Below are 1,110,495 nucleotides of genomic sequence, written 5' to 3' on the forward strand. Positions count from 1 at the left end.
CAACAGAAGAGTTTTGTATGAACATTGCTGGAGGTTCAGAGGTGTGAGCCCAAAGCTGAGCACACGGAGAAGGCAGGAAACGTGCTGCCTCCACCACTGACAGCGGGCAGGTCCGGCCGTGCTGGCAGGGCACAAGGGGTGTCTCCGGTGGGGACTGGGCCAGGTTAGCCCTGCCCAGAGGCTGCTATGGGAGCCACCACTCATCCTCACCTTCATCCACAGGCTACTTTCTTGGAGCATCAAAAGCGGTGTGTAAAGAAGTGCAGAAAAAACCACTAAGTGCTAGTTCATGATGCCACTGACGGCAGAATAACACCCCACCCCTCACCAGCTGCTCAGCTTCAGATCCCAGCGCACACTCGCGTCTTTGCTTTTCTGCTTCTGTTAAGGGTATTGCCAATTCAGCACACACCCATTTCAGATCCTTCCCAGTTTCCAATGCATTAAGCACTTTTTTTTTTTTTTAATATACTTTAAAAGACACTCACTGCATGGACATCGATGCCAAACTGCTATATGTGTGTTTAAAAGCTAGACCAACAGCTTGGAACAATTTTTTCCCTTGGTCAGTTGATAATCCATGAGTGTGCATCAAACATTACAACTGTTTAAAAAGAATAAAAGCCAAAACCAACCCTATGTACAAAAAAAAAAATCAACAAAAAACTTGGAAAAAAAAGTCTTTTCAACGATACTTATTAAAAATTAAATGGTGTTTCTAATTATATCTACCTTTATATTTTTTGAAGCTCAAAAACAACAAAAGCAGCTAAAGCCTAAACAAATAGGAGAATTTTTGTTTTCAGATGAGTGAAAAACTGTATGTTCTCTAAAATGATTTTTGATCACTCTTTTTGGCAGAAAAAAATGTATAATCTTTGCCTGTGTAGCATGTCCCCCCCTCCACAGTTTTAGTCTCCTTCCCATTTTTCAGGTGAACCTGCAAATCAAAATTAGAAAAAAAAAAATTAAATCAATTATCCAGTTTTTTGCGCTTCTCTAACAAGGACCAGTCTTACCTGATGAAATACCTACAAAGCGCGACTGTAAATTTTATCGTGTACCACACACACTTGGTCGATTGAGTAACAACTACGAGCTCTTAAAAATCAATCTATATTTATCACATAACCTAACCATTCTGAACAAAAAGCGGGACACATTTTTTAAATGTGTTACTATCTGGGATATGTGTGTGTGTGTGTGTATGCCGGAGAACATTTTGACCACAAGCGGAGCTGATTATCGATATAATTATGCTGCAATCACACTAGAGGAGAGTATCCAGTAAATCAAATCCAACTGTCCGCCCACTTGCAGTGAAGAGACTAAAACCTGTCAAATCAGGGAAGGAGGAACAGGTGGCCTCATTTGCAAAAAAAAAAGGCTGTTCCTCGCACCACCAAGTGCCGTACATCAATACTCACAGGCACACGCATTTATTAAATACAGAATATCACCGCTTTGTGTGCAGCACATTAAATATGCTTCTGGTGCATGCACTGATATAAAATCTGACACACAGGTCTCTTAATACACCGAGCAAATAACCTGGGACTTACTAAGCACTGCCATAAGTTTTCACCTTTAAATTTTTTTTAATCAGTGCTGACAGTAGTGGGCAGCCTTCTGTGGCAGCTCTGCCCAACCCGCGTCTCTTCCATCAGTGAAGGCTCCCGCTACGTTGACATGGGACATCCTCACTTCTCACCACAGGCAATATCTCCCGTTTTTGGACACTGCTGTCTAGCCAGGGCGCTCACACACTGGATCTTAAGAAATCCCTGGTGTCCCACTCGAGTGGTAATTGCTGCTTCTCTGGATTTCGGAAATTTTGGATACTGACAGCAGAAGTTTCCGTTGTCCTCTCTGATCTTCTGACACGGTGGGCATCAGCAGCCAGGGGGCTGAGCAGGAAGAAATACAAGACTTCTTTGAGCAGGGTGTTAAGGGGAAAAGTCAGAGGGTGTATTTTTGTACGGTGCTGTGGCTCGCTCTATGGACAGATCTGGAAGGGCACTGCGTGGTCTAACCATGGTTCATATTTACTCATGGCCATACCCTCGAGTCAGTCCTTACATTGTAAGGAAAAGGCATATAGGGCACATGTCAATCAGCCTATTTTGGCAGCCAGTGGCAACAGGTACAGGAAAATACCGTCATGAATTGGGATGCAAGGAGCTGTGTTCACCCGCGCACAAAGACTGATCTCTAAGCAGTGGATATTGTAACGACCAGACTGTGAATCTTCAAACTCAAGGTTAATGCCCGTTTTCAGTAATGGATGGGAAAAGCTGAAAATCCATCAAAACTACAAATAGAAGGAAAACGTTTCTGAAAGCAAATGTCTTGAGAAAGTGTTGTGTATTAAATGAAATGCAGGTATGACAAATGCTGTGTGCTCTCAAGATTCAAGTACGATCTCTTTCCAGAGTTACCCAAAGGAAAAGACGAAAATAGCTGAGATGTGTGAGTGCGGTGACGGCAGCTGCCCTCTAACAGGAACTTCTAAAAGGTTCCAGTCTCAGGGATGCCTCTATCACACAATATCTGAAGGGAGAAAACTTCTAGGATTTAACAGCACAGAACATACAAGTCTGTCTGGGATAGACAGGAATTGCAGTTGTGAATCCAAGTACTAAATAATAAGACAGAATGGTGATCTGTGGAGTCATTAAGTCCTCATTTTCCTAGTTGCAGATGATCTTGTCTTACAATTCCTTTCACAAGCATAAAACAGCTGTGTTCAAGTCTTGGTACTGAGGTTGTAACCCCAGAGATCTGTAGAAACACGACAAATCTGGTATGTATGTATATCCCTCATGCCCAGAATACTTTTCCTCTGAAGGTGGAAAACTCCAGGACAAAAAGCTCTATAAAAGAGGTTTAAAGACCATGTGAAGGGGAAAGAAGGCATTTGCCTTGATAATGATTCAGTTTTAATTGTTTTGTGTGATTTTAGTGGACACAAACTGATTTAGGAGAGATACAATTTGCAAAGTACTCTTGGTTAGCGCCAGTGTATGCTTTATAATTTAATCTGTAAACTGCTTCTCATAACATCCTATAATGGTTTTCTGCTCTCAGTAGCATAGCGGGCAGTTGCCCACTTAAATCCCACACGAGATAGGTGACCCCTTTACGACCCAGCACATACGGTAGATGAGAGAGATCCTGCTTCGCTCATAAAACCAATCATTCTCCCCTAATAGTCTACAATTTGTAGCTACCATAAAAACACCCCAACCATATTTAGCAGGCAGGGGCGCAATTCCGAGCTTGAAGGTTAAACACCTGCACACGTCCATCCCCATGGCTGGGCTGCTAACAGGAGTCAGTAATTCACAGTGAACTACCACCAAACGGCACCGAAAAACAAGAAGCCCTAATACAAGAGCAAAGGACCCTCCTGGAAGTTGCAGAATTATTTGCCACTGGCGTGTACAGCACTGGGGGATGTTAATACACTTTGCAGCCGATACACCCAGGAGCACCAGTGGGAACATTTTCTTTCCACAATAGCTGCTGAAGTCTTTAATGTGGAATATAATGTTTTCAGCCAACTCAGTGTCTCGCCACCTTCCTCTCCAAGGCAAGCCATACTGATGACATCTTCCTTATCATCAATAAAGATGATGTACAGCAGACTGCGGAGTTATTCAACAAACAATTTCCAAAGATCACCTTTACTACAACGTATAAAACAGATCTAGGACTCCCTTTCCAGGATGTCAGAATTTTATGAAGCATCAACTCTACACTTGCAGCTACCTGCTATGAAAAGAACGGGGCTTCAGTTAGATATACAGTGTTTTGCTTGCCTCAGCACATTCCCATGACCGCTCAAAAAGGTTGCCTGTGATGAAGCTCGTTATTAAAAGCACCACAGAGGTGATGCAAGAGATGGAAAACCATTTGCAAATTGCACGTAAAAAGAGCTGAGCAGGTAGAAAACAACATCCGCTCGTCTTGCCTGAGCCTAAAGACCACCTACTATACAAATGGCCCCACCAAGCATCACAAACACAGATAAGCTCTGCTATTGATGCGCTTTTTCCTAATTAATGTTGTTAAAACTGAGAAGATGGCCCTAGGAATTGATTATGCGAATTCTCCAGCCAGGTACAAGATTTTTTCCAACAAAACCGAGCATCACAGAATGATTATTTCTGCCATCAGTCAAAACACTTAAGAAGGTGGCTTGTCATGATCTCGGCAGCAGCGAGGGCAAGCTTGGAGCTAAGCACAGACTGTTAAAGGCATTTCTGAATCAAGGACTGAATCTCCTCTTGAGGATGCAGTGCTTATTTCTAATTGTAGAGATTAGTCATGAAGAGTCAAAAGACAGACCAGAAACACATTTGTTACTCTGCTGGTCTGAAGAAGAAATATTTCTCCCATCTTGGCATTTCACACCCATCTTCGCTTTTTCCTATCAGCACCTCCTCTCCCATAGCTATGTTTTCAAATCCGGGAGCATCACCATTATTCAGGAATAGGCCCTCTAGCAAAGACGAAATTAAAGTAGAATAACCAGCGCAGCACTGACCAAGCACATTTAATCCTACTCTACCTGGAACAAACAACCGCCTCTGGGTGATTTCTGTATCCTGAGATTTGCATCTTATTTGGAAACAGTAAATAGAAAAAAGTTAGCGCAAAAGAGTCAACACTGGATTAAAAAATAAGGTATCTTAACAGCTACCTTTTGCATTTCAGAGTGCAGGTGGTAGAATACACTGCATGGAAGAAGAGGTAAATGGATTTGCATTTAAGTTTCATCACTTTTAAGGTTCCCGATATCCAAGCCTCCCTTTAAAAGAGCCCTTGTGGACAATAAACTCTTTTAGAAAATATACAGCGAAGCAGCAGGGCCTGATAAACAGACGTAAAATTAGACGGCTGTAATGTTTCAGCTGTTCACTTCCTTTGATACAGGCAGCTGGCAGGGAGACATTTGGAAAGACAGAAGAACAACTAACGTCTAATGGATAAATATATATTTTTTTCCATACCATATGTATTTTAAACATACATTAACGCGTACACTCACACACGTGTACTAGTAGGATAAATTTACGGGGCAAACAGAAGTGAACAGTCGCCAATACAGATACTGAGCTACCATTAAGTATTTAAAATAATTACAGCTTTTAAGCCACGGAAACAAGAATTTTAAAAGCATATTTTTTTGGTATCTTTTTTCCTCTACAATGAAAATTTCTCAGCCGTTTCCGCCTGAGTGAAATCAGAATTTCACCCATGCCATTATTTTATAAAAGCAAAAGCTTTTTGACAAAGATTTGCGTAAAAAGTGTCCCCAAATTAACCCCCCAGATATGGCCCAAGAAAGTGATTTCTGCTAATATCTCAGTACACAATTAGACTTTTTATTTTTTATTAATAAATGGATGCATTTCCCCATACTGTTTTCATGTGAAGCCCTGGCAAGGCATTTCCTCTGCAGCCAAACAATATTGACTCGCAGAAGGGGGAGATGGCAGCTGCCCACTCTCTCCGCACATTCCGTTTCTTATGCAAAAATGTCCCTCCAGGTCCAAGTCCCCATAAAAATTCACTTACTTTAAAGGGAAACAATTGGGTGTACAGCTCTTCACAATGAATTTCTCAGTAAGGTACTCGCACAGGAATCAAAGGGTAGTTATTCTCCAGGAAAGCCAATTTCCCATTGTAAGCATTTCATTCAGCAGACTAAACTGACCTGTCTTTATGCAATAGCGCTCAACCAGTGAATCACTAAAGAATAAAAAAGACCTACCAAAAAACACATTGAAAAAGAAATCATTGACTGACTTGGGTAAAAAAACCCCCAGTATTCACCCTGAGAAGCCAAGAAGCCATTACGCTTTTTGCAATAGGTCTTGGGCCTTGCTTCCCTCCTCCCCGCAGCCCTGGTGCATCGCTCAATAGCCCTGGGAGGTCCATGCAGCCTGGGCCACCCCAGCTTCCATCACCAGCATGACCAGGAGCTGCAGGATAGAAGAGTTTTTGGTAGTCCCCAGGAGCCCATCTCCTCCGGGCCTTCCTGCAAAAGCCAGGGAAGGTTTTCTGTTCCCAGTTTGTTACTCAGCTCTGACGTGCTCGACTTTCCTTCTGGATTTTATGTATTTATTTCCATAAGTGTCTGCAGCACTTGCCTTGTGTGCCAGGCAGAAATATCAATACGGTCTCAGGTACCATGTGTGTCAGTCCTTAACCTGTGTCTGGGTGCAAGCCCATCCCAGGTCAACCAAAACAGATGATCTTTTCTTGAAGAGAAAAACCCATCATCTATATTTGGCTTGAAGGCACAGTCAAATGATTTTTGTGGTTTTTTTGGCACCTGGACATACACAATAGGAAAAAAAAAAAAATCCCACTTTCTCATGGATATGCTTCCTTCCCCACTCTGAATATATTTTTATCAGATTTATGCCATAAACGTACAAGTCTTTGAGATCTTTCCTCACTTACAGCATGTATTCAGCTCTGATTTTTGTATTTGAATGAATATTCAGATACAACGAACAAAATGAAAATAAAAATAAAATATATATTTGCACCTCTAACAAGAAGAGGTATATATTCAGGAGGATGGGAAGGCGCTCATCGGCGTGTGCTGCTGTCCCACGGCAGCTCAGCAGGGCAGGAGGAGTTTATTCTGCTGCTTTCATTAGCGAGCCCTGCCCTCACACCTCCCGTTCCACGGAGCTGCTGCGAGGCTGGAAAGGACCTCAGAGGCTTTGAGCAATGGCGATTATTTAATTAACTCATCCTGATTAACAGAGCTATGATACAATATTGAAATTCCATATTGAATTTCCTCATTCTAAGATATTATGTGCCTCAGCAGCCTTTAATGGTAGGGCAAGCCTGAGGCATGAACGGAATACACACAAACACACAAAATATCTGCAACTAATGTTATCAGCAAGAACCACAAGTATGAAAAAGCATATGATAAAAAAAAAATTATAAACCCAACCAAAATAAAAGAACAAACGCTCCGCTTAGCTTCTTAACCTTTTCCCATTGATTTCCATTTGAAAAAATGTTCTCCGTATAGTGTTTAATATCTTATGGCTTTGTATTAACATAAGCTATGGTTCAGAAGAACGAAACACTGAGGGGACCACGTCGCCTTGGGGGAGATCAACGCCTTCGTTGGTTTTGATGATGATGCAAGAGACCAGGCAGCTCCACGGGGGGTGGGAGAGGACTTCCCACGGGTCACCCACAGCACCGTGAAGAGGAGATTTCAGGACATTTCAGGTGGACATGGGAGTCAGCCAGGACACCAGATGCTCTTTCACGCGTTTTGAAAAGGCGCAGGGCAGCGTTGCTGCTTCTTACAAGGAATCTGCAATACTCTGCATGTTCCTCGGGTGCTGCTGTAATTATCACTGCTCTCTTAATCACGTTATGCAAATAGGCTGAGAGGGAAGGAGGGAGAAGAGGCAGAGAGGAAAACTGAGGAGTAAAAGGCAATACTTTTGGATGGTTACACATTCGCTCCCTGATTGAAGTTCCTGGAATTCTCAATTGTTTCTTATCAAACGGCTTAAAAAGGAAAATTTTTCTTCTAATAAAAATAAATGAAGAAAAATGGATCTCTCATTTCCAAGGGATACAACAGAGATCACCTTGTAGTCTGGCAGCAGAATTGATATGATTTGCATTACCAAGGATGACTAAATGGAGTGTTAAATTATCTCAAAAAAAAAAAAAAGATGTAAATTGATATTCATGACATCAACAAGGTTAGAAAGGAAAAAAAAAAAAAAAAGATAGTGAGTCTTACATGTATTCTTGTCCTATACAAGCATTAATCTTAACATTCTATGGGCACTACACTACTCCAAAAAGCATCTTTTGCTATTGCATGACACCTCTAGGAAATGATTTGCCATTATATACAGTGCTGGAATGTGACGCAGCAGCAATCAGCGTCAGCTACAAAAACATTAATTATTTCTGATAATTTCATTCTCCGAGTGCGTTCCGAACACACAAAAAAGTTTAGCAAGCTGTAAATTGGATTTTGGAATAAATGCATCGCATTTTAAAGGTTGCTGGTGGGAAAGGGGTAGGGGAGAAGATGGGGGTATTGCCTCATACATCAGCAATGGAATCACTCAAAAATAATTTTTGAGCACTAGGTAAACTATTGCTCGTTTTAAAATGTTTTGATGACTATGTCATATAGATTCCACCATCATCCATGTGTTTATCTGTACATATAGGTACGTACATTGAATATTGCAGGAATATACAGTGGAGTTTTGCTTTGATCACGTAGCACATAAGACAACTCCTATACAAGATCTATGCAATTCCATGAGTACAAATCCATATTTGGCCCCTCCCTGGGTATTATTAGCTTGGCCCTAGCCCAGCTCGTCTCCTAACTTGTCGTCAGCCTGGAGCATGGAGAATGGAGCCTGTGTGCACCGAAAGATCTCGCCACTGCTCGCAAATTTACTTGGGATCACACTTTAAAAAACTTGGGGCGAATTTAACTGAAAAGACTATTACCTCGAACTGGTGTTGCCCAACATGTTTGTTCAGCTTTTGGGACTTTATTTCGAGCCTTGTGGTCGTTGAAGCTTTTTTTAGGAAGCCTTTGCTTTTGGAGTCACGGGATTATAGCTTAGTCTTGGCAGTTTATGATTTTATGACTGCACAGAAATGCATGATTTTTGATACTTTAGAGAAAACTGTTTAGAATTATATTAATGTTAAAAGTCATAATTTTAAAATCTACTCTCTATTAGGTTTAACTAGTTTTCAAATGTTTAGGACTTATAATAAAGCGTAACTTTTGCACATGCAAGTCAGCGCTAAGCATTCCTCAAAGACTGCAAAGAACAGAAGTCTACTGTGGTGTTTAGACACCAATTCTTACCCAAAGAAGCCTGTATTGCCATAGCGCTGCGCTGAAAGACTCGTAAAAATCATTGCGCATTTGCCATTCACCTTCTAGACCAGCTCCCGCTGGTGACACAGCGCTGGCACCGTAGCTCTAGTCCTGTGGCCCAGGCGCAGTAGGGATTTCACCCGGAGCACATAAATCCCTCCCTTCCCAAACAGCACAAACCGGTCCCCGCGGCACGTATCTCCATGGCCTGTGGTCTGCCCCTGCTCTCTCTTTTGTTGGTTTGCGAATGGTTTTTCCCTAGTTGCAATTTTCACGTTTTCCTATCAGTCTTCCATTTTGTCAGCTTTCTGGCAATAGCATACACTGACGATGTCTGAGCTTTGCTCCTCTCCAGTGTCCAATATTGAAAAAAAATTAGGAATAACACTAGAATTAGGAAAGGATATCAGCATTTGTTTAATATCGCAGAATGATGACAGGTAATGTTGAATGCAACCCTGAAGCGTCAGATGCCACCCATTAGGTAAATAACATTTTCTACCTCTTTTTATTGTTTCTTGAGAGAGATAAGTGGCATTTTTTTTTTTTTTTTCATTTTTATTTGTTTTTGGAGTGGAACCAAAATCTTTGAGTACTTGAGCACAGCAATACTGAACCTTCCAGTCAGATTCCCTCTCCTCATCCCCAAACTTGCTGCATCTCCCTTGAAATACATCGAGCCTGTTAAATCCGTTGCTTACGTCACTGCCAAGAAATTTATTTATAAGAGCCGATTGAAAAATGTTTTTTTAATTCCAAATATAAGTGAAAAGATTTATTTCTCCTCTTTATCCTCCAATATTTCTGTATAGCTGTTTATTATTATATTCTATGTAGATGCTACCTTTAGATTTGCAGATACACGTTTATGAATAAAATATTTTGCAGACAAGATCATAGATTAAGGCTAACAAATGCAGTAGCGATTTTTTCATTTGTAGTAACACAGTGACCTTTTTTGCATTGCAAATTTCACTATATTTGGGTTGGGGTGAGGATATGAAATATGTAACATCAAATAAGGCTATATAATAAACCAGAAGTAGATATCTTAAGCAGCAAGACATCTGAATACTTGGATTTAACATTTTTCAATGTCTTAGTGTCATACCACCCTAGTTTGGTTCTTAATGAAACCCAGGCATTTACCCTCTGATGTCCTCAGGTGACCTCTACGTGACGGGTTTGATGGAAGCAACATCTGACACCGTTTTACACCATTCATCTCATGTCAGGAAGAGCATCATTTTCTGCAGAACCCTTTCATACTGGTGGGCATTAATGACAATCAGCCCTGAAAAGTTTTCAGCAGCGTGGCGCGGTGTGCAGTGAAAAGTAAAACGCCGTATTTAACAATGTGCCCATTAGCGGACCCCAAGTGAAAGCTAAATTAAACACTTGCATTCAGATTCTCCTAAACAGTGTTTCCAGCTGTACTGACAAATCATACCTACTTATTTTCCATGAGGGATATTATCTCTTTAGAGGAAATCTGTCAGAGAGAGATCAGTGAAATGTTCTCCCCCCATGAAGGGTAACACGGAGCTACCAACCGAGTGCTCTTTGCAGACTTGGGGGTGTCTTTGCATATTCCTGTCCCCAAATGTCACCACTTCATGGAAGAAACCAAGCTTCTAATGTGGGCCTACACCCCTATAATGGCAGAATAACAGCAGGGATTTAGAGAAGTGTAAACGTTCAGAAAAATGCAAGAAAAAGTGAAATTATTCCTTTGCATCAGGGATGAGAAATATTTGTTGTCAGTCAAGCAGAATACACACACTCCATCCAATAATTGAGACCAGAAAAGAAAGGTTCCACTTAGAGACTGCTATTTTATAATCTCCTGTGCTGTGCTCGCTGTATTTTAAAACCTAGCACTTCTTTTTGAAGAATAGTCCTCAGCTGACCTTCATATCCTGGGAAAGGACTTTGAATTTCAACCTTTATTTTGCTTAGTTGGTTTTCACTTCAGATGTTCACCCCCTTAGACCTTCCTGGTCCATGTTTAGCACTGCAGTTTTTGGTGCTACCCACTGATAACTGATGCTTAAGCAATTATCTAGCCAAACATCCGTGCAGCCAAACTGTAGTCAATTATTTTAATATTGTCTTTTAAATGAATCACTCTAATCATCCTGGCTGGCTACCTTTGAGGCCAAATTAACTTGTCAGCCTCTTTTGTGTTTTATGGGTCAATTTTAGAAAGGTCTCAGCAATGGCCCAAACCTGCTCCCATTGAAAACAATGGCAAAAATCCCAGGGATCCTCACTGAGCGCAGGTTTTGGCAAGTACACAGCATTTATGAAAATTCCAGCTTTCAGGACAAAATGTCCTCAATATTTTAATGGTGCCCTCCTCTGTGGCATTAAAGAGGTATCTGCCTGTGACACTTACACACCGAGCACTGAACCGGGGTGCCTTTTCTGTGCTCCTGCTCTGCATGGCAACATTATACTCATTTTGCTTTCCACAATTGCCTGAAGCCATTACTGCTTCCTAAATCCCTTTTCCTCCCCCAACTGATTATCTACATCTTAGATTTATTTTTTTTTTTGCAGTTGTTTTAACTGCACATTGTGACAATTCGAATCATACTATGTTGGCTACTTTTCTTTACAGAGCGATGCACCCCTTCACAATCTAGAAAAACCTCACGTTAATCTGCTCTTTACCCCATCCTTCAGTTCATTAAATAAAACGAGGCTTAGTACCAATCCCCAAAGTACCCCTAATGACTATTTCTTTCCAAATTGATACACCACTGTTTGTCCTTCAGCCAGTACGGGCTCCGTGCGATCACGCTCGCAGCCAGCTTCCTTTGCACTTCTTGTCCAAGTCGGATTTTGTGAGGCTCTGGAGTTGGCCTGTTATAAAGTGTAGATGGATTACAAGTGCTGCCTTCCCCCTAACGATCAGTTTTGTAATTTTAATAAAGAGGCAATCAAGCTAACAATGGTTTGGCAAACCTCCCCTCTGAGGGATCCAAATTTCAACCTTGGGTGCACAGGGCTGGAAGAACAGATCTACGTGCAGAAAGCAAAGTGTTCATTTCAGCCACCTATTACCTATATTTCATAGCCACAGTTAGGATCCCCAAACTGGAGCACTGTGCTATGTGCCAAGACCAAGAAGGGAGATCTTGCCCAATGGTAATTTTAATAAATTACTGAAAAGTCTATGTTAAATAGAGGGATACACAAACTAAAGGCAACATCGAGGTTTATCTATAAAGGAAAAAGAACTTGGAATACTTATCACACAATACTACTTAATATAGAAACTCTTCTTAAAAAGCAGCACTTGTTTACATGGGACAATAAATTCAGATTACGGATGGATGTGAAGTCAAAGCAGAAAAGCTGTTCCTGAGCAAATCCTCAGCTGCGTATGTTCCGAGTTTTGATTTATTTATTTTTTTTTTTTAATCCCCTGAATTACCTTCTGACTTTCTTCATTCGCTCTGGAAGCAGATCAATCTAAATGAAAAGGTGCTCAGCGCAAAACTGTCCACGCAGAAAGTTACTGCAAAACATTAGAAAGTCAGCTGGTACCTCTGGAGTCGGTATCGTGAGTTATTTTGCAGTTGCCCTAGCAGGTAGTCAAGCCAAAAGGCAGCAAAAATTAGAAATTCAGGCTCTGAATCTGAGACTTGTAAAAACTATCCTAAATATGAGAGCTTAGGTCTTCTACCCTTTATATGGGTTTCAAGGTACTTACAGATTTTATCATCTCAATATTTCTTACGTTACTTTGGCAGGGACTGAAGTTTTAGGATAACTAGTAACTGTTATCTACTTGTTCAAAACGTTATTACCTCATTTTTTCCTCATATTTCCCCATCCTTTATGAACTAAAATAATAGCCAGGGGTGGGCAAGTTGGCCTATAGGGAGCTGTTGGTGCAGCTGCCACCTCGAGCTGCACGTACTGCTTTGTATGGATGGGATCAGTGGTGTCCAGCAGCATCCTCACATCCCACTATTTCCAATGGGGCCACCTGAGATGGCAAACCCTGCCCGAGGCAGCCCCATGCCATGGTCATCTCTGTTGTAGAGGGCAAAGGCAGCAGCCGACTCGCACCCAGCTTTGGCTGAGGAGCTGCACCTTATGGTTCTCCACCAGCTCTGTGCTGTGGTTACAGCTCTGGAAGATCTAGATATCGATCTGGTCCTCACCCAGTTAACACCTTCAGGATGGCTTCTTGGTTTTCCCGCTAAGAAACTACCGCTCATAACCTGTGGGCAATTGCACTCATCTGCTAGAGGGTATCTGAGCTGGGAAGTCCCCCTCCTATCCTCAAGACTGCAGTGTCCCCTGGTTTCCAGTTTCTCCATAGTGGCTCCATGAATATCTCACCCTCGCTCTACTGTAAGTACTAGGAAACCCATGTTTCAGCTATGCAGCTGACAACATCTAAATCAATGTGTCGAGCACACCAGAAGCAGCTTGCCTTCACCAAAGAGCTGGAACAGCCAGGGAGCAAAGAGTAGAAATACCACATTGATTAAAAATAAATAGATAACATTTCCCATCATTTTTCGTTTTCATTATGTTTTACCCAGGTACGGTAATCATCCCTTTAATTTCTTTTTCTTTACAAAAAAGACCACCCACCACACACAGAGAGAAACGGCAGGCAATTTATTCTTTAACATATTTTTCCTGAACTGACCATGACCTCACTAGGTGTATATTTCTCTCCACTTGACATTATCACAGAGTGAAAGAGTAGTTTTACCTTGCACATAAGACTTAAAAAGAGTAAGTCATTGATCTTGGTTTTCATTTCTGCCACAAAGGAATGCACGGGCATTTTTTCCTTCCACAAATGCGGATTTGGGTAAAAGCCAGCTTTACTTCCCTGGTAATATACACCACCGGTTTGTGTGCGACTGGCAACTGATGCTCTTGCCTATGAAACAGGAGAGCAGTGGCATTTGTCATGGCATGCCTTTGACATTTTCCACAGCAAGGGGCAGATAATATCAAACTCTTGCTCATCCATTCAACTTCCTGGGGAGAAACAGGCTTCAAAAAATAAACCCAAGGAAAAATAGACTGTTAGACACTTGTCCTAAATGCTGCAAGAAAAGAAAAAAAAAAAAGTGTTTGTAAATGTATCAAACTGCAGGAAGAGAATTTATCTTTGATTTGCCCTTGTCGGTTCTTGTCCGTGCAATTACACACCACCCTCTGCTAGGGCAAGGCTTGGCCCCAGGGTCCCAGAGGAACAACAGGAGATCTGGGTTTAGCCCTCCAACAAACACCCCCAACAAAATCTCCCCACTGTGAAGGAGATACAGTTTTTGAAAGCTTTAATATGTCACCTATTGGCAATGAAAAGAACCATCAGCAAAAGCAAGGCTGAGCATCCCATGCGGTCCATCTATCACTAACTCCCCATGCACCGAGTCCCCTGGGCAACTGGAAGAGCCAGGGGCTTCACCGTAATGTTTTGAAGTGTCCCCAAATCCATGGGGCAGCCCAACGACTGCAAGCTGTGCTACAGACAGCCCCTGTGGGGGGAAATATCTTGAAACAGAACTGAAGTTCAATTCCGAAAAAATGCATCGATTCCCCACAAGACTGAACCTTTAGCCTGTTTAATACCCCATGCTCAGGACGTCCCGGTGGACAAGCAGCATTTTGCGATAAACATTTGCAATGCCGGCCTGTTTAACTAAGCAGGAGCTGGATTGCAAATTCATCCCAGAGCTGCAGATCCCGCCGCTGAGGGCGGCGAGCCAAAGGCTGGGGATGGCAGCGGCAGCGCTTGGCATGCCTTGGGCCGGGTCCACCGACACAGCAGGGTCTGTCTGGTTCCCTCTTGATCATTCAAAGCATCAGTATTTCTTTCCTTTCCAAAAGCACGACACTTTAAAGCAATTAAATAGTAGCAAGGAGCAATAGAGAAGTCTATTATAGCTAAGGCACCGTTATTTTTATTAAATCTCCTACAGTTCATTTTCTAATAAAGTGCATTTTAGTCTGGGTTGTTTCAGTGAATTTGTGTGCTTACTTGACAATTCACAACAGCTGCAACCTGAAGCCATAATTCAGCCATATAAACTCATACTAAAATGATAAATCCAGAGTCTCTTAATCTTTGCCCTAACCCTCTGTGAGTTCAGGATGTATTTTTTTTTTATTCTCTCATTACGATCACCACCTCCTTTCATTTAACGCATTTAGTTTCTAGGCTGCAGACCCATAAAGGTTTATACCCGCGCTGACCTTCATACGCGGGAAGCCGTTTCACCGAAGTCTACAGTGCCCAAGCTAAACGTGTGTAGCCTTAGTTTGTAAACTCTTTGCAGTGGAAATTAGTTTTCTGTGTATTTGGATACTGTATTGTATATGTGGTTGTTGAAGTGAGCATGTAAAATCATTAAACTGTAACAATAAAATTATCAAATAATAATAATCCCACATAATCTGCATGTGTGGCGCATGTTCAAATACAGAACAGGCATGTATAACTTAGTTGCAGTTTCTAAAGTAGAGAATCCAAGATTTAGACAGGAATCTAACACAAAATATAGCTGTCAAGAAAAGGGAGAAGCAGAACGTGACCCAGAGCTGACCCCAGTGACCTCCCATCTATCAATAGAAATCTTAGAAGCACAGCAAATTGGCACACGACAACAGGAAAATAATAAAATGCTAACCTATGGTAAATCCAATTAAGCCTTCACCACTTGAATGTTTTTGAATGAATGCATGTTTTGCGGGTAGTTACTTCACTTAGCATTACAAATTTAAGTTAGAGTATGTTTCATATAAGCACATCCATATTTCATGAACCTCTACGTAGCTTCAAAGTATTATCATATGAGTGGTATAGATTCCTTTCCTGGCTATAATGGCAGAGTGTTTTCATTTTAATGATCCTTAATACTATGCAGACTACAGGAATTCACAGGATCATCAGGACTTGTACCTTAGAAATTACCTCACGGCAATTTTTTCTTCACTGGATGTTCCGTGTGGTTTTGCCTTGATTTGTCACATGGGACCACCTTCCCCAGCTAAACTCTGTAACTCTGATAACGGGCCAACTCTGTAGCGCTTTTGCACCACGACCTGTAGGTAGGTGGGATGTAATAGGGCAGGGTGCTGGGTTTTGCCTCGTCTATAGCTGGTGGCCTTCAGAGAGTCAGTATTGTGTGATTTACCCCTCCCTGGTTTTCAGATGTCTGAGTTTCCTGAAGGAGAATAAAAAGAACCTTGATTGAATGTAAATGATGTTTTTATATGGTAATATATTACTTGGCTTGGACTGAGCGTACAGTGGCATGAGGTGCATTTGAGACATAAAAGAAAACAAAAATCCTTGCACTGAAGAATTTATAGCCTAAAAGAATGAGCCCTGGATTCTCTCCAAGGAAAAAAAAAAAAAAAAAAACACAAACCCAAACCACAAACCTCTTGGGAATATATCCCAAGATATATTTGCAAGAGAGATTTTCAGGATGTTATGTCTCATCACCCTAACATCTAGGAAACTCTCAAGGTCCCACCACATCCTCTGGGTGCAGGGCGATGCTGCTCACCTTGTGACAGCCCCGCAGCAGGGACTGCGCAGGTCAGATGGTGAAGCGGGGACCGTACAGAGCTTACTCTCCTAAACTTCCACAGTGTTTTAAACAGTTGTATGAGAAAGCCAGGGCCAAAGTTTTTGGGCTTTCTTCTCTATATCTTCCCAGTGGGAGATGGGTTACAGTGGGGGACCCTGAAACAGCCACACGTTGGGTCACACTCGTTACTCAGTACGGATGCTTAGGTTGCTCCTAAAAGGGAAAAAATACCTAAAACAAAAGACCTCACTCTCCTTTGTTTCTAGGTTCTCTAAATCAATGCAGCTTTTGGCCTTTGTACTGCAGTCCCTTGGGTGCAAACCTGTCTGCATCCACATTCATGAAGTTATTTGCTTCATGCCGGGCTTTTGTTTTGCTCAAATGTGAAAAGCAGTTTTGCCTGGAGCCTTTACCATGCTACTATTTTACGTGTGGCATTGTTTGGTCAAAGTGCCTACGGCAGGGTGGCTGCTGCAGGGTTCACACGTCTTCTGGGCATTGACATGTCTTCATGTCCCACTTCCACGTATGGGAAGGGCCCGTATGGTAGGGCCAGGGAGGAATTTGGCCACAATATCTATAGCACTGTATATAACCTGCGTGAAAAATGAATCCAGCTCAGTGGAGCATGCATTATTAGCTAATGGGATATTACATCCCATCTATTTGCTTTTACCATCTTTTAAAGCAATGTAATTGTGCCAAATGCATAGTTAGGGTGGGATTTACAGGAACGTTCAGCCTAATGTCTCCTGTGAGCAAAATCCCTACCTGCAAGATCTCAGTGGAAACAGCAATACAGAAAAATAAGGATTGCTGAAGCAGACAAGCTGGTGAAAGGATGCCCTCTTTATTACCAGTATGTCGAGCATGTGCTGTCAGTGTTTTATATGTGACTGTATTGGCTTAAACAAACCAGAGTCTGGTGTAGAGCAGAAAAGCTGACAGAAAGAATGATTTAAGATGAACCATCCTTCAGCGACCACTTAAGGGCTGTTTGGAGACAAGGCCTGGGTAATTGGATCGCAGACTCCACCTCGAGCCCCCGCAGAGCAGCAGAACAAGCTCTGGCCAAGCTCACAGCCAGGGAACTCAAAGACAAAAAAATATCAGCAAGGCTTAACAGGAGACGGGTGGCCCCAGTATTAGATGAGTTGGATCTGAACGCCAGTGACTTATCAGAGACAGAGAGAAGGTTTTAGGCGAGACGGATGCATGCGGACTGTGGGTTGTTTTAAAAGTACTTTCTAAGCTTTGTTCCTGCTGCAAAATATAGAGGGTGCCTCTGTGTTAGTGTCTTGTTGCAGACCAGCAGTGCAGTGTTGGACTACACCTCTCAGTCCTCCCCACTGATTTGGTTCACATCACAGAGTAGCCCCCAAGGATGTAAGTGTCAGGATGAAACGATCGTGGAAGATGTGCTCCAGAGGTACACAGTGTGCTGCCAGCACCAGGAGACACGCACTCAACAGGGCCAGATCAGAGCTATCCAGGAGCAAAATTCCTTGACGTTAGTACTGGGTGGATGGTGGGTCATCAGCAGCAACTGCTTTACTCCGTAAGGCTGCACTGTTTCCTGATGCAACCAAGCTGTACTGATGTCATAAGAGTCTATTTGGTGGTCACAAGTGTCCCCAAAATGGACTTCGGAAGGGATGCAGTTCACTTGCCTGGTCCCAGTTTGACTCAACATAAAACTGGTGCATTCAGAGTAATATGGCCCCCTCCCTAGTCTTAACCAGAAGTGAATGATCGGAGAGAGGACCTCCTGGTCGGAGGCATTTAAAAGACAGGTAGTCATGGTGCTTAGAGATATGGTTTAGTCAGAGTTAGGTTGGTAGTTTGACTAGATCTGAAAGGTCCCTTCCAACCTAGGTGATTCTATAGCTTTCTAGAGAAGGGCTACTGAGAGACCACAAAGCCCAGGATCTTTTCAGTCTAAAGTTATTGTCTCCACCACGACAGCTACTTGGATGTCACAGTAAGAGTGCCGTTCTGATATAAACAAGCCACCTTTCACAGCCTGGTACGGCCAACTGAGCCCAAAGCGGCAATGACCATGTGGGCCCAATCTGCTGTAAAACTTCCCAAAGCCACCGGACTTCATAAAGAGGAACAAATATCAAATGATGAAACCTCTCGTGACACACAGACACACTACCAAGTCTAACCACGGCACCAGGAAGGTAATATTTGACGTTTACTGAAAGTAAATTCAAGTAAGCTCTAAATCAATCAGAGGTGACTGGAAACTGCTTTGGTCCAAATACATGTTCAAAAAGGTCACAGCTGGTGTAATTATCCTCACTAGACTTAGCATGCCTTCAGCTGTATGCTTAAGACTGCCAAGAGCTGAAGTACACTCAGCATGCCTAAGTAACTGCCACCTTATTAAAAAAAAAAACCAACAAAAATACAAGGGGTCATTAAAAAAAAATAGTATTACAATTTAATGATACTTCAAGTTAACGTGCAGGAAATAATTTATCTGGGAAAGTAGTTGAAAGATTTTTCAAAACCAAACTCTTTCCCCCACAAGATTCCTGTCTGCAGAGACAACCCCAGTCAGAAATATAAAGAATTCACATTGAAAGGAATCACGTGTGAACGATGGCATGATGGAAAGAGAACAAGAAAACAAAGCCTCCAAAATGTTAATTATATCTCAAAGGGAGAGTAAAGTCAATAAATGTTATTTCTAAAAAAATGTAGTATCCAGCAGCAAAGATATCTGATATAAAATAAATGAGCGAAAATACTGTGTTATAAGAATGGTAATTTCTGAGTAGTTTTGCTACTGTTATGGGAATGGATTCCTTTTATTTATTGTCATCACCATGGCAGTCTTTATCTATGTCTTTGCCAATAATGTGCATTAGGACAGTCTCCCCCGGTTAGATCCTGTGCTAAGGACAGGCAGCCCCAGCAAACTGCAGCAACGTCACAGTGCACGACTCAAAAGGCAAAAATCATAAAGATTTTAATGGCGACCTCCAGTACTCTTAAAACCGGAGGTAATGAACTCAGAATCTATAGGGGTAGAGATTACTTTGGACAGAGTAAAAGGGAAGGGGAGAGGTTAGTCTGAAATGTCAGAAATATTAGCTGCAGAGAAATATAGTAAGTGAATCAATGAGAATAGAGCTACTGGGTAAAAGGATTAAATGGCTAATAAAAGGGATACACTACTGACCTCCAACATAGGAAGGAGTTGATAATGAGATAAGTAAAGCTTATGAAGATAATAAGGGTGTAATTATGGTCGAGTTCAAACTGGTAAGTGTATATTAGGAAACCCCCGAGATATATATAGATATAAAATTTTGGATAGCCAGTAGTAAATGATTACCTTTTAGTCCAAAGTGCAAAAGGCTCAAACGATACAAAAAAATATGACTGGATTTGAGTTTAACCTATAACCCAACAGTGGGACTACATAAAACATTTCACACTTCTTTTTTAAGAAGCACACAAGGCGGCACAGAGATTATGCAGCAATTTATCCACCACAATTTCTGTCACTACCTGGCCGCACTGAGATGGGAACCATAAACGTACAGAGGTGTAACGGGCGACTGCCTGTACCTGAGGAACACGACTCCAGAGAGCCGAGCATGGTAAGGAAAGGAAAGGGCGAGTTTCTTACCCAGTTCTTGTCTCAGGACCTGTGAGCTAACTCTCATAGCTGTAACAGGGCAACAGGATATACAGGGCTGAACGCTATAAAAATCACCCCCTACCTTCCTGCAAGCAACTTCTCTGCATCCCCACAACCTTATGTTTTGTTTCGCAATTTTCTAGTTTAATTTTTTAAAATCTGAAGCAAGGGATACCATCCACTGCTGAAGATGCCAAATCAGGCAGATTAGCCAACGGTGCGTGACAAATCCTGTATTTATTGGAAAAGCCCAGGTAAGCGTCAAGGGTCACATTTTTAGAGGGACTTCATCTCAGGCTCCCACATCAATCCTGCAATCAACCGATGCTGCAAATAGTAGGATTTGATTTCTTATCGTCTAATTTGTGGGTGCAAACAACAACGTTATACTGAGCAGCTCTCAGCGCTTACAGTTCCCATTGACTTCATTTATACTTGCTATTTGTGCTTACAAATCAGGGAGATGCTTGATCTTTAAGTTCTATAATTTCCTCCTGCAATTGGTTGTACTCACAAAATTGCACCTGCAGTTGATTGCTGGAGCAGATTTAAGGGCTGGTTCTGAAGATGCAGTCTATGTTTTCAGAAAAGCCAACTTTCAAGGGATGTTGGAAGAAGAAGGAAAAAAGAAACAGCCCACATAAAAATGGGAGTCATGTTTTAGCAAAAACGACAGGTACGTGATTGCATAAAATGGAAGTGACAGACAACACAAGGTCTTAATAGATACAGCATACACTTCCACCCCAAAAGTACAAACAGACATAGCCCAGAGAAACGCTTTTCTGAAGAGCTGTCAGTCAGAAAGCGTCAATAAAAAAAAAGTAAGAGAAATAAATGCAGATGTCAAATATTAACATCTAAACTCTATTTGTCATGGCCAGCTCATAAAAACCTGTGTATTGCATTGCACACGTGCCAGTACGCATGCAAGTGAGGAACTTGTACGGGTAAATGACTATTTAATTGCATAAACTGTAATTGTGTCATTTACATGCAGTCTCCAGCATTCCATGACCAAATTAGGCGCATGACTGAGCACACGATTCTGCCTTTATACTGCTAAAAGAACTTCCATCCTTCCATTGTTTGGTGCGGCTATAAAACACTGGGACAGGCAGAACGAAAAGGTTAAGCAAGATTTTTTTCCAAAGGACTTCTTAGGTCACAAAAAATACAGGAAAAAGTAGCAGAGAGTTGGTGGTGAAATGACTTAATAAATGTAATGTCATTTATTAATACAAGTGCGTGTTGTGAAAGGGACAGGTGGAAGCTTACTGGGAACACAGGGCAGTGAATTATTTAAAAGAAGTGTATTTTTGGACCATGAAAACCACAGCTGAAAAAGCTATTAGGCCACTTTGTCCATACTCTGCCTCTAACCCAACAAAAACTCTTAGTGCTGAGCCAATTCATTAATTTTTAATGCTTTCTTCACTGTTCTTAAATGCTCCAAATGATGGAGCTTTTCCCACTTTGAGAGATGATTCTGCTCTCCAGAAATAAAAAATAAACTTATAAATTGCCCACAGAAGGAACTTAAACGAACCAAACCTCTTCTCCTGCCAGCATCCCACGGCTGCTCTTCTATTCCTTTTGAAATGTCACACTGCAGAGATGCCTTCAAAGGGGCACAGCGGGGAACTACAACAAACTGTAAGAAAACCTTATACTCAAGAACAATCCTTCAGCTTATCTTCCACGTAACTTATTTTTCCAGCTAGTGGCAAGACAAGAAATGAAAGCTTAAAGGGAAAGAAACTTTGGGGAAGGCGAACTCCAACTTAGTATGAAGAGAGAAGCGACGCACAGACCAGCGTTAAACCTCTCAAACCTTGATATCAGATGCGCCCTGTTTTCAACTCCAAAACATCTTTGTGCGCCAGATCTGCAGACTCCAGCTTGGATCTGTAGCTCACATTGCTTTCTTCTCTCATTTGCTCTCTTTTTAACACTTACTCACAAACAGTAAAGGAATTTTAAGTCAAACTGGGGTCCTAAATCACCAATTCACCAATTTTAGCGGACTCCTACAAATGTAACTCATTCGAGCTCCTGCGTGCAAAAAAAAGAGAGTGAATGTGCACCTAAAGGTAAGGTCCAACACTTACCCTGTGCTCACGCCTGGTTTCCATCACTGATCGTGCAATAAGAAGGGAAAATATGTTTTGTTGCTGGCACGGATGGACAGAGCCCAGAGCGCAAGGAGAGGCTGACCTTTTGCCAAGAAGAGTTTGACTTTTCAGAGCAAGACTGTGCCTTAAATAAGAATATAAATGAGAAAAAAAATTTTCACCGTGCAATGGCCTTTTGGCTCAGTAATCAAGAATGGGCTGAACTTCTATAGCCTACGCCACATGGGAAACAGGAGAAGCTGACCCAGTGGTCCATTTGGTTTTAGAAATCTGATGAATTGCTTTCCCCAGATTTTGTACTCGAGCACAAGGCACTGTCTTGTTTCCCCACTGAGGTTCTCTCTCATGGGGAACTCGTTGCCTCCCCGTTCAGATGTGCGTGGGACAAATTTTGCAAGCTGGGCCCCAAATAGATTTGGTTAGGAAACCGAGTATTCTTTTGAAAACAAACAAACAAAATCATGAAAAGAGACTAAACAAACATCAAAATTATCCCAGAACATTTTTATGTTTGTGGTTTTGAGAAATGAATAATTAAAAGTAGCTGGAAGAACTCAAATGAAAACTGTGGTTTTATTTTATTTGTTAAATTGGCTCCAATGCTGAGGTAGCTCATCAAATAATGCCAGGGAGAGGAGCACAGCCAAGGCTTTTCTGGGCCTTCACGCCATTTACACAGCTTAGCCTGCTTATTTCAAGAGGGAAGCAAGTCAGCAAGCAAAGCTCTTGACCCTGTAAGTCCCCAGCCCCGAGGTTGAGAGTAAGACAGGTTCTTAATCACCTGGTTACAAGCAGCTGGGTTCAAAGCCTGAACTTAAACAGTCAGGCTGAGCAGCTCTTTATTTTACTGTATCAATTAAAAAAACCCCAAACAACAAAACAGGGATGTGGATTAAAAGACTTAAAAATGCTGTTCTTTGCATCTCTTTACAGGCACAAAAGGAGAAACAAGTTAGTCTTTACTTGTCTCCATATTTCGCCTTGCACTTTTGAACACCGCACCGTAAACCCCCAGGGCTGAATTTTCTTTGCTCTGCATGATGGATCATCAGACATACCATTCCCATTATTGTTAATGGCAGTTGTGTGTCAAATTACTACACGTGGCATTTAGATGCTAGTCCTCTGAGCTACCTACTTTCCTCTTGCAGTACAAGCACATAGAAAAATAGACCGGGATATTGCTCCTTTTGGAAGTTGTTAGCTGTGAAAGTTTGTGAAATAAAAAATTTGCTGAAAGCTGTCATTACCTTAATACCAAAAAACTACACGCGATTTTTACTTTTTACTGCAGAGCTATCAGTACTTTATACTGTGAGGGAGTCCAGAAAATGCCAGGAGACAAAATTTAAAGTTGATCCATAGGCCACCATCAATGATAATTCTGGGGAACTCTGCTAGAGGTTAACACCAGTATATGAGACTTAAAGTGCTATTGAGAAAGACTTTGGATTATTTTTTTATTTTATTCCAGTAATATCTTCCAAAGAAACAGCCTGGCCTTGAAACTGCTGATTAAATGAAACAGCAAGAGTCACAGAAAGGGCAATCACTGTTAGAGGCATACACGTTACCGTGTCCTTTGACAGGGGGGAATCAAAGCCACTTATTTGCGTAGCATGAACAGCACAGGAGGGGAGCTCCTCTCCTCCAGCATCCCACAGCAGCGGAGCATCCTGCGGCGGGACGTGGCAGGACCAGTCCCACTGCCGCCGTGAGCACGCCCCAGGTGCGAGGCATGGGCAGCAGGTGAGGTTTGTTTTCAGGTTTTCTATCAGGTTTTTTGATTACATGCTTTTCTCTCTTTTGAGAGGAGTAAAGAAAATTGCTGTTAAACCCTCGAGGTCTCTTTTCCTCCCTCCTTCCTCTACACTGTACAGTGTTTTCACGCTCCGCCCATGCAATTTCAGTCAACTTACTGACCTGCAAAGGGAAATTTAAACAAATGTACAGCTGCTTATAGCTACACTCTGTGTTTTGTTTAAAGCATAAGTAGGCATCTGTAAGGGGAATAGACAGATTACTGCTCTAAGCTATGAAATATTCATAAAAACACCAGTGTGATGCCTCACCTTTGCTCCTTCAAATAGACGATGCTTTGACTGCCTCCCCAGAGCCAAGTTCCAGTGTCAGAGAGGATAGTAAGTAGCTTATTGCGCCGTTAATACATGATTATGTCATCTGTCTTAGCTCTCTCCCATTAAAGAGACTGAAACCTACACATATGAAAATCCCTAACTTGAAACGAAGCTGGGGGATTTCTTTCCCCCTTTGTAAAGTAGCTCAGTTGTAAGATGAGCTGAAAGGAGATTCAAAGGGAAAAAGTTCTGCAGGTCTTTTGCAGGAATCCTACTTAAAAGGCTTCAGCACAGGAATTCTTCAGCACAGAATTTATCTTCACGCAGAAAGACCCACTGCCACAGTGCTCTCCTCGGGGTCTGCAGAAAGACAGTGGTTTAGGCAATATTTGTTTCTAAGCTCATTGCTTCCTTCACTGGTGCTTCACTGAAAATTGTACCTGAATAAGCCTGGAAACCTACCCTGCTGCAGCCCCAAAACCACAAACGTATGGCCTCTTCCCTCTTGAAATGGAAGAAATGGATAATTTTCTTCCACAACACACTAATGAAACCTTTGCAGAATCTGTCTGCTGTTCCCAAGTCAACTCCTGTTGCTACCAAGCCAAATTCCTGTTTGCGAGGATTACAGCAGATGCAAGTCCCCTCCCACCTGGTTGCACAGCTAGAAATTACAGGTAGTAAGAATCCAGGCCAAACTCCAGCCAGTGTTTGAGATCCATACCTTGTCAAACACAAAGGTCTTGAAAGATCTCCAAGCAGCAATAAATAGTGAGATACAGAGTCACCAGAGGCTGTAGATCACACCGGCTTCTCAAGAGGACGGTTGAACCCATTGTTCCCAGTCCAAAAGTCCTTGTGAGTTTACAGTCCTCCATTAGAGTCTAAATCTCTTCTTTTGAAGAAATACTTCATGATGGATAGCGTAAGTTAGTTTAAAGTAACTTTTTGTCAGCCAGAATTCATGTTATAGATAAATTTAAGCAATGTCTTTTTAAGTGCCTCTATGAATTAACATTTTCATAGTTCTCTCCTGGAACCTGGGCGAAATAATGGTCTACTAGTGATTATTTTCCTACTTTTCATTGTCCCGAGTGGACTTTTTTATTATTATTATTAAGATCCAGGGTAGAAGACATCTGATTTATCTAGCTGACATGTTAATGGCCACTAACCTGAGACCATTTTTCATTCTTATTTTACAAAATAGATGTTCTGAAACCTGTCAACTCTTGTTTTTACGAACAGACCAAAAAATCCTTCTAGAAGCTTTTTTCAGATTTAAGGAACTGTGGATCTGAGGAAGAAAAGACCAGAGAGAGTTCTGTTTCAAAATTTTGGCCTAAAAATGGCTCTCGCATGAAACCATCAAGTTTCTGGCTCTCGGGTGCTTCACACAGATTTTCTTGGGTCATATTTTTCATAAGAATAGCCAACATCAAACATTAGCAAAACAGTACTCAAATTATTGGCCACTGTTAATCTCCTCTATTTCAGATGCGTCACTTTTGACTTTTATTAGGAGGTGGGAAAAACCTCTTTCGTCTAATTCCCAGCATCTTCATTCATGCATGACAACTTGTCTCCATTCTCCGCCTCTGCAGTATGTGTGAAACAAGATGCCTCAAAGTCTAATTCTAGAATTTAAGTACCGAGCTGAAAAGATTGCTGAAGTTTCTCCTATGTTTTTGTAGCACAGGCTAGAATTATTAACAGTCATAAAACACAGGGCCCTTTGCCCACAGCTGCTCTGCAGGTGGAGATACAGTGAACTTTACAAGAAATTGGCTTCCAAATATTCTACTTGAAGTGCTAGAGAAGAATAAGGGGTCTAAATCCATCAAGGACATACATAACTTAAGCCTTGTGCTTGCCAGCAGGCTTCAATTGGACAAGTTAGGATGATAGATTTAATTGTATGCCTGGGATGTTACAGAATCAAGGCCTAGACTCCAGTGGTTGATAGATGATCTAAATTGCACAAGTTCATGGAACTGGCTAAATAGCGCTTCCCAAATGCAGCCTGACTTCTGCCTTGTAAGATGATAATGGCAGTGTCGGTTAGCATTCATGTGTCTGCAAAAGGGAATTGGAAAGGAAAAGGAACGCAGGGCTGAGCAGAGAAGAAAATTCACTGTATTGCGAAGAGCCTGAGGATATATTTCCCTACCAGGCCTGGCTGCCTCGACATTTCTGACTGCCCAGGTCAAGCCGAGACATCTGCCTGGGCCAGTCCTTGCAGTTTCCAGGAAGAAAGGGCAGCGCTTAAGGACAGACCAGAGGTGCTCTGGAAGTTTAAGGATGTAGATCAGTTCCATTAAGTGCTCACTAAAGCTGGCTAAGGATTTTTGATGGAGCATCTTTGTGTTCAGAAACATTAGTATGCCAGAAAAGAAAACACCTTTTACAGCAAATTCATCAAAATATTTGTTGGGGAAGGTTTCTAACCTCCAAGATGAAGCATCTTGAAAGAAAGAGGTAAACAGCTAATTGGACTGCTCACCTGCAAAGCAGGAAACGCACGCTCCTATGATCTTGGAAACAGAACGTTGTTCTCCCACATCCTAGAGGCATTTCCCTGCCACCGCCCTGGAGCAGAGCTTCTCCAGGCTCTCTGTTGGGACTGCTCCATGTGGGGAGGCAGCTGGGTGAGCACACGGTAGCTCAGCCCAAGCCTGGCTTCAATTCTGACCTCCCACATCCTGGATGAGTGCCTGTCATGGCAGAAATGCTCCTTCTACAGTCACATTCTTTCAGCTCTTCTTTTGGGGAAAAACTCAGGCATATGCTACAGTAGTTCGCTAATGAATTAATCCATAAACCAGAGTTTTTCTCACCATGTCCACTGTACGTATGGCTGTTACCTGAACACCTGCCCTTGAACTGACGTTCAACAGCTCCTTGAGAGGCCATTTTTCCTCTGCAGAGGACTGCCCTCTGTGTTCAAATCATGATCTTCTCAGAGGGGTTTCCTCTTCCTGCCTGTACTGGTGTCACCCGGCTCCAGATGCACTACAGCCTCACCAGTTACTGCTGGATCTACTGTAGTCCAACCTACAGACGCGCTCAAGCCATTTGTTTGGCAAGCGGTTATTTCAAAAGCTTCTCTTTTATTGCAGAGAAGGTAAACCAAAACATGGTAAAAAATATCCCATCCTCATTTTTGCTTTCAAATAGTTTTGTTTGGAGGAAGAGGGACAAGCTAAAACACTGGCTTCGTTGTGCAGCTGAAAAATAAGCAAGCCAAAATTCCTTTTTTGGTGTGTTTCATTGACTTCAGTGGAACCACATATTGGAAATGAATCTGGCTTCACTTTCTCTCTCTCTCACACGTGGTCCTACTTAGAAAATTCGCTCAAGTTCTGGAAAACCTCTGCAGTTTTGATAAACCCCCAATTGTTCTCCTGAGGGAAGTTTCTGCTAAACGACATATCTTTATTCACCTCAGTTAGAGTTTCTAAGAATAGGATTAATTAGTTTTAGACATCCCACTACCAAAAAGGTTAAGTTCTTCTTCATTAGAAACGACCTCATCTTGTCTCCAATCTCACACTGCTATCAACTGTAACGACACACCAGAGAGGCATCAGTCGTACTATGACTGAAAAGGCTGTTGGATGAGTTGTTTATAACCAAAGCTTTAATTCATTAAATAACGGAGAAAACAACTTTTTAATGCAAGTTGTGTTACTGCTTTGCAGACTGAGTGCTTGTCTCATTGCTGCTGTCACATTTGGGGCTAATTTAATGAATAATTAAATAATTTAGCTTTTAACTAAATTAATCATTTAGTTAATTCATTAATAATAATCCATTGCACTTCTATGGTGCCTTCCAGGCTAAGATATCAAAGTGTTTCGTGAGCATTGTGGGGAAGTTCACCCTTCTTCCTCCCGCATATAGCCTGAGTAAATGGGTTTTATATGATAAACTCCATTAGTCAGCTTCAAAGAGAGAAGGAATCCAGCTCCGATTACATGGGTGGGGGCAAGGAATGGCTCAAACAACCACTCTGCCATTTTCAGCAGATGCAGACTTTCCTCTCCCAAACCCTCTTCCCTTGCTAAAACAGCACACATGTTGGGAGGCAGGATGGTATAACAGTGCGATGCAGGTTTGGTTCCTTGCTCTGCTGAAGACTTTTTGGGCGATCCAGTCCCCACATGCCTCAGCCCTCCACCAACGCAACAAGGTGGGTGCAAACAGCTCCTCATTTCAAGAAAAACCCACACTTAAGGCTGTGAGACTTTTGCACACCATGGTAAGGCAACCAAGCTGCAAATTTGCAAGGGCCAGCTCAAAGCAATTAAGCATCATCCCCACGAACCCAGCGTTCTGCATGTCATCTCCCTGCACCAGGGAAAAATGAGGCAGAGGGCTGCTAAACTCAGACAGCAGGCTGGTGGCAGAAGTTGGCCCAAAGCCAGCACTTCTAGTCCTGTGTGTGCCCAGCCGATCCACGCTCAACTCACAGCTGAGCCAGGTATCGACACTTCCCTATTTCAAGCCAAGCTCTACCTGGGGACCGTTACATTTTCAAGCCATTAGTAATAATTTCTTCATCAATACTCCATTGTTCCTCTTATTTTTGTCTTCTTGCTACCTGAATAGCCTGTGAAGGTGGTTTCCATACATTTAATATCATCTTTCCATTTACGGTAATTTTACCGTCTCAATTCGGTTCAACGAGGTGCTATTTTTAAGACAGAATGGAAATTAATTTTTTCGTACATATTGAAAGAGGCTGATTACATAGAACGTTGTGGCCTGTTGTGCGGGAGCACAATCACGAATCACTTTACGCTCATTTTTATTTATTTTTTAGGCTTAAGCGATGCCAAAGTTGTTAATGACATTCCATAGTGACTATCTATCTAAAGGAAAAAGAAATTTCAGTATTCAGGGAGAGTAAACTGACAAGAAGCCAAATGGATTTAACCGTGCAATTCTGAAGGAGGGAGAAACAGAACCGCTTAAAAGAGCTATTATGTTCTTAAGTGAAGACGTGGTGATGCAGTGTTTAACGAGGGAAGAGTGGAGGCTGAGCTGATATGAAAAGGGGGAGGTAACGTGATGCCCCAGAAAGCCTTGTGAGAGTTACGCAGAATAAGAAGAAGCCTGTTCCCACTTTCCCGAGCAGTGTGATGGTCACGTACTCAATTCAAGGTCTCTACTAAGGGGACGGTGCCACAGAGCAAACGCGATGAAGCGCTTTTGACACGTCCTCGGGAAGAGGGCAAAGGGGGAGAGCCCCTCTGAGAAGTGGGCAGTGGCGGTGCTTTTCAACAGCTGTAGCACTTACGAGGATAGGAGTAGCGCAAACGCTTCTGACGCTGCAAAAATCTAACTTCGAGAGCATTCAAAACGCCCCGAGGATTTCAGTGATTGAAATTTTCTTATGCATACTAAAAATATTCATCTGGGGATGCTCGAGGGTGGATGGATGTGTTGTGCAAAGAACTGGAGAAACAAGAAAAATACCCCCGAGTGTCCCGAGCATCAGCCTGATTAAGGAGGAAACAGCTCAGAGGTAGATAATGCTGACCTGGTGTGAACCGTTACGTACTGCTCCAGGACTGGTAAAAGCTGTGCGCTAAACACACACTGGAAACAGGCGCCTTTTGCCTCACATCGCACGAGCCTCATGTTCAACTCCAGATCCACATGGGAAACCACTTCTAGCCAATTTTATCAAGGAAACCTCACAGGAAGGGCAGGAACTGTACAAATCTTCGAGGATCTTGCAAAAGATCCTCATTTAGCTGCTCGATTAATCAGGCACTGATCCTGATTGCAAGGGAAGCGCAGGAGGACTTGGGCGATCTACAACTCCTAGCTAAGGAAATATTGACAAGAATATTGGCTTTTTTCTTTAAAGGCAAGCATCTACTTAATGCAAGGCTACCGTTACCCTGAAATTTAAGCATTTGCTTAAGTGCTTTGCCGGACAGAAATGTCATTATCCTCAGGCTTAAAGCTGAGCATACGCTGAAGTGCTTTTGCTGAACAGAAGCAGGGCTTACAGAAAACTTAAACCGTAGCAAGCATCCAGGCTACTTATACAAGAGCCACAACATATCGGCCCAGGTGTTTCCTTAAGCTAAAACTGTCAGTCATAAGAGCTCTATATAAATTGCTAGATTTTAGAAAAGGATGATTATGCAGGAGCACTCACTGCAGACTGGGTCCCTGTAACCTGCGAGCAAATCCATTGCTGCTATAAGTTTCCACAGGCCAAGGTGGCCAGCGGTCCTGTGACAACGTGTAGCAGATGAAGATCTATTTCCTAGACATTCATTTAGGATGCTCACCATCCTGTTGTGTTTTTGCTGGCTGTTGCAAATACAGATATTTGCTAATTTGACAGCTAACGCCATTCACCTGGCCACAGTCAGTGGATTGCGCCTTCCCTGGTAACAATCACAGGAGAATCAGAAGCACAGTGAAAAGAAAAGGAAGTTAAAAAAACCCACTTTTTGAAGACATGCCACTGTACTGTCTTGCCCAAAAGATGAGTTTGTCCCTAATTAGGCCAAGGGAAAGAAAAGGCTTCTACAGCATATTAGCATGCTTTTATCACTGTGCTCAGAGTAACAAATAATTAACAAAGCAAATCTCATGGAAGCCTGGCTGGTCCTCTGAAACATCCCTTGTTAGTTGTCTCCAACAACTGCCACGAGGGCCTGTCAAATTTTTGCTAATGTGCGTATTAATGGATTTTTAGTAGCACCATTTGCTACTTCAAAGCTCATGTATGTTGTCCATTTAACCTTGAAAAGCCCACTGGCTAAAAGTATTTAGGAATATGAGGTGCTTTTCTGCCTAATTTGTTCTGTAAGTATCAAATGGAAGATGCGTCATTTGGAAATGCAATTTAGCACGACAGCTAGTGTGACGGTCCAGCACAGGACTTTTCTAACAATTGTTTACTTGTCAGCCGTCATATTTATTGACCATCCAATCCAGAAATTAAAGAGAAAGTAAATGCCATTCTTCATTTTGAAATATTTTAAGGTTTTCTATTACTGCAATAACTTTTGAAACTCCAAGTTTAAAAGCTAAGTGAATGCACAAGCTCGTTTAGCAGCTCAATAAATTTTACACCAACATTGTTTGAAAAAAAAAAAAAAGAAATCTTTAGTCATGGAAGCCAAATCAAAATATAAAGTGAGGCTTTTATTTGCACTATTTACACTTTAATGTACATCACTTATTAAATTATTAATCAACTAGTGTTTGTTAAGCTCTTTGAAGATTAAAACCACTCAGAGTGTTAAATACTATTCTTCTCACCATCGTGTATTCTAATTTTCAGTGTTTTAGCACACAAAATGTGTTTCGTTCAGATCTAGAGGATGCTTAAAATTAGCTTGTTTATACATTTTGAGGATGCAGTTAATTTACGTAGGTTAATGATTCCTGTGGCATATTGAGGATGCTACTCGGCGAATAAATAAGTTTGCAAGCTGACTCACATCAAGTAAATTGAGACTTCAGGATTCTGTCAATTCTCAGTGACAGTAAAAATCTCAGATGAAATCCTGCTCCTGGGGAGAAAATACAGCAAACATCCCTTGGTTGCACGAGCACCAGAATTCCAGCCCTTTTCAGGTTGGACATATGTGCGTTTCTCAGCGGAACCAGCATTGCCAAAGTGGTAAAAAGATACTTATAAGGACAACTAATTGCTTCAATTCCCTTTGATGGAGAAGAATCAATGCTTAAGTAGGTTTACTGGGATCAACACAGACATTTCCATTTGCTCACGCACAAAGGTGAAATAACACGCTCAAATTTAGAACATGTAAATAAACATCCTTAAATTAGAGTTCGGTAAAAATGTGACCTTTCTGGGTCAGGAAGGACAAGCAGGCACTCAGCTGCTGAAAGCAGGGTAGCAGCTGCCCTTTGCCCAGGGTAGGTCGTAGCCTGCTGCACTGGGAGCTTTCTTTGGAGATGCGGATTGGAACTTCTCCAAGGCTGAGGAAGACACAAAAGTGGGTTTTTCCTTTCCTTCCTAGTACTCGGATATTTAGATTACTACTAGCTGGGGTAAATCCATTACATTGGTTGCATTTGTAAGTTTGTAAATTTGCAACTACGCTTATACTAAATAAATAATACATTTTCTGCATCAAGAAAGCTTTGGTTTTACTACAGCAGCCCCTCTCTCCCCAGTTCAGATGCCAATGGATATTAGCGTGAGGAGAGGTTGGTGAGGAGAACTCTCTTTAATTAGACCATTATTTTGATAACTCAGATTTGCCGCAGAGTGCTTGATCTTTCATATATACCATGTTTCTCCTCGAGAACATCCCAGATAAATTACTGTCTTTTCTGGCCCTACATTTCCGTACTTCCATAATATTTCCTTAAGCTTCAGCCATGCATAACATGCTGACAAACTTAATTAAAAGCACAATTCATTTCCACTATGCACTCTATGCAGCTTAAAATTAAATTTCATTTCTCCTTCACTTTTTTTGTAGCAACTGAAAACTCTGATTTTCTCACTTTTTTTTTTCCTCTACCTTGGCTAACTCAAAGATAAACTTTTGTTAACATAAGTGCATGTGCATCTGTGTTTCCATATCTTTAAATGGCATGTTCCTGGCAGCAGGGAAAACATTACCAGGTTGTACGAAGGATGTATATAGCGTTTAGAAAAGTTTTAACCAGTTTAAACAACAAAAAAAAAAAAGAATGGAGAAATAATCCTTTTAAAGCCAGTTTGGAAAAGACTGTGAATACAATTAACCTCTGAAATTCTATGCTTGTTGGCTTGCCTAGTTCAGCACTTCCCAGGGACCATTTATCTCAACAGGAGAGCATAAATACTGTGTAGCACTGACTTTATCAGGGTAACTTTAACTGAACAGTGTCCCTAGAGTCACTTAAGGGTTAATCCTTTGCATCTCACGAAAGGTAATGGATTTTGATTAAAGAGAGTACATTGGCGGCTTGCAAGCCTACAGCAGACGCATACATCCCGGCTCTATATTTAATTTAAAACCAGCACCCTCAAAGAGGAACATAAGCCATTTATACCACCAGCAACTAATCCTAAAAATGTAACGCAACTGACCTCAGTGAAATGGAAATCACGCCCATGGCTTAGCTGTAATAATTATTTGCATGAGGTTTTAGTGGCAAGTACATTTAGAGAATAGTGCATGGATTCTTAATGAAAACGAGCCCAACTTTTGGGAGAAGAACACAGTGCGCTTTTTCCAGGTGTGTTTTGAGATAACCGCCCCTCCCCACCAGCCAGAAGTTTGCCTGGATGCCTGGCCCAAGCAGGCAGGCAGCCAACCCAGCGTTCCATGGGCAAAGCACGTAGTGGAGCTACAACCATTTTGCTATCAACTTTGTCTACCGCCTTGCCCTGGCCTCAGATCTAAGTCCAGTTCAAACTGTAACTAAATTAGTCTTTACTCACTTGCTGGTTGGTGGGAATGGGATTCTTCAGCTCCTCTGCCCAGTGACTGTTTACAGCACAGGAAAGAAATTCAGGTTATTCCCATGCGATACCCAGCTCCCAGCACAACACGCAGAGACCTCCTGCACAACTGGTGGTCACTCATAGCTACAGGAGATCAACCAAAGAAGGACGAGATAAATGTGTCAGGACAACCTTGCTGGAACATGCCTGGTTTTAGCAAGTTCGCACAGCGTTCCACACCAGGGTACTCCTGGGGGAATTCCTGCATATAAAAAGCTCAATTACGCGTGATATCAACTTGTATTGCACTGGCCTGAAAAACAAGAGTGGATTGTCCCCGTGTAGACAGAGAGGATTTTCATCCACAGCTCATCTAGCCCTTTCTCCGAGCTTCCAAAGTTCAAACAAGTTATTGAAGGTTGTCCATTGATAATGGCTTGAGGAGGGGAAAAAAAAAAAAACCCAAAAACCAGACTCAACCCCAGACTCCATCCAGAGCAAACGCCAACCACAAAAGAAGAAAATACAGCAGATGTGAAATATGTGGTCGGCAAGCAAAAGGCCACCCTTGTTTTAGATTTTTAATTATGAAAATTTTTCTCTTCTGACAAGTGAAATGAATTTAGTCACTCATGCATAGTGTGAAAGTTGAATTGTCTGAAAATTAAATCAAAATAAAAAATGAAAGCTACAAACGGGGCTTTCACTGCTACCAACAAGGGAGCCATCCTTTAGAGGTGACATTTCACAGCAGTCCCTGAGAAATGCGATTGTTCATAGCATTAAGTAAATTATGGTCCCTGAACAGTGTGGAAATAATTGAAAATGTTTGCTGTTTTTAAGTAAATGCTATAAATCCCTGAAGGCTGAGTCTTGAAGTAGAAGAGAATAAAATGTTTCAAGCAGAAAAGCATATGGGTAAAACGCCTGATGGTTTGGCTGACAATCGTAAAACTTCACCCTAAATATCAGCTGGTAGCAGTTCTCCCTTTTCTGCTAACAGGCTCACTTTTAGAAAGTTTGCCTTTTCTCCCTCCTCTCCAGCCAACACTCGCGCGTGTAATAGCAATACCTAATAGACGTGCCTTTCGCCAAAACAAAAATGTCAGTGCATAAGCCCAAATGTAACGCAAATAAAGGCCACGCACCGTGTAATGCCACTTGTGTCAAAGAGGCAGAAAATACGATCCCCCGATTGCTGCCCGGTGGCCTCCAGTGCTTCTCCCCGTCACTCCAGGAGCGAGGGCCGCGTTAGGCTTCCTGATGCTTTGTTTGTAAAGAGCTTACACCTTTGGCAACGGGATTCTGCTGCAATTCTGAGGCAGCTTTTTCTGTTTGTACACAACCTGCCACATTTCATTGCTAATCAGTATCTCTGATGTTCCTCTTGAAATGCTTTTTCACCCTCATTATACTATATCTGCCATTTCTTCTTCTAACTCCCTGATTATTGTGAATAAAAAAAAAAGCTTTTATATTTTTGTTGAAAATATGCAAGATTGTTGCTTAGAGTACACTTGTCATTTTGTCTTATCACAACAGTGTAAGACTCCAGCCCCAACACAGATATATTTAATACATCCAGACTGCAACACATTCTTTCAGTAAGAAGTCTCTAACACATCCACCCAGCACTTCTCCTGACACAGCCCTGCGTTAGCCAAGCTGGCTAGTACACATCTACCACGCTCCGCAAGCGCGTCTTTAATGAACCATTCTTAGAAACCCCGGCTACTATTCCCTGGTGCCAAACGCAGGTGTGCTCCAGCAAACATACTTCTTCCCCTCTGTACGTGCAACGCACTTTTGGACTTTTTCCAAGCAGCAGCAACAGAAGAAGGAGAATTGGCTCACTTGGCTCAACACCAGCCATGACCCCACCTGCACGGAGCAGCTGCAAGACACGGCATTAGCTCCTGACAAGTGGATTACTCACAGCAAGAAGACAATTCTATTACTCAGAGGAAGGAACAAAATATGTCACCAAAAGGTTTAGGGACCACGCAGCAAATGTATACACATTGTTTAGGCACCTATTTATGCATATACGAGCCCAGTGGGATTCACAGAAGCACCTGCAAAAGTTACTCACCTAATTTGTACCAGTCATAAAAGTATTCAGAGCCTAATTGCTTAAGTGTTTTTGAAACTCCCGGTAGACATCAGAAGACCTTTGTAAATCTGCTCCCCTGTGCAACCAGATTTTTATGGACACAGCCTATAAACACCAAAGTACAAATGCCTATTGACGCAGCCACACAATTTTGATGAGTTTTTTAAGGACTGTTTGCATTGTTAGATGCTTACGTGACCCTTGCCACATGTGGGTTCAAACGAGTGCAGTCACAAATTTATTACTAATCTGTATGTAAAACTTGGCTGTGTGTTGTACCACTGCGTGCACAGTTACGGTTTAAGCAGAACTTTGCCAGAATCCAACTATCACTCCATCTTTCAACTACAAACACAGAGACTTTCACTAAGACAGTGTGGCTGCTCCCAGCATACTTATATTAGAGTTTTGATTTAAAAAGCAGTCTTTCCTCTTCACTGGTTACAGCTTTTTATCCCTTACGTGAACTAAATTCCTTTACAAACAACATACATCTTGTACGCAACTCACGGAAAAAAAAAAAGATTCTCTCCTATTTCATTGCAAAGATTTGTGTGGATAGCCTGACTCCATTAATTTCAACTGGATTGACTCTGCACCATCTGTTTTCTGTGCAGCTGCTTTATTGTGAGGAGAGAGGAAGACAAAAAAGCACCCTTCTAAGCTCTACCGATGACATCCAGAAATAAGACTATAATTGGTGGAAAACCTTCTGAAGTCTGCTGTAATCATAACAGTCAAAGGGATTAGAGTGGGATCTAAAAGAAGAGATGCAGATTAGGTTTTTTTCAAAAGGGTTTGAAACCTGCCTACCAGACCCTTTCCAGACCCTCATCCCTTCGAAATAAAATAAAATAAGCCCACCAGCGTGAGAAGCAATTAAACTCATATTTGTACAGACTTGTGTTTCTGACTCTTTCGCAGCATACAGTAGGCAGGTAATAGTCCATCAGACAGCGATTACAGTGCACATAACAGGGAGGCGATATACTAACATCTGCCCACTGCATACAGTCATTAGAAGGGCAGTACATTAATTTTAGAAGAACACAATCCTGGTTTTGAGTAATCTTAATCTCTGCTCTTATACCAATGATCTTAATGATATGCCTGCACAGAAGCAAACCAGACTTAGTTCAGCGCAACCGTCTCCAGAAGCGAACACAAACTCCCAGTTTCAAGAGGGTGAATCATTTCCAAACAGAAACCGGGAAAACAATCCCCCAAAGCAGGCAAGCAGTTGCACAACTGCAGCGCAAAAGATGTGTTCAACTCATTACATGTAATGCATCACTACCCAGCAACATACGCTTCGTTGCGTTACGTTGCATACGCCATTGCGTTAAATCCGTTCCACACTACTTCTGTTAAGCATACTGAGCGCTAATAATAATGGTGCCTATTTCAGGACTATCCTCAGCATCGCTCATCTCGTGATCTAAACCTCGCTTCATCTTAATACTGCCAGTAGCTTCAGTCACATTTGTAAATATGTTCTTGGTCCCAGAAACAATTTATTTGTGCTTGAACTTTTTGTGATAAGAGCACTGCCTTTGCAGGATTAACCGACGTTACCCACATATTTATGACTTGGGTAACTTGTTTTTCCCAGCTTTAATAAATAATGAAGCCCGGATGGTTTTGCAATTGGGTTCTCGCCCTCCCAGAGCCGCGACGTGAGCCGGAACAGAGCACCGATGCCAGTCGGAGGCAGAAGCTCATTCCTCTGCCAAAGTAATTCTCAGCAGAATGCAACAACCACATAATACAGACGGCTGCTATAAATACAGCAGCAGCCTGGTAAGGAGCGCTATGGGAAATGCGGGCTGCGGTTCAGCATCTCCCACCCTACTGAGTGCCTCTTTGGAGGCTGCCGTTGAGCACCCTCTGTTCCTGCCTACGTCAAACTCTGCCTAAAAGGCAAGCTGGGGCCCTTAAGTGAAACGAAGCTTGATGTAGAGACAACACCTTAATAATCCAGAGAGCAACAATTAACTAAGGATGCACCCCTCCCATACAGGACTTTCAGATGTGCTGCATGTGGTGAAGTTGAGGATGGATTTTGCTGTTGTTAAGGAGTGATGATTACAATCTTTATCAAATACACGTTCTCAGGGAAGCAATCCTTTTCTTCTGAGCAGGACGGTCATTGTGACTTACATCAACAGATCAATAGAGAGGTGGGAAACATCCTCCAAGAACCATCGCGTTCACAAAGATGCTTTCCAAAGGTTTTTCAGTTTCACGCTTACATTTTCTGTGCTTATTGTCTACACAACTTTGTGGTCAATAAGCTTACACTGGTGATGGTCTAACAACCACCCTGCTCCCCCAAGACGGCCATCTGTATGGCACTGTTGGAGCTCTTTAAACAATCTTGTTTGAATTTCAGCTGCAGAGACTGTTGACAAAAAACTGAAACTCTTTTCTGAAACTTTGTCCCTGTGGCATACGAAGTCCTGTGTGACCCTGTCACACTCATTCAGCATAAAGCCTCCCTCCTCTCTGCAGACTTCAGCAGCAAACGATTAGCACAACAGAATACACCTCTGCTGACACAGCCCTGCTACCTCCTCTTTCAGACTTCCACAGTTTTCAGTGCATTTATCTCAACTTTCATGAGGAACGGTGAAGGAATGGTGAAGTCCTTCCGGCTGAACGGAGGCACGCAGAGAATTAAAGCAGATTGTAGCAGAGCAAAGAATTCAATCTGAGTCTCCTGAGCCTCTTCCCTCACACCGTACCCAGCAAATACCCACCCCAGCTAAGCAGCACAGCACCCGGACACAGCCCACCTGGGCATTAATGCAATCTGGACAGACTTAAGCTGATGCCTTGGGAGAAGGGAATTTTTACTTCCCCATGTTCATTTACACAGCCATTCTATTTTTAAGCCTAATCTACCTTTGTTGAAAGCAGCACGTGTTTGGGGGAATGGGACTTCAGCTCCGATTACTTAAAAATGATTATGCCATAGATATTTACATGTTGCACATGGCAGAGTAATACTGTATTTACCTCAAACATTAAAAACCCAAAGTGTTTCAGATACTTAAATATGTGCCTTAAAGCAAACACTGTAAACACCTTGTAAAAGCAAAATTCCCAGGCATTGGCAAATAAACAAGCTGCAGGGAGAAAACAAAGAAAACACAAAAAAGAATCATCGCAAGATAACAGCAAATGAATAAAACACAGCTGAAATTGCACAGTAGAAATTCTGGGGCCTCTTTTCATGGGTCATGTCTTCCTAGTCTGCTTACCACAGCGGACCATGTACCTGTTCTTAATTACACCACTGTAAATACAGAGAAACTCTATCCAAAGCCCGAGCTCACAAAACCACATCTGAGAGCCGGCATAACTGCTCTTCCCCTCTATCTCCTCCTTTTTCTAGTCACATATAGCATGGATATTGAGAGTTCAGGTTCAAGCTGTCAAAACCTTTGGGACTGCATTACTCCAGAGGAATATAAAATTAAAGCATCAGCAAGAGGAATACAAGAGCTATGTGTGTTTATTACAGAAAATGGACCAAAGCATAGTCACCACCATCAAGAAAGGAGAAAAGCCAGACCCTTGTGCCACTCCCCATCCCAGCACCCCTACGTAGCTATCATTACCTGAGACAGGGAACTGCAAGTCTTGCTCCGACGTGAAGATGTGACTATTTGGAGAGCTGAAGGGTGCATATCCTGCCTCGGGCAGAGTAAAGAAAACTATTTCCTACTGAGAGCAGCAATATGTGCTGGGGCGGGGGAAGCTGCAGGTGTGGGAGGTGGGAGGTGGGAGGTGGGAGGTGGGAGGTGGGAGGTGGGAGGTGGGAGGTGGTCAGAGCAAACGAGGAGCTGAGGCGCAGCTGGGGACACCACTGAGAGCAGCCACACAGGCTGCAGCAATCACACACCTGCAGAGCCTTTTCCTAAGTGTAAGGTCTGATCCAGCCCCAATGGCACCAAGATTGGCCGCAGTGAGAGTAACCCGGAGGAGAGGTCCCACTTTTGGAGGATGCAGTGGGCAGAGAGGAGATGGGTTTACAAACCTCTCTCGTTTCCTTGATGGATCCTTCTGAATTTTTTTCTCCAACGGTTGAGGATCTTTTGGTGCCTGCGGCACCTCATGAGCAGGCAGATCCCCTCGACCTTGTGATCAGCTTAGGGAGCCTCTCACAGCTTATAAATGTGAAGTTTTGGTATTGAATACTAACAGAAATATGGGTATGTGTGTATATATATGTATTTCTATATTTAAACATATACATACATGCATCATATGACTATGTAGGCTAATAATTTCTTATATTTGCCCTAAAGCCTCGATCCACCAGAGAGACAAGCAGAGGGAAAAAATCATGGAGCCCTGTGCTGTGTGTATAGGCAGCCTGACAGTTTGCAAGCCACCATTTTAAGTTAGAGAAAAATACTTGTTGCAACGTGGGTAGAAATGACACCACAGAAGAGGTGTCCCAGGGTTAAAAGGCTCCTCTGTGTTACACAATATGGCAGCTTTTAAGTCTAATTTCCTAACTCCTGGAGCTCCTGCAGGAGAGACGTTTCCATTTGGAATTGTCAGCATTTGTTTTACACCAAACTGACTTGATCCAAAACGTTTGCTAAATACGTACAGCTTTGGAGGTCCTACTGTGTATATAAAAACGCTAGCTTTATTACTACAGGGGCAATAAAAGCAATGAAGAGACTTTACAAGCAAGAAGGAATACATAAAGACTGGGTGCATCTGGACATTGAATAATGTATGAAATCCAAATTTTAAGGCTGGCTTGTAAGATAAATGCAGTCCCCAAAAGCAACTGGAATTGTCTGATCACTCTGGCTCATTGATCTTCAAGGGTTTTAATGCAAATACTCTGGTCTAAGATACTGCCTTTCTCCATCAAACCTCCTCTGAAAGAGTCAATATTTAGATGAATTTCAAGCTACAGCAAGAATACCACAGGCTGCTCAGGCAGCTCTCAATCCTTCTACACAGCTTTCAGGGAGTGAAACAAGAAAAAGTGAGAAGCAACTTTTTGGTTATGCAGCTAAGGACCAAACCCATGATTCTCTCCCCCTCCTCCAGGCTGCCAGACTCCGGTTCCTGCCTCCGAGGTAGCTCCTTATTTCAGCTGATTTCACTTGAAATGTAGAAATATTCTCAGACTGGGACATCTCACCCTCTTATCCACCTTGAATCCAGAATGCCGGTGGGGGAGGAAGAAGGATCCCTGGTTTCCAGCAGGGTGCTTCAGCTCAAGGCTATTGCACAGAAAGGGGCAATGCTGCCTTTCACCCCCTGGTTACTTTTCTGGGGGCAGCAGGAGTCCCTTTCTGGGCAGACCATTTGGCTGTGGGGAGCTCTGGCAATCCTGGAGCAGACCAAGGCAGAGCTGCAGCTCGGAGTCAGGGCTCCAGAAATAACTGTAGCTTTCCCTTCCTTACCAGCTACGCTGTTGTCACCACTACATTGGGGTTCAAAACCAAATCCTCTCACACAGTTGATAAATGGATGCACCTCTACATCAGTGGTGAAAGGCTAGAAGAAAATGTGGGTACAGAGGCAAAGAGCTAAAATTCAGTGCTTGGGGTCTTCCCTGCAGCTGCCCTTACACCTTACACGAAGGGTACGGTCTGTGCTGTGAGCTTACCCTTTCCACAGGGCATTGGCAAACCTTTCGAATCCTGAGCCTTTCCGTACTGCTGAAGCCTGTGTCAGCTTTTTGGATCTGTGACTCTACAATTTGCTCACCACCATGCCTGGAAGGTACAGCAGCAGCATTTTTCTGGCACAGGTACTAAGAGGCTGCCTAACTTGCATTTGCTGATACAACTCCTATGCTGCGAATTGCATGTTTACTAGGATTAGTCATCCATTCATATTCATTCCTTGGGCTTTCATAAGCGATATTCTAAATGTTTAGATCCACATCTAAAAATGAAAAATAGTAATTAATGGAAAAAATCTGTAGAACTCTTATTTGTGGTGGCAAAAGAATGAAGATTATAAATTTACTTTAGAATCAAGTATTTATCGTGGAGAAACTTCACAACCGGTAAATGCCAAAAGCAATCTCTTCATCCTCTAACCTGTGCTGCTCACTGAATACAAATAACTAAGTGATTGCCTCAGTAATGGACAGTCCAGCCATGGTCAGGCACTAAAAACAAAACAGCAATGGACTTTAAACAGTTGGTCATAAATATAAAAATCAGAGCCCCATGGATCACTGGGGATGTAAATGGAGTTGATGTACTGGGGGGGTTTAACTTCTAGAAGTTTTGGCTTCTAATAAGAGAGTAAAGGGAGCGTAGTAAAGCAGGGCGCGTGATGGACAATACTGCTTCCGTCACTTTTTCCAGATCACCGGGATGAAAACAGTCATCAGTTATCTTGCCCTCCCTGTTACCAGCCTGTTACCAGCTGGAAGTTGCATATCTCAGGTAGCACCTGATGCCTTTCTGGCAGATACACGGGTTAATCTGGGTGCTCCATGGACCTGATATCAAGCTTCTCCCAGACATCAGGAGAAGCGTCTGTGAAAAGGTTTGTTTGTCATTCTAGCTCCCAAGCAAAGGGCTGTCATCGTGCTCCAGCTGGTGATGGGAGATGACTGTTGACAGACAAAGGGTAGTGGGAGGGCAGCCCATGGTCAGCACGGTGCTATAGGGCTGGTGGGGTAAAGAAAGGAGAGACATTAGTAGGGTCTGCAGAGAATCCACTCAGCGGGGTGCCTTCTGAGGGCTTCCTGGATGCTCTATGTGCTTACGTGATACCCTCACAGTATTTCTAAGCATCCACATGGTGCTCCGAGTGGGCATGGGACAGCCTGAGAGGCACTGGGGACTACACCAAGGTGCTGCTCACTGTGATGCCAACATCTGGGCTCTTGGGAAGAAAGGGGCAGAGAGGTACAAAAGTGGTGAGATTGCTTTATAAATTATTGCCTGTGTTGAGCTGACACATTTCAAGCTTCGAAAGAGGCATAAACACTACTCATGGGTTTAAACTGTAAATCCTTAAAAAAAAAATCCTTGAAAAACAAAGACAGAAAACGCCAAAACCAAAACTCCCCTCAATTCATTCATATATATTTTACAATAGTTCAGCTTGTCAGTAGGATGTAATTTGTGATCCCTGCTCAGAAGATGCTCAGAACTGCCACAAAACTGCCAAAAGACACCAACTTTTGTTTTATTTTGTCCTTGCTGCTCTATACCTTTAGAATGGGCCAACAATAAACTATATTTAATGTAAAGTATTAAAAGCAAAGTTCTCCCCAGGCTGAAACCCACTGCATGGACTTTCAGGTCTCCATGATCATGTTATAAATCAACTGTGAATTAAAACTCTGTCAAAACATAGTATAAAATGGCTCTTCTGGTTGCTGCTATTGTTATAGATCGCCTAATATAGCGTGACTGGTTTCAGAATTGAATTTCCTGCATTGCTAACAAGTGTGTTTCCCATTTGAGAATGATGCCCATTAACAGAGATACTTTTATATAACAGCTCACGCAAACAGCTGCCCAGTGCTGAGTTTTCTATTGTTCACAGTTTAATAGATTTACAGATTTTAGGTTCATTAGATCATCGTAGCTGATTTCCTCTGTACCACACATCTTAGAGTCACTTTAGAGAATCGTGTCTTTGCAGTTGTGCAGTTGTGAATGCTCTCAAAATTTAATGTCTATTACATTTATCCAAAAAAAAAAGAAAAGAAGGAGAAAATATAATTGGCTAGAATTCAAAAGAAAGTATCAGGGGAACATCACAGTTTATCTGTTGCCAAGTATTAAAACCCCAAGACTGTGGGAACACTAGATGGGTGATAAGTTGCTATGTGTCTGCACATACGCATTTCAGAGATGTGTTTCCTTCTAGCCACTGGTTGCTTATCCTTTTGCCGAAAATAGCTGGGGCAAATTTTTCATTAAAAATTTTCAAAAATCGGAGAGAAAACTTTGAGGAAAACTGCATTTTGATATGGAAATAATGATTATTTTAATAACTATTGCTATCTCCTCTATACATCAAAGGTTACATTTTGCAAGATGGATGTTCAACTTCTACCTGAAAAATATGCATATGCAGATAAGTACAAATAGATTTAATTACCCAGCTGCAAATATTCTCTATTCACAAGCCAAAATGCTGAGCAAAATGCAGGTGGCCAGATTTGGCTCAGGAACCGCATACGAAACAGCAGTCCGGCGTATCGCTGTCTACCTGTGTTCTGTACTTCTCCCTTTGCTGATTCTCGACATACTGTGATGTGCTTCAGAAGGCAGGACATCCAGGACATCAAAATTAAACCCTAGAGAAGGAAAAAGAGCTTTGTGGTATATTTGCTGGCAACGGGGCTGAGCGCACAACCTCAACTCACATTGGTGAGTACTCAGCCAGTGAGTGCTTCCACCGATATCAATAGAGAAACCATCAAAGCTGCCCGTAGCATGGACATGACAAACTGAATTACAGTTGTAATCTGTTAGTGTTTTGGAGAATTTTACTCAAATATCTTGCATGTGAATAGTTACTACTTGCATATGGATATCAAAGACCATGCACAGGCATTTGTTTATGCAGATGGAGAGGCAAATTAAGCTCCCATCTCTGACAACTGCCCCTTTAGTATAATAAAATTCTTCCAGATCACAGGTGCACGCAGGTTACTAAAGTTAAGTAGAGAGGACTGAGATTTCTGAGTCCTGGGTTTGCAATAAACTAATTCTCTACTACTGGGTGGTTTGAGCTCAAAAATTCATGAAATTAAGCCCATTATCTTTTGGTTTGAGCTCAAAAATTCATTAAATTAAGCCCATTATCTTTTCATGGCATAAGAAAGCGCAGTTCAATAATCGTCATGGTCTGCAGACAGTGAGGAGCAGCATCCCGTATCACCGCCCCCTTTCTCACATTCCTCATTTCTGCTGCACCAGTCAGAAGAAAATATAATAGGACAAGATTTTGATTGGAAATTAATCAGAACTTCCCCCACTTCCCCCCGCCCCCCATCAGAAAACATCCATTTGCCAAAATAAATTAGGTTTCATATAAATGCATGGGGGTTCGGTTCCTTTCTGCCTGACTTTGGCTGAGTGCTGAGGTGCCAAAGGGCTGGGTCTGGCAACATGAGAGCAGCTCCCCGCCCGCAAAAAGTCCTGTGCAGGCATCCCAGCTCACCTGGGCAGCCTGGAGGTCTTGTTTCCAGAAGGAGCCGAACACAGGTCCTGCAGGAGCCTGAATCTTCGAGCCTCCAAATCCTGGGTGCCTTGACTCAGACCGGCGTTGTCAGACTTCGGGGTCCGACCCTCCCCTGCCGGCCCAGGTTGCTTCCTACAGCCGGGCAGCTGACTGCTCCCTGTTGCACTGCATCATCAAGCTAATATAGTTTGATTTATCCAGGATTTTCTAGGAATTCTCATATGCTCATTGGTTTTATTCTGATTTCGAACAGAACTTTTTTGAACTACCAGAATTGCTGGAGGAATGGCCTTTCCAAGCTTACACCGTCTCTGCCTTTGGTTTTTAAAAGAACTTGTTCATGTCTCTTCACATTTAGCCTGGTTAGTCTTTTGTTGTATTTTCATTGTCTGCTTTTCCCCATTGCACCCTGCTTCCAATTATCATTTAAATTAAGCTCAAAACTCTATCCTAAACACAAAGACTTTTCTTGCCCTCTACACTTCTCTCATTTCCCTCCAGCCCCTTTCCTTCCCTCCAGCCCCAGCTTTTCTTTTGTTTCTTTAGCTGAAAAATAGCCTCAGCAATCAGTCTGCTCCTGAAATTCAGTTCTTTTGGATGTGTCTCGTCTTCTGATCCGGGGACTCTTGGATCCCCTACTTCCCTCTTGCTCCTAGTGTCAAATCTCCAAACTTTCTCGTAAGCATTTATTTCTTACGGTGGGAAAGAAAAGAAAGTGGAGCAAAGGAACATGTTCTCGAATAGGTCATTCTGTTAGCAGAAACTGATGGCAAGAATAAAAATAAATCACATAGCTCTGACACTTACTCATTTTAAAAGGACTGGTGGGAGACAAGCATAAAAAACAAAAGCCCAAAAGCAGATTTGGACAAGAGGGCGAGCAGCATAGATCTAAAAACTTAATAAAGCCCTCAGCCAAAACAATTTTAGAGAGGAGAGAGTTCCAGCAGAAGGGAGCATATGCTTGACTCAGCCTGATTAGAAGAAATAAATAGAGGCACAGCCATACTCTGAAAGGAAAACTTCCTGAGTCAGCGTACGCAGGCCAACCCAGGGGCAAGACTGTGAAAAAGAAGTACAAGACTCTCAGTAACCTTGTATATGCCGCGTGCTTAATTTGGCCATTCTTGTTTCAAAAAAAGAAACTGCAAAAACAGGCAGAAACCAGGGAAGTGACAAAAAAAGGAAGATGATGAAAATAGGTGGAGCTTCAGTAAAAGGAGGCATCGAAGATTAATATATTTTTATAACAGGAAAAGAAAAACAAGAGGAGGTTATCTTAGAGAATAAGAGATGCTACAGTGTAGGACAGTCAGATGATCCTATTCAGCATTTCCCATAAGAAGATGATACTGAAAACAACGAAAAATAACAGGATCCTTTGTATAATGTGTAATTAATCTATGTAACATATTCTAACTGGATTTAAGGGTAAATGCGCATTGGTATGAACCAGCACCACTACCAGCAGTTACATGCACACATTGATTTCAGTCTTACAAAATGAACATTCTTGTATGTTTTCAGGCTCTTTTTCTTTCTTGCTTGCAAACAAGACCTGGATGACCCTTAAGATGTTAATGAATTGCAAAGTAAAACAATGAATTAGTCCAGAGGGCAGGTTACTAATATACAACCCCTTCCAGTGCATGCCCGATACACTAGCAAAACCCGAGTTTCAAAAAGGCACATCTCCAAGAACTGAAATGGCATTCATTGAGGCTGGAAGAAAGATTTCCATTGTCTTAATGGATATTGGATCAGGCCTTCAGGAGGAAACATAATGATCCCATTTAATGCCAGGCACCAACCATCAAGCAAGCCCCACGTGCGGGAGAGCCCCCACTCAGGTAAACCTGCCAAGTTCAGGGAGTCTCCCGCTTCCCTGGGATCCCCCAGTGTTACCAGTGCTGTACTGCTGCACTGCATTTAAGTCCATCAGAAGCCGTCGAGCCCTAGGACAAGCTGATATTATTTCACTGTAAAAAGAAATAAAAGATGAATGAGTGGTTTTGCAGGGGGCTTTTTTTGTGCACTTGAACAATGGCTTCAGGACATCCAGTAACAGCTCTATAAACTCTATGCCTTTCCAAAATACTTTTTTGCCTCTGTGAATATTTTGGGCTTCCCATCTGTATACTCAGAGGAACCCTAATTTCTGTTTTAAATCCATGCAAAACAGAATTGATCAATGTGAGCATCAATTTACACTGGTGTAAAATTGATATAAGCAGAAGGGCAGATTATTCCTAACAAATCGGATGGGAGCAGGAGAGAATGATGAGTTCAACACCAGTTCTGTCTCACGTCTTATAGAGTTGACCTGCACAGTTTAGATGCGTCTCCAGGTAGACAAACAATTATAAATCATACAAATCTCTCTGTCTTTCTAGAGTATCGTGTTGGGATTTTTTTCTCAATTTTTGCTGTGGTTTAGTTAAAAATCAATTTTAGGTAGCATATAGCTTTTTACATGTATGTGTATGTATATGTATATGTATACATGATATTTAAACAAAGAAAGAAAAGTCATTCAGAATAAAAATAATCCAAAAAGAAATCTCTAAAGAGCATATCGCAGGTATACAATTGGATAAACAAGGTAACTAAAACCTGTAGGAGACTCAGCTGCAGCTAAAGCACCACCTAAAGATGTAATTCTCTATTCTTTTTAAAGTCAGCTTCAGCTAGCCCTTAAAGTTTCTATAAAGCACAATTCACAGCCCAGGGTTTTGCTGAGATGTTAAATTATACTTTCAAAATATTTAAGATTCATTTCCTACTAAGTGCCAAACTACATTTCAGGAAAAAAGATGTAAATTCATAGTGAGAATTTAAGTAATGTATTCTGTGAGAGAACAGCAGAGTGCCACATTTCTTTTATAGTGACACATTAACCTCCTCATATCAGTATGTTGAAAGGAAAAAAATCCTTTCACTCAAGAAGACCAAAAGGCTTTATTTTTACCCATTACTGTTTGTTTGCATTTTTAAGATTCCTTTAAAGAAAAAAGCTTAACGCATCCACGGGAGGGGGACTAGAAAATTTCCATCGCAGACTTCTGAGGGAAATGACAAAACAAACTGCAGGTCCGGCAATAAACTGCTCAAACCGATACGAGACCCGTGTGACCAGAGAATAGCAAATAAAATATCACGGAGGCAACATTTGGCATTTTTATTTAACCCAGGGTGGCAAGCCATTGGTCGTTCAGTCAAGTTTGGCATGTGGAGTGATTTGGGATGCCACCAGGGAGAAAGCATTACTATGCTTAAAAAAATATATGTATTTGTCACAGCAGACCAAAAAGGTTCCCTGTTACTGGTACAGCCACCGCATGAGCTTCAGAGCTAATCATGGTGGAAAAAACCATTTTGGTGAGTAGAAAACAGAAAATGCAACTAAGATTTACTAAAAATAGCTCATGCCAAACTAGCCTGATGTGTTTTTTTTTAAACAAAGCCCCAAAAGCAATAGTTTAAGGAAGGAGAGGAAACGCAGATGATCTTTTTTATCTCAGTGTCTTTAAAGCAGCAGGTATAAGGTGTTCTGGATGCTGGAGAAAGAGGAGAGCTTTGAAGTGGCACTGATTTGCCTGACTAAAGGCAATCATGAGAGGAGGTGGGAGACTAAAAATCATGGGTCCTGCTGAATTTTCCCATTAATGATACAGACACAAGGAGAAGTATGTGGGTTATATTCCCTAAAGACACATGTTGGGAAGCGCTGCCGGCACAGAATATAGGGAGAGGGCTGGAGGACACTGGGGCTGAAGGAGACAGATAGAAAGAAATTCAACCTTCTGCAAGGGCACATACATGGAAATTAATAAAACCTTCAGCTAATAGCTAGAGGCTGCTGTTTTAAGTGTTTCATCCAAAGGCTTTCCTAGTGCAAGATGAGAGCTGGGTAACGAGAGCACATTCATGGTGCCTGCAGCTGCCCTGTCTGGCTCCTCTCCATCACCTTCTCCCTCTCGCCCCATAGCTTCTCTCATGTAGCCTGAAATAAATTTTCTTCATGATCAAAGCACAGTTTCCTCTTACCTTTAGACCTGCTGTATCCCTCCTTACATGACAGAGGTAAGTGAAGCATATAGCTAAGTGTCCTTACAAGCAGCTGAGGCTCCTCATTTTGCAGGTCACTAAAGAAGGGATCGTGATGTTCATATCTATTTGCCACCCCTTGCCTTGTTTCCCTTCTCCATCTCTGGCCCCACGAATCTCTGCTGCACTGTTACTCCAAAAGGAGGAAGGGAAAGTGGCTCCTGAGGTTAACGTGTACCCTCCTGGAAACGGAAAGACGTGGTTTTGCATCCTCAAACCCGAGGAGGAACTCAGACACAGGTTTCCAGCTCCCCAGGCATGTGTTTTAGCTACTAAGCTTCTATAAAATGTGGCTGCAGTTACTGCCTCTACTTCCCACTCCATCTGGCTTCTGACTCTGGCACCAACAGCAAGCAGAAGTCTTTTACACAAAGTGACAAATTAATTCTGGAAAGGGGTTATGGGCTCTGAATCCCATTTTCACAGCACCTCCTATCTCATGGATGTGGGTCAATGCTAAACCCAGGATATATGGAGGATTTCAAATACACCCCTCTCTTTAGTATTTCCTAAGGCAGGCTTAAGTGTTCCCTGCTTTACTCGCTGCCTGCTTTGAATCTCATTCTGAGGCACTTAATCCTCTCCATTCACCCCAGAGGGAATGGAGTCAGCTCAGAGGGAATCACTCATCTCTGCGAACTCTGCTCCTGGAACAAGGCCTGCCACCACCAGGCATCGCTCCACTCGGAAATGCTGGTTTCTATTTATGAGGCCGAGTTTCAGGTTCTAACAGCAGTAATCATCCGAGGGGGCATGTACCAACCACTTGCATGACAGAGCTCAACCGTTGCCTCAGAACCTCATATTCAGATCTTGATGCAAAACTGTGGGATAAGTACTTTTTTCTTTGTCAGAAGCTGCCCATGAAACCATTTAATCCAAGAGAAGTTCCTAAAAAGAGCAACATCCTTAGAGGCAGAAGAGGAACAGGAGAGTTTATCTGTGCTAGAAACAAGTCTGGGAGCCCTGAAATGATGTGCTTTTTTTTTTTCCCTTAGGAGAATTTCAAGTCTAAATACTGTATAAACATGGGATCACTTGTAAATAAAGTTAAGGAGTGGGTAGTGATTCTGCAGATGTCTGAGAGAGAATTGTCCCTAAACGGGAAAAGGAGGTTATTCCCCTTCAGATCATTTAGATCCTGGCGTGCTTTCTGAATTCAGGCAGTCAAACCACAGCGACATGAAATGCAGTCGGACAAGACAGCAGTCTTAGCAATACTTCAGCCAGTTCCTTCCCTACAGGAAGGCAAGCATGTACTTTTCAAAGAGTATAAAATTTCAAGTGGAGTCCCATCATCAGCCTTGGAGAGGAGTCTCAGACAAGCCCACGGCATCACTCTATTCAGTTGAAATGCTGTTTAACATAAATGGGACACTGAAGTCCATGTTTTCCATGTCTGAGACCTAGCAGAAAGGCTACCAAGTGCTCTTGCCTGCTCCCCCATCTTCCCCAAAATAGGTCTCAGGACAAAGCAGGGAACTCTGAATGGCTGTCAAGTTCAAACAGATATTGCAAAAATATAAATAGTCATATAATATAAATAATTATCAATAACACTACTGTTCTTTTAAAGTCTGCATAAAGTGCTCAGCCGCATTAAATAGCTATTGCCTTTGCCCTTGGTCTGCCTCAGTTATTCCCACACTTTCACTTGTTGCGTCTCACGGGCGTCTGCCATCCTCCCCTACCCAGGGAACGATGCCTAAACTGAGCAGCTTCAGACTCAGAAGTGTTTCACACTTTCAGGAGAAAGACAAATACTCATAAAGCTCTGAAATGTTTTAGCTGTTCATCATAACAAACACTACAAACAGACTAAATTAGACCTGCTTAGCATCATGGATGAAGCTGCCTTCTTCTTCACATCCATTTTACTGGGATTTTTCAAAGACTTTTTTTTTTCTATTTTATTACTATTTTCTCTGCTGGTATCTTCCACCTGTCATGAAGGTTTAACTGCTTAAACATTTCCAGAGCTGCTACTTAACAAACACCTGGATTCACATGTCACCGGTGCTCTGCCAAGCGAGAAGTGGGAGTATCACCCTTCCCTGGTGCTCCCTTACCATTGCACTGGCTTTGGGTCACAGCTGCACACCAGTGGTTTCCTGGCAGTGCACTTCATTGCATCTGTCATCTCATAAGCCCTAAGAATCATCCCATTTTCATGGCTTCTGAATGTTTTATAATTAGTTCTCCACCTTCCATAACGTCTCCTTGTCCCTCAGCTAAATGGGCTACGTGCAAGTGCCAAGAACCCAGCTGGGTGAATAGAGCAGGACCGAGAATGAATGGAGAAAATGCTGGGAGTTATCGATCCAGTTGATTTCCAAACATATTTCACCATGCAGCCCAGCCTTTTAACACCACCCAGAAACATGAGGCCTGGCTCTGATGGCCACTGAAATTCAGCGCAGAAGTTTTGAAAGGGTTTACTTAAATGAATTTTCCTCAGCATTTTCCTTACAAGTTATAAAAAGCCTCTTGCTTCAGTAGTTATAATGCATATATTCTTTTGGACTTACAAACTCATTCTGTCTTGTTTGGATGCCAAACAAATTTATCTCCAGCTTTCATCTACTTCAAAAAGATTTTTTTGTTTGCTACTGTTATGTCTGCCATACATACCAACACTGTAAAGGCTTATCAAGTGTTAACAGTGTTTATCTCTAAATTTTGCAATTGTTTTCAGATATATTGTAATGTGTTTTTCTCATGTTCAGCTATATTTCATTAAGAGAATGTTATGGCTTTTATAATCTTTGAGTGCTAGTTTTAAGATAGATGTATGCGAATATCTGTCACATTTAATTATCTCCTCCATCAAATTCAGTAAGTGGCCTATTAAGAGCGAAATGACTGGTTCATATACTCATTAGAAGAGGGAGATTTCATGGTACAACAAAGAGGAAACTAATTTTTTATTTCTGATTCTACAAGAAAGAAAGAAGAAATCACAATGCTTAAAGAGGAATATTTAATCTCTTGTATGAGATAAACCAATCCAGAATATTTGCTTTATGCTATTGGCATGAGTTATAGATCCTTTGATCACTGGTTCAAATCCAGATCTGTACATGGAGAGTGAAAACTATTGTAATTAAATAGCTAATTGGTGGCCTATATAAATCAGTTGTTTTCAGGTTAGTTTTCAATGGATAGGACCCAAAAATCCACTTGGGCTCACACTCCTCACTACCAAGCCAGGCGTGATTTTACACTACGATTACTTATTGGAAATGGCTGAACTCTGTGACAAGGCACCAAAGTAATTTTTCCTTTGCAGTATAGTCAAGGACGGCATTATAATCCTTTTCTGGATTTGACCTTGAGCAGCTGAGAAAGCTAGCTGGCTTTCTCTCCCCTAAGAGGTTATTCTACGGTGGATATCTTTGCATCAGAAACATAGCTCACTCTTGCCACAGAGGCCCAGCGTCACTGGCCATGTTGCCGTTGATCCTGACATGTCTTCAGTTCACAGATGCTGAACTTTCCCGGCTGTGCTGTCTCTCCCTGGAGCCCAGGTCAGCGGTTTCGTGGCCCCGCCACCTCCTCCCCTCCGCCTCTCCTTGCAGTGCCATTCCTCTGGTTGATGCATTACCTGCTTCGTCTGTAATTTAAGGTCTGTACCATATTACAGCTCAGTGGCTGGGCCTTTTTTCCTTCTTGCATTTGCTCTGCCTCACCTCAGAATCTGTCCATGCAATATGAAAAGAGAGGAGATAATGTGCTGGTTCATTTTATAGAAGCCATCCCTGAAGTCACTCGTATTTGTCACTCCAGGTAATCTTGTCTTCAGCACACAGCTTCTCATGACTGACCCCAAAGAAGAACAGTTGTTTTATCACTTCATTATTTTTATAATCTGACATTTTTCCAGGATGCTAAATTGTTCTATTGTTTCCTTAAACTACACTTCCTCTTCTGCTTTCCTTCCCTCTGGAATACTTCTGGGAATTCCCTGGGTTCCTCCAAACTCTTCTTTTGCCTCTGCTGAACAGGATTCAGTTGAAAGAAAGAGGAGGGACAAGTGGGACATAGAGATGATTTGAGAAGAGAGGCATGGTGAGATACGCAGTTCTGAGGTTTGTGGGGGGAGTTAGCCATCTTTAGCTGTATTTATTGCAATGGTGATCCTCACTTCTACCCTTTTCTTTACTTTTAAGGCCTCTCGAAATTTAGATGTAAAACTTGCATATGTACTGTCTGTCACCCAAGCCCCCCAAATATTCTTTTCTTGTTAGAAATGGTATTGTACACTACATGGTGATACCTTTCCATCTCATCCCCTTGCCATAAGCCATCACAAAAACACAGCTAAAGACGGCCATTTGCACCCATATCCTGCTTTTATACTCCAGTTTTCTTCTCTTCCTCCTGATCTCCATGGCCCAGTAATCCCCATCTGTCCTTCTGTTTAGTCCCTTGGCATCATGCTGCAGCTATTTCTGCAGGCAAATAAACTCACTTTACAATTTAGGCAAGTAGGTAAAGTGGATCAAGCAGCAGCTCTGCTGCTGAAACCAGTGAATACTATTTTTCATCATCATCAACAGTAAAGCGTATTTTCAAGTACTAGATTTGCTGCTGTGCTTCAGAGTATTGGATTTATAACCTTAGAAAATCAGGATCTGAGGATGTACATATATTATCTACAAAGAGCATAGCTATCTGTAGTAATAGGGAGATTTTTCTACAGATAGCTCGTAGTGTGAGACTAATAAAGGTTTCATATAACAAAGCTATGCAAGGCTTTAGAGCCAGATTTCAATACAAGTCCTAATTTATACTTCACATTTAAATAAATGGCCAGATTTTCAGAAGCGTTAGCGAAAAAGTTTGCCTCTTTTGGACTCACGAGCCAGGTTTGGAAGTAAGAATACGAAAGAGATGCACGTTGCCCAGGATGGAGAGCTTGCTAGTGGAAGCAGCCCCACAGGGGCTGCGGCAGGCAAGAGCACCCCAGCAACTTCCCATTTCCCTTTGCTGCTCCTGCGTATACAAAATTCCCAGTGCTTGGTTGGTGCACAGAAGAAAGTAGGTGGAAAGCTTTCAAGATATCTGTTCCATTGTCTACCCTACCATTTTTATGAAAAAAAAAAAAAAAAAAAAAAAAAAATTGCAAGCTGCCTGACGTCTTTATGTTTTTTCTAAATAAAATTCTAACTGTTTAAAAGAAATTAGATGTAATGTTTTACATAGAAAAATCTACCTGCTTCTTACCCTGAGACAACAATACCTACGTGCTTGCAGGTGTTCCACAATCTGCTTGGAAAATCTGTAAAACAAGGATCACGTGCTATATTTAGCTAATAAGAGAGGGAGAAACTGCTACATTCTTTCATTTCTTTATTGTTTGATCATTTGATTGTTTTGCAAGCCTTACACCATATGTTGCTAATTGACATACAAAGGATGTGTGCTCTGTTGTCCTCATTAATTTGTAGAAACTAAATATTTTGTCTTCCACTTAAACTCGCTAAGATCCAGTCTGAAAAAATCTATAATTAGGCTCATACTGTTTGTGAAGTGCGGCGAGGGTGTCCTGGCACTGTCAGCTGGGGAGGAGGAGGAGAAGGAAGAGAAAAATGAAACTGTGCGAATGAAATCTGCAGGCAAAAGAGATATTGGCATGAGCAATTACATTTTGCAGTGTCCCTCAGCTAACAGTGTGTGTTGGAAAAGGGAAAATCAAATAAACTGTTTACAAACTTCCTGTAATGGAGATGTTGCTGAAAACCAATCATCTCAGCTCACAGGACTGCAAAGGAGCTCTCAGGAGCGCTGGGACCTGCTGCCTATGACGACTCCTTGCTTTTGTACTAGAAGGACCTCACACAGCTTCACCCCAACCCACCCACCATTTGTTCCTTGTATGCGTTAATAATTTTCCCCCTGTACTCAGCACTAGTGAGGCCCCACTGTGTTCAGTTTTGGGCCTCTCACTACGAAAAAGGCATTTTGGCACTGGAGCGCATCCAGAGAAGGGCAACAAAGCTGGTGAGGGGTCTGGAGCACAAGTCTTGTGAGGAGCGGCTGAGGGAGCTGGGGGTGTTCAGCCTGGAGAAGAGGAGGCTGAGGGGAGACCTTATCGCTCTCCTCAGCTACCTGAAAGGAGGGTGTAGAGAGGTGGGGGTCACTCTCTTCTCCCAAGTAACAGGCGACAGGACAAGACTAAATGGCCTCAAGTTGCGCCAGGGGAGGTTTAGATTGGATATTAGGAAAAAATTTTACACTGAAAGGGTTATTAAGCATTGGAACAGGCTGCCCAGGGCAGTGGTTGAGGCACCATCCCTGGAGGTGTTTAAAAGACGGGTAGACATAGTGCTGAGAGATATGGTTTAGTGATGGTTTTTGTCAGTGTTATGTTAATGGTTGGACTAGATGATCTGAAAGGTCCCTTCCAACCTAGGCAATTTGACGATTCTATGATTCTATAATTCTGGTAACTGTCACGGATGGTGCTGACCACTCCTGATGTATCGCGGAGCGCAGACCATAAAAGAGGTACAGACCCAGCTTCTGAGCCCATTCAGAAGATTAATTAGAGTGAGGTTAAACAGATGTGGTCCCTTCCTCACTTTAGCTAATTTTGCATAATCCTCCCTGCAGAGGGGAGGCTGGCGTGCCCAGCAATGAGATAGAGCCTCAGGAAGCTGCTCTTTTTCTTCCTTTAAATCAAGATGATTTAATGGCTAGTTTAAAAGACCACAACTCTGGACTGCCAAACTGTTACCCAAGCTCCACTTTTGCCCTCAGCACTATGATTTTATGCCACACATCTCTGGAAAGCCTGAATTCATCCTCCATAAGAAATTCAATATCACTATTATGTTACAAGGCCTCATTAACATGAGTAAAATCCTATCGTGAAAGGCACCATAGAGCGACAGAATTTTATCTTTTCCCTTTCTTGCAGTGATTACTTTTCCATTCCTGTCATTCAGTGGAATGAACTTCATATTTATTTAGAACCTGAAAATTCAGATTTACTATGCAGAAACTCTGCAGAGTTGGCAGCCTGCTTTTCTTCTAGGTGAGCTCAAATGGATACATGGAGGCACTCCACCATCTTCTCCAGTACAAATTCTGGACAGTGTCCAATGTCCTTATACATTATCATCATCTTTTTATGCCTTAAGAGCAGGAAGTAATCAGTGGTCAAAAAAAAATAAAGGGAAAAATTGACTGCCTATTTCACTGACTATATATATCCAGAAAAAGAACTGAACGCAGCAAAGCAATAGCTGAAGTTGATCAATCTTATACGCTGTGGCACTCACAGATGTATCCTCCCAAAGACAAATTTTCTGTCACAAGTCCAAACCACTAAAGCATAAGGAATAGCAGTAGCAGATACCACTGATTACAAGAAGCAGAAGTCTCTGATTCTTGTAATCCCCTCAAAAAATACTATTTTTTGTTTCTAGGCTTGCATTCCAGGTAGAAATGGAATATTGCCTCTAAACTTTATTAAGGAACAGATGGGTCTCTACTCCAGATCAGCTTTCCTTCCAATAGCGGCAATGCTCTTCATCAGTGAAACACTGAACATTTGCCTGAAACTCCTGAATTACTAACCAGTGCTCTGCTCAGGAAAGGGCTTTGTCAGTACATCTCCAGGAAATAAACCAAAAACCCCTAAATAATGGCCCTGAAAAGCCACCCAGCCAAATTTTTTGATAGTAGCATGAAAATACAGTTTAGAGAGCTTATTTATGTCTCTAAAGGAGAGACAAAGCAGCACAAGTTTGTGACAGCTAAAGGACACTGACTTAGCAGCAATAACATACAAACAAGAGTAACAACTGTTGTATTTGGCACTTCTGCAGAAGTTTCAGCTGTGTCTCCGCAGCACGACTGGCACATCTCTCAGATGTGCTCGCCCTGGCGGAGAAGGCAAAGGCTGGTTTTGCTTTGCATTGCCCACAGCTTGTTACATGTGGCACACTGGAGGAGGAAAGCATGTAGCCAGGTATCCCAGACCACGGTTGTTGTGCTGATGCAGCATAACTTCAAGCAGTGCTGAGGCTACCATGAGCTATGTTGCACCATTGTTAACCAATACTAACATCAGAGAAAAGGTGCAGGTTCTCCAAGTTCTCCTAGATGTTGGCTATTCAAAAAAAAAAAAATCTTTTAGCTTAAAAAATGACTAAAGTCTTTGCAACGAAATGTGGCAAATTATATCCTTTGAGACAGATGGCTTTATACCTGCTTCAGAGAGGACTATGCAGAAGCACGCTTAGCTCCTGACCCGAAGCTTGTGGAGATTAATGGAGAAACTCCAAACTGGAATAAGTAGGTGTCACTTAACAAGGAACACCTTTTTCTCATTTTATGATCTTTCCATTAGCCCATTCTAAATTTGTAAATTGCTGAATCAGGTTTTTATGAATTCACGTAATGACTGTAGCTCCTCCGTCATCGGACATATCAGGTCAGTTCTCAAACACTTCTCTCAGATGATGAAAAAAACGATTTGGTCTCTTGCAACAGTGTGCTGCATCTTTGGATGTCATCCCCACCTGTATTTTAGCATTGGTGTTTTGTTTAATGACAGCTTCTCTGAGTTTCTTCCCCATTATCTGTATAAGCTCCAGCTTACTTTCTTTGGAGTAGTGTGTAGGAGAACATATAAAACTTACTGGTTTCTGTACAGGAAAGAAACTTGTTTGTCAGCACTAGGAGTGCACCCTAATTTTGTTCAGAAGGAAACCCTACTAGATGTGTCATTGGGTGGGTAGTTTTTGGTGTCTCAAGATGTCTATTAATTTAAAAGTTGTGCGTTTAAAAAAATTATTAATAGAATTTCCTTCCCCCCCTTTACAAATATCCCTGAAGTCAAAAGGTTACATTATCCCCCATGTTTTGAAACTTGATTTTGAAATGAATGGGACAATTGATTTAAAGTTCAAATTGAAAGCAAAGTCTTGAAACTACTCAAAAGCCTGGCAGTATTTCAGCCTGAGCCATGATGTTTTAAGGGCCTCATTCATCCCATGGACATTTTGTGCTGGATAATCCATTAAGATTTTTGCTGTTCTGTTCTTCTCATAAAAACATCAGGGCTCCCTCCTTCTGTCTAACTTAAAAAAAAAAAAATTAAAAAATCCAATTCCTCCAGTTAAGTCATTCTTTGGCACTGGGAACACAGGAAGTAATTTCTCACTGCCAGCTGGGAAACCATAAAGTTTGAGTAGGTCAAGCCCTTAATCCCTCTTCAGCATCGCTGATCACATTACCACCATTATAGCAGTACTATATATAGGAAGAGGACAGGAAAGATGGTGCTAACATAGTCTTTCTCTCCTGACAAGTGGCCTTAGACAACTTTGCCTTTAGGTCTTAGAGCTGAAGGCAAGAATACACCTTTTTGTCCCTTCACGGTTAAGAAATAACTGGTAAGAAGAGCTTGGGAGAAAAAATAGAATTTTGAAGTCCTAAGACAAAATGTTATTCACTGAAGTACAGTGTCCGGTAAATAAATGAGCTGTACAGTCTGCAGCATAGACAAATAATGGTGAAAAGTTGCAAAAAATAAGCAGTTTGACTTGTAGGGTCCATTGCAGATCCAGTAATTTCTGTAGTTCCTTCTCCAGTAACTCAGATACCACCAGCTGAGACTGACAGTCAGTGTTTTACACACCACAGATTTCAAATATCAAAATGACAGTTTCTCACATGTTGTTGTCCATCAGTAGGAGCCATGATTGCTGTTTGGAGAAGATGTGATTGCCAACCTGTGGCTGGCGTGATTGCTCTTTGCAATCTGCTGTTCCTGAATGCTTTTTTTGGGGAGTGTGGGGGAGGTAAGTGGCTGAGCTGGAGTGCACTTCCCATATTAATGTTTCTATCCTGGTTTCTCACTGTAATGCTTATACAATTGCATTTTGTGTAACTGTATAAGCATTGTGTGCATTTCGATCTATTGATCTCTTTTAAATATTTTTATATCCATTTTACACCCATTGGCTAATCCAATTGGTGTTAAGGTCCTGTAAGTTTTCTATGGGTAAAGAGGGAGACTAGAGAGACTCTATTAACATTCTCATTGAGATAAGTGTTACCCTGTGTGACCACTGCCCAAGAATATTTTTCCTGGGATGTTTAGCTTTTTGGAGAAACAGAAGGAAAAAAATCCTTTTGTACTTGATGAGAAAAGTGGTATTAGAAGAGAATTCACACAGCAGCTCTGATTTAAGACAGTTGCACGAAGCTTCATTGGTTCCACTGTGCCCAGAGCTATTTGTTTCCAGACATTGTCTTGTATATTGAGTATATATGCAAACCTTGTTCCACCCTCCAACATAACTATATATCTACAGTGAAAAGCATGGCTGTAATTGTTGGAAGAACACAGGAGTTATTGGCTCTTTAGTCTGCCTAGTCCAGAGGAAAATGATCCTAGGGAAAATACTTCTAAACCTTATTAGTAGCAGTTGACTTATGACCTATATCACAGTAATTTTTACTCGATATGAATAAAATCAATTGTTCCTCTGTAGTGTAACTATCCACTCACATTATTTGCATATCTAATCTGGTTTTGGATTAAATTTAGTTTTTGTCCTCAACGCTATTTCATTTTGGTTAGTGCCGCTATGGATCATGCTGTGCTTTCTTTTATTTTTTATCAGCCTTTAATTTGTTGCCTTTCAGATCAATTGATTGTGACTTCATTAAGTGAAAGGGTAAATATTAGTAACAGATGCATTTTTTCCTATCCCACTGAATTTACTTGTCTCCCTTCCGTGGAGTTTCTCTTGCCTCCAGATTAAACGGTCTATTCTTTTTCTGACTCCCTCTAAATGGAAGCCTCTCCAGACTGCTAATCACTTTTATTGCCTATATCTGCACATTGTGCCTTTGTTGAGATAGGGTGGTTGAGTTCATAAAATTTTGCAGAGGAGAGCAGGAAAGGATGCTGTCGAACTGACGTTAATGAAGAATCTCATAGGCCAGTGGTTCCAGTTCAAGCTACAATGTTTCGGCTGAAACAATGTCAGGACCCATTTCACAACCTATTACAAAAGAAAAACCACGCAACAACAGAAGCTCATAACCCTTTGGATGTTGCCCTGAGACCCATTCACACAGACAGGTTCTGCAGGATATTGGATGTTCTCATCTCACTGAACAGAAATCATTTGGTGTTTTGCAGGGAGGCTGGGCTTGTCGGAGGTTTGAGCCCCGTTCTGCTGCTGTAAAAACAATTTGAAGAGAAGGTCCAGAGTCTCGGGTAGATGCCAGGTAAATAGAACGGAAAAAGCAGAAGGAAATATAAAACTTCCGGAAGAAGTGGATTCGAACCCATGCCAAGAAAAGAATGTCATTACACATGTATGGAAAGGAATGATTCTATGTTTTATAGCAATTTAGAGTAATCATTTATCAGATGTTTTCTTTTACCACTGAAGAATAATAGATATGCGAATAGCAAAGACCTTCCTCTTTCAAGAGAGTAAAAAAGATTCTTAATTGTATTGAACTGCCACATTTGGTGGCAGGTCACTTGTCCAAGAAGCTAACAGGCAGGGCTGTAATGCCACCAGTTGCTTTTCTGTGCACATTCACATATTGATTAATGTCCATCTTGATTTATTTTCAGAAAGCATAAGCAATGTCCTGTAACACACACTTGCACTAAGTAACTGTTGATTCATTTTGGACATATGATCAAAACTGTTCAGAAGCTTCAAAGCACTTTCTCTTACATTTATATGCTTTTTTTTCCCCTCATTTCATCCTTGGGGAAAAAAAAAAGGCAGCAAAGGCATGCAAATGCAATCACGCTAGCCTCAGATGATGAATATTAAAACTTTGATAGGTTGCAGCTTTTTTCTGCTTTATGTTGATGTATGTTTGTTGCCATGGGTATATGTGGGCAATGTGTAGGTGGCTTTATTAATGCTTTGCAGCTCATCAAAAAGTTTATCTGTTTGAAGCCAACAATGATTATTGTGCTCGTCCATGTGATATTTACTCTTATGTCTTATGTGGTACACTAATTAAACTGATGTAAGAGTGAATAGGTCGACACTGTAAAAGTTAATGGCCCACTACTTCAGAACTCCAGACATTTTTAGGGTCATATTTATAGTATTAATTTTGAATGTCAGGCTGTTTGAACTCTGCTGAGTGCACTATTCAGGGATATGTCAAAGCAAAGTCTTAACTGTGAATTTAGTACTAGAATACTTCACCTCTTGTCTACAGGGAAAATCCAGCACATAAAGCAGGGTAAGTTAGGACAGAGTTAATTCTTGAGATGCTCCCTGTGACTCTGGCATTCTGAATTGAAATCAGTATCTGTACAATGTTAATGTTGTAATTAAATTTCATTAGATTTAAAGCTCAACCTTTTCACGGCAAGTTAAAGAACACTCCTATATTGTTTTACTGATCATCGCAGTAAATTGCTTGAGAAACTAAGGCTTGAAGGCCAAGAACCTCAAAAGGATATTGAGACCTAAAAGGGGGTCTGGTGGAATTAAGGTGTTAGGGTTGAAGACTGCAGGTGCCCATCCTCCTACCTCTCTCCTTGGGTGCACTAGTATAGATGCATAGGAGAAGGGGGTGAAGAGGGCTATATCTCCCCCTCAGCATTACCCCATGAGTGTGACCTGGAGTCACTCGGATGCTGCAATCCCCCTCCTCAAAAAGACTCTTGTGTGGTTGGGCTTATGGCATGGTCTCTCAAGGGCTTGGAGTGCAGTTCAGGAGCCTCCCACCAAATCTAGGATGATAGAAAATATTGCTGCATTAGTACAGAGCTGCACACAGGCTAACCTGCTCTTAGTACTGGCAGCGTCTGACCTAACACAAGGCTGTGTGGATTCCTGAGGGTCCCCAAAAGCCACGTATTGTGTTAGCGTTACAATGTCTATATCCTTTTGTCTCTCTTGTGCTTAGTTAACTGCTATTTAGACCCTTACTGAAGAAGCTTTCTGTTGACACTGATTGTCTCACCGGCTATTAGCCTGGCTCTAACCTTTGTGTTTATTGGAAAAATTATTGAGACAAAGGTAGCAAGGCAATTTGGGCATCATCTGACAGGTCCTGACTTCCATCAGCTCTTCCGGGCAGAGCCAGCGTAACCCAAGTGGCGAGCAGAGGTGAAGAGTCCATGCTCATTCAATTATTATGAACTGTACTGCTCTCAAAGGGTCGAGGTAACTTGCAGATCAGAAAGCAAGATGTGCTCGTAACCAGCCCAGTCCAAAGGCTTCTGAAGTCAAGAGAAATCTTTTCATGGAATTCAGTGGGTTGTGGATCAGGGCCATTAAGAGAGCTTTGACAAGTGGGCATGCAGAGACAGTAGAGATTTTTTTTTTCTCCCCATGTATTAAATTGAGATGGAAACGGGGAACTAAACACAGAATCATCTCACCAGCAGAGCACGTGCTGTATGGCTACCTAAAGAAAATTGGTATATATTCTGTATATATTCTGTTGGCCTCACAAACTAAATCCTGCAGCTTTCCCTTGTGCTGTCTAATGCCCTCCTGTAGTTTGTAGGTGAATTGTCAAAAAGAAAATATTGTAATTGCAATTAATCAATTGCGCTGTGTTGTAATTAAATGACTATATCAAAGAGGAAGAAATTAAAACTGGATCCCTTAAAACAACTATTCAGTGATATAATTACAGTATACCCTATGAGCAAATTAGCTTCTGCCTATGTGAGATCTGACAAACTAATAAACACCTTGCTGTGTAAATTGAGACCAGGTATATTTTCAGACACTTAATCACTGAAGCTTACAAAAGAGTGAAATGGCAAATCGTTATTTTTTTTCTCCTTTGTGAGTGAAACCCTCATTCAGTGTTAGTCTTACTTCATGTATCTTTGGCTAGCTTTTTCTATGTGTCTTCCTAATATTATCCATTTTTTCTTTTTGTCATCATGATATTTGCACCCAGAAGGAAATGTCTAGTTCACTTATTCACTGCTTCTTGGTGAGCAGAATTCATCAATTCATCAAAAAATAGCATTTGGCAATGGGAAGGGTTATGAACCTCTTGGCCTGTTTGATCCCCTTATCAGTGCTGTTTAGAAAAGAAACACATTCGACTTTCTGTGAATGCATCAGAAATCTTGTTAATGATTAACAATATGCACAAAGCAAAGAATGTTCAACAGCTAACCTTACATTTTTTTCTTAATATAATTTCCAAGATCTTAATATATGTGAATCATTCTACTACAGAAAAAAAAAGTCAATAAAATGTTGGAAAGTAATTATGTTAGGAAGTGAATGCAAAAAGAGAAAATCAGAGTTCAACGGATCATTTTAATTTACTGTCACAAAAGACATAAAGCTAACAAATGAGAAGATACCACATTCGTGTTGGAATGTGCAATAAATATGACAGTGCATCGTAAGAAATGTTCTGATATAATTCACTTAAAGCTTGTTCAAATTAATATACTACTTGTTGAAAATGTGTAGGAGCTGTTAAGTTTATTTTAAGGAAATATATTGGCTTTAAGGAAGGAACAGTCACTATGACAGACATTAAAACACTTGAGTGAATTAAGGAACATTATACTGAATGTATAGCAAATGAAGGCATGATATCTCTGGAAGGGTTTTGCACTTTGAGAAATCTTTAATGAGGCATTTGAACTGCATGGGAGAACAGCTCTCATAGCCTTTGGAACATGACTACAAAGAAGATATTGATCTGTAGGTGTTATCCGATCGTATTCCAGATTAAAAGATGACAAAATCTTCAGGAGGTAACTGAGAAGATTAACCTGTCAAGGAGATACACCATAATGAGATTATCCCAAAGTGGGACTTTTCACAAAGGGGAGGGATTATTAAGAGGGAGAACCAGTGTTTAAAGGGATTTTTGGTGTGAGCTGGTTTTTGTGTATATGTGTGAGCACATCAGTGCATGTGTACGTGCTTCAGTTTGACAGCTAGGCTTGAAATGCGTAGAGGGAAAACACTGATCTGTGTGTCAGGATGTACAAAGATGAAGCTCTGAGAACACTTCTCTTTTTAGGTTCATTACAAAGCCCACTATTCACTCTCGCCATGACCCCAAGCTCCACCATCGCTGTATTAAGCAAAACGTATTTTACAACCCCAGAGAGCATTTCTGAGAAATAATCAGCTCTGTGCTTTTGTGACTAGCTGCAGGGGCTATAGGTCAGTAGACTACAATTACCCCTCATACTTGACTACTCTTCTAGATTTATAGAAACTAAATGTACATTTAATGCATTCTTTATATATATCTATATAGCAATATAGCTACCTAGCTATATTTATACACAAATCAGTTTTATAGGGGTGATCAGTGAGCCTGTTCACTTGTCTACTAATCTATCAGAATATTTATGTCATTTGTAATTTGTGTTTTCTGCACATGCAGATTTTGCTCTGATCTTGCAAACTTCGGTGCAGGCGTTTACCTTGTGTTAGGTTTTAGAGATTTCCACACTGCTGTCAGATACAACAGAATAGCTCCTATCCTGCCTCCCCTGTTGTTCCAGGCAGGAACAACTACACCTAGCTAGTTGCATTTAAATGGTTTCCATTAAAAAGTTATCAATCACTAAATTCAGCCCAAATGTTGCCTACTGTGTTACGGTCTAGCACCATATCAGTTTATTAATAAAGGGCGATGAACTGATTAGGTAAGTGCGTTTTCCTAGTGTGTCAGGACATTTTGTTATCTTGACTCATCGCTTTCTAAGGATGAGCTTATAATATAGATCGCTCGGCTTTCCTGATGTCTGTGTGCTGCCGTAGCTGTTCAAGTGTTTATTGTTGAAACAGCTTGAAGGTGCTAGAGAAAGACAGTATGTTTTAACAACCAGGGCATGTCAAGGAAGTTACATCAAGGATTAATCACATCGCTTTGCTGATTTGCTGCACTGTAATGAAGCAATATAGTACTGAGTTAACTTTGAAGTTGGAATGATTACCCCTCTGTATCTGCCCTCTTGTTCCTGACCATCATTTATACTCTCAAGGCTGAAGTCTATAATTCACACACTGAACGATCTGGTGCTGTCTGGGGACTCCTGACTGCTCGTAGATGGCAGTGCTTCCAAAGACACTGCTACAAAGCTAGACTTGGAGCAAGTCCAGGAGAGTTTATTAATTGATTCTCTCTTCTCAAAAGATTACCACCTATCTTTGTTTCAGTTTCCCCCTGTGAAAACTCTGTATTTCTGCTGGAAGAAGCTCAGAAGGCCAGACCTGATAGCACCAAAGAATAAAGATGCACCAGCTTAATTATATGGATGCAAAAAAGGCCTGTCAATCTCAAGAGCTACCTGAGATATCTGATGAGCTCATGAGATATCAAGCCCTTCTGGTTCAGATCTCTTAGCAGCATGAGAAGGTCAACCTGCTGTGGCATCTTGACAAATGTGCAGCTAGTGTAACGATGAAATTCCTCTCAAAATATCTTTAAGATACTCCATTTGAAAGTCTGCTTAGCTTTGGAGTATGGTTTGTGCCATGTCTTGTTTTCTTTCATTTAATCCATCACAGCACCGTTAATTCTCCCTTTTCCCTTCCCTCTGAAAAAACCCTTCCCTAAATATTTAGTATCCCTATTCTGCATTTTTTTTGCTTTCTCTAGTAATGAGGTGCAGTGATGATATTCTTACCATTTGCTATTTCCAGGTAGAATTAAGGGCTGCCCCACAGGACAATCATGGGGACGTGCAGCTGAACTCAGTGTGCACGGCAATTCTCCCCACGCGCTCCCGTGAGGGATGTGTCTGACATTGCTGAGTATGTTAGCGAATTAGCAGACAAAGGTGAAGTAGATGATATAAATTATGCAAATTTAAAAGCCATACCACACAAAAGGTTAATCTACAAAGTCAGCGTACCTGGTAAGTGGGGAAAACTCTATTCATTTGGCTCCAAAAAAGGCCGCTGAGTGACAAGAAATAAGTCATAGGCAATGTTTCAAAAGGGTAAGTGAGGCAATAGGATTGGTCCCATCAAGAATGATTTAGGGACTACTTTTTATATTACATATGTAAACTTGGCAGCAGGCGTATTTTGAAAAGAGAATACATTTATTGGTATCGGGGAAGAAGGGCAACAAATGTGATGGAACAAAGCCAACAATTTAAAAATAATTTGATGAAATTAATTAGGCTTATGTGCAAGCAAATGTGTGATAGTTTCCAGTAGGGAATTAGAAGGTAATGCAGCAGGGGACAGAAAATAATTATAAGGCTATACTGTTAGGAGACACTGATCATGGTGGGGGCTTAATGATGATTGTAGATAATATAGTAAAATACTGTGTTATTTATAAGAGTAGGGAAAGTCCAGCAATAATTTCAAGAGCATATTGACTGAAACGTGTGAAATGTAAAAGGTGAAGAGGGAAGTAGGTTGATGCTCATTTATTAATATTGATTTGCATTATAGTAGCAACTTTATATACCAGCCAAGTTCAAGATCCCATTCTGCTAGGCACTGTATCAACACACAGTAAGAGGCATTTTGTAATCCAAAAAGACAGGAGAAACAAAAAGATAGAAAAGAATTATAATCCCAAATGACAGACAGAGAACTGAGGCAGAGATATGCTAAAGCTTGAGCTGTTTGGAAAATGTGACCTTTTAATTAAAAAGACATCTGAAAATGAAAAATATTTTAATTTTGTCACAATTCTCACGGGAAATTTTGAGTAGCAGCTAAAAACCTCAGTGTTTTGGGTAACAACAAAAAAACAATGAAAATATTCCTGCATGTCCTTTCCTTTACCGCCCTCCCAAGAAAAGCCTTTTCAAAGGAAGCAGAAGCATGAATTCATTAATATGCACATTAGTTCACTGCAAGCCAAGCTTCCAAAGATGCACTGATTTGAAAGAAAACTTTCAACCATCTTAAGTTATTTGGTGTCTGTCCAACAGGAGGTGCATGGAGTACTTGGACACAACTTTCTTCCACACTACTATAACCACAAGAAAATCCTTCTTAGAGACAGGGAAGAAGCTGCTTAAGAATACAGGACTTCTCTACTACAGGAGGTAGAGAGCTGTTATGGATTTTCTCTGCCCTAGTTACTACTTTCTAAAGCCTCATGCACATTTAAGTTCACGGTGGCTTACACCACATTTAATAGTGGAAGAAGTCATCTGCTACTCAGTTGCCCTTAAAATGTCTATGTGAGAAGTGAGGAGCTATAAATTCAAACCTTGCTTTACTGTGCACTAGTGTCTTGGGGTAGACAAGCCCACAGAACATTACAGTTATTTTAGCATTATGAGGAAATAAGATAGACGCCATTAACATTTTATGAGCAATTTTGGTTCTTGAAATATAAGAAACTCAGCAGAGATTGCATTGGTAAAGTTGTATCAACAACAAAAAAATAAGGGTTCAAAGGTTCGTGGAACACGAGTCAAAAGGAAAGATTAGCTAGTCATGGGGGATTATCGTGGAAAAGAGTTAGGTAAACTCTTGACAAAAGTGACAGCTTCTTGCCAATAAATTATCTGCACTACTAAATAACTCAAGAGAAAGAGGACAAGGACTGAAGGTAGGGGACATGCTCATGCAAAAGTAGTTTTAGAACAATCTCATACAAAACTTTAGCTGTCCCAAGCCATCGGTGGAACTGAGAGTTAGAAAATTATGCTAAACAAAGGAAAAAGAGCAAATTTTTTACTTAATAGCTTTTAATGACTAAGAAATAATTTAAAAATAGCTATGGATTTCCTCAAGAATTAACTCACAAATTTTCCTGTTTATATGAGGAAAGTAACCCATGTCACAGCACTGGGTATTTCAGGCAGAGCCCATCCATTATTTCTGCCCTATTGTGTCTTCGCTATTAATTATTTCATTGCATCCCAGTGCTGTGACTTTTTCCTTCTTGCAAGCTCTTCATCAATGAGAAAATACTGCAGGAAATATTTTGCTTCTCCTTTTCAGATACAGCACTCTATTCTGGAAAAAGTCCATCAAAGGGATATTATTTTTATGAGGGGATATATCAGAAAGCAAAATCAGTGGAACTGTTGGCTGAATTATTCCTTTGCCTTTCAAAGATGCTTTAGTAACATCTATCAGTGTCCGTCAAATGCTAATAATACTTTAGAGAAACAACTTTAAATTGCAGCTACCCTTCAATAAACTTTTGACTTTCAGTGAACGGCTTATAAGCCTGAGAAACTCAGTACGTGATATGTTTCTATCTCTGGCCACACTGAAACCCTCATTTTTAAGGGTTTAGGACATGACAAGAAAACTATAGCACGGATAAATTGATCTCTGCTCCTTCACATTTTTCCCCAACATTTAAAATTCTGTTCTTTAGAAAACACCTAGCAAAAATGATTTACAATTTGAAGATGGCAGAACTAAAATGAGCTGGGACGTATATTAATTGAGGACGCTATTTTTAACTGTAATAGGCTGAATTCCTAAACAGTCCTCTCCCCAGGCAAACGGCAATTTCCTTAACTCCCAACCAAGTCACTAGGTGCAGGAAGTGGAATATAAAGAAAGAACATCTGAAAAGCAGGTCTGAATTGATGAGAAGAATTATACTGAAACATTAAGAACTGTTCTGGAGTTAAGTGATTATAGAAATATAAGGGGTTACATTAGCACTCACTGCAAGGTGCAGTAGATGTTAACACCCTCCATGAATCATTTGAAGAAGGCATTGACATGCCCGTGCACATTCGAGGGCACTGCGCAGCCCATGCAGCAGAACAGATACATGTTGGTGCAGGAGCTTATTAGAGTTCTCCAAATGACCGTCTTGCCAGGCACAGCTTTTTGCCCTGATGTTCAAAGCAGTGGTACCTCTGGGGTTGCTTCTCCTTCCAATCATAAGCATGGTTAGGACTTCTAAGGACATCAATATGTTACTTAAAAATGACAGAAAATACAATGAAGTTCACAAGCGGAAGGAACTAAACTTTCTTGGGAACTGTATCCTATGTCTGTTTAAATATTTAAGTATCTAAAGATGCAAGCTGATTCAGGAAGGATTTTCAAAAGAGTTCTAACAAAAAAAAGATAAAAATGGCAGCAAAAAAAACCTACTGTAGCACTGCCAGGCCCATCTTGTACTCTGTATATGAGAAGCAGTAATTTGCTGGTTGTGCATCTCTTCCAACATCTGAATGCTCTGAGTGCTAACATGACACTGTGAGTGTTTCTTGGGGGAGGTAGGCAATATGAGGGGCTGGTATTTTGTATTCAAAAGTACTTGCTGTACTCTCTTAAAATCTTACCATTTATTAAAGAGAACTAAATAATGCTTATTCTCCCATTGCAGGCATTCCCTATAGTAAGATGTGGGAAATACTGCAAATCATCTATGTGTCAGACCTCACTCTCAGCTTAACAAATAAATAATACATATTTACACCTACATACTTATTCCGCTGTGTATTCAGCAAAGGAACATGAGGGATAGCAGCACACATGGGACGAGAAAAAAGAAGTAACCAGAATATATTCCTCTGCTTTTGCTGATTGTTTTGATGCAATAAATCATCCTGAAATGGCTCTCTGTATTCAAAATGATGTTTCATGGATCCCAGACAAGAAGTCAAGAGCTCACCAGAGGATGACATTACAGAACAAAAACAAAGTTCTGTCTCCTTGAAGAAATCTTCTCCATCTGCACAAGCATTTTCTGTCTGTCTTTCTCTGCAAAAGAGGGAACTTGCACAGCCCAGAAGATTTGGATGGCTCAAACCCTCAGAGGATGTAATGATGTGCAAAGCTTCTTTCACACATACACACACATACATCAGTTGTATAGAGCACTCTAAGCCACAGTCAGTCTCTGGAATTCATATTTCAGACCGCAAGCAACATGGAAGAAGCTCTGTTGCCCAAGGAATGGAAAAATCAGCAGGAGAGACCAATCACAAGTACAGCACTATAAGTTCCATGGTGAGCTACAGCCAATTTGTGAAACAGCTTGTTTATTTTCATCATCATATCATTAACTTGGCTACAGCTGACAAGCACAACAAGGATTATTAGTTCTTATTTATTTTGATTTGGAAAGGTGTTTGGCATTCAGTCAATAGTTTCCTATCCCATGCTCTGGACATTTCCAATTTTTATCCTCATTAAAAAAATATACATATACATATAGTAGGAGAATGGATTGTTCACTCATCATAAATAAATAAGTGGTGCATGTTATTTTGTAGAAAAATTCTCAGCTCTTGCAGGCTGCAGGTCATTGCAATACTAGGTACATATATAATAAATCAAAAGGACAATAATTTATTCTTAAGCACAGAAGACAGCTCAAAATGGTTTCTTTACAGTTTTGAGACATACCTAAATGGAAAATCTTCTGCAGCAAGATTGTCCCTTCATATGTATCCTTCAGCAAGACTGAATACAGAAAAGAGCACCTGAAGAGACCGTTTCTAGCCAAGGTAAAATCACTGCTGTCAGTGAAGAATTCAAGGCACAGCACCAGACTCACATCCAAGTTGACCTGAATGGAGAAATGGAAAACTTTTGGGATCCATGTGCAGCAGAAAAATGCATTAAAGGTATCATTTGGACCCATGAGACATACAATGACCCTGTAATTACTGGCTTCACTCTCCAGTGACTTCTCATCAGCTCCAGGACTGCTACTTAAATTCCCAAGCCTTCTCCTTTGGCTTTAGCTCTGCAGAAATTTTTATTGTGCTCAACTATTCCAGATTTTTGTTAGAAAAAGATAAACACAGCTGCAGTCACAGCAAGTTGAACCTTTTTCTTCAATATTTCTCTTGCATCTCTTTTTAAAATGATAACCAACCACATAACTATGCAAAGAACCTCCTTGACTTTTTCATGCTTCTCCTGTTCTCTACAGAAAACCTTTCACCCTTTCCTGTTTCAGAAGACAGACTGTTACTCAAGTATCAACTTATTGCCTAGATGTTGTCTCTAATCACATGCAGCCTCCATTCACAGCAGAAAACTGGAATTTGGGTGCAGTGTTTACAAAATTAAGTTCATAGATTGGGTTAGGCCAGCAAGGAAATAAATGAAACTAAAGAATTTGGAAGATCTACTAAACCCTTTAAGGATATCTTTCCTGGTGATGCTCAGAATGAAATAGTTGTGTAATTATTTCACCAGTATTTATGATTGCGTCATTGTCTCCCAGTGACCCCATGAAACGGTATTCCCAGATCTGCCCCTTCCACCCAGAGGCTGCAGATTCATCTACAGGAAACAATCTTCAGCCCGAATAAGTTACAGTGAAGGCACAAACATGATCCAATTAATTTGTATTGCATAGGTTATGCATAACCTATCTATACACATTGCATAGGTTATATATAACCAAGCATAGAATGCTTGGTTATTAAATCCTAACCAAGTATGTTTTTCTTGGGGCTTGGGTCAATTTTCGAATATTTTGTTAAATGTTGGAATCTGTGGAATACTGTCACACAGTATTTAACTAAAAAATAGACTCCCCAAATCCTTTACGAGCCATCTCCCTTGCTGACGCTACTTCATGCAATATGAAAATTGTACACATATGGAGATGGCTGTCTCTTTAACTTAAAATAATTTCTTACCAGATCCTGCTCATTTTTACAAATATGTATGTTCTTATTTTTCTTTCTTTTTGTAATGGATCCTGTCTTTGGGAATTGGGGCAACACTAAGATTATTGGGAGTCACCAGATGGTGCTATTGTACGTTGTCTGTCTGGTTCTGTTCATCTGGACACCAAGAGAATCTCCTCTCATGAAGTGCAAAGCATCAGCTGTGGTGCAGTTCCTACCAAAATCACTAGCAAAGCTTGTCTGTTGCCTGAACTTCCCTGATGAAGAATTATGTTCATAGATATGAAATCCATGAGCCCTTTTAGTTCCTGCGTAAAAGGAAACGAAATATCCTGTGAAACCAGGTCATCTCCATTACTCACACGAGTAACGGTCAATGCTATGAATTGACCATTTTATGCTGGTTATGAATTGCCTAAAGCAAATTCAGAAAGAAAGAATGTCTGTAGAGCACGTAACTGTAGACAAATAGCACCTGCTCAAGTTCTCTGGTGGAGAATAAAAATATTTTGCCTGCTAGTCCAGGATGGAGATAAAGATGCAATGTTTAGATGCTTTATAATACTTGGATAGTTCTGTCAACTGAAGCAGCTGTGTACATATTGTAAAAGGCCTGAAAAATGTATCAGCCTCAATGTGTTTTCATGCTGCTTGTTTTGTAGCAAAGAGTAAGGAACGAGGCAACCTGTCGTCTCTGACAGCATCTTACTTGTTGACTAAGGTTAATGTATTTCTTGGCGTGGAAAAAATGTTTTGGGATAAATTCCCTACAAAGTGGAAGAGCAAGGAGCTAAGCTTGACTGAACTCACTGCTGCTAAAACCCATGAAACCACACGAACTCAGGCAAAATCCATGTTCAGCAGTGGGTGTTTGAAGCAGCAATGTCTCACCAGGCTGTTGTGTAACCACAGAACCGTAAAATAAGAGGTATGCCAAGAAACAAAATCTGGCATAAATATGTGACAGCATTGATTTCTTTAATCAATGCCCTCAGGATGTATTAGCGCTCTGCCTCCTTACTCCTCTGTGGTTAATCAATAGGAACACAGTTTCCAGTTAGGGCAAGTGTCACCAGCAGGCACAGTTAGACCTCCAGGGCTTTCTCCTCAGTGTACAAGTCAGGTTTTCTATTCTTGCTATGAGGTTTACGGTCTGCAAGTGTTTTGCATAAAAGCAGCAGGCAGTCCGAAGCCAAGTTTGCTTTCTGCTGCATGTTTGGATTATGCTGGGGAGGGATGGTTGAAGGAGGCAGTGGTTCTGGACGCCGTCACATCAGCTCACACAGAGTTGGCAGTTTACTCCAATACTCCATTGGAAAATCGACTCCCCAAACCACAGTATTTTAAATTGGTCCAATACGCCAGCGATACTAGGTCAGAACTGAAGGCTTTGGTTGAAAGAGAGTAATGCTACACATTTTCCTGTTCCTGTTCTTGCATCATCGTGCAAGTAATGACACTGTGCAAAGAGCTCACAGGGAGACAGGGTTTGTAGGGAGAAATTATACTTTTTTTTTTTTTTTTTTAAGCAGTTAGTAAAACAGGCTCTAAGGAGCCTGGGTTCAGTTCTATTTTCACTACAGCCTTGATCTGTGCATAGCTTTTCTCTTCCACTTCATCTCAAAGCTACAGAAACACTGGATTAACTCCCATGTTAGCTGGCTGCAGACCTGCACAAAGACAACACCTATCTAAAGTTGCTTGAAAATTACTGATCAACAAATGCCCCTCTATTCACTCCTGTTTATTAAGCAGAAGATATTGCTAGTATTTTCTTTTTCTGTATTAGCGATCCAATATTCTGTCATGGTAGAATAGGGCTCCTAATCTATGTGCTGACAACTTTTGCATAAAGTATAAAGCTGAAACGTTGTCTGCTGCTATTCTTTGCAATGTTTTTTAAATGTTGAAACAGCATTCTGTCTACATTGGAATTCTGTTTCGTTATTTTCTCCCTTCTTAACTTGATCTGTGATTAAACCTATCTCTCCTCAGCTTTCCAGGCTTAAAAACTGTTTTTCAGGAAGATCAACAACAACTATTGTTTTCTACTTTATGGCTGATGGCATCCTGGCAACATTATAACTGTGTGCTTTGAAATGGTGTTATATAGATATATAATGACATTTCCCGAAGAGCACACGATCTGATTGCTTACTTCAGAGACCAGCTTTTATCACTTTTTAGTCAACTTACTTACTTAGTAAACTCCATTAGGTCTTGATATAAGTAGATATCCTGAAGCTTTTTTCTGCTGGGTTTACAAGCTCCTTTTGCATCTGTTTTGACTTGGATCTAATCACAAGTAAATTTTATTTCTTATTATTGGAGCTTGATTGTGTATGATTATCTGTTAAGACACTTGGCATGTTTAATAACATTTGATTGCTATTACTTTATATCTCTGGCTTTCAGGGTTCAATAGACCGAAAGAGTTAATTATCTTAATTGCTTCCATTCAACTGCCTTTCTTATCCCAGATGCACCTCCTACCCACTGGCTAGCAAACTCATCTGTGCCCCTTCATTTCAGTGTATCTCACTTAACTACTTAAATTCTGGTCTCAAAGCGAGGGAAATCAGGGAAGCGCTAATTCTACTAGCTGAGTCAGCATTCCCACAATCTCTCTTCCAAAAATAAAGCAGTATTTTAGTTTGTACATTCTGGTCTGGAGTTTTATTTTAATCCCTCTTTACTTAAAGGGAAGAAATACAAATAAGATATAAAAAGATGCAAAAAGCTTTAAAAAGCAATTTCTCCTTTGCCATGGCACAAAATCTTAGCATCTCTCTTGAGTAGGCTGGGTCTCAGGCATGGAGCCAATACTTTAAGTTGTATGTTTTATTATGGAATGTCCTTCTTGCAGCACCCTGCATGTGCTAGGCTCCCAGGAAGGGTGGGATAGACTTGACAGACGTCTCACTCCCTTTGCTCCCAGAGCAATTTAGACCTCAGGAAGAGACCGAGGGACTGTCACCGTGCTGTGCCACCCACCCCAGCCATTCCAGGGCATGTACTTGAGACGCTTTCACCTGAGCTTTCTAATACAAGCTCTTGTTGTCTTGATGCTATTGAATCTTTTTGAGACCTGCTGAAAAGTGGAAAACTGGCACCTCTCAGCATCTTAATACCTTTGCTGCATCCCCAAACTGTGACGCACAGAAGCTGCCTTCCCTAGGGCTGAAGCTGGAAAGGCTTGCTACACAGGATGTGGTACGTGATTTTTAGGAGCTCACGTTGGCCATTTTTTTTGGAACCAGACATTGATCACTGTGACAAATCTCTCAAAAAATGGTTTTGCTTTCACCAGATTTAATCTGCTGTCAGAAAAAATGTTTCTTTTATTCTCTAAATGAGGAAAAAAATCGCTTCTTAGAAAATACCTCTATTTTCATAGAATACTTCTAGCACTGCAGAATAATTTTTATTTCTTGATGGGTTTTTTTTCCCTACTAAGATCTGTTCAGCACTTAACACAAGAACAGCTGTACTGGCTCCATCCATCTCACCTGCATTACTTGGGCTAACAGCATCCTGACAGGAACATGGCTTTTCTTTGGCAAGGCACAGTCCCTGCCCTGCAGCTGCGCACAACCTTTCATTTCCACCCTGTGCAGCAAGCTGCCCGTGTTAACTGCACTGAGGGAGGGGATAAAAGGACCCTTTCCCCTGATTAAAAAAAAAAAAAAAGAAAAAGAGCAAATTGATGACCACCAGCCGAGTCAGAAGGGTCAGCCTACCCACCTCCTGCTCTTCCATGTGGAGGGACTGCTATTGGCAAGAGCTGATCCTGCCTTATCAGAAACAACGTCTGCCACCATCATCACTGCGATCCAGATACCACTACACAAATATCTCCACCACCTTACTTCCTTTTGCTCTGCCCCCTCACCTTCTTAGGCATTCTTTGAAAGTCTTTTAGGAATGCATTTAAGCTTATGTCTCAGGGGATACCAACAGCAACAGTGGCCATAAACAGATGCCTAAGCAAGAGCAGGAACAAGCCACTCTCATATGATCTTTCCCATGAGTGCTTTTCCAGCTTCCAACTATTCCCAGCTCAGGGGATTTCCTGATCTGATGTTGTTAACCGCAGTGTAAGGAAAAAAAGGTATTGTGGAGCTGACTGTAGCTTCTTTGATCTACTGGCTTGTCTGTGCTGGGTTCAGCTTAAAGTAGAACATGCCCAAAGCTGCTCTAATATAAGCCAGTTGATTGCAGCTCCCAGGAGACCGACAACCTGCTGATACTGGCTGTATAGCATGCACAAGAATATGCAGCACCAGTTTTTATCAAGCATGGCCAGTAGGATTTCTGAGATTTACTGAAGTCCTATTTTGATTTAAAACACAGGAAAAATAGGGAATTAAATACCCGGATGTGGGTCACTCTTGCAACATTCCATTCCTCCAAGTTAAGTGTTTTCTTCCTGCATCAATTAAAGCAAATTTCCAACCCACGTTCTGTCACACGAGCAGCTGACAAGGGACCTCAGTACAAGAGCTATGTGAGCCCCAGAATGACCCACTGCAATCTGTTTTTACCTCCTCTGGGAGGCCCGCTCAGCAAAAAGCAGGTAATTTTATGGTCACAACCTGACCAAGGCAAGATAAGATGTGAATATTTTGTTCTAGAGCTAGAGGATCCGATTCCATCAATTCAAAAGAAATGATTTGTTTCACTTTGAGGCCGAGCCTAGTAAAACACCCTAGACTGCATCTTTCTTGGAGTACTGCATGCATTAAAAACTAAGCCCAAGAGAACTATTACGACTGAGCATGAGGCAAGGTAACCTTCTAGAATCCCAAGGGAGAAAGCAAAAGGAACAGGTTTTTTCCTCATATTTACAAAGGCTTAATGAATTTTACATAAGAAAGATACAAAATTGAAGACAAACAACGAAATACAAAGAGATCTCAAGATACATGATGAACCAAGAATTCATGCATAATATACAATATTTCAAAGGCATGTAAAGAAGTGGTGTAAGAATCAGATGTTTTTGGTGTATACAGAGTAGCTTGTTTGAGAGGTATTCCTCCTTAAGGATCCAAAATTTGAAGATGCATCAGGCACAATGCTCCTTCTGGATGCCGGAGGGCAGAAAGCGTCTTGTGGTTTAGATGGAGTTCTATATGGATGTAGATTTTTGAGGATCATTTCAATAAGTTCACTAGTAATTGTCTCTAGAAATACTTGCATACATTGTTACAATGGAATACTCAGCTAATTTAAAGGTAATTAACGACCTATTAAAGCTGAACCTAGCTGGTTTTAGCTGCTCTTTGAAATGCACTAGCTTAGGTCTAAAGTAATTGCATAGTAGTATAGTGCTACTTTTTATCCAACCTGATCATCAGGCCTATTTAGGTTGATTAAAGTACCAGGTTATTTTCAGACTTTAAAAAAACAAACAAAACAGCTTTCTGGTTATTTAAAGAACATTCAATTTTCAAACATTATTTTTTTTTCCCCTGCATTACAAGGAGTTGTTTTCTTAAGTTACGTCTAGATCCGCAGAGACAAATTTCCTCTAAGGCTACAGAATACCAGACAGCTTTGTCACAAACGGTTTGATAGGTATAGAAAATTCCATGACAGAGGGAAATCCAGAAAATTTCCCAATGTAGTTCCTACTTTTCAAGACTGAGAAAACTTATCATTGAAGAGGATATCATTATTTTGAGTTGGCAAATCTGCCAATGATAAGGGGATGTATCCTAAAATCAATTTTTGAAGCCAAACATGTAAGACTAATCACTTTATTTCCATGCTTAACAGGTGCTGATACCAGAGGGAAAATACTAAATAGCGTATGACACCCTTGAGAAGCATGTAAGATATTTATCTGCCTAAAAGCCATGACAGTTGCATAGAGAAAAGGTTGTGAATATAAATGGGGAAGAAAGAGTTTGAGGATGGGGGGTGAAATATTGATGCAGCCGAAACCTATGACATTTTGAGTTCAGCAGGACAAGGATATCCCTTAGCTCACCCTAAGCTTGCCCCATTACAGAGCTCAGGCTGCCCAACCTGTTCTTCCAGGTCAGGTCATAAATGTGCCTTTTCATTTTGTAACGGAGGTTTTGCTCAGGTCTCTTTTCCTACAACCTCGTCTTCCTGCTGGAGCTGGTGTTAGGACGCAACCCCCTAGTATCTGACCCCATTTTTAACCCAAGACAGTTTGGTTGCTGCAGATACAATTGTGGTTCTGATAGAGGGGCTTTGCAACCATGTCTTTATGGTAATGATATGTGAAATACAGAGCTGCACTGGCCAGTGCAAACCCAGGAGCTGAAAACAACACGAAACAAAGCAGTGCACCACGCTCTTAACACGTAGAGCACAAGCAGCTATGCCCAAAGTCAGGAGGTTTAATAGCTCTGGGCCGATGTGTCAGCTGAAGTCCTGTGTGCTGAGATATTCAAAGACTGACACATTCTCCTTCTCTTTCTCTCAACCATTTTATTCCCCCTAAAATATACTTATGCATCTGCTGTTCCTCTGTGAAAAGATGAAAGATTAAACTGGCTTCTGGCTGGATAAGAATGGTGAAATGTGCTACCCATAAGTAAGCTGTATATTCATGGTAGAATATTTTAAATGACCCTTATATCATAAGAAGAGATTTTAAAAAAAAAATCTATAACTGTGGGAATTAAGAGCATATCTCTCACATTTGAATTTCCTAGCTGATATTTGGTTGGGCTTTAGAAACTGTCACACAATAAAGCCATTAAAATTCTGTGGTTAATTTATTCCTGCAGTATTAACTTTCCCATAACTCATGATGAATATCTTGAGTTTGGATACGTCTTAGAAGAACCTCTGACAGTGATAACTTGCTTTTTCTCCCATTTCCTGTGGAAATGTTATTTTTTTAATGTATAAAAGAGTAACTTTTCTAATAAACTGCTACAGTGAATTTTTAAATAATGACTGAATTTGTATAGTTGCTACCAAAATAGGGAATGATAAGTTCTTTTGTGCATTTATTTGATTAATTATTCTGATTTGTATTTCTGGGCAGAATTCAGTATAACAGAGCTTTGGAAAACACAGATCCCATTGCCAAAACAAATTTTCTCACTCATAGATCCATTCATTTCCTAGACAATAGGTGAGGTCAGAAGGGAAACAAGGAGTCATTCCCTTAATACGGGCAGACCACTAATGAGCTACCATGCGTCATATGCTCCTTCAACGGAGCTGTAATTGCTTCCAGAACACCTGTATTTAGGCCAGACACAATCATACATATGGGGGGAGGCCAAAGGACTAGTGGAATTAAAATGAGGCCGGAGAGGCACATGTGGGGAACGGAAACAGGTAGCCCAGCCAATGAAGACTTATTAAATTAAACTGCATTTCAGCTTTGGTTTTGCACAAAAACAGAGGAAGCTCCCAGGTCCCCCCGGAAGGCTGATGGGTTCTTTCAATAGACGGAAGGGCCAGTGCCCAAGGCATTTAGCAAGCAGTCCAATATTTAGCTCTGTGTTTGACCACCTTTATGATCTTAATCAGGTCCCTTTGCATCCTGTGCCTCCGTTTTCCTTCTTTGGTAACATTGCAGGAATATTTTGTTATATCCTTATGCTTTGGGGAGGACAAATATGCTAATACATGTGAGGTAACTTTGTATTACTGAAAAGTGGGTAAATAGAGGACCAGAATTCAACTACCTGCCTATGGGTATGGGCATAGGATTGCAAGTGCTTGAATTACTGTGCACTACCACCAAAGCAAAGTGCTTGGGAGCTTTGCAGCTGGGGCAAGCTCACAGTGCAAGCTCAATTGCTATAATTTAGCTGAAAGGCAGAAGTCCATAACAGATACGGGAAAATACCTGCCACCACGCCAGAAAACAGAGTTAGATGCTGGAGGTCAGCTGAGGAGCAGGAGCTCCTTCCACATAGGGGCCCACTGGGAGAAGGGGATAAAAACAAACTCGTTTCCCTGAAGCAGGTGCTGTGGAGCACCCCACCCACCACATACCGAAGGCTCTTCTCACTCCTTCCTCAGTTTAGTTCAGATGAAGAGTGAACTAAGGAACAGCTTGCTTCTAGTTCAAGCGAGGATTAGAAGATTAGATGTACAGCATTGCAAATTATCACTCTAGAATGTTTTACAATAGCTCAATCTTAGAAGTTGAACATGCATTTTGCTTATGCTTAAAGGGCTCAGGGGTCCAAATGAAAAAGTAATAGGTTTTTTTTTTGCTTTAAGAATTGAAGAAATGGCTGCTGTGGTCATGATTAACAGTTATTATTATTATTTGGAGAGAAAAGGGTGTGATGGTCTCTTAAGGGTTTTTCTAAAATGTAGGAATCCTGTTTGACTCACAAACCGGTTTTTGTCCTCTTCTGACAATGAAACGCACCCTATTTCTTTTCACTGAAGTATCAGTTTGCTCTAGTTCCCTGTGACTTGCCTGTTAGCAAGTAAGAAAACAAAACCCATTTACTGTCGTAGAGCTTGGGCTGGGATGTAGGGAAACAGCAGACAAAGTATTCAGCAGTCCCACATGTTTTAGAGAAAACTACACTAATGCCAAACTTTCTGTTGCCAATAAGTCCCTAGTGTAAGAAATACTGGTAGGAATTTGAGGTATTATGGAGGTACCGGGTTGGGTACATAATGAAAAGCTGTGGGCTCACTTTCAAACTACAAAACTCTTCTTTTGGTGTTTTTGTGAATCTTCCTTAAAGAAAATTCAGCTGCACAAAGACTGAGAATCCCTACCCAAACCCATTTTGGCAGAACTGCCAAGCAGAAAGCCACAGTGCCTGGAAACACATTCCTTAACTCTTTACTAAATCAACTTTATTGCATTCTTCTGAATTTCCATTCTCCAGAATAGAACATTATTGCAGCCAGTTGCTTCATTTCTTCCTGCTGGAGAACCTCAAGCAGGAAGATGGGATTTCACTCCTGCTATGGATTCTAGCTCTAGCCAAGTATATTTACTACAACTTCTTATCCTAAAGAGGTGGCGGTGGCTCTGTAGGCATAGCAGGAGGGTGACGTGCCAAATCTGACGGACACAGCAGGTCAGGCTCGCTTTCTTTTGTTCTCTGGCCATTCTTGGAACAAACCCAGAAGGATTTCAGAAAGCCCTAACCAGCATGGGTTTTTTTTTGTAATAACAAGGGCAATGTCAAATATGCTGCAGCTAAATTTACTCTTTGAATTAGTTTGCTGACTGAATTTCTGTTCCACTATGTGCTTGGCCCATCTGCCCTAAAAGAAATTCAACTATACCTGTCCTTTAGGGGCAGATGCTGATTGAGTCGTCTGGGACTGTATTATGCTCCCATGTTGGAGATGTGTTCTTCTTGTTCCTTCTGTCCTAGAGACATGCCACTCAAGCTCACACCCCCCTGCTTCCCAGTGATAAAACCTTTTCCCAAGCTTGAAGGACTCAGAAACTGCAGTGTGGTGTAGCAGCCAGGACTATATACATTGCCAGTACTGTGGCAGGGGAAATTAGTCCCTCTCTCTTGCATCCAGGTTTCTTATGTGACTCACTTTAATGTGAAATTAAACTTCCCTTGGTCTGATAGATTCATAGCAGCTGATCCTCAGCTTTTACAAACTACTCAGGGCAAATCTTCCAAAGGTCAGAAGGCATTTCTGGCAGCATACAGTCACTCCCTCGTCTGCTAATGGGTCTATCTCTCACACCACCTTACGTGTTGCAGGCAATTAATACTGTTCATATTAGCCTCAGCTCAGTGTTGGCCTCTAACGCCAGAGTACGTCATGGAGAGAGAGTGAGCTGAGGTGCCAAGTTGCCCAAGATTTTATAAGTAAAAATGATGGCATCTTGCACGTAAAGACTGCAGAGCAGCTAACATAGGCTTGGATCTAGAAAAGGTGTGAGCAGGAGCTTTCTTTGCTCACAAACCAAAACCCCTCTCAGTCATTGCCTGAGCTTACTATGCATTTTACATCAGCAGGCAGCGGGTAAGAGAAGCACATCGTGCCCTAGAAGGAAAGGCCTGAACCCTGGAGCCTCCCCTCTGACTATGCCCTAAACCTGAGGCTCTTATTTCTGCTGCTGTCACTCCATTGCCCCACAACTTGCATGTTTCATTTGTGCAGCACAATTGCTTCAAGGGGAGGATTAGAGAGCAACCATCCTCCATCACCTGGAGCCTTGCCTCCTGGCCTGCTCCTCAGAAATGTTTTATAGAGTTTGAACCTCCTCCTGTCACCTAAGGCTGAGAAGGACTGAGGAACCAACTCTTAATTTCTAATTAATAACCTACTAGCTTTTCATTAATAACCTAATTAACGGAGAAGACTCTGCTCCTGACCCCAGAAGATACAGCTCCGCTGGGGCCCACCTGCAAGGAGCCAAATCCTCCTCCTGGGCCTCAGGGGCTGATGTCGAACAGCTGCCCACCTCCCGCTGCTGGAGGCCCCAGTTAAGCCCAGTTAACCCCCCCCCTCCAGCATCCAGGGCTGCTGTGTGCTAGATTTTACCTCAGATGAGCAGTGCCAAAAAGGACCATGTCCCAAAGGTGGCCAGGGCCCTGTGTGGGTTGTGCGCTGGGGATGGACATGGCTGTCTCACACCGGTGTTCCAGCCTGGGCTTGGCAGCAGTCTGTGAAGGGTTAACCCCTGGGAGCTGTTAATTACCCGTCCAGGAGTGGTTAATCACCCTTCCAGGGCACAAATAGGTGCAGCTGTGAGCAGGGGGACAAAGCAAGAGGGATGGTTGCAACAGGAGAAACAGGTTGTGTAGGACTGGAAGTAAAAGGTTAGTGAATTAGGGTGGGTTTTTTTAAATAATACTGTTTTTTATTGTTAGTAGAGGGTAGTTGCTGTCTCTGGAGGCAAAGGGCTGTGGTACGTGGCTCCCTTTGGCTGTGAAGGGCTGGAGGCCTGAGTGGGGCCTATCAGGGAGGGAGGGAGGCCCCTGCAGTGATGGCTGCCCCCCCTGTGGTGAGGGGGGAGGCCATGGCAGCAGGTCTAGCCCTGCTCTTTGTGGCTGTGGGAGTGTAGGGAAAGTCTTAAGCTCCTTGTTCCCTTCTCTACCCCCTTGGCTATGCTGTGTCTCGTACAGAAACTAACTGCTCGTATTGGCTCAAATATCACGTTACTGCAAGCATGATCTTGGAGTGAATCATCTACCTTGTGACTTGATGATTTTTTTTTTTTTTAAATTTAAATGAGTCCCTTTCCTGTGAAACAGGATGCAGATATGCCTTTGTTTCTCTCAGACACCACCTACTTCTGGTTGGTCTGGTAACTCGCTCAGCTCTTTGGCCCCTGTTTGTGGGGCTTACAAGAATGTCTAAAGCCTAGTGCTCCCATACAAAGGCTGTGTGTACTGTGGTACTACAGGTGCTGTCAATTACAGGTTATGCTCCATGAAAACCCCACAGCCTTGTTTATAAACCTCTGAGGTGCCTCTCTTGAGGCTGGGATTTAGATGTGGTGGAAACCTGGGACCCTGAAGGACCAATGGGAGATGGTCACTCACTTATTTTTAATCATAAAGAGCTCTAAGTTACCCTGCTTAGCTGGTTTCTTGCTTTAAAAAAAAATAAATAAAGCAACCTACCTTTTTTATGTATAAGTGGTGAACCTTATGCTGTTACACAAAGCATTGTAATTATTGCTACTGGTAGTTTCTGCTTTGAATTCTGGGGTTTGCTTTGAATTCTGATCCATCTGCAGTATTAATTTATACTTATGTGTGATTAAGGTTCTGGAGGAAAGTTGTTACCGCATGTGAGGCCTTAGACTTGAAGGACAGTGTTTTCCTTCAGTTTTGGTCTGGTCTGTGAGTGAAGGAAGATGCGAGCAGTAGACTAGGAGTGGTTGAGGAAGCTATCACCCAACATTATGCACAGCAGGAAGCTCCTGCAAATGCTGAAGAGCTCAAAGTGGTTGGCAGCTCCTTTGAATGTATATCTCTATCTGCCTACCTGCCTTCCCCTTCTCATGTCTCTGCTCCTTCCTACTGCTGCAGCAGCCACCTGTGGTGGGGCAGAGCAGAAAGTGGTGGCAGCTGGCTCTTCTGGATGAGCAAGCAAGGGAAAAGGATCAGTCATCAGAGCTGAGGAGACATTTTGACCCTACTGAAAATGGGGGAAGGGTACTGCTAAATAACCCTGGTGATTGCGAGAAGACAAGTCAAAAAAGGACTGGACCGTTGTGATAATGGGGAGTGGCAAGAGAGGTGGAGCTGGAAACGCACACAGAGGAATTCATTCGTAATCTTTGGTCCATCTGCCTGGTATTAGTTGCTGGGTTGCAACATAACCAATCCAGAGAAAGCAGATTCTTGAAACATCAGGGGTCCCCTCTTCCACACAGGAAAAGTTTTTGTAATTGAAGGGCATGCACCTTTGAAACTTTGTCCTAGATTCAAGTTCATTGAATCAAAAGCCAGTTCTGCCATTACCTGAGCAGTTAATAAAATCTATTGCCTTATGATGGATTTTTTCTGCAGGCTAGAATTGATCTGTCTTCATTGTGATTTGTGAGATTGAGGGGAAAACACAAAACATAATCTGTATTTCTGCTGTGCTGAAAAATTTCACTGTGTTCTTCTTCTAAGGTTTGGAAGTAACTAAAGCTGCAGTGGTAATTTTTTTGATTTATTGAAAATAAAGCATACCTTATTAACATTTTAATAAAGGGAATCTCTTTGCAGCAGTGCTCAGAGTTGCTCTTATTTCTCTCTGTGCAATTCCATTCTCTAAAAGGGAAAATACTATTGAGATCTGTAAAGCATGATTTGTTAGACTGAAACTAAACACACAAATAACCAAAGCAAAATGCTTTCTAAAGGTGCTATGTTTGTGAGAGGTGCTTGCCCAATATGTGTGATGCAAAATGGGGATGCTTTGTGAAGAAATCATCCTTGTAAAGCCATTGGTTCTGGTCATCAGACTCTATCCAATGCTTTAGTGATGATGCTGCTGATCTATTTGGGAAGTTGGCTGGCTCTCAAGGCAGAGTCTCTTCTCAAAGGCTGTTTCACAGTGAAAATATGCTCAGTGCAGCCGAGTGCATGAATGAAAAAGCCTCCGGTACCTTCTAGTCTGGCAAAATGCAGCACAAAACTCAACTTGCTCTGTCCTTTCTGCTGTCCCAGGTAAGAAATGTGTGTGTTTTCCTTGCTTTCTTTCATCTTCCTTCTCTTGTGCATTTGGATTTGAAAGTATTTGTAATTCAGGTCTGATTTCTGAGTAATTATACATTGATTGAATTACTGTTGAAAGATGCAAGATCTCTGCTATAAGCCAGTTGCTAGGAATGTAGAATCTCGTAGTTCCTTGATTTACAATTACAACAAATTTGCTGTGTGATATATAGCATTTTTTTGTTTCCCTTCAGGGAGGGTGGTGGGGAGAATCTTTCAAGTGTCTCGGTAGCAGCTGCAGCAGCAATATTTTCTGTCATATCAAATGCTGCAACTTTGATTTGCCTCTTTCCTCTGTGGCTTTTGCCGGGTAGTAAGGTTATAGGCTGTTATAGGCAGCTCACATTATTTATTGCCTTTTTTTAAAAAAAAAAAAAAGAGGAGGGGGAATATGGAGGAAAAATAAAATCAGACCTTGCAGAAGGTTCCCTTCCCCGTACGCTCTTGATAGATGTGTAATACTCTGTTAGTGACTTGCTTTGTAGCCTTTCTCTTATTAAACGTAATAGATCCCCCTCTGCCAGAAAGCAGAGGAAAAAACACCCAGCCTTAAAAACACGGAGCTGCTAAAGCGCTGCTGCTGCTGCTGTCTGTCAAAGCAAAGGGACTTGCTGGGCTTCGACTTCTCGGTACCTTCTGGTTGCTCTCTTTTCCTCTCGCTGCTGTTACAGGGCTCACTTTTTGGAAGCTCTGGGGATGTTTGAAAATCCTTTGTTGTTGTCCAGCTTAAATGCATCCTTCCTTCTTTTGTCTTTGGAGCTCTGTAAACTCTTGCATTTAGTGACAGTGGCATCCTGTGCGCTGAGTAGAGAGAAAAGTTAATTCCTTTTTGACTGGCGATCGAGTGGTTTTGTTAACCCTTAGGGGGGTGGTAGGTTTTGGAGCATCAAACTAGTGCTTGGGACACTGAGTCTGTGCACTTGTGTTTGTGTAACAGCAATCTCCAGCAGGCATTTAGTCTGATTTTTCCAAAATAGCATGATGATGAGAAAAATGGTGAGGGATCGCTGTAGGGAGAGCTTTATTGCTGAGAGGAGGTACATCAAGAGTGTGTAAGTAGGAAGCAGTAGGGTGAACTGAATGCATATATGCTGTGGATCAAGGCTAGGATATTTTGGTCCTGGCTTACCCTCATAAGGAGTAAAAGCATTAGTGTGGGTGGCTGAAGTTATTGGACAGTAGGAGACTTGGTGACTGGGGACTCATGTGAGCAAGCACATAGGCATTTGGGTGGGTTCAGGATAACAATTACACAGGGAGTGTAACAAATGAAAGCAGCTGCTTTGGGCCATAGGTACAGTCTCTGAATGCACTAGTGAAGAATGAGTTTGAGGGGCCAGAGCAGCATGTGCTGGGGATATACCCAGAGTTTCTTGCAGGACCTCCCTAACAGCTGGGGCTGAGGCTCTGTGGACTCTGTGGGAGGGTTGGCCAGTGGGCAGCTGCTCCCCAGCTCTGCTGAGACTGGCTGCAGCGAGTGGGCAAGCTGCTGCTCCTGGGAAGGGCTGAATGGCTCTCTGGTGGGCTGCAGATGCCCACAGGGCTCCTGGGGAGGAGAAGTTGTCAAAGTGGGCTGAGATGCAGCGGGGCTGGCAAAGCTGACAGTGGGAGACAATGCTCAAGGAGCAGAGGGGCTGGGGAGAAAGGGCACAGACAGTGTAAAGGTAGATATACTGAGCTGGTGGTCCTTCGCCTTGGGCTTGAGAATTGCCGTCTAGACTGCAGTTTGCTTGGCTTTCTCTGTGTTTTCAGTCCTTTTTTTTTGTCCATCTTCATTAGCAGACTAATGAATTAATCAGCTTGAGTTTGGATTTTCTTTAGTGGTCCCTTGTAGGAAAAGCAGTATGTATATGACAGAGGAGGACAGACTTCTAAGGCCTGTTAAATCACATAGCTAGCATTTTTTTGTAATGTTGGAAACTACTTAAAATCTGACAAGGTGCAAAACACCTGATTCTGAAAACAACTGTGTGCTTTACTGATAACTTTCAGAGATACTTCAGAGTTTCTTCTCTTTCTGGGCTGAGCTGCTTGTGCTTTAGCATTGCTTTGTATTTAAGTGCTTAAACTGCACCCCACCTTCTTTATTAGCGTATGTAGCTTTATCTGGCAATGTGATTTACCTGGTGTTTTAACACATCTCCAAGTTTACTTTATAGATCATGTCTAAGAGTTAATGAATTAGGGAATCAATTAGACTATAATAAGGAACTGTACGTAAATCTGCCTTCAGGTATGACGTTGTTGAGTATTGGCAGGTTAAAGTATGAACTGAAGGTGGTAGCATGCTAGGGAAGAAGGGAATTACTGAAATGCTGTTTGGCTTTTCTCTTTGACATGCCACATGCACAACTTTCATGTGAGAGGAAAAGTAAACAGAAGAATGTGAGAAACAACATATTAAACAAATGCGGCCATCTGGCTGTGTAGTGGTTGTAACACATTTGGGGATTTTTTTCTCATAAGTTTTCTCTCCATTAGCAGTAGCAATAATGCCTCAGATAATAATATACTGCTAGTGGAACCTGCGAAGCTCAATTTTGATAAAATGATTTCTAAGCAATAGCAATCTAGTAATACAATACTTTCTGTGGAAGTAGAAGATAGGAATAACTTAATTTCAAAGTAATGATAGCAAAGTTTGCAGTGTAGAAAAAAGTTTGAGGAAACTCTTATGTTCATAAGAACATGAACTGAAAAAGGGTTTATTTTAAATTATAGATCATTTCTAAAGCTAGTAACTTTGGTTTTGTGTTTTCTTGGTCTGCATCTAATTCAACTGCATTTGTTAAATATAAAAAAAATAATATTACCTTTTGAGTCATTTAAAGGATGATGATGATTGGGAATTGCTTTTTCAGCCCATCAAGTATGTTTGTAAAAGTTGCGGTAAACAGATGGATGATAAATGATTTTTTTCTTTTGCAAGGATTTAGTCTACCCTGCTACCAATTGTTTGTCCTGTTTTCACCAAGAAGAAAACTGAACATTAGCTGGAATTGCTGAGGAAGATATGTTTCAAGTAATTCTTTAATTCAGGATCACCTTTAAAACTGCAAAGTATATCTATACTAGACAGCCTTATTGAGCTGAAGCTGACAATAAAAAATAAGTGTACTCTGATAACTTGTGCAGTTAACTATAGAGTGTACAGTTAGCAGTAATTACAGATTTTTAAATGTATCAAATCAGAGTGGTTTTTAATTTTTTTCCAAAGGATATTTTCCAAGTTCTAAATAAAAAAATATTTGTTTTAAACTGAAAGTTGTTCACAGGCTTGCTTTTGTATGTTATGCATTTCATGTGAACAGATGAATCAACACAAAAATTAAATAAAGCTTACAAGATGAGGGGAAAAAAATATTTTGATAGCTTTAACAATAACTGTCATGTTCCACTGGCTTGCAACTAAGTCAAGTGGAAAAAAGTATAGATTTCATAAGCTTGTCATTACAGTGTATAGAGAAAATTAGTCCTAAAACTCTTTATCCACGTGTATAGCCCACATTACTGCATTCTTAAGCTTTTATTTTTTCAAATTTCTCCAGAAGAGGGCTCCATGCACAGCTTGAAAGTCAGCACCCATGTATTAAAAGAAAAAAAAAATCAGCTTCAGGAAAAAAGAAAAATCTTCTCACACAAAGTCTGTTGATCTAACACTAACGATTATGTTAAAATTCTGTTTCCCTGTTGTATCTTGCTGCTGTAGGTTTTATTTTGTTTAAGACTGCTTATTGTTTGAGAATTCTAGAGAAAAAGTCCTATATCTCTTATACTATATCCAAGTTGTAAAAATACTTTTAAAATGTTAGAGAAACTCAGTTGCCAATTATTACGTATAATTACTTGTTCTGATGAGCATTTTGTGAGCAGGCTGACACTTGCTCCTGACAGTTTCAGGCTATCATTTTTGGTTATGTTGTCAAAAAGATCTTCTACTCGCGTATCTCATTCAAAAGATGGTGTCTCCCAAAACACAGAGCCATTCCAACAGTCGTGCTGTGCTATTTGTCAAACGTTGCCTTGGAGGGAAGGTTGGCCCCTGGTGAATTAGTATGACATTAGGCAACAGCTCTAACCTTTTAAAGATATTCTTACACAGGACCTGACCGGACTCCTTACTACTGAGCAAGGGAGATTTGTTACAATAGATGAGTGGAAACTGGGCATGAAAACGCTGCTAGAGTTATGGCATTACAATTAAACCTACTTTGTTGTGTACTGCTTGAGGCTCAATCTCTCAATTTAAGATGTAGTTCAGGCAATATGTTGGGACCTGGTTTCTGTTTCTGATGATCAAAACTGAAAAAGGTTATTCTAGCACATGTAATGTCTTTGCCGTGACCCGTTGGGAGTTACTGACTTCATTTTTAGTGACTTGTCAGCTAGGAAACAAGTATTTCTAAAAGGTGTCTCAAGAGCCCAGTGCAACAGGAACTATTAGAACTATGTAGATGGCAACAGTGGTGCCTGTTCAAGAAGTGAAGTTCTGCGTTTTGTTTTCTTCCTGTTTTGTTAGATAAGTAGGCTCTTCCCATTCTATTAATATGTAAGGGCAGGCTAGATAACAGACCTGTTACTGCTATACTCCTCCTGCACCATTGCTGGAGTTAAATGTTATCTTCAGCTGGTGGGTTGTACCCATGTGCTATATGTCAGGCCTTTGGCCTCAGGTTTCAGAGTTCCTCTGCCACCATAAGCTTTTTGGGAGGAGGGGGGCTTCATTTGGGACTTGAAGCAGAAATGTGAGGTTAATGGATTTTTAATTGTTTGGTGGAAATAATTTCTTCATTCTGTCTTTGACAGATATAAGCACCAAGCTCACTTTTTTGTGTATCACTAGTATTCTAACCAGCAAAGCTTCATCTGTGCAGGCAAAAAGACAAATCTACCATGTCCACTGGGGAGGAGAGACAGAATGAGAGGGATTTATCATCCTTAGGAGAGTAAGTGGGCTATAGCTCTTCCCAGTTAACTCTGGATGATATTAGTGGGTTCTTGATCATGGCCATATGGTTGCACTGTGCCCTGCCCTAATCACCAGATGGATGGGACCGTCCCAGATGGGAGACTGTTTTTCTGTCACTTTGTGTGTCCTGCAGCTAGTACAATGTTAGTGTATACAAATCAGTAGGATACTAAATGCCAAGGAGGAGTGAAAAATAAGACTTGCTTTATTAACGACTGTTTCATTATTCAAAGATCTTGGAAATTTGCCCACTGCTTTTTTTTTTTAGTGTTGTGATACGGACTGTATTCTCTGTCAAATGGAAGAATCTGATTCTTTGAAAGCCTTACTGTTTTGTATGAAGGGAACTCATTCCGCTACTAACTTATCCAATATTCTACTGTTTTGGACCATTAATTTTCTTGGCTAAAGAAAAAAGGAGGAATTTAAGATTTGGTTTGATGGAACTGGTTAAAACAATTCTAAGAACAGACTCAAATAAATATGAGCTATTAAGAGAGGGGTGGATGAATCTTTTCAGCACACAGCAGTTTATCAGTATCTCTAACCACTTGGAAAAAGCTGATTAAGGTGTTTAAATAACTTCTGATATCTATGAATATCCATGTATGGATGTCTAATTTGGCATCTTTATGGACCTTGCTTTTAGGGAGCTGAACATCCACGTTCAAGCTCTTGAAGTGTCTCAAAATTGGGCACCCATATGCAGCACTCCAGGATGAATGTTTTTATTGCCTGAGGTTCCTCAGACTCCATTTGATAAAGGTTCTACTCCCATTTCAAAAAAACCCAAACGCCTAATAATAGCTATCTCTTTCACTCTAAACTCTTTTGTTCTCTTGCTGTGAATGACTAATGTTTAATTCCTTATTGGTAATGGCAATGTATATATTTCTAAAAGCTAATATTTAATTCCCAAGGACTCTGCAGTCTGGTATGTAATGAAGAACAAATAATTCTTCTGTATATGAAGGCTGTGTTAATAGGAGTGCAGACAGAAAGTGGGTTTCTAAAAGTTTGAAGAAGTTTTTGGCAAATGAGTAATTGTGGCAGATGGACCTTGTGGCACTTCTGCATAACAAGGACTCAAAATGCTGAAACCTGCGTGTTCTAAGCCATTAAGCTGTCACAGCACTGTTAATATGGCTGTATGCAAAGAAATATGTATACATACAACTTGAATTCAGGACATAAGAGATACTCCCTTGCAAATATCTATACCTGTAAGCTTTTCTTAGCTGTTATTACTTGTGTGCTGGAGACTACTGTTGAAGGTTACCCCCTTTTCCTCCCCTGAGCTATGTTAAGTGTAAGTGCTCCTTGTCTGCTGCAGGGCAAAGTTGGCAAGCTTGGCTGGAAACATAGCTGGAGGAGTACTGATTCTATACATTAATGGCTGTCTGCCGCATGGACAGTAACACATCTGTGGCAGAGGTAGAAAGAGGATAAATAACTTCTCATATTGCTTCAAATCAATCCATAAAACTGTTAGCACATTGAGTTTTGTTTGAATTGCTATGGAGCAAAAAAGCATGTTACAACATACTTACCACGCTGATAATCGGCTCATCTACTTTATAGACACTTAATCTGTTTCTTTTCATTTTCTTGGCATAACTTGGAATTGCAAGAAGGGTTTCTGTGCAAACTGTCTTTAAAGAAGAGTCTCAGAGTCAAACATGGGGAATTTTGAACCCATAAGAGTAAAATAAAAGCTGGCAGCTGTCCATGGAGTCACTATAAAGGCAGAAATTCTAAGCTGCTGTAAATTCATCTGGATCCACTAGGGAGCTATCCCAGCATGTATCAATTAGGAGTATGATCCATAGCTTGTATAGACAGCGTACAAGGACCGGGTGTGTGCAGGGGGAATCATGTAAAGTTGCCCTTCCACAGCCTATTATAGTTTTCTTAATGTAAGATGGTCTGTGAAGTGTATCTGTTACGTTTTAACTTTGAGTCAACTGTTGGTAACTGCTTGGGAACAGAGAATACCCTGGGAACAGTGTTCCCAAGATCTTGTGTTTTCGCATAGACAAACTTACTGGCTTTGAGTTCCCATACTGCCAAATAAGGTGTATTTATACATTTCTCTAGAGACAACCCTTTGTTTTCCCTGAGGAACCACATTTTATCAGACAACAAACAGCTACATCAAAATGTGAGAGCTGAACACAGCATTGCTCTATAGTTGACAAAGCAGGAAATCCAGAGCATCTGGTACTTTGCTCCCTAAGTGAAAGGAGGTGGAATTAGCGGTTAGAATCGGATGGGCATTTCCCTCCCCACTAAACCCATTGTTTCAGAGGTCTGTCAGAGGAAGCTGAGCAACTCCAACTGTGCTACGAAGCAGGAATGGGTATCTCAGCTGCAGGTTTGAGCTGTTCGGTACAGTTAGATAACTGGCCAAATTAAAAGGTGTTCCGTTTGACCTTCTGCCAAGATAAGATAACTGGTCTTGCAACGGCCAGGAAGTCACGGATATTATCTAGCATTCTTATTCAGGTGAAACACAAAATGAAAAGCCTGTGGGTAAAGATAAATGAGAATTAAGTTAAAATAGAATGATACATAAAAATCAGTTTTGATTTCTGGGCATTTGTATTAGCTTGCTACCTGAAGGTTGTGTTGTGTGCCAGGTTAAGTGGTTTTATTCTCTTCCAAAATGTCTGTTGTCTTCATAATTCATTATCTGATTGAATTAACTGGACTCTGAACTCTATAAATATTGATTTATGAATATCAATAATCCTATCAAGTTACTGATATACAACTCTGACCTGAACACTAAAGTAGTTAGGGCCGTATTTGATTGCCTTGCCTTAATATGTGGCAATATCATTGCAGGAGACGTTATTCAGTGGGAGAAAGATGTAAGGATGGTCATTAAAGCCTAGCAGTAATGGAAGTACACCTTTTTGCACCCATTTATACTTCTGTTCAGAAGCAGATAAGGATCTGACATTTGCTTCTATTTTTTTTGAATCATTGTTTTCTTCTAATGCTTTTAATTAAAAGATCTCATTTAATAATGACAAAGAATAATACAATCTCTGGTTTTAAATGTCATCAATAGTTTTCCCTAATTGTTGGATCTAGTTTAGTTATCCAAGCAGAAGTGTGGCATTCTGTGCAGTGAGGATATTGATTATTGCAATCTGACAAAACATCAACTCTTTAAAAGATAATTTCAGATACAAAGTGTTACCAGGAAATAAGTTAAGGGTGCTGGGAATAAATTGTGAAACTTCTGTATCTTGTGGCAATGACTTCTGGTGTTTCACATCTCTCAACTTCAGTTTTTTTTGAGTTTGCAGTAGCAGAACACTGTTGATCACACTAATATGGGAGCAGGTCTCCAGTGGACATGGATTGATTGCATCGCCTCGCTTTGCGTTATCTAGGTGAAGGATGGTTAGTATCAATGCCATGTGCATTTCTACTGTGTACATATTGGGAGGCTTACATGTCTTCTATTACTACTATATCTGAGCACCCTGCAAATGGTAATGAATTTATCCTTGCTTCCCTAAAATAAACGCTGAGTTACGACAGGAACATTAGTCTGAAATGGGAGACAGCCTCCAACATCTGCCTGTTTCAATGACTTTAGTTCTATTATCTTAGTTGAGCAATGGTGTAGGCTGCTGTCACTCTTGCTGCTCGTGTTGATTCAGTAGTGACAGTTCATTGTACTATAGAAAGATTAATTCTGATTGGAGGGAGCCCAGAATAAATTCAGTCTTTAGACCAATCAGAAGCTGGTGTATGTAGTACTATTTTAATAATGCGGCTCAACTTTCAAGAATATAATTAGTTATGATATGCCAAAGAACTGCCTGTATCTATAGAGCTAGTGTTTTATGTGTAGAGGAAACTAAGAAGAGAAAATGTTTAGCTAATCATAACTGTGCAGAGTTCTTTTAGGCATAAGGAAAATGGAGTGTACTTGCTTATAACTGGCGTGTATGCGATGGCTGCTGCAAAATGATCAGTTGGAGCGGTGGAGGAGGATGGAGCTGGCGGTACTGTATATACGCACAGCACTTGAGACCAAAAGAGTTTGGGGTAGAAGACGGGCAGATAACAACCAACCAACTGTCCTTCCAGTGCTTGGGTAGGGGAGAGGTGCTGGATATTTCCACTGCAATGTGAGACATAGTCTCAATGGCAGAATATTTCCTCCACCATCTGTTCACTGATAAAGGTTCCCATCTTCCTTCTTTTCTTCAGATTGGAGGAGGCAGAGCTAACAAAAGCTTGGACTCCTCTGGTAGGAGTTTGACTGCCTGATCATGGCTGTTCCACTATGTCTAGCTTCTGGAAGTGTGATGATGATGTCCTAAAGTGTTGTTGTTAGTGAGACGCATGTAAATGTTTGAATTCCTGGGGGGATGATGACACAGGGATGGAACATTTGTTACAAGCCCCGAAATATGAGAATCTGTAGACTTGCATGGACTATTGAAAGCTAATCTCTGATTCTGTGGAACAGCTGCCTCTTCCTGTATGGCTATGTCCCTCTGAAATGAGGATTCAATCTTTTTGCACTTGCTTCCCAATTGAATACGATTTTCAAAGCTTTTGTTCCTTCATGAGTCAAAGGCACACAAACACAGGACCTGTTTATTGCTGTGCATGAGAACTAAACATTGATTATGGCTGGCTGAAGGAGTTTGACTAAAATAGAAACAGACTTGGTTGTTTGCCATAACTCATGTTGAACGTGAACAAAATCTTTTTTCCAACTTGTACTTGACTTCTGATTTCTGCATGCTCTGTGTTTGTGGGGTCTAGCTGGGACACGAAGGAGGAAAAAGCAATTGTGTACAGCACAAGTGATTCTCCCTTCCTTACCTCCAGGCTGACTGGAAGCATCAGCATTCCTGTAATTTCCTTGTTCAAATTACATTTTCTCTGTTCCACTTCATGTGCTCAAAAAAAATTCAAAGATTCTGAGTGCTTTTAGTTTTTCTACTGCAAACTTTCTTCCAGAACTTCCTAGATATAAGGAAGAAATCTTTTACAATGAGGTTGGTGAAACACTCGCACAGGTTGTCCAGGGAAGTGGGAGATGCCCCATGCCTGGAAACATTCAAGGTCAGGTTGGATGTGGCTCTGAGCAACCTGATCTACTTGAAGATGTCCCTGCTCATTGCAGGAGGGTGGACAAGATGGCCTTTAAAGGTCCTTTCTAACCCAAACTATTCTATGATTCTAAGTTCTAGTGTTGGGGGAAAGGGTGAATACGTTTTACTACTGTGTCTTGTCCTCTCTTAGAGGGGCTTCAGCAGGGTCTTTTGGAAAGTCCATCCCTGTTTTTGGTGCTTATAAATGTTTTTCCTTTGGTGATAGATGAGAAGATAGGGATTTTCCTGCAGCATGAGTAAAACCAAACACACCTAAGGAGTCACATTCCTTTAGCATTTGACATAGGTCCTGGTTGTTTTCACTGAGTAATCTGCGGATTGCCTAGTGTTAGTGCAATGTTAAGCTGTAACCTTTAGCTAATGTGGTAGGCAACTCAAGCTTTGTACTGTTAGTACTTGTGTATCCACCACAAATCTTGTGCATTTCTTGGTCTGTTCATATTACTCTACTCCTTTCTCCCTGAGTCCCATAAGGCAGTCTCGTTCTATCTGCACATGTGGAAAAGAGAATTTAATTTGGCTGCCCCATTAATGGTTTTAAGTTGTTGATGTCTCGGAGCCAGAAGTGCCAGTTATTTGGTAATAAACATGCTGACATAGCTGCTGAATTTCTTGTCCCTTTCCTTGGCTGACTGAGGAAGACAAGAAAGACAATCAAACATTAACAAACAAAAATGGAAGGGAAAACAAGACCAAGGGAAAAAGAAAAAAAAATAAAATATTCAACACCCTGTAAATTTCTGCAGCTTTTAGGATTTGGAAAGCTGCCTTTTACAGTTGTGATACAGTTAACAGGTGCATACAAGAATGGAGTGCATCATCTAGTCCGATTCTGTTTGATTTCTGCATATTCATTTGCATGCAACCTTACCTGAGAGTTTAGGCTGACGCCCATACCCAGAGCTCTTGCTCACATCTGGATCTGAAGTTGTTGGCATCAGGAAACAGCAGTATTTTACTCTGTTTTATGCACATTTGGGTGCGTATCAGTGTGCTGGTTTATGAGAGGCAGAAAACTCAATCCTTTGTAACACTCTTTATCTGTTTCCAGCATTCATTAGTTGCCCAGCCACAGAACTCTCCTCTCTTCTACACTTCATGTTCTGGTGGGACTTTTTTATTATCATTTGCTGTATATCTTAATGGATAATATTTATTTCTGTCTGCTGCTTTGACATTGTTGTGTTCATGGTCATTAAATCTGTTCTACTGATGCTTTGGGAAACTTGTTGCTGCACAGATGAAATAGAACTTAGGAGATACCTTCCCCTAATTGACTAGTTGGCCGGGGAGGCAATGGGAAAGGAGAGAACAGAGGACAAACTGGGCGTAAGGTGGGAGGCCAAATGAGCCTTCGCTGCAGGAGATCACACTGCAGTTTCTTTTGAAACTGTTTGTATGTCACTTCTTTAACTGTCTGAAATGATTTTGTGTATATTAGAAAGGCTGTTTCCTACACATCCTCTGTGTAACACCAGCATACTTTTTAACTGCATACTGGTGGAAGTGAGTATGTCCCAGAGAAAATGGAAAGGTAGGAAAGGGCCAGAGAACCTGGTAGGGGAGGGACAACTCTGTTGCGGCTTTCCAGCAATAAATATGAAGTAGGACAGATAGCAGGAAAAGCTAGGCAATGTCATGCTGAAATGAGTATTATGGGCCAGCTGTTAGAGAAAAATGCTCCAAAGCTTTGTCAGATATGTTATTTCCCTCCCCCTACCACTTTTGCTAATATATAATTTCAGATTTATTCCCTTTCTCTTATTTTCTGACATCTCTTAGAGGCCAGCTGAAAGAGCAAAGATTAAAGGGAAGAGAACCTGACTTCAGGCACACTTGCAAACTAGCTGTTGGTTTTCTGCAGGTTCTGCTGTGCTTAAAACAGAAACAACCCTCCCCTGACAACTGAGCGTACAATTCCTGTACAATGGATCTACTTCTGACCCTTATTTCTGGGGTGTTTGCACCACTCATGACTCATCTGGCAGTGCTTGCGTTTAAGCACTGATAAAGAGAACGCAGCAGAGTGCAAATATATTTGACCTTTCAAAACATTGGAAAGAAAACAAAAATAGAAAAACAGTTACTTTGTGGTTTTTCCTTGTACATGTGTAATGACTGCAAGCAAACTAGCCCTCTTATTTCTGCCTTGGGAGCCTGGGTAACACAGAGGCTTCTAGCCTGAGATCCACTGTTTTATACCTGCTGTTCCTGGGGCAGTGTGTGTGAGCTGGCCTGACACTGGAGTAGGGGTTGAAGTCAACTTTTGATTTCTCCAGTTCAGGGATTGGCCTGTAGTTCAGGTCTGCTGCATCCCAAAATCTTTACTGTTTGATAAGCTATGCTTGTATAATTGGCATGCTGGTCTTGGTTCACTTGCCTGATGGGCAGGAGTCTGTATTTCAAGTATAAAGTATCACTGCAACTGTCACTTTAAACACAGAAAAAAGGCTCGGGTTCCCATGGAAAGTTTCTGCTGACATCCTCAGCTAGTTACAGCCTTGGTTAGCTTGGATGCAGCCACCTCTTAATACTGAAGTGAGTGGCTTTTAAAAAGCGAGTAATTCCATGGGTGCTGTATGGTGTAAATCCCCCTGCTGAGTTAGCGCTGGCGTGAGCTCGCTGCAGGGCTCAGCCCTGCCCTGAGTGAACCTCTGCTAGAAGGGCTGGGGTTTTTAAATAGCAGCATGGCTGAGTCAGGGGCATGCCAGGCCTGTTACGCTGCCACTCCCCATGTCATGACTGCTCCTGGAGAATATGTGTAGTTCTGAATATGGTTCCAAATATGATGGGAACTGGAGATCCTCCCTCCATTTCCTTGTAAAACTGTTGTTGATTTGTGAGCACATTCCTTTGCTTTAAAAGCAGAGGAAGTACACGCAGTACATCTCCCCCAACCTGCAAGTTAGAGATGTACACGGTGTGCAGAATTTTGCGCCAAGTTCTGGGGGTAGGTTTTGAATTAAGTGATCAGGGTAAACTTTTTGCCTTAAGTCTCTCTGGTGAAGGGAGGGAAGGCTATCCAGCACCTAGGGTAGGGCTCTAATCTGGTATTGCTATAACTATTTTGGGTATCTTAAAAACTACCTTGCAGTTGGCATGCTGTAATTGGGATATTTTTTGGGTCTGAAGCTCCTAAACTAAACAATAGCCCCTCCTTGATTTATTTGTACTACCCTGCTGCCTGTCAAATGCTGGTCAAGTCCAGTGCATCAGGGAGAAACATTTTTCCTTTCTCATCCACTTTCTTATTTCCTGGTTCACTGTGTAGTCACCTTCTGTGGCGGTGGTGACATGAATTTCGTTAATAGCAAATCTTGAGCAATCCGCTTTAAATAATAATCAGCATGTCTTTTAATTTGCCCTTCTTCCAACCATTTGTTGTGAATCGGTGAACTGTCTGATCAGCTAGCTACTTTAGCACCTGTAAACAAATCTCTGTTTTTGTTTAGTGTTATTGGCAAGGCTTCTCACCAAAGCAGGCTGCTGGACTGGAAGGTGTGTAGTACTTGTGGAGACTAGAAAGCGTGACTGCAGTTTAATATTTAAAGACCATCCTTCAAGGAAGGGATTCCTTGCTATTCTGTCTCATTTAGTAAGTCTTTGCTGTAAAATATGTAATTAGTCCCTGGATAAGCAGTACCTAGTACATCAGACTTGCTGCGTTTCCTACAGAAGATTTTAACTGTTCCCTTCAAAGTTATGCTCCTTTTTGCTTAGTCTCCTTCTGGCCCAAGGCATCTTATTTGTATAACAGTCTAGCTTTGACTGGACAGAAGTAGGGCAGGGAGCTTTCTTAAGCAATAGCTGTGGCTTTGAGTGTCCTTAGGTTGACGAAGCTTTTGAGCTTTGGCCTTCACCTTGCCCAGCCAACTCTTTGTGGATTTTATTTTATTTTGTAGCGTTTCTCTTCAGACTGTGCTGATTCATTAAGAATCTGAACTGTAAAGTAGTGCCTCTTCTCACCAGCCACATACATAAGGCTGACCCTTGGCTTGAATACAAAGTTTGGTGTCAACCTTGTCCTATTAGCAAATATAGTGTAAATCTTACTGACAAGGTTTCCAGGCAGCTGTGGCTGGGAGGATATAGGCAGTGAACATGTCTGAATGCGAGAGAAGTAACTTCTGATCTCTGTACTTGGCACTGAAGCACATGCACCAACAGGCCCGGGAGAAGAGTGTTGTTTCTTCCTCTGTCCCTTGCCCGCTTTCCACGTGGACACCCTCCCTTGAGCTGTGGCTTGGCTGCCATGCCTGGGGGTCAGAGACCACGGCTGACACCAGGGAATGGCTACTGGCCCTGGTAAGGATAACTGCACTCACAGCACTTGGAGTTTTGCTTCTCTCTTAACAGCCTCATCCTTCTTGAGCATCTTGATTTCAAGTGTCTGTTGAAGCACTGTAAACAGATTTCCTTCGGTTCTGCGACACTACATGCTGTGTTGCAATACATTTTGTCTACTTTAAAGCTGTTAGTGATTCATTAGTTTACGGTTCCAAAAACCAATTCCAAAGGGATCACTCATCTCCCTAGAGCAGTGAAGATATTTTCAGGCTGGCTACACAGTGCTATATCAGTGTTTGAGACTTGCCTGGTTCAAATCGTGTGGCAGTGATACTGCCAAATTGCTGCCAATTCAATGGAGGATTGCACACAGATTCCATGGGTGGGAACTTGCAATATTATTAGACACAGCTAATAATAGTTCCTCTTGACTTCTGAAATGTCAGTATGGTCTTGTGAGTAACAGCACTTTGGAAAGTGTTAACTTTTTCTTTGCCACCAAGAGTAGTCCCTGAAACATTCAATGCTGCTTGTAATAAAATAAAGGAAGTATACTTGAAACCAGGAGTCTTAATATATATGTCTGTGAATTGACTAGTGTCAAGATCTCAGAGTTGCAGCATCAGTCTGGGGACCCGTGACTGTGTCTTGTGCATGTACAATGACTAGAAAGATGAACTTCTGCTATACAGAGATTCCTAAGAGCTAATGAGCATGCCTCTGCCTCATTTTCCACACCTGCAAAGGGCTTTGAAACCCTTTAGTGAGAAATCTCTAGTGTACTGTTTAAAAAAAAAAAAGTATGCTAACATGAAGAAGCAACAACTATTTTCTTTGAAAGGGGTCAGTTACTGTTTAACAGGCTGTCCCAGAGCCATGTCTCCAGGGTTTCAGGAGTTCTGTGAGTGTATCTCCCAGATCAATTGCTCTAGAGCTGGATCTCCTGGCAGGGAACAGTAACTCTCCTTTGCAGAGAACTTCAAAAGTTTTCTATTGCTTTATGAACCAAGTGAAACCAAAAGTAAAAAAAAAAAAAAAACCACCAAAACCAAAAAAACCCAACCCTCTAAATGCTCTGTGGAACTAAGTTAATACTCTTTCTTACAGTAGCTGTTTATTTCTTTTTGCTGCCTAGTGCAGCCAGCAAGGTACCAGCTGTATGTCTCCAGCTGCAGGATTTACCGAAAGATTTTTATGGACTGCTGGAGGCCAATCAGTAAGGGATTTTAATATGTTGGCTCCAGAGTGGCAGAAACTGATAAATGAAAATGCTACAAAAACAAGTTCTTACTCTTCTAAATGCTAGCATCTTTTGACTGAGAAATTAAGCCATGAGCTTTTGTGTCCTTTTGAGGATATAACTAAAAGCGTTGCTCCGAGGCAGATGAGCTGAGTTGCAAGAGATGCTGGACACTTGTCTCTTCTTGTAGTTTGACTAAAGTTGGGGCACTTGCCTCTTGCAAATACAGAGCTGCATGGAATTGCATGAAGCCAAGCCCTTAGTTGGAGAGCAATGCAAGTACAGGGGAAAGACAGAAGACCTGTATTCAGAGTACCTCTTCTCATTGCTTTTTACAGCTATTTATTATAGTTAAAAACACCTGGTGGATGTATCTTTCAAGGCAGAATTGCATCACTGGGGGCTACAAATAACCTCACATAACGAAGGGACCTCACTTTCTGTATGTGACTGTACCTCTAATTTTTATTTTCCTGACTTCTGTGAGAAGTTAGTTGATAATAAGAGCAGGGAAAACTAAAGTACAAGGCAAGAAAGTAGCTTGTGCAAAGTCTTAAAGGAAGTTTCTAACAAGTAGGATGCAGCCACAGTTTAGGAGCCCCAAATCACTCATCAGTACACATTGTCCCTGGTACTGAGAACCCTGAGCAACGTGCCTTTTTGGGGCGGAATCTTGGAAAGAGTCTTGCACTCCTTCTGTTTATTAGAACTAAAACCTTAATTACAGTGACTACTTTGTATCTTAATGAAAAATCCATCCCTCTATTTCTGCAGTGTATCTAACTGCCAGCATTTAATCCTTGTCTTAAAGATAAGTTACAGTCTTGTGACAATGAAGATGTATTTTTAGTGTGCTTGGGGAATTGTGGTTAAAAGAATGACTTCACCTGAAGGGAAAGCTTGACTGTTGTCATCTTCTTCTTGTTCAATAACCCTAAATACACTGTTGACATCAATGCTTTACTAAAAGTAAAATGAGATCAGGATCAATGGGTTTTTAAGAATATTTTCCTTTTCCCATCTGAGTTTTTTTGTTCTTCAGGAGTACTCTGTCATTTTCTTTGCTTGGCAATTTAAATTAAACTTTGCTTGTGAACATTTAAAGCAAGCTGTGTGCTTACAAATTTGAGAATAAAAGCAGAAAAGATTTCTCTTATAATAAGTTCTCTTATTCCTCCTATATTTACTATACCTCATCCCCTTTGCCCTCTAAATGATGGTAGTGAGACACAGAAAAACATATTTTATATGAAGATCCATGTGAATTCTGGCAGATGGAAAATGGAGTCCTCTCTCAGCTGCTCTTCACCATTACTGGATAAGCCCTGTCTTGCACAGACTTGCAGAAGTTGTCAGGCTGTCGTTCATTTCAAGTTCATCCTCCTTTGTCATCCTGAGAGGCTTTAATGTGCAAAGGCATTCGAGGAATTAAGAAATGAAATTGTAGGTATTCTTAAAGATGCAATGTCAAACAACTCAGTAGCACATGTGACACCTGCTGGATCCATGTTTCTGTCATGCCTTAAACTTGTTGAAAGAATTAGGCTTCTGCTCTCTCCGTGTGCTGTCTGCAGTTAGCTGTGATCAAAGAAAAGAGTGGAGGTGGTCTACTAGGAATGCTTCTCTCCTTCTGCATGAAAGAACAAATTACTACAGTTTTTTCCTTCATTGGAATAATGTGTTCATCTGCCTACTTCTGAGCTCAGTCAACAACTCTTCTTAGCGAAGTATTGGTGCAGACACTAAATTCTTCTCAGACAGCTCAAACTGCCGTGTAAGTCACTCTTTCCCATTGTTTGTAGTTACTCTGAGATGGTCTGAGGGATACAAAAGTGGGAAGTGTCATCTGCCCAAACTTTCCCACATGACTGAGTTTGTGGTCTCCTTTCTATGTCTAGTATTCTGTGCAGCCCAGAAATACCATGCAACTTCTTAACTTGTAGCTTACTACTGCAAATGGATTTTTTTTTTTTTGTTTATAGCAAGATTCAAACTAGAGGTTAAACGTAATAGCTAAGAATTAGTTATTTGAATAACATTTAATCAGACTTCTATATGTGAAATACTTGCTAAGAAACAAAGCAGTGTTGGCCAATGTAAGTGATACAATTTGAATATGAATTTGCATTTGTGGCAGCTATATGCATACATTAGTTCAACGCTAGCACTTTTTTCTTAGATGTTCTAGGTGGTATGCAGCATTTGACTTGCAAGACCTTGAAAATAAATGCTGGATTTTTTTAACTTTGTAATCATTTTAGCATTATACCTGAGAGCAATGATTGTGATGTTGTTTCTAAAAATACAAGATGTATATCTGTCAAGTATCAGTAACGGTTGGTATTAACTGAAGATAAAAACCAGATTTTCTTTCTCTGAGGAGTCCTTACAATTCAATTGACCTAGGATTTTGTAAACAAAACTGTGATTTGAAAAGAGGGTAAACCGTCCTGAGCTTTTAGGGAACATGCATATGTCTGAATGTCCTTGCTATTCTTATAACTCTAATCATTGTAAGCTGTAAACCCATTCAAAATATTATCTAAGCATTGAAATCATCCTCAGTGTTAGTATGATGCATTACAAAAAAAAAAAATCTTTTGTGCAATCTCTGCTCTCAAGAACAAACCAACTAAGTAGCTGACCTGCCTGAAACAGTGTTGTGTTTCTGTTTATTAAGGCCCAACAAATTGCAGAATTCAAACTTGGGTTTTGGAATCTGAAAGGTCTGGGAAGAGAAGCATTTCATGGTAGAGAGGGGAGATGAAATGTGAAGGCTTTAAGTACCCCAATCAAGAGGATGCAATGTGTATGCATATACGTGTGTGTGTATATATATATATGTGAAGGTATGTTTGTAGGATCATAGACACAACATAGGTCAGGCAAAAGCAAAGGTAAACGTTGCGGATTTTGTCATGCTACAAGGGCTTTTTGATTCACAAAGGTAATACTTGGTTTGTAGCTCATTATTCACTTAACTTACATTCACACCTTCAGATTGAAGCTTCTGAACTTAAAGAAAAAAAAAAGAAAAAGGGCTCAGTTGGGGCTTCACTTCAAGTTGCTCTAAATTGAGTCTGAGATATTAATATAAAATCCAGTCAGAACACAGTCATGACTTTTGCTCTTTATGTTTTGAACCTGTGTGTATTTTTGAGCACACTCAAACTCTTGTAACTGGTACAAAAGCAAGTGCTCAAATAGCTGTTTTGAAGAGCAAGGATTGAGTGTCTTTATATCTTCAAAGTAACCTTGTCCAGCTGCATACTAGACTTGTGGGTTTATGCTTGCTCAATTCTTACAATGAAAGCAGTGATAAAGAAACAGCAACTGTGAACCAGAAATGTGCATGGAGTAGCTTGAAGGACTGGCCTATTAGAAGTACAAATAAAGACTTGCCAGGTTTGATAGCCTTTAAAATGTTTGGTTGTTATCCTAAAGAGCATTGTTTGGGACCATGTGGATTCTTTCTTTCCGATAGAGTTTTAGCAGGCTGGATCTGATCATTTTTAACCACAAGCGCTCCCTGCCTAAACAAGCGGCCTCACTGAGGTGTTTGTTATTTGGGCAAGCATAACTCATGTGAATTATACCCAAAAGGATTTGGGCCTGTGTAAGCCATAGGAGTTGTCACTTCAAGATACTGGAAATGCTTGTTCCCAAGAGAATACTGATGTTTAAAAAAAGCACCTGAAAGCAAAGTGTTAAAATATGTGCAGACCTTAGAGATGCATCAAGTATAACTATATGCAGAGCAACTTGGAGCAGACTACAAAATGTTGTTTTTATTTTCCCCTGTGGTGTGATGTTATAGCAGAGAATTGTGTATAAAGGGGGAAATGGAATGTGTTTCCTTTTTTCGCCTTCTTTTAAATACAGTGACATGTCCTCATTTAGACCTAATTTTCATTCCTGTAACATTACTTGTAATAACGTCCTAAGTCCTCAGAATTAATTTGACTGGAAAAATTCCAGAAGGACTTTCAATTTTTCTCATTAAAAACATTATAGATGTCTTAATTAGGCACTGTTATTAATGGTAATATTACTCAATTTAGAACTACACACTTAAGATGTGGTTACCTCTAGCGTGATTAGTCAGAGAAGCTCTGCTACGCAAGGATGCACACTGGAATTTTGAACAGTTAAATATTTAGAGCCAGATGCTCAGCTGTGTAAATTGTGCGGCTACTGTGACCTCAGTGGAGCTAGACTAGTATACATTAACTGAGGGTTTGATATCTAAAGTTATAAATAATCTCTGAGGCTGGCTCCCTCACTACGTCTCCTTTTCCTTTCTGCTGTTTGCTCATTTTTCTCTTAATTATGTACTTACAGTAGAATAAGTTTATGAAATAATACATGTATATTCTTGTCTTCAGTATAAGCTGTTTAGCTACTGAAATTAAGCTGGAGCAACTCCATGCTTGTATTTCTCTTTCCTCGTGTTATCCCAGGGGAATTTCACTGACTTAAGTGAACTTGCTCCTGATTTAGAACACAGTTTGAGGACCTTTTCACAATTCCTTTGACTCTAATGGGCTCTGTCACAAGCTTCAAGTTGTGGTAACTTGCTTTACTTGATGAGGACCTGCTGCTGCTAGATGTGAGGGTGGAGAATTAGGTGGAGTTTTTTATTTGCTTGCCTAGACACAGATTTATACAAACTTTTAAAGTACCCTGTGGACCAGTTAATGTCTGTATTTTCCTGTTAGAAGATTGAAAGTAGCTATTTAGATTTACTATATTTGTGCTTGGCTTCATTAGCACATAAGCATCCATGACAGTTGTCAGTTCTATAATTACTGACTGTCATTCCTGTTTGATGTTACGTACGTTTATTGTGGTTGTGGATGGGAAAGGCTGTTAGCTACATCGGTTATTGTGTGCTGCTCTGTGACTTTAACTGGGGAGCTTGTACAAAATAAAGCCTGTACTTTGGTTATCATCAGGGTATAAGACTTCATTTAAAAAAATAAAAACGAGAAACCAAACACAGAACCCCTCCAAAAATACCACAACAAATATTCCAGCCTTTTAAATTATTTGGAAAGTGAGATGTCTAAATGACATTGAATGTAACATAGCAAACTTTTGTATGTTCTATTACTCGATAATCCCAGTGTTTAGATTCTAAGTGTCGGTGAAAACTCATTTGCGCGGTGGAAAAAGATGATCCTTATGTGAACTGTGTGAAACCCAGACTTCCGTCATCTTGCAGGTAGTTTAACCATGAAATGAACAGTCGTCACGCGTTCAGGTTGAGATGGACAGATGTGCATGAGGCTGTTAAAGCAAAAGGCATCTGGATACATAATTGGTATATGGGATAGTACTGAAATCTTAAAATGGTACAGACATTTGCATCTGTTCACTGATGTATATAATGACGAGTTATTTGGGGTAGTAGGGTGTGAAGCTTAAAAGGAACTTAATGGCTTTTCCTTTAATAAATCATTTGACTACGGCAGTGTCATCTTTTATTAGCTTGTAATTTTGTAAAAGTTAAAATTGAGCATAATGTTGCATATAATTCTAGAACATCTGGTAGCGATATCTAGAAGCAGCTGTTTAGTACCTGAAATATAAACAAAACATGATTTTATCCCTAGTTGTCACAGTTAATTTTCCTGGAAGTACTGGTTTTGGAGTAGGTGCACTAGGAAATAGGTCTAGTCAGAAGAAAGAACAGGTGGAAAACAAGATTTTCTTCAAAACTTGAGCAAAGAGAACAGAAGATTGCATAAAGTCTGGACTAGAAATTAGTGGTGTACTTACTTTTTTTTTTCCTGCTGAATTAAGAGATGACTCTAGAAGAAAACTTCAGAAGAAATCCTGAAATGAATTATAGTCCTCAAATTCACTGTGCTTTGGTACTAAAGTGCATCCTATTTAACACAATTTTAACAGATCACAAACTTTTCGTATCTCTTTCATTCCATAGTCCTATAGGGGAAATTATCCAGTGCTTTGGCTGTAATATATGTGTAACTGCATCACTGTCCTTTGAGTACTAGAAGGAAACACACACCCCCAGACAAAACTGAAAACAAAGTAAAAATGAGGTGACAACGGTGTCTTTCCCTTCTGCAGTTTACTTGCTGCTTTTACTGTCTTGTTCTAACTTGAGATTCAAAGGAAATGTGTAGGCTGCAATTGTCACGTGGACCGGAGAGCAGAGAGAGAAAACATGCCTTTGGGCTGCTGCAATTTGTATTGCGACCTGTAATACCACCCAGATGCCTGTTCTGAAGCTTCCTGTTTCAGGTTTCCCCTTTCTGTCCCAGGGCATCAGATATATTTGTTCATTGAGGGCGAGAAGATGATGTAGCATCGGTTGACCTGCTGAGGCTCCCCTTGGCATGGGGAATGTAACTTTTTTTTTACACTGGACAGGCAATAAACCTGTGGATTTCAGACACCCCTAGCAAGGCAGAGCCATTACCCAAATAATCTGATTTTAGTGTTGTAGCAGATTGTGGTCATTCTAGAGTCAGTAGTGGGATTTTTATAGGAGCAGACTAGGATCTCAAAGCATTGCAGAGCACAAAAAAAGTGCATATGATACTAGTATCTTTTCCTTATCTTTTGGTTCCCCTTTCCTGATTCCTTTGGAGTATGAATTCTGTTTAGGGCACCAATATTGTAGCAATCCATTTATCCAGTCATGTTTAAACTGCCTGTACAGAATAATATCACTTCAAGGGTAGAATAATGTTGATATCTGACATGTGAATAGATTTCCTTGCTCTGTATTTATGATAAGGATCCCTGATGAGGGCAAACGGTTAACTGTGATACTGGCTGTCTGTTTTTCCTTTTCGTTTCCTAGTAAGGACACAAGAGGACTCTTTAAGAACATGAACGCAATGAAGTTTATTCCTGTCTGGGGCATTGGTTTTCTTTTGATGTTTGTTTATTTCCAGCAGTGATTAAAAGTCACCCTTCCGGCATCTTGATCTGTGCCTACCATGAGTCTGAATTTATGCGTTGCAGAACAAGTAGATCTGTGACTGTGTAGGCACGATTTTTGATTCATTCTAGGCACATTTAACTAGAAAAAAATCCTTATTATTTTCTGCTACAGTGAAGTGACGCTTTTAATGGATGATTCGGATGCTTTGCCTAAAGTTGATTTTAAAAACATTATGCAGTATGGATATTCAAGTGCAAATAATTTATAATCATAGCCTCATGCTGGAAGATGCTAAATATCACTAATTTTGTATTATAATTCATTACGGATGACATTCTGGCTCCTGGTGGGCTGATTATAAAGCTCCCTTGGCCTTGGTAATGTCAGGATTTCATCATAAGTGTGTTACCTAAAAAATGATAATGACACTTTAATATTAATTAGATTAAGTAAGAATTGATCTAATTAATTGCATAATAATTTTATATGTCATCTTATTCTAAAGGCTTGGAAGTGTACCACAACCTGTGGCCAAAATCCTGCAGTTTTTACTCATCTGTGAAATATAAGTTCTTGTATGTGCATACATAGGGTACTCGTACCCATTTCTTAGTGCTTCCAGGATTTTGGCGTGATTGTGTGTACAGTGTATTCCCTTGCAACCAAACCTTAGCTGTTGCTGTCCAGAATATGATGCTCTTTCAAACAGCTAATGCAACAAATCATCACCAGGCTACAGCTACTGCAGCTTGAACAGCAGAGTTTCCCATCTATATTAACAAATTAGGTTCCTCTCCTGGGAAAGGGGAAAGCGTGGATTTGAGTCATGTTTGCATGGAGGATGAAACAGAGTGTGAGTGAATGCTGTTGGCATTAGATAAGAAAATAAAAAGGATACAAAACCATTACCTTGTCATCTTCCTCTGTCACTTGAAAAGGCTGATCCCATGAATGAGGAGGAGTAGTTTGCAATGAAAGGACAAAATCAAGTCTTCAGTATCTCAAATAGAAGGAGCTTCATCCTACAGCCCTTGAGGTGATGCTAGCTGTTCTCATACATTCTTAGGACTGATCTAGCACTAGCCAACTATCTTGTTGTCTGTGTCTATACTATTAAATTGTCTTCCTCTAACATGGAATGTCCATTAGAAATGGTGTCTGCCCTGTCTTAATTCCCAAATGTGCCAGGGTACTGCTAGTGGGAGCTTGCTGAGATAGCCCAAGGGCTTTTGCATAGCACCAGCTGCTTCTAAACATTTGCACGCTGTGCAGACTTTTCATTTCCCCTTCTTCGTGCTGAGGTCTTCTGGACTACAGTTGTGCTTGACCCTCCCCATGTAGGGAATGGAGACCATAGACATCTCTGAAGCTCCGGGGTTCTGGGGTTATGAATCTTAAAGTTAATGGGACTGTGACCTTTTCAGTTCCTTGTAGCCAATAAGCCCATAAAAGGCAACAGTTGCTTCACCTTAGGTTATTTAATCTCAAATCTGCAAGAGAAGCTGGTTAAGATGGCAAAGATTTATTTTGTGTAGCGCGTGCATGCCAAGTATCATCATGTCGAGAACTTCTTTGTGGCTGCTCTTCTAATCTCTTTTAGCCAAAGCAAGCAGAACTCTGCTTATAAGATTTTAATGCACTTCATTCTGGAGAGCTTTGGTGAAGGTATTACAGCACTTCTTTGTTAGAGAGAAAGAGGGAGATTTTTGGAGACTTCAAAACTCAACTGGAGGAGGCTCTGAGCAATGTGGCCTGACTTTGAAGCTTTGAGCAGGAGGTTGGTCTAGCTGACCTCCAGAGGTCTCTTCCAACTTCGAGTATTCTGTGACTCTGGTGATCCTTGTTATTTGTAATCTTTTTGCAAAACACTCTCCTTTTCCATATGGGCATATTTATTTTACAAACTGTAATTGTCTTGTGGTCTTATTGTACCTTTTAAAAATGGGAAGAATAAAACTTTATATATTGCAAGGGAAATGAATCCCTGGTACGACCACAAACTGAAAATAGGTTTTTGATATCTGATAAACAGGAGGGAAAAACTTCTAATACTGTCAGCATTTCTGCTTATGTCTGTCTTTCCCTATAATTCATTCTGGCTTTTTGATGACAAATTGTATCGACTGCATCTTCAACAATTTCCCAAGTGCTGTTGGTAGCTTGTGTCATGATGTCATAGCAACTTAGAGTTGATAGGCCTTGAATTCAACTCTCTGTTCCTAGCAAGCTAATGCAGGCTTTCTGGTTTGTTGCATCTGTGCTCCAGTGAGTGTGTTGGTATTGTGGAGGGTGTTCTGCTGTGCTGATACTTGTCATGATACTTATTTTCTGAAAGAAAAGAGTAAGTTCTTCCAGTGTTTAAGCGTAACAGGGAAGGGACCTGTTTGATCTCATAGTTTGTTTACTCTAGACTTCTGGAAACTGGCTGTAGCAAGTTAGTTGGGATTGGATTGTGCCTGTCTGTGCTCTAAAGAGGTTTAATGGCTTTGTTAAATAAAAGTTTAAATATCCCTAAGTCAAGTGTGGAGATATTTATAATTCCAGCATTTGGTTGTCTTTTTTCCTTACATTGCTGCAGAATCTAGAGATTCTGTATCAGAGACAAAGTATATTGCTTATCTTTTTAAAACAGTCCTTGTATTTCTCATTGAGAGAAAAAGGCAAGATATCAATGGGGAGAGCACAATGCAAGTACTGTTATGAGGGTGTCGCAGCCTTTTCAGCTTCTTGGCAGCTCTTGATAGTTGCCTGTTGCTGTAAGCATAAGTGAATTTTGAAGAGATTTTGACTGAATAACATAGCGACTTTGTACCCTTTTGTTTCAGACTATTTTTTTAGGAGGGGCAGCATTAATCCTCACTGAATATGGGCACTTCTGTGGCCCCTTACAATCTCTGCTCTAATTTATTAAAGGAAGGAGCTATCTGCAAACACTTGCAACACCACTTTATAGTCCTTATCAACTGTTCTTTAAAATTCTCCCCTGTTGTAATAAATCGGTAAGTGCTCTGTGGAGTCATTGGCAAGTAACACTTAATCGCTACTATCTTTTACTCCTCTCTGTATTATTTGTTGTACCCTAGGCTGGATGCCTGGGGCATGTGATTTCTTGCTTCTGAATTTGTGTGTGGACAGGTCCTGACCCAAGGAACCCTACAACTATATGCATAAATAACAAACAATAATGCAAATCCTAGAGAGCTTGTTGAGGCATTAGATCAATCTGAGCAAGCTTAGTATGAAACATTCATGATATTGACTCTGCACCTGAATCTCTTGAACATGCTCATGACGCTTCTTGTATTAATTCATAGGCAGATGTGCTAATGGCGTTTCCTGTTTTGCTTCCTTCTGGCACTTACCAATTAGTGAATAAAAGGCAGCTTTGAGAGCAAGATAGGGAAGGAGATGTATTCATACCATCCAGATCTAAGAGCCTAAGCTAGGTACCTAGGCTTTCTGATGGTGATTGAGCCTTTAGCAGGCAAATGAAAGCATCTAAATTAGGAACCTGCTTCTTTCTGCTGACAGTGTCATGAAACTGCCTAATTTTGACAAGTTCTGTAGTGTGACTTGTCTAAGCTACAGTTTCATTTATTTTTCAAGGCCCTATGAGCATGAAAAGAGGAGACTGACCTGTAGAAACAGACCTCTGAACTCCTTCACTGGAGGCTTTAGAGTGCCCCTGTCTGCATGCAAGCTGTGAAAGAGAAGGGATTGCTCTTTAGTGCAAGACCCAAGAGACTGGTTATGCTGGGTGAAAATGTTGCTAGAACTTCTCTACGCGCTCTGTTTCCCTTTTTGTGAGAAGGTGGCAAATATCTAAGTAGAACAATACAGTTAATGAATACAAAAGAAGTAAGAGTCTAGCTAATTGGTTTACAATGTTTTGTAGGCATTTGAGCTGTCTGATGAGAGGCCAAGAAAGTATAATTAAACTTTCTTTTCTTTGTTGTAATCATTACAAAAATATCCTATGCATTTTCATGATTTCACTACATATACTTTTCTAACATTCTCTTGTCGGACCTTGTGCCATCTCTGTGGCTCAGATAAGCAGGCTTTTGATATAACATTTTAAATCTGGTGTAAACATGTGGTGTGTGAGGGTTTTTTCCATTTGTGTGTTATACTGTGGCGTGTAAAGGCATGACCTTTTATTCTGTTGTATGACATGGAATGCATCTCTGTCCGATACACTTGAGGTCAGACTGCTTTAGTGCTGTCAGCCTCCATTAGCTTGTAACTTAAATGAATACAGGCCAAGTGGAGACATCATATAAATAACTCTGTCAAGTGGCAGAATGACATAGAATTCCACAGCTTGTCTGCTACAAGCTGCAGTTATTTATTAACAATTAGATCCAGATTTGTTATTCACAAGCAACAATATGCTTTGTGAACGAGGAAAGTGGAGACAACTGCTGTTTTATTCTTTGCTGGAGAGCTTTTATTACAAAACAAAAGTTTGTGCCTTTGTAAGGATAACTTCTATGGGAACTCCTATGAAACTTCAGAGTGTTCAGGTGGTTCTTGCTAGGAAAGAACTGCTGAAATAAGCAAATGAAACACAAGCTATGGGTGAGCTTGTAGAGGTCTGAAATTGTGGCAGAGCCTATTGCCATGTTTGGCTTGGGTCGTCATCTTACGGCTTTCTAACCAGCACCATGATTTGGCAGCTTCTGGTGCTTAGGTGAGTTGATATATTTATGCAGGGAGCTGTTAAGCAAAATGGGATCAGCACCATCCTTAGTGCAGTTATGCATCCAATATCCTTTCCTCAGTGAAAGAATGGAGCAACAATAGGTTTTAGAACCTAGTTTATGAAAGGGTCTTGTTTTCTCAAATAATCTTAATTTAGAATGACTAATTTTGATGTTCAAATTTCTGTTTCTCACCATACAAAGTGCAAGATTTTACTATTAGCCCAAAAACCCTGTTCCATCTTAAGTCTTTATTGGTCTGTTCCTCTAGTGAGATGTCTGTTATACCAGCAGGAAGAAAACTAATGCTAGCACCTGGAAAATAAGGGGCTGAGTCAAAGGCGCAGGACCCTTGGGATGGTGAGTGTTGGCAGATGCTGCAGGGAGCTTTGATACCAGATGTAAACCAGTATCAGAGGACGTGTGCAAAAGAAGGGAAAACAAAGCATTTAGGGAATAGTGTAGTGTATCATAATTCTCATTTGGATGTGACAGGTGCTGTATTGCTCTTGTGAGAGCGTTAAGAGGGTCCTAAGTTGATTCAATATACGTGAGTGAATGTGACCACTTAGCATGATTTGGCATGTGATCTACTCCTTGTTTTCCATCTGTTAACTGAGATTTTTTTCCAAAAGACAAAGGTTAACTAGAACTGCTTTGGTACAGTGTGAATGCAACAGCTTTTGCCTATTTAACACAGTAGTTGGGCAAGCATTGTAGGCTGCAATGCAGTTCGTTCTTATAGAGCATGATAACAGCAATGTATTCAGGCATGTCCACAATAATGGTGAGACATAGGCAGAAAGAGCATGTGTAGCTAAGCAAACACTAAAATTGCCAAATAAAAAGGTGGTTCCAGTCATCCCATATTTGTGAAAACAGCTAAATATGATGTGCATACATGATCTGCAGAAACAAATTGGACTGGACCTCAGACTTTAACAGTGGTGATGGTGGTGTCTCCTTTACTGTACAGCCAGATGCTAGATGGAAATAAAATCACTGATTATACAATCTGTAGACTGATTTATTTTATTGAGCCTTTAGAACATTCTGTAATGCTGGGAGACCTGTCTGTTGTGGCCCTGTTACCCATGGGCTTGAGCTCACCTGACTCTTCAAGTACTCCGGGTCTTGCATTCTTTGAACCATCTTCTCTTGATTACTTGGTTGGAAGAGGTTCTTGAGAAAAGGTGATTCTTAAAACTTCTCCCACTTATAAAGTGCATCCTCTTTCCCTTGCTATTCCTAGTGCCAAACTAGAGGTAAATTAGGATGAAAGTTGTCTGAATGCTCAGGAACTGATGTGAAAGAGATGAGAACATAGGAAAGAGGAGTAGGGAGAGGAGAGCATGTATGCAATGAAAAGCATTGATACTTGGTTTGCTAGCTGGCACACTGCAGATAAAGGAAAGAGCCCTCTCTGCTTTTGCATCACCCACTTACTCCAGCAGAAGTGGTGGCTGCTGTCCCCCAGGGACAAGCTTCTGGGCATCTGGGATGCAGGCAAATTCTTGTACTGAGTGCAGGGTGTCATCTTGTCACAGCGTAGCTGCAAGTGTGTGCCTTTGTGTGTGGTTTGCCTGGCTCTAGTGGTAACAGTATGGCATCTATTAACAAATGTTGACAAACCACATGCTTTGCAAATCCTTTTACAGGCTTGCTTCTGATGCTCACACTAGGAATACTCAGCTCTGCTGTGCTCTTACCAGCAAGAACTTTAATAGGTTTTTTCCCCTGTCTAACTGCTCATTTGACAATTTATCTCAATGGTTTCCTTGGCATCTTTGCTCAGTATTTGTTCATATGCCAAATCAACTAATACCTGCTCAAACTTGGCTTTTGACCTTGCTGCCACAAATTCAGCATCTATGAATGACTAATTGAATGCTGGGTACCAGGTGTGAATGTCAGTGTATGCTATAGTGAGTCTATGGCAGTCAAGCTGGTATAATTTTGCTTGTCATGGATGGAAAGTAAAGGGGGCATGGCAGCTAGGGAGGATAGGTTGCTATTTTCTGTTTTGCTTGCTTGGCTGAGATGGAGCAAGATGTTGCTGATATAAGCATCAGCTGGGTTAAAAACTGAAGTCTGAATCAACAAAAAAAAGAGGCAGTTTTCCCTGTTAGAGTTTTGAGATGTTTTCTTCAAAAGCTTTAAAAAGAAATAGCATTCTTGTACTTGCTTTTAATTAGTAGTTTCATTAACTTGCCTTTGGAAGTTGATATAACCTGGTATAGGGTTTGCCCTAGGAGTTAGGGGTGACTGCCTCTGGTGTTCACTTGCAAGCTCTGTTACCTCATATTCCACATCTCAAGATGTGGAAAATGATTCTGAGACCTCTTGTAAATCACTTTAAGCTCTAGCAATGTGCTATTGAAGCTCTATGTAAGAGCTAGCTATTACTGTTTTATAACCTTAACTGTAAAAACAAAACATCTGGGATGGTGCTGTTACTAGATTGGGTGACAGGGTAATAGTTGCTCTCAAATTAGTTAACTATTTACAGTGTCTTATAGTAAAAAGTTTTTACAAATGGAGCTACCTGGAAACATCCAGCTATGACAATTCTAAATAAGAAAACTACAAATCCATTAACTTCAGGGCTCGGATATGATAGAGAAGTGGAAATTATTCCAGCCTTCTACACGATTCCAAAATACTTCCAGTTTAGGCTGGGTACATCCACAGGAGATCTATTTCTGAAGGAATTTGAGTATCTGCTCGTTTTTCCTGGGTTTTACATGAGTGTTACACGTGAATGATTAATTTTGATATAGGTTCTCATAGATGTGATGAGCTGTAATCAACATTAGTGCAAGATTAGTCCTTACTTTTGTCATTTAATTTTGTAAAATCTGTCACTGTAACAAGTTTACTTTCTGTTTCTTCATTGTCTCTGTGCATGACACTGATCACTTGCTGCATGTTCTCTGCAGTTTTGCCCTCTGAAAAATGTTTCTTTATATCTAAGAATTCTTTTAATGAGAGAAATGGAGTCTGAAGGATAGAGGAAGATCAGTAGTCAGACTAACATGACTGCTGAAAGCGTTGACAGAAGCATTCTTTGATCTAGTTATCTGAGAAGTTTTCTCCTTCAGTGCTGAGCATGTTAGTCCGACTCGTCTGTTCCTGATTCAAGCGGTTTGTAGTCCATCCCATTATCTGGTAGTATTCTTTTAATAACTTCATACTTTATAGAAACCATAATTTGTTTCTTAAAACTTTATATACGAATTGCTAAACTTTTCTACAGCTTGGAAAGATGTCTGTCAGGTTTTGTTATCTTTTAGTCTTAAAGCTGTGCAATTCATTTGAAGACACTGATAGAGTTCTTCATGCTGTAATCATCTGTAGTTTTAAGTTGTGAACCTTTCTCCAGGAATCCATAAATACAAGTGTGCCATGTTAAATCTGGAAATGTAAAATTTGAAGCCTGTAGGGAGAAGGGAACAGAAAGAGATGTTGAGCTCTTCTACCTTCTACCTCTAGGAGCCAGCTTCTAGTAGTAACATAGGGAACAGGGCATGGAAGGACCTGAGACACTATCTTTTCATCTAGCTGCCTACTCTGGGAAGATCAGGACTTTCCTATTTGCTGACTTCCTGTATCCTCGTAACGAAATGCTGGGGAAATGGAGCCTTCCCTGTCATGGACATACTTGTGTTGGTAAGGGAAAGCTGGGAGTAAGAATGGCAGACTGTTGTCTTCCTTGCTGCCTGTAGTAGGTGTGATGCTAGTCCCGGTAGTTTATATAAACTGACCAGGAAAGCTTTGATTGTCAGTTTTCATAATATGGAGTCCAAATTTAGATGAGAAGATGAAGAAATTGATCTGGATCTGATGTTTCATGTAGGAAGTGTGCGTAAAGCCAGAGACTGAATGTACATGATTTTTCCCTAATCCTCTCACGTGGGCAGCTTCAGGTGATGATGTTCAAGAACCAGAGAAAACAGGGAAACACATAAGTGCAGTATCATTCCTCTGGTCTTCATGATGCTACAGCTACTGCTTAAAAAAACAAAAAACCACCAAAACACCCCAAACAACTGCAACAACAAAAAAACTGATGCAGAGTTATCCAGTAGGTGTTTGAAGTTTGCTTGCCTGACAGATGCCCTGCTTTAATCTTTCTTTTTTTTTTTTTTTGAAGCAGCTAGTAGGAAGCTCTCTGTGTATTCAGAAGAGGTTTATCCCAGAATCCAGTACGTGTTTCACAAATGTCTTACTAGCCGTAGGTTAATGTTTTGCCTGGCACATTGAAAGGAGGTGGTCAGAATGTGCTTGGATAAGCTAAGCTAGTAATGAAAATATATGGAACGTGCTAAGGGATCGTTTGACAAATAATTAAGAAACTAAATATGAAACAATAAAGAAACTCTCTAACAAAGAGAATTCCTTACCAAACAGTCCATAAGAGATCTTACAAACAGAAAAATCAAATTCCCTTGCTCTGTGCAAGCAGATGGCAGAGGCAGCTGGGGAGTTCTGAAATAGCAATTCAAGGAGAAGAATTCTAGGATTTTAGATCTGTCCTAATTAGATAAATGAAGTGTTTGGGGAATATTGGACCACGTTTTCTTTGCATAAGTCGCTATTTCCACTGATGCTGGTGGGACTTGCTGATTTTTAGGTGAGATGAGGTAAAATGGATAGTTTGTGGTATTTGGAAACCTTTTGATTAAGGCTGCCCAGTTTTAGCTGCTCTAAGAATTTCATAGGACTTGTGAAGAGTAAGCTCAAAGTGGTTGAGCCTGACCTTTTTTAAAAAAAAAGTGATGAAGAAATTGAGAAACTGATAATATGCTCTTGTTGAAAGACAAAAGTTGAAAGCTGTCTCTTTGCTTTCTCTTCTCTTTCTATTCTAATTGTCTGTTTTCAAAGAGGATAAGTCTGGTTTTGCCCCTTTTTCTTTCCTTGCTTGCTCTCTTGCCACCTTTATTTCCATCCTACTCTGCTATATGAAGGTCACCTGGTTGTATACTGAAAGAAGGCTTCCCTTCTTTGGCATGAAAATGAAATCTCAACTTCTGCTACTATAAAATGCGAGAATCATTCCTACATCTGAATTCAATACTGATGTAACAAGTGAAGAAGTGCTATTGGTATGAAACGATAGGAAGATCTTCAGTTGCAAATTACTCAGACTATTGAATGGAGTTAAAGTAATAGTTTCTTCCTTACTCCACAAAAGAAGTTTGTATTGGCTATGCAGTACTTCTGTATTTCTTATAGAATTGAGGCATGATGGAATAGTCATGTAGCAATTTAAAAATAAGATACGTTAACATCTTCAAAGAGTTCAGTGATGCTATGAAATGAAGTTTTTCAGAAGCAGCAGGGAAAGATTCCGCTTCTTCCACAGCAGGGACTGACAGACCATGTCAGACCTTGTTCTGTGACAGTTTCTGACTCGAAGCAATGGAGTCACTCGGGATACACACGGTGTGAGTCAATTTGGTATAGATCTTATAAAAAGACTAACTGAATCACTGATAGTCTTTCTGTTGTCTTCAGCGAGGTGTGCATAGTGGTTATATTTGTACTAGGTAGTTATGAAAGAGTTGAGGTTACACCAGACCAAACCAACTGTGACACTTTTATTTTAGCTGCAATCCCATAAATCATCAACCATGGTAAACTGACATCTATTTGTCGTTTAAGAAAAAAGTTTTGAACAGAAAACTTGTTGTATAACAACTTTGAAATAAGTGAAAGTACTAGAGATGATTTAGAAAAGCTTTTCTGTTCACTTAATTAAAGCCCACCTTCCTCATGGAAGAAGACTTTATTAAAGCAACCTTGACTTAGCCAAGTATAACTTCTGGGTAATACCACTTACAACTTTTAAAGTCGCGTGATTTGTATCTTTTAATAGGTTGGATAATACATTTGTATGTATATACACAAAAACTACCAGGATTAGTCTCTAATACTTGCTTACAACTGCAGTAGCTGACTGGTTCCTCGGCTGCTGTATCGAATGATTGCAACTGAAATGTTTTGTCTAACTGCTTGTAAAACGTGACAGATTTCACAACTCAAAGTCAAAAGCAGCAGTGTTTCAGCTATGGGTAAGTCTTGTGGATGCTATTCTGAAGCTCCAGGAAAATGAAACACAGTTGGAATAAATGAATGCTGAGCGGGCTACAAAATGAGTGAAAAGACAGGATTGTGGGGCACTAGAGTACAAATCATATAGCCATACGTCATGCTTTATTGAAGTCTATGCAAAGAAAAGTTTATTGAGAGATTTATTATGCAAATAAAATGTCATAAGTGTTGGCACTTCAAAGGCCTGTGCATGCATTTGCCATATAATTGCCTGAAGATATAGGCTGTTTTGGATGTTGAGCCTTTATTTGCATTTGGAGGATTAGCAGACTGTTTATTTTACTACCCTTAGCCTTTAAGTGCACTTAAGCTGTTTTTCCAACAGAGCTGAATTTATTCAGTGTTAACTTCTTGATTGACACAGCGAGAAGAGCATATCAACAAAATGTACAGGACCTTGCAGCAAACAGCCTGTTTCATTTGCGACCTTGTAATGTGTAATGGGAACCAGTGGATTTAAATTAAAAAAAAATAATGATAAAATTGTAACTAGCATTAGAGATTTCCCAAGGAAAAAATGTACATAGATGAGGATAAAGATTAGAGCTGACAGAATAACATTTTTTTCCCTGTTAATTTTATCATATCTTAAAAATACTCAGTTTGCACAATTTATTTTCATTTTCGTTATCCTTTCAACTAAGGCAGTAGGCCCAGCTTCCAGAGAAGTTGATGGAAATCTCTGCATTGACTTTAGAGGACTTTAGATCAGGCTCTAAATGGCAAAGAATGAGCCTCAAATATTTATGCATATTTATGAACGGAATGAAAATTTGTTAATGAAATGTTCATACACGATTCATTACAGGCTGGCTGTGCATTCATCTAAAAAAGCCCGTAAGTGCCTTTCTTCCAGTGTTCTGTTAAATGCTGACCGAAAAGTCAATGGGATTTTGCTGGAATGAGGCATTTGGGATTTGGTCATTATTCATGTACATTAATCTTTAATATTTATTGCTAAGGATTGATGCTTACATGGTGAACAGGCACTTTGTGTGGAAGAAAGATATTTAACTTACAGCTTGATGAAAGCAGTGCTTTGTTTCCAGTGTCATAAACCCTGAGCGGCTCTGACTTTGGCCCTTGACAGGAACTCAAGGATGTCCTTATTGCTTCCAACCTGCCGGTATTTCCTGTGAAACTTAAGTTAAAAGGAGGCACTTGACTCTGTCAGTTTAACAACAGATTGGCTTATTTACACCAATTTCAAGCTGGTAGGAATGCTAAATCCTTGACCTTTAGGAAACCAGATCTTCCAGGTGAGCTCCTGCTGTCAGGATGTATCAGTCATTGAGCCAAAATACCTTTACAGTGCCCTCTTGACTGGCTTTTTCAGAAGCAAAAATTGGATTAGATACAATAAATGGATCTTTTCTTTGGAAAGACTAGTGTGCTTTAGCCCATGCAAGTATAGTTTCTTTGTCTGTATAATACTTAGTCTGATGACAAGAGATTTTGGCTTTTTTTCCCCCTTTGTCTCATGTGGAAACAAATGAGCTCTTTCCCTTTCTTGTCCTTCCAGAGTTACTCACTGAACATTTAATTGAAGTATTTATATTTGCATCTTTCCACTTCTCTGATTTTGAGGCTCTCTTCTGAATTGTCCCTTGGCATGAGGACTTGATTGCACCCCCCCTCTGGTTTTACAGCAAACACTGCAAAAATGAATGTATCCTTATTTCAGCAGATGAGAAGGCATCTTCACACAATAGCTAATTGGGGTTGACTGGGATGGAGGAGGTCAGTTCTCAGCCTTGCTATTTCCTGAGGTAGATTATGTCCAAATTATCAATACCTAGCTGTGGTATTCACTATAGCATTAGCAAATTACTTTAAAAATAGAGATAAGCAATTGCTGTCAAACACCGTATCTTACTTCCCTCTGTGCACATATTTCATCATACCTGGACCACATACTGATGCTATGCTAATTTGGGCCCAGTTTAAAAGCCAGGAAACATGATCTGTGCAATTTTCCTGAGGAGAACACTGCTGTGGCAAGGTTAACAGTTAGAGCCATTTTGGCTTCATAGCAGGGTGCTCATCTGAGAGATGGTGACTATTAATTTTTCTACTTTCAGTATGAATTTTTATTGTATTAACTTAGTTAATTGGTTGTACATGATTCTTTATCCTAGAGACTTCTGTGTCACAATCTTCAATTTAATGCATTCTTGCTAAATTTATAATATTTCTTTCTATTGACCTGAGGGTAAAGCCCCTTGGATTCAGCCTGTGAGACAGAACAGTTCTGTTGGACTGCCATTACTGAAATATGGCCAAAATTGTTCCATTTATAACCTCTTCTGGTGTTTCTTGTGTGTGAACATTGGTGTACTATTAGCTTGTACTTGTAGTTTTGTGCTTTCAGCATAAGGATTGACAGTGCAGACGACTTCTCTGATAGCTATTGAACTAATTTAATGGGTTCCAGATAAATGAAGCAGCTGCTTGTTTATGCATCAAATCTGTATTTTTAACCAGTCATTAGGTGTGCAATTAAGAACATGCTTTTGGAAAGGCTGGTGATGTACAGTTGTTTGTGCTTTTAGTAGACCCTGAGCATCTTACGGCAGATGTCTATTGCCTAGCAGGAGTGGATGTTTTGTTTAAATATAAACTGAAGATCTTGCAAGTGAAACAGACTTGAGAAATGAAAAAAGTATCCCTAGCTCTCAAACAAGCCTTTTATTATCCTGTGGTCAAGGATGAAAGAGCTTGTGAGAAGGGTGACAGATTTTATAACCTGATATCTTCCCATGTGCTGTTGCACTGAGCAGATTCCCCCCCAAACAGAAAGCAAATTGTTTCTTCAGGTCTAGGCAGCTATGTGCCTGTAGGAATTGTGTTTTATGCATGCGGAATACTGGCCCTTTGCCTATTAGCAGGTACAGTCTTCTGAAAATCCCACTGAGATCATGCATAAAGATGTGGTGCAAAGCCAGAGGGAATATGCCAAAAGGGGTAAACCTAAAGCTATTTCTGTTATGGTTAGAGTATAACCAGTGCATATGAAGTTCCTCTTTCTAGTACTGGAAAATGAACCTTCAGTAGATTTCTCTTCAAAGCATGAGTATCACTTGAACTGAAATACCAGAGTCTAGTAGCAACTCCAACAGCCATATCGTCAAACTCTAAATGGGAATCACCTCTCTGGAATGTGATATAGAGCATTCTGATAGCCATTCTTGAGGGCTGAATGCAAAAATTACTTTCTTATTTTCAACAAGGTAGGAATTGCTTTTGATCTGGCCATTGTTACTATCTATGCTTTGCTTTGGGCACTTCATTAAAGTGTATATTCAGCAGTTATCATACCATGACCAACAGTATGTAGAGCGAAATGCTTGTCACTTTGACAATCTACCAAATCCCTTAGAGGCATAGTCATCCTCAGAAGGTTATCCCTACCACTACAACAGGTGAAGTGGGACGCTAGGGCATGTTCTGTGAAATGATTAATAGATATGTGAATAGCACCATATGATTTATTATGACATCTACGTTATCTTGCTTGAAATTCGTTTTTTGCTGATGTAGAAGGGCAATGTTTTCCCCATGTAGTTTATAGCTATTATAAACAACTTCTATTGCATCTTTGCTATCGTGTCCCATCTCTCACCTTCTCTTTGTCCCTGTTTGTAATAAGTAATGTGAAACTGTTTCTGCAAAGCTTCGGTATGGACTACCTTGCAAAATCCCAGGGCTCTGCTGTGAAAGCGTAGATCTTCTGCTGAGTCATCGGTAATGACAGATACTGAGGTTTTACAGACACTCAGAGTCACTTTTACTGACTTACTCTAATATGAATTTAGCTGAGTTTTATTTGTTCTAGTCACTGTTACTCAAGGTACTAATATTTCTTGGGTGCAAAGGGAAATAAGAGCAAGAGCAGCTCTCCAGGCTTGGCCTTATTAAAAATAACAAAGGTGAACTTCAGAGAGATGTGTAGCTTTGACTTGCCTATGCCTGTACGCAGTTTAAAGCAAGCAGGAATTTTACATGCTTATCACTGTGGTGCTTTTGCAAATCAAAACATATATCCACAGTCCTTTCTTTTTGGAGTATGAACAGATTGGAACCGTTTAGATGCCTCTCGAAAAAGATAACATAGTGATGTTTTTTGTCTTTAGCTACGCTTTCATTGATTCTCATGCTTGTAGTTACCCAGACTTTTTCCAAGCTTTTCAAACAGTTAAGTAGGAAAAAGTAGTTGAGATGTTACATGCTCACATGAAATTTGTTTGCACTGCCTTTTGTTCTCATTGTCTGCTTTTGTTCAGCAGATGCATTTGGAGTTGAGACAGGCTTTGAGTTTTCTCACTGTCATCTCTGCCTCAAGTTTTATTTCTGCTCTCCACTTCATAGGGTCTACTTGCCTGCCAGAGTCAGGGGATGACTTGTACTAATGCTAATGGGAGTTGGAATGTGTAAATTCAATTAGTGCTAATGGGAGTTAGTCCTATGAATTTTCTATGCATCAGTACGCTTCTTAGACCCCTATGCATTGTGGCTCCCCTTTAGCTAGATTGCCTAATTTCCCTTTTCATGGTGTGTTGCTAGCTTCTCTATTCTTTGTACTCCTTCAGCAGTTAAGCAAAAATCTCAAGTTTACTATGACTGGAAGAACACACTCTGAGAATGGAAGACTTGTTTTATTTAATTTGTTTGATCACTTGAAGCTAGCAATGTGTGCCTTGATCACACATGACCGATGATGTGGTATATGGCACAAAATGCCCTAAGCTTTTGGGCAAAGGATAGGAATGCAATAGATTAGTTTTATATTACAGTAAACTTACCTAGGATTGCAACTTACTAAAATCTATAACTACCTGAATGTGTTCTTTCCCTATAATTCTAGACTTCTTTTTAAGTTTCATTCTTTTCAGTCAGAAATGGTAAAACTGAATTTTATTTTAAAAGAATTTTTATGTAATAGTCTTTGTGTCATGTATTCTTAGCATAGATGCTGTTTTGGCAATGCTTTCTACAGTATGTCTGAATGCCAATTCAAGGCTTGTTAAATTTTGAGTTGCCTTTTACAATACAGGTAACCCTGTTCATTCTGAAGAGTGTTTTATACGCTATTGTACAAATCAATTTGTAGGGGACAGACAAATCTTGTTTTATAGAGCTGCAAAAATTGATGACCATTGCTGCTCTAAGTTAAAAGATGCATCACTGACTACAAAATAACTCTGAAGAGTGAGAAATATCCTTTAATGAAAAGGACGAACAAAGATATCTCTTCCAAACACTTTCTCTGGTTTGGATAGTTCCTTTGCAGTCCTTCCTCTACAAGGTGTGACACACGCACCCACACCCTTAGGATCAGAATTGGAGCTACCCTGAAAAATAAGTAGGCAATTACCTCTAATATTAGAGGACTGGTAGTGACAAAAAAGCTATGCAAAGGGATGACTCTTGATCTGCTCCTGCTTTGTCTGTGCTAGGGCAGATGAGAGAAGGGTTCCTGAGCTCTCTGAAGAGCCTGACTTGCTTTCTGCAGAGCTGCTGGTGGCTCTCACAGCTACTGCCCCTGAGGGGCAGGCAGGAACATGTGCAGTGCCACCTAACTTTGTAGGGACTGGTCTGTTCTTTCTCCTTATGCCTCTCTCTTCCCCTGCCTGGAGCAGAACTTGTAACTGCCACTCTACAGAGCTCTCCTCTAGGCTTTTTAGCCATGTAAGTTTTTACTCCATCTTTGGGATGCCAAGATTCAGATTAGCCTACACTGCTCAGAAGGTTTGAAGCAGCTCTGTGTGAAATAAAAGAAAAAATGAAGAACGCTTCATTTTATTCCAAATTTGCCCCTGGTCCTTTGGAAATAGTGTTTGCTTTGCTTTGCAGGCTAACTGAGTTGCCTTAGGTTTGGGTGGTGAGAATGGGAGGGCAAAAAAAGCTTGCTGAAATTGAGTGACTTGGACTCATGTTAAAAGCTGTCTGGTATTTTTAGTGATGAACAGTCAAAATGTAATTAAGTCTTTCTAGATAGGAAGCTGAGGCTTCCTTACTTCAATTTGAAGAATCTGAAATGCCCAGAAGGTATTGGAAATTTGGAGACTGTGGACAACAAACCTTTCTTTCTGTGAGAAGGCACAGTAGCACCATTGCATAAATGCATGGCATAGTCCTAACCTGGTATTCTACTGAGGTTTACACCACGTCTTTCTCCCTGGAAAATACTGTATCTTTGTAGAGTACTAAAATAAAAAGACAATGCAAACCACTCTCTCTCACCAAATGGAAGAGCAAAGGAGGCTTGCATCATTGAAGATGAACAAAGAACCATTAAACTTTTTTCCTGTTTCAGGTACTTACTGGGATAAGTAAATAAGCCTCTCTGACTCTTAACGGCAACGAAAACCAATCTAGCGACTTTCATTTTTCCTCTTAAAACTCTTCCATAACCTCCTGAATGCACATTCTTCTCTGCTCCAGTGTTATCTTCATCCATTTTTTTCCTGTTTTTCCAAAAGAGACTATGGATGTAAGACAACTGCAAAGTGACATTAAAGCTTGATGATAGTAGAACATAGGTGAATGACAACTCACTAGGGCATGTTTTCAACAGAAAATGTTCCTCAGATCATTCAGACTGGCCATCTGGCATTAAATGGTTCTCTTACAATATCTCTGCTGTAACAAAACAGAAGTAATAATTCTAATGGACAGTTAGGACAAAGCTTGTTCTTGACTGACCACCAGCATTTCAAACTAAGGGTTCCAGCTTTGGGAAGATAGTAGGTCCTTTAGTAACTGAAATATCTACGGGTTGGGGAATTGAGTCTTTCAAATATCATTCTGAATGCAACTTGACTTCTGTTGTATTGCCTAAATTTTTGTTTACCTTCTGTAGGTGTTCATCCTATAAATCTTAATTCATCGTCCATGCTTGATATAGCAATAAACAGAGCTGACAAGATATTTTGTAAAACCATAAATATTTTTATCTGCATGGGAATGGGAACATGGTTATAACTAAGACAGCAATGAATATTTTATCTACTAAACAGAAGTGATGGCAGGTTTAAATGGAGTCCTAATCTCCAATTTCTGTGTTCGTGATGCTTGTTTAACCTTAGGGGTTTAAATAAACCAAGCATATTTTAAGATCTTTTCATAGTGGCTAGCAGTGGGAAGTGTAACTTCTCACAAGATTCAGCAGAGAGCACTTGATCATAAATTGTAAAGCTCAGGTTCAAAATACTTTTAACATGGGTTTTCATGGGAAATAATTTTCTCATGAAAATGTTCAAGATTTTAATGGTTTTCCTTTGGCATACTGTTACAACCCCAAGTTCTTCTAAAGCTTTTTGGATTTGTTTCATAAACAATCAATATAGCCACTCTTTAATAGCCAGTAGGAAAAGAAAACTAAAGAGCTTTAACTGATTTGCTCTAACATTGATTTGTTGGCTGCCTGAGAGAGTGCCTATCTACTTGCCTAAGATGTACAGCCAAGGAATGTTTTTCTGACAAAACCTTCGTCAAATAAGCATATTCCCACAGAAAGGTTGAGTTTTAACAGCTGTAAATCATTCAAAAGGAAATGAAAACTTTCTAGCCATTCTAATTGCATGTTATGTGACAGACGTGAATGGTTACTCAGATGGGTATAACAGATGGAACATCCCCATGACCTTGCTTGTGGGTTCACTCAAAACGTATACTCCAAAACACTTCTTCCCTGAATTTAGATGCCATAGAAAAACACTAATATTGCTTGGTTCACTGAGGAATCAGAGCCAACTTAAGCCAAACTTAGTCCATCATTTTTCATGTGGTGAGCCAATCATTAAGCGTCAGTAGAAACACTAATGCACTTCTATTCCAGAAACCTAGCTAATTATCTCCCATAGAAAGATTTAAATGCAAGAAAGGGAAGTTTGATGTTGGCACCCCAGTTATGTATTTTAACCCTTAGACTGTCAGGTTCTCTATAGACTTCAGTGTGCTACTGTGTTATACTGAATGTGAATACATGCAAATGTTATGCCAGCAAATGACAGAAGGAAGCATTAAAATGTCTCATGGGAATGGATTAAAACCTAACATAAAATGTATTCCTATAATCAGCGTCCAGTTAATATCAGCATGATGACATTAGCACATAATATGTGCTATTAATTCAATTTCATCTTACTGCTCTTCCTTGAAAGAGGAATGTAGTGAATGCTTGTGTAGTAAAAAACCAAGTAGAGAATCTGTTTGAATAGTTCAACTTCTGTCTTTTGTTAACATCAGCTTCAAATGGAGACAGTAGCCCCAGGATTCACTTAACCATTACGAAATCTAGGTCCCCATTCAAAGGACATTAAAATTAGTATTATGTTAGAACTGGTTTTGCTGAAGCTTTCATGTTGGTCAATAGGAAACTGTTCAAGTGGAATTTGAGTCCAGGTGATGTATGACATCTCATTGTTGCAAAGCCTCAGGTCAAGGCTGAGACTGCATGACAGGAATTTTAAAATTTCTAGACAAGAACTACTTTTTTGTTCGTATGGCTGCTTAATCTGCTTCTCTGCTATGGTCATTGCGTGGGAGAAACTTGTGGCTCGTTCCCTTTTTCTCATGAAACCAGTTGCAGTAGAGTGTCCAGAAGAGCAAGGGGAAGTTAATTAAAATTTCAAGACTTTCTTTTCATGCATATTGTTTTGAAGATACAGGTTGTACTTTTGGCATAGATTGTATCTAACTTAAAGTAACATGAACAAAAATAAATAAATAATGTAGCGTCAGTGGTGAACAATCTTAAACAGGAAACTAAAGTATCTTTCTGTGTTTTCTGATTTATACTTTATAGAACTTTGATTAATATGTCTTTGTAACATCTAAGCAAATTCTCTGTATATTTACAGAAGGGCGAGAGTAGCTGTGGGAAGCGTAAGGCAATTGGTTTTCTTCTACAAGAGTTATTTTAGTTGCCCTTCAAACCTGGTACATCAAAAGGCCCAACATCCCTCATGAATCCTAGAAGAATCTCCTTCCTTTGCAGCGAGGAAATCCTGACAGTGAATTGTGTATGTGATTTGAATGAATTAGGATGATAGTGTCCTGTACATGTCTCATGAAAGAGTGACCTTCATCTGCTCCTTTCTATGGATCCATGGAGGGGATCATAATCTTAACGCTTCCTTTGATCTCCTAAATGTATGCTTGTGGGAATAGAACAGCTGATTGCTGCCCTGTGATATAATCTGTTCTATGTGCCAGCACTTTCAAAGGCTTTTTTGTCATATCTCTTGTAATAAAATGGTTATGAACGTTTCAGAACATGAGTGAGAGGTAGTAAAAGGGGAGAAAAAGGAATATTAGACTCTATACAACTTATAATTAAAATCCTAGAGAGCAGAGGCTGTGAAATGGGTAAAGAAACATACAATAAAAGCAAGCAAACAAAAAACCTCTACTTGATCCTAGAAAGCACAAAGGCAGGCTGCTTCATTTGCAAGGCTTTCTATTTCAAGTCACCTTATCATTGAGACAGCTTTCAATTTAAGATGACAAACAAAAAGCCCCAAGGAATTCTTTCCCCATTCTGGGGGAGAGACAAGCCTTCCGTGCAGATGCTTGGCACGTTTGAGCTGTGTCCCATACTGAGCAGTTCTGCAGTTTTATACCTCGCTGCTATTTTATGATACTTCCAAGGGATTAACTTGACAGAGTGAAAAACAGCAAGATGTATATTTGAATAGAGATTAAAAATACAACACAGAGCATTCTATTCTCCTGTCAAAAAATTTCAAGGTGAAAAGCCCAACAACATAACAATAAAGAACATTTTGCAGAGGTTAGCATAACGTAATAAAAAAAAAAGGAGAGAACGAGGAAAAGAGTGAAATATCTTTGGTATGCTTCAAGCATTAGAGCACTTAGCCATGGTCTGAAGATCAATAAGGCAGAACATTCCTCTCATTATATATTAATACTGTGTGAGCAGAAAACATAGTAACTACTAGGATCACGTGTCTGTCACGTCTATGTATTTTTCCCCTTTGTCAAGATGAGTACAGTTAATTTCACTTCATCAGTTTGCATATTGTTAAAATTTTCAGGTCAATGATGAGATTTAGAATCCTTTTTTCACAACAGCCTAGAAAAGAATAGAGAGGGACTTGTTGCATCTTACTATTGTGCAAGCAACCAGCTGAAATGCTTTCTAATGTACACTTGTGGGAGACTGATGGTGAGGTGTTAGAAATGTGCATGTAAGTCTCAGAACAATTGCATGGAGATAAACTTCTGAAGTTAAATGACCCTGAGAGTTCCATACTTTCATCTTGATGTCAAGGTGCTGTCTTGCCTAGGTTTTTTTTTTTTTATAAAGACATTGAGCCCTCATAGAAAGATCTCAAGGGATGAGGTAGCATCTGTCACATCTGCCCATACTCATCAGCTGACTGAGGATGCTTGAAAACTCATTGGGATCTCTTTTAGAATTATGTTGTGCTGCAAGCTTTAAAGTAGATCAGAGCACGCTATTAAATTTGTATGCTTCTCTCCTTTTCAGATGTGCCTTTTCCACTTATCATACAAAGTGAAGCTTTATGCCTCCTATTATTCATTATCAACAAAAAAACCCAATCAAGATTCATATTTTCAGTAGAAATGAGAAACTTGACCTTTTTTAAAAAAGGTATAAATTCATGCTTTAGTGCAGATATTCAAAAGTAGTTTAGTAATAAGAATTACACCAATAAGAAAACTATCTGTGGGGTTATTGAAAGCTAATATTGTGAAGACTTCTAATTCTTTTAACAGCAGTTAACATAGCTATGCTGGCCAAGTGGATCACATCTGTAACTTAAATTGTGTAGTTTCATATCTCCAATCATGCTTGTTTGAATCACACTTCAAGACCTTGTCTACAGCTGTCTGCAGCACCGTTTCTGTTACAAAAACTCTCAAAAGGAAAGCTAAATCATTACCAATTAAACATCTAACATACTCCTTTGTGAATACATACCAAGATGATTCTGTGTATGAAAAAAGTTCATGGGCTTGACAGGTATGTTAAAGCTAAAATTTGTTTGCTAAGGCTATGTGACAAAAAGTATTACTGCTACTCACATTAGAGTTATGAAACTAAGAATTCATCACATGGTTGGTTACTTGCCCTTCTGAAATTTAGTTTAAAGTTATACTGTTGTGTGGGTATTTTGAAACTATAATAAAACTAGCGACCAGAGAATGAGAATTTCCATACAGCATCTTACGATAAACTTAAGCAAAAGACCAAGGATGACATTGCAGAAAGTGTGCATTGCTGGTCTTCCTGTGCAGCTGTGTACGCCTATAATAGAGCTCTTAAATGTTTCTGTTGTAGCAGAATTAGGCTGATAATAAATACAAGACGTAGGCTAATGCAGAATGACCTCTTAAATGGTCATTTAATATGTTGTTCCTTAATTTCTTGTAGACTATCACAAAGCTCTTCCATTCAAACATGGGATAATATAGTGTTACATTAACTACTTATGACTGTTTGTGCTGTGGAAGTCAGAACTCTTTTATCTTGTTTCCCCTGTCTGTAAAACAGCCAAAGCCATCTTTTTGTGCTGTGAGTGATTTAAGAACTGATTAATTCATGTTTGCAATGCACTTGAAGATTATCAAAGGGAAAAGTGCCACAGAAGAAACAATTTTTTTTTTTTTTTTTATTTTACACTGTTGGCACAGCTTCTAAGATATCACTGTGATGGAGCTTTGGTGCTGTTTGTTTTAATGATAATATTTCAGATGTCATCCTGCATTCTGCACACTACTAGTACCTGCGCACCTGTTTCATGCGGTTCTTCCCCTTGCAAATGAGAGATTCATCTGTGCTCCCTTACAGGAACAGTGACAACACCTAACAACAATCCTGGTTTGATTTCTTTTTTTATTTTTTTTTTTCTGCTACAAACAGCTAAGAAGTTCAATCAACGCTTTTACTTTAGTCATGGCCTCAAGGGGTTTTCGGAGTAGAATGAACTGTTGCAGTTGGACCTCTGTGATGTGTCTATAGATCTGAATGGCAACTTCTGCCTCAAAAATCTTGTGACTGAAATACATCTTATCTTTAAATCAATATTCAGTGCCTTTCTAAAGACTGCACTGATGGCCTAGCCACTATATATCTTGGAAAGCTGGGGAGCAACTCACTTAAATTGTGATCCCATTTCCACTTAGGCATTTCTAGTTTGAAATTCTAGCCTGTAGATCTTGTTAAGATTACAGATTAAGGGCTTGCACCCAAGCATAGTGGAGTTCAGGGGAGTATTTCTATTGAGTCTGACAGGCATAAAATCAGACCTGTTCAGAACATGACAAATCACACTTGTAAATCTTTGTAGATCAGTATCAATCATTCCTTATCTCTTGTGAATGTCTCCTCATTATTTCCATTGTCAAAACATGAAGTTTTTCAATTTCAACCCTCTTCTCTTGGGTTGTGTCTTGATAAAACATATGTAAATTTATTAAATCCATGTCTTTCCTATTTCAGATAGTCGAAATAAAGACAGAGGGAAACGGAATGTTGTGCTACACAGTAGGTAGTGTCAGAATGAAAGATCCCTGTAAACTCTTGGGTTTTTTTTGAATGCTGTATTTTTGTTTGCAAGTATAGTAAATTCTCAGTAAGATAGATCTCAACTTTCTATATTTGTTGGGATGAGAGGCATGTATTTTGAAGAATGATTTATCTTAAAGACCAAAAGCTGTAGATGATCTGTAAGTGCCACTAATGCATTTGAAAAGCCTCTAATGTACTGATTACATCCAAAGAAAACTTCTGTTAGTCTCCAGTGACATCTGTTACCTGTTTGAAGCTGTCATGTGAAAGTATACAAGTGTACCAGGCAGACCTATGGCAGGTTCTGCTTTTTAGGTAGAAGTGAATGCAAGATAAACTTCTAAATATTAATGCGTCAGCTAAGAGGTAAACTGCTGGCATGATAGGCTAAGTGCATACGCATCTCAAACTTCTTGGAATGCACAGTCCTAAGCGTTGTTCCCATGTGTCTGCGATTACTTTTTCTTTTCTTAGTGTCTTAAACCAAAACTCTCATTTAGAATTAACAGGCACGCCTCAATTTTATGGACTAATATCCTCTTTTATCACCCCTCTTCACCTCTTTCAATTCAGACCTGCTGTTTCACTACTAAATCATTTTCTATTCCCTCCATCTCTTGAAAGATCAACAGATCCAGCTTGGCAGCAAAACATGAGCAGAAGCCTGCCCTCTGGGAGGGCTCCTCCTTCTCTCCCTCCTTGCCTTCTTTGGATTTCTGGATGTTTCCTATCCAGCTTGGTCTATTTTTGTAATCTCTGGAGTTCCCCATTTTAATAGATCATGAAGTAGAAACAGTGGATAAAGTTGATTAAATACATCCTAATGTATGTGGTAATGTGGCAAGTCATGTTGTTTTACTCCTTGATAATTGCATTCCACTCATGGTACTATCCAGGCAACCTGTTTGAGCGAGGGCATTGTTGAAGTCCTCTATTTGAGTAAAAAAATCACAAATGCACGTTTGTCATCTAGCAGCCTGGTAGAGCTCACCTGATGTACAGGTTTAACATTTTAATACTGTTGCTGACCTTAACATTTGGATTTAGTCCCATAGAAATAGGAAGTGTGTTATTCACTGTAAGTGCCTGAAAGTCCTGCAGAGACAACTCACGCTGAAGTAAAACGATTGCTTTGCTAGAGTGGCACTTAGACCTCTTAGAAGGACAATATTGGCAACTTTCACACTGGCTAAGAGTATTCAAACGAGAATACAGAGTTACACCTTTATTCCACAATGTTGTTCAGTTATGTAAATCTTCCTGAGAAGAGAAGAAAAACCATCGGTTGTCTCGCTTCTGAAATAATAAGGGTGGAGCTCGTTAAAATCTTGATTTCTTTGTTGTGTGAAGTATTTTAGGTGATTTTCAGCGTGGCTTGGGATGGAAATAAATCCATCTATTAATATGCGTCTTAAACTACTTGTAAGAAATGTTGGTGTTTCATGTTTCTATTGGCATACAGCTAACTCTTTCAGTTTTATTTCTTTTCTATTTATTTGATGAAAAGTAATGCATCGAAACACTGAAATGCTGGAGGTGCTCATGAATTCATGCAGAAATTTATACAAAAAGTAAGAAAGGAGTATTCCCTCCTAACTTCTGTTTCACAAAGTTGTTTAACAATTTTTTGTGTAAGTTTTCTTAGTGACGCTTTCTTAAGATATTGATGAAGTGTGTGGGTTTTCTTAAAATAAAGAAGCCCTCAACAATATTGATGAAACTCGTAACAGTTCAATCACTGTTTGGCTCATGATAGAAGATACCTTTGAACTTGAACTTAAGTATTTTAAACTTTCATAGCTACCCCATTTCTAAGTTTCTCGCTAAATGAAGGGAAAAAGTTAGTTTATTCTGAGAAAATGTCTTTCAAAAGATAAAACACTAACAGGCCCTCGCTATAGCGAAGTGGCTGCTCATAATTTGTGACGTGTTAGAGGGATAAGCAGCTGTTGTGTGGAATGTGAACAGTCTGGCAGACTCATGTGGCTTCCAGTCCCTAGGCATGTTCTGTACTGAGAAACATTGCCAGGGATTCGGCTGTGGCTCTCCTGATCCACCAGCGTGCCAGAGACGGATCTATCCGTGCTGCTTAGTCTCTGTAAGAGTGTCACTACACAGGGGTTGCTATGTGGCACTGCTGCTGTTGGGTGATATTATCGCTGCATCAAGCTCTGTTTTAGTTTCTGATGTTGCCATGGACTGAGCACTTGATGTCACAAGTGACAAATTAGGATGTGCAGAAACTCCCGAGACCTGTACCATTGTGGCTTATTTCATAGCTTAATACACTAATTAATTTCTGCAGATTTATTGTAGTGAGCAGAGCTAAATAGATCATTTTAGATTTTAACTCTGTCTTTAAGTCATATTTTTAACAAGGCAAGCATAGAATTAATTGTGCTTTCCTTAGCTGCTTGCTAATAACCCTAGATACCTCTGTGTCTTAGGCTTAATTCTCTCATTTCAAATATGCAACCCTACTTAACCTCAAGCTCTTTTCACAGTATATATGTCAGGTTCACAGCTGGTGTAAATTGATATAGCTGTCGCGCTGACACTGTAGATGTTTATTTACAACTGCTTTTCATTTTGTCTCACAACTTCTGATATTGCAGAATAGAGTTAAAACAGGAAAAAAAAAAGGCAATTTTAACAGGCATCCTCTTAGGTAACTGTATGTTTTAAAGTAAACTTTTAAGAACCTAAAACATTTGAGGGAACAGTGTGGAAGGCTCTTGGGTTTAAGAATATATACAAGAGGATGGAGAGGGGTTTTGGAGGTTTATTTTGCAGGGGAGGGAAGATAGCTACTTGAACTTTCATTGTTCAACACATAAAAATATGTCTAGCACATAGCCTCTACCTCTTCAGAAATTCAAAACTAATTACATCTTAATTTGCATATCAAAGCAAATTACAGCCTAATGAAACATTTGCCTGCCAAACATTTCTTTATCTTAATGAACAGAGTAAGAATACCTATTACATCCTGATTAAAACGTCTTTGTACTTGTCCAACAGGTTACACGCTGTATATATAAAAATGTAGTTTCCCTGTCTTACTGGCAATGGGAACAAAACACATTCTAATTTACAGCATAACTTTTTGTTTGTATTCACAGATATAATAACTGTTGGGGGGGAAATGCTTTTGGTTTTACATTGGAAGCAGAAGAGAGAAACAGTTTATTTCTGAACGGATACTAATTATGCTATTTGGAGTCCTATGTAATACCATGATAGTGGCTAGAATCTGAGAAACTTGGTGCTCTTAATTCATATATACTACACGTGTGTACCATGATGACTTTTTTCGCCAACAAAATTCAGCTTGTGAAACTTGAGAGAATTCATACATATAAAGAAAATTAATACTAAAAGCTAAGCCTGTAGGGAAAAATCTCTTCAACCTGTTACAAATAATTTATGCAATACACAAAGGTTACTATGACTTTGTCTATAAATACAGTGCTATAAACCTATTTTACTGTGAGTACACATATTGGGGGGAAATATGTTTTATTTACTTAATTTAAAAGTCTACATACTGTAGCTGTTTGAGCTTATTCTCACTATTCTTTAGTAATTAACCAAAAGCTAAAATAAATTTGCTGAATAGGAGTGTTCTTAATATAAATGTTAAATCATTTTCCTGCAATGTAATTGTACCTGAATGGATGCAACTGTAACATGAGCCATAAAAGGAGATAAAGCAGCAACATAATGTACAATTTCCTACTGCATAATGGTAACTCTGAATAACACATGCTCCAGGAAGAAAAGTAATTTAAACTATATTACAACAAATGTCATATTTTAAAATGGAAACTATCCATCATATGTTGAAAGAAAGTGTTGGTGAACTACAATAAGTCTAAGGAATGTACTTAAAATTTCTTTTAGGGGTCCATTAAAAATAAATTGATCCACTTTAATTTCAGGACATTGTAATAAATTGTAAGTGACAGTTACACACATGTACCTTCCCCACCGTGTGTAAAGCTAATAATTGCAAACTTAGTGGATGGCAATTGTACAGAATAATCAGAAGTGGCTTCTATTCTATACAGGATAAAGCCTTTCTTTTAGCAAATGATTAGTGTATTTCTAAATCATGTTGGTAAAAATGCCTAGTATTTAACTTAGATTTTCGTTCCTGTGGGTGTCAGATTTATAGCAGCATAGTAAGTTTTAACAGTGAAAGCCGAAGTGTGGAAAGTGGTAGTAGGAAACTTGCATGTACCTAGGCTTTGTAGTGGTTTTCTGAAAATAGAAATCAGAAAGTACACTTATTAAATCCTTTTTCACTTATACATAGTTCCAAAATATAAATGTATATTTTATGGATTTAAATGAAAAGCTCCTGAAGGGTAGAAAAGCTTTTTTTTTTTGGTAGTGGTTTTTCATATAAAACTGTGAGATCACAGAGGAAGAGTGGTTGGCATCCTGCTGACATTAACTTGGACTGAGGCACATCACCAGAGGAGGTGAGTGTTTTGGAGATCTGCAGCGTGCACTGCAGGGATATCTCATGGTGGAAGCACTGAAACTCAAGGAAATAAAGGGTCTGTCCCCATCTAAATGTTGTTTCTCAACTGAAGGGCCCTTTTATTTCCTAGTGCAATTCTTTGGAATAGGTAAAAATTTGCAGAGATCTCTGTACTGTGTGGGAGGGAGTACTGGGGAGATGAACGGTGGCATCCTGGAGCTTACAGGAGCTTTAATTCCACGACTGATATATTTGAGGTGACTTGGGTTTTGGTTAGATGATTATTTTTCTTACCCATTTGCCATTCACCGTGATTGAAGAATTCCATTTGGTTCTGTTGGATTCTTCTCCTTGTCTAGAAATGGTAGTTTGTTGTCCTCCCTTCATCTATAGATGTCCTTGAATATAGAACTGTGGGAAACTTTGTGTATTGGGTGCCTCACCCCCACAGCAGTAGGCTGTAACATGGCAAGTGGTGTTTTCAACAAGCGCACTCTAACTGTTTCATCAAGAATCCTTGCTCCCTTACTCCTTGTCGGCATGGATATCTAGAATGTAGCCTATAATTTTGAACTAAAATTTGTATATTTTAAAAAGAAATCAAAAACTTGGAAGAAAGGGGGCAAAAGATTAGAAAACTGTCCTAGTAATGAAGCACATGCTTCCCCCCCTTCTTTTTCCCCCCTTCTTCTAGAGCTTGCTAAGTGAGTAAACAATAAATGGTTTATGATTTGGGGTTTTTTTGGTGGGTAGGGGGTGGTGGTGATCAGCTCCTGCCTTTGCTAAGCTTGGATCATCTCTTTTTAGCATGAAATTGCCAAACAGGGCAGTGGCAAGGTTGGCGGAGGGCATAACACTAGGCGGCCTATGATTATGTCTACTTCTACATGATGTGATAAACAAGGGATCTCTGGAGTAACTGATATACGTGAAACTAAGAAAGGGGTTCATGTGGAATTTGGGGGGTGGAGGAAAATGTAAAAATAGCGTGGTGATTCCTGCTCTTGTACTCTCCTTAACAAAGAGCACTTACACAAACAGTGAAGTGCTGCAGAACCATGTGCTTTAGTCCAGAGAAGAATTTAAGGAGAAATTATTTCACCTTAAACTGTCAGCAGTATTTTGGCTGAAAGAATGCAGGCTGTAATACTTCAGTGGGGTGTAAAAAATTTCTTTAAGTTTCAATCCCTGAAAAGAGGGAAATTTTAAACCTACTGTGTCCTAAAGTTTGTGGCTTAAAAGCAAAACTCTGGCAGCATGCCTTATGTAAGTGCAGACTTTTTGTTCTTGAGAGTTGGAACGTGACGGAAGAGGGGTTTGCCTATGGGTTTTTACCTGTGCACAAGGAGTTTACTGAGCCTCCTGGAGCTGCAGTTGACAGGTATTTTTATTTAAAAAGCTGGAGAGTGTAATTACAACCTTCAGAGTTACGCACCCAACCCTATCATGGGCTGAAACTTGTTGTATCCCTGCTAGGCCTCAGCTTTACCAAACAGTAAAGCAGGTTATTTATTCAGATGGTTATTAGTAACACTAATGAAATGTATCAGTGTACCGTGACTCAATAGGAAAAAAAAACTTGCATTTTAAAAAAAAGCTAAACAAAACCTGACTAACGCATGAGACAAGAAGAAACAACAGTTTGGATGAGATGATTTCAAGTGTATGGCATCTTGGTTGATTTTTTTTTTTTTTTCCTGTGGGAAGCTTTGAGTAAGAAACATTTTTTTGTTTAGAACTGAATACTGTATCTTTGGCTGAGTAGCCCACATTTTTTTGGCAGATGACTGCCAGAGCCTGAAACTCTGTTCTTCAGCTACCTGTGTGTAATACATAAGGAATAAAGATAAAATTATGTTTCACATGAGATTAGGTATATGGCTCTATAAAATGATTATTTTAAAATTCATATACTGTGTAACATCTTTATACTTGCTTAAATCTGCCAGTGTCTAATAATTGCTTATAGAGTGTAGGAAAGAAGTGGGGAAAGTGTAGTTTATGTCCAATGGTATTGAGGAAATCAAAGTTTCATCCTTCTTTCCTTAATGTGTTGATAATTTGCATTACTAGTTGTGGACTAGCAATTACAGCCTTCACATATCTGACCTCACTAGCTTATCAATTAGCATCTATTATCTGCCTCTCATGTTCTCCTGGAAAGCGCATGCAGAAGGGAGTGTAGGTTTGCTATTATAATTACGGTGGTAAGCAGCATTAATGTGATGTGAATGATTTAGGAGAGATGTAACCAAGTAAGAGGTACAACTGGTTCTGTGAAGACAGCCTTTGTGTCATTTGCCATAGACTTGAAGAGCTTTTTTTAGGCAACAGTTATTGGGTTGACAACCTGAGTTTATTTGAACTGTTACTTGTGACAAAAAAAATGTATCGCATCTGATAGGAACTTCTCTATCTGAAGGGGCCCTGATCTGTGTTACTATTTTCCAGTTTTACTTCTCCTTTAAACAAAGCGTCAAATTTACTTCCCAGCTGCATTGAAGTATTATGACAATAAATTGATAAATTGAGAAGACTTCCAGATTCTGCAGTGATTTAGCCTATGTGGAAAAGAAAGATCTGAATGAACAAGTAGATGATGTTCGTAATTTTAGACATTGTTAAAACGTGTTATGGAAACAGATGCTCTGGTTGGAACTAACTTCAGAATGTGACTCTTGTCTTCAGCACTGTTTCTTGCCCTACCTGTACTGATATTTGAAATGCATTTTTCTAAATAAATTCAATCCCATTTATTGGAAAGTCATTTATTATTGCAGATGCGTGAAAAAAAAAATAATATAAAGAATTCAGATCCCAAATGTAGGGATGGAAGGTAAAAATGCATAGAAACAATTCACAGCTTGAATTTTGGGAGAGGAAGATACATTTTCATCTTGGCAAAGCGAAGTAATCGGGGATGAGAACATCTACATGGAGAACCACATAGTTCAGGACATTCAGCACTCACGCTTCCAGTATGGTGGAAGTCAGCATTTAATCCTGTATTAGGCGGTATTTTTTTTTTTAGTGATGTGACAGAAATAGTTCTTTGTACACAGGGCTCTGAATCTGATATAAAGCAGAGGTGCAGTGTGTGGAGATGGACAAGAGTATCCGCTCCCTACATCTGATATGAAGCTACCTTTGTGAAAAATAGCTCTGCTGCAGTAATCTTTCTGCTTTGACAAGGTGGGGAACTATCTTCTGCACTCCGTGCTCCCAAGGCTGAGCATCTTCTTATGCTGATAGCTTTTCTCTGTATTTGTCTTTCATACATTGTAAACAGGAAGACTTTTTTCTAAGCAGGGAAGATTACTGTTTCATGAAAAAGAAAATGTGACTTTACTGAAGACAGGATGATGTGATCTCCGGGGTGCTTCTGTCCAGTCATACTTTTGCATTTGAGGAAATAGACCTCATCACATCGTATAGATGGATGCAAGATGAATTGCAGAGAATGAGAATTTGGAGCAGGCTTACAAAGCTGTTGAAATGCTTGACAGATGATGCTTTTAAACGAGCTCCATCAAATACACCAATGTGTCCCTCTTACATAAAAGTCCTTCAAATATTCAGAATGTGACTGATTGAGTGTTTGTACGATTCATGTTGGGTATGTTAATGGAATACAGGAATATTTTATAGCACATAGGGAAGAAGGCTGAAGGTTACCATGACATGTGGTTACTACATCAAATCTGTGTTTAGGTAACTATAGGGCTTTTTTCCCCTTACAAATTTGACTAATTCTCATGTGTAACATGCCACAACCCATACATTGTATACTCTCTTCTCAGGTATATGTATGACTTGGCCATGGATGACTCAATAAAGAGAAGTTTTGTTATTTATTATTGCCTGCACTTCCTGCAGGGGAAGAATCTCCAGACCCAATTCTTTTAATCTTGTATGACTGCAAGGTGGTCCCTGACTGTTCCTTTAAGGCTGCTTTCCAGATATTGGCATGAGGAATAATCACTGGAGTATGTTTGTTAATCTAGTTTGGAATCCTGAGCAGTAGTTTTTAACTTACTCCTTTCTTTACTATTCCTTCACATTTGATAATTGAATAATTAGCAACCATAGTAATTTCTTCACTTTCGAGTTGTTTAGCCAATGAAATAGCTTATTTCCATTGTAAAGACTGGATCATCAGCCTGACTTTTTTTTTTTCATTATCCTATCTGGATATTTCTGTTCATCTGTGCAGGAAACCTTTTTGAATGTCAATATTTCCTATTCTAGTTGCAGTATATCTTAGAGCTAATTTTGCTAGATAAAGTGAATCCTGACATTATGCCTTTCAACAGGTACTCTTAAAGGTGCGTTAGCTCATGGAGTCTGCGTGTTACTGGCACAGCCTCAAAGTGCTAAGCTTAAGACTCTTCATATCTCTCTCTTCAGTTGCAAACTTCTTTGCTAAAGTGGGAGATCCAGCTCTGCTTGTTTAGTCTTCAGCATAATTGACATCCTCCAAACCAGATATTTTTAGCAAACTAGAGTAACTTCACTTCTGTGGTATTCCTGGGTGTTTCTTCATTGCTTTGGCCTCTAATAAGTGTTTTACTTGGAGACCAGTGGATGAAATTTCATAAAACTACAAAGGAATAAACATACTGTATTTTCATTATCAATGAATATTCAGCATCCAGGGTGGCTGCAAGTGATATGGTAGAGATCTGCCTCTGCCTTTGTGACAAGTGACTTGAAGCTCTAGCCGTGTTGCATTAGTCTGTTTTCCAATACTTAAACGTGGTTACATAAGCTTGGGAGAAGCTTCTTTGGTACCAAATTCGGATACCTCTGCTGTTTCAAGTGTCAGCAGAAATGGCCTCAAGTACTCTGACTGATTAGGAAGGACTGAAAACCATGCAAAGTGCTTTGTTTATCAAATGAGTCTTTTTCTGGTCATATTTGCATGCACATAACTATAAAATGTCATAATTCAAGTGGCAATTAAGGCAATGTGCAAATTGGGTGATGCTGCATGCAGCTGGCCAGTTGTGCATGCACAATTATGCAAATTACAAATGCAATTACGGTTATTCCATGCACAAATAAGGCATATAAATGTGCCCCAGCAGTGTAAAAATTGTCTGTTTTGCATCACAGGATGATTTCTGGATAAAGCTGTAATAAACCTGAGGTTGTGGATCTTTTGTCATGGTCAGGAAGTTACTTGGTAGAGAGGATGTCATTTAAAATTGTAAACTACTGATTTGCCTTGTGAGTTTTTGAACAGGCTGAGATACAGCTGTAGATCAGAACTTTTTTTTTTACAGGGCAGTGTACTTTGTCTGTTATCTTCGCATGCAGTAATCCATTTTATTTAAATATTGATGGTGAAGGTGGGATATGTATTAAACAATTGAGTTATTTACTGAATTAAGCTTTCACCCATTCCGTACTGATTTGGAATAGTTATGCATGTCATTTTCTTTACCTTCTGTTATTAATCTGGGAAAGGCTGTAAGTGTGAGCATCTCATGTGTCACGTTGAATTGCTGCCTCAAAGTATCTGAGTAGTTGCATTAAGCTTGAGATAAGGACTAAAGTTGAACAAGGCTCTGGAACAGGGCTTTTACAACTGGACAATATTGGAAAAAAAAATGTATATCATTAATGTTTTTTTTATATTTCAGAGACAGGACAGGTGTACTTTGATTACTACTTCATAAGTCAACATACATTTACTTTTTACTCTTAAGACTGATATAGAAAAATAGAAATGCTATACTCAAATATTCCAGGTCAGTAATAAAAATAAGAAGGCTGGAAAAAAGCCTTTGGGAGTCACAGAATTGTTTTGGTTGGAAAAGACCTTTAAGATTATCAAGTCCATCTGTTAACCTAGCACTGCCAAGTCAACCACTAAGCTGCATCCCTGAGCACCACATCTACACATCTTTTAAATACTTCCAGGGATGGTGACTCAACCCCTTCCCTGGGCAGCCTGTTCCAATGCTTAATAACCCTTTCAGTGTAAAAAATTTTTCCTAATATCCAATCTAAACCTCCCCTGGTGCAACCTGAGGCCATTTCCTCTTGTCCTATCACCTGTCACTTGGGAGGAGAGACTGACTCCCGCTTGCTACACCCTCCTTTCAGGTGGTTATAGAGAGGGATAAGGTCTCCCCTCAGCCTCCTTCTCTCCAGACTGAACACCCCCAGCTCCCTCAGCTGCCTCTTATAAGCCTTGTGTTCTAGATCTTTGTGGGAGCTGAGTTACTTTCTATAGCAGCATGCAAAGAAATCTTGGGAAAGCCAGAGATTCTCCAAGGCAAAAAGGTGGCCAGGGGGAGCCTTATTGAACTAGTATTTTTTATTAAGAAGTGTAATTTACAGCTAAACAATGAACAGCACTGTCAGAACACTGTCACAAAGTTCTTGCCATAGAAGCAGTTGCTTAGCTTGCTCTTCTAACAAAAAATAACTGGGTTGAGCTTTGTAGTATTGGAAGGTAGGTTTCCTTTCGGTAGTGAACTGTCTACAACTCAACAATTTTCATAGGTACGAAATTTATATTCAACTTCAACGTTACAAATTTCTTATTTCTACCTCTAGGTCCCTTACAGGAACAATGGAAAAATACATAGAACATTAAAACATAAAACTCTGCATGAATAAGAACCACCTCTTTTTTTTTTTTTCCATCAAAACTCAATTTGCTGATTGAAATGTTCCACATGGATAAACAAAACACAAAATAATGAATGAGGTTTTAAATTATCCTATCTAAGCAGGCTGATCTTGAGCTGAAAAAAAAACATTCTTGATGCAGAATGGCTGCTGGCATGCTATTGATAGGTTGGTAAGGAGATGGGAGTTAGCTGCATTGCAAGGGATTAACCATGAGAACTTAACTGTGGGTTGAGGGATGGGTGACATACCTTAATGCCCCAAGGCTCTTATCAGAGCTAGTGGAGGGGGGCAACAAACTAAGGGAGATCTACTCTTTGGAGCAGGCCTTCTCGGAATAGATGAATCTCTGCTGAGGAAGAACATCCCAACTCACAGATGTGCGACTTTAGAAATTGTCAGCTTGAGCATCTCAGCTAAAATTAATTAGCTGAAATGATCATTGCTATCTGCTCTAACATAGTCCCCTCTGACTAGATGGAGAGGATCACATTGCTGAGGAAAAGCGAATGCCTTGTGGTCTGTAGTCAGGAGTGCATGCCTTCCTGAGCTAGTCTGGAGTGCTAAATGTTAATCTCAAAGATCTGGGACAGAGGCAAAATGTCCCTCAAGGATACAGTACCCACTTCACTGGACACATTTATATACAGGTCATCCTAACATTCAGGAAAAGGAAATCAAGCCAACTAAAGACTGACTACTTCTCTCGGTTATTATAATTGATTCACACTCGGAGAAATTCTCCTTCAGCTCTGTCTCAGATGTCAGTCTTAATTCTCTTCTGTGCCTGGACACAGTTTAACGCAGTGTTGCTACTTCAAAGCATTTATAATCCAAATAGTCCTGACTGACTTGAATCCTGACTGATTTATGTTTAAAATAAATGAATAAAAAACATTTCTGTGTGGGAGGCTGAGGGATGGGAAGACGGGATATCTTGGACTCGGGCTATATAAGCAACTATAGAGATACTGGCCATCAACTGTCTCTCCTTTCAAATTTCTTTCTCTAGCACTTCAGCTGCACACATCATCCTTCTTTCACAAGAATGCAACTCAGTTACCCAAAGACCCCTTTAAATGTTATTCTGACATTTAAGTACTTTGGACAAAGCTAGGGTCGTTAGCGTAAACAAAGGCAGTACACCAAATAGCTTTCTGGGGGAAAAAGTCCTTATGAGAAAGGCAGGAAGATGAATTCTGATTACCTTTAAGTCCAAACAGTAGGGGGAAAAAGTGGAATGAACATCAATAAAAAGCATACGGTATCTGAAGAGATTAGTTCATTCATCAAAAGGCTGATTTTAACCCATCAGCCTGATGTGCAGAAGGACGCTTCTTATCCCAAACACAGTTACCGAAGCAAGATTTTTTGAGGGCTCAGAGTTAAATTGATTGCCTCTAAATGTTATCCACTGTTCATAGAAGGGAAATTGCTCTTTCTCCTTCTTTTTGGCACCAGATTTAACTTTGTTTCACCTAAAATGATTCCTTAATGCATGCCATTTTTAAGTAGTTGGGCTAACTACAAAGGCTAAAATTGTCTATTAGATGTAAATGTGATTCTAAAAGATTCTTTAATAGACTCCAAATGATACTTTGTAATGGCTCAAAACTGACTCCAGCTCAGGAGTTTGGGGCTGGGACTGTGTAGCTCTTACTCCTGACTCTCTGCAGCGATGCCGTGCTCTGATTTGTAAGCCCCTTTGGTAACCCTGCTGTCTCTGAAGGTTACAGAACCTGTCCACGCCTATTTCATTGACCAAATTATTCTCTTCCAGGCTTATTGAAATGATGGTAGAACAGGCAGTGGCCTGGATCCTAGTAAAAAAGTTCACTTGTCTCTACCCCTTCCACAATTGGAAATAGCTGATATGAGAGGGATGTAGCATTACTGACAAAGCAACCAGTCTGACTCACGCGGTATTGATATGCTCGCTATAGACCTTCTCAATTAATTTGTCAGGTTAAACAGCAAGCAGAGATGGTTCTCCCTTCTTAATGGTTTATCACTGTAACACAGGTGGTGTTTCACCTGACAGCAGGTTCCTCTAAGGCCAGCATACTGTTCTTTCTCCCTTAGTGTAGGTTATTCACTTTGCAGGAATGTAAACATGATCTAAGAAATTAAGTTATATTGCTTTTTAGACTAGAAATTTCTGGCAATGACACCAAGCTGAGCAATTCTCTTAGGAGAATATTAAATTTTAAAAAGCCACTTGTAGCGCAATGGCTTGCAAAATTTTCACATCTCTGGCAATGTATTTGCCATTGGCTAATACTAACTTTTTTAACCCTTCCACAGAGGCACAGAGGTGAGGCTGACAGGTTGGTAGTTCCTAGGGTCTGGCTTTCTACCCTTTTTTAAAATGGGTGCAATGTTTCTCTTTTTCCAGCTACCGGGGACTTCACCTGACAGCCATGCCTTTTCAAATATCATGGAGAATGGCTTGGCAACTATGTCAGCCAATTCCTTCAGGACTCGGGGATGCATCTCATCAGGTCCCATAGACTTATGTATGTTCAGTTTCCTCAGGTGGTCACAAACCTGATCTTCTCTTACAGTGGGGAGGGACTTTGCTCTCCAATATGTCTACATTGCTTTGATTTCTTTCATTGTTTTTGCAGTACAGCTACTAATATGTAACTTTTCATCAAAAGTTAATCTCTGAGACCTTACACACATTGTGTGTCCTGCCCTGTTGGTTAGGAGTTTACTTTTTCCTTATAGAAACTGATTAAGCTTCCTTACCAGTAAATGTGTGCCTTCAATCTTATCAAATCAATACTTACAGCTGTAGAGTGACCTATTTAGTGTTAATTCAGAGTCTAAGGAAAGGCTTTGATTTTTATTTTTCATAGCAGCAGGAGAATACTAGTTTCCAAAAGAAGTCTCTAAAATGAGAGACAGAAAAAAACCTTATCACTTGCATAGTGTTATTTTGCCAGCCGCCTGCTTCCCCCCCCGCCAATGGTTGAGTCAGGTAACTAAGGAAAAGGCCAGTTTTTTGTCCCACAAATCATATGCGTACTGTGTAAGAACAGTCTTGCTCAAAGTGTGACCACAAGACTGTATAGGCAGGTTGCAGTACTCCGGTTATGTGCCTTTGGAGCTTGGAAATGTGTGATATCACTTTATTTGGGGAAGACCAATCTAGATCTTGCAATTCAAACCAGAACAGTGTGGTGCATGCCTTGGTTTGGAAACTGTGTTGTCTTTCATTTGCAGACCACCCACCTTTCCCTCTTGCCTTTTCTCAACCATGTAGCATTCCAGCTTGTAAGTAGATAATTGAATGGGAAGGTAGAAGGTGGTCTTCTGAAGTAAGAGGAATGAAGGCTCTTGAGCTTTTAAAATAATTATACTGGGGTTGTGTCTTAATCTGTTCCTAAGATGCTAAATGTGATGCTGAGCAATGAGAACACCTCCTTAGAGGATTTTCCAAGTTAATTGCTCATAGCCAGCTGTATTGGAAGTTTTCTCATGGGGTCCTTGCAGAGACTGATGATAAGGATCTCCACTGATCTTGTTGGGGTAGGGATTTGGAGCTGGGGTCTACTGTTAATATGTTAGAAAGTGCTCTCAGAATTTCTCTGAAAGGAACCACCACATGTTCCTCAATATGCTTTGGTTTGGTGTTCGTTTTTTTTCCTAATAAAAACGAACATCCTCCCACCACCACCCCTAACTAAAGCTTTCTTCTGCTCCCCAAAAGAGAGCTATGCTACAAGCTCCCCACGGCAGAGACCCTCTCACATGTCTTTATTTTGTATTTGAGTTATAGTGGATGTAAAGGTATAAGTAACTAGATATTTTATGCAAAAGCATAAGTAACTCTGAATCCTTATGGAAGATGGAGCACTTAAACAAAGTAATGAAAATGTTGTGATGAAAATATTCCCTTCTCCTTTGAAACCAGCCTGCAGTAATGAGGAATGGATTCCACTATAAATGTTGAATGTTGGCTTCATTGTCTCCTATTGCAACTTCAGCATTATTTAAATTCAGTGGGGAAAGGTTTTCATTTACGGTTTCTGAGTGCCAAAACACAAATCAAGTGGTTAGACAGGTCTGGAGAAAAGCGCATCTAATTCTAGAGACAAATAGGGATGCTGCGGATGCTGAGCAGTGCTGTGTAGGCACTTTGTTATGATGTCTTCTGGTACCACTTCTGTGTTGCCACTTACATGCCAGGTTGTACGTTAGGGCAGATAAAACAATTTGTTCACATGAAAGTAGTTTGGCTCACTCTTTCAATGACACTAACAGCGAAATGTTCAGTTTTCAATTAGGTGGAATTATGCCCAGTTACAGAATTACTTGAAACTGGGGGGTTTTTTTGGTGAACTGTTTAGCAATCGTCAGTGCAAGAGAAATGTCCCCTGCTCCTTGTGCTCTGGAGAAGCAGAAAGCTCAGATGGGCAGAGCCTCTTCTTTCCAAACATGAATTAATTCTGTTTCTTCTAACATCTTTCCTTCAGCCATTATCTATTTACACATCTTTCAGGCAGGATGCTTGTAATAGGAAAAAGGTTGTAGCTAATGGGCAGCTGTATGTAATTATTGTCCTGTTACCCCTGGGACTGAACTTCTTGCAGCCCTTTGGACTTCTCTTTTGCCTTTTGCCTCTTCAACACCCTGTCGCGCTTTGGCCCCTTCTCAACCCGGTGGGAACAAACTGCGAGGGAGATTGGCCTCTGCTGCTGGCGGCTCCGCTGCCTGCTGGTTGACAGTCCTGAGCTAGGGGCACAAAGATGCTCACAGGGACTAAGGGCATGTCATTTGCCATTGCGTTAGTGCTGGCGCCCTGCTGTGTGTGCTGAGCTGTTGCCTGTGCCTGCTCCAACTCTACCTGGATCTGGAGTAGGCACCCTCACGGCAAAAAAAAAAATAAAAATCCTCTTCTCAATCTGCTCTGCTGCTTTCTTCTTTCTTCCTCCCAGTTCAGACGGTCACTTTGGATTTGTCAGGGTTATTTTTCCTCCCCTCCCACCCCCGCCATGTTAAATGGGACATTCCCATGTGGAAACCTCCCAGTTAGGTCTGAGCCTGGACAACAACAGCTAACATATATGTTGTAAAAGAATAAAGAAAAATCTCTTTTGAATCAACTTTTAACAGGTCTGATCAATTCTTATTTCAAATGACGTTCACCAAGTGCAATTCTAATTCTGTTTTGTATGCGTGACAGTTATTTCTAGAGTTCCTACTATTGTGTGTCATGAAGTTGTTTCTCTTACGTCAAAGTTCAACATATGGGAATTTGATCTGATAATCAGAGCAACAAAACTCTGTATACTTGCAGCACATGATTTGGGAGCAGTGATGTCTACAGTCACAAGTCACAGTGTAACTGGGTACAGATGCCTATCGTGAGGGTTTCCAGAGGAATGGTGGCTTTTAGCCTTTGAATATACTGAAAGTATGTGCTATTTATTTTAGGCAGGACTCTGTCCTTTCAAGATGAGTCAGTGGCATTTCTGCCCAGCCCCAGCATACTGGCAGAATTAGTTGCATTGTCTCGAATGGTAGGGGAAACACTTTCGGATTTTAAAGGATAAATGGTTATGTGCAGCAGTAATCAGTTGTTGCAAACATTATTCTAAATCAGACTGATTAATGATTATGTTATGATAGGTTCTATTTGGACACAAATCTGGATGTTGTGGTTTTGGCAGCGGAGCAAAGACCACGTGTTTTTACTGCTTGGTTTGGTTCAGAAATTAATGTTCTCTTTTGATGAGCTCCTGTAAAGATCTGACTTTGCTTTCTAATTGCCTGAACTAGTGCAAAAGATGCAAAGCAACCTTATTACTTGATATGATCCAGATATGAAAATTGACCAAATAATAAGAGCATCTATATACTTTTATATATAGGAGAGTAGGTCTGTTTAGACATAGTGACAGTTTTGCAGGGGTTTGTTATTTTTAGAGATGTGTCCTGGTTTGTTGTTTTAACAGAATATTCTCCTCTTGAATGGACTTATTTAGACACAAGTCAAAAGTGGTTGGAAGAATATGAAGCGTGGACGTCGCAGGGTGGGGAACTCATTTTCCACACTCATGCAACTCAGGTTGAGTCCTCTGAGGGCTGAGAAATTGATGAAGCAGAAATGAAATGTAAAAGCCTTCTGAATTTTACTACTAAGCAAGAAAACGTTTTATATTCTTTTGGGTTATAAGCCAGAATAGGGCATGTTTGTAAATCCAGCAGAATGAAGTGTAGGTGTTCTGGGTCTAATGCATTGATTTTTCTCTATTTCGGTTTTACCTTTTGGCGCTTCTCTGCTCCAAAGCTAATATCATAGGAAATGAAAGCTAGTTTTTATTTACTTTCATTTATTATTTTTATTAACCTTTATTTTTGTTCAACTTAATCTTTTCGATTGTGGCTTCTGTATTGCAGCTAAGTACCTCTAACTGCCAGATGTTTGCCAACATTTCCTGTTACCCTTTCTTATCTTCCTTCTTTTATTGACCAGATGAATGACAGCAGATGAGCATCCAAACATAAGAAACTAGAGCTTATTGTTGGCATAGAAGAGAAGAGATAAAGTCAGATTAAGTGATGGTTTGAAGCTATAAAATCAATGACTTCTGCAGAGCCTCTCCTGCTGGGAACCTACACTTCTGCGTGTTAGAAATACTAGCGCTTGTGTTACCCGAGCCTAGCACCCACCGGTATTGTCCTGAGGCACAGTGTGTTCTTGCTGTGAAGCATGGTAGTACCTCCTGGTTAAGCAAGTTCAAGTTTAGACAGCTGCTTAATTACGTACAAGAAAACCAATCTTTTAGCGTTCAAGTCTGGTGGGGTGTCTTTCCCCCCAGCGCCAATCTTGTTATGTGATCTCATGTGATCTCAGGAGATTCTGGACAAGTGGATGTATCTAATTCACCAAGATTCACTTGTGCAAATACATAACCACTTGCGTGTTCCACACTTGTGTGGAACAAGCCCTCTGTGTCATTGAGTGAAGCAAAGTGCTGCACGGAAAATAAGGGAAACCTTCCCTCTTTCTCTTTTCTTTGACGCTTGGGATTCCTTATGTTCTTTGAGAGCTTGTGGGGGCACAGGCAGGAGCCACTGGCACATCGCGAATGCAGCAGAATGCAAGTAGGTCTGTGGATCCCGCCAGCGTTGCACGTGTGTCAGCAGCGGTGTGCCCATTGACACAGAACTGCTTCCTGCATTTCTGGTGCAAGGCAGAACTTTCAGCTGCAGAAGATGCTCCACACATGAACCTTTTTCATGTCGTTTATTGTTGCTTAATCATCAGCAATTTAGTAAATTCTAAGATTTCCACAAACGGTGGACACGTTTTCAGTTTGATTAAAAACAGTACAGGAAAAAAGCCTCAAGGAGGCTCTTGCAGTAGAGGCTTTCTGCTTTAGTTACAAAATGAGCTACTTCTTTACGTATAGGAGTTAAAACCATAGCAATAGGGCAGTCAAGATTCTAGAAATTTTATTGTTTTATTTGGAATAGATAGGTAGCCAGTCCCTCTATTGGTCCCACTCGGGCTGAAGCTGTAGGCCGAAGTATTCAAGTGTATTACGTCAAACCTTAATCAGCAAAATGCTTCTATGTTTTGCCAAATCTGTATGTGTTACTGTTACAGGTTGGAAAAAAAGTCTGATGAAAATAACATGGAAAAAAGTGCAGAACTCCGTAGCTGGGTGATTGTGTTTAATCCTTTGGTTCCATACTTTTCTGTGGTGTATAGTAACAGCCTTGAGTTTGGGTATATCTGTAAATACTAATTGCTTTGGCTGAAAATCTTAGGAACTATGAAATCCTGGATAATCTTAGTAAATCTTGAAAACAGTGTTTTATGCACAGCTCTAGAATCAGATTATTATGTAAAGCAGAGTAATACACCTGGTGTCCACAGCAGGCATTCGCAACACCAGTGGAGACAGGGGTAGGATAAATAGCTCTAAGTGCCTAATTAATTTTACTTCAAATTCCAATAACAGAGATACTGTCTTTGTGGGAAATAACTTATCCTTAATTTCACATTCAGTTCTAGACTTCGGGTAATAAGCAAACCTCCTGTTGCCTGTGGATTGACTTAAAAAAAAAAAAAAGTTTTAATCTTATTAGAGCATACTTGCTTATGGACTGATTTGCTATGCATCTTTTACAGGATTTGGATCGATTCTGAGGAATGTGGGCAACTGTAAATTACCTCTTTCTCAACCAAAATATAGACTTGCATCTCCCATGCACTTATGCAGTGGTGATTAATGAACACTTTCATTCCATCAGCTTTCCAGCAGAGACTTTATCCTCAAGTATGTTGTTGTTAGAAATAAAGCATTCAAGAAACCAGTTGAGTTTCATTCTGACTGTTTTCAGTAAATAAGGAAGGATAAAAATATATACTGTTTAAAAGCAGTTTAAGATAGTTTTGTGGCAGTAATAGGAACTGAGGAATTGCGTTTTCCAGCAATAAAAGAAGGTAGCTTTTATCAACTACAGGGGCAGTTGGATCAGACTAAGCATATTTGTGCAGGTAGAAAGAAAGGTAACCAGATTCTCATAAATGACCCTTCTTTGGGTGCTCCATTACATACATCCCATCTTGTTTTAGGCTTTGACTGTATGTGTCTGTATCTGACCTAGTTCTCCTGGCTATTTTAATAGTGAAGAAGACTAGGTATTTTTTTTGGAGTGTAGTTAATCTTTACCTGCTGTACAATCCTAAAATAGATCTGAAGAGTCATATTAAAGAAACATCTCTCTTTGGATCAGAAGACTAATAACGGGTGAATCACACTCTTAGATGTGAACTTGTGGACAACTGATGGATAATGGAATATCAAACTGATGCTTGACATTAGTTCAGTGCTGAGATTCAGCACATACAAAGATTAAGTACTGGAAAAGAATGTTACTTTACAGGAAGTATCCACACCATTTCATACTGGATCTCTTCAGAGTTTTACCACAATGGTTTACCTGTACAGTTGTATCACTTTACCACTGTGTGAGACTGATCTCTATTTCAGGAACACAGCTTCTATCAAACATTGAACCCAGGTTGAATACCAAAATTAAATCAAACCAAAGACCTTTCTGAAGAAGTTCAGGCTGTAATTCCATTAAAATCTTTGTTTTTGAAGATAGCAGTTTATTATTTCTGTGGAGAATTAGCTCTTGGATGCTACCACTTAAGTCTTTACTCATTAGGAATAGAATGCTTTTAAATCAAAGAGATGAGGAATTTTTACTAATGTTTTTTGCTATGTTGATTCAAGAAACAAACTCTCCCTTCAGCCTGTCCTTGAAGGAAAAAATACCCCACAAAACTATAGGTAAAAGTCTGTTTCATTTGTTTCAACAGGTGACTGCTGACTCTGCTTATCTCATTACAGTTCTTTCTCAATGTATTTTGTTCTTCTTTAGACATATTGCAGTTAGGTTAAATTCTCTAATGAACTATTCAGCTGTGCATGAGAGCACAGCTGTTAATTACTGAAAATTTCTGGATTAATCAGGACTATTTCTGTTACGTAAACGTGACTGTAAGGTGTATCCAGCTCAATGAAGCAAAGTGACCTGTGCAAACATACTCTTCAGCATTTGGAAGTATAAGCAAATATATAAATATAACTTCCACTCACCTTGTACACATGGGTACTTTCACCTTCAAAAGCAATCTCTAAATGGGCTTTTTAATCATTTCCCTGAGAAAATTAGATGGTATGTGTTTGAAACAATCTAGCCCTTAAAGTATGTCATGCCTACCTGCATTAGCAAATGTATTTTTTTCCCCCCTTTCTCTATTTTTTTTTTTAAACATACCATTATCTACTTCACCAGGGAGTAAAAATCAGTTAAGTAAAAGGAAATAATGGTTAAAATCAGAACTTAACAATTAGCTTTCAGTTTGGGGGGGGGATTATTGAGCACAATGCAAAATACACTTTAGTGAACAAAATAATGAGAGACTGACTTATGAAAAATACAGTCATTTTAGAAAACCTTATATACAGTGAGTAATAATCAGTTCTCCATAATATTAACCAGAAGGAGCACTTAAATTTTTTTGACATCCCTAATCATGGAGCCTGGGGAGCACTACAGAACATTTGCATTAAATTACTCCTCATTTTCCCAGACCTGTCTGCCCCTTCCATAGGTTTTGCTGCCAGTATTTGTGAATTTGGCAGAAGCCTACAGATTTCATAGCTAATATTGTTGTTTCCTGCCAGGAATATCAGAGTAAGGTGCATTATATGCTGCATGACAATTAAGGGTTGAGGGAAATCATGCCGATTTTCAGATGTGGCACCCAGGTGTCATCGTTTGTATCAAATTAGTGAAATGGTGTCAAAGAAGATACTCACATGCCTCGCTTCTGATGTCCTATGTATTTTTATTAAGAGTTCAGGTGAACTCTTGGAGGAAGGAGGTGAGCCTACAATTTCCACAGCAGTGCAGTGGCAGGAGGGACAGAGTAGTTCTGCCGTTTTAAGATGTGTGTGATTGCACATGCATTGTACTGCTTTTTCATTTTATTATACGCTTCTCTGTGTATGGCAAAGAAGGCTGGGCGATGTGTGCTGCCCCTTTCTATTGTTGCCTTGTATTAACTTTCCGAGTGCTATTGTCTGGGCTCGCACCTTAAGAGTGATAAGTGGACTTTTTCAGTAGTGTTCCTTCTTGGCCTAATTCTGCCTTCCTTTAATGCTTTGCCGATACAACAAAAGTTTAGCTGTATCAGCAGAACATTTCTCTCCTGGGGCAGATACAGCCCTGTAGGATTAAACTATAGCTGTGCATGATAACGTTGCCTATTAAAAGCAGGCTGATCGGCACCTTGGTTTTTTTATCCATGTAACCACATACAGTAGAAATCAATGTAGTCAGTGTTGAAAACCCTAGTTTTGGGGAATAAGTTAGTTATATAAACATGTTTAAATGATAGGAGGATTTATCAGCATACCTCACTTACAAGCAGGTTTAAAAAAATCACACACAACCACAATCAACAAAAATCTTAATAAAATATACTTGCAATGCCCTTATCTGAGATGTAAAGTATCCTTACTAAGTTGATTATAGAAGCCCCAATGCCTTATGAGGGAATGGGGTGGCTGCTTTTGAAAATCAGAAGTAAATATGCTTGAGAACTATGTAGTGAACATGAAAAGCAATTCAGATACAGGTGTGTACATTTAGCAAGTATCTGTGAGGCTTATGGCCAGCAAAACAAACCTTGGTTATGATGCTACAAGCTGAGGAACCTTCCCCTGTTTATTGAATTAACAGAGGTAATGTGTGTTTCTTCTCAGGGTTGCAATTAGAGATGACACCCCTTGGAGAACATGAAGTTTAGAGCATCTGGGTTGTGATTTCTGAGATCAAGTGAAACAAAATTTAAATTAAGTGGATTGTATTAGCACTGGCTGGGAAGTGGAACTGATATTCTGAGGGAAAGGTAAACACTTCAAGAAAACTGTGTTCTTAATCTTTTTCCCGTAAAAATCACCATGGAACATAAGTGCCAAAACAAACTATCTTCTGGAATTGTCTAAATTCTGTATTTTCTCACTACTGAAATACTGTATTTTAAATATTAAATACTTTGGCATTATCTAACTCTATTATGCAGGTCAAAACATCATTAAGTCTTTTGGCATCACTGAAATCAGGTTTAAACAGAAATACACGCTCTTGAAGTGTTTTATTGCTGGTAAAACTGCCTTTTCTGATAAAAAGCTACTATGTTGAAAACTAACTGCTCAGCTCTGTATTTCAGCAAGTATTATCCCCTTTGTGTACCACTCTATCTTCCAAGAAGATTCTTCTACCAGACCCTCAATTTCTATTTTCTGATCTGCAGAGTGGCTAAAAGTTAGTTATGGCATGCATGTGTTCATGCATGCTGCGTAAGAAGAAATAATAATAAGTATTATTTATTGTGGGCTCTGTTTGTTACTTCCTCTGTTGGTATAGATAATCAACAACTTAATGCAGCATAGGTTTATTGTTAAAAGATGCTACATGACGAAACTATCATATGGACTACTGTTGGGTTATTGTGGGCCATTACCTGAAGGCCCACACTGGGAAAAGCCCCTCTGGGCTGAGGTAGGGAAGTCACATCTTCCAGGGAGTGGGAAGGAGGAAAGTGTTAATACTTTCACAGCTGCTGGGAGTCACTACCCTGACACTGGCTCTGCTCCATATTTAGGACTTCCATCATGTGAGGACTCTGATCTAATAGTTTTACGTGCCTTGCTGAAATTAAATCCGTAAGTAGGCTATTTCAGTGAGGAAAAAGTATCTTCTTGTTCTTGGCGCACAGCTAAAGTCATTGAACTAGAGGAGGAATTACTGAGGAAAAATATTTGGCATTTGTTACGTAGTAGGCTGTACCTGGCTGATCATTGTGTTTCTTTTTGACTTTTAAAATCTATGTCATCTTAAGAACTGTACAATTCTAAGAAGATTTATAATTTCTTCTTTGGAAATGTTCCCGGTGATAGTATCATAATAATATTAAGAGGGATCCAAAGTAGTCTCGGATGCCATCAGCCTTATATGTCACGTAGAAGAACTTCAGTCTACCAAAAAGCCCCCTGTGTAGCAATTTTGGGGGAGGGAAATTAAAAACGCAATCTGAAACTTGAGTCTGGAGCTGTAATACTCTAGTGATTTACCACAGAGTTCTCAAAAGCAACAGGACTTCTAGGTATACCTTCTCTTGCTATATCTTTCTCATTTATCACAGACCTTCAAGGAGTTCCTCTTCAGTGCTACCCAATTCCCACCTAGCTATTATCTCTCCTTATTGTGATCCTGAATCCAAAGCACAGAAGCGCTGTTGGATGGGATTCTCTTTTAAAAGGCTGGGGAAGCTGCCTTGGGAGCGAAGTTACCAGTCAGATAAATTTTTTCATCCCATTTCTTAGCTTCTTTTACTAAAGACACAGGTAGCACAATGGGATAACTGCAGTGCCCAATATGTGGGACTGAAATCTCTGCTGGCAAAGTCAGCTCTTCCCTTTGACAGATGGCTTTTGTTTGCCATGTAGGCAGACTTTATATTGAAATGGGCTTATGAAAAGTGAGCTAGGAAAAGGAAAATCCCTTGCTGTATAGCAAGTGGGCAACAGGAGAAGTTGCGGACTAGTGAACAAGCCTGGCTAAAATACCTTGGTAACAAGTCTAGTAGCATAAAAAGGGATGGATCTATTTGATGGTTGCTATTCAATGTGCGTGCTCACTCCCTTTCAGCTCAGCAGATTGTCATCTCTGGTAGCAGATACATGGGTAGGTACGCTCTAGGTGAAAAAGAAAGCTTTGGGTAACTGGATATCTTCCCAATGTGATTGCAGTGTCTATCCAGGGAACATTTTTAAGGCAATGAGGAAATGAAGGAAGCTATCATCAAATTACATTGATATAGAGTATTCTCATAAAAGGGTGTGTTGAAAGGAGTTAGCAGAAAGGTGAGGTGGGTGAGAAGAAAATGTTTAGAGTCTAAGTAAAGAAGGCATCCACTGCCTTTTTTTTTTTTTTTTTTAAAGCCCTGTAAATGAAAAAGTCCTCTAACTTTGCACTTTATAGAAGTGAAAAATATTGCCTGCGGAGCTGCTGGTGTTTCATTATTCAATTGAGTGCAGTACCTTGTTTCAAAGACCGTTCTTGCAAATGATTATTCTCTACTTCTGTCAGCCTGCCCTCACACTTGGGGGACCCTTACTGAGCCGTGTCATTTAAAAGTCAAAATCCCAGTAAGTGTGGTGTTTTTTTTAACGCTGAATATAGTAGCAAACGCATCTCTGGCATCATTGGGTTATTCCTTAAATGCTATGGTTTCTTTTTGTGTAGATTACGATCAAGCTGCTAGTGCATGGAAATAAGTAGAGACTTTCTCTCAAATCTTGTTTTTAAGGGTATGAAAAGAAATCGAGAGGACTGGGACAGAAGAGAGCTTAAGGGAGCTTTCCTCCGTAAAAGCTTTCCTTCTTAAGAAGGAAATTGTTGATTGTGAACATTCTGGCAACAGGAAGAACACCCAGGGTTCTTATTTGTGCACTGGAAACTAATGATCTGATCCAAGGAGAGGCTTCCACTAACGTTAGTAGATTTTTGGATCAAGTCAGAGATGGTTAATGTTGCTTTGGTATAAGCGCTCTGAAAAAGAAGATAATTTCAAGGACTAAATATGGCCTGGATCACCAGTGTGCCTAAGCATCAACAATGTGCAAATATATTCTTGATATAAAAAGATTAGTTAGGTCATCTAGTTCTCATACTCTGTGCTCTTCCTGTCTGTTCTAAAATTGTACCAACAATATTAAAACCTGTTCTATGATGAAGTAGGCATTTTGAAGCACCTACTGTTGATTTAGGGAGTAGGTAAGTAAACTAGAACAGCAAAGAGGAAAGGGAAGGACACAAACCAATGTCACTTATTCAATGTAGTTTTCAAAGTCTCAGAGAAAGAACATCATAATACTTTTTTTTTTTCTTTTTCTGTAGGCCCTGACTTGCTGGGATGAAACATAAGATAGCAAGAAATATTTTCTGTAGGAAATGAATGTTCATGAGTATAAAAAATATTAATGACTATATTAAACAGTCTTTTCAGCATATCATCTATGACTTATTTTAAGATATTCCCCCTTTGTTTATATTTTTTCTATTGTCAGATCCTATAATATTTTGCCCTTTTCTATCCATTTATTTTTTTTTTCTCTCCATAGAAGGTATCATGAAAACCCTCACTTTGTGCATTAGTGTAAAATTGAATAGCCTGTTTTGTACATACTGTTATCCATGGGCAAACACTATGACAGATGTTAGGATACTTATCACTCTCACTTCATGATCTTATAAATATGATCTTTTTATATTATGAGGAAATACTTCACTGTTTGTCTGGCCTAAACCCCGTCTGTTTCTGGACAGATTCCCATTGATTTCCATAAGTTTTAGAACAATTCTTTAGGATCTTTTAGTTCAAAAGCAGCTTATGTCAGTGTAGAAAAAGGAAGATCATAGGGACCTTGACAGCTTTCTCCCCATATTCCCTACGAGTGTCTCTCCCTTCCCAGAGTCAAGTCACAGCCTTCTTTGCTGCTTCTGCCATCCAGCAGTGCTTTCCTATAGCTCTCTGCCTCATTGATTCCCCATCTGTTTTAATCTGAACATCTTTCTGGTGACCTATGTTCACATCTGGTGTAAATATGCTACTATTCAAAGTGGTTTTACTCTGTCAATTACCATTTCAGGGAATGATTTATTATAACAGGAGTTGTGTGCTCTGTGCTGTAGAAAAGGGAGAAAAATGTAGACGTGGCCTCAAGGGTTTCTTATGTCTTGCTTGACTGAGATTGGGAAGCATGAAGCTATGTGCTGCCAACAGACATAACTGATAATCTGTCCCCCCAAATTACTGGTTAAATAAAGGAGACGGGGATCAGGCAGGCAGGGAAGGCAGCTGTTATCCGCATTTCCTTGAAGTTGTGAAGGACCCAAGCCAAACCTCATGGATGTCAGTCAGAAGTCTGCCAGCCACTCTGAGAGACATTTGATAACGAATGCTGGAGACTTGACCCACTTTTCTTAGTTAAAGTATAAGCCAGTCCCCCTATCCTTCTGCAGTTAGAAAAACAATATACTTCACGTAGACGGAGCACCACATTACCATCTAATAACAATTTATATTCTAAGGTTGTACAGACTTTTCTCGTATTTCAACACTAGATTAACAGGGGAAGGAATTGCGAGAGAATGGATGTTTGAAAAGGAAGTTGAATATAGACCAGGTGGTTAATTTGCTCACATTAGTTAGTATGTTTAACAAGGGAGGGTGCAGTCTGCAGTCGTATTTGGAAGAACCATCTCTATTGCTATTTAGCTTCACTGCACAGCTTTGCGTTTTTGCCCGCTTTCCTTTGTGCTATAGCCTTTTTTCCAAAACACTAGGCAAAGAAAATAGCATATGGATGAAAAGTGGCATATCTGAATGGCTATATGTGTCTGTTACATGAATTGGTACAGAAGAAAAGGATGCATCATCGTGCTTTGAAAACAAGCAAATCAGAAGCAATTACTTTTTTCTTTCTGAGCAAAGGGGATCACTTACAGTACTTCAAAATAAGAAGATATTTTTCCAATGGCCTAGAGAATAATAATCATTCTCTGTGTAAGTTGAGACACTGCCACTTCTTTCCATCTCACTGAGTGTGAGCCATTTGTGGTGTACGAATGCAGCTCTGCACTTAGGAAATAGATTGCTGCTGTTGAATTGGGTAAGCTGTGGTGGTGCTGCTTCTTAAATATCATCGCCTCCTGATCCAGTTGGATCAGACTTTGATCTTTATAACACATCCTCTATTCTGAAGGAGGAGATGAGTAGGACAGATTGTTTTCCACAAGGCTTTGGCAACCAGAAAACATATTTGTGAGGTTGCTATGTAGTTATTGCTCATGTCTGAGTAATTGTATGCAGAATGGAATTATGGACTGTCACACTCGGTAACTGCATTACCCGTATAGCAAGTGTCTCTACTCACAGATGCTCTGGGCGAAGCATGATGGGCTCGGCATGGGTGGTAGACTTGTTCTGGGGCAGTGTTTATTCTCCAACCTTTGTGTGAACCTACGTGAGTCTTAGCCATGGGAAATAACTGAGCGCCTACAGCCTCCATCGACTTGAGAGAGAAGTCCTGTGGAGCAGCTTATTAGTTACATTACATATGATAAGGAAAGCTCTTTGTTTCCTAGCAGAAGCTCATGTTCAAAAAAAAAAACCAACCACCTAACATCTAGATAAATATTGTTTATATACTGCGAATCACAGGTAGGGGGAAGAAAACATGTTGGTATTGGACAATAAACAGCATGTCAAATAATGTAAATTGATATTAAGAAGCAAAGACAAACGTAAATCTCAATCTGTTAAAAGCATTTCTACACATAGACTTAAACACTAATGTTCTTTCACTATTCTTCCTGCATGGCTTTATTAGCATTTATTTGCTACTTTCCAATGGAAATAAAAAAAAACCAAACACTTCAACAGTTCCATGACAAGGTTTATTTCTTTAATACTTGTAGAGGCCAGATGAAAAAAAAGCATGTTATGCTGATTATAAACAGTAATACATTATTAATGAAATAAACCCAGTATATTGGTTAGCCAATGTTAATACATGCAACAAGAAGAGCTAATGCTTGGTTACTTAGTGGGGTTTTTTGTGTGTATTTTCGTTCACTTAGCCTTACTGCAACAAGGCAGGCAACAGATATGTCTGTACCTCCTTAGGCTGCTGCCAGAAGTTAGTAGAGCCTCTTTCCAGGTCTCTTCCTCATTTGGCTTTAACATTTGTACTGGCTTGGCTACTCTAGCTCCTTGTCTCTCTCGGTGCCCTGGTGTTCCTGCAGGCTTGCTGTATCTCTAATCAGAATCTGTGACTGCAATTCGAGGTTTGCGTCCTGGAAGTATAAACAGTCTACAATTTTCTTCAAGCCTTGATTCATCGAATCAATCTTATTTCATCTTCTAAACAGTCTTTCAATAGCTCAGGAGTAACTTAAGTTTACCACCTTGTTTGGTACCTTTTGCCCTCTTTCAGTTGCTGTTATGACAGACCTATAGAAGGGTAGCATTACACTGGCTTCTACTGTGCCTATCGGAATTACAGGAATCAACAAGGAAGCTGTAAACCCTGTGCTAAGGGGAAGGTAACGATGGAAAAAATACTCATAATACCTGTCTTTTGGTGTCAGTCCTATAGCAGTTGTTGTCTGCAAGGAACAATGGAACATCTGGAAGCAAGAGCCCTTCTATTCAGGTAGCTGAAATTGCATTAGCTGCTCTCGCATAAAGAACAGGATTAGAATGACAGACCTCCCAGCTGAAATATCTGCTTTTGAATAAACTTGTCAAATGCAACAAGGAGTGTCATGGCAAAACTTTCCTGCTTCTGCTGTGAGGAGAGCTTCTGTTTGTATTATGACAAGAGGGCTGTGTTTAATTGAGTTGCATTTTGGTGCCGTCTGCTGTAGGTAGATACAATGAAAGGGGACAAAGGGCAAGTTCAATTCATTTCTATCTAGCTTCCTTTCTTCTTGTAGCAGGTAACAGCAAAATAATTACTGCATGTTTAAAACAGGTGTGTTGTAGAAAGAATTCATAGGGGAAGTGAGAAACTGTGGCAATAGCTTCACATTAATTTATGCTCGAGATAGATTCACTGTTCTTTATGGCACAGCAGGGGACCCTAAATATAATGGGGAATATCAACTAAGTAGGATAATAGAGAAGGAAGGCATCCTGCAATACTTTTAGAGTTCATGTGTTATTCCTGCTAGCCAGAATACACTTTGGTGAGAATTCACTTAAGTATAATGAAAGCTTAGCTTACAATATAGCTTTGTAGAAACTAGGTCAGGTAAATTGGAGATGCTATTGTAGCTTTACTGACTCGTCATCTGTAGATCTAAAGTTCAAATCAAAATGTTTTAAAAGGGCAGTTTTCATTAATAGCCATTGCAAAACTATCATGTGATTCAGTACATTGAAACTAGGCGAAGGTGTTAAGTCTGGTTTTCAATACTTTAGAAAATTATATGTAGGCAGCTTGGCTTCATAACATGGTTTTGATTTGAAAATGTCTGTCTTTACTCGTTAATGTTGCCATTTTTTTCTCCCAACATTTATTTCTTTGGTTTGTTTTAGATAATGCTCCAGGAAAAAAATATTACCAGCTTCACAACCTTGGCTGGGGGTTGGAAGAGTGTCTCCGCAGCTAGGCAGAGCTTGATTTTTGTCTGTGTTACTCAGAAAGGTGTAGTTTGGTCACTAGAAGAAAAAAAATATATCTGTTACATTCATGCAATTTTCCTTGAGAGCTAAAGTTTCATCCTCCTTCCTAACAGAGTTGTTCAGCCTGCGTTGGGATACCTCACTAAGGTGTTAATTGCCGCTATAAAGGCATACTGAAATGACTTTAAACATTTTTTTTAAACAAACCACAAAGTGGTTCAGCGAGCCAGAGAAGTTGAGCCATACAGGCAACTCAAAATATTTTAATTTGAAACTTCATTCTGATATCTGCTAAAGGATTTTATCTTTTTCCTCCTCCATTTGGAAATCAGAAATGGAATTATATTTTAGACTGTGTTTTCTCTAGTTGATACACTTCAGTTTTGAAAGATTAGTAAACAGCAGCTCCTTCTTTTGTGCCAGTTTAATAGTGATTTGTGTTTCCTTGGTGAGATATGTGGCCTCCCAAGGCTGCAGCTCGGGTGCCTTGTTTGCGGACCCAGTTGTTCTGGGTGGCTGAGTGGCAGAAACACGTCCAGAGTTGCCATTCAGATGGAGACCCTATCACGCAAGACGAGAGACAAAATTACTGGCTTCCAGACCACGCAGCAACAATTGAAATATAATGTTGAGCTAACGTGAATGAAATCATACAACTTGGCTCTTAAACCAAAAATGAAATGCTCTGATTTGTGAGTCTTAACTGCTCATTTTGTTCAAAAATGGTAAAACAAAATGATTCAATGCTTCCAGGATGTTTTTTTTTTCCCCATGCACTTCTAAATTTTAAAAAATGTTTTGTTGGTTTATTTGCTTTCCACTGTACCCCCCTAAAACAGTAATGTTGCCCAGGGGAGGGGAAAAAAAAAAAAAATCCCACTTCAATTATTTTTTATAGAATATTTTATCTAAGTTATGCATAACAGATGACAACAAATGCCATTAATAATAACAGAATTGGGTAGTTTTATTTAATTTCTGCTTTGTGAAGTCTTATTCATCTCCATGCTTGGCTTTAGCAGGGGAAAAAAACAGTTTAATATCACTTTTGGTCCAATTTAATCTTTGCTAGTCTCAGGTGGTCTGCTGCTCTCTCATCGCAGTGCTTTAATATTGACCTACCTTAAAGATACTGACTTTATTGTTTGTTCCCTAGGCTTTTCACAGGCAGAAAGATAGAAATCAATTATTCAGTAGCCATTTTCTCCCTGACAAAATTTTCCCTTGATACCTTAACAAAGGTAGACCTTGTAACGTTTCTTGAGCTGATTTCTTGCTGCATTTATACTTCAACTTAGAGATGGACGTCTACTAATGAGTTAACTAAGATAATAATTTCTAGCTCTTCGAGTCTTAATGTGTTACTGCGCTAAGCTTTAGAACGAGTTAATATTGTTGTCGAGGTGAAGGCTATAAGTCTTGTCGTAATCTGTGAGCTGTAGCGTAATTTCCAGTGGAAACTTAAGTTAAATATGGTTATGAATGTATTTGTATGAAATCCTCTCTGAAGCTACTTATTAGAAGCACACAGACCACCTGCATTTTTATAGTTGGCAACTGAACACTACTTAGAGTGAAATGGATGCTCTTGTCTTTGTCATAGCTGTGAAGGGAATTCATGCACATGTGCCCCCTTCAACTGTCCAATAATCCTGGCAGCCTCTGGGATGTAGGGTAAGGGAGCAGAAATAAAAGCCAAAACAAAAAAAGAGAGAAACCAATTCTAGGGCATACAAGCTAGCTAATTGCCAAGTGAAAAAGCATGGAGTTTAGATAAAAATAAGTGGGATGGGGTTCTGGCTCCATCACAGAGGAGACTTTCATGAAGGGTTAGGATTTTGCCCTTGTCGGTTGGCAGGAGAATTCTCCATCCTCTAAGTTGACTAGAGCAAGCTATGAAAAAAGAGCAATTATTCCTTCTTCCTTACCCTCTTTTAACAGTTTTTGGTGAGCATAGAAACAATATGAAGTACGTTAGTGACACGAATTACATGCCAAGAAACACTGATGTGTTTGTATTGGATACAAAATCATGTAGCCTGAGATGTTGTCTAGGAACTATTTGGAGGTGCTGAATGTAGAACCATCATGCACACAACACTGGCGTGCAATGTCATTTGAGAGCTTTCGGAGCAAGTATGAGATTTTTGTCCTCCCCCCAATCTCTCATTTCTCCTTCAAGCCCTCTCCATTGTGGTGTGCTTCCCCCTTGGGCTCATCAGTTTTCACTGAGTTCTTCCTCTAGTTCTTTACCAATTGATTAAAAAAAAAAAAAAAGGCAGCCCTGCAAGTGCTTTCTTGTCTCACTACATGAGAATAAATTATAGCACCAACCTCTTGATTTTTCAGGAACTCTTCTACCAGTAGATACCTAATGACAAATCTACTGTGCCTGTTTTCCTGGATTTCAGTTATTTTTTCAAATAAAAGCAATAAAATGAGCGGTTTCCCTGACATCTGATCCAACACTTTCTCATTCTCCATCTGCTCCATATAATAGTTGTTCCTGTTGCTACTTGGCCTTTATTTCTGTGGCCAATGGATATAATAAGGGATTGTAATTTTATTGTTGGCAGGAGTGAACATGACTGTCTCATTTGTATTATGGCTTTGTTTTTCAAAATTTCTTTTGTCTCTTACAACATAGATCACTACTTCAAATTAGAATTTTTAAATTGTCCTGTGTGGATTTGAAACCTAGTATCACATTGAGTATAAACGTCTTGCAAGAGTTTTATTCTTCAATTTTGTATGTTAATATTGATTTTATGTTAGTTGCTAATGAAGCCTTTGCTGTTGTCAAGGCACTAACAAGTGCAAAATGGAGAAGGTAACACTGTAGCACATATGAGTTTACTGGAATGACCATTCTAATTGACGAGTTGCATTTCATTATGTATAAAAGGTAATTCTTCTGGAAACTGTGGATGGTATTCTTGGTTTGCTTGTCGCTTCTTCAGGAACAAATAAAGAACCTTCTATCAGTGCTGGAAACTACAGAACTAAAAGTTGGGCTTGGTTATAATTTTCAACAGTGCTGAAAAGATCATAATGCCTGGATGTTTGCCTTGAATATCTCTGTATGTATACATGTGTCTAGCGTAATTTGAAAACAAAATACAATTTGGAGTTTCAAACTTTTAAATGTTGTGTTTTGTAGATATTTCACATATGTACAATAAATAAGGAAGCTACTGGTGTATTTTAGATATAGCAAACAGATTTTTTTAAAACTGAGAATTCATCCAAGCTACATTACAATCTGTGGTTTAATATAATTCTTTAAAAAGTAATTTTAAAAATAATTTTAAAATTCTTTTGGGCAGCAGCAGAAAACTCAACTACTAACACAGTTATTGCTTCATCAGAACCAAGTGAAATAACCAAGCGGAAAGAACAGATATTTGATACTTGTTTTCTTATAAGTCCCTCCATTTGAGATTCCTCCACCAAATAAATTTGCAGTCTTGTACTGTATTGTTGTGTAACTGTAATAGGGTAACTTAGAAATAATTTTTATTTAAAAGTAGGACTATGTTATAAGAAACCCCTGACCCTTCTTCCTGTTAGATTCTAGTCTGAGTCTCAGTATTTTCCCACTGCAGAGAAATATACTTAAAGAAGGAAAGCTCTAAAATTGATCTCTGAAAAGGAGACTTCTTATGAGACTGTTGTGATTAGTTTTTAACTGATATGCAAGGAAAGGGCGTAACAAGAAAAGACGCAGCTAAACCAGGCCTAGCATTTTAGAAACTCTGCCTTTGCCGTGAGCCTATTCCTTCTATGCTCAAAATGGTTATTGATGGTGCCTCGAACAGGCAATATTTGTCAGCATTTATACAGTACTTCTTACTCAAGACTTCAAATCTCTTCAAAACACAGAAGTAAGTCACAGAGCCTCCCTGCTATGTATGTTAATTGTATTGTCTTCGTTTACAGATGGGGGAGCATAAGGAGGTTAAGTGGTTTGCCTGTGGTGTGCGGGCTGGGTTTGTCTCTTGGCTTGGATTAGAACTAAGGAAGGGAAACCTTATCACAGTGACTGGGAACACTGGGACTAACCAACAGATCTAGGGTCACAGCCTGGCTAAAATGGCAATACAAAATAAGTAAAATACAGGTGAAAGCATTCATAAAGTAAAATGAGGCACCAAATAACCCAATTTGCTGTGCCTTCTGGTTTGCTTTTGGCTCGGTTCCTAATCTTGTTTCTCGCAAGAGAAACTCCTGCTGTGAATAGCTGCTTCTTAATAATAGAATATTACTTTACTGATTAATATTTGTTGGACACTTAGTCTAATTATGGTTTCTCATACCTTCTTTAATTACTATAATATGAGGTTTAACTTAAGCAAAATATTTCAGATGAGTTTAGTGATGCTTTGCAACTTAATTCTGCAGATGGAGCACAGCAGCTGACTGTTGGGAGAGAGGAAAACACAGTCCTTCCTGAACCCAGGACACGTGTTTTTGAATGATAAGATATGTTAGCGTGTTTGTTTCTGAATCAAAAGATGTAATAATGAGGATTTACAGAAGCTAGGAACTCCGAAACCTCAGCCTAGGGAATAGCTGCAGTCAACATGATTAACTGGATAAAGGGGAGCTCTATGTAGTGCAATTGAGGATGTCAGTGTTTACTTACTAATTGAAATTGGAGAGACAGAATTAAAAGCCTATGATTAGTAAGGCAAGCCAGTATCTTTGAGGACTAGCTGCTATCTCTTCAAATGAATGTGCACAGGAACACTGGGTTGTTTTTCTTGGTGAGAAATTATCCTATTTCTTCTGTATCATTTGTGTTAAAAAGCAAAAGGTGAAATATGAAGACAAGCCTGTTGAAGAAATTAGTCACTACTTTTTTCTTTCTAGGATTTTAAAACAGAAGTTAGATTGCATCTGTATTTGTTGAGTAGCTCAGTGGAAAGTACAAAAATACTTGCATTGGATTTTTGTATGGTAGTAAATGTAAGCGTATTGGCAGAGTATTAATGAAGTATATCAGGTAAGAATAAAGTGGAGGATTCACTAACAATGTCAGCCTGCCAGCTGTATTTCTCAGTTCTCCGTTTGTACATCTTCAGTGCTATTTTCAAATGTCACACCTTAATTTCCTCTCCTTTCATAGGGCAATGCTTAAGAGCAGATATCCCTGACGTCCAATGTGAATTTCCTACTTGATATACTTAAATATTTTCCATGAATTTGAACCAGAAGCTGTTGAGCATCCGGTATCCATGCTACAGAGGACCTGAATGCTTGCTTGACGAGTTTGATAAGTCCAATGCTGTGGGAATAAATCCTTCTAATTTTTCATGGACTCTGAAAAATGTCTTTTACACTTTGTTCTCCTTTGAAATAATTTATTTCAATTTACTGAAGTAGACGTATGTAGCTTCTGAAATGCTCATACTTCATAGTGTGTAAAAAGACATGAGAATTTGATTATGGAAAAAGGGTCTCTTACAATATTTAAAATAGAAAAATTAGGCTTCTGATTTTGCATAATGTTCCTTTATTTTGAAGTGTAATGCTTTATGCATTCACCCTTGCAAACTGATTCTTATTTAGGAGATGAAAGATTGTGTAAAAAATAAAATTCTTATATATTTTAAACTGCCTGAGAATGTACTACCGCCTCCCAGAATTCAGTCCCAAACATGAAGCATTGATTAAAAAAAGGAATTAATATAATTTTAAATTGTTCAATGCTGAGCATGATCAGAACCCCAATAATTTTCGAATAAAAGTACCTATAAAAAATTGAAGCAGTTGAATAATTTTAAATTGCTTTATACTGTGCAAGCACAGAACCCCAATCACTTCCAGGCTGAAGCACTTACTTAAAAAAAAAAAAAAAAAAAAATAAAAAATAAAAATTGAAGTGCTCCAGTAAGTTTAAATTGCTATGTACAAGGAAAAGGGCTTTAAATTGTTGGATACTTGAAGTTTTTTCTTTAAGATTTCTTATTTTTATGTACAACTCAAACAGCTTTACTTTGACAAAATGCACCCAAAAATCTGATTGTATAAAGTTGTGAAAATTTAATTAACCCCTCTTACAAATAGTAACGGTAGGACAAATATCCTGGTGTAGGAATTCTCAGTACCTTCATTACTATGTGTAGCTCAAGACAAAATAAAATATAACCCTATACAGAAAATAGCTTAAATACTAGAATTAGTCTACCAAATCTGAATTACATTAGACCTTTTTACCTAGCCATTCTAGACAGATGCAAAAGCCTTATGTACTTTCTGTCCAGGAATTTTAAAGATGCGATTCTGACCTCTCTCAACTACTTCAGTGATAATATTCCTATGTAGATATAGGTTATAAAAGTAAAGTCCAAGGCAGAGATTCACATTTCTCACAACCTTTCACGTGTTTTATCGCTTGTGTTTGCCTGATGAATCTCACGTGTAACAGATGACAGAGCTGGTAAATACAGACAATTCTAGAATTAATAAATGTACTGAAAATGCTGCCTACAATGTTGAGTAGGGACGCTACAATGACATATTGAATTTCCTAACCACCGCAGAAACCTAACTTGATTTCAACTATGGATTTCCAAAGCAAATGTTAGTTTATTGTAGAGGTTTCATGATGGAGTTTGGGGGGTACAATCCCCCAACAACGTGTGTCCTTATGCCTCAGGACTGACAGCTGTCCCTTCACCTAAGGAAAAAAAAAAATAAATAAAAATCATCATGTTCTCTCATGGGTACAGATAATTTGTCCAGTATTTTCTGTGATGATTGTTTCTACAATCAACCAACAAAAGCCCTGAAATATTTAACAGTTAACTTGCAATATTTCCCAGCAGCATCATTCCTTGATGGTGGAAAGAAAGGTCTACTGTAAAAAAAAAAAAAAAAAAAAAAAAAAAAAAAAGGGGGGGGGGGGGGCGTGTAATAGGGTGTTACTATGGCATTCTCTGGTGCTCATGAGATCTCATTCTCAATGTGTCAGGATTTTCTTTGGCTTCCTAATACATGTGTGGTCAATAGCTGTATCTCTTATATGAAAGATTTCTTTCAGCTTTTAAATGGCAAGCAGTTATAAGAGAGAGGGTTATAGACCAAGGTCTTGGTTTCATATTATTTATTTTCTAATTAATTTACCAGACTAATTCCACCCACCCCCCACCACCCCCCGCTTTGGCTACTAAGTGTTGATCCTTAATAGTTATCATGTTCCTAGCATTAATGGGTTTTATTTCTTTGGAAAGGTCATTCTTGATGTAATGTCACTGTTAACACAAGGGAGCCTGTAAGCTTTAGAAATTTTGCTTTATTGTGATGTGCTCGAAAATGTTCAACTACTCGCCATCTTTCCTGTGGGACATGCTTTCTCTAAACTTAGAAGAGTTAGTACAAGTTCTTTTAAATTTTTGACTGTATTCTTGCAATTAATTAAAAATACTCCTCAAGTAGCAGCTGGCACTGCCAAAAAGACCTGGGTCTCTTTTTTTTTTATCCTTTTCTGTTTATTTCTGTGACTGTAGGAGCCTGAAAATTACTGCCTGCTGTAAATAAATGCACAGGCCTTTGACAGGTAAAATGAGCAGCGATACGACAACTTGGGTCATATCTGTTAAATTAATTAAAATATGTAGGGTAACTAGCCTACTAACAATAAGGTACAGTTAATGCTCTTTAGTAAAAGAAAGTAAAATCACTTGAAAACCAGCATTGAACAAGAAAATATAAAAGTGTGTAAATAACTTTAATAATCAGGTTTGGAATTGAACTCTAAGCTGAAAGAATGTTAAATTATGCTATAAATCCTCTACATCTATCCAAGAGTCCCTGTTAAAACAATGTAAAGATATACATATATTTAAATATATATGTACTATATAGGAATACGTATATATTACATATATTTTTCTGTAATTCACTCAAGTATATTTCTTCCCCTATTGTAGTTATTTCAAAGTTAATCAGGTTGAGTTTTTTTCATGGCGAACTATCTATTCACTACACCATCTTTTAAGGCTTTCCTCAATCCTGTGGGCAAAAGTTAGCATACAGGCGAGCAGTTTCTGGTTTGTATTTTGTTTCATACTTTGCTGATCTCTAAAGTTCAGCTCCCTCTCCTATAGGCATTTGTTATGTGCATGTCGTAACTCATTTTGTATTCTTAGTTACCTAAAAAGAGATTTCTTAGACTTTACATCCCGAAATTATTTATGTCCCTAAACTTTATCAACTGGAATAGAAATGGGCATGCACCTCTTTATTTCCTAGAACTGGTAAACAGGACAAGGAGAAGTAGTACTGTATGCCACCGCGTATCGCTTACAAGGGTTTTTGGTCTGGTTTTCTGAGATTGTATAAGCCTTATTCTCTTATTGCATAACCATGTTTTTCATGACTCCCTCTTTGTAACGCTTGAAACCACTGGGCAGTTTCAGCTATAGTTGGTAGGCTGAGCTGTTAAGTGTCAAGTTGATAGGAGTTTCATGAAAATGGGAAGTTGGAGTGAAGATAGAGAATGGATTGACGTCCCCACTGAAAGAAAGATGGAGGCGATTAACATGCTTACTAAAAAAGAATCTACCCATGAGCTTCATTTTTTAAACAGAAACTAATAGGAAGCCAGTCTTCAGAAGTACTTATTTTAATACTATCATACTGCTATTGCTCAGTATGATTTGTGGTAAAGAAAAAATAACCATGTGATGTGCAGATAACTTTGTGGGGAAAAAAATAAAAAAAAAATTGGCTATAGCTTGTTCTACAGAATATATTGTCCTCTTCCCATTGAAGTCAAATAAAAGCATGTCAAAATCAATAGACAGGTTTGCATCAGGCTTCTTGCCTTGTAGCAGCTTCTCAATTTTTACTACGAGCCTTTGGATGTTAGGCTTGGGTTTTCTCCAATACCCTTGCTTGAATCAAGGGATTTGCTTGAAAGTATTAATTTTAAAAATCTTGCGTTTGTGACTGTGTAGGAGAAGGTCAGAAAATGTTCAACAAATGTTTTCTTGAAGTTGAAAAACAGACACTTTCACTTTTCCTGGTACTTTTATGAGTTCTGGGGCTTGGTTCCTGGTTTTGTAATGTTCCAAGATGATAGCACTGTGTATGTGTTTAATACTCAAAACCACGCTATTCTTTAAAAGAATGTTTTTCAGCAAGCTCATTTTTGGCTTTAGCTTACCAGTGCAAAAGACAGATGTTCAATGTTACACTAAGTTCAGTTTTGTGGTGCAGTAATAATTGCTTTCTTCTATTACTTGTGGATTAGAAAGAAAACGATGGATGGGAGGTTGCACCTTTTTTGATAATGATCACACTGTTGGGAAATTAAACATATATCATATTCCTTATAGTTTCCAGCCATTCTATCCAAAACCCACTATCTGCTGTAAGAAATATGATTTTAATTTTTTCTCTAATGGCTTTTGCCACATCAGGGTTTTCCTGTGTGGAATAATGACTTTGCCCCATGCAACTGCATGTGATGGGTTATAAATATGTTTAACCAATTCTTAATTTATTTTCTTTGTTTACAAAGAGAGACCCATATTTTCATTCATCTAAGTGTTTCATGAAGTCATTACTGCTGGAAAATAGGATCAACCTGTTTAGTTCATTAGGTGATAAATAAATAAAATGTTTGGTATAAGCAGATCTTTGAACAGGTTATTGTTGTAATGCAGTTTAGGTTTCGGTAATTCCATACCGTGCAGTATAACTAGATCAGAACTCTGACTTTCAATGTTTCTTCTTTATGCCTCTTTCACTGGTACAGGAGTGCTATTGAATGGCTCATTTGCATTATTCTGTGCCCTGTAAAATGAATTTATTGTGCAGCTTTTCTAAATAGGCTAACCCATGGTGTATGGGTTTCAGCAAAATATCATTACTTTTTTCATAACGCCTAAAAATAAACAAAGAAATAACCTTGGAGCCCAACCCATCCTTTTGTCTGAGGAGTCGTATTTGTTAAATGGTGTTATTAATCATGATGGGTAGGTATTTACTTGTTAAATAGTTGAGTAATTTAAAATATTACTTACTTTGAGCACAAGGAACAGGTTTTGGGCTCTGTTATTAATCATCACAATCCTTAATGAACTGGTATGATAGCTATTGCCTGGATTATGAAAATCTGAACAATGTTCAGATATGCCGACATAGATGAAACAGTAAGTTGATCGGCACTCTGAGCCATATGGGTACGGGCCATCTCGAGCGTGGAAGCCATCCCCTATCGGCAAATCCTGAGTCTCGGCTAATAAGCTCTACTGAGAGGGAAGGTTAAGCTTGGGCTCTGTGCTGTAAGATGCCTGCCACTTGTGAGCAGAGTCAGCTCCCATCTGGTCAGAAAGGGCACAGATTTAGCAATGCACGAGGGTTTGCATCTGTGTTTGTATTTCATAAAGATTAATCCTCATTCTCCTTGCAAAAGCCGCTTAATGCTGTTGTAGCTAAATGGAGGCAGTAGCTCTGTCGATGTCAAATTTTTCAGCTCTTTGTGCATTAGTTAATTTCAGAATAATTGTGATCCATCAGTATCACAAGACTTTAAAATGGAAAAGTGGAGTTTTAGGAAGGAATAAGCGACGTATTTCTGGCTTAAGGAAACACTACTATCGTTTAACAGACCCTGGAGAACACGTATCTGGAATTCTTTGTGTATTTTGCACACGTGCAAACTTAAGCAGGCACAATGAAAGGTTACTGCAATGATCAAAGGAATGTATTCTTATAGGAGGAGATTGAAAGAGCTTGGGTTGTCTAGCCTAACAAATTGAAGAGTTACAGAGGAGAAAGGTTAATTAAGTTATGAGACAAGGCTTGTACGAGAATAAATGGCTGTAAATTGACCATGAACAAATGTATTCCGGAAGCTACGAAATGACCATTGGAATAAGGGTCTAGAATTGTGGAATACAGGACGAATTATTTGTGATCGGGATCAAGTGATCTGGCCAGGAGACACTGTGTGTTGTCCCTGCTTGTGACAGCAGAGGTTGTTCCTTCCAGGAGTCTATGAGGCTCTTCTGGGTTCCCCAGTCAAGGAACTCTAAGCTAGCTCGAGTTCTGCTGCGTGGAAGATTTGTTAGTAAGAGTTTCTTAAAAACCCCTTAATTTTAGGGTGCAGTTTTATGGCAGCATAACCAGATTAAGGGCAGACTGTGGTGGTCTTGCACCCGACCATGTTTTTCCAGCTACGCTATTTTGTGGGCGCTGGCTTTTGCAGAGCTACCTGGTAACTTGCTTCAGGGAGCAGATGTGTCTGGAAGAAGAGCAGAAAAAGGTGACTGGCTTCCAGGCAGGTCAGCACTTGGGGAGAGAGGAATTGTCACAACTCTGGCTTCAAATAGGGTGCTGCAGAAGTGTTCCAGTACTTTCTAGCACACTTCTCATATTATCCTTCTTGACCCTAAACTGTTTGGACTCCGGAGTTGCTTTGGGCTCTGAAGAGACCCCGGGGTCATATCTTACCTAACTGATAGTGCCTCTTCCTAGAGGTTTTGAATTTCAGAAGGAAAGCAGCTGTCTGTTGGGACACCAGTGCTGGCAAATTGCTTCTTGAATAACTTAACAAGATTTCCAGTGTCGTGGAAGATGCACAATTTTTACTGAATATGTGATAAAAATCTTATAATAAACATACATTCACAAGGAAAGTGCTCATAAAAAGAAAGTTCTGTGCTAGATAGTCTCACAAAAGAGTTTGTCATATTTTTTTCTGGTTAATGGATGCCTACCGCAGTCAGACTGCTTAGTGACAGGAGAACTGAATTCATTTGAGCCAATAAAGTCATTCTAATTTGCATTTTCATAGCCCACCCTTCACTACTCCAAGTGTGACTTTCACTTTTAGGACAGAGCTATGCGGTAAATGGATATGTAGGCCCTTTAAAAGAATATTTATCATCCTTGAAGAATCTTAGTGCCAAATCTTAATAGCGTTTCTTACAAAAATGACTTGAATTCACTATCAGATTTAGAGGTAGAGCTGTAGAGATTGTGAATACTCTTTTTTTTTGAAGCTCTTTCCTGATAAAAAGAAGAAAGGTTAAAGTCTAAAACAGTGAAAGCTTTCCCTCCAAATTGGAAATATTGAATAAAAAAATTCCCCAAATTGTAGTGCTTGAGAAATCAAATTAATGCAAAAGAACTGTGTTTTGTTTAATTTAGTCACTTTCAGAGATAAATAATTCAGCACACCTTTATGCAGTGTTAAAATACCTTTGTTAATTATGCCAATCAGAGGGTAAGTTATTCAGGCTTTTGAGGTGGTTTTTTTTTTTCTGCTCCAATTGATGTTAAAAAATACAGAAGACAAGGAGAGCTTCATGTCCAGTCTGTATGAGATTTGATGAAACAATTGCCTTAGGACCCGCTGACACTCTAATTGGAGTCTGCATAATGCAGAATCTGAACTTTACTTAAAGCAGTGTTCTCTTTATTCCGTGTAAGTATCCCTCTGTTAATTTCATTTAAATAACTCCTTCATTTAAATCCCGAGTAAAAAACCATAAAATCAATGAATAGTTCTTACTGACCTAGTGAAGGCAGGATTTCATCATCTCTCTGCAAATCGTTGTGACTGTGTGCTGCTTATTACTTGTTATTCTTCTCTGATGGCTTCCTCCCTATCCATTTTTGTGGGTTTGGTGTTGCAGCACCTGAAGATAGGATTTTAAGATTCAAAGATCTTGATCTGCATGATAAAAATATTTTGTCATGTGCAATTTAATTCAGTGATGGCAGTTCTCATTATTCTGATTACTTTTATTTCCTCTCGGTTCTCAGCTTTTAGGATCTCACTGTATTTTATATGAAAATCTGAAGTTTTCATATGCAAAAAGCAAATTTCTAGTCCTCGTGCTTCCAGAAAAAAGCTCAGAAGCATAAATTTTCAATACTCACTTCCAAGTAAATGCATCGAATAAAAAAAGAAACCCCAAAACCATACTTGCAAAGAAACCCCACCAAAAACTCCAAACAAAAAAACCCACCCAACCAAGACCTAATTTCTTAGGCAGTGACTCATAACTTTTGAACTTTTGGGTTTATTACTATTACTAAAAAATGACTGTGATCTCTATTTTAGCTCTTTTTTGTGGGATTTTATGTTGGTTTGCATTTCAGATTACTCTCCTGATGTCAAAGGCACAATGTGGTCCTACAGGATACTGCCCTGTGAAATGAGATTTGTTTGCATTTATTGTGTGGAAAATTCATGCCTGGGCAGATGGTTTTCACAGGTGTCTGCGTTTACATCTCTATTTAATAAAGCCTCGCACAAGGATGAACTTCGCACCGTAAGAACGTGTGCGAAATGCAATTAATATTCTGAAGCTTGCATTTTTGTGATAGAAAGCTGATCTCTTACAGGTAGGGCTAATGAAGATACGAGAGTGTTTACGGTAAAAGGTGAGGAAAATTAATTTCCAGAGTGAGGATGTAGCCAATCAAACCTGAATGGAGTTGTTTCATTTGCTGAAACTGGGCAAGTCAAAAAAGGACATAAAGATTTTGAAATTCTGTGCAAGGTCATTTCAGAGACTAATTTTCAGTCTCCAGCAGAGGAGGGAGAACGCTGGCTTTTGAGATGTGGTAATACCCAAAGGTACTTGAACATCAGGGACTTTATTAATTTCCTCTGCAGTGTGGTATAAAATTGCCATCCTCTTTTGCTTTCCGATCCATGTTCTATGTGAGCAGCTTTCAGTGCAAATGTTGAGGCCAGTTAAGGTCACCAGTGTGCGTGTGTGCTGTTTTATTAACTACAAAAAAAAATGGTGTTTCATAGGCTTGATACCTCATCAGAAGTGTAGTTCTAGCCCAGCGACCAAACTTGCACAGGAGTTACCTGAACTAGTGACATGTCCTTACAGTGACTGGTAATAAATTCAGAAAGACAAATTGTCAGGATATTAAAAATGAATCTTCATTCTGTACATTTCTGAAAAGTGGTAGGTTATGAAAAACTTCTGATTCTGCTTGTCAGTGAATATAGGATCTTTAGGTGTGAGTAGTCACGACCCCCTGGTTTGCTTTTCAGTCTTCTACCCCTTCAGATTTCATGAGCAAAAGATGTTTACTGCATAATTGTCATATTCTCTCAAGAATACGGCTTTTTTAGTGGTGGGTGAAGGATCCTTTGTACTAATTGCCCAGTACTCACTACTTGTATGTTCTGAATTCTACATATATGACACTTAAACATTATTTTCTGTGTAGTTAGCTGCGCTCTTTCTTTAGACAGCTATCAGCCTACAAACCCTTTTATTATATTCAAAAATACGAAATCTACGTGGTGCTTAAATTCAGAATGTATTCTGCTTTGAAGAAGATTCTCTTTGCCTTCAACACAAATCTGCTGGGCTTATTTTTTCAAGGTATTTTTAAAGACCTTTTTTCCCCCAAAGTGAAGAACCCCAACAGAAATTATTTTAATGAGATAGACATTTAGTTCAACAGAAGAAGTTTCTCCGTGAGAAAAACAAATTAAAAGAATAATTGTGCTTTTAAAAGATAATTAATTAAAAACGGTCGGTGTGGTGACAAATTTAACATCTTGTCTGACATGTTGAGAAGAAGAAAGTGCCTGGAATTGCACAAGTAGAATAAAATGTTCCATTTCACAGCAAGGCCAAGCCTGAGCCTTGTAATTATTTCAAAGGGAGTAAAGGTCATTTTCTATTTGCTACATCTGTATTATGTGAGGCTTCTGCACCAGGCTTACAGAAGCTAACGCATGACCTATTTAGATTGCCCAGATTTCAAAGTCAACTTATACTGTCACAAATGTGATAAAGTAGACATATTCCCTTCTCTAAGTACTGACATAGATGATGTCCAAAGCAGGCTTTTTATTTATAGCTCTGTAAGACAAGAGTTTTCAACTTCTAAGATGCCAGTAGCTGGGAGATCAGAACATGATTTGCCTCTTACTTGCTGTGTTAATCCTTTAGGGGAAGAGTTGTTTGTAGTTAAATTTCAGCATATATTGCTTGGGTTCTCTTCCTGATGTGGATTCTTTATATAACTTGGCTTCAATTGTTGCTTGCTTCTTGAGATGGGAAGAATTTTCCTTCTGCTGTGATTGCATTTCTATGTATATTCATTCAGTAACACCATGAGTCAGAAAGGTACTTTAAAAATGCACCTGCGCACAGAGAAAATATTTGCAGAAAATGCATGTCTATCTTTCTGTGAATGTGACCATTTAAATGCATATCAGGCTTTTTATTTTAATAATCGGTTATTAAGTTTTATGCAGAATTTTGAGGGCAGGCTCTGAGCATGTCAGTTTGTGTTTGCAGTTGTCTAACACTGGAAGATCGAAGCGGGCACATCCAATTCTCCACCCCTCTAGAGTCCAGAATCTCCAATAAAATCAAGATATCAGTGTCAACAATTGAATGAGGGATTGGGCACTGTCTTTTTAGGCCTTGGTAAGAAAGGCAGCAGTTATGTGGTTATATAGAAGTGAATGATAGTCAAGTGTATTGCACCTTGCTTGGTGTATTACTTTAAGTCTTTCTCTTCTGTCTTGGTTAATCCTTCAAAGGGACAAACAGAGCAGGTCAGGATGGAAGGCAAAGGCGTCCATCTGCTGCATTTGACTACCACCAGCTTAATTGTCGTGAAATATTCTGGCTGTTTCTCACAGTCTGCTAGCACTTCTAGCCAAGCTTTTATAGCGAATGTCAGTGCCATGAAACAAATGATCCAGCAGTTGGTTTCAATAAGAAGATCAAATGCAGACCAGGTGGGGTATTGCTGCCTTTGGTTTTTATAAATGGGATCACATAAAATTTAGAGCGAGTGTGAAGTGCATGAAGGGAGAGAGCAGATAAAGTATTGCTCTGATTTAGCGAATGCACTATGAGTGGTGGTTAAGAGGGAAACATGCAGATGTTATAATTCTGCAGGATGTCTCTCTAGGATCAGGATCAGCATACTGGGATGATAATGTGGTGGAGGTAGAACTGAGAAATGTGTGAGATGCTGCTGTTGGGCTGGGGAAGTGAGAGTGCAGTTTGTCACCTGAGCTGGTGAAGGAGAAAGGAGCCTTCAGCACTCATCTGTGTGGCATAAGGGGAGACATTGTCCTCACTTTACAGCTCAACAGCTTTATTGGCAAAATTGTAAGCATGTGTTGAGGATGTCTTTAGTAAATAGACTCGTTTATGCAGGGACACTTGAGTTTTAGAGTGAATGTCATTCAGAACCACTGTGTATGTTTGACCATTTTCTTCCTGGTCACTACATGTGCCTTCTCTCCTCGATTTTTCTTCGACTGTCCAACAAGCATCAGGCTGGCCATAACAACTTTGAGATCAGAGCACTGTGTACACCAGCTGAAAGTCAGGTTTTGAAAAACACCTTTGGAGGTTCGGAAGCATAAAATATGTCTGAAAATGTGGCTACACATCTATCAGTTGAAAAATGCAGATTTTGCTTTTCCTGCTCTTCAACTTGCTTCTTTTTGCCTCTCTCTTTAGCCTTTTAAACTTTTTAGTAATATCTTTCTTGATGCCTCTTTCCTGGAAGTTCTTACCCTGTGGTCTCATTTAAAAGCTGCTGAGAAAAATAGCCTTTCAGGTTGCTGTCTCTATTCAGACAGAACACAAACTTTCAGAGTCTGAGATTAGCGTTGTACCTATTTCCAATCAATTGATTTTGCTTTTAAACTTCCTCCTTTGCTCAGGCATTCCTGTGGTGATGGGCACCTTTGGTGACCACATGCTAACGGTGTCACAAACTGTATTCAACTTTAACCTTCAGATCCACCTCCACTATGATGCTCACATGTAATTTTCAGTCTTTCCTTGGTGTAAACAAGCTTTTGATTACAGGGAAAGTGGACTAACCGTGGCTCAGAGGGGGGTGGGGGAGAAGGCAACAGTTTATATTTGTTAGCAAAGAAATTCTTTTATAAAAGGAAACTTCTCTGATGTGAAACTTCACCCTTGAATAAAGAATTCCTTCTGTAAACTGGTGATCAACTTTCTGAAACTAGGTTTGCAGACCCTAATTTATCAATTATTTAAATCAACTTAAAAATGCTTCATTTAAGCATATATCTAAGCCTAGCTGTATTCACCTGTGATTTTAGTAACAACATTATATCCTATGTTCTCACGAAGACCAGTAATATGCTTTATTGATGATCTGGATTGGACTTAACCTTGAAAGCTACTGTTTTGTAACTTCCATACCAGCCCACATATATAAAAGCTCACATAAAAATTGTTTAGCAAGACTGGAAGGGGAAGTGTGATATGATGGATATTTTATGTTATGAGCATGGAGCCCAATGTTTTGTTTTATGAGCACTGAGCCTAAAACCCAGTATCATTCTCAGAAGCTAACATGATGGATGAACGGTTGGATGTTAAAAGTCTGTTTCCTTTTTTTTTTTCCCTCAGGTTCTGCTGCTTACATGTGCAGAAGATTTAGAATGCGTCCCTGGATTTCGGCAAAAGGTTTTTTATATTGAACAGCCATTCAAATTCACAGAGGACCAGCCAGTTCTGAAACGTATGTTACTTTCATATATAACTATTGTGCAAAAATCAGAGTAGCTTATGTATCCATATTGTTCCTGCCACTTATTAGGAAGCTTTTTTTTGTACATAGGATTTTGACCACTGCCATGATTCTGTCTAGGCTCCCCTGCATTAATCCTATATCTCCACAGACTTCACTCTGTTCCATATGCCATAGATGGCAAAATACTATATATAATTATCCAGGACAATATTGTGAAAACTTAGATCCACTTCTTAAAGTAGATTTACTCTGAATTCTTATAGTCTTTCCTATAATCTTGGAAATCAGGGCTTGCTTATCAAGACTTCACTGTTTCTTTACATGAAATTCAGAGGAGGCTGGATGAAGCAAATTGTTACTACGTGTGTCGTACAACTGGGATATTCAGTAATATTTCCAATGACCAGGTGTCACATTATAAAATCCAATCTGGCATGGTATACTCAAAGCATTAAACTAAAGGAGGCTTAACTATCTTTCATTCCTGACGTCAGTTCATTCACATACTTCTGTGAGTAAGCGTTACAACTTGTTCACTCAGTTCTGGGGCTCTGGGATTTCAAGACCATCAAACTGAGCCAGTACCTTCTCCAATGGTCAATGGTTTTGAAGACTTAAAGATGCTAAGTGCTGCTATTTTCATAACATCTCAACACGCCGGTATTTTTACATGTGATGCATATTATTATTATTAGATTCTTTGTCATGCTTGGTTGCTTGCTGTTGAACTGGGAATTCTTCGAGGTACGCAGTGTGAGACAGCGGTGCTTGGCATCTACATACAGTATCTAGATCCTACAATGTGATATATAGCGATAGTTTAGTCAAACCAAGAAATGCAAAGCAATATTACTCATTAAATGCTCACATTTCCCGTCTCAATTCCCTCCAGATATTGCTACTACATATTGATGTATTTTCACTGTTATGCATGTTTGGACAAAGGTGTAATATCTGTGCACGCTTGCTTCTAAAATGGCACTAACTCTTCAAAATGAAATGTCAGAATTAGTTGCTGGAGTCTATTGAAATTACTCTTAAACTTAAGTCATGCAGCTTTTTGCTGGTTTAACCGGTTAAAAACCTTTAAGATAACACTTATAGTTTAAGCATTTTGGTAAGTTACTTTGTCTGAGTTGCATTTTCAGAGGAAATTTAGATCATAAGTAGTAATATTATTCACAGATTATTCAGTTTAGAAAAGAGATTTCAAACTTCTAACTTCTTCTGACAATTTTAAGTTGTTCTTTTAAAGAACTGATGAACATATCATTCCTACATGGTTAAAAGTAGAAATTAATAGAATATAGGAAGAGTACTAGATTTAATAAGCATGCAAAGTTGAAGATCTATGCAAGTAAAAACAATATTAACAAGTTAGTGTTAACCTGAATAAAAATAACCATTGTTGTATTCTTTGGCTGCTTCTGAACTTCGAGGCTGTAGCGTGTCTGGCCAGATCTCCTGCTGATTTGTGCTTGTCCTCCCAAATACCTGAAGGCCAAGTTGGATTAAGCCAAAGTTGACTGGGCTGCTCTCTGGTGACCCAGCAAACCTCACCGGTGTGAAACCAGCACAATAATTAAGACACCATCATTAATGCAAGGAGGAGATTTAGAAATGCCCGGAAACAATCCTCGGAATTAAATTATTTTAATAAGCAGTCACTAATTTGGCTTAATATGTAATGTTCGACAAAGGCAGACTGTCAATGCATGATTCTAGTTAATTCAATCACTCATAAACAGTATGTCCTTCATGCAGCAGCATTAAACCTCTGCACAGTTTCTTCATTTCAGCTGTCAACAGAATTGATATTTTTAATTGTCTGTTTGAATACACTTTGCATGCTCTTGCATCTTTTTATACCCATTACCCAAGAGCAGTGTAATTTAGCAGTTGCATTGCAATGTGAGGCTTACCAGGGCTATGTAAATTAATAGAGTGAATATGCAAAGCAGGCCTATAGCAGTGATTGCTTTTGTAGTCCTCGATAAGCCAAGGAGCTCCTTAATTCTTTTCTGAAGTGCAATAAAACAGGTTTTTTCATTTTTTTTTTATTTTTCAATTTAAACAAGGACCTACTGTACATTTCATTGCTAGTATCTCCCTTGTAATTAAATATAGGTTATGACTTGTTCTTATGTATTTATTACTTCTACATATGGCAGTGTTAATTATATTTTACATTTACTGCCGGGAAGAAGGAAGAGAAGCCCAAACTGAGGGTGCAGTATTTTATCTTCTTATTCTGGTTTGTACCAATTCTATGCAAAGCCTACTTATAAGTTAGTCATAACATTTAGATGAGTCCAGTTGTGTTTGCATACTCTTCTTCCTGTTAGCCTCACTTAATTCTGTTGCTATTTCTTAGCTTTTTTCTCATTGTGCTCAAGCTGAACTGCCTTTTATTTTTTTCTTTCTGATTTACCATTGCATCTCACTTAATAGCAACATCCAGAGTTGGACAATCTTATTTTGTGAATTTTGTCATTTATTTTTCCTAATTTTGACCTCTCCCCCACCCATCAGACCCTTTTATCTCCTTATAATTTGTGTTTTCCATGACCACAAACAAAATCAGGCGTTGCTCTCCTGCTTCTTGTCCCTTGATGTAGTGGGAAAGGATACATAGAGTCACTTTCTGGAAATTTTAGAGGGTCTGTCCACATAATTATTGTTCTAACAAGCAATTGTGTTACTAGAATTTTTCCTTATAGCTTTTTTTTTTTAGTTTAGACCTAGGACCATTTTCTGCAATCAAATAGAGATCATCATAAAGATTGCTGCATTCTTGATAAGGTGATAATTGACAGCATTTAATTTCAGGTTTTACACCTTTCTGAAACGTTTGTGGCCATGCAGTGCTTCCCCATCAGCAGGCTTGTCTTTGGGAAGGCTGACGGGTCACTCATAGTGACAACGCTTCCTCATGCCAGGCTGATAGAAAGTTCCTAATCAGACTCATCAAACGTGGAAATGTAATTGCGTTACATTAATCATGTTTATACTTAACATACATGAGTCTTGGCTTTTGGGGATATTTTTAATTGACAATGAATCAAATAGTGCACTTGAAAAATTGAGGCAATTAACATAAAGGCGTTAGGTGATGTGTTGTGCATACTAAACTGGGGAATACATTGCCAGTGATTTAAATGTCAAAACAAAGGAAGTTTTGACCCTTACTTGAAAAGCTTTAATTTGGATGTTAATTGATGGCTGACCTCTTCTGTGTCTTACGTGGTAGATTGCATGTTTCAGAGCTTGGGCTGCTTCAAGATCAGGCTTTGTCTGTCTGTGTTTGGGTACTCTTTTAGTCTGTGGATTTTAACAAAGACTTTTCTATTCAACCATATTGAGAATCTTTGTTTACCCATATGATGGGAAATATATTAGTCTGCTTATTAATGCTTAAAGGCAGTTTTTCTGTTGTCTAGCAAAGCTGTAACCTCCAACAAGATATCCTTTGTTCAAACTGAATAATGCTTGTAGAAAGATCAGAGAACACCACTTCTACGATTACAGTATCGCGTGTGTACATGGATCACAGCGCCAGCCGTGCTCGCACCAAAACACTTCCTATTGTTTCTCAGATGATGCCATGTGAGACTTGTGATCTATCCCATCCACTCTTCCCACTTCCGATGCCGTTTGACTGTACAGATGGCCTCTTTCTGTGACTGTTTCAGGCTATCGATATTACTGCTGTTACTCTTGTTTACTGATCCGTACGGCGTGTGTTATCACACACACACTTGATTCATCTCCTCCTGCTTCACTTTTTCTGCAGATTGTATAGAGCTCATGGGGCAGCCTACTTCAATATATAGTAATATGCCAAATCCTCTACAGCGTTTTCACGTGAGGTTTATAGCGGTTTATAGGTTTATAGCTCTTCGTGCTGAATATTGCAGGTTTTAGGTAATTGGAACTACAGGTAGTAGTTGTAGCTTGCAAAAGAACGTGTTCTACTGAGGTAAGATTTTTGGTTTAGCAATTTCTTGCAGGGAAAACTGTCTAGACTTTGGAGTAATAGCTAGATAACTATAGATTTTTCACCTATTCGGGTGTACGGATCTATACAGGTGTACATACCCTTGTTGAAACAGTTGTGGCTATTCAAAACGAAGAAGTCTTTAATACGTTTTGAATTCTACAGTCATCTTAAAACTATTCTCATTTCACATAGATCACTTGCTATGTTAAGAAATGTACTTTAGAAAATGTTGAAAAATGACTAGGTTTCTGCGCTGGGCATGTGGTAGCAGGTTCTATAGAAATGTGTCTGTCAACATTTTTATCCAGATAGCGGAATGCTTTTTATACTCTAAACTAATGGTAATGTGCACATACCCATGTATAGAATTTGAATACCAGAGCTTCAGTTTTGACACTTAAATACGTGATGAAGGCCAGGCGTCCAGGACTCTGTTAGGCCACGTGGACAGAAATATTAAGATTTGAAGCCAGACGGTAGGGATATCTCTTAATCGCACTGTTCCATGTAAATGGCTGTTGGAAGCCAAACTCACGTTACCAAAATTCCAGGAAATATTTGAGGGTATGCAAAATGGTTGCAAAATTATGGAAGTAATATTTGAAGTGGGAGATTGGGAACTTTACAGCATGTTCATGGAGGCAAAGTGAGGAGGATCTTCAAAGGGAAGATCCTTTAGCACTTAAATACCTGAGGCATGGCTTTCTAATTGAAGTTTGGTGCTTAATTCTCACGCAGAGGGAGAAAGCTGTCTGCGTGTGTATTGCAAATATGGACTGTGAGTAAATAATATAAAGCATCTCAGATGTGTCTCTGAATAAATGTATGCAGATTGATATTGCAACATAACAGAATATCATATCCCCTGTTAAACTGCTTTTGCACACGATTAAAGCAAAATAAAACAGGAAAAAATGGTGTTGAGTGCCAGGTGGTCAGATGGTTGCCTTCCAAACAGTGCATGTCAGCTTATTAGCAGGACCTGAGGGGAAATGAGTTTAAAATAGACTGTTTGATTATTTTTTTTTAATGCATATACATTTAATTAAACTAGTTCTTGAAAAGTCTTGATGTTTTGAAAAACATTAGACTGAACAATGCAAAAGAACTATTTAGCCTCTGAAAAACATCTTCAGGGCCTAAGTCAAAATCTCTCAGGAATGTGTTCAGTGCCTGTAAAGTAATGCGGGGAAAGCCATATGTGTCTGTGAAATGTCCTCTTGACATTTTAATTCCAAGGTGGAGGAAATTCAGAGCTAAACTCAGAAAGTGTTTTGTCTCTTCTGTTGAGAAAAACCATGCAACCCTGGTTTAAAAAAAAAAAAAAAAAGTGTGTGAGGATCTTTGCAGTGACAGTAAATGGTCTGTTAATGTGTTGGTCTTGATTTAGGGACGTAAAAGTAGCAGATTACTTGGTTTGAGATTTAATTTTCTTCTGGAGACTCTTAAAAAAAAAAAAAACCAAACCAAAACCAAACATGTAGGCTTTGGTTGGCTGAAGCATGCCAGCTGTTCTTCTAATAGTCTACATCAATGACCGACTGCTCAGTATTAGCAGGCTGGGTCTCTCGCTCAGTGCAGTGCAAACCTTGTATTAATCACGTCCCCAGGTGCTTCAATGGAAGACTTCTCTGTTCGTTTCCAGTTGGCAATTCCAAAACAAAAATCAGATTAACTAAGGGATTACTCCCAAACTGATTAACAATGCAAGCTAAGAGGCAGCCTTATTCTCTGCAGGTGTTTAAACATGTTGGAAGGCCAAAATCTGTCTTTTAGGAAAATACAGGTAGCTTAGCTTCGGATAAATTCAGCAAGCAAATAGTCTGACGCTAATTGCTTATGGTTGACAAAATTTATCAGGGTCATCTTCCTGAGGAAATGAAGGGTAGTGGCATGTGAGTTCTGGTTACAGTTTAGAGCTGGGGTCATGCTGAAGAGGCTACAGCACCAGCCCAGCTTTGTCAGGAGGAAGCTGTTCATATCTGACAAACAGACGCAACGCAAATTGCTACATGCTGAGACATTAATGCATTTCTGTAGCACATAGATTCGTATTTTCCCAGACCGCGTTTCTGACAGAACTTTTAATTTGAGGATCTTAGGAAAGCACCATCCAAAAGAATCATGGCTAGCTAACCTTTTCCATTACATTTCAAAGTGCAGTGTGGACATTTAGCAAGAATTAATGGGAGCATGTGAGGTTAAATCTTCCTTTAAACATAGAATCTCATTTAAGTTAATGATATCTTAAAGCGTGTGAGTATTCTTGAAAATAATTGTAGATGTAGTTCATAATTAATTCTTAGCTTTTAGGATTTCTCTCTACTAATCCAAATCAAATTATAACTTTTCTAATGTAATTATGCTCATGCTTCAACTTGCAGTTTTTCTTTCCCTTTGCGTGTTTAAAGCAGTCTTTCCTGGACAGAGCAATCTGTCTGTCCGCATCAGCTATTGTCTGCTTTAATGGCCACGTCTCCTTCTTAACATAGCTTTCTTGTGGCATCTGATCTCTCGGTCTGGCTTTGAGAATAAGTAACACTGGCAGTAAACTCATGAAGCCTTTCAGAAATTTATTAGATGGAGTGCTTTTTTTCTAGCCTGGAGGCTAGGGTTCTTGACTTTGTCTTATGTCTCTGTTCAGTTTATCCACCCAAACTCTTTCCTCTAGAGTAGGGAAAGGAAAAAGTAACTTTTTATGGATTGATCCTGAAAACCCTAGTCATTTTGAAATGAGTTTGTACATATTTGTATGCCTTGTACCTACTGCTTCTTCTTGGGCAGACAAGTGAAGCTGTAGATAGTAGAGTAAGTGCATGACATGTTCTGTGATGTGAATAACAACTAAAATGTTTGTGTTCTGGGTTTTGTTTTGTTTTGTGTGTTTTTTTTTTTTTTTTTTAATCCCTGAAAAAATCCCAACCCTGGTGAGTGGTAGGATTTGCTGAAATAAGAAATTGTCTAAAGAAAGCCTACCTGAAAGGGATTATCTTTAACAAAAATCTGAAATTCCTTTACCAAAGAACTCTTTTTAAACCAGGTGAAAAATAAAATTGGGAGCCCTGGGAAGGCCTAAAAGATGATTCCTATAGGGATCTGGGATGTTGCTTTTTTAGATAGGAGCTCCACTTTCAGTACTAGCTTTGATTTTTCTTTCTTTAAAAGAAAAAAAAAACCCAAACAACAAAATCATCAGTGCAACCTTCTCTCTGTCTTGGCTGTGGAGAGAACTGAAGCAGAACCGAGGGTGCTTTAAAGAATGCAGCAGCATGGAGTCAATTCTGGAGCCGCTTACATGCAGCTGACAGCAAAAGAGAAATTCAACACTGAAGTTGTAGCCAGCATTGGTATTTCTGATACTTTTGAAATGCTTGCTAGCAAGGACCAGAGCTTAAATGCTGGCTAGACTGAAGTAAATGGTAATCTGATTGATGCATGGGACCATTCTGCGGCCAGGGATTCCGGTTTATTTTACTGAAGGGCAAATTGCAAATCTCTTGCATCCCTTATCAACAGTGGTGTGAACGCTTTGGCTAGACCTAGGTTTATGTATTAACTGAGTTGTTCTGTCTCACAGTTTTTGCCAAAATACTGAAAAGCAGGTTGGAGAAAATGGCTGCTTTTTTAAATTTTATTTTTATTATATTCTATAACTAGAATATATTTTTATTCTCTACTAACCATACTAATAAGAAACACTGCTTGTATAAATGCATTCAGGCACATGGGTTTTGTTTACCTTCTTTTGTGTGGCAGTGAACTAGCAGCAACAGAAAATGTGCTCTGGTTTTCTAGAAAACCAAATTGCCTGGTTACAAGTAAGACTCCTGCAGACTTTTTTTTAGATGGAATTTTAATTACAGTGCCAGCTCTCAACACCTACAGTAAAACAGTAGGGAGAACACTATAATTTGACCTTTATGAAACATTAACACCAACCTATACGAAAATATAACTTCAACTTTTTAAAAAATAAATACGGTGGGAGGCTGAATTCAAGAAATTATGAAAATAAAGTGTGCATGTAGTATTTTTACTTTTCAAAAAAACCATAAAAATATGCTAGGGTGGACACCAAAGTGACATTGGAGTGTTTGGTTCCCTGTAGCCATCTTCTGGTCCTCATATAAAAATGCTGCACAGTTGGCAGAAGAATCTTTTGATGGTTTTACCATGCCTTGGGGAAAGCGGTCCTGCTGCGAGGCTTAGAATAAAGGATACTGCACAAACAATACGCGAAATGTTGATGTATGAAAAACAGAACCTGTTTCTTCCCCCAGAAGAGTCAATTCAGGAAACTTCAGGTGTGCACTCATTCCCTCTGGATCTCTTCTTGTCACTCTTCTGCCTCTTCTCCCTCGCTGTGTTCCATGGGGGGCATAATTATTCCCGACAGTCAACTGTTGTGAATTGCACCCCGGGCCAAGTGCTCCTTTCCCCTGCTGAGAGTCACAAAAGAATGAGGTGGGGCTGAGGAGGAGGAACAGAGCAGGACAGTTTATACCTGAGTTGAATGGGAATGTCAATGCAATGGCACTGTTGGAACATGGAATGGTAACAGTACGGGCTCCCAGCTGTATGCAGCACCATAAATGGTTACAAATACGAACATGTTTTGGGTTAATCCTGGTTAAAATAGTCCCCGAGTCATGGTGTGGGAGCTCAAAGTATTTTGTAGTTCTTCCGTCATGGAAAAAGAGGGTCAAGAGTGTGCTCCAGGTCTTCAATTTTCTTCAGTATCATTCAAAACATAGTTTAATCAATTTTACCCTTTCTTTTTTTGTGAAACTGAATTGAAGTTGTAAATATAAGGATACTTTAAACAAATTGTTTTTATGTCCCATAATAAAAGTAAAATTTGAAGATGTTTGAATGCCAAGGTTGTAAGTTGCTTTTATGTGACCTAAACTATTTTTGTTTTCATTGCTTATCTCACATTTATTTTGCTGTTTGTTTGACAGGTGAAGCATTAACTGCCCAGATCTATCATTCTTTCCTTGTACTTCTGATACTACATTTCAGAACACATTACATTATGGATAGCTGCTGTTAGTAAGATGCACCCATTTCTTTGATGCATAATGCTATATGCCAGATATACTGGGGAAGAGAAGGAGTAAGAGCGTATATCGCTTTCTGGGAAAGAAACATTTTAGTACTCAAACTTTCACCAACCTAATGGTTCACAGGCCCATTTAAGGTTAAAAGTTGTCTTGAAGAGCTGTCACACTTGGCGTGGTGTGTCCGTATTGCTGTGGGGAACAGCGTGATTCCAGGAGTTGCTCTATTTGCGTTCAAGGAGAGGCTTTCTCTGCCTGTCTCAGTGCTTGAGGAAGGAGGGGATGAAATATTTGCAGCAGAGCGGCTCCTCTTTTTCGGCGTGCAATGCTCAGCCCCAGCCCTGGTGACCAGAGGGTTTCCTTAGACCTGAAGGCCAGGCAGGCCTGAGAGAAGCATAAGGGAGTTTCTTTAATTCCTCTGTATGAGTTTGCGTTCAAACATGATGCTGGACTGAAATATATGAAGAAGGTCAGGAGGCAGCTAGTAAATATTGTGGCCAGGGAGCTTCTCAGGGATTCAGTGGGGCTGAAGAAAGGGCCATGAACTCAGTTGCCTAAGAGTAAGTGTTTGGCTCTCTAGTTACTATAGCTTTGGAGTGTTTTGTTTTTTTTCTTTTACATTTTTTTTTTGTTTAATGTTGACTCTTCTAGGCAAAAGTGGCGCTCAGCCTGGCTTGTATTTGTGGAAAAGCAACTCAAGTGTGACACAGAAGAAAATAGGAAATAGTGATTTTTACAATATTTTTCTAGAGAAATGAAAACACTACTGTGGAAGTTATACAGTATAATTTGCATCATTTACACTTTTAAAAGTTAGGTTTCTGACACAGGAAATAGTCTAAAATTAACTTAACGGAGCCGATCAGTTCACTGTTCTGATTAATAAGAAAATGCAGTGCTCCAAATGTTCTGTAAGATTTGGTGTTCCTTCTGAGAAATGTCAGATCTTATGCAGGTAGGCAGAAGCTTTTTGGCATAATAGAATAGCGGCTTCTGTCGACTGTAAATCAAAATAAGAAACTTTATTAAAAATGATATTATTACTTCTGGCACTTTACTTTTATTCTTTGTGACACTGTCTTTAATAGCTTCTCCAATAAAGTTAGAAGAAACTGAAATATAGAAGCTTTATCACTTACATAATAAATCTATTAATCTTAATGCTTTGGGAAATATTAGGCATTGACAACTTACTACTGTTTTTATAAGCCAGCATCACTTCCCAGAATTGTATGAGACTAACTACAGTTAGCACTGATAATTAATTGAAATGAAATGTACGACGAATGAGTGCTGGCTCTGTTTGACTTAACTCTTTCCGGCACCTTAGCTGTGCTTTAGATCCTGATTTAGCAAGGTATTTAAGCAGCAACTTAATTTAAGTTCCTTCCACACTCTCTATAGAGAAATTTGACTTTACTTCAGTGTACCATATGCTTAAATTCTTTTAGCTTCAGCACAAGTTTTTGCTTACGCAAAATGTTTGCCCTTTGGAAAAGGCTTGGCAATGGCAGAACTGTAAGGTGACCGTTAGCTATGCAGCCGTGCAAAAGAAAGGGCATATAAGTTTCCTAGCACGTGCGTGTTTTGTGCTGGAGCAGGTGATTTGGAGTGATTATGCTCAGAACCATAAATACAGCAAGAAGTTCAGCTTCCACAGATGAGTGCTCTTTCTGCTGAAGTTTGGTTTTCCTGCAAAATTCTGTGCCAAAACTCGCATTCTTCCTTGCCGCAAGTGGTACTGGATTTTAGGTAACTGGGCAAACAAATCTAGACTGGTATTTTCTTAATGTTCTTTTAATGACTTCTTAAATGTAATGGATGGGATGAGCACTGAAATTGGGTGACGGCTGGTGCCACAGCCCCGCTGCCTCCAGTATGTGGGCGAGAGCCTCAGGAAGTCGGGCTGCTGGCAGGGCTCCTGCCGAGGAATGAGCAGCAGCTGCCTTGGGCTAGGGGAGAACAGCCCTTGCTGGAACAGCTGGCGCTGCCCCCACGAGAACTGACAGATTTAAAAGTTTAATAAGGATATAAATATTCGTTAAGTAAGATCAAAGGCCGGGCTTAACGTGACCAGATTGGAAATGGTAGGTCATAGGTAAAGGTCATGTAGTTGTTCTCTGTCTATCTTTACACTGGTCTCTTATGCAGGTCTATAATACAGTCTTTGCCCCAGAGCTGGGGGTTTAGAAAACCCAGTAGCAGCCCCTGATTTCAGTTTGTCCTCTGTGGAAGTATCTGCATGAGTTTAATACAGTATTGCCAGCTTAGCAATGGTGGGAGAGAGCCAGTGAGAGAGCCGGTTTCACTCAGGATGAAATCTTGAGTGCTTACTTCCATCAAGACAAGGGAAATAGTTGCGCCCACAAAGATCGATTAAAGAGCCTATTTAGACCAAAAGAGCCCTAGGAGGTCCACAGGCATTGTGGACTTTGCACGGCCTGTGGGCAGGAGCCTGATGGAATGGGCAGGTGTGAGATGCAGACCGTGGGACGGCTGCAGGTGGGACTCCGCTGGGCAGTTTGGGTAGGGCTGTCCAGAAGCAAGAATGGCACCTCCTGCCTTTCTGGGTTGTTTAAAAAAAGAAACAACCACCCCCAATCAACCAAAACCCCGCCAAAACAAACAAAAAACCCCAATGGAAACTACTAGAGCCCTCAAAGCAAAATTCAGGCAAATACAGCATACTAGACAGCAAACCTCTGCTTCTCCCTGTCCTCTCATCTCTCTGTGACAGTCTTCAAGATCTTATGTGCCACACAATGTTTTCTCATCGAGGCTTTCCTGCAGAGCTTTTACTTGAATCTACATGTGCCATATACCCAGGAGAGTGAAATTTAGCGGCGCGTGTGTGCCCTCACTTCACCCTTCTGTTGCCTCTTCCTTCTGTTGAAACTGTTATACTTTAAAGGGATTAATTACATAAGGATCAAATGAGTGACTCCATAGCCTGGTAGTTTGCCCATTTCCACAGCAGCAAAGTTATTGTTTCAGTCTGTGCTCACCTGAGTGCTTATACTTTTTAATCCTTTTTTTTTTTTAAAAAAAAGAGAAGTATTAGTGATTTAAAACTAAGTATTTTTATAGGTATTTTAATAAGTATTCATGGAGCTGGAACTGGAACCTGCTGGTGATGTGTGCATGAGAATATTTGGATATAATGATTTCAAAGTATATAGAAACATTTAAACATCAGGTTCAGCAGGAAGCAGGGGAACAAGTGCCTCATTCTCTGGATTTTCAAGCCACATGTGAGAGTATCATCCCTCTGATTTGCCTTTTTTCCTGCAATGATTAATTGGATACAACTGAAATGGCCCCAAAAAAGTGAGCTGATGCCGCTTGCTGCTTAGGAGAGTTTTCTAAAATGTAGAGGAGATAGTACATGCTCCAGTAGCTTCGAGCAAGCAGAGCAGCTGAACTGGAGCCTTCCAGATCCTGGTGGAATGCTGGAGCTACTGGGTACGTGAAAAACATCATGGCTCTTCCTCCTCCACTTTTATTCATTTTGGCAAGAAAAGGATTTTTCTTTTGAGTTTGATCCTGGTGGAACCCGTTTTGTCAACACCTTCTGCTTGGCAGCTGAACCAAAAATAAATTATTTGCACAGCTCTAATGGTGTCAGTAAATTGATTTCCGTAGAACAAGACTGCATTTCCTCTCTGCAATGCTCTAAAGTGATCGTTATTAATGATAAATGACAATAGAAATTTTGCAGAGAAATTAATAACTTAGATGTTGCTATGAAATGAGAAAAACAACATGGATGCCCTTGAAGGATCCTGAACACCTCTTCCTTTGCGCATCATCTCCTCCTTGTTCATTAATAAATTATAGGAAAGGCATACTCTGATTTATTTGCCATCTGGCTCACTCTATTAAGAGCAGTGTTATCAAAAGCAAAGGAGATTATCTGGCTGTGTTACCTGGGCCTGCCATCTTGCATGCCAGCAGGACACGTGAGTCGTTGGTATTTCACTTGTTTTTTTCAGAACAAAACTTAAGACCTCAACTTGAAGTTATAACGGTTGATTTCCACGCTTGAATTAGTAAGCTTGTACTTCCTCAGCTGCATTTATTTCAGAGTTTTCAGATGGGCAAACGGTGGAGAAATCTTCCCTTCAAAGAAGGGAATGAAACTAGGATGAACAAATTATCTTTAAAGAAGACTTTTTGAATAGCAGTATCTCATTTGCTTCTAATAAATTGACCTGATCTTAAGGCTCCTTTTATGCCATGCTGAAACTAGCAACGGCGTTTGCCAGTTCTACTGTCAAAACTGAACTCTGCAAAGTCTGACGTTCAGTAACGTGTGCAAATCATGGTCTGTGTACTTTCCTCCCAATTTTGTGCTAAAAAAGTCTAATTGGTAGGATTACAGGAACTGAAACAAAATGGGGGAAAACATACTTCTTCCCACCCCCAAGAAAGACAGAAATATAATTGACTATTTTGATTTGAAGCTTCCAAGGTTTTGGTAGAAAACTCCTGTGGTATACTCATGAAATCTTACAGGAATTATAAAAGTGCTGAACACTCATCTGTGAATGCCATTTGTAGCTGACTCCATGCAGCTCTGTTTTACCTTTGGAAAGTAAAATCAATTTCAGATTAACTTTGACGGGGAGGTGTTGAGGTACGTGATTCAGCACTTACTCAAATATTTCTGCCAGCCTGTTGGGAAGACACAGAATTGTGATGGATATTATCAATAACACTGCTAGCCTGAAAGTAAAATTGGCAAACTAAGTTAAGGAACAATTTCTTGCCTTGTCCTGGCACACTACGTGAAAAACTAAATCTTAAGTTAATATTGGTGTACAAACCCAAAACTTACCTTGAGATTTAGGAGCTTTTTCCCCCTCTACCCTCCTTTTGCAAAATAATGCTGCTATTGCTTATACTGTGTTAGAGGTTCCATTTTGAAATCTGGAACAGGATTTTTGTAGTCTGAAATAGTGTGTTTGGTGTAAGTCAGTATAGCCTGATTGAAGCAATGAGGGATTTCATTCTTTTTATCCACAATCTTTGAGCTATATTTAATAACACTTTATAATAATCTTTCCACTATACTGAATTATGTATTGATTTTTTTTTTACAGTAGCTTCATTGTGGAATTCCAGAAGGAAAATAGGCTTTTAGATGTCAACCTGAAACTCTTTACAATTTTGAATATACCATTACGTATAATTCTGTGAGCACCTAATCAGATGTCATTTGATTTCAATGAAACAACTCTCATTGACTTTACTGAGAGGTGGCTGAGACTCGGATTGAACTATTGCCATGTTATTGAAAGTATAATAAGCATTTTGATTCAATTTTCAGTCTTTCATGGTCTTATATTTTTAGCTCTGCTATGCATCTGGTCATGCCGCATCTAGTAATGCGTAGGGTACCGCAATCCCTGACTGTAGCTTTCAGGGAGACGCTTGTTGACTTTAAAAGTAAAAATTAGTTACGTGTTTTGAATTGTAAATGTTATTGGTGGGAGCTATTGCCGATGCTGTGTGTTACAGAGAAGGAATGTGGGAGATGGGTTTGCGGCTTTGGTTGCATGGGCTCCTTTGGCTGAAGTTCCCAAGGTTAACAGCTCTGTTGCAAGCAGAGGTCTCTGATCATTGATTTTTAGTGGCTGCTGTTACAGAAAGTAAGAGTGGCATTTGAGAGAGACAAAGCACCTTATTAAAGTTAATGCCTTTGATTTGCTTCAAATCAGCTGTAATCCATGTGGACCTGTCATAACTTGTACCTTGCTTGGTCACAGCAATAAGTCTAAAACTGTCATGTAATCTGCATCAACGCTTGTGCACAAGAGAAATTACATGTACTGCTTACTAAAGTTGGTGTCGTGGTATTTATCTCTCATTGCTTGGAAGGTTACCCTCAGCTTAATTGGTGTGTCTCATTATTTATATTGCTAGGGAAAAAAAAAAAAAAAGATTAAATACCAGGAGAGAAAGATAACAGAGGTTTTGCTTCATAAGATAAATAAAAATCAATTTTAGTTTGTTTCTAAACATGATAAATGTAGCTAGGTTTTTCAGTCTTCCCTGCCGCCCCCAAAGTCTTGAGCCTCCTGAGGATAATCTTAATAGGATAAAGTGGCCTTTGAAAGGCAATTAGCAAGATTCCTATGAACTGGTCCATGTGTGTGCTGGGCTCAAAACCCTCCTGATTAATGCTCATCTTAATTCCATTTCTTAGAATTTATTTACTCATTTCATGTATAATGTATCTAGTTCCTTTAACCCTGCTCTGTGATTTGAAAACATATTGCTGTGTTTCAACATGTACAGCTGCGCTTCTACCTGTTGCTGTTGCGAGCAGACAACAGCCGGGATGCGCGTTGGTCACTCGGACACTTCTGCTGGCCTGGAGCAGGGGGGTTGAGTCCTAACGGTCCAGGACTATTTTTCGCTAACTGATGAGCTTGCTTCAGGTTTGGGGTAGGTTTCTTAAGTAGACACACGATTTTTTTTCAGCACAGGAGAGAGAGTTTTATATAGCGCTCTGAGTACTGTGTGTATCTGAAGAGACTTTTAACAGGGGTCCCTAGTAATTAAAATACCAAATTCACTAGTTGATATTAGATTTTCATAAGATTATGATGCAGCAGCCACACGTGGGCTATATAATAATGAAAAGTGAGCTTAGATCACAATCAATACAATGTCTGATCAATACAAATAATATTGTAAAGATGCCTATAAAAAATGGGATCAGCGAGGAAGATATGGCTTTTTAGGATGAAATTCAGCACCTTGTGTCAGCTCTCTTGATTTTATTCGAGAGGAATCATGTTTCCTGGGAGGCGTACAACTCCCACTGTAACAAAGCTCAGTGGAAAGTTCTTCTTTCTTAACATATGCCTTAGGTGTTGTATCCATGACAATGATTTATTTATTTATTTAATCTTTCCTATGAAAGAAATTCTGGTATTTGTTACTCCTTAGCCAGCCTCCATCCATGGCCACACTTTGAAGATTTCAGGAAAAGCCAGGTTCCTGTTAAGTGTCTTCCAGCAGATACTATTAAGATATATTTAATTAATATTGCTCCTTTAGTACTGTAGCTTCTCTCTTTCAGGAAGATTCTACCTCCAGGAGGCTTTTGAACTCATTTTGTGTGCTTGAACACCTTTTGTGAGCTGCACTTCTTTCTTTTATGTTTATTTCAGTCTTCGGAAATTAGTACAGCGGGGAGAGCGAGGTCCCTGCCACCCACCTGCTTCCTCGAGCTCAAACGCTCCAGGCACCAGCCCACCTACAGACCAGAAATAAGCAAACAAACAGATCTGACCAGAAGGTTTCAGCAAGCAGCGTGTCCCTCTCATTCTAAAATTAAATGAGATGCAGAACCTACCTCAAAACAGCCTGTTTGGGGGGAATAGAGAGGGGAGGTCCATTATTGAAACTGCATCCTATTTACACCACATACAGAAACATCCTGTAGCTGATAAATAATTCTAAGTGCTAGAAGTAATATGACCTCTGAGGCAGGGAATATCTTCCTACATCTGTTTTCAGTTAGTGAGAATCTGAGTAGATCACTGCTGGAAATAGAGTAGTACATTTTCCTGGCTTTAATGGTACTTTATAAAATGTTGAAAAAATTAAAATAATTCAATATGTTCTTGAAAGATCAACATGAATAGGGCACTTGAGGCTTGAGAGTTTTGAGTTGGGATGTTTCTCAGGGTTGTTTGGGGGCACTTTGTCCTCTGCACGGGCTGTTGCTGCAAAGCTGGGAACCCAGCGCCCAGATGATCACTCTTAGCCCATCATACTAAAACTGGCCGCAAGAGTTATGGGTCAGATCTGAAGTGGACGAAGTCACTGTCAGCACCTGCTGTCTTATTCCTTTATGGGCTCCCTCAAGATCTTTGCAGGTGTTTTCTACCTGGACTTGCTTTTATTTAGCTGGTTTCTCTGGGTATTGATTTTCAGCTGTCAGCTAATTTACGGGCAGCATTCATGCAACACAGTGTGTACGTTGTGAGGATAGGAGGCAGGAATTCACAGAGTCTTGTCCGTGTTGCTCATTAATGCACTACAGCTACATCTATAGTGGTAAACTGAACGTGCCTGGGTCTGCTCCATGGCACTAGGGACAGTTGGCACTGAACTGCCTGTATCCATACCATTAAATTCTCTTACTCTTAAAACCAGGGTGTCTGCATGCAAGCTGTCTATTGTGCATGATCCTTCACATATGCAACTAGGCTGCAACAGGGAAGCACAAAGAGAAAATAGAAGGACTTCTACTAAACGGCATTATGAGTTTGGGTGTAGCTCAACAGCATTTGCCAGATGTAGTGGTTTTCTGTTTGAGGATTCAATACGGAGGGAAAACATAAGAGCAGTTAGAGTTGGAAAAAGTGCATAGGACTGTTGGAAATGCATATGAGTATGAAGTTAAGACCCTAGAAAAATCACTGCTTTTCCTTGGCCCCTGCTTACTGCACAATGTACATAAGCACTTCAGTTAAGTCACCGAGACTGCTGGCAAACTTATGCAAGCACTTATGAGGAAAATATATGCTTATGCGAATGCTGACTGGAAGTTTAGCTAACGATCTATTCAGCTCTGGGTGCCATACACAGATCATGAAACACTTACTTCCAATAATTAACTGTTTTGTAGTTTGGGTTTTTATTTTTTTTGTTTCTTTTTGTCCTTTTTTTTAATCTTACTCAGGCATATTGGCATAACTCAAGGAATCTCTGCAGCTGCAACTTTCTCCAAGAGTAGAGCAGAAAGCCGTGTTTGTCAATCACTTGCAGATACTCTTCTGAAAGCAAAAATTAAATAGACTTTCTTGATGCCAATAAATTATAGAACAATGTTAGATACACTCTTATCTCTAAAAAATGTATGCTGTGGTCACAATGCATCAAATACTACTAATATAATGATGACCTTTTAAAAGAAAACACATTATGCTGTAGCTGTCTTCGTATTATAACTGTGGAATGCTGGCATATAAGAGTCAAGCTATTAAACAGTGGGAGAAATGGAGTGAAAATAATGTGTTTTGGTTTTGTCTGATATTGCTGTTCTGATAGGTACATTTGTCTCTTTTTTTTTTTTTTTCCCCCCCATATTGAGTCATGCTCTTCTTGAAATCATAAAACATAGAGATAGATCAAATACAGGGTAACATTTTGGAAAGTCAAATCCTACTGAATTTTGATGAGTTGGATCAAAAACCCAATGACCAAAAGCTATTGTTCAAGAGCAAAAATAGGCAGAACTGCAGAGGAAGATATGCAGGGTCCTTGTCCAAACTCCTCATGGTCAGAGCATTAGGAAATAAGGAACAAATACCAGTCTAGGGACCAGGCACTTGTTCAGAACTAAGGAGTCTTCTGTTTATTCCCCAGCAGTCATAGATTTCATGTGGGTAAGTCATTTGACCCAAGAGTCTCATAAGGTGTTAAAGTACTTTTGATGATCTGTGCTTAGGTATTCATCTCGCTGTCCGTCACGTAAATGTGGAATCAGAACTCTTTCTTTCTTTGCAAGTGTGTTACGTGATTGGTTAAACTCAGATTTGCGAGTTATTTGGGTGCTATGAAGGGAAGAATATTTAATATCTGCACGTGCTGAGTAGATTCCAGTCATGTTCCAGACATTTGCTGGAGGAGGACAACCTAGGGCCATCAATCTGATGCCTTTGCTACCAGTTTATTCGCTTGGATTGTTTAATTTTTTTATAAAATTTTTTCTTATCCCTGTAGAATAAAAGAAGAAACTTCCTTTTTTGGGGCTCCCTGTCCCCTATTAGGGTGGGTGCAGAGAAACAGACCTAGTCTAAAACATTTGTGAGCTTTAAGAAACTATATGTAAGAGAGGAGGGCTATGCCACTTGGCATGGTGATGACATAACAGTGAACTATTTGTAATGTATTTGGCGGGTGGTGAGGGAGACTTCAAGTGTTTGATATGACTGTGTCTCCAAACATCAACGTTGAGGTTTGATCCCAGTGAATCTTAGTGTCAGGTTAGACTCTGTGTGGTGTGATTATGAGGAGCAGATGCCTCCTCAGCAGATTTTGCACTTGTGGAGGCTGAGAGTCATTTCCTGTGCAAGAAGGTGGCCTTGCCAGCTGTGAGCAGCACGTCTTTCATCACCACACCGTTCGCAAGGTGGCTCTGAGGCAGCGTAGGTAATGCGAGATTGTGTTGTGTTTGCATAGGGAGTTAAGTAAACATCTCGTGCTGTTATAATTTTCCTGGTTTTCCCACTGTATAAACAGCTTGCTGGTAGCCTGTCAATCAGCTTCTCCTTTAGTGATACTAATTACATGGAGAATCATTAAAAACTGACTAAAAAAAGTTTCAAGGCTGATATCAGGTAAGTCTAAAGGTTCTAAAATGTTGTGTTTACCTCCTTGCAAGATAAAGGACTTTCAACCTGGAGGATCAAAGAGAGCATTTTATTTGTAACGTGTACCCATCACTGCATACTTTGTTTCACTTTAATTGCCATTCTTGTTGGCTGTCTATTAACCAAAGCCACTAGACTGCAGAGGATAACATCAATTTATGAAATACATTGCTGAACGTGTGAAATACATTGCTGAATATAACTCAGTATTTGAAGACTTAAACCAAAGTCATGCTTAGAATATTGTTTGTTCCTCCCTCCCAACACACACTGATTAGCACAGTGCTTTGCCGCTGTAGTCAGTAGGAGATGTTGGATGGGCTCCTTTGAGAAAGGGTCCCCTTTCTTGGGCCGCCCCCTTGCAAAGGCTCCCAGTCTCTCTCCTACCTCAGTCTGTGGAAGGAGACCTCATTTGAAATGACTCTTCAAATTAACAGCTCTCAAACCTCCCAAGACTCATGAATGAACTTAATTTTAAAATACAGTTTAAGCATCTCAGCGTCATTTAGATCTCATTGGCCTGGTAGTTCTACGGACTTCATGGCAGCTGGTAGTGAGACCAAATTTATCAGTTTTATTACCAGTATTTCACAGCAAAGCTATTGTTTGCGTGCCTGCCGGTTAACGTGAGCATCTTTGGCAACACTAGCACATCCCAGGCATGTCTGGTGGGCTTCAAATGTGAGGATCAACAATATTCATGCTCTCAGCAGCCAGAGCTATTGCAGGTGTGCAAGGCAGTCAGTCTTTGCCTGGCAAGACTATTTTGCATGGGAGTAGCCTTCTTGAAAAACTGGTTACCTTAACTTGCCTGGGCTACAGTGCATGCACAGCAGGTCCTTACCTGTGGAAGGAATAAGCTTATAATTTTCTTAAACTGATCTGTATTTTTAAGGCTAAGGCTACTCAATTTGAATTAGCTACAGTATAGAACCAACGTAATGAACGCAGTCAAACACTCTGTAGTTCTTGGTCTGTCAATAAGCTGAACATGCTGACAAAAACTACTTGTTTAGTAATTACAAATGGGCAAAGGTTAAGTGTTCTTTCCCCTTTCACAGGTCTGTTTTGCAGTTCTCAAAAGTCAGTCTTTTCCTGGCAAACTCTCCATCATTACATCGTATAAATTCAGCAGTATCAGTCTCTAAGCTAGTATTTAATTTGTAATCCTTGTAAATGAAAGTCATCTTTTGTGGATGACTGCAGTGGTTGCATCTGTGTGTTCTTTGTGAATTCAGGGTGTACAACTGTCTTCTGGTAACTTACTTTTAGGAATATTAACAGAAGATAAAGTACTATTGCAGTTTTAACAGTTTTTTATCAAAAAAATACTTGATGCATGTTTTCAAATTGAATAGTGAAATGTTCAGGTTTTTTTTTTGTATCTCCATTTGAAACTTATAAAAACTAAATCAAGTTTCAAAATGTCCATTTGTTTTACGACTTATGCTAGTCACTTGCCACCTGTGGTAACGCTGGGCGTCTGTGAGTGTGAAGATACAGACTCAGGGTCAGCAAAACTGAAGACAAAAGATTTTGTAAGACTTTTCTGTCTGAACTGGCACGTTAGTTCAAAATACATAACTGAGAACTGCTGACATTGTTGGAAATCATGGAACACTAAAAAACTTCAAAGTCTCCAAAAATGTTTTTATCCATTTTTCTCTAATTTTGAACAAAGAGTTGTTGTTATTGGTCAGGCTAAAGCTGAGTTCTGTTCTAAAGCCTAACGGTGAGTGTGTTGGCCATTTTCAGGGAGAAAAATTAGACTAAGCAGAAGGTCATAGATGTGGTTTTAGTCCAGAGAGTGTTTTCCATCAATACTGTCTCTCTTGTGCAGCTACTTAATCATTTAATCACTTATCAGCATTCAAAATACTCAATTGGTTATAGAAATTATGACTGTGCATTTGGCAATTTTATGTATACTGTAAACCTTTCCAGAATTCCTTTTTTCTGGAGAAGTGTAAATTACTTTCCTCTGTCTTCCTCGTGTACTGGCATGCTGATGACGCTTATGAGAATCCTGAATTGTACGTTTCTAAACTTCAGATGATAATACCTGTTGTCCTTCCCCCCACCCCTGGAGTTTGTGAATAGTCTTGGTTTAAAAAACACCCCCCCCCCCCCCCCCCCCCAAAAAAAAACCAACAAAAAAAAAAAACAAACCCCAAACCCAAACATCAACATCTAAAGTTTTCCTGGTAAACAATTCTGTAGAGTATTCCTAAACTATTTATGATTATAGCCTGCAATTATTAAAGTTAATGTACCTTATAAACTTAGAATAGGTAGAAAAATAAGTATAGGTATGATTAAGGTTACCTAAGCATTTGTGTTCAACTTGTTAGTTTCCTTAACTTCTCACATCTGAGACATTTATTTTTTTTCTCAGTTATTGTCTCTATTTTTGAGTTTGCATTTTATTTTATCTTAAAAAAAAAAAAAAACCAACAAAAAAACAAAAACCCAAAACCAAAAAAAAAAAAACCTAAAGTCAAAAAGAGCAAAACACTCTTCAACACAAAAAAGGAAAACAGGTATTTTTATATGCAGCAGAAAGAAAAATGCCTATTTTCTTTCTGTAAAAACAAATCTTCTGCAGCATACAGTTCAACTAGTGTAGGAGGACAGCTGAAATTCAGTAACGCGGTATTACTCATTGTTAAGAAACGTTTTTATTTGGGTGAAAGCTAATTTTGATTTGGCAGGGGTAGAGGACTTTGTTTAAATAAACCAAATAGTATATAGTGTTTGTTTGTGGCTTGCTTTGTTGGGCAGCGTGGATGCAGCCTTCTAGAGGCTTTTTACTTTGTAAGATCCAGGCTCAAATTAAACCCGCTTATTTTCTTTGTATGTGGCATCATGTCATGTCTGCTCCAAAAGTGTGGGTTGTTAAATTCTTCTCTTTCAATAAAGTATGATTCCAAAATGCTAGAAAATTCTGTATATTAAATGAAGAGTAAATTCTTCCAATAAAGGCGCAAAATGCCAAAGGTAAGTTTACATGAAAATTCAGCTTTTTTTTTTCCCCTGTAAAAATGTTCTGTAATTGCATAGTTGCATCCTATTTGTCAGTGGAACTTCCTTAGTTATGTTTTATTTTGAGAGCTCAGCGAAATTAGTGTCCATGAAATTAATTTATATCTTAGATGCCTTTTAGAAGGTTGTAGAAAAAAATGTTGCCTTCATATTGCTGTGAAATCATTCTAAATAATTGTGCTAAATTGTATTAAAAAGCTCCAGGATAGAGAAGACTGAGCATAAGGATAAAGGTCATATATAATTTCTCCTCTGCGATTCAAGTGAGGCAATTTGACATTGCACAGTCGACTGAAAGGCATCTTTTGCAATGGGATAGTTGGAGGGGGAATAGCATCGTTTTCACCGCTTAGTCCAAGGCATAATTCCAATGGTAGTTTCTCTAGAGTCAGGCTGTCCCTCCTTCTACTGATTTACCTGGGGAGTGGAGTGGAAGATAATAAAAGGAAAAAGTGCAATATGTACTAATTGAGAGACATTGTTTATCTATGAAACTGCTTTTGAAACAGATGCTGAATGATTTTATCCTCACTGGACCAGTAAGACATCTTACTGCTCTCATAGTTAGCTTTCTTGGCACGTCATTTGTCTGGTTTTCGTTTTTCCAGCATATGAAATTTGAGACTTGTTGTAATGAGTGCTTTAGACTTTCACCTGGATTACTGAGAAAGCTGTATACGTACCAGTGGAGCAACCTGCGTGGGACTAAGGGAGAACAGACAGTGCAAGACTATGGAAGCAGTGACAAATCAGGCTGAAATGCAGTGCCTCTGACTAACTTTCCTGATAAATCATTCAGTGTTAGACACACGGAGCCTTCTGCCCGTGCAGCATGTCAAGCATAGTGACAGAAATCAGTCCAGCACACTCCACTGCCAAGAAGGGATGGGTTGAATGTGCAAATAAAGCAACATCTGGAAGCAAAACAAGCTGTGTGCTGACTTACGGATCTTTGAGGTTATTGGATTGTGGGATAACTGACAAACTGCAAAAGCAGTGGAACTCCTGCTATAGATCATGCAGTCATCTAGACCTGGAAAGGAAAGAGGGTGGTGCAAATAACACTTTCTTTGCCTTTGTCTCTGAAGCAAAAGGAGGAGTCAAAGAAACAATATTGCCTGGAATATCGCAAAGCATTAGAATAGCTAACAGATTCCGGGGTATTGTCTTGGCAATTTGGGGAACAGATAAAAACAGTGATGGCAAATTATTGTAGAGGAACTCTATAGGACCAAGCTAAAGAAAAAGAAGCATGACAGAGAGTGGAATTCAGCATCACAGCACGGGGGGAGTTGAAATGCCCAGTTCTGGGTGACCTTGCCAGGGGTCAGCATCCCATTTTGCTATAGAAGGAAGAAAAGCAGCTGTAATGTGCAGTAATTGAAAGAGGTTTCTGGTGGAAGAGGAGGAGGAGGGTAAATGTTTTGTCATATCCCAAATATTCAAATGACCCTGTATCACAAAAGGATGCCAAAGTTCCAGCTGGCCTATCTGCAACCAGGCCCCTGGTTCAAATGCCGATCTGCTGCCAGCTGGCCTCTGGGCTGCGATTGCAGGGGGAGCCCAGCAGTGCTTCTATGCAGAAATATTAGGCTTGAGAAACATGATCTCTTGGGAATGCATGGCAAAATCATTCCAAGGCCAGCGCATAGATAAAGCATAGTTATTAAAAAAAGCCCAAGTGATTCTCCAGGGTAAGCAAAGTTGGAAAACTTCTGAAGCTCAAATGGGAAATGTCCTATATTTCAGAGTAACAGAGGGGAGTAGTCCGCTTTCTGGAGCAAAGAGTTCAGCCTGAAATGATGCTGTTTAATGAACCTTCAGACTCGTTATGTATGTGATGCATACAGACCTTCGCAAGACAGTTATTTGTAAAATATTTGGGGGCATGGGGGGAGGGCAGCAGAACTGATCTGGCGAAATTCTAAAACTGGGAACCAAGCTCATAACTTTCAGTTTGGTGTATCTTTGTTTTAACGGCAATTCCTACCTTGTTTTTATCCTTAATCATTGTTTCCAGTGTATACTTAAGGCAATTATATTCACAGGTTTACTTTTTTATTTGCAAAAAGGGTTTGAATATACACTGTGCATATTAAACAGTCACCACAGTGCATTTTTGTCAAAACAGATGATTATGAACGTAGTACAACATGTTTTTTCATCTCACTTGTGTTGGATTAGGAGCTTAATATCTTTTCTCTTTATGTTTATTTTAAGATTCATTCTTTAATCCTATTTTCATGGAATTAAAGATTTTCTTTTTTGCAGCTTTTTCTGGTTTCTCTGCCTGTCACCTTTACTGGATATGAGGCACCCATTTAATATTTCTGCTTAGACTGACTCTTATTAGTTCAAAGCAGGGCTACATATTTTAAATTGATCAAGGTTTCTGAAGCAATTATAACAACTGCTTTTGGAAGACACAGTTGCAGTTTTCATTTTGATACTATATGAAAGCGTAAGTTTCTTCAAAGCTGCAAATGTGAGCCAGTAAAAGGCAGCGGGTAATTATTCTCTAATAAATATAGTAGGAAGTACATAAAAAACCTTAGGGGACATATATATTGCCTGCAGAGCAATTAATAAAAATCTCAGGACACTTAAAAGAAAACTCAGGCTGCAAAGAAATGTGTATTTATCTATGTATTTGAATCCATTCCAAATTAATAGGTCTGTTGTGATCGAATTCGCTATTTGTTTACTAACTTTCCTTTGCTTGTTATCTTTCACCAGACTGTGGCGCTTCAGGGGAAAATTATTATTCTTTATCAACTCTTTTTGGCAATAACCAAACCGCTCACGAATGACTGGACAAAATTCTCTCCTCACGAGATATTTGTACAGCATTATGCCTCTTAGTTTTGCTGGTATATTTTTGTTTTCTGAATGCCTTTTGCTAAATCAAAGGTGCAAGCAGAAGAGACAAAAGCATGACAGCTGGAATCCTTGAGAAAAGAGCAGAGAAACTATTAATTGTAAAAGAGCCACGTTCATGGTTGCACTCAGGCAACCAGTGGTTTGCTTTTTGCATAGCTAAGGCCTGGTTCAAAAGAGAATATGACACTACAGCTGGGCTCTGAGGGGGCAGAAAGGCAGAGGGAGTTTGCAAGAGCTGAGTAGTTTTGGCCAGGGATGGTAAAAAAACCACCCGACAAGGATGTAAGGTTCCAGTGTCAAACCAGAGATGGAGGTGACTGGATTAGGAGAAACGCGTTCCAAATGCAGGAAAAGACTGAGTGAAAGGAGGTAAAATGTAAACTCCTGTAAATTTTAGCTTTCTCTTTGGATGGAAGAGTAACAAATTTGCTTTGAAAAATTCATTTCTGTGACATCCACGGACACATGCTGCCATGACTTTCTGAATGGAGAATTCTTATGGATCCTCAAATCAGTTGGTTTTGTTGTTACTGCCCAAGTACCAAACTCTGGAGTACTTGCTTAAAAGGAGCAGAAGACCTGAAAAATGCAGTTTTTGTTCAGCCTTTGATGAAACTTGAAAGTTGTGTTTTCATCATTAAAAAAGTGTCATTGTGGTTTTGTCATTTACATCCAAATCATGTTCCAGGCTGCTGTAGTTTCATATTAATGCTCTTCTACGATCAGCCCCATTGTTTGCGGTAGGGTACCTCGCCGGAGACTGTCTTTGTTGTCTCCTTTTGTAAGGCATCACATCCCAGTCACTAGAACAGTGACAAGGTTATATGATTTGAAAGGCTGCTAAATATCTCGTAGTTGAGACCTACGCTTCCCAGGAGCTGCTAGTCCTATCTCTGCTTAATTCCTGCACCTGAAAGCATGGCTAGACTTGAGCCATTGGTACTGGGAAATAATGAGCAAATAAAAATAAGCATAGAGATGCATAGATTTATCCCACCTGTCTCTAGCACTTATTTGAGATACCAAAGTGAGATGTATCAGAACTCTAGCAAGTGATTGTGCTCTCAATGGAGAGAAAACTGACACCATCAGAGAATGATTTTAACCTTCCCGAGATCCATGGGGTCATCACCTCTGGAGGTGACCCATCCGTCTGCTGACTGTGGAGGGACCTTAAGCTGACTCAGCTCCTGTTGGAGGTGCTTTATAAACCTGAATTAAGTGGAAGCCATCTATGTTTCTGTCCATTTACTTAGGTTGCTTGTTCGAGTCTCGTTAGGAGACTGGGTTCCTCCCGCGTTTCAAGTGGGATTGCATGAGTTTCTTATAGGTGTGAATACAGTAATCCCCTGCTGACTGCACCACTGGCCTATGGGTCCTTTCTTCTTGGCAAAAGGGACAGTTAAGGTTATTAAACACAGCTGGTAGAGCTAGATATATACTGGTGTCTGCTAGCGTACCATAAATCACGCTGCCTCCAAGACAGTAAAAATTGCATGCTATGGCTTACACCCAGCACGCCTCTGTTGTTTTCCCTTTTTAATGCAAACCATCCCATTATGAAATACATTGTAGTTTATCATGTACTGATGCTCTTGCACCATGCCAAGCATGCTGGCGTGAAAATCAAAGCAACAGGCACACCACAACCTTTAATACTCTGGTTTCTGCCGTTGCTTTGTGAGCTAGATAACCAGTTGAAAACTGCTGCACGCTCTGTCTAGGTTTTGTGATTTTATTTTATTTTAACAAATAACTAGCATTTTAAAATTAACTGATAAAAAGCCTGCTCCCTGCTGATACAGTAGTCACATTTGTTATTGCATTGTGTGTTAGGTGGGGGAGAGTGTTTTGTTACTAATGGTTTAAGTCATGACTAATGCTATGTGCCAACAACAGAGATACAGATTCAAATTTAAATAAACTACCCAGGCAGTGTTTTACAGGATGTGTTTCTTGTTGGCAATTTGTTGTTCCTGACAGCCCAGGATCCTCAGGCCGTTGATACGCCAGCCACTGGGATTAGAACACACACAGGCTGAGTTTATAAATGTTTCAAAACTGCTGCAATGGAACAGCAGAATTTTAAAATGTAGGATTTTTTTTTTTTAATGTAATAGAATATTCTTTTGGAAGTGGTTAATGGGAAAGAAGCCAGATTTGGTGGGGTTTGATTTTTATTTTTGATGCGGTATCAATGTTAATACTTCACTATCCGGAATTCTAATGATAGATGCTGGGACAGAGTGAGCTTTAGTGTAATGAGGCACAACATAATGCTGCCAAGCCAAGTTTCTGCGTTAAATTTTGAAACATTTTATTAATCCATGTAAGGAAAAACTGGTTTGTGCAACTATCTTTGTTAGTGGGGAGTATTCTCAAAGCGCTAAGCACTTTTGACAACTTTCTGGTCACAAAAGCTGTGACTCTGTTGTCAGTTCTAAAACCTATGTGATATTTAAGCCAGATCTCACAGAAATAGTTGCTTTTACGTAAAAATGTTCTAATTTAATCAAGTCCTGCTTCAGTTAAATCATATTGTCTACATATCTTTCAGAAATTTTATGACAAATATTATTTTATAGCCGTGGTGCTCTTGGAATATTAGTAGGATGATATTTTCCGGGGGAAGCATATTGTAATAATTGATTTAATTAGAAGAAATAGATAAGCTTCTGGCTTCACAAGCTCGTCTGCAGCTCTGAAGCAGAGGGAGCAAGACTCGTGGTCAAGTAGATGTAGGAACAGTTGTTTTCAGTTCACTTTAGCCTTGTTACCTTTGTAAAGAGCTCACTAATCACAAAAGTTTATCCATCTCTTATACCATCTGTATTTATTACACCCTGGTGACCTAGATTATGATTTGTGTGGTATATGGTAATACACAGAAATAGGCTAAAGCTTCTGTGTGCTGGATGCAATGTGAAAAGAAATATAAAGGCAGCTCCCGATTCAACTGTTTACGGCCACCAGGTAACGTGTCGTTTTTCTTATGCTGCTCCCTACAATCCATCGGCTTCTCTTGTCCACTAGAAATGAGAAAGCTAAGGCAAACCTGGAAAGCTACAGGAAGAAAAGCTTTTGATGCCAAAAGATTCTTTTATTTCAGGCCTGTAAAGCAGTAGCTTCTGTGGGATTGATCTCTCTGAGATAGACGTCCTTACAACACTTTTTCACAGCGTTGTTTAATTATTGAGGGCTTTCTTCTTGACTACGCTACGGAAGCATTCAGTATTTCTCGTTGGACTTTACCTAATGACAAGGAAGCATGTTTTGAACTTTAGAACGCTGAGTTTTGTCATTCTGGCTTTTTTATTTATTTATTTGTTTATGTAATTAGAGCAATTCTTTATAACAAGATTAGCATACGGAACGTGGCTGTTTGAGATGTGCTCCACTGGAGCCTTCACCTTTATCACACCAGTGCTTCAGCAGTTCCCCTGACAGCTTCTCACAAACTCTTTTGTAAAGCATACCCTATTTCCTTATCTCTCCCTGGTAACGCTTCGCAAGTGTCTGCCCACAGACATTCAATTCCAGATCTCCAAATTAAAAACCGTTCTAAACAAATACATGATAGACTGGTGCTTTTTTTGTCTCCTGTATCAGCTCATGAAGTGAGATTAGGTAAAAAGTGTTTTTAGACAAAAGGTAGTCTCCATTTTTTAATCTCTGCATTTATCTAAAATGTCATTTATCTAAAAGTTAAATTTACCAGACACAAATACTTTGTGGTAGTATAACAAACTATCTGGTTATGATTTCATTAAATCCTTTGATGCTCCTGCTTTTGCTGCTTACTTTAATACCAAATATCATTGATACAAAGTTTGTTCTTTTTTCATTCAGGAGTCAAATGTATGTTGGACTTGACGTTTCAGAATAATTACATGGCATATAGTTGTTTCATGATTATAGCTTTTGTTTACCCTTGTCTTTTAAACCATGTAATTCTAGAATTAATAGTCCAATGTGTCATGGAACTAATACATTGTTAATGTGACTGTTGCAAAATAACACAAATTTGTGATATCTACCACCCTGTTCCAGTCCTTTTTAATAGAGAAGCCGCATGCTCCAGTTGGTAGAAAAAAAACCAACCTGTGATCTTGTTCAGGTAGTCTAAGTTAAATGCATTGCTCTGGGATGCAAACTCTACCAGTATTCATTAAGTTACACTCTTATGTTAATTTGCTCTAGCAAACTATTCAGAATGATGATTTTTTTTATCATTATTGAAAATGTTTTCTGTCACTGCTGCAGAAATACTGTTTTGAGGCTATCTGTCCTAAAAGAACTGGGATTAGAATGTTTTCTGAAAATATTTTTTGTTTTTATTCAGTATTTTTATTTCTTCCCATACAAAAGTTCGTGTCAGAATTAGTCACTGCTTCAGTGTTTCCTTTTTATAGCGATGAACTCGTTTCAGCCCTCTCCCCTTCCCAAAACATGTGTTTTCTAAGGCATATCCCCAGCTGTTATAAAGTGGTGGAATTGCACCAACTTATAGCAACTGGGGTGTTTGTCCTCCTGTTTTAAAGGTCTTGGATAATTCTTACACAGGCTTTCATTAGCAATTGTGTTTCTAACGTTCTAATCCTGCTTGCCTGCAAAAAAAATGGCAAAAGTCCAGTTAAATTCTGTAAAGTCAGGACTAAGGTGACAGCTCAGAGTTTGGGTAACAGGAATCTGCTGGGTCTTTGGGTCACGATTCCCTTAATGTGACGTCTTGCACACAGCCATCTCTGAAAAGATGCACTAAAAAAAAGTGCAAGTTCTTGTTTTCCTAGTTATTACTTCAAATTTGATCTGTCCCAAAACTTGTTTGGAAGATCCGTGAAAGAAAAGGGATTTCCTGTGTCTGTCAGTGTGACACTTCGGTAAAAGTTTCTTACAGTAATTTGGCAGCAAGTCTGCCCTCGCTGCAGCCCACGTGGGCGAGTGTTCGTGTGGCCCCCGGGAAGCCAGGGGGAACAGCTGCCCTTTTGGAGGGAGCGTTTCGATACAGCCAGCAGTCAGAATTAACTTCCAATAAACCCGGCTTGTGAGGGATCTATTAGCTTTGCTTGAGTGTGAAAGGTTTAGCTCTTCCTAAGCCAGAAACCTCTATTATGGGATGGAGTAGGTGTTTTATCAGTGAAGGCACGACCAAAAAGGAAATTCTGCACCACTGAATCAAGTACCCCAGCTATGTGCAGTTCTGCAGCCTTCAGTCTTCCGAGCTCTGGAAACTTGGATGTAAATATCTACAGCTCTGGAATTGTTGTGATCAAGTATGATTTTATCCCTTAGACCTAGGAGGAAGCAATTCATTATCTAACCATGATTTAATTCATTACCATTATTAGAGCAAAGGACAATATGCTTATTAGATCTCACAGAAGCAATGACGGTCCTCACCTTTTTTCCCAGTACAGTAAGAGAGTGGCGAGTCTGTTAAGCATTACTTTTTACTTCAGCGTACAGCATCTAACTCCTGCTGCCGCACAAGATATCTCTCTGTGTACCTTTCGGTGATGAACGGAGGATTGCTGTACAACGTATAGGCCAGTGCTCTCTCACGCACTGTTTTGAAAGCCTCATGCTCTCATGAATTTTGTTTTCTCTAGAAACAAAATGTTGGTCGTTCAATTATACATATAACAATAATGATATAAGATAAAGCCAAAATTAGCTTAGCTGCCACACGGAGCTACCTGAAATGCTTATTTTCTTCACATCTCAATGCGTAGTTGTGTTTTTGTGCATGCTGAGCCCTAGCTGGAAGAGTCACGTAAATTAATTGCTCATAAAGGAGAAGTATATTAGTCAATAAACATCTTTTGTGGGTAATTAAATTGAAAAATTAAGTTGAGGGACTTAATAACCCCTAGATACAGGAATATTTGTGAATATATTGGAAATCCTTGTGTTTATCTCTTACTGGATGACAAAAGAAGGGGACAGTCTGTGTACCATGAGGTAAAAATAATGGGGAAAAAATTATTTTCTGTTGCTCTGGAGCACTTGCTTCTTGCTCAGTTGTTCCACTGGCTGGTGTCCAAAGGCCTTTATACTTTATACGGTCCTCTCCTCCCCGCCCAGAGAAACCTCTCTCACATCTAGAAAGGGAAATAGGAAAGTTTCTCTGAATTTCCTGAAGGTGTTTTCCTAGTGCTCTGGGGTTACTCCTGGCAGAGACAGCTTAACCCTCAAAACTGTACAACAGAAGTAACATTATCTATTTGCAGACTTCAGAGTTAACCAGAGATCAAATTATTCAAGGTATTTAAACAAATCCAACAGACAGGAGGCTGAGAGGAACGTCTTTTCACAGAAGCTGTTTTCCATGCATCTCAGGCTGCTTGTGTTAAAAGCTCTGCTATAATACCTACGTTTAATGCAATATTCAGGAAGAAGGCATAATCTGTAACAGATTACAAAAAAAACCCCAAACCAACATAACAGCTTTATGTTAATTTATTTTCCTGCAGGTAGTACCTTACTGTGTAGATGTGATTCTGAGAAAATCATGAATTTATGGAGGGGAAAAAAACCTGTTGTATTTCCCCCCATCATTAGGCTCTCCTCTAAGAATGCCTTATTATAACTTTGGCAGCACAGCAGGATTTATAATATTGAATACATTGTGTCAGCTCTCTTGTTTGCAGGAGGATGAAGTTCCATTATTCAGAGCTTTGCTTCAAATCCTTCCATTGTTGTACAATTAAACACAGTCCTTTTTTAGTACTGAGCCTCATACTTCAGGAAAATAAGCTTTCGAGATGAAGTACATAAGGTTTACGTATTGCAGGTAATATAACGAGCTTATAATATGAAACACACCAAGCCTATGGGAATAGCACGTGGCTGAGGAGTCAAGGTTGGACACAACTTCTGTTTGGGCCCTTTATTCTTTGCCTTGGCTGAAGACCACGTTCAGGTTGCAGAAAGCACGTCGACTGTCTGGATTGGAAGGATTTTTTTGCCTCTTTCTGCATTTAATAATCACGCTAAAAACAACATGAGCTGGATTTTAGAATGTAAATAAATTTCAGTGAGGTGAATGATTCTGGTGTACTCAAGGTATTTACTTGGCCCTTGCAGAAATATACAGCTAATTTTTGGGGGATACAGAGGATTTACAGGTCTCAGTGTTTTTTATTTTTCTCTTTTTCTTATTTAGGGCACAAATAAAAATGGCATATGCCTGTAGGGCTTTTGAGTACAGCCATGTGTCCCAGGAGGCCTGCAAGGATTTGGGTAGTGTATGAAGGAGATATGGGATTATTATTTGTATTGTTTTAAATCAGGATTAGTCACCTCAAAGGCAAAATCTGTATATTCACGGAAGTTTCTGCTTTGGTCTGGTTTTGGAGTGCAACGGGAAAACAGTAGTTTTCTATGTTTTGATTCTAGTGTTGTTTATTGTATTAGCATTGCTCACATTCAGTTCATAAAACCTTTTTCTTTTGTAGTAACTTAAAATATATACCTTAGATATTGTATCAAGTCATATGAATGAACACAAGAAAATTCATTCACACTTCATACTATTTAATATCGCCATGATTTCATAACTAAAATTCCACTCATAGTTTAGAAATACAAAGAAACATGTAGGTTTTCTTGAAGAAGGCTATTTGAACTCTTCTAGCTGTTGCTTTTCTTCTGCTAATGTTCTTGCTGCAAGGGAATTTGCACAATTGGAGGTTTGCAGATTGCTAGTACAGTAATAAAACAGATGTTCGTATAGATTTTTCAAAAGTCTCTAAATTAGACTTTCTCCATACTAAATCCCTAATGTTACAGCTCCGCCGTGTTGGAGTTTGCGCTGATATACAGCCGAAACTCCACTGCGGTTACACACTTTCAGCCTAAATCTTTCTAGCAAGTTAAGTCAGTTGTTAACTAGCTTAGTGCATTATTTATAACCAGAGCATCAGTTAAGATAAAGACTCCTTTACGCTGTGCCCTGCCTAGAAGAGTTTTACAAAGTCAAGTGGTTTTTGCAAGCAAGGAAAAAGCCCTAGGGCAGCTCTGTGCGCGGCCCAGTGGGTTCCGAGGCAGTTATTTGCTGGCTACCACCAGGTGTTCCCCTGCATTCTCTGTGCACAAACTTCTGCTAATCAAAGGAGTGGATTTGGTTTTGAAACGAATGAGATGAGGGTGCCACCCCCCCTTTTTTTCCCATTACTGCTGCTGATTCTTCTGTGAAAGGCCCTAAATCATTCCTTTCTCTTTCTGAAAGCTGGCCTTTTCGTGTGTTTGTACAGAGTTATCAGATCCCACCTTTTGTTTTTTCTTAGCCGAGCTTGGTATGTTTGGCTCACTCAATCGTTACCTTAGATCAATATTTCTAGTCCCTTGATTATTTGTATTTCTCTTCAGTGACTTGTCAATATTTTTGTGCCGGGGAGTGCAATATTCCAGATGCCTTGGCCGCAGAGCTATGAAAAGCACGATGGCTGTCTCTCTGCGTCAGGAGTGCAATACGGCTGTAACGTTGCCTAAACAACTATAATCTCTCCCTTTGCCGTGTCGGGATATGTGTTTTGTCCTCATGTTAGTTGAATTCAGGACACTATTCCCTGTACCCCAAAACACACTGAGCAGCTGTTTTATGAGAGTATTTTATTTGTATTTATTGTTCATCATTACAAGTGGTGCCTAAACAGGGTTCTTCAGAATACAAAGACCTAGCCTAAATTCTGTTTGAAATAGTGAAAGAAATTCTCTTTGACTGCAGAGGTTTTTCGTCAGGCCCTTACTGTAACATTTGAGATACTATTGTCAAGTAATTGTCTTGTAAATTGTTGTCTTTCTCTTGGTAGCAATTGCTCTTTCATCTTGGATTAAGATGCATATTTTGGATCTTGCATGTTAAACTTTCAAAAATGACGTACGGAAGTTGCATCTATTTTTGACTTTTATTTGTGTTATTGAATATAATATAGTCAGAAAAAATAAACTTACACCTTATCCTTGGGGAAGAAGTATTTCTAGACAAAACAAATCATTATTTCAGGGCTCTTCAAAGATCAAAGGCATGCAAAACTTTGAGGAAGAGTGAAGGCGATTTTTTTTTTTTATAAAAATGTAGATTTTATTTTGAAAGACAGGAGGGAGAGAAAAGGAGTTTCTAAAAGATGATCTTAAGGTACGTCAATAAGAGAAAGTTCATTAGTGACCTCTGGACACAGGGTTGGTATTATTTTGATTCGTCAAATGTTCACTTGATGTAGCATCCACCCTTTTTTGCCAAAGCTTTTCTTGAAGTAATTTGGTAGCCAACTGTAGTGATGCTAAAGAATGCAGAATTTTAATTAAAGCAGTGTATGATGATGACCTAGTTAATATTCTTTATTATTTTGCATAGATGATGAAATCCAATAGAAAATTGCAAACTAAGTAGGGTTTGTAATTGAAATAGTAAAACTGAGTAACATCTCCAACATGGAATCATCACGTGCCAGAAATACTACTTTTTAAATAAGAGAAAACATAATATTGTTTGGAAAGTCAACTAACGATGATAGTATGCACAACAAGCTAAGCATAAACTTACCTCCGTTTTCATAAATTAGCGTCTCTAAAAGATTAGGACAATAAAATTGGAAGGCTGGATACTTGGCTTGGAATGAGTGCTTAATCCATCATTTAATTTACCCAAATAACCGAACTAATGAGTAGTCCTTTTTAGATTCTATGAGGAACAATGCATTTAATGTTAAATGTGTGCTCGAGTGCCTCATTTGATGTTAAATATTCGATGCATGGATAGATCCTTTGACTTCAGAAGGATTATTAGTGTACTTGCATAACACGTGGATTTGAGCGTTCTATTAAATTGGGCAAATAATGCTTGATAGCCTCTTAGAGGATCAGGTCCAAACCTAGCACTTCACTTGCTGCATGTCACTTTTGCAAGTAGCGCATGATACTTCAGTGAGCCTAAGACATGTCCCTCGTTGCTTTCTGGACAGCTTTATATTCTGACAGGTTTTCAGTTGCACCAATGGAGCAGTTCACTTTCTGCTGGAGGACAATTTGGTTAAAATGCTTTGTTATGATTTTTCCTGGCTCTGTTAATGAGGAATTTTCTAATGAAAAAGAGTGCTTTTTGTTTTCTAATTTATTTAAATGCATATTTTACAATTACACTTGCTACATATACAGCAATAAAGTACAATAGTTTAGTTTTTACATGCGGGATTCTCAGACAGTGAGAAAGTACCGAATAAATCGGCTATTACAAGGTGACCATGTTCTGATAGACTAAATCACCTTTTTACTTTAGGGTGAGATGTTCCTTTTCCTGCTTTTTTATAGTTTGTTGGTTGTGGGTTTTTTTTTGGTTTTGGTTGTGATTTTTTTAAATGATGCAAATTTGATGGTAGGTTTAAAATTTTGTAGCTTCTTCCTAAGGGAAGGGTACTATCACTTGTGGCTTTTTTCCATGTCTCCTTGTCAATGACATCTCCAAACCAGGCGGCTTTTGGTCCTTTTGCTCGGCTCTGGAAATTGGGTTTTGTTATGTGTAGCACAGAAGGAATGAGAGAGGGTTTCTAGCTACCAGCATCGTTTGTACATCACCCTAGTGGAAAGACCACTTCTTGAATATCATTTGCTTTGGTGCTATAATTGTTGTTCTCAATAAATAAAGTAATTTTAGAGTGACTAAGGAGGCATGTTGTACATCAAATACACCGTGAACGTGCAGGGGATAATTATCTTAAATTGTGCTATCCTTTATTTAGCTAGATGAATGGCAAGGGACCGTGGTTTTAGTGGATGGGTTCAAGAACAACGGTATCATTTTCACTTAACTGTGTATGCATTTGTGTTTCTGGGGCCTCTGTTCAGATAAGAATACTTAGTACTTGCATGACAATCATGTAGTGATACCAAAGCAAAGACCACACTTTGTTTAAAGTTCCAAAAAAAAGTAGAAGCAGAGCTGATCCCTTCCCAGATAATTTAAAGCCTACCTCCCCGCTCACTAATTGCTGGGACTTTTGTCAATATGTTTTAAATTATGCATGTGGGTAAATATCCTGTTAAAGCAGTCTAGATGCTGGATACAGCAAAGTCGTAGTAATAGACTAACAAAATGAAATAAAATAGCAAAACCACGAACCTTGTTAATGGCTTTTTTTCCTTTTGATTTATATCTCTCTCTGATTCAGAAGCTCAGAAAATCCGTTATCTCAATAGAGATCTGAATCATTTGAATCAGAATATAAAAGAAGCAGGGATATGCTGCTGTTGAATAATTTTAGTATAACATTTTATTGACTAGTTATTTTTAATTAAAATCTATTTTTGTATCTGAGATATGAGATTATGTAGTGCTGATAACCTTGTTCAAGGGTGAAATTTAGCATTAAAATAAGAAACAGAGATGTGAAATCTCCCAATGGTGAATCAATAATCAATCAGTAACACTTCCTAATTAAGTGCCAATCAGTTCTAATCGTTGTATAATGTACTGTAAAACCGGTTAGCCTAGAAAAGGCTTTGCTATCTCTTTCAAAGTGTGACTTGTAATATTCACAGAATCCATTTTTAAAATGTCTTAAAAAGCTGCTGGTACATTTGTGAGGTTTTCCTGGAAAAGCAGAAAATTGATCCTACTATTTTCTTTTTTTATATATATATATATTTTTATAATTTTCTATTTCTGTTTTCTCTGCATCTTAGCTTTAATATACAGAATCTTCTGATTTAAAGTGCGTTATGGCACTGGTGATGCCACAGTTCGAGTACTGTGTTCAGTTTTGGGGCCGCTCACTAGAAGAAAGACATTGAGATTCTGGAGTGTATTCAGAAAAGGGGCAACGGAGCTGGTGAGGGGTCTGGAGCACAAGGCTTATGAGGAGCAGCTGAGGGAGCTGGGGGTGTTCAGCCTGGAGAAAAGGAGGCTGAGGGGAGACCTTATCCCTCTCTATAACTACCTGAAAGGAGGGTATGGAGAGGTGGGGGTCGGTCTCTTCTCCCAAGTGACAGGTGATAGCACAAGAGGAAATGGTCTCAAGTTGCACCAGGGGAGGTTTAGATTGGATATTAGGAAACATTTCTTCACTGAAAGGTTTGTCAATCATTGGAACAGGCTGCCCAGGGAAGGGGTTGAGTCACCATCCCTGGACGTATTTAAAAGATGTGTAGATGTGGTGCTCAGGGATGCAGCTTAGTGATTGGCTTGGCAGTGCTTAACAGATGGACTTGATGATCTTAAAGGTCTTTTCCAACCAAAACAGTTCTATGATACAAGCCTTAACTAAGAGTGCTGGTATGATTTTGAAAATACTATGATGGGTTTTTTTTACCCTGATGGACCTTAGATGTTTCTGCTGCTGCCTTAACACTGAAGCAAACGTGAGCCCTTGGCAAGAAGCTTATCCTGTACCCTCTCTTACAACTGACTTGAAAATTCCATTAAACTATGAAATTAGAACACTCATTAGGTAGTTTAGTAGCTGGTATTTAATTCAGTGAGATTCGCGTCTTCACTGTAGCAGTGAACTTACAACTGGTCTTGTGCTTCACCTTCTGTCTTTTGAGATGCCCTGAAGTTCTGTGAGTTGTGGAAGATGAGTCTATTGTACTCACCCCACAATGTAAAAAGACTGAAGGTCGCTGAAGGTCATAAAAACAGGCAAGCTTGACTACCAGAATCGTGCAAGGAATTAGATTCTTGATTAGGGATTAAAGGTTTTGTCTCGATCAATCTATTAGTCTCTTTCACTTCAAAGCAGAAAGCGCTCATTTTCCAAGACCATGGTATGCATCTGTTCAGTTTATCAAACCCTGTTAAGAAATAATGTTCGTTCTTGTTGTGATGAAGTGATAAGGATTAATGGAGAGTTTAAATGTTGAGCAGAGAACAAGTACCTGGCTATTATAATTGAGATTGTGGTGAAGACTCAGTGAAATATTGTTGGAGGGGTGGGGAGGAAGATTGCAATCAATTGTGGAATGTGATGCTAGGAAATTTTTGTGAAAATTCTTCTTAAAGTGCCTTCATATGAGATATTTCTTACCAAACTGTTAGCAAATGGACCAACATTAGTGTTACAGTTCTTGATGAACCATTTAATTCCTATTTTACCTTTTGCCTGGGGAAGGCACATTTTCTTGTTACATCAACATACTCTTTGGAAAACAGGATAAAGTTATGTTGAGGTGGAAAGATCAGGTTTGGGTTAATCTTAAACTTCATGTTTTCTTCTCGATTGTGTTTTAAAATAAGATGCATATTGATAATATCACTTTTGTCTTTGTTTTAAATAAGCATTAAGTTGGAGGAAAGAGATTTGTTTATGGAATTCTGCTTACCTCTTTCATGTTCTAATGAGATTTGTATTTCTAATTTATGATTAGAAATTATTGTCTTTTATTACGTTGTGAGGTCAACAAATATTTCTGGTTTTGCTAATTAACATCTTACACTGGAGGAAATTCAAACATCATATATTCTTAGAGGACGCCTATGATCACTTCACTTTACCTCCAGTATTCACGGATCAGGTGATTTCACTGAGCTGGTTCTTATTTGACCCTGAGCATTTCAGTTAGAAGAAAAAAAGAAAAAAAATAAATCAAATATTACCAGCATTGGAGAACTGAGAAGCAATTCAATTTCAACCTTTGCACATAGTATCTTACTCTATTTTGTCTTCTAAAGCAAAGTGGAGTGTCCATCGTACTCCCTGTATTGCTTGCTTACAGCTTGTGATAAGGTTAACCTGTAAACATTTCTTTTGCAAACTCTATAAGCGAAACTGATTGCTCTTCTTGAGTCTGTCACTGTAAGGCATGCCTTGCAATCCTCTTGCTCCTCACTGACTGCTTCATTTTATCAATACCTTTGTGGAAGTTTCAATGGTCATACAAGCATAAAACTGAAGCGGAGTCTGTGTGGCACAGAACCTCTCCAGAATGAGGTGAAGGTAATGGGAAAACAGCCATTGCAGGATTTAACTACGGTGTGTGGCACATGCAGTACAGTCACATCCTCCATTGTTTGTCACTTCCATTATTTTCCTTCAGTGCACATATTGTTTTGCATTGAGACCGAACAAAGCACTTAAGTAATACGCGTATATTCTGATAATAAATATTTTTCTTACTAAAGGAGATATAAATTAAGCGTAGTTTATTCTGCCTCAGTTAAATTCTGTGAAAAGGTACTTGAGTCCTAATTTTTTTCATCACTGTATTAGCAGAAGATAAAGCTCAAAAATAGGAAACTGAACCTATGCTCCTCTGCTGTTCTGATCACAGACAGACTTGTAAAATCATGTCAGATAAAATCAACATGTAAGCAAGCAACAACAGTGACAGCTTACTACAAAGTTTTTTGAAAAGGCAGCTTTCATTTGTTGTTAATTTAGCCTAGAAGCAAATTGTCTTCTGCAGCAATGGCTCACCTGCTGACACTTGAATAATGCAAACTCAGAATTTGTTTCTGTCCTACATCATACTTCTGTAGCACGTACAAATGATTTCCATCAGCTTTTAAAAGCCAAATTTTCATGTGAAGTAAATCAGGATATGTCTGTTATAATCAGTGTTGTTCTGATTTAGATCAGCTGACCCTAAATATAGCAGGCATGCTGTAGCCTTTTATTTTCAAGCAGAACTCCCTTGTTGAATTAAATGGAGGCTTCTGCTAAAAAAAATCAATGGCACAGCAGACCTCACTGACATTATTTTAAAACACAAATGATTTTTAGTTCTAATCCATATACCAAAATAGATTTTCTTTGCATTTTTTCCCACTTACTCATAGCATTAGTGATGCTTTATTTACATAAATGTGTCGGGGTGCATCTCCAGCTCCATTTGCAAGAGTTAAACTTGAAATTCTGTAGCGTGTTTCTGTTGCTTCTGGGTCGCTTAATGGAAGGACGTGGTAAAAGCACAGTTATGATAGAATCATTAAAGGTTTCTCGGATGTGCTGCAATATATCACATATATTCAAATACAAGTTTAGGCTACGTTCTCGTCAGTTATACTTAGCAACCAGTAGAACGGCAGAATATAATAGAATGTATCTACATACGCTGCACTTAGTTTGAAAATTCAAACTTCATGTAGGTGTGATGTAGTCTGTATAGGACAGAAGATGATTTATCCTTTGCAAAATTATTTTATTTAAAATAAAACTCTATACTCAGAAACAAATTGTTTTCTGTTAATTGGCCTTAAATGTGGCATTCAACAGAGGACTGATAAAATCCGAGCCTTTTTGAGGTGATCACTGTGTTCCTTTTAAGAAAAACATATTAGAAAATGTCCATTGAAATAGCTCTTTGCATGTGGAACTGCTTTGAGTCTGTTGACTTTATGGCTGAAAACCTGCTCCAGGTATTGAAATTATGACCAGGAGGAAATAAGGCAGCTAGTGATTTCTTTCACATGCATTAGTTTGATTAGGTTAATCTGAAACAAACAGGATCAACTAATATTACATGCCATTTATTAGGAAAAAACAGGTAGGATTCATCTTTTGAGAACAGTTCTGAAATCCTGTGTAAACTTCCTCATATGCCAATGAGGAGAATTAAGTTAAAATTACACTGATTTATTCAAGCTATATGTTCTAAAGGATCTTCAAGACTTCTCATTGGGAGTTTCTTGTACTTAATACCATGCAGAAACAGACAGGTTTCAATAACTTAATAGAAAGAAGACCTTGATCCTCAGCGTTGGACGTTTAGCTGAGGTCCAGTGAGCCTGAGTTTCTTCCTGGTCAAATGCAGTTTCCACTCGAATGTACTTGAGGCTTGCATCAAAATTCCGAGGACTTCTGAAGAAATATGCAGGTATATGGGAACAACATAAACATGAACAATTTAATTTCTTCTTGGAAATGTGTATTTCTCTAGAAAGATAGATCATCTATTTGTTTCATCTACTGCAAATCTTAGGTCATTTTGACTTTGATTCTTTGAGCTTCTCCTACCATGCACATTTTGACAAATAAAAACTCTGCAGAGCAGAGGTGCACACAAAACCTGCCAATCTCATTTTCAGTACGCTTACGTGAAAGTTAATATATTACATGTTGATGTCATCAATTCCGATAATTCCTTTCTTGTGAATTGAGAAGAAATTATATTTAAGAGCAGAAAAAGAGCCAGGGCTTTTTGTAAATTGTAGGCCAATTAGGAAACTTTTAAACAGATAATTTGGTCTATGAAACTGTCTTCTCTCCATTTAAAAATGAGCCCTAGGATAGTTTAAAGCACTAAACAAGCATTTTTAACAAAACATTTGTTGTTGCTAGGATTATACAATCAAAGGCAGTGCGAGAACACCACTTAAAATAGGCACAACTTGTACATGACATTAAGGCTAATTTAATTTCCACTCCTTGTGAAATGGTGTATTTCCAGTATCATAACAAAATCAGGAAGAGATGTCATGTTTTGCAAACTTATTCTACTTTCTAAAATACCTAAAATAGCATTTGTACAGTGAGAATATTTCGTTGGCTTATGTATCTTAAAAAAATCATGTTCATGCACTTACCTTTTCCTAGTATTGTATTAGTTGAAGACAATACTGCAATATACATTAACTATATCTCACATATATCAAGGCAAACACAAAATTCCAAACTACGTATTTGCCATTTGCTGTTCCCAGTTGCGCTTACCTAATGCATTGTCTGTATCCCAGAACACATTCTGGAATTAAGTGGCATGAGGGAAATGCAGCACAATAGAAATTACAGGTTAATGTAATTTAAAGATATTCAGTGGTGAATGAATTTTAGAAGTCTGTCATTTGGCTAGTAACAGCAGGAGAGAAAATTTTTAAAGGAGATGAGAAAAGGAAATTTTTAAAAAAGATTTGGGGTGGGGGGAAAATGCCTAATGCAAGAGAGAGGAAAAGTGGTAGAGGATGAGAGTAGCTCCAGCTGTGGGGAAATGAGGCTTTGGAACAAACATTTCTGGAAGAGGTCAGAGAGATATAACAGGAGACTTGTCAGGAGAAAGCTAGAAAAGAACAAAGGCTATGTCTGTGGGGTGAGATTTATATCCATTACAATATGTAGAGGCACAAGAATATTCTGCATGAATCCTGAATTTGATGAGGCAGGAATATCATCGCATTATATCCAAAGGTACTTATGGAGCTTAAAGATTACTGTGGGTTTTACCTCCTTCTGGCTATTCTGTTATCTGGCCAGTCTTTGTTAGAGCGCAAGAACCAATTAGGAAAATGGGATCAACCAGAAGAAATGTTAGACCCAGGGTGTGATTTTTTTATTTATTTTATTTTTATTTTTTCTCCCCACTGCAAAATAAACCAGAACAATACATTGTGCTAAATAATACCAAGGTAATAATGTCCCTCTGTACAGAACAGCAGTGACAGCTTACTACAAAGTTTTTTTTTAAAAGGCAGCTTTCATTTGCTGTTAATTTAGCCTAGATATTTACTTTGCCACTTATTAATTCTCAGAATCGCAAATTTAACAGTTCCTAGATAAGGGAGCTCTCTTGGGAAATTCAGGTAGGACAATTGGATGAAAAAGGGACCAGTTCTAGTTGAAGCTCCATTTAACTAGAGGTGAACACCAGAAGATATTGCTTTACTTTCAGAAAATAGTATTTACTACAGTCTCAGAACAAGGCTGCTCTTAGGTGTATTGGCAGGAAATCAGTTTGCATGTGGCCTCACTGGTAACACATACAAGTTTCCTTTAAGCCTCATACGAAATACTTTGGGGGCTTCAAAGCCTTCTGTTTGTATCAAACAACTGCCCAGTGTTAAAAAGCAGCTCAATAACTGGCTGTTATGGCTGCTACAAAATACAGTCTTAACAGTGCTGACACCTACATTGTATTCAGTATCCTCTTGTGTGTCTTTGACTGTATATGTATTTTCATTCTGCTTTAATCATGGAGCCTTAGAGAGGAATTGTTAGTCTAATCAGCTCTCTAGACTTGTATAGTCTGATTAATGCCTACCAGGGCAGGTTGTTTGTGTTCTGGTAAAGATCTTCATGCTCTGGTCTCGGATGTGATGGTTTTAGTGTTCTCTGGGCAGCAATAAAAGGGCCAACTGCTGAACAGCTGCATTAACCATTGTTGCTCATTAATGCTGCTTCAGCTTGCTGTGATGGAGTTGCAGCAAGCTGCTGTTGTGTCTGGGTCTTCTGAAGGAAGGTCTGGAAGTTGTGATAGGTTCCCAGGTGTGGAAAGGCTATGTTAGACATAGGTTATGGATGCTGAAGATACTGCATTACCATAGGCAACAATTTTCCTAACATGTTCTTGATTTGATTGCAGTAATGTGTTCCTCTTGTTTATCTTTTGATATAACCACTTCTGTGTGAAATTTGTAAAACCAGGTGTTTGTTTTCTTCTTCATTTATGCCGACTTGGGAAAGTCCTGTTTGGTTGCACAAAGCATTAAGGAAAGGGAAGTTCTTGATGAAATCTAATTCAACAAAGTGGTCAGTAGTGGTGATAGCCAGCACTCTGTTTCATGCTGGCTGTCAGAAGGAGTTTGTCTGGTGAAGGCAATAGTCATTCCACTTGTCCCACCAGTATGTGCCCTCTCCAAAGAACAATGTCCTCCAGCTCCAAAGAACACGGCCCCGCAGTACTCCCCTCCCAGCCTGTGGGTTGTCCTGTACCCCACTGCCTTTGCCAAGGAACATACTGACTTTGGATAACAGAAGTCCCCAAAGAACAATCAGTGACAGTAAAGTAAATGCTGCTCCTTGGTGAATGCTCCTCGATGAAAGGTTAGCAAGGATATTTCACAGGCACCTTGGAAGCTATATCTGATATATGGTTCTTTTTGCGGGAAGGTACAGGTAAACACCATGGTAACATCCAAGGGTGTTGAAAGTATGACCAGAAAACAAGCAAAGCCTTTGAAGCTTTTGTATTGCTTTTGCATTCTTTGTTTCAAACTTGTATGGTTAAATGGTACAGTGGCTATGTAAATTTTATAGGAAAAGTATGATGTCAGGCATTGTTGAATCCATGCTAATAGACTGCTTTTTATGGAAATCACTGTCAACTGCAACACTTGCATCACTGTGTAGATCAGGTGTTAGTCAGGCTTGAAGCAAGGGGTAAGAACGTTTCCTAATGTATAACATCTCTTTTGTCATTCCTAACCTAACTGTGGATGTAAAATCATTTCTTCACTTCAAAGAGCTATTAATCTAGGCTGCTTTATACTATGTCCATTAGTTAGGACCTTATTGGGTGAGCAGGGCAGAGAACGTGCTTAATGGACCTTTGTGAATCATTTTGTCATTATCTTGGAGGGTGGGTCTGTACAGAATTCCTTGTGCCTATATTTTGCCTTAGTTTTTAAAAGGTCCTCAAGTATCTGGCAAATGTATAAGCAATTATCAGGATTTCAAAGGTTGTTAACTGCCTCAATACACTGCCTTCCAGAAGAAAAACTTTGCCTCAGCAATTGTTGTAGTTCAGGCATATCCTGGTTTGAATTTAAATATCTCTTAAAACATTGAGCTAACCGTATTTTGTCTAATACAAATGTGGGAGGCTTTAAAGACTGGCCACTGGAGCAATCTCATTTTAACAAAATACCTTCAGTTCTTTTTCTGCTTAGCACTGTCTGTTTTAGGATTACAGCCCTGGGAGCTGTAGTAATGGCTGCAGTCAAGTACTACCATATCAATTCCAGCAATTCTTTTTGGGTTTGGGTTTTTGTTTTTATTTTTTTTTGAATTTTTTGGGGTTCTCAAGCATTTCAAGTCATTTATGCGCTAACTTTTGCAGATTTTCTCCTGATTTTTGGACTAGGTTGCAGAGCTGCTGCAGTACCTCGATGTAGCTGTGCTACATGTGTAACTGTGCTTATGGAATCTGGTCCTGTACTACAAAATCCTGGTTATTGGAGATCTTTCTTCAGAAGACTGCAGAAACTATAGTTATGCCGAACTCCAGCTGAAGCTGTTGGACTTCTTTATGAAAGCGGGAGAGTTAAATCAGTCTTTTCCTTTTAAACTACTTGCGTTGTTTGCTTTTAATTTGGTTCTACTCTAGAGATTTTATAGACCTGAATGGCATGGGCTTACACTTCCCGTGCCAGAATCTAAGGGGTTTCAATGAGTTTGGAATAATTGTTCTGGAATCCAAAATGAAAGATGGTTCAAGTCTGAGAAGTACCTCAAAACTTTGTCCTTGGCACTGCCTAGTTGTGTGTGACAGTGACTAACTTGGTCAAAGCTGACAACTAAATTTTCAGAGAGAAAACCACACTTTCAGCCTCATGTTACAGTACCTTCAAGATGCACAGTTAGAGGCTTTCTCACCTTTTCTGGTTCAGGTCTAGGGAAATATTGACTCTTTCCAAACTTTTAGGGGACTCCCTCAAGTACAAGGTACCTGTTGATACATTAGTGTAAGGCTAGTTAAAAAGCTACTGAGCAAAAATTCACTTGGTCGGGTGTAGGTAGCAGATGAAAGCGTGGGATGGTGAAAAGTCTTTGATCTACGTGTGCAGGTACCACTGGGTAGTTGTGTGCAGAAGTGAATATACAAGGAACTGGCAAATGAAATCAGTTAAATTGTGCAATGCTACAGTTGATTAAAATTTTGATCTCTTCCTGCATGCATATGCTGATTACTGTACTAAAGGGACATGCTTTTGTTAGTGAATCCAATGTGGAGCCTGATAACAAAGCCAATGGGAAGAGTCCAACTGATGAAACGGCACAGAAACAGGCCATTATATGTTTATGGTTCCCTTTCAAAGGTGAGTTAGTCACCAAGGTTACTGTTTTCTAAACTAATAAGCAGCTTTTCGCTACTAAAAATGCACAAAACAATACATTTATGATCTTCCTCACTACCCCCTCCCTTCATTTGGCAGCATTTTCTAGTCAGTACGCTTTAAATTTAAATATCCACAGGAAAAAAAAAGCTAATAAAGGGACCCGTTAGTAGTTACGTGCTTATTTATAGACATTTTGTACTACTTTTTGCAGAAGAACGTTGACATTTTATGCTCTTCTGTAGCAATATATTTTATGGAATAATTGCTTGGGGCAGAATGAAATTAACGGTTCAAATATTTGACTTTGTTTTCCTCCTCTACTTTATAATGCACGGCCTTGCATTCTTTCCCATCATGAATTCTTAAAAGACAGAATTGTTCTTCCTCCAAGATTATAAAAGTCGGATGGAGGGATTTATTTTCCTAATTCTATCATTTTGTAGGCTAGAGGAAGAGAAGAGCTGAGAATCCTAACCTTCATGCCCTTGATGTTAAGAAAAGGATTTGCCTTAAAAATGACAGGAGGATTTGACCCCAAGGTTATTTCTCAAGGGATAAAAGTTTATTTTATTTCCTATTCTTTCTCCTAATAGCTACAATTACTTCAAAACTATCCTGCTATTTTGTAGTCTATAAAAAAAAAAAAAAAAGGCCCAGAAGTCCCCTTTTCTGCAATTGTGTAAATTGAAGCTAGTGGGGAAGTGGAAGTTTTAAACCCCTCTATTCCCACAGCATGGTCGTGATTCACCCAAATACATGCAAAGAAGAGCCAGAGGCAACCCCTTGATGTGTGGGGAGAACCTTGAAACCATTGCCACACTTTGTAAAGCAAGGTTCTTAATTTATTTTTTTTCCGATACATTTGCAAAGTGGCTGAATTAATAAAATTAGGGGATGATATAGGATATTGTGACAACTAGAGGTCCCCTCCTGTTCTCGTCTCTGGCCAGCTCCTCCCTTTGTGGATGTGCGTGTGCATGCTGTGCATGTATTTCAGTGCTGTGCATGTATTTTCAGAGATTTCTGTCCCTTGCTGGAGCTGTCAGAGCCGGAGGGAGAAGCTAACACTCCCACTAGGTGAACTGTTTGCGCTTTAAGTTGGAAGTGGAGAAACAGGAGTGTGAAGCCTGAATATGCATTGAGACTTAAGGGATTTAAGCCTTGGGAGACTGTGCCAAAAACTGTTAAGGGCCCATAGCTGGCTCTTGGTACTGAGGAGGGTTTGTGAGTGCTCAAGCCTGATATTATGATTCATTATGAGCTTCTGGTTTTATTCCTTTGACTTAGTTTCTGTTTTTATAATCCTTAAATTTCTCTCTTCTCCCTTTCTCCCTCTGTTTTGCCCAAAGTGACTCCCACAGTGGTCTCCTGTGTCTTTAAACCATTATTCACAGTGTATAAGGAGCAGAAGGAAAGTTATCGTGTCTTTTTAGATGTTTTTGAAAACTCTGCATTGAATAATTTACCGTTCAGTTGTGATAATACTTCAAGGGAAAAGTGGCCTTGGTGTTACTCAGGAATTTCACATACGTGTGACCTTGATAGTAGCAGAATCAGTGAAATGATGCTATAACACATATAATGTGTTGTTAACATATAATGTCTTGTTTCTGACGTTGTACTTTTTTTTTTTTTTCTTAGTTTGCGAGGAACTCAGGATAGAGTATTCAGTGCTGTATAAAACTTTGCGTGCCCTGTGTCTCACTGGGAAAGAATTATACCTCAAAAGTCTCCTTTCTTTACCATTTATGGTATTTGCCAAAACATCCCTCCCCTTTACAGAAAATTTTCCATCAGAATAAAAACCAAACACAGCAGATAGCAGTTACTGAGGTAGCCTTCGGTAGCCCTCCTTTCATGTGGCAGAGTTCTGGGGGAGTGGAAGAGCCCGTGAACTCCCTTTCAACCATTCCTTGAGGGATGGTCAGTGGAAAAGCTTGCCGAGCAGGCGAATCCGTTCCCGTACGTATTGAAGTGCAGGTACCTCAGTCCCATTGGAGGTGTTTCGATGAGAGGTTTCTTTTTCTCTCCTTTGCAAGCGTTGCCCCTCTCTGGGAGAACGACGCTGTGGAGGGGTGACTTGCTGACTCTATAGAGCGTTAGGAGAGTCTTGTTGAATGTTCCATGACAAATAAATATCTCACACTTTTCAGCACAGTTATTGAGATACTTAGCTCTATTCCATGTGTGGCAAGCTGTTTTTGAATTCTGCTGTAATAATGCATATTTTGCTGCTGAGACCAAAATCATATTGCTTTTGGGGAGTATCTTCTACAGCCACCAACCATGATTCTTCAGTCAGCTTACTGGGTGTATCAGGTACACTTAACAAAGCAAATATTAGCTGATAAAGCCTAAACTCTCAGCGAAGAACAGCTAGCAAAGAAAGGTGTTAAACAAAGATGGATTACAACGTGCTGCTCACAACTGTAGAAAGGAGACTTTATTAATTGCAAGTTCAAGTTAACAACATTGTGTTGAAAGCAGCTGTCAAGTTTATAGAAAAAGAATAGTCATGAAGCTATCATTCACACTTTCTTAATGCGTAACTTGCAGAAAAGCTCACAACGGAACAGCACAATAACTAATTGACAGCCCAGAGGTTGGGATTTTTTGTTTTGCTTCAGTTTTGCAGAATGTGGGATAAAAGTCCATAAACGCTCGCTTTTTCTTTTGTGATGAGATGGAAATTAACACAAGATATTTGTTTCTTTAGTTATCATTAATTAGGTGGATTTGTATGAATTTTTTTTTCATGGTCCTTAATATGCAGATTGGGTCTGTTTCCTAGGTTTTAATTACACCTGATCCGTTGTTGAAAGTTAAATGTAGCTAGCTGGTGTGGTTTTAACTCCCCAGATTAACACTTACAGTAGCATTCTTGGAAGGTAAACATCTTTCAGCCTTATCTGAAGTTCTAGTTGCTCGCATGCAACGCTACTGTTAAACTAGGGACGAGAAAAGGTGGTGTCGTCTTGTTAAAAACAAAAAGGCCCAGGTTTTCAGAACTTCACACACTCCTGACTGGATGCAATTCTCAAAAGTACACAAGTAATTATAGTAAGTAAATACACAGATGATCTATTAGGGACACAAATCTACATCTGTACCTGTGACTGAAGGGAGTGCATGCATAACTGCTTCCCTATTACTTTAATATATTAGGACTTTACACAAGAATTTACCAGTCGGCTCAGGCTTTTCAAGTGAGTGCCAGAGGAACCATGGAATACACGTGTATCTTCTAAAAGTGTTCAGACTGGGGAAGGACAGTTATCAGTTTTTGTGCTGGGTAATCGGAGCGCATAACGTGACTCACATTAATGCATTCAGCCATTAATAACCAGTGGTCACTGGTTAGAGTCATGGAGAGACTAGAGAAGCAAGATGTGACTGCCAGTCTTTCTGACCACAGATTCATGGGAACACCACAAACTCTTCACGCAATATTCATTAAATATTTAATAAGTGTGGGGAAAAGTTTCAGGTGGAGCCTACATTGTTAATATTTATTATAAAGGAGGTATTTGCAGAAACACTCCACGTTTGGCATCATCTCCACTGAATAATTTTTTTCTGCAAAATTATATGGGATCACATAACTATGTAGTGGCAGAACACAGAATAACTAGTGTAAGCTAACTTTAAAAATTCTACATCTTAATGTTTATGCAGAAGAGATTTCAGAGTGATCCAAAGACAGGAAGATGAAAAAATGTTTCAGAAACTTCTTCTGATTACTGATATTCATAACTGGTTAAGTGGTTTACATATTATTTTAGGAGTTTGCTTAATGCTCCACCAATTGGAGTTCTACCTACAATTTCCAACAAACTTTTATAAAAGCGTAGTTCAAAAATCATACTGTCTTAATATTGACAAGGTCTTTTCGAAAAGACTTCTCAGATAAATAAAGGGAGCAGAATCTGACCTGAAAAGCACATATTAATAACATATTCCTTAAGTGTTCTTCGTAGATGCAGATCCTGATGTTCTGCAAAGCCTTGCTGCAATCAAATGTACAATGTAGGTGGCATGTATCCTCAAGTTGGGATGGCTGCTGACAACTGTGTTTATCAATTTTTCATCTTTAAATCACCAAGCATTTATAAGCAAACCCCAAAATGAAATCGAGTTCCTTCACTTGAAGGAAGTATTTGTGTGTAATTGTAAGCACCTGTTATTGGGAAGAATGTGCCAACTGGAGGTGGGACTGCAACTGCTCCAATAGCAGCCACGTGTTTTGAATGAGCTAACTGCAGTAATAAGGGAGTAATCCTAGTTTCAGCAATTCACTGGGTTAATCTGAGAGAATTTCCTCTCTGATGCCACAATCTGGATCCCCAGAGCTACTGAGTGGTATTGCAAACCTGGAATGAGATAGCGTAGTCTCTGCATGAAAGGTTAGGTGTTAAACCTGCATCTAACATCTTTGCAGATTTCTTGTGAACCTGGGTACAGTTCCTGGCGTCTTAATTGTTACCAATTCCAATACCGCTCCTGGTAACGTTGCAGAAAGTCTAATACATAATTTAGAAACAGTAGCCCATGTCCCATTAAACCAAATGGGTGGAACTGCAAAACCAAATATGAAAAACTCTGATTTTGTGTTTCCCCAGTTTTATTGCTAATGCTTTTAGTATCATGTCGAATACTTAAATGGACAGAGCTGCAGTGCCCATCAATTTTATAGGCAATCCAGTAGTTGTACTGTTTAGCGAATAAATTTGTTAATGGTCAAAAGAACGTATGTCTATACATGAGTGTTAGCAAAATAACCATCTATTTTCTTTACCAAAGATGTCAACCTAAGTTGTGTTATGAAGTTAGATTTTATAATATTGTCAGTGCTATTATGGATGTCAGATTTAAAGGTGAAGAAACTGCTTGTTGTGTAACATTAATTTTTGTCGCTTTTTCTGCACACATCAGTGCTTATTCTTCATATTTTACCCTGTTTATAGCCTTGCAGTGCTCTAAGAAGCCATAATACACATGGAATCTGGTCTTGAAAAAGATCTTTGTCGAATAGAAACTTGCATGTTTTGTAAAAATAAAAAAAACCCCAACCCCAAAGCAGCAACAAACTACTTTCTTTTATATCTGGACAAAAAACTCAAAGGTGCGAAATAATGATGGAAAACTGTTGAAGTAAAAACATTACTGTGATCATAGCAAAACATTTAATAGTTCTAATGACAAAACATTTTGTTTGCATATTTACCATATTATGAATAACATCAGTATTGGATATGTTTATGAACGCTATATCTAGGACCCCAAAGAGCTTGTTGAAATGAATTGGAGATTGAAATGAAGCTTGTGCAATCAAAAAAGAAGGAAACAAAGCACTCTTTTATTCCAAATTTTCAAAGTAAACATAACACGCCTCTGTGACATGTTTATGGTTTGATATTGAAAGAAAATAAAATCCCTGGATTTTATTTTAGTTTTTTTCAACTATATTGCAGAGCTGTAGGTAAGACAGGTAAGGAAGCATTGCCTTATTAGTTTTACAGAATCATGAATGTTTTCTTTACCCTTACATTTGAGTCCAAATGTAAGATCTAAACGTGTTGCTGCAGGAATATAAATTCATTTAGTGAAAAAAGTATTATTTTCTATTACCTTGCTAGATTCTTTATTTCTGATGGAAATAATTTGTTTTCCCCAATAAGTGTCAGGAGTCATCAGCATATTTGGAATGAAGTCTATTCTAGGACTGAAATGAACAGCGCTCCCAAATAAGAGATAGTTGAGAAGTGTGAGAAAAACAAATCATTTTAATGCCCTTCAGAACAGGGCCTGACTAATCAGCGTGTTGTTCATGGCTCCTTGCTGTCTGGAGGACAGGATAGTATAATTTAGTGAAATATTTGCACTACAATGCTTGCAAATTTGGGGAAATGGAATTTGGATTAAGTCAGGATTATTTTTGATCCTATCCCTCTCTGCTGGTTTGTTGGTTGATTTTTTTTTTTTTTTTTTTTTTTTTTTTTTGGTGAATGTGAGCAGTGCTGATGTACGTGCATAAAGAAAATGGCTTATTTTCTTTGAAGTGTCAATAACATTGTCAGGCATTTATCTAAGTAAACACACAGCAGAATGATTAAGTCGGGGTGAAGCTGAATGCATGAGATACAAATTAATTTTAGCATTGTTTATAATCTGTACGCTACACAAAATACGGGATGCTTAGCACAGGGGGAAAGTACTGAGCTATGTAAAAAACGTCAGAATGAGATAGGAGAAATCAGTCGTTATGTAATGAGTTTTGGAAAGAAGCCCTGGCTTGAATCGGTAAAATCACTAGCACAGACATTTCCTTACAGCGGGGTGATGTCGTCTAAGTTTGAAGAATGCCATTTCCAGTGCTTCATGAAACACTGAAGAATCTACATGACATTGTGGCCAAGGAGGAAATGTCACCTACTGTCTGTGTGTCTTGAACCTGGCACTGAAAAGCCATTTTCTCCAGCACTTCTGGGCACCACCAATATATAATTGGGAAAACCAAGAAAGGCGAGAAGGAAAACCATTGCTGTGAAGACTGGTACAGTTACATATGAATTCAGCAGAATATTTTCTCATTACAGCTAATCAGAACCTGCTAAGACCAATGCAAAAACCCCTCTGACATTAGGGATCTGAGCTCAAGTCTATCAGTCAATGGGTACAAAAGAACGTAGAGCAGGCAAGAATTGGTATCCTCTTCGTGCGAGGAAGTGAAAGCAGAAATATTCGGGTTAAGTGATAAAGCCAGACAAAGAGCAATGTGTCCAGAATCTCCCCGCTGAAGTAAACAAAAAAGCCAGGCAGCGTTTATGACAGCAAAGAGGTTTTTTAGAAAGGACAAGAAGCAGCTAAACTTTGGACTCTACTTAAAAAACCTCTTATAATGTCATTTGGTGAAACGACACAAAAATCTTCTGTTTTAATGAATAACTAGTTAATGTTCTATTAAACTTCAGCACATATTGTATGGCTAATATCCGAGTCATGTTTGTACACAGGATGGTTATACCTACTTTGACACTGCTCTTTATTAAACAGAAAATCTCTATATAAAATGTAATGTAGGGATCTATTTTTAGTTTTATGTTTATACAATTTGTTTAAAAACACACAGCAAAACCAATTTACAAAAACAGAAGAGAAAAGTTAAATTACTTCTTCAAGGAGGCATCATCCTATATTTATAGTTTGGTAAACATAACATTAATCAGCTGGAAAATGTTCAGCAAAATATAAAACCGTTATGGGCTCTAGTTCAGAGAAATATACGTAGCAAAATGTATCTAGCTTCCCTACTTCAAAAGGCAGCGCGAAGCTTCAGAACCTGTGGGAAAATCAATTTTCTGCAGCATCGGTGGCTTGTACAAAATTTTGCAGTGTGCCATCTAGATTTCTTTTTAATATTTTTTTTAATTTAACTGATTTACTTCTGCTCCTCCTGTCGAGTATCTGGGCTGCAAAAGCATTCAGGTTGAGCCTTCAAGTGTGGTCGAAACACTTGTTTGAAAATAAAACATAAAAGCTGTTTTATGCTTTTTGGTGCTGCTGAAAGAAGTTGCATGAAATGCACGTTTTTTCCTCCCTTTTGCCTTTATGTGTTACGGCTGAAGCCCGCTTTCCACTAAAAATCAGGACGCAGCGATTTGAGCATCTCCACCTACTCGGAATGGTCCCAGTAAGATGGCTCACCGGGTAATTCTCTGAGTGACAGACTGTGTTCCTGTGTGTGTTTTTGACGGGAGATGACTAATCCCCCAGCTCGGTAGCACGTACGCTGTTCTTTGTACCAAAAGGTAATTATCAGACAGCTGCGATTTGATCAAACCTTCAGTGAAGGCAATAGACAGAACCTGCCTACACAGATTTGTTCTGCTGAGAGGAGTGACAAAAATGTGTCCCCAATACACTTTTTATGGGTCCCTGTTCTGTGGCAGGATGATTTTCTAAGACTCATCCCTAGAGAATAAGCATGCTCTATTCTCTTCTTTGATGTGCTGCCCAGGGACTTCAAAGAAAAACTTATACAAAATACATCCTCTTATAAAATGCTTTGTTTATAAATCCCAGTTACAATTACTAATGTAATTTTAGGTTGACTTTTTAGATTACATTAGATTTAATTTTAGATTATATTACTATTTCTTTGACTGTTTTTTGTCTGTACTACTGTAACGGTGATTTTTTTTTTTATGTAAACTTCACTCCTGAAATAAGCAATCTGAACATAGCACATAATCTAGCCTTCTTTCACATGATGATACTTTCTTATTTGGATCTTTTCAATTGAGTGCCTTCTCCATCACTGCCGGAGCTTACTGTTTTGAGGAAAGAGGAATGTATTACAGTAAGCGGTGTGGCTTTACTGGCTTGCAAACATTGTTCAACCTTGTGAAGCAAGATCAGGCTCTCTAATGTAAAATGCATTACTGCTAACGCTGGGAGATTCAATTATAATCTTTCTCCTGAGAAAGTGATGGGAAAAAGTAAACTGTTGAAAGTTTGAAAGAATTTCCATTTTGCGACTTGCAATATTTTCTGTAGCCCCGTGGTTTTTTTCCTGCCTGTCCCTCCTCCTGACCTGTGTTTAACCGCGTGGTAGGCAGGTCACTGGACTGTCCACATGTGCATGAGACATACGTGGTTTAGCCTCAGACGGCAACAAAGAACCACGTGTCGCTCGCTCGTGCCTTCCAAACACAGGAAGAATCATAAGAAAAGGCAAGACTCTTGGGTTGAGACAAAGGCAGTTTAATAGAACAGCAAAGGGAACAGGCAAACACCACCACCACCACCACCACCACCACCACGGACAGGGGAATATACAAACGCGATTACGGAACCGCCGCTCCCCCCGCCGCTCGCCGGCCAGACCCGGGCCGCCCCAGCCCGCTTTTAAGCAGCAACTTCCTGCCCCCTCCCCCGGCAGCTCAGGGTGGGCGTGGCTCACATGGCATGGAATACCAGGAAAAGTTAACCCTATCCCCACCGGAACCAGGACATTATCCACCCCTTATTCCATACCATCTATGCCATGCCCAGCAGGTTCCAATGAATTGCCACCACTTTCCCCTGATATATATATATATATACACACATATAATACCCTTAGTTTATGGGTCATCCCTCCAAAGTGTCCGTTGAGTTCTTTTAATCCACGGCTTTGGGCTCCATCTGTTAGAACAGTCTCTCAGGGCAGGTGAGATGCTGGGTGGTGCTGGTCTGTTGCATGCTGTATTTTTCGGAGCTTGTGACTGGTGCACCTGGTGTGGCTCATGCACGCAGTCTGTAGGCTGAAGATGTAGATCTTGAGGAAACTGCTGGGCGCCGGCTGCTGAGATCAGTTCTTATCCCATCACCCCTGTGCCTTACTTGTAGTACAACTGATAGCAATGAGGACATACAGTGACAGTGTTACTTAGCAATTAACAGCACACAATCTGATTCATTGGCTATTCTCGCCCAAAATCAGATCTCCATGAGGTACACATCGGACTTCCCCATCCTTCCGCATCACCCACCAAGTGCACCCAGGTCCTTGGGCAAAAGCAATCCCACGGATGGGTTTGCCTTTGCCTGAGGCAGGACTAACCCAGACTGTCTTCCCTAGCATATTCTTCATGTGCACTACGGGGACTTTATCCCCTTCTACAGTACGTGGAAGTTTTGATTGGGCAGGGCCAGCCCGATTGTTAGATCCCCTGGTGTTAACTAGCCAGGTAGCTTTTGCTAAATGCGTATCCCAGTGTTTGAAAGTCCCACCACCCATTGCTCTCAGTGTAGTTTTTAACAGTCCATTGTATCGTTCTATCTTCCCAGAGGCTGGGGCGTGATAGGGGATGTGATACACCCACTCGATACCATGCTCTTTGGCCCAGGTGTCTATGAGGCTGTTTCGGAAATGAGTCCCATTGTCCGACTCAATTCTCTCTGGGGTACCATGTCGCCACAGGACTTGCTTTTCAAGGCCCAGGATAGTGTTCCGGGCAGTGGCATGGGGCACAGGGTATGTTTCCAGCCATCCAGTGGTTGCTTCCACCATTGTGAGCACATAGCGCTTGCCTTGACGGGTTTGTGGCAGCGTGATATAATCAATCTGCCAGGCCTCCCCATATTTGTATTTCAGCCATCGCCCTCCATACCAAAGAGGCTTCAAACGCTTGGCTTGTTTGATCGCAGCGCATGTCTCACATTCATGGATGACCTGTGCAATAGTGTCCATGGTCAAGTCCACCCCTCGGTCACGAGCCCATCTATATGTCGCATCTCTCCCTTGATGGCCTGAGGAGTCATGGGCCCACCGAGCTATGAATAGTTCACCCTTATGTTGCCAGTCCAGATCCACCTGAGCCACTTCAATCCTAGCGGCCCGATCCACCTGCTGGTTGTTCTGATGTTCCTCCGTGGCCCGATTCTTTGGTACGTGGGCATCTACATGGCGTACTTTCACAACCAGATTCTCTATCCGGGCAGCAATATCTTGCCATAGGTCAGCAGCCCAGATGGGTTTGCCTCTGCGCTGCCAGTTGCCCTGCTTCCACTGCTGTAACCATCCCCACAGAGCATTTGCCACCATCCATGAGTCAGTGTAGAGATAAAGTACTGGCCATTTTTCTCGCTCAGCAATGTCCAAAGCTAGCTGAATAGCCTTCACCTCTGCAAACTGGCTCGATTCACCCTGTCCCTCACTGGCTTCTGCAACCCGTCGTGTAGGACTCCACACAGCAGCCTTCCACTTTCGATGCTTTCCCACAATACGGCAGGACCCATCAGTGAACAGGGCATATTTCTTCTCATTTTCTGGCAGTTTATTATATGGTGGGGCCTCTTCTGCACGTGTCACCTCCTCCTCTGGTGACATTCCGAAATCCTTGCCTTCTGGCCAGTCCATGATCACTTCCAGAATTCCCGGGCGACTGGGGTTTCCCATTCGAGTTCGCTGCGTGATCAGTGCAATCCACTTACTCCATGTAGCATCAGTTGCATGATGTGTGGTGGGGACCCTTTCTTTGAACATCCAACCCAGCACCGGCAGTCGAGGTGCTAAGAGGAGCTGTGCTTCTGTACCAACCACTTCCGAAGCAGCTCGAACCCCTTCATATGCTGCCAATATCTCTTTTTCTGTTGGAGTGTAGCGGGCTTCGGATCCTCTGTATCCACGACTCCAAAACCCTAGGGGTCGACCTCGAGTCTCCCCTGGTGCTTTCTGCCAGAGGCTCCAGGTAGGGCCGTTCTCCCCGGCTGCGGTGTAGAGCACATTTTTAACATCTTGTCCTGCCCGGACTGGCCCCAGGGCCACTGCATGGACTATTTCCTGTTTGATTTGTTCAAAAGCTTGTCGTTGCTCAGGACCCCATTTAAAATCATTCTTCTTCCGGGTTACTTGATACAGAGGGCTTACAATTTGACTGTAATCTGGGATATGCATTCTCCAAAAACCCACAATACCTAAGAAAGCCTGTGTTTCCTTTTTACTAGTTGGTGGAGACATAGCTGCTATTTTGTTGATCACATCCATTGGAATCTGACGGCGTCCATCTTGCCATTTTATTCCTAAAAACTGGATCTCCTGCGCAGGTCCCTTGACCTTACTTCGCTTTATAGCAAAACCAGCGTTCAGAAGGATTTGGACTATTTTACTCCCTTTCTCAAAAACTTCTTCTGCTGTGTTTCCCCATACAATGATGTCATCAATGTACTGCAGATGTTCTGGAGCTTCACCCTGTTCCAGTGCAGTCTGGATCAGTCCATGGCAAATGGTGGGGCTGTGTTTCCACCCCTGGGGCAGTCGATTCCAGGTGTATTGGATGCCCCTCCAAGTGAAAGCAAACTGTGGCGTGCACTCTGCTGCCAAAGGGATTGAGAAAAATGCATTCGCTATATCAATCGTGGCATACCACTTGGCTGCCTTGGACTCCAGTTCGTACTGGAGTTCTAGCATGTCCGGCACAGCAGCACTCAGCGGTGGCGTGACTTCATTCAGACCACGATAGTCTACAGTTAGCCTCCACTCTCCATTAGATTTTCGCACCGGCCATATGGGACTGTTAAAGGGTGAGCGAGTCTTGCTGATCACTCCTTGAACCTCTAGTTGACGAATCAGCTCATGGATGGGAATCAGAGAGTCTCGGTTAGTGCGATACTGCCGCCGATGCACCGTTGTGGTAGCAATCGGCACCTGTTGTTCTTTGACCCTCAACAACCCCACAACCGAAGAATCCTCTGAGAGACCAGGCAAGGCAGACAACTGTTTAACTTCCTCTGTCTCCAAAGCAGCTATGCCAAAGGCCCAGCGGTACCCTTTTGGGTCCTTAAAATACCCTCTCCTGAGGTAATCTATACCAAGGATGCATGGAGCCTCTGGGCCAGTCACAATGGGATGCTTTTGCCACTCATTCCCAGTTAGGCTCACTTCTGCCTCCAGTACAGTCAACTCTTGGGATCCCCCTGTCACCCCAGAAATACAAATGGGTTCTGCCCCTCTATAGCTTGATGGTATTAAAGTACACTGCGCACCCGTGTCCACTAGAGCCTTATACTCCTGTGGGTCTGATGTGCCAGGCCATCGAATCCACACCGTCCAATAAACCCGGTTATCCCTTTCCTCCACCTGGCCGGAGGCAGGGCCCCCCTAATACTGGTCATAGTATCCATTACTCACTTCTTGCATAAATGACTTGGAAGTTCCTTCAAGAGGATCAGAAGCAAGATCAAGCCTTCTGCTTTGTCTGGGGAACGGCCCACTGGAAACTGGGGCGGCACTTTTCCTGGAGGGATCCCCTTTTGTGGTTGTCCTTCCTTGCAACTCCTGTACCCGTGTCCGCAGGATCGAAGTAGGTTGTCCGTCCCACTTCCTCATGTCCTCTCCGTGGTCCCGCAGGTAGAACCACAGGGTGCCTCGTGGTGTGTACCCTCTGTACTCTCTCTCTTGAGTGGGGAAATGCCTGCTTCTAATAGCTGAGATGCTGGCCCGTGCAGGTGGGGAGTAGGACATATTCTCTTCAAGTTGCTGGACCTTCCGCGACAGTTTCTCCACAGCTGAGACAAGGGGGGAAGAGAGACTTTCTTCATATCGCCGGAGCCGGCCAGCTACCTCATCCACCGTTGGTCCCTCTTCACCTTTCCATTCCATTACTGCCAGGGAGTTGGCATATGACGATGGTGCGCTCCGTACAAACTTCCGCCACATGGGCCTTGTGCATCGCACCTCATCAGGGTCTGTGGGTAAGTCTGCATTGTCCAAGTCATAATAAATCATCTCCCGCACGGCTAATTCTCTCAGGTACTGGATACCTCTTTCCATGGTAGTCCACTTGCTTGGCTGACATACAACATCCTCGCTGAAGGGGTACCTCTCCCTCACGCCTAACAGGAGTCGTTTCCAGAGGCTGAGGGCTTGGGTCTTTTTCCCGATCGCCTTGTCAATGCCGCCTTCCCTAGACAGGGATCCCAGCTGCCTGGCCTCCCTACCCTCTAATTCCAGGCTACTGGCCCCATTATCCCAGCACCGGAGCAGCCAGGTGACAATGTGCTCGCCTGAAAGTCGGCTAAAATCTTTTCGCATATCCCGCAGCTCACTCAAGGATAGGGATCGAGTAATTATCTCTGGTTCTGCCTCTTCCTCCTGCTCTCGTGATGGCCCTGGTTCATCATCATCTCTTACTAAGCGAACTGATTTCTTTGTGTACTTCTTCTTCTGTATGGGGGCAACTGATACTGGCATGGGTTGGTTCCCTGGTTCAGTGGCAGTGGCTACCACGGGGGTTGCAGTAGCCGCAGTGTCTGTCGCAAGGATTGCAGTAGCCGCAGTGTCCGTCGCAAGGATTGCAGCAGCCGCAGGGGCCGCCGCAGGGGCTGCAGCAGCCGCAGGGGCCGCCGCAGGGGCTGCAGCAGGGGCTGCAGCAGCCGCAGGGGCCGCCGCAGGGGCCGCCGCAGGTCTGGTTTCCATCTCTTCCCCTTGAGGGTGCTGCATAATTCTGAGCAGTGCCTGGTAGATACTGGCCAGGGCCCAGCACAGCGCGGTGAGTTGTGCCTCTCTAGAATAGCCACAGCATTTTCCCTTCAAATATTCTACCACTTTATCAGGGTCCTGTAATTGTTCAGGGGTGAAGTCCCAGACCATTGGAGGTGAGTAGTTCTCTAGGTACCTGCCCATGCTCTCCCACATGCCATGCCACCCCTGACTATCCAGCCTCGGAGCAGATCTCCGGGTGGTAGTCTTAAATAGTCGCTTAACCCTAAACAAGACCTGGAACGTATTCAGGAGACATAGCACTACGAACACGCTAGTTTGAGTATCCCAAGGATATTCAAAATTCTCAAAAGCTGTCATACCTGACCCGAAGGAGAAAAGGGAGGCAAAAGGGCTGGGGAAATTATTAACAAATTCTGAGAGACGGTGTCCAATGTACGGACAGGACAGCAAAACCGCATAAACACCCCAAAATAGCCGTCTGAACAGTGATGTTATCATATCATAAACAGATATCGCACAGGACAGCAGAATGATAATCCTCATCCCTGTTCCAGACACAGTAAACAGCATCGCAGGGAGTACATAAGCCATATAGGAATTTATGTAACACAGCCATGAGAACAAACCAAGCAACATGATGACCAGTGACTACTTACCTAATAAAATAAATGCATACAAAAAAAAAACCAAAACCGTTTTTTCCACGTTCTAGTTGGATTCTGTCGTTATCTCAACCCTTCGAGCCCCACGTTGGGCGCCAAAAAGGACTGCCGTGGTTTAGCCTCAGACGGCAACAAAGAACCACGTGTCGCTCGCTCGTGCCTTCCAAACACAGGAAGAATCATAAGAAAAGGCAAGACTCTTGGGTTGAGACAAAGGCAGTTTAATAGAACAGCAAAGGGAACAGGCAAACACCACCACCACCACCACCACCACCACCACGGACAGGGGAATATACAAACGCGATTACGGAACCGCCGCTCCCCCCGCCGCTCGCCGGCCAGACCCGGGCCGCCCCAGCCCGCTTTTAAGCAGCAACTTCCTGCCCCCTCCCCCGGCAGCTCAGGGTGGGCGTGGCTCACATGGCATGGAATACCAGGAAAAGTTAACCCTATCCCCACCGGAACCAGGACACGGGTATAAAACAATGTTTCAATAATAAAGGTGCAAATGTAGATTCACAGGCAGCTTTACAGATTTTTGAGATGAAAATGTGATGAGCTTTGGTAATGCTAATGCTGAGGTGAAAAACATTTTACGTTCATCCTTCTGCTTGAGTTCGAAGCAGATCAAGTGAAACACTGGGGAGAAAAGTCAGAAACAGAACACAGGAAGGGAACTGAAGAACAAGAACTCCTAGGTTGCACCTTACAACAGGGAAACTCTGATCTGGTGGTGAACTGTCTCTCTGTCCTTGAGTTTCGCCACGTCTTTTTGGGGCAGACGAGATCTGTTAGGGGCAGTAATGAGGGCTTCCCGCCGTCCGCGTGCATGAGCTCCAGGTGGTGGAGAAGAATAGGGATGTCTGGCCAGGGGTGGCCTGGTGGAATGCCAGGATGCGTTATCTAAAGTGATTAACGGAATCAACTGATGAGCCAAGGTCTGAACCTACTGTTTAGGGCTGTTACTTGCCATCCCCTTACCTCTCTTTTGGACTCTTGGGAAGTGACCTGCTGCCTTACCCCCGTAAGAGCTGGGTATACGGTGTAAGGACAGTTTGAGTAGTGGCCAGCTGGGATTGTTAGCAACAGCCCTACTGACTTGGGCACAGGCAGCACCTTTACAAATAGTAGAAAACGCAGAGGCAGTTAACGTCAAAGAACTCCTCTGTCTGTCTTATATATTTTGGTAATGGCTTTGGCACTGAAAATAACTGAAATAATGCCACTGGAACGTCCGTTGAAGCAAGATATAGCTGTGCCTACACTAGAGCTTTTGTCAGTATGGAAATGTCAGCAAACATTATATTCAGAGCACAAATTGCAAGTATAGACCTGACAAAGTAAATTTTGAACTGTGTACTCCAGTGTAATGCTTGAAACATATTCCAAATTGGCAAGTTGCAACCAATCATGGAACAGAACCAGTGCTCCAAAAAACTGACAGAGCCAATGTTGAAATCTGAATAATTGCAACTACATTTTCATAGTAATTTAAATGGAAGAAGCATTGGCAGAAATTCATGAATAATTTACATATAAGAATTTAGCACTCTGTGGTGAATAGAAAAATAAATGGCAAATCCAATAAATAAATGATTATTCTGAATTATTTGCTCTGCTCTGATGTTTGCTAAGAAGTGTCTTTTTTGGGGCTTTTTAAAATGCTGCATTTGAACTTCTGCTTCTCAGGTAAATGCAGTCTTAAAGGAATAGCAGAAATGTACATATCTGCCAGGGAAAAAACCCAAACAACAAACCACAAACAAAACAATAAGAAGCTGTAACATAGCCTGTTTTGTGAGGGTTGCATATATAAAGACCTTCTTTGCCACACAGCAGCTGCAATTGCAAAATCTGTAGCCTTAATGAGAAGTGTTAGCTGATATATATATAGAGAGATATATATATAATGATGAGTTATATACTGCATCAGTTTTTAATTAATTATGTACAAAGTTTTAAGATTTATGGAGGAGGTAATGTCTGAAAAGAGAAATCCCTAATTCCCTAGTGTGCCTTTGGGAATGTGATATGATTTTAATAAGCAAGAAATTAATTTACACAGCACCAGTATTTGTTTCCATGTAGAATGGATATTGGGTCTGTGTAAAAAAAAAAAAGTAATAGAAATTTTTTTTTAATCTGGTTTGCCTCACACAGTACTTCAAAGAAGATAAAGAACACTAAATAGTTCTACTGGTTGAAAGGTGGTGGTTTTTAATGGGGCACTGACATTTTTGTATTTTTTGTAAATCTATTTAATCTTATTGTTTATTTAAAAATACTGAAATTCTGGTTTTGATGTATCTCTTTAGTATTACACGTTAGTTTATTGGGGTAACGCCTCATAATGCACCTTATGGACCTCTGAGAACAATTGCTTTTTGGCCCAGAAATTCTTTTGAATTTGAAAATCTGAGGGGTTTCTTGGTGGGCTTTTGTTTTTCCTCCCCCTTGCTTAAATTAAAAATAAAAATCTTCTTAATATTAAGAGATTATTTTGCTTGATCTAGAGTGAAAAATCATGTTTGGAATAACTGGTGGAGGCATAATTAAAAAAAAGAAAACAACAACAACCAAACAAAAAACCCAACAAACCAAAACAACAACCAACCAAGCAACCAACCAAAAAAAGGGTTGCTTTTACCAAAAGTACAGTGCTAGTGTTCTCTTTCTCCAGGAGCTCAGCAATACGAGCACTCATTTTGGATGCAGTATTTCTGTCGCCTATAATTAAACGCTCTCACCATTAATGAAATCTCTGTGTATCCTATGGCCTAGGAATTAAAGAATTCCCTCAAACAGTAACGTTTTCCTTTTGAGCATGTTAATTCCTTTTCCATTTTTCTCTTAACCATAACGTTGTATAACGCTATGGAATCTAATCACCATAATGTTGTATAACACTATGGAATCTAATCACTGATTTTGATATTTATTTTTTTTTTTCCTACTGATGCTATTTCGTGTTGTCTCATTTGTACTAACTGGAGAAGAACAGGTGTCTGCCTGTTAAGGGGCTGGTCCATGGTGTATAAATAATGCCTAGCTGGGAATGGGAGTAGAGCTATGATATTTGAAGTTTCTTTGGCGTATTTTCTTCCTTTCCTAATAACAATTAAATGCACAAGGTCGGGTTTCCAAACATTAGTGTCTAGTTATTGTCCATATTCAACATTTGGATGCTCATGTTGGTACTACTGAAATTTAAATATCCTTATTTAATCCTAAATACCAATTTGAGCATCCCTGTCTAACATTTTCAACACTTTATGTATGTGCTTGCCCTTGAGATGAACTTTCTCAGGTATTTTGTGGCTCTGCCTGATTTCTGTAGGTCACAGTATGCATTTTGAACAAATGAATTTTCAATACTCGTAGCCAAAATCCATTTCAGTGCAAATAAAAAACTGATGGCTTCTGTACAAGGAGACAATGAAATAAATTTAACATGCCTCTGTCTACGAAAAGCTTTGCTGCTTCTGAGAGTGACAGTCTTTGTAACACTGTCTATTGTTGAATGGTGCTTTCAGGTGGTAGTTAACTTTCTGAGCCTATTTTCTAAGTGCCGATCAGCTCTCCTTGCAGTTCTGGATTTTTTTTCCCAAGGAAGCGTTGATGCTTGTGTCAAAATGCCTGCTGTTCTGGGGTGCGTGCAACTTGTAGTGTGCTGGTTCAGCCCCATTATGTATGAATGGTGCCCTACGGACCTGTGGCAGGTCCCTGCGGTTGAGAGAGCTGGCCTGAGATCTTGCGCTGGCTCTGGAACTGACTGCTTGTGTCACCTCAAATAAGCGATTTATAGTTACAGAACCTGGAACTCCCAATATGTTGTTGGGATAGAAGTTGGTCTATTTTCCACAATTATAACGGAAGATATTCTAGATGCTTCAAAAGAAAAAGAGAGAAATGCGGAGTCTCCTTCTGGACCAGCAAGTGAATGTAATAGTAAAATAACGTTTACTCGCCTGGTGTTTGTAAAAGCTGGAGAGGAACGTAGAATAGGGAGACAACTCTGGAAAGGTAATTAAATTGAGCAGTATAATTTATTGTCAGTTACTGTATAGGGGCCTTCTATGGAAAGATAGTGTCAGCAGAAGAGCTGACAGAAGGCAGGCATGTAAATTGTAAGTCACTGGAAGAGAAACACTTCCTTGAAGAACTGAGCATGTTCATCCCTGGTGCTTGTTCAGTCACGCGCTCTCAAGATGGGAGCTGTGCGGAGAAGGCTACAGACTGAGTATACAAAAAATATAAAAGGGCTGGTCTGCAAAGATGTGGGTGAATGTAAAGAGTCTACATTTTATTTCTTGCTTGTTTGTTGTGATTGGCTAGTTAACCAAATTTCACCAAGCCAGGGCTGCTGGGCTCTGATTCCTCCTGCAAGGAAATGTTCTCATATATTGGGATTGGGATACATCTAAGGTGACTGTTCTATGTGTAGGAAATGGATAGTAGGGCTGTGTTGTTTATGCCAGTTCAGAACTCGTCTCTCTGTCTGTAATTTAGTTTTCTGTGAAAGCTTCCATGGTGAAGTCTGTATTAATTCTAGACTGGTTTCTGGCAGAACTACAAAACATTAACGGACATCTCTCAGGTTTGTAATGAAATCTGGTTTTGTTTAGCCTTCAGCTTTGCAAGGAAATGTTAATAAAGAGGTTTTCAAAACAGGGGGCTTGGAGGCGATGATTAAGAATTTGCATTCCTATACCAGTATGAGACGAACAACTTCAAAGTATGATGGTAACACCGCACCTATATCACTCTACAGTGAAATACAATAGTAGGCATTGCCTAGACAATAATGTCTCATCAGTTTCAAGACAGCAAGAGTTTATAATAATAGAGTATTTATGCAAAACAGCAAGGGGAGAGAGAAGGAGAGGGAGGGAATGGAAGTTGTCTATCAGGCTGAATACACAAAGCCTTTGGTACTTTAAAACTAATTTTATTTTTAGTTAATATTCATTGATGCAAGTTCTAGTCTATTGTTAAGTGATTCTAGTGAATAATTACATCTATCACTTTGAAATGTTTGACACAAGTGTGGAGTTGTAAAACCAGTCTTTTGTACTGGAATCATCACCAAAGTTGCACTGTAGAAACCGTGTTGACACCACAGTTTGGTCGCATTCTCAGAGTCCGCAGGGCGCTCGGCGTGTTCTCGGCGTTGCTTCTGTGCCTTGTATTTACAGGCATTATGTAGCCATTCTCCTTTTCTCGGGAACGGTAACAAAGTGGTATGGCATTTCTGTATCCTCATTTCCCCGGAATCTGTCAGTTTTTGAATGTGACCCATCTGTTGATGAGTGAACGGCAACTGTTTATTCCAGAATAAAGCATGTGCTAAAATGCAAACATACAGCCTACAGAAGCACTGAGCTAAGTTTAATTAGCTGTGGAGTTCATTTAAACTTCAAACTACTGAGTTAACTCGCTAGTCAGTGCAGTTTAGAATATATTTCTTGCTAGATGTCTGCTAGACAGGAGAGCTGATGATATTATATTTGTTGCTAGGTGATGAATCCTGATAACCTTTCTGTTCCTAAATCTATAGATGTCTCATATGCACTCTCTGATACAGCACAATTCTTTATTTACACCTCAGTTCCTGGATAGAATTACTACAAAGTTGCTAAGCAGCCATGTGTATAAATACATAACTTTGCATCACTTGAAAACTTGAAAACTTCTGGCAAATCACATTTACCAAATGAATTCTCAATTTGTCATGATCGTAGCCATTAGCAAAGTGCCACACAAATGAGGTTTATCGGCATACAGAAGGATATGGTGCTTTATTTGTTGCAAGATAGGGCTTTGGAAGGGGAGGTGAGCTGGAAAAATGCACAGATTTAGCGGGTTGTTTGTGATTTTTTTTTTTTTTAATGTGTTTATAACCAGAAGCAAAGTAAAGATTGACTGATTATTACCTTATCTCTTTAAACTTCATAAGCATTGCAATCATTACGGTTATTCTAATGTGAAAGAAGAGAGACAGATATTCAAACAGATACATTGAAGTTTCTGCATTCTAATACTGCAAAGTCAGGTGACAGCGCAGGAAACCTCTATCGCCAATCCTCAGGGCAGTCACCAGAGCATTTGCAATTAATGGTTCCTAACCAAGTCTAAGGAAAGAGAGGGGAAAATGAGAAATCATGCTTTTTTTCATCTATTTGACTTGGGAAAATGAAAGCATATGTTAGATTTTAAAAAATAAATGAAATGAGTGGATGTAGATCTGCCACTGAATGACTGGCAAATTTTTTTTGTGTTGGCAACTATGATGGTACATGGAATTCACATAGATTAATAAATTACAGTTATTCCTAAATCTAAGAGAGTACTTGGTAATAACACTTTAGTTATATATTGATTAGCAAGTCAGTATTGTGATTACTGTGTAGTAGGGCAGCATCTTGTCTGGTCTGTCTCCAGTGTGATCATCATAGGAAAATAAATTACACTAATAAGAAATAATATAAAACATTTTTTTAAAAAAATCATTTTCTTTCTTTAAGATAAAAGTATGTGTGTATATACATAAATATTATTCACTAGGGGTATTCTGATGTCCTTAATCCTCCACACTCGAGATGTTCTGTTTTCATTTTTTGTGTAATGTTTTTTTCCACAAACAGCCACGTTGTGGGTGTTCATCTCTGGGATGCTGGCTCGGATAGCTTTTCATTGCGCCCTTTTGTTGACTACGGAGTTTAATATAAGGAAAAAATCTATTCGTTGGCCACAGCTTTCTGCAGAAACTGTCAGTTATTGGCCTGATCCATATTCCTGAAGCTGACAAAAAGGCCTGGAATCAAACACTGCATTGATCCATCACATGGCGCTACCAACCATAGCGTATATTTGAAACGTAGATTGTGTTAAGTGATTGACACAGCTTTTCATTATTGTTTCATATGCAATGCTGCTTGTTTAAATGTGAGCACGTGTAGCAATGCCAGCTGTTATAGTAGTAAACATGAATAGCAGTGTCACCTGGCTTGTCAAATAATAACTATTGGGCTGTACATGTTACCTCTTATGGCTTTTTGTTTGTTTGCGGTTTTTTGGGGTGTGTGTGTTGTTGTTTCTTATTTATTAAAGACAGGCAGAAACTTCAGTAGCCTGATGTTCTTTCCTTGCTTTATCTATGTAAACAAATTTCAGGTTGCTTATAAATGATCCTGACTGACAATATACTTTCCCTCAGGTCAATTCTTTTGTGAAAGATGCCAAAGCCTGTCTGTCTTTAAAGTATAAAAGCCTGTGTTTGATGTGAATAGAAACCGTTCCGGGAATGACTGTGCAGACCAAGATTACATGGTGCAATTTTAATTACATTGTTCTCAGCAGTGCTACTTGTCTGATCCTAGTGTGAGAGTCAAAATTCAAACCAAGGTTGTTTGGTTCTGTAACTGTTAGTCAAGTGCTGATATTGTTTGAAAGAGATGACAATAAGTTGAGCAAGTTTAAAATCCAGCAGAGTTTTGAGAGGTGGCTTTCCTCATTAATTTTAGAAGGTTTGTACTTTAGCAGGCTGCAATTAAGTGGTTGATTTTCTATGGTTTATAGAATGAATTGTGTGTTGGAATTGGCTTGATACTTGAGTAAAACAACAGCTTAACTACCAACTAATTTTGCAAATTTAAATGCCATTTAGATTTTTGAAGGCATTCTAGAAAGCTATTCATAAACTTTGTCCAAGGGCTATATTTTAATAACCCAGTTCTTATACTGAGGGCTGAAAAGGAGTGTAGGTCTGTAATTTGTGTGTGTATCGGATATGTCTGGAAAAAATCAACTTTCTACTGGTGACTCTTGGAAAAAAAATATAAAAGTTTAGGGGAACTTACTTGAGAGAACTTGGTAAAAAGCACTAAGAGAAATTGTTATTTCTCTGTCAGGTTCATTGATGGAGAAGATGAGAAGCCAAAAGATTTCCCGTGGAAACAGGGGGAACTTTGTTTCAGTTTTTCACTGGGAAAGTTGAACAATCTACGGAATAAATGGTTTGAGCAGATTTTCAGGCATGGCATTACTCATTCAGCAGCTGGGAAAATAGGCCAGCAACCTACAGTATCCATTTTGAAAGGAAAATATTACACAGTGGATTTATTACTCACTCTCATTTCCTTTTATGTATTGTAAATGATGCGTCATTCTCTATTTCTGAAACAAACTCCTACCACTGAGTGCTATTTGGAAATTAGTTGCACATGGCACAAGCTGAAAGCTTTATTCCTGGGAATGCCTTTTAAGAAAACATTATTATACATTCTTGAGAAAGACTTTTAGGATTATTATTATTCCAGAAGAAGGGCAGCTGTATGTAGATGTCTGTGTATTTGGGGTTTTTTTTAATCATTTCCTAGCACGTACTGACCAATAGTTTTGCTTTTTATCAGAATGTTGAGGTTAGGAAGCAGTCTATGTAACTCACTGTGAATTACAGATTAGCTGTAATTTCACACAGAGGGTAAAACCGAGGCCCAAGATTGAGAAGATGGAAGCAATATTGCCTCTGCACAGTATCCGTGAGTAATGTGTAAAAAGCACTTTGTATCGATAGCTCATTTAATGAAAAGCTCCTGCACTTTGACTTCTTGTCTCAATGTACTGCTAAAGCAAGAGAGATACATCAAGCAATATTTTTTTCTCCCACCTCTGAAAAAAAGCATGTGTACAAGGGTGCAAGTGGCTGCCATGGATTTGGTAAAGGACAAAAGATACTCTTTTAGAATAGTAATTTCTTTTTCCATCTTCAAATCACTGAGTTATTTGTGCTTCCCACTGAAGGAGCGAACAAAGCATCCATTTCTCCAGTGAGGGCTGATATTTCGTTTCTGTCATTTAGTAAGCTTTCTCACTAATGGCCCAAACTTCAGGCAAACGTAAATGTGTGCATAATTTAGTGAATCTTCTGTTCATCTAATAGTATATCGTAATTTCAATTAAATTAAGATTTGTGGAAAACTGGTCTTAGTTGAGCATCGACAGAAGCTTGTGCCGCTAAAAAAATGGAAAAAAAATATAAAAGGAAACAAGAAGTTATGACAGATCACATTAAGAAATGACAGATCACTGTAATTATAACAAACCGACCTTGAAGACAAACAGTTTTAATTGTGAACTTGAGGGAAAGAATCCCCATGACCTGCGGCTAATTGTCTAGTTAACTGAAAACCCTTACTAAATAAATTTGTGGCTTTGGAGACATTTTAAAAACATGCTGGCGTAAATAAGGTACTTTCTGTGCCCGTTGCACTGTAGTTATTTCCTGTGAGTGATTGCTTGTTGTTACTTTTTGACATCTGCTGGCAGCAATTTATTTACATAGTTAAATCTCCTGGGACACTGTTTCTTCTGCTGAACACAACCTCAACTGATTGGTTTTCAATAAATTACATATATCAAGAAATTTGGTTTGGGTAGCACTTAGGGTGACTGCTCAAAGATCAGATGTGTGCTTGTGCAGAAGCCAAGAAAATTCATGGTCAGTAATATACTGCCTCAGCCAGCATTCAAAGGAAATTATCCATTATATGCTGCTGGAATTCTTGTACAAACTCAGACTTCTGTCCCATCTTCCTCCACTATAGGATACAATTAATTTCATATCGACAGACTTCTCAGAGCAATTTGCAGAGCCACAACTTATTGAATACATTTGAGTGTCTTTGATTCTGTCTGCTTGTCTTGGGCTCAGCCAGTGAAGATTTTGTAAGAATTGAAAGTTGATTTCATCTTATGTTCTCCTGGGGCTCTTAGCAGAATATTATGTAAATCTGCTAAAATGGAATAATATTGATCATTTGCATTGCAATGGGAAACGCTTTCATTGAAACTAACTAAGTTAAAGAGTCTTTTCTACATATTGCTTCTGGGTTTGGGGTCATTTGAACTGTTCAGAATCAATGCAGTTTTAATAGTGAAATGTCATTTTCCTCCACAGATGTGACAGTGCCTTTGAGACTGTAGCTCCACAAATGCAGTGGCATTTACATTTTACAGTGCATGCAGTGCATTTACAAAGAGACAACAGCTCCATTTAAACTGAACTATGTGTTGTGCTCAGAAGATCAGTGACTGTGATGTAACACCTGAAGTTTTGAATTTTTTTTTCTTCAGACACACTCACTGACATCATATTTTAGTTGAAATAACTTTTCTCTAGGGCTTAGAGCAGAAGCTACAGTATTACCGTGCCTTATAATGCAGTCACTGACCCAGGAGATCAGTCAATAACATGTCTACATTGTAATGAATAAGTCAAGATAACTTCCAGCTGAGAACAACTCATTACAACTCCCTTCTACTTGATTAGATTTTTTTTGCCCTAAATGAGACAACAGGCAGCAAAAGGCTGCGTGAAGGTATCATGTAATGTGAGCTGGTGAAGCCTCCTGGGGGGAAGAGGGGATGCCTTCAGTTTTCATTGTGGTGTTTGTATTTTCCAGTAATTTCAAGCAACCAGAGGCCGCTGATGGAGCCCTGTTGGTAGAATAAATTTGCTGAAGAACACAAGATGCTAGTGAGGGAAATTTCTTTGTAGGAGTAAGGAAAGAGGGAGCATGGGTGGAAAAAGGCAAGAAGATGCAGCACATGTGCTGAAAAAATCAAGAATCCTTGAGTTTGGAGCTGACAGGAGCCATTTTGCTCACGTAGCACTCTGTGCTCTGTGAAAATCCTCCCTGGAATCCCAAACAACCACCCCAGTGCTGCAGGGCTAATACGTTTTGCTTCAGAGCTGGGCTGATAGAAGTTCTGATGCTTCTGGTGTTAGGGCAGGGTTGTTCAGCTCTAGCTCAGGGTACTTGATACCATACTCCTGTCTAGCCAAGTGGTGTTGCAGTGTGCTAGAAGAGAGGCAGAGAGCTTGGTGAGATGTGAAAAGATGCCAGAGTACAGTGTTAGGTATGGCAGAAGGTGAGGAGAGAGACAGAGCAGAGCATCGCTAATGTGGGTCTTCAGTCACTCATTCAGTTTTTGACTATCTGGATGCTAAATATGTCATCATTATAATTTACTTCAGGGGCACATAAAGAAATTATATAGATGCACGAGAATCATAAACACGCAGTGGGAGATGATAAGCTACTATTGCTTGTTGGATTTTTTTTTTTTTAAATCATTCTGTAGCAGTTCTGCTGCAGACCTAGAATTTAGCATTGAAGTGTGTAAAAAAAAATCTTCAAAAAAGTTTTTCATAAAAATAATTGTGTTCATTTTCTTAAATGTTCAATAAGATTTTTTATGTAAAGGAATATTTTAGTCACCCTTGAAGCTTTTCTAAGCCCCAAATCCTTATTTCTAGAGCACTTTTAGATACGAAATAATGATACCCTCATATGTTAAGGAGCAACCTGTATGACTTAACTGTTGACAGTGTCTTGTCTGGACTTCAGTCTGCCTCCAAAAGTGCCATGGGGCAGCATTGTTCTTTTTCTATTCTGCCTTCTGCTGTTCAGGTATTCTTGCAGAGAAAGGGCAGAAACAAACATGCTGTGGGCTCCCTGCCAGAACCCATGTTCCAGAGGTGATTTTGAAAGCATCTCAAAGGAAGGGAGAGAAGCTGTTTCTCCTAATTGACAATATTGTTGGCTTGGAAAGCAGGATGCCTTTTGTTTCCCAGCTACCTTTGTCATTAGCCATTGTAACAGTTTCCTCTTTTGTTCTTGGATGGATTTAGACTGTCCAGATGTGTTGGTTTCAGGTAGATTTCATCCTCTCCACAATGACAGGATAATTCATCTCTTGAAGACTCATAACACTTTGCATTTCTATTAGTTTGTGTTGGGCTGCTGTGTGACACCCCGTACGAGGGTTGGGCATTCAACAGTGCGACAAACGCTGCCACGTGGCGTGTTACCGTCTCCTTAGTTACTGGCCTGCTGTTTTCAGTCAGTGTCAGTGTTTATTGCTAACAAGAGCTTTGCTAGGTCATGGTACTTTATGAATTCTTGTATAAAGCAACAGCACTCGGAAGCATTTCTGTTTGCTTCAACCATCACTTTTCTCTCTTCTTAGCTAATGATGCTCAGCTTTGCCAGTTTCTGTCTAACTTCTGTATTTTGCTAATATTGTTGAGCAGGGAGGACTTCTTAGCAGAGCTGAGGGCTCCCTGCTAGGCTGGAAAGTTAAGTTGCCTTTGTGCAGCTGTAATGTACTTCTCTTTCATCTCTAGGCCTCTCACAGGTACAGCTTCCTATTTGTGATTTCAATGTCATCTAAAGTTATTTGTTAAAAAGGATAAGAAATAACACACAGGGCAATATTTGCTTGATGCTGTAATTCCCACTGATTTGAACAAGGCTAGGTTGTATTTACAAAAAGGATCCTAACCTTCATTGATAGAGTAATTAAGTCTGTGTGTGTGTATTTGTGCATTTTCAATGTGCAGTTTCCTCACTGAGGAGCCATTTTGTTGCGAGCTATCATTAGCTAACATGAAAATATCTGTACATAGAGACAAACAGAGTAAGGTTTTTGTGTGCTTATAGATAAATACGTATATTTAATTATTCAGAATACCTCTGTAGAGATTTTGTCAGAGAGAAAATTATGGATTCTGTATTTCTGTTCAAAACAAATTAAACTTCTGAGAATTAAACTCAGAAAAATTACTTTGGAAGAGGAATATATCAGTGTAATATATGCTTTTGAATATAAGAAATCTATTTCAGCTTGGTTTTATATAGTTTACAAGAAATCCAACTGCTAACCTTTCAATGTTTTAAAACGATATTCTTTAAAACAGCTGTGGTTCATTATCATAAGTATCACAGTTGTGTAGAAACCTCACATATGTGGCATATTATAACAGTGAGAATGGGATGCACTGAAATGATGAATCCCAGGAACCTGAGATTTCTTGCTGAGATCTGGGAACAGTAATATTTCCAATCGCAACTTCAGTTTCCCATCCTTACAGTAAGTCTTGGGATCTTGCACAACATTCCTTTTTCCAACAGGTTTGGTGATAATGAGCTCAAAGTCAGTGATTAAATCCTTGGGATGCTGCAGGTATTACTAATAATGAATATTGCTTGGTGGGCAAAAATATTCTGTACAATTTACATGTGAAGGAGCTTTCTTACAGAAAGGAGTAAAAGTCTTATATAGGAGGCTGAGAAATGAGCAGAGGGTGATGAGTGACATGTATGTTGTTTTTCATTGGGAGATGCTTGGCAGTATTTTCATTTTGCTTGCATGGAGTTTTGGAGCCTGCCTCATACCATATGGCATATTAAGCACAATAAAGATGTTCATTTGGCAGCTGGAGCATGACTAGGGACATCGAAAGAGTCATATATGCATCAATAAATGGAGAACTCTGCCTTCAAGTAAATAAACATTAGATCATTGGTTTAATTGCCTATTGAGCTCTTACAATGAGACACAATCACTAGTCATGTCTGGCGTAGCATTCCCAAAATTTTAGTTTAGGGCTATAGCTAAACAGTTACTAATTTTTCGCACTTCTGTAGCACCTTGAGCACCAAACATGAATCATTTTGTTGCAAGCGCTGTACAGACACAGGGAGAACAAGTGGTCTTTGCTCTGAAGAGCTTACAGTCTAGTTAAACTCCTTAAGCTCTAACACAAAGTGAGTGTGCGGGAGGACATGGGAGGTTTTAGTGCACGTGGCCACTCTCATCAGGCTGCAATTTGTCCAATCTGTTTTAACACAGCTGGGTAGTATGAATAATGTCAGTTAGCCATTTCGTGGCTTTCCTCGTACCCCTTCTCTGTGACAAATGCATGAACATCATAAACATCATCATACATCATAAGGATCATACGTCATCATGGTTGCCAGGCAGGAAAGTGCTATATATTGGGAGACCACCTTTTCCTTTTAGGCAGACTGGCAGATGAGTTGGTCTTCTCTCCATCAACCTTGGCAGACTCCTTAGAGCATGCACTATCCAGCCAGCTGACATAAATTTTGGTAACTATTTTTACTTTTTTGGTATCTGGGGATTGTTTAAATACTAACCTGAAAAGATCTTATTGGAAGAACTCTTTGTAATAGGATGTTTTATTTCTGAAAAGAGACATCCGTACCTTCTCCTTCAAACCTGGCGCTTTTGATCATTTCGATAGTTTTCAGTGGAACAGTCTAAGCTCTTTTCTGTTTTCTTGCATGTGTTTATCTTGTATTCAGAAGTTCTCAGTCCCATGCCTAAATTTCCTTCAGTCTTGGGAGAGAGTTGAGTGTCCAGGACTCAGCCGGGTGCATAAGCTGTGTAGTAAAACACAGTGGTTAGTTCACTGCATTTTTGTTGTTTTTCTTTTCTTGAATGAACCTCGCATATATGGGCCTAATGTAGACCTGAAATGACAGGGAAATTAATTTAATGTAGCACTTTTATGTGTTGAAAAGACTTAAAAGTGTCACTTAGTCTGTCCTCTTGGATTTGAAGCAGGATCAGGTACTGAGATTGGTCTTGGGTAGTTTTGTATTAAGCTGGTATTTTTTTAACCTTGTGTTAAAACCCTGCAATGGCAGGTACTCAGTATGTCCTCAGCACCCTCTTTTAACGGTTAGCTGGAAAGCTTTCTTTAATATCTGTCTGAACCTTCCCACAACTGATATCCACAAAACCCCGTCTAGCTTCTTGTTATACTGGTTATCACTCAGAGGACACAAGGAGTAATTACTTAATCACTCTTTATAGCTTTTACGTGGTCTTGAACACAGACTTTGCATACAAAGCAAGTTTTCTTCACCAGAGAATAAGAACTAAATATCTTGTTTGCCCTATATTTAATAGGCTATGCTTTTTTAGAGCATCAGCAATGTGTAGGTATGTTTGAGAGAGATGTTGTGCCACAGGTGAGAAATCTGCATAAACCGATGAAGCTGAAACTTCTCAGATCTCCCCTGAGTACCTGGTAGGGTAGGAAAGTGTGGTCAGTGCCAGGGCCAGCTCCCTAGGCTGTGTAGCTGCTAGTGGAGCCTGGTACAGACAGCTCAAGTACTGTAAATTTGAGGTATCTGCATTGGCTTTTCCCCAGAAGCCACATCAGTTTCAGGAAGCAAACATTCCCAGTGAGGGGTATCGTGAGAATGACTGGGAATGCAATGCAATCTCATGCGACGTTCCCCTGGTCATCCCAGTCCAAGAGGCATCACCATTCTGATAAAGTTCACATTTGCCCCTAACTTCAGATTAGGGATTCTATCTATGGCAACTATTCTCTTCAACTCCTTTTAACAATTGGATTCAGCTTCATCTCTGTTGGCCCTTGGTCCGAATAATCTTCAGTGTTCTCTATCCTTATGATCACTTCATCTACTTCCACCCACTTCTAATTTCGCTCCTACATATCAGTACTTCTCAGAGCTTTTTCATTTTCTTTCCCTCTCCTTGCTATTAACCTCATCAAATACTCTTGTTTCTGTGGTAGAATTGGGAATTGAAAGCGTCAGTGCTTTTGGATGAGATATGGTAAGAAAACAGTTTCCAACTTTTGAACAACTGCTTTTGCCCTTGTTGGAAAAAGTTGCAGGGTTCCATAAAGCAAGGTCAATGGATGAGCAAAATATAAAGGGTCTAAAAGTGTCAAATTCATAACTCCAAGGGAATATAGATCTAAGTACTACTTCTGATTCCATGTGCTGAATCTGCATGTGGTCTTTGAATTTCTGCGAAGCACGCAGATGGCAGCAATGCAGGAATCTCAAGGTCTGTGAATGCTGAGCAGCGAGGTGGGAGAAGCGTACTCCCAGCCAGCTTCACCCCTCTCTCTGAAGCACAGCACAGCCTGGCCTGGGCCTCTTTTCGAATGTGACCTGTCGTGTTTGGCTGGGTGATGCCATAGCTCTGCACTATGACATTTGTGTTTAAGTGATTACTTTATCATGGTTTTGTTAGCCTTTTCTTTTTTTTTTACTTTTTACTCCTGACATAATTAATTTCTTAGAGAGTGATGCCAAATTTTTCCAGTTGTAAGCTATTAATAGACAGTGGATCACCAGCAGTTTTTGACTATGAGAAGCACATACTTATTCAAAATAACAAAGTACCTTCCTAAGACCCTGTTAATTTGGGGTGGGGTTTTTTTGGTTGTGTTTTTTGTTGTGGGTTTTTTTTGTGTGTGTGGTTTTGGTTTTTGGGGTCGTTTTTGTTTTTGTTTTTTTTTTACAGGAGTAAGAATACATTAAAAGAGAATCTACTAATAATTCATCAAGGCTGTAATCTATACAGCAATTAGTATAGAGAATTTCAACTTCCCACGTTTGTGGTGACAGGGAAATTTTGTCTTTTTTTTTTTTTTTTGTGGGTTGATAGCTTTAGGAGATTGCAGTGAATCTGTTAAAAAGCCTGTCATATCACCAACATAAATTGCGCCGGGCGGCTTTACGCCAGGGAGGCCTTGCTAACAGAGAGCCTTCCATCAAAGTCCTACTGTGAGCGCAAGACCCTTTCTGCCAGCGGTTCCTGGCCCTGGAGAGCAGCCGGGGCTTGGGGCAGCGGGGGCACCAGCGTGGTTTGAGCAGGGTGAAATTGTTTTAAACGGCTGCTGCTTCCAAATTCTGTGTTCCCCGCCCGTCCCCCCCCGCCACTGCGGTGTCAGACTCTGCAAGCAGGGGGCTGCGACGTGACAGGCCGAGGTAGGTTTATCTGGAGGGGCTGGAGTATCTTGAGGGGAAAGAGCTTTTTGTTTCTTTCTTAGTTATAATCCCTCTTGCTTTCAGCAAAATTCAATGAAATGGCAAATGGGCTGATGCAGTTCTGGTTTCTTATCCCACTGTGAATCCAAGGATAGTTCTCCTGCCCTCAAGTAAAGCTGAGGAAATGGGAGCAGCTTTTAGTTAAAAAAATCTGTAAGCAAGCCTAAAACCTGTGCAGAAGCAGATCCTTCAGGTGCTGGCATGATTTTTATGCAAGAGACTGCGGTGACTACAGAGTTCAGGCTCCTCTCAGTAAGAGGACAGTCAGGCACAAATCCACAGGATCACAACTTCGTTCTTTTAAAAATCCCACCTGGGGCTCCTAATGCCTTTGTTGACGTACCAGGTGTGCGAGTGCTGGAGCGAGGCTGCAGGGCCCCCGTGAGGCGGGGCGGGGCTGCCTCGTGCTGGACAGAGCCGGTTCCAGCCGGTTCCGGGCAGTTCCAGGCGGTTCTGGGCGGTTCCGCAGCTGCCCCACCACAGGGCACAGCTGAGCCCCCTCAGCGACGCTGGGGGTGCCTCTGTGGAAGGGTGTTGAAGAAAGGGGCAAAACGCTGCCTGGGAGTGAGGGGGGAAAGTGTGAGAGAGCGGAGTGAACCCCAGGGGAGGAGGAGGAGGAGGAAGAAGGGGCTCCATGTGCTGGGCCAGGGATTCCCTGCAGCCCCTGAAGGACCCCAGCCAGGATCAGGCGGGGATGTCCTGAAGGAAGCTGCAGCCCTTGGAGGGGACTCAGGCAGGAGCAGGGGAAAAGCGTGAGGAGGAAGGAGCCGCAGTGAGGAGCCATTAGGTACTGAGTGTAGCCCCCAGTTCCCCATCGCTCTGTGCCGCTCGGGGAGAGGAGGCGGAGGAGCTGGGAATGAAGGAGTGAAGCTGAGCCTGGGAAAGAGCTGGGAGGAGGAAGGTGTGGTTTTAATTTTGGTTTTTTCTTACCATCCAAATTATTTTAATTGGCAATAAATAAATTTTCCCCAAGTCAGATCTGCGTTGCCCATGATGGTAGTAATTGGTAAGCGATCTCCCTGTCTTTATCTTGACCCGTGAGCTTTTTCATCTGATTTTCTCCACCCATCCTGTTGGAAGCGAGCGAGGGAGTGAGAGGGGCTGGGTGGGCGTCTGGATGCAGCCCAAGGTCAACCCACCACTGTTGATTTGGCAAATAGTGTCACACGTCTCATATTCTGTGCCTTATTCTGAATTTGGGACACTTGAGTTTTTCTGGCCTTGGTTTATTTTTAATTTAAACTTTCTCATCAATATTTATCTTAAAACTAAGTTGCGCTCAAATTCTGTAACCAGCAACGGTTCTTCCCTGTGGTGGTTCTACTCTGGGATTCAGTCCCAGTGAATGCCCAGAGAGGAAGGATCTCCATGAGGTCCTCTGGCAGCCCTGTCTTCAAGTTGGTATGTCTGGAAATAAATGCAAAACTTCCTGAAGGGGGCTTTTGTGTAACTTCCCTGGAGTTTTGTTAGGCCATCCAGTAGGAGATTCTGTGTTTTAAGACCACTTATAGATACTACATAGTCAGGAAAAGCTTAGGTATTGGCCAGGCTGTGAGAATCTGGGAATATTTTTTTTTTTCTTTAAAAACAATGACTGAATAGAACAAGTCTACACAGTGAATTTAAACAATTATGCAGAGTGCTTTATTTTCAGTAAAACTCTATTGTCTTTGATCTTTTGTAGTCTGTATCCCTGTCTGTATCCATTTCTAAAACTGTAATGCAGTATTAAAAGATCCAGTAGAAATGAAATGTAAAATCAAAATAGCGAGAGCATGCAGATAAGTGAAATTCTACAGCAGCAATAAGTCGCGGAGCAGGTAGGGAATACAGAACAGATTGCCTGCAAAATCCCTTCACATGCAAATATATTGTTCAGAGATATCAAAACCTGAAAAGTTTACTTAGCAATTAGAAGTTTGTGGTGAAGACATCCTCATGACATAGCTGGTAGTTACTCTACTAATATTTTTTTCCAGTATTTTGTGCAAAGTGAACCTAGCAGACTCAGAGAAGAAACTTGAGGCAAAGTCTCAAACCTCTGTTACTTTAGAGACATTTTTTGCTTTATGCCAGCCTTCCTAAATATTTTAAAACTTCCAGGTAAAGTGAAACAGGATTATTGACAGCTACTGTTTATTAAAAGTTCTCATATTTCTTAGTTATACTGATAATGCAGCTCATGCACTATATCCCAATCCTGGTAGTTTGTAAAAAATGTTACAGTTTGGTTTTTCTGTTGTGCAACACTTTTGCAGTTGACTGTGAAATTGGATATTTTGTAAACAACCAATTCCAGGCATAAAGATTTACTGGGTATCTGAAACCACTTTGCCAGCAGAAGAGGCTTTTGAGATCCTGGCTTACAATAAGGAGGATAACCAGGTCTCTGCTGCTACTGCCCAGTTTGTACAACTAGGTGTGCATTTTGTGCATTTGATTTGAGTGATCACAAAATGTTAATTTCCAAAGTGTTTTGTTTATCTCCTGCCTCGCCAGTTAGCATGGTCAATATCTCTTTATCCTACTGAAAGTGCATATTCATAAGATTTGTCTATGAATTATAGTCACACAAATATAAATCTTCTTTGAAAGCTTTTCCCCTTAGATTGGGAGACATTTCTTCTCGAGATCTGTAGACAAGCCAATAATGTAAAGATGTTTGAAGTCTATGTTCCAAAGTGGGTACTTATAATTGTGTGTTTTCTTTTTTTCCTCCCAGTGGAATTCAATGACTGCAAGGGGAATAGCAAATTGAACTTCGAAGTTTCTAACCCAGACTTTAAGGTGGAACGTGACGGGTCTTTAGTTGCACTAAAGAATGTATCAGAAGCTGGCAGAGCCTTGTTCGTCCATGCACGGTCTGAGCATGCTGAGGATATGGCAGAAATTTTGATTGTTGGAGCAAATGAAAAACATGGTGCATTAAAGGTAAGATAAGTACAAAGGACTAGAAGACAGTGCCAAGATGCTGCTGCTAGATATTTACGTGGACAGTTTTAATCTGTTAGAGAGATCAAAATCAGTCTTTAATCCAGATATTGCTGTAATGTTTTAGCATTTAGTTTCACTTCAAACACAATTTTTCCAGGTTTTGAAAGATGTATTACATCTTCAGGTGTAAATTCTAAACATTCATAAAGAATTGATTCAAATGAAAGAGCCCAAGTATCAAAATTGGTGGGTTATTCTAGCGTACATTATGATGGATAACCACAGTTTGGCCATAACAAAAAATGGAAAATCGTAGTCCAAATGTGTAATTCAGAATTTACAGAACCTTCACATTCACTCCAAGTCTAAGAAAGTAGGAATGAATTCTGTGCTGTGGAATTTAAATTTTCATATAAGTCTGCTTATCTGGTATTGTTATGTGTTAAACTGTATAAACATCAGCACACAAATAGCAACACATGTTTACACTCTGTCTCTATGTGCTAGTGATTTCTGTTCCACTCTGTGGAACTGAATGTCATGTCCTTTGTTTTCAACTTTTGAATTGCAGTGTAATACTAACCTCGTACTATGGCAAAAAAGTGCTTCACAAATTGATTGAATTGTTTACTTCACACCCTTGGAAGTAACAAAAGGAAGTGTGAGATAGCCTTCACTTCTGTGTCATGGCATTTAGGAGAGAGGCAGGCAAGACACTGGTTCAATACACAGTTAAGCCTCGTACGTTTGTAGACCTAGAATTTCAAGGAAGTATAAAGAAGCCATGATAAAAATGACTGACCTATTGTTTTATTTTGGTATTTAGATTTTTCACCTGCCAGCACTCTCATTATATTTGCAGCAATAGCTTAGTATAACTTAAGTCTTGCATTTAAAAAAAAAAAAAAAATTAGCTTTAGGGGAAATGTTGAAGAAACTTCTGAAAGTCTGTGGCTGAGGAAAGGGTTTGATCTGCACTTTCAGCAGCATGCGATGGGAATAGAGATTGCCAGCAGGAGAGAAAGTACCAGAATGTGTAACTGGAGAGAGCTGATCAGAACACTTAAATGGAATTTAATTTTATTTGAGTATGCTGTTTCTTCACAAAGTTAAATTTTAACAAGGTCATACTTGAGAGAGTCTCTTACATGGTGGAACTGTGGATTTAGGACCATGCACTGCCAAATTCAGAGTAGGAAAACTACACTTGCAGGAGCTGGGCTCTTGGCTCTCCTGTGTCTCAAACTAGCAAGCCATGCTCCTTCTGGTGCATTCACAAGAATGTTCAAATTATTTTGTTTTCAGTGTAGGTTTTAAAATTGTAGGAGCAGTTTCAAAATGGGGATTCTCATTCTCCAGTTAGAAGTTACTGAAACCACGGAGGAGTTTGAGATATCTCTGACAGGAAGCCTGGAGTTAAACTTCAGGGGATTGGTTTACGGGTGAAGATCTGACTCTCTGAGAATAATATTTTGCAGTTTTATTCTGGTTTTCTTAGAGAAGCAGCCCTTCGATGTCAATGTGGAAGTTACAGTGTAGGGGAAATCTTCTCTCATAAATAGGAATTAACGGATGTGTATTTGCACTAACTATGACACAGCTTTGCCAGTGACCTTTTCTCTTTGTGTCCTATTTGGGTTCTGGGTAGTCTCCCCTTGAAATGTCCCAGGAATATTAATTAATGCCTAGTGTTGAAATCTGTCATGAGACTGCATTCAAAAGCCAAGTCTAATTTGGCCTCACTTCTGGATTCTGTTTCAACCACTTTGCGTTGCTTCAGAGAGATAAAACCAGTATAAATCTGTCGTATTCTGCCAGTTGACAGTCTTCCCTCATAGGTGAGTCCTGAAAGCAATATCACAGCATCATCTCTATCTGCATTCATCACTTCTTTATGGATTTTGATACTCGGCTCAAAACTAGAAAATTACCTTTTTAGTATGGTGATCCTTGGTGTCTGCAGTGCTATCGGGAGTCACATGATCCATTAATGTGTCCTGGGAAATCCATCTAGTGAGGATCATCCCGTTCTTCAAGGGAATATAAAGATCTTTGGGGCTGGCTGTCCTACTCTGGCCACAGCCAGCGCTCTTTAGCTGTTAAATCAGTATTTTTTTACCAACCTTTTCAGCTATTGTTTGCCAATTTCAAACACAACACAGACAGTCTTGTCTTTGTCGTACTTGAGAAGGATATAAAGATTACAGCATACTATCTAAAGTGATTTTATGTTAAATTTGAACTTAATCCTGTACTTCTGCAGTCTGAATGTGTCAGCATGGAAGCAGCAGAACTGCTCCATCTGTTTATGGAAGGAGGCTTGGCTAAGAAATGCTAGGATGGAGCCTTAGTAATTCAGCATAATTCTGTAGGGTTAAGATGAGCACATGCTAGAGCACCGATTAACATTCAGTACTTAGAGTACAGTACCTTGTTTAATTAGGGGATAAGTAGTTCTTAAGTATTTCCCCACTGCCAGCAACTGTCGTTTCTTTTCTGAAAGCATGTAACCTACATCTGTGAAATCCCATTGTTAATGTTTCTAATTGCAGATTCCCAACATGTTTGGAAATGACTGACAACAATGATCTCTAATGTGCTGACTGGCAATCTGAGCCTAGGAAGAGATAGCATAATTCCTAAAACTTTGTGATTGCTACCATCCATACTTTAGACGAATAGTGAAAATATTTAGAGGTGCAATCTGGAGTGTGCAGAAAAGCTTTTGCTATTCTAGTGGTGGACGGTTCCTGCTGAAGATGTGGAAAGATGCCAGCTGGCGTCAATGATCGGTCATCCATCAATAACTTTAACTTCATGCCTGTAGTATAGTCAGTGGCTATTAGAATACCACCTACTATTTAACTCAGCTTTTTGAGTCTTACCAGAAGTGTATTAGATCTGCAGAGCCTGCAGCTTTCTATCAAGAGGTGGCCATGGCTACAATATGAGAAGATGGAGAGTTCCTCAACATCATCAGCCAATTTGGCTGTTGCTCTCTGATTGCAGAATCTTTTGGGTGGTCTAGTGACAGAAGAGCAGATACAGCACTGTTGCTTTTGCAAATGTCTGGATGTTTCTGCAAAATACCCTTAAACCTATGAACGTCTATACCTACAGATATGCATAGATGCTATTGAGAGAAAAAATCTGTACATCAGATTACAGTTAGATTGCTTTCTACAACCTGCTGTTAGTGCCCCTTTCCTCCTATGCTTTTGGCTAGATATACTGATTTCTGTCTGCTTGACAGAGGGAAGTATTCATAAAAAAACTACTGTCGTTTTTGAGAGGCCTGTGGAATAGGAGTGCACAGAAGAGTTGCCATGGGCCTGTAGAAGGTGTAACATTACAGTGTGTCATCTCTTTGTTAGTTATGCGTATGTACACACTCGTAGCCTCAGGCAATCAGTGTGATCAATGAAAGAAATTAAGTTCTCTTGCATTCACCATGGGGCAGTGCTGGTGAGGCACATACATCTGTGCTTGTGCTCTGCTTTACCCAATGTTTGCTTAATACCCTTTCACACAGTCAGGACTTGAGTGCTTGGTAATGTTAAAAGACATGGAAATGTTTTGATTCACCCAGGATTCCCAAAATGAACTTTGGATTAATTCTGAATAACTTACAGAATTGCTAAAATTCAGATCCATAATGGAAAAATAAATCACTTGCAAACCCTAGTTGGGAACAAACTGACCACGCCGATGAGTGGCAATAGTTGTTTTGGTTTTTTTTAATTTATGTCTTATCCAATGCCTGGTCTCTGCTTTGTTTTATGGAAAAAGTATGACAACCAAAAGTTGGAAATTTCATCACATCTGAGTATTTGACCCGACATCAGTGGATTTATTTAAAGAGTCTGGTTTTGTGGAAGAAAGGAAGTATAGCCAATTTTTTGTGAAGTCTCATAACAGATTGTGAGTTGCAAAATGCAGCGAGCTGGGAATTGAACTGTGTCCTCCAAGGCTGAATAAAATGGTTGTCTGCTAGTCCTTCTCCCCCTCTGTAATCTAATGCTGGTTTTAATGAATATACCCTTAGTACACTGGGAGGTAAAGGCAAACCTTGGGAAACCATCTTTTTCTGCCTTTTTGTGTGTGTTGGCAAAATGCAGCCTCCCCCCCCCGCCCCTTCCTGCAGCAAAGGGAGTTATTTAGGACATTTATTTGTTACAGCATCGCAGACATAGGGTGAGAGGTGGGGGGGGAGTGAGATATCAAGAGTCTGGTACCAAAGCAGATAAGAGGGCAGGCAGATATTCAGAAATTCCAGGCTGGTAGTAACTTCACTGTATGGTGCTCAGCAGTCTTCCATACAGAAGGATGAAATGATTAAATAGAAACTGTCAAACCCTCAGGACACTTTTCAGGCACTAGATGGAAAAGGAAAAGGGGAAAGAAAAGAAGAGATAAGAGGGAGGAACGCACCCTGAGACAGCATGTTGTAGACAAAGAAAGTTTAAAATCATCTCCAGCAGTAGCTCAGGTTGAAGGAAATGAAGTTGCTCTAGTCCTGCTACTCTGTCCAGTCCACTTTGTAGCAGCTAGGGGCTAGTCAGATATGCTGCTTCTACTTTTCCCTTTGTCAAACCATTGCTTTTCCCAACATCAGTACCCTGCTATATTTGTTATAGCAGGGACAGGAGAGGCAGCCTGGCTGAAAACCCCCTCAGCCACCTTGCAGACCTGAATTCTGTTTCCTACTAAGTCACTGCCTGGATGTATACGTTTGTGCAAGTTGCTTTACACCTGTGCCTCTGTTTCCTAAAGTAACAAACAGAAATAATGAAACTAAGCTCCTTGGATTTCAGCGTTAGCGTTTCTTGTTTGTGTCTTGCTCTCTGCTTTATCCCTGCAGTATAGAGATTGCAAATTTTATTGATATGAGATAAAAAGTGCCTAGAGTCTTAAATCCTACATGTATAGCTTTCTGCCTTAGAACAGATGATAAAGGATCAATAATCTTATTATGAATCAGGATTCTCTCACAGAAAAAATATTCACACAAGGAAGTGAATGGTTGAGTTTAGTCAGCTGGCAGTTCAATAATTTATTTGGAAAATAAGATCAAGAATCAGCCTCTGCTATAGCAAGCAATCGTTCCCATTAATGTATATTAGCATTTTTTCAGTTTAAAATTGCGTTCCAAATAGGCTGAAAATGACTGTGCAAAAGCATGAAGATGGACTCTCGTATGACATATTGACAAACAGCCTAGAAGAGTTTTGTATTATTAGATTTTGCATATAGCAGTTGCTGCAAAAAGTAATGCACTGCATACATAAAATACCATGTTTTGCATTTAATTTTAAGGCACAACATAGAGTAAGTCACAGGGGTACATCAATATCTACGATACACTTATGAGTTATACTGATCAAAACAGTATTTGGAATACCATTTCTTTCAGAAAAGCTGTGGAGATATTTTGCCTTTCAAGGTCTCCTTTAGGCATACAAAGATGGGATTTCTTTAAAGAGCAAACAAAAGAAAATTTGTCTTCTCAATTTTGCGTTCAGTTTGGCAGAAAGCTTAGCATAGTAATGTTCTCCAGTAACGTTCTCCTACTAGCTGTTAAATGATTAACTTGTTATTACTACTTCTACTTTTGTTTGTTATCACACTGCAAACACCTATTGACTTGGAATTCATGCATAAAAAGCTGAGGTATAAGTGATTTTAGAATTTAATACCTGTGTGTTGATGCTATTTTGCTAAATGACTTTTCCTTCCTTTAGTCACCAGTAAAAGGATGTAATTTTTTTTTTTTTAAAGTCTTCAATGCTACATTGCAGGTTTCACAGAATACATCTTAATTAATGTCAATGAAAGCAAGAGCTTGTTCTCATCAATGGGTCATTCTCTAGCATCATTTAGCTGCCTTTTTGGCTATATTTTTATAAAAATCCTCTGTGCAGACCACTTGCTGCTGGGGAAACAACAAAGAGCTCCTTTTATATAAGAAATCTTCTTAACCACTAAAATAAGCTATTTTCCATAGAAATTCCAGTCACCTACTTTCCGTTTTTATCCTTCAGCCTGATCCAGAACCTGCCGAAATAATCAGATTCCATCAGACTTTAGATCAAACCCTCGCAGCAGGAGTTTTGTCTGACAGTGCCGCAGGGACGTGACTCCCGTACCTCTTTGCTGGCCTGTTTCTGAGTGACCCTGCAAGTCCCATGGCAGTGCACAGCAGTTATGATTTTTCATATATAGCCACGCTCCCCCTTCTACTCAGCTCTGCAGCAGAGCCTCGCTTCTACTGATAGGCTTGTGCTTTCCCTCAGGCCTGGACTGAATTTATCTTTCCAACTTAACTCTGCAGATTCCCACCACCAAAGAAATTCAGGTTTCATATACACTGGCTTTGGAGCTTGCTCTGACAAAGATCCATTTATCTGAGAATTATTATGGTGCCAAGAGATGTGGCAGTTGCCATAGCAACAATTACATATTGTGTTGAATACCAGAGTAAATACTATAAAGAACACGAGCCACTAGTGGTTTTCATTAATTTAACGTTCCTTTTTTAGGCAAAGTGTGTCTTGTAAGTTTATTCACTGTATGTATGAAAGCTTAGATCAAACGCGTGGGCTAGCTTTCCTTCTCTTTCCCTCAGTGCGCAACTTCAGCATGTAAATGAGAAGTACTTGGTTATTTAAGGAGAGAAAAATGGTCTTATAGACTGGAAATATGAATAATTGACTGTGAAACAAGAAGGTGTTAGCTTCTGTGAATGTTCGGTGCTTTTCTCTGAGTAATCTACATTCAGGTTTTATGTGAACTAGGGGTGTGTTTATCTAGGAAAAGGGACCTTGTGCTCTTCAGTAGTAAGCGGAGCTAAGACAAGTGAAGAAATATGTTTAACTGATTCAAAGGTGAAATGAGATGATTTTTGAAACATACAAACCTTGGCAATCCAAATTATTAACAGACTAATGAAAAATGAGAGGCAAAAATATTGTAAATAAATGCATTTTGTTAAAAATAAATAAAATCATAATTCCTTTCAGCCCTGAACTGCATTTGGTCTTCTGAGTTAGTTCTCCCTGCAGTAACAGGTGTCATCCATGGGACATTTTCACTATTGCTTGGTGTGCTTCTGGTGTAAACGTAAGGTTTTTGTGGAAGCTCAGAACCAAATGCAGTTCTGGAATGCAACCAATTTTATTCTATTTTGTTTTAAAACACACTTAGGTCTTATCCTTCATCCATAAGACTTAATGGCCAAGCTTCCATAAATCTCAGTGAGAGATTATTCAAAGATTGATGAAGTCTTTTATCTGAACTAAAATTCATCCTGGCACAGAGTGCCAATACCTATTTACCTCTTGCCCCTAAAACATTTTTATGGAGTTTGAATGGCAGATGAGTTGTGTGAAGACATTTTGAATCAAATTAGCTTCTTTTTATGATCTAGGATGCTAACTGTCCTTTATCCATTTAAAAAAAAAATCCACTAAATTTTGTGGATAAGTGATAAGTTGTTATGCATTGACATATAATTTTTTTAAAGTTGTTATTGTTCTGAGTCCAGACTGAAAGAATCATGATGATATAGAGAAAACTATGCCAAACCTATGCATTAATCTCCAGAGACTGATAGAGTTGTGTGGAAATTTGTGCCGGAGGTGCAGGGAACATTTAAAGGAACCATTTAGAAAAGGTTTAAATTTAAAATTCATTGTAGCAAATGAGGATATAAGTGTGAAAGCAACAGGCTAAGCATGATTTAGTAGAACATTAAGCAAGATCATAAAGGATAAGTAGATGTCTCATAGGATATGTAATATCTTTCATTTATAAAGTGGCTTTCAGCCTGTAAGATCCTTAATGTGTAACTATTAAGTACACAGAGAAAGAGTATGTGTATGCCTGTCTATATACATACATCTGTAAAAAGAGGTATTTGCACATATATATATATCTCTTTATTGTTGATACTTCATAGAATCATAGAATGGTTTGGGTTGGAAGGGCCCTTAAAGATCATCTAGTTCCAACCCCCCTGCCATGGGCAGGGACATCTTCCACTAGACCAGGTTACTCAAAGCCCCATCCAACCTGGCCTCAAACACACAGAAGAACCTGAAAGACTCTGGTAGAAGTCTGGAAGAAGAAAAATTGTACACTTCGTCCACAGTTGTTCTCTCATCTGGCATGCAGGAATGACACAGTCAATGTATGACAACTACCCCAGTTTCACCAGTGGTACTTCAGATTTATTAAGGAACGGAGACAATTCCAAGAGGACATCAAACTAACTTGTGTTCAAAACTAAACTCAAGGTTCTTTTTTGTGTCAGAGACACAAAATATTGCTGGTGTTTTCCCACTGTAAGCTTTTCCATCAGCTTCCAGAAACAGGGTGGATTTGAGAGAGAGCCATAATAGGAGAAATTTTTCACATGAAAAGATGATTTCCTGAGTAAGAGTTTAGTCATTTCTCTCCATCAGAGACATCAATAATCATCCCTAATGATTGCCCCAATAGTTCCATGCTGGTTTTCACAAACCTGAAGGAACATTTATTATGGTTATTATAGTAACACCTATCTCAGCACACATCTTAAGCATTTAATGGAGCATCACAGGATAAAAATCTACATTTGTCCTCCCCCAAGAATTGATTCTGCCACAGCAAGGACAGATGGCTCCTCCTGGACTTAAAATTCCTTATTTGTTATCATCACAATTCTGTTGCTTTTAAGAGTATTCCTTTGCCTCTTGTTTTGCAGCTAGTTTTCTTAAGTACCTAGAATAGCTTGGCAAGTTGAAGATATAAAAAGCATAAGAATGACAGAGTTAGAGCTTAATATAATTTGGTATCTCCATAATAAACAACTTTGCTAATGTTTACAGTCATCTTGGAGTTATTAATCATCCTGTTCCTCAATTCTTATTTCACCACCAAATCAAACTGAATAACTGTTGCATCGAGCAGTTGATCTATCTTAGAAAAAGTTTTACTATGTGTTTATATATCTTGTCCCCACTCCCTCGTACTGAGAAGGCACCTAGGGATAGTGATTGCACAGGTGGAGGGGCAGCAGACCTGTTTGAACTGGCTAATAGTCCTGCTATGTGCAGTAGTTGGCTGCTACTAATACTTCTGGTAGCACTAAAATTCCTCAGTATCCATCATTACTATGGAAAAGAAAGATTCTTGTTTAAGGTAACTGGCAAAAAGATGTACAAATAGGAAAGGAGAGACTGAATTTTGCCTCTAGTTTCTTAACCACCTCACTATGACTGTAGTTTGGTGCATAGCAGTAAACAAGAAGTTTCCTGGGGAGCAGAAATAGATTTGTTGAAATATTTTTACTAATTGTCCCAGTAACTGGTTTGATTCAAGTTCTAGCTACACAAAATCATTTAGTCAGCAACTGTTCAAACTACCGTGAACAGATACACTTTAATTTACCTGCAAGTCAGCAACCCTTGCTGTTGATGATGCTCAATACTTATTGAACCATTTGGCATATGTTTGAACTCAGCAGGAAATTTTTATCTTGAAAAAATTTTGTCTTTCGTTTCTTTTTTATCTCTAGAATTATCTTGTGGTTTTGAGATAAATGAATCCTGGATCTAGTATGTGCAATGTTTTAAGATAAGGAATAGACTGTAACCCTTTTAAAATGAGGTCTGGATCTAGCTCCTGTTGTGGACATCTTGTGGACTAAATTGTATTATCTTAGTACAATACAGTAGCTTATGCTGCTTAAGAGGGTCCTTTTTTGCATCATCAATCAGAAATGGGTTAAATGCGTAACTGTAGTTAAAGTGCATTTGTCTCTATAGTGGTTCTAATCACACTGGAGAACTACAGAATATTTCATGTGGCCAAGTACCCTGTTCTACAGCTATTGTCAAGGCAGTATGCATGAACTGTTGGGTCGGTGTGTTGTTTTTTTTAAAAAGATCTCTGTCAAACATGATATGACATGACCTGTGTATTCACAAATGGAAATTTGGAGCGGTTTTTTTTGGTGTGTGTGAACTTTGTCTTCAAATTACTCATATCTCATATGAGTATAATTGTATAAATGACCAGATTTTCTGGACCTTTAAGGACTTTGCTAATACGAAACAACACAGCTAAGCATTTTCATATCCTCCTGATGCCCAATAGAACAAGCATGAAAAATATATCCATCAGATGGAGATTGATATACTTTGCAGACTTAATGATGATGATCTATGAGCTATTAAAAATTAAAAGAAAAATCCCATTTCTTTTCTTAATTTTTCTAGATTCCATTTGATGATGTACGTTAACATGTTGAATGTTTGTGGGATTTTTTTTTATTATTTTTTGCTCTTTGATGGCTTTTTTTACGGGATTGAACATTGATGTGCTGTATAAAGATTTATCTTCTAATCACCTGGAAGAAAGGTGAAAGTACAAGTTGTTTAAAATGTGGAAGACTGTACAAAACTTTCATTTTCAGATATTGACATAGAAATTTTTTGTATAGGAATTTCAAGGGTATGATCCTGTGAAGTACTAGACTGTCCTAGGAGATGCTGAGGACTTTATACGTGCACTGACATAAGTGCACATTAGGATGACCTGACTTTTTTGACCTCCCAAAAAAAGAAATGCTAGTAAGAAAGCTGTTCGTGTTTGCATTACTAATAGTTTAAAAGGCTGTATCAAAATGCAGAGGGTTTCTTTCAAGCACAGCTGTGGAGTGGTAAAACAGCACATCAGCCCCTGTGAAATAGGGCACTTGAGTGCTCTCATGAGGCACATCATTTTGATTTGAATATTGTTGAACTCACTAACAAAAATTCCAGTAAATTCAAAATTCATGATTGGCTGACAAATACTTTACTTTGAAGTTTCTTCTTTGTGCAGGAAGAATATTCTCATGCCCCTGTGACTTTTTTTTCTTTTCCCTGAAGATGAAATAAAATGTCAGCCACTTCTGTTTGAGAGGCAATTCATGACTGCTGAAAGACTGTGTTGGTAGACAAAACCCCTGGTGGGACCAGGTGTACTCAGTCATTGTGCTCCAGCGTGGCAGCATGTGGCAACAAGAATATTCAGACTAGATCTTTTGTTCTTTTTGCTGTTCTTACTACAAACTATAAACTTATGCTGCAGATTAAGATGATTATTACACTACTATCCTGTATTTGATTTGGCATACATTAATTCTACTAGCCCTTTGCAGCACAATTGCCTGTTAGAAAAGAAAACACTTATACTGAATTCCTCATTTAGGAGATGGGGATTTCATTATTTTTGTTACTGACTCAGTCAACAGACATCAGTTATAGACTCATTCATTTACTGTCACTAATTAGATCAAAAACTGAACCTACATACTGAGAGGTTTATTGGAACTGTTCACATGTATTTAATTTCTCCATCTATGTCCGTAGAAACATTACTAATATATTAGTGTGGGATACCTTGCAAGAGAGACATTAAAACATGTTCTTTTCAATGCATACACTGTAGTTTTGTGTTGAGAAACGTAATATAGGAATATGTATATGTTAGGGTTTTTCAATAAAAGAGAGAAACGGTATGAGACAATTTTTCAACAAAGTCATGTTCCTGTTAATTAAAATAATAATTTTAAATTGATACAACTGATTGTTCTATGGACTCGTTTCAATAATGCCTGCAATTTGATACTGAGCAATTTTTATTTGTTTGCCCCTCTCTTGGTTTTCAACAGAGGTGGTGAATTGTTTCAGTAGCAGGTGAAGGGAAAAACTGTCAACTCTTCTGTGTGATCCACTTAATACAATGCAAAGTTCTTCCTATTACCTGTCCTTTTTGGTTACTCTGTTGCTACTCTATTGCTATGTGAATTAGTAAAGGGGAAGATTTCTCCTGACTATGTCAAATGAACTATGGATAGTTCATACTCTGTGTCCTTAAAAACTTATGTAGCTGTGCAGGGTAAGTTAAGTAACTTTCTGACTTTATCTGCAGACAACCTTATTTTTTTCTCTCCCGCTGTATTGTGTTGTGCTGCTCTATTGTCTTGTCCTCATGTGGTTTGCTGTCTTCTCCCTTCTCCCAACAATCACCCTTTGGAAGTTCATATGGTCATTGAAGTCAGAAAAGTCGGTTGTGCTTCATATTGACCCTCAAATCAGGAATTCAGGTGGAGGTAAGGGGAGGGGATGCTAAAACTTCAGTTCAAAGATTAAAAGTCAAAGTTGGGGAAGATTTGACTCTGAATTTGGCTCACATCTACAACACTCAAACTCATTGCTGACAAAGTTACATTTATATGTGAGGTAAGGCTTGAAGCTTTAAGTTACAAGGTTGATTTTTCGGGATGATTATTCACAAAACCATGTAATTAATCTGTCATAGGAAAACATAGAAAGCAGTACACCAAATGCAATCTCCATTAAGTCAACATGAGTCGTTCCACTGACTTTAATGAGCTTTTGAATCTCCTTGTAAATCTGCTATGCGGAGTGTCCAAATAAAAATTTATTTGAGGGTGACCTTGATGTTAATTGTTAGTGGTTCCATGTTGTTTAATTGCCAGGAAAACTCAATGCATTAGTAGGACTATCATATGGTATAGTCCTTTCTATTGGATACTGTTAGCATCAAGTTGATATATATAATATTAATTGTGCATAATGTTAGTGGGCAGTCACAGTATGCCAGTTATATTTTGTGTCTATGAAACAGGGGGGGGAAAAAAAAGGAATTTCTTCAGTTATTTTAAATGTCATTTGTGCCTTCAGCTGAATCCCTGCAAAATTAATGCTTTTTGATCAAGTAGCTCTTCAGAGGATCTCTGAAGTTTCACTCTTATTCAGTGGCTTTTAATCCCAGATTTTGTGTATTGGCTGTAATTACTTCAAAATTATATCTCAAATTTGTAAATACCATAAGGCAGATTCTATTCAGTCCTATGATATTTAATAAATTTAACATCTGCCAGAAAAGTTCAGTCATCTGTATCCCAAATGGAAATGTTTCCTGCTTTAACATGTCATATTTAATTCAATTAGAGGAAAAATATGGGAAATATATTAGAAGTATAAAAGAAAAAGAGTTCCTTTAATATGTGTCTGCTAAACAGAAAAGTAGCTGGTTTGCTGGAGGGACATAATTACTGTATTTCCTAGTGGTACAAAAATGTGGGCTAGTTAGAGAGTTGGGGAGAGAAATTGTTTTGGTTTTGTTTAATGGCTTTCCCAATTCCTTGTTACTGCTGGTAATTATTGTGTCTTTTCTTTTAGTTGGCGCTTAGTGCATTAGGCTGTATTTAGGATCATTTTATTAATTGAAAATGTGTTTCAGAACAATTGTGAATTAGATAAGTGACTTGATTAAGACTCTGTCTTTAAAACTATAAAATGAGAAAATAAGGTGAGGGAAATTAATCTTGACTCTAGACAATAGGAAGATAAGACTCTGGTTTGCAGTGTTAAGGGTACGTGTTTAGGGAGAATCAAGGAAGAGAGCAAAAACATTCTGCATTTGCATTATTTCTCCTCCATTTTACAGTAGTAGTATAAAAGCATTGACAAAGATTGTGGCTTTTGAGACCTTGTTCATACATGTCATAAAAGATAAAATCTGCCCAAAGAGCTTCCAGACCGAACAGAGGTAGGACAAAAGGAAAAAGTGTTATAATACTGACAGCCTTCACTTTTTTACCTCTCTGCCTCCGGTTTCTGTGTATAAAACGGACATACTCAATAAGTATATTAAATAAAGGTAAGGTATTCAGATACAGAGTAATAGAGATCTTTTACCTTTCGCCGGTAGGGACCTAGCAAGTTTGAATCAAGGCCGTTACGCTTGGTTCTTTGATTTAACTCAAATTCTAAGCCATCTACTTAGTGGGGTACATCTGAGCTCAACTTCAGAGTCCACATGCAGTGGCATCTTGGAGGTCTTGATATGGCCTGCAGTTTACCAGGTAGAGCTTGCTGACTTTGTTTCTCTCTAGAAAGGTAATAAGCGAATCAGTATATATCAGGATATACAAACAGATCTTTGCCTTTACCTTATGCTCATCTCCAACAAATTTCCTCTGGCCTTTGACACACCCCATTTTTATCATTTCACATGTCCATGAAGACTAATTTGTAATCCCTTCTGATAATGGTGTGATTTACATGCGTGAAACATATTTTCCAGGAATATGTCTGTAGACTTCGTAGAATGGTTAGAGGTGGAAGGGGCCTTAAAGATCATCTAATTCCAACCCTCCTGCCATGGGAAAGGGACATCAACCACTAGACCAGGTTGCTCAAAGCCCCGTCCAGGCTGGTCTTGAACACCTCCAGGGATGGGGCATCACAGCTTCTCTGGGCAACTTGTTCCAGTGCCTCACCATCCTCATAGTGAAAAATTTCTTCTGATATCCAGTCTAAATCTACCCTATTCCATATTTGAAGCCATTACCCCTCATCCTATCACTACATGCCCTTGTAAACAGTCCCTCTCCAGCTTTCCTGTAGGCCCCCTTCAGTTACTGGAAGGCTGCTGTAAGGTCTCCCCAGAGCCTTCTCTTCTCCAGGCTGAACAACCCCAACCCTCTCGAGCCCGCCCTCATTGGAGAGGTGCTCCAGCCTCTGATCATCTTTGTGGTCCTCTACTGGACTTGTTCCAACAGGTCCATGTCCTCCTTATGTTGGGGGCCCCAGAGCTGGACACAGTACTCCAGGTGGGGTCTCATAAGAGCAGATAGAGGGGCAGAATCCCCTCCCTCACCCTGCTGGCCACGCTGCTTTTGATGCAGCCCAGGATGTGGTTGGCTTTTTGGGCTGCGAGTGCACATTGCTGGGTCATGTTGGGCTTCTCATCCACCAGTACCTCCAAGCCCTTCTCAGCAGGGCTGCTCTCAATCCATTCTCCACCCAGCCTGTATCTGTGACGTGTGGTGTAAAGCCGAGTTACACGGAAGTCCTTTAAGCGGGTGTGTCTCTCTAGATATATATGGATGTGCTACGTAGCTTTTGTGCAAACTAATGGGCATAAATTATATATTCTTAAATGCTTCTTACATTTATTAAGTTAATTTCATTTTTAAAAATACCTGAAAATAAAAATAGGGTTTAGAAAATTTTAACTCTTAACATGCTTTTATCATTTGACAGTTAGCTTAATTCACTGTAGTAATTCTCTTATTAAAAAAAAAGGCATACTAAGCATGTTCTTCCACCAGAAAATTTCTTTTTCTCAATATTTCATATCTGACACTGTGCTAAATGAGAACATGACTTAACTGTTGATATTGATTTGCATGTCATTTTTTCATTTCACTTTCCTATTCAAAAGGAATCAGTGCTGACAAGTTAATGAACTCCAGCTACAAATACATAGATAAGCCAAGGGATAGGTTTAGTACCTGCCTTGTTCTAATTATGAAAGGTTTTCCTTAGGTGACTGTTTCATGTTCACTACGGGGAAACTGGAATGCTCTGTTCTTATAGTAACCATCAACAAACCAGACTATCTGGAGAAGTGACGTAACTGGGGGCTATTTATAGAAACCTTTTAGCAAGTCTAAATTCACTTATCCCAGTATATTTAAGTCTTTAATATTTACGTGTGGAATACAATTACTTAAAGTACACCAAGCCCTAGGGCTCTACATTTAGTAAGGATTCATAAAACTATGCTGCATTATGTCTTTTATTTTTAAATTAACTTCTTGTATAAATTAATAGGTTTGGACATTAGTAGTGGAGATCAGGACTGTAGAGCTACCTCTCAGCAGCTTTTTCACTAAACTTGTTTGTAAAACTTTTGTCTCTGATATAATGAATACATCTGGTATCTAAGAAGTCTTTCCTTTGTGTTTTGGATGTTTTTTATATATATATTACTCCAATTACCATTTTGCTGTTAAGTTTAACACAGATAAATTGGTCAATCTGATGAAACTGATCTTTTGGACGGTATCTTCTGCTGCTAGGAGTTATGATCTGGTGAAATCCGGTTCAGTATTAGAAAAAGCTGAAAATCCTAGGGCCTTTTTCTTAGTCTTATAGGTGGGTTTTTTTGTCCATGCGACTTGAAGCTGCTTCCAGAAAGGAAGAACTATAGAACAGGGTAAAATTGACCCTACGTTAACTGATGCTAATCTATAGGGTGTGCAACTCTGAAGTCCTTGCTGTGCTTGTAGAGGATGAATGGACTGTGGTACTCCTCTGTAGTGTAGATTTACTAGAAGGTAATTCTCCACCGCCTGGGAAATTTTTGCTAGGCGCTTTCTGCATTATCAGCAGTGATACAGATAGTTAATCTGATCAGGGAATTTGGTCACTGAAGTGACTTGTGGACCTTTGGAATTAAAGACTTTGCTTCCAAATGTTTGCATGGGTTACAAGACCATGCAGAAATGGAGTGATGGAAGAAAGAGAAGCTGTATATGTTAGCTAGCTTAGCTATGTGAAGTAAATTTCTGTGGTGACCTTAAAAGGCAGGGAACAGTACGTTTCATACTTTCCATCATAATTTCTCTTTTCAGAAGAACAGGGTGGAGATGGTTGTGGCATGCTGCCCTGAATTCCGTATGCATGCCTTGCCAGGCGTTGCTCTGGCAATGGGAATAAACTGTTGTCTCGGAGGAATACACTAGTGGCATTTGGCCAACCAGACAAGTGGCATAAACAAAAGTTTAAAACTGTATTTTGGAAGCCATGCCTGCACAGTATTAGAAGTCTGTTCTGCTTCTGTGTTGTGCTGACGATGCTGACAGGCAAAGTCAAGGTGCACTGGTTTATTGACTTTAGAGGGAGCTCTGATTTTTCAGGAGGAGGGAGCTAGATGTGCAGCAGAAGAAAATACCTTTTTCTCCCTCTTACCCCAAAACAAAAAAAACTCAAAACACAACTAAGGAGCACCAGCAGCAATAATATTATTTATCGAGGATGCCAGGATGAGGGGTTGGAAAGGGTGTTCTTAAAAGTTTTTGCCAACTTATTACCCCAGTCTTGCAACTGGATATGCATGGGGATAAGCCTGATGCAGGATTCAGTTCTCTGTCATTTTATACCATTCATATTTTCTGAACGTGAGAAAAAGGTGAAAGAACATAAAAGATTGATTCAAGATTAAAGTTTCAAAAGCTTAAGATTTGAACTTTACTCAAATCTTTGTAAAAGGTTTGAAAAGCTATTTTGTAATCATATCTTTCATTTCAGCTGTAGTTGGAAACAATACTATCAACATAGCATAAAAATATTGTGTTTATCATGTTTCTATGTGTATTGCAAGAGTAAATATCTCCCAGGGCTTCTAAATTTGCAGGCTCAAGAAGTTTGTGATGATTCAAGATAAGCTTCAGACAAGACTATAAAAACCCTGCTATTTGTTTTGTGTAAATGCAGACCTCCTCATGTTTTTGAAGTGTAACCATAACTGACGTGAGCAGTGGGGTCACATAGTTGTTATTGTTTTTTGCTAGTTTCAGTGTATTTCTTGTATTTTCTTGGAAAGTTTAAACGTGTTTGTGGTAGAAGTACACAGATTTAGTAACATAGAACTAATCTCTATATCCCTTCATTATTTAATATGAAAATTGAAGTGCTTGTGATTCAGAGGAAAAGAAGGGGTGCGGGGAGGAAGACCTGTCTGAGAGTGATCTGGTTGTAATCGCTGTATCTGTGTAGAAAACAAAATAGTCTGAAACAGCAGACTTCAGCTGAAGTCTCATGTGGACCTAGTGCCTGAAGAGGGACCTGACTCCCTGAGGCATGGGTGAGACGTCACTGAGCTGCCTGCTGGTTCTGCTTCCTTACCCAGATGTTCAGATCAGCAGCTTTAATCTGAGCTCTTCCCTGTACTTAACTGCTGTAAAGATTCTTAAATAGCATTGATAAACTGTGTTTTTATTCTGTCCTCTGGACATCCTGCTTTAGAAGTCCATGCCAAAGCTTTGAGTTCTACCTTAGTGGCTCTTCACGCTGACTTTGCAGAGTCAGCTACAGCAGGGTGGCTTTGAATAATTTCCCTGCCAGGGAATGCCTATCACCTCAAGGAGGTGGAAATAAATGGAAACAATGTTGCCAGAACTAAAAAAAAAAAAAAAAAAAAGAATAATGGGAATGAATCCTGTTTCTACAAATTTTCTAGGAGGGAAACTGGGAAGACAGGTATGGGACAGAGGAGAGGTGGAGAATAATAATCATGTAAAAGTAGTGGCAGACAGAAGGGGTCATAAAGAGCACTGAAATAAAAATAAATAAATAAAAGGAGGGGGAAGTAGATAGATGGGATGTTGGAGCTCTGAAAATACAAAGGAAAAGAATGTAATGTTAAAAAAAAAAAGCAAGCTATATCTATTCTTACAGGTTTCCTCAAATTGTTCATGCCCCCTCACTCTGTTTTAGTTTCTCTTTGCAGCCTGTAGCATGAGTCTCATAAAACTTCACTAAGATTATAATGCAATACCTTGGCACCAATCTCTCTTGTTTATGTGTCCATTAGTTCAAAGCCACAGACAGGCAATTTATTGGGTATGAAAAATGTCACCTATGGCACCCTCATTTGCATCTGAAAATTGATTTTTGTCACACTGGGATTTTAGGACAACCTTTTTTGGCAGCCAACATTGCCACAAAGCATAATAAAAATAATTATGTGACCACAAAAGCAGGTAAGGTTCACTGTAAATTTTAAGTCTCTACAGAATTGTAGTTGGCAAGGCATTATTGATGAGATTGTGAGAGAGTTACCTGTGGTAATCCTTCTTGATGATTTAATATTGACACCTAAACTTAAAACATAACTTGTGATTGCTAGCTAAGTGTGTAACAACATAATGGTACTTGATTATCTTTAGTCGAACATTCCAGCACGATAGCAGAATATTAGAAATGTCAGTTGAACAACTGATGAACTATTAATTAAGATTTTTAAAGTGATAATTACTGAGCTATGGAATGCTTTTTAAGGAAGTACTATAAAACACCTTTTGATGATCAGTTAAAACATCACCTACTTAGCATTTTTGCAAGTGCTAAGTTAATTCATTTTTCACTCTCTGATGTATTTGGCTCTTGGAGTCTGCCAGTTTTTGTCTCTTTGCTGGTGAGATGGTTAATGTACATGGGAAGATGCCATTGCCCATTGTGATACTGAAAAATCCTATTAATTATCAGTGTTAAGTTGCTCAAACACTTTCATTAGTTATTTTGGCAAAACAATTCCCCAGGGCAAGATATATTTATATAACAAATTCCTCTAAAGCTGAATCAACCATAAATGGATTATGCAAACTTGTTTCTTTTCTTGTAGATAAATTGTTTTACAGCAGTGTTCATTATGAGAAAGTTCTTTGCCCACTGTAGTACTTTATCAGCACAGAATAATCTACAGCTTCAGTTTCAATGGTAAAAAGACACCATTCTTTAATATGAATGCAGCTTTTAATCTTAGCTCAGGATGTTGGTTCTTTTGGTTCTTTTTTTCTTTTCTGCCTTATTTAAAAGAAAGGCAAAGGATGGCAATTTATAAGCTCATATTCCTTAAACAAAGTTTCTGTATGCGGCTATGAAGGGAGCAATGTGCTGTTGAAAATGGATGATCGTGATCTAAGATGCATGTTAGAGAAAGAAGGGAGAAAAAAGAGTGATTCTTGGTATTTAAGAAATATGTAAGTTTGTATACAAACATTGAAAGTATGCAGTGGGAAAAGTTGGGTTTATTGAAGACTTTGTTTTTGCTAAAATAAAAATTTATACCTCTGTTTTCTAATCAAATTCATATTCAGTGTCTTAATACTTAATTAATAATACTTTGGCATTTGAATATTGAGAGAAGTGCTTGGAGTGTGACACTACTTCTGGCTGGTTTTGTGGAATGCCTTTACTAGAATTTATGAGATGGGCTGTTAAACAGTAAGCAAGGACTGTGCATACATATTTCACATTCACACGATGCTGTTTCTGCTAGCAGAAGGATTTGATCTTAATCATGTGTTAGTCATAGTCCACCCAAAGCTAAGCCTGTTTTAAATCATGAGTGGCACAAATATTTTGCACTTACATCAGGCTTCAGCTGCCAGGCACACTTGCTGTCATTTAGGACCCACTGACAGTTTCTAGCAGAGCTGCTGGCTTGAAAAGGACTACCAGGAAAGTTAGAGACTTTACCTAATTAGTAGTGGGATGAGATGTATCTCTGTTGGCTATCGCAAGCGTCACCCAAAATCAGACCCAATACCTTTATATTCCAATGTGGCATTACAACTCAGGAAAAACTCAGATGTATTTCTTCTTTGCAAATGGTTTTACAGTCCATCAGTTCTTGCAGTCTGGGTTTAAATATTTACTGGGGAAAAAAAAATATATTACTGTTGTTTTCTAAGTTTCTCTCCATTGTTTTAGCAGTATTTCCTCCTTCAGGGTTTGTTTGGTTTGGTCTTCAGGACTTTGGCTATATTTTGAATGTAGGCTTTATAGTTTGCAGAAATAGCGTGGATCACAGTCTGAGAGTGTGCTCAGTAACATAGTTTTACCATATTTGGTTCTTTTCAACCAAAAGCAGCAGCCTTCGCTAGTAAAATTCTGTATTTAGTTTTGAACCAGTGATTTTGCTGTTATAAATCATTGCGTCCAATACAGAAGAAAAATCATTACTATCCGTGGAGAAACAGGCAAATACAAGTGGTTCTTTTACAAAGTTAAAGGAAGCAAAAAGGTGTGAGTTTCAGTGTTTCTCATACTGATAGCATCAACAGAAAAAAAGATGCTACTGTATTCCTATATATGCTACATTGAAATACTAGTGGATATTTTTTCAACTTTCAAGCAATTTCAATTTCATATTTCAAGCAATATGAACAGGACTACTTGCTTCTTATTCTTTGCTTGCTCAAAGCTCTGAAAAAGGCAAATACTAGTTTACTTGGATCTCCACGATTTTTATCTGACCTAACTATCTATGCTTCAATCTAGGAAAGTTTTAATCCCTGGAAAGTACTAATCAATAGAAGAAAACCCCATAATTTCTATGTAGATAACTAGTAAAATGAATTATTGCACAAGTTCCATTTCATTCCAATGCAAGACTGTTCCAAACTTCCGTCCTATTCTTTGTCATCTTCATGTTTCTGTGAATGCTCTTTTCAGCCAAATAAGCTTCCTAGGCCACAGTCTCCACTGATTCCATGCAATTCCTTTGTTTTTTTTATTGTTTTTGTTTGTTTGTTTTTGCAATTCATGCTACTAGTGCTCCAAGTGGCACAGGCATTACTTTCTGTCAAGTCATTCAGATCAGAGATAACCTTTTTGTTTTCATCTTGTGCTGTAAATGTAATAAATCAAATCCTTCCCAAAAGCAAGTTTGAATTTTATATCATGAAATTTGCATTTCATGCTCTGTTGCTTATTCACAGAAGCCATCCAATCTAAAAAGAAAAATAATACCACATGACTTGTGTAACTAATACAGACAAATGTTTCTAAGCAACTGCCTGAGCAATCTGAAGATCAAAAATTACTCATCTGAGAAACTTGCGTATAATGGTAGATAATGTATTTGTTCACAGATTTCAGGGTCTGCTAATGGACAGTTTATAAACTGAAACAGGACCAAAAATGTATCAAATTATGAATGCTGCAATTTATTAACCTTGTCTCCATGAGATAAGTTCAGCAAAATAAAGCTATTTTAAGCTAGGAAACCGATATACCATGCTTCTGAAAGGGTCAGGCGATAGGAACCAGAACCCTAAAGCACTAAGCTGATGGTTTGATTTTGTTGCAGTGCTACATTCAGATAGCAAAGAGAATGGTGCAGACAAAGTTGAATAACACAATGTAGAATTCATTTTCTTACATTCCTTGAAAATTCTGCACTTCATAGAAACAACACGCTGTGCATAATCTGATATACACAATGGGTCTTTGGTCACATTTTGAAGCAGAACATTTGTACTTGGCATGTGCGATGAGAACTGAAGAATTCATCTTACAAATTCATAATGCCATTTAAATACAGTCCAATCAAAGCTCTTCTGGGGCTAGCTGCATGATGGATAATTATGAGGAGTATAGAGAGATTTTGCTGATTTAGCTCAAGCTGTGAGAACTCAGCTTTTTAAATTCTAAAATTCTCCTGCTAAATTCCAATGTGTCAGTAAAGGCAGCAGACATCACAGGTCTGACTTTAATGACTTCAGTGACTTTGGGAGCAAGACAATGCGTAGAAATAAAAATAAAACTTATCTGACAGAACCGAACAAATATGAAATAGGAACAAAAATGTGAGGTGGAAACTAAGGGGTGGGAAATAATATTCTGTTTTGGTGGGAGCTCAGGTTTTTGAATGCATTTGAATGTATCACTTCTTTCTCAGAAAGGCACTGGATTAGAAATCAAGAGATCCGAGTAGTTTTTAGATGTGTGAGGTGTAAGTGCTAAAATAATGTGAATCACTGGAAAGTCTCTGGGAGCAATTATTGGAATAATACTGAATCTTTGTCTTCTCTATCCCCTGTGAATGCTTTGACCGCTGGACTGTCTGCCCCTATTCAGTCACTCCGTTGTAGTCAATGAGGAGCGATGGAGTGCTCCAGCCCTGCTCTAACAGTTTTGAGAATACTATTTCTTTTTAATACTCTTGGATGCTGGTTCCCACTGACTGGAAACCCAGAGTAGGTAGCCTGTGGCCAATGCTACAAAAACAAGGCAGTAGGAGTAGCAGTAGAGTTGCTGAACAGATGGCGTGCAGGCTGGGAGTAAGGTTGGATCTGTCTTGTTATGGCCAGGAAACTTGAATAAAACCTGTTTACTTGCTGATTGTGTAGGTGGTGACTGTTCTTATACCATGGAGACACTCAGTTAGAAGTCAACAGGTATGAAGTAGGGAATATAAATATTTCTATGCTATCATGGCTGCACGTTGTTAGAGCAGAATGCTCAGATCCAAACATATGAATTTTAATGATATACAGTATTGAACTATCAATGTCACATTTCATTTATTGTAAAGCTGTACTCAACTTTAGTTTCAGCAGTTATAATCCAGAAAAAAACCTTCAAACCATTGTAAACTATAACTCCTGCCATTTTAGGCTCTTTTTCCTGAAGTATGTGGCAATTAATATTGTTAGCAGCTTGATGTTACAGCTCATGAATCATTGATCTGTTCCAGTATAGCAATTAATTCGCTCCTGATTCCTGACAGGTATACTTTTTGAATTTTCTGAATTAGACTTAATTGCCAGCATGTGATTAAAGGGAAATGTGAGAGAATCCACTGAGATCTCCAAGCCTATGCCTGGGTCCCCATCTTGCATGTTTCACTTTTCTTTTGGAAATATTCTGCAAAGTTGAGCTTTGATTTCCCACCCCAAAATAGATCTGGCAAAACCAAAACAATATTGCTATTTCTAACTAGCATATTTTACAAGTTTTATAGAAGTTGGATCTAGAAGAAAAATTTGAGTGAACGTCTGGTTTTGGGGTTTTTTTTTTTAAGTGTTTGGTAGTCATACTTTTTAAAAAGTTGTTTTATTGCATGTGAATTTTTAGATACCTCTCACCTAAGTTAGAACTTCACCTGCATACTCTCTTCTTCAGTAAGACTATGTGGGTCTTTGAGACTGTCTAGGCTAATGAAAGGCTTGGAACTAACAGGCATTGTCCTGGGAATTTAGTTGGGTCACTATGGTGGGAACAAGTAACACAGGGCATGTTCTTGTATTTTCATCTTTGACAAATGCAGTTAAAGTCCAGTACCAACTCCAGCACCGCTCAGGTAGTAATAAGAAGCTGTCCACAAGACACTACAACACTGCCTCTTCATTTGTATCACAGAATAGAATTAAGTTTCTGGTATCAGGCAGTTACTGTCGGTTAATTTGTTTGTATTGAAGAGTAAAAATACAGCCCAAGTTGTGAAGTGGATTAATACACTACGATTTCAGCTCTTGGGACTCAGTTAATGCCTGTTAATTAATTTGTTCTGAGTAGCTGCACCAAGCGGTGAAGTGGATTAATGCACTAACATTTCAGCTCTTTCGACCAAATTTCAGGTCGAGCTTGGTGAATGAGGAGTGTTGCTGTAGCCTAGGTCTAAGTGGGCATTTTGTCTTCATCAGACTACCGCTTCATTTGTCAGTCTGGCAACTCCTGTATGGGAAAGCACAAGAACGCCAGCTCTGTAGAGCACCATGCTTGTGTAGTCAAGTCTAATAGACTTTTTTTTTTTATGCAGATCTATGGTCTAAACATAATGCAGTCCTGCTTTGCAGTCCTATCTAACTTATTATTTTTGCTAGGAGTCAATACAGCTCTGATGTAATGGAAAGGAGGAAGGAAGGGGTGCAGGTGCTTGACTGCAATGTTACATTACATGCATGGGTGTACCAGTACTAATGCAAAGTACTGAAACTCCCTCCCAGTTAAGCCGTCCTTGATCACTGCAACAAGAAACAGGCTTCCCATACTCTTAATAGAAGGGTTCTTGTTTTTCAGCATGAGATAACTGGCAATTTTTTTTTACAATACCCATGACCAAGTCTCCTACATGTAAACTGTGCTGTGCAAAGAGTACGATTCATCTGGGTGTGCCCAGCTGACTGCACATGCAGTTCTGGTTGCCAAAAGTTACAGGGTAGGGTCGTAGGACATACAGTCAGTGTCTTCACTGTGAATTTTTTTCTAGGTTTTGTGAAAACTCAAGCCAAAGTCTGAATTCCTCATTCACCTCCCTGAGAATTTTATGGAGTGGGAAAATAAGACATTTTTTGATCAGTCAGGATTAGTGAGACAAGGAAGAGATAACGTTTAATGTGTGTATATGTCCAACATGACATGAATTAATTCTAATTTTAAATAAATACCTGCTTTTTTTTTAAAAGTGAGAAACAATGACCTGGAAGCTTTGGAACCCGTGGGTCTGCTGGTAGCTCAACAAGAGGTTTCTCTTTTTGCTGTCCTGCTTCTTGAATTGCTGTTTACACCATGCACACTGAGTTTAAAATCCCACTGTTGTGATTTGACATAATTTATAGATTTCTTGAATTGGCTTGGGTGGGTGTGCATTGGGAAAATGGCAGGGGAGAGGAGAACAGGGTCCTGGGATATGTTATGATGGTGTCTCTCCAGCTCTAGACTGATCTTTGGCATATCCAAATCTATTTGGTGCAGTACTTCATGCATGTCATGTCAGCTTCCAATGAGAAAGTCAGGAGTTAAAATATGGCATTATGAGGAATTGTTGTTACTTTTCTCGTCTTGAATGAGTTGAAGGACCTGTACCAGAATTGTTCCCAAATCTACCAGGATTTCACAAATTTTGACACTGGCTGTGCTTTTGGTCGGGGTACGAACTGATTATCTGATAAAGACAGGTGAAATAGGGAAGCTTTGGACTTGTGTAATGCCAAGACAGATGTTGTTCAAAAACAAAAGCCTAAGAATAGAGAAAAAAAAAAAAAAAATAGGTGTTTCTGGAAACAAAAAATGCAAATTTGACATTACTTCAGCTTGGGTAGTGTTGTATCATCAGTGTTCAAGAGAAACAAGTTCAAAATGAATGTTAAGGAATGAATGTTCTCCAAAAAAAAAATAAGACTTGCAGAATTACACTGAGACCTGAAGCAACAGAAAGTGAAGTGTTATTTGGGAATGCAGGAGGTGCACAGGAAGAGCAGAAGTGCAGAGTTTAGACAAGAACAGCAAGGTAAATAATAATGTTTGGAATTAGATGAGGGGTTGTTTTGTTGAGGGAATGGAGATGAAGAAATTGAGGGATAACAAGGAATATGTGGCAACAGAGCTTTACAAATTGTTGGGGAGCAGGACTAGGAATGTTTTAATTGTAGTCGCAGCTTGGAGCCTTGTTGGGGGTAGGAAGAAGTGTGTTTTTTGCATCCATTCAGACATGGGACTGAGGCTGCAGCCACTAGATCTGTTAAGCCATATACATGACTTCAACATACACTATTATTGCTTTAGGGTATCGTGAAATTGCTTTTGTGCAGCACTGTTATAATGCAATGAATTCCATAGCACTTGGCAATCCAGAACGTGGGTATAAAATGTGTTAGTTTTCTTCTGTATACTTAACGACTGGCTGCCCTGCGGCAAGACATAGAAAACTGTTTTTCCAAGGTAGGACAACATCTGCTATGAATAGAATTTATTTACGTAAGAAATGAATTTTCTTTATTAGCAATTGTCCCTATATCCCAGAAGTGAAACATGGAACAGCTTGTTCATGGCTGCTTGTCTTATGCCACATTTGGAGTTGTCAGTGGTCTGGTACAGATTTTGTGGCATTATGTGGGTTAGTGCCCTATCAAAAGGGTTCATCTTTGATTCATTTATCGTGCCCTAGAATTGAGATATGTGTTCTGTCTCCTCCTCGCTCTGGAAATCAGGGTGTTTTCAACATGTGTGAAGCTTGCTGGGGGTTAAAGGGAAGCTCTTACATTTTGAGTTCCTCCAATATAAGTGAAAAAAGGAGTTCACTCAGTAGGAATATTAAGAGTAAAAAGTTAAGGCTTTGTCTCCATGCTGTGCAATGAATTTTCCATGTGACTTTGGTTCAGCCTCAAAAGGATGAGATTTGTGAAAGGCTTTAATTGCTTCAGAACTCTATGTGTATAGTCCTATTTTCAATAGCAGTTTGGTATCTAACCCTACAGGAGATGCTTTCATTAAAAGACAATTGAAAAACAAAGACAAACCCCCCTGTTTTCAATAGCTTGAAACTATTGAAAGTTTTCAATAGTTTCACTTGAAAATATTGAATTCTTCAATTGAAACGATTCAGTTTGGAAAAATGTTATTACAGGACACTTTTCTTAAGGCTTGTATGCCTTGGCAGTTGCATCAACAAGTATTTTCCTTATTTACACTACATTTACTTAAGGTGCTGAAGGTTTTGGGACATCTTTAACAATTTTGAATTTTTTATCGCATGCTGTAAGAACAGTCTGGTTTTGTTTGCTTTGCAACCAGTGTAAGCACAGTAGAGAGGGGGAGCAGGATATTTTTAATGGTGATAAGTGATGTGTTGTTAATGTATCCTGGTGAAGACAGAGGCATAAGGTCAGCCATCATCTTTTTCCTTAAGCCCGTATTTGCAATGCTGTTTGACAAATGCCATCACTCGGCGCATATTTGGTTGTTTGTGTGTAAGGGATACCTCATTATATTTAATGAGCAGTGTGGAACTAATATGAGATTTCCTGAAAGAGGGGGTGACCCACATATGGTTTAAAATGAGAAAATAACACTCGCTAAATGATTACAAGAAAAGTCTGAAATGTTAATTTATAAAAAGAAAAGGCACTTGGTCGTCATTTCTTTGTTAGAACAGGTAACTCCCATGGTTAATGTGTACAAAAGAAAAGTTAATGGCATTTAGTCCATTATCGTCTTACAAAAACTTTACCCTGACATCGAATAAGGCAGGTGTGAAGATAAATGAAACTTACACTTGAATAGAAACAGGACTTTTCCATCACAAAAGATACTGCAGAGGTTCAGGGCAATAATGGAATGTATCATTTCACAAAGCAAAAGTTTAGATTTGTCTTCACGGTAGTTGACGTTTTCTCACATAGGCATTACAAAAATACTTTAGAATAAACTAGAATTAAAATAGTTATGGTTTATACATGACTGAATGATTTTTTCCTAATATGTTCTTCACTCTAAAGATAAAAAGAACCTCCATCCTATAAAAATACTTATCGCACAGCTAGCTGAATGGCACAGTAGCAAAGCTGTAGCCTGAGATTACCAAATATTCTGAAGTTAATGGGCATATTGTGTAAGCAATGTAAGGATCTGCCTCTCTATGTAGCAGTTATAACAGTAGAAACACACAGCGTAATTAAATCAAGTTCCACCAGTAATTTTCATTACCCAGATGTTATATCTGACCATGCTTCACATGCCTGGAAGCTTACATGCTCTGACATACCTGATTCCCCTTAGCATGCTAGATTTTAGCTGGATTTATTCTTCTAAAGTATACAATGTGATTTTTAGGGTGACATTTACAGGCATTGAGGACAGACTATTTTTGAGCAGATGTTTGTGTGTAGCCATTGACCTTTACAATTCTTAACTTTATTCATTGAGTTAGTTATTTAAACAGTTGTTCTTTAACTTACAAGTAAAGTTCCAGCACATTTCTTAGATTTTCATATTATTAACAACATGAGAAATTTTTTTTTGTTTTGGCACATGTTTTAGAATTATTAACTCTTAATACAGCTGGTAATAGCAATATTCTCACGATAGAAATGGCATACATAAAGCAACTAAGTATTAGAGCATAATTGTGACATTTGAGCTGAGAACTATATAAAATTTATTTCTTCTTCAGTTGCCACATGCAGTTTTAGTTTTTCAGTGTTATGTTGATGATGTTATTTTGTAGGAAGACTGATACCACTAAATTACACATCCCATTTGCTACTTCAGAGGAATTTTGCTTGCAACGAGCATCCAATTAATTTTGTTTATTTTTTGTATTTGGGACTAACCTCATTTTGTACCATCAAACTTAGTATATGAATACAACTAAATGGCAGAAAAACTCAACCACTTTTCTGGCACCATAGTGGATTACAGATTGCCACTCCAGTGATGTTTCCAGCCCTTATTGTGACAAATCGATATCAGTATTCAGCCACCTTATTCCCGTGACAAGTTCTAATGCAATTTTCTTTTCCAAGAGTAATGGTGCCTGCTACTGGATAGTGACTAGGCCATTCATTCAAATATTCAAGTACTGCAATGTTCCCAAGAACCCCTGGTAAAAAGAAAGAAAAACAAAACAAAGTGGAGAGTTCTCAAGGGATCCAGGGAAACTGCAACTTGCGTAGCATCATAGTTTGGGCAGACTGGCTTCTTTTAATAAAAGCATAACATAAATGCTGGAAAAATGAGAGGCTGTTTGTTGCTTGCTCAATGTGAATAGAGAATCAAACTTTGTTGCCAGCATACTGGGTGCTGAATTATTGCTGTACCAATTCCACATCTAGAAAGGGAATTTAATGAAGTCAAAAATGGGGTGTAAAAGCTGGTTATAAAATGGTGGACAGAGAAATGATAGTTGGATTCTGATCAGATAATCCACTGTCTGTGAAAAGAGCAGCTGAAAGATAGCGATCACAGATGTGATATTGCAGTTAAATAGTACAAATACAGAACCTGGTAGGAATTTCTCTCCTACCATTTCGGTTTAAAAAAAAAAATAAATCATAGAATCATAGGGTTGGAAGGGACCTCTGGAGATCATCTAGTCCAACCCCCTGGCAGAGCAGGGTCACCTAGAACAGGTGGCACAGGAACGCGTCTGGGTGGGTTTTGAATGTCTCTAGAGTTGGAGACTCCACCACCTCTCTGGGCAGCCTGTGCCATGGCTCTGCCACCCTCAAAGTAAAGAATTTCCTCCTCATGTTTAGGTGGAACTTCCTATGCTCAAGTTTGTGCCCGTTACCTCTTGTCCTGTCCCCGGGCACCACTGAAAAGAGCCTGGCCCCATCCTCCTGACACCCACCCTTTAAGTATTTATAAATGTCGATAAGGTCCCCCCTCAGCCGTCTTTTTTCCAGACTGAAGAGACCCAAATCCCTCAGTCTTTCTTCATAAGAGAGGTGTTCGAGTCCCCTAATCATCTTGGTAGCTCTCTGCTGCACCCTCTCCAGCAGTTCCCTGTCCTTCTTGAGCCGGGGAGCCCAGGACTGGACACAGTACTCCAGGTGCAGCTTCACCAAGGCAGAGTAGAGGGGGAGGATGACCTCCCTCGACCTGCTGGCCACACTCTTCTTGATGCAGCCCAGGATGCCATTGGCCTTTTTGGCCACAAGGGCACATCGCTGGCTCATGGTCATCCTGTTGTCCACCAGGACTCCCAGGTCTCTTTCAGCTGAGCTGCTCTCCAGCAGGTCAGCCCCCAACCTGTACCTGGTGCATGGGGTTATTCCTCCCCAGGTGCAGCACCCTACACTTGCCCTTATTGAATTTCATAAGGTTCCTCTTTGCCCAACTCTCCAGCCTGTCCAGGTCTCTCCGGATGGCAGCACAGCCTTCCAGCGTGTCAGCCACCCCCCCCAGCTTTGTGTCACCAGCGAACTTGCTGAGGGTGCACTCTATCCCCTCATCCAGGTCATTGATGAATATATTGAAGAGGACTGGGCCCAGTACTGACCCCTGGGGAACACCACTCATCACTGACCTCCAACTAGACTCTGTGCCCCTAATCACTACCCTCTGAGCTCTGTCTTTCAAACAGTTATCTATCCACCTTACTGCCCATTCATCAAGCCCACTCTTGCTAAGCTTCCCTATGAGGATGCTGTGGGAGACCGTGTCAAATGCCTTGCTTAAGTCAAGGTAGACCACATCTGCTGCCCTCCCCTCATCTATCCATCCAGTCATGCCATCATAGAAGGCTATCAGATTAGTCAGGCATGATTTCCCCTTGGTGAATCCATGTTGAGTACTTCTGATAGCTTTCTTTTCCTCCATAATCAATCAGAAAACCAAATTTTTTATTTTTGGTGCACTTTTCTTAGGAAGCCATAAATTTATTATTTTTTTAATTTAAATTTTTCTTGTGGATGAATGTTGCTGGACACGCATGTTAGGTTTGTTTGTTGTACAAAGCAGCAGGCATGGGAGAAGTAGATGGTAATCATGGCCATTGGCTCTCTGGGACATGGGCATGTCATTCTAGGCTCTCCTGGCACATAAATACTTGTCTGGAGTCGTGGCTGCTACAAAGACATGGTAGATGCTATAGTCCTTGATCAGCTGGTTCCAGCAAAGATGGTGGAAAACTTTACGGGTTTCACTTGTGTCAAGAGGCAAAAGAAGACTCTTGTTATAATACTAGCCTGATATTGTAAGAAAATTTGAAGCAAAATTACCAACTCTATCCAGAGTAATTTCATATTCCTTGTGAGTTGCTTCTTCAAGAAATTAAATAGTTGAATTCAGTAAAAATTATTATATATGCAATATATCCGTTCATGAATCTTTTCAGTGTTTTGACTGTTGAATCAGGTGCTAAATGCACATATAACTTCAAATTCTTTGGCTTCTGTCTTATGTACTGGTTGAAGATTGAACCATCAGTTGCAGCTGCTTGGCATTAATGTTCTTTCTTTTTCCGTATTCTTTACAAATGGGGAAGTCATGATAACCACAAACAGCACTGAACTATTAAATATGTTGGTGAAGTACTCTTGACCTTTTCTTCCTTTCTGTTTACCTGCATTCATAGTGATGATTTTGGCGACTCATTTAATCAGTCTTGTTACTGTTAGACACCAGGGGATGATGAGAGAGAGAGAGAAATCATATTGAAGAAATCAGTATTTAAAAAACAGCAATGAAATATGAAAAATAAACAGTGTGAAACATACTCAGAGAAGTGCTTACATTTCTGTGCCCAATCTGCTGAAGCTTTCTTGTCCATGCAACAAACTAATTGTGTTTAAAAACAAACAAATAAATAATACTGTTTTCCCTTTTTTTTAAGTATTACCAGCCTTCTCCTTTCCTGTAGAACTTCATTTCTTTCTATTAATGACCCCAGTGATGATTCATTAAATATAATTTGGCTTTTCCTTCCATTTGTGGACCTTCTGGGAAAGTGTAAGGATAACCTGTCGTGAGAAAGTGATGAATTAATTGCTTATGGGTCTTTATGACTACAAAAATTGGGAGATCTAGATACTGAACAGTCTGAAAATTCCTTTTACTCTTCAAATTAGCATAGAAAGAAACATGAAACATTCAAGGTCAGGTTGGATGGGGCTTTCAGCAACCTGATCTGGTTGAAGTTGTCCCTGCTCCTTGGCAGGGGGGTTGGACTAGATGACCTTTAAAGGTCCCTTCCAACCCAAACTATTCTATGATTCCATGCTACAAAGGGATGTGAATCTGAATGAATGTCTTGCTCATTTCCAAAGCACATGCAGCTGGGATTTCTTCCTTACATTTTCATGAGCTGAAGGACAACCATCAAGGTAGTAGTTAGCATGAGTGAAAATTGTGATCAGTTGAGCACTGCTGCTGTTGAGGTAAAGAACTGATATTTCCTTTTAGACATACTGGTAGTCACTTTTACTCTCCTTAGAAATGTCACAGACACATGCCAGCCAAACTGTCTGCTGTGTTTACAGAATAAGTGATTTTGAAAGCTTACTGCTCTGTGCATTTGCCTTTGGACAGAATTCAGCTCTTTCCTTTTGATTTGACACTTCAAATGTTTTTATCTTGAATTTTCTCATGAATTTTTATTAGGGAAAATTCTTTTGGGAGAGGAATTGGAAGACAAAAATAGGGACCCAAGTGGCCTGCAGACCGAAAGATTAGAGAGAAGTGGCAAAGCCTTTGGGAGAGATGGGAACTCTGTATCGGGGTGAGCCTCAAAAACTTATGAAAATTGGCAAAATTGTGAGAAGGGATTCTCTGCACGGTTCCCACTGCTCTTTGACTTTATCATGTCTAAAGCTGACTGTTGAAGACTTGAGTTCCCCTTGTTGCTGTTTGTTGTCAAATTTGAAAGTGATGCTAAAGCTAGTAGAGCAGTGTTTTGGTGATGATACACTCATTAGATGGGAGGCACCTATACGCTTGTCAGCAGGAGCAGTGTGTGGAGTTCTTGACTGATGGATGTCCAGATCGTGCCACCAAGAAACTCATTCAACTTTGCAGTTTTATTACAAATAAAGCCTAGGGATGGAGCTCTCCTTGTGTAATAAAGTAGCAGCTATCAAAACAAGAACGTGAGTTCCAGAACTGACTGAGAAACTCTGGTTTCTAGAGTTTCTTCATAAAGACAGCAGAGAAAAGTGTTATCTGTAGGATTTAACTACCTTATTGGAATTAGATGTTTAATTCAACCTACGATTTCTTTGTAAAACTGTCATGACAACCTGGATGAATACTACCAGTCTAAATCTTTTTCAGTTTCACAATTCCCAACATAGTATAAATTTGTGAGTTCGTGGTGCTTTGTTTTGTTTTTTAAAGGGGAAGAACTTTGCTAAATGGGGAGAGGCTGGTTTTGACCTTGGTAGTAATTGAACGTGCTTGGCGAAGAGAGTTGCAGAGACTGTAGGGGGAAGCAAAAGGAGAGGGTGATCTCTGGGAAACTGCCGCTCATGCAGAGAGAGCAGTTAAAGGATCAGTGAGCAGAAGGGGAGGGAAGGCAAAGGTGTGACGGACAGAGTTTTCTAGGGGCCAGAGGCCACTGTGAAAAGTTTGCTGTAGCTCATAAAGTGTTGAATTGCCTGAAGCTCAGAACTAAATACTCCAGAAAACGCAGTGGGAAAAGGAAGAATTGTGTATAAACCACTTCTGCTTTTGTTCTTTCTGATGTAGTAGCACGAAGTTTTCTCTAGGAAAAAAAAACAAAATCCAAAAGACCCAGCACAAACCCCCCCCTCCTACTAGCTGATATTCTAAGTTGCACCTGGGTTTTGGTGTCTATTGTTTATTTTTAACTTACAAGCTTTTTGTGTTTATTGAGAGTTCATTAGTCGTGGACAGTTCTGGCAAATTCACCTGTAAATTCTGTTTGATTAAAAGCCTGGACTGTGAAGCCACTGAGTGAAGATGCAACTTGAGATGTGATACTGGCAAAATTATGTCAGATGTTTATTTTACAGGTCTCTTGCAAGTATCGGCGGTAAGCCAGACCTTGTTTAAGATTTATGATTTAAGCAGTTGTCAGGGTAGGATGGTAGGCACACTTGCTTAGGTTTAAAACTAGTTTACAGGAACACACAATGAATGTGGCCTGTCCATTGTCACTGTAATAACTGGAGTAACCGGACACATTTAAATAATTAGCTTGATATATTATCTCTAATTGATGGAAAACAGATAATACAAAACCTAGAATCTGGTAGTTCACGTTAATTTTGCCTAAAGATGCAGGGAGTAGAAATAACAACTGAATATTTTTTTGAAAGTCTTTGTAATTGATTTTCTTCTTTTTTAGGAAATCTTTAAGATAGAAGGCAACCTTGGAATTCCGAGACAAAAAAGGGCTATTTTGGCAACTCCAATATTAATTCCTGAAAATCAAAGACCACCGTTCCCCCGATCTGTTGGCAAGGTAAGTCAACAAAGACTAGGATGAAATTTTGATATTAAGTAATTGATCTAGTTCTCTTAAAATTTTGTAATGCCTATCATGTTGGTAGCAATATCCCAGACAAAATTAAGAAGCATAAAACTGAAAGAGAAGATTGGTTTTTTCTGCCTATAATGTGTAGACAGATGAAAATGGCTTTGGATTCATGTCAGACTTCTATAGCATAGATTCTGTTAAAAAGTGTTAATCGGGGTCATATGTTTTCATGCAGCTACTGTCTTCAGTAGACGTGGCTGCCTACCTGTGTATCTATGTGTTAGACTGAAATCTAGGCCAGGAACGTTATGAAGAATATCCTATTGCATAGTGTGGATTATCTTTTTATTTTCTGTTCTGAAGACCTAGAAGGGATTTGTAAGGCATTACAGGTAAAAACATCTTTTGTTCATTTCTTAGTTAATTTATAGTGTCCAAAGACTTATTAAGTCTTTGCAGGTGTTCTGAGTTTTATTTTTTGTTGTTTGCAAAGGTCTGACAAAATGGAAAGTTTTTCTAGTGTCTGCAGGCAACCAAATAGAAGAGAGTTCTAACAGCCACTTTTCCAGAATTTCAGATACACAGCTTGTGTATACCAATGGATTAAAATTAAAATGCCAACAATTGTTCAAGTGTCCATTTAGGCATGAGAAGATGTAATTACGTGAACATATTTTGGATGTTGGTAGTTTTGAAACTGAGACCCCTATGCATCGCTCTGATTTTAGTAGATGTTTTAAAGACATGACGGGCTATACACCTGTCATTCGTCTCGGTGGCAGTGCGGCCCAGGCCAAGGCTATTCCTGATTCCCACCAATATGACCGCTAGAGCTAAATGCACAGCTCGAGGGCAGAATTTTGGTCTAGGATCGATGTGTAATTTAGCCAGCTGGCACCTAATCAGTTACTTTAATAATTAGGAAATGTTGCTTTCCTATCAGTAAAAAGAAAGAATAATCTATGGAGATTTAATTTTCTCCTATTTCCCTAACAACAATTTATACTGATCTCATAAATTTCCGTAAGTTTTTCTACTTGTCTGAAGTATCTTTTAATGTATCCTAAACTTTCTAAAGCCATTTCTGAACTTTTTTCGTCACATTTCAGTGTTTCAGATCAATAACTGAAGTAAATATTGTTGATTAATGTTAGTTATGAAGTTAATTTTTAAGAGTTCTGTTGTGCAATTTTTAAAGCAGTGAGATAATCAAAAAGGTTACTTATACACAGATGTATAGTCTTTCTTTTTTTGTTGTTATTGTTTTAATTCTCCCTGCCCTATTCCACCCCTACTGTTCATGAACACTGAATTTTTAGATCTGAGGTAGTCTGAGTTGCTTCCTAGAAGTACCTTCATGAAGTATTTTTTTGGAGAGTTTAGAAGGCTAGTCCCAGTAACTGAGGTTCCTTAAGCAGAATAAGATGAATCAGGTCCTATTTGTACTTCAATGTTTTCCTAGCATCTTGTCACCTTGATTTGTTGCCGTTCCTGAAATGCTAGTCAGGGATCACAAATTAAGTGCGTTGGATGATGTACAAACACGGACATGTAAAAGCATCTGGCAGTCTGTTTTTCAAAGGCTCTAAGATACCCATCCTCAACTAGTCTTTCAATTATAGGAACTGCAAATGATCAGCACCTTGAAATGCTTTGAGCTGTCATCAATTTTAAAAGTCTTTAAATATAATTTTTTTTTCATTATATTTCTAATTTTAGAATCTAGATATGAGCATTTTGGCTATAGTCTATTGCAAGTACACTTGCAATACACGTAGAGTGTATAGGTGTCAAGTGAGACACAAATTTTAGAGATATTTAAAATAATGCAATAAATAGGTCAACCTCAGCAATTTGCAACTGAGTACTTAACAAAGCATAAAGAGAACTGTTTGGAGCCTCAGACATAGTGATGGCAGGGAAGAATGTCTACTGTTCCCTAACTAAAAAATTCAGTAGGAGTCAATGCTGAAAATAAAAGCAATGATTTTTGGTCTTTTTGATATGTCATAGATCTTCATAAGGCATGCCGTGAGCTCTTCAGAAATAAAAATAGTCTGTACTACTCTAGAGAGCCTTAGACACCCGATTCATGTACTTTTTTCAGTTCCTGCACAAACTGCAGAAAAAGTTGATTATCTGTCTCATTTAACTTTAGATGTTTATTGTGAACTGTACATAGCTTCATGAATTTGCAAAAATTCATTTAGGTGCCTGCTTCTGTGAGGCATGAGAAACACATTTATTTCCTCTTCCACATTATTTTGGGACTTACCTTCAGAAGCCTCAACAGAGCACTACATGGACTGGTGAATTACAGCGTCTGATGTGTATGAATTTTTCTTGAACTTAAACTTTGCTGTTTCTGGTCTGTTGTAATTGCTGTGAAGGGGCATGGCAGATGTATTTTGTAGCTATGTTTTCTATAGTGTTTTGGGGAAGAGAGAAAACATAGAATGGATTGTTTGCATGTTATAATAGAATTTAAAAAAATGAGAAGGAAGAAGAAGGGAAAGCAGATTCTGGATCAAAGTTCTGTCATGTAACTGCCAGCAGTCAGGGCTCAGGACTCATGTAGGTTCGTTGGGATGGGAACAGCAGAGTTTGCCTCATAGTTCAGGGGCTCACAAGGGCTCACCCTGTTTGCCCAACTCCGTGAGCAGTGTCTTTCTGAGCTCCTCTGTACTGGGCCTTCCCAGTCAAATCTCTGTGAGATTGCACAGTGGGGCAGTTTATATTTTATAGCAATAGCAATAACAACATTTAGGAACAAGGGCGGGGGGGAAGGAGTGTAAGTGGGAATAAGCACAAATTTTCCTGTGTGAAAAATAATTCCAGTTTTTGTTTTGCTTTCATCTCTGTTACGGTAGTGCTACGTTTTCTACTCATCAGGAATGTGAAGCCTTCCTGACGGAATGAAATGTAGGATAGTGATAATTTCAGATATGTCTAGTTCTCTTTGATACTATGGTGTGGTCCAGTTTGGTTGTCTACATAAAAGTTTGGTTTCCAGTTGTACCCTGAGTGTGTTATCTTCCCTTTCTTTCATCTGCTTTAGCAAATTACCGGTGCAGTTTATTCATCTGTGCTGACTGCCTCTTGCTTTCCAACCCACGCTATGTTGCCCGGAAATGCACAAGGTTGGTTGGAAGTGATTGCAGCAGCCACCAACAGTTGAACTGGGCACTTAGTTGGGAGCAGGGCAGATGTGCAAAAATAGGAGAGCAAATAACCACATTTTATTTCACAATTAGGAAACAAAAGCATAAACAAAGAAAACATGGGGATTCTAGAGAACTTTATTCATTAAGGTTTGGTAATGTAAATAAGGAAGGAGGTATTGCACTGGACAAGTGGAAAAAATGGGTTTGTTTTAATTAATTACAAAAATTCAAATTAGTATTTAGCTTAATAAGGGAATACATGTGGAGAGGCTGTTCTCTTTGCTGTTACTGGCTTTCCAGCATACCATTTAGGAATAAGATTATTGCCTTGCCATTTGCACACCCTTCTTTAGGGTCTCTCTTAATTAAATAACTATCATAGACATGCTGTGCTTGTAGGTAGAGGAATCTCACCTTTTAGCAGAATTTAAGCTTTTGCATATTATTCTTCATTCTTGAGGGAAAATAGTGGTATTAAAATATTTTAATACAGTCTTGGTAATATGGGCCTTTGTGACCAGATGGCCTGGGCTACAACTGTTGACTGTTATTGATGTGTTTGGTTTAGCTCTTGCTGATATAGCACAGGGATATGATATTCAATTTTTAGTCTCTCTCCATATGTTACTTTTCCGGTTTATTTGTCCACATCAAGTCAAATGAAGTACAAAACAGTGGGATGCAGGATAATCTTGTAATTGTGAGGATAGGTTATTCGGCACTACGCTGCGGAAAAGTTTTCTAAGACTTAGGAGTGGTGCTTCTCTGCATCTATTTGATGGTAATCTCCAGACACACTTCAACGGTGGCGATGAACTGCATGATGGTACTTTTGGAAGTTTAATCCTTACACTAATGCAGAGTTCAAAGTGCAGGAAGGTAGTTGTGGAGATGGTCAACAAGTTCCAGCTCTTCTTTCAGACATTAGGAGAGATGAACATCTGCAAAGTGAGAGCATATTAATAGAGGCTGAAAGGATTTGCTATGGATTTTATTGATGGACATATGATGAATCCACAATTCTATTCTTTAATTTAGAGGAATTGTCCTTCATAAGAATGAGTTTTCAATTGTTGACACATAAGATCTAGGAGCCATGAGTGGCCTGGTAAAAATTGGCAGGACTTTTCATGCTCAATGAAGGCCAGAAGACAGAAGACAGAGGTACACAGTAAACTTTGTAGGAAACTTGTGCTGAATGAAAAAAAGAAATAAAATAATTAAACCCTTATTTTTTGCTAGGAAGAGAATTTTTTTCGTTGTTACTAGGCTGTTTTGTCCTTTTGGAAGGAGAGGGGGTGTTTGTTCAGATATTTTGCATCAGACAGTGTATATATACTCCCTGCCTCTGAGCTGGGCTGATGGAAAGTTAACTGCCAAATGACAATTAGATGGCAGGACTGACCTAAACAAAAAGTGGTGCAGGCTAGCAATCAGGATAGAAACCCTTAAGATCTACAAGGAGGTGGATTTTTATCCTCCTGTGAGCTGTGAATTTAAGGCAAAGAGAAAACACAGCTTGGCTGTTAATGCAGCAATAGAAAAAAACAAAACCTGAAGAGGGGAGGAAACTGAAGATAACTGGATGGAAAAGCTGCTGGAAGCTTATTATTTTTGAGTGGCTATCTGATTGAGGCTATTTATATGTGATAAATGATATGCTTCACAGAAGAACAGTGTTAAGTGCTAAAGATGCAGCTGGAAAAAATGCCAAACTTCAGGCAAAAGTTTGAAGGGGAGGTGACAGAAGCGTCAGGAGAGATGATCATGATCCACCAAATTTTGAAGCAACCTAGAGAGAAGGATTGTAGATTACAAGGAGACATGAGAAAGACAAGAGAAGAACAAGAACAACAGTAAAATAAAAGCTGAATTATGAAGTGCATTTGTTCTACTGGAGAATTAAGCAGAAAATGAAGGAGTCGGGGGAGATAATCTAAACAGAAGAGGAGGAAGGAAAGGACTTAGCTAGGATGGGTGTGCAAGTCTGGAAGATAATGGTGTGCACTGACAGGGAATGATGTGCGGAACAGAGGAGCTGTTCCTAAAAGCCTTTCCAACACCAAGAGAGAGATCTGTGTGACTCCTTACCGACTTCTCAGTTAGTAAAGGTTTGAATCTCAGTTCTTGGTCTGAATCTTCATGTCAGTTACTAAAAATGAGGTAGAAGCAAGAGACTATTTCTTACTATGGAACTAGAAGTGGGTCTGAGGTCTACAGGAAAAACCCAGTCAATTTTTTAAAATTATTTTTTAATATCCATTTGGTTGTTTTCAAATCTTCACCACATCAGATGTAATGATCAGGCTGTTCCAAAGAGTATGCTCAGAAAAGAGGAGGTGGTCATCAGCAAGGATTCTGACTTGTCCAGAAGGCAAGAAATTTCAGTGACAACTGAAAAAGTGGTGCCATTAAGGAGACGTTGGAATGATTGGCTCCTGAGAAACATTGCAGGGTGAGGACCTTTTTCAGAGAGTAGATGGAATTACTCAGTTACAAGGAATTCTGGTTTCTTGCATCAAAGTCTTATGGCATATAAGGAGAGCACTCAGCTAAAGTATGCAGAATTGTGTCTGTCTTTCTCTGTAGGAAAAGACACATCCACAGATGAGAATATATAAACAATCAACAAACTAAGAGTGGTAGAAAGATGTACAAAAAAGGCAGGGAGGGAGGAAGGGGAAAGGGTGTTGTTGATGGATAGCACTTAGGCAATAAATACAGTCTTAATAAATATAGTTCTTTCTAATCCAGCAAGAAAAAAAGGTTGGGATTAGAGAAGAATCAAGTTGCAGTACTAGTACAGTAAGATTGGGCAGAAATATATACCATCTCAATTTGTTCAGGCTAGCACAGCGTTTTCTGTAAATCCAGAGCGCGTGAAATGATGGAAGCGAAAGGAATAAGCTGGTGTACTAACCTAATGGATATAAATTTTGGTGGAAGATTAGAAGAAAAGTTTCTAGTCCCCAGAGAAGAGGAATTAATTTCCAACAGAAGTACTGAGGAGGGAATACCAAGTTTGATAAATATACAATCACAGTTGCATAATATAGCTGCTTCTGATCCTGAAAGAACAGACACCTAGAGGTTTCCTGCTATTCTAGTGTTCTTGAAAATGTGTAATGCCCTGCTGAGTTGGACCTGAACAGACGGTTGGAGATGTCAGAGTTTAACATCTGATCAAATTCGTGGCTTGCATGAAGGAATGGCACGCTTCTGACCTTCATGGAAAAATACCAACCTACCTCAGCAATGAATGTAATGAAATGAACAGCATTCCATTAAATTAAAGGGCTTTCGATGCAAGTACATGAATTATTAAACTACAGCATATTAATTTTCATTATAGGATATGTATTTGATGTCCTAACAAACCATTAAGTGAAAACAGCACTTCAAATTTATCTCTTTTTCTGAAAGGTCTCTCTTCAAATTTCTTTTTTTTTTTTTTAAAATATCGATAGTCACATAAACAATTCCGACAGAATACATTCATTCTCTTTAAGCTAACAGAATTTTAATGGAAAGCCTTGTTAAAATACTTCTGTTTACTTAAGATCTTTCAGAAGAATCACACTTGAGCAGCAGATGCCTTGAAAAACTGGAAAATAATAAGAATTTACCATTATTTTTCAGTGGTTGGTGTCATTAATAAGAATAAAAGAACTTAAAAACATTTGAGGAATACTTTCTAATCTAGTTACTATGGTTACAAGTTTGTTGGAGATAAAGCAGTTCTATGGCAACGATGGAATTAAATTTTCTGCCCAATATTGAAATATCCAGTACCTAATTTCCTGCTTCATAATAAATCATGCTAATGACCTTAATGAGAGCACCAAACAGAAGAGGTTTTATGCTCTGAAGCTGTTCAGCAAAGTATACTACAGTTTAACTGTCGCATTGTTTGTGTTAACTTTGATCTCAGAATTTGATACCTTAAACTGTGTTGTAGATGAAGGTAGAGGGGGGAAAAGTCTGTCCCTGCCAGTAAATTACCTACGTAAAGTAACTAAGATGAAATAAAACCCTGGCAACTAATTTTACATTGACATGCTAATTGAATTTTAGACTCAAGTTTATTTGTGATTTTTAGGTGCATCAGTTATTTCATTTAATGATGCCTGATGTTAGACACCTTTTTTTCTTAAAGGGTTAATTATAGTCATCTGTGGGGGGCAGGGGGGACAAAAAAAAAAAAAAAAAACAAGAAGAATCTCCCCACAACTCCAGGCCTGTTCCAGCTTTCTTGACCCAAATAAACCCCCAGGGTCATGTTTTAAGGATCCCATGTAGGTGATTCCCCCTGGTGAATCCATGCTGACTCCTTCTTTGTGGGTGCTTTCTCTCCCATTTTAATCTGTGGGGTGCTGCTGTGGAACACATTGATTTTATTGGAAAGCCTCCCAATTTCATCTGCTCTTTTATCAACAATTATCAGTGGTATTTTTCTTCCAAATCTTATTTTCCTGCCATGCTACTCTCTGTCTCATATTTCTGAAGAACAGGTGAATAACATGGAATAAATATTTATTCAAATTCTACCTAAGAATTGAAATGACTGTTAAAATATTTGCACGGTTTTGCCAGCACATTATTTTAGTGATTTTATTTAGCTTGAGTTGTGGCGTAAGCTGAGATGTAACAATCTTTATACGCTTGTCCTCGTCGCTCAGCACTTCCATGGAGTGGCAGTCTGTTTAAGCACATCCTAAAGCATTGTTCTGTGTCATTGTACAATATTGTCTGACGTTAAGCTAATTGAAGCTAACAGAAATTCTCCCATCAGAGTTGGGAAAGGATTTTTGATCAGGCCAACCATCTTGGGAGATTTTAGGGGGCGGGGAAAGACCCTTGAAGGAAGCGTGAACTAAGCTGATCATGTACATATCAGGTTATACTTTATTTCACTATGTTTATAGGGAAAATTATCAAAGTTGATTTGGAAAATGGAATTTTCATCAAGGTTCAAATATTTTTTTTTCCAACATCATAAGTATTTTTGCACTGCTTCAGAAGTTTTTATTTTCACTTCTACAACACATGCATGAAACTGTTAAGCTTACATATTCGATTTTACTTGTTGGAGATGAGAATGGATTTTGATAATAGAAATCTGTACAACAATGTAGTCCATAAATTGAAAGTAGTAGTGATCCCTATAATCCAATAACATGTGTCTTAATATATTTTTACTTATTAGAATTGCAAAAAAAAAAAAAAAAGGAGGAAGCGTAGATGTAGCTGAGTGTGGCTAGAACTTGAATTCAGGGACTGTATTAATTTAACAGAAATTCATGTTCAAACCTGATAGATTATAATATATTGAAGTGATGAAGGCTGGTTTCTTACAAATATTATTTTTCTGCAACAAACCCGGGTCCTCCTATTTGTGATAACGCCTCAGGCACAATGACCCTACATCATCCCACAGTGCTCTCAGCACCACTGGTGTTATTTTCCACTTTCTGGCATTTCAAACTGGGATAGGAGAGAGCACGTCCTGGAGCTACAGCTAACCGGACTGTGCAAAATGGAAACTCTTCCTGCCTTTCTGTCTCTACAAGTGTTAGTAGGTCTTTTTGCTTTATATGTTATAGTTTTCATGAGACTTTCGGGAACTTTTTATCTTGGATTTTTATTTTTTTTTTTGGTTGAATTTGATTGAAACTAGCCAATAGACTTAAAATAGATCAGACAACATAACTGCTTAATGCTGGGGTTTTTCAGGAGACCAGAGTAAAGAAGCACGTGTTTGGCATAACATCCTTTCCTCAACAGATTCTTTTTACTTAACAAGCAAGCCCTTAAATATTACTGAAGAAGCTATTGTTCCTTGTAGGGTTGGAATAACGTTTAAATCAGGCATATTCAAAGAGTAATATCTTCAGTGGAGAAGTCACTAATTATTTAAGGGAATCTATATGAATTTTATCACCAATAAAAATTAATGAACAATACAGTGCATGCTGAAATTGTGTAAACAGGAAAACATAATAAATCAAATTCATCCATTATTACTGTGCTGTTGGGCTTTCTAATCTGAATTTGCTAAAGGTCACTGGAACATGAAAATTAATTTGAATTAATAGAATCTGTTGTGTGTGGATTAATATTTTTTTACAGAAGTCATGTAGTGCCATTACTGAATTTTATTAATTTATTTTATTGTGAGAATTTTAGCATAATTATTATTTAATAAATTATCTCCTTTAAAGAAAAATAAAAAATGAACACAATCATGATACACTCAATAATGCTTTGGAAAAAAGTGTAATTATCTGTTAATGAGAAGTCTTAAAAATCAGACATATTGTTTCCTTTAGGGGATGACTGATGAAGGATGCTCCTTGTAAGTAGTAGAAAATTGATTGGGTTTTTTTTTCCCCAAGATTCCACAAAGATCGGGAATTCCAAACTCTTCAGAGAAAAAAAATACAGATGTAGTTCACAAGCACTTGCTGTGAGCTCTGAACACGGTAGCTGTTGAATGTATCCTCCAGTTCTTTTTCTCCTTTACAAGGAAAAAAGCTTTGCCCACATTTTGTTATGTTGAAAACTTTCCCATCTTGACCAGCCTTTTAATTCTGGGAACAAATTAAGCACATGTTCAGCGATCGTAGCTTATGTGTACACATATATGTATATAATTTATAGCAGATGAAGATAGGCACAATGCATTCCAGTGCAATATTTAGCAGAGTAAGGGCAAAATAATTTTTTTCTTCACATGCTTTTCAATAGAACAATTTTCTAAAATTCTTATTAGACTGTCAGAGTTAATTATATTTTTAGAATTAGACAGAAATTTTCCCATCAGCTTTTTAAATCAAGGACTAGAGGCAAAATACAGCTAAGTTGCCATTTTTTGTCCTTCGTTCTCTCAAGGAGGGACTCCCTGCTGCTTGTGTAATGAACCATGTGGACCCTTATGCAGTAGCTTTCAAAGTAAGAAATTATTGTGTTGAAGAGCTAGGGAAATTATCTCATTGCAAATAATTTAGTAGCAGGATATGCCATTGATTTCAGTCATGAATTTACTGTTAGGAGACTTTGGGTTTTGTAAATTTGTGTGACAAGCAAATAACTGACAAACAGTTAAACAGTTTTACTTCTATTAGAGGTTCAGAAAGACTGTTAGAGGGTTCTCCAGAATCCTCAACCTCCCTTAAAAAGTGAAAGTCCTGTAAATTATAAACTACCAGTAAAAGTTTTTCAAGTATTTCAGAAAGTAGTGTGTTCCCTGCAAGGGAGGCTGTGTCCCACTGCAGATGTTCTCAACGAAGGAAGGAGACGGGAGTCTGAAGGAACATCTCAAAATGAAGTGTCAAAAGATACGGGTGCACAGTAAACCAGAAAAATCAGTATTATAAAATAACAAAGACTAAACTTGAAGAGAGCTTAAACAGGGAATTGCTGAGCTCCTAACTGTGGCATGGGACTGCTCACAAGCATTGACTTCACTTGCAGTGGAATGTGGGTGTCATATACTGCCCATCCTTTTCAAAAAGGACCCTAGAAAGCCTTGAAATGCATTAGGAACTACAGCCCATTGAATCCCACTCCCACACTAGGTGAACCTCTTAAAACCAAGTTGTTCCAGTCACTGGAATAGATAAACTTTTGGATGATCATGAAGTGAATAGTCAACACAGCTCTTTTGAAGGCAAGTTGTATCTCATAAATGTATTAAGATCTGTGGAGTCAAAGCTGTAGATAAATAGGATCAATAAACCTTATTTGGATTTCTCTACTAAGAGGGAAGACCGCCTTTTGGCTAAAAAGATTGAAACATCACTGTGGAAATAGATTTTCATAGGGAAGGTTTTACCAATGGATATTTCCAAGGGTCTATACAGTGATTTGTGATGTTTAACGTAGTAAAAAAATTATCTGTAAAAGGAGACAGTGAAGTGACAGAGTTTCCAGATCATCCAAAACGATTCAAGAGGGTGACAAGTAATGAAAAGATTATAGTGTTGCAGGGGGATTTAACAGTAGTGGATGACTGAGTTTGTTGATAACTTCAGATTAATAATTTATAAAATTCAGGAGCAGTTCTGGAACCGTTGGGGATTGGTGTCTGAAAAAGTCAACTCAATCCTTTACAGTTACCAGATGTCAAATAGAAAGTTGAATTTTGTGTTCTTGTTGTGCCATCTTAAAAAGAATGCACTAAGAGAAGCTTCAGAGAAGGGCAACATAGATAATCCAAGATAAGAAATCAAGAATTTAAACAGAACAGGGCTTGTAGTGTTGGAAAAGAAACAACTAAGGATGGATATGATTCTGCTTTAGAAAATGGTTGATTGCATGCAGAGAACACAGGGAACGACTATCCATTTTTTTTTCCTACTGAAGAACTAAGAAACTTCCATTGACTGTCAGGTGGTGGATTGAAAGAAAAAAAAATAATTATCTAGCATTGTGATACTCTACACAATGTCTACTTGTCACAACATGTAGAGGCCAAAAGTAAAGGGTATACATGCTATTACGCCTGCTGGTTTGGGCTCTGATGCTGGTAGAGGATGGTATTGGTCATCATTACGGATAGACTATAAGGGCAGATGTATCCCGGGGCTGACCCGCGACCATCCTTCTGTAATTTGCTGTGCGTGGTTTATCCTTGAATTGCATGTTGTTTTTACTGCTCTTTGCAAAGATAACGAACTGTGGAAAGATCTCGGGGTGGCTGCACAAATAATTCCTTTGCAGTTCTGTATTCCCAGAAACCTTCTTACGTTTAAGCTTTTGTTCTTTTAAATACCATTTTACATCATGCAAAGGTATCTGAAAAGTAGAGAGAAAGGGTGAGGAAAGTCTGACTCATTACTTGTATTCAAATATTGCTTTATTATTTATAGAGTCATTCTGCATTTCAAAGCAGGTAGGCAATGTTAGAAATAAAAAGCTATTTCTGAAAGCAGGGAGGTATAAGTTACTAAGGCCCACATTTTCAGAGGAATTTAGGTGCCTCGTTTCCTTCGGCATGACAGTGTGTAATCTGCAGTTGGAAAGTGGAGCTAAACAGTTATTTCTTCTGACATTTATGAGCATTTGTGAACCTCCAGCTCTCCTGTAATGTAAAAGGAAGTATTATAATGTCTGATTATTGAAATAGGTAGAAAAATACAGTGGTCAATAGGAGCCACGCTGTCTTGCACTGAGTACAGCTTCCTGAGTAGGCCACCAAAAGCTCTGGAGAAGTTCTGGATGTTTCTGAATGTTGTGTAGTTCCTAGAATTGCTCAGAAAGAAGTCCCTTATCTTTAGTGTGACTTGTTTTGGAGAAAAGTGCTGTCTTGTTTTTTAAAGGGCTTCTGTAGTTTAATTTGGTTCCTTACTGCGATTCACACCTGTGATGCTGGGCTGACATATATGCTGTTTTCAGGTAAAATTGTTCTAATGTGTTCACCATGCAGAAGTTGTCCCTGGAGGTTAGGGTTGTTTGAAGTTGGGCTTTTTAATTTGGTGATTTAAGGCTGCAGTTCCACTTCCTCCTCTACAAAGCACTGGAGAAGGGCAAAATGTAAAAACTCAGTTTTCTAATATTAATTTTCTAGTTACGTGTATTTCCTATTATTGAAGGAAGTAAGAGGCAAGGAGATGCTGTGTGTTACAAGTGAGAAAACTGTAATATCTAGATTTCAGTAAAATATAGTGCTGTGATAGGTAACAGAATTGAAGTGTACAGAATACATCTGACATCCACTAAGTACCATTGTAGGCTAGCAATGGTTTTGTTAATGTGTGGTAGACAGACATGCTGTGCTATAAAATGCTTACGGTTCCTTTGTTTTGGAATGAAATATCAAAACTGTAAAAAGACAGTAACGTAATTGAATGACAGATCATTCCTCAGACCTGTGATTGTACTCTGAATATATACCTAATCTTAACTGTATAAATAGAGGGGTTTGTAGGTTTAAAACTTTTAACATAACATCATGTTTAAATTGTACTGCTCTGTAAATTTAGTTTAAGGCTGATATACTGTCTTGTCAACTGAAAATTTCTATGATATGCCAAAGTGATAGATCTAGAGAAGTAAACCTGATTGATGAGAGATCTGTTTTCTTGCGTATTGATTTCTTTGGCTGAATTGAAATGAATGATTTGTATTTGAAATGACTTGACTGTTCTTCTTAAATATCAATTTCAAAACCGTCTCTGCTCTGCTCGTAATCCTGGGACTGCTTTAAGACCTTTCTGTATTATAGGCACAATAAGCGTGGCCATAGAAACATACATATTAAAGTGGTTTTCCTTATTAATAAAATTAGACCTGGTTAAATTATTTTTCTAACTCCATGATGTGTTGTTGGCTAATTTCCAAAAAATAAATAGTTACTAATACCATTAAATCATTTTTTGTTTTTGTTTGAGAACTGTGATCGTATGCCTGCAGCGTTAATTTTCAGTAAAAATTAAACAGCGGTCTGATCCTGGGGAAAATAACTTGCTTCATTAATCTAAAGGGTTGGTTTACCTCATTACTTATCCCTACAGTTTCAGATCTGCATTTCCCTTAACTTAGCAGAGAAAACCACGTATATTTCAAGTCTATTGCTGAATTCTTTGAAGATGGGTGCACTCTTGTGCCTTCCTCATTATATGTATGAGCATATTATTCAGAGGATCTCCAAATATTTTAATTCTGTTTTCATGTAAGATTCACTAATATTCTAGATAAGTCCAGTCCTTTTTGCCTGAAAGCGCAGTATGAATGTTACTATATCAATATACACTAAGATTAAAACAGGTGCATGATTATAGGTAACATGCTTTTTATTTATTGTCATTAGGTGTGTTAGTCATTCTATAACTGCAGTTAAATAGAAGGAAATAACAATTAATTACATAAGAAATAGTGGTTAACCCTTTTATTATTTCTAAATTATGTAACTAGAGTAATAATCTGAACCTATGTAAGGTGATGAAGCATGGGTTGTGCTGTTTGTTAGCACTGAGTTGAATAAGTGTCTATGAAAACTAGTTATATTTTGGATTTAGACCTATGTAATTGAAGTCAAATATGGCCATAGGTTCTTATAGATTATCACTTAATAATGTCAGTATCAGTAAGAAATGGTTGGTATGAAGTGGAAACAGCTGTGAAATTAAATTATGTTTTCATTTTAGGTATGCATTCTCTTTTCTCTCTGTTAGCAGTGAGCCAGTGCCTTGTTATGGCTGTAAATCCACGGCTTCAGTATTGGCTGTGTTTTGGACAAGGTGTAAAACCAAGGCCCAGAATAGTCGTGGCTGCTTACAGTAATTGCACAATATAACTGAATCCTCTCTCTGCACGGTACAGGTGGAGCAGGTCCTGGTTAGATATTTATATTTTGCTAGTTTAAAATGGTACTGGAGACCTATGTTTCTATTTGATTTCTATCTTAATTCCATCATTATAGGATGGAGTATGTGTGTCTTAAGCATAATAGGATAAAACTCTGATATCATGTATTAAGGGAACCATCAAAAAACCCAGTTTACTCAGGGCAGACTGTCTTCCAGACTCTAACGTTCGTGTTCTGTTTCTGACCAAGGGAAGCAGAGCGCCCCGCGTGCAGGTTGGAGCCACTCAAAGGCTGCTCTGCCATTCATTTCACTGCTGGTGGGAATCTGTCTCCAAGTCCCTGTTGTGCCAGACGTTACCAGAGCCCAGCTCAATGTAGCTTTTCCTGTTGGATCCTGATGTGTCTCTTAGAGTAGCAGGGCCAGGCTATATCAGATTCATCCCTAATAAACAGGTTTGAACGGCTTTTTTAAGACAGGTTTAAGGTTGCGTTATCCTGTCCTGGTGGATGAAGCAGAACCTCCTTGACTCCTAAGCTCGTCTAGAAGCAAAACCTTGTTGCTACAAGGAAGTGAATTTCTTTCTAACACTTGGAATAGTTTATACAAATATCCCACTTTTTTTTTTTGGCTCTGGTTTATTCAGTGTGAGGCCTTGTGCTTCTTGAATGTCTTTATTCTTTTTTTCTTCCATCTCAAGTAAAGTGTTAAACTGATTTTTTTTTCCCCCACTAATAGCTACATTTACATTCTGCAAGATATAGAATGCATAGCCATTATCCACCAAACTTCTATATGTAGCAGTTTAATAATTTAACAGTTTAAACTGCCATAAAATCTTACCATTAGCTTTAAATTGTATTTTTTGACACTGAACAATGTTATGGTAAGCAATTGTATGTGACTGGAAATCATCTAACTTTTCAGAGTTAGAGAAGATAATGCGGCTACAGGTAGGGAAGAAATCTTCTATTTAGTCACAAGTGGATTAGAAAACAAAAAAGGAAAGAATACATCTCTTTCTATTGCCTACAATTTTTTTTTGGCTTCAGACAACCATTGGGCAAACCAAACCTTTTATTATAGGACCTTGTGTGTACTTGCCCTCCAGTTCTCTCCTCTAAAAAGTAAATTTTGTTCAACTTCAGGAACAGGATTTCTATTCTTTGTGTTATATGGGTTCTTGAATGTTAAGATTTTAATTGTTAATAGCTGGTGATGGAAGTCTGTTAAATTAATGATTATATCGAATACTTTTTTTTCCTGCAGGCTTAGATGTCATGAAATATTGGGTTTTTTTGAAGGTATATTTATTATGAAAAGACACGAGCTATGTATTGATGGACTAGGTTTCATAGAAAATTGAAAAGCTCAGTTGTATATGGGATAAAAACAGAGAGAAGTGTCCAAGAAAAAGTGTTTTTGAAGCTGGCTTTTTTTTTTTAATGGTGATGTACATGATAACAGTAACACCTGTTAAGTAGCTTAGAAAGGAACTTACTGAGTTCAGTCTTGAGCTTTCCATAAAGGTCATCTTAAACTTTGGGAACGTTTCCTATTTAGACAGAGCATTTACAGTTTAAGCCCATCTTTAGTAATTACTGGTTAAACCATCCAAAGGTTACCATGTGTAATCTTTAAGGGAAGGAAGCTGTTATTTGAGCTTTGACAAAATCATGAGTTTGTAGATTTAATTTTTTTGCTGTTGGAGTCTTTTGCAAAAGTAGGCAATGCTGATTGGGAGAATTACAGCTTCATGCTATTATATAGTAGTTTTATTTTTTACATAGTGGAAGTTGAGGGAAGGATCTTTATGTATCACGACACTTTGACAATTGGGAAAATATTTTGAAGAATCCATGTCATCTGACTTAAAGGCATTTTTTGCTTTTGACGGTCAAGAAGATACTGAGCTGTCTGAATTCTTGCATAAGGCTTCTTAATTAAAGAGATTACATTGAAGTTTAAATACAATGTAATTAATCACTCAACAAAGTTAACATTCTCTGTTGGCTTCAGTGGATTATTTGTTACTTATTCTCAGATATCAATAAATTTCTTTATGATTTTATAATAATTTGTTAGAGCTAAAAGCAAGCAGTTGTGGGATTCTTCCCAATAACCTTGAAATCACTGCAATGTTTTAGATGATTTCTGTAGGAAATTTTTGGGAAATGTATGGAGTTCTTTTTCTAAATGAGTTGTTAGGCTAAATCAAGTTAATGTTTGTTTGTCAGTAGAGAAAATCAGTGGCAATTGGAATACTTAAGATAATACTTGATAAGTACTGACGTTGTAATAGATCTCACTATGTTAAAAGTATAGTTAATTACACTTGTAGTTTCTATTACAAATCTGGTCTTTTTCCACATTGCAAAAGATCTGGTAACCTGAGGTGTGCATTGTTACTGCTTTGTGCTTTACTTCTTTAGTAAAGCATTTCATCCAGCAGTACTGCGAGTGGTGATACACGGTTTGGTTTAGTGCAATGAACTGAAGTAGGACTCGTGTCAGTAACTGCCAATGATGAGCATGTATTTGACTTCTTCCCAGCAAGCTTTTAGGTGTCCCTTATTTCTGTTGCTGACTAGTATAGACTGAAGGGAAACTTCTGAAAGCACATTAATGTTTGCATGCGCATACATGAAACTATATGACTATATAGATGCCAGTTTTTGTACACACATGCGGATGTTTCTGTGTACGTATTTATATAAGTATCTGTGTCAGTAAGAGAAAACGCTAAAACAAAGACACTGTCACTTGGATTGAAGGCCACCTTTGGCTTGCTGAGTCAGAAAGGGTAGATGTTATGCGTAGTTAAATTTTATGTCTCAGCTTCTAGTTTTTCGAGGAAGGAAATTATAAAATTTGAATGAATTATCACACTAACCTAGAGTGACTATTTTCTGTGTAAATTAAGTTTGGTTAATTGGTGGTGTTGTGAAATTGAATTAGAGAGTTTTGCAAGTTCAGAATTAAACTGAGGCATCCTGATGCAAATAAACATGGGTAATATTTTATTGTCTACGATTTTGTTGGAATGAGCTAAAAATAAAAAAAGCTACAAACAGCTGAAGACCTTTTTACAGTGTATACTTGGATATAAAGAAAATTCTTGGTGGGCACTGGTAAGAAGAACCATATTGATTTCATGATAGCTACCAGCAATTTGTGATACACTTCATCCATTTGTGGGCTTTTAGAAATTTAGCAGTAGGTTTGAAAAGCAAACTCCAAAGACCCTTCTGTATTTTTGTCAAGTACCTTGGAAAGAACAGACATTCCATTTTCTGGGCCTCTGCAACGCCTTAAATTACTGTATGTTTAACATGTTGTATCTTGAGATACAGCACACTTGTACTGAAAACTGTTAGGTAGTAATAAAGCTGCTACAGAATAAATGGCAAAACCTCCAGTGAAAACATTAGCATCAGAGATTCACCCTTCAATTTTTTTACCTACTCGACTAATGATTCTACTTTATGAACTGATTACTGATTTTACACAAACCAAGCAAAATTCAGTCTGGTAGATACTTCATTTGTGGTTTTTAAATATGTACACCTCTTCTCAATGTTAGTATGAGTCGTTTTTGTACTAGTATAGTAGCTTAATGTAATATTTTTAAAAGTACCTATTTTTAGGTTTTTAAAAAGTCATTAATTCTATCGTTTTTACATGATAGACTGCTTCTGTTTCAAATTAGAAGCAGTCAAATTTGACAAGTTGTAGTTATAACTTTGAGTATAACATTATCACTCGCTACTGCCACGTTGTCTTTGTGCTGGATCTCCAAACACAGCCTAAGCAATGAGGGCCTGAATAAACAGAAGTTACGGGAGATTCTCTATTGACTCCAATAGACTTGGAGTTGAGGATAGTCACAGTGTGTCCCGTAATGTCAAATTGAAACTGTTTGCTGAAACTATCTTTAAAATGTACTGCAGTAATGCAGAGTAGATTAAGGAAAAGAGAGAGTGGGAAAATAATCTTAAAGCGTTTTCACGGGTGTTTGTTTTTTGAATTTTAATTTTCCTTTTACAGGCTTAGGACTTGCTGTTTTCTTGTCTATTAATGCAGCAAAAATTGCTCCTATTATGTCTGATTGTTAAAACATATCTTTTCTAACCATTGTCAAAATTACTTAAGAGATGTTTGATAAAACTGAGTGTTGTGTACACATGGTTTTGTGTCCTATGACAGCTCAAAATTCTCAGCCAGGCATTAGAAAGTTCATCGCTGAAGAATTTGATTGGGATAGTGGACTCAGCTATACAAGAGTGCAGGCATATAAATAGTGCCTATTTTTCACTATTATTTCAGAGCTGTAATTTTTTCAATTTGGGAAAGCCATTTGTGCAGACCTGTGATGGTAGGACAGGTTACAGAGATACAGTAGGTTTTTCTAGGTACCCCATTCTCAGGCTAGGGTTGCCTTTCTGGCTGCTTTTTAATTAATTTATTTATTTAAATTTATTTTTATTTAAGGTAGTTAGTACAGACCCTTATGCATCCTCTTTTATTAAGTTTAAGAGTTTCTCTTAGTCCAAGTTTGTCAAATATAGGTCTTGTCTTGGAAAGCTGTTTCAGGTATTGCTATTAACTGACAATGTAAGCTTACAGCTTTGTAGCACAGTGAATGAATAGTAAACTTAGATAAATTTTAATTCTGACTTCTCAAAGACAGTAATAATATACCTGGAAGACAATAACTGACATGCTGGACAACAGTGTATTGTACGTATTATTGAAGCTTAATTGTTCCATTACTCCAGAGATCTTCGAGCTTTTAGAAGTTTAAATCCAAGTTTTAAGTTCTGCATTTTGACAATGACTGGTTTGGAAGTTGCGTGTTCTTTTCAGCTAATTTCATCTTGATTGATTCCATAATTCCCCAGCATGATTCTATGAAGCGATACACATATAAAACCATATCACAATTATATAGTCATCTCAAAGCTTCTTAAGAGACTAATGTAACTCTGTCACTAATTGCAACGCTACCAAGATGTTTGCACATTGGAACCTGTACTTCATTACATTACATCTTGGATTCTAGCAAGAGTCAAGCATTCAGTAAGTTTATAAACTGACCTCTTTAAAGTGGGACAGTGAATCCAAGTTAGTGGTAGCTTTTGTAACTGTAAGGTGATAATATTTGTGAAGTATACTATGGATTTTGAACCTTTATCTTTGGGGAAAATGGGTGAAAAGAAAGGAAGAAGAGAAAAAGAGCAAACCGTTTATTGAAAAGATCGTAATAGAAAACTGAAGGCATGTTTCACCATGCTTTGTTGGTGACAAAGTTATGTATTCACACATATCTGAGTTTCCAATTAATTATATTTGTCTATTTTTTTCAGCAATGAATTAGAATGAAATCTGAAGTAGAGTAACAATAGTTATACTTTTTTTTATTTTCCTAAGGCTATTGCAATTAAATGCATGTAGGTAAAATTGTTAATCTGTTTTGTCATGACATTGTTAACTTTGTTAACACAAATTATATTTTCCACTCATGACTTTAAGTTAAATTTCTGCCTATTATTTCTAATAAGTTGCAGCTATTTACAGCTGTTTTGAATTGACCTCTGATGGTTAATCATTTAAGATAACCGATTGTTAAAAACTGAAATGAGTTTAGAGAAAAAAAATTGAAATCCTTTGTTTACAGCATAAAACATCATATAGCATTGTTATTAATAGAAGTATTAAGTGCTTCATCAGATTAAAATGTTTAAAGTTTTAAATATCCAAGATAGCCGTCAAATATAGCTGCCAACTGTCCTTGACAGAAGTGCCAACATCTGCTGAGATGCAGACCTGTGACCTCTAGATAAGTTTCTATACACAGAAAAATATTTATCTTCCTACTATGACCTTCCATGCACAAGACATGAGCCATGGATTTGTTTCCTAGGGAACTAGTGACTGAGGAAAATCTATAATTAGATCTGTGGGTTGTTTGCTACAAATGGGAATTGGGTGCTAAGCAGGTTCTTAAAGTATCCAGAAGTATTACATTGACTTCATGTAGTGGAACCAAATTTTTAAAAATGCCCTTCATGATGGTATTTCTTTTTTAATATCTTCAATTAAAATTTTTAAATACTTACCTTCCTCTAGATTCATTTTAACCACAAAATATTTTTGAAAGTCAAGATTCAGTGGGTTGCTAGTTGAAGCAAAAATAAAATAGACACAATCTTCCAATAAATTTCTTCAAACTAAACTGAATCTTAATATTCAAGAGTGATTTTAGGTTGAATCATTCTCACCGACTCCATTTTTCTCACTTTACTACTTCTTACTCAGTTCCTCAGGTTGGCTCTGCAACTTCACTGTCTCATTCTGTGATTCCAATTACGCTACCGGCTTGGAGCTCCCGCTTAATCCAGATCTGGATTTCTTTCGTTGCTGCATGCATAGATCTAAAGATGACATTTGTGGCTAAGTCCCATGGGCAGTAATTGTAGCTGCAGGGAGAGGAAGCGACGAGGTTTTTTTATATTCCCCAGACAACCCAGGGCAGACTTCTCTAGACCTTATCAAGAGATTGCTTTAGCCTGGGCACAGTGCAGCTGAGATGCTCTGTGTTGCTTCCAGTCTGGTGCTAGATCAGAGTGCCTTATGCTTTCTTGGATGCTGCAAGTGTGGCCTTGAGTAATAAATTAAGACTAAGACTTTGATAATATTCAGAATAGATAGTACCATGAAATACCTGGAAAAAAGTAAGGTAAATTGTCTCTGTTCTCCTCTTTTCTCCCACTTCTTGTAAATTTAGCTACATGTGTGGTAATTGCACGTTAAATATTCTGTCCCTTGTGCTGAATTTCTGCAATTAGAAACTATTAATTTTTGTAATGTTTTCTCTGCATTTCTGCCCTTTTAGATCAGTGATAAGTTTTCAATAAAGCACCTCTATAAATCCAGATAATTCTCTATAAATCCAAATAATTATCTTTTTTTTTTCTTTTTTAAGACATCTTTTGAGTTCTTCGTTTAATATTGTCAATCACAGTCAGATTTTTCCTAACAACTAACCATAGCTTTTCATAGCTTTTGAGCTACTCCGTTTGGCTGTCACTCAAAAGACAGTGGTCTTCAAATTCCTTCTACTAACCCAGTTTGTTGCAAGTTAGTAGCTTAAGCAACAATTAAAATATGGTGATTAAATACCTATTGCAAGGCCAAATCAACCAGTGAAATATCCGTGCCTTCTGTGACAAGTAATACTTCTACGTCATTTTCCTTTGAGATTATGAAAAAAAGATGTATTTATAAATTCTGTGCTCTGACCAGGAGGAAATTGCTGTGTACTGAATCCAGAACTTGCTGATACATATCTGAAATCCACTATTACTTAGGAAAGGGAAATGAAAATTATTTATAATGAATCTTCTTGCTTTTGATAAATTGAGAGTAAAAGGAACCTGACGTATTGCCTGGTAAAAAAGATAATGCACATCTTGATGTGTTCATTGGGTTACTTTGCTCTATGAGGAAATGCTTACTGTTAGCTATTTATATTGGTTAAATCCTCAAGTTTAGTGCTATAGTAGATGGAGCCTCCAGGCCCCAGTGCTGCAAGTGATTCTTCCAGGGGAATTGTTGCACCTGTGTTTATCTACGATGATAAGCCTCAAACTAAAGGGATCCACCAGTGCACCAGGGCTTCCGCGTGCATAAATTCATTTTGTTTCATTTGGACACCTGTGCATCCTATTACAAAGCTGATCTGAATTTTGTAAAAGCTTATGCATAATTACAATAAAAAGCCATTATGTTGAGAAGATTTTATGTTGAATATCAAATATCCTATTTGTGTTGATTATTCTAAAAAGACCTCAAAAATGAGCACTGGTGGTGAAACAGCCTTACTGGTTTTTAATGTATTGTGTCATTTTCATACATTAAGATATTTTGTTGAAATGTTTGCTTATGAAATTGATTAACTTTGGCAAATTTCACATTTAGAGTTGTTCTTATTATAGTTACCAAAACATTGCATTTGCAGTGGTGTGAGGAAGTAATAGCAGGTATAGTAACTTCTACAGGAAGCAGTCCAACAATACACTTAAATATACCATCTGCATTCTGAGCAGTATGAGTTCTATTTCCTTCACGTGTGTAAAGTTCTGAATATGGTACCTGATAAGAGTATTCATGCAGCTTTGTTTGGATTGCTTCAGGCAAGGAACACTTGTACCATTTGTAGCTCCCAATTAGTCTTGCAAATGTGCATCAAAAATATGCTAAAAACTATATGCTTTTATTCTCACAGTGTTGTTCCTAAATTTGACACTTCCTGAAATGTTTCCCATGACAAAGCTCATAGTTAAGATGCTAAAAAAACCCAACAGCCTCTTGAGAATATCAGTTTATGTTTTTTCATTTTCGTAATTAATTTAATTTCAACTCCTGATTTATTTTTTTTCTTCCCATGTTACATCTCTGACATGGATATAAAAGTTTCCACATTCAAGGTATGAGTACAGCCGGTACTCAATACTTCAAAAAATTCATACAACTATTAAAAAGGCATCAGTTCATGGATGCACTCTTGTAATAATACTCGTGTTCCTGTTTGAGGAACTTCGTAATTCATAAGACTCTTAAGAGAACCAATGCAAACGAATGCAAACAAGAAGTAATGGCTAATCTTGTAATAGTAGTTTTGCCCGGTGGCCACTGAGTTTTTAATGTGTACGTTGGAGTGCAAAATTCAGACACTTTCCAGTCATGTGTTTGACCTAGTTAAAATTGAGTCTTGGGGATCTGAAAAGAGATTTTTAAAGTTTAAAATAACCAAATTACGGCTATCTTTGCTGAGTTAAATTAAGTCTGTTGTCTATATACATCCTTCTTTCTCTGGGAAACATATATGGGTGTATTCTTATTAGGACTGTCAGCAGCATCAAGCAAAATGTTTGTAGTTGATGACAGAGAAGCAATATCTGCTGTACTAAATGTAGTTTTCCCCAGCTTTGTTTCCCTCAGAAACCAAACTCTTCACCTTGACTTTGTGTTCCTTACCTTGGCTGTCGTAGGAAGCTGGGTCAGTGCTGTATATTCCTGTTGCTGGTCACATTTCCCTTTTCGTTCTGTGCTTGTGGTTTCTGGAGTCCTGTTCCAGTGCAAGTACAAATTTTAGAATTTGAGTGATTGATTGACTGCCTCTTTTAAGCTTTGGAGTGAAAGCACACGGTCTAGGAGATTCACAGAGCTTTGAAAATCTTGCCTCATACGTAGACTTGGAGATTGAAAACTGATCTGGAAATGTTTTGAAATTTAGGCCTGTGATGCTGCCTGTGTTATTGTATTGCATAAACCTCTCTAATTGCTGAAGTTTTGTTCTGTTCTTTATTTGAATTTTGCAAATATTGTCCACACTCGTCTGTATTAACTTAGCTTGTGTTTTGGATAATGTATTGAGTAGACATTTGTCCACATGTGTTTTGCTTGATAATACAGTGAAACTAAAGCAAGGCTTACTGTGTTTGCGAACAAGAAAAAAGCGTTACCTAAAATATGTGCTGTCATATATATTGTGTTGGGTTTATCCCTAATTATCATGAACAAAGGACATAGTCACTTAGAGAAGCTTTATAATTTCTGTTTCCATTACTTGTGTGAATAAATCACCTGGATGTTCTTGGCTATCACCCGTATACTGAATGAATTCTGAAGAAAGTCCTAGTCAGAGAGAAAGCAAAGGTCAGATTTGGCCAATGTGTTTCCCTTTGTCAAAGAGCAGAATTTGGTTCCCATGCTTAACTAGTTCATCTAGTATTTAATTAATGAAGATCGATGTATTGAGAACCAATAAGTTTAATAAATTATTAAACTCAAGAAATTACATAAAATGCTTTCTAACCACAGTTTTTGTATGTTTAGCTTACAGTAATGAAGCAGTTTGTTGGTTAGTGCTTTTGAATAATGATGGGAATATTTTGCATTTGTTTTGGTTTATTTGAGTCAGTACAGAGCAGATGGAGCCTCTGACTGCAAAGAGTGATTTTCAGTATGGCAGGACAGGAAGTGTCTGTTTAAATATTTATATGCTGTCTAAACAGTGGGCCTAAACCATTGTTTTGCTCTTGCATAGTGATTAAAGGAATAAACAGTTCACCTCTAAATATTCCATGGGTAAATTTGCTTTCTAGGAGGTTACAGGAGGGGGGGAAACACCAAAAACAAACACACACACACACACCCCCAAAAAAGAAAAAAAAAAACCTACACAGGAGAGTGTAATGTTCTGAAAGGAAAGGTACTGGGATATGAACCAAATCTTCCTGTCTGAGAGTGGGTTTTGTTTTCTAATTAAAAAGTGAAATTAATGCATTTCTAGTTCAGATGGTGTCAAGAACTAAGAAATTATGGAAGCGTTTGGGCAAACACTTCTTAAAGAATGGAACTGGTAAACTAGGATGGTGCTGTTAAAGGGCAGATTTGCTGGGGTTGCAGAACTGTGAAGTCTCTCTCTGGGGGTAGTGTGGTTTTTTTGTACTTCTATTTCTCTTCTCTTCAGAACACTCTGATTTACTTTTGTGATAAACCCGTAACAACAGGGGGATCACATTGCTGAAATGAGTTTAGCTGGAAGGGAGGCATAATGTCAGCTGAAAAATAGCACTTGGTAAATATGTTCTGGCCATGGTTCAGGAAAAAGCAGATCCTGTCAGCTAAGTAACATTCTATTTTCTTGAAAGTGTCTTTTAGTTGAGCAGAATCGTACAGTCTCTGCCTTTTGGGGGGAAAAAATAAAAATAAAAAATCCTGGTTTGTCTTGGGCGCTAGATATGTGGTCCTGACAAGGCTAGCATGGATCACTTCAGTTTTCAATATATTTATTCTCCAATCTGCCCTTGACATGGAAAAGTATTATCAGGTGTGGGGAAGTGAGTAATGTCTAAGTCTACATCTAATACTGTCCTTGGAGTCCTGGGTGAGGAAATAGCCTTCAAGAGTCTATATTATTGTGGGATGCTCAGCTGGCATCTATTCTGTCTGTGCCATCTGCCCATGTAATGTCAAGGGTCTTCTGAATTGTGGGATGAGAACAAGGAAAAATGAAATAAGGAGAAACTGGGAGGCCAGATGAAGTATGCCTGCCTTATCCGTATTCTTAGTAGGTGGGTGCTTGGGTCTGTGCTGCCTTAACTAGGCCATTTTCTAAGAAGGAAGAGTCTTTATACGCAACACGTAGCCACTGTTATATGCTGCAGAGACTTTCAATGCTAGAACCTGCACTGAAGTTCCTAAAGCTGTGAACAAATTATGGAAAGAAGCGTTTCTGTCTGGATTTCAGGTAGTAGTAACTGTGGGAAAGCCATTTATGTATTTTAGAAATGCAAAAATGACATCCCAAAGTAAACATTTCAGCAGAAATAATCTGGCCGTGTTTTTTCTCAGCCAGTAAATTGGGAAAGCATCACTGTGTAAATACATTGTAAGCTAGGAAATTTTCATATGAACAGTGCTGGGTTTATGACAGTATTCAGAATAGCACTCTTGCCAGAGGAGATGTCAGACAATCGTCTTGTTCTTTCTTTCTTGCTCTTGTTGAAGCACCAAACCATATGGTAAATTAAGCCTGATTTTTATTAAACTCTTCATTGTACTAAGCTTAGTGTGAACTGGGAAATGCACTTTCTTTGAACTATGCAGCCATGATATAAGCATCTTAATTAGGAGATGTTAATGTTCTTCCTACATTCCTGGGAGTATGTAGCTCCCTCTTGTGGCTAATTAAACACTTTAAAGAATCAAACTTCTGAAAATTGCTTCTTGCGCAAATACCATTGCTCTTGAACAAATGAGGCAGTGGTACGTGGAGCCTCTCTAACCTGGGCTTCTTACTACTATACGAGCATAAGTCACTATGCAATAACTAGATGCATAGATGGTTACAGTGTTGGTAGATAAGGGAAGAGCAACTGACATCATCTACCTGGACTTGGGCAAAGCATTTGACACTGTCCTGCATGACATCCTTGTCTCTAAATTGGAGAGACGTGGATTTGATGGATGGACCACTTGGTGGATAGGGAATTGGCTGGACAGCCACACTCAAAGAGTTGCAGTCAACAGCTCAATGTCCAGGTGGAGACCAGTGACGAGTTCCTGGTGTTCCTCAGGGGTCCGGGACTGGGACTGGTGCTGTTTAACATCTTTGTAGGCGACATGGACAGTGGGATTGAGCGCACCCTCAGCAAGTTTGCCAACGACACCATTTTTTCTGATAAATTCCCTTGCACAGCCCATGATTTGTTTTGCTTTTCTTCCGTGACTTGTTACAGCTAGGGCCTTGTGCCTGTACTACATCCTAAATTTGTCATAAGCAGTTAGGTAATGTTTGATGGCTATGGTGGAAATGGCTGTCGTGTAGACATCTCTGAATTAGAGGTTTGTCCTGGCCTGTGGCTGACTTCAGGCCTTTCAAACCACTGTTCTTATATTGGATGGGAAGGTGCACTTGTCTTGTAATAAGTCTCAAATCAGGGCAGAAGGCGATCGATTCATCTTTTCCCTACAAAAGTAAGCAATGGTCATGACATTGCGAACTTGTAAGCATAGCTTTAGTTAAGAAAAACACATATTTTTAGGCTTGACTAAAAAATACCTTGGACTGGTCAAAAAATGACTTGAACAGCAGGTAACTTTTCAGTAGGAACCATTAAATTTCAGTTTCATCACAAAACCTGAAGTTACAAAGTTACTTTGCCCTTTTGTCACCTGCAGTGTTGTCTGCCGCTGTTTTGGCATGACATACTCAAAAAATACACGAGAAGAAAACTTCATACGTTAGTGTTTCTGACTTGGAAGGAGGAAGAAAAAAAAGGTGAAACGGGTTTTTACTTTGAAATTTCTCCCTTCCCCAAAGGGTTTCAGAATTGAAATTTTATCTCCGAAAATACTGATTTCCTATTTCATAACTTGTGGCAATTTTTTCCCAATTAAAATAAAGGAATAATGATTATGGAGTTTAGTCAAAATCTCGCTGCCCAGTAATCTGCAAACCAGCGTTGCTGAACCCACAGTAACAGGGCAACAAACATGTATTTCCTCAGGGACACTATTAAATACCCTGCATATTTATTTTCTCAAAATGGGAGCAGGTCCAGATTTCTAAGGCTGCTTTTTCCCTTTCTCTTCCTGAGCTGTAATTCAGACCAGCATATAAATACTTGACTTAATGTTTCTGTGGAAATATTAACGATATAAAATTGCTAGAAACAAAAGAACATGAAAGAGCAGAGGGAAGGAATGGTTTGACAAGATTGTCAGCCTTACAGGGCAAGATTAATTTATAATCCTTCTAGATTCTGGTGTACAAATACAAATTTGCAAACCATGTAGCTTATAACAAACACTGTGTAGCTCTGCAAGTTTACATATGCTACTGTCACTAATGTGAGACAGCCTTGAAATTGGATTTTTAGGGATTTTTTTTCTTATGGGGGACTAAGGTAGCGATAGTAACAAGGAGTTTCTGTACACACACGTGTGTATATATAAAAATATGATTTTAGAAAGTGGAGGAATTCCAACTGTGTGACTAAGCAGAGTTCTGGGCAGGATACCCGAATATTTTCATGAGGAGTTTTTTCCCTTAGTTTAAAATCCTGGGAAAGGAGGAGTGTAGAAGGCAAAGGAGGGGAGTGAGGGAGTGGGAACCAAGCTGAAAGTAGTCTAATTTGTAATGACTTTGCAATGGCTAATAAAAAGGACTGACTAATCAGAAAATAATGTGTGATGGCTATCTGGTATTGTAGGGCTTGTTGTGAAATGAGTTATGCTTTGTGCCACTCGTTGGAATATGTCTTTTTTCTTTCTTTTTTTTTTTTGTAAGTTTGTAGCTGTTGTATCAATTGAACTGAAAAAAAGAAATAGAATTAAATAAAACGTCAAATTCTAGACTTATAGTGAATATAGTATCAATGGAATAATAGAAACTTTAAGTAGTGAAATAGAAGACAGTAAAGATAAGATAGGAACTGGCTGAGGACATGAGTAGCTTTTCTAGTGTTTAACACAAGAATTGCACAGTGTTTTCTGAATGATTGAAACCATATTTTATAGTTATATATTGTCTATTACCATGAACCCTATTTTGTAGTTACATGTTAATGGTAGGGAATATATCTAGACATTAGGTAAAATATCAAAACAGCTTATGTGGTTTTAGAATGATTTAAAAAGTTTTTATAAAATGGCCTGTAACTCCTTGCTTTCTGCCCTGCAGGTCATCAGCAGCGAAGGGACAGAGGGAGCAAAGTTTCGACTCTCTGGTAAGGGAGTAGATCAAGACCCGAAAGGAATTTTTAGAATCAATGAGATCAGCGGGGATGTCTCCGTGACCCGAGCCCTTGATAGAGAAGCAATTGCCAATTATGAGGTGAGTGCTCATGGTCGTAGGATCTCTGCCTCTGTGTTGATAATATATATTTTTGAATGTGTATTTGGTTTTGAAAGGGCTGCAGTTATTGAACACTAAATTGCAGCTGCTGTCCTATAAAATTTCCAGAAGAAGCATTTGTCCTTTGGAAATGGTAAATGTGTTTATTTTTACATGCAATCGAAACTCTGTTCTGCTTTCTGCATGTAATATCTGTCATTTATCTTTAGTAGAAATACTGTCTGAACATCATGTATGCCTTTGATTTGTGAATACAAAATTATGTTTGGACAAAAGGAGATCTTTTTGGGAAGTTGCCACTAAGGTACTATATGGTTATACATTTTATTGTCAAGCTGTCAATGGAATATACTATTTAACTCCATTTTTAGTAATGGACACCTTTTAATAGAGATAAAGAAGATTCTTTTATTATGAAAATATTAGCAGATACGTCTCTCAGATGTATGTCTTCTACAAAGATTTTTGTAAAGATTCCTTTCCTTATCCATAAATGCTATGTTTCTCCCCATTGAAATTCTAACAAATGATCTCTGAAATCTGCAAAATAACTGCACCACGATGTCCTGAAATGCATAGTATAAATAGAGGGATCTGTCAATTCATGCCTTTCTATCTAGCTCTGGAAATGTGCTGTCAGATAATTTGTGTCTGGCCGCTTTGAGAAAGATGAGCCGCAGAACTCAAAATGCTAAATGGATAGTACGTTTGCACGTTGCCACTTCTGCCACAGCATGGGGGATTGCCCTCCGTATCCCCACGCAGCAGGGAGCACGCGGTGCTCCAGCCTGTGTGGGGCACAGGCTCTGGTGGCAGTTCTGACTGCCATCCCTGACCTCTTTGTTTTTTCTTCTGCTGTGTAATAATCAATACTTGTACGTTCAACGCTGTTTCTCTCCTGTGGAAGAGTTTGCCAGTTAGATGACTAGTCATACTTGTTTGAACAGCACTGCTAAAATTTACCATATGTTGGTTTTCAACACTTAAACATCTATTTCCTATCCGGGTCTGCAGTGAAATGTATGTTAACCGCTCGCATAGGATTTACGGTGGTTACAGATGTCCTTCTTAAAAGAAAAACATTGTCGTTTCTCTTTTTAACACTGTTCCTTGTCTTCATTTACCAGCTGTTTCTTATTTTATCAGTGGCTTTCCACTTAATGTGTTCAGTGTAAACCTTGAATATTTTTTTACTGGAAATTCATAGTAGTCTTTTCAACCTAATGCATCAAACCACAAATGGCCCTCCTATCTGATCTGGCAAAGTATACACTGAAATTAAGACAAAAACATTTCCCTAGAGGAGCCTTTTTGAAGCGATGCAAGTTATATACAAATAGTGCAGTCTAGTAGATTATCCAGAGCGATGTGAATGTATATCCTAATAGGCTGTAGTGCTTTCTAACCTGTTAGATAGCACTCTGCTCAGCATGCTCACTGCCATCCTGTTGTGCAAAATGGAGCTGAGAAGTTCTGTAGGAGAACCCTCAACTTGATTAGTCTGTCTTTGAATCCAGCCCGTTGTTTTCCGATAAAGATGTATCATGGTGTCAGGAAGGCAGCAGGATTTTCTCCCTAATTTCCTTGGTACACCGAAAGATGAATTACCCGCAAGACATTTAAATTTCTGTCAAAAGTGTTTTTGTTTGAGCTCCCCCCTGCCCAGTATTGATGTCCTGAAAGAAAAAGTTCAAGGCAAAGGGCAAACAAGGAAAGAATACATCTCCATGAAAAAATACAAGTTCTTTGCAAACCATCATGCTATCAAGCATATAATCGGGGGGGGCAAGGATAAAAAGATGAAATCTGTTTGAATCCTTTCAGATATACAGAGGGCTGCTGTGCATGAGCACTGATTTATTCCCTACGCTTAGTTCATATATACTCAAGGAATGAGAATTAAAAAAATGTTAGTAGGGCACAAAATAGAGCTTTGGTGATCAGAGTATTTTGTAGAACTTTGTAGATTTTTACCAATTGCAGATTTGTACCTCAAAATGTTTTAAATTAGCTAAAAATATTTAATCTATTATAAAATTTCAGTGTTTTTGTCATTGAATGTTTGAAATTCTGCTTTTCGCTGCCCTCTTTCTCCTGGAGGAATACTGAAAAACCTGTAGGAATTTTTTCTGTATATTCGTTACAAGAGAAACATGATTAAATTATAGGAATACTGAATTCTACTCGGACAACTGTTGATTGCCTGAGTTAATCCCCTCTTTCTACTGTTTAAAAATACTTATTTTTTTTAGTAGAAGATATATTTTAAAATAGAGTGGAAAAAAATCTGTCTGAGGCCGGGACCTGCCAGTCTATGTGGTGCTGCCCGTTTGCATGGCAGTTGTGTTTTGAGATTAGTTTAGATTTTGTTTGTTAGCTAAAGAAACTCAAGGTGGGAAGCAAAACATAAGGCAGCTACGTTGATGACACCTCACTTCTCCGGCCCCCGGAACAGCCTTATTTGATTGATTTATGATTTTATTTTTTATTAAATCATTTATGAAATTTTAAATTGTTCAAAAATGAACAAGTATGTGAAAGCGTACCAAAATATTGATCTCAGGGTATTAACTGCTATAGTAATTCTGACCTAATCACCTGAGATTTGAAAACGTGATGGTTTCTCTTGAGAAAATGAATCTGTGCCAAAGGAGGCTGCGTGAGACAGCAGAAGTCCAAAAGCCACTACATTGGAATTAGCCATTAGTAATTTTTTTTTTCTCATGTGTGTGGAACTATGCTAATGAAATCATGTTTGCCAATGCTTCTGATGTGCTTGTCCCTGTAACTTTGCGAGGTGCCTCCATAAAGGTCAGAGAATGTCAGTCAGCTTCAGTTTTAAGGGAAAGCTGTTTATGAAGAAGAGCAGAGGAGGTAAGGATGTTGTTATACCCAGCAAAGACAGACTGTTTAAGAAAAGTGTGCAGTAATTGCTTTTTTTCTTCTAAAGAGGTTTGATGAAGAGCATCATGATAGGAATTCTCTGGGTCAGAGGAAACTAGTGGATTTACATTAAATGGTTTTATTTTGGGGCTTGCTACAGCCTGTTGATCAAACTACTACATGATGCTCTGAAGAAGGGGCTTAAGCAGAATATGGGCATATTATTGCATTGTTTCTGGGTTGGTGAGATAAGCAGGTAGCCTAGAGCCCCTATTTAGCGAGAGCAAAAGGTGTTCAGTTGTACAAATCTGCTCTCAAAAATAATGTCTTTGGTTTTCTCTCAAGATTTGAATAAATAAGACTAGTTGGAAATTTCATAAAATAGCAAATCATTTGTTTAGTATTGAAAAGTGCAGATGTGTAAAAACAGATGAAGGAATTGGTGGGGAGACCGAAGATGGATTTTCTAGGCCAAATCAGTAAAGTACACCCCATCCAAAAATTGCCAATAATCTGTGCAATTCTGAGTTCACTTTAGATCCATAGTCTTTTCTGATTCCAGCAGAGCAAAAATATTAGCGGCTTTTCAGTTGCATCTTTTAGCAAAGAAATCAAGTGCTTCTAAAAAAAGCTGCAATAACAGAACTAAAGAATTCCAATGAAGTTGGAAGTCTAGTTGTGCTAAGTGTTGATAAAAGACTGGTGAATTGGGAAACAAAGGTTCAAATAGAGGGCCAGTGAAGGCTGGTTGAAAACACTGGTTATGGGGTAATCTGTTAATTAAAAACGCTGAGATCATTTTCAAAACCTCACATTTATGTAGATAATGTATTTGCAGGCAGAATGCTTTTATGCAAGTAAAAGCAGGAAGAGTTGCATATATTCATTACCATGACCAAGATGACAAAAATTTCTAAGTTAAAGAGCTATGGTTTGTTCTGTATGCAAAGTTAGGTAGGCTCAGAAGAAATGGGAACAATACTCCATTAACTTTTTACAGTTAACGCATGAGATTTTGGTTAGGTGTTCCTTGGGTACAGGACAAAGCTTGAAGTTGTATAAACTTGTTTCCCATCACTTGTCGCTGCGTGCAGTCCCTGCAGCAGTAAAATCCAGTTCTGTAACATCTTAAGCATCAGTCAATGGGGAGGGGCTTTCAGTTGGGTCTCAAGAGTTTAAAGGATGTTGCCATCGTTGATGGGCTTTTTCATAACTGCTTGCCAAATGTAAATATGTGTGGAAGAGAATTAATCAGAAAGTGATCCTTTGCAAGCATGAAATGAAGAAGCTTGATAAAACTATTCAGCGACAGTGCACAAATTAGAGCTGTGACCAAATTTACCTAGGCAATTTCAACTGTTAATGAAGAGTTAGTTTTAATTATTTTTTAAGTGAAGAGCTTTATTTGCTTTAGAAAATACCTAACAAGCAGAGGTGTGAAATCAGCTTTCAGCTTTTTTTATAATGACAGATCACGCTTCTGTGAAAGGATGCCTTGCAACTGGTAGTGACAGACTGAGCTATTTAGAAAACTTATGTTAACAGACCAGAAAAGCAAATCAGGAGTATTTGCTCTATGTAGTGTTGCTTCTATATGTTGGATAGCAGGTAGACTGACAACAGGCTAAAAAATTGAGACCAATCAACAGCAACCAAATCTCTACCGTGAACTACTTCAATTCAGGTGACATGACACTGTTGTTTCTGTGACTGAGCCAAACATTTGGGGTGGTGCTGGAGTCCCAATGGACTCTATTTCTGTGCTTAATATGGAACAAAGAATGGAAATACTTCACAGTCATGAGGAAAACTAGCTTGGTCAGGTGCCAAGGAGTATTTTACGAGAAAGATTTTTAAGTACTTGAACGCATTTTTGCAGATACTGAAAGTATTACTGTAGCAAAAAGCTGGAAGTGAACAGCTGTAATTTATCCTGTACAGAAGAACGGATTTGTCCTCTGTGTAAGTCCATTTTAGTGCAGCCACATCCTTTTCAGAATGATTTATCATACCCTCATACTGAATCTCTGCAATATGCAGCGTGGAGATATATAGGCAGCGCACAGAAGCATGCTTCTCTTTGAGAAGGAAAGCCACAAACGTGCTTTTAACTTCAAGACTGGTCTAACCTGTATTCTAATCTTGATTATCTGCACTGGCAGAATTGTCTGAAGTGTAAGTGATCTGCTCTGCCTTGAGCTGAAACCGGTTGATGGGGAATGTCAGATCTCAGTCGTCTCCCGCTAATATCCTGAAAAAAAGAAGGCACTTGGCCTTCCATGGGAGGAGTTTGGTCTTGTAGAGATGTACGTTTCAGTAAAATGTGCCTGATTTAATTAAAGCATCACAGAGAAAACCTGTTAAAATACTGGTGTGCCCAAACTTGCATCAAAATAGCTTGAAATAATGGCAGAGTACAAACTTTCAGGCAGGAATCCTGATTATTCATCAAGGAGAAAAGAAAAAAAAAATTAACTTTAAAAAAAGAAAAGGAGAGTTCTTGTGTAGCTTTTGGATATGATTATTAATAAGCCAAAACTTATATAAATGAGCTGCAGTTAGATCAACTAACGTACAGCTGAAAATTCTGGCAGTGAAAAAGATGCCTGTAGCTTTCATGGCACATATATGTAGAGAGTGCATGAGATTTTATATGTTTTTTTCTTTATATTGATATGTTTATGTATATATTCACTGCTGTGTTCACATGTTGGGGCACCAGGTAAATTCAGAGAGGACTGTTTTGAATTAATTTCATATTTTGAGTACAGAGAGAGAAATGAACACTGAGTGAGAAAGTGCTGTTAGGTTGTTGCCTGGCAGCATTACTTGAAATTTAGCTATCCCTACATGGACTTTTCAGTAAGCAAGCTGATGACAATGCCTGCGCAAAAGAGGAAAACTCATCACTGTGAAAGCTAAAAATAATGAATTGCTGTAGGCAGGATCTCAAAAATGCATGGGCAGCCTCTGAAGAAACATTGAATTCCCTCTGTCCTGGCTGCACATGAAGGAGCTGCAGACTGCTCCGTATCCTGGGGTAAGCGTAATAATCTTAACCTAGCACAGAGACTTATGTCTCAGCGGTTGCACTCCTGTTCATAGAATAGTCACAGACTATAATTTCTATAAACCTGTGTTAGCGCAGCATCAGGCTTAGCATCAGAAGTTGGTCAATTCACAGTTGAAACTCGGTTATGTTGGTATTATTCCAAGATAGGCATTTTCATATAGGAAGAGGAAATCAACTCTACTTTTATATCAGAATCCCTTCTACTTCAAAAAGTCTTGAAGATGCAAAATGCAAGGTCAGATAGTCTGCTCCAGGGGAAACAGTACTCTGTCATTACACTCCTTTTTGAAACTTTCACTGCCGCCAAAAGTATTGGAGCAGCGAAGTTTCCCCACTGTTGGTGGTGTGTTGGGCTGATGTAGTGTGCCTGTGTGCACGCGAGTTCTCTCACTGACAGAGAGCTCCATCAGTTATAAAATCCCATCCCTCAGCAACACCTTTATTCCAGGGCAACTTCTCAGCGTAGCCTGGCTGAGATGCCTTGAATGAATTTAAGGTGCTCGATATGAGGCTCCGTTTGACTCTTTGTCTCTCATTAACAAGCAACTGTTGGTATCTGTAATCTCCGGTAAAGTATTCTGTCCATAAAATGGCATTATGCTACAGAGGACTCTGTGAATCTTATGGGAACTTGTTCTTTGTTCTGACAATATGGACTTGGTGCTGAACTTTGTTTCTGACGTGATTGTTCACGACTTGCTCCTGCTTTTACTTGTTGTGGGGAAAGGGTGAAGTAGATGAATCTGTCAGCCTAAAAAAAAAAACGCTTTTCATCTAAAAACTAAAAGTGATGGATTAGTCAAAAATTTGTTGTTTCCTGTTCTGTAACAAATGGTTTTAGACAAAGAAGGCTTTTTTTTTTTAAGATGCCATAAATTGGAGAAAACCAGGTCTTGTTTCTTAAAAGATAATGAATATTTCCGTAATCTTTTCTTTTCCTCTATTGATATTACGAAATGCCAAGATTAAGTGTTAACAGATACTTCTTCAAGCCTGAATGCAGAAATGCAACAAGAGGAACGAACCCCGCAGAAGCAAAGGTCTAGATTCTTCAATGAGATACGTATGGGCGTATCCTGAATTCATGGGGAACTTTCTTGGCATTGATTGTCTACCAAGGTCAAAAACAAGGGGTCACCATAACTGTATGCATAAATCAAATATTTGAGCATATGAATTTTACATAGTCATATTTCTTAAAAGTACAATTTAAATAATTGCTTGCACAGCTGGGATATAAATGGGATTTCCAGCTACTGGAAATATCTCTCTTTCTCCCAAGGTTGGTTTATGAGATAAAAAGAAAACCTGACAGGAAATTAAGTTAAAATTTGTGTCATTTTTATGTATATTCTCTGATTTTGTCTTGGGGGAACAAGAGATCTAGTTTATATAAACTCTCTAATTTACCGTGTCTTGTACATTTTTACTGTAAATAGTCTACTCAATATATACTGTAGATCTTAATGTTATGAGATATCAGCAGGGTACTGTGATTCATTTCAGAAGCCACTAGCATCCTCATATCACTTATGTGGAAAGCATACAAAAGTCAACAGTTAGTTTTGTTGGAGGGCATGTGCTTTATTCTTAGATCTAACTGCTTGCGTGGCTTTGACATTCCTGCTGTTCAACAGCACTGTCATGTCATTTGTAGGAGGAACAGAGTGAAGTTTCATTAAAGGGAAAAATCAGCAAAGGTTTGTTTGTAACCTATAACTGTCAAGACAAGGTAGTGGGCTTGGATTTCCTTGCTAAAAATAAGCCAAACTCCAAACACCAGGCAAAATTAGTATTTTCTCATTGACGAGTGGGAGGTGGAAATACACAGCAGTAAGAAACAAAGAAAAATTGGAGTTTACTGAGACAGTAACAAATGACACAAAATTTGGTTTCATGGTTGTTTTGTTTGGTATTTTTTTTATTATTCTTATTATGGTTTTCTAGTAGAACGCCTCTCCTGGAAAGAATAATGATGTGTTGAGTAAAACAAGAGGAGACTAATAACATTTTTGTCATATTATGGTAATAGTCTGTGAAACTACTTTTGCTATTACATATTAATTGCATTTTAAGGCATTTAAATGTCATCATGATACTTCTTCACTCTTTAGTGCGATCAGTTTTAGTTTGTTTCTTTTCCTTGTCTATTTGTATTGCAGCAACGCTCAACATACGTTGCTGAAGGCTCACTGTTCCAGGTGCAGCATAAATACTAGGAGGACACTTTGCCCTTTCCCCACATCTTACGTTTTCCTACAGGACCAGGAAGAGTCCTTCCTTGCAAACGTTCCTAGTTGTTCCCAGCCTCATGCGGTGACGGACGTGAGAACAGTGTCATAGAGCCTGCTGATGTGTTCTGCCTCTCTAGCAAGGAAGGGCATGTCGGGTTGGCATAGAGGGGAGGGAAAGACTAGGTGACCTCCTAGAGCTTAGGTCTGTACTACCTGTTACTTTATGTCTCCCAGTTCTGTACAGTTTGTCGCACTTTTTGTCTGCTGTATACTCTGACGTGCCTGATTACGCTCGGGTATGCAAAGGTGCAGCTTAGAAGTTTAGAGGAAAGGTGGGGAACATCGTTTTTGGTTGGTGCGAGTCAAACAACTTGGTTAGGAAATCTTCTGCTCAAAACCTTTTCTTGAACCCATTTCGATATATTGTCATTCTGACAGCTAACCATAGATTAAATAGAAACTATTAATCTTGTCTTTATGAATGCCAACAAGGGTCCTGTTTCGTCTCTTTGTTAGGTTTATATTTATTGTTTGGTTTGGGGATTATTTTTTTTTTTTTTTTTGGAAAAAGTGCACAAGTTCTGTGCATCTTTGCTAAAGAAAGGTTGCAGAGTGTGTTTTGAAATCGAGTACCTTTCCTGTGGCTCACGTCAAAGTCTTGAAGGTCCGGCCTTACTTATTTTGCAACACTTCTGTAAGCTTTTCCTAGTGCATTAGTAACATTCAGAATATAATAAAGAAATTATTGAAGTTTGGTTGCTCAAATCTCCATATCTTTTGTTCCTCCCAATAAAGAAAGAAGTCCGTCTTATTTAGATATTTGGTCAAAATTCAGAATCTTAATGTTCTAATTGCTGGAAAGACCTTGATTTCTATGGCTAATTCTTCATTTTGGAAATGTGGCTCCATAACAATCTGAAGCTTCTTTTTTTTCTTTTTTTTTTTTAAATGAAAACAGGTGTGGTCTGTAATGACTTTTTTTTGAGAACTAAGGCAATGAATTCATTATATTTTCTTGTCAATAATTTCCTGTCTGCAGTTAGAGTTCCTGCTGTCTCCTTTCTGACCTTTTGTTCTTTCTGTACCTGAAGAAAATCATATTACTTATCTTATCCTCTCCTGCAATCTTCTCTTCATTTTCTACGTTCTTGCACCTTTTTTTCCCTTGCGCTTTTAACTTCATTCCACAACCTTTCTATTCCCTCGTCTTTCTTGAGGGTTTACGTCATTCGCTTACACTTCTCCTACACTCTCTGCATTTCCGTATTCAGACATTCTGACCTGCTTTATGCTCTTTATATAATAAATAGTGTTGCTAGGAGTATGCATAACCGTCATCTAAGCATAAATTTGTTTTGTTATTGTATATAACCTTTCCACTGTCTTCACAAAAGCTGTACTGCTTTATCCATGCTAATCTGCTGTGTTCATAAGTAGTTCCCATTAGAAGCCTGTCTTCTGGAAACCCTTGACTTCAGGTTATTTACTACATGAGCCTACCTTTTCTTCAGTTTTGGTGGAACAGCAGCGTAGGTAGTCAGTATGTCGTGCTAAGAAATTTTGTGGAAAAATTTTTGGTGGAAAAATGAGTTTAATTTCCATTTTAATGCTTTTTAGACTGTATATCTCTTCTGTCAAATTACGCATATTAATTTAGGAAGTATGTCGTTGGCTGGAAATTCCTAGCATTTACTTTATTAAAAATAATTCTAATACTTTATTCTGTCAACACTGGAATTGTGGTCTGTTCAAAAGTAGTCAGCCTCAAAAAAGGGAGCTGTATAATAGAACACCTGATGTAAGAATTAGTTCTGTGACTTCTGTGGCTTTAATGCTTGATCTCTGTAAAATTATTGTAGAATAATGGGCCATAATTTTAAAGCTGTGTATTGTGTGTGTTTGTGCCAAAAACACTGAACAGGTTTGTAACTTTTATGCAGAGGTAAGTTTTAATTAAAGTGGAGTGGCATGATATTTTTGCAAAATGTGTGAAAAGAATTTGTATAAAATTAAGAAATAAGCATGCTTAATGATTCAGTTTGTGGATTCTGTGTTCTAACACCATTAGAGAGAATTAGGCTACAACAAAATGCATCATTTAAATACCATGGTCCAGTTGAACGTGCAGTTAAGTTATCTTCAAAACTCAATCTTTCTGCATCTGCTCTTTCTTGCACTGAGGTTTAGGAGCCCTAATATGATGCAATTGTTTCTTAGGGCCCCTACTATGGCATGTTCATGATTATATATTTTTCTCCATGTCTGTAAGAGACTTTGAGGAAAAATTGCAGAATGGGCCATGATGTCTCCATTATTGAAATGATACAAAAATTACTGTGTGCTGTAAAAAGAAATTAAAAAAAAAAAAAAAGTCAAAAAACCAGTTGGAGTCCAGGATTCACTTGCCCATGTCAGCTTCAAAGCTTTTTGACTGCAATCTTTCAAGTCCACTATAGGATTCATCTGTTTCTCAGGCCCAGAGATGAGGCAGGTGACTGGTTGTGGGTGAGTGATAGTAAAATTTTACATTTTGAACTGTGGAAGTGAAATTAGAACCATTTGGGGGTCATCTCCTCCCACCCTGAAATATATCATCTGTCCCTCTTACCACATTGATGGCAATGAACTGTTCTTGAACAGTGTGCTATGGATACAGCTAGCAGCACCATTTGGCCCTGCAGCTAGACCTACGTTAACGAATTGGCTGATGTTGCACAAGCATAAATCCAATCTGTTTTCCTCTTGCATCCCAGGTGAACTCTGTTGTGTTTTCAAGAAATAAAATGCAAGAAAATGTATGTTTTGTGAATATAGTTCTGACTGATAACATTTATCAGTCAAACAAGAGACTATTTCGTATACCAATCCACTTTAAAAAAAATACAGCTGCACTTCAGCCTGTTGAATGTATGTGTGCGTGCAGGTTGCCTTTCTGCTATAATTCAATTAAATACCTAAAAATATGTCCAAAAGTATGTGTCAGTGCATAAACACAAACGTATGGTATCACAAGCCTTAGCATATCCGAACAGATTTATATACAAGTACCTTCTCTATGCCGCTCAAATCTCGCTTCTATTGCAGTCAGATGGAAATCCAGTTTCCATGCCTGGCAGCATGAAATCGCTAGTGCACTATCATTATTTCTTAATTACAGTATTTCTCAGTTATTTGTGGAGACTTCAGTCACGCTGAACCTTAGGCATCCTACTCTCAACATCTGAAACGTTACCTGTCCCAAGAATTTAAAATATGTCTGAGCCCCAAAATTTGCATGAGAGTTTGAGTGATGCATTGAGTTCCTTTTAATCTGGCTTCTGGGCTTTTTTTGATTCACATCATCTGAACTTACGAGTTCTTTTTGGTAGTTATATATTTATCTCTTTAAAATGAAAAATACGACAGGAATCAATAGGTGGAATTTCAAGAAAACAGGTAACTAATGAAACTCATAAAAATGTAAGAGTTGGCAACACTACACGTTGCAAGCAGATCTGAGAATCTTTATTTTTCCCTTTATTAGTCTTTTGTGTAATGGAAACGTGATTCTTCTGTGTTCACGTTTTTCCTTCTTTAGATCTTTTTCAATGCATAATAGCAAAGGAGGGAGTGGTGCGGGGGACTACAGTTAGAAATGCATTCTGTGAAGAGGGTTCTGCTGTTGTGCACACTTGGTATTGTGTTGTTAACATGTAACTGATAGAAAATCTTGCTGTATTTGTCCAGGTTTACTCAGGTCATTACTAATTATTTCTTAATTAGACATATTCCTTAAAATGAAGCTGTATATATGTGAATGTCTTGATTTATTTTTTATTTTCTGGTAGCTCATTAACAAGAAACGTGACTTTAGTTTAAGATTTTTCAACAAGATAATTTGTATCAGTTCATGTAAAACACCATATGTTTAGACTCAAATGATGGATCTTTTGGTTTTGAGGCACTCTGCAATTTTTCTGTAGGGGATGAGCCGGTCTCAGTAGCTACTAGGAGAACTCATTGTGTGTGTGACTAAAAGTTTGCAAGGACAGATACATTAACGGCGAGCCTAATCCTTTCGAAGTTACCCCGTAAGGACGTTTTTTTCTCTGAGAGCATCTCTATCATGTTCAAAACATTTTGCCAAAACTTGTTAGGCCACTGGCAGCAGGAGCAGGGGCCTGCTAAGTGTTGTGCTTTGATCTCTCCTGATAAAACAGTCCAGTTGGGACTGCAGAAGGCTTCTCAGTGGGGAAAACATCTGGGTAAAACATTGGAGAAGGTGGTATGGAGCCAGAAAACCTCTATCTGAAATGGTTATGTGCGTGAGAGGCGTGGAGAAGTACTAATTAAAATTTCTCCTAATTTTTGTCATTAGCACACCTGTTATATAGTGTACCCTGCTATGCATTTGTATTTGCAGTTTAAATTTGCAAAACAGAGATAGTTCATCTTTGGAGGATTCTTCCCAACCTCTGCTCTGACGTTAATGTTAGTATTTCTTTTACATAATGGTAATTCAGATATCCGAATGCAATGCATTGAAAAATACCTATTATCTATTTAAGGCTCTATTATATATATTTCTTAAAGGTATTGTGTATATGTAATACACAGGTCATATGAATATAGATTACAGTTTTTATTTGTAGATGGGAACGAATAAAGCAATGTACTGCTGTTATGCTTCTGTTAGTTTTAGAAGATTTAATAGAATTAAATAACAGGATTATGATTTACTACTTAGAAATTACTAAGAGGAGGAAAATCATGACAGTTTTAAACTGCCAATTTTTCTTTTTTTGTAAAAAAACCTTCATTTTTTTCCTCGCTGCTAGGAAAACCTAGTGGAGAGGACAAAAAAGTAGTAAAGAAATTGTTCTAAAAATAACACATATTCCCTAAATGCTCTGCAACTTTACTGTATTTTACATTTTATTCTCTAAAGAGGAAAGAAAATGTTTGATATGGAAGAATACTCTACTGGCTAGCTACTTTATATGAGCGTCTTGTTTCCCCATGCTCAGTGTGCCAGCTGTCCCCCACTGTAGACAAAGACTGAGTTTCATTCAACAGACTTGGGATTCACAGGTCCGAAGGCCTTATTCCCAGCAACTGGAGCTTTTCCTCAGAGAGGGCTGCAATCTTTGTCTCAGTCAGAAATCTAGAGCTTCCAAAAGAACCTTGGAGAAAAAACAGCAATTTTGGTACTTGTCAGGCCTAAAGTGTTTCTAAGTTCAAATCTGGGGATATGAAAATTTGTGCTGTGTATTTGCTGTGCTCTGCAGGGTACGTCAGTGACACTGACCTGCTTGAATCGTGGATCTGCTCTACATGAAACCAGTGAATTAAAGCACAATCTGCTATGTTTATGGGCTTTAAAAGCCAGCAAACTGATTGTCCAAACATGTAATTTGCTTGTCATTCAGCTCTGCAGAACACAGATGTGGCAGTACAGAAGCAGGAGACTGTAACGGCGTTTGTAACCTTTAATATATCAACAATACATCAATTTGAAAAACACACTGCATTTTGTCAGGTTTTAAATTGCAAAATTAACATTCACCTATTAATTTTAAGGTACTGAGTCATGTAATGATACTGATATTCAGCTCCTGTTAAACCCGTTTTCAACTGATACTTGCAATGTGTTTATTAAAGAAATTGCTTTAAAGGAATTGAGGTGTTTGAGGATATGCATTTAATTTCACTCCATTTCTTTATTGGTAGCTTTGATCAATGCTGTGCTTTACTACCTCCACCACATGCTTTGAACTTGTAGATGCAAGTGTATAAATAATTTCCCATGTCAATTCTTGGCTGATCTACCCAAGCTGAAATATAAAAAGCAAGTTGTCGCCTAAATTCTAGTGAGTGGGATTAGTGAATTGATTAGGTGAATTCTGAATTAAAATTGCAATTAAAGGCAAAATTGTATCTCTTAGAAAGGCTTCAAGTCATTTCCCAAAAGCATAGCAGTCAGATTACAGGCTTTTGACAAAGGTTTGTATTGTGAATAAAAACTGTTTTCAATAACCTTTTTTTCTGTTTGTAAATTAAACTCTTACAATAGTAGCAATTAGTAAGCAAAAAAGATGTGATACATTTTTTGCAATTTTTCAGTTTACAGAGGAAATTCCGTTGTTTGTTTTGTTGGGTTTTTTTTTTAAATACTAAAGATGTGATTCAGTGAAAATAATTAAAAATAAATGCCATCAGTAGCATACAATGATTTTTTTTTTTAATAGATTCTGCTCAAATTATTTAAAATGTCAGTGTGGGCATTCTATGTTCAATTGCAATTAATATTTACAGTGTATTGATATATGCTTTGCTGTAGCAGTCTCAGGGCATACTTCAGGCATACATGTTTGCATTTGAGACTTAACCAGAACCTTCCCCGATGACAGATAAAATGCCAAGAATTTTATGAGCATGTTTATTCCTAATACTGGAAGTATTTTGCTACCTTGTTATGAGGTTTTCCCCTTTTTCCTTCCTTATGTGTTGTTCTGGGCTTTATTAGAATATTCATTAATATCTTTCTGAACACACTTCCATCACTTCTTCTATCTCCATCATCGTTATTTATCCTTTTCAGTCTCTGTATGTGATTGTCTGATGTTATTGGAAATGACCACAGAACGTGACCTTTTGATCTCAGCAATTCTTGCAAAATATGCACATTTTAATCACCTTCCCCTGCATACATCGAGAGCACATTCTAATCCCCAAAGAAGTAGTTTTAGTGGTTTAGTAGATGCTGCCCCTCATATAGCACCAGTAGTGACTCAAAGCTGCACCTACGTTGAAGGATCCTTTGCTCCTGCTGATATCCTCATTCGAATGATGTGAGAAGCTCATCTACTGATATTAGTTACTCAATTTTAATTTTTGCTATTCAGCACCATAAATTATGGTATTTTATGACAATTGTAAAACACCTGATTTTAACTAATTATGCATTCTGCTCCCAATCCCAAAACTTTGGAGAAGCGTGTAATTATGGTAAGTCATATCCACCAGGTCAATTTTCTTTTATCTTTTCACAAAGAACACTAGAACATGCGTATGAAGTTTATAAGCATCATTTTTAAGCTGGACTTATTAAAGCTGCTTATTAATGAGCGTGTTTTCCTTTTCCTAATGCAAAACTTGTCCTATGTGTGAGTAGCATGGAGAATTTACCAGCTTCTGCACCGGCTATTTGCTTTATCCTAAACAGGAACGAAAGGGAGGAATTAGGATGGTAGGAAAGGGAGCCAGAGGTTCTTTGCAAATTGGAGCTGAAATGTATCATTTTCAAAAGAGAAAAAGCTTGAAGCACTTAGTATCTAAGTAACTCTACTGCCCATTGATTTCACTTAGTGTTAGATTTTTAGATACTAAGAATCTTTTAAAACAAGATTTAGCTGTTTAAAAGATGTGGTAGATTATCTTCCAATTTTCTGTATTTTATATGATGTTGTGTACTTTTTTTTTTTCTGTGGCTCTTTTAGGGTTAAATATGCAGGCAAGTAAATGCTCACTTTTTCACTTGTGAAGCCAGTATTTCAGTTTCACTTGTCTGTCGTGTTAGATTTGGTTGTAACTTTTTTTCAACAGTTGTTAGGGAATTCAGAGGATTTAAATAACCATTTTTTTTTAAGATGTTAGGATCAGTTTTCTTCCTTTACTTAGCTAACTGTCACCTTAATCTCACAGATTTGCTGCTTGAAGTCAGGTACTAGTGCACTTACTATTAGTAAGTGCGGATTTGTTCTATGACTAGTGCAGAGTGCTTGAAGTCGGGCACACATTGCTCAACAGTGGTGAAGATGGCAATGAAGGGGTGGGTGTTGTCGGCTTAGTATCTACTTTTGGGGTAGCGTAATTGTATCAACAATCTGATACTGAACTAAGACTAATAATTGTCTAACTGCTTCCCATTGAGACTGTAATATATTAAGCCAAAACCCAATAATTTCAGTAGGACTGATTACGAGATAGGATTGAACTTCTAGTATGAAAAAGATCAGAGTAAGTAACTCATTCCAAATAAACTCTGCTAACAAGCAATGATTTATTGCATTAATGTGGTGCTTACTAATAGACATAAATTCTTTTTCTACATATGTTATGGTATTCTTTGCTATAATATTTTTCATTGTTGATGAACAAGTGAGTAGAAAAGTGAGTGTAAAATTTGGGATGGAAAAAATGGTCTGTTCAGATTTTTAAGAGCTTTTCTGTATGGGAATGATTACAGAATGTACAGTGCAGTAAAGAATTTGGCTACATGCATTTGAAATCTGTGTAGCTCTGAAAAGAACAGTTGTTCAGGAAACTAAGTTCTGGTGTTATGTCTCAGATACATACAACACATGAGGTGCCAGGTCCAATTAACAGTCTGATGGTGGTAAATCCATTATCCTTGGAAAGAGAGTCCACCATCAGGAGACATTAATTCAATGTGACACCAACTGGGGTGTTTATATACAGCTAATTGCAATGTCAGACATTCTGCTCTAATTGAGTTTAATTGTGGCAAAATCAGAGTTAATTAAAAGTTAATGGTATAGAGCACATCATGTTGTTATAAACCACGGGTACATGTTTCATATCCATATTATTGTTATTTAAATGGTGCTTTCAATTACTGTGCCTCGTATTGGCACTTTGGAAATGCACTGTAATTGCTTTCACATCACTGAAAGTTTTTGTTCTGAGTAGGCATGTAGAAGTGTGTTTATTTTTAAAAAGCTTGACAAAGTATAGGTTGGTTCATTATATCACAATGTAAATGTCACATGTGATGTTTCCAGCCTCCTTGGTAAGGAAAGAGTTGACTTTACAAAAGCGCTAGTAAAATAGAAGAAAATCCGAATTCACCTTAAGAGAAGGATACTGGTTTTGACATTGTCCATCATACTTTGATAAGGAAATCTCAGTTTCCTCATCTTTCTTGAATCCATCTTTTTCTAATTGTGTCTTATCACTGACTGTTCTGTTCAGCATCTCTTATGATAAATCTCCTTTCTGTGGGATTTTCCCTGGGCTATCTTCACCACCTTCTGTCTCTGCACCCTGTGTTTGCTTCTGTAGCTTCCAATTATATATACAGACAGCTCCATCTCTATCCTGATCTCTCTCTTGATGAAGTTTTATATCAAAACCTTTGTTTGACGTGTCCTCCTGGCTGTCTTGCTGCCAATTCAGAAGCAATCATTGCGTCTTCCACTTTTTCTGTCAATATAGGCAGCCCAATCAACTCTTATCTTTTCTGCTTGCTCCACATACACTTGCCTTATCCAAGCCTTTCAGATCTTCATCCATTATAACTACAAATGGATTTGCTCCTTGCATACTATGCAAGGTCCCTCATCTAAGTCCTTGTCTTCTCAGTCTTAACGTCTTTTCTAGCTTTTCTGTGGCACAAATACCAGGTACCTCCTGTTCATTGCAAATGAAGCCACTATTATCTCTACTACCAGGTACTTGTACCATGCCACCACAGTGTTCTACTTGCGGTACTTCTTCCCATTGGATTAAATTCAAGCTATTCCTATATTGAAACTTTGGACAAGTTGGTCTTTCCCAGCTATTGCTCTCTGCTTGGTCAACACTTATTTATCTTCAGCTCTTACAAGTTGCTTAGCCGTCACTCACCTTTGCTTCCCTCTTGAGCACTTCTTTTGGGAACACATCAGACCTGCTCCTTATGTCATGGCTTTACGTTAGCATTGTGCTCTGTGTGAGTGGTGCGAGGTGCAAAACACTGATGCTGCTTTTTTAATACATGCAGGAGATTAAAAAAATATATATTGGAGTCCACTGGACTAATTCCTATCTTTTAATACATTTTTCAGTATTTATTAAGATGAAGTCTCAAATGAAATGTATAGTTTTTAGTTCAGAGGAAAGGCATATAGAATGACCTGATACAGGTTTGTGTCATATTGCTTTTAAAATCTTTTTGCAAGATGCTAGAAATGACCAATGTGTTTCTTGACGAAGCTCAAGGAATTGTTTGTTTTCAGAGAAGCCAGATGTAAATTTTATTATTTGGAGGAAAGATAATATAAATTTTGAGCTTTCCAAGCTTATATATTGTATCAATATAAGCATTTTATCCTATTGAATAACAAAGATTATTTCAGGATATTTTTAAGGATAAGCACTGTGACTTTATAATTCTAGCACTGTCAATGGGACACTACAAGAAGCTTCAACCAAGTCAGAGGACAGCCACTTGCTCATGAGTTATCCTTACTGCAGGAAGGACAGGGTCAGCCTGGTACTGGATAGTCACCAAAAAAAAAAAAAAAACCAAACCCAAAAACCACCCCTAAAAACTCAGTTGTTTGGGCTCTCTACTGCTCCCACTGCTGAACTTCTCTTTTCAAGTTCTAGTTTTGTTCTTTGTTGCTTAGTGAATTTTTCATTGATACTGTGTTCTAATACAAGACCTTTAAAACTGATTGACTGCAGGGGATACCGTGGTGCGATACCTGAGCTAGGGTCCCTCCTAAATCTAGTTTTGTGGTTACTTACTAGCAGCCATCAAACTATTTTCTTCTTGATCATGCCCAAACTCTCTCTGACATTAACAGGAGTGATGTGTATCTAGGGAAAGATGAATGGTGCTGACCTCAGGCTGAGCAGCTGATGTTAGTTAACTCTGATCATGAACTAGTTTGAAATTTAGCTTTGACAAACATGGGAGCCATGAACATGTATCTGTGGCTAAAACATATTATCTTTGCATTCAATGGGAAAGCAATGAGTTACTTTGTGAAGCAGTAAAGTGGCAAGTTGTCTAGCTTACTTTCTAATTAAAAGAGTTAATAGCTTTAGATAGAAGAAAGGTCTGACCTAAGTTACTTAAATAATGAAAATATATTCTTTCACCTTTAAAAGCGTAAGGAACTTTGCATTAAAGATAATAAAAATTGTCCCGTTGTTCAATGTCCCAGAAGTTTTTCAGATGGTTCTTTCCTACAAAATAGTGAAGCGGTTGCATATATATGGGAGTATAAATGGGCAGGTTAGGATTTTTGTTTCCTCGTGTATTTTTTCCTTCACGTGGCTTGTTTAGAACTGTCCAAATACAATGAATGCAATGATATGAAATGCTTGTTTCCAAGAACTATGGTTCCATGTACAATCAGGCAGTTTGATATGACCAGGTTAATGCAAGACAGGTAAACATTATTCTAAATATATAGATGAACAAATAATGCTGTATTTGAAAAAGGCTCCTTATGCTGAGAAAGTGATAAAGTAAAATTACTGATTTTCATCCGTTTTAAGTAGGCTAACACTTTCTTCCATCATCTTTATCTATTGTGGGCCAGCAGTTTCTGCGATCCTTTATTCTGTAAAGCTAAATAGGATGAAAAGGGCAGAATGTTTCAGACTATGCTAACAGCACAGACACTTAAAACAATTCCAATGTGAGGAAATTTGGCATTGCAGCTGCCTAACAGAATTTTGTCATCTGCAATATTTTTCATTAATCTTTTTGCTAAAGTAAACTGTTTTCTCTGTGGAAATTAATTAGCATGGTATCAAGAATTTTAATTTTCAGAAAACACTAGTGAGATATGCTATTGTTTCTTTAGACACCATCACACAGCAGGGCAATAACCTAAAATAAGCAACAGAAAAAAACCCTGATAATATACTTGCAGGTTTCCCTAAAGCTGAGAAGTCTTTTCATTGTATGATTTTGCCTAACACTAAAAACTGACCTAAAGAAGTGAGTAAAGACCAAGGTGAAATGCTGTCATAGTCTAAAAAGTACAATGAGGTGGTTTTTCTCTTGAGTACTAAAACTGGGATACGGTAAGCGGGGGAGTTGATTTGTATTCAAATCTTTCATTTTAATTTACCACAACCAGCAGATTCTGGGTTTTGTTGGTTGGGTTGGGGTTTTTTGGTTGTTTTCTTTTTCCGTTTATTTAAAGAGAGATGTTTTACTGGGTCATAGGTGAATCTAATAAACGATAGCTTTTGTCCTTGTCAGGCTCCAAGTATTTTCTATGTGCCCAATTCAAAGAAAAAGCAGGGTGGTTTTACTTCAAATCTCTGGATGATGCTGGATCCAACATGTGGGGTAATGAAACAGCTGACCACCTCTGTAGGGTAACTTGATGTCTATGTGGTAATAGATACATTTTTTTAAAGCCTCATTTGAAGGCGAGACGTGCAATTTCATTCCATCTGCATTAGGCTGTGATTAAAGCCCATTCTAATTTATACTCTGTGACTCTCCATGTATTTGAAGTTGTGCTTTGGGTGTGTGCAGAATGGCTAACTTCCATAAGCCCCACCATGTAAACCAGCTCTTGAGAATAATACAGGCTTTCTCCTGGATTGTAAGCTCATCTTGAGGGGACTGCCTGGGAAAACTGTGTCTTTATTAATATGCTTCTTGTAAATAAATAAAGCATATATGGGTTGATTAGAACCAGTATATAAAAGCAGCCAAGTTGCAGTAGAAATGAATCAGCTGCTATGGAAGAAGAGAGATGGCGCTTTCCACTAAGTATTTGTAAGTATCTCTAATATTAGCAAAAAACCTCAATTACAAGAAGTCCACTTCTGATTTATTAGAATATATAGATGTGTGAGATAACTTTTAGTTAAAGCCTGATTAAAAAATTGAAGCTGAAATATTTTATGATCGTTGGGGGTTTGAGGGATTGTATTTTCGGTATTTAAATAAGGAGATCAGTAGTCAGCATCTATAGAAAAAAAGCACCTAAGAAAACAGAAATTCCTGTCAGTGGCAGTAAAATTAATGCTGCAAATATCTCGCATTAGGAGCAGCAGTGGTGGAACCCACTAGAGACCGCTGAAATGAAAACTTTGTGATCACATTATGAAGCTTGTGGGAGACCTAAGGAGAATGATAACTGATAACAGAAGAATTCTGGTGATGCTTGAATGTCCGCAGATTTGAAATTTTACTGAGATTGATTGTACTGTGCAACTTAACATCAGTCTTGCGGGGAGGAATTACTTATTAATGCTTTTGTTTATATACATGTGAGGGGAAATAATACCTAAGATATAAAGACAAAAAGGCTGATCCAACATTATGCCAAAGTAGGACGGTTACAGTGTAGTGTATGTTCAAGAATTCCTTTTTCTACTCTAAAATTTAGTTCAGCTTTGACTTAAATAATGAACCATTATAGAAAGTGCACATCTTTAACAAGCCTTATACAGGAAAATGTCAAGGAATCTGACTAGGAAGAAAGGCATCTCCAGAGGTTCCGAGTGCTGTTGAAAATAGAAGATCTCTTATTAGATAAAGGAAGGTGTTCGCTACTTTTTCATTCATTACAACATTGTAGAATACTACCATGACTTTGTGCAACATCATAAATGGAAGTAGCTGTCATAAGGTGGCATAATGGACCACCAAAAAAATATAACATGTCATGAAATATCCCGTTCTGCTTTAATTAATGAAAAAGGGAAAATACTTAAATAATTCTTGAAGTCAAATTCTGCTATTCTAAACTAGCTGTATTAACAGCTTTTTTTCCCACCCTCTTTCTTTCCTCACCCTCAGAACTACTTGATTTTTCATTTTTTTTTATGGTTATAAAACAATTCTGTAATATTTTTGTAGAAAAATTTTTAAAGTGTTGTCATTCTCTTGGGCTTTTGCAGTGAAATAGATAGGACCATGCTCCTCGTTTCTGTATTTTTCAGAATATTCATTTATTGCATTTCCCGGCTTCAACTTCTGCCCAAGTGTTATTGTTACCAGAATAGTTTCTTGTGAGGAGGAAACAAGAATGAAAGCAGATGGGATGTGAAATATATTTAGCTGCTATGGGCTCAGAAAAACTTTAAAAAGTTTCATAAATCGAATCCCCAGCTCTTTGATGTTAAGATTAAACCAGGTGGTTTACAACAAGCTTGAAGTAATATACAAGCTGCCAATAAATCCCGTATGGGAAGATCTTCAGTGAACTTCAGGAGAATGAGCCAATTTCTTGGCTCGCATCTGATGAGGCAGTGTGGTATAAGAAGCAGTTGCTAAGAAGTTCCCATGTTTGCCACCTGCTTCCGCTAAGCAGTAAAAGTTTCCCTTTCACGACACTTCGGGACTCCGTGAAGTCCTGATGCTTTTCAGCTCCCTCAGCTCTACCTTCCTTTATGAGACACTTTAACAGAAAAAGCCTGATATGTTTTGGTTTTGTTTCTCTGTTGTAGTAACTTGGTTTTTTAATTGGGTAGAAAGGCAATGAATTCTCTTATGGATCATTTATGTCTCAGATTGTGAGAGAGACTAATAGTCTCAGTAACGCGGAGTGGCTCCTGCTGTGACAGCCAGACATCAGGATCCTGTGGCTTGGGAAATAGTGTTTTTGCTGTTATTTGTCTGCTTTTTGCATTCTCATTTAGCTGTAGTCTCAGCCACAGCAAACCTCTCCTTGCAATCTTGTGTATTATTATTCACTCAGAAGAAGTGTACAGCAGCATGAAAACACAATTGTCTTTTTGAAATTGATTTGGATTGTTCTTTTTTTGTCCAACCCTTTCCAAGTCCCTTCTAAGATAGTATATTAATACTTGATCTGAACTTAGCTGCTTTGTTTGTCCATGGTTTCAAAGGAGAAGCAATAAAGGAGAGATGAAAGAATTTTTTTAGAGTATACTCTCTCTACAACTACCTGAAAGGAGGGTGTAGTGAAGGGGAGGTTGGTCTCTTCTCCCAAGTAACAGGCAATAGGAAAAGAGGAAATGGCCTCAAGTTGCACCAGGGGAGGTTTAGATTGGATATTAGGAAACATTTCTTCACTGAAAGGGTTATTAAGCATTGGAACAGGCTGCTCAGGGAAGTGGTTGAGTCACCATCCCTGGAGGTGTTTAAAAGACGGGTAGACATAGTGCTTAGCAATATGGTTTAGTGATGTTTTTTGTCAGAGTTAGGTTGATGGTTGGACTCGATGGTCTGAAAGGTCCCTTCCAACCTAGGCAATAGTATAATATAATTCTATAATTATTCTATAATTCTATGTTGGTTTTGTATGGTCATGTCAAACCTGGCAATAGTCACCATTGGTTTTCTTCTGAATTGGTGTAAGTTATGGTGTGGTGCACTTAAAAATGGAGCTTGCCCTTAGAAGTTCCTTTTAGCATAGAAAGACTTGTATAAAGAGTGTGCTTGCATTGTTTTGCATTTAGCTGGAGAACAGTCTTTACCCTTGTTTCTATAATTGCCAGAAGAAAACTATAATCCTCGATTCTTATACACTTCTACTACATATATTCTTCTGCCACCAGCAAAAAGTCTTTGCAGCAGTCTCTCACTATGCAAATCGATGGAGTAAACCCAGATGATGGCAACATTATTTCCCAATGCTGACAAGTTTAAAATAGTGCTATCTTCTGCTTCTACTCTATGTGTTGGAATTGATTCAAAAACTGAAATACTTTCTGGGATCAAAGAGCCTTAGTTTTGTTCCAAACAGGCTAAGCAAAAATGGTCCTCGGGGAGTCTTGAAGTAGGAATAGGAAGCAGCTGAATAGTCTTTCCTCTTGTTGGTTAAATATTTACAAAACCAAAACCCATCCCCCTACCCCCTACAGCTTTTCTTAGGGCCCAGTTTTTCACCCATAGGGAACTAAATTTTAATGTCATTGATAGATTGAAGTGCATTTACCTCTTGAAATGGGGGACATGGTTTCTGAAGGTGTTTTCTGAGTGTCCTGACCAACAGCTTTACCACTGAATTAATACCGTAGCATGAATTGAAGAACTGGGACATTTGTCCCACACACGCTGCAAAACTAATCTATTGCTGACAATTGATGTTACTTTAGCAGTATTGTTTGCAGAACATCAGATATTCTTTGAAGAGAAGATATTCTTTTGTCAGAGATGATGTATTGGTGCAAGTTTTAAATGAAAACCCAAACTTTTAAAATTTTGTATATATCACTGTGTGAAAAGTGATCTTGTGCTGAAAAATCACACAGGTTGTTGATTTCAGAGTTAAGTTTATCCTGATTAACGCATTGGAGCCAAGGGTCAAAAGGCTCCAAAGATCTAGTTCAGCTCCTCCTTTCAAACTTAAGAAAAATCATTTTTTTGTGTATCTTAAAGCAAACTAAGTAATTCCCTTAAAAATTTATTTTAATTATCTTTCATAGAATTGAAGTTCAGTTTTGGTTTTTATTTCCAGTCAAAAAACGAATTTCAAAATTCCCAAATCCTCTACAGAAGAGAGCTACTATTCCTATCTCTGCACTGTTTTGTCACCTATATCTCTTGCAACTGCATGTTTATGTTTTATCTTTATAGCAGAATATTAGGATGGCAAGTTTCATACTAAGGCATCACAGGTTTGTTTTGCCTGCAGCCTGTAAGGTGGTTGGGGACTGAAGTCCCAATGTTTCAACCACTGTTGAAATCCCAGGTTATAACTTTGTAGCTTGTAAGAACATAGACTTTGACAGTAATCAGCTTATTCTTTCAGCTTGGGGATTTTTTTTTTTTTTTGGTGTTCTTGTTTTGGAAGTCCTGGTGAGCTCTCTTTCTGTCTTAATGTATAAATTTTTTTTTTCATCTTGAAAATAAACCATACTGTGATACGAAATCACTTACCTAGTCCGTGTGCTGAGATACATCTCAGCTAGTCTTTCCCTTTGTAGCAAAGCTAACAATTTTAAGCTCATTAAGTGACCTCATTAACCTGCTGAGCCCTCGTTGAAGCTGCACACTGGATATCTGTTATTGGAAGGGAATTTCGTTCAAATGTAAATAAAGAGTTATTAAAGAAACTTTGACATTTTAGGAAGGGTAGTTGTACCTTAGGAAAAGGGAATCAAAGTTTAAAGTGTGGATTAAGTCACTGGCATGAGAAAACTGTGTATCCTTACAAAATGGATAGAGATAAGAAGTTGAGACAAGTAGTTTATAGTATTCCTCAGAAATTTTAAGCTTCTTAATGACCACAGTTTAAAATGTGTATTTCAGAATTCATATATTTTTATGTACGATGGGCGTGACAGCGATGAAAACTTATTTTTTGATTATGATAAACTCTAAGGCTATATGTTTTATGTTTTTAGTTCTGTTTCTACCTTCTTATTAAATTTTTGGCAAACAATCTCATATTTTTGTCTCTGGTATCACACCTCTATGTCGGGAATCATTTTGGGGGTAGAACAGTTTGAATGAGCTGTTAGCACTGTAGGAAGTCAATTCCAGTGGTGGTAGAAACCAGGTAGATAGGCAGATGGACAGCAGAGTCATGGAAAAACATGAAGAACAGAATGACTCCTGTTAAGTGCAAAATTGGCCCAAGAAGTACTACATATTTCCTTACTTTTTTTTTTAATACATTAAGTCATTGTGTCCAGACTTCTTTAGGAAGGCCATGAAGATACATTTGGTATCACTCTCTCTTCTCTATATTCATGCCCTACTTAAAATCCTTCCCGTTGCACTGCTGTTACTTGAGTGCCACGTCATCGCTTTCCTTGAGCTTTGCACCTGAGAGAAGGCTTCGTCACTGAAAGGGAGAATCAGGTCCCCAGGGAACGGCTTGGAGTAAGCAAAGAGGTGAACCTTAATTCTAATATGTCCAAAGGTTGATGTAATTTCAACTTTGTGATCTGTCCTATCTAATGAAAACAACATATGCCCCCATTTAAGACCATTTCACTTAAAGTCGTTTAATGCTCACTGAAAAGAATCTTCAGGTTTAAAACTGTAGAATTTTCATCCCTTCTCAGTCAATATCACCAAAAAAACCCACCCAGTAAGCCTATGCTTTGTGGGTTGTTTTTTGTTGGTGTTATTACCTGTAAGGGTTAGGTTTTATTTAGACGTTACCCAACGTCTTACAAGCCAGAGTGATTTAAATGACTTCGTGTATTTCTTTATATTATTTCTTACTATATTGAGGAGTAAATGGCTAGAATTATATACATGTTTTGTATGGTGACGAAACTGGTCATTCTAGTCATGTGATGCCTTGTTAATGGGTGAAGCAGGAGAATTTGATGAGGAAATAGTGTAGTGTGTGCATGTGGAGAGAGGGATACTTCAGGAAAGTTAGCCCAACAGACAGTAAAAGATTCTTCTCTTTCCAACTCAACACAACTATTTCTGCAGTAAATGTTTGATTATCTTATATATTTAAAATAAAGTTTTAACCTTGAATAAGATACTCCTTGTCAAACAATACCAATTTATTTGTAATCCTGTTTAGTGATTTTTATTGTTTGAATTATTTTTGTGGTCCTAGATGGAATCGTTTGAAGTTGATTCTTTCATGGCGTGAGTCACCCCACTCTGGTTGAGTTAGCAGCTGCTACCTGAGAGAGCAGTTATTTGATGTTCGAGATTGTTGACGTGATTAATAACATTCACTTGTCAACTGCTTCCCCAGAAATGCCTATTTATGTCTTATCTGGTGGTTGAGGGAAAGTTCAGAGGAGATCAAGGGTTAATATTTGGTTATTTTAAGAGACTAGAATCCAAAATACGCATTTTCTATGGAAAATGGTATTTTCACTTTTTTTCAGGAGTGTGACGTTGAAATTCAAATGATTTGTTTCAAATTAGACATTTGATGTGAAGCATTTCTTTGACATTTATTTTTAAAGCTTAAAATTACATTTTATTTTTAGAGGAAAAGTTTAGTTTCAAATTTTGTGTACCTGAAAAATACAAAACCTGTATTTACAGGATCTAGACTCTATTTGGCTATTAGGACTCTATTCATGTCCTAATATTTTTTTGGAGTTTTGAACAGGAAACAACCTGGGAATCTTCTGTGGGTTCTGATTTTTCATTTTGTGTAATCTTATTTGACTAAATAAAAATTTGTACAACAATGATCATATTTTGAAACAACAAATTGTTCAGATTTTAGTGGCATCAGCTTAATTCAGAAGTGTTTGAATTATTTGCCTTTTTGTTTGGGTGTTTTTTACTTCATTCTCTTTCGAACAGTTATTTTGTTGATGATCATCTTTACATACTTGCATGACAAAACCCCACATTAAATATATGTATTTGTTTGAACACATAAATATTTTCAAATAAAAGTATGTGAGGATTTTATTAAATAAGAATTTGCAGAATGTTGGGTTTTTTGTGGCCCTGTATCATACCAGCAAGGAATTGGATATACACCATAACTTAAAACGAAACCCCTTCTCACGACCAGGTAATGTTAAGTATTCCTAAATTAAGTCTAAATTATTTTCATGACCACTCTTACTTCACTTCTTATCTCAAATTGTAAAACTGCTCACTGCTGCAAGGCAGAATCAGAACAGAGTTTCATGAGAAAAGAGTAAGGAAGTTAGAATGACTTTTTGCATCAATCGAAAATTTGTTTATTTCTGTTAAAACTTGCTTACGTCAGAAAATCCTCACTCAATTTTCTGCTACCATTATTGTTGTTCAGAACTTTCATTTGTTCAAACTCCCATTATTTGAAGTAAGAGGATCACAGAGGATATTATACAGTGCCGACAAATGTTCCTGATTTAAACAAATGTGTGCAGTTCTTTGACAGACTTTATTGCACTGTTACTATGTAATATGAAGCAGCCTTCCTATGAACTGAAAATCGAACTGAGGTTGTTGGGTGTACAGCTACTGCGGTAACACTAAACATAATAGGATCTTGCCGTTATTGTGTCTTCTGAATTACCAAAGCCATCGCTAGCTCATGAGGGTGGCAATTCAGCCCTAATTAATTAGAGATAATTATGATTGTTGAACTCCTGACTTTTGTTATAGCTAAGGGACAAGAGATTTGATAGTCTTTAAGAAGACGAATACTTTTACCAAAAATAAATAAATAAATAAAAATTAGAGCGATTCAATGAAACTGAAAATTCTACGATTCTGTTAAAGATGTCCCTGCTGACTGCAGGGGGGTTGGACTAGATGACCTTTAAAAGGTCCCTTCCACCCCAACACATTCTGTGGTTCTAAAGGGTGGTAGTCTGATTTTTCAGTTGTATTTCAATGAATGTCTTTTTAAGATTAATTAACCTCTCCTAATGTTTGTGCTTTGTGACTACTATTAAAGCAGGAAATGCAAAATAATCTTAAAATCTTAGGGTCGAGGGACTCATTTAAGATACTATGAATTTATTGTATGTATTCATTTATTTGCTTATTTATACCTAGAAGAAAATAATGTCTTTCAACAAACCATGCTTTTACTTTTTCTCTAATAGTCACCTGGAGTTATGCATACTTTATTTACTGATAAAAGTTAAAAGGATCTGTGGAGTGTGAAGGTAGCATTTAAATTCTTCGTCTTTAGGACCAACAGCATGGTCCTGTTGAAATCATTTTCTTCATGGGGGCCAGCATCATGGGTGTAAGTCTGCTCCAGGACAGCAGTAGCACAGCTTATTTCTATCGCATGTAGGTAGATGTGTATATACACATACAAGTGTATATCACAGGCATGTATCAATTCCATGTTTTCTCACATAATGAGGATTCCAACTTTCCGTTTCTAGCTTAATGTGAATAAATACCTTTAATAATAAAGGCTGAATCTAATTGGCACAATACGCTTTTTCTGGCTGTCTTAGCATACTGACAACAGCTGAACAGGCATTTCACATTTTTAAATGCATTAATCAGGCAGCATGGTTGTCTATATTCTGAATCACTGAAAGAAACAATACATACTGCTCAGCCTGTTTCCATGGCTGTCAATCTGGTGACATACTCATTTCAAAAAGAAAAGCAGCACCTTTTCATAATATATATTTCAAATATAATTGCGTACTGTTTCTTAGCAACAGGAGCTCAGTAGCTGGTGATCCTGAGATGAGCCACTGAATAGGGGTGAAGCGTGCGCATGTGCTTGTGAACCATAGTGCTTCAATTAGCAGGTAGCTCACAGAGGAAACAAAGCTATTCCGATACCAAATTTCTCTCTGGAATTTTTTTTTTACTTTTATTAGGAGGGTAAAGGAGCACTCATCTGACCCTAGCAAAATACTAGGAAAAAACCACTCTTTTCCCTCTTAGTGAATAGAATAAATCAACTTGAATTGCAGACAAAAACATATGTGAAAAAAATGTGACCTGACTATAAAACAGATGTTTTCTTATGAATAGAATCTCAAGAAGTAATTACTCACAGCTTGTTTTAGAGAGACCTACTTTCTTTCACTCTGAAAAGAAAATGTGTGCGTGTGTCATATTGTAACAATGGCTTTGAGTGCTACTGATACTAAAGAACTTTAAAGATAGTTGAGCACTTTCTGACAAGTGGCATTTTCGTGGACTCCTATTTTATCCTGTGGCTAGTAAAGGAAAGGCAGTGTGGGGGCAAAAAACACTGAAAAAGATAAATTAGCCCAGTCTTGTTGCTCTCCTTGTGTAGAAATTTCCATCTTGGATCCAGATTTTACTACTTCTGCTCTTTCTGAAGTGTTCCTTACTGCTTGAATATACACTTTTGAAATCAGTGGCATTCATCACAGATCAGAATACAGCACGACGACATAAGGAGATTTAGGAAACTAAACATAAGTCATATAAATTGTCCTTCCGTATAGATTTTCCGTAGGACAGAAGGAAATATATGAAATGCTGTGAAATGGCTGTTTAGGTTAATTGACTTTTGCAGGTCCAAATGGCAATGGCAGAGATGATAAAAGTCTCCAGTTCTTACCTCAAGAACCCTGTCTGGTTCCTGTGGCTACTTATTCCTGTGGCAAGGCTCATAAAGCAAATTCAACCTATAACTAGGAGTGTTTCCAATGGAATTTAGATTAGCAAATAGTGTAGCTAAATAATACAAAAGGAATAAGGGAGACTTCCCTTGCCTTTTATGGTCTTTGGATTATATTCTAAACATGTGCTCCCTAGCTGAGAGAGATGAACCCATAGACAATTAATGTTAAGAGATATGAATGTGGTTGTTCATCTTGAGTTTCATTTTCTAAATTTATGTAAAAGTCTTAAAAATACAGAAAAACAACTTTTGATTGGAAAATTGTTTAATTTCTTTCAAGTCAGCTGAAAGGGAGAAGTTATCAGAATCATTAAATGATTTACTATTTTACTGTCCAATCATCTGGAACTGTTTGGATAGACCTTTAGCTTTGATTAAGCTTAGTTTGACGAACATACGTATATGCCTTAAATATTTATCTTGTTCATTGTAAACACTTTCTATTAATTTTTTGTAAATAATCACTCTTCACTAATCAGATAATAATACTTGATGTGTTGCTTAATAGTAGATAGCGGAATCCATTTGCAATTAAACAACCCTTGTGAAGTGAGAGCACTGGACAATCAAAGGGGTCAACTACCAAGTGTTAACAAGTAGTGCATTAGACATTACAGTTATTACAGTAGGAATACAGTAGGAATTCAGTGATACATTTATAATATTAAAAGCGTATTCACCAAAGGCATTCTTTATTGAAAAAGTCACAGAATTTATGCAGGCAGTAAATGGCTATTGTCTATTATTTAAAAAAAAAAAATCCTTATTTTCTCATTGTGTGTTCTATCTACTAAAGTTGTGTTAAATGTTAGCACTGATTTGTTTTATTGCAAGATGCAAAATGCTGTGTAATGTGTGTTTTGTGTACTTGTGCAAAGCCCGTAATTATGAGGGGCAGTGCCATGAAACATTAAGAGACTTGCCATCTGTTTGTGCAAAGATGTTAGGTGTGGCTGTAGTCAAGGCTGATCGCTCTGGACTGGGAGTGAAGTTTTTATATTTACATTCCATATGGCACAAGCGAAATATGGCAAACTGAGTGTTTTCAGATTGCGTACACAAGGTGAAATCCTGGCTTTACTGCAGTCCAAGCCAGATTCATTACTGCTTTCAGTGACTACAGTTGTCATTTTTTTTTTCTCAGCTATGCATTTTCCTTAATTTTGAAAAAACTTAGGATATTTGCGTTTTAGTTACCATTATCTCTGCATTTGCAAAATTCAGCAGTTCACAGCAATAGAGCAGAAATTCACAAAGACTGACAGTGGAAAAAAGAGCAGAGGTGCCTAGAGCAAAGGCTGCGGCAGAGTCTGTCATTGGCTACAGTGGCCAGAATGTGTTGAAAGACAGCGTGGGCGGTTTTTTGTTTTTCTTCAAATGTAACATGAATGAAAACATCACATTTTTATTAAGGGAAAGGAAGATGATCTCAGTTTGCGTTTCCCTGTGTTTTAACACCTCTCTCCAAAGGGAAGGGAAATTATAGAAAGTGAGAACACCGCCAGAATGATCATAAATCTTAGAACAGGAACTGAAAGTGGTCTCGTACACAATGATCTATGTCATTACAATTCATTGCATAAACTAACCCAGCTCCATCTTATCTGATTTTTGTACACTCAAATTCCTGTTGAAAAACTCATCCAGACTCTCATTAATCCAACTGGAAATTTCCCTGTACGTCCACCCTAAAGGTACTTGTGTTTAATTATTTATTCTTGGGCTGCCATCATCCTATGCCTTTAATGATTGTTTTGTTTTCCTGATGTCTGCCCACTGGTTGATTTACAGCTAATATCACAAAAATTTTTCTAGCTGAAGTAATCATTAGATTTTGAGCCTTGTGCTAGCTTTCACTTTCTGAAGCCACGGTAGAGTGGTGCTGCTTCCCAGTTCTCTTCAGCTCTTTCAATAACTGATTACCTATAGGACTGTCTCTCTTATTATGTGAATAGTTCACTTCTGACTAACTTGCCTTTAGTGCTTCCTGCATGGATGATGAAATACACAAGTAAGGATTTATCAAGATCTAGGAAAACCTATCCATGAGTTTTATGAAGGACTTAGTTGAGAGTTTTAAGACTTTAACGTTCATTCTTCCCAGCTTAGATCATGGCACAGTGTCCAGGCAGTACAGCATAGGTTGTTTCTGAGAGATTACTGCAAAATTAGGCACAGAGATTGTATTTTAATTTGAAATAATAGCACTGTGATGTTTTCTTTGCAGTCACAAGGGTATCTTTAAATTTAGGTTTCGAGTTTATTGGAGCAGGGCCTGTGTCTAGTCATGTAGTTTAGTTTATATGCTGCTCATCCCAATCAGGATCCTGATTTATTCCTGCTGTTGCCATAATAGAAATAATAAGCAGCAATAAGGTGAAATAATATGAAAATAGAGAGCATAGACTTTAGTCAGCAGTCTTTAGAAATGTTGTCTTTCACATTTTTAAATTCTGTGCTGACAGTTTACTGAAGGAATGAGGGCAATTTACATTTTAAAGCTTAGTTTACAAAATTGGCTTGGCTCATTAGAAAATCATGGTTGGGTTTTTACAAATCTGTCCCTTCTCCCTGCTGACCCGTCCTTTGCCTTATTCATATTTAGTCCTTTCATATATGCATAGCATTCCCATCTTCTGATAAAAGAGAAAACTGCTCTTACAATCTAAAAAAGTACATAGCTATCTTGAAACAGCCTTATCCTGCAAGCTGTGGAAGAGATTTCGCTGATTTTTAGACTTATTTGTCAATGTCCATTACCAAGGAACCTACAGGATTGCAACTGCGGATATATCAAATTTACACCCACTTCATTTTCAAACAGCATAATTGAGAATTCCATTTAATCTAGGTGTACTCCATGCTGACTTTTACATCTTCCTGAAGCTTCCATTCCCCTCAAAGATTTACATGGTTCTGTTACATGCTTTTCCTCTTTCTTTTTTTTTTTTGTCAGCTAATGGCTATTCAGAATGCACATTTTATATGAAAAATTGTACAGTTGTTATTTTTTTCTCCTGGACAATTTGAAAAACAGGAAAGCAAAATGAACATTAAAAGCTTGAATTCTGACTTGCACAGAGATAAAGCTCAATATTCTGATTCTTCTGTGGGCTGCTTTCATTCCGGCTCATATAGGGAGACATAAATTAAGCCCTCTCTACATAACAGCCTATTTTCGATTGGAGTTTCATCTCCATGAAGGACAAACAACTTTATGTATGAGGTTTCCTGCATACCTGCTGTTCAGACAGGATGCAGACATTTCATACCGCAAGCTTGTCTTTTAATATGAGTAAGCGAGGTCAGCAATATGCATCATCCAAAACTGAATCTGAGTATGACAGTACATCTGGTGACAAGTTGGATGAGACTTTGAAGCTCACAGGTTGCAGAGTGGCCAAGTAGGTGAGACTGAAGTTGATCTGAGGGTGCCTCTTCACTAGCTTTTAGTTTAGATTGGGAAGGAGAGTTTGAAATGAATCCTCCAGTTGTCTCCTCTTACTGTGTTTTGCTTCAGATTGTGCAGTTAGCTTGGAGGTCGTGATCTGGACTGCTTTTGAATGAAAGCAAACTGAAAGATATGCTCGGAGCACACCTTTCGTGCTCGAGTTTATCGTCAGAGGGGAGCTAGTGCAAGAGGTGCAGAGTGCGGGTGTCAGGTCCTCATCACTGACTTTTGGCTCCGTGGATCTCCTGTTGGCCCATCCTGGTCTCTGTGCTCCTGTTGCTTGGATACTAACATCATGTATTACGCTACTCTGAATATGTATTTGTTCTTGTATTAAAGAGACGTACTAGTTTGCAGATGTGGATTCCCTTCATATTATTGAAGGGTTGCATAAAATGCAATACAATCCCTTTAGGTCTGCAAACCCGTGTGTACAGTTTTTCTACAATTACGTGAGAACTGCTAAGATGATGACTGCCCATGCAGTAATTCAGCTTTTTTTAAGGTATTAAATAGGACATTTATTTCTTATGAGTTTCAGAAGCAGCTTGTTTTCACGAGAGAGATTTTGCTTCTGGTATTAAAAGGTTCATACTTTATCCAAACCAGAAATTAAACACTGAATGTATTGCTGTTTACTTTCTGTATGTGTGTGAATAACTTTATTGTTCTCCCTAATAAGTGCAGAAAGTTGTTTGGGCTTATGGGTTTCCTGTCAAATATACAAGAGAAGTGATCATCAGAAAATAGGCCACAACAGAGTATAAAAATGAACAAAGAGCAAAATAGGAGGTTTTGTTATTCATAGAAGCCTTGCAATATATGAAAGTGATTTCAGTGAAAGTCCAAGTGTCCTCTTTTCCTTCCACTTGTCAATTTTTCATTTCTTTGTTACAGACATGGGTCTGGAGTAACTTAGGTGAAGATACTGGATGGAAGTTAGGGACCAAGATGTTCATAAAGTAAAGCTTTAACAATGTATTTGGTTTGACAGCTTGGTTAGTTTCTCCACTTGCTGTTGAAAACAGTGAAGTCAGGATTTTCCAGCTATCAATAACTCTTTCAGCAACAGAAATGTTGCTGATTACAATGTAGTTTGCCAACCTTGTAATTAACAGTAGTAAAGTGTAATACGTGATCCAGGTCATCTCTGATCTTTGCTGCTGTGTTATAAGCAGGTAGGAGCATGCGCTGCATCAGAGTGGGAAGGTTGTTCTCTCTGTACAGAGTTCTTTGACACTAGCAAGTCTTCCGAGTCATTTTAGATTCAGATCCTCAAATGAAATGCAAATATCCAGCTGGCAAAAATCAGTGCATGATGTCATTGAATTCTAGGAATCACAAGCAGTAAGACAAGAGAATTTTGTTAACAATTTTACAGTCTGATGTGATTTCCCTGACTTCTGACATCTGTATACAGGGCCCATATCCTTTCTTGAAGGATCATTCCTTCTGTACAGTAACATCTGTGATCTTAGTCAAACATCATAGCTTTTCAAAAGTTGGAAGGCTAAAAATTAAGAAACTGATTTACTTTTATTAATTGTGAGTGAAAAGTAAGCATTGTTGTTTGTTTGTTTTTTTTATAATAAGCTCTTACTCTGTTGTTAAAAATAAAGATGGTATTGTAGTAGCTGAGTTAGTAATACTGGGTATGCTCATGGGCTGTATTAAGCTTGAAGTGGTTCTATATGATGATCAATTGTTTAAGTAGCGTGCATTTCAACAGCACTTTAAATTTGTACTCACATGATTGACACTAATGATTCTGAAGAAGACGCTATAGTCTGTCAAGTGGGTAATTTGTTTTTTTTAAAAATTGCTTGAATACCTGTTTACGCATTAGACTATAACAGCGGGGGAGACATTGTGACGATATAGCCAATAAATATGATGGTTACCATTTTTATTTTTTTTTTAAGTATCTGAAATACATGCCAACAACACCTGGCATGACGGCTGTGAGGAAATGGATATTCATATACCTGTAAAATTCTGTAAAGACAAAGCCATGTTTTTGGTCTAGCTGCCTCTAGTTTTTAATCATCAAAGTTATTAGTAACTTGAATATTCCAGTGTGATAAGCTTCAACAAACAGGGGATCATAGTATTATCGCTCGTGTCTCCTATAATGCATTTATATAACATATTTGTTTCATTTCATGAACAGTTGCTTCTTAACAAATTGTTGGCCTGATCCGAATGCATGTGGAACTTACGAGACTTTAAGCAAGGTAGCATTTGTCAATATGGTTGGTAACAGTTTGGTTTTATATCTGTTACTGAGCTGGATTAATCTAAATAACAGACAGTCATCATTAGTGGGGAATAAGGCACATGTGATATGAGGACTTAATATAGCATCCTCTAGGCTTATGTCCCATTCCTAATCGCCGGTAGCTTTCCATGGTAGAAAACACAAGCACTGAGAGATGGTTTCCCACAGCATTTGGTCCCCTACCCCAATCCAGAGGGCTGAACACAGTCACCCACCCTCAGCAGTCTCCAGACTTTCCTTTTTCCTGAAGGCCCTCTGGGAGCGTGGTGTGGCCCCGCTGGTTGTAATCATTGTATGGCAGTCTGTTCTGCAGGGTTCATTTTTCAAGGTGCCTACACAGTTAATTCTCTGATGCTAATCAGGGCCTTATACCCTGTAGAGCTGGTGGGATTTTGCATTGCTGCTGTATGTTAGCAGTAGAAGTCTGCTGCCAGCATGAAGTAAAAGATAGTTGAGTCCGTAAGAGGTTGTAGGATAACGCGAAATATTGGCCTGACCCACTTCCTTAGTATAGTCTCCCTGGGTTTACAGCATAAGGGTCTACTCTTTGTAATGTTACCTTACAGAAGGTCTCTTCATTGTTTGGACACAAAAGGAAAAGTAGAAGGGGGGTGGAGGAGGATCTCAGCTTTTACCGTGTACTTTCTTAACTTCTCTGCTTTTCAGTACAGACCGTAGGTTTTCTGTTGTGTCTTAAACTTGTGCTAACCTTTGTGAGAACTGTGAACGTTCATCAGAAAACGCTTGCGCCCTTTTGGAGTGTTTATGCGGGGAGCTGTGTTCACCCATGTGTTGTGAAGTGCAGATGATCATGCACTAAGAGCTCAACTGGTTCTTTACACAGTTCTTCTCTCCCTTCCCCTTGCTATTAACTCATCCCGTTATTTAGTTAATGAAATAAAAGAGGACAATTTTCACACAGCCCTTACTAGTATTTTGGATTAAGAATTTTATATACCTCTTTCTTAGACATGAGCTGCAGGCTCTGCTCACCCTATGATGCGTTGGAAACCAGATTTTAAAAGATCATAACTTCAAGCATCTGATACTGGTTGAAGTTTTTTCAATTTCTAAATAGCAATCTTTTGTTTAATATTCTTAGTGAATTAAATCTCCTTGAATTCCAGAAACCTTTAATCTGTATATGTAATAATAAGAAACACTGCTGTTGAAGTGCTGAACGTTTTGTTCACACATCTTTAAGTTTGAGATCTGTGTTGAGAATACCCCAATGTCCTTTGTAGAAGCTTATTTAGATCATAGGCTTTATTGACTGGTGAAATAGTGTTTATAATAAGAAAACACAGAAGCTTTAAAGCAGAATAAAGAAAACCACTGAAAAGAAGTCTCCTTCCACTCCAGTCTCATTTGTTGAAAGAAAATGCATATTAATTAAAAATTTAGACACTTCATTTCTGTTGCAAGGCTCCTTGCAAAAGACAAATTATTTTATACATCTAGTATGTGTTAGAACTGACAGATGAGATTAATATGCTTCTTAAATTACCATTACCAAGGGTCAATTAATAAGTGAACTAACCTTGTGAAAGTCATTCTGAAAGACTAGTTACGGATCTGTAATGGTCCCTGTCAAATACGTAAAATTGAGAAAATGAGAAAGCTGTCAAATAGATACGATACCTACTAATTACATTCTGCATAAGGTAAATGAGCTTTTGTGGTTATTGGTGGAGAAACAAGAAATAAATCTAAGAAATGCTACCGATAATTATACACAGATTTGGAGTAAAGTTTACTTCAGGGAACATGTATGTACAGAAACCTGTCTTAGTAAGAGAAAAGTGAAATTTCTTGGAAATCACAGAATACATGATGTGAAATTTGAATTAGAGAAGTATTTCTTAGGTTATTGTATCGGTTATTACCTTGGTAAATGGAGAATTCTTCACCTATTTTTTTTTTCGTTCTTTGATTATGATACACTTTTTTAGTTGGCCTTTTGATCTTTTGATGTTAACTCACACAAATAAAGGTTTCGTTAAGATAAGAAAGAAAAGAGCCATGTCTGCTGTGTGACTTGGCAAAAATGAACACTGATATTACGTTTCTCTCTGTGGCAAGGAGTTTAAAAAAAAAACCCTTATCTCCAGACCTGCAGGCTGACCAAGTATCTTGTTATTCACTAATCTTATTTCTTGTGATCAGGTTAAAAAACTACAGCTGATATAAAAGCAAGATGACAGAAAAATTGTTTGCGTTCTTCCAGAAAGTACTGAAGATTTAAGATACTTCCAGCAACAAAATCACCAATGAAACCATTTTTTGGTAAAAATTGGGCCTTCATGGTTGGCAATTGTAAATAGGTTTTTGCACTATAGGTTTCAATGTGATCCTATTTCTAGGTTACTGAGTTGTGTCTGTTAAATTATCTAGCTGCATCTATTACTAAATATTATTATACAAAAATTAAATATTACAAAAAAGCCTAAACTACCTGTGTGACGTGCATCTTGAAAAATAGCATGTGAAACACTTATTTGTGCAACAAACACCAGGTTTTCTGTGATGGCAATAGTGTCCGTTCGTGCATCTGTTTTCTCATAATATGAGTTCAAGAAGTTTGGTATTGATAAGATTATTTATAGTTTAAAACTGTAGGCATGCTACTGGATAGGATAATCATACTACCATATGCATCCATGAAGCTTTGAGCTGGAAATTACTTATTTCAACCCTGTAAATGTTTATAAGGGAGGTCGAGTCAGAGTGTACCAGCAATGCCGTGTGACTGAAATGATCAGTCAGCGCAGCTATTTAATGCTGTGTTCAAAATCTAAAGGCTGAAATGTATTCAATTACAGCGTTTGATGGATAATTTTAAATGATAAATGTGGTTCTGAAAATGAACTCTTTCAGAGGAAAGGCAAAAAGGTTAAAAAAAAAGTATTTCTACACATTTATTCAGTTCTGCTCTCTATGGTCTTCTGCTAGGTAAAGCAGAACACAAAGCAGAAAAATAAACTTAATCTCACTTTTCTTGTCTGTTATTGCATTAGTAATAGAACATTTTTCTAACATTGAAAATCCTATCAAGATATTTTTGGTGAGCAACTTTATTTTAGTTAGTTTTACATGATATAATTTACCTGCTGTCAAATCCAGTTGAAGTGACGTAGTTTGGTACTAGCATATTCCAGAACATGTCAGGATTTGATGAGCTATGAATATTGTGTTTAGTAGTATGCATTTTTGTAAGACTTTTCCCAACCTTCTACTAAACAGACAGTGTATTCTTCTCTGAATGTCCGTTTTTTTCTGCAGGACAATGTTGCTGTTGTGTAACTTTGGCTCCTTGCTGAAGAGGCAATCCACAGGCATGCCTATTTTTTTGATGTTTTAGTGAGGAAAAGGAAGGTCTGATTACTTGTTGGGCATGTTTTCTGTGGTTAAAACTTACACTGTCTTTGAGTTACTTAGTATGAAGCTTGTTTATCTTCTGATAAAGAGTAATTCTTTTTAAGTGGTGTCTGTAGTAACATTAGGGCAGGTGACTAAACTCAGTCCACTCCTATCTTGCTGTCAGCTGTCCCTATTTAAGGGTATGTATAAGCTATTTGTAGAAGAACATACAGTGCCATCTATTGAACAGTTACGTGATCCTGCAGCCCTGCTTTTGAACGAAAGTGACACACAACCATATTTGTAAAACATTTAACGTATAGAATAATTAACAGCCTACTAGAGGCTCCAGTATGTTTCTTTCATTTTCATTTTATTCTTTCACATAAAATGAAAAAAACACAGAGCCTCTAAAATAATTTTTCTTGGCCTACTTTACATTCAAGAAAGTATTTGGAAACCTTTCTCCTTTCTTAAGTAGACCTAATATTTTAAGTTGGTTTTTTGCAGCTGATTCTGCATTCCTTAGGAAGGGATTCCTCCTGACCGATAAACTTATCTCTATGATATCAGTTCATGAAATGTTGGGGGTTTTTTTCATTTATATCTTCAGCATCTGTGTTCACTGAACAATTTTTATATGACAAGTGACCTTATTACAGTGATCTATTGTTTGTTACTTCCATATTTCTCAAGATACTGTTTTACTCATAAACAAGGTTGTTTTACAGTTTTAGGTGTTTTTTTGTTATTCAGGTGCCATAGAATGTACTTGGTGTTATAGTAACAGACGTTTAGTTCTGCAAGACACCTCAGATAGAAACAAAATAGTTTAACTCTCTTTGATAGGCTCTATATGGTTGATGGATTGCTACTGATTTGAGCTTAAAAATCAGACTCTTGGTATTGATTGGCCTGAGTTTCTGTGTGTGTTTTGCATTGAGCTAGCAAGTTACTTAATAGTGATGGATTTATAAATAGGTTACTCCAAATAAAAGAAATTATCTTATATTTGAAGCAGCAATATATTGATGAAAAGTGACCTTGCCAAGTAGAAGGAGGATGCTTTTTGGTGATGTAGCAGATGGGAGCGAAGAAGAACTTTTATGCCATTTGCAACTAATTGCTATTTTATTGACCAGTAAAGTCTAATCATTGTGTGCTGCATGTATCAACATAAACTAGGAGACAGCAGCAATGGTATAGAGACAGGAGTAGACCTAGGCACAGATGACACCAGAATTTGGTGAAGAATATTATTAGGTGAAATCTTGTTTATCTCTTTTTAGACAGGAACTTGTGCAATAAGATTCTATTTGTACTTACTGGGGCTACTGGCAATTACGTTGGTAACAATGGTGACACTTCAAGCCGTAATTAAATACAATTCATGAAAATCATACTGTATTGTTAAAATACCTCCCTATTTTTTAAAAAAAAGTTAAGATTTTAATACACACAGGCCCATCATTTAGAAAAGATCTGTACTGTGATCTTAAGTCCCTTAATTGACATAGCTATGCTCAAGGGGAGTATGATGGAGTAAAATACCATAGGATGAATTTCTATTAGTTTGTGAGTGCAATGCCGCTTTGGGATTGAATACATGAAGGTTGAATAGTCTATGCAAGAAGTCGCTGTGATGTTTCGGAGCATAAACTTCAGAGGGTCTGTTCAAGGACTTCCATTTCCAGGTCATTTGAGGTTTGGAAAAAAAAAAAAGCTATGCCTCTGTAGGTTTTAACAGATCAAAATGATGAAAAATTTCTCCTGCATTGTGTATTTGTTTCTACTGTATGTTTAATTTTCCAGTCTTGTCATGGTAAACCTGTTTGTTTGAAATTACAGTTGTCTTTATTTAATTCCTATTAGTTTGTAATAGGGCATGCTTCTATTTCTGTTATGACTTTAATTCACTCCTGGTGTTCTCTTAGTGATTATCTCGGGGGTTACAAAAATACTTGTTTCAGTTACAGCTTTGCAATAGGAGAAGCAAATTTTACTGCAACAGCTTGCTGTGGTGAGTTCTGGAAGTTTATTCTAGTTAGGATATTTTATTTTGCAGGTACATGAAGGACAGTCTTGCTGATTGTTATAATTCAAAAAGACTATTTTCATTTGCAATTTCTGGTGCAAATGGTATTTAATGAATTTTGTGACTGACTATATCCAGACTTTATTTTTGCTGCAGTAACTTTGACTTTTGAATTCTCCCATTGTTGCCAAATATGTCATTTTCCTTTTCTATGTGTTTCTTCCCATTGCATCAAGCAGTGAAAAAGTAGAGATCTGCAACAATAATTTTCCTTGCAAAAAATGTTTTAGTTGTATTTTTGGACTCAAAATTATTTCTGTTAAGATTTGTAAGTTATCAAAGGGTTTCAAAAGGGTAAAAAAAGACAAAAGATGGCATTTACGGTGTAAGTCCTGGAATTCAGGAAATTGCTCACATGGGGATCATAATTTGCAGTTTAGGAGAAGCGTGAGAGAGAAAAAGAGAGGTCTACTCTATCTCCAGAAACAAAATAGGTGTAGAAATGCAGCACGGACAAAGTCCTGAAAGACAGTGAAAAATCACTAAGTCAGAAGTCGTCTGTCTGAGATCTACCTTTAAGAAAATGCACACAGGGATTGCTGCTGTCGTAAAACATTGAGTGAGAGTTCAGAATGAAGGGAAAGTGGTGATGAAGCCTATCGTTAATTGAGGAGATGCCTTTACTAACATGCTCAGTGCAGTAATTTAGAGTTGACTGAGACCTCAAAGAAGAAAAAAAAAAGAAATTCCAGTGAGACACACTAGAACTGCTAATTATACCTTAAGATTAATAGTTTTAACATGTAATGCTGTCATCAGAGCTGAAGACCAGTGAAGCGTTTCAGAAAGTTCCTGGGATAAATGTAAGCACTAAAAATAAAAGAACATGAAATAAGTTATGTCTTTTGATGTGTCACCATGTAGCAGACCCTTGTTGATCCTTTGGGAGCTACATTAGAAATGTTTGACTACTCAGAAGAGAATATTACTGTGTTAATTTTGCTAATTTGAGGCTCATTGACTAAATCTTTCTTTATTGACAATTAATGTAGAGAGATGGTCCAACATGTTAAGAGTTACAAAGATTAGTTTTAGAGATAGAAAACAGGTAATTAGAAACATTTTATTTCAGATCAGGCTGCCCTTGGCATATCTTTCCATGTCTGCAAACTATTTTCCACTAAAATGACATGTGGAAAACTGTTCACATACTTCCTTTTTTTATATATATATGAAATGTATACCTTGCCATTATTGGCAAAGTAGAAAAAACAAGTACTCTGTTAAACTGAAACAGAGAAGCTGCTAAATGCTTGTGGTCTGGGATGTGCTAATCCGTTTAGATGTTGTTACCAAGAAGATCAGCTGTCTGAATTACAAGGGTATCTGCCATAGACATCCTCTTGCAAAAAGCAGCTGGGCATCATGTGAAATTCAATAAAGCTGACTGTAGACAAAAATCAGCAAAAACTCATTTAGTTCAGAATAACGGGGAAAGATAAACAGTGCTTTGTTAGTTTCAGTGCTTGGATATCGTTGTAACTGCTCGGGCCAGGCAAAGAATAGAAGAGGAAAATGAAAGCAAAGTGCTAACTGTGAATACTTCTGTGATATATTTAGCCAATCAGATGTCAAAATTCAACCTTCATAATCTAACAGTTTCCAACCTCTTAGGATGATTTTGAGGAAGACTGATAAATTCATTTTTACTGACACACATAACCAAACATAGAATATGTAGCGAATCATGTAGGTGGCATTTCCAGCACCCAAACCTTTTATCACCAACATTGAATTGGGTTTTCTTTGGCTTAGCAAATAGAGTCAACAAAATGTAAAATGTTTACTAGAGAAGAATATGTTGAGGAAGGAGAGATGTACGCCATGGAAGGTAGTTCATCATGTGGTCAAACAGGTAGGTTCCGGTTGGTAATGCAGGTGCATTGAGTATATAAGAGGATGCCAGAGACTGAGAGACAAGTTGGAAGTAGATTTAGCAGCAGAATAAAAATAAATATATAAATAAATCTGAAAATTACTGTATAGGTACAGAAACAGGACACTTAACAGTTTATCATCATGGCATGCTATGTGCTGGAAAAAGGCAATGACAGACATTTTGTACCGTAACACAACGCTTCACAGCAAAGACTTTCGGCAATGGGGGTTTTGCAGCTCTGCAGTTTGAATGGGCTTCATAACACACAGCCCCTATGACTTGCAATACAGTCATCTAAATCCTATAAAGCAGATGTAAATAAATCTCATCTAGTTCTCTTTATCTGACTTCTACTGACTAACCTTTAAAAAAAGTGAAATTTTAAAGACAATAGAATTGCGTATTACGAGGGTATGGAAAATACAGTATATAAAATATGCTGATATTGTTTCAAATTTTGAAGAGAGCAATTTATTTACAGATTAAGCATATTTCTCAGAAAGTCCACTAGGAAAACCTTGCTTCCAAATTATCAGATTTTTTTCTCTTCATTGACGCTTAGATCCCAAGCACTCTTATTCCCTTCTTGGATGGGGCTTTGAAGGACTCCTGGCTGCAGCTCATCACTCAAAAACTGACAGCATAAAGAGGATGAGATGTCATCCCAGAAATGCCAGGAATCCCAGGGCCAGAAGCTTGGGCAGCGAGGCAGCAGTATGCTGCATGCCCTCCAGTCCAGCTTGGAAAGCCCTCCATACAAGTGCTCTTGTGATTCCTTGTTTTGTTGCTTTAAAATAGAGAAACCTGCTTGGTTACATCTGTACTAGACTGGTATAAGCTTGAGTATTCCTTGACTTCTAAGACCTTTTCCTACTTATTTGTAGGAACAGATATGTTAAGCAATAATAAAAAAGAAAAATATGTGTGTGTGTGTGATATATACCTGACATTTACACTGACCTTTATTTCTTACAACTAAATAAGTCCTTTTTCTTGTCACTGATGCATTTTAGATCTTGAATTTTTGTTGTTGGTCTGATTAGTTACGGGCTCTCTCTGACCCTGTTGCTTCTTGAATCCTTCTGTGAGATGAAATTTGTTAAACTCTTGCCACTTCCTACATGCCATTTGGAGTTATTTTCAAGTAGTAAGAACAGTGGGCAGTGTTTGAATACTGCTAGGAGCTATTTAAAAGTGCAAAGCCATTTTTCATCATTTCCTATGTAAACGTCTTTGTTGTTTTTGTGGTGCAGCATAGAGCCTAAAAACTCTGGCACAGCTTGTGTGTTAATCCTTTATTTCAGTCCTACTTCATCTCTCTTTCATTTTCTTTAATTTAATATTTTTGTGGTGATTAGGCTTGATTGCTTTGGTGAATCCCGATATGTTCTCTCTCTCCCCCACCCCCTGTCTTTTTGAGGGGGAGCTCAACATGTGTTCTCTTGTGATATGGGAAGATTTTAATTAGTATTTATATGATCAGCCGTAATACTTTTGGTCTGTGTGAAGTACACATGGCTTCATTTCAAGAGCTGTATTGCTCCACAGATTTGAGGGATGTCCTTTACTTCTCATTTGTTCACTGAGGTTATTTTTGGAGTGGGCATTCTAATTTCAAACCTTATAGATACTATTTAACAGGAAGTATCCTTCAGAAGTCATTTTAATTCCATTTTTGTAGCTATATGAAAACCCCTTAGAAATATGCAGCTTTCTGTTGTGAGGATGCAGAAAATTATTTTCAGTTGTGGTTTTATATCTATACAGCTGTAGAATAGTGCTTAATGGCGGGAAATGAGACACCGAGAGGACAATCAGGTTTTCAAAGCTCTTTCAAAGGTGTTTTGATTTTAATAGGATATATTACCCAGTCTTGTAAGGCACTTTGAAAAATCACACTGTGAGCATGTTGGTAGCTTAATAACCTTTGTAAATCTAATTTTACATCACTTGCTCAGCAAGAGATAGAATTTAGCTATCAGTCTTGTATTCGGAGATCAAAAAACCTAGATTCAAGCTTGATTTAAATTTTGTCTGGTGTACAGCTTTGGTGAAGTCATTTCATCTCTGTTTCTTCTCCCATCTTTTGCCTATCTTATTGATGTAATTGATTTTCTTTTGAAACACTCTGCTGTATTGCGTCAGTTGGTTCCCTCAGCTCTATCATAATTAATCAGGGTGGTTACGATCAGTTTGAGTACCTCATACCTCCTTTACCCCCACCTCTAAAATGGGGACAGTGATTTTTGAGCTTTTTTGAAAGTTCTTATGTTGCTTGGACTTCAACAGTCCTCAGGTGCAGCGGGGTTTGCACATGCACCCAAAGCCCATGGGGATGCTCTGCCAGGCTGGCAGGACCTCGGAGCAGCCACTGGCCACCCACCCTGACGTGCCCTGCCGCACAGTGTCCTTAGACGGTGACATTTAGCAGAGGAACTGGATCTAGGGCATAAGATGGACTGAAGCTTTGAAAACTTGCTAGTTACTAGCTTTGGATTTTATATATAAAACTAAATATTCTGTGAGTATCAAAAGGAATCTGGAATGTGCAAAGTATTGCTTCTTACAAATATTTAATTATTAAAAATAGGAAATCTTAGAATAATAGTCACAAGAACTTGCAAGAGTAAATCTTGTCTGCTCCAAACTGACACAAATAACTGAAAATATCATTTACTGCTTGATGACTAGCTTTGCTCTTGATGTTTAAAAATTATCTTCAGGAGTAAGTGGTAAAAAATATCAGATTGTTACCTGTTTTATGGGTTTATCTTTTGTGTTGACACACACGAAAGCTTCTAAAAAATCCCAAATTGTTTATTTTATTTTTTAATGAACTTAAAATCTCAAAATATTTTTTTTAAATTGGATTTAGTGTTGTCCTGCAGAAAAAGCAGAGTTCATTTTGGTATAAGCTTTCTATGAGTTTGTATTTAATGTATTCTTTTCTCTGAGGTTTATGCCATCATTCTCCATAAATTTTTTTCTGTTTTCCTGCTTTTTATACTCACAGCAGAGAAAAATTTTCAGGACTTAAGTTCTATGAGAAAACAGCGCCTTTTTAGCAATATTGTGATTCAGAGACACACAGCTGTGTAAGAAAATACATTTACTGTGACACTAATAGCATTACAGTATATGCATTCAATTAGATAGTGAATTCATAATTGCTTAGTTTAGTGCTATGAAGGAATTCAATATATTAAAATAAAAAATATTAAATGTAGAGCATTTTAGCTTCATTTTGCAGCAATGAGCGTATTTCACTGATGGCATCTTCTAGGCGTATTCTGTAAAGTGAACTGCAAATCAAGAGGCATGCTGGTGCGAGAAGACAGGCTGCACTACTGCCAGTACAGGATAAAGAACCTGGAAAACTCCAAGTACTCTTATCACTAGTTTAATCATTCAAGATTTGTTTTCTTACACTGAGGAAGATCCTTCGCCCAAGATGTAGTGGCTTTTCTGGATGGCCAGTGCCAGGTTTTTCAGAGAGATGGACAATTACAGATGTTATTTCAAGCCAACAGGAGGTGCAGGTGCAATAGGCTTTTGCAGGTTGGCCTTACTGAATGTAAACTGGCAAAGGCAATGTTCTTGCGCTTCCCACTTCAAGGGAAAGATGAATAGTAAGATATTCACAATAGAAAGATTTACTGCACAAAAATTAGTGTGGAAAATATACAGAAAGCTATTCTTTAATTAAGGCAACTTTCTTGACTTGAGCTGGTTTTGTTTAAAGAAAAATCATTTGAAATAACATGGGACTCTTGTTATGCCTTATAGCTTCATATAAATAAACCCCTCTATTAACAGGTTCAAAGGCAACTTTAGCTTTAAAAAGGTAACGGTTCTTAGTAGTAAAAAGTGTATAAACTATGAATGCAGTTTGTACTCCTATTTCTCCTCCTCTGTCCCTTCTTTCACTCAAAACGAAACAAGAGTTGTTAGGCTTGACAGGTCTATTTAGGAATGATCTCATGGCAGCTGCAGCTGGGAAGGACGCAGTTACATGGACCAGTCAAAATTGCATTAGGTGGGCACGAGACAGCTCCTGCCACCAGTGTACTACCAGATGGGCTCCTGCTAGACCATGGGACAACAGTCCGGTCGGTTCCTTAGAGGATTCCTGAATTTTACTCAGCCTAGACAAGGCCTTCTCGAAAGGTTAACGATATTCTGCATCATTTCCTCTTTCCGCACATTATCTTTTTCTATTACTTTACTTTTATGTCTCCACTCCATTCCCAAAAAAACCTCTAGTTTTGCTGTCTAATGACATTTAGCTTCAAACATAAATTGCAGCACAATTAATTTTGTTAAACACATTTTATCTTGCTCTTCTATTGATGTATGTGGTCTTGTTATCAAGCATCAGACCAGTCACTCCAGTTTGTTTTGCTCTTACTTCCCCAATGAAGAGTTGTGTTGCAGTGTGAGTGCATAAATTAAATCCTACTTTCTTCAAAGTCTAGTAGGGTAAGTAAATATGCATACTGTCACCTTTTTTTATTTTTAATTAGGTTCCTTAAGTTTGAGGAAATTTTAAAAAGTTAAATCACATGAAGAGTACCAGTTAAATATTTATTCCTTGGTACTTGCTGGGAAGAACTTGCTATGTTACACTTCACAAACCAGAATATTATGATGTTGAAATTGACCTTTCAGTCTGCTTATATGACTAATGATTGAGACCACTACCTCTAGAACTAGTGAGAAAAGAACATCTTTGACTGTTTATAATATTAAATTCCTCTTCCTTTTCACAAAACTTCTATTAATGTGTCTACAAAGCCTTGCATCTGATATGATCAAAGAAGATGAAGTGACTCTTACCTAATGAAGAATTCATCTGTTGTTATTCTTTTGGGAGATAGAAGTCCTGGGGTTTCTGAAATTTTTGATTAATTAATGCACGCAGTTAAGAGGTAGTTGTGCTAAGAAAATAGGAACTATGAAATAACAGCAGGGTAATTCAAGAATTGTAAGATAGGTCAGTGCAAACCGTTTTTTTAGTGAGGTCTTTGCTAAAGCTCTTCAGTCTTTCATCTGATTTGGAAGTGCAGAACAGTTATAGTTTGATGGGTCATTGCAATTTAGGTGCTAAAATGGTGCTATTTAGGAAAATACTGCTTAAAGGTAGCTTGGGGGACGTCCTACTTACATGAGCCTTGTTTTTTAATTTAGCTTTCCCTTCATAATTCGGATTTCAGGGAGTCAGACTTGCTGAGTAGAATCGGATAACAATGCCACTATAGAAATCATCTGATATTGTACAACTAATGCTTGATTCAGAGAATGCACTAAAGTGGTCGGTATTTAAGTCATATATTATGTATGCAGACAACCCCCTACACTTGCTCTGAAAGAAAAAGCTTTTTTGCATATTGGTTTTGCTCTTTATTCTTCTTTTGTTAACTGAGGTTAAAAAAAATGGTAAAAAGAACTAAATTATTTGAATGATTGGTTAGGAATCTTGTTTGGAATCTTTTCCCACTGTTAATTGGTGTAGTATTGCTTTCTTCAATTTGTGGACCATATACAGCTTACATCTATATATTGCCCAACTTGCTGTGGTTTACAGAGAAAAATTTAAGGATACACAAAAGGTTCAGTTCTGAAATGCTCTACATTTTCTTCCAGTAGTGGTTTTCCAACAAAACATGTTACAGATAAAACATGTCTAATAAAGACAGACACCTTTCTTAAAATAAAAGCCAAGACACTGCTGCTTCACCGCAAGTCTTCATGAGTATGAAGTGTACAGAAGAATACTGATACCTAGAATCATCAAGGGTAGTGCTTTAGGCTTTCAAAAGTCCCTCTACTGAGCATTAACTGAAAGGAGATGTTTAGTGTCTTCATACTGCAACAGTCCTTTCAGACTGGAACTGCCTGTATTTCACTTGTGAAGGTATTGCAAAACAGCATGTTAATAAAAGGTTACGTGACTATTGCTAGATAAGAAACCAATAAAATTAGAGTGATAAATTGTGTGTTTTTTTAGGGAATCGGAATGTAATTTTTTAAGTGGATGCATTAGCAAGATAAAGCCTCTGTAAGATGCTCATAGGAGTTCTTAGAATGGCTAATTAATCCCTTCCCACCTGGGTTCTAACTCTGAATGTGAAGCTAAATTCTCCCATTGCAGGTAATGGTGCCATTTTTTGCCATCTGTGCAACCTTACTGAGGTAATCGATACCCTGTCATCACGTAGGTTGAGATAAAATTATCTGTGCCTCTTAGAAGCAGTGTATTTTGGTTTTATATCCTCTCCTTCCATCTCTTCTTGTGCCATATAAAAATTAGCTAATATTTTATTCATATTCTTAGTAGCAGCAAAATTTAATTGTAATTAATTTCTGTGTGTCTGAATTATTGTCTTCTCTGAGTTGTTTTAGGTAATTGCATCACATTTTTACTAAAACCTTTGACTATAAAGATAATTTCTTTACTGCTTTTTATGACACAGAGAGGGCCAAATGTTGGGGTTTTTTTTGTTCTTACCAGGAAATTGCCTACATGAAAGATCCGTACGTGCATCGCCTTTCTTTACTGTCAATCCACACTTAATAATTGATCATAAATAAACCTAACAAGGATTCTCAATAATAATTCTAACCAAGCTAGGAATAAATAAAGCCAGCAGAAGTCTGTACCTAGACACACCTCAAAAGAACTGAGGTTGGGGCAGGTAGTGGTATGGCAGTTTTTTGTAAGGGGACAGGTTTTTGAGCGTACCCCGGTTCCGGGATGATGCACCTTTCCTCTGTTCGGTCAGATTTTACCCGTCGGCTTTCCCTGACGTGGTGGGTTCACCCTGCGGGGGCTGGAGCAATGGGGTGAGAAGCTCATGGGTGGAGATGAGGACAAAACACTGGGCAGCATTTTGCCCTTTCTTACACACGGTTTCCTTGAGGCACCACCAGCGTCGCTGAGGGGCCACAGCGGAGCTGGCTGGAACCGCCTAGAACCGGTTGGAACTGGCTGGAGCCGGCACGGGGCCGCCCTGAGCTCGCCTCAAGGAGGAGAGGCCCCGGTGGGCCGCCGTACAGACACCCAGTGCGCCTGTGGGCTCGTGGCCACGGGCACCTCGAGCTTCTGGAAAGCTGCTGGTTTCACACACAGAAATTGACTGGTTTTATTTAATTTTGCGGGGGGATGGGTGAAGCTGGGTACGAGGAATGTGTAGAAAAAGTCATCTGTTGAAAAAACTGGAAGAATTCCGTGAGAAACATTCTTATCAGCAGCAAATTGGAAATTAAAATTAGAAGGTAGTTAATGACTAAAGAACCCATATTAGACTTTGAAGATAATTAAGTACTAAAAGATATTCCAGGTTTACTTATGAAAAACTTTAAATTTATGGGGTAATTTTGTGTGGGCCATTGGCTGTCTGGCTGCAAAGTGCAAATAGACATTTATATGCAGAGAAGGAAGGTGGCTATCCAGAATCATTTCACCAAAAGCAATAAATAAATGGAAACAACTGTTCTGTGAAGAGAAACCTTTGAAATGACTTGAAGTAACAGTAAGAATGAGACTGGTTATCTTTTCCTGTAAATGTTGTTGCTGACTGCAGAGTGGAAAGGAATCAAGACTATATAAACTAAAGCAGAGTTCTTAAAACAGGTTTGTGCTGCTTTGACTCAGCTTACCAAACTTCCGGTAAAATCCTTATATTTGGGGTGAGGAGAAAGATCCTCGCTTCAGATATGGTGAGGGAAATTGGATGGGAAGTCAAGAAATCCCTTTTGAGAAGAGAAAGTTTGTCTAGACAAACAGGCTAAAATCTATTACTGCCTGCAGTTTTCTATTTTTACATTGCTTTTCCCTGTTCAATTGGTTTGCTTAATTTTATCAGTGTTTTTCAGCTATATTAGAAGCAATATCTAAAGTCTGCTTTGTGACCTGTCGTGGAGACTTGTGTTGTGAGGTGTAACAGTTCCCATAAGCCCTTGATTATCCTTTGTAGTTTACATGTATACTTTTGTCAAAAATGAAATTGGGATTTAGCTTCAAATGTTTCTGAAAATATGATTGGTTAGATTATGATTAACATAACTTCATCATTATGAACATAATTCCATAACTTTTAAGTTGGAACATTAAAAGCATAGTCAATATTATCGGGTTTTCACATACTAAATAGCTACAGAGCTCTGCAGATATTTATTTTTGTCAATTTGCCCAAATTTGTGCTTGCCACTTTTCCTTAGAGTTATGTTGCTAAAATCAGGTAGGAACTTCGATACTTTCTGAATGTTCAATTAGAATCTCTTGCTATCAAAAGAATGAATGCAGTATCTTCCATACATCAGTCATGTTTTACATTAAAACTAAATTGGCTTTCCTGCCTTTTTTCTTTATTGAAAGACTGAAATCTCACTCTTCTGATAGTTAGGCACAATCTAATTTTCCACCTGGTTTTATTTACAGCCTGTTCAAAGTAATTTGGGTTTTGTGCCAATTCTGTCTTTTACTTGAATGCTGCTTTCTCTTGCATGTGTTGTTTTTTTTTTTTTTTAAATAACGATATACTTCTGTTGCTGTTCTTTATTTTGTTAGTTTTTTGTTTTGTGAGTGGTGGGGCTTTTATGGAATTTTGGGGGGGGGGGTTTGGTTGGGCAAGATAAGATATAAGGCAGCTTCTTTCACAAACTGGTCATGTAAAGATAGATGGTCGTAATTTCAGTGCTGCAGGCTTTTATTTTGAAAACATTGTAGAAGAGTGGGTTTAAAAGGAGCTGATGAGTTAACCCATAATGCTTAGGACAAGCCTGGAAATTATTGTGCAAAGACTAATAAAATGAAGTCCTCTGTCATCTTAATAAAATGAAGCAGAGATCACGTAACTGTTCCTACGGAGCTGTCATGCCAGCTTTTTGGCCAGTTGGTCTCAGACACAGTGGACTTGGCAATACTAAAGCAAATCTATTTCACTCATTAATAACAATCTCCTATTCTCTTCCTTAATCTGTGCAAGTCTGGGGGAAAAAAACTCTTAGTGTTAGATCAGTCTTGGCTTTAGATGACTTATAATTTCGCTAAAGCAGCCGAAGTAGTTTTTGAAATTTAGCAAAGACTTTTTTCTTTCCAGTGAGCAGTATAGTCACGTAGTATTGAAAGATAGATTAAGACCAAATTATCTTGAATTTGAAAATGAATTTGCTGGAATTTCACAGAGAAATATTGCTATTCTTCCATTTCCCAAAGCAATTAACACAGTTTCGATGAGTCAACATTTACAAAGATAAATCTTTTTGTCAGCAGTTTCCAACTGTATCTAAAACTGTATCTAGCTTTAATGTAGTTCAGTTGTAAGACTGCATTTTCTTTCCTAGTCCCCAGTACATCCTATGCAATCCTAAGATTACTACATTGACTTTAGAATACAGAGTTAAACAAGCCCTGGAAATTGAAGGGGCGTGTGCCTCTCTAAAGCTTCAGCTGTGCCAATGCCACATGAATTTGGTTGTCTTCATGTCAGAGTTATTTGTTTGCTGTTAAGCTATATACTTAGTAAAAAATAAGACTTGGGAAAGGCTTGCAAGAACAATTGCTAGGGAAGTGAGTAGATGTTAAAATGGACTGTGGCACTATTTGCAAAGAGTGTATGTGAGTAGATAGGTTACTTATAACAAATACTTCTACTCACACCCAGCATGGTGAACTGTAAAAGTGGAATGTACTTATAAGCATAACAAAATACAGAGAAATGTGATAATAAGTCATCCATTTTAATAAGGAATTAGAATTCTGACCTAATTCTTTCCCGGTAGGATTTATCACTAGTTTATAAATAACTTACAGGTATAAGACATGGCAATGAAGAATAAATTAGCAGAATAAACAAAATGCTCAGAGACTTCCAGCCCCTGCTGCTACCACTTTCTCAGGGAAAGACTGGGAGAGGGTGATATTAATGTCTGTGCTCAGGTTCATTTTCTGGCTGGCTTAACTCCATTAAAGAGTTGAGTCTAGGGATGGGTATGGTACATGAAAATGATAGCCGTGTCTCTGATAAGTTTATTGCTGTGTTTTACTGACAACTTGGTGAGGGGAGAGAACCACAGTTATAGCATGCAGTTGCAATCTGACCTTTTTTATTATCTCTGAAGTTTTGGCATGATTTGCCCTAATGACTGATTAAGTTTTGGTAACTCATTGTGACTTTCCATTGCAAGTGGATAGGAGGGTTGACATAGAATCATAGAATGGTTCAGGTTAGAAGGGACCTTAAAGACCATCTAGTTCCAACATGCCTGCCCTGGGCAGGGACACCTCCCACTGGATCAGGTTGCTCAAAGTCCCATCCAGCCTGGCCTCGAACCCCTCCAGGAATGGGGCAGCCACAGCTTCTCTGGGCAACCTGGGCCAGCGTCTCCCCACCCTCAGAGTAAAGAATTTCTTCCTAATATCTAATGTAAATCTCCCCTCTTTCAGTTCAAAACCATTACCCCTTGTCCTGTCGCATACATTCTATGATCTTTCTTTCCAGTTTTTGGAAGTAAAGGAAGTCCAAACAAATTTTCAGATGCATATGTCAGCTTTACGTTCAGCAGGTGCTTTCCTGCATTGGGATGGGAGCGTGTGCGTGGAGGAATACCTGCTTATATAAGACTGTGTGTTGTTCTGTCCTTCCATACCTTATTAAAAAAGCTGGAGGACTGTCAAAATTACCTAACATAATACTCCTGCCATTATCATTGAGCAAATGTATTTAATATGTCTAACGCATTCTTGCCCTTTTTTTAGAAAAAAAAAAGGAATAAAAATCCCCCAAACCAAACTTTGAACTGGGCATTAGGAGATGTGTCAATTATACTGTGATAATTCTATTTGTGTCTGCTCTAAATGTGCTTGAAAAATGTAAAGAAACAAATTCTGGCCAAATCTTCACATGATTAGTATCAAATTTCCAGGGGGTCTTTTTTTCTTATATTCTAGTGATTTCATTCTTCAGGTGTTTCCAAACTGCCAAGGAGTATCTTCATTTGAATGTACATCTGTCTTTCTCTTTTGCTTAGCTTTAAAATCTGCTCTGACCCTAGTCCAAAAGAATGGGCTGCAAGTGGTATCCTTGGCAGGGTCTGCTTACAGCAGTGCTGAGCTATTTTTTTTTTTTTCTTACTCTTTGCTCATTGTGATAGCGAACTAATGAATTTACTCCTTTGTTTTTGTTCTTACAGCTTGAAGTTGAAGTCACAGATATAAGTGGGAAAACCATTGATGGTCCGGTCCGCCTAGATATTTCTGTTATTGATCAAAATGACAATAGACCAATGTTCAAAGAAGGACCTTATATTGGCCATGTCATGGAGGGATCCCCTACAGGTAAGTCCATGCCAATCATATCTCTATAAATAACACCTGAACAAATTCTGTGTTGATAAATGCATTATTGTGATACTGTATAACTTTTCTTGCTGATCTTGTGGCACACTAAATCCTTCCCCGGTGTATAGAGGTGGGAGCAGCCCTTTAGGACAGCAGGTAATAATTTTTGAAAAACATTCAAGTCTCTGCAGTAAAAAAGAAGAAAAAAAAAGGAAAATAACATCGTTTGTAATGAAAGCTTTAATTTAGGTTTACACATTTTTATCCATATCTGGAATCAACCCCTGGGATATGACTGGGATTCAGACGAGATATGTACGATTTCTGATGTACCACGTTTTTCTCTGTTAGGTTAGCTGCTGGAAGGGTCATTTTTATTTGTTTATGTAGCATGAGGCTGAGCACATCATGAATATGCTAATATTATAGGTGAGACTGAAGTGCTGAACAATGTTAGTTGTGTAAATGCAGATAAAACAGTTGCAACAAAATAAAACCACGTTTTGAGAATTAAAGTTCGTAATGAAAATGTTATGATTAAATTCACTGTTGATTTTATGTGATGATGAAATTCTGTAAGAATAAGATACTGTTCCAAATTTCAGTTTGGGTACAAACAAGCACCCTGGCTAAACTCTTCCTGCAGATGAAGGCTGAATTAGTACATGGTTTGTTTGTTGTTGGTTTTTTTTTTTTTTTTTAACTGTTGTCCTCAGCTGTTGTGCAATTTCGTTGTGAGTTATTGAGCAGCTGTTGCATTCCACTTGAGAGGTATCTCCACTGCATTTTTAAGTGGTAATTGTAAGATCAGATTATGTTATGGAGTTAACCTGGGTCTTGGTGAAAGAAATCTAAACCAGTAGAAGCTGCCATTAAAATTAGTGGAGCGACAGCGATTTAATTGGATCAGAATTAGGGGTTATGTATTTATACATCTTTCTATACATCATTGAACACAAGACCTTATACAGTTGAAGCTGTGAGTGCAGACATAAGGTTTTGGCTGTATAGGCATACTGAAATATTTTGAAATGAAAGCTGCAATCAAGTATATTATATTTTTATGAATATTTAGTATTCATTGAAGCTTAATGTGGTGACATGTGCTTTGTTTACTCTGAACAAGGATAGACATTACCTTTCACTTCCTTGTATTGCATATTGATAGGACTAGAAGTTATTCTGTGACCTTATTTTATTATTTATGAAGTTCCTAGAAATCGTGTAACCTGTTTAGTGAGTTTTGCATTTTCACATATAGTTGCCATTGTTTGAAAAGCTGTAGATATGGAATGCATTATGAGCTGCTCCTTCATCAGATTAAAAAGTGTGTTCAGGTAAACGTTCTTTTACCTTACTTGTGGCAAGCATGTAATGAACTAATTGACAATCTTTTCATTCAAACAAGAAACATGTTTCGTATTTGTGATTGTGGCTGCAAGTGAAACAGTAACTCTTTTTTGATGTAGGTCTGTAGCACATTCTTAATTTATTTCCGATATTGATGGCTTATTCAGAATTCAAAAGAAATTTCCTTAGACTGTCCCACTTGCCATTCCCCCTATGTTGTAACAAGACTTTCATAATTAACTGAGAATATATTGCTAACAAATGTCAGAGATTCCTTTGCACAATTGGTCAACAGTATGTGACTATCTAATCGGATCAAGGGACCAACTTTATTACGTTTTCATTCAAACTTCAGCAGCTTCTTGTCACGCTTATTTAGGCACATATTCCTAGACCACTGTGTAGGATGGTGTAGTTTTAGTAGATTCACAGTCCCTAAATCCAGTATTTCAGTAAAAGAAAGTGATGCCAAACAGCTCAAACCGTGTAGCGTTTAAACTTTAATCCTGCTTGGTAGCATATGAGCTCTGGATATGAGCTGTGAGTTCCTGCAAGTCTTTCAGTGGCCTCGTGTCTCTCTCAATCAAAGCACAATTTTACACCTCTGACTTATCCCATGCGCTTCCCAAATAATATTTAATGTTTAGCTTTGACTATTAATTCCAGTCTCTGGGACAATATTTAACTGTTATCTGCTATATGTTCTTTCTTTACTGAAACTGTGTATGAAGTTTTTCCTCTGCCAAGAAATTTTTTTTTTTAACTGGTAGTTCCCTATTTTTCCTCATCTATAAACTATCCTTGCTTTTCCTTTTTTCACTCCTTATATGGAAGCTTAGCTTCTGATTCAGTATATGTGTTTCTCAGTCCAACTTCTAGTGAATTCTGTAATTGTTTTGTCTTGCTGCACTTTGGTATTTATCCATGTAGCATTTGGCATTTTTATTGTCTTACCTGTTAATCAAATTTTGAATAATTTTTCTCAACTTCATCTTTTTCTTATTCTCTCCCTCTTTCCCTCAGATATTCATCCCATGAAACTTCATAACCTCATTTTCCGAGTGTCAAGAACACCAATACTTGCAAAATTATTTTGTGCAAAAGCAAGCCTGTAGAATCAGTGTTAGCTAGAACCTGTCGTAGTTCTTTATGCAGATGGCATCCAGTCAAACAAGACTTCATGTTGTTTACATCTGTTTTCCGTAGTTCTTCAAATTTTATAGCATATATCTTAAAATTATTCATCAGATTCTGCTGTCTTGCTGCTCCCAATCAATAGTTGCATTCACAGCTTGATAGAAATCTTTATATGCGTGTGTTTGCATGTATGATTCCTGATTCCTTCTTATTGTACTAAAATTGTATTGTTGTATTTCCTTTTTTTGAAGTTCCAAAAGAAAGGTTTTGCATTATATGCATAACCTTATTTCCTACCACAGCCACCTTCATCCTCATTTAAGCTCTGAATCCAACCCATTCACTGAAACAGTCTTCTGCTGAAAAATAAATAATGCTCATATGGTTATCTTGGATCTGTCTGGAGAGAGTTAGCATCAGAAATTTAAATATATAAATCTTAATATTCAAGGAAATGTTTATATTGGACTTCCTTGATGTTGTTGCCAGCTTTTTATTGTTTTCCAAAATTACTTCTTTCCTTAAGGATTTGAAAGTTTAGTTCCTTAATTAGGGAAAGACATAGACTTTACAAGATTACAGTGAAATGTTGTGCCAAGCCTCTTTTAAGGACCCTCCTGTCTCTGCCATTGGAGATAGCTACAAGTAGAAGAAAACAAAAGCAAACATGGAGATAGTGTGTAATTTTCATATTTATTTGATCTGCCTATGAATAATTAAAGACTCTTTTGTGCATAGTCCCAGTGAGGTTGTGTTTTGGTGGTGTTTTTAATACGTTTTCAGTGTTATTAAGGCCATTCACCTTTTTTTGTGTGTGTGAGTTTTGAACTCACAGTAAACACCACTGGTTATTAGTACATCTACAATTTGTGTGTAGATGGCAATGTAGAGAGGCAAATACCTGGGCATAATTACTGAGAATATAAACTTGTGCATGCATTACATGAATAAATATTCATCTGAATTTCAAGCTAGGGCTTTCCACAGCTTATAATTAACGATAAAAATATGTAAATGGTAGGTGATATAGTAACATATTTCTTTCTTGATAGATCTTTTCTGGAGAGATTTCATGATATAGTTAGTTACAGTTAATTAGCTGTTTTCATGGAAAAATGTTGTATTTCTGGAAGTAGCCTAGAGTCGAATTCTAACAAAAGTACGCTCAAATGTATGCTTAAAGTCACCACAGATGTTTTTAGATTTCTATTAGGAGGTCTTTCCCTGGACAAACCGCGAACTTGGAGGCTATTTATATATTTAAAAAAAAAAAAAAAGCAGGAGGAGGGGGAAGAGCAGTAGAAAAATAGTTTGTGGGGTTTTTTTATTTATAAAGTCTCTAATTTCTGTATAACTTCTAATTTCTCAATAATAGTAGAGCCTGATTCGGTGACAGCTATGGCAGTTTTTCGACCGACTGTAATGGGTTTTGTGTTAACTGTGCTGCTGATTTCTCACGGTTTTGTTTTCTAAGTTATGACCCAGTTTATTTCCTACAGATCTCTGGTCCATCCAGCTGGCAACTCTAGGGTTTAAGATCTGTGTCCTGCTGCAGACTTACCTCAGTACCTTAATGAGAGTGACGGTAGTATTATGGATTACATAGGCAGGCAGAAACATTTGAACGTCTCACTCTTTAAAGGTTGGGAAGTGAAGGCTGGTTAAATGAACTTGGCAGCCATCTCATTTCACTTGCCGGAGGCATTTATCAGAAATTATATTAAACACATTTGACACTATGTGACTCGTAACAATATGCTGCGAGCCCAGTGGGGTAAAATCTTAACTGCAGTGGTTGGGAGAATTGCTTGAGAATTGCATGTACATAAAGTAACTTGTTTTCCATGATGCCCAATAGCCTGAATACATTGCATTCCAGCCAAGGAGCCCCACGCCAGGACTGATATGTGTCTATAAATAATTGCTAAAAATAAAGGGACATTTGGAGACATTTAGAGAAGAAACAGAAAGAATTAATAAGAGCAGCCTAAAGGGTTGTTCAGTATCATAAAATAATAATTTGTAAAAATGGATTAAGCACGAGGAAGGGTCTGAAGCGCTAAGTATTATTGATAGCTATGGATTGTATAATAGTGCATGGCTATGATTCAGATAAATGAAAACTGGTTCTAAAGATGGTTGCTTCTTATCAAGAACAACCTGCCCAGGACAAGGGGGGTTGGTTTTTTTTATACTTACCTAACAACAACATGGAGGTTAGTACGCGAATGAATACAAATGAGATTGGATATGATAGATGAGAATGAAAAGATACCGGGAAAAGTAAACTATGGGCAGGCTGGCCTGGCAAAGCAGCAAGGGATGTATAAGGCATCTTTGTCTGATACGTACCTGTTGTCACCTTTGATACATTTCAAATATTATGGTAGTATTTTCTGGACTGAGGGGTTTTGATTCCTTGTAATCCCTGCTGGTTTATGGAATAAGAAATTTACCAAAGCTGTAAAATTAATAAAATTACATTGAATTTGGTGAACTCTCCAGTCCTTTTGACCTATAAATCCAATAACATGGAGGAAACTTCAAGGGTGCTTTTAAGTGTTTTCTTTTAGCCAAAAAATTAACATTAAAAATAAAATAAGAAAAAAAAAGAATTTTCACAGAGAGACATGAAAAGAGAATAGTAAAGGATGTAGTTTCTATTTATCTAGGTAAAAGTAGCATCTGAAATTTCCAGTGACTTCTGATTCTGCCTGCTAAGTGTTAAGATGATACTTCTCCTTCAGATGATACTTCTTCAATCTTTTTTGTTACAAAAGATAGTATGTTCTGCATAAACATACAGTTGGTTTTGTGGGGTTTTTTTGTGTGCATTGCACATATTTTAAAAATAAGAATACACTTCCTCGAAGATTGAACTGGAGGGGTAGTTCAGGATATCAAATCCTAAATAGCATGAAAACCAAAATGGTGTCCAACATCAACACCCCTTTAGAGCAAGCACTAAACATCAGTTGATGGTCTAGGTCTGAAGTAGAATGTGGGTTGGCATAGATTTATTGTGCTGGTGGTTCTTACTGTGCTGAATTTTAGTCAAAGTACGATGGGGAGATTTACAAAGTTTTTGAGAGTTCCACACAGAAAATCTGCATTCGGTTTAGTGGAGTGCAACCATTGTATAAAACTAATCCACCAACCAAAATGCTTCCTAAGCAAGTAGTCTGGGGCAAATACTTGAAAAACAGTTTGAGCGTAGATAGAGTTCATGACCATAATAAGAACAAAATATGGAATGTTTGAATAAGAATTGCAGAAAAATGTAATCGAAGCAAAGAGGTACATTTTGATGGGTCTCAGAGCGTACTTTTAAGTAAAGGCACGTGCTTGAGATACTGCTGACACTAATGATGGTCTTAAAACAATAAAAAAAATGAGTTCAAGACAGTAGCAGAAATGGTTTTCTGCTTAAAAATATATAAGGAGAACTAAATACTTCTGAATGCTTGTTGACATTTCTTGTAATAAGAGAATTAAGATGAACTCTTTGGGGCATTCAGCTTTAAATAAAGTTAATATTACCACTGGGTTTACCAAGAAAAATAAGAAACAAAGATTTAATTTTTGTATGATGGAAGTTCGCATATATGCATTATAGAAATGCTTTGTATGATATGGGAATTTTGATGCATTTTAATACTAGAAAGTAAATGTTGCACTTTGTCGTGAGTATTAATTATGCGAGTCTCACCACATCATAAATGAAATCCTCAGTAGCCTGCCTGCTAGGCCCTGTCTTGGTGCCAGTTGGGTGGGCATGATCTGCTAACCTGGAGGAATGTATTTCTTCCATCTTTAATTTATTATACTAGTATGATCCAAATTACTTGTTGTTCTCCCAAGCTAAGCAAAAGGAGTTTTCATCCTGATTTTTTTTATTTGTTGTTGTTGTTTAAAAACAAACAAACAACTTGTACAGCTGTGTGTAAACCAGAGCTCTGACTAAAAGAATTGTTGAAAATTTAAGTGCTCGTTACAACTTCTCTTATGGATAGTTCTTTAGCAGTTTTTGAAGACCTATAAATTCATTTTCAGTTTCTGCCTGTTGGCTGCTAAAGTTATGTAATGAGTGAGCTCATTATTTCATGTAAAAATATTCATAATTTTTTTAAAAATCAGCAGTAGAAAACTTAGAAGTATATATAGATCTGAGCTGCAAAGCTGAAATGTCTCAGTAAATCTACCTCAAAACTACCTCAGAATCAAATGTTTGAACCTGAGCTTTTTTGATTCAGAGCAACGTCTCTTGCAGCAATACTTTGATTTTAGAGGAGGTTCGAAATGTCAAGTGTCACACATTTAATTATGAAACTTAATGCTATGAGCTGTTGTGCAAAACAAAAGTATAAAATGGTTCAAGGAATTTGATAAATCCAGGGAGAGAAATTTATAAGTGACTTGGTAACTCAGCATAACAGTACCTAAAGAGACTGTGACCTAGGAAGTCTGAGTTAAAGGAAACAACAGGCCATCTCTGGGAATACAGGCCTTCTTCACATATCTTTTCCCTAGCCCTCCACTGCTGGAGATGGGATGTTAAGATCTGTGAATAACCCAGCATAGCAATTTTTATGTTCTTCTATGTACAAATGTGTGTAGTTTTATGCATACTTTAAAAATTGTTGATGGCAAACATTCAGCAATCTTTTCTTAGGATTAATCATCTGCATTTCAGCAAAAATGTGCTCACTGCCTTGAAGTTTTTTGTAATCAAGCCTCTAAATGTCACTGATGTCAACTAGGTAGAAACATCTGTAATGTCAATATTTTAATTTTCAAACAGAAGCCAAGCAGAAGCCAGTTGGTTAATTATGCATGGCTGCTTTGTATATCCCAGTAGGAATTTGTTCTCAAGTCTGTGAGGGATAAAATATAGCTGTATATGAATATGGGTATTGTGTATGTATATTTTTGTAGATATATATTACATATATATATGGTATGTACATATTAAAGAGAGATGAGCATATGCAGACACACATACTTACCTGATCCTTCAGTAGGGCCTAGGGAAGCTGATATGTTCAAGTTACTGTGTAAGTACATGATGAAAAGAAAAGATATGTATTTATTAATAGCGTATTGTAGTATGGCAGACAAAGATGTATATCCGGTCTAATCTTTTTTTTTTTTTTTTTTGGGGGGGGGAAGAAGTTGGTATGAATAACCCATTAAAGTATTATCCAGTAATTAACACGTGCCCAGCCATGCAAGTGTGGTTAAACCAGTGCATTTTGAGCAAATTAAAATAATCTCATGTGTAGCAATTAGCATTTCACTCAAGCTGAGTATGTGATATGAGCATCTGGAAGCAGGAGTCTGCAGTTCATTCCAGGGTTCAATTATTCTTGATTTTCAGCAGAAATAGATTAGAGGCTCCAGATCAGCTTAGGTGCACAGGTCAGAATTACTGGCCAGTTTGTGAGGACCAGAAACGATGAGCCACCATCTTCTTCAGCCCCAGACAGAAAATTCCCTTTGACTTTCTTCTTATTATTGCACAACTGATTTGTTTGCTCACCATCCCTCCTGCTAAAATGACCTTTCATATGTTTTTCTGTAGTTATTTACACACAATGATATACCAAAAATTTGTCTTATGGCCAGATCAGCATTAATGCCTAATGTTAAAGGTTGTAAAAACACTATGGTCTCTCTACCTTGGCCATTTAATCTAGTAAAGTACTCAAATTTCTATGTACAGAGCAGTGAAAGCAATGATGGTTAGCTGTTTTGGCTCTTCTTACATTATAGCCCAGGTTCATTAAATAAAAATAAGAATGTTTCTTAATTAAAGAACAAATGATTTTTATTTTTTTTTTTAAATGCTGGAGTCATTGCTGGGTACTGAAAAACAAGGTCTCAAGTGAGTTTGTGTAATTCGGTGTGTAATTCTTTGCAAAGGGAAATTTATGCATTAATAAATTTATCAATGGCTTTTGCACCTGGGCTTTTGCACCTGTTTTATGCATCTACTTCTGTCCTCTCCAAAAAAAGGATGAGCTTTAAAGGTTCAAACAGTTTAGACACATGAGACAACCTCATCCATGTAATCAATTAATTGAAAGATTCTGTAGTGTTGGGAAAACCTTATCTGTAAAAATGCATTGCTGTGTGGTATACTGCAGAGGAGGAGGATGCTGCAGCCCCTTTGATAGGCTTTATTAGTGGTATAAAACCTCAGTGTGTTGATATACTTCTAAATCACCATTTCTGGATATTGCCTTCCCATCACCTATTTGCAGGCCAGCAGCCCTGCAGGCTATATGGCGATGTGTGCTTTAAGTTAGTGGACTGTCATCATCCACACCACTATATTTCATTCAAGCCCTTTAAAGTGTGTGAAAAGGGTGATAAATCCTCACAACTCGCAATCATGTGCCATAAATTTATTATATGATTTGGAGACTGATGGCAGTAGATACAGTAGTTGAAGCCCTACACCCTCTTCCCTGTCCTCTCACAAAACGAGATGTAAATCCTGGAGTTCTGTTACCAGGTATTATAACACTGGGACATCGTTTCCTTTGACAGTAGTGCTATGGTGCAGCCACTACCCTGTGTGCCAAATGGAAAAAAGCCTATAAATTGTTAGTGCAGGTAGGATTTGTTTGCCTTAGTATGGAATGCCAGAATCAGTCAATAGACAGGTCCATCCTCCTTTATTGTGAAGGAGACCTGTAGTTGAATAAAAAAACCTCATTGTTGCAGAATGGTGGATTATTTATTCCCTTGCAGGTTAATTTGTTTGGCTTTTTTTTCCCCCCAATATTATTTGAAAGATATTGTCAGATAGTGTCCTAAAAAAAAAAAAAGAGAGAGAGAGAAAAGAGGTGTTATTTTCAAAGTGTAGGTTCACTTTTTACTTCACGTTTTTCTCCCACTTCTCCCTTTATTTCATGCCTTCGTAGTCTTTCTTTTCCCACCATTAAATATAGTGCTTGGGGTTTAAATTACAGTCTGCAGTCCCATGAAGTCAAAGGATAGTTGTACATTACATTTGGAAGACTGAAAGCTATTGTGATAAAAAGGAAACCTTAGTGAGAGTGAGCAGTGATAATCTATTTTGTATAGTATGATAAGTTTTCTTTTTTTTTATAGAAATATTCAAAATAGTTCACTTGGCCTACATATGTTGAGCAAAACTTCTAGAAAATGTAACTCCTTGATTTCTTCATTCAGATGACATCTTTTAAGTACAGAAAATGTCTACCTTTGCCTGCAGCTATTCATTTGCCCACACAGTTGCAGTAAATGCAAGCGTATTTCTGTGTCGCGGCTTTTCATGGTTGTCCACCAAAAAATAGATGGGAAATTACGTTAACTTTTAGAAATAAAGTTTAATTAAGGAGCACCACTACCATGCTTGAAAGTAAGAAGGAGAATTTTTTTAAAATTACACTTTTGTACCCTAAGAATATTCTGGTTAAGTTGAAAAGCCTATTATTTGGTGTCCGGGGAAGGGGGAACTTGCTGTCAGTTGGTATATAAGATACGCAAAGAACACATGACTGAGTTAAAATCGCTCATAAGAAATGTGATAGGTTGAAGGTGAAATCTCATAGTAGAGCAGATTTCTTACTTTCCATCCATCTTCTGCTGGTATATCTTGGAAACTCCCAGTAAAAGTGTCTTTTAAATATGGATCTGAGAAAATATTAACAGATACATATTCAAGACAGTGATTTTTGGAATACAAATGTAGCTCATCAGTATTATGATTTAAGTATGCAGCAGTAAAACATGCTTATCGTTAATGCAATTGTTATCAAAAGAATATCCTACAATTTTTATGTGGTTCTAAGTTAGACTATTTTATAAAACTCTAAACCTAGAAGGGGAAAACAAAGAAAAACAATAACAACAAAAAAACCTTTAAGGATTGCTTATCAGTCAGGAACTTGATTTTTAATTCCCTTTGCTGTTTTAAGAAGCACTGTAATTTCTCTGAGGTTTAATACATGATGACCACTCTATTGATCAAAACAGAGGATTACTCTGAAGGTGTCGCATGGCTAAAAACCATGCTTACATTTATTTGAGGTAGCTGAGAAATAGTTGGATAGGAGGCCTATATTCTAATTATGAATACATTCACCAGTGTTTTACAGGTGTTTTTCAGGACTATGTATTAGTGCAAAAGAGAGTGTGGTAGGATTTAGAAACCATTCACTTGTAGCAACTGCTGCTGCAAAGGGGATTCTATTAAACATCAAATGTATCTATTAAACAGATGCCAGAAATAAAACATATAAAACAGATGCCTGCAAAAAAAAAAAAAAACATTTGAAGCCAGTGCATATATATCTTTGTGTCTGTTTTCTAATTATGAATGGTTGGGATAACAGACAATGAAGGTCTATTTGAAAAATACTTTGCGTTTGAAATTTGTCTCTGCTTTTCAATTACAGTAAAAGCAAAGTTGTCCTTGAAAAAAATTGGATTGATGAATCTGGATTAATTCAACTTTAAAGTAATTTCAAAGCAATTGATAAGAAAAAGTCAAAGTAGAACAGTTTTCTGTGGTTGACTTTTAACGCTGTGAATTGGTTTTATGATTTTCTTTATATCAGTATTCTGGAGAAATTCACCTAATTTTTCAAAATGTTTCAGTAGTAACAGAAGTGCAAGAGAACTACATATTTTGGTACCATAATAGCTCTAGTAAGTTTTCATCACATTTTTCTGCTAAGACTATTTGTTTTGATTCTTACTATGTTAATGTCTCTGATACACTGTAAGTCATGTCACAGTGTAAGACAAGTAGGAGGTAGGGAATGGTTAATGTAGTTTGTAAATGTATTAACTCACCTGACAACACTGTGATATAACTTCCTTACGTATTCCAGCTCTTGTTTTCAGTGACCTGCTGCCACGATTGTCTGAATCTGATTCCAGAATTGTTGATTCCTTCCCTAATATTGAAGAAAAGTAGAAGTGCCTTTATTGCCTGGGATTGTGCATCCAATCATAGTAAATAAGTCAAAAGACAATGTGTGGTGTACACTGGTGTGTAATTGTTGCTACAATGTTATCTCATTTCTCAATTTTTCAACTAACTGGCTGTGTCAATACATCAAGGTTTAGCATCTACTTTCCAAATAGCTTTCAAGAAATAGGTATCAGCTCCCTTTTAGTCCATAACACTGTCAACTTCCAAATTCTTTTCAGCAGTGATTGTTTCTAGCTAATAAGAGTAAAAAAATTCATGTCTCACTTTTCTCATGTAACTAACTAAATATTTTAAAAATAGACGTTTCCCTATCGCTAACTTTCATGGCTTTTTATCAAATAAAGCCTTTATTTTTATTATTATTATATTATTATAGCTGTTGCTTATTATTTTTTATTAATTTATTGTTATTATTTTATCATCATTATCATCTTAATCTATTATCAGTACAAATTAAAGACCTGCCGCCTTCTGTTGATGAATAGTTGAGAACCAAAAATGGGGAGCCAGGCTCTTAAGTTTTCTGACGGGAACAAGAATATTCTTTTCATTTACTTGCAGTGGACACATTCTCCATGTAGAAAATTGAAGTGCCACCATTCACGTACAACATGATTTCTCACTGTTTGTGGCTTGGGAGATTCTAAGCCTCTCAGTTCTCATAGCATTAGTATATGCACCTGTGACTTTCATCAAACTGCAACATCGGGGTCTTGAGATTAGATTTTATGTAGTACAGGGTAACTTATTTTTAACATGGTTTTGAAATTGAGATACACTCCGTTAGAACAAAGCTACTTAAATTAATTAAATAATTTATGGTACACTGCAGGGTTTGTCCATGGGGTCATATGATTACTCTTTCAATCACTACACATTATATATTTTCTTCCAGACTACTCAAGGGTGTAATCTTATTAAATATACAGGCAAACATTTGGTCTCACTGCTTTAGGCTTTAAAAGGGCAAATTATACTTGATCTCTCAGAGGGAGGCAAGATATCTGTTTTTCCTAGATTGGGCAGGGGCAAAAAACCCAAAGAAAACAACAAAACAAAAAAATCCCAATCATAAAACCCCCACTCTGCAAATCCAGTTGGTCAAATCTTTTTTACTTTTCTCAAATGAAGCTATATTGAGTTCCAAGCTGTAGTCTCTCATGTGTAGTGCCCTACAGCTCCTTTGGACTTCGAAAACATTGCCAGTGTCTCAGTATGTTTTTACAATCTGAATTCCATGATACTTTATTAAAGAAATTCTGTTGAACAGTCATTCTCTTTTACCATTGGCAATTATAAAAATGGTATCTTTCTTTAAACCAGTTTCAAATTTTTAAAGAGGTAGTTACTTAAAAGTTTTTCATCTGTCATTTCTTGCCATCAACCCTATGTTTCTGTGGTGTGTCTGAGAACTTTGAGAGGCATCTGAAACACTTACCTTAAAGGGATTATTAACAGAAGATCTCTTTGTGTTTTCCTGATGAATGACAATTCTTTGTGTCAGCTGAGATTGGCATATTGTGAAATCAATGGCTGTAGGAGCGTCAGTGAAATTCATGCAGACTCATTATTCCTAAAAACTCATGTACTACAAATCTGAGTCTTTGGAGATGACATTTGCAACCAGTACCGTTTAGTATAACAAAATCATTCCTGCTACATCACCACACTTTTGATTCAGAATATGGAGGTGATGTAGGTCTGCATCTGTTGATGGAATATACACAATTTTCACAAAGGCATCAGGATCTCAGCTGGATTCTGTCCAGGACTTTTCTTTCAAACTTTAATTCAGTACCTTAATTTTCTTTTACACTATGTTGCATGAGCCATTAATTAATGTCATTGATCTTGTAGTTTGAATTCTTCAGCACCTGCAGCACCTTTGCTGGGAAGCTTCATAGCTAAGTACTGCTACCCAAAGCGTTCTCAGTAAATTCTCCGATTCAGCACCTAGGTAGCATTTTTTTACTCTTCAAAAAGTTCTCCTCTAGGGTAGAGCACCAATTATAAAAATGCAATCACAGCAGTTGCATGATATTAAAATAAAACTTATGCTGTAGCATGTAATAGCAAATCAAACTATTAAACAATATGGAGTTCTTTTCTATATGCAAGAATAGGTTCTTACTCCCACAGGCTATATAAGTGCTACAGTCAGAAGAATTGTAAATGTTTGCAGGAGTGGGCTGGTTTTGTGCAAGCCCTGGAATGAAGCCATGGTGAATGTAAGATGAGGAAGCATCCTGCTCATCTGTTTCAATTGAACCTGCTTTGGATTCTTCCACTAAGAGACATCAGTTCATTGTTTTAAGCCTGAAAAATGGTATCTAAGTACTTGATATCCAGGATCTACATTATACTCGGATATAATAATACTAGTACCAGCAGCAACTAAATAAAAGTGGTTTAAGGCTTTCATCTGACAAATTCTGCAATAGTTAGAATCATAGAATGCGTTGGGTTGGAAGGGACCCTTAAAGGCCATCTAGTCCAACCCCCCTCAGTACACAGGGACACCTCCCACTAGATCAGGTTGCTCAGAGCCTCGTCAAGCCTGGCCTTGAATGTCTCCAGGGATGGGGCCTCCACCACCTCTCTGGGCAACCTGTTCCAGTGTCTCACCACCCTCATTGTAAAGAACTTCTGCCTAATGTCTCATCTAAACCTGCCCTGCTCTAGTTTAAAAATATGAATTGTTGTATGAATAAGTTGGAAAAAAATATGAAAATTTGTATGAATAAGTTTGAGGACTACTCAGACAAATCCTTCTGGAGAGAAAGCTCATACCCTAAAACCACTATGAGAATTTCTGGTAATTGAAGACTGGACAGACATTGAATGAGTAGTCATATAAACCAAAAAATATATATAACGCTAAAAGAATGTAATTAAGTTAAAGGAGGTATACTGAGATACTGAAATGTCTATGGTGTAGCTATGAATAAATGGATTTTGTGCTGCCTATCGTCACTGCTGTGTAGGAGCACCCTATACAATGTTAGTAGAACAAATGTTAGTTTAGCAAGCAAAGTGTATGATAGACTTAACACAGATACAATGGGCAATACTGTTCTTGTTATGTCACCTTTTTGTGCAGATGGGATAAGTGGTCCCCAAATCCGGGTGGCCAGAACTTGGCGTAGGAGCTCAGTTCCCAACTGTGGCAGAGAAGGGCCAGAGCTACGGTAAAGAAAAGCAATAGAGCCACATCAGCGTTTTTAAACAGACAGTGTAATGGATCATGAAATTGCATACATTACTGTTTGGACACTTTTGCAGACTTCTTGGTTTTTAATTTAAACAGTTTTGCCTTCTTGATTTTAAGCTAAACTCTATCATAGTTTCTATTAACAGAACCCTACAGTACTCAAAATAATTATAAGACAAAAAGATAGACGTGCCTCTTGGGCTTGTTGTAATCTTGCTTATTTGGCAGTTTAATTTTGGGAGGTTACACTTTCAGCAGGCTTGGTATATGCTGCAGGCTTACTAAATAACAACTAAAGAATTGAAAATTTTATCGTATTTTCTTAGCCAGGAAAAAAAGCTAATAGTACAACTTTTCCTTTCCAATTTCATATTCTGAAGGTTTGCCTTTGCTAGTTAAGATAATATAGTTTATCCATCCTTTGGGCTCTTATTTTCTCATTGCTACAGCTGTATCCAAGAATGTTGAAATTATCAGCTTTGGGCTTCATTGCTGTTGAATAAAGTTTTAACTCATTTCTCTCTTTTATTTTTGGGGCTTTTTTTCTTCAAACTGAAGAATCCTTTTGGAAGCAAGCAAGCAAATATTTTAGTTTTCCCCCTCTTCCTGGTTTGTAGATACAATTTGTCTGCCAGTTCCATTACAAGTAGTTAATCACAACTGGGAAGTGTAGGGGAACAACATCAAAACACAGAATGTTTACCTCAATCACTATATAGATTAAAACATTAGTTAAGAGTATTATTAGCATACACTTCAAACCAGTGTGAACAGATAAGTCCATGCTATGTTCAGAGAAGCCCCTGCACAGGGGCATTTAGAGCTGCTGATTGTACCACCTCCTGCTGTGCACTACAATTTGGGAACCATTTGTCAAGGAATCTTTTTCTGTACGGTTTGCTGCTGAACAGGGAGTTTGTTCATTCCCACCATGGCTCTATATTAAATATACTCTTGCATAAAGAGTGTTGTGATATTTTCTCACAACTGGTACATCCTTGTATTCCTTTGGCCTGTCCTGAGGGTTTTAAACAACGTGTGCTAGAGTTGAGGAAAAATATGTTCCTCAACTTCTGTATTTTAGCATTTTCATAGGCATGGCTGTGAGGATGGGTAGTGGTGAGGCTGCTTAAATACTACTAAATTTGCATGGACTGCAGCAGCTAAAGAAGTGGAAAGCATAAACAAGCATTAATTAAGAGAAACCGAATGAGGTAAAGGTTTCTTTGTTATTGTAGCTCATTTAAATGCTTAAATTATGTTTTCTCTTGCAAATCTGGTATACCTTAGCTGTAGGCTAGTCCCTGATACGGTCCAGGAATTACAACCTGTTGAACGCTAAGTAGATGGTGTGGACCAATATTAATGAGGGTCTATAGAGCAGTCTCCTTATTACCGCTAGCCAAAGGGAAAAAAGAAGGGTATTTCATGGTTTGCTACTCTGCCTAGGGATACCAGATTTACATGTGGCCTAAAACTGCTGATCAGAGCTAATCTCCATGATCATTATAGCTTGAAGAAAGGTTTAATATTCAGGATTTTCTAAAGTTTTTTTCTAAACAAAAATAGGCTGCATGAAAGTGGGCCATTGGCAAGCCAGGAGTGTGTGCTGCTGCCAAGAATTTTAATGGCTTGAAGCTAAGCAGCAAGGACTTGTGCTGCAGTAAAACTTTTTGCAGGTTTTTTCACAGATACTTGCTCAGTTTATTTTGTTCTCTTAAGTCTGCACTGAAGCACACTTTTCCCCCAGACCTATCTGATGGGTTTTCAGAGGACGAGAGATAGTGGAACATGGCTGCTTGATAGAGTCTTAGCAGCAGACACAGTTGTTGTGATTGCCATTGGATGTCCTTAAAGTCTCCTCTCCTTGACAGTTTTCCTGGAGGAATATTTCAGTTTGCAGTTGAGAATGTTGTCTTTGTGTTTATTAGTGCATGGAAGGAAGGGCTACAAGGCTTTTCGGGGGTGGGGAATCCTCGTTTCTCCTCACTTCTGTTTTAAAGGTGTGCAAATTAATTACCAGCTTTTGTGTTTCATTCTTTATGATCCTGGGCCAAAGACAACTGTAAGCTGAAGGTAATGTGCCAGCTGAGAATTGTGCGTGCTTTCCAACTCCCAGAATTGGGATCCCCAAAATTCTTATGTCAAATTTCTGAGAAAACCGGAACCAGTCAGTTTACTTTTTTGGCAGGATTTAGTCTGTGGGGCCATTTAGGATTCATCTATAGATGCATTTAGAGATCCCCTGCAGACTTGGTACAACTTCTTCCGTTTCGTTGGCATTTGCTCTTATCCAGTAGCTAAAAAACATCTTTCTCCAGGATATGATTGCTTTATAGTGCAAAGGTGGAGATATATTTATGAAATGAGAGTCCTGGTCAAAAATTGTAACTGAAAAATTTTGCCAGTTCAAAGCAGCTGCTTAAGGAAAGAAGACTGGAAAAAAATGTCTTGTTATTTTTGCTGATTTTTTTTTCCTGGGGGCAATAAATAGTAAAAACTGAAAAAATAAACACCCCACTGTCCACTCACCACAGCTGTAGAGAGACTATTACTTAAATGCTTGTAATGACACATAGCTGTGAGTACAAGTGATGGGGCCTCTTACGGTTGCTATGTTTGTACCATTCTAAGCAGACTTTGTTTTGTGGCTTTTTTGTGATCTCTGGGTAGTATCTTTTCTTCCCTTGGCTGCAGCAAATCAGGGATACCTTATACCTTCCAGAGCAGCATGTTTCCTCGTCACTCTGACCCTGCATTACTTCTGTCATGGTCCTTGTTGAGGAATAGTCATGAAGTGCTTCTGAGCTATAAGGGCGTGGGCTTAAATGTGTATATGGCAGGAGTTGAAACAACTTTGTCTCACAGCGCTGTTGATCTCTTTTGCATTGAATATGCTGTGTATTTTCTCCTGTGTTAAACTGCAAAACCCAGAAGATGTATTTTTTTTAACTTTAGGGTTTTTTTAATCTATTTCTTAAAGGCTAGAAATTTGGGCTCTTTTAAAATATGTGTAGGGAATTTTGTCAAGTGAGCATCTTGGATATATTAAGCGGCTTTGAAAGTCTCAGCTTTGTGAATTGTAACCTTGTCAGTAATATCTGTGACATGGTAAGAATTTTATTGCCCATAAGCTGCCATGCAATGCAGATTTCTATGCGTTGGTAGCCAGCACTTTTTTGAAATGCATTCTTACTCATGTATACACACATGCAGTTTCTTTTGTTGCAGATCACCATCGGGAATGGGTCCCACGAAAGCCGGTCTGAGATGCCAGTTCTTAATTTTTCTGAAGTATGCTGAGCACCTTTAGCTTTATATTTTTACTTTTAAGCTTTTACTTTGAGCTTTTCAGACCAGTCTGGGAGACCACTGGCACAGGATACATAAGTTGTTACTCCTACTTTTGACTTTTTGAGTTAATTTTCAAGAACGTAAATTCTTGCTTGCTAATTAATTTTTTTGCATGGTTGGAAATGACTGCTGCAGTTGGCAACTGCAAGTTGCTATGGAGATATTTTCTGTAGGCCTAAAAAGGTGAATGATGGTGTTTAGATGTACTCGTCTTGCACCTGGTGGGTGTATATATATTTACATCTTAATTCATAAATTCCCACTATGTGGTTGAGATTTAATATTTATTATAGTTAAATAAAATGGCTTATGCTCCAAATTTTGAAGATTCCTTTCAGAGTTGGACAAATAACTCTGCATTATCTGTGTCAGTTTTTAAACTTATTATGGAGCGTGAAAGTTACATCTTTATAGGTCACAAAAATTCATTTATTATTTGGGGTTTTAACAGAGATGGTTGACAAGAAGTGCATCAGCTGTGTATAGGTTTAATAGAAAGCAGGTAGGGAAATTTGGTCCCACTAGAGTTTGGAGAGTATTTTCTGTTAATGAGAAAACATTGACTACCTTATATCTACATTATATAGTGAACTACTATATATTTGAGAACTAGCACTTGCTGGTGTAGATTGGAAAAGCACTTAGGGAGGAGTTTGTAAGTGAGGTCAAGCTGTGATGTGTCATTTAGAACGAATAACTTTAAAGGATGGTTTCCTCTATATGGAGTTACAGAATAATGAAGGACGAAGGACCTCTGGAGGCTGTCTGGTCCAGCCCCTCTCTCACAGCAGGGCCAACTTTATAGTTAGATCAATGTAAAGGCTGTCATGGAAAACTCCTTCAGAACACAGAAGTAATTCAAACCAGATTCACTGAATAATTTCTAAAAGGCAGACTTGTTTTTACACAGAACACAGCTTATTTAGGTGGAATAACTACTAGAAGAATCTTTAGTGTTACTATTCAAATTGTGAATGAATGTTTGATTTGACCGTATTCATGGACTCCTTTGCTCATAAAAGTTAATGTTAACAGTTTGCTCCAGTTAATAGAGTTGGGAGGCAGATGCTTTTCATTGATGAAATCTGTCCTTCTGCCACAGGTCAGCAAAGAGCCTATGCACTACTTAAACTCCTGGAGTGGTTTCCTTTTAAAAGAATAATTGAGCTCTGGAGTTTCTACTTCGCAGTGAGATGAAGCAACCATAACCTCCACCTTTATGTTTTAAGACAACTGTTATTCAGGTGTTATTCAGTACATCCTATTTAGTCTTTTTGGAAATTCAGTGCACTGTCAGGAAACACAAATATTGCCAAAATATTTTGCCGAAATTATATGGAGAGCTGCAAGTTAATCCATATTTTTCTTACAAGTTTAGTTCTATAAGCAAGTGAATACATCAGAATAGAAACTTTCACGCTTCTAAGTTGCAAGAAAAAGCTTAAAAATACAATCCTCACTTGCCTAAGAGACTAAAGAATTAAAATTATTTTAATACTTCTGTTTCTTAATTCATTTTAATCTTCTGGTTTTGAGGTCAAACTCTGGATAAACAAAGCTACGTGTGATAAGTAACACTGCCTGATGATTTCAGATACTAGGCCAATCATAAAGTTAACAGAGTGTAAGTCTCAGTCATGAAATTTCTTGAGTATATTCTTTATTGTTTATTCGTGAAATGCAAACAAACCAGTGTGAAACTTTTTTGATGCTGCAGTTTCTCTTGGTGCCTAAGAGTTCGCGCATCACGTGCAACTGTTTGGTAGGATGGTCAGCTGTGTTTGAAGCAAGGGTTCACATAACAATGGAAATGCTACCTTGGGGCCATGCTAGGAACGGAAAATGCCAGTAAGATGATGGGAGCTAATGAGATTAACACTAAACCCTCATTTTCTTTTGACCCCCATGCACAAATACTAATTTATTTTTTTTTTAAATGCTGTATTTCAAAGCTGAAAGAGGTCATCATGTTATATTCACTTCAAATACACTTTTCTGTTATGAATAACTTTATGGACTCAATAGTGAAAAAGAATATTTAACACTGCAGTCTTCGAGAGAACACTTCCATATTAAACTCATGCTTTACCGTTCCTCTTTGTATCTAAAAAAGCAGTGCCCAGTATATATGGGGAACAAAAAGAGTGTCATTGTTTCTTTATCAATCACGTTACCCTATGGACAGAAGTCACAAACCCTTGAGATTTATAAACCAGAACACATTTGGGAGCGCTCCAATGAAGAATAGTCCCAAATCTTTTATCAGTGAAAATAAAGGTCTATAGGAAAGGGATCATTGAGGGATACTTAAGTAGTTCTAGAAGAATGTTCTGAGTTTTAAAAAGTCCGTGTTGTATTTTATTTTATTATATTAATACATAATATCAATCCCTCCAAGAATCTCCCTAGTGTCATGAAACAAGTAACTAGCTGCAGTATTAGAAGTAATAAAAAGCATAGCATTCAGAATTCTTTAGTCCTAAAATGCTAAAGGGCACATGAATATTTACATTATGTAAATTGTTTGTTAAATGCTGAATAATGTTGAACCTGGTATTATCTTTATAACTTTTAATATATAGACACAGACTTTTGCAAAAAGATACAGAGAATTCATAATTCCTTTTAGTTTTTGGAGAAAAATGTGATACTTTATATGTGATGTTCTATGAGTTATTATGGCTTTTTGCTTTTTTAAAAGAGTCACCAAAAATGATCACGTTGATACACATTATTGTTATAATAGGAGCACTATTGAGATATAAAGGCTGCTCAGAGAAGTTTGGGCATTATTTTTCGTTAAAAATTTCTTTCACTCCAAAGTGAAATACTGCTTCTGGTGAATACATTGGGAGCTTTGCCATCAAACTCAATACTCTAAAGTTCAGTCTTAAAAATTGCGTTAAACTTCCAAATACAGTCAATATCCACACACAAAAAAGTGCAAGAATTTAAAACGTCGAAGATCCTGGGTCATGCATCAATATACCTTTGCAACTCTCTTCAAAATAAGGCGGAAAGATAGACATAGCTGTAAAGTGGGAGATGTGTAATGAATGGGATGTGTATTATAGCTTGGTCCTCTACTTCCCTCTAGAGTTCAGTGAGAAGAAATAGGTGTCTCTAAAGGGTGATTAATCCTCTAGTGAGCTAGTGTGATCCCTGAAAACTATGTTAAATGTCTAGTCATCAATAAACTAAATGTCACCCTAGAAACTAAATGTCTTTAAGCTGGATGTAATTGGGCTAAAGTCAAATCAACATTTGGCATGAAATTAGTTTTCACTGTATAGATGTCTGTCATATGTGTGTTCAGTAATGCTAAACATTCGGTTGGTTACGCAGACTCTTAAATGATGTGCTACTATGTCATAGATACATAATTCTAGCAATGAGTGTATTGTGCTGCAGAAAAGTGAAACAAGGAAATGGAAAGTAAAAATTCTCTCTACTTGCTCTTGATTCATCTTTGGTTTGCTCATTTGCTTGTTTCACTGTTATTCCTGGAAGCTGTGATCAATCATGATGCCCTATCTGCGAACACAGCAGACAGGATCTTAAATTTGCAGTTTTGGCACACTGAATCTTTGCACATTTTTTATCAAATTTGAGGACTAATTTCAACTTAAAACAGGAAAAAAACCTACAAATATTTTCCTTCCTATTTTGAACAGGTTTGGGTTTAGAAAATCAAATTTATAAAACAGTTTTTAAAATTTAAAATGGAAAAAAGTCAGTCTTGGCTCAACTACGAGAAATGTTTATATTCACCTATAAATTTCTTTTAATTCTTTCATTTCATTAAGGTAATTGATCTTATAATTCTGAATACTACTTCTTTGTTTCACCAATGAAAAAACATTCTATAGGCGCATGCACTTAGTCTAACTCTTAGTTTAAGCAGATTAGATTTGGTTTTGACTTGATCTTTTTTCACTTACTGTGAGCTTGTGTATGCTTTTAGTTTAAATTTGTTTTTACCAGATATTCTTCTTTTACTTTAAATACAAAACTATGGTAAAAGGCGTGAATGTTCATACCATAAAAAAAATCACTCAATTCTGCCATGAAAAGCTAAAAGTCAAAAGATATTTCTATAAAAATACCTTTATAAAAGTATCCCAATGTCTAATGCATTACAACTAAATTGGTGAGTTTACTCAATTTTTTCATACAGTTTTTGACGTTATACCCACTTGTTATGCAGAGTAAACGAAGGTGAAACAAAATTAAAAGAAATGGTAAATATTAAGAAAATAAGTAGAACATATAACATGGCATAGAGATCCAATTTCCACATGAGCATGTAGCTCCTATTTTTCTGATCTTGGTGTTGTAACCTTCAATATGTGTGTGTCTAGTAGAAATATTACTAACATTTTTGGAGAACAGGTCTTGATTTTCTTCCTGTGAGATAATCATCTGTATTACTTCTGTTTTATACACCATGAAATTATAAAGGTTATAGTCTGTTCAGTTTCTTTTACATATACTAATTAATCTCACAAAGTCTTTCTGAATTAGGTATTGAAGGTTTTCGTTATCACAGTTTAAAAGAAAAGCTGGGAAATGCCACAATGGAGATTGTTTGTTCAGCATTAGCTGTCTTCATTCCATGTACACATTACTTCATTTCCTTTTCTGTTTACATGGTTGCAAATCACGGAATCACGGAATTTCAGAGTTGGAAGGGACCTCTAGAGATCATCTAGTCCAACTCCCCTGCTAAAGCAGGATTGCCCAGAGCACATTACTCAGGGCTGCATCCAGGCGGGTCTTGAAAGTCTCCAGAGAAGGGGACTCCACAACCTCCCTGGGCAGCCTGTTCCAGTGCGCTGTCACCCTTGCCGTAAAGAAGTTTTTTCTCATATCTGATCGGAACTTCCTATGTTTCAGCTTGTGCCCGTTACCCCTCGTCCTGTTACTGGGAACCACTGAAAAGAGTCTGGCTCCATCCTCCTTAAACCCACCCTTTAGATACTTGTAAACATTAATAAGGTCTCCCCTCAGCCTTCTCTTCTCCAGTCTAAAGAGTCGCAGCTCTCTCAGCCTTTCCTCGTAAGGGAGATGCTCCAATCCCTCCATCATCTTTGTTGCCCTACGTTGGACTCTCTCCAGTAGTTCCCCTGTCTCTCTTGAACTGGGGAGCCCAGAACTGGACACAGTATTCCAGTTGTGGCCTCACCAGTGCAGAGTAGAGGGGGAGAATGACCTCCCTTGACCTGCTGGCCACACTCTTCCCTATGCAGCCCAGAATTCCATTGGCCTTCTTGGCGACAAGGGCACATTGCTTGCTCATGGGTAATTTACTGTCTACCAAGACCCCCAGATCCTTTTCTTCAGAACTGCTTTCCAGCAGGTCCACCTCTAACCTGTACTGGTGCCTGACATTCTTCCTCCCCAGGTGCAGGACCCTACACTTGTCCTTGTTGAACCTCATTAGGTTCTTCTCTGCCCAGCTCTCCAGCCTGTCTAGGTCATGCTGGATGGCAGCACAGCCCTCTGGGGTGACAGCCACCCCACCCAGTTTGGTATCAGTGAACTTGCTGAGTATACGCTCTGTCCCCTTGTCCAGGTCGTTGATGAATATGTTAAAGAATACTGGTCCAAGTATTGACCCCTGAGGGACACCACTGGTTACAGGCCTCCAACTCAACCCTGCTCCATTAATCACAACCCTCTGAGTCCTGTCACACAGCCACCTCTCAATCCACCTCACTGTCCCCTCGTCTAGTCCACACTTCCTCAGTTTCCTAAGGAGGATGTTATGAGAGACAGTGTCAAAAGCTTTGCTGAAGTCAAGGTAGGTGACATCTGCTGCTCTGCCCTCATGCAGCCAACCAGTTAAAACATTGTAGAAGGCTATGAGATTGGTCAAGCATGATTTACCCTTGGTAAATCCATGTTGACCACTTCCAATAATTTCCTGCTCCTGAACGTGCTTGGATCTGACATCCAGGACGAGTCACTCCATTACCTTCCCAGGGACGGAGGTGAGACTAATCGCTCTGTAGTTCCCTGGGTCCTCCTTCTTGCCCTTTTTGGAGACTGGAGTGATATTGGCCTTCCTCCAGTCCTCAGGCACCTCTCCTGTCCTCCGTGACCTTTCAAAGATGATGGAGAGTGGCAAAGCAATAACATCTGCCAGCTCTCTCAGCACTCACGGGTGCATCTCGTCAGGGCCCATGGACTTATGGATGTCCGGTTTGGCCAAGTGGTCTCTAACCTGATCTTCCTCTACTGGGGAAAGCTCTTCCTCTCTCCAGACCTTCCCCCTTGCCTCCAGGGCCTGGGATTCATGAGGGACAGCTTTAGCAGTGAAGACTGAAGCAAAGAAGGCATTCAGTAGCTCTGCCTTCTCTGTGTCTTCCACCACTAGGGCGCCCATCTCATTCGTTAGTGGGCCTACATTTTCCCTAGTCTTCCTTTTTCTATTGATATACTGCAAGAACCTCTTCTTGTTATCTGTAACTGTGGTGGCCAAGATGAGTTCTGCTTGAGCTTTGGCCCTTCTAATTTTCGCCCTGCATAGCTTCACTACATCTTGGTATTTTTCACAAGTAGCCAACCCCCTTTTCCAAAGATCATAAATTTTCCTTTTTTTCCTGAGGTCCAGCCAAAGCGCTCTATTTAGCCGGGCTGGTCTATTTCCCTGTCTGCTCATTTTTTGGGACTTGGGGATGGCTGCTCCTGTGCTTTTAAGAGTTCCTCCTTGAAGTAAGACCAGCCTTCCTGGGCACCTTTGCCCTTTGGCACTGTCGCCCAAGGACACTCTCAACCATGCACCTGAGCAGGCCAAAGTTCGCCTTTTGGAAATCTAAGGTGGCAGTTCTGCTGGCTCTCTGCCTTGCTTCACCAAGAATCGAAAATTCTATCATTTCATGATCACTCTACCCAAGATGACCTCCAATCTTTACATCCCCTACAAGACCTTCCCTGTTAACAAGCAGCAGGTCCAGTAGGGCACTTGTCCTAGTTGGCTCCCTCACCAACTGTGTTAGGAAGTTGTCTTCCACACAACTCCAAGAACCTCCGGGACTGTTCCCTCTCTGCTGTGTTTGTTATATTTCCAGCAGATATCTGGGAAGTTGAAGTCCCCCACAAGAACAAGGGTGGGCGATTGCGAGACCTCTGCCAGCTGCTTATAGAATATTTCATCGGCCTCTACATCCTGGTTGGGGGGTCTATAAGAAACTCCTACCATGATGTCTGGCATATTGGCCTTCCCCTTGATTCTTATCCATCGTGTCCTGTAGGATGCATCTCATTTATTGCAAAGGCAGGTGATATGAAGGCAAAGAGGATGTACAGGGACTGAGAGTAGATTTAAAAAAAAAAAAAAAAAAAAAAAAAAAGAGAACTTTTCTTTTACTGTTTAATATTAGTTAACTTTAGTGCTTAGCATTAACAACTATAGCCCTACTAATGCCACCGGCACACATTATTCATTTCCTTTAAGTTAAGCACATAGTTCTTGCTTTTTACATATGTTTTTCTATGTTATTTGCCACAGATGAGTTAATAGCAGACTGGAAATGTAAGTTAGGTACTAACTCAAGTTGTCTTCTCTATCTACAATACCTTTTTATAAATGTTTCTCTAGAGATGGCACAATAAAAACACTCAATAAGAACCAAGTTGATAATGTAATTAATTTATATTAACAGGCTTCTCCTTGTATACTTGATTATTTGGGAATTCTATGGACAACAGGGCAAGCTGTTCTATAAAATTATCTGTCCCCATTTCTCCCAACAAGAAAGCTCAAGTAACTGTTAACATGATACCTATTCATTCACTCATTTTCACCCAGAACGGTAACCCAGTAGAATATTGAAAGCAACGCAGTATAATGGCTTCTTAACTCGCAATGTAATTTGTAGGTCCAGGACTCTCTAGTTTCCATTTTGTGTAACTCTAAAGAGATAAGCAAAGATCTAAAGCTAGGGGCAGTGGAGGGGACTGAAGAAGGAGCCAGAGGACACATTTGATGGATACTGGATATTTGGGAAAGATTCAGACATGTGGTAGAAATTGGAAAGCGGGACAGAGTTAAAGTGGCATGGGTTTGCATGTGCTGCATGCTAGTGTACTCTCTTAGAATAAAGATAGTTTTATTTTGGATGTTGATGTTTAGCTAACTTAAATTCAGAAGTTTCTGTAACTTTGCACTATCATTGCCAGTGTGACAAAATTTTAATCGGTAATCTGAGGGCAGATTGGCACTGTTTCTGGATCTGCCTCCTCTTAAAAATTATGTTGCTAATGCTGTCCCTTACAATCATACAAAATTCAAACCAGGATTCTCAAAGTTCTCTAAATTAGCAGTTGTGACTTAATCAGTGCTTCATGTCCTCTTAAATTTGCTTTCCAAAGGCTCTTCTCCTTCAGATGCTACAAAAGCATCTCAGGAATAGAGGAGGTTAGCTGTGGTTGGATAGGCTATTAAATGAAAAAAAAACCAGAGAAGTTATAGGCAAGGAAAGAAATATCTGAACTTGTGGACAGGAGGTGTGAGATTGCCTGGCAAAGCCTTGATCTATCTCTGTGCAGCACAGCTACAGCAGAGTCCTGCGGTGGTGAAAGAGCGCAGTCTAGAAGGGCAGTCTCATCTGGATTCTGGATTCAGATCAGGTCCAAGAGACTTGAAAAGAACAGGTTTTCTTTCTTAAAACTTTCCAGCTCTACTAGTTTTGGATGTAGTCTGGATAGTCTTAAATGCTAATCCAGCACTGGATAATGGGAAATGTAATTAAAGGAAACTTAAAGGACGTTTCTTCCTTGAAGAGCCCTCGCTATGAGTTTTTCTGTGTGAGGTTACAATTTCTGTCCCAAAGTGCAATTTTAAACATAGCTTTTCAATGCTTGTAGGATTTGATACTCTAATACTGATTGTTATTCTAAGCGCATTTATTATTGTGCTAGCAAAAGTTGGTGGGTGAGAACTACATATTTTAACTAGCATAATTTTTTTCCCCTCACTGTTCAAGGGAAAGTGCCCTTGGAGTTGTCATTGTGTTCTGTGTTGCCCCCATTGTTGTCACAACTGTTGTTCTGTCCTGCCCAGGAAGCAGCTGTGCAGTCTTCCCAACTTCGTTGTATGCTGGGCTGTGACAGTTTGTACCAATTGGGAAGATGGAACTTAACACAGTCTACTTTGATGAGATTGCTCAACTTTGAGTTAGTGAATTTAACAGCAGACAATAACGAATCTTCCTACAAGTCCATAATATAATGATAATATTTTTTTGTCGGTACTGCTGTAATTTTTTTATCTATCAGTCACAATCAAGAGCCGTAGAGTATAAGTAAATTTAAACACACAAATTTCTTTCATTAACGTGTATGTGAGACTCATAAGCAATTATGATTGTTAAATATCCATCAGACATCAAACCTCATGTTCCTTCTCATGAGACCAAAAAACATTATGCTTTATTGGTTGGTTTTTTGTTTCGAAAGAGTGTGAGCAAGGACACAATCATTCATCAGTCGTGCTAATCTCAGTTCATTCAGATGACATAAGTGACAATTTTTAGAATAGACTAATTTGAGTGTCAAGTAAAAGGAAAAATGCAATTGTATATGTCCATGCAGTAGCATACCATATTAATCATATCTTACTAGTACTTAGCTTTTTCAGAAATAATTGCAAATACGTTTACATTTTGCATAAAGAGAAATGGCCAATCTAATCTTAAAATCCACAAGTCCCAAAATGAATCTGTTTCACAGCCTGTCTCCCTTGTTAATCTTCCCTGCAGACAGTTAGCTTGGCAAAACAAGTCAGCAAATATATCCATGTAGTTGATTCAACCTAAAGTTAAAATGCATAATAGAACAAATATTCAAACTTAATTATACTTTATACTGTGGAAATAACATTGCAGGTATCTATTAAAAAAGAAACCTGGCCCTTCATTTAACCCATAAACTCTATTATGAATACTGGAACATAAGCATAATCTAATCTGTTTCCTCAGCTGCCTCCCTAAACGTTAAAGTGACATAAAATGCCCAACGATCTGGAACTCCTTTTCCTAGAGATCTCTCTTAACAAGTCTTCTAGCTGTGGCCTTGGATAAGAGGAGTTATACATAGCTCTATGTTATGGAGTGGAATTATCAAACAGTTGATTATAACTCCTCCTGGGATTCTTTTTAAAATCAAAATACCAGGGGTCCAAGTTCTTTCACTGTGACATGGACAAAGTTCTTGTTGCAGATTGAATGCAAACCTGATGCCACTAAATATCAGCGGGGATTGATTTGGCACATTAATGTAAATAAGAAAGCCAGGTACTGAGAAAACCAAATTCAGGCTTCCTCTTAGGATTTCCTAAATGAGATATTTATTATTTTTTTTTCATCTTAACGGTTGAGTTGAATGGAAGCTGGATTAAGCTAACAAGCCAGTTTGATGTTGGTTTTGAATAAGTATGTACTTTGAAAAACTACATTGCAGCAGTCAATCTGTAAAATATTGAGAGTTTTGAAGAAATCTTTTATTTAATTGAATTTTTAGAAGCTAGGAAAAAAATTACTTTATCGGTCTCTCTGTGTCCTCTTTTTACAACACTTTTGCAGAAATAGTACCTTTTATAATCACACAGGCTCAATACATGAACTTGAGGACTTCTACAAAGGCAATTTTTTCTCATTGGTTTCTCATTGCTTTGATGTGCTAATTTCTGTTAAGAATAGTTTAGGAATAATTAAAGCATCTTGTGAAATAAACCTCTAGAGAGGCTGGGAGACACCTACTAATGATATTCAAGAACTACTGAAGGTGACATCATTCCAGTATTTCAAATATATTGAAAAGCCCTAGTGTTAAAACGTTGTATGTTTTTTAATGCCTCACTTAAACTCTAAGTGAAAAATGAAAGCAAAATCCATAGATCTATGGTTATGGGATTCCTCTATACAAGCATACCCTTTTCTTAATTCCTGTGTTTCATTAACCCACCCACCCACCCTCCCTTTTTTTTTACATATATATTTAAATCGAGTACATTCTCTGTTTTTATTTTCTGCAGAGGATCTTGGATGCCAAATGCATTTATTAATCTAATACAGACTTTTGAGTTGTTAAGATGTCTCGTAAAGTATAAGAAATGCTTCACCTTCTGGACTGCTGACATAGCACTATACATTGCCAGTGGAGTTTGGTAAATCACTGCTAGGATGCCACATGGTTGCCGTGCTCACCAGAATGAACCCACCCTTGCTAGTTTGGTTTTGTTTCCCTTTGGCGCCCACCTCCCCTTTGAAAGTATGCATTCAAGAGAAAATGCTTGTCTTTTTCCAGTATTCTTGCAACATTTTCATCTTAGTCAACAGACTTAATAGGTTTGTTATTTTTTTGTTTTTCCTTAATTTCTTAACTTTTTATGGTTACATTCCAACTATATAAATTACAAAGGAAATTTCTTGCTAAATGTATACAACAGATCCCCTGCTTCATTTGCAAATGACCATGCTTTTTAAGGAATAAAAAAAATAAGAAAAAAAGCAAAAAAAAAAAAAAGTTGCATAGCTTGTAGCTAATAGAAGCCTAAAAAGAGAATGAGTTCTCTGTTGCAGAACAGATATATACTGCTTCTTTTATCATAAGGAATAGATTTACGGGAGAAAAATTGCAGTAACCCTGGAAAATTCACAGCTTTTCTGTCATTTCTTGCTCTCTGTTATTACATGAAAAAGGGCACTGTGGTAACTGAGAGTCAAAAAGCAATTAAATAAAAGTTAAAAAGATGCATAGCAAGTTAAACATATAACAAAGACAACTGTATGTTGTTGAAGGGTGGGGGAGTGACGCGGCATAGGAAAAGGACTAAGAAGAGAAACTCCTAAGCGACAGAAAATACTGTCTGGTGGTTCCCTGCAAACACATTAATTGGGGAGTAATTCGAACAATTAGGCAATTGCCAAATGCTACAGTAGAGAACTTACAGAAAACCTATGGTCGCAAAAAGGTTTTTTTCCAAAGCAATAGCACTCTAAGGCTACGATGTCGCAAGTACCTGGAAACCGGAGGATCCCATTATGTTCATTAGAGCTAGTAGAGCGCTCCAGGTCCACGCTTTGGGTCCACATTGGCTCCAACAGCAAGCCCAGATCCATTATTTTGTCATTTTTGATAGAAACAAGAGATAGAACTATAGTCCATTCCCTGTTTGGACAAATCTTCTCTCAGTTCAGCTCAGAACAGCAGGTTTTACAATCCCACTTTCCCCCCAGACCACCAGCAGACCATCCATGGTGTGCCTTCCGCTTGTATTCCTCCAGGACAGGAACAGTCTGTATTTGTTCTGCGAACACCCGCTGTAATACCCTGATTGCCAAGTTACTGTATGGGTTACCATTTATGACAGGGAGAGTGCAGAGATGTTGTTTGAAGGAAACAGAGCTCCTAAAATATTTTCCCCTTATTTCCGATCCTATATAAATGTTCTTTGTTCAGTGTTAGTAGCGGGTAAAAACAGTGACTCATTGTACAGCTCTGTCACAGCATCATACTGCGCTTTCCTTCCAAGACTTTGTAAATCAAGATACAACCACAGCCATTAGGTCCGCTATACTGTGCCGTTTTGGTGCTAAATTAGCAGTTATCTGAAGGACAGAGAAATTCAGAAGCAATGGGGTGTAATAATTTCTTAATTAATTAGTATTTTGGCATGAAATTGTAGGTTGGACTTGGAACTACAGTAGGAAAATAAAGATAAATCACAAAATCATCTAAACTCCTGAGAAATGCCTTTAATAGCAAGTGATGTCAGCTTTTTACAGCTTTTCAGATTGAAGGATCTTGTTTCAGGATGTACGTTTATTTGGAAAGCTGCATGATATCTATAGTGCTGAAATAATTTTGGAGCATGTTTTATTTTTAATAATACAATTACAATTTTCCACGGTCTGCTTAGGATGCATGATTTGAGGTGCTGGAATTACTGCTAAACTATTTCAGTTTTACTGTAACAGCGTTCTTCCCAAGTCATGCATTTAACGTACCTTAAATTAGTGTGGTCAAAAAATAAAAATTGTTTTAATAGATCTTTCTCTGTTTGAATTCTGTGTTAGTTTAGCAAGAGAAATAAACACGTGCTATAACACTGAAATTTCAGCTCTCATTTCAAGTCAGCAAGTTGAATCATGTACCTGTGGATTTCAGTGGTCCTTTGTGTGGTCTAAGCTATGTCTTGCTCCAGATGTCATTAGCCTGTTGACCACAAGATACCTGTGATATCTTAGTAAACTTTTTGGACAATATTAATGTCTCTTGAAGCAGCAATGTTGTCTAAACAACTTATGTGTTCTTTGAGGAATTGGTTGCACAGTATAATCATTAGAAAGGCACCTCGAAGAGATGGTGAACTTGCACTACGCGTATTTTAATCAAGCTTACAAGAGCTTGCTGTGCGCAAACTAGTTAAAACTTTGCTGAAATGTTTGTAGCAGCTCTGCTGCTGGGACGGGGTAGGCTTCATTCTGCCTGCTGATGGGCTCTGGCTTTCTGAGCATGAATTGCTTTCAGATTTCTTCTTCAGGGAGAGCTGTCACTCTCTGAACGATTTTTAATTATAATATTCAGAACTTGATGCTAATAATGTCCTAACAAACAAGTAAAGCAATATGAATTGAGTATAGTAATAAAATATGGCCAATATACAAATGTCTGTACTCTTTTCTGGGATGCATCTTCTACTGACTTTAGGGAATCTTATGCCTTTATCTTGTTTGGGTAAGATTACTAGGCAGGGATATGAACTCCTCACATACCACAGGAGTTATTTGACTATGTGACCTTAGTGCAAAAACCGTTCATGCAGCGTGCTTCCAGTAGAGGTACAACTCACCTTCAGAAGTAGAACTTTCCAGAACAAATCCGCATTTAACTCAGGTTACAAGAAGTAGTTGCAGACATCAGTTAGTGACAGTGCCCTTCTCCAGTTATTAAAAAAAGGGAGTGAAAAACTTTCAGCAATTGCAGTGGGTGATTGTGGAAAGATCAAGTCTTTTTAGAGTTGAAGGTGCGCGTGCAGGTTTGTGTATGTATGCAAAGGACAATTTTAAGTGCAGAATGTCTGTTTATGTAACAGTCTTGTTGTCTCCCTTGTACTGACATTGTTAGCTTTTGATGCCTTTTTTTTTTTCTTACCTCAGAATACAATTTGCCAAACAATTGGGATCTCACCTTTGTTATTTTGAATAGAGATCAAATGTAGTTTCATTTCTTTACTTCAGTATTCCTGCAGAACCCAGTGCTAGCTGGCTTTTGTAAAGGTTTTGCCTTTCTATGCATACTGGAGGTTTGTGTGGCTTTTGGCATATCGCTCTCATGACTTACTGTACAGATGTTATTTTGGTTTTGGCACAGCCTCTGCTACCTTTCTAAGTAATTATGATATATTAAAACAATAAGACAGCTGAAGGACACTGCAGGGACGGGAAGACATCTTTTTAGTCTGTTTAGAAGGTCTAGCTGTGGGCCACACCTTCATTAAGACACGGGTTCCATAATAAATCACTCCTTTGGTGCTGTATATGCAGGTCTCGTTAAGGAGATATTTGATTTCTGGGTTTACATTTTGCTCGAAATTTCAGGGGTTTTCTCCTTAGGTTTGGGGGGGGGGGGGGGGGCTGTGTGTGAGTGTGTTGGGGGATCGTTGGGGTTTTTTTCTGTTTGTTTTAGTTTGGTTTTTTTCCTCAACTGAAACTAAACCTCAAACTGCCAGATTGCTAATGGAATTCAGTGTCTGTTTCTTTCAGGATTTGTAAACAGACAAAGTTCACCAATATCTAAATTATGAGCAAAGTCTAAAGCCTTGTCCTGCTGTTGAGTGACATCATTTCATTGCTTTTGCCACTGAGGAGGCTTTATAGTCTTAAATTGCAACAATTTATTTTCCTGCCATTTTCTTGTTTTCCACAGAAGGCTCAGATCCTTCCAAGATGCTGAAGCGCATCCATTTCACTCTGTGGAAGGAAGGGAGCTCAGCTTTTTGCTGAGGTTGCCTTGGACCTCACAAGAGTGACTTGATCGTTAAGTGAGAGGGAAACAGAGGTGATCTAGTGAGCAATTAGAGGGAATCAGGGTGGTTGGTCTGGGCATGGGGATCAAATTAAGTGAGGGCAGGTGGTGTAAAGGTCAGGCTTGCCTGGCATTGTTGATGGTGGAAGCCTGACTCAGAACAGAATTATTATAACACTAATCTTCCTGAATTCCAGGTGAAGAAAAAATTAGTTACTATCTGCTCTTGAGGACCACCCATCTCATCCTCAAAGAGGTTTTAGAGCAGCCGATGAACCACATTACAAAATGGACTCTGGTTCTCATTGACTTTGACGGGAGTATGGATTATTATGTTAGATTGTATGTTTAACTTTTCCATGTCTACAATTCAATTAGATTAGATTAGTTCGGTCATTACTAAGATGGGATGTAGCCACAGTGCAAAACTAGTCTCAAACAAAGGATTCATATCCAGATCTTCCTCTGGCATATCAAGATGCTGTTAGGATTATGTCGAGTTCCTTTGCCAAGAGACATTTGTTCTTGATGTTTTCCCGTGATCTTTAATCTTTTTTCCAGTATTTATCAAATGCGTTATGAGCTCTGCTTCTATAACGTTCCAGCAGCAGAAGTTTGTGGATGTGTGTTTGGGGACTGATACTGTATTCTTCAGGTGCCTCTCTGATTCGACAGCTGTTATCCAGTGCAATACAGAATCAGCACTGATATATGGAGTTCATTGGATAAAATCATTGTCTTGACAGCGATGTTTCACTTCATGCTTTCCTAGGGCTTTCTTAGTGTCACTTCAACAACAATTTTAAGACTGGATAAACTGTTTAAGGCTAAACGTGGTTGCTGCCTGTAGTCTTCAGGAAAAAAAGTAATTCTTTCTTATTGGATATATATATATATATTTAACAATATAATTTTAGATTGATATTTTGACAGCTGAGTTACAGAAAGAATGAATAAATTACAGCCATTCACACCTGCCATTTAGTAAATTTCTTTTTTAATGGCATATAACCAGTTGGTATGCCAATAACATAAACTATTACATGCATGCAATGCATTCAAGAATAAATTCTCCATCACATTTAGCCAGCTGACAATCACATGGATTATACAGACAGTAATAGGGAACCGTCATTTTGAGAATAAAGTGCTAATCTCTGACGGCAAGAGGCCACGGATGATGGCGGCAAATTGGAAATTTTGACTGTGTGTTGGCCAATTGATAACTGTTTTAAAGAGGACCCAGGAGAGCCTGTTACAGTAGAGTGAAAGGCTGCAAAAAGGCCATGGGAACTGTTACTGATTTAAGCTACACCTAACTATTTGCATCCTAATTGGCAGCCTCGAACTCTAGGATAGGTTTCACAACAATTACTTGCAGCCTTTGAGAGAAAAATAGAGCTAGTGTATACTGGAAAGAAAAAGGCTTCTTCTCCGTTTCTTAGTGTACGAGGAAAGATGAAATATTGCTTCCTGATACTGTGATCTTCTGCAACAGCCAATAAATCAAAAGAATGCAGAAAATTTCATTCCCAAATGTAGATTGTGTCTAGCAATGTAAGTTCTGCAATCCGTTCAAAGTTCAGCAATACCCCAAATTTTGCAGTCGTATGAAATACTGAAAAAGCTGCCACAAAATGTTTACTCCCATAAAAATAAAGGAAACGTGAAACTATATGTTCAAATGTCAGTCAGTATGTGAGATTATGCAAACCGGTAAGAACAAAGCATGAACACTTTCCCATTACTACCTTTTCTGTGCAAATTTCTAAGTGGAACCCCCTAGCAGCAACAAGATTTTCTACACTTACAAGGGTAGCTTTCAGTGCATTTGCATGAAGTTGTGGCAGTTAGGAAGTTTTAATAGGTGAAATTTTTGTTATGCAGTTATAACTTGTTTGTCAAGGATTTTATTATGAGAAAATTATTTTTCTCATTACTTTATATTTTCAAAAGCTTTTTCAGCATCTCTATAGTTCTTTGGTAAATATGTAAGGCAGGAAGATACTCACCTCAATTCTAAATAATTGGGATTTTATATTGTAATTCCATTTGTTTCTGCAAATATTTTAAAATTATGATTCACTGGGGATGAGTTTCTACTAACCTGTTTTTTATTATCTCATTTTATACTACACCTTTTTTAATATAACACCTGCTGTGCTATTAGTCATTCCAATAACTCTTTCTCATTTTTCCCCATTGGCTTCTCGAGCTGCTTAAATACAAAATTATTTTTCTTTCTGTGGATTACTTTTCTGATAGTTGGGGATAATCTCAGGGAGTTTGTGCCCAGGAGGAGAGCACCAGAAGCAAAGCATTCACCAGGGAAGTTTAAAGATAACAGATCAACATTGAGTGACAGTTTTCCAGTAGTGGACCCTAATTAAAGCTGAGAAAGGACTTTCTATCAGTGTTGTGTTCACTTAGCTGTTCTTTGATCAGGTGAGAGACACAAAGCACAAGAGTGTTTTGAAGAGAGATCTTGAGACTTTCATCGTGTGTTTTATTACACATGATTGTTCATGACTTTTCTGATCAGAGGTAGGTATTCTATAGGAAGCTGGCTAAAATCACTTGTGAAGGAGTGGCTGATAACCCCAAAACGTTTGAAATTTACCTTTGATTTTGGAAGCTTTGGTGAGCATGGCCTCTAACTTCCACCACGTTTTCTGACTGCTCTTTTAGTCAAACTAAACTTGCCAAAAGAGGCATTTTCCTACATTTGGAGACTTCTAATCTTGAAAAGGTGTTGCGCCATGAACACTTTAACGGTGACGCATGAATAAATGCTGCTTTTTACGTACTTATTGTTAGCACTATTTCAAACCAGCAGTTAGTGACATCTCAATATTTCATTAAGAATGCAGCATCTAGCAGGACTATAAAACTGGACATACCTTTTGTGTTTTCTTTGTTATAAAAAAGTATTCTTAAGAAAATTGAAGTGCAAATGAGAAAATGAAGCTCAAATCCAACTATGTCTGTAGCTGATCAGTAAATCTTTTTGAAACTTTCGTGCGTTTTTTCAGCTTGATGATGTCATGATACCCTTAATGTGTTCTTGTTCATTGCTGTTATTTCTCCTGCTTTAGCTGAAGAAGTGGAGATAAGAGATACTCTCAGACTGTGATCTTTAAAATACATGTGCATTCATTTTATTTTGGTCTTGGGTTCTTTTAGTAAAGTCTTAGAGTTATCTCATACTTATGTATAAGGTACTTATACTTTCAGCGTGTTTATTAAAAAGAACATTTACGTCTACTGTAGTTGTATTTCTGAATCAGGTCTTGATTTCTGACAGTTAATGCAGGGTCTCCCTCATGTCAGGTCATCTTCCTGTACCTCTGTATCTTCAGAGTATAGACAGGTTTTACTTTTTGTATACAATAAATGTAAATATATTGATAGAATTTCTAAATGGTATTTTTAAAGTTTTAAGGAAAAACTTGTAGAATTCACGTCGTGATTGAAATATACCACCTTACAAAAATCAGAAGCTCAAAATAAAATGTGGCGTTAAAGGAAAACATATTCCCAACTGTTTTCATCTTTAACAGGTTTTGTAACCAAAGCCTTGTTCATATTAACACACTATCCTGGGAACCTCATTTGATGTCAGTGAAAAGTCTTCCTGTAAAGAACTGGTACCACTGACCACCTTTAGAACTGGGCATTTTTTCAAAAGCAGCAAAGTTGGGAGATTCTGTACAAGGTACTTTAAAGAGTTTGCCTTTCTAAGGGAAGGTTTCAGTATGGTGTGAAAATCCAGCCCTTTGAAATAATTTCAGATTGGCCAATTTGCTAGTCAAGATATTGTTATTTTCTCCTTCAGATTTCTTACTATTTCATTAAAACAAGTCTCTGAAATAAACAATTCAACCAATTATACTGGATACTATGCAACTATCTTTTGGCATATTATTGAACGCGCAGATCTGCCCTTACATTTTGAGCTGACTATTGACAAGTACTTAATTGGGTCTACACATTGGTTTGCAGCACACCATCTGTATTGTCTTCCTATGAGTTGCCTGTATTTTACAAATGGGGAACCACAACAATAATTAAAAAGATTACATGGGGTTTTTTTTAAGGTCACACTGGATGTTTAACAGAGTTGCAAAGACACCCTTGTTCCCATTTCAATGCTATATTTAGCTCAAGACTGTGCTTTTTCCTTTCGTTTTGTCTTTATTTGTCAGATAGTAGCTGCTCTGATCATACTCACTATGAAGAGAACTTCATAGAAATGTACCTTTGCAAAGAAAAAACATTTGGCCAAATATATTTAAATCTTGTGTAATCTGTTTTTAAGATTGAAATCCTTATGTTCGTTAGCTTCTTCCCTTAGGCGGTCAACACATTGGTGCGATAAATACGATATAGCTTTTAATGCTGATTATTATTGGTTCATTTTAGATATGAGCAAGTTGTAAAAGGATATCCCTGATGCTAATAAACAAAAAGTATTAAAAAGCATCATAAACAAATCAATTCTTAAGCAGCTGTTTTTCAGTGCTCCACTAAAGCTATTATAAATTAAGAATGTGTTATATGTTTTGCCAAGTTTAGACTGAATTCAAAGCTAGCTGTTGTGAATCCTCATGAGAAATATAAAGAGAATCTTACATAGATGAACCCCATAGTCCATCCCTCATTCTGTATCTGTCTGATTTCTGTGACAGGTCAACACCAAAATTTTGGATAGTTCAATATATATTGATAACTTACTTGGCATTTCACTGTCTGTTTTAGCTAACACCTTTTAGAGTTACATGTCTTTCACTAGGGTTCTGCTCCCAGTGGGGTAAATGCTGAGCGCCCTGCTCTGACTTTAATATTGATGCTGTTGTGATAATATCACCTGAATACTTGACTCTTATTTTATACTGATAAAAAGTTATACAGAAAACACAGACTTCTCTAAGAGAGTATAAGCTTACCACAAGAAAAAAAAAAAATCACACTTTTCTTGTGTCTGTTTATTGCCTTTCTAATGGAATACTTTAAGGAAAACGAATAGGGGCCATCTGTGTCTAGATGTCAAATGGCTAACAAAGAGGAATGTTTCCCATGCAGAATTATAGATGTAGGGCTTCCAATTATCGCTAGCTAAATCTTTACACGTAGCGCTCTGGAGCTTGATTCTTATACTCTTTCTTCACTCTTGTTGTAATTCCTTTGAAAACAGTGGAGCTGGGCTAGTCCAAGGCTTTGAGAATACGTGACTACATTTCGCCTGCTGATGTGTGTATTCAGTGTTCTCTAGGGTCCCACTTTTCTGAATTTAGAGGAATTTAAAAGATACCATTGTAATATTTTTAATCACAGACCGTCCTCTTGATGGAACACTTTTTTGCTCTGCTTATTGCAGTCTGTTTTCAAAGAAATGCTGTTGATTGACAATCTGTAGTCTTTTTGACAGAATGATTTCACTTTCTTTCAAGTACAGTTTATTATATGGTATTGAAATTATAGCACTTACTTTTTAGAAATTAAGTTCTTGCTGTATGCTTTCAAGTTTGTATCAGTTCTTTATCCCATAAGATACTGAGGGCAAAATATTAGCTTTTCACATTAGAGGTAAACTGAAATGCCCTCTGGCTGTGCTAGCAAGTCCTAGAGAGAACCCCGGACAAAGTACATAGCAATTAAATTGAGACAAAACTTCTATTTACAATTTACTTCCCACTGAGTCACCTTTGAGTGATTGCTGGACTACTTGCATCAGGGACATGTATCATAGGTGCGTATACCTCCCTTGCCAGGAATTTGTGACTATTAATTACAAATGCATGCCACAGGGGATGCAATACTCTGGTATCACTGCTTCCTGTGGACCCAGCTACATCTCATGGATCTCAGTGGAAATATTTCCATGGGTTGTGGTTAGGGGTGGATCAAAGCATGAAGGAAATGGCCTCCCTGCTGGGGAGAGCTGAAGTCTTTGCAGTACAGTGACTGTACAGTCTTTGCGTAAATGTTGGTGTTTATATCAGTGTTGTATCACATAAAGGATTATTCTTGTAAGAGGTAGGCACGTTTCCTAATCTGTTTTAGTGTATTTCCTCATAATAAGCTGCTGAGAGCAGTTGAATGTGTACCAATGGAAATGTATTTGGCCGTAAGAGAGAAACCAGTGTCTGGCACTTCGATGCAAAGATAACAAGCTGCATATTAAAAATGCGCTTTTTACTGGTTTAGTTGGAAGCCAAGAGTGAGGTTGTCTACTCACGAGAATAGCTCTTGTTTTCAAGGGAATGTATGCAGTGGCTCTTAAAAGTAATAGCTTCCTATTTCTCTCTGTTTCTTCTCTCTCTCTCTTTGCTTTTTCTTCCTTGCTTTATTGATCTGATGTGCTTTTGCCCAAATTGATCCCTGAGGCTATAGATCAGCCCTTAAAAAATCTCCTTGATAAATGTGGAAACTGGGAATACCCTTTACAGCAAGTATTTGGTGAATTTGTCTACTTACGATGTCTGCAAAAGTTGTAGAGGTAGAATTTGAATATCTCGTTACACCATGGGAGTGAACTGGTTTAAAGAAGCCGGTACAATGCCTGCGCACCTGATGCTGGGCAACTCAGATAGCAAGGCAGAACAGTTGCCTTTATACCTGGAATTTCACGTTTCAAAGCTCCATGTAGAGAAACCTCTGTTGTTTTCTCGGTACTAAAAGACTCTTAAAATCCCTTTTTTTCCATTTAGACGTTTCAAAAAATTATTTAGCAAGAAAGATAATTAAAAATCTTTAGTACTGCTCACATGCTATTAGCACATTAATATATAATTTCTCTGCTGCTTTCCCTTAATTATGGCTATTTTATGCATGTTTTAGGTGAAGCCATTGCATCTGCCAGAGATCCATTCATATTACCAAGCTGACTGGACAGTTAGCTTTACACTGCCTGAAATATCTTTTTGTCTTCAGCCAGCCTTTTAATAAATTGATTGATTCATTCACAAGTAAGGATTTGTGTAATTCATCAGCTTATCTCGCTTATGAATATTTATTGCGTTTAACCTCTTGGTACCATAAGGGTCATGAGTGGTTTGTGCCCCAGACTTTCATATTGTTGCTCCATCCTTGCCAGAGAAGAGTATTTTGCCAGTGAGCTGTGCTTAGTTTTTTGCCACAGGCAATTTCTTCCTTCAAAATAGTACATAAATAAAATATTTGTTCACGCTTCTCTGTGAGTGAAGCGTACAGAGGAAAATGTTTACTCGCTTATGCAGAAAGTGATATCTGTTGCAAAGAGTAAATCCTCATTTTCATATTTAATGAAGCCATAATCAATGGTAATGGATGAAGATTGCATTAAAGAAATCTTAATGTTCCTCTCAAGGGAAAGTAATTTTACTGGAAACAAGCTAGTTAATCAGCCTCAGAAAACTATATATGTTTTATGATACAGGCAGGTTTTCCAAGGACAAAATAGGAAATGTAACAAAAACATTAGTCAATTTTCATCTTCAGAAATTTATCACATACGGCATTATGTAGATTTTCTCTCTGAAGCACACAGTACTAGTCATCTTGTTTAAGTTTACAAACAAAAAAGGCTGACATTAGTAAAATATTTATTTCTACCCTATACTCTGTGTGAGTTTCATGCAGCAGCAGTTAAATTTCCCCACTAAATGAGTCTTGGTAAAAGAGCGAAAGAGGAAGAGTACAAAAGAGCAGTAGTCAGTCAAATATTTCCCTCGACTTATGTTAAATATTTACATCAAAATTTAACTTAAGTGGTTTTATCTTCAGAAACTCCATAGAAGTCTATGCAGTGTGATGCTCATGCGCATACCCAAATCTTCACTGCACAGGGGAAATGAAGATCCACAATTTGGCATGATCTGCTGGCTGGCAGAGCGTTCGCCCTCCCTTCATGCCTCTGCCTGACTGGAGAACTCATGCTGAGAGAGAACTGCCTGGATCACGGGCTGGGTAGGAAGGATCTTGCAGTCAAACACTCTTTCTTCTGTCTGGATTTGGGCTGCCAGTCTCATCTTCCTTGCGGCACAAGTATGCAATTATTTAATGTGAACCAGAAACACTCAGAAATGATTTTAGCACTGAGATTCCGCCATAGGACTGAGTGACTACAGACGGTATATTGTGCCTGGCTTACAGCTGAAGGACAGGACGTGGTTTGGCTAAAGACTTAAGTATAAACCTCTTTTGTACAGTAGTAGGCTGTGGTTGTGATGGTCTAAGAGTATGAGTAGCATATATTTGTAAGGGAAAATGTTATTTTTATTATTTTTGCAACAGAATTGGAAACACAAGACTACCTTTGGGGCACCAAGCCCTTTTGAAAGGTACCCTTGAAGTAAGAGATATGTGCCCAAAAGCTTTTCTGTTTTCTTCGAGTTATATTATTTAGTCAGTCAAAACCAATACTGTTTTTCTCAAAGAAACGTGGTTTGTTTGCTTTGGAATTCAATGGGAATTTCAGTTCTGCACATGCTGCAGAACTCCTCTTAATGTAGAGGAGTTACCTGGTCTAGACCTGAGGGTTGTTCAGTGAATTTAACAGCCGAAGACTCTTCTCTGGAATAGCTGTCACCCTGACTATCACTACAAGGCACGTTTTAATGGTATAAGCAGGCAACACAGAGGTTGACCAATGCCACAAGAGCAACCGATGGGGGTACCTGGCTGCATGGAGGTTGCTTTTGATAAGCTTTGCTTGTTCCTTTGACTGGGGAAATGCAGAGAAACATTCGTCTTCATCTCCTCCCTCATTCCTGTAATATTAGTTTAATATAGCTGAGAATCAAGTCCATTTCTTCTGCGTTTGGAAGAGAAGCTGAATCAGCCTTTTCAGTTGATAGGTTCAGAATGAGCCTCATTTCTTACACATGTTTCTTGGAGCAGTTTGTATTATGTATACATACGGAGAATAGATTGTTTTACAGTTTTGTAATTAAAATGGAGCTGAAAATCATTGATCTGAAAAAGAACAGTACAGAGAAAAAGAACCATTGCTTATGGTTTCAAGCAGAAGCTGAGAATAAAGCACAATCTATTGTGTGCTGCGGGACTGCCGCACTTCTAGTGAGTCTCAGGCTATTCATAAATGCACTGCCTATTGGTCACTGCTGCATGCTGTAGAGGGGTAGAAGGAGGAAAGGAAAATCTGGACTTAATGTCAGTATATTGGAAATGCCATTAATGTTCCCGTATATGTAACCTGGAGAGAACAAGAAAGTAACAGCATAATGACATAGACTTGAACTTTATGATCTAATTGGTTTTCTGATGCTCTCATTTCTATGATTCATTTTAAAAAGTCTTTTCGAGCTTGTGTTGTTGTGAAATAAATAGAACAAATTGGAATTATGGAAACTAAATAAATAATGATCTGCTCATCATGATAATATTACTGCTGCATGCAGTAATAACATTTATTTAACAATTCTTCTGCATTAATATGAATGTATGTATAATAAAATATAGTCCATCTTTCAAAGAACTTGATCCTATGTCAGCACCTGTCCTAAGTCATCCTCCGTTCAGAGAAAGACTTATATGGAGCAGGAGAAGTGTCGCTATCCTGGAAATATTTATGTGGATGGTACTTCGGAACCAGCTTCCTTGGTAATGTGTATTTAAATTTAGGACCTTAAAATTCTGTGGTTACTTAATATTTGAAGAAGGTTGAAACCTGCCAAAGCAATACCCCTTCAGTATATCTAAGGGCAGGAAAGATGATGACAGTTTTATCAGTCTTGTGCAGATATATTTCAAGATGTCTGTATTTCCGTCTAAAACTTCTGGCCTGCCCTCTCTGCATAGGTTGTACATAACAAAATAAACATTTTTTGATTTTATGTAACTCTCCAGCAGTACAATAAGAGACCACTAACCAGCTGTGCGGTACGTTAAATCACAGTGATTCATAAAGCAGTACAACTCTGCACGCCCCTTGAATTGATCACCATCAACAGCTTTTCATTCACTCCTTTTCTATGTGATGAAACAGCCTCTGAAAATTATGCAAGGATAAATAATTTTGGCTTTTAGAATCAACAGTAATAGATTTCCTAGATTGTCTTTTGAAGTTTCCCTGCTCACATTTCCGTTTAGTTTCATCTGTCTTGAGCATATTTCTGTAGTACCCTCTGACTCTAACAGAGGAGAGCTTGGCCATAAGTATTGAGAGCTTTTTGTTCTGCTAGCTTAGCACTAACTGTACGTGCTTTACCCACAGTCTTTCTTTAAGGGCAATGTTTTAAGCTGTTAGAGTACTGAATCTGAATGACACCTCTGTGTCAGCATCTTTTCCTGTGATATTGCCATCACAAGGATTCTTGATGGACTCAGAGGGCACTCACTTCTACCATAACTCTAGGGCCCTTCAAATAGCCCTTTTCTGCATTATTCCCTCCGTTGTCAGTGGGTAAATAATATGTGATATGGATGAAGGAAGAATAATGGGCAAATCTTAAATTGCCTTCTAGCAGCAGATGTGATGTCATGCCCCCTTGTGAATTGCCCAAGCCTGAACATCACACTGCCACTAAAGCCAGACGGGTAGTAGTTTTTGTTAGCAGCACAAGTTAGTGAAGTAGTTGCTGGGGTCGTGTTTCACATACATTGCTGCTCAGGATGAAACTAATTGGCTGCCTTCGACTTTTCTTTCATTTCTGTTCAAAGTCCTTTTGTCTGCTCCATTAAAGACAGGAAGCACAGAGATTGCAAACGAGCCACTTTCACAGTTCTTCAGCCAGCCTAAACAACATTTTAAGGTGGTTAGTCGTAAGCACAAGTATCCCCCTCTCATGAAAACTCTCACTTGCTCTATTACAAAAGCATAAATCTATTACTGATTATATGGATTCTGTTTAAGGGAAGGAATTAAATAGTTTCATCTTATGGCAGGATGCCAGGGATATTTGTACTGCAAGTCCTCATTTTGTGATTTAAAAAAATGTTTCATTACTGAGTGTAGAACTTTTTATATTGCTGTAGGGAATTCACTGATCAGGAAAACATTCCAAAATATCATAAAGGGAAATTAGACTTGTAGGAGATTATGCAAATGAAGCTGTTTTCTTAAAGAGGGAGAGGGATCTTTAAATCTTCTTTTGTTTAGGTTTTGTATGTTTGCCTACATGAAACAAAGTGTGGAAATCAGAGTTTTTGTCTCTTTAAATTCTAGTGCTGGTTAGTATTCTGTAATTACTTCTCTGTTACTATGTTTAGGAATTGAAACATTAAATGGAAATTTGACTTATACTTTCTAAGGTGTCTCTGAACATAAAAGTCAGTATCTTACATTTTGTAGTTATTTATGACTGTTTGCCTTACACATTTGTATACTTTTCAAACATTCTAATTGCATAAACCCTGTAAAGAATCAATATAACCAGTTTTGTACAGTAGAGTTGAAAAAATATAGGCTTTTTGAGTAAGAGATATATTTATTGCAACATCATATTTCCATTTCCAGAGATTTTAATGAAAGTATTTTCAGAGCAGGAGCGGAAATGATGTTTTGTTCCTCCCGTGTAATAATTGTGGCGTGTTTCTCAACATATAGCATTTTTCATTAATTCTAATTGCTTTTGATGGATGCAGAAAAGAAATATGAACAATATGAATGCTTGTATCTCCACATTACTTTCAAAAAGCACATGTAAGCCCGCATCGGAACGAATTGAAAAAAATAGTAATTTGGAATTAGTCAGCAGTGTAGCTGAGGATTGTTTATGCTACAGGTGATATCGTTACTCCAACCTGTCCTGAGCACTATTGGTGTGCATCAAAAGAACATGAAAGAAGAGCTTGTACTGTTACCTTCAAATTCTGTAACTGCTTTTTCCGTCACTGGACAGTTATATTTTCTGTTATTGATGACAGAGTACTAAATAAATGAGTGCCTGAAATACAAAAAACAGAAAAGGAAGCATATTGCACTTTGTAGGAAGAATGAGCACTGGGATAGGTACATTCTTCTGTAGGACTGTAGTTTACGCGATCAATTAGCCGTTGAGCATCTTAGAGATGCAGAGGAAGCAGGGCATGTGGGAACGACATTGGTTACAGCAGCTAAGAGATGATGCTAAGCTTCTTATCTCATGAGGGGTTCTTTCAGTATTATTTGAATCAAGGCAAATCAATGTGGATAATTCAGCAGATGAAAGTGTCAATGAAAAGAACCCAAGTTTGCAACTCATTTGCACGATATAAACTAAAAGTAAGTTCACTAAAATCTATTTATTTATTACTTTTTCCCATATCTATTATATCTATACCAAGTGTATGTGTTTGTGTATAAAATATATAAAATTAGCTACGTTACGTATTTGAATAGTACTAGTCAAAATGAAATCATGCCAAAGAAAAACACACAGGCAGTTATAATTGTACATATATTAAAATATATCTCTTTGCTTCAGAGCAGTACATTTAAATAGATTCTGGTTTTAAGAATGTATGTACTGTCAGTTCTTAAAGCATTCATTTGCTTTTATGAGCCTGTAATGCTCCTGTACTATTATTCATCGTGTCGTTCCAATATCGAGAAGTCAAAAAACTTGCAAGAAATTACCACATATTCAGTATCGCAGTGTCTCCACATGCAGTAACTAGGACAGAAGATAAAATGAAAGCACTTTATAAAGCTTGCCTGGAAAATTGAAAGTCATCATTTAAACTCTGTTTCTTTGTAAATGCCTTATAAATGGTTAACCAGTTTTGAATAAATCTTTCACAATTGAGGGTCACTGGGTTGATTTTAATTATCTTTTATAAACATCCGTAGCATGCTTAATTTATAATCTAATTTGTGGATATGTACATAGATCTCACTGCTTTAGAAACACGCACACAACTAGAGAATGAAAAACTTTCGTAACTACTTTTTGCTAATTGCTGTCTAACTACTGTACACGGGTGTTGCTTTGTAGCATTTCCATTCCAATCCTGATGAAGCGGTGCCTTCACAATGTCCTACATGGAACAGTTCAGAGGCATTTTTATCCAGTGCCCAGACCTTGGCATATTGGTGAACAAACCATTAGTTTAAAAAGAAAATTTTTTGAAACTAACTGTAAGAGTACATTCAATTACATTGAACTATTCCAGATATAACTGTGTGTAACTGTACACAGGAATGTTATTGTTCTGAAGCAGCAGGAAGCGTCTGTATGTGGAGCTCAAGTAGTGTACACAGTAGATTCCATAACTGATACGCAAACAAACATTTATCAATTTATTTTCTACATGTAAATGTGATAAAATCCCTCTGAAATTAGTGTAGCAAAGTCATTTTGCAAGTGCAGTGCAGCTGAATGATATTATGAACTGCTGCTAGGAGTGCTAAATTGGAATAAAAACTTCAATGGTTGAATGGTGCTTTTCTGCATCTGCTACTTCCAGCTAATTTTGCAAAAGAAAGATCTGATTTATGGACAAAGTCTAAGCAGAGAATGGCAGCACTTTTCACTTTATTTAGTACAGAACCCAGGTGGGGATGTTGCTTCTAGCAAAACTGTCTTATTTTCTGCCTCAGCACCACCAGCAGGTTCCCATTGGTGGGGGGGAAGAGAATTTTGGCTCGGACTGTGTTTTCAGACACCAGGGTGAACCTGTTCCAGTCAGATATAAGCAGCTTAGTTATTCAGCTATCAACTGCTTTATGTTATCTTCGTATGCAAAATGTCAGCGTACATGACAGAAATGCGCTAGCATTATCGCTTGACATCAAAATAACCATTTTGTAATTGTCATTTTTCATGAACAAAAGCAACTTTCTTCCTGAAATGAAAGTCTGAAGGACACTTACCAATTCATGAGAAACTTGGAACTAAGCGGAAGGAAATCAGCCTACAGTGCACTTTGCATAGGAACTGTTTCTAGGAGCCTACACTTTCACTGAAGGAGGTTTATAAACTCCCATTTTAATTTTCGCTGTTGTGTTTGATTCCAGGAGATAAAATACTGGTTAGTAGACTACAATATTTCATGGTACATGAAACTGAGAAAATGACACGATATGAAGGCAGTAATGTAATGCACAAGTTGTTTAGTTGTTAAATGCAAAAACTGGATGGAACATTAGAGGAGATTTTTCATTCTGGGATTTTTTAAAAAGAGATCTGAATGCATCTAGAAGTTTCGAGTGAAACTTAGTGTCAAACAATGATCACTTCAAGGAAAACACCTCTGGTGTTCAATATAGAGAAATAAGTGTTTCTCTACAAAAGTTTTAATATGTATTATTAAATGTATTCTATTTGGGGTAAGCATTTATGTATAGGGAAAGTCTGAAGAATTCAGAAAAATATATGCATAAGAAACCACATGCCTGATTTCTTTAGAGCTTAATTTCTTCGAGAACGTTACACTCTTAGCACCGTGCAAAAACCTGGTGTATTAGCACCTGCATTTCTGTGCTTTTGACAACATAACCATATTGTCACCGGTTGTGTAGTTTTAAAAGTCAATGCTTGCATAAGTATACATGACTGTTTTCTTTATTTTTTAAACTTTATTGGGATTCTGTGTTATTACAGTGTAGCTGGGAAACTTGTAAAATATGCTGCCTTTTATTTGCTTTAGCAAATTATCCATTTGTTTTAATTCTTAGGTGCACTATGTCAACAGATATTCAGTGCAAAGAAGGTCATTATCAGATCTGGTTGTTACAGGCATAGAAAGTACAATATGCTTAACAGAATGCTGCTGGGATTAGTTTCAATGGGTTATTTCATAAGTGGCATGCAACGGAATGAAATTACAAACTGTTCTCTTTTTAAAGTGGTACATTTGAATAAAAAGCTAAGGGAATCCCCCAAACAAAAGAGTTTGCAGCTATTTAATGCATGTTTCTGGTAATGTAATAACAGAATAACTTTATTTGACATTGGTACATTACATTGGAATACCTGTCTCCTCGTAGACTTTCAAGATCTGTCAGGAATGTGTGATTTAAGCTCCAATTTTTCCGATTTGACACGTAATCCATAGATGCAAATCATTGTGGCTCACTTAAAACTGTCATAGGTATTTTGCTGTAAGTAAACAGACATAAAATAATTATAATTTAAAGATATCAAAGTAGCTAAGGTGGGGGTTTTTTGGGGGGGTGTTGTTTTTGTTTATTTATTTTTTTCTTTAGCAGGTGTTAAGGTTGGGGGTTACTGGTCCTGTCAAAAGGAAGGAATTTACAGTATAGCTGTGGTAGGGATTCTGTGGTCCTTCCCTTGAATTTAAATAAATATCACGTGTAATAATATACTGATGATCTCATGCAAGTGTTGAAGTGTATGGTAGTGTCATGGAAAGATATTAGCAGACATCTCAGAGACAAAAACTATGACTCAGTACTGACCTTGACTTCGTTGACTGGCAGGGAGATTTACAGCTCACATCCATAGAAAGTAGGATTTCATATAAGTTAGTGGAAAAACAAATGAATAAATCACAGAAGCACAAGGGGTATAAAGTAAAATATTTCTTACTTGATTTTTTCTAATTGAAGTTTACATGGAACAAATCCACTCAAACTCTTAGAGATTGTATCATGAAGGTTGATATCTTTTGAAATAGTCGTTCTTTCATACACCTTGCACCAGGACTCCACTGAAAATTATAAAAGAGCTGGGGTGGGGGGGAAGCTTTATGCATGTATTTGACAAATTATGTTTACAAACTGCCTTTAAGCTTGGTGGTATGTTACTATTGACATTTTCAACACTGGGAATTGCAAGGGCAAAAGTCAGCAGGGAATCCAAGACAGGACCACTTGTGTCTGCTCCCAAGGTCCATTTGCTTTCCCATTTACTTCTAATAGAGAAAGAAGATGGGTGGAATGGACCTGATATGGCTCCAGTCAGTGCATCCTTTACACAGGCCAGACCTACCTTTTCCCCAGGAGAGAGCTCTGCTGTCATGACAGGAGGGCTTATCAACGCTCTTCAGATACGGTTTATAGCTTCTGCACTTTATTTAGATCTCTGCCAGCCAGCTTGAAGAGTGGAGGAACAAACCCACTTTTGTCCTCAGCAAGCCAAGGCATGATGGAGAGACATTAAGATTAAGAAAAAAGGGCTCAGTGAATTAGGAGATTTTAGTAGTTGAATTCAGTTCTCTGCAAGCCATGCAAACCACTTGAACTTTAAGTGTGTTCAAGCTGGGGGCTGTGTACTTGGTGGAAAGTTAGAAGCGTGTTGCCATTTAAAATCTGTTTCTGGGTCTTCCTTCTTGATGCAGTATAGCACTGCCTGATCCTTGTTTCCTTTGGGCCTAAGAAAGAATATGTGCGTATGTATAAATATACTTGAACAAGCCTGTGACTTAATGGTACTATATTTGCACACAGCTCCGCAAATCTTTATGTTCTCTAAGTATCCAATTGCTGACAGTGATATATCATGAGCTGTTCTGTGCTTAATTATTAATTTTACATTAAGGAGTTCCACAGTCAATATTTAGATGTTTTATGACATACAGAGCCTTTTCCATACCCGTATTTTCTCTGCAGGGACATAACGTAGCCCTTTCAATACTAAATCAATTACACACAAAGTTAAAATAACTTGATTTGTTGCTTAAGGTCCTTTCCTAACATGAGGAACTCGGGGAGTAAGAACAGTGGTATCATGGCCTGCTGTTAATTCTTGCAGACCTCCACTTTTCAAGGGTCAAGTGTCCATGCAGACTGTAATGCTGTCCAGCGCAGAGCTGGGGCAGGCCTCTAATGCACCTCCTGCAGGCATATTTTCCCTTCAGCTGTAAGTAGTCATGAAGTCGGAAAGAGAAAGTCTTTTGGAGCATGTGATATTAGAACAAAAGCACAGGAGAATTATTTTATTCTAACCCTGCTTTTCACTGTTTCTCTGTTTTCTGTGATGGACAGAATTAATAGGAGTGATATCACCTATTTTAAGCACCTAAGAGTTTGATATATTTTCTGACTTAAATTTCCTCCAGAATTAATCACTTCTAAAGATGCTCCATCGCACCTTTCTTCAATATTTAGCTTTGAATGGGATGAACTGCATCCAAAATTGCCAGTTCCTTTCCAGTGACTATTAAGAAACTTAAAAGACTAGATAGCTGAGTCTGAAATGCTTGTAACTGAGTGAAATTATATCACACTGTCTAACCCCAAACTTGCTCAACTTAGTGGCTTAATTAATGACGTCATTCAGGAAAGAATATCAAGCCCCCTACTGAAAACATATACCACACAGCCCAAAGTATATTCTTGTTACATATATGGATAGAGGTTTTGAAACCTGTGATTTATAAAATATTGTTAAAGACCTCCTTTAAAATCATACAGCATAGTCTTTCAGCACCTGAATCATTTATTAATTTCAGCTATCAGTGGCTTTAAAATTTAATTTAACCAAAAAACAGGATTTTGTGTAGGGCTGCAAAGACTTCTATATGCAGATATTTCAGTCTCAAGATGGGGAAATGGCTGAAAAAACGTTCCATCTTCTATTATTCTAGAATGCTGTTAGGGAATGAGTTGTTGTTATGGACTTGGTTTAAAGGCCGACCAATACAAACTGTAGATTTCCAGAGTAACTGATGGTGTTTATCCTTTCTCATTGTGGACTCCTTTACTGTGGGAAACTATTGAACTGGGTTCAGAAGAATGTGTGGGGGAAGAATGAATCCTTTTTAAGGGAAAGGGTATCTTTCCAAGACATGCTTTATGATCCTCTGTAAGGACTTGTTCAATGCTAACTTTGAGACCTTACAATCAAATATTCTACTTCCATTTGTAGTTTGAAGAGGAATTACTGCATCTTTGATATGATTTATCTAGAAAACGGCGATGGACTTAATGCAATTCTCTGGATGAAGAACAGGGAGTAGTTGCCTGATTCATTTATCAGGTCGAGCAGTGAAGAAGTCCATTATGAAATATTGGTTGGGCAGGATGAATTTTAATAACTTCAACAGAGCAGACACTGGGAGATAATTTATCCAGTAGCTCATCTGTGGGAAGGGGGAAAGAAAACAAAAACTCACCTAAAAAGACCCTACATTAAGGCGGAAACACTTATCCCTCAGATAAAAACTTTTAGATGTTTAATAGATGAAATGACTAGGACTTGGCTATGAAATCAATACAAAGATGAAATGATACATTACAATAAGCGTGTGCTCTGGTTCCTACAGATGAAGCTAGAAACTGTGTAAGAAGATTTACCTCCTCATTATGAGGTCTGAGTCTTCTTTCCTTCGCACTACTTTTATAATATTGAATCACCCTTGGCTTATATGGATTAATTTTGGATTGATGTAGATGATGAGAATCACAGCAACAGAATCATGGATAACAAGGATGGGTGTTTCAATTATATCCTTCCTTTTTAACATGAGATTAATGCACAACCAGTTCATATTAGCTAAAGAGGCAAAGAATAAAGATGAGGACTTCTAAAGTTACTGATGAAGTGTATATTGGTGTATTGTCATTATCCTATATCCACGTGAAAAAATTGATACCGGTGGAAGTTGCTGGTAGCAAGAAGGAAAAGCGTCTAATATAGAAGAAGCACAAAAAGGGCACAGATCGTCCTTTTGCTTTTCTCTTCCATTTCACCTATACCGATGTGAGAAATAAGGAAGGTAAAAAGGAAATAAAGCAATGTAATGCTGTATATACCTAATATAGAACTTCAAGGTCATTCTTTGTATTCCATAGCCTCACCTAATATAAATCTTTGCTTTAGTAGCGCTGGGCTGATTTAGATCAACAGAAATTCTGGCCCACTGTGTCAAAAACCATTTCCAGTCAGGGAAGATTGACCTTGCACTAAGAGAACTTATTAAAATGTAATATTATTACCTTTTAATCAGGAGGAATGCCAGTGTACCTTATTTAGACTTAGAAGAATAATCTAAAGTGGTTTCTGTAAAGTAATGTCATGGTTTTGATTAAAGCCCACTGAGACAGGGGAGCATAATTGATGCCTTTCTTATAAGATATTTTTTAAGAAGCCAGTCAATTTCTTTACAAAAGTAGGTAATTTAAAGAATGAGATCTTCCATCTATGAAGCATGGCCCTGATCAAAAGACTATTGAAATCTGAGAAAATATTACTTTCTTAGAAAAATATCTCCATTTTGTTGTTGTTCTTGAACAATTCCTAATGCAGAGTACGCACACAGAATATGTAGCTTGGGTTTCTTATTACCCGTTTCGCACCGACTGTATTTTTATGATGTTTTAAAAAAATAGACACTTACTGTCAATACATTACATTGCTTTTTTTTCATTTTGAAATGATTTGTTGTTCGAATGAAAGGAAAAATATTCTTCTAATTTCCTTTTCACTTACAAAATGTTATTAGATTTTAATATGCTACTGTTCTAAAATCTACATTTGTCACTGATCTCTTTAATTTTATTTTTATTTTATCTTTTAATTTTATTTAATTAGTTTCACTCTGGCCTTACAGACGGTCCTAGCTTAAAAAGAATATATGACTGACAAACATCTCTATGTTGGAACCATTGTTAACGTAGGATTTCTCTATTTAAAAAAAAAAAAAAAAAAGAAGGCGGTCCAAAGTGTTACTGTGATTCTTTCTCAGCCTAAGGCGTGCCCTCACAGCCCAAGGTCTCCAGTAGTCCATATAGGTGGACCTATTAAAATACACTGGTGCTTCCTCTCTACCAGTGCATCCAAGTTTTCTCTCCGAAGGACACTGGTGCTGTGAAAGGGTTGTGGGCTTGGATATTCAGTTGGCTTGGAGAGCTGGTAAGTGCTGCTAGGTCTCCCAATTCAGAGGGTTTCATGGCTGAATGTGAACTAGGTTTCCCAGGGATTACCTATTTTTTATTTAATAAGGGATAAGAGAAGAGAATATACTTGTTCTTGTTGACGTTTCTGTAAATATTCAGGATACTAACTCTTCTTGGCAGGGCTGGAGGGAGACAAGGTGAAAGTGGCTTTGAAGTGAAAGATGGGCAGTTCTCTCCCAGAAGTTCAGAATGCAAATAATTAACAATCCTTTTTCACTAATCTAAATTAAGTCACCGAAACATCTATTTTCTTTTCTTCATTTATCTTGATTAAGAATGCCTCGCTGCTTAGAGGCTAGAAGAAACTGGATGTTAACTTCTTTTTTTGGAAGGAAGTTAAATGATTAATCTAATTTTGTGTGGTTTATTTTCTGTCTTGAGGTTTAGGGGAAGCTTTCTACTACATTCAAAAGGTAATTTCTCATGAGTATTTCTGGATATGAAATTTACGTCAGGCTTTATATGTGTATTACTCTTAAAATTGCTGTCTATTAGCAATTTGCATTGCTCTGGCCAGAAGTATACCACCTAGATAAACAAGGAAGAGTAGAAGAATGGGAAACTATTAAAGAAAAGGTAGAGAAAAGCTAAAAGAAAACATTTGGATTATAAAACAGAGATAAGTGCTGAATATATATTTTTAGTAAGCTCTCTGCTTAGCTGTTCTTGACTATAAAGTTTACATCTGCATTTAAACAGCTTGTATACGTCTGAAATCAAATTTGAATGATTGCAGGCAATTCCAATTTTACATGGGAACTGGGAAAACAGCATGGTGAATCATGTGAGCTGTAAGCATCTCTGACAAAATGTTTCAACTGTCAGACAGTTCAGATCAAAGGGCTGAGTGAATGAGCAAGTCACTCTAGGCAAGAGGTGCCGAGTCTCAGACTTCTTACCTCTGGTAGTTTTCTATAAAAGATGAGGAAAGAGCTTAGCAGCATCGTCCGTCTCTGGTGCAGTGGTGGTCTAGCGGTTAGCTAGCTATTTTAGGCAGTGACCTATCTCCTCTTAGGATTTGAGCTAGCTTTCTGGCACGTGTTTGCCATTTGTATTTGTCACGGTGGTAAGTTACATGGGTATTGTGGAAATTTCTCTGTTTGAGGCTTTCAGAACAGAATTCTGTATCTTTTCAATAATGGTCCTGGATTGTTTTTAGGGGAGTGAATTTAATGAAGTTTTAATGTCTCATCCGGTCTTTATTTCCTGTGCTTTTTATGATTGACTTTTAGTGCTAGCCGAACTCCAGAGGGAATGTGGGTCCTCTGTGTTTTCTGAGTGTGCCTAGGGCTGAACCTTACTCTGTGTGTTGAATAGCTATTTTTTCACACATAAATCACTGTTCTGTCGTAGTTGCCTGCTGTGAGATGTTCAGTGCATATCATCATTTACATTAAACCATTTACTTCAAGAGAATGTGTTATATTGCTTTATGAATTATGTTATCTGACATATAAGATTATGTTATGAATTGTCAGTTAGAATATTAGAACAGTGGGACTTTTTATAGCTTATGGTCATGATCCAAGAAGTAATTCGTGCCTTTTCTTAATAGACTTCACTGTTCAAAAGGGAAGCAGACATGAGAGTGCGACGCTTTTACTACTGATCCAGAACCAAGGCAGAATCCTAGTTAAGAAAAAATCTTGGGTTATTTGCTTAAATCTGTAGCCTGTTCATATCTGGAGGAAGGACATTATTTTTTTTTCATCTACAGCTCTGTTTTTTAAGTTCTCTTTCACTAAATTTGTGATTTCCAGTCCATCTGAAGAAGGCTGTAGGTGAACAAGTGTGAAGACTTCCCCATGCCTGAGCAAAGGTGGCTTGTTTCCTGAAGGGGTAATAATGATGTCAAGTAGAACTGTTTAGGAGAAGATGGAGTTACAGTAGGTATAATTTGGTGAGGAGCTTCTTACAGCAGCAGAGCAGTCACTATTCCTCTCCGAATTCCCTTGTTCCTGTTATTTGGAGATTTAGATTCACGTTTAAGAAAGGATAAACTTGCTTCTGGAACACATCACAGCACTTTCCTTTCTCAGGAACCCGGTGTGTTAAAACCTGGTGTGTAAAAAACAAACAAACAAAAAAACCACGACCCTTTTATTTTTTCAATTTGAAAAGTTAGGGGTTTTTTTTAAAGTTGAGGAGTTTGACGTGTACTCTGAAATAGAGAACGTTTCCATCAACCAGCCCCGTTCCTCTTACATAAAAGCCATTAATAGCTATGTCACCACATGTCAAGGTCTCTGTTGTTACTTCTCTACCTGTATGTGTTCAGATGAGGGGGAAGCTTAATAAGTAGTACACTTAGCATAGAGAAAAACCAGCCTCTTGCTTTCCCTTGATGGACTGACTGCTTGGGAATAGTTTTTATTTTTGAGTTTGAACACAGATATGCGATGAAAACAATCTAGCGCATAAAAATAAGAAGCCATCAGAATAAGTTAAATTTTAGCATGTATTTCTATCCATCTGTCTGGCAGTCCGTCCCTCAAAACTTTTGAATTCATCCCTCAATTTCTACTAATTTTCTCATAGGGATAAAGTTGTCTGAAGGAATACCTTAAATTCATGTAAGTCTCATGAAAATAAAAGATAAAAAGATCCTATTAATGGTCTTGCTAGGAATGACTGACTTTAGCTACTGTAAGACGTCATCTTATCCGTCCAGGAGATGAGCCTTTGGACAATACCAGATAGGAAATGGAACTTCATTGATTTTACTCCTCATGGAACTGTCTATTTCATGCTATCTGTAATCTATTTCGTGCTATCCATAGTTTGTAACACTACATGCAATATTTTTTTTTTGTGAGGGAAGACCGAACAGTGTGTAAAATGTTATGCCAGTTGGGGACCACAAGTTTCATATTTTGTACAACACAAGATCTGTGATGCGGATCTTAGTATTATTATGAAAGAATAACACTCTTTTTACTTGCTTCATAATTTCTCCTATCTGCACACCGTAGAGTTTAATTTTCAGTGTACTTATGCTACGACAAACATCTCATAATCTAGTATGTACTGATAATACATGCATGATTTGGGAATCTTTGGTGGGGCTAACAGTTTTTAGTGTTTTCACCCAACAATTTTACCCTAAAGAAACAAACATTCCTAGCACTAGAGACAAAGCACAATGTACCAAAGTGGCATCCATGTCATATAACTTCAACTAATGCAAATTCGTTTACTGACGTTTCATATATCAATGTCTTCCCTGGAGCAGCAGATACCTGAAAGCTCTTAACATCATTTTCCGTCATGTAATGTCAAGTTTATTATTCATTCCACGAGTGACAGTTCACCAGTGCACCTCTCTACTCCTGCTGACTGCAGTACGTTGGCATGCCCAGCGTATTGATCAGTGATGACCTCTAAACTCTAGTTTAAAAAGTATACACATACCCGGAATTTGCCAGACATCTAAATTGACAATGTGAAAAAGTCCTGCAGGGTTGAAAATTATTGCCCTACGTAAATACAAGATATGCTAAAAGACTGAACTCATTAATTCTTACTAAATGTCTTCTCTATTGAGCAAGGCCTTCAAGTTTTTAATAACCCGCATAAGTTAATAACTGTAGTTGTAATTCAAATGCACTTGATTGGAGCCATAATAGACCTTTCTTCTTGTATTTGTTTTGCTTCCCTGGGGCTTGTTGTCTTTAAAGTACAAAATGACATGAAACATGTAATTAGTTATGATGAGTATAGTAGTCAGAATGATACCCTCTTTTGCTCCATTTTCTGATAGTTGATGTCTTTTTTTTTCTGTCACAATAAATGTAATGTGCTCTAGAGATATAAGTAACCCTCTTGATTTCTTCCTTTTTCATCCCATTTTTCATTCTTTGTTCTCCTTCTCCGATTAAAATAGCTTTACTTTTTGAAAGTATGCCATTGTACAACTGATTATGATCAGTGTTCAGAGGTACATCTGAACTTGTGAAGAAGGTGGAAATAAATCTCAGCAATCCAGTCACGTTAATTAGGAAAGTAAACCTTTCACTTTCTATAGCACACGTAGAAAACTTTTAATGACCTGAGAGAGAGAGACTCACAGAAAGACTCACAATACAGCAGAGACACACAAAAAGAGTGAAAATAACACGAGAACACGCCAGTGGGAAGTTTTTTAGCACTGTAGCTCTCAAACTTATAAACAGTTGAGTCCTTACACTGCATATTATTTTAATGTTAGTATTCAAATTTAGAGTCGTCTTTTTAAGGCTGTAGGCTTGAGACTCTTGTTCGTATTTAATCAAGCTAGAAATGGGCCTCACTTCCACTACGTTCTAGTCCTTTTTGTAAACCCGGCAGCTGAATGTAATAAATAAATAAATAAATAAATAAAAGGCATAGGGAAGTAGCAGTAATCTCATCCATCAACTGAACTGTTGCTGATGTTCTCTTGGCATCTTGACAGAAAAAAAGGCATCAACAAAAAAAAAAAAAAAAAAAAGAAAGAATAGAAAGGTTATTAAGAGGTAAATAAAAGAAAGAAATGCCAAGGAGCTTTTCCCAAGAACCATCTGCTCCAATCACCACAAAATTGTGCAAGCATTGTGTTTTACTTCTTAATGCCTAAGGGGAGTTTTTTGCCAATATTTCCAAGCCAAGTTACAGGCCAAATGAGCAATCAACAGATTGATAGCTACAGCCTCTGGAGCAATGACTTGGCTAGTGGGATATATGTCTGATCAATGAGGAACTCTGGGAGGTGCAAGTCGAGGTTTTGAGTGATTATGGTAATAGTGAAACTGCCCAGAAGGTGTGACAAATAAACCATGAATATTGAAATATACCAAGGCGTAACTGTACCTTTACTGAGAGGGACTGCCTCAACGAGGATCTGCACATCATTGGCAGAACTATAAAGTTGCTGATTTTGCAGACGTTTCTTTCTCAGCTTGATAAGTTAATATATATTGTTTAACATGATAATGTAGCAAGCTGTTGTTTTGTGGTTTGAAAGCCAGCTGCATTTGATTGATGCCAGGAATGGAAGTATTTATAAAATGACACTGAATTAGAAGTAGTCAGTTTATGGGTCTGGGGAAATGAATCTTTTATGAAGAATAAAACTTTATGATGAAGGAGTAATACTGAGGAAGCGTGTATCTTGAATTAAACTCTTTTGGACCAAATGTATGCTGTAGAGCATTTTGAAATAAAAATTTGTGTCTCTGTTTTTAGGAAAGAGATTTCTATAAACATCGTCTCAATCCCAAATGTATGGTTATGTGTGTTCTCTGTGTGAACACCTCAACTGGGATAGGAAAGTTCTTCCCTGGAAATGTAGCTGTCAGACTTCTCCAAAAGGTCCCTGGAATATATTTTAGCTGCTGGTTTACAGCTGTTGAGATTTTTGAGGCATCAACCACAAATACTAGCCCATTCTAGGTTTTTGTATATGTGGGGGTTTCCATTTATTTTGTTTTGATGGAATAGAATATAGAGGAGGTACCACTGTGCTTTGAAATGAATGGACAGCATTGAACTCCAGCTAGTTTGCAAACCTGCTTGTGAGCACAAGCGTGCAAAGGATATGTTTCTGAGGACAAGCCATTGTCAGCATGGCTGCAGAAGCCTGGCACCAGCTCTCAGCTCACTACAAGGGCTTATTTTTTGTTTCCAGCCGCAGTATTCAGCAGCTCCTCTGTTGTTGCCGCGATGTAAGCATACAGGTGATGTTTAAAGAGGTGTAGTTTTCTGTATTGATGTTCCTGAACAGAAAACAGGTACAACCTTATATAGACTGTACTAATGCATAACAACATCTAAAGACAACCCCAAATTTAATACGCATTTTTGTATCTGTACATGAACTTGTGAGAATAGGATAACTTTTACTTAAATGTAAATGCCACTTTGATGGTAGCTAGAAACCAATATCTCAAAGCTTTTGACAGAAGCAACACAGAAACAAATGGATCTAATTCTCTACAGCTTTCCTTCTGGAGCTAGAATTTCTATGCAAAATGAATGTAAAATTCTGCTCTTCTGAGTTTCTGGAATTTCTTATCTGTATGCACCAGAGGAATGATTGCACAGAACCAGATCATGTCCCCTGAGTTGAAAGGTTAAAGAACTGCAGCTGGCAAATCAGAATCAGATTCAGCCATTGTCTTAAGCCGGTTTTATGCCAGAGTAACTAGAGATTTGGGGATTTCCATCAGATCTTAAAATCTACAGTGCCTTCCCCATTCATATAATCAGAAATATTTCAGTAGAACAGTCTAGGACAACTCTTTTAATAGGATTTCTACCTGAGTATATATTTTAATCAGTTTCTAAATCAGTGCTGAGCATCAGCTGCTCTAATAGATTACTAAGGGTATCAACTGTATATTCATTTAAATAGAGTCTAATGTACTTGAGTAAAGCATCTTATTAAATTGCGTTTTTCAGGAAAGAGTTGCGTACCAAAACTCATTGAATTTCACTTGTACTTGGGCGCTCTTTAAGATCCCTTGAATATTTGCCTTAATTTTTATTTATTTCACTGAATTCTTGTGACTTAGATCTTCATGAAACACATTATCTAATATGAATATAAATAATCTTCTCGAAATATGATAAATCTCTAAAAAAAAATAGCACAGCGTGTTGTACTTGTGAAAAGAGGGTGAATCTTCATTCTTCAAAACAGAAACCTGCTCTTTTTTCTTCTGAAAAAGTCTCAAACAAAGTAGGTGAAAATATCAGGGCTAGGATCATCTTGTAATATTGGAAAACATGGCATGGTATCTATTGGTAAGCTTCTTTTTGAGCTGTCTGACCTTTAATCACTGGTGAATAAAACCAACACGCTGTCAGATCTCTGTTATTTTTCTCCAGAGGGTAACTCTGCCTGAAGTAGCAATGAAGCAAAACCTTTGAGAGCTTATATTCAAGGTCACTACATCAAGAGTCAATACTTTGTACTCCGGGAAGTACAGCAAAAGGAAAAAAGAAGAAACATATCTAAACAAGCCAGTTGTGTTTGCTTAACAGTGAACCAGGCAGTTGCTATGTCAGGCTATAAGTGAAGCTGGGTTTGTTTGTACTTTTACCACAATCTTTCATTTCTATTTGAGTTTTAAGTGATCTGTGCTTCAAGACCTTCACAGAGAATATAAACTCACTGTTCATCGTTGTACATGAATGATACGTATTTCTGTTCTGCAGGCACTTCCAATGTAATGTCTTAGGCCTTGTTTGTACCAGGGTTTTTAATCACTTGGGGTTATTTTGCCACAAAAGGCTACATGGATACTGAGAACAGATCATATAGTCTTACGAACCTGTAAAGAAATGAAAATGTTGTATTTGAAATGTTTTTCCTCATCATATTGCTTGCCCACTGGAAGTCTGTGGGGGAAAAGAAAGGGTTAGCCACCACATCAGAATTAATCTCTAAACGGAATTGTAACTAAGTTCAACATTGTGATTCACACATTAGATAATAGCGTTTCAGTGCTAAGTTACTTAAATGTAAATCATATAGTTGATGGAATTTGATAAATTGATTTAGTTGAAATTTTTAGGCAAAAGAATGGACAGCTTCCTAGATTTCTTATTTGTTTGAAGTTTGCTAATACCTTTTGCATCAATTTTTTACTTAACTTTGATCCACCATTGAAACTAGTTTGTTGATTTGATCATGACTTTTTTGTTATTCGGTAGGATTTTATTCTTTCTTCAGGTTAATACTACCAGAAATACTTGAGTTTTGATGTAACGATGTGTTACTTTTAGTTAGATTTTTTTAAAAATGATGCTTACATTCATACCTATAAATGAACCGATTAAGAAATTGTAATGGTCTAAGGGTGAATATCTCACCGTTCAGCCCAAGTGACTAATTGCTTCCTTTCTTTGGTTCTCAATGTACTGTACGAAGCAAATAAAAGAATGCTATGAGAGAATTTTGTAGGCTGTGGCAGCCTCTGGTGTTCCTGTCTAAGGGAAAGAAAAAGACTTGAACCTGTGATGCAGGACTATGTGTTCCACTAGCTAAGTAGAGAATTGGCAGCATCCAGGTTCTCCTGTATTAACTGTGACGTGGAAGAGTGAGGTTTCTCCTCTGTACATCATTTAGGAATCCGTGCAGTCAAGGACATTTGCCGTATTTCACTCTGTAGCAGAACTGCAGACTGTAGGTTTTCATGTTAAAAAAACCTTCATCACTTGAAGGATAGCCTGGCAATAGAGGTGTGGTGGGTTTTGGGGTTTTGCATTTGGTTTCTTTTATTGAGGCTGATACAGCAAGCCCATAAATTTGTACAAATTGAAATTAGAATAATGTAGGCTTTAATCACTACAAAATTTCTTTTTGACAGAAATTATAATGTCCAGCTAATTCTGAAATTGTGCAAGACTTTAAAGTGAAAATAGAGATCTTTCTCTTATTTCAGCATTGTCATCCTCATTATAAATATCCTGTAGACTTTCTAGAATTTAAAGTGAAAAAGGTACATCTGTAGTTCATTTAGTGAAATGCAGTTAATGTGACTGGCAACAAAGCACTCAGATATGGGGAACTGATATTAGAGTCCTATGTCTGCTGCAAACCAGAAACACTAGTCGTTTGGTGTTGTCTCAGTAGCAAGTTAAAATAATACAAATGCGAGTACAGACTAAACATCAGGTGAAACTACTCAGTGGTCTTGATGAGATAATTATGTATTGTACCCACCTGGTTCTTATATGTGCAGGCAGCATAATTTCACCTGTTGTTGGTAACTGCATTCTGTTGTCTGTCCACCTTTCCCTTAGGAACGACGGTGATGCGTATGACAGCATTTGATGCTGATGACTCCAGCACAGACAATGCTCTTCTGCGGTATAACATCCTCAAACAGACACCTACCAAACCATCTCCAAATATGTTCTATATTGACCCAGAAAAGGGAGATATTGTTACAGTCGTGTCACCGGTACTGTTGGATCGTGAGGTAAGTGAACGTTTTGCTGTTGCCAGTCTGACATTTTAATGTTTGTGCCTGTGCCTGTAATCTTGTTCTGTGATGTGAAAAGAGGTTCAGAGTACTCCAGTGATGGGGATTCAGAAGTTCAACTGTGAGGAGTCTTTTAAGAGTTTTGTTTATTTCTTATTTGGATTTAAGAAGTTATATACTCTGATCAATATTTATAAATCTAGTAGTTCATAATTTCTGGGCAAGACATCTAGTGTTGGATGATGAGAGCAAAGGTCTCGGGAATAAGTAGAATTCAACTTAGAGTTACCAAAAGTCGAAAAAAACCCCAAACCTAATTGTGTATATAGTTTGCTATGAGATTGTTACAGTTTGGTGCTTTAAATCCTTTTCCAGCATTTTCTTTTTATTGAGTGGACTTAATGGACTGATTAACTTGGTATTCCATAGGCAAAAAATGAAAATACAAAAAAGGAATAGTAAGGGAACAGTAGTCTGCGTGTGGTTTTAAGGTGAATTACCGTAGTGCCAAAATCTATGTTTATTATAGATCATTAACATTATGAGAACATAAATTGATAGCAAAAAAAGCTTAGGTATGATCATTTCACGTTCAGAAGATAATAAAGTAGAGACAATATGTTAAGCCAAAGGTTTAGTTATCAGAATATATTGAGATCTGGGCATCAGTACAATGATGACCTAAACATTTACACTATAAATCCTTTGATTACGAAGCCCTGTGTGCATCTAGGTTCCTGGAGACGACCAAGTTCTTTTCTTGCAGGCTGTTTCAGATACATGGTGATTTACTGAACTTGTCTTCTAAGTTGGTTAGATTCAGGACTGTCCAATGTTCTCAATATTCAGCATGTTATTTCTCATTTTAACCTGATGAAAATGATGCCCACTCTGCTTCCCATTTTAGGTGAGTAGTTTTCCTGCAGGCTTTTCCAACAGCGAATATTTAATGGGTAAAACAGAGGCATGTTCCAGACACACAGTGCAGTAAAACTAAGGTCTGGGCCTATAGATCTGTCTTTTAAGTTTAGAGAGATTCCAGTTCTTTCACAGTTGTATGGCTGACCAAAGAATCACGCCCAAGTTAAGTTTTATATAATCACTACCTTTTTGCCTCGTTTCCCTTCTAAATTCGTAGTTTCAGTTCAAAAGCTTTGTACTGTTTTCTAAAGTCAGTTTATGTATTTTTATTCCTAATAGATAACCATTCCCCAGATTAAACCAATTTACTTGAAATTAGAAAATCAATGGAAGGGAATGAACATGCTTGCTTTTCCTAGTATCTTCCAAAGGTCACTGGTGATTCATGAAATAATGATGCTGTCTCCATACAAGAAGTCTGGCCTCAATCGAACGGGTATTACGGCTGGGTAGCATATACTGAAATCAAGATGTGAAATCCTCATGATTTTTAATAATAATCGATTCAATACCTTTACTTTGAAGGTGACATGGCTAGCTGCAGTCTTGTTGAAACTGCAAAGTAATTTTTGTTGTTGCTGCAAATGTTTTATGTTTGTTATGAGCCAAAATGTAGGGCTGTGTAAAAATTTAACACTAAAAACAAGCATTATCTGCAGTTGAAGTCTAGTCTAATAATGTCTTGTCAGGTGAAAGGCTTGGGAAAAAGTAGTGTTTTCCATTTCCTCACATGATGCCCTGTGTTGTGCTCTCTGTCATCTTTGTGGGTTCAGCCTCTTCTCCCCCTTCCTCTTTATGTATGTCTTGTGTAGAAACTGGTAGTTATGCTTCCCTTTTTAATCGGTGGAGTTAGCCATTCATGGTCAAAGATGTATCAACTTCTATTTTTAACCGTAATAGCAGCTTTTAGGGACAAGCGGCATAATGATCCTATTTGGAACAATTCTAGGTACCAACATAATCTTGATACTAATAACTCTTACGTATTTCTATGTAGCTCATGAAATCGAATTATTGTAAAAGAATTGTCTGCCTCAGGTGGAGAGAGGCAGGAGTAACGTACGGAGGAGGAAATGTCTGTCTAGCTACTGCTTAGGGAATAAGGTATCTGTGCATTCCCAGGCTTGGAGAAGTGGCTTTCAGGATGCTAGAAAGTCGGTGGGCAGGAGGGAGTGCTATATGGCAGTCCTCTGTAGGATGGCAGCTGATATTAGACCCTTATTGTTATTATATTTTCTCTCATGAGCCTTTGTAGATTTTAAATGTTTTGGCTGTTTATCACAATCATCTATGAAAGTGTGTTGTAGAAACATGGGACAAAGAAACAGTCTTTCCCCTGAAAGCCTTGCTAGCTAATAGGCGTGTAACATCAGAGGACAAAAAAATGCAGATCAACTGTCGCAATCGACAGTTGGACGAAGACCACATGAAGCACCATTTGTGAACAGGAGAGAGGAATGCTTTTACCTCCTCAGTTCTCTTAGCCTTCTTTTGCTGGCATCTCAGTGGAGAATATATTATAGTAGACATGCATAGGGAATAGCAAGCTTTTTTGTTAATGTTTTCCATTACTTGGAAAATGGATGTGGAACAACTCAGCTGATCCTTTTTGATGACTGGGATTTGAGTCAGCAGTATTTGCAGGTAACTGGCTGTAGCTCATGAAGGTACAGGTGGTATTTATATGGGGTGGGGGAAGGTGCATTTCTGCTGGGAAGTTCCACAGCTCCAGAAACTGCAAAAATTGGTCCTGGGAAATCTGATTATTCGTGACTGCCAATTCAAATTAGCAGCTTCTCTTAGGATTTTACTTAAACTTTAAATTGGGTCATTTGCCCGTGATTTTTCTGTCTTTTGCTAGCTCTATTTATTTTCTATTTGAATCTTAAAAGTGAGTACCAGTCAAAAGTGGATTATTCTTAGTTGGTCCTTGTAGATGTACTGTTTAAAACTGTATTAGCCCTGGACACCAATTAAGAAGCTGAATTGAAGTAAAAATTTTTCTAGGATGGACTTGGAGAAAAGGCAGAAAACTATTTCTCATTAATCCTATGTATATGCACCAGAGGTTGAGATGAACTGTTTCAAAGCATGTTAAAACACTGATTAAAATTACTCATGTTTTCATCTCTTTTAGTAAGTTTTACCGCTGCCTGGATCTTGATGCTTTTGGGAAACTTTACATTTTATTTAAGACAAATTAAAATATTATAAATTGTTTGGGGTTTTGTTTTGGTTTTTATTTTAAGTATAATTTATTTCATATTTGTGCATCAGAGGAAACAGGAGACTGGGGGTATTGCTTAGTGGGAGATACTGAGATGTGGAGATACAAGGCATCTGGAAGGCTTTACCCATACTACATAGTCCATATTATTTTTTCCATGCTTCATCATTTTCAGAAAAGTTGCTATGGCATAGCCTCAGAAATTCTTGTTTCAGTGCAAAGAATCAAAATACAGGTATTTACCCTAAAGTAAAATTAAGTTTGACTATCTAGAGAGCTCAGGTTTTATATCCAATTGAATACATGTGGGAGAATCTTAGCATCCATAAGTAAACATCCAGGTTAATAATTTTAAGGAGATGAAAATCAAATCAAACATTCTTTTCTGGTAATACTTTAGAATTAAAAGTAAATTCTAAGTGGACAATTTTAAAATAAAACAAAAATTGAAAGAAAGGAAAAGGCAAAGAATTGACTTGTTTCTGGTGACCCTCAAACGTGCATCTGCTTGTTCTTTTAGCTACAAGTATCAGCTCAACATGAAGACAATTTTTGTGAAATTCCTACAGGCCTTCAAAATTTCTTTTTCTGTGACTGGTGTTTATTAGGTCGCTTGCGAAACTGAGAGATGGGAGTGCTTCCTGGTGTGTTAAGTGACCTCTGCTTCAAAGGCTATTCCAAAGTTCTGCACATAAAGCAGCAGCAGGAGTATGTAATGTGAAAGGCCTCACTCTCTTTTTAGGGTTGTTTTCTTTCTTGCGCTATCTAGAAAGAGAAAAGTTGTCTTAGGCCTTTTCTTTGAGTTGCCTGTCTGCCTTCAGGTCCCCAACTTAGCTATTTTATTTTTTTAACTTCGGCAGTAATTAAATGGGTGTTTGATTTAGCATCTATGGGTGACAGTGTGCGCTTTGGAGATATTTCCATAATATATTATCACCTACAAAAGCACTAAGCAAAAAAGTCATTCTCTCCTGTATGCAGAAAAAGCGTATGTAGGAATGCCACAGATTGCATCCAGCGAGCTGCTTGAGTGCTTTTGATTTCTATTGACATCTGCCAAGGGAAGCAGAGCGCTTCATGCCTCCAAGGAAAGACTCAGCACCATGCAGGATTTGTATGGCCTGAATCTACCAGCATATTTTTATTTATAAATTTTTCAGATTCAAAATTGTTTCCAAAAGTGCATGATCCTCAGGGTTTGCAGTGAAACTCAGATAATTTCTCAAAGAACATCTATTTTCATTTTCAGAAGGCAGGTAAGGACGTATTTTTGAAGATTAATGTGAGTTTTTTTCTTGTGGGAGTTAGGCATCCTTGAATGTGTCAGCAATAAAGATTGAGGAGTGTTAGGAGGCAAATTATACCTCCAGGTATCCACTGGAGAATACATTTTGATTCATAAATTCAGAGAAGAAGGATGCCCTCCATCAAAGTGTATGGTCTAAATGACCCAAAATACAGCACAACAGAAAAAAAGAAAAGAGGGAGAAAAAAAAAAGAGGGGGAAGAAGAATTAAAAAAAAAAAAAAGGAGAAAAGAAACCTTGAGGAAATGTCCTGAATTTTGTATTTCAGGGATGGAGAGTCCATTTCAAAGCGACACTTCCAGAAAAATAACGTTCCTCACGTGCATAGGAGTAGAAAATGCTCGTACTCTTATAGAATCAACTCTTAAATTTCTTATATGGATCAGTAATCATTTTCTCTGCTTACTCACAATGCTATTTTGCCAGTTTTACAGACCCCTCTGCTCTGCAGGAAAGTAGCTGTATTATTAGTATAAATTTTATATGACTAAAGTACTATAAGAAAGCTGCCACAACAGTTGCTTAAGTGAAATATTTACTTCACTTCTCACAGTTTGAGGAGTAATATGCTTTTGCTTTTGATAGGAACTGCTGTGCTTAATTTGAATTAAAGTTAGCAAATACTTTGAGATATCTGCTACATGCTGGACTGTACGCTGTCACATATGCTTTTAAGCACCTCTTCTCAAGAAAACCAATTCAAGTATTCTGTGATTCTGAGAAACCCTGGGCTAGATTCAGTTAAATGAAACGTATGTTCTCCAGTGTGGCTGACACTTGGTGTGCCTGCACAAGCCACGCCACCGTTTCAGTAAGCAACTGCTATATTCTGTAACCATTTGAACCAATCTTGGTACATCAATCTGACATTATTTGAATGACATATACCTTTCCCTCTCTTTATTACGTGGAAACATGGAGCTGAAAGCTTTATGCCATCAATGGTGAGAAACCTGGATAACATTAGCCCATCCTGCTTATGTTTATGGGGACCGCTTGTAATAACGTAATAGCTGGCTGAGCCTCATGCTTAACTGGATGGCTCTAAGCTTTAAACAACAACTGCAACAAAAAGCAGAGTATAACAACTAGCAAATACCCATTCCTATCCATACATTGATGAATGACTGTACAGCATCTAGCAATTTTTCAAGTCAACAGCAGCCCGCTGATATATATTCACCAATACACTGCTCGCATGAAGGAATGAACGCTTGCATAAATGTTCTTTAGAGTATTCAACCAGTTCTGCTGTGATAAGTAAATCACGGCGCTCCTGTTGATAGGGCTTAAGTTCTCTGACAGGGTAGCAGTAGGAAATAGAAAAAGCTTGTCCACTTCTGCAGACGGACACTACCCTCTTTATCCATATTTTCCATTTTGGAGATATGTGTCTTAAGCAGTCAATATACTTATTACTTACTCGATCTAAATGCAAATGCTGAACCAACAGTGCACTCTCATTTTTAATGAAAAGATATTAATCATTTCATAAAATGCATTCCACATTTGATCTTCATATTAACCTCTAAAATATTCATATTTACAGTGATTGTGGGAAAGTGTATACCTTGCAGCATACCAGCTCTGAGTTGGAATAATTGTATCATTTTGTCTTGTCTTCTCTGACAGAATTCCCACTTGCACACCTTTAACTTGTTTTGCGATATGGTAAATTCCATGACTAGCTGCAAAACCCTGCGGGCTGCTGGAGCTCCCTTCAAATTCTTGCACTGGCTCCTCTGTGTGGATGGCTGAAGCCACAGCAGGTTTTCCTTGGCAGTCCTAAACTGGTTTGTTGACAACAACGTTGTGGGTAGAAACACCTAGCCATTACAGACTCCAGATTATCATGCTGCCAGATCTGATGGCCGACATTCACGTGTAGGTGTGCTCCTTTACAATGTCACCCCATATAAACTGGGATAATCGCTCTTAAGCTTTTTAAACTGTAGATTGCAGGTGGGATAAATAATAACCACTTAACAGGCAGAGCTTCTTCAAGGACGTGTTTCCCTCCTCTGTGTAGATGAAGCACATGAAATCCCAATCCATCTCTTAAAGGAATCTTTTTCTACCTGCTTTTTCCGTGTTTCCCTCTGATCCTGAGGGAAGAAGAGCGTTCCTAGTTCTTCATGAGGATCTTGGATTTATTTCTTAGGTAGGCTACTGGCTCCTCATTTCTCTAATATGTTATCCACCATAGTATGAAAAACAGGTGATTCTCAACTATTGGGGATTCCAAGCATCGTTTTAAGATATATACTCCCATAATAGCATACTTTCTGGAAAAGCTCCATATTTTTCCACAAAAAGATGTGAATATGAGTTTTCAAACTTGCAGTTCTCTGTAGCTGCACTGAGAAATATTTATGTTCTCCCTCTCATGTTTTGGGATAGGAATGTTGGTATCACTAGCTCCTGTGGTGAAGTTTGCTGATCCTCAATATATGTCACTCACCTAAACATCATGAGTTTCTGACACTGATGTATTGCAGAGAGATTTAAAAAATATCATCTTCAAGACACTTAATAAGAGTGACACAAAGCGTGATATCAGCTGCCCGTGTACTTTGAATAGAAGCCGATAACTGAAATGTTATCTTTTTTGGCTAGAGTTTCTTTATTTAAAAAATTGAGAGGAATATTAGCTCTATGGATGTTTAGATGTTAAAATCCCACTGTGACAAATGACTATCTAAGAGGGGAGAAGAAGTGTACTTACAACAAAACAGACTTCAAGTGGCAGATTTTGCAGAGAGAGCTGGTGAATGAGTGAATGCTGGCACATACTCTGCTAGTGCGAAGGGCCCAATGGTCACTACAGTTCGGCTACAATGGAAGACAGTAAAACTTAGAAATTCCAGATTGGCGACATACCGTGTGTTTTGTAAATGTCTGGGGTTTCAGTTCGGGAAAGAGAGGATTGGAAGGGCCAGAAGGTGAGAAAAATCTGAAAGATTGTCACTGCCCATGTTTTTCAATCCTTTCTTAGGGCCAAGGAATATGACGACAAAAGGTAGAGGTAAATCTATTGATAAATCCCAATACACTCTCTCTTTCTTGCAAATATCCCTAGTTTACAAGCAGGTTTTGCTGTATAGATAAGATGAACTCCTTCTTGTTATAGAAGAGTAGTAAGGATGTATCACAGTTAATGCTTGAAAAAAACTTTTTGAGGTTTTTATCTTACAGGTTTGATTTTGCATCAATTATCAATACTTTCAGAATGCTCAGTGCTTAAGATAGCAAAAAGGAAAACATCTGGAAGTTGTCAGTTTACAACCAGCATGACTCAAGTAGAGTTAGTACTGAAAAGTAAATGGAAATTACTTCAAAGTCACTATAGGAAAAATTGCTTAGCTATATCACAGTTGCAGCTCAGAGTCCTTGGGACTATACAAGAGTTACCCCAGAGATGCTTCAGGAGAGGAAGTTTTGTGTGCTTTAGTATGAAAATCAATCACTATTCTTTCTTTTCTCAAAATACAATAGAGCTTTGGAAACCAAGCGATTAACAACTCTACCTTTAGTCAAGAGCAGGCTCAAATATATACTTACATACTTGTGACTGTAATCAACACCTAACCCTAATATTGTTGGAAATTCACCAACCGTATATGCATCTGTACGCTCCGTTAACAGCTTGGCAAGGGACAGAATTACCCAGTGCCAGAAATTAGGATTGCAGGCTGGTCATCTTCCCAAGAGAAGACAAAGGAAAGAAATGCCTTAGATTAATGTTTAATACCAAAAAGGAAAAAAGAATCTAGCTATAAAACTGTGGTTTGGGTCCAGATTCCTTAGCCCTTTTTTTTTTTTTTTTTAATAAACATTAAAAAGGTTTTGTCAAATACCTCTATGGTTATTTTTAGTGTTCAGTTAGCATAATTCATATTTCCCAGTGCTGTTATTGTGGGATAATTCCTCTAGCATCAATGGGATGTTGCTTTGGATTTCCCAAATGCCAATCAGATAACAGATTCATCTTTCTCATTTCATTTTCACGTTCTTTTATCTTGTTTTCTCATGACTTTCTATTTTTAGCGTATATGTAGCAAAAATTATTTAAAATATGCTGTTTTGTAGGAGATTTTATCTTAATACCATCAACGAGAAAATTCTTTCTCTCCAAATTCCGCCTAATTGTACCCATCCTTTGTGCTGGAGTATTTAATTACAGTAACATGAATGAAAAGGAAGGGCAGAAGTGGAGTCAGCTTTTACTCTCAGTCTAACTGTATTCTTTTGGTTTCTGTGAAAACATTAGGTAGCATTTCTTTAGTTGTGTCAACATCCCCTAGTCTTCAGTCTGTACTATTGAGTTATATAAAACTCCATTCAAGGTTAAAAAAACCTCTTAGACTACATGAATGACATTAGTTTTTAGTTTTCTGTTTATATACTCAGTAAATCAATTAAAAGGTAATCTGAGAAGACAGAATGTGAATAATGCTGGTATATTTCATTGAATTATACCTTTTCGTTCTTGGAACAGATAAACACAGCTAAATACACAGAAATATCCTGAAGAAACATCCCTTTAAAGAGACCTGGGGATGGATAAATTGTTGAATTAAGCACATATATAAATCTAAAGAGTCCTGTTAATCAGATTCTCCCCTGCTTCTCTTTTGGACTGGTGAATCCACTAGTATTTCACTTGTGGTACTTTCATGTAACTTTTTGCCTATTTGGTTATTTTGCAAAGTGCAAAAATCGAAATTTTAATTAAAATATAGATGAAACATCCCAGAGAGACTAGTGACAGCCTTTGAATCTGTTTTTAGTTGTAAATGTTGGACATTACATCCATATTGCACATATATAAATATTTCAGAAGCTCAAAATCTAAAGCATAAATGAAGTCGTTCAATCATGTTGTGATTACTGTAAAATTAAAGAAGTTCAATTTACCACAGAAGGGCTAGCCTTTTCTTTATGTATGTTACATACTTTTTTGATATGGCTATGAAGGTTCTCTAAAAACTGATTTTTCCTTGCTGGAAGATCACTGAATTCTCTGTCAGTGGTCAAAATTCTGCCGTTTATGCATATAATTAAGTTCTGCTGATTACTTTTTACAGTTTGTTTTCCTTAATTTGATCTGTCTTGTGTCATAGATATTTTTATTATTTTGTAAGGCAAACTCAGTTTCCTTCAGAGAAAAATCTGTAAAGCATCATTCTCCCTGCAGAACAAGTAGAAGCTGACTCCTCCGAGCCCATGTATAAATCACTCTTAAGGGAAGATAATTCTCACTCAGAGAAGTGATTTGTAAACACTTTAAGCTTGTGCCGTATGATACTGCCATCTTCAAGTAGATACCTCTGTCTAAAATATGAATTCTGCTTTGCAGGTTGATAGTACCACGGAGCAATATTTATGAACGTTGACATTTCTTTTTTGCCATACAACATGTGATGACTTCAGACTATGTTGCCTGACACTGCTCATTTAATGATTTTTACAATACTGGACCACAACCTGCCCTAGATGAAGTGTTATTTTCAACATCAGAATTTACTATCCTCGCCACCTTAATTTTTCTTTCTAATATTTATGCTAGGATGTTGCCTTGCATAAAGTTTGAAAGTACACTTACACGGGCCAGAAAACATACACGCTACAGATGAAATGCATGGTAGTGCCGAAAGGGGAAGAGATTTACAGTCTTCGAAATGGGGATAATTCCACTGCCAATGTGAAAATATTTCAGCTTTAAAGGGACTGCAACAGAAAAGAGGCCCGAGAATCTGACCTTTGCTTCTGCAGTGGAGGGGAAGTAAATTTTATTCCAAATGTATGTCAATTTAATAAACATCTGTCATGTATATTTAAAACTGCTGTTTCAGGATTGTAATTATATAATCTGAAAATAAGTCCTCCTCAAAAGCGAATTGAAGTGACAGGCTGAAGGAAATGAAACATGACATTGCTCGTTCTCCTTCCGTCCTAGAGCTAAAATTTAAATTAATTTTCTTCTTGTTGTCAGAAAGTATTTTAATTGGAAATTATTTTTGATTGCAGTTTTCAGAGACAAATGGGATTCTTCCCATTTTGTGTGTACAGAAGTTGTTTGGTGTCTCCATAATATTTTACTAAGTTAATCATTGGCAGATATTTTAAATAGTTGATGGCTGTACTGGTAATTCTAAAGAAGGTTAAAAAAATGAAAAAACCTGAGATAAACATAAAGATTTTTTACCTTTTTTTTTTATTATTCCTCAGCATGTTTGCTTACAGCCATGTTGTGTTTGTTGCTATAGTTACCTGCTTGTTGGGGACAATGAATATTTGATGTTAGCAGTAACTAGGCTGTAAAAATTAGATATGCTGCTTCAGTTCAATTTAGGTTTATCGCAATTTTTTTTACAGCTGAATTTCCTTTTAAAATGTTGAAGGAAAGTTATGGAGCCATATTCTTATGGGAGCTACAAGTCTCTATAGCCCTGTAAGTTCATTCACACTCATTCCACAGTCCTCTGATGAACTGAAAGATCCTAATTAAATTTTCTTCCAATATACTTCATTTTCAGCTTTCAGGCCTCCTATAACAGGAGTTTCTCCTATTAATATCTTAATCTAAATATCACAGAGGACAATCGTAGTCATGCCATGGCCATCACAAATGGTGGCTTTCTGTGCTGAAACTGAGGGAGCAAATAGAGGTGTTTGGCCTAATATCTCACTTATGAATTATTTCTGGTTTGGTATAATGCTTTTTTGACACCTGATTCAGCCATCACCAGATGCTGAAGCACCAGAAGGTACAGGAATGCAGCTCTAAATAGCTATCCAGGTAACAATTCAGTGGAGCTTGCACATTGGAGAGAAAAAAGGTCTGCATAGTAAGAAAAGAATATGTGGGTTTATTAGAAAAATTACAAGATCGAAGCTGTTTCTCCTTTGACATTTACCTTAGCATTGGCACTTTACTCTGTGCAGGAAACTCTTTGGCAGAAAGAGTGACTTAAGGAAAAATGCTGCTGTGAGACATGTTTTCATGCAATACTATCTCACCCATGAGAAGTGACAGAAATCCTGTTGACTGCATTATCTTTCATTACCCTAATTTCTGTTGCCTTTGAAATTTCTGAATCATCTCTGTGTACTTTCATTAATGTATCCTTGATAAAATACAAAACTTATAGAACAGACAAACTGAAGGGAGATCACAGTTTCCCTAGAGAATTTCTGCCTTTTAAATGAACCATGAGTGACAGATGGTAAGTGCTGAAATGAGAGAGAGAGTTTTTCAGGGGAATTTGTCAAAAGTGTACCTCTAATATCTGGAAGTGCAGAGATTTCCGCTAATGCGATTCAACGTTTGAGAATACAAGAGAAAGACAGTAAAATCTGTGCTGATGGTAATAAGCGTCTGAATTAGGCTTTCTTGAGGTAACTGGAAAGTTGTCTCTGTTGGTACTTTGCAGCGGGTCCGAGGCAGCTGTGCAGCCGAACAGGGGAATTAGAGATAGCTGGGCTTTTTGCTGGATTCTTGACTTCTCACCGTAGCCTAATTATAACATTAAAGCATCATGTTCCTGCCTTAAAGGAAAAAATAATCACCGGGTTCTGTACGCTGGCATCACTCCACTTTTAAAGGTAGTACTTTCCGATAACAATAGATAAAAGCATTGCTTTTAGCAATGTGGCTAAAGAGATGGTTGTAAGAGGTTCAGAGAAGCAAGCAATGTGGTTCAGTTGGAAAATTCCAGCACTTCAAAATAGATTGTCTTCTCCAGTCGTTTTTTTCTATGAGAACTGAAAAGGTCTAAGTCGAATCAGAAAGTTTTAGAAACTGTTATGCATGCGTTTGGTTTTGGCTGTGCTTGCAGCAAGAGGTAGTGGTGAGGCAGCGTGCGCTAATCTGTCAGGTCTCTGTTACAGGGTAAATGTGGCTTCCCCCCAGCCACTTGTCTGATGCACCTCATGCTTCAAGCGGAACGCTTTCCCAGTCCCATCTTTTATGCTAGATCTCTCCATACACCTGTTTAGTTTACTGACCTCGCAAGAGGCTAACCCAGCAAGAGAAGCTTGCTGGGTTGCTGAGTTGAATCGACTCATAGAAATGCCTGGTGTCTCCCAAACTGTCGCTGGGGTGGAACCATGTGGCTGAGCAGAAGGACAGGAAACAAAGCCTTTCTTTTCCAGCAGCGCCGAGCCATTCCATTGCTCAGCTGCTTTGGGTAATCCCCTCCCCTAGGTCCGCAACTTATTGTCACTTATGTAGATAGTTTTATTGGTATATCTTGTTCCTTCTTTTAAGCATGTGTAACGCCTGGAATCTTATTTAGAAACCCAATATAGAGATTGCATCTAACAATTTAACAAATTTTTAACACCCCCAAAACAACCAACCAACCAAACTGTACAAAGTTCCAAGAGTTGCACTCCGTTTCCTCCAGCAGCAGAACAGGAGATACGGCTGACAAAACAATTTTACCTCACTGGGTAGCAGTTGTAATGCATCTCAGATTGTCCTGCCACTCTGAATTCACTGTACACGGCTCTGGCTCTGTAAAATGCTTTGATTTCCTCACGAGTAGACACAGTTGAAGGCACTTTCCACCTTACAAAAAAATGCCCTCAGCATTATGTCATCACCGACAATATGGCTCTTCTTCCTCAGGGAATAAACAATGGAATTCGTTTCTTCCATAGTAGAAAATTCCACTAGTAACAGCCTCAGGTCTGCAGGGGATTTTCCATCTTGCCTAATTTAAGGAGTGGGTGCATTTTTCCAAAGAACTGTCTTCAGGTAACAGGAATTCTTTAAAATTCAGTTCTTTGGGTACACTGGAAGTGGGGAGGACTTGAAATTTATTGGCTAACAGGGATGCTTGAACTTGTAATTGTGAACTGTTTAAGTACGTATAGATTTATATATATGTAAATCTATGTATCTATATATACACTTTTCTTTTTCTCGCATTGAGAGTTCTTTGAAAGACACTTTATAACTGGCTTGTCCTTAGAAAATGGGACATGGAATTTCATATGATTGCATTGTGGCTGTCATATCTTAGCGTTAAAGGCCAATCATATCACATGGAAAGTTGTAGATAGAATTAAATAAAGCTTCTACTAAAGCAGCTACAAAAATGGAGGCTCCTGACTTGATTTGAGGGAGGAAGTAATCTTTAAAAAACAAAATCAAGATTTAAGGCTGTGTAAATGAACAGAATTTCTTTTCAACTGTAAAGCAGGTCTTGTCTCCTTCCAGGTGGAAGGAGCAGAATAATGAATACTTGGGTTCAAAAAGTTTTAATAGAAACTTCTGTCTCGTTAGGCACTTTCCTCTAGAATCAATGAATCAGCTTGTTATTTTTTCCCTGTAGTTCATATATCATATTTAGTTTATCAGCCTCTGTATGAGGCAAAGAGGATTTGATTACAGGATCTGACATGTCAATGTCATTTTTAGAAGGCAAAGGGGTTTGATGATTTGATCTTAGTGACTTGGTAAGTTACTCCTACTTGAAAAGATGGGATTCAAATTAAACCGAGGATATTCATTTCCAATAGATAAAGCAAGATATGTTTTTCTTCTTTCATCCTTGAAAAGATAGAAAGAAATATGTAATTTTTGTTTCATGAAGATGGAAGACAGAAAACTGACACAGATTTTGGAATATAAATTAAGAATTTAGATGACATTTTGAGGAAATGGATAAGCAGAGGATGCCTTGTGCTTTAGTTGGAGCAAAGCCTGCCTTTTCCAATCCTACCCAGGGAAGATAAATTATATGAAATAATTCAGACTATTACTGATAAGTGTAATGGATCAAACAGAATATCCTAAGTTTCAATAAATAGTAGTGAGAAAGGTAACTTTGTAAACATTTTCCTATTTTCTGTATGGCCCATCTCGGAAAATAATAGACAGTATCTTTAAAACAAATCATACATTGCACTGCAGAAAACATACTAGAATATTTTATATCATTTTAAGCATATTTTTCACTCAGTTACAAATATTGGAGAGAACTGGAAAAGCGTGTTATAGCATTTTGCGTATAAATATATTTCCTATTCATATATGAGCATGACGGTAGCCACTCAAAGATATGATAGCTAATTTAAGACTTGAAGGCAACAAGGAATCCGTTGCAAATAGAAGGTAAAGGTTAAGAAATTAATAGTTGCTCTTGTAAGAATTCGAGGAGAAAGTAATGAGTGGAGAAGGAAATGAGTAACAAATACAAGTTGTTCAAGAATTTGCAAAGGGATTTACAGTACCTAATTTAGGCTTTTGAGCAAGGCGTGCTCCTGTATACTCAATGAAGAAAGGGCATGCACAGACCATTGCAACTGCCTGTTTGTCTCCACTGATAGTGAGACAGACTAGGCTTAAAACGCTAGATGGTATGAGCCCTCTCCTCGCAGACATGAGGGGTAAGTGACTACTCTCATCAACTACTGCAGAAGAGAAGCATGGGAAAAGTTGGCCTGAAAAAAAGACTCCAGGATAAATTCTGTTTTGCATGGTCATTTACTCTCTCTGGAATACTGCTGCACGGCTTTTTTTCTATCGTGCAAACATCCGGAGAGGTAGAATTATGCGTATTCAAAATCTCAGTCACATGAATTCAGTTGAAAATATTTCTAGGCTTTTCTTCTTCGTTTTGGCTTTCAGTTCGGCGTACATCTGAAGCTCTGAGGAGTGCAAAGATTTTATTTCTGTGGTACGTGGATTAGATTATCTAATAGCAATCTCTGTCATGGCAGAAAAGAATAACAACATCCTTAGGAGATAAAAGACAATGCTCCATCTCAGCCTCAAGAAGTCACATAATTCATGGCTTTGTTTTTGTCTACTTGTAAAAGATTCATAACACTTCTCCTGCTGCTGTCTGCATCCATCTGGTTCTTAAGTAATATGAATTAAGAAGAGCACATCTAGTTGCTATTCCTATTCATTTTTTTTGTTGTTGTTGAATACTCAAGTTGCTCGTCTGGGACCTAGCTAATGCAGAACCATCCATTTTTGCATTTCCTTTTCAAAATTCTACAATAAACTGCATGCTGATGTTGGCAGAGACTGACCAAGAAAAGCACAACTAAGATTTATCTCTTTGTTCAGCCCTTTCCCACAGTAGGGAAAGCCTCAACACATCTACCTTTTCCTGGGTAATTCATCTCTGGAAACAATCTTTCATATGTGTAATTGTCTCCTTGGGAGGACCAGAGATTCCTGTGCTGGTAGCACACTGATTTATTCCTCTGCTAATCCTTGTGTGTTTGGCAACAGAATATTGTGGTAGCTGGTACATTAGAAATTTATGTCTTGAAATAATAACTGGATGAATGATGACAGAATAAAAAAGATTGGCTTTGAACTATTTGTCTTAGAGCTATTTTCTCATCTGCTTCTATTTATTTCCCTTTTTCTTCTAAAGTTCTAGTCTGATAAATAGCATCTTTTCAGTGGCACTCACCTTCTGATGAATTTCTCTTTCAACGAACAACATATATTTAAGAAAATAATATATTTTTTAAAGTTTTCAACATCAGTGAGGTTAAAGAAAAAATACAAAGGAACTAAGAGGAGTTAGAAATGTATTACTGCGCTAGTAAAACATAGGTCAACTTAACACTCTAGAATATATCGGAGCAAAACTATGGGAAAAACAGAGAAGAGAAATGGGGATAGGGAAATTTGTAGTGAAGCACAAAAGATAATCTGTTGAGTTAGAATTTTGGCTAGTTCGCTTGTGTGTATAGTATTTATGAGTAATGGAATGAAACTGGATTAAGAAGAACATCCAGGAACATTTTCTATCAAAGACTGAACTATGAAATTACTTTCTAAATGAATGTTCACAGGTATACTTTGAAGTAGAACAGAAAAAGAACCAACAACTTCCTTCTCTGTGCTTTAACAAAAAAAAACCCAAAGCCATTCAAGAGCAATGTACCAGTCAAAAAATAATTTTCAGGGTTCAAAATCTTTCATTTCCTACATTTGGAAGTGTTTCTTAAAGGTGTATTTTGAAGCAAATGGACAATTTTTACGGTGTGGAATTAAAAATACTTAATTTTGAATCTTAATGCATAACTTTGTGTTTAAGGTTTCAAAAACATAGAACAAGTAATCAAAAAGGAATATGTATTTTAAAAGACCTATTAAAATAAGTCCTTTAAGGAATGTACAGTATAAATCAATCACTAGACAGCAGTGTTCATCATATGTGTGGGGAATATCAGTGAATGTAACGGAAAAGTAAACAGGTGAAAAGCGTCCATGCTCTATCTGAAGAACCCTGATGACTTTTGTGAAGAACAGTTAATTTCTGAATATCCAGATGTTCGAATAATAAGGTGCTATTTAAAGTTAGCACAAACTTCCCTCTATCTCTCTAGATAGCATCAGACTTTTGAAGTCTTTTAAAAGATATAAATTGAGTGCTTCAGAAAAAAAATGCAAATCAACACATATAAGCATGGCAGAAGAATAGAAACAAGAAAGGGTTTAGAATGTTATTTTATCCACATTGTTTTAGATTTTGTGAGTCATCCGAGTTTCTTCTCTACTGTAGAAAATTGCTTCAGAAATTGCTCCAGGCAGTTAGCTCAAAAATTATGTTTCCAGAGTTGTTCATAGACTTACTACACTTGTTCACATCTGCTTACTCTAAATGGACACTAACAAATACTTTGTGTTTAGTCCCAGACTTTGAACGCAATCAAGGTGCAAGGTTTTCTGAAATCTAAGCATAATTTTTTTAATATAAATATTTGTGAGCCTCATATTAAGGAATTTGTATTAAGGAATTCTTTCCTTATCTCCTTTTGTTACCAGCAAACCAGCTCCCACTATGGTAAAAAAGTGATGGTGATTTTACTGGAAGGTAAAAGTCCAGTGAGGTTAGTGCCTGGAATCAGTATTTGCCTGAGTTGCTTAAACAAAACCAGCAGATAAATAATATTTCAAGCTTCTATAAATGTACAGGACATAATAAGGGATTCAGTGGAAACAGAAACATTTTGGCAAGTGCTTTGCTGCGTGCTGACCCTGTTCATTGATGGAGAGAATATTGCCGAATGTTGAGGGTAATTTCTTTATCCTCAAAGAGGTTCTAGTTCCAAGGCACCCTGCAAAGATTTGCATTGACATTCACAGTTTAAGCTTCAAGCGAAGATAGCCCTGGTGGGAAGTCTCTGATGCTTTTATTGGGGAAAAAAAAAAGTTCTTCATTTTTTGTGTTAAATGTAGTTAATTTATTTAATAGCATTTGAATATTTCTCTGGTTATTGTTTTTGTAAGAGGTGGCTGGTAGTTTGATCACCACAGTAGGCATGTCCAAGCCTGACAGAGAGCCAAAGACACGTTCCTCCAGAAGCCACGCAAAACCTCCAGCAAATATAAAGCCCGTGCTCAATCATCATTTTTCCCACCCTAACAAAGATGAAGTTAACCCAACCAAAGTGAAACTTGATGAATACAGTGAATATATACCTCCCCTGGGTGAGACCATGGGGTCATAGGATGATTAAGATTAGAGACTGGAGGCAAAATTTACAATCCAGATGGGTAAAATTATGTTTTCCTCCATATTTAATCATTTAAATAAATGGGGTCAGAGATTCAAAAGTACTGACTTTGCCAAGAGGTGGGGACTGCTCAACACCTTTGAAATTAGACTGTTTTCCACATAGCTGATGAAGGAAAGATGCAAGAATCTCATTTTAGACAATGGGAATGTCAGATTCAATTGCATTGGCTTAATCTTAGCTCTGTCATGAAAAGGAAATGGCAAGAGAGTGATCATATCAATATTCTAGGTATCAGTAGAGGGGAAGTATTTTTAAAATATAATTTACATGAAAATGTTCCTCAAAGACGTGCATTACAAATAGAAAGGATATGAAAGATATCAAATGAGGTAATAGAAGAAGGAAGACAGCAATACATTTTATTACATCCCCTTTAATCACAGGAAAATCCATTTTCAGCTAATCGACTCTTGATATGCAGAATGATAGGTTCTCGCAAGTTCAAATAGGTGTTTCATCTGAAGATGTCCCACTCTGTAGCCTGTAGTTCACTTGACCTGTTCCTTTTTCACACGTTAGCAGATAAGGAAATAATAGAAAAGATTTGATAAATGTTTACCTAGAGAAAACATGCTGAACATGTATAACAGATCACAGGCTTAAAGACAACTTTCAAGAGTAAAGTCTGTTTATTTTACTGCCAGCTGAAGTCTTCTGAATCTTTCCTTCATCAGCAAAATGGAAATTTGTTAAACAGCACATGGTTTTAAATCAAATGGATCCAAGCCCCGGCAGATCAGAACCTTCTTTTTTGTTACTATTTCTTTGCATACAATTTATTTGTAAATGACATATATGGAGGCCATGACAATATGATGTTACGTGTTTAAACACACAGGTAAGAGTACTCTCGACCTGTGTCTCCTTATAGAGATCCTACCTCTGTAGGAGCAATCTGCAAGTCCCTTATTATACATTAATGAGCAATTTTGTATCCTCACTTATTGTGAAGAGCTAGTGGAGTAGATGAAGAGTTGTTCTTATATGGAAGATGGTAGTACTGTAATTTTCTATGGAACATATATAAAAACATACATAAAGGTTTCTGCACAGGGAAACTCTTATTTTGGACTGAAGTCTTGAACTGTGAAACTTAGATTGACATGTAATTTGACTGTCAAAGTGGGCTTATTTTCTTCCTGCACTTGGGGTTTATGTTCTTCCTAGAGTTGAGGCATTGTTGTTGTGTGATCTTAAATTAAAGCACAGTATGCACAATGATAGCGATCCCCATTATTTGACAATATGTACAGATTTTAGATCATATTTTATGTAATTATACATTTGTATTATGTTTATTTGTGCTGTATATATTCTGCTCATCATACTTGCTGCTCAAGTTCAAAAAGCTCCGTTCTTTACAAAAGGAATAGTTTGGGTTGTTGCAAATGAGATTTTGAATGTTGCAAATACTGGAAATCAGGTGTGCTCATGCAGTACCTGCTTCAAATTTGCTAGATCGGTAGGATTATGTTAATATGTAAAACACATCAGAGTGGTTTAAGGTAAAACAAGAAAATGTATTCGACACAACTAACCCTTAAGTCAATTATAGTGAAATCCCAAATCCAAGATGTATAGATCTGGCTGCACAGGGCTGTACAAGCCCTGACTCAAGACGACGGTAGTTATGCAAACAAATGCATAGTGTAAGGTTGGTGTTATTACAGTATAAAATACATATGTGTACCTCAAATTTTATGTCATATTCCGTATCTGTGAAACAAAGGAGTGAAATGTGTAAATATTGGACAATGTAGACTAAATAATTCTTACACTGAGCAAAGAACTCATTAAAGAAAGAATACGCGTAGTTTTCTAGGACAGTAGTGGAGGAAAAGCTGGTGTGTTGTTATCCACAGGTAGGTAATACAAGAGAAGAATTTAGTAAGAAGAAAAGAGCTTTAAGTTTTGCAGAAGTTCAAGTTTTGAGCATACCTAGTTAAAGAAGGTGGCAGAGCCTGTTCTTACACTCCTGACCTAGGTGAAAAACACAAAACGCTTATCATGAGTAAAATTTCGCCCCATTTATACAAAATAATTAAAACACATTAAAAAAAAATATCTCTAATGAAGACAAGGCTTAGGTTACAGCTTTTCAGAGGAATAAAGGTGTTGGCATTCAGCAGAGATGATTAACACCAAATTTATAGTAAACTTGTAATCAGTTGGTCCATTTGCTGACTCAGAGCCTGAGGTGCAGCGTGGTGTGGTGCTGCCCGAGTGCGGGTGAGAGGATTCCCGTGCACGTGGTCACTGAAGGCAGCGGGTCTTGGGCAGAGGAAAGCGGAAGCCGTCTTTAGGTCTTAGTCCAGGGCTCTTAGAATTCACAAGCGGGGCCTGTGGGGGGAGGTTCTTAGATATAATGGTTTTCTCATATCCGATGTTCTACTGATTCATATTTGCTACTGTACTTCTTTACAAGTTACTGGATATCTTTCATTTCAGAAATAAATATTCCGCCCCATCGAAACTGCTGCTTTTCTGATCTCATCTCATTCTGTTAATTAGGGTGTCAGAAATGCTCATTCCCTGAACTGAAATGTTGGAAAACAGTACCCATTTCATGAAAATAGGCAGCTACTATTTTTAATTCCTTCCTTTTACCATCTGAGACTGTATGCTGTATTTATAGTATTTAAAAAAAAAAAATAACAGAGGCAAATTGAGAAGAAATGCTTCACAAGCTTGTAAATTCTCATGAGGTTTTTCATATAAACCTTCTTAGAGAACGTTAGATGGGTATGCTTATGAAGGGATTTTATTTAACTGCGTGAAAAGAGAGAATTCTTGATCTGTCCCAGATACTTCTTACCTTCCAAAAACTTTTCTGCATGGCCTGATTTTAACTGGGCCATTTGATTTCTTGTTAACTTTGGTCTGAACAACAAACAAAACACAGAAGACAAAATCATGTTTAGAAGTCATTTTAAGCATGGGAAGTTTAGTTAAAGGGTGAAGCGTCATTAATTTTATCAGGCCATATAACAGAAGGAAAAAATAATTCTAAATAATAGAAAGGTCAAAATCATGGGTATCTATAGTTATTAGCAGAACTTTATGGGGCGTTAAAAATTGATATTCCCTGGTGACTCCTAAACCTATTTTTATAATTGACAAATAAATCTAATTGCTTGCCTTACAGCCGTGATTTTTTTTTTTTTTTGTTTCCCTAGAGCTAAGAGCTATAGATGCTGAAAGTGATATTCTGTCCTCAGAACTTTTAAATGTTATAACTGAAAGTGATACCTGAGCTTCTGTTTGAACTTTCGTTCATCTTGGACCTTTGATGTAGTAAAAGAGCATTTGGGAAAGCTGACATCACACTCTCTTGTAGCTATATTAAGCTCTACAGTGCTTAGAAGAGGTGGGGGGAAAAAACAAAAACAAAAAAAATCCAAAAAAACCCATATTGGTGTGGAGCTTATTTTAGGCAAAGATTGTAGACCTGTTGAGTAAGAAGAATCTTTACCCCATTTTCAGCACAGAAATGTACGGAGGATTTTTCTAGCTGACCAACACTGAATATGATCAGTCATGTGCTTGCTTAAGGACTGCAAAATGATTGTCCTTCATTAAAATTTGGTTATGAAGTAATCGTTTGTGAAGCTGTGTGGCAGCACAGTTGAATGTCCATGCCTGCATATGCATGGCCCTTGCTAACTTGCTCCATCTAGGGGATACTTTACATAATTCATGTTTTCACATACACTTGAGTTTTAAGTGTGTTAACACTATTTTAAATTGGATTTACACTAGTGTAATGAAATCAAAATCTAATGTGAACAGGCAAAATCTACTTTATTCATACAACAATATGATCATAGCACGTTTTACGTATTGGTACTTGTTTTGCCTAGTGGTATTTAGTAAATGTATAAAACCAGTTTGTTGTTTAAGGGTCTGACTTCAACGTAACCTTAATTTAAGCTCCTCAGTAAAATATTTACAAAATTTATGTTTGACCCATGTAGAGGCTTTTATGGACCACATCTTTAATGTGTAGTTAAGTTAATCCAGTTGTGTAGAATTTTTAATACAAGAAATTTTAAATGTTTCACAGTGTATGAAATTAAGTTAAAGATAGATTTTATGCTGAACATGGAGTTTTCCAAAGGGTGTTTTGACTCTCATACAGTAGTCTAGAAATAGTCCTAATGTCTTTGAAACAGTTCTCATGACCTAGAACCACAAATGCTATTAATAAGATGCTGCTCACCTTCTTGCGTGGCCATTCTCAGTGCTGACCCTACATTAGAGAGGTATTTCAAGTGGAAGACAGAGTGAGTCGTTAGCTGTAAGTGGCACATGTTTCATCACAGTAGACCCTGCTCATTTGTTTTAAAGTGATGCCTGGGTCTGAATCAGAACATTTGACTTTCATCTAGATACGTTACTTTTTATTCATTGATACTAATTTTTAATGTCTCAACAATGTAAAAATATTTTAATAGAGCTAAAGTTATGCATATTCTTTTCATCAGTAATACTTCTTTAGTATTATATAACTATTAATACTGTCATTAGCAGTATATTTTAAAGGTATTTAGTTGCAACAGGCATAATTTTATGCAAAATTAAAATAAATGTCACATCATCAGTTACAACCATGCCAAAACATTTGGTTTGTGAAGTAGCTCATTCCCAGATGTTAGCTCAATGAAAGGCAGAGCTTTATTCTACTGCGGTTTCTAAAACCCCCAGAACAGAGGTTAATGATCAGAAGAGTAGAGAAATAAGTTTGGGCTACTGTTCTTGAGCTGAAATACAAGAAATAGCACAATTGCAGGTATTTGGCCACTAATGGGGGCAGGAAGGGGGGAAGAGGAAAACCCCCTTTAAATAGGGACCCCACAGCAGCATAAACTCCGGGTGGTTGAGGATGATAATGCTAGAAGATACTCCATTCAGATACACTGTCTGGTATGAGGTCTCCGTTATGTTCTCAATCCAGTTGATTCTCTCCTCTGCCAGCCATGCGGTGCTTCCATTAGTGTCAGCTCGAACCATGCTGGCGTTCAAAGGAGTGCAAATCCCATGCTGTCCTGGTGGGGTTTGTGCTTTCTGAGTGTCACTGGGTCACCCAGGGACACCAGCCAGTCAGTTTGTCTTTCAGTGGTAACTGAACTCATGAGCATGTGGCAGCTGAAATGCAAACTAGATTTACACAGGTTAAAGATGCATGTTGAAACCAGATTCAGATCCTATTGAGAAAGGAAACCTGACTTTTTGATTACTGTGAGGGAGGCAGGACAGTGACACTTTTCGTCACTTTCCAATGCTCTGCAATAGCACTTAATTCAAAATAGTGCCTATTGTTTAGACCCCTTCTGGGGACTTACCCAACCTTGTTAGCCTCGTATGTACAGTCATTCTCCCCTCTGCTCCAGCCGTGACCTCCTTGGTGCCCTCACGCTGCAATCGTGTACCCTGGAGTCACGCTTTCCCCTGCCCTCACCCTCACGAGGTTTTGAACTTTGCTGCCTGTCTCTTTTTGAATGAGTGAGCTACTCGCAGACTTGGCATTTTCCTTTAACCTTCCCTTGGATTCGCTTGCGGCCAGATCTCTCTGTGTGTTCTCCCTGAAATGCTTTCTGTTAGACACTGAAAATATAACTTGTATTGTCTTGCAATGAAAACAGCAAATTACTCTTATTACTCATTTCAGTCCTTTGCTGCAGCAGTCCATTATGAAAGAAATAGCCACTAAAACTAACAGAAGAGGACAAAAAGAGCAGCTAAGCTGAAATCCCAACTACTTTTCAACATTGGTGACTGTCTGCTTACCAATTATTCTGCTCTTTGTGGCCCCTCTCATCCAAGATTTCCCTGCTATTTGCTTCATAGTAAGAGTACCTTTCAGTGCCTCTGAGAGCAAAAGTAATTATTAGTACACCATTTTCATAGATGGGGAAGATGAAGGATGTAGCATGGAAATATTGAAAGTCTAGGCCAAAATCAGCTAGGAAATTTGAACTAATAAAGTTTACTTAAATCGCTATTAAAATAAAAAAAAAAATACAAGTAAAACTGAACGTAACTATACTTACACAATTTTCTAAATTAGACCCTGTGAGTGTTCATTTTCCCTTTTTAAATGCCTTACAAATGTTTAATGTTTTGATTAATATGGAAAGAAATGAGTGACTTCTTGCATTATTTTATACTTTTACAGTTCAGTTTTGTACTTAGGCAATGCAGTAAGTCAGCGGCAATGACAAGCTCAATACTTTGGAGTATATTTTCCATTTGTTTGTCAGTAAAAATTGCATCTGCATAATTAGGCCACCATTTTGAAAATGAGTTTCCAGAACTAGAAAATTGGGCTTGAAACCTCACAAGAGAAAGCTCGTGCGCTTTTAGACAGCTCCTGCATTAGCTGAATTAGAAATCCCACACAAATAGTTCCTTGTGCATTAGGCATCAACCGTTGTGGTTGCTTTAGATGTGGGTTAGAAGGGGTAATAAATATTAAACCTAATCTTCTGTATCAGTGATACAGACATAGGTTAAGCTGTTGTCTTAAACAGATGATGGCATTGCTGTAAAAGGCAGGTAATAAGTTTCAGTGTGTGTGTGGTACAAGGCATTTGATTCTAGGCACAGCCTACATATTTTATAGACTTTATTTAGAAATCAAAAGTGAGAAGCCTGAGTACATGTCTGTATGTCTCAAATATTTATTTGTCATCCCAAGTACTGCTTAGTTGAAACATTTGGAGCTTCTCTATCTGATCCCACGAGATGTCCCATAAAAGAGTTTTGCCTCTGGGTATCAATATCTATATGCAACACAGCTGTTAGACTCAGCAGCGTGATAGATTCAGCTTTTATGAACATAATGAAATGGAATTTTTAAATGCGGTAAAAACAGACATAAGACGGCACATCAAACGGAATGGAGTCCGTCTGTGTTCTGCCTTGCGGAGCGCTGTACGCTTCTGTCACTTTCAAAAATAAGAACTGCTCAGGAGATTCCGCATCCTACTTTCAGCATGCTGAAACAAGGGCTGCTCTACTATGCACAAATCAAATCAGGCTGAATTGCATATTAATCAGAGCCCCTTTAGCAATGCTTGCCACTCAGCAGTGAGATTGTAACACTTTCATCCTTGCACAGAATGTGCTGTCATAATTGGTTTGTGTTAGGTGTTAGAAACATCTTGTGACTGAATGACCTGTAACTAATAAGAAGCAATGCTCAAATGAAATGAAGGTCCTTGTCTTCCAAGCACTGTACAAATGGGTTCCATCTGGCCGTATAGTGACTTAATGTGTGATTTATGTTGGACTCTTATGTGTTATAAGGTGTGAGATTTAAAGAACCTCATCAGAATGCAGGGGGTCCTAGTGCAGCTTTTAATATTTGAACCTTACTGGAAGCTTTATAGATGGAGCTTTAACTAGGAAAAGAAGAAGGAATTTTGGATTAGAAATTTTAAGAAAAGTGTAATTAGCCTAGGACAGGGAGCACTTTTTCTGTCCTCTTTAGTTTTCAACTATTATCTGAATCAGAATAAGGGTGGATTAGAGACTCTTAAAAATTGAAAGCCAACAGTGCCATGGTTAAAAAGCTCTTTCTCTGCCTTCTATACAGGGACTTGAACCTCATTCTTTTTTTAATGAGACCATATTGGTGTTGAAAATTTTTCTTCATACATATTTCATTGAAACTGGTGCTTTCCAATTAAAAATTATGGTCTTGAAAGACCGGTGTTTTCTGATTAAAAGTCTGTTTAATAATAAACTACAAACTGATTCTAATGAGAACAAAGATTGTGTCTTATACTTTGGAGGTCCTGGTAGTTTCCTACAGTAAAAATGGAGCAATGTTTCTTGAAATGAATGGAATACTTATTTCTTGCCATCACACGTTCAAAGTAAATGTGATCAGCACATTAAGTTGTACTTGAAAGGAATTCAGAAAGATCACTGGTGGCTTCACAACCGCTCATCAGCTTTAACACACTTTGCTTTTCACCCTGACAGTGACTTTTTTTCTCTTTTTTTCTCATTCTTCCTTCCTTTTTTCAGCATTCTTACGGTTCTTGGGACAGGAGGTATTTCTGCTGTATTTGCTTGTTCTTGGGTGGCAACAGTATGATTTGCTAATGCAGTGGGCTGGCAGCTGATGGCCTTTCCTGCATATTGTGATCCAGGGAATGTGGGGTGGAGAAATGCAGCCACGGGAGGAGAGCAGTGACAGGAGGTTTCTTCTTTCACTGGGAGAGCAACGAAGTGTGTTCATTTGGGAACAGAGGTACCAGGAGTGCAGGCATAAGAGAAAGACAGCAAGCTGGGAGCCTCTCGCGCAGGAAACAACAGGAGACGCCCAAAAAGAGCAGGGAGCAGATATCCAGCCAAGCCTCAGTGATTACAGAGAAAAAGAGAATTCCTAGGAGGTCTGTGTGAGTTTGTTACAGATTGGGAAGGCAGTGAAAGTTGCTACAGGGAGAGCAAAATTGGTCCCCACCAAGAGCTCACAGTGCTCAGGGGGAGAACTTTCTCTTTTTTCACGCTTTTTTAAAATCCATTTCACCCACCAAAGCTGAATTTTCTCTTTTAAAAATGAAAAGCCTCTAACTACCCACCCATCACATATCCCAAACCTTACTCTAGCTACTATGGTTGGTATTCTAATACGATACAGTTCAGAGATTGATGATTTTGTCTCTGCCTTGATGCCTGACTTGTGGACTTGGGTGAAGACAGTGTGCAAAGAGCACCTGCCCCTCTGCACCATGTCCATCCCTAATCCAAATTCATTTTGATGGATTCAGTTTGCTTTCCCGATTAGATTCCTGGATTTTGTTTGGTGATTTTTCCCTTCAGGGTTCAGAAGAAACTCTCTCTGAAATGGCATACTTTTCCTCTTTTGTCTTGGTTTTTTTTGGTTTTTTTTTTGCTTCCCACCCAGGAGATCTTGGTATTTTAATTCTGTCCTTAAAAGAGGGTGGAGGAGCTAGAATTCAGTTTTTCAAAGAAATATTGAAATAGCCTTATTTTCTTATCCTGTCTCCATCCCTGACCTATAAAAAGTAAAATGCCATACTTGTTCATCTTTTCTTGCTCACCATCTGCCTCCGTTTTCCCTTTAGTATAAAACTTGGAGATTAAAAGACTGGTTTTGTAACTGTCTGTTGAAGATATACTATTGACTTGTAATATTGCTCTTATGTTATCTACAACTGAGACTGTTCTTTATATGTCCTCCTATGTCTTTACCGAGAAATGGGTTGGTTACCCTTTTTGGTGCATGCAGGGGAATAGCTTTGCTTACATAAAAGATCCATGCAGTTTTTCTTGTATTGCACTACTCTAGCATTTCAGGCAAAAAAACATTCTAGCACTTTTGTAATGAGGTTTTATGTAAAAATTAATAAATTAAATAAGAACAATGTAAGATTTAATTCATCTCAGTTCTGTGCACTATTCACCATTATTAAACTAAGAAACAAACCTTTCCAGCATATCACTGCAGGGACCTTAGCTGCTCCGTCCTAGCCAGCTGTGCTGTATTCAAGTGCACGTTCTTAAAGGGCTCAAAGCCAGCAGCAGAGCTTCGTTAGTCAGGCTAATATATCCAGCTGAGCAACAGGAGACACCTTCAGAAGGCACTCACTTTTAACTGATGACTAGCAAAGGCAAACCATATTGTCCAGTCTGAATCTCCATTATGGCCGAGAGGCATATCTAAATAGCCCTTTTATTGCCGTTCTTATTGCCATGTCTTACCTGGACCTTGTCATAGGTCATTCTTCCACGTTTGGAACTGTTTTACTGCTACTAGTGTATAGGAATCTCAGTCTTGGACCAGGACCCCAACATATCACATAACTGTATGAATACAATATAAAAACTCCTTAACGCTTCTTTTAAGAAATTATGATAAGCATATAGGAAAAGCAAAGACAATGGGAAATACAGATGCAGGGGAAACCCTGGACTTTCTCAGCATGATGGACAACAGTTGTAGCATCCCACAAGACCAGATTTTAGGGGGGAGGTTGAAGAGGATGATGAAAGAGGATACTGAAACATCGTCCTAGATACACTAAGTATTGCCTCATGGGGCCAGGTGCTGCATAGGAGAAAGCATGAGAGTTAATAGAGTGTATTAAAATAGACAGTAATATACCCTGATACAGGAGAAGCTTCTGCTTGTTTCTTAACTAGAGTTATCTTGTATTTCCTAGTTGCCTAGCTTAGCTTTATCAAACATGTTCACTCTTGTGCCAAACAGTGAATTCTGGTCTGTCCTTCAGATATTGAGATCCTCATTTCAGGTGCTACGTGAGCTGTGATCCTCAACATTTTTTTCAGGATTGCTTCGTAGATATACAACAGTGCTGTCCCGGAGGCATTTTGTCATGTATGTCATCCTGTAGTAACTGGTGCTCTTCTACTTTTTTACTACTTCGAAACGCATACTTTCTTCTTTCTGTGCTCTAACAACCACCTCTTGCTGACAGGTGGTTAGTGATGTCGTAGATATGCCCCGAAGCTTTTAAGTTGTGGTAGAGAGGGGCTGTAACTAACAGCACTACTTTTTGAAAACCAAGAATAGCATAGTGTAATTCTCATTCCCTGGAGGCCTGTTTTTATAATAGATTTCCACTCACCCACCTGCCTTCTGTGCATAGCAGGGGATATACTTTGTATGATTTGAAGTGATAATTAGAAATGATGATTGGTGGCCACAGGAGGGACTGCAGATCCAAAGCAATAAATGCGTCCCAACAGAGTGACACATCACCTTCTCATAAGACGGTTTAATACTACAGTTCCTTGGAATTAAATCTGTGAGTTCCTAATCAAAGACCTTAGAAGTAGAATAGTATTTATAAATTACTGCTAGCAAATGGTAGCATCATAAGTGCATACAGAAATATTCCAAAAAAGTATTAACACTACTGTGAGAATATAAATTATTTTTTGAGGATCCTTTTTAATTTTTTTTTTTTAGTTTATGCCATAAAATGTATTGTAGGAAGAGGTCATTATTATTATGATATATAAGTAGAGGATCTAGTTTGGGGAATGTGTGGATTTTTATTTGGTGACACAGTTATTCCTTGAGATCCCATGGAGAAAACTCCTTTTACCATGTAATGGGCCAAACCTACTGAGGTGTAATGCAGGCAGTCTAAAGCATCCATCCAGGCTTTTGCAGCAGCAGTCTTGTGCAGAGCTTACTTAAATCTATTTGGACAAACCAGTGGTACCTTTCTGCCTCTACTATTGGAGAACGTTATTCCAAGGTGTAACAAATGTAATTCAGATGGCACCTGTTTGAATACTGCCTTGACTGGAATTTAATTTTGTATTCCAAATTAGCATGTTTCATTACTGTCCTTTTCCCAGTGATAAACAAGATAATTCATTTTGGGTATTTCTGCACCACAAAAACATAAAAATTTGTCAACTGTAAATTGCTGTAGGTGTCATTAAAATTCTCCCTAAACAACCTAATATATTCCACGTACTTTTTTCAGAGACACTTGCAGCTATTTTTAAACCACCTGCTGTGTCTATACATATTCAGACCATAATGGGGAGGCACTGCTGAGCAATTCAATAGAAAATCATTTAAATCGAGAGGGACATGAGAGTGATAGAAAGTTCAGTAAGTTAATGCACTAGTTTTAAGTCTTTGTCTCCTCTCTGATCTCCCCCACACACTCTTTTCTGCATGTCAGGCTTCAGATTTGGCTTCTGTTCCACTAAAATAATTTATGTGTAATTGCCTTCCAGACGTACAGAATTTTCTGTGTCGGGAAGCCAGTACCTTGTAGCACCAAGGGAAAGGTTATTGTTTGTCTTTAGAGAGATGTTAGCGATGATGTGCAGAAAGGCTGCTTGTAAGCACAGAATTATAGCAGCTAAACTGCATGGAAGATTGCGCAGTGTTTGTCTTGTGCTTTTGATGAGAACTCTTTTGTATATTTGCACAAGTGCTAAAACCCCTCTTTAATGTCTGCTTTATGATCTTTTTTTGTCATTTTTACCGATTTTTAAAAGACCCCTGTGCCTCTCTGCACTTAGTCCTAAATCTTGTTCTTATAAGAGAATTCTTAGAAAACAAATTATTAGCTTTTTTTTTGCCAACTTCTTCCAAATAATAGGTGGAGAAACCAGAAAGGGAGAAAAGGTATTTCTTGCTTTGACCACTCTTCTCTTCCTGGAGGTGTTATAGTTTCTCACGAGTTCTGGATGCCCTGTATATATATGGGCCTTCATATCACTCAGTCTTGTAATCCTTGCAGCAGCCAGTTTTTCCATCCATACTTTATAGTAAAGGGAATTTATTTTTTTTTCCCTGTTTAGGTAGCAAAGTGATAAATAATGGTTGAGAATGGAGGCTAATCTGACCATGGTAGATTGGTATCTGCTGGTAGGGTGGAAAAGTATCAACTTACTCCCTATTCCTCCTCCTCTTTTTCCTATTTCTTACTTCAAGCGTATTTTTATTTGTTTGAAGTATATTGCAGCAGATGACTTTTACCAACAAGAAATTCTGAATCCATGATGCAATAAAGTAGTGACTTGCAGTCCCTGATGTTAGATATTGCCCAGTCCAGCTGCAGCCAATTTGGAGAGCTGCTAAGACACCACTAATGGTAAGCTGCGCTTCCTAATTGAGTCACAGGTATACAGCAGGAGCAGGGGAAGGAGTGGGAATTGTGTTGGATGAATGAGCTAAAGTAGTAACCTGAAGTTGACTTCTGCTGGCAAGTTTAGTAAGTCAGGACAGCCTGAGATAAGATTGCATTATACAGTTGCCTCGGGAGATGAAGTCCGGGCCTGTGGTTGTATGTGGGTTTTGAGAAGCTGCTTTTATTTTTCTTGAGTACATTTCTGACCACTTTTAATCAACTTGTTCAGTCACCTTTTGTAAAGCCTCTCTAGGCTAAAATACGTAGAAGGGCAAGAGAGAGAAAAGAAAAAAAAAAAAAGTTGAATTTCTGTGAGTTGACAATTATATTCTAGTCGAATAGCCAACTTAGGAGGAACACAGACTAGGGGAGATTCAGCTGAAGCATCGTGCAGCTTGGAGCTAGCGACCAGCAAGTTAATGCTGAGACTGGAAGCAGTGTAGCTGCATCAACACATTGGTGAACCGCCACTAATTAACTCTGCTGACAGGCAGGGCTGATTAGGTCCGATGGAGAGCTGTATTAACAGCCCTAGTCCTTACAGGACGCTAACCAACATCTCTTCCTCTGCTGCCCTTTCCCACATAATAGCACACTCTGGGATCACTTTTTGTGCTGGGCTCCATTGTTGTCAGATGTGCCACAGGGTGTTTTGGTGAATCAGACTCATTGGTAGGTCTTTGAGCAGAAAAGCAGGTTTTTTTCCCAAAATAGCAACAGTGCCAGCAGAGACAGGATCAATAATCAGTGTCAGGTTCTGCCTTGAAGGCTGCATAAGCCAATGCAGTTTAGTGGTAGTTAGGTGTTCAGTTCTTTTGCAATGTGTTTACAACTCTGGTGGTATATATGTATATCAATCATAATTTTGTAGCGGCGTAAAAGGTGCTCCTGTGGAAGCCACTGGCTGTACTGTACTGTCAACCAAGATGTTTTGCCTCTATGCAGATGCCACTGAAACTGAACCTGTCCCCCTTCCCCTAAAGGTTAATGGTAAATACGGACTGATCTGATGAGTGCAGGCTTAAGACTTGTGTTAGCAGAGTGAGGGGTGCATGGGTATATGTAACATGAAAGAATTCCTGACAGCATAGATCAGGAAATGTTTAATTTATTTCTCACATAACAAACTAAATGATAGACCAAATGAGCTAAATGAGGCAGGCTTTATATTTATTTAATCTTAACTTTAATTCCTAGCAAGAGGTTTATCATGTTTAAACAGTCTTTCATCATTAGGTCAGTGATAGACTGCAGTTTGCGCTGCTGGTGACTGAATTTTCATTATCCTCAGTTTTGGACTTTAGATAGCCATTATTGTTTACTGTGCCCTTTTTAAAAGAGAATAAATTAAGAGAAAGTAAACCAGAGGAATTTATTATCAGAGGAGACAGTGACAGGTATTACTGAGTTCAGGTAGAAGGCGAGAAAAAAGGGGAAGGAGATTGATGGAATGAAGTGGCAGTGTTTTGAAATTCAGATGCACAAATATGAAAGGGAATACTATTTTAAAGCATAAGGGACTTAAGTTTGCTATTTTCAGTTATAGTTCGGTCTATTTTGTGGATCTCTTCAACTCTTAATGCTTAACTTTATACAAATGTGGGATTTTTTTCCTCCCAGAAGAAAAGAGAGTGCCTGTTACTCGATATGTAATGAACGTTGACAGAATCAAAGTCTAAGAACTTTAAAACCGAATATGATCCAAAGCACTCAGCTTTGCATGAGCTGGGGAACGTCATTTGGCCTGTCATGGAAGTCAGGGTAGACAGACTTTTCAATCAGTTCCAGTCTCAAAAATTGTTAGTATATCTGGAACTGCCTGTTCACTTATTGCCAGTGCCAACGTGTGAGGTCACTTGTCAAAAAGACTGTTATTAATCTAAGCCAAATAGCCCCTCGTTACACAAGTATTTCTGAAGGAGGAAAAAAAAAGAAATAAAAAAAAGTGTCTACTATACTTTGGTGGCAATGGACAGGTCTGCACAGATATGCAGGTTGGGTGCACAAGCAGTCTCTGAGAAAGGCAACCCTGTCTGATTTATTTACTTTCCTGTGTTAATGTTGCAAAGTTACAGACATATATCAAGAGATTTTCAACCTTGACATCTGTGCCTGATGCCAGTCTTCCCTGCTGCATCCTACCTGTGTTACCTGTGTTGTAATTCTGTGTTTCCAAGCACAGTGTTCAGCAGCAGTTGAAAAGGTGCTCAGTGCTGAAAGAGAAATTTCCATCTTCTTTTTGTTTGTAGTCTCAAGATAATATCTGAGCTGTGTGTTCACTAAAGTAAGTATATGACAATACCTCGAAGAGATCTTTTCCTCCTCATCCTCCTCTTCCCAAATATAAACCACGACTGCCAATATCCATGCTTCACTTTCATCTCCATGTAGGTTAAGGTAAAGGACTTAATGTCTTTGCTAAATTAAAAGGTGGTTTGTATTAGGAATCAGAAGCTATTCCAAGAACCACAGATTTGCAATTATAGCTTTGTCCTGGGAGTGAGGATATTAGAATCATCTGCTGACACAAATTTGCTCTGTGACCTGGGGAAACATTTGAATACTTTGTGCTTCATTTTGTTCCTGCTGCTACATAAATTTTTCAGTGTTGCATCTTGCATCATTTGATTTCTGTTTTCTGTTTATTCTAGCAATATAAAATTCTAGCCTTTTAGCTACGTAATGCGACTGACTGACTTTGCAATTGATACATGAGATACTGGCCTGGTATTTTTGGAATTTTTTAATTAATTTCTATCTTGTCATGACATGCCTGTTGCTTTAGAATAAATTGAAGCAGTTGGAAAATATTGTTCCACTACTAATTTATATTCTGAGTGTTACTTAATGTCAGAATTAGTGGCATACAGTTGTCTTGATGCAGGTGAATCAAAGTTTGAAGTGTCGAGTCCGATTCTGCTTCTATTTAAGATGATACTGAATCACCCACTGAGCTCTGCTGTGCACGTTGTGGCCTTTGCTTCGTGTTGTTACAACTTGTTTAAATTTCTAATGAAGACACAGAATAATGTATGCTCATATTGCCGTTTCATTATAAAATGTAAAATGTCTGTAGGAAAACACATCCCTAGTCAATCATCAGTTTGAGAATTTTTCTCTTTTACTGACTAATACTCCATCACTTTGATACCTCACCGTCAGGTTTTACATTCACCTCATGTCCTCGGTGTCTACAAAACAGCACAGAAAAATAAGCCGTGCCCAATACCATTATAGTGCACACTGTTAGAGCCCATATGGTGTTAGTTTCTCAAAAATAAATCACACTGAGAACTGTTGGATACATACAGGGGCCTTTTCCAGTCCCTCTTGGAGGAAATGTTACACAAAAATATTTTAGAAGAGCAGTAATGCATTGCTTTATAAGAATTATATAAAACAAATGAACCTGGAGTGGATTAATATTCACAGCATTAATAAAAATTAATTTTTAATTACTGTTTAGTAAACCACGTATTATAATTTAATAGCTAATTAAAAATCGAAATTACAGTACTTAGAGCAAGTTTCTAGACCAAGAAATGTTATGTTCTGCATAGTCAGCACATTTGTGCTAATGCTTCGATGCATGTATTAGATAAACCCAGCTGTCACCTCTATTGCACTTTTGTATGCACTATATAGACAAGTTTCTTATAAACAATCTTTTCATCTTTTGGGAAGCAGAATCCTTACCTACAGCTCTAGAAAAACAAGTGGAAGTTCAATACCTCAACAGGGTTGTGTTATCTTTCATCAATTCTTAAAGCTTCCCCTGGGCTCACAAGGGTCAACCAGGCAGTTGGAAGGCAAAAATGCTTTTAAAACTGCATGCTGTTTCTCAAAATGAAAACAAGATATCCTTTTCAGTGGCAAATAAAATAATATTCCCTTCAAAATATCAAAGCTCTTATCTAGGCAGTATTTTCAAGCTTCTCTGGGCTGATGCACGTAAGCACACTTATCTTTGAGGTGATGTGCACCTACAAGTCATGGCTACTCTGCCTTGACTCGTATGATGGGTTCATCTACTGGAATCTGTATTTACAGATTGTGCCAGATTCAGCTGATTTTATTTTTACCTAAATCTCAGTGTTTGGTGTTTCCTTTTGGCATAGCAAAACCTTCAGAAAGAACTACCAAATAGGGAAAAGTGAAAGGACTTGGGTGAAACAAGCAGCTTGTTTTCATGTCACCTTTGAACTTAAGTGCTAAGAATTTTCACTGTTATAAATTTCACCAGAATTTTGAAAAAGAATCCTGAGTTGTGAAATCTCTTGTTAGAAAGGATTAAAAAAGAGCCGCTGGAAAGGAAGAAAATAAGAACAAAAAGCAGCTCCCTCAAGATGAAAAGGTGATGTTCCTGTCCAGCTGGGATAACTTTGTTTTCTGATCTTGTGTTCTTACAGGGTCACTTGAAAAGTCAGTAGTTTGTTGTATGGCACTAGAACAAAAGATGACTAAACTAAAACAGAGGAAATATTCTATATGATACAAAATCTATCTGCATTTAAGGAGCTGTCAAAGTGAAAAATGAAACCACAAGTTTGGCCTTTAAAAATATTAATTTGTTTTAAAGATGAAAGGTAAAAGTGCTGGGAAAGAAGTAACCTTATCTTCTGGAAGAAGCAAGCAAGACCAAATCCCTATCATTCTTCCTAGATCTCTGATGACACTTTCTTGCCACCTTTAAATCTAAAAAAGGATGTTATCATCAGTTCTTGGCACCGTAAATCCCTGAAGCATTTTTGCTGTATTATTAATGAGGCCATCATCAAATGTGCTAACCAGGGTTTAAGGTATTATATTTTCAATGGACTTACCAGTTTTTCTGAATGATGCCGATTCATTCAGTGCTGACCTACGGCAGTATTTCTGAATTACAGCCCTGTCTTATTGACAGAAGAAAGCAATAGCCATTAGGATGTAAAAAAAGTAATTGGTGAATATTTGGCCAATAAACTGTCAATATCCACCTATATCTAATGTACAGTTTTCACATGCATTCATTAAATGCCTATATTTAACTACTTACTTAAGCATAATTTAAGGTTTTTAGGGATCATTCTGCCTGTTTGAGACTTCATTCCACAGAAACCAATCAACTGATGAATCTATGATCTTTATTTACAGTAAAATAATACCATAAATGAATATTTCGGTCCTGTTTTGTATAATATCTTGATATCATTTTTGTCAAAATATGTTGCAGATGTTTCCCCAAAATTATATAGCTTAATTTCCTATAGTTTAGGCTTGGCTTTGTTACCTAATCTACATAGTACAAGGGGAAAAAAGAAAACATTCACTAACATAGAAAGACCGAAGGAGGTAATAAAACAGATATGCGAGTTTGCTGCCACATGGACTAGTTTTTAAAGACTTCATTTACCATGGTTGTCATAAATAAACCCTGGTGCTTGAAATGGATATAAACAACTTGCTGCCAAGTGCCTGCTCTTGCCCTCACAGAGCATAGAGCATTATTGGATCTGTTGGTGTTATTGGAGCTGCTGTTCCTGCTTCCCGAAGGAGCAGCAGCTCCTGAAGGTGGGGACAGGAGGGCCTGACCCTCCTCAGATCTAGTGCAATTTCATTGCTTCCCATTAGGCTGTGCAAGATCCTACCAGCTGAGATTCTGAAACTAAATTCTTGCTGGTTAATGCCTGTCGGATAATCTCTCATTGCAGAGCAAGGATGTTCAAAAAGCAGTAATGAGCCAACTATGTCAGGATGTGAACTTCTCACGTGGCTTTTGCTCATCGTCAGTCCAGCATCGGGGCTGATTACTGCCCAGAATCTGCTCTAGTTTCATATCACTTAGTGGCAGTTGGTTGATTCTTCCTATCTGTATGACAGCCTGCCCCATTTTCAAGTCTACAAGTGGCTGATTAGTTCTGACTAAAGGTCTTGCAGGCCATGAGAAAGGCATGTGCGTTGCTCTCGAGAGATCCCTGTTTTCTCTTTTTGAGAGCTTCAAACACTGCTGGCTTTATTTAACACACTTCTTTTCGACTGTAGAGGAGTTTATTCTTTCACCTTCATTTTGAATGGGAAGCCATGGTATCTAGGACTGTGACTTTGTAATCCTTTTATAGGTGGATGAGATGCAGCTTTACACTGATTTTTATTGAAACAAGGTAAAGATAGTACCTAGACAAATTGCAGATATGAATAAAAATTACTGTGTATATCACTTTGAGGCCTGAGTAGGTGATAGAAGTATTTTTGATAACATAACAGTGCAGATAACAGGTTTTCCAAAGTGAAGTGTACTGTACTTTTGTCTTTAAAATTTGCTTCCTATTTCAAAGGATTAGAGCCTCAATTTTATTGGGTTCAGGGAAAAAGACAAAACCAGCGCTGTCCTGGCTTTTGCCTGTGTTTTTAAGAAAGCAAAATTAATCACACCTGTAAGATGGCTCTAACCGGTTAATGAAATTTCAGATTTCATTTATGTCATTTCAAATATGTGACTGTACTGAATGGAAGAATATATACAAATAAAGAAGTCTTTTGCACTGATTTTACAATGATATCATTTAGAAACTTACTGCAATTTGGTGCTATTTTTCACTTGGAGTTGCAAATGTGAGCATAGCAATAAGGATTCTCCTATGCCTTTTTTTTTTTCTTTCCACCAGATCTTTGTCTACACATCTAACAGACACAAGATAACATATTACCCCCTCGTTGGGGCAGATGTATGTGGCAGAGAGGTGACTGCCTTGCTTAGTAGCTTGTCATTGGTTGACAGCTGAGTGCAGAACCTAGCACAATTTGCTCCTGGGATAAACCAGTAGCAAAAAGTGGGAAATTGTTATACTTCCACCAGCTTTAGCTAAAAGGAAAGAGTAATTACGTCTCTCAGGCTGTGATTGGCATATATAGCCGTACGACACGGAAAAGGCTAGGTGCTCCCCTACCCCCAAACGATGTAGTCTGACTGCTTTCTGTAGATCCTGGGAATATCATAGGAAGAAATCCATCAGAGAAGTTGTTTCAAAGTGTCTCCAAATCAAGGCTTGCCATTTAATTTTGCCCCTGTGTTGTCATTCACAATCTATGCTAACTGCCAAAGAGATTAAAGCTAAATTTTCAACGTAATAGACCTAAAATACAGCTTGTGTTCCATTAACGTTTTGAATTTTCTAATTATTAGTGCCCTCAAATTTGCCAGCACAAACTGCTGGATGGAAGTTAACCTAATCATAAACCAGTAATTTTGGCAGTAAAACATATCTTGTAATTCTGCAATTACACATGAAAAAAATATAATATGCAACTTAGTACCATTCTTAAAATACTGATTACAACAATGAGTCTCTTGTTTATTTTTTCCAGTCATGTGGTTTCTTTCTTTTTTTTAATGTCACCTCCCACAGGCACCCAATTTCTGTTATTAGGCTGCTGCCTAGTAATGGAAGTGAACAAAAAGCTGTTGGGTAGGCAGAGGAGTCAGCTGATAGTGAAGAGCACTTCCAGTCTAACCACTGCAAACCAAGAGAAATAGTACCTTTAGTTTGTCTTTTGCATTCATAAATACACCTGCCATTTCTTTCTGAGGTTTAATTTTCCTTGCAGCATGTTTTAATACTTCAACGAAGTGGAAGTTCAATATAAGAGAGCATTATAGTGAATATTTCCCATTGTTTTATTTCCTAGCACCATAACCAATGAGGCAAATAATCCACGGCCATTAAGCTTTCTGTATAAAGAATTGGAAGGTATGCAGAGTTTACAATAGCATGAATAACAGAGATCTTTCCTTAGGCCTTCAAAGGTGACACACACGCAGTATTTTTCAAGTATGTGTGATGATATATTTAAGATTAGAATATTTTTATTACCTCTTCGGAAAAGAGTTACATGTCACTTAGCCACTGAGAAATTTAGAGCAAGTGGCTTAAGAATTTCAATGTTGTTTTTCTTTTCTTATTTTTTTCCTTACTACAGTGAAGCTCAGGCATTGTCCTCCAGGTAAAAACAGCAGATCAAAACCAATGTTCCAACCTTCTGAACACTCACACGTCAAACTTTATGTGATCATCAGGAAGCCCTGTCACATCAAATAAAAGATAGCAATTAAATGGTAGAGACAAACTACTTCCTAGAGGCTTAAAGGATTTAAAGTTAGTCTCAGGAAAATAAGCATATGAATGTTAATTCCTTAGAAGATCTAATAAGCAGGGATATACCTAAACTAAGCTAGCTATGCAAATATCTGCAAAGCTTATTGCCTTTAAAATTCTGAGGCAAATATTCCAATTAGAGCCACTCAGTAACAAGTAGTCAGCAACTGACCTGCTCTGAAACCCTGCCATTCCTGCTGCCTCCTAAACCAATTAAACTTTTGATTTTACTGAAACACTCGGTAAAGATTATTATATTCAAAAAAGAAATCCACTGAATCACACAAACCATGACCAACAGAGACTAGGAGGACACATGCTGTTTTGTTTTACCACAAACTTCCAGACTGCAGATTTTCAGCCACACAGGCAAGCTGGTCATCAAACCCTACTTCAAAGGCAAGGGAGCAGCACGAGGGATGTGTACATCAGCCGTCTGAAGCAAGGAAATTGTGTAAGACATTATAAAAACAGGAAAGGAGTCTTAATCTTTTTCATTTATAACTAAGAGAGAGGAATTGGTTAAAGTTACAGACTAGGAACTGGAACTCCCTCAATCTACTTCTAAGTCTACAAGTGATTCTCAGCATGACCTGGGTCATGTCATTTATCATTGTTTGAATTAACCTGTCTATGGGGTGTTGCTGTATCCAGGTAATGGATGTTTGTGGTGGACATCAGGATTGTCATGTAAAGATACATTTCATTACTTCTGGTTATTATGCTGCATGCTAAATAGATGGCTATGCTCAGTAAAAGTAGCATGTTGCTCTGTCATAGATTTAAATAGTACGTTGTTTAACAGCTGAACCCTTACTTCAGTGCAGGGCTTGAATAAAGAAGTCCTGTTAAAAAAGGCACTTGTAAGGATGAAACCCTTGCTCTTTTTAAAGTTGCTTAACCAATACTTGTTATTTCCTAAATACGTTCATTTGTGTGAACCCATACAACTGCCTACACGGGGGTTAATGAAGTACAGTTCACTGTAAGTATGGATTTCTTTATAGGCTTTTTCCTGTTCCTTTTTAGCCTGTAATCAAGAGATCTCATTCTGTAATCATGAGCAAATTGCATTTCCTGATAGCTTGTCTACCTGGGGAAATGAGTGAATGGAAGAGCAGCATGGGAACTTACAAGGGTGTGGACACCTTACACTAGCAGCCCATGTCCGGTTCCTACCAACAGCGCGTACGTGAGAAGGCAGACGTAGTCGCCTGCTGGGTTTAGATTCCCAAGTGGAACTGAAGTCATCCTGGCTGAGTCCTCACTGCACATTGCAATAGTTTTCCTTGAAGAGAACATTATATTCAGAGTTGCCTTTATTATTAGTTTCTTGGATTGTTGGCAAAAGTGCTACCAGTTACATTACAGTCAAAGATACGGTACCATTTATTTTGATCCCTTCAGGTGGAGAGACAATATTTCTTCACAGTAATTGTCCAGTGCTTCTTTGGATGCTGTCAGGAACAAATATTTTGTCCTCTGGTAAATGGCCCATCTGTAAATAAATTTTAAGGGCAGAACTTGATGCTCTTTTAATGTAGGGCTGGTTTTGGAGAGGTTATGTTTCATCTAAGAGATATGATCAACTGTCTAGTTTGACTATTGATGGAGGGATGTCTCAGCTGTATAAAATCCTGATTAAAATGCTTAGATTATGTGGAACTGTATCTCAAAAATATTAATTAATCATAGAAAACCAGGTTGTAGGAGACCTCAAGGATCACCTGGTCCAAACTTTCTTGGCAAAAGCACCGTCCAGGCAAGATGGCCCAGCACCCTTTCCAATTGCATTTTAAAAGTGTCCAGTCTTGAGGAATCCACCGCTTTCCTAGGGAGATTATTCCAATGGCTGATTAAACTCAAGATAACCCTTCATTCTTCCAGGACTGATCAAAAAAACCTTTGTAATTTGGTATTATTTGGAAAGCACCTTAAAAAAACCTATATTTTCCTTTCTCTGTGCTGTAGCATTTTCCTTTAAAGTGCTCCTCTCCGAAGTATTGTAAGGGACAATTTCCATTTTAAATTATGCACTATGGACCAAATAATAGGGTAGTGGTTATCTCTGTGTGGGTACGGTTCAGTCCTCTACTCAGGATGATGAGTGATCTGAATGCCTACTAAAATAGGTGCTATTTGGTGCTGTACCTCGTCACCTGCTATTGGAATACACCAAAAAAGAGAATGTGTCTGATAAATTCTATGGGTATTATTTCTAATTTTATCTACCCCGTCCTACAAACAGAGCAAAGCTTAGGTCCTGGAAAATCAGTGGAGTCCAAACTCATTATCCTCTGACACACTCCTGTAGGTCCTCCTTCACAAAAAAAAAAAAAAGTTTTTAAGTAAATAACATAACTTGTCCCAGGCGAAGCTCCGCTTGCAGTGTATGTTTTAGTGTACCTCCAGACTAGACTCCGCTGGAGCAATCTTCAGGCAGCAGTGGGAGTGAGTTCCTATGGCACTGTTGTCATGGTCCCCTTCCTGAGGCACTGGGACTGTGTGAACTGCTGACTTAACTGTTTATTAAGGAAAGATATTTTTTTTCTTGGTCTTAATAGCTGAGTTCATTGCATTTCTAACTCCCAAGAAAGTGTACCACATCCATCCAGGGACAAACTATGCTCCAGGGCACATTCAGACCTTACAGACACTTTTTAACAAGTTGCATATATCGTTATTAGTTGAGAATCCTGCATTTCATTCAGCATTTCCTCATCAAGCCTGGAGAACTGCAGTTTCATTCCCATGGAGAGATAACCTTGCTCAATTTTGTCTCCCATTGTGATATCCCTCCTGACAGGAAGCACAGCTGAATGTGCGAGTTTCTCACTCGATGCCTTTGAAAAATTTTTGAAACAGGGATAGATGCAGAGAAGGCTAAGCTTGGGGAGAGGGAGAATAGTGGAAAATAACTGAATTCTGCCTTGATAATCTGCTGCCAACCTTTGAATTCCCAGAGAGAGAAACATAGATGCTGGGGTTTTTATTCTGCGTTACTTTCATTTGCGTACTGTAGTTCTGCTTTAATAAGTTAACACATATCTAATATAAATTTCATTATATGTTTTCACCAGTAATTACATTTCTGCTTCAATAAACAGGATCTTACCAGGCTTAAGACGATGAACATTTGACAAAGGCAGTAATTTTAAAAGTGTGTTCTCCATTTGTTTATTAAGCTAATTGTTTTACTTGTAGCCTCCCTCCCGACCAGTTCTGTTTATTGTAATGTTAACTCAGCATTTGCTACCTTTAGATATCGGTTTAACTTAAAGTGACCTACATAGGCTTCTAAGGTAGCAGAAAATTCAATTCTATTTTGCAGTTTCCTCGTGAATTTCAAATTTCCCTGTTCCTTTTCTTCCTCTCTCAATAAAGTTTATGCAAATAATATTAAAATTTATAATGAGACTAATATTTGTTAATCACAGTTCAAATAGTGGATTTGTATTAAATCATCGTTTCAAACACTTGCTTTGAGAGAGAGAGAAAGGGTATTGCTTTTAATACTTTCATTACTGTGCTACTCTTGTTAAGCTTGAATTGTCATTATGATTAGACACCCTAAACTTTAGTATTCAATATTAATTATATTTAAATCCCATTAGATTTACAGTTGCCGTGCCCACTTTGATTTCCTTTTACAAAATTGTTTTGAAGTAGTTCCAGAACATGAACCTGATCCTGCAGCTCTAACTCATTTTTTGGTTTTCGTAGATTTGTGTATATAAATTATGCGAGTAAGAGTTTCTTAAATTCAGGGCATTCCAAAATGACACATCATCTCTGACCTGCAGAAATATCAGGAATTAGATCTTGATCTGACTGAGGTCAGTATCAAATGTCCTGTTGGTCCGACAGCTGCTAAAGGACACCCTTGAATATGAATTGTGGGTTTCATATGTTCCCCTGGTATACATTCTAGACACAGAAAACACTAATCTGTAGAGAATTGAAAAGGTGCCTCCATCATTTATGTGGCATAAGGGCAAATCTTTAGGAGATACCAGACAGTAATACGAAATTACCTTTATCTACCTGTGTCTAAGATGCGCTGCACAGAAAGGATTTTGACCCAGTTTGTTTCATGCTATTAAAAGCTCTTGCCTTGCTTGTGGGCAAACTGGCTTATCAAAACATTTGGACTACAGCCAGAATTTTATCTGTACTAGAGTTCTGTATCTGTCTTCTGCCATATGAGCTACACTAAAATGCCATGCTGGGGAATACAAGGATGTATGGATCCCTTCAGACATCCATGCTACTTGGATCAGGCCTCCAGGCATACAGGAGCAAACGGGCACTGCACACATACCTCTCCAGAACAGATGGATGGGGATTTGGCAGAGCTGAGACAACTAAAATGAACAGTTTTGAGTGTGTGCTGTAGACACATGGAGCACAATATGCTGCTGGACAAGTAGCAAGCTACTAATCCTTCACCTTCATAGCAAGAAACGAGAGGAGCAGGACAGGATTGTGATTTTGAAAACTGTCCCTGTGACACAGTGCTTCCCATGGCTAATTGAAGTATGGTAGTGCTGCTCAGATCCCCAGATACAGCTGCAACTTAGCACTTTCTAGCTTTGAAAAGTTCTTTTAATAATGTTATGGATGTCTCTTCCCAGTTCTTCAAGGGAGTCAAGTATTCTTTCCTCCCACTTCTTTGCCGGCTAGCAGTGCCTCCCACACCATTCTCTCCTTTGTTGATTTCATTGCTTTTAGTCTACAAGATCTGCCTGGAAATGGGACTTCAAGACTGCAAAAGTCTTTATGGACTTTCTCCATCATAGTTCTCTGACCTCTGCTCGCCCTGACTTCCAATGGTATCCTACCTCATATTCACCTCCTCTCTGTCTCTCCATGCTGGTAGATGTTACTCATTTAATTGCAGTTTGTCCTTCCTTACTACGAAATGGTGAATTTCTCTCAGTCTTTAACTCTTATCTTTATTTCTTTCTTAATTTTGCAAATTAGCAATGATTTTTTTTTTCTTTACAGTGTGTTTTGGGAATTCCCCTGAAGGAAAGTTGTATATAAAACCACTTTGTAGAGCAACAAGCCTCCAGAAATTTCTGACACTGAGTAGCATGAATGAAGGATATTTTGGTACAATACTAGTAAAAACTATGCTGTCACAACAGGGCATTATAAAAGGTTAACTAATGACTCATTATTAAAGCAGAGCTTAGGACCTTTGCTAGTGCAATGTCCTGATTGAAATGATCAAATGATTAAAATAAAGACCACCTCACCGAGTGTTCCTGCCTGAGGAGACAGGTGTACAGTTTGCTTCCCGTAAGAACGTGGCACCCAGCCCTGTTGAAGCTGAAGGGAACTTCCGCATTAACTTGGCTGATCTCTTGGTGAGGATGATCACAAGCCTCCCTCATCTGTCACCTCTCAGACCTCCTGGCAGACTAGTTCCTTGAAAAGGAAGACCGGGATAACCGGTCCTCGGGAACCTGACGGAAATATTTTATAGAGATACTTCGTGGGGGAAAGCAGACAAAATTAGCCAAATATTCACTTTTTGAGAATGCTATTACTTCAGGCAAATTTTTTAACAAATACCAGGGCATTGCAGTGAATAAAAATTCAATGTAATTCCTATAAAGCAAAATTTATTTCACTGAGACAAAGTCTTGAGCAAGATTTTGGGCCAGAAAACTACACTGCTAAACATTTAAAAGAACATACTGTCTGGATGCTGGATGTGCAGAAGGGAAGTCAAATTTATACCTCAGTATTATTTCTTATTACTTTATGTCAAGTGTCTGCCAGGGTTCTGATGATTATGCCTGTTTGTGAGATTTTCTATTTATCCAAAGATCTATGCGTTTATTGAATCTTCAAAAATCCTCGAAAGGAAAATTCTTCTGCATGCATGATATTCCCACACTTACTTTATAATGTTTATTTTCTATTGGTTTTCCTTTAGGTCACCATAGTAAATTCATACTGTAAGTAGTTTGTATCTTGGTATTGCTAATGAAATAAATGAATTAGAAATCTATTCTTTCCTTTATAGTGAATGTGAAAAGCTTTTGAAGATTGATTTGCAGAAAGCAACTGTGTATAGTTCTATTGCACAGACATAAACTTATAAAAGGAATAACCTGTAGCAGGTTAACATCTTTTATTGTTCACCAAAAGCAACTGTAATATAGAGCAAAATCTGCACAAGGCAGTGACAGACTAAGTCTGAAAGTGAGAATAACCTCGAAATCTTAGCTTGGTTGCAAGAAAACAAAGCCTGACTTAAGAGGCGGGGGGGAGCTGTTTTGTTGCCGGGTGCTCTTAGAAGATGTAAGTAGGATTATGAAAGTTTAGCAAAATTAAAACTTACTAACCAAAGCAGAAAGTATAGGAATTCCAAATAAGGCATTTAATTACTTTTTATCATGAAAGTAAGCTGATAAAATGATACATAGGATTAAGTAAGAAAAGAATGAAATTGTCTGGAGAAACTTTTAAATGGAAATTCCATTGTTATGTCTTTCATCAGAAAGTAAATCCTATGGAGGGGTTGATTTTTCACCCCATAGTGTGATAAGCTTTTTTGTAAAACAGCAACAGTGTAATTGAAATCCATTTTACATCATTTTCCCTTGGATGATTTAGAATTAGATCAATTTATATTCTGCGGGTATAACCCAATGAGAGTAGAAATGCAGCCACTAGAATTGTTTTTGTCCATGGGCAAAGCTGGTATCATTTACTGATTCATTACACTCTCAGCAGGGTCTTTTATTTCAAAAGCTACCTGGAATTATTGCTGGCAATAGAACACTAAACTCTAAAATAAGATTTGCATACAAAATCAAAATTAAAGGAAAAATGATAATAGTGATTAAAAGTAACATTTGATGACTATATTGATTGGAATACCACCTTCAAATGGTAACTGGTTCAAATGGACATGGAAGGTTTTTTCCCCTCCAACTTAGAATGCACCGATTTAACTAGAATATTATGTTCCTGATAATATGTCTGAAATAATAGACGGTGCTTCCATTAATATTTAACAATATAAACATCAGGCAAAGGCTGTACTTCTGGAATCATAGAATGTGTTCTTTGCATTAGGGTACTAATTTTAGAAATAACCTCTGTCTGCCTGGGCCTGCTGATGTACGGTTGTCATAGCAAGTCAGTAATTGAGTTTTCTGGGCATTTTGACCACTGGTACAAATTTGCAAAGCAGATTACACAGCAGAAACACAATTTCCATCCTGACCTTTATAACATTGCTTTCTGTTGTGGGAATTGGAATGTTTATGGAGGGAAATATAATCTAAGTGCTCCTAATTTGTGAGAATGTGATTTCTGACGTTAACCCAGTAAGCTTCATTTTGATTCATTTGATAACAGATTATGTAAAGACATGGCATTAGGGAGGTATCATAAAACTTATTATCTTTTACTACCTAGGCAGAGAATATTGGTTTAGATGATTATATATTGAAGCTTAAGGAAAACTTTTGTTTTTAGCTGCTGTGCAAAGATCCTCAAGAAACCCGTTTCCCAGGGATCAGTCACAGACCTTAGTGAGCAAATGGCCTTGTTCACATTCTTCAGTCTAAACTGGGCACAGGAATAATGCTAAGCTTTTGTAGATCTAGAGGTGCTGTTTGGGGGTAAGGAGGAAGCATGTACTCGAAAAGCCTCTGCATCAGGTACTGTCAGATCATTTATCAGGTGGTTCATCCTTGTCTTGTGCCACACTTGTATTGCAGCCTTTGGAACTTTGGGGGATTTATCAGTTCTTGTCACTGCTGTGTCTCCTTGCCTGGGCTGGCTTAACAGGTTGTTGTCACTGGTTAGATACTGTAAACTCCATAGCTGTCTAGTTTATTGTGGATTGTAAGGCTATTTCTGCTTTAGCAGGTAGAGGAGACCAGCAGAAGCGGATCAGTAGAGCGAAACAGTTCATGCTGAGGACCTGACATCCATACTGTCCACTGCAGCTTTTCACTTCAGACAGCTCTAGTCTGGCTCCCCAGACTGAATCCCACCGATGGCTGGAAAGAATTAGGTGATGCCCAGGGCATGTTGTCCAGTTGAATTTCGACTGAAAGAAATCCAGTTGCCACAGAGTGTGGTGCAAACTGCAGTATAGTAAGTTTAAACAATGGGAAAGTTCACTTCAAAAGGTCTTTCCTCATCAGTGCTGAAGCAACAGTGTACACAAACCCTGCGTGGGCACACGGTCAGGCAGCTTTCTCTGGGATTGCAGTTGTCAACTGGATGTGTTTAATGAACTTGACTTGCCTGAACATCCATCTGGAATTTGATGTTTGATGAAAAGGTGAATCAAGGCACTGTATGGGTCTGTGATGTCTTGGAATGATGAGGTAGATTAGTACAAGTGTCGCATTGGCATCCAGGCAGATCTCAGTGGTGTAAACTTGATTAATCTAAATTTAGCTCCAGTGAGATGATAGATTGCTTAATGGTGACAGATAATAAAATAATCAGCCTTAGGTTTCACTTAGTTTCCTGCAATGCATTCCTTCAAAAATGCGTGCGAATAAGTGCAGTCTGGGAGTAGAGAGTCCCATAGTCCAGGATTTCAGCTATGTTATTGTTTTGTTGCTTGATTTTGTGAGGAAGGAGAGGTGTTGGGAATAAGCTTAGGTTGAACTGCTTCAAGTTTTACCTCTGCCTTTTTCAGACCCACTTCTTGGCACCTTAAGAAGATGAAACTCCATCAATTTCTTTTTTCCCCTGCTTTGGAGATGCCTTTTCTGGGACACGCTTTTGTGAAAGGCAGTATTTACCTTTCGGAAGTGTTCAATATCCTCCTCCAAAGCCTGCAGGAAATACTTTAGGGCTTCTTGAACCTGATGCGGACTCAAGGAGGAGCAAATTCAAGCACTGATAAGCATGCTTAACACAGCCTTTTGTTTCTGTGCTCAGTGAAGGATTCCCGTGTTTCAGGGCTGCAGGTATGACGCGTGTTTATCAGTGAGATCACTGATAACTGACGCTGGCTGCTATCCACACAATTTGGGAAAGCAATTTGTTTCCAGTAAACATAGGGGAGTGCTGACCAGCTCCATGTGATTGCTGTTGTATGAAATATTTATACCATGGATTGATGCCCCTCCCCAATGGGTTAAATGCCTGGGACTTCTCATTAGTTTCCAGAGTCTGCGTTACACAAACACAGGCACAGACACCCTCTTGATTACTGATGAACAAAATTCCCTAATTCTAATGTGATTACACCTGCAACAAGGCAGGAAATACTACTTTCATCCTCCTGTTTTGAAGAATTCAGGGACTTTTTTTTTTTTCGAAGTGTGTGTTATCGGACCTTTGGCTCTCGTGGTCTTGATGCCATGATGATTTAGAAGGCAGCTTTTTGCACTTCAGTTCTGCTTTGTTTTAAATGCAAATCTATGTGAACCTGCCAGTTGTACAAGAGACAGAAACATCTTACAGTGTGGCATGAAAGCACATAAGCATGTTCATTCATAAACAGGGGAAGTTATAGTTTAATAAATGTAAATAAACTTGGGTAGCCCACTTAAAGTCAGTGGACCTGTGCTGATTTATGCTAGGCTGAGGATCTTTTCAGGCTGAGTAATTTGGGGGTTGCTCATGATTTTTCTCTCTTAAAGTTACAGCAGAACACCTTGACTCATCTCTGTGTTCTGATCCTTATTGTGTGACCTTTACACCCTTCGTATACTTAGGGAATACTCTTGGCAGAGGTATTTTAATATAGAGATACTTGAAAAGCTGTCTGCTGAGAACCATGGTATCTGTGTTGGAGAATCTGTAACTCCCGTTTTATGTTTTGGGATTTAAATAGACTCATTTCTACCTAAAGCAGGGACTAAGAATGATTCAATAATTTGCAACTAATAATTTATTAGAACATCTTTGCCCTTCTTTCTCTTCACAAATTGTCTGCAAACAGATTGTACAACTCTAATATGTTAATGGCTGAAAATTATTTGACCATTCTTCCAGCAAATATCTTTTGGTTTGTAGATTATTTGAATTGCAAATTGTGACTGTTAAAATGAAATATATAATTAACACTGCAAATAGAGCTGATTGGGTATTACAGGAGAACAGTTTTTATGGAAATATATTGATTTGTTGAAATGAACATTTGTTACAGAAACATAGTGATTTGGGAAAAAAAAAGCTTTGAAATAAATATCTGTAATCCCGAAGGGAGTTCTTATCTCGAGTGCTCCTGACAGCTAGCTTGAGGTTTAGTACTTTCTGAGGCAGTCAAGACAAGCAGGTTGAATGTCCTGTTCAGGCAGGAGAACTGAATCTTACCTTCCCTCATCCAGTGGGATGTGCTGATGCAGACATTTATTTATTCTGAGACAAAACTGTTTTGATATGCTCTGTTCAAACTGTTACCTTTGTAAAAATAATTAAGTATAAATTGGGGGAGTGTACAGTAGTTTCAGTATTCCCTTACAAGTGTATTAATCAGGACTGGGAGAATGGTGGCTCCTGCACCTGTCAGTCAGACTGTTAACATTTCTGATTATATGTTGATTTTAATGAAAAAGTCCTTGGAGGTTTTTGCTTATTAGAATTGTTACTGCGTTCAATAAGAGAATATGTTAAGGCTTAGAAGGTGTTGAGCATCAGGGAAACTATTTGCCACTGATTCCATCAATGGTTTTCATCTGGGTGCAATAAATTAATGGGAGTAACATGCAGTGTTTTCTATCCAGCATCAAAAATCAGAATATAAACACTGGTAGGTGTATAGTCAACAAGGAATAGATGTAACATCACGGCTTCAGCACTGTTTTGGTACTACGTTAAAGGACCAGGCTAGAGAGTACTAGGTGCTTCGTGTACAAGGAGGTCGGGGGCTCTTTTTGGTGCAAGCACTGTGAAAAGGGAAGTGCTGCCATTAGGAATCTGCAGTACACGGGCAGGTGTGTTAGGGCAGCATGTCGCTTTGTGAAAAGTCAGAGTTGCGGAGAATTATGGATAATGGAAATGATGCTCCGGCCTGGGGGGCTTCATGGCCAAGTGATAATTGCATGTAGCAACTCCGAAAGAAGCTACAGCTGCCTTGGCCTTCAAACTCCCCTCCCGCTGAATTCCATGCTCTATCTTCTACAGGTTATGCCTCTGACTGCAGGGGACTATCCAAACTCCTGCAGGGGCAGTATCCAAACACCAGTGAGCATTGAGGCAGCAAGTTGGGCTACCACGTAACACAGAGCTTGGAGGAACTCTGATCTAGCTAGCACGATTGTACACGTTCTTTAAACTCAGGACAATCTTTGGAAGGGTATAGCAGTAATGACAGTCTTAGTGACACGTCAACACAAAGGGAATGTTTGCATATACCCGCGCCTATAGTTGCACATAGACTATAACGTATTTATCTTTTTTTTTACTCAGAGCTGGTACCGGGGAGTAGATACTTACTGTAGCTATTGTCTGCTGTTGACAGAAGGTTTAGGTGAGATGAGTGTGGTAGTTTTATTCCTGACACCTCCAAGTATGTAATAATAATAGAGTGATTAAATGGTCTGAAATCAGCCAGAGAAATTACGTAATAATTGATGCTTTCACACTGAAATGAAAGGTTTCTGCAGTACTGTTTAATTATGAGGAACAATTGCTTTTTTTTCCTGAAAAAAAAAAAAATGAAATTACATACATTTGTTCAGAAGGAAAGTTGAAACATAGCTTGTGTTTAAAAGAAAAAGTATGATTTAATGGCGTTTGAGAGCAAGTGTTTTCCTTGGGACATTGGGATTCTTATTCTCCGTTCTTATTCAAAATTATTATAGCACTTTATAATTCTAGCAAAGCATATATGGAAAACGTTTCTTTTCCCAAACAATAAGCACCTAGTGAGCAGCTGTTGCAGATCCCATGCCATTCTGTTCCAAACAAATGATACTCAGGGAACTATCTTTGGCTGGTAAAAATCAGCGTAGGGGTACGAACTTCAGTGGTGTTATATCTTTTATGATGATTAAAGATTTTGTTTTAGAATACTGAATAGTTGCCTTCTTCCCAGGGCTTATTTTTGGTGGTAGCCTAACTAACAATAATAATTTAAATGGAAATGTCTCAGACTAAATGGAGCTTCGGTCACTGTTCTGTCCTAGAAATTGGTGATCTCTCCCTAAGGAGAAATTCCTTATTGATAACATTCTCAATGTAAGGATGGTCCCTTAAATGAAGTTAATGTCTGCACAAATACTGCGGTGCTTGTCTATAAGAGCTGAGATGTACGTGTTTGTACAGTAATAAACAAATAGTTTTTCTCTACAGTTTTCTAATACTTCTCAAAGGAAAGCTTGTCACCCTATCATGGTTGGCAGCCTTCACCAAAATGATACAAATTCAATGGCAACTCTAAATCCTAATTTGCATATCATTCAAGACTGATCAGTTTTACACAAAATATTGGACAGTTTTGTCCACTATTGTCCACTATTTCCATGTAAAATATGACAAATGTGTCCATGTATATCAGCCCTATAGTTATGTCAGCATTATGAAGAATTAAAGTCACAATCCTATACAGCTTATGTATTAAAAAGTTACAGATTTCCACTTTATGGGAAACAAATATCTCTGGTCAGGAAACCGATTTGTATCAAGCTCTTTGAAGCAATTTCTTTTCTTTTTTAACAGCAACTGCTGGAGGAGAAAATTTAGTCTTCCTTTTTGCTTCCAGATATACCTATGAACTATATGTCTCCTGTGGGTAGTAAATAGATATTGATTTTCTTCATAAGAGAAGTACATTATTACAGTGATTAAAAGGTAGACCTTCCTTTATGACAGAAAAAAATTGGAAATTGATGAGCTAAAGAGCATTTATGTTACAAAATTGTTTGGGGTTTTGTATTCATCAAACTAATTCAAGCTCTGAATGCAAAGCCTCTGTGTATATTGCCCTTTTTATGCAGCAGCAATTGGCATTTAAAATAAATGCTGATATTATAATTATAAAAGCATTATGTCTGTTAGAGCTTTTAATAGTCACATTGCTTCATTTTTTTAATCTGCATTTGTCAAAATCCTGACAGTATACTCTGGAACAATGTTAGATTCAATGTTGATATTGTTACTCAACAAGAACATTGATTATGTCTTAATAGTACATATTCATTACATACTATATGCAATTATCATCTTAAATGAACACAAGTATTTATTTAGCATGAACTGAAATTACTGAAATAGTAAGAATTATTCTTTTTGGTTAGCATTATATTATAAAGGCATTAATAACAACTATGATACAGTAGCACAGTACTGATATAGTATTATGGATGAATACATGGTTTATAAACAGAATTGTAAGTGGAAGTGTTGAGGTGTTGTTATAGAAAATGCTAATATCTACGAAATAGTAAAAAACCTCTCTATTGGTAAAAAGTATTAAGATAGCCTGAAAGGATACTTAAAACCCTTACAAGAGTTTTGAACATTCTGTAAGGTGTTTGCTTCCCAAACAGTGTTTGTTTTGATCTTAGCAACTGAGTACTGCATGTGAATTTGGGAATTTTTATTCTCCCCAGTTTTTTTTTAGATGAAGCACCAAATGAAGGCCTGAGTGTTGTGATACTAAGGGTGCCCTTTTCTGGACATGCAATTCATAATTCATAGGTGTCTTACAATGGCTGGAGAGCACTGGATGAAGACCTAGCTAAAGACACTTCAAAGGGGACACCCAGCCAGGAGGAAACACTGAAGAGATGGGTTCTGGAGTCCTGTTGTTTTCCAGACTTTGGTGCCTGTCTGCAGCTTTTAGCTGGGTGCTGATGTGAGGCAGGGATTCACAGCAGGATCCTGAAATTCACTAAAACAGAAACTACAAAATATACTGCGTTGGGTAGCAGGCTGATGACGTGAATAAATACAAAAGGGAAAAATTATCTTTGCCAAAATGATTCTTTTTCAACCCCTCTACATATAGTTTAAATACTGGTAATAAAAACAATGTTGTGAAGATTTACAAGAAAATACGTTGAACTCCTGTTTAAACATCTTTGAATTACGAATTAAAGAAAAGAATAAAGTAGCCTAAAATTCTGAACCCGTTCCATCTTCACATGTGACAAAGAAGATTAAGCCTTGATCCAAATTCTTCTTAGTTTAGCTTCAGCATCGCAAATGGATTTACAAATACCAAATAGTGTGTCCTTCCAGAAAATATATTATCTCCTGAAAAGAGCTAGATAGCTATATTGGAAAGCCAGAAAGCATTATTTTAGTAAATAGGCTTCCCAATGTACATTGTATCTAACTGACTCTAACAGTGACAAGGATTTCAGTTCTCAGCCAGAATGAAATGCGTTTCATACATGTGTGATCTACGTGCCAACTTTATAGATTAGATTTAGTCATAACTGTTTCAGGTGTCAATGGCAAAAAGAGATCTTTGTTATGAGTGTTCTCATGCTCTTCTTTCTGGTGAATGTGCATTACTACTTCTTCTTTTCTTTATATTCAAATAAAAATTCAGACTGAAATTTTTGAACTTCAGAAGTTAAGCAAAACTAGATTTTTTTCCTACCTCCTCCAGCAGCCAAAGAAAAAGCTACCAGGGCCATTGAATCTCGATAAACAATCAATTGTTCACTGCTAGGATATTCTTCTTAAATGCAGTGCCAGAATGTGATTTCTCTTCCTCAGTTGTGGGCTACTTTTTGTGATCTTTATAAAGTCAAGATCTTCAGAGAGCTTTAGTCATGCACAAAGGTATGTGCACTAGGGAGCACTGACCTCCTGAGGTCATCAGTGCAGACAAATACAGAGATGGCTCCTGTCCTTTGACTCTCTGGTAGTGATGCTCCAATAAAGTAGACACTTAATTTGAATGTCTAAAGATAGATGGAAAGAAGCCAGGCCTCAGTGAAAACACCAGCTTCCTGAGTCATTGCACTTCCTTACCAGATCAATAAACAAGGGGAGATACATTGGTCACACTTCTAAAAGCTTTGGATATCTGAAGTTGCAAACAGGGGTTTTGTTGTTGTTCTAGCAATACCAAGGCTCTGAGAGTCATTGTACATAACTGGAAATTCATGACTTCAACATGTTTGAAAATGCCAGTGGTCACCTAAGGATCCTAAACTTTTCTTGTAATCATGCAAGTAGTTCCACTTGTTTCTATCTGACATTTTGAGTCCTACTGTACTGAAGATGCTCTCAATTCCAGCTGAATTTCCATGGCGCATGGATGCCTTACAGCCTGCAATTGATAGGCTATCAGCCTGGACTGTTACTGCCGGTGGCATGAAATACTAGCCATGGCTTGCTTCTCTTAAGTCACTGACAGTTTTTTATTATATCTGTAGGAAATAGTAAAAGATTTAGACTCAGCAGAAAACCATCATTATCTGATTTCATTAGCACTACCTAAAAGTAATCACTTGGTTTGTTCCATATCTGCACTGAACTCTTTATTTCTCTTTTGTGATTAGAACCTGCTGGCTTTGTCAGGAATCTGAAATCTGAAAAAGTGCCTTTCTGGCCCCTCGTTGCTTACCGGTGCTGAACCGGTTATGTCAAGGCAGCAGGGGAGTGAAATCTGATAGGAATGCTAACACTGGTGAGAATGATGGTGGGGGGACCTTCAAAGAAAAACGCTCAAGACACAGCTCACCTCCTTGGCAAACCAAACAATTTGCCAGTGTCACCCCTGCCGTGGTTAAATGACTAGAGTGAAAATTTATGGGGAAAGGAATGGTTCTCCTGCTGTAATTATACAAACCCGCGCAACAGTGTTACACTCTACAAAGTCACAGTTGATAAGTAATAAGCCACACAAACAGCAACTTCATGTTCATTTATCTAAATAATCTATTATCCTTCTTAGCTGTAGATCCACTTTGTTGAGAGTTGTTACATATTTATAGTGCTAACATCGCACTCTCCAAATGGTATGACTTGGATTGTTTTTGCAAGAGTGTGCTTCAGGGGCTAGGTCGCTGCTTTGAGAAGCAGGGTTTAGGGACAGTCAATGTCATGGTGGGAACAGCAGTCTGAGCGACTGTGGGGTCTCAAAATGCTACCAACTGTGGGTGCTGCATTTATCCCTAACCTGCACGGTGTTGCAGGGATGGAGAAGGTGAAGGGAAGGCTGCTTTTCTCCTCCACTGCTCCCTCCAGGAGCACTCATTTCTCACAAGATGGGAGACAGTGCGGCGAGAGACCATGCTGGGGTAAAAGACCTGAGTGCTGTGAAGAGGGAAAAGATGAGGAGTTGCCGTGACATCTTGTGGTGCAGCCCCTACCATGGGGGATGCCCCCAGCACAGACCCTGGCCCTCTGCAGCATCATCAGCTGAGGAACGGGGTTAGTAAGAGCACGGGGACCCGTGATCTGTCCACAGATCCCCACTCCTGTGTCCCACGATTTACCAGCAGTGTGATAAATCATGCAGACCCATTATAATAATTGCTACTAGTGCCTGAATTAACTGGGCTAGAAGTATGAGAAATGCTGAAAAGTCCTTTACATGCAATATCCTAGTGTAAAGAGAGCATCTGATGGGAACACGCCTCTGCTCTCGGGTTTGGATCTGTTAGGAGTTGCTTTCTCTAACAAAGCAAATATTTGGTGACAGAACTAGATGTAGAAAGTGCTGCATAGCCGGAAAGTGTGAAGTATTCATAATGATATGAAATACTACTCAACATTCAATGTTTTTCACATGCTGTTGTGAGCTTAAATATTGGACTCCTGTCACAGAAATTTCTGCTGCAGTAGACACAATTTCTAGCATAAATGGGCTTGCTTTCAATAGAAAATGGGACAGTTTTCAAAGGAAAAAAGGCCAATTTGCGAGTAAAAATGGTCCTCTTTCTGAGCAAAGAGGCTTATAAACATGAAGTGATAAATGGCTTTGCAAGTTTTCCATACAATCATAACAACTTCCTAATCAAAATGATGAAAAAGTTGCATCCAGGAGCGGGGAGAGAAGCTCCATTCAGGTTTTAGTATATTGAAAACATTTTAGAAAATAAACATGTGAAAACCGTAAATTTTGTTCTGCTCTATAATCTGAATTTGTGTTGGAGACATGTCAGTAATATTTCTTTGCATAGATTTATATGATGTTATAAATCAAAATCCTGTTCTGGGTTTGCTGCCTTCTGAGATGAATTTCATGCAATAATGTTGTAAGACTTAAGGAAATACATTTCTTAGGATCCCCTAAGTGGCAGCGGCATCTGATTTTTTAGTAGTCCATATGTTTTTAGAGCTAAATATATCTTCCAGCTTGACTCATTGATTTTACATGCAAATATATTGCTTCATAATAGCTGATCTGATGAGCAACTGGTACGGTTGCTTCTCTCGTGGCCTAAAAATGCTTCAAGATCTAAGTACTAAGGAATTGGGATCTTCTCCTTACACATGCTCCAAGAAAGGTGTTGTGATGTACCCAGGAAAATGTATAATGCAAAATGCACTATTTTGTGAATACATTCAAATCACTTAGCTACAGAGAAGACTGCGTGGCCTGAGAGGTTGCTTTGCTAAGCTAGAGATTAGAAATCAGTCCTTAAAAATTTTACATGGCGAGATACAGGCTGGGGGATGAATGGATTGAGAGCAGCCCTGCTGAGAAGGGCTTGGGGGTACTGGTGGATGAAAAGCTGGGCATGACCCGGCAACGTGCGCTCACAGCCCAGAAAGCCAACAGTATCCTGGGCTGCATCAAAAGCAGCGTGGCCAGCAGGGTGAGGGAGGGGATTCTGCCCCTCTACTCCGCTCTGGTGAGACCCCACCTGGAGTACTGCGTCCAGCTCTGGGGCCCTCAGCACAGGAAAGACATGGACCTGTTGGAGCAGGTCCAGAGGAGGGCAATGGAGATGATCAGGGCCTGGAGCACCTCTGCTGTGAGGACAGGCTGAGAGAGTTGGGGTTGTTCAGCCTGGAGAAGAGAAGGCTCCAGGGAGACCTTATTGCAGCCTTCCAGTACTTAAAGAGGGCCTACAGGAAAGGTGGGGACAAACGTTTTAGCAGGGCCTGTTGCGATACGACAAGGAGTACTGGTTTTAAACTAAAAGACAGTAGATGTAGACTAGATACAAGGAAGAAATATTTTATAATGTAGCTGGTGAAACACTGGCACAGGTTGCCCAGAGAAGCGGTAGATGCACCATCCTTGGAAACATTCAAGGTCAGGTTGGACGGGGTGTGAGCAACCTGAATTGAAGATGTCCCTGCTTATTGCAGGGGATTGGACTAGATGACCTCTAAATGTCCCTTCCAACCCAAACTATTCTGTGTTCTCTGCTATGGGATAAGCTGTACCTCAGCTTTCTTGATTCTGCTTTATAAGGCAGTGTATGGATGGTAGACAGAGATCGTGGTGTTGCTAGACAGAGCTTCACACCAGTTGTCTCCCTGCATGTTAATTCTCTGGAAAAGTGTTAGATGAAGGACATAGAATGGGTAATGTCAAAGATGTGTAGCCTTGATTCTTGTAAACACAGTTGGCTGATAGAGCTGCTCTGAGGTTAAAAAACCCCTCTAGCAGTGGTTCCCTAGCCACCCTTTCAGGCATCATTATGTCACTTTACCCCTGAGATCCAGAGTTATTTTTCAAGGAAGGTTTGAGAAAACATTCCTGAGTACATGTGATATTCTTACCATATAGTTTTAAAGGTGACTGTAGCACTTTCCCATCTGTGTCCTCCATTGACGATGCAGCACATCTGGTCTTCAGGCAGATGGTTCCATATAAGGCAGCCATACAAATGGGGAAAATACTCATTTTAATTAGGTGCCCAGTCTTGTCTCCAGTGAAATACATGTCAAAATTCTCTATGAGTTCCACAGGAGCAGGTTCTGATGCTGATAATAGCTCCCTTTGATGGGATGTATTGCTACCCCATTGTCCAGCTTGCAAACAGATGTGAGAGGTAAATTAGAGATGCTGTCACATTCCCATTGCAGAAGGGGTCCACAAAATTATTTTTTCAAGTTATGGCTGTCTTTTGGGGGAGGATTTGCATGAAATTAAGGATGGCTTTTGCTATGGTCCTATGCTGTCTGGTTCTACAATGGGTAGGCAGTCAGATAAGTAACCATGATGTAGGAATCGTATATTATAGATGTAAATCGTTAATGTTACTATACACATGTGCTTTGTACAATGACTGGCAGTCGTTGCCCATTTCAGAAACTGCTTTCTTGTTTCTTACAGTGAAGCAAACTTAAATTACCATTCTAAATGCTAATACACAGAATGAATGTGATTTAATAAAATAAAGTGAATTTATATGTAGATTGTGACATTAGTATTTAATTATGTACCCATCATAATACTGATGAAGCAAGCTGCTAAATATTGGTGCACTGAAGTGAGAGCTTACTCTTAAAGAGCAGATATGTTTTAATTTCTTTCCTCTTTCCTAATCTCCTTAAATAACAGGATAGAATGTGTACTGTTTACCGATATTCACCTGTATTCCTTCATACTGTATTCAAATAAGGTTTCCACTGTAGTAGCTGAAGCTCATAGAAAGCTGTGCTGTTTTGGTAAAACACTGTGATAACAGATCCATTTCTGTGCTATGTTTTATTAGTTCAAAATAAGTTTTAGATTATTTTAATTTATTCTTTTAATTTGAATTAAAAGGAGTATGTAATATGTTGTGGGGTGATTTTGTTTTTTTTTAAGCTTTCCTTTTCTGTTGTTTTTTCAGACTATGGAAACCCCAAAATACGAGCTAGTTATAGAAGCTAAGGATATGGGCGGTCTTGATGTGGGACTAACTGGCACAGCAACTGCCACTATTCTTATTGATGACAAAAACGACCATCCACCAGAATTTACTAAGAAGGAGGTAAGAGTTTGCCATCCGTGTTCTACAAAATGGTGTATGTAATTGTAACTAGCTTGCTTCTAAATATAAAAATGTTCCTTAACTGAAAATATACTTAAAGACATCTTTTTAGCTCAATGCAACAGACTTTTCTGAAGCTGCTCTTTTCTTCTTTTACATTAAAAAATTTGTATGCATCATTTCCAACACAAAATGCAACGACAATGTAAAAATTTGTGTCAAGAGATGTCATACAGAGGTTGGTTAGCAGGATGGAACCTGTAAAATAAGTTTGCTAGTGGTAACTTTCTCCTTTTGCTCATACGGAGGAAAATAGAGAATTCCCTCCTGCCTACGTTCTGTCTTAGGGCTTTTGATGGTCAGGAACATAGAGGAAAGCAACACGTTTTGTCCTAGCTTCAGTTCACCACCCGTGAGACGGCTGGTGTTGAGAGTTCTGTAATGAAAGCTCTTCATCGGGGAGTTTAGCAACAGGACAAAGGATAACAGTTTTAAACTGAAAGAGAGTAGATTTAGATTAGATATTAGGAAGAAATTTTTTACTGTGAGGGTGGTGAGACGCTGGCCCAGGTTGCCCAGAGAAGCTGTGGATGCCCCATTCCTGGAGGTGTTCAAGGCCAGGCTGGATGGGGCTTTGAGCAGCCTGGTCTGGTGGGAGGTGTCCCTGCCCAGGGCAGGGGGTTGGAACTAGGGGATCTTTAAGGTCCCTTCCAACCCAAACCATTCAATGAATGCCAAGACAGAAAGTTAATGATTTTTTCATTGCTTTCTCCAAATTTGGAAATGTCTATATTTCTATATATTTCTATTTCCAAGAAGTCTTTTATGCGTTAACAGATATTTCTTTGAGTCCTTAGTGCAAGGTAATCTCAGCCATGCACGAGCGTGTCTCTGCCTCTCTTTTTTTTTTTTTTCCCCCAGAAACAAGTTTATGGATCTACTCCTAAGCAATGGTACACTTCTGTGTACTCTTATTTACTATATTTATTCCTTGGAGGTCAGGTCCTAACACACCTATTCAAAACGCTCATTAATGGGCTTTACTTGATGTTTTCAGAAAGGTCTAAACGCCCCTTTGTTGCTGTACACAGTTTTGCAGTAGCCTCTACTGGGTTTATGTAGATCCTGCTGGAAGAAGAAGTATTTATCTAGTGAATCTGTTCTTCCATCAGCTGTTTTATTCCCCTGCATACCATACCCATGCCATTCTGATGCAGTTGTGGCCTTCTTGCTTAGGGAAATATTCATTGATGGTGTGTCAGAGCATAATCGCAGAAGAAGCTGAGCAAGCCTGGCTGTGATCCAGCATAGCACTTCCATTAACTTCAGAGGAATAGTTTAAGCCCTTGAGGTTATAAGCAAGTGTCACGTACTTTGATGGGTTAAGGTATGAGACACTGCTTTGTGGGATTCAGCCCAGTTAATTATTTTGTTAGTGCCCCATCACTCTAAACACCTCCAAAATATCTGCCTTGTTTTATTTCACATATATACTTACCCTTACTGTTCATAACAGGCTCTGAGCAGTGCAAAAAATCCATTCAGACATGCAAACAGTACCCTGTTCCCTCCAGGGGTTTAAATAATTTCATCTTTAATGCCTCAAAGAGCAATGTTTTAAGAGCTCCTCCAAAAATCGCAGGTGAGGTAACAAGGTCTACCTTTTAAAAGGTCACAATGGCCGGGATATTGTGCCAGGTTTAAATTATAGAGAATGAAAATAGAGATAGTTGTAAAGTTAGCGGCCTCTTTTTCAGGAAGTTTTTAAAATTTACAACCTTATTTCTATTATATGAAAGAGTTTTTTTAATTAATTTTGTGAATTATTACTGAATACAGTGTGTATTTTGTATCACAAAGAGCAATTTGGCATTTCCTTTCAAGCAAGTTAAAGGCTTAGTTCAACTTTTGTTCAGCAGCAAGGGATTACTTATGTGAAAGTAAGAAATGAAGCAAAGCGAGGAGCAGGAATTGATCATTCTGGAAAATCTGATACTTGGTTTGTGTGCTGCAGGATATTCAAACTGTGTGGGAATGAGTTGGACCAAGTGAATGCTAATGGTGCTGAGTATTGTTTTTATATCTAGCACATTAAGAAAAATGATAATTATTTGCTTGTGTCACTTTAACAATTGGTGACAGACCAGTGCAGTGTTGTATGCCTGCAGAACAGTGATTTTAGTCTACAGTTAATGTCACCGTGGTTGAAGCTTTATGAAAAACTAGCAATGCAGCGTCTGCTGGGAGCCACAAACTGGCAAATACTTTCTTCTATCTGTTCCTGTAGGCATGGTTCTGCCCAGATCTTCCCTGAGACTTTCAAATTAAAATAAGTATTAATAGTAAAAATAGTCAAGTAAAATAGGAAGAATTCTGTCACAGCAGAAGACTTAAGATTTGGGAAAACATTTTTCCTAGCTTAAATTTATCCTAGCTTAGATTTTAGGAATGTATGATCTTAGAAATGAATTTACCAGTTAAATAAAGAAGCTTGCCTCCTGTGAACAGAATACAATTTGTGTAATTTGACAAAAGATCACCACAGTGAAATTGGAGATATACTAGTGGTGAGTCTTAAGTGAGAAATATGATTTGCTCACATTTTGAATATCTACTGATAAATGGTTTATAAAAGAGTAATAAATGACTAATGTGTGCTGTAATAAATGATTCATCAATTCCTATAGAGACCTGTAAGTGAATAGGTTGCTTGTCACCATGATTTATGATGACTTCCAGCACTGTCTTCTGATTTAGTTGTGCTACCCACTGGGGTAAGACAGCCCCTGGAGTACAATATGTATCTCCGTCTGTTCATGGTTCAAAGAGGATATGAGACTTTCAGAGCACCATCTGGAGGGATTTATTTTTCAGCTCAGGCTGTTGAGAAACACACTTGTAGCTTTGAGAGTCCCTGTCTTGATTCTTGGTGTTGGCTAAATCATATTGAGGACCAAATACTGAGCTAAAAGAACTTTTAAGGTTCCTCCTGGCTCTCTTTTTCATACTTCTTTTACAAAAAATCCTCTCTTAGACCTGCTATTGTTATTTTCCATGCTAGACATACCTTACCAACACAGACCAGATCTCTCCATTCAGTGTGCACATTTGAAAACAACAGATCTCACCTCCTCTTCTTCTGTGATGTGAAAGTCAACCCTGGTCCTTCTTATCTTGTCTTACAGGGAAAATGTTGATTAACCTTATTAACCTTTTAACTTTATTCCTTTCTCCATGGGTCTTGCCAGTGAACCGGACCCTATCTTTGGACACCAACAATCTGTTAATGGTAGATGGTATCTCCCTGCTCTAGACATCTGATTTGGAGAAATCACTACTGAGGACCATAGTTGTGCGCAAAACTGAGCAAAAGAGTACTGTTCTTTGACTAATGCACAATTTGGGAGGACGGCCAGGGTACCAGCCCTCTTTCACTGTCCTGGTGAGAGGGAAGTCGGTGCGTAAACAAGACTGAACAGAGGCAAAAGACCAGCAGGAGCTGCCAGTGTGGCTCAGCAAGGTGGTGAGGACAAGCTGAGTGGGTTTTTTCCCATTTCATGTACCATTCTCTCATGCTGGATGTTGGAAGGCCAGGCGGGCCTTGAGGGACTTGAGCGGCAATAAGCAGATCTGAACAGATGAGAAGCAGCCGTTGCCAGGCTAACAGTTAAGAAATAAAACTGTGCTACGTTATGGGAACCAGTCTTCAAATTCTAGCAGCCTATTCGATTGGAGCAACCTGTTTCCAGTACTGCTTTGTCACAAAAAGTAGTTTTGTGTAATGGATAAAACCATTTTAGCAAAATCACATGAGCAAAATACATATTGGAATTTCCATTTGGCTCCTATTTTTGGTCTATGAGACAATTTACATGCAGAGAAAGCAGAGTTCATACAGAAACTCAGCAGAGCAGGACAAAGCCTCTACAGCTGTTAGTAAACTTTGGCATAAAGAACAGCTTCATGATGGCTGGGGATCATCAGAGATGAGCTCTTTGGCCATCCTTGTTTTTTCTAGAGCTGTAAATACAGCTAGCAAGACTCCTGAATCGTATCTTACCCTTCAGAAACCCCCCTACACTAGACAGATATTTGCACCAACCTTTTCACTCAGCTTTACTTCCACTTTATACTCTTGTAGCAGTTCACTAACACACTTGACGTATCTGAAGCTCCAGGTGCCCAAAAGCCTCCTTGAAAACAACTGAAAGATATTACTTGGTATATTTTTCACATGTGAAAGGCAGAATTCAAAGATAATTTCTCTGGTCATGAAAAATAGAGGAAACGGGATCAGTTGCAGGATTGCTATGTCATCCTTGTAAGAGATCTATCTCACTTGTTCTTAAAACATCCAGAGATAGAAAATCAAAAGGCTCCACATTCTGTTCCTGAACAAATCTTAACAATGAAAATTTCTGCATAGCCTGATCTGACTTTCCTTTGCTAGAACATTAAATCGTTACGTCTTCTGTTACCCCCATGGAGAACAGATTATGCCCTTAATACCTTTTTTATTCTTGTATAATCAGGATCATGCATGAAGACGACAACTTTGCAACTCAGGATATATTCTCTATTTCTTAAAATAAATAACTCACTCTTGTGTTAAACCTGTGATACTCATGTTTTTTCCCCACAAATATTGACTTAGCAGTTTTGGTGAAAACAGAAGAGTTCAAGTTGTCCCATAACTGACTTGTGTTCTTCCATGCTTAAGCCGAGGCAAAGATGTAGATGTAGACGTGTTTCTGCTGGAGTCTATTTGCAAAGTAGCTGTTAATTTAGTTTAGAGAGTATCTATTGGTCAAATGAAAAGCTATGTATTAAATCCGTGTGAAAGGAAACAAGTATCTAAATAATGATAAATATTTTATTTTCTAAATCAAGACTGTGAGCATTTCATTCTCACTGCAAAAATAGCACGGGATTTGAAATTTTCAGTAAAGTTCCATTAACGGTACAATTTCTGCATGGTTAATAATTGGTCACTGCTCTCAGTTGTGTTAAAGTCCAAGGCATTCAAAGTTTTCTCAGTTGCAATGAGCTGCAGAAAAGATTTTCAAAATCACAGAAGCAGTTTAGTAATCTAAGTATCTAAATAACATAGGCGTTTATACCTCTTCTTTTTTTTCCCCCCAAAATGATGTTATATATCAAAGATAAAAAATAAGAGCTTATTGGACTTAGAAATAGGTGTGAAGACATCTAATTCCCACTAGAGTTTAATAAGCTGGTTTTAGGACCATAGATTGCTTTGACTCTCAGTGCAATTAGGATCCCAAATGTCTGTCTATCTTGGAAACCTAATCACTTTCAAATAACTTTGAAAAATGCCTGTGATCAAGAAGAACGTTAGTTAATATTTCGGAGTCGTGTTGTGGTGGTACCAAACTAAGGACATCTGGAAGACTTATTTAAACAACCTGGCTATCTGAATAATGAAATTACCTTTTTGTTATTTTTTTTCTTCTTCTTCAATATTATGTGTCAGTTCTTATCAGGATTAGCTGGTTTGAGGTTTCTCATGTGATGAGAAATGCTCAGCACCGCTCAGGATTGAATTACCAATGACCTTAAAAACAGATACTCTGCTGTAGCATTACAAGCAAGAATGCGATCATTTTAGAGAGAGAAAGAAGAACAAATACGCTCATTCTGTGCACTGGCTGAAATAGAGGACTGCTCAGCAAAAAACAGGGTTTGGACGACCAGTGTTTCCTGTAGTCATCCAGATTCATACTGTGTGCATAATAATTTGTATTCATGTGGCTTTCAGCAAGCTATCTGCATAACCGGTGTAAGCACTTTGTTCAAGAACTTTTGCAAAATATGTTTAACACTGAGTCCATCCACTTATCACATAATTAGAGCTGGATGCACTGCATAGCAGTAGGCAGCAGACTTCTGCATTTATCTTTGCTTGTGAGGGGCGAGTTCAATGCTTTGTTTCTTTCCACCAAGGTCATGAAATACATGAAGTTGTCTGTTTAATCTCCAGATAAACACATTTCAGTGGTACATAAAACAACAGAGTGCCTGCTTTATAATTTGAAAGCAGCTGAGAAACACTTGTATAAGTACAGAAAAGGTTCTATGAATAGAAATGATCCTTCAACAGTGTGAAATTGGGGAGGAACACAAAGGCACTTCACTGCTTCTCCAGAGCTGATTTTTTCCCAGCATTCTTGTTCTCGAAGTCAGCTCACATAGTAAACTTGTTTTTTTGCCAGTCCTTTCCTTTTCTCATTTTCTGTGTTCCTTTCCTGCCCTTTGTTTAGCTTCCCTGATTTGTTATGATGAGCTGATCTGAGCAGTCCTGATGCAAACTTCTGTGTGAGTCCTTGCCTTTTGTAACCCTTTGGTTATGCTTGGAAGGTCAGCAGCAACTCAGTGGTAATAACAGCAATTCTCATTACAGCTGGTAAATTCTCACCACAAAACCATTCCAATGCTGACTATCCTCTGAAGACTTCTTCCATCTGCTTCCACTAACAGCAACTATCCAAACGCTGCGAGCAACAAAAAAGACATAAACCCACAATTTATTGCTCTCTTCTACAAGAAGTGAAGGTTAATGTGCTTCCTCAATGTGGTCTATGAAGTGTGAACTTTACCATAGATATTAAGGTCTGAATTACAAACTAAACAGTAGCAGTAAGAGTTTTGACTACATCTAGCACAAATACGTTTGGGTAAGTAACCGGATAGGAGAAAGTAAAGAGGACGGAAGGCTCAAACAAAGGCTCTGGAGAGAAGCACAAGCTAAACAAAGATAATGTAATGTCTCCAGACCTAGTCTTGGACCACTTATTCAGGGAAGCTGTATAAACATAATTATTAGCAGTCATTGCTAGGAATGGCTATGTGATTTTCCAATTAAACTTTTCTCCAGCTGGAATTTTGCAGTTGCCTTCAAATCAAATTAGGGCTGCTTTCTAGAGATTTCAGTTTTAATGTCAATTTTAAAACTGGAGTCTTTTGCCTGATAAATTAATTTTTTTTTCCTCTGAATGTGCTGCTGAACCACTCCATGGAAATTTCCTTTAATTTCACTCTTCACCAAGAGTGGTTTATAGCATGTTGTCCCTCCTAACTGTCCAAGGAGTTCCACCTTCAACATTGAGTGGAGGTAGGTGACACCCAGACTTCAAAGAAACGTCACACAATTGTTTTCAGATCAAGATATGAAAGAATGTATCCATCTCTTTTCTCAAATTAACTTTTGGGTTCTGTACTGGGAGACCTCATTTGTCTACGTAACATCCCATTGACTGAAATCCTAAATTCTGTGTGGAAACACTGTGGTTTCCATACATGGTATTCACTGCAGAGTGGCTCCTAAATCATCATTATCTCATTCAGCCCAGGCAGTGTGTAAATTGGTGGACGGGTACTGGGGAACAGATGACCAGGTATTACCTTTGTGGTGCAGCCAGCAAAAAACTTCTGTGGCTTGGAGGGGTTACAGTTCCTCACATGTAGAACGTGGAATCTTAACAGAAATACCAAGAAGTCTAAATCTCCTTGTCTGACACAGCACAGCTGATTTGAGGAATAACAAATAGAGGAATTGTTAGATGTGTAGCAAAATATCACTCTAATCCCATGAGTTAAGAAACCCACACTGTTAGTATGCCTCTAGCATCTGTAGGAGTTCTATTTTAAAAGTAGGATTAAACAAGATAACACACCATAGATCTTAACATATTCAATTTGCCCCAGACAAAACCCTATTTAATAGCAGTTACACAATATGTGCGAGCTGGTATCATAGTTGCAGTTTATATGAGCAGAAGGGATTTGTAAAGCTGAAGTATATTCATACAAAAATAATAGTTATATGACTGCTTAGGTCATTCCACTGGAGTGGAATGAGTTTTGTGATCAGTTTATCAATTTCTTCAGTGACAAGTGAGATTTTAAGATTTTTGTCAGCAACACTAAAACTGATTTGGCTACTACAAAATTTGCTAACCATCTGTGCATACGAATCAAAATGTCAGGATTATTTAGACAAAATATCTTTTTTCCTTCTGCTCTGAAACATTAAAATAGTGAACCGATAAAAATCAACATGCTAAAAGGAGCTGTACATTTATTCAAGGAAAATTGTTAGTAAGTGCCTATGAAAGAGACTCATTTGGAAAGCAATAAAATTCTATAAGGCTGATCGTCTCTTGAACTTACTGGAATGAAAACAGTGTTGATACATTTAAGAAAAAAACAGATTAGGGGATTCATACAGAACTCTTTGCAGTTATAGTCTCTGTTGAGGAAAATGGCTCAGGAGTGTAATTTATTCATATCCTTGTACTTTCACTTTGGCTCATTTCCAGGACTTGTTTGCCTTAGAGTCCCAGATGCTTATTTGCTTAAAGGGTAGCCCTTTCTCTAGCCGGCTGTCTAACAGTCACTTAATATTTATTTGTTTTTACAAATGTTTTTCCCTGTGTTCCTAGTCCATATGTCACAAGAAAAAGTATAATCCTAACAGTACACAGAATATTGATGTTATCCTTACTTCCCCATCCTAGATTTTGACCCCATTATGAAAAATCCCTGACTCCCAGTTGGTTACCTGACCCTGTGTTTCCCTCCAACACTATTGCTCTATAGCCAGTCATTTTGAGTTTTTGTTCTAACTCCTATTCTCCTCTTCCACTTAGCTCGATGCAGCTTTTTTAGAATGTTTTCTTCACTTCTCTGCATATTGTGGAAGATTTCTTCCAGCTACTTACTTGTTTAGTCTTCTTGATATTTAATTTGCCCAGTGTTGAAATTTATCGTTGTCTTTTTGCATCATCCTTCAAAATCCCTTCTGCCTGCTACATCATTCTCTTTTTAAAAGCAAAACAAAAACCCCCAAACCAACCAACCGAAAAGAAAACTCTTATCTTTTGGTCTTTCTCCCTTTCAAGCCTACTATTTAGTCAGCAGCCCGTAAGGAGCCTTCTCTGAATTTTAACAATTAACTTTAATTCCTCCTTTCTCTCCAAACTCCTTGAGTCTGTCATTTGACTCTCAGAGCCTGAACAACAGGCATCCCTTAAATGCCTCTCTGCTCCTGTTTCCAGTTCCTGCCTCTGATCTACCAAAACTAATTTCAGTGAAGTACCCATTGACTTTTTGCCGAGTGTGAGGTCCCCTTTCTCCCTGTTCTTATTTTTGTCACTTTCCCCATTGCCTTTTTATATGGAAAATTCTTCTTCCAGTATCTCATAAAAAGCTATCTTTCTGACCTTTGTCATCTCATGATCCTCTTTCTGTTCCCATGATTTTGTTCCTATACTATTATTTCTGGAAGATCTTCCTTTTTCCATTCCTTGATGCTGTCCCCGCTTCTTCACCCACTCGCTGCCTGCTTCCCTCGAGAACCATCTTTCTGTTTTCATTACTTAAACCAACTCTGCTTATGAGTCGCGGAAGTCCGCGTACGCTCTTTGCCTGCCTTCTAGAAATCGAGTACCATCACTGTCTGCTTCCACACATCATCACATTTTTTTGCTTTATTTTTTTTTTTATGCTTTATTTCCTCCTCCTCAGCTCATTTGTTTTGACCACCTTCAGTCACTGAGGCCAGCAGTGCCCATACGTTATGTGGTACTGTCAGATGTTCTTAGATCAATGATTTTTCTTCATTTAGAAGACTGATGGTAAGGAGAGTGCTGCTGTCCTCAACAAGTTTAAAGGGTTGAAAGCAATCTTTTAGTTCAAAAAAAGTTTGAAAAATCTAAGGAGTTATGTGAGAAACTTTCAAAAGATACATAAGAAAAATCAAGCCTGCTAAATACGCTTAAATCTAAACCAACAGTTGTCTTTTGCTGAAATAATATCAAGGAAAAAGATTTTTCTGCAGTATTGATATTCTTAGCTGCCTGTATCCAAGCTATGGCTCCCATCCAAACAGTGCTCCATGGAGATGTGAATGCAGGATTAGACTATAATGTAAATCTGGATTTTATACATATGCATATCTATATACATAGAAACACAGGCCCACAGATGTTTGCTTACCTAAGCTGAGGACCAGATGTTTTATTCGCCTCAAATTGCATTTTCTAGTATGGACTAAAACAAAAATGAAATTTGGGTTGGTTTTACTTGTCTGCTTGAAAATAACACAACTAGCATTTGAAAACAGAGAGCACTGTACCTGATTAATTGGTTCAGTGTTGAACTAAGCTAAGAAAAAAGTGTATGTTTGGAGACAAATGAAGGGCATGCTTTCTAAGGTAGCAGCTCTGACCTTTTCAAGTTTTCCATCTTAAATAATAATTGAAGCCATGAGTAAATAAATTCAACTTTGCCTGCAGATGTTGAACTCTTTAATGTCCTTTTACTCTAACATAGCCACTGCCTGATATTAATGGCAGAAACAGTTTTATCATGCCCCATGCTGGGGCTGACTGGCAGTCTCTAGCAACTGTTTTCTTTCCTCCAGCCATATGATTAAAATGCAGTTCCAATCAATAAATCTGTACAGTTTCTGTCAGTGGTAAGTGTTCGCCTAGGGGTCTTCTGTGTCCCAGAGGTATTTCTTTTCTTCAGTTCCTCTGTATTCACGAGAGAACCAAATTACAATAAGTCTTGTTTACCTAGACCGCCTGTTGAGATTGTTTTTGGACTGCCTGCTGGAACTGCAGTGAGCAATACAGAGCACACGAACACACTCCCAGGCTGGTAGATATAGATATAGGTGTTAGCAGTAAGGTACCTCTTTTAGCGATATTGGGTTCCAGCGTAGCCTTTGTGAAGTCTTTGCTTTAGGACAATTAAATATTTAAGTGTGCACTCTTGACTTATTTGGCATAGTTGGACTCGATGATCTCAAAGGTCCTTTCCAACCATGAAGATTCTATGATTCTATCTTAGTTGGTAAGAGTGTAGGGTGGATTATAAAAAGAGGTCTCAGACTCTGACGTCTGATTTCTGCTGGACTTCGGCACTTTTTAAGGATGTCAGGGTTGCCTGTTTTCCCTTTTCTTGAATGAAGATTATCTCAATTGATCAATAAGGCAATATGTGAGCAACTAATCAGTTTTAGATTCTCTTTAGTAGGAATTGCTTTAATGAAATCAATTAAAAGGGAATTTTAATGATATTACTAATTGTGCTTTTAAAGGAAACATGACAGCTATTATTGAACTCTTAATTTAGTATTTTCCATCGTGATCAGTTTGGAAAATCGAAACATAAGCTTTTAAAATTTGACATCCCCTGCAGTCTCACTTGTTTGCTTCTTAAAATATGTATGCCATCTTTGTAAATAATGGTAAAATAGAAACAATGAAGCAACTGTATTCGGCTCATAACTTTTTCCATTTCTCATTTTTGTGTTATGGGAGATGCAAGAGAAAGGTAATATTCCTGCCTGAATTCAGCAGAAGGTGGTACGTGTTTCCATGCGTACGTACAGCTGAGAACTACATCTAGTATGTTTTTGTAAAAGAATCCTTTCAAAGGGAAGTACTAAACTGCAGGTGCCTATAAATGCAAACATTAGGTACCAGTCAGTAGAAATAAATTCATTCAGCTACCTGCTCAACATCTGAATTATTTATTCAGAAATAATAAGCATGGTTTGTCAACACTTCCACAGAGGGTTATCTGAGTTACATAGTAAAGCTATTGTAATATCTTTCCTGAATAATTTTTAAGTATTCAGGAACCGCCGTATTCACTTTTAAATGCCCAGAGTCCAGACTATAGGTTGAATCTCACTTATTCCATAAATTTATTTTTCTTAAATTCATAAAGTATGGGCAGCATTACAAATGTTAATGCTGCTATTATAGGATCATAATTTAAAAATACCAGCGTTCTCAAAGGTCTCCAGCAGTGTGTCATTTCCCTGCTTTATTAAAATGAATGAACAGATGTACAATTTATTTCTGCTGAACTATCATCTAAATTCATAAGCTATTTCTCATGTGTCTGAAATCCGTGTTGGTTTCCCATTTTCTTTGCCTTAGAAAAAAAAAATTACACTCTCACATTTATCACTCTGGGGATATAAACGAGAAGTATACTCTCCACTTCATTCGCTTTAGACTAATATCCTCAATACAATTTAAATCCCATCTCTTCAAGGCTATTCAGCAAAACCTAGGCACTGGAACACCCAGGGTCCGATTGGAAGACTCCCTTGCCATCTACACTGAAGATTGGCAGGTGGACTCTGAGGACACTATCTGTTCTGTGTGACAGAATGAGGTGGCACACAACGGCATTTAATCTTTTTGGTTGGCATTTACGATGCTAGTGGAGGCTGCGCAATTTCTTAGCCACAAGGTGGGAAAAACCGAGGAAGGGACAAATAATGACTTGGTAAGTGGGAGAGGTGAGAAGGTTGGGTGTAATTGTAGTGAAATTTGCAGCTAAGGAAGACAGGTCAGCTGGCCCCAGCCACTCAAGAAGATGCATTTTATTTGTCTTGAGGCAGCCTAGGAGCGTGGCAGGTGCTCCCTGGAAGTGATAAGCAAACAAAACAAGACAATGCAGAGATTAGATGGAATAAAATTATGGAGGCTTAGAAGCTCATGAAACAGACATGTTGCCATGGAAAAAAATCAGTATAAAAATCCCAGGCAGCGTGCTCTCAGCCTATCGCCATTCTTATTTGTTGGCAAGGTTTGTGGGCAATGTAAGGGTGATATTTTGCACTAATTCCGTGTGAGGAATGAGTGGATAATATGCCCTAGGGGTTCTGGCAGCATTTCTTCTGTAAACCCTATTTCTGAGGGTTTAGATTGTAAGTAAATGGTAAAAATATTCGGTGGCTTGAAGTTGACAACAGAATTCTCAGACTCAGATTGTGGTTTTTCAGTTGTTTTGTTGTTGTTGTTTTTTTCTCTGATAAAAATCACTTTGGCAAAGAGTGTAGTGGAACAGAATGTGAATCAATCTGCTTTCTTCATTTCATAGCTGCTCTGGAATTTAAATGCAGGCCTTTAAATACCTCTTTGCCAGACAATTCAGGAAAATGATGAAGTAATGTTTGAGATTTGTAAAAAAGCAGGATTTTCTTCAGAAACCTTCCCTGCAGTTTGTCCCTGTGGTGCTGCTAGGAAAGAGTTGTTAATTCACTGGTAAGAATGGAGGAGTTGTCACTGGAGCAGGTGTTTGGGGTTTTTTTATAGTGGACACATTGCAGACAGTCTCAAAACAATTAAATTTGGGTATCTAGTTCTGCCATTCCTGTTCCCTTTTAGTCCTTCCCCAAATTGAGATCATAATTGTTTTCCTCTCTCCTTTTCTTATGTTTCGTTGCCAAAAAGAGAATATGACCATTAGGAAAGCAAATGCCAGAGGCATAATTTTTATCTTTTATCTACAGTAGGGAGGGCAAATGTGATTTTGCAGTCAGCACCAAATCCACCGTAATGAAGTCTTGTATGATGGGGAGTTTGAGACTGGAATCTCAGGGAACTCCTTCCTATCACTTCTTTTTGGGCACAGAAAAAAATATTTTTGCGGTCCAGTGTGCTTCATGGAAGTTAATGAGTACCATGGACCTTAAAAATGTTAGAAAACTATGCAAAAGTGTTTAGCTCCCCTTTCTGTTCTGTATGGATTCTTGGACTCGGGCTTATCGTGAAATCTGGGGGAAGGGTTCTCAAGATGTCCTCAAGTCCCTCCCTCCTATTTGTATAATTTCCAGAATTTGCTTATTTTTCACTCAAGAGCTTTGAAGATCCAATCTCTGTTATCTCCCAGCAATCTACTACAGTACTTCAGCTACCATGCCAGTAGCAATTTTTGCCTCATCTCTGATGAGAATTTCCCTTGCCTCCACTAAAGCCCATCGCTTCTTGGCCTTGTGCGCTATGAAGGTGACACATAGACGGTCCTTTTATCTACACCAACCCTGTGTGCATTTGCTATGCAGATTTTTTCAACACCATGAGTTTTAGACATCTGCCTCTCCAATTGCTCTTTGCCTTCCACGCTGTGGGCAGGAATCGGGTGCTATAATACAGCTGGGACTCCCCAGTGCCAAGCAGATGGAAGAATTCCTGCTTCTGTCTTACACACTGTACTACTTCTAACACATCTCAACACAGTTTTGCTGTTTTCGCAACGTTAAATTGCCTTTATTGTCCACGATTCTTTTCCAGTAGCAGAGTAAGTGACAAAACTAACATCTGCTATATGTGGTTTCCTCCTCTTTCATCCTCACCACAGGAGGAGAAAAGTGTATGTATTTTGAGCGTTTTGATGTGATGAGGTTTTGCTGCTGTTTTTTTTCTTCTGTACATGTGGTTTTGTGTTTAATATGGAAAATTCAGTTATATCATTTGGGTGGGTTTATTTGTTTTGGGTTTTGTTATAGAACAAGCTGTGGATATTTCATACACAAATGAGAGTCTATAAGCACTGGATAGGGAGTTTTATGTCCCGTTTAAGCACACTGTGATCTTCTTCACATCTCTCTGCTAATACACCTAACTTCTGACCTGCAATTATCCTGCAGTTCCTATTTTGGGTTTCTCTTAAGGCAAGGGAGTCTGACAGCTGTGTCAGATTTTTGTGCTGTGGGCAAATGTACGCAGGGGCCTAGGAGGAGTTTCATCAATTCCAGAGTTAGTTCAGAGCGAGTTTCATTAAGAGAATGTTTTATAACCATATAGCATTTTTCATTCCAAAGAACCCCAAAGGAACATACAGAAAATGGATCCTCTCCATGGGCAAGCAGAAGATTAAATTGCAACTTTATGCTGCTTGCAGGGAAAACGGAGGTGTAGGATTCTTTTCCTTTATTAAAGAATTCTACTCAGGAAAGTTGCTTTAATTTCTAAAGAAGCATTCCAAATAACGGCTAACCCTGGTGTTGTATTCTTATACTCAAAATCTTGTTGATGGGCAAAGGGGAAGTCCGCCTTATATACAAAGCCAAGAATTTGTTGTTAGTAAAATTGAAAACTAATCCAAGTCCATCCTCATCCAAGAATCATTATTAATCCAGATTGAATTGCTGCAGGAAAAAAAAATATTCTATTCAGAAATTCTTTCAATAATGATATTACGACGGTTATAAAATTGTTGTACACATCCTTCTTAGCTTCTGCCTCTTTTCCTGCTGTTACTGTCACTGTTTCCCGGTCCCTCTGGGTCATGAAGTTGGTGGTTTCATTCCAGTGTTTGTGTAGGAGTGTTATGGCAAGTTGTCAGCACCTGGAGTCCTTTGCCAGAACAAGCGTGATGGTCACGTTGATCATTTCTTCTTCCTCCCTTTGGGATCATTTAGGGTCATTTTTATGTATTTGCTAACATGCTTTTTACTTGTTGCTCTTTCTTTGTTGGTCTGAAGTTCCGTGGTTACATCCAAATTTACTATATATGATGTCTCTTACATTTATTAGATACTTTTTCTTTATTGCCCTTAAAATCAGTTTTGTCCAGCTCGAGGTCTGCATTTCTTTAAATAAACATTGGTGAGCTTTATAGCCTGGGGTCTCCAGTGTCAAGCCTGTGCTTCACGTCATGTTATCCTGTGACTGTACTTATCTGTACGGCACCCTGTGACACCACTTCTCTTTTATCATATGAGGCCTGTATTTCTCTGTACCGCGTCATTGCTTGAGAGTTATGAAACTTTGGTGGCATTGTAGAAAGTTAAATGAGTAAAAATAAATTGTAAAAAAATACTGTTACAGTGAAACCAAGTAAAACAAAGCTGTAGGCAGGCCAAGGAGAGTTCAGGCCTAGCAAGCCTGACAAACCACCATCCTGAGGATTGAGGCCTTGCAAACTCAAAACATGGCCTGTTACTAGCAGTGACAATACCATATTGCAGAGCTACACAGTTCCTGTATCGTTCTGTGTTTTCTAGGCTGCAGTTAGCCCTTAATGACTGGGACAGCACTGGGGTCCCATACGTAGCAGAACTAAGTTTAAGTATCATGGCTGGTGCAGAGTTTGTGCAGCGGTGGCCCCATGTCTTGATTGATGTGGGAGTGACTGATGTGCACTGAATGCTTTTGAAGTGCAATGAAAGCTCTCCATCATCACTGGTCTACTGAAACTGTGGTAACCACGCCGTCTCTGGGTCAGAAGGCAGAGTCAATGGTGGTGGCAGTAGCCTCGGGACTCACGAGAAAGAATATCTTTATTGTGTATCAGCGGACTTGGGATTGTTATACAGGATGCAAAACTAACTAGCAGGAGTCAAACTGAGCTGCTGGGCATTTGTATTCATGTGAGAAGTGCCTTGAGGCTTTCAGGGAGTACTAAGAGGTCCTTTTTTGTATTTCAGCCCCGACATAGTACTTGCTGCTTCAGGTGAATGAAGTACAGTGCTGGTATCTTTAATGGGCTCCCACAAACTCCATCTGAGCAGACACACGGGTGCTGGCCTGTCTGAATACAGCACTGTGGCATATCACAAGTGATCAAAGTCTCTTTGCTTATAAGACAAATGAGGTGGTACTCAGCTAACCTACCAAAAGTAAAAGGAGAGCTAAAATCTGGCAGTGGCAAGAGGGACAAATGGGAGAGCCAAGAGGACTTTCCTGAGCCATGACTGGAGTGTGTAGCCAGGAAAACCGCAACTGAGCTACGATTGTGTGTCTGTGAGAAAGGTTATTACACAGGTCAATACAGGCAGCTCTCCTTCCTCTGGTTTTCCTTTCCCCCTCCAAGCTCAATGCCCCTGACTTGGAGTGAAGATATCACGAGTAATTGAAGTTTCAAACCCCAGCAGAATATTAAATTAGAAATTAAGCAAAAATGTTCATCAGATGGAGCAGAGAAATCCTGGGCAATTTTTCTAATGCAGTGTTACAGCAACCGGAATAATTTTTTTCCCCAACTGCTTCACTAACTGAATTGATTGAATTAGATGTGTTCTGTGGTGCTAGCTAACCTCTGACCCCAGTTACTCGGGATAATCAGGGGGGTAATCAGCCTGCCATGATCTGAGCTCCAAAGGAACAGGAATATTGAAAGGTTCAGGGAGCCTATGCTGGCATTAATCAGATGTCATTAGGGTTTTATTATAAATCCTTAAGACCATCAAATTGATACAACATGGTTTAATTCACTAAAAATTGGGTATCTACATATCAATCACCAAGCTGAATATCTGAAAGTGATTCCTTTTCTAGTAAGTGATGTCCAGTGTCAACAATTTGGAATGTCCCCCAAGTTAGTAATAAATATAATGATCAGCATCAGCACCAAAGTAGCAGTAGCCAGATTAAGAAAGATTTTTTTCTAACCTCAAATATATTTTTTTCCTCCTTTTTGAAGTTTACAGATCCATTGAAATCATTCCTCATGTTTCTGCTTTAATTATGAGCTTACTCAGAAGCAAGGAACAGTATACGTTTCCAGCTACCTGCAAGCACAGCATTTTTCTCCCTTCAGAGGGGAGAAAGGGTGGCTGCTTGCAGTGTATTGTACTGCTGCGTATAGAAATAAAATGAAATTTATTGTCCCTTAAAATGATTTCCCCTAGAACTGGCAAGCTCAGTTGAAAAATCTGTATCTAGAAATGTGTCTTAGGATCCAATTAATTGCTAGTGTACTTGCTTGCTCTCCTTAGGAAGAGTTCAGTGTGGCAATTTTGATGCGGATGTATTAGCATATTATGTAGAATTTGCTACAGAAGAAGGGGAAGCAGTCTTAAGAGAGAGGAATAGAGCAATTGCTAATAAACTAATTTTCTTCATACATGTCCTGACTTAATGAGCATTCAACCCAGTGGAAAAGCTTTTTTGATCTAAACCAAAGATAATACCAAATGCTTATTTATCTTATTGGTGTCAACTGTATTTCGTGGGAATTGCACTTATTTGCATTAAAAATTTGGTCTGCTTGGAATTGGAGAACTTAAGCTGCTGCTCAAGAATTTCCAAGTATACCACAGCCTTAGCTATGACCAGGATGAAGGAACTGCATGAATTCTGGAAATCCCAGCAAGAGTTAGCTCTAGTTATTTCTTGCTGCATAGCTGCATTGGACTTTCTGCTCCTTCCCGGACTGACCGTGGAGTACATTTGTGCTAGGCATGATGCTTCTCACCTTCCATCAACATATTACAGTGGTAGTCTTCACGGGCACAATAACCGTGATGTGCCACTGGGACATGCCACATTTGCTGTTCATGTTCAGGTAATCTCTGCAGCCCATACAAAGTAGGTGTGAGAGGCTTCATTCACTGTATACAGACATCATGGTGTGCGTGCACGTCTTTCTGTCCAAAGCACAAGTGTAGTGCCTTGGCCTGTCTTGATCTCCCTCCTAATTCTTGGTGCTCAGACACATAAACTGAGGAACGTGGCCATCAAACTTGTAGTCATTCGTGTTCTCCAAATAGCTTAGAGAGAATTCAGTGTCAGGATATAGAAAAAGCCTTAGTTTATTCTTTATCCATCTTATTAATAAAAAGGACCAAATGAATACTTACCTATTTAGAGCAAAACATATCCAGCTGAGGCTGCAGCACTGTTTGTGTTCAAGAAGGCTGTGTATGCTGTGAATGTATGGTTAAGAAAACATAAATTACAGGTGAGAAAATGAAAGGGTCCTGAATGTTCCCTCTGTGACATTCTAGACAGGAAAAAAGTACACAATGGGTACTTACAAAAGGGATGTTTTATTTTCCTTTATTACAAATATTTTTCTTTCAAGAAAAGATGAAATGAGCATTGGCAAAAGGAGCTGGACAGTGGGAGATGGAGACCACAGGTATCCTTAAAGCCGAAAGCAATAAATCCATTTAGCATACCTCTGCTTTTTTCCTGACCTTTTCCACATCTGTGCGATTCCCAACCATCTCTCTGTTGGTCTGTGCGTCAATCACTGTTCAGCACTGTATGTCTCAATATATGCTTAAATCTCATGTGTCCTCAAAGCAGGCCACTCCAGCTGCCAGTGAACTCCTCTCAAGCTACCTTTTGAAACCTCCCATCACAGTGCTATTTGGGGAGGCTCGAATCACTCCATAGTCATTAGTCAAATAGGTTGCATTTATTTCTGTTATTCTTTCTTCTAGACCTTGGGAAAAGAATGTTTCTGTGCTAATAGGATTGGAGACCCCAGGACCTTGTTGTTCCCTATCAGGGTGATGAGAGCACTGTGCTTACCTGGATGTTCAAGATATGACAAAGATTTTTCTGCTACAGGAGGAAAACAGAAAAGAGGCCGTTAATCATGAAAGTTGACCTATGTCAATGATCTCTAGATGATTCTTCTTGTATCATAGCTTTTTGATATAGCAGTAATATTCAATGTATGTTGTGCAGACAGGATGTAGGCTAGATAATTTGAGAAAAAAATAATGTATATCCAGTGGAAGAAACTATGTGGTATAGACTTGATTCATCACTTTGTCGGCAGACTTGGAAGACTTATTGTGTTTGGCTAGATTGAAATAGGGAGCGTTCATCCCAAATTCTCCTTTTCCCACCAAGTTTTCCACAGAAAACAAAATGCCAGCTAGAGATTTAATTTTTAAGATTCAGACAAATTCTGTATCACCGCAGATAATGCTGCCTGTAAACTTCCATCTGTACCTCCTGCCTCCACTGGAACAGTGTGAAACCTTGCAGAGTTCTTATCTGCTTCCAAAAAAGAGTTTTCAAACTGGGCTAACTTCAGACAGCTCTCAGCTGGAGGGGCTTGTAAATCTAGGACATCTCATCCCCATCAGTTGGCACAACCTAAAATGCCAGAAGTTTGGGGAATTGACGAAATTCATTGCTAAAATATTCTAGAGATACAAGTTGCTTTGAATGCTTCGAATGGTGCTGCTGGGCACTGCTCACCAAAGACCATGTGAAGAAGCTTAACCACTGTCAAAACATCTGTTATTGGCAGCATGGGTCGTGACCAGCTGTAAACTGGCACAATGAATAACTATCTTCTTTGGAAGCAACGTCCTCTCAGGGCAGCAAAAGTAAGATTTATCATTGGATGCATATGCTGCTTTTTATCAAAGAGCCCAAGGATTCCGCCATTGAAAAAGTCTCATTTGCATTGTAATTTCCACCCCTCTGCAAATACATGTTTGCTTCTTAACCTGATAATAATATGGTTCAGTCTTGCAATATTAAGGTGCCAAAATAGAGCGTTTTCACGGTGTTATGAAAGGTGCATAAAGGATTTGAAGAGCCCCATGTTAATCTGTGATTTCCTTGGACAATGCAATAAAATTTGCAAATGCTGCTAATTTGTGACTTAGTTCCATCTACTATTCAATAATCAAATTGTATTTAACCTACGTTTTAAACCTGATCTTGAACTAACTGGGTTCCAAAACATTGCGACGGTCACTATGAAGTTGGTGTCTATATATGAGCTTCATAGACTAAATTATTATTTCCTTATTTATACATAGTTGAGAGGTAATCATCATCATAATTTGAAACATCAAACAAGTAACCATTGGAGCTGATTGCCAAAGAACTTAATCATATGCTTGTCATTTAGGTTCCTTAAATCTCGAATAAGTGCTTTTAGAGAAAATTGTGCTCAGATTCAGGTTGTCAGTACTGGTGCTGACTCACTGGAGATGACTATTCAAAATTAGACTATGTGCATACAAAAAGCTTGGAATGCATTTTCTATTTGGTGTTCATATAGGGCAAGTGAAAGACACAGAAAAATCACTCCCAGAACAGGTTACACCATTTTAGGTAATGATTTCCTGAGTAATAAAGAGCATCATCTTAAAGAGCTTTTTCTTTTTTCTGTTTCTTTTTCCCTATCAAGACGTGTATAAACCCTTGCTTGCCAGAATGGATTTCTTGGTGTGGGGTTTTGGGTTTGTTTTTTTTTTCATCGGATCTGTGCACAGTCGTAGCTCATGGCAGTTCTAAGGGCATGTTTGTTAAAATATTCAATAAAATATCTTATTCATTGTTGAGTCCTCAAATAATAGTATAGAGGAGTAACAGGTTTGTCTTAAATAAAAACGTACTAAATAATGAAATTAGGTTTTCACAGAACATTCGTTTGTAACTGTAGTAGTAGTAGTTATACAGATGAACAAGATCCCTCTAGAATTTTATCTAGGAAATTTTTGTTCTTTGACCTATTTAGTGAAGCATTCTTTTTTTTTTTTTTTAACTTCTTCCATTAGTTTGCTTTTGTATAGCACTAAAATACAGTTTTCATACATGTATGAATAGAAATCCTGGAAGTTACCTTCCTAAAGAGAAGCCACAAAATCCCTTTTTCTACTTCTTAAACGTAAACATGACAATAATTTAAAAATCATCAGTAGCTTTCATCTACTGAAACTCTTGTCACTGCCCAGCTCCTTCCCCATCAGTACAGAGGCCACGTTGCATTTATTTATACCCGGGAGGACACTAAAACCACTAGAGTAGTTTCTCCTTCGTTCCTCTAAATCTCCCAGGCTATCTAGCAAATTGACTGGTCTCTGCATACGCATGTTAAAGTCAATCCTATCAAAATAATCTTTCTGTTGTGATAAATTTCCCCTTTTACCTACCACTTTGATGTTCAGCGAGGAGTGAATTCATCCGTCCTGCTATTAAGGAGCCTAAATGGTACAGATAGCAACTTCAACAATTAAAGAGGACATCTTTTCTGAACCCATTCCATGTCCATAAAAACCCCAAAAACTTGACTTATTCCTCCTACAGGTTCCCAGACTTTGTTGCTTACGGTTTTGACCCATGGAGCAAATATATCCCACCTGTAGCTGGGACTGGCATGTGAAGCAGTCTTAGTGGCATAAGAGACTTTGCATGAATTCCTTGTAATATGAGTAAGTGTCTTCCATACTTTTTTCTATTAGTAAGGCAGTATCAGTAAGCTCGACCGTAGATGTTCAGATGTTAATCTTCAGCATCTGAAAAATTGGTTTGGGTATGAAAAAGTCTGTGCAAAAAGTGGAAGGGGAGCCTTTAACAAGGCCTCCTTCCCTTCCCTCATGACCATCATTAGCATAAGTGAGAACTCTGTGGACGGATGGGGGAAAAGCCTGTAAAACCTTTCTGGTCCTAAAATGCAATGGATGAAAAAGAAAGAAAAATACAGCTCAGTCTACTCTATTTAAAGTTCATTCTATTTAAAGAAGACATCCAGCATCTTAGAAAATAGGCTTAACACTGCTCTTGATGGGAAGTGCACTGAGGGAGAAATAATACGTAGCTGGGTTGCCTGAATACAGCGCAAGTGCTCTCATCAATGTGAAAAGCAGATATCTCCCTGGTCCCTAGGCAACGCTGATGCTGTAACATGTGAATAGGTGTAGTTTGCTCTTTCAGGCTTGGTCAGATCATCATTTTCTGTGATGCTGTTGTTTTAAACATAAGGTTTGTTCTACCTGGGGGGAAAGAATTTTTGATGGATAAGAAAATAACAATATTATTTCTTTGAGTTTTTCTCAAAAATGCCTTAAGTGTAGTAAATATTATAGTGACCTTTCACTGTCCTCTGTCCATCCAGAGAACGAGTATTTGTTTTTCTATGATATGACGATCATTCTAGAAGTGTCCATTGCATTTGTGGGTACTTGATTTATTCTAGAAATAATTGAAAGCACCTTGCATTTATAGGTGGAAAAGTGAAAAAAAGAATGAATCCTTTCTAAATTATTTATATATTCTGCAAAAAAAAGGAAAAAAAAAAAAGAGAGATGTTTGTCTTCCTTCCGAATCTTCGGACAACTGTACTACATTTGATGGATACCCTGGAGGGTAACAGGCCTTGAAGCAGGCATTCAACGTATGATTAATACATGTTAGAATTATCTTTTTGCCTTCACTCAGTGAGGTCATGAGCTGGGCTGAGAAAGAGTCAAAGTCTAGCGTAAACAAAAGTCTTCAAAATGATTAAAAAAAAAAAAGTGGCTATGTTCAAGTATCCTTCATCATCACTTATTTACAGTCCCTGAATGGCTTTTTAGTCTTCCACAAGCACATGAGTGAGAGGGTGGGAATACAACATCAGTTCTGAATGGGTTTTCAGCACTGCAGTGGGAAAGAAGCAAAAAGAAAAGTTCTTTAAATTCATATGTGAATCTTACGAGCATCTTACACTGTAGAACTTCCAAAGTTTTCTAAGATTTATGATGTATGAAAGAGGGATAGGAGGATTCTTTGTATTGCCACTCTGGCAACTTTACAGGTAGCTCTTGAGACACCCAGCAGGTTATCCATCCATCCATCCATCCATCCATCCATCCATCCATCCATCCATCCATCCATCCATCCACCCACCCACCCACCCATCCATCCACCCATCCACCCATCCATCCATCTATCTTACCCTGTTATTTTTGCATTCTGTCCCTGCCCTACTCAATCGTGAATGCTAATACCTAAGGAGTTGTTGAAGTGGTCCCACTGAATCCCAGAGAGAGCTTGCCTTCATCACGATGGAAAGCTGCTCACAGAGGGACTTGTACCTGGAGCATGAGGAAACAGCCTGATTACTAATTCCTTGTTTCTTTGTTTGTGGCGTTCCTGGGTACTCCTTAGCAGTGCTTTGCCAAGCAGATTGACGAGCAGCAAAACGAGATAAAGTCATGTTGGAACTCCCCTTGCCTTTTTTCAATCATTCATGATAAATATCAGTGATATTAAGCATCTTTGTGTTTTTCAATAAAAAGGCACAAATTTATAGAGCCTGCAGAACTTCTAGCCATGTTACCAAGAGCAGAATTTAATCTTTGGCCTTCCATTTAGCTAATTAATTTTTTGGATGTGTTGCTGTTGTTGCAGGCTGCAGCATATAGTGGACAAAAATATTCATTATTTCATTATTGAGCTCTACTTTTATTTTGTAAAGTAACTGATGTGTGCCTTGAAAGATCGCAAGGCATCTACAATACATAGCCTGTGAAATTCATTCAAAAGTAAAAAGTGAAAATGCATCCAAAATGATTATGGTCAATTTCATATATTCGGAAAGATTTTTTTTAAGCTACAATTGAATTCTTTCTGTAATTTCACTAGGGAGATGGAAGAATATTACGTACTTAGAAAAAACATAGAATAAGCTGAAAGAAACACTTTAAGTTTAAGAACTAATACAGTACCTACGAGCCAGCATTATGGCAGTAAGACAATAACAGTTATTAAAGACTGTTTAGGTGACTCATAGCTTTAATTTGTGTTTTGCATCTAGTTTACACCGTCAAATCCTTGTCATACTGCGGTTTTGCTTTATATTTATGTAGTGTCTTTCTTCTAAATGGCTTCTGAAGTGCTTCATATTTTGCTTCATGTGCAGCTTACATCAACTTAATCTGTTGCGTTAATACAGCTATCTCTAGTGAAATACAGCAGCTATTTGTGTCCATATAGTAAGGGCTATGCACAATTTTAAGAGGGAAGACACCTTCAAAATCTGTAGAGGAGATCAGGGAGAATGTAATACCAAGTTACAGTTAGCCCTGAACACAAAATTGGCAATTAAATCGCTCATGTGGAGAGTTTGGTATAAACTGCAGTGGGTCAGGTCCTCTGTTTTTCAGCCTGCCAGGGGCCCCAGATGGCAGCCAGCACGTTTGGTCATTGTGCTGAGATGAAAGATGACTGAAGAGTTGTCAGTATCACTTTATTCCATGCACAAATGTTATGCTAGGTATTTCCACCCAGTATTTCATCTGCCTAGTTCGTGAAGTCTGATGAGCTCCGAGCACCAGGTTATTTGGCTTATTGTTAGCTGGCAAGCTGGGCCTTGTGTCCCAGTGAATTCCGCAAGAAATGTTCATTACTGACGTGTATGAGATTCTCGTTCCTGAGTGCTTGAGATGGCAAACCTTAGTGATCACCCTGAAAACCTCTTTGTCCTCGGAGATATTGCAGATACAGAGCTATGGAAGATACATCACTTCCTTAAAAAATAAATATTGGCCACTCGGGTGCGCACATCCTGAATGACAGCGTGCAAAGTAAAAGACAGACAAAGAACAAGCAGATTGCAAGAGATCGTATAAGCTTGTCTTTATATTTTCAAGAAAGTAGATAGACAAAATACGGTTGCAAAAGCAGTGGTCTTCAGTGGAGGAGGACAAATACAATAATACAATTTCCCTGGGAAATTTCTAATAGAGACATGTGAATTAATATATCCCATTATTTCTCATCTTTTATGATATATAGATGGGGAAACAAACACATGATAGTAGCACAGAATACCTTCAACTGGAATGTTGCCCTGATAAATGCAAACTGACATGCGGTTTTAATTTGTTTGTTCTTGACTGGGAATCACAGCATGCAGAATCTTAATGAGCCATAGGGTAACGATCACCAATCCCAGACACGTTTATCTTGCATTGTGTTTGTTGCTTGTGGCAGCTCTTTAATTTGGGTATATCAGTACCCCACTCTGAGACAGTTACTTCATGGCTTCATAAAGGTGTTAAGGTTATTATTGCTCGTGCTGTTGCTGGACAGTAGACATTCAGGTGATTCTGATCCAGTTATGTTAATTTGTTCCTCTGTGCTCTGAGAAGCCAGTAAATAAAACCTCACTTACTGCAGAAGCTTTAATAAGGCTGTCAGATAAGAATCCAGTTTTCACGGAGGTTAGGTACCATTTCCAGTTTCCTTTGAGGCTGAGATGGGGTTAATGTCTGGATTCTCAGGTGATAACATTTTACAAAGTGGTCTTTTCATGTATCTGCCCCGTGGCAGAAATTTGACAAGATTGTTTTTTCCTGAGACCCTACTGAGGCCTTTTGCTGTTCAGTGAGGGCTGTCACTGTAGGGTCCCACCAGTTTGCTGTAGAGCTCAGTGTGATTTGGCTCAGTGTTGTATTATATCCTGACTCCACCAGGAAACAGCTACTAAAATTAAGCCGTGGTTCAATTTGTTTCCCCACTTGACTTCTCCCTTTAGCAAGCCTTTGATGTAGGTCTAATTATTCTCAGTAGACACCTGCCATCTTGAATTTCCTATACTCAGTAAGATAAAATTCCTGTCAGCCTGGCACCATAATTTTTCATTTTACCTTCTCGAGCTTTGCACGTAGTTTGGAGAAGGTTTCCAAGATCGGGGGAAGGAGGAGTAGAGTTTGATAGCTGTACGGAGATACCTCTTCTGCTCAGAGCCATCCTGGGTGATGTTACATAGGCTGTTTTCTAACACATTGCTTTAAACGTTACTCGTCTCCTTGACACCCCTCTACTGACTCCTTTGTTGTAAGAAATATAAACTGCTTGTTTTCAATCTCAGGGACCTCTATGCCTATCTTTGTGATCTCTCTAAAGGATGTCTAGTGGTCAATATCTACTTCCCATCAGTCCATCATGACAGCAACCATTGCTTACTCGTTACCTTTTCAAGTCTATTTATGCTTCCTTACAAGCTACACTCACACTCTTGGAGGAACTCTTCATCTACATCCATCACCGTATTTCCTTGATGTCTTTCAGTTCCCTGTTAAAAGTCTTATTTGTCTACAAAAACCTGATGATTAAAGCTAGACTGCTGGCCACTGTTGACTCATTGTTTCCTTCTAAGTTGCTATCAGTCTGTTGTCTGTCTTTCTGTCTTTTTTCATAAGCTTTTGGCTACAGAAAAAGGGGAAACGGGTCCTTTTTTTTCCCCTATGTTTATAAAATTCTAAATGTGGCAGAATGACTAGAATTTCTAGGCTGTATGCATGATGAACACAATAAAGGACAATAGGGCATATCACTCCATAAAGCAAGTTACATATTCGAATGCTCAGTTGTAGTAAATGACCATAGCTCCTTCCAGCCAAATGCAACTCTGACCCAGGGTATTTGTCTTCTAAGTTATTATTTTTTTTATGTGGGTGCAGATGATAGCAGTTTAAATAAAGTACTGAACTCATCTATTTTATTCTTAATTTATAGTGGTGCTTAGGGGATGTGCAGATATTTAAAAGGAGTAAAATCAATTAACTTGTGATCCAATTATTTGTGTTAGTCACTATGGGGTTTTATTTTAGAGCACTGGATCAGACTCTCCCAGTTAAGCACTGGGCTTTGTGAATGTAAACCTTTCATTTTGAAATATTATGAACCTGTGTTTATATTTTCTCTATTTGCAAATCTAATTCCTATTTTAGTCCTTTCATAGTTTTTTTAAATTCCCTTCTTTTGTTTTTGAAAAGCACCTAGTATAAATACAGCATATTTTTCTAAATATTAGGGAGTCTATTCTTTATATAAAGGTGGCTGAACAGGCACAAGAGTTCACCTTCTAGGTTATATACACCATATTTTTCTAGGCCTCTCTATTTCACAGTAGATATTTGTCTTTTGCAATTACAAATCTGTGATTTATTACACTTTTTACAATATAAAGTTAGAGTAGACCCAAGTGACACCTTCTGTGATTTGATCATTCTGCTTTTTCATCCATCTTGAACAGATTTTAGTCTAATGTTCCAGGCAGCTTCAAATAAACGAACGCAGAGTTTATACGGTCATACCTAAAATGCAAAGAATGCTAGGGGTGAGTGTTCCACCACGCTTGGAATTATTTGGCTTGGCACAGCCTTTGCCTCTAGAAGTTGGGATTTCCTTGATCTGCAGGTGTCAGAAGCTCTGCAGTTTTATGTCCCCAGCAAGTCTCCGTGCCCTTTCTGCACTACTAACTCACTGCAATTGAAGCTACTGAGAACTCTTCCTAAGTAAGGAGGAAATAGGAATGTAGAAGGAAGCCAACCCTGGTTGAGATATCCTTGAATTAGATATCCTTAAACTGACCTTCAATAATTTTTGAACTAGTTGGCACATCACGGCAACCTTTTCCATCGTAGTCTGGCACTGGTGGGGTAAGCATCTTAAATTTATCTCACTGGCTTCACGATTATGTATCTGAATGAAACAGCCAGATCTTTAAATTTTTTACCGTAACAGGTCTTACTGTTCCCAAGGTGATCCAGGGAGTATTGAACACTTAATTGAATCAGACTAGTGGATTAAGGAATGGATTTTTCAGAAGGATCAATATGAACTAGGAGCAGATGCCCAGTCAAAACTAAGGGTTAGGTTCTTTAGGATTAGGTTTGTTGAATTCCAGTCACCTTTTTACATAGCTAAATAGGAATCGTTTGGTCCCGAACACTTGTTGGGAAAAATTCTGTCCCTTGTGGTTCTGACGTTTTGTTTTATACATGCTCAAGCTGAGACAATATGAAATAATACAAAAATATCAATCAGGCTAACCACTTATTTTCAATCAGAGGAAGAGGTGTCCAAATGTGCTTTCCAGTGACAGCATTTTGCTGAGCAGGACGGAATACAATCTTGGTAATCTTTCCTCTGTTATTTCCAAGATTCTTAATAGAGTTTTTCTTTTGATTTGTTTCAAAGCAAGTGAAAATATTGTTATATTATCTTTTAGAGTTAATTAAACTGCAAATGAGCTTAATGATCTGTCTGAAACAAAGCTCAATCACAGCCTGTTACATATTAACTACCAAAATCAAAAGAATCTTTAAATTCTTTGTTAAATATACCAAAGAAGATAGAAATAGCCAATCATTAATGTCGACCTTTTATAAAATCAGGTTTGAGGATGGAAAGCTTGAATTGAATGCATACACTCAAATTATACAGCTACATTGAAAAGGAGTTTGGAAATATAAGTCAAATCTATCGGAAGAAAGGAAAAAAAAGATAACTGAACACAGGAAGAGACATTGTTGTTTTCTCAGTATTTTACTATGAGGAAATCCATTTTACCTACTATTTGTCCCGATTGTGAAATCTATATATTAATAAAATGCATTTTCTGGATTCAGTATTCTCACAAAATCTTCTGTAGTGTTATGGCTTCGTGTGGTCTGTAAAACAGAGCAAAAGATATTTAGTCTATTCAGGTCTTGAAGCCACTTGGGTGATTTTTGCCCTTGAGTGATACGTTGTCAGCGAAGAGGTAGCTTTTAAGCAGTGCACGTATGGCAAAGCCTATTTGTGTCATTAAAGTTTGTAATTTTGGACTTTTGAAGGCTTAATCCCTAGAAATGCTAAGATTTCCTAATGATCTATAATGGTACTGCTGATGTTCAGCACTTCTCAGGATTAGCTATGTTATCATTCTGGTTTATCCACCTATAAAGCAGGTATTATCTTATCACTCTTATATACAGTGCTTTTAGCGTGTCAGCCTCAAGTGCTTGAAAGGTGAGGAGTATTATTAAGTCTGACCCTTACAAGCTCTTCCAATGGTTTGCTTAATGTTTTTCCTACATAAATGAGAATGATGTTATACACTGTTTGTCTGGATAGTAAATTAGAATTTTCTCGTAGGGCTTGGCTTGCTGAGTAGTACAACAACGCAACAAACTTCACAAGGTCATAAAAAATTCTTCCACTGGAAAAAGAAAGTAACACTGACTTTTAGTTATGCAGACAACGTGGTAGCATAAGGTGCAATTATTTTTGAGTGTCTTAGAGAAACCTCTCCAAAAACGGTGTGGGAACGCTTTTTGTGAAAAATGTTTCATGTATTAGTAAGTGTAGTGGAAAAGTGATATGGGTGGGGTAATTTATGAAAATAATAGTCTGAAATGCAAAACTGGATTATTTGTAAATAATAGTACGTTGGAGGGCAAGACTGGGCTATATTGGTCAGCTTCCTCTTCTGCTTAGCTATGCGTATAGTTGCCTTTCCGCGAGCACGTGCACCTATGCAACACTGCATATATCTTCAGGATTCACTTTTCCAGTAATGTGAGATGAACTGGTGTTTTGTGATCAGAATCTTTCAAAGCTTGATTCCCATCACATTGCTGCCTATCTGCCATCTATTAAATGGAGAGCAGCTGTAATGTGCTACCTTATATTTCATGAGCGAGAATGTATTATTTAGAGCCTATAACATTCAGTTTCAGTCAAGGATTACATCTTTCTCCTGTTGTGGTAAATAATTAATGCTGGCTTGGATATTTCGTGTGCCTGTGTGTGGTCATTAAGTGGAAATGGTAACAATTTCCGCTATGTTTTTTTTTCTAGTTTCAAGCCACAGTAAAGGAGGGAGTCACAGGTGTAATAGTAAACCTAACCGTTGGTGACCGAGATGACCCAGCAACTGGAGCATGGAGAGCCGTCTACACCATCATTAATGGAAATCCAGGGCAGAGTTTTGAAATCCACACCAATCCCCAGACTAATGAGGGAATGCTCTCTGTCGTCAAAGTAAGAACAATTTGCTGTCGTACTGTATTATTACTGTAAAATCCACTCACTGGATTTACTGCATGAGAGAAGGCACAGCAAGGATAAATTACTCAATAATATATAGTTGGCTTCCAGCCGTTGTCCAAACAATCTGTATAAGCCCTTCTTCTGGCACAGTAGCCTTGCTTCTTTAGTCATAAGGACCTGCCTGTTGATAATGATATTGCCATTGTTCTTAAATAATAACAACGCATTTTGCATTAAGCATCACAATTCATAGTGAGACTTTACAGCACATTTTCTTTGTGACTGAGGGTAAAATTAGAATTCAAGGGCCACATTTTGTTCTCAGTTAGAGAACACAGATGCAAATACCAAAGAAGTAAGGGACATGGCTTCAGACTGAACTGGAGAGCCGTCTTTGGTCCCACATTTCTAAAGTCTCATGGAAAAATTTGTTGCCTGTCTTTGTATGAAGATAATCCTATATCTCATGCTTTAAAAAAGAAAAAAAGAAAATAGCCCCGGTTGCTGCCTGTACCAGAATTTTCTTTGTTTGACTTCAATAGAGGCATTTTCAATTCTTAAGACAAATGGCATCAATTTCCATGGTGGTGCTTTTGATTTCGAGGTAGGAGTTGAGAAAATACCCGCATGTTACTTATCATAAGTAGCTACTAAGTGTGACTGGTTTGTTTGCTAAATGCGTATTACATCATAAATAAGCATGTATATATGAGAATTAAACTATATGTATGAGGTATGGCAAAGAAGTATATGCTCTTGGGTAGAGGGACATCTCCATCTGTCATGAAGTCCATAAAGTTCATTATCTTCAATGCACTTTATAGCTACCATTGTGTCTAATGCTAAACTCTCACCAAGTATCGGATGCGATGAATGCTGTTGTCCCTTGCTGGCTAATTCTATCTTCAGCAAGTTTGCAATGGATTACAATGAAAAAGTGGTAGGAAGTGTCTTTGCACCTTGCACTCTGATGCTATGATATGTTTTTCAGCCTTTGGACTATGAGATTTCAGCGTTTCACACACTGCTGATCAAAGTAGAAAACGAAGACCCGCTAATTCCAGACATAGCCTATGGCCCCAGTTCCACAGCAACAGTTCAGATCACTGTTGAGGATGTCAATGAAGGCCCAGTTTTCCACCCAAACCCAATGACAGTGACAAAACAAGAAAACATCCCTGTTGGCAGCGTTGTGTTAACAGTAAATGCCACTGATCCAGATACTTTGCAACATCAGACTATCAGGTGAGTGCAGTAGCCTCTAATTTTCATCCATCAAAAAGTGAGTATGTCTTTTGTGCCCGAGAATTTGCCTGCCAGTTACAGAATTAAATTAAAGTTGTTTGGGCTTTACAAAGTAAGAAGTGGCAATTTTTTTTTTTCCTGCTATGGAGGGATGCAGATGAAAACAACAAACTGCATTAGACAGTGGGCAGTAGTTTTGTAGGCTATGAGATTACTGCAATAGAACAATCAAGTGTCTGGAGCAATAGCCATAGCTTTGCATAGTGTTTCAAAATTACTTTTAACCTGCTTGTTCATTCCTCTTCTTTCATGAGAGCCAGAGAAAACATGTAACAATTGAAAATGTGTATAGAAATAATTAATCTGTTTTACATATGCTTTAAGTCAGTTTGTGATCATTTATAATGTCCCTCAGTGAAATAATGACCATCCATCCACATTCAAGGGCTGAGAAAATATTTCCCAGTGAAACACTGAAGCTACAGTAAGCCAAGACTTGGCCTTGCCAAGATAGATGAAAGGAAATTATTATTTCTATGCTATGATAATATAATCCACACGTGTGCCATGTTGCAAGGAGGAAACCTAGATATTAAGTGGTGCCATCATCTCCTATTTTGATCCACTTGGTCTGGTCTTTTGTTTTCAGATTTGTTGAGAATCTAAAGATCAACCACTTTCTTCTCTAATACTGAATTGACTTTCCAGACAGCTTTTCTCAGCATTTGAGAATTGCAGGTTAGGCACTAAAACTAAAATCTATATCTGGGTTTAATTTTTCATTCTTCTTGTGAGTCCCGTTTCCCCTGGATATCAACGTATATAAAAGGGCGTAAACATCCTTGTGAGAATGACTTCAAAGCTTTCCTTGAACAGTGTGCACTATTAATATATACCATAGACGTAGATTACTCTGCTGTCACAGGGTGATATTTAGCAGTGATTGTGCACTTCTTTAAGAAGGTTTGTCATATGTACCGTTCTCCAAAAAAAGAAAGCTACTGATCTTGAAGATGTTCTCTGTCAGTAACAAGCGTTGGTAAGCGTGCCATTGCAAAGGACCGCACTGACAGCCCTGGATTCAAATGATGAGAAGGTGAATTTAAGCAGGCGAGTGTGCTCTTCTCCAAGGAAGGAGGAAAAAGGCAAGGCATGTAATAAAAAGTGTCAATCCTCTGCATCACCTCAAAAATAATGGTTGATAGAGTACAAATGTTTCGGTTTTTATCAAAAATGCCTTTGAGTTCTGCCATTGAAATATCAGTTTGTGTGAAGGATGATTCTTAGCATGTCATTCCCCTTGTTTTCTAAATGTATTTATTTACAGAATGCATTTTTATTCTTAATTTTAGTTTTCGCTCCAAAGATTCCTTATTTCATTCCCTTTGGTCACACATATTTATGTCTATCAATGGAAAACCTATGGAATTTCTATTGCGTGTGCTGTGTGAACAATGTACATCACCCCAAACAAACAAAGTATATATCTTTTCAAAAGTGGAGAAGGATGCAAACAAAAGAACAACAGAGAATTAGTAACATTACTTTTTTTACTTTCAACCTGTAACAGCTGAGATATGTCTAACTGCAGGGATATCTTTAGTTAGTTTTCTATATAAAACTTGTAGGGTTTTTTTTTCCTATATAAAACTTGATGATTATTTGTAATCAGGAAATTTAGTTATGCTACCAGATATAACATCATAAATGCATTCCAAAAACCATGAATAGTATACAGAAACCATTTGTGCCATTGTCCACATCTAGATTGAATTCTTTCTTTGAACATTGCGTATCTGAATCAGATTCAAATTACTTATCTCTTTGAAAAACATGGCTTACTTTGTAAAAATTCCTAAAGACAGCTGTACTTTTGAAGCAATTTTCTTTCTTATTCTTCAGCTTGAAGTATTTTTGCAGACTGAGAATTTCATTTAAAAGCTCAAACAAGCTGTCAAAAATGTATTACCCTGAAAAAAATATGGCTCAAAGTATTTGTAAGACTCAAAAGCATGTACCCTGAGCTCTAGCTATTTGTCTGCACATGATGAGCAGTGAACTTCCATGGTGCCAGCTCTTCTGCCATCTACTGAGGTTAACATTTCAAAGATAATCAAGGTAGAGCTAGAAACACCATCCTGGAAACAAGAACCACGTGCTCATATTGACCAGCTAAATAATCCTGGCATCAAGATTAATCTTACACTAAATTATCCCTGTTTAAGACTAGGTTAACACTGACTTTCACAACTTTACCCAGATCTGTGATTTCCTCTGAAAAGGCTGCAAGGAGTATAGTGAGCTTTGGACTATGGATGTTGTAGAAAGGAAGAAGCAGACAGAACCTGTGATTTTTCCTGAACATATACCTTTGGGTGGAGAAAAATGTTTGCTCCGCTGCGATCACTCCCAGAAAGAAAAGGAACCTGTCCAAGTTGGATCACATTTCTTATATTCATTAACCTATTTATTTTTTTTCTAATTATTTAATTCCCTTTGCAGTTTCCAACATTTTTAGAATTAAAACATGAAAGAAATCCAGCAGGCCCCGTTTTAATTATAACCCAACAATTTATTAATAGAATAGTAATGAAGTTTCTGAAATTTGATTTCTTAATCAGGGATCATTGTTATTTTTGTGCCAGATTTAAGAGTTTAATTTTGGGTGCTTCTTCCCAACCTCTGAAATTTTAATCAGAAGTTTCAAGTGTACATGTCAATGAGAAGTTAAAGGCCAAATTTAATAACATTTTCCACCTTGGGAAATTAAAAGAAGCAGCTCACTCTCTGAAATCCATTATTAACAGTAGATCTTAATTAAACACAGTTACGGTCCTCAATATTTGTCTGTGTGAAGAGATTGGTTTCAGTATTTTTCCCTTTTTTGGATTCAACAAGTCCAGGATATTCAATAGTTAGACTTTTAACTATGTGTAAATAAGTTGTTTACTGCAGAGTATTTGTAATTTTTAATTAAAACAACGTTGTTCCCTGGCTTCATGGTTTATCATGGCAATGTATTTTTATTACCTACTGTGCTCTTGCATTTTAAATTATTTATATATTATTGAGGTATTTATTCTCAGTAAGCAATGTGACTCAATGCTTCAGAAATATCTTCACAAGAAAAGTTTATTATAGTTCTAAAGCATATCTAATTCATTAAGTAGAATTAAAATGCAGTATTTGAAGCTGGAGAACTTAGAAACGGAACCCAAACTGCAATGAGTTTGAGAATATGAAAGACTGCCAAAAATATCTGAAGCAATATATGTAAATGAGATATATATTTGTGTGTGTGTGTCTCTCTGTGTGTGTAGTTTTTTTATCTGCACCTGAGTCCAGCTGACTCCATGTGGTATAAGTGGCTTCTGGAAGCATAAGTGCATTGTCTTAGCAGTAAAGTCTCAACTGTAGAAATTCGAAAGCCAATTTTTTACTTGGTAATTGACATCCTTTTGTTTGATTCTGGTCTCCTTATATCACCATATCATTGATTTAGTGGAATTACACAAACATGACACCAGTAAATCTCCATTTGTTTGAGATGAATCATTTCAGATTAGAATGGCCCATGATGGATCCAGCGCCCCAGCTGCCTGTTAACCCGCAGCCTGCAGGTTCGACGGCTTTAGCGCTGCCGTTGGACTGGCTGGCTGTTTGATAGCCCAGCTGCTCTGGAAATGGGAGCAAGGTCATATTTACTGTGTCGTCATTTCCAAATAACAGCTACTGGTCTGTCAGAAAGGTGGATAGAATCTGTTTGTCATTAACATAAAGAGCATTTTTCTATACTGCAAACTAAATGTATATATTAATGAGGCTTTATCTTTGAACATCAGACCAGGGGGATGATAAGGCTGAATCTAACAGACACCATATTAAAAGTGATTGTCTGTCTTTATTTCTCATTTCACCAAGAGCCATTGGACAATGGACTGGCTGTTGACTTTGGGAACGGAGAGTTTTACTACTGGGCCACACTTTGCTTTAGATTATGTCATCATAACTTTGGGCTCAGTATCTATAGAGTTGGTGGAAGTCAGTGGAAGTGTTTCAAACTCTATTGGTAGCAACCATGATCTGCATACTCCTCGCCCAAAAAAAATGTTTGCCTAAAATTCTGTAAAATAGTGCTGTAACTATGCTGAAGTGGGATTTATAGTTCAGTTGAGTTTCTTCCAAATCTCAAAGACTCGAGAAAACTAAGGAGAATTCACTGGAAAAAGCAAGTTTACTTCTGTTACGTGTCTTTGCTGCCAATCACCACCCTTACATGTAGTGAATATATAAGCCATGGATTGCAAAGACAATCCAAATGTTTTTTTTATATCTCTTGCCAGGATTTTTTCAGAGATCCTGAACCCCCTTCTGAATAAGGATAAGGCTTCAAATCACAGTCCTCACAAACACTTAAGGGATCAATTTTGCTTACTTTGTTGCACATCAAGCCTTTTTAAAGCACTTTTGTTGCAGATGGAGGTCAGTAAACTTGTATTTTGGGATACACTACAATCACTTACAGAAGTACTATATAATGAGAGCAGGATAGAAAGTCTTAAAGAGTGAATGCTGATGAAGTAACACACTTAGTCATTGTTAAATATGTCTCCTAGAGTCTGAAGGACTTGTCTTTGATTCCTAACAACAGGAGATTTGTTATCCTTGTGCAGACAGAAGAATAGTTCTATTGTTATAAATGAATGGCTGAGCCATGCTCTCAGCATGCAGCACCGGAGTTTTTCACTGTAAGTTACACCCAAGAGCATCTCAAGTTGGCTCTGCAGTTTTATTTACGGCTTGCCTGAACCCAGCCATTGGTAATTTGTAGCACAACTCTAGATCTGAAGTTACTGTATATTGGACAGTGCACATTGTTTTTCTTTTCCTTTCTCATTTTTAAGTTAGAAGGAAAGCCAGGTAGAGAGGGAGTCTGCTCGAAGCAAAAAGTTTTTCTTCTTCTGTCTTTCCTGCAAAATTTTGAAAGATAGAAACACTAACTCCTGAGAGCTGCACGTACTGGGGTATCCAACTAGCAACATCAGAAAAGGAGAGGTTTAATCACTTCTGAAAGAACTTGGCCAATTCCCTCACGCTACACAACTACCACCTGTAATTGCAGGTACTCACTAGTCAGCTGTTAGCTCAACAGTGTTCTACAGAACGGTCTTTTAATGAAAGCGTTTCTTAAATGTGTTAATACCATCTGTGTAGGTAATCACTGCGAGATATATATGTTATTATCATAATATTAGTATCTGTAGGGAAAAATGAATGAAAAAAGACATTGTCTTTTGGTGGTGGTGGTGGTGTTTGACCAAACTGACTTCCACCTTTTGTTTACTGAACAATGTAAACAAACCCCTCTTTCCCCATACGGCAAACTCTTTAGGCCTACAGCAAGATGGGAAAGAAGCAAAATTGTTTCTGCAGTCATGCTGCGCCTTCTTTATTCTCCTCTCCTACCCGTGACCACACCAATGTCACTCTGGAAGGGTGATAAAGGCTTCAGACTAAAATCAGGCCCTGTTTTTCCTGTTCAGAAGATGGTTTGCAGCTGGCCAGGACTGAGTCTGAATAAATGTGGAGGAAGCAGCTGGTAAAAAAAAAAAAGTTTCCGGTGGGAACTACTGAGATGAGACTGAAGAGAATAAATGACTGGAGTAAAATCCCAGTGCCAAGATAATTAAAATATCTGCCCAAGCTGGAAACCATGTCCTAAAAAAAGCTATGGACATCATCTAATGCTGACCATTCGTGAAAGCCACTTTCAACTTTGTCAGCTTCAATATTGGAGCTATACTATACTAGACAGGACGTTGTTTTCGTCAGAGCAGTAAACATCTGGTGGTGGTCTGCTTCCCAAAGTCTGTTATTCAGTCCCTTTACTGCTCATAGGCATTCCCTGGTTTGCTTAATTTACAGCCAACCTGTCAACCCCTCCCTTTTAGTGCCTTGGGGAGTCCCTGGGAGTCCTTGATTTCTCAGTTGCTTCAGGTGTTTCTCCTACTGATGAACATCTCTAAGTCTCCCCCGTTGTTTCTTTTTGCCCTCTTCTTACTGATATTCTCTGCCTCTCTGTTGGGACAGATGTTAGGCCTCTTCTCTCCTTGTCTGCTTTTGTATATCTTAATTTTTGGTGCTTAAGGACAATCCCATCTAACCAGTTGGTGCTAAGCTTTGGTATGCCAGCTTCTGCCTTGCAGGGAGGTGCGAGGACTCCCACGCTTGCTTTGTCTTATCTAAGCTAACATCTTGTCTTACTGCTTGGTTCTTCCTAGCAGTTGCCAAGGTTTGGGGGAAGATTAATGTACACAAACAGTTTGCTATAGCACCTATTTTTTCCTTACCCTCTTCTAGTAGAAAAGGAGGGAGACCAGAAAGCAAATTTTCAGCCAGACTGAATGAGGCAGTTCTCCTGAAGAATAGTGTCCCTTTCCTGAGGAAAAAAAAAGATCAATCCCTCTCTTGTTGTTTAGTCCCTGAAATAGCAGAAGTGTCTGAATGAAATTAAAGGCTACCTAAAGCAGGGGTCCGAGGAATTCTCAATCCAGTGATTCATAGTTTTTCAGGGAATGCAGCTACTTGAAGCCAAACTATATCACTTCTGATAATACTTGTCAGAAGATCGTATTCCTAAAATTTTCCATCTGCTCTACTCTGTTGGCGTAAATCATACTTAATATGTTGATATTAAAGCTCTAGATGATAGAATTGAGAATCTGTGTTTCCCTGTAATCAAATAAGCCACAGAAACCAGTTTTAACTTCTCTTGATATTACCTTAAGAACCCCAAATTCTTGATTAATAAGAATGAATGTAACATTTAAGGGGAGTTTAATTAGATCCTCTGTCTTTATCCTGCATAACAACATTATGCCACGTTATGATTTCAACCATGTCAGCACTCAGAGTGAATAGCTGTGAACTGTGAAATTATAGGGCACATTTTTCATGTCACTGACTAAACAATATTGCAGATCTTCTTGAGAAATATAACAATAGGATATCAGTCACAAGTTATGCTCGCAGTGGAAGTCAGATCTTGACAATAACTCACTTTGTCATTACTGTTCTCTTCTAGTTTCAGAAAAGGCAGGATTTTGCCTCTGGAAGAAGTAAAGAGTATCTTGATTATAATAAGTTGGCTATCAAGTTTGAGGGTGCTGTCTAAAGAGGCAAGTTGACAGGGAAGGCGATAGTATGAATTTCTGTTAATATTTTAAAGCCATTGAATTCTTGAGTCTCAGCCAAGTTAGATCGCGCATACGTGTCTGTACGTAGTTACAACTTTCAGTGGTGCTTTGACAGAAATTTATTTGGTGTTCTGCAAGATTGTAGCTCCAATGACCACAGTTATTTTATACGAGGGCAAAAGCTGGAAAACCAAGCACTCAAAAGTTTTCCAGGAAGACTGGTAGCACATCTAGGCCAGAATCCTGTGATCAAGTGGAACTATGTAATTAAACTATTCTTGTTCTTGTGGAGTTCAGCACTTCTTTCTTTAAAGCAGGTATAGATCTAAGATGACACCAGAGCAGGTGTTTTCTGGCATTTATGTCCTGATTGCAAAAGGGAAACACTGTGATTGTCTCATAGCTTTTTGCCCTTCTGTGAAGATAAGAGGTGCGAGTGCTATGGCTATATTTTATTAATTTGCCATCTCCCAAATAAGGGCAGAACAAACCATGGACACACAGCTCCGTGCCAAAATTCCCACTGAATCTGGGTATAGGCTTTCATCTTGGAGCAGAAGCTTTCCCAAATACACAGAACTTCTGCTGTATGTTTACAGCCACTGCTCAACTCTAAAACATCCCTGCTCTGTGCATTTCAAGGCATAAAGAACCTCATCTTGTTTCAGAATCACAGACGGTTGGTTATTCGTGGAGTAGAATTCAAGTTCAGTGAGGAAATTGTCAGAAGGTTTAAGCACTCATTTTTACTAAATGGAGCTCTGCAATGTTACTGTAATGGGAAAAAAAGTCTTCTAGAGTTCAATTGGAATTTTTCTATTAACTTAGTAATAAGGATGCCAATTTCTGTAAAATAGTTTCTGAGTAAGAGTGAAATTATGCACTTTGTTAAGCAGCAGTAAGCCTGCTGATTCATTCTTGGTTCAAATGTGAATTGCTAAGGACTGACTTCTTCCTAATTTTATGACCATTATGCTCTAGGTAAATATGCCTACAGAGACATGCATGTCTGCTCTACAGAGATCTAGATAATTATTATCCTTGGGATCCCTTGGGGCAGCTCCATTGGGTAGTACTTAGCATAGCATTGCCTTGGAGGTACTAACCTGTCTCACCCAGATATCATTGAATATTCCAAACCCTGGAGAATTTTTACACATTTACCTATTTTAATGGGCCTGTCAGAGTAAGATTTCCTTGTTTTCTTTTCAAATGGGAAATTTCCAATAGAATTCTACCTGCTTAAGGCCCAGCCTCTCTGGAGATTGAGCCCTGGGTCATTGGTAGCATTTTATACATAAAAAACAAATGCAGCCACTGAGTTTATCTGATAGTGCTTCAGGGCTAAACTAAGAAATTTTTGAATTATTCGGGCACAAGGTTTGCAGTGTCAAAATGGAGCACTCAAAAGTTGCTTCTGGCCCTGGAAGCTTCTAAGTTAACTAGTGTTTAAAACACATTTTAATAGAGAAAGAAAACAACACTGTCTCAGCTTTCCATATCTCCACGTCAGTTGTGTTGCTAATTTAACTCAGGGAAACTGTTGCAGAGTTTGGTTTTTAAGTACAAGGAAAAAATAAAAAGCCCATGTTAGCTTTAATCGTTGTGTAACTGTCACCCTTTGAATGAGCTCTTCTTTGTGCAGCTGGGTGAGTTTTTTCATTTAACATCTGTCATTTCAGGACAGACGCCTTTAGTTTGAAAGGTCCTGAGGCCTCCGTGTTTTGTCTGTTGAATTAAAACATTGGGATTCGTCCCACAGTGATACTATGGGAATGCATTGAAGGCAGCTGGCGAAACATTCGGATCCCTAATGACAAGGGAAAAATGCATGGGAAGTTTAACTCTTGGGCATACAATCCATGGTTAAGTACCCTAGAGTAACTAAGACATAATAGTTAATAAGAAATTTAGGAGACGATTAAATACGTTCAATTTACAGAGCACTATATATTGTGTGCACTGAGTGCAGTAGGTATCAAGGAGAAAATAAAGCTGTATATATAAGATAAAATAGTGGAAGACTGTTGGTAAAGTATTTGTCTCAATGGTACTACACTGCAGTCAAGCAAGGCCTAAATATAAAGTTTATCAGCAGCTGTCAGTGTGGCAAATTAAAGTTAAACAAACTACTGTAATTCTTCCATTCCTTATCTTTGCAGTACTTAATCCCGTAACCTCTAATGAAAGCTCTTTCTGTGTCATAAATACTTACATGGAGCTTTTTCCTCCAACTTCTTCAGGTTTTCCATCGTTGGCCAGCAGATTTCTTAAATGACACACGTTTGTTATGTTGCTTAATGTAAGCCCCAGAAAGGGGCTTGGCTGTTATGATGATGAACATGACATAAAAATTGTGCTGTATAGAGCAGATTTGTTGTAGGCAGTGTATCAGAGCAAGCATTCAGATGCACACAGGATACTTACCCTAACAAAAAAGGTGTTTTCTGACCTCTAAAGGAATATTACTGAGAACCATTCAGCACAAACTCTTTATTTTAGCAAAAAAAGGATAATTTTCTTTGTAAAGGATGTCCTTTACTTATCTATTTCTTTGCAAAACACTGGGTTTTTCATAGGTCATATGTGTTGAAATATATATCTAAAAGGGCCATTTTCTCAATCGCGCTATACCTTGTGGCATCCTTTTCAGAAAATCTAGCAGAATTCAATTTCTGTCAGTATTGTCTATTAATATTTACATGTACAGGGCCGAATTTATGTTGCAGTAACATCCGTTAGACAAGGGATGTTGCAATTAATATCCACTGAGTGAACATAACTGAGTGTGGAATCTGACTTTTAATGTTTTTGTTCAACAAGTGAAAAGTAGTATTTAATTTTTCTAACATCCCTTAAAGGCAGAGGCGGGGGGGGGAATTCAGTGCAGCAACCTATAATGTAACCTAGACTTGATGGCATTATAAATAAAACTAAGATATGGTTATACAGAGTCTTGAAAAGTGATGGGGGCCAGACAGGTAGGAGGGAAGTCCATGGATTTTAAAGTGTGTTTGGACAGCTCGAATGCCTGAGAAACTGATTCATAGAGATTAGAAACGGTAAATCACGCTTCCCTTTTCATTTGCCATGGTCATTAAAGATAGTGAGTTAGGCAAACAAAAGAAACTGGGCTAAAATAAAGAAAAAGATGTGACATGATATCACACATTGCTCCAACATTTAGGACAGAAAGTGGTTGCATGTTTTTTGTATAGTTCAGTGTACTCAGTCAAATAAACCTCAGATAGGAGATTAACTGTTATTACAAAAAGAATGAAAGAGAATTAATTAAGTTTCTTCTGTAAGAACCGCACCCATGAAGTGCGTAGTGTATTCAAAATCAGCTGGAAAAAAAGAAAACTTAATTTGTGTTATTATGAGCCAGGGATAAATGTGCCTTTTTCTTCATATTATAGGATTGGGCAGCAGTATGAATTTTTCTTGACTATTATATGCCTACATTATCACACATGCTACTGAATTTCTCACCTCCCCTTTCCTTCTTTGTTATTGCATGCTACAAGGTTGGAAAGTATTTTAACTCAATGGGGATTAATTCCTCTGGGCTACATAACTATACAAAAATTTCTTCACTGAAAGCTTTGTCAAGCATTGGAACAGGCTGCCCGGGGAAGTGGTTGAGTCACCATCCCTGGAGGTGTTTAGAGGACGGGTAGACGTAGTGCTGAGGGGCATGGTTTAGTGGTGGGTTTGGCAGTCTTAGGTTAATGGTTGGACTCGATGATCTGGAAGGTCCCTTCCAACCTAAACTATTCTATGATTCTATAAAAAGCATCAAGATAGTCTGTTTTCCTACTACAAATACAGTTCTTTTCAAACAAAGCTCAACTAAAGAACTAAAAGGAAAAACATCTTAATTGCTGCAATTATAATGGCAGAGTGACATTTTATGGAATTAGTTGAGTTCTATTTCTATGGAAACAAAGTTATTAATTTGTTGGCTCTTCACTGATTTATAAAACCCTTTGAGAATTTCCAATTCTTCGGGATAGTCAGACCATTAACCAAACATTAGACAGCCTTCCATGTATTTTTCACATAGACATTGATATGAAGTTAACATTATTGTGTTTGTGTATTGTAATAGGCAACTGAAAACATGATCTGATGCTGAGCAATGGTAAGGATATGTTTATATCATCAATTTAGCACAAGTTTTTACATAAGCGCCTCTATAATTTTCCAGAAGTAATGTCTACACAGAGTAATTCTCGTATCTGTGTGAATAACTCATAACATTTCCTTGAGAAATTCTTCATGGACAAATTTATTTGCATGCGCTTGTGTGTGTATAAAATACTTTTCATGAAGAAATGCTAGGAATTTAGAGGAAATATAGGAAAATGTAGGCTACTAAAAAAAACCAAAACAAAACAAACTTTACTAAAGGTCTAACACTTTTCCTTAAAAGACCCACATCCTTTATTTCTTACTCTTGCACTGACCTTTGGTGAACTCAGCCTTCATACTAGATGCTTCATAGGTTAAATAGAGAACAAGGAGTTAACTCATTGGGTGGCACCCAACTGTGACCCAAATCATTCTGATCTGATTCTGTTTCATTCTAAAATATTTTGTCTGGGTTTGGAAATCCCTGTATCTCCTCCCTAGAGGTAGCATTTAGGAAGTCCACATGAAGGGCTTTGAGCCAGGATAAACCTTTTATTCCCCATCTCCTCCCAGTGCCAGGTACTAGCAGCAACTTGAATTTCCAGCGTGCTGCTGTTGCTTCTGTCGAGCTCCCTGCTTCAGGGATCTGGTGGCGGGCAGGGGAGAGATGTAGTGGCATTTTGTTGGTTTAGAGCTGGCATTGATGTTGTGGTGGGTACAGGAGATGGGTTAGTGAAACCATCCGGCCTTGCTGATAAAGCTCTGCCCACGGGCGCCCATCCCAGACGTTCAGAAACACCAGCTTAACGCGAAATGTGTAAATGTGTGTGCTGGGGGCTGTGTAATGGGGCAGGCGGGGGACGAGCAGGTCGATGGGAGCCGCAGGCTGCGGCAGCAGCAGCAGCAGCAGCACGTGGCTCTGTAGGGCAACAGGAGAGGCTGAGGGGTGATGCTGCGGGTTCCCACAGCTCTCCCTGGTGAACAAACCCTAAGAGATGTCAGTTATTAACTCAGTTGTTATTGTGAACTGACAACATGAAATATACTTGAGGGGATCAGCTCCACATTCAGCAAAGACTACAAATAATGGCTCAGACGGTGCTCTAATGCAAGAAAAAATGGAATTCTGGGTTGGATCAGGTTCAGCTCAACTCCAAGGATCAGTGTTTTCCTTTTACTCTGAAATCTGGATTCCAACGTGGATCTTTGCCACTCAAGATTATGCCTATCAAACACGTGAAAACACACTCTTACAATCGTAGGACTAGCAACCAGTGTCGCGCCAAAATCAGTTTCGGGAGAGGGAAACCTGCAGCAGCTGCATGTTTTATACTGGCTGTCACGTACATGTGGTTTAAACAGAGCTGGCGGGACAGTGCTGTGTGCTTCATGGGGAAAGGAGAGGGAGCTGGTTTTCCTGCCAGGCCCCGAACTGCAACCTGCCAAGAAACTCAGAGGCTTTTCTAAGTCAGCAGAACATTATTGCTCTCCTATCATCTCTGGCGTTAACGGCGCTCGCCTCAGAAATAGCTGAATCTTAGAAATAAGTCCGGTGCAAGTTTAGCCAACTCAGGAATGCCCCAGCTCTGTCAGCACAGCAAACTTCGATTACTTTTCTGGCAGTATCAGCTTCTTCACAGATTTTCTTACTGAATTGCTACTTATTGCACGGTCAATTTATTGTGTGTTAATTTTTTTCCTTTCTTGTGCTGGTCCCTTTTTTCTTTTTCTTTTGTTGCTTAGCTAAGAAAAGCTAGTGGATATATTTATGCTGGTTCATCACAGTAAATATACTTTTATGTAAATTTTTTGTCTGAAATACCTGATATAGCCAAGGGAACCCTATTTTTTTTTTTTCTTGAAGAAAAATCTCTCAGAAGGAGGATCCAGGTCTCAGGTAACTTTGTTTGAAGTATTTGGCCTTTATAATGAAATTTTTGTTTCACAGGGTTTCTTAGGAATAGGAAAATTGCCACAGGATTGATGTGATACCTTTTCTGTGAATCACTGGGTCTGTCCTTTACTGTAGTTACGTGTTCTTCATAGCAGATACTTCACGTTCCTGGGTAAGGGATGAGTGTTTCCCACTTTATCCAAGACAGAGACTCAGCCTCTTGTTCTTCATCGCTTGGAAGCTTTCACTTTATCTTTTCTGCCGTTGACTTCACAGACTGAGCAGACGTTTCCATTCCTCTCTTTTACGTCTTTAACTAATCTCTTTTACAACTTTAACTAATGTTGTCTGGTGATTTCAAGGTTGAGGATCATGAGTCTGGAACACATTTTCTTACAAAACATCTATGTTGTTAATAATTTTGCTTTTTGTGGCTATGATCCAGATTTCTATGCTAGAATAGGTTTCACCGAGCTACTACATTTTCAAGGTCTCATTAACTTTTAAGTGACTGTCCATTCAGTAATGTTTACAGTCTCTTTCAACTCTCTCAACAGTTCAGAAGATTCCTTTATTTGGAATTGCACTATTTTGGCTAACACCCTTTTTTTTTTCCCAGGTAGTAATTTTTTAAAAAAGGGGGAAAAAAAAAAGCTATAGTTCATAAATACTGGGCGCACTTTTCCCTAGGAAAAGTTGCAGACTTTAAAAAAAGAAAAACACTGAAAAAAGCATCATCTTCCACCTTGAGAATCATAATTTCATCTTCTGCTAGAGGTAATTATTTTCTTTACTAGCAAGCATGACAAAAATACCTCACATTTTTTCAGGGTGACAAGGAGTTATTCCCCATCTCTGCGATAACCTAGTCCCAGTGTCTTCAAGATTTACTCTGGACTGTAATTCTTTGGAAAGTTTTGATGAGAAAAAGGCGACATGAGGGAAACAAAGGAGGCAAGTGGGTGTGAAAGAAACCACTGAAGCAGTGCCCAGGGGATGCCTGTGGCACTAACCTCTGCTTTGGAAGGCAGCAATATTGCGAAGCCTTAGATTGGCACGGGACATAAATTGTGCTAAAATGATTATTCAGCATATTCACCAATTCGTTACGCTTTCCTTTTGGAAATTAATTTGCAGAAACATTAATTCCCTTCCTTCGTTATGAGATGAATCCCAATCCCAAAGTTAATAGATGTTAATAGGGGCCAGGCCTGGATCTCGTGAATATGTTTGTGTCTCACAGGCTCAGGTTCCAATCCTGTGCTGGAGCAGAGACTCCCGGCTCCCCTGCCCTGTCCTGGGGGGATGCTTCCAGGCGAAAGTGTTTTCTCTGTGACTTTAGTATTAGCCAGGGCAAAACTGAGGTTTTCATGGCAGCTGGAGTAATCCCTTGCTGGTACCAGCCAGGATCCACAGTCTGACAGGAGCTGTATTGATCCGGATGGACTAAAGCTTCGCAGTAGTGAGCCACTTCTCACCTCTTTTCTGCCCATCCCTTAGAAAAAAAATAACTCGCCCTGAATCTGCAGAAATGTGCTATTTCATGGTTGTGTTCAATAGTGACATTTGAGTAGTGAATCCGCTGGGCTCTTATAAAAAATTTCCTATCTCTTCAAGAGCTGCTGGGACGCCCGCTTGAAAGAGAAAGCAGCAAATGGATTTGCAGTGGGAGAAGCGGCTTTTGCTGGAAGCACAGTTGCAAAGAACTAGCATGTGCAGAAACTTGATAGAGTTACCCTGCCAAAACCTTCTCTAGGTAGTTTATAAAAGCACCTCCAGCTCATCTCACACTGATTAGCTTTTTAGCACAATTGCTACAATGAAAAAAACTTTTACTGATTTGCATGTGTCGACAATTATTCTAACAGTAACAACCTGATTATACTAGTGTGTTAGTCCCAGATATGGTGTATTATTCCCTAGCTTTAGGAATAATTCAGATAGTTATAGCCTCTGGGTTCATTTAGCATAGCCCTAATCACTTATGATTAAAAAATACGTAAATGAGTTTGTGGATTTTTTTTGTTACACTTCAGCTTCTAGGATTTTTTGCCCTGAAGGAAAAAAAAAATTAAAATTAGGTCTTAGTATAAAGAAGCGTTTGAAAGAATATACAATAATAACAGAAAATATTTTCATAACATCTTATTTAACTGACGCATTATTACAATTTTAGTATTTTCATTTGATTAATTGCTGTAGGTTTTGTGTTTGGGGTTTTTTTGTTATTCTAGTTGCAATGGCTCTGCTGTTCCTTTCGTCATGTTTACCAAGGGGTTTACTCCTATTGTTTCTCCACACAAATAACTAATTAGTCAACCATTTTCTCATCTGATATTTCTCAGTGGCAGGGGACTAGAAACTGATTTTCATCTAATTTTTCATTCTGTTTTGATCATATCATTGTAGATAGAGAATTGCGATGAAAGCCAACCTGTTAAATCATTGATGTCGCAAGCGAAATAAAGCTGAAACGATGAATCGTTTTGCTGAGATGGTGAGGTGGGGTGCGTCATTTTAGAAGTGTGGCCGCAGCCTTGCAAACTCTTCCCCCAGGGCACAGGAACCACTTCCAATGCTAAAATTTATGAGATTAGAGCCCCAGCCTGAAAAACGCCTGGTCACTAGTGCCTGAGCTAAAGGGGCTCGTTGCCTTCTACCCCTGAGGCAGAGTAGCACCAACATTTCTTTTTTTAGCACTGACTCTAATTTCCACTGTGCTCCCTCTGATTCAGTGAGTAGCGGGAGCCAATATTGGGTATCTATCGATCTGTCGTTAGCAGTACTCATTTGACCTTTTGTGCTGTCCCATATGCTCCGATTTGCCTGTATTGGCAATACTTCATTTTTACTTGAACGAGCCAAAAGCCGTTTCTGAGAGAGGTACGCTGCTTCATTCTGTCGCTGGGTCTGCACTTGGCTCTGAGTGAAGCCACGAGAAAATTCCACAAATAGAGGTAACTCAGCATTATAATCTCCTCCCACCCATATAAAACAATATTTATATTGCAGCCTAGTTACTGCAAAAAACAGGGAAGTAAGCAAGGTTTTTTTGTTTGTTTGTTTGTTTTGTTTTTAAGCAAAATCATTCCTGCCAAGATTTGTTGCTTGTAGAAAATATACTTTAGGGGAAGAGGGCTTTAATTTTTATTATTTCTAGCTGATATTTTTTTTCATTACAATTTTAAATTGGAATTTTACTTTTGTAAACTGGAAATAGAATGTTACAGTGTTTCTAAATATAATGGCGTATTGGTACAGACCAAGTAGCGTCTAGAGTTTCCGTTTGATTGGTTTGTCTGCCTTTTTAAATATATTGTATCCAAAAAATTACACTTTCAATTGTAAAAGTAAGAAGAAAAAAAACCTAATAGCTAAAATATTTTTGAAAAATCTGTATTCCACTGTCAGCAGATTTTCCTGTGACTTATTGACATGAGACAGATAGCAGTGGAAAGGCTGTAACAGAGACAAGTTGTCCTCCAAAGCATTGGGCAGACTCCTTTTCTTGCCATAAATATCTGTATATTACTCATAAACTGAAAGGGTGAGCGAAAGAAGGCTCAAATGGAAGCTTGTCGTAGAGAATATTCTGTGTTTATACAGCACAGAGGAGTTTTAGTAAAAATTGCTGAGCTTCTCCGGAGGTATGCTCAGCCCTCTCGTACCGCAGCATTCCTGCTCTGGTTATCTGTAACATACACATTTCTTTAGAACAAGCTGAAATGAGTTTTTCTTGAGACTGAATCAATGGAAAACTGATATTAACAACAAATGTCTGACCAAAACATGAATGTGTATAAACCTTAAGCCTTAAAAAGCAACATATATCAGTCTTGTGCAGCACTAGTGAATTTGGTGGTGTCTGTGTCCTGCCCATGTACATCCTAACAGATATGCGTGCACTTGGGAGGGGATTATTACATTAATTCATGTGCCAGATTGGCATTGCAGCCAGAGAAGTATGATGCCTATTCAGATAGGGTTAGAATAAAGGATGTGCATGCTTATGTTTGTACATAAACTCCTAGAAACTTGAGAGACATTTCAGGAACACCCGGGAAATAACTGCTGCAGTGAGTTACTACAAAGATTGTCATGCCCGACCTGCAGAGCTAAGCCATGCACCAGTGCGTAGCTAATGAATTCAGCCTGGAGTATGTCCAGTTTATCAAAGAGAAACATGAATTTTCAGTGACCAAAAATGTACAGAGTGGCGGAACATTGATGGGTTTTTTAATTTATTTTTTTAAATTGTACTCTAAGTTGACATTTCCAGCCTGCAAAAATACAGGCAGTCTTCAAGCCCATAAATCTGTTCCATGAAGCTGAAAAATGGCTATTGCATAAATCCACTATCTTCAGCAAGTTTAAAAACACATCTGACCTAATACCTTTCTCAACAGTGTTGCCAGAAAATGTGATTTATTTCAGGTTTTAGATTTGTTAATGATATGTTTATTCTGATTAATAATAGTATATTTCAGATTAATTTGCTTTGTATATTTATTTTTTTTTTTATTTTAAAGAATCTAGCCAAAGTAATTTGAGCATGTCCAAATCTCTGCAGGAGAGCACTGCAGGAGATATTTTACAGCCTAGTGCACATTTAGCATATAGCCACACTTTTAGTAACAGCATTTCCATCCAAATTCAAAACCATGCATTTTGCATGATGGTATATTTAATGGGAAAAGATGGCTAACTATGCTTAGTTTGCCAATCGTAGTGTGTAAGTTAAATACGTGGAATGGAAAGTACAAACAGATGACAGTTTAGATTTCCTTTCTGAGTTTTTAATAGCATCTTTTGAAGATTGTGAGGGGCTCTGTGTTAATAGAGTATGTTTACAAGGAATATGTGTTCGTCAGGGTTTTGGCCAGATGCAGTTAGGTTTAAGATTCAAACCAGGTCTTTAAAACTGTCCGTGATCGTTTTGTGGAATCACAAAGTTAGACATACAGAAGACAGTTTCTGAAGGCCTTGAGGATCAGTAATCAATGTGTACGTTTATACAAGTGATCGGAAAAGATCTGAAAAAGGCCTTTAATGGGCTATCAGTACTGTTGCCTTTATAATTTCTCTTCTAACCTGTATATCCTTACCTGTAGCTTTTTTGATGAATAAATGCTTACATTTTGTCTCAATAACATTCTGCGATGAAGTGCTTATGCTTCTGTTTTCCCTGTGATATGAAATCCTCCAGTTGCTTTTTAGTCCTTACCTGCACTGGAAATGCTTTTGTAGGTTGTGTCCGCAGCGCTGTGGATAGATATCTGGGCTGGCTTTATACCAGCTGCTACTACTAACAGGTTGTTATTGATAGCACGGAGCTTAATGCAGCAATTTTTTTCTATTGATTCGTATTACAGGGGTGAAAAGAAAAATGCTACAGCTAAAGAACCAATTCAGCTGGCTGACTTGGTAGGGCCGCATGGGGTGGTGTATCATCTTATGAGTGTCCTCCACCTTGGATGACAAACCTATTGCCATTATTCAACAGGGATCTTCATGAGCTCTGTTATGAATCCTTAATGTTCTCAGTTTCCCAAAACTGCCGAACTGTTATTCTGGATCCTCAAATGTCACACGTACACCTGAATTGCCTGGTAGCCAAGTCTCCTGCGTGCAAACCGTAGCCCTATTGCAGGCAGCACATTGAGCAGTCAATACATCTATAAATAGAGTGAAATTGCCTGATGCGTTCCCTCAGGAAGCGCAAGGCCCACGCGCTCAGGTACAGCGCAGTGTGTTGAAAGCAACATGGAATAGGGGATTTAGCAAGTGCCAGGGAAGCGTTGTGTATCCGCTCGCCAGCAGCGATGTAGTTTGTATAGGAATGAAACACAGCGCCCATCAGCTTTTGCCCCTCTCTGCTAACACACAGCCATTTACCAGTTGATGTGCTTTTGTTATTTCAGGCAGTGTTATTTGAATTGCTAATAAATTATGAAAAAAGACTTAGCTTTGAATTATTACTCAGCTATGCCTGCATAACAAAACACCCTAAGCAACAGCAGAGTTATATTGAAATTGTCATGATCTTGTGCCCATAATAGTAATTTTATAGTTCTGACAACACTGCCACGCTAACTGCGTACACACATTTAAAAGGAGTGGGAAAAGAAGGCACAACACTGTTAGGGCAGCCCAATGCCAACTGCACCGGACAGGAGCGGTTGGCGGCAGCACTTTGTCGGACTGCAGACGGTCGCTGGCTGTTGAAAGAGATGGGAAACGGTGTAATGCTCACAGGCGAGCTCCGATCCAGGCACTTCCACATTGAACGGCAAGCTGCCAGCCTCTGAGTTGACCTCATACAGAAGGATGTGAAGACATCCTGTCGTGTGGATCTTGTAGAGCTCTTCAAGGGTCATAAGGAAGGAAAATGTATTTGGGTATCCGAATGGGAAAGCACATGAGGCAGTAGTATTGAAAGGAGGTATGAAAAGCCCTTTTGAATAACTGATTTTCCATAGAACTCTTTACTGGTAGTATACGTTAAGCTAAATGATGAAGTAAATACAAGTCTTACTGCCAAGCACTCTATTTCATTGGCAGCGTTTTTTGTTAACATGGTGAATTCAGTTGCCTCTCTAATAATGACTCCTTTCTATTGTTGGGACATGCTTTGTCACACTAAACCATGGATCGTGTGTTACTGACCATCCAACGCAGTGTTTAGGGGCTATTTTAGGCAGTAGCTTTACATCTTGCTATAAAATAGAAAGCAAACCTCTGTGTTCACTTGCACCTTGAAATTTATACGTTTTATTCATCAAAATTGTTTTCCAATATCTGAAAAATTGAAAACCCACAACTGCTCCAAAGATACTCTTCTAATGGCTTTACTGACACAAACATTTTAAAATAGAAAAACAAGCCTGGATGTTGCATAAAAAAAAATCTTTACAAAATCAAATATTAATATAGTTACAGAGCTTTAGATATATGTTAGAGAATCACTATTATTGTTTTCATTCAGCATGAGTTAGCAATTAGAGACCCTGCTGTGCAAGGCTGTGAATATACATACATAAAGTGTAAGTTTCCCTCCCAAAGCTTACAACCTAAACCAGTATGGGAGCAGTAATGCCTTTGTTATCATATAGTCAAATAGCAGAAAAATTGCAGTGTGTCGTCATTAATGAGTCTGGCACGTATTTCAGCTGGAGAATTGCTGCGTTGCAATAAGGTTGCCTTTCCACTCTTTCGAGTGCCATATGCTGCCATAATTAGTGCAGGCAAAAGGTAATGAGAGCAGAGTGGAAAAAATGGAGCATGATGGGAAGCAGGTTGATCTCTAAAGCTCTACATTATGTCATCCGCGCATAAAGCATATGAAGCACAATGCAGTTTTAATACAGATTTTAAATGTTACACTTATATTTTGGGAAGGGTTTTTGTCTTTCTCTTAGAACCACCGTTGTTTGCAGAGGTGCATGTATTTATTCTGTAATTGCTACTCCGGTCTCTCCCAAATACCTGTGAATCCTTTTCCAGAGGTAGTCATTCTTGTTTTTTTCAGGTGGACTTGATATAATGAGGTGAAATTCATATTGGCTTGATTTAAAGATTACATAATGTCTGTATTGAGAGATTTTTTAATTCAGAGGCAAAAGGGAGTTCTCATGCTGAGCTCGTAGGCACAGACAATACAAAGTTACCTTCCCCACCAGTCATTTTACTTGATTAGTTCATGAAGAGCTCAGAAAAATTTCAGAGACTGCCATTATATGGTATAGTCCTGGGAGGAGCAAGACGCAGGTACGGTAACTTCAATATGTTACCTAATTGTAGGTGGAAGTGCTATGGATTCAGAAATATGGATTATGTGAATGCTTTTCATGGAAAATACAAACGTGTATCTATACTTCTTAAGTGAAATATTAGGTCTGTTCAACTGATAGTTTTTCATTTATGTCAGTAGGACCAGAATCCATAAAAGCAGCAAATATGATTTCAAAACCTAATGTATGAATAAGCTTGGTTGTGTTTCTGATACTGACTCCTACCAGTCAGACTGAAACCCCGTGAAAATGGTTACTATCAATATTTTGACACTTTCCGTTTCACCCAAGACCAGTGAGTATACACACAGACACACATACACATATACATGTGTGTATCTCAGAGAATGTGAATTTTTACTTATCTGGGTTTAACTCTATTTTAAACATAGTTTAAAAACCATACAGGAGGTGAGCAACTATACAATTTGAAAATGCCAGTAAATATCTTTCTGCATCTTTAGAAAGCTATTCCAATTATTCTTTTCTATTCTGTCTATCTTGGTACTTTTGATGTCCCTCATTGCTGTACGTTCTCAGTCCTTTTGCAATGATGTACAGATTTTATCCTTTTAACAGCTTTTCAAGGCAGAAACGCATCCTCACCATTTTAAAGCTGAGTTGGGGGCATAGCGTGAATTAAAGGGCTTCCTTAATTCCATTGTGACAGAGCTGGGACTCAAAGTCTGATTCTCCAAGTCCTAATTCATCCTGCCCAGCCTTGCTCACTCCTCCACCACAGTGTCAACTTGCTGCCTACAGTCTCTCGCCCTGTTACGCATTGCCATAGCAAAGCCTCCCTGCAGAATCAGACAGATATTTGATGGTGCCAATGCCACTGTACCTCTTCTGTTGCATCTTTCTCGTCATACAGTCTCTGTACAGCATGACTTGAGCGGTCTCCAGATGGGCAAGGCTGAAAACCGCCATCCTGACAAGCCAATCTGAATTGCTCACCTTAACTCCTGTCAACGCCGCACATCAAACCGGCGCAGATGTGTCATTCAGCACAGATTTGGCACTGCTTCATTTTGTCTTCCTTCTCTTTCTGTTAAAGCATAAGAGCCCAGACCCCTTGACTCCACATGGGAAAGTCTGGCAGCTACCAAACTCTGGAGGTCCTTGCCAAGAGCAGCATCTGACTCTGTGCCTAGATGCCTGGCTGCTCTCCGATGACACCCTGGGCTATTGCATTGGCGGCTGTGAAATTCTTTTTGTGGCTAGTGAAGGTTGTGGCTGTGATTAGATTTCTATGTCCGTATTATCACCACTGTTCTGTGTAACAATCTGTGCTAATCAATCTGCCAGCCACCGGCACCATGCACATCTGCTAGCAACCCCAGGAGGTGTTCTCTGAATTATTTTCCTGTGTTACAGGAAGGGGATGATGCCATTTATAAATTTTAAATTATTTCCATATATTTGCCGCTTTATTTTAGTTCTGCACGAAATATGCCAAGTGCATGTTTTGATTTGTGTCCTCTTGTTCTGCATCTGTAGCCTCTCTGCATCTATTTGTAGGTCTGTATTTCAGGTGTACAGGTAAACTGCGGCAGATGATTTCCAGTCTAAGGGAATTGTTTTTTCTTCTTCCTTTGCAACACCTGGCTTATAGACAGTGCAAGGGCATGAGCCTAGTGCAGGGAGGTCACAATCGGAATAGGTTACACCCACTTGCCTTTTTGTCATATAAGCCCCTGGGAACTGAAAGCTGCGTGCATGGTTTAAGATTTAAAAAAAAACCCTAATGAAATAAAGAAACTCCACAAAGCAGCATTAAATTTCACTAGTGCGATGTAGAATAAGTCCAGAATAAACAGTAATTGGTACACCAGAGAACATAGTTCTGTATACATCCATACGGATGTGTCAATGTAGTTAGGATTTTCCAAACTGAGGAGGTACATGCAGGCATGTAAGTTCATGTTTATCCACCTAAAAAAACGGTCCGATTTTCAGAACTGCTGTGCAACCAGCAGACCCCACTAAAGTCAAAAGTAGGAAGTGAAACTTTCTATTCTATACTTCTATTTTTGTATAGTCCTTTGCTTAATGAGTCTATTCTAAATCTTTTGCTAGCAGAGCCCTCAAAAAAAATGAACAAAGAACAATCATCTTAACTGTACGGCAATATACTCTTACAATAAGTAAAAAACATGGTGGGAAAGACAAAGTACTACTTTTACAATATCCTGTGCCAAATCACAGGTTATACAATTCAGTTTTTTATTTGCACAGCCAACAGTGCTTTGTAGAGCAATCAGGGAAGATAATACAATCCATTTTAAATTCTCATTACTTCAGAAGTGTTGAATCTTCTTAAATTGTTTCAGGGTTAATTGAGAATTTGCAGTTGTACAATAGACTAGGAATTGTTTAGGCCGCCCCTGTTTCATATTTTTGTGCATACCTTTGTTGCAAAGTTATAAAAACAACAATAAAAAAAGAAACAAAGAAGTGAAATGAAATAATGATTCTGCATTGTTACTATTCTAGTAACTCATTTTTACAGGAGATAAAGCTTGGGTATTGATTAATGTTTAAATGGTTATTAAGTGGAAGGACATGTTGGGTTGATGGAATGGCTCACTGTGTGCTAGCGTTTGCCTTTGATTCTTTTCCACATATTCCCTAGGGGATAATTTCTGCTCCTGGGGAAGCCAGCGGTGAAACTCTGAGTGACTTTTGTGGGAGCATGAATAAGCCAGTGTCTTCTGTATTTGTTTCTTTTTCTCATAAATTCCCAAAGGTTCCAGTTTCCGAATTTGTCCTTTAATTTATTTTCACATAACAATAGCTCATAAAAATGTAGAATTTTTCATGGTTGTATATACTGAAGTTTTGATCCTGAAACTGGCTGCCTGAACACCAGCGTGTTCCTATGTACCACGGAAAAGTCAATCTGGCTCCGCAGCCCTGCGGAGGGTGCACTTTTCAAGCCTAAAGCAAAGTCTTGGTAAAGAACAACAGTCATATGGACCGTGTTGTCCGTTAGCACCTCTGAAGTTAGCCATCTTCATCTTCTGCAGGAGACTATCGCGTCCCCTGAAGGTACAGTACACCAAAGAAATTTTGAGGCAACTGATGATTTTTTTGGTGAGAGGTGTTTCTCTGATGAATGAAGAAAAGGCTTGCTGCTAAAAGAAATTCTGTTTTTCAAAGACAAAACTCAGTATTTTTTCTTTGTAATATCATTCTTTTGAAATAAGAGTACTTTAACGATCTTTGAAGTATAACGTCAATCTATAGAATAGTTTATTTAAATGGGCCTGTGGGCCTCCTGGCAAATTCGTAGGGTTTCTGGAGCCCCCTGTGCTTTCTAAGGCATAAATTCAAGTCTTGCTCCGCCTCCAGCTAACCCAGTTACAAAGGATACCTGATTCGTGGGCTGGGAAATGATGTCTGTGTTTCTGTCCTGTATTTCTCAGGCCTGAGTACCTGTATGTGCACTGCCTCATTTATACATGAGGAAACCAATTTCTCCAGAACTTTTCCCTTTTTAACAATTAAGTTTTCTTCCTGCTGAATAGTATGATGTCCGTGCCCAACATTTATTATTCAAAGGCTATTATAAGTCAAATCCGCTCAAATCTTTCCTTACTTACATGGGGGGAAAAAAAAATAATAAATCTTTGCTTAATGACACCTTCCCATGGCATTAGTTCAGATGTTGAAGGGAAGTTCCTGTGATGAGGGATGGAAGAGATCCATTCTTCAGTTCATTCAATAGTCTTTGACAGTGCCATCTTAATGACAGAATTTAAGCTTGAGCCATGCACTAAGTCATTTGCTTTTGGTTTTCTTTTACCTTCAGCCAATGGCCAGACCTGCTGCTCAAACACAGTAAAATGTGCTGCATGAATAATGAACGATGCTAATGGCCATCTCGGACATCTGACAGCTCAGAGCTGGGGCTCTGCCTAGCTCTTCTGAGATCCCGGCAGAAATCCAAAGTTCTCAAACTCTGCCTGATCAAAATAACTGGACAGTGGAAAAGCACAAGTTACTCAGGACCCAGAGGTCTGAAATGAGGACTGTGGGGTCAGAGGCAGCTGGATAGAACAGCCGCGCGTTGCCCCTTGCTGTTGGCTGTGATAATGGACATCCCTTAACAGCGCTAGAGGGATCTAGCAACTAATCATAACTTATTTTTCCACTTTCCAGAGGGGACAAGAGACCAAAGCAAGCCTCTGAAATAAGCATTCAGTGAGACGATGTCTTTCTTTGTTGGCCTCTTTTCTCTTCTAGCAACTGCTATTTTATTTCATTTTACTTACATTTTTTTTACCCCCCTAACAATCTGTTATTTTTGATTATTCCCTCAGGAAATAGCTGCACTGATAAGTTAGTTTTGGCAGCATTATCACACAGGACACCTTTCAGATGAATGCCACTATGAGGCACTGGCTAGGCACATGCTCATTAAAAACAGCAGATTTCATGCCCATTGAAATGCCTATAGGAGATTGTGTGGCTGTTTATGATCTACAACAATTCACTACAAAAAAGATAAACAGGTTATTATACTAAGTATTGATTATATGATTGGAGTTTTGGTTTAAAATATTAACAGATTTCATTGGAGAGGGAATTGGTACCAGTTAATTCAGCTCTGTGGTGTTATATTATTTAGTACATCTAACTGAATATAGAATTAGGCTCTAATCATGAACATCCTTATGTTTATTACTTCAGTCAAGTAGGGCACTTCTTAGTGCATAAACACCACAACATTTCTAAATATTTCCAGTATCAGGGTCTAAATATTTGCGCTGATTAATGAAAAGCAAGCACAACAGTGAATTTTGTATTGAGGGATCTTGACGGACAGCAGTTTCAGATCCTTATTTACACAACACGTATGTGGTTGAATTGTTCCGAGACTCTGAGCACGTATGTGAAATCCTCAGAGGCAGGAAACTACAGACCACAGACTGCATGTAACCAGCTCCCGTTAGACCTAATGAATCCATAGGCTAACTCTCTTTTTGCTACCATACCCCACAATTTACTACATTTCCAGCCTCACTTAAAGTAACTAATTGTAAGTTATGTAAGTTATATGTAAGTTAAAAAAAAAGTTACGTTGAAAGTTATATGTAAGTTAAAAAAAAATGTAAACCACTCAAAAAATAAATTCAAAATACAACTCCTAGTCCAGCCAGAACGTTGAGTCTGGAAAAAGGAGGACTGTGAGAGGATCCATGAAGTCTGTAAATACCAGTATTGATGCAGAGGCCAGTGGAAGCGTTGAGGTACCCTGGCTGTATAACACAGGAGTAGGAAACAGGTCCTACATCATGCTTTAAATATTGATTTCTGTACTAAACATTGGGACATATGTATCCAAAGAAGTTGACTCAAACCTCTATATCTCCACCTGTCACATAAGCCTTACAATAACGAACCATGCCAAAGGGAAGGCACAAGGTTTAAATTGTATTTTTTAAGTATTAAGAGGTCCACCACATGAAAGCCAGTGAGTGCAAAGCTATATTCTTTTGTAGTGATGTAAATGTTTTATGTCTAGATATATAATTTGTTAACAACTTCTGTATTTTTATGCAGGTATTCGGTTTACAAGGATCCAGCAGGCTGGCTAGAAATTAACCCTACCAACGGTACCATCGGCACCACTGCTATCCTGGATCGGGAATCTCCTCATGTTCAGAATAACATATACACTGCTCTCTTTCTGGCAATAGACAGCGGTGAGTACCTGTTATGGATCGTATTCACTAAAGTATATGACTTTTTTCCCCTGCTTGAAATTTTCTGTTCAGAAAGGTGCATGTGTAACGTTAGGCGTACGCTTCAGCACTTTGCTCGGTGGGCACCGAGAGGTATTGGAGATCATTGTGACGAACGGGAAATAGAGGAATTAACTGAAAATTTCAGACTTGGAACAGCTTTGATTTAAAGTTACATCTCACACGTTTATTCCTGCACTGAGATCTTAATGCTAGATGCAAATAGTCTACGAACATTCTTGGAAAGTAATAAATCATCTTTATCAGAGTTAATTTCCTCATAATATTTGAGGATTTAGTATGCCTAAGGCACCTAAATACCAATAACAACTCATCCCTGATATGCTGAATTCTATTCTATTCAATACAGTGACGGTGACAATAAAACATAAGTAAAAACCCTCGTTAAAATGCAACATTTTTTATATATTGTGTGGATTAAAGTTCCTTCTGTCAAATATAATCAAAATTAAACTATCTAGTGAAAATTCAGTGAGTGACTTTGGGTCAGAGAAAGAAAGAGAAAATCCTGAACGTTCCAAATCTCCAGAGCTAAAGGCTCAAAATAAATAAAAGATTTGTCTGTAATATAACAGCTAATACACTAACGCTTTTCACAGCTGCAGCTGGTTTAGCCCTGGTGATGAATTGTAAAATGTTCTTTTTAGGAGAGTAATTCTACATTTGTGTAACCGTATGACTCAGGGAACATTTGCAGGGCCTGACAGGAAAAAGAAAATATCGCCTTAAGTATAAAAGAAAAAAAAATTCTGCTGAGATGGTGATTTACTTATATATTCATATACGTATTTTTCTTGGGAAATTTCCATGGAAAAATGTAGCACTAAACTTATTTCTGTCTTTTACTTGCTATTGGATAAAGATTTTTTAAACGCATCTTAAAATCTGGTACACTGGGAAATGTCGTCTTACACTGAAAGTAAAAATTCAGGATAATATTATTGGGGGATTACCAAAAGGACAAAGTTGCATATGTTTTAAAGGTGAAGTCAAATATCCTCAAAGAGAATAGATGGAACAAGAAGGTGAATATTTCCAGCTGTGGAAATCAGTCTGAATGAAAGTGGATTCTGGGGCATACCTTTATGTTGCGCTTAGGGCAGGAACACGCGTTGCTCACCTGTTTTAAGCCAAGAACCTCACTGCTAGGTGACCCCTCTGAATTCCCAGAACTTTTTCCGTTCTGGAAAAATGAGAGAAGGGAAAGGTGTCTGTGCGCTGAACAGCAGAGCTAGAGAAGATATTTAACGTGGGTTAGAGAAAAGGAACCCTGTTCGGTGGAGGTACTGAGTCAGCATCTATTTCAAGCTGCTGTTACTGTGTTGGTTTGTAATTCTGCAGTACCGTTAGCACAGGAGCTGATCTGCTCCAACATTATTGACTTCTTTGAATGAAGTAATTAGAAACCACATGTGTGCATTTAGTACTGTCATGCTAAGGTGTTAATAATGATCATTCAGGAGTATTGTACTACTTCACTCTACGCAGCTCAGCCACATGTGGAAGTGCCAATAAACAGCAGAACTGAAACAGCTGATATTAACCTCGTGGTCTGTATCACTCCTGGATTAATTACCAAACAGCTTGTGAAACACATTAAACTTAGAGGCAGGTTGGTAACCGGAAAAATTATCTGCTGGTCTGTATAAATATGTAAGAGTGGAATTTGTGGGCGTTGAGAAGAGCAGAAGCTTCTCTGGAGCTCCAATTTCAGCCTCAGTCATGCACAGATACTTACTTGCCTCTGGCCACCGCTGGCCGGGTGAGCGATGCCGGGGAGCACGGCTTCCCTCGGGGCAGGACTGCCGTGAGGCAGGCGAGCTTCAGTTCACACACTGCCCGCCCGCGGTTTGATCGCGTCCGTTCACAGGGGGAACTATGCTGGCTTTGCACAGAGGTGCTGCCAGTCCGGAGTCTCAGTCCAGACTCTGTGGCTAAAGCAGACAAGGAAGTTTTAGAATTGATTTCAAGGGGTAGGTCCGGGGGGGCTGCCTTGTCCCCTGCAGTTACGACTGGGACTGATAATACCCCTGCAAGGTGTTCCCCAACTGATTTCCAGGGCACTGGAAATGCTAACTAGCAAAACTGTGAAACCCACTTCATTTTTCCTAGCCATCATAGCTAATGTCCATCTTGAAAAGGGATATTATGTTAGATGACAAGCCAAATTGTGGTAGAATAATGTGAAATGAACACAAAATTCTTTCAGGACTTTAAAAGAAGGTTATGTTAACTTAAAATGGAAAAAAATCAAATTAAACATAGAATCATAGAATGTGTTGGGTTGGAAGGGACCTTGAAAACATAACTGTATGCATTCCCTTTAAAACAGCATTGTCTGCAAACTGCAAATCTCTTTCTTCAGGTTAGGAAGTGCAGCCTATCTAATACCAGTGAATATCGTTAGGACTTATATGTGAGAGGGCAGCCAAAGGCAGGATTAAGAATTGCCAAATGAGACAGGGTGGTACACTGAAAATTCAGAGGCATTTCCAATAGAGCAAGTCATATGCTTGGGCTAACAGACTTGGGGCGAAAAGGGAGGAAAGGAAAAAAAAACCCATACTTCATCAGAGATACTTTTTTCAAAAGCATTCAATGTTAAGTTCTTTGTTTACTTCGGCCTTTCATCTTATCTCTAAGTCAAATCTGAGATGTGCTGGCACACGCACCGAGGAAGTAAGAGCTGCCATAGACTTTCCTTTCGTTAACTGGGGAATACCGAAGAGCTCGGGTATCGTTCAGTGCAGAGCACAGTGTGAACTGGAACCCAGCACAGCGCCAGGCAGAGCACAGGGCAGCCCAGCCCAGCCCAGCGCCGCGGGGCGTGCGAGGCTTCCCAGGCAAACCAGCTCAGGCAGGTCTGCGTGTCCCTGCGGCCGCATCGACACCACCTGATCCACCTCCTCCAGGTTCAGTTTCTGGCAGCACCAGCAGGAGTTTCAGCAGTGTTAACGTTGGTAATTGTCAGTATGAGGGACTGCAAACACGACGCTCACTGTGGAAGGGTGTCCGCGAGTTGTGCGCTAATTTTTAACAGTATTTATAATAAGGCGGGTTTCTAAAATCAAACGAAACCTTCAACCTTACACCTTGCTAAAGGACTCTAGACATACACTAAAACAATAAACATATTATTTTCACGGAATCACGGAATCTTCAGAGTTGGAAGGGACCTCTGGAGATCATCTAGTCCAACTCCCCTGCTAGAGCAGGATTGCCTAAAGCACATCCCTCAGGGCTGCATCCAGGCGGGTCTTGAAAATCTCCAGAGAAGGGGACTCCACAACCTCCCTGGGCAGCCTGTTCCAGTGCTCTGTCACCCTCACTGTAAAGAAGTTTTTCCGTGTATTTGAACGGAACTTCCTATGTTCTAGCTTGTGCCCATTGCCCCTTGTCCTGTCGCTGGGAACCATTGAAAAGAGCCTGGCTCCGTCCTCCTTAAACCCACCCTTTAGATACTTGTAAACATTAATCAGGTCCCCCCTCAACCTTCTCTTCTCCAGGCTAAAGAGTCCCAGCTCTTTCAGCCTTTCCTCATAAGGGAGGTGCTCCAGTCCCATAATCATCTTGGTTGCCCTACGCTGGACTCGCTCCAGTAGTTCCCTGTCCCTCTTGAACTGGGGAGCCCAGAACTGGACACAGTACTCCAGTTGTGGCCTCACCAGTGCAGAGTAGAGGGGGAGAATGACCTCCCTTGACCTGCTGGCCACAGTCTTCCCTATGCAGCCCAGGATGCCATTGGCCTTCTTGGCGACAAGGGCACACTGCTGGCTCATGGATAATTTGCTGTCTACCAGGACCCCCAGGTCCTTCTCCTCAGAGCTGCTTCCCAGCATGTCCGCCCCTAACATATACTGGTGTTTGCCATTCTTCCTTCCCAGGTGCAGGACCCTACACTTGCTTTTGTTGAACCTCATTAGGTTCTTCTCTGCCCAGCTCTCCAGCCTGTCCAGGTCACGCTGGATGGCAGCACGGCCCTCTGGAGTGTCGGCCACCCCTCCCAGCTTGGTATCATCAGCAAACTTGCTGAGGATACACTCTGTCCCCTCATCTAGGTCATTAATGAATATATTGAACAAAATTGGTCCAAGTATTGACCCCTGAGGGACACCACTCGTTACAGGCCTCCAACTGGACTCTGTGCCGCTGATCACAACCCTCTGGGTTCTGTCACTCAGCCAGCTCTCGATCCACCTCACTGTCACCTCGTCTAGCCCATACTTCCTCAGCTTCCTAATGAGGATGTTATGGGAGACAGTGTCAAAAGCCTTGCTAAGGTCAAGGTAGATGACATCTACGGCTCTCCCCTCATCCAGCCAACCCGTTATAACATCATAGAAAGCTATCAGATTGGTCAGGCATGCTTTGCCCTTGGTAAATCCATGCTGACCACTTCCAATAACTTCCCGTTCCTCTATGTGTTTGGAGACAACATCCAGAATGAGTCGCTCCATTACCTTCCCAGGGACAGAGGTGAGACTAACCGGCCTGTAGTTCCCTGGGTCCTCCTTCTTGCCTTTTTTGAAGATTGGAGTGATGTCAGCCTTCCTCCAGTCCTCAGGCACCTCTCCTGTTCCCCATGACCTTTTCTATTAGTATTCATAGCATGGAGAGTTTCTATAATTACAGAAAAGATACCGCTGTCCCATCATATTCCATAGTCACCTCTTTTTAAAATGACCACACATTCCTGTGCTATCTTGGGTGACGAGTGGAGAGACAGAGCCGAAAACAAAACGTACAGAGGTACTTTTTTCATACCCTTTCGCTGATGTCAATAGAGAATCTGTCACTGGATTCAGCAGGCACTGGCTTCTTGTTATTACGCTTCAGTGCAGGAGACAAGTGCCAGGGCATTTTTCTTATTTGTAAAATGTTGAAGATTTCTGTCAGAAGTAAAACCAGGAGCTTCACGCTTGGTAGTTCTTTATATAAATCCATCACATCTTTATTTTTTCAGTAAATCACAAAACTATTCTTTCCCAGTAGGACAGTAACCACGAACGGACCACAGAAAATGGAGTCATTCCACTGCAGGAAATAATTTGGTTGTATATGATATTCTTTTTGAATTTTATGATATTATTTTTCAGCATTAACAAATAAACTGCAGAGAAAGGTACTTAAGTATAAATTATATATCATTTCTGATCTAAACAGTTCCTGTACCTTCCCAAACATAATGGAAACAAGGTGTAAGAGAAAATTTGATGGACACAGTATTAATTTTATAGATAATAAAGTCTGACCTTTTATTGGGGGAAATTTAACTTTAAAAAGGACTTTTTGGAATGACTATCCTAATTTTCTCTGTACTTTTGATTTCATTAAAGGTCAAGGTAGTGTCCTTAGAATTTGAAAACTCTTTTATTAAAGACTTGTGTGGACATGGAGTCTCTGGTCTATTAAAGAAGAAATTAAACACTGGTAGGAAATATCATGAAGCAGAGTTAACACATTGAAGTGTCATGAACCGTGTTTAATCTGAGAATGAGCTTATAACGGAACGAAGTCAGGCGTATGCAAACTTGGAAAACATCAGAGGTTTCATTCAGTTAACAAAAGTGCCAATAATGGTGATCACTTTATTTCCTGAATTTAGCATTCTAATCGCTAAAAACAATGCAGTATCACAAGCACACGGTGCAATTATTGGGAGTATATCTCTAAAATATACGGATCTTAAATACAGACAAGAAATCATCTGAGTTTGAGAAATCTGCTTGGAACAGACCTTCCAGGAGATTTGCTGCGTGACTATGCTGTCGGGTCATCCCACAGGTTCATTACACACTGGAGTATCTGGGATGACTGTCACTAAGCAGAAAACCTGTATGTTTTTCTCATAAGGTCAGTCGTGCTAAAAACTCTCCAGGAATGGTCTTTTTTTCCCCCGTATTCTGAAAGTTTGAGTCACAATTTAGAAAAAGTAAGGGAGGAGAAAAACATGAACATTTTGGAGGTGAAGCTAAAAATATCTGGAAAATGTGTGAAATCTAGAAAAGCTTAAAATTGGTTTCTCCTTTCCTTTAAGAGGCAGGAATACTAAAATATATCCATATTTACATTAGTTATGCCATAATCACTCATGTTATTGCAGAGAGGGGCGAGATACCCTAGTTAATGTCCCCATTGTGTAACATTTTCTATCTCTTCAGAAGAAAAACTTTGGTTATTTTTGTGTGCCTGATAGATGGAAAAGCCACCTATGCTGTTCAAGAATGTCAGCTGGTGATGACAAGTGGTGAGACGCTAATCCCCACTCTTGCTGATTTGGTTAAATGCCCGTAATCACCTTCACTTTTCTCAGGCCACCCTGCTGGAGCACCACCCACGCAGAGCCAGGTAGCAACCTTCTCCCACTGAGACAGGTACTCTCATCTGGCGTAAGCGTGGCACCTTCCTCCCCTGCTATTCTCATCACCAGGGAACTATGGAGATAAAAATTGGAAATATAAGTACTTTTACTACATCAAACATAAGGAGGATAAATGTCATTATTAAAAATGTGGCATCTCTTCCAGATGTTAAAGGTAATCAGAGACAGAGTTAAGGGTTCCAAATTTTAACTGATGTAGCTTTAAATGCACTAAATCAGCGTTAAGCCCTGTTTCTTACAGGAATATTACACGAGCGAAAGCAACTGTTTGCTTTTCTGAAAGTGGTCTGTCCCCTACACGACACCACCCTCCCCGGCGTTTGCCATGGGAAGCGTTTGCACGGCAGCCACCCACAGGCACAGGCAGCGTGTCCGGGAGCGGGGCTGAGCCGCAGCAGCAGTGACCTCTGTGGACGGGAGCAGACGTATTTGAGCAAGGTACAGGGGAAGAGATAGGGAGGACTATCAAAGGCGTGATTCTAGATTGGTGTGATTTCGGCGTTTGCCTTGAGTTAAGGCCAGTTTAAAAAAACCAGCTTGGACGTTGCTTCTCCGCCTGTGGCCAGTTGCGTGTCTCTAAATGAGCTTGCTGAGTGGCACTGCGGCAGTCTCCCTGTTGCAGGTACCAAGCAAAATGAGGAAGGAGTGAGTCAGGGTCGAGTTTTCATTTTTTCTTTGTTTCCAAGGACCAGCTGAACTACACCCAAGGAATTCCAAAGCTCATTTATTGTGCAAGTCTCGATACTCCTAATCATTAAAAAGAAAAATTATCATCCTGTACTATGTGTAATGAACAGTAACAGACAACATCTAGAAAAAACTGGAGTAACAGAGAGATGTGTAACAATTTGCAATTAGAACTTTTCCTTACATGTATCTAACCTGTCTTCTTGCTTCATGATGTTCATAATTAAATTACCACAGATTGATTCTACCTAAAACATGCTATTTTTGAAGAAATCGGGCAATTAGTTGCCATGGCAACCCAATTAAGCCAGTTTTATACCCCTTATCTTAATTGCTGTATTAATTGAGAAGAGAAAATAAATTGAATACTCATCCTTTTCTTGCCATTTCAAATTTCAGTAAAATATGAATTGCACACAAAATATTGTTTTAATTTCTCATCATGGACTCATGATTAGAAAAAGAAATTAGAATACTGAAAACAGTGTTTAAGACGGATGGCATATGTCAGTAGCAATTTGATATGCTGAAAGAGCTGTGCTCTTTTGAAATGTAATTACTCAAAAATAGGATCTGCATATATTATTTGAGTGAATGAATGAAGGATTGTAACTTTTAAAGACTAATTACTTTATAAATTTTGAAAAATATCTATATATCAACACATACAGAAAACGCATAGGAAATTTCAACTCAAGGGAAATTTGGAACCTGTTACATACGGAATGTCAGCACATGGCATTTATGAGACCAGTTTTCAAATATGTCGGATTCTGAGCAGCACACCCAAATCTTGGGATCTTCCCGCGCTACTGGTTCCATTTACTTTGGTTGAACCATTAATAGAGTTCAGCTTGAACACAAAGGGTAATGGAATACACCTGACTGAATGGGATTTATGCCTGCAGTGAGGGTACCTGCTGCCAAATCGCCTGGTACGCACACGCTTTCTGATCAGAAAAACAGCATATTGGGGGGGGGAACAACATGAGGAAGGAGACAGAAATTTGTGTTTAGTTTTTCATAGCAGTATCGTTAGAAAGCATGAGGCATTATTTCTCACAGTCCATATTTGTGAAGTATAGCAATTTAAAGAAAGAACACGTTACTTAGCCTAACCACACACGGCACAGTCTGCCTCCATAGCTCTCTCCCAACAATTTGGGAACTTCTACAATGCTCTTTTCATTCATTCTCCTCCTCTTTTGCTGTATTCTCCTTCTGGCAAATATGAAGCTGAAAATAGAGAAATTGGTGAAAAATCCATATCCAAGGAGAGATCCTAGGCAGTCCTACGTTTTACAGTCAGTTACATGGGAGTAAAATGAAGGAAACTTGGCATCACTGTAGTTCCAAACTGACCTCCATGTGACTATGATTCAAATGTAGTTTATAGAAGTTTTGAGAGATAAGGGTTTATTCATGATGGTTCAGAGGAAAGGTAATTTTGCCAGAAATTAGCAAACCCACACTCTCAAAGGCTTCTTTTTCCTGCTCGACTATGAAGAAAAATTGTTCTTACTATAATTGCTCACGCATTTTGTATCTGTGTAACTTTGTTAGCCAGCAAAAAAGCAGAAGCGGGAAAAAAAGTTGGAGTTGAGGTTTCTGGGTTACTGAAGTGATAGTGCAAGTGGATTAAAAACTGCTGCTAAATGGCAAACCGTAAATATTCTACTAAAATTTAAAATAAATGAATTTCCACTCTGTCAGCTTGAGAGGAAATCTATATGGCGATGGATACCCTATTGCTTGCTCTAGGAATTAAATGGCCTTGTAATTTCTGCATCGTGGCATAGAAGAGCATAGATAATATGTATTAATTTGATGGTGCTGGAAGCTTAATTTAATAAGAAGAAATGAGTACAGAAGTCTTTTTACCATTCATAATGAGCATGTGAAAAGGGACAGTTCGTGCTCCATTCTTCCCAAAAACTGTTCTGGCTTCCAGCAATGCTGGGGCTTAGATCTGTGCGGCAGCTGGTTTCTCTAGAATGGTTCATTTTTCTTCTTTGGAAATTTGATAAATATTGCCAGAATCCAAGGTCTCTGACGTTCTTTAAACAAACAAACAAACAAAAAAAACCCAAAAAAGTATAATAGTTCAAATTAAATTCCTTTTTTTCATATTTGTTTCTAATGGGATTTTGTTATCTAAAGGCATTTACATAGATATTCCTTTGCTGTAATGACCAAGATACAAACCATTAGAGTTCTAAAGACAGAAGATTTCCTGTGTTTAGCTTTTGATACCATTAGGTGAACTTTCTAAATATAAGTGAAAACATAGAGTCTCATTGTCTCCCAGTCTTAACATTTTTTGATTTGTGTCTGGCATTTTTCTTGTTAGTTGATTATCACTGCTTTGTTCCTTAGCTGTACCACTAAACAAATTACATTATTTACAAGTAAACTGACTTTCATCTGATTTATTCAAAGCCCATTTTCACGTGGCATGTGGAAATGTACTTTTTTGTGTTTGATAATCCTTGTTCTCCCTTGTGCAGCTTGTTCTATTTTAGATCAGGTCAACTAAAAAAAACGAATCAAACTAGAAGGGAAAATATTCCTTGTGGATTTTCCTGTTGCTTTTCACAAATTAAATTAAATTTTATTTACCTGAACAAATATTCTTATTATATCAAATTTTTTTTAGTTTCTAATATCCTTTAAATCTTGAAAGAAAAATATTTTAAATACTCAATTCTATAAGAATAATTCAGAAAGCTCAAGGGAGGATGGACAAAATCCATTTAATTCTTTGATTTTGGGTGGTCTGTTGACCAAAGAATATGATTTTATGTTTTAAGCAGCAATGTTCCAGTAATTTTTTTACTTGGATACGTTTTTAAGAACCTTTCCACTGCTTTTATGCATCTTCATTTTCAAGGACAATCTAAACTCACTGTAATCTCAAATGTCCAAATCTGTTCATTTTTTAAGTTCTGAATATATTTTTGAATCACTGGAAAATGTAATTAGGGTCATTTAGGCTAATCTTGAGATTTGCTGCAACTTGGAAAGCTGGAAGGAAAGGATTAAATCTTCATTACTTTTTTCCTCTTTGAGATGCATTTAAACAACTCTTCCATCTACCAGTTTAGAACAATATTTGTGGCCAGCTTCTGGAAGTCCACACTGGCAATTTAGTGTAGATGGAGGCTACTTTTAACTACCCTCGTGCCCAGCTGTACTCCTAGAAGAGAAGAGAGTGTCTAAACGTGGTAACTGTTGTGATTCCAACAGTGAAGTGTCTAAATTGTTTCTTCCACAGTTGCTGCTGTTGATGGAGCTCAGTTAGAGAAAAACACGACTGAATATGAAAATAGTCGGGTGACATGGCCCAGGTAGCCGTGTAGCCAGGGTTGCATTCCCCAAGGCTTCCTTAGCATGAAGTTAAAAAAAAAAAAGTATGAACTCAAAATGCTCCACGAAAGTCATGCTTTAAGTTAAAACATATAAAATCAACTTTCGTATTAATGATTTGCGGCTACATAGATATTAGCATCTGCATGGACTATTTTGAAGCTTCTGTAGATATGCTTGTGCAAGATGTGGTGAGACACTGAGAGAGGGCTGTAGACTTACTCATGCAGTGTGGATCCTTCTATCAGCCTTTTCTGACGCCAACAGTAGGAAGACAAAAAGAAGTGCAGGTGTGTTTACATCGTGCAAAGAAATAAATAGGATGCTGCGTAGGCAACCCTCAGTCACACCACGAGTTTTTCTTTGGATACTCCCAAAAATTAAGTCCTCAACTTTCACTGACTTTTTAGGGGTGTTTGGCTTCTTATTGTGGGAGACACATCAGAAAATCTCACCTCCTGTGTGGCAATTCCTAACTCTGTATTTTTGCTTCCATTTCAAATAAATGAAAGCTGTTGATATGTTGAATGTACACTGATTAAGAATGTCTTAATTCCATTTCAAAGCAGTCCAGATACTGTCTTTAATTTCATGGAACTCAGCCATATTAGAAATCTGTACACAACAGTGTCGCATTTCTGTAGAAAAACTAGAAAGTGAAACATGAAATAGCTCTTCATGTCCACAAAAATGTTATACTCAGATTAAATGCATCATCAGCCATTCAACCATATGATTCCTTGTTAGACATGCCATTTTATGCAAGTCTTGATACTTAAGAGAAATGTCATCTTAGTCCATGGCCATCATTGTGCGTAATTGGTATCTTTTAAGAAACTAACGACCTGATTGGCAGTCTCATTTGAGTAGTTGGATCTCTAAATGACATCATTGTTCCTACGGGAACTTTTGGACCAAGACTGAAAGCCAGTTTTCAAATTTCTTGGCCGTGTGTTTCTGCAGAGGGCTTATAATTTGATTTACAGTAATAATTCTAACACGATTCTGCATGGCTTTCAGTGTACAGAAGTACAGTGTACATAAAATTCCAGTGTACAGAAGTATATAAAGTATTTCTATAATATTTCTTTTGAAACTATTTTTTTTAAATAACGGTAGCAATATGGTCATTTATGCTGATAGCACTAAAATCCAATTGAACATCTACATCTTCTGGTAACAGTCCCTTGCATTACAGATTCTAGTTCTCAGACAATAGACCCCATTGTATTCTATGGCATTCTGTAACTCACGAAATAGAACTACTTTTGTTAGTCTGTTTTGCACTTGTTGAATCTTAAAACAGCAGCGCTATTGCCTGACCGAAGACTGCTATTAGAAGCTTTGTATGCAGTCTAAGGCCAGGATATGAAGACATGACCAGTCCTGGAATGATTCATACGTTTCCAATTGCAGAATGCTCCAAGAGGAATCTGTGCTTTTTAGCGTTGCTGATCAAAGTTCCAGTCCCACAGACCTCAACTAACTAGAAAGATCTTATTTACATTTCAGTCTCATTGAAGATCACTTGTTAAAGTTCTCAGTCTTGCCCTAGATTATCAAAATCAGGATTCAATGCCAAGCTTTCACTTTCTTTCCGTATGGAAGTAGCCATCCTTCAGTCTCTGTTTTAGTGGCTTTTCCATACGTGAGTAATGCTGTTTCATTCGTATGTTTGTCATAGTGTATTCACAGCCGCACCACTTGTGGGAGCCTTAGGAATTTGAAATTATCTCTATCCCAAATGGCTCTAAAGGCACCTAAAGGTTTAAAATGTTCAGCCTCAGGAGGAATGGCCAATTCAGTTCAGTGACAAAAACGGGAGCCGAGCACTTTCATAAAGCTGCTCCCAAGGGTTGTGGGACAGAGCCCTTTATGTCTTGGTTTATGCATTCATTCTGCTTTCGGCTGCAAGGTTTTACAACATAAATTAAGACAAGTTTTATTTCAGAATTAACATATGCTACAGAAATCTTCCATTTCAAAACCAAAGCTGTCTGGAGATCATGGGAATTTTGGATTATTTCAAAGGCATAATACTGTCAAATTTATAAAAGTCATATATTCCCAGTGGATATGTTGTGACCACTTTTCCGTTCGCTATTCTTTTTTGTGTTGTATTTTTTTATGGTATGCGTGTTAACAAGCTTCAGTCTATGACCTTGACATTCACTTATTTTTCTTTTGAGGTCTTCATAAATCACCAAAAGATTTTGTTTAAATCATTATAAATAAACCGAGCAGAGAATAAGTCATTGGAATGGACAGAAGCAATTTCCTTTCTCTCTATTTGTGCGTAATAGTTGACTGGCCCATAAGCCATACAAAGATAGCGAAACATTAGCATGGCAGAGAAAATGCAGCCATAGCTGCGTCTGACAAAATAACAGTACATTCATAATGCTGTTGGCTTCTTAATTTCAAAAGGCAGATTTTAATATTACTGACTTCAGAGAAAGATAAGAAGGGCAGTGCATAAGACATTATCAGTCCAGTGTGGAAATAATGCATTCAAAATTAAAGACAGCAGTTTAATTAAGTGCATGAAAGGCTGGCTTTTATGATCATATTTCAAATACTCGAATGTCTTTTCATCCATTCTGCCGTATGACTTTACTTAATAATATATCAAGAACAAAAAATGTATTGGAGTCTTTCTGCAAATTCAATTAGTACAATAAAAAGTGAAAAATAATTTCTTTTTCATTAAAAAGAACTCAACCCTAACCCTTCTGATGACAGAGTGCGAGATGAGGAGGGAGGAAAGCTAAAGAACTATGAAAATTCCGCCTTTGTTATGCATTTATGTGTGCATGAAACAGATGAAGTGCCACCATTAGTAACATTTGTTACTGAAAGGACTAATGGCATTCTGCTACAGTTAGTGGTTTATCAGATCCAGACCACGGGGTATTTACTTCTCCCTTAGAACGCACGCACAGTGCAGCAATAATTCCATAGTTTATTGGGCTGCTATAGGCAGGGTAATTATGCTAAAGCGTACCTCTTTCAGTGCTAAACTTAAAATTACCATGACACATTGCACTCGTGCTTTACAGGTTAAGCGCAACCTCTTGAATCCTTTCTACCTGCTAATGGTTTATAGCCAGGGGAGGTGCAGAGATCATAGATCTCGTGTACTAAACCAGAAAAACAAGGAACACAAACAACCCAGAAGTGCATCATTTCAAATGGGAAGTTATTAACTATGGGATACAATGAGGGAAGTAATATGCGGTTAGAAAACGAACGTTGAGATCGGGTAAAAGGGGATGGCAAAGGGATCTGTAATAAGGTATCGAGCTTTAGGCTGAAAGCAGTAGGTTCCTGGCTCAACCATGGCACACGTCTGTAGTGACTGGAAGTTATTACCACTTGTCAGCTCCTCTCTGACCCTGTGAAATGAGGTGCTGGTCTCAGTCCGGCTCCCAGTGGGCAGACATCTCCGTTACAAACACTTCCAGCGCCATGGCTGGTTTGTCAGTCACAGCCCTGACGCAAAGGTTTGTAGCGGTACCGTGGTGAATAAACATCCTCACCTCTGAAGCTGGTTCTTTCAGGTCAGGGCTGAGGCAGGCTGGCAAATAATTTGAGAAAGCTTGAAACTCCACTGCTAACAAAGGGTGGCTCTGGGTAAATCAAAGATCTCATTTTCCAGAGTTGGATGTTGACAGGTTTCACGTCTGCTGACGTAACTAAATGTGGCCTCAAGGGTTGTTGGGGAATGATCTGGTCCTGTTCTGTTTATGGGCACCCACCGTGCAAACCGATTCCTTTCTGCTGTCGTTTTACCTCTTGCTTGTCTTGTTCTTGATTCTTTTAATACCATCCTGTCTATCTAGGGGATGCTTCCTACTATGTTTCTCTCCGTATGAGCAGATTCTTTTCCAGATACCTATTCATGTCCTAATCTCATTTTAACTTCAAAATATTCCTCTCGCAGAGGTTTACTTAGAATAATTATCCATACTGTAGTGAATCAGAAAATACAGCAGTGAATTTACAATAGTGACTTATCAGTTTGTTTAAAGCAATAATTTTCATATAACAGAGGTAGGAACTATAAAAATATTTCTTTTTTCCAAGCATGCAGGTACAAATAAGAGCAAGTGTTTATGGAAGTATGATTTAATAAACATATGTTTGCTTTTTTTCATATAGGTAACCCTCCTGCTACAGGTACAGGAACTTTACACATCACTTTGGAGGATGTCAATGACAACGTCCCATCCCTTTATCCAACACTGGCAAAAGTTTGTGAAGATGCAAAAGATCTCAGGGTAGTGGTACTAGGAGCGTCAGACAAAGACCTTCATCCCAACACAGATCCATTCAAATTTGAACTGAGTAAGCAATCTGGCCCAGAAAAATTGTGGAGAATCACCAAGCTTAACAGTAAGTCTATTAATTTTTTTTTCTTACGCATTTAGTCCTCCCACCTCTCCACCCCAGTCTGCTCACCCTCAGGCTGCCCATTACGTGAATTCAGGAGCACTTGTGCATGGAAGTCTTGCGGGATGGACCCATCGCTGCTGCTGTCTGGGTTGGGACCAGCTGCCTGGTGGGACACACTGATTGTCTGCATTTTCTCTGAAATCTGAACTTTTTTCCTCCTCTTCTTACGTTGGCCAAACTTTTCTCTTTTAGCTTTGCGTTAAAGAAAGGCTTCTAATGACTTACAGTTTTGTAAAGTTTACCATATTTCATGGCATGGAATTTGTTTGCATGAGATGCACAAGGCTTTGGATAGGACAGCATGAAACTTCTGCATGGGCTTTAGCAACGTACTTAAAAACTTCCTGATTTTAAGTATTCGAACTCTTCACAAATAAAATACCCACATGCACTGGGACCGAACACTATTGGTAAGAGGATCAAAACATACGCTGTGCAATTGCAGAAGGTTCGTATTGTGGGCAAATTGTGGGCACAAAGTACTACATTTCTTTTTAATGGAGATTATTTCTATTTGTTTTCCAGCATGTATTATTTATCTCTGTCACAATCGAATCTTTCAGCAGTTCATTTCGTATTCTTAGAAAAAACTAACGATGGATGTGATAACTGTACCTGCCTGCAGGCTGTCACGGACAATGTGCAGGAGTAATTTTCTTTGCTGTACTCCAAACATCAAACCACCACTCTGTTAAACCCCCGAAAAGAGTCAGCACGCTCACCTGGGTATCAGTAGCTGTTGTGACCCACTGCTGCTCAGGAGGAGCAGATCTGTGGATTTGAAGGGGGACATTACCTCCCTTTGCTGCTTTCTCAGGCAAACAGCTTTGCCTGTACTTCCTTGCAAGAAGGGTTATTTTCTTTGGCAAATAGCTATATTCTTCCCTATTGTGTTTCCCTGGGGATGAGATGCCTTAGCATTTCATTAATACGTTAGCTTCCACAGGCAAATTGTGCCAATAATTTGCAGACCAAATAATGTATTTAAACAAAAGGGGGTCTTAAAAGTCTTTCTTTCGGTGGGGTTTGGCAAACGTTTGCAGTTAGCTCTCAGCCCGTGAAAGAATTTCTGTACTGCCTCTTCTTACCTCCAGTTCAATTCTTTAATCTTTTCCTTAGAGTATTCTCATTTTGTTCTTAATTTCCATGAGTAACTGCGGCATATCTGATATTGTTTGCAGATTCCTCTTCCCTTTCAAACCACCGCTATTTGGCTAATTCTCACCTTCTCCTATGCAGATACTCATGCCCAGGTCGTCCTGCTTCAAAACCTGAAAAAGGCCAATTACAACATCCCAATCTCAGTGACAGATTCTGGAAAACCGCCTCTGACTAACAACACAGAACTGAAATTACAAGTGTGTTCCTGCAAGAAATCCAAAATGGACTGCAGTGCAACCGATGCCCTTCATATCAGCATCACCCTCATCCTTCTTTCACTCTTCAGTTTATTTTGTAAGTCTTTTCTGAAACTGTAAGTAATGAATATTATTTAGCTGCTCATTTGTATGCTGCATAAGAAAATCTACCACGGGAGAAGTTAAATTCATACACTGAAACCATAATGCAGTAAGTTTCGTGGTTTTCTTTCTTCCCCGAGAAAGCGTAGCTATAAGAAAGAGGGAGGGGTTTTTCGTAGTCAAAAAATAGCAACGAATGCCTGGTTGTCAAATTAAGAAATAGAAGCAATAATTTTAAGAAGAATCAAAGAGAATTAGAGCTAGCATATGATAAACTAAAAAGTACCAGCTGTAGTAGCAGATTTGTGCGACGCTTTCTTTCATCTCTCCCCACTTGAATTCAATTCAAAAACAGAAACAGGAGATTAAAGGTGTTCTTGTAACAATAGCTCTTCTGGGTCACCATGAAAATAAGTACTGTCTGCTTCAATCTGTTCCTCTGTGTAAAGTGCGCAAGCAACTGGAACATGAGGAACTTACTCAACATTCTGGGCTTAGAGCCACCCAGAATTGATAATCAAGTTGCAAGTCTGGGTTGGAGGGCAGAGAGGACTGATACATAAAGAAGCTTCTGCTGCTTCTGGGAAAACTTTCTAACAGACACTTCGAAAATACCTAATTTGAATTGGAAGGAGTAAAAAAAATCCCAGAGTGACTGAAGAGTAGAAATTCAAAGCCATGGAATCCCACCATCTAACCTAGATGTGTCCCTGGCTTGTCCTGCGACAGATTCCAGCAACTTTGTGATGCAGTGTTATTTTGAGTTCCTTATCTGTTAAAAAGGAATAGCTGTATGCTGTGTGATAGTAAATCTGTTACTCAACAATTATAACCTTCATCTTATGTTAGTAAAATACATTGTATGGTGAATTAATACCTGAGTCATGTAGAAAGGCCTTATATTCTTGATGAGATAAAAATCTACCATGAGGCAGAGATAGAGGTCAAGGCAGAGATAGTTTACACATCTAAGGCTTGGTGTATGCTTGATTACACATCTTGTCAGTTTTTTTCTTATACTATATTACTTTTATCCCAAAAGGTTAGCATGAAGGTCACTGGGGGAGAATTAGAACTAGCTAATGTTTGTGATGCTCTTTGAAGATGAAAAGGACTATATAAATGCTAAGTGCAAATTCACGTTCTTTGTTCCAGTCAGTGACATCTGAAGGATCTTCATTGGCCTTGGTTCAGTTATTCTGGGTGTAGTCTGCTGGAACCAAATGCAGACTTCAGCTGTTAGAAGTAATATGTTAAAAATATTTGACAGTATGTGACACTATCGCATCAGTGATATAAATATGCAGCCCATTGATTCAAATGTATTCTTGTTACCACTTCATAAATGTTGCTGGTGCTATACTAGGCGTGACTTTCACCACTGAAATTACTTTCATATCTGACATGATTTGCACTTAAACTTTATTTACATTAACGCATCTGCTCAGAATACAATGAGGCAGAGAAAAGCTTTTTGCTTTTGAAAGTAACCGTGTTGCTTTTTCCTAGCCCCCAAAGAAGTCTGATAATTTTCCTTACATTGAATTCTAAAAGGCAGTTCTAGGTGTTGGATGGCTCTTCTTGAGTTGCTCTTCTTGGCTACAGACCTTCTCCAGCTCAACTGTGGGCAGAATACAGGCCCCTGGCATCTGAATGGTGCGTGGTGCCACCACAGAGGGATTCCCCCTCCTACTGTGCAAGAATAAACAGCACTGAATTGTCTTTACACCATGAAACAATACAGACATGCCTAGAGCCTTTCTGCAACCTGACATTCCTTCAGAGTACTATAATAAGCATGGAGAGAGTTGTAATTTTAAACAAAGAGTGGAGTAATATTACACACATAATCTGCCAGCAGTACGGTGTTCCGCTCTGTTTTCTGAGCAGTAAAACCACAACAAAAGGCAATAGTGAGTGAGGTGAAAGGAAGGGGAGGGAAAGATCTCTTGGGACAGAGGCTGTGTTATACACAGTTGTTGTGAGTGAGAGCATGAGTTCCACAAATGGACTTCAGCATAAAGAGACCTAATCCTCAACACAGCACCCTATTTTGGGGCTAAAATTTGCTACTCGTCATTTGTGTGGTTTGGGTTCACCCAGTCCCACAGAGCGAGGCTGGTATTCCACGGCTGGTCCAGCCAGCCAGCATAGCAACTTTCACAACCATTTTCCTCAGGTGTAAATGACTACACGGAGACATAAAAAGAATGAGTCCAGGAGCCAGTTAAAATAATGTGGTTCTGTATTTGAACTTCTCTAAAATGTGCTGGTATCATTGCATTCCCAATTCATTTTCACACATAAGTTTTTTTATAACTGCGATTAGTTCCATTGCAGTGTTTTGTATAGCCCAAATATTTATCAGAGTAATCAAAGCTTACGATGCCATAAAAACAAAGAGAACTTTAGTGCTTATTGAACAGATGAAATATCCCATTTCTAGTGGCAAGTTATGGGTTTAATTTTTGCAAAAGCCCTTACGTGGCTCACTTTGCTCCCAATGTTTATGTTTTATGAAGCTCTTGTTCCTAGGAGGTAAATCCTTCAGTCAAATGAACTTTGTTATTCATGCCAAAGTATTTGTTTTTGTATTTGACATCTGGTGTGAGGATAGATAGCCCTGTGAAAGAGCCGTTCATGGTAAAAATGCCCTGCATGAGTCTCCTGCCCATACAAAACATCTTGGTATTATCATTTAAACGGTGCAATTACTATCCGTACTTAGAATATGTGCCTCCTTTGTAAATCATGGAAGAAGTCATATGTGGTAGATTTCTGAAGTATCTGAGCATAGAACTGAAGAACCTGATTAAAACTGTAATGCATGCAAAAGGCAGCGGGTTTGCCTTTTCCGTAGCTGCCCTGCTGTGTTCAATATATTGAGGGATAATGGGATACAGACCAACGAGTTGCCCAGAAGCCCTTGGAAAGGTAGATATACTTGGAACAAGAGAAATGTAGGAGTTCTTGTCAGCCAGAAACAGAAAACACAGGATGCCGAAGTATGCGGTCAGGTTGCTGGTTCTCCACAACAAAACAGTAAGGTGTTTGGTGGAATTAAAAGACAGTAAATACTGAGTTGATTGAAGAAAGGAACATCTTTGCGTATTTTGTACTTAACCTAGCTTATTACCACTGGCAGTTGCTGAAGTCAGGCTGGAAAGATGAGTAGTGGGCAGGTACAGGACTTTCTGAAGTTATAATAGTTAATGGTAATAAATATTGAAAAGAATACTAAGTAAGTCTTATCTGTTATTAATGCAGACACCATGTTTAAGATGACATCTAGTGTAGTGGCATCGTGTCAGCTTTTCCTAGCCACTACTGGAGATAAGATAGGACCAAAACTCTCAGATATAATTTAGAATTTAGTAATTCAGATTGAGGAAAAAGAAAAAGTGGGAGAAAGAGAAAGTGTGTTATGCAGCATGTCTGGTGCTGGCTCGGAGATTGTCCATGGTGTCCCTTACTGCTGTATTGTCTCAGTCATCTCATGTTTTCAACCGACACAGCTAAAATAGCTCTGTTCAGAATGAATGTAACCAAAGTGATGCACTCAACAACATTAGGATTATAAACAAGTTCCCTCTGGAAGGCTCCTGAACATTTTTAGTATCTACAACATTCCATAAGGATGAGGGACAGAGAGAGAGGGATAAAACGTGCCCCTTATTGCAGCCTACAAATTGGTAGCTGATATTTCATTTAGGTATTGGTTGAACAATATCTAAAAGGGAGAATAGGTGTCCTTGAAAATTTTGCTTAAGTATCATCAATTGCACAACAAATCATTGTAAATACGTTTAACAAACATTTAACAGCAATCTCTTCTCAAGATGTATTGAGGTCGGTAAAGCCATTTTTTGCCCACCAGCAATGACACGGTGGAACTTGATGAGAACAAGCCAAATCAAAAGCATACATCAAACAACTTTCGGGACTTAAGTTACATACAGGTGACGAGAAAACAAAACTAGCTAAAACAGTAAAAGGTCAAGATAAATTTGTGTTTATTGTCATAATGAACTTAGCAACAAAAACTGCCGTAGGCCCCCTATGGCAAACTGAGAAAGAACTGCTCTAGCTGCCAGGACAAGGCTTTATATCAATCAATTACAAATTATTTATATCATTATTATTAGTTAAAGGAGCATTTGAATTCTGGACTTCGAATTTGACAATAATTATTTCACTTAATTGCATAATCATAGAACGCTAATTGCATTTCATATTTCCTTTTATATTCTGCCAACAGAAAAGACCAAGTTAGATTCAAATGTGTTGAATTAAGGGACTAAAATAAGAACCAAAGGCACAATAGTCATGTCCTGAACAAGCAGAATTCAGAGCAGTTCCATTAGTAGCTCAGTCACGCTAGCAATAATGCTTTACTTTAATTTCATTGTTAGCAAAAGACTGGACTTTACACACTTCATCTTGAAAAAAGAATTTGATATCTTAGTTGACTGTCAACCATTGATAAGAAACTTTTTTTTGTTAACCTAGCCAGCGGACTACGAAGTTGTAAGTTGACTTGAGCTTAAATAAGTATTCCATTATTATAAACAGAAAGTAAGGTGAGAGACTTGGGGGGAAATACCGCTATGAAGAAATTAAATAAGCTGGAGGTCTCTACATGGAAATTAATTTGTTAAACAGGGTGAAAAGCCTCAGGTGTGTTGAAAAACAGAGACTTGCACAGATGTCTGTACTGCGATTGCAAAGAAGCCTTAGAGATACCCTTGAATTAAGATTCCTATTAATTTCCACTAACTTTTCCTGTTTTGAAAATTATGTATGAGGTGTTAAACCATCACAAAAATTCAAATTATATTAAACTGGTGGAATTGAATTTACCTGAACATAGACAGCCAGCGTTAACTGGTGGTGTTATCTTTCACCAAGTTCATTTTTCAAAGCAACAGAAGCATCTGTATCTCTTGTATATCCCATGTTATTTGTGCAGGAACAGCAAATGTCTGAAGACTGAGGCAATGCATTCTTGAATGGCATAAGACTAAGACAAATCATAGCAGGTTTCAAATGGAAAAGACCTTTAAGGTCATTGCTCTTTCCATTACAAGTGCAGATTTGTTACCTGCAAATTCACAGTTTTCAGCCTTTACTGTGAGTTACTTGACTTAGTTTTAGACAATCATGTTCTATATATTTTTTAGGGCTCAACTACTATTTAGTTTTTACGGTAGGATTTTTTTTTCCCCCAAGAAAAAAACCAAAAAGTTCATCCCTGTTCTGTATAGTTTCAAAGAGAAAGCTTCAGAGGAACCATTCCCAATAGGTGAATTTGCTAAAAACAATACTTTTTGGTGGTTTTTTTTTTTTTTGTTAACCTTTTAGGTTGTTTTAGCATGTTTTAATCTTCTATAGTAACTTTATACTTTAAAAAAAATAAAAAATTTGGTTTAATTAACAAGACTAGGAAATTTTGCAAGATAAAGTTTCCCATTTCTGAGAAGTTAAATATTCCTATATTGGCTAGAATTTCAAAAACTACCAAGATGGGGAGAGTTTTGCTGTGAAAGGCAGTTTGTTGGGGTGTTTCTCTGTACTACTTTAAGTTACGTTCTTGCATTGGAGCACACACCATGTGCGTACTCAAATTAGCAGCTAAATTATGCTGCCCGAGTAATGGGAAATTACTGACGTTCAGTGACTTCCAATGATATGAATCTCACCTCTTAAAACCAATAACAGCAGGAGCAATATCCACTATTACTCTAATTATTTTTATTACAGATGGTTTTGTCCATATTAACACCATTATTATTACTGAGAAATTATCAGTGAATATAGATGCTTTCTCAAACGCGTTTACCAGAAAAATACCATTGTTATTTGTCTCCTTAAAGATTTTGGTTGATCAGACTGTAGTAAGGAAAGACTGGTTGGGGGGTTAAGGGACTGTATTCAATTTGAGAGAGTCTTTGGTCGAATCTCACTTTCAACCGCTGCGCCCAGGCTTCTGATTTCTCTGCAGGTGTGCTCAGTCCTGCAATGTGTTGTGCAGTTGGCTTTGGGAGCCCACCTAAAGTTAATGGAGCTTGAAATGGCACAGAAGTCCATATGTATGTACATAATTGGAGACGGGATGTTTATATACCTAGCCACATAGACATGACAAATAGGAATACCCTCAAATTGTACATCAGTATATTTAAAATGTACTTAATGACATTTTATTGACTCAATTAGGTGGGAAATGGCATTTTACGCACATTTTAAACCATCCAAACACGTTCCAGAAGTATAGACATGAAAAAATGTGACAGTTTAGAAGATACCTGTCTGGAATGCAGAAGAGAAATGTTACTAGCAAATACAGCTCCTTCCCTAAGAGCTGTAATATTGTTCCTGATGGTCATTCTGTAGACGTGAAATGAACATTTAAAGAGAGTGGCTGGATAGACTATTCAGTGTTGCGAATTCAAATGAACATTTGATGTTTTCATTTTCTCAACAGTTCTCAGCAGTAACTGTTGATAGATAATATTTTGTATTTCTTTTCTGAACAACCTCTTAAAGTCACATAAATATATAACTTCAGACAGTTATCATCTTAATTGTTCTGGAGTGGACTGTGACTGAAAACTAGAACTGAATAAATGACCAGTTGAAATATTTTTTTCTGTCAATAATGGCCACTATACACCCTGGGAATTTTCTTTCTTTTAACTATATCTGTCTTTGGATATTTCCCTACTCCAAATACCTCAAAATGTGCTCTCCATGCAGACAGCTCACTATTCAGTTTTAGATATGATGTGTGTTGGATGAACAGGGGAATTTGTTGTACCTGAGGGTTAGGTGATGTTGCTTTTGCTTCTAGGCTGCCGAGACTTACAAAGTCCTTTAAAACGCCATTGATGTTTGGAGTATTTCAGAGTACATCTTAAACCCCAACACCTAATTCGTTTATGTCACTGGTTAGTACTTATGTGAGCTGTCATGTTTACGAGTTTTCTTAAAAAATTTTGAAATAGTCAGGTTGATATCAACATAGCCAAACCTGGCAGTTTTCTAATTTGATTTCTCCTTTTCCATGGCTTCTAAGCATAATACTTTCCTCTCATTTTTATTCTTACTTAATAAGAGGTTTTTCAGATGATTCTTTCAGTATTTCAAGCTGGGATTAGTGTATACCTACAGATGTGAATGTGGTTGGACTCCTTATGTTCATGTTCTACTTATTAAAACTGATAGTAAACTAAGCTGTACTGCTGTGGAAGATGAGATCTGACTGCTTAAGCAGTTCTGCGCTGCTTTGGAAGGCTGGCTAGCTGTTACATTTGAGGCATTTCATTTTCAGCATAAATATGAAAAATTAGGAGAGTATTTCAAAACTGTACTTACTCATTTCACTTGCTGAACGTCTTCAACTGTTCATCTAAATTTATCAGATTAGAGCATGAGAAAATACACTCCCAGACTGCAGGCAGGCACTTCTGCAATTGTTTTGTTTTGAAAGAACTGGAAAAGAAAGGAAATATTTATTTCCTATTGGTCAAATGAAGGTGACATTGCTTTGGCAAAGTAGCCAGCTAAAATTCATGTCAATTTAAAAAAAAAAAAAAAATCTAGGACATCTCCACTGCTTCACCCTAGAAACTACCACACCCGCCTCCCAGTAAGATACATCATACCCCTAGTGAGCAGGAATTTTAATAGAAGATGCTTTATTTGATAAGCGTAGTGCTGCACTGCAGCGGGTAGTACATGTTGGTGAATTTCTAAGCAAAGATAATGAGTCTTTTAGTTGATCCGAGGAGCTTTTCTCTCAGATGGTGCTTCTTATAGGCACATACGCTTTGCACTTCCTCAGAACAGCCCATTACATCGGAGCGTATGTGGGTACATGACAAGGAAGAGGTGAAGCAGAAACAAGGATTCAACAGGGAGCAAGGCCCTTGCCAGAAGTCAGAGGAGTAAGAGCACTTTGGCATAGATCCGCACTGTTTCGGGTCTGCCAGTATAGTCTTACGATAAATAAGCATAAGACACGCTCTTGAAAATATCACCTGCTGGTGTCAAACAGCTCCCCTTTGAAAAGAATTTCAGCCTGAGCACCTTATCCCCCTGCGCAAGCTGATTAGTTTGGATTGGCATGTTTCTCCACTGTCTTGCCAATTTTGGCCAATTGTATAGCACGTGCTGGAATTTTAGCTCCTGAAGTTAAATATTGACATTGATATACGAGAGCCTACTGGAGCTTTGAGAAGAATTATGAGATGCTCATTTCACAAACACAGTACTAATGCAAACTGTGTTTTTCCTATCATTAAGAACTTGGAAATCATTTTCTCATATAAATGGGAAACAAATTATATACAATGTTATAAACTGCAAATTTTCAGGATAAACTCATTTACTTCTCTCTTCCTTATAAGCTTTTCCACAGTGTATTACTTGTTCAGAGAGATCGCTAATTTGCTCTACTCGCAAGCATACCTGCTGATACTAAACCCAAATTTCTTAATTGCAGGAATAAGGACACGCGGTATCTGTCAGAGGAGATAGCTGTTTCAGGCTTTCAAATTCAGAGAGACTGGGGGTGAAAAGCTTCCCTTCTTTTTTTGAGAACACAATACCAGGGTACTCGAAACCCAGTGATCACTGGATTTTGGCACTTGCAGCAAAGCCTAGACAGCGCTTTGGACCTCTGACGGCGTCACAGAAGAGCGTTAGCTATTAAATCATTATTTTACACAAGAGTGCAAAATGTTATCATTTATAGGGATATGGTGCAAACAGTTACATTTTTGGTGTTGAAAACTACCCATGACAAGTCAACTAGTGATGTACATGAAAACCATTTACTTTCTTCTAAGTTCTACGTGAGGGCTAAACTAAGAACTCTGTATCTAATTAATGTCCTTTTATAGATGGTAAATCCAGGAAAGACGTACCTGGATGTTGATTAGCTGCCTAATCAGAAACACGGTTCTGATCTCTTCTACCGTTTTCGCGTTACCTCTTGAACATTACTGAGGTTTCAATAAAGTCCATGATGTAATGTAGACTTTTAATTATGTGAAGATTAATGTAATATTTCTGATGAGAGGGTAATTGAATGAAATCTGAAAGAAATGGAGCATGCATGAGTTGAACTTCAAATTCCAGCTGTGTTAACTCTCTTCTCTATCTTAAATGGGAATTAGAGGATGAATGCACTTGGGTGAAGTTCATTCCTGTACAGAGGTTCAGCAGGAAACTTAAATGCCTTTAATTTTTACGAGGTTTTAACTGCAATGTAGGAAGGATAGTCTGTGTAATGGGGGCTGATTTTGGTCTCCTAAGGAATATATCTTTCAAAGGCTTCGAATTACTCAGTTTAGACCGGTTTCTTTAAAATAAGCAGGGAATTGAATCACTAATATGTAAATATGTTCAGAGAAAGCTAAGGCTGCAACGGGGAAAGCTAGAGTGCCTGGGAAATGCCAAAGCATTTTCTGAGAACAGAAGTCATTTTGCAAACGAGATTATTTATTGGCTGATTAGAAGGGTTCTGCTGGAATTATGTGCTCTTGGTAACCTGAAACATAGCGAATGAGGTTACATGCTACCAGTTGCCTTTTTCCTAGGGTGGGGCATTATGAAAACTTTGTCTTAAAAAGTTACGTGCATTTTTTCTCCATTTTCTTCTATCATGTGGATCACCATAAGGAATAAACCTTAAATTAGCCCCCTGTGAAATAGACAGGTAGCTATGGTCATTAAAGAAGCCGATATTATAAACACTTAGTCTGTATTAGGTGGCTTGCTCCTTTTCTGAGCCAATTCGACATCCGAAACCCCATGAGTAGATGACAACTCAGACCTGTCCTGCGGAGTTTGCCACCATCCTCAACTCTTTCCAAATGCAGTCAACATCAATAGACATTTAAGTTTCTACATCACGAATCTCCCTACCCTAAACTGCATACTTAGACCTATATTCCTATAGCATTATTACACTCCATGCTATTACTACGTTAGATCCAGATAAACGTGTACAATGTCAGTTTTCTTGACTAGCAAAAGCAAACACCATTTTGCAACACCAAAGTACCAATGCCAACAGGCACCATTTGTTTCTAACGAGCTGTGCTTTCTTACCTGAGACCCATTAACCACAACAGTAATAATTCAGACAGCAAGCACATAAAAATAACCCTGCTTATTTCACTGCTGTCTCACTATTTGACTGCTACCTTAAAAGGAATGTGGCTGGATGTGTCTCTCAAGTGTCGAAGAGGTAGAGCAGAGGAGAACTGTGAGATAAAAATGGTGAAGATCACATTAGAGACTTCAGTGAGAGTGATTTCTGAGAAAGAAATTATAGATAGCTATGCTAGCTTTATGCTGCTTGTGCATTCCCCGGGTACCTTAAGGGCTGACCACGTAAGAGAACGATGCACACACTGCCTTTGTGGCTTTCATGCCGGCAGCCACATGCAGCAAATTACTTCTTGTAGGTAGACAGAAATCACGTTTAAAGCAACACATGGTGTGTAATAATTCCTGAGTGCTGAGACCAGCTATGGAGACAGCGTTGTTCTTAACAGCCAATACAAAGAAAACAATTACTAGGCATAATGATCATTAGTGTACAGAACGAAACCTGCCAGGCACAGGCTCACCAGGGCATTAACTTCCTAAAAGAGATAGCACGGATCAACAAATGTGCTCCCTACACACATTATTTGCACATTTTATGTTTGCAGTATTCCTTAAATACTAATATCTTTTATGTGCTGTCGCCAGCTGCAAGCTTTACATCATGCATGGTATAAAATACATAAGAATGGGTCCAAAAAAAAAAAAAAAAAAAAAAAAAACACCAAAACCACATCAACACAACCCCATTGAAGTCAGTGGATAAACACCGCAAGTCAGTAGTCTTCAGATTAGATGTTTAAATAACAAGCAGTCCCTAATAATTTGGCAGTGTGTGTGTGTGTGTGTTTCTGGAACTTTCATTTGGTCCTTCTTTATGGGGAGAATAAAGAAAAAAAAAATAAGAAAAGGGAAAAACAGACAGACAAGAAAACTACAATTCCTATACAGAAAAAAATAATGAACATTGTAAATCCAGTTGGGAGAACAGAGAGATTTTAAATATGGACCAGATGCTTATCAGATCCCCAAAGAATTTATAACAAATTGTTATAACACACTTTATAACAAATCAGCAACACTGTTGATTTCAGTGGATCTGCTCACATTCATCATTGAGTTTTCTGCACAATACTTTGATTGTTCTTGATTTCTGTAGATTTTATATTAAGGGAGTTACTGGCCAGAATGCTCGTCCAATACCACCTTATATGACTATATCAGAATATTTTTAGAAAGTAAATTTGATAAACTATGTTATTAAACACAGAAACTAAAAGTTGGACTAACTTCTCTGTTGGACATAAGCAATTGTGTATCAACTTTGTGTGCAACAGAAAGAACGAAGACAGATTTGATCTCCAGTGTTCTTACTGGAACGACCAAAGCTTATCATCTACTGAAATTTTACAGACCATAATTTTGAATGTTAAATCTGATTTTAAAAGCCAAAAACTAGTCCTTTAGCAATCCACCTTTACAAAAGGGTCAAAAGTCATCATTAATGAGCAGAGGGGTATATACTATCCTTCCAATGTCTGGAATAAGATAATTCTTTTAACACAATTTCAGTTAAGGCTGGTGAAAGGGCTGAACTGAATTCATAGTAGTCTTGGCACCCTGTGCCAATGCCAAGATTTCTGTAGATGTGTCAGCAAAAGCAGATGTTAAGGAGACAGCATTTTATGGATGCTCGCAGGGAGCTCCTCCTATTACATGAGAAAGCCTGGGGAAAAGCCCAACCAGGTTTCTTTGAAAACATGTCAATGAAAGCTGCCATCATGGACTATGAATGAGAGGAAACACAGGTCAAGTAGGGCTAATCCAGGAAAACATGTGCAATAGGGAAGGGGCCGTGAAGGAGTCAGAGTAACAGAGGTTTTTGTCAAGGTGGCAGACTAGGGGAAATGCTGTGTACAGCTAAAGACTGGCAGGATACGAGCACGGTAGCTTGAATGTTGCAAAGCTGCTAACTGAGGAGAGCCTGGGTAGGAGATTTAGCTGTTTGAATGGCTAGAAAAATCCCTTTGGGATGATGTGTGGGAAAGAGTCATCTAGATTAAGACATAACCTAAATATACAGACCCAGAAAGGAGATTCCATGACAAAAACCTTCTCCAGTTTGTTTCTGTTTTTAGCCTTGAACAGGAGGCAGGATGGTAGTGTTGTCCTGAGCAATCAAAGGAAGAACTAGAAGGGAATGCTTTAGGGGAAACAAAGCTCAGTTTTAGCTGCGCAGAGCTGTCAGCTAAACATGGAAAAGGTATCGAAGCTAGATGTCGACATTTTAACTAAGTGGAAAAGCAGGTAAAGGGAGTAAGATCTCTGAATTGTCATCACTGAACTGACTGCTGAATTTGTATGAATGGTGTCACAGAGAAGGGGAAGAAATTAAAGTGGGGGGAAAAAAGGTTTCCTGTGTTGGAGGGAATGAGACAGAAGGACATGCTGGAAAAGTGGTTAGAGAAATCAAAGTAAAATGACAGGAGGAGATAGTCACAGGAGTCAAGGGAACATCAGATTTCCAGGCATGTGATTAAATGGCTCAAAGGAAGCTGATAGGCATCAGAAAGGCATCAGAAAGGATGAAGTTGAGAAGCAATTCCAGTAGAAAGAAAGTCCAGGCAGGGACTGTAGAGCTCTGAGATGAAAGGGAGAAGAGCTGGGGTGGGGCTGGAAGAGGCAGGTGGGCTAACAGGGAGAATCAAAAGCCTGCTTACATGGTGAGAGAGAGAGGCTAGCCTTCAACAGATAAAAGACTAGCAGAGGGAAAAACATAATCATAATTAAAGCTGAACTAACTAGTTTTAGCACACAGTTTACTCAGAAAAGGCAAGGTGTTATGATAAGGTAGTAACATTCATTATATCTGTCAATATGATGTAAAATATACAAGCTTTTCTTCAGGTCTGCACATAAATCAACATATTGCCCTTTATTTACAAGCTGTTGGTGAAGCAGTCACTAGCTGCTTGAATTTGTGTGATATTTATAAATTTTGTGCTGTCAGATTCCTCTGGTGAAGTTTCAGCCTATGGATTGTACAGAAATTCAGCGCCACAGCTGCTGTTCATTCGTCATATACAAGTGCCTGTCCTTAGCAGGAAGACCTCCAGGGATCTCCTAAAGATTCAGAGTAGCTTTGCCAATTCAAAAGCTAGTGTTATTTCCTTTGAGTCAGGATTGAACAAATGCCCTTTAATGATACTAAGCTTCATTGCGATCTGGAAATGCTATTCTTCAGATGGTCTGAGATCAGAGTCCTGAACTCTTGCTTTTCACTACCCCAGGAGATCAAGTTGTTTATGGAATTTAGTCCCAGCTGGACTCCCCAATCCAAATATATTCAAACTTTGGCAGTCATGATTGCAAATTTCCTATATGTAAGTCTGGATCCTAATTTTATGACCAGACCTTTTCTTTAAACAGCATATTAAAAATCCACGTGCCAAGCAATTCCAGTTTTTATCTTATTTGGAAATCTCAGTGATGCTTCTCACTTCAGCGAGTCCCATCCATCAACCCCTCTATGGATTCTTACACTTGCTTAATTTGCTTTGCTTACCTTTATTGAAGAGAACCGAAGTCATGCTGCAGTGAAAGGACAGGCTGTCGCCTGCTAGCCAGGTGCCTGCCTTGCTGCGTGGCCCATCTGGACAGGCCCCTACATGAAAGACTTTAATATTGAAGTCAATTCAAATAATACCAAGATAATAGCAAGGAAGAACCAGATAAAACAAAATAGCCTTATCAATAATTATATTAAACTTGATTTGCCCCGAAAGAAAAGCAGTTAATTAAAAGCCAGCATTCAATAATGACTGTTACGTTACTATTTATGCTTCGTGTGTCTGTGGTTGTGACAAAACTATTGATGTTGCACCATTTAAATGTACAACTGCAATTATATATTAGACAAATAATTCCTGAGTGTTTGTGAGTTCTGATGTTTGACTTGCGTTTTTGTGTTTTGATACCGCAGTTGTCTCCTCCCAGGATAGAGAGCATAAATCCATCAATGCACTGGTGTGGTTTAACCCCTGCAGGCAGCAGCTCACAGCAGGATGGGGAGGAGAATCAGAAGGGGAAAAGTGAGAAAACTTGTGGGTTGAGATAAAGACAGTTTAATAGGCAAAGCAAAAGCTGCATGCAAAGGAAAACAACACAAGGAATTAATTCACTACTTCCCATCAGCAGGTTGATGTTCAGCCATCTCCAGGAAAGCAGGGCTCCATCACGCATAATGGTTACTTGGGCAGACAAACACCATAACTCCAAATGTCCTCCCACTTCCTCCTTCTTTCCCCCAGCTTTTGTTACTGAGCAAGACGTCACATGGCATGGGACATTGCTTTGGGGTCAGCTGTCCTGGCTGTGTCCCCTCCCCAGCTTCTTGTGCCCCCTCAGCCTACTCGCTGGTGGGGCAGCAGGAGAAACAGAAAGCGCCCTGACGCCATGCTGCGTAAGCACAACTCAGCAATAACTAAAGCATCGGTGTGTTATCGACGCTGTTTTGGTCACAGATTCAAAACATAGCACCATACGAGCTGCTATGAAGAGAATTAACTCCATCCCACCTAAAACCAGTACAACCAGTAAGCCAACACTGTAAGGTCAGATTTTGTATTTGTTTGAGAGAAGCAAAATCAAATTTAGCTATGTGTTTTGCTAATATTATTATGTGTTTTTATTGCAAAGCCAAATATTTGCAATTTACTAGCATCCAAGTGAAACTGGTGGAAAGTGACTAATAGCTATAGCCAATGTTACATTTGCTCCTGATCCCTGTTTTTCTGAATTTCTTTACTACTTTTGTATTATCAGAGTGCCCATCTAAAATAGGTACAATAATTCAAGTTGTGCCACCCTCACTTTATTTAAAAAAAAAAATAAAACCAAAAGTTAGACAGTCCACATAAGATTTATATTTCTGTAGCAACATTAATATGATATGCCAGCTTTTTTATTCCCTGGGATATGCACAAACTATAAGGCACTATAAAGCTGCTATTTTTGAAAAGATATTGTTTGTTTGCTCTTTGCTTGTCAGTGTGTGCACACGCAAGGGAGTGACTCGCTGGCATTTCACTTGCGTTCCTGCGCTAACGCAGATGATCGAGGTGTCCGAGGGGGAGAATCGGGTCCTGGCCTGAGATTTACGCACAGACCTCCGCACTGCATCTTCCTGAATTGCCCTACGAAGGTCTCTGAATGCCCCAGGTGACCCTTTGGGGTTTCCTCTTGGAGATTTCTGTCTTCACAAATAATTGCTTCTGAACCTGGATAATTTATATTTAATTACTGAACGGTGTGCATGCACTCAGTCAGTAATTTTACAGGGGGGAAAAACCAAAAAGTTAGAAGATACTGTGATCTGTGTAGTAATAATCACACGCGTTTCCCATCGTTTAGGTCTGTAAGAACTCCTGACATTTGAAGCTGTCCTACCGAGTTGCCACGGCAACGCGAAAAAAGAAAACGTCAGATCTGAAGATTGCAGTTTACAGTTACTGTTCTTCTCTACCAGGCCTCAGTTGCTCCAGAGTCCGTTTAATTTGCAAACTCACTTAATCTGTCCGACTATACATTGGTGTTTGACAGCCTCTACCCTAACTTCCATTTATTAATGGATTCCTCTTGCAAGACGCAAGGTTTATGCGAATTTTTCTCTGAATGTTAAAAGACCATGACATCTAAACCGGACCTTGGGGGAGCAGAAAACAGATTGACTCCATTTTTTTCTATCTGTTGACTTGTTGCTATTCAACTGTTCAGAAAATATTTTGTCTGTGGGTTAGTATTTGTATATGTATGAGTGTATGTATATATATATATTTATATAGAGAGAAGAGTTATACGACAGGTTTAGCTTTTATAAAATATTCATCTGGAGCGAGCAAAGGACAAAGCAGAATAATACGGCCACAGATGAATCGTAACTATTCTACCATGGCTAAACCTACTGTATTTGCTGTTTATAGTGTGGCCAGAAGGAGAGAGCCTATTGCGATCGTACCGCTACAACAGCCACTTTGTTGACACCAAATAAAGCAGGCCCAGGGCTCTGCAGTGTCACTTCTTGTACCTCAGGTTCAGCAAACAAGAAATGCAAGCCCCCTCTGGCTTGTTTCTGATCTGAACTGCTTTCCTTATGCCCCAGATGGAATTTACGATCCAGCAGGAGCACAGCCCTTCGCTCCCCATTTCAGTGGGAGCAGCGCTGGGAGGTTCTGCGCAGCTCTGATTTGTGAGAAAGCGGGAAGCAGCCAGCCACAACCGGCACTCTGTGGGTCACGATTTACAGCCACGGGAGCGCTGGACCTGATTTTAAAGGGGCTAAAGTCAGCTTCTTTTATGTTCCTGCGGATAATTATTTGCTGGGGCAGTTTACAAAATTTAAACCTCTTGTCAGCTCTGCAGACACAGTTACGTAGGTGGATGTCTGCATGCGAGACGCTGATTAGAACAGCAAAAGCAAAGGGTTTCTCAGAAGCACTGGTCTCTCTCCCAGCCTCCGGGCCGCTGCCATTACAGGCCTAAGCGCAAGGAGGAAAACAGATGCCCTAATTCTATAAATATATTCACACACACATATATATAGTTTTGAATATATATATACATACATACACATGTACACACAGTTTCCAGTTAAGAGTAACAAGAGCATTTCTTTGTGTGTGTAAACTTACCACACTTGTTTGCAGACATGGAAAAAAAGGGTGTTCGTTACATATGAATATAAATCCTTTTTTATTCTGTGAGCATGTAAGGTTAAAAAAAAAAAACCAAACCCTTCTAACTGTATCAAGATGATCATCTTGTTAATAAATTGTAAATGATCCATCAAAGCTCACACCAAATTTTTATAAAATTAACACAAAAAGTATACTAGTGACAGACTGTGGCTTTTATTAGAGCTTGCCAGTAACTAGGGTAAGGTAAGTGTCTTAGAATATTTTAATAAACTTGCTTATTTAAAGTTTAAACAAGAAAGCTTCCTTATGCAATAGAACTTTGCAGCTGCATTCTTTAGTTAGCATTTTTACAGTACTTATGAGTCATACTGTATGTTGTCTTTACTACAGTGAGATTATGAGCATATCTTCCACACCACGTATATGTTTCAATAGTAAAGCTTTTTGGAAGCATTAAAAAGTCCAAACATATATTTAGTTTTCCATAACGCTACACTAGATATTAAATGTGTGTTGGTGGTTAAAAATTGCTGTACAATAGCTTTTCTCTGACTTCCTGTATTGTACCAAATATGAAACAGGTCTTTTTTCTTTTTTTAATCAAAAGGAGTAATAACAACAGCGACAAAGGAAAAATTAGTTTGTGTTGTGAACTTTCCTACCATTGTAGATTTCTTGGTAAGATACAAGCTGCCTCAGACAGGAACCTGTTTTTCTCTTCCAGCTTAACTCCTGCAGTCCTGACCAAGGAAAATCTCCCACTGCCCTTGTTTCTCTGGCAGCACGCTCCGGGTGTTTCAATTACCAAAGTGGTACTTTGAGGTTAGCGGGAGTTTCTTCGAGCACGGGCTTCAGGAGTGGGCTGTTGGGCAGCTGCAGGCATTTCAGCGGGAAGCGCCTGATCTCAAACATTAACATGGGCATGCTTCTAGTTGTCTTTCTCTGCCCATGCCTTGTAATAATCATATGCTGCTGCTTTATCATCAACAATCATGTCTTAAAAAAGATATAGTTTTCAGGCGAATTTTTCAAAAGGAAAAAAATCAACAAATGCCTAACACCACTGGATTTTCAACGTGTATATTTAACGAATGCATCCAAATGCACCCAAAGATAAACTGCACCCTATGCTTTGATCTACAAAACCTCTGTCTTGAATAAAAGAAATTATACTATCCTCCCCCACAAACACTCTTTTTCTACTTACTTTCTCTCTCTAACCAGCAAAACCCACCTCTGGAGAGATACCCATTGACATTAGTGTCATTTCTCTCAAGTACCAGATAAAGCTACCCGTTTCGCATTTAAACCGAGGCTCACATAGCATTTGGTGGATCACTCCAAGGGCATCCAAAATGAGGAACCAAAATCTCTTCTGCCTGGAACGACACTAACAATGGGAAGACTCTGCCACGTTGTGCCCGAAGACAAGAGCTCTTTCCCCTTGGATAATACCGCAACCTTTTGACATGTAGAGAGGTCAGTATCATGGCTGAAACTCTGAATCAAGATGCATCAAAGCCTTCATTTACCATTATCACTTAATTTCGGCACCTAGATTAAAGCCTCCCAGCCTTTACTGTGTGTCTCTAGGCTTCAGATGGAGCTAATCACTGGACCTAAGCATGCAAAGAGAAGATGAAGCTGCCATGTTAATGTTTCTCTCTCTCTGTACCTGAGAATAAACCCCATTTAACAAGAGATTGTGGCACTTTCTGTAGCATTATACAAGTAAGGAACCATATTAGAATCTGAGTTTTCCTACCTGAATAAGGTTGATGACTGTGACTCAAAAAATGACGCCCATTTCCTGAAACAAAGGAGCAACAGTAATGTATTAGTAGAGAAGTTAAAAAAAATTGGTTGCCATTTTTTTATAGTTAATTATGTTTAACATTTGTTCAGCCAAGCTTGCTGTTTTTATAACATAGCACTTACTTCTACGTAGCTATTTTGGTCACTACAACATTTATTTCAGTCTATGTTTGTAGACATACAGTGCCGTCTAGAGTGAGAAAGGCAGCAAACTTGTTAATTTTCATTTTGTAACATGCACAGAACTTCTTGTGCAAAAAACCATTTCACTTGAAAAGAGTGTCTGCTGTTTAAAAAACAAATTGGGTATAACAGTCAGTGAGCAGAGTTTGTTAGCAAGACAAAGGTCTCATTTGTGGTCTACTTCCTAGTTGAACCCTTGTCTGTACATCTCACGTGTGTGCTTTTGCAGTATGCCTGTGTGCATTTATTAACATACATTTTGTTCAGTAACTGTAGGTCTGAAGATTAAAACAAAGGGAAATGAGATGAATTTCCTACTGGGTTATCAAGGAAAATTAGGTAGGAGCGGAACACTGGCTAATACACTTTCTGAGCACTGTTCTCATCACGTTTACATTGGTATAAATCAAAGAGCAACGCCATTACTAGAACTGTTTGAGATTCAGTTAATCATATTTAGATGAAATTTTTCATCTAAACCTCCCCACGTATTGCTTTTACTGCTGTGAACAGTAAAGCAGCAATAGTTGTCACAGGATCGTTGAGTGCTTATATATTATCAAAAGTCTGTCTTTTGTGACATACAGAGAAACCTACAGCTCAGATGCCTCCCGCAGACGACTCACTCCCTTCACCGGCCCCTTTAACGTGTCTCTAAGGCACCGAGCATGATTTGGTTTCGTCTTTATTTGAAATGGCTCTGGCCTGTAGTCAAATCATTCATCCTGGTCTCTTGCGTAGTCATTTAGTTAGAGATCACTGTAATACAAACCCCGTTTATTAAATTATGGACTTACAATCAGTTTGTATGGCCCTAACTTAAATGCTTTATCACTACAAAAAGAAATACGTGTGTTATATTAACAACTTTTACATCATTGGTCTTTCCTTTGCAAACACCTCCTGTCTGAAATACTGAGAAAGCTGCCAGTTTTCTTCTCAATTGCTACTAATACACTCTGCCACTTGAAACATAGCAGAATTTTGTACACAAATAGTTTTACATCACTGTTCGTCTAAAGGCTAAGTTTCTTTCTGAATGGATTTAATAATGTCTTATTTAATTAAAAACAAACAACCCTCAAGATAAGTTATATTAAAGTCACATCAGCTTGAGAACACCAAGTCTAAGGCAAAACGCTGATCCTATCTTCCCTTTATTGCATCTCTAGAAACTCCTGTTTGAGACACACTGTCCAATGCTAACAAAAGATAAAGAACTAAAATAGCAATTATTTTCTTTCAATTAACTGTGTGATCTATCATCTTTAGTATTAACGTGCAAATTACGTTAGTAATTATCATTATAACTATTCTATTTAAAGCAGATCTAGCTGACTATTTTACTATGTAAAACACATAACCCATTGACTACACCGTTCTCTTGCCTCACATCAAGATATTGTTGATTTCTATTTGTCCAAAAGAAACGGATACACTCACGCTCTCAGCGGAAAGTTACTAGTTGCACAATTGCTATGTGTGTGTATATATGTAGATATATAGAGATATACACATACACATATAAATATATATATATAAAATATACGCAGATGGAGGGAGACTACTACAACATGGGGACTTGAAATAAGCTGTTTAATTCCACGAATTGTAGCTGAATACGTGAGTTAAGGGACAGCATGGTTACATACGCCAAACCGGTCTGATTTAAAGGAAAGAAAAATAGCAAAAAACCCCCACATGAAAAGCTGGCTTATCCCAGCTCTCATGTTGTATTTACGCTACCTTTAGCTGTCCCCTCGTAACACAATTACAGCATTTGGAGATATGCGTAATTGTTTACTGACTCATTTTTAGTTGTCCATGGATCAGCAGGTCACCAGTAGCGGAAAGGGAAGGGTTTATAGCCGGAATTCTGCATTACTGTGCTTTCAGTGGGACAGCTATTTGGGAGTGTCATCCCCCCTTTGAACATCACACTCCTCCTCTGCCTCAGCAAATGACTGTATTCGATGACTTGGGGTTAAAATGAATGTAGTGTAAAGACTGACTGTGTATGTACGTGCATACGCTCCCTGCCCGGGGCTGTAGCGTAAGAGCATGTCTGGTGGACTGGGGTGGTGAATTCAGAACAAACACGCTGTGTTATTACTGCCATTTCAGACAGAACCCTCCTGTAAAATCATATTTGCCCCATAACAAACTCTGTCTCTTTAAGTTACCACCAAGATATTTTTTTTATGATTTTCTTTCTTTTTTTTTTTTTAAGTTCAAGCAAGGAGGAAAATTGTTTGATTGATTTTAAAGATACTTAATTCAGATACTTTTTCAGTTACTCTTTCCTTTGGGCCCTAGTTGCTGAATTGCTTGCTGTTTCTGAGGTGTAAATAAACGTTTTGATTTATGACGTGGTTGCAAAGAAACTTGTAATTTATTTGTGAAATGCTCAAATAAAGGATGTATGGGCTTTTACCTGTTGTCTGGGCGTAGACCTTCCTGACGCAATACAACAGGAACGGAGGACTACAAAATGACCTTGAGACTGCCAAAGGGCTAGAAACTGGATAAAAGAGATAAATTGCAGCCTTCGTCATCACCATGCCATGGTTATAGAATAAGAATCTGGAGGTTAGAGCAGTAAATAAGGTTTGAACACCTGAGAAAGCAGTAGCAGGTTATTCAGCATCCATTCAGGTAACAGCAATGATTTGCCTCCTAAAGCCCCACTTTCATTACAGAGAGTTGCACTGAGCTAAATCTGGGTCAGCTGTCCCTAAGCTGGACTCTCTGCAGGAGCTTTGATGGATTTTTGTTGCACTTCCTTTCTGCTTCACCTGGCCACCATCCCCACCTACCTCCATCAGTTCACCTTAGACAGAACAGCCAGCCACAAAGAGCAAACGTTGTAAACAACGCAGAAACAGGCTGACAAACATCAGTCAGCGAGGACCACCGTGGGATGCTACGGGACTGCATTTCTGTCACTGCTGTCATGGCTGATCACAAGGTGGCTTTTAACAGCTAGTACTGCCATACGCATTGCGTAGTCATGCCTGATGTCCTCCCTCCCTGTGCTTAACTCCGCCTTAAGATGTGTGTGCAGATGTGCTCTGCTTGTTGCCCTGATTCAGAAACTCTTACTTCAAAATTTAGAGCCCTTATATTGCCTTCAAGCCTAAATTGCTCTGGGCCAGGTTGCCCCCAAAAAAAGCTTGCACTGCTTTAATGCCCTTCTACACCAGGAACCACAGACTTCATTGAGAAGGCTTATCATGTTAGCCAGCTGCGTTCCCAGTAGCAGGACTTAAGGTTTGTAAGATGCTATTTTCTTTTTTCACTGAGCTCTCATAATCTGAAGGGGAAGGAAGTGGGGTGTGCTTTCCTGTGCTGTCAGCTGCTCCCAGACATTGCAGAAGGGCCCAGTAGGTGAGATAAACAAATAATCAAATAATTCTGGCCCAGAATCCAGGGCAGAAAAAATAATAGCAGGCTAGGGAGAATGAAAACCCTGCAGGAAATTTGCATCATAGCACTATGGCATTATTACCTCTTTGCCAGGGAGTCTGTTGGCTTTCTGAAATTCCTGTGAGTTGTTTTTTTCAGATCTTCTAGGAAGTTATCTAAAGTGACAGAGACACATAAAGAGAGAATATCCCTGAAAATAGCCTTTTACTCCATCTGAGAATAGAGGAAGCTGGGGGAGGGAGGGCACATTTGAAGGAAACATTTGAGTACAAGCCCCAGCAGCTTGCTTTCACCGAGACCTACCTCCAGCTTCTGCCCATCGCTGATGCTTTATCAGACATTCGTTCTGAAGGGGCCTTTTTTTATGTGGTCCATAATAAGTAGAGGATGAAAGAGCGTACGTGAAACTTGTGGTGTAATTGAGCAAAAGGTCATTACCTGAAAGCCACAGCAAAAAAGCGTCACCTCCTTTGTTCTCACTTGAGATCATTGTCCTAAACTAATGCTGTGCCTTGTATCTAAAAAGAGGTGCTTGAAACAGTACAAAGTTAAATCACAAGCAAGGAAATGTTAACAGAGATAGAAAATGCTGAATGGTTTTTAGCCAGGTAGAAGTTTTCTGTTGCCCTTTCAACCTTCTTCTGTCTCATCTAACACCACACCTTCTGGATTGCAGTCTGCTGTTACTCAGTAACTTTGCACAGTTCAATCCAGTTACCTTTTTTTCTCCAGCAACAGTAAATCAGAACAGTCCCTTCTGGCTTCAATACCACCTTCTTACCTGCAGAAACAAAGCAAGGGTCATCGCTCCTGCTGTAAAACTATCGGGATGCTCTTCCTCTACCACCACGCCTCTGGCCGGACTCTACTCATTCACCTCCCGGTGCCTGATGACCTTCGCTGCTCCTGTGGTTACAGCAGTAAGCAAGTTACTCTAGTCCAGTACACTTCAACATCGTATGTCAGTGTATTTTATTACTTGTGACTCAACTTTGCAACTTATTGTTTCCCCACACAATTGCGGGCTACTCACCAACATGGCTGAGGCCGCATGTGCTTTTTATGACTAACTGTCCAAAACAAGAAAAGCAAAAGTGTTTACACTACTTGTTTACTGCAAGGCATGATGAAAAATCAGAATGTGAAATACAGCTGAACACTTGTAATTAATGAATTGCTTGCAAACAGTGTTCTGCAATGCCGTTACGATACTGGAGTGATTGATCTGGGAAGGGGCATGTTCATAAACAGCTTTTTTGTGGTACATTTAAAGAAAACCAAAACAAAACTCACGGTGCTGTCTTTTCAAACTGACCACGTATATTTTTAACAGAAGGATAATGAAACATAAGTTCACAGTGCTTATGGACTGGATTCAATCTTCATGTCACTAACAGGTTTTTAAAATTTCAGCTTTCATAAATGAGTCCATTACTGTTTACACATGTTATCTTCATGCCAGCAGCCGCGTGGGAGCACATTTTATACTGGGTTAATTTTGCCATTCCAGGTACCTTGCCAACTTCACCCTTGCTGTAACTGATCTGCTGGGGACAGTGGTAAGATAACAAGTCTGGCCTGGGCTTGGAAATCACAGCAAATCAAATAGTGTCCCCTTTGTACACAATTAAATAAAGAATCTCATCAGCCGTGTCTCATCCTTTGTGCTACTTGATCAGCTGCAGTAAAACAACAGGGCTGTAAGACACCTTCCAAGCAGCCATAAAACAGGGATTATAACCTGCCTTGGGGTTACAGCATGTATGACTGACTTGGCTAGTCAAGTACCAAGGGAATTAGCCTTTGGTGGGATCTGAACACCTAGCTCCCACTGGCATCACTAAAAAGCCAGAAGCCCAATAGCTGAAACTTCCCCCCGCCCCCAGCTGAAAAATAATTATATAACTATAAACTATTTCTTTTTTTTTTTAAGTCATCATGAGCTAATACACACTGAAACTTTTCCTCTATCTCCAAGGTAACTTCATTTTCATTATCTTTCACATTGAGCAAAACCAGCAAAACCCCTGGAGAACAGGTGCCCCAATTAACAGATACTCAGTCTTTCGTATACTGGATTGACGAAAAGAAAAAGAACAAGATCAGGGATACTGAATTCATACGGGCATCCCAGAGAATGTTGTGACAGAGTCCACAGATAAAGCAAAGTAGAAACAATTAGAATAACCCTCATTATGAGACAAAAAGTCTAAAGGAAAGATTTCGAATTTTTGGTGCAATAAAACTCACGTGTGCGAACTGTGACCATGTACGAACTAGACCAGTGCTGGAAAGCCCAGTCATGGTGCCTGGCAAGTTTTTCCATTGTTACTAATGGCAAAAACTGCATCAATCCATATGAAAATGGCTTGCTCTTGGATCCTGCATGGAGAAGTCAAAACAATAATGGCTTTAGAGAGAAATTCTTTGAGCTGGGCAAAACCCCCCATTATCCTCAGCCCTGCCAAAGGCTTAGTGCAGCTGCTCGCCATCACAATGGCAGAGCTGACTGCAGAATTCTCACCTATGTGTACCCACCAAGCTGTGTTCTCTTGTGCCTTTACTCCCATCAGACCACTTCTCACTCCGGTTCGGTGACAGGGACAGAACTGCAACATAAAGACAGAAATACAGAAACTGTCAGAGGGCACAGTTCAAAACCACCCTGGCAGTAGAGCCAGTTGGAGACTTACCCTCCCGGCAAGAGCAGCCACCTCAGCATGATGACCAAAGAGCCAGGATACAGAGGCACCTCATGGCAGTAGCTCAGGCAGGCGCTGGCCTGAGAGCTGAACCCTTCCCAGAGGACGGAGTACCACCTCGGCCACCCAGACACAGGGCCAGGGAGGTTTGGTAGCCCTGTGGCAGACTCTGTCCTGATGTGCACATCAGGCCCCGCTACTGCTGGGCTGCCAGTCAGCATTTGTACAAGATGAGTAGACTCCCGCCTCCTGCCGCCCCCAATAAATAAAATAACAGTGTTACATGGAAGGGTTGGGGTTTTTTTTGTTGGTTGGTTTCCCCACACACCTTTCTCACTCAATTAAGACAGTTCTCATCATCCGGTTTCTGTGCCATCGACATCCAGTCATCATTCTTGTACTGATGCTCTAGCTTGGCATCTTATTAAAGAGCCATCAGGGCTTACTCTTTTATCAGTTCCGTGATAAACTTACTTTTAATGGTCGTCCTCTGTCGTAATTTACACAACTTGTGGGCTGCAGTATTTCTCTCACTCTTAATTTCTGTTCCTTGGCACTATGCACTTTGTTCTTTAGCAAATGAGCACTGAGTACCTTGAAGCTAATGAAAATGTGTGCTGTACACAACTCTGCCTTCTGGGGCTGAGTGGATGCAATCCAAGACTTGCTTTCTTCAGTTCGTTCCTTCTTCAATTTTAAACAAAAATCCTCTTGCTACTGCAGCTCTTCTTCGTCTGCTGTCCTGCTTAGGCTAAATAAGAGAGGGAGGCAGTATGTGCATTTAAATGCTATTATTTAATGAAGGTAAAACCATCTTGTAACAAAGATAGCTAGATGGATTAACAGATCTATTGTTCAAATCAAACTATTAAAATATGCATGTGTGTGTATATACAAATATAAACAGCTGAGGTCATGAGTTTCATTATCACACACACAAAATAATAGTCTATTTTTTAATTGGTTATTAAATAGTGAATACTCATTAAAAGCTCAGTTCATTGGGAAAAAATAGTACAATGCAATTAAACTGTACTACAGACTAATTAATATGGGAATTGGTGCAATCCAAATACCTTTAAAGAGATGGCAGTGGGGGACAGTAAGCAGCACGGACTCGTACCAGTCATCTTCATTAGCACAGCGCATGGATTTTCTGCTACTTTAGGGTTTTGCTGAGGGTTCTGGGTTTCAGTTTTAGTTTCAAATGAAATCTGTGGGGAAAAAACTATTTTCTAATGTAGGTCTTCACAAATTCTGTAAAACTACTCTTTTAAAAAAATACATAATAGATTCATATATTACTTAACCCCTTGACACAGTCAACTCTCACTTTGTTTCTGTAGAGACTCACTCTTGCACTCTGCATCTTTCTTTAACACAAATAAACTTGAAACACCCTAAAACTTTATATTAAGTTTTCAGCTTTCTCAGCTCCTCAGTCATGTAGCATCTTTTCCCTATGTGAGATCCCTGTTAGTGTGTTCTTAACAACGGCCGCTGTGTCAAGAACCATTCTTAGGAGCTGTCTAATTTCTTAGGAGTCAGAAGACATCTACCAGTTATAAACCAGTCTTTTATGAAGAGTATTTTGCTGCCTTTTTCATAATTGACACGAAAGTGGGACGCCAAACGTGTAAGGAAACACCACTGAAGGAGCCTGCTAGCCTCTTTTTTGCTTCTTTTTTCCTTTTTTTTTTTTTTTTAAGCACTCAATCCAAAAGTTAACCTGTTTAGAAGTAGGATGGCCCATGAGTCAAGCTGTGAAAACTTGCCACTCACTTTTGATAGCACTAGCATCACACAAACAGTTAAGTAAAAGAGGGCCCTGTTGCAGAGATTTACTAAAAATAGTTGCTTCCACCCAAATCCAGGACAGGCTTCCTGTCTAAAAGCCAAACTAAAGTCTGATGATGCTGTTGATGCTCGAGAGCTGTTTCCCTGGAAGTCTGGGTATTGTTATATATCCTGGTGGGAACTTGACAAGCCTACTCTGATTTCTGCTCTTTGGAGTCAGCCGTTCGTTACCTAACACAACTCTACCGTTTGCCATTCCAACCACCAGTAAAGCGAGGGCTGAAGGTGTTCATCATCATCTGATGTTTAACTGACCTAAGATTTTGGAAGTCCAGTTGCCCGCCTTGCTACTGCTTTACACCTCGTATGTATTTATACAACTGATGAACTTACACCAAAGCACATGCCTATATATATCAGATGAGCTTTTATTCACTAGTATTTTCCTCCCAGTTTGCAGAATCATAAAATTACTCTGCAGGATGACAAACAGTGATCTGACTGTTAGATCATTGTGTTATATAGCTGTGTTATGAAGCAAAACCTATTCACGGATACTCATTCATTTGTGAGAGATGTCACTGGCCTAACACAATGGCTGCTTTCAAGCCCTCCCTTGTATTTCATTCTGTTATTTCTCTGTTAATAAATAAATAAAATCCCCATTGGGGAGATGAAAGAACTCTTTTTTTCATGTCAACATTGTGTAGTGCTGACGGAGTCTGGCAACAGTCGAATCCTGGCTCAGACTGCTGTTCTGTTTGCCTTATTAGCATTTTGCTTGGCCGTCCCTGCCAAAGTCTCCTGGACATTTCTGAACTCTGTGAATTGTTGCAAATATTGCAACGTCCAAGCGCAAAATGAACTGCATAGAAACTCCTGGGAACCCGTTAACAGTGTATTAACAATAACCTCGAGTTCACAGGAAACAACAGGCACCTGTTCAATGGTGAGCATGTTTTTAAATTGACACTCAATTATCACTGCATATTTTAGCATTGGTTTTGCACCTTACCTAAGACCTACCATGAACCTTCAAAGCCTGTTTACTAATTTAAAACCAGTTTTCACAAACCAAGACAAAAATGAGAATATGAAGAATTGGTGAATACAAACAAGTTAGCATTTTAAAAGGATTCCCGAAAAAGACGTTATTTGTTGCAATTCTGGTTTACTTGAATGTGAATTGAGATGACAATTTATATAAGCCAGGTGCTTAATCTTAATAATTACCTCTAACGTATTATAATAATATAGGAAAGATTTGCTTTTTAAAAAAAAAAAAAAAAAGAGAGAGAAATTAAGCTGAACAAAGAAAACACTAAATAGTACTCCAGAAAACCTTTCTTGTAAGAGTGGAATACCTTAAACATTTACTAATAATAGTCAACATTTTTAGACTGGGAAGCTAAAACTTAATGTCTAAAAGTATTTTAAAAGCATTACAAATTTTAAACCATTACCTGCACGATAGATAAATTTGTATTATCAATAACCTACTATAAAATGAAAAGACATCTGTATTCATTTAGTGGCGCAGGAACTCATGTATACAATACAGGAGCTCTGAAGGAAAGCATTTTCTGGGTTGCATTCTTGAAGAGCAACTCTCTTTCCTACTCCAGAGAAGTTTCACGCACTCATCAGGAGCTGACACGAGGTCTGTGATTTACCACTTCTCTGCATACCTTCACTTATCTGTGCAGCTCCTGCAATCTCCCTGGAAGGCAGCGTGTTCTCCCTGTAAGAAGCCGTTCAAGAAGGCGTTCTTCAACAGAAGAAAGAGTTAGGATGAAATACAGTGGCCTCTCCAGCCTGCTGCCATACGGACAGCCCAAAGTCCATCGATGAATGACTCCCAGACCAGTGGTATACTGCGACTGTGGACAAGTCTAGAGAGCGAACTGTTTATTAACATTCGAGTAAATCAATCAGCCAGAGAGATGTTCATTCATTATAGCCCATGGGTCTGTCACTTGTGCAAGCCTTTCCTAGCTACAGATTAGTTTTTTCTTCCAGTCCACTTGATAGCTTTGTCACCTAAACTCAGCTGGCTTTTTCAGAGCTCATTTGTACTTTTTATAACTCCTCCAGCCTGATCCAAACTGTCTCTGAATAATGGTTAATGATTAATGTCCTATTAACCATGGCCTTATTCCCAAATATTTAACTACTTTGACAGTAGGATGGTGTATTTCCATTTTTTGATAATACTAGACAAATTTAACTTCTGAATTGAATCTAGAAGCTTCAAGATTGACATGTCTTTCTAGTCACAAAGAGCTGTACTTAATCTTAAATCCTATCCTTCACATCCTTCAGGACCGGGAGACAAAATTATTTCAAGTAATGAGTATTCCTAAAGATGGGGAAGTGAGAGAGAGAATTTGCCACCACATGTCTCAGTGAATAATATTGAATACTTGGATAGCCGAATTATTGTCTCTTGTAAACTACACAGAATAATCTATGTCTGAAAATATTTTCCATTATAGAAATTGCTCAAATAACACTTGAGAGGTGTGTATACACCACACATGTATGGTTTCTTTCAAATTAAGCTTTTAAGAAACATGCAGAAAAGCCAGATAATGGAGCCAGGTAATTTGCCTCATAAATAGCCAGGTTAAATTACAAGTATACGTTATTCTTTATCATGACCCAAAGTATTACTGAAAATAATACCTGAGCTATTACTCAAGATGTTTTCTCCTATTCCAGGAAAAATCTATACCACTGTATTAACAATGCAAGAAATGCTGAAACTGCACAGAAGTCTTTCTTCCATCACAGGCAGGAACAGTTCTTAGCAGGGAGCTGTTATGGCTATCGAACGTTATGATAATCTAGAAAAGTTCTCCTCTGCTGCTCTTAGGCCTGAGCTACGGCAGTTGCACGTACAGGCACACAGGTTCAGATGAGACAGAAGAAATCTTTTTTCCTTTGCTTCTGAGAGGGAGACTTTTTAATAAAATACTGCTTCATCTCTGTTAGCTTACACCTACCCACACGTAACAGCAAACGTTTGCAGATACCACATTCTTCATAACATGATAAGAAATTCTAGCTGACACGTATAATAAACCAGGAATAGTTTTAAGGACATGATTTACATCTTGTAAGAGATGTAAGGGACTGTATTTGGGAGTGCAATTAGTCCCACAACAAAGACATCTTTCATTCAGTAATGACTATCAATGTGTAATTTGGAACCTGCAGGCTAAAAATATGTAGCTTGATCTCTAGAATTACGTTCATAAGGGAATTTTATAGTGCTGGGCACAGGAAAGATCTAGAAACACATATACCTGTAGATTGCACGTTTTTCCTGACACATTCATCTCTGATTTTTCTTCCTCTTACATTCTTGTACTCCCCTTTCCCCCCCAAGTCAGTCATGCTCTGATAATTCTTGCCTGCTTTCTTGTTAGCATCTCAGAGCCATGTCCCCTCCTGAATCTGCATCCAGACAAGTCACACTGACACTAACACCAGATTTATGAGGGGAAAATGTGTTTGCTTTACTGCTAATTACCATTAGTTGCCATTGCTCCCCGTGTTAAATAACTGGTATTATCATCCCTGCCTTGCTGCATGCTTGATCTCTTTCTTACCTCTATTACTCATCCTCTGTTAACTTCTATCGCCACCTCATTTCTGGGTTATGTCTTTGATGGACCAAGTGATTATTTTTCAGCCAATGATCCAATTTACGCATAAAATAAGATATCCCCAAAAGCATTCACGATTGCCTTCATTTCAAATAGCTTAATCTGTCACTTGTGGATGGTATTTTCTAATGGAGCATCTCATTTTCTCCTTTCTTCTCCCTTCTTTGCAGTCACACCAGTTGTAATCTAACAACGAATGAGATAGATTGATTAAATGGTTGAGTTATGCATGGAACAGCCCCAACTGGAAAAACATTTTATAGTGGTTCAATATTATACTGTTGTATGTACTACCTGAAAAATGAGCATGACTAACACAGCAGTGAGAGCCCTTTGAAAATGCCCTTCTGGGCAGAACTGTGCAGGTTTACTGACATACATTTTGTCATGCCAGCTTTAATTAAGCCTGTCTAATTACTCCTCTTCCAAGGGTTTCAGGTTGAGCATATAAAATTCTTGAGGACATTATCTGCTGTAGGCATATAAATCTCCTGTAGAATAGTAGGGAGGAAAGGTCTATAGGGAAAGTTAACACTTTTTATTACACCATATGACATGATTGGGAAAATGGGCGAGTTTTTGGACGCACAGGACCTCTGCTAAATATCAATGAAGAAGGATTTTACTGTACGTCCAAAAGAATGTCTATTTTTTTCTTACTCACCTGTCTCAGCTGGTCAGATAAAAGTATTATCAACCCTTCCTGTCTGGTATTCTTCTATCTTTGAAACTATTGCTACATCTAAAGCATATCCGATAAAGAAAAGTAGTTATCTGATGAACAGACTTCTCTTTGATTGGCTCAGTTTGCAGCAAACTAAAAAGGAACTAAAAAAATTAAACAGCTTCTACTCCTGTATCCTCTTGCCCTGGGAAATCTTTAATTTTTTTCTGCAGGATGGAAGAGGTCTGGCAAGCAATGTCTCCCCCAAAATTGCCATAAATTGGTGATGAGGGCACACTGCTGTGAAATGCTAGACATTAGGTGCTAGATGCTTATAAACTCCCAGGGAAAGAAAGAAATGCAGGGTTTATTTTCTCAGTTTGAAGGACCCTCTCCTTCATGCACTGGTTATCTTTTACACTGTTTGATCTATGGGTAGGCTCTGAGGACACCTGCAATTCAGCTCTTGCTCAGCCTTGCCAAGAATGAAGGCCTTCCAGGCATGTCTTTTAAAAACAAACAAACAACAAAAACCCCCAAACAAACAAAAAAACAACCTGTCAGTGCTTGAGGAATTTTAACCTAGAGAAAGATGGCAGCTATAGACTGCAGCAGTTGAGAAGTATCTGTCTTTACTGCAAGTTTGGACTCAAGTATATAATTGCCATGAAAATATGACATCACTTTCCATGGATTTGCACAAGGTTATGGAGAAATATCCTCTGTGGAACTCTACTTCTAAGTGCAAGTGGTATTGCGTTTGAGGTACGAATTATCAAGAATAAGCTTATTATCTTTTACTTGCTATTGTTCAGAGAAATGCTGCCACTGTGCTTCCCTGTGCATCCCACCAAGTCCAGAATTTTGATTTGCATTTATTTGATCAGTTGAAGTGGTCAAACCAGGGTTAACGGTACAGTACTTAATGTAAGAAATATGGGGAGGAGGAACCACAGTCCAAAATAAATTCCACTTTGCAAATTCACATGCTAATTTAAATTGGGGAAAAAGGCCATAACTCTATTCTCAGGGGTTCAATTGGGAACAAGATTAGGCTGCAGGTAGAATTTAATTACCACAGAGCTTTAAACAGTTATTGCTTAAGAGGCTGGTGGCACAATCACAGTTAGGTTCCTACTTTATACTTCAAAAAAAACCCCAAAAAGCTACACAGAAAAAAAAAAAAACCACACCCACCCAAAAACCAGAACACAAAAAAGCCCACCACTAAAACCCCCACAACAAAGGACTACAGTAATGTCTGTAAAGTGCATACATTTAGCAGCAAAAGGCTTTTGTTGTACATAGTTACTATAATTTAGTCTGTGCCATTACTTGAATGTAGCCATTGTAGCTGTTCTGCAGTGGCCTTGGTTTTTCTAATTTAAATACCTTTCTTGGAACTTTAATTTGTTTGGGAAAAATAGAATATTTGCAAAATACACAGTATTCTGATCAAACTGATAACAAAGCCAAAGCTTTCCAAGTTCTAATCATATTCAGCATTTGCGTTCTTTTGTTTTAAGTGCAGAAACACAAAGAAAGAATTCCGTAACATGAAGCTTGATGAAAGCAGCAATTAAAAAGGAATCAATCTGATACATCCTGTTCTTCACATTACCACGCTCTGTAAAATGTAAATCTCTATCTCCGTCACTAAAGCTTTCGTTTCCCATCTTGATTAGGCAAATATTGAAAACAATAATCATTTTTCACTGAAGTGAGCCTTTAATATGGAGTAGAAAGAGTGTACTATGGATATTACATTTTCCACAGAAGACTGGCTTTCACATTAGTGTTTGCTATTAGCGTATTTCATGTCACTCCATCATACTGTCTTTCACTCAAATCCTACATTTGTTGGAGCAGATGGAAAGTTAGTTTAAATTAATTGAAAGCATGCTGTGCACAGCTTGTGGTACCGAGAACACACAAAGAAGAAAGGAAGATACATCAATTTCCTTTCTAACATACCTATAACTGTGAGAAGAGATCTCTTAAGAAACCATCAAGATATTATGCTGCATTTTTCTTTTTTTTTTTTTTTTTGAGAAAGCTCTATTGCTTTGATTTTAACAAGAGGAGGAGGTAGTGAAATTGGCTGGATACGCACCATTTGAAAAATAAATTCTGCCTGGGATAGCTCATAATAAAATGACACAGAAAAAGCTAGTACTTATTGTTTTGTTTCTGTAGTCTTATCTACAGTTCTTAGAAATATTGACAAGTTTGAAGGCTAATTCCCTCTTCACCTATTTTAGTTAATACTACTTCCTCTATCTGGATCTTCAGCTTTTCTTCTGTCATCCCTGAAAACCCAGCTGTCTTCTCTGTTCTCTGAACCAACAGCCAAATATGTTATTAATGCCTGCATCGTTTGTTTACCTGAAACCGAGACGGGCAAACTCATCTTTACAGTTAAAACCAGCTTCAAAACTATCACAGTATAAATTGCTTAATGAACAGTGGCTTTTTGACCAAGCAATACTGTAAAGTTTTATTAATTCGGTCCTTTTTTTTCTTTTAACAAAGATTCCGAGTATTTGTTTTATAGTGGTGTAAAAAGTGAGGGTGGAAGGAAGCACATATTGGGAGGGGAAATGTTTCTAAGATGGATGGCATCTGTACGGTTTATGTGCTCTATTCCGTTAGAAAGGCTGCAGGGGGGCAGATGGGAGGAAGGCTTTGTATTTACATCTATCCGGCCCAGGCCAAGGTGAGACCTTCTGGCACAAACAGGAGTTGTTACCCTCTTGTAAAGCAACTGAAAGTGCAGAAATCAATGAGGAAAAGCAGATTCTGGAGTACAAGGTGAGAAAACCAGGCAGAAAACATGAAACCTGCAACACAAATCTGTTGGTCTTGGTAAGGAGCAGATGCAAAGTCAAGCTTTAGAAGTGATGGAAAGAAGAAAGCACCATGTCCAAGACAGACTTAAAGTGGAACTTGCTGCAACAAGAAATAAACTGAAATGCGTTGGACTGAGAAAGACCTCAAGGGTCCTGCACAAAAAGAGCAGAAAGGTGAGAGATCTGTCATTTTAATCTGTCTTGCTGAGTTTTCTCTGTTTCAAACGTTGCTCTGTTCTGGTTTGCATTCAGATAAAAGTTGGCTTTTGAGTTTGAGATCCCTTTTGCTAACCTTGCTGGCTCTTTCTCACACATCTCATCTCTTTAGTGTCTTAACACTGGCCACAATTTCCTTTTCTTCTCCAAAAAGGTCAAAAGGGAAGAAAGGGTGGGGTGGGGGGAAACATTTTTTACATTTGTTCTTTCAGTCTTGAAGAATTCTAAGCCTGAAGTAGAACAAAATTAAAACAATGCATTTTAGGTTTAGAAAAGTAAAAAATTTCTCTGGAAAAGTTCAAAGAAACCAAATAGATCCCACATTTTTGCCCAAATTATTAATGTTATTTTACATTTACCTTTGGGGGAGAGGTTATTTTATATTACGGCATTTCTCCCCTCCCTATTCTGACTGCAAATATTGAACCTGAGTTGTTGGGGGCCTTATTTCTGCTGGTCACTGAACATATCTGACCATCTCTACTACTTGCAGATCAAATACAACTCCAGCAATTGCAAATGAAAAAGATAAAATAATGCAAACCTTTCCCAATCCCACCTCTCTGGCTTCATCTTCCTTCTTTCCAGAGAACCTTGAGACACTGCGAAGCTGAGCTTATCTTCCTTTTTTTGTGATCTGATGACATCACTTATCCTCCACAAATGTTTACTTCCTGTTATTAGATATCCTTGACATTCAATCATTCTCTTGCAAGGCTTTAACAGTTTTTTGCCAACATTTTTTGCCTCATCTTCCACAACTACCTCTATACCTCCTTGCTCTTCCTGAAACTTTTATTTAAATTCTTTCCTTATTGTTTTTATCCGCTTTCTGTTTTGTCCTTTAAACGACAGTGCCCGCAGGATTTTCTTTTCACTTTTTTTCCCTACATTGTACAGATACTTTACGACCACCCAAGCCAGCATTTCTTCTTCTGTTCTTAAAAGGCCTTATGTCAACCTGTGTCACAAGTCTTTCCTTGTCCTATTTAATTCACAGCAAAATTATGCTTCTTCCTGCATGCCAGACTCCCTGATTCATAAGGAAGTTGCATGAACATAATGCGAGGGAAAATTTGGCTCTGAGATCATAACTTCTCCTGAGTACATGACAGGTGTCTTAGTTCATATTAACAAAGCTCAGAGGATTGTACAGGTAATCATTGTTTGATTAATAATTTACAATACCAAGAGGACAGAAATGAAAACTGGAGAATGACAATCTCAAAGCAGCTGTATGCCTGTCAAATATGTAAATTTTTTACCCTTCTTCCTCTGTTGGGGCACTGCTTAACCGCATGCTGAGTTGCCTTTCTGGAACATAACCCCTACAACATTCATGAATAATTAGATAGTCATAAAGAAACAAGGAATGAGTGAGAATTAACTTCCCACCTCCTAGTGTCACTTGAAGATTAATTTGCCTAAAAACTAATTAGCTGACATACCGCGTAAGCACAGAACCCCAAATGAAATGGAGAAGGAAAAAAGAAAAAAAAAAAAAAGAAAAAAAACCCCAAAACTTAAACCAGAATTTTCCATCTCTGAATCTATATACAAGCAAGCTTAGCGCTTCTGGGAAAAGCTACTAGATTAACTTTTTTCTAAAGAGTAAATGAAACCACGATGCAGCTGGGATGAAATCCTTCAGCCTTTTCACTGACATCTGCAAGAAAAGTAAATGTCATTATATGAAACTTGTTTCTGAAGATAAAATTATAATCTAGTTTTAAGATTACGGGGGTTTAGATAGCTGCAGGCACATGGAGCCATTTCACTGAGTTTGCCACTTAATATCAGCCGGAGATTAATAGCAGCCAAGTCATTAGTTAGTGCTAGTTATTAAGAAGAGTAAGTATAGTCAGCAGCTGTACACCACAAAGCCAATGACGTAATTAGCACCTAAGTTTGGAGGCAATTCTTTCCCAATAAGGGCGAGAAAATTGGGCAATGGGGAAGTTCCCTGCATAGAAGGACTTATTGCTAAGGCTATGAACCATTGCTGGGCACAAGTGCCAACTCTTCTGAAAACTGAAAGGGAAAGAGGATGAATAGAATCCAAAACACTAATTAGGAGAATAAGAGTTTTATGGCTGGCTGAATTTTTAATAGTTATTGGAGGGTAAACCAAGACTAACAATCTGAGATAGACTCTGGTTAAGTGGTGGTGGATGATTCTGACATTTCTCAAACCTCGCCCAGGATACTCGGAGGTTACATGAAGTGTAAGAAACCGATTCCCAATACAGGAGCCGTTTCAGGGAAGCAAAGAGGACATGGGCCCTTTTCAAGCTCAGGGATATGCAAAAAACTTCAACATTTCAATTTTATTCAGTGAACTCTTCCATTTCAGCCTCATAAATTTATGCAAAACACTCTAAAGTAGGCCAATCGACCATATAAAAATATTATGGTGATGTTGAGTATTAACTGGGAAAAATTATTTTTATTTTTTTTAAACAGAAGAAGAATGAAGTACACTTTCATACTAAGGTTTTGCATATAAATTCATCTTGTCAGATCTTTGTATAAGAAAACCCCTGTAATACCACTCCTGTATTGACTCAAATAACTAATGTCAACCATCCGCAAAAAAGGAAATTCACTCTTTTCTTGAATAGTTCAAAAAGGCAGGGAATCTAGATCTTCCTATGCTCAGTGTTTACCTTATGGTTAAAAATATTTCTTTTACTCCTAATTTCTCTGTGTTTAACTAGTAGTTAGTTCCTGTCATCTCTTTTCTTAGCACCTGCTGTGCTTTTACCCCACTAAATTATTTCTACATGGTAACTGAATTTTTTGTCAGTCATCTTTACATACTACTTATCACCTTTATTTCTCTCCAGTCTTCAAAAATCATTTTAGGCCCTCTTTTTTTCTGCTGTCCCTAAACTTGTTATAAACCTAAAGAAATAATAAAGACACCAGAACTAAACCGTGTTCTTTGGTATTTATCTCAGCAGTGCTGAATTCCAGAAAGAATCCGGCTCCATGCACCACAGAATTCCTCACTTTCAATCTTACAACAAAAATACGCAGCTATGCAAAGGTGACTTTATTGTGGCCAAGTGCAGCCAAGCCTCCAAATTCAACAAAATTGCGAGTATGTGGCCACAACAAAACAGAGGATGGGGAAGAGAGAAGCTAGGAGAGAACAAGCTTGGTATTAGCAGTTTGGATGTTTGTCGTTGATTTTATTTTTCTCTGGAGCTATTAGGAGAACATATAATATGTTTAGCTGCCTTTCAGTGAAATATTAACAGCCGGAAGCACGGGGAGTGAACCACCATCTTGCAGCCAGTTGGCACTTGACAGTTCACCAGTGGTCCATGGAGTGAAATTTTGGAACCTTTATTCTGCACAATTGCTGTTATATATTAGCTCTATAATCATATGAGGTCTTCTCAGCAGAGAAGAGGCCATCTGACGCAATTCAACATCACAACTATAGTAAGGTGAACGAGGAAAATTTAGAAATGCTGCTGCCTTATCCAAAGAGATCGGAGATTTCAAGTCCTTTCAAATTTTGCAGTTGCCAGGGTAACAGGTTTGCATTTCTAATTGCCCCTGAGAGCCTGGGATACCGTACAATATGCAATCGTCTTCCACTGTCTCCCTAAACCATCTAGTTCTGGATACACGCAACTGGTTTCATCTGTGAAATCAGTGGGATTTCCTGCCAAATATGATAAGAATTTTCATGTCAAATGTCCCTGGATAAAATTAAGAACAAATGTTCAATTAAATTGTACATTAAGGCCTTGATATCAGCCCTGCCTTTCTGTTTATTAAAAAAATGCCAGAAGTTTTAGCATGCACCCCCTGTGTGGGGGGGACTCAAACATTATGAGCTTTGTCTGCATATTATGGTAATTGAATCTCTCATCTTTATGAAATACACCACACACATCCAACGATAAGTGCAATTAGCAATTTTAAATTTGCTTTTTTAAAAAAGGAAAAAAAGAAAACAGCACAAAGGAAGAAAGACTGCTGTGAAACTGCCACTAATGAAACAAAGGTGAGACTACTAGAATGGGAAGATATCATGAAAATATATTTACCTACATCTTTGAAGGCAGTTACCTTCCTGTTTTTCCTCAAGAAAATTACAGCAACTTGCCATCAATGAGGTTGTTACATCTGAACAAGCTTGACAAAATCATGAGCAGAGATAAGCTTCTCCTTTTTCACACATAAAGGGCTTTTCTCTCTCTCTTTTTTTATTTCTTGTTATTTTTTCCTCGAAAAGAAATTCAGAGAATCTAAAACATTTCTAGAGAACTGAACTCTGGAAAGGGAACGTGATGCCTTGCAGGTTCGATGCCACCCAGATCAGCCAGTACCTAAGCATGAAAGAGCTCTGGCTGAACAGTCAGTCCACGGCTGTCACTCGCCAGGACACCAAAGCCTCAAGTGACCACATCATCATTGATGATAAAAGAGCATAATGACAAGACTTACCATGAAAACAGGAACGTTACAGACTACTCCTACATATCATTGAATTTCTGCAAATGTAGCGCATTCTTGAAGACTGTAACAAATACCCTCCCGTAGACATTTTCTCTCTTTGAGCCTCTTATCTTCCTGTAAACAGCTAGCTGAGTGTTACAAAGATCATCATAAAGAGTCCTATTCTGAAAAAAAATCACCTCTTCCCCATTTTGTGTTTTGTTTCTGTCAGCTTTAAAAAGTACAAATAATAAAAAGGGAATGGCTATCAGAGCAATGGGCACTTCAGCTTGTATAAACTAAATTTCATCTTCAAGCTGAAAAGCAGTGGGTACAAAACATGAGACGCTATGAATCACTTTTAGCAATTTTGTGAGGAAAAATGACAACAGGTGATTGAGCATCCAGTCAAAATAGCTTGAAACTGGAGTGCCAGATGCCTGTAACAGCTCACTCACAAATGAGCTGCAAATCCAAACTTACCAGCAAAGAATAGTAGCTAATAGTTGTAGTATTTAAAGTATCTCACCAGACTAAAGACTATCTCTGGATCTGCCACCTGTAACTAACTTATATATTTGACGTTATTCTGGTTTCATGATTAAATAGTTCCTTTTTTTCTTAAAAAAAATATTTCAAACAATTCATGTATACAGGGAGGGCGAGGGGAAGTAAAATGAATACATTATTCATTAGAAATTATTCTAACAGCTTCATATTCAGCCTAGTAGTATCTTTGCTTCAGGCAGAGATAACCTTCACCAAGTCTTTCCAAATGAGGTGTGATATAATACTTTCTCCGATATTGTCGATACAGTCCTGTAGAGTACATGCAAATGAACATGGTGCAGTGCTACACAAGGTACTATATAAAAATCCAACATACGGAAACAAGGCTACAGCACTTATCTTCCAGGAACCGAGACTAATCTTTGGGGGAATTAGCTCAGGCCATTGCTGTCTGGGTGCTCTGCTGATGAGTTACATCAGTAACAATAATTCATTTTTTAACGGCTGGAGACCTACACTGTAATTCCGCACTAAAGTCTATCCTAAAATTTATTAAGGAAGTTTCAGTGTGTTGGAGCTATATATCTAGATGAGATCTAAACTTCATTAACTCTCAAGAGGTATAGCTGCAGGAGCGCATCGATGCTAAACCCTCAAAGCACTGGGCAGACTCACTACTCGTGTTCACTCCCCTTGCCCGGGGTCCTGATCCTGCCACAGATGTTGGTGCCTGACTTCGGACAATTGAGGAGAGAGCTCAGATGCTCAGTGGAAACAGTCAGGCCTTTCAGGGACAAGCTCTATCCACTCCTATCAGAAGACAGTTCATGGTTACAAATGAACATTTAAATAACAACAAAATAAAACCTCTCTTTACTGAGGTGCTCAGAAAAGCCTCATAAACCCTAACTACTTCTAAGTAAGACTGTGAAAGCTTATTAAAAAGAGGTGGAACGTGTTTGGAGTAGCAGGAGACATTAAAGAATCACTGAACAGTAGGGATTAGAAAGGACCTCTAGAGATCATTTAGTCCAGCCCCCCTGCCAAAGCAGGTCAGACAGGATCACGTCCAGGCGGGTTTTGAGTATCTCCAAAGAAGGAGACTCCACCACCTCTCCGGGCAGCCTGTTCTAGTGCTCTGGCACCCTCAAAGTAAAGAAGTTTTTCCTCATGTTCACATGGAATTTCCTGTGTTCTAGTTTGTGCCCATTGGCCCTTGTCATGGCACCAGGCACTAATGAAAAGAGTCTGGCCCCATCCTCTTGACACCCACCCTTTAGATATTGATAAACATTGATAAGACCCCCTCTCAGTCTTTTCTTCTCCAGGCTAAGCAGACACAGGTCTCAGCCTTTCCTCATAAGAGAGGTGCCCAGTCCCCTGATCATCTTCATAGCCCTCTGCTGGAGTCTCTCCAATAGTTCTTTGTCTTTCTTGAACTGGGGAGCCCAGCGTAGAGGGGCAGGATGACCTCCCTTGACCTGCTGGCCACGCTCTCTTTAATGCGCCCCAGGATACCATTGGCCTTCTTGGCACCTTGCTGGCTCATGAAGGACTCAGGACTCAAAGAAGGACTCAGGAAAGCCCTTCTAGTTGTTACATTAAAAAACTTGCTATGCTCAAATCGGAAAACCATCTCATACGAGGATGCAAGAATTTATTACTACTCCAATTAAAATCAAAGACCTAGCCCAATTTAAATGTCACCTATACAACAATACAAGTTGTTTGATTAAAAGACATAGGAGAAAAAATTAATGATGCAATTAAAACTATAATATATAGAGTATGCTACCTAATATCTGTCCCTGTTATTTGAGGTTTCTCAGCGATTTCATGTTATACTAGAATTTTTTGCTCACTGGAGGTTCTTTGCTAGGCTTTTGCCATGTATGTATCGCTCAACATTACTGGATACGCTGTAGGTAAGCATTAGATCACAAAATTCAATGAAACGAGTCCAAATAACTGCAAGGATGAAGGTTAGTGAACAAGACCCATCATTAAGCAATAACCATGTAATCTTTTATTTTTACTACTAGACTTTAACTACCCAACTGCTCTGCAGCTAAGGCAAGCAACAGGAGTCAAGAAAATTCCCTCGGCTAAAATGAAGCAATGTGGCATATGGTCTGTCACTACCCGTGATAACACTGTATATAATAGGCTGCAAGGATGCACAGCATGGTGCTACCAGCCTCTTTGGTTCATTTTGTCTGTCTAGATCTCAGACTACAAAGCCTAGCGTCACCTCTCCTGACAGTCCTGTACATGGATTTGGCCTCAGCAACAGGTCTGCAAACGACTGGAAGTCAACCAACGTGCCGATTGCAAACAGCCTAACCCACCTAATTTTATGTACAGTCTCTTATTCTAGGCATGCTAATGACAAAAGAGTCTTTCCAATTTTAATAATGCCATTTTGACATTCTTACCTGACTCAGATAGGGGAAGCCTGAGGATAACTTTATCACAAAGTAGCAGATGGCAGTTAATGATGGGGATCAGACTCTGGGTTCAGGGAGAACAAAATGTGGTATTTCCTAGCAGTGATTAATGAGGTAAAATGCATCTAATTTGGAGAGGCTGCAAAGAGAGCGGCTAAAATTCTAGCCTGACAGAGGGTAAGCAGCTCAGCAAGCAGCCTGGTCTCTACCTGCAAAATTCTGTAAGGTCTTGAAAAAGGACCAACCATTGTATCTGGAGGGACTAAGAGGAATATCCACTTACATCCACATTTAGCCACATAACTTGCTATGCATGTGACCATCCCCTGCAGTTACACAGTTTACACATGTTGATGCATGCATTAGTCTGTTTTAATTTATTGAAAGATGTGTAATTGCAGGCAAAAATGGTATTTTCAGCATTTACCTGCCAGCACTTAAAACATTTAAGCCACAGACTCTTACAACTTGCTCAACATGTTAACACTTTTCCAGTGAATGTGGATAATCAACAGAGAGCCGTTGTTAGAAGCTTTTCTATGCCTCTATTCCCTTTCAGAAAAGCATCTGAGAAGCATTCAGTCCAGCTGAACTTCAGACAACTAAAAACCAAGAATTTAATCTGAAGTAATTATCTAGCCTTCCTTTGCCGTCAGTGTGAGTCACTGCATCTAATTTATTTTAGGACAAAGTGCCCTGTGGAGCGGCCAGTTTCTTACTGTTGACTATATTAGACTAGCTGCCCAGCCTATTGATGGCTATAGCAGAATTATTTCCAGAAGAAATACATGCTACCGCTGCAAAATGTTAGATCATCGCGCTCTGCATCCGTTCCCACGTGCTGCAACACGGGAAATCTCATTAGCGTTGTCTATATACTTTGTGGAGAGACTTCTATGTACCATCTAACCTCTTGTGTTAACGTTGGCAACCAAACACTAGACGCTTAATGATACTAATCAGAATATTATCTGCCTACCTGGGAATCAAGTGAACCAGACAACAATTCTGCTGCTGTAAATAACAGCTGCTCTGCCACTCAGCCAGTGGGAAGATAGAAGGGCAGGAAAACCTAAGCGTTATCACTGCCAAACTAAACACAGTTACGTACCAGGTACCAAAATAATCATAGCAAAGCTACAATTCAAGGGACGAAACAAACCAACATCAATGCTGTAAATCTAGATTGAAAAATGCGTGAAATATTTGTAAGCTCTTGAATTCCTTGAATATCTTGAGACCCCTCATGCCAGTTACCTCACCTAATCTCACTGTCCAAGAATATGCTTGTCATCATACCCTCTCACTGGTCTGTTTGTCTCCTTCATTAACCAAAAAAAAAAATCACTAAATTTTACCGCGATTTTGTCAAAGAGTAGCCCAATGTCTTGTGTTTGGGCAAGATTATCAGACAGATAATGCTTTTCAAAAGACTTTGATTTTTCAGAGTAGTGCTCTGGGGTAAAGGAAAGCTCTCCGGTGCCTCCCAAAAGTAGCAAAGAGTTCCCCTCGTGCTTCTGCAGGGCTGGCCCCAGAGTTTAATCACAGCCTGCTGAATAACCTTGCTGGGCCCTGCACTAACAGCAATTTAGATAATCCACACCAACATCTCACACCTGGAAAACTCTGGCCCCCTCCATGTTTCTTTTTATTGCATCACTGTGCACAATTTTGATGGGAAAACATCCTCGTTCCATTATTAAGCATTATTTACAGACATATGCTTTTAAAAAGGTAACGACTATGGTCTGTGTTTACTTTCTAGAAAACTTCAAGACAAAATTCTCTGTTCTTGTCTCTCTGGCTTTGAAACCGGAGATGCGCAGCAAAAAACCCCATCTGCTTCAAAGCCTTGTTTGGTGTCTCAGTACCGATGCCTGCAGCCAGTGATGGTACGTAGCTGACATGCTCCAGTTTCTACAGAACTTGCAATTATCTTGCTAGCAGAGGGTTCCAAAGCTGGAGAACTGATTTTATTTTTATTCATCTATTTTTGTGAGACGGATACTGCCTTTGCACCTCAGTGTAATACGATTCAACTGTTAAGTACGTTTTAAAACCTAGCAATGTTTCTTTGAATTCTCTTGCAGAAGCAGTATTTTCTGTATGTTTATTCCGATTTCTTTATAGGATACTTGTTATGCATGACTGATTAATAGGCCCCAAGCTATACTCAACCTGCTACCCACAGTAAATTGTTCTTTCTGTTGTCTGTGTCATTTTCTTTAAAATATCAAGCTGTTTTATAATTAAAGAGTCCCTTGAAGGTCTTGTTTCAATAAACAATCATTTCTTCCACTATGTGAAGTTCTTGTGCTAATAAACAATTTAACAGGCTATATTATTTTTCTCGTCTCCAGAACTAACCTTTTATGGAAGACGCGCTAAGGCAAAACTAGAAACGTGAGGCTGACTATACGTACAGATTCAAAACTTCAGCATGTGTCGTGTAGCTCAGTATTAGATCTGTTCTTAATCTGCATATTGTGTGAGTTATAGAAGATTAATTGCTCACAGTAGTGTTTAGACGCTTTCATATGTCACCCAGAAGATGGCTGAAGAGTTACTTATCTCCAGCAGCTTTATCCTTAATTACCTTTCTCTCTGATAATTCCAAATTTGGGATTCAATGCACAGTGAAAATCTCCTGTATTAATTAGAGATTGTAACTTTGTTATACAATGTGTTTTCTACGATAAACGGCTTTTCCTTGAACACTGAATGTTTTGTGAAAACGGCAACAATTTTGATAGTTTTGCAATGCTGCCAGAAACTTTTTCCAGATTTTTAACATTGCAGAATATAGTACAGTGACACTGGGGCTCACGCATGAGTGTATGTGTGTTTTTTTCGGTCTTTGATACCATTGATTATAATTTAATTTTTCTGGGGAAAAAATGGGTAATTAAGGTGGGGGTTTTAATTTTAATGCAATTTAATAATAGTGCTTGCTTAAAGTGATAAAAGATAACAAAAATTTATGCAAAATTAGGAAATCCAAAATCTGATCAATTTCAGATCCGACAACGGTGTCTATGAAACAGTTTTGTAATCACTGTTTTAATGAGCAGCTTTGGCAGCAAGTTTACATTTTTAAATATTTAATCATAACAATTCTTTGATTTGGGTGTATTTGAATATCAGGATGTCTTATTTTCCTTTCAGATACTACTTTCAGTACAATTTCAGACAGATTCTTTAGCTGATATAGCATGTCGCAGTTGTTCTGAAACACTGGGGGCATAGATATTTGTTATCTATATAGATATCTATATCAATATAGATATCTATCATTGTTAGATATGAATTTGCCCCAAAGACATCATTTTTTTCACATTTAAAATCTTTCTCTACGAAAAATATATCAGATATTACGATCCTCACATCAGTATTTTTCCAAGTTACTCTGGATACTTCCCTGTCTCACCTATAAATGCCACACACTTCCTATTTCCTACTAGTAACTATACTCTTTGTTGATGTAATAATCTGTTATAAAAGTCTGCACGAGCTACATTGTCACTTTCTTCAATTACATTAAGTAACCTCCAAACGTGTGGCCTACTTCGACATAAATATATACCTGACAAATTGTTGAGTTCCATGTGTGTGGTCCCCAGATGCATCAAAGAGGTAACAAAGAACTATGCTTATATTACTCAGCGTTAAAAAATATCCTTCAAAGACCACACATGAATGTTCCAGCACCTGCAAAATTATTTTGTTCCTTTCATCCTCCTATGCCTTCGGAACTCTGATTTTTACAGTGACACGTTGGCTTTTCATTTGTCCAGCACCCTTCAGTTTGGCATAGTCAAACAGAGGGGTGGGTTTTTTTAAACCGTTGATTGCACTTCAGAGTTGCCTTTTAGCAATCCCTGTGGAGCATCCTCATTCCTCATAGCCAGATTCACTACTTCAGAGAATCCTGCAACCCCTGGTTCAAGTTCCTAATAAAGTAAAAATGTTCTCACAAGTAGCCTGAAGGCTTTCTGCAATGTCTTTGAGATGAGAATTAAGGGGGTGATGAGAATTAACTTGCCCGAAGCCCCATGATAATGTTGCCTAGTGACACAGGTACTGTGCAGAGCGCAACCACGTGAAAGGGCAGACCATGTCTTGATGCTGGCAAATCAAATGCCTGCTACAGATTTTGGCTACTTTATTTTATTCTTCCCTCATTCCAAACTCATTACACAGATATGCTGATAAATTCGCATCTAATTTCCTTAAAAGCTTATCCACTCAGTTCTCTGGTCTTTTTTATTATAGCTTCTTTTTGGTGATAACAGAGCAGCCTTTTCATAAATTCTCTAGTCTATAAGCAGCATCTGAAAGCATATGCTATACAATAATATACTCATCTCTGATCATCTGGTGTATATTTTAGCAGCTGTTGAACACATCCAGCAGGATAATGGGGTTTTGGGTTTTCCCTCCCAGGAGTTATATAATGATATTCCTCCCCTCACTTCAATGACACCCAGTTTTCACTGTATTTCTATGTAACGTGCAACTTTCTTCTTTTCTTTTTTTTTTTTTTTGTGAACCAGATCACATTAGAATTTTTATCCATTTTCTCTCTCCACCCAGAAGACACTATAGCACTTCCCCCAAGGGTACAAGTTGCTCCAGCTACATGAAAATCTTTGGCACTACCCCGTTATTTAATAACCAGACCTCATTCCTTCAGGCATTTTTGTCTTTACGGCCGTAATCTCCTAATTCATATCTGTGCCCGTGCCCGTAGTGTGACATTCTGTCATCAATCCTTTATCTTCTCCTTTTTGATTTGCAGGTTGGTTTCCTGCCTTGTTTTGTACTGACACTGGTTAAATAAGGTAGGGTTCTTCAGTTTAGTAATAAAGGATGCGTGACAGGACTACGCAGAAATGCAGATGGTTCCGGAAAGCTGAGTGGAAAACAATTGCTCTTCTGGGACCCCAAGAAGCAGAGGGAACCCACACAAACGCGCTGCTCAGGCCACGAATGTCTCCCTGCCCTGGACTGTGGGCCCCCACCACTGGGGAAGGGCCACTCGCTGTAGGGCTGCGCAGGCAGAGCACAGCTTGGACGAGACATCATTCTCCTCTGGTTCAGCCCAGCAGCACCTCCAGCCTCTCCCTTTTGTCTGGCCAGGTGACACACGTCTACCTTCACATTTTTTACTTTACATCCCTGCTCTACCTAGAAAGGAACAGCCCTTCTTGCAAAGTCTAGCAGAAATCCCCAGTGGGGAGCTGCTGTTTGAGGCTTCATTTCTGTGACCTGCACTCAACTCTGCCTCGCGCCCTGCTGCACCCACCAGAGAACTTATTCCTGAACACATAGACTTTTGGCAGACATCAGATTAGCCACCTTTCCTAAAAACCCACCGTAACCACTCCTGATCTTTCAGTGGGGTTCATCCCTACCAAGCACAAAAGGGCATGTTACTAGCACAGTAAAAATGTCTCTGAAAATAAGCCAGAAGCATCATGCAAACGCAGGAGCAGAGTTCAGGCAAGACAGGTTTCCAAAGCTGTTTGAGTATCTCCTGTTAGAAGATGCATGATGCATATTTCAAAAGTAAACGTAGGAGGATGCTCTTAGATGGTCCTCTACACCGCTTACAGTAAAACCATAGGCGGTGTCATTAAGTAGAAGAAAAGAAACACTTGGCATAACTAAATTAACCCCTTCTGCATTCAAACAAAAATCAATAGGAGACCATAGGTGAGAGAGTAAGTGGATAATTTATACGCATTACTCTCCTCTTCTAACATCCTTTTGAAGGTTACCTCTTTTGTTTTTTTAATAGAGATTTTTGAAGATGTGCAGTACATTCCCTCCAAATCATAGTGAATACAGTGAAAAAACCCAGCTACGTTTTAGAAGAATGAGTCTGTCTACTGCACCCGCATGAAACAGGTTAGAAAACAGAAAACAGCTATTTACTTCACCTTGTCTAGAAAATGGGTCATTAATCAAAAAAGAAAAATCAAAACAAACCCCATCCAAATCGGCAGTTTAGTATTCTTAGTGTAAGAACAAAGCAAAATTTCAGCGGTGAATTCACTAGAATGTATTTGGGTTACAAATACAGCGGTTACAGAATAATCTTCTTCCTCGGAAGCACAGAGCGCCAAATCACTTATCACAGAGTGTTAGATTACATAAGAGATGAGGACTTAAACCCCAGCTTTTTCTGGTCTCTGGTCTGATGCCGAGCACTTTGGCAGCCATCTTCCAACCAGAATATTAGAGAAGATTTGTAACAACATACTGCCAAAGGAGGGTTGTACCAGCTGTCCAGTGCTAAGCTGTAATGAATTTTTCTTTCAGCAACTAAACTGCGATTCAGGAACACTGCAATGTCATGCGCGGTCACTGCCATGAGCTACAGTCAGTATCCCAAGTAAAATCTATTTCTCCATAGGTTGGAGGCTTAGCACTATCATAAGCAACTATCAGTTTTGGTGAGGACGTATATATATTTATTTACTTATTTTTAAAATATACATATATACAGGCATATGAAACATACCTTGATGTCTTGGCAGAAGGAAATCCCAATGTTAGTATTTTTTAGCAACTTCATGCAGTAAAACTTCCGTTTTCTGTTTAAGACAAAAAAGAGGGAGAGACAGCAAGACTTTAAGCTAAAAATTACCTAAAAACATATCAGTGATTTAAATCAAGAGATCCACTTCTTATTGCTCTTTGACACTTCAGGTCTTTTTTTTCTTTCTCACCCCTCCCTTTTATTTTTCATCTTTGTTCTCAGTTTCTTTGTTCTCTTTTAATTATAATCCTGGTAAGCCTGGACATCTCTGTCTGTTCTGCTCCAGTCATTCCTTGAATACTAACTAGGAAAAGAGAGCAAGCAGTTTCTTCTGTATGCTCTCAAATGCTAATATCAGAGAAGTGCTGAATCAAATGCCAGTCATGCCACAGCAATAACTCTAAGCCAAAATGGGATGATTAACACAGGCTTGCTTTCAAAGGAGAGAGGCAAGAATAAGAAGGGCAAATATCACACCTAACTTCACAAAGAGGTGAAAAGGAAGGTAAAGACAACTGGAGATGAGCTAGTTTAACTTCAGTGCCCAAAAAAATACTAGAACAAATTATTAGAGAATTAATTTCTCACTGCCTGGGGAATAAATAAGTGACAAGAAATGGCCGACATTTTTTAAGAATTTATCATGTCAAAATTCTCTGGTTTCCATCTCTGGCAGGGTAACTTGCCTAATGGATAGAGCAGTAGATGTCATACATCTTAAATTTAGTAAGGCTTCTGATCAATAATTCCTACGCAGCAGCATAGATTATTGAAGCTGTTGTTGAAGGGTTTACGCTGCAGATACTGCTGATGTGCACCCGGACACGCCTCCAGCCCAGGATCACAACTTTTCCTTACGGAACATTTACTGATGAAAATGTGATTGCTGGCTGCCAGGATGCGATCACAGATGAACAGTAATTTTGAGAATCTGGAGTTTTGGACTTTCTTTACTGCAGGAGCAATAACGGGGAATTTGGCACCATAGCCCTCAGTTGCTCCTGTTTAATGAAACACTTCTCCTGTAATCCCAGGAAAAAGGGTTTTCCCTTCTGCGATAATTGGAACATCTGTTAAAGAGGCTTTGGGGGAATTGATTCAAAATTAATAAATAGATTAATTAGTTTGCTTAGTTAGGTATACCATTCTGAACGGTATGCCATAAGTGCCACCTCAGTACTCTATCACAAGGTTTCCTACTGTTGTTTTACAGGAGATTATAAACCACTTGAGGCAGGGCCCAACTCATGATCTCATGGTGCTCTGTCTATCACTGCGAAACACTGTCCAGAACTAACACATTAAGTTGCTACTCCAATGCAAACAATAAAATAACCGTAATAATTTGTCTGCCAGAATGCTCTCAGCCATTAGAGAGAAGAGCTGATACAACACAATGCTGATGAAACTAAATGAGGCATTTTTGTAATCACCTTGCTTCTATAACTCTTACAGATTAAGCTCAACACTCCTGCATTTAATTCCCACCACAGAAAGGAAAAACTAGATTAATATTGCTTGTTATTGTAACAAAACAAATCACTCAATCTTATTAAAGTTCTTCAAACTATTCCCAAAGTTAAACTGAGGGGGGCTGCTGTGCCGAGAGAGGAATTTGACCCACAGCACACAGTATGATGCCAGCATATTTATACATCCATTTCCAGAGTATAGCAGGTTTTGTGATTTGTAAGCTTTTTATTCCCCATAAAGATGCAACTTAATGTGTCTCTGTAATGCTTTTCACTTAACTTACACTGAGATAGCTCGGAGTGTATCTAAAGTGTTACATAATCACTTCCAAGTCCGTATTCTGTTCCCTCCTCTTGGCATTTAGGAAAACGGTATTTTTGTTCATGTAAGCCACGTTCTTCCCAACTATGGAGTCTTTTCACAAAAATCAAATTAATCTTATACAAAAAATCAGATTCTTAGTATGAATATGTCCAATTTCATTGAATTTTTTTATCGCTTTATGCTCACAGGGCAAGCCAGTGAAATATAACTGAAACGTCAAATGAAATGTACGGCAAAGCGATTAGAAAAAAACTTTTAGCATTTGTTACAGATTAATATGTTAATTGCAGCACGTATTGTGGAAAAAAAGATTAAGTATCACCAAAGTAAATTTATTTTTAACCAGCTTTATTCCTCACACTTCATAAATTAACCAGCGGAATACGTAATGGAGAAGAATTCAGACACTGAGATTGCTAGAAATTATGCAAAACTCCAAAGCATACAAGGCTGCAATACAGATAATGTCTTTGCTTTAAAATAAGCACTTCATCAAAGAGAATTATGCTTCCTCTGAAATATCTATTTTCATAGACTACTTTCAGGTATCTCTAAAATACTTTGCTACAATGACAACGCCAAAAGTGATGGATATTTTAAGCTCTATTTTTGTCATGTAACATGTTAAGAAAGACTAAATGTTGATTCTAAGCACAACAATGCAAACCCCCAGCCGACACCAAAAGAATTGCTGAGAGAAATAGCTGCACTTGTAAAAATAACAAAGGGCTACAATGTAACGCAACTCTGAATCTTTAAAAGGAACAGCACATGCCCTGAGATGTCCACGGCTGCATGAACTTCTCATTCATTCTTGAATTTGTATCTGTATGCAAGCTGAAAAAGCCTTCAAAAACAGAGTCTAAACCAATAGCCATAATGAAGACGTTGGGAGTTTTGCTATGGCTTTCAAAAAAAGTAGGAGTTTGAGCTATTTTCAGAAAGTTATATGGATTCAGTGGCCACCAATGTCAGCAGAAGTTTTTCCTTTAATTTCAGTGGGTCTGGAAACAGACTCATACAGAACATGGGATGGGAAAACCATTTGCAGCCCGAAGTCTGATCCTCTTCAAAAGCAGAGGGTTTTGCATATCTCTGTATAGTTTGTCTTCTGCATCATCTGAACACAGTCTTCGTGCTGACTCGCTCCCTGGGATAATCCAGTAGAGACATGGGAAACACAACCACTGTGTAATTTATAGAACAACTAATGTAATTTACATTAAAACTAATGTTGTATGGTGTTTGGTTAGCTCATGTTCTGGGCAACTTTCCAAATATTTTGACGCATTCGGTATGACAGTTTGCTCCTGTTATTTTTATAACAAGAAAAAGAAATAGATATGCTAAATTACAGGTCCACCTGTCAAGAATAATCCTATATTGATTGACATGTATAAACACTCAGGTTAACAAAATAACAGCAAATTCCAAACTCATTAATGCCATGATTGGTAATTACTCTACTAAAGAACGATGACCGTTATCCTTTTGAGCGTTTAGAAGACTATTTGTAACTCTTTTTGTGGAAAGCCCCTCATTAGATTCCCTGTAAAAGATTAGTTCTACTTTATTTTGGGGACAAACCAGTAATTGAAACTTACAGGTTTGACATCTGAAGGCATACCAAGATGATGAGACCTGACAGGAACATCATTTTACTACTATTTGGGGATCTGTTCCCTACCAAAACACCAGAGCAATCAAACTCAGTAATTCCAGTTCTAAGGTACTACTAGGCCATCCCTCTCTCTTAGTAAGGCCTTCTGTATGCAAAGGGAGTATATTGTCGCAAATTTTGTTAGTTCTGTTTACTGTTCATTCGATCTCTGGGCTGAATCAGCAGCCCTTTGCTCTCTGTGCTGTTTTAGCATTTTTAACAACATGTCACAAATTTTAACCAAACAGAAGAATTTTTCCCCATTTTGCAAATTAAGGAGAACAGAAAGCCCAAGAGAAATTCTGCCTCACCTTGGCTGTTCCTGTGAAAGATGCTAGACAGCACCTTTCAAAGAGACAGACATTGGTGATAAGTTAATGTTATTGTAATCACAATTCAAGATGTGCAGTTACAATTCATTAAAGCATTGTTAGACCATCATGAAAGAGAGATGACATCTGGTTTAATAGTCATTAAGAGGAAAGAGTCTCAAAAACATCAAAAAACTTTGCTTCAGGCTCACAGGAGTCCTGCCGATGGCACTCCCTTTGGTACCTCCTCTCCCTATTGCTTTGCTTCTCTTCAAATAGCCCATTTGTAACACGCTACTCTGACAAATGATCTATATCCTCATTGGACCTCTGCAAGGCTGACAATCAAATCTGTTCTTGGCCGCTTCAGCTGCAACCTCTGGAGTTTCAAATTGCTGAATAACTCTCAACATATCTGGAAAACCATTAAGGATCAATCCCCGTAGCTTATTTCGAGCATATCAGGAGTTATTCCTTCTTAAAGTCTATAAACCTAATGGTTTTCTCAGACACACAGCTAGTCTCTACTGTGCCTGTAGGAATTGAGACGTATGTTGGTCATTCTCTACAGTTGGCCCTTTCATAAAGTGTTATGAGAAAATCCAAGTCGCTCTGTGTGGAACGCTAGTGAGGCCAGGCAGGTTGTTAAGAAGTAGGACTGCCAAATGCAGTTGGAAGAGAAACTGTTATATCTTCATTAAAACATATTTTCAGCTTTCATTTCCAATTCAGTCATGTGTTTAAGGAGCCTTTAACTGATTCTCCCTTCCATTGAAAGCAGGCAAAACTAACAAACAACTTTCATGAGTTGCTTATATCCTCATAGATTTTTAATTGAAATGCAACTCCCACAGCACCTCATTAGTTCATTGAATGTTGTATTAGTTTAATTTACCGAATGGGGTTTTTTGCACCTGCCTCACACATTTACCCCATTAAGCATGTGCAGATTATCAGATAGCCGCTCAATTAAACTAAACTATTGTTCAAATTGAATATTTCATTATATTAACAAGGTGAAAAGCTACTTGGCACGTATTAGCAAACACGGCCTGCTTCACTAAAACATATTTTCAGATTAAACTGTGACACTCAGACACTTCAGCCTGCTAAAGTCAATGGAAAAAACTCCAATCAACTCCAACCGCCTTTGGATAAACTTCTAAATTAGGTGACATTTCTTTGAGATTCCTTCTCTAAGGGAAACTTATTAAAGAACAGATTCGCGTTCATCTGGTAATCTTTGTCTTTGCCTGGTTTCCTACATCCAAAGCTCTACAGATGCACCCAAGTTTCAAAGGAGACCTTATCAAAACTGAAGAGTTTTGCCCTGTTTCATTACTTGGGTTTTGTTTGAAACTCAGCACCACTCTGTAGACTTTAATGAACCTTTTGGTTCAAAGGCAAACTCCGGCTGACTCATACATTACACGCTTCAGCTGGAATATCTCAGAGCGCGCTATTCTTGGCAACAAGGGAAGCTCATTTTCCTGCAGAAAACTAGTAAAGTGGTAGGGAGTACAATTTAAATTGTGGTAGATTTTTTTATTCTCTGATGGTTAAATTCTGTCATCCTCATTCACATTGAACGGGCTTAATTTGAACTTAGCCAAGTGATTCAACGGGAAAGCAGTTGCAAGTAAAATATTATTCTATACCATTACTGTATTGCAGCAAGGTCAGGAATCCTCATCACAAACAGCTCCCCAGTACACTAATTCCAGTCCTAGACAGTTTTAAAAAAGGCAACACGTGAACAAAGAGAAGTACGTGTATAGGCACTGCACCACACACAACCTCACTCTGCTCCTCTTCCACACCAAACTAAGCTCGCCCACCCCGACAACAATTCAGACAGGCATCATGTAGTTATCTCACAGCTGAGTCACAGCAAAAGCAGACAGTGCTGCTCAGCGTGACGTGCAGCCGTCTCGGCACACCAGGCACCGACTTTCTGAAGGGACCGGGAGGAAACGTGTCCTTGTGAGCATTATTTCCTCAGTGCTGCCCCACTCCTGTTTGGGCTACAAGGCTGGATTACATTTAATCGCCATCTAATCGTACATCCTAAACCTTGGACCCTCATTACGCACTCTCACTTAAACTGAGATGGTTTAATCAGCTGTCTTGTTTTAAAAGGTACTTCACTAAATCAGTACAAAAATCCTGTGTCGCCTATTCCAGTTTCATGAAGAGCCATACAGCAACTATGAAAGAGGAACATAATCTTCACTGATTATCCCATTTAACTTAGCACTTGCAGGGCATATAGATACAAGAAAACAGAGTAACCCACCTCACTGTAGCTTCATTTAATTTCTCAACAAAGCAAACCTGCACCCCAAGCTTTATCTTTTCAGATACTCTCATTCAACGCAGCACAGACCATAGTAGTGTAGAAGCAGAGATAACACTGGCTAATGAGTTCACTCATTAGAGTAAAAAAAAAAATAAAAAAAAAAAAAAATCTTTGTTTTGATAACACAAAAAAGATAAATCTTTGTTTTGACAAATCTTTTTTCTGATTTTGATAAAAAAATAATTTTTTTGATAAAATCTTTTTTAAAAAAAAAAATCTTTGTTTTGATAAAGAAAAAAATCAGTATCTCAATTAAATATTTTTTCCAAATCTGAAAAGACATAAAACATACATAAACCCTTCATCCAACATCACGCACCAAATCTGACTGGTTCTCAGGAAAAACAAAAAAAGAATTCACTAGTCTGTAGAAAGGACCCTTCTTCAGCTGCCACTGCCACTGGTGCAGCGCTTTCTCTCACACTACTTGTTCTTGTTGCCAGGTGACTAGCATTACCAGCTAGCTTGCAGCAACAGATTTACGATTCTCTTGATTCAACAGTTTTGCTGGATTGCTGAAAATTAATGACTAGAATTACCATCTAAAATAAATATATCAAAACACAAGTTTGTCAGTAAAATGAAAGAGAAACTGTAATGTACTATACTAGTGTAGCTAATGGAATAAGGTCTAAATAGCTGTTGCTATCTCTTTCTCTTGGTGAAACAAAAAAAAAATCCAGGTTATTATCAACAGAAATTGTCCCATTAAAGATAAGGAGACTATCAGTATGGACAAAATTAGCAGGATTTGTCTCCCAAATGACAGGCTGATTAAACAGCTTTGCCTCGAGGGACAGCAGTGGAGAAGTTTACCTGCCTATCAGCAGACCTATGGATGTGCATAACTAGTTAGTGGGTTGATATAATTGAATGTGGTGATGTGCTAGTTATGAAAAAGCGTCTCTTCTGCACTAACAGAACAAAACCTACAAAGCACTTCCTCATTCCAGCATCACAACTAGAGCCTCCCCTCGACTAAATCCTTATGCGGGCACATAGCTGTTCTTGTCCACAGATCCGCAATGATTCAAGTACCTTTGAGGTTACAGACGCACGTGGCAGCTTGGGGAGCTGCCCCCAAGGTAACTGCTTCAGTAAACCCCTCTGGCTGAATACATTTCTTTAATGTACTGCCAGTCCAGAATTATTACACAATCATTGCAGATTTTCCTTAGCCTCTGATGATCCATGAGCATACCTGAAGGCAGGTAATTAAGAATCTAAATTAGAATTTTTATTTCTGGCAGTTAATTTCAGTCCAAGTTGATAGAGGATGTGTTGCAGAGCTAAAGATAAAAAATAAAATAAACAGTCCCTGTGAGCGAGCTAACAGAAAATCCCTAACTGAATTTTTGAGGATGGCATTGTTGTACTTTTACAGGAATCCCTCTTACAACAGCTAAAAAACAAAGAAGAAAAAAAAAGTCAGATTTAGCATTAGCAATGCTAAAAATGCAATTATTACTCCCAAGCATGTGTCCGTTCACGTTACCATACTTCTTCATATTAGCCTTCCTCTTGATTAATCTACCTCTTCTTATCACTTTTACACTGCAAAGTCTCCAAGTCACTTACCATGTGTTTGTCCAGAATATAACAGAGTGTAGACCAGATCTGTTTGTCATCTTCCAGTAATGCAACGCAGATAATAAGGAATAAAATTCCATCAGGACTGAATACAGTACAGAATTAGAAATATAGTAACATATCCCTTTGCACAGAAGTTACTTAAAGTAACACAAATAACATGAAACCACTGGTGAATGTTATAGCTGGAGATAGTTTTTTTGTATATAAAGAGAACAACCCTGAGGTTTTCCCTTGCCATTCAAATAAAGATGATGCTTTAAACCTGATAATATCAAGAATTAATTCAGCCAAAGCTCTGAAGCAAGTATATAACTTTTATTTAAAAATAAAAGCTTATTTTTAAAAACGCAATATATTATTGCAGATCATCAAAGAGAATAATATATTGAAATTCATGTACGCCAAATAAATTCAAATAGTGATAGAAAAGCATCATCCTCCTACTTAAGTCATTCTTTTTTTACTTAGAAATGGCATTTTGTCTTTGAACCCTGGCTATTCCCACTGACTTAATCAGTGGGTCTTGTGGAAGACAAAGGATGAAGCTGTGGCCAACGGGTCTTCAGATTTAGAAAGAATAAAACCAGAAGAAATAGAATTATTATTTGAAAGCTAAAGATGCTTGACAGTCTTACAGTCTTTTTTCTGCAAAAAGAAAACAAAAATTTTAAACTGATGACAATCAAGGAGAGCTTGCAAACTTACACCCCCTTGCTGCAGTTCAGCTGGCATCAGAAGAACAACAGGATACGGGGAACCGGACCCCAGTTTCTACAGCTCAAAGAACCTTGACTTCGCTGCAGTCAAATGTAGATGCGAAAGTGCAAGCAGTTTCTTTCTGGAGTAAGGATCAATGCAATGGAAATATGAAAGTAACTATAATACATCACTTTTGATGAAAACAAGGAGTTTATCCATTGAGTGCTTCCCTCAGAATTCACTCACACAGCTCCTGTACTACTTTTGTGGTCTGACATCCATTACGTTTTAGAGATTTAGGTCTCAAAATGGGTTTTTCAGCCTACAGCGCAAAGGCTGCCTCTAGAATCAGGTCCGTGACAAGCAAGGCCAGAGAAATGCCCAAATACAAAGCCATCTCAGTTTCATACTTGCATATAATTAATTTTTTTTAAATCTAGGCTTGTTTGGAGTTTTGCCATGTGTAATATAATCTGTTAACTGCTGATTATTTAATTTTTTTTAAAAAGCAAAATGTTTGAGCTCTAGCACAAAGTCTTTAATGTTAATGGATCCTGGCAGACTTTTTCCAACCCATTTAAGAAAACTGTTCTAAAGGTTTTCAGGATGTCAGCATCCCAAACTCCCCATCTACATACATCTGTTTTAGAAGAACACTCTCACCACTATGGATCCACAACTCAGATCTTTCAGAAACGGGGAACAAAGATCTCTTACTATTCAGAGTAGGCCAAATCTGGTAAATCTTTCAGTTTCACACTGTAACACTGAAATTCCCAGGGGATCTTGGTTATCAACTTCAGAGAGAGCGGCATGAGGCACTTGGATAGGTCTCACCCCCACGTTGAACAGCAGAAGGCCAGGACTTACCGTGGTAGCCTTACAGCTATGAAATACATTACCACACATGTGATGTGCTACATACAGGATAAAGATAATCCAGTCACCAGAACTGTTTCATAAAGCACAGAGGTGCAGCGTGAAAGACAGCAGGGACAACTCACTGTTTTCCTTTTTTCTTACGTATTTAACTTCACTAAGCTAGGAAACCTAATAACAAACTTAACTAATCAAAGAACTATTTTGGAATTCAATGAACAGAAAAGCCTTGAAAGATAATTGCTACTTTCACGTGTTTACAATTTCTTTGGAGAATTCTTTCTCCCTCCCGCTGTCTCAAGAATATGTGTATATCCAACACCCACAGACAAATACTGCATGAAATTCAGAATCTTCAGGATGAGATAAGGATATTTTTGTGTACTTTCTTAAAAGGATGTTCCTTTCTAACAGTTAGACTTCTACTACCTTGTCAATTCCTCTATATGCTACCAGGGAAATGGATGGTGGCAAATAGCAAAAAGGCAGGATCAACACATGAAGTCAGCTGCACGGGACTAAGAATCTCATGGAGATGACCAGAGTCAAGGGAAGAAACGTAGAGCAATCAAATTAACACCATATATTTATATTACAGAATTTTGTAAGAATGCTAGCCAAGATCCATGTTTTGTTCTACCTAAAATTACAGAGATGGTAAGAGGAGATCACACACTGCTCTGGCTTTCATGAGATATACAACTGGCCCCAAAAGATGAAAAGTCGTGCAACCAGAAGGAAGAGTGAACATTTTATTGCTGTTTCTGAGATCTAAAAGGCCACGGCTGTTCCTCCTTTCTACATACTTTTCTATCATCTCTTCCCAGCTAGAATCAGTAAATGAAGGGCCACGTTCCTTGGAGACAGGATGTTTCTGTCCATTTTAGTTCTTTCTAGCGTGCCACTCATCTTTACTGCTGAGGCCTTTCCATAGGCACACCTGGCTCAAAGCAGGTAGTAGCAAAAATCTCGGAAGAAAGCTAGGAGCTTCTTACAAGTTTTTCAGCCCAGTCCGGCAGATGCAAGAGTTTCTGATAATCATCAAAACAGTTGGATGCTTTCTGAAGCTTATCTGAGCCAAACAGAACCTCAGGCCCTTCTGAGGTTTGTCCTGCATTGGTTTGAATAGGCTTCAGACAATCATTGTATTGTATTCTGAAAGTGATTTTCTTTGTTGTGCTCAGAGCAATAGCCAACGGAGTAAGGAGACTGCACTTCTTTGCCATATCACCCATGCCCATATGTTTGCTTTTTCAGCCTCTGCTGTTTGATCATCCACAATGGATTCTATACAGATACAAAAATTAGATGTGACACTGGGGAATATATTCAAATGAAACAGAGGCTACAGAAAAATTATTAAAAGAGTACCAGGGATGAGATTTCTCTGCTAAAGGCTAAATAACATTCATTTCCTAGAAACTGATCCAACCTTTATACTCAGTGGCTCAGCACTGCAGGCAGCACATCTGTTTGCTGCGTGAAGGTCCTGGGTTTGGGAAGGACTTGGCATTCTTCCTTGCATGGTCAGCAGGGTGTCTAGAAACTGATGCTTCACTTGATGTGGCAAACTACAGGGTTCCAAGAATAATGATGTCTGAAACATTACCCAGAGAATAAACAGATAAATTTATCCCTTCTTCCCTCTTGTGACAAACCCTAACTTGCAAAATTTAGGGTGGGTCTTTCATGATTTATAGATTTTAGCCTGGAATCTTATCAGAGAATAAGATATAGGAGTGTGTGTACGACTTTGTCTTTCTTCCATCAAACAGCTTTTAAGCCTGTCCATCAAGTTTCAATCAAATTTGATGGGGAAAGGTCTCAAAGATAGAAAATTCCTGCAAGCTTTATGAAAAGAGGAAGCACATAGAGAACAGAAAGGTTATATACGTTATCCACTGAGAAAAAGGCTGCATTTTATTGGTCATCCACTCTTAAGGCTTCCCTCACCTCCAATAAGAGGGAAACCTTGACAGTACCACTTAAAGTACCCCAAGAATTTGCTCCAAGTGAGTTCTGATGTCTTATATGGGGTGTGGCCACAATGCAACATTAAAAGATTAAAAAAAAAAGTCTTCTAGATCAATGAACCATAGGCCCAAAGACATAGAACAGCAGGCTTCATGAACTCCTAGAGCTACCTATTACAGTTATTTGGACCAAACTTTTGCAAACAGCAATTTGAGCAATAAAGTGTGGAATGCTGGCGCTCAGTCTCTGCCAGCACATCACTTCCTGGAGTTTCTCTTTCTTTCTTCCTATTTACTGAAAACAGCATTGAAGTGACTGCTCCAATGGATTAAGAAGTGAATGAATTCTCATTTCTTAAAAGGATGGTATCTTGGACAAAGTTTTGATTTTATGCAACTTCACTAGACACATGAAAGCCATCAATCCCTCATGAGCTCTCTTAGACACTTAGTTGCTGCCCGGTGAACTTCAGATTGATCTTTCATTATGTCAGTTCTGTCCTACAGCTATATTCTTGCTCCATCTGAAGGTATAAATATTGAAAGAGTTCAACAAAAAAAAAAAAAGATGAGCTGCACTGCAAAAGCTGGCAGTATGCAGCTGGCAGCAGCCAACACCCACCAGCAGCATGTAGCATAACTAGCTGTTGCTCATCGCCCTGGACCTTGGGCATTCCGGCTATATGTTGTAGCTAAATCTATAGGGATAGGTAAGGCTGACAGGATTCAGACTAACTGGTACTTCGCCCTCTTCTCTCTCTCCTGTATTCCTGCTGGAACCCTGTCCTCTTTATTCCCTGCCTTCTACAAAACAGCTTGCTCGCCATACTAAAGAAATATTTGATATATCTTGGAATAAGCTACTCTGTGCCACATAGTCAGAAAGCAGCAGAGCAGCATCAGACTTGCTGATCTTAGCTAGCAAGCTAAAAAATACCTTTTTGGTCATCATTTTTAAATCAGCCTTTCTGAAGGAGTAATTGTAATACAGCCTTGGAGTCTGAGAAGCAGAGCACGGACCCATGCAAAGGCTGGCAGGCTATTTTGAAATCCCTCTGAGCAGGGCAGAGCAGCTGCCTTTAGCACAGAAACCTCAATCAACTAGGTTTCCCTTGAAACTGAGCCAAATAATAACAGTGATACAGCAGCCTCTCCACAGTTTTCATCAATGCCAAAATAAATAAGAGGGAGAAAGAAATTACATAATGGTGAATAAAAATGGATTATTATTTTTTTTAATCCATGTTCTCCATTAATGTGGGAGGCTAGAGCCAAAGTTCAGAGGGCAAAGCTACAATTTCTTTAGCTAATGCAGTTGGAAGAATAAACACAGCAGAAAAACGTATTCCCAGTCTGCAGTGTGGGTAGATTCTGCTCTTTGCTCAGCAGGATGGCTGCTAACACTTGGCTAGAAGCCCGGATTCACTAAAGGAAGCCAAACTGTCACAATCACTGACCCTCACTCACTTAAGAAGATGGCATAAAATCCAGGCCTCACTCCATTCAAGGTCTCCTCCTCCAGTTGGAAGATGAGTTGCCAGTGTAAAAGGGAGGGTGTGTGCATCTTGAAAGAAAGCAAGTTTCTGTTATTGCAAGAGCACAGAAGGCTGAGAAGCAGAAGGCTACACGAAGCTCAGATGGCACCCAACCAGCATTCCTATTGCTATCCACCACCCCATTCCAGACTCACATTGGATCACATGAAAGAACTGAGATTGAAAGCTGGAGATGGGATGTGATGGGAGAGAGACTGAGTAGCAGCTTCCTTAAGAAGCCTGACTGTGTAAATACATACATCATACTCTATATGCTGGCATCCTCTATTGATAAGTGGTAACAAGGACACCAATGACCATTATCTGTAAAAGGCACAGGACTTCTCAACTGACAGTGTAGTAAGTGCTATTACTCCTCCTCGTATCAAGTAGCCAGCAGGCAACTATTTGATTGTGGTCTCTATTTACACGAGAAGTGTACGAAATGGAGGCCAGGATGTAACAGGGTTTTCAGTTCACAATCAATTCCAAAAGTGCAGCCAATGAAAAACAATTTTCTTTTTTCACTACCCTGACATCCAGTTCCCTAGCATGGCACGTGCATTACTCTGGCAAGGAGCTGATAGGAAATTTGTACACCGCTGCATGAAATGAAAATGAAACAAGACTGAAATTCATTCATCAAAACAGGAGTCAACTCAAAGGCTCGCTGGATACATGTGAAGAGGGATTTGGTGCCTTGACTCACAGAGAAACACGGATCACACGTAATTAAAATCTGCACGTGAGTTTATGCCTGTCAAACCCGAAGTATCACCATCACTAAATTCTCCACCTCTTTGAAAAGAACAAAAGGTTAACTTTGACTACGATGTACCTGAAGCAGTGTCTGTCGTGTTGAAAGCTCGCATAACACTAGCTGCTATGAAGCACATTGTTAGTTTTAAAGGTGTTAAGTTTGGGTATTTTTATACGGCAGTTAAAGCACAACCATACTCAGTGTCTCTTTGGTGATAATTGCTATTGTCACTGAGAAAACTAGGATTAGAGATCATGAGTAGATGAAACAAAATTGTAAAGTCTTGGCGGAAGCTTTTGAAAGCCTGCGAGGACTTGCTGGGTAACTGTTGCTGGCTGTACAAGGGACAAAAATTGCACTTCAGAACTGAAATGGGCCCTTCAGCAGAGGCACTGGAGGAGAGCCCAAGTAGTACTCCTAGCAGCAATTAACATCAGGTGCTATACGCAGAAGAGTTTGCTGGCATGAAAGAAAATTCATTTCAGACTGATAATCAATCATTTATTTGTTGTGCTTTTTAAATGCCATCACTTTGATTTTCATAATGTGTTAAATGTGCGTTGACTTTTCACTTCTACTTAATTTGTTCTGTTTGTGGGCATCTGAACAGTCAGAGTTACCAAAAATGGTTTTAGAAAGGGTCATGTTCAGAAATAAAATTAATAAAAGTTTTGGAGAATAATAGGCTCTACCACCTCTGTGCCATCAGCCCACAGCAATTTATCCATCTTCCTGTCTTATCCTAGCTCCTGAAATACATGAAGCACAGCCTAGAATTGCATTTTAGCAGCAGGTTGGAGTAATAGATGCTACAAGGAACAGTGACATTCCTGATGCGTGATGTGCTGTGAACCACAGGGAGTTGAAATCTCACTTTGTATGCCTTATGGCAAGCTATAAATTCCTGATTTTATGTGCTGATATAAAAACCTGTTTAACAAATCCATTGGAGCAGACTGCCTGGATCAATGTTATGACAGGCACATAGAATCCCAATGGCATTCCTATGAGAAAATACCTGAACATCTTGCTTCAGAGGTATACATTAATTTAATATGTTCATGAGAACACGTGTTAGAACGAAGGAATTTCTGCTTCCATCTGCAGTGACCGGGTATTGCTGGAGCCATACAGAAAGTGAACTTCAGCTTTAAAGGACATATACTGTTTCCATCACAGCTGCCCTGAATATAGTTTGTGGGCAGCTAGTGACATGTAATAGCACTCTCCTCAAACTCATAGTGTTCTAAGTAGTTAATGTTATTTTTTTTGCGTTTGTGTTGCCAGATGACAGCCTGTTTTTAAGAGTGGAATTCATCACTGTTCTTGCACGCTCAGACAGACAAGGAGGAAAATGTAGATGGTATATATTGATAGTTTTGAGAGACAACTAAGCAGGAATCATCCTGAATCATAACTAAGTAGTGCACTAGAATTTTACCATCAAATGTACAAAGAAATACTAGGACATTTCACTATGGTGGATTTAAGTGTATGCATTACTGCATGCATCAAAGAGGGTCTTTGATATAAAGTCCCTTAGAAAGATAAGGAAAACATGAGGAATGGACATGCAATGACAGCTACACACACTGAATATGTATATTATTGTACCACTTGGCAGAGGATATTATTAAAATGTAGTTAGCTACAGACCAAGTTTTCATGTCTCATCCCATAAATTTTACAATTGCTTTATGTGCATAAACTTTAACTGACAGTTGATAACCTAAAGCACTCAAGGATATTGCAAAAATCATCAGCTTTGAGATATTCAGAGGAAATGTACACATTATTAATTATTAATCACTCAACAACCAGCCCACAGAAACCTGTAGCTTACATACGAAGAAGAAAAATTACTCAAATTAGCTCACTATTACAGTGGTTGCAGAAAAGCGATGGGAGTTGCAGGACAGTCCCAAACATATGCAGAGCATCTGAATTAAATACGTGCGCCTTTTTGCAATTGCTGCAATGAAAAGAGTACGATCTTTACCCAAGTGCTCAACATTTCTCAGCTTAAAAAATTCTTGAAAGCCCTGGTTTTATGGTGGATTTAGCTCTCGGGAAAGAAGTTTGGTGAGAACTTTCATCTTTGTTACAAATCCTACAAAGACGTGACCTTGCCATTTATAAAGCCACAGAGCACATTAGAAGGAGAACTACCATTCCTGTAGAAGAGGCTATGAACGTGTAATGGAACAAGCTTCACAAAGGTTAGAGTGCATGAGGTAAGAGTATTTCCTCAGAATAAATCATCTTGACCAAAAGCAATGCAAAGTTAAAAGGCATGACTCCTCTCAACCATATGAAAGTCAGGTAGGTTTTTCTGCTTGAGAGAACATGCCCATTATTCAAACAGCTTTCAGATGTATTGCATTTATTACCAGGAGATTATCCGTCTAAGCAAGCAGTTCCTTGTTTCAGATGTCGTTTGGTTCAGCACATAAAACATTAAGCAAAGCCAAGACTCAACATAGAAATTAATGTACAATCCAGGGATAATTGTGTGCTGATGGCTTGCAATGAAATCTGTTGCTAAATATTCTCTAAATATTGGTATTGTCAATGAAATAAAATGCTCTCCCCAACACCATTTAACCATTCTCCCCAACGCCAGCCAAGCTTGTCCTTTGCCTGATAAGAACTGAAGTCTTAAATTAATTGTCACAACATTAATCCAACTCTTTTGCCCAATTACACTGTTGCTTGAGTCATTAAGGTTCTGATGAACTGGAAAACTGCATTGTGGAAGCCCCAAATTTCCCAACTGCAGGTTCTCAAACACTCCAACAGGAGAGGAAAAAAAAAAGACATAAAGCAATTATGCATTGCAGTAACACAGTGCATTGCAGCCAGGAAGCTTTTAGCCAGCAGATCCTTTTCAGAAACAAGGATAGATAGCTGCGATACACCAACTTCTCTCCTGCTTTGCTGTCTTCAGGCACAGGAGATGAATCCACAATGTTCAACTTGCTCAACCGTACCTGCCAATCTACCAAACAGAACAAGCAGCTTCCGCTGTTTTTATTTTGTGCTAGCATATTCCCATTTCCTTTGCAAAGCAATTTATTCAGCATGAACAAGTTGTAATAATATACACAGTACGTGTTCTGTGCTACATAAGCCTTTTTATATGTAATTAATATTTTATTAAATTTTTAACATTACTTTTCTTATGAAATAAAATATTATATTTTCCAGTTCATGGATGCAGATCTACATATAAATAATGTAAGCAATGTTAAAATATCAACAGATATCAGTTTACTCCAAAATAAATTACTTACTTCCCTGGAGAATGTTTAATCTCAATTATTGCTCATGGAAAGCACACACCACTAACAAGCAAGCCAAGAACAATCTCCTTTCCTAACAGCCAAACTACTGCAAATATATTTTGATAACTAAACTGCACTATATACTCAATAACTTCATCCCAATCCTGCTCCTAGAAATAGGGAATTCTCAAAGCTCTTCAGCTCCTTCATTTAAACTGTTTCTATGCTGCCCAAGAGGAAGACAGGTACCTTAGTAAGCACCTGAGTGAATGCAGCAAATCTTGTATTTATAGTCATTGTCAGAGCATACAAACATCACAATTTGTTTGGCACCTCACTTCTCAACTGCAAGATTTCGTAGGCTCCTGTAACATTATTGAAGCTTCTTCAAAACTCAAATATGGGCAGGTAAGGTCATGCTGAGCTGACAGCTATTGCGCTCACTTCTCTGCTTAGCGTGGTAGAAGCTGCAGATAATTTTGGGACAACTACCTTAGAGGTAAATCACTTGACAACTCTCAAAAAAAGGGAAACGGGGTTCTAGGCCTTCCGTACCCAAAATGGGATTGACTCCACCAGATCTAAAGCCCAGAAGAGTTCTGTAACCATTTCACTAATAGACTGTTTTAATCTTTTCTTTGATATGCTAGAAATGGAGGAAGTAATGCAAAATCTGATCAGTATAGTGGTGGAGCGTCTCATACACTCAAAGCTAAGAAAACGCTCTGACACTGTAGTGTTACGTCCAGCTGGCCAACAAAGTTTGAGGGCAACACCAGCCAAAGCACTGCCCAGGTCTCCTGGTAGAATAGGTGCTGTCATCAGCTATGCCAGTTCTCCGCACCTTATCACAGAAGTGATAGGATGACTTAACACTTCAGGGTTGAGGCAGAATGAATGTAGCCTGACAGTATCTGACAGCATTGGTTGCTTTGTTCTACGTGTTCAACAGGATAGAAAAAGAGAGCATTGCCTGTCACCAAAAGAGAAAATTAGTACTGACTCGGAACAAGCGCCAGGTCTATAATGACTGTACACAGATGTTACTAGAGTAAACTTGAGGAAAATATGATAAAGGCTGAACAATCAGCCATCCCCCATTGGGTGAAAATATTCAGAGTAACTGGTTGAGTGGGAACATGTGCAAAATGAATGAATCGTGCATGGACCCCAGATGCACGAGAACATCTGCGATGATGATGCTGGCATTGAGAACTACTTGCATATTCATAGTATCATTATCACTCCTGCTTCTGTACAGCTCCTTATTGCACAGAAGAGCTACAACTCTCATATCTACCTACAGTTAACGGCTCTGAGATCATTGGGATATCCAGTTAACAGCAGCATCCTCAGTTTTGGTCAAAGTGAAAGAAATTACAACACAAGTAGGCAACATACTTAGCAATTCCAGCGTTGCATCTACACAAACCTCTTGGTGGCCATCTTGGCCACCATTTGTAATCATCTTTTGCTCACACCACAATAGAAAACGTTGGCCTTTAGAAGCTTCACAAGCTGTCACTAGTTACATTTCTCCAAGGGTAAAAGAGTTTGCATATTGGTGTAGTGTTGTACAAGGTCATTTATACTTCAAAGCTCCTCTATGCTTCCAGAGTAGTGTTAAAGGTGTCTGCACATAAACAAATGAAACCCTTTATCTTTGCAGTTGTAGCAAGTGGACTGAGCACAAGTATCTATACGAGACTGAACATGTTCAGTGCCACGCAAGGTCAAGCCCCTTGACTATGAGCTCCAGGGGATAGGCATCTTGTCCTAATGGCCATTTAAGCCTGTACCACAAATAAGTGCAATCAATTAGAAAAAGAATAATAAACCACCACACGATATGGAGCAATAGCAGATCATGAAAACTGTTGTAGAGCTTGCCTCCAAATAAACTTGTCATCTCTCATATTCTTATTATAGATGTAACTATTGCTTCCCCAGTGTTTCTTACCTTCTACTGCTTATTAATACTTGTGCAAGCTGTTTAGACCTGTGTTATTTGTATGAGATAAATAATAAGAGTGAATTCCATTCCCACTGGTTGTGTCTCTGCTATCACTTGCACTTTCTAATGTAAGCTAACATACGGTAATGAAGGTGGGGTGGGTTTCCATCCCCACCAGATCGAAAAAATAGCACATCACCAGCTTTTGTATGATACATATGTGCCACAAGTATCCGCCAGCCACTGCCATCTCTGACCAGCATCATAGTTAAACACTTCATCTTTCACACACTCCTATGCTCTGAAAATTATATTAGGAACATTTGACTGGCAAGCTCAGTGCTGCAACTGTTACTGTACCTGCTAAATTAACCTTTATTTGCTCTGTCCATAACATACGTAACACAAAGAGGCAGCCAAAGGGACATGCAATAAACTGGAAAGAAAATTTAAAAGTAAATGTAACCTTTTAATAAGTAAATAATCTATAGAAAGGCAGAGGTATGATCCTCCCTGTCTGATATAGAAGACTGAGATGCTAAACAAAGTCCGTGATGGAGGACAGAACTCAGATTGACTAATTTTTATGAAATAACCTTCTTTCCCCTAAAACATGTATTACACAATTGTTTCCTTTTCCTAAAAACTAATCTATGAGAATATATAGTCAGTGCATATATGAAAATACGCATACAAATTTGGATTTCTTAAACTGGGGTTTGAACTGTTGCGTAAGCAGAACTGTATCAGGTAGTTAATACAGGCATTAATGCAACTTTAAACTGATTTACATGGTTCAGACTTTCCTGCATTTGACATCACTTCTGAAAGCCAGATCAACCCTGATGAAAACAAAAGCGTAGCACTACCACTCTTTTGCTGGAGTTTCCTTCCTGTAATGCCTCAGAGAGTTTGAGAGTAGCTGAGCAGCCACGGAGTTGCCTTTTCCCCACCACTTGTCTATACTGAGGGGCTGTTTCTTCTCCCGTATGCAGGCTGCAAGCCTCTGCGGCCAATGATCTTTGCACACACCTCCCACGCACCCAGCCACTGCACGCGTGAGGCTCCTGCCACACTCACCAAACAAGTGTATTAGAATCATGCTGTGCTGCTAGCAGCTTGAAGAGCGCTAATTTTAAAAGCTTCATTTAAACATGGGACTTCTTTACAGTAATTTCTGTAATATAATCTAGACCTTGTTAAATTACACCTTAAAATATTTCCCTGAATATTTTAGATCCGTTACTAATATTATGAATTGCTGAATACTGATGCTTTTACTGCCTACAAAAACAATACTGTAATATTTGTTTACTTCGGGGTTTCTACAGGAAGTTTTTCCTCTTCTTACATAGAGATTGTTCTTTTATTGTTAGCCACCAGGAACTTAGTTAATGAAAGTTTTATGTATCTAAACACAGAAGGCATCCAACCTCAAAATAGTAAGACTGCAATGCACAAGGAGCGGCACTGAAGGACCCCATCCTACACTGACTGTCAGCTTTGTCAGCACCCGTGTTCTATAGCTGAATTTTGCCAGGCACTATGTCATAACTCATGGGATCTACTGCTACCCAAGAAAAAAATTCACATTCTGTCAGCTGCAGGCAGACTTAATGAATTGGAGGCTCCAAAGCTTTTTTCCCCCACCTTTTCATTCCCTTGCTTCTGCAGCTTCGTGCAGAGAGCGCTCCAAGCTGCCCTCACTGGCATAAGCAAGCGATATTGTCCAGGGGCAATGCCACTGGCTGGCACGGTCTGCGCTGATCCTAGGGCCGGGCACCATTCTCTTTCGTGTCAGTGGGTTATATATGGGGAAACAGCATTGCTTAGTAAATATTTCAATGTGTTGGGATTCAAGATAAACAGACTGTACATAACACTGCCAGCTCTCTCCAGGAGGCTTTGGGCAAGTCGCTTGGCTTCTTAGCATTTCCTCTTGAGTAATAAGGGTGGAGACAGATCTACTGATGGAAAAATGCTAAGAATTAGTTGGTTTAGCACCAAATTCTGATGTTTGTATTCGGTTGGACTAATCTCACCTGTGCATGGACTGCACAGAAGGGAGAAAGAAAAAAGCAGCAAGGTGACAATGTTCAATGGCTGATCAAACTAAGCTGTTCCTAATTTGTTTCAATACATCTCTCAAGCTACAGCTTGTCAGAGTCACCTGAATAATCCTGGTATAATTCTGATCCATATTTCTACCTAAAAAATTGAAAATCTTTAGCATGCAATTAATGTAGCTGGCAATGACACAGCACATCCATCTGCCCTCTTGCACCAGAAGAGGTTTAATAACCAATATGCCCGATAGGCTCAAATAATTTAGAGCCCATATTTGTTCTCAGGAGTGGCTCTTGCTAGCTGAAGGTTTCACCACTTCCTCATAAATTTAAGGACAGAATATGTAGGGAGGGAGGGGGTGTACAGAGGAAGAGATTTGTGGGAGAAGTTCCGTGTACGTGGGTGACAGTTTATAAAGACGGCTTCTCATAAGGAGAAGTTGCTTTTGTGCAGTCATTTTGAAGTACTAAATTTTGATAACTCTTTAATCACTGCAGTTTAATGAGATAGAGGCAGCAGGTGAAGGGGGAATCCATCATGTCAGTTCAAGTACCTGGCTCTCTTCCTGCTGTGAACATTTAACATGACACAGTAGTCTGAAGCTCTCCTTTTGCAGCTGCAGTTCAGAGAAGGGATTTTGCAGTCTTCCAAGAACGTTTGATTTCCCTGAAGAAACCTCTTTATGCAATCAGAAGTCATCCTTCACTTCCCAAGGAAAAAAAAAAAAAAAAAAAAAAAAAAGGGCTGTTCAAAAAAGTGCAAACAAAGCGCCTGGATTTAAACATAAGCTTTTTAAATTTTAAAATTGGCTAAGACAGATTATTTTATCCTGTAGAAGTGTTTGTTGCAAGTGTCACTGCAGACCTTTGTTTGATGCAGTGCTTAGTTTTTAATTCACACTTAATAAACGTTAGCTAATAAAATCAAAGTTCCCAGTGATACTTGTTGCCTCTCAGGTATTATTATTTTTATTATAAAGTTCTCATATTTTATCCCACTGAATCTCCAAACATATAAATAATCAAATTGCTTCCTGCAGATGAAGGAGAGGTGGATGAGCAGCCAGCATTCGTAGATCCCATGATCCAGTGTTATGCCATAGGCACACTGTTACTCATGTAGGTAAAACACATTGCTCAAAAGTTCGAGGCACTGAGCCCCACAGGGAGGAAGGGAGTAACAAGGCACCTTATTTTACAATAGCTAGTAGAAATTACATGAGCTGTTTCAGCAGATATACTTGTATTAAGCCAAAAGAGCTAGCACATTCCTGGCGTAACCACAGTGAATGCTGCTGATTTCCTCTACAGAAGGGTATTGCTTGGTTGTTTCTGTTCACATGGAAGTTCAGCAGGCTTACTCCATGTGGAAAGCTTCCTGTCAAGACAATATTGGAACAGCTATAGCTTGTACCTTTCTCCAATACCAATTTGCCTCTTGGGGAGTGTGGATCTGGACGCAGTCTTTGGCACTGGGAAAGTGTGTTCTTTGAGATCACGTCCACACGGACGAAAATCTTCAGCCAGTTGTCGACACCCACCCCTTCTGTCAGTGCCTCAATTCTTCATTGATTAATTTGATATTAGATTGTCACAGGAATCATTTGCTATTATCCAAGATACAGAAAAGGTATCATATATTTTTTAAAATTGAATAATTGCCTTCCCCTTTGTCCTGTCAGATAGGATGTTAACAGTCTGTCAAACATAAATCACAACATGACCAGATCTTCCCACCACTTAAGGAAATATAATTAAATTCAAGGTTTCACAGTTTTCACCATCTAATAATTCTTAACCTCTTCTGTTACTAATAACCTTTGAAAAATCAGTATATATTTACAGGAACAGGGAGACAAATATTATGAGAGCTGAACTGTAATTTTGGGACCACTGCTATTGAAGTCGTCCTATTATGAAGACAGATTACTTTCTAAATGACTGTTCTGATGTGCCAATCAAAAAGTCATTCTGAAGCAACTAAATGATGATTGCCTTGTAACACTTCCTCTCAAACTGCTTACATTCTCTACCACAGCAGGGATGGTCACTACCAGTTCAAACGTGCATACTCCAGAGTGAGCTCAACCAATTCTTCTTTCTCCTTTATCCAGTTCCTGCAGGAGTTAGCGCAGAGTGCTTTACATCTCTCACTGTTTGACACCGACGGAGGAAAGCAGTCACAAGGAGACCCAGGCAGCAAACCAATGGGCTCAAGTACAGAAGAGCTGGGATGGGAGACCTTCCCCTGGAAATCCTCAGCTTTACAGCTGGTAGACAGACCCTACATTTTAACAAACATCGTTTTCAAGACCAAAAGTCTAAGCCAATTGTTACCATAAGTGACAATGTTAGTGTAAACATTCCTCCTTCTCTGCATAGTGGATGCATTTGTTGCCATCTACTACATCTTAGGTACTAGGCCAGTGTGGCTTCCTCCCTCCTTCTTAACACTTATTACACAATTTAAAAGTTTGCAAAAAAACCCAATCCCTTCCAGAATGAGGTTCTGCAAAACAAAAATTGGAGAAATAGTACATCAATTTCTTTTTACATCCTCAAGAATACAAGAATCTGATTGCACGTTTTTCCTTTCTTATTCCCCAGCTCTTTCTCCTTCCAACTGCCTATAAACCCCCAGTATCATGCGTGATTGCCACTAGTTGAGCAGAGACAATCCAGCTTAAGAAGTCAGTAAAAGTATAATTTTAACCATCTGACCATCAGCCTTCCCTCACTTTGAGCAAACATTTTGATTTCTCAGAGGCAAAACCTTTTTATTGCATTATCTCAGCCATTCAAAAGAAAGCATTCCTTCATTTAAAGTCAAATTTCCAAAGCCATTCTAAGTGCAGAAATGATCACCCTTTTCTTATCTTTTATCTATATCATTTCTCCTTTTTTTCCCCTTTTTTGACAGAAGCAGAAAAATTCAGCTTCCTTCCCTTTATATGCAAAACGTTGCAAACAATATCTCTAAAACCAATTAGAAGTCAGGCTTGTCATTTTCAATCCACTAACAGAAAAAGAAAGCAAGCAACACCACAGAGTAATGATGCCTATTTTAACACTGATGACTTCTTTTGGAGAGAGGCTGAAGTGCATTTAGAATACATATGCTCGCTTGCCTTTATTTTGCACAGAATTGGTTTTAAAATGGATAAAGCCTCTTGGGTTCTCAGAAAAGAATGGCTCTTTTTCTTCCCTCCTTCTCACAAATAATAGTCAGTTCAGTATTGTTTTTCTGTCAAGTAAGTTCTGCTTAACAACAACAATCCCTTCTATCTTGCCCATTCTTAAGGCCACCCTTCTCCTCCTTTTATGTCTTTCTCAAAATTATTGGCCCCTCACACAATCTTTCACCTTTATACCCATTCACAAATGGATTCCAGGCTTTCTAAAAACCTCTCCAGCTCCCACTTCAAAGATTCAGATCAACAGAAAGGTACCGAGACAGGATATACCTTTATTCAGCTTTCCACCATTGTGAATTATGGCAGAAATAGAAGCACCTCTAATTCCTTGCTCCTCTACATAAACTCCACTCTTCATCAGTGCCTGAATTCATACCTGTATTTTGGTCATTCTTCTCCCTCTTACCCCAAAGACTTTCAAGAGAACCTGTAAGGCAACGCTGTTTTCAAAACAAACTATAAGCAGCCCTATGAGCTGGCTGTCTCCCAGGGATGATTACAGTCAAAAACAAACCCCAGCAAGAAATAATAATGTCACCTTAGGTCAAATCCTTCATTCTCTAATGGTTTTATGGAAGATGACTCTATCCTAGATAACATTAAGTACTAAACTTCTCCAAAGGCCATGGTCTCCTAATGTCAGTGCTACACAGACACCCATACAGCACTTAGCAGGAGCAATATGAGTAGGCCACGAAGAGCAGAGGGTCTTACATTGTTTAAAACACCTGTATAAACCAGGTGATGACATTTCCTTCCAACTTCTACTTTCCCTCATTTTGTTTCCTTGGAGATATCAGGGATTTAAAGTTCTTGGCTTCTGGTTCTTATCAGAGGGATACATTTGCCTTTGATAGCTTTTAGCAAAAGTTATTATTAGGCAACTTTTACGCTTTTATCTCTTATCACTTTCCACTCCAGAAAACCTTATCACTCCTTTCACTAAGTGTATGATAATTGGAGCTTTGCAATTACAGGTACAACACACACAGATTTAATGGACCAATTTGACAAGCTAAAAGAATTCTAGTTCCCTTATCTATTTAGTGTTTTAATAGTACTTCTTCCTAATTAGTCTGTAGTTATAGTTACCAAAGTAATTGTCAATGACTATAATGATAAATAAAGCAGATCTGTCAGAGCTAGCCCGATCTTACCGTGGATCAGGACCTTTCCTGAGAAATGAGTAAATACACTACAACCTTTCAGTCAGAGCCAAACGTCTCCCAAGGTTTGAGAATAAGAGTTGGACTAATAAACAACCCTCAAAGACAGACCGGTGAGAAAAATCAGACACATATTTACAGTGCCTTTCAAGTAGTAATTAGAACTGTAAAGGCTGAGTCATAACAATGCACTAAACCAAGACCACTTCTGCGAGCGTCCCCTGCTAGGCTGCGCTTCCTAGGTTAGTTACCGTGTGGGCAGGCTCTATTACCCTGTCCTAGGACCCGTGTCGCTCTCCTTTGGGCATGAGGGAATACACCAACCTGAACACCACAGGGCTTCGCTTGCTTGTCTCCTCCCATTTCCTCCTCCAGCTGCTGCTCTTTTGCTACACAATCTGGACACATAGGATCTGTTGAGAATCTATAACAGACCCTGACTTATTCCAAATGAAAATGCATAAAATATTAAAATACAAGCTGGGTGTCTGTGCCTTGCTGTCCTAAGCAACACTAAAGATATTTCAAAGAAGTCCGTTTTCTCTATGTACCATTTTGCATGCACATTTTTGCCTAAAGCCCCGTGCCATGGTTTAAATCTCTACACGCAAGCTCTCAAGAGAGCCTAGGAAATGTCATTTTGTTTTGTGATAGAGGAAGCTGTTGACACCACAAAAGGCTTACCAAAGATTAGAAAGGTAATGTAAGAAACAATGGGAAAAGAAGCCACAAGGAAAGCGTTAAGTTTTTATCTTCCCATTTGAAATTTGACCTAATGGTAAAAAAAATAAATATTTCTTTCTTGGTATATAAGAAATATTTTTTCCTGCTGTCGTTAAAGATCTAAACCTACAATCAATTAAAAAGAAACACAGGATTTTTTTTTGTTTTCCCTTTTACAGGGTACTTTTGTTCTCAGAGGGGATGAATCAACAATATCAGGCTGTAAAATATTAGTTAAACCTGCAAACTCAGGACAGGTGAACAAACAAGCAGTTCTCTCTATATATAGTTGGTGTATTTGATTTTTTTTAATTTCTATGGTTTTTATGCCTGTGAAAACATCTATTTCAGCAAAGGAAAAACAATGCAATGAGCAGAAATTAACAACCAAGGGGGAAAAAAGGAATATAGGAGATAGCAAACGTTAACAGTATAGGTACATGTGTATGTCTCCTAATCAAACAGTCTCTGGAAGCTTGATTTAATAAACCAGGGACTGACAGGCAGCATTTCTGCTTCTGTGGGGCAGAATTGCAATTAGCTCTAATTGGTTCAAGTCCCAGTTTGCAGCCCTCAGGAAAAAAACCACCAGTTGTTGATTCAATACTGAGTGAACTAACATGTTTCCTCGGAGGGGACAATATCTCAGGTAAGGCAAGTGATGGGGCACCTCACAAACTTGTGGGAATTAAAGTGTTCTTCACAAGTTCTGGCACAAAAGCAGAAACATATTTTGTTAGCAATGCAGAATCCAGATGCCAGAGCCATAGATTTATTTGGCCAACACTTGTTACTCAAGGGCAGCCAGACATGTACTTAGCCTGACCAAATACTTTCTTCCCTTGCCCCATCCTTAGGTTCATTTCTCTGAAGTGAATGCTGTAAGAGGATCACGCATCTCACAGATAAACCTTTATCCTTCTTCCTGTTCTTCATCCTTTGCAAATTACCCCATTCTAATCACAACCTTACTGAATACATTCAATTATACACAATTATTTGCATATTACTTATGTGAATAATTTCCAAGTGATTTCAATTGCAAATGCCACAGGATGTGTAACTCATTCCATAGCACAGGCAGTGAACTTTAAGCACACCACCACAAACTTCGATATCACTTTACTGCTTCTGCTGTACTGTCAAATGCAATATCCAAGTCAGAAACTGAATCATCTCATTCAAACCCAGTACTTAATCTCAAGTCCTGAATGCCCACCCTGCCATCCTAAAGCCAATTCACTGAGTGAAGGTTTGAAAATTCAGTCTAAAAAATGTAATCTCCCTCATATAAGCAAAACTTTCCTATTTCTATACAGATTATCAAAAATATCCCCCCTCCATCACTATAGAAAGGAGAGATTGAATTTTTATCATTTTCTCCTCAGCATTTTCAGAAAATAAGGCCACCTCCGTATGTGGGAGAGGAGAGAGAATGAAGCTATGCTAAAATACAAAAAAATCAAGTTTTTTAGTATTCTAACTTTGAAAATACGTTTTCGAATACTTCTTCCCCGGCCTTACACAAGAATGCAAAGCAAAGCTCGTCAACTAGCATCACATGGATATTCATGGCAGGAAACACGTGCACTTGGCTTGCAGTCCCTATGAGGCCGAATATTTACCAAGATTTGCCACTACTTCATGCTTCTTGTATAAAGACCAGTAAGAACTTTCCAACAAGATACATCATATTGCTTCAGCTCTGCAATCTGATTTAGCTTCCTATTAAGATTTTGTTGCCTTTATACCTACACAGAATCTTGCGCACCATTTTTCTCCATCTACTTTACTGGCTCCTTCTATCAGAAGAATTTTCTGGCAAAACTACGAAGTCACATACTTTCAAGCACTTTTTTTCTGAAGACACAAGCGATAAGCAGCAATAATCAGGTATTAGTCTTTCTACCTCACTGCTCTGAAAAGCACAGTTTTGTCCTTATTTACCACATAAAAGTTGGGCAGATCTGGATGTTTGAAACACAGAGCTTAAAAAAAAGTTAAGTATTGGATATACACTTAAACCACCCAAAACTAAACAGGCAAATCAATGCATGCCAACAGACTAAGCTTCTGATTCTCAAGCAATAAAAATCTGCTTTCAACTTTAATGAAAATTTGCTTACATAAGGCTAGCGGGATCATGCATGGAAGAATATCATTAAGGCCTACTGAGAATCTATAGAGTGATTGAATTCCTAACTAAATATTCAATCGCCAATTTGTCCCTCTGCTACAGAAACTCTTCTCCTTAATGAAAACGTTTTCCATCTAGGATTGCAGGACTTGGAAAAGTCTTTAATTCCGCACATGGAACTCAAACTTTTTTTACTGATTAAAGCTTTAGACTTCAGTAAAGACACAGAAATTCCCTATGAAGCTGCATGTTATTTTAAGTATGCGTACGTCTTCAGAGCAGAACAGAGGAAGTGAAGTCTTATAGAAGCTCAGAAGACGAGGAAAGACCAGAACACTTATGTATACTAACTTCCAGTGAGGCTCAGAGGTCTCAGAAATAGATCCTATGCTTCCTCGAAGGACAAATGCGTCTGTGAAGGCTGAGGAAGGAAAAATAGAAGGGGAAACTGATAGTGCTCTTTAAATACATAAAAAATGTATTTTTTTTACATTTTTTGTAAAGGAAGGGGAAGTGTTCTAACCATGTCCATAACAAACAAAGTGATAGCTTTAAACTGAAAAAAAGGAAAAGTCACATTAGGTAATAAGAAATACTTTCTCAAACTAAGCAATGTACTGAAACAGTCTGCCTCTGGAAGCTGCAGAGTCTGATAGACCTTGAAAGTACACTTGACCCTGATGGGCAAAGAGTATGGACAGGATGACCTTTTGAGATCTAGTCTAGGTCTACTGTTACATAGGGGCAATCCTAATTTCCCTTTTCTTTGCAGCCATCTCAGGCTGAGATGTCTGAGAGGCATTGGGTTTGTATCCAATTTCTACAATTCTACAGAAACGTTCCCCTACGATCAGCAGGAAAGTTCTTCTTACATCTCCTAATGAAGACCAAACAACCTTTCTTATACTTCCACTAGCCTTCAAACTTACAGCATTCAGTTTGAAACATGAACTGATTTTGTTTTCCAGTTGTTAAACTTGCATTAAAACAATATATTGCAGGAGCTGTCATTCAAAAGAATAAAAATTTTAAAGACTGTCAAAATAAAACTCTTCTCAATTTTTCAGAAGTGTTCTCAACCTTTTTCTTATCAAGATTGAGACACTTCTACAGACTCAACATTAACTTATGATTTGTTTTGGATGACCTACATATGCAGCCTAAAGAAAGAAAGGAAGAAAGGAAGAAAGAAAGAAAACCACAACACAATTTCTCCCATAAAAAAGGCTGCAATAATCTCTGTCCAAAAATTTGTTCTTTCATCTTCACAGTCCTGCTGGTATGACCTTTCTGGTTTTGGTATCAAAACTCATACTGTACTGAACATGTTCCTAGGCCATGACCATACACATGGATGAACTCTGGAAATACGGCTCTTTCTCAAATAACCGTACTCTGTCAAAGAGACAGAAGTAACAATCAAATGCTAAGATGGGCATTTCCAGCTAGTTTTCACTGTGGGAAAACCGCAGTGATGGACATACCATCCAGTTCATAACCCCGCTATTTTTGTTCATTGTACCTCCACTGTTTCCATTTTCTCTAATTGTTAGCATCCTGGTTCGCAGCTGCAATGCACGATAGCTGTAAGCCAAGGGCTGGCGCTGAGAGATAGCTAGCGCCTGCCTCCTGGCTGGTGCTCTGCTTCCACCCCACTGCTGTGCCTGCACCAGAGTCACACGACCCCCTGGCAAGTCACAGCAGAAAGCTTACGTTGCCACTGCTCGCTTTAGTTGCTATTTTTTGTTGTTGGGTCAGTGTTCAGTCAGATCATTTCCATTATGTGTGTGCAACCACATGGCTGGTGATGGCACAAGGAAGGAGCTGGCTTTTGTCACCCCTGTACTTGTCTAACAGTTTCTGTCTGCCTCTATACACCCTGAAAATAAACAAAGCCAAACCAAGAAAAGCTTCTCAAATTTAACTTCCCAACACAGTGCGGATGAATTGTTTTATAATGGTGTTTTCAAATGGAGCTAAAAGCAATTAAGTACTGGAAACAGTGAAATTCAGCATCTCTCTAAGAAACATGAGAAATTTCATGCTGCAAAGACCATCCTTACCTTCTAATGTTACAGATATTTAAGGAACATGAGTTTGAGGATAGCATGAAGAAGATAAACTTTTCTGTTTGTGTTACATGCATACATTATTTACATTCCATACAGCTTAGGGACAGTTAGAGTCTATACAGACACAAAAGAAAAAGATGCCCCATGCCAAGCATCTAACGCATGAGGAAACAGATGAATTTAGCCAGATAAAGGAACAGAAATAAACAGCAAGCCAGTACTAAATCCACATCACATGCCAGTGGTCTGTCTCAGCAGCAGCAGCTAACCACTCTGGAGTTTTGAAGGCATTGTAACAAAATAGAGTTTTAGAAGAAAAATTTGTTTTAAAAGAGGAATCTGAAAGAGAACCAAGACGTGGCTTTGCTGTGAGCATAGGCATCCTTTGTGAGCATGGGCATATCCATGTGAGCATCCTTTCCCAAGGATGAGGGAGATGAGGGAGAAACACAAAGTTGTTTGCTCATAATATTTAACAGCTGGGATATAGGGGCTGGCATTGGAGAATGATCAGATATGGGAGCCGATTTTTGATACCAGCCTTGAGATAAGGGTTAAGGCAAAGAGAGGCTGCAAATAGCTTTAAAAGTGAACCTGAGAGATTTGATTTGATGTGATAGAGAAAGAGGCAAAAAAAGGAACGTAAAGAGAGCAGTGACATGGCCAAGAGACAGATAAGGAAAAAGATCTTTGCAAAAGAATGGATTCAAGCATGAGCACCAAGGGAAAAGAAAGGGACGGTGCTGCAGCTTATGTACAAACCTTCTTGAGAATGTTAGCTGTAAGGATGATTAGGAAAGGCTGTATATTCCAGAGACATTATAGAGAAAGAATCTGAGCATTCAAGCTAAGTATGAGAACTTAGGAAAGAGATGAAAAGCAGCTATAAAACATTCATTTTTGCAACCAGCACTATAAGTTTCTCTTACAACCTACAGCCTCTTTCTCTCCCTTTTCCAATAAGCCATAGTTAAATCTGAATCTGTAACTGTTGCCTTGGGATGGACTATTGTGTTCACATGAAGAAAATTTCTTAAATAAAGTTTTTTTTTTCATTTCAGTTTGAAGAATAATTATGCATACAGCACAAATGAGGCACAAAAAATTCCAGGGAAAGGACAACGTGAGCAAATAAAAATAGCTTTTGCTGTCTGATGAATATTTCTTTACTGCATCACCAAGGAAGAATGAATCTGGTAGCTATGTTTGCATTCATCTCCAAATGAAATTCCTATTTAAAAATTAGAAATTCCTTATTATATGTTAAAGAGGCAATAAGCAATGTTCCCACACACAAAATAGTAGCACATGTGCACCAGAGAGAAGGGAGAAAATTTTATTAACACAATTCAGACAATCCAGCCAAGTCACCTGCTGGGCACCTGGCCACTGACAGCACAGCAAGGACAACATTGTGTATTCCCTGGGCTGTAGCTTCCCAACCACCCCACGCTCCCTCTCACAGCTGCAAAAGAAACAGCAGCAGCAAGGCACGTCAAGGATTATTCTGACATTGAAGTGCTGCATCACCCTTTGGCAGAATAAAGCAAGGACAAGAAAGCAGCAACTTACAGATATTGCTGCGTGTAGTACTTTGAATGCTACCATGTCCCCCTGCAGTCACTAATTATTTCCCTGGTGAGAATGCAAAGAGGGTTTTTTGGGGAAGTGTTAAAGTCGGTAATGTGGTTTATCCACGAGAAGCCATGTATAGCAAATACACATGCTTACAATAAAGACAGACTTCCTCCAATGACCACCTCTCCAGGGACAGAGTTTCCATAGCCTTAGCCCAAAACATCTTTGTCATGCAAGAGGCAGTTTTTGTAAAAAAAACACCAACAAAACACAGACAAAGCACTCCAGGGCCTCTGCTGCAGTTGGCATCTCAATGAAGCCAAAACCAAAGCATAAACCAATGCATAAAGAATAAATAAATAAAAAGTTAGAATTCTGCTCAGAAAAAGGATAGAAACATTTTTATATTTCAAGTCCCCAGAAAAAAAAAACCAAACATGTTCTCCATATCCTATGCCAAAACACCTGTTACATAAATTAATACTTAAAGGAACACTAAGTAATTTTTCACAATTTTTTCCAGACATGGTAGAGTTTAAGAAGAGTTTTAAAAGCCTGTTAAGGACTCAAAAATTAATTTTTCCTCCACACTAGAATTTCCCTGTGAAAATGGATTTGCCCTTCTTCTCCTCATGATCTAAAAATCAAAAATTTTAAATTATATGTAAAAAAAATGGTTTAAACTTCAAAGATAGCTTCTTGAAAAGTAAAAATTAAATAGAAACCAATTAAATTGGAAATTAAAAAAATATTTTAAAAGCCAAAACATTGCATTATGAAAATCCTGCAAAAGAACACATAGCTTATTGAAATTTGTAATTTATATTTCTAAATGAGATGTTTAAAATGAGTGTATACTTACAGGAATCTCTAGTATAAAAAAACGGCTATTGACTTCAACAGACTAAAGTTAGTAGAGCTTAATTTTTATAATGTTCAAACATGGATTTTAACATTGTCTGCGCTGTTGCCAAGACAAGATTTTCTAAAAGCTAAGCCACAATTTATGCATCCAAAAAATGAACAAAATTTCAGAACCTCCACATGTTTTCACAGATACTCTAAGTCTGAAGTGTCCTTGCTGAAAATTGAGCAACTTTGGTTCTCAAATAGGAGATGAGATCTTTTGACAACACAGCCTGAAGGAGATTTCTGCTGCAATATCTCTGAGGTGGAAAGACACATGAGGGAGGAATCTGATGCTGCTATGTATAAGAAATATTGCCATCAGCTTTATTACAAACAAACAACACCATCACCAAAGTGATGCTTTTCATTGCATTTCCTTAAGGAAATAATTCAGTTTGAAAGCCACGGCCAATCAAAATACAAAAATTAACAGGAGTTCTTCAGGAAGACATGCATTAGCTTTATGTACCAACAATCTGTCAGAAGGACATCTAGCATAATAATAAACTGTGTTTAAAAATAAAGTGTAAAAGGTGTTGAATTGTAGGTCTTCGGGCCAAAGCCTCAGCCTTGCTTGCTCTATTTCTGGAGGAAAAGTAGAACTAAACCCATCTGAAAGGCTAATAATCATCACAGTAGCCATATACAGATATTGTAGCTGATACTTGGTAATGCCAGTGCTGAATGGTATTAACCTCCAGAAGAAACAGTATGACCAGAAGCAGACCTGAAAGAGAAGAGCAACTACTTATGAACACCAGCAAATCTGCTGCTGAAGACAAGATAATGGCAGATGTTTCTGAAGCAGAGAGATTCTGTGGAAGCTTATGTGCACCAGAAGAAAACAGGGGAAAGCAAGGTCAGAACAAAAGCTTGTTTCTGCTTTCGTCCTCTTCAATTCTACACAAATGAAACAAAAGAATGCAACTTGCGGGATTTTAATATCAGACCAAAGACTAGTATGGTCCTTGCTGGCATCTATCAAGCAGATCCATGTGAGAGCACCATTGACATCCCCCAAACTAACTGATGGTCTACTGAGGAGCAGACATTAAATACTGAATGTCTACTCAATGTCAAAACTACAACTTGCTTTATTTTTTCCCCACTGACCTTTTCAAATCATTAAAATCATAGGACATTAAAAAAAAAAAAAGCGGTTAGACGTACAAAAAACATCACTGCAAAAAGCAACTGTCTGTAACTAAAGAAATTTAATTGCATATTGCTTAAATGGGCAACAGGAGGAAAAACAATTTGGGGGGATGTCTCTTGCCTTTTACTGTACTATTTTTATTCCAGGGCTGCACAAATCCTGAATAGCTTCATCAGAATGTTTTTGCATAAACACGACATTATGACTAAATGCAGCAAAGCATAATCTAGATATTAGGCCAGAACACTACCTTCAGACAGTACTAAAAATCAGTGTACGCTCAGCATCTGGTGACCAGGCTGCAACGTTTTCTTGAGGCAGAGTGGGAGTTATTTCTCCACTCTTCTGGTCTGTTCCTGGTAACATCACCCATCCTTCCAGTGGCCCTTTTATGTTCCTTTGTGTTGACAAGGATGAAGGTAGTGTTAACCTTTTACAAGAAGCAAAGAAATTGTCTCGCTAAAAAATGGCTTAGCTGTTTTTGTCTCCTTCTGCCCTTTCTTCATGATTTATGATTTAAGACACAGTTCATGATGTGAGGGTTGAAGTGCCTGTGCACATACTATTCTTTTCAGCTGCACCATCCTGCTTGCTCAAATCTTCCCTTAAAATTAAGTGAAATTCGAAGATTACATTTAAGTAAACTTGTAGCATGCCTGACAAGGCCTAACGGAACTTTGAAAAGGTTTGCAAAACACTATAGTTATTTCTGGAAGGGACTCGTTTTTGATTTGTATTCATCCAATATTATTATTTTCAGAAAGCCAAGGGCTCACAGGAAGCCTAGACACATTTTTAGCACTACCAAAATTCAAAGAAGAGAAAAAAAAAATCCAAACACTTTTTACCTTGAAATAAAGCAGGAAATGTAATTAAAGACTTCAATTACAATTGGCATTTCTGATTCTGTTGCTGTAGGAGGCCATCTTGCCAAAATTGGCAAAGCAAGACTCCCTGGAGAGAGGCTCTGAACTACATTTCAGACCACTTTATTAATCATTTCATCATCATCATCAAAAGAGCTCTATTTAAACTCTGTATTTAGTGATTAAATGTTACACATTAAGGGCTGAATATTCAAAGAAATCTGGTTCAGACTATTTGTGCACATGCCACTTTCCACATGCACGTTTCACTTACAGTTTTGTTGCACTGAGTGCATGGAATGGCTTGTATGCATTCACATTTGAATATTAAGGCTGAGATGAATCACTGCAGAAGACAAGATTTCAGCCCTCTTTCTGCACATTGGAAAGCCCATCCGTGCTTTATTTGCAAAATTACAAATGAGTTCATGTAATGTAGAACCTGACATTTATGTGCACAAAAATCATCACACACATCTACAGAGAAGCCATTTTCGAACTTCATTTTAGGCTCTTACTAGACAACTTGTATGTTATTACTGAAAAGACTGAAACATGATTTACATTTTCTTCCTTTGGTGGTATGACACTGACAGAGAGTAAGTGACTTCTTTTTCAGAGAGTACTAGAGTCAGAATGGATAAAAGACTGAGGAAACTACTGTGTTATACAACCAGGCTTTGTAAAGAACGAAGCTTAGATGTTACTGATACCAAGAATAAGTATGTATGTCATGAGGTCTTGTGCCTATGTGTATCTATCTGTCACTCTCAGCTACTTACGCAGCTTCTATTGTGATAGTGTGTAAGTACTTCACAACCTTTACTGTAGTTAACTCCACATTTCTGTCAACTCTCTATTATCCAGGCCAGTGAGGGAGGGAAGGGTTAGGACAAACGGTTAGACAAAGGGAAAACACCGACAATGCAAAAATTTGAGAAAGACATGCAGGGAGGACATAGTGAGGAAAAGGAAAATAAAGATTGGCATCACTGCAGAGTCTGGCAAAGTGTGATTCCTACATCACCACTGACGAGCATCCGTTTGTATGGCAAATAACACACTGCACATAAGAGGCTGTGTTACTTCCCAAGGAAAACCAGCTGCTAAAGAGTCGCCATTGGCGCTTCCGTAACCAGCCTCTGCAGTTAATTCACAGCCTGACAACCAAGAGATGACGCTACACTCTGTTTGCGGAGAAAAGTATGAAGTGCAGCGCAGTGCAGAATCTGCCTAACATCATACAGAAGGTCCGCAGCAAAACAGGAACTGAATCCAGCAGCCCAGAGCCTTGGGCCTCCCCACTGCAGAGCTACTGCTCCTTAAAACACTCAATTGATTTACTCCAAGCTCTCTTCACTGATCTTAAGACCATAGGAGGAACTCTGTCAGCCCTCTACCTAGACACAGCTCAAGAACCTTCAAACAACTTCGGCATCATGCACTTCACTTTTGCTGGAGCTTTAACACACCCTTTAGAAAGTCATTCATTCTGAAATGCCCCATTTTATCTACTTCCAGCCCCAGTCACTGGATCTCATCATACCTTTTCCAGCAAAGATTAACAAACTGCCTATGTCAGATGGCTCTTCCCCAGATGTCTCTTCATAAAGGACAGAATGAACGTTAGGACTAGAGTCTGAGTCACTCACAGAGCTCTTTTCTGAACATTTAATTTTCCCCATGCAGTTAATTCTTGAAAAGCAGTACCTCTTGCTATAATCTACAGCTACTCTTCGACTATTTAACAATATCCTAGTTATTGATAGGAACAAGACAGGTTTTTTTGCAAAGCTTTGCATTGCAGCAAAATTGGGTGCAGACTTCTCACATGGCCAGAACTTGTTTACATGCTGATGCCAATTAGTACTTAATGAAGGCCACCTGCACAATGCAACATGATGTTTTCAGTGGTGACTTCTTCTACAAGGTGACAGGTTGTGATTAGTAGATCAGGACAGTTTTTACTAAAGATATATTGCTAATGTGTGCAAGAAACATTCCTACTGGAACCTAATCTAAATGGACAGTATCAGTTCACAAAGCAGACATTGTGTCATTACTCTAATATCAAAAAGCCACAAAAGAGTCATCTTTGCATAGCAAGTTCTTATTTGTGCTGCTTTTTGGCTTTCAGCAGTTCAACATTTATTATGAAAAACTGCCTATAATTTTTTTTCTTGTTGGAAACATAGTAACGTGAGTTGCCTTCATTTTGGCTTAGTATTGAGTTTTGAAAGTTTAAGACAAAATAACAACAAAAAAATCCAACCAAAACAACAACATTTAAAAAAACAAACACACACACAAGCTTATTTTCTTTTCTGCCTATCGTTCTCCTAAATACGCATCTACTACTGCTAACAAGTGAAGCGGATGAGAAGTGCAAAGCACTTTGAGTTCTCTTCCCTCCATAGAGCTTGTAACAAGTAAACAACACATCACAAAAGGCTGTTGACAGCAAATGAAACAGTACCATGATTTGCCACAGTAGAATTAATCACAAGTAAGGGTGTACAAAATTTTACAAAGAGGGAGGTAGGTCCTTTAAGGCTGAAAACCCCAATTCTTAAGTCAATAGGAGTTGTTAGCAGCCATTTTTAGGCAGGTACTCCATGCGATAACAAAAGAAAGTTTCTGATGATGTTAAAAGAGGCAGCTAGCGATCAGCAGAGAGCCACCAGTCCTCAATTCCTCACCCTTCTTTCCAACTGCTTCCCTCCCTTTCTGCATCTTCTGCCAGCTCTTCCTCCATAACCAGCACAAAGATTTCCATCCTTAAGAAATGCACTTTCTTGCACTTTAGCTCATCACATTGTTTTCCTGTGTAACGAATATTTCATTAACCCTGGAATATGGAATTTGAACACAAAGAGCCCAAACGTTATTATCTGAATGCAAATTTCGAGGAACTTTGAGCAAATAGTGAGTTAATGTCTGTTAAACTCCTAGACTATACGTGAAATTCATCACGGTCAGAGCCTATCTAACTTCCCCAGGTAAAACTCTGGTGGGTTCTGAGGTGCACATTAGAACAATAGTTTTGCATTCATTTTTTCCTCAAACTGGCACAAAAAAAAATAAAAAAAGCCAGCAAATCCTCAAAGCTTGTGTAAGACAATTTTACACAGATACAGTGGCAAAATCAGGTAAAAAAGAATAATTCTGAAGAGTCCACTAGCATTTGTTTGGAACTGATATAGACTCAATTATCCCAACAGTACCTTTGGGTTTAGCAGTTTAGGAAAACAGTAGGTCCTTCGGTCTTAACTGACATCTGGTGGCAAACTTGACATTTTCCGATAAATAAGGCTTTGCAAATTTGAGAAGGTTCAAAATGAAATGAAGAATTTCTTATGAACTTTTCATGGGTTTTTTTGGTATTAGAAGCGGAAAGTATACATATTTCATCCATTTTCTGGTAATTCCACATCTAGACCTGTTTATCAGGCACAATTCCAGTTAAGAAGGCTTATTAATAGGCTAAGTGCACATGAGCTATCATACATCAAAATAAATAGAGGAACAATTTAGTTTGTAATAGTAATGTTTTTCATGCAACTAACCAATTGAGCTTTCCCAATCCATTTACTCCCCAAAATTCAAAATTTGTGTGTTTTATGTGATACAAGATGATAAGCAAGATGATATCCATAGCTGATAGACTGGCCACTTTTTTTTTTCCCTTTATGACTGTAACAGCATTACAGGCATGCAAATAATTTGAAGTGACTTTTTCAAGGCTAGCACAGTGTTTAAATATGCTTCAGCGTGTCAACCACCTGCCAAAACTTTAGCTGAATCAAGCAGTTCCAGATCATTGGAACTCTAATTATTATAAGCACAAGTGGCTCTTGGAACAGCAGTGAGCTCTACATGACAGTGTTGGCAAGCACTCCACAGACAAATGAATTAAACTCCACTTGCTGATTCTGATTACTAGATCATTCACTGTTTTCTCATCATTTGGTTTCACAGGAAATTAGTGTCAGTACTGAATGTTTCCAACATGATAGTAGGTGTGGTTTCTTAAAAAAAGAAAATAAAATTAAAAAGCCAACATATTCAATGCGTATAAAGGCATAAGGCTTTTCTCCATTTATGTCCATGTGATAATAGGTAACGAAGTTGAAGCTTGAAGAAGCTATATTTTGTCATGATGCAATAAGCAATTTTTATTGCAAATTCCTTGCTTATTACAAATGCAAAGTAGGACACATTTGCTGAAAACACCTTTGGTAGTTATGGTCCCCTCTCTATTAACACCATTCACACCGTGTGACAGGAAAGCAACTGTAACCTGAACAGTTCATTTTTCACCTCCCACCTGTGATTAAATCTTTATTCTAATGTCAGGGGTTTTCAGGCCATGATGGTATGTCGGGTCATGACTTATCTCGCCCGCTAAACAAGAGGTAATTCCCGACACACATCAGCAAGATGGAAGACACCTTTCAAAGGATCCCAGGATGAAGAGAATTTAGAATTATTATTCCCAAGACATTTTTAACAATTATTTCCTATTTCACTTGAGATGCCATTAGAAATGTTATATATATCTTATCCAATATATCCAAAGATTTTTCAAGTTCAGATGTTATTACAGTAAGAGATTTGTGTTCAAATTTTTAGTTATTTTAGTTATTTAGTTATTTTTAGAGCCATAACTTCTTTCAACAAGGATCACTACAAAATGATACAAATGTCTGTGTATCACGAAGAATAAATAGCAGATCAAGTTCAAGATAAAAATCCACTAACTAGACTGTCTTCTTCCATTGCAATTACCCACACCACACTACAGAATCACAGAATACGTCAAGTTGGAAGGGACCGATAAGGTCCATCGTGTCCAACCCCCTGTTACTCACAGGACCAATTAATGACGAAATTTAATTCCTGTATTTCTTTTAGCAGGTAAAGAACGCTACTCTTACACAGTACTAGTAGTGCTCTGTATTGACAGTGGTCACACAGCTACAACAGAAATTGCAAATCTTACTGGATTTTTGTTTCACTGCTAAATTAAAATGCTGTACACCAAGTATTGTGTTGCTCTGGGTTTATTCTTCAGAAAACTAGTAAACAATTATTCCTCTCCCCTGGAATTCTGCTGCTATCACAGACCTCTCAGTAACTTTCAGTTCTCAGACTGATATATAGTGATGGTCATTAAGTAGATGAAATCAAGTCTATTCTTAAAATAGTTCTGTACGAAAATTAAGTGTCAAAAATAACACCTTTTGTTGCTCAAGCAGCATTCCAGCACAATATAAGAACTGCAAAGCAAGGTTTTAAGTAGTTTCTCATTTGGGGCACCCAATTTTAAAGCATGAAGGTGTAATAGGGCAGACAGTAAAGTTACACTTTTTCCTTTATATATCACTGTATGATGAGATAATCAGACTAAGGGCTCAGCAGTCCCTGGGAGACTTAAACCCTATGTTACTACACAGCACAAGTGATGCAATTCCACATTCAGGCTTACAGAAAAAGCAATGAAGTATTTTATAATCCATGTGCAGAACAGACTCAAATAAAAAGCAAATGAACAGCAGAATTAGGAAGCTATCAACTTGTTCTTCCTGCTGATGCAAGGAACTTGCATTCAGACCGACTAGCAGAGCGTATTTCTAGGTACATGCCAATTCCTGAATTTCTCTTTGCTAAATTTACATCTTCTTTTCCTTTTGTGTGTTTCATTTGTTTCTCAGTATATTGTCTAACACAATTCAAACTCCAGGCTGAGGATCCAACTATTTGCAAACTGCAATTACTGAAAACATACAAACATCCTCTAATTTACAACATCAGATGTCAAGGGACTTTCTTCTTATAGGAACGCTCCAGTTCCTTGCTATGTATTTGAAAATAGCTATTTTTATTTGCAAACCACAAGGATCAATACACATTAAAGGGTACCACTGAAAAGTAGGTCAGTGGTAAAACGCCGAGCTATATCTACACAGCAGAAGTAACAGAAACACCCAGGATACTACTTTGGGTACAGATGAAAAGTCATTTTTCCCAAGTGGCTCAGGTACACTGGTCTATAGCTCACTATATCAACAAATTCCCAGGAACGCCAGCAGGAACCGGCCAGAGAAGCCGCGAGTGTTTCCCAAGCTATCGTTAACTTTGCCCGCTCAGTGGAAAGCAACACAAGCACAGTGGCCCAGCCTTCTGATGGAGGTTGTTTTTTTGGGCTACCTATCCAAAAGCCATGCTGGTATGAAACACTGCTTTTGTTGCTCAGCAGACTAGATGACAGATAGTTGTGCCTGCTCTACAAGCACTCCTCTGACTGTAACATCAGACATCGCTTTAGTCATTCCCCAGTGTTCCTCAAACAATTTTAAAGTAGGATAGCAGTGAGAAAAATCTCTATCCGGTTTTGAAGCAGAGAGCACGGCACAAACGACATTTCACCTGCACAAACATGCTTTTTTCATGCATCTTTCATTCTGTGCTTTGTGTCTTATGTGAGAAAATAGTCTGACGTCCACCTGGCAAGAGATAGCTGGGTACAGTTTCACTACACTGTAATGAAGTTCCACCGCACTAATCCCCGAGGAATGCAGCAATTATCTCCTACCAGACAGGTGTTAAATGCTGCCTTCCAAGAGATTATCCCATCCTCTCTCATTTCCTTCTGCCCTAGCTGTACAAGGGACAACAGTAAATAGAATGTGCCACTATCTCAATAGGTAAAGAAGAGTCATTAGCTTCTGATCCCATGACAGGGATTTTGAGTAAAGCAAGGATGAGGCAACTTCATACCTGCTCAGTCCCTTCCTTACAGCAAGATGAAAAAGACATATTTTTTCCATGGAAAGCTTTTAAAGTGTTTCAATTTTCAAGATTTGTGCTATTTTCCTTGTCCTTTATTTCTCCTCCCATGTATCTCAATGGAAAAGGGGAAAAGAGAATGGAATGAACCTACGCACACAACCAAAATAAGGAAAAAAATGCAGAAAAATAATTTGTTTCTCACTTTATGAGATAGCATCTTCTCCTGTATAGCTGCTTAGAATATTCGCATAACCCAGGAACTTCTTTCCATTGCCAGCAAATGGTAGATGCTTTGGAAAAAGTGATAAGAAAATAAGTTGAATCATCCTTCCTCCTGTAGCATTCAAGCTTTTACCAAGCAGTGCTTTAAGTGTCAGTTAACTAGAGCCTGTATCTCTTGCAAAAGCCAGAACCACTTCAAGTTAATATTTCAAACATAATTTAACTGAAGCACTAGATTTTTTCTTTTTTCAAAAAAAAAAAAAATCTGAAGGACACAAGTTCTTCCTCTTTGTCTGTCCTCATCTTTTGTGCATTACCAGTACATTCGGTCTCATACAAGTACTCTTCAGTCATCCATCAAACTAGGAGGCTGAAAAGCCTTTCTACGTGTAATCTCCCATTCAGAAATCTAGCAATTATCAGATTCACAGTCAGTATTCTTATCAATGTTCCCTGCAATCAGAGAGAGATTTGAAATGTTGTTCCCTGTCCTCCTCTTCCTACAGTTGACTTTACAAACTCTGCAGTAGAGATGTATGCTTAGAGTCCTGAAAACACCTTCCCCCTCCCCACTCTTGCTGCTTCACTTTTACTGTCCAGAAAGGCTCTGACATCAAGGAAACAATTCAGAAAGTCCATTATCTACTCTATCCCCTTGACTGAAAACACAGAACAAAAGAGAACAGTTATTTATCCATGTCCTTCACAGCCACCAAGCCACCAGGGGATACTGCTGAGGGACTCAACCAGCTGTGATCTTGACAGAGCAGAAAACTCAACAAGGGGCAGACAATGCAGAGGTAGCACCAGAGCATCTTTCCTGCCAACCCCAGAGGGCTATTACAATGGATGTTAAAGCTCCTCTGGCACTGTCAAGATGAAGTTGTCTTACCCACCATCTGGGCCTGTCAAAAACAGCACAGGTTATGCAGTAGCAGTTGCTCCAAACATTAAAAATCGCCACCTGAGGGAAGTTAAAGAACAGAAGACAGACAGAAGTACTGGCAGATCTACTCTCTCTTTCACCCGTGCGTACTAAACTGAAGTCAGGGGGATTTATAGGGAAGCAAGAGTAAATTTTGGTTCAGGCCTCACCAAAACTTGAATAAAGAGAGCAAAGGAAAGATAGTTTGGGTTTATGACTGAGGGGAAAAAAAAGCCTTCTTGTGTTCAAAACACGTCTCTACACTTTCCCTCTAAGGAAGCAGCTGTTTATGGGCCAGGTGCATAATCACAAGCTACGTCTCCTGCAATTCTTACTCCCTTTGCACAGCCCTTACCTGCAGACTGTAACAGGCTTTTTGTGTAAGCAAGATGCGACAACGTAAGACTGTCAAACACCCAGCGGTTATCCCGCTGCATGCCATTTCCCCATGTGATGTCTATGAAATATGTAAAATAAGAGCATCAGCATCATATTTGTACCCAGTTATATTTAGTAATATCATCTTTTCCACTAGCTCAGCATCACAATTTTCTTACCTACCTTACATCCCTTTCTAGTATTTATCGCCAATTCATATGCTTTCCCAACCACATCTTCCCTGGGGATGCACATTCAATCGTAAGTATGTGTTTACTCCTTTTTGACCAGAACCTATTTTTGAATTTGTTGTGGCTATTTTTCCTGGCAGTACTTGCTACCGCTGGAAGCATTCCCTATGGAAACATCCTACTCATCTCTGCTTTGCCTCCTGGTGATAGGTAGAGTAATTTTACATCCCTTACCTACTCAAACTTTTTCCTCCTTTTTATGAAGCCAGTTCTTGTAAAATTAAAATGTCTTTCCTACAATGAAAAGAGAGGATTGAATTATCACCAATTTCACCCCTTTGCCCCCACTGCCTGGACCTTCTGTCACCATGAGCACAACATTAATACGGATACTGAAGTATTCCTTTTTTACCTGTAGCTTTCATCTTTTAGTAATCTGGAACAAGTAAATTAACAGTTGTAACGAGAAAAAGATAAGCACATAGAGCTTGAACTGGGGGAAAGGACTGAAGGCAAGCGAGTACAGCTGACTTAAGATGAGACCTGTGGCCGTGTAAGGCATCGACACAAAACCATAATCACACTAAATTCTCAGATGTTCAACAAAAGATGGTGCATGGTACAGAAGACCCCATGAACACCTAAAATTTTTTTGGCAGGTGAGTGAGACTGGACAATGCCATGAGACTTGGAATCTCTCTTTCTTTGGACAAACAGCAGACTAAGCAAAGGAAAAACATATACCCAAATGCAGTTGTATTCACAGTAAAATGGTGAAGTTCTGCAATTCCTTATGTTTTCTTAAAATTCAGAAATTTCAGGTAACTACAAAGATGACTCAGTATATGGTTTTCTGTAAAGATTAAAAAAGCTAAAGCCAGGGGAAATTTGACTACTACCTGATATTTTCACCAGAACACACGAAGCTGTTTGTGCTCATTAGACTTCCAGAAACACCTCAGCTTTGGCCAAATAATTTTCAAAAAAATTTTCCTTACAACCATAGCTGCAAGGGATTTACTGCTATTTTTAACAACAAACCAAATCTCTAAGAAAAACTCTCAAGAGACATCAATGCGTTTTTCAAGTGAAACTGGATCAGTGGCCAAATACTGGTTTAAGCCAAATTCCTGTTAATCAAAGATTCTTTCTCTGCTTCCCTCACTCACAATTCTCATACCTTGTTTTAGGATATACTGTAAAGCCACAGCTTCGGGTTTTCACCTTTACAAGCCCAGTGTGACACTAACTGAATCTGCCATTGCCACCACGATGACTAAAACTTTGATAAGAACCTTTAAACTTCTGACTTCTATCTTCAGCTGCTCTAGAACACATAATTAAACACATAGGTTGGGTCTTTTTACTTCATTACTAAATGCTGGAGAGCACTGATCCTATAAGGAAGTAAGACATTTCTGCAGGTAGCTAGAGGAGAATCAATACAAACTGCTAGAGGGTGGTCAGAGAAAAATACCGCTATGCAGAATTACAAAGCCAATGGACATCCTGCCACGTCCAGCTATAACCCTTTTCTTCAGATCCTGTGCTGTTTGTGAACGTGAGGCATGCTGCTTCGCCCCTGCTCCCCTCCTGCATAGCTTCGTCTGCATCAACTCTTCTGTCGCCTCCACAAATTACCTATTGCCTCTCAATTGCCCAGGAACAAGCGTCTTCTATTGTTTGTTTTTAATTCAATGGCAAACAAAAATAGTTCAGAGGCTTCATTTTTATGCAAGTAACACAATAATAGCATTTCAGAATGCTTATTACCGTATGGATTTTTCTCTCCAAGCCAGCAACTACCCCTACAGCAAGGCAATATACTCTTTTCCTTGCTAGAGGCACCTGTGACCTGAGCTAGCACTTTGCACATGTTTTATTAATGGTTACACTGAGATTCACTATCCAGCCCACTAGCATCCATATTTTGCTGTTCCTATTCCCATTGAACTAAGAAAACCAAGCGGTTAGGTACAAACAATTTTGCTTGGACTGCTCGTGAGGAAACATGCACTGGCTGTAACAGAGCAACAGAAATGGACAACAATGTGGATGGTGAAGCGACCACAAAAGATCCAGAAAAAGGTTCTGGCTATTTAGGAAGAGGAAATAGCATTTAAATAACGGGGCAGCTTATACTCTTCTCTCTCACCTTATGAATTAGTCACATTTGTCAGAGCGTTCAATCTCTCCCCTGCGCTAAAGGCCTGCCCCGCTAATGAAAGATAGCACAGCACAAGATGCCATTGCTGCTCAGCAAAATGAAATCAGGCACACGGCACCTTTGGTCCTGTCAGAGGCTCCTCACTTTTCCTTCACCCCAGAAAGCGGGAGCAGAGGAACATTAACCCATCAACAATATATGCATACAGTTACATGGCACCATGCACCTTAGTTGGCATCAGCACACATTTGTTTTTATTATATTTGGATTTAGTGCATCGTTTTTCTTGAGCTTGCCATCTACAGTTTAAATATGTATACTGCTCAAGGTTAACCACTGATCGCTTCCCAAGAGGTACATCTTTGGTGGATGTTTTGGAGCATAGGAAATACTATTCCCAGCTACTGTTTCAGCAACAGAATTTGATTTTTAAGTGGCACCATTAAAATAACATCACATAAACCAATAGCAACTTCTCCTTTTGACAGAAGCACATGTAACGTTATTATTAAAAGTAGCCTACAATCTGCTTAGGAGAAAAAAAAGCTCACAGGCCTTTGATCATAGCTTTGCTCAATTTGTCCATAATTTCAGCATGATTATATTAGAAATGGCTGATGTTTAAACTATTATGAGGAAAACCAGTTGGGGGGGGGGGGGGGGGGGCGGGCGTAGGGAGGTGGGGAAGAAGAGGGCGAAGGGCGAGAAGAACAACTAAACCTCCAGAATTCTGTCAGTGATAAACTGTCTTGTGGCATATCCCTGACTCTGTATGATGTCAGCCTCTGCTGTTTCTGTCTTAGGAGGACTGAAGCCTATATGAAAGTCAACTTCTTTGGTTCAACACAACCAGAAAATGCACTCACCAGAGACTAAAAGTATAACAGGCTGCATACAACTTAGTGTCAAATATCATATTAGAAGTTTAATAACAATGTCCTTAGATTAGTAGTGTCAGTCCACAAATATTGGATGACATACTGTGTTATAAAATACTTGGCTGGAATTGATTTTTAGAAACTATCATTCCCTCTGTCCTGCCCATGACAAAGGTATATCATACACGCTCCGAACGTTTTTCAAATAATTACTGTAAACCAAAGAAGAACTGGATACAGTTTGTGTTCTGACTTACATAGTATTTAATAACTCACTAATCAAGCATTAAACCTAATGAGGTAACCAGGTCAGAATAGAGCATGACTAAGTGCATGCTGCAGCATCAAAGCACTCAGGAAATGCAGGCAGAAGGACAAAGCAGACGCTTCAGACTAAGCAGGAAAATTCAACTACATTAACTTTCATACTGGACTCTTGCTTTTAGCTTCCTCATTTCTAGGGTTTGAAATAAGGTTGATCATGGAAGCCCAGCTGCATTTCCATCCCAGACCACGGAAGGGAACTGCAGTCATCTTATGCAAGAAACGGCTTGCTAGTCCAGGACTGCTGGTCGAGCAGGGGAAATTTGGAGAAGCATACTCCAGATAATTCAGTACTCCCAGACCACATTTCTCAGTGTCAGACACTAATCCTAAAACTAAGGTGAGGAGCTTTACAGATTTCTAAATGAAATAAATGCAGTTTCTTCCCCTCGAGGATTTGCCTTCTAAAACCTTGGTCCAAAGCAGAAGTAGCTAACCTAGATCCTTTCAGAAACTCCGGTGTGTACTCTGCAAGTACAGACTCCTACGCAGGATCAAGGAGAAACTGTAGAAATAAGGCATTAAAAGTTTAAGCAATGACTTATTCAAGGATGGGTAGAAGGAACATGATGCTCTGTGTGTGCCATATGCACAGCATATTAAGAGGGATTTTCAACATTGGTATTCCTATTAAAGACTTCAAACATCTATGATGAGAACTTTTCAAAAATCCCATACTGTGGATGAAATCCTGGCCTCAGCAAAAGAAAGCTTTGCATTTGTCCTCAGCTGATCAAGGATTGCATGCTGTCTGCTTATAATAAGAGAAATCCTTCTTTACAAGTCACTTTGAATTTCTTTGTCAGACCTTTAGAGCTTTTAGCAACCTGTATTAGAATACCTTTGAAGTGCAGTTGAAGAATTAATTTTACTGCAACTGACTTTACTGGATGAGTTGAATCAAGATAGTCCCTACAGTTTTGCCATCTTTGGAGCCACAATGAGTATCGACCATTTAATTCAATGAGATTTGGAAACAAACAGCTAGTCAGAATGACCGTAGGCCAACTATGGCCACTCGGTATTTGACAGATGCGAGTGAAAGTATGCAGCAAGGTTCAGTATTTGAACGAGAGAGAAATTACTATGTCATTCAATAGACAGTAATATACATTAACTACAGGTACTAAGATCTGCCAAGAACAAATACCTGTATGTATGTGTGTCTGTGTGCGTGTATAATAAACAGATATGTATGTAGGTGCTGTCTTCTCTCTAGCAATTCTTTAATACTGATACCTTTAGCAGGAAATACAGGTAGTAAAGAAGTCTGAAACAGGGTAAGAAAAAACCTTCATATATTCCCAGATGTCATTTTAACAACAGCTGATATATTACAATTGTATGCACTTTTTAACTGCAAGTAAAATAGCCATTACACTTGTAACATTTTATGTGCAATGTTATTGGAGAGAAAACGTCTTTGACAATATATATTTGAAAAATTGTTGCTCTTATTCACAATTCATGAATGCAGCCTTCCTGCAATATATCAAATTTAGAGCCAGGCTTCCATCACATTACCTTTTAGGCAACACCTAAACTGATAGTCTGGTTTATAGAACAGAAAACCAAAAAAATACCCTACAAGGTGGGGGATTATTTTGTCTGGTGGTAAAAAGAGGAATTTAATTAAAATTTTCTAGCTGTTTTTCTTGAAGCTCTGAGATCTAGGGATATTGTGACTAGGCTGAACACAGTCATTGTCACAAGTAAAGCGCAAAATCCAGAGAATGTTAATGCATTAACTGCAAAGGATGAAAAATATAACTGCCCAATTTCCATTTTGTTCAGTTGTTATTACTCTTTGCCCAATCAAAAAAAAAAAAATCACAGGTATTTAATAGAGAACAATAACCAGGGAATACAAACCCCCACGCAGATGGTAATGCACTATAGTAATGCAACTAACTTAAAATGCAAGAAACCCTTCTGCAAAAGGGTTAATTAGATAATTGTTAATTGCATAGATTTTTTTTTTTTTAAAGGCAAAATTATGGTTCAGAAGTAAAAAATGGAGGTACTGTTAAATAATTTTAGGTCCTCTAAATCATCATCACGTTAGAGTAAAGGGGAATAATAACAGACAGGTTCATTTCCGTCTTACTGCTTGAGCTCTAGCCCACATTGATTGGGTCTTGTGTCTGGTCAGCACTAAACATGAAATGAGTTTGGTAGCAGGGACTCCTGCTCCTGAGGAGGAGTCCTCAGGACTCCTCTGGTTTACCGGAAGACTACAATCGAGCCTTATCTGTCCTGAGAAGTCATTTCGGCAAATGTTTCCATATACAGAAAATACTTTAATTTTCATCTTACTTTGGCAAACCATCAGAAAAGGCAGCTGAGCAGACAGACAGAGTGATAGGGTTTACTGCTCCAAAGCATCCTCTACCCATGAAACAGGAAGAAAAGTTCCCATAAAGACAAAGTGATAAGTGATTCCATCTTGATCCCTACTCACGTACTTCATCAGTGACACTGTTGAGAAAGTACAGCTATGTAATATAAGTGAGACAAAGTTATAGTATTTTCCCTCTTTTATTCAAAGTGTCATTCTGCTATTTAACTGTACAGTCTACATCATTTGGCTTCTATATTAAAATTCCCTCGTTTTCCTATTGCCTATACATACTTAACCAAGGATTTTTATGCTAGACATTAAAAAAAACAAACCCAAAACAAACAGCATTATCTCATCCCCTTGGCCATTAGAGTAACTACATTATTGTTTTACTGTGATATTGCATCTGTAACTCAAAAAAAGAGCACTGTGAAGCTCCGTATCTCCAGTGTCTACCCAAAGCATATCTCTGTTTGCACGTACACACACACACAATGCACATGGAGGATTTGGAAGCAGTGCTTCCCATTTTAGTGATCATTTAATGTATGCTTCCTCAGTAAACATACCATCAAGCATAACCTGTAAGTGTCAGCACATCACAGAAAGAGCTGGAGCATTTGACCAGAGATGCTGACCTCAGCTGCAGAGGAAAGGGATATTCAGATCTGTGACCTTGGTTTAAATGTACCTCTGTAGCGTTGATTGCAGTTACCCGTAGGAAGCTCACTGGAATTTTCCAGATATATGCAAAGCATAATTCTCACACATACCAAAGATTTTATTCCATTCTGCTGGACATGATAATGGGTTCATGACAATAGCACTGCCAGGGCAGGTTGAAGGGGAAATTAAATTAAACGAAATGCAAATTGACAGATTTACATGTACTTTTATCTCTAACTATATACAAGGAAAGGTGCACATGTACCCAAACGCACATCCCATTCTCACTACCAGTTGTTGTCCCACCTTCAAAAGAAAGCAAAATAAATTCTGACTAGCCTAAATCAAAGTAGGTAGTGGCAGTAACTCTTTAAAAACAACAAGGAAAAAACTTTCAAAATACGTGCTCCATAAATAAAATATACAAGTGGAAGCTGCAAGTGCGGTATTGATCCCAGTTGTAAGTTGAGATGTAGAGAACTGCAGAGTTGGCACTCACAGTCTTCTGAATTGACAATAAATCCCTGGGTTGCCAGTATCCAAATTACTATTCTGCACCTTTCCAGTTGGAGGGAAGTCATTAATTAGGTTGGCTTCCTTACTCAGGACGTAAAGGTAGAATTACCCCACAATGCCCTATGGCCTGATCTTTATTTACAACTTGTGTGGGACCTTCTGCAAACTGACAGGTAAAAATCATCTCTCAGTAAATGCAATGCTGTAATGTAAAACAGAGACAAAAAAAAAAGAGAAAGGCAAAATGGTCCAAAAAATTTGTAGTGCAACTGATTACTCATAGTGAAAAACTGAATGCTGCAAAGCTACGTGGTGAGGACTTTTGAGATGTACAATACATCTTTTTTTTTTCCTGCTGTAGTCAAGAAGAGTTATTCAAATATTGCACCAAGGGAACAGAGTTACAGGTATTTTCCCGTGTATTTTCTAGTATGCTTTCACATAAAGGGATTGTGAGGAAGTCTGTCTGCCTTATGAATTCAGCTGGGAGAGGGGCAAAGCTATCATTAGATCCTTTAGATCTAATGAAAACAGTGGCTTGGCTGATGCATGTGTGGTGTAGTGACAGAATGGCAACCTTTTTTTTTTTTTCAGGAAGGCATTTTTCTTCATTTCTATGTTGAATACATATTTATTTCTACTCTGTTACTGCATCATGGTCAAAGAACACCTTAGGGTAGCTCTGTCGTGCATTTACAGTTTGCCATCTCTCCTCAAAACCATTCTTAGATACAGGAGGTGCTGATTTGCAGAACATATTTTGCAGTTCTATCATTTTGAAAGTAAGGAAATCAACATTCAGAAGACAACTTTATAATCCAACTCAGTATAAAACAAAGTTCTGCAACTTCTCATGGCAGAATTTGGTTTTTTTCCGTGCAACTTCATTTTTGACATGTTCCTGATGCCCCAGCAAAACACCTACAGATAAGTAGGCAGATGAAGGAACCAAAACTGGGAAAAAATGGAAAAAACTAGGCATGCAGAACAGTTCACTAGTTGGACCACTAGATTTGCATTGTAAATTCTGGCATAGCCGATACCTCCCACAGTAAAGTTTATTTCCATTCTGTCAAAATTTCCACTGAGTCCCACTGAAACAACACCTACCCCTTATGGGCGAGAGGTAGCTCTTAAAGGTAGTCACCACCAAACCAAATTAGTTATCCCTCTAATCAGGTATTAGACACAACTATAGCTCAAGTCAAGACCACATGAAAATGCAAGCCCTAGTATTTTCTGATATGATATAATGCTGCAGGGAAGGAAGTATTCACTTTCTTGGAGGTTAATTAGCTACAGATTGGATCCAAATGTTACCACAAATATCACAGAATGGTTTGGGTTGGAAGGGACCTTAAAGATCATCTAGTTACAACCCCCCTGCCCTGGGCAGGGACACCTCCCACCAGACCAGGTTGCTCAAAGCCCCATCCAGCCTGGCCTTGAACACCTCCAGGAATGGGGCATCCACAGCTTCTCTGGGCAACCTGGGCCAGCGTCTCACCACCCTCACAGTAAAGAATTTCTTCCTAATATCTAATCTAAATCTCCAGAAAATACATCAGCTTGCCTTGATCCAACTCTGATATTCTTATACAGAAAGCAAATTCAGACCTTCTTTAGCCCAAGCCCTAGTGAAAGAATGACTTATCTATCAGACTGATTTTTGATGTTCTGCGGGATTACAGAGGTAGTTTTATAGCACATAAATTTTGCAAGCACCACAGTCAGTATTAACAGCTCACTGATGGGTAGCTTTTGCACACAAAGTCTAAAGTCAAGATCAAAAGGTGTCTTGGTTTTTTCTTGGATTTTTCTTTTTTTTTTTTCCCCAGGGTGGGGAGGCAGGGGGAGGAAGGTGTGTGGGGGAGGTGTTGACTGCTGCGTTATTACAATCACTTGTTAACTGGCCTGAGCTAAAGGTCAAAGCATCTTAGATTACAATTTTTTTAAAAAAAAGTTTAATATTAAACATCTCTAATTTTATTCTCAGACGAGCTTCAGCTTTAAAGGTCTCATAGAAGGTCAGAGTCAGAATCACGGTGAGTCTTTTCTCAAAACACTGACACTGACTACTCCTTCAGAAGGGTCACCAAAGGTTAAGGACTTAAATACGAATGAGCATGTTCTTCTCCATGTCTGTCTCCAATATCTTTTCCATCCCTCTCTCTACCACTTCTCAACAACATCCACTGCTCTCCCCTCATCTACCCAGCCAGGCATGCCATCTTAGAAGGCTATCAGATTGGTCAGGCATGATTTCCCCTTGGTAAATCCACACTGACCACTCCTGATAACCTTCTTTTCCTCCCCATGCTTAGAGATGACATTCAAAATGAGCCGTTCCATCACCTTTCCAGGGACAGAAGTGAGACTGGCTGGCCTGTAGTTTCCTGCGTCCTCCTTCTTGCCCTTTTTGAAGATTAGATTGACATTGGCTCATGTTGTCAAGTGCCAAGGTGGGGAGCAGAAGGACTAGCAGTAGATAAAAGCCTATAGAACTCACTTTACATAAGCTGGAAAGCAAGCCAAGAAAATATTATACTACATTCATAAATTTAATAGGGGTTAGATGGGTTGGACTGCAAATATTCTACAAACTGTTTTACAAACCTGATGAGACAGAAGGCCTTAAAAAAAATATTTTTAACCAATTCTGTTCAGCACATTGTCAAAGAATATCATGGGGCTAATGCAAAGACAACTGAAACCACTGTAAATCTTCTGTCAAACCCAATGACTTCATGTCAGGCTTCATTTGACAAATGTACAGAATAAATAAGATGTATGCTTTCCCAAGGCATCACAGGAACCTCATAGCTAATACACAAAATAGAAATACCACAAATCGGTTTGGCCAAAGTAAATTACTATCTAGTTAGCTTAGTGTGTAACTCAGGGAGAGGAAAGAAGGTCAATCTGAGAAATATTTTAAATGAATTGAAAAAAAAAAGCTGAAAGATTTAAAAAAATAAAATAAAATTACTGTGTTCTACTGATTTCCTATAACAGTACATTGAATCCTTACCAGTCATGAACCTATTTTTATAAAAGCCTAAAAATCAGTCATACCACTGAAGAAGCCCTCACCTGAAAGCCTGTGTTCTTGCTCAAAGTCAATAATTTAATTCACCTGCAGGACATAGAGCTCATCTTGACCACATATGTTAATTTTCTTTCAAAGACCTAGTCCACAGGATCCAGTCCAAACAGGGATATCACCAGGGTCTGGCTTTTGCAAGTCAAGATGAAAGCCTACTTAACAGCTGGAGCTTCTTATGTAGAACACCACCTTTCCTCCATTTCAGGCAAAACCAGTAGTGAACCAACGTAAGTCTCTCTACCTATTGCAATGCTTGCAATACAACTCAAGAAGAGGGAAATTCCTAGTAGTGCAGTCCCAACCCATACAGGACTTTATATTTCAAAAGCAGCAATTTTGATTTAATCCAACAAACAATTTGTAATCAGTAAAAATGGAGAAGGTACTACTGGAACAAACAACTTTGAACCAGCCAACACATTCAACACTGGCTTCAGTTCCTGCCTCAAGCAGAGAATTTCCTCATGAACCAAAATGTAGCACCCTCCTCCAAACATAGAAACAGACAAAAAAAACCCCACCTTTTCTCTGGACTGAGTCTCCACTTGCTTAAGAGAAGTTTAAATCATTGCACAGGTTTTAATTTGTATTAAACAAGAAGATTCATTGCTATGCAGAGGAAAAACAACTAAGACAGCAAATAACCGTGATAAAGGCATGAAAGAAATAGGAACTACATGCAGGCAAAGCATTTATTCAATGCCATATTTCATTATTATTTTAAAGTCTTGGAAAAGTCACCAGCCCCTTATTTTCTAAAGTGACAAGTTACTTTGCTTTAGTGACAACAGGACAGATCAGGTCACTGCCTGGCTCAGATTTCCTTGTGTGACATTCTTTAAGCATCATTTAGTATTGCCAAGTTGAAATGGTCACACTTGATATATTCAACACCCCCACCTCCTTGTGCTAGATGTGTTAGCACAATTGTTTCTGAATAGATATTCTTTCACAACTTAGAAAATATTTTCAAGTGGATAACACCAACCTCAATCCACACATCTATTCCAGAAGCTTTTTGATCTTGTCAAATCTTGCATAGAATCGGGAAAGCACTTGGTTCAGGAGACCACAAGGAAAAACACTACACTGTGACTAAGCTAGGATTCCAGAGCCCTCTTCAGCAATAAATGCTAAAGAAAACTAAAAAACGCTCCATTTTTTACTACCTCTCCAAGTCAAACTTAGTTACTTTATTCCACCTTTTCCTAATATAAATATTCTACAAACAAAACTATAAAGATAACCTACTTCAGCAGATTCTAAGGACTTGCAGGTTATTTACAGCTTCACTGAAGCTGTGGAGCCAGATTCTTAACCAGTGTAAGAAAAGCTCTAGTGCTCAGTGGAGGTGTATCCCTTCGTATCACTTTAAAAGCTCTGTCTTGGAGATTGCTGTTAGATACCCAAGGCAGCTCTTATTCCCAACTTCCCAATTACTCAGTGATTGGAAAACTAAAAGAATAAAGCTTACAGAAATAGAAAGCAAATAAAAATGAGGACTGAACATTTAAATATGCATACTGAGGAAATATCTGTAAGAAGCTTCAGTTCTCCCATGTTTCCAAGGAAAGATGAAGCTTAACTTTCTGGTACTTGTTCAGGCATACCAAGATGCATAAGCACTAATGGAAAATAAATACAGATAATCCTGCTGCAGACCATTAATGGAATAATGAGATGTCATTAACATGTAAAAAAAAAATTAAGATGCTAACATAGTTTGAGAATGATTGACATGTGGAAGAAAAATACCTATATATTATTTGCTCATTTCATTAAATTGTTTAGAAAAATCTTAAACCTTTAATCCAAATATTCAGTCTCTAGTTCATGAATTATCCATAAGTAACTTTATCTTCTGTACTCCCAAGGAAAAAAAAAAAACAAACCTCCAGAAACAGCTGAGGGAAATAAGAAAAAAAAAATATGCAGACAGTTAAAGGGCTAATCAGTATTTTGCCACTCACACCCAACTTCAGCTTTCCAATTTTGGTGATCAACTACAGATCTGGCATTATGTAAAGGTTATGAATTAGTATCTCACTCACCTCTAATGGAGAGCTACGTAAGAAAAATCATACTCCAAACACCCATTTTTTCATCCGAGACCTCCAGTAGCAGGAAACAGAAGAGATAAGTCCAAGAATGGCACAGACACCTCTTAGAGAAAGTGTGTCTTTATGAGAAGAATTGCTAGCTAAGCATTTCACTCTAGCTCTGTAGAACTTCCATCCTGCTACGCCACCTATAACTTCGTATCATATATGTGGCTTCCTAACTACACCAGAAGGATTACCCTCCAGAAAATACTAATAGATTTCAGGTGGCTGATCCATGTGTTTTCTCTTTTCCATTAGGGGAAAACACTTCTTAAGAGGCCTTGATTAAGGTCTGGAAAGCACTTACACATATGGGCTTTGCAGAAACCCCCTATGAAAGTGCTGAAACCATGAGTCAGCTGAGCTGTTGCATGTGTGTAGTAATCCATGTGGAAAAATAATATTTTAGACAAAATAATGCTCTTATTTTCCTCAGAGGAGGCCTACATTTGTTTTCTATACACATATGAAATAGCTAAATGCAAAACACTTATTAATAAATGATTGCACTTACAACGAGAATGAGCTTAAGAAGGCAGTTAGAGTGTAACCAGTATCAATAGAAAAAAAAAAACACACAACATGGAGGAAACTAGTTATATGAGACACATGCACTCATTAAATTAGCATTCCCTTTTTCATAAATGCAGAACTTAGCAGTTTTGCACATTAAGTTATGCTTTCTTGAACATATCCATGAGTTCTGATGTGTTGACTCAACACACCAGAGACCTTGCCTGAAGATCTTGCTGTGCTTTAGGGACTGCAGCTGAGATGCAGTATAGAATAGCTCCCTGCACTTACAGTGAGAAATGATCCTAGCATGGGTTCCTAGGCTGTCTCCAGGGAAGAGATTTTTTCTATCCCAGATACTGCTTAAATTAAAGAAACCATTTCTATGCACCTCACTAGATTCTCAGCTGGTGCAAGTCAGCACAGCTGCTTTCATTTCAGTGTAATGACTACAGCCTACCTCCACCTGAGCTCTCACTTAGGGTCTGCAGTTGATGGACCCATTTAATCTGGTTGGGGGATGATGTTATTTCAGGGAATAAAGGGTCTGAAAAGAATTTTAAAAGTCTACGTATCTGCAAAAATTCTTTTAAGAGACCTGTTCTATTATTAAACCTATTGGGACCTGAAATGAATGAACTGGAGACCTGCATGAAGTTAACTACAGTAAATACTTATTCCTAGAAACTTCCTCTGGCTTTACTATGCATTTTATTCATTAATATAAAAATGCCAACAAAATGTGTTTATTGTTAGCTCAAAGCCCTTTGGGTTCTGTGCAGTGTAACTGAATGGCACAACTCAGAATTCATAGCCTAAGCAACAGGGAGAAAACCGCTTCTCTAAGGCAATTCCTAGTTTACAAAATTCTAGTTTACAAAGTAAACTAACCTCCATCTGTGCAACCCCCAACAGAAGCGTTCCTTGCTCTGCTGCTGGCTGTGTGTTCTTGTTTTCTGCCTTTTGCTGGCACTAGCACTTATGAAATCACCACCACCGCAACAGATCGGGGTTGATTTTCAACTAGATGACATCGCCACGCAAATACGTAAGATCTAACAGGCAGAAGAGGTGCAACAGGAACTCTTAATGGGACTGTGTCCTTCAGTGGCTGCTGAGTTTTAGACTGGCTGCAGGCTATAGCATTGACTATACCCTCTGCTCGCCTATCCCAAGGTCTGTGCTACTGCAGCCCAGCAGCAGCCGCCTCTTTGCTGTGGTTTCTCCATTAATGTAGCAACCAGATGGTTTTTCTCCCTCAGGAATCACCCTTGCGCTCCAGTGAAGCAGATTCTCAGGAGGAGCTCACTGTGTTTTCAAGACAAATTTCCTTTCCGTTTTCATTATTCTTCCATCTCTCTGGGAGGATGGTGTAGGAAGCATTTAAGTAAATAACTAAACCATGATAGGGGGTGGAACGACTGACATTTCTGGCTCCTCTTTGCAGTCATCTGTCAAGACTTAGGTTGCAGAGAATTGGAAAGCTTGAAGTAATAGTGGTTCAATGTCCCTGTAAGACAGAACTTCTCACTGTGACTGGCTCACTGTCAATTTATAACCTGGAGCATGAAGTCTTTTAAATCCTCTGTAATTTTTCAACTGCAAGGGATTTGGGGAATCTTATCAGAAGAAATAATATTGTTAAGGTTTCTTTCTTGCAAGTGTTTCAGGCTTCATATTAAATCTGTGAGCTCCTTGTGTTAGTTGGATTTGTCTAATATTTTAACATTTCAAAAGTTGCAGAATAGAAGTTGTGAAGTTTGCGAGCTGCCAGCACTAGGCATCTCCGAGTCACCTGGGTTACAGCTGGCTGTACAGACAGTTATGCATAAACATTCCTACTATGTGACATTAATCAGCATGCTTTATTAAAGGATAACTTAGCCAGGATAACTTAACACTGCTTAGCCAGAATATCTAATAAAGGGAAGTGTCTGTTGTGCACTAGTATATTCCAAGCAATGGCCTTGCTGCCCTGCCATTCTGATAAGAGCCGGTCACATCTAATATTCCAGCTTCATGACTCAGAGGTAGAAAGGCTCTCCACCTTGGCCCTGCATTGAGACAACACCTGCTCACCTCTGTAATCTGCTGTACTTGCGGGTTCCCTGCTTAAATTATGATCCACGAAATGTTACCATTTTTGCTATAAAGAAGTTCTCATATAACAACCTAATTTTTTGTTTAAATCCATCCAATCACAGGTGATTTCCTGTGCCAGCGATGTCCCTTAACTAGCTCCATGCTGTCTATGAAGTGTGTACAGACCACAAGCTTTCCTCTCTTGGTTGCCTTAAAGTCATAATACTACTGAGCATTTCAGCTAGAAAGAAAGCTAAGATGAGCTGAAGTGCTGATACAAGTCATACAAGTTAGATTAGTTGCTGGAAGTGCTACATATTATTTTTGCAGGGAGTCTTTAATGTCTCCAACCTAACTGCATTGACAGAAAGGATTACTGCACAGTAACTTAGTCATGTTTACCACATCCCCACCTGACCACATGAATAATAAATAACTTGTGTTTCTGCTATAACCTTTCTAGTGCAGCTGCAAATATATTTTCCTATAGCTCATCAACTAAAATAACGTCCGTATCTGTGCGGCTTGAGAAATGCAGCATTCAAAACCTAACCTCAGAAATCAAACCAGTAGCCCCCAGACAGATGAGAATAAAATGCTAAGCACATCATCTCAGCCAGGAAAAAAGGTTATTATTAAATGTTTTCATATATAGAAATATATATATATATTTAATCTAGGAATGGGTTCAAAGTATTAATCAAAGCTAGATTCTGGCTAGTCTCCCAGCATTGCTCGCTGCAGTGATTTTATTCTGTATACATGTGCAGAGAAAATACAAAAGGTCTTGGCATTTGAAAGACTGATAAAATTTAATTTGTAAGTTTGTCTGATAAACACTTCAAACATATCAAAATGTAGGAAAAAATATTGAGCTTGACAAACAATATGGTTAAGGCACAGTAAATGAAACTCTCACATGCAAATTTAGCCTGGCTGCTCACCAGAGATGGCATATTCCAGAAAATTCAGGTCTGACCCAGAGCACACAATGGCAACGGGAAGACTCCAATTCCTTTTAATAGGCTGGGGAGCTAATTTTCAAGCAGCAGACTAAGAAGCTGTTCAAATTATCCTCCTGTGCTAAAATCCTTGTTTCTTTTATGGCTACTGCTTTATTCAAAGGAGGAAGGGGCAGGGAGAGACTTATAACTTTTTCAAAAGCAGTTTCAAACAAGTGAGTAGCGAGTGTTACTGCTGTGTCAGTGTTAAATGCTGTAATAAATTGGGGGTGATTTGATTTGATTTGACTTTCATGATATCTAAGGGAAATGAAAATAAAGTCTGCAGGAAATGTGTCAATTTCTCATACAAATAAAAATCGAGTGATTGTTTCTGTAACAATAATATAGTTTGCCATAAACATTTCTGTTGGGAAAGCATTATTGTACTATGATCACTGCAGCAAATAGCATGAGAAGATATACATATACCAGTAGAAATTAATTTTATGAACTATGCAGTTAAGGATACAGAAATGGTACCCGGGAGGAGGAGTGGGATTTGTCTGTGTGTGAACACAGTACATGAAGCTGTGTACAGAAATATATTCCAGGTTAAAAAAAAAAAAAAAAAAAGAAAAAGCAAAAAAAACACCAACAAAACAAAACAACAACAACAAAAAAATCAATGAACAGATTTCACTGTGGAATCAGAAAGGAAACAGAGGAACACTGAGAAAAATAAGACATTAACAAAACGCTATCTTTAAGGCGTTACTCCTTTTTTTTTTTTTTTTTTTTTTTTTTTACAGAATAAAGAGTACTAACATTTCTCTTCACTGGTGATTTTGGCTTCCAGCCATTTTCCCTGGTTTGTTCTGCATGTCTTGTATATTGTGAAACCTAATGAAATATATTAAAAGGAGAGAAAAGAAACAAAACTGTTCAGGCCCTATAGTTCCGGTGTAATTCTGTCAGCCTTCAGATTTTCCAGGAGCAAAAGCTGGTAAATGCTTTTATGTTGCACATTACACAGTGATTAGCAAAGCCTTCTGGTCTGTAAAGTATTTTTTGCTTACTTTAGAAATATACTGGTATTTTATGCAGAAAACCAATTATTTCCCACTGAATTATGGGGAAAAAAGGGACCCTGCACAGACAAGACACCAGTTTTCTGAATGGAAAAATGCACCAGCTGTATGTGCTCACTATGCCCAGAAATCTGAAGTCATTTCTATAGTCTGGAATACCCATGAAGCAGAGGATGGGAAGGACAGGATACTGTATGAACGACTAAAGCCTGCCCTCAAAAAAGATCATTAGAGCTTTCTGCGTAACCCATCTCTAATACAAAAATGATCTTTGGAAAGAAGTATTTTCAAGAGAAGAACAAGGAAATTCTGACGCGCCCAGGCACAGAGGCGGTAGTTAGAAGGATGCGGTCTTCTGGAGATCCCCTGGTGTTCGGGAAAAAGCCATAACCAATGCAGGTGAGAAAGCAAAAATGCATCTTAAATTGAAAATAGACAGACTGTTATTTCCTTTTACATTTTGGCATCAATGCACCAGCCAACAAACTAGCTGTCATAAAACGTTCTAAGTTCTTTCCAAGGAAAACCAGAAAACCATCAGTACTCCAACAAAACATCCTTTTTAACTCCAATGTTTCAGCTGGACCTCCTAAACAAAACACTCCTGGATGTAATATTCAAGGACTGCAAGTTATTCCCATTTGTGGGACATATCCAGCCCATCACAACTTACAACAACCTATGAATCAATAGGTCTTAAGAAACCAGGAGTTCCACAGTAGCACAAAGCTCTGTGTACTGGGTAGCTCAGCCCTCTCTAAATCACTCCTCTGTTTTGTCAGGTTGGAAGATGTGTCAGTAGTGGTAATGCAGCTTCACATCATGCTATTAATGGTCAAAGTTTATACATGGCAAAGAGTTTTCATATGGATTTCAAAAAGGGCAGATAACTGGCTCCCAGGAAAAATCTTTCAAGAGTAAAAAAATTCAGGTAACACTTTTTGTAATTCCCTTTTGGGAAATTTCTGAACAACCGTGTCTCCAGTACATCTTATTCCATATTTTACCACCCTTTTTTGTTTTGTAAGTTATGTTTTTGCATGTGTCATGTGCTTTCTTCTTTCCCATCACACATAACTTTCATTCATTTAAGTCTGCAGATTTTTGTAATTAGCACCATAGTACATGCATTGCCTAATGTGGAGTATAACCAGCAGCTCGGGAGTACTGCAGTATTTGTATCTGACATGCTTGGGAGATGTCCACTGGAGTTTAAATTGAAGGTGAGGGTCTTGCTGCATCTCTAGACAAGATACTCAGTTCAGGATACCTTAGAGAAAATTTCCATCCCCTTTCAGTGAGCATAACTCCCAAAGGCTTCCCTTAAACTAGGATTTCATAATGGGAGAGTAAGGAAAACCAGGATGATTTTATTATATACTCTAATCACTTAAACCAATTAAAAATAATACATACCACTTTATCACACACACACACTCCCCCCACAAAAACCCCAAAACAAATAAACAGTGGGTTATGCATCAAGAAAAATATAAAAGTAACAAGCAGCAGTCTGCTGGATGTCCTTTTGTTCCTCTGATGTGACACGTGATTCTATGAAATGTCTTCATAAAATTCAGGAATAACTTTCCCAATCAAGTACAAATCTATCTGTCAATAGGTGATCCAGGCACACAGTGAAAAATGCTACTACTGTTCTAACTGAATGGACATAAAATATGCCTTTAATGTACTAGAAGTATTTTAGAATGACAGCTATTTATTATTCAGCCTGGACTGCAAGCATTACAAAGCACAAATTTAATGTGCTTTTTCCCTTTCTTTCTTTTTCCTTAACCAATATTTAGGTACGTTCAGCCTTTCATGTACCAATCAGGTAGATTTCACGTTGTGGACACATCTCGTTTATTGACTAATTGCTGTATTTTTCCTATGACTGAAATAGATGATGCTTATCACATTACATCCTTTACTTTCACAATGTGTCCATGACAGGATCTTTTGCTAAAGGAAACATCAAGTGATTTTTAAGTGGAACCTATTATTCATCTAATTATCATCACGTTGTTGGCCAGTCTAGTCATGGAGAATAGCATGATTCCAAATTGATATTTTTACTACTTCAAGAATTTTGTTCCTGCTCGAGTAAAAAAAAAAAAAAAAAAATCCATCAATCCCGTTTTACTGGGCATCTCAGCGGGATTCGACCATGCTGAGACACACCATTATCCTTACACTTCCCTTCATAAACCTCTCAGTATATGTTGCTGAGAACTTACCAGCTCATAACATGCTTGCTCTGCCTCTGCCATTCCTCTGCCTGCCCACAAACACGCAGCTGGTACAAACGGCCATAGCTTCACAGAAGCCACTGAATCTACGACAACTTCAGCCAGCTGAGAAGTTTAATTTCTGTGTTTTAGTGGTGCCTAGTTGGTAACTTTCACAGCTATAGGATTCACTAAAGCATTACAAAAGTTGCATTTCAAGAAGAGAAGACAAAAAGACATACTAAGGCTGTAATACCACAGAGCAACAGATGTGGCTGTAACTGCTAACAGTAACCCACCTCCCACGCTCCAACCCTACTGCTCAGAACCAGGGTTTAGAGATCTGCGTAACTTGTAATGAAAGCCCAAAATCAACCCAGCACTGTACACCTGAGGCTGCTCTACCAAAGTCTAAATGAGTAAACTTTGCATTTCACCTCTAAAGGGAGAGCATGGGAACCAGAGGTTTCTAAAGATGCTGAAACAGCCAGCTAAAACACATTCCTAAGGCTTCCCGTGTTGCCGAGCCTTGCCCTGCCAAATTTCTGGCCGTGCAACTATGTTTAAATACAGATATCTCTCCTGTTTCAAGATTTAATTTTTAATAATATCACGTAATAATTCTAGTTATCTCTCCCCCCAAAAATTTCCTTCCACAGACTTCCATTTCATTTTTCAAGCAATTTGCATTACAGCATTTCAGGCTGAAAAAGCCACTTTTTCTTTTCTGAGGACAAAAAGCCACCATTAGGCCGAGACACAAAATTCATCCAAAAGAAAAAACAAACAAAAATGTGCCTGTTGCCTCATTTTAACTGCAAAACAATCAATTCCATTGTGTCAGTATTTCTTTAAAAATACAAAGCTTTCCCAAATTATGACCTTCTGCTGCCTCACTGTTAGTTTTATTTCATGGCCAACATACAGCCTTGAGAAAAAAAATAGAAGCTCATTACAGAAAAATTGGTATAGCCTCAATTCCAGCAGCACAATCAGTTACTCCAGCTATTATTGTGACTAATAATCACGTTATTATGAATGAACAGGGACAAAAGACAGGTGGTGAGAAATGCAAAGAAAACTGTGTCCATAAATATCCATTACTATCAGTGGATGACAAAAATAGATTTAAAAAGGTATCTAATGGGAGACATATTTCTATTTTAAAGGCCACTATTAATTCCTTTTCAGGTCAGATGGACAAATATTGATTAATACTTATGGCTAACACAGTTACATAGGTAACTTCAACAGCAGTTGCTCTCATGAAACCCAGGGGAGAGGAAACCATTAGCGTCATCTTGGGTTGGTCATTTGAGAATTTCCTTTCCTTCTTTTCCTTTGAAATGTAACAGAAAATAGCATACAGCTGGGAAGGATTCTCAGTGACAAATGTTACATTTAGAGCTGTCATAAGCATATACTTTCCAATATCACTCTCCAGTGTGTGTGAAATCTCCTGAAGGCCTCCTTTGTATGCATTAGGTACTGGAGAAAGTTGACCTAGGATGAAAATATTCTGCCTTGAATCTTTTCCCAATTCCAGACATCAAGATATACAGCCAGATAGGGTCAAAGAGATGAAGCTATAAAGAAAAATCCTGATCTTTTCATCTTCTTATAGTGCCTAGAAAATGAATTTATCCACAAATAGTGGAATGTTTAAAAGCTGTCTAGTAACTTGCTATAAAATTTAAAATTCTGTCTACTAGATGCCACGCATATACATTCACTACTTTCAAACCATTCCTACAGTCACAATGCATAGATACGCAAAGAACTCATGTATTTTAACACATTTAGTTTCCATTTCTACGACATCAAGAGACAAGCAGTAAACTGTCAACTTCCAGAAAGCAAACCACATATTAACAAACAGAGATCAGGTACTCCTCCTCCTTATAGCGGTTTTTCCAGGATGCTGACTTTCGGAGTTACCTAATCATCAGTAGCTTCAGCCGAGTTCTGAAAACTCAGCTCTTCTGAAAACGGGACAAACTAAAGGAGAATCCCCTCGATTTCAAAAGGCTTGTTATACCATAAAAGATGTATGGTTCCTGCTTAAGGTCTTTGCAAGGATATCAAAAAATGGTGGTTGTGGTAAAGGCACTCTGCCTACTTGATACAGGCCTTAAAAGAAGTGAGGAGTTTAAGTTCAATATTTCACAAAATTGTTGGTGGAAGTGAAGTCAGATTGCCTGAATCATTCCACAGTGGCACTTCATTTTGGAGTCTCTGGGTTTCCCCCTGTTTCAAGTTTAGAAACAGATCACATTTCATATCCTTTTAGTATTAAGAGAAATTCTGTAGTTGGGTGCAAATTGGCAAAAAGACATCCGACAACCATTACTTTTTGCTTATTTTTCTTGAATAAATCTCAACCATTCCACTCTAAATGCTAAAAAATATATATGTTTAGTGGCTACATTGCCCAGAAAATATGCTTTATTGTTCAGTTAGAAATGTTAATTACTTAAGATTTTTATAATTACTTCAAGGTAGCCAAATTCAGAGCAGATAAACTACAATGACTTCGAATGACACTTTTTCAGTTTACCAAAGAAATGTCAAATTTCCTTTGACAACAGGGCCCTTTAGAAGACAGCCAAATTAGAAGAAATCTTTTTCTACTTTTACAATATCAAACCGTACATTTAGAAATTCATTATTTGCATATATTTGTATTTGATTGAATTTTGTCTTTCAAAAAAGAAAAAGCAGAAAGACTGGGAAGAAATATAGCTTTCTTCAGATGTAAAGAATTGTGGCACATAGGAACTATAATTGAAAATGAAAGGTATATGAGTTTCATACGTACCAGAGTTCAGTCCTGATCCAAAACCAGTTTAAGTAAATGGCTAATTTTAATGGATAAAAGGGGCTATGAAACTCATTCTTTATTACAACGTCGCTCTCCAATTGCCTTGTGTCTCACCCTGGTAAAAATAGAATTTCAGTGGCTTCTAATTTCCTTGCAAACGCTGACTCTTTCCACAACACCGGCTCAGGATTATCCGTGCATGAGGTGAGAAGCTCTGGTACTTCATAATTTGGTAAAAACAAGATCTCCATTGTATGGATACATTTATATCCTGTCCCTGTTCCCTTGCCCTTGCTCTCCTCTCCGTGGGATATTGCTGTGATTTCGTTCCATTTTTGAAAACTGAAAAACCCAGACTAAATAAAGGGAAAAACATGAACCCTGAAGAGAAAACACCTGTGGTCTTTATTTGTAAGCGGTAACCATCACCAGAGAGGTGGGGAAGCATTTCTCTGCAATACAGCCCCAGACAATGCAGCTTTCCTCAGTTTTCAGATAACATATGTTATCATAGGATAATCTCATCTGATGCTCTCCATTTCGTCCATGCTTTCTTTTCTCTTATAGGTCCCTGCTTCACTAGCATTTAATAGCATCAGGTTAGAAGCATTACTTATCCAGAGAGAAATCCTGGCTTATGCTTAGCCTTCTCCAAGTAAAAATAAAGTAGTGACCCTCTGTTTCCAACCTGCTGATAACAGCGTTGGAAGTAAAACATAGCTAGAGCTCCAGAGGACTGCTGGCCTTTAGCACACCGCACGCTCCAGTCAAGCCACAGCCAGGTCTGTACGTGTCTATGTTCTCACCATGGAGATTTTTCAGCAAACAATCCAGTTCAGTTAAAAGCAGACTAAATCCTGCCTCTTTTTTTTTCTACTGAAATACCATTCACGTCACTGCTCTTCCAAAATAATTGTCAGTGTCAGTCACTACGTAGAGTCAGGATGAAAAGCACACTGCACAATCAATAATAACAGGATCCATGTCGAGCCACAAATTAAAAGCCTCTTACCTCAGAAAAAATCAAGGACCTACTCTCACACACTCCTTCTTTCAACTCAGCCAAAGGGAATAATTCAAGGCCCAGGTGTGCAATGCTAGGGAAGGGAAAGGAAATGTGCTCGTTATATGAAGCAGGTGTTGAATATTGTCATAACTGAGGCCAAGTTAATAACATTCTAATGAGCAGTAATAAAGAGTCAAAAGCAATAAAAAAGGAGAAAATAATCTCTAGAGTAATCATGCTGTACTTAATATACCCGGAGAGCAAAGGGCATTATTGAATGAGGGAGGAGGAGGGGTGCAGCAGAGGGAAAGGTGCGAGCAAAGAGTATTGGATCTCAGTACAGTTTTTCACTGAAAAAGAGGGAAAACTGGCACTCTCAAGAAGACTAAACTCAAAATTGTGATAAAGTAGTGAATTTTCTAACACCAGCGCACAACATATTTGTCATCCCAAAAGCCTCTGGTGTTAGCAGGCATAAACAAAAATAACTCAATATCCATAGCGTGTCTCCTTTGATGTTTAGTTCACAACCAAACAACTTACAGAACCTGAGCCCAACCAAGTATAAGTGCACATTTCCACAACTGTTTGTCTGAAATATCTCCTGATAATAAGCAGTGAAGATGAACAGGGTATGAATACTGAGGCTTCGTATTGTCACTATATGTGTACAATCTGAAGTAGAGAGTATCTGGGTAAAATATCTATATTGATTAATTTTTATTCACAGTAAAAATAAGTCACTTCTGTCTGTATGCAGGTTTTAAGAGGGAAAATAAGTACAATAGGAGAGGAAGGCATTATTTGCCTAAGTTGTCCAAGTGCTATTCTGAAGTTCACACACACAATTACATGCATTCTCACAAAGGATTATGGTGTTTCAGGATTTAAAAATATACAAAATGTCACTGTATCTCAGGAGTAAACTTCTTTGTAAATCTGAAGAATTTCAAAGGCCTCTCCACTTGAGAAATGTTTGTTTTTCTTGGTGAAAATGTGCACAGAGGGTTCTGAATGGAATTTTTCAAGGCTAGCCTTTGCTGAGTGATGACACACAGACGGGGCCAGCTATACATCATTTGTGTTTCCGTGCCTCACGTACTTGCCCCGTCTCACTGTTCTGTCGCAGGAACATTATGGTCCACGTCTGTAATTTTGAATGGAAACCCAGACTGTGGTGCACAATATATTCATCTAGAAGACAAACACCAAACCACAAGTTTATCCAAAAAAACCCTCCAATTTATAAATGCAGTGTGCTTAGAAACTAGGTTGTAAAGAATGGTATCTGGACTTTGGTGACAGTTTTAACCTGACATTGCTATAGTCCACAAGGTCAATTCTGTGGCTCGTCTCCATTTTATGCACTTCATGAACAAAAGTTCAATTTGTCATTACAGCGAATGCAAATGTAACCTGTCCACACAGGTCCCCTGTGGGGTCACAGAATTATCTACTCTTGTGGAGTGGGCAGCCATTTTCAAAGAGAGCTTCATCCAAAGGCTATGGAAATCACTGATGGTATTTCATGGATTTGAGCTGGTTTGGGATCATGACCCATAAGAAAATATGTCTATTCTAAGTGGAAGGCAGGGAAGAGCAGAGAGGCTGTTGTTCTGCCTTTGTTCATTTTGTAACTCTCATATTTATACTGCCATGAACAAACACTCTGACGTCTCAAGCTGGCAGTGAAAAAGAACCATTCCTCCCTATAAATAAAAATCGGTCCTTCTTTCTTGCTGCAGGAAATTAATTTGATTTGTATGTTGTCTGCGCAATTTGAACAGTGTTAAAAAAACCACAGAAGACTGCTTCACTGAACCAGGCATCCAGATACCACCTGTTATAAAAGTTACAGACTTTTGCAGTAATTAATGTACTTAATATTTAGCACGTATATGTTCCAAACCTTCCTCTTGCCTCTGATTTCTTCAGAAATTCCTATTTTTATCCTCAGTGTATTGCTGGTAATAACAACAAAGAAACTACTGCACTGATTTAATGCTCTGACTCCTGGCTACCATATAATATAATAAGACAGCTTTCTTTCTATGCTATTTTAGAGTTTTTCATATCAACTGCCTGCAAAAATCTCTCAGCTTTTTCCCATCAGAGTTTTGAGGTCTTGAATGTATTTCTTTCTCAGAAACTTCAGGAGAAGTCGAGGTGCCCAGAACTTCTGGAGATCAAGATATTGTATTTATCTTTGACTTTTCAGTCTATTCATTAGGTAAATATGTTATACTACATAACTGAAACCAGCCTCTGCACCTAACCTGATCTCCATCCCTGCACAAAGCCACCAATGCCTTTACCTATCAGTGTGCCAACTCTAAAGCCTTGGTTACATGGATTTCTTTCCCCATGGAAATGCCCAATTCCCATACACTATATGAGTTAGAGGGACGGTTTCAAGTTCTTGTTCCAACTCCTGTTGCATTCCTACTTGATTTTAGCTGGAAAGATCTGAAAAGAAACTTAAATAAGGATTCTGAGTTCAGGCAACAACTGCCTGGACAGGGGAGGCATGCACAATTTCTTTACGCTTAGGTCTTTGCCTCTACTCTGATCAGCAAACTTCACTCTTACGATTCAAAGTTTCAATTATATTGCCATTATCACTAAAACAGAATACTTTTTCATAACTGAAGAATGATTTAGGAACTAAATAGCTTGACATGGTGTCATATTTTATCCTAACACCTTCTAAAGATGCAAATGTACTCCCTATACTCATTTTCCAAGAAAATAGACAAAAAGTGACGGCAAAAATATTTAAAGGGAAATGAACTCACTGGAAAAAGCATTAAAATACAGTGAAGGTAAATGTAATTGTTTTTAAGCCCAATGTTTTTGTAAGATAAATTCAACATTGGACAGGCTCTTTAAAAATCAATTTGCACTTGCTTCCTCTATAAAGATTTATCCCAGAGAAAAAAAAATCCATTAGTATTAAAGTGCTTAAAAACTTGGCAGACTATCTCCAAAGGCATCAATTTCTGGTGCTAATTACCACTAATTATTCACTCAGCAGTTGTAAGTTGCATTCAGTCCCTGAGGGTGGAAGAGAGATTTGTCTCTCTCCAGCGTAGCATGCTTCATATATTTGTTTCAAGAGAATTTTACATTCAGGCATCAACATAGTGTGGACTTTCAGATTTGCGGAACTTTCATGTCTGTTACCAGGAGCGGATCAAGATTTCCTTGTGTAGCATAAAGAGTCTATATAGTCCCTCAACATCCTGCACCTGGCAGGAGAGGTTTTATCTATCCTGTTTCTCTGCTGTGTGCTGGAGATTGGAAGCCACACAGTTTTTCAGTGTCTAAGTGGATTTAATTTAGCAGTTTTCTGATTGCTCAGGCTTGAAGGTCTAGTGTCCAGCCTGGCTGTTAAACAACTATGCATAACTGACTCAGAGCTTATTGTTCATGACCACAGTTACCAGAGAGGCCATCACATCCTAGATCTTCAATGCTTAGATTTGGACTTGTACCAGACCCCACATCCCTTGAAACTCACTCCTTCAAGCACTATGAGCAGCTAATAGACTTGGACACTGGGACTGCTCTGCCACACCTAGAGATGATTCATCTCTTTTCCCCAGAGTGAGTCAAGATGAAAACTGGAAAAGAAAAACTTTTCAGGGAATTAAATGTTTCTAGGAATGTTTATTTAGAAACAGCAAATTATTTCATTCTTGTAATTTCAGCTCAGACCAATTAAATTAGTGTTCCCTGATTTAAAGGTTTGTCTTTCTCATGCAAAATAAAACCAAAATGGACATTTTATTTCCCTCCCACCCAAAAGAAATAGTGATAGTAAATGAACGCCTGTGTTCTGGGAAAACATGGGGTTTTTTAATGTCAGAATTTCCCAGCTTGCCTTATTAAATACCTTTCATATCCCTGTATTTTGTTACATAGCCAAGTAAGCAATAGCATTTAAAAAAAAAAAAAAAAAAAAAAAGAGAGAGAGATTCAAGTTTCCTGATGCAAGAACGAAGGAAAATGGGGCTACTAGAAAAACTGCTGAGAAGAATATTAATGCAGCATGACACCCCCTTTGCCCAAGAAAAAAAGACAGATGTGTATGAGAGAGAGAAGCAATAAAAGGTCAGTAATAAAAGAAATATATCACTTGTAGAATTGACTAGGCTTTAGTTGAGATTTATAATCCATTCTAACTGTAGTAATTTGTGACTCCTGGAGACAGACTGCCTATTAGACATGATATTTTTGTAGGGTGCCACCCAGGAATAAAATACAGGAAATGTGTGGGCTAACTTGTTCTTCCTCGTGTTATTTTAAATAATACTCTTCATACCTGAATTTTTTATATAGTGCCATTAACTACCAGTCAATGGATGACAAAAGCAGACAGAAGGGGTTAAGTGACTTGCCCCAAAATTACACAGCAAGGGAATTTGCCTGATTCCTTAAGCCTCCGAATTTCTACACTCAGCCTCACATATCACAGCTTCTTAGTGTCTCTATAACTTTCTTGGATCGACAGATCTGTGCAGTCCTACCTTGTATATCACAGAACACACTACTCTTAATCTCTGAGGCACTCAGGAGAGTTAGGTGCTTTTCAAAATCTTGGTATTAAGTTTCAATAATTGATCCAGTACAGCCCATCATAGCTAGTATGGCAAGACCACAGCACAGGATGACACTGCACTATAAACTCTGAAGAGGCTAATGGTAGCGTGGGGTGAGTTTCAGTAGCCATGGGATGGACAGGACTATGCTTGGAGATCTGCAGGTTTCAAGCAGCAAAGGCTACTTTGCAAGAACTCTCTGCAAGACACGGCGCTCTGTTGTCAGGGTTGTGATTTCCTGATATACGAAATCAAACCCTCGGCTGATAAAAACTGCCAGAGTACCAGTGACTGCCCTGAAGCTGTGCTGATTTACAACTGCAGAAAGTAGATCCACTGACTGTAGTGAAAATATTTGCAGAGCATAGAACCCTTTCACATGACTAAAAGCACATTTAATACCTGAACACGTGGCACGTTTATTAGCTTGGACTCAGTGCTATGTTAATACAGTAACAATTTCTGGTAAGCTCAGACTGAGGTAGAGCAAGCTTAGGTCTTCCTAGAACTTCTAGAGGTCAAACTTTTGGCTCTACGACGTGGTAGGCAGATGTTCTCTAAGTCTGTCAGAACATCATTCTAAAGCTCAAATTCACTGCTTATTCACAGGTCTAAGTAGTCTTATAGTCCGATTTCAGTAAGAAAATGAACAAATAAAATGGAGGTGAAGGAGAAGGGAAATTTCACAATTTCCAGTAAATGCTAAAATTTAATTCCTCAATGTAATTCATATCGTCCTGCAGAAATATAAGTGGTTGCACACAACCATTGCCTTCACATGGGATTTGCAAAGGAATAGTTTAAAAGGATCTGATACCTGATGCAATTTGGGGGTTTTGGTTTGGTGGGGTTTTTTTCTTATCTCCCTCTCTTTACCTCTCAGTGTTTGACCAAATTTTTTAGAATACTGCTTGTTTTGCCCTTCCCCTTGGCTCACAGGGAAGTATGTCTTGCCTTGTTAAAGAGTAATTAGGATGTTCTATTAATCATTTCATTAATAGGAAAGGACCATAAGTGATTCTTGAGGGTTTTGAAAGAAGGAAAGGTGGAATAATAATCCCCCATGGATATAACTTTTTTTCTGCGTCCTGTGGGACTATTATTTAATTAAAGAACCCTGTAGTTTTGTTTCTGGTCAATGTGAATAAATTAAGGTAATTAAATTCATTAAATTCAACGTATTGCACTAGTTGAACTGACAGTTCCACTCTCGCGAACTGAAAGTAGAAATCTGCTAAAAATAGAAATCAGTCATAAGCTGTTCTTCTGTCATGTTAGCAGCTTCCCTTAGCAACATTTTATTTTCCTATAGGACCTTACTTTGTTTTCTCTGAAGGCTAGACTTCTGCACATTTTGCCTGCCTAGCAAATACAGCTTGCAGGGAGTTAATTATTTTAAAAGAACAGGTTTTTTAAAAATAGCCGTTTCTTACAAAATCTGGTGTCCCGCTCTATTCAGCATTCTAAAGGATTTCATAAAACTTAGAAAAGTAGTGAAATTGCATACAAGCCCTACGGACCCCAACGACAAAGATACAATTTAACGTGGTGTTTAAGGCTACGGGGAATTTCTCCAAAAAGAGCAGAACGGTAGAACATAATTTGAAAGCACCATAACAAATGCAATTTAGCTGATACTGACGTGATGTGCAATTATATAAAGCTTCTCAAGGACACAATTAAAATCTACCTTAATTTCTTACAGGAGTTGTGGGAGACCATATATTTGAGATCTACACATTCCTGGCCATTTCTATACTAGAGGATTAAGAACGGGCTCACAAAAAGACTTAAGCAGAGGAACCTGTGGTCTGTAGCGCTTCAGCTTTGTGGCAGCCTGTTAGTCTGGCTGCAGCTTGGTCATAAAGGCACGCGCTGTGCTAGTCCACGTGCTGCGCGCAAACAATAGGGATGTCAGGTGAGGCTGGACTTGAAAACAGGTTCAGAATTGGCCTATTTGAAACAAATAAAGTTGATGCACACATAGATGGATATCATGATGATCACTATGTTAACTTTTCCCAGAAAAACTACCATTGTAAATGCCTAAATTCCCCCAAAATAAGCATTTTGGTGATCCTCATGAAACTTCCTCTAGACAGTCAAATATCTAATGAATCATGAAAGGTTGCTTTAAAAAAACAAAACAAACAAACAAACAAAAAAAACCAAACCCACACAAGAAATTCAAGGCACTGAATTTATGCTTTTGCATGAAATCCAGAATAAATTTACAGAAAGAATTTTATTAATCTGGGTCTACGTAAAAAAGATTAATTCATTCAAATGGAAACAGGTCCCATTCTCAGAGCCTACTGAAATAGATTGAAAGACATATATTGACTTTAGCAGGCTTTGACATTTGTCCTTAAATCCACAAATAATCCACAGTTACAAAACAGTAAAACAGTTAGGTGGCAGAATCAAGAATGGAATCCCTAAAACCTGTTTCATGCTGCATTGTGCTAATCAGTAATAGCCTTGCTTCATATCAACAGCAGCTGATTTTTGGGAACATTTCTATTGAAATTTGCATAAAGAGATAGGTTTACACTTTCTGTGAACACAATTCAGACTCTATACCCAGGAACAGTCATCAGAGTCACCAGAAATATCTTCTCAGGGTATAACTAGAAGGAGCAATGTGCACCTTAAAATACAAGAGAGAGCTGCTTACGGCCCATGCAGTCTTTTTGTCTTGGAAACTCATAATGACCAGTGATGGTTGCTTAAAGATTTTTAATTTCCACTGCATTTATGGATGAAAATGAAACTGTGCAATTCCTTCAGAACACCTGTGTTTATACTGAATCTTCAGAGCTGTCAAAACTCCTATCATATCATTATATGGAATTAAACTCCTGGGAGACTCAAAATTTTAGCAGTGGCCTGAGTTTTGGGAGAAAAAAAAGAAGAAAACCTCGAAACCAGAAGAGGATTCATCAGGCCCAAGACAGCGGGGAAATACTAAACCATGAAAGAGGTATGCATTTCAAGAGACAGCCCAAACGCCAATATGAGCAGCATTTAATCTGGGATCTTTAAAAAGATCTTTAAAAAACTGATATTTAAAATATCTTTTAGTAAAGCTGGCTCCAAACCATTCTCCTCCTCTTTTCTCCTTCATTTTTATTACATTTCATGAACAAATAGCAACAAATGGCTTATTTTAGCTTTGTGGCAAGTGAAAAAATTAACCATTTTTTTCCTTGGCTGTAAAAAATTTCAGGGGTGTATAAATGGACAGGAAAACAGTATATCCCCAGGGGAAAAAGCATTTTCATAAAGATTACAGTAAAGAAGACATCAAACATGAATCCAAGGTAAACATGTCTTTATCGGTTATAGGGTCTTGCTCATGCCACCAGGCTGAAAGAGGACACCATTTGCCATTGCCAATCTCCTGCTCATTAGAGATCAAGCAGCTGCTGGTGCTGGCAGCAAACATGAGAATGAGAATTGGCTATTTGGCTTATCTGAGCTCATCCATATTAATACCTTGTTTCCACAGAGCAAAATTTAGGTGCTTCTTGAAAATGTCCTTGGTGTCATCACCTCCTAAACCTTGCTAGATAGTTTGCTCCAAACATTTATTACCTTCAGACAGAAAAGATGCTCCCCCGTGTCTTTATTTCAATTTGAATTCCATTTGTGCTCTTTTGTCAAGTTTTCTGCATTGAGTTATGAATAATGCTGACATTAGCTCTACCATTACAGAGTTTGAGCTCTTTAGATTCCCTTATTCAACTTTTTTTCTGAGGTTAAGGTTTTAAAGTAGTCCTCATAACTCATTCTTTTAAAGCTGAAAGCAACAATGCCAATGTTTTACTCTCGTGTTCCTCTTTTTTCAAGTGCCAGAATATTCTTTCCAATGCACTGACTGGAATGGACTGCTTTGATTGAGGCACTATTGCAGAGAAACTGAGGCTAGGTATTGAAGTACTAAGGGCTAAGAAAGATCCAAAAGGGCAACTCTCCATTTCTGAGTTCTCAGCGTTACCCACTTGAAAATAGGGCATCTGTAAAAATACAAGTCTCACTTGCTGTATGTGCTGTCTCACTAGAAAGTATGTATTCGTTGTTGCCATTGCTTCTGTATTTTCTCCTGGATGTGAATTTTTGAAGCTCATAGAACAAATCATTCCTGTCATAGGAGACTTTCTCAAGGACACCTTAAGATGTAGACGGGACAGTAAGACACATTCATGTCTCAGTGTGCTGGGAGTAATGCATGAAAATCTCTTTTTATGGGGAATATAACCGAGTCATTTAACTAGTCTGTCCATAAGCTCTGGTAGGCAAGACATTCCTCTACACTATTAACCCCCTAGTGGTTTATATCTTGGTAAGTGATGCTAAGACAAGATAATGTCCAGCCTGTAAAAGATTTTATGATAATGATTCCAAATGATGGGTATGAAGAACAAACTCCTTAGGCTATTTTCTAAGTTCTAAAAAGATTTAGGAGGGGGAGAGGGGGATGGATAAATTATACTATCCATTGTTTTTTATAATATCGAAACCACTGAAGAGATATGGATTCAGTATGTAGGAAAGATACTATACCAAAAATCAACTGCAGTATATTGTCTATGTCAAAGCAACTTCTGAAGCGGAAATTAATTTTCCATTTCTATTATGAGGATCCCTGACAGCTTGAGAGAAGGAAAAAAACACAGTGTAAAATGATATGCTAAATCCCCCCAAACAGGCATTAACAATAATGATAAGGGACAAGCCACAAATTCTGGCAGAACCAAGTGTGACATCTAAAAGTGTGGATCACCCCTTCAATGACTGCTGCCTCCAGGATGGATGTTCAAAGTGGTGACACAAACCAAAACCGGCAAGTGCAGTCCCTTTGGCAGCTTGAAAAGCCAGGTGGAAAAGCAGAGTCTATCTGTGTCCAGCAGCCTCAATATGCAAATCCATTTGTATTCATTATAACCTAATCCTGCTTCTTACCTGCCAGGACACATGGCAGGAAAGGAAATAAATCCATCAAGGAGGAACAAAAGCCAGGAGGCGATGTCTCTCTAAGGAAAGGGACGATGGGCTAAATTCCCTTTTTGAGACACTGAATAGAACCGTAGCAACATCCCCAGAATTGTACACACTTGCGAAACAGCTGAATTTGGCCCTTCATATATAAATACAGCCAAATAACCAGGTGTTACCTGTCTTCAACGCAAGCCACGGGAGACATTTATTTGGAGGAACATTCTGAGGAACAATTAGGAAAAGACTAAACGGAGACAACCTGAGCTGTAACAATGGTGCAACATAGGTAAATTACTGTGGAGGAGCCGGGTGCTTAGCTCCCCTCAGCGTCCAAGAAACTCTGTCCCTATGTGTTGATTAGTTTGGACAGAAGCACATGCATGTGCTCCTTGCAATGCATCCTGGAATACATGTAAGAGAAGAGGAAGACACTTTTAAAGTGAGAGTGTGTATTCCAGTTTCATATTCCCACCAAGCTGGTGAGGGATGTATCCTGTCATATTTAGCCAGGATTTACACACCTTTTTAAAAACAAAATATGAAGTAGGCCTGTCATTGAAATTATACCCATGTGATTGCATGACAGAGGAAAGGAAAGCAAGTGCAGCTCCCCATCAGTGAAGGGAAGGAGAGAGAAGGCCTCAGAATAGGTGGAAGGGTAGACAGAAGCTGTGTCATCTTTTCTGCAGATTTACTAGAAAAACAGCACTTTGCCTTGCCATGCCTTGCCTTTAGCCTCGCCTCTCATCTCACCGTCTCTTTCCCCTTCTCTTTCCCCTTCCTCCTCAAAATATTGGTGTCCACTCAGCCAAATTTCAATTGCTGTGCTGAAAGTCCTCTAAACCCCATCATGTCGTTTTGATTGTGTAACATGCACACTGTTGATTTGACATTGAACATTGCTTCCAGTACACTGTGTAATGATTTAATGCATCTGCTCACAGCAACTGCTTATACTGTGTGTAATTTTCTTTTAAATGGTTTGTGGTTGGACCACAGAAAAGAAGGCCTTTTGTTTTACTTTGTGATGGCTGCTGCACGCAGCATGGAGAGACCACTGCACCTTCTTTGAGAAGAAACCAATACAGGCAGCAGGGACCGTGCAGGGTAGGAAGAAGGAGATATCTGAGAAAAGGAGAGGAGACTCAGAGCAAGCTTTAGATGCTGTGGAAAGAAAAAACAATCTCAAGGTATGAAAGAAAAGTGTATTGAGATTGTGGCAGCCCAGGAAGTTACTTGAGATTGCCGGCCTGAGAGCAAACCTGAAAAGAAGAGCAGCTGCTGCAAAGCCACAAGGTTTAAGTATGTAGGGGGATGAGTTGTTTACGTTGCTACTCTGTCTCACTTAGAAGTTTGCTCTGCTTTTAAAAGCTCATGATTCTAGGCTCTCTTCTAATTAGACTTAGCCCTAGAATTTGTAAAGCCCTTTTGGCGTTCTTGGTATGCTTGCTTGAAGGACAAGAGGCAAAGAGATCCAAGGCAAAGCCCATCCCCTCATAACAAGTCATGAAATAAAAAGAAAAAAATTGTCTCAAGATGTACAACGGGTTTGCTACCAGAAAGAACTTCCTTTCTGTCACAAGCTTCTTGGTATCAGCTAATAAAAATACATGCAAATTTGTCAGAGCTGACTTGCCCCAGAAGGCACATAGCTCTGCCCTCAGCCCTGGGCATGTGCCATGCGAAACCCAGCCTGGGGCCATTCTGGAACCTTCTGTCTGTCTCAAATTAGCACAGCACAGGTAGCTCGTTCACAGCTTCTCTAATCAATCAGTTATGCACATACTCCCTGTATACCCAGGCACATCATATTTGAAAGTATAATTGCCACAGCAAGACAACACAAACTAGAAACATTAACAAATCTTATTTTTTCACATCCCCCTTCCAATCGAGAATTTGAATAATTTAGTATGGGTTGGCAGCTCTTGATTACATTTTTGCACCTTTTAAAATTGGCTAAATGAAATTTTCAGTGATTTAAGCAGCAAGTGAAAATGACACATCTTTGTGGTCTGCTTGCATAGGAGAGAATACTGAAAGTGTCAGGTTTAGTAGACAGAAGGCAGATTCTCCAGCAGTTTTCTGCTAGGACAGTGAAATACCTGACACTGCTCCTGGGTACAAGGAGGAAAAATACTGATGTGAGCGAGGATTGTAGGGCTCAGTCAACATGAGTTGGCTGTGTGTCAGTTTACTTGGTTGCTGGGTATAACAACAGCATGCAGCCTAATGAAGAATTACTTCAATGGAAAGGCAGGATTCAGTTTGCAGAAGCATTGATATATTACGGGTTATTCAGACCTTAATCTATCCAGGGGATCGTAATTCCTGTAACTGGCATAGCCTTAAAAAGGCGCATGCAAAATGTCATGCAATGGGAGAAACTGCTGCTACCTCTCATCAACAAGCTGCATCCAGCCTTGTTAGCTGCTCGTTTGGGCAGTAAGTTTATTAGCAAGGGGGCCTTGTGTTCTATCTCTGCAAAATGATATGGGAGTATATGATATTATATAAATGAAATCTTTATAATTACTGTTTATAAAAGTTTAGACTGTGTATAAAGTAGGCAGACATCTTGGGGATACTCAGCTTGTTTGGAAAGCTCATAAAAAGATTTTTATATTGTAGCTTTCTACCTTAATACCAAGAAGCAGATTTCCTTGTGGTATTTCTCATACACATTACTGAAAAGTTAAGCTGACACTCTTTTTTTATTATTTTTTTTTTTTTCCTATTTAGGAGACCCATTAAATACCATGAAAAAAGTACTCGCTTTCAGTGTACAGGTGAATTTCACCTTTCAGCTTCAAAACCCAGGGAATAGAGAGAAGAGCTAGGCAGCTCCCAAAAATAGGTCCATTGCCCTTCACAGAAGGAGCAAATAGAGGATTGTAATGGAGTGAATACTTGCAAGATCTCTGAGCAGTTTTAAACCTTTTCTTCCAGATTCATCTCACATTCCAGGAAGAGTCTGGTTTGTATTTTATCTTCTTCACCAGGTCGCATATCCATAATACACAGTCTTGTGGATTTCTGTAATCTAAATTGTCCTTCTACTTAAAAGGGAAATGTATAACGTGATCAATATTTTTTACCCTGTTAGAAATGGAACTGTCCAACTACAAATAAATCATTTGTATGTGACAGGCCCACAACAAATGAGAAAAATATTCTCTTATACCCGTTATGTGTAAAATTTAGAGTTTTAAAATGAATGAATGAAAACAGAGGGAAGAATCACTTAAGTCTACTGAAGGAACTTGAGGAATACCTAGCATGCTTTGTCCTTGCTATTACCTATTGACTAACAATGGGAGAATTTTGAGTACAGGCTGAAAAAAACCACCCTCTTATGTAAATTCCATAGAATCAATGTCTCCTGCAGCTGCAACGTGAAACTAAACTGTGGATAGAAGAAAGCCTGAATAATTTCTTGTCAAAAGAATGATACTGGCCATACACTCCAAGACATGCATAAGATGCTATTGAAAATTACATGCTAGAATCTGGACATAAGTAAAAAACTAATAAGTTTCTTTTGTTTTACTGAGGTCCCAACTCTTGACTCAGTGAATTAAGAATTGGTCTCAATATGGCATTGCAAATTGCAGCTTCTTTATAATTTGCCCTCTTAGAGCATGTTTCATTGAATGGTTTCAAGTACCATTATTGAAATGGGACTGTATAACCGTACCTATGCTGTAAGGCAGTTAATAATTTCTTTTTAAAAAATGACTTTTTCTCATTTCTTATTATTCTAACTCATTTTTGGGTTCCTTTTAAAATGAGGGAATATGTTTTATTAACAAGAAAGTGAAAGTATTCAGCAAAAATTAGTATATTTTGCTAACATATTTTTAAAAAAAGAAAAAAGAAAAAGTAATTGCAAAAGAAATCCCAATAACCACCAAAGGAAACAATCAAAAAAACTTAAAGGAGAGAACCTTTTCAAACAGCCCAGAGTTATTCCCATTTAGCACTACGTAAGGTCCTTCAAAATATAAATTACACACAAGATGTTAACCCTGGAAATCTAATTTAGTTATTACCTTTTTCTTATATAGAATAAATGAAAAGAAACAGGGAAGCAGAGAAGAAATGAATCCATCAGAAACTGAAGCATGTCAGCATGAAGCACTGACATTTCAACTCAATTTTGCAAATAAAAAGAATGTTTAGAGAAGGAAAGAATTTAGGAGTGAGCGATGAAGGAAAAGAGGCATTCATTACAAATGCCATCATGCAATGCCAGATCTGGTTAAGTACAGTATGTCACTCTTTCTATAGTTAGGTGTTATTCAGTTTAAATTGAGCTGAGTTATGACAGCCATGAGTGGAATTTTTCATACAGTGCCAAAGAAATATAATCAGCCTCCAGAAGACTCTCACTCATCTACCTACAAAGCAGCACAGCAGAGTAATATCTGCAGAGGCTGAGCAAGGCCATGATGATCTAAAGAACCACACTTCACAGCTCCTGGAGCATACCTAGCACATCTTGGAGAACCGTAACAGAATTTGGTGGACAAATTTGTTCACTGACTCTGAATTTCAAAATGAACACTTATTTTTTTCCAGAACATAATCATTCCAGCCTAATGAACTATCTTCACAGTTCCTGGACCAATGCATTTTTTAATTCCTCAACTCCAAACACACTAAAGTGGAAGATCTGATGCAAGTACCTTGGCACCATGAGGGACCCACACACTGAGATCTTGTCTTGCTCCCATTCCTGCTGTGCATGTCGTGGTTGTGTGTACCAGCGTCTGTGGCTTTTAAATCCAAACCTTGCAGCTTGACTCATAAAGCACTGAAATGTCAGAAAAATGGGACAGAGATCACATCAAGCTGATGAATTTATATTACAATGACTTTGTCCCTTTCCTCCCAAATCTGTAAATTGTAGAGAGTTGCTGCATGCAGAATACGATTACAAACTAGAGAGGAAAACTGATCCCGCATGGATGATGCTCACTCACTACAAGAAAAAAAAGCAATAACTGGTAAAAGTGATGGCCCTGTGTGTTTTGTTTGCTTGGCTTTGGCAGAGTGTTCCTGTACCCATTGCCTTTTGCCTGCAGTCCATTTTCTGAGACATATTGCAGAACGCCATCGTTATGAATATAGGTGTTATTGCTGCTGAATTTCAGGTGATTCATTCCCACAAAATAGTGAGCATCATTAAACTAACTTTTAAAGTATTCCACAACTCCTCAAAGAGACCTGCACATCATATAGACCTTCTTCAAAGGACTCTCCTAGGCACCACTCAGGAGTCTCCCCCGTGACAGATATTGCTGCAAACAGCAGCTGCTTTGCCTCTCCCTGTATTATCTTAGAGTGAGAAAAAGTGAAAGCTATGAATCAGTCTGCTATCATGAATCCAGGGATAATGAAACAAGGAATAATTAAGGTGCCAGCAGTACCATTTGGCACATATAAATTATAAGTAATTTTTGAACACTGGTTCCATAAAACTTCTATTCTTCCCCAGTGAAATTAGGCCAGTATCGCAGCACAGAAACTGTGGAACAAGTTCTCAAAACAATTACATTCTACCCATGTTTCTGTTTTGACTTGGGAACAGCAAGGTTTCTGATAGAAGAATGAAGTTGCTTATATGTGTTTACAGATGGCTGTCTATTTGAGTGACAGACATATGTGCTGGAGCAGTGTTAAGTGCTGTCACTTTGGTTTATGGAGCAGTTGCTTTGGAAAGATTTAATTTTAATGCTAAATAAATGAGATTAAACTAAAAATATGTAGGGCAATTACAAAGTAAATGTTTTCTTTTCAATTCTAGACCAATATTAAAGCTTGAAAAAATTGTCCAAGCATTGAAAAAATGTGGACCGAGGAGTAAAGAAGACTTTAATAACAAAATCACTTTCAAGTTTAGGAAGAAATACAGACTGTTATCAGGGGAACTGTGAGTATTTGCTTATCAGTTTGTTCAAATAAGATGACTACTGCACCTGGCAAGTCTGTCTTCTGCCACCTGAAGGGCGACCATTTAATATGGGGCATTTTTTGACCCAGTGGTGCAAATCCTACAGCTGATGGAGGTAACACAATGTATGAAATGAGTCTAAGTCCAGAAATATGAAAAAATACTGAGCCAGGAAATACATGAAATATATTAATATATTTTTGTTTGCGTAGGGGAGGCTGTGATCTTCTTTTTGCCAGTAAAAAGTGATTCACAACTGTCCTCAAATCCAGAAAATGATCTGCAACTTTTAAAGTTTTGCAGAGGGAATGTACAGGAACAAAAGCAATTAGGTGTCACTGCAAGAGTCTTTTTCCTCTTATTAAACGTATCCAGGGAAAACCATGAAAAGAACTCCATGCTTTTCAAAGGAGATTTTTTTTCTCCTTCACAAACTGTTTTGTTCCTGTGGCTTTTCTTTTAAATTCCCAGTGCCCAGCTGACTTCAGCTCAAACAGTACATATATGTACTGAAATTACTGAAATTAGCATACCCAAAAAAAGTCATTCTAAACCAAGTATTGTGGAATTTTACAAGCAGGAAGAAACCCTGAGAGACAGGAGGGTTCTTTCAGCAAAACAAATTCTTGTATTGGCATTTTAGTTGGTCAGGAAAAAAGAAAACAAAACCCGCAAGTGCAAGGAGGCTTCAACAGCAAGTGATTGTCTTTCTACCTAAATTCTATTTTTATAAGTTCGTTATACTGTAGTGAAAGGAAGATGGAAGTGCTTTCTAGTCATAAGGATTATTAAATACTATCCAAGATCATGTTCAATAGAGTCTATCAGAAAATCAAACATCAGAAAGAATGGATATCTTTCAAGAGTTCAATAGGAACAGGCTTAGGAGATACCTGAAGTATTTCCTGAAGTGTCTGAGGACTGGAAGAAAGCCAATGTCACTCCAGTCTTCAAAAAGGGCAAGAAGGAGGAGCCGGGGAACTACAGGCCGGTCAGCATCACCTCCATCCCTGGAAAGATGATGGAACAGCTTGTTCTGGGCATCATCTCAAGGCATGTGAAGGAAAAGAAAGCTATCAGAAGTACTCAACATGGATTCACCAAGGGGAAATCATGCCTGACTAATCTGATAGCCTTCTATGATGGCATGACTGGATGGATAGATGAGGGGAGGGCAGCAGATGTGGTCTACCTTGACTTAAGCAAGGCGTTTGACACGGTCTCCCACAGCATCCTCATAGGGAAGCTTAGGAAGAGTGGGCTTGATGAATGGACAGTAAGGTGGATAGATAACTGTTTGAAAGACAGAGCTCAGAGGGTAGTGATTAGGGGCACAGAGTCTAGTTGGAGGTCAGTGACAAGTGGTGTTCCCCAGGGGTCAGTACTGGGCCCAGTCCTCTTCAATATATTCATCAATGACCTGGATGAGGGGATAGAGTGCACCCTCAGCAAGTTTGCTGATGACACAAAGCTGGGGGGGGTGGCTGACACACCGGATGGCTGTGCCGCCATCCGGAGAGACCTGGACAGGCTGGAGAGTTGGGCAAAGAGGAACCTTATGAAATTCAATAAGGGCAAGTGTAGGGTGCTGCACCTGGGGAGGAATAACCCCATGCACCAGTAGAGGTTGAGGGCTGACCTGCTGGAGAGCAGCTCAGCTGAAAGAGACCTGGGAGTCCTGGTGGACAACAGGATGACCATGAGCCAGCGATGTGCCCTTGTGGCCAAAAAGGCCAATGGCATCCTGGGCTGCATCAAGAAGAGTGTGGCCAGCAGGTTGAGGGAGGTCATCCTCCCCCTCTACTCTGCCTTGGTGAGGCCGCACCTGGAGTACTGTGTCCAGTCCTGGGCTCCCCGGCTCAAGAAGGACAGGGAACTGCTGGAGAGGGTTCAGCAGAGAGCTACCAAGATGATTAGGGGACTCGAACACCTCTCTTATGAAGAAAGACTGAGGGATTTGGGTCTCTTCAGTCTGGAAAAAAGACAGCTGAGGGGGGACCTTATCGACATTTATAAATACTTAAAGGGTGGGTGTCAGGAGGATGGGGCCAGGCTCTTTTCAGTGGTGCCCAGGGACAGGACAAGAGGTAACGGGCACAAACTTGAGCATAGGAAGTTCCACTTAAACATGAGGAGGAACTTCTTTACTTTGAGGGTGGCAGAGCACTGGAACAGGCTGCCCAGAGAGGTGGTGGAGTCTCCAACTCTGGAGACATTCAAAACCTGCCTGGATGCATTCCTGTGCCACCTGCTCTAGGTGACCCTGCTCTGTCAGGGGGGTTGGACTAGATGATCTCCAGAGGTCCCGTCCAACCCTATGATTCTATGATTCTATGATACCTAGACTACTCAAGTAAAATCACTGAAAAATTTTGAAAATGTGTAGAAGTGCAAATGTCGAGCTAGTATTCAGGAAGACCAAGTGAAATCGCTGAGCAAAGTCTTGTTAGCTCATCATGAAAAATCTGAAAAGGAATTCAACTGAAAAAGAATTAAGGGGGACTGCAAGACACCATGGTTCTGTGGAAGAAAGTTTTTTGCCAGACTAACATGATTTCTTATCCTGGTAAAAATACAAGTGCAGTTTATGCAGTAAAACACTTAAATTCATATAAATGTAATGTTAGAGTATTGTAATGCACAATATTCTGTTTAAATGTAGTATTGTATCTTCTTAAGATAAACATTAAGTGGATTAATAACCAGCCATATGGCAGATTTTACAAACCTATTTTCAAGGAAAGTTGTAATGGAAAAATGGAATTTTAGTGCCTCATTGCCTACTAGAATTCAATCTTTTAATCAGTGATCCAGAATTAAATATAAAATCACTATTGAGAAAATTGGTGGTTGCTGTAGCTATTGCTTGAGAGAAAAATTGGTAAGAAACCTGAACAACTGCTTGGTAAATTGGGGGAATTCAAGCAAAGGGCACTAATACACAGCCAAATGCAACTGGACATATCTAAACACAAGGAATGCTGGCCATGCCTATCACACAAAGGATTTATAGCCTGGAAAGAAATAACTCCTAAAAGATTTGCTGCTCAGAGTGGATATGGAGCTGAATGGATGAGTTTCCAGGATGGTGCTGTACCAAAAAGAACTAATGAAATCTTTATATAAACAGAGGCAATGTGAGTAGAAACAGAAATGTGATTTTTATCTCCTCACCAAACACTCAAGAGTCTGATAGAGAAATTCTTGCATTCAAATAGATGCTTTACAATAAGATGCTTAAAAGCTCACTCCATTTAGCTTATCATAAGAAAGAAAAAAGGTGTCTTGAGGATGAAGAAGATAAAAATGCCATGTCCTGTAGTTTTTTAATCTGGTGGAGTAAAAGACAGGAAGATAAGAGAATGGAATAGAGGCCCAAAAAATCAAAATAATTTTTTTCAGATTCATCCTGGTTGTGTCTTTATAGATGTTTTAGTAAAACATTTCTCATCAAAAGCAGCATGGGAGAAATCCATGATCCTTGTGAAGATGGAAAATTTAGATCAGTATAGGCCAGGTGCAGTCACAGGTCAGATCTGACCTACAAGGTACTTCCATCCAGCCTACCATCTTTTTTCCAAAGGTTGTAAACATAGGTTCCTTTAGGTGGTGGACATGGCTTTAGCAGCCAAAACCTCTTTGGTTATACTTGAGTATTTTGGATGCCTCTTCTGCTTCCATAGATCAGTTAAGAAGAAGAAGAAGAAAGGCAGTCACCCTACTGGGACTGGCACCTGTGTTCTCAATATTACACTGCATCTTCTGCAGATGCTCTGCAAATGAGTGAAAAGCAGGCAACTTTTATTTTCCTCATGACTTCTTGTGGTATGCCAGCGTCACATTTCATAAATGGCTACAATTACTGGTATGAGGGTATCGCTCTGGGAGGAAATGCTGACCTGGAATCTATGGATATCTATCACTTTTTTTTTTTTTTACTTATGTTAACTTCATGTACTTTTGAAATAACTGCAATATCTGTACTTGAAAGTGAAGTATGTAACAAGTGAGATGGTTTAGTACCATCACGCCATATTGTTCCAAGAATAAACTTTTCAACCAAAGAAAACACCTATTTTGACATAAATGTCAAATGCTGTTATCTTTTTCACCTTTAGAACGTATACAAGGTCTTTTGCAACCTTCTCCTCTCAGAAAAGTCTTGTTTTTCTATTAAAGATTTTCTTGTCTGCTATAATAAGCTAGCTTCCACTCCTACTGTGTTAAATGTTAACTGCTCTCAGATGCTCTCTTTCTGGCTGAGTGGCAGGGCTGAAGTTTGGGGAGACAAGAATCCTTCTCTCTGCAAAGGCTATTCAAATCTTGCTCTTAGACACTTGAGTCCAAGAGGAACTATCATAGGTCCCAATCATTTATTTCTTTCAGCTTGCTTCCTTCAAAAGGGAGACAACACAATAGCTTTTCTCCACTCACAGTTGATTTGCTTTTCTATTTGTGCTAATGAATAGGGGAAGCAGAACATCCAAAAATGACATCAGGGCTGAATGACATCTATCTTTACCCTTTGGGGAAAAAGCGGAGTATTTAAAAATTGATTAATGCATGCTTTTTATAGAAATTTAAGAAAATTTGCCTGTACCTTGGTGAGACTAATCCAGTCATCTGTGATTGACCTTTCCCTGCAGCTTGGAATAAAGCCACTAGATTCCATGTTGCATTTGACACCAGTTTATTTTATTGTCCTTATTGACACAGTTATTCTTTTGAAAGACTTGAGTATTTAAGGGAAATACTATCTTCTGACAAGGGGATAGGCCTTTTTAAATTAGGGCCATTGGACGAACAGATGTGAATAGACTTTTCATAGCTACTGCTGCACAAAAAATAGAAAGAAAAGGCGTTCAACAATTGTACTGGAAAGGAATGCTCACTTTAAGAAGTACAGTCTATTTCTATAAGGCTAAAAATTTTATTCTAGAGTGCTGCCAGCCAGATAATGAGGTCAGGGAAAAGGATGTGGGTGCATGAGGACTGCAGTGGATAGGACCGCATTGTACTGCATCTAGTACAATGGAATATGTTGGAAGACTGTTTTCTTATTGAATGGCATTCCAGGAAGGAAATGCATTTTATATCTACAGGATTTTAACCCATCTTAGAAATGCATTTTTTCCTGTTTACGTAACTAATGTATGAGCTTATTCCCGATAATAATTGTGACAGTGCATTTGGATTAGATCCGCAGTGCTGTGCCAAAGAGCAAATGAACAGGAGATAAGTGCTGCTAGATCTTATGTAGGTGCTGCCAACCAAGAATGAATGCATGAGGAGGGCTTTTATTTCAAGGACTGCTTTGGGAACTGAGGACAATCAATTTAAATCAAAACATGTCTTATTGAAAGTAATTTATGAAGAAACTGTTTTCTCAGTTGTTGTTGAGAAAAACACTGTAGCACAGAAGATGATGAGTAAAGGTGGCTTTAAGTTGGGTTTGAAATTCCCTGACCTTTGTCTGGGTTTAAGTCTGCCAGCACCGCACTGACTGCATGCTACCTAGAGCCTACCTGGGCAACTGGCCTGAAGGAGAGGTTTGATCACCTCCATTCCTCTAAACCGCAGTCCTGTTTCTGTACGCCACAGTTGGTGCTGAAAGTGAAGTGGCAAATATTCACTGAAGTATCTCCCTGGAGGAAGCCCTTTCGGAGTTGGATTTCCCCTCCCACCATAATCTGATTCATCTCTAGAGGGAAGAGGGTGAAAATGAGCTATTTTACACTAGACACACAACCCAAATTGGTTGCAACACTAAGGAATCAGATCTAAGGAGTCAGCTTGGTTCCTTATTAGTAATGTCTCAGCATATTATCACACCCCGGCATTGAAAAAATCTCTCCAGAAAGGATTCATCCTTTTGCTGCTAACAGAGACAGAAACAAAGAAAGAGAAAGAGAGAGACCGAGAGATGGAAAACAAGACAGAGGGAAAGAGAAGGAGCAAGAGAGAATGTCTTGCTACAGAAAATTCAAGCTACAGTTGTAAGTTATTTCACCTCTTTCTTTCTGCTGAATTGCACGTGAACAGCTCATAAGTTACTGACATTATTTCAGTGCCAATAAATTTACTTGAATAGTTATTGGCTGGGTGCTCATTTACAAATATTCAGTATTAAGAATATAAATTGTTTCAGCTGCATACATAGAATTTGTTGTATATTTGTGTTTCCCAAAATTTAACATTTAGATCAAGGTTTCTAGAATGAACACTGACAGTTACAAATGTGCTTTCTGTTAAAATTACTCTTAGGTTGGCTATTTTGATTAAAATTGCTTGGTGGAAGATTCACAAGAAATGAAGTCTGAAAAAGCACGGAACTCAATTTTGATGAAAGTTCTTTTCAGAACTGAAATAAGTATTCAAGAGGGATGGTGGGAGTGGAAAATGAAAAGTATTCTGTCAGCCTTCAGTCCAGTACGCAGAATAGTCACGCATCAAAATCATGCCATTTTCCTCAGTTTTCTTGATCCAAACCCCATAACGCGCACTGAGAGGCTACATATTTTTCAGTGTAGCTGCACTTCACTAATGAATTCTAATTAACACCCTGAAATGCATTTAGTGGGAAGAGGCAGTCATTCTGTGCTTGTCACATTTCATAAATGGCTACAATTACTGGTATGAGGGTATCGCTCTGGGAGGAAATGCTGACCTGGAATCTATGGATATCTATCACTTTTTTTTTTTTTTACCTAAGCATTGGAAAAATAAGATTCTCACTTGTGCCTACAGGGTGAACTACTACAGGCTGCTCATCACAACTCCAAGCTATTTCTGTTCTTCATCTTTTTGCAGCAAGTCCTTCTAATGTTTCAAAGTCCTCTAGAAGGTTACGTTCAGAAAAGTGGTACTTAATTACCCAGTCAGTCAACAGATTATTCACCTGGGATTCACTTTAGCATCTTTAAGTCCTGATTGTCCTTACTCCAGTGGCTGCTATTAAAAAGTCAATGATACCATGGCTACTACAAAGGCTTAGCTACAACTAAGGCTGGTTCCTGACTTACAACCTATGAGGACTTTTATTAGAATAACACGGGCCACTTGCGTGCTGAAAATTGTGTGAATATTTCATTCCCTCCCTGAATCAGAGCTTCAGAATGCCACAGTTTTCCCCCCTGCATTAAATAGTAAATCATTGTATTTTATAATCCATCATAAATGTAAGCTACCAACGAAAATCATTCCTCATTCCAATCACTGTCTCTCTCCTACAAGCCAACACTAAATCTGCTTATCCATTGATGCAGTAATCAGTTCATTCTGTTTGATTTCTCTTCCCAAGTAGAAAAACTATGAAAACTCCAATTTTAATCTTCATTCTAGTCCAATAAATAGAAATAAGTAACGTATCAGAAAAGTGAGAATATCATAAGCAGTGCTGCAAGCCATTTAATACATATTTTTGGTATTTCACTTCATACTTCATATGTGATGAAGAAAAAGGAGAATTAATAGAACATGTATAATTTATTTGTATATGGGTAATATATTCATGATGTCATAGTAAGACTCTCATCTAAGAAGCCATAATGTAAAGACCATATAAAATATATGTAAAAGAGTGAACATATGTCTTTAGTGAAAGTTCAGTGAAATATTTTATGGATTATAAATGGACTAGAACTAGAAAATAAGCTCCTTCTGAGGTTGATGGCTCAAGTCATTCCAATTATTATTCTCTCCAAACAATCAAGGTAGAATATTTCTGGCTTCTAATAACCTGCTCATTATGGTCTCACAGGTGAACATTCTTTCACAAAGAACAAATGAAGCACCACTGAGAACCATAACAAAAGTAATGTGGAGGGTACTCCTGAAAAGTGGGTAATACATTTTTGTTTTACCTTTTGGGGCACAACCATGGGCCCTACTGGCAGCCAAATCTCCAGGTACTACCAATTAAAATGAAGGTGGATGTTCCCACAATGCATCTACCATTAATGGGGTTGCAAATTTAGATGAGCTGGAATTTGGGTGGCATTGGATTGCATCCATGACAAGGACTGACTAGCAGAAGGAGATCCAAGATTCAGGCTGATAACAAAATAAGTTTCAAATTTCATATTTTCATGATTCTTTTGCCCTTCAGTGAATAAAAATAATAGGAGAAGCCCCAGAGACACAACTGGGTTCCAAGTAACTGTGTTCCTTAGCAATTCACAGAGGTGAATTGCTGGCTTCTCTGAATGGTGGACAAATTATTATTTTATGGTTCTTGTTGAAGGCTACACAACACAAAAGGCACACAGACAATTTGTTTAAAGAGACATAATCATATTTCAGTAATACTCTTGAGGTGCCTGTAAAAGTCAAAAAAAAAAATGGAGGAAACAAAAGTGATTACTTAATAAAGCCAAACTCTTACAAAGCTAGTCTAAAAGCCCTTGAAGGGGACATCTAAGAGACCTGAATATCTCAGGCCTAGAGAAAAGGAAGGACACAATCATATGAACCATATAAAGAGGCATTATAAAAAGACCTTGAATACTGTGCATAGGGCTGGTTCGCTCATCTCAAAAGGAATATATTAGAAGTGGGAAAATTTCTGAAAGTGGAAACTAGGTTGTGCAATAACTCTGTATAAAAGCAATAATAGAGTAAATTCGGACTATTCAACCTAGGAAAAGAATAATCTGGTGGGATATGATAGAAGTGTACAAAATTCTGAAAGAACGGAGAGGGAGTAATTTTTTACTAACTGTTCACTAGCTCATTCATGCAAGAGTGGGGGTATCGAGTGAAGTAAGGGGGTAAGGGGGCGAAGGGGCATGTTCAAAACTACTGAAAGGAAGTAATTCCTATCACTACAGGTAGCAGATCTGTGAAAATCTTTGCAAAGCATGCTACAGATGCCAGAAATTTACATGGACTCAAGTTGAAACTCGACATATACTTGGAAGAGAAATTAATTGCATATGAAGGATCAACAACCAAATTCGGTTCTCACGATGCATGGCCACACTGTCAACACTGAGACCAAGCAGATAATGGATTTATTTCTATACTCTGCACAATGCAGCATAATTTACGGCTCCAGGCAGTGGAGACTGAGTAAATTCTGACGCTAGGGAACTGCTAGCAAGGTATTTCACTTAAGCAGGGTGAATAGGCAGGATTAGGTATTAACACAGGCATTGCACTACAAGGTTGTGTCAACAGTGCTTTTTCAAGACCTAATCTGCCATGTCCACTTGGTGCTATGCTCTACTGAGCAAACGTACCACTCAGACTCCTGCTCTTTGTGCTGTACTAGCAGTATAAAAATAAGTTAATTACGAATTCTAATTTTTTTCTTGAGCTAGTAACAGAGTGTCCATCATTGTGACTTGTGGGCAGATGTTTGACTTCATCTACATAAGCTTGCAAAATTATGTGCATGGGGTTAGTTTTGTCAGTTAATTTACGGCCAGATTGAGCCTAGTGGTGATCTTGATGTCTCATAAGCATCCCAAGGATTTTGGGCAGCTTAACCTGATAACGCTTCTTCAGGCTAAACTTGTAACAGCAGTGCAAGGTGTTATTAAATCTATTAGGCAAAAGCACATGAACTTAGTCAGCACTTCAAAACATTATTTGTGTCATGCAAATGGGGATGCCACTCAGGGCCACAAGCAATTCTGGGAGCTCCAAAGAGCCTATTGCTCGAAATGTTGATCTAATATAATCATTTTGTATATGAACTGAATTAGAAGTCTGCTAATTGGACCGCTTCTTTGTAAAGTAAACAGGCATGGATTATCATATGAGGTTTAGAGAAAAATTAAAATCAAGTTCATCTTTTAAATGGAATGCAATAAGAAAACAGCAATGGAGATGGCAACCTGACATGTACATGATGTGTCAATATTTGCTCCACACAATTGTTTCTCTGAAGATTAGGAGGGCTGGACATGGTAGATAATTTGAGCTGAATCACACTCCAGAACATATTTTTTGTTAGGAGGAGCTGCAGTAATAGATTTTGATAGCCATTCAATTAGTAGCCAGTACATGAACTCCAATTACTCATCAAGTATTCAGGGAGTGTATTTTCAATGGAAACTTTTAGACCAAGAGTGACTAAAGACTTCCAATAGTTTAAGCTTCCCTGAATCACTGCAATTAATTTTGGGGTCTGTAAAATTGGTGTGAATCTGCAAAGCAGATTTACACCCACACCCCTCAATTTAATTACTTTTCTTTCCCCAGAGGCAGCTCTATTTTCCCCCTCCTTCTGCACCCTTATCCACTTCTCACAGAAAGATCTTCTAGCAAAAGGAAGATTCTACTATTGAATTTCCCTTTAGCCTGGAAAAATATTAAGCTGTTACCAGAGGTGCTTCATGTGCAATGCAATAATATTTGCACATGTTCATAAACACTTATTTTCATACTGAACATTATATATAGTTTTCTCTCTATATAGTGTTCCCCTGCTATCCCCCAAGTCTCTCTTCAGTTGCTTATTTCATCCTAACTATTTTCGTTCCACGTGGTGCAAACAACATTAAAACTCCTTTTTAAGGGACGGGTTTAAAGCACCATTGGACTCTAATGAGGCAGAAGCACATGCTTAACTGCTTTACTGAACTGGGGCCAAGAAAATGAAGTAACTTGCTTGCATGTGTCCATAACCCAATTGAGTTTTAGTCTTTTATCATCGTAGGTTAATGCTGGGTTGAGAACAGCTCAAGGCACCCTCAGTGGGAAGGCTCTGCTTAGGGAACTGCTGTCTTGAAGGCGGTGAACAGTCACTCTGAAAATCCTTTTCTGAGTCATCTCGGGGACTGTTCAACTCCCTCTGCTCCCAAGGCCCGATATTTTGAAGATCTGCCGCTAAGCCTTAAGAACCACATTTTCGTGTTATTAATTGTTGGATATTACCTTAACTGGGCACTTTGTAAATGGGATGAACAAGGAAAAGGTATTTCCAGCAACAGTCATCTGCAGCTACCATAATTTATCTGCTAGATTTTGTGTCAATATACTGAAAAGTTGTACTAGCAAAATAATCTTGTGTGTGCCTGTGCTACAGCCTGCAGAACAGTGTACAGAGAGAGAAGCTAGCTGTAAACAAGCTACAAGATACTGGAAGGAGAACAGCAATGGCAATAGATTGCTCACAGCTCAAGTTCTGTGACACACACAGGTATCTCATTGAAAGAGAATTCAAGATAAAAACAAAAGTGGCGATATTTGTGTAGTAAATTAAAGTGGTAGTACTTATAACCACAATAAAAATACTATTAATTGTTAAGTCTGCTCAATTGGTATGCAAATCAATGCTGCAACACATGGAAATTTTATGTTATATAAAACCATTCCATTGGATTTAATGTAATTTTGAGTGGCAGGAATAGGAAGGGAGGAGAGAAACAAGCAAAATATGTATTTGGTGAACAATGTTGCAGTAACATACTGAGATCAATTCAAGGTAAATTCCAGGGAGTCATATACACTGAAAAAATATTCCTATATTCCTCTTTAAGTAATTACTATGCTTTACCACTTAGAAAACTCCAGTAAAACACAGACAAGAGTCTTTTTATGACCAAACTGCATCCGAATTGCTTAATGCAAATAAGCCCAGTAAAAGTAGATTCATTCAGTGCATGCAAATCCAAACTGCTAGATCCAGAACTAGGCTCATCTTGTGTAAAATTAGGTCATTCTCCAACAGATGAAGGAATCTACAATGGCCAACACTTTTCAGAACAAATGACATCCTTTTCGAAGTGGCTTCATTAGCCTTTCCTGCATACAAGTAAAATGCAATTTAATTTGTTAAAGGGACTTCTCTCAACTGTAAAATTCATAGGATTTGGCTTATGGAACAATATTTTCTTCTGAGTTCTGATTAAAAAGTATAAACTTAATAATCCGTAAGGCTATGAACAACCTTTGTATTCAGTACAGAAAGCTTTTCAGTTAGCTGGAGTGAGCATTTGGGTTTAGACACTTCCAGTCCATTGAAGTAATTGAATAAGCGAAAATTCATTCTTCCAGAATAACCAGTTGCTCCAGGAAGTGATGCTGACAATTAAGTAAGTGACGCTCTTTCTTCTGAAGCATAACCAGCAAGTGTCCCAGCAAGGAACTCTGTTGAACTACACATACCTTCTTAGAACAAATCATTAAATGGAGGCTCAGGCAACTTCAGAGAAGTACCGTGTTTGCCCCAGTTCTTTAATCACTTCCCAAATGCATGTGCCCTATGAACATCTCTCTGACCAAAGAAGAATGTAAGTCTGCATATTTCAACATTATTGGGCAAGGATCACAGATGGGCTGTCATCAGTCTCCCCACATAGCAATGGCTGATGCTGTTTATCCGCAAGTGTTTCTCATTTCAAGAAAGGCAGCTGAGGATTTTTAAACTAGGGATATGAGAAAGCTAAAGTGATTTAGCTGGATGAGCTTGAATTTAACAGGATTACTTCTTATTTTTATTAGAAAGCTATAATGTGATTCTGCTCTCTTTTTTCCACAGAAAGGTCATCACGGTAACAGCAGAATTATCTGCATTCTGTAGAATTCCTGCAGCAATATTATTGCACAGACTCACAGAGGTGTGGCATATTTAACTGGTTTCCCCATCCATCATATAAAACTGTCTACTACACACTCAAGCCTCTGGAAGATTTTAAAAAAAACTGAACTACATTTTTCAGTTCATTGCAAATTAAGAGCACACGGAGTTCAAGCAAATCCTGAAACCAGCTACCACACACAAAAGAAGTTTAGATGAAGAAGAAATATCCAAGACAAGAGTCATTAAAAATATAATAGAAATGAAACTGCTGCAATTTCCACTTTCCCCCCCACAGAAAAGGAGGCTGGGTTTCAAAGCACAGTATTACAATTATCATTACTAAAGCTGAATTGCTGTAGCATTGCTTCCTAATGAGAGATTACCAGTCAAGGATGCCTACCTATGCAAAAAATTGACTTGGTAACGCAAATCCTAGATGACAGACAAATGGGCAGTCACAAATCGTTATATGCTCAAGGACTCTCGGTTGACACTGGAAAAAGAAGACCATGCAGTATATGGGTAACTGGCAGAACCTAAGAGAGGGAGTCAGTGACTCATCAAAAATAGCCACTACTTTTCTGAGTAATCCAAGGAAAAAATGTTTTTGTTCTATGCAGGTGACAGAAAGATAATGAGATGCTTTGTATTGAACAGAAGCATAAGCTTCTGAATATCAGAGTACCTTTCTACACAGCATGTGAGATGGAGTGATTAGTTTGCTCTTATTCTATGGGTAACAGCTACAAGTTTCATTTTGCAGGCTGTTCATGGATCACTAATGGTGAAGGCTGTGCACCAACAGGAATTAGTAACACCATCTGGTTAATGCCATTTAAGCTCTTTAAATGCCTCCTTTGCATCCTGCCCTTTGAACCAGGTTTTCTGAGTATTGCTCCACTTTTTTAAGTATGACTTTTTGTAACTCTTGTTATCAATAAGATGAATGTGGTTATAGAACCAGACAGAAAAAAGATAAAAATCCTGGCCTTCTGGTTGTTCGGTGACTTAGTTTTTAGCGGAGCTATGCTGAGCTCAAACTTTGGAATACTTTAGGAACCTGTGGGATGGAGAATGCTGAATAGATATCACTGTTTGTTAGACTAGATTCCTTCAAATATCACAATAAATCCTATTCAAAGCTTTACTTTCTGGTTGTAGGCAACCAAACAAGATGTGTGGGCATGAGTTTTGAAAGGCATGAGTTTCCCAAAAGAAAGCTCAGACCCCTCTCAGCTCCTCCAAGCCACGCGAAAAGCAGCTATGCTAGCTCTTTTACAGCCTGATTGGTGCAGTAGTAACTTAATTTGCCTGATTCTATAATTAAGAAGATACTTAGACTTGTCAGCAACAACACAGCCAGTTTGTTCTAAGTTTAAGCTCCATGACAAGGAAGATAGTAATCTTCAGGCTCCTGAGCATAATACATTAATATAATTGTTAATGCCCTCGTGTAATTTTTTTCTCCATTTTCTTTCCTCTTTCCCTCCTCCTTTCTTCTCTTCCATTTTTTTTCACTATCAAGACAAAACTGCATTAGAAATAGCTCTTATCATTTTAATAGTCTTTAAATTAGGCTGGCACAGCCTTAAATAAAGAGATATTTTGTGGGAGAAAAAAAAAGAAAATAGAGAAACTGTTTGTAAAACATAACTCTTGTGCCCAAAGGGACATATCATTTTCATATTTTAAATCTGAATGCATTTTAGTTATTTTGTGTTTTTGCAGCAATCAGTTCACATTATGAGAATAGGGTAGTATAATTATGGAAATTAAGTACAGATTTCAGTTGAATGAACTCATCAGATGGAATTACAGCCTTTCTAGATTGGTCGTCTGGCTTTATGTCAAATGATTTGCATAAAACATTTAGCTTAATGAGAAGTAAACAACGAGACTGCGGAATGTATTAACCCAAGGGGGTCTGAGCTGACATGTAAGAAATATTAAGGTTGTAGCTTTTTTTTATTTTAAAGACAAAAAGGAAGCCTTGAGAGCAGATTAGGGACATAAAGGTAATTCTGGCTTGGATCATAATTCTTCATGAGTGGTATTTTTCACCACCTACAGTCATACGCTGTAAAGTAGTTTTTCAGGTTTATTTACTTTCAGTTGCCTGTAAGCAAAATCTGACATAATCTAGTTACCCTGTCAGATAGTATTCATGGCTGCAAACATGTCTTTGTGTTCAGTGGTTGAATTTTCTTCTGGTCAGTGGTCTGGAACTTGCTCAAATTACGTTCTGGGGTATCTAGTCATTTATCCATAATCCCTGGAGGGTCTAATTTTCATTGGGAAGTACAAAACCAAACCATACTTTTGCATCCTTAATCATCAAACTCAGAAATGCTACCATCCTAAAAGCATATTGATAGCAAGTCTACTTAATGCACAGAATATTAAAGGGCTCTTTCTTTCTGTTCCCATGGCAGCATCTACTTCTGGGAAGGGATTCTCCAGGAGGCCTAAGCAAAGTATATGAGAGGTGCATTGAAATCACTATACTTCCCGTTAAGATTTTCAGGCTCTGCCTGTGAGCTGCCTCCTAGCCTGGTTACAGCTTGGCATTTCCACAATACTATTAGTTCTATACTTCATCCCATTTTAGATCACCTCTTGACATGTCTCCCTCTTATGCTAGAATTTGAAGGTGGCCATTTACCATAACCCGGTGCTGTACTTGCACTAAGGGCACCTTGTTCTCTGTCTACAGCACTGTGGGCTGTGAAGTAGAAAGACTGTAGAAAGAAGCAGAATTCCTTCCCTAATATTTGAGAGACTTAGGACTTAATTAAGCCTTCAACACTGTACCTCCGACAAGAGTAAGAATGTGGACAGATGATCACAAGAGACCAAGCTACCACATCTTAAACATTAGCTGAAAATTACCACCCTCAGCAGATGGGCAGCATTGTTTGACAATGCGATTGCTTCTGAACATCTGGCCATACCTGTAGACCCTCTTCAAACTCCAGTCCCTCTGATTGCAAATAAGGCGCTTGATTACTTGAAAGAAATGTCCCTTGTAGGAATGTGTCTGAGAGAAAATGGTCATGTGAGCCAGCCTCCCTACTATGAGAGATTAGATTAAGAGCAAAACAGGTGGTAGAAGATGGAATTAGTACATGGGAAAAACGGGAACTGAGAAGGTAGAAAACATGTTGTGCTAATGACTAAGCAATTTACTATGTGAATTCTTGTAACCAATCTGATCTGTGAATGAACTGCATGGACAGCGCGTGAAGAGAGAGTGTAAGCCAATCATATAGCTGCCGCTAGCGCGTGCTCATATTGCCTGTCTATATATACTCTGTGAAAACTTGAATAAAGGGAGAACGATCATACTCATATTGAGACTCCATCGTTACTCCGGGTCCATCTCTCACTCAAACAGTCCCAAATTAAGAATGTACCACTCACCATCCTCACTCAGGGAAAAATAAAAGTCTGCAAAGGCACACTAAGCCCTGTTGCTCCATCTTTCATTTAACCTACACATGTGAACATTTCAGGGAGCAACCCAGATTAGGCACTAAAGTGGTAATTAGAAATTCTATGGCAAGTATTTTGATTAATGCAGTTCTTGCTTAGAGGCATGAAATCAACTACCGCGTTAGGACCCTGATGGTGCAAATTTTAACTTTTTTTGTATCCTCCAAAGAAAATCACCATATGAGACTGTCTGACGAGAAGGGTATGAATAAACTTTCATCTAGAAGGCAAGGCTTCGATTACCCTTGCCTAGGAAGGAACAGTACTGGGAGAGATTGCCTTTCCCCAGTTCATGATGGCTAGTGACAACATACAGAGAAGCAACTTACCAATTCATTGAGTTGAAGAACAGCATGCCACATGTTGTGCTTAGATTTCAAAATAAAAAATCGTATGGCAGTAGGAAATGGAAAAAGGCGCTCTGCTTTTGCTGCCACATGTGTTCTTTCTACTGCTGAGCTCTCCTTAATGAAAAATCGGTGCAGGCTTGAAGAAGCAGAGCAAGAGATGTGAAAGAAGTGGTGGCGTGGAAAACTACTGACCCTTGTGTCTAGTTGAATACAGAAGCAGCATAGGTAGGGGGTTCCTTAAAAGAGTATGTCTGAATCTATGAGCTTATGACTGGCTGCATTTAGGGAAACAAAGTGAAATGAGAAAACTTCAGTGTGCTGGATGAATGTGCAGATCTGAGGAGAAAAGATGAGCTATAGCAAATTAAAGGCTGACAGTTCAGTGGCCACACAGCCAGCGTGAGGAGAACAGGATTGCTGCTTATTTCAGAAACATGTTGTATAAAAAGCCTTTGGGACCCGTCCTGCAGCAGTTCAAATCAGTGGGAATTGTACTTGCTAGAATAGCTGATCTGGTGCTCCATTTTGAAGTCAGACCACGTACCGTTACCATAAACACCCTGGAGACTCTCTCATCCTTCTAGGTGGTCTGGTGAATATCACCCAGAAAGAAATCAGTACCAAACCTGCCATGGTCTCTTAAGAGAAGGCTAAAGAATTCCCTAACTGTTCATTTTTTAAAATGGGCCCTGTCTCACCCTTTGGTGACTCTGAGATTCAGGGCCATCCCTCCTGCCTCCGACACTCCAGAACGGTCCTGCTCGCAATGAGCAATTCCCACCTTCTGTCCTATGGGGAATTTCCTCTCAGGAAAACAATTCCCTACACAGTCTCAATACAGAAAGTGCTTTGGGATGGCTGGGGTGAAGAAGGCTACAGGAGACTCTGGAACTGGTGTATTTTAAAGAGGTTAAGAAAGCAAACGTCCTTCATCTCTTACCAGAAATAGTGAAAATGATGTGCATTTCAAACAGCTAGAGTAAATCAGCAGCAAAGCCATGCCTCTTTTTATTTGTAATTCAACTGAATGATTGTGTTTTTCTCTTTGCCTTGGTTTATGCTCTGCTATAAACCTGTATGAGGCCCTCAGCTCAATCATCAACTAAATAAAATGATACTTTGTGCTTAATAAACACATTCTACCCATTGATCGCAAAATGCTTTCCTAAGATAAATGAGCACTCAAGACATGGAGAAAAACTATATCCAATTATTTAAGATTATAAAATGAAGCTGAATCAGAATATAGGTACCTAGGTACAAAGTATATTCATGCTCCCTCTTCCTGTCCTTCAGGACCATCCTTCCAGAGGTAATACAGCTTTTACTCTAAATTTCCTTGAGTACCTAAAAATTATATTTCATAGCATATGATGCAGAATCATCTTTTTTTTTGAGGAATGGATTTCTTGCTCCTAATTCAGGCTGAACAACTTACATGATTACAAACACAGCATTCAGCAAAATTTTTAACTCGGTGAAACCTGGCAACAAAACAGCCTCTCCCTTGCAGAGAGGGTGATGATACTGCTCATCACTTGATTAGTAGCACCTTATCCCTTTGAGATACATTATGTCCCAGCTCCCTCTAATACCATCCTTACCTATAATTTGGGGAAAAAAAATAATACAGTCTTGTATGTTACTGTGAAAGATTGCCAGCCCCTGCCTTAGGAAAAGCTCCCACTTGCAACTGAGCATGACTGGATGCAGAAATTAGATGGCCACCAATGATCCCTTTGATTGTATTGGTGTGGTCTCCCCTAGCCATTTCTCTCAAAAATTTAGTCCAGTGAGTTTTCCCAGGACAACTATATCCTGGGGACTGGCAAAGGATCTGATAGAGGAGATTTCAGAGAAGGAAGGACTGTCAGTAAAGGAATACCCCTCAACTGTCCTCTTAAATTTGACCCCTGTGCAGAGAGGAATACGAGATTCATTAAGCCAGAAATGGGAGCACTAGAAAACATAGCCTGGTGATTACAGTATTCAGCTGGAATAGTTTGTAATTTAAAGATGGTGAGCAATGCTCAAGTTGTTTACTGCATGTGGCCCCAAGTCACTTGTACCATAAATCAGTGTTAGAGCTCCTGATGCCTCTACTAGTCCCTTATCCACCTATGTTCCACAGACCCCTCTTTTATTAGCTACAACTTTTTATCAATTCTGCAGCAAATGAAATTGTAGAGGGGATGAAAATTCCCTGCTCTTTTTGGAACCAAGAAAGCAATAAGGAAGTTACAAACTTTCAGAACTATGGGAAGGAAAACTGTAACAAAACCTGGATCCCTCCAGATCATTCCCTCCCAGTCTGCTCAGTGTCACCAGGACTTCTCACATCTTTCACCTTCTCCTTATAATGGGGGATCTGAGACTTCTCACTCTCCATGAGAGATCAGAACTTTCCTGATAGCCAATACTATAACATCCTATTCTTAAGGCAAGAAACCAGAATGACACTACAGGGTACCTGATTGCTTTATTTTTGGAATATTAAGTGATACCTATGTTGATATTGTGAGGGGCGTTTTCATACCATGTGCTCTGTTTGAAGTATATACCATCAATGAATGTAATGCTTTGAGCTTATTCACAGAAATATTTACTGTTCATTCCAGAACTTCCCCCCGTGTTCTAGATTATGCCTTTTGTGACATAAGCTCCTACACCACTCGAAAAAACAAACAACATGTCAAGTAATCAAAATTTCTTGTTTGATGCTGTCCTAGGGTGCAGAAGGAAAACTGCAGGTGGAACTGCCAGTGTTAGTTGTATTTCAACAGCTGTTAAAATGTATAAAAATAATATTTATGTTTGAATAAGCATTGCCACTCCTACACATCAAGGAAATGTGGCATTTCTCTCTCCCCAAGAGAAGAAGAAGGAAACCTCCTTTTGCATATATCTTCTTCCTCAACACTTTCTTCCCCTGGGTGTTTTGACTACAGAGCAGCTCAGCTGCAGGGACTGCTTCTGACTTGCCACTTTTGCATCATAGAGCAACTACGTCCTCCCGAAAGGCAACCTCTGTGCTGCGGTTCACACATCACAATGAGAAGTGACAGAGACTGAGAATCTAGGCCCAGTCTGTTTTAAAAGCTGACATTTGGGGCACTTTCCTATAATTTAAATCATGCTGAATTTTTAATTCTCTCTTCATATAAATCCTTCCTACCCACACATTTCTGTTTCTCTATTTATTTATTTGGGGGTGGGGTGTAAGGTGTGCTAAAAGCGCACACGTTTGAGCAGAGTGTGTGTGGTGTGGGCGTACTTTTGAATTAACTCCTGTTTGAGGTTTCTTAACAGTTCGATGAGGTTTGTAAAAATGTTGAAAAAGACCTGTTGATTGCATCTGTTCGTAATTACTAGTTGTGGAATGTGAATATGCGGTATGTATTTATTGAATTATGCTCTGAATATGAACAGTGTACTGCTGCTTCTTAATTGCCTACTCCGATAGGTGTCTGACAGTGTGGCTTTTCATCTCATCCCGCTTCTTCAGGAAAAAATAAATACTTTTTCTTTTTTTTCTGTTTAACAGTATGCTGACATTTTGTCAGCTAGAGCACATATTTTAGGAAATATTACTTCAATACCGGTGTTGCTTAGTAAAGTTTAAGGGAGGTGGAGAAAGAATCAGCAATAACAGAGATGAAATCACTCAAAAGCGATATTATGAATAATTTTAGTGCTTCATGAAGTGCCCATGGAGGTCACTGAGACTTTGTGAGACATTAAAGGAATTCTGCATTAGGTTCTTACATGTTTTGCTTTGCTTTGTTTTCTCCAAAACAAGGTCAATTTTTCTGCCAATGTTAAGTGATGAAGCTTCACTGAAATCTCTGGAAATGCACCAGCTTATGCCAGAAGAATATGTTGTCTATAATATTTCTACAGAAAGACCAAACTCGAACAAAATGTGTCTATAGGAAGGTTTCTTACCCATGTCACAAAAGAAATTTTATAGTGATCATACTCATTTATCCATCTGTGCGCACAAACACTGCTCACAAGTCTTAAAGCGGCAAAATTCTTCTTTGTCTTATGGCATACCCTTGATTACATTCCTTAATAAATATCTTAAATATGTGTAATAAATAAGATGTATTTATTACACCTGCAGTCATTCACGCTATTTTAAAAGGAGTTTCAGCAATGGGCACCTTAGGATACGGTTTAGAGATATTGACAAATCTCCTGATTTAATGCATTACCACATCCCACATGTGACTGTAGCAGTTTTATATCTTTGACAATAACGGAGACATGCAGCCTAATTGAATTCCATTTAGAAGGGCTGTAGAACAAGCCAGATACAGTGGAAATTCTGTATTTTATAGTAGTATTGTAGCAATTTTTTAACAGTAGCTGAAAGTCATTTCCACACTTCTGATTTAACAAAAGAAAACACAGCCAGGGCTCCCAAGTATAATTAAATTGGTATTCATCATTCAGCAATAAAGAGTGCCATAGCACTGTGAAACAAAATCTCTCACAGGGGGTCTTAGCCCCTCTGTTTCAATTTCCTGAAGGCCAAGACAGTAGAAAGAAGATAAGCAAACATCCCTCCAGAAATGGGAAATAAGAATGTGTTTCTGTGAAAGTCTGGACAAGCGGTAGCATAGCAATGAAAATATTGAAGTGTTTACAAATGCTTCAGAGGGATGCTATGAATTTTGGGAGATGGGGACTCTGCATACAGATGGATAAACTCCTTTTCTTTTGAGGAGCTAATCCAAATCCTGCTGAAATACATGCAAAGAGCTGTACTTCTGCGTACATCGATTTGATAATGTCTCATGTGATCTGTTCCCACCTGTGTCACCCAAAGTATAGGACCTCAAGGCCACAATAATCATTACAATATTTCCATATTATATATGGGAAAGTTTAAGTTTCAGACATCTCTGTGGGCCAGGAGCTGAACAGTCATTTCCTTTACACCTCTAAATCACTGAAATAACCACAGAATTATTTTTCTAAAAGAATTGTTGCAATCTTAGAGCCCAGAAACAGATACAGCTGACAAGGGGGTTGACTTGTTTTCACAATCACTGTCATCCCTAAAAGGTAAAAAAACCCACTGCATTTGAGTAGAACCCTCTCATTGCAGGCAAGAGTTCTTACTTAATGGCTCCGTATTGCTGCAGTTTCTTGAGCTATCTCTGAACTTTAGTAATGCTGAAGACAGTGCTAATAAATGCCGTGTGTGCAGCACTGTTATCTGCACTGCACCAAGTTTGCATGCATTAGCAAAGCAGAAGTTTTAATCATTTATGTAAATGTATGATGTAGCACTTTATGGCATATTAGTGAAGTATTGATTGCTGTTTGAGACTTGTGTTTATGCATTCTGTGCTAATGAAATTTGTACCAAAGACCAAATTGGACAGTGATGTCAATATACATACATATAAACAAGGCTTATTTTGCAATGGTTCAGTCTCCACAATTCTTTTAAGTAGTTTTATGGGAATAAAAGCAGTAAGCAGTAAGCTAGTTAAACTATCCTCTAACGACCAATGAAAACAATCCTGATTTTCTGTTTTAAATGCTCACTTCGCAACATAAGCATCAGCCAAGCAGCCTTTTCCAAATCTTTTGCATTGTCAAAGTGTTTTGGCTCAAAATGAATGCACAAAGAGTGGCTCCTGAGACAGAGGCAAAGGCATCTGTCATGCAGCATGTTGCATCCAAAAGTCACCTGTGTGTTCATAGATAATGCGAGGCATTCACAAGTCAGAATGGATCCTTTGTGGGATTTTCTGAAGTTATATCTAAATAAATTTCTTCGGCCAAGTACATTTGATGGGGTCTCCAACCAAATGATAACATGATTTTTCTGAGTCCCTATTAACTCGACTGCCTCAATGTGTGTTTTCCACCTGCCTATCTGCTTTGATTTCCATTGTTGTTATTTTTTCCCTTCTGCTTCAGCCAGGCTTTCTTATTTTGCTGACTCCCTTGCTACTGCACAGCCTTTATTTTCTAGTTGTCCCACACTCACTTCTGAATTGGGCCAGAATTCAGATGGAGAGGATTCTCGGCTGATGCTGCTTTCACAGTCTGTATCGGCTCTTAAGTGTTGCTCAGAAGCCAATAATAAGACTAAAATAGCCAATACTTTGACACGGCAGCTGAAATTATGGTCACCTTTCACCAGATTTAATAACAGTATTAGAAGAGTTATGAGAATAAGACTTATAAAAATCTGTCTTTCAGAGCTGAATTCAGTAACTACCCTTAGGTTTCCAAAAAAAAAAACATAACAGTAGTAAAAAAGTCCAAGATTTTTGGAGCGGGCCAGGGGGCAGGAGGTATAAAGTAGTGCTGAGGGGAAGAGAGTTTCATTGGCCTTTGAAAATGTTTAGATTCTTGGATACAACAAAAGGGAGGCAAGGCAGGGTTTTTTGGGATGTGAATATGCTTATGAATTAAGCACATATGAATAAAGCTTTATGTTCTGTCAACATGGTAACCTCCTGCCCTTACAATCAGAGGAATCCTGACTGATGGATGAAGCAGGCAAAGGAATGCCCTGATCGCTGCCTTGTTTCCTTTTGTGACTAGGCTAACACACTAATGAAATTCTACCTTAGATTTGAGACATCCTTCCCATCAAAACTAGCAAATATATTCCCATGAAAAGCTTTTTTTTCAACAGCACTATATTTTTGCCACAGCAAAATTCCAACAGGTTCTGCTGATCAGATATAAGGAAGAAACTTTTTACGATTAGGGTTGTGAATCACTGGGACAGGTTGCCCAGAGAGGTGGTAGATGCCCCATCCCTGGAAACACTCAAGGTCAGGTTGGATGGGGCTCTGAGCAACCTGATCTAGTTGAAAATGTCCCTGCTCATTGCAGAGGGGTTGGACTAGATGACGTTTAAAGGTCCCTTCCAACCCAAACTATTCTAAGACAATGTGGGTAACAATGCTATCGGAGATAAAAAAATGGGTGAGGATAGAGGAAGTCTAGTCTACCTTGCAGTTTAAGCTCTGTATCCTTTCTAAAAAGGACTCCAAGTCTTTGTTTAAAGGTCTTTGCATTCAATAAACAGACCACAGTGATTTAATGAACTTTGAATCATATTCTGGGTGCTGATGTTGGACTACAAACATTAAAGACTGAAGTCCTGTCACCTTGCTAACGAGGTACAGCCTTGTGACAAAGCTCACCCATACTGCCAACCAGCATGCCCCAGTTCGGTGTAAAGGGCAATTTCCAAACAGAGCGCCATTTGGTTTCTGTGCTGACACTATTAACAGTGATGCCAATGGTAATAACACTTTTCATACAGTGGACACCTGTATGCTTGGAATAGGATAGAGAACATCAGCTCATTTCATTTTGGCTTGCAAACGGCTGCAGGTGGCAAAGCTATTTGCTTGCTTACAGCACAGAATGGACTTCAAGTACAAAGGAAAAGGTTCTATTATTTCACAGCCCCCTCCTGTCCTTTCCATATATGCTCATTTAGGATTTAGTTCTTACTAGATGCAAACTAGATGCAAAACAAAATATGTTCCTTGGACAAAAAAAATCCAAAGTGACTTTATAGAATTTGGTAAATATTCTCAGGCCACAGAAATCAGAGCAGAAAACAGAAATTGTGTGGCGTGACGACAATTTGTCACAGCACAGCTATCAAAGGCATTCCACTAAATTTAATAAAGCCATCTTTACAGAAGCCCGAGTGCTCCATAGTGAAACCAAATGCTAAAAGCATGGACAGGATCTGAGTTCTGCTTCAGACTTGTATGTGAGTCCACAAAGATCAGTTAAAACCCTTTCTGTGATGGATTTGTTTGCGTATTAGGTCGTGTTATATTTCTTTTAAAACAACTCAGGTGAAGTATGGGGGGTGGGAGGGCATGGACATAGCTGGATTCTGATGGGCAGCTAAGAATGCTTTGGGGGTTTCAAGGATGGTAGGCAGGAGATTTGCACCACAGCCGAGAACCTGTGGCTCATGATAAGAATGTGAAGAGCAGATAATCAGGCCCCAGAGAAAAAGGAAAAACATTTCTGGAGCCGTAGGGAACTGTGTTTGCTGCATCTCAGAAACTCATTGAATGAACCAAAATCAAGCTTGGAGGCAAGAACCCATCTGCTAGGACACAGTGGGAAAAGGAGGAATTCTATTTTCCCTCCTTTTTTAAAAAGGAGACAAACTACTTTTAACTACATATGAGTTTGAGAAAACAGTAATTTTTGAAGCACTTTCAGATCTTCAGAAAAGAAAAGCTATGTCCTAGGGAGGAAGAAAAAACAGCAAATGAAACTGAGTGGTAGGAATAAAAAAATGACACAACATCACTGTAGTTATTTTCTATGAATGGTCTCAGACAATATTCAAAACATAGTCAGTGAAAATCAGAATGCTTTTCTCAGCCCAGGTCATTTCCCCATGCTTCATCTCGACAACATTTTTGCAGCCACAACCAAATAGGCCTTTTAGTTTATGACACACAGAACAGAACAAGACAAGCAGACTAAATGTAGCAGAAACTCATTTTTGTCAATAAAGTAAGCAGCTATGAATGGCAAGACTTCCACTAGGACAGACAGCTCTACCTATCAACAATTACCTAACCTTCCCTTTGAAGCCCCCGTGGTCAAAGAACGTTTACTCTTCAGTGTACTGTGCAGATGGCTGCAAGTGGAAGAAAAAGGTTTTGGAGAGGCCTCTGCAGTAAGACCCAATAAGAACGCAAAAAAAAGAGACAGGGAAAACTCAGTATGTTCCACCTTAGCTCTGGTGGGCATAGTGGCAGCTATAAAAAAAGACTCAAGGATGCAAAGTGACAGTGGCAGACACAGAAATCAAGCATATGCTGGGGGAATCATCACAATACTGGTACTCAGCAAAGACAAAGATGTCTGCCTCTACGAGAGCACTGAAGCAGGATGCAAAGCCCCTGCCTGCCCTAAACTAACAACTTTACACACTGCCCTCGCAAAGCCCAGGATAAAATCTCACCTCTGAAGTGGGATTCTGAAGTGCTGATGCCACTCTGCAGACAGGTAATGCACCTGCGCTGAACTGCAGCCAGTTTCTCAGAATAAGAGCTCTTCCTCCCTGATTTGCATATGCCAAATAATATGCCCTTTTTTTTTTGCTGTAAAGCTGGATGTCTTTAAAAAACCCTGATTTTTAAATAGGAGGCATGATTTTTCTTTTCATTTCTCTCATATATTGAAGCCAAATTTTCCTAAAACATGCCCTTAATCAATAGAAAAAGAAATCCTTTTCTACAGAAGCTGCTATGAAAAATGAAAAAATCATTACTTTTATTCCTACTATTATGTAATCTTAATTAATTATATTTTTAAAATTACTTTTTTCCTGCCTTATAAAATGCAGAACTCTACTGTTTATCTTGTTACATCTAAATTAGAGCATCCCCAAGCAGGTGTTACATTTGGAAGACAACATATTGTAAGCAATTAGAGAATTGTATGTAAATACATAATTTGTCTGAGGAAAAGAAAGCTCTTTGGTGTGATTAAGTGTCATTTAAAAATTTTGTGTTAAAAAAAGGTAAACAACTTACAAACTGGATGGATGATGCAGGATTGAAAAACATGCTTCCCTGAAGGATCAGCCCAAGGAGCACATTGTGTGTCTCTCTATGATCAGATGGTGAAAGTTCAGGTCTGAGTATGCTGTCTCATTTGGCAACCTCCGTTCCCAAGAGACTTTGCTCTTTGAGGAACTGATGAACTAGAATATGATTACTTCTCCACTAGCTGTTCCTTAATAAGAGTACGTATTTGTGACACACACACACACACGTGCTGTTGGGATACTCTCAGTGGTTCAGGATGAAGGCGGCTGTGATAGGAAGCATGAGTAGACAGGGAATGCACAAGCAAAGGTGGACAGACATGTTCTGATTTTTGGCTGAAAGTCTACAGATATTAAAACTGAGCCCATGTAGAGATATTTTTTTCTAGTAAATTTTACCTAGAGTTTAGTCCTCTTATAGGATTAAAAACACCGTCAACTTCATAATGCCCAGAAGGGGAAGAGAGCCATAGCCTTTTAGACAGTTGGAAATACATAATACCCACCACATCTGTATTTTGGCTTATCGACCCAGTGTAAAATTCTGCAGGAAATTTGTGAAGGACCTTGGAAAACTCCTGCACTCCACAGCACTCCTGTGACAGTGTAAGTGGAATTAACCTTATTTTACCACTGGATAAACCATTGTGAAAGAGAAAAAAGGAGCAAACATTCTCTCTGCCTAATTTTGGGTGCCCACTGCTTTCCAAATGGATCTCTCCTGTCAAATGAACACATTTTAACATGAAGCCCAATGAAAAACTCCTATTTCTGACACTAAGTATTGTAACTTCACAGGCTCTGTGGAGACTTGCCATGTAAATGTACATGCCATGTAAATCCCAAGTAATTGAAATCACTTATCAAGAATCCTACACCAAATAAGTAGTAAAAGCACAATATTTTACTTTTTCAACCCCAGTGTTTATTGGCATTGTCTATTAGGCACACTGGTGTACTTGTAGCAATCTTCTTAAAAGCAGAAGTAGTGACTTCCATCAGGGCTGAGGTTTCCCTCTCTCAAGTCAGAAATCTGTTATCCTAGTGAATGTTACAGCTAGCAACAGTGACTACACCATGACCATAAGCATAACCATAGCAGCAGAACGTAGCTTTGCATTAAAAGACTGCCTACCCAACCAATACAGCCTGCTCAACCTAGGAGAAAATTTTCCAAATCAATTTTATTCCTTTTCAGGGCATATGAAATACATAAATTTTCCCCTCTGACTACCTGTCTTAGATATAGATTGCCTCTCTCATAGGACAAGGAAGAGCTGAAGTGCAAGAAGTGAAGTTTTCCTAGTGGAAAAACATGAGCTATAATGTTAGATCCATTTTAAATATTCAGGATTCAAAGTGAAACATTTGGGATTTCCTTACAGTTTATGAGACAGAGTAAATTACTTGAGGTTGTCGTATACTACTGCAGCCGAAGTGCCTTTAGTATCTGACCTCATTCATTTGAACTTAGCTTGGGTGTCTTCACTACACTGCACTTTGCAATGCAAATATACCCTGATTTGATTACATAGAAGCTGTTCTGCAAAGATATTCACTGACCCCACTAACAACTGGTACTGCACTTCTCTGCTAAGGGCACAAATAAACCTGTGAGTATTTCTTTGGCCACCTCACAAGGAAATAAATGTAATGCTGCAGTAATTTAGGAGCAAATTGGCAAAGTTGTCAAAGTCTCAGACATTCACACCTTCTCCCTACCAACCATCATATCAAGCTGGTTCCTGCAACTAAGCTACAGCAGTGCTTTGAAGAGTATGTAGTGATGTCATGTCAGTTTTTGTACTTGCCACGAAAACAAGCACTGGAAACTATGTCATTTGCATGTCTGTCAAGAAGAGGAGGAGATGCAGGTTTGAAGAAGTGGCAATTCTGAACCTTGGCTAAAAAAGCTACTCTCTCCTTTTACTTTGGAGCCTTGATTTTGCCTTGCCTTCACAGATTACGGTGTTGCACATGATGAATAGCATATAGCAAATTAATATTTAAGAATTCAGCACCGAGAGGTAATTACTCAGCTAGCACAGGCTCACATTATTGATGTTTGGCTCCTTAAGAGGTTTTTTTTGGAGTGCCTATAAACTAAATTAAGACATTTAAAACATTATAGTATTGCACATCATTAGTTTTTCTGATCTGCATATTTTAGCAATTGTTTATGTTATGCAGCATGAAGAGCTGTTTCTTGCAAGTTATTTCTGAGAAAAGCTTGGACTCAATTATCTGTTTGTAATGTCTGATAAGAGAGAAAGTACCCCCTATGTTACTGCAATGGGTTGCAAGTAAATGTAAAAAGTACCGCCTTCATGTCCTCTAAAGGTGTATACTGAATCGTACATTTCCAAAACTCTGGTTTTCCTATGACCGCAGTGCCCAACTCTACATCTCTCCAACACTCTAGAAAACATCAGAGAAACTCTGTGGGATCTGTTAAACGTATCAAAGTACAGGACACATTCCTGAATCAGTGGACAGTTGCCTTAGATTTAGTCAAAGACTGATTTGTCAAGTTGCACCATCTGAAGATTCCAGAGTTAATCTTGCTAGGACAAGAATGGAAAGAACGCGCTACCTGCCAGGAAATTTCAGTTGATACAAAAAGTTATACCCCTCAGCTCAGAAGTATGGTCTAGCATTAAGACATCAGACTTGTTTTCCACTCGATTTTGAGAGACATAAAGGTTTGGGTAAAGGTTGGAGGATTCCAGGAAGCAAGAATGGAGTTTTGTTAGACTGGAAGTATCTACAACACATTCAATAGCCTGTGTCCAACATGAGGACATGAGAATGAGTGCCACAGTTAAACATCATTGCTTCTCTGGCATAAAGAAAATCTTTATAATGATAACACACCTCTTTGAAGAAAAAAAATGTCCTAAGAGCCAAACCTAGATTTTGTCTCCCTTCCTCCTCCCTCCCGAAGATCTAAATAGCATCACAAATTCCAAATCCTTCTAATCCAAGGAGTTTTGTCCTGGCTTTTTACACCCAAAACTTATAGAAAAATACATTAGGTACTCCTTCCTTATGAGGTAAAGTGAAAAAAACAACCCAGGAGAGATGTTGGTCATAGAATTGTGGAGAAATTCTATGGTAGGGACCTCAGGATGTCATCTAATCCAAGGCCCTGCTCCCACCAGGGCTGGGTCTGGAGTTTTATAAGGTGGACAAGGACTTTGTCTAGTCAATTTCTGAAAATTTACAAAATGGAAGTATTGACCCCTCTCTTTTTACTCTTTTGCTGCATCAAAAGAAGCAAGGCCAGCAGATCGAGGGAGGTGATTCTGCCCCTCTACTCTGCTCTCATGAGACCCCGCTTGGAGTACTGCATCCAGTTCTGCGGCCTCCACCAGAAGAAGGACATGGACCTGCTGGAGTGAGTCCAGAGGAGGGCCACGAAGGTGATCATAGGCTGGAGCACCTCTCCTAGGAGGAGACACTGAGAGAGTTGTGGTCCTTCAGCCTGCAGAAGGCTCTGGGGAGACCTTATAGCTGCCTTCCAGTACCTAAAGGAGGCCTACTGGAAAGCTGGGGAGGCACTCTTGATCAGGGAGCGTAGCAATAGGATGAGGGGTAACAGTTTTAAATTGAAAGCGGGTAGATTTAGATGAGCTATTAGGAAAAAATTCTTTACTGTGAGGGTGGTGAGACGCTGGCCCAGGTTGCCCAGAGAAGCTGTGGATGCCCCATCCCTGGAAGTGTTCAAGGCCAGGCTGGATGGGACTTTGAGTAACCTGGTCTAGTGGGAGGTGTCCCTGCCCAGGGCAGGCAGTTGGAACTAGATGATCTTTAAGGTCCCTTCCAACCCAAATCATTCTATGATTCTGTGATTCCATGTGCTACTCAAAATACATTTAGTGCCCCAGTTAATAAAGGCGTTTTGGGAACCTACTTTATTTGCATGCATGGCTGCTTGTGTGTAATGCAACAGTTTAAAATCAGAATGATATAATGGCTCCAAAAATACCAGGAGCCAATTAATACCATTAATACCAATCTTTTCAGAAGGCCACTGACAACTAGAAGAATGTTTGAATTTCCCTGCGCAGACCATGATGCATTGAATCAAAAACACACAGACACTGGTCATACTTAGTTGAATGAGAGAATTAGGATCCTGAGGCTTTATGTGGAGTGGTCTTGGGTTAGAGCCAGGTAGAGTTGGAATCACATTTGGATTGATGCCACAGGGCAAGAGGACTGCACAAAAATAATTACACCAACAATATTTTGCACTGTTAAGCAACAAAGACATGATTTTGAGTGTATAATGCCTATTCACTTGTAATTGATCCAAATGGGATCTCATTCTTCATGAAAAGGGCTTGGAGAAGGGCCTGACAAATTGTCAGCTTTGTGCTGTACCTACATATGTTCCACAGCATACAGGGGTATAATCTTAAATTAATGCATTTTATAACTCGAGCAAAACTCATCTAGTTCTGTGGTGTAGAACTGAATGGCTGCACTTGGCAGGCATTTGTAAGTGTTTAAGCCCTCTCTTTATAGTCAAAATAACAAGACTCATCAATCCCATATTGTGCTCTTTGCAAAAAACAAAACAACAAAAATTCTGAAATTGGAAATGCCATTTGTGAAGCAACCTTGCATTACACAAAGGCCTTAATTGGCCTTGTTAAATTTTATCTGAATAGATGTACAACCAACAATTCAGTAGAATTCTCTACACCAGCTATTAGTCCCCACTCAGCCTATCAGCATACCAAGTGCTGGTTTATTCTATGTCCTGATGTTTACCTGTGAAAGTTTCTGTTGTCATGGTAGTTTCATAATTACATGTTGTGACTGGGAAGAAAACTAATAATAAAAAAGATACCTACGCTTGACACTGGTGCCCAAATGAAAAGATCTGTGCATCTGTTTTGTGTTAAATGGTTTGCCTGAGACACAATGCAGGTTCACTGGGGAGAGGTGCAGGAGCTGCAGGACAGTCTGGTGTATAATAGAGCCATCTACCGGAAAGCCGCTGCTGCATGCTCCTCTTCACCTCACTCACCTGCTTTCTTTCAGCCTCCTCAAAATTAACCCCTCAACATTTACATCCATCTCTTATTTGCTGTCCTTCCTTGTGCTGCAAGGTACAGGGAAATACTAAATCTCTGTTGCTAGTTGCCACCTGTCTAGTACAGGAAAAAGTAAGAAATCTCTGTGTTCAAGCTGGGTTTGCAGAGTAATAAGGTAAGTAAAAGACCCCTGTCTTTTGTGAGCTGGTAGTTTACTTAGGTATATGTCCTGCTGCTGGCCACACTCCAGTTAAATTTAAGAAAAGGAAGTCAAAGCAGGAGAAATTTGTTGTGCTGCAAGACTGTCGCTTGTTTCTACATGAAAATGGAAAAGTTTATCTGGCTTTTACAATGCACTAAAACTTCTTTTATGATGGTTTGATTCAACAGTGCTAAGAATCATTTTTGCTGCTTGGTTATAAGAAATATTGAGTAATCTCAGCTCCTACTGAGGTGGGATTTTTTTCTTATTCTTCCTTTTTTCTGCTTTTTTTCCTGGGTTTCTCCTCTTTTTGAGAGCTGTTTGTCTGCTTTGTCTGGGTAGCACATGCTACTTTTCCCCCAGAAACTATTACATTTCCTGTAGTAATTTAAAATGAGGTCTTAGATTAAAAGAGTTATGATCAGACAACATTTTAAAGACAGACAGGGTTGCATTTGCATCTATCTTAATCAAGGTGCTCGGTAAGTGAAACAGCACTCCTAAAATTAGGCTGATTGCTTTTCATGTCCTGCAAAATGACTTAGGCAGACAATAACTGAAAAATTGTTCTCTAATCTGCTTTGATAATACTTTTATATTTGAGCTTACCATTGCGTTTGTGTTTCCATGCAATAAGCCTTCACCCTACAGAGAGGAATAGTTGAAGAGGTCAAATGATGCTGCAGTGAATCAGTGTAAACACGCAATTATTAATGTTGCAGAAGGTCTGTGTTCTTCAGATAACTGAGGAAAGAGCAAAACTGTAATTTAAACACAGTACCACATAGCTCATCAAATTCTAATTTTAAGTAGTATATGTAATATACATATGTGTTCATAATAATATGTGTATATTAAGTATTATATTTAGTATTACATGCTATTCTTTTTTAAGAATTTTATGGAACCCACTGGGACAAAGTCCTCCTCTGTGCTCAACCTAAACTCTTGCAGACTGTAAGGGCAGCTGTGCCAGGATAAGGGCAAAGAACTGCAGGGTTTGGATCAATACAAATTGAAAAAACATAGAAGTTTCTATAGATGCAAGATAAATAATTATGTTCACTACGAAGCTGCTTTTTGGACCCCACACCAATCATAAGGACCTTGCAGGAGTGCACATATCCAAAAGCCAAACTGGCACAAACCCAGAGATTGAACCGATAATCCTGCTTTACAGCTCAAACGGCAGGTACATCAAAATAAAGGAACACACACTATCAGTGAAAAGTTTTTTTTTTGACGGTGCATTTTCAGAAATGTGTCAATAGTCCATTAGAATGGTACATACAAATTGCCTGGCAGCTAGTGATTGCCTACTGCAGGCAGTCGTCAATTAGCTCTGTTTAATTTGCTTATTTACTCTTGAATTTGACCCTTTAGAGTCAGCAGAGAAGCAATATCTGTCTTACGAAACCTATATATGTGATCTTCTGCTTGAAGAGTGTAGGCAGTACAGCCCTGCTATCAAATGTGGTCATAAGTCTTTCCCTCTGAACATCCATGAGAGTGTAGCAGTCAAATGGGTTGAAACTGAGGACAACTAGGATGAAATCTAAATTGCAGGAGTGAAGCAAGGTTTTCTGTGATGGGAGCTTGTGATGCGAGAAGTGGTAGGTGTGCTCTCACAGCATTTGGAAAGGGGAGTTTACACTGCTGAGGAGAGCTGACTATCAAATTTAAAGAAATAGTAACTATAGGTTACTGTCTTTCCTCCCCTCCACTGAAGGAATGTGTCCCCCTGTCTTTTTTTCCTCCCTAAGCTTGTTCCTACCGCAGATGATGCAGTTAGAGGACAGCTGTCAAACTATCTTTCTAAATGAAAAATTGTTTCTTTCCAACAAATCATTTTATCTTCAAAAAAGCATCCTTACTTTCACTTCATGGAAGGTTTTTCTTAGAACCATTTTACAATCATTAAAAAAAAGTATTTTATATTTTTTTTCCTCACTTAAATCCTGCAATCACAATGAGCTTGTAATTAACCACAGTCGGTAGAGGATATGTGAAACTATTATGCTGTACTATAAGGACATACACTTTATCAAGGCTTGAGCATAGTCTAATTAATAGAGATCGCATGCAGCCCATTAATTAACTCAACATGGTAATCAAACATCCAGAAATACTGCTTAACTAACCCCTGGTGTACCCAAGGGCAATGCATTCACTGAAAATGTGGTATGTCATATTGCTGCATGGAATACAGCAGTGTTACCTTTCAGGGTGGGGTACTCACAGGTTAATTTGACGGAAACTATACAATAGCAAAGAATGTATTTTTTATGTGAATTTAAGTGCCCATGAAAAACACTGAATTAGCCTTAATGGAAAGTTAAGGATCACCACCTTCATTAAATCACAGCTATAGAACTCAGTTCCTGTCCTATGTTGCCCACACTGATCTAGACAGATTACATCAAAGGATGACAACTTTCCCAAGTGCAAATTGTCTTATTTATTTGACCTATTTACAGAGGCTTGTGATCAGGGTGAGCATCTAGGTATGGTTATCTCCCTGCTTTAGCTGATCAAGGATACAACTGCACAAAGATTTCCTGGGCAGCAACCCCCACCTACTCATCTTCTTGCAGCGGGGAGTAGGACAGTTCCCGGTGATTCAAGTCAGAGCTCCACAAACAGCGGGCGCAACTAAATGGGCAGCATGGAACAAGAAACCATAGGCAGAGAGACAGAGTTGTTCAAGCCAGCACTGAACATTTTATCTGTTGGAGTCTGAAAGTTAGGCACATGTTTAGAATACCTCTAGTGATATGTAGTAATACAGATATTTCTGGAAATTATGTTAGCCTGTCTATCTCAGGAACTGACAATGAGATGATCATCCTGGGAGAGGCTTAATTATTTCCATTGGACTGTAGCGAGAACCTGTATTTCTAAATTAGACCAGATTTACCTTATACATGGGAAAATCAAATGGTATAAATTCTCACTTGAGTACATAAATGTGACTCAACAGTGGCTACCTAGTAATCAACAGTAGCTATTATCGTTTTCATAGAAATTACAAAAAGAATCCACGCTATGTTAATATTTAGGTCATCAGTTTGTTGCCAAGTCCCTTGAATCTCCTTCGTCCCCTTGGCAGATTGCTGTTTCACTAGTGCTATATTTGGGTGAATCATAACTTAAAGGAAACCATCGTATTCCTGTTTTATAGGATCTCTCACACTCAGATGAAGGTCACTAAAAAGACAGAACAAAACAAAAATAACTGACCTAAAGAAAAAATTAATTCTAAAGCAGTTTCCCCTGGTCTGATTCAATGTACTTATATTACTAAGTAAATCAAACAGTAATAAAGCATTGTCCTCTGACATGAAATCACCATGCTATAATTCTGCTTCTAATCATTTATGGTGCTAGGAGACAGTGAATACTATCTTTGCAGGCTGTGATCTCATTCAGCCTCATCGAGTTTTCATACCAGAAGGGAATACTACGTTTATCTATGTGACTTCCAGTATAATCCAGGTCAAAATACATCACTTGGTAACTCCTGCTTCTTGATCATATTTTGTGGCAGGAATTAGAACAGATAGATATTAGAAAGATAATAAAATTAAATAATGAAAAGTCTTCTATAGCCCTCTGCAGTTCATCCCAAAGTTTGGCTATTTTTTGTGTGAAATTTTAGCATCCGAAGTCTGACCTGAATTTGTACTGGCTCCAGTTGTCTCTCACTGGGTCTCACCCTCCTTTCAGTTGCTAAGTATTTTGTTTCAGAGTCAACACAGGTCAGTTAATTTTCCACTTACGTATAAGCCAGATCTTCAATTTGAATTAGTCACTATAGTTTAAAATTAGCTGGATCTTATCCTGACTTTGCTTGTTAAGGAAACGTCTGCTGTACCTCATACATCCTGTCCCCTGATGTACTTTAATCAAAGTACATCAAAACCTTCATTTCAACCAGATTAATATGTTGATTACCCTGAGTTTTCCACATCAGATTCTTGTATGTGTATTCTGAACCTTTTCAGAAAGGAGGTAGCGGTGAGTTGACCTTGGGCTGCATCCAGACGCCCACCCAGCCCCTCTCACTCCCTCGCTCGCTTCCAACAGGATGGGTGGAGAAAATCAGATGAAAAAGCTCACGGGTAAAGATAAAGATAGGGAGATCGCTCACCAATTACCATCGTGGGCAAAGCAGATTTGACTTAGGGAAAATTAATTTATTGCCAATTAGAATAGATTTGGATGGTAAGAAAAAGACAAAATTAAAACCACACCTTCCTCCTCCCAGCTCTTTCCCAGGCTCAGCTTCACTCCTTCATTCCCAGCTCCTCCGCCTCCTCTCCCCGAGCGGCACAGAGCGATGGGGAACTGGGGGCTACACTCAGTACCTAATGGCTCCTCACTGCGGCTCCTTCCTCCTCACGCTTTTCCCCTGCTCCTGCCTGAGTCCCCTCCAAGGGCTGCAGCTTCCTTCAGGACATCCCCGCCTGATCCTGGCTGGGGTCCTTCAGGGGCTGCAGGGAATCCCTGGCCCAGCACATGGAGCCCCTTCTTCTTCCTCCTCCTCCTCCCCTGGGGTTCACTCCGCTCTCTCACACTTTCCCCCCTCACTCCCAGGCAGCGTTTTGCCCCTTTCTTCAACACCCTTCCACAGAGGCACCCCCAGCGTCGCTGAGGGGGCTCAGCTGTGCCCTGTGGTGGGGCAGCTGCGGAACCGCCCAGAACCGCCTGGAACTGCCCGGAACCGGCTGGAACCGGCTCTGTCCAGCACGGGGCAGCCCCGCCCCGCCTCACGGGGGCCCTGCAGCCTCGCTGCAGCACTCGCACACCAACGCCCTGCACAGAAGCTTTAAGAAAAGAGGCACAGTTTCCTCAAGCTGATGGGATGTTCCTCTGCCAGAAAATTAGTTCTGCCGTTGGTAAAGCAGTACAACCTGCCGCACCCTACTTCTCTATTCAGTCACGTGTCAGCCTCCTCAGTTACCTCGTTACTCTGAGCGGTCACAAGCAGTTGGGTATGTGCAATGTCCTCCACACTGTTTCAGGTTAATTCACTTCTATGATGCAGCACTTACTGGAAAAATGCGGCCTAAATTATAAGGCTAGGTCTTGTTATATTTAAAGCAGACGTTGGACAACTTCCACCCCACCACACAACCCTGGCTTGCTCCTGACATCAGCCCTTTGCCTCATTAAGGCCTTTGCTGGAGTTTCTGTGCCGAACCCTAGCGAGAACCCAGAGGAACTGGAAACGATTCCTGATTTAGAGCTCCCTTCTGCAAGCTATCATCAAGACAGTTTGGGAGCCGTTTAATATGTACAACACCGATTTTGTATAGCGATAATTGTTTTTAATCAGAATGTTGTGCAGTACTAAGTCAAACACATTACAGAAGTCTAAATATATTATGTCAACACAGCTACTTTAAATTAAGCAGAGCTAGGCCCAACTCAAGAGCTCCACAGAAAACCGCCATTCATTAGGAGGTAATGTTGATTTAGCTGTAACTATCTTGCCCCAGAAGAACCATTATCCTAATAATGTTTCTTGGGATGGATCTACTGGGATGGAAAGAGAGGAGGTTAAGGGACTGTGGCCCCTCTGTTCACTGCGTGGTGTGGGGTACTGCCTTTCTGATAGGGTACAGGATGCAGCAGCATTAGCTACATTCAGTCCTGACGATGCTATCACTGTTATTTTTTCAATAGCATAGATAACAGACGTCATCCCCGCATTGTCTGCAGTAATTAAACATCAACGAACCTTTTCTAAGTGCAACCATGTTATTGGGGGAGAGGGACAGTCTTAAAAGCTGTCCAGGGTTTAATTTTGTAGATATATTGCTTTTTAAAAAATGGTTCATAGAAAAATTTCGTATGGGCAATAATGGACTCATTTGTCAAAGGTGCTGATCAATGGAGGTAGCATCAGAGCAGCAGAGCCTATACAAGCTTAAAAGAAAGAGTCACCAAGCTACAGTCAGTCTCTGCTGTTCCCCTGCCCTGAAACAGAGGTCACTGCTTATTCATTCCTGTGCCACTTATTTGCAATCAATTTAAACTGGGTATTAAAAGTTGTAGATACTTTTTTCTGCTGTTCAACATGCAGAAAACGGACACAGAATAATGAAAGGGGACGTGGCAGGAGTAAACAGTCTCCTGTCTCCGGCCTTTCTTTCTTCACAATGCCTTTTGTGGTCTCATCAGGTAAAAAGGGAGGAAAAGAAAAGTAAACCATTTGCTTCAGTTAGCAGGGGGGAATCGGGAACAAATTGTCCTTAAGCACCACTCTAAGTGAATTAAAGTAACTAACTAACCTTAATGATCGCCTCGGAAGAGACAGAATCGTTCAGTATTTTACTGCTTCTTTAATTCTAAATGGAGGAACAAGCAAAACCTGCTTTTCCTCAGGTTCATCCTGTTCACTCTTTAGACCACAACTCTAACAATGCTGTATTTTATCCCCCACCTCCATGCCCGCCAGAGTCTGAAGCATGCGTAGTCCATCACAATCTCTTCATATTAAAGATGTAATCTTGATTCCGAAGCATTTTAAGAGCTTTATATTTTCCCCTTTACAAAACCAATGCAGATCCTCTCCCAGCAAAATATATAGTGTCTTTTTCAACAAAACCAGAGCAAATATGGACATTTTCAGACCATATAAATAATGGAAATGAACAAAGGAAACATAAAAAATGGCAGCGTAAAAGCCATTTCCAGATATTATTATGTTATGTATTCATAAAATAAAACTTCTCTTAGGCTGTGAAGCCTGAGCCTAATGATATAGGTGTCTGAAAGACCTACCGGAATGGAACATTGTGTGGCTTGGCTCTAGAACAGAATTTTCACCTGTCATTATTACTAATCTACCAGAGCCAGCAGCTCAAGGGGCAAGAACTCTCCCTAGCCTTCCTCCCTTCCTCATCCTTCCTACAGAGACCCTCATGATGCAAAAAGCATACTGCAGCAATAAATTCCATGGTGTCCTTCACATAATGCTCTCTTTTTCACATGCCACATGCCCATGTTGTCATTGTTGGGCAGTGAAGGATGAGAGTTCACTTTAGCAAAACTTGCACGCACCAAGAAACAATCAGTGACTGCTACATAAAGCTAACCACATTACAGAAATGAACTTCCTTTAAGCCCGAGAGCATGTCTCCTTGCATAGTAATTTGTAACAAAACCATTCAACAACATTATGGTTACGGCACATTTTCATTGAACTAACTATATTTTTTCAGGAAAAAAGCAGAGACTCCAAACAGTATGGAAGGAGCTGACTCTCAGTCACCTTCACCGTGTGCAGAGAGAATCTGCATGAATGGGAGACAAGAGAGAGTTTGTACCCAGCAGAGCTGTTCTCCCAGGAGCGGTTCAGTTTCAACACGGCAGCAGGTCCCTACCTGCTGTACCACAGCTCTGTACCTTTCTCGGAGAGGACTGTGCTTTATCAGGCAGGGAGTGCCGTGAGCCCAGCATCCTTCTGTGATCTCCTGCACAGAGCTGTGAAATCGTACACACAAACCACATTTTCCCCTGTGTCAGGCCTTCCAGATCAGTCAGCAAAAGAGGAGACTAGATTTGCCTGTTGTGTGACAACTGTTCAACAGGCAAAGTGGAGGATTTAGCTGGAACCGTTAAAGGCAACTCACCATCACGTTCTCCCCATCCTGTGTGATCTTTTACAGTCTCTTTCTCTCATAGGCTCGTGGCTTTGGACACAACCCAAGGTGCACCATGTGTGTTGAGGCTTGTGCTATTTTGAACAGTGAAGTGGAACCACCCACCACCCTGGATAAAATTCAGATTAATTAGGACCCCTCCAGTCTCTGCTTTCTGATGATTAAAGGCTAGAGATAGCCTGTAGAGATGACACCTGTCAGCATGAGTTATTGCAATACATTAACCACACATTTAGTGGGGGTTGGTTTGTTTTTTAACTAAAGGAATCATTCTGTTTAATTCAAGCAGTTTTAATTACCACCAGCATACTTCTTCAGCATAAGAAGTTATTACAAAGCTATAACCCATTTTGAAAAGGGAAGACAGCAAGGCCAAATTAAACTGGCAGGTTTGGAAATTTAAATTCAGTGGCAGTTCAGGTTATACGCTACACTTAGGTAAAAAAACCCTAATTCTATTTTAAAGGCTCATTTTCCACAAATGGCTGAGCTGTTTAAGTTAAAGTGAATAAATACCTAATGAGCCATTAAAGTCTATAAGACTGTATGGCCTCCAGGCACTGGTACCTGGATTCAGCCAATTATAGTTCCATAAGATAAAATGAAGACATCAGGTTGTTATTGGAATATATAAAGGTTGAAGACACTGTTAATAAGTCACTACAGGATGTGATAAAATTGTTTAAACTGTTTAAAAACTCTCAATGTGTTTTGCTGGACGCATTTTTACTGCTAGGTTTTTTCCCCCGTAAAGTCTAATCCTTTCTTTGCACAGCCTTGAGAACTACACTCCGCAATATTACATTAATACCAAAATGTGATTTGTTTCTACATTACCAAGTTTTTAGCCCGTACTCTGGAGGTTATGAAATATTAATGGTGGCAATTCCTCAGCCATGGCATAAAGAGAATAGGAAGGAAAAGAAAGAAATTAAGGAAATACCAAATTTTTTAAAAAACCAAAGCAACCGTCCAAGAGGAGAGTCATAAATAGTGAAAGCTGTATTTGCCTTTAAGGAATACTAATCTTACGGAGGTTTTCCACATACAGCTCCTATATATCTATTCTTACATTTTGCCAAGCTGAAGAACTCAGCTTATTCATAATTAGAGTTTTCTTGTGCTGAATCTGTTTATTAATCTTTAATTATTTCCCCCCACAAAGCTAAGCATATAAAATTTGACTATACAATCCAAATACATAATGAGAAACATGTGAAAAATCACCCTGAACACATAGGCACCAGTCCTGCAAAGATTTGTGGATATGCATAATTTTCATCCCACTGGTTTAAGCTTTCCAGGGGGAACTTTAATTTGTCCTCTCACTGATTCACCCCTAAGACATGTACTCTTCAAGTACCTCTGAAAGAATTTACGTGTCTTCTTTGAAGCTTTTCAGTAACATAAAGCCTGCCAAAAGTCAGACCTGGCTAGACTTTTGACTTTCAGACTGATCATTTTGGCATTTTCTATACTCTCTCTGAGCCTGTTTCTCTGTATCCATCTGTCTTCTCTCGGCATTACCTGGAAGATTTTTGGGGCAGAGACTGTCTTTTTTATTGTGTGTCTGTACAGCACTTAGAGCAATGGCATCCTAATCTCTCTCCAGGGTTCCTTGCTGTTACGAAGCTTAACTAACTGGTATTAAGGCAGGGCATCAGGGGGGCCGTTAATGGGACAATTCACAGAGCCCAAGGTTAAGCATATGAATAAATATGTACAGAATAAGAGCCTGCCTGATGGAGGCCGAAACATGCCATTCGTTAAAGACACAAAGCCTTCTAACATGAGAAAAATATCTCACTACAATTTTCTTTATGACTTGCTCTCCTATGACTTAAGTATCAGTTATTTAAAAAATTGTGATTCTGTCCTAGGAACTACCATATAAAAGCCATAGACCATCGTATATTTTTACAAGCATATTATAAACCTCCCAGACTGATCAAGGTTTCTGACAGGCACATTTACACATTTTCATCCCCCCTGCTTTCCCACATAAATGTACTGAAGGTTAAAAGCACACACCATCGCTATCATAGCTTTATTTCCCAGCAGCATAACTTGCATAAAGACTTATGTTCATGCCCTGAATTAGGGAGCATCTCGCCTTATCCCCTCTTGTGCCCTGAGCAGAGCTTCGGGCTGGTGCTCCTGAATTATCACCTATGACTAATTCGGTTTCCCACTCTCACAGTTCTATTCTGTTTTGGCTCAAAGTCACCAAAGGGGAATAATCTTTCCACTAACTTATAGGATCAGATCCTCAGCTTGAGTAAGCCATCGTAATTCAAGTGACATCAACAGAAAAAAGGAGTATTACATCACTTCAGGGGCCAGCCTGTGGATCCTCAGGACAAACTAGCACAGTTGTTGCACCGAATCATGTAACTCTGCCTCAGTGTTGCAGCGTGAAATCTTACTCCTTATTTCCCATGCACGCGTTCCTTGTCAGTTCTGCAAAAGGTGCCTAACTCCAAATTTACTCAAGCTTGTAAAATCTGAAATATCATAGTACAATAGAAATTCCGGGTCCCCATGAGAATGTTTTACTGTTCAGAGCTGCACCTTGCCAATGAATGTATGTATATTGATGCCACAGGCGGGAATTTAATGAAGCACTTCAGTAAACATGCAGCTCTTCATGGCTGTGCAAATGAAGGGCTTGATAACACATCCTTGGAAAATACAGTACCAATATTCATCCTATAAGATGGCTTCATTGATTTGAATCTCCTGATTTTATACCTACCCCTCTCATTAATAGCTTGTGACAGAATCCCTGACTTCACAGTGGTTTTCTTTATGACACTGCAGTCTTTCCCTTAATGGCAACTCACCAGCTCTGCATTTGTTATAGACCCAAAAAAAAGAAGCAGGGGGAAAGAAGACATAGTTAAAGTTAGACAACAAAGCAAATAAGGAATCTGACAGTGTGAAAAATGTATTCTAAAGTACTGAAATCATATCTCAGACAATAAAGAGACTGAAAGTTGGGGTATTTGACTACTTCCAAATTACTTTTGCATGAGCCCTGCCTTTTTGTGTGTTAAAGATTGCTCATAGCTGCAAATTAAATATTTCAGGTATTATAGATAATGGAGACCCAACATCCTAATGGCACTTGGAGCCATGACTATGTAATGCAATCTCCTTTTTATTAAGGGAGATTATTTTCTTCTTTCCTGATTATATTTCCTGATTATTTCTTTGTCTTTTATTTACTGTTACTATTCTATATTATAAGCATACTGTTAGCTACAGGCCAAGAACATAATTTAAAACCTGCTTTGAACAGCTGTATGCTTGTTGGCCTAAGATGTATTGTTTTATAAGTCCCAAAGTATATTAAATATGTATAGGTGACAGGAAAAAAGTGTAGCTTGGGTTTGGAAGTGAACACTGGTGGGATGTGTAAATTGTTTTAAAGATTATTACGAATATTTTTTGTAACTTAAAGGATAGATTACCCATAGGTTGGATGTAAGGGTAAGTAAGTTTTTTGTTTTTTTCTTTTTTAAAGGGTTCATTCTTTGCTTAGAACAAGTAGAAAAACATAAGTGGCATTTAATAACAATACAGTAAAATGCATGTTTAATTTTCCCCAAGAAAAGACAGTCTTTTTTAGTTTTGCAGCCAGGAGAAGAATTTTAGAAATTAAAAGATTGCAAATAAAATAGTAATCTCATAGAGTCTAAACTACAATTGCACTACAATTTACCACCATCAAAAGAATGTAATGCGATAATTACCTGGAAAACCAAACTGAGCTGGCTAGGCAAAACTTTCCCATCTGGAATGGAAATGAAATAAAAAGAAATAAATTACTATGTATACTAAAGACTATGCTGCAGATGAAGACCTCAAATTCTCCTGCTTAAACTGTTTCCCTGCTTTGTTGGTGATCTGCTTGAATGAGGCACTGGAATATTGTCAGTTTTGGACCTAACAAGCCATCTAGATCTAGAATACCAGAGTAAAACTCTCTTGTGTTTTTTTCAGTCTCCAGCTTTAGGAGCTGAATCCATACTTCATGATGCTGCTTCTTTTTTAACTTAACGACAATGTTTTGAAGTTATGTAGCAGCTTTCATTCCAGGATCTCAGTGTACCATCAAACAGCATTTAAGTGAATAAGAACAGAATGCTACCCATTTTGCAAAAGAGCCAAAAGAGATTAAATTATTTCTGAGAAATCACTCAGCAAATATTAGCCAGAAAGAATTGAGGAAACAAAACACCCCCATGCCAACCTGCGCCTGGAAGCCAAGGAACTCAGCAGTCATCATTCCCATGCTTATGCTCCTAAAACTAGATTTCAGTGCTTAGTATGTCCATGAAACAGGAGCTCGTATTTGCTGGATGAAATGCCTGAGCAGTGATTCTGTATTTAGAGTGATTCTGTATTTAGAGTGATTCTGTAAAACTGAACCTTTAAGAATACCATGGGCAGAAAGGTCTTCAATTATTTGCAGTGTAATCAAGAATGTCTGTCCTCAAATCCATTACCTCTCTTGAGCAAGCAGCTGTATATTTTCAAAATGCCAAAGGAACAGAAAAGAAAATGACAACAGACATATTCTCTTCAGATCTAAAGAGATACTGAAAAGACTTTTTAAACCAGCATTTTAATGTGTTATTTACCGTGGGGTTTTTTTCTTGAGAGAGCTCTCAGAGAGCTCTCAAAGGATAATGTATATTCCTGCAACCCCTGTTTTCTTTATGATACATAAAAAAATCTCCTCTGTGTTTTGATGTTTACCAGACTAGGCAGCAGGTAAGCCTAGATCTCGGCAGCATGGTGGAACGGTTTGGGTGTCTAGCAGGAGATGAAGGCCAGGGAGGTGTTTGCTGTGCTGTTGACACAGAGCACAAAGATCAGTCTCACACCCGAGTGCCACTTCAGCCTGGAATGAGAACGAATTGCATTCTGTGACTGCATTACTCAGCTGGTGCCACTACCAGAACACTTAGAAGGATGGATTAGTCCTCGTTATCACTCTGTCCCTCCAGCCTTCTGTTCAGGTGGACAGACACTATCTGCACAGACCAGGTCCCAGCAAGTCTGATCCAGATGGTGCAGATTTAAGATTCTCTAATCTCCATTTTCCCTCTCTTAATTAGTGAGACACCTTACTTGTCAAAATATTTGGACCTCCAGACTAAAACCTGAACATTAGATTATTATTGATACCATATACACTACAAATGTCTCTTCTAACTATGAACTAATGAAGAAAACAGGGTCACAAAGATATAAATGAGGAACTGAAGATTTCTTTTTTTTTGTCCTTGGATGTGCTAAATTTGCTCAGATATGACAAAAGAATCTGCCTGTCCAGACATTCTTTCCAAATCTGTTTTAAGCAGAACCATCTCACAATGACAGAAAATAATTAATATCATCATTTAACTTAGCACCCGTCAACTGCAATCCACTTAGAGCTGTGCAATGTTTCACAAGCTTTAAATAGACTGAACATTCCTTCTTCGTGCATTCTATATTGCAACCATTTTGCAAAAAGGTCAGTTGGGACACAGAGGGATTAAGACTAACAAAATACTGATTTCTGTGGCTCAACTGGCCTGCTTTTTGGGGACACCAAGAAAACACCTCTCTTCTTACCCCAGTTTAAGTTGTAGCCTCTGACTGTTGTGCTTTACAACCTGTTTATTAAGCTGGACATCTACAACTGGTTATTGGTGATTGCTCAAAAAAAAAAAAGGGAACAGCTGAAGTGAATCCGAAGGAAGTGGGAGACTTGAGACCTGAATCTTAGTTTCCACATCTAACTACAAAACTGCTCTGGCTCCTAAAATAATATTACAAAAAGGTTTGGAAGGCCCTCTGAACTTAAAATAAAATAGAAAAGCCAAGGAGAAAAATTAATACACTTAAATTAAATATGGCAACAACAAATAAAACAACAGAGAATTTGTTACACACTATGGATTCTGACGGAAAGCATTACACCCATTATTTCTTATTATTGCTCCAGGAAAGAAATTCACAGTGAAGGCAAAAAATGAAGTTAGCAATGATTTTTCACTTGTGGGATAAGTTAGAAAGAAAAAAAAATGTTGCCTGGAAGAAGAAAGAAAGGATTATCTATGTTTAGATATTTAGCAAGACACTTGTACCCGCACTTATGCTGCTATAGGAAATCCATGAAACAGCACTTTTACATTTTTTATAATTTTGTCTTAATATATGAAAGAACTGTTTAGTCAAGAAGTAGTAAATTAATGTAAGTATTATAGCTAAAACTGCATCAGGCAGCAAGAGAGTATCCAGGATGAGGTAAACTCTTTCCAGTCAGGCTAAACTTTTGTCAGGTGGGAGCCAGGTGTTTGTATCTGGGTTAATTACTGGAGTGATTGCGTGCGCTCTGTGTGTGACTCTCTCTTCCCAGGAGTTTATTGTTCCTATGCACATTTTAAGCAAAATATCCATATAACCTTATTCTCTGTTGCTTCTATCTTAATCGAGGAAAGCCGAACAGCAAGGCTCTCTAAATATCTGCTGGTTCACAGAGGCCCAATAACACTAACAGAGATTATCTGAATAAAAATGTGCATGGAATAGGCTGGGGTCTCAAAGAAAAGCGAGCAGATGGGAAGACAGACAGCAATGAAGAGGTGTGCCGTAATAAGAATATGAGAAGTTTTCAAACACAGAGTGGAAGGGGAGGGAGTGCAATCAGAAAAGGTTACGAAGTGTTAATTTTAGCAGGAGTTCAGAAATATCATAGAGTGAAAAGTCAAGAATGATGACAGCATTTGTAGCGATAGCATTCATTAGATCAAAGGTAATATTACATGAAGCAAAGCGTCAAATATCATACAAAACAGTAGGTACTGAAATGCAAATAATTAGTAAATAGAGGAAAGGCTAGTGGAAATAAAGAGAAGAAAGAACATGTGGAGTGAGCACACTAAGCAGAGAGCAGAATAGCTAAAAACCCAACAGAAGCCCGTGCAAAATGAGGTTGCCATTTAATAAGTTTGCACCAGCTGTTCTGTGGAGGATGGAGGGATTATGTTTGTTATTTTATAAGCTCAATTGCCAAATCAAACCTTAGAATCTTTGGGTATGTTTGTCTACTGCAAACAAGGATAATAGTAAATCTTTTGCAAAGGCATTGAGATAAAGCAAAAATGTGTTTTCTGCCTCTGAAGGTGGTTTAGAAAGGATCAGAAGCCTTAGTACCTACCAGTCTAGAACCCTCCCAGTTTGCCAGCAGCCTAACGCTATACTAGGGTGACCTGTGTCAGCATATGGCCAGGTTTTGCAAAGGATGTGATACAAACTCGAGCTCCTGGCCCAGCGGTGCTGGCCAAGAAGGAGACCCAGCAGAGCCCTGGGTAAGGCACTCATCCGAACACATTGACTCTGGCTTCATTGCTTGTCCCATCTGATCATCTTCCTTTTGCAGAGGGAAGAGAATGGCAAACATGGATTGCCCATGTTACAACTGATGGGATGTCAGCTTGCTCTGATCTGAAACTGTTTAAGCACATGGCTCCAGACTTGTACCCAAGTCAGCTCATCAACAAAGCTTATGAGCCTCAACCGATCATTTCACTAATAGGCCTGCTCAGTTTCCAAAATGGAGCTAGCTCACATCTGCCCAGCTTGGAGCACAGACAATGGAGGCTGGCTTTGTCTGATATAATTTGATACAATGTTGACACAACCTGTAGTCTTAATTCATCAGGGTACATCCGTAATTAACTCAAAGAAATGGGACCACTCATAGGCTTAAGACTCAACACCCGCATAGCTTGTTGCACTGGAGCTGATAAAATGAAGAGTCTGAACGATCCCTTGACAGTCCATTTAGTCTCACCTAGACCTCTTTCAGGGGGTTGTTTGGGAAATATCTCGTGTTAAATTATTGATCATATAAATAAACAGAGATGGAGAGAACTGATACACTTCCACAGTGAAAACAAAGAACGGAAAGGAAGAAAATGGTAAAGTATAGAAAAACGGAGGTTTGAAGTACAGACATTACCTATACTAAAGGATATTCATGTTATTCTCTGACAGAATAACAACATTATGCCTTCTGGCTCATGTTAATACTTTGGTTAAATCCCTTAAGTAGATTAGAAAGAATTACAGATGCTACTGGACAAAAAATCTACGAACAGGTAGTGTGCACGTTTTAGTACATATAGCTACCAACAAAGTACTGTCGTGGTACAGAAAGAAGTGAAGAAGCAGAATTACTTGGATTCATGAGGGGGAAGTTAGTAAGAAAAATGAAGGTTTGGAATTTTAAGCTTTACATGTTCCCTTCTGATGATCTCCATGCTCAGCTGCTCCCCATCCCTTTGGACAAATTTCACGATAAATTCCTTCTCTTAAAAAACAGTAACCCCAAGCCACTTAAGAAAGGATTGCAAAAACTATCTTCACGTTGCTTTTTCATATCTTCATGTGTCTTAATGTGTTTTTTCCACTTACTGAGTTATATCCTAGCCAGGGTAAACTGGGAAATCCCACTGAATCAAAAAGGTAGTGCTATTTCCTCTAAAGGTTCCTCTGATTTTCACTCTATAGCTGGCATTTTTACAAACTAAACATATTACATTCTTCCACACTTCTTTCTTTATTCATAAGAAAGACTTCAAAATATAACCCAGATCACTCCTATAATAATCTGCAATAAACATACAAAATCTGCGCATGTACTCATGTCCTCTCTAGAATCTGAGAGATGTGGATGGGTTTACCATGAAGATTAAATGGTTTTTGTTAACATTCAAAAGATACGTTTTGTTGGTGCCTCCAGACATTTTTCATTTTCCACTTCAAGCAGTATTTATCGGACCTCCTCATGCTTCTCTAATTAGATTGTTTGCCCATTCGAAACGCACAGCAACATTCTACTCAGAGAACAATACATCCAGACAAAACAGCACCTTGTTTAAAAATACATAAGTAGGCTTCTTGTTTGAGCACAGAAAAAAACATTTCCAATTCCTCAAGAAAAACTTCAAGGACATCAGAAGATCCAGGGCAGACTGATACTGACCCAGCAGACACGAGACCTGTGGTAGGTTTCACTTTAATCCAGTTTTCTCCTACAATCACCTTTTGCTTACTCTCCTGCCTCGATAACTTTATTCTTGGTTTGAAATGTTCCTAGGACCTCTTTGCTATACCCTGAAGCTTCTCTACTCTCTGAGGGGCAGAAAAACACCTGAAGCACCAAACACAACTGAAAACACACAAACCACAGCCTCATTATTCAGGGGGGAACATACATCCCATAAAAGTGATTAAATATACTCAATAATTTTCCAGATGACACTGCATTACTATTGCACAGGAAGGATTTGCTGTCTGAAGTGTTGTATAAAACAATTACTAAAGCAAGGTGTAAGAGTAGCAATGCGGTATTTTACAGTGCACAGCAAAAAACTGCACGTATGAGAGAATTTTAAAGGCTACCCCAGAGACTGCAAACGCTGTAACAATCCATAGACAGCTTTGGGGGAATTCCACGGAGACAGCCTCTTTGAGGTTTGGGGTAGAACCACAGAGAACTGCAAGGGAAAGGTGACTATTGGTGTGAAAGGAGAACAAATGGGAATATCTGGATGTGGAGGCACCCACAAGGAGCACACAGCAGGTCTCAGGGTGGCCTGTGTTCGTGGCATTCAGATTAGCAGCTCATCGGGGCTCCAAAAGGGTTAAAAAAAGGTATGTTCAAAACCTGCAGGTGGTTACCAGTTTAAGAAGACCCCAGGAGACATGGGAGGGACTTGACAGCTGGTACCTCCACATGCATTTAAAATAGTAATAATCTTTAAAAAATTAAAAATAACCAAATAAAATGTTGTAGTAGTTGTGATTATTTTAATTGTCCATTTTACTGCTGTATTCCGGCATGGGTGTTTGCTATCCTGTTGATAAAATGTTGCAACAGTATTTTGTACAGAAACTACAAAAGAAAATCTGGATCAGGACTTTAATCCTATTACTGATTATGACTATTTTCTGATTTACTTGGATTAGTTATTCTGCAGATTTTCCCCTCAAAATGTCTTGATGCCTCTCATTGCTGGGACATGTGTGACCACTCTAGGATAGTCTGTCACTCACGGAACAATCTTATGAAATTTGCTTGCTGTGTACAGACATACCCTAGTGAGAAAAGGTAAATATCATTTTTCCTTTCTTTTTTCTCCTTAAAAAGGGCAATTCCCTGGAAGTTTGCAGTAATATGCCATAGTTTCATGTGAAGAGCTCAGCTGAGACTGTAGTATAAGTGTCAGTCACTTGACTGACAGCATGCGAGGAAGCGGGATTTTTTTCTTCCTCATTCCAATGAAATCCTGATGACAAAATTGTGCTTATAATGCCAGACATCTGTAGTTAGTCCTCAAAACCAAAACATTTTGAGGACAAACGTTGTCTCCTCCTATAAAGAAAACTAACAGGTCAAAACTGGAGGTATATCCCTGTAAACCCCAATAACTTCACAGGCCATTTTTTTGAGTGCGATGATTAGCATGGAGCTGTCATTAAGTGCATTACTCACCAGTTAACAAAAGTAAAACATGGTTTATTTGAGAAAGAAGATACCTCTTTAAAAATAAACTGTTTTGTTTTTTAAGAGTATCTGTTAGAAATCTGGATTTTTGAGAACTGGAATTCACCAAAGACATTTTAGATGTCAACGTCTGCCCGAAAAGCACAGCTCTGGCACTGAAGCATAGTTGTGAAAAATGGCCCTTTGGTACTGGTTCCTGAGGACCTTTGGGCCGTACGTACTCAATGTACCGGCTGCCCAGCCTGTGAGATGACGCTGGGATCTAGAAATCAAGCCTGACTGGTTTTGCATCTGTTCAGATGCTTCTAAGAGTGAACAGACCTGTACGCATGTGAGTACCTAAGCCGTGTATTGGTAATTCCACACTGCCTGAGGAGCTGGATGAATATAGACTTCAGAAATCCAGGTGGTAAATCAGTTGGAGGGGAGCAGCAAGGACCTGGGGCCAAACAGCAATACAACTACACCAGGAGGGTCTGTCTGGCAAGGAAAACTTGAAGTTGACTCCACGTAGGTGATGCTCAGCTTAATTTCAAAAGGGTCCTTGTAGACACAGACCATCTCTGCTCTACGTTAAGTCAGCATTTGATCCACGGGGCCAGGATTTTCAAAGTATAATAATATGGGCTTGTTCAAACAACCTTTTCCTTTTCCAGCTCTGCTGGCTAAAGAATTTATTACCTGAAGCCCCTAGCTCTATGCTGGTATCCACTTGCCCCTTCTGACATGCCATCTGGGGAATGCTTTTCTCACAATGAACTGGTTTAGCTCAAATAGTTTAATTGCCAGGGAGGTCTTCAGAGCCCTGAAATATGTTTGTGAATAATCCCAGCAGCCATGGAGCTGGAAGGTTTTAGGGGGAAGTAACTGCCTGAAGGGATGAGGAGTGATGTGGGTGGATCGCACCTCGAGGGAAGAGAGTGGGCAGGCAAGTTGTTAGGGAACGTGGCATCCAGCTCCCACGAGACTTCACTAAGGTTTAAGGTAACATTTTTAGGCCCAGTTGAAAATGTCATTCTAACATGACATTCTAGTGTTTCCATTTTCAGTTTTACTGCTCATCTATATGATCCTGAGCGTGTGGGAGAAGCAACATACAAGTAGGAATAATAGGAATTAATCACGCTGTTAAAATAAGTGCATAAAATGCCGGCCCTATTGAAATGATATCAAAGCACTTTCACCAAGGGCAGGACTTCACTTACTGGATGTACTCTGGCATAAAGCCAGCAGCAGTAGATCAGTGTCAGGGTAGCTACAAATGACTGCTCTGGCAGTGATGGAGCACAAGCACTTTCTATTTTTTTAGTTTCCTTATTCCCATTAACTCATGCAAATGCTGTGGCTTTCTGTGTCTTTTTTGCTTTAGCAACCTCAGTTAATTCTCTGTTAACATAGATTTTTTTCAGTCATCCTCAGCAGACATTTATTTCATCATTTCTTTTTTCTTTTGAGGCAGAGGGAAGAGAGAGAAACAAGCAGTGATGGAAAGAGATTAAGAATGGCACAGTAACAAAGCACAGCGATGAATACTGAAGCTACCTTATTCTTATATTGGAACCTCATCAGAAGTAATAGTCTAAAATGTACAGTACGGAAACATTCCAATAGCAGAAGTGTTTGTAAACTCTTCAATACACTTGTCAGGTAATTCTCTGCTGTGCGGCATTTGCAGATGTATCCTTGTAACTGTGTCAGAACAATGGCCTTTGCATATGCCACGACTATGTTTTGAACATATTTTTCAGACATATGCCATTCAGTGGTTGTTGTTAAATGCTCCATCCATAAACCATTATGCTCCTCTATATCGAGGTTTCACTGCAACAGGCAGCTGTTTGACAGAGAATAAACTCCTGGGGCCAGCAGCAAATCAAATTAAATATATCTCCACAGAGCCATCATAGGGGGTTGCATGGCTTGATAGGCTGCATCAAGAGCAATAAGCACACAAAGGAAGAGCAAACCTGAGATAAATCAAGATAGACCAAATGAGCAAGCAGACAGACAAATCACTATTGGCTCCGTGAAAGTCATTAGGAGTTTTGATGTTGATTTCAATAGAACCAGTGTTTCAGCTGCCTATCTGTGGGCAGGAAGTTTTTAGTCCTATAAAAGTCAGAGAGATTATCTAATTATTATTCTTTTCTCTGCCGCTTTTATAACCTTGGTTATGGGAAATGATACTCACTGATATGCCAATAAATAAGCTGAGGGGAAAAAAAAAAAAAAGTGGAACGTGCTAATAATTAAGACTTGGTTCACTCTTTTCTAATATTCATTTTCCTGACATAAACTGGTAACCACCCTAGAGTTCAGCACGGGCTAAAGAAAGAAAATGGCTTGATTACTTCAAGGAACAGACTCAAAGATGCTTTCATCTCAAACATTGGGTTATTCTCATTAAGAACTTTTCTACAGACATGACAATATGAGTGTTTTCTTTCGTCCTGCTTTTTTCTATTATGTATGCATCAAAGCCTATGAAATACATGCTGGTAGTATATAAACACTCTACGTTAGGGAGAGAGGAGAAACAGCAAGAGAAGTGCCAACATAGTGAATAAATTCCTCTTAATAAATGACATTACATTAACAATGGCCTAAGCATAGAAGTGTGCACTTCTGGGAAGCGCAAAGTGCTCACATTGTATCTTACTTCGATATATTTTATATGAAAAACCTGCTCTTTCAATACTTGCTTTCTCAGCCAGTTGTTTCAGCCTGAATATACTCAAATCCTCAGAATCATTTCCTCCTGGAAAAGAAATGATAAATCTATGTAGAAGTGAGAACAACCTTGTTCTGTTTTAAAAGCATTCACTCCTACATCATTCATTCTGTTCATGCCCTTTCTCACCCAACATTTCACAGGCTCCTGATCAAACTGTGTAATGGGGGTCTACAATAGCCTTTTTTGTTTTTACCATTTTTCTGAGTGATACCATCTAATCAGATGCATAATGAAAAACAGAGAAAGGCACCTATGCTGCTCTGACTCACAGAAAAATTCCTTACAATCAAATATAACCTTTGTTTTTCCACCATGGATCTGTCAAGCATCCCTCTAAAGGCTGACTGGGAAAAGGTGGGATGGAAACAGTGGGCAGATGTCCCTAATTAGGCTAGCCCAGTATTATTTTCAAAATACAGTACATTTATTTGCCTGTGTCCATGCTGAATTAGTCCATTCAGCTTGAAAGTTCCTGTGCAACCCTTACACCATTAAACTGTTTGTTAGTATAATTTTTCAGCAAGGAGAAAAACCCTAGATGTTTCTTTCAGAAGAGAGTTACGAAAAACAGGTATCATTTTGCTCAAGTGTATATTACTGCTACTTCACCGAGATGCTTTAGCACCTTGCTGACCCTCCCCAGGGCTCTGGTGATGAAACTGGGAGATCACCTTGTTCCTGTGAAAGACAGACAAATCCGTTCTGATTTTAAGCCTCTGAAAATCTTTGCTTGCACAAGCTCAGGGGAAAAACCGATAGCGAAATTCTCTGAAGCATTTAGCTGTACCCAGCACGCTCCATTCCTTGGGCCTGCAGGGTCTGAGCAACAACTTCCCGCACAGCTGTGTCCCTGGCACCCAGAGCAGGGTGCAGTTCTGGGCACTTCCACTGGATGCAACCAAACTGTCTCCTGCAGCATCAGGTCTGCTGCTGGTCACCGAAAGAAAATATGGGGAGAGCCTAACCAAAGCACAGCCGGAGGGAGAGCGATGCTGAAAGGAGGTCAGTGGGCAGCTGAGAAGCAGAGATCTGATGTCCACCCATAGAGCTCCATTTTCCTGGGGCCTCTCCCCATACTTTCTCTAACATTCTGAAGAATCCAGGCTTTCACAGGCACGGTCGGGTTTTTCTCCCCATTGTTTTTGAGTCTCAAGCAGGAGACAGCCGAGCCCCAATTCGTAAAGCTGTCAAGCAGTGTGGACTACAGTCAAACAGAAACTCCACTCTGCACGAATAATGCGTTACAAAAGCACTAGCTAAAGTCAAGTTGCAGTCAACTCCTGTTGGGCTCTCAGAATTAGTGGGATACTTGTGTCAGGCAGGGCTCTGCGGCAGTTATCCGGCTTCTGCTGCAGCAGAGCTGACAACCCGGCCGAGCACCGTGGTGACAGGCATCTCATGACAAAATCTGCAACTGTCATGTTAAAGAACGGCTTGAGTAGCGTGCCATAAATAAAGCACAGAGCTTCAGATTCTGAGATCAAAGATCTGTGGTGTAATATGTATTTCAAACACTGAACTATCTGAAATTTGGTTAGAACTCAAAAGATAATTATTCAAAAATCCAATTAAAACTTTATCCTTTCCCTAAAGCCATCCTCTAAACTTTAACATAATGCGTTAAGAGAGCTTTACTAGCAGTGAGTGTATGAACTTTCAAAGCCGTCTTGTCAGGAGAATATTTTTTGAAAAATAACACCACAATCTTTATTTAAAAAATTTAAGCAAACATATCTTAAATACCTAAATTGCATTTTAAATACCGTTCTGGAACATAAAGTCTATCTAAGTGTATTCTTAGACACAGACTGTAGTAACTTAATGATTTTTTTCACTATTTAAAGTTCTTGCATCATTTTCTTTTTTTGTAATTAAGCAGAAACAACCAAGGTCATTTTAATTCTCATTCTTTCCCTTTCTCCACCGCTCCACCCAACACTCCCAAATTCCGAGTCTGGTTAAGATTCAGGAAATGATTCCACACTAATCCCCAGTAATTGGGTTCATGAGTTGTCTGGTTTAAAAATCACATTTGGGGGAGAACTTTGCGTATCTGTTTCAGCAAATTAGTTACCTTAATTTTCCTTTGTACTTCCCATTCTTTCAAAAAAAAAAAAAAGGGTCTATCAGTTTGAACAACTGTAGTAAAAATTGCTTTTTTGATTGCCATTTCTTAAAAATGGAAGAACATCTTTTATTTCCTCACAATCCTACTGACCCAATGCCTGTCTGGTTTATCTCTTTCAGCTACTAGTTGCAGGTGCTGCATTTCAGAGATTATAATTGTTAATTTTACTCACAATTAAGAGATGATAAAAAGATGGATATTGATAAATATTATACAAAAATGCAATACAACTTTTTTCTGTTTTTCCGTAGGTGAGCAATAGTGGTGAGCTAATGCATCCTGCAGGGAGTTACTCCATCTCCAGAAATAGCCACATAAAAATGAATGCAATTCCTTTAAAAAAAAAATAAATTTGTATTTGTACATGTCCGCTAAAGCCTTGGCAGCATATAGATCTTGAGTTTGCATTTGTCACGGTGACAAAACAATCAGTACACCGAAATCCCACACTTTTTAAGAAAACAACTCTCCCATTGATTTCAACAATGGTAGCGCTTAAACAAGATCAGCAGATTCCAGCATTTAGCAAAGCAAATTGAAAGGGAACTTCTGAGCCTCACCTTAAGCAGTCTGCACAGACAGAAAGCAGCTGGAGTTGCTACCAGATTTTAACGCTTGATAACAGGAGAAAAGTTGGCTAAAATGCCAGAAGCTGTTCTTCCAGCCCTGCACCACTGAGGGAATTAAGAGAACCTCAGGAAACTATCCCAAGGTCTTTCCAGGAGTAGTAGCTAATGAGTAGTCCGGTATTAAATCCAAAGAAGCCAATGAAGGGTGACAACTTTAGCAGGGTTTGACATGTGCGGCGTGAACTACCCTCAGCTGCAAGGCTTAGCAGGTGGGTAATGGCTTCCAGGCATTGCCATAACAAACCACTGTTGCAAATGGAAGACAGACTGGAAGACAGAATCCCACGTTAAGCTGTCCTCAGGCTTTCAGCTACAATCTGAGTATAAGGCTTAATAACTTATCCAGCACGTCAGATTACATATTGCTCTATCTCAGCATTCTCCAAGTACTTACCAGTCCTGGTACAGATTTATTTTAAGAGGAATGAGTATGCGTTCATTTACTAGATATAATGTGGCAACAAGTGATTTTTTCCCGAATGGTTTCGGGTATCCTCAATAAAAAACAAAACATAAGGCTGACTAAAATAAAAAACAAAACATAAGTACTGACTTCAAGTGCCTTGAATCTAACCCACTTACACTGTGCTTAGTTCCCTAACTATAAGCACCTACCTTGGATGTGACACATCAAGGCAATTCAGCTCCCCTTAGTATGCCGTGTACCAGGTAGCCAATGCTTCGATGGAAGATTTATGGCATCTATACGATATCCTAGTGATTAGCACACTTGCTTGAGAAACGTACGGGGCTTTCACCCCTCACTGATATTAGCAGAGTCTTTTTCTTCCACCTGATCGTTGTTGTGTTTGAAAATTAGTATCTTCGAGATATCTGCTGTTCTGTCAAATTTTTTGAAAAATTCAAATGCTTTTGGAAGCAGTAAAAAAAGACAATAAATGTGATTGCTTATTCTTTATTTTCTGAAGAAAACAATCATAAATATATGTAAAGTGCTCCTGGCATGCTGACCATAACACTGATTTTTCCCTTCCTAGGGGAGTTTCCTTATGAAAGGACTGAAGAATCAGACTACCATTAACTTACTCTATCCAGTTTAATAAACCTTTGTACCCATTTCCACAAGGAGAGCACAGGAGGCATGCTTTATACATTACCACAGTCAATAACTAAAATAAACTACAGTGATATACAGGAAAAGTTTAATTCAAGACGCACTTACTCCTTCCTTTTAACAGGACTTTGTGATGGCTCAGCATCTGCAAATAAACTAAACATCCTCCATTCAAGCAAGATTTTGGCCTCTCATTACCCATCCAGGGCACATGTTAGAACACAGGTCCTACTCAACTCCATACAACTTGTACAAAGAGAGGCCCTACGCCTGTGACAAGAAAAAATGGTGTAAGTTGATCATAAAACAAGCATAAGTGACAAAGTAATGTCATTTTTATTGATTTGCTTTCAAAAGCGGGATACAGTTGTGATGCTTTTATACGCTGCACCTAAGAGCACAGCAGCCACCACTGCCTACTGAGGAAGCGAGCCTCTGAAACCGGCCACCGCTTTTTCTTTCTAGACACATGGTAACAGAAGGTGTCCTGAAAAAGCCAGGGATGCAGGCTGAAGGGCCAGGGTTGTTGGCGAAGGCTACTGGCAAAACCTGTGCTTTTAACTAGGCAATGACAGTCCTTCATGGTGGAGGGGTTTCTAGCAGGAGTTGCTGTCAGGTGTGTTCCTATGAGAAATGAACGGCACTGTAACTTCGGAATATTGTTTGCTACCAACTGTGCTGAGAAGGGCAGCCGAGAAAATAAATGGCAGTAGAAAACAAAGCAGCCCCTGACCTGAACTTGGTACGCCTCCTCCCAGTGCTTTAAGGGCTGAAATAAACTCTGACTGAAAAGCCAAGTCCTACAGGCTATAGTCTACATAATGGTCCAGATACTTCATGTTTTGTACTGCTGTTCACTGCCTCAGTGTTACAGTGTTAGAACTGTGAAGGCTGCCGGAAGGTAAATGTAAGCCAGTAGTAGAAAGCTGTAATTTTACCAAATTGTTGTCAGTCTTTAGAACCTTATTTTAGAACCTAACACTGGAAGAAGTGATGGATATTAAGCTATTGCCCTTTTATTAATGCCAGTTTTCCACCCATAAGACGTACCTTTGGGTATTATTCTACAGCTATCAATAGCATTGCTTCTAACAGCTTAAGCCGAGATAACTACAGAGATAGTTTCACTGATGTAACAGTTGTGAAACAGTTGACTCCCTGGATGCACGGTTAAGAAGCCTCTAATGCTCAGGATGGTAAACGGGAAGGGCTGCAACGTGGCTCTGATGTGCACAAGCTGTGCCGGCTGCTGTTGGGATGTACCACGCAGGACAGCTCAGAGCTCGCAGTGCGGCACAGCCAGCTTCGTAACGTGACCCACACGTGGCTGCAAGACTTCTCAATGGCTAGAAACGAAAGAGTATTTCATACGAAATGAAATCACCTGAGAAGCCATTCAGAAAAATGGGAAGGTATTTATTGACTTTTTATCCAAAGAACATTCCACAGAAAGGAAAATGTACTCATAATTTCAGCGTTGACACTTCAAAGCGTAACACAGTGCAGTATTATATACCCTAAATTAATCTTAAAATATGTTGCTTGAAACACATTACTATAGTTAACAGGAAGCAATGACTTCGACAACTTTTAGTATTTCAGCTTCCTTAAAGGACAGGCAAGTTACCTCTTCTTTAACATTACGTGCATGCTCTTCAGAAATGGCATAACAGTTTTTACACACTGAGAGGGAGAAAAAGAAACTGGACTTCTTTCTTTCTTTCTTCTTTCTGACTTGTGAAGACTCACTTTGAGAGAATAAGATCCCTCTCTAGTGACATACTTATGTCCTAGTAAGTAGTACAGATGGTGAATATTTATTTTTTTTTCTCTTCAGCATCATTCATGCTAAAATCACTCTTTAGTAGCAAGTTGGAAAATCCAAGCACTGCTAGACAGTTAAGAATCAATGACCAAGGAAAGAAAACTAACAGCAATTAACAGCTGATGGCTTTGATGGCCTTTATGAGCAGACGGTCCCATGTTTGTCTTCACTTGATACTTTTGCACTTAAATTTGTACTGTGATTCTGGTACAGAACTCACTGTATGAATTTTTAGCCTCATATTGCTAACTTACCAATATAACAGACAAAGTGACCTCAGAAAACAAAACACAACCAATAACCAAAACTGTAAGAACGGCTGAAAAGGAAATAACTCTGCAGGTGCGAGTGTTCTGATGGAGAACAGATGTCACATAACAAATGTACCCTTCCATAATAGCTCCAGTGAGATGCTGCTACATCTTTGCCTGTAATCTGCCTCTCGGCCCCACATCTCAAACACCTTACAACAGCTCCTGGGAATGAGAGTAAATTAAACTGACTGCTAATGCAGGAGTGACTGGTAATTCAACGCCTAGAGAAACGTGGCATCTGTGTGAGGTGAGGTAGAAGGGGTAGACCTGTTCCCGACACACCAACCCATTGCTTAGCAGCTGAGCAACCAGTCCTGGCACCACAGTGTACATCCAGGTTTGAATTTGAGAGAAAGTCCTATGGCTGGTTTGCCCGAATGCCAGTATCCATCTTCCTGATTTTAAGATTGGTAAGAAGAAAGAAAAAGAAAAAAAAAAAAAAAAAAGAGATACGCCCGCTTCCCTTAAGCTGAGGGCAGATCTATGAGAAATAACTGAAGTGTTGACAAAGTGTTAGCAGCTTTGCTTTTTCTTCCTCATAAGCTACTACCACTTCATGTCACTGAGCCAATTTTCATACATTTGTCTGGGTCTCCAAGTGGAAAAAACGCCTTATCCTTCAAGTCCAGCTGTTCGGAATATAGGATTGTGTTGTATTTTCATCTGCAATAAAGCAGGAGTGTTAGCTCTTTTTGAACTATGGCCAGGTGGGTGCACATTTAATTGCCCTCATAACTCCTCCTGTTTCAAAAGAAAAACATCTTTCAAAATCATTGCATTTTCAGAACTCTTTCATTTGAAGTAAGCGACCTGGTTTCCTCAAACTTGACGAGCTTAACATAACAGAGGTTGTCTTTCTCTATTCCTCCTAACCAGGAATGGTTCATACATATTTATATCAGCAGCTAAATTTCACCTTGAAACTTGAATTCTAAAGAGTTCAGAAAGCTTAGAGAACCCAACAGGAGAATGAAGCTATCTTCTGTTAAAAACAGAAATAGTGTGTCCTGTAGTAATCTGTATGGTGAAAATTTCTGTACCAATAGAGTTATGTGCGTATGTTCACCTTAAGGCTCTGTACAAAAACCTGACTAGCAAAATGCACATGCTACACAGAAAAGAAAAAGCAATGCGTGAGTAGCCTGTTCAGATCTGGTATTTTAAACTGTAGATAACTACTTTTTAGTAAGTTTTTCACACAGGGTGCTAAATATATATATATATACACACACACACACACACACACACACTGTGTACTCCCTAACGTTCACATTTTGGGTCTAAAACTTGCACGACAAACTTCAGATGGAACTTCTAACAAAATTTTCGTAATGCCTTAAAAATGTGGAGTTTGAAATAGAAGTCGCAACAAGATTCTTCATCTTATAATGCCACGCCAGGAGAAGACACGTCTTAATTAATTGAAAAGATTATATACATTTGACTCCCATTGTCCAGCTGGCTTCAACCCCTGTCTCTTTACCTGCCTGAAGTCTCCTGTGGACATGCAATTGTTCAATACTAGTGATCAACTTTCAGCATTTCTTGAAGGTAGACCATAGACTTGACTTTAAAAACCTTCCATCTGAAGTACTATGAAGACTATACATACATGTGGTTGTGCAGAATACTTACCGTAACTACTGATCCAAAAGCAAAAATTGACGATCACTCTGAAGCTATTTCCTCAGGTTGGCCAGGATGGAGTTGCCTGTTCAAAGTCTCTCACTAAAAGTTTCCAACACTTCGAGAGTTTAATCCTGAGTTCTTAGCTCCCCAGTTGAGAATAAAGAAAGTATAATCAAATAATCTTCAGATTTCTTTGTACTTCTACAGTGTTCCCTAGTGCACATTCAGCAAGCTATCTAGAGAAGGTGAAAAAAAAAATAAACAAACATCCATCTTATTTTTTGGCTTATGCCATATTGCTCCTGGTATATGCAGCAGAACACCATCATCACAATTCAAGGGGAACTCAACTTTTCTTTAGTGGTTTTGGCAACTGAAAAATTGCTGGACGCATCTTGCTTGCAAGGGGAAGACAGGATTTTTTCCTTTAAATCATATCTCATCGAAATCAAGAAACTAACTTGAATCTGTTGATGTAGGAGAAAGCTGTTGACTTTTTTGGAACAATTCTTAAAAACATACTGAAGGCAACATGGCATAGGAGAGTTGCCACAGCTAACACGGCATCACTGCCACTGATGATCAGCTGCCGTATAAAAAAGTCTTTGCACTCAAGGGAACAGCAGCCAGTGAACATACTCTCTCCTTTGACTATCACTGTTGCAAATCTACCATGAATAGAAGTTAAGTCAAGTCAAGGTTTTCTCTGCTTCGAAGGTATGTATAATAGATTTCCATGGTAGGTTACCAGCTTGGAGGATGGGATTTTTTTCTAATAATGAATATGAAAAAAGTGTATCCAATTATATAATTTCATTCTAGGAGAAAGGCTAATTGGACACTTACAGCTTTCTTCACGTCTGTTTTCATACACCAGCAGGAACTCTATCACTTCCAATTCCTCTGTAGAATTCTTTTTTTGGAAAACAGGACTGGAACTTGACCAGACACGGAATAAATCAGAAATTACAAAACAACATGAAATTCTGTTAAGATGGTCCGTCTGCTGTGGTGATACTGTTATCAAGGGGGGCTGTTAAGTGAAGGAACGTACATGCTGAAATACACAAGACATGATTTATTGAGAAAGTTTATTTTATTGGTTTTACAGGTCACACCTACCTCTTTATTAAAAAAGCTCTTTATCAACTTAAAAAATTACCAAAGCAAAAATATAATATACGTATTTGGAAACTTCTCAACTGATCCCTAAGTATCAGTCTCTCTTATTCCCCTCTCCTATTTGAACACCTCCTTCTTGCTCATTATAGTTTAGCAGAGTAAAGTGCAAATATAATACTACATACCTGCTGCACAGAGAGATCCTGATTTTTCAACAATATTAATGCATGGCTTTTCCATGCTCCAGCAAAGCAAGGATTCAGTGAGATTTTTAGCGGGTTTGAAAAAGGAAAATACCACGAGGTTTTACATGAGAGTTTTTGAGGGAGAAAAAGACAAATATTATTAAAATAAAATTGCAGATTAGTGTTTTGCTAATATATTTGACCGAAAATTTACTTTCATTCAGTACTTCTTTCCAGGTACTTTGGTACTGAACTATCTATAGTAATAGTATGACAAATAAGTGCAGCTCCTTTCAAAGACAGGTTTATTATCAACAGAATAATGGTACGGCTCAAGTATTTTCCACTCAAGTTACCACTGAGTTGTAACCAATTGAGAGAATTGTACTCATCCCTTAATGCATACTTCCAACCCACGTGCACACAGCAGATGTCTAGAACTTACAGTGACTCAATCACAGCAAATCAGGTTTTGAATATATGGCAATGTAAGCAAGACAACTGATAATCTAGACAACGGCATCCTGCTGTGCTGAGTAAATTTGTTTTGTAACGGACATTCTCATTTAAATACAGACGCTGCAAAATATTACAGCTCTTTATGGGTGAGGAACACTTGTTCTTAGTTTTTGTAATATTTAATTAAAGCTTGCTATTTTGCTGGAACTGAGACACCAAGGAAAGAACCTGCTCTGAGGCTTTAATTTGTTTAGTCCCCAGGTATGCTGCACTATTACTGGCTGTATCCTCTAAGAAATATCGGTAGTTTACCATCATGCCACAAGAAGCAGCAATGCCCCGAGGGCTGGTGTCCGCCATCCAGTTTATCCGCCACATCACAGAGCCGTTCTGAAGATGAAAGTTTGCTACTGGATTAAGAGCGTAGCCACGATGTTTCTCTCCATACAAATACCAGGCACAGAGTCTCATAAATGGCGAATGGAGCACTTTAACTAATTTCTCTGATCTCACCCACTCGTTGTTATTTAAGAGTTTCTTAAGTGTTTCAGTAGTAGAGTCTCCTGTGATCTCAGAGATTTCTTGCCATTCTGATTCTGTAAAAAGTTCATTTCTTTCTGGTTCTTTAGTTTGTGAGGAGAGGAGACCAACAAGCCATTTTGTGAATCCCGGGATAGGTGAAAGAGTAGAAAAAGCTTTTATCTGAGGAAGTTCTTTCTGCAGACAAAAGGAGAGAAAAAAAAATAATATTCATGAGTTTTGTCATGATTGACAATGAGAAGTTTGAGTGAAAGAACAGCCGATACCCTTCCCCTGATGTCAAGCGAAGACTAGGGATTCTGAGAATTAACTGATACAAATAGACAAAAAAAAAAAAATAAAAATCACCCTGCCAGTAACAGGTTAGTGACTAGAAAGCACCTGGAGAATGAAGACAATTTTAACACTGACTGAATTACAGTTAACACACAGAATCTATATAAAAGTACTTATGCAGTACTTACCAGCACTACATTCTTGTGTATCATTTTATAGGCAGAAATAAACAACTACAATTGCATGCCACAAGGAAGTTAATCGGAGGTATAACATTTTTCTAAAAAAATAAATATAAGAGTTTTCAAAACCTTTAAAATATCATTTATTTTTCCATATGTAACTACCTTTTTTTTTTTTTTTTTTTTTTAAATCAAGGGCAGTTTATTATTTCAGTCTATTGCAAAATCAGAAGAGGTACGATTTCTAGATTTTAATGGAAAGAAGTATTTCCTGAAGTTTTGAAAGAGGTTCTTTATATAGGTCAGCTACTTTTCATGCTATTCCCAAACTATAAAATACATTGATAGAACAGCAAGATAAGAAACATATGCTTACTGTAAAAAAATTAATCACACAGTTTAATACCTGTTTCAACAAAATAAAACTTCTGCTAATTTATGAGCAAAAACTGTTAACTATGTAATCACGTAAAGCAAAACATACTTAAGGAAAACTGTGTTACGTTTGGGGCAACCAACGCAAAGAATAGAGAAGGTTGTTAAACTGTCACTTGGAATTCATAAAAATTACATCAGTCAGCCCTGCTGAAGGAATAGGGGGGACAAGAACAGAGGGAAGACGGAGCTCAACTGAACAACCACAGTATTGTTTTAATTACCGTTCGTATAGGAAGAAGTGGTAAGAACCAAGAGATTTATCAACATTACAGAAGCATCTTAATGTCAACAGAAAATTGTCTTTAAATGACTACGAAATGCATTTTTTTCTACTTTGAGTATTACCGAGATAACCATTAAAAAGTCATCATGGCTCAGATGCTACCTTACGCTAGCAAATGTTAATGGGAGGCGTGCTGCTAGGTTGTCCGTATTGCATCTGCGCCGTGGTACCCTCAGGTACTGCTGTGCTCCACACAACGCTGCCATCTGCATTCTGTCTCGGGAGGCTGCAGAAGCCAAGGAACGCGGGCCTGGCACGCCCCCGTTACAGACTGGAGCCAAGCACCACTTCTGATGACTTCAATAACTGGAATAATATTCAGCTGGTTATTCCCAACATCTTTTTCCTTCCCACACAGAGCTCCCCAAATAGCTTACTGCTCTTCTGCTGGCTCCCGGCACTATGATACACCAGCCAGCTCAGATCTCCCACCTCTTCCCTTGCGTGACTTGCAACGGCATAAACTGGATAACCTCACTCGCTCCCTGTATCTGAAGTTCTCTGACTATTACACAGATATCTAAGTCAAAGAATTCTTCTTTTGGGACCATACAGAAGCAAGAAAGGCAGACTAAGTTATAAAGAAACACCCCATTTCATGTCCTTAGAGAACTGGATAAAGCAAAAAGCAAATTATTTCGTAAAAACACTCATTTCTATCTCTTACTTAAAAACCCGACCATTTATGTAATCAGAGAGACCAGGAGATCCTGACCATGTCATATTCTCAACGGCTACAGTTACCATGGTCAGACAATGCAACAGTCGTAAAGCGTTGATCTCCTGTGACTTTTTCAAGTCCCTACTAAAGGACATTATGATATTTTATTTTTAAGAGTAATTCCAAAGCATAAGACTGTAATAAGATCTGTGAAATACAACTATGAGGTCTCATCACACATGCATTTCATAAAAGAAAAAATATTATTTGGAAATTGAAGTATAGACATGTCTGTGGAAGGCTATTTCTGCTGATGTCTTAGCATCTCTTTGTACAATTTTATACAACACAGCACTTACAAAAAAAAAATAGTTTATTAGGGTTGTGCTTTTACTGCGGACCATGGCTACAAGAGGCACGGATATAGAAAATAGGTTTTAATTAAAAGAATGTTTCTTGGAGTATACAGTTCAGCCTTTTTAGAAAAGTTCCCCCTCTGCTTTTGAAAAAGAGAACAATGACCACAGTAAATAAATAAATAATATATATAGATATAGATAGAGAGTGCACGAGACCCGGGAGCAGAAAAAGGGCAAAAATGAGAAAAGAACTAAGCAACTGCATACACTTAAAAAAAATCTTTCCCTTCCCAACCCCACGCTAAATACCTCCCCATGGATATAAAGACTATTTATCCACAAATCAATTCAAAATAACTTTATAAAATTTGAATACAGAATCAAATGCACACACTAAATCTTCCTTTGATCACCTTTCATCCACCTCCTTGTAGGGTTTCTGAATCAAGGAGTATACCTAATCATCACATTTGGAAACCACTTTTCTTTAAAGCAGCAGGATCTTAATGAGTACGGTAGAGCTATGCTCAGATGCCCCCTTGTCAGCTACACTTCCCTTGATTGAACACTAGCCCTCACCAAAGACAACACTACTAGCATAAAACCACACATCTCCCAGAGAAGGGAGAAAGATGGCACAGAAGTTAATTTTTAAAGGCTACTGGAAAAATAACGTCAAGATATTTGTTCCCAGAGAAAAAGCTGATAGCTTTCAGTTTTGTCAAAATGGTAACGAGCAGCATCACTTGCTACCTTCGTTCCTCCATCAGCGTACTGAAAGCTGACCAGTGGTGACTCCACCGTGACCAGCCATAGCTTAGCTGCTGAGACAGTCTGCTGTCAAGTAATTTGACCTTTTGCATGTCAGCACTTGCTTCAGCTAGATGAATTTCTGCACAGAAGGGAGGGCTACAATTCCCTTGTGAAGATTCAATGACCCAGTACCCTTCTGCCTGTCCACACGATAATGATGGATGACAATTCAGCAACTGTCTAGGATGTGACAGACCTGCAAACGAACCTTAAGGTACAGAAACACAAACCTGTAATCTCTAATGAGAGGTACCCTTTTCATGTCAGCATCTTTAAGCAGCAGCAAGATCTCCCCAAAACACAGCGGATTTCAAAATGGGCTTTCATTCTTCTACGTCTTCATTCCCTGTTGTGCTTTAAAGTTCATCTTTAGTCCGTAACACAGAGAACACAAGAGACAGGGATAAATTGTTAAAAGTTTTCAAATTAATGACCTATCAATGAGAAATCCTAGATGTACTGCTAGAGGGAGTACAGATGTTACTATTGTGCAGTGAGGGTGAAAAAGAAGGAAAAAAAAAAAGAGAACAAGGAAAAGGTTGTTAGAGGCTATTTTCCTCTAGCTAGGGATTCAAGGAATACAGGATGTGTTTCTTTTTGACCTGAAGATGGGATTATATTCCTTAAAGGTGTTCCTTTTTTTCTAACTATATTATTCATCCTATAAAAGATAGTGCCTTAGAGAATATATTGCTTAGCTCTTTTTCATGAATTCTTCACAGATGTTTGGAATTAAAACCTGACAGAGGAAGAAGGAAGGTAATGGTGAAATCTGAGAAGCAGAAACTCCTTCTTTACCTCTTCTTTCAGGTAAAAGGAAAAAACGACTGGACCAAGAGAAAAGGCTGCTTACGACAAAGTCCAGTCTGGAAGTCTTCTGCACCATCTCTGCTAAGAAAGCACAGTGTTTGAAAATGCTATTTTCCTGCTGAACTGAGCTAACGAACAGGAGTTTTCACACAGGAGCTGAGCCATGCCCATTGCTTCCATAGGGTAACAATTACAACCTCATCTCACAGCTTGCAGAGCCAAGAGTAACAACGCACCATCCACAATGATAAAAGTGAGAATGAACAATTTCTTCCCATATTAAAGTATTAATAATAACCACTGCAAAGTTCCTACTTAAGTAAACGGACATTTTGCTTCCCTGTGACGTTGACTGCTCTTTGTTTATTTCACTTTCAGTGACCTGTTCACCAAGCCCAACCCAAAATATTTATCAGGAAGTTCCTAGCTCCTACTCTATTAATAAATACAAAATGGAAATTGTGCATTTTTTTTTACTTCTTAGGACAGATAAGACATGGGAAAGTGACCCCATTCTGAAGCTACAGTACAGACTACTACATATCTGATAAATGCTTGAGTTTAGGAGCTTATCTGAGGCGGCCATTTCTTGTAGAAAAATAAATAGATGCAGCGAAGTGTGCACATTTATGTTGTTGCTAAATTGATGTGCTAGTTTCTAAGGCTATTGGTGGAGATCCATTAATGTTTATTTTCTTGTCACAAACCCATGGACCATTAAGAAACAGCTGCTCATTTTGTTTTGGGGTAGATTTCTGGTTTTGTTCGTCTTTTAGTTTGGTTTTTTTTTCATTGCAGAAGAGCACAGATTTCTCCTATTATCCATATCTCATCTGAAACCGTCTTGCACTCTGAAAGGTGCAGTCCAAGGTCGCATTTTTCATCAATGAAAGCAAAGCCTGTTTTGGAAATTATGATCTCCCCAGGTCACCTAGATCAAATTAAGGTAGCAATTATCAACAGTCCAACCAGAAAGTTAAAATCTGCCACCAATTGTTAAGCATTCTATTGAGTCACATAGTAGCTATCAGTTTTCTCCCCCAAATGCCACAGGCTATAAAATTCTAAGCAGTTTTCTCAAAGGCTTCACCACAGTTATCTGTGTCTGTCATCTGCAGACTGAATTGCTATGATGTACCTTCTGCGGTGCTACCGACCATTTAGAGTGGCTATAAACACATTCTGAATTAAATGTCTGTCTAATGAAAAATCTATCTGTCTACACATTCACCAGCCCCTATCGGCCTGCGAGAAATGCATCTGCCTGCCTGTTTTTCAGCACCCAATTTGGGGTTTGTTTGTTTTCTTACTAGTTGTCTGAAATTGTTTCAAAATCCAGTTCGTTTCTGGGCACAATACAAGCTTAAATTTAAGAAATACAAGAGATTATTTCTGTTGTCTGCTCCCTGCTTTATATACATTAATATAACCAAGAGACTATGCAGAATCCATAGGTAGCCTACTCTCAGATTTGGACAGGCAGAACTGGGACCAAAGTGGTATCCGTGGACTAATGAATTCATCCCACTGCTTACGCAAAATAGAATCATAGAATGGTTTGGGTTGGAAGGGACCTCAAAGACCATCTAGTTCCAACCCCCCTGCCATGGGCAGGGACACCTCCCACTAGATCAGGCTGCTCAGAGCCCCATCCAGCCTGGCCTTAAAAACTTCCAGGGATGGGGCTTCCACCACCTCTCTGGGCAACCTGTGCCAGTGTCTCACCACCCTCATGGTGAAGAACTTCTTCCTAACGTCCAGTCTGAATCGACCCATCTCTTGTTTTAATCCATTCCCTCTAGTCCTACCATTACCCGACATCCTAAAAAGTCCCTCCCCAGCTTTCTTGTAGGCCCCCTTAAGATACTGGTAGGCCACTATGAGGTCTCCTTGGAGCCTTCTCTTCTCCAGACTGAACAACCCCAGCTCTCTCAGTCTGTCCTCATAGGAGAGGTGCTCCAGCCCTTGGATCATCCTCGTGGCCCTTCTCTGGACACGTTCCAGCATGTCCATATCTCTCTTGTAGTAGGGGCTCCAGAACTGGACGCAGTACTCCAGGTGGGGTCTCACGAGAGTGGAGTAGAGGGGGAGAATCACCTCCCTTGACCTGCTGGCCACGCTTCTCCTGATGCAGCCCAGGATACGATTGCCTTTCTGGGCTGCTAGTGCACACTGACGGCTCATGTGGAGCCTCCCGTCCACCAGCACCCCCAAGTCCTTTTCTTCAGGGCTGCTCTCAAACCAGTCACTGCCCAGCCTATATCGGTGCTTGGGATTGCCCCGACCCAGATGGCGAACCTTGCACTTGGTCTTGTTGAGCTTCATGAGGTTGCCTCGGGCCCACCTGTCCGGCCTGCCAAGGTCCCTCTGGATGGCATCCCTTCCCTCCAGCGCATCAGCCACCCCACACAGCTTGGTGTCATTGGCAAACTTGCTGAGGGTGCACTCTATGCCACTGTCCATGTCACTGACGAAGATGTTAAACAAGACCAGTCCCATTATGGATCCTTGAGGGACTCCACTTGGACATGGACCCATTGACAGCCACTCTTTGGGTGTGGCCATCAAGCCAGTTCTTTATCCACTGAATTGTCAGTCCATCAAACCATATTTTATCAGCTTGGAGACCAGGATGTCACGTGGGACAGTGTCAAAGGCTTTGCTCAGGTCCAGGCAGATGATGTCAGTTGCTCTCCCCTTGTCTATTGATGTTGTGACCTTCTCATAGAAGGCCACCAGGTTTGTCAGGCACGATTTGCCCTTGGTGAAGCCATGTTGATTGTACCCAATCACCTCTTCGATATTCTTCTGCCTCAGCAGTGCCTCCAAGAGGATGATCTGCTCCATAATCTTACCAGGCATGGAGGCGAGACTGACTGGCCTATAGTTCCCTGGTTGCTCCTTCTTTCCCTTTTTGAAAATGGGGATTATGTTTCCCCTTTTCCAGTCAGTGGGGACCTCATCAGACTGCTGTGACTTTTGGAATATAATAGAAAGCAGTTTAGCAACCTCATCCGCCAGTGCCTTCAGTACCCGTGGGTGTATCCCATCGGGTCCCATGGACGTGTACACCCTCAGGTTCATCAGATGGTCATGAACCTGATCTTCACTTACAATGGGCAGTTCTTTCCAACCCCTGCCATTGTCTTCTGTGACTCTGGGAGTGTGGCTGGAGCCTTTGACAGTGAAGACTGAGGAAAAGAAGTCATTGAGAACCTCGGCCTTCTCCATATCACTTGTCAGCAGTTGTCCCGTGTCCTTTCTGAGGGGGCCCACACCTTCCCTAGTCATCTTCTTACCATTAATGTACCTATAGAAATTTTTGCTGTTTCCCTTGATCTCCATGGCTGGATTTAATTCTAACTGGGCTTTAGTTTTTCTCACCAGGTCTCCTGCTGTTCGGACAGCTTCCTTATATGGCCCCCATTCTAGCTGTCCTTTCTTGCACTCCTTATAAAGTTTCTTTTTGTGTGACAGTGTGTCCAGGAGCTCCCTGTTCATCCAGGCAGGTATCCTAGCATTCTTTCCTGCCTTCCTCTTTGTCAGTATACTTTGCTCCTGGACACAGAGAAGGTGATCCTTGAATACTGATCCAAAGAGGAGATGCTCAGATAACAATAGAAGCCCGTTTACAAAACCCTTCTATATTATTCATCTAGCAAACTTTTGTCAAGCAACACCAAAAAAATAAAACTCTCCTATTCAGAGCAGCATACTTTGTCTCAGGATGCCCTCTGTATGCGACACAAGCTACGTCCCTAAGGTCCTCTTCTGATCTCCATTATATCCCTCCCCTTTACCCAATTATGTTACAATACCTGTGGCAAATGCCAAATCATAACGCCTAGGTAGAGATTAAGGATTTAAACTGCTAACTGTGCACATATAAAGAGATGAAACGGAGGACCCATTTCTCTGACTCAACTTCATATGTCCTCCATCTGCTTAAATTAGTGACAGACTCAAAAGCAGGGGCCATTAACTTCCATGCAGTGCCTCTAACTAACAGTGCTTAACATCGAGGGTTGTGATCTTCACCAGAGCCTCTACTGCCGCAGTTTTCCTAACGGTCCTAATAAAAACCCATTTGCAAGAAATAATTTCATGAGGGAATCTGTACTTGACATTCTTTGAAGGTGAGAAGCACTACCCTACACATGTTCATGTTTAGCAGTGTATGTGACCAGTTCAGGCAAATTGGCAAGACGATTTCTAAAAATTTAAGCTCTATCTTAATTGTACATTACAGAGATTTTAAGGAATCTGGTACTAACTGAATTTATAGACATCACTTTCTAGTGCAGATACCTGCTAGGTCAATGTTTCAGTACAGTTTTCAAAAATCTTGGCAAATAAAGGCTTCAATGGTGGAAAAAAAGAGTGGCTATTAGCATATTTCTAACTTAGTACATGTCTCTCTCTTATCTAATGATACACATTCATGACAGGTCTAATTTGGAGTTTTCCTTATGAAGAATGACAGCTGAGAAGTCAGTTTTGAGGTTACAATGGCACCTACAAGTAGAAGTGTCAGAGCAGGTTAAGTTAAGGCAAAGCCAGATAAAGGATTTTTACTAGAGGATAAAAAAAGTTTTAAGAGTTTGCAGTACCTTGGGAAAATATGAAGCAAATAACATTCTGCAGATCAAACAGATGTCCATAAAAGTTAACTCAAACAAATGGCAAGTTATAAATGTGTATTAGTCATCAATGATTCAAATATAATTAAAAACAAAATCCTCAACCCCTTCAAATGGTGTCCTCTTCCCAAAGCATTTTATTATCAGTTAAATTAAAGAGAGTCTCAATTTATGTAACCTGGAACACTTGGTGATTTAGCAGCACGTTAAATAAAGATTTGTTTATTGCAAAGCCATGCAAAGGTTACACAAAAAACCCCCTCTTCCTATCCAAGACCTCAACTATCTATTTTTACAAAGGCTGCTGGAAGCTTGCTTAATGAGATGTAATTTTTGACCCAAGACTTTTTGCTGAGGCTATATTGTTTCAGCTGCTGTCACCAAGTCAACTCAGCACTACTGCTATACCATTTGTCCCTTTTAAAGTAAGTGACTGTAATGCTGCTCCAAAGAATTACGTCTGACCTGAACACAGACAACCTTGGAAAGTCCTTTGCTTACACCTGACCAGAGAGAAAGAGAACATGTGTGTGCAATTGATGCACTTAAGTAGGAGTTACAGAATTTTGGGAGACAGGTAAAACAGGCTGCCAAGGGTATTACTTATCATATGCCCTGCCATTGCCTTGAACAATCTAACTTTGTAGAAATTTCACAGTGTAAGTATTTTGAAGCTGAAATGCACAGGGCTCCTCTCCACTGAAAGGTGAAGTCCACTGAGATGAAAGTCACGACATTTACAACAAAAGTTGAATGAATAGGCATTTTAGAAGTGCATCAAATAATAACAACAGTATGATGATTTAGGGTCACTTCACGGACATAAAATCTGTAATGGGAGATGGTTCTTGCAGAATTCAAGACAACAAATTCAAGAACAATACTTTGGAATGAAGAGGAAGGAAGAATGAAGGAGTGGGAAGAAGAGAAAGAAAAAAATACTAACATCAAAGGGTGGAAGAAAAACTGTTAGAAAACCACATGCATCATGGATATACACTCCTGGCATACCCTTCATATCTTTTTTAGCCCTGCAGTGGTACCCAACAAGGTTTATCATCAAGTAAAGGAATGGCGTAGAGGCGATACATGGAGGTTGTTGTACCTTTAACATATAGACATAGTGTAAATATATATCGGCAGTTCAAGTTGTGCTACAACTCCATAGTCAACTAAGTACATGTCTAATTTGCAATATAAAACCTTACTAATAACAGCACATTTTTCATAACATTGTAAAGCAGTGTATGAAATTTAAAACCTCCATCTTCAGCATTGTATGGAAAACTCTTAGTTAGCTTCACTATTAAGCAAGTTATCTAAGCTTGAAGCAATAATTTTATGTATTTAAAGGCATCTCAGACAAAGTGTTTCCTATTCATGATGTGCTTGATGAACACTGAAGAAGAGCTGGATTTTACAACACTGAAATGTAGAAACTTTGTCCTAAGAATAAATAAGGAACATATTCTTCTGTTGGACACATTGAATTTTAGAACTTGCATGTAGGTTATCTAAGTATGGTATGTCTATTTTCCTTTATAACTCACTCATAACTTTTCTAGTGTTGTAAGCAATTAGTGATGGACAAATATGTTGTCAATAGGGTTATTTTATGACAGCAAATCAATTATCCAGAAATTATTTTTCAGATGTGAAAGCAGATAACTGCATGAATTTATTCCAATTTCCCCTCAGTCAAGATCAGACAGATGGCATGGCCTAATTATACCTGGACTACTGCACTTTAGACAATTAATCTAAAAGCCATTCCAAAAGCAAGAAGCAACAAAATTCAGCCAAACTATCCATTAAAAATAAAATAAAATAAAATAAAATAAAATAAAATAAAATAAAATAAAATAAAATAAAATAAAATACTTCAGGGCAGCCAGCTATGATTCAGTAGTTGACTAATCAATCATTTTGTAGTAGTAGAAATTCGGTGCATCCAATTTTAACTTATTTTTATAAGTAAAACTGACATCTAAATCACAGACAATTTTCAAGGCATCATCATTAATCCAGATGCTGGAACAATGAACATAAACACAAGTAGTGATCATTACTTTTAAGTGGTAGCTTTGTTAATAATTTAAGTAGTAAAGACTATTGAATAAAGTAACATACTCAACACAGAAACGTGACCATCTCTTTCACACCACTCTGTATAAATTAATGAATTTTCACTCCTTTCTCCAATTGCTTGGAAGAAGGTTCTACAAAAAGTCCTAAAACTAATAACAATAATCCCATAGCATCCAATGATATTATATTGCAAGAAATGCCTGGGCAAAGAAATCTCTCTCCTTTTTCTTTTTTTTTTAAAAATTCAAGGCAAGAACGCAAACTGCATACATAACCAGTGGCAACTCAATAAAACAAACAAGAAAACAAATTAATTAAGGTGCAGGAAGTATTTTTGTTACTGGAGCAGCTGTAAGATTTTGAAAAAGGAACGGTCAGCTACATTGAAGAGAGAAAATGGTGATCAGCGGCCTGGAAGGGAACCTGTTAGCAGGCTCCATCCACTCAACTGAGAGACAGTAGTGAATCACATAATACACTACATTGCAAAATACAGCTGTATTAAAGCTACCTTCGATAGAAATGTACTAATCTGACTTTCAGGCAACCTGTGCACGTGATTAGGCAAACACAAGTAATTCACACAGTACACATCAACTGCATAACAGTATCTACATCTGGCAGACATTAACCCATAGCAGAAAACGTCCTTCCAACTCTTTACACATCTTCAAAGGCTGATGTGGTAGGGGAAGGGGAAAGGGTGTAGGGGAAGACCTAGCAGCTCCTTGCCTTGAGCAATGACCCAAAATGGAAACTAGAACACCAATATAAGGGGTGCACGTTGGCCAAACAGCATCTTAAGTACACTCTGGCACACCTACCTGCAGCTCTTTTACAACCCGCTTGATGAGGTAAGTCCCAAGTTCCACACCTTGCAGTCCCTGCTGAGTCAAACTGATCGAGTAGAAAATTGCTGTTGTAATTTTGTCTCTATCTTCTGTTTCTAAAGGTGGCACTTCTTTCACTATGGCCTGGGGAAAAAGGAATTAAAAAAAAATAAGCTAGCAGTAGTTATTATAATCATTACAGGGAAGAGGGCCTTTCTTTTTAACTTTCAAATATGTTAACACTTTTCCCCACTGTTTTATTCATTACCCTCTGTGAGAAACAACAAAAATCTAATAAAAAAAAAAAGTAGGAAGAGCTGCTTATCCATTAGCAAGTGCAAGAAGTAATTGTAACATGGTTTAAAGTTTTCAGAAGTAATCACAACCGCTTTGAAGTTTTAATATCACTTGATATCTTTTCTTATGTATTTCTTATCTTTTCTTATTCTTCTTGCATTTAAGTAAAACCCCAAAGTTTCAACTTGCCTAATACAGGTGCCATACAGATTATCCCTGTAATTTTTAAGTGCCAATTCTCTAATCTCTTAAAAAAAGGAAGCAAAAACAAATATTCAAATTACACAGAATTATAGCTATTAAAAGAAGTACACTGCAATTTGAGCACTTTGCTGTGTACTAAATGCATCAGTGACTGTACCTGGATGCTGCTGGAGATATCACTGGTCAGTGCAACATGCAAGACGATCAATGGTTCTCCTGGGATTGCACAGTGAGAAAAAAAGTAGCATCTTCTATATGACCCAACTCGACGCTTCATATCAACCCAGTTTCTAACAGGATGCACAGCTTCAGAACTCAATAAGAAAATTAAAAAAAAAGTAAAATTATAATTTTTTTTCCATTTAAAAATAGAGGTCAGCTGCCAACCCTCCAAGCTCAGTACTTTTCCCACTGATGTCAGTGACAAAAGTCTCCAATCAAAAAAGGACAATCAAGCTGTAAGTGAAAAAAGTAAAATTCATCAGCAAATTGTGACCAAGTAGATTGTAAAGGCATATTGCGTACCCACCCTCTCTGGTTTTCTTTGGGATATGCTTATTATGTATCTGAGATTTCACTTGCACTTTCCATTCTGTATAGGATATCCAAGTGAGATGACAAAGTCATTGAATGAGTCTGAACACAGATCTACGGAATTAGTTTTACTAAGCTACAAAGTAGTCTGACGGCAATCCCACAGCTGTGTCTTCAACCAATCATTCAAAATATTCTTTTGTCTATTACATTTTGAAAGTCTAGTGTGTTTGCCAAAACACCTTAAAGATTAAGGAAAATATTACTAATTATTTTTATTTTTAAAATTTAGCTTGTGTGAGATCTTTTTTCTTTGCCCGATCAACATTTAAGTCAGGTACCTTCAGAACACTTCAGAGATTCATTTTTCCTCAAGTTTTTTATACGACAAAATGCCACACAACATAACTTTGATTTAGTCACCTTCATCACTACAACTTTGAATATTTGACAGAAATTCAGAAATAAACGTTGGAGATTTTAAGAAATGTTTATAAAAAAACAAAGTGTTCTCTTTACACACAGTGTACAAGTGATACAAGCTCAAAGTGACCCGGCAATGTGCGCTCACAGCCCAGAAAACCAACAGCATCCTGGGCTGCATCAAAAGCAGCGTGGCCAGCAGGGTGAGGGAGGGGATTCTGCCCCTCTACTCCGCTCTGGTGAGACCCCACCTGGAGTACTGCGTCCAGCTCTGGAGTCCTCAGCACGGGAAAGACACAGACCTGTTGGAGCAAGTCCAGCGGAGGGCCATGAAGATGATCACAGGCTGGAGCACCTCTGCTATGAGGACAGGCTGAGAGAGTTGGGGTTGTTCATCCTGGAGAAGAGGAGGCTCCAGGGAGACCTTACAGGCCCTTCCAGTACCTAAAAGGGGCCTACAGGAAAGCTTGTTAGGGACTCTTGATCAGGGAGTGGAGTGATGGGATGAGGGTAACCATTTTATACTGAAAGTGGGTAGATTTAGATTAGACATTAGGAAAAAATTCTTTACTGTGAGGGTGGTGAGCCCCTGGCCCATGTTGCCCAGAGAAGCTGTGGATGCCCCATCCCTGGAGGTGTTCAAGACCAGGCTGGACGGTGCTTTGAGCAGCCTGGTCTAGTGGGAAGTGTCCCTGCCCAGGGCAGGGGGGTTGGAACTAAATGATCTTTGAGGTCCCTTCCAACCCAAACCATTCTATGATTCTGTGCATCTCACCAGCTCCAGCCAGGAATGGGAGCCTCACCACATTAGAAGTAAAACATACTCTTGAGTGTTGGGCACCGCATGCTGCATCAGACTTAAATATTAATTCTCCACCAATACTGGTGGCGTAGCCTGAGGGGAGAAGGTGGCAGTGGTGACAGAGGCAGGAGCGGCAGCAGCACCTGTGGGAGGAAGGCAGGGCTGCAAGAACCTGGGTTTGTAGGAAAAGTAACAGCAGCACTTCTGGGAATGTACGAAGAGTAACTGAGAAGGCTGGGAGAAAAGACAGCAGTCTGCAAGTGCAGTATGTGAGCTAAAGGATCAAATCATGGGACAAACGGTCCCCTTTACCATTTACTTAATTCAGTTTTTAAAGCTTGCTCTTCAGCGTGTTAATTCCGTAATTATACTTTGCCTATGGTTCAGTATTGAAAACAATACCTTGAAAATTGTGGACTTGTGCAGTCACAAGCATTTAATCACCTTTTCATAAACGAGCACTAGCAAATTTTAGCACTTACTCACTAATTTTCTGGAGTACTTCACAAGGCGATTGCCAAGTGACCCGTTCCAAGTTTAGGAATCCTGTCGAGAACCACTCTGAAAGCATGTTCTTAAGAACTCCATTCATTTCCTGCAAACAGAAGAAAGATGGACTTATCTGCTAAACAAGCTAGAACATAGGAATGTGAGTAAAAATAACCTTGATTATTCCAAGCTACAACATGGGGAAGTTCAAGGAAACTAATTCATCTATTTGAGATTTAACCACGTAATAGTTCAGCTTTCCTCACACAGGACTAAAACAATGAAAACTTTTAAAGACACTGTCTATAGTAAACTGCAGACAGGGAAATGGAGCATAATGCAGAACAACGTAGATGAAAAGCAGCCAATAAGTAGAAGTATTGGTGCAGTATTGACAATAAGGCCGTAGTTGCGCAGGTGCTCAGATTTAAACACCATGAAAAAAAACTGATGGGAAATCTGATGAAAATAAGGACTTGAATTTCACTATAATTTTCTACATCTGAATCTCTTCAGAGTATTCAGCAGTTCATGCCTAATTACTACTAGCTTATTAGTTTAAGAGAGCAGCTCACCAAATTAAAATTTTCCAGTTCCCTAACATATTTTATTAGTCATCTTTACTTTACTAAACATTTTTTCCATTGCTCTTTATGAGAAAAATACAGAATAGCTATTTACTCCTGCACATTCTGCACCATGATTAACAAATGTGCTGCCTTACTACCTCAAAAGAGCAGACTATTTCTATAATATGACATTACTGTGAAAACTGCATAATTACTGTTGGCTCAGGGCCCTTCAACACTTGACGCGCTCTGACAATACATCACTCAACTGCGTTTAGAGGAGCTGTAATCGATACTGGCAAAACTATTTGTGCTGATGCTTCTGGGCTGGTGGATTGAAGAGAAAGCAGCAGGTAAACCAAGCTGTACCGAAAAGAGCCCAGAATTGTCTGCGTAACAGCAGCTACAAAAAAGGGCTCTTTCTGTCACAGCTAAATCAGGCAGGAATTGCAACTCCTGGGCAGTACAACTGAGCAGGTATTGGCCCGAAACTTCAACAAGGCTTCCATCAGCAACTGGTTTGTTGGGAAAAGCTGAATTTTAGTTTAAGTACTCTCTCATACACAGACTTCTTTCTTTTTTTAAAAAAATAAATACATTTTTCATCTCGAACCATAGAGATCTAAGTTTCCTAAACAAGTATATTCTGATTGTTTTGTTTATTTCGGCTTTAAGGTACTTCCCTTGCGACTCCTTCTTTCTGCAAGCCTCTGAAGCTTTTACAAAATAACCATAAATCATTTTGCTCAAAAATCCCTTGGTGTAGTGAAAGTCTCCAGGTATTTCAGGATTGTTTGCTTTCTTTTTTTAACAAAGAAAGACAGAAAAATAACCTAGAGGTGTCAGATCTGGGGTCAAACGAACAGATTCCTGCATCTCTCTTGTCATCCATCTGCTTTTCGGAGCACCATTTTGAGCTGCAGTCCAGCAGGTAGCAGAGAAAACTGCTGACGGCTGCACTCCTGCGAGTCATTATTTTGAACACACTGCTCTGTATCTATTGGCAGAAACATGGCTCAGATGGCAATGAGCCACTTGGGAGAGAGCCAGTTATACTACACCGATATTGGTAAAAGTGGAAAACATCGGAATGAGATGCATTTTGCTTCTTTGAAGCACTTACAGATTTAGCAAGGACACTCCCTACGATGGGACAGTGATGGCCAACTGAACTGAAGGCTACTTTTCAAGATGCAGAACGCATTAGAGAGCTACTTAAATCAAAGATACAGCTGTATAAAAGCAATGCAATTGTAACCAAAGAAGAAAGTGAATCAGATGTGCTTTTTGGTAATGATTTCGGAGGACAGGAATATTCTTTATGGGGAATTACAACTCAATTCAAATAATCTGTCAGTTCCAAATAATAATAATGCTTTATAAAATCAAAGGGCGGCACGCACTGTTGGAAGGGACCTGCAACCATCATCTAGTCCAACTGCAACTGCGTATGTTGACAAAACTTCTTAGTGCAGAAAGACATCAAACGCTTTATGCTATCCAAAACTGTGTTTAATTCAAGTCATCTGAGCAAAATTGTGAGTTGTGTTTATTATCACAGTATATGCTAAGTTTCTGAAAGGTTGATTCCAACAATGACAGTCTCAAGTAGGTTCTCTTATTCTGTAAATTTAGTGGTAAGTAAATTTTTATTTTCATTTCTGAGGCCTTCCTAGTCATAAAATTACATTTCCAACATTTCATTAAAAAGAAAAAAAAGCACACATTTATTATTCAGCATCCCAATTTTAAATCTGAGCAACAAGACATACTCAGATAAGTATTTATAATTACCAGCTATACTTCAGTTTCTATTAGCTGAGTATAATAAATTGTGATTATTTTTTTTCTTAATTCTGTGTTCTTGCTACGAGACAGCAAATTATAGGCTTTTTGATCCTCACATCAGATCCCTATTTATTGGGCAACAAATGGGAAAACTCTTGTGAAAAACTTAAAATTATTTTTTTATTAAGAAAAACTGCCTCTCTGATGAAAGAACTATTTCCATTTCCCTCTCAAACTACTGAAAAATAAAATACCCCTTACAATGAAAATTCATATGCAGATTTTTACAGATAAACATAACAGGAAAGAGCAGTAACTAACACTCCACGCGTATCAAACAGATGGCTTAGTTATTGTTAGCTGCCGGTTAGGTATCTGACAGGGCTACAAGAGAAGTATTCTGCCAGCCAGGCATGAGTCAAGTTTTTGCATGGCTTTGGAATGTTTGAAGGTTGACACGTGTTTCCAAGTGCCTTTGGGGTTTTTTTTGCAAATTAGCTTCAAAATATAGATAGAGAATACCCCGGCGAGATACTGAAAAATATACCCATCAGCAAAATGAGATTCAATAGTGTGACACTAGTAAAGGGGGACTGTTCTTCTGCTTTTTCGTTGCTAATAGTAATCACTGCAGTGGTAATGGTAGTGTTGAAAACTTCCCTGGCTCTTGTGTTTTATATTGTTTGATGTCTTATTCTTAAAAAAAAGAATAATTTTTATTTCACTCCTCCCCCCATTTTGGCTCATTTAGACAATGAATAAAATGTGCGCAAGCATTTTCGAGTGACCTGTATATGTTATTTTACTGTAATCTGTTGAACTAACATGAAATAGAAATGTTTTATCAACCAATATCTAACACTCTAAGCTGCTTCTGAGTTGATATGTTTTGAGGAAATAGAAAAATATTTTATATTTACAACACAGCAGTGGGTAATCCTTATTTTAATAGGTCTTTCAAAACGCAAAGTAAAAACTAAGGACTGTCTAAGAAATATTTGAGACAGTTTGGGCAAAATCAAAATCCCAGTAGGCCATATAATGCATTCTGTAATTCTCCTCCAGCATCAAGAAGATCCATTTAATTTTATTTCCACATTTTCTTGCCAGTGCAGATACAAATACACATAAGTTATAAAATTCTTGTTGCACATTTGCCTTTATGTATGTTAGAATTTAGTCAAATCTACAATAATGAAATGGCTCTACAGGGCTTTTGATAGGTAAATACCAAACACTTTTTTCGTAGAAAACCTTCTAACTTTCAGTTATTTCTCTAGTTAAGGGCTTCTTAGGTCTTTAAAGCAAACTGTTTCAATGTTTAGATTCTCCATGTAGCCACTGTTTCACCTGAGCGAACACATACTCTAACCCATTGTCGAATCCTCATCAATGACACTACAGTTCTTTCAAGGCAGTACAACTGGGTGAAATAAATGCATCCTTCTGTGGATGTATGTAGGTACGACATCTATCACCACAAATATTTCCCCTCCCCAAAAAGCCACGTACACCCTATGCACAAAATATTCTCCCTTAAAATCTGTTCCACCAATTCCCCCACTAAAATTTAAACCCATTTTCCCTGCTTATCTGAAGGTCAGTGTTCAAATCTATAAGAAAGCTTCAGGAAAAAAAATAATTCAAGGAAAAGTCCAACTTTAGGTCCCTGCTGTGTTTAGGAGCAGCTGCTATGAAGGGAAAAAATACCCAAAACAGTCATGGTATTTTTTTTTCTGGTAAACCAATACAAGAACAACAAGATTACAGATACACTCCAACGACTGCTTAATTATGGAGGCAGGTTTATTTATAAATCAATTTGACAAAACTGCTATCTTTTTCATTATCTTTTGCCAGCAATGTGAACCTTCCACTGACTTTTTCTAAATCATATGGAAAGATGAAGAATATTTTAAAAGGAATAGTTGAATGATTTGCTACCTGAAATAATAATGTTGTGAATTTTTCAACAGAGTCCATATTTCAAATGCTGAACTGAGTAAGCAAGCAAAACATAAAAAACCTCAAGAGGAAAATGCTGGCACAGAAAAAGAAGTACTGCAGATGAGAGAGTTATGGGCAGTAAAAGGAAGACCTACGCTCAGGAAACACATTTTCAGCAAATTTCACTCTGTCCATTGCAAAGGCTCAACAGAAAATCAACTCGCTTATGAAGACACTGGAAAACATGCATGCCCTTTGGTTTCATGGTACTGTCTGAATGTTTTCTCTATGTTCTTGTCATGTAAAAAAGAATTAGGCCCAGCTTTACTGTAATTTAACTTTTCAAACAACGTATTACATGCCAGTACTGTTTTTTTAAAATGGTCATCTTAACATTATCCATGAGGCTTACAGTAGTATAACTGATTCATATATTTAATAGAAAAGAAAACTGAGTCATGGAACAGATCAGAAGTTTCTCCTCAGCATATGTCCTGTACGTATTTTTGGTGGACTCTTTGGAAAAAAGGCTGTATAACTTCAAAAGTGTTGTTTACCACTATATTTTTACGCTCTGATTATCAGGAAACTTGTGTCAAGAGTAGTCATCACCTTTTACACATCCACAGAAAGACATTTACTATGTCATACCAACTTGTCCCTGAGGATACCTATAATTTTTCTATCTTGCTCCAGGTGACGATTCTGCCTTCTACTGACTTACTTAAATATAAACTAAACCTTATTTGCAGCGTGTTCCTTCTCCTTGCACAATCTGTCATTTTAAATATTTCCAATGCATTATTCAGGGTTTATGTTCAAAATCTATGGAATTCTTCCAGTAAGGTAGTCACCATTCTTCTCAATTTCTTCTAAGTCAGCTTTTTCAACCCAATTTGCCTTACATTGGATCCTGACAGCGAGGGCACTATGACTTCTCATTTAACGGACACTGCTAAGATAGTTCAGTGACTTCAGTGCTCAGAATCTTTCATATGACTAATAATGAGAAGCATTTTGGAGCGTAGTGCAGCTAGGCACATGTCACACAGTACATAAAATCAGAGTAAGTTAGGCATTCGCACTTCCTCATTTACTTTAAACATCAATCCAACTTAAGAGGTGATTTATGAAAGACTGAGGACATTATGAAGATGTGTATACTTGGGAGTAACTGAAGACAATACTGCACCAGTTTGCAGCGTATCATCTATTTTGTTTATGATTCAGGAACAGTGAAATCAATGGAAAAACAATCATCAGGTAATTTGCATGTTCTTGTTTTAAAAAAAATACCTTGAGAGATACCAGCAGACAAGAATTCATCATATGTAATACTGAATCCTGACATGTTAACATCCATCCCAAGTTCCAGAGCTTTTCTATACGTTTTTTCATCTCTTTCCCGCAGTTAGGGAAACCAGCAAAGAACCGTTCTGAAATGGACCATTACAAGATCCCAAAATATATGCTCTATCACAAGAACAGTTCTCTACTCAAGACAGAGATTCTTTATTAAAAAGAAAAAAAAATAATTTTAACAGACACCCCCCCTCCCCAAATCTATAGTCTGAAGATTCTGCCATATATTTTTCTCTGTTCTTTGGATTTAGCCTCATGACAGGCAATACAGTATCCCACACCTACAGCTTAAGGTATCATATTAAATACACATGCCCTCACACCACTTCCTCACAAACCACTTGCGCCAGCTAGTAATCAGCTCCATTGCAGAGACTGTCAAGACCTCTTGCGGGCTGGGTGCTCCCTTGGGTGCTCAGTTATTCTGACGCTCTACTTGCAACAGAAACAAATAGTTTTTAAAGGCCGAGCAAGATGCTTATTTCAGAAGCAAGACATAACACCTTTCCCAGACGCACTAGCAAGAACAGTGGAATAGCACATAGTTCTAGGTCTTGGTTGCTGTGGAAAACAGATGAGAATGACCTAAATGAAACTTCACACTGAAAAGAAATAGTACCCAGGGTAAATTCTTAAGTCAACACAGCCACAAACAAAACCCAATGCAAACCAGATATAGCTTAACCATTCCTAGCTTATGTTCTATTTATCACCAACTCTCAATTTTGGAATACATCATATCTGAAAAATAAAACTGACCAACAACCACAAAAAAGACAAGAACAGATATGCAGAACTAAGCCCTGTCATGAGAGGAACCCAAACATTTAAAAAAAATACACTGAGAAGACATAACAGAATGCTTACGACAGCCCTTTTATTGAAGCTTTAGTTTTGCAGTCAGTATTTTCCTACTTCTAGCTGGGTTTAGTATGTTTCTGAACATACTGAATTATTTGACACATGTACTTTCAGCTGTTTTACTCATTTCTATCCTGCTAATTTTGCAAATTCAGTCTGTTTTTATTTGAGACGATACAACTAGATGTGGAATCTTACCAATGCTGTTGCTACTTTAGTCATGCGATGACTGTGGGTAACTGACAGCACTGACATCAAAAACATCCTTTTCTTGTCAAATTTGGATCTGAATATCAACAAACAAGTTGTGGTCAGTGCATCTGACCAACTTGCTGTCTTTCTTCATTGCCTCCCGGGAAGTCCTGTCACCTCCCGCCACTGTCATCTGCTACATCATTCCTTCCTCCACACCCATGTCACCTCACTGTACCACGTAACCATGGAGGATGTTCCATTTCACCTGTTCTCTACACACCACTGAGCTTGGTCATGACAAATCCTTTCTCTTGTTGACACGCTTCGCCATTAGCACGACATGGCTGCCATGTCACTTGTGCTCCTATATCAGGAGCACACATAGGATATATATGTTATATCCTATATCACTCCACTAGACGTCATACCTGCTGGGAGTTCCTGGCACAGCTTAGCAGCCCCAACATCAGCTGCATTATGTCACATTGCGTCAGTGTGGCACTTCATCCACTGCCCTAAGGCAGCCTCCCACGGCCACGCCGCTTTGGAATGCCCATTGCTTCACACCACGGGCTGCTCCCTTCCAGCGCCGTCCCAGCAAAGCCATCTCACACTGCTGCCACGGCCTGTGGGAAGGGGCTTCGCTTATGTGACACCACAGAGACCCCAAGACTGAATTCAGCCCAAGGTGAAGGCTCCATGAGTACCACCGTGAGTACGAATCCCCAAACCCCGTGCCCTCTGGCCTCCCCCCAACTCCCTTTCAGAGCCACCCACCCCCAGCCCGGCCCTCACCTTGACATGAGGCCCATCCACCGCCTTGGTCGCCAGCCCCTCCACCAGGTCGCCCCTCAGCTCCACCAGGAAGCGCAGCCCACCCTCCAGGCGGCCCAGGTGCTGGAAGAGACCCCGGTACTGGGGGTTGAGGTAGTAGCGGAGCCGGTCCTCGGCCTGCAGCAGGGCCCCAAGCTCCCTCTGCTGCTCCCGGGCCTGCAGCACCTTGGCGCTGAACTCTGCTACCCGCCCGTGGTCCACGCCGAAGTCGCGGGCCAAGCGGGTGAGGAGCTCGGCCCTGGGCGGCCCGGCCTCCAGGGCGCGGTAGTACCGCACGAACTCCGCGCTGAGCCGCTCCGCCGGCGGCGGCGCCTTCTCCTTGGTCTCGTAGGGGGCCAGCGGCGGTACGGAGCGACTCAGCAGCTCCTCCATGCCGGCCACCGAGGCGGTGTCGGAGCCCGCCGGGCCCCGGCGCAGACCGGCCGCCACCGAGACGCGGCACAGCCCCCGCGGCGCCGCCCAGGGCCCGGGCAGGAGGGGCCGCGGGCGCAGACACGGTCCCAGGCGGCTCATTCCGCGCCTCGCCTCTTGCAGGGGACACCCTGCAGCCGGGCCAGGCCGCAGCACCGCCTTCGGAGCCATAGCCCGCGGGCTGATTGGCTGGCATCACAGACTGACAGCCCTCCCCGCCAATCGAAAGCCAGGAGAGTGTGGCGAGGTTGGGATGGGTTGGCGGGCGGATGGGTCAGCGCGCTGCCCGTAGGAGGCCGGGCCTCGTCCCCGGCTGCCCAAGGGCGTTACGGGCGTTTCTTCGTCGCTTAGAGCTTTTCTCTTCCTGAGTGTGCATTCACTGTCCAACCCATTGGCCCCTGTACCTTTCCCACTTGTCGCTCCCATTTTCCCCCTAGCCACTGCTGTTTCCCTCACAGCCCACCGGTGCCTGAGGGAGACGCCTGAGGTGAATGTGCGCTAGGCCAGGTGCCACGATGGCCCTGACGGAGGTCAGATGGCATCACGGATAGCACTGTTTTAACACTGCTGGCATCAAAAAAGGTTTGTCCCCATGCTTTTAGGAGGTGAGCAGGTTTGGGCTCAGGGAAGCCTGCCAGCTGTCAGTTGGAGCAGCGGAGCAGTGAGGGGACAGGGGCTACCTTACAGTCCCAGGAAGCCCAGGCCAGGCCTCCTAGTATCTGTTTGCTCTGAAATAAGTGCAGGAAACCGCACAAATTTGATTGTGTAATTTGAGGACACAGTCCTGAAATTAGTGTGCCCTTTGAGACCTGTAACAAAAATCTCCAGTCATGACCCCAAAGTCCTCTAAAGTGCATCAGGACTATTTATGAGCAAAACTAAACATAAACATAGCGCTCCCAGTTCAGTCTTACAAAGGTGTATTTCCCTCCTTTTGACACCCCGTGTGCTCTGTCATTACTATTGTTATTTGCCCATTACAGCAAGAAAAACACATAGGTCAGATTGATGTCAGTGAGATCAGAATTGAGGACAAATTGTCCTGACCTTCAGGACAGGGTATTCTTGATTCTCAACATTCGAAGTAAGAATTGAGGAGGGAATCAAGCCCTCTCTACCAGTAAAGAGACAAACATAAAAACAGAGCACTACCTAATTTATCTATGTTGGACCTTCCCAAGGAAAGCCGGGGGGTGGAACCTGTGAGCAGTATAGCACTGGAGAACTGAGGGTCATAAAATAAGCTAAGATACCCTTAAGATAGGGAAAGCACGACTCAGAAGCATTACAATAAATGAAACATACTGTTCTTAAAAAACATTTTAATCCCACAGGCAATGAATTATGTTTCAGAAATTCCCTTAACAACTTCATAACTTCATTTTCAGCAAAGGCGAAAGCCCTCAAAAAGTTGGCTGATTAGTCCTGCTTCACCTCTGCAGGAATCGGGCTGCCAAAGAAAGCTTCTGCCTATGTTAGATTCCCAAGATAATATTTTCAGAGACAGAGGAATGGATAAGTAAGAACTTTCGCCAAATTACATGATTATATTTGTATGTTCACTGTTCATAGACAGCAATGCTGCAGTTTTAAATGTGTATCCATTAGTCAAGTACAACCTTTTCCATTTAAGAACCAAAATAAAACATTTTTTAGCAATGCTTTATAACAAAAGTTGGACACACTTGGTGTTTTTCAAAAAAGGGTAGTTACAATTTGAACTTTTCCTTCGATATGTTTAGTAAAGATCTTTAACCTGCGGCATTTATTTGTCATATATATGATTATATAATAAACTTCTTTACAACTCATGACGCAGATTTGATTAACATAAGCCTAAAAATTGTGCTACAAGTCTCCATGAGCTTAGTTAGTCTTTGTGGCAGTTTTTGTTAGTGCACAGCAGCTTCTGAAACCGTTAGGACAAAGCAGCTGCTTTCAACTCATGGGACAAAAAAACCTAGCTACCCTTACGCACATACATATCCCCAGGAAGACACACGTACACTCCTGTAACTCTGTGTGAATTAATTCAATCAAAGCATTAAGGCATTTACAAAAATATTAGTAGAGAGCCTTCTGCGCCAGTTCAGTTTCTGTATGATTCAGAGATTCCTGGAAACTTCAAGAAGGCCAAGACTGAGATATTAGTACAGGGAGAGCGGTGATGGAAGCTGAAGGCTTACAACCTCCCAGGAAATGGCCAGCATTTTTCAGCATCAAGTTCAGTGTTTCTAGCTTTTAAAAATCCTGCATAGAAATCACTTCTATTCTTTTCATTTTGACAACCCTCTCATACTGGCCTTGGTTACAATTCTTACAATAACATAGTTCTCTTGTGTAACCCACAGGCCATAAAAACTAGCTACCGATATTGTTCATTGACAAAATAACATTGTGGTGTAAGTTATAAGGCTTTGTAAAGTAAGACATTTCTTTTGAAATCTTCTACTGCTTCTTTTTTTCCCCCGTAGGGAAAACTACTATCTGTTTCAGCTGCTGCTGCTTGAAAAATGAAAACACATCTCTTTCTCTCAGGACCTGAGGGCACTAATAGACTTTAATGGCCCTGACCAGCCTCACCTGGGGCCTTCTCTCACACCCTCCTGTGGGTCCAGGAGCCCTATTTCAACTTAGCCTGGGGGGTTTTAGTCCCTTCCTGAGCTGTGCTGTAGGAGTGTAGGTCTCTTGTTCAGCCATGGTTATGCCTGTGCCTTGTTGGGGGTGTCTCTGATCCCAAACTCGCTTTCTGGCTTGACTTTGGATCTGCCTTGCCATTATGGACATGCCCAGTAATCACTGGGCTGTGTCTGGCTCTGGTTTCTGTTATTGGGCCTGATCCTGGCTCACATTCCTGGCTTGACTTTACACTACAGAGTTGCCTGTTGATCTGGACTCCTGGTTGAGCCTGGCTGCTACCTGGGTCTCCCCTGCTTGCCTTGCTCAGGTATGGTGGGGCTAAATTATCGTCTTCAGCTCCCTGTCCTGTAGGAAACAGCCAGCCCTTGCTGCTCCCTGACCCTTCTATGCAAATGAGACCGCCGATTCAAAGGGAGATAAGTAAGTCATTCAGGTCTAAGAATTTATTTTCCTTGAAATAACAAAGACCTTGCTAAATTTTGGAAATGAACTTATTATATTCTTATGAAGTGACTTTTTTTTTTTACTGTGTTGAAAACTGAATGTTATTATCAGAGAACTGGAGATTGAAAGAGACTAATTACACTTCAGTAATTATAACTTTTGTCTCCAAGCAAAAAGAGAAACGTATAAAAGATGGAAAGTCAATCTGATCCCTTTTTTTTTTTTTCTTTTTTGTCTTCTTTAGTCTGTTCAAAAGTTAAGTAAAAATAAAATACATGTCCTGGATTCTCTGTTCGATAATTCCACTGTAATGAAGATAAACTGATTTATGTTTGATGTGATATAGTCCTGTGGCTTGAGGTTTTGGCTATTTTTTTAGCATTTGCAGTTATGTGTAGAGTGCCATATAAGTGTATGTGGGACAAGAGTTTTATATGAGGAATGGACTGTGCTACTATTATAAAGAAAAGCGGAACTTCAATTAACTTCAAAGGAAACAACATGGAGCCGTGCATTTCCAATAAAGTCTTTGTTTGTGCCTGCATAGTGTTCATCCTAGAGAGATTTATATGGAAACATTACTCCCCACCTATCATAAAGCTATCATGACTAACATTTTATTCTTGTTTGTAATAATGGGGTGTATATACAAATTTTCTTTTTCCAAGCATAATTCTCAAACTATTTTTTTAATATCTGCTGGAAAATATTAAAAAGACCTATCTGTTTAATTGAAAAACAGCCCTTTTCAGGTTGATATTGGGAAAAAGGCTGAGAGATGATAAAAGGCCTCTTCCCCTGTTTCTCTTTCAAGGTTGGTGAATTAGCAGTGCTTATAGTGTTGTAGCACAGTGGTAAGCTGCATTGCAAGCTCTAAATGCATTTTGTAATAGCTTGAAGAAGAGTTTGTAAAATGACTTTAAATGAGAGAGTATCCCATTTTGAAGGTTTCATAAATCTTACAAGGTATTGGAAAAAGAAAATCTGCTGTAGTTACTTAGTAAAAAGCAGGATCTTTTCAGCTTTCGTACGAGCTCTTCAATTATTTAGACCCTCCAGATAGGCAATTCTATATTGCAGTTCTGAGGCTTGTTTTGTTACAACTCCCAAAGCTGTCTGTTTAAAATTAGATAGCAACATTCGATTGTCAGAGCTGTAGCCAGTGTTTAGCTTTAATCTTAATTTTTGATAAATAAGATATTGCTTTATAGAATTATCTGTCTTTAAGCACATAGGCTTATACACAGAGGCTACAGAGTAAACCTGTGCTCTCACCAAAGTATTTTGTTAGAGTTCTGTTGTAAGGCTAGCTGGGTTCAATGTTTCATTCCTGATTCTTCAGATCTTCAAGCACTTGCTTAATTTGCCTGCAGTGAGTTGTCCGCTGGGTAATGAAATGAAGTACTGGACAGGATAGGTGTCTGTCTTTGAGATTAGATCATTGTAATATTTGTTTCAAGTGATTAATCTTTCTATATTGAGTAGTCCTCTGAAATAATGGTTATAAAGCTATGGATTTTTATTTAGGTGTCTGTGGAATCAGGACTTTTATCATAAAAACTCTGGTTTATTCGTCTTTTTCTGTCAACTTTAGGAATACTTATAACTGCCAGTGGACTGAGTGTATTTTGCAGACTCAAATGCTTTATCTTTTTTAAAAAAGGAAAATAAATGCTCTTGGAGATTTTAAGAAATGTCTTTGAGATTTCAGTATATAGTTAAAACGAATGTGATACTTTTTTATTTCTAGACGTGGGTCCTAAGTACAATGTTGGAAGGTGCTACTGTTCTTATGAACATTGACTTGATTTGCTTTATTGTCTGATGCTTTATTTTGCTCTTACAGGGTTTGATAGTAAATAAGAGTGTAATATATTTCATGGGCTTATATATAAATATACTTCACCTTTGTTACCACAGAATTGTTATAATTAGCATGGAGATTGGCAGCATACAGGCTTCAAGCTGCTCTTTTATCCCCTATTTATGTTGAGCTCATGAGAAACAGCAACAAAACTCTAGCTTCTGTTTTAGTATGAAAAATAAAAGGTTAATGTTAGCCAAAGTTGTTCCTCTGCACACCCCTTTATAAATAGCGCTTTCCTTTTTTCCTTATTTTGTCTTTTCCTCACTTTGAGAAGCCTTAGTTGATGATTCAGTCCCTATTTATTCAGTTCCTTGATATTAATTCTTGCTAAGGCTCAGATGGCATATTAGGGGAAAATGATGCCAAAGATTTAAGCGGATACTGTTAATTATTGCTGGCTTTAATGTAAGGTGGACAGAATCCTACAGGACAACATATGAAGCTAATCTTTTCTGCACTGAACTTTTATGCTTCTGGCACAAATCATACAGTATAGTAGTAAATTCCTCATTATAATAGTTATTTCTAACCTGATGTTTGTAATTTTTCTCCTTGATTGCTGAGCCAGATTTTTACACTTGTGTGATTTTGGATGTCAAAGCAGTAAGTTCTTAATTAAATTACCTTTTAGCCTGCAGAAATAAGGCTGAATATAAGAGTAAGAAGGTATCTCCCTGTTTTCCTCCTCCCAGTAAAAATTATTAGATTTTTAAACAAATGGAACAGAGTAAGGAGGAAGAGGAACAGAGGTGTTCAGGAAGGGGAAGTTGCATAATTCAAGTAGGGAGAGAATATGAAAAGTAACTTGTTTTTTTTTTTTTTGTGTTTAGTCACAGAAGTTGAATGAGAAATGTAATGAAATATTTGTGACTCTTCAGAGGAGGACATAGGACTTTTCATCTGTCATGAAAGGGTTACAGATGTTGGGCTGAACTCACCTGTGCTCTAACTTAGATTGTGAACAGCATAGAACACTGTGAACTTTCTGGTTTTCGTTGCTTTTTCTTTTTTCCTTCTCCTTCATAAAAGATTAGATGAATAGCTCAATACAGCCCAATGAGTCTGAGCTCTGCAGCGCTTAGGGGAATAAATGACCTGAAGCACCGACAATCCAAGTTTTTTATTGAAGTAGAGGCCTGATTTCTTGTAACTGGATTATGTGTAAAGTGTTATGTTGTCCATGAGCGACCTTGGCATTGCCCTGGATGGCCAGTCTCTCACTCTCTCTGTCATTAGAGTGATTTTTCCAACACCCTCCAATTCAGCTTCAGGCATTTGCTGAGTTTTAAAGGATTTACCAGATCATATGAGGAGCAGTTCAGGATGCAATAGAGTTATTTACTGTGTGAATTTTACTTCTTTTACACTTAGTATTTAAGTCAACAGGGATGAGTGTAACTGGCTGTTATAATCCTGTGCAAATTTATTTAGTCTCTTGTATGCTAAAAATATTCATTAGTTTTAATAAAATAGTGCAAAGATTGGGAAATTGAGAGATGTAATTGCTTTACACAGCAGGAACTTAATATTTGGGAAAAAGAATATTTTAAAATCTTTTGCTTTTATACTAGTGGCAAAGAAAATAATGCTTTTATATTGTTGTCTTCAACAGACCTGATTTTTTAATGTTGCTGGAGTTTCCTTGAGGAAATTACTTTTGAAAATTATTTGTCGTAATAGGTGTGGTGCTTGGACTCGGTTCTCTTGTTGCATGCTGACTTGCTCTGTGACATGGAGATACACACATGGTTTTATTTCATAAAGTTACCAGCAGTCTAATCACATGTCTAATGCCATAGCTGATGCACTGAAGTGTTTACAGTGTTTAGTTTGTGTGTATATAAAACCAAGAATACCAAAATTGCAAGGATGTCAAAACTTACAATACCAACCTATTAATCTGTCACCAACTCTAAAGGCCTCTGAAAGCTCAATTACCATTGAGGTGTCTCCACATTATTCCCACAGTTATGCACATATGAATCGCCAATGAGGAAAAGGTGATGCTTATTTTGGTCATTTCTGCTGTTTGTGTGCATTTACTACATACTAGTTGTTTAGTTTCTTGAAGTTGTGATGACTGCGAAATGGAAAAAAAATAAATTGGTCCTTTGTCAGCCAGTTAAGCTAGCTTTCTAAATAATGTTTGCAAAGGAGCTATTACTGGTGAGTGGGAAATACATATAGATTAGCTCCCGTTCTTCTGCTCATCTCACTAGGTTTATTCCTATAGCCAATGGGAGGAGAGAGCTTCTTCCAGAAGGTAACTAAATGTGTTCACCTTGCTCCATTGACTGGAGAGAGATCCTGGAGTCTGTAGTCAATGTTACCCGAGAAAACTAGCTAGCATTTATTCCCTGTATGCCTTCAGATCTCAGGGCAGGGACTTCATATAACAGTCATAATTATTATGAACAGGCCACAGCCAGGCCTCAGGGGCAGTAGGCAGAGCTTTCCCTAAGCTCTAGAGGAGGCTGTGTCAGGAAGCCAGTGAAAGTTGCTGAACTTGAGCAGCACCGGAGGTGTGTACCCATTGGCCAGGGCCCAGTGGGCACTAAAGTAATTGTTACTAAACCCTTAAATCTTTCTAGTTTAGTAGACTTGTTTCCCCTGCCAAAAATGGATCTTGTTGTAGTTTATGTACTAATAAAATGCATCTTGGAGATTAAAAGTGCTTTGGTGTGCTTACTTCCAAGAGTTGCAAATAATTTTATTATCAGACTTGAGCCAATTTTTCCCCATAACGGGAATCTCACTATAGTAGTTCAGAAGGGCAGATGTCAGTAGCTTATCCCTTTTTGCTGCATAGTTGCCAGAACAATTTTTACCTGAAGGTCTGCACTCTCTGCTTTATATTGAACAATATTTAGGGGTGGCCTTGCATTCAGTAACACTGTGACATAGTGCAAGGAGGTGGCTTTGAAACATATGAGGAGGCCTTCATATAAATGATGAACGTGTTCAATAATGAGGTAATAGCATATCCATAAGCCTGAGCATCTGATATCAGCAAACACTTAAATTTGAAATGAAACTGCTCATTGTGTTGTCATTAAAATAATGGTGAAAATCAGATACTTCTGGTGAAAATCAGATACTTCTGCGTCAAGGGCTAAGGCTCAAATGTAATACTTGCTCTCAATGCAGGGAGCTCCTTCAGAATTAAGTTTTGGCTATGATGTAGCCCTTATTCCTAGACCTGATTTTTTTTTAAGCCTCGCTGCATGCAGCTGATTCAATTAATATATACCCATGAGACTTGTAAGCAGAAACTGAAATGTTAATCTCTGTGTCCAGTTTTAGAAGGGAGGGGTGGGAATACTTTCTGAATTTTATACTAACATGTATGAAAGTGCTGTTACCTATCCCATTACTTAGAGATCTAAATGCAGCTGGAGTATAGTTCATAGTTTTTGTTTAAACTTTTATTGATTACTGACATTAGATATTACCCACAAACTGGAATATGAAAACCTTAACTGTGCAGAGGTGTATTTCATTTAACGTGATAGTAAATATAGTTATACAAGAGGGAGAGGAATCTTAGGGAGAACTTGTCTGATGCTGCGGATCGTTTTCTGCATACTAGTGGCTGGTGAAATCTCCAAAGGATAGGAGAAAAAGTAAGTCAGGGCCACAACCTCAATTTACAGCATAACAAAATTAGAAATTGAAAGGACTTTCAGGGAATGCATCTCTTAGGAAGAAACTATGATTCTGTGTCTCTCAGTGTGCTGCTGTATCTCTGCCCCTGTAACTGAGCGCGGTACTGAGGATGTACGGTGTTTCTGGTCTTCCTTTTTACACTGGTTAGAGACTGGGGCTAATGACTTTTCTGAGTTTTATGCTGTAGTTATGGTGCAGGATTTTCAATGTAGATGTGCACAATTGTGCTTAAAACTGATCATAAGGTAATGCTGAATGTGTACTTAATGAATTCATGGTAAATACGGTGTGTTCAAAGGACTTGGGTGTGTACTAGGTATTTGCATTGATAACTGAGTGATCTTCATTCCTGCATAGGTAGTATTTACATCTACCTGGAATCACCTAGCTTCGATATGCATGGATCAATGTGCTCATATGCTCTGGTTATGTGTGCTGAATAATATAGGAACTAAAGGCTGAACCAATGAAATAATGTTACATAGTAATTGCTATGCTATTTGATTCTTTCTTCGAAGCAGAAGTTTTTATCACCAGTTTAAGTTGAATTTGTATGGATTAACAAAGATTAGTATAGGAGTTTAAAAAAAAACACAACTGTAATACTTTGTGTAATATTCATTCAGGACAAGAAAGATTAAGTTGCAGAATAACAATTGTATGATATTTTTATAATTAATGGAATTTTTTTCTTCAAAATACTTATTAAGCAAATGTCTACGCTATGGATGGGTTGTAGGAAGAACAGCTGAATATGTTACCTAATGATGTTCTGGCTGGGATCAGCACATGGAAACTTGAGATCCTTGTTAGGAAGCAGTATATGTCTGGAACTGCTGAAAATCTTTGGAAGTGGCATTGAAGGTGTGTAATTATTTGTGTGAAACAAAAGAAGGCGGCTCAGTGTTGTGATTCTTTCATGGATGTTTTGTTACTGCTTATTGGAAGTGTGTGTTATATTCTTCTTCTGTTTTCCTTTCCTTGACTGTGAATTCATCACCTGCAACATGAAGTGCAATTTATTCCATGGTTACTGTATTTTCTCACAGAGAATAAGGAACAGATGTGTAGGAGCAGACAAATTCACTTCATGTTGGCTGGTTGGGTCATCTGTGTTACTGAACAAAGACAATATAGGTACTAATGTCTCTTTTTCTAACTCTAGGACTTGTTCTTTATACAAGCTTCCTACCTTGTCTACTCTTGTGCTTACCTTAATGAAGTATTTATTTGAAACCCCTTTCCCATTTGATTTTTTTACTCACATCCTAACAAGATGTGACAGGGGGTAGCAGACTGGTAAAGCACTAAGACCTGTAAATAAAGGAGCTGTTCCTTTTTATTAAATTTGTGCAAAAAAAAAAAAAATTGAGTGAAGTGTTTCATGTGCTATTAGATTGTTTCCTTGCAGTTGCAGATATTTGGATGATGGTGTTTTGGATTTAGTGCTTTTAATGTATCAAACATAATTCTTTTCCTAGAGCTTTGTCAGTTACTCTTTTTAAATCAACTAAAGGTTTCTCCTTTGCTTTTGAATTATTCCACAGATTAATATATTGTAAATGGGCTCATTTCTATGCCTCAAATTAAGTTAGTTCTGTTTCAGCTTTTTCTCAATTACTCCTGTAATTAAAACCCATAAACCCATATCAGAGAATAAAATACAAAAGTAAAAAAAAAAAAAAAAAAAAAATTAAAAAGGGGGGAAGCATCTATTTGGCTTCCTTAATAATAAATTGCTTAAAACTCTTTCTGAAACAGCCGCTACAAAGGAAGTGATTAAAAAACTTGACAACCTGTATGTAGTTTTGAAAAGAACATAAAGTTTTCAGACAGTAGTCTCATCAGGGATACCAGTTGTAAACAGTCTGGAGTGTACCCACTTAATTATATGAAAACCTGGCATGGTGCTCTGGGGAAGAATTAACAAATGCTAAACCTGCATCCCACACTGAAGTGGAATATTTAATCAAGTCAAAAGCTTCATTGCACCCTATAGCAAGCCAAGTTAAATCTAGACTGTTAAATATTTTATTAGTGTTGATGTTCATTCTAGCCATATATCAGATCATGGTAACAACAACAGAAGTATTTCTTTTCATTTAGAGAGTGTGGGACTATGATATGTAATTTTCCTTGACACTTACGATGGTTACTATGGTAAGTGGCCTCAAGGAGAGCTGTGCTTGAGATGTGAAGTGGCCCAGGCTGAAATGTGTTAATATGGTCTGGATGCCATACAAGAAAGAACAATTCATAAATGTGTACCGTTCTTTATTCTTCTTACACTGCTAGACACCATTAAATACATTAATATAAAAAAATGAGGATATTGTAGTAACTCACTGACACACAGGCTATTTTTACTCAAGCCCAAGGACACATCTAAAGAACAGAAAAAACATATTTTTCTTTTAGTTTATCTTCAAAGCAAGCTCATATAACAGAAAAATATAGCTTTCCTTCTATGATATTTGTGAAGCCAGTTGTATTAATTTATTTTTTTAACCACTTTCAGCACTCTTTCAGTGTTTTGGCAAGCCAGCTTGGAGGAAAAGTAAGTTTGTGCTGTAGTTTAGGTCAACATATAGCTTTATTAGCTATAAATGATTTGTTAGGTATTCAGTGGTTTATGATGCTTGCACTGGAGGGCCATCATAAAAGCAGTTATACACATAGTATCTCAGAAATACATTTTTCATACTTTTGAGATCTTCTAGGACATTGATTAGGGATTATTGCATGACTGTGTGCCATAAAATTAAATGATAGCTGTCTTCTTCCTAAATATTTATTTCAAAATGCACTAAATTCAGGTTGAAATATTTCTAGACACTAATGATCATTACAGACCCATCATTGTCTTCGGCAGCTTATTACAGATAAGGTTTAAGTGGGTAATGAACAACTCTTTTGTAAAAAGAAAGCTTGTTTTAAGCAGCTTGCAAAAGGCCACATGTACTGATAGTATTGACAGATTTCTAGTGACTTTCAGCGTTTTCATGCTATTTACTGCAAGTAAACAGAAATGCTTTAGAAATGCCAGTTAACTGAAAGTACAATGAAGCTATAGAGAGTTTACCATACACCAGACAAACCTAAATCCCAGTTTGGCATTTTACTATATTGTCTGATTTCTGTTCCCACATCTGGTTGGGGCCACAAATTAACACAGGACTTACTCTTGTGTCCACAGCCATTTAATCTACCAAAACAGAGTTCAGCTTGCCTTCTGAAGAAGCAAATCAGTAATGTTTTATTATCATCCTGTCATTTGATGACTTTTGAAACCACTTTCTTGTTCTAACGTTCTGCAATAATGAAGCCTCCAATGTCACTCCTTTCTACATGTTTGTAACCTTTTTGAACTTAAAATGACCTCTTGTTTATTATGCTCTACAAAATAAGATCAAATACAGAGGGGTGTGGAAAAGACTAATTACCTCATCTTGATAATTATGAAGTCCCTCTGACTTTTCACCTTTCAGGGGTGAATTGTTATTCCAGTTACTGCAGCCCCTTTGGCTTGTCCACATCAAAAGTGTAGCTGAGTTTCCTGACTCCGAAAGTTCTGGAATTTGCAGTCTAAGTGATATCTAAATATAGAGCTGGTATATCTCCTAGCCCTGAAACTTCAAAGTTTAGCCCCTTAATTGTGTAACTGCAGTCCCTTCTGTAATTTTATATTTGTTGCTTCTGTAATTTTAAAATTATGTTGTGGTTCTAACCTTCTTTATGTTGCCTTTGACGTTTAATTGATTTCCTTGGTTGTTTTTTTTCTTGTGTCCAGTTTAAATGACTGCATAAACCAACACTATTGTGGAGAAAACATGCAGTGACAGCTTCAACATTTGTATTAGCATAGGCTGACTCAACTCATACGGTATCTGGTGAAGTAACTGTGATTGTATTTAAATGATATACTGTTCATATTAATTTACACCTTCATGGTATGAAAAATTATTTCTCTTTGTAGACGGGTTATATTGTTAAAAAGGGTGTACAGTGTTTAAGCCAATTAAGTACTTGTGTATGCATCTGAATGCTATTGTGTAAAACATGTTTATGAATAAAAGTAATATATGTCTGGAAGCTGTAAGTTAGATGAACAGCTAAAACTTGCCTTTTGCTTACCATGCATTTCATCTCCTATTGTGTATCTTCACTGAAGAGCAAACACCTTTTTACCTAAATCCTTTATTTAAACACATTGTTAATTCTGTGCGTGACCTGCTGAAGAATATGTATACACTGAGAAGAAACAACCTTTTTTGTGATTATACAATCAAATATATAGGTCCTTGTAATAAGCAGGTCGTGATAAGCATAGTTAAGTTGATTTTTAACAGTAGTATGTTCTGATAAGACAGAAATAAACTTAGCAGTTCTGAAACAGGTCTGACTACAAGTATGTACTTAACTTCAGGTAGGTATCCTATGAGTCTGTGGTCTGATGTCCTTACATTTGTTCATTTTGACCTATTTTGGTTTTGATTGAATTTGCATTTTTTCCATGTTTTTTAGTTCATGTAGGCATTAGATAACTTGTCAGGTTGATAGAATGTACTCTGACATCTTTCAGTGCTGTTCCTCTTAGTCACTGACTGAAGAGCAGTGTTTGCCTTTACTAGGGAATAAACGCATATTTATTGCTGTAAGCCTTGGCTTTTTCTGCGACTCATAGGAAACCAGCACTGGGCTGCAGGCAAGCTGGTCTGCTGATGGATAACTGTGCTGTGAAGGTTTTAATTCACACATACATTCTTCTAGAATGGACATACAGATGGGGAAGGCCACTGAAATGGTGAGCACAAACTGATGGAAACATGTTATTTTCCTGTTTCTACAGTTTGAAGGTAGCAAAAGCTAGTACAACAAGTGTAGGATGAATAGCTTGAAGAATGTTATTCTCCTGCTTTATATGTGTATGTAGAGACAGTCCCTGTCTTGAATATCTTCCAATTGAAATATTAAGACCAAAGAATTTCCCCTTAGATTTGACAGAATAGAAAATGCCAGCAATACACAAAGCAGTCTGTAAAAGGCTCGCATGTGATGGTCAATAATGTGGAGATACTTTTGTCCAGCTCCCACAGACAAACCCATGGAGTTCTTATGCAAAAGCTTTGCTTTTCTCGTACCTATTTTGCATTCAATCTGCCATGCTTCACTTTGTGTGTTCGTTTCATTCCCACTGGATGTCCACCTCCTAAAAATTACTTGTTTAGCTGAAGATGTAGTGAATCTCTTGATCCTTTTTGTTATTGTTCTAGTTCCTTTTTTTTTGGGGCGTGTGAATATTTAATGAGGAGCCACAGAATGCTTTAGGATTTTGTGGCTTTCAAAAAATCTTTCTATTTCAGCTAACTGTTGTCCACTTTTAATAGCAAGTCCTTTAGGAAAAAAAAAAAAGAAAAAGCGGGATCACTTGTCATGACTAGGATAGAAAGCAATTACACAAGCACTTCTATCAGCAGATGTGAGAGGATAGTAACACTTGGCAGGAAGGGAGGGAGGGAGTGCTGCTAAGGTCAGTAAACTTGTAACTCAGCTCAGTTGCAGGCAGAAGAGCAATCCTGATGATGGCTTCACTCTGTTCCCTTGAGGCACTCTTCCTTGAGATTTTACAATACTTTCAAGAAGTATAGGAAGCTGCAAGAGACTTCAGTGTTGTGTTCAATTAGTCCCAAGGACTTGTACAGAAAAGATCACATTAAAGAACTTTTAAATAAACAATGTATTAGTTTAGGGACTGAGGAGATCTTGCTGATTTATCTGGGAACATCACTGTGTTAGTCTTAAGACCTTTTGATGCAATTGTCACGATGCCTGATTATTGAGTTTCTTCACCTTACAAATATTTTCTTTCATCTCCTTCAGTAAACTGTCACAGGTGTACCCCTGGACTGCCTTAAGAGTGTCCTGCTGTGGATGTGCTATCAGTGAGTTAAGAAATAGATATTAAAATGCAATAAAAGAATGAGAATGAAGTCGTGCTAGGAGAGGATTTTTAATGAAATGGCAGTTACTTCGTTATTGGAATCAGAATCTCCAGCACGTGAGCAGTTCTGCATGCTGAGATAAGAGAAGATAAACTCTTTGTTTCAAACCGTATAATCCATGCGCACAGGAAATTTGGGTTTGGTTTTCTGGTATACATTGCAACTGCTTTGTTAATTAGAAACAATCAAATAGCTAAGCCAGAAGATGATTACCTTAAAGTCGTGAAAAGCTGTATTCCTGCAAACATCTGTGTGAGCACGGACGTTATTACCCCAGATAAGTACTTGAAGGATAAGGCCCTGTAATCCTTTGGAACAGTTTTTCTCTGCTGGTGCAAACGATTGACACTTAATAATTTCCCTGCTGTAGGTCATTGTGATTCTTGTGTGTTCATTTATGGAGGGGAAATAAGTTCCTGATAAGCAGGTTTGTATCTCTTATGAGCAAACACGGTGTTGGCTGAATTGGGAGTTTCCTGTAAAAGTGTCATTTTGATCTATGAATCTTCACTGTAATGAGAGCAGAGAATAAAGCCACCACAAGAAAGAAACTAATGAAAACAAAATCCAGCTGTAATAAGAGACCAGTAAGAAGAACAGTCTTTAGATAACTCTGGCTTCAAAAAGCTGACAGTTTAATTAAAATACTTATTGGGAACACTAGGTAATATAGCTTTACATTTAATAGGAATATTTTGCAAAACAAATGTGTGACTATATTTCAAAATATAAATTAATTGGTTGCTGGCAAGAAGAATGACTGAGATTAGTAGGCATTTGTACCCTCATCCTGCACTGTCTGGTGTCTTGGCATGTTACAGGTGCAATGAGATGGCGATATGATTTTGCATGACCATACTTGCAAATTTGAGCTATTTCAATGTCTTGTTAAGATTTTTGGATGCTACTGAAAGAAGGCTGAAGCAATTCATACTTCTAGTTAAGTCTAAAGCCTTATGTCATGAAAGAAGAAAAAAAAATTAAGGGAAAAGAAGTAACTAGGTTTTCTTTTTTTTTTTTTTACTCTTATTGACACAAATCAAAGATGTGCATGTTGTCTTGAATATTTTTAATAAAAATGGGCTGAGTTTCAGGTAGGATTCATTTGGAATGTAAAATTAAAACCTTTTTGAATAAGAATATGGATAGTTTCCCTTCAAACCTCATAGACAGCTGTTTCTAAGCTTATCTTTGCAAAGTTCATGCAAAGCCTAGTGTATGTCTCGCTTATCTCTTGCATGTTGTAGTGCTTCAGAATACCGCATGACAACCATTTATTTTACACCACTATGAGTGGGTAAGAATTAATCCAGCTTAAACAGCTAGGCTGAAAGAACAGAGGCAAAGCGATTTGCTCAAGGTCATCCAGAAGATTATTGGCAGAGCCAGGATTAAAACTTACTTTTTAAATCCTAAAAGATGAGAATTTGTAACGGGGCCTGAAAGGCCGGCGGGGGAGTGAGTCTCTTATGAATTTTAGCAAATTGAAACAATTTCTTGTAAACTTGCTTCTGTCCACAGTAAACCACGTAGGCATACAAGAAGAGAATCATAATTTTTCTTTTCTTTTGACTTTTCTGTTTAATTTATGGTACTTAAGATTAACTGTTAGGGCCAAATTCTTCAAAGCCTCCTTTCTTATACCCCTGGTAGGTAGGTCATCTTGGAATTCATGTTTGCGTAAATGGGGAATGCAAAAACTTGAGTCTGACTCAGAAGATATTTATGTATGCTTTATTTTTAACCTTCATATAAATTGCTACTGTAAGAAGATTAGAGTCAACGTGGAAATTTGAGGTTTTTAAGAAACGTCTGTCTATACCTCTGTTTTGATAATTTTAGTTGGCCCTCTGTCACATAAAATTTGATTCTGCTAGTGAGCTGCTTCTAAACAATATCTGACTAGCCCTAACAAAGATCCTCAAACCCCAAAAGCGGTATGTATCACCAGTAAGATGACTGTTGTTGTGCTGCAGGGGTTAAATGCCATTGATTCTTTGGGCTGTTACTACAGTGTGTTGGTTTCTCTTCCTTCTGTAAAGCACGTTCAAAGATCAGGAAGCTAAATAAGGGGAGAGTCTTAATTACCCCTGTGTTACCCCTGTGTGTTTTTCTGTGCAGGCACAAAACAATCTATCGGCTGGTTCAGAGTTGAAGCAGAGCTCCTAATAAAAAAAAAAAAAAAAAAACCATAAAAGCGAAAAGTGTGTTGAGATGGTTGTTATGCAGTTGAGCATGGCAAATATCAAGCAGTCTGTAGAGTATTTGTGGAAGCACTGACAAAACAACAGTACTTGGGCTATTCGGTTTAAAATTTTATTGCACTTATTTCATGCTAAAAACACATTTAAGGTTCCAACTTTAAAACTTTTTGTAATGAATAGTTCTAGAGCAAATGTTTAGAACAGATTTCTTGATATGTCCATTTAAAAGCTTTTGAAAATAGACTCCTTTTCAACCTCCAGTGTTTATTCTAGATTCTAGTTAACTGCTTTATAATGCATTTTTCTGTCTCTCTCTTTTTTTTTTTTTTTTTTTTTTTTGCTTTTTGCAAAAAGAGCCCTGGAGCATAGCTTGATTCTGAAAGTAACGTTGGTATGTTTTGTTACTAAGGGAGTTCCTTGGTTGTTTTCCTGCTGTGCCATGCCACAGAATTCCTCCTCTTAGGTGAAACCGGACAGAACGTAACATAAATAGTTTTAAGTATCACCCAGAAATGAAATGACCAGTTGATAATTTCAGAAACACCAGCACAGTGAACTTTTTGACAATATGTGGCTGTTTCTAGTAGTAGTCCTCTTATGAAGTAGCTTGAGATTATTATTGCGTGTTGGAGCCAGAGTTCAACCCAGACATCAAAATATCTATTTATTCATGGAACTTGTAGGTCACAGTTGCCTTTAGGTTATGCAATAATACAGGAACCAATCCTGAAAGAATAACTATTTCTGCGCAGTAAAGAGCAAGCTGCACGGAATGTCTGTTTGTCAATTCCTTGAATTTACTGTGATCAAATACTTCAGACTCTTGATAAAGTGAACCCCAGGACAAACTTCATCTTCAGACTGATCTTGTCATTATAATTTTGTGTGTATAGAAGGTCTATTAGTTAACAAATATAATAGGATCAGCAAAGCTTGATGATGCTAATAACTTCCCGGGGATTCCACAACAACAATCTAATTAAAGCGGAGGTGATCTGAGGATTTGGCATGAAAACACTGGAATGCAGAGTGAGATGAATCTGTAAGTTTTTGAACAATGTGTTATTGCAAATTGCTGGACTTGAGTGAATTGCTCATTACAGCACATCTGGCACTGCATGTCCCTTCAAATGAGACGGTATCTTCTTCCTGATAACTTATTAAAACGGCAGTTTGAGGCATAGCCTTCTTGTCTAATTGGGTGGGCATGATGACAGAACAGTGACGGAACTGTAACTTTGGGTGGGACATTGTCGCTGTGTTCTTAAAGTACTCCATGAACCACAACAAATTGGGAAGCGTTATACAAATCACCAAGTCTCTCAAAAATATTTATTGCATTTGTGACATTTAACCGTGGGTGATAATGAGTACGTATTTGTTGACCTTTAAAAGTTCAAGCCCTATAAAAATCAATCTGGATCACACCTTATTGTGCTGGAGCTAATGCATCCTGCTAAGACTTGCTTGCTCTTAACATGGCAGAACTTTGCAACTATAGAGCTTGAACGAACCATGCTGTAACTCTTCAGCTTCCATGATCTGTCGAAATGGTTTCATAGTAGAGGGATTGTTTCCTGAGGTCAAAACCAAATTGAGGAGCCAACAATAAAGCTTAAATCTCAACAATTCTTTAAATGTATCAGTTGTCCGATTCCTACTTGGAGCAGAAACACTTGTTTGGCATAGAAAAATTTTGAACAAAAAGTAAGAAAATAAGTCTACTAAAACATGTAACTGTATTGAGAGCTGCACTTATTGGCCAGTATACTTATGTAATATTTCCTTAAAATTTGTACTCATTTGCAAGGCTTCTTTTCCCCACCTTTTTAAGGTAAACATAGCCTCTCTGTCCTCGTAAGTCTGTGACATATAGTTGCAACTTCTACTGGGTTCATCCAAAGCGTGATGGAGATCTTAACAAAAAAGGGAAGAAGAAAAGGTAGGGAAAATGACTAAAAAGAAAAAAGATTCTTAAATCAGGGACCTGTCAATAGCATCATGCAAACTAAATTTAACAGATAATTTACTGGTGACAGAAATATAATCCATATAATTTATGCATCTAATATAATCTGTCATTTGTGTTTAAGGAGGAGAGGAAGGCAGCATCTAATAAAATGTAGAAGAAAAATGAGTTTGTAGGGTGAGTGACAGAAATGTTCATTACCACAATTCTTTCCTGTGTTGTTCCTCCCTTTTTCAGGCAGGAATCTTAGGAGTTTGATTCTTATGAAGTACAGAATTATTACTTTAAAGGACTCTTTTTTTTTTTTTTTCCCCTTCTTTCTTATCAAAACTTAAAATTGTTCCAGTTCAAAACCAATCAAAGAAGAAACAGAAGATTCTGACTTCATCCCTGTCCACAGAGACCAAAGAGAAAAGAGGCCAAGGGCTGTTTCAGAGATGAAAGACGTGTAAGTTAATTTGAAATCACCGTCAATCTTTCCAGATCCTGTCTGGACTATGTATTAGATATACATAGGTGAGTAAAAGAGGTTACTAGGTTCTGCAGTCTGTGCCAAAAAAGAGGAAATCCAGATTCTATGAAAAACACCTATAAATATGTGGTAGAATAATATTATCCTAAAATTAATTTATTTGAGTTGCAGCTGGAAATACAAAACAGGAATGAAGAAACTGGGACATTGAAAAATACTTGACGCAAAACCTAAGGGAGGTTCTGGACTTAAGTTCCTAGTGTATTTTTTCTGTTGTTTTCTTAAATGGCATATGATGATTAGTGATGCCAAAGTACTAAAGAAGGCCTGGTACAGAGCAACATCCCATCTGTTGTAGTAGCACAAGCTGTCGTAGACTTATCACGCTAATCCCAGTGTAGGTCAGAGGTCTTGGTAATCAAGACATTGACTTCAGGGCATTGACTGTAGCGGAGAAGTAGGACGGCTGTAGAAGTATCTGCTGTATCTTCTTTTGACTAACATGTTGCCTGTTGCACTATGATTTGGGTGTTTTGCTCTCTGTAGGCTTTTGGAAGAGGGAGATAAGGCAGCATGAAACAGCCATACAAAGCTGGTTTCTGTAGTTAGAGAAGAATATTGAGACTGTTAATATCATGGCTGAGGGAAGACATGATTCCTCCAGTTAAGTGCATCTTAATAACAATATAAAATAAGAAGCTTCTCTACACAATTACATGAAAGGAGTTTTCTGAAAAATATAAATCTCGTGTAAAACCCTTCTTGCTGTGACAGGCATTAGTTCCTGTAAAAATGTTTTCTATTTATTACATGTTGGCATTTGGGAGTTCAGAGATACTATAGTGCATTGCAGACAATGTGATATTTATGTGATGTGATAAATGCATTTATCCACAGGCATTTTTCTATTAGATTAAGAGATATTGTTGATTTAAAAATGGAAAAATGTTGTGTTTGCAGAATAGACAATGGAGCAAACAACCTATTACCTCTGGCTTTTTGTTTATTTATATTGTAATCCTATGATATTCTCTTAAAGTGAAAGGCTAGCTCCCCTGCTAATTGTAACTGTGGTATTTATCAACAGCTTATAATGAAGACAGCAAATTGTCTATAAGCGGTTCTTACAGAGACATGGAAACTCAGAATTTGCTTAGCAGTTTTTAAAACTAATACTTCTAGTTAAGTCCTTCTTCAATGCTTCTAACAGTCAAATATTTAAGCTGGAATATGCAGTTCCAACTTTAATCACTTTTATTTTAAATACAAGGATGAAACTGGAGATACTGCATTTCAGCAAAACTATGGGTGTATATATTCCTTCATGCAGTTTTATTTCAGGCGTTACTTTGGGGGAAGAATTTATTGCTCTAGATTTGCACGATACCTGTTTTTGTGTAGGCTCTTACAATACACATTCCTGTAAGAGTGATGATTCTTGAATTGGTTTCATACTCATCTCATCGGCCATTAATCTTGCATTATTATTAAGTGGTCCTTTATTTATAAGGATGGCATTTAGGATCCGCAGTGAGGTTTGGGGCTATTCAGTTACAAAAGCAAGTAACTGCTGCTTCAGAGCTGGGAATCCAAATAGGCAGCTTGAGGAGCAAAGGGAAAAAGTGGTACATACAGCGCAATTGTCACTGCTTGAAACCTTTCCAACAGAATATTTTCTCACAAGAAAACAGTTTTGCCAATATGGAAACTTTCCACAAATCCATACCAACTTTCAGTAAAATGTAGTTGTGAAAGAGAAGTCAAAATAAGTCATTTCAATCGATGTCAAAACATTACTGAAAGAGAACTTCTAGGATTTTTCCAAGTGTTAATTTTTATACTATATATTTTAAAATATAATACTGAAATCAAATCTTTCTCTTGACTCAAAATGCTTCATATGTTAGCTTTATAGGAAACTGAGTGTCAAATTTAGAGAAGAACTGGGATGAAAATTGGTTTCACAATGGAAGTTTTTGGTGGCTTTGACCATGGCTAAAACCCAGAATATTTTATACTCTCATACAGGCTCCTCAGGTGTTTGTGCTATTTTGGGGTGAAATTTGCATCTGGGATGTATGCAAGGGCAAAGCTACTTAAAAAAAAATTAAAAAGGTCAAGCAGGAAGAGTGACATATTGCTAAACAATAAGGTTGAAAGGATAAAGCAAGGCGTGCAGGACAACTAGAATAGAATAAGACTAGAGTGACAAGATGCAAAGGGTGGCCGGAACAACCAGTGATGGGAGATGAAAAACACATAGCAAATCCGTCTGACATCAGTGTCAGAAATCCATTGCTTTTTCTGTCTTTAGTCTTTTATCTCCATTTTGGAGGCTTTCTCACTTCTAAACCTCAAGTCTGAACACTTTAGCATGGTGTTTAATACCATGTACTTAAGTACTTAATATTTTAAAACCGCTGAACTCAAAACTAATACTAAACCATGTATTTTGATTTTTAAAGTCCCTGCCAAATGTCTTGTACTTGACCTAATAAAAAGGATGAGCTCATATCTTGCTGTGTCATCAGGTTAAACCTTTAAACATAGATTGCCAGGTTTGTCACAATCACTGCCAGTGAACATTTAGGATGTCTGGAGTGGATTTAGTGCATGCAACAATAAGTAAGATATTAAGTGTTGTGAAGGAAAGCCAGGCTAGGTGAAGTCAGAACTCCCCTGTGCCCTTTTCTCATATGACTGCCAAAGCTTCTCTGTCTGTACTTGCTGTAATCCCTGCCATTAATGCAGTGCTAATCGTACCAGCAAGGGAATAGCTATGACAGGCATGTACGTTAGGCGCCAAAATGGCTCTAATGCTTCCAGTTTACTTTAAACCTGAGTTTGGTTATAGGTTGTAGAGAAGAATGTGCATTGATCCTGTTTCATCAAGATGACTTCTTCAGGTTAGGCTTTCTTAGATTTGATGAAGTTAAATATAGCATAGAAAATGCTAGTAAAAGTCCTTTTTATTTCACAGGTTATATAATCTTTTCTGTGAAGTTCTTTGTTTTGCCAATTATTTTGCATATAATAAAAAAAAAAAAACAAACAGGGAAGATCAGGTGAAAATGCCGCTGTGAAGTTAGTAGCTACTGCATGCATCAGTTGAATTTCCAAATCTTTTAAGTTTCTAATGTGTACTTTGGATTAAAAATATATATATATATCCATTTCCTTAGCATTCCGTTGAAATGAGATCACACTGAAGTGGAATTGCTTCTGACTGGAAAAGCACACTCTGATAATGGAAGTGATGGGGAAATATGAACTGGTGTAGACAATTTTATTATTGACTGTTGTTGGTTCAGCTTAAATATGGCTGCACAAAAAGAACAATCTCCAGTTCAAGTCTTTCAGGAGAAAAGCACAGCTGAGTGAACCTCTTGAAACAAAATCCATCACCAAGAAAAGAAACAAGGATTTATTCCATTCTTCTTGTTTTGAAATAGTCAATATCAAAGTTAACTGATGATTTGCTTTGAGTCAAAGGATGGTCATAAATTCAGAACTGTCATTTAAATCTGTTTAAACTATCATGAGCTGTTTATTCTTCAGTTCTTATGTTTAGTTCCTTATGCTTCTCTGAAAAAATTACATCATCAGGGAATGATGAAGTGGCAGTAAATGATGGTTGGTCTGCTATGATTCAGGTCAGGAACTGCTTCTGATTGGGGCAAGGGGGGAAGAATAATGTGGAAAGTCCATGTGAGTAAATGACAATATTTTTCGGGTGAAGGAGAAAAGGAAAGTGAAATTTTCTTAAAACAGATCTGATTCAGTCATAAAATCATGTTTCCACTGGCACATTAAGTCCTATTAGGCTTTAAAATTCAAAAGCAGCAGGTATTGGAAATGCAGATACAGTGAAGATTCCTTATGGAGGTTTGGAATTGGAGGGACTAAATTATCCCTTGATTTAGCATAACTTGTGATGTTCACGAGACCTTTCTCCAAAAGGGCTAGTTTCTAAGAGTTTTGGAGAGCCATTGCCTCAATGATCATAATGTTCAGGAGATTAAAAAACAAATAAAAATAATAGTATCCTTGAGAGAGCTAGGGAAGTGAAGCCAAATGAGTTGTAAAAGGCTTGCCTCATGATTGCTCTAATTTTGTAGAAAGTGCTATACCTAATACAAAAGCTGTCTTGTATTTAATTTACATAAAGTGTTTCAGTAGCAGACCAAGAGAGTTATAGTTTCTCCCCCCAGAGGGTAGTAATCTTGCAACAAAAGAAGATATAATGGGTAGAAATAGTGGTACTCAGCTAGCAAAAAAAAAAAAAAAAAAAAACCAAACCAAAACCTAAATAATCCACTCGTCACCTAAGCATAAAAAAGGGAGAAACAACTGTTAGAATTGTATTCATATGAAAAATGTAGCTACCAGTCTTACAGATTTCCCTGCTTTCTAATCAGTGGGAAGTCCAAGAGCCATATTGCATTGGATATAGATTTTTTTTTTTTTTCCTGTGAACAAATATTCAGAACTCTTCAAAAAGAGAGTTATTCCTTTTACTCAAAGGTTGAAAGAGATGCTCTTCTCTCAATACATAACAGCCCGCTCTTATTCTTTGCAGTCAGCCTCTGTGAATCTTATTAAAGAGATTGTGTCCTTTCTTTCTTACGATCATCTCTAAAAAGCAACAGTGTGCGCTTCTGGTTCTTGCAAACATATCTCAGCAGTCTGACTTACTAGGATGGGTCAGCCGAGCTAAGAAATGTTTGTTGTCCATAGAATCTAAACTGTACATCAGTGCCAACCTGGCAAATGCTTCTAACTGTGCCAGGTGAGACTTGGAGACTACGTCATTTCTTAATTTCTGATATTCTTAGAACTAATGCTATCTGCATTTAATCATCAGAAAGGCAGTTATTCATTAGCTTGTGAAACCCTGCCAGTTTATCACTATTGTTTAATTAGTTTTCTTTTGAGAAACTGTAGGACTACTAAGGAAAATGACACAATGATAGGTGAATTCTCAAGAAGTAATATGGTTTAGCATGTTAAAAATAACTTTTCTGAATTCTAAAATGAGAGAGAAACATTAAGGCCGAATTATAATGCAAGTTGCTGTTCCTAGTCTAACTTAATTGGGTAAACATGTGTAGATTGTTCTTTATTTTGTGCCATTGTACAATTTGACTGATGATTTGCGACTATGGTGTTACACTACCCATCAGTAGATTAAGACATTCTCTGCTCGTTATTTATTATGCTTCAGTTTACTGTGCTTTCATTTGATTTTAGTTCATAGTATATATTTGAGAAAGGTACTTAACTGACTTCAAGGTAACTTGCACTTTCTAAGAGACAATTCCTAACAATTGTAAGAGCAGGTAAGAATACTTTTACTCGGTAAGAAAACACATAAGCATTGAAGTCAGTGACTTATTTGGAATGGAAGCTTTGTGTCAGATCTGAGAGGGAAGCAGGCAAACCTTTCTTCCTAACAAAATAGCCAGAAAGAGGAAGAAAGTTTTGAACTTCTGCTCAACTTGATGGGGAATCCTTACTTTTTCCTTAATCCGTCTAAAAATCAGCCTATTCCTGACCTGCTTCTTAAGGAGATGTAGGAGCCATTCCTAAGGGCAGACATCCTGCACTTGCACTGGCTGAATAAATTGCTGCCTCCAAACCTCCCTTCTCCCCGAAGCAGCCACTCCTCTTCGATTCATGGCAAAAGGTGCTCCTCATCTGGCAACAGGCCGTTTTATGGCTCATGGGTATCTGTAAGAGCCCCGGGGGGTTGTAGCTGGGTGCAAGAGCCTCAGTGCAGTTGGAAATTCTACCTCTGCGACCTGAAATCCTAGTGTCTGAGTTGAGGAACTCAGATTTTTCAGTGCAGCATCGCGTGTGAGCATTCTAACTTCTGTGATAGCAAAACACACTCTTGTTTTGGAAATGTTTTTGTGTCTCGGTGCAGAGAGAAGGTGGTAATTCTTGGTTTTGATTTGTTCTTCCACTTTTCAGAAAGTTAAGGCCCTTTCCCTGTTTTACACACCAAACATTTCATGTTTGAGAATTCAGTAATAAAGCAGTATCTTTAAATTTGTCTTAATGTATCAAGGCCGCAAAGAGAATGAGGTAGCAAAAGACTCCACTTTTTTATAGCTCCTGGTTTTTCTTCATTGTTACTTTGTAAAGCAAAGCTGCATTTATTACCTTTTAGAGCAACACGTTTTATGGTTGTTATGTGATAGATAACTTCAGGCAGCACAATACATTTTCCTTTCCTGAGGTTTTCTTACGTGTGTATGTATGCCTGTACTTAAAGGGAGAATGGAATTATCTGAAAGAGTGAAAAAGGACGCTTAGGGATGAGTAGAGTATGGTTCTGTCTTGAAATTAAAGTGAGAGAAAGAGCAATGAAAGAAGTGGTAAGTACATATTAGAATTTACATTCTGGTTTAACAGTTAAGCACCCAAATGAGGAAAATCTAGTCTCAGACTCTTCAGCACTCTAGGTAAACATATGCAAACTGCCATTTAAGACTCGGTTGTCTTTTGTTGACAATATAATGTCTTCTTTAATTGACAATCACAGTTACACTTAAAAAACCCATTTGAGTACGCTTACCTCTCTTCAAATTTGTCACTTTGATAAAACCTATCAAAACAATACCAGAAATAGTTATATTTAGTACTTCATGTCTAATTATTCCTACAGATTTAAATTGCTTTGTCTAACTGGAAGTAGCAGTGCTTTCTGGCTTGTTTATTTGTTTGTTTTGTATTGTTGTTGTGGGTTTTTGTCCCCAAACAGTCCCCGATGTCCCCATAACAGTAGATTTCTAGCACTTGCTTTGTAAGCAGAATCAAAACAGTATCACAGAATCCTGAAAGTTTTGTAGCAAAGTGAGATGTTTTTTTTCTTTTGATGCTCTCTCTTTTCACATGCTTATCATTTCTTGTAAGGAGAATATACCAATGCACTTTTACTATGCTGTGTGGATTAATCTTTTCTATCTAGGAAAAGATAAACAGAAGTACCAAAACCCTAGACCGGAGTGATCTTAGGCCTGAAGAATACCAGAATTATTACAGATATAATTTATAATGCTGTATGGGTTTTTAGATGCCCCTTTTCAGCTCTGCTTGTAACTAGACAACTAGAGCTAAAGGCTTAAATATGTAATAGAGAACACTGAATGTTTATTTATTAAGAGAGGAAGGTTCAAAACTAATCTTGGCTCAAAATTAAAGTTGATGTTCTTTATATGTTAAAGGATAGGCAAATGGAACTGTTGCACTCAAATCAGTGTGAGTATTGATCCAAATGCATAGAAATCTAAATGATCTCTTCAAAAAAAAAAAAAGATGTATATGTGGCTTTATTTTTTATAAATCATACATTGTTACTTTGCTGTTTCTACATTCTTGAAAAAAAATGTCCTGGCAATGACAGATAGTGTTTGACAATACCAAAGAAAGTATTAACTGTTCACCTTAAAAAATATTTTACTACCTTTGTACTAACTGCAGTTCAGATTAGTGATTCCTTGTTTCCACTGTCCTGATTGCTTGTTTACAGATAAAAGGTTCGCTTCCTATATCTGCTCTCAATTGGTAAGTCAAGACTGAGAAGGTAATAACAATAAGAAAATTGCAAAGTAGCTGTAAGGGCTAATGTATAGAAACAAATTTTTTGCGACTCTCATAAAAATCAAAAGATTGAGCCAAATGAATTCTTTTACTTCTGAATTTGCAGTTGCACATTCGCTGCTTAGTGTGTAGAGGGAGATGATAGTCTTTTACATGTAATGGTGTTTCATTAGCTTCCCCATTTATTCAAATTATGCTTTTACTGCTATAGAACTGTTATGTTTATATTTACATTTTATAGTCTTATATTTACTTAAGAGAATAACTTGAAAACATTCCACAGATGTAGCAGCACTGAAAACCTGCCACAATCCAGTGAGAAAGTGCTTAGTTAGTAAATGTCATTTAATCAAAACTGTTCAGACTGTTAGAGGGGAAAAATACCCTCTTTTATGGTAATTGCATTGGAATAAAGGATATGTTGCTGCTTCTTGACTGGCATGAAATTGGAGAGTCAGTGTTCATGCTTTCAGTAGCCTTAATGGGTGGGTCAGTGTCTGCAAATGGCTAAGGCTTCTGAAAGAATATTACGTATGGTAGTTTTTACTGAATACTCAGTTTCTTATTCCTGTCTAGCATTCCAAGACTTACATGCACTGTTCTAGTAATTTTTTAAAGAAACTCTTGAGACACCACACAGACTCGTTTGTCTTTAGTGTGCAGAGTTGGAACTGACTCTTCAGGCTAATGAAGGTGTTACGGGATGCTGAGATTGCCAAGTTAAGATTACTCAAATTAAAATGTGCTAGTTTTAAACCAGACAGCATAGCCTTAATACATAGGCACAAGTTCAACCGTTATATTTTTTTACCAACTTGAGAAAGTCTGTGCACTGCTGAAATCCTGCTGGATTTCAGGCCAGTGATTTGGATAGAAAGCAGAAGCTTGAACACAGTACACTTAGACTATCCGTACTTGAGTCAAAGTGTGCAAACTCTTTCTATCCAGGAGACTCAAATCTCCCGTTTTCTTACTAGAAGGGTTTCTGAGGTCTGGTGGTCTGAATCTACGTGCAGGAAGGGTTTGATGGAGATTTTAATGCTGGTTGGCGTAGGAGGGAGGTGAGCTTTGGGAACCTTACTACCTGGCTTCAGAATTATGTTTCCAATTCCTGGGAGCAATGTGTCCATTGTCATTGTAGACAGCAAATTATCCATGAGCCAGCAGTGTGCCCTTGTCGCCAAGAAGGCCAATGGCATCCTGGGCTACATAGGGAAGACTGTGGCCAGCAGGTCAAGGGAGGTCATTCTCCCCCTCTACTCTGCACTGGTGAGGCCACAACTGGAGTACTGTGTCCAGTTCTGGGCTCCCCAGTTCAAGAGGGACAGGGAACTACTGGAGCGAGTCCAGCGAAGGGCAACCAAGATGATTGTGGGACTGGAGCACCTCCCTTATGAGGAAAGGCTGAAAGAGCTGGGACTCTTTAGCCTGGAGAAGAGAAGGCTGAGGGGGGACCTGATTAATGTTTACAAGTATCTAAAGGGTGGGTTTAAGGAGGATGGAGCCAGGCTCTTTTCAATGGTTCCCAGCGACAGGACAAGGGGCAATGGGCACAAGCTAGAAGATAGGAAGTTCCGTTCAAATACACGGAAAAACTTCTTTACAGTGAGGGTGACAGAGCACTGGAACAGGCTGCCCAGGGAGGTGGTGGAGTCCCCTTCTCTGGAGACTTTCAAGACCCGCCTGGATGCAGCCCTGAGGGATGTGCTTTAGGCAATCCTGCTCTAGCAGGGGAGTTGGACTAGATGATCTCTAGAGGTCCCTTCCAACTCTGAAGATTCCGTGATTCCGTGATTTCAGGTCAAGCTGCTGTAATTCCATAAATTGTCTCCTTGGCTCCGTTCCTGCTGCTCAAAGGTGTCTCTTTTCAATCAGTGAGAGGGTTAAAGCAATGTATCCTCTATAAGAACATTAAGGATTTTACCTGTGTTAGAGCAAGATGAGTAAAGATCATGTTGCATAACGAAACTATGAATTTAGTCATTTATCTTGCATATCTTCCATGTTCTCATTCATAAGGAAGAAGAAATCTGGAAGTATTAATTGATATTTCTAATTAATTGACAACATGTGCAGATAAATTCCAAACTATGAATTTTGGCCAAACTATCTGTTTGGGGTGTCAGACTCTCCTGTGTGATTTGTTACTGAGTTCAAAAGGTCTCTGCTTTACATTTTGGCTTGCTGAGCATTTTTAAAGAACAGTGAAAGATGAAAAGTGTATATCTAAAACATATTTTCAAATGAAACATCATTCTTGCAGCTTCAGAGTTCATAAATGTTTTCACACAAACCAATATCTATTAGAAAATATTTAAACAGACATTACAAATGTAAGTACAGAAGGAATTAATTTGCCATACTTTATCATAAAGGCATTTGCAAATTGCTTCCTGCATTACTCCACTACTTGCAGTTATTTGTTCTTTTTCCACTGGAGCAGACTAAAATTCTTCTTTCCAGCCACTTGCTGCTGTTATCTCTTGAAATGAATTGTGTTCCCCATACAGCACCCACGATCGATGCAAATATGCTTTGATTTTTTCACAAAGCAATTACCCATAAATACCAGAGTTCATTGCCAGGTTAGTACATATTGTACTACTGATTTTAAATTGGAGGACTCGCTTGTAAACACTTTCTTTTTGCATTATCGTTTAGTAGTTGAATGATGTGATGCTCTACTATCAGTTGATTTCCAAACACAGTTAAAATGCTTGACTCCATCACCTGAACGTTTCTATCCCCTTTCTCATTTTTTTGATGTGTACAGCACTTCTTTTGATGTGTTTTGGGTTGTGGGGTCTCTTAAAAAGAATGGAAAGGTTTCCCACATTTGGATGAACTTGACTTAAATTCGGAAGTGCCTGTAAGGGTGTTATACAAATAAAATAGTACTGGGGCATATTTTGGGCTGAACTCTAAAGTCATTGCAAAAGGTGAATTTGAGAAGAGCTAACTGTGATTCAACTGTAATATACCTAATCTATATTTGAGACATAATCTTTGTCCTTTTGGAGGTACAATTTTAAACAAAATCAGAATAAAGAAGTGTGCGTAGTAAAAACCAGCTCTTGCTTGTCAACGTACTGGTCTTCCACCAAGGATAAAAAAAGTGTATTTTAAAGTACGAGTGGCTTCTCTTTCCTATTTTTTTTCCAAAGAAACTTTTGAGGCCATTTTTAAAAGAAATTTGCACAGTGTCAGTGTTTGAGGAGATAAACTGCAGCTCACTGAACTCCAAGCGCGACACTTCAGAGACATCATTCAATGCATAGTGAGGGGAATATGAAAACCATTTTTCTTATCTCATTGGAGGATCTTGGGTTTTTTAAAGTGATAAGTAGCCCATTTCCCAAATGAGGACTTGTTTCTGTCAGCCTCCAGCTTCACTGAGACATGATAAGCTACTTTGAAGGCTGCTCTTCATCACTTACTTGCTACTCACATATTTGCATCTGTTTCATAATGTTTCTTCTCCTGATCTCTGCTATTTGCAATTAATATCTGGGCTGATCACCAGATTTATGAATTACTTTAAATTCTTATGCTATAGATAACATTCCACCTGTATTCATTTGTTTTGGATTTCTGTCCTAGAGCAGGTTCCGTAGGTATTCAGTCCCAAGTTATTTTCACAGACAAGAAGCTAAGTAGAGGTTTTCCTCTTTGATATCCTTTATTTATTGTTTCAGAGTTCTAAAGGGACTGGTTCTGCCACTTTTTGAATGAAATACAAGTTATTCTACTAAATCAATATCAAATCTGATAGACACGAGGCAAATGAGTTCCTGGAAACTCAATGTGGACAGTTTTGACTTAGCAATTTTTGGACTTTCCACCTCAGAATTATAATAAGGAAGACAAAAGGATGTGTTTATTCCTGGATTGACTTCATATTAATAACTTTTTAAAGCTGTTTACTTTTAGCAAACTCTGACTTGTATGACAACAGCTAAAAAGTACAGTTATTAATGCTTTATTCTGGATTCCAGCACAGCCAGCACATGGTGCTTAACCATTCTGTATTTATTTGGAGAGACTTTGAAATGTGACGTACTAGATCATTCCTATAGACTCAGGGAGGCTGGGAAGTGGCCCTTCACTCACTTTTATTTACCCCTAAACTTGTCTGTTTGGTGTTGCAGGCCTGGCAGTGAACATAGCTAAAAGCTCTATTGCCCAGGTAAGAAGCACGTTTGGTTTAATATTTACCCTTGACTTCTCTGCTGCAAGTAACTACTCCAATTTTAAGGAAAAGATTTCCTCTCCTTGATCTAACTCCAGGTGCACTTTGGAGACTTTTTTTGAGGGATGAATCTCCCAGGATGCAGATCTTACTTAGATTCTGGTGAAAGCTTTTCCTGTGATTCAGATTTATATGAAGTCTTGTAATTGAGGTTTGGTCCCAAGTGTTTTAGCGTTCCTAATGCTTGATGCTGAAAGTAGTTTGGCTTTCTCCTCCCTTTTAGAAATGCTATTTCCTTCCTATATAGACTTTCTTTCAGTCCTCCCTTCCAAATTTTGGGGCCTTGTTGAGAGGGGGTTTGATTATAAAGAACTGGGGAGACAAGTACTGTGTGACTTCCTTGAATGATGGAAGAAACATCAGGAGACAGAACTGACCCAACAAATCTAAGCCTCCTAGTTCTGTGGCTGGCAGTGTGCCTACACATCTGTAGAAGAAAGGCAGCTCTCTAGAAGATAGCTGGCCTAGGAGAGCTCTGAATGAGCAAATAAAAACTAATTTTCATATTTAAGTTGCATGGGTTTTTTTCTGTCTAGCTGTTAAACTTTTCCAGCTTCAAGATGAAAGCAGTTTTCTTTATTTTATCCCACCTCCCCTCAAACATGATGGAATGTTCCATCTGCCTTCACCTCAATGCGCCAATGCCTTATTTATGCCAACAATAATTTTTGAACTGTACAGAAGCACCACTTTACACTTATTGCCTCAAGGAATGGGAAAACCTTTCAAATTGCTTAGTCCCCGTGGATTATCAAGCCTTATTGTATCCGTATTCCTACTGTCTGATACTAAGGAGCATCGTATTGCACTGTACAGATGTTTAGAGCTGCACATTGTGGTAATGATGAGATTTTTCGTTTGGCTGCATAGTACTACTCTGCCAGTTTAAATCCACTTTTTTGTGCGCATTTTGCATCTGTGTATTGCACTCTCTTCTGCATATGGGGGTAAATGAGGAAATTAAACCCCACTTTGTATCTGTAAACTTCTTCCATGATTCTGCCTTCACTTCTCATTCAAAGGTGTCAAATCATGTTTTAGTTTAACTGTTGCATGCATGGGAATGTGTGTAAATTATAGTTGCTTTGTTGGCGTTTATCAAACTGAGCTTTCTGAAGTTAGCCTATGGATGACAGTCATAGAAATGATTTGTATCTTCCAAACTCAATTCCGTATTTTTTGAAATTAGGTAATTATTACTTGAAATGTTAGATTATTGTTAGAATTAGATTTGGTTGGTACATATGGCTGAATCTCATAGCTGTTTATAAATCAATATCAACACTCCACATCCACAATAGCTCAGGCAGAATGGCCAGTCGAGCCTAAGGGCTTTTCCTCTCCTTACCACAGCAGATCATCCCTGCAGGATGATCGGGATATTTTATCCTGAGTGAGTTCAGGATAAAAACACTGCCTCCTCTGTACTACCACCGCTTCCTACTACTTTGGGAAATCAAAGCAATGGATTATTTAAAGGCAGACCAGTTTCCCAAAGTGGCCCCAAGTCAGTGGCACAGACTGAAGGAACTATAGTTGTAATATAGTGCTGAAACCGGATGAATCTTTTCTGAAAAAAATATTCAATGCTAATAGGACAACCTGTGTCTACAGTATTTTTCTTCCTTGTTTGTGTGATTTTGAAAAGTTCAAAGGTAATTTCACAAACTTGTATCCAAATGACTCAACAATGTTAAATGTTCAACCACCCACTGTGATTTAGCATAATAATCACTTTAAGAATATTCTACACTGAAAAATGATTAAACATTTCTTGTATTCAGCTCCCCAGGGTTTTCCAGGGCTTTTACACTTATGCAAGAATAAAACTTTAATAAAAACCCTGTGTTTTATTTAAAAAAAAAAAAAGCCAAAAACCCCCCACAACCTACAAATTCATGCTATTGTCGTAATAATTGCTTTAAGTAGGCATTTTTCTTTAGCTTACCTTCTGCTATGCACATTAAAATAAAATTCAGAGCAAAACTTCTTTAGTGATTTCACAGAATTTCACAGAATTTTTCAGAGTTGGAAGGGACCTCTAGAGATCATCTAGTCCAACGCCCCTGCTAAAGCAGGATTGCCCAGAGCACATTCCTCAGGACTGCATCCAGGCGGGTCTTGAAAATCTCCAGAGAAGGGGACTCCACAACCTCCCTGGGCAGCCTGTTCCAGTGCTCAGTGGAGCATCCATTGATGATGCCATCCAGTGGTGGCATCATAGTGCTCTGAGCATTCATTTGCTGCTGCATTACCTGCAGGAGCAAGAGGACACGAAGGACATGTTTCTCATGGAACACTTTTCTAGGTAATGTTGCATCATTTGCCTGGTAAAAGCAACAGCTGCAAAAGTCAGATCGGTGCCAAATCACAGACAAGTTGTTATTAATGACACGCTACTGAATTAGATTACATTAATTCCACATTTTTTCACTTTTCATGTAAAGATATTGTTTGGTGGTCTGAGCAAAATCCTGGAAGTCATTATTTCCTGCTATACTCAAAACATTACTGTCAACAGCATTTTGGAGAATGGATTCTCTGTATTATTGTAGTGACTAATAAACATTCTCTCTTCTGTAAAACTTTCTCAATATGCACTTTACTGAGAACTAGTGTTTGGGCTTTTACAGGTGAAAAGCTTATCAAGCTTTTGACCTCGTGTTGCGTACAAAACTTTGAAAGCTGAATTTGAAAGAGTGGTAGTGAAGTGTGGTGCGTGCCAGAAGGGATTGTTTTTATTTTGAGGTAGAGGTTAGACAGTTCTGAAATCAAGCAGCAGAGACAAAACCTGCGATGACCTTATGCTTCATTTCAATAATAATAAAGTCTAGGAGAAAGAATTATTTCATATGTAATAATTTCCCTTGATATTAACTTATTACTCTGGCTAACTTTAATGTGACACATGTGTCTCTAGCTTTTTCCTTATCTGTAGTGTAAATAAAAGAATACTCGGAAACAGCCAAAATGGCATTTGGCTTTTCCTGTTCTGAGGATTTGTCTTTCTGGGAGTTAGGATTATGTCATATCCTTGCCAGAGGTAATAAGGTGGAAAAAAATCCCCTTTGATTTAGCCTCCAGTGGTATACTTGTCTTGTTAACGGCTCCCAGTAGGTGTCAGTGGAAAATTTACCTTCTCTATTATGAATTGTAGGTGGGAAGAGAAGAAATATGAAGATGGTATCAAATAGAAGTTTCTGGAAAACCAGGTTCTGTTGTTCGCCCCAGATTCTGGCTGGCTGCCTGGAGATATGAAGCTTTTTTTATGATAGTAATCACCTACTTCATGAGATTATTGATAAATGGGCCTCGATGTCTTGTGTAATGAGCTTGCGAGCACTAATTGTTTCAGTATGGGGTTTTATTTGATATCAGGATAGCCACTGAAACCAGCTTAGTAGTTTATATAATTGATCTCTTCCAAGAGATCCTACTGCTGAATCAACTAAGGATAGTGTATTTAAAAAAAATAATTTAATACGTTGACTTCCAAGCAAGTTGTTTTCTGCTATAGAGTAATCATTAATAAAAGAACTGTGAGTGAAATCAGTAGCAGGAAAATGCCTTATTTTAAAGGTTCTTGAAACCGTCTTTTGACTGCCTTCCCTTCATACCCCATGCCTTCTTCTAAAAACAGAACAGTGCTCTTTCATAAATCCTGTAATAAAAGTGCTTTCTGGCATGAATGTGCATACACAGTTCTGATCTAAAGCCTATCAAAATAACTGAAATGTATCTTAGTTGGCTTTAGATAGGACTTGCATAAAAGCGGTGGTTGTTTGCATGGAAGGAAGTGAGTAGGGGTGGGAAGGTGGAATCCCTGAGCTTTTCACTAGAGTAACCCCTGCTTATAATGATGTGGCAGATACATCCTCATATAGACAGACAAATAAATAAATGCATGAGGTTTGATCTAAATGTCAGAGCTTTTTCAAAATAAGCTCTGAATATGTACTAGAGCGTTTTTAGTTGGCTTTTGATATGTACAATATAAATATATTGTTTATGGGGCTGTTGTTATACAGAATGGTTTCCGATTTGCTGATTTTCCCACATATAATAAGCTTTGAGCATTGTTCAGATCAGGTAATGTAATTGCAGATCCATTGTGTTTTGATGAACTTAGCAATTGATTCAAAGTTAAACAAAAGGTGATGCTCGTGGAGAGAAGAAATTAAAATTTTATTAGGTTCAGCAGCATCAATCCTGATGTTTTCCACTGTATCTTTCTTTCAACCTGAATTAAAAAATGCTGCTGCTGACTAACTTTATTATTTTATAACTTCAAAATTTTATGTAAACCTCCGATGCTCAGCATTTTTTTGCAAAAGTTGACCCGTTACTGGTCAATTTGAATTGCAACGAGGTCAGATCTACCACCCATAATTCATATAATGAAATGCCTCATAAAATCTGAAAAATAATATACTAGAAAGTGCAGAGGGAACGGGACCTTTTTCAGCTGTTGAAAAAGCAATAAAACGTTACAGCGTTTCTCTGCATAGGAGCAATAACAAAACCATTTCCAGCCAATAATCTAACTTGATTTTAAAGAACATTCAGCTTGCTTTATAGTGAAGACATCTTCTGAATGTATTATGTATATATAATGCAGAACTGGGTGCCAACCTGGATAAATGATGTGGTGCCTCTTCTGATTTTCCTGTAAAATAATCTCTGCTAGGCCTGTATTTCCATATCTGAGTGCCAATGATAGTAAATAGTGATTGGGACTAAAAGTAAGAATATGTTGGGGATAAAAAAAGGATCCCAGAACTACTTTGTGGTTTTTCCATAGTAACAGCAGCATTTGTTTTATTAATACCATCACACTTGAGTGGCTTTTTAGAACATGTTGGAATCATCTTAAACTGTTGATTTTCTAGCTCCAACTAAAACTGTGTTTTAAGAACAAATATGTTTTAAAACAGCTTTTTTTTTTGTCAAAAACTTCTGGAAATTTATTAAATTATGAGCTTAAGAGAAAGTTGTGAGTTTTATTAATGCATTACCTGTATCAAAATGACTAAATGCCATCTCCACTTACAGCCTGGATTCATTGGGGTTCTTCTGAATTGACGCTAGTTTAATTGAGATCAGCTGGGGCTTCTGTTGCTCCCCAAGGGTAATTGCAGCTCGCTGTAAGCACATTTGTTGCTGTGTGACGAAATAAATGACTTTGCCCTGCAGTTGCTACAGCGTAACACAAAACCACACCAGTCCACGAAATACGGGCTCGTGAAAATGATTTCATATAAATATATATGTTCTAGAGTTGTCTGCGTGCTAGTTATCTATATGCTTGTGCATGGGTTGGAGTTACAGATTAATGTGAAGCATAGTGAGGTACCAATAACTTTTCTTTTGCATTTCAATAGATCTTGATCCGACAAAGCACATAAGTCCCATATTGATCAGCAGGATTTAAATATGTGTTATCCATTCTGCTGAGCTGCAGCCAGAATTTTGAGAGTTCAGTGGCAATGGGACAAAACTCTCTCTTGTAAGCTATTAAATAGGAAACTTGTGTGAAGAAATTTCTTTCATATTTCTCCAACACTTAGAATTATTTACATTTCAAAGTAAAATGGGTTGCTCCTGTGTAAGTGAAATGGGATTATTTTGCTTTGCTCTAAGATTGAAGAGACAATCATGTAGCTTTGGAGTCTTGGACAAAGGCTAAAACTCAAGTGGGAAGAGTATAAATGACACATTAAAGTGGTGTGTCATAAGACGTATGATAGGTTTAAAAATGGGTCCACATTAAGAAAAAAAAAAGATGAAAGGACAATTCACAAAATGGCATTACTGTAATGGCAGTCACAGTATAGTCGAATAAGGAAAGCCAGTGGAATGATTCCATAGTTGCAGCAGAAAATACTTCCTAACTTAACACACTGATTAAAATATATGTACTTTTTACAGCTTCAAAGTTTTAGGATTAAGAAAAATCCAATGCTGCTAATATCGTCTAGAACACAACTTGCAAGGAGAAGATCTGGTATCACCATGAAAGGAAAGTCCTTCTGTGAATACCAAAGTTGCAGTAATTCCGTTTCTATACGCGAAGTGTGACACACTGAAATATGATGAGCCTCACATCTTGCTCTTGCACCTTCCCTCACCAACTTTTCTACATGACAGGTACCAGTGAAATATAGTTGTGCTTTGCTTATGTAAACCCTGTCCAGGTGTGGAAGAATTGCAGATATAATTGAAATCCTTGATCTTTGGAATCTCACTAATTTATAGTTGCAGATGAATGCATTGCAACTGCTGTGAAGTTGCCATTAACCTCTGATTAGACCATATGAAATTAGTTTGTTGGTCTTCATTCAGTTGCCTGAGGCTTGTGTCTACCCGTCACTGCATTTGGTACTAGCTGGTGTGGTCTGCACCCAGCATAGTTACGCACAGGCAAGTCAGCTCTAAATATCTGCAGGAATGCCAGCTTCTGGCAGCTGCTTGTCTTCCTGGGCAGGAAGTGGCTTTCTTCTCTTGCAAACCCCCCCCCCTTTTTTTTTTTTTTTTTTTTTTTTTTTAAAAATAACTGTTCTGCTCTGACCAAAATGAGGTGTCTTTTCTTGTTTTGAGAAAGACAGAAATCTGAATACTCTGTATCTCCATAGTCTGGACCCTCCATTAATATATGGAAGATAGATGTTCTGAGTTCAGTCTGGTCCAACAGAGAATTGAATTTGTCTCCTTAACTGTGGCACTGTTGGATGTTTTGGCCAGATACTCCATTGTGGTGTTGAAGTACTCAAGAAACCGATACAAAATTTTGAGAAGTTGATGATCTTTATGAATTTAAGTTCTAATGGGAGAAAAGGAAAGAATGGAAAGCTCTGACAGCTTTGGTGTTAAGCCTGTGTTTCATGTGGAGTGAGAAGGGACAGACAATCCGTGAGGAATGTGAGTTGCTCTCAGTATTGTATTTGTTAGCACGAACAGAGAAATGGTTTCTGCAGTTCCCAGAGCAGCACCTTTCCATGCCCTGAATTTAAAAAATGGTAATTTCATTTATAGTGATGTGTACACAATATCACATTAAAACCTGGAGCTGGAAAACACAAATTACAAACAATAAATCTGCCATACTCTGTGTGTTTAATGGTTACAGTAGTAAATGAATTGGCTTTGAGGCGTTGAAACCATTTTGAACTCACCTTTGCTTTCCAATAAATAGTCTCTCCAGACTCAGGATGTTGTTGTTTATTGTTGGAAACTTTATTTAAATATCACATTGGTTCCTGCAGTTAGAAGAGCAAAACAGAGAAAACTTGAATCCTGACCAGATATTTCTCACCTAGTAACTTCTGTATCTGTGTTCATCAAACCCTTCACTGGATAATTCGAAAACACAAAGTAAACCACTCACCCAGCTATTCTTATATAGATATTAACTTCCTAAGGTTTCGTTCTGAATTTTTCTTTTAAAGCAGTACGGGTTTTAGTGCTGTTTGCCAGTTAGTAAACTCTGGCTATGTGTGAAATAATCGCAGGGGATCGTGCATGTTTCATGTGTAACTGGATGAGCGTGTGAAGAAAAGAGCATGGCAATGTGTTAGTATCTCAAAAATCTGAGGAGGATGTCAGCAACTTAAAGCCTTTGACATAAATAGTTTGTGCTAATTCTGTCACTTTGACTTCTAGATCAATTGGAAAGATATAGTCCAGTGTAAATATGGTAGATACATAATGTTAGTTTGATTATTATAGGAGTACATAAGTAATAAGAGAAATAGCAAAGCAAATGTTGGCCTGCTACTGAACAACAACAACAAAAAAAGCTAGGCTTATAAACGGATACAAATAAATTTTCTTGTTTATGCATTTTTGTATTGCATCGTCTTTCACAAAGGAGATGACTTACAATGAGATTGTTAATCCAGTTAGTGTCAGAATTCCTCTGCCTAAAGCAGGCAACGAACAGGCTATGGAATATTTATATAAATTAGAAATCCTGAAGACAGGCATGACAAAACTCTTATTTGAGATGGCTTTAATCAGTGCTAGTGATTGTCTGAGAAAGGATGGTTTGGAATGGATGAGGTGTGAGAAACACTAGAAAAGGGGACGTTACTCAGAGGGCTCGGGAAATAAAGGGGAACTCAGCCTGGCTTCAGTTCCCAGAAAAGTACTGAAAACATTACCAAACAATTGCAAAAGTAGGAAAGAAACAAGAGATGAGTAAGAACCAACATTGTTTTGAAATTCGTTCTTTACAAATCTATCTAGTTTAGCTCTTTGATAGAGAAAACACTTGTGGCTACAGGAAAACCAGTAGATATCCTGTCTTGGCTTCAGCAAGATTTTTGAAGCTCTCCTAAGTGATGTTTTCAAACAGAAAGTGGAAGAAGTACGTCTTCTTTTGATTGAAGGATTTTGATCCTCTCCTGCAGCCTTTTTTTCCCTTCCCCAGTAGTCTTGCTGGGGGGAATCAATGTTCTAATCCACATCAGCACTGAAACATTTCCTTTTTAGTGATGCATAATGTACGCTATTTTTCTACAGGTGTCACAAGACCTCTGTCATCATTGCAGCAGAATCATGGGAATATTCAGACAGAAATCTAGCCACAACAAGGATATCCATCTTGGAGAAATACAAATGTGAGCAATAAACCGGTTAGTGGAAGAAGTAGAAACATGTCTGACAGGCTGTGACTGGGCTGAAAATTCAAGAATCTAATCCAGGCTCTCACTACAAGAGCACTTTAAAGGTACCTTTCACTGTTCTAGTAGTTTTAAAAGGGTTTGAGTTGTTAAGTTTTATAAGTTGCTGCAAGAATAAAATGAGAGGTAAATTATTTTCTTGGTTAAACCTGTGGACTTGCTCAATGATTTATTTATTTTTTTTAGCCCGTGTAACTCGCAGCACCTGGGTCCCATTGAAGAAGACAGTGTGTTTTGTAATGGATTTCTGAAAGCTAGATGTTGGACTGTGACTTTAAATCTGGATGGTACTAGTGCAGTTAATAGCTCTATATGTACGAATACTGTGTATTTGAGGAATCTTGCCCTTCTAAAGACTTGTCATCTTGTTTTAATGTTGGTGTTATCCCATGGGAAGGGGGGGACTGCAGGACAAAACAGCCGTAAATGAACTGGTTCACGTACTGGAATAGGGCCTGGAGAGCAGTGGGGTTTCTGCAGCGCAGGAGGACACCAAAGCTGGCCATCTCGGTGCTTAACCAAAATGGCTGGCAGGTTTTGAAGTCTGTGTTCACTCCAAATTTTGTCACGGCTATGCTGTTGTCAATCCATGCAACCTGTTTGCAGTTTAATACATTTAAGGGTTATAACCTAAATAATACAGTGATCAGTCAACTCATTTCCTGTCAAATTTCTTTCCTTTGTGTCAGATGTCTCCATCCCCTGCTGTCTTTCATCTAAGCCTCTCCTCTCAGGCACAGGGAGCAGCAGTGGGTGCTGATAGCAGGACTGGACTAAAGCTGAGGGCTTCTTCAAAGCTATATTTAGCTTGGCAGCTTTATTATTCCAGGCAATCTGCCTTTTCCACTCAGGCTGAAATGCCACCCCGCTTCTCAGCTTTTCTTCCAGCCATCATCAGGTATGCCAACAACCAAACACTCGGTGCAATTCATAGGAGAGGCATGCATTCACTGGTGGGAGAAGCTAAGATTTTGTTACTGCTAGAGCCTTAAAACTTTAAAGCGGGTGTCAAGAACCTTAAGATAAATTCAGTTCCCCTTATTGTCTGTACTTAAAAATAGATCTAACCAGCTGATTGTGAGAAACAGGGATGGCTTCCTGGGCTTTTTATGTAGACTTGACTGCAAAGTAATTGTTTTTTGATGGACATAATTTTCATCAATAAATCATTGAGTTTCTTTGACCCAGTTCTGATGTGTTTTATAGGCATTATAATTTCTCAGCAAACATTTACCTCAAGCTTATGAAATCTACAACTTTGATATATTGCAATGAAGTCTTTATACTGAGGTTAAATGCTTATTGGGTTTTTTCCCGGTATATCAGTTTTCAACTAGATCTACATATGAAAAATGATTTTATAGAAACACATAAACATTGGTGGTTCTTCCCAAACTTACTTCTTTGCTATTAATACTCACTGGTTGTATGTTTCAAACATTTAATTGAATCTATTGCCTTTTAGTCTTCCGTTACATGCCAGGAAATAGGTCTTCGATATTTCATCAAGGCACTGTCTGAATAGTTTGATCTTTGGCTTATTACTTTAGTACTTTGTGCCTTGATGCATCTCTCTGAGAAATGAGCATTAAAAGAGATACTGTCTGCAGAGTAAGAGAGGAACTGCCTTATGTTGAACAATTATAGAGCTTGTTGAGGGTGCTTAGATGAAAGCAATCAAATGCTCTAATGCCTCCTGGTTGAAATGTAGGGTTTTTTTGTTGTCTGTTTTCATTTCAAGGTAAAAACGTCTTAGTAAAAGCAGAAAAGTAGTGTGCTGTAACTCTTAAAAATTCAGATAGTCTGTATACATCTTCCTGTTACCATCCAAAGGATATTATTCACAATGGGATTTCAAGTCATGATGATATTTTGGGGCTTTTAAGTGAGGCTTATTAGCTGCTGATATCATCTGTCCTGATGCCTCTATGGAGAACATAGGATGCCTCATGGAAAAGGCCTTCTAAAATAGTATTGCATCTGGCATGCACTTGAAATTAATCTTTAAAGGCACCTGAGGGGAACTGGTGAGCAGCAGCATGAAGAGGGAAGCTGGAGGACTGTCACGTTACCACATAATGGCCGGCTCTGAGCTGCACAACAGCTAGACTTACAGCCACTGTGTGTTACTCATCCTCACTCCCTTCCATGCTCTCTGTGTGTGCTTCCACTGTTCACAAAGAATTTCTTGGCGATGCAATTTCTCAGCATGCTAGGAAGAAGCTCAGCTGCTTGGTTGCCTTTCACACTAGATTGTCGTGGCCCTTTGCTGCAGGGACAGCCTCAGGTTTGATGCAGCAAATTCTGCTGTATTAGAGCTGAGGTGATGCTGCTCTCTGCGCACTATTGGGTCGTGTCAGCCTGCAAAACCTACAGTTAGCTATCCTCCTCTGACTTGCCGTATCTGCTGGTTAGAGGCCAGTCCTTATGCTAGTCTTTTTTTGAGTAACTGTCTGTAGGAGCTGTCGTCCCTCCGAGCAAGCTGCTACTACAAGACTTGGGCATCGCCATACAAAGTGACTGCTAGCTTCCGAGCTGCTTTCTCATCAGCCCGTTCATTCTGCAGGTGGCAATAGCTCAAAGTCTGCCAGGCATTCACAGCTTTCAGGCTGATCCTTATGACAGCACAGTTCTCAACCAAGAATGCTTTTGCAGATCTTGAGGTTGCTGCCTTCCAGCCCTGTGAAGTGCTTTTACAGCAATGTGGTGGCTTACTGCAGCGCGCACGGCCGTTTGAATACGCAGCCCAGCCTCAGCTCTCTTCTACCCCCAGCCATAGGTGACAATGTAATGTTACATTTTTGTGACATTTTATAAAAAGATAAAGATATAGCATTACCTATTGATAGCAGTGGTCTCTGTGCTGCTCACGTCAGTGTCCCCTGTGAGAACGTGGAAAGCTGTGCGTGACAGGGATTCGGTTACCTAGAAACAGAATTGTAAGGGAAAACTGGCCTTTCAAGAGCTTGAGCTGAAATGTAACATCTGACATATCTTGTTTCAGATTCTTGTTTGGTGTGTGCTGATGTTACTAGCCTGAGTGAGATGCACAGATTCCTTCTGCCACTTCCCAAATATTCCTGTCTGCTCAGCTACTTACATATTTTTTTTTATTATTCTTCAAGGTGCAGTGGTTTCCAACACAGATTTTTCCATTAAATACCACTGAAATAATACAACGAAGGTGAGGGGAAAGCCTGTATTTTTGTAATTGAGAGAGGACTGAGTAGTTCTGTTAGTTTGTTAGGACCTCAGTTCAAGGATTTTTGCTATGTTTCTTAAATGCCAATTCTAGTTAAGAAATGTTTCAGCTCTTCATTTACTGTGATAAGACGCCCCATGGAAAAACGTGTTTCAAGCACAAGTTATATCAGTACAAATTAAAGAACTGGAATTATGGTACACACAAGTTTTTATACTGAAATCTGTGTTCCTTCTGGCTAAGTTCATGCACTTTCCTTCTAGTTTTCTTCTACCTGAGAGTTGTGTTTTCTTTTCAGGCCATTAAAGGGTACAAGAGAGCACAAGAGTACTTATTCTGCCAAAGGTGTCAGACAGACTGGCACCTACTGCTTAGTCGAATAGCACTTACTTTTTGAAAAGAAAAGGAAAAAAAAAAAAAGACATCAGCTGCTGTGTGAAATCAATCTTCCAATCTGTTGTAGAACAGAGTTTGCTTTGTAAAGAGGAAGGAAAAAAAAAAGCTCTCATAAAAGATTCATGCTTCATTTGTGTGTTTGCTTATTGGCTTCAGTGTCCTTCTTTGCACTTTTCTTTCAACACTGCATCAGATACTTAATAGACTACAAAATATTAGATGTAATTAGGACCTGCAGCTACCAGGGTACTAATGATGGAGTTATTGCTAAGTTAGTCATTCCCATTTTGAGGAGTGATTCCAGCTTGATACTTCTGTAATTATCTGCAGGGACTATTTCCTGACAATTGCAGGCTCATACTCATTTTGAGAGAATGATACTTGAGAGGTGGAAGGTGTGTTTCTAACTAGCTGGAACACAAGAAATCCTCTACAGGATGTCCATTTCCATTCATTACCCTGATTAAGCTCTGTTGAAGAGTATAGTTTCTTCTTCATCAATAACATAAGGAATCTGAAGTAACAAAGCTAATCTGTGTTCAGCATTTCTGAGCTAGGTTCTTAATGTGAGTAAATTGAAGTCCTCCCCGGTTAGCTTGAGCTTCAGAAGTCTGCCTGTATCCTGGAGCGTAGTCCCATTAACACAGCTGCTTAAAATAATTAGGCATCTCTTTTTCTGTCAGTTATGCAAGGGAACTTTTCACTAGATGAGACCCTCTTTCTTATCTGTAATCCGTGAGGCTTAAGTAATATGAGACCTTAGCAGGGAAAAGTTGGGAGAATGGGGAAAGGCAGAGAGATTAGTACTGCCTAATTTTAGTAATACATATTAGAAGCTTAGAGAAACTAATCTCCTAATATGACAAATAGAGAGCAGGACTCTGAAGTTAAGCTCATGCTCTGAAATGCCTAATATAGGAACCTACCTCTCTTCCAGGGAACTGGAATCCAGACTTGGGTTCTTGGGGTACGTGGTTTGGGTCTCTCTCTTTCGGCTCCTTTAAAAGAGCGACTGGCTGAGTTGCTCAGGACTTTGAAGAAAAGAGCAATAGCGTTGAACTGGCTGTTGAACAAGGGAAAACTTACTATGTAGGTTTGACTGTCGTGGGATGGATGCTCACCTGTTTCTCCCCTGTAGCACTACCTGAGTGCTGCATCTGCCTACTGCTGCGGCTGATCCTAACCTCCCAGGGAGTGTTCCTGCAGGGCTTAGTGTTGCTTGGCCTCTTTCAGGAAGAGGTGAGATCAGCTGTCCACAAGCAAGCAAAAAATCGGTCCAAACTGCATGATGCCACACACAGTTTTGATGGTCAGAAGACGCATGAGTGAATTCTTATCTGGTATAAGTTTCCCCTGGTGCTTTTGGTGTCCCTGGAGCAAATTATCTTTAGTTTGGATCTCAGCTTTGTTAGAATGCTGGTCACGCAGGTAGGTGGGAAAACTGATGTTAGTAGTATTATTGTCCTTGTAGCCATTATGTAGGTAGCAAAATATAGCAGATCAAACCCTGTAGCATCTGGGAGAATTGCTTTTTGAATCTTGACATTTATAATAATAAGGTAGTCAGATCACTTGAGATCCCATGGGTGGCATTTGTTTACAATTTTATTTAGTTTCCTTCCTGCCATTTTTCTATTTACCTGTTCTTTTGCTTAAATAGATACACTTGATTTTGGCTATTCGTTTCTGAAAAGAAGAAATTCTATAGGGCTTGAAATTATGTGTCTGTGCTGGACAGTTCTTTTAAAGGAGATCAGAACAAAAGAGTGAACACCTCATCCCTCTCCCACTTCTGCCCAGCTAGCTTTAAATTTTTGCTTTAAACGTAGCATCCATCTTGCAACCCTCAGTTCACATTTTTCAAGCTGTTGTAGAATTCCCAGCCTTTCAATAATCTTCGTATTAATTTCCTAATACTGAAAATAAGTAATTACTCACATTTTTCAAGATGTGCTCCAAATTAAGAGGCTAGACTGCATCTTCTTTTACTAATTATTTCAGGAGAGCTAATCTACAATGTGTGTGACCTTTTCTGAATTTGGACCCATCTGGCATTTTCAAATGGAATTGAGTATTGATCTCCACACTGTTAATTTATTGTTTAATTAAAAAATCATAGTGCTGTGATGTGGTTTGATTGCACATCCTTTTCTACATCAACCGATTAATGCGGAGAGCCATCACAAAACTATCACTTTTTATTATTATTTTTTATAATGGAGCTTCCCAGAAATGTAGGTCTCCTCTCATATACTATACTAATGGTTTGGAACTCATTTTAGCATAGATGAGCTGCAGGAACTGCTGTAGAAAGTAAATTCTCGGTTTATATCATTTTGGTATGACCAAGGTGCTATGCTTCCTGGATTTGATTGAATGCTTCTGGAACTCGACTGTGCATCTTAGGTCACCGATACCTAGTATAAAATGTAGAGAAGTGGTTATTAAACACCAGTCATCTTAGTCAATGGTGGTTTGGCTGTACTGACCTTGCTTATTAGGGAGAATAAACTGTATTTCTTGATGAGGCAATACCATCAAACTTTGTAATGTCAAGTTCCCTCCCTATGGGTGAAAAAAGTTTAAGGCAAGCTTGCACTGTTGCCAGACTACTCACACTTTGTGTATTTAAAATGTGCCTAGGCAAGACTGAGTGTAGTGTGTATTCTACAGAACATTTGTTTCCAAACTGTCTTAAAAGACACTTCTTAGAAGTCCTTATTGTTCCTGCCTTGTATATTTATGACCGAATAGTTGTTTAAAGTGAGGCCTTACTGAAGCGTAATGTCTCCTGCCTCCTCAGCCCTCACTTAATGCTTCATCTAGAGTCTCCCGTGAATGTACATTTAAATCTAGAAATCCTGGTAGGGATACTTTAGACAAGAAATTCTCTTACAGTTAGATCTTTGGAATATATTAAAGTTGTTCTAAAAAATCCCAGTTTGACCTTCAGCACACCTATGTGTGAAATATCAAAACCAGATACCTGTTGGGTGTGTTCAAGTAGCAAATCTCATAATGGGAACTTAAATTATACGCTAACAACTATAAAGCAAGTGTTTACTTCTAAAAGGCTGTAGAAGCAATGCAGGGCTGGAGTAGCGTGTCGTGCAGCACAGCTTCACTTTGGCTGGGTCACTTTTAGCTTGTCTGTTGTGAGGATTCCAGAAAAGATCAAAGGGAATTGTGAGGCTCGCGAGACTGAAAATCCTGCTTTGCACACCGGTTAGCCAGGCAGCATTTCTGTAGAGACCTTAAGGTGATGATTACATCATGGTTTGCAAAGTATTGCCAAAAATCTCAACTTTTTGAGCCGTTTAATAAGGTAGATAAAACGTGTATATCCAGCCAGGCTTGGGGAAAGGGGAAGGGCGATTTTTTTTTTTTCTTCTCTTCCTCTTCTTTAAAGTTTTGCGTAGAAGAATCAATATTTTTCCTATGTAACTTTTTAATTTTCATGATTATGAAAGCAGTAACCCTTCTGTGGTCTCCATTTCTTTTTCAATAGTCAGTTTTGAGGCAAAAATTAAGAGTATTTAAATTATATGTATCGAGTGAAAAGTTGGCAATGATAGTTTGCTTTATTAAAAATAGATACTTTTTTCATCACCAAATATTTTTTTTTATAGAAATAACATGATCAAATCTAGCACAAAGACATCCAGAAATAAATCACTGTGGTGTTAAAATTAATTTGGCCTAAGCCTTCAAACAAAAATCATTATCAGATAATAACTTTGGCTTAGTTATTCAAGTCATCTTTGCTTTTCCAGGTCCGCTCCAAAATAAATAGCACGTCAGAACAACATATTGCTAACAGATCATCCTTCAAGAAATTACAGGACCAGGAGCTCCCAAATTATGTCAGGTTTGAAACGAAGAACAAACTACGTTATTTCAAGGAACGTTATTAGAAAACCATGTATCACTCTGGTGTAGAAATGAAACCTCAGTGTTCTTTGCAGATAAAGGTATGGGTAAACGTTAGCACAGGTGTTGTATTCAACCAATCAGAAAGCAATTTAACTTTGATCTTCTGAGAAGGGGCTGCAGTTCAGTGTTATTTAATATCTTAAATGTAATTGTATTACTCTTGAAGATTCAACTCTTAAAAAAAGAAAAAGTCAAGAATTTTGTACTTTCGATTTTGGTAATGTTCTTTTTTCACAGGGCAGTCCCTCAGTTATGCAGAACTGTGACAAAAGTACACATGGAAAGGATTAAAAACCAATTGGTAAACCAAAGTTGTGATCTGAAGCCCACTGAAGTGGACAAATGGAAATCTTTCTATTGACGCCTCTGGCCCTTAGATCAGGCTCTGGGTTTATTATCAGCAAAAAGTTCTTAAAACTCACTTTCAGATGCAGTGCCAAAAGGAGGTTTTCTTTTAATACACCATAAAGGAGAGAGGGTTAGAAAGCTGCAGAATGACCAGCCAGGTAAAGTAGAAAACCAAATGCTTTCTTAGCAGGTCAAAAGAAGGTCACTTGTTTTACAGTTAGAAATAAGCCCTCAATTGAGAGTGACAGTAAGACTTTTACTATTCCAGTTCAAGGAAAGTAACGGGTATCAGTGTAAACTGCATTCTGAGTTGCTTTCTCTACTCTTATGGCTATGACATAAATTAAAGGGAGGGCAGAAAATGGGCAGGTAAGAAACAGTGAGAAGAGCTGGTTTTAAGCAAGATGGAAGGCCAGAAGCAGCAGTTGTGGAGGTGCCTGGAAATGTCCAGGCTGTGTGCACGGTTGGTTAGCCAGGTCTTTCAGCAGATGCTGGGAGGAGATTGCAAATTCCCTGCTTCCTCATGCACATGGAGAAAATAATAGAAAAGAAGCCTGCGGGGGAGAGTTTCTGGTTTCCTTTAGCAAATAACCTCCACAGAAGTTGCCTGCTTCCCTAGACACAGTTAGATCTGTTTTGAGCAGGGCCAATTGAAATAACTGGTGTTAGGAGTTGCCAAATGCAGCAGCCTGATAGGGGCTCTGTGTCCCCAGGTCCAGCCAGGAGTGACACTGAACCTATTTTGCCACTAGACGTACATGTGAACAATGCACACATATGTGTCTTGCTGCCCCTGATCAACACAAGCAGCACCAGTGATGAGGATGAAAGCCTGTTACTGGAAAATATATACGTATATAGATCCCTTCAGTAACTGGTCTTAGACAGTCTATCCCTTAGCTCGCCACTGGATCCCCTGATGTCCCCGTTGTCCCATGCAGAGACAGAAACACACACAGATGTGCAAATGCGTGTCACGGCTTAATCTTAAATCACCTGTTTTCTCCGGTATCCACCCCAGACTTATGGCCACTCTGATACTTGGTTCTCAAGCCTCTATCCCACTTGCTGGCTTATGTATCTTGATGCTTGCTAGCAAATACACGCACAACATGCAAATACACACACAACATGCACACTCACACAATGTGTATGTACTCCAGTCGTTCCAGTTGCTGAAACACATAGACCTGTATGAGCCATGGCCCCATCTTCAGTGGCTGACACTTGAACTTCCATACACACACAGATTTGAGAGCTCTTCCCCCGGGAAAATAAATAGAAATGGAACAAAAAACCCAAGAGTTTGCTGTGATGAGGTGCAGGGCATGGCCACACAAGTGTACTGACCAGACATCTGCTTACATGTGACCAGTGAGAGCCTCTTCTGCTGATTCACGCGGTGAGCAACACACGTGGCTCACGGCCTGACCAACCTCCTCTGACAGCCCAAAGGAGCAGGGTCGGGGTGTTCCCTTTGCTCTGATGAGATACTGGGGTCGTTGGCTTGTCCTTGTCCCTCTGCTCATTTGTGTATATGGGCAAACTCAGCAACCCAATGCAAATGTCATTCAGTTATTCTACCCGTTGATCCTTCAGACTTTCCATTCTGTTTTCTAGGATCCTGCTCTGGCAGGACATGAGCCTGGGGCCCCAGCCCTGCTTGTTTTACATGCAACTTCCTCTTGCAGTAAATGACATCATTAAGGTGGGCATCTAGATAAAGCTGTTCCCCAAAGCAGGTTAGTATATAGTTTAACATAAAGAGTTTCACAGCAGCTTCATGGTTGTTATACCAAGTACTTCGATATTATTGTAAATATTGCTTGATTTACTGCACGTGGACTTGAATGATATAGATGTATCACAGCGTGCATTTAGAAAGCATTCGGATCATAAAAACTCACTTTTCGCAACCATCTGACTATGATTAATTGTAACAATACAACTTATTAATTAAACTTGGAAAGCAGCATAATTGGAACTAGCATTCTCAATTCACTTGAATGAAATTCAGCATTTATTCTGTAGCTATTTTAATGAAATGCTGAAATCATCTGCGTATCAATCTATTTATTGCCAAATGAGATGAATGCAACAATCCTAGGTATTCATGGAAATATCTTCATTAGAAAAATCATGTAATTAACCTGGAGTGTTCTCTAAATGAAGCACCTAAAATGTTATATCCTTTCTTTCATAATTGTAATTTGAGAATATTAGTTTCTCATTCTCCCTGATTATATTTAAAGTAAAAATAGCATTCAGCATGATTTAAGCACAAAAAAATAAACTTGAGGAAAATGCTAGCAAAGGGGGCATTAACCTTTCTTGCTGCGTTTGTTTTATTTGCTGTTAATAGCTATTATCAGAGACTGCACTCTAGCAAGGATTGTTCTGGTTGTGAGTCTCATCTTTGTCCTGAAGTCTGTCTGCAGCTCTGCTCATGCTACTGTTACTTGAAAGATTTATCAGCGTTAAGGACACTTCATTGCCTTCCCTCATCCCCAGATACTTCAGCTAAAAGGTAAAAATTATCTCTATTCTGAAATTTGCCAAGAAATGTCACACACTGAACCAAAGCGTATGTCAGCTATCTGTTTTTAAGAACCTTATTTTTAAGGAAACATCTTTGCTTCTATTTGAAAAATATGAACAGTTCACACTAAAACAGAATTGCTACTTTGAGGTAAAGTAATGGGTTTTGCATAGCACATACTTGCCTCTGTTTTCTTTTTCAGTCAGTAGTGATATGACAGAAAGTCCCTGCAGAGGTAATGGTGTGAAGCATTTCTGCTGCTTTAAGACTGAAGCAATTCTTACAAGGTGGAATATAGATGCAAACTGTTCATGGATTGTCTAGCAAAAAAAGAATTTCCCAGAAATACTTGTAGGGACCTTAAAGCTCTTGCATCGTGTTGTTTTCTCCTCCTGCAAGCATGTTATATCCTTCTGTAGTGTGTCTACTTCCCCCCTCCTCTTCATGTTTTTCCTCTGATATGGCAGGCTCCTGGGGGCTAAGGATTCTCTCATGAGATTTTGTTAACATGATGTGACTTGATTCTGACTGCGCCTCCTATACATTAGAACACATAGGACAGCCAGCTATGGACTGGCTTCAGCTGCATTAAAGATGCCCTTTTTTTCTTTAAGGAAATGAAGGAAGCAAATGAAACGGCTGTGCAGGAATTTTTCCTGGATCATTATCAAGAAAAGGTTGGTAACTTCAACATAGAATGTTCCCAGCTCATTTTGGGGGCAAGGGGATAACCTTGAATAAACGATGCTAAAAAACCCAACCAAACAAAAAACCACAACAACAAAACATAAACCAGAAAAGATATTTTCACTAGCTGCTGCAAGTGTGTGCTAACATTCCAATGACACCTGGTCTAACAGAGAAGAGAAGGTTATGTGAGTCATATATGAATTCTGTTTATTTCTACCTTGAGATGTGAGGATAAAAGGGAATGGTATAGTTTAAGGTACAGAAACATGACAAGCATGCTGTACAAAATCTGACAACTTTTAGGTAGTCTGACAGTTAAGCAACACTGTTGATGTTTCATTCATCAAAGGGTGGGTGTGCATTTGGCCAGCAAAATTTGTAGTAATGCAGTACCACTTTAGATATAATTTTAAGATCTCAGAATACTTTGCAAATGATAACCCTCTGGCTTCCCCCCCCCACACCTTCCTTAATATAGTATTATTTAATTGACTCTTCAATTAAGTATTAGGGTATGACTGAATAGCAAGCTTGTCTCTAGAAGTCTTCAGAATTTTTATTATAAACATGCAGTTTAAAACATCAGTCTCTGCTTATTTATAAGGGTGCAGTACACAAGGAGTTAATAGAAGGAAAATTCTCATATCCTAGAGGGAGCTCTGCAACACTACTTCAAACAAATATGTGGCCATCTGTAATGAGCACCTAAATATTTCTACTGTACCTGCTAGATGATTGTGATCTCTGTTTAAACAAAAGATTTCTTCTTTTTGATCCTTGTATTTATCTTCATTTCAATGAAAGATTCTTAGCTCATTAAATTAGAAGCTGCTCTCTAAGAGATTATTGGGACACCACAGCTTAACATTATAAATTTAAGCAATGAGAATCCACCCTCTCAAGGAAACTGACTGAAAGGCACTTCTTAAAATATGTGTTATCATCAACAGGTGAAATATTCAGGTTTTAGTGCAGGATTTTTTTTATGTAATACTTATCTCTTTTATTTTGGTTTCTTAAAGAAGCAAGAGTGATGAATTCAGTCTCCTCTTTGTTCTTCTAATAACTTTTGATACAATTAGCTATTTTCAATGAAACTTGATAGAGATATGGTGGCACCAACGATATTTTCTGTTAACACTTCTGCGAAAATAGGCAGTTGGGCAGGGAGAAGAAAGCCAAGAGGATTGGCCTTGCAGTGCAAAAGCTTGCAACGTAAATTCAGCCGCGTTATCAGACATCAGTGTATCTACACAAGGTAGTATAGGTAACTGAGATTTACGAAGTCTCATGAAGAAACAATCGCTGTTGATAACAAGAGAAAGAGTATTTTTATGCAGATACAACAGACATATCTACTACTACTATTACCTCTATAGACTTTCTGCACTATCTTACCAAAATAGGTGTCTGCTATTGCACTACATTTTGAACTTCTCTCTGAAGTATTTTGGTTTCCTCGGGTTGGTCAGTTTTGTCTTTCTCTGGATTTGAAGGTGTCCTTAGTATAACTCCTACATGAAGTCAGGGAAATTTTGCTTCTGATTTCGGTGGGAAAAGATGACAGTGAGAATTTATAGAAGTCCAGCTTCGTCATGTGTCAGGCCTGTGTGGAGCCCTAGCCCACCGAGGGGAATGTAGAAAGACAAAGCAAGAGGCAGCTGAAGAGCAGGTCTTGTTCAGGTGTTGCAGCTCCATAGGAAAACAGAGAAGATCCGGAAGCAAGATTTAAGTTTGAATTTTCTACCAGGCAATTAAATCCAAGTCTTGTGAAATTCAAGTTACTGATCATCTTGATGTAAAGATTTTGTGGAAACTGCAAAAGGTGACGTCTTCTTGGGAAAATTCCTGTTTAAAGATCTGAAATCCTTGGGGATCCTTGCATCTCAAACCTGAGAGTTCTTGAGCTTTACGGGGTGTAAGCTTTTCAAGCTGAGAAATCCAGAAGCAGTTCAGAAGCTTATTTTAACCTGAGGAGGTGAGGAAAAATTAGGTTTTAAAGCTGCAATTCACTTTTTGGGGGGGAATCAGTTGTTTCCCAGAATCAGAGTCTCAGTCAGAGCAACCCAGTTGTTTTTTTCCTCCCCGTGTCCAGAGGCTGAAAGTCTTTTACTGTGTCTATACACAGGAGAGACCACACTGCCCACCTCCTCTTGATAGAGAATACAGTGTTTTGTCAGCTTGCTGACTGTGAAGGGATTTCTCTGCTGGCCACAGAGGAATGACTTTCCAAATAGTGGTTTTATCTCCACCCCACTGCCTCTCATTTTCTTTGGCTTCAGGATTTCTCCTGCATTGATTCTGCAAGGTTTTTCTGTCCCTCTCATACCATGCTCTGTTGGTTTGGACAGTTTCCCTGCTACAAATACTGAGCCTGCGAAAAAGCTGCAAGCTACTGATTTGACATTGTGAAATTTGTTGTGTTTAATGGGTTTTCTGCGAGGGGGATTGTTGAAGGCTTTTTGTCTCTTGTTTTTCCTACAACGTTGTTGAGTTAAAATGCTGCCGGAGCGACATTTTCAAGCAGCAAGAAGCTTTTTATTTTCAGGGCTATAGATGGAGCATTCTGACTAGCCTTAATCACATCCATAAAGGTTTCAGTGTTTCCTTTGTGTGGCGTTTTATGTTGTCGACTGCTGTAGTCAGAACCATTTCTGAGGTTCAAGATCTATCACATCGTTGGGTTGAGATGAGTAACTTAGAAAAGCAAGTCTTTATGGAAGATGTAAAGAGACCTGGAAGATAAGAAAATGGGGCATTTTATTAAACGATGCATTAACGAGGCTTTACATTTTCAGCATAGCACCTGTTTATGCTGACAGTTAGCATTAAGAGTTCATGGATGTAACTTTCCATATTGAATATACGGCTTGTTCTTTCTCTTGCTACAGCCTGATTATTCTGGTGTAAATGCATCACTGCAGGTAGATTCTTTTTTATTGTAGAACAGCCATCTGTGTTTTTAAAAACTTGATGAGGCTTTGAAAAGCCAAGCGGCATCAACTACTTACAATAGCCAATTTTGATAACTTTAGAATCAGAGCATTCAAAAATAATCTTCAGCAATAAGTGAAACTAGATTGTATGGTGCAATGGGAGGCTTACGTGCTGGTTGTCTATGTGTGTTCTCCTTAAGCACCTTTTCCCTCCACTTGCCAAATTTAGCTGTTAGAGAAAAGATTTTAAAATGGTGCCCTAGGCTCCAGTTTGGTGGTCTTAATTATTTACTGCCGCCTTGTGTGCAGTCTTGCCTACTTAAGTAATTGCACTAACAAATTACGGTATTAAAATGTCTGTCTAAACAATTTGTAGGCACAGACTGATATTTAGATGCTTAAAGTGCTTCTCTGAAATCCACAGTTTATTGTGCATGCGAAATTACACCTGAAAAAGAGTGTTTCTGAAAAATCAGGGTCATTTATGTGAATATATCCAGTGGTTGTAACCAGAGCAATTTACATAATTACAGAAAAGTACTGTGCTGGAATCCACGGTAACTTCATCTGAATCTGTGATACCTGTCAAATGGAATAAGATGCATTATAGCCTTTGCCTCTTTAAAAATACCCATATAAGTGATGCCTTGTCTTGATCTTGCCTCTTTCACGGGAAGATTTAATGTTTTCTGTAGACCTTAATTTTACACTGGGCACTGCTATTGTAAGGCGCTCTTATTACTTTCACTTACATGAAACACTTAAGAAACTAACTTAGCTAAGAGAAATAAAGTGACTTGCCCAGGGTGACATAGACCATCAGTGGCACAAACCAGGCAAAACAACACTGATTTTTGTTTTGCCTCAATTAATGCCTTGGAAAAACAGATCTTCGTACTGTGTCAGTATACAGTATCTTCTGTATTCAGTACTGCAGAAAGATGTGAACTATATATAGGATGCTCTATAACAGTGAAGGGTGAGTCATTCAGCTAGCTTTAGTTGTCCTCATATAGGTGTCTTCTTTAAGCTCGCTCTCTATAAGCAAGAGGGAAGATGGGCATGCCCAGAAGGTGATTATTCCGTGCTAAGAGAAAGTATGACTTGCTCCCTGGAGGGGGCCCTCTGTATCTTTTGCTGTGAGGGAGCACAGATGACTAGCTTAGGCTCCACACCCAGCTCAGGTGAGTGGAATAGGTGAGTTGAATCTCACCTAAGGAGACATTGAAGGTCTTCATTCTCTTTGCAAAGTCAGTGGTGAAAAAGCAAGATAATCAAGCCAGCATTTAAGGTAAAATTCAGTTCTGTTAAGCTTTCAAATATTTCTGTCTCGTGCCCAGTTCTGCCATCCCTTCTGAGAATGCTTAGAAGCCTCCTTAGAGGTATACACTGGAGAAAAAGGAGATATCTTGGTACGTCCCTTTTTTGTAAGCAAGAATATATGAATGCAAGCTCACAAGCATGTAGTGACTAAAAGATAGTGCTGGAAGTTGATGCCGTAGATCACAGCAGGAGGATGTACATGAGCTTTTCTTGTGAGCATAAACAGAGGAGAACGTTTTGTCAAATCTGGGCCCCATGTGACTGAAAAACAGCAGTTTGGAACTCCACCTCTCTGCTGAGTCTGATCCTCAACATCACTCTGTAAGGAGCATCCATCACCGCCTGTGGGGGCAGGGGTCAGAAGGCTTGCTTACTGAAGGCCACGGGTTCGGGTTCAAACATGCAATATGGTACACTTGAAATTAATTATCTGTAGATAGATGGTATGAGTAACTCATCAAGGTTGATAATACTCAGCAGAAAAAAAAATAATTCTGCATTCCTGTTGAAAAGATATGGTCCTTCTGTGAAAGAGGCCTTTGAGTCTACCTTTGTAGTGACTGCAGATGCCATGTAAGGCTGAAACGTAGACGTCTTTTTGTCCATACTAAAACCAAGCCTCTTTGAAAGACCTCAATGGCAGATATTTCCAGCACGCTGAAAATGAATAGCAATACAGCTTGAAGTAACGAGAACTTGCATTTTTTTTTTGGGAAGGGGGGAATAATTATAGCAGAAATTGTGGAGGTTAATCTTTAAATAGAACTGTCTTGCTACAGATCTGTGAGCAAGTGAGGGGCAATAGTGTAGAAAAGGAGTGGTAAAAATCTGGGAAGATCTGTTTTTTCATCCAATTTGGTATTCTTAACAGTGACAGCTGATGTTTGAACGCATTTATATTGAGTATATCACTAATGTTCAGGATGTTACATGGGATAATAGATGGAGAAGGACCTGAGCAAAGTTGCACCCATGTGTACTCCCATTCTGAATGTGGAAAAATATTCCAGAAAAAATAGTGAAAGTTCAGGCAGATGTATACAAGAAAATTCACAGTAGATATGTGATGGCTCATAAGAGATGGAGCAGAAGTGCGATGAAAGAGGTGAAAATGAGAAGTATGGTTTTCAGCTTTCTAGTCAGGTTGTATGGCAGACGCTTTCTCTCTTTCCCCTTAATTAAGTACAAACAGGGTAGTATTTGTCCATCTCTTGCAGGTGAGAGATGCCTGTAAACAAACCAGAAGGGGGAAAGACAGTGAGATGTTCCTGCATTTAGAGTAGAATATCAGCAATAAGGACTGTGTATTTTTACAGTCCTTTAGGTAAGGAAAGATGATGGACAGCTGATAGTGATCTGTGATTCTTTTTTTCCAGCAAGCTGCTTTTGTACTTCTGTATAACTTCTCCGCGGATTTCTATCTACCGAAATGGAGAAAAGACAAATTTAGTTCCAAATTCATATACTACTATATGGATTTTTAAAATATATATCAGATATCATTAATATATATGTTGGGGGTTTTTTTAATACTGGATATTTCCTATATGATCTATCTCTTTCAGCAGAAATACCAAGTTACTTAATAAATCTTATAGCTGTAGCAACTTGGTGTTTTGGCATCATGAGTTTGACAACAACAGATTTAATCTGTTGCACAACACTGTGAAGAAAAGAGAAAATCCAAAGAATAATGGGTTGATCTCGCTTTAAATGGTGATTTAAAATTCCTGAAATCGTTTAGGAACAAAGGAACTAAAAGTTATTACTGAGGCAAGTGTTCTCGTTTAAAAAGCAAAAACTTGCTTTGTCCGTGAAAGTGACTCATGCTTGTCATTGCTGTAGGAGCTGCAGGGCTGAGTGGAAGAAGATGACACCACCCAAGGCACTTAAATGTTGTCTTTCCAGGCTATTGAAGCGAACGTCTGAGAAAGATAAGAGTGATCCCAAGAATAAAGTACTGAACGGAGAGCCAAGGGGCATCACTTCATTTCCCAGCCCCGATACAGTTTTCCTCAAGTGTCTCACGCAAATCACTTAATGTCTGTATCTATCTCCCTCTCTGTAGATTTGCAATAGTACTTTTCCACCTTATTTTGGTGGTGGTTTAATTTCTGAAGATGTTAACTGTACCAGGATAAAGCATACAATAGAGGAAAAATATTTTAATAAATGACAATTCACCACTAAGGGTCATGATGAAACATTATGGCCTTAAGGGATTTTCTGGGGGAAGAAGTACACTTTATTCTTCAAATCTTTAAGAATATGTTGACAAGTTTGAAACTGAAAGGTATAACTCAACTGAAATCAGGGGAGCTATACTAAGAATTGATTTATTCAAATTGTTTGAAAAATGAAATACTTCTGGAGTAGTGGCTGAAAGATTAGGAAATACTGCAAAATTCAGATCCAAGGCACACAGCACAGGAACTGTGAAATAATATTTGAGCTTACTGAAAGTGGGTGGTGAGATCCTCACCTAATAACCTGATAGGTGAAAGACTAAATTAGTTGGTTGATAATGACGTGAATTTGTGTTGAAAGGATATATGCCTTGTGGGCTGTGTAGGATTGTCCTGTGGTGAAAAATAGCCTGTTTCAGCTTTAATATGCTTTTGGATGTCTGGAAATCTGTGGTGTTAATGGGAACTGCTGAAGCAGAAAGCGTTATGTATTTGCTTTATTTTTCTACCTTTTGCTTATGTTTGAAGATTCACAAATTCATGGCCTTTAAGAATGCCTCTTTGGGGGGCAGGGGAAACAACTTATGTTTCCAAATATGCCATTTCTGTTTCTACCTTATCTCTTGAAATGTTGTCAGCATGCTTTCTTTCTCTTCTGTGGCCTCTCTGCTATTGTCATGTGGGGAGCAGAGACTGAATCGTGTGCCCGTGTTAAGCTGCAGGCAGAATACCTTTTGACAAAACCGCGTCCAGCAAACTTCACAGGCAGTTTTAACAAGGCTTCTGGAACTGATAGGACTGTGAAGTTAGCCACTGTGACAGCAATTTATAAGCTGTGAATAGAACACTGTGCTGATTATATTGATTTTGAAACCTACCACCAAGGCTGCTATTCATTGACGTTCTTGTTGGCAGCGTGTCATGGAAGCTCCATCTATGTTAAAAGTGAGATGTATTAATACTAGACTTGTCAGATTTGTCTGGACTCAAATCCAGACAGTGCAGGCTTCAAAGGTACCATCCAGAAGATGCCCTATGTCCTGGGCAGTTTGGACTTTTCTGAGTTGTTTTTACTGTAATCCGCATGCCTCCTCTAAAATATTTTCTCTCTGGGTCTTATCTGGAGTTTGCTAAATGCAGCTAGTAGAGGAGTCGTAGAGTCTGATTAGTCATTTTCTTGCCTGTGAATATCCATTTTCTCAAGTTGACAGTTGTGTGTAGACTCTAGGATTGTTCTTTGCCCATGGAGGGTGTTCTTAAAATGTAATGGGGACAAAACGTTTGGGTTGAAGTCGGCTGTAAGCATCTGGCCTGTGTTTAGCACAAGTGATGGCAGCTACACTTGGGTTTGCAAAGTAGGGCACTCTGCAAGGCTCTGGGCCCTATGGCTTAAGTACTTCCCACAGCCCACCAGAAACTGCCAGCAACGACATAAAGATGAAATGAATTGAAAAGTCTTGACAAAAACCTTGGGGGGCTGGCACACTCCCTCGCCTCCCTGTAATAAGGAAAGTCTTTAAGTTTTTTAATTGCTTCTGTTTTTTTTTTCTCCTTGGTGGAGACATTTTTTTCCCCAAGTGACTACAATGGTAGTTCATTTGTCATTTTTCCTTTCCCAAACCCATGTGACTTTGTTGTCCTTAATTTTATTTAATTGATTATAACTAATTGACTCTCAGTTCAGGGAATAGAAGTTTCTGAGCCTGTTGGTCTGGTCTTAATTTATTTTTGGTGCAGTTTTTTTCTTCCAGCCCAGGACTGAGGTACAAGGTTATTTCTTAACAAGAAAAAAAAAAAAAAAAAAAAGGCAAAATTTTAGTAAGAAAGGCAGCCTGGGCTTCACTATATATCGACGATAAGGTTGGCTGAAGTGGTTGACAAAGGGCTTAAAGAAGGTGGCAATGAGGGTTCAGGTGAATGCAAGAGATGCCTCACTCTTGGCGCTGCCACAGATTCAGTCTCTGGCCTTGGAAGTCACTTGAAGCTTACCTTAATAGCCCTTAACTTTTCTGTCTGCTTTTGATTTCACTACGCCTCAAATGCAAGCACAACTAGATCTCCTGCGAATCAAGCTTTTGGATATCTATCTCCATAAACATATATGTTCCCTTCTTTCTGCAGTGTGCGTATATTGTATTGAAATCTAGGAACAAGGCACAGTTGCGTATTCCAGTGCACAGTCTCCACAGTACGATGGTTGTTTTGCTCTTTTAAAAGGGAAGGAAAACAGATTTCCTTGGCAGTGAAAATAATTCCATTTCAATCTCTGTTATGTAGATAATGGTATTTATTTTCTTATATAAAATACTTGGAGATCCTTGAGACAAAATGTTGCTTATTTGATAGATGCATTTAAAAATGAAACACTATCTGAATAATACTGATTCATGAGGCTTCATAATGCAGCTGCTTCCTTTCCTGGTTCCTTGGGAGTAATCCCTCCTTCTCCCTGGAGAATAGGCAGAGGTGGTGCTCTTTGCACACCAGAGTCCCTCATGAGTATCCCAGGAAAGATTATGTGATGACCGAGGGAATTGCTAAACATGGTCTTCATGTTTTTCTTTCCCTTCCCCACACAATTTCTGCCATATTTTCTGCTCTGGGTTTTAGAGAAGGACTCCAAGTAGTCCCTTGATCCTGAATAGATCTTGATCAAACTGCTGGCAAAATTGTTTATTTTTGCTATTTTATGGTTTGTGTGTATATACTCGCAAGGGGTGAGGGGCATTTCTCAATGGCACAGTGCTATTTCCATTAATCTGTCTGCCTCCTTACGCCTTCCTTGCTGCTGCTTCGTGATTATTACACGGGCTTCCTCTGTGAATTAAGAACAAAATGTGCAGGAATCCTTGCTCTACCATGAAAGCCAAAGGAATCTTAAAGAAACTTTTTTTTGGTCCAGAAGTTGTGCTTTACCCAAGAGCACCATCTTCTGGATGTCGTGTCTCTCCATTTCTGGGAGTACTGCGGTTGAGTTAAATTCTGCTTGAAGGGGAAGATCGCTATGGAGAAGAGAAAGCTTGTAAACCTCTGCCTAGTGGGAGACTCGCTGTCATTTTCTATTTAGCAAATGCAAATCTCTCTCTGGACTATTTTCACTTGCTTTCTTGCTTTTGCAGGCATGGCCTTCTGACCTGTTCCATTAGTGGCAGAGCTGGGGAGGGTCTTCAGAATTCCTTGCATTTCTTCTCCGGCTTTGGGTACTTCTCTGCATGGTCCTGCTACTCATTATGTTCTTGCAGTGAGTTCCCTCTTCTCGGCTCTTATTTAGTTGTTCTGGCCTTAATTTCATTCTGGGATGCTTTCTGACCGTTAAAATCTCTGTATCTTGACCAAATGGCACGTCCCTCTGAAACACTCTGAACATCCGAAGAAGAAATTGTCTTAAGGACCTCGTTTTGATCCAATATGAAATTATATCATTGACCTGAGATTTGGGAGAGATTTGTGGATGGAACCGATGCTGGTTTGGGTCAAAGAAAACCTTATGTAAAAGCCTGTCTTTAAAAACTAAGTGTATATAAGCATGATTGACAAAAGAATCGCTTTCGATTCAATGCTCTCTTCTCCCTGTGCCTTAGCAAAAACAAGCGGAAACATAGTGAAGTCTTTAAATGTGAAAAGGGCCCAACTGACAATCAGATTAAGACCAAATTTAAATTCATTTCCGTTCATAGATGCACTCATTTTACAGGCACTACTTTAAACTTTTTTTCTACTGTTCCATTACAATTCGAAAGATAAAGTCATAACCGGGAAGAAGTTCATCACGACAATCCTATCACTTGGCTGGCATCTTGGACAGACAAGATACAGGGATCTATCACATAAGTCGTGGCCATGTGCTCTGGCTAAAACAAAAATGAAAAAATCATTGCAATGAAATGTGCAAGATGGAGACAAGAAGATATCTCTGACCTCATTTTGCACTGTTTTGCTGTTTCATGAGTCACTTAAACCAGGGGAGATTTTACTTACTACGAGAAACTTTGGAATTGCAAGGGTGGTTAAGCATGGAAGAGATTTCCTTGGGGGTGGTGAAGTCCTTATCCTTAGAGGCTTTCAAGAACAGATTAGAGAAACGTCTGTCAAGAATAGTTTGTGTAGCTGAGCCTGCCTTAGGCAGGAAGATAGACTGAATGACCTTTGAGGTTCTCTTCCAGCCCTATTTTGATGATTAATCCTCAGAGGGAGTGCATATACTCAGTGCTACGTTTGATCTGAGCTAGGATGTAAGCACACTGGTTGGTAGTGCGAAGCAAACACTCTGGCTGAACATCACTCATAAATTTTGCTTCAAGTGGCTGTATTGCAGAATGGGGAGCTGGTTTTATTTGTCTGAATGGAAGAGCCTTATGGGTGAGGTGGCTGAACTCCCTGGGACGCTCTCTGTCATAATTGGATGGTGTTAACCTCTACCGGAGGCAGGAGTATGCCCCTTCTTCGTACCCTGATTGATCATGGGAGATTCTGCTAAACTCTCTCAGCTACTTGCTGTTTTAATCAAAAAGATGGTCAATTCATATTCATGCCAGTAAAATCTTTATTCACCCCGTGTTACTGATCCTGATACAGATACTGCATGTTGCACTAGCAAGGCTAAATAAGACTGAGCTCTTCAGGGCGTGTGTCTTACTAGGTAAATCTAGAAAATTTGGCATGGCAAGCCCTCCGGGCAGCTTTTTTGAAGTCTTTGGACACTATTACAAGCACATAATATCACACAGGAAGTGATAAAATGGAGAATTCCTTTTGGAAACACTTGGAGACCTCCATTGCTGCAGTTATCACTCCCTGTCACTGCTGACTGACGCAGCTGCAGAGACGGAGTTACAAGTAATCTCATCACATGAGAAACCCACTGAAGTATTTTCAAAGTGCCTTTTCAAAGCATACTGCTTTCCATCTTGCTCTTACTAAAAATGCTTCCACCAAAGTATCTGAATAAAGTCAATAAGAACGTAATGCATCCATCCCTTTTGTATTTTTCCCTTGACAAACCAAGATTTCACTAGAATGAGTCTGGAAGAATAGTGCTCAAGTTTAACATGGAAAACATTGTTCAGTAGGACTCACTTTGGGTCTTACACATTGTAAATGAGGTCATGCATTCAAAAGGAAACAAAATGCTAAAGTTTACCAGGTAGGATTTGTATTACGCTCTTGACAGGCGCTATTTATGCCTCAGTAAAAAAGTTTCTTGCAGATTAAAGTTACAGTAACTGCTACAACCAGTCTCTGGATGTGTTTTTAAGCTGCATAAAGTACTGCTCAATATCCTTTAATTATAGCAGAGATTCAGATTTTATTTAAAGAACATGTCTGTATGTGAATGCGATGCAAGAGTTGCAAATCCATTATTTACACCAGGGACAGGGGTTTTCTGTCATTGCATTTTAAGCCAATGTGGTCTGGTCCCTGAGTTGCAGCTCAGTAAGTGCAGCTGACACCATCTGGTAGCTCTGTGCCGATCCCAGACCTGTGTGAAAGCCACGAGCAGAGGTTTAAAATTGTGATGGTTTCATTTATTTTAGCAAATGCCCTTTTGAGACATTGAAGCTGCAGAGTGCAGTTTTCTGAGAAACCTCCTAATACGCTTCTGTTCAGTGCTTAGCAGCAGCTCTGTAGATCTATGCCCTACTCAACACTATATGCAAGTGTGAAAAAAAATGAAGATAATTCAAATTTGCAATATGTGGGTCTGAAGGTTGAGCACCCACCAGTAGGAGTGTCTGGGCTTAGGTCATTAGAATAGCAGCATCTCAGTTTCATAATAATTGAAATGTATTCCAGTTTGAAAAGGCAGGAGTGACTGTTACTTAAATTCATGTTTGGATCCTGAACCTCTCGGAAGCCCTGGAGATATTTGGAGGTAGATTTAGCCTACACCAGACCTCTGAAGTGTTTGAAAATGGAAGTTTCAAGTCATCTTGAAATCTCTTTTCCCTAACCCTATTAATTTTCCTTTAGGGAGCAAAGAATTTGGAAAAATACGGAGTTAGCAGAAGTCAGAGAGGATTGGTCAACTCTCAACCTGGCAAGGATTTTGTCTAAACATTGTGAAGCCTGGAGGTCTAAGGAAATGAAGTTATGACAGCAAGAAGTTTTCTGCCTTTCATTGACAAGCTATCCCTTGAGGGAAAAGGGTTAAGGACCATCAGGTGAACTTGTATCCTTAACAGATCTGCTGTCTGTGATGGTGTAAAGAAAGGGTAGAAACCTTCTTTGGGGCAAGAGGAGTGAACTACAGGAACACCAAGTGTAAATGAGGGGCTACTTGCACTGATTTTGTTCTGTTGTGAGCAGAACTGAAGAGACACTGACCTGCCTTACTGCCATGTCTCCTTGGTGAGTCGGCAGAGGAGCTTCATTCTGTAGGCTGTCCAGACAGGACCTTTCATGAGTGTTAAATTTGCATTTCGTTACAAAATGTTCTCTCCATATTATTTTTGAGTATGCAATTACATGGCAAGCATACTTGTGTTTCTCTTGATGAGAGTGTTTACAAGACCAGCATTTGTGATGCTTTTAAATCTGAGACTATTTAGTCTTCTAATTTTAGAGCTGGTTCTCTCTTCTACGCAAACCTGGTGCTACCAATTGTAAATTGGCCTCAGCTTCAACTTACAGAATTTAAAACAAATTATGAGATCAATTTTAAAAAATAAGGAAATATTCTCTTCCCCTAAGTTATCTTTCTTGCACACCTGTTCTTCCCTGTAGACTCCCATTAGCAGTAAGCACATTGTAGATTAAAGCTCCTCACAAGGTCCCAGTTTCCCCTGAAGGATGTTATATGGGAATGTACAAACAGTGTTCCCTCCAGTAAGGATTTCAATCAGCAGACCATAAAATTTTGCCCGTAAAAATGGGCACGTTTTTGTGTGACTGATACCCTGTGAGAGTCTTGTACTGAATAACAAGGTTCAGTGGTCTGCAGACCTCAAACTTTGCTGCTGGCCCTCAACAGAAATGGTTGGCAGCACTGAAGAACGGGGAGCTCTCTGGTCATCAATAAGAAATAACAAGCCTTTGCACTTCTGGGCTGTGGCTGTGTCCACAGTGTGGTGTGGTGAGGTGAACTTGTGTGTGGAAGCTGCTGTCAAGATTCACCTGATCTATTTCTGAACCACTCGATGTGCAGAAGCTGGGGACACAGAGAGGGAGGTTAAAGGCTCGATGCAGAATGTCAGACCTTTTCTTTGTGTTTGTTCTTTTGCCAAAACAAATTTAGTGCTGGAGAAATCTGTCAGCTTCCAGTGCTGGAGAAATACGTCTTCTCTAGCTACAGCTCTTCTTGCTCTCGTTTTCTTACCAGGTAGGTGTCTCTCTCAGGTCTTGGTTTTAATGAGGTTTCTTGCTCCAGAGAGATACCACGAAAGGCTATTGGGCTGAACCTCTTCACACCAGATTACACATGAGTAATTCAAGCCCTGTAGCATTCATCCACATCCCCACCAAGGTTGTTGCCCAACTGAACTTTTTCCAAGCTAACTTTTTTCCCTCTCTTCTTGTTCTGTCTTCTCCTCTGTCTCACTCCCTTCTTGAAAAGTCACCTGTCTGTATGAACTGCCTCTTCCATTAAGTTCCATGGGGAACACTGACTGCTGCTGTGGACATCTTGTGTGATCCACTAATGAGAAGCAGGTTACTGCTGAACATGCAAGCTTTGAATTCTGTTTTAGGGTCAGAAGCGATTTTGGCGAGGGAGATTTCTTAGCAGTATTGCTAATGCCTCTTAATCATAAACCTCACAGCAACAGGTCAGCGGGGACCAACTCTGGGACCTTCCATGCAGAAAGTGCTGGCTTCTATCAACTAAAATAGAAATATTTCTGGTAAAGGCCTACTGCTTCTGTTAGTTCTCCTCTGTTCTGGAACAAGAACATATAATATTGTAATCTTGAGCACAGCAGCTCTGAATGTGAGAGAGGCTGGTAATGGGAGACACGTCTTTGTTCATGTCAAATTTCTGAAGAGATAATTGGCAGATTATTGCTTTGCTCTGTCATCGTTCATTTCTTAGCAGTCTGCAGTGTTAAAAATATACTAAAGCCATTCCCGAGTTTCCTGTGAGGACGTTTCCATTTGTGACCTGTCACACCTCAGTGGAGGAGAATCTTTGGCTCTGTGTCTTTACTATCCACAATGCACCTCACTCTGCAGAAAATCTGTCTGCCCACGTGTTGCTTTTTCTCATTTTTAGATTAGTGTCTCAATATGGTGCATCTTCTTGAAACAAACCTTGCATGATTGTAAAGGTGAAGCATGTATAGGAACATAAAATTTTTTTAGAGTGGGTCAGTTTATGACGAGAAAATAGAGGCTTCCTATCCCTCCAGCACAGGACTAGCAGCAAAGCTAGCTCTTTTGACTTTGTCAGTGACCTGCTGAGTGACTTTATCCAGCAAGGACACCAATTAGCAGCAGTTTAGTCCAATGGGATTAGCTAGAGACTGCTAAATTCCTGTCATGTATGCCTCTGAAAGGCCAGCACCAGCCTGTCCCTGCTGGATTGGGTATGAACGGGTATATGAAAGGTGAACTATTCTATATTCTATTACTTATCCCCTTGGGCCACGCAGTCTTCCTCTGTAAAGCTGAACTTTAAATATGATAGTTATTAAGGCTTGTCCAGGCTTGAGATTTAGCTCATATAAATTCTGACAGGAACAAATGACTCTAAATTGTGACCAAACCTTTCCTTCTTCCCGTTCCCTTGCCCTTCCGTGTCTGCTGTTTGAAGAGGAAATGGTCTCAGAATAGCTCAGGAAGACAAACACCTGCTTTAAAACAGAGTTTTCGAGTTCCCTTGTTAATTTAAAAATTTACTGCAAGGTGCTGTGCTACAGTTGAAAGCAACGTGGTTGTGACAGATACTTTTCTATTTTAAAATTGTCTTTTAGAGCAGGTAACAAGTGAAGGGGAGTGGAGCATGTCAAGCTGCATGCGGGGCTCAGTGGAGGAGACGACATGGTGGAATTCAGTTTCCTGGGTAAAAGCTCTATCAGATAACACAAGAAATTGTTGATGCAAAGCAGGTAGACTAAGACAAATCACTAATACATATTAGGAACCAGCTAGATCTGGGAGTTAGGACACTAGGCACGAGGGACTTTGGGAATTATTTCTGACCATGCTAACAAAGGGCATATCACCTCCCCGCTTTGTCCCTGTTCTGCTCCGCCTTTTTTATTCCTGTTCATGTGGCAAGCATCAAAGAGCAGTGACTGTGAGTACTGCAAAATTGGATTAATGTAAGGTCTGACTTCAGATCAACCGATTGACTCAAACTCACGTCAGAGAGCTGTGATCTGTTCTTTCATTTTGAGTGAAACAATATATTCAGAATGGCAAAAGCAAGGGCAGGGGTGGGAGCCTGCTGACACTGGTTTTTGGAGTAGAAGGGGTCACTGACTAACACCCCAGCCCATCCCAACTCTTCTTTTGTAGGGAAGCAGCAATCACCAGTCAGACTTTTCATGGATCCGGCACAGGCGAAGTTGGCAGGAAGCCCATGGCCATTTTGTTCCTCACAGCAGTCTGCTGCTCAAGGCAACTGCCTGCTTTGCCTCTACCTAGAGCTGGCTGTGAAAATACACCGCTGTTAAAGACAGCCCGCATAGCACATTTGTCAGTTCAATTAAATTAGCTTTAAAAGATCTCTTATGTTAAATAGATGCAGCTTTCTTACATATTCAAGGACTGTGTTTCAAGGACTGTGTGTACAGCATGTAGCCTGCCAGGGCTCTGATCTCATTGGGGTTCTTGAAGCAGTATCGGGAGCTGACTACATACAGTCTTACTTAGGTTGAAACAATATGTCCTTTGACTTAAGATAATGGTACTCTGCAAAGCTGCATGAGCCTGCTATTAGTCGATGGTCCCTGTAAAAATACTCAGTGATGGTGCAGAGGGAAAGAGGATAAAACCAAACTGTCTTGTGCCAAGTGATAAAACCTTTTGCATATGGTTATACTACTATCCTTTGCCCTTATAATGCCTTTCACAGAAGGATCTTGAGACATTTTCCAGACGTTAGTTAATTAATCTCCATAACATCCCTGTGAATTAGGTGACTTATCTACTATTTTACAGACGGGTGAACTGAGGCGCATAGAGGTTAAGTGTCTTTCCTGAAGTTAAACAGTGAATTAGAGGGAAATGCTAGGATAAAAGGAGGGGCCACAATTCTGTTTAACAGCGCTGTTCTCTCACCAACACTGTGGTTACCCAAGAAAGCTACGTCTCTGTCTACACCGTGTCCTGCTTAAAAGGAAAGTTCAAATATTTCTGTGGGTGTTTGCAAAACATTAGCTCATTAGTAAGTATTTTACTTGTAATTTAAATACATGACATGGATTCTGGGGTACTAAGTGAAAGATCGTACTATGTAAAATAGTGGTTTCTTATTTGAAGCCAATTAAATGCTTCTCACAGGGGAATAAAATTGAGTTTAAAGACACCAACGGCATGTGTATGTTTTGCCAAAAAAGCACTAACACCTCAAAGTGAAATGTATATTTTTGAATGACTTCCAAGTTTGGCAATATAGGCTCTGTTGTACCTTAAAGAAATTGATTTTCTGCAAATGTTCAGCAGATTTTTTTTTTTATCTTATTTTCTTTTTCTTCATCAGAAAAGGGAACTACTGAATTGCTTCATATTCAAGCAGACATTCTGGAAGTTTGAGAATACATCTTCTATGTTTGCAACTTTTGACAACTTGGGAAAAGGAGGTAGGTATTCAATACCTGTCCCACATGGTATAGCCTGTCCAAATCAATATATACAACAGTAAGGCCAGCAGTCTTGTAGAGCACTGCAGTTACAGTTGCCACCTGTTTTTTGGCAAGTACCATATTTGCTGGCATAAAGCCCATTCATCTTTGAAATGCTCCAGCTGCTGCTGATCTGTTCTATTTTAATAAGGTGTTTAAAAATCTCCAGCTGTTTATGAAGAACTAGCGCAAAGGAGATGATCTATTTGACAGGCAGAACGTGAGTATGGGCCTCACAAATACTCCGTTGTGACTTTGGTGATTAATATTGACATGTTGAATTTGGCAGCTCTTACCGAAGCAATCTACTGCCAGATGGTGAAAGAATGGAGGGAGGCTGGAAGGAGGCAGAGGGACTTTCCACCTGCTGCTGCGCAGTCAGTAGTCACAGTGGCTGGCACAACTAAGGATGAAGAGGAGGCTGGAAGGCAGTACTGCTACATGATGAGATGGGTGGGATTCATGTTCTGGTCCTGCATCCCATCTTTTGTCCATGACGAACCTAGGATAGGTCATCAGTTCTTCTCCCACAAGGGAAACGAGCATCCATGGCCTCATTCCAACCGCAACAAATTACCTTTGTTCTTCCAATTAATTTAGCCTTCTGCTTAGTGCGCAGCAAATGTATAATTAGCTCTAGAAAGACAGAAATGTTATTTCAAAAAACTGCTTGAAATATCCCAAAGAGGCATTCCAGCAGGCTTTACCCAGTGTTTCTTTATCTCCATTCCCACTTTAATTACCAATGAGACTCCTTGTTTAATACTCTTTTATGGAGCTCTTCTTTCCTTCTCTGCTGCTATTAGAAAGTTGCTGATGTGGAAAAAACATGGAAAGTGTCATGAGAAGAATCATGGCAGAATGAGTTCATTTTGAAAAATCACTATTCAAATCTAAAATTAGAACTTGGGGTTTTTTTGGTCTGAAACACTAAAACACTGAAAGACGGGAATGAATTCTCAGCAGAAGGATGCCTAGTCTGCTGTTCTTTCCTCTTTTTGCTTGGGGAGATGGGAGAAGCATCATGGGTGGAACATAATTTCTCTTGACCGTATATTCTCTTGTACAAGTGGAACATTGCAGGCATAAAAGTACAGCATAAATTTGACTTTCACTGTAATCAGAAATTGGGCTTATCCTGTGTTTGTCAAACAAGTGAATTCACTTGAAAATCAAGTGAATATATGAGGAGGGAAGGCTGTTATTTTTATCCAAAAGTGAGATAACAGTGTGATCTGTGGCTTTCATCTGTGGATTCCCTGTCGCACCATCCCTAAAGTCACGGGTCTTTAATATTCTGAACTGTCACCTGAGCTGGAGGGAGGAGGAGGAGGACATCAGTAATGCACCCATCCATCCCACCTCACTCAAGGTGCCAGCCCTCAGGAACAAAAAGATTTGTTTCGTCAAACCATTCTGATTCTGCCTCATTGAAGTGAGTTGTTTCTGACTTGTGCTGTGATAATGAAAGAGAATAAGGTTTTTGCAGGGAAAAACAGAGATGCTACAGGTTCTTGTTTTGCTTGGAAGAAGTTTGAAATCTTCTGTATCTATTTTTGTAGGAGAAAGTGGGACAGAAATGCTGCTTCCTATTTGGTAACCAACGGAATCTCATTGCTAAGTTTCTGACCCATTTCACTTTTCAGTCACCAAATTTACGGTAAGTAAAATACCTTCTGGTTATTGTACTGCTTGCGTTCAATTTTGCAGCACCATCCCACCCCCACTATATCCCTAAAATGCTGTACATATGTGTCCACATGGTTTTATCCGTAGTTGATATGCAGCCTTTGTACTGGGTTGGAATACTGTTATCAGCAGTGATTTAAGATGTGAAGTAAAGTATACTGTTCTGTCCAGTTTTAACACCATGAGGAATTTGGTTGCAGTCTGACCCCGTACCAGAGGTCACGTTCACAGAGGTGCTACTATTGAAATGTGTCTGTCTATCTCTCTTAGACTGAGGTCAGCAAATTACTTCCCTTAGCAAAAAAAGAAAGAGCTGCAAAAAAAAGGAAGCACACCATGAAGGAGACTGGCTGTGAAAAACTGCAGGGACTATGTTTTCATCTGCTTAATTATGTAACTTGTAAAGTGCCTCCCCTAAGCCTAAGCAAAATATCTTTGACATCTTTCAAGGTGTCTCTTCATCCCCAGTGGATTACCAAGTGTCATACTTACACATCCAGAAATCATCCAGCACAGCCTGGAATACAATTCACTGCTGGGCTGGGAAGCGGCACTGAAATGACCAAGGAGTTTAGGACAGGAAATGAATGATGCCATTATGCCCAATTTCAACTTCACGGGAATTTTGGGAGGCAGATTGTCAATACCCAATCTACAACTGGGTCATTGGGCTATCAAGCCTGGAGTTGAAAAGCACCCTGGATCCTGCCATCTGTTAAGGCCTATCAGTGGCACTTACTGCCACGGTATCTGAGCATCTAATGGCTACAAGGAGTAAGGATCTCAGCTGTGCTTCTCCTCCAGAACCTGATTCTTTCCTTAACGCTGCGCTGAAGCGTGGCTTCATTACAGGGGGTAGAGTGCCATCTACTGAGTCAGGCTGACAATATGTTTTTGTACCTTCCTCAAAAAAGTGAAACGATCTTGTACATTTATCGATTTATCCTGGTGCTCTCTGCTGACTATTCATTTAAGATAGCACACTCTGCTCCTTCAGTTCGGTCTGAGTCCTCCTTATATGTTCTGTCTAGAGCTGAATACACTAACGATAAATAACAGACAATAACTTAGCATCAGTAGTACAGAATAGTCACACAAGCAATTTTGAAATCACATTATTCCAACCGCTTTCCTGTGTGGTTTTGTGTCATTTCGAAGGCTATTTGACAGGTTTCATAGAAATTGTCTAATCTTTATCCAAATCACATATAATTCCATCAGCTTTAAGCTCTTTTGTGGCTGTATAGCTCTTGAACTCTCAGCTGTTTTGGAACAATTATTGAACATGCCACTTACTCGAGAGCTTCCCAGTTATGCTGACAAACATACACAGAATGCGGCTCTTCTGAGAGAGGAAGGGAATATGGGATCTATTTGATGGGCCAGAATCCTACACTAAATAGAGATTGATTCTTAACTCAAACAAACGTTGAGGTTTTCTATAGCTAATGAGTTAAATTGTACTGTCCTGGGTGTTTTTAAAGGGTATACACATCTGTCATCTAAAGGGGAAAATGGATAAGATTTGCTCTTCTCATGTAACCTGGGAGGTTTGCTATCCCATGAGCTCTAGGTTCGACAGTTGTAAATGCTTTAGTGATGCTTCACTCCGTCCCTTCAGGCAATAAATCTGTTCCTGCTCTTTGGAACAGGAAAACAGGGGATTGTTCTTGCTGTCATCATGAGGCTCTGACCCCAGTGTAACAACGCAGATTTGTAGGTTGTTGAACTATCTTGCTAAAGGCTGTGGAGACAAGGAAGTTTGGCTCTGAAGCTTACCAGAATTCAAGGGCTAGGTTCGGTCTGGCCTTTGTGTTTGCTTACTGATGTGATCTCTTCAGAAGCTAATCAGTTCCAACAACTCTACCTGAAAAGTGGAAGAATCAAAGCGGTGGCTGAAGTAGAAGATTTATGTATTTTCCATGCCAGCCAGCTACGTGGACTCTCAAAAACCTGGACTACTTCCACACTGAAGCAACACTTCAGCTGTAATAAGCTCCTGTAATGGAAATATAGCAACAGTCCGAAGACGTCCGCTCAGAAAAAAAACACGTTTCTGCTACTGAACCTATAAAGTATTTCCTCTCTTAGCAAAATTTTTGCCACTGAGTTGACAATTCAGCTCTACGCACTAGAGAACAGTGGGAATCTAATCAGTTAACATTACCGTAAGACTAGGATTTAACAAATGGTCACTGTAGCAAGTAAGATGGGCTGAAGTTTAAATAGCAATAGATATTTGGTGAAGATTAGGTGATTTTTAGTCATGGATCCAAATTCCTTAGTTAAATAAAAATTCTAGTGACATTTGTGCAATAATTCTGAGGAATTATACTGTGTGTATTTAGTTTGTGATAAAGCTGAACCTGTAGGATCTCCTCCTACATAAGCAAAAAAGCCTTGTTTATCATAAAAAAGTTGACTTGCTTGACCTGTTCTCACTGTTTCTGGTCTTCCACCTTGGCGTGCATCATCCAAAGCCCAAAAAATTACAAGTTGAGCATCATCCTTGAGGCTGGTCTAAAAGTATGGTCAAGTGGGATTGCTCCAGATTCACAAAAACCTCACCGAAATTTCTACCACTGAGCATCTGTAAGAACAGTTAAACTAAATCTGTGGAGCAGACAGAGAGATAGCTGACTTCTCAAGGTACTTTCTACCATTTTCTCTGCTTCTAAAGACAGAGTCATAGAAAACAGAGCTAGAAAAACCTTGATATGGTACAACTGTAGTTAGCAGTTCCAATTTCCCATTTAACAGAAACAGTCTTTTAAGTCGACTTGTGTTGCGTGGCACATAGCCTTTCCCATCTTTAAAGTAAATTTCCAATAATTGTATATTTATGCTACGTTGTGAGTGTGTGTTCACCCATCACCTTGGAGTTGGAGATACTGTTCGCAGTACCCTGAGGTGAAGCATATATCATTGGTGTCCTTGCGGTGAGGGCATGCGCCCTCGACCCTTTCTCCCTCTGAGAGCTGAAACTCCCTGTTTATCTCCAAATAACAATTTTTCTACTCCAACTCAGTTAATACATGCTAACCTTAGTGTAAACATTTTTTCATAGATAAATTCCCTGGGGAAAACTTTCTGCATGACTTTTGTGGAGTTACTTAGCTGTAATCATGCAGAATTCTCTGGGTTTCAAGCCGTGTGCCTCCTGCAGAGGTGTTCTGCCTGCTAATGATAGGCACTCAAGCTGTTCATTTTGTTTAGGCAAGGGCACTTGAAGGACAACTCTACTTTTACCATCCCTTCCTATCTTGTACAAGAGAAACTGCAGAACTTTTGCAAAGTGTCACAGTCCTTTGCTTAATGAACCTTCCTCGGAAAATATATGGGTATGGCTATCAAGAACGAGGCACTTGTTTCTGTGGTTTTTAAGAGGTTGCTATAGGGAGACATTTCCATCCTTTGCTGAGACAAGCTGTAAAACAGTGAGAAAAAGACCAACTGATACCAAAATGAAAGCTTTGTGTCCTCAGAATAAAGATTCATTACACAAACACCAGGCAGATCTTTAAGAACAAATTTGGAATGTGCAGTGAAAGTAACTGTTCACTTAGTTCCAGGCAAAGCTGTCTCTTTCATATTATTGGCTCCTTTTTATAGGAATCAGGCTTATTTAGCAGGGTTTTTGAGACAGCCCTGTTGCAGACATAGAAAAGGTTGCTACGGTTTTTGCTGTGCCACTATTGAAGCATTGCACTACACTTCTGCCTTCTCCAAGGCAGGCACCAGCCCTGTAAATCCCAGTTCCAGTGCAATTCCCTCTGCTGCCTGAAATGACAACTGCCCTGTGGGTAACCGGCACTGGATCGTATCTAGACGTTCATTTGAAGGGGCAGAGACCTGCATTTATGTCAGCTGGTTTTTGGGACATGGATACATGTGCTCTGAACTGCCCCCATCTCTCCGTGCCTTCTGCGAAGGGTGCAAGTACGTGTTATACCCTTCTGCTAGACAAACGCTTAGCCTGAGATGCTTGGGAATGCATATTCCAGTAGTGGACTATATTTATACACAATATGTCTTGAGCAAGAAAAGGTAATGAATCACTTTACCAGCTGCATGCATGCAATTAATAAAGCATTAATAATACAGGGGATGGTAGCCCCTGTGTTAACGTTGCCTGCTGGCTAAATTGCTATAAATAAGTTCCTCCTCAAATTTCACGCATGTCTTTGCCAATGCTCGGAATACAAAACCATTTATCCTGCAACAGTAACTCTGTCTCCTTGTTTGCCTGGCGTGTTGTTTCCTTTAGTAGGGAATGAATGGAACTCGCGGCCGTGTTAGAGGTTTCAAAACACACCGTGTGCTTCAGTGATCCAGAGCCCCTAATATCTTCATTGCAGGGTTGTACACAGTGAAACAAAGTCAGCGCAAAGAATAGAGGAAAGTTTGCAGAAGCTGGAGGTGCAGGTAATGCAAAGAGGAAAAGGAGCAAATAGCTGCTGTCACCTTCAGACTCAGCTATCTGGATTCCGAGATTTCTGCAGCACGGTGTGAGGTAACTGCTTGCTCACCCTGCCCGGAGACGCAGGCTGTTTGTCTGTGTAACAGTTCAGTTTGAAAAGATTTAGTTGATGCCTGATAATTTTAGCATTCATGGCAGGAATGACTGCACCTCCGTACTCCCTGTAGAGCTCTACATTCACCTGTTATTGATGTCAAATAATAATTCTGTCCAGGTATAAAACATGGGGTTCCAGTGGGGAAAACCTGCAGGAAAAGGCAGCGAGGTGAGTACATTTGGGTGTTAAACATGGCTGAGAGAGATTTCAAATTCTAATCATGACTTTTCCTGAAGTATTTGTTCTGCCCTATCAGCTAATACAGCAATGGTGCATGTATCAACATCCTGAAATTGAAACAGAGATCAAGGGTATAGGGTATAAATTGGTTTTACAGCATAACGTTAAATAATCAAACCATGCTGGAGCAGCCTCTGTGACAAAATGACTTACATTTTTGGTGCTGCTTTTTAAATGTGATTATGCATTTTAATTGTTTAACTTCAGTCTGTGGAGTAGTTTCAAAGATGTTTCAAAATAACCTATGGCATGAAAAGCCTCCTGATTTTTAAATACGCCTCAGGTTCAATAAATTTGTTTTTAATTTTGTGTGATGTGTGAAACAGCGACTTTGTTCAGTGCTTTCAGGGGGTGGAGCAGGATTTCCTAAAACACACTGGATCAACAAGGCTACAAATTTGTAAGGATGATAGAAATTTCCATTCTGTTTGTTGTCTTGTATCAGTGGAAGAACACAGAGCTCCTATAAATTTCACGGTGTTTGGAAGAAGAGGACACTTCTCCTAGTCCAAGCCTTAGAAAGAACAACACTGGGACATAAAGGGTCTCCAAATAAAGATTCAAAGGTGACTGGTTTGTCTTCCTCCTCTCCTTCTCAGCCATTCGTCTCGTTATCTGCATGAAGCAGAACCCATCCCCAGTTCCAGGTGGCGCAACCGAATGCAGAACCAGTTACAAACCTCAGTGAATGCACTTCAGCAGTGGCCGTGTCCCCTCCCATGGACAGGAGGCAGGAGCGGGTTAATCTGGAATCACATCTCACAGGCTCAATGGTGTGTGAAAACTGAGATTTAAATCTGCACTTTATTTGTTTTTGCTCCCAACTACTCAGAGAGCAGAAAATCATAATTTATAGTGCCAATTGTCAGTATTTATAACCAAATCCTTGCTTCAAACACTGGAAAGATGATTAAAAAAAAAAAAAAAGCAGATGGTGTTATTCTGCTAAACATTGTTTACTGTTGCCTGTTGTTTTGGAAGTGCTCAAAATGGAATTTAAACAAAAGCTTTATTGTGCAAGTGACAGACCTTTCCTTCAAGGGCTTCAATTTAGTACATTTCTTGCTAATGAGTGACGCTAATAATCTAGCTCGTCAATCACCTTGGATCCCAAACAGTGTCTTTAGTGGAGATGCGGGGTGAAAAGCCTTGAGCATGTCTGGGATCTCTGTGAAGCAATTAAAACTTCATGGTCATATTCGTTTCCACAGTTCAGTAGTAAAGTCTTAAACTGCTCTCTTGATTTGTATTTAGTGGTCCTGAACTGAAAGAAAAACAATGTTAATGTGAAGACCTTGTATGAAAATAAAATTAAGAACGTTTAAAACCAGATTATCAATGGTACCCCAATCGTGTCCTCCGCTGCCACCTGCAACACTCAAAGAATTGAAGAGCTCTTGCTTATGGATTCTGTACTGGTTCTGAATACATTTTTTATTAAAATGTTCAGTTAAAAAGGTGAGAATTGGGGCTACTCATGAAGAGCAGCACAATTCTGTACCTTCTCATACAACAGAGTAGCACTAATAATTTGGAAAAAGGACTTGCAAAAAAATTTCTAGAGCAGTGAATCCTGTTCAGGGATCTGTGGTTAATTGTCTTTTAAGATGCACCCAATTCTCAGTTGCATGGTACACTTGTCGAATTTATTAAAATGACACATCTATTTGTAACCCTCTGATAAGAACCTGATTAAATTTTTTGCCTGACTTGTCGGAGATCCCAATGATGTCCCTTCTAATAAATGTCGATTGCATTTGTCATTAATTTTAACATTTGCAGTCCCATTAATTTTCTAAGAAGATTTGGTCTGATTTATAATATGTTTTGTGTGTCAATAGCAGGAGGGCTGGCGCCAGTGAAAAAAGTGTAAGGTTTTTGTTTGTTTTTTCCCCCCTTGTGTCACATGAACATTTATTAACAATCACTCTTTCGGCTGTTGGAACTAGGTATTTTTTTTTAAGATAATAACATGGCTGAGGTCCTGTAGTTGTGTTTCTCAGCATGAACTTAGGTGAGCAAGCACTCAGGTTGTTTTATCTTTGCTGACCAGTCATTAAAAATTTACTGCTCTATAGGGCCAGGAAAAAATTCAAATACTTTTTACTAAAAGATCTGGTGATGAGCCTTGAAGGGTCGTCTTTCTGGGACTTCACGAGCGAACAAAATCCTTACAGAATCAATCATTTTGCAAAGATCAATGATATTTGCCCTTCTGGGCCCCAGATACTTAACTATTGCAGAGCTCTTTGATTATTAGGTTTTTTTATTGCCTTCTAGCTCTAAAGAATAATTTTCAGAGTGAACATGTTTTGAAGAGAGGATTTGGCTGAGGTTCTGCCTTTTACAGCCTGAGTTGGGCACCTGTTGTATGATACAAAACTTCTGTTTGATAGTAGTTGGCAGACTAAGTGGATTGTTGTTCTGCTGTTGAGCAGCCTCTTGGGAAGCTGACGAATGCTCCTTCGTTATTGCCGCTGGGATGTGTTGTGTGTCAAGTCTTAAAGTTGGTCTCTTTTTCCTCTGTGTTACCAGTTGCTTTAATTTTCCCAAACTACACAATGTCTGTCCTGGATGTACTTGGCCTACAGACTTCTCAAAGTGCATGTGAAAATAAACAAACAAACAAAAACTTCCTGTAAACCTTCCTGCGTTGCTCCTGAGGAGCTGATGTTTCTGTGCCAGTGGATAGAGAACTGCTGAATTCAGGGATTTCCTCCAGTGTGCTGGTGCAGGCTGAAATGCAAAAAGCTTCCCTAGTACGCTTCAGAGACAGGGACCTGGTCTTCACAACCAAACAGGTCTGCAACACAAATAAGCAAAGTATTTATTAGAACTGTGTGGGAATCAGAAACCTTTATCCTTTGGGAAATTCATATTCTTAGAGAGGGAGGAATTGGAGTGAGGTGGAATGTTACAAGTGAAAACTGAAGTGCCCTGCAGGTGAATTACTTTAAGTAGGGCGACTGAAAATGTCAGTTGGCAGAATACCGGGCACGTCTTTTCAAGTAACCCACCTACTCTTGCGTGCCCATGAGATGGCATTTGGACAAACATTTCTCCCCTTGACCCCTACATGTAACAGAATGCTATGCTGCATCAAAACTTGGGACGCCTTTCTCTGAAGACAAGCACACTATGCAGCGTGAGTTTTAAATGTGATCGAAACTCTAAAGGGAATTCAGGTGTGAAGAAGCAGATCCTTATTTTGCAAGTGCTGCAGAGTCTGTCTCGAGTGTTTTTGCAGGTTGCTTAAGAAAGATTTAAATCTAAGGCCTGGCTTAGTCACTGATCTGCTGTGAAGCATGAAGTAATTTTTCTCACCTCTTTTGCCTCCACTTCTCAGGTAGCCCTTTGCCTGTTTTCTCCATTGTGGCCATAAAAGGATGGAATATTTTGCTGTATTTTCCATATCAGTACGGGGGCTTGCACAAAAGGGTCATGGGTCGTCCATCCAAACTTGTCATATGAACACCTATGAATCTAAAACTTGAGAAACACTTAACTCCATCACTTCTCCAGTTGCTATTTCGAACAGCATTTAATCTCTTGAGCAAGGATTGTATATGCGACAGCTTTGTAAACTGAAGAAATTTTTACACATGTATCTAACTCCAAGAGCTTCATAAATAAAATTGTCAGGTCTGTAGCAAAACGACATAAAAGAACACTTTCTATTAATAGATGTGCTTTTTCCAGAGAGACAATTCCGGTTTAACCTTCTCTCAGCGTGCTTCTGAGATGTAAAGTTTCTATTCCCATGCCTGGTTTTCCTAATGACCTAATTTCATTAACTCTCCATTGGAGTCAGAAAAAAAAAATCTGTGCGAGCGTCAGGTCTTTTCAAAACAGTGTGAGGCTTAAAGCTCAGGAAGGGATTTGCGCATCCTATTAACTTTCTTAATTGTAAACAAAGCTTCAGTGTCTTGTGTAATAACCACGTTTCAAAACAGCATGTGGCTCATTAAAGTCCTAACATCTGAACACGTATATTAAAGGTAACCAAATAATTAATCTGAGTAGTCTTCCTTCTATTAGTGAGAGTGTGCCCACTAGAAGGCAGTATCAGCTAGAGAGTTATAATCTTGAGAAAAAGTAAAAAGCTTCATTAAATAATTCCATGTGAATGCCTCCAGGGAATCTGCAGACCCCGTTGTCATTTTAATGAAAGGATGGACGGTGTCTCTGGCCTCGGTTACAGGTATTTCACTGCAAAACCGTATGGAATCAAAATTATTTTCTTTTTGAAGGCACAGTGTCGGACTTTCTTGAGGTTTCAAGTTTGGAGGAAGAACGGCTGAGTGACTTCAGCACTCCCCCGGGGCTGGGTCTCTTACTGGTTTCCCCAGTAATCTCAGGCACACCAATTCCCAGTGCCTCATTCCATCTGAGGAAAGGAGCCAACGGTGCTTTATTGGGAGTGTTGAGATAATAAGTCTAGAGGAGGCCAGATAACATGAATTTGCACGAGTGTTCCCTGTCTCCACTGACAACAACAGAACGTGACAATTGCAAGACAGAGTCCAAGTAATCCCTCTGGAGCTGGGTCCCAAAGCAGGCAGCGACGCAAGCCGTGGTCTGAGCCAGGCGTCTGGGAGACCGGGGTTCACTGCAGGGAAGGGAGGGCTTCGAAACTACCTCTTGCAGAGAGCGAGTGTCGGAGTTTAGTGTGTCTCTGGCCTATAACCAGCTTCATTTAGAGCACGGACCAGGTGGTATTAGTTGAAGAGCTATCTGTGCGCAGTCTTATTTACCATACGTTGTCTTTAGGGCAGAGATTAAATGAAAAATCCTCTTAAGGATACCGTAATTCTGGATCACTTATCAGTGGGCCTAAGTGTTTCAAAACATGGATTTATTGTAACACTATTCCTCTGTACTGAGAGAGCATCAGTCCTGCTATAAAGATAGGAATTAAGACACCAGATGAGATGAGACAGGAGTTTCAAATTTATTTCTGTTGCCCAGTGTGGAACGTGTAGGGCACACAGCTCCTGTCATCCTCAGCTTGTTTCTGGGTTCTCAGGTCTTAAGTCTGGCCTTCAGCAAACAATACTGCTATTAATGATTGGCTATGAAAACTGTGGCTGAAGACTTCATGGTGTCACTCAAAATTCCTGTCATAGACAAAAAAAATGTTTCTGTTTGCTGTTCCTAATGTAGATCTTTTGTGAAAGAGCATCTAAACATAGCAGTTACATGGACAGTTTGGAAACAATGGCTTCTTCCTCAGGGAAGTTCCCTCAGGGGTTGAAAAGGATGGTGGTGATGGAAATTTGGAGTAGAAGTGGTGAGAGCAGAAACAATGGAGAGCTTTGAAGAACTTAGGAGCAGGGCGGGTGTTCTTTCTCCTCCATCCGCAGCTGTTCTTCCTTTTCCCACTAAATGCAGGACCCGCAGACTCTTCTTGTTCTGCGCAATTCCATACCTCGTGCTCACTTACAGAAAGTGGCTTTGCTGGCCCCTTACTCGCTGCTTGGGCTAGGACAGGAAAGAATGAAGGAAGCGGCAAGCTCAAGAGAGTGCGTTTTCCATCTATCTCACCTCTTATTCTACCAGAAACCCTTTCCCCTCTTGCAGGTAGGCAGGAGGCAGAGAGCAGCCAACCACCTGCGCTAGCTCACGGGCAGAGCAGACCGTTTTGCTGTGCTGATGAATTACGGCAGGTCTGCTCCCAGTTACACCAGCTTTGAACTGCAAACTGGAAAGTGCAGCGTCCACCACGCCTGCTCGTACAAGGAAATCAGAGTAGGGTGCATTTAATCCGTTTGTGAAAATAAACCGGAGGAGGTAAATACGTCAACGATGAAATCCGGGCGTATGTTACCACGATGACAGGTAGCATAAAATTTCTTAAAGCAGAAAGTGCTTCTGTAGACTTTGGCACAAATAACTGAAAAATGCAAGCTGCAGCCCTTAACAAAACACAGCACTACAGTTTGATTTAAATGAATAAATGGCAGTTTTCTTTATATTCCAATATGGAAGACAGTCCCTATTCATGAACTTGATCCTCACTTTTTTTTTTTCTTTGCAAGTGAGACAGCCCAGTGGAAAGGACAAATATTTGTCACATGTGAACCAGCAGATTCGGAAAAAAAACCACCCCTAATCTTTTGTAAAGTGTTATCAAATCCATATAAAGTAACACTTACGAAGAATCATCTTCTGCTTTGCCTTATGTATTAAACTAAGTGCACTTTAGGAAATTGTGGCCAGAAGGGATTCTACTTTGGCTTGCATGTGCTGTTTCTATGTAGAATCTCTATCACTGGTTCAGAGTAGGAACAAAAAATGTTTCTCAAAAATATGGAGTATTTAAAGAGCTACAAGTAATTCCTCTCTCTCTGAAAGGCTTGTTTTGAATTGAATTGTTACTTTTCAAAATCAGTTAAGTGTTAAATTAACGAGGGAAAAACGATCCCTACTGAAAAGTGCTTAGAATCTTAAAGCCAAAATAATTTTCCATTAAGCTATCCTGACAAAATAAGCTTCAGGAAAGCAGGCTACTACTGCTGTATATAGGACAGTGCAAGCAAATTCAAGAACGACCATTTCTCCTACAGGAGGAAGACGACCATTTATAGTTGTATAAACATCACACAAAATGATCCTCCACTTCCATACGCTTTCTGATGGAATTTGGTCTATGTTGTAATTACCTAGTGAAATACAGATTTGACAGGGCATGAATTGTGTTCACCCTCTTATTATACAAAACACACCTGTAATCTAGACTATATTCTATAAGCAGCAGCTGTGCTGAAGTCTTTCTATAACTTATAACTAAATACAATCTCACATACAATGATATACTTACGCTAGACTTTGCTTTAATATATATGACCTGACTATTTGTTACCACATAATAGTTTATTAGATTTTTTCAAAATGACATTACAAAGAGCCTAAGGCTGGTGTTACAAGGTATATTGATACATCTCCTGTGTTCACAAAATTCCCCTATTATTATGAGCTTTTATTACAATTTCCCCATGGTGTTGAAAAATGACCTGTCATATTGCCTTCATAATACACAGGTGCTAATTTGGTGGCATTCAAAGAGCAGTCTTAAGTGTGGTCCACACAGAACTGCTGACTGCCACTACTCCTTTCTTAAATTTGTACTTCAAGGTGGAGGAGCACTGCAGTGATTGTCAGTAATATCCAACATTCGTCATTTTTCTTCACAAGGGATGTAGTACAGACTGTTCTAAATATACTTTTCATTGCCAAAATACTCTAATGTAACCCGTTAAACTCCAGGGCCATAAATGTGCATGTGATTATAAAAGCAAACATCTTTCTAAACCAAATACTTTGATGAGTTAGGGCTAGCTGTTATTCAAAGAGAAGCAAGGCTTTACAATTCTACCCGGGATCTCTCCGTTTGTGTTACTCGGTATATCACTGCTTTGTTAGCAAACTGTTCAGCACAATGAGCCAGGGATTTAAACAGAAAGACCACACTGACACAACCGCAATCCCATCCCTATTCTGTCCAGTATCACTATTTTAACCATAATTATTGTTCAAAGGTGATGCTAAATGACACATTGTCAGTTTCAAAGTAAAGTTTTACAGTATTAAAAAACTTAAATCCCATAGTGAGATTTTTCATAGTTAATAGTTCCTCGTCTGTCTAAATATAACAGATTTGAATGGCAGTGGTCGCTGACCTGTAGCACAGGTGTCTCTAATGTTAAATCTCTATTTCTGGTTTATGTTCTAGGAACACACAGGTAAGGTAATACCAAGAGTAGGAGATACGATTTTGACGTTCAGCGTCTTATGTTTCCAAAATCACCTTCTTACATTCATAAGAAAACAACACATAGTCCTCAAATGGTCGAGTGACTGATGCTTAGAGCTAGGATTAATGCCAAGTTTCAATCTTGTGCTTCACTCCACAAAGTTACGTAGGACAAGTTAAGATTTCCATTGAATGGGAGTCACTAGATGTGTAGCTATCAAAAATGAAACGTCTGGAAAAAGTACAAGGAAGGGAAAAAAGTGACTTCACAAAAAAAATACACCCAGTTGTTGATATCTCTAAGATCTGTGTTTTAATAACACAACTAATTGATCCTCGTAACAAGAATTCAAAAAGTGAAATTACAGTACACAAATCAAAATATAAACTAACCTATTCCTAACTATACAATATACATTAGGAATGCAAGCTCTGTAACAATATAAAAATGCTTTTACACACAGTAGTTGCAAAAAGCTGTTATGTAATTCCAAGGATTTGTAGAAAAAAAAAAAATCTTCCAGGATTCATCTTAAGTTATTGGCAACCTGTTGTGGAAAAATAATTAGAAAAAAAATGTTACTGAGAAGAATTAAGAGTATCATGCTCATCAGAAATTTTCATTTGTGGGGTTCACACCAAGGGAACTGACACAGGGGACAATGAAGCCCATAGTAATTTGTATTTCTGTCAAAGTATTGCAAAATATAGGTACCTTAACAAGCAAGATGTATACCCCTTTCAAACGCACATGCCTACTATATGGGCTGCATAGTATTCTAAACGTGAATTCTAGAGTTTCAAGCTTAAGAGAGGCTGAGACATATCTTACTTAAAAAAACCTAAACAAATCCAAAATATTTTAAAAAAATATTTACTCTAACATGTTACATCTGGTAGTTTCTTTACCAGTTGCCTTCCATGGATTACAAAAATCAAATTCTACACAAACTGAAGCTATGGAAACCAGAGCAGACGTTGGTAACGTGCGTGAGGTTACGGTCCTTTTCAGAAGGTTCAAACACGGTAAGAGAAGGGAAGAGAAGAGCTCGCTTTGCTACTGCTATTTTTTCCTATCTCTTCTCCTTCCCATGCTGCAAAGACAGTCATTATTTCCGATCTTACTAAGAGTACCAGAGTGAGTAACAGAGGATGAATATAGCTATTGCACTTCCTCAAAGCTAACTAGACGTGAAGTAAATACCTCTCCTCCCAATATTGCTGAAGAAAACATCCTTGCTGAAGAGGCTAGTAGGAACCTGCTGAGGGGAGCTTTTAAAGCTTCTCGTATTATAATGTACACAGCTGCTCTGAATTAATTTCAGACTACCTCACAAATCAAAGGAAAAAGTCCATCTACTTAAAGTCAGTAATTCCAAGTGACCTCAGGATTTGTTTCAAGGCTAGCAAGCAATTGTCTCACTTTAACTCTTGTTAGTAGCAGGGGTCTTGTTCTCGCCTTCCAATTCTTCCACTCCCGCCTGCGTCATCAGGTCTGCTATGTTCTTCTCCAGGTCATCTATGCGACAGCTCATGTCATCAAGTTCACTGGAGTTAAGGAACACGACTGCAATCCAGTAGTGGCTGGGGTTTTTTCATTTGTTTTTCATTACATCTTTGCTCAAACTCTTATGGTCACTTTAAATTCAACTTACAAATCCCACTGGTAAACATACTTTAAAATCCTTATGATTCTGTAGCGTATAGCACCTATCTGACTTTAAAAAAGGATATTTCTTCCAATTATTTGGTCAGACATGGTTTGAAATTTGTCCTGCATTTGCTGAAGCAATGTCTGCACCTATTAGAAAGGAAAAAGAAAGAAGTCTGTTTTGTTTTCATTGAAGAGGTTGTTACAGTATTTAATCTCATGTAATGAGGTAAGTACAATGTTTTCTTTCATTGCTGAGCTCAACTGTGCACAAACTCTGCAGTGTAATTCCATATTTAAGTAACATATTTTCACATGTACATATATATGTACACACAAGAGAACTGAGGCTCACAGTAAACAATTTTAAGATCTAGAAAATGCCTGTGTTCCACAACCAGGACCAAACCCCCAACAGCTGCTTCCAGCATCCTACGCTAATCATGTGATAACACTTTTTTTCGATATCAGAACAACAGCTTTCCTCTCCATGCTCCCAAACTCTTGCTCTTAACCACATCCCTCCCAGAAGGACAACTCCTCCTTAGGCAGGGATACCCAGCTGCCCTGGCTACCAGCACGGCCAGCCGGGGAGCCGGCCCTCGCTGAGCACTTCAGGTGAGTGAGCGGCCTTAGCGCTGCGATGGAACGCGGGGCTGGAACCGCGCTCCGACCCGAGCCGCCCCCGAGGGACCCGTCAAAAGCAGCTCCGCAGCGGGGGCTATTTATCGTGACACCGGGTGAAAAAGGCCGAGGCGACACCACAAGCCCAGCAGCCCCTGCAGCAGCGGGCAGGAGCGGGTCACCCCGGCTCGGCCGCGCCGAGCCCCAGGAGGTAACGCCAGGGCCCGGGAACGGGGCGAGGCCGGAGGCTTTACCCGCTTCTGCCGGGCCTCTCCTTAGGGAGGCCGCGGCCCGCCCGCCCCGCGCTCTGCAGCCGCCCCGCTGGGCGCTCCCCGCTCCCCCTGAGGCGGTGGGCGCGGTGCCGGCGCCTCACCACGGCGGTGAGGTCCTGCACGGTCTTCGGGTCGGTCTCGGCCATGGCGGGCTCGGCTCTCAGCTCCCGGCTCCCCGGCAGCCCCGCTTCCGGGCCGCGCCCCGTCACTTCCACCGCCGCGCCTCTCGCGAGAGGAGACGGCCCCGGGGCATTCTGGGAAGCGTAGTCCGCGGTGCCTGAGGGGCCATGGCGGGCGGCGGGGAGCGATGGCGGGGAAATCGTCGCAGGCCCCGAGCGCGGGCTGCCCGCGCCCCTTCGCACCGCCGCGGGAGCCCACCCACACCTCGCCGCAGGCAGCTCACCCGGCTGCCGGCCTCTTCCCCCTCCGCTGCCCTCACGGGTGTTGTTGGCTCCCGCTGGCTGCGGGATGTGAAAAGTGAGGAGCTTGTGGGCCTCCCCTGTGCTTGCTAACCCAGTGTATGAGGTGAAGTCGCATATAAACTGAGCACTGGCACAGCTGTATGAGAGGGGAAGGCGTTAAAACATATTTTTTGCCCCTGAGCATTAAGCTTGCATGTAATCTCACGCTTGGAATCGTAGAATGGTTTAGGTTGGAAGGGACCTTAAAGATCATCTAGTTCCAACGCCCCTGCCCTGGGCAGGGACACCTCCCACCAGACCAGGCTGCTCCAAGCCCCGTCCAGCCTGGCCTCGAACACCTCCAGGGATGGGGCAGCCACAGCTTCTCTGGGCAACATGGGCCAGCGTCTCACCACCCTCACAATGAAAAATTTCTTCCTAATATCTAATCTAAATCTTCCTCCTTCCTGTTTGAAGCCATTACCCTGTATTCTATCACTACGTGCCCTTGTAAAAAGTCCCTCCCCAGCTTTCATGTAGGCCCCCTTCAGATACTGGAAGGTTGCTATAAGGTCTCTCTGGAGCCTTGCCTTCTCCAGGCTGCACAACCCCAACTCTCTCAGCCTGTCCTCACAGGAGAGGTGCTCCAGCCTCTGATCACCTCCGCGGCCTCTGGACTCACTCCAACAGGTCCATGTCCTTCTGATGTTGGGGGCCCCAGAGCTGGACACAGTACTCCAGGTGGGGTCTCATAAGAGCAGATAGAGGGGCAGAATCCCCTCCCTCACCCTGCTGGCCACGCTGCTTTTGATGCAGCCCAGGATGTGGTTGGCTTTTTGGGCTGCGAGTGCACATTGCTGGGTCATGTTGAGCTTCTCATCCACCAACACCTCCAAGTCCTTCTCCTCAGGGCTGCTCTCAATCCACTCTCTGCCCAGCTTGTACGTGTGGTTGGCATTGCCCTGACCTACGTGCAGGAACAAAAGCTTTCCTCACGTAGAGATTTAATAGTTTTGCTGGTGCTCTTAAAAAATAATTTTGCAAATTGGGGAGATTACAAATGTATTTTTCTAGCCTGAGAAGTGGTGCTGTCTGAAGAGGCCCTTTTTATGGTTTAATTTAGAAGGGAATGAGCAACTAAGCCCCACCAACAAACATTTGCAGGTCATCTGGCTTCAGCGAGGGGCTCGCTGTAGGAAGGGCAGCATTACGGATTAGCGCTGGGAGTTGGGAATGTTATATAAGTGGATTGATGATTAAAGGGAATACATTATTGTGGCATATTGTATTCATGAAAGAAAGTACCAATAACAAAGTTGCATGCATTAGATTAAATTCATGTCAGGCACAGATTAGTGACATGGTCTTTAAGATACTGTGAAGCTTCATAGACTGGATTTCTGTGCTGAGAATGGACGCAGCATAAGCATTTCCTAAGTGTAAGTTTAAGCTTTTTAGACCAAAACTACTCATTTGTAGTTTTTGTTCGTGAAGTGAGTTGATGTTTACACAGCTTGGTTATTGTATACTGAGATAAGATCTAAACTGAAGTTAGCAAAAACATTCATATATGAATTTGTAAACGTAGAACGTTTCCCAATAGCAGCAGATGAGTCTCAAACATCTCATTTTGCCTGAAAGCTGATACAATGCGCTGCCACGCTCTGCCTTATCCCATAACTAGTAACAAATGTGAGATGCAGGGTGGTTGCATTATTAATGTGCCTTTTGGAGCAATGCAGTAGTAATAAAAAAACTACTTAGTGCCAGTTTGTTGTCTGTTTGAAAGTAAATATGGCTTCTAGTTCTGAAAAATGCTAAGAAATTAACTCCCATTTATTTGTTTGATGTGTTAACGAAAGGTGGTTGTTTTTATGACTGCTATTTGAATCACGTAAACTGTTGTTTTGAAAATGTCATCGTATCTGGTCTCGTGGTGGATGTCAAAATGCAGATCTCTCAGCTCCCCTGAATGCTGGTGTGAGTCTCATGGCAGGTGATGGTGCTCACAGGGTCGGGCTGTGGCTGCTGCCTGCCCGCTCCAGACACCAAAGGATGTGGCATAGCAGTGTCCGCCGACTGTGCCATCCCTGGCATGCATTTGAACGTATGGCTGTACAGGGCGAGGACGCGGTGCTTGCTGACATGGACTCTCTCCCGTGTGCACCGTGCGTTGCTCGCTCAGGCAATTGCGGCTTTCTGCCTTCTCGCTCCGAGCTGAGGGTGATCTTTATTCTATTATGTCTATTTCTTCTGGTAAAACTAAATTGCTGTGTCCTGTTATCTTAGTATTTGCTGTTCTTAGGGAGTGCAGAAAAGAGGGGGACCTCTCAGGAAGCTGCTTGACACGTGAAGCTATTGGAAGCCATTTCTGTCTCTTCTAGCCTGACCAGGGTGTCAAGGCTACAGCCCATAGGCTAGATGCCTGCCAGGAGAAGACATATGGTCCAAAGCCCTCTCTCTGCAGCAGCCCTCCAGGTTTCAGCAGGTGACAAGGCACATGCTTTTATTGGTTCTCCATCATTTAGTGAGAAAAAATGAGATTTGCCTGATTCCCCAGCTTTTTTCTTGTAGATGGTTTTGTTGCACCTTGACCTTGCGAATGAGACGTTACTGATTTGACTTCACCACTTTGTGACCGTACTGTTACCAACTGTGGCAAGTTTAGATAAGGCATTTTGTAGGTTCAGCTGGTGCCTCCCCTGACTCAGACATCCCAATACCGTGTTCCATCTTAGGGCATGGACAAGCCCTAGATGGTTTTGACATATCACTTAAAATGCGTGTCCACTAAAGAGGTGTAACAGTCCTTGTTATGCAGGGAGACAGATCAGACTAACAAAATGAATCCTTGGGCCATTAAGATTTTTAGCAGGTGTCAAATAGCTGCACACTTGTTCTCATAACTTCAGGAATTTTCTTTGATGGCAGGATAAAACATTTTCGTTATTCATTTGTTTCCTAGCATGGCATAGTTAAACAATGACTGACTTAAAATTTGCAGGGTTTTATCTCCTTTTTGAGACTGGACTGAAAGAAAATGCTATGCAAGGAGGACTGGTAGGATTAATGATCCTTTCACACTAATGTTCAGAGATTACTGAAATGGATGGAGCTGTAGAAAGCTGAATTCTCTTGCTAGCTTTTTACTGACAAAGTCTTAATTTAAAGTATACAGAGGAGGAGGACCTTAAAATTTGAAAAAGGGCCTTTTTCAAGGGAATTTCAAGGGAAATTTACAAAGGTTTATTTAAAAGCAGTTAGTGAAACTTCTTTATAATGCAGTGATGTGTAATTCCAAAGCAGAATAACTGGACCTCATATAGCAGTAAGTCATGGTCAGGCTTTGTACAAAGCAGGCACATTTTCAGTTTTCCAGAGAACTCAAAATGAACTTTGCCTTTCTGAAAACATGATAGAGATTTCTGGTACCGGTGTCTCTTGATCTGATTCACTTCCTGTTTCCTTTAATGACGTAGGATTAGGGCTCAATTCTCATCAAGTAAACCACTTGAAAAAGAAGCTGTTAATTTAACAGCTTATTTTTTTGTGCCGGTTAATGCCAAAATCACCGTAAGTAGTTAATGCTGCAGAATTAATTCTATATTTGTTGTTAGGCCTCCTTTCCAGTAATGATAATACAGGGATTGGGAGGCATCTAATGAAATGTAAGTTTAAAAAGGCAGAATAAAATTTCACGAAGGCAATTTTTGCAAGGACAATTGTTTTTACAAAAGACCCTGTTCTTACCAACAACACTGTTGTGGATTCTGTACTGACCTCAAAGAGTTGTGGTCCTATGTTTACATTTTTTATAAATAGCAGCTCTTCCAGAGCACCGTGTTCCTGGTAGAATTCCAGTGCATTAGCTCAGTGGTAACAGTTTAGAAAAGATTATAATATTATGTCTGTGTGTTCTGTGAGGCAATAAATAGCAACTGTACTTTAATTGCTTATTTGGGCTCCCTGATGACTTTCAGATAATTGCGGTAGTTCTGAATATTATTCGTACAATGACTGTGCACTCAAACTGTTGCAACTGTTCTTGCCTGCTCCCTCATTTGAGTGTGCTGAATTTATGGATTTTGGGATATTCAGCACGTAAAATCACAGATACATTTTTTGTATCTGAGCCAAAGACTTACGATGAAATCTTGAGAATGACATTTTAATATCTCGGTTGCAGCCTGACTTGCTTGTGGCAGAAATTCTTGAGAAAATATAAAAATATAACAAATAGCACTCATTTATTACTTCCAGAGGAATAACACTCCTCAGAGGCTGTCAAATATGCATGAGGTCAGGACATAATAAACAAGGAACTGTACTTAGAAAACAACTGTCAAGGGAAAAGTAAATGTTCAATATAATGACTCGTGAATATTTAACTGCGTAAAGCACAAATTATGGAAACAGCAAAACCAGGTCTAGAATAAATGTGAAAGTGATTTGTATCAAAACAGAAACAATTCACTGTGCTTTTTTTCAGATTATTCCTCAGCAACTAAAACAAATAGCGTTTGTATGAGTAGTTCTCACATGAAGTTAACTCCTGTTTCAAAATGAAATTATTTTTGTGGTAGTTATTCCCCTCTGGTAATTCATCCTATATTTTGCATTTTCAGTCCTTGATTAGCTTGCTGTGACCCGCCATCGGAACTGATCAAGGAGTACTTCCCTGGGTGCTTCAGATATTTTGGGCCACATGAGGGAAGAGAAAGACAAGCAGGGATTCAGTAAGAGTAGACAGATTTCATTTTCATTTTAGAAGGTTGGACCAGAGGAAGGTGAGAAAGATAAGAGGTGGAGATACGAGGGATATTATCATCTTTCGTACATTATCCTTTCACTGTCTCCTTCTCACGCTCCTACTTCATTCTTGTACATAGACACTTCAGAATGTTGCTTCCTTAGCATTGATACTAAACCCTCTGTGACTGAGAGAAGAAAAGCTTTTGTAGTCTATACTTCCTGAAGGGAAAAGCTTGCTGATGGTCAATGACCATAAAGCCAGTAGCTGTTTCCAGCGGCCTGGTGCTAGCTGCTTTGTAATTGACAGTGATGTATGGTATTGTTTACTGGCAGCTCTGGGGCCAGGACAACAGGAACTGTGCTCAGGGACCAACCTATAAGAGGACAATGAAGGGACTGTAAGATTATACTTCATTATGTTTAGTGGAACCAGCGGTTCTGTAAGGAAAAGGACAAGTCATATGTACAAAGCCAGACATTTTACTAGTAGAAAAGTCAACTAAAGAAAAATACTCTCATTGTTGACAGGTGAGCCTTAAAAGAAACTACTAAGATATGTTTTGCTTCACACAGCTAACTGTGCTCTGGTAGATTCAGCCTTTGGAGATGTTGGTCAGAGGCCACGATCAGCACGTGTACAAAAACATGTACATGGTCCATATGATCAGCATGTATACAGTTCATTTAGTAGCAGTCCATTAAATGCAATAATTAAATTCACTAAGAGAAATGTATGATTGTCCAAGAGCAAAGAAGTGTAGTAACTTTATAAAGCTATTTGAATTTTGGTATTTTATATGTGGGGACAATTTAAATTGTTGCCCACTTAGCGTGAAATACCAGCTAATTTTTCTGTGTAGAATCACAGAGTCTAACTTAAGTGGAAGGGAATGAGCTCTCTGGATGCCCAGGACCTTACAGGTAAAATGTTAATGTATAGATAAGAATCTTTCATCATAGCTATGTGCAGTGTGGACCGTGCACCAAAATGAAATATTTTCTTCTCACAAACGTTGACATTTATGATCTATAAATGCAGGCCTTCCTTTTTAGAAACTTAAGTCCATTTTCACCTTCAATTATAAGCATTCCAGAGGGCATCTCATTAAGGCTCCTGAAAACAGCAAGCATCCCACAGATATGAGGAATAATGTCATTGTGCTAATTAAATGTAAGTGATTGGATATTTCAATCAATTAATTGGTAGGAGTGTTGGCTGAAATTTTCTGTGCCAAAAGGAGATTTGCACTGCAGAAAGAGAGAAGTTCTTAATGGCCATTCAGTTTCTTCTCCAGGTAGTGATGCCAGTGAAGCGTTTTGTACCTTGCTGGGTCTAGCCGTGGTGCAGGTATTTGTTCGTGATGTTTTTTAGTACAGATCACTACCTCTCTTAAAGTCACTGGTGTGCTGCTTTCAGAGGTGCTTGAGTGGCTGTTGTCACTGTAAGCTAGAAGTTGCAAGGCCCCAGCGAGGTATGAAACTTGCGTCCAGGATCGTTGGAAGGAGTCTTCCTTCGTCCTGAATTCTGGCATTTCCTGGTGATGCACCTTCAGCGCATAGACAGATGAAGCCGTTTTGTAGATTGTACTGCAGGGAGAAGAATTATCTTTTAACCACAAAGAGATAGATTTATGCATCAAGAGACATTTCGGTGCTTTATCCGCAAACATTGGATTTATATTACAGTGTTGCTGCTGAGTGCTCAAGGGTAGAGGTCAAACTATCATCTGACCCGCTTCAGTGAAAATTTGTTGGTTTTGAAGATGTAGCCAAATTGTTTTGAACTTGACTTTGAGCATGCAGTCTTACTGTTCATACTCCCAAATTAAGCAAAGGATAGTCAGTAAGTGCTAAATAATGTATTTAGTTTTGCAGTAGTTTTTCTGAGCTAGAGGAACTGGAATTACACTTGGGCAGCAGGCTAGTTTACTTCCAGCTTTAAATTGAAATCATATCAAGTAGAGCAACTGAATGCTGTTTTTGCAGTCTTTGCATTTTAAGTCTAATCAGTCAAGCCAGGGAATTACTCGAAGGTTCACAAGGGTATTGCACAATGAGGTTATTTTATGGTTTAACTCATAGACAGATAAGCCTGTGTCTTTACAGTTTTATTCTGTTAATTAGCCCTGTGTACTTTGCAAAAAAAAAGAATGTCTACTAAGAGTCTGATTCTGCAAGTTACTGATTATCCCCAGCTGTCACATGGAATTGTGGGTGCTGAGCACTCCAGGACGTTGCAGGATTGAACCACGTTTCTTCTCCAGGGCTAGGTCATTGTCACACAGAAGGTGACAAAAACACAGCCTGCAAAACTGCAGTCATTTCCCTGGGGAAGACACTGTAGGTTATAGAGTTTGACAGACACTACTTACATGTTGGCCAGTTTCTGGTTTAAATACTAAAAGTGCTCTAAGAGACGTTTGGGCTACAAATGAGGTGATAATATTTAATCTCAGCTGGAAAGTTTCAAGAGAAAAAAATAAATTTAATACAATTTTATAACAGCGACCTCATTAAAGGACACAAAATATGTTGATTTACTCTTGTGTAAAAATCCTGTGTGGGGCATGGGAAGATAATTGCTTTGGGGCTTACAGACTGCAGTGGTGTGAGGGGGGAATTTCCACCCAACGATTATTGAGGCTTGAGTGCTGTAAACTGTATCTGAACAATGACTATAATACATGGTAAGATTATTTCACTTTTTTTTCCTTGAAAATTGTTATCATTGTTAATTGTTAGAGTTTTCTGAGAGACATCAATAGTGTTATTCTCGTGTCTTCTAACTCCATTCATTACATTTGTCATTCTATTAAAAGAACTTCTCTGCTCTAATGATTATACATTTTTCTTTGAATTACAGCTGTTGTCTCTGATATATCTCCACGTACAACTGGTTTGCTGAAGTCGTCATTTCTTTCCACAAAGATAATATAATGATTTATTTCCCAGTTTTAGTTTTTTGTGCACAACAATGAAATGTTCCTTTATTTTATTCCTTGCCTTCTTCTGGATGAGCAGTTAAGTTAGGGTATGTCTTACCTTTGAATGTTAACAATGTGCCCAGAATTAGTTGAAAATTTAAAGAGTGACATTTCCTTTAATATTTTTTAAAGAATTCATTGGCATTTCTGTTGCTTTGAATAGACAAAGCTGGATATATTTAATTAAAAATATTTAATGTGTGGAGGAGAATAGATAATTATTCTCAATGTCTGCTCCATTAAGATGTTTTTTTCTCTCTGTTATTGATCCAAAAGAAGTTTGGCAAATCAATCACAAATTTACAACTACATATCCTACACTAAAATTAAGGCCAGTTGAAATTTTTCCTCATTGAAATTTGAAATCTTTCCTTCCAACTCCAACTCTATAAAGCCAGGAGAAAGGCATCATTTGTAAATGGACAGCAGTGCCACCTGGAAAATAAATGGACAACCGTGGAAGCCAGCAGGGAAGCCAGACCAGAAAAGGGGGCAATTACATGGTTGTGCAGCCACTCTGAATAACGGCGTAATTATAAAGGCTTTGCAGAATATGTAAATCTATAACACTGCACATCTTGGGGCAGTGATAGCCAATTCCTGCTCTGGCTGAATCTGGTGTTAAATTCCCATAGATTCCAGCATGATCACAATTAGGTCAATGCTGAGCTCTTTTGCAAAATCTACCCACCAAGGAATGAATAAAACCAGCATTTGTTTGTTCAGTATCATGATAGGAAAGGAACGGTTTTCAAACTGCAACATCCAGGCAAATATGGGTCTACATTTAGCTTCCCAAATTACCCATTAGAATGACTTCTTCATTTCCTGCCCAAACTGTGCACCAGTAATTCCCATCACACAAAAATCTGCATTTGTCTTATCTGTTATGGGTAGGCTGTGATATTCCCCTGTTTGCCACATGAATATAACTGCTTTAGTATACACTGTTCTTTAAATGTTAGCAACCTTAAGAGTAATGCCTGCAGTTCTCTGTAATTGTCCATGTGCTAAAAGAGTTTTTGAGGATGGACAATAAAAAAGAATCCCTCCATGTTTATCATCCTTTTCCTAATTTTGGGCCATGTTGTTAGCAATTCAGCGTGATGCATAAGCAATAAATACTATTCTGTGCCTCAGATCTAGACAGCTGGTTCCCCAGATTTTGGGCAGAACTGTTTTACAACCTGTTTGCTTGGCATACAGCAGTTCCCTGCTAAATTATTCACTTAGTTCTGTGGCCAACAAGACTGGATGCTTGTGACATGGCAAGTGAAATTCAATCACTACATCTGATGTAAACAAACTCTCAAGACTTGTCTCTTTCAGGAATAGCGCTTTTGATAATGTGATCATCTTCTCCCAGTCTGTCCTTAGCACTCCCAAGGGTGACATTAATAAAGTGAAGGCAAGATCCTCATCACTTAATGGTAGTGTGCTTCCTGCCCTTAGGCCAGTTTACATCAGATTGGGGTGAGAAGGAGTAGGAATGAGAAAAAGATAAGGCAGTTTGCTCACAGGAATCCACACCAGAAATCACTGAAGTAAAAGAGGTCTCTCCAGTAACCCTGGTGGGATCTGGGGCTCACAGGGATCCATTTCAACAGATAGTGGGGCAGAAGGACACAACACATTCATGCACATGAACATAATATTTTTTTGGTAAAATATGTCTTGTTTGGGGGAAATCACATAGGTTCTGGAGTCTGATTTTGGATTTTTGAGTCCTCAGGTTGATGGCACTGGACACTAACCCTATCAGTTGCCCCAGTGTGGGAGATTGATTTATTTTTTCAGCTGTACAGAGGGAGGTTGAGGAATGGTGGAGTGTAAAAGACAGGCGTACTTCTGTTGCCCCTGACACAGGAAGGGAAGATTGTGTGTTTAAAAAATGGCAAAATGGTACTGTAAAATGTAAGCCTTGAGATTTAGATTTCCTGAAGTTCTAAATGTGGTGTGGAAGCCACAAATGTGCCACATTTGTTTACCACACAGCAAAAACTGATAGCACAAAGGAGACTGGATTTTTCTTTTCCCTTCTAATACTGGGGAAAAAAGCATCATTTGTTTTAGTCCCTTCGCTTCTTCGGGAAAAGATTTAAGTGTCTTCAGTAGAAAAAATACAGAAAATTGTCACAGACAAACTCAAAACACCACTAGTGAAAAATAAGTACTTCTTCAAGCACATCATAACTGGCAATAGGAAGTGCTTAAAAGAAAAAAAGAATTCTGCTTTAATTATAGGCGATATCTCATATCAGCATAACATTCCTAGATTGTCTCTTTTTTGGGCCCCTTGCCTTTATTTGCAGGAGAAATGAAAACTTGTCGCCATTTTCCTGAGCCTGCCTGTGACAATCCATATACTAGATCAGATGATGGAGGAGGGTTTGTAGGAAAGACTGCAGCTGGCAGATCTGTTCCCTTTAAAGGCGCTCCTTTGAGAACACGAGCTGGGCCGAAAGCGTGCACCCCTTGTTGCCATGCAACAGTCAGACAGAACCCCGGGTACCAGACACAGCTCATCCATCATTTCATGATTTTTCAATATCCTTTTCAAACGTGGCTACCAGAACTGCACGCAGTCTTGCAGTCTCTGCCTCAGCTGTGCTGTAAAGTAACTTTCTTCCTCCTACTTATTAGTCCCACACGCATACATTTAAAGATCCTGTTAGCCTTTTATGCTACCACACCTCATCAGTTTATCTCTTAGTTTCAGATTATGTCAATGTTGTCTGCCTCTGTTCATCATAATGCAACAAGGTCTCCTCATGTGAACATAACAGCAGATCAATCCTAACATTGGACTTATGTCTCTGCTAAGATAGATAAAGCTCTCGATGCAGGGAAAGCAGTTAACACGTGTCTGTGAATAAATGTCCACTGATCCAAATTCCATCTGTTTCTAAGTGAGCATTTCCTATGGGAAGCTGTGTTCTTCATGCTGGATTCGGTGTGGTGTTGTATCTGGGACACAGTGCTAGGAATATGTTCTAGGGATATTTTGTTGCCAGATACAGTGGAGACCAGATTTTAGCATCTTGATCTGTTTTCCTCTTATATCGGTAATTTGAGTGACTAATATTGAAAAGAACAAGTTCTTTCTTTATGTTGTTATAAACTGTGTAAAGATGTTCAGAGCATGTGATAAATGAGAGTTACACTTGACTGCATGTGAGAGAACATATCTGCTCTTGGGTCTCAAAATGCTGCCCATTTTTAGACTGCAATGTTAGTACGTGATGATTTTCAGTTCTTGGATGCAATACATTTCCATATATTTCCTTTCATATTCAATAGTGGGTGCTTATTTATGCAGTAAAATGCATAACAATATACAATATCAAGCTATAAAAGTGTATGCAGGACTACTGCTATAATTTCCTGTTGCGCGAATATATTTTTGTCTAGCTCTGTGCAAAAATGCAAAGCCTATGCCAAGCAGAAGGCTGTTGAAAGGATCAGAGAGTCATAACCCATTTGGAAGATACAACCAGCAAGTTTAAGAACAAATGAAATTAAACTTTAACAGCACCCTAATTGCATGGCAGTAAAATTCAACTCTTATAATTCTGGTTGCATCATCTTAGAAATGCTTTAACTCTATGTTAAGCTGTAGAAGAAATCCATTAGAAGCATAACCTGAAAGGGACATGAGGAGGTCATCTTTCAATTCCCTGCCCTAAGGCTACGCAGGCTGAAAAACTTCAAGCGATGTATTGTTTCAAAAATTGTATGTACATGCATGACTGCCAAGGGAAGAGTTAAGGTTATATACTATAAGTTTCCTACTTTCAGATGTCAAAATACATCTGGGTCAGTCACACATAGTCATGTAAGTAAGAAAAGATGGAAACTGAGAGGAGTTATATTTTGAAAATAAATTGGAACTGGAAAACAATCCTAGAAAAAATGTGATAAATACTTATGAATCGATACTTGTCAACATGTTATTTGTGAACATTGTGATTTCATTATTCAGCCAGCCATGAATAAAACTCCATCTAAAGCTAGTGATTATTTTCCTGCACTTTCCATAATCAAAGACTGTTGAAATTAAACTAGTGCAGAGTTAATAATTTACTCTGGCTGTTTTAGTTATCACTTCTGTTCAGATCTGCACCTGTAGTGTCTAGGGAACACAAAGGGTAGTAGACTTGGAGCACCTGTAATTATGACTGCAAATTACTAAATTGACCTTGCCAGAAAAGAATGGAGCAAAAGTTCCCTTGTTAATTAATTTTCTCAAATTTTCTCAATACACTTTTGTAACTTGTGCGTATAGTTTGGAGGTAGACCAGATAAAGAAATGCAGGCACTTAAGATGTGCACTTAGGGTGGTAAATGATGGATAAAGTACTCTTAGCAATTTGGACATTGCATTTTTACATATACTAATCTGAGGAATACCACAATTATTAGGTGCTAATGTTTTAAGAAAATTGGCTAAAGTGTTCTCAAAATGTTAAAAAATGATGGCAATTAGAAAGGACTTACTTGCTCATTACAGTCTGCAAGTGAGGGTTCTGCTCCGGTGGCAAGGAACTTGTGGAATATTCTTGTTTGAGTTGGTTGATCTTGGAATAGAGCAATTGCCCTTACTTGCCACGGTCTTGCAGATTACAACGCAGGTTTGAAAGCAGCATCTGTGGATAATACCTGTACTTCTGTGGGAAGCTGCTACCCACAATCTTACAACATACCTGCAGCATGCATGCCTGCCAAAGGCAAGGGTAATCCATCAGTGCGTTGCCACCACTATTGATGTAGTCTGAGCTGCAGTTTGACTTGAAAGATGAAGAGGAAATTAAGCATAACAGAGTGATAATAGAATGATCAATGCTGCTTGCTGCAGACTTTGCATGTGCATTGAAAAGGAAGATATTTTGTCAATGCTAGCCACAGATGTGTAAATGAGGTGATAAGTCTTATCTGAAATACAAAGCTAAATAGAAGTGACTTGTATGGTAGAGTTAACATTGGCGCTTTACTAAGAAGGCAAGAAAAACAAGAAGGATGAAATGGTGTCCTAAACTCTAAAGAAAGCATAGATAGTTCTGGTGGTTGTCATGAAATTCCTTTTTTTTTCAGTATTTAAATCATGCTTCTGTTTTCTCTCATAAACATTGAGTGTAAAGGAATTAGTGGAGAAGTCATTTTCCTCCAGCACTTGGGTAGCCTGGGTTGTGAAGCAGAAACCTGTTGTCATAAAAACTCTTTGTTGTTATTAAAAGACTGCTTTCAATGGCAATAAAGTCACCAGTCAGGGACAAAATTTTTCTCTTCAATGAAATATTCTGTAGAAGGAGTCTTCATTCAACAGCAAAATTTGTGCTGAGTATCATGGGCCTCGGATTCATCGAATATGAAGCCTTGTGGTCACCAGAGTGTTCCTGAATATTTATCTGTAGAGGAATAAATTTGTGAGTGTCTCGCCTTAGGAATAGTCCACAGTCAATAGGATTGGTCCCTGTAGCAGGCGTATTTGAAAAATTCTGTTTGTGTAATGCCATTTTGAATTTTTTATCATGTTAATAGTTCCCATAAGGGAAAATGAGACTTCTGAATGTCTGGTTGCTTTTAGGATGTAGCATTTATTATTTATTCTACATGCCGTTATTGACGGTTGTTGCTAAAGAGATATCCTCATCCTCATGGGTTTCAGTGCTTTTATAGAATGTCAAGTTCTCAGGAAATCATTAAGGAAATCATTAGGGATCTTCTATTTCCTGTCCTTCCATGCATGTAAGAGTTTCAGGGTCACCCCAACTATGTTTTTTTCAGCATTCTGACTTGGGGCAAGGACTAAGGGCTGGATTTCCACACCCTGGCCTTTTTTCACAGCCATTGAGGTCCTTATTCACAGCATCCTAATCCACTCTGAAATGTTCTTAGCTACTTTCCTCAATAATATTAGATGATGAACCAGGTAATGGGATTGCCATATCCCAATCATATGCTTTATTGCAGGGTCAAAATTTCATTATTTTAATCTTCCATTGACCACTATATGAACTCTTTCAATTCACTGTGGCTTTTCTACAAGATTATATTACCTAGCAGTGGCTTGTATGAAATCTTTTTTTAATATCCTCAAACAGTCAATAGCTTTTTAGTACAAGATTTTGTTCTAAAATTCCTTTTCCATGTAGTAAACTTGTATTTCTTGGCATTACTGTCCATTCAAATGCCATGTCATTTGCCTTTGTTTTTCATGTAATGTTAAGCTCAGGTTAAACCCGTTCACTTGTCAGTTGCCACTTAGCTTTAAATCTGTGTAGATACATTCTCACCTCTGCCTTGGTGAGGCCGCACCTGGAGTACTGTGTCCAGTTCTGGGCTCCCCAGTTCAAGAAGGACAGGGAACTGCTGGAGAGGGTGCAGCAGAGAGCTACCAAGATGATTAGGGGACTCGAACACCTCTCTTATGAAGAAAGACTGAGGGATTTGGGTCTCTTCAGTCTGGAAAAAAGACAGCTGAGGGGGGACCTTATCGACATTTATAAATACTTAAACGGTGGGTGTCAGGAGGATGGGGCCAGGCTCTTTTCAGTGGTGCCCGGGGACAGGACAAGAGGTAACGGGCACAAACTTGAGCATAGGAGATTCCACCTAAACATGAGGAGGAACTTCTTTGCTGTGAGGGTGGCAGAGCCCTGGCAGAGGCTGCCCAGAGAGGTGGTGGAGTCTCCGTCTCTGGAGACATTCCAAACCCGCCTGGACGCATTCCTGTGCCACCTGCTCTAGGTGACCCTGTTCTGTCAGGGGGGTTGGACTAGATGATCTCCAGAGGTCCCTTCCAACCCTATCATTCTATGATTCTATGATTCTATAGAACTTTTAATTAGTTGAATAGATATTCATAGCGAATCATAGCAGTCTTCTAATCCAGAATGACTGTAGCAGTCTGACCACCACCCGGGCAATTCTAGTTATGGTTTAGATGATGATAGTCATGGCATCATTGTTGGTGCTCTGAAATTGGTGGTCTTTATCAAAACAGGAAGTTTTGAAGGAAGCAGAGAATCGAATTGATATTTGGTTAATCATTCGAATATGGAGGCCAATCGCCAGTTTCAGAGATCATTTGAGTTTTAAAAGCCTTGGATGAGTAGGAACTTTTCAGAGAGATTGTGCTTTTCCTAAACTTTTGGTCTTCCTTACAGGACATTTCAGTTGAGCCAATGCTAGTGCAGAGCAACATCTCTTGTCATGATCAGCATAATCTTGTTGATCTCGCCCACACCAGGTGATGTCTTCTGGTAAATTCTAAGTGCAGCTAGAAATGAGACTCCCTGCCAAACTCCCTCCCAGAGTTCATCTTCTCTCCCACAATGATCATGCCAGTGTGCCCCTGCCTTGCATCAACTGAGATATTCAATCTCTTGTGTTTGTGAAGGATGCGGGCTCCATACCCCTAATTTTTAGCATAACTTCCCCTCTTGAAGCACTGATGGTAGGTAATAAAAATCTTGCAGAGCTGCTCTAACAGTCTCATATCTTAGAAATGAGCAAGAAATCAAGTACAGCAGGAATCACACTAGGTAGATGACACGCTTTAACTGAGCTGAATCCTTGAGGAATTAGTCTGGCGATTATGGGAAGACTACAGCTGAGTGTCTTTTTAAATCAGGTAATTTGAAATTAACTCTCTTTTCCTTATCTGGTTGCTACAGTCCATTGTTCTGAATTTATGGCTCAGGTTGTTATCTGATGTTTAAAACATAGCATTTCCCAGAGTGCGTCCTGATGAGTTTAATGTAATTTCAGACCCTTTCATTCTTGAATGCTACAATTGCAATCAGATTAGGAAGCACGGTGGTTAAAATGAGTTTCCATTGCTAAAAAAGATACTGGTAGATAATTCAGAACTTCTCAAAAGAGAAAAAATATTAAAAGACTAGAAGGCTGAAAGTCATGCATACTGAGAGACTTCCTGTTGTCCAGAGTAAGCATGAACTCCAGCTTCTTCAAGCTGCAGTTCCCTTTGCTTTCTGATAATGTGCCAGAAGTAACATGAATATCTCCCAGATCAAGTGTTGCTTGATTAAAATGGATTATAGAAAAGAAATGCAGTGAGAGTTTGCCACTAGTTTGTTCTACTCTGTGCAACTCACCCTGCCTGCCAGGCAAACAGGCAGCAGAGCTATTATCATTCAAATAGCAATGAGATGTGTGATTTAGGTTTTTCAGGTCTCTGCCTTTTATACTCTCATAATAGAAATCATTAGGGATCCACTGAAATGTTTCGTTTTTCATCTTAAATTTAGATGGCTGATGACATTAAGCACTGTTACGGGTCATGATTACTGCCAAGCAGAGTCCTGTTCTGGCTGAGTGAGTATGCATTAACGCAAATAGCTAGATTATTATCCGTCATGGCTGTTGAATAAGGCCAAGTTTTTGTAGCAACAGGGTGGGTATAACAGTATCCAAGAGAAGTGTCTGCCTCTTGCGTCTGAGGATGAATTCAGGATCAAGTCTGCATGCTTTTGCTTGGGTAAACCAAAAGTGTTTGAGCTAATTCAGCCTTTCCAAATTGTACTTTACTGCTTCTGCGTGCTGACTGAGGCCAACTCCTGTTTATGCACTGGAGCAGAGTTATTCCCTATGTACCTCAGAAAAGGAAACGGAGAGGCAGCCGTCTCTGGAGCTAGACAGTGATGAGGTTACAAGGAAATGACACTCCCAACTGCAAACATACAGAATTATCACATATGATTAAGTGTTTTTCTCTTCTGTCATACAGTTTACGTCCAATCTGTCATGGCAATCTTGCTTTGGAATTTGAGTGAATCTCAGCCTTTGACTTCCATCCTCACCAGACAGGTTTTTAGCTTGACAGCCAAAAATCAGGTAGCTTACAACATAATTTCACTGTCTTAAGTTCCAAACACAAGGCTTTACAAATTGCACTTTCATTATGTGAAATAAAGCAATTTTTATCCATTGACAGTAGATACAGTGCTTCAATGCACACTGGATTGATGTATTTGATAGCTTGAAACTAGCTGACTTCCAAACATACAAGTGCTTGTCCTGCTGCGTGGTCCTTGTGTCTTTAAGCACTAGCCTGCTCATCTTCCAGAATCACGTAGGTCGGTTTTAAATTCTGAGTTTAGCCATTTTAATCTGAAATGAAATGCACGGGTAGAAGAAGTTAATTTGTTTGTCTTGCTGGTAAACCTTAGGCTTCTGTTGTTATAAGACTGCTTATCAGAAATAATAAATTCATGCACTTTTTTCTTCTGAAACACTGGCAAGCTATAATTATATTATGATTTATTTTACAACCTCAAGACCAGAACCTGAAATATTTACTCAGGCAAAATTAGAAATCAAGGAGAGTAATCAATCATTCACAACTAGGGAACTGCAATTCTTTCTATGTCCGTTTAGTAGACCGAGTACAGAATAAGCCTGTTGTTAGGACCTCTGACAAATGCAAAGAAGAGAAGTCAAGTTTCTTGATTTCTGATGCCGTTTCACTCTGAGCCTTATTAATGCACCTGACCCTGAATAACAGCCGTAAACAGTAGTTCAGCCTTTCTACTACCAAGGATACAAGGTATTAGTGGAAATGGTGATAATTTGGGACCCCAATTACCTAGCTAAATGGGAGCACTGGACAAGGCATCCTCCAACTTTACTGTTTCTTTCCATGTGGATATGGCATATTAGTGGGATTTCTCTCACTGGCCAGATCTACTCCAAATGCTACCAGTTGTGTAAGATTGCGTTTGGTTTTTGGGAGAGGGATGCATTACTGGGTTTTGCCCATGATATTTTCCTCTTCTCCAGGCTATGCTAAGCATTCTTGATGGATAGCTGTCCTACTGTGTGTTTTAAGATCCCAACCAATCACTACAACCTTGGATATAAATAGAAAAACTTCTTATGGCATTTAACTGTATGGAGATACAAAAATAAATTACAAATCAGCAATGTGTTCAGGGTAAAAAACTGCCTACCAAGGAACTGCTAATGTATGGGGAAACAGGCTCATTGGGGGCAGAGCAATTAGTATGTCTCTGGAGATACTTTAAGAATTATCCCTATTTTCAAGCCTGAATCTTCAGGTAACTGTAAATCAGTATGTAGAAAATTATTTTTCATTTCTTGTTTATGTTTAGTAAAAAGATCATCAAAGTCTCCAGATTCTGCTTTCTTTTCATTTCCATCTGTCTCAGGAAAACTAAGAATTGTCAGTATAACGCTAAAGTAATACGCAAAATGTAATGTGTAACACACATGACATTAATAGTCAATTTTGCAGCTTCTTTCTTCAATTTAGCCTAGAATAATAAAATACGATGGAATCGTCGACAACCAAAATAATTATTCAATGGAAATTTAAGTAACTGAGCAGGCAGGTAGCCGTACCTGAACTGCAGAATGAGGTCAGCTGCTGAGATATGTCATCACTGTTTAGTAATTTCGATAGGTGCTTCGGGTTCATTTTGTAGCCTGTTAAAAATGAGACATCATTGTGTCATCTTTCTTGTCCCTTAGAAATGAACTGCACAGAGGCAGTCTTACACAGTTCATTTAAGAAATTATTAGCTGAATCTGTTAGAGGTTGGTTTTATTTATTTCAGTAGAGTTATGCTGGTTTACATCAGCTGAGGATATGATAGTTATTTCCTTGGATCTCCCACAAATCATTGCAAATACAGTATTTTGGGAATACATACCTGTGAATGGGAATAAAATTTTCCGACTGTGTGATTTTTGAGGTATGTTGTGTGTGGAAGGACTCTAGGTTCTGCCTGTCAAATATATGCAGGTGTGTTTTGGCCAAAACCCCCTGGAAATGATGCTGTTCATATCTTTGGTTTCAAAGTAGAACATTCACTGAAATTAGAATGATGCTTGTAAAATTGATCAGATCTTCTGCTTTCTGATTTTGGGTCTGTTAGGAAATTTATTTTCCAGTGGGGAAAAAAAAAACAACTCAGCCATTATATTCAGGCTACAGGAGCTATTAATCCTCCAAAATGGCTGTTTGCAAACAGTAATATCTGGTAAGTTCTTCCTTACAGCTTTTTTCAGCTGACCTGCACAGAATACGGGTATAGATGCGCTCATCCCTTACGCTTTTACAGATGCTGCTCTGGCAAGCGTCAGTGCAGCAATGGCCATCAAAAGAGAAAAATTTGCCAGATCTGCCTGCCAGTATGAGCTAAATCCTCTCACTGTGGATCTCGTGTAGTTCGTCCTTGCCTCTCTCTCTCTAAGATCATTAGGGAGCCATAGAAGAGCGGATAACTAGCCGTGAGTGACTTGCAGCAGATGTTAAATATTGTAATGCTGGTAGCAGTTAATTTTTTGCTGTGAGATCTGAAACTCTAGCAACTATTTTCATTACCGAATTACTGGTTATTCTAATTATAAGGGATTGGATAGAGAAACTTGTGGGAACAGAACAAGCTAGTAAGTGAATATATGATCTGATTAATAAACATTCCATACTAGCCCTTAGCCTGGAGTATCCTGAGTTTAAAGCTAGCTCGCCCTTTCACTTGTTTGTGCAATGGTGCTTAACACACGGGCCTCGGTGAACCTATGAATCAGTAAGAGGCCTCCCATGTGTTCACTGAACGCTGATTTGGTTCATGTTTCCTGAGACAGGTACAAGGCAGCATTAAGTCAGGTACCATAAGTTGGGTAGGTAGGAGACGGAGAGCAAAACAAAAGTCCCAGTCTTGCTGCTGCCAATTCCTTAGCAGATCACTGCATCCATGTCAGAACTTCCTTGGAGGCGAAAAGTGCCCTCTACCAACTGCTGGGTCCAGACCTTGCCACGGGAAAGATCTGACCCTGGAGCAGATGAGCAGGAACTTCCTAGGAGACCTTTCCAGCTGTCTGGGAGTCACTCCCACTGAGGTGCCTTTGATCCCAAGGAGAGGCATGAACCGATGCATCACTGTTAAGATAACTAATTTTAGCGGCTTCATCTGTTTAATTGGGACTCTCAGCAGAACATGACTGCAGAGGGAGCCTGGAGGAAATTAAGAGATCACTCGAGTGTGAATTGCAAATGTTTTAAAGCTTCACTCTCCCCTGGATGAATCCTCCCGGGAGCTGCCATTCCTGGCCAGTCTCCTGCACTTGGATGGGAGGTTTCTTCCAGTGTAGGAGAATATTTAATAGAAGTATACACAAGATCTACTCAATATGTAGTGTTTCTCTGTCATACAGCACGATACTAAGTATTTTCCAAAGCTACTGAAGATAGTTGAACATTTCAAAGGCAATTTTAGACCATTTTCATAATTTTCTGCATGAGTGCTAAACTCCCAGATTTTTTGTTGATAGCTGTCAAAGTTCTCTTAAATATTAAAAATCTCTTTAAAATGTCCAGATACTAAGCCACCTTTGAAAATCTTAAGTATTGTGTAGGGGACATATCAGTTGCGCTGTTTGTGTCTTGTGTTACCAAGAACTGTATCTATTGTTGTTATCTTTTACCTGTTTATCAGAGTCCTGAATGCCACTGATATTTCCAGTGGAGAACTTGGTGACAGGGGCTACTGAAAATGTAATACTTAAATATACAACGAAAACCTAATGTAGAATTGTATTACGAAGTTGCTCTAAATTCACTGTCTTTCTCATATCAAAAATTAACATTATTTAAATATCACACTAAATGAAAATTTATCTGTTCTGTTGTTCTTTTGAAGAATGTGCCATTGGTGCCCAGTCAAGAACTGGATATAACCTTTTCCAAGAATATGTCGTTAGTACATTGTTTCTACATTTAGAAACAGAGTGCCTGGAATATAGCCTGGAATAATTTGATTTCAGGTTTTGCATTATATAGCCTGAAATAATTTGTTTTCAGGTGTTGCATCCCAAACTTGGATTGTTATTCTCCTTTGAAAATAATTAAAGGTTGGTAGCACGCGCAGTTATGTGAGAGTGACAATATCCTTTGCGGTAAAGGATTTTTGGTAGAACACAATGCGTCAAACTGATCTCATTCTCTTACAAGATGATCCTACAGCTGATAAGTCAGTGACAAGAACCTGAAATATGCTTTATACTGTGCATTCGAGTTAAAATAAATGTTGAATTTGCCATCAGTTTTCTTTAAAATATGCATAAACACTTTTCACAGCATTTTGTTTGTCAGTGGTTTGCTGAATACCTCGTCAAACTTTGCGGCAGCCTGATGTGTCAGCCTTTCCCAGTTGTGCCGAACTGACCATCAGTGCAACAAAAGAGAAGAGAGTTGCCTGATTTATAGAAAAAATTCATTATTGTTAGTGCTAAGCTGTGAAAAAAATGAACAGCACTGGTGCTTCCTGATCCCTAATATTCTGTACTACACCGTTGTTGGAGGCTGCATTCCTCTGGGAGAGGTGGATGTTAAGAAAACTTTGTCTATGAGACAGCAAGTGGGAAGCCAGCTTTTGAGAACCTGCAAGCTGTGAATTCTTTTTCCTGAGAAAGAAACAAAGGATTTTGTCCTACTTTTCTAGAGATTAGCTTTTGTTTAATCTTCCAATCTTCTGGCATACTGAATCACTGACTACTCTAATAACAACATACTAGTTAATCCTCATGAAACATGTAGTGATAATTCAGCCTAAGAAACAATTCATGTTTTACTGCTGCCAGCTAAAAGCTTATGTGAAAATTTCTGCTGTTACAGAAAAAAAAAAAAGAAATGTAATTTTTTTTTCTTTAAGTGGACTCTCTAATCACAGTATTCTCAGCTATTTCAGGCAGCCTCATCATAGGTGGTCAGTTCTTACCGGGTTTCATTTTATATTCTCCTAGAGCAGACCAAAGGTTCCACCCTTCCACTTCGTCAGTAAACAAGTAAGAAAAGAAAACCTGTTAATTACAGGTGGTGTTTATGCCTAAAGATCTGATCAAGCTTCACATAAATCAGCAATTTTGATTATCTTGGAAAGAAAAATAGCTGTTTGGTAAAAAAGAAAAAAATAATCTATAAATAGGAAAAATCTGCAAAATGTCATTAAGTTTTTTTGTTGATATGAGGAAGAAGTATTTTTTTGAAAAAAGGACAGTTTGAGACAAAAATATTATATAAACAATGTATCTTAAAGACATTTCAGCAGTATTATGCTAGTTCAAAAGATATATATTCCTAATCTGCCACTTTTTGCTTATTTTCTGCATAAAAAAGTCTTCCTAAAACTCCAGATTCCACAGCAGCAATCATACAAGCTGGCAAAAAGATAACTTTAAGTAAATTTAAAAACTATCATCAGCCCGACAGCAAAATGTCTGCTCAGGCTGAGATGTTCACTTTCAGCTGCTCTTCGTGGACCTGCTGTGCTGCTTCGTGCTTAGTGTGTGAAACTTGAACAGCTGAGGGGCTTTTTCAGTTCATTAATATGGAAGGAGAAGAGAAGCAGAGAACTGGGTCAGGATTGAGCTTTGAAACTTTAAGTCAGTCAAGTCAGGTGTCAGCTTCAGTTATCAGCTGGAATTTGTGAAAATCTTGTGTGCCGCTCTCCCAGGATTTGAATCTTCACACCTTGTCAATAACATAATTAATGATTTTGCACTGTTCCTGAAGTGGGGAACATCTCCCTGTTAAATAGTACTATTGAACATGCTGCTTCTACTGTTCATCTTCCTGCGTATTTACTGCCGTCATGTGGGAGGGGAAATGGTCACTTTTTTAGTGGTGGGAACATGCCACACAAAATACAGGCTTGCCAGAACCTCACAGACAAGTCAGTAGTACAGTGAAAATCAGCGAGACCTAGCGGTGACAAGCTTTAGGACCACACGTAAAGCACATTTCAAAATGTGTTTTTATGGCAGTGAGACAGCTCTCCTACATTGTACATGTTCCAGCCCAGTTCCCTCTGCATGGACTTGCCTTCTTAGCCTTGTCCACTGTGCTTCATTTTTCTCTTCTTAATTTGCCTCCTTCAGATCTTCCCACTGACTCACTAGCACATCCTTCTCAGACATTTTAAAAATAGATGGCTGAAAATAAGAACATTACATAAAAATATGGAACCACTACGACACGTGGAAAACGTTCGTAATAAATCACTTTCCCTCCTTTACCTTTTGCAAGGTGCCTTTTATTTTTGGGAACTCTTGAGCAGACATCTAAATTCTCCCTACAGATAATACACTCAGTATGCAATGTTGCTGGACCGACAGACAATTGGCGATGGGTAACCCTGGGTCAGACTTTGATTTGATCATTTCAGTGGCTTGATGTGAAGGAAACGTGTATAGGCCAGACGGGATGATCAAAGTCATGGTTTTGGGCTTCCAGCTCAATGGAACCACATTTGTAGGTGGCATCAATATGACATGGTACAGTAATAATCACTGTTTTCAAGAATAATTGTTTTAAGAATTTTATGCTGTACTTCTAATAGCATTGGATATCACTACTCAGTGTAAAAGAAAAGTCAAAAATATAGCAATTACAGGTTAAATAAATTTAATGTAATATACAAACATGGTAAAGGAATTCAAATCTTTTAAACATGGCATTTAATCTTTTGCCAATATAAAGACGTGAGTTCATTTTCAATATTCCCTATTTTCCTATTGCTCTTACATTACTCACTTGAATTCTCTTTTGGTTTTGCTGTTCAATTTTTTAATCTGGCTTACTTGTGTTTAATTTCAACAGAGATTTACCTGCAGAGAAAAGGCTGAGGTCTAAAGATCAATTCATTTTGTTATGTTTTCTTCCCACCCACCTTTTCAAGTTTCAGAGGGATAAGGAGTAATTGGTTTGCCTTTCTGTGTGCTTGCACACATTGTATTTGCATTTGTAAATGACAAAATACTAGCTTGTTTTTTAATACTTCTGTAATTTGGTCCACTCGCTCTGATACATTAAAAAAAGAAGTAATTTGTTTCACCAGGAGCTCCCAGGTAGCTTTTGAGCTATTAGTTGGAGCTTCTATTCTGGAAAGGTGCACATCAGTAATCAACTCCATTTACTACTTGCAGTGTGAATCGGCTGGGAAGGAGGACTGGTCCTGAGACATCTCCGTGATGGATGCCTCTGAACTGTGAAAGCAGCTAGTATGAAGTCTGTGACAAAACCCACTGTCTTTTTTTAATAGGGGCAAAAAAGCTGAAAGTGAATTTCTCAGAGAGCGCATAACACAGCATTCCTTTGCTTCACGATGCCCTGGGAAGCTTATTCTGTCATTTTTCCTCTCTAAGGATATTATCTTCCACATAAAGATACGTGCTTGGATGAGTGCCAGCTACAGCTTTTCCCTTTCTCTTTTCCCGTTTGGTCACTTGCAGGACTTTACAAAGAGATGTAGAGCCACAGGAAGTGAAGAAACATCTCTCTGTTAATTAATCAGGCTGGGGGATGAGGGCCAGCTGGGGATCATTATAAATTGCTAGAAACAGCAGCAGTTTAGGCCTTATGGAAAAGCCTTATGGTCAGCCAGAAGGAAAGGTATCTTCTTTTCTGTAGAGAATTCAGGCTGGAAGAAATAAGGGGAGGGGTGTGTGTGCGTGTTTCTCTATCAGTCTTTAAACTTAGAACTAGTTTCTCACGCATTACTTATTGGTTGTAGGGTTTCATGTATCCCTTCTGAGTGCTGGAGGAAAACATTACACGTAATTTCTCTATACGGCATCTCTGCTGACATAAACTGAGGGGTTTAATTAAGTTTGGGCTTGAATGTATTGAAGGTAGAGGAAAAGCAAGCTTGAAGTCCAGTATGCTGAGATCTGCCAATACCTTTATCTCTGTAGCAGACCAGAACTCATGTTCCTTCAAATCCTATTTATAACACTTCTTTTTAGTAGGAGCCCTGGGCTGAGTAACCTGCCTGATGCCACTCGGATGGTAGTGTGACTAGCTGCTGTATTCTGGGGTTAAATCATGCTTTTGGCAATGAGGTGTTCCCCTGAACCGTGTCACTCTATCTACTCTAAGCTAACCCCCTACATGTACAGTTAAGGCAAACACCAGAGGCAGCTGGTTTTCTTTGGGTTGCTTGTAATATATGGAATAATCATATCTGACTCTGAATACTCATGCTGACTCTTTAATTCCTTTTTTTCTTCCCTTAACACTAGAATACTTTCCTGCCCTCTGGGTAAACCTGAATAAAACTTAATGTCAATTTGCAGTCTTCTTGCCTTTATGCTAAGCTAGCCGAGATATTTTACTGTTAATTTCACAGCTCTCAGAACCTCAAGGCAATGCAGCACCTGTAGAGTCTCAAGCCTAGTGAATGATGTCTATAGTTAGGAACGACTGCAATGGTCTGCTGAGCTTAGAAATGTGTTCAGCATTACATGGATGTCTGTTATTTTCTCATGCAAAGTGTCTTGAAGATTTGTTGTAGCTGACACTGCTTCTGCTGGGGACAGTGCGGACCAAGGCTCGGTTAAAAGGAGATTACAGAAGGGGATATGTGAAGACAAAAGCATGGCAAAGATCCCTAGGGGATTCTGGGCAGGTGGTGTAAATCTGAGTATTTAGAACACAAAAGGATGGGATTAGTAACTGAGGAAGAAACTAGAAGAGCTCAGGTTGTATTTGTTACAGTGGCCAGAAAGTCCTTTGAGTCAACTGGAAATTACTGTAGTAAGGAGATTAGTCTGCAGAAGGAATCTGACAGCTTTTGAGTTGCACGAGATGCATGCATGAAAGCAGGGGAGGGATAAGAGGAGCACTGAGGAGGAGTATGCAGCAGCTAAAGGCAGCCATAAGAGTCACTGCTGTGTGCGTTTCATAATGAAAACCTTTCAGCGAGGCCTCTAGAGAGGCTAGAGTGGTATCTTCAGTGTCTGTGTCCATGGGTGAACTGCTTGTATATGTCCTGGAGCAATCGTCTGTTGGGCAGCAGTGCAGGAAGAAGGAAGGAATACCCCGTGCTTAGTTTTCCCCTAGGGAGGAAGAGAAGCCTGGCTGCAGGAAGGAGGGAGGTCTTGCACTGACATTGGTTTGAATGAAGAAGCTGTGGTAGCCCTGTTTGTTATCTGTTATCATGACTCACCTCAGAGGCAGGATGCATTGGAGAGTACAGTTGGTAACCATAAAAAGCTGACAGCCACAAACAGCATTGTGGTGATGTGTCTAATGTATAGAGATACAGAGTAATTTTTTAAATAATAGAAAATAAAGTAACATGGGTATAGATTATAAATTCCATCCTCCCAGAAGAGCTTCTAGCTCTATCAGGAGAGGACCCATCCACCTGAGCACTGAGTCAGGTGCTCCTTTACCTTGCTAAGTAGTGCAGGTGCCACTAGATGGGTGTCAGACAGAAGGCGTGAGGACCTCTGGGAGCGTGTCCACCGCAGATCAGGCTTCGGTGCAGGGCCTTTACGAAGTGGATTTGGAGATGGGGAGAGACTTCATCATGCTGAATTGTGTTTTTGTACTGCAAGTTGTCATTGTTAATTATAAACAAACTGATGCTTTGGCTTGGAAAGCATAACTCAGGGGCAGGTTGCTCATGGTCTGCTATGGGGTTTCATAGGCTGGAGGCATCTCTATGAGCTGCCCGTGTTAGTGTGTCAGGTTAAATGAACTCTGATTTGGTAGTTCATATGTTTAGAAGACAGAAGGTCCCAGAGACAGAGAGCTGAATCACTGGAGAAATTTCCTTTTTTCAACTTAGTGTTACAATTTGTATAACGGCATTAGAAGTGTATCTTAAAGCTGCCTTGTGATACTACAAAGTGTTTGTCTCAGAAGGCAGCAACAAAATGGAGAAGATGTTAAATAAGAAGGGGACCAGCACAGTGACTTACTGTGAGGGTCCTGTTTGGCCCCTAGTCTTGGGCTCGAATCTGGCTGGAACAGAGCTGGAATGCAGCCCCTGAAGAGTGAACACATCATCCCTCCATGTGTGCTTGGCTTCCTTGATGGACTGGAACAGTGGGAGAAAATCCTGAATGCTGCTGTCTTAATATTGGCTCAGCACCAAATCGGTGTTCCTGCAGATTCAGTTACACTCATCTAGACGTTTGGTGCATATGTTGATAAGATTCTTCTTGAATAATTTCTTCATTCAGTAAAAGTACACCAAGTGACTGTGTTGGGAGGGAGGCCAATGCATTGTTACAAAGATACACTTCACTCCTCAGATGTGCAATTGCGGGTCACAGCTGGGGAGATGTTAGCTTAAAAATGGTCTGCCATGGCAGAGCATATTTACTGATTCTCCTAAAGCCTAGGAATAAAAATTGGATTGCCCCTGTGCAGCACAAAAGGCATGAACAGAAAGAAAGAGGAAACTGTATCTGTTGCAACCAGCGAGCTGTGGAAATTGGAGTCAATTCTTATGGTCAAACCCCCAGGTTTCCCATGGAAACCTCCATTAGTACTTGTTCCTCTAGACCTGCTTCCCTGCTATCTCATGAGACCCAGTCATGCAAGTTTCCCATGCGTAATTTTTGGCAGGGTTAAGCTCTGAGTGCAGTCTTCAGCTTAGAAGCCACTTGACTTACCCACCACATCTTGGAAGAGGAAAACTTCCAAAACTAATATAAGCTTGATTATTCAACAGAAAAGCGGTTAGGAGAAATGAGTGCTATTGCTGTCTTGTTATGTTTAGGGTGCTCCAAGACGTTTTGGCTGGTGGTTCTTGCTCTCTGAATAAAATGAGAGAATCACATAAATATTGGCAGTCTTCAGTGCTGCTTTTTAGCCAGAGTTGAGCAAGCAAGCAGCTATGGCTGTGCCAGCTTTTCTCTCACATGGGCATGCCCTTAAGGAGCAGGTTCAGCACCTCCTTGTAGTTATATTGGAGTATATTCTGTCCCATGCACAGAAACACAGCAGTTGTCTAATAGTGGTTTACAGGTTGGGACGTTCCCTGCTATTAGAGACCCTTTGGTAGCCCCTCTTCTCTGTTGGAAACAGAATGAATCAAGAATCACATCCCTGTTCTTCCAGTTTCCCACCCAGAATCAGCCACGCTGGAAATCTTTGAAGGTCTTATGAAACTCCCTCCCTTTTGGAAATGAAGGTGTTTGGGAGCGTTTGCTGTAGCCGTTTCAGAGAGTGTGTGGTCAGTGTTTTTTAGGAAGATCAACATGTATGTAAAACTACAGCATGCGGTGGTAGGAGTGTAGATAAGGATGGAAATACAAAGGCTTGTGTTTGTGTCCGGGTTTGCAGTTCTTGTCAACAGGTTGCGGGGATCACAGTCCAACAAAATTTGTGAAGCCTGAAGCGTTGATCAGAGTTGGTGGTAAAAGGAGGTTGATCTCTTCAGCTTTCTGATGAAGACTTTTTTTACATTTTAGAATCACTGGATGAAGGAAGAGAATGACAGTGGACATATTACAGCAATGTAGAAGTGCTTACAGCCTTATTCTCAAATGTGGTAAGTTGGATTAAGTCTATGGATTTTAAGAGTGATACTGATTTATACCACATCTAGGCTGCTTTTCTTTTCTATTTTTTGGGTTTTTTTTGGTATCCCAAGCTGAGCCACAGAAGCAGGCAGCATGAAACGCAGAGGTCTTTTCTAAAACCAGTCAGAATCTGTATTACTTCAATGAAATAAAGTATAGTCAAGTATAAAATTTAACTACCTTATCGTAATATTTAGTTGCACTGCTTAGAGTTTGCAGTATACTGGGTGATTCAGATTCTCTAGACTTTCACAAAGCCAGAGGCACTTAGCAGCTCACAGGAATTATCTGACAACCTGCAAAAATGGGCCTTTAATTTGCTGTTATTTCAACAAACAGTGATTAAGGACCAGCAAACATACTGTTTTGTGCTGCTGACATATTTTGCGCTTTTGGGAGAAAATGTGAAACTGATTTATCTTTTGTTCTGTGTGATGTTGCCTCCGATGTTCTTGCTCTTGAAATGTATTTCTGTGATTTTTTTTTTTTAATGCCACTTGCGTGATAACTCTGAGGAACGGATCATTGGTTACAGTTTTATTGAGAAATGCAAAATTCTGTAGACAAAATGCAGTTTTAAATTCTGTTAGAACACTTCACAAGCTCTGAATCATTTATGGCATAACTCTATTTGACCTTCAGTTTCCCTTAGGTATCTTTGTATCAGTATGAAATTAGTTTAATTTGTTTAAGCATGCACACTTACACCTTAATGAGCTGACAGAATTATCTTTATCGACTCTGGAAAGGACTGTACTAAATCCTACTGACTGCAAGCGCCATTAAGGTATGAACCTATGTCTCAGAGTTGGAACTACAGATAGAGCTGGTTTCAACCTCTATGATTTCACCCTCTCTTTCCTAAAAATACCCTGTAAAAACATAGTAATTGTGCTGTATAAGTCTATTCATGGACCTTTGCGGAACTGCGTAATAATTTTTTTCTTTAATCATGAGTAGCTCATAGCTTTTTTGTCTCTGAAGCTTTGAAATTTCCCGGAGTTTCTTGTCTTTGAGCTGATATGATTTTTGTGAAGTTCTCATGTAAAAATCTTTCAGAGGTAGAACAGCTTTAACTAATTTGGTGTGGAACTAGGCAGTTAGGAAAGCTTCAGGATAGCAAGGTGAAAATAAAACATCAGGGTAACAAAAACTTACATAATTTGGAGAAGTAGATCCTCAAGACAAAGTTTTATGATTGTTCTGGTGAGGATATTTCAAGAACAGTGATTTGCAAGTGAAATCTTAATTAGAAAATTTTAACAGGTATTTTCTTAAAAGACAGTGTAATACACTTCAAGGACAGTACAAGACCTGTTGATTGAAGGACATAAAAGCGCTTCCTTTGTTTTATTAGTATGCACTGTTCACGGGTGCAATCCAGTTATCTTTAGTATTTGTCACACTGTACCTTTAAGGTTATGAATCTTAGTAAGAAAAATCTTTAACGAGATGGCGTTTTATATAGGAAATGAGCAATTTCTGATGTGAGGTTCCAAAGTGGTCAGGCGAAAACAAAAGAAACTGTGAAAATAGGAATGTACTTGGTCCGTGTCCTGTCTGTGTGGGAGGTGATGTGGACTTGGATGGGAGTTAAAGGCAAACGGGGGAACATCGGCAAATGGTCATGCTGTTTGTCTGAAATCAAGTGAAACATCATTGGATTATCACAGAGGCATTGTGAGGGCTTCTTTGCCTTTCATGGTCAATATAAATTGTACCTAATCTGCTTTAACTTTAAGCAGAAGAAAAACTCTGTATCGCTCCATTTGTTCTTACTGAGAATAGTCACATTTTCTTGAAAGCTGATGAAAAGAAATTATTTTGAAGAAGCCGAGATAAAACCTGTTGACTCGTAGTTAGTGTCTGACTGACTAATATTTGGCTGAATGCTAGGACTAGCAAGTGGGAAATTTGGGAAGATATTATGACTTTATTATATGCATGTATGGAGTTCTATGCGAATACATTAAGTCCTAAAGGTTTTTTTAAACAAAATTGTCAGGTATGAAGCAGTAGACCTTCTCATTTCAGATTTAAAATTTGAAGTGTTGCTTCAGGGTGATTAAGTTTTATTACTTACTTATGGGACTCACTAGTGGTGATATAACACACTATAACTTTCAGAAGGGAAACACCCAAAGGGTCTTTTACAGTCCTTCTCGTTTAGAAATAAGCATGATTTTTACAGCTGGTGTAGTTATGGCAGGAATCAAATATGGAAATAATGGAATTCGAGTTGGATTTTTATCCCTCTTGCTGAATCTACTGTAATATTCTGCTAAGGTGCTCCTTAAACACTTGGTGCTGATGATCCAAGCCTGCAATTTTTACATGAGTTTTTTCCTTGGTACTATTCTGAATAGAGACCTCTCTTACAGTGAACTAGTTTTGGGACAGATTATTTTCAACTCTAAGTGACCTCATAGTGATCAGATGCTGGCATAAGGAAACTACTGGAACACTAAGCTTTGGGGAAAACAAGTTTTAGAGAACTAGCTTCTATCGGAAGTAAAACGGCAAAGGCAGGAGCACAGGGGGAAGGGAAGCACCTTAGTTCCTTCACTTCATCATCTTTTCTTTGTATCATTTTAGTCATCTGGGAAAAAAAACCCCAAACCAATTAGAATAACCTACAGCATTAGGTTTTGTCTTAATATTGTAAATTTTCTCAAACTAGTCGGGGAGGTCTGCAGACCTTGAGCTGAACGGTGACATCCTGTAAGGAGAGAGGAGTAATCAGCTCAGTCTCTGTGCTTTGCCTGCTGGGAAAATCCAGTTTAATAGCCCATGTCAGAGGCCAGCAGAGAATCCAGTGCATATTGAGTACCTGATATATTCCCAACCTTGTCCTGTTTTTTAGGGGTTTGCCAGGTATTGCGGCATGGCTAGGACTCGAGGAAGTGGGGAAAGCCCCATTTAGCTTGGATAAGCTGTTGCTACAGAAGCAAAATAGTGCACAGGAAGGAATTTAATACTTTCAGTAAAATGTCCTAGAATACCTAGCATTTTACCATGCAGTAATCAGATTCCATTTAGGAAACCTGAGTATTATATCAACCTTTTGTCAGGTTTAACTTTAACATGTGGCTAATAAATTATTACTCGCAGAAGTAAAAACTTTCTAACAATTCTTCAGGGAACGTGCTGTACTTTTCATTTCCTTGATCTTCTAGGTTTTCATCATTCTTTATCGATTACTGCAATACATTAAAATAATCTTCTGAAAAAAAAAAAGGGGGAAAATATCTTTCATTAGAAATAAAATCAGAGGGGGCATGCTGAGTGTAATTTATATCAGCAGATATATATTTAATTGTTCAAAATAACTGCAGAATACTTGCTGGGTATGTTTGAAATAAAAATGTTGACCAATAAAAGTTTTAAGGAGTTCTTCTATAATTTATGCATAGGAAAAAAAAAAGTGAATAGGATATTCACTTAGTGAATTCTTTTGCAATTTACCCCTAAAATAATGTACTAGTCCCCCCAATGAATTTATATGACTTAAATAATAAACTGGGTAACTTTAATTATATTATGAATGCTAGTGACTGGATGCAAACTTCAGATTTCCAAAGACAGGTGAAAAGCAAATTTCAGGAGATCTAACAGTACGTTGAAATAATAAAATACTAAACCTATGAAGCTAATGAGAGTTCATTACTGAAATAATAATGTGTCCATTTTATGTAATGCTTCTCTACCAGCGGACCTAATGAAAGTCAACGAGGAGAAACAGCTGGAGAATAGCCAGCAGGTACGAGGGCTACAGTGAGACTTTGAAACAATCTGCAGAATCCCTGAAGGAATGAGATTTAGGTCAAAGCAGAGGTCTTAGCCCCTCAATACTATTTCAACATCATAGAAAATTTGCATTTAGGCTGTGATCAAAACCCATTCACTGTGTTTTGGTTCCAAGTCACACCAGTAATTGGAGTGGTCCTGTATTGCATTTCTGTGTGATTCTGTCACTTTGTCTGGTGTCCCTAGCTGGTTTGCAGAGCAGGATGTCTATCAACTTCCCCAAACAAAATGGGGGGGAGTTTTGTGGGTCCCTTCATTATACAATAAAGTTGTTGCTATATCAGAGTAGCAATTAGAAGCTTAAAAAGAGATGTAATGCATTGGTGAGGGCTGAACAACATGGTTTCCCCTGGATAATGGGTGCTGTTCCTCTGATGATTCTAGGCTTTAGATTCAGGAAAGGGCTTTGAACTAAGAGAAGCTGGATGCCAGGCACCTAAACTGCTCTTTTAATTAAGTCTGGTTACCAAATGATATGATCTTGGCAACAACACTATCTGCTAATTGTAACTGCTTGTTCTGAATTTGTTACTCAGTTGAGTTACAGAGGAACTAAATGTTCCTCTCAACATATTTTTTTCCCTCCCTAGTAACACAATGAATCACGAAGGACATTTTCTATGAAAGCTGGTGCAGCCCAGACCCAGCTATACGAAGAGATTTTAGAAACAGAAATATATGTTGTAGTCCCGATTCTGCTGAAAGTGCAAGCACTTGCTTCACTGTTTAAACACTGGTGATTTTTTTGTTTGTTTGTTTTATCTCCATGTTTCAGCACTTTCTTACATTGCATTTTGGAAGAACTTAGGCTAGCTTAAATGCTTGACTGAGTCAAGGTTTGGATTGCTGTGAATTTGGAGGCATGTTATGTCCACAACCCCACCTACATCACAGAACCTGTTGGACGCTAAGCTGTTATAAGTACTTGGGTGGTAAAAGTGCCGATATTTTCCAGGTATCTACATGTTTAGAGCAATGTGGCTGGGCTAATTTTCTGTGCGACCATGTTAGAATCATAGAATCATTTAGATTGGAAAAGACCTTTAAGATTATCAAGTCCAACTGTGAACCTAGCACTAAGTCCACCACTGAACCATGTCCCTCAGCACCACATCTGCCTGTCTTTTACATATCTCCAGGGATGGTGACTCAACCACTTCCCTGGGCAGCCTGTTCCAATGCTTGACAAACCTTTTGGTGAAGAAATATTTCCTAATATCCAATCTAAACCTCCCCTGGTGCAACTTGGGGCTGTTTCCTCTTGTGCTATTGCTTGTTACTCCTGAACTAGCAAGAAAACTGTTAATTAGAAAAAGCACTACCTAACTGTTTTTATTTCCAAAGAGTGTGTCAGTGGGGAGGAACACCTTTTTAAAGACGTGGCTAATCTGCATCAGGATGTTTTCTAGCAGGGATCAGCCAGCATGGAGCAAGCACCGTCTTTGACTCTGCCAGACCAGAGGGGCAGAAGCGGACTGTGCTGAGTATTGTTTTTCCTAAGAAACTGGAATAACTGTAAAGAAATACAGACTCTCCCAAAGAAATGCAGGTGGCATCACCATGTGTAGGACCCTGGAGAGGTCTGGGTCATGGTCCAGATTGGGGTTGGATTTTGTCTGGTTTATCATCTAAGTAGTCCTACTGTAGAGAATTGCTGGCAAAAAAAGAAATGCTAATTGCAAAAAATAAAAAATCATATGGACCTATCATAAGCCAGCAGAAGTTCCACCCTTTATTTGGCAAATATAAATGCCTGTCATCCAGTGTCGACTCGTTACAATTATGTTGGAACATCCCATCTATAATCCACTACAGTTTCTCTGGTTTAAATCATAGAGTCAATAGCAAGATAAATCCAAGAGATTAATTTGAGTTACGTGATCCACATTGTGCCAACAACTGTGTTTTTCTGTACTTAAGCTATGCAGTGCAGTGACGATAGTATCTAAAAACTGAAGCTCCCAAATGCCTGCATGAAGTTGCATAACCCTGCAAGTGCCTGTGTTTGTACGTCCACGTGGGAGACAGGTCACAATGCCTGGAAGCACCCTCGGGGCTCCAAGAATGGTGCCTGCTGAAAACTGGAGCGAACGGTCAATTCACTGAGCTTTGCTCCATTACAAGGTCATGGGGACCTCAGTAGGATATAAGAAATGGAATACTGAAAGCTGCAAATCTGATTAAAAAAATAATTTAGGCCTTGATTAATCATAGTACTTGAATACGTGCCCAAAATTCAGCGTGTCAAAGTTCCGTGGGTATCAACAGGGCTGCTTACAAACTGAGGAGCTGTGTGCTGATGCAGGCCTTAAACACACAGGTGTTTGCACAGACCCGGCCTTCGTGTCTTGGTATCGGTTTTCACTAACTGTGTTCACAGCATCTAAAAGGTCAAATTGTGAAAGATCATCTAGACTATCCCATAAAGCAGCATTGTTGACTTCTGTGTAGTGCTATTGCTTTCTTCTGGCTATACTTTGATATCCCAAAAGGGATATCACTCCCACTGCCTCTCTGGCAATCATTTGCTTCATTCTTTACTATTTATATGTTTGGATACTTCTGAGCTCTCATCTCATTTTCAATAAGTCTGTTTTTTTAATCTCTCTTCCAGAGAAGCCATCACCATTCAGTAAAAAAGATAACACCAACTCTTTTTAATATGGTTGATAAGCTTGGGGTTTTTTATTCCTCATTTGTTATTTTAAATAAGTATATGAAAAAGAAGTTTGAAAACTTTTGCTGTCTAGTATGAAATGTTTACAGTTTGCAGGACGCAACTGCATTTCAAGCAAATTCTCTTGCAAACACTATGTATTTTATACAATAACAGTGCAATTTGTTATTTATAGATCGATCATCTGGCTACGGGCAAACTTTGAAAGCTTTCACATACAATGCTTTTATTTTAAGCTTATTAGTGGCTTTAGATACAGAATCCAGATTTGTATCGAGGCTTCTTCTGTATGTCTGGTGGATGAGCATCGTATAAACAACACTGGTGCGTAGCCCTGAAAGAATCCATTCTAGTGCTTGGCTCAAGATGTTAATTGCAAGAACAGTGGAAACTCAAAGGCAAATAAAATAACAAGTGCATTTGTGCCAACAGAAGCTGTTTTTTTTGTTACTCATTCAATATTAGGTACTCAGCAAGATACATGACTGGCAGAGACAAAGTTTATTCTTATTAGTCGTAGAGAAGAATGAATATTTATTATTGAATAAACTCTGACTTTTGACATTCTCAAAACCTCCAGCTTCATAGTGATGTGTTGGAGCTAGCTGTGTTGGCTTGACTGCTTAGTATACCTATGCTGGCAGAGAAAAATAGCATCGTAACCTATGTTGTTGCTTTGCTTTGTGTATTATGGTGACATACGTATGTGTATATTTCTATTCCTGTTCTTGGGAACTTTTTACAACTAGGCTTAGTTCCCTGTGTAAATGTATTTGATTGGTGATGCTTGATCCTCCAGGATCAAGCTGTCTGTCTCATTGAAGGTATCGCTTTCACCAGAGTGATTGGCATTTTTTGCTCTGTTTAGCCGAGACTGCAGTCGTTCATGTTCCTTTCTCAACTCTGAGTAGGAATGGGAGAAAGTGTGGAATATTGATGTTGCAGGAAAAGACATGATGAGAATCCCACTGAGGATGCTGCTCAAAGCCACCATCTGGCCTGGGACGCTCCGTGGTACCATATCTCCATACCCCACAGTGGTCATTGAAATGATAGCCCACCAGTAAGAAGCAGGTATGCTTGTAAATTCAAGCACCTTCCCAGATTCGTTCTCGGCGAGATAGACCAAAGGAGAAAACAGAGTGACAGCCACACATAAGAAGAGTAAAAGCAGGCCAAATTCCCGTGTGCATCTCCGAACTGTGAGGCCCAAAGTCTGCAAGCCCAAGGAATGTCGGGCAAGGCGCATTACATACAAGATCCTCAAGGCACGTAAAACCCGTAGCACCAAACCAACCTTCTCCAAATATGTGTTGCTGCTTGGCCTGTCTTCCTCCTCATTTGAGTCATCCTCCGAGAAAATGAGGGAGACGTAATAGGGTGAAATAGCCAAGAAGTCAATGATATTTAGGGGTCCTTTGAAGAACTGACACTTGCTCCTTGCCTGAATGAATCGGAGGCAGAACTCCAGGGAAAACCAAGCCACACAGATGGTCTCTATGACGAAGATGTAATAGCACTTCTGGGAACACTCGCCCTGACACAAGACAAAAAGAGAATTAAATAAAAGAACAGTCTGTGAACCAGCATCCAAAAACACTAAGGAAAAGCAATATGTATCTGCTTGAGTCACTGGTATTGGACATGAAGAAATGCCAGCTAGCGAGTAGCCGTATGGCAGCCATCTTTCAGTGGTGTATAGATGATACTGAGCGCATGAAATATCTGAATGAACAGATACATCTACCTGCTTATTTTTATTACATTGCTTCTTCCAGTCTAAATGAATGAAACTCAGATCTGTATAAAGTCTTGGCATGCAGCCTGTAAGTCCCAAATAAGTCCCACTTTCTGCTCTCAAAAAGAAATTAATTTAAACTTGACTGGTTTATAAGCCTGTGCAAAAATCAGTTTCTCTTCAAAAGAAGGATTAATGTTTGAATGTCTCTGTAAACTTCTGGTGCTGTTCAATGTATGGTGCTTTCACAAATGCTGCTTACTCTGGTGTAATTAAAAGTGGTTCAGAGATATTCATTAAGTCATCTGGATCCTTAGCTCAGTTATGCCATATATCAATCTTGTTTCTTTCTGTGCATGCAAATGTTTTAATCTAAAGGAAAATAAATACCCTCTCAGTAGGTGAAACTTGCCTTGAAGAATCCTCTCCCAGTATAGAGGCCACATGCTACAAGCAATACCTTCTCGGTTTTGTTATCAAAGGAATTGCTTTAGTTGAACTACTTTGTATTCCCTTTTTTTTTTAATTTTCCTGAGCTAAGCTTAAAAATGAAACTTCTTTCGGCCTATTCCAGTGAAAAAAGGAGGCAAATGTAAATTAACGCGTAATTATTTGGGTGAGCAAGAGACTACATTGAGCTTTGTCCTTTAGTGATGGGCAGCCACTAGGCTACGTCCATCCAAAGAGTGAGCTAACAGGTTTTAATGCTGGTTTTTTGCTTTTAAACATTGCGAGTAAGCCTATTGAAGAATGGCACCTAACAGGTACTTGTGTGGTATTTTCAGCGGCACACTGCTGTTTACATGAAGTTCTTGCATCAGCGCAAATATTTGGATTACAGTTCTAATCCAAAACCAGGTCAAGTGAACTGGAGTCCTGCATGGACTTTGGCTGACTTTGAAGCAGCCTGGTGTGCTTTTCTTTGCTGAGCACATTATCAAAACACCGGTGCATATCAAGTGTACAGGGTTTGAATTTTTGGTAAAAATGAGAAATCTCAGCTGTAATTGGGAACCAGAGAAAGGGATTGACGACAAGTATTGCAACTCTCTGAAATTCCAGCCTGGACTCAGAATACGAGTTGGCACTGCATGTTCCAGAAAACCCAAATGTAGAAGACAGTAGTTTCATTTTAGATTTTTAAGCTGCTTGGAAATTAATATTTAGCAAATAGCTCTTTCCAGCAACAACTTTGGTACATGAAGGCTTAGCAAGGTTAAAGAGTCGTCTTCTCCTTGCTGAACATGGACTTGCATCTCTGAGATGTTCACAACTGCAGATGATCAAGCAGAATTAGGGACAATGAAGGAGGATCTGTGCAGAGAAAGAACCTCCTTTTGGGAGGAGAGAGTGTCCATGTGTAATTCAGGAATAACTGCAGACCCTTGATTCGTGAAAGGCTTTTTTTGTAACCTCTGCAGAATGAAGTCAAGGCTGCTGTATGTATCTTTCCTGATAGCCTGTCTCAAATTAAGCAATTTACAGGAACAGTTCCTGATACAGTGTTGTTCATTCTCAGCCAAATTTCACAAGCGATATTGATTAAAAACACCACAGGAAACACATATCCCTACTGCTAATTGAACTTACTACCAATGTTCAGTTATCCTCCACATTGCAATGCAAAGTTGGTTATTTAGAGTGTCCCTTGTGATGGAATTACTGCTCTTCTTGGGAGTAACAAGTCTTTTTGTTCAGGCAGTGTTTGTATCGTTGGCTGGCTGAGTTCCTCAGGTAAAATGTTAACATATCCCGTATGTATATGCTTTACCGTGTCTAACCCTCAGAACAATTTAGCTGCGTAGCACTGTTTGGGGATTTTTCCTCTTTCAGTAGGCTGGCAATAGACTGTCAAGATCATAATTTATCTCTTCAAGTAAACATCGCAAAAGGTAGTGAAGACTTGGCTCTGCTAGAGTTATGTGTACAGGGTCAGGTTATAGCTCCATTTGAAGTCATTGCCACGGCAGTGCCTGGAGTGCATTGATGTCTGCAGAGCTGCTGACTTGGCTTGATGAGATTGCTTGCAATCAGCAGTTGTGTTATGCAGTGTTCACTTTTTCTGAGTTGTAAATTATTTCAATAGTGCAGCCTAGACTCTGTGCAGACCTGCCTATGGTCACTGTGGTGATGCGGCCTGTGAATTATTCATTGTTCCCATGAAGATTTATTTTATTTTTTGTTAACGGGGCTGAATTTCCAGTACATCGGTTACTTGTTTGCCTTCATACATTTACAGGTGACGTTGCTCTCATCATGCAGCTTTCACTATTCCTTCCTTGGAAAGTACAAGAAAATAAATTTTGTTTGCTGGAAGCTTTAACTGTTGAGATCTAGGGTGTCTTTTGAATTGAGTGTGAAATTTCAAGGTGTAGCATTGTAAGGGCTGGTTGGGAGATTTTTTTTCTTCTTGCCACCCTTGGTTGCCTCAGTATTCCCTATAGAAAGTTACATATATTTAGAGAAAGCAATTTGTGCAGTCAGCTTCCTAAATGTGTATTTCACTTTTCAGAAGAACATCCTTCAAATCAAACTCTTCAGGAACGTTACTGTGCATTTTATTTTTCCTTTGTGCATAGTTGTGGATGTAAAGGATAGCGAGTTCTCCCCTGTTAGCACACTTTGTCTTTTTTATGTACTTTGCAAAAGACGTTTAAGAAATTTTTGCATGTGATTCAAACCACGATCCCTTTTTCTCCTGCAGCAAACAAAAGAGTGACAATATCACAATCTATGACACTGTGACTAATGCAGAGAATTTTGTGCTTCATTTTTTTGGGGAGAGGCAGAAAAAGAAGGATGTGTTTGCTTCAGACATGCCTACGCTACGTGAAAGCACGCAGCAAAACCAGCCCTGTGTCTCTCAGAGGGAACTGATTTATACATTCAGCACAGTCGTTCTGTATGGAGGTGACTAACTCAAGCCCTAGAAATAATGCAGCTGGGCTACCATCTCGCAGCAGGGCAATTTCACTCCATTACATAGTGTAGATGTGCAGTGATTTAGTGAATCCATATACAACATCTGCCAGAAACTTCCGAGCCTCTTTCTCTGCCTGTCGGCTTATTTCTCTGTCACCAGTGTCTGGAAAGGGAGTGTAAGACCCTGGCTCTATGGGATTTAGTGAGAACATGCTCATTGATTTCACATTGGGAGAAAAATTTCATCCAGTGAATTTATATGTGAATTTTTTATATATTAGAAATATTTGTGTATATTATGTAATGTATACGACATGGTTTATATGGAATATCCCTCTCTAATGTCAGTCTTTTGGAAGATTCTTGATCATTTTGAACATCCTGTTCAAAAGCAGCAAATATTGGAATTATAAGAGGGAAAAGAGGAACTATTAAACACCAAAGACAATTTCTGTCTCTCCCGGTATTTTTGATGATTTTAGACCTCAGAGTGCTTTATGTTCCACTTACAAGTGTTGTCCAAAGAGCAGGCAGAATAACACACTGACTTCAAACACTGTGTTCTTACCAAAAATATGGATGCCTCTACGTCAGTGGTAGATTTCAAATTTGCTGCTGTCACCAAATTCCCATTAGATGTTAGTTACTTTTCAGTGAACTGGCAAATTATAGGCCAAATACTCTGATCCGTGAAAGGGTTTTTTGCATAAATGGCCAATAGAGGATTTTCTGTGCCGCAAAAAATTCTATAGATTTCCTCTTTCTGAACAAAGCAAACACATTTGGGAAATTCTCGTGATCAGTGCCTGCCAACACAAAACACAACAAATGACTCCCTCTTTTGATCTCACCATTAACTAGAGCAGAATTCTGAGCTTTTATTTTCACATCTTTGAGTCAAGTTTGTCACTGACTTCATTTTCCTCCTGACTGCGTTTTTGCATCCAAAGTACCATGGTGCAGGAGAACGTATGAAAGCCCCAAGTCAGTATGGTGTTGACTGTGAATACGAGGGGAAGATGAGGTTTTATTTATAACTGACCACAACATATTTTGGGTGGGCTTTTTCAACAAAACCCTCTGACATGTTTTACACTGCCGTAGTGTCAATCAGTACTCAAACTTTCATCAGCTCTGACAGGAGAACAGTTATCAAAAAGCCAGTGGTGAGTGAATATCTAACTCTTTATACTTTATTCATCCTGCAGATTTACTTTTGAACAATGCAAGAGTTTATAAGAATTTATGGAACTTGCCTCTAGCTGAAATTCTACAATGTATGATATAAGTGTAATAAAATGAGTGCCTGGTATTGATTGTAGATATGAAAAGAGCATTTGGCTCAACAATGAACGAAACAATATTTTATATGTAAAAGATATATACTCAGTCTGATGCCTGAAATATTGAGTGATTTCTTAAATTTATAAATCACCTCAAAGAAACAAAGTGGCTCTTTCAAACTTCTGTACCACCAGGGATAATAAGCAGTTCATGCTTCCTTTTCATTATTGCCTTCTGCTGTATAAGGTGATGGCTTATTTTCTGGGTTCTCTTATGCATTGGAATGTTTATAGTGTTACAGTAAAATTGCGCATTTTAGGATACTCCTATTAACTTCTCTTTAGATATGAAAAAATAGGCTCATACTAAAATATAAGAACAGCAGTACTGAGTCCAGTTATCCCAGTGCCCTCTTCCAACAGCCTGAGAAAACAGATGCCCAAGGCAAATCTCCCGGGTTCTGTTTTCCACTCCAGAGCTTCCTGAGCTGAAGGTGGTGTCCATGTAAGCGAACTGAATTGCTTGTCTGCCGCCTGTCGCCTGGAGACTCACCCTTTTGCTTTCAACTTGTTTCCCATTAGTTCCATCTGATGCCCCTGAGCGCTGTCACTGAAGGGACTCTGGCTACTTGGTTGACATTTACTCGTTTCCTGCCATTTGCGATTTTGTAGACATCTGTTGCAGCTGCTGTTGTAGCTTGTTTCCATCCTGAGGAATTCTGCCTGCCTTACTCCTTGCGTGAAGTCATTCCACCCTCGTTGCGTTTCTCTAGCAACAAGAGGTTGAGGTTTTGAGGTGTAAGGGACTGGGACTGCAGCTTTAAAGTGTGGGTGAACTGTAGGTTTTATACAGTCAAATGGATATATTTTCATAACGAAGAATTTGATAAATTTTGCTTTTTATTGTGCGTTCCTTACAAAAGTTCAAGCATGTTGAATCTATGTAGGGACAATGCTTGGAATGTAATATTTCTAATAGTGAGAAATTGTGTGACTCTGGTAAGTGTCACTGCAGCTTTCTTGCAGTACTTTTTTTTTTTTTGAATGGATCTGAGGTTCAGGAGTTCAGCATCTCTGAGCCTGGGACTGGCCAGGGCAACATGTGGCAGCTAAATCTCAGACCTCAATCGCACAGGTGAGCTTACAGAAGAGTAATGTATTCACTAACTGAATTCAAGCTAAATGAACTTAAGATATGTGCCACTCACAAGATAAATAAGATAAATTTCCTGGCAAAGTGCCCTCTTAGTTTACCAGGAAACATTAGTTAAGGCATAATGACATCCAGGATAATAAACCAAACCAGATCTCAGAGTTATGCTGCACTAACCTACCTTACAAGAAATGTAAATCTCATCTAGTGAAAATAATATCTTTACATGCATCAATAATTGTAGCAATGCCCAGGGAGACTGAATCAGAATTTCCCCTGCGGAATATATATCTTGTCTATCCACCTTGTTTTTCAGATACAAATCGCTATTTTACATTTTCTAGACAAGGAAAAAATTTATTATTTATAGATGACTGGATGAGAACACCAAGAACTATTCTTATGCCTTCAGCATCTGCTCTGAGTTGACCATTTGTGTCCCACTTGCTTGTACTCTAAGACACTTTATAATTGAAATACACTAAGGAAAACTTTTTCTGAATCATTACCTGATCTGCCAATTAATTTCCTACTGCCAAAGATTTACCCCAGTACCTTTTGCAGTGGATATTTATCCTTTAGTCCACTGTGAGGTGGTTTTTTTTTTTTTTTTTCATAAAAGCTGAAGCAAACACAGAAGAGAGTGAAAACTTACATTTTGCACCTTGCACACTTTGCTATGATCCTCTTATAAAATTGTTGGAGGATTCTGAGCGTTTGAACCCGAGTCTGTCTGGCCTCTTAGCAGCTGAAGGCTGTGCTGCACATTGAGGGAAAGGATGCCGGGTTTTACCTCTGGTCTCCTCACCAGTATCAACTGGAACAGATCGGTTCTTTCTAATCCTCTGCAGAGCACTCTGGAAATCAGTGGCACGATATTGAATGGCAAGGCAGTGGCTGACTACTTGCCGACAGGCTGGCAAAACTTGGCGCTTTTCAAAAAAGGGATATTATATCCCTGCCTGCTCTATATTGTGGCCATGGACTCTTCATGTTTTGTTACTGATTCGTAACAAAAAAATGCCTCAAACAAATCCTTTTTAAGCAATTTCTGGAGTATAAAAAAGGGGACTGAAATGACCTGAAAACATCAGAGGCAGGCATGAAAAGTTTCTCTTAAGCTGCAGAAAAAGGGGGAAAAACCCTGTTATTCCTTTTATATTGGAAGTGCGGTGCTCCAGCTATATTGGGGTGGGAATAGGACAGGTAGCACTTTTCTGCCCTTGCCTTGGTGTGACTGGCAGGACTTCTGTGGAAGTCACTGGCAGCAATCTGAACCAGTTTTCTATGCTGTGTAACAAACAGTATCTAAATAAAGTGGAGTCTGAGGTGCAAGACAGGCAAACCGGCAGCCTTTCTCATGATCTCCTGTCTGTGCTTGCCAGTTAACACTGGTTGTCATGATGTTAGTGATTTTAAGTGTTTCCTGCGTCAAATAATCTATTTCCTAGTTAAATGGTGAAAGGTGTACCAATGCTTTCAGAACACTTTGCTAGTAAGTACTGCTAGATCTGTACATGGATTATTTCAGAATCACATCATACCTACAGAGGTTAATATTTTCAAAGCCTTAGAGTGGAAATCAACATCTACATCAGCACTATGTATATATGTTGCTTATACAGCACATACTTATGAGAAAAGCATTATTTATGAAGCCAAGTTGATAGAAGTCCTTGAACACAGCTAGAAGTCATGATTGAACCACTGTATGCAAACTCTGTTATTCACAGGGTATGTTTATGGAAAGCAGCTGGCTCATCATCATAAAACAAATGAGCAATGGACAGAAAGGATCTGAAGCCTCCTCCCAGCTAGATCCACCCTAGATGCCGTAGTGACTGCTTCCGAGTAAAGGCTCTTTTGGTGTTCAGTCACCCATACTAAAGAGTCTCAAAACAAAGCAGGGAAGGCATTCATAAAGCAATATGTTTGACTGTTCTTGATTCAGACTCCTATTGGGGTCCTAAAGGAGAGTTTCCTTAAACAGGATCTGTACCTGCTTAGCACTGCAGTCTGCAGCTGGCTGCCAGAACATCGTCTTTCACACCAGAAACGTGCCTGGCAGCCTGGCTGATGCGAGGTCACAATCCACATCTGCTAAACTTACTCTGGCACGTCCAGAATTTATTTGGCACAGTCAAGTACAGCCCATTACCTCTCAGATCCTTCTCTCTGATCCACACACTGTTCTGTGGACCGAGGCCAGTGCCCACTGAAGTGGTGGCAGATGGGATCAGTCTGTATTGTGGCTGTCGACCTGCCTTCTGCCTGCTTGTGCTGTCCAACACTTAGTGGAGGGGCTTATCTCAGCAAGACTGCTCTTCTTGCAGGCTGGCCTTTTGGCCCGCTCAGAAGAAAAACATTCCGCCCTCTATGTAGAGGATTTAGAAGCAAAACTCGCAGGAATTTTCCTCTCTAAGCCCAAGGTTGATATGTCCCGGGCAGGGTGCTGTTTTCCAGCCTTTTGCACATCTTAGGGTTATACGTGGGCACTGCATCCTGGTCTACAGTTTCTCCCCAAGCAATTCCCTCTGTGGAAAAAACTACAAGTTAACACAATAGTGAAAAAACAACCTTTAGTTCTTGCTCTTGCCTGCTCACAAATCCAAGGCGGTGCATCTCCAGGGTGAGCCTACAAGTCTAGAGAGGACTGAGGGTTTAGAGAGTAGTGAGGCAGATCAAGACTGAGATACCTAACCAGCTCCTGGCTGTTCTTATCCCAGTTCACAGCAGGGGGAGAAATCCCTTTTGGCTGTAAAATGATGATTCAGTTAGTAAGTGTTGTGCCAATCCGCGCTCCCTGCATACCTGGAGCCGTGGGATCCAGCTGCAGTGCTGCAGGTACTGCTGAATCACTGCCACCGCATTGCCGCTATTATTTGAATAATTAAACCGTGCTCTGCTGAATCAAATGATGGTTAGGGAGAAGTTGAAAACCCTATGCTGTGGATCACTTCAGTACTTGGATTTATGGTTACAGACTGATGCAATAAAATCAAAAGGTTTAGAGCCTGCTGAGAAAGAGACTGTAACCTGATTTACAGAATGATGAGCTTTTTAAAGGAGTGCTGCGTACTCTGATCACAGAATGATTTCCCACTCGCTTTGCTTTATGGGAAATAAGCCTGGACTTATAAAAACAATTACTACAACTGGTACATTTGTGGAAACTAAACTAATATTGGGATTATATTAATGTGGACATTAGAAAGAACATAGAAGGAAATTATTATCTCTGTATCCAACACATAATTATCTCCTCTGGGGCAGAAGTGTAACTAAAATAAAATATTTCAATTAACTTTTAAGCTCGGGTCCTTATTCTGCAAACACCGTGAGAATCAGTCTAAAGAATCTGAGTTTGATTTAAACCAATTGGTGGCCCCGGAGTGTTTGTGTTAGGAGAAAGATGGGGACGTGTTATCTTTTTCTTGTTTTTCTAGGAAGAAATTTAACAGACTTCATTTTGTAACTGTGAAGAACAAGGTGGTCAAAATGACAAGGTATTTATCTGGGACTTAGGAGGATGACCTTCAATTTCCAGTTTTGCTGCTAGTCAAATAATTTGCCCTGTTACTGTTTCCTCTCTGCTTCTTTCCTCACTGCACTGTAAGTTCTTCAGAGCAGAAACTACTCGATATTGTACGTGTGTAGTACGGGGCGTACAGCAGAGTCACAAATACAGTGAACCTTTTATAAGGGAAAATACTAGCGCTAACAGGAGGTGCTAACCACAACATTTGCAGTTCATAGCCCTGATGCTGCAATGAAATTAGCAATTAGATTTGCTGAGAATTAAAATACCAGCTTGTGAATTTGCCTGCAGCACTAGACTGAAAAGTCCTCAAAGATTTCCATCATATTCAAAGAGCACTTTCTGAAACACATACAAATTTGTGTGGTTGTTTATTTTTAATACTAGTTGCGTTATTGCTACAAATTTGGAGGATGCATTGATTTCAAATAGCGTTTCCCAAAAACTGAGTGCCTCCCTCCGAGGAAATACCCATCTTCCCAGAGAAGGCATTTATTAAGTAATCATCTGTGCTGAACCCTTTGAGATGAGTGAAGTGAGGAAAGCAAACAGGATTTTTTCCCTTTGTAGGTATTACAAACTTGAAAGCAGCAAAAGGGAAAAGAAAGCCTGATTCCCGGTGAGGAACACGTGTGCTGGCACACCGAATAGCGGTTGATTGACTGCCCGCTGCAGAGCAGCTGGAACAGCTGGGTGTCCCCCCAGGATAGCGTGCAAAGCCAGGAGACTTAGTGCTGTTGGGATCCAGCCAAAACTGGATGAACATAAGGCAAACTAATAATGTCTAATTGTGCTTTCTGAACACTGGACCTTGTACTGGCAAAGCCAGCTTTTGAAAACCATGCAGAATCCATTTACTCACTGAAGTGGAGTGTCCAAGCTTTCTAAAGAAAATTGTTTTCTGTGGCAGCGAGGGTAAGCCAAGACACAGATGTTCGCCAGCGGCTGCCCCCCCGCTGGTGCCCCTCTTTGGTTGTGCAGAGCAGGGCTTAAGCAATGTGAACTTCATCGATGTTGTACATATTAGGTTTAATGCTGAAATACATAATTCTGTTTGTGGATACTTGGAAAACAGTTACTTATAATGTGAAACTATGAAATCAGAGTCTTAACGTAATGGTGCAATTTCAAGGTCAAAGCTTTTGACATTACTCAATAGGTATGCAAACCTCAAAAAAAGACAGATCCCATAAAGCAATAATTTATATGTATATCAAAGTCCTAGGCTTGAATATTCTGCTTTCTGATGTTTCACAGCTTCTTATTTCTTCTGTCTTTCTTGAATTGCTATTAATTTAACTAATTCAATCCACAAAGCAAATAAGTTTTCTGGAGTCTACTGTGCCGAGTACGCCTAGGAGACTGGGAGCTTTTTGGTGCTTCAGTGAAGCACATTTTCCTACTTTAAAATGCTACAGTACTTTCATTGCTGATCGAAGTGGTTAGGGGAAATCAGAATTGTACTAGATGACTAGATAATTTAGGAGAGTGAGTGTCTGCGGTAAGTGTTCTGATAAGAACCCAGAAAAATGTACTGAGCAGATGCAATAACACAAAAGCACATCCAGCTTTATTTTGTTCTAAGTAATTTCAAGTCTTACGTGTATACCGATATATTTATAGATAAGCACGTATGCATATGCCTTTATAGTCTTACACTTTTAAATGAGCATTACAAGTGTTCTGAAAGTCAGGATTTCATTAATCTCTTTGCAATAGAGCAATTCACTCTGGGCCATGCTTTGTGTGATGTATGCTTGTGTTAGAAAGTGAGTTTGAGCACCAAATTACTATGAAATATTCCTGCTTTTCAGGTATATTCTGAATAGTGCCCCACTTCATTAGTAGTGCTTTGAACTAGTCATTGAAAAAGGTATTTTTCAGCAGCAATCATTTTGCCCTGGCTAATCAGCTAGAAAATTCTTTTTTGATCAATATTTAGACTCCCTTATTTAAAAGCTATAAAATGGTAGCCCACAGTATCTGTCAAAATCTAGCTGTCATGTTCCATTTACCAAAGGTGATTGCGTCTAACAGTTGGCCAAATTACACTTTGATGAAGAGTCTTGTCTTTGCAGACTATGTGAGCAGCACAACTAGGTTTACACCCCTCTCACTGACACTCTCCGTATGTTTATCTCCTCCAGGCACTCCCAAGTCGTTTGGGTTTCCCTTTAATAAGTGCCCTACAGATACTTCATGTTATCTCCAGGTTATGGGCAGGGTTGGAGCTTTATGTTTGAATGTTTTTATAATGGATTTAATGGCTTGAATACTGAGGATATACCTCTTGCAAGCAGATCTTCACATACTGAACTGGCTAGATACAAGTCAACGTGAATTTTTATAATTAATGCGTTTAGCTGTGGCAGCGGTAACCACGATGAAACAAATAGCTTGTTTGATTTTTCTTTCTCTTCACAATAAGATCAATAAATTGTTTTTTCCCCTATAAAGTAAAATTACTCCAATTCTAAGGAAAATGTGTTTTGTGGCAGTTTCCTCTAGTGTACAAGCCAAATAGGCTGGTTTTAGTATCATACAGACAACACCGGCAACATCAAACACTGAAAAACATAATTCAGGGCCTCCAGAATAATGATGTAGAATGAAAAACATAATTTAAAAATAGTTCTATATATTAGGTGCTGGGTTGTTTTCCTCTGTTCATGTTTTCTGGATTCTTAGTGCAACCAGACACTACAAACTTACTCTTTTAAAAGGAATTAGATTTTCAAATGATCAAACAACCCCAGGAATGGGAACTTTAAAGAAGTGAATATTCTATGTTTCAAGATAAAATCATTAGATCTGACAATACCGGTTGCAGCTTATGTTGGTTATGTTTCATTAGGTTATATACAATACATAAAACAATTACAAGCTTCTGAAGGTCAGTTACGAGCAAATACAGAAATCAGTAGTAGCAAGGTCTGACCACTCACTGATCACTGGAGAGAAGAGGGAGAACAGAAAATAGGGATTTCCTTCTCTCTTAAACCACACTTAGATGTGGTTTGTTGGGGGCCTTCTACATTGGAAGAAAAGGATTTGGTTGTTACTGGTGCTGAGGGACAGGGAATGGAAATGTCTGGAGTTTTTTTTTTTTTTCTTCTTTCCCCTCCCTGACCTTAATTTCCTTGCCTTCCTGAAGAAAAGACCTTGCTCTACCCTTTCTGCTGAGTCATTTCTCTAGAGGACGCCAATTTTAGGGACTCATTAAAAGAAGTATCTCTTCCTAAAGAAAATCCCGAGAGGGATTTAAAGCGTTCTCCCTGTCCAAGCTCTTCTGCGGTGGTTTTTATTCCCTGGTTCTCTGGTGTAATGATGTTTATTCTTCTGGGTTAGGTGTGCTGAACAGTGACTATTTCAGTTAAACCTCTTGGATCCTGACTGTAACTCTCATGTGGGACTGGGACTTTCAGGGAACTTTGATGGGACTTCTGCCTTGTCTCTAGTGGGATAATCTTAATTCCTTCGTTTGAGGCAAGTGCTGGTAGATTTTGTCGCTTCAGCTTTCTTACCTTATATCATAGAATCATAGAATGGTTTGGGTTGGAAGAGGCCTTAAAGATCATCTAGTTCCACCCCTCCTGCCAGGGGCAGGGACACCTCCCACTAGACCAGGTTGCTCAAAGCCCCATCCAGCCTGATACGTGTGGTCTCTGATTCAGATTTGCAGTTCTCTCAGACTACTCAATAACAAACAGAGTTCCTCACCTCCAAATATGCCTTTTTTTCTATCTGTACATACACATGTGCCTTTAACTATATTTTGGTGGTACTAAATTTGCTTTCTTACTGAAGACAGTTTGGTCTCCATAAAGAACAGATGCAAATATCCTAGGTAAGGATTATTGCCATTGGAGGATGTGGCATTTCAGTTGTTTTATGCCCAAATAACATAATTTGTTGCTAATGAGTCCTCTTTCCTTAGCATCGTGTATGATAAATACTTTTGATATCTGTTTCACGGTCAGACTTAAACTTGAGATCCCTAGAGCTACATTTACTGCTCTAGAGTTTTCCTGAACTTCTGGCTTCCTTCGCTTGAGGCTGTTCCCTCTGAGTTGGGGTTCATGGCAGGTGCTTATGTGGTATACAGTTACAGAATTGTTTGCCCGTCTATCTGTGTTTTTCTTTCATATCTCTAACGAGGAAGTTCTTAAATGTCATTTGACATATTCTGGAGTGTGTGCATGTTTCTTTATTTCACTTTCAGCTGTATTCCTATCTTTAAGCTAACCCTCCCGTCCCTTTTCTGCTGCCCATAGAGATGGCTCCTTCCCTCCCCTCTGGTTGCCAGGGTGACTGGGCTTCCCTGAAGCGGATGCTCTTGCCTTGGCTCCTTGCCATCCCTCTCCCGGAGACTGGAGTTTTCACTTTCCCTCGGATGGTGAGGTCTCCTGGTTGCTCTTCTGCCTGCCCAAGCAGCTATTCTCCCTTCTAAGCAGACCTGGTTTAGCAACTGATGAAAGGACAAGTGATTTCATGTGCCTGCAGGGTGGGATCAGCCAAGCCTCTGAGTGAAGTGGAAGTCACCTTGTATTATTTTTCTTTTTTTTTTTTTTTTTTTTTTTTTTTGACTCTGATACTTCTCCTTGAGCTGGAGTCCAGCCAGTTCTCACTCTCTTAATGTGGCTGTGATGGTGAGAAAAAGGACCCTAGAGTGGTACATATGCAGCAGAGGTAAAGCCTTTTTTACTTGTATTTCAGAATGGATAAATTCCATTTCCAGTGTTAGTGACATCGGGAAATGGATCCTTGCAGTACTAGTAAGCACATTTACACATGGAGGTTTTGCCAGGCTTTAACTCAGAAATTAATAAACCTCAGGTCAGGGCATCTTTGAATTCAGGTGTGGAATTGCAGATGTTTAGAAACTTTATTGAAGGAATTTGGCTGTTTTTTGTTGCTGAGCAAACAGATGTTGTGTGATCTTTATGTTTAGCTCAAAGAGCCAAAAATTCAGATTCTGCATGCCTGTCGCGGGTTGGTGGTGAATGTGGCCCCATTTTGGAATCACTTTCAGAGGTCGGCCAGAGAACAATTTTGAGTTACAAATCAACATAGAGTTGCAGTTTGCCTGAGTATGACTCAGCCGCAACCAAGAAGAAGCATTTTTAGTCAATTAAGTTCTCCGAGTTATTTGTCCAGTTCTAGCCAAAATGTTCTTTTGAGATCCCAGTGAAAAAATCTTAGGTGTTGCAGGCTAAGAATTTAGGGATGGAAATTGAGGGAATTTTTCCATCCCTAGGGAAAAACTTCCATCCCTAGGAACGGAAAACCTACTATTTAGTAGTTCATATTCTCTGCTTTTCCACAAGGCATGAGTATTTGCTCTAGTGTATTCCCTTGTGTTTTCTCTGGCATAATTTTAAATGATTCAAATGATAGGACTTTTAATACTCTCTTCTGTGCTTGTGGGACACAATGACAAAGTGCATTAGACTGGTGCTGTAAGTGTAAATTGTGTAATGTTTCCAAATACTTGGACAAATGTGGTCCTTTGCTCAGGTTCATTCTTCATCCTCTCCTCTGCACTGTAAACATTCCATCTTTTGAGCTGGTTTCAATCCAGTTTACTTGTTTTAAAGCAGTGATACATATGCAGATCCCGAAGTGGTAATGTCATCTGTGTTTTATAGGAAATCCAGGAACAGCAGCTACACTGCAGCTACCAGATAGACTTATAAGCCTCAACGTGCTTCGCTTTTTAACATACGGTTAATTATTTTTAAAACACACAACATATTACATCTAGCTGAGCTCTGAAACATTATGTGCTTGTTCGTTTGCACGAAAAGTATTTATAATATCTTTTTCTGCAGTGGTTGGGAAATTAAGATAAATGCATCAGGCTACTTCCATTAACAAAGTTAGTAGGAAGCACTTGCTAGAGCAGAGTTTGTAATGTTTTTACATCTAGCTGTAAGAAGGATGTTCTATATTTAAAGCACTTCCTTGGAAGAAGCATTGGAACAGCGTTACGGTTTTTCCTGCCAAAGGTAATAGCTGTGGAAGGCTGCAACAGCACCAGACTTATTACTGAAAGGTAATGGTCTTCCTATGCAAATGTAAGTTAATATTCAAGGGGTTAAATGGAACAGGGAATGATCTTAATTTTCGGCTTTCTGTGCAGTCCTTAGTTTTATTCAAAGACATCAAATATCATGACATATCTTCACCATGAGTGTGCTGCTTTGACTACTGCTTGAGCAATAAATTACATACAGGTCTTTGTATTGTGCATACCACGCTGTGCTCTAAATGTAAACATTGCTTTATTCATCAATATGCAATACTCTGAGGAGTGTCTTATCTTATAGCACTGGTTGGGGCAGGGAATTTATTTGACCTGGATTTCCTCAACACTTTTGGAAGGGCAGTTTGCAAATGAAGTGCAGGATTCATTAAAGAGATTAGTTGCAGTTATTTGATGAATTTGGACATTACTACATCTGAAATAACTTTGGATTGTTACTTTCCTCTGTTTTATTATTAGAATAATAAATCTTTACGATGCTGAAATATTCACAACAATGTTATAGAGAAGACTCTTCATGTATGATACAGGCTTGATTTCCTTGCCCTGAATTAATGTGGATGACTTACTTGAAAAGTGTTTAACTGCAGATAGCAGTTCAGCTAGTATTTGGCATTGCTTCTACAATACGTACATATATATGTGGGCAAATACGGAATTCTATTAGCATGGAATTACGATTTCTGGAGGTGCAGCTTTTAAGTTTCAGTATCTGCGAAAATACTTCATCTGTTTCTCATCCTTTAATCTTTATGCAACTATTGAAATGTAACATTATAACATTAGAAAAATTAATGAGTATTTCTTCCTCTTTAAAGATTGGACTGTATTATCACAAGGGAAGGTACCCGGCTATTTTAAAAGTAAAGATGTCAGAGGAAAATATTTCTGTAGCTGATGTGTCCAAATGAGAGACTGCTGGTCACTAGAGAGTAAAGCACGTTGAAGAGAAAACACCACAACGTCAGTTTGAGAGTCTCGGTGCTAACAAGTTAATAAAGTTACGCTACCAGCTGCTTCTTAAGAAGGAAAAACAATGCTGTGTTAGAGAGCTGCAGTAGCTGTTCTGTCCAGAAGCTCTTTGCTGTATTTTACCTAACAATTAGTAAAATCCGTTGTTCACGTTATTCTTAATTTACTATAATTTTGAAAATGACAGAACTAATTTAAGCCATTGTTGCATTTTCTGTTATAGACAGTTTCATTACCAGTGACAGTTTTGAACCTCATTGCTATGGATTTTCTGTATCTTTTTTTATCTTTTTAATGATGTATGCCTAGCAAGACAGACACATTTCTTTTAATTGTATAGTTAGACCAATTAAAAAGGACTGACTTACCCTGTCTTCTTCAGCTCTTAAGTCTGGCATTGTGCTAACACAAAGGCTTATAGCTGTGGTGGCCACAAAGAGAATGGAGAGACAAGCAAAGACTTTGCCTGGGAGTCCTGACTGGGGATTTTCTACCATGTCTCTGAGTCTGTTCATAAACTGTCCAAATTTGGTTTTCTCATCCAACACACACATAGCTTCTTTGCTCTTCCGAAGTTCCTCTTCTTTGCGTACCTCAGCCAACTCCTGGAGTTTTTGAAATAGTTTTCGAAAGCAGCAGTTCTCCAGGTTGGATTCCTCAATTCCCCAGTATCTCAGCTCCTCCTGAAAAGACAAGGCACACATGTCTCTTAAGAGCATCAGCTTCCCTGCTGCTAGAAAGCTGACAATCATCCCAAAAGCATTGGGGTTCCTGTCAAAGAAGAACTCATGGGTGTCTTCATCGTAATCATCACACAGCTGAATTATTTCTTCATAGCTGCTGCAAAACTTAAGTTTGCTCAGTCTGGTCAGGGGAAATTCCTCTAAAGTACTCCAAGGTAGCAGGTACTTGATGCCTCCAACATTTATCATGATCTCTCTCTTTAGATCGACTGCAGAGACTTGATCAGGATGGTAAATCCTCCTGGCTCTTTGGTAATGGACCCCTTTGACAGAAGGGGTTTCAACGGAGACAGGAAAGAAGTGGCTTAAGGAATTACAAGAAGTGTAGCTAATGTTACTATAGTCTTGATCACTGCCTCCGGAGAGAATAGGCATCTCTAAGAGTTCTCACTGGGACATCCGAAATGGCATCAGGGCAGGGTTATCTGTCAGCCAAAAGATATGGGAAGGAGGAGAAAACATAGTAGAGGTTATTGCAAGAGAGAAGGTGTTTCAGCCTACTTTCCTAAATCGCAAAATTAATGAGCGTGTGTTTTGTAAGTAAAAGTCACCTCTATGCTTCTTCCTGAAATCTGCAGCCTGTGAATGCGATTTGCTTTGCAGCCTCATTGGTTGTCTGGCAACACACAGACACAGAGGAGAGCTAAAGCCTCATTCATAATTATCGCGAAGGGTCGGATGCCTGCAAATCCGAATGTGAACAGATTGGTCTCTTCTCCCAGCGTATCTCGGTCATCATTAGATCTTTGTATTTTCCGGTGCTTGTCGCTTTGCTTTCTTATTTCTATAAACCCTTAAATACACACTAACTCAACTAAGCTGCTTAATAGTTATTAGAGTGAGAGTGGTCAATTACCTGCCATCAGCTGGATGCAAAGTTCCTAATTGCTTTAAGTTGAAAGCTCGGATTGCAATTCCTCTTCCTTTCACTGCACGCCTGTTCTGCCTGCCTCTCAGGGGTATTGCAAGGATTAGCCAGTAGATGTTTGTAAAATGCCTTAAGAGGTAAAGTGCTGTGTAAATGGTGACTATTCTTATCAACCCGGTCTCATGTCACTGCAAATTACGGAGAAGATGTAAGGACCATTTGCCCACCCTGGAGAAAACTTTGTTGCACAGACAGAAAGTGAAGTATTTTATCAGCTTGGGGTGGGGGGAAAGCAATTGAAAGACACCCTCCCCTTCCACTTCCCCCTTTCAGGATCAACCCCCTTTTTTTTTTGTTCATAATCTCTAAAGATTCAAAGGCATTTATTAGCCCGAGTCCGTGAACTGCAAAAATTGCAGGGAAAGTTCCCCGAAGTTACTTACCACCGCGCCACGGGCTGCTGCCCGGTGCCTGGCTTCCCCGCAGGTGAAGTACACATGCCGCAAACTGATCAGCTCTCCTCTGAGTTACCATCCAGCAGAAAGACCTGGGGATATTTTACAGTATTGATTACATGAAAAATCACTATAGCACTCTGGAGATCACAGCCTCTTTCCTCTTTCTCTCCTCCTTTCTGGGAAGGAGAAAATATTCGTATGTGTTCATGTAATATATGTTGTACTGATAGATCCTTTGCAAAGGAGACAGTGTCCTAAGTGGCAGCTCCTCTTCTGGACTCCTGGGGCTTCCTGGTGAAATCTGCTGAGTGAGAGCTGGTGGATCCTGCCCTCTCCCTGTCTCTCCTCTGTTTCCCTTGGGACTGTCACTGTGGTCCTGGAAGAGGAGGGGAGAGGGAAGGGGGAAGGGCTTAGAAATAATCTCTCCAGCATCCCTCCGTCTATTCAGCAGGCAGCACGCAGCAACTGGGTAAGAACATGGAGTACAAGGACAGTCTCCGACTAATGAGGTTTAATAATAAGTAAATTCTGGCAAACCTACTTAATAAAACAATTTCAGTGTCTATTAACTCCTTCCATTGTAGTCATACCACAGTTCCTTGCTCTGGAGACACCAGTCAAATTCCTCAGGAGCAGTTTCCATGTCCTGCATCCCTCTCAAAACTGGGATTTGCTCTTAAATATCCCTGGATGGAGAGGGAAGTTTGTTGGGTCCATGAATGCTGGGTCTCAGCATTCCTTTGGCTATTAGGGAAGTGCTTTTCTCTTGTAAAAGAAAGGGTCTCTGGCTTGCAAAGAATAGGTGCTGAGCCTTCTCTTCCAGATCTGCAGTGCTTTTCCAACAGCCAAGAACTTTTTCCTCTCTTTTTTACAGATGATGGGAAATCAAACATAATCCTTTTCTCACTTTTCTCATACATGGCTGTAGCGGGGTGAGCTTGCTGTAATGCTTTTGGGTTCTGTACTGCCAGTAGGTCTTGGGCTGCCTCAGTCTAAAATTGGGATGACGTGGGTTTGACCCATATTCTGCTTGCTTGGCCTTAGGCAGAGGGTTCAAGAAATCTAAGATCAGATCCTACTGACCCTCTGTGGTGCTCCCAAATGCAGTAAGAAATGCCTTAGCTTACGGCTGAAAGCACTGAAGCTGAATCCTATTATTAGAGAGGGGAGTGAATCTGTAGGATTTACATGTCCCATTGCGAGTATGAAGGTTGCGTGAAGAAGTGGTATGAGCTTAGATGGCAGAGCTGTTTTTCTGACATTTGCACAGTGAGTAGAAGGTGCAGGTGATGCCCTTTTCTGGCTCCGTGCTACTCACAGAGTAATGTGTGCGGGACTTGTGCGCTGCCGAATTGACGCACCTCAGAAGCGGATGCTGCAAGCTGTTTATCAGCGCTGAGCAATGCTATGGCACAACCTAGGACGGGAAGCCTTTGCTAATTGGACTTTTTGGCACATCTCTCTTGGCCCACGTGGTGCCCAGAAGATTAACTTCTTATCAGGCTTCACCACTGGGGTTTTCACTCAAGTCCTAATTATGCCATCCACAGAGAAAGACCAGATAGATGCCTGAAGGCAACTGAGTTCTGGGAGCATAGCTCAAAATCACTTAAATCCTACCACCTTTGTGCAAGATGCAGTTTGCTCTGCCTATCAGTCTTCCTTATGGACTGTTTTTGCAAAGCAAAAGCAAGCCTATTCTAATTAACTTTGGGTGGATTGTTTCACAAAAGGATAAAAATCAATTAGCGTTTCCTTCTTACATTGTGATGCCCTTGTGTGGTGTTGTTAAAGGTTATATTTCTGAAACCAGCTGACAAGAAGGTGCATAAGTCCAAAACAATGAGTAAATATTGTACATAATTGAGTAGTTGGAGTGTTATACTTATTTATCAAGAAATACATGTATTTTAATGTTTAAGACTTCGACTTCAATACCAGGCACCCTAACGTTTGCGTTATTGGTATCTGCAGCTGTGTGTGTAGCTAGATCAGGACCTCACTGCCAGCTAGAACCATAACACTATCTGTCAGTCAGTCCTTAAGAATCCAAGTGCAAGGTTCTCCATCTGGGTCGGGGCAATTCCAAGCACTGATATAGGCTTGGCAGTGACTGGTTTGAGAGCAGCCCTGAAGAAAAGGACTTGGGGGTGCTGGTGGACAAGAGGCTCAACATGAGCCGTCAGTGTGCACTAGCAGCCCAGAAAGGCAATCGTATCCTGGGCTGCATCAGGAGAAGCGTGGCCAGCAGGTCGAGGGAGGTGATTCTCCCCCTCTACTCCACTCTCGTGAGACCCCACCTGGAGTACTGCGTCCAGTTCTGGAGCCCCTACTACAAGAGAGATATGGACGTGCTGGAACGTGTCCAGAGAAGGGCCACGAGTATGATCTGAGGGCTGGAGCCTCTCTCCTATGAGGACAGACTGAGAGAGCTGGGGTTGTTCAGTCTGGAGAAAAGAAGGCTCCAAGGAGACCTCATAGTGGCCTACCAGTATCTTAAGGGGGCCTACAAGAAAGCTGGGGAGGGACTTTTTAGGATGTCGGGTAATGGTAGGACTAGAGGGAATGGATTAAAACAAGAGATGGGTCGATTCAGACTGGACGTTAGGAAGAAGTTCTTCACCATGAGGGTGGTGAGACACTGGAACAGGTTGCCCAGAGAGGTGGTGGAAGCCCCATCCCTGGAAGTTTTTAAGGCCAGGCTGGACGGGGCTCTGAGCAACCTGGTCTAGGTGTCTAGATGTGTCTAGGTGCCCTGTCTAGGTGTCCCTGCCCATGGCAGGGGGGTTGGAACTAGATGGTCTTTAAGGTCCCTTCCAACCCTGACAATTCTATGATTCTATAAATACTGTATTTCGTGTCTGAGGAAGCCAGGCCCTGAACCCAGCTCTGAAGGTCTTAAACATGTAACTTACCCCCAAACTGTCCTCCCACTCTGGCCAGTCTCTGCCTTCTGCTCTCCTGGGCCCTACTACCGTGTCTGTATGAGATCCTCCTTAATAGTGGAGTATCTAAAACTATTAGTGCTGACACCACAAAACTGAAGTCTCTCACCAGGTGGGAAAGGCGTATTCCTGACTCAATTCTAACCTCTGCTGACTTGTTCTTTCACTTTTTTTTTTTTTTGTTCTTCATAACTACTGCTGTAGTCTTCCTGTTGAATTCCCTTTGGATTTGCCCTATTTAGTATGAAGTTCATAATCTTTTTTCTCTTTTTCTGTTCTTTATTTCCCTTACAGTTTCTGGAATTGCTCTCTCCGTGCTCCTTAGCCATCTGGTCACATCAACTTCTTTTACATGCCCTTTATGCTTTAAATGCAGTTTCTATATGCTTCATTTATTTGTTGACATAAATTACATTCCTGTCTCCTCCTTGTTGTTTCCCCCCTTTTCTTGTTTTGCCATTTTACTGTAATTTGGTTTAGACCTGCCTTTCGTATCCCCTTTGTACGAGAAGGGCAACATGCCATTGCTGAGAAGAAAGCAGAGCAGAAGAGGTAGTTCTTACCCAGATGGCTCCAGGGACAAAGCAGTTGCACACCGTTGCACAGTGTTGTACTCCCTCAGCTGGTCCTGTGTAGGCCAAGGTTAAAGCTTCAATCTAGGCTGTATGGTATTTGATGGTAAAATTCTTACTGAATTCAAATTCAAATACACACATCAGAGATCTCCTAGGCTGGCTTGAAACCTTGGGGTATGACGGTGCAGTCATCATCATGCCCCTGTGACATGCAGAGAAGAGTCTGGTGAGAGACGCCCATTACGGTGAGCAGATTTTTCATAGATAGTTCAATAATGAAATCATTCACAGGGCTAGTATTTAGATATTAATAATAGTTAAATGCTGTAGAAAATGGGAAAGCCAGTGAATATCACTGACTTTAATATCTTGCTTACCTGTGATTTCATCTCCTGTACTTTGTTCTCTGCAATTACGCCAGAATCCTGTATCAAGCAGCAGATACATACCAGAATATAGATATATAGGAGCAAGCATGTTTTTCACAACACACATAATAAAACTGTAGAATTTATTGGCACATGATGCTGTGGTGGCCAAAAGAGTAAGGTATTCAGAAAAGGACTGAGCAAATTTATGCAAGGAAAGTCCACCAGCTAGATCCAACGTCTGGCATGGAAAGTCAGTAACCCACATATGGCTGGGCAGCAGGGAGATATTTTGCCAGAATGTATGTGCTTCCCCTGTTCTGATTTTTCCTAGATTTTTGATAGATGACATACAGGGGGACTGCACAGACCCTGGTGTGACCCTGTGGAGACATTCTTATCCTGAGAAATCTGAGGAGGGTGGCCTAGGCTCTACTAGTTTGGTCAGGCATTTCTGGGTTGATCGTGCACTACTTACCTGACAGTATTTCTCCGTCAGAAGAGCAAAAAAGAGCTGAAGAAAAAAATTCTGATTATATAGGTATGTGCATGTGTATATATTCAAGACTAATGATGTCTGTCTATAATGGGCAATCTCACAAAGGGGTAGACTGTACACTCTGAAATTGTATGGGCTGGCAATGGTCTTCCAATCATTCTGCAGGGAGCAGGAATGCAATTTAACAAAGGCACTGTTGTCAATCTTCCTTCCCAACTGGGCTTTTTGTAACGCTTAAATATAATACAAAGATAATTACTTTGCCTGGTATCTATAACAGAAGACGCATTTCAGGCTTTTAAAATCAGAGAGAAAACAAAAGTGTAAATCAAAATAATTATTTAAGGAAATATGAACGCACTGAAAAAGAGAATGAAAATGCACTGAAAAATAAGAACGAAAGTAAGTAATTTTGAAAACCTGTACTGTCTTCGTTCATTGGTGTAGAAATTAGCCCAGTGTTGAATCTTCAGTTGGTGCAATTTCATCACAAAATTATTGTGTGTTGTTTCTTTTACCAGTTGAGTATACACCTTTGTCTGGCAGGGCTAATTCTTCTCTAAGCCTCAGCCAATGCATGGACCTGGCCTTTCCCAGCTTCTTTATGTTTGTGCCATGTGAACTCTTATGATAAATAAAATAATTTTTCATGTATTTGCAAAATAATTGACATGGGATTGAAAAGAGCATTTTAACACTCAAAAATTAGTTTAAATGCTTCCGTTGTGTTCACAGGTGGTTAACACTTCTGGAAGTAACTGGATTTAGATAGCTTTGTTACATGGAAATTCAACATCTTTTCAGATCCTTTTATTACGCATTGGGCATAAAGAATAGCTTAGCCTTCTTTTCTGAGTTTAATTATGACATTACACATTGCAAGGTAAAATTTCAGGATTTATGCCAACATTTTTTTCAGTCTAGCAATGTTAGCTTCATGTTCCTGTTTATTTCCCCATAATTTGTCTTTATGGAGCAACAGAAATACCCTTTCTTGCCAAATGCCTAGTTTTTATGGATAATTAAATTGACAGTAAAGAGCTAGATTCACCTCTTCATTATTCAAGTCTTACCGAGTTGCAGCATTATTGATTCCAGTAGAATAATGCTGCAGTCGCCCAGGAACATGTGGTAAATCAGGCAATGGGAACCCTTGATTTGTTAAGCACTTTTGTAATATATTGCTAGTTCATCCCAGCCCTTAGAAACCCCAGTTGTGATCCATGCTCCTGTTGTGCCACAAATTGTCTTGGAATACCGAGTCACGTATTGTTGGCGGTGTTTTATTCCATATTTCCATTCTTGTCTTTGTAAAAGGTTTTTTTCTTTTTTCTCTGTTGAGTTTGATGAAAGCCCAAAGGGGGGCCACTTCTCATTAGGTGAAATACCCCTAAAGCAAACGAACTATTCAGGGCATTTATTTGCTATGTAAATGTAAATAAGGTTCATGTTATGTAACACACAAATTTCTGTGTCTTTTCACTCTTCTACATGCATGAAGACTGAACCGAGGAATTAGCTTCAGATAAGTCTCCCAAAGTTTTCTGTGCTCATTTCCTCTGAACTATCTAGAAAATTATACCTGTTAATGGACAGTACCCAAGGAAACTAATTTCAGGTGGATAATCGTTCCTATGTTCATCCAAATAAATTTTGCATAAGGGCTGAATCACTTAGGTTTAAAAGGTTTTAGGGGATTAAAATGTTGTGTGGCATGGGCAGAGGAAACAGCTGAATGCCACGGCTTAGAGCTGAGTGCTATTATCTCTCCACATAGCAAGAGACTGATTAAGTGAGAGATGCCCAGGTAATGTGAGAGTCATGCTTTAGAGGAAGACAATCCCAAGTCTTTCACAACCTGATCTGGAGAATAATTCCCTCCTGATTGCAGTTCTGGTGATCAGTCTCACTCTGAGCACCACACACAAGTTGAGGATTTGAAAAAATTTTTCTACCATCTCTGAGCACTGGACATGCCAAAACTTTCCATGGGAAACATACGCAACCTTCCCTTCCTTGAGTCCATCTCGAAGGGCATGTCTGTCTTAACTGTATGCACATCAGGAAAAAAATGTGGTTGGCGTTTTTGACCTCCCTGAGAGCCCAGTAACTGAGAGGCCCCGATGATAATCAGCATGAGGCTGTTGCTGATAAACGGAAGTTTTCTTCACGAGGACAAACTTTTTTTCTCTCTTACTCTGCAGGCAGATTTGGACTGTGCGTTTTGATGTTTCTATCCAAGTTGAAAACATCTTGACAATGTAGAACCTTTGGTGAGATAAAAATTGGAAGTGATATAAATATTTTTCTTACCAAGTGCTTTTCATTTCAAAATTCCAAAGCATTTATGAGTAACGCCATTTTCATGACTGGTATTAAAAGAGTTATTTCAGCGATCCACCGCAGGATCATTGAAATACCAGAAATACCCAATATATAGTATTGAGTACAGCTATAATGTCTACTATTTCTGAAAACTGTCTAAAGCCTGATATTCAACTGCCGTTTGAGCGCTGAGGTGGTGGGTTTTTTTACCCTTTTCATGCCTTTCTACAGTCAGTAACAAGAGACATCATTAAGAAAGAGAAGTCTTTACTTCAAAGTGAAGCTATCTGAAGGGTATCTGCACCGGGATAGGTAACACAGCAATTGTGTCTCTGCCACCATCCATTAGGGAAAGATAACAAAATTTCAGAATTTGAAGAGGGAAATGGGCAGAAGAAAGTGTTGCAAATTTTCTGGGAAGAAAAACCAAAGAAACACTTAACCAGATGTTTCAAGTAGCATGAACGCTGCTGTTACGTGCTGAGGAGAATGCTCACTCGGGGAGTATGTGTAAGTACCATTGATTCGTGAGATCACAGGGTAGTGGGTATCTATCTCTGTACCTAAACACACATCTGACTTACTGTGCACATGAAAATGTCTGCCATTGGTCGATGCAGCATTGAAGGAGAAAAGGTAATATCGTGGTTACAATCCAGAAGTTATTTGTTTATCTCTTACCATTGTAAAAATCTTTCTTTGTCATTCCAGACATATCACTTAATATCTCTGTGCCTCAATTTCCTAGTCATAAATCAAATAAATATAACTACTGTGGTCTTGTAAGGAGAACTCTGTTTATGATACTAAGATATGGCAGCAAGCTCCCATTCGGGGAGAAGGACAGGAGGAATTAAAAAGTTGATCTTCATCTAACTATGCTGGAGAAGACTGTTTTTAATAGGTGGATAAGGTACTACTAGTAAGACTGATCATCTAAAGTTACATAGCTCAAGAATAAAATACAGCAATGCTTTCAGTTTTCAAATAGAAAGCAGAAATGGTGTTAAAATTATATTAGCTACTGTGACGAACTGCCAGATGAAAATGTGAATTGCTAAGCGGGTGAGGTGGGTTTGAATGCTGGATGTTGTTGACTTTTTTTTCCCTCTCCTGTTAGGATTTATTTCTTGAATCATTTAAAACTAGTGAAGGCAGGTCTGAGAATTTTTTATAGTTGTTACTGGTGAGATTGATTACTTCATCTTGTTTTTTCTAACACCATACTGTTCAAACGAATTACCATACAAATCCAGTTCTCCATTTATGATGCATTAAATGTCAAAAAAAAAGAAAGAATCATTCCATTTATATTTCTTACCAAGTCTTGAGACCTTGTGTTAAAAAGCAATATACGTAAAAGACATTGCCGTGCATATAGTACCACCCAGTCGTTAAAAAGTACCCATAAGCCCTTCTTAATAACTTAGCTCGTTCCTCATTGAGATCTGCATCTATTTTAATCAATGAAATGTTAGCCTCATTCAGGCTAAAATACAAAGATATTATGATTTGATCATACTAGTATGAAACTAGTAAAAAGAGACTATGTGCATGCATTGTAAACCTGTGGGAAGATCCCCATCCACTGGACTCTGAATAGCTGTTTCACTTTTCCATTTGAGAGGAAAGAAGAGAATTTTTCCTCCTTGTGCTAGTTCTGAGAGTTCCAACCTCTGCTTTTAAAAGCCCACCTTTGGTGGGCTTGGTGAACCCTTGGTGAGAAACAAACCAAGGTCTTCCCTCAAACCCCCTCATCAGACCCCTCTTTCAATCCATCCGACAACACCTACTATTTGCAAGTTCCTATTTCAAAGGTGAATTAAGAGCTGCAGAGCCATTTTCAAAAGTAAGCCCTTGCTTTTCACTTTCCTCCCTTCAAACTCTTTGCCCGTTTGTTTGGAAAATCTCATTAGCAACCCAGGGACAGACCCCTCTCAGCATACAGGGCTGCAAGGCTTCAGCAGTGAAAAGCTTCAGTACTGCAAAACCTAAAGGATTGCTCAAGTTCCTGTCCTGCTGTCAGTAGGTAAGTATTTTCCTCTTTTCCCTCATCTCTGGCTGCTTCTTCAGCCCTTTGTATAGGGAAACTTTTGGATTGCTGTAAGGTACAGTAGAGACCTGGCTTGGCAGGCAACGGCACAAGGATCAGGAAGGTACAAATGCCCCTTGTTGAGTATCCCCACCTGAAGCTGACGTTCTGGGCCATTACCTTTTGCAAACTGGTCCCTCTGTTCTCAATCTGTATTCCCTACCTCCTCCTAGCCCACAAAGTCAGGAGTGCTGAAGTACTGGAGGGGAAAAATAATCAGAAAGTGTTTCATTCACTGTAATCTTAAAATTATCAGCATACTGATTCGGAAAAGGTGGGACTCTGAGCGGCCGGGCAACGAACAGATGTGTGATTCACATTTATAGCCCAGCTTTTGTTGTAAACACTACGAAGATGCATTAATTAATGATAAAATCAAGGGAAATGTCTGGCGGGATAGATAGACAGAGACGGAGCTAGAGAGATTAGAGAAAATGGTAGGCAGTAATAAAATTAGGCTGAACTTGGGGAAAAACAGACTAATATGTCCACTAAAGGGGACGAATCGAAAGGAAAACAGCCATAAAGTAGGAAGAGAGATGAGTGCAATGAAAAGCAAGTGTCTGGAAAGCAGAAATGCTGTTTGGTTTTATAAAATGATGGGGTAGCATAAAGCAAAACATAAAGTTACTCCATTCATGTAGCCCATCCACCAAACTAATCAAAAGATACCTGTAGAGATATTTAAAAAGATGATGCTGTGGGTCATGGATTAAATGGAAGTAGCATTAAGGTTTTGGTTCCTGTGGCTTTGGATTTCATTGTTTGAAAAAGATTTGCAGAATTTGAAAGGAGAGAGGTTGGCAAAGTCATTTAAACACCTGAAAAATTTGTCTTAGGAAGAAAAGGAAAAAAAAATAATAAGAATTTAAAATATTTCAGTGTCATGACAACCATCCACAGTTGTTGAATGGGGGTTAACATGAAGAGAAAGGAAATACTGCTTTGAATGATTCAGGTAAAGACACAAAATTTCCGTCTGACTGCTTGGGCTAGACAATAGAAAGTGTCTTAAATAAAAAGGTCACTTAGGTTCCTGAAGGGAGGGGAGCTTTTCCAGTGAAGCTGGTCTTCTACCCAGAGGTTTTGTCCTGCCGGGAGGTGTTAGCAGCCAGCGCCTGGTCTGGATGAGTGCAAGCCCTTGGTGTAAGCAGGAGAGAACATTGTTTGAGAGAATGATTTTTACTCTTGGCTCAATTAAGGGTAAGATACACTGCTGTAAACTGTAAAATTAATCATCCTGAAGGGCTGGTCAGGCAGAGAGGAGGTGCTGGAAAATGCCAGTATCCCCCAGTCCTTCACTGAGGTGCCTCCTGAAGCTGTGCGGAGAGGAGGTAGCCGTGTTGGGTATTCCCCCAGTATTGGACCTCCCCATGCTGCGGAGAGGTAAGTTGTGTGGGAACCCAGACACCCCCTACTCCCTATTAAGCAGTAGAAACACCAGTCAGAGCGTTTTCACATTCACTGCTCTCATTTGTGCTTTAAACCTCTTATGTGGAGCTTAAATGACAGATACTCCTGTTTCCGCAGCGCTTTCTTCCTGGTCCCTTTCAATAATTCATATTCATCTACACCTCATTCCTGTGCTCCTTTTCATTGCTCCTTTGATAATTAAACAACAGGACATGAAAGGTATGCGAGATGCTGAGATATTCTCGTGGCTCAAAATACACCTGACGTTTGAGTGAGGTAACTTAATTACCACTTGGTCTCCTATTGCTTGCTTGGGAAATAACCAGGCAGTTGTGTTACACATAAATGAATGGCAGCAAGCGAGAGAGAAAAGAGAATTTGAAGGCTGGTTGTGGCTGTAATATTTCTTCATGTTTTGAAGTCAGAATTCATGTAGTTCATTTTAACCATTTCGCGTGGAAAAACACAATAAACATGTCTCCATGCACACCTTTTCTTGATGTAAGCAGAAATTATCATCATATTTAGTTGAAGTGGTTTTACCCTCAGTAAAAATTCCTTGGTTTAGACGTGGGCTGCAGAAATTTTAAGTCCCTGGTAATTTTGCATTAGTGCATACATTTTGTTCACAGACTGTGCCCTGGACGAATTCTGTCTCCAAGATGCTGTTTAAAATTTCTCTTTTTAACAGTGTCGTAGAAGGACTTAAGTAAATGGCAGCACTTAGCTTAGATCCATCTCACTTAACAAATGAGACTAATTTGAAATGTATTCATTCCACAGTGTTTATTTGGCTAGCAGAAGACAAGAAACTACTTAGAGGGTGATAGAGATCTCAGGCTGACTTTCTCCTGTTGCTTGCCCTTCTCTACTGGATATATAGCTGGCCAAAAGGGACTGTCTGTCAACTTTAACGACCTTAGTTAGGTAACTAAACTCAACGGATGAGTCCAGGCTTTGTGGTTTGTTGATTTTCCTTCTAGTGATATTTAATCTGCTGAAGGGATTAGAAATATGAAAAGATTTGGATCAGAATGAAATGCCCAAATTGTCATAAGCTTGCAAAGTAATACAGGCAGCAGCAGAGGTATCTGCAAGCTTTCTCTAGTATCGCTCTTGATGGGCTCCTGCAACTCCCTGGTTTCTGATCATATACCTAATGAGTTTTCATAATCCTCCATGCTCTGGTTGCTGCTGTGATTTGTTGGTGCTGCCATTTTTTACTGCTGCTGCAGTAATTGTCCTTTTTAGAGGAACTTTCACCAGCCTGTTTTTCTCTCAGGGGTCATGTCAGTGTATCAGTCCACGTCGATGGAACCAGGGAATATAGTCCATCTTTTTATTCGTTAGGTGACAGGAGAGTGTATTATTGCTGGTATTCTCCTCTGAGCCCCACTGATCATATGCTACTGCAAAAGCTTGTAAAATCAATGCAGGTACTTACGCCTTTCATCTGTAAATCCATCAGCAGATAAAAACAGGGAGAGTACTTGAGGTGATGCGATCTAAACCCAAGATTAGCGGAGGGCGTCAGTTGAAAGCACACGGATGACTAAGGAAAAGATTGTCCTGCTTTACTCAGCACCTCCGATGCCCTACTTGAACGTGGAGGCAGAACTGCTGGAACTGACAGTGCTGCTCTCCTCCAGCTTTGGGAAGCAATCCTGCCAGCAGAAAAGCAGCTCAGTCATCTTCCTTTTGGTGCATTGTCAACAGAATTGATCACTAAGTTCAGGCAAAGTTCAGTGATGAATGAAAGCTAAAAGGGACACAAGGGCACGGAGGGCATAGCTCAGGCTACAAGTTCTTCGTTGCCGATGATACGAGAGTGGAAGAACTAAAGCTGATTGGAAAAATCAAAAGTGGCATAATGTTTTCCTAGGTTTAGGGTGAGATCTTAATTTTAAGAAACAGCTTTGTGAAGCTTTGTATTCCAACATATTTTGGCTGGCTGCAGGGTTTTGGAAGGACTAGTAGATTCCAGATTCACACGCCGGTAGGGCTGATAATTATTTCACTGTTACAGAAGCGTTATTATTTTCATGTAAACTGATATTATCTCATAATTTATATTCCAACTCTAAGCAAGAAGTGTTTCAGGGTATTGAAATACAACCACCTTTGCAGTGTATCCACCTTCCCATTTACTTTCTTGGATGTTTCTGCTATATTATGGCTTTGATTTCCAGCAAATCCCAATGTTTCGTTACATGAATATTGACTAGAAATCAATGCTGGCTCTCTGGTATCTGAGACAAGATTGTTTTGCTATTACTAGGTCATTAGTGGTGTTGCAGCAGAGCTTAAGAATCCAAGAAAAAGACTTTAACACCCTCTTGTTTGGTAAAAACACAGGACAAACAGATGGTTTGTGTCTCAGAAAGCTCACCCTTGAAATAAATGCAACAGACTAAGCCAGGCTCTGTGGGCTTGTTTGGACTTCAGTATCGTATGAAAACATTTACCGTTTTCAAGGCAAAATTTGGTCTCTGGTTTCACTGACTCTTGAGTGAATTCCCATAATTGTCATTAATTGGCCAATTGCCCAATACGTATAATTTAAGGTCCAAATCCTGTTCACCTCTGTCCCAGGATTGTTCTGTTCATTTCAGTCATGCTGGCTGCTGTCCTGTTAATTATGAGTAGAAAATGTTCATATGGACACGACAAGCAAAATCTGTCAGCACTTATTTGAGAAAAAGAAGGACCATATGTTTTCAGGCCAAGGCCAAAGCGGAATGTTTTAGACTCCAGTAAAGTAATGCTGAGCTGTAGATCACATGCATAGAAGTCTGGAGAGAAGAAGTTGTTAGTATCATTCATATCTTCAACTTTAAATTCACTTCAGGCAGTAAAAGAGTCTTTGGCTGATATTAGCACATCTTAAGCTAATGAGTCCTTTGAATTGTAGTCCCTTCCAGAATCTGTTTTCAATTGACTTAATTGGCTAATGGTTATATGTTTGAACATCATCCTTTAATAATAAATTCCACTGATAATTCTGTGCTTGTGTGAAGCTCTGTCCTGTTAGATTCACACCCTGTATCTCTTCTAAGGTGTCTGTAGTCAGAACAGATTGCAATTATGTAGTCAGAAGCTATACTCCTTCATAAAAGATTCAGTAGTCTTCAGAATACCTTGTTTTAAAAATATTTTAATTTCATTACATTTACAGCTCTAATAAAAAGTTATACGCAAGTCTTAGTGTTTGTTCAATAAGTGTTTTGATTTTATATGCCCACTATACGGAAGCTGGAGTGAATTTGTTATAAGAGGCACACTCTTCTGGTTGGAGATGCAATATGGAGATGCAAGCATTCCCATATCCTTGTATTTCCATTAAATTCAAGGTTTTAAAAATCAATTTTTAATTACTGATCCCAAGCATGCCCAGAATACAGAATGCTGCTTTACTAGTGGCCCTTCTAGTGGTGTTGGCGTAGCAAAGGGCTTGTGCCCACCTCGCCCAGCCCCACTGCTCTGCACGTTCCTGAATTCAAGATTGTCCTTTATCGTGCCCTTCAGAGGACAAGGTTGTGGGGAACATGTCACAATATCAGCAAATCTCTTTCTTCATTTCTCCAGATATACTTGGCTACAGTTGCATTTGTTTAGGCTGATTTAAAGACGAAAATAGCACCTATCCATCCTTTTGATTTTACTAAGAGTTATATCAGCTTTTAGTATGAATGTGGACTCTTCAAAAATACAGTCTCATGACTAACTCATTTAAGATGCTATATTCATGAGAAAGCCCCCAAAAGTGCCTTTTGGCTTATTATTAACATTTTCAAGACATTACTCATAAAAAGCAGGGGGTTTTTTATTATTATGTTTGATCATTTTAATGCATAAACCATAACCTCCTCAGTTAGTTGCCTCACAGTTCAATACGTAATTGACAGGAAAGTGATTTTATTGCTATTTCTTGTAGCATTTGTTTCAAATAAAAGACAAGAGAAAAAAAAGCCAAATCCATTTGTGGATACATTCGCTTTGAGAATACATGAGACTATTCCCATGGTTTCATCTTCTTAAAGCAGTTGCATGCTCTGCTGTTTATTTGTCCTGTTGGGTGGGTTCAAGGAAACCTAATTTTAATCCTTCTGTGCTTAATCTATGCCATAGCTTTTTTGACGATATCAAATAACATGTTTGGGCTTAACCTCATTTTTGCTTCCTGAGGCTTCTGCTCCCCCAGGCGTGCACTTAAATGAAGATCTGACCCTTTGTGCTTCGGCTTCCCATCTGTAGACTGATGATGTTTCTTCTCTCAGTCGATTTAAAGCCTTTGGGAGATGATCTATCACTCAGCGTTTGTCTACACAAGACCTAGTACATAAGGGCCTAGTTCTATTCAGAAACTCTAGGAGCTCCTCAACAAAGAAATAATAAGAAAATAAGTTTTGGAGGAACCTCTGTAATATTTATGAAAAGAAAAGAGGGGGACTTGGTACCTCTGAACTTGTCCAAGACAACAGTACAATAAAACAATTAAAGCGATATACAGTGACTTCAATCCAGACAACATAAAACAATCAGGTATTAGGAAGGTTTGCTTTTGACATACATCGAAAAATGCATGATAAAATTTGGTGCAGCAGCACTCACCCTGCAGTCCAACATTGTTTTACTGTGTAAGTCGCACTTTACTTCTTCCACACCAGACTCTTTCCATAGTGCAGCAGGAAATACTGGATTTACACTAGTGACACCAGTATTTGTTTTTTACACTAGTGTTCACTGCTGAATCTTTCCCTTCTCTGTGCTGGTAGGTAGTACACTCATTTTAAGGAATTCATGCTGCATGAATAGATGGACTGCAGTTTGATCAGAGACTGAACTCTCGCACGAACTAGCTGCAGAACGACAGTTAACGTTCTTCGTTTAAACAAGCCAGTTTCACAGATCTTGTAAAAGGGTGATTTTTCTGGAGTCCTGGGATCTCGTCCTTGAATTTGTATTCCATATTGTTCTTCCAGATCAATATTTGTGTTGTACTAATGCTGGATGTGGAAATGATAGGGATTAAAAATATTTTCTTTTTTCTCAGCCTGCTTTAGGGAATAAACTTTCAGTGCCTTTGATATCCTGGCAGTTAGAATTTAGGTTTTTAAGGGACATAAATGCTTTAATACCTGTATGAGTAATGAATAACTCCACTTGTGTATTTGAAGTTGCAGGGTCTGGAGTGTCTGGCCGACGCTGGACGTAAAATGAAGGCACATATTGATGGATAGGGAACAATGACTTTTTGCTTGGGTATTTCTGGATTTGAGATGTTAATTTCTTGGTCACTTCTCTCTGTGAGTATTTCAAATGTTTTTGTCTAATGCTGATTAACGTGACCTTTTATTTTTGCCTATTCAATTGTCATCTTACCTAGACCAAAATACAGATACAGGATTTCTCCAGTTTCTGACTTTGTCTGACACCTTGTACATGGGAGCAAGTTATGTTGTGACTTTTTGGAATAATTTCCAGTTGTAACTTCATTTCTGCATCTGATTTTATCTCCTCAAGGGCGAAACTATTATATTCCATGGGATTACACCAGTTAAAAGAGATTTAAGCGAATAGAAAATCATGCCAGGGATGTTGAAATGCATTTATTGCACTGAAACGTTTTGATTAAACAGCATAATTAATGTTTTTAAAAAATTGTTCACTTATGCAAAATGATATTATTGCAAAATAAATGGAGTAATCACATTTATGAATGAACCTTTATTGTCTGTATTTCTGCCTTTAATGCTGTTATTGGTAGCATCTAAAGAGGATGCTACTGTCAATCTTAATATTTTTCATTGCTTCATCCTTTTGCAGTTTTGTTCCACTGTTGCCAATCTTATTGTTTTTGAGGAAAAGTTGTTTCTTATTTATCTGTTATTAAAGTTGATTCTGGGTCATTTGACCCATGACAGACACTCTGCTCTTTCAGAGGGGGAAAGTTGGGCTCCTAAAATTACCTAATCCAGTGAATTATCCAGCAGGAACCAAGTGGGAATGCTTCCAAAGCGCTGGGGGGCAATCAGCCGCTGAGCCGCACCAGCTGCCCACACTGGGGTTATGCCAGCAGTGGGTAGGTACCTGCTCTGGCAAGAGTTAGCTCTCGTCTCTTTGGCGAGCAGCTAGAAGAGTGGTCAGAAAGTTGGCGTCACCTCAAACAACTGTTAAAACATCCTATTCTGTGAATTTGTCATTTTTGTTTGGAATCAGTAGAGCTATGTGACAGGAATAGTTTTCTTCATTGGTAGGTCTTGGGTTTGCTCAATCTTTGGAACCGTTCTCCTCTGACATTTAACGAAGGAAAATACCTCTCTTCCCAAAGGCTGTTTATCCTTCTTTTAAGATACAGTCCTCCTGCTGTCAAATATCTTATTAATGGTTGAATCAAACAGCAGTGGTTTGATTAAGGTCTTCTCTTGGGTCATGAGCAGCGAGAGATCATCATTAAAACTAGTGACTCAGTCATGGAAAGAGTCATTCCAGGAGCGGAGGTTTAGAAGTCTGTCAGCAAAGAGCCCATCTCTTCAGTGGTATCGTGTTTGTTTTGAAATCGGCCTGTTTGGTGTTGTTTGCCCAGCAGATGATCTTGCTCTTATGCCTTGCCCTTGTGTCCCTCCCCCCTGCCTTTGTGTCCCTTAACAATGCTGAAACCTGAGGCCGGAGCTTCCTTCACACCCTGTCAGAGCGACAGCATCGCCTGGTGTCAGATCACGGACGCTTGGTTTGCAGGAGAGAAGCACTGGGTTTTGGTAACAGTCACAAAATATATCCAAAGAAAACATGTAAAGAAGCATTTTGTTAGAAATGAAAGTATTTTCCTGCATTGGCAAGGATCAGTTATTTACTGAGAGGGGAATATGACAAATGCTCATATTTATGTCATTTCAAAAGCATTTTATTTTCATGCAGTGTGTATGCAGAAGATGATGTATAAAGAGCATTTCCTCACAGCCGTCTTTGTATGGATCGCTTTCATGCATGTTTTATAAGAATTGTTGTTTACCTCTACTGTGTAACACTGCATGTTAATTGTTATTCTTAATTGTTATTACTTGTGTGAGACATATTTGTATGTGGGTGTAAATAAATATACATATGCGCACCCACTGTAGGATATAGATATGTTACAAATGATGAATGATATTATCATTCCTGATTTTGAGAAATGCAGCAGGCAAAATCACTGCTGTCTCCTTTAAGAAACCTTCGGGCTCTCACTAGACAGGAATGGAGAGTTTTCTCTTTAACATTGCTGCAGGACTGAGCTGCAAAATGCAGAAATAATTTTCTGCATAATATTTCAGTGTTATGATTTCCTGTAAAGATATTTAGCATACTTCACAACATTTTCTATTTCAATACAATTCTTTTGAGAGAGTTAAGGCTCTTTTATTCGCTAGAGAGATCAGGGGGAAGTTATTTAAATGGCTGATTGATTATTTGCACCAGCTTCTCTGGTGCTGACAATCAAAAGGGTTGTACTGACTGGGGGCTCGGAGCTCACGAGCAGCAGATTTCAGGCTTGGTCCTAATTTTGTCCTTTCAACTTCCATGTTCAATGAAGAGTTCAAAGTTCCTTGCAAAATTACAGCTGAACTTGACTAGTTTAGACAGGCTAGCAAAACACCAGGCACTGCATTTGGTGAGGCTAAGGCTCACAGTGCTAATATTAATGTCTCATTCAGTAATTATCTTATGAAACAGGCAGATTAAGCAATCATATGGCCACACAGATGCAGAGCACTGTCATGTGGGTGACATTGGCAGATTGTACTCATATTAAGCATTATGTACAAGGAAAGGTGAGGGGAGAGATTAGTGTCACGTGGCTCCTCACCCTTTTTGCCTTCCTGTGTTGACTATCTCTGGGGCAGAGTTGGGAAGGGTTTTTAAAATTGCCTAGAAAGCGCTAATTAAACAAACTGACTGTGTAAAAGCTAAAGCTTATCTGTGATAGAAAAGGAAGAGAGATTGCTGTCTAGAAATGACGTTATTCCAGTCCAAGTTGTTCATATGGATCCATTATCACAGGATCTGAGCGTCTCGCCAGCTTTAATACAAGTACCTTTGCAATCTCAGGAAGGGAAAGGAACTCTTATCCCAATTTTTTCTACAGAGGATAGAGGTGCAGAGGTTGCACCTTTTCTTGCCTACTGGAGTGACCTCTGGTGCACTCCAGGATCCTCATCCCCTCACTACGCTATCCAGACCGTGAACCCTGTGTAGAACATGTACCTCCTGCACACGCAGGTTTGCTTCCTCAGGAGCCATGGTGTGAGGAGGAGTCCCCCCACATTTCCAGACCTTGCTGCAGCGCAGCCAGAGGCAATACTCGGGTGAAGGAATGTGGAAGTGCTCCTGCAGCCTGTGCAATAGGCAGAGCCAGGGTAAGAATGATACCGTCACTGAAAATGAGACTGAGGTGTGGGGGGGAATGGATGGTGGATGATGGAATTACAGTCCTAAAAACCCACGCTCAGTTTCCATCCCTGTATGGAGGTAGCTGCCCTCTGTAGCTACTTGAGTTCTGAAGTCTCCCAAGGAGCTCAGTGCTTTGTTTCAGCTTCCTCACCCTGTGCCAAAGTCCACCAGGGATGCAGAGATGAGATGCAGCTTCCACATGCCTCTCTGCAGAGCATTTCTGGGTTCAAAACATGCATGTGACCCATCCAGTTCAAACCCATCACAAGGTGTAAGGGTGGGAATCGCTTTTTCCCCCCCTGTTTGGTTGTGTGTTGTTGTTTATGCTAACTAGCTGTGCTGAGAAAAAAAGCCATGCCTGATGGTTCAGGTTCCTGCCATCACGTTTCAGTAGGGTCAGAGTTGAACATGTCGCTGCTTGCCACAATCAGAGTTGCTTTTCAGGATACTACTTATCCCATCAGCTTTTCCGAAGATCAGTCTGTTGTTTGGCAAAAGCTGATTTCCTGCCTACTCCCTCCTGGCCAGAGCAAATTCAGTTCCAGCAGACCAAATTAAGCAAAAGAAGAAAAAGCTTCATGTAGGCAATGAGTAGTGTTCACCCCGGTGCAAAGGGCAGTCTGCCCTCCTCGCCGCAGCCCTTTGCTCACACCGAGTGCATGGGTGCTCTCGTACAATATGGGTGCAAATGTGAAGCACGTGGCACCACAGGGGTGTGCGGAGAAAAAAAATTACCATATTCAAAGTAACTGTGTCTATATAGGTATTTTATACATTTTATAATGTTGCCTAAGTGTTGTACTCTAAACATTTCTTAAAATACACGGGTTTTTAAATTGCTAAATATTTAGATTTAAGAGTTTGTAATGAAATCTCCAAGAGCCATATATCATGTTCATATAAAATCTTAAAAATGAAATGATCTCTGAAATTTCATAACTTGGGGCAATTTGCCCTCAGTGAGTTCAAATGCTAAGAATTGTATTTCTAAACCATTCTGGAAAATTACTTACTCTTGATTAATTCTTCCCTACGAGCTCTGAATTCTTGTTGCTGATCAGAGCACAATGAGTAATAGTACAAATTTTGAGTATTGCAATAAAGTGACCTGGTGCTGTGGTTGTGGTTGTATCAAGGTGAATAAAACCTTGAAGACCTAAAGGACTGAAGTACCTCATATACCCCAGGATTACAGAAAAGAGAATGGGAGAAAGAAATAAGGCACAAAAAATTGTATTCAAAGGCCTAATGTTGGAGCAAAGCCTTTCAAATGCAACCTATATATTAATTCAGCATCACTCACGTGGCTGGAAATGGAAGAAATGCTCCATTTATTTTGAATGCTTTGGGTTTGCATTTGGAAGTCAAACTGCCAAGGTTAAACTAGCCTTTTATTTGCTTAGCTTTTTTGTGTCCTTATGTTTTCAGAGTCGGATAAACTTTATTACTTTAGTTTTAATAACATATCTGGAAGATGTTTGGTCATGTGTTTCCTATATTCAGCATACCAACGTTTTTTCATGGATTTGTGGATAATTCTGGCTCATGTGTTTCTGGAAAACATAAAGGCTGACCAGTAAAAATCAAGTATGAGAGGGAATCTGGATGTCTCAGTTAATAAGTATGTAAAGAGAAGAGGCAATTTTGGACTCAACCTAGTGGTTCTTAAAACGTATTTCATAAAGTAAGTGTTCCTTGTTAAAAGGTCAGCGCATCGAGACTTGAGAATATCATTCGTTGTTGAGAGGGGAGCCGTTCCCTTCATAAGCAAGAACTCCCTTAGTTGAGACCCTGCAAGTTCTCTCTGGTTTGAAGCCTTCTCCTGGGACATGGCAACCACTAGTGCCTGGCTTGGAAGTTCCCATCAAGGAGGGCTTTTTGTATCTGGAGTCTCCAGTAGTATCTGTTTTTAATGCCTTGTTTCACACCTCTCTTCCCCCTCTTTACTTTATGTGACAAAGTTGTTAAAAAAAACGGAAAACTATCTCACCTGAGGATCTGTAGCTTCATATTTTCAATAGGTCTGCCCTGTAGTCAAACCCAAATGCAACTGGCCCGCTGCCTATTTTTGAGTTTAACTGATGCCTTCCATCCCCACATTTGGATATTCCAAGAAAGAAAAGTATGTGTTGTTAATAAAATATAGCAGGCCTCTGGCATATGACTGTATGACCCTGGAGTTTGAAGAGCTCTAGAATCAAATCTGAGTCTAAATTTTAAATCTAACCCTTAAGGTCTATAAAATGAGCTGACCCTGACCCTTAGTTCTCTGCGTGCCACTGTACAGTGAGAAAGGTGATTTCTTATTGTCATGCCTTTGTAATATATTCATCTCTGTTTCATAGGGAATGCTTTATCACCATTAGACTAAAGCTGTTATTTCCTAAATGCTCACCTGTGTTTGCTGAACGCACTTTTTTTTTCCTGTTTAGCTTTTTATATGTTTTTTGCATATGTTAGAACTCTCTTTTTTTCCTCTCTTTTTTGGTGAAGATAGAATTATCCAGGCCAGCAGGGTGGAGGAATTTAAATATTTAGTATCATGAATATTTTAATATCTTCAGGATTATATTTGAGTCTGAAAAGAATGAAAAGGAACACGTACTTCTGCCCATCTCTCAGACTGTCCTGAGCCTGGGTCCAGCAGCAACAGACTTGCTTAGCAAAATAATCACAACATTTTAGAGATTATTCTATTAGGTCTGTTATGTTTGTTTAACAGTAAGGAGTTTTAGTGTGCAAGCCTTTGTGTCTAGGATTATGTGACAATGTGTATGTCACATATGTGAGTGCGTTACGTATATGTGTATTTTTAAAAGAGTAAGCCCACTAAAGCCAATGGAAAACTTTGACTTCAGGACCACTGAGAAACTGGAGAAACTGGTCCCTACCAGGGACCTCTGTGGAGGTGCCTTGAGCACGTTGTGGTCACCACAGGTGTAAGCCAGCACCTCCAGGACCCTGCGCTGCATCCGCATTATCCAGCACTAATCAAAACAAAAAAAACATTTTAAGGAATTTTAAAACATTCCCAGTGTTTTTTTTATTATGTAGCTTTTGTAGCTGTCTCTCTTTAAGACTCCGGAAAAATTGGTCACAGGTTTTAAATTGTAAAACAAATTCAATAACTTCTGTATTACAAAAACGTATCATCTGGTATATTATCATTTTGAGGGCTAGAAGCAACTTAATTGCTGTGTGGTCCACTAGAAGTTCTCTGCTCATCTAAAGCTGTTGTTCAACCCAAGAAGGACTGCAATAATGAGACACTTCAGAGACAGGCTGTTGTTCCAAGCGTGGATATTAGTCAAGCTGCCAGCCTCTTCAGTGGGGTTTTCTGAGCCTTCAGAGGAGAAGCAAATTTTACTGGTGTGTTTATTCTGATTTATAGTGCTCAGAGATTTCTACTGATGCTGGCAGTCTCAGGAACAGCAGAATAGTGAGCAAGACAGAAGTTAATTAGTTTAATTACTCTGTTTGCCAAGTTCAGCAAACTGGTACAACTGTCATATCTTGCTATAAGTGACATGATGAAACACATTCTGGTCTGAATTCAGAGTTCTGAGCAGCATTGCAGTCCATTTATGTAGTAACTATAATAATCTTTGTAATAACATAGGAATATGTTTTATTTCTTGGTGCTAATTTTTGTTTGAAATCAGGCGAAGGGGTTATATTTTTAACCATTATTGTCTGCCTAAGAAAAGATCTGTAAAGGAAAAAGGAAAAGTAGATGTAGAAGGAAACTCTATAAGCAGGGAACGGGACAACCTGTGACTGCCCCGTGAAGTACTGAACCTGCTCAGTTACAGCCTGTGTCTTTAAAGGGCACTGAGCTGTCTTCAGGTTACTTGCCAGCTTCTGCTGACCCGTATGGGATGCAGAGCTGGTCTCTAGATTGGATTGCTGTATACCTGACACTGGCAACAGAGCGCTCATTAAGCAAAAAGAAACTAATCCTTACCTGTCTCTGTGTCTGACATGTTCTTCTGACGGTTCTCTGCCATAATTAAATATAAAAGCATTTGTTTCAATGAGGAGGAATAATAAGGGTGCCCAGGCATTCATTTGCAGTTCAGGGTATCCACAGGCAACACTTCACTGAAGTTTTGAATGGCATTGTGTGACTACAGCTTACTCTAAGAAGTATAATTACACCTGATACCTGATTATGCCACTCTCTTACCTGTCAACAGGCTTCTGCAGAGCGTGAGTCAGCCAACATGTTTCATCTCAAACATGGTATTCTTGCAGCATACTAGAATTTAAATACTTAAAATACAGAGTGAGTGACAGTCTCTGAGCATTAGTACTGTTTTGAGCATCCATACTGCTCTGTCCTTAATAACTTTCCATTAAGAAAGACCAGCTGAGCTGCATTAACAGAGCAGTGACATGCATGTCTCTATAACCCTGTGCGTACCTGAGGACCAGAGGGAGTTTTACAACCAAAGCGATCTATAGTGTCTATTCTGACCTGTGTAACAGGGTCAAAACCCTGATCCCGTTGGTCTCTTGCCAATCCCCACTAGCTTGTGGCCACCCAAAGCATTCACTCCTCTCACTGGGGGTTTGCTCAGTGGTTAATTTTTTCACTGCTATAAATCTCCCATTGGATTTTGTTGTCTCTATTCATGTATTATATAAAAACCAAATAATGAAATTGTAAAACAGAACGAAAGAAGCAGGTAGATCAAGAGTACATTGTCTGCTCCAAATAAAAAGAATAATTGGTTTTTTCCCACCTCCTTCTTTGGCTGACTTTATAAAATAAATGAGATAATGGAGCAAAACGAAATACCTAGATTATAATTCAGCCTGACGTGAGTACCTCAGAGGGACGGAAGAAGCGGAATGTGATAAATTTTGAACCACCAGCAGTCTGGCAAGTACCCAGTTCATAAGCTACACACTGGGAAAAAATACTCATGCTGGGGGGAAACGTGCGTGTACTGTAGTTGTTTTCATTAGGAGCGGGGGGGAGTGTGACTGTGGAGGTTTATAAACATCAGGTGGGACTGAAGGTTATTTGTGGATTGGAATAAGTAGGAGATAAGTCTCATTGTAAAGCATTTTAGTTTTAGACTGTCCTACAGACCTCTGAGTACCTAACAGTTCGGTTTTACTACAACCATTTTTGTTGAGAAACTGAGGGAGGATGTACTTAGTGCTGCACTTTACATGAATTACTTCCTTGAGGAACCCAGGAATACTTAACGCAACCCATCTATCCCCTGTTGCTGAGTGAGACACTCCTTGGGAGAAATACTGTTGCCTTTGAGCAGCCGCAGAATCGTCTTTGCCTAGAGGGACTGCAGAAATCTTCCAGCGACACTTAACACAGAGTAATAAAAAATAGGGAGGGAAAAAATTTCTAGAGGCCACATAATCCTGATCCCAAAGCAGGCTTAAACTGTTTCTGTCCCATTTCTAACAGATACTTGCCTAAGTCGATCCCCTTGCTGCCCATTCCCCCATTCTTGCCATAATGTCCCTTGTTGATCCATTCCTGTGATCCCGGTGCTGGACTCTCTAACAGCAGAAAGACAGGTTTGGGGTTTTTTCCCACTTTTCAAACTCATTTCTGCAATTCAAGCCCGCTTTTTCTTGCCCATTGCCAGTGAATGTGGAAAACTGCACAGAGAAGAGCGGTCAGCAAAACCAGCTCGTGTAGCTTAAGGTCGTTATAACTTCTTTTAGTGTCTGCACCGAACATTTCCAGTTTCACTCTTTCCTTGTAAGTGATGTTTTCCAGCTTTCCCATCAGCTTTATTGCTCTCTTATTTCAAGAGATACGCTATAATATTCTTTACACCCCTGGGCTACAGTGTATTTTTTTTCCCCACAGGTACCAAAATAGTTCAGGTTGTAAAGATGGGAACTTGTGTTGCTGTGCAGCACCTCGTGTGCCAGTCTGATAGGGGCCCACAACCAGCAAACCAGAGCTTTATCCTTCACTTTTGGAAATAATGGAAATCTTGGTACCAAGTTAGGAAAGGCTCAAACCCTTGAGGATCTTTGCATAGCGTTTGCAACAACGCAGGCAACCCAGTAATGTGCTGAGCCTGCAAAGCAGAGACTGGCTTGCATGTAATGTATTACTGCGGTTAGGAATAAATGTAATAATTTTTGAACACAGTATAACTGGCAGGAAAACGCCTGGCTTGTAAATGATCTTTATAAAATTAACTGACCCCAGTCCAATTGAGAATGGATGTTGTGACTGTAGCTGGAAGCAGTCTCAGGGGTGCTCTTACTTCTCACTTTCCCGGCCTCGAAGACATTAACCTGCGCATTGTTGCCAAGTATCGTGTATGGAAGACAACATAAAGCGTCATTCATTCATTTCATATGTCAACACAATTGTAACGTGAGCACTGGAGCGAGATTTAGAGTCATCATTTCTAGAAATATAACAGAGGAATTTAACTTCTAAAGCTTTTCATTTAAAGCGTACGATTTTTAGAGTGAATATGAGTTAAAACCAGCCGAGGATTTCAGAAATTAGAAACCAGAGTTTCATGCAAATAACTTCTGTAGATGTCACTCCGCATCAAGGTACCTAATGCACATTTTAGTCCCATCGGATTACTAAAAGAAATTGGACTAACATGCCAGATAACAATCTTAGCGTCATGGAGTTACTATCTCACCCTACTGCAGTGTTTTATACTATCAATGCAATATATTGATATTTTTGAGGAAAAAGAGAAATCTCGTAACACCTTTGTTATTTGCAGGCAAAAAAATATTCTTTCCACGTGTAAACCTTGTACTGACTCCAGCAGTACATGGTAGGAACAGTTCATGTGTAGAGTATGACGTGGTTTCCCAGAGAAAGGAAATACTTCAGTGAGCTGAAGATGCAAGTTAAATGCAAGGTGAAAGGCAGCAATAAGGAGCATCAACAACACACACAGTCCTGCCTTGCAAAGTTGAGCCGCTTCACGAGATGGCTGCTCTTACTCCTAGAGCTCAGCAGCTTTGCAAAGATCCCAACTGACCCCCGCTATGTGCACAGAAAGATACAAATATCATGGCAGCAACTTTTTGTCTGATTCTTCTTAAGTTTAGGTTATGAAAATTATCCAAATGTGTTTACTTCTAGTAATACATCAGAGAATAGGTTATTCTTGTAATATAACTGTGTTGGAAATAGAGATATTTTTACTTAATCATGGAATAAACCCTGGCAGCCACAATTTTGGATTTTTTTTCTGCAGAGGTGTTAAAAGGTTTTGTGAAAAAACCTGTTACTGACCAGAGATGCTAAATCACAAAGCTAAGGCAGGGCTGAAATTATTTTTCTGTCATTTTTATTTCAATAATATGAACGTTAGGAGAAAATTTGGCTCTAGGCTTCTATTTAATGAGAGGTACCAAGGCATTAAGACCTTGACAGTTGATTGCCGGTCTAGATATTTTTACTTTTTATGTATACCCATCTACAGCCTTTCATCTAGACATTTAGATGGAAGAAGCCCCTAATATCCCTTTATATGTTTACTGTCATTCGTTGCTACGTGTATAATACCACTTCTTTGTATAAAGTCAATTGGTTGTTATGTCATGGAGCAGAATGTGTCCGCTCATCACCAATGCTGATAGAAATGTCCCTCACTATTAAATTAAAAATACCTGATTCTATCGTAATCTGTCTAGACCAGTGACTTTCATCCTTTTGTTGTCTGCTGCATCATGACATTTTTCACATCTTTCCACAATTTCATCTCCATTTTAGGTATGAGCAGCAGCACACATGGCAACCACAAATAGCCTGATTGTCTTCCAGCAAAACGTCAGTCACCCAATAAAGCTAATAAAAAGCCCAATACCTCACTTTTCCCGCACTGCAGTTTCCATCTCACACGTCAGGAGAATGTACGTCCAAGGCTGTAGGACTGGCCATCTGTTCTGCTTACACAGTGCTAGTACTTGGGAGTACTGAATTACTCAGATGCTCTAATTTTTGTAGACATCTGGAACTGGTGGCCATCTATTAAAACGAAAATGCAACAGCATAGAAAAAATGAAATTGTGCTGAGTGCCCTCCCCATGGGATCACGAGAAATTGCAGGACCAGCATTTCCTCGTGTCATCTATCTGCCTGGTGGTATGATAAACATGCAGCGTAGTCGCTGTGGTATTTTTTTTTATAACAAAGAAATTTTTTCTCCAATAGTCTGCCTCAAGGCATCTTCTCAACATTTCAAATATATTAAAAGTTATATTTAATTCTAGGGAAAGTAAATATAAAGCCAGAGGGGATGACATCAAAGTTAGTAGGTCTTACTAGTTTGTTTTCTTAATGATACTGTAAAGCACATGATGAAGTAGCAGAAGACGATCAAGAGACTGATGAGTGCAGAAAGTTAGTAAAATCAAACTGAGTGACCTAAATTGCATACAGACAAATGTGTCAGGTTGTCAAAGCCTTTATAGTGAAAGCACTATAAATACATTTTAGCATTGTAGTATTAATTGGTACAAAGGAACCCCAAAGGTGTTCTGATGCATAAGGCAGTTCTGTATTTCATGTGGATTAGTGAGCCAAGGGGACTTTGGCCTGTCCCAGTAGTCCAAGGAAGATTTCATGTGTTGCGTGACATGATAATTGAGCTGCCAGCTCTCCCCTGCCCAGCTCCGCTGGGATCAGCTCTCCCTGGGCTGGAACAGAAACCGATGTTTGCGAATACAGAAATCTCTGCTCACAGAGACTCAAAGCGGATCTTTGGTGAGGAGTGAAGGAGCAGACAACTGGTGTGGAATTACCACAAAACACATTCCTCAACAGTCATCCAGTCAGTGCTTCATTTGGAAATACGGCAGAAAGAGGGCCCTCAGAGTAAGGTGCTATTTAATGCAAGTGCAAAATCAGGATGGCAGAAGTGGGTACAGCAGCAAGATGACTAATAACTCTTCATTAATTGCAGCTTCAGTAGACACAGTGTGTTGCAGGAGCACACACAGACACTCGTGCAATAAGCAATCAACGCAGTCCCTTGTCCCATCTCACTTGATGTCACAGTTTCCTGGGGAATCGAGCATCTGCCGTGGGCACTTACTGGACAAAATTGTTATCCCTTGCATGTCTGCGCAATGTCGTGTTTGCACTCTCACAAGGGCGTTCACGCTAGAGAGCACTGGATTTTAAATATGGAATGAACATACTAAACAAGTACATTTTTTCAGTATTGAAACTGAAAATTTCAGTGTTTCAATTCCCTGTTCAGTGCTTGAGACGATGATCAAAATCATCTACAATTGCTTTTCTTTCTAATACAGAATTTGTTTCTGTTTGACTGCGTAGGCAAGTAGAGAGGGAATTTTGTTGGAGAAGTTTGGAGATCAATTACCTTAAAATTCAGTCTTGCTGGGATATTTCCAGCAGCTCTGCTTTAGGAATGCACTTGTTCATGTATTTAAATTTAAGTCAGCAAGTCAAACGAGCCAACAGGATTTCTTATGGATGGAGCAGGTGTTTAACAATAGTATTGCCAACACCTGCTGTTAAATTACAAATTAAGCTTCCTAAACGATTACTGGTTTATAAAAAAATGAAGATATTATCTTTCTTGTACCTCCTGTTTGGTTCTGAAAGGCATATTTAGGCTACGTTTTTAATCTTTTCATTGCAACCATGAAGTCTTACTATTGAATTTCTTTTTTTAAATTATTATTTCTTATTTACTACGGGCTAAAACTCAGAACTACCAACTTGCTGGACCTGAAACTTAGAGAGGAAAGCACCAAAGAGTGGAAAATAAAATTGAAAATACTGTCCACATGTAACTGTTACTTGGGAAGACAAACACCATCACTCCATATCTCCTTCCTCCCTCCCACTCCCCTTCCTTTTTCTTCCCCAGCTTGATGAGCTGAGTGTGATGCCCCTTGGTATGGAATAGCCCTTTGGTCAGTTGGGGTCGGCCGTCCTGGCTGTGTCCCCTCCCAACTTCTTATGGCTCCCCAGCCTACTCACTAGTGGGGCGATGTGAGGAGCAGAAAAGGCCTTGACTACTTAGCATCCACTGAAACCATCAGTGTTTTAACAACACTCTATTCATCCCAAGACCACTATACCAGCTGCTAGTAAGAAAGTCAACTCTACCCCAACTGAAACCATGACAAGCGGCGATGGCTTTAGCTGAAACGTGTTCACACAAAGTTACCTCCCACGGAGGGAACTTGAACACGTGGGTAGTAACCTGTGAGACCTCAAGAAGTGACATTTTGTGTTTCAGAACTGGCATTTCTTCAACTGCATTGCTGTGCAGAGCAAATGTTTACACAGGAGCTTGTGAACCTCACCCTTTATGAGAAACATTGCTTGTGGGGTTTGCTAAAATAATCATATTAGAAGTTCATGTCCAGTCTTTTCTGTGAATTACCATAATTCTATTGCTTCAGGTTTAAATATTAACTGTTGTAAAGTAATACGGGCTATCTCTATCTACTGCAGGATATTATTCCTAATAGTGCAAATTCGAAGTGAGTTAGCACTTGCTTTACTTAAGGAGATGCTTGTTCACATGTATATTAGATGTTCATGTATATATTAAATGTTCAGTTGAATTTTCTGGCTTTATTGTAGCAAAGTAGTTAAGTACTGGCTTAATGTTCATTATGTGAGTTGTTTCTTGGGCGTTGCTGCTACCGCATGTGTTTAACCACGCACTCACATGCTTTGCTGGATCCGGACTAAGGCGCTCAGTGCCTTTGAAGACTGAACCCTCAGTGAGCAAGCCACAGATGGCAATTTGTGCCAGAATACATGGGTTTATTATTTAGCATCTCAGATGGCTATTTAATTTGTTACCACTTTTGGCTGGAAAACTGGCTGTTAATGAAATCAAACGCCTGCTTTCTGTCAGGCCCAAGGCATTTATTTTCATTACTGTGGTTGCCTGAAACAAACTAGAGGACGGGTGTTGGAATTAACATCTTTGGAGATCTGTATGTCCATCTGGTGCGTCAGTTTGGAATAAATGATTTCTTCATTGTGGAAACAGGGTCTGATGCATCCTTCAGGAGGTGTGTGAGCAGGATACTCGGTGACAGTCAGTGGCAAAGCTGCCTGTCGGAGGACCACAAGATTTAACTCGGTTTGAAAGGATCTTAAGGGAGTGAGGAGTCCAGGAGGCACTGAAATTAAATGGAACTTTTCACCCTCAGTTTCTCTGGTTATGATTTTTAGCTGTGTTTTCAAATTTCACAGTGTGTTTGTTTCTCAAGGCTGTTGTCCCTCACAGTCCTCGGTGGGATTGCCCACCGCTGGCTCCTGGCTTCCCTCCTGCTTCCCAGCACACAACAGCAGGACTCTCATCCCTCCTGCTTTCTTCCTGGCTCCAGCTGCAGGGACTTGAAAAACAAAAGCAGCTGGAGGGACTGGGGAGTATTGCAGGGCACCTGCAGCTGAAGACAAAGGAGAAAGAGAAAGAGAAAGATGACAGAAAATGAAAGAAAAGAGAGTAAAATGAGAAGAGGAGGAGGGGAAAAAAAAATCCCATGGGATAGAGAGAAACACAGGGAAAAAAATAACATTAAAAGTGTTTGAGGGATGCAGTAACCTTTGTGGAACATCTTTTCCATAAGGCAATAAGTCTTGCTGATCAGGGAATGAAAATCAAGACAAGGGAGACAAAACCTCTTAAAATATTTGTTATTTCTTAGGTGAAAATGTAATTCTGTGACATTATGCTAAATAACCCAATTAAAAAGTATTAAAAAAATTATTTTGGATAGAAACAGGGGAGAGATCCGCTAATGTTTGCCTAAGGCTGCAAAAGCCTACAGCCATCTAGGTTCAACAAGGCAACGTTACAAAATAAAAGCCAAAAAAGCAGGCAGGAGATGGGGAGGAAGGTAGATGTTAACACAAAGTCAGTGGTGTCCAGAAGAAAACATTTTCAATTGGTTTCTTTAGGGAACAGTGTCTATCAGTGCCAGGTATCTGCTGCACAGGCACCGACCTCCCTCCCTTTGCCTGGAGGACAGCTGGAGCCCGTGTTTGTCACAAGATATTAAGGATCAAACCTGTATCAGCATGTCCCAGGCCCTTGCGCTGAAGATTAGTTGCATTTTTTTTTAATTTTTCTTTCCGTCCAAACACGACGGAGGCTGTGGACAGATGAATGTGCTTTTCTCACTCAGAGCAGTGACTGTAAGGCAGGGGCGGACAACACGACGAATGCCAGTTTGTGTGTAAATGTGAACAGCAGAAGTATCTGCTCATCTATTGTTTCACATGCTTATCTAGAAGAGAGGGAAAGTTACCTAGGTAAGTCCCATCTGTTGGCCCTGGTGGCTGAATGTTTTATCTGTGGGAAACCGTCTCTTGTTTCCAAGTCTCATGGACAAATGTAATAGCCCCAGACTTGTAAAATAGTGAACTGGGATGAGATTTGGCTTCATTAAGCTCTTGAGAGCTTTGTTACTTGTTTCAGCAAGTCGAGACTTCAGAGTCTTGGGCTGAAATGCTCATCGTGTCTGCTAAGATCACCTTCAATTCTCTTCTTGTACTCATGATCGGGAAGAGAGGCAGCTTCTCTCAGGGTGGCCCCGACTTCTGTGGAGAAGGAGGTTGAATTGCACAACGTCACCATTCCTGTATTTAATCACCTACACAAGACAGATGTCTCCCACAGGGTTCGGGGAGCCCGTGCTAGCTAACACAGGGAGGGTTTCTGTAAGGTGACATTTGAAACATGTGAACGTTGTGGTCTGGGTTTCACTGTAGTTAAGAGTAAGTGTGTAGCAGGGAGCAGTGTCTCCATGACTTCCCCAATGGGAAGGAAGAGTGAGTTTGGTATCAAGATGCTGCTGCAGCCTTTCCCAGCATGGAGCTGCTGACCTTGCCTGTGATATGGATGTGCCAGCGTGTGTGCCGCAGGTCAGAGAGCTGTAACATGTGTAAACAGACCTTAATTTGAAAAGAATCAGCCTCTCAAAAGTTAGAAGGAAAAACGTCTTCCTTCCACAACTGATCCCACTTAGCTACCAAAGCAGTATACAATGAGAGATGAAATAGAGATGAAACACATCTCTGTTGCCCCCAAAGTCTTTCTGCAAGACTTGTGCCAACTTTGCATTTCTTTTATCTCTGTCCACAAAGAAGAAAGATTAGACCTGAGCTGGACAAGCCAAGCACTGTGTTATAAATGCCATCAAGCCATTCCGTGCCATAGTTCACTACATTATTGCTATTTGTTGACACGTTCTGTGTAATTTAAGAAACCGACTGGTTTCTCTGACAGTAAAGTCATATGGGTGTCTGGGATTTTCTGTCCTGTACTTGATTATTTCTTTGGTCTACGCAGTAAGAGTCCAATCTGTCACTGGATTACGTAAATTTACTTAGCAGAAAGATTTTAAGATTGAAACAACTGTGTGAGAACTGTCTGCTGAAATCCTAAGGTCCGTGAAAGTGAAATTTTGTTGGGGGGGTTGAGTAGTATATTCTGCACAACACAGCCAATACACAAAAAACCAAACAGTAAAGGCAAGTGACTCATTCCGTTCTCTCTTTTCCTATCATGCATGTGTTTTATTTTTAATTCAGTGTATAGATAACAAGGTTTTTTTTAGAAGACAGTTTACTGAGGAGTTTCTCTGGGGGTTGTTTTTCTTTTTACAGTGTAATGCCCACGATTACTTTTCTATGTCTGTCATTGACAAAAGTCACTGGAAAATGAAAACACTGGGATCCAGAACGAATGTTTGAGGCTGAACTGAACTGCTGGGGAAAATCTTTGGCCAGTCAGGGCAAAGGGTCTTCCATAACCCCAGAAGTGGTCTATGGTGCTACTTGTGCTCTTGCCAGTGAGTTTCAGTGGGCTTGGAGCCTGACTGGGAAGGTCAGGAAATATTATGCATTCTCCAAATCCGTAACATTTATAACAGCATAGCTGGAAGCAGCCAGAAAAAGCTTCTGATAGATCTTCTATAGTTTATTTTCTTTCACAGTAGAAAAATAAGCAAGAAGATGATACGAAATAGTGTTGTATACAGCAGCTGGGGTTTCTTTTATTTCTATTTCATAGTATGGATTCACAATCCGTGTACTCTTGTCCCCCTCTTAGCTCGGGAAAGTCATTAGCTTCCTCCAAATATGACCCATATCGCCAGGATCCTTTGGAGGAGGAAGTGTAGCAAATAGCACAGATGTTTGTGGGATGACTCCACAGCCAGAGCTTCTCCAAGTACACTCTTGTAGTTACGTGGGAGTGTGTGATGAGCTGTGAGTGACTGCATGAATGTTTTGACCTACCGGGCAATGTGACATCTTCCACTGAGCTCTGGTCTCAGTCTTGCTCTACCTCTGAGTCATTCTATGTATTTTCTTGTTCTTGGAGGTTGTTAGCAGAGGCACAGAAGATGGAAAGGGCAAGACCTCAGCAACAGATGGTGACTTCTTCATTGCAATACGCCCAGGAGTTTAGTAAAGCCAAACTGGATGGTGATGCAGCAGATGTTTAAGGCTATTTCTCATTTTAAATCAGATTACAGTGATGTAGTGATTCAGTCCATTAGGGATTGTCCTAAAGTAACAAAGGATATTGTATGTGATAGCTCGTTCAGACAGCACCATAACAACAAGAGTCGTGGCGTCTGCTTCCATCTCTTCCCAAGCCAGACTTGCTAAGCAGGCACTGATTGCACACCCATAATCTCTTGCTGCATTTCATAATTGTTCCAGCCTTTGTTCAAGTGACTTTAAATGCAAAGCATGGGAAAACGTTTTACTTGACCTTTCAAAATTAACCAAATGTTTTAAAAAATGCATGAGTTAAAAAATTTTCCAACTCCGTAATGTAGAGACAGTCAAGGAGAAAGCACCCAGAGCAATCTCGTGGCATTTAGCTGTGTGACTGATTTGCGGTAGCTGGTACGTACATTCCATGGGTTTGAAATCCCTTGCAATCATTGAAACATGATAATGACAAAGGCTGAACTTTCAACCAGAACCACAGGATTTATGAAAAAATATCTCAAATGAATCGTGTATAGAAAGATTGAAGTGCTGGTCTAGAAGTCAAGAGATCAAAGGTCAATCTCCAGTCCTGCTGGCAACCTTTGTTGTATCTTTGCCCAAGTCCTATGAACTATCTGTGATGTAGTTTTAAAACTGTAGATTAAAGTAAAATGAGGGGTTTTTCCTACTTAGAGTCAAAATGAAAAAATTTGTCATTGAAACCAAATAAAATCTAGAGGAAGTAGTTAAATCGCTGAATGAACTATTTTCATCAAGTGATACTGCGTTTTCAGAATTTTCTGGTTTCCTAGGGAACACATTTTTGCAATCACCCAGTCTGTCCGTGTCCCCTGGCTGGCTGGGTGAACCCACCGATTGAGTTAGGAAGATTTCACGGCAGCTCTGGATGGGCAGGGCACGTCCCAAACTTCTGCAAGCTCCTGTCTGTGGCTGGCATCAGCAGCGTGCAGGTCACTGCAGAAATACTTGGTAGGACGGAATGGGAGGGGAGGTGTGAAGGGAAGACACCGTATAGGTGTAGGCAAGAAGTCACAGAAATGCTTTCTGTTTTCAATTACAAAAGTCAAACCCAGACACATCTATTTCATGAATGCTTTTGTTTGTGAAGTCCCTCGGTTCTTACACTTCTGACTATCTATTGAGTGGATGTTGTAAGAAAATATTTTCTTTTAGAAAGGCTGTATAGAAAAGATTCCACTTTTTTTTTAGATTGAGGTTTTAGAGAGTACCAGGAAAAGCCAAAAACATTACAGTCAAAATGGGGACAGCTTTTGTCTCTGTAAACTTCCAATTTCCATAAAATAAAATCACGTAGCAGTATTTTCCTTAAATAAACCGTGTGGAATATTTAATATTTGTAAGATTCGTGAGTAGAAACATACGGCTACTTTATTAAACAGATAACACAGGCAGCTGCCCTCCACTGTCCCCTGTCTTCCCCTGGGTATTGCACCGGTAATACAGTGCCGAGGGATGGTAGTTCTCTCTGGCTCTTACTCAAGTTGATTATTTTAATTCAGACACAATAATACAGATAACTGAGTCCACAGAACTATTGATTCCTAAAGAAATAGGCACCCTGAGAAATTCTTACCTGAAATTAATAGAATTTTTCCTTTGGTAAATGGACAAATTTTTAAAGGAATTTCTTATCTTAGCTTTTAGTGATTTTAAAAATAATTTTCAAAATAAGAAAATTGTTGGTTTTCTAGAAGGCATTAATTTTTCATTTCAATATTTTAGGTAGTATCTCCAGCTCAAAAAATGCAAATGCTTCAAATAGGAACAAAATGTTTTCAAATTACAGGAATGAAACTTTTCGGCAGCACGGAACGGATGACAAGAAATCTGATTTCTGTTCCTTGAAGATTTTCAAAGTGTTGATAGATTGTCCTGATGCACAACATGAAACATTTCCAAAATCTTACAGCTCTTCAGGGAACAGGAAAAATCTTCCCACTCAGTTCTTGTCGCAACGGAGGTATTTCATATTGAACTTTAAAAACATTGACAGATTTCTTCCCTCAGTCAAAGGAAGGCAGTGTGAGTTTATATGTTTCAGAGAAAATTGATATTCTGGCAGACAACATTAATGTCTATGTGTGTATCTTTCAAAATGCAGTTGTCATTCGATGCAATTGTGCTATGAATCATATCATGAAGAGTTATATAAGGTTTGGGCTATGATTAAAATTGGGGGTTTTTTTCCAAGGAAAATTTGAATCTAGTGAAAAGTTAAATATATTATTATTTGAGATTTAATTGCCACGATTACGGAAAAGCTGAAAGCCCTAAAATTAGGAGCCAAGTTATCTGAGTTCTGTATATTGTATTTATAAATGGATAAATATCAGTGCAAAGAGAGTGAGTTTAGAGAACAGCTTTTCTGGCCTGAATTTAGTAAACACTGGATTCTGATGATAAATAAGAAAGGTCCCCTTGGTTATGTAAGAAGAAGAGGGAAGCATCTCACCGAATAATCCCGACGGATTATACAGTCCCAGTGAAAGTCCAGTATTAGCCACCAGCCAATAGCTTCACATTTGGAATCGGGAGCCGAAAGTCAGCTAGTGGATGGCACTCATTAAAAATAGATCTGCTGAACGGTTAAGACGATTATTGGTCCTGATTTGCAGGATTAGACACAGGGAGCAGTCTGTCAGGCTGTTTCTTCACTTGACTACACAAAAAGCTCCTCCGGGGCTTGGAGAGAAATCGATTATATGGCCAGAATCCTCCAGGGAGGGGAGAGGACAGTGTTTGGGAGGAGGCAAGGAAAGACATCTTCCTTCTGCTCCTCTCACCTTGTGCTCCCTTCCACAGCAATGTTTGAAGCCAGAGCTGAGCACAGAACTGGTCCTGCAGAGATTTATACGGCTTAAACACCATAGATGTAAATTATTAACGGGATCTCCCTGCCTGATGCTGTGAAATCTTTGCAGCTGAATTTATATTGAGCTTATTGGAATTGCGGGTGTAAGAGGAAATTTGCAGGTTCGTTTCTTGGGCAATGTGGATGGCTGAGGGGAAGAACAATCTGGGTACATGAGATACACTGAGAGGTGGATGCAGTTCATGGCTGGAAATGAGACATGTCAGCAGGGCTACCTAGAGTAGTGGCTAGCTGAACAGAAATAGAAGTTTGCAATAATCTGACTGGGAAACCCTTGTTTTGCTTGTTTCTGTTTTTTCTTCATGCTTACTTGCAAAAGCTCCATTTTGCCAGAATGCGCTTAGCAAATATTGCAGGGAAGAATAGATTTCCACTCAGGGACAGGAAATTACGCACTTCTTGGGAGTAAACATACAGATTGAATAACCACAGGTATTTATTTCCTGTGAGTCCATTTCCCTTCATTTGCTGGGACAGTGATAGAACAAACAATTTAAAATAATAAGCACATTCAGAAAAATAGCAACATGTGCTCTCTGCCAGAGAGAAAAGTCTCATTCATCAAAGGAATTATTTTGCCCAAATCTTGCTAATTTCGATAGGTACAAGGAATTTCTCATCTAACTCTTGTTTTATGTGTTAACCGATGGCAAATGCATATTCTGTTGAATCATTTGAGCCCTGAGCTTTCAACTGGCCATTAATTTAACTGCCAGACAATCAGATCTGTACCTCAGAAATGCAAATTCAGGCGGTTTATTTGGTAATTGCTTCATCAACAGCTCCTGCTGACTTGCTACATGAATTTTGTTTTACCTGGGGTGGTATCATCCATACTTACAGTTCAGACTAACCTTTCGGCTCAAGTGGATATAAAAAAATGTACTTTTATACTTGGGTTTTTAATGCTCCCTTCTGTGGCTTGGACAAAGTATTTAAAGATCCTTTTCCACCTTCATTCAGATACTCTCTCCTGACAGGTGAGTGTTGCTCAGAACCCCATAGCCGTCAACAACAGTCAGTTCCCCCATCCATCGCAGAAGGAGGTGGATGCGAAGGGGCTCCACATCTCAGCGGTACCCACAATACAAGAGAAGCCCGCAAACCCAGTTATTGAAGCCATTACAGGCGAGAGCACTTCCTAAAGCCTAATGGCTGCACACAGAGTGCCATTTGGAGACAATCTCACTCAGTGCTCTCCCTGTAAATAATAATAAGATACAATGGATCTGTGGGAATTAAGTTCTTAGGAGGCGGTGATGTCATCTCTGCAGATTCAGGCCACCATTCACTTGCTTTGGGGAAACATTTTTATAGTTATATAATATTCCTCAATCCACATTCTGGATCGGCTTTGTTCCATCAGGCTTTTCCCATTACTCTAATAACTTCTGTCCCCAGCTTCGCAAGTTTATTTGAAATATGCAAATGGATTAAAAAAATAAAAAGGAAAAGAAAAAAAGCCAGGGAAGCCAGCATCTTCTACACCATGATCGTTGCTCACATGGATATAAATAATAGGGGCTGTTTAACTGAGGGCAGCTTATTTCTTAGCTGCAGAAATATTAATGCCCTCCCTGTTATCTAATTCAGCATAATGTAAGGGGATTTAGTGAAGATTAAGAGAGAAAGTGGGAGAAGGATTTATATTCTTTTGGGCCACAGTTGTGCTCCCAGGAGTTTTGGCATCACTTCCATTAGAAGAGGTGATTACTCTCTGAGGAGTTAAAAAGAATTGGAAAGAGAGGCGTGCTCTTAGACTGGAGTGAAAAAGTCCTGCGGAAAAAAGAAGCAATTGTTCAAGTTTCAGATTCCCTGCCCTGCTGCTGCAGGGAAACGTCTTTGTTCTCAGACCTGGATCCTGACAAAGGCCGGCACACCGACAGCACGTCGTTTTTAACAGCTCTGTTCCTCTGCTTGAACAGAAACAGGCTCTGCAGAGATTCACTCCCTCTGGGTCGTACAGCCTGGCCAGACAGTGACAGAGTACAATTCCATAATATAATATTATCGAATCAGTAAAATTATATATACAGCTCCTTAGGGTTCTCCAGGTTCCGGGAAAGAGAGAGGCTGTAACACGTACAGGTTATATATTCAACATTCCCCGAGTGAATGGATTAAGGTTTATGAATATCTATCAATTTTATACAGGCAGAAACTTTATACATATACATGGGGGAGCTTTCTCAGAAGTACGTTTCTATTTGTCCTGAACAGTTTGATGTGATTTGTGGTGTATCTAAGGATCGGGTCCCCAGATTTCCCATGGCAGTCAAGAATCCAAGGAGTTCCACGTACCAGAGTGGCTCTTTCTAGTAACAACATGAAATATTCGAATAACATTTGCTTGGCTGCTCATCAGTCTCAGAGCATAAAGTATCACCTTGGTTTCTGAAGGTTGCATGTTTCCAGAAGCGTTTTGGAGAAGTGAGATGAGTCTTTTCAGACTTATTCTTGATGAGTATTTCTTAAGCAGGAAAAGGCTTATACAAGGTCAAGCACTGCTCCGTGGGTTTAGCGAGGTTTCAGCTGATGCCAGTCACAGACTGGTAAATGGAGTGGGAGCCTGATTGTGTTAAACAGCCTACGCAGTTTCCTTTAGCATCACTGACAGCATCTCCGATTGTGTGTAAAATGCAAAGTCGACTGTTTTTCCCCATGGATGTGACATTGGTAGGTATGCACAATTATACCTTGATGAGGATGAAAATATGATACCTTCAGGGCAGAATTAAGGCTATTTATGACATTTGATCTTACGGTTATGCTGAATGTCATTGCTTATTTTGGTTTTCACTGAGCAAAAGCAGGTTAGAAACTCAATACTTCTTGTTCTTGGCTGTATAGTGAAATGAATGCCATCTTTCCACACCCCCACAGGTATCGCAAAGGATGTTTGAAGGGCAGTAACACTCTTAAAATGTGAATTTTCTCTGAGGAAGACTGCCTATACAGTCATCCTTTTGCATCCTGTGAGTCTGAAAGTCCGTGAATGTCTGTCCTTCCCGGGACTGCAGCAGACTTGTGGCCGTGGTCCGTTATCTTGGTCATTCTTGACCAGGGATCATGAACATTAGCTGTTTTGAAGCAGGTGATCCATCCAGATCACTGGGTTTTACAGCCTACTCATTTTTATTGCTTATTATCCTAAGCAAAAGTAGTAGTCCCCTGGGAAGTGAAAGAAAAAATAGTCCTGGATAAAATAAATATAGCTGTAACTATGCTGGTCGCTCGTTTGCATTCACAAATGGAAACTATTGTATTTTGTGAAAGTGAAGGTTGTAGCCATTCTCCGGTCAGCTTAATCCAGACAGTGATCCCATAATCCATGTTACATTTACTAGCTTCCCCTTCTAATCGGTTTGGAGTCAGCATGATTTCTTCCAAATGTTAATGAAAACCAGGGAGCACTTACTCAGGAAAGCAAATGGAAATAAAATCCACATTTCCAGCCATTATTACAGCTAGTGTCTGACTTTGGTTTTATGTCACAGCATTATGTCGAGCTCAGCTTCCAGCCTTTGTTCTTTCCTGACCAAGAAAATTCTTGTTTAGGAAGTCAAAGAAACAGCTTCCTATGGAATCCTCAAATAGAAACAAATTTGGTTTTTTTGTATTTTTTTTCCAAGAAAGAGGAAAATTACATTCTGAAATTCCTCTGTTTAGTACCCCATTTTCCCTCTTCTTAAACCGCATGCCACATTCTTGTTGGGCTTATCCCATGAGCATCTTTTGTACCAGCCATGCCACCCCACTTTACTGTTACTTATTCCTTCCTCAGTGCATGGACATCCCTGCATGGACCTGCGGAGCCACTGGGTGGATTCTCACCGAAATGCCTTTTTTTGGAACAACCACTAATGTAACTCCAATGCAAAATCTACTTCTGGGTGTGTATTTGTACATTTTTATTGCAGCTCAGTGTCAGAAAACAAGTGAGACGCTGTCTTCTATTCCATTTCTAATACCTGGAGGTCCTCAGAGGGGAGGTCCGGCAGATTCGGTAAATCAAGTGAGAATTCAGTGTTGTGATAAATGAATATAAGGCTCAACTAGCCCTGCTGTCAGGGTAATCCAGTCCATGAGTTGGACTGGGCAGGCATTGGCGTTTTGTGCAGCATGGCATTGCAGGGTGTGTGTCTCCACCTTGGTTTCCATGTCTTAAGACCAGAGACACATTTCTGGTGTACTCACAGCTCAGATTTTCTGAGAGGTGCTCGTTTCCCAGGAGCACAACCTCATTTGATTCAGCTGAGGACACTGTTGGCAAGAAAAATGGTCTGTGTTCCTTAACCTGATGGAAGAAAAAAGGTGTTTACTTTTCGACGAATTTCCTCTTGGTATATTTTCCATCTGAAGGCATGTTCTCGGGTGACTTGTGGTTAATTTGTTGTCTTCTGTAAAGTACCATATGTGAAGTAATCTGACTTTGATCCAATCTGAAATGAGGACCCTAAATCAGGCCTCCATGTCAGTAGTCTGCAGCAGGTTTCTTCAACACCACCTCACTTTAGTCATTCCTGACTGAATTATGTGTGGAGACGCTGAGTTTAATTGTATTATTCCTGGCAAAGAAGGGGAAAAAAAGCATAGGAAAACTAGTTCTAACAATCCAATTTGTGAATTATAACTGTACACTCTAATCTAATCATGTTTCTCTTTCCCCAGATGTGGAGAATTTTAAGAGTGCCTCATTACTGACCACTAATTAAATCTAATATGAAAGAAATGTTGGATGAAATCCTGCCAGCGTTGAAGCTTCTGGCAAAGCTCCCATTGACTTCAGTGGAACTCAAATTTTACTTATTGGGTTTTGGACTCTTCTGAAGATGATCATCGTAATTATTTATTATCTGGTAGCATCTGGGATCTCCAGTTGAAGCTCAGACCTCGCAGCACTGAGCAGGTAAAGTTTTTCAAATCATTACACTCCATGTGACAAGCAGAAGAGGCCGTTGAATGAAACGGGTAGGCAAGGTGGAAAGAGGTGGGGAGAGGGAGCAGACCTTGAGACTAACAAAGTTTGTCATAACGGTGAATAGTTTATTAGAAAACATAACATAGTGCTTTCCTTTCACCGTGGGTAAAACATTCAGAAGTGCCTGCTTGTAACCAAATTATATATTCCTGGGGCCAGCCAGCCTTCTTTGAGGACAGAGTTTTTTAGGAATATAAGTTTGGGTCTAACGAGAAGAATTATCGGTCCTAAATGAGAAAGGGCTCAGTGGTTCATATAAAAGCCAGACATCCCGGGCAATCCTGGTTGGAGTTACATCTCTTGGTGTTATCCACACATAAGGATATGGGGGCTCATGCAAGAGGGATCTATAAAGACATCCATAACACATGTGAGAAAGGAATGATGAATGTGGGGTCTGGCTTGAGGGGGATGATCTGCACAGGCATCTCTAAGAGCTGCGGCAAGCAATATATGTGAAAATCCATTATATTGTTGTGCTCAGATCTGTGATATTTACAACTGTGTCCTGGCTTGATTGTGACTTTCCTAATTCCTACCTAAAACTCATTTAAGTTCCTCCCGGTTTGTTTTTCTCTTCCCTGTAGCACTCCTTGATCTATGTAGTTCAATTAAAAGGCAGCATGAGGGCAGTATCTACAAGAAGTTGTTTATTTCTGCACTTTGTTGCAAACAGAAGTTCTCTAAGTGCTCAGCTTCTAAACCAACATATTTTCCACTTCTTTTTATTTCTCTCTCCCCTAAGCTGCTAAAACCTTGATTTAAAACTGCAGTGCGGGTTAACAAATGTGTGCCCAAATGCCAGCCTGTTGGTATGAACTGCGTTTTCCATTAGTGACAACTCACGTGATGCGTCAGGCTAACAGGGCAGATACAGAGCATAGCAAATCTGGTTTCTTGATTTTCCACTTTGCTCACGGTAGCACTGCAACGAAGGAGATTTTTCCAGCTGTGTTTCACCTTTCTCTTTCATCAGCAGTTGATGGATACTTTCTTGTTTCATCTGTAAGGTTAATTGCAGATGAAAAAAGGACATAATTAGGTCTCTCTTCATGGCACCACAGTGTGTTTGTTGCCTTTGTTGTTTTTTTTATGTGGGTTTCAATATGTCCCTATCAGCTGCTCCCATGTTGTACTCGGAGATGAAGGCCTCAGGCAGAGCCTCCTTGCTGGCTGCGTAGGGCGATAAAGGACCTGGGAGAAGAGGAGGAGCATTAGTTTGAAGAGCAGATGTGTTAGGGTAGGACTGACTTTAAGAATACACTTCTTAAGAAGTCCCCACCAGCTCCAAGGAGCCTGTAAGAGGGTATTCCCTTGGTGATGCTGGAAGTCAGACATCTCCCACCAGTAGGTTTCTCCAAGACTTAATAAATATTTTGTTTCATACGAGCTCTTTCTGAAGTGCTTTACCTTTATTTGGTGGACATCACAATGTTTTCCCCGATTATGCTTTAAATATAATTGAGTGCTGTTTACATTATCATTTGACGGGATACGTGTGCCCTCAACCCGTAGTGCTTAGATTGGCTAATTACAAACCTGTTCAGTAATTCCCTTTCATTTGTGCTGGCTGCTTATATCTCTGAAGAAAGATCGCTTACCACGGCGATGTCTGCACCAGTCAGCTGTGGAACATCACTGGGTGATCGTCAGGAGAACAGTCCTTTCATTTCAAGTGTAGTGTGTCTGCTCCATGGGGAAGGGTAACGGCTGCCGTAGAAATTTATCCTAAGTAGTTGTTTATGGTACTATGTTAACGCAGCAGCTGTAACCGCTATAGGGGCACTGCTTCTGTCTATCGTTGAAATGTGGATAGATTTTTCTTTTAACGTAGGGGAGGCATGTGAGTTTCTGTGAGAAGTCCTTTGTCTTAAGCAGTTGATCTATCCAGCTGATGTTAAGAGGTCTCCTAATGTCTGTGTAGTGTCTTCTATTCACAAATGGATACTCAGTGGTAAAAATGGCAGTACATCTATATCAGGTTATACACTTAGAAGAACCAGTATGCAATAAAAATAAAAAATCCCATTGCCTTTCATCTTTCCTATTTTCTTCTGTAGAACATGTGGTTTATGTCTGTGGAGACAAATCTGAATCAGAGGAATGTGAAAGTCAGTGGAAAGCTTCTAGCTGACATTAATCAATGCTGTAAAAGGCAGAAAAATAGATGCTGTCCCAGTACCCAAGTAGTGCAGCAAAACAGGAACCGGTTTGTAGAGCTGAGCTGGGGCTAAGGACCCAGGTGTTGGTGAGGACCCAGTCACCACACCATGGGACTTTATGGATCAGTGGCCATCTGGAAACAGGGGTTCTCAGGTAGCTCCTTAATCTCAGTTTGCACATCCATATGTTTTCACAAGTCATTACCTGGGCAACTGTAGTCAAGCAGCAAAGACTGTACATCTTCTTCCTCCTATTAAGAAAGCATCATATGCATTAATATTGCAATATCTTCACTTAGAAAACCTCTTTATTTTGATTGGGACAGTTGCATTCTTAAAAAAATGACTAAGACACTCTTAAATGTCTCAGCAAAGACATCTCCCAGTCTAATTATAAAGTGGGTCTGAGCCCCCAGGCCAGTCCCAGTTTGCAGTGCCGGGCCATGCTTTCAGAAGGTGGAGGATCATTGTATTCTGGAGCAAGGCTGTTTCTCTTGTGACATTTTCTGCACAATAGAAACACTCATCCTTTCAAGTTAAATCAACAGTTGTAGCAAAATGTCTAATAGAATTGCAGTCAGATTCTCAATTGCCTTAAAAGAAGAAAAAATGCTGTGACATTTGAGGATGACACTAACAGCATCACGAAAATAAATTAAATGAATGTTATCTATTTTTCTGCGTGGCTTTTAGAGTCTTTAGAATGTTTTTTGGGTTGTTACTGCTGACTAGCATTAACAAAGTACCAAACATCTATTTCTATGTAATTCATCTTTTGCAACGTTTGATAGTAATGGAAGAGTCAATTGTAACAGGAAATGGAAGAAATAAAGCATCAGAAAAGATAGGATACTATCAAATAAGAAAGTAAACAAGTTTCTGAAATTAGAAAATGTGAGTTTGCAGCTTCCGGTACCTTACTCAAACGGGTGTGATAATGCTGTGTGGGCTTACAAGAGATTTAACTATTGCTGTTAAGTTTCAAAGAGCTGGTGTAAATAGATTGAATTTCTAAACAAAATCAGACCCCAAAATGAATACTTCCCTCTATATTCATCTCCAAATGGCAAATTTCTGCAGAAGGTTTGAGCCCTGACTTCCAGGCCCCCACTGCAGAAGCTTATGGTTTACACTTGCACAAGGCAAGCCTGGAGTTGAGTTTAAAGTTGAGTCTCAGAGCAGGTGAATTTTGGGGAGTTTAAGAATTTATTCTGAACTTTGTCTAACAATCTAGGATACCCTGAAAAAAAGGAGGAAAATATGTGGTTTGACTTATGAAAAGGATTAAAAGCTAGAGACGACATAAATAATGGACAGTTGTTTTGAGGGAGAGTTCAATTCTCCAGGGCTGTTCTCAGTCTGCAGTGGAAGAGTTAAAGAATTTCAGTGGTCGCCTTTGACTAAAAAGGATACGTAAGCCCTTGCTCTTGTTCATTTTTCAGACCATGACACCATGGAGGTACTACAGCATCCCTGGGATGGTGTAGGCCACATTTGTGCCTGTCTGGATGTGCCTTCCATGTGTTCAACAGCGATACAATCAGGAGCTCAAGCAAACAGGGTATGATGCTAAGATCCCCTCTCAGCTCACTAATCCAAACTGCAATGGTCGTTCTTGCCCCATTTTATACATGATAATATAATGCAACACTTCTCAGCTTTTGATGAGGTCTCAGAAGTCCCTGAATGAAGTCCCAGCGAAGGGACAGCCTGTATGATCAAGGCACAACAGTCCCCAGAAAGAGCCTGTTTGTGGAATCGCTGCATTACAATTAGCTCAGCTCAATCCTTCCGTGAGGAATTACAGGACCTTATTTGCAGCATCTGTCGAAATAATTGCACCTCTCAGTGATTTTTATCCCTCTATTCCTTGTTTTAAATATATTAATTAATTAAATGGCTCAGCTTATTTCAACGTGGCCCTGAACTGAAATAAGCAGTACATCATACTCATTATCCTCTGAGCATATTGCTTTGAACTCGCACAAATTAAAAGGCTTTCTGTCTGCTCATCCTCTTTCTTTGTGCCTTTTCTATTTCTCTGCTTATTCTTGTTACGGAGGCGATACCGTAAGTTGAAAGGCCGAATGTTACTGTTGAGTTGTAGGTGACAGGAAAGCACCAGCACACCGGAGGGCCAGAATTGCAGGGCTGTGGGCACACGACGTGTCCGGAGGTTCGGTGTTTTGGAAATAGGTGTGGTTTTCCATCTGGAGACAGAGGAATGGTACAGATTGGGGCAAGTCAGGGAATTGAGCAACCTGGTCTAGTGGGTGGTGTCCCTGCCCACGTCAGGGGGGTTGGAACTAGATGATGTTTAAGGTCCCAACCCAAACCATTCTATGATTCTATAATTCTTTTATATAGGACTGAAGAACTAAGCTACGAAATGGAGGCATCAGGCTGGGAGGCAAGAAGGGGTGGAGGGAGCACAGAGTGACACTCTTTGGTGGGAGGGGCGGGATGGGGAGGGCCGGGATGGGGAGGGAGCAGGGCTGTTAGCCAGGGTGATGTGGGCACACATGGCAGAACAGCAGGACCTGCAGAAGCTCACCCAGTGCCGCTCCTCAACATCTCTGCTGAAACCACTCAGCGGGAAAAGGCAGATGAACACGACTGAAATCATCTGCAAAGAAACAGCAATTGAGGGATATTTTAATGCAGTAGTTTTAATGGCTTCCCATTTCCTGCTAGGGAAATGTGTAACTAATTAAGTCTATGACATTCATTTAACTCAAACAATAAAAAGTGCTTCATGTCATCAGAGGTATTTACTAAACATACATTTTCCTGATGGGGGGAGGGGAGAGTTTGTAGATGAAAGAGGAAAATACCTGTTTATCACCTTTCTGGATTTCAGATAAAGCTGTTGTTGACGCTGATTAGGACTAGTGGCATTGATTAGGATTAGTGTCTGCAATAGCAGGACTTTGAAACTAGGAAATAATACTTATTTTAAGGTGAGGACTCATGTTTAAAACTAGTCATGGGAATAACTCTTGTACATCCACCACCAGATCTTGGATAAGTGTGTGCTGACTTGCTCTGTATCTCATTTGCACCATGCCAAGAGACCTCAACGTGCTGCAGGACTGAGCAGGAGGAGAGCTGGGATTGCCCAGTGCTGTAAAGCAAGTAATCTGCTACTTGTTCCTATAGTGACATTTTACGTGAGGGCTCAGTACAAAATTACAGAAAAAAAACCCTGTAGTATGAAGTCCTGGAAGTCTCAGAATAAACAGTCTCAACCGGTAACCTGAAAATTACAGCAGAGTCTAAGGTTGAGCAGGGATTGTCTCATTAAACACTGAGAACAAAAAGGTCCTGCACAACTCTCTAAACCAGCCTCCATTTGCATCATCCCTCCCTGGCGCGGCTTTGAAACACCTTTGCAGCCAGAATAACTCACAGCATCATCTCTGTGCAGAGGAGCTGCCGACTCTCAGGTCTTGTTTTGCTTTAAAGCAGAATCTTCTGTGCCACTTGTTGCCACCTAGTACTGATAATGCCAGTCTCTCACCGGTGCAAGGGAATTGCCGTGACTTTGCAGAGGGAGGCAGCTGTTTGCCACGGAGCCAGCGGAAAGCCGGGCACTGCCGGTGTTTGCGCTTAAGACAGTCCCTGCCTTTGTACAAAGCTGAGGAATTTGCTTGGTGTCTCCTTGCATTGCAAGGCAAGTGTGCCAAGAATTTGACACCTACACTTCACTGCTGGCCCCCGTCACATAACTCCCGGCAAATCTCATCATGTGCACTTCACTGCTGGCCCCCATCGCATACCTCCCGGCAAATCTCGTCATGTCTAGTCATGCAGAGTGGCAGGGGACCCTTGAGCACATGTTTTGCTTAGTCTGCCCATTTAGCTTTGGTGCTCAGCACTACCTGATTTATGTCTGGTTTCCCAGCAGAATCTGTTGTGTCTAATTGGAGATTATTCAGTGTCACAACAGCAACCAAATCTGACAGTTCAGCTGAGCACTGAAGTAATGAGTTAAATAATGCACCTTGGAAAAGTTAATCCTTAAAAATCCGTTAGACATACCTTGTTTTCCAGGTCAAAGCAGAACTATATTTAACCTTTTAGAGGAATTTGAGAATTTGGGGATGGGGGACAAACAGAAGACAGAGCAGTTATTCTGTGGAGTGTGCAATCTCATCTCATGGTGCAAAACAGATTTGCTCCTATCGTGGAAGACGCAACAAAAATTGGATTTTGTTTCCCTTCCCCCAGATCTTGTCCCAGCAGATGACAGCCAGACACAGAAATAAAACAAAGTACCATATTGAAGAGATATTAAATCTTGCTGCCAACAATTGGCTTCATTTTTCTAGTTATTGATTGCTGTCAAGGTCCTGTCTGGGGAAGGATACAGAATCCTGGGTTATGACAGCTCATAGAAACACTGAACCTTCAAATTCTTACTCTGAGCACATTTCAATCTTGCCACTTAAATTCTCACACAAACAGTTACTTTATTCCCTAGATCAAGCGGTCCAGGTAGGCACTAAGTTATACCCTATCTCCTCTGGGCAAGAGGGCAGGCTGATGGAAATGTCCTGCTGGTCGGGCCATTTCATCTGAAGTTACGCTACTGAGAGCACGTGCCTGCAACTCTTTTATGCGAGGAGCAGCATGTCACATGCCTACAGCAGAGACACTCAAACAGATCGGGAGACTGAAAGCCAGCTTTTTTCTTTACTCTTTGATTTCAACAGCAACCACAGAGCGCCACACAGTTTACCACCTAATTCCCTAAGCTCTTTGGATTGTGCTATGCCATATATGTTGTACAGATGTGAATACAAAAACCGTTCCATCCTCTCCCATCTGGAATCACTTCTGCCTAACCACTTCTCCCAGGAGGTTAAAGGAACCCATTTTCTCCAAGGAGATGAAAGAAGTTGGCAGCAAACTACTCAGGCCAGTAGCTGTAGCAGTTTCGGGAGGTTGTCTGAAGCAATCACAGGACAGCAACGAAATTCCTGCGTTCCCCAGTCCTCGCTGCTAGCCAACAGGCAGAGTCTCTTTACCAAATGTAGGGAATCTTTCATAGATTGAAACCTCGTTCATTGTTTTCTTACATTTATTCCCTTTTTCTCCATCTATTTCACACGTGGAGACACAAGCTAGCCCAGTGTACAACTGTTTCATCGTCAAGTCTGCTGCACAGCAGACTGAATTTGCCTTGTGGTTCATCTGAAGTCCGGCAGATCTCCTTTGTGTGTTTTGTGGTCCAAGATCCCAAACCAGCGAAACCCTACAGCCCATCTGTAATTTTAAGCATATGAGCCCTCTTTCCGTGGGACTCATTCACTTAAGGTTAAGCGTGTGCTTAAAACCTTTTGCAAACAAAATGCTCTGCTTTTATACACTTACAAGTGACCTTCACTTAAAGATTACTGAAATGTTCTGGGCTTGTAATTTGCTTTTTTTTTTCTTTTTTTTTTTCTTGGTATTGCTTTAGGATAGTGAAAAATGCCTACAGTCTTCACATGAAGAGGTGGAGGCCCTTTGGCATTTATGTGGGATGGAGGCATAAGGACCTAAGGTGGGGCATTAGTTCAAAAGGCAAGGCAAGGACACTGAGTTTTTGAGAAAGCTGGAAGAAATCGTGTGTGGCAGAGTGTCCCCTCTTTGGCTCCATGAGGGTACAGGTTCATTTTCTCTTTCTGTGGCTCAGCCTAAGTTCAAGGGAAGATATGTGGCCAAGAGAGAGACCTGAGGTGCAGGAAAGCATGAGGACTTGAGGGAGGATGTCACCAAGTGTCAAAGTGACACGGAACTTGCGGTTGCAAGCAAAACAGATTGTTTTTCCCAACAGTATTTGGGGAAGGTCCATTTTGGGGATCTAATATATACCCCGGGTTCCAGGAAGCAGCTTTACCACAAAAACAACTTTTAACAGAGGTAAAGGCTCTGAACAAACTCGAGGTCTACTAGGCTCAGCTCCCTCCCATAATTAACAGCAGAAACGCAGTTTCTCTTCCAGATCTGAGCTATTTGCCCACGTGGCAAGGAGAAGAACTAGAGAGACCATGTAACATTACCATCCGGTGGTCAACATCGTAAGAATGTGTTTGCCAACTAATTTGACCAAACTTTTTCTTGATTGCAAAACAAAGCTGAAGGGCTGTCATGCCTGGTGAAATTGGTGTCCTGGTACATTTTTATAAAAATGCCTTTTTTGCTTTGGGTTGCTATATTTAGCCAAGCGTATCCTGCAAGCTATATTTGAGTGTCATTCACACTGGAAAATAGTCTTGTGAGGTCAGTAGCCAAACACAGAAAGGAACCGTCCTCAAAAGTATTCTTCTGGACTCTGCACATCCTCTCTTGTCAATGGAAATACTCCCATTTTGGTGCAAATCATTTATCTGGTAAATGGCAAATGTCAAGGTAAAATATTGTGAAAGGAGTAAGAGGAAACTGTGCCTAGTTTTCCTCCTCTTTTGCACTCTTTTGTAGCCTTGTTGAAAGCTGGAAGTTTCTCCAAAATGTGTTTCCTCCGAATAAACTGCATGTTTATTTATGATTTCTGATGAGAGTCTAAGCCACTGATAGCTTTGATTTGCATGTTTATTTGGGTTTTTGCAAGAAAAATACAAAGCAGTTGCTTGTGTGAATCTGAAATCTATTACAAGCGTCCCAATTCTTGACTAGGGGGTGTGCGTTGAAATACTTTGTCTGAAAAATTAATTGCTCCTTTTAATCTTTTCAACCTGCCAGGAAAAAGAAAAGAAAAAGAAGAAGGGAAAAAAGCAAAATGAAAAGACAAGTAACAAACCACTTTTTGATTCAAGTGGGACTGAGGGAAATCGAAACTGATGGGGCAAAAATCTGGGCTGGTGTTTGTGGGATCTGCAACCTGAGAAAGCTGAGGGAGATGATCTCAAGGGGACATCTTTGATTTAGGTCCTAGGGCTGAGGGCATAAAGGGATCTCGCTGCTAACATAAAGTTAGGAACGAGCAGGGATTTTATATCATTTTGATGATATTGGTAAAGCCATTTTGACTTCTTGGGCCAGTGACTTTAATTGCTGGAGTTAGACAGCCCAGAGGGCTATGCTAACGCAGTGCCTTCAACATCGATCCAACCCTGAAGCTTCAAAGCCCAGGTCTAACCTCCCTGTCATCTCCTGTGCCTGCACTTCCATATTTATTCACTGCACAGAGCTAAATGGCACTGTAGCTCTGAGGAATCAGGAGATTTGTGTGTGTTGCCATTGAGAATACGTTTGGTATTTAATCTTCAGCCCATAAAAGTTGCAACCTGTACTTCTAAAATACACGTACAGAAGCTGAACTGATTGAGCCATCACCGCTGCACGTTGCTGGAAAGGAAGGGAGGCAAGTTGCCGTGTTTTTTCAACCCTTCCCATGAATAGCCTTTGCTTTGATGTTTCAGATGTCCTTAACATCGATCAACAGTTACAGCCCTCAATAGTTTATTCAGTAAGCTGGTGTTTGTAAATAAAGCAGAGATTTTAATCCAGTGTAGCAAAAGGTCAGTTTGAAAAGAAGGAATGATTTACACATGTAGCCCGTCTCTGCTCTCACAGAAGAACTGGGCAGCTCTCAGGCTGTAAAAGTCACAAATCTTTTTGTTTGGTTGGTTTTTTCCACAAAATCAGAAAAAATTTAATTTCATTAGATTGTGACATACTGCTATGCTACCAAGGAAGCCACAGTGGGGAGGAATTTCTGGCAATTTGAGTTCTCTTTTTAGGAAAGCATCTTTTGTAAACCAGTCCCATGGTCTTTATTCACAAACCTTTAAAACTCTAGGAGCCCTCCTCATCCCCACACATCTCTGCCATTGCTCTCGATGACCTCCACGTGGGAGCTGGCTTGTACGCTGAAATACTGTTCTTCCTCAACAATTCCCTGCCAGAGGTGGTGGTCACGGCAAGGGTCCCACAGGGAAAGGTGCCCCTGGCAGCTGCCTTTTCTTTCCCCGAGCCACAAGCTCTTTGCTGACAGTTTTCTAGCTTTTGTGATCGCTGGAATTCATCACTTTCGGCAAAAAAACCAGCATCTGTGCAGGAAACATGTCCTTGGTAGCTCAGCATCGAAGGGCTACGTACACATAAACCACTGATAACCACAGTAAGCAGCCCAGAGCTTTCCTCCAGGTCTAGCACTGATGACAGGAAAGGGAAATCTCCCATAAATTACAGTTGTGCTTTTAAAAGTTTGTAAGCAAACAGCCATGAATCTCCTTTGTTTTTCACAAAGGCCTGCTTGTGCCGTGTGCCGGATGGCTGTGGTGTGGGCAGGGCAGCCCTTGAGCAATGGCGGGTGCCCTCCTTGAAGGTCTTCTGTGAACGCCACAGCTACGGGGCGTTCTCCCCAAAACCAAATATTGTGAGGAAAAGGGAAATGGCGAACTTTCTTAAACCAGGTTCTTCTTTCTTAAGAAAGAAGTCGAGTTTGCAAGAAGCTGGTTGGTGAGGATGAGCCTGGTGTTTTGCTGACGAATTCAGAAAGGTTTGCATTAGTTTGTAAAGCCGCCTGGGCCAACTGAAGGAGAACCGGGCTCCCTGCATGCTGGTGGCATCTGCCAGCACGTCTGGCCTCTGGCCATAAGTTTTATGCCAGTTATGCCTCCTCCAACTCTGAGTGGCCATAACGTCCTCAAAGCCCATGCGACTGCTGGTGCAGTGGGTACCCAGCACTGCCCCGTCGTTGTCTCCTTCTTGTCCATCTATCAGCAACCATTTTACTGCTAGCTGTGACCGGCGAGGAGTGGCACGGAGCTGCCGTACTCCCGCAGCCTCCTGCAAAAGTGATTTATCCAGCTCCGAAGCATGGGAACTGAAGGGCTGGATCCACACCACGCTGCCTGCATGGATGTTACAGCACAACCCTGTAGCTCTCTTTGCTGTCAAAGAGGAAAATGCTCTAGCGCTGGCTGCTGAGCCCATTTGAAAAAAAAACACCACCATTATTTTAAGCAGTGGTTATTTCATTACTGTGGTAAAAGAGATTGTGGCCATTTAAAGGACCATGATAGAGTCTGTAATATAATTAGATGATCCTGAAAAAGCAATACTGGAATTCAATCACTCTGAGCAATCCACATGTGCTTCCTGAAGGTAATCAATCCTCGTGTCAAAGGAAGCTTATTGTTCTCCGTCCCCCAGGGTCTCCTTCTCCTACAAAGTACAAAGGGCTTTTTTGTCAGGACCAACAAATCTACTTCCACAGCTTAGCTAAAGATAAGAAAACAATGCCCGGACTATCCAAACAATTTGTCTTCTTTAGGCACTTTGCTTTTCTCTTTCTAGGTTTCACTGTTTCCCTGTTTTGGAGATTGCTGACGTACAACTGATAGTACTTTCGCTGGGGTAAGGTTCTGCTGATATTTACACCAGTGTAAAACTGAAAATCAGTGAAAATCATTCTGCATTCAGAATAGGGTACTGAAGGGCAGCATTTACATCCCTAACTTCATGGCTCATGTAGAATTGATAAAAAGTTATTAAAAATATAAGCCAGCATCCAAGCTGCTCCTTTGGTGGCCCTAGTGTAGAATTAGGCTTTTCATTGTCCCTTCCCACCTGTGTACTGTGAGATTTGATTTGTAAACACTGGCCCAGGATTCAGCATTCGTTCATTAATTCTACCAAGAATGTTCTGTTTTGTAACCAGAAAATTGAATTACTTCCTCTACTTAATGTTAGTACTTTCCACCTTTTGGCTAGGAAATCGAATTATCCATGTTGGTTTTCTTTTTCCACTGCGTAATAATACACAACTCTTCTGTGTTAAAATATATACGACGTCCTTCCAGCAGGGAAAATTCCACCCAATTCATACCTGTCTGAGCTTGTTGAGGTTAATAGGAGTTACGTTAGTGAAACTGAAGCCAGAATTGAGTCAGTATCTATCTTCTGTGGAAGGCCTCCAGGGCTCAGACAATCTGGGAGAAGTAAAATGAAGCGTCTGACTCAATGAAGCTACCATTAGCTAATGGTTCTCGATTGCAATTGATGCAGTTTTTCTGAAGGGAAAACTTTCCTTAAGAATCACATCTCCCAGCAGCAGTGAGAACCCCAGTAGGCACCCTCCATAAACACGCAGTGCCGCAGCAGTCAGAAGAGATTAACGGCACTTCCCCAAGGCTTCCCAGTGGAATCAATGCTTGCTAATCTTTAGAAAATTACACTAACAAGCTCCAGGCCTGAACTGCAGGAGTTCGGCGCACCAGTCTCTGAAATCACGCACAGGCCATTAATGTATCAAAGATTTAATGAACCAGAAAATCTCTACTAAGCAGAAGCCAGAGGGATGCTTTAAAGTTCCCACCTCTCCTAAGCTGGTCTTGTGACAGACAGTCAACTCCGAAAGCAAAAATGCTCCTTTTGGGACTGATCCAATCTGGGGAGCAGCCCCAGGTCCTCACAAGTATTTAGGCTTTGAAGTCCATGCGTGTGATGATCAGCAGCTCTTGAGGAATCCTGAACTCCAAAATCCTCAAATGGCAAGTTCAGGAAAGACTGCTGGTTATTGTGCGGTAGATGCTGCGTGTAGTTTCAGGAAAAATCTTTTTTTTCTCCTCTTTCAAACCACCAGGCAGAACTAGAAGGTGTAGCTGGCCAAAACGTGATTGTTAGAGAGGCTGGCAATTTCAATGAAATCTTGCTATAGCCTGCATTAAAAAACTGAAAAGCTTTTTTTTTTCCCTATCAGTCATAAAATCTACTTATTTCCTGAGCAGTGTACTAATTTGCTTGATGCTTATGAGATATATTGCCCATTTTCTACTCTGTTTCCTATTGGGCAGTCTGCAAGGTTATCTAATCTCTAAAAGAAATATGCATCTGTTTCCTTCATGGTCTACGTCTGATTTAAGGTAATTATACTCATATTATACTCCTACGCAACATATCCTAGAGAAAATAAGACCAACTGATTTTTCTTTTTTTTTCTCCAAAGTTATTTTAACTTGCAATCCAAGAGGATCATTCTTTAAAAGGAAGAGCCTGAAAACTTTTGTCTTCAATCGAGGGAAGAGATGGGTGAGCCAGCTGTGTATCATGGCCGTGGAACAGGTGCTGATGTCTTTGTGGAATTGTCACCCAAGGGGCTCCTGCCTTTAAAATTCTCCATCCTGATGCACCAGCAATTCGAGCAGCCCGGGGCTGTGAAGGCAGAAATAGGAAAGCTGGTTTTTTTTCAAGGGAGGGGAGAAAGAATGACAAAAAAGCAGAAGGAAAAAGCAAAATGTTGGGGAAAGGACAGAGCGCAGGAGGCAAAGTCTTGGAGCTAATCACATCACCCTGTGGAGGCAGGCAAGGTATCTTCTCTCACTCCTCTGTATTTTGAAACACTTTGACTGCAATTCCCTGCATGTGTTGGCACTGACAAGAAATGGCCCGTCAGAGGTTTTTGCTGAGCATCAATAGGCAGGCTACCATGTCTCCTCATCAAGAGCCACGTGAATCTGCGTCTTTATGTGTGGTCCTTATATTTGCAGTAATTAAAAAAAAAAACAAAACGAAACACACATAACATCTTTATGTTTGTTCTTTGGGGTCAAGTATTTGACTTTCGAATCCCGAGGGGTCAGTTCCTCCAAAACAAAAGGCACTCTGTATCTCCGCTGCCCTGAGGTGGAGTCTCAGTTCCATTTTTATTCTCAGATGTGGGGCTTTTCTTCATCTCTATCAGCAGCCATTGTTTCCATTCTGCAAACCCTGTCGCTTAAAAGACTCAAACAAAGCAACTTTCCCATTCAGACAAAAACAACCAGACATACGTCTTAAGGATTTCTGGTTTCCAGAGCTCCTTGACCCTGTGACCTCACTTCTCAGATTTTATAAGAAATCTTTTGTCTTTTTTTTTCCATATTGCTGATTCTGACATGGGGAAAGGGTAGGTATTAACTTAAATTTGGCTCTAAATTAAAAATGTTGCAGAACCAGCATTTTTTTAATGCAGCCTTTGAACAATTGGAATATTTCCTTGCATAAAATCCTCAATGAAAACTGGGTCTGAAGGCAATATTTGCCCCCCTGTGGAGTGTGAAACCCACAGATTTCAGCACAGATGCTGCAATCCCTGTGCTAGGAGAATCAATAGCAATTCCACTTGCAATGGGAACAGGATTTTGTCCTAAAGTACAATGGTCCCAGAGCAGTTTATCCCAGCTGAGGATCTGCTACTAAGTGGGAAATTTAAAGCAGGAGGGACATAACTTGAAAGGTTAGCACTTGAAAAAATGAATTAGAAATGGTTTCAGGTTCTTCTCTCCCTGTTGTCAGTTTTCTGACTTTACACTTCCCACATTCCTACTTTATAGGGTCAGGGGGTTTCTTTTCTCTGTTGTTTTCTGCAACATACACCCAAACAGCAGGGGCAGTCATAAATGAGAATCAATCCCAAAATATTCCCCATGTCCGAAAAGGGAGGCCAAGCACAGACGGATGAATGTAGAGCCCTCTGATGAAGTTTGGTTTCTATAAAGTAGAATTTCACTCACACTCCGCTGTAAACCCTTACTCCCTACCCTGGGTGGGATTGTATTACGTTTCAGAGTGCCCTGACCCAGAGAAGCCCTCAGAGCCTGGAAACACAACCCTGCTCATCCCTGCCTCTTCAGAACACTCATCTGCTGTCAACACTGGTCTGCTGTCAACCATCACTGCTCTTCCAGCCTTTCACTGGTCCCTTTCTACCAGTCCATGACCCCAGCAAGGGTCAAAACTTGCAGACTGGGTAACACAGGATAATTGCAATTCCAAGTGTTAATTGTGCTTTGGGGTGGGGACCGTCATTGTGTTCATTTTGTGCAGGAACTGGAACAGAGTCTTGCTCTGCGATGAGACCTCTCCAGTATTGCGCTCATAACTTGCAATGTCAGCAGACAAAACTTTTCCACAGGGACACGTTTTGGGGTGTACCTTGGCACTGCTATCCATTAATTTTCAAGATCCAGGCAGACTGAAACGTAAAAACCATCTGCTTTGATTTAAACCGTTCACATTAATGTTTTTTCTTGCCTTGTTCCGGACCTAGTCGTAAAACCCTCTCTCCGTTTTTCTCCTTTCCTTAAATAGGAGTTTTGTCCCCTCTGAGGAATAGCTGCAGATTCCAGAATTTGCCCTCGTCTCCCGACCTTCATGTCCCACTGCCTCCCAGCGCGGTGGGAGGGAGGCAGCAGGCACCGTACAAGGACAAACAGCAGCAGCCATGGGCCCACTTCGTTCGATGGAAAGGCTCCAGCTGGCTCCAGTGGGAGCTGGAGCAGTCCCATACCGGGAAGGGTAATGATCTAGCCATTTAGCTTGGCATTTGTTAGACCAGAGCAAGTCCAGACATTACTTATGTCCCAAGATATGCAAGGCTAAGGCCAAGATTTCTTGTGGATCTGCAGGCTCAGTGGGGCTCCTTGGGGCCCTTTCCATGTCTCTGTGGTTTTGCCAGTAACCCCTCGTCTTCTGGGCAGTGCATCAGGGCACTCGCTCATCTCTGACCAGGAAGCCCCTCTTCTCATGGTGGCCCCAAACCTCCAATCTGGAAGGAACTAGTTCACAAAGCCCTCAGTCAAAAATATGCTGCTGGTGTTTCAGAGAAACCAAAAATTACTCTCTACATCTGTTCTCCACTGAGTGTGGAAATTTAAACCATTTTGAGTTAGTATATAACGAGGAGAGGGTGAAACTGGCTGAAATGTCTCTAGATAAAACTGGTCAACACACTCTCAGCCTTTCTATTTGAAATTCCCATTCCAGGAAAATAGAGTTGAAGTCCATAGGATTTTTTTTTTTTCTGAAAATTTGGAAATTGATTAAGTATATTGGCATTTGGGTTTGTGATGTATCCAGCAAAAAGACTTTTATTAAGAGTGAGTATTACTACCTAGAGTATACATGTTTAGGTGGTTACTTTGTATGTAGTGACAATTTATAATAATTACTCCCTTTTTTTTTGGAAAAGCTGTTAGTTATTCCTGTTTTTTCCATGCTTCCAGAAGCTGCTTTGTTTAATGAATCACTGTTGCAGTAGATGTATGGTGTCTAATGCGTTTGCTTATGTATTCCTGAGACTTCGTGTTTGTCTCAGTAGCCGCTTGGAAACTACTGACTGTGACTCTCACTAATGGGCTGATCTGGCAAATATTCACTTGAAGGAAGTTGCTTATATTCTCAGTTATTATCTGTTCTAATCTCTTAGCAAACAATTATTTGAAAAGCGATCAGGATGATACTGCGTTACGTGTAATTATAAATCTAAGTTGGTGAAGAGGGGGGAAAGCAGCGTGTTTTCTTCCTAAGAGAGAGAGGAAGGCTGTAGGGGCTTGGCTGCTGTGCCAGGTCATGTGTGACCTGCATTTAAGTTATGGAATTTCTGACCTAAATTCCAATGTTTTCTCACGGATATAATGTTGCCTTCCTATAGCATAGACTGCAGGAGTGCTTTATTAGTCTTTCTCCCTTAATTTAAGTAACTTCCTTTTATTGATTCAAACAACGTTTAAATCTGTTTTTCTCGGTAGTTCTTTAAGAATGAGGAGTTGCCTTGTAATAATTTACAATTATTGTCTATAAGCTGATTATTGAGATGTTTAAATATTCCAATGTAGTTAATAACAGCAGTGTGAAAAACTGCCTATGTGGGAATTCAAGACCACAGCTCCAAAGAAGACCTCTCCTTGAGGCAGCTCAGCAACGAATCCTAAGCTATTAGTTGGGAAGCTCCTACTTCAGCCAGCTTTTGCAGCTTGCTTCGTCAACAGTGACACCGAGTTGACTATGGAGAATGAATGGTCCTCTGCTCAAGCAATTGTTGGGAAGATGTTTGAAGGAAGTAGAGAGCTGCCTTGACTGCTGCAGGACTACCCAGTGATCCAGCTGGTAATCATCCAATAAATAGCTATGCAGAGGCTGCTAAATGTTACTCACCCTTTAGAACCTTATGTTCAAATTACTTGATACTTTGATTTGCAAAGGCTGCCTCAGATTTATGGCTGGCAACAAGCTCCCAAAGGAAAGAGCTAGAGGAACGGGAACCTCGATGGAGCTGGATAGGTTTTCTACAAAGCTAATTTGGGAGAAGTGTGATTTTACCCCTTGAGACAAAGACAGGAGGCCTCATATCTGGGGGACCTGCATCCAGAGATGAAGAGACACAACTAATACTTCCGCTATTACATTTCATTTAAAAGTCTGGAAAAGCTCAGCTGTAAATGCCATAACTTTTCAGTCACAGTCTGAAACAGCTGTTTAAGTCTGCACAAAGTAAAGCTGCCCTGCTGCAAACAGCATGTTCTGGGTTTCTTTGGCAGAAGTGTTAAGTTAATTGAGACAGAAAGATTGTAATAACTGCAGGTTTTGCTGAAATGAAGCCCCAGATGAAAGAGATTGTATAGCATTTGTCTTCATTACCTTGTCATGAGAAAGATTTTCCCTCTACATATGCGTACATGCTCAGCAAAATACGGATGTGGGGCTTGCAAACTTCGTTGTCCAAAAAACCTCAAGCAGACTCATTGCTCCAACACTGACTTTCAACATTTCAATGCATCCTCCTTACAAGGACCTTTCCCCTGCCTACAGCTGCTCCAAGGAGGCTGTCAGCTGAATTTGCCTTGCCGTTTTGTCTCTGAAGGACTTGATGGACTAAGGGATGCTTTGAACCCTCTACTCCAGCTACTGAGTCTCCACTTACTCCCAACACATGGACTTTAGTCTGCATCACTCCTTTGACATAAAGTCTGGAGGGAAAAAACGTACAGAGGAAGAGGCTTTCACTCTGGGTGGAAGAGATGAAGTTCAGAGCACCCAAATGTATGTTGCCAATAAAGGAGCTGGTATTTAACCACACAAGAAGCTATGATTAAATTAATCCACCATTCTCCTTTTTTCAGCTCTTCGGGGGAATTAGATCAAGAGAGTAACAAAGGAATGCCACAGTCTGCCAATAATGTAATTAAGGAGTCAAGCCGCATCTGAGCTTTCTCTTGCCAAAGAGCTCGCTGGATGTAAGTTGGAAAAAAATTCAAGTTCAAGACTTTAAAGAGAAGATGGAGAGATATTGTGAAAAAGTATTTGAATATTCAGCTATTCACTTCCTCCAGTTCCCTTAACACTCTCAGAATGCAGAAAATATGAATGATGAAATAATGCAGCTACTTTGGGAAGACTATGCAGAAAGAAGTGATTTTTTAGGTCTGGTTACACTCAAGAATAAGTTAATGGCTTTGAAAGACAGGTAGACATGGAAGAGGATCTGGAACTCACGCCAAATGAACTGCAAATATTTGTCCCATACTATGACAACGTGGTAAAAGAATGATCCAAACAAACCAGATGTTCTAGTTTGGCCTGGACACTTCTGGAGTGGCCTGATAATAATTTGGAGGGTCTTGGTTTTTCCTTCTCTCTTGCCTAGGATACAGCATTTTCCCTTGCTCCCCATTTTGAGGCACAACAACGGGAACTTCGGCAAACAGGGAGGAAGCAGAGACCTTGGCCTGTTCGACGCCTGAATGAACAGTGGGGTTTGAGTGTTACTCGTTATATGACTCCATGTGTAGACATGTCTCATAGCCTGATGCAGGGGGCAGGCCCTCCACCTCGACACCTTTTTCCGACCATTCAATGCAGACTGGCAAAACATCTATGATTCCACTGAAAAAAACCAGCACGATGTCCACCGAAACCTAACTGGCCCCTGGGACTAGTGTGTTCAGTGGTCCCTGCGATATTTTGAGAATGTCCTCCTGCTCCTACTAATGAGATACCTATTCCCAGAGGACTTAAGTTGCCATGTTTCAGGCTGGACAAAATATATAACTGCTTGCTCTGTAGAAATGATTTGCATTGGCACATGTCCGGAATTGCTGGGCACTGGAAATCTCAGAGAAACAAACCCTGAGGTTGCCAAGTGGGGCAAAACTTAAGTGTGAATCTGAACTCAAACGCTGGCAAGCCCTGTACCCGCTCTGTGGGTATTAAGCAGCCTGTATTAGGAAGAGCTATAATGTACCAAGCGGAGACATTTGATGCTGTTGCTCCCTTACTTTTTGAGGGTGCTGGCTAGAGGGGCACAAACAAACACGAAACACGCTGGAGATGAAAGTTTGTGTATGTGTAAACATATATAATTAAATAGACATATATATAAAATTTATATAACGTATATAGTTATATAATCTTTAATTAGAACATTGAACCAAAAGTGAAATAAACATTTTCCAGCTTACAAAATTCACATGGTGAATGGCAAAAGCAGCTGTGTCATGCAGAGCTGGGAGTGAACTCTCACGAGAGTTAGAGATGTGACTGTCTTGTGTAGCCACATTCAGCACTAAGTAATGACAGAACCCAGGTCTGTAACACAGTCTGGTTTTTAGCACTGCTTTTAATCTCTGCTTGGTGCTAATAGGGTGTTTAGAGAGTTTTTGCTTTGTTCTTAGCTAACAACGTCCAGATTGTTTTGCTGCAGAAGTAGGGACGCCCATTGCTGAAGTCTCCATGCGATATTTGAAACATTGACTTTGTAATAGAGATGTCACCATTTCTCATGCTGCTGTTCTCCCATAATGTAAACATCCTTCTCCGTTCTCCTGTCTCTGCCTTGCCCAAATGTTTTGCTGCAGCTGCGCGAGAGCAGACCGTGGAAGCAAACTGAATGTGGCAGCAAATGCAGAGCATCAGCTGACTGCGGCTGAGGCACAGCGCGTCCAAAGTACCTTCATGTTTCCCCTTTATGTCGGGAGTGGGAAATGTTGTAATAGGCAACATCTGTGGCAAAACGCGAGTTACTGTCATCCTAAAAATGAGTGGCTCGCTGGAGGACAATAACTTTCCCATTAAAGAGGCTCTATTCATATGGAAAGTTTTGTGCTGAGATAAAAGGTGGAAACTCCATGCGTGTCTCCCAGCCTGCTGAACAATTCCGAAGGAATTCAGCTGGAATACTAAACCTTGCTGTTCAGGACCTCACATGGAGACACAAGGGGAGGAAACCCCTTCCATTATACTTTTTCCAGCACCTTCAAAAAGTTAAGCTGTGTCTGACTGCTAAAAGAAGTCCCTTGCTGAGCTGAGCAATGAAAATCAAATTGGCCAAGATATAAACTATGAGATGCATCCTCTTAATTCGGGATACGTACATCAAAAAAGGACATTGCCTGAGGTGTCTTGTGTTTTCCTGCCACATTGAAGCTTGCCATAGCTGTCTATCTGCCCAGAGGCCTTTTGGAGAGGGCTTATCCTCCAGTGTTCAAGGGCACGTGTGGTTGTCAGCGAGCAGTTTTCAGTGCTTTCTTGCAGGAACTTTTTGCTTTGCGATGCCAGTTTTGCATCACTTGATTTCTGATTTTGGAATGAAGTCTAATTATATTTAACACCCAAGCCAAGAGAGGATTCAAAACAATGCCCAGGGAGAATACAAGGATAGAAGCCAGAGTCTGAGCTCTGTCTGGGCACCAGGAGTCAGTGGTGAATGAGATCCAGCCCACTTAGCAGAACTGTTGGATAGGAGAGAGCCTGCATGTGCCCTTCAGACCAGGTAGGTGATGGAAGCATACGTACTGACTTCCAGACACTCTGCTGAAGGACATAAAAGGGAACGCTCCCAGATAAGCCCAGTCTGCAACAGCTCGAAATACTGCTGTCTATCTTCAACCAGCTTTAGATAAGACTTTTATCAAGAGGTCAAAGGCAAGTGGGATTTTCTGTGGCGTGTTTAACCCTGCTCCTTGGATAAGAGAAGACAAGAAAAACCATCTGCCTTCTCATAGCAAACTCCTTAAAAGCAATGGGATGATACAGCAAATCTGACTCTCAGACTCCTTTGGAGGAGATCCTTGAGTCTCTTCTAAGAAATTCTGAAGCAACAATGTCGACTGCAAGTCTTAATATCCCCGTATGGCTGATGAGCTGCGGTGATGCTCCCTGCCCTGCCAGGTCCCTGCCCGGCTGCTGGTTCCTGCAGAGAGCTGAGGCTGTGCTGTGGTAGAAGCACAGCTCAACGTGCACATCACCAGCTATTCTGGGGAGTTTTGGCACATCCTCAGAGCTGATGTAGGGAGCCGTAGTTTTTTCAGAGCTCTTAAGCCTTGTGGTTGGACCTGGGAAATCACTTAATGTCCTTGCCAAAGTACTCCTTGCCTCAGAGCAGCCACAGCAAAGAGTGAGGGAGTTCACTTGTAATAGTATGTGGGACGCGGAGGTTAAACGTTTCCTAAAGGAAATCCTATGCAAGCACATTGCTGATGTACATCTGGTCCTTCATCTGCGTTGTTCAGTGCTTGGTGTTCAGTTTGCAGGTGCTACTGACAGGCAGTTTGTCTGTTCAGTTGCTATTTCTGGATGTAGGCAGGACGCACTTGTTACGGGAAACCGTCTGCCTCTGGGGCTACAGGCAGGCAGATTTGAAACTCAGAGAGATGCAGCCCCCCAAAACAAACTGCTTGGCCCTGGTCAAGTCTTTGTGGGTCGGTGCAGGGAATCAGCTGCCAAATAACCCCCGTTTCAATCTCATGGGTAAAATTGTGAATTTGATAATGGCACGTGCCTGTTATCTGATTTTACTAGTGTCCATGTGGACAAGACTGAATGGTCCCTTGCTCTGCCTTGCTGTGGTCCAAGCAAGATACCGTGTGCCCCATCCTTCTTTGGAGCCCCCAGAGCACAGTTCTGCTTTTTCAGGGCCAGGGCTCCCTGAGTGCAGTCTGGCTGCCCCCAGGGAATTAAATGTGGCTGCTGTGCAGGGCATGGTAAAAGGCTGCAGATTTGCTGTAAAATCCACGCGAATCCCCAGACAGACTAACTCCCCGTGTCTTTCATTTTAGGGTGAAATCTGTCCTCCAGGGAAATTTCTCTGAGGTTTCCAGTCCGTGACTTGGCTTGTCTCGTCAGTCGCAGAGTGAGAGCTTCCACGGTATGTTCCCCCCCATCCAAAACATGCAGCAGTCCCCTCTGGTTGAGAGGGAAAGGGTCCCTGCTCCCCCCCAGCCCCTCCGACCTCCTCTTCTGCCTCCCTGCGGGGACACTAACTGCTCACAGAGGCCTCTTTGGAGACAAAAGACTTTGGGACAACAATGCTCCAGAGGGAACTGGCACAAGGGAGCATGTGGGCAAGAACCGCAGCTCTGGCATTCCCACCCGGAGGAATTGTTTGGGATTCGCAGTGGTCTCCCCGGGGCACACGGCATCGCAGCAGAGGCACGGCCGCACGCTGCACCCCAAAGGCGAGCCTCTCCCCCAGACTCAGTGCCATTCCACCTCGTAATTAATACAATGTTTTGATCATATGTTTGAAGACTTCCTGCTAATTTTGTTAGTGGGATGCAGCACTCGTGAGAGTGCTTCTCTAATAACATTCGTCTGCTTAATTTATATCTCATATGCAATAAAGCTAGTTAAAAGTAGAGACACTTCATATTCTTCTTTATAGGCCTTTCCAAATGGTTAGGGGCCACTTAACATTGACCTGTGCCAGGCTTTGCGAGGGCCAGATGCTTAAGGAGAATCACCTGTCTGTGTTTTGAATTGCTTTTGATCTTTTATTTCGTCCTATAAATTCCCAGTGGAGTTCACTGGTAGCAAACATCTGGCACAGACACAACAGCCAGCTTTTCCTGCTGAGAGAAGGAATGAATCCATACTGAAACCCCAGATTTGGTGTCTTCCTGTAGGGCTGGCCCTAAAATAACTCCTTTGGTGAGGGGGTGTATCATCTGCATTCAGTGTCACCCCTTAAGAGATGCTGCAGTTCCTTTTATTTGTTTATTTTCACATTCACCCACCCACGTGGGCACATGTAAGGGACTCCTGCTCGCCATGCAGCGAGTGATCCCGACTACTGGCTGGGCTCTTAAGCAAGAAAGAACAGTAACAATTATAATATTGCTGCTTTAGGATATCTTACACAAAGCACAGGTTGGAGGGGTGGCCGTACAGGTACAAGCGATGCTGTCAGTCACTGCTGGGGAGCCCAGCAATTCCTATAGGTGTCCCTGAATTTCACCTGGCAGGTTTAGCTGAGGGAAGCTGAATCGGGGCTATGGTTTTTCTGTGCTCATATTCATAACAAAGCAACTCTGGCTTTACTTGTTTTTGCTGATTTCCTAAAACGGAGTGGAGATCTCACTGGTGAGCCCCCAGGGCTGAGCCTTCACAAGGCAGCTGGGAGTAGCAGGGAGGAGCGTTACCTTGGGTTTTTGTCACTGTGATCGGCGGGGTTGTTCTCCTGCTGTACCTGACCCATAAGAAGCCCTGGGAAGTGCTCTGTCACCCTTTGCTGATCGCAGCACACACCAGCAGGTCTCCCCCAGGCCACATAAACCCTGTTCCCGAGTGGTACATCAGGCAGGACCCCCCGTGCTGGCCACCAGCAGCTGGGTGTGCAGGAGATGGGGGAGGCAGAGCAGCTGCAACCTTCCCTTCCCACCGCGTCAGGTAATATCAACAACCTCTAACCTTCTTAACCCCCAGAAAACCATTGCCCTTTGCTATTGGCAAGAGAACCTATACCGAGCTGGCGAGGAAACAGCAGGCCTGTAAGCTCTACGGATAAGGAATTGCAGCAACCCTTGGCATGAAGGTACTGTGATTATATCAAGCTAAAATGAGTCACCTCATGCTGCTGGAGTTGTGTGCTCTGAGGAAACTCTCTCTTTGACATAATCTTCCCTTAAAAGTCAGATCTTTCCTCTGGGAAAGGGGAAGTCTTGGCTTAGGCTGACCCACCTCACTTGTTTTTGGCTGGAGAAAGACATTTTTCCTTGACTGCACAAACACCCCGTGACTTTCACTCAGAACCTCCCTGAGAACATTTTTAAAAACCATTATTTAATTCATTCTAATCAGGCAGCACAAATCCTGGTTCCAAAAATGATTTTATTCTCCTAGCCTAATAAAATGCTCGTTCTTTTATTCAGATACATCTTCCTTGCTGTAACAAATGATGCTGAAGGTTTCTCAGGTCCATGGCTCTAGTCTCGGCCATGTTCTCGCACTATCGTCTGACAGCAATTTATGTTACTGCAGAATTTGCCGTATTGAAACCATTTATGGAATGGAAATTCGCACAGATTCATGCACAGAAGATGATGCTTTGCTTAGTGATGATGTATGAAGTGATCTCATTTAATATCCTTGAAGGCAGCGGGAATTTTGTGTGAGGAACTGCACCACAAATCTTGAAGCAGAGAAATCTTGACGTGGTGATGTTCTGCGTGTTCCCTGGGCAGGCATATAGAAAAAAAGCAGTTTTATTATGAATGATACAACTGAGCACACTGTAAACTTTCACTAGGAGAAAATTTGCTTCCTGCTTGGTTCACACACGTTTTGCACCTGGCCAGACGTTCCAGTTAGGCCTGTGGGCTTTTCACTTTAATGCTTTCCCTGGGCTAATTGTTCAGCGTGGATACGGTTCTACATGCTTCTATACTTGTCACTTTTCTCCAGCTGTCAGTCTAAGTGCCCGCCTGCTGAATGCCCAAGATTTCAGACAAGCAGGAGGCAAATCTAGCCAAGACATCATAATAACACACGGATGTCTTGTACCAGCGTCACTTACTGCCCTTTGCACAGGATAGCCTTTCGGCAGCTTTGTATGGATGTAACCATCACCAGAGGGAGTTGCTCCACTTAAACGACTGTGGCCCAACTGTTGTGTGTAGATAAGATGTAGTTTAAGAGAAAATGGCAGTTAATTTTCTCTCTTGTAATAATAGTTTTAAAAACATCATATGTCATCAAATGCCTAGCATTTAAAGTAACACAACGCAGAAATCTGCTTAGCAGTAAATTTTCAATTTCTAATTATTGCCAGTGGCCATGTTGGGTAAGATTTGTGTCTGATTCCTATAATTGCTTCACAAGCTGCTAAGAATGCTTTATACTAATAGTTGGAGCTATAAACCTGACAAGAACTGCTTTGTTAAACAAGAAATTCTTCAGAAAGTCAAAGCTGCTTCTCTTTCTTTTTTTTTTTTTGTTTCGTTTTATTTTCTGAATGGGCCATTTAAAAGTGAACTTGATAAGACATGAACTGCTCTGTAGCGGGAGCGAGGAGCCTCCGTAACTGAGTGGACTAAAGTTCAGGTGTGCACTGGGCTCCAAACAGGAGGGCAGTGGGGATATGAAATGGGCTAAAGCTATCTTGCAGTTGTCCTGTGATGACACAGCCCTGCCAGAGACTACCAAGAAGAAGAATATCCGGAAAAGGTGAGAAATATTTCTTTCCATTGTTGCCAGCTAAAGAAATTTTTCTTAATCCTATAAAAAATGTAAAATCTCTTGCCTAGTTTCCAAGACAGACTGGAGGTAGAAGTATGTGAGGAATGGAAATGGGTGGCATGAAGAATTCCCTATTGAATGTCAGCATAGAGCATTGAAGCACAGAGCCTGAGCCGTTACAACTCTAGCAGTTTGGTGGAGCGGAAGGAAGAAGTTCTCATTTCAGCAAATCACCCACCCTGTGCCTCAGTTTCCCCAGCCGATAGTAGGGATAATCCGGTCCAGGCAGCACTTCGGGTAGTTAAGGTGAGATGGTTGTGTTCAGGAGGCCTAAGTGTTATAACATCAATATTCATTTTTATGTAAAGACCATGACCAGCTGTTGAAGTTTGGTCCTGCAGGAGAATTCTCGCTTCTTTGGTATACAGTCCATGAACTGTAATGCACAGATCCTGCTTTCTCCTGGGTAAATGTCAAAGCTGTCTATCTGCCAAAAGAAAGGCCAGTGAATGGTGGCTGACGTAGCTATGAATCTTTAGAATTAGTTGCTCCAAGTCCAGATTGCAAGTATATGAAACAAACAACGAAAATTAAATTAAATTAGGAGATTTATCGCAAACAGTTTTTGTTTCATGCTGGGTTGGGTTTCAGCAAGAGCACAGACAAGTGAAATATCAGCACAAAGGTATAAATTAAGTAGAAAGAAAAAAATCTTGTTATTCTGTGCAAGCAGTCATGTCATTTGTCACCTTACAATACAGGAGATGGGACATCGGTGGGAGCTCCTGGTTGTGCCCGAAAGGTGCTTTATCGAGGTGCAGATGTTAATATTGCAACAAACAGGGGAGACTTGTTTTTAAAAGGAATTGGAGGCATCCTGTTGTGTCAGACAAAGTTCTCTGAGCAATAGAAAATAAAGCCCCAAGCCGAAGTCTTACAGTAGTGATATATTCCTCTCTGGATGTCCTGAAGGTGTCTGAGTGCGCCTTTCACTAACTCCAGCACAGGTGCTGATTTCAGATGACATTCAGGTGAGATTTGGGTGGAGGTGGCAGTGAGTGACCCGTAAGTGCCGAGCTCTGCCTTCATCTGAAGGTAACACTTCAGTCATTAGGGAGTCACTTTGCATAGCTGTAGACTGACCTGTGGACGTGAGTTCTCCACAGTTGTTGTTATTAAATGCAGAAGAGAAGACAGCCTGGAGGAAATGACCTATTTAAAGGAAAACTGGGATAAATACTGTTTTAAATGGGTGACTACAGCTCTGGGAGAGAGGAGAACCAGCAGGATGGTACAAAGCAGGTGCCAGGGACCTGGAGCCACGCTTTCTGCTGAGACGCTCTTCTCAGCAGCCTGGCGGAGAGTCATGAAGCCTCTGTGCCGTGAAAGACTCTACAGCCCAGATGCACGTTCCCTGTCCCCATCCATGCCTGAAACAGCTGTGCCATGGGGTCCCCCCAAATCCTGCCAGCCCCCGAAAACCGTGCTCATGCCTTAGGGAATGACTGTCATGTTATTGCAGGAACAACCCGTGGATCAAGCAGTGATGAAGGTTATAGAAACACAGAGTGGTATACAGTCATTGCATCTCGATAGAAATCCCTTCCAAGAGACTTGCCATTGGAGCTCCTTTGGGAGTCCATAGACTCCACGCAGAGGCAAGGCAGCTTGCTCTGCCAGTCCCAAGAGGACCTCCTTATATTGCTGCAGCTGTCAGGGAGGTGACTATCCCCAGTTTAACTCTTCATTCCCTTTCCCCACCCTTCTTTCCCTACTTTCTGCCCGTAACAGGAGTCCCTACTTGGCTTTTCTCACCAACTAAATTCGCTGGCATGAACTGAGCAGGTTTTGTTGCTCAGAAGCTTTCTACAGCAGTAGAGATGCGGACAGGACTGCCCCAAAGCAGTTACTGCTAGAAACCCTGTAAGCCCCTTACCTTTAAATAAATAAAATGCATTCAGTTAAATACAGAGCTTTTAAAACCCGCACCTCACTTGTTCTTCAGATTCCCCTCAACATATTCTGGCAAGCTTGGAGATGAAATCCTTTGGCCACCACCTACACGCAGCTGTCGACACTTAGGCATGGATCAAAGTGACTCGCTGCAGCTTTCTGGTATAAGGAAGAATCGGAAGATCTTTTTGTATTTGTGCACAAGGTCTGACGCTGCTGTGCAGACCCCTCCTGCAGCAGGTATACAGTAAACCCAATGCATCCAGCGAGTCTCCACCGTGGTCTGCGAGGCTGTACTTGGGGAAAATAGTAAAGGCAAGCCGGGCATAGTGCTTGTATCTCAGCTAGCTTTGTGGTTCCGATTCTTCCTTCGTTCCAGGTGGAGGCTGGACAAGCTGCTGGAGGAAAAATTTATGGAGGATTATAAAATAAACAGCCCCCACATTTGGCTCAGGAAGCCCTGAACAACATTACTGAAGGCTGTGAAAGTATATGCATGCATACATATACATTTACATATACATATACAAATACATATACATATGTATAGATGTATCTATACTCGTGTAAATGTAACAGTTACCCTGTTCTCGTACTTTTGCTTTGGCACCTGCCTCTGTCCCCATCCCAGGCAGGATGCTGGGATGCTTTCAGCCTGATTTCATAAGTCCATTCTTGTCCTTCAGGCACTTGGGTGTCTGAATGGCCACGTCGGTGTCTAATACCCCACGTCCAGCCTCTCCGTCTCTCCCATTGTCAGGCACAGGCTGACTCATGTCCCCTTCCTCACTTTCCATTTGGTCATGTCATTTGTAAATGGTCTTCCTTCCCTATTCCCCACCCATGCATATGGATTTATTTTTTCCTCAATGGCCACGTCTTCCCCTTCTTCGAAATCATTGGCAGAAAGCTAACGTCAACTTGGTTTAATTAAAGCCCCTGCATGTTTATCATGTCTTTAAATCGTTTCCTTCAAGCAATCTTCGTATGAAGTTATCACTTTGTCAAAACATGATCCAAAACCACAGCTCGGGGCACAGTGGGAAGCACACAAAGGGAGAGCCGAGTAGCTTGGAAAGTTTGGGTGAGCCGTTTGCTAGAAGCTGCCGAGCCCACCCCTCCAAGACCTTTATTTCCCCCTGCGGCAGCTGTCATCTGATCCCACGCTTTGGCTTTGAATGGGGCTGTCTGAGGATGCCAGATGTTGGGAACAAAGGTCTAAAAATAATCTTTCCAAATAATCTTCCCATCTATCATTCAAGGAGAGCATGTGCTTTGTGCGAACATGTGAGCCGAGAACCTGATCTAACTTTGAGTAAAGAAGTTCAACAGCAGCTCCTGGCTTCTGCTTGTGGGCTCCTTTTTTTTTTCTTTTTTTTTTTTTCCCCTTTCCCTTCCCAGAAGCTGCGCAGCGAAAAGCGGCTCTCACCAGCGATCAGCGCTCGCTCTCCCTCCCTCCCCGGCTCCCTCCCTCCTTGCCAAGACTCTGAATCGTCTGGATCCTGAAAGCCTCCTTATTTCATCTCTCCTTAGGAAAGTGGATTCCAGGGTGCTGTCAGAGATGCATTTCTGTAAAAAGATCTTCACTGCAGCCTTGTGCGTCTTAGTTTTGCTGCTAGATTCGGGCTGTGCAAGGAATCTCTGGAAGCGTGCTCTACATCTGAAAATGACGGAGAAATATGATGTGAGTAAACTGCAGTGGGGCGATTTGGGGGGAGATGGGAATGCTCACTGTGAAAAGGGAGTTTTCTTTACGTGTGTGTATCATTTTAGAATAAGAAGTATTTGAATCTGCAGGCTGTCTCTTTATAAAAGGGTTGCATTAAGTTTCCCAGGCTGTACTAAACTTTTGCCACCTAGCTGCTGCAATGGGAAACTTGGAAAGCATGCTTGGAACAGCGAGAAGACATTGGTATGGCAGCGTCACTGCTTTTCCTAGAAACTGCATAGGGCACCAAGGGAAGGGTGGATGGGGAGAAGGGGAATGCAAAACCTACATGTCTGGGGATAGATTTAGTGAAATAACATGATTTATTGCTTAGAGGAGGGTTCCCTGCCCGGTTCCTCCACTGCCTTTTGGGGTAACTTTGGGTAAATGTCTCCAACTCCTGGTGATACTGTGTGCTAGAGGGATAGTGGTATTGCCTGGGGTTTTGTAAATCACTGGAGCACAGAGACCTCCAGATCCACGGTGTCGAGTAACGTGCTGGTCACCTAAATGGGCATAAGGAGCTGATAGAGAAATCCCTTCTCGTGGCTGTGCCTTGCCTGGCATGTCCTCTAGGAGCAGAGGTCCCCTCTGCTGCCCACACCCTGGCAGCCCCTCAGGGGCACCGTCTGTCCCTGCCCGCTTTTGGCAGACCTGCGTGGGGTACGGAGCGCAACCCCCAAACCTGCAATGGTACTCGGAGCAGTAGTGCTGGAATTGAAACTGAAGCAGCAACAGGTTACTGTGAGCAGAGAAAACGATGGTGCTGGGTCTTGTTCTGGTGTGTCTGGGACAAAAGGCCATTAGAAATGGCCATGGAGGAAACAGGGAGGGAAAAAAAAAAGATAGCTTGACTTTCAGGACATGCTGTTTAGAAAGAAAAAAAAAAGAATCTGAAATTTTGACTTACTCCATTGAAGTCCCCTGAGAAGCCAGCACTGATCCAAGGCTTCTGCCCCTTGAATCGCTCAGGTGCAAGCCCCAGCCAGTCCGTTTTCCCGTGCTCAGGCTTGATTGCATCTCCCAGGCATCGCATGTGCATGAACAGCTCCTTGACATCACAGAGGGATTCCTCCACCTGTTTTCTGCTGCTGCATAAAAAAGCTTTTAATTTAAAAAGGATCTTTTTTTTTTGACCAGGACATCTAGAGTGATGTCAGGGGACAGCTACGTTTGGTTTGTGCGATTGCTGACTCAGAAGTGTGACGTGTCTTTTGCCCGCGCTGAATGAACTGAAATAGGGTGCTCTTGTCTCCTTGAAATCTTGCAGAAAACATTGTGCTAACATTTGAAAGGCCCCCCAGTATTTTACAACAAGAAATTTTCTTCGTTGTAGCTTCCCTTGGGACAGGGTATCGTCTGGTTTGCGCTTTAATTGGAAAATGGTGACATGAAGAGCTGTGTTGGTCAGAATCACTCACTAGAAAGTGTATTTATTAGTATGTTCTTCTGTCATATTTCAATGTGAAGCTCAAATTCAACAGTAGCTATGAATTAGATGACCCAGAGAGATAGGACGGGAGCAGAACAAGAATTTACATGTTGATCTTCAGATAATGTGCTCTGTAGAGGCACAGAGCCCACTCCCCTGAGGATATATCCTCTTCTTTCAATCTGCAGCTCTTCAAAGGACTGTTTTTTCTGGCAGCCATGAACCCAGGTGCTACTGCTCTGGCAAGCTCAGCCAGAATTGCTCATATTGACAGAAACATCTTATCTAGGGAAAAAAAAGTGCTTTTCTTTTTCCTTCTCCTCAAAGCCTTGTAAGGAGGAAGGCGTCCGCTCTCCATCCTCTTATCCACCAAGAGTCTGTTTTGGCAGCCCCTCTTGTTTCTCAGAGAGATGCTTGCTTTTCTACCATCCTCCAGTTCAAAATCAGAGGCTGTGGGTGGAACAGCTGATTTGTGAATCACTTGGACAGAGGGGTAACAGATGGATGTGCTCACGGCAACGTGCAGCCCTGCAGGAGATGGGCCATAGACAGCCCTATGGGACCCCCAGAAGGACGTGGGCAAGGTCTGCAGGGGGAGGAGGTGGTGAGGGGTGGGGAGTTGACTGAGAGTGATGTTGTCCGAGTCCAAAAAACCTGAGCCTACAGTAGGAGGAGTGCATCCACCAAGCTGCTGGCTGCAGAATGATGAGCAGGTGCTACGATGAGGAGCTGGCTTGAGGTCTGGCCAGGAGTTTTTCATTCAGAACTCTGAGGAAGGGCGGGTGGTTGGCAAGGAGGGGTCAAGTGGGAAAGGAGAAGGGAGAAAGAGGAGAGGGAATGCAGCGAGAAGAAAAAACTGGCAGTCACAGTGGGATGGAGGAGCTGGGCTTCCAGCTTTTAGCAAATCCATGTCTTTTACAGCCAGAGGGACGCTTGTCAAATTTAGTGATTTGCAGCTGGTGTTCTGCAGCCCCTGCACAGGCTGTGGACTCTTCCCAAAGGGCAGAGGGAGGGACCTACCTGGGAGTGGGCTTCAATTCATTATCAAGACACCCACATGTCTATTGGGAAAACCTGGGGCAGTCTTGATTTTATTCCAGTCTCGACTGCATCAATCATTTTAGAAAAAAATCCAGCCTTCTTTTAAAGATTTCCAGAAATGAAGAAATCCTTGCAGCTGCTGTAGTGTTCTTCCAGAAGTGTATTTACCTCAGCCTCCCCTTTGAAACCTGCGTGCACACATATAAATCTTGCGCTGTATTCCCTGCTTTCCAATCCTCTAATCACTATTGTGCATCTTCTTTGAGCCCACCCTAATTTTGCAACAGTCTTCCAGTACTGCAGACACCAGAACCAAAACTACGCATCCAGAGTCAATAGCAGGAGACTATTATTCCTATTATTTTTGTCTTTTCCTTCAGATTATTTAACCTTCCTTCAGTCTGTTATTTGCAACTTTGATCACCGACGATTTGTGTTTTTCCAGGTCTCTGACAGAAATATTGGAGGGCTCTAAATTCCTCCCGACTGTGTATTGTTTCAGAGAAAAGGTGGTTTATGGCCAGTGTTTGGAAATACCTGCCAGGGGCAGAACTGGTGACTGGAGGCTGGGAATAAACCTCCCGCGTGGTCTCGGGGGCGGCCATGCAGAATATGAATGAGCAGAGAATTGTGCCTTGACACAAGCCCAGGGTCCAGTTTCAGGCACAAATAATAGAAGAGAGCTGGGATATTTTGGAGGCAGGCTGCATCCCACAGTTACTATTGAAAATATGAGAGTGAGCGATTGCATTCAGCTTTGTCCTAGTCATCTTTACTGACCTCCAGGGTTCCGCGGCTGAACTCTGAACTGTTCTCCTTACTTTGTTTCTGAGGCTCTAAGGCAGATATTGTCATTAAAATGATTTCAGGATTCTCCATGGGAAAGAGAACTTTGCCTCCTGCATTGAAAAATATACTTAAAGGAAGAAATTTTGATTGTTGTCACAATCTGTAAAAATAATAAATGTGAGCTATGCTCAGAGCCAAACTGTGAATCCTGGGAGAGCCTGTAACCCATACCTGGAGACATCCTTAACCAGGCTAATTTGGGAATGAGGGAATCCTGTTTCCCACTGGGCTGGTTTATGCATACATAAACTAGTGGCAAGGGTTTTATTAGATCAAACGCACAAAAAATATTTTTTGTCCGTGAGGTTTTGAAAGAAAGGGGTTCAGAGCAATAGGTCATGAAATGGGCAGGGAGGTCATGAGGTACAAGTTATTTGGCTAAAATTGTTATATTGTTCCCAAACGGAAATCTCATTCGTTGAGTCAACCGTTCATTGCAGTTTTGGCTTCTTGGTTTCTGAATCATCTGTGAAGTAACTGCAGTAATTGTTGGTTGTTGTTGGGGGTTTTTTTTCATGGATCCATTATTTTCAGGTATTATTTTTGTCACATTTCAGTCTGCAGCTGACATTTCAATTAATAGAATAGTAAACTGTGACCTTCCAGGACGAATGCCCCTCCAACGAGAAAACCTGTTAAGTGTTTGGAACTGCATAGATTTTCTGTTAAATGCTCTCTTATATCCCAAAACTATACTTGGTCCAAGCATTTTCTCTATTTAAAATACAACATCAGCAAAAAAAAGTTGAACTTGCAATATCTTCAATTCAAAAGCACGTTATTTCAAAACTGGAGTGTTTTCAGCTTTTGAGGAATGGGATGACGTGATAGTTTACACCTCGTTTTACACTTTAGCCTTGAAAAATCATCAAAATTAGGAAATATTTTTTTTCAAACCTATTTTGTTGTTTAAACAGCCTATCAATTCATGGCAAAACAACCTCATGGAAGGGATTTTGAGCAGTTTCTTGTTCACTGAACAGAAACAACTAAGGAAAAAGCAAAAGAAAATTGTTTATTGATATTGGGAACAGGGCAGGAGGCTGTCATTTGTGGAAATATTAGGAATTCTCCGTCCCACACACAGACACACACGCGCGCGCGTTATTTAACTGTTATAGATAGAACCAGGATATGGATTTTCTTTAACGTACACGTTGTAACAGAAATGAAAACTTTTAGTCATCCGGACTTTTCTCTATACTTCTACATTGGCTGACACTCAATGGCTGTGCAACCAGGCAGTGGAGAGGCTTTGCTGCTCTCCATTTCCCCCTAGCTATGGCTCAAAGAACGGAGGTCAGCTTTGGTGTAAAAACCACCCTTATCAATACAATTCTACACGGTGTACCATATGGAATTTCTCACATCAATACCACAAAAAATGTACATTGTTATTTCTTTTGTCCCTTGGGATTGCCTTCATTCCCTACATTACAAATTCTCCCAAGGGAATGAAGATGATCTTGTTTTCACCGTTGTGATAATTGATTGCTGCTTGGTCACGCGTAGCAGCAGAGGCCAGCGGTCAGTCCCCAGGACAATGGACCTCCTGGGGCCTCTCCTAGGACATTTTCTTGGACAGTTAAGTGTGGGGACATGCTGTTTTGCAAAGGCACACATGCTCCACAGGAGCCGTTGGGAGATTTCAACAACGAGGATGTAGCAGCATGTAGATAAAGTGGGATATTAGTCTCACCCCAAATTTCTCCATAGCCTGATGGTGAAATTTTCTAGAGACCCCCTCGGGGACAGTTGCACCACGTTGTTTCTTGGAAAAACCACCCCAATTGTTTGTCACTGATTTCGAAACAACAGTGATGAGGGCACGTACATGTAGGACTCTCAAACTCAAAAGCCTTATAACGAGTGCATGGCAGCGCTCGCTTCACACCTTGGGCAAGATGCTGATCTCTTTTAAGAGTACAGATCCAGAATCCATTTTTTGATTTGACTAGAGCTGATTAATGTGTGTTAATTAATCTGAGAACCGTTCGGCCTTTCTGAGTACGTTGTGCGGCTCCGGGGAGCTGATCTCCAGCCCGGGGATGAGTAGTTTAGCCGTAGGTGAGAAAGGAGTGGGCTCGGTGATTCACCTCTCTGCCGGAGGGACTTCCTTCTTGCTAACATGCTGCCAGTGTGAATAATACTTGAATGCTGCCTCTTATAAATGTTTCTGGTAAAATCCTGTGCCTGTTAATCCACTTTAAAGCTCTCTTGTCCTTTCGGTGTGCAGTGAGCAGCTGGGATCCTCTCTGCTGTAGTCAAACACAGACTCATTTTCTTTGGGATTAAACTGACATCACCCACCGAGATCTCGCCCAGATCATCTCATGTTTTAGAAATGGCTTCTAATTTAACAACCCAGGACCCCACAGTGGGCAAGCTTGAAAGACTTTGTACCACTCCCCTATAAGTTCTGGTCCAGAAGAAGGTGATGAAGGTAGAAAGAGGAGGCAGGTGCTACGTTAGTTCCAGGTCCCTTTGGGAACATAACCTTAAAACAATACAGCGTCGTCATTTCCCCTGCTTTACTATCAAAGTGTTTTGGTGTGCTCGTCATGATGATGCCTGGAGTCTTTCTCTCTGTTTTCCGGACAAACATAAAAGACTTTAAAGGATTTTTTTTTACCTCCTCATTGTCATTACAATAACCTTAATTATAAAATGAATTCCACACAATAGTTTGGTGGTTTGGTGTTTCCAAAGCAGTGAGCTAAGGTGATAATACAGCTCACTCTTCAGTGTGCTGAAGACAGGGCTGGGGGAGCTGAACAGTTAATTCTCCTCTCTAATGAATACTTGAAAACCACTTTGAAAACCCCTCTTCTGTTTCAACTGATGGGATGTTTGGTATTCACCTTATGCCAAACCTTTGTTTCCTTTTCTTTTCTTTGCAAGGATTATGAGTACCCTCTTCATTCTCACAGTTCCCACTACCAGAAGAACGACCGCTGCCCCCCACCGCCCCAGACTTTGCCCGACCGAGCCTGCGAGGTGCCCAGCTGCCGGTCAGATTCAGAGTGTGAAAGGCACAAGCGCTGCTGCTACAACGGCTGCATTTATGCCTGCCTGGAGTCCGTACAGCCACCGCCAGGTAGAGTGGACCCAGCGATCAGACTGGTAGAGGGAAGCATGCAGAAATGATGGTAGTCATCCCCATGGATTGGGTCTCGGATGGGAGGCATGGTTTGAGTGTGAGTTGAGAATAAAGCTTCAGTCCCACACTTCTGATTTCTGGGATGATTGCTGAATCAAAAAATTATCTAAGGCCAGCTAGTGTTGCATAAATTCCACCAGCACAAATGCTAGAAATCATTTGAGGCCATTTATTTTTCCTTGGGATTATATATTCAGGAAAAGAAGTAATCCCAGTCTGAATTAGTGCTCACAAACGTGAGGCAGCCATCTCATCTGATCCGTGCCGTGGGAACGGAGGATGGGAAACCACAGCTGCTTTGGCCTTCATGGCACCAGGTTCTTGTGGCCCTGGATAACATCCGTGGCTCTCTTGCCACTGGGACAGCAAGAGCATGAATGTTAGGATTTTTCTGAAAACTAAGATCCATCTTTCAGGAGCCTGGCAGCCTCGTCACTGGCTGTTAGAGGAAATTTGTGACTTTTCCATAACTATGTGCCCTATGGCTACTCCACCTTGACTCTGTGGTTTCTTGTTTCTGTCTTTTACAGTTCTAGACTGGTTGGTTCAGCCCAAACCCCGCTGGCTGGGAGGAAATGGGTGGCTTTTGGATGGCCCAGAGGAAGTCTTACAAGGTACAGTACATATCACTGTCTTCTCTTCTCTGTTCTTCTCTGGGACAGGTTGCCCAGAGAAGTTGTGGCTTCCCCATCCCTGGAGGTGTTCAAGGCCAGATTGGGTAGGACTTTGAGCAGCCTGGTCTAGTGGGAGGTGTCCCTGCCCAGGGCAGGCATGTTGGAACTAGATGATCTTTAAGGTCCCTTCCAACCCAAACCATTCTATGATTCTATGATCTGTAATTATACGAAGGCACTAAATAATATATTCATCATACACAGGGCTTGCCAGGAATGTTGGGATGCTGGATCTGCTGGGATTTGTCTGGAGTTTCCATAGGAATAAGACTGTGTGGTGCTGGGGGCTAGCTTCTGGTGCAGTAAATCAGTTGCTTTTTACGGATATGGCTTGTCCAGCAGAGCACTAGGAATACTGCATGGAAGTGGAACTTGAAATAAGTAGAAATATATCTTTTTTTAAGACAAAGGCTTTGTCAGCATACATGTATTTTCTGCCAGCTTCCTGATAGACTGTGGGCGGACTTGGATTAGGAGACTTTTTAATGCAGAGTGGCCTCATTGCACAGATGCCTTGGGCTGGGGCTGGGGCTGGGGCTGTGGCTCTTGGGTCTGAAGGCTGCTTTGAACAAGAGCCCTGGCAAACTGCTGCAGAGTTGTGTCAAGCTGACATGGAGCTGGGAGCATCTAAGCTTGGGAACTGCTAATGCGATTGGGCTTTTCAGGATAATTCCATAGAGAAAGGTCTTTTAATGAATTTTTTCCAAAACCTCAAATTGAGACAAGGAGGGAGTGGGGAGGTGGTAAGAGTTTTCTTCTACGAGACATTCCCAGATGTATGTATGCCTGATGTTCTTAATTTCTTCACGGAAAGGCTATTCCAGCTTTTGATCAGACACAGGTAGTGCCAATAAATTACCTTCTTTGGTTTTATACAGATGGTATCAGACTCGCTGAACCTTGACTCTCATCTATTATGGAAACTCCTAGTTCTTCAAGAGAAAATTCTGCCTCCAGCTCACTGGAGTTGCACTGCTAGAAATAAGATAAAATAGGTTCCTCCTCATCCATCCTTGTCATGCTTATATTATTTGTTCTTATCTTAACACCTTCATCTCAGCTTGAGGGAGTAATTAGTGAAATAAGAACCATCAGTCATGGCATGAGAATTACAGCAGAGGTCCTTGAAATTAAAAACCTGGCAAATGAAAGGGCGGAGCGTCCCTGTGTAGTCTGTACGTTTAATGGACACAAACACTGCCTGTGAGTCCTGCTTTGCTGTCTTATTCTGCTTTGCACTTGCTGGATACCCAGGGTCAAGGCAGTTAAAGCCTCCGTTTGTAACAGGGGGTGGTACTGCCTTGCTCCGGTGTGAGTCACAGCTGAGGTTTAAATTCATCACTAAGTTAGTGGGTGTGGAGCAAAGAACAAAGCAGCAAACTGACAGTGTCCTGGTCACGTTTCCCTGATTATTATCACCCAACCTGAAACACTGGCTGGAACAGACTTATGGCTGCTTGGAGGGTATAGCTGCTTGGAGGGATGACCCATCAGTGCGAGCGTGGTGGGCAGGGGTGGTCTGTTTTCACTGCTCTCCGGCCCTCGCACAGACCTTGCACAACAGGCTGTGGTGAGGGCGTCCTTACAGGTAGTTGGGCTGACCTGCACTCCCCATATCAGGTGAGACACGTCAGTTTTTATGTGAGGTGTGAACTGGATCACCTGCTCTGCCTGGCTTCTTTGGAGGTGTTAGCTCCTTGGTACCCTTGCATGGGAAGTGGTCTGAGATCCTGTCTGGAGGAGATACAGAAGAAGGTGGTTGTCTTGTCATATTTTGGTTACCTGTGTGTGTTAAAGCCATAATTTATGACCTGCAGGCTTCTTTTGCAGCTGAGGCCTGCAGTACCACTGAGGACGGAGATGAGCCTCTGCATTGCCCCACAGGCTACGAATGCCATATCATCAACCCGGGTAACACGGCTGAAGGAATCCCTAACAGGGGCCAGTGCATCAAGCTGCGTGGAAATCCAGGTCAGTTAACTGGAAATCTCCCTTCCTTTCTCATTCTGTCATGCAAACACCAGTAAGGGACAGTGTGCTCTCGCTGGCTTTGAAGGAGACCTGGTGGTACATCTGCTCCTCCTGGGTTTCCTGGGCAGCCCAATGTCCCACGGCAGTGTGTGACAGCTGGGCTGGGAGACAGTCCCCACTCTGCAGCAATCTCAAGTCTCTAATGCCCTTGATGTTGGCTGAGCTCTGGGAAATACCCAAAGCAGGGGACACGCTTCTTGTTTGCTCTGTATGCCAGTGTCCTCTGGGATTGTGTAAGCAGAGCAGGTAGTAACCTGCATGTGCCATTATTACGCAGCATGAAAAATAGAAATATTTCTACATTACTACACACTTAACTAAGAAATAGGAGTTTCAAATTGCAGCTTTGACTTCTGCATCCAAAACGTTGTTCCCTTTGTTCTGCTGACACACTTGCCCAAGAAGGGAACTTACACAGCCCAAGCTATTTTCCAGGAAAGCTCGTAACATGTCTAGGTATGTGTAACTTCATTGAATGGCAGGATATGTGTCTGCACTGGGCTACAAATCTTCTCAGTGTAGAGACGTGAGACAACAGTTTTGCCATCTGGTCACTGTAAAAGTCAGGGGCAGCATCAAACCAGATCTCTGAACTGCTTCCATAAAAGACCAGGACTTCTTCCAGGGCTTTTTGATCATCTTTTTAATTCTTTGATAACTTTTTCTTTAATAACATCTGTAGTAACTAATGTAATGTATAGCTGTGTGGCTCAGACACTAGGTATGTCTAAGAGCTTAAATAACAATATAAATGGTAAACAGAAAAACCTAGCTGGAATTTGAATTATGTAAAACACTAATAGATGGTCTGAGATTTGACCCACATTTTCTTTCATTGGAGAAAGTCTGTGATCCTTGACTCATAGTTACTGAAAAAAACATAATGTGGTAGTGGCCAGCAATTAACCACTCTCAGGGAAAGTGAGTTGTGTCCACACAGTTGAATAATCTAAACAGTTTTATAAGAGGTTTATAGCAGCCTACACTACTTCAGCTACAGAGATCTTTTATTTTCCTGTTTGTGAGGTTATTATTTCTGTATCTGTAATTTCTTTGTGCTGCACACAGAAGGCCGTAGTTTAACACAAAGGGTGAAGGCTGACTGGATACGTTCTCAGTACGTACCTTCTTTTTCAGATGGACGCAACCTGAGGCATAAGTATTACAAGGAATATTTTGGTAAGCCACTGGCATGAAGTGTTTGCTCTTATTAAGCCTTATAGTTGCTGCATTGCACACAAGGCATTTGCTGCTTATGAAATGAAGGTTTGTACATAGCAAAAGGACATACTTTAGTCTCAACTCTGTATGACTTGGTCAAAAGATCTTATTTTAAGATCTGCAATGCCCTGGTTGTAGACTCTTGAGAATCATTATCTCCAGCTGTGACATAACGTGTTAAATGGTGCAGCCGTCTGCCAGGGGTTCCCACCCAAGGGGTGGGAAACACCCAATCCAATAATTTTTTGTTATTAAATATATTTCTGGAGCTTTGTTCATGGTGCAGGACTCCTTGCAGATGAACGCAGAACTCTGTCAAAAGCAGCGTCTTTTGCCAAGAGCTTGCATTGTGGTATGTGATAGGAGATGACTGGAGCCCAATGAAACAGTCATCTGAAACTACAAGAGGTGTCAGGTCCCTTGCACAAATTGGTTGACATGGGCCTCAAAGAAAGGAGAAGGATCTTCCAGAAGAGCTCTTTTCTCAAGGCTTCAAAGCTCTTGTTTTCTGCTAATTCTTGGATCCAGAGGGGGACAGTCAGATCAGATTGGAACTGGTATTGAGATTTAACTGGGCAACATCTGTGATATGATAACATTTACGAACAGCTGAATTCGGCCAGTTTAGCTGATAAAACTATGAGAGGATTTCCTTTCCTCTGTCCAGAAGGCTACCACAGCCCTCCCAGAGAACTGCTAAATAATGAGACCAGTAAAACTGTACTGCTTAGAGGATCTTGAAGAAACATTTGCCACAGACTAACTGAAAATCTAACTTTGCTGGTATTTGTGTTACAGGAAGCAATTCCAACAATGTGGTCGGCTACGTGAAAAACCAACAGAAGCATTTAGGCTAATCAGAAGTGTGCCTGGGTAAGTGTCCTGTGAATAAAGGGAAAGCTGGGCGAAAATAGCTGGTGCTTCGTATGCAGTTATTTTTAAAAATGGTTGTTTGAGCATGAAATTACCTCCCTTACGCCAGCATAAGGACAGCACCTTAAAACTACGTACAGGTGCATACCTCAAGGCTCCATGAATTGAGCTGGAACACCTACGCCAACAAACAGATGGTGCTGTAAAAGTGTCCCGAGAACCTGTGGCGTTGGCGATGGAGCTCTGCAAACTGTCTGTGGAGAAGTTGATACCTTTCCCAACTCTTGCTCTCCCCCTCCCACTTTTTATTGTAATTTCACAAGATGCACCTGATTTCTTTGAAGAACCTTTGCCTTGTGGGTGTTTAGAGGTTGGAGTGATTGTCGGGATGAAAACTAAATGTTGCAAAACTTTGTGAGCCCTAAACTTTCTGTTTAGGGGCTTTTTCTAACGCAGCTGCTCCTGCAAGACAAATCAAAAAGCTCTTTATTCTGGACTGATTGCAATAATGGTCAGTCTTGCAAATCCTTAGGCATATGGGTGATTTTGTGGGGTAACTTTATGCGTGTGAACAGTGGCACTGGACAGTGTCACCCACTCATGTGAGTAAATGTACTTGTATCTGGCCAGAGCGAAGCCGGCTGAAAAAGCTCCAATCATTTTATCAGGCTTCGAATTAGGCGAGAATGAAAATATTTGTTATACCAATGGTTCTGTCCTGAGAGAGTTTTCTCAACACTTTCAGCTTCGCTTTAAAACTAACTTGAGCTTAACTGGCAGTTAAGAAAACAAAGCAGTTCAGTGTGTCTTTTGTGTACCTACGTCAGGCTGACTGTTAAGATCACACAGCTACATAAGGACAAGTTCTGTGCAAACATCCCAGGAAGGATAAATATTTTAATTCCTTTTTTCTTTTTTTTTTTTTTTTTTTTTGGTTTGATTTTCACCCAGCTGGACCATTCTGTTAAGCAGCTGTCAAGGAATGCTTTACCCAGCGGTATTCTGTTTTGGAAGAATTCTGGTCCCAAATCTCCGTGAGCACGTCTCCAGCATTACCCCGATCCCTGCCCACCAGTGATAAAAAGACTTCGTTATTCAAGAACAGGATAAGTCTAGATTTTAAGCCTATCAGCAGGGGGAGAAATGTGATCCCCTGCAAGAAACGACACTGTTTATCAGCTGCCCTTCTACCCGTGAAATGTAAATACCTCTGAGCAGATCCCTATAAGCCACAGCACCATTATCAGGCTGCTGGAACAGAGCCTGCCCTTTCTGTGCGTATTATGTGACTGATTCAGATTTCATGACCATGAACATAACTCAGTATTATAAAAATGAAGTGACGTCAGGATTGTACCTAACTATCACATCTAAGTTGCGTTAAAATAGGCAAGAATGTAGGACTAAAGGGGCTCCCTGGATCAAATCCAGCGCCTGCCTGTCCCGAACAACTACAAATAAGCCTTTTCATAAGCTTAAAGTTGGAAGAAACCTGCAGGTTTATTCTTTTCCTGTTGATACCAAGGGTTCACCAGGTTCAACACCCAGTTTACAAGGCTGCACCTGAAATCTTAAGAATTTGAGGAACTCTGAACTAGGAGCAAAACAGGTTTTATAAATATTTTTTTTTTTAAGTTACTTTCCTTTACCTTCTCAGTCTGGTGAGCTGCAGATTGAGAGCCAATGTTGGAATAGATTTCTTTCTACAATATCTAAGCAGACACGCTTGTGTGCCAGTCTTGTGAAGTTGTTGGTTCCAGCCAGCACAGTTAATACTCACAAAATGTACGTCTGTGGTTTCGTACCTGCGAAACCTCAGCAAGAGGGCTGAAGTCTGGATTATTTGTTGCATGTATTAGAAAAGAAAAAGCAGGATAAATTTATGTGATTAAAAGGATTGCCTGGCAGATGCGCAACTGCTTTTTGAAAGTCCTGTACCTTTATGTTGACTTTCATAAATCCTTAAGGTCAAGTAACTTGCATTTGGGCCTTACAGCTTCTTTCGGCTGTTTGGCATTATAAAATGGAAAACACATTTTCTACGAATGTTTTCCTTTTCTGTGGTAGTCCTAAAGGGACAGTTGCATTTCATTTTGACAAATCTGCCAGAATTGCTAAGCAAAAGCAGCCATGTACGCTCCCTTGTTTAGTACGTGTCCCCATCTGCATGCATAAAATTAGCATTTTAATATGCAGAGTAGTAGCGGTGTATATAAATACCCAATTCACAAATACAAGCGCCTGCTTCCACCCCTAAAGTATGGGGTTTTTTTCCGCTCACCAAATGTTTTCAGCCAAAGCTAAGATGCCTATAAAACACTTGATACTTTGCATATGACTTTTGCAGCTGGAGAGATGAAAGGTGCCAAACTGCCCTTCTGTTTCCTCTCACAAACAGGCACGCTCCTTGATGCTTTACAGAGCAAAGGAACAGATGAAGGGCTCCACGTTTTCCTAAATATCTTCATTTGTTGAACTCCGTTCACTTCTTTGTGCCTTTGTTCCAAGTTCTAGGCATTAAATGCAACTCGCGTATTCGGACAGAGCTATTTCTAGGATTTTATCATATACAATCTCTTAACTCCTGCTGAGACACAGGAGTCTGTCCATGTTTTATAGTTCCAATCTCAGTTTAGGCCAGAAACTTGCTGCTTTGCCACTGACACTGCTTGACAACTTAAAGCAACGCAGCTCATAATGAAAGTCTTAGTGCAGCCTTGCTCCTTGGTGCTGCTCAGCGAAATGGGTTGCTTTTTGTCAGCGTTACTTTTTGCAGAAAAATCAAATGCTGATTAAATGAGCAAAGCACTTCAGTGGTTACTGCTAAGTCGCAAAGAGCTAATGCCAAATTGTTCCGTTTCAAAATAAAAAAAAAAAATCAGTGCCTAAAACCATCAGAGGATCCAGTTGAAAAACATGTCTTGAGCATTAACAAATTTGCAAGATTAAAACTCCAGCTCTCAACCTGTTCTTGCAAAGCATCCAAGAATATGCTTCATTTGAGCAGACACATTCACTTCAGGGACTGCTTTGTTGTAGCTACAAAAGCACAAACCTGACCTCCTTGCTGGATGGGATGCAAAAGGAATTTTTAAAAAAGAAAATTGACAAATTCATAATTTGTTGATGAATTTCTGTTTACTGGGTGTTATCAAAGACATCACCCTTCCTTGTGGTGCTATAATGCTTGGGGTGTTTTATCAAGTTAATTCTTTTCAAGTTATTAATTGTCAAACTCGGAAACAAAAGCCACAAAAGAGACTTGTCTAAATGCTGTGTTCTCAACGCTGACATCCATTACACGTTGAAAAGAAAACACAGACCAAATGAGTTGTCCTCAGCTTATCTTCTCGCCAAAGACGAATGGCTTGACAACAGTCTTTTGAAGCACAGTAGGAAATCACTAACGTAGGTTGTTTTTAATGTTCCCCTGTACACTTTAAAGCATGTTTGGTGCTATAACAGACTTCACGTGTATCACTGTGTGCTAGCAATGCTCCTGGCCTTCCGGATCCTCAAGCGCTGCCGGCGGTGCCACTGGAGCTGCTCTGCCTTGCAGCAGCCGAGGATCTGTGGCAGCCCCAGGCAGACCCTTCCCGGTTTGTGTCCCCGGTGCTTAGACGTGTACACGTTCTGCCACTTCGGTGCTCAATAAAAAATCAACCAGTGTATTTTTCAACTCCGCCTAGTTTCAGTTGTGTGTTCTTGACGTACGCTTGGCTTTGAATTATGAAAAAAAGGACGAATCTTTCAAATCTTAGTTGTTGGAAGTGCTCAGAAACCATACGCGCAGGGAGACAAAAGTCATTTTGTCCTCTGGAAGGGAGGCGACAGACCCGCAAAAAACATCTACCACCAGTGTCCCCTTCTAGAGGTGCCACCTTTGTGGGTCAGAAGCTCACTCGGTTCTTGGCACCTTCGTTTCTATTGCCCAAACAGGAGCTGATGGACACTACTCTAAAGAGGATAGTGATGGTGACCCAAGTAGAAGGTGATCCTTTTATTTGACTGGGCATTTTCCATGTTGATTCAGAGGTGTTGTTCAATGCCGGATGGGTTTGAGCTGCCAGCTCAGGCAGTTTGCACTGCACAAGCAGCTGCTCAGAGAGCTTTGCAGGAGGCCAAGGCTTGCTTGAAGGGTGGAAAAGCAAACCAAGCCAGAGGCCAGCGTTGGGCTGGTGCCTACTGCAGGATACCAGAGCTGAAAGAGGAGCCTGGCACTGAGAGGCCGGGCGGCTGAGCACTGCATTTCCAGGAGCAGGCAAGACTTCACTGTCCCACCAGCTCCACCCACACCAGTCTCGCTCTACCTGCTCAGCTGGAGAAGGTGAGAGTCCTTCTGCATTGCTTCCCTTCTGCTCTGAAACCATAACAGAGAAGTCACAGAGCGAGAAACTGCCTGTAATTTAACCCAGGAGGGAAGAGCAGTGGGTTTCATTGCTTTGAGAAGTTTTCTGTGGTTTTCAAGAAGACACCATCTAGCACTAGGTGTCAGGGTAGCTCTTCAGTCTGGCAGTGAAGTCATCCTTGGGATCACTAGAACTTCTCATGGCAAGGGTCGTCTGGCCTGTTTGGATGGGGAGATGTCTGTACACAACTCTTGCCTCCTCATGTGAAGTCTAAGGTGGATTAAGTACCTTGGCTTTCAAAAGAAGGATCTATTTGGTGAACATCACAAATTATGTTTTCATTTCAACTTGTTTCCATGTTAATGCAAGCAAATATAGTTTCTGTTGATGTAGCCGGCTAATGGTCTTTGTGGAGAAAACGTTGTGTGATCTCAGGCATCATCTGCAGATGACACTGAAGTGCTATCGGTGCATCTGTGAACTCAGCAGCTGGAATCAACAGGAAAAACATTATAACAGATCTTCAAGAATTCAGAGGTCTGCGTTAAAGCCACAGCATGCATCTCTAGGTTGGCAATCTGCAGAAGTTCTAAATACAAGAATAAAAAAAAAATGCTGTAATTTTGACATGCCTAGTTCAGACCTTCATTCAGCTTTATAGTACAGAAGTGTTTTGGTTGCCTTCAGGAAGCTGTTCCATAGTTTCATGAGCAGTGGAGAAGCCTACAAGGTTGAGACAATCCCTAGAAGAGTCTTTGGAGACTGGCGGTTTCTCTGTGCACACTGCATAGCAGGGATTCGTTCATACACGGGGGTGTTTACTTCTCCCACCGCACACTGTCTACGCAGCCTAGGTTTTTCTCTGGAGGTGGTGTGAGGTGAGCATTGCTCGTCTGTCTGTGGCAAAAGGATTTACAGCATCATTTAGCAACCTTCAAAGATAAATAGAAGAGACGCCTATTGCTGGTGAGTCTACAGAGGTAAGTCCTATTTCTTCCCATTATTTTCTCCTTCTTGTTACCTTTCTGTGTAGACAAAGTAGAAAGAACCATGGGAGAACCTGTGCAAGACAAAAAAGACCTTTTGACAGTTTCCAAGACAGAGATGTGGATGGTGGGGCTCATTTCACCCGGCCTGAGCCGCCCCACCAGGTGATTCTCCCAGTTTCAGCAGCAGGGCTGTGCAAACAAATTTAACAGAGATTTAATTAAATTCCCCCTTCCTTCCTGGTGACACACCTTGGGACAGACCTAAGGATTTTATCTAGCCTTTATCAGTAGCATTGGCAAGACAGAAAAGAACCGTGACCCAAAACTTTGTTCTTTGCTTTTATAACCAGGAGCAGCGGATGCTTTGGCCAGGGGCCTGGGAAAAACCCCACCTGAAAGCAGAGTCTTTGGGTTTTTGGGTAGCAGCAAACTCAGTAAATCCTACCCATGCACCAGAGTTTGTTTCCCTCAAGGTGGCACAAGAGGAACAAAAGTGTGATGAGCCCTGGTCGCGGTGAGAGAAGCAGGTGAAGGAGCTGCCAGGTTTGAACTGAAAGCAGCACCCTGCCCTCACAGCAGCAAACTTCTGGGCTCACGTCATCTCAGATTACAGCTGCTTTGCTGCATGTGTCTTCATAACAGATAATTTCTAGTTAAAAAAAAAAAAATGTTTCCCAAATAACCTGCTTACACCTAGAGTCTGACCCTGAGCTTTATTATCCAATTAAATAGGAAACACTATAAAGGTACTGTAATTGGGCTGTGTGTTATGTTTTTATAGTGTGAAAATCATGTCTTATACTGGAATGAATAAATACAACTCCTATTAGTGTTGTTTTCATAGTAGTCTTGACTCAGTTTATCCCCGGTATTTTCTGAGCTGTGATATAGCAAAATACATGAATTTTCCATTATATTTCCTAACAGGTAGAAGTCAAAAGCAGCAAGAAAATGAAACTTCACCCCGCTCAGCAATTTTGCAGGATGTGTGGAAAATAGTCAGCGACAACTACATTTTATTTCTGCATTTATTCGATTTCACTGGTGCTCAAATGTAATTTCATGTTACAGAACCGAATGGCCATGAAGAGGACAGACAGGGCCGTGGTCCTGAGGCCAAACAATACTGTTTCTCCAGAGCTGCAGGTCTGCTGGATAATAAACCACAACACACCGATTATTATGGTGCGTTATTATGCTCATCAACTCGTATTTCTTCTTTTCTATGTCCTGTTTGTCTCGGTATTTTTGTCGCAGCCCTGACTATAGCATTCTCCCTCCCTCGCCCGGCTGGCAGGGAGTGCCTCCACGCCAACCCAGGATGTGGCATCTTGGCCCGTCTCCACGTTGCGTAGATTCTGGATTTTGTTCTTCTCCGAGTTGCGTACACAGCACTGAGCTCCACGCGGTTCCACAAGCAGCAGCTTTTTGCCAAGAGGAGGAAGTTAAATAAGGAAAGCATCGGTGAGAGCCTGTTGCCCCATTAGCCATATTGTCATCAGTGCCTGGCTAATGAGAGCCACACTGGGGACTGCGCAGTCCACGTGCACGTTGCGCACAGCAGAGCCCCGGAAGGATGCCTGGGCTCCTCACAGGCAGCAGCTCCCCTTGCCATATGCCGGCTTCACGGACGATGGCTGAGGTTTCAGGATGAGAAAAACAAGAGCAAAACCGAGGAATTTTTTTTTTCCTACCTGCTTAGGCAGGGGGAAGGTGGTTTTCACCACTTTTCTATCAGAGACACGAGGAACGAGTCAGTGTGACCCCAAGGCTACAACTGCTACAAACACATTCAGATGAACAGAAGAATGCAATTCCTCGCCAGGCAGCGCCTGCTTTGCCTTGCCGGGAGCAGGGCCGAGCCAGCTGGCGGTGCTCCAGAGCCTTACGAAAGCTGCAGAGGAGGGGGACCAGTTCGAAAGCGTATGTGAGCTCGGAGGTGTTTTGCCACCTAATTCCCATACATTTCAGTAAGGCCTAGATCTCTATACACCTCTGGGAGCCTGGGCTGCCTTCGAGTCCTGGCTAAGCACCTTCCCTAAACCTGCATGTGAGCTGCCTGAAAATCAGTGCCCAGCATTACCCCTGGATATTTTCCCATGGGAAGGAGGGCTGTTGCAGCGTTGCAGGAACTTCCTTCATCTGCCTGACGCATCCAGTTTGGGTCATTAAGAAAGCATTTCCCAATCAGGAGCCGAGGGAGTTAGGAAGCCCCAGCTGTGTTTTACAAGAGCCCGGATATTTGCAGGGTGTTTCCCAATCACTTCGCTTTCCCCTCGGTCTTTGGAAAGAAGCCCTCCCTCCAGACCACTTCAGTGGGACACGGTGTGTCGCCTGTAGCAGCTAGCTACGTCGTGCTGGTGGGGTGTCCCATGGGGCTCGTCAGCTTTTGCTAGGAGACGCAGACAGGCAACACTGAAATACTCCGTGGGAAAACACCAGATTGATGGAAGTTGACCAGGTTTTGGGTACCATGGGCTGTCACACAGGTAAGAGTCTGGGATCTTGGCCCCATCATGGTCCAGGTATCACCACCTCCACTGCCCCAAAGGTAGGAAGGTGGCGTCTGGATATCCCAGGAGAAAACTGTTCTCCTGCAGAAAATTGCACATATGTTTTTCTGTGGCTGGGAATGACATTTATTCCCTCAATGCGTTTTTTACTGTCAAAGGAGGATCTTAATCTTGTAGACTACACCTTAGAGACAATTTAAGCCTAAGTGAATCCTGTAGTCATGATGCCTGGGGAAGGATGTCGGTGTCCTGCTGCAAAGCAGAGCACAATGCTCCCTGACGGGCGGCTATAAATCTTCAGAAAGGATGTAACTGGTTAACTTTAGCCATATGTTGAGATCCACCATGAAAGCGCTTCCCTCTACTGAAGGAAAGACTGTGTTTTTTTAATAAATGAGCATCACAAATTCACACATCACTCATTTATGCCCTCTCCCTGATGTGAATACTTCTAAGTACCAGCATTGTGCTGACTGGAGCATTTCTCAAGGAGGATTTCTCCAGCCGGGAAGTTTACAAACAGGCTGGGCAGAGTATGTAACCTGTCTTGCCTCTGCACGCAGCGGCCTCGGCAAAACAACCTCCCTATCTGCCTGCCCGAGATGTGGCACCCGCCGACGCTCCTCCCGCAGCAATTTTTCAGAGGGCGGAGGAAAACATAGAGCTGCAAGACCTCAACCTGCTCTTCAGGTGCCCGGCTGTGCACGCACGTTGGGCCACCTCACCCCTCTATCAGCAACGGCCTTAAACACAGACAGGCTTCCCCTGGCAGGGATTTGTGGGCGAAGCACCCTGCGCGGCTGCTGGAAGGGCGCGCAGCCTTCCTCCCTGCGGCACCTGCGGCCGAAGGCGTGACTTGGCGGCAGGTAATCGCTGCCTCTCCCTGCCTGTAACCATAGCCCCACGCTTGCAGGGGAATTCGAGCCAGCGCTGCCGGCAGCGGGGTGGCCTCATCCCAGTGGCCCCATCCCGGTGGCACTTCCCACCACTGCACAGTGAAGATGGTAGAAGGAGGTTTCGCCAAACTCTTCCAGAAAAGGTCATTTTTCCGCTTCGCGCAGAAATATCAGCCCCTTGGAAGCGGCGAGCCGGAAGAGGAGGTGAGGATTGCCTAAGCCTCTTGCCTGGACCTGCTGAAATAGTTTGTAATTGGGGTTAATTTTGTCTAATTTGTCTGCTTTGTCCCACCGGTAACTCGATATCGCTGCCGTTGTGCTCTCCTCTCTCTGTGCCGAGTCATTCCCTGTACAACAGGGGACGACATTAATGATGTTTACCAGGCAGCAGGGTGAGATGAGGATACTGGTTTCTATGCGATACTCCCAGGACGTATACATATATCTCAGGCCAAGTCCTGGCCAGGAACGTTGTTCTCTGCACTGAGGTTCAAAATGAACAAAACTCGTAGCAGAGCGATGGCCGTGTGGTCCATGGGCGCCGTGTGAGGCTTGGAGCACTTGCCCAAAACGCGAATGCTGTCTCAGCAGACGGGTGAATGAAGATCAAGGCAAACTCTGTCCCCAGGGGTAGCCCCTGCCACTGGTGCCAGTCGCTGACGGACGGGCTGTGACCCCTTGGGCCATCCTCTGTGCCACTGCTGCTGCCATCACGGGTAACGAATGGCCGAGAAGAGCTTTAGCTCAGACCTGCAGAGTCCACTTGGAAATAATGCTTTCTTTTCTTGAAAAATGCTGGTGTATGAGCACTGATTTCCCCCTCCCTGCTTTCACTGCCTCTCCTCGGTGCAGAGGGACCACAGAGTGGCCAAGGGTGGTTTAGGTGACACATTTGCTCTTCTCCTTGTTTTTTCACCACAAAACCTTCAGGTCTGGAATTATCTTATTATGATATTTGCTCAACACAGGGATTTCCATTGCTTAAGCCCCGTTTTTTTCTCCTGCATGACAGATTGGTTGGAGTACGGGTATTTACCAACCCTGTCCTACATTCAGGCCTAAATTACTATTCTAGCCTGGGTTGAGGCTTTTTTTTCCATTTCAGGTTTCACACCAACAAACGTTTATCTCCTGGAGATTTTCACAGGCTCCATATCCTCCTGGATATGCTGAGCATGCTTATCAGAATAGTTTTATTATCATGCAGGTACCTATTTTTAGTTCAGCTTTCCTTCCAGGTGAAAAAAGGGAGACCGTGGGATTGCCTGTGCACAGCAGTGACCCAGATTTCACTTACAGACACGTGCGTTTTTAACGCCTTTGAGCAGTAAAGCCCAATATCTTGCATCTGAAAAGCTTCCAGGAGGCAAGGGGTTAACTCTCTCCAGCTCCCATAGGTTTTTGGGCTGAGAGTTGCAGCACCTTCCTCCCAGGAGACCTTGTATACGAAGTTGCCTTAAACTCTTGAGTTTGGGGCTTTTTTTTGGACTGAGTGGGACTGGTTTGAGTGGGCGAGGAGGCTCCTCAACCGGGGTCACTGGCAGCTGTGGAGTGGCAGTGACGGGGTTTTCCCGCAATGCCATCTTTCAGCTTAAGGGGCTTTGCTTCGGATTAAAGGGAGCTGGAAGACGTTTTGTTTTGTTTTGTTTTTTCTTTAATTAAAAAAAAAAAAAAAGAAGCCACGTTTGAGCAAAAGCAAGAGAGCAGTGGGGGTGAGGGGAGTGGGATGTGCAGCTGGGGGCAATAAGCCCGTGATTTGGGCACTGCCCACCCAGCCTGAGTCAGCCTTCACACACCTCTTCTTAGAGCAACTTCAAATCCAGGTAATATTTTTAAAAGCAGCTTTTCTGGAAAACCCTTGGCTTTTTGAACAATCCAAGGGTCTGTTTTGGGGCTTGTATCCACAAGCAGGGAGACCAGAGGCTTCATTTCACGTGAAAAGGCTGCGCTTCTGAGACAGATGTGTGCTGGGGGAGTGAGAAACTGCGCGAGAGGAGCTGAAATCACAGCGGTGGGTGGGAAGGGGCTGGGGGCTCGGGTGAGGCGGCCCCTTGCTCGCAGGGCTGTGCTTTGCTCTGGGTTGGTTTCTGCGTGCTGCCTGCACGCCCGAAACGCAGCTCCTCTGCCTGCCGTGCGTGCCAAAAAAAGCAATTCAAAGGGCTTTTGAAGGTATGGTTTGATTTATTTATTTTAGTAAGGACGAAGAATATATAAGAGGGTTTCTGCTTAATGTTTTAAAGGGCTTCTCTTGTTAGATTAAATAACCCATCCCATGTTTGACCAGATTACAATATGCTAGCTGCTCCAAAGTAATCTAAGACAAGTGGGGGGGAAAAATATGCAAAACCTCCATAAAGACCGAGGAGGAGGGGAAATCCTGAGAACCGATCTTTCGGGCTGTTTGCCAGCATACGCAGAAAGGGCTGTGTACTCTGCAGAAAGCCCCACGCTTTCTTCCTTCCCGCGCGGGCCGCTCGGCGTGACAATTGATGGATTGTTTCAGGGCGAGGGATGCGGAGGCAGCGGCGCAGGTACCGGCAGCGCCAGACGTGCCACGAGGTGCAGCGGGGCAGGCTGCCGCATGGCTCCCAGCCACCACCACCTGCTCTTTACGGCCTCCAGTATCCCCTGATCTTGCAAAGCAATAGATAAACTATTAATTTTCTTTTTCACTTCTTCCTGCCCTGCTCTGTGGAGTTGTGCACTCTTGTGTTTGAGTTATGCCTAAAGGATAAAGGTTAGAAACGTAAACGGGTAAATTGATAGCCAACATCCGTTTTACAATGTAAATAGAAAAGAAAGTAATGCACCAAGAGAGGTTAGTTTCTGAAGGGGTTTGCTCAGGACGCTGCCTGATGCCTAGCAGATGTGGTTTTCCATGTGGGATGAAGGGGCTCCGCACCGGCAGCGCTGTGCAGAGGAGGGGGGAGAATGGGGCTCCACGGATGCATTTCCAACTTGTGCATGGCTGGAGCTGTTCAGCTGGTAGTAAAAGCTGTGCCACGCTGGGGCAGGGGAAATCACTTGCAGGTGTAAGCTAATCAATGCAAATTAACTCATCCCAAGAAAACTGTTCCTTTCACAACAGCCCCCGGCTGTAGGAGCACAGAGCTGACAGTGTTTCTGTTGATCCCCAGCCAGCGCTGGCTGCGTACGGCTCGGGCACATCTATATACTTCTGTCATTCATTTCCTCCACGCCTTTTCAAAGGTAAATATTAACGATTGAGCTGGAGCCTGGCTTCCTCCCCTGCCTCTGGAGGCACGTTACCCTCGTGCCTGCGTCCCTTCTGGCACCTCCAGCTCCTTTATTTAACATTTAACCTCTTTCAAGGCAAGGCTGTACCTTGATACCTACATCTGTCACCAGTGATAGAAACCACGTTAATCAAATCCATGCAGTAATGAGTGCGAGGTATGTTTCTATACATGACAGCCCTGTATTTTCTTCCAGGCAAGTCCTTCCATCTTCTCAGGTGCATGGCTGGCTTTTGGCCTTGCAGCACCTGGGTGTCAACAAAGTTACGTGGAACTGATGAATTTGCACAAGGAGGAATAAATTGTTGGTTTGAAACATGGAAGGACATTTTTTGTCACTTCCAGGGATGTCTGTTAAGGAAATGTTGAAATGAGGATGGTGCCCAGTGCCAGGGCGCCTCAAAACAGTGGGGAAATACTGCACCTTCTTTGGGCAAAACGTGGTCACCAGCGTGAGGGACACGCAGAAGCAGGAAAATCCTTGGAAATCTTGGGCAAATTGCTGAGGTTTTGGAAAGGCAGGTTGTTCTTGGGGCAAAATGTCTTCTAAATGAGCACTGCGTAGACCAAGGGATCCCAGGAAACTCTTCCGCGCTTCCACCAGGAGCAGGTCGGTGCTGGTATCTTGTGCGTTGGCAGCTGTACTGTGGGTCAGTAAATAGCGATAAAAAGGGGGCTGCAATATATGGAAGTGGCAAAAGCCTTTTTAAGGAGCAGGGCTTAGAGATGCTCCTATCTCATCTGCGACGAGCTCTCCAGAAGTCACAAGGCAGAAACCAATTCTGCGTAGCAGCACGAGAGAACAACCAAAGGGATTTTCTGCATTTATCTCAGGCTTTAGATTGCAAAACACTGAATGTTCCTAGAAACCTCCTGAATATTCATAGAAGGGCTAATTCTACAAATACCACTCCAGGCACCTCTGAAGTCCTCCCAGCCCTTACTCGGGTGCTGCTGTGAGCTGGACCTCAACGTTTCCCCAAGCAAACACCCCAGGGTGCTGGTAGCGGGGAGACGGTGTCAAATTCCTCCCGCCCTGCCGAGTGAGAGCTGGCTGCAGGGTGAGCTCTGCCGGGGGCTGAGCTCGGCATCCTCCTCTTAACGAACACGTGCTCCTGTACTTTATGAATGAAGGTCCATGGGAATGGATTCTCCTGTCCCTCGGGAAGGGTGAGGTTTCTCCCTCTCCGTACTTACCCTGCAATAGTGGTCACGCTGCCACCATGGTGTGCCTGGCTGAGATTTCAGGGGATGCTGCTGCTCTAGAAGGAGAGTTTTGGAAAAGGAGTCAGGGGATCCTGAAAGGGAAGAGAGATCAGGGTGCTGAGCCCCTGGGTGCTGGGAGCTGGGGCAGCCTCGATGGGGCAGGAAGGCTTTGTCCCACTCGAAGGTGTTTGCGGAGCCAGCAGCGGAGGAAAACAGCCATGGAGATGGAAGAGACTTGCTTTCTCCTGCTGGCTCAGAGATTTTTCCGTCTCGTGTTTGCTGTTCATTTATTATGTCTTTAACAAGGGAAAATAGTTTTTTTTTTTTTCTTGCGCTCAGCATTGAACATGCAGTGGACTGTGAGACACTGGCATGGAAAAATCCTCAGCTCAGGCAGGATACCTGCAACCAGCAGAGCCCAGGACGCTTTTCTGACCATGGCGGAGGCATGAGTTTGTCTTTTTGGTAATCCAGCTCCTAATAGCCTTTCTTTCTCTACAAGAATGTGCAGCTGGCTTTGAGGCTTTAATAAGGATTAATTAGGGAATATTATAAAGTGCTGTGATTTAGGAAGTGTTTTAGCTAACTGTGAAGTCGCATGGCTGACAAGGTGAGGGAAGGGAATGGGATTAAGGGAAGAAGCAGAGAGATGCTGAAATGCTTTTATGAACTGTGCTCTTGCCTAACGATTGCTTTATCTCGTTTACTCAGACCCATGAGGAGCGTGAGCTGACAATAATTGAGCAGGAGAAGGAGGTGACCGTTCTGCCCCCGAAAGATGCGTGTAAATGCCATAAAGAAGACTTGGCAAGAGCTTTAAATGTAAGGGTTTGTGCAGGTCTTTGTGAACATGGCAGAGCAGTCTCTGTCATCTCACTCTGGGAAGAGACTGAGGTCTTTGGTTTCACACGCAGACTCCTGGAGTGCTGGATGCCTCTGCCTTTACGTGGGACGGATCCTCACGTTGGCTGTGTCCGAGGCTCAGCGTTGGGCATTTGCGCTTCGCTTTGCCCTGGGGAAGGATTTCACTGAAGTGAGCGGCTCTGTGAGCCGCAGGTGAAAGAGTTCAATTGTCCAGCCTGGAAAACGGAGCGCTCACCGTGCCCTGCCGAGGCTGGTGGAGAAGTCCCGGGCGCAGGCTGCAGAGCTCAGCAGCTCCAGTTATCAGCAGCTCCTTGGAAAACGGTGTGCAAATGCGTGCAGCCCCTTCCCCCTGCTTTTCCTCGCCATTTCAGAGACAAAACTCACCCCATTTATTGTCCTAGATGACTTCTTAAAGGCGTGCTTGCAGCCTGAGTTGTTAGACATAAATTCACCTCACCATCCCCGCCCCGAGCAAGCAGCAAAGCTGGAGCCATTGCCCAGTTCAGCTCCAGTGCTGAGACCCGTTTGCCCACGCGGGGCGAGCAGAGCAGCCCCGGCAGGGATGCCGCGGTGGCAGGACCAGCCCTGGCTCCGCTCCAGCTTCCCCTCATCCCAGGTAGCCAGAGGGATGGAGGGACACTGGGACTCAGGAAGGAAACTCCGGTTACTTGGTCTGCACTGGAGTTTGTCCTTGGGAAAAGAAATTCTGATGTTGTGGCTCACGCTGAACCCCACGTATGAAAAACAGACGGAAATTTAGAAAGGCTGAGTCCCCATGACCGGGGAAAGCTACAATGCTTAGCAGTGTTTTGGTGTCTGACCTCACTAGTCTTTTTAAATCCAGGCAAAATAGATCTTATTTCTTCTCCGTTTGTTCTCTTTGGATTTTGTCAGGGTATTTTTATTTTTATTTTTTCCTTAAATGTACAGCGAAGCCAGAAAACAACTCTTTCCTTTACTATTTCAGATTTCTAATTTGTCATCTATAATATGGTTTCTCACTTGTGGAAGTATTTTTTTTTAATTAACTTACAATTATTCTATGGGTTTCTGTGATGGTTGATGGCAAAGTTTTATAATTTAACAAAAATAAATGCCTAAACAGAAAAACGGTGGATAGATTTATTAACATCTTGCCCAGTATACTTACAGTTTATTAACATAACTTAAGCTTTCTGTATCTATTCTACATTATGTAATGTATTTTGGTTTCTTTTTTTTTTTTTTTTTTTTTTTAATTTCCCTCTAGGTTGATTTACAAACTGGACTCTCCGAGTTTTCTGTGCTCCAGCGCAGGTTAAAACATGGCTGGAATGAATTTTCAGTAGAGAGTACAGAGCCGATATGGAAGAAATATCTAGACCAGGTAAGGATTTTCTGCACAGATTCTCATTTCCTGGCAAAACCCCCCGGCTGGGTTGGCCTGAGCGTGTCTCTACATTGAAATATTCAAGGTTTCTACTGCCATGGATTCAGCCTTGGAACAGGCTGTGCCCGGATACTGAGACTGTCTGTTCCCCCGGGAAAGCCATTGTGAGATTCAGATGTGGGGTCATTTAATGTGAAGATAACATCTTAAAATAAAAAGAAACCTTTTTATCTCCACGCAACCCTCAAATCAAAAGCCATAGATCAGTGACCTGATTTCTGGAGTGTATTTATTCCCCTTAAGGTGAATGATAAAATCATGAAAGGTTTGAGGAAAAGCAGTAGTAGCTGAAAGCCACCGCAGTGAAGGAAAGCCCTAAACCTGCATCAAAAGCAAAGGCCATTGAGGGGCTGAGATGAATGTCAGTGTCTCTTAGTGATACGTCGGTAAGAGATACATTCACGCATGGTGCCATGCACCATGAAGATCCACAATTTCAAACCAGCTGCCTCCAAAAAGCCAGGCAGAAGGTGGTATTTGCTCCCTTGTTTTTCCCCAGCTGAGTTATCCTCGAGCCTTGCTTTTATTAACTGGTTCTCTTCAGTATTTAATGCATCCTCCACCTCTCTTTCAGAGCTTGTAACGAACAAGAAGGGTCTTTTTTTTTTTGTTGTTTATTTTCAGCCAGCAATTTGACTGATCTTCTCCTTGCTTAGCTGGATCATGAAAATTTTAGTTGCTTTGAAAGACTTTATTTCATGGGTTATCCCTTTTTTCCTATGTGATCAATATTTTTTGTAATCATCCCTAAATCTCTTCCAGGATTCTTTTATTCTTAATATAAAGTGAGATGGTGCTTTTTTCCCTGCTCTTCCTTAACAAGTTGTTTCTCCTACGGGGATGCCAAATGAACTCTTTAGAGCATCTCTGATCCTTCCACACCCTGTTGGTCTCTCTGGAAGAGCTGCTTGTGGCCCCACGCCATTCACACCTCTGCGCTTGAGCATCGTCCCTCAGCAGACACTTGAAGTGGCTTCTTCCACCCGCTGTTTTTGTAAAACATCCCCTTTGGCTCAGTCTTTCTGAAGAGAAATGGAGGGACTTTCACCTTTGGCTTCGGCAAGGAATAAATTTAGACTTCGGCTTTCGTGCCGTGTGTCGCCACAGATCTGTTACTCGAAACAGGCAGCTTTGTCTTTGCCTGATTTAATTCCCTTACATCAATTCCCACATTAGCTAAACAGAGCTGTAACTTTCTCAGGTAGGAGAAAAGTCCTTAAAATCTGTATTTAAAAGTGAAAAAAGGAGGATCTGACTCCCACAGCACTGGGTCCAGCACAGAGTTTAGCAGATTAACTAAGGGGCGGGGAGGGGGGAGAAAGAGGATTTCTGGTTTCAAATTCTAAAAAGACAATAAAGTTTTTGTTTGTACCTATCATGCCTCCAAGAAGGTTTCGGAGTCAGTCCTGCGCTGTGTGACTGCAAAGGCGAACCTTCCCTGTGCACACAGGGGAAAAGAGAGGGAACCCGTGTCTTTTGGTGTGAGCCTTGTCCTGCTGGTCCCTGACCGTGTCCATCTCCTGTACCGGGGGCAGGATCCCATGTCAGCCTGACCACAGGTGCTGCACCCGCTCTGTCCGGCCAGAGCGATGCTGGTCTCACGAGCAAGGAGGGTCCCTGCAGCCAAACCGCTTGTCTGATCCTTTCTGGTGACGTCTGGGGCCAGCTTAGCGTCAGCAACTCCGTATTTAATTTTACATTGCAATTTGTTGGGTTTTTTTTTCAGTTTAAAAATCCCCTCATTCTCTTGTTGCTGGCTTCCGCTTTGGTAAGCGTCATCACGAAAGAATACGAAGATGCCGCGAGCATCGCCATGGTAGGTGGTACCTCTCCTGCAACCCAACCCTTTGCTCCCTGAAGCTGCTGTGCCCGCGTCTGTAATGCCTCTTTGTTCGCAGGCGGTGCTCATCGTGGTCACTGTGGCCTTCATCCAGGTACGTCAGCCAGGGCTCAGCTCCGCGGCCAGGGCTGGCATGAGCGAGCCCACTCGTGTAACTTGGCTTTCTTCTCCTTTCTCATTTAAAAGGAGTATCGCTCGGAAAAATCTCTGGAAGAACTTAACAAGCTGGTGCCCCCCGAGTGCAACTGGTGAGACATGCCTGGTTGGGTGGGTTTTAGCAGGGTTTGGGTTATGAGGGCAGAGTTTTTAAAGTAAGCACCTGGTGGAACTGAAAAAATGCTTAGAGACAGGAGGGTCCCAGGAATGTCCTGGTCCGCACCCTGCATAAGGGTCCCTGCAGCCTCTTGCGTGTGGCTGACACCCCATGCAGCAAGAACCTCACCTGCGGGGGTGGTTTTTTTGCCTTTAGGGTAGTTTTGCTCCTGGTTGATTGGCACGAAATGAGCGGCGGTGTAGGCGGGCTGGGTTTCCTCGCCCACGCCTGTCCGTCGCTGTACGTACGTGCCGGGCACGGGCACACCGGGTGTTTCGGTGCAGATCAGCCACATGTGAGCGTGGTCACCAGGGCCCATGGAGCAGTTGTAGGGTGTGTCAGACGCTGCTTCCCTGACTGCTTTGATGTTCAGTATCAGCGATTTAGATTACAGGAAAAGCTTTTCCTATTTATGTCCTTGCAAATCAGTTTTGTCCCAGCCAACGTAAATAAGCCACGAGGCTCAGAGAAACCTCACGCTGCAAAAGCAGCACGGGGTTTTCTTCTGGTCCAAAGTTCACCCAGGTTTGAACCTTACAAACGCTACTGTTCATTCTTTTTTTTATTTATGATATGGCACCATAAGCATCTAGCCACTTGAAAGGCTGCACTGTTAATACAATAGTGAAACGCCAGCAGTAATTCTAGCTTTAAAAAGCTTCTTTTTAGGCTAAAAAAATCTGCCTTTCATTATTTAAAGCACGAGCCACAGGAAAGCACCCCATCTTGTCACTCCGATCTACTGTATAAGTACCATTTAAGTTGCTTATTGCTGAGATGTAAGTCTTCTGTAACCTGCCCATCTGTTTATGAATTAAAACTGAGCCCAAACTGAACATAATCATCTCTCCTCATCGTCACGAAGATTGAATGTTCTTATTTATATTGGAAGCTCAGTGGGGCAGGGCTCTTGCTTTCTTGCCAGGCTCATTCCCAACCCTGCAGAAGGAATAAAAACCTCACAGCCTGGTTTCCTTTCTTCTTTCTCCATTTGTCTAACGTAGCCTAAGGGAAGGAAAACTGCAGCATCTTCTAGCGCGAGAGCTTGTGCCTGGAGATATCATCTATCTGTCTGTTGGTGACAGGGTTCCTGCAGACCTCAGGCTGATCGAGGTAAACACAGCTATACGTACGAGACCCTGTTTTGGAAATTTCTCGGCTTAACAGTGGAGAAAAGTGCCTTTTTAATTAGGTTACAGATCTGCTGGTGGATGAATCCAGTTTTACTGGAGAAGCTGAGCCTTGCAACAAGACTGACAGTGTCTTACAGGCAGCAGGAGACATAACCACGCTGAGCAATGTTGTTTTCATGGGCACCCTGGTGCGATACGGGAAGGGAAAAGTAAGTCCTGTCAGCCTCAATCGTTTCCTCAAGATTAGTTATGGAATCTCTAGATTTTTTTCATCTCCTGCTCTCTTTTTCCCTTCTTTTCAGGGCGTAGTTATTGGGACAGGGGAAAACTCACAGTTTGGAGAGGTGTTCAAAATGATGCAAGCTGAAGAGGTAAATAAGTCTCTGTGTCTCTCTGGAAATGGTGGATGTTCGGGATGAAAGCTTGTGAGGAGAAGCAGTTCCCAGAGTTAATGCACTGTGTTCATTTTTGCTTCTGCCGCAAAACACGTGTGTGCCTGAGGGACAGCAAAGTGCTGTATCCAAAAAAGATGGTTATAAGCAAGATTTAGGCTTCTAAATCCAGACTTATGATGCTCAGCTTGTGTCTAACTTGGTAGTTGCCCAATCAGTATGGTTTCTTTTCCCCCTCGTGCTCCCCACACTTTCCACTACATATATAAAATTTTACTTCTATATGTTCCAAAATTCCATGGGCCAGAGCTCCGAGATAACACAGAAGAAGGTCTAGAAACTCTTGATCCACTAATGCATGAAATCACAGCGGAAGAGAAGCAGACACTTCTGGGTATGTGTGTGCAAAGCCCCTGGCACAGTGATGGGGGTCCGTACTTTTTATCCCTGTCCCAGAGACTTTGCACACACATTATCCAGTTCCAGACTCGATTGTGAAGGTCCTTTTCCAAATTAGCCGTTAGTCTGTCTCTACCTCGGCTAGTAGCTGTGGCTAGGTCTACCTAGCTGTAATTGAACATAATTCTTTTTCTTCCACTTTTTGCCTGTTTTGAGTGCATCAAGGCAGAGTATCTCTCCCTACGGGATGGTCTGTGCCCAGCAGACCCCCCTGGGGGTTTGGGGTGGGTGAGCACCGGGGTTTATCAGGCAGACATAGGGACCACAGTAACGATAACCAGGACTGCATGGGCCAGTCGTTCTGGGCTGCGTGTCATCTTCTTATCTGGTGTAACAAGCAAAGAAAACCAGCTATTCTCTAACGTTTCCAGACTCCAAAAACACCGCTCCAGAAAAGCATGGACAGACTGGGGAAGCAACTCACTCTTTTCTCCTTTGGCATAATCGGTGAGTCGGACACAATGCTGGTACTTGCATGGTCAGCTGTGGAAGCCCTCTGTGCTCCAGGGCCACTTTCTTCAAAAGTACTTGTTGATGTGGCTTAGCTGGACTCTGGGCATTCAAGCAGAGACACCTCGGAAGGAGAGATATGGGGGGAGCCTGTTTGCATACTCAGTTCCCCAACCACAGCTAAAGCAGATTAGAGATCTATGAATTTCTTGAAGTTTTTTTTAATCGGATGGTTTTCCCCCACCAGGTTTGATAATGCTTATTGGCTGGTTACAAGGGAAGCATCTCCTCAGCATGTTCACGATTGGAGTTAGGTGAGGACTGGAGAGCACCTTTCTCTATGATTTCTAATGAAACGTGTCCCAGGGAATTCCCTGTTCAAAACAATGGACATTTCACAAAAGAGAACTTGAGTAAGACCCTTCATAAATACATATCGATCTTGCACTGGTGAAATTAATGTGAGCTTTACAACAGAGTTTAGTAGGGGAAAAAAAAGTTTGAGGGTTTATTTAATTCTGGAAATCAGTATTTTGAAAAATCTTCACTGGCTTTTCCACCTTATCCTGCTGTGAATGTCCTTTCCTATCTGCACGACGAATTTAGTGGGAGTGTAGCAACAGCAAATAGTAATCTTTGCTGTTCTTACTGGCTTTACGTCTAAAGACAGGAATGCGCATTTCATGTGGCATAAAAAGCATGCCCAACATCTTAATCAAACATAATAAACCATGTGTTTTTAGTAGTACCCATAAAACCTGTTGTCATGGCTCTACAATCAACCCTTGCAAAAAAAAAAAAAAAAAGAAAGAAGTTTTCTATGTAAATCAAAACAAAACCAAAGACGAGGAGACAGTGGAGAAGCCAGACTGGCTCGGTGCCCACCTTCCTGTCTCCTGGAGGGATGTGATGGTAAAGAAAAGTGGTTAAGCCTGAGTTTTGGAGAGCAGCCTGTGGTGTTCAGAGTTACCCAAGGAATAATTAAGGGACAGATACAGACTGTGTCGGGATTTTCCTAGCATGTCAGGTGTTGCAGGTTTCGATGCTGCTCTGAATCAGTGTGTGTAACATGGGGACATCTGGGGAGCTGATTCTGTCCCGCTGTAGCTTGTATTCACACCTAAGAGAGGAGATGAGGGGCTGCAAATGCCCAGGAGCTGGTAGCCAATGTGTCAGCCGTGATGCCAAGGAATATTCAACTTCCATCCTCAGAAAATTAAATACACGAAATGAAATCCAACCACTAAATATTGACTTGGTCAGACATTAATGCTCTTTGGCAATGTAAGGAAGAAAAGTAATTGCTCTGTCAAAATCATCCAGAAAAAGGTTGAAGGGTTGGATAAATATCCTGCTTTGGTATTTATGGTGTGCCAGGAGTCTCAGTGGTTAGTACTGCACGCTCCGATTCAGATATGGCATGTATAAGCAGGAAAACTCCTCCCACGGAAAAGTCCCTTTGACATGTTTTGGTCGGTACTTGTAGTGTGACCCCTGTGTTGAAGCTGTTGTGTCTCTGCTGTCCCCAGCCTGGCGGTGGCTGCCATCCCAGAGGGCCTTCCCATCGTGGTCACCGTAACGCTGGTGCTGGGCGTTCTCCGGATGGCCAAGAAAAGGGTGATTGTGAAGAAGCTGCCCATAGTAGAAACCTTAGGTAAGGCTGCAAAGGGGCCACACAGCTTGGTCATCTGCCTGCCAGGCTTCAAAATCTGAACTGAAGAGCAACGGGGTGGCCAAGGGAGCCTTGGTCTGATTGAAAAAAATAAATTTGAAACATGCTTGCTGGGCTAGAGCAACCCACTCAGACTTAAACAAATTTTCTACCCCATGTTTCTCATCCTTTTCCCTTATTTGAGTGATATTAACGTGCTGGGAACAGTACAACCCAACCTGTGGCACTGGCCCGTGGGGAGCAGAGCCCCTCTGCAGACGTGCATGTCCTGCTCGGGTTGAAAGGCTTGGTTTCTCCTTTCTCCCCATTCTGTGGGACCATCCTGTCCACTTCTTCAGCATCTGGCTAAAAAAACCTCACAACCCCTTAAGTTGAGCCTGGTGGCATAAACAAAACCATTTGTCCATCTGCAGCCTGTGTGGCCATCTCCCACATACCCAGAGTGTCATGGAAAACAGGGACAGAGAGGACCTTGAGAAGGCCAGCCCATCCTCACACCTGCAGGGCAGAATGAACTGCAACGGAATTTTTCTTCCACCTCCCCCTATCCCCGGGTCGCTCTGTTCCAGGCTTTGCTTCTCTGACATCAGTCAGGATGGCAGTTATATGAAGGAGAAGACATGCTGCACAGCTGGCTCCTTCAGCTCAAATCTGTCTTCCTTGGAAATGCTGCTATTGTTTGAACGCCCCTTGTTTGTTCTGCAGTTAAGGAATCTTATCAGCCTTATTTAACTGTATCTGCCCTGACCCAGGACATCTGAAACGGCCTTATCTCATGAACAATTTCGTTCTGGTAGGGCTGCGCTCAAATAGGCGTAACTGCCAGATGCACAGGAACGCTGAGCACGGCAAAAACTGTACTCTCCTGCACGTTAATTGCGCCACGTCTGTTACGCTTCTGAAAAGGAGAAAAATAATTCTTCCTCTCTATATGATTCTTCAATAGCTAAAAATGGAATATCGGAGGTGATAGCTTTGCTCTGTGCTAATCCTTCAAAACCACAATTGATTTAATCGCAGCCCAATCTGCTTTATTCTCTGCAGGCTCTTACATGGGGGTCATCGTGTTCGCGGGGCCTGTGCCCAAGCTGTGTGGTCATCTCCAGAGCCAGGGAAGATATTCAGACTTAGAAGGGAGCTGGAGTCTAAGTGTTTGTTGCATTAAAGTCATTTTTCCCTTTCTTGGGAGTGGAAACTAGATTGAACGTGGTGACTCTGCTAATCGACTCCTTTGCTGTATTGTGGTGTAAACGCGCTCTGGAAGAAATGTGCTTTACTGAAGCAGTATTGTCACAAAGCAGAGCATGAGTGGGGCAGGTCCTGCTCTTAGATGTGGATTTTCAAATCCCTTGGTGAAGCAGGGAAGGGCTGTTATTCCTGATTTAGAGAAGCAAGGGTTAAATGGCCAACCTGAGGAAGCATGTGGCACAGCAGGAATTCCATAGATCTTTTCAGTATATAACAGCTGTTCTGCTGTGTGATATTGCAGCTCAGAAACATTGATTAACTCCCTGGAGATCAGTGCCTGCTCTGACCGCCCACCATATGATGCTCAAGATGATGTGGCCCTCTTCTGATGTCTTCTACCACAGCTTGCATCCAAATTATGTGCACAATATCCTGATGAGCGCTCGGATCCTTTCCTTACAACACCCTGTTAGGAAACTCATCCATTTCTTGGTGTTTTCTCCCTTTTCCCACTGGTGCAGTTTGAGTAGCATTAGGGAAACAAGTTCTCCCTCTTCTGGTGCCCTGAATCTCATTGTTCAGTTGCATTATTTATTAGTTCTGATTAAAAACTTTCCTGCATCAGGTTGCTGCAATGTCATCTGCTCGGATAAGACAGGCACTCTGACAGCCAACGAGATGACGGTGACTCGGCTGGTGACCTCGGATGGGTTCCAGGCAGAGGTACGGACAAGGCGGTAATACGGACTTCCTGGTGCAAGCTCAGCTTTTAGTTCAAATGAAGGATGCTGAGTCAGTCCTCAAACAGGCAGCCTCCTGCACATCACCGGTTCCATTAAAGAGATGGCACTTTTGCCGTGCTGGAGGCAGGCAGAGGTGGGGCTGAGCGCACAAAAGCTGCTCAGATACCATAAACACGTGTTCATTGGCATAATCTCCTGTTCTCTGCAGTTATTGTAAATATTGAAACCTGCCACCGACCCTTGTCGGTCCATCTTCTGTAGGACTGTTTATTATACCAGTGACTTGATCTTTCTGCTTGGTTCACCCTGCGTGCGAAGGGGGTGAAAACACAGGCATGCACAATGTAAGGCAGCGGAACCGCAGGGCAGCCATCTGTAGGGTAAAACCAGTGAACCCACTGGTACCGAAGGGCTGGATCTGTTGACTGAGCTGCAAGAGACTTCTGAACTCACGGCAAACAAGTTCTGCATAAGACAAGATGGTTCTTTTTGTTCCTGTATAGCTACTGTAATACTATACTTTCATTATCAGCAGCCTTTCCTATAAGCATTGCTTTGAGCTAGAAAGAAAAATCAGAAATGTTGATACCCCAAGGTGTACAGATGTAGTAAAGTCCTACTTGGCTCTGGGAAACTTGCTTTTTCTGTCTCTCCCTTCCTCAGGTCAGTGGCGTGGGCTACAATGGAGAAGGAAACGTTTATCTTCTGCCATCAAAGGAAATTCTTAAAGAATTTTCCAACATCTCAGTTGGGAAACTAGTAGAGGTAAGTATAAATTATGAACCAGCTTGTCCTATTTACATTCAGTTTCCATCTGCACGGATCACTTTGGGCAATGAGTGTGAAAAAAAAAAAAAGCTGCTTTCGTACTTCTTAAATGAATTGTCTTGCAAGAGCATTTTCATTATAAGGCTCCGAGTAATTGTAATAAAATACCTGAAGCTTGTGGGTGGGTAGCAATCGTAAGACATATAGCGAGAGACCAGAGTAATCAGCTTAAAGTGTCAATGACATTTTGGAAAAAATATAATTCTGGCAGAGAAAAGACCAATTAATGTTACCGCATTCAGGTCTTTAATGTGGACAGATTCTAGACTTTATCTAGCTACACAGTCAATTTATAAATGTACTGTGATGGTCTCTGGGTTTCGCGTTAGCATTAAATGAAATCTTGCACATTCGACTGTGGGCTAAAGCAGTGTGCAATGATCCGAGTTGGAATCTCAAATGGCGGTTAGGTCTTGTTTTACCCATACCGCACATTAGAAGCAATAGTAGGGGAGACTAAGTCTTCATTTTCATAATTTATCAAGCTGGTTAGATATAGATCATGTTTTGCTTGATGTTAGTTTATCCAAAATGTAGCGTTTTACCAAAATGTTGGTGTATCCCATAGATTAAGTGGGTTTAGAAAGCACAAGAATTGATCCCAAGAGATGCCGCTATGGGGAACAGCACATCGTTGGGGATGTGGCTGTTCTCCTTCTCCAATCTCTCATTATTTCATTTAAAGAGATAAAAAAGCTATGAAAAAATAAACCAAGACATATGTCCCTTTCTCTAGGCTGGCTGCGTAGTCAATAATGCCATTATCAGGAAAAACAGTGTGATGGGACAGCCCACAGAAGGAGCTCTCGTTGCCCTTGCAATGAAGGTAAGATTGTTAAGATCTAAAATTTTCCAGAAATCTAAAAAAAAAAAAAAAAAAAAAAAGGAGCTGGAATTGTTAGGTCTGACAGCAGTGATCAGACTTCTTTCAAGTCCTCAGACTGGTTTTAGTCTTTCCTTGTCTCTTCTCCCCAAGGTCAGAGATGTACACCTCTCCCACGTAAACCTCTCGTCATGGACAAACACCTTCCCTGAGCCTCTGTGCTAACAGCAATAATTGTTTGCTTGCTTAACCTCTGCAGTTACGCTGCTTAATGGATTTCTGTCGGGCTCAGACCAGACTGCCTTTTGTACATTTTCTGCACATGCCGATTAAGAGCTCAGGAGGAAGACAGAGAGAGTGAAAAAGGAGGAAGACCAGGCCATGTGAGAAAGCATGGCAGGGGAGTCATCGTCGGTTTGGGTCATCTGCTGGCTTTTTACTTTTTTTTCTAGTCAGGCTTATGTAAAACAAGAGTTTTTGATGACCGTTGCTGTCATGCTCATAGGCGGAGGGCTGTAAAGCGCCTCAAGGTATCACCTCATCAGCGTTGCGCAGCCTGTGATCCACAGACTTCAGGTGGACTGTAAAGCACGGGAGGTGCCTGATGAAATGATGCACCTACAAACAGCTGTTCTTACCTCCTGTTTGTAAAGCTTGTGACTCTGACGGTGAAAACATGGCTTTTTTTGTAAAACAAAGACATTTTATTTCCCTAAATGCTAAATTAGACTCTACCTTCTGCTCTGCCATTCAGCAGCCAAGCAATAGCAGAATATGAGAGGGGGGTCCTCTCTTCTATTTTTTTTTTTTTTTTTTTTTTTTTTAAATTTTTTAGTTTGGTGGGAGCTTGGGGAGGGAAAGACTGGAAGCTCCTTCTGATCACTACCACTTCGCCTAGAGCACCGTGTGCGCCGCTAAAGCAGGCGTGTATTGATTTGACCCATCGTACGTCATAGCTGAAGGGTCTTCTTGTGGTGAATTGCTTTGTGAGTTTAACTCATCAGGAGATAATTTGAAACCACATCCACAATTGGCCATTCGGTTATTTGCGATTTTCCTTTTTTCTTCCAAGTGGGGGGGCTGGGAAATAACCGAAGTGGGGGAGCCTGAGCTCGGGCTGGAAGAAACCTGCTCTGCCCGTGGCTTTGCTGCGGGTGTAGGGAAAGGACTTGACCCAAAGGCCCACCAAGACAAAAAAGTCAACAGGAAGCAAGCCTCAAACTCCAGTTTAATTTATCCCATATCAGGCACCAAAAGGAAAAGATGGGTTTGAATAATGAGTTTTACTCTCCCCATGCTTTGTCTTGAGCTCTGTGGTACGCGACTGCCTGGAAGTACACGGTCAACAGTCAACGCTTGTAATATGGAAAGTATATACAAGCTTTGGCATTGTTTGGCATTACACTGCTCTTGTTGTTTTGCCTTACTTTAGATGGAACTAGCTGACATAAAAGATATTTATGTAAGAAAGAAGGAAATTCCGTTTAGCTCTGAACAGAAGTGGATGGCTGTGAAATGCACGCTGAAAAATCAGGTAAAGCAAACAGTGGTGTTGGCTGGTTTCATGTTGCTAATTGTGCACCTCAACAATGGGCTTGAAATGGTATCTCTTTAGCAAATAATGTTTTCAGAAGTTAACTATGTCAGGAGAAAAACCGAACAAACCTCAAAATTCCCAACTTGGGTGTAATTTTAGCTCGTAAAGCTGTGTTTGAACAGGAGAAGATAATACTTTTCATATAGTGGTTTGAGCAGGAAAACAAAAGCTTTTCAGACGTAACTGACAGGGGAAGAAAGATACGATGGTTGGAAGAAAATGTTGGTCATTTTTCCCTGACTGGGTTAAGTGGTTTGGTCTGACTGATGTTGTGCTGCGGTTTAAAAACTCACCAACCTTTTCACTACCATTCTGAGCAGGAAAAATGTCGAGCGCAAAAATATCATATCTTATAAATAATACACACACCTGGGCATTTTACAAAACTAGTAAAAGAACAAATAAAAATTCATTTCTTAGCTAAGATGAAAAGCCTTATGCACTATCAGTATTTTTAAATGTCCTCTTTTCATTATTTTTTTTTTGATAAAGTATATTATCTCCTTACTTTAAAGGATCAGGAAGATATTTACTTTATGAAAGGAGCATTTGAAGAAGTGATTCGATGTTGCACTCTCTATAACAGCGGCGGCATCTCGTTATCACTTACACCCCAGCAGAAAGCCTTCTACCAGCAGGAAGAAAAAAGAATGGGCTCCTCGGGCCTACGGGGTGAGTCATTACTGTCTGTGTCCCGTAAGCTCACAGGTTGTCATGCCCTAATACTTTCCTGCTCTGTTTTGGTCGAGGCGGACAGAGGCTCAGTCCTTGGCATCACTTGTGTGGTCTCTTCGTGAGACTTGTCAGAGTTCGCCGAAAGCCCTGCCTTAGGTCTGCTGGCTGCTTGCTTCCCACTAATCTTTTTTTTTTTTTTTTTTTTTCTGGGTTTAAATTAGTGAGATTGAGAGGAGCTAGAAATAAGCATTGGAAACGGTGGATGGTTTTCCTCCACGGAGCGTTGGGTTACGCTCTGAATGTTGCATTGAAAAGCCTCGCACTGAACCCAATCTAAGCGCTGCTCTGCCAAGAGCAACAAACAGCAACTGCGAAAGGGGTTCAAAACACAGATTTGGGCACTGAGATTTCTATTTGAAGTTTGGCTCCATTCTTTATTAGCACCGAATCTAACGATCTCCTTTTGATCCTGGCTGCCTGTCAGCGCGCGGCCTGCAGGAGTTTTTATGCACGTGTCATTTCCTTCGTCACCAGAAACATCCCTTCAGAAACGTCTTAGACTTTCACACAGTAACAATACCCGGTGCCTGTTCCCAGGTTGTAAGGAGGTGAGAACAAGTCTTGGCAGCCGGGTCTGGAAGATGGTACAGTTAATGTACATATTCTCCAGCCCCGTGTCTTGTGGTTAGTAACTCGTGTAGGGAACTTGCTTTCCAGTATCTGAATCATCTGCTGTTGTGAATGGCAAATTACTGCTCTGAAGAAAAGCGATTAGCTCGGGCAGCTGCTGCGAGCTTGTGGTTCAGTCATCAAAGCAACACTGACATGAACCCCTGGCAAAATATCCTTGAGTGATTTAAGAACGATTGAATGATATGATTATGGCGCCGAGAACAGAAACAAAATGTTCAGAGCCGTGATGTTTACACAATGGAAGTTTCACGGGTTTAACTGAATTTACATTTCACATTTTTAGATTTAAAAAAAAAAAAAAAGTTTAAGTTTTTACAGGAGGGCTATTGTTTAACATAGTGTCTGGTCTGACATTGCACTGTCCCAATTTAATCCATCTGCATTTGGAGAAGACTTGGTAGATGGCTTTAAATTAGAAAGAAGTAAATCCTAAGAAAAACACGTAAAACAGAAATGCTCCGATTCGGATAACTGGTATTGTTTGAGGGGACCAAATTTTTGTGTCTGTACAAGATCTCAATATAGTCACTAAAGATCTGGTTTTAATGACTTTTTCTGCTGGAAAACCGGTAATTTACTACCTCCTCTTCATTTTAATGTATGGAAATACATTATTAATAATTTAGTCTTCTTTTTTTCCTTTGTTTCTAGTACTTGCTTTGGCTTCAGGTCCAGAACTTGGCAAACTAACATTTCTAGGTCTGGTTGGAATAATTGATCCCCCGAGGGCTGGAGTGAGAGAAGCTGTTCAAGTCCTTTTTGAGTCTGGTGTATCAGTAAAGATGATAACCGGAGATGCCCTGGAAACTGCCATGGCTATAGGTAACAAACTTAACTTCTTTCTTGTGGGTCTATATTATGTCTGCCAGATCAGCCAAATGTTACATCACTTAATAATCAACTTCATCATTCTTTTTGTCAGTGCAATAGAGGTTTGAAATGCCACCGCGTTCTTGCTTTTCCATTGAAACAGATCATATTAAATGCAGTAATAGAACAGCTATGAACTGTGGGCCAAATCCCAGTGACTTAATTCCACTATTTTAACACCAGAAATGGCAAAATTTCAGTCTAAGATGCTTAAATGAGACAGATGGCATTGCTGGGATTACAGACTCCGCTAATCCTCGGAGTGTGAGTGTCTCTGCATTTCCCATTTTTGCGTTTTGCTATTAGAAATCCACAGAGCAAGCAGCAGAGAAGAGAGCGACGGATTTAGTATCAGCTCCAGCTCTGGGTATTATGTTGCTTCCATAACTCCAGTTGAGTAAGGACAGGGTGACCGGCCCAGGGCAGAGCCAGGGAGCTGCGTGCCCTGTCAGATGCCCCAGGTTCAGAAATATTTCCCAGTAAATTCCTTAATTGCTGCCTCTATTCTTTGAGTCAGGAAATAGCCGGCTTTTTCCAGAGCTGACGGGCAGATCTCATTTTGGGCTTTTCTTTGCAGGACAGAATATTGGTCTCTGCAATGGGAAGCTGAAAGCCATGTCTGGGGAAGAGCTGGACCAATTGGCAGAGGCAGAGCTATCATCCACTGTCAAAAATGTAATGGTTTTGATTACAAAACCAAGGCCTGGTTCCATTTCCAACAGCATCCATCTAGTACATGATTGTATTTTTTTGTTTTTCAGGTTTCCATTTTCTTCAGAACAAGTCCAAAGCACAAACTAAAAATCATAAAGGTACTAAGAGCCTCTCAAATCCGTTATATGCCTCACAAAAACAAGGCGTAGGGGGTGCTCCTCAGTTCTCTAGACCACCTGGTCTTCCAAGGCAGGGTCAGCTCAAACTAAAGGACTGTAAACCCCAAGCTAGAGCATTTGCGCTATTTACACCGGAGACATTAGCGTTTCTCTGGCAGACCTGGCCTGGGTAATTTGATAGCCACTAGTGAGACGCTACAGCAAGCATAATATTAAGAGAATGATTTCTGAGGAGTCTACTCTTTAATTCCTGCTGGAATTGTGAGATTTTCTATACTCCTGGAAATCCAGTCTCTTAATTCTTGGTCTGAGTTTTGTCTGAGTCTGGCTTTTTTTTTTTTATTCTGAGTTTTTTGTCTGGCTGCTGAGTCTACTTTACCCTCAAAGTCGTGTAGCACTTTTCTGCTCTTACAATATTACGTGCAAATCCTGTGACAGCCAACAGGACTCACTCATCTTCTCCTGGCTTCAGAGTCTCTCGTCTCTCCGCTCTCACAGGCTTTGCAGAGGGCTGGTGCCGTTGTGTCAATGACAGGAGACGGTGTTAACGATGCCGTGGCCCTTAAATCTGCCGATATCGGGATTGCAATGGGACAAGCTGGTACAGACGTCAGCAAAGAGGCTGCCAACATGATTCTTGTGGACGATGACTTCTCAACAGTAATGTAGGTTTAGCAATTTTCTTACTATCAGACACTTCCTTACTTCAGATACTTTCTGGCTACCCATTGCTCAAGTCTGTTGCGTGACTAGCCCTGGAAATAATGCAAGACGCAGGACGTGTAAGTCAACAGGCAGCATGTGGAGATACCTAGTGTGGGTCGGGCTCATTTTCAGTTGCATGCACGGCAATGACTTTTTTGCTTCAAGTGGTGGTGGCAAAGCCACCTTTCATCCGCAAGCCCTGGTTTCTCATTGCTGCCAGCTAACCGGGGATTTGAAAGTGCCTACAAGTCTGGGTGGATCGTAACTTGTGCTCTCTGCCTCGCTCGGGAAGCTCAGAGGAAAGACATCATTCGGAATGCTCTGCTGGTTCATAACAACAAACAGAGTAGGCAGAGTAGAGTGAGGATATAAATAGGCCACTTGCCTGCTTTATGAACCAAGGCCTGGCCGTGTAAACCAGGCTTTTCAGATCTGCTAGTCCCGATAAAGTCATTTTAACTGAGGAGCTGCATTGATGTCCTCCTCCTAAGCTGCAGCCTGAATTTCAACTGCAATAAGTGCTAGAGAAGACAACTCATCTTTAAGTGCGACAGAGAGCTCAATGTACAATAGTGTGAGTACTAGTTATTTGATAAACTCTCCCCTCCCTTCCAGGAACGCAATAGAAGAGGGAAAGGGAATATTTTACAACATAAAAAATTTTGTCCGGTTCCAGTTGAGCACGTAAGTTTCTGTTTGCTTTGACTCCAGCGAGAGCGCCTTTTGGGTGAGGCCACACAGGATAACGTTCTTCTGTGCTTTGCAGGAGCATTTCAGCTTTGAGCCTAATTACTCTGTCAACAGTGCTCAACCTACCAAACCCACTCAATGCTATGCAGATCTTATGGATCAACATCATCATGGATGGGCCGCCAGCCCAGAGGTACAGAAGAATCAAACGCACAAATTATTCTTGAGTTTAATATGTCTGAATTTGGTTTAGGAACACAAACGGTTATGATTTCTTATCAACGCGCCAATCCTTCGGTGGTTAGATAAGACAAGTTGTACTTTTGTTCCCTCCTGGTCCCTCCAAAAGCATTTATTTCAGGTTTACTTGAGGTTTTACATATTCCTGTTCTGTGGTGGAATCACTTAATTATTCCACTTTTTTACCATGCGTGGTCTGTGGTGATGAGTGTGTCACCTGCCAGTAGCCCTGCAGATCTGACTGGTAAGGGAATACTGGGTACATAAGGAGGGGGGGGGGGGAGGCGGGGCGGGTATATGTCCCAAAATCACAAGACTTAGGAACCCCATTCACCTGCTAATTACAACTACAGCTAACTACAATTACTAATCCCACAACATGGACGAGATGTTGGCCACCATCTCACAGCTAGCTCGCCCTTTGGGGTGGGATAGCGGTATGATGCATGATGGTAGTCTAATATATCATTTTAGCAGCTCATTATGCAAAAAAGACCTCTGTCATAGGTGTATCAGACAAAATTGGGGCCTCATGTAACCCTGCCAGAATACTTTCCCTCTCATGCTGTATTCCCAAGAATTTCATCCTCCAGATCCATCCTGGTTTATCAGCAGTCGTTTCAGGACAAGCCGCATTAACTAACCATGTCCTTCTGCTTCTCTCTGTGGCAGCTTGGGAGTTGAACCTGTTGATAGGGATACCATCAAACAGCCGCCCCGACGTATCACGGACACTATACTCAGCAAATCATTGATCCTGAAAATCTTCATGTCAGCTGTAATTATCATCAGTGGAACCCTCTTTGTCTTCTGGAAGGAGGTGAGGAAGTCTGCAATCGTATCTTGTTTCCATCAGGGTGAGGAACAAAGTGAAGGGCAATTTCTGAAGTACAAGAGAAGGACTTTCATCCAGTGGGGAAGGAGCAGCGTGGGCAGAGGGTTAAGAAACCGGGGTCAGCTCCTAGCTCTGCTCCTGCCTTCCTCTGGTGCCTCTAATTTGGAGCTTCCTATCCAGAATGGGAAAAATATTACTTGATACGATATCAATGCTTTAAGGTACTTTTCACCTCTAGTTCTCCATGTAAGTAGAAAATACCAAGTACCTAAATATGATGGATTGTTGTTAGTAAACAACGACTGTTACTATAACAGTTTAAGTAATTTAATTTAGAATATTCTTTACTCAAATTCCACATCAGTTTAAGAATTTAAAACATGGTGGATCAGATCATAAGCTCAACAATTAGCAGAGAGAAATTAATGCTATCTGTAATGGTTAGAACTAGATTTATTCCCTTGTTTTAATACACTTGGAATTCACTGGGGTCATTAAAGAGAATATTTAATTCATCTGTTGAATTGACATATTTTTGTAAGGTGTAATTAACCCCTGAATTTTTACGTGTGGTTTCAGAATCCAAAAAGCGGCATAACTCCTCGAACCACAACAATGACTTTTACCTGTTTTGTGTTTTTTGACCTCTTCAATGCCCTGACGTGCCGCTCTCAGGTGAGATCGCTCTGTCAGCAAAACGCTGGCATAAACATTAGCACACCAGTATTTTGCAGCGGAAGGGGGTGGGTTTTTTAAATGTTATTTAAAGCAGCATTTTTATCATCTTTATTTATAAAGTTATCCATCATAGTTCAACTGCAACTACGTTTTCAACTACGTAGTTCTGCCGAAGTTAGCATGCGTGTAACTTCAAGAAGTAATGGAGTTTACACGCAAGGGAATAGTGGGACACTCAAGTACCAACAGGAGATTGGGGAATGTTACATTTATCTTTTTTTTTTTTTTCTTCCCCCCCCCCCCCCACCTTCTCTAGACGAAGCTGATATTTGAAATAGGCTTTTTCCGAAACCGCATGTTCTTATATTCTGTGCTTGGGTCATTTTTGGGACAGCTGGCTGTTATATACGTCCCTCCATTACAAAAGATCTTCCAGACAGAGAACTTAGGAGTGCTAGGTAAGTTGCAAAATAAATAATGGTTTTGTTTTGGTTTTTTTTTTTTTTATTTAAAGCTACTTTAAAAAACAGATGAGATTGTCAAATTGTTGCACGATAGCTCCCAACGGATTGCTGGTAGGGGAAATCAATCAACAGCCCCTGTACCTATACACGCACACACAGCAGTAGTATTTAATGATGTTATTCCAGCCTAGGGTTTGCATTTATGTGCAGTAAATCAAAATTCATGTAAACGGAGACATGCCAAGATTTTTCCACGAGCTCTGTATGGTGATATTCCTCTACGTAAATCTATCCAGGATCGTTACGCAGTGAGTCCATTTTGAAAAAGCGGAGTAAATGTTTCCTAGCTGACATGCAGTGCGTATTTTACCATTCCAATCAGTCTAAGCAAACTCTGCCCTACTGCGCTGTATTGCATCTCCCCTAGGCGCGTTGTTAGAAGCAGGGTTCAGTGATCCTAAATCACAGAATCATAGAATCATTTAGGTTGGAAAAGACCCTTGGGATCATCGAGTCCAACCATCATCTCTGCTCTGCAAAGTTCTCCCTTACACCATATCCCTTAACACCACATCTAAATGAGTCTTAAACACCTCCAGGGATGGTGACTCCACCACCTCCCTGGGCAGCCTACTCCAGTGTCTGACCACTCTTTCTGTGAAGAATTTTTTCCTATTGTCCAGCCTAAACCTACCCTGCTGCAGCTTGAAGCCATTCCCTCTTGTTCTATCGCTAATTACCCGTGAGAAGAGACCAGCACCAACCTCTACAATGGCCTTTCAAGTAGTTGTAGAGAGCGATGAGGTCTCCCCTCAGCCTCCTCTTCCTCAAACTGAACAGTCCCAGCTCCTTCAATCGCTCTTCATAAGATCTATTCTCCAGGCCCTAGCGTAGAGCTTACCACCCCCTGAGTGGACTATACCAACTGACGGTATGGGAATCCCTTGTCTATCGCAGTCATTTCTCTAATTCTACAGCTAGCCAAAGCCTATGCAGGCCGTACCTCTGTGCAGTTACACCAGCACAAACATCTGCCGCAGGAAGGCCCTCGGCTGGGGATTCCAGCCCAGCACAGACCCCAGCAAGTCCACTGTGCTCATCTCCGCTGTTTCTTCTCCGCAGACCTGCTGTTTCTCACCGGACTGGCTTCCTCAGTTTTCATTGTGTCCGAGTTTGTCAAATTCTGTGAAAAACGCTGCTGCCAACCAAAGAACAAAGGGAGGTCGTGACTGATGCAAACTTCCTCTAAAGATACACTTGGAACGGAGCTGTGATGCTGGATAATCCAAATGCACCGCTTTCTGACGCCGCACATCCTTCCTGAAGATTCTGAAATGAATCCGTGCTGCCAGTCCTTCCTACTCCACAGTCTGTTCCTTCTACTCGCTCCACCCAACCTGTCTGAGCTGCCTACAGAAACCTCCGGCGCGGCTCCTGTTTTAAACCAAGACCAGGTATATTTTTCTAACATTGTCCTATATATCGAGAATGCTGTGATAGTCCCAGACAAAATAACACAGTTTCACACCTGTACAGGAAGATCTATTGTGCATAAACTGAAATTTTATTTATTTAAATCAAAATGATTTTTATTAATAAAAATCTACATTTTAAAATGTTACAGATAAGTATCTGAATGAGACTGTTGATCTGGACCCGTCCTTTTATATTAAATTAAACGGATGGAAAAGACCTGCTTTTGCTAGCACTTCTTTTCCTACAGTCAACCTACGGTGTTTCCGCATTCCCACATGTCTAGCCTTGACTGTGCAAGACTCTCAAGGAAACTCTGGGGAGGTGTCAAAGAAAAAGTAGCAAGCAAAAGTGCCAACCCTCGGCTGTCAGCTTTTGCCAAACGCTGCAGTGATGTTTTTGTACCTGAATGAGGAATAGGAGCAAAGCAGAAGGCTGATCTCATCTGATGCACGGTAGTGGATGGATTTAATGGGGAAGTGACTGACTTTCACAAGCGCATGAGACTAAAGATGACTCGCATACGTAGCAGGGATGTTAAGCTTTGCAGTTGGATCAAGGGCTGCATAAAAGCGATTGAGAGATGTTTAGATCATAGCTAAGCCCACTGCTGACAAACACCTTCTGAACGTTTTTTTAGATGCATAAGAACAAAGCCCAGATTGCTTAATCATTAGGTTACAAAAAAAAAAAGAAGCAAAAAGCTGAGTCTCTTCCAAGCCACTCTTTTACATTTAAAGAACAATTTTGAATAATCCCATCTGCTGGTTGGTTTAGTAGTTTCCTGGTAAATAGTGCTTCACCAGTACCTTTGGTAAAAGTGCCAGTGTCAGATTTCCTCTTGCCCCAGTTTAACAACTTCACTTCAAAGTGAAGATTAAGAATCTCAGATACAAACTTGTCAAAAACCACAATTTCAGAGGTTAAAATGCTATGCTGATCTGCACAAGATGATGTTTAAACAGGATTACATTTTGGATTCGTAGCCTAGAAAGAACCAGCTATACCGATACTTATTTTAAATCAAAGAAAACCTGGTCACTGAAATATTTTTGGTGAAGAGTAGCTTTGTGCAATTCACCCTCCCCAGATAATAGTCTGCAAAGGTGTCTGCTCATTATTTTTTAAAAAATCCTTGCAAATGGGTTCAGTCCTCCAAAAAAAAGTCTCTACCTTGTAACGGAAGGAAAAGAAAGTCTATTTGTTTATTTTAAGTTAAGCCACAGAAATTCAACCACGTCTCATTCTTGTATGCCATCCACTTCAAGTATTCAGCATGCTTAGTCAGTGCCTAAGTGCAGAACACCTCTGAGACTTAGGGTGGGACTTTGAGAATGTTAAAACAAAAGCCAGCATCACCACGCTTCCAGAGAACACTTACTTGCTGTCTATATAGCACTCCCTACTTTGTACCATTTCAAATTCTTATTAAAATACACAGAGAAGAAAATAATACAAAAGTATGTGTGATCATTTTGACGCTTACATTTTTTTCTATGTTACAAACTTGGGAGACTATCTGCTTTATTTAAGCAAATACAAGATAAAAGGACGTTAGTTCAGGCCTTCCACAGCATACTCCGTACTGGAACAAACTGCATAGGTGCCCTAATCATTAGTCCAGGCGGCATACAAAATGCACAGTAGAGTTCTAGGATGTCTGGCTGGAGTCATTTCTTCATGCTGCCTTTTCAAGGCTAAATTCCTATTGTTTAATAACATTTTTAAAAATGGGATGTACATTAAGGCACAAGTGCAGATTATTCAGAATATTCAAATCTGTCTCCCTATGAAGAACAGCGTATGGAAAAAACCCCAAAGACTACATACAAGAAAATGCTAAGGGAAATAATTTGAAGGGTGGCCATGTGATCAGGAATTGCAGTGATTTTATAGACTGTTGCAGCACATTTTTTGCTCTAAGCTGCACAGAAGACGAACTCATGTTAGGACAAAGGGGATTTGATATAGTCCTTCTCCTTAGGAGCAGAAAGACTGACAGTCGTACATACTAATAACCAGACACAATTTGCTGAGTTAGAAATGACAGTCCCTGGTAGAAATTAGGGTTATTTTTGATAAGTTAATTACACATAGAATTTAGCAAGGTCAAACTAATAATTTCCCATAGATGTGAACAGATTCAAGCAGAAAAAGCCCTGAGTATGCGAGGCCTGACCAAACTGGTGTTGACTGAACAGCCAACAAAACAGAGCAAAACCTCCAACCCACTAGTTACATTTCACATTGTGGGCATTTTTTTCCCTAATACAGTAATGATTAATTGTATGAAAATAAAGCGTACAGCATTCTTCTTTAAATGTATTACAGACATAACCCTGATTTTTTTTTTTTTTTTAACAAGGTATCTGCAGATACTATTCCCAATTAACTGTGGATGCTTCGTACTTAATCCTTTTTACAGCCTGATCTTTTACCCCAGTCTTAAGTGAGGCTACTAAAGAAGGTACCTTCCCTACAGAATTTCTGCTGGAGGTACGGCCCATTCTTTGGATAAATATGGCTGAATGACTCCCAATGGCTCTGTTCTACTAAGTTTAAAAAGCGATAGGCAAATTTCTGCAGAAACCTCTTAAGTGAAATGCACCAAGCTGTAGTGTAGTATTATAAAACTGGATATTGAATACTTAGCATTCTGTACATCTTGCAGCCCATATAGAGTCACTTGCTGAAAATCTGACTTAGAAAACACGAAACTGAATGCTTTAACTGGACCAATGCAAATTAATAGCATCATTCATATGAAATCCCGCAGACTATTCTGTTTACCAATGTAAGACATCATTACAATTTGCAAGCTTCACTGACTAATTTCATTGCCTGCAAATAAATATGTGCAGTTGAGGTATAAGAGCCTTAATCAATGTCTTGAACAGTCTTTATATAAATACATGTTAATTTTCCAAGTCAGTAAGCCATACTGTCAATAACTTTGTCTTTTGTTTTTAATTCTGTATGCAGACAGGATCTATCAGGAATGATACAAAAATTCATATTCAGATAGAACTTAGAGATGTCTAATGATTAAGTAGCTAGTTAATTTTTCTGTCCTCCCTCAAAAAATCTGTCAGGCAAGATATTGTATTGGACGTAAATATTACATAAGTATGAGGGTTAAGCTTTGTCCCAGATAATTAAGTAAATGTAAGGAAAAAAATGAGGAAAATATATCCTGTCCAAGGAACATTAACACTCAGGAGGAAAAAAAAAACAAAACATGTTTTTCATGTTACTGTGATTCTTTTAGTTATCATCATCCTCATCCTCTTCAAGGGGTTCTCGTAGGCCTTCGCTCTGGCGACTTTTTCCAGCCATTTCTAATAAGGCCTGAGCCTGAGGGTCTACATCCAGGATACTCTTCTTACCTTTTGTCTTCAAAACAAAATAAAATACAGTCAATTTAAAATGTCATTATGAATGAATCAGTATCAGGCTACAAGAAAGAGACATACACAGAAGTCCACAAGTAATCTGGTTTGCAAGCTTGTCACAATGAAGCATATAGACTTTCCAAGTAAGGCATTTTAGGATTCACTGGGGTGCATCAAATGATTTTTATTGCTGCAGTTACACAAAATAGTCATAAACTTCTCCTAAGATGACAGTGAACTATTTCAAGTTTATTCAGGTTACAAGCTAGCCGGAACATCCTGGTTAACTTGACCTCAGTTTGAAGTGTAGACAGGAACTTTTTTAATAGAGAAGAGATTCAAGTACAATTTAACATTTTTTGTAAACAATTTGTTCTGTTTCTATTTAGAGCTATGTGTCCTCTGAACAGACAGAGCTCATCAATTTAGTATGAAAAGAAATACATTTTTTTAAAAAAACCTCAAACACCAAAACATGCAGACCAGACAGTTCAATAAGAGAATAAATTACAGGGACAGAGGAGATCGGAAAGAGGTGTCCTACTCATTCCCAGAAATAAAGCAGATGCAGAAAGACTAGCGTAAATCCATTGACATAAGTTTACTGTAAAACTATGGTAAATTTAAAGCTACTGATAAAGAAATCTTTTGGGTTCTCTTCATGAATTATAGATTAGGCTTTACTTGTGAGCTTCAAGTGCTTTCTTTCTGTTTCATAAATACTGTGTTTTCCTGAACCCCTCCAAGGAGGTTCCTTCTGGAGACCATTCCTCAATTTCACAAAGGCCTTCTGAAATTCAGAATTAAGTATGGCTTTTCTGACTCTACCATTTCATGGCTCCTGATGTTATTTCTTGTTGGCACCCTCAATAATTCCACTACTGTTTTACCATTTACTTGCTACAAAATATATGGCATCACAGGGCCAGTTAAAGAAAACATTACTCATTACCACTGACAGACAGTGTTTAATCAGAAAACTGCAAATTTTGCATTTGCGTTTCCTGTTCCAATCAGAACACGGTTTCAGAGGTTTCAACTTTGTTCACGTACCCCTGCACTTTCAGGGAGGTCTCCCACTGCCCAGACTTCCATGGCATCCAGTGTAAAATCCTCTTTCGCTGACAGCTGGGGACTGTTGTAGGTGGTGCATCGAGGTTTTGCTTTACTGTGTCCCTTCCCATAGTCACTGTCTATCCAGAGTCCGAAGTAACCATGCTGGCCACCCATACCCTGGGAACCGAAGCAGCACACTGAACGCTTGCTATACATGTAAAACTGAGCAAGTTATGAATCCTAGAGTACAAATTGCTATTTTCAGTATTTATGCCATGCTTCTATGGGTAGTGAAAAAGGGTATTCTGAGTGAACCTGGGCTTCTGTACCAAAATCCAGTATTTCTGAAGTTAAACACGAATTTACCAGAGTGATACTGCCCTCCCTCTATGCTTTACAGAATACCAGTATCTGCAAGCACTTCAGCTGCACCTTGTGACAGAAATTTAGCTCACTGGCTTTTGTTTAGGGATTAGCGATTCTATTTTAAAAAGGGTGAAAGTGCCTGGTTTTGCTGCCTCTTTTCCATTTAGAAAAGTATCTACAGAAACAAATAATATAATTTGATGTTGTTTGGTTTCTTTAGAGCAAATTTACTACAGACTGCTGCAATTCCCAAAGTTATGGGCACATAATGCTACAAAACTGTAAAGCACTTTTCAAAACAGGTGGTGCATTGTAGCTCTGCAGAAACTCCTCTGCATCTGGAGAGCTCAATCGTGAACTTGAGTAAAAGGAGCTTCTGCCACTGTAATCACACAGCAGCAGCAGCTCACATGCAGCTCTTGTACTCTGATTCTGCTGGGCTTTCTCAGCCTTCCGTAATTTAAAAAGCAGTTAGTGTGGCAGTGAGAGCAGCCAGCGGAGGGATCCTCAATTACACAGATCAGCTAGCTTGTGCTGCTTCAGTGATGTGGATACATGCCATCAGTTCTGCCAGACAACCGGGAGGAGTGCTAGAAGGGCTTGCATGACAACCAAACCTGGCAAATAGATTTCTTCCCAGAACCTCCATAAATCTAACCTATATAAAGCCCACCTACTTGCGTCAGACACAGTAACCTCCATCTTAGTTGATTCAGTACTTCAATATACATATCAACTGTAAAGAAAAGTATAGACTCTATCAGTACTCGAAGCAGTTCTCCATTGTTATCCATAATTCATACTTTACACTGATGCTTTAATGCAAAAAAAGAAAAAAATCCTCCTACTGAAAGTGTGGCGCAAATAGCACAGAGAAGGGATGAAAACTTCTTCAGAGAATAATCAGTGAAATAAATCTCCTCACAGTAACAGAAGCAAAAAACACGAAACACTTCTGAACACCAGCCACAAATCCAATTTCCAAATTGTCATTTAATACTTACAAGTCCATTTGGCATTGTTTGTTGGCCATGGTTCAAATACATGTAGTGGTCATTATAGCCTGTGTATGTGTATACAGCAAGAGAGGGGAACACAGAAAACAGAAAGCATCTGTTGTCACCTGTAAACAGAAGAGCATCTGAGGTCAGACAACTGGCCAAGAAATAACTTGAGTACAAACAGGATAGGAAAAAAATATTGAAGAAGTGCAGCTGAATAAATCAAAGACAGCAGCTGCAATCTCAGAAAGCCAATACGTATCTCTCATCAAGATCTAGACCTATTGTTTACTCTCAGTTAACTCTGTGCAGGGTCACAGAAACCAATGTAATTTTATGGCTGTGACCAAGGGCAGAGTCAGAGGCATGACTAGTACATTACGTTACTATGTAAGGGTACACCTATCACGGGCTTGCGTTGCATCATCTAGAACTGGCCAACTGCTAGACCCGTACAAACTGATAGGAGTGCAGACACCCTTACTTCTGACTATATTGATATATAGAATCAGCTTAGGGCCAATGATTTAGAGTACAGTTTTCATTATGCCCAGTTAGGTATTCAGAGGGACCTGCAGTGTGATTGTCTAGCATGCTACGGGTGTTGGTCTATCAGCAAAAAATACAAGGAAAGTGTTGTGTAATCAATGTAACATACCATTATATTAACTGACTGAAGTGGTAACTATCAAATACTAATTAAGTAGAGGAACTGAGTTTTTAATGTAGCAAAAGTGAGGATTCACAGCAGGACTGATTATCCAGAGTCCGTAATATTTTTTCAGAAAGCCATCACAAAAGTTTTTTCCAAAAAGTTACAAAAAAAAAAAAAGCCCCCTCACTTCTCCCCAGAGGTATCAAGGGAACAAAAAGTTTAGCTTGTCCAAAGGACCCTTTTGCTGCTGGATTTTAAAAGGGAAATAAAGACAGACACTGAACAAATGTGAATAGGAGGCTTAAGCTGGTGTGTTTGGCTCAGCTGTTCTGAGATGGAAGATTGCCATCTGCTGGACACCTTATTTAAACTCTAATTCATCGTCTATGCTGTATTTCCTTCATTTTCAACCTATATAGCTACAGGGGATGATAGATTTCACTGAAAAGAAAACTTGTTCTATGATGAATAAGTGCTGCAATTTTAAAAGTCTTATCAAATAACAGCCAAACGATAAACATTAATCAGTAATATGCCTGACTGGGCATAGAGCAAGAATAACTTCGCATGTATTTTATGTTTTTCAAAAATGAGTGTTATTTTTGCCACAGGAAAATACACTTGGAAGTATAAGAAATACTGCGTGTCATGAAAGTAAAATGACAGTAGCCATTAAGCGGACAGGATTCTTGTACCTGTACAGAATAGGCAATGTTTAGCAGAGCCATGAGATAATAGAAAAAGAAAAGCGAGTTTTACCTTGAAACTGTGGCTTCACCTCCCAGGGGTGAGACGCAAACCCACCAAAAATATAACCATCTAAGTCCTTTAAGATCACTATGCAAGGACCTTTGTTCACTATATGCCCACATAACTGTGAAAAGCTTTCTCCATGAAGCCTAGAAGAAAATAAAAGCTGCCACTTGTGCTGTAGCTCTGCAGGCAGATGGGAGTTGATGTATATGATGGATGGGATGTCAAAGAGACTGACAAGTCCTCTTCCTTTTATGCCTTTGCAGCCTGGAACCAGGTTGAGTATGTCTTTGGTTTGGTCTGGGAGAGAATGCAGAACATGGAGGCCTTGCCTGATAACAACACTGAGGAAAACTGAGATCTGTGGAACTCGGTACACCCAATCCTCAATGACACTTTGATCAAAATTTGTCTCCATCAGCTGAGGACCCACAGGTTTTGTCCCATCTAAATAATAAGACACACAGGAACAGTCATAAGTCTCCCGGTCTGGAAAATAATCAGTTGATTTCTAAGTATAAACAATATTCCATTATTTTAATGGACATGAAACCACATACGAAAGGAGCCAGCGACAGTAAAGGGTCAACTACATGAAGCAGATGCGTCCACAGAACTGAGAAACATTTGCCTGTGACATCCATTGGTTGGGCTCTCGTGATTAAGGAACAAGGACTCCTAGTTACAACTTATGAGATGTTCTTTGCAAGGTAGCAAAATCTATTACTACAACAGTGTTCCGTAAAAGGGCATTCAGTCATAAATATATGCACATGCATGTAAATGCCCGTTACCTGCAAGTCAGGTATTTGTAAAACAGACATGTTCCATGACAAACAGTTTTGCATGTCTACATAAACAAAGTGAATTCAAACCAAACTCTCCTGAATTTAGGAGAGAAAGTTGGTAAGGTAAAATAAATAAAATTCCCAAGTCATTCGCAAAGAACTAGGCTTGAAATACTGGTCTCACCTTTTAAATTCAAAGATGTGACCTGGAGAGACAAATTCTTGTGAGATCAGTGATACATGCGCTCTGTGCCATTCTGGGATATACTACATCAGTACTGCCTACCTGCAAGCTTCAATTCTGACAGCAGCTGAGAAGCCAGAGCCTTTACTCCACTTGCAGAATCCCTAGTATTCTCCAAATTCCAACCTCTCAGTTCCTTCCTGTAGTTCAGTACATGGACTACAGACGTGATCAGATCCTCTGTGAACTGAAAAGGTTAGAACATCACCATTTTGGCATTTCTTAAATAAAATTGCCATGAGCTTCAAAGAACTTTCTGAAAATAAAGTCTAGTACTGAAGCTTTAATCCCAATGGCAGACACATGCCTTTTCAGGAAGAGTCAGAAAGAATTGTTATTTTAGTGTCCTAAGTCTTGAAAAGTGTCCTTTTTCAAGACATTTTGTAAATGTTACTTCACGAAGCAGCTCCATAAAATACTGCATGAAAGAGGGAGGCGAGGTCCAAATTTTGCAGTGGTAGGAGTTGCTAGTGAATTACTGTTTCATGAGACCCCACTCTTCCATCTTGCAAGTTAGGTATTTGATTCATACACCTATCCCACAACCAAAGCTCCAGAAAGTAGTTTGCTCAGTTCCCAGAAGCACCAGCCACACCACAACCCTTGATGGCTCTTAAATACAGCCAGTCTCTGCACCCTTCACAATGAGCCTGTGAACCGTCAGACAAAACGGTCAGTGCGCTCTGCAAAATACAGATCCTTGTTCTCAAAGTAGGCAAGGTCAGCATGGAAAAGTCCACACCTGAAACAGTCATCACATATAACCTGGTTGGCCTACACTGGTTGTCCCAGATCAGCAAAGAGATTAAAAAAATACAAAAGTCAGAAATCTCTGTTCTGAATCTTGTGCTCTAAAGATTACCTTCAAATTACCTAACCGTCTCTGTTCTCTCACTGTCCCCCCAACACACATTTAGCTGCTTCCTATTTACCTCTTGGATTTGTTTGCCCTTCACAGGCCCTTCTGTCTTGGAGATCATTCTCATTATTATGGTAACCTTCTCATCTGCATTCCCTTTTAAGAGGTTTGACATAAAAATTACAAACTGCTCTTTAGCAATCTGTTCACTCGGTGCAGATGATTTCCCGGTCAGGTCAATACTTTTCATTCCGTTGTATAACCGAACAGTCATTTGGTCTGGTAATGGCTCCTGCACATATGCCTAAAACAAGAAAAGTAGGAAAGAACATATTTTAAAAATTAAGAATAACTAATATATTCCAGCTAATCTGTGCTGAGACATACCGCTATGAATGAAGGATTTCAATATCAAGTATCTACCATCAGCAACAAACTTTTGCCAAAGGACTGGTTTCTAACAGAAAAAAAACCACCTCTATTTTTATAGAATCTCCTTTCCAGTAAAATTTAGTGATTTAAGTTGGTTTCTCTACAAATGCCACGGACTTAAAAAAAACCAAAACAATTCTGCTCGTACAACATTTAAAATTGTGTTTTAAGCCTGCTTCTGATAGTGGAGCTCACAGATACCTAAAAACAAAGAGAAAGTAAAGTTTTTTCCACATCTCATTTTCAGCCTAAAGACAACACAGGCAACGTATTTAACCCAACATGCACATGTAGAAACAATTCTGAGAAGTTTCCCTCTGCATAGCAACATCTAGTTCAAGCATGGAACAAAACTGAGATCACCTGATTTTTATAAGGCATCCCTGATGTAAAGACAGTCAAAATCAAAACTTATTCATCTAAACTGCATGACAGGCCCTTTGAACTGAAATCTAACTGGTATAGAGCAACAGACCTCGCTGCACTGTGGGAAAGATCTGACTCTGGATTCAAGAAACTTTCACAGCGTTCAAGATAATTACACGGTTTAAAAATAAATCATCTAAAATACATTCATACCAGGACATGATTACACAGTGTCTTCACTATGCAAAGTACATGCTGAACACCTGACTTGGCTCTTACATACGAGGGTGTAGCACAGTGGGGACTATGCTGAAATCAATGGAGCTCCACCTGCGTAAAAGCACTCCAGCTCCATTCCATGGAGCCGCTATTACCGATCTATTGCTGGCTCAATACCACTCCTATTGAAGCCACCAGGGCCATTCCTATTTGATGTTAATGGCTGTGGCTGTGCATACAGGGTGAGATCCAATATGCCAAGCTCTACCCTGCTTTTGTTGACGTCAGTGGTAAAACTCCCATTGATTTCAGCAGAAGCAGAATTAGCAAGCAGCCACAGTCTTGCACATTAGAGTGCTTCATATGGAGGGAGGGATGGGCACAGGGGGTATAGCTGTTTTTAAGAGGCTTTCTAAAAGTGCTGCATGAGCCTGAAGTGAGACAAGCAGCAGGGAACATAATTAAAACCACTATACTCAAGGGCTTTTTACTTTACAGTGCAGTACTACCTACCTGCTCCCTACCCCTTCCCACCCACCACTAACTTTGTTGCACTGCTTTGTTATGCTTACAGCTATTCCAATGAGAAGACCTGGGGTGCGAAAAAGGAGGACTATAAAAAGGGAATCTTTAATAAACATCTAACAAACTCACACCTCTGACAGTTTAGAATCCTTGTCTTAAATGGCTTTAAGAAAGTATCTAGAGATACCAGCTCTACCTGCTTTCCAAGCTACGCAGTGCAACCTGCTCTGGTCCAGAAGCCATGTAGTTTCCTTCTAGTAGAGCACTGAGCCTGAGCAGAGCACATGAGGTTATGCCTGGGGCTCCATCAATGTTACCAGGCTGTTGCTAGATCAAATCTGCCGCGTATCAGTGTAGCTCAGGCATGAGCATAGATACCTACAAGGCAGCCAGGCCATTGCAATAGTCTCTGCATTAAGGAATTAGGCACCTACAGGCAGTCTTTCAAAAGATTTTAGTTTAAGTTGGCAAACAAAAAGGCAGGAAGGGACATTCATCAAACATCGCATTGATCTAGGGGCAACGCTAGAACGAGAACTTCTTCCAGGTCCCAATCAAATAACAGACACCAAGGGCCAGGTTCTTGGTCGCATTAGGGTTGAAAGGGTGGGGAGCAGCACCACTGCTTCCAAACTGGTGACAGCTTATAAACAGCCAGGCTGGAGGAAGGCTAAAGCTGGTCTGTATACAGATGCCTTGCTAAATACCTTAAAATACCCTGCTTCTTTCCTGGAGTTTTAATTTGATTCCATCAACTGTGTAGCATATATAAAAATGCATTTTTAATACTACATTCATTTGGCCACTTGGTTCCTGCCTAACTGAAGTTATCAAGTATTGCAATGAATCATTTTCCTCTTCTTTCTTGATTAGCAAACGAATGCGAAGTTAATCAGAAAGCATAATATATGTTAATTAGCTAAAACAGGGAGCCACAACTTAATCAAGCAAAACTGAATTCTCTGCTTTTAATGCAAGTGAAAAGACTAGAGACGGTGATGTAATTGAGGGAGAAAGATACAACCAAATACAACCTGACTTTGTGTCAGCTTATCAAGAAAATCTGGAAATAATCACACACTACAGACTCCAGGGGGAAGAATATTCTTCCTTTTTTCAGATTTCTGTAAAAATATTTTCATATGTCCCAACTTACTTTAGAATCAGGAAAGCTGCAAATTGACCCAATAGTGCAATTTAAGAGATAAATACAAACTTGAAATTCATGACTCATGTTAAACTGTAAGAAAAAGTTAAATATGCATCCTGACCCAAAACATTAAGTATTAAATTGAGACGAGCAAGCCTAAAAAGTAACTATTGCCACATCTTTAGTTTCTTTCAATTATGTTCAATGCACTACATCTCAGATATATCAGGAATAATAGATTGCCTTGCCTGCAGTGCTGCCAGAGACACAGTTTTCTTTGTAGCTTTGCCATTTTTTGCTCCAGCTGAGACACTAGATCCTGATAAGGTATCAAATACTCCATCAATGTCAGACTGCTCCTCAGGAAGAAACCTGGAAAGGTGATTCCGATAGGCATTGCTTTCTGCGTTTCCCATCTTTTCAACCTGAAGCAAAGGAAAAGGAATTAAAAAAACCCAAATCAGTAAACACAGAAAAGTATCACAATAGCCATGACAGAGGTATCAAACAGACTAACATACCAGTGCAAGTTTTACAAGAGGAGCAAATTACTAGCCTTCCAGGAAACAATTATTAAAACTACTGTTTAGTCTCTGTAGTCACTGATTCTTAATGAACTTGAAGAACGTCTGTGAACAGTAAACGTGCTTTAAAAAATGACAATCTGATAGCTCTTTGCTAAGACCACCCTGTCTACCAATCCAAACCTCATTCAAGCCTTATTAAATGGAAAAACCAATATGATTTAATGATTAAATTAGCTTGTACAAAGTGACCATGGGTCTGTCAGCTGGCATACATCAGTAACATGAAGGGAATGGCCTGATTATGGATTATTTATGACAGATTATGTTACATCTTTACAATGCATTATGGACTGTAGTGCAGTGTGCCAATAATGTGGCACTAAAACACAAACCACCATCACTGTAAAGTCTCTGAAGATGACACGTGAATGTTTTTTCCAAGGACATAATGCAAAACTTATTCAAAAAGCTGCCAAGAAACACAGTAATAAAAACATTTAGGAAGATGACTCAAGATCCATTAAAAGCATACAGTTTCATATGAAGTCAATATATTGTTGAGAGCTGGTACACACAGAATTAGGGCTGGGGGGAGGAACTGGTTTGGCGTTTGTTTGTTTTACACATTTAATGGTGCAACTATGATTTCTCTCACTGTCCCAGGATTCACCTGCATTACTAATTTTTTAGTGTTGTCTGGGCCACATGCTCTGACTTTCTCCCTGGAGCAGCACAGCACGGAACTAACAGTGCCACGGAAGGGCCCGAAATCCCAAATTCCACCACGACAGCAATGACAATCACTGCTGTAAGCGGCATTCCCACCTATCTGGGACAGGCAGGCTCCTGGGCTGACAATATAAAAAAGAAGAGAGGCAAAATAAAACATCTTTTTGTGGCTTTCTTTCCATTAATTTCTTTCTAGCACCTCACTTCTTGTTCAGGATTCACAGTTCCATGGAAATGTCTTTTTCGCAGTCAAGCCTGTCACACAGCCCTTCGGCAGGCTCAGAAGGGCTGTGTGTTTAGCCTAAGCCAATCTTTCTGTCGTTAATGGATGCTGACTTTGATAAACGACCGTACATGAGAGGCCGGGTTGGGCTGCTTTACCTTCACGGAACAGCACAGGCCCAAAAGCCGTGTTTGCCTGTGAGGAAGATGTCGGTCGTGGGTTAAACACCAAAGGGTTAATGGAAACGACTGTAACCTGGAAGACAAACCGCGAAGGCACTGTTAATTTAGGCATCGAACCGCGGTTGGAAGGGGGTCCTTGACCCTTCCCTCAACGCGGGGCAGCGCAAGCGGCGGGTCCCACCGTGACAGGGCCGGCCGGGGCCGAGCCCGGCGGGGACACTCCTCTCTCCCGCACCGGCGCCACGGCGGGATCGGCACCGGGCCGGGCAAAACGTTTCGCGGTTTGCCATTTTATTTCCCGGTATTGCTTAGTCCATCCCTCCCCACCCGGCTGTGTTCCCCCCTCGGCGACGGGCGTGAGACCCCTGCTCCGGGGCGGGGCGGGACAGCGGACCCACCTCTCTGCTTACCGGCAAGGCACCCCCGGCCCCTCTCCGCCCCCCTGGATCGGCCCCTGGACTTTAACACACGCCCCAGCAGACGGGGCCGGCGGCCGCCGGCAGCTGCAGGCCGCCCTGCCAGGGCGGAGCGCGGCGGGGGCGGGCGCTGGGCCGCGGCGGGGGATGGCGCCGCGCGGTGCCGCCCTTCAGGCGGCGGCGGTGGGGAGGGAGCGGCGCTGTTCGCCCCGCGACGCGAAGGGGAGAAGTGGGCGGTGCCGGGGCTCGCTGTGGAAAGCGGTGAGGCGGCGGCCTGCGGGCTCCGGAGCCGAGAAAGGCCGCGGTGGCCCTCCCTCCTGAGGCGTCTCCTCCATCAGGGCTCTCTCCTCCCTGAGGCGGCCATTCTCCCTCAGGGGGCTTTGCTCTCAGAGGGGCTCCTTCTCCTTGAGTGGGCCCTTCTCCCTAAGGGGTCCCTCCTCCCTGAGGGCGATTTCCTCTCAGAGGGGCTCCTTCTCCCTGAGAGGTCTCTCCTCTCAGAGTGGGCTTTTCTCCCTGAGGGGTCTCTCCTCCCTGAGGCTCCCTGGCCCTCAAGCGCGGTTCAAAAAGAAGGTAAAAATTCAGAGCTGTAGCAGCTGAGCCCCTGTCAGAGCTGAAGCGCCTGGGTGCCCAGTGCTGAAGCGGTTTTAAAAAGAGCCGGGGCAGGTCCCAGGAGGGTCTGTGGGAGAAGGTGTTGCTGGTCCTGATCTGTGCTGGAAACAGCTCTTGGCTTTTGCGGGGGGGGGGGAAGTGTGTGTGCCTGTATATAATATATATATATACGCACACATATATGTCATTTTCAAGGTATACAGTCAGGCTCTGGTGAATTTCCATGGCAATAGGGAGTGGGGAGAAAACAAAAAAGTTCTCAATGAATAGTTAAACTTCTATTGTCACTGGCAAAATCATGCCAGGCTGTAGGCTGAGAGATAAAGGCCGTACAAGGGCTGAGGGACAAACGCAAGGTTACGGGGACAGCACTTAGGGATCGGCCATGCCTTCAGTCAGAGACGTGAATACTTATGAGAAAAATTACAGCCTCAGTAGTTGAAAAACTGGTGCCGGAACTCACTTTTTTCAGATCAACAACTTCCCATCTCAGTTATATTATTTCAGCAGCAGTCCCCTTGTACTTTCAGCCAAAGGGTTTGGTTTCTGTGTATCAAGGCCTTTGCCTTCATAGAAGTGACGCCTTATTTGTCCTGTGTTCGTCTGACTCTGGTTCGTTTGTTTGCAGCCAGAGCTCAGTGTGAAGCCTCCTTCCAGCCAGGGGGAAGATGTGTGCGTTCCCACGAAGCTGGCGCTGTTTGCGTTCCTGCAACTAGGCACCATGGAACAGGTTAGCAGCTTTGGCATTTAACTTTTAATTATAGTCTGATCAGTGTGTTTTCAACAGAAAGCATCTATGTTCCTTTATATGTACAAAAGAAATAAAAGTATCTGTACTAGCCATGGCAGAGGCCCCGTTATTTTTGTTCTTTTACACCAAGTAAAAATTCTGATAAAGTTAAATTACAACAATACTTTTTTTTTTTATAAAAATCTTCACGGTATGCAAAACTTCATAAAAAAAATGTAGACTATTATTTGTGTTGCCAGCTCAGAGTTAGAAACACATTGACCAAAATTCCAAGTTTGAATAAATGGATACTGATTCAAGTTTGTTATGGTCATCACTAAAGCCGCGGAAGTTAACTAGCTCGTATCAGCAGGATCCGGACATAGCAAGTAAAACCTGAGGAAATGAATGGTGAGTTCATGTAATGCGAGCACAAATTCAGCAAAGCTCATCTGGAAACTGCCTGAGACTTATTTGGCCACACGGTGGCATCATATGTTTAGAAAGTTAGCTGTGTAGCCTACACTGAGAGCTTCAACGCTGCTGAACGTGTGTTTGGACTCCAACGTTTATAGATTGCATGTGTGTAGAAGTAAAAGCTCCTATATGAAATTATTTTAATCTCTTTCCCATTAACTTTGCATAATATGGACCATGAGGACAAAAATCCGTGGTGAAGCTCCTTCCCTGGGCTACATAAGCAGGTCCTGGAAAAAGTCTGCTGTGATGATTTGGTTTATATCTGTATTAATGAATTTCCATTTGATGCTTAAGGAGAAAAATGAAACATACAGAATAAGAAAAACAAAGCTTTTGAATTCAAGTTAGGTTTTTCTTTTTTTATTTATTTTTAAAAGCTAATGTTTCTGTGGACATACTGTTTCACATGCAATTGGAAGATGTAGGGTTGTTTTTTTTTTTTTCTTTTAAGGGTTGTGTTTCATATTGTAGCTCTGTCTGTAGGATATCTTTTCAGTCTGGAAATACAGAACTAGAGATTCTGGACTAACTGACCTTGTGCTAAGACTGACTGCCAGCAAGCTACGACTGAATGGCAGACTGACCGACCAGTATCATCTTCACAGACATACGGTGACTTCAAGACCTCTCTTCTCTAACTCTTGAGCTCAGAACCAGTCAAAAGCTACTGAAGGCTACCTGGCCTCTCTTAGCTCCAAGCAGCCACTTTTGCAAAGAAGATGTGTGCTGCTTTGCCCTCTTTCATTCAAGTCTTATCCATTTGTAACAGAGAGGACTCTACAACTGTAGGGGTTTTTGCCCTGCCTGTCAATCTAAACGGAGCTTCCTGCTTCTACTGAATGGCGTTTTGTCACTTGCCTGTAACGCTAGGCTGTAAACTGCAGGGTAGACGTGCCCTTAAACCCACAAGATACTAACACTAAATTGTATAGATTATGCTCCTATGTGACCTGGGAATTTCCAGGTCACAGGCTAACACCCTTTCATATCCTTTTTGCACTGAGAGTGTATAAAGTCAAGCTAGAAACTTGGTCTGTAATGATAATAGTTTGCAACACTCTTTAAACACAACACTCTTTAGTCACTTCCTCACGTGTATTTTTAGATGCTCTAACTGAGCTAGTTAGGTGTCTCAAGTCACTTTGTTTCTGCCAGTAAGAAAGAGAGAATACACTAAGAAGCCTTTTAAGGAAATTCAAGAATATACTGGTATATAAAAAAGAGGAAGAAGACATAAGAGAGTTCTGGAAACAATTGTGGCTAATTTGTGAACTAGTGATAGATGTGTATTTCTTTGCAGAGCGAAAAAACAAGCCCACAAACCCCCTAAATATTTTATTTAAAACACTATATACTTTTGGCTTGCATAAAATGGAGTAGGTTTGGTTTCATTAGTTTGCCAAGACTACAGAAAATCTAAAAGGTCTTAGTTCCAGGTAATTCTAACAATACTGTCTTTCAGTTAAAGGAAATTATTGCAAGTAACAACCTAGAATGTAAATGATGAGCTGAGCAGCTGTGTGTTTTTATCAATCACATCTCTTTTACCTAGATTATCTTTAATTTCTTTAAAATTACTTTTTTCCTATCTTGAGTTAGAACAGAGAGAAATTTTGCTGCTCATCAGTCTTGTATACGTATGTTAAGATTGTTACCCTCTGGTGGCAGTGATGCAGATAATCGTTCTGATTTGCCTTTTATATGAGACATACCTTCCACTGTGTTCTTATTAAAGGCCAGCTGAGAATGGGACCCCACTGCACCAAAGACTATGCAGAGAGATACAGATGATTTCTGTTCTAAAGAACTTAAAATTAGCTGCATTCACACATGCATCGAGCACAAAACCAGCCCTCTCAGGCCACAGGTGTCAGAGAATTTTGTGAACTCCAAAGAATGGTGATATCACATCCGCGGCACTTTTCAGCAGGGCATTTTTGGGGTATATTCCCCTTTTGGGAAAGGGAGATTGCACTGTTCTTCCAAACGAGCCATTGGGCTTCAAAACTCTCTTAGCCTAAATAAGCAGTATTTGAAGTCACGTGGAGGAAACACATTTGATACTTTTAACTTCCCAGTTATTACTCAGCATTTTAGTTACATTATATTGCCGAACTCTGGTCCTTGCAAAAGAAGTCAAACCTGACTTCTGTCAAACCTGACTTCTTGCAAACAGTGGAGTTAAATTATAAAAGACCCTTATTCATGTTTTAAGGAACACAAAAGTCATTGTAGCCCTTTTTAAGGTAGGTACATTAGGCTCTGTGTTTCCTGTTTTGTTTCCAAGCCATCTACAGTCACAGTAAGTGAAATTCTGCAAAAATGTTGATATTTGATGAAACTAGTTTTAGGCTCAGCCCACTGATCGTCTTGTAGTGTGACCTCAGCACAAAATTCCTTTGACTTTAAAAGGAATAGTCCAAACCTACACACTGATGCCCTTTTATATATGTATTATTAAGCTCTGCATTTAATTGGCTGCTGTGAGCGCTATAACCTTGCAGTTACTCACCTGATTTGTCTTCAGTTTTTTACGGGATTGCCATATATGGCTAAAAGAAAGAGTCTGACTGTGATCAGAACTGTGTCCTTAGGTAGTCACAAAGGAAGTTCTGGGTTTTGCAAGTCTTTGCACTTCCCTTTACAAAAACCTCTGCCTGCTAGTAACAAACTCCCTTCTATAAAAGAAGAAAGAAAGAGTGCAGTGAAGAGGTGAATCTGGTTATGAGTAAAGATGGTGTCTTAGATATGGGTATCTTAGAAAATGTTCTTACAGGTGGGATAAAAGCCTCCTGTCATAGCCTATTAAATGAGAGGAAACACGTTGCCAGGATGCAGGCTCTATGTCTACAGCAAAACTGCAATGCCTAACTTTACTAAATTAAATTGTAGTATGTCTTGCATGGATATAGATCATAAAGATTACTCTGGGCTGTGGACTGGATCCTGGTGACTGGAAGAAATGCGTGACCCATAGCGAGGGGAGAATATGAATCTGAAATTCTGGGCTGCCCTAGCCTTATCTTCCTTGAAATACTGTAGCATGTGTTTTGAGTGGGGGTTGGATCCAGAGATCCTTTCCATCCTGTGTTATTCTGTGATTCAGAGCTGTTTCATGGGAAGAGACATGTGGAATTATTACATGGCTAGATCAAGTAGTCAAAAGGTGGGATAAGTTATGCGCAAAAAGCTTCTAGGGCTTATGTATGGAGCACTAATGAAGATATGAGATGTTGACCATGCTGAGTTCTGGACTCCACAGAACTAAAAGAAATGAAAAACAAGCTCTCTGGAGTAAGCAGAAGAGTACTTTTGTTGCTTCCACTTTGGGAGAATTTGGAGGAAGACATTACTCTTGTTATCCAGATTTTCTTTATAAAAAACACTACAAAGTATCAGTTAGCCTAAATACATATATAGTTTAACAAGCAAAAATGTTAAACTAGGACTTACTTTGTTGTTCTTAGAAGAGATTTACATAAAGAAAAAGCTGATTGCAATGTCTTTTACAGGTCAGCTTGCTTTCAGTTTATTGAATGTAGGAAGTGCAGGCCAGCTGAAATATGATAGAATATAGCTTGGGTCAGATGTTCACAAGATATAGGTGTAAGCAGTATAGCTGTTTATATAGTTGCTCCTGCTGTGTATACAATAGTGGTTGTTCATGCAGCTGAGAAATATGATTGTGGTCAAACTGGAAGAATATCCATCTACTTCAGACTGAAGGGGGATTCACTTGGCAGAGAGAATTTAGTCAGGACACAGTCTGAAGTCCTCTCCACTTCTGCAGGCTGTATGGTGGAAACAATAAGGCCTTCACATGCCCAGGTGTCAGGCTTGTGCTGCTCTGAAACCGGGAGAGTTCCTGGTTCATCCTGTGATAAGACTAGCTGACAACCTGTGCTGAACTCTGCCATTTCCCAGTTTTAGGATGCTTATGGCATACTTTGGGATACTTATGTTGGCCATTTTAACATGCTCTTAATGTAGTTTGATATACAGCTGTCGTGGTCCTCAAACCAGGACAACAGCACTTATAATTTATTTCATAACAAGGCCTATGGCCCAGCTGGGAGGATGAAATCTTTTCCTTTAAGAAACCATCTCCTGTAATCTTCACATAAAGTAGAGTAAATTTAACAAGGCAAATATTCCTTAACAAGGGAACCTTCTTCATGAAATAAGCAATCTGTGATGCTTAGAAACTGTAAACAACCATTTCTGTTTATTTTCTGTTTAGCCCAGGCCTAGTTTGAATTAAATATGCCAATTACTTTGCACTGCATTACGTAATTCTTTTGTGTTGTTTGCGAAGGTTTGTAATCTGTGTTTAGTAAAAACTGCAGAGGAGTAGAGCAAGTCTGTAATGAATAAAGGAGTCAGATGGGAGAATTCTGTCCTTCACTGAGTATCAGCAGCCCTTGGTTTTGTTTCTTTTTTGTTTGTTTTTGTTTGGTTTGTTTTTTAAAAAGCCTGCTTTCCATGAAGGAATTTTAGAATTTGTTCAGGGTATTTGTTCTAATAAGGACATTTTCCGCAGAGTCTGTCAATTCATAACTGTAGCTGTTTCCATATATAGTACTTCAGGATGAAACGCAGAGGATCCGTTTGCTCCGGATGGAAACAGAAGGTCTCATTTCCTCAGAGCACAGACTGCATTTCATCTATTTCAAGTGTAACACGGGCAACACTATGCATAGTAGCACCGTGGCCCAGATTTTTTGAAGTGGGTATGAACATGGTCTCCCAGCATGCTATCACAATTGTGTTCTCGTGGTCAGACTGTTTGGTCTACTGATCCAAAACCCTGGAAGTGTTAACACCAGCAAAGACAATAAGGTGGAAATACAGTGCAAAAAAAAAATAAAATCAAACAATTTTAGAGCATTGTATCTGGCAAACAAAAAAGTGTTTGAGTAGGAGATGGGAAAATCTCAGTAACGTTGCTGAACTCATTTTCACCTTTGTTAACCTCCTTAATGCATACCAATTCTCTCTCTTTATCCAAACAGTGGGAGAAGACCCCTTACAAACATCTTAGGTTTGTAGTTACTAGTGAAGGAAGTCTTTTTCAGCAGGACAGCTGTGTTTCTTGGCAGTGTACAGTATTTACACCCACCATGTAACAAGAAACCAGTGTTTTGTCATCTGTTGTATGGAGAACTCCTAGGTTTTGAAAAGAAGTGATAGAAACATGATCAGGGCTTGTGTGATTTTAAGAGCCATTAAGTAAACTTACAAATTTCTTGCAATGTTAGGGTATTTGTGCAACTAGCATTGCACTGCTTTAATTGTTACTTGCAGTTTCTTTTCCCATATCGCTAGCTTCTTCCCTACCACCTGGGCTGGATTTTATCTATTAATTTTCTTTTTGTGCAGTGCAGTTCAGTTGTTTTTTTCACCATAGTTCATGCTTTTGACTGCTTCCCATATTTCTGTTCAGGTTAAGTAGAGTGTGACTATCAGAGTCCAAAGTCCTTGGTTTACCTTTCACTGAGTAAACAAGTGCCCATGATAGGATGGTTATTGCCCAAAACAATACTTGCCAAACCAGTGCAGATTATGGGAGCACCTAGTTGTTGCTGACTGCTCAGTGCTGGGATCTCTGCTCCAAGAGTATCTGGTAAAAGGTGAGACACTAGATTGAAGTGTGAGAGACGAAGCTGTTCCTGCCTCATGCCTTCCCCAGAGGTTGCTGCCTTCACGGCTGCAGCCATAATATGCAGCCACATCCCTGTACGTTTCAGCATCGCCAGATCACTCTAATCAGTTGCAGGTATTTTTCAAAACTTTGGGATATAAAAGCCTGGTTCTGGAGCAGCTTCCTGTGTGGTCCAGCTGTTCTGCCTACTGGAGTCATAAGCTCTGGGAGGAAGGCAGGACAGTAAATTGCTTCCATCTCTCTGTTTATCCCATGTGTGGGTAGTCCAGTACCTTCACAAAACAAGTGTGGCACATCTTCTTCCTCACAGATGCTCTCCAGAGGAGAACATACCATCCTTGTCTTTATTTTCTATTTTCAAATTGTACTTTATTACATTAGAGTGAAACCATCATTAACAATAAATGGTCTTAAACTGTAAATCCAACTATTCTCCACAGTATGATGAGCTTTCTTGAAGGTCAGACTGGCTTTTTGCAGCTTGGGCTCTACAATGCATTACACAAGAAGAGGATAACGTGTGCTTCTATACTGAGTAAGGTACCAGTGAGATCAAGATCATAACAGAGAGCTGTGATAGCTTTGAAGGGCTGCCATGTAGAGGTGACTCAGAGCGTGTGTCCCCAGACAGGGCTCAAGTTGCAGTTTAAAGCGGTGATTTTCCAACATTAAAGAGGAGGTATGTCACAGATCAGAGTCCAAACCAACAAGTTCTGCCAGGCCTTTAGGTTGAGCTCTCTGCTGGCAGCTGACATGGAGAAGAGGAGATTCAAAGTAGTGGGGCGGGAGGGAAGAAGGTAAAGCGGTGAAACACTCTGTGCAAATGGCTGGGAGCCACTGGGGAAGAAAAATAAGCTCCTGAACTAAGGGTGAGAAAACTCTGAGTGAAAAATGAAAAAAATTATTTTTTCCCCAAGGTCTGTCCTTGTCTTGCTCTATGGCCTCCGGCAGGTTATTTGTTCTCTTGTACATCGCTAGCTTTTGGAGTCATGCTGCGAGTGTGCTGTGGCAGAGATTGTCCGTGCAAGTATTGAAAGAGTGCAGAGCATAATGGCCCTGACTTATTCAAGTGCTGTAGCAATATGCTTTCTAACAACACAGGGAAAAAATAGCATTGTTGTTACAATTACCCCTGGAATCACCTTTTATTCTCATCCTGCAGAAGGAAGCCCCCTCCCTTAGGTCCCTCCTTTCAGAGCCAGTGCACCTGCCAAGCGGTGGAGTTGTACGAAATAAAACATGCTGGTTCCAGTGGCTGGAGGTGCACCCAAAAGCCCCTTGCACACAAAAGCAGCCACACAGCTGGCAGGAGCGTGAGGCCACCACCAAAACTGTGTATTACACTATACCTTACGCCACTCAGGACAAGCCGGCTGTTTCTATGGCTACTATTGCCTTTCTTTCAAACACATGTACTTTTGGTTCTGACAAGATCATGTTATATTATAGAAAAGAATTACGTGCTGCTTTACACTGCAGCATTTGTCGAGCCAGTAAATATCTGGCTTCCTATAATAAAGACATTTTCCACTTCATGTATTGTTATAAATGGGTAGGATTTTCTCATCTCTGATTTATAAATGCATCCAGTTTGGCCTCGAAAATCCTTGTTCTGGTTTCCATGACAACAGGTCTGATTTTTTGAGGCTATTTCTTCCCTTTACTTCATCTTGGGTGGGAAAGACTTTCTGTCCCTTCCCAGTAACAGTGCAATGGGCAAGCAAAATGATTGCCTAGAAGGAAACCAGAAACTACAGCCAGTTTTTTGAAACATGAGTGAGAAATGCATGAGAAGAATGGCACCGCAAACCTAGCATGGGCTTGAGTCAGATTTTTTGTACACGGAAAGTCAAGTTCATATGTAACCCCAGGAAATGTAGTCATATACCACACTGTTATGTACTTAACAAACTGATCTGGTAGCCCTGAATAACGCAGTGTTGGCACGTAGGACAATAACCAAACAGAGAGGATCTAGCCAGTCTGTTCATATGGTAACTTTGAAGATTAATTAGTACTGAATGCACTTTGTTGTTTGAAATGGACTCTCACCAGCTATAATTTTTTTCCCTCAGTAGGTCCCATTTTCAGTAATGGGCTGATAAGACCGTCTCTTTCATAGATCATTCATGGGTCAGCCATGTTCCTTCAACGGGAAGCAGTGCACTTGAGACTGGGTAGTAAAGGCATCATAAATAATCCATAGCTGCTTTGCAAGGATCTTTCTAGTGTTTTTTTGCACTTTTAACATTTCCAGGAAAAATAAATGTAGACGGCTGCTCGAACTCCGTGGTACAAGTGGTTTCTACTGTTCTAAAACGATAAAGAGGTGGGTTTTGCAAACTCCTCACAAAATCCCTTGAGAGGGTCTTGGTTCCCTTTTGCTGCAGAGAAGAATCACGCTATACCTACATCTTTGTGGGTAATAAAGACCTTCAGATGTGCAGTCCACTGAAGTCACAGATGAAATGTTTGTCTTCTGCTTACCACAGAGTTATTCTAAGTTTATGTGAATAAAAGATGCTATGGAACCATGATGTCTAAGGTATCGTTGTATTATAGTATTATAATCTCATTTGCATTTGAGCTGGGAGCAGCATTATAAATCATCTAGCTATTCCTTAAACTAGTACAGGGTTGCTCCAAGTGTTTAATGTGAATGCTGGAGTTTCCAGCCTATCTTTTGGAGCAGAAGCTCCAAGTGTTGTTTAGGTATTCTCCATTAAGACAGAATGCAGGAACATCTCATTTAGACATGCTTTATTGATACTACTGTAACCAGTGCAAAGAGAGATCACATCTGTAATTTACGTTAGAGGCTAGTCTTTGATGCAATGAATAATGCATCTCACAGTGGGATGAGATTGCCAATCGTACATAAGCATCATTGAAAGCCAAGCACAGTTAAGAGTGAATCAACATCAGACACAACACAAAAGTGATTTAGTGATTGCCTTAAATAACCATGCACAGGTTTTCCCTTTTGTCGTGACTAAAACATGATGAACAGCCTGCTGTAACAGCAAGTCCCTTGGTGAGAATGAAGTCCCAGCAGTGCAATTCCTAGCTGCACAGCCAACTAGAAACAATATACATGTGCTTGTTTTCTGTGCCCTACTGTTACATGTAGGTGATTAAAAAAGTGAGTCATTTGCTGGAAAACGTACTGATCCTGTGGCAGTGAGGATGACTCTTAAGAAAGCTCTTTGCATCCTGTAAGGGCTAATTGTAAGAGCGGTGAGTGATAAATTTTTGCTTTGACTAAAGCAAGGACATAGAAAGTAGACACAATTGAAAACAGTGAAACCTAGGCAATTGCATATGGCACTTTAAACTTTCAGATATCAACTTTTCCTTCTCAAAATTACTCTCAGAACACTTTCGTGGTTTTATAACCCAGGGCGTTGGAAAAGACATGGTTTTTACATATTTGGGGGTTTTTTTTCATTTCTTGTGGCACAACCTTATGCGCTGTTGCACCCCACAGAACTATTGTGTTGAATTTCTGAATGTTGTTTGTGGCACTGTCTGAAAGTTCCTCCAAATAATTAACCGATTCCTGCTTTTCATGTAGCCCAGGGCAAGTTTAGAGGAAATAAATGAACATGAGTTAGTCATCCTTAAATAATCTTAAAGCAGGGAGATCTGCCATTTAAATCTTAAATAACCTTAACAGCAGGCTGATAATAAGCTCTGCGGTGCTATCTCCAGTATGTTCTCATGACTTGGAATAAATGTATGAGCTGTCATTTATTTGTTTGTTTGCTTTTTCTCAGCTGGAGAATTTACTGTCTGGTTGCTGAAGTAGCAATTATTCTTGTAAAATTGAATAGTACTGTCGTAGGATCATGCACATAGAAGCTAACATAATTTGAGACATGCTAAAAATTAATAAGATACCAAATCTGTTAAGACATCTGTGAAAGGTACTTTTTTGTGTGCCAGAGGATAACTCCTATGTTAGAAGAACAGCAAAGCATGGGGTTAAAAAGAACCAGCAGACTTGATGTAACCCTGTAATTTTTTATTTTTGCAGGCTTCTGCTGTCAGACCATCTGCAGCTGTTGTCGGTCAACCATTGATGTGACCTCTGAGAGGCAGAAACCCATTCTGTTCCCTAGCTGGTCATTCAAGTCTTTTTATTCTAGCATTTAAATTGGATTTTATTTAATTTTATTTAAATCCATTATATCAACACTTAACGAACAGAAGCCCTCCCACTCTGCTCTGTGGCATCCCATTGTATACCAGCATTTTGTTCTTTTTAGTGTCCTATACATATTCATTTCCCTTAATCTCTCATGCTAATGTATGTTTCCCTTTCCCATTCTTTTTCTCTTCTTGAATATTACTAAATGCCTTGATGATACTTAAATGTCAGAAAAGCCCTGAGAAATGTCACATACTGGAGGAGAACACAATAATTTATGTTTAAAAAGCCCTGAGCGTGGTAATACCTGCTTTTCAGGCCATGGGGCTGTTCTGGCCACCTCTCAGAAAAAATAGATCTCTTGGGACAAATAGATTTATGTTGCTGATGGTGTTTTGATTTTGAACTTTGAGACTGAAATTGGAGGTTCAGAAATGAATCCTGTCTTCTCTCTGGTTCATCTCTGCCCTGACATGATAATGGGTCACTTGGAACAATCAGCCGGTTTCATTAATTATTAATGCTAACACATGGCAAAAGCAATTTGAGATTCACTGGATGTGTGTGGGTCTGTTGAAGAAAATGTAAAGGGGGCAGTTATCAATCTGAAAATAAATGAGAGTGGCAAGTGCCAAAGAGGAGGGGGAATCAGCAGAAGGCTTAGGTACAGCTGGAAGAATAGAAAATATTTTATTTTACAGTCAGATGCATATCTTAAGTTACATTACAGTGAAAATTCCTGAAGCGGGGCATGTAGTTCACATGAGTATTAGGTTACTTGGCTGAACTGTGGTCTGTGCAAATATGCATTCATAAGCCTTTAGAAGAATTTTGATACTTGCTGAGTGTACAGAAAAAGCAGTAAGATATTCACTATTAGGGAACTGTATACCTAGAGAAACAAGAATATAAATCCCATCCGTGCATTTTAGTAGCTTTCTTGTCTATTTATGCTGAGGGGAGAAAACAGAAGTCTTGAGAACATGGAATAAGAGCTGCTATATAACATGAGTGCTATTTGAGGGTGGCTTTTTACCTACACCAGTCTAACGAACAATGATATTTGCTGCCACCGTAGAAAAGGAACTCTGTGAATTTGTCCCAAAGGGTGATACAATGGGGAGGGGTTATTCCTATGGTCTCTCCCGCTGTTTGCTGCATAGACACCGCGCATTGTAACAGGAGCTCATGCTCCGGTAGTTTCAAAATGGCTGAAAAAAATCAAGAGCAGAAGGAGCTCTCCATACATTTTCTTTCTATCTCTTTAAAGAAAAAGACTACATTGACAAGCTTTGTGCACAACAGTAACATCTTATTTGAATATCTTAAAGAACAATTCCTGAGAGAGTGGGGTGTTCAAAACCCCTACCCTAGTCTGTGATGTATTGCCAAGGTCTGCTGGTCTCCTCTAGGTGTTGTCTGGAGTCAGCTTCCTGGAGAGCTTTCGCTCCTGCTGGCCAGAGGCCCCAGTGACAGCAGAGCTGTGACACAGCTCCAGATATGTCATCCCAGTTTCATTCTGCATTACCTAACCACAGTGGCACTGGAAGGCAAGGCTAGGAAGGTTAACAACTCCCCCCTACCCCCAAAATTGCTAAGGAGGAACAGGGGAGAATAAAACACGAACCAGCTTTCTTTTGCTTAGGCTGTCGCAGCTCATGCAATGCCAGGGATTAATGAAACTCCAGGCTGTCTGATGAAGTTTCTCCCACAGAGAAAAATATTAACCAAGTCAATTGATTGCGTTTTCATTTCTTGAGGGAGCGTTCAGCCCACACATCCTATTGTGTGTCTGATCACAAAGACATGTCTGCTGTAGCAATATTGTGTTATCTCACAGATGCTTTGTGCTACATCTTGAGCTGTTGCCTCTGATGTAAAAGGAAATGGAAATTCTTGCTCAGAAGACCTATCTGACAAAGAAATAAATTCTTGTAAATTTGGTGTCCCAAACTTAGGAAATTACAGTAGCTGCTGCTGAAAAATACTGTGATAAATCCCTGTCCATCTGGAACGTTTCCATAATCCACGACAGATTGCCAATTAATTGCACACTTAGTTCTATGTAAAAAGGACAGATAATAGACTGTATTAGCGTAAGTCCCCCAGAGGCAGTGGAAATACATCACAATATTCTTAAATAGCATATTTTTATTAAAAGAATGCCTGAAAGCTTCTGTTTGGTACTAGAAACTTATTGCGCTAGGAACTGTACATGTAATGAAAGGCCAGATTTACAGCACACAGCCCTATTTAGTGAAGTACTTAATTGCTTACTTCAAGTACCAGTTTAAATAAACTGATCTCATCTATTTTCTAATTAAATGTGGGAAAATACAGTGTGGCTGGTTGGGACACAAGGTTTTTAAATCCTCTTCTAAAGCCGGAGAAACTGTAAATACTCTGTCTTATGATCTTAAGATTAAAATGAGACTTGTATTACAGAAAGATACCTATAAAGAATGGTGTGTGAAACATTCAGGATTTTACATACATAAATAAATAACATATTTTTTACTACTTTATGGAGAACTTTTTGTGGCCAGTTAGGATTTAAACTAAAATTCCTATTCATTAAACCAGTTACTTAACGGGAAGATGTCATTTTTATAAACACATATATTTCATTTTATTTGGATTAATCAGGTTTTTCTGTGCTCCAGTGAACTTAATGTCATTGATGACCTTTTCCTGCTTACAGTAGTTTTAATAGTTTACTGCAGTGTTTCTGGGAGGCAACTCGGTAAACAGTAATTGTTGTCCAGAGGATATAAAAGGGAAAAATCTGTATGTTAAAATCAAGTCATATTGTCACAGGATTGTTAGTGTCAGGGAAAAAAAACGCGTCTTCATATTTTATTTTCCTTTCTTGCTACAGTTAGTTGTTTCTGCATATCTGTGACAACCATGACAGTAGTGTAATTTTTTCAGTTCAAAATTTTCTGAACATTTTGTATTTGTCTTGTGTAACCGGCAACATTTTAGTACATGAAGTCATAATACTAGGTATAACTCTGTACATCCGTGTGAAAATCAGTACTGTAGTACCTGAGATGGCTGCACTGGTGCAGACAGTTCATTTTAACTTGTCTCAGAAAAGTTTTGGATTAATTTAGAATGCCTTAGAGGGCTTCCACTGAAATGCCTCTGCCTGTAACTATAACCTGTCCTGAAAACTAGCTGATTTTTTACTTTCCTGACGCGTTGCACCTGCACGTGAGAAGTTTTTCAGAAAGGAGAAAGCTGACCACTTAATTTGCCCCTACCAGGAGGAACCAATTTTCTTTGCTGTTTCCTTCCTTCTCTTGAGGTTGCCACATGACTGATGAGGCAAAAATTCTGTCATGAACCACTACATGTAAGAAAAACCAGATTGAGCCTAGACCTCCCTGCCTCCTCATGTATTATACATCTGAAACTCATGATAATTTCATAGATTTCACTCTCTAAAAATAGTGTCTTCATGACCTAGGGCCTCTAGGTCTCCCTAGTAGCCGGCACCACATAAATTAAGCATTCAGCTCCACCTTCACTTTTGTGCTATAGACTCAGCTTAGCTTAATTCCCAGGAGTGCCAAGCATGCATTTGCCAGTTACAACAGGGGATGCTTTATTTATTACCCCTGGAAGCATGAAGCGCTTGTGTCCATTGGGAGAGTCATCTTGCATTTAGCCTCCCACAAGCCCACGTGTAAGCGACATTATTATTTTAGAACAATTTAGCTTTTCTATGTTTATAGGGAGAAGTCACTTCAATAGATAATGACTAAAGGGGTGCGTTTTCCCCTCACTTAAATGCTTTTTTTTTTCCTGCAGTCAACGTTTTTTTAGTCTACCAAACCAGAGAATTTGATTGCTGTAATCCAATCAAAGGTGTTTGTAAAGAGAGCAATAGTTACTAACCAAATTGAAAACTGCCACAGTCTCTTTTCAGTCCTGATGAGACTCTTTCCTTTTAGCTGCCCTAGAAATCCACCAGTCTGGGAAGCGTCTGCACCGCTTGTAGGTACATGCCTGCCTTGATAGTAGGTTGTCGAAATGCTGATTAGAGCCATTTGAGCTGGATTGGTATTAAAGCACCTAGAGGAACTCCCTCCCACAGTGCAAGATAGAACTATTGGTTTCTCACATGTGACAGGTTTCTGGAGGTTTCTTAGACCTTCAACTACAAGCGGCAGGTTTCCTGAATCTAAAACCTCAATCTTACAACAGATTTCCATCAAAGTTTCTCTGTGATAGAGATAACTTTCTCCTAGCTAGTCGTTTGGGGTTTTTTTGTATTGTTATTAACAAAAAAGCTACTTCTGAATATAAGAATGGATTTTCCTTGAGCTTTAAGACATCTTCTCACTAAGTATGGCAAATTACCAGCACCTTTCTTATGTCCAGCTGCAAAGTATTTTAACATCTGATTATAAGAACAACTAATAAATAACAAATGAATGCCTACTGTCAGAAAAGAAAAAAAAGCTTGCTATCCAGTTAGCACATGTATGTGAATATGTCTGTAAAATAAATATACATGCTAGAAGCACACATGTGCATGCCATTATAGCTGTGTATATTTATACATTGGATAGATATATTCTTCTTTTCTCTTTGATGTGGTGATGAATTAATTTCAGAACAAAAAGACCAAGTTGTATTGAAGTCCTGGTCATTTATACCACCCATGTAGTTATGGGCCTCTGTTCTCCCAACTATATAACCAGCTGTTTCTCATGTACATTTGCTGAAATGTGTTGTTCTGAAGTAACTTTTCTGTTTTGATAACGAGAACTGACAAATCTTTGTGTGTGTGTGTAGATCCGCTATATATTTAACAAACAGCATTCTTTCACCCCCACCTCCACAAACACACTCTTGTAAATCTAAATCAAAGCCCATTCAGGACATTTCATTTTAAGTGGTTTCATCTTACTGTAATTACCAAGTCATGTGAGGAGCAGCTAAACAATTGTCTGCACAACAATGGAGATGAAATAAAGATAGCCTCTAATTAATTCCATCTAGGTTATAATTAATTTTGACTGAGTTGCTCAGGACAATATCCTTGAGTCTCACAGACTTCTATAAAGAGGACTGATCACCAGCTGCTGCTCTTTGATTTTTAAAGCAGATGGGGCTATTTCCAGCTATTGCTTAAAAGGAAATGATGAGGATGAGGGTAGAGAGTGATTGATTGGCTTTGAATAGGCCTTGGGGTAAGACTGCTGGAAGGAATGCTGTGCTGGCAAACTAGTCTGTGACAAAGTCTTTTAAAGATGTTTTGTTGTAATTTGTCTTTAAATTTATAAGAACCCCCTTTTTTGCTTTAGTAGAAAAAAGTGAAAATCTGTGATGCCAATGCTATGTCAGTAAATATTTCATTATATGCTGTACGTTAAATTTGCTTTGGGTCGTAGTGGTGCTAAAGGCAGTGATGAAGGATACAAATATGAATGTTTCTAGTCTTTGTCATTTTGTAGAAACAAAAGATGGAAAAATATCTGTTGGGTTGCTATCCTAGTTCTGTCTGTCAATGTAGAATTGTTCTCTACTTCATTATACAGGAAGCTTTGGTGAATAATTCATTAAAAGTAATTTATCTGAGAAATTCTGCTACTTCCTTTGCTGACAATTTGCAAAATTCTCAGATGGATTTGTTGTTAGAAATTATTTATAGATTTCTGGAATAAATAAATCCCAGGTTGCTGGTAGGCTGTGCTCACTGGGAGTAATGGATGCACAACCTGACAGTGTGGCAGTTTCTCAAATACCACAGTATTTTGATTTCTTGATTGGATAGCTTCTAGAACTAGCTAACACCTGGTATGTTCTTAGTTATGCATGGAAATGCAAACAGTGAAAATCAAGGTTGGAAATTAGCTTTCTCTAACTATCTCCAGTAAAACATTTGTGTGATAACTTTGGGAATAAAAACTTCAAAGCTGAGAAACACCACCTACAGTTGTTATGGGGGGTAAAAATGTTTTCCCCATTATGAAATGCATTAGGAATAAAAAGAAAGGCTAGTGATTTAAATGCTAGATAACGGTGTATCAAATACTTTTTCTAGGAACTTCTTGTTCAGTCTACGCTTTCCTGTGCTAAATTTTCTGCTTCCTATCGCTTTGTTTGGCTGCCTCTTCATTGCTGTAGCATACGCACCACCTTATTAATTCTTAAAGACCCGGTGCCATGTGCCTTTGAAAGTGAAATTCCCACTGAAAGCAATGTTTAAAAGCATATATGAAAGATCTGTTAATATGTGAGAAAAGAAATACGATGAACAACCTATGTCTTATACTGGTGTCTTGAAATTAGTACAAAATGCATTCACCAGTATAATCTTTTTACTGTGCGTGATATGCAGCTCAAGTCCAAATCAACTTTTGTGTCCTGTGTGGTCTGAGGGAGAGAACTTACAGTTCTGCTTTTAGGAAAGCATCAGTGTAGCGTGTGGAAACACTGCCTGTGTCATCTGCTTGCGTTACCTTGAATGGGATAGTTGTTGAATCTGTTTAGTGCTCTTTTTTTTGTGTTTTTAATTAAAAGTCTGTTCCCTTGTCTGCCCTACAGTGTGTTAGTTTTTTGAAGCTAATGAGATCATTATAAGGCTTTAAACTGCCTTTTACATAATGGAGGCCACAAAGTTTCAACCAGTAATTCTTGCATTGAGCCCAAGAATCATGCCCTGATTCTAAATTCCCTCTTTTCCCCCTGAACACAGGTGTCCTAAAACTCTTTGGTTTTTACCAAGTAATAGTGTATTTTAGTAATTGTAGGCATGTCTGTGTTGTTCAGAGCCGGTACAACACTACCCAATCAGTTCTAGACAGGCTGGCATCCCTTAAACAACATGCAGCACCCTGAGAAGCTACTATCTCAAGTAAAGGTACAGCTTGTCACAGGCTGTATGTGATGATGTGCCAAATACTTTACCATTGCTGATTTTTGTAGGGAGTAGGCATGTCCCATCTATTTTATAAGGCTGTCATAATCCTGGGTCATAATGCTGCTCAATGTATATCTACATTTTGAAATAAACGACGACTGGAAGTGTGTGTGTTTTGCCCTTCAGTTCTCCCTCTTTAGCAATGCTGTACTTTCTTTGCTCGCAGTTTTAGGTCTTGTGAAGCATTGCACGGGCAGCTTCCCTGCCCTCTAGCCAGCGGGTACACTAGGAGTAAATTGTCTTCTGAGACACTAACATAATGAAGCACTAGAGTTATGGTTTTCAGACTAATACCTGTCCCCACTAGAGTGGGTGAGTAATTCAGTTCTTTGTTTAAAAGGAGAGATTTTTAAGTGACTCACGCATTTGTTCCTTTTCTTCAAAGGATTCTTCTATGCTGGAAAAATCTCCCATGGAAAGTTCTACAGAAGATTCAAGGAAGATCTACAGTTTCAACAGTTTTGCACTGATTACTTCTGGCTTATTCAGGTATGTTGCTAAATTAGCTGTGATTCCTTATTACCTACTCTCGGACTGCATGACAGGAGCAGAAATCCCTCTCCATGTGCTAACAAACTATCAGACTTGGCCTGTGACTCATTACTGAATAGGCACAGGAGACCTGTCCTTTTCCAGAATTTCTAAGATATTTCTTCATTAAACTCGTTAGGAGAAAGACAAGGAATTAAAAAAACGTGGAACACTCTGAAGTCCCTACCTGACAGTTTTCAGAGCTAACACACATTTTGTGCATCAGGCTGGGATGCAAAAATCTTAGTAATGGGGCTTTACGTATATATGTTAAGATGTTCTAAGCGTTGTCATGTTGAGAAAGAACGGCTGCATGTGCTCATTTTTGTTCAAGGCATTCAGTAGCGCTCTCAAGTATGAGTTTCTCAAGATGAAGTCTTTTGAGGCTCAGGGTACAAACAGCCTTCCACAACTACCTATCATCGGTATCAATACCTAATTCTGTCTAAGGCACAGTAATGTGGTTTTTGGTTTGTTTTTTTTTGTAGTGATTTTGTGACTTAAATGACTTTATTCAGTGGTAATGCTGGATTACTGTGTTCCTGCCCTTCTGGTTTCTTTTTCCCTTTTCACTTGTTCCTGCTTTTGTCCTGCCCTTAGTTTTGTCAAAGGAATTTGTTATACAGCAAAGTGGATCAGGGAACTGATCCAGCTTAAAAATCACCTGATTTTAAAGCCAGATCAGTCTCCTGACGGGTTCACATTGTGGCCTCTTGGGCATCTACAGGGAAGAAAAGGGTGGTATTACCATGAGTTGGTGACACGATGTGAAGTCTTTAGCCACATAAATCCAGTTTGAGGGACATGTTCATGGTGTTGGCTGGGCTCTACGCATGGAACAGGGGAAAAATACCGCAGCTCTTCTGGAAGCTGTGTTAACAGCTGGACAAGAGGCTAATCACTCACAAAAAGGAAGCACAACTCTGAGATCAATCTAAGAAGGGTGGTTTGGTAGGAAGGTGCAGCTCTATCTAGAGAAGCAATTTCTGTTTTGTGAAGAGAGTACATGTAAAATCTGTCCACCCACCTTATTTCCATCTAGCTTCCTGCTCTTTTAGGCTGTGACCCTATTTGTACCAATGCCAAGCGCATGTGATGCTGGGAGGGGGTTCTGGGAGCATCTCTTCTCAGAAATAGTTGGTGTGAATTTATTGTGGGTTGACTTTGGCTTTAAGTTTGATAGGGGAGTGGCAGTTTGGACTGTTGCAGTGGGATACTTGTGAAGTCTTGGACTCGGTGGGTTATGGATCTGACTTGGGATTTCTTTGGTATTGCTAACACAGACTTGCTCCCTCAAAGGAAGCAGTATCTTGAAAGGTCATAACCCCTGTTTTGGGGGCAGTGATTCCCTTTTGCAGTCATTTGAGACTGGTTTCTGCACTAAGTTCTCTTTTTGTCCAGTAATAATTCTTCTGACTCATTCTCATGTCTATACAGTCTCTGCTTACCTATATTTCCTGCACAGCTATATTTTTAAGGTCTTACCTGTTAATGTGAAATACTTTTGCTTGTTCCATACATTAGAAACTGGAAAAATGTATATGTAATTCTGGCTACTATTTCCAACTTTTCTTCACCCTTCTAGACTTCAATCTGTTCATGGCCAGTAGTGGAGCGTGGCCTCCACAAGCTGTAGTACCTAGAATTAAGTGGCTGTGGTGAGAGATCCAACCGACCTCTCAGCTTTTAAGCTGGACCCCCGCACAAAAGGTGCTGTGATGTGGGTATGGCTTATGGTTATGAGTCCCTTCCAGCAGCTGGCTACCTGTCCTGCTTCTACCTCACCAATACCCGCAGAAACTCTGGTTTTGGTCAAATGCGTTCTTAGGGGAATTGTAATAACTTAATAAAAAAAACCAAGGGTGCCTTAGTTTCTAGTCCTGTTGAGGATCAGCTTTCAGGACTTGGGTCGTAATTCTCCAAGGTGATTTTAATGTGGATAATTGCAAGAGATGATTCGCCTTCTGACACTTTCTTTTGATCAGTCATTTGGGGGTGGGAGAGGTGGGATGTGAGGGGTAACCGAGGCATACTGAAGCGAACAAGCTTGCCTGAAATGTTATAGCCAGCAAGGAGCAGGCTGGTAGAACTGGGCAGTAGAATCAGGTCTCCAAACATCGTGTTTAGTTTTGGGTTTTTTTTTTCCCCCCTCTTTTGTTTGTGGACCCTTGATCAATAAATTTAGCAAGACAATGGGCTTGCTTTTTGTAGTTCCCTTTTCAGTCCCTTCAGAGTAATCTACAGGCCTCTAGTGCTTCATGTGCTACAGTTTAAAAATCACCATGCAATCTTATATCCTGTTCTCTGAATTTCATTAACTCTCCTTTGAGCTGTAACTCAGAAATAACTAAAACAGAAATAAGCATGGAAAAAAGTGGGTGTCTCTAGAAATACTTTATTTGTGAGAGAGCTCCAGAATTATGAGCTGTGGAAATGGCCTGATAGCAGATGATTCTTCTGTAGTCAAGATCTTGACCAACTTGTATGTTTACTCTTCTGCTGATGTAATCCTGAGGTATGCAGAATAGACTTTTCTGTGTTTTCCCTGTGAATAATTTTTTGCACGGCTTCCAGTTAATCTTGAGAAGGAACTTAGTCTGATCTTGAGAGAGAAATGTAGAAAGGAGAACTAGACAGTCACACCCTGTTTCCACACATCTCTCTATTCATGCTTACTCTGCTCTTTGCAATCAGCTTCTCAATGTTAGTTGCCTCTTGGGCACATAAAATGATCCCAGGATGGAATTTCATTTGGTTTCTTGATGCTAAAGGCCTTTTTATGGCGCCTCAGTTGTCCCTCCTTTGTCCACTTGAAACAGGTTTTGCGGATATAAGAAGCTTACTTAACCCAGGGTTTAAAGCTATTTTTATCCAGCACGAAATGTGCATGGAGAGAAGGCATTCAGAGATAGAGGACAGCACTGCTTGTTTTTTTTCAAGGTCTCCTTTATGCTTGGGAGAGATGAAATTCGGATATCCTGCACACTCATGTGTTTGGGTCAACTCTTTGAGGGACAAAGCAGCAGGTTCATTTGCAAAAGCTCACTGGTGTAGTCAAAATCAACTGTAACTCCACTGCTTTGGATGGCACTAATTTCTGGATCCTTCTCTCTGACATCTTGTCAAATACGTGGGGAAATTTCTTCCCCAGACCACTGCTCCTGCACTTCTTGTAATAATAAATAAGAACCCTCCTGTGTTCACCTCACTGATTAGGTACCCAAATTACCACTATTGTAACAATGTATCAAAGGGTAGGATCTTAAAGCGCAGATCCATAGTACAGCTTGGAGGTTAACAGACCCCTTTATGCTTCAGTTCCCCAATATTTATTGGAAGTGTTTATGTAGGTGCCAACTTGTGGGGGTGAGCTTTGCAGAATTAAAAATACTGGGTCAAAGATGACTGATCGAATTTTGCAGGCTTTACAAGAGCAGCCATGTCACTGTTATAAGACAGTTTCACTCCACCTTAAATGGAGAAGTGTGTATGTTGCCATTGTGAGCTTTTAATCACTCCAATTACAGTGCTTTTCCCATCCTGACAGCTGGCACGAACTGGAGTCCCGTGTTAAGGCTTGCGTGAGAGGTGGATTATTTTTTTTATTTTTTTTAGTCAAGTAAATGACCACAGCACCAAGCACAGTCCCAACAACACCCAGCAATCTGCTCAGCTGGAGAGTTTGCTGATTTCACACAGCAGATGTTTAATGCAGTACCCGCTATAATGTGCACAGTAACTGCCCTTCCAGACTATGCAGCAACACAAAGCATACTGAATCCAGGGGGTTATTAAAAAGCCACTATACCAGAGTTAACGTTAAACAAGAGCTCAGTTAAAAAAGCTGTGCGTGTTGTAGCTGGAGGTTTAGCAACGCAGGCTATTTGGCTTTTGAGTCAAAAGTTGGTAAACTCTATGGTAATAGAATAAAAATGCATGTGAGTCTATAGAAGAAAACACGTTCTGTAATCCAAATAAAGGATTGGCATGGTCTCAAGTGTTAGGAGAAGTTCCAGTACTCAGCCTCACTCTCTTGCAGCTTCTCTTGAGTGGCCACACTGTGCTGACTTCTCAAGCAAGATTACTGGGAAGCTTTTGGCTAATGGAGGTGAACTCTTTTCCCTTCCTGGCATCGTGAAAAGCTCTGGCGTTTTCACTGAGAGTGTTACTTCTCAAGTACTTTTTGAAGAAAGAGATAAAAATCCAGTCCCGGTTGCACTGAGAGTTTTCACAGCAATCGTAATTTGCCTCTTTAATGCGCGTATCCCAGAAGTAGATCTTGTTGCTTTTACACAAATTCAGTACCAAAGCCTGAAGAAGGGCTGTGGATTTCACCCTCCACAAGGCCTGTCATCACTTACGATGGGTCAAAGATTTAGTAACTAGCCAAAGGCCAGAGAGGAAGTTCAGCGTGTGTTTTTTGTCTTAGCGGCAATGCTACATATACAGGAAGGCCGCTCTGGATGCGTGCAGGCACCAGGGAGGGCACAAACACTGCCCACTTGTATGTTGCTTCAGATCTACCTTTATTCAGAAAGGCTGAAGATTGCTATGGCAACCCCAATCACAAACTGTAAAGGATTCATGCTAAAACCCATAAAGGCTCACACTTTCAGGGCTTTTCTCTCTTCCTCTCCCTCTTTCTTATTTTCTCAATCACAGAAATCACTTCTGAGCAGATGGGCCTATAGCAGCTTTATCATGGACCCTTTGTGTACTGGGAGTCCTTTGTTCTCCGGCTTCTTGAGGCTGAGCAAAGGCAGATGCTCTTGGAGTCAGTGGGAATATCAGGTGTTTGTTTTCCAGATACTCAGATCAGCAGGATCCTTGCAATGAAATCACCCAGTCTAGTGGCTCTCTTCAGTTACAGAATATCTTGGTAGGGTGAGGTCTGTAACTGCTGGCCTTGCATTGCTCCGTTTGGAAAGAGTCTCCCTTACTACAGCCAGAAAAGCTTTGGTACGCTTTCTGTATGCCAAAATTTTCAGGCCCCGGGAGGTGAGCCCTGTTAAGTCTTGTAGGAGTGGTGTAAGAGATTATTGCCTCATCTCTTCCTTACACCCTGCTCTGAAAGGTTACTAACTTGACTGTTGAAGCAGCTACTCAACAGCTGCACGCCCACCTCTAACCACAGCCTAGAAGAATACTGTGAGCCTCCACGGATGCGAATTTATTTTGCTGCTACTTGGACTGTGATGGTTTTGTCTCTCTAGCTGCTTTCTTGGCCCCATCTTGAATATCTGTTTGCAGTGGCATAATCACACCTCTAATTTTTCTATCCTTATCCTACTTATGCAAATAACATGTTTACAGAAAGCTCTGTCCCTCAGATGAGCTTTGTGATGAACACGAGATTTGGGGAATTCCTTTCCTTGCCCACAATGTAGCAGACTAGCTCAGGGGGATCTCATCATGTTTTATGCTTTATATGCTGAATGCACTTCAGAACCATCTTCCTCTCCCAAATGGAAATGTGAAAAGCAATTCTGTTTAACCCACTGACCTTGATGTCCTTGTCCCTGGTGAACAGCTAATATTTTCTCTGCTTTTGAGAAAAAAATTCACCTTCATTTTCTCTGAGTCACATTGGATGTTATCAGTGGCTCCATGGTTACGCAGTTCACCCTCCTGCTACCTGCCTAGAATTTACCACAAGATTATCAATTGACAGAAACTGGAGGACCTTTATAGGTATGAACCTGAATTTCCCTAAATTATCTCAGCTCGTTCTGACCACTTGCTGAAACAACTCCCTCTAAGTCCATCCAAGATTTTACACAAATGGATGTGGTGTGCACAACTTATAGAACAATACATTTGGACTTGCATCCTTTGACTGAAAGAGGAACCAGCTGTATGGGAGGGGGGATTTCCTGGATCATAGCAGTTGAAACAGGAAATAGGGAAAATTCAGCCAAAAAGACTTTTTCAGTTCTGTAAAGAACATGCCTTGGTGAGCTTCCAGACATGTCTGGCTTTGATTGTCTCTACTTGATATAATGAAAAAAGGCATTTTGAGATTTTTTTTAAATTTATTTTTAAACCGAAGTAGCAGATCAGCATGGCTAAAAGTGAACAGGAACAATCTGAGGAATTGCTAAATACTCCAAAAAAGTAAAGATGATATCAGAGGTTATACTATTATTGTCTGATTGAGCTTTAAAGAACAAAATGTACAGTATTTAATCACACAATCTGACATGGTTGTGTTTTATGAATATATTTGTTAAATAGTAAGGTTGGTTCAGTAGCGCCCTTGGTGCCTACTGTGGGAAGACCTTTTTGTTTGATACCAGGTCTGAGCAGCTGTAGTCTCTCAGCTGATATTTCTGACAATGAATAAACTGCAGTGCATATGAAGTGACGGGTGCTGCCTGAAGACCCTCCCACACAAACAGTTCAAGAGCGATTACCCCCTTGCTAGCTCACGCGTACAATACAGCAAATGTTTGCAGGGCATAGCAATCTAGCAATAATTACAGTATCGATCCTATTACGTCTCAGTGAAAACGCACAAGAAAACTATACGTACAAAATCCCAAAATATTTCCTGGTCATAAAGCCAAAGCAGAATAATTTAACCACATAAAAGTATTTCATGTTTTGGGGACATGTTTTTGCATGCTAACACGTGAAAATCAACATGTTCTCAAAGAAAGCAGAGGTTTTGCAGAAACAGTCCTTTGTAGCGGCAAAATATTTTGTCATTGAATTTTGACCCATTTTCCCAAGGGGCTCTCTAGAGGTGTAATGTTCAAAACTTAGGTGCATATGCAAATCAGGGGCAAAAGTCTAATTTGCACATGAGTTTGCCATAACTATAAGAACGGAATTAAACGGAACTGGTGTTAGGGGATTAATAATACTCTGGGTCTGAACAGAAGAGAAGTATGAGGGGATGGGAGGTGGTTCGAATTTCATTACTCCTGCCAGTGTCAACCTTGGCATGTATATAGTTAGCCTGCTTGATTAGCATCACAGAATAAAAATAAGAATGGGGGAGCTGTTCTCCTCTGCCAGCCAGCCTCTAGGCTGAGCAACTGGAAGGAGCCGAGAGAGGCTGAGGGGTGGGCAGCGGAGCCTTGCGGATATAACAGTTGGTAATGAACTTTGCAAGCTAGAGGCTTAGCACGACTTCCTTTTCCCCTATTTACGGCAAAGCTCCAGTCTTAGCTTCCTTCCTGAACTGAAGTCGTGGTCTCTCTCCGGGACACAAGGCAGCTCATACAGTCCTGTTCTCATTGCTCATGTTAAAAGGCATGGAGAAATGACTGCTCTGCTTCTTGACGAGCTGAGGAGTCACAGATATGTGTTCCCTGGGCCCTTGTATTAAGTACAACAGCCCTCCAGAACAACTAACTGCAACAGTTCTTGCTGAATAACACAACTCACACTGACAAAGGAGGGAGCATTAGCTGCCTTTTTTTTTTTTTTTTTTTTTTTTTTTTTTCCCCCCCGTCTGCAAGCAAATAACCAAGGCAATCTATCCCTTCCCCAGAAAGTGGAAGTAGGAATAAGTAGCTGTAGAATCCTACAGGGCAGATGTCCGATAACAAATCCATTTGGTTTATCTCTCCCGCATGGAAAATAAAGGAATATAAGAACTCATTATGACCAATGCCCCAAGCAGGAGCTTAGCAGCTAGCAGTAGCAACAGCTCAGATTATTAGCGTATTTATAATAAAGTCTTTTAAGTCTGCCACATGGAAGGATTTGTGAGTCAGCAAATATAGCAAATAGGTCTGCAAGGGACAGGCCAGCACAGAAAGGAAAACTGTCAGGAATTAGTCAACCCTGAACATGTCCAAGTCTGCCTCTGTTTCCTGTAGCAACAACTATTGTTCTGGGAATGAAAGGTTCATTATTTTAATTTCTTTGAAAGCTAAGTGCACAGAAGGTGAAGTGTTGGTTTGTGACAGACTATAATAAAGCAGGTCAGCCTGCTCAAATTGGCATGGGCACAGAGGCGAACTGTGCACGACGATGTTCTACCAAATCACCCGTTGTGCGAAGACTGCTACCCAGTTTACCCTATTAACCTACATTTTTGAAATATATCATGCTTTACAGATGCATATTGTAGTAGGTTTGGGGGAACTGATTGACTTTCTAATAGGTTTAGAGCTGGAGATACCAATTTAGGGCTCATAGGAAGGAGAGCCCTTAATTCTGTTCAATCTGGAGGTTCCTTGCAGGACTGCAAACCACATAGAGCCCAAAAAACAAAATGCAAAAAGATGTCTAGCTGTCAGTTGTTTAGCATTTAGTACCTTTTTTAACTTATATAATGCAGAAGACCTCAATGATATGTAATTTTTTGTATCTGAATTTAGAGAAAAACGCGTTTACTGCTCTGACTAGCTAGAAAGTGGTAGCTGAATGCCCCAGCATAAAGGGGAGATTTTAACAAAATGGATGCACACCTCATACCAAAAGTTGATTGGAATGGGATGCTTAATTCACATTAGCATCTTTAAAAGCCTTTGCTAAACACAGATCCTAATCACTTGTGCTCACTGATGGTCCCATTCTGCTTTTTTTAGCAGTAGTAATCCAGGTAACCTGGACAAACTCCAACTTGGGTAATTATGTTCTCCTGACCTAAATTCTTCTTGGGGTTTCAAATGGATGCTATTCTTGGTCTGATATCTTAAATGAGCAATTGCTGTTACATGCACTCTTAAAGGCTTTCTGTGTTTCATCTGAGTTAGCTATGTATCACTGGATATACAGCATGTCTTGGGTACGTTAAGGTATGTTTATAAACTTAAAAATCCCTTTGTAGGGATAAAGTGGGAGACGAATTAGTAAATTTCACTTACATTTTACAGCATCTACTTAAAACTATTTTTGTTGATATATATCAGATATGTATTAGATTAAGTCAGGTATTTTAGCATACACACGTGCTCTGTGATGTGGTCTCTGTAGGCACTTTAATAGGCAGTCCTAGAACTTCATGTTTTCTTGGCATTTATCACTGACTTCAGAGAATGAATGCTCATAATTCTGCCAAACACTCAGTAATGAGAAGCTCAACTGAACATTTCCAGCTGGTTCTTCCTGGTTTCAGCTGGTCAATCAGTACCTGAAACACACCAGTTGTTCCTGGAATTACATGTCCTCCAGGAAGGCTCAGCACAGACCAATGCGCAGACTAAAACAGACATACAGATGAACCCTGTTTGGGTATTTTTTGGAGGGGTGAGTTTGTTTCTTGTTAGTTGGCTTTTGTTTTTTATGAAGACTCAAAGATGAGGCAGTGGCATGAAGGATAAAGCAGATATAGTGGATCACCCTGGGGACATCAGCTGAATCAACATTAGCTAAATTTACTAGCTAATGTTTTTAGCTAGTAAAAACAGCTAGCTGTTTTTTACTTTCCTTCCACATCTTGATTTCAGTCTGCTCTGAGGGTGAAATATGCACTTACTTTCACTATTGTGCTATCTGGTTTTGTGTTTTTTATCAAAAACATTTTTACTGAACCTCATACTTCAGCTGGTGCTTGGACCTTACCTGTCCTTTTTCACATGCTGTGATTTATTAGATCTTTCGTATGACCTGAGCTCCTGGCACATACCTGGACAGGCTCCCGTCACCAGTTGGGCAAGCACAGGAAAACAGCAAGGTGGGACCAACATTTCAGGGATAAGTACAGGAAACAAAGAAGTGTGTGTAGGAAGGGAGATCTGCCCAAACCCCAGATTTGAAGAAGGATGGGACAGGAAATAGGAGGGTGGATGGAGAGGAAAAGAAAAGCTGCTGCTGCTGAAGAATGTAGCAGCAGAATATGAAGAAGCTCTGCAGCGGAAAGTGGAAAGGTGGAGTGTCAGTGGGTAAAAGAAGAGAGTGGAGGATGGAGCCATGAGTTGAAAGGACGAGGCCTGGGACTGGAAAGAGGAAATAGCACAAAGCCACTGCCAAGAGGAAGCCGGCAAAAATCCGGTCTCATCAGCGCCCCAGCCATGCTGACATTCACATTCTCGCGCCTTTCAGTGTAACAGCTAAAGTGAACTGCAGCCCTCCACAGTAAAAACTCATTGTTTTATGTCAGGTCACAACCACAAAGCCATTGCATCTTCATTAGTGCAGTAAAATCCATGAATTATGTATGTTTGACAATATAAGTCTTGCTTTTTGCTCAGATACAGGCACGGTTGCTGTTTCAAACAGTCAAACAAATTGAGATGCACAAAATGGGCCAGAACGTTCCCTGATGCATTCAACATGGATGAACTTGACCCAAAATCTTTTAAAATCACATTTCCTTCTCCCTGTCACTAGCAAAAGTGTGAGTTATGAATGCTGGAGACAGTTTAGACCACCGATTCCTTGAAATAAGGGTGTTATATGCTTAAACCCACTTGCAGTAAGCAGAAGAATGATTGCAGTCTATAGCTTAGTATCTGGAATAAAGCATTCCTGGGATTTTGGAGAGGACTTGGTAGTTACTGTGTTGTGTTGTGTTGTGTTGTTCCAGCCACGCTGTGAGTGTCTGAACCCAAAGCAGAGCCCACTGTGATGTTTTCCAGTGATGTTATGAGAACTAAGAAGAGATTATACAATCACTTTCAATTGGCCTCTAAAATGGTTTTGTTACTCATTTCAGGACATGAGTAAATCAAGCAGGTTAATTTTTTTTTTTTATTTCCTTGTGCTTCAATGGAAAGAAAAGTAGGAAACCCCCTTGCAAATTAATTTGCCTTGAACTCAGTCTGTTTCTTGGCATTTACCATTTGTTGCTCCTCTTCACTTTTGTTTTTGGCCTATGCTCATGCTTCAGTCTTGGGAAGCTTTAGAGATAAAAAAACCTTTGGTCTCCAAGCACATGTGTAAAGCCCCTTTCTCTGTGTAAGCAGAGACTTGAAATGACACGGGCAGCCGGAGATAGGCCATAGTTTCTGAGAGGAACTGAGAAAGAAGAGAGACATTCTTTAGTGGGAAGTGCGTACTGAAGAATGTAATAAAAATAGGGTCAAAAGCCCACAGTGTCACTGCCACTGTTGAGTGTGGTATCGAAGTAAACTTTCAGAGTACCATTTTCAGAACTGCGTCATCATCAGATGGTTAATGGTAATAACCATTACCACAATGACACTGTCTTTCTTCAGCCTTTTATCTTTGAACTGAAAGCATATCACACACACGTTCACTGTTAAACTTCATAAGCACTACCCTGGAGTAGATAACTGTATAGGGAGAGTAGTTAATGGAATTGGAGTCACTCAGTGCTTACCTCAATTTACTTCACAGTAAAAATAGTATTTTAATATGGTGAAGGCTTTCTTTATGTTGGAATGTCCTTTAGGCACAGAAAATTGTCTGCCACTTACAGAACGAGAAAATGTCATGATTTCAGACCAAAGAGTTCTTCCTGGTCATTCTGGAGATATCCCAAGTCATATAATTTGTCACCAAAAGTTAGACACAGCCAAAGAGGTTCTCGTCATCCTGAGCTATTTCCTTCCTTTCATCCTTACAGGTGCGTCTATCTGTATCACTCTGCTTTTATCTACTTTGATTTCAAAGTACCTGATATATCTGCAGATTAAAACTTCTCCCTTAGGGACATATCTAGACACTGTGAAAGTCCAGACGAGTTCCATGAATTTCAAAAAGATCCAGTGAAATTCAAATATAAATGCATACTTCATGTTTTGTGTCTCCAGAGAAGGGGATGGCTTTAAAGGAAGGGTATTCCATCCACCCCCTCAAAGCTTGTAATGTGGTCCTGTCATACCATGCGCTCAAACCTACTGATAAGATGCAGATAGATCTACCAAAAGGCACTCTGTATATTGCCAGGAAGAAGTCGTTGTTCAGAGAAACAAAATATACCCCACTTTCTTACATCCATGCTTGAGACACGGTGGGCATAGGAAAGAGAAAGTAGACACAGCTCTGGCACAGACAAAAAAAGTCTTTCTTCTCCTGCTCACAAAGGTCAAGAGTCTTTCACTGGAGGGAATATTTCCCTCCCACTCGTTGCTTTCCCAGTGATTAAAAAAAAAAAAAAAAAAAAGGTTAGTTAAGGTATTTTTTGGCTGTCTAGATCTGAAACTGACATCTGAAATTATGTAATTTAATTCCATTTTTTAGACATCTTCTGGTCTTTTGTGTGATTAGTCAATAAAATCCGCATACTTTAGAGTTCACATATAAGATATGCGTATGCTTCCTGTGCAATGCAAAAAGCAGTGGACAAATACGTGTAGTGAGTGCCTGTTACACAGTTACCATAGAGACAGCACATTAAAAGAACGGTTTTCCTTATTCCTTATCACTGATCTAGAATTAAAACCGGCACCTTTTCTATTCTTATTGGATTCTTTTTGCTTCTGTTGCACATAGACAAGGTGCTGAATTGCTGGTCGTATCCTTGCGTTTAAGATCAATGAACAGCCTGTTTCAGGCATACTCCTCTGAGCTGCTGGAAGTGGAGAATGCGCCCTCAGTCCCACCGTCTGGGGTTAAGCAGAGTTCAGTTCTCGGAGCTCTCCATTTTGTTCCTTAAACCATGCTCACACGATTTCCTGTGTAGACACAAAAAAGGGGCTAAAGAGATCTTGGTGCTTCCTGTTCTAGGCTCAGTACAGTCGTTTCATCCACGGCAGCGGCTGACTGTCAGGGTGTTTCTCTGAAAGGCACTTAAGTTAATTTTCCACGTTCTTATCAGTTCAGATGGCCCATTTGTAAGAGCAGTTTCAAAATCTAATTTCAAGTGGCCAATAATCAGATAAAATAGGTTCTTCAGATTGTAAAAGCATTAGCTGAGCAGACTTGGGTTTGTGTCAGAGAAGCACAAAGCACTCTGGAGGCAGTTAATACCCTAGAAATGCTCTGTCAGCTTTGTAAAGAAGGTACAAGACACCTGAATCAAAGTTCTGCACACATTGCTGTTCCTTCGCTATATTCTCCGCGCTTCTCTGAGGTTTAGAGATACATGTTAGCTCCTACAACTTAAACATGTGTTGGTTTACTTAGCTTGGAGGTGAAGTGATGCATTCTGGATGCTGTTGCAATGTGCACTGGAGGATGAACCTTGCACTCCAGTAACTCCCCGAGATACACAACCCAGCTGCAACCTCATTGCACGGCACTGGAAAGCTTTGCAGCTGAGGCTCTTCGGTTGTTAATTTCTCATAGCTGCTTGGGAAATTAAAGTGTCACAGTGACCAGGGTTAATAGATTCACTGAAAGGTCAGCGTGTCACATATGAGCAATGAAAAACAATTCTAATTGAGGCTTCTGTCTTTTTCTGGTTGGTTTGACTGAAATCTTTCTAAGATGACAAATCTGAAGAGAAGCTCTGGAAAAGCCAACAGGGAGACCTCTAAGAAGAAAACAAGTTTTTAAAATGTACAGGGAGGCCAATACAGTTCAGGTGACTGAGGATTCATAGTACAGGAGCCCTCAAAGGCCTGGCTGCAAAAACTGCTGAGTGAAGGCAAGACCCCTGTGGAAGAGTATATTCCTTCCCCAAGACTGATTATGTCCAGGAGATAAAAGGACAAAAACCGAGTGACAGCATGGTACACCTTTTCGCCAACTTCAATATCCCCTCCCCAATTCTAACATCTCCCCTGAATCTGTTTTCTGTTCTATATTATTCGTCACTAGTTGCACAATAATTCTTCAATTACTGTATACTAGAGAACAGGGAAATCCATCTGTCTGATGCTCTGTGTCCTTATGACTCTTCCTGACCTAAATTTGGAAAGGCTGCACCTTGCACCTCCTTTCCATTCCCTCAGGGTGTTGACTCCTGGGCACCAACAGGTTAAACTGAAGTAAGTACCAAACACCAGCAGTCTGCCCTGTCAAGCTCCCAGCAATTAATAGTCTCGCAGAAGGGACAGATGAACCACATATGAAGCAGCATCCTGAATCATGCTGTAATTTGTAGGCCATGATATTCAAGTCATGAAACCAGAGCTGTTTACTTACATACGCAAGGCCAGAAACTGGTGATGTAAAATTCCCTTTCTGCTTCAGGGAAAAGAAAAGCTTTGGATCCCAGAGGATGTCTTTAAAATAAACTGATATTCTGAATTAGATGCTGCCTCTTTTTGTCCTCATCTGGACAGTCAGTGCTATTTCTGTGGTGTAATAAACAGCAGCACACAATTCAGGGTCAGAAGGACCCAGCATCCAGCAGTGTTGGTGAGGCAGGAGGAGGTGTCTGGGTTTGGTTTGTTTTTTTAAGTATTTGTGTGCTGTAGCTTTACGATTCTGTTGACTTTCCAAATACAGTAATAAGCACTTTTACATCTTCAAAGTGCTTACAGATACTATCTCACTTAATCCCCTAGGGAAGGAAAATAAGAAAATTATCAGTAACAGGTAAGTAAATGATTTAATTTTGTAGAAGAACTCAAAGCTTAAGGAGAATTAAAGACCTGATGTCAAGCTAAATCAAAACAATGGAAATGAGCTAGAACTTGGATCTATCCAATGTTTCTAGCAGGCAAAAGTGAATTTTGCCACTCTGCAAATATGGTTTAGGTGTGGAGGCCCTTGTCTGGTGAAAGGGCAGAAGAGAGAAAAGACAGAACTATACGAAAAGCTGATCTGAGATCCCTGGGGAACAGGGCTCGTGCTCTCACTGCCAGAAGGATGGTGGGACTGACAGTGGGTGGTGCACAGAAAACCACTCTCCCTCCAGCCCCTCGCAGTGGCCGTTTGAGTCCTTCCGCCAGGGGAGCGAGCTCATGGCTCTCCTTGGTAACTGCCTACCTTGCCCTGGCCAGAGCCAGCCCTGCTGCAGCCCTTCTGTGACTTGCTAGTGTCACTATGCTGGGAATAAATGTCACATGAAGGAATAAATTAGAGCTCGGGGTGCCCAAATCCCAGAGAAATGCCCAGTTTACAAGTTAACACAGTACCTCTTACAAAGACCTTGGCTTATTTTGTTACAGGGGATGCCAGTTGGATGAAAATATTTCTTTTTGGATGGTAGTTATAGAAGAATAGGTCATAGAAAGCTAAAATCTTTGCAAGAGCCAAGTGCTGGTTTGAATGCGGTGCTTTCTTTCAAGATCTTCAGCTATTCCCTGCATGCTTAGAAACACTTTCTGAAGAACCATTTTTGAAGTGGTACAGCGCAAGAAAAGCATTCCTTCTTCAGAGAGCACTGAATACTAATTCACTGTTGGCAGGTTGCGTGGGGGGGGGAAAAAAAGGACTCATCATGGTCCCCTTTCACGAGGATGTTTTTTTTCCTGTCCTTTTTGAATTTAATAATGTGTCAAATTAGGGTTAAAGTGCTCTGTTTCCACAGCTCTACTCTGACTTTGATGCTATACAAGAGCTACGCAACACTGCTTGTCTATGGCATTGCTCAGATATAAGAATGTCCCAAAGGCCTTTTGTAAAGCTGCTAATTAGGTAATGTTAAGCAGTGACAAGTGAAGGGAGTATGTAAACATGGCAGGTATTATATCCACCCCAATATCCTACATTCTGATGTGAACGCTGGCACCAGTTAAGGCATGGTTGGTTTTATGTCTGGCTGGCCAGCACATCCCAGCTAGACACCAGACTGGCTCTGAAATCCCTATTCTGTAACCAGCTCTTGGATAAATTTTTAGTAGGTCAGCTCTCAGATGTTAAACATCTGAGCACTGTTTGGGTGAGGAACCTCATTGCTTTAGATTAGAGTCCATATATGTGAGTGTTTTGCTCTCGTTCAAAATTTCTTTAGAATACATTGGATCTTGAAGAAAATAAAAATTCCCTCCCAGGTCCTCAAGCTTTACCGATCTAAAGGCTCCCGCTATCTGGGGGTGGGGACACGACATGTCAGGGTCCTTTTACAGAGTAGTGCAGAGCATAAGCCTGCCCTTCTCCACCAGGGAAGTCTTGCCAAATTACCTCAAGCCTGTACCTGCGTATTGCCTTGCCAAAACAGACACAAGGGAGGTCTAGACTCAGGTGCAAATTGGCAATAATTTCTTAGCCAAGCTAGGTTTTATGTTGTAATGATGGTTCATTAAACTAAATTATGTCTTTAATGACATCTTTGAATCATTTTATTGTTTCCAGAGAATTAATTATTAAGACATTCCTGGTTTGTGAAGCTTAAACAGGCAAATGCGTCTACAGATGTTGTCCATCACTTGGATTATAGGATTGTATATTAATCTTTTACAGCCATGAAAACACGTGGACATTAGTGTTCAATGGTTCTCTTAGAACTCGTCATTACAAAACACAGGACAATCCAAATGTGTAAAACGCATGCACCTTGAAAAAGTGCTGTGTCTGTGTGGTGATTAGACTATAATCTATCTACTGATTCACTGTAAATAAATAAAAAAAAAAAATCCACTGCATTTCTAGACCTCGATAAATTTCCAGATATTCACAGGAATGGTTTCCTTTTTTACTTATGATCAAATAGTGGTTTAGAGCAGAGCTGGCTGATAGGCAGAGAATTCAGGCATGTCCAGGCCTGCCATATAGACAATAAAAGTGATGTACTGTGGGAAGCAGGGACTTAAATCCCTTTTTATGTGAGATGCTGCAAATGACTCTAAAAAGCTGTCATTACCATGGCTTGTCTGACCTAGAGCTGAAGGTATATTCAAAAATGAATCAAACTATACTGAGCTTTGGAGGAGTATCAAATCTGAAGTGGTGTTTGGTTCATATGCTATTCATTTTCCAGATATTGGATAAATGAAAGGTTGAATGAGGAAAGCAATAAGAGTGTGAAGTGCAGGTATCCAACAAGCCCACTATATCCAATGCTTTTGATAACACAATTATAACTGTAATGTTATAATTTTCTATCCTGAACAAGCAATGTCAGGAAACACAGATGACAACCTGGTATTCATTACATTGATCTGAATTCATGCATGAATTTTTTTCAGATCCTGTAGCTTTTTTGAGGTGGACTGCACACTGAAATTAAGCAGAATGATTCTGAAAATGATTGGACTCTTTGTAAGGGTGCCCTGCACACATGGCTATGGAAAAAATATTTTGCAATTTTTATCTTTTATTCTCTGGGTGAATTCCTTTAGTCATACCATGTTTTTGGACGTGAGAGGTCAAGCCTGGGAATACTTTCCAGTTCTAAATGGTCCCATACTGGAACAAGTAGCTCTAATCTGTAGAAAGACTTCTCCAGAGATCTTGTCAAAGATGCTGTTGTCATACTAAAATGGGACCAGAAGGTCTTGTTCTGAATTTCAGCTGTGTCTCTCCCTGGCCTTTGGCATGACACACGTGTTTATTTTCATCACCATGTGTAATTCATGTAATTAATTGCATCCATGATAAATTTATTTACATAACTAATATCCACATATATAATCTAGAAGGAATCAACACAGAGCAGAATTATATCAGCCTAGTGTTTAAAGCTAGTTTTTGAAATTACATGTTCTGCATGAAGGTTTTCTGAGTTGAAAGCAAGGCTCAGCCCAGTCTGTTCAGGCTGTGGCCTTGGTTTTGCCTTGCTCCCAAGCACAATTACAAGGGAGTCTGCGGTAGCTGCATAGAAATTATTTTAGTTAAGAACTTCCTTTTCTTGGTATAAATCAGAGCCCAGCTCTGGTTTAGTTACTGCAACTGTGGCAGAAATTCCCTTAAACCAGCAGAGTATAGAACACTATTCAGTTCTGTCCTCTTCCTTCTTGCATCTTTCAGTGTTACCATCATCTCCCCTGGGCTCTTTTGAAGAATACAGAAAAAAAATCATTCTCTCCTTTAGCCTTTTAACTTTGTTATATTTTTTCTTCTTTTTCTCCCAGTGTCTTCTCAGTCTTGTTTTCTCTTTTCCTTCCTCATTTCATCTAAGCTGTTTCATGTTGAATAAAGTACCATCCCCTGTAATAGGCAATTTGACTTAAAAAGAGAGAACACCTATTCTTTTTCTTTTTTTTGTAGCAGCCTCCTGCAAGTAGGCCAAGTTTTTCTGCCTTGTATTCTGTAATTAACTTGTCTTTGAGTCAACCAGTACACTCTACTAATGCAAATAATTTTCTAGCTAAGAGCATTTATTGGTTGAAAGAAAAATCATGTTTTAATCAAAGTAACATTTACGAGTAACTCAGCTGCTTTAGTGGTTCTGAAAATTTGGCAATGGAAAATTTGCTAAGGATGTCAGTATTCACGAAAACTTTGACTGGACCCGAATGGGGGCGCTTTCTGCATCCTGCATATAATCCACATTATATTTCCTCTTCCACAATATTTCTATTATGCAGTAGAATGGATCTTGGACGTTTCAAAATGTCTAGGAAAAGAATCTGAGGGAGAAATGGCTTTTATCCAGCTCAGACTACTTAGTCACTGGCTGGAAGGACACCTGTGAGAGATACAGGGGGGCTTAAACACCTTCTCCAAAACAGAGATCACTTCAGTGTTTCCTAGCTAATGTTGAATCAAGGTAAACGTGGGAGCCATAAATGGCAGCACTGGGGCAGAAATACTGCCAAGAGGCTTTGTCAGTGAAGAAGGTGGGTGGGAAAGTGTTTAGGATGCTCACAATCCCAGTGTGGGTCTGCTCCAGCCCCCTTCCCAGATGGAGGGTGGGATGGGCTCTCCGTCATTCTGAGCAAATGACTATTCCTTTCCTTGGAGACTCAGGCCAGAAATTCAAGCCACACTAAACCTGGTCCGTATGTTCCTACAGAAAGTTCATGTTTCAGCGTTTTTGTCCTGAAAAAGCGTACAGTTTTGCTGTTGACTTCAGTATGTCCAAGATTCCACTTGTAAATTGCCTTAAAATCTTTGGCACTTGGCTACAGCTCATTTCTCTTACAAATCCCTGAGGTCATGATTCAACAATACAATAAATCCAGCTTAAGGGCTCCTTTTGTTGGATCAGAAAAGTCATGACACCAAATCGCATCACAGAGCGCGCTGATCCAGAGTAAGTAAACTTGCTTATTCAAATGTATTAATAAATAATGACAAGTTTACATTGGACCAGAAGTCTCACTCCTAGATGAGGCATCTTCTGCAGCTACTGCTTCAACATTTTTACTCTATCAGAAATTGTCTGCCCTCTTCTAGGCAGGGGAAAAGTAGCGTGAACACTGTGTTCTGCACTCCAGCTACTTCACCAGAAATGTGATCATGTGCCGATGTCTGACCCACATTGAATGCGTATTCCTGGCAGATCAGCAGTGCAGAGGTCTGGTATGAATGATTACAGAACCAGAGCCTCAGTCCAGAAATGTGGGAAGACGCTTGAAAAAAGAAACAGTGCTTTTTTCAGAGGCATTTGGAGAAGATCAGGGTAGCTACTTGTCCTGGTCCTTTCATCAGGGAAGTGAGCAAGGCTGCACAGGCAAATCACTGCAAAGAATTCTTCCTTAAGCACTGGCAAGACTTAAGAGTCCAATGAGATATTGCCAAATGAGAAAGCAGCTGTGAAACATTCCAGCTGTGGCTGGACTGGAGAGCTACCCCTCCCTAGTCCATCACGTGAAGATTTCCTAAACTGGCCCCTCCCAAACATTTGCTGGTGGTAGATGACTGAAGCAGTCAGGCCTGAAATAGTTTAAATACTTGGTTGAAACAAGGAAAAGCTTAGCAAATCAAGGTGATTCGTTTAATAAATTCCTTTGGCTAATAGCATCTGATTATAAGGAAATTATACTTTCATGTAAAGCAAGTAGCAGTTCCAAACTGAGTTCCTACTGAGAAAAATAATTGATCCCTGATTGCAAATTTGCTTGAGTTTTTCTGGATTTTTTTGTGGCCCGTAGCCATCCATGCATTTGCTTTCAGTATTTCAACAAGTATTTCTTTTCTCTGTGAGACACGTTATTGTGTAATGAGGTTTTATTACCCATTTCCATTTGGGCGCCTCGACTCAAGGAGTAACTTCGTTGTGCGACACAGGTGCCAGGTGAACATTTCACACTAGCTGGGGACATTTCTTTGTAGTCCTTGACCCTGAGGCTAAATCCTCCTGGTAACAGAAATAATAACTAAGACATCTGAGGTCACATTCACAATAGCCAGAACAATCCTGCAGTCTTTTCCAGAAAACAAGGAATTGCAGTAAACAAGGGAGAGGCTTCCCAGAAAGAGTCATTTGACAGTGAGCTTAGTCCATCATGGACCATAGAGAATTGAAGCAGTTTATTGTAGTACTCCTGCGGGTCATCCCCGATGGAGACTGAACGTGGATGTTTACAGTGTTTACAAATCGGAAGACTTTGACTGATGTATTTAGGGACGGAGTCCTTTCTGAGCTGTGGTGTTATTCTTCCTTCAGTACAGCTCTTTTGTCTTTATAGCTGTTAAATATAATCTGTGCTGAAAGGGAAAAATGGTAATTGATTAATTAGTGATAATGCTCATTGTTTTCTTGTACAGTTTGTGCACAGAGCGCACGACGTAGCGCCGTCCCAAGGCATTACTCACTGCAGCAACCCACGAAGGAGAGCTCCAGAGATGGGACTTTCCCATGTCATAACACTGATGCTCTGAACTGCTGCGAGGCAAAGTCTTCAGTCAGACAGTTATTATTGCTGACTTTTGAAAAAATAATAAATAAACCTCTCCAAAAGCAAACAGAATGAAAGTGTGTAAGGAAAGACACCAGTTCAATTTCTTGGAGGCCACAAAATGACAGAACTGCTGGAATGGATGCATTCCTGGCACTAAAGCAAAATCAGAGAGGCAGACAAAAGAAAAAAAGAGAACGATACCTGGGCGTGTAAAATAATCACAATCAAGATGCGTTTCTTTTTAAGCAAGACAAATGGATAGGTTTACTATGATAGGAAAGATTATAGAAACATTTGGGTGGGTAATATTCTATTGGGGAGTGAGGCTCTGTTGTGTTCAGTCTTAGATAACTACAGAGTAGGACGCAGCCGCCAGCCTGGAGAAATTATATTCTGAAAAACAAGACCCAGAGAGGCTGGGGAGGGACAGAGGCACAGAGAAGGGAAACAACGTGCCCCAAGGCAGACAATAGCTTAGTGGCAGCAGCAAAAATAGAATGGGAGCTGGCTTCTTCCACCACTGGTGTGGCAGGATCTCACTCCCTCGACTGATTGTTGTGAAATAAATCATCATTTGCAGAAATGAGACACATACTACTCACATACTTAGCCGCAAATCTATTCCATGCGGAGGTTTTCAGCTATTTGTTGAGCTGTAAGTTTTCTACTAGATATGTGGTCCCTGAATAGTGAATTTAAGCCTAATAACAATAAGATTCTTTTCTTAGTAGTGTTTCGTGGATCCCTTAGAAGTAGTCCTTGGAATCCCAGGTGTCTGCAAATTACAATCTGAAAGCCTGTGTTTTATAAGACTCTAGAAATTTTTGGTCTTCAGTATTTTTTTGATATTTACACTAAATACTAACAGCTGCAGAAATTCTGAGCCACCTCATTTCTTGTCATCTTCTTTTGACTAAAGTAAATGGAATAATTGAAATTTTCACGCTGAATGAAAACTGTGAAAGTGAATTAAAGTGAACTTTGAACAGTTCCTACATCATCTCAGGAATGTAGAATCAAAATTGCATCCAAGCTAATTCTACTTGCTTTGAAACCCAGGGCCTCTAAGGTACACGTATTACCGACAAATCTGGGGGTCTCCAGATAAGTCTCTGATCAATAGTGGAAACATTTACCATTGTACCCTGGAATCGATATTTTAGAAATCTCCATGGAGATAATTGCCATGGCAATTCAACAATGCCTACTATGTGAAACGCATTCATATTAATACCTCTAATTTGTCCAGATTTTTCCCTTTTTCCATTCTTGCAATGTGCTGCAAAAAGAAAAAGATATTGCATGTTGGATTAGATTTCCAATTACTCGCAGAATACTCAGTTGTTGACAGATATGTCTTCCTGTTGGAAATAAATGTAAACCAGAACAGGAAAGCTGAACTGATCAAACTGAGGTATTTTTGAAGTGAAAAATAGAACAATTACCGGATGCAAGTAGATAAAAATTTTCCAATGGGACAAAAATTCCTTGGAACATGCTGGTTTTGCAAAATGAAAACCTTCCCTGGGAATGCGTCAGTTCAATTTAGAATTGAAGGGGGAAAAAAAGATAAGTTGAATTGTTTATATTTTTTTATTTGTTATTTATTACTTTTTGAAGAAATAACAATAAAAGAAGTGTCACCGTTAAGACAATTTCTATGGCTCTTAATGCATATAACAAATGTTTTATTGACATCAACACAAAATGGTTTTTGTCAAAAACATATTTTGCATTGCTAGAAGCATCACAAATTTTTGTGTTGGTTTTTTTTTTTTTCCCGTTTGGAACAAAGCAAATTTGGAATTACAGCCTTATAGAAAAACTGAGGTTGGAAGGGGCCTCTGGAGGCCATGTGGTCCAAGGTCCTGCCCAAGGCAGAGCTAATTTCTGAGTTAGATCAGGTTGCAGAGGACCTCGTCCTCAAAAATTCTGAAATTCTGCGAGAACTGAGATTCCACAGCCTCTCTGGACCCCTGTTCTAGTGCTTCACCTCTCTCTTTGTGAACATTTTTTCCCCCTTAGTTTTGATCAGAATTTCTTTTTTTGTAACTTGTGACCATCTGTGTCAAACTACAGCAAAGCATTATGCTAGGAAGTTGAGTTGGAAAAGGATAAGCACGGAGGATTCTCCTGCGCAGGCACCCTGGAATTCAAATTTGCGTTCGTGCCCATGAGGTCAGTCAGCCATAACAGCAGGGCTGGGGAATGCAGGATGTTGTGGTGGTGAGGAAGCAAATTGTGTTGATTTGCATTTTGACTGTTTCTGTGAAGTGTCGTCTGAAAAAGGAACTGGCTGATACTTGCCACACTGAAAAGGCAAAAAGGCAGGGTGATGGAGAGCCCAACGCTGGCATCTCGCTTGCCAATCCATGCTTTTCAGTTGCTCTCTCATATTCTCCCCACCCAATGCTCCTTCACCATCTTTGCCCTCATCATCGACATCTTTCAGGGAGTCAGTCTTTACCTCAGCACCGGTTCATCAGTGCAGACCACTGTAAAGACAGAAATTCTCTTGGCCTCATTGTAATGTGCAGAAAACTGTAAGCCAAAATGGCTTTCTTACCTTTCTGCCAAGGCTCTGGATCGTTTTTAAGTAAGTGGATGATGCAAAATGGTTTTATTTCCTGCCGACCTGTAGCATTCTTTTGACTGATTTTTTTTTTAGTACTGGGTGGAACTGGAACACTCTTAAGAGCCAGGGAAGCGCCTAGTGTCTGAAGATAAAGACACAACTATGATGGTTTCCTGAGCACATGAGGAAAGGTGACAGCCTAACACAACAAAAGCTGGGGGAGGACCCGACTCTTAGATTGTTTTTCAACTGGTTGAAACGGGAGACCAGAGCACGTCATAAAAGGCAAACAACGGCTTGCAGGATTCCTGAGGGGTTTGATGCAGAATGCAGTTGTTGCAAGTGCACGTGCAAAGAGAGTAAAAAACCAAAATAGGTGGTTTGGCGTGTCCTACGCCATAACACAACTTTCATTAAACTCAGTAAATGTGTCGGCTGCAGGGCTGGGAAATACAGCAGTCAGAAGTGGCTCACGCTGTGCAAGCATTTAAGGCAGTACCTCCGAGGAAGTATCTTGTAACCACCGGTGCATTTACACTGCCTAATCAATGGTTTCACTTTGCTCTGCACTTTGAGACAGTAGTGATGATTTCATTAAACAACAAGTGTTTTCTGATGTTATGGCTATGTTTAAAAACTTCCATCATTTGAAATACAGTCAAAATGAAATAGAATATATGACCCTGTTATCTTGTGGGTGTGTGAAGGAGAAAGAGGGGGATTAATGCATAAGCTGAAAATACTTTCAGTTCCTGTTTGCTGGCAATTTGGGCTGTAGGACAGTATATGAGACCTTGAACATTTTCACTTTTTTGATTTTCTTGCTTGTGAAGTGACATGCAAAGCCTTCAGATTTCCCGCCTGAGAAACAGATTGCTCATCTGACGGTGGCGTGATGTTTCTCCTTGATGTAAGTCACAGCTGAAGAAAGAAGGACAGCAGAGCCAAGTCTCAGGAGAGCCTAGCATGCTTGGCTTTCCACAGGCACGTACACACACAAGTGGGATGCTAATATCACTCACGGGCCAGAAATACAGGGCCAGAAACACCCGCTGAGGAACGGTGTCAAAATGTTTTCTCTTGACTTCTAAGAAAAGAAATTCTGAAGGCTGGAGAGAATGTGCTCAGCAACTATAGGATGAAGATAGCAAATAAATAACTAACTACAAAAGTGCATTATACAAACAAGGACAGTTCTCCATAGTACAGAATAAAATGCAAACCCGTACCAGTATAGACACTGCAAACTGTCTGACACATGCACAGTTCCATTGCTGGTTCGATTCAAAGCAAGATATGGAGCCAGAAAATGCTGACTCGGTCAGTTGTAGAAGTCGAGCACAACTACCATTGCCCCGTCTGAGCAAAATTAAACCATCTGTTTATGCCAGAGCAAGCCCAGCCCTCAAGCTGGGGACCTTTTCAGGAATAGCAATAAAACTGAACTCGTGTGTCAAACTGGCAAATTGTATTACAGTCAGGCCTACCCAAGAGATAAGTATATTTGGACACACGAGGATACATCAGTAGAGAGGATTTCGTGTTTAACTGGAGCAGACAAGCAGGTTCCTCTGTTACTTACCTTTCCTATTACCATCAAGAAGTGCAGGAAGGCAAACATAATATCTGTAGTACAGGCCCCAGCTCTTGTTGTGCCTCTTTAGCGACCAAAATAAGTTGAAACCGCCCTCAGACAGATCTGAGTAGGTGCAAGGGTATTATAGGTTCAGTGGCAATGATGTGGAACAGAATAATGAAATTCAGGGGTCTCCAGATGAGTCTGTTATTGCCATAACCATATATCACACACCACAGCTGCACCTCCGTCACTTGTGTTCGGGGCAGATAGTCTGGAGTCCTGTATCCTGCAGTAATGAGAAAGGGACTAGGATGATCAAAAAGGGTTTTTCCACATCTAACTTCTCTGATGCGGTTTCCTTTGAAAAAGACTGTAGGGTATTGCATTATTTCCACCTTTGTAGAAAAATTCTGTCTTAAAAAGAGTCTTATTAAATAGCCTCCTGCTGGGATTGGGTTACAGAGCTGGGTTATCTGAGCACTCCAGAGTGCTCTGAAAATAGAAGAGGGAAAACGCTTCAATGAGGGAGAAAACGCGTGCCTGTTCCTAAATGTTAATGTGAAATTTCCTAGAGTGTTGGACGCAGATAATTGTGGCTATTGAATTAATTTTCTCACTAAAAATCTTCTAGTAAACTCCAAATAGTCTCCTCATCTGTGTTTCAGAAAGCCTCCTGAAGATTTTCTCTTCAAAACCAATCTTCCTATCATCTTGATCATCTTTGGTGATGCCTTTGGGGTCAGTTATTTTTTCTGAACGCAGTTCACCCCTTTGTCAGGCTGGCTCGGGTGTAACCAATGCTGTGTCTTCCATTGAAAACATGCATCAGTTGCAGAAGCATCGCAAAGTCCCTCATGAACAACCCCTGTGTGGCTTAAAGCATTATGCAGCCATAGAAAAGTAGTCTCTCCAGCAAGGAATTTGTGATCTAACCCCCAATCAGCAGTCCAACCCTAGACCTGCTCCACCCAGTCTAATACTAACAATTTAATTCACAATATCGCATGTCAGATACGAAGACCTAGAGACAAATATCTGACTATGTAGCCACAGTCTTCCTGCAGTGCGGCACGGAAGTTTCCCTTTTAAATCTGGGTTGCTATACATTTATGTCATACTAATGATGGAATCCTTGCCTTGGTACTTAGAAGATATTCAAGGTGAGCTGGCAGCAGTGTCTGCATACACTGGGCAGCTGGACTCCCCCGGCAACACTCGTCTGCCGTGGTGATGTTGAAGAGGGTGTGCCTCTAGGAGTTCAGTTTGCTTTTATGATCTGAGGGTGTACGTGTGCCAGAACTCCGATCTGTATCGTTTCCTCACTCGTTTTGTGTTATGAAGGGAGGGAATGATTGAGTAAACGGCCATCAAGGACAATCCTGCTAATTGCTCAAACTAATCTGGAACTTGGGACAGGAGATAATTCAGGCCTCTGATAAAACTGCGTATTGCTCATTGCTCCTGGAGGGAATGGTTGTTTCCTTTTGATGAACTGTGTTGATAGCTTTGTTTCTCAGATGTGTCTTCAACAGTTTGGTGAAATTAACTGATCCCTAACCATATTAATGTCCAAAGAGATTATCCCAAGCACCGAAGTCAGAGAAAAATTAACCCCTAGTTTAGACGCTCTGATTGTGTCCTTTGAATTCAGCTGCCTCTCTCCACTGATCCATGGGTGAGCTGAAGGAAATAAAAATTAGACAGGAAGGTCATCCAGTCTGTGCCATTGTTTGTCCTCTGATGCACTGCAATGTCCAGGTGGGAAGGAAATATAGGAACTCTGTATGTCCTCTCCTTAATCACCAGGAAGCAAGCAAATATAGAAAATATTGCTGTTCTTTAAAGCCTTTCTTATAGGCCTTGCAAAGATTGATGACTGAAGAGCACAGTCTTTTTACTTGTACGTTCTTAAGTTATCCTGCACTACTTCATTGTGTAGGATACTACATCAAAGAGGAGATTACAGCCACTAGAGAAATCACACCGGTGGAGATGACCTATTGTCAATATTAAGCTGCTTCTTAAGTCAATATGAAGCCGTCACACTGAAAGGAAGGTGTAAAAATGCAACCACACTGCAGCAATGAAGCTGTCAAAGTCAGGGCACTATAATACATTCTTTTTAGTGATCGTTTTTTCCTGAGCTCTTCAAGTAGAATGTCTTGGCTGAGTGAGCTTGCTGAGAAACACCATATAAGTTTAATAGATACCCAGCATGGTGCCCAACCTCCAGCCATCTTTTCTGTAGCACTCACTGCTTGAATACTAGTTGAGGACACCTGGCCCTGTGCTCTAGATTAATCTGATCTGGTTTTTAACCAGCATAGTGGGGAAGCTCTGCAGTATCGCAGATGTATGCTTGATGCACTGTGCGATTGATTTATTATGGTGAAACCAAATGTACCTTCTGGTGTGAGAGGAGGTAGAGGAAAGATAATGTTACTTCTGAATCAAATTATCCTTCTTTTTTTATACTTAATTAAGACCACAATCTAGCTCAAGGCTGAAAAGCTTTGGCTTTGGTTTACGCAGATAATGTTGTCTCTATCTGCCTGTCCAAATTTTTTACCCTCATACATTACAGCAAAATCTCTGTGCCTGGTCCTATAAAAATTGATGGCAGAAAGCCTATTGATTTCAGCTGAGCAGGAGCCAGTAGATGCTGATTTTACCTGGACAGTGTTCTTTAGCAGATGTAGCTTAGTAATAATTCATGTTGTTGAATCCAGCATAAAACTATGAAAGCATAACAAAAAAAATCAGAGTTCTGAGTCTGGTTTTTTCCTTTCCACTTAATAGACGGGAAACAGAGAGAAGGCCCAGATGACCTGTACCAAAAGGTCTTTATCGTTTCTTCTGTACTTCGTTGCAGAAATGAGCATATCTTTCTCTCTTAAAGTGTGAGAGGGTAACACAGTACCCTATTACTATTTATAAGACATTTTCTTTGGTGATGCTTTTACGGCACTGCGTATGTAACTGTTGAAACGTGATCTGGATCAGAAAGCCTGGTAAAGTGAAAAAGGTGGTTGTTCTAGAGAAGAGGATAGTGAGGAACCATTTCAATTATGGGGTGACAAACAGAGCTTGTATCAGACAACACGAGGATAACAGACATTGCTGTAACTTAGTTGCACGGAGGAATTGTGGAATTGTGTTAGTTATTCACTGCAGCAACCTGTGGGGTATGCAGATTGTGATGAGACAGATAAGAGTTCACCAGTTCTGTCCTGGAAAATACTGGAGGTCCCTGGGAGAGTCAAAGTACTCTCAGGTCTTTTCAGAGCTCTGTGGAGGTTTATCCTGAATCCACCTCATGCACCAATTGATCCCGTACACCAGGCTGCTGAAGCGGGAGCTCTCTGTTCCTTTCTGATGTTCAGTGATTTCTGAACTGGCTCTGAATGTAAAACGTGAATGTGTCTTTCCCCCTTCCTTGAAATAGAGCGGAACGTCAAACCTGGCGGTGGATTCAAATACTGAATTTCAGGCCTATCTGTGATTTATATTGGTGTGTCGTGCTTGTAACATGAGAAGTATCTCTGTTTAATAAGAAAGTGGACTCTGTTCCTATTCCAGCTCCTATATCCCTGATTCAATCTAAACCACGTTTCCCTCACAAAGAACCTTTCAAAAGCAAGGAATTTCAAAAATCACTGCTATGAATAGTCCAAGAACCTACATTGTAAAGAAGTCCCCAAATGATCTATCGCCATTGCAATTTGTTTGTTAGCTTGGATTTCTTGGTCCAGCAACGGGTCAATTTTCACACACATACAAAAAGGTCTTTTGTTTTCCCAAATATGTGTGAATCTTATGGAATCCTTTTAGAAAAAAGCATATCTTTAGTTTCAAAGTGTAACATGCCAGAACCAGTTGCTTTGAAAACATCCTTGCTTCTAATGTGTTTCTCATTAGGAAAATGTATTCCTAAACTGAAATTAGTACCAGTTTTCAGGAAGGACCCAAGTGTGTTCTTGCCTTGACATCTGTTGGTATAGATAATGTAGTAAAATGTGAATTCAGAAGAATTCTTTGTGTATATTTGAGAAGATAACTTGTAACTGGGTAGTAATTCTGACAGCCTGCTTGTAAATGCAGAGCTGTACTCCATTCAAATACTAAACCCTGCGTAAAGGAACAATATAATTATTGCTGGATCACACTTGCAGATCAGTTTTACAAGTTGCAACCAAACAAAAGAGAGAAATTGCAGACTGGCACGGAAGTGTCACCAGGGAGCAACCTTGGGAACAGTTAAGCTTGGAAAGGAAGTTTACAGTGAAAGCCGTTTTGTTGTTGTGATTTACATTTCCAATAAAGCTAAACCCCAGGAGAATTTTGGCCTGTGTAGGGTGTTTGCAAGCTAGTGAACGCAGAATGTGGACTTGCTCCACTAACCAGATTTTAAAACTCGCCAAAAAAATATCCTTGCAGAATGAAAAGCTGTAAGCTGCGCATTAATATTAGGGATAGTTGCATAAATGGGACAATAATTAATTGGCAGTTGCCCTAGCAGGACTCTGCTGACCTTACTTTAAGATCTCATCATTATCATTTTGCACAGGATTCGCTATGCAAAATAACTAGTAAGCAACCTCTTCCCCTTTCCTCATCTGCTGCGTAAGGGGTTGGTAAGTAACCCTCGTTCTTTCTGCAGACAGTGAGATTGACTTGCTGGGAGCAGTTTAAATGCTTGAATGGAAAAAAACAGAAACTCAAGCATACATTTCTCTGATTTTACTTCCATTTTTCATTGTGCCCTCCTGCCTCGAGTGAAGGGTCCTACTTTGTGGTGTCCGTAGCAAGAGTATAACCCGAACCACTCTACCCGTCGTCGTTGGTGTTGCTGCTCTGTTTTGTGCCTCTGAGTTAAGTGAAAGCTTTGTGTGTTCTTGCTGTTTATCCTGTTCAGAGACTTTCAGTTTCTATTAATCTGCTGAGAGGAAAACTCAGTGATCTGCAGGCAGATTCAGAGGCGGTTGTCTGGGGTGGCAGTGTTTGCCAGGAGGGCAGAGCAGGTGGCTGGGGCCAGTCACCAGTTCCACATTTGGTTTTAATCTGCCCTTACATTTCTACCGGAGCTCTTTCCCAGCCCATCGCTCGGGCTCTTTTGTTAAATTTTGGTCCATCATGCACTAAACCCAAACTTTCTTGGTTTCTTGCCTGGTTTGGATTTAAGAGGATGAACTTGTGCTGGTTTAATTTAATCCCACATCAATTCGTAAATTCTTTTCCCACTGGAAGGCTTCAGCTTTTCTGTCTGTGCTGAAAGTAGCAGTTGGAATAAGTCATAAACCCTACTTCAGACAACTTAATCTATTCAAAATGGTGCTGAAAGGAAAAAAGAGCACTATTGCAAAGAAAGGCTTGTGTATCCTGACCTAAGGCTGAGAACCTTATGAGAGACAAGTTTTGTCTTTGGATCTGGCTGTAACACTTTAAGACCTTACTGTTTCAGCTCTTTTCTCTGTCCCTCCTGTCTAGAGTAGAGTTGGTTCATTTGTGCTTTGCAACTACAAATGCATCTGAGGTCAGTGAAGACGAACTTTGAATCAGTTCTTGTATTATTGTACCTGAGACAGTGAAGATGCTTGAAGTTCTGAAGAGAGATGAGATCAAATCTAATCATCTGTGCATAGCAGACAATTGTATTCTCGTTCATTGAGCCCAATAATTGGTGTTTCATTCAAGCATTTATTCCACAAAGAGAGCGTTCTTGCTTTGTGTAGTAGATGAAATGGTGAATCAGTCAATGGCTTTGACTGTTTCTTCCAGAGGTCAATCACCTTCTCTTATAAAAATGCGTGCCTGGTTTGTTGTTTCAATTTGTCTGTCTTCAGCCACTGATTCTTGTTATGTCACGCTGTGCTCAGCTATGAGATACCAGTTTATCCCCCCGCAACACGTCATCTTCTCTCTTTACCCCCCAGCACCAGGTAGTGCAGTTCACCTTTATATACTTTGATGCCCCATCACGGTAGGTTTTGTTAGTTGTATAAAATTGTTTGTTGAATCTCCTCTATGTCCCAGGTCCGTGACTCTTCTTGGAATATGCCATCCCCTCCCATTCACCGCAATTCCATCAGCTAGGGAAAAAATGTGCTCAATTTATGACTGACTCCTCCGTGCACTCGTGTAATAATCCTCAGATAAACTGATCATGAGATTGTACTGCTTAAAGCCAGTGTTTATCTTTCCAAGCACTTAAGGCATTAAGTATCAGTATGAGAGGAAAATGAAATGTTGGCAGAGAGTTTTCAGAAACAAACGTGATCTGGAATATGAAGAGGCTTGATGCAAGGAGGGCCATCTAGCAGATTTATGGTTTCATCTGGCGGGTTCTAGCTTTTAAATGAGGAAGATAAAGATAATAAATTTTGTAGTGTATCTGATTTACAGCTCTGACATAAGATATACTGCTCTGTACGGATCATGATTGAGATTCTCTATCAAATCACTCCATAATTGTATCCGTATTAACCCAGTGGCAGTGCAATTCTGGAAGCTTAAGGATTCTACAGAAAGTTTGCCTAAGTGTGTTAGAAGGAAGAAGTAGCTAGATGCAAGATGCTTCCTGGAAAACAGCTTAAAAGAGAAAGGAAGTGCCTGTTTCTGGCTTGAAAAGTTTTTTGTGATAATGTCTGAAACGTTTTCTGTTAACCCTGTAATTCCACCTGAACTGAAGGTGTTTGGGGAAAAAAAAAAGTCAAAACGTTTTCAAACAGAATATGGTACCTGATGACAGCCAACACAAGGATATTGAAAACAGCTGCTTGTCAAGGTGGTAGGGTGAATACTGATACTTTGATAAGGGTACTGAAACCCTTTCATTGCAAAATAGACAAGAGTCACTTTTCATCTAGAATAGAGTATAGTGCTTCTCTCTATTCTTACCAGTTATTTTCAAATGCTTTTACTAGCCTACAGATAACAGAATAATTTGTCACTTTATAACGTGTATCATTTTACGATAGAGAATTATGGTTCTTTTTCTGAAAAAGTGCTAGTAATTTTTGCACAGAACTTTAGGAGGTTTTGCAGGATTTCTGCTCTCTAGAATTGTGCTGGCTTTTTTTTGTTTGTTTGTTTGGAACTTGTCAAAATTGAAACATTGAAATTTTAAGTTAAATACACTTTTTGTGCTTTTTGTTATGATAACACACCCTTCCTTGTTATGTCTAGATGGAAGAGACCTGAGAATTCAGGCTTTGTCATAGCACATTTTAAGTCTTTTCTGAGCCCTGTGTTCTGTAGTCAGATTTCATATGAGTTTCCTCACATGAAACTTCTCCTGGTGCATAGTAACCTAGAAATCAACGTGAGAAGGCAGCATTCACACCTTCGCATAGGGGCGATCTCACCACAGCTCCTTTGCTCTCAGAGCCTTGCCTTCTGCTGAGGACACCTCTGAGACCTGTTTGATTTCTGATTTTGGCAAAACACTTTCTCCCATGAAAACCGACGTCAGAATTAACTTCAGTGGGACAAGATTCAACTCTTTATTATTTTAAAATCAGGTCACTAATATACTTACTGGAGTCTTGCCCTGGGTGTAATAAAACCTAGTTTAAATTGCCAAAGGCTTCAGCTGCTGCCTTGAACAGCTGCATTGCTGTAATTTGCCAATAGGATGTATTACATCCTGATTACAGTTTCTGTTGAGTGATAGGCCAAAATTACAAGGCAGAAATGTGGCTAATCATGATAAAGGAGATAAGTCTATTCATCTACTGCCCGCATTTAATATTTGCAGAACAGATGCTGTTTGTTCCCCTTCAGCTGCATTTACATGGAAATGTGCTTTCATTCTGAAGATGTCTTAAGGTTAATGAAAAACCTTATTGGACATTTTGATGGGGGAGGGAGGGAGAAAGGTGAAATATCTTGCAAGGTTTCTCTTTGTTTCCCAGCCCTGATAAACTTACACAAATCAATCAGGCGTCATAAAAGGAGCAAAGGGAGCTACTCCAAGCCAGAAACAGATGTCTGTGAAGGCTGAAGAGACCACGTTTTTAGTGGATGGATTGCCAGCATAGGTGCAAATCACACTAGGAAAGGCTGTACCACTCCAGGGATTAAGGCTCGAGTGGGCTGTGAGTGGTTTTTTATTGCACTCATTCCCACCAAGGAATATGTAGTTCATCATGCTGCAAAACGATTCTATGATTCTAATTAAACCATGTCTTTCAGTGTTTGCCTCACTGGGCTATAAAGCCAAGACTTAGATGAGGACTGCATTAACACATTGCCCCCAGTATACAACAAAGAGGTCCCAAAAGCGTGAGATTTGAGGGCAGAGGAGGTCTCACTTCATAGCTCAGTAACAGATACCTTCCACTTCCACAAGCCCATGGTTCCAGACTGGGGAAATCTGTGCGAGATCCCCCAGTTCCCTTCTTTCGGCCCCCACCCAAGCACCACCAGGACTGTAGGAGATGCAGTGCCAGGAGTAAGCGGGAATGCGTCCGCTGGGGACGAGGCAAGCAAATGAGCTGCTGTCGTCACGCCTGGAATAGAGCTTATAGCTCGTGTATTGACGGCGACTGAACAATGTCCCTTTTTGTGCTGTGGCGTGGAGCTCTGAACTGAGCTAGACTCATACCGTCGTGCACAAAATATCTTGCATCCCCCCTTCACCCCTCTCTGCCGCTCATCCGGTGCCTTGTTGCTAAATATCTGCAACAACTCAAAGTGGAGAGATTAGATCACCCCAGGGGTCTGTACAGCAGAGCCTACTTAACACCAGCCAGTAATCTGGCATTACGCGCTCTTTGGGACAGCAGTCTATAAAAACACAGGGAGAGCACGCTGGCAGTTTCCGTGCGCCGGTCTGCGTGGACAGGGTTGTCTGGTTCAGCTATTTTCTATTCTGCAAAGGCCCACTTACTCCTCGGAGTGAGAATTTGCTGTTCGCATGTTGCAGCCCGCTATGGCTCAGAGCAGCCTTGCTGTCTCCCATGCTCAAACCATGACTTCATCTCTGTGTACCAAGCCTTTTTCTCCCTGATGGCCACAATGGCCTCCTAAACACGTCTGGGGGGGGGGTGTCACCCATTCATACCATCGTTTACCACCATCTGACTGCACTGCATAAAAGCCTCCCAATCTGAGTTTGCTAAAGTGAAGTCATCTGCTGTGTCTGACTCTGTATTGAGCAAAAAGATTTTGGAGGATATTTCGCTCAGCTCTGTTGCTCCCTCCTTGCTAGAAGTGAATGCTGCCTCGTATCTGCTGCACTTGTCATGTGGAGGAATAGAAAATCCTTTGCCGATGCCAAATATAAAACAGCCGTTGAACCGTTTCAGTCTGTTCCTTGCCAGACGCAGCCCCACCGCGCTGTCGCTGCCGCTCACGCTCTTCCTCGCTTTGTCGGAGGCAGAGCAGAGCCTCCCCGGCCCCGACATACGGCAAAGCCCCCACTGAGCTGCAGCGCAAGGGACACCGCAGGCTCCTGTAACACAGCCCGCAAGCCTTTGTGCAGCAGCAGGTCTTTAAAGCCTGATGAAAGGGCTGATAAGGCAAAACCAGGCTTTGAATACTGAAATGGACACAAAACAGGGCACCCGAGTATATAAAAAATATATTAAAAATGAAAAAGAAACCCCATGTCTCACATGGTCATTAGCATAAATCCCAGGATGGAGCGTTATCAGCATTTCTGATAAGGTGAGGAATGCGTATATTAAGAGGCTGAACCCCCCTGGCTAGGCTGAGGGGCCCTGTAACACATGGCCTGCTATTTTTGCTATTTTTACCATGGAATCATGGTAAAAGGCCCTTTCCTAAACAAGGGTATTGTGCTCTGGGAACAACGGTACAGTCTGGTTTATACTAATCTTTCTGAAATACTCTGAGACCTCCTGATGAGAAGTATTACAGAAAAATTAGGTATTCTTAATTCCTTCTTTGTCTCCACCACTCCAGGTGCAAAATACAGTCCATAATAGCGTCCCTAATATATCTGATCAGAGCATCAGCCATTTGCTCAGCTATACTAACGTGCTGCGAAGGATGATACTGAGGAGTCTTAAAATAGAGACAATTTCCAATTTGCGTTGTGTTATTGTGGTATGCCAAGCGTGAGATCCCAAATGCACCACAAATAGTTGGTCTTAGCTTTTACTCTTCGTGTTCCAGTTTTTCTTCTGCTCATTTTTTGTCAATTGTTTCCTGCATTGTTAATTATTAGCAAGCAAGGATAATGCATGCAAACACTGTGGGGTAAATACTTTTCCAGCCAGGCAACAGCAGACCCCAGAGATAAGTTTTAGCCTGCAGAGGAGATTATGAGTTATACCAGGCGGCTATAGCCCCTGTGACTAGCTGAGCTGCTCCTGTTACAAACATGAGAAGGGTTTGACTTAATACCAATAATGTCACTCTCTTGAGGAAAATTAAGACCATTTGGTAATGCTGAAGTATAATCAACATTTTAAAAACAAAGCCTTTTAATGTCTAATTCTGATGACTTTTATAGGAGTGATGAGTAGAGAGGGAGGGAAGCATTAAATTCTTGAAACACATTTTGCCCCAAATGCTCCTAGGCAGCCACCTGGGATGTAGATTCATCAGCTGGGGCTGTGGTCGGGGCTGGTTGTGTTTCCAAGACATTCTTTGTGACAAAGATAATCTTACATTTGAGCGAGGGTTCGACAAGCACGGACTTGATTAACTTGGCTATTGCAAACAGGACTGTACAAACAAGAAGTCCCCAGTGGGATTTTTAGAATCGACCCAACTGTGCTCCAGTGGGGCCAGGGAAAAACCTGCAGCAAATGCTTTAGTACATCTCATCCTGATTTTTCCCCATGAAGCTCTTCAGAGCATTGGCAAGATGGTATTGCTAAGTAGCCTGCCTGAGAAGATGAAATAGAGGCTGGAAAAAAACCCACACTAATTCTCTTAGTATCATTCATTAGGCTTTTGTTGGTTTTTTTTTCATAAGGATTATCCCGATGTCTTATCACAAATGAGTAATTCCTTCTATTCATTATTTTTCTCATGTGTACCCGATGTTGCTCATGCAATTGCTGAACTAGCGACTGCACGATTGATATTCCTGTGGTCAAAGGGGACCACACGTGCCAGTACACCGTAGAGGAGATTCAAAGAGGGAGTATGGGATCTTGTATATTCTGTGAACTGGACTGACTAAAGGCAAATGGGATGGTTATCTTGTATGAGTACTTTGGAGTCTCACTTCAAACCACTGCAAAAGTCAGGACAAAATCCAAGGGAGGGATAAACCCTTGTCTCTCCGCCCCCAGCCTGTCCAGCTGCCACTGGTGAGTCAGCCCCAGATGCAGGGCACTGAGGCGGCCCCAATGGCAGCTGTCAAACAGGGCACAGACGCCTGGAGAAGTTACCTGGAGGAGACAAGTATTTAGAAAAGATTTAGAAAGTCTTTAGAAGAAGACTCTGTGGGAGACGTATGCTGACTGAGGATAGCAAAGCAACCAAAGAGGCCAGGGTGATGCCTTCACTTCCTCCGTACCTGGAGCCAGCTTGCCTTGGCAGCACAAGTCCTCCACTTTGTCTTGCTGAGACACCTTCAAGTGGCTGAGAAAGCTGTTTTGCTTCTGTGCTGAGCTCTTTTCTTGAGCAGCGCATCAAACCCCACACCACGGCTGGTGCTGATGAATTTTTTGCACTGCTGCTTCCAGGCTTCAAGAGCAGACAGAGATCGTTGTCTCAGTACCTTACAAGCTGTCAAATAAAAGTTTATCGCGGTCACTGAACCACTAAGGCAAAGCCTCAGAGCATCTTGGGCTCTCTGCAAAGCTCTTTCCCATTACTTACGCCTGTCTCTACTGTTAGTCCTGTGAAAAATAACCATTTCCCTTCTTTCAGGACAAGTTTTAGTAAGCTTAGTCCCGGAATTGTAACACCTGTGCAGGAAGCTGCAAAACTTCACTCTGAAAGTGTTGTTCTTGCTCCCAAATCTGTGCCTGACCTCCCCGCGTTTATTTTACGTGGGTGTGAAATTCTCTTTGACCTAATTACAATTCCCACTTGGCATTTTGGTGCTGGAAATTTAGATGTAGAGCTGC

General features: G+C 39.6%; 7 protein-coding genes across 15 annotated transcripts; 3 read left to right on the top strand and 4 right to left on the bottom strand.

Annotated features, from left to right (window-relative positions):
* Nucleotides 1-84,751: 84,751 nt before the first annotated feature.
* Nucleotides 84,752-592,160, top strand: CDH13 (cadherin 13). 2 transcript variants are annotated; one of them, XM_054197628.1, is made up of 14 exons: nt 84,753-84,904; nt 178,238-178,349; nt 258,561-258,769; nt 292,718-292,834; nt 321,574-321,726; nt 375,910-376,054; nt 437,663-437,841; nt 496,347-496,487; nt 526,412-526,594; nt 527,595-527,848; nt 554,431-554,573; nt 569,230-569,463; nt 570,763-570,978; nt 586,512-592,160. In XM_054197628.1, the coding sequence occupies exons 1-14, from the start codon at nt 84,860-84,862 to the stop codon at nt 586,517-586,519; spliced, it is 2,139 nt and encodes a 712-aa protein (XP_054053603.1). In that variant the 5' UTR covers nt 84,753-84,859; the 3' UTR covers nt 586,520-592,160. The 2 variants fall into 2 exon arrangements, with proteins under 2 accessions (XP_054053602.1, XP_054053603.1); XM_054197627.1 differs by lacking the exon at nt 586,512-592,160 and having other exon boundaries at nt 84,752-84,904; nt 570,763-571,001.
* Nucleotides 592,161-757,025: 164,865 nt separating this feature from the next.
* On the bottom strand, nt 757,026-784,926 carry MLYCD (malonyl-CoA decarboxylase). 4 transcript variants are annotated; one of them, XR_008466181.1, is made up of 7 exons: nt 784,317-784,926; nt 776,793-776,905; nt 774,709-774,865; nt 774,045-774,194; nt 761,211-762,847; nt 760,371-760,600; nt 757,033-759,398 (listed from the first exon to the last, which is right to left on the bottom strand). XR_008466181.1 is itself a non-coding variant. In XM_054200096.1 (5 exons), exons 1-5 carry the CDS (start codon nt 784,866-784,868, stop codon nt 762,314-762,316), a joined length of 1,506 nt encoding a protein of 501 aa, XP_054056071.1. In that variant the 5' UTR covers nt 784,869-784,926; the 3' UTR covers nt 761,100-762,313. The 4 variants fall into 4 exon arrangements, 1 of the variants encoding a protein (XP_054056071.1); XR_008466180.1 differs by having other exon boundaries at nt 757,033-759,476; XR_008466179.1 differs by having other exon boundaries at nt 757,026-760,600.
* Nucleotides 784,927-867,445: 82,519 nt separating this feature from the next.
* HSBP1 (heat shock factor binding protein 1) lies at nt 867,446-869,914 on the bottom strand. Its single transcript, XM_054200803.1, has 4 exons — nt 869,807-869,914; nt 868,893-868,959; nt 868,582-868,701; nt 867,446-867,706 (listed from the first exon to the last, which is right to left on the bottom strand). Exons 1-3 carry the CDS (start codon nt 869,849-869,851, stop codon nt 868,583-868,585), a joined length of 231 nt encoding a protein of 76 aa, XP_054056778.1. The 5' UTR covers nt 869,852-869,914; the 3' UTR covers nt 867,446-867,706; nt 868,582.
* A 35,229-nt stretch (nt 869,915-905,143) lies between these two features.
* KCNG4 (potassium voltage-gated channel modifier subfamily G member 4) lies at nt 905,144-923,457 on the bottom strand. The gene is made up of 2 exons (XM_054199983.1): nt 922,708-923,457; nt 905,144-906,224 (listed from the first exon to the last, which is right to left on the bottom strand). The coding sequence occupies exons 1-2, from the start codon at nt 923,455-923,457 to the stop codon at nt 905,439-905,441; spliced, it is 1,536 nt and encodes a 511-aa protein (XP_054055958.1). The 3' UTR covers nt 905,144-905,438.
* A 67,306-nt stretch (nt 923,458-990,763) lies between these two features.
* Nucleotides 990,764-1,009,411, top strand: WFDC1 (WAP four-disulfide core domain 1). Of its 3 annotated transcripts, none has more exons than XM_054201403.1 (8): nt 990,764-990,775; nt 994,274-994,424; nt 1,000,672-1,000,867; nt 1,001,461-1,001,544; nt 1,003,435-1,003,575; nt 1,004,773-1,004,814; nt 1,005,655-1,005,729; nt 1,006,681-1,009,411. In XM_054201403.1, exons 2-7 carry the CDS (start codon nt 994,302-994,304, stop codon nt 1,005,711-1,005,713), a joined length of 645 nt encoding a protein of 214 aa, XP_054057378.1. In that variant the 5' UTR covers nt 990,764-990,775; nt 994,274-994,301; the 3' UTR covers nt 1,005,714-1,005,729; nt 1,006,681-1,009,411. The 3 variants fall into 3 exon arrangements, with proteins under 3 accessions (XP_054057378.1, XP_054057376.1, XP_054057377.1); XM_054201401.1 differs by lacking the exon at nt 990,764-990,775 and adding an exon at nt 993,839-993,956; XM_054201402.1 differs by lacking the exon at nt 990,764-990,775 and adding an exon at nt 994,004-994,091.
* A 5,158-nt stretch (nt 1,009,412-1,014,569) lies between these two features.
* Nucleotides 1,014,570-1,040,765, top strand: ATP2C2 (ATPase secretory pathway Ca2+ transporting 2). Its single transcript, XM_054200595.1, has 27 exons — nt 1,014,570-1,014,680; nt 1,019,651-1,019,761; nt 1,021,053-1,021,169; nt 1,022,959-1,023,048; nt 1,023,131-1,023,166; nt 1,023,259-1,023,320; nt 1,024,390-1,024,498; nt 1,024,578-1,024,727; nt 1,024,821-1,024,889; nt 1,025,741-1,025,816; nt 1,026,067-1,026,133; nt 1,027,349-1,027,473; nt 1,029,305-1,029,402; nt 1,030,086-1,030,187; nt 1,030,987-1,031,076; nt 1,032,506-1,032,607; nt 1,033,186-1,033,342; nt 1,034,690-1,034,860; nt 1,035,486-1,035,583; nt 1,035,670-1,035,720; nt 1,036,240-1,036,406; nt 1,037,062-1,037,130; nt 1,037,213-1,037,329; nt 1,038,049-1,038,196; nt 1,038,791-1,038,886; nt 1,039,206-1,039,347; nt 1,040,476-1,040,765. The coding sequence occupies exons 1-27, from the start codon at nt 1,014,582-1,014,584 to the stop codon at nt 1,040,580-1,040,582; spliced, it is 2,826 nt and encodes a 941-aa protein (XP_054056570.1). The 5' UTR covers nt 1,014,570-1,014,581; the 3' UTR covers nt 1,040,583-1,040,765.
* A 130-nt stretch (nt 1,040,766-1,040,895) lies between these two features.
* Nucleotides 1,040,896-1,054,811, bottom strand: MEAK7 (MTOR associated protein, eak-7 homolog). Of its 3 annotated transcripts, none has more exons than XM_054200596.1 (9): nt 1,054,692-1,054,811; nt 1,054,270-1,054,366; nt 1,052,881-1,053,057; nt 1,050,014-1,050,244; nt 1,049,124-1,049,268; nt 1,048,056-1,048,496; nt 1,046,645-1,046,763; nt 1,045,272-1,045,451; nt 1,040,897-1,044,219 (listed from the first exon to the last, which is right to left on the bottom strand). In XM_054200596.1, the coding sequence occupies exons 3-9, from the start codon at nt 1,053,046-1,053,048 to the stop codon at nt 1,044,091-1,044,093; spliced, it is 1,413 nt and encodes a 470-aa protein (XP_054056571.1). In that variant the 5' UTR covers nt 1,053,049-1,053,057; nt 1,054,270-1,054,366; nt 1,054,692-1,054,811; the 3' UTR covers nt 1,040,897-1,044,090. The 3 variants fall into 3 exon arrangements, with proteins under 3 accessions (XP_054056573.1, XP_054056571.1, XP_054056572.1); XM_054200597.1 differs by having other exon boundaries at nt 1,054,704-1,054,735; XM_054200598.1 differs by lacking the exon at nt 1,054,270-1,054,366 and having other exon boundaries at nt 1,040,896-1,044,219; nt 1,054,692-1,054,800.
* Nucleotides 1,054,812-1,110,495: the final 55,684 nt, after the last annotated feature.

The sequence above is a fragment of the Rissa tridactyla genome, chromosome 4, assembly GCF_028500815.1.
Source record: "Rissa tridactyla isolate bRisTri1 chromosome 4, bRisTri1.patW.cur.20221130, whole genome shotgun sequence".
In the NCBI taxonomy this organism is placed as follows: Eukaryota; Metazoa; Chordata; class Aves; order Charadriiformes; family Laridae; genus Rissa; species Rissa tridactyla.

Coding starts and splice junctions, on each gene's coding strand:
- CDH13 (XM_054197627.1), top strand. CDS start 84,860: ATGCAGCACAAAACTCAACTTGCTCTGTCCTTTCTGCTGTCCCAG. Junction 178,350..258,560: donor GGACCAGCCAGTTCTGAAAC/GTATGTTACTTT, acceptor TTTTCCTCCCAG/TGGAATTCAATGACTGCAAG. Junction 258,770..292,717: donor AAAAACATGGTGCATTAAAG/GTAAGATAAGTA, acceptor CTTCTTTTTTAG/GAAATCTTTAAGATAGAAGG.
- MLYCD (XM_054200096.1), bottom strand. CDS start 784,868: ATGAGCCGCCTGGGACCGTGTCTGCGCCCGCGGCCCCTCCTGCCCGGG. Junction 774,195..774,708: donor ATATCTCCAGCAGCATCCAG/GTACAGTCACTG, acceptor CTTTTTCCCCAG/GCCATAGTGAAAGAAGTGCC. Junction 762,848..774,044: donor GGGTTGTAAAAGAGCTGCAG/GTAGGTGTGCCA, acceptor TTTTGTCTGCAG/AAAGAACTTCCTCAGATAAA.
- HSBP1 (XM_054200803.1), bottom strand. CDS start 869,851: ATGGCCGAGACCGACCCGAAGACCGTGCAGGACCTCACCGCCGTG. Junction 868,960..869,806: donor TGCAGGACCTCACCGCCGTG/GTGAGGCGCCGG, acceptor CCTTTCTAATAG/GTGCAGACATTGCTTCAGCA. Junction 868,702..868,892: donor TGACCAAATAATTGGAAGAA/ATATCCTTTTTT, acceptor ACTCCAGTGAAC/TTGATGACATGAGCTGTCGC.
- KCNG4 (XM_054199983.1), bottom strand. CDS start 923,457: ATGCCTATTCTCTCCGGAGGCAGTGATCAAGACTATAGTAACATTAGC. Junction 906,225..922,707: donor TAAGAGCTGAAGAAGACAGG/GTAAGTCAGTCC, acceptor GTCTTGTGTCAG/GGCGAGTGTTCCCAGAAGTG.
- WFDC1 (XM_054201401.1), top strand. CDS start 993,919: ATGGGGCTGTCTGAGGATGCCAGATGTTGGGAACAAAG. Junction 994,425..1,000,671: donor AAATGACGGAGAAATATGAT/GTGAGTAAACTG, acceptor TTTCTTTGCAAG/GATTATGAGTACCCTCTTCA. Junction 1,003,576..1,004,772: donor CAAGCTGCGTGGAAATCCAG/GTCAGTTAACTG, acceptor CTTCTTTTTCAG/ATGGACGCAACCTGAGGCAT.
- ATP2C2 (XM_054200595.1), top strand. CDS start 1,014,582: ATGGTAGAAGGAGGTTTCGCCAAACTCTTCCAGAAAAGGTCATTTTTC. Junction 1,019,762..1,021,052: donor ACTTGGCAAGAGCTTTAAAT/GTAAGGGTTTGT, acceptor ATTTCCCTCTAG/GTTGATTTACAAACTGGACT. Junction 1,021,170..1,022,958: donor GGAAGAAATATCTAGACCAG/GTAAGGATTTTC, acceptor TTTTTTTTTCAG/TTTAAAAATCCCCTCATTCT.
- MEAK7 (XM_054200598.1), bottom strand. CDS start 1,053,048: ATGGGAAACGCAGAAAGCAATGCCTATCGGAATCACCTTTCCAGGTTT. Junction 1,050,245..1,052,880: donor TGTCTCTGGCAGCACTGCAG/GCAAGGCAATCT, acceptor TTCTTGTTTTAG/GCATATGTGCAGGAGCCATT. Junction 1,049,269..1,050,013: donor AGGGCAAACAAATCCAAGAG/GTAAATAGGAAG, acceptor TAACCTTTTCAG/TTCACAGAGGATCTGATCAC.